The sequence below is a fragment of the Hetaerina americana genome, unplaced genomic scaffold (genome assembly GCF_022747635.1).
Source record: "Hetaerina americana unplaced genomic scaffold, ioHetAmer1.1.p SCAF_5, whole genome shotgun sequence".
Classification (NCBI taxonomy): Eukaryota; Metazoa; Arthropoda; class Insecta; order Odonata; family Calopterygidae; genus Hetaerina; species Hetaerina americana.
Window position 1 is genome coordinate 6033636 of NW_027287095.1, and position 1126365 is coordinate 7160000.

General features: G+C 41.0%; 2 protein-coding genes, 1 long non-coding RNA gene and 1 other non-coding gene across 5 annotated transcripts; 2 read left to right on the forward strand and 2 right to left on the reverse strand.

Moving 5' to 3' along the window:
- The first annotated feature begins 13722 nt into the window (after positions 1-13722).
- LOC139693494 (uncharacterized) lies at positions 13723-20331 on the forward strand. Its single transcript, XM_071591668.1, has 2 exons — positions 13723-14928; positions 20101-20331. The coding sequence occupies exons 1-2, from the start codon at positions 13723-13725 to the stop codon at positions 20329-20331; spliced, it is 1437 nt and encodes a 478-aa protein (XP_071447769.1).
- A 7102-nt stretch (positions 20332-27433) lies between these two features.
- tinc (transmembrane protein tincar) lies at positions 27434-441635 on the reverse strand. Of its 2 annotated transcripts, XM_071592410.1 has the most exons (8): positions 441552-441635; positions 439507-439741; positions 49493-50562; positions 47636-48168; positions 46995-47045; positions 44709-44985; positions 42565-42792; positions 27434-31151 (listed from the first exon to the last, which is right to left on the reverse strand). In XM_071592410.1, the coding sequence occupies exons 1-8, from the start codon at positions 441624-441626 to the stop codon at positions 29988-29990; spliced, it is 3633 nt and encodes a 1210-aa protein (XP_071448511.1). In that variant the 5' UTR covers positions 441627-441635; the 3' UTR covers positions 27434-29987. The 2 variants fall into 2 exon arrangements, with proteins under 2 accessions (XP_071448511.1, XP_071448512.1); XM_071592411.1 differs by lacking the exon at positions 46995-47045.
- Positions 441636-442082: 447 nt separating this feature from the next.
- LOC139694352 (uncharacterized) lies at positions 442083-974950 on the reverse strand. Its single transcript, XR_011702121.1, has 7 exons — positions 974810-974950; positions 822351-822407; positions 755304-755344; positions 656634-656673; positions 544215-544263; positions 444083-444159; positions 442083-442203 (listed from the first exon to the last, which is right to left on the reverse strand). It is a non-coding gene; the product is annotated as an uncharacterized lncRNA (long non-coding RNA).
- TRNAQ-UUG (transfer RNA glutamine (anticodon UUG)) lies at positions 559989-560060 on the forward strand. The gene has a single exon. It is a non-coding gene; the product is annotated as a tRNA-Gln (tRNA).
- Positions 974951-1126365: the final 151415 nt, after the last annotated feature.

The window sequence follows — 1126365 nt, forward strand, 5'->3', positions numbered from 1 at the left end:
TTATCAGGAAAGATTTTTCCATTCCTCGGGTCCGTAAAAGCAGCTTTTATAAGAGTAGTCCTTTTTATCTCATTTTCACTGTCATTGCGGAAAATACAAAAGTTGAGTGCTGTGGGGATCCAAATACCTTTTTCAGTCCTAAATTCATCTACTTCTTTGAAGCATTTCTTACCGTTTGTACCTCTTTGGTCGAACATTTTGAAGGGCAGAGATGAATTATCTTCATTTGGACCACGATATAGTAACACAAGCGTGGAAAGGTGGTTCGGAATGGTGAAAAACACGATTCTGGATTATAATTTACATTTGCCGTGCGGTAGATTTTTGAGGGCAATCAAACCCCATGTCTTCTCTCGAGCAAAGGAAATTTTTTTACAAATCCCCCCCGCACAAAGTAAATGCAGCAAGGCCAGTAAATTTGAAAGTCTCGATAATTTTATGGCGGAGGAGCCTTGTGGAAAACGGAAACGAAGAACAGGAAAATTAAGGGTAACTTCTTTTACTGGAGAAGGGATCACTGATTTCAAAGTGGAGACCGTGAAGCAGCCCGAAATCTTTGTAGATCAAGGGGGACCAATGGAGGAGGCAAGTGATTCAAGTTATTGGGTTAAGAAGGGTGACAGGGTAGCTATAAATCATCGGCCTCTTACTTTCAACGAAAATAGCATAGTTTCTGATAATAGTTACTTCGATAACTGTTCGGAATTAGGAAGGTCATACGTTTTAGGATACGTTGGCAAAGATACTCGCGTGTTCTTGGAAGACTTCCTTTCGCAGTCCCCAAAACAATGGCTTCGTAATTTCATTATAGATATCTTCGCCACCGTAGTTCTTGAAAAAAACAAAAGGGACATTATTTATATCCCTTGCGAAAATTCCAGTTATGCCCTACGAGGGAACTTTTCGTCCGAGGGTTTAGTCGTCAAGCTTAAGTTCCAAGAGAAAATTATATTAATGCCGTTCAATAAAGATCAAAATCACTGGTGCCTATTCGTCGTAAACTTCCGGGAGTTTTTATTCAGTTATTTCGATCCATTGGGCAGCACGGATATGGATTATGCCAGGCATTACAATTTATTCACGACTTTCTTAAAGAAGCGGAATACGTTAAGTAATGTCTTTTATTTACAATGTTATATATATATATATATATATACACTGACATAGATTTTTAAAACACAGATACACAAAGAAAGGACAATCACATATGTAGTTTTGACGTTTCGACGGCACGGCCGTCATCGTCAGAGTCTGCAGTACCTGCCATCAATTCTCTCCTTGCGAAAGCTTCTTTGCCTAACGCAATTCTTTTCCTTATGTCCCTACTACTAATTTGACCATTTTGGTCCTGAATACTTACAAGATAAGTAAACCGTTCCACCTGCTCTAGTTTTTGTGCTCCGATTTTTATACTTAACTTAACCTCACTATTTTCGAATATCGCAATACCTTAACATTTACTCCCATAATTCACCTATTATACTAACTGTGCGATGTGATCAGTAAAATTTGTAAACCCTTGGGTTAACGGAAAATTGAAGCTTGATCACCCGCAAACCTGATAAAATGAATTCCCCACCAATATTCATTCCTACCTCGAGTTCTACCCATGACTCTTTTACCATTTCCGCCACATACGTTGAAAAGGGTGATAATGGGCACCCCTAGCTTACCCTTTTTCCTAACCTTGCCGATCCGGACTCTTCATCCGACATTCGCACCTGAGCAGTCGGTGACATTAACAAGTTGCAGATAACTATCCTGCCTTACCAATCTTGTGCTATTTTCTGCTATGCATCAATAATACCACCCAATTCACTCTATCGAATTGTTTCCTGAAATCTAGAAAACAGACACATCATAATTGCATGCTGTTCCTTCTCCATTAGTGACCCCATTACTGCAATGGTATCGCGTGTGCCTCTTCCCTTCCTGGATCCAAATAGGCCATCCGCTAAGCATTCATTAGCCCTGCCCTCTATCCTAATATGGATGATTCAGAGAACCACTTAAGCTGCCAGCAAAGTCCTGTGTTCCTCGCATGCGACTGGCATTCACTTTTTTTGGGATAAGAGCTGAAACTAATCTGACAAAATCTCTCGGCCACATTACCTCCTCAAAAATAATACAAATTAGTCCAAAAGAAATCCCCCACCTTTCCCTAAACATTTTAATAGTTCCCCGGGAATGTTGTCTACTCGCAATGCCTTATTTTTTATTTTATATAGTACCCTGCAAGCCACCGCTAAGGTGTGTGGCAGGTGTACCGCTACCGGGTGACATACTACTTTAGACCCAAAATATGTTTCCCTCCTAGCGCGCTGGGATTACGTTATTTTTTTCCCTTTTCGTTCGTGGGAAAATGAAATCTCAACCCTATCTGTTCTACACTTAACCTTATAATTTTACTGACATATTCTCTCCCGCCGTAATACGATGGGGCTAATATGAGGCAGTAGTTGTAGTTAATAGGGGAGACGATCGACAGCTAAGGTCATTTGCGCCATTAAGGATGGATGGGAAAGAAAGAAGGGCGGAGTCGGCGTCGGTATTAGCCAACTCTTAACGAAAGGGGCCAAGGGGTCCGCAGATTAACGTCCCATCCAACGGACGGCGTACTCACTTAAAGTGCCCTCCACAAAGCCCACTAAAATATCTGCCATCTCCACGATTCGAACTCGCACCCCCTGGGTGGGATGCCAGTACGTTAGCCACCGCACCATCCGTATTTAATAATATGTTTTCAACATCATAGCTAAAGTGTTTTTCATCCAATTAGATTTAATCTGTAATTTAACCTTCGCTCCGTGAGGGATTACAAGCCTAGTTCCTTTAATAATTCTGATACACCACTCAGTCTGTCATAAAAATGTTGCACAAATCTGGCCGCTCTACGCTGCACGCGATCTAATTCCACAATTAATACAACTTCATTAGGATCCCATATACTGGCAGCATACATGCTTAGTATAAAAAATTTCGAAAAAATAGATTGATTTTTTTTTCTGCTACAATGCCTCAAAATTCTTCAAAGTACATCCCTTGAGTGTCGACACACTTTGTTCCAGCGGCTTTTCCACGACTCGAAGGTTCCCTGGTAGGCGGGTTCTTGTAAGCTTCTTCTAGCTCCATACAAGTCTTGAAATTAATTTTTCATTGCACCGGAATGAAATAGTATGTAAACCGCCGGTGGTGACTAAACGATCCCATGATTTAACCAAATAATTTTACACTTAATATGCGTATTCCTTATGGTATGTACATTATTAGTATTAAAAGTATCAGGAAACCTTTCGGAAAAATAGATATTCAAATTCTTCAAAGTACATCCCATGAGCGTCGGCGCACATTTGCCAGCGGCTTTTCCACGACTGAAACGCTACGTAATAAGCGGATACCGGAAGGTCCTTAAGGGTACGCGTGCAAACTTCTTTGGCCAGACTTAGGGTTCCATGGCGGTGCCCTTTGAGGGAAGATTTCACTTTTGGGAATAGGAAAATGCCTGCTGGTGCCAAGTCGGGATTGTAAGGGGGTTGGGGAATCGTCGCGATGGCGATTGCAGAGGGTCTTCGCAATCAGTCACTCGACTTTGCTTTTGGTCGTCGGTCAAGATCTTTGGGACGAGTTTATCATCGCCAAATTTTCAGTGATAATTGTATAGCTTTTTTTAATGGTGTGAACTGTCATCTCATCAATGGAAAAAAATGTTTACTGATAGTTTCTTTAAAAACTTTGTATTTTAATGAGGCCTAACTAGCGAAAAATAACATTTCTCTTTGACCTTTTCATCATATTTTCCCGCCACAGACCCTAGCAGTGGCCTGCAGGGTACATAAATAAATAAACACACTTCTGATAAATCCTGATTATTTATCAGCTCGTCCATATATTCCCTGCATATACTTTACCCAGGAGAGGTCGTGAGGGAGAATAACGCCTAAATACTACCTTGATCAAAAAGTTCCCGGAATAACCACCGTGTGGCGCTCCCATCGTTCCGATTTGAGTTCTGTTTTTTTTGTTAAATTGGTACATCTGTTGTTGATATTCCCTTTAAATCTTAGTGTCATAACTTGACATTTGCAAAAGTTACGGTCGGTTTTCGGTATGTCCATCAGTGCTTCCTGCGATTTTTCCATTACTTCCTCTCGGCTGCTAAAACGCGTTCCCCGTAATGGTTTTTTAACTCGATTGAACAGAAAGAAGTCACAGGGAGCCAAATCAGGTGAATTCGGTGGCTGTTGGATGGTATTTGTTGCATTTTTCGTCAAAAAATTACGAATAATGATAGCACTGTGCGACGGTGCGTTATCATGGTGCAAAATCCACGAGTTTTCTGCCCACATTTCTGGTCTCTTTCGGCGAATTGCTTCACGCAAACGTCTCATAACGCCCAAATAATACTCTTTGTTTACTGTCTGGCCTTCTGGCAAAAATTCATGATGCACTACACCGTTGTAATCCATGAAAACCGTCAGCATTGCCTTCTTTTTTGACTGAAAACGACGTGGTTTTTTTGGTCTCGGCTCATTTGGTGAACGCCATTCACTTGCCTGATGTCTGGATTGCGTGTCGTACTCATAAACCCACGTCTCGTCTCCAGTAATGATCCTTTTGATGAATGTGGGATCGGATTCAGCCTCGCAAATCATGTCTTTTGCGACGTCAACACGGTCTCTTTTTTGCATGAAATTGAGGTCTTTTGGCACCAACTTTGCTGCTACACGACGGAAACCCAAATCATTAACCACAATGTCTTGGGCGGATCCATAGGCAATGTTCAAGTCCTCCGCTATTTCTCTGATGGTTAATTTGCGGTTATTGACCAACATTTCTTTTACTTTATCAATTTTTTCACCGACTTTCGATGTCGATGGTCTGCCACTGCGTTCATCATCTTCGATTGACTCACGACCACTTCTGAACCGCTCGTGCCACTGGTAAACGACCGTTTTTTTTAGAGAATCGTTGCCGAAACACTTTTCCAACATTTCCAACGTCCGTGCGCCACTAAATCCGTTTTTTACGCAAAATTTAATACAAGTTCGTTGTTGCAAATTTAAATCCATTTCTGCAATTGTAAAAAATCGCCAACACACACAGAGATAGATGTACTCTTGGCTACGTAACTTTTGCAAATGTCAAGTTATGACACTAAGATTTAAAGGGAATATCAACAACAGATGTACCAATTTAACAAAAAAAACAGAACTCAAATCGGAACGATGGGAGCGCCACACGGTGGTTATTCCGGGAACTTTTTGATCAAGGTAGTATTTAATCGACTCTACACTTTATATTTCGGCATTCCTTTTTTTCCTGATACAGTGGGCGTTCTGAAGGTATTCACTTCTTTTCCAATATTTTTTAAAATTTATTTGTGTATCCTTAAGCCGCCGCTAGGGTGTGTGGCAGGGGGTGAATACACACCAGAATAATTTTTACCCGGACGTGACCCTATCACGTCCGGGTATCGGGGCGCGGTCAAGCAATGTTATTATGATCCCTTGCCGCACGTGGAAAAATGTCATCTTAAATCAATATGTTCTACTCTTAATCCCTCTAATTTTAAGTAACTTCTACTGTGTTGGAGCTAACTCCATCTATCACTAGTCTTTGTACCCGACCATAGACCACTTAAATCTATCTGTTCCACACTTTATCTAATTTTATTGGCATGATCTCTTCTACCGTAGTACGATGGGGGTAATAATACATTTTCAACATCACTGCTACACACATTTATGCAAGAGCTTCAATCTGCTATTATCCTTCGCTCCGTGAGTGATTCACAGCCTAGTTGCTCTAATATTTCGGATACACTACTAAGTTCATCAAAACAACGTTTTACAAATCTAGCTCCACGCAATCCAAATCGGCAATTAATCCCACTTCGCGAGGATCCCATATACTCGCAGCATATTCTAAATGAAGCCTAACACCAACGACAGATAACATTTCTCTTTGACCTTTTCATCACATTTACCAAGTACTCTTCTAATAAATCATAATTTATTGTTAGCTTGTCCATATATTCCACGCATGTGTTACACCCCTAATATAAAATAATAAAAATAAAATGTATATAGTTTAAATAAATAAATGAAATATATATTTAATTTATACACTACAAGCTACCGCCAGGATGTGTTACAAGGGGTGAATACGCAACAAAATAATTTTACATTCTATTCGACAATAGCAATGAAAATCATCATTATTACGGTACCAGAACTTCTAAAAACCTGTACCAATCATTTGTATGAGCTAAAGATGCAGCAATTAGGCATAAAAATATGGGCCTCATTCCTTTCAATAAGTTACCTGACAATGTGAGGAATCTCTATAAAAATGTCACGCACCCTAGGAGTGTCTTGTAGGGTGGATGCTATGTTGGGTCAAAGCACTTTCTCTGTACCACTCGAGATTGCTCGGGAAGATCGCTGGACAAATTATACTCTGGAATATTGCTTTTCGAAATAAAGACCTACAATTAAATGACGTCACAATCGTTTCTATTCAATTAAACTGATAAAAACATTGTTGTTAGTCAATTGAATGCTCTTGCATTGTCGCCTTCTACACATTGTATCACACAACTTGAATAACCGTCATAATTTACGACAGCTGCGCGATCTCTTCCTCTCGATTTCTGGATCGAATCGAAGCCTGAAAACAACACTGTTAGTTCATTGCGTCACTCTGTTTCATTGTAACTGCTCGCGCTCGAAGCTTCACCGTATCAAATTACTTCTGGAAAGGCATAACCAGGCTTTCCCCAGCTGTGGTGGGTTCGAGCTAGTGTAACTTTGTCTGTTCAGTTAATACATCACATGGGCGCAAAGGACTGTGACCAAGCGGTAATGGCTTTCAAGCACGCCCCGTTAGTGTAGCACTAGCTATTAGTGTGAAGAGTTCAGGAAGGGCATATGGTATATGTCTCCAAAACTCAGCTGCTCGCTACTTGGTATTTGATCAAAGAAGAAGGGCCAAGTATTTTCCTTTGTATTGTTTAAGTGCAGTGATACATAAGGCGGTGACTCGCAACAATTAAGGAGTATTACGTGACTAAATTACCAAATCTGAGGCAAATGTCAATGGAAGCATTGGCAATATAAAAAAACAGACTGATCAAGTAAGTAATATTTTGCGTAACTTACCAGTGTGAATAGATAACACACGCAACAGAAGTGCTTTTTCCACGGTTATGTAAACGCATTGGTTCAGGATGGTGTGGTGGCTAACGTACTGGCTTTCCACCCAGAGGGCCCAGGTTCGAATCCCAGAGGCAGCCGATATTTTTCAGTGGTTTGTCGATCCCTACTTGAGGTGCTTTATGGAAGGCATTTGAGTGCCCTCGAGTGAGTACGCAGTCCGGCGGATGGGATATTAAGCTGCAGATCACTTGGTCCTCTTTCGTTCGGAGTAGGCTAATGCCGATGCTAGGTATTTCTCCACCCTTCATCGTTTCTTGTCCATTCTTAATGGCGCGAATGTCGGTCGCCTCCCCCAAAACTACTACTAGTATGTTACTTTCATTAATATGCCAAGATAAGGTGGAGGTATCAACCTCGTTAGTATACCATTACTTTTCCATAATTCAGAGTTCACGTAGCCCAGGACGGAAATAAGCCAAGCCTTTTCAAAGAATTATAATCATTATTAATTATTATAATTATTTTCAGTTCCCACTCAGAGCTACGTTGAATTATACATAGAATGAAATCTCAAATCAAATGTTGCCCAATAATTTTATTGCCATGTCTCCAAAGAAATGATAGGAAAGACATTATGGGCACTTATTTCAGTAATGATGACCCACTATCAAGGGGATCAAATAGCATTTGTTATATTGTTACCTTTTGAGAAGGATTTGTTGTTGTAATATCTAAGAAATAATGTCATCTTCTTGAGAGTTCTTTACAGATTTCGAAAACATTCTAAGAGAATTTCCTTGATATTTTTGTAAATTTGAAATATAATTTATTTTCATATAATTCATTATATATATATATTTATTTATTTATATATATATATGTTGGTAAATGCATGTAATGAATGATTAATGGTGTTTAGCAGTGCTTATGTGATTGTATTTGACACTGACACATACATGTCAGAATTCTTCTATTTGAGTGTCCTAAAATTATTATTAAAATCAAATATTATTTCCATATTGAAATGGTATCCATTCTTGTTTGCCAAGTTAGGCCGCCAATTTATGATATATGTGCATGAAAAAATAATAAAACCTATTTAATTTGGGAGCAACCATTAATGTATAGTGCCGCTACCTTTTGATAATATAGTAATTTAATGTCAAATGCATATACTGAAACCTAACTACGGTTGAGGTATGGTGAGGCATAATGGTCGAAAAATGTTTGAAAATAATTAAGATATTTTAGTCGTTCAAAGTACATTGCACTTATCATTTAGTGTACAAATTTACACCTCCACTTCAGTATGATAAAATATAAGTGTATTGAATAATTTATTTATTTATTTTTATTCGTTTATTGTGCTGTATAGTGATAATGTCATTTTAGGTTGATGTTAATTGTAGCACAGGGTCAGTCCTAGTTTCCATGAAAGTTCATGTGGTTGATAGATTGCTATTAATAATTATATCTCATGATAGACCCATATGTTTCCCAAGTGCCAATACTTGCTGTCTGCAACTATCGGCTGTGTTCACCTGCCTATTTTTCATATAACCGCTTGGCACCAACATGGATTATAAATTACAAAGGGGTTATCCTTTCAGCAGTGAACTGTCAAATATTTAAGATATCCATCTTGAACACTTGGCAAAGCTTTGTGGAACCTCAGGGGACTAATTTTCAGCAGTTCAGGAGCAGAAGGATTAAATAAGGGTATGCTTATGTAGTGATCATCAGAGAAAAAGGTTTAGAGAGAGTTTCTAATATGGTGAAAACGATTTCAGGTTGTACTAGTACATTAAGATTTGTAGTTGAGACTTGAAAATCTTCATCCAAAGACTTCAAAATAATTTTACTCAAGCTGTTTTATTTGGTTTTCTAATGAAATAGTAAATCAATTCATTATTCATGTAATCAATACAATCAGGACGTATTTGCCTGCTTTGTAGATTTTGAAAAAGCATTTAATCGAGTGAATTGGGAAAAACTAATGAGTATTCTGCAGAAAATAGGAATAGATTGGAGGGACAGGAGGCTAATCTGCAACCTGTACGTGTCTCAGACTGCTCAGGTGCGGGTGGGAAACGGGGAGTCCGGATGGGCAGTGTTAGGAAGAGTTGTAAGGCAGGGTTGCCCATTATCACCATTGCTGTTCAACCTGTATGCAGAGGAAATGACCAAAGAGGCATGGGAAGAACTGGAGGTAGGAATGAAGGTGGGCGGGGAATTCGTAAAATCAGTTAGGTTTGCTGATGACCAAGCTTTAGTTTGTCAGTCAGCCAAGGGGCTGCAAGCATTGCTGAGTGAATTGGAAATTCAGTGTGGCAGGTATGGGATGAGAATCAATATTAATAAAACAAAGGTTATGCGATTTTCTAGAAAGAAAAAGGCCAAGCTTAACATTAAAATAGGAGGGCAAAAACTAGAGCAGGTAGAACAGTTTACGTATCTCGGTAGTGTTTTGGACCAACACGGTCAAAGTAGTAGGGACGTAAGGAGAAGAATTGCGCTAGGCAAAGAAGCTTTCACAAGGAGGAGGGAGTTGATGACAGGGACGCTGAGTAAGGATGTTAAGAAAAGACTCTTAAAAACTTTGATATGGAGCGTAGCTATGTACGGCGCGGAAACGTGGTCATTGAAGCAGGAGGATAGACGTAAACTGGAGGCTTTTGAAATGTGGGTGTGGAGAAGAATGGAGAAGGTGAAATGGACAGAGAAGAAAACAAATGAGGAAGAAGTACTTGGTATGGTGGGTGAAGAGAGGGGTTTGTTGGGAGTAATCATATGGAGACAGGAAAAATGGATGAAGGGCGTATTGATTGGTGGTGGGATGTTGAAGACTGCAATAGAGGGGAGAATGTTAGGCAAACTAGGAAAGGGCAGGAACAGGATAGGAATGTTGGATGGGATGAAGGGAGGAAGGAGGCACTGAGAGATGAGGAGGGACTTGATGTAGAGTAGGTTGCTGGATTGTGTTTTGTTTGCAGTCACAAAATATTTATTTGGTTGTTGTGTTCATTCAAAAGCCTACCTTAACCAGTAGATTACCTCATAATAATTCATGTTATCATTGGGCCTATGCATTTCATGACTAAGGTTTTCCACAAATTTTAAATAAGGCTTGGGAAATATATTGGCATTGTCTCATGCAGTGGCTCGTTTCTTGTTATTTTTTAATCCAAAACAGGCTTTGTATGAGAACTTAAAAGGGTTCATTATCTAAGACAAAGAATTTTTTTTGCCATGGATATTTCAAAGATGTTCCTTCCATGAGAGGATGCTTAACCATGTTCTCATGTGACCCAGAGACCTAAAGGAGCCATTGCGCTTGTATGAACTTCTTCTATATTATTGTCCAACTATGTTTTTTCGAAATTGTTGATCCATTCATTTTATGGAGGCATCAATTTGAAGAGACAATCACAAATGATGCTAAAATGTTTGTAATTTTAAGAAATATGCATATCATGTATAAATTTAAGTTATTGCAGTGGATTTACTTAAAAGAAGGAATTTTATTTTGATGCTGCACTAGGAGGCTGACTTGAAAATGCTGCCGGCACAAAATGTTAGTGGATCTTCCCAATCCCGTTTACCAATACCTCGCCTACCACATCAGCCCATGGACCCTATATTCACAAGACCCAGACAGTTTCTGCACGATTTCTCGTCACCTCTGGTGTCTCACATGCATACATTTGGTAAAAATCATGCATCTTGTAAAGATGCACATTTAACGCAACCAGCAGCTAATATGAATTATCAGCAATCTACTGGTCAACATAATCTGCAGCAGAAGTTTGAGCAAGAGAGTAAACCACCTAAATTCATGCCGTTCAATCAGGAGACCAAAATCCCACCTTCTATGCCACTGGGACCAATTCCTGAGCATACAAGGATTAATGGAAGCAAGATGCCAATGGACTCAAGTGTCAACAATGGCCAGGTACCAATTGAATTAATAAAGGACTTAATTGAACTTTTTTGTGGATCTTAAAAAGGAGAATCATGGTTTTTTTAATGTGTGGGTTCTCAAATGGGCAATTAAAGAAAATATAATGGGGACAGAAAATTGAAAGTGTAATGGATTTTTCAATATTTTATGCATGATATGTATTCTTGTCTCACTCTGATTATTCTTTAGGTGAATCAATGTATGTACTTGCCCCACTTTTTTCCATTGTCTGGAATTATATATGCGAGTTGTCTTGCATGGCTTCCATAGTTTGCTTTGACTTTCTCTGAATGTATTGAATTGCATTATTTTATTGCTTGAGGGTGTATTGGATTCAAAATGTAACTAAAAATGAACAGTAGAGAGAGTGGAGTATCAACTACAATCTAATTTTTTTGTCAAAAATTGTTTGAATAGCTATTTTTGAAGTGGTGCAGTTGCATTTCAAACACCTATCTCTGCTTTTATATGTTTCAAAATTTGTTTTGCACCCTTGGTTGAATCTCAAAATCGCAGGAAAAAATTTGAGTCGCTGTGTTAAGGAGGAACAAATTCTTGGTTTGAAATCCCTTTCACATAAAAAAACAAGTCAACACTTTTGTCGTTTGATCAAATTGTGTATGAAGGTGGATATTCCTCAACAGACTAAACCCAAGTTATCCATATATCCAAACTTAAAAAGTTGGGAATAGCTGGGAGATCACTTAACACATGGAAAATTACTTAAACTGGGACTGCAAATGAGTTCGGCTTCAATGCACGTCCAATTTTAAGTACTGATTTTATTTTAGGCCTGATTTCAAGCTATTTATTTTTATGTTAGGTCAAATTTGGCACCAAATACAATCATGTAGTTGGCAGAAGCCTGTGTGTATACAGCTGTTTTTTGCAGTTTTCATTTTTTCAGCCAAATGGAGCAGCAGCTGATGCAGGAAGTTCCAGAGAAGAACTGGCACCGGCATTAGATTCCTACAGTTTCTACAATAGGCTGTGTGAGCTCTTTCCTGACATACACCCTCCACAACTTCAGAAAGTATATGGTAGGTATTAATTCAATATAAAAATGTATTGGCCAACATGCAATGGATTTGGACTTTAAATAGATTTACGCATATAATACAGAATACTTGGGAACGTGAGTGCAGTCACATTAGTGGTATATTTATGCATTAGTGGTATATATATATATATATAGTTGTATAGTGGTATATATATATATATATATATATATATATATATATATATATATATATATATATATATATATAGTTGTATAGTGGTATATATATAGTGGTATATTTATACATTAGTGGTATATGACATGCATCCAGAATTTTTAAAATGCAAAAAAGAACATGAGGCTAATAACCAATTCCCATTATCTTGCCCCTTGTAAACCCATTTTTAGAAAGCTGGGCCTGTTACCTTTTCCTTGTGTGTATATTTAAATGTGTTATTGTATACTTACAATAATTTTACCAAATTTTATAAAAACAGTGCTGTACACAGCCACTTCACAAGAAGTTATAATGACCTTCATATCCCATATGAACGCACTACAAGTTCTTTGTGTGGTCCAAACTCAATGGGTTTAAAACTTTACAATGTATTACCCAATGAGTTAAACGGTATCAATAGTTTTTCCGTTTTTAAATCCACAATTAAAGCAATGTTACTATAGAAAATGTATTACAAGGTTGTGGATTTCATCAATGATGGAGTGTAATATTGTTATAGTGTGCTCGCCATCTTCTATTCTACTCTTCTGACTTGTCCTATATCATGTACTTGATCACTGGACCAATAAAATTATTATTATTATTTTATGCATTTTGCTCAGCTTAAATTCATTATTAATAATGTCTGTTTTCTTACATCCACCCAATTTTCCTCTGTACCTTTTTCATTGCAGTAGTCTCATTTATATATTTATGAAGTTTCTGAAGCCTGGCAATTATTTTTTTTTTAATCTCATTAAAACTTCAACATTTCAGTTTCACACACTCCAGCCCTCACAAATCCTCAGGGATTTTTTATTGCATTCCAATGCAAGTAAATTATGACCTGAGTCTTGTCTGACTAGGGAAAATATACTTGATCATCATGTTGAATATTTCTGGTATGGATGTTATCTTGTGGAGTTCTTTGACACTTCCTAAATCTCTATGTAGTGTAATCTAACCGATGCCATTTTCTTTCTCCTTGTATTTTCCCTGTGTACATACAACCGTGGTAGTTTCATTTCACTTTTGAGATGATGAATGGAATGACAAATTTGAAATGTTTGAATTTATTTTAAGGTATTTCCTTGTATGCTCTTCAAATTTGGTTAATCTTGAAGTGTGTCAAAAGGTTATTTGAGGGATATTGATTTGTGCACTATTATGTCTTTAATATAAGCAATGATTTATCGCCTTCTTAAAAGAACCAGTGATAGCTAGGGAAACAATTCTTAGTGATTTAAAGGTAAAAATATCATTGTGATTCTCAAGAATGAACCAGTTATTCATTAATTCTGTATTTGATATTACAGATGCATGTGGAAGAGATTTTCTGAGGACAATAGACAATGTTCTCTATGCTCGGCGCTTAAGAAAATCTGTTATGGCTCAAATAGCAAAATTTAGATCTCAGCAGCGTAATCAACAATCAAATAACTGTGGTCTGAATTCACAGAAACATAAAAGCCAAGAAGATAGTAATCTTTCTGAATTTGCCAACTCAAATAAGTACAAGGCTGAAAAACCTCAGCAATCCCCAAAGCCTTATCCCAATTCCAAAAATGGAACCAATTCAAGAGCCAAAAGGAGTAGGATTCTTGCATATCAACCTCCCCATACTCCTAGTGGTAATTCCTCAAAGAGGGTCTCAATAGGTTTTCCCAAATGCGTCCAGACAGCTCAAGGACCTGGAAGTTCCTCGCAGCATTGCACAAGAAAGCCTTCCTCACCACCCCCTAATGTGTTTATTCATAAAATAGACAAGGGGCAATCAGTTGGTGGCAGTGCCACTGTAAATAGAGAATCAAATGAAAGATACTTTTTTTCATACAAAAGACCTACCACAAATACATTAGGGGCACTTCCACAACCCACCTCACACATGACTGTACCAGTATCTTCCAGTGAAGAATTCAATTCATTTTGCCATCCATTTCCACCCCTGCCATTCTACAATCCTCAGCAATACACACTGACAGACTGGTGCCATGGAGGACCAGTGCAGCAGGAGTCTCATGCACCCCTTGAAATACCAGAACAACAGCAGGAAAAAAATCAACAGCAGAATATGAATAGTGAAAGCATGAGCTCATTGCCACAGTCTTTTGAGCAAGGTAATTTACCAGGTGATAGTAATTTCCAGGCACCTCAGCAAAGTAATGAAAGTGGGTGGAGTATTCTGTTTAAGAATATAATGGATCCTATTAATTCAGTTGACTCTAACAAGGACAGCAATATGAATAATGTGCAGCATATGGAAGCCAATGAAATGTATGGTAAAATCAACCATAAAAAGCAAGACGGTGGACAATTTATTTTGAAAGGAAATGAGACATCTAGGTATTCATTTCCACCCAATTTGATCAAAAAGCACTCAAGAGACAATTTCGACACAGCAAAGGTCAGTGACACCACTGGTGGCCATCCAGCAATGCAAGAAGAAAATAGTAGTATTAATGATAGCCTTTCTGAGCCAATTAATGTGACAGATGTAAGCGGACATGAAGAATCAGGACAGAGTGGCTGTAACACAGATGAAGAGATGAAATCCTCAACACCAGGAATAATGGGTGCATCTATGCATTCATTGGTAAGTGCTTCTTTCATGTTATAGCTTCTTATAAAATATTAACTTATTTGGCTTTGATTTATGAGCCATAAGTTTTATTTTACTTTTTGTAGTTATTATATCTGGTATGTGTTGTTTATTGTCATTGTTAACAAGCAATGTAATAAGCCGGGATATTATTATTGTTTTTGAGAGTCAGCTAGTGTTATTGGGTAAAACTCAAACTTTAGAGAGATCTTCTGCTCTTTGGTCACCACTTCTTGGAATCCTAGAGGTTATGAAATGCTTACTCCACTGCCTCTTTAACCTTAATTGTAAAAATCCATTTACCCATATTTGATCTAGTGCTAGCACTATTTTCACTGTAGTACAAATCTTAAATGGGTACCATATTTGACCGCATACAAGACGCACCCTTGTTTCGGTTAGGTACATACAAGAAAAAATGATTCAACAGTCTGTGTGAATGTGCAACATCCCTCAAATTCATGTTATATGTTGTTCCTTTTAGTTCTTATGCCTCAAAAAGCCAAGTAGATTCATTCATTGATGTAATTACAAAAAAATTCTGTTTCCATGCTCCTTGGTGCAATCTAACCCTCTCAGTTTAATTTGAATTGTATAGCATAATCTCTTGTCGTGAGTTTTCATATTTATTAGCATAATTTTAATGAAACAAATAATGCCACTCAGTAAGTAGAACACCAGTTGTTTTGTTATGATCAGTTGTAATAAACTACAATCAAGTTTATTTGATATCTCGCTCACCCCTCTTTTGACATTGCAGACGTGAACAACATAATATCAAGCTCATCATTATCATGTCACATGATAATGATGAGCTTAATAATACCAATCCGAATTACATAATTCTTCAATTGAATAATGAACTTTATATGTTTATAAGTAAATATTATCGAGCAAAAATAGGTAGTACTGAGCATTAAGTGTAAAATAAAATTCACTACTGAACAATAGCCCATGGAGTTTGAACCTTAACTCATAAGACGGGGGTGATCTTTTGAACCAAAATTTTGGCCAAAAGTGCATCTTATATGGTGTCAAATAGAGACTATTAAACTCCCCCTGATCTCACAGTTCTTTGACCGTGACCTCTCCACAAATGTGAATTGGCCTTTAAAGTCTCTAATGTAGTTTGTTCATTTGTTCAAAATTTTTTAGTGTAATCTATTAAATTATAATTTTATTATTATCATAAAAGTTTATTTTATAATTTATTATTATTGAAGTTTGAGGAAAATAAATTGTTATCAAATTATTGTCTCTTAAAATATCTCATTTATCGACTGTTAAAAATAGGGAAATCATGTTAAATAAATCAGTAGACAGGCATAAATGTGTATAATTATGCTTAAAAAACCAGTCATAAACCTAAAGGATGGTTTGAAAGGTGAGGGCGGAGATCTAAGCTGAAGCTAAGAGCTAACTGGAGCTAACTAGCTAAGATCTAGCTAGTTAGCTTGAAGATCTGGTACCAAAAAATCACCCCACTTTGGTGAAGCTGAGGAAGGCCAGAAGCATCCCCAGGAATTGAGCCTTCTGCGGTCAGATCAGCATTAAATACAAAAGAAGATTTTCATTTTATGTTAACTAAGATGATATGTTAGGGTCAACACTGGATAGAATTCATCATAGAGAACAGAAATTTTGAACTTAATACAGAGCGTCAACTGACTGAGGAATTTAGAAACATTTATGAATTCCATTCACAGAAGAAGAAACCAGGAATGAGTCATGAAGTTAGACTGTAATCTGGGGAATATTTTACTGTAATTTTTCATCAATAAGGGGCATGACAATGTCTCAGGACAATTATTAATCAGAGCTCGTGCAATTTTTAAGAGATGAAGGAAACATCTTTTTTTTGTTTGCAAGTATTTGCTCCAGTAAAATATCTCAAAATCTAGGCTTGCCCATTGACAATGGTTTAGTGGCAATGACTTAAGTCAAGATGGCAGGTCTTAATGTTTGGATTTCTGGTGATAATTAACGACTGCTAAACAGCTGATCATAGCTCTCAGTAATATGTTATTGTTTTGTTCTAGTTTTCATCCGGGCTTTTGCTGCATTTCCTAATGGATATTGCACTAAATTAGATTTTTCAATGCCATTAATCATTAAGATAATTAATTTAACTATGGAAATATCATCGTTTATAAAATTACGACATAATAAAGACGTAGAGTTCTGGGAGGGACTAAATTTTCCCTGCCTACTGTATCCTACTTGGTCCCTGCAAAGTCGCGTACCAAGTTGCCCTTCCCTTGGTATGTATTGCCCTCCTTCCTTTGCTCAATGCAGTTTAGGCCAGCCCCCTCAGTCCTAAAGGTATTTGAAAATGATGCTGTGATAATGTCAAACAACGACAAGATGTAGTAATAAAGGAAATGCTAGCATCACTAAATTTGGAGGGAATGAATTAAATAATTTTATAAATTTTATTGCAGTTTTGTTATCAATAATACATATAATTTCATTTATTGAAAAGCTTTCTTTGAGTCTCTGCCTTTTTGGCAAAGTGATTATTGGTCTTAGAGGTTTTTGAGTAAGCTCTCTCTAAATTTCTGAAGTATTGACCATATATATTTATTTTCAGCATCATTAATGTGTTTTTACCTGAAAGAATTGATGATGTTCAGTGTTAATTTTCTGTTATTAATTCCGTAACTAGAAATTTCCCATAAGCAGCATCGCAATATGTTATTGTTTCGTTCTACTTTTCATTGGCAGGAGTTTTTCATTCTTATTTTGGTAACAGTTTTTGTAATAAAAATGGAAATACATAAGAATGTGTTATAATGGAAAATAAGGATTTTAGTGAATCTTGTTGTAGGTATGAATTTATGAATGTCCATATGTGTAGTGAGCAAATTTTAATGACCTTAGGCTATGATTTTAATTATTTGACCTGAAATCTGAAAATTCTTTAATACACACTCTTAAGAGATATTGTTTGTTCATGAAGTTGATGAATGTCCACTTGCAAACTAAATTGTAATTCTCATACCTATAAATCCATTATCCATCGAAGCCTCCAAGGAGGCTTTTATCCTTATGCACCTAAACCAATTTCTAGTATCTCCAAACAGGGAAAACCAAGTGTGGGAATTAAAGAGGAAATTAAGACTAAATGAAGATAATCAGAGGAGTGAAAAATCTGAATCCCAAGTACAAATTTATATGTGTGTATTTATATGTTATTCGACGTTGAAGTGGAAAGCAGTGGACCATGGCACTGTCATGAGAAGTATTTCTTTTCTTTGAAATGTTTGTGCCTTTCAGAAAATATACAGAATCTCATTTGAGAAAGATGCACACTTCTCAGATGACAAATATTCTGAGGTATGATTGAAGTGCATAGAATTAAAATAGAATTGCAATTACTTTGGGACTGAAAGTTTAACTGAAATGTAAAAAGTGTGTAACAAGGAATTGTTCTGAAATGAATTAATATATTGTTGAAGTTTAAGTTACTTTTTAAAAACACAATAAAAGTATTAAATATTATGCATTTCAAAATGGTTTTTCACTGATGTTGATAATTTTCATATGATTTTTAATTAAATTTGGCCATTTGCGGGAGTAGTAGTATTTAGGGGAGGCAACCAACAGCTGAGGTCATTTGCGCCATTAGGGATTGACGGGAAACGATGAAGGTTGGAGAGAAATCCGGTGTTGGCATTAACTTACTCTTAATGAAAGGCACCAAGGGGTCCATGGACACACTTAAACATGTTTTTTCCAAGGTAGAATAAAAATACTACTTGGCTGATTAAAAAAAATTGATATACCCACATGAAAGTGAAAAATTACATAAAAAATATTTTATTATAAATCTTGGCTGATAAAATTTTAAACATATAGTTTTAGAATAAATTCTCCGGTGAATCATTGTCCTATTCTCTCTCTTATATTAGAACAAACTGGTAAAAATGCCTTAATGTGTAGTTTGTCATTCAGCTAAGTGAGAATCAAATAACTAGTGAGGTTTGATAGGTAAAGCCTCATGAAAAAAATCGGTCTAAGATGACACATTCTGCCCCACTTCACAGGTTGCTATTTCCACCTTTACATGTATGTAGTTTGCTTTATGTAAGACTGCCTCAGGGATGACCAATAGACCCTAGGCCAGTTTGATTATTGCTGAACAGGTGTATTGGCTGTAAACAGTCCAATAATAATCTGACAAAATGAAGCAAAGCTATTTTGAAATCATTAAACAACTATATTACAGTTGCAGAAATATTTCATGTTGGTAAATAGTTTTTTTTTTTGAAGAATATGGAAAATAAGAAAATGAAATTTATTCGAAAAAAAATGCACTACGGTGAGTGAGCCATAGAAATAATCGAATTTAACCATTCTTAAATTCATCATAAATTTTCTCTCTATGAAGGCAACTGAAGATTTACTTTATTTTTTACCTGAAGACTCTAATGTATCCTTAAATTAAGCACCACATTAAATTGAAAGAAATGGTAGATATATCCACTGAGAAAAATATTAGTATTGCACACTTTTTAGCAAGATAGTTGTTATTGTATAAACAGACAGTTATTTTAAGAAAGTTCTAGCAAACAAAGAGGAGGCAAAAATCAAAAGAAAGGGTTATGTGACTGAAAAGCAGAAGGTAGCACACCTAAAACTTGGGAAATCCAAAACTTGAACAGTTAAGTTATTTAATGGTCAAAGGTGCTTGAAAATATATACTTAATGAGTAAATAATTCCAATAAGAAGAAGGAATTGTATCGTAAGAAAAGTCTACTGACAGCTGGCCACACAATCTTTGAGCGTTTCAATAAAACATGCCTAAACTTTTCTTCTCTAATGATGCCTGGACTAAAGTAGCATCTGGAAAGATATTGGAAGCACTGCTTCTATCCATTGTAGTTAGGGGAATCCAACACTTTATGTCACTAATTGCTGTATACCTTTACATATTACCCATTTTCCTGAATGTTGGCTTAAACTTTGCTATGCGGGATAATGTTGATAGAATAAAAACAGTTAATCGGATGGGTTTTGTTGCACTGATACCATTTCATTGAAATTGCAGTATGCACAGTAACTAAGAAACAGAAAAACAGCTTCTATCAAGTACCCATTATATGTTTTTTATTAAAGGTTCTTTGCAATAATTACTTTAAATTTTTTCTTTTCCAACATGATAGGTCTTTCAGTCTGACAGGAACAAGTTGGACGATGCTGGGAAATATGTTGAAGGAGCTCCAGGTATTCAGTTTGATGAGAGGGACAAATATGCAGAAGCAAGACATGGAGATTTCTCTTCTGAAAATCCTCTTGTCATTGATGCAGACTCCTTGACTCTCAGAGAGCAAGGGCATGACACACAAGCTGGCCTGGATGATGATGATGGCTACTCAAATCTTCTGGCTATGTAAATGGTATCAGAGTGTTTCGTACAGAGACTATCATTTAGTTGTGATCACCCAGAAAAGTAGAGTTAAAAGAACATTATTGTGAAGCTGTGACAATAATTAAGTTTTTTGTTTACAAATTTATTGGAAAATGCTGACTCTTGTAAAGAATTTTGTATTCTGAAGCAGATCTTATAAAGGTTTATTTTTCATGAATGATGACAACTTCTTAGCGAATGACTCAAGTGTGCACGTTATAAAAAGTAAGATTTGTTTATTTTCAGCAAAATATTTAACCCAGGACTAATATTAAAGAAGTTTTATGAATTGAAATATAACATTGGAATAGGAATGACTATTGTCTGGCCATTTTTTTATTCCTATGATTCAGTATTTCCATTCTGTACACTTGTCAACCTCTCCTTTGAGCTAGTCTAGAGTGGGTCATCATGGAAGCATTCTCAAGATATGAAATGGTGAACCACCTGAAAAGTATTTTCCTCTGAATCTATTTATTCTAAATGGCTTTGATGATAATTGAACTTTCCAGAATGTATACCTGGCTAACTAATCCTTTGAATTCAGTACAAGGTGCTTTGCATGGATGCAATTCAATCATTTCTATATTTTCACAAATTTGAAGCAGTATTCATGTTTTTTTAATGTTTTGAACTGAGAAGATTGACAACATTTTTATAGGACAAGGAATATGAATGTTTCATTATGTCCAGTCAAGCCTTGTGAAATGGATGAATGGGTAAACTGAAAGGAAACGCAACCTTTGGCCGGAAAAAATATGTTATTTATATGATAGGATTGGACCCTTTAACGTAGACCCCTTGCACCACCACATACTTAGCCCACCACCCCTTCCCACTGCGGAAAATACTTGTGAAAGGTTTCTTTTGGGATGGAGTTCATTTTTGCCATCACCTTTTGCATCACCTCTTCCCTGCTCTCAAAACAACCAGAAGATGCAGGGAGATATGTGAATTCCTGGAATTCTATGTTTTACCGAAAAAATCTATCAGCTGTGATTCAGTATCTTTGTCCAACTCATTTGACTTTTTCATCACATTCACCCAGTACTCTTCTAATAAATCCTAATTTTTTGTTAGCTTGTCCACGTATTCCCTGTATGTGTTTCACCCAGGAGAGATCCTGAGTGAGGACAATGCCTAGCTTTTTAATGGAGTCAACACATTCCATTTGGGTGTTCCCAGTGCAGTGGGCATTCAGGATGGAATTGCTCTTTTCCCAGAAATGTATGACCATGCACTTTTTAAAGTTTCATTCAAATTGCCTAGTGTTGCACCAGCATTGTATAGTACTAATGTCATCCAAAAAAGCTGCTTAGTCCTTAGGATCACGGTAAACCACTGCATCGGCAGCAAAAAAACGTATCTTACAAGTGGCTACGGAGTAAACGTAAAGTAGGAATAAAAGAGGGCGGAAGACACTTCCCTGGGGAACACTTGCACTAACTTCTACTGCATTTGAGCTAACACCATCTATCTCTGCTCTTTGAACCCGACCAAACTCATCCGGGCTCTCTATTGACCACTTTCACCTGAGCAGTCTGAGAGCAGGCACAAGCTGCAGATTAGTCTCCTGTCCCTCCAATTTACTCCTATTTTCGGTTATGCATTAATTATTTACACCCTATTCACTCTTTGCCTGATGAAATGCCTTTCCAAAAGGTACAAAACAGACTACTACTTCCTGATTGTATTCTCTGTTACTCTCTATAAATGTGCTCATTACTGCAAAGGTATTCAGCATTCCTCTAGCCTTCCTCAACCCAAATTGGTAATCAGAATACATAACCTAGGATTCACACTACATGGCCTAGGATGCCTATCCTTTCTGGTGGAAGGATAGCCACAGGGCTTATCATTAGTCACAGGGCTTTTGATGATGTTGCATTCATGGAGCAGATGACTACATAGCCCCTTATTTTCCTCTGTACTCAATCAGTTCAAATCTTGATCCAAATCATAATGGTGATTTGGCCCCTCGAGGATGTCGCAGTCTTCTGAGGCCATGCTTATAAAATAATATTTGGGATAGGGTAACTATACCAAAGCATCTTTTAATGAAAATTATAACATTCATCCATTTCTGAATGATTCAAAATTTTTTGTTTATCCTTTTTACGAATGGATGGCATTCTATGAAACAATGGTGCAGCAAAAGATTAGTTTCCATGATAGCTAAAACTAATGTTCGATAGCACTGTCAATCCCATACCTTAACCTAACGTCCAGGATGTAGCAACTTTGCAGAAATAGGTGATATTCACTCTCTCTTTTGTGATGATGAACAATTTCTGCACTGTATAATTATTATGAATATATGGTCATTTTCTATTATCAATTAATAACTAAATTTATGAAAATTTCAGAAAAAGAACATATTTTATGCATACAGAATAGCAATAGAAGCAGCCTTTTTGATGAACTAAAAGCACTGAAGTAGTCATGATTCACATTCTGGATGCACTAGGATTGATGAGTATCACAATCATGCTCGGGAAGAGTCAACAGCTTATGTAGAGAATACACATTGCAGATACTGTTTAAATGCAAAGTAATGGAAAGAAGGTGGGGAGTGAAATTATTTTCAAATCATATATGCCTGTTATTTCATTATATTTATTTATTTGGGATACATTGCTGTTAGGCGATAAGCCGGGTGGCAATGACATGATATAACAAACAGTAGTCATTCTTAAAACATATCACAGTGTCATTAAATAGTCGCCATTAAATAGTGTCATTTAACAATCCCATCATGTATACCTTTTGCATTCACGCCTAAATGATTTAATGCTTTTGGGTAAGGGCTTAAAGAGTTCATCAGGCAGCTGGTTCCACTCTTTGATTCCCATATTTAGGAACGAAAACTTGGCGGTGTTTGTCCTTTGGGGCATGTATTTGATTTTAAGCGGGTGATCATTCCTGCCGAGATAACATGGCTTATTTACACTCTCGTTCAGTTCTTTCCAGCCTCCGTCAGCTTTCAATATTTTAAAAATGGCACACAGTCTATTCAGCTTCCGTCTGTTCTTTAGTGACCCCCATCCTAGTGAGCCTAGCATGTCACTTACACTGTCGGTCTGCCTATGTCGCCCTAAAACGTACCTGGCAGCCTTCCTTTGCACTGCTTCTAATTTTTTCACATGCCCTATTTCAAAGGGATCCCATACTGTGGTCGCATATTCGACAATAGGCCTTACAATTGTTTTGTAGGCCAATTCTTTAGTTGATTTAGTGCTTCCTTTGAGGCTCCGCATGACCCAGTGGAGCGATTTAAAGGCCTTGCCTACCACATAATCTGTGTGAAGTCCCCACCCTAAGTCTTTACTTAGGTGTACCCCTAGATATTTACAATTATCTTTTGTTACAATCGTTTCTCCCATTATTTTATATACCCTTCCCTCACCTGCCTTCCTTTTGGAGAATGAGATGTGGATAGTTTTTGCAATGTTTATCTCCATTTTGTTGATTTTGATCCAATTAGCCACGTTATCTATGTCACCCTGCAGAACGTCGCGATCACTGCTACTGCTGATTTCCCTATAGAGTATACAGTCATCAGCGAACAATCGTATTTTGGAATTGACACATTCCGCAAGGTCATTCACGTAACAAAGAAACAGAGGAGGACCAAGCACGCTACCCTGAGGTACTCCGGATGTGACGCGGGTTTCTTCTGAGATTTTGTGCCCAACACGAACCTGCTGGGTTCTATCTTGTAGGAAGGCCTTCGTCCATAGTAGTACTCTTTTGTCAATATTTAGTTTTCCAATTTTATCTAACAATCTGTCATGGGGAACCCTGTCGAAGGCTTTTGAGAAGTCGAGTATAACTGCATCTATTTCTTTACCTTTGTCTAAGCAGTCTGATATTTCCTGGCAGAGTCCAAGTAGTTGGGTTTCGCATGAGTACCCTTTGCGAAAGCCATGTTGGTATTTAAATAGCCAGTCCTTATCCTCCCAGAAGTCACGTAGATATTTTGCGACCTTCTTCTCCATTAGTTTACAGGTTACAGACGTTAGGCTAATCGGGCGATAGTTCTCTACACTGCTATTGGTCCCACCCTTAAAAATTGGTATTACATAAGCCTTCCTCCAATCATCGGGGATTTGATGATTATTTAACGTAATGTTAAAAATGGTGCGCAGATACGGTATCATTGCCTCTGACCCTAATTTGAGTGCGTCTCCAGAGATGTTGTCAGGGCCAATCGATTTGTTGACTTTAAGCTTTTTTACTTTGTCCATAACTTCGCGGTCACAGATCTTCATATACTTAGGAATAACAATATTACTCTTTGAAGGTGTGATGACTAGTTCGCCCGGACATAATACGTTCTCCCCTTCACAAACATGAAAAACACGTGGGGGGAGGTTTTCACTGAAATCCTTGCTAAATACACTTCCATACCACTTGTTGAGCTCATTTGCTTTCCCTTCATCATCTGTTATAATGTCCCCCCCTTGGGTTTGGATCACGCCTACCTTCACCTGGCTGTTTTTTCGTCTTCTTAAGTATTTGTAAAATTTATTTGTATCGTTTTTAGTGAGAATGTTCACTAAGTATTCTTCTTTTGCTACCCTCTTTTCCCTATTCAGTTCTTTTACTATCGATTTACTATATATTTGCACAGATATGGGTTCCCATACTTGATCATAGAGTGACTCCTCCTAGCCTTTCTCTTTAGTTTTTTTATTGCGCAGTTATAGTACTCGGGGTCGGTGTTACTTTTGAGAGTCATTTTTGGAACGAATTTTTCCAGCCCTTCGTTGACAATGTCTTTGAAACTGTTCCAGATGTCGTTTACAGTTCCCCCTGTACAAGCCCAGTCCTGAAAACGTTCCTTCAACAAGGTACGAAACCCATTGCTATCTCCTTTGTTGTATCTCCACACCGAATTTCTTACTACCCTATTCTCGGGTACCCGGAATTCCCATTGAATATTGATACATACCGCTGAGTGGTCGCTTATACCAGGAATTACCTCTCCTTCCGAGAACATATTGTATGGTCTAGCTAGAAACACATCAAGGATGTTCCCCTCCCTTGTGGGCTTGTTTACAACTTGGGTAAAACCCTCTCTTTGAATGAGACGATTAGCGAGCTCTTGGGCTTTGCCGCCTCTTGCCGTGGGGCCACTCCAATGAACGTTGGGGAGGTTAAGGTCCCCCGCTATTAGGGTTCGACTACCTGGGTTTTCCGCGCACGAGGCGGCAAGGGCCTCTATTACCTGGAGGCCATCGGTGGGTTTTCTATAAACGGCAATGATGTTTAAGAAGTTTTTGTTATTCTCGCTTAATAATTTTACGCAGATCATTTCATGGTCCTTATCGGACCATTCTAGTACATTACGAAGGCCTTCCTTAACGCAGATAAAAACACCCCCTCCTCTCGTATCTCGGTCTCGGCGGTATATTGTAAAGCCTTTCGGAAAGATTTCATTCGAGAAGACGTCACTACTCAACCAAGATTCCGTTCCTATTACAATGTCAGCCTCGCTGACCTCAACCAAGGTCTGAAAATCATCCCGCTTATTGATTATGCTGCGACAGTTGACCTGAAGAACTTTTAAGCCCTTACCTTGCATGAACCCATTACTGCCTGGTATGTCACTTCCTGAATCGGCATTTGGCTCAACTCCGCTCTCTTTGCAGGTCCGGTGAACATCTCTGGTTTCCTTTAGTAGTTTCCCCGTTTGGTGATCTTCTCTACAACTTCGTTTAACAATTCCGCGAATAAAAATGATCCTTTTCTATTCAACTGAATACCATCCCGTCCCAGGTGATAGTCACTTATTCGACAATTAGGATCAATGAAGGTAACCCCCATTTTGTCACACACCCATTCTATGCCTTCATTTACGTATCTGATTCTTTTGTAGTTCACGTCTCTTCTTTGAATAATACCTGTCACTACAATTTTTGCATTACTAAACTTTGATTTGGCAGCGGTACACAGGTCCCATATATAACCGGTTACGTGGTCATCAGATTTGGCACTTTTGATGTCTTTGGATCCAACATGTAAAATCACTACTTTTTCTTCTCCACGACTACTCATGTTATCGATTTGCCTCTCCAATTGTTCCGTTCCAATACCCGGAAAACACTGAACGGAGGCTCCCTTCCTTCTGCAATGGTCTCCGGCAAAACGTATAAGGGAATCCCCGATTATCATCGCCTGGGGTGCTCCCGAACGTCCGCCATTCGCCGGGCTGGCCGCCTCCGTCGCTCCGCCGTTGGCCCCTCCGCCGTCTCTCCTTTCTCGCTTCCACTCTTCGTACGCGGCGATCTCCACTCCGCCGCGGCGGCTCGTAACCTCTCATTTTCGGCAGTAAGAGATTTAATTCTCTTATTCGATTCCTCCAACTCGGCCCGCAGCTCAGCAATGGTGATTTCCCTCTCCTTCAAGAGTCTCCGGCCCCTCTGAATGTCGCAATCACAGCACTTCCATTCCTCTTTTACACAATCCTCCAGCTTGGATTTAGTACATTTAAAATGGTACCAGCAGCTGCATGCTTGGCACTGGACACCATTTTTCAGTTTTTTACTGCACACTATGCATTTAACTTCAACAGCGCTTCCCTTACCCATTGCACCTCGCTCTGGGTCCCACGTACGGATGCTTTCACTACGGGAGGAGCGGTGAACACGACCTTTCTCCTCGGCTGACCGAGGAGGAATCAATCAATATGCTTGAATGTGTGAAAGGTGACCATCCAGGTACATTGTAGAAAATATAAAGTGAGTACATTGCATTGTAGAAGTCATTTTTTTGAAGCATATGGATGCCTGCAGACAAAAAAATCAGATAAAAAGGAAAGTCATGAGCCACAAAGGGTCACCTTACCTGATGTGTGGTTAACATCGAATGTTGGTGGAGAATGCCAATTTTGAAATGGAGATGCCAAAACCAATTTGTATTCAACCATCAGTGCTTAATAGTAACTACTAATAATTAATAGCAACTATTAATATAAAATAAATTACAATATTTCCATAATGTTAATAATAGTTAAAATATGTCATGGCAAAAAAATCATGGCAGAAACTATTAATTTTTTAAAATTTGACTTTACACTTTATTTTTCCACATTAAACACTATGCATTACATTGTTTCAGGCAGTATAAAAACAATTTTCTCAAATTGATGCAACATCATGACTCCCGATGTATGAATGTTCAGTATATATACACAATATTAGTTTAGTCATGACATTGATCAAAACAGATTCATAACAATTTCCAATATCATTAATTCAGGGCAAATTCTTTCAACAAATCATCTTTAAAAAACTAAAACATGCTTAATATACCATAAATCAAATAAATTAGAATAATATTATAAGGCTAAATGATTATTATTTCAGAGTTGATACAACCAAAACTCCTCTAAATCTTTGTTTTAATTGTAAATGAAAGTTATCAAGGGATGATGGACTTACACATAGCCAAATGAAATTTTCATGAGAATTGAAAGAGCATAGAATTGGCATAATGTTCTCAAGTGGAAAAAATGCCTGTTTCTTAGTTAATGGTTTTCATTTTCATTACATGTTAAGTTAGAGATGCTAAAATTTCAGCTAAATTTTGTGGCTACAAATATGAATATGAAAATTTGAATTTCATTCGTACATTAAGCTCACAGCAATTTGCTTTTTACACATCATGAATGATTATTATGAAAGTATTTCAATTTGACTTCTCCCCAAATAGAAATTTTATAATCACCCACTGCTCTCAAAAAGATACAATTGGAATATATACTGCTATATATTATGGTATAATTGTACTGAGAGCATTTTGTGCTGGTATTTTGGGCAAAGTACATATGCCAATTGCAAACGGTGTTTTAGGCAATCTGTTGAATTTTGACTGTAGGGCCAGCAGGAACCTGAAAATTTAGCACTAAACTGCTTATGGTACTGAAAAAGTATGGAGCAATAGTGAGATTTGGAAAAGCCATCTTTGAAAAGTGTCTGTGACTTCATATTCAAGGGGTAGTACTGCTTGTGCTAATTGTTTATGAGTAAAAACCTCTAAATAGCATATGCATTCTGATCCTACACAAAATTTTTGTTTTATGCAAATATTGTCTAAATATAAAAATATTTGTGAAGATAATGAAGCTTCTTGAGAAAAATTATCATGTTGATAAAAAATGTCATGATTAAAAAATTTAACACTCATTTTCTTCAAAATCTACCATTTGTACAAAAGAACTAGCTAATTTGAGAAACACTTTGCAAAATGCATTATGCCAGAAATACAAAAGAACTAAATTAGTATACTCTAATGGAAATTTTGATGCATATGTGATGGCTGCAAGTTGAGTTCAGAAAATATTTCACAATTTCACTTAGAATGCAGCTAATGAGTTAATGAACCTGTTTGTATGCTACATTTTATTTAAATAAACCATTATTCTCTTTTATGTAATTTAAATAGAACTTTTTCATAATTTGCTCATGATTGCCATACAGTATTGGTACAAAAACAACTCATATAAATGGCTGCATTCATGACTTGGTAGCAAACTTATTGTCGTTTTTGAGAATAATTTACGCATCAAAAAACCTGTTTGGCTGTTATACTCAGAAATGTTGTAGAGTTTCAAAATACTGTATAATAATAATATTATCAAGACACTGGCACAAATAATGGCTTTCCAGGGTAAAGTGGTTATATCAATCAGGTTGAAGTTAACACTGACTTTTCACCTCGGTGGTATACATTTCCAAGACATATATGGATACTAATTCTACATGATAGAAAAGGTCTTCTTGATTTGCATTTATAATAGTTAGTTCAAGATAACCATTCTTCAAACACAAATACATTCAGCCATTGATACATGCTAATGATTATTTTTTCAGGGAATTTAGTAGGTAGTAACTACCTCTGACAGCAGGAGATAATGTAAAGTGTTACACCCCAAACAATAATATTTAAATGGTCCTATTGTACAGATGTACATTATCATGAATTCTAAATTCAGCTCATGAAATATTTATAGAGTTTTGAATTTTACCACCACTGACAGAATTACACCTTGGAAGTTTAAGGGTTAAGGGTGATTATTGTCCAAAATTTTTTTGAATGGTCAGTTATGATCCCCTCTGTATTTTTTCAATAAACTCTGACAGTTTAGAATGTACACTATAAATAACTCTCTCTATGAACAAGTATCCCAAAGCATTGTTTCATGTGAGTCTTTACTCTCTTCCATTACAACATATTGACTTACCAAATACTTGTTGTATTTTGAGAAGCCATTTTGTCCTTGCACCGGTAAAAATTCTGAATTCTATTCTTTAACACAGACCATTGTAGGCTCAATCCAATTGTTCAACTTTGGTCCACAGTCACACAACAACTGCCCATACCTCATTGTCTTTTCTTCAGCACAATATCATCCACTTACTCTTGGATATGTTGACCACGCAGTAAAGGAAACACTATTTACTTGTCAACAAACTATTTATGTAAGTTAGTGATCTATACTTGAGGAAACTCTAAACAATGACAGCAGCGAGTTAAATGCACATGAACTACTGGAAACACATTCATTCACACTTCAGCAAATTAACTTTCACTGGTGGAGAGTACACTGAATAGAAAATGAGGTGGGAGACCTATCATCTAGCCATGTGTTATGTAGTTGTCAGAGTCACCACTTGAAGCCATTGAAAAGTTCGCAGAATCACGGTCTTGACCGACACCATTTGCCTTCATCAAGTGTGGAATCAATTCCACCCGTTTCACTGCAGGGAAGGTGTGGTGCCCCGCGCTCTCCTCTGGCACCCGTGCTACGCCATTCACAACACCAACACCCATTGGTCTCCCAGCGGGCACAGATGCCGTCACGGCAGTGCCGTAATAGGAAGGCCCTTGTGCCATGACTCCAGCCAGCTGCAACCCTGGCCTGTAGTGCTTGAAGGAGGAGGTGTTGGCTATTGATGATGGGCCTCCAAATATTCGAACTCCATTGTGGTGTGTTGGCAGCGTTGTGTGCTGGTGGTGGTGAGGGTGGATGGGGTAGTTCAGGTGTGGCTGTTGGGCCTGAATGCGTGGGAATGAGTGACACCCCCCTCTTCCTCCGGCAGCGAGCTGGAAACCCTGGTGTGGGGGGTGGTGCTGGGGTGGCAGTGAAGCAGTGCCAGATGGCGGCACTCTTGATTGGTAGTCTTTAATGGGAGGAGGTTGGATTGATGAAGCTGATGTTGGAACAACTCTAGAAGGACCTGCAGAACTTCCGACGGTGCTTCCAGTGGAGATTGAGGATCTGGAGCCATCTGGCTGATCAGTGAAGGATGTCATTCTCATATTTGTTGACCTGCCGAAAGGCTCAGCTTGTGTGAGATCAGTTGTCTTTGGCCGAGATTGCTTCCTTCGTATCACCACTGTGCTCTCTTCAAGAGGTGGTGGGGGAGGAGGTGGAGGAAAGTCACCACAATCCTCCGACGTTGGAGGCTGGACATTCCTCTGGAGAGAGAAACTTCTCCAAGGGGCTGCTGTCGCTCGAGGAGCTTGCTCGGTGGTGACAAGATCATCTACACTGGTGGAGCGTCTAGACGGTCCTACCGTCACCACCTGAACACCACCTTGCTGACCATTATGTCCTGTTTCCCCACTGGAATTAGAGTGTATTCCACTTGATGTTTCATCACTATGCCCACTGTGTTCTGGAGGAGAGCCCCCAGAGCTCTCTGTACTGACTGATTCAGATCTTGGGGTAACATCTTCCTCATGTGGCATTCCAGAGTCGGCCCTACGCAAACAGCGCGGAGTGACTGATCCCTGAAACTGTTAAATAAACCATTTAATATTGTCTGCATGTTAAAAAAATAACAAATTGAAGACTGCATAGCCATAAAACTTGGACATGATAAGAAATACTGGGTAATTTTATCACTGTTGGCAAATAACATGTTAATTTTAATAAGATACTTCTTATCTGAAGCAATATAATTGTTGCTGGCCTTGTAAACTAATATTAGCTAAGCTACACTAAATAAATTGATGTCACTTTAATTAATTCTATTTAGGGCTAACTGTAAGGGAAAATATTTCAAAATTAGTTTTTAAGGAGTTTTGTGTTCATATAGCATACGTTTAAAGTTTGTTTTCAACACTCAATTTCTTATTGAAAATGTGGTTAATTTTTTGTAGAGAAGTAAACGAGAGTTTATCCAATTTTTTTCACAATTATATGCACTCTTCTCCCAAACAAGCTAATAGAATTGGGGTGCAATTGAAAAAACCTTAAGTGATCATCCAACCAGCACACCTAATGGATTTTAAATGCTCAACTTTTTCTTGATGTTTTGATAAAAATATACCTGTAATGATTATATTGGAGTTGATGAAATATCAATCCCCTAAAACTGTTACATCCGATTCTTTCACCCGAAGATGGTATTGGGGAATAAGTTTTTATCTGCTCAATTCCATCTTCCCCATCATTCCTGTGTTTGTCATGAATATGTATTCCTATCCCTTTTCTTTATTTCTAATCCCAAGTGAATGAAAATGTGTTTGACATGTGGTGGCTTGTTGTTCTAGAAAGTGTAAGTAAATGTGGCTGATCTCCTTCTCCTGGTTATGCATGCCACGAAACATACTGTTCCTATCCTTTATAACATTGTATGACAGCTTTCCGTGCTATCCTTTCATCTTGTGTTCTTGCACATTTCTCCTGTGATAGGCTAAATAGCTCTCCAATGGCATCTTCTTGCAAAAGAATTGGAGAAAAGCATGGAAGCATAAATTACACAAGAGTTCAGTGTAATTTATGCTTCCACGATAGCGCAATGGTTAGAGCATCAGCAGTCAAAGATGCACATTTCAACAAGGATTTTTCAATTCTTTCCTAAAATGTGAAACACAATATGGGCCACTGAGATTAATTTCCGCCTACTCAGAGTATTTAGATGGAAACAATTATGCACAATTCTGTCGAAGGCTTTTAGATAATTCTCAAATATTTTTCTTTAATAACTGAAAGAATTCCAATGTTACCTATCAAAATGGTACAGCGTTTTGGTGTTGTGCCCATTTTCAGCCTGTTTCTTCACAATTTTAAAAATTCAACTACACATAGACAATAATCATAATTTATGTTCCGAGCATTCATTAAAAATAAACTGTCATTCTGTATAAAATTGATATAGGTTGGTTTCAGCCGAGGCATCGACCAAATTTGTTTTTACTATGAGGTAGAGGCAAAGGCAAACACTATAGGACTATGCAATGGTAACTACTTTAATTTAATCTGACTTCCTAAATCTGTTGCAGTAAATAAATAATAGTATTTTGTTGTTCCAGGCTATACGCTAATTGATTCTGTTGTAAATATTTTCCGTAAAAATCAATGAAGAGCCGGTTTATTAAGTTATTTATTTATAAAATAAGTGACTAAGCTGAAGCAGGTTAACTAGACTGGTGTGAGTTTGCATTGTAATGGATGATAAAGAGTACTTTTATACATTGTGTAGATTTAGTCTGCTATCTATCTCTTGGAATTCATTAATATCAAGGAAGGAATGGTATAGTTAATTAGGTGTGGTAACTTTATTTTCTCTTCTTGCAGAAAAGAACTTGAGAGCTTTTGCTAAGAATTATATTGATATATGGGTGGATGATATGATAATTGAGGACCTTTCATTAACTAATACATGAATGCACTATCCATAGAATGTAGTGCCATTTTTACAAGAAAAAAGCTGCAGTTCACACCTGAACATTCAAAATTCAAGATAGTGTAATTATGCATAAGGAAAGCCCATTATCTTAAAGATAAAAAGTCATTGTAATGCCAATATAAAGGTTGTATATGGATCAGAAAAATGCAAACATATCAGACTGAGATTTATAATACCATCCATAAAAAAATTAGATTTGAAACCAGCGAATGAATGCCTGTAATGGCATGATTTTAATGTCATGTTGGAAGTCTATTAATATTATCAGATACAAAAAGCTTCTATGTGAGAATGTGATAATGATAATGGAGATATTTTGATACAATTTTGTGTAAGTAATTAAATGCAGATAAATGGCACTTTTTTGAGCATTAAGATCTATATCAATATATTTCTCATAAATCTTAGGGATCATAGATCTATATATAATGTAGAGTAGACTAGATATAATTGACCTCATCCTAACAAACAGAAAACTTGATCCTACTCAAGTGATCAACATGATCTATTTAACTTCAACAAACATGGAAAGTGAGTAGCTAAACAGATTTAGACTAAATCTTCAAATGTTATAAAGAAAGCAAAAGAGTGTACCACCAAAAAAAGAATAAAATATTAATAATGAATATAGCACCAAGATTCTATAAATGAAATATGAGCTCAATGTAGCTAAAGAAAGTAGCTTAAGAATAGGAGAAGATGAAGAAATTAAATGTTGGCAAAAACGGACAGATAAAATAAAAAATGGGACATCTGAAACACTTAATACACACAAATTATGAAGGAATAAATGTAAACTTTAGAAGATCCCTAGTAGCATGATAAAGAAACAACTCCGTAAAATGAAAATGCAAAGTTAAAATATTTTTCAGAGTGTACAGCAAAATCTCATGACTGCATGAAGATGAGTTAACTATGAACTAGGGAACTAGAAAGAATATAAATCTGAGCAATGGGAAATTGTCAGTAAAAGGTCGGGGCATAACTTCTGGGTTCGTAAAAATAAATATAAAGAATGATAACAGCTAAAGATTGGGCATAGAGAAATGAAAAGAAATGGAAATTACCATGGAAAAATTAGAAAAATATTTTGCCCAAATATTCAAAGCAAATAACAAACTGGATGTTTTAAATTACAAATAATCCTTGCCAAAAGTTACGCACAAATTATTTCTGAATACTTATTTCTTTTACATTTTAAGAATAGTAAACTATTAGAGAAAAAAGAGGTTCATAGACAGTAAAGAGGTTAAGGCTATCTATGCAACACTAATGATACTGTACAGCGCAATAGCTGGAATGAATTTGACCTATATCAATGTATTATGCTTTCAACTAAAACTAAATTAACAATATCCTAATCCCAACACTGATGTAAATCAGCTGTGGATGATAACATTATGGCACAAGTTTTAAGAATAAAATTTTTGAAAATAGAGAGAGACATAAACACTTACTGAATCTTAAAAGAAGTGGTATGAGCCCACACAAAGCTAACGGCTCAAAAGGCACTATTAGGAGAAACAAGCAAAATGATCCCAAAATATGAATCTACAAAATAATTATTGCACCAATGATGGCATACACAGCAAAAACAAGATTGGTCACACTTGCAGAACTCATGTATATGGATCACAAAATCCCTCTTTGAGACAACCGCAATATATAATGACTTGACACTATAGCAAACAAATCCAACATACTAGGCTAAAAGCAGTTTGAGACTTCTTATGCATTGAAAAGATATGGCCATAGAGTAGAGAATAGAATAGTGAAATAAGAGTTTAATCCTCACTAAAAGAGCCAATGTTTGACCTCAGAAAAGGCGGGTAGGCAATCCGGACACAACAGAAATGAAGATAGAATGGGGAAAAATACCTACACTATAGGGTGAAAGAAGAAAAAAATCCAACATACGGCATTAGCTAGCACATTATTGTATCCTTGTACCGTGAAAGGTAAGGTTGAAATTATGAAAGCATTGGATGAGTGCATCATACTCTGTGACATGTCACAGATCAAGAATCTTGTGAAAAAATGTGAAACCATGGGATCAATAATCAGTTCATCTTAGCAGGCATCTATTTTAGGCATGCATTAACCATTGAACAGTTTACTGGTCTCATTTGGTAGTCTCAGGAGTTCTATCAGTCAGCTCCTTTCTCAAAGGACTCTTCTTTGAAGCCAAATTTATTCCTTTTACTTGCCTCACCCACTAATGCACTGCAGAGGGGTTATGAATGACAATGCATTAATGAATGATAAAGTGTTGATGATATGCAGTTCCCACATAAAATTAATTGTTTTGAAAAATGTCTCTGTAACAAAGGCACACTTTTCATGCCTAATACTTCTATTGGAAGAAAAAATATTAATGGTTTGGTCATTCTACACGTTACCAGTGGTTGTGTCCCTACGGAAACCAAAATACTGTAAGCACAAGGGCACCTGCTTCATGCACCTTTTTTAATCCCAATCATATTGACCTGACCATTCATAAAAAAATTGTGTGGTTCATACGCAAGACCCTGATTTATTTATAAAAGCTCAAAATTAATTGCAAATGAAAAAGTTATGTCATATAATTTGAAAAATATATCCTGATAAACTTAGTCCATGGGCTGTCAACCTCAAGTAGAATGAGAGACTGGTAAAGGCATAAAAAATGGTTGCCTAAAAAATTTCGATCATATCAAAACATTAACAGAAACTAAGCATTGCATATGTTAAAGCAAAATAAGAAATGTTAAAATTAGAATTACCTCATGGGATCTAAAGGTTATTAAAATCGTCATAGAGCATTGCATCTAAACTTGTGTTGTGAATTACACTTCAGATCATGGAAACAGGGCTGCTAAAAAACCTCCGACTGAGAAGATGATACCAGAATAGAGGAAGCAGAAGAAGAATTTAGTAAATACAGATATGAGTAAAAAACTTTATACTCTTGTGTTCCTGAATGATCAAAGCTTGAGGGACATGTTGAGAAGTGGATAATAAATCACAGAATGAACAGGATTACTGTAAATAACCAAGTCCAAAAAAGCACTGAAATCTATAATCTCATGCTATAATATTCTCTGTACTTCATGGGGTACTTTCAGGTAAAAGATATATTAAAGCAAACATTCAGAGATTGTAGATATTTTTTAATGAAATTTTGGAGGTCATTTATCCAATAAGACAAGATAAAGGGTAATAATAAGCATATTAAAGAGTTTATCTCCTGTATATCAGGTTGAAGGAAATGTAGAAGTCAGTAAAAAGGCAGTTTATAGTTTTAACTCAAACAGATATCCTGTTTACCAAAATATTCATCCACCTACCAATTTAGTATTATGAGAATAATTTTAGACAACCTGAAGGCAAGCATGCTTTCCTTAGGCAAGCTTGGCTGTTGCATCTGAATGATGCACAGAAAATCATGCTTCCAAGTCTGCATTTTGTGTTCCTATATGTTCATTGATTAGGCTAAGTGCTTGATCTAAACAATTTTATCTTTGCATAGGTTCCAAGCACTCCATAAAAGTATTAAGTTGCCTGTTTGCTGCTGAAGCATGCTAACTACACCGAAGCATTCATTTGGACATGAATTATGTCTCCCTAGTTAGTTTAATCGTTTTCACAGTTGCATACATTAAATCTAAGTATTTAGATGTTTTGTTAGTACTACCACCAAATCAGGGTTAAGCAACCATCCCATTAACCTGCTCTACTTCTTTGAGGCTCTGGTCACTACCAGCCAAGTGTAGGCCTCTCAGCATTCTCAATATAATTTTAATGTCTTACTCTGAAATATCTTCATTGATTCAGTATCCAAAAGTTAATTCCTTGAAACTGCCAATTCCACTACACCAGGATGTTCCATCGAACACTTTGCTGCTACAGAGTAAAACAGGTTATTATGGAATGTTTAATTTTTTCAGTATATATTTAAAAACATGGGCATACTAAAGAAAATGAATAAATGATATGTACAATTGAGTAGTTTTATTTTTAATAGTAGAAATAGTAGATATATCTACTGCTTCATTACTTTCTTGTAGGAAACAAAAGAAGGGAGAGCTTAATGAGCAAAACACTTGTCTCAATATTAAATGAATATAGCTAAATTGTAATGGAAAACCCAAAATAAGGCTTCCTATGGAACAAAATTTAATTGCATAGAGCTTGAAGGATGTAAGGAAATTTTACTTAAGTTTAAATTATCAGAGGGAAAAAATGAATATTTTTGAAGACTAAGGTATCGTGAATAAATATTCTCATAAAATTTAACAAAATGCACAAGAGCTATGCATACATTAATTAAATGGTTAAAAGAATGCAGTGAGAATTAAAGCTAACAATGACTGTGCAATTGTAGGTCAACTTCCTGGCTTCAGACATGAAAATGTGTATTGTGCTTTGTGGAAATATAATAAACTCTGATATCACTAGTTGAGTGCAATCTCAGAAAAAAGCATTAGCATTAGTAAGAATCAGCTAGATTAGTTTTGTCGGCTCTATCCCTGAAAACTACCGTACTGGGTGCTTATTTGAAGCCTGTATTAGGAATGAGTATAATGAAAGTGGGTAGATTAGTATATATGAAACAATTTGATGAACCAAATAGCAACATTTTGTGATCCTGGAACAGCCATTTGCACATTAGTTACCAATTGTATCTTGCAAGCTTAAAAAACAATAATCATTTCATATAAAAAGTTTTTCCATCTAGTGTGTCCTTATTGAAGGGTAATTGTGCCAGAACAAAGACATTTTCCAGTACTGGAGTTTAAAAAGGCAATAATAATTTGCTCTATGACTTAAAAAATTTAAAATATAGTGATTCTGATGCTTGATAGTCAGGTGGACATTATAAAACATAAACTCTCTCATAAGATTTAGAATTTAATATTTTTTATTTCATCCTTATGTGTCATTCAAATTATCTTCTATAGTATCTACCCGGTTAATTTGTATAAGAAAAATTATGATAAGCAATTATAATTATATATGTTATTGATGTCTAATTTACGAGGGTCATCCGGAAAGTAGTACCCGTTCGTGCCGCATGAAGTGCTGACGACGCGAGTAGCCGCTGGACGAGGTCAGATAGCTTCAGTGGCTTGTCTGCCTTCTCTGAGCCAAGTTGCGTGACGCTAGCATTGCCTGTGTTGTTTCTGTGATTGTTTACAATGTTTAAAAAAATTGAGAACGCCGCCAGTTGTGAAGTGAGGGCAGTGATTAAATTCCTCAATGCAAGAAACGTTCGCCCATGTGATATTCATCGCCAATTAAAGGAGGTGTATGGAGACAATGTAATGGACGAGTCGTCTGTTCGGCGGTGGTGTCGCAACTTCAACATGGGGAGGGGGAACACACACGACGATGAGCGTTCGGGGAGACCGTCTGTCATTACAGACCAACTGGTGAGCTCAGTTGACGAATTCGTGAGGAACGATCGGCGCGTCACAATTGATGACATCTGTGAGCATTTTCCCAATGTTTCTCGAACAATTGTTCATGAAATTGTTAAACACCATCTGCATTATGCAAAAATTTGTGCAAGATGGGTCCCTCGCGTATCTCAATGAGCTGGCGGCGAAGGACTATGCAGCAGGAATACAGAAACTTGTCACACGTTATGACAAATGCCTTAATTTGCTTGGAGATTATGTTGAGAAGTAGTTTAAAGTATCCTCTTTCAAATAAAATTTTTTATGTTTGTTAATATTTACTTTTGTGTCTTTATTTCACGAACGGGTACTACTTTCCGGATGACCCTCGTAATATGGCAGTCAAGAATAAAGGAAGAGTTCAATTTATCAGATGAACACACAACAGCTGATAGCAGAAACACCATTTATTTAGTTTTCCCTGATTTCTTATCCCAAGAAAAAACCTTAGACTTTATTTTCCTTGCATAGGTACTACCCAAATTAATTTTAACCTTCCGTAATAGACATAGATATAATGATTGATATTGGTTGACAAAGGAAATAATTATATGTCTATTACTTTAATATTACTCATAAGCTTGAGAATTTTCATCTTTAAAGGCTGATAAGAGGAAATATTCTTAAACATTTTCAATTTTGGCATACATTTTTTCTTTTATAAGATATAATAGTTATTTTTAGGAAAATTATTTATTTGTTGCATTTGTTCAGAGTAACATTTCATCATTTGGTTAAAATCTGAAAGAAAGAGGGTATATTGTTATGCATGAACTAGTTTTCTATGACCATTTGAAATGAAATTTTAATAAGCACAGTTATCAGATAATAAGTTAAAAGTGCAAAAAAGAGAACCATAAACAACCAATTGAGGGAAGTGCAGAGAAGCATATTTAGGTTAGTCTATTATTAGTCTCTACAGGCAGGACCATAATGTTTAGTAAGTGTAAGGATAATATAAACTTTTTCTTTGTACACATTTCTCTAATTATACATTCATATATAATTTAGTAACAAATTATGAAAACTTGCCCAAGTTTCCAAAGCCTAAAAGCTGTTTTAAGCCAACTATTCAAGTATGTATGTACATTTACCTTATCATTATATGTGCTCTATTAAAAATACAATCCGCATTTATTTATATTAAAAAAACCATAAACACAGGAATCAATCGGAAGGTCGGGTTGTTAGGTGATGGTAGAGTGCACCCAGTACTAAGCCTGACTGCGTGTGAAATTCACACAATAGGGTAGGGGGGCTAGTGCCTTCCCCTGGTTCAGTTATGGCTTCCCAGGAAAATCTGGTGCCCAAAAAATCACAGACCTTGGGTGGAGCTGCAGGTGCCCAGAGAGGCTTGCCTGGGAATCGAACCCGGGCCCCTTGGGTCAGTAGTCCCTCAACTCCGCGTCCCATATTTTCTAAATATTTATACTGCCAAATTTTATCAAAACCATGTTTATAAACAACAAAAGCCAATCGTCAATCTATAAAAAGTCTAATAAATTGAACTAAAACTGAAAAGTGCAAGGTAAACTTACATTTGTGAATGTATATATAATATGTAGGACCTTTCCTGAAGTCACTGTCCCAAAGTTTCACTAATGTTACAATGTGATGCGCTTCCAATGAAACTTAGTAACTTTGGACATTTAAGGGTATATTTTTTAATAAATGCATCAAGTTTTGATAGAATTTCTTTTGAAAATATTTAACATATTTATTATTCTTTGTAGGGACAGATCTGGTGCTAGTTGACACAATGTAATTTGTAAAAGTAAGAGATACCATTACAGGGCAAGTGCAAGAGTGTAATATAGTAGCACTAATAAATAAAGTGTACTCACATGGAAAATTGAGAATTGAAATAAAGGAAATGGAATAATTACTAGTAATTTCATTTTTTAATAATGAGATCAACTGGTTGTACAACAGTCAATCCATATACTTTTCTATATTTAGTCATTCATTAATTGAACAACTGTCACTGCATCTTATCAGAAAAAAAGTGTAACTAAGATTTCCCATTATATGGCCATAAAAAAAAACATGACAAGGGTCTAGTTCGTTAAAGTTGTACTTAGGAAGACAAGTGCCGCTGTTACTATGAGAGCTATCCAAAAATAGTGCAAGAAACCCATTGAATTACGTGTTATTCTAAAATGGGTTATGTCATTAGTAGGTGATTTCAAATATATAAGATGGAAATTATCCTCAGGTTTAATGCGAGAGAAAATCAATAGTTTATGATTAGTGCTCTTGGAGGTTCATTTTTCCTAGGGTATTTCCAAGAAAAAAGCTATAGATTTTACCCCTAAATATAAATTATTTTTGCGAAATGTCTGCTGACAATACAGAACCTATTCATCAATCTAGAGATAATATTTAGATCATATTCATTGTAAAAATTCCTGGAGTTAACATAAATGAAAATGGAATTTGTTTTGTTAGGCACAAAAAATATTAAAGAATGATAATGTATAATTAAGTGACTATACCACTCTTGTGCGAACATCATAGGGTGAATGTTTTCATGGAATAATAGGATTAGACTAACCTATCATATAACCTAACTTATCATAATTGTGTAGATAGAAAAAAATACCATGGTCTGAAATTAAATAAGGTGTAATATATGAAGTATCACTGGAAAAAACAGCACAATATCTAACATATCCCTCACCATAGAAGAGAAAATTTGCAAACCCTAGGATAAAAGTTTCTTCTTAGTCAATGCAATAGGCTGATACACAACTTAACAGAATAAGTGCATATTTGCTAATTTTTCTTTATTTATTGTAGTCATGCTGTTCTGAAGTATGGAATGCAAATAATCTTATATGCCCAATCTCTTTTGTGACAAAAATCAATGCTTGTTTATATGTTTTTTATATAAGCTCAAATGAAGTCCAACAACTAAAGATCCAATGATACTTTGGGTAAAATGTTGGATATTGATATGCATGCCCAATTTATTGAACATTAATGTAAATGGAGAAGGCACAAAATTGTTCCAAGGCTGTGATTGTGAAACAAACACCACAGGCTGGATAACAAAAAACTTTTTAAAAATTTAGGCATGAGTGACAGAGATTTTGACTAATGAAACGTGTATAAAATGTTGTTGCACTTGATAAGAGGACCATTGTGAACAGATGCCTATCATCATGAGAGCAATACTTCTTAAAGTTGTGCCTTTATAGGTGCTGAAAGGCTATCAGAGGGAAAGATGCTCTAGAGGTAAATATGTAATTATCAGTAAATAAATGGCATAATTATGTAATGCCATGGCAAAATAATGACTAGATGTTCGAAACAGTATATTTGATGGACTGTAGTAATTTTATTGTCTTATTTCTGATGGTATGTGCTCCTCTTGAGAAGTTCTTGAAACTTCCTTAAATCAGACCACAATGGTATAATTTAGTACGATTATAGCACAAGTGAAAATTAATTCATTGCTAACTAAAAAATCAAAAAGCCAGAATTATCCAAAATTGTCCATTTTTGTTTCATTTTGTAGGTAACTATTGTTTCAAAAATTAATTTCCAAAGAGTCACTATTATATTTTCCAGATGACTGATCTTGGAGGGAGACTGGTAGAATTGGGAAAGGAAATGCCTCTCATACCCTATGTGCATTTTGAATGCCATTAGACCCAGTATAATTAGATCTCCGCACTATCATATTTAAAGAAACCTTCAGGACCTTTGCTTTTATTCAAAGTTAAAATGGTAAAAGTGTATGGAATTGTAAATTATCAAAGCCAAAGCTATACAGATTGATGGTGAGAACTATGAGATACCACTGTGCGTATCTATTACATTTGTATTAACCAAGGCAGTAGCATCAAAACTAATAATTTCCTAATTACTGGACCTTTGGCTAATATTACATACTTACTTTTAATGAATTCTATGAATAACATTCTATATGTTTTATAGTAACAAATATTTGAGACAGAATATAGTCACTAAATTGAAAGAGTATTAATGATAAGATAAAATCAGCATTAATTTATAGGCAACAAAACACATTTTAGAAGCAAAGAAAGTTTTGGGGAGATTTAAGTTAGTTACCTGAGGGTCAAGGTTTTGGTTAGATGGGGCAGCAGAGGAATTGGCAGCAGGGGGTGGGGGTGAGGAGTGGTTGTTAATTTCCTCCCCCTGGGCCTTTTCAGCCTCTGTAGGAGATGGGGGCGGGAGTGGAGATGGCTCAGGTAAGGTATCCTCATAATCGCCTGGGAGCAAGAGGTCCCTGTTAGTGGCCGCATAGGTGATGCTCCCATCTGCCACCGAGTCCAACAGCTAAAACATTAAATTACAGGATGAGGTTACAGGAGGATTTCTTTTGCAAAAAACACAAAACAATTATTTACAAAAGCATCGATGACGAGGAAAGTTGTAAGAATTATGAATCCGTTGCCCGGACTGTAAACAGATAACACAAAGGACTTGATCATATATTATGGTGTGCAAAACATACTAACTTCTAATCCTTGTACTGCATTTAATTCCACCTAGCTTCTTCCTCTGAAGGTATCATTGTAATTATAATTATTTACAACTATAATATTCTGTCTGTTATTTAAGAGTGATTCCAAGAAATTACAGGGTATGCAGTTACTAATAAAGTTCAGAGGTTACTTAAATGTGCATATTATCTACAACATTTACTAATGAGACGTGCATAACAAATGGCTGAAAATTCTAAGTATGATTGCTAAGATAATTGCTTTAAAGGTACCTTCTAATCCCAATATGAGCATCAGCTATATATATACACAGGTAATTAATATATGAATCACATATAATTACACCCTGAATTATTCATTCTAATTGTGCAGGTCTCAGGTTAATTTTGACATATTAGGAAAATGTAAGCACCTACCTAGGTAGGTACTGAAATTCCAAATTAAAATCAACCATAATAAAGTTTGAATTTTATTTACAAATTTTGGTAATTCAGCTGTGAATTATAGGTAAAACTTCTTAAACATATTTTCAATACATAGAATATCTATGTGCATATGAATTAAATATACATCTTCATCAACACCCATATAGTATGCAATTCTGATTTCAGAAAATTCCACTGAATGGCAATCATGCATGAAATCATCTTAACATTCATAAATTAATATACTTCAAACAAAATGTATCCTGTGTTTATCAGTCTTGTGATTTTTTCTAAATCATCATCATGGGCTTGGTGGTGGATTAAATTGGATTCCTCAGCTATAATCTCCTAAGAGGGGAATGAAAGTGTGAAAGTTAAATTCAATACCTTGAACTGGGGGAAGGAATGAATATCAAGCATCAATTCATGTTTTAAGAGGATTTAAGATGGTGGAAACATTAGAAAAAATGTGTACATATTGAAAAACCTTGAGAGATAATTATGCATAGAAAGTACTAATAAATAGGATAATATAATAGGAATTACTAGTAAAAAAGAAAAGTGTTATGGAGTCATAAAAAATATATGAAGGGGGAAAGGAATAGGAGAGTATGTGGACAAGTTGGGGAATAGAATGCTCAAAGAATTCAATAACAAAGTTAGGAAATAACCCAAATATGACAAAAGACTGAAAAAACAGGGAGAGCCAGAATTATGGCTTTATTAGGTTCAGTTTCATTTTTTTTAACCAGAAAAATAGTAAAATAGTAGAATTGAAGACAATATAATGATAAATCTCCTTTGTTATGCAACAAAAATATTGAGAATGAGAGAGATAATCATGAGATTATTCTTAATAATATGAGAATAATCAGCAGTTGTTTGTTGAGCAGGGAAAATGCCTACATGGTGAATATTTTGATTTAGAAAGAGGTTTGGATTGCATGACATCTTAACAATGAAGGGAACACTGATATCTGAATCCTGAAAATTGATGCAAATCATCTAAGACAAAAGTGTCCATTTCAATGACATTCTGTTTGATTTAAATACTAAGAATGATACTTGTCCTTTGATTTCATGCCATGATACTTAGTTTTTCTAAAAAAAGCTGAAGGAGACAGTTGCTAATAAATGCAATTTAAAATCCCCACTCACCCACCATTATGATGAGTAATAAAAGTGTCCTTCTCCTCCTAGAACCCAACTACATAATGTATGGATAGTCCATGCTTTCAGTCAGGACATTTTAGTAAACACTAACGAAAGGACTTGGAATATCTTTCTAAACATTGAACTTCTCTTTGTGATGATTATAAAATACCTTGGCATCTTCTGATGGGGTATCCTCCTCATCTCCAATAGGCATGGGAACTTCCCTAAGTGTTGCATAGTCACCATCGTCTTCTGGCACAACACCTTCACAGTCCTCACCAGAAAAATCTTCAGAATCAGAGAGCAAAGGATTTCGCCTTCTTCCTGCTCGTGCTCGGGCACAGTTCTGCTCACCGACCAAATCCGGCCCATTGCCGGTGGCTTTTAACTTGCCACGTCCAACAGCCAATGCAGTTTTTGGGACTTTGGACAACACTTTGAGTTTCCTACAAAAATCCAATACATTTGCAAATAGGTAACTAGACACCTTGTGAAATGAGAAATATTTTTGAAGAAATTCTTAAGATTGAGTTGAATCTTAATAATGCGTTTATCTCCTGAATCAATGACAAATAATGCGATTTTCACCATTCTATAATGTAATGTAAATTTTGTTTCTTACAATCTTAATTCTTATAAAATCTATTCATTCCTTCCACAAAATTGCAGGACTCATACTAATTTATTGCAATCACAATGAAAATCCCAAAATAGGCATTCACACAACGGTACAATATAATGAAGTTTATTAACAAAACAGATAATAGCTTTATTCTCTAATCATTGACAGTAAAAACTTAAGATATATATTTAAAAAAAATAAAATTAAGGTGATGTATCTATGTGGTCATGGGTACCTTAGCTGTGTGTCTGCAATTTCTAGAGAAATGTTACTCCAGATTAAATAAGTAAACTGCTAAATTTTACAATGGCTAACATTCAGAGTAGTTAGGTGGAATTTCTTTTGAATATGCAAAGTGGCTAGGTACATAATGTGTTACTTTTCCATTTGAAAATGCCATGTGTCATATTTTTGTAACCTAAGGGTAACATGCTACATTTTCACAATATTTCATCATCTCTAAGTATATATTAAGGAATAAAACCTCTATATAGGCACATGGCTAGGGGCATTATAGCATCAATCACTTCTGCAGTAATGTAACAAATTTTGCATAATTTAGTAGAGAAAGAAGTAATACATTATGTAATTATCAGAATACTATTGTATATAAGTCAATGGACACTTTATGGCCCGGGAAATTTACAGTATAGGATCTTACAATTTCAAATGATTAGTCACAATACTTTGCACAATAGTTATTCAAAATGTTGGTACTGACTTATAATTGTCAATACTTGTTGTAAAAGTGATAATGTAGATACATTGATGGATTGGTAATACTTATAACATGAATTAATATCGATTTAATCAAGGAATATCATCAAATGTACCAGGGAAACAGTCACTCTGCCCGTCATCTTAATCGAAATGAATTGTGCCCACAAAGGTTATTGGCTTTTTGATTTTCTGTCTATGTCACATTTCTATTCTACTTTTGGGTAGGATGAGGTCCTTTTAATCCTCTAGCATTAGTTAAATTTCTTCATTTCCATTAAAAGTAAAAAAAAACCCCAGAAAGACTAATTTAATAAGGAGAGTTTCTCGATTGTAAATGTAACCACACCATCAAATCTGGAAAGCAACCTTGAAAAGTAGTTTTTCCAGCTAGCATATTTGTCTGAACACACCATGGAGAGGTAGGAGATGGGGAAATACTACTAGAAAATATATTTTTAAAATGCTACCACACCAAAAGACAGTAGATTTAAAGGAATCTTACCGATACAAATTACATTCTCTTTCACAAATTTAAAATTACTTCTTTTCTTATGCAAAATTGCAAAATAATTATTAAGATGCATTGCTATGCTCTAGAAATAATAATAATTCTTTGTTGCATAAACACAGTCATTTTATTCTAATACCTATTTAGAACTTATGATAACAACTTATTAACCGAGTAATGAGATATTCAACTGAGGCTGATTAATAGCAGATAATCTATCCCATCAATCTAACTATGCCATTAAATTCTGATAGGTTTCAAAATGCATTCTTAAATAGTACTGGTGAAGCACATTTGTATGACAATAGGTAGCTCAACTAGGTACCTGAAAAATACACAACTTATCTATACATTATTTAGGGCCAATTCAAGCAAAGAATGATTAGTTTTCAAATATTAGTTCATATATAAATGTGATTAGTACATATATATGATCATTGTACTACAAACAAAACATTTAAGGTATATCTACAAATTTTTACCGTCTTACTAAAATACTACAATTTTGGATACTATCGAAGACATTGTGCAAAGCAATACCTACGTTAGTAAATGGATACAACATAGGTTGACAAAAAACAATGAAAATTAAATTAGATTTTCACCTGGTAAATAGTCCTTTTAAAGAATGATGATGAAGTTTTTCTTTTATTTTGCTAAAGGAAAAATTTTAAAGAAAAATAAGCTAATATTCATATATTGTTGGGATGAAAGAAAAACTTTGAATCAAGCTTCATCCATATATTTCTGTAATTTCAAAAATTACCATCTCCTTTTCAAGTGAAAGTACTTGTAGAACTGAAAGTCTGATGGAATCCAATTAAAAATCTACATTCAAAAGAATACAGACACTAATTACAAGGAAGATATAACCATGTATTGGATGAATAGGTAAGAGCAAAACCACAATATGATTTTTAGATGGCTATTTGTTTATGCTCAGCAATAGGCCAAATGAAATCTAATCACACTGTGAAATTTAAAACCAATTTCATAGAAATAGATATAACAAATATATAGTGAGTTTCAGCTTATGACTGCTGTTGCTGACTTAGCTAAATTAGTAATAATGTGCATGCAATTCAATCAATGCATTTCCATTTTTCTAAACTTTATTTTGACATTGATTCTCATAATGTATATTCATTCTACTTCTAGTCAAGCTCACGCACCCACTGCAGTGAAACCCGGATATATATAACGTTATTATCATTTATTCCAAACAATGCGATGTGGATCAACTCACCTAGCACCACTTCCATTGGTTCCTGTATTGAGAGAGTCATCGAAGGTTACTTTCAGCTTCGTCCCTCCGGAGGATGCAGAATTCTTGCGCTGGAGCCACGTCAGTCTTTCGGAGCAAGGAGAGGGCTTGGGCGAGACGGCCCTGAGCACCGTCTGCTGCGGGCGGAGCCAGTACACCTGCTCCCCGTCATCGTCATCATCTAAGAGGTCCCCGTCGGCCGCCGCACCCCCAGCCGAGTCGTCACCGTCCTCCCCTGGGGACACGCCCTTCCGCTGCCTCTGCCGCTGTTGCTGTTGTTCCAGCACTGTCCTCTGGACGACGCCCATGATGGCCTTCCGCGGAGTCGTCTCCGACACGGCGTACGCCCGACCGTTGCCCACGACGAGCAGGGGAACTCCGGCCGAAGCGTCCGACCCGCCGCCCCCGCAATGGGGGCGCCTGTTGTGGCGCCGCGAAGCGATCTCCACGTCCGTCAGAAGCTGGACCGATCTGGGGCTTGCCCTCACCGTGGCACGCGCCACAGTCACTCGAACCTGCGCGGAGAAGAAGAGTGCAGGGGGTGGAATTTTATTTTCCTCGAATGGATACGTCTTACATATGAAGGAGACTAACTGCTCATGAAAAATCGGACTCTTTTAAGACGTTCATGTTCCCAGAAAGAGGGCTTTCGTCTGTATCATAAACACGAAAGAGTCCAATGCGCTACATTTCCTATTGAAACAAGCAAAAATACTAAGGGGAATTCATAAAACGTAATGTAGATATGCTAGGCTTTGAGGCTAAAAAGATCTGCCCTAGGCATATTATTACAAAATACAAAAATTACGTATTCACTCATATAACCGTTAAGTCAAACTTAGGAATAATTTGACGATCAGTATTTATCTCCAATAATGGACATCACCAGCTTCACTCAAACTTTTTGATTTTTCGTGCAGTGGATATCCCACGGAAACCATACACCGCAGAGTGAAAATAAACTGCATCCCTCATTACCCTGAATATCACTTGCCCCTAGGATTAATTCGGGGTGAGCTCTACCCTCACCGGTCGATTCAACCTCCTGGTTGATAGCTGTGGTGATAATCCCCCTCTAATATATTCTTCATGACACTGATTTGAATTACATAGTACCCTTTAAGCCACCGCTAGGGTGTGTGGCAGGGGGTGAATACACACCGGACTAAATTTGACCCGAATAATACCATACCGCGGTCGGAAAATGTTATTCTGATCCCTCATTGTTCGTAGAAAAAATGACATCTTAAATCTTTCTATTCTACACTTAATCTCTCTTATTTTACTGGCATGATCGTAGTACGTAGTACGATGGAGGTAATAACAAATTTTCAACATCACTGCTACAGAGACCTCCTTCTAATTTATGCAAGAGCTTCAAACTGTAATTTAACCTTCGCTCCGCGAGTGATTCCCAGCAAAGCTGCTCTAATATTTTGGATACGCTACTAAGTTTATCATAAAAACGTTTTACAAATCTAGCTCCATTTTGTTTGCACGATCTTTCCTACCGTAGAACAGTAGGGCTATTGATAAATTTTCAAAATAATCGCTGAAGAGACATCCTTCCAATTTACGCAGGAGATTTAATCTGTAACCTTTGGATTACCAAACTAGTTACTCTAATAATTTTGGCACGCTACTCATGTTGTCATACATAAAATGTGTTTATCATCTTTTAATTCTTGAAAAAAAGCCTCAACTATGAAACGCATAAAAAAAGTCCCGATGGCTTCATTTTAATGCTTTATAAGTGCGACTTTACGATTCGCCGTAACTCATTGACTGCGGCTGGGTTCAGATGTTTCTGGGACGGACGATCGCGGGCGGACGACTCACCTTGAAGGCCCACCTCCTCTTGGCCGTGAGGATGAGCCACGCCAGCAGCCAGAGCAGCAGGTGCATCACGGCAGCGACAGAGCCGGCCAGCACAGCGCCGTCCAGGCTCCCGCGGTACACGAGCGCGGCGTCATGCAGCAGCGGTGCCTCGCACACACCCAGCGAGATGAGGACGCAGAGCGCGGCGCAGTGCGAGAAATACCCCCAGCCGCCACCCCCACCGCCGTCCCCCAGACTTCCGGGCACCGTGATCAGCCGCCCCCGATCCCTCTGCCGCCCCAGGAAGGAGCGCAGCCTGCAGAGGCCGTAGAGGTAGAGCACCAGGCTGGAGGCCAGCACAAGGGCCCCAGAGAGGACGAACAGGGCCAGGGTCACCACGGGGTTGAGCAGGAAGGGCCCGTTGTTGTTGCCGCCGCCGCCACCACCCCTGCCCTCCCCGCCCCCCCTGCCGTGCAGGCTCGAGAAGAAGGAGAGCAGAAAGCTCTGCGAGTCAACGGCGCCGGAGTCAGCGCCAAATCCTCCCCCGCCGCCCTCGGCCGCACGCACCACCTGCACCTTGTACAGCACCGAGACGGAGGCGAAGGATAGGAGGGCGTAGACGGCATTGGCGGCGAGCTGCACGGAGAGCAGGGAGGCGAGCGGCTTGCTCGTGCGCCAGAAGACGGAGGGGTAGCGCACGGCGTAGGCGGTGAGGGCGAGGGCGTAGTTGAGGAACTCGGCGGAGACGGGACCGCTGCCCCACCACACGGCACCACCGTCCCAGAGGTCGTCGTCGTCTCCGGAGAAGGGCGAGGAGGGGGCGGAGGTGATGGCGGAGGCCGAGGGCGGGGCCACCGTGGGGAAGGTGGCGGCGGTGGTGGTGGAGGGCGGGAGAGTGGTGACGGGAGAGGCCGTGGAGGCCGCCGTTGGCAGGGCGGAGGTGCCGTTGAGGACTTCCTCGAGGGCCAGGGGCGTGGGCAGCGAGGGTGGCAGCGGAGTCGAGGCGTTGAAGGTCGAGGAGAGGAAGTTGAGTAGGACCAGGCGGTCGCGATGGATTCCCAGGAAGTCCAGGTCCGTCCGCCAGATTGCATCTGCAAGAATAATACCGAAGGAATTAATGAGATTTCCTGGGGAGGTTTCTCTCGAAGTCGGAGAGTAGATCACGAGTCGGCAATACAAGTAATATCCTCCAGCGATAAAAGAAAACGCGCGATGTAGAAGAAATGCTCTTTTATGATAAAACCTCACCACATAAAAGTCTTTCATTAACGAAGTCGGACTGAACTAGAGACCTTGGCATCCTAACGTTTTAAAATTAATTATCTAGTTGCAGGCTGTGCAAACATTTTACAGTTAAACTGGGCCGTACTCATTGGTTACTCGGGATTCTGGAAATAATATACGGTCAATGGTTATTCAAACTTGTATGCCATGTGTGTTGAATGTCCGGAACACAAGATGTTTTCCTTACAACCAGCTTTTTGTAAATTGTATTCTTAGCTTACGTAAATGTTCTTCATACAAAGTAGTACAGTACAGTTTGGCTGTGGCTCTTACTCCGAAGAATTTTCATATGGAATATTACTTAGGTATTTACTTACGCGTAAGAACTTATTTTAAACAATGCAATTTATATGTACGTAAACACTTGTAGTATTTTGAATTCTTATCAAGGTATGAGTTGAAACCATTGTTCAATTAACTCTTGGCGTTAGGTCTTAGAATGAGAGACTTAACAATGATATTTGATCACGGATGGGTTGAATTTAGAAAATATCTAAAGCATACAAAAATCATTTTTACTTATCTTCCACTTTCTTCCAACAAAATACAGATAAAAAATCTGGGTTTTCATTCCTTACAGCTGAGAAAGAAAGCGAGAAATCTTTCCTCTCGATCGAGACGGGGAGGCACAAACACACCATTAATGTTCCACACTTAAATCACTTAAAAGTTTTGAAACTGCTATGATTCTCATCTTCATAAAAACGGTATCAAAAACTAAAAAATATACTTCACTCCTTAAGATTTACAGAAACTTCAGATGAGATTTTAACGCCTTTAAAAAATTTCCTAGTTTGGCCTAACTATAACTGCGCGATGTAATTAAATAGGAGCCCATTAAGTGCCTTCATTACGCGTTGTTTCGAAATGAGATTCCAAATTAACTCTTCCAAGGCTACGTCATTGATCACAAGTGAGACATCAAGGACGAACCGATTCCTTATTCATAAAACCATATGGTTTAGAAAAGGCTGGTGCCGTAACACCCCCACCACATGCCCTTGCAGGTCGCGTGGATGGATATTTACGCCGTCTTTCCGACTCGCAGCTTGCGGCGAGTCGTAAAGACGGCGTGCATATCCTTTAAAAGAAACTGCGCCAAGTATGAAACATATGCGTATTTTCTCACGACAGCCTCTAATTAATAGATTCGTTGCCTCAAGAGCGAACGAAATTGGTCCTATCACTATATCTAATGAAGCGATCTGGAACATATACAGATGTGAAGACATCTCCCTGAAGAAACATTTTATTGGTCCAAGATTCGAATACTTGATCTTCTAACTATTGATCGGGTGGTCTCGAGGAATGTTAACTTTATACGTTCAAATTTTAAAAGTTCCCCGGACATATTTATATTTACGTGTTTCTAATTATGCCTTTTAATAGGTAAAATATTGGATAAGTGAGGTAGAGGAAGGAAAAGAATACTTATACATACTTCGGACGGAAGGATCGGAGGTTAAAAGTAAACGGCGATAAAAATTGTATTTTTTTAATATGACTTTTAAGGATAATTAGCGACGCGTTGTTAGGGGCTTAGGATTTTGATTGTACTTGATTCACTGACTCCTTAAAATAATCGCTCAAATTGGTAGAATACGGCTGACAATAATGCATTATTAATTTTGAAGGACTTCTTCATTTTGAATAACTGATCGTAGCACTTTTCAACTTGATAAAATTTGTATTTTACGACCGAGTTTCGATGTGTTAAATCATCATCATGAAGTAATACATCGAAGATGATATAATACATAGAAACCCGGTCGTAAAATAAAAACTTTATCAAGTGGAAAAGTATTACAATCAGGTATTCATTCTGTTCGACTTCCACCACATCACGCCTGAAGCTACTCAACTTCTTCATTCGTTCTATCATTCTGAGTTGAGTTTAATACTTGTATATGTGGTTATGAATATTTAATCAAGAGGTGATAACCAGAGCGTACTGAACTCCATACTTCACATCCCGTGTCCTTTCCATCGACATTCCCTTCTCCTCTTCCAATTCTTCCCTCCTCTCTTTCACGTACTCCAGGGGGGCGTGCGGCAGGGTCGTCTCCCACGAGTGAGGGTGCGGGCACTCGGCCGGCCTCCTCTCTTATCCTAATCTTAGCACCCTCCCGGGGCATTCATTCTTCCTTCCTCTCTCTCAAACTAGAACGCTTTCGCCCCCTGATCACCTTGGCAGCCGAGCCGAACCCTATGAGCGGCCCCTGTTCGTCCCTTCCACCATTTGAACAACTTGGGAAGTTGCTGGCAACCGAGATAGAGTTAAGGTCCACTCTTCCATTTGTCTGCTTTCTCTCAACCACCCCGCAGCATCTCTAAACAAGCCAAGTGTAACCATAGATATCATGCATCATAGGAACAATGTAAATGTTATGAGTGGGTTAAACTTGCACGACTACGAAAATTACTCACTACGTAGGTAAAATTTCATTCAGTGTCAGTAAAAAAATCACCTCTCCTTTGCATAGAAATATCCATTGCCGATTCTATTAATGTAATAAGTCAATGTTCAAATCTGTGGCTGATACAAGGATCCGTGGACACCCTTCGAATAAAGTGAATGAGCTAGATGAGTGAGCCTTCTTGCCTCGTGTATACAATTTATCAATATAAATCAGTCGTAGACTTGACTACGTATCAGAAAAAATGGAAAAGAGCATTTCGATCATAAATTACGTGTATATGTGCCATTCCTTAGATACCAATATTAATAATTGGTTCTTAATCGTCCCTATTCCTGTTTATAGACATGAAATTTAGTTTTCTTTTGCAATCTTGAATTATATGCTTCAAAATTGAATTCATAAAAGAAACTAACAGTTAAATACGCTAAAACTTTCAAACTCAGGACATGTTCAAAGACTTTTACTTTGATTGTAATTTATAAATCAAAGGAGAGGTGTTTTAATTCTGTTTCAGAAATATATATTTTTCATAAGGCAAATGGCATGAGAAAATATTACAGTTTAGCGGATCCATCCCAATCTGAAGTTGGAGATTGACGAAAGTGAAAACGGCAATTTCCACTATCAGATGCGCCACGAGTTTTCTTCTCCGAAGCAGGAATAACAACAAAAACCTCGTCATTTACGACGTCGTTATTTTATGCGTTTCAGTTCGATTTTCGCGAACAAATAATTCGGTTTTCCATCGGATCCAAAGGTTTGGACTGGCTATCTGCTTGAGCTGCTATTGAAATAAATATGCCTACATGCATTGACACGCTAATAGGACAATTATCATAATTAAGAGCGTATTGGACGTGCGGAAGTTTAATTTGATAATTTCAAAATATGGCGGACTTGGCTTATTCGGGCAATTTGAAAAAAACTCAAGTTTTGCGAAGCGAGGTTTTGGATCGTTTTCCGTGACCGTAAGAATACTACTATTGATCAGCATTCTTACATTGAGATTATTTAGCTGAAGGTAAAGATTGCATTCAGAGGGATTCAGATATCGGTGATCTTCGACGAACAAATATGTGAGTGAAATGCGCACCACACAGTTTTAAGGGGCGATCAGCCAATCGAACTCGAAAATTAGTCAAATCGCATTTCACATAACGGTGAAATCTCTTGGGTAGAAAGTGGGCAAGAGGGCCAAAGATTAAATCCGTTGTTTAAATAAGATGAAAGGTTTTACTATGCGAAGGATTTTAATCTAGTCCCAATTTGACTATAATGAAGCCGTTAACATTTTTATCGAGGAGCGGCACTACGTTCGACGTCTTAATTTGAACCCATTCCCGTGGAATTATATGTCCTCCGGTTGTGCCAGTGGTGTTAATTTTGAATCCGGGCGATCTACTCCGATCCACTCCCCAGACAGGAGCTATTTTACAATTTTGCTTGCGCTCGGGACCTGCGACGGGGGAGGGGAGGGGATAAGGGTCGGTTCCTCGGATCCCCTGCACCCTGGTGCCCCGAACGCCCTGCCCTCTGCAGCTTCCTTAACCACACGAGGTGATGCATCGTCCCGGCTGATCTCGACAAAGATGCCCTTCCTTCTTCCCCTCCAAGTGGCCACCAACGCCAACTCCTCCAAATGAACTGTCACGTGGCGTTAAGGAACCCGAAAATTATGGCCCTGGTGTCTTTGATCGGATTTGCCGGCAAAGAAGGCGGGGGTGGGGGATTCGGGGGAACACAAAGGAGTCCTTTCCACCGAAAAAAGTCGGAAAGATGATATCGAGTCCCGTGGGCACATTCTTTTGAAGTCGACACCATTAATATTTTGGGGAGATTAATATTATGGTGGATAATTTAGTGGCTTTCATCTGATAGATTATTTTTGTCGTTTCGTGAAACAAAATATTAACATGAAGTTATCGTAAAAAAATTGAAATTACGTTTGGATAGATACATTTATTATCGCGAGCGAGTTCCATGGCAGTTTAGTGCTGCACGATGCTGCATTGACTATCCAATAAAGAAGTTGACAGGGATCGATCGGATTTTCCAGTAAAGATCGAAGAGAAAAATGTTGTTTCATCACTGAATATCAATGTGGTCAGTCACAGGATGTGTATAAAGACTAAGATTAAATTAATTCGTTTCTCAGCTCGTTTTCAAATAAAGCATGCATTTATGCCCAGCAAAATTTTGGAAGGCCATAAAGCAAAACGGAAATTGTATGTCTAAGACGACCGTCGAGGGTGTAACTAGGGTGTAGAAACGCACTAGAAATTTACTACCGCGCATGCCTCTGATTTACTTAAATCTTGAAATGGATGGAAAATTTTACAGTATCAGAGGTGTGGGAAAGATACCTACTGCAAAATGGTCCAGAGTTTTCAAGTTTCAAAAATGTCGTCCTTCCAAAAGCCGAATTCTTATCTGGATGAATTGTGCTACGCCGAAACTCTTTCAACTATTTTCGAAGCGGAGTACGCGGCTAACCCTTAAACTATTCCTTGCCTCACTTGGTGTTAGAAGTTTAGGGCGTCGAGGAAGAAGAGTAAACGCTTTTCTGGGCCCTGTGAAACTTGTTTCGGGTCCGTGAAGCGCGAGAACACGATATCCCTCGAGAAACTGGAAACTTGTGTTTTGTTTATGCGGGTGCTGCAGAGAGGGGTGTAATGGCATCTGTGGGGGAAGGAGGGGTTCGCGAGGGATTCAAGGAGGGTTATTTAGTAGGGGGGAGGGAGACACGGAGTCAAGGAACGGGGACCGCGACGACCGGGGGGCCTGCCGGCATGGGAGAGATTTACTTGCATATATTACAAGGACGTGGTGGACCCAGGATGGGTACTTGGAGTACACCTGATTGAATCCTGAATTAAAGCACGCTCATCAAACAAGTTACGTTGATTCACTGAGAAAAATCAAGATTTAATTGTAAATTAATCAAGCATTGTATCCGCGGATGACATTTGAACAAAAAGCAGGAGAAACCTAGTCTGGCGAAGACGTAAACTCGAATCGCGTGACTGCCAATTTGATTTGAGTGGTCTACATGACATTTCATTTTTCTAACTACTATAAAAACTAACATGATTCATTAATACCCAAAGATATAATGAAACATATGTATTAAGAATTCCGATTAGGACCACATATCTAATTATAAACTGTAAATGCATTATGTGCATTCGGTGAAAGAAAATGTGGCCTCTTACCTTTTGGGAGCCCCGTCAAAATGTTCGAAAACTTTTTTGTTCAAGAACTACGCCGAATTTAATCTCTCAGTTGGAAGCAACCATGAATCAATTAAGGGAAAATTAATTCTTTGGTTAGACGATAACATTTAAACGAGTGTGTGGGAGCTTTGAAGAAGTTATGATTTTTTGTGAGTTTAGATGTTTTTTTATATTTTTATATCAAAACAGGGCTGCAATTTTAATTTCCGTCTTTAATTTTGAATTTAATCTCTTTCATTGGGAAGAGATTTTTGGATAACTTTCTGTGCTAGGGGAAACTCGTATTTTCTGTGGGAGGGATTCGGCATAGTTTATACGGTACCCAAAACATTGGGATGCATCATGGACTACCTAACCCAAATCTTCACAAAATCCGTACTTATCAGTAGTATACGTGCAACGATTAGCAAAAATTTATGTATACATTTTGAAAAAAATTACCTTACAGCATAGACTTATATTTCATATCAAGTACTAATAACTCTCGATCCATTCTCTTCTCGCGATGCTGATTTTTAAGTGACCACTAGACAATTCAATGGTCCAGTGCCGCGAGTACCCTCATTACATTCAAAAGATTTGTTATGGTACTTAGCGTACAAATGCGCACCTTATCAAGATTAAAAAGTACTTATATTAAGAGAGCGTGTATACCTTACGAGTTCCAACGACTGCAGGAAGCTCTGTCTGAGAAAAAATATACGAAAGAGGTCCCGAGTTAACGAAAAGAGGAAGGGAGAAAAGAGCGGAGATCAAAGGCTGGGGAGACGGGGTAGAGGGAGTGATTGAACGGGAGAGGGGAAGGGAAGAGAAGGATGAATGTGGGAGGGGATCAGCCGAAGTGACCACTGAGGGGGCTCGCCAAATGTGACTCCCGGTAAATCGCAGATCAATGATAAATTGGAAGGAATTCTCTTTGGCAGTGATGTTGAAAATGTATTATTACTGCCATCGCACTACGGTAGGAGAGATCATGTCAGTAAAATTAGAGAGATGAAGTGTAGAATAGAGAAATTAAAGATGTCATTTTTTCCACGAACGATAAGGGATTAGAGTAATATTGCCCAACCGCGGTAGGGTCATATTCGGATCAAAATTAGTCTGGTGTGTATTCACCCCATGCCACACCCACTAGTGGTGGCTTGCAGGGTACTCCTAGAGGTGTATATAGCAATAAGAGTGGGGTATGAATATAACTAGAGTCAAATGACTGAAACACAGAATGAATGAAATACTTTCCTACCCGTTGCCCATCATCTGAGTGTACTTATGGAGATTCCGATTAATGGAAATGATGGATTAGGCGGAAAAGGTGCGTTGCAACGAACATTTTTAATATTTCTAGGAATCATAAGGAATTATATTGTTTTACAAAAAAAATACTCCGGTGGCTCACGGGAAAACATACGGACAACGCCGAGATGTAGGCGCGTACCAGCAAAGTACGTGATAGCATAGAGACGAGGACGGTCTGGAGAACAGAGCACCACTGCTTGTCGACGCTATCGGGAAGGATACGAGGAGGGGCACTGCTCTTGGGCCATCAATGGCTAATTGGCGGGCTCAATTAAGCGCCCCTCGGGGATATTGAGGGGAGTGGGAGGGGTGAGTGGGGCCATCGGCGGAATGTGGGCAGCGGCCCTTAAATACAGCGGGGAGGAGGGCGTGGGAGGGATAGAGAGGGAAAGAGGAAGCGAGTGCGTGGCGCGCAAGAGGACGGGAAGGTGGTCTGACGAGGGTCTGCCTGGGGAGTAAGGGAATTACGGCTGGAAGAGGGATGAGCGGAGGGAAAATGGGTTGAAGGGAAGTACGAAGAAGATGAGGGATCCGCATGGTAGACCAAGGGACGAAGACCGGAAAAGAGAAGGAAGAGGGGGCCGACGAGTCAAGAGGCACGTGCTGGCTTGGGATGGAAAATATACGCAGATACACTGGAAAGTCTCATAGTCATAGACTTCGGATCGGATGCATGCAGTGTTAAGAACCTGATCGGAAACAAATGAGAAACGGTGGGCACGCGGTCCGGAACGATGAACTATTAAACTATGGGGCGCAGGGAATTCTTTTGACTAGGAGCACAACGGACGAACACGTGGGACGACGAAATGTAGGACGGAACGAACTGATAAATTCACGTAATTCGGATGGGGCTTCGACTAGGGCTATTGATTTTCCATCTTCTTCTGCAACCGAATGATCAATCCGAGTCCGTAGTTAAGCTAGGAGTCACATCCCAGAGTGCAAGACTATTACAGAAGATAGGGCGAAAGAAAATGGAGAGAAATGGACGCAGATGAGAGGAATGCCTTTAGTCGGTTGCGAAAATTGCAGGAAAACGAAAATTGTGGGGAGCGGATTCGCGCTCAAAAAACAATATTCAACCCCAAGGTTATTTCGATTGGTAGAGAGAAGAGGTCACCGGGTAGTACGCGGCTCGTGACATTAACACACTCGGTTGACAGTGACATCATCCGGGATTTGAACCCGAGACCTTCAGTTAGCAAGTAGCCCCTGGCGTACAATGACAGTCGGACGAAACACATAGCACAGTTCACAAAATGGCTGAGAAAAGGAAAGAAAAGCAGGAAGATGTGAAGATATGAAAATAGATTGAAGAGCGGGGTCCTAAAGAACATTTGGATAAATGTCAGAGAGGCTCGGGGAGAAGATATCATCCAATTCCAATGTAGCGGTTCAACTCAATGGGGCGGACATTTCAACGCACGATATTCGGACCCGCCTCTAAGTGCACTGCCAAACGGAAAAGCAACTGCCGCAATTATCAACATTAGTTGGATTTTTTTTCGCGAGGGATGATTTGAAATTTATCCCCCCATTTTGTAAAAAATTATTGCCTAGTTTGAAAAACCAGACTTAAATTAGACTAGGTCGAAATGGGACCTTTACTATAAATAGTTATCCTTCCACGGAAGATGGAACGGAACTATTTCGTGCATCGTGAGAGTACATAGGTTGGCCGTTAAACTGTTGAGTTATGGGTAACAGAGAAAAAAAGGGTGCAGGGTAATCGTTAGCCAAGGGACTGCACCCCTTAATGGCCTACAGAACACGAAGTGCAACAACACGTTAATAACAATGGAATTACCCGAAAAAAGGAAAAGAATTATGCTCAAGAAACATCAACGTAGAAGGGAGAGAGAACTATGCACGTGGTCATCCCGATCCACTCATTCGTCTTCAATCGCTCCTCTCCCGATTCCCGAAGAGTTTAAGAGGAAGGACTGCATTCAACGGAGTAATGGGAAGCGTGAGGGGTGGAGGAAGAGGGGCACTGCATAGAACGGGGGAGGGGCGAAGCGGCGGGCCGAAGGGGTCCCGCGGAGTTACGGGCGAGGAGCCTGATGGCAGGGATATTAAAGATTCAAGGTCCTGGAATTCGAAAACGAAGCGTCAAGCTGCACCGTTTAACGACTTGCTGCAATAGAATTCATGGCGGCAATGCACGTAATTGCGGAATTCTCTCGAAAAAAATGAAAAGCACACATCGAGCTGGAAATTTACTTCGAAACTATGCTGTGATCATGCAGGACTCCGAGCTGAATCTCAACTAAACGGCGGCGAAGTTCAAAATATATTCAAGTTATTAACGAATTTATTTAGCCCGAACTTCTGGTGGACGTGCTTCCACCAATCAAACTTTTGCTATCAATAATAGGTATACACGAGTACTGTCCAATAAGGAGTGATTATATATTTCAATTCACATGATTTATTGCGCAAAAATCTAATTTTGTGAAATATTTTTACGTTTATATCAATTTGTAATACATATACTATGGTACAAGTTTCGTTGATTTGAAACCAGTATTGCGTCAGCGGAAGTCATCGCAACTTGAAACATTTTCAGTTTGTCTACGAGAACGATTTCCACGCAGTGAGCAAAGTGCCGCATCGCCAATTTGCTTTCGGACAAACAAATCCTCAGCCGAGGCATATGTAATACTACAGGAGGCTTTTAGAGAGTCTATTCCTCAGATCCAGAGACCTGAGTGTACAGCCTTGAGTCAATAAATATGGTTCGCCATGAATACAATTTCGTGTACCATTAAAATGCAACTTCATTTTGAAACATCTTTAGTAGCATTTTACACACCTAGAAGTTTGAATTTGGATTTCAACGTACACAAACTCTTTGATTGTGTTATCGGCATGAAATTGATAACGAGAAAATCTTGCGAGAGCTGTTTGATATCTTCCGTTGTATACCATGCAGAGTAAGCATTAAACATCCGCTGAAACAAGTCTAATACTGTCTGTTTTACTACTAGGGAACGAAGAAGTCGGTAGAGTGAATGATTTAATGAGAAAGGTCACGAGACTGATTCTTTTAGAAAAGTAGCTCACAGGTGATCAAATTCCTACAGACAAGGGTGCGGATTTGGATCGTTTCTTAAATCCAAATAATCCACCAAAAAATTCAGTTTTTAATCCGCAGGGGAATTTAAGCGGCGGTCGCGGGGCTCAAATGGTACTTAACTACAGCGGGAAAGAAACGTATTTTCGAGGTATCAAAGGGAATCCTGTCATTCCTTCGTGATACATGGTTGCATACGTACATATATGGTATACGTGTATACGCATACGTATATGGCATGTATAGTGCATACGGTTTTTCCGAGTATGAATACGGTTTTTCAAAAAGTTCTGGTGTCCTAAATAAAGAGTGGTCATCGACGAGATTAGACCTACGGCCCCTTCTTCCTGTCAATAGGCAGATGCTACAACAAATACGCTCCCCCGCCGCCTCTAAGTTAAAAATAATAAAATACCACCATGCATCCGTTGCCCTGAGGGTAGGGGGGTTTACTTCACGCTCAGAAAAGTCTTCTCAACGGAAAAAAATCCGGCAAGAGGGGAAAAGAAATTAAAGTAAGTCCAAGGGAGGGAAGATTCAGGGGAGAGAGAGAGAGAGTGAGGGAAGATAGAATATCGGGGAGGAAACGAGACTGTCAGGGTTAACGCTGATAAGATGGAGGGACGTCTGGGGATGGGGAGAAAGGAATGGGAGCTGAAGAAACAGAAGACTGGTGTGGAGCGGCGTGGGGTGGGAGGGCGAGAAGAGTGGTGGGGGGCAGCGGTGGGGGGGGGGAAGTGCATGAAGAAGGCGTCGGGGGACGGGGCCGGGAGAGTAGATACTTGGGAACGAATGATCCTCGCTCTCTTCGCTAGAGGGTTGATTCTTTTTATACGATCCGTGAAATTTTTCATTGGCAACTACACGGTAACATAGCCGGAATACCTGCTGGCATGCCACTGTCTATTGGCAAAGATCAGCACAAAGAAAACATAAATCTAGCATGCGGAAGAGGGGAGCTAAAGGAATGTATTGTACTGAGAGGAGAGTTAATTAGATAATGTGCAATAATTCAACTTCCTCGGTAGTGAAATAACATGAGATTGATGGAATCCGACGGATAGTGAGGGAAAAATAGCTCAACCTACGAAGGCGAAGGAGATAGGTTTACAATAAAAAAAGAAGCGAGGCTTGAAAGGATTCGTGAGAATTGTGGCACTCCATGGATCGGAGACATGTAAAAAGCAAACTGGGGAAGGAGAGAAGTAGCCTTCGAATCACGGCACTGGTGGCGGATGTTGAAGAACAAGTACACAGTTAAAATAAGAAATGAAGAAGTGAATACAAGAGGAGAAGAGCGAGAGAGGACAAGATTGGAAAGGGAAAACCAGGTGAATGCGGCAAGCAGGAGAAGGGAACACTCTGACGTAATGCTTTGGCAGGAAATAAACAGATTGGAAAATAGCAGGGAAGGCACCACGGGGAAGACCAAGGGTCAAATACGTTGGTCAAATGAAGAGTCCAGGTACTAGGAATGAAGTACTAGGAATGAAGATGTAGGTACTAGGTGGAAGACCTGCCAGGGCATGCAAGAGAGTTAGCTCATAGGGGAAGCTCATAAGAGTTTAGAGAAAGAGTTAGCTAATAAAGGGAAGAATGGAGGGGTCGCGCTCTACCAAACTTAGGATTAAAATGCGGATGCAAGCCATAATTCAGGAAGAGAAGATTTGTTGCCGAGAGCTTGGATGGGATCCTGGTGATAGATAAGATTTGCCCCGTGTTATTCCGGTCCCTACTGGTAATTGTTGGATTCGGAGACTTCAAGTAGGTTTGTATCACTTATAAATGATATGTGAATGAGAGTAATTTCCTACTTTATACAAATTGGTACCAAAAACATTTCAACCTACGGAAAACACAAAATTTCATCAATTGATTACTGCTTACCAACAAGAAAATTTGAGAAACAGCTCGACAGAATATTTTTTTAATACCCCTACATATTTATTGTATGCCCTTTAAGGGAACAGTATGAAAGGCGTATGTAAATTATAAATACATACGAACTACCATTACTGCCAATGTCATCTAATTTATCACTATGATATGCTTGAATCACTGTCTTTAAATCAAAGTTATGTTAATAATTTTTTTTTAATTCGCAAGTCAATTATGTGCGCTGTAAAGCAATTACGGACGAAGACCACGTTTATCTGGGTTTTGAAGAGTAAAACTGTCCGACATCTGCGTGCTTCAATGTAAATGACTTGCTAGGAACTCGAGCAAGAAACGACGGCAGATTAGGTGCACCCGAGTGGGACACGGAGGGGTGGGAGGGGAGGGGGTTGGTACGCCCCCCAGAGACACAGAAAAAATTAAGTATTATGCAGATCTGGTACTAGGCTCCCTCATTAATTTTAGTTTCTCTTGAAGAGCGTGTCCTCCCAAACAACACTTCTGCCCACGCCCATGACCGAAGGTGTAGGTTCGACAGAAAACCCAGTCCCGTCACCCATTTATTTTCACTCCAGTTTTATTCATAAGCTCTTCGGCTAATCGTTTCTTTAGCGAATACATTCATGAGACTCGGCTCAAACCGACTCAAATGGCTCAGTTTCCGGATTCTGAATTGCCCACATCATACGTAATAGCCGGCGGGAGGAGTGGAAGAGTCTGCCAGGAGTCCATCTTGAAGAATGGGGAATTCACTTCCCTGAGCGAACGAAGAAGTTATCAGTTGGTGGGGAGGGCGGGGTTGTTTCTGGAGGAGGGGTTGGGGACTGTAGTGGGGTAAGGGAAGGATGCAGTTCGCGGAAGAGGCACCAGGGCTACGGGAACTCGTTCCATTTTTAATGGGAGCCCCCACGCTCGTTTCTCGTCGGGGGATAAGCGTTACATGAGTGGCTAACCGATAAACCGATCGCTGACCTTTATTCATGCAGCGGCTGGAAGTGGAACTATTAACCGATGGCATAGCGGGCGGGAGTGGATAGTAAACACGACGTGTGCTCGCGCCGTTGGCTTACCTCCGTATCCATTAAGAGAGGCAGATTGACGTCAAAGATTTTTCCCGCAGATGGAGCAGGGAGACGGATTCATACCGGAGACGTAAAAATACGCGGATGATCATTCGTTTTTTTCCCAAAATTGCATTGGGAATGCTTTTCGTATGTTGCACCCTCTTGGGAAGCTTCCGTGTTTGCTCAAATCTGGAACACCCTTTTTTGTGGCGAACGAAAAGATTTCCCGTTCTCGCGTTTCCCGTTCGTTCGCTTGGGTGCGAGAGCGATTCGCCTAGCTCACCGTGACCTCGCGAATTTACGCGGCGATTTCGAACGATTCTCAAACCCGGGTCGTACAATAAAGCTCTTCTGTGGGATAACATAGTGTATTTCATTTTGATATGAAGCAATTCCACAAAGTTACTATGGATACAATTAACCAAAAAAAGAAATGAGCTTTACAATTACAAATGTGGAAAATATACGGCATCACATCATTGAAGCAGGAAAGCATTGTTAGCGTGAAGATGCTTCCCTTGAAGATAAGTATTAAATGGGGACTAAATAAAGAACAATTGGCACTAATGATGATAATTTATAAAAATTAATGCATACGCAGTAATAACCGAGAAACATACCAATTCAAATAATTTTAAGGAAGTAAATGGTTATTGCATATTACGATGCTTTCAAATACATAACCGGTTGTATTAGTTAAGTTGCCTGTGGACTACCGAAAACTTCATTTCAATAAAATATTGTTCTATGTGCTCTAATTTACGGAAATAGATGCATATTCGAAATGAATTAATAATTCCATACGCAACCAATATCAGTAACTTTTAAATATGTAATAAAGTGCGACTATTACAACTATTCATCTCCATTTGCATGGAAAACATACATAATTACTGTTTTCATGTTATTTACGATCATGCATTGGAGTGGGGTTCCAACAAGCCCATACATATCCATTGTCTCTGGAAAGTCCTTCGCAGTTAGATGGGCCTCTATGTTAATATCTCACTTATGGTTTCGATAGATCCAATAATAAATTTTCCAAGAACCCTCTGATACTTATCAAACATGGCTCAGTGCAATTAAATGACCTGACCCATTGGATGTTGGCCTATAGGCTTGGGATGCTAAAAGGATTACCAATGCTTCTTTTTCATAATTATGACATATTCCAAAGATGGAACCAATGCTGCGAAACATCTTTTAACGAAATCTCGATGATTTTCGTCATTTTCACGTGTCCCGTTAAGATTCACAAAATGCAAAAAACTCCGAGAAGCACTGCCGTCGGGGCAATTAAGAGAGATGGGTAGGTTGTTTGAGGACCATGTCCTTCGGATATAAAGCGAGAAACGAAGACAAGCGAAGCACGAGAAATAATTGCAGGAGATGAAACATTGAAATGAGAAGGGAGGAAAATATGAGATGGATAAGGATAGGCGAATATCTGCAAATGTGAATCAAATGGAATTTACAACTCTTCTGTTCGAAGATGTACAATGAATAAAGTTTGATAAAGTTTAAATGTGAAAACATTAACTCCAGTCTAGGTTTTTTTAAACAGAAGTGGGATATTAATACAAATATGTATATTTCGGAAACACGAAATTGAGATGGATCGGGGAGCAAGAGAGGCTAGATAGGACGTGCGGTGCAGTGTTCAGGATCGCCGCGTCTGAGTCCGCCGACGCCGAGGGCGGCCCCCCCCCTTCCCGCCCCTCCGATCGCCGGCATCGATCCTCGCCAGACCCCCTCTCTCGTTCCCAACTCACCCGCCCCCGACATGCAATGTTAATTTGCGCGCGCAGTGCTGCCGCAATGTAAATTTCATGCACCACCACCGCCAAGTCCAAACCCATGACGCCTCTCCAACCCCACCCCCGCCATAAGCGAACTGCCGCCGACGCCGAAGATGATTTAGTGGTCGCGGGCAGGAGTTGATTCTTCGCGGGGTCCATCTTTTGTTTACTGAGAGACGTTGTCACTTCGGAAGATAAACAAGAACAGAGCACCGGACAAATTAACGCGGACTGAGAATTCCTCCATTATTCGGTGCCGCAACACTAGAGAGTCGGAACTGAAAATCGCCCAAAACTCTAATACTAAGAGCATGCCGTTTAGCTTTCATTGAGATCAAACTCTTAGGTTTTAAAATATTATCGTAGTAAACGTGAATTTATCCCTAACTTTGATGAAGAAAAATAATTTTATGACAAAATTGCAAGTCTATTCCCTTAAATGACTCCTGAATAACTGTACTTACTGTTTATTTTCACCAATTAAAGAGGGGTGGATAATTGACATTACTTCGGTAAATAAAATGAGGTCTCTATCAATAATTTATTCTATCGAACATTGCTACTCTATCTAGTGCAAGGACTAAAGTAAATGACAATTCATTTAATAGTTTTCGGAAGGATTGGAGCAAATAATAATTTCAAGGATTTAGATCAATTAAAAATACGCTCAAAGTTTGACACCGATATTAAGAAAAACAAAACAAAGCTGCATAGATCAAGATTATTCCATGGCAATTTCATTAAAACTGTCTAGAACTTGTTGAGAATATTTACAAAGACGCTTAAGGTTTGAATTGCGATGTAACTCTCATTTCATCAGCCATTAAATTCAAAACTTATTACAACCGCAATCGCAAAATCAATTTATCTGGACCACGCAGAATGACACTTTTACTATGGTCAAAGGTTTCTTTCTTCCAAATAACAAGAAACCAAATTAGTGTATATTTACGAATTTATTCTTTGTTTTTTTGCTTCGACTTCGATAATCCACGCATTTAATATCTATTGCTTTTTGTTTGGAATTCTGTTCAGGTATCGAAAACTTTGGATTCACAAACCAGACAGAAATGTGGGATGTAAAAAAATACACTTATTAGAAAATCCGTACAAGAGCAAATTTTTTTCTTCAAAATTGAACAACCTACGTATCTGTTTACACGTTCGTATAATCTTAAAGACATGAGAGACCTGTATTTTAATTACGTGTATCATCGCCAGGGATTAAAATTTGATCAAAAATTGTAGGAATTCAGTTTCGATAGTCTCGGGCGTTCAGGCGTTAAGCATTCATGTCGACGGGGCGGAGCATTCAGTTTGCTCTTCCCTCCCCCTTTGCCGCTGCGCCCCGCTATGTCCCCTCCCAACGTGCACTTTCCCTCGCCCCCAGTCCAATCCAATTACCTCCCCGATCCCTTGCTGGTGGGTGAGGGGACACGGGATACCTCATAACCGCACTTAAATCTTCTGAGATGATGATGATGATGGGCGCAGGCATGCATTCCTCTTCGGTGCCCAACCTCCCACCCCGCCCATATGCTCGGAAGCGAGGGCCGGCTCCACGCAGGGCCATTGTCGAAGGCTCTCTCTCTCCCTCGCATCAGGGGGGGGGGGTCGCTCCCGAGAAAAAAAATTCAGTCTGCTGGATGAGCTCCTGCATTTTTGCGGCGACCCTCTTCCATCCGAGTGCGCCATTAATATGCACGTATGGAGTCGGCGAATGAAGCGATCAGTCGGTGTGAGTGACTATACGGAGAGCCAGTGATATATATATATACATATATATATATATATATATATATATATATATATATATATATATATATATTCCCTTGATACCCGTTTCCATCGTGTCTAGGAAATCTTTACCACCTGTCGCGACACTCAAAATGGAATGCTTTCTTGCATGGCATCCTTCTCGTGGTCCATGCAATCCTCTCGTTTCCTTTTTTGATGCATTTTTATATTGTTATTGATGGGGTTTCACCGTCGAGCCATTACTACGAGGTGATGCTACCTAGTTATTTCAACATTACGAACACTTTAGCTGCAAAATTGACCTCGATAAGATTTAGCCTTCAACATTCAATAACGAATTTTGGTTGTACCCAAATTTTTGGATTTGGACTTCCACACGTTACTTATCTTCTCATTATAAATTTAGAGCTTGTCGCGATCTTTGTATAAGTTTTTTTAAAACATTGATTTATCGATATTGGAACTACCGGTGTCCGTTTTAGACATTCTCTTCCAATGTTTTCATTTGGAATCCAATAGTCAACATTGGGGATTGATAAATTTTATTTGGCAGAGATGAGGTATAGTTTTTCCTTGTTAACTTAGGTTTGTCAGCACTGTAAGTGGCCACGAATCACCAACCTATCTGATGCACTTTGTCGTAAGTTTTAAAAGTTTGAATCTGCGGATTATTTATTGTAGATTATTCCATGGTCCGATGCCAATAATAATTCAAAGGAGGCTGAGAATTACTCGCACATTGGCAGCACTTTTAACAATTTTTTTCCAAACTTAAATATATTAAAACATTTAGTAATAAGATAACCATTGTTAGATGCATGAGGAATTTTTAATACACTTCTCGAAGCCTGATTTAATGGACGAATTTCGGAGAGAAAGTTAAAGGCCTCCATTAAACGCTGAGTTATTCAGATTCTACGGTTGAAAAACAAGTTAACCACTCAGGAGTGCCTAAATAAACAGGTGGATAGTTACTTTTATTAAATTTCACACATTATTCTTTTATCTCCTCTCTCTCTCTGCTCCCATCTCTTTGAAATTAAAAAGTAACAAACTGCGCGTCATTTATATTGCTATGACTCACAATTTTATAACCTAAAACCTATTTCACACATTGTCGTCCCAAGTTTACTCTCAGTAGGGATACAATTCAATAGTCAGATTGTACCAACGCCCAGATTGAATGAGCGAAGGCACTTCAAAACTTAGAGAACCGCTGGTTTTGGACGACGAAACCTCTTTCCCATGGTGAAGAGCAAAATGGTCGAACTCAATTGGAGGGGTGTCTTTCCGACTGGCTGGGCCTTAAAGAGTCACGCGCCTCCTTTTCTCTTTGCTCGCGTAAAAGGCACCAAATCTACAGCGGAAGGCATCCGTCGAGAATACCTGGCTGCCAGTTTGAAGATAATTTGTCCTGAGAAATAGAGATTTGACAGATACACGCATGGAGTATTGCTCAAGGTAGGAAATGCGGATGAGAAGTAGCGCGAATGGCGTGTTAAGACACCTGAAATTAATCATTACCATATTTCCTATCCTATTGGTGCTTAGGAAGTGTGAAAAATCGCTTTATAATTTCTTATGTTTAACCAAAGTGACTTTTGATTTAAACAAAGACTAAAATTCACAGCAATATGAAATACTGTTTGAGCGCGGGACACGATCTGAGAGCTGAATGCCATGGGATGTCACAACATCATATTGTTGAATGAAATTATCAACGAAAATAATTAAGTAATGCAAGTAACTCAAATACCGTAATTTGGTAAAATTATTTTCACCCTCACCCTTTACCTTTTTTTCGGAAATATCTCAGAAAATCATTTGAACTGTGTAATAACTTCGGAAAGAAACAGATGAACGTACTCTTCAAGCATCGTATATTTAAATGCAAAAATAAAGAGAAGAAACGACTCCGGAAACTTTTCGGGCAATATTCCTCAGATAATTGTGTAGGAATGTGAATGCGCCGATTAAGTTTCTCTGCTTGATTTTTAAACGCATGTTTTTCATTATTTCATCATAAAATCATTATCTTTGGAATATTAAAGTACCGCACCCGCACTATGAGCAGAATGTTACATAAGTAAACAGGGTAAGTGGCTAAATAATGAGAACATCAGGTTTAGGCAGGTAATTAGAGTTGGTATATTTTAAAGGAATCGAGGAAGCTTGAAGAGGAGACGAAATTAGATTCCACCCACGCGATATGCGCCGCTGGGACAGAAGTTTTAACATCCTGGACCAGGGGCGGGATAATTCGCTTGAAGTGCTTGCCAAAAGAACCCCAGGTAGACCTTCGTTTACTGCCGAAAAAAAAAGTCGCCGCTGGAACGAGAATGCCAAATTTGAACGTGAGAATGCAATATTTATTACTTGAAATATGTTCCCACAGATTAACAGACAAAACCGTCGACCGTCAAGCACCGCAAATAATCTATACTTGAATAAAACAGCTTGCCTCACTAAGATGAAGAAAAGAAAATTAAAGCATAGGAATAAATGTTTTTATATTAATTTTATTCATAATATTGCCGAAAAGATGAATTTTCTGTTAGTATAAACGTAGTGATTGGAGGGCTACAAACATGACGTTGACGGTAATTAGATCTTTCTGGCAACAGAAGTGAATTTTTAAGGGATAACAACGAAATTACCGAGAAACTAAGATCTCGTAAAATTTATATTTTGTATCACAGTCATATGGGGTTGTTGAAGTGACAGTAACGCCTTTAAAAGCGGCAGAAAGGGATTACGACGCAGCGTAATCTTATTTCGTGGTTCTCATCGAATGAATTCCTCTACATGGATAATGATATTTCAGAATCGGAGAGGTTGAGGGCTGAAATAGGATTTGACGTTGACACTAATTGAAATAATCAACTTGGACTTCTCCCAGGGGATAATCACTCGAATGCATTGAAACAATTACCGCATTCAACAAAATCAGCTCCGCATAAATCCTTCTGAGAGTAAAATTAACTTGGCGTAATTTCGAAATTCCTCTGTATAAGAGGTAAAACAAGAGGAAAATATGAACGAGATGGCTGTGGCACGGAGATGACTTTCTCAGTTATCTCCACTCAAACAAAACCGACGGATATTCGTAATTCGTTTTCAACAGAGATTAACTGCACTAGTATGAACGTAAAAATAATTTTAGCTTTAGCTCAACGTCTAAACTGAAAATATAGGAAAACAGATTCCGCATGAATAACAACTTATATATATATATATATATATATATATATATATATATATATATATATATATATATATTAGAACAGACTTAACTTTGGAATTTGTACGCCGGGTCAGTTTCTTGCAAAATAACCCAATGAAACCTAGGTGAAGGTTAAAGGAGGTCTAATGGTTTATACTCGAACGTTATATCATATGATCGGAAAAATGTTCCTTTACCAAGAAAGAGCTATATTATTGATCAAACTAAACCGGAAAAACCACAAATAGTTTTCTAAATGCAAGCTATTCAATCATTGAATCCGGAAGCAAAGATTACATCAATATTCTAATAACATCATGAAATATATATTAAAAATAAATTTTATTTTAGGAATATGAATCAGACGGTATTTTGATCAAGGAAAAACATTAAAGAGATTTTATTCAACGCAAATATTGTTTTAAAATGATAAAGATTCTATAAATGTGATGAGTTTCATGGAGTAACAGTGAACGAAAAGTGTGTTACTCACTGTCATTATGCAACATGTGACAACAGTACTCAAGCGAGTTTAACCTAAGATAAGCTGAAGGCTGACATAACAGAGTCACCAAAAGATTATAACGTTATATGGTGACACAAGTCTTTCCCCTTGCTGTTTAATGTTCGCCATACGATGCCCACATTACTGCGGCTGTGATTTTACGATGAATTTCCATCGAAGGGCACTCCGAAACACTTCCTCTTTTACCGGCATGCCTAAGCCTACAAACGACATCCTGGGCGCTTCAATTGCGAAAGGGTACACCTAGATGGACACTCTATTGTTCCGAGGGGACCCCATAATAATGGACCCGTGTTTCCAAAGCGTCGCTCCTTTTGCGATTCAATTAGCTGAAGCGGAGCGGGGAGGGTGCTTCGTTTCCACATCCGGAACTTGCCCCCTCAACCCTCACTGGCAGGGAACCATAAATGCCCTTCACGCGTGGAATATGGTCCCCCACCCCCTGTCGAAGCCTTTGCTTTGAAGGCACCGAAAACAACGGAATACGGGGAGGGAAACGCGGTTCAACGGCGCCTCCTCCCACTGAGCTCTCTTCGACACCGCCCGCCACTGCAAAAAGAAATCCAACGGCCATAACTCACGTCGGCTGCTATGAGGGATCCCTCTCGCATGCCAAATCAACCTTCAAAATTACATTTACAAAATTGAGAGTGCAAATAAGCCCTTGAAACTTCCATTTACATCGATGATACATAATATTCAAGGTTGTAATATGATTTGGAACTCTGCGAACACTCGAAAGAAAGAGAAAAATCGTTTTATAACGTGCCGCGGGATAACTCGCCCGATCAGAGGTGGAGAAGGATAAAAAAAACATGACAAATTCTCGTTTAAATACAACAAAAATTCTTGTAGATAGTCTCTCCGTGATGTCCCCTTCTAAAATAGAAGGTAAAGTAAGGATTGAGCACTTTCCTGTCACAGATAAATGTTCGATGCCTCTTTCGGCACCAAATGCAGATCAAGAGATTTGTTCCGTACGTGTTGTAATCTTAAGCTGATTCTAAACAGCTTAATACTTCGAAAGTAGACTTAATCCTATTTCCGATTCCCTCTCTAAAACCAACGCGAGGAAGCGGGGTGGCCGCGGCCATCGCTCGAGTGCGGGGGCGAATTGAGCAGTCGAAGCATTGCTTGGTACATAATCTCAAGGGGCAGAAGCACCGCGGGTTGCCTGTCTGGCGGGCGCCGTGGCCTAGCGGTTAGAGACGACTCGTGGGAGGAAAACGCGCTTGAAATCGGCGAAAGCCTTTCGAGGAGGAAGATAATGGCTTCAGGAACGCGAAAAATTAAAGCGGAAAGGGAGAGAGTCGGAAGGGGAGAGACAAACCGCAGCGTGTAAGTCGAAACAAAGACACCGCAAGCAGGGTTGCCGAGACGAGGTAATGACGAGATTTGAACGCGACGAAGTAGGAGGAAGCGGGTGAATTCTGACGCCCACTTAATCACAAAGAGAGACTTAACTTTTCCTAATCTTCCACTTCCTCCTCCTCACGTGGCACGCAGGTAAACTAAAAGAACGGGGATGGAAATTCAATTTCCTCGCACTCGACGAAAAGGGCTCCCTCTTCCCCATCCCACAACCAGGATATTACTCTCGCGGACCCTTAAGAACCCCTTCTTTCTTTCTTACCCCTTCCTCTTCCTTCGCCTCACACCTAATTTCCTCAGACTTCCAAAAGGGTCCTTTCTCCCTCCCTCTGCATCTTAGTGTCCTACCCCCTTATCCTCGTCTTTCCCTTCCCTTCTGCACACCAACGGCGACGCCCAGGACCCCCCATTTCATCCCCCACTCGCGAATTTGTCCCTTTCCTCCCTCCACCCCCCGCCCCACACACATAGCCCCACTCCTGTTTACCCTTAATCCGCACCCCTTCCTCTTCGATACCATCCGTTGTTTAATCTTCCCCTCCCCACCTCCTTGTCATCGGTGTCGACAATCCTCTCAGGCATCGTCCCAAATTCCCTTCCATTCCCCTCTTTTAAGAGACACCTCGACTTTCCTCCCTCCCTCCCTCCCTCCTTCGCTACACCTTGGAAACTTCGAACGTGAAGGCGGGCAGTTGTGCTATGTAATCCCGGGATTAAATGGACGACGCGGACTCGACACTGTTGGGCTTGGACGGCCGTACGGAAAATGCCTTCAGTTTCACGTTGCGCTGAAGTTTGGGTGGTAAGATTATCACGACGACAGAATAAATTTGCGTTTCGTGGAGAAGGTCCGTTCCTCGTCACCGTAATTTCCTAAGTACTCAGGAAACGGAATCGGGTAAGAGCATAAGTACATGAACCGAGAAAGTGTTTCACAGACACAAACTAAACGTCTATGGAAGAGCATTAGCCGAGGTTCTATCTCTGCAGGTCAAAAAATGCTACGTCACTAAGTGTTCAAGACGGCAGAGTCCATAGAATACAAGCGTAACTGATGAGACAACTAATGATAACTTCGATTAAAAGCCCAATTCTAAGTACTTCAGTTGCTCTAAGACAGGAAGACGTGGATATCATAGTTCAGGACAGGAAGACGTGTAGGTCAGCTATGAGATAACCTGCCTTACGACAGAACAACCGAGGATGATGTTACCGTTAGAAAGCAATGATTGCGTAGTGTCACATTATTAATTTAACATTAACTGAGAAAAGTCAATGATGACATTGAATGCTGCTGAAACTGATGAATATCGCTACCAATCTACGCCAATATAATTTCAAAATCATTTTCCCGAGCGTTTACGAGGAGTTGTTAAAAATCCAGTACATAAAATGGGAAAATCAATACTTGAGATTAATACAAGCCTTAACTAGTACGGGATGAAAATGTATCGTTAATGAATATAAACATTTCAACTGAAACATCGGAAGTTTTGAGGGGAATTTGAAAGAAGCTATGCTCGGATACTCCTATCATAAACACAATCGGTCAATTTCTTCAATGTAAAGTGTTAATTTTGGAACCGTAATAATAGGGAAATGGTGGCGTTTTTGTGTCTTTCAATCGATATAAAAACAAAAAATCCTTATCTACACAAATTTAGATATGTGTGAATTTAGACCATCTGCTCTGCTTGGAGTCGTAATACCATTCGCGATGGTTGGAAAGTTACGATCTAAGTATTGATAATAGAGCAAATATTATTGCCATTAAAAAGCCATAATCCACACCCCTTAGACTCATTGGTACTCGTATTCAATAGCACTATTAGAAGTTCCTAATTCTTTCCATTGAAAAATAAATATGACGAAAACGAAATGAATACCAATTGACGGGCATGATTTACGAGGGAAAATGAAGGGGGAGATTTCGGAATTCGCACTAAGTTGTATGAATTGTTCCCTGTGACCTTGTTAGACACACACATTCCCCCAAAATGTACAGTTTGAGTTGCGAATTCCGACATGAATCGCCGACCGATGTCTCCAAAGCTCCCCCCTTCCGCCTCTCCCTTCGGATCAAGGTGCGCCCTCACCACCACCCCTTCCCAGCCCACTCCCGAACCCCCCTCGCCCAGAGTGCTACCACGCTTGTAATCCCCACCGCGTCCGGACTCTCCTCTCCTCCATACACCCACCCACCTCCGACTCCCGGGAAGGGGAAAAAGTTGCTTCTAAACTTTTCCCTCGGAGGAGTGGCGAGAAGGGCGCGTACGTGAGTCGGGGAGGTGGGGATTAGGAATAGTGTGAGAATTGGGTCTCCCCAGGGTCACCAACCGTCCTCAAATCCACGGTGTCCATGGGGGAATACGAAATATTTTTTTAAATATATGAGGACGTAACTTCTCGGAAATTTTAAGAACCTGAGCTTATGTTTAACTCCTCTCAGTTGGCTCCTCTGGCCCAGTTTTATTATTATTATTTTGCATCCACGGGAAAAAATAAAAGTATTTCGAAGTCCTCTCGGCGGTTGGAAGATATGACTCACTTTTTCTCAAGGTAACGAAGAGAGAAACATATCACACGTGGTAAATGTACTTTACAATGGCCTTAGTAATTATTGTCATTTAAAAGAAGTTATAATCTCTGTTTTCATTTTACGCTCCATATTATTTTGCTTTTACTCTTTCTTCCAACCACAAGGGAAGAAAGATTTTTGGGATAGGAAGAGAAAATATCGAGTAAAAGAGAGAACTGGACAAGATAAACCAGATACGTACGGTAGTGGAACACTAATGATTGGGATGTTATTCTTTCCAAATGTAGCCAATGTCTACAATACCTCATTTAAAAGCGATATTTTCTAAGAATCCGTAATCTAATGCAAAAAAGAGAGTGATAGTTTCATCATTTTAATTCAGAATATGATAAATACTTTGAAATATCAAAATTTCAAGCTGGTATGATTTTATTCGTGGTTTTTGCTTCTATAAATTTATTCTTGGCGCCTAAGTTGAAGAAAAAAATCCCAAGGCGTAGTTATTTACGCCTACATAATTCCCCGCAAGCCGTCGCAAGGACGTGTGACAGAAGGTGGTAGGTCACCAGCTACTCTACATATAACCCCTCTACTTCCTCATGCACCTGGCACACCGCGATCCACCAAAAACCCCGTGGAGAGGGGGCAAAAAAACACCAAACAGGCAACATTATCACGAGTATTACATGTTTGGCAGCTATTCCTATGCCTACTCAAAGAGGACAAAAAATCCATTAAAAGAGGGCAGGCACACATACAATTCATAAAGTTATTACCAGTATTAATATTCTACACATTCCGAATGGACAAATTACAAATACAATATACTTTATCTTCATTCACCTACAACCCGCCCGGCACAACGGCGCTGGACGTTAGGATACCAGACTCGGAGAGAATTTTAGGAGAGTTTAACCTTGCATACCCCCATTTTCGACAGCGCGTACCTATAACTTTCTTCAGTTCTTCCTCTTTTATTATTGTCTTGAATAGTGCGCGGGAAAAACGAATACTTAAGATCGACAGTCTAACTCTCTAATTTTGTGAAAATTGTTAGCCTTGCCAATGTAATTAGGGGTCCTAATTATGTCTTTAATGTCGGATGTGAAACCAAACGCTTTCTATGTTTGTAATAAGCTTAATTTGGCCCTTAGTCTTCACATACCTAAAGGCTCCCCTAACAGGACAGGGGCAGGGCTAGAAGAGTTTACAGGGCTACCAGGAGACAAAATCGTTAAATTAGTGTCATGGGGCTTCGTTGGGTATGAACATTCCTGTTTATCATACAACACTGAATCCACAAATAACACCACCAATGGTTGGTGGTTCCGGTTCCCTCTTCCATTGTCCCACCGAGCCGAAGAACCCTTCCCCATCGGCCCATGCCTCCCACCCCCTGCAATCTCCAAGGCGGGGGGTGGAGGGGTCGACGAAAGGAGGGGGGCATCTCTCCACCTCCGCGAATAAGCATCAACCCTCTTATCTCCCGCGTCTACCGCCCAGAACACTTCCACTCCTCCCTCCTGCGGGCTATTATTCTTTCCCCTCCTCTCTATCTCCCACTTCCTCCACTTCCCATTCCTCGCTCTTCTCTCGCTTTAACCAAAGAAGGAGACTAATTACGCGCGGGGAGGAGAAAGGGAGATTGGGAGGAAGGGAGAGTCAAGAAGGAGGAAAAAGGCAATTAAGGGAATGCGCGTGAAGTGCGTGCGAATTGATCGGGCGGAGATGTCCTCTCTCTCTCTCTATTTCTCTCCCCTTTTCACTAATCACTCCTTTTTCTTTTCCCTTCAATTTTTTCCCTCTCGAAAAAATTTCCCCGGTGTTGAAGAGGTGAGTGCTCGGATACCGAAGTGGGGGAAGACACGGGGGTTGGCAAGGGGACGGGGAGGGGGGGGGAACTGGGAGTTATAACTTCTTCCCTCTCCCGCCCGGGAGCTGATTAATCGCGTCGTCGGGAGAGGGAAGAAAGAGGATGGAATTCTTTGGCTGATCCGTCTCCTCGCTGATGCGTGCGGGGAGGGAGTGGGCTGCGAGAGGGATGGGGGTTGGAGGGGTGGGCGGGCTGGGGCGAGGGGGAGGAAGGATGCTGATGAATCGGGGGAAAACAAGTTTCGGTGTCGCACGCAGTTCGCGAGTCCACCCCTCTCCCCGGACCACCCCTCGCTCCCCCCTAGCGCCCTCCTCTTCCCATCCACACACGTCTCCACCCCCAACTCCTGCCTTGCAACCACTCCCTCCTCCACGCATCATCCGGTATCCCCTTCACCTCTACTCCGCTCCTACTACTCTCCTCACCCGACCTTCGCACCTCTCCTTCACCTCTCTCTCCACACTTTTACGCTACAAACCTCCCGCATCCCTTCCCTCAAATTCTTCCTCCACTGCTTTCTCTGCCCCCTCTCTCCACCCTTCTTCCTTCGCGCCTTTTCCTCATTTCACTTCTTCGATCTTTTCCTCGAAGTCTCTCTCCCTGCCCCTCCCTTACTCTCCTTTCGGTCATCATCAAAATTCTATGATAACTTGAGGAAATACCGTGGACTTTTATTAGTATTTTCCTTGGTTGCACGTTTTTCTTTTAATATTTAATTTCCAACCCATGAACATAATTAGCGTCAACAGATTTTGGCAAGCTCCCCTTCTCCAAATATCAAAACGTCATCGTCCTGCACGACCTTTACTTCCTCAAATTCTTACTCGTTACCTTTCCCTCATGCCGCCCTCGGACCTACAAACTATCACGCTCTCTCTATGGCGGGAGTTGAGCTGGAAGTACCCCCTACCCAAATACATACTGGTATATCAGTTCAACGACGAAAATCAGAAAAATTCCTTTACTAGCCAACATTTATAATTGATTAAAGGTCAGAGATGGTGAAATTCAAATGGTTCGCTTCAGATAATCGATTTTTTGAATCTCATTTGAATAAATGAAAATTCAAATGAAGACAATGCTGATTTTTACGAGGGCGGAATCAATGGGAAAATCACGCGGTCACACCGAGTGGTATGTTACGAACAGGACAAATATTTTTGTTTCGCGTCGCAATAAAACACGTTTCAACGTCTCTCGCGCTAATTCTTTCCAATAATTTTATGGGATAGGAAACACTTTTGGGATCGAACGATGCCATTATTTCGCAGGACGGAGCAATCTCATATACTCTATCACAATATAATATCAAAAGCATTGAAACAGAATAAAATCCGTGGCAGAATGAAACCAGTGGAGTCAGTTTTGAAAGTCAGTTTTACTTCTGAAAAAAACCATCAACACAATTAAAATATTTTCCATAGCAAAATATATAACTTATAAGGGAGGGGATTGAAGGAAAGATCCAACGAGGAGACAAGTACATAGGAAAAGTTAAGAAATACATAAAACAGAGAAGCTAAAGCAGTTGCAAGGAAATGATGACCCTGAATAGAGAAGATAGGTGGGCTGTGGAGTGAACCAATCTGAAGATTAAAAATACTAATGATGAAGAAAGATAAAACGAAGTAATTTTTCTCATTTTATCATGACAGTTGATTTAACTGAATCAAATACTTTTTAAAAGAGCTTACGAACTAAATCCGTTCAGTATAAAATAACATTTACATAAAAAGTCAGAATGAAAATAGAAATAAAATAGAAAACGACGAAATTATATAAACCTACCAAGGCCTCAAGAAAGAAGCGATTTAGATTTTAATGGATCCCTTGCCAAGATCAATTCAACGACGACGGCATATTAATCACGAAGAATCTGCCCCTTTAGTTACAAAGATCACTTTAAAAATGCACCTCAATCGTATTCCTAAGCCTCCGACACTCTCTACATTTAATATTTATGGCGAATTATGGTGGGAGGAAGCGCTGTGAGGAAATAAAAAGGGCCTTTTTCATTGAGCTTAATAAATGTGTTTGACGTTTTCCATTAACTGGATGCTTGGAAGGGAGTTGATGAGAAAGAACGAACCCGCGAGGAGAAGCGCTCTCCCGAAGTTCTTGCGTGTTTTCTTTAAACTTATCCTTTCAACACGCCCACCCTTCCCCGTTACCCTCTTCCCACCGCTTTCCAAAGGAAGACGCCGCCACGCCTCCACTCGTTCGACCACTCTACACACGTTCGACCACTCATCACTCGAGAAAAGTCACTGAAAGGCATCACGTTTTACGGTTAACTCAACGGCGCCTATCATTTTCACATAATTTAGGAATAACAGCCTGTAAATGTATTATGGGTGAGGGAATAAATAACGTATGGGGCGTGGGAAATGGGAAGTACTTAAGAGATAAGCGAACGAATGGAGAGAGAAACTTAAAAAAAATAACTGAACCGTTTCCCAGGGAACCTTTTTATTGAGCGACAGAATTGTGGAAGATCTTCCGAAACCTGTTCTCTCCATTGCAATGAAGCCATATTTTTTCGTATATACCAAAGCTATCAAAGTGGAAACCTCACATAAGGAACAAATTAATGCACAAATTCAACAAAAAGCACTGATTGCTAAATATCAAAGTATTTATCTTTCTTTTTCCTCTATCTTATTTTCCATTATTTCACCCGAAGCGGAAAAACAAACATGCTCCGTTGGGTATTTAAATACATTGAACAAATACTGAGAGTGAAATAAAATTTGTTTCCAGTGCCTCAGATCTGTCCGAGGAAATTAAATTTTGAAATGCGGAGCAGACATAGCTTTGGACTTGGGAATACGACACATTTTGGATGACCGGATAGGATACTTTTAAAATAAATTTTCCATGCTTGGAGTAACGATAAGTACAAATTTTACTTTTTTCAATGACCAACTTCTGTCAGTTAACGCATGAGATCAATGGACGATAGATGAACGGTTACCAAGTTTTAAAGAAGATCATAATTTAATTTATTATGTTGAGGATTCAAATGAAGAGACTCCAGGTTATTTTGAGAGTCGTGGCAAGTTATACAGAGTATATGTACACATTTAGTTGGAGCTCCCCCCCCCCGGAAATACGTCACACCAGATATAGGGGCAACTTTTAAAAGGACCCATTTATGAAAACAAGCCTAAGTAGGACAAAAATAAGAAATTAATTCTGAAAAACATAGTTTAAAATGCATTTGTTTCATTGCATATGTCTTACCGATTTCTCTCGCCAACGGAGAGTAACTCAGAGTGAGTGAGGCCTCCGAGCGTTATTTACACAATCTCCCGAGTCCCAATCGCCACTATTCCATCAGCAATCCCTCCTCCGTCCCCCCCGCATATAATGGCTGTCGGATGGGAGAAGGGCCGTGGGCCAACCCCTTACACCCCTGCCGTCCTCCCCTAACACCGCAAGGTAATCCCCCAAGCCATCTCCCATCCATCCCCCACACCACCCCCCACGCACCAATTTCCTTCGGCGGACACCTCTCCCTCCCTCTATCTCGGATTCCTTATTCCCCCCCTTTCCTCCCCCTCCATCACGCCCCCCCCCGAAACCCCATCCGATCAATTACCCCAGCGTGCCATCCCCCCTTCCGCACGCCCCCATCGTGTCGGCCTCCGCCGGCGAGAGCTCCCCTCATCCCCATTCGTCGCCCTCGCCGTTAGAAGAGCGAGTTACTTAAACGCGCGCAGCGAGTAACAGCCGCGAATCGCAAACTGCGTGCAGGCGATTCCAAAGAAGAAAAAATCCATCATTCGTATCACACTGCACTGATAATGGAGAACATTGGGACCTATTCAAGTATAAATCATCAATGATCCTTACCATGAGCGAATCTACGTCCTCATCAATTTAAATTTTGAACTGTAAAACAATTCTTTGGGTGGGATGTAGGAAATTGCACTATATTTTGGAGTATTTTCCTCCGTATTACGGCATTATGGAAATGAAATTGAACTTTTAAAGACAAGCAGGAGGAAGAAAAGTGGATGAAAGTGTGTATAAGTGGTGCAAATAGGAGGGATATATGGCGAGGAACGAGTGGGATACCGAGGAATGTAGGGTGGTTGAATTGGAAATAGACAAGTATGAAAGAAGTGACCTACACTGATATGGTCTTGTCGAGAAAATGGATGAGAGCTTAATCACTGAGCTATGATTGAGGGAGTCAATGGATTGAGAGGAAGAGAAAGACCGGGAATTTTAATGAGTGAATGTGCTCGACAACACTTTTAAAACAAGTAATGCTAAAAAATGTCAAGAGCTAATGAATATGTATGGAACAGTGCTTTGAATGTGAAATAGGAGAACGAAGTACTCTAGTATGCAGCAGTATGGAACAAATCAAAGAGACGTAGTTTTTTTCTTCCATGAATGTCTACCTAAGAAAGGAATCTCGTTCATTGTATGCTTACCTATGTAGCAGCCTAATTTTCCCTGAATTATTATCTCCCCACATCTCCGTTTCTAGGCCCAGTCTCTTTCTCCCTTTATCCACACTATTACTCGGAATTTACCTTCTACTATGGCCTTCAACATCCCGGGAGCGTTCGACATTTCCTCTTTCTCTATCTTTTTCGGATTTCACCCCAAGTATATTATACGAGGGTGAAGAGATTGTACCCGCATGATCTCTTTGCCCATCCTATTTAAAACCTCGGCGTTTGCCTTTCTCTCTGTCCAACTTATTTCCTCCAATCTCCCCCCGTACCCACATCTCAAAATCATCCAATTTACCCTTATCCTCTCGCCTCAAATACCAGGTCTCACATTCATAAAGCACTACGCTCCATAATAAACTCTTTACCAAAATTTTCTTCACATCCTTACTCAAGACTATCCATCACTTAATTTCTTCTTGCAAATGAAGTTTTCGCAAACCTAATTCTTATTCTAATTTTCCCTCTACTATGCTCTCTTTTATATAAAATACTGCCCAAATACACCAAATGCTTCAGCTTATTCCTTCCTCCTTTAATGTCTAGGAGGAATGGCGTATAAAAAGGATTCTAAAAGGTAGCAGCGAATAGCACACTTATATTGACAGTCTATAAAATAATTGCCATAGACCTTATACAGCATATACATAACCTTGAGGTGCTAAAAAGCCACCAACAAAAAATATCAACCACACGTGCATTAACAGGAAAAATTCTGTTCAATACATTCAAGTTATAATATATTTAACTTTAAATTTTTCTCTAATTCTTTATTTGAGATATTTTTCAGAAAATAGAAAAAAGCTCTAATAGTCAATTTAATTATTCATTGTGAACAAAAAAATTAAACATCGTTGGTAAAAAAATGTGGAATAAATAACCTGTCTACTGGGTTACGCTAATGAATGTAACAGGGGATCACTATCACAATCTCTATTCGTTGAAGTATATACAACATAAATAGCACTTCCTTTATTTGAAGAACATAATGATGTACAAGACTGTATGAACTAGATATTTTGAATTAAAAATTAAATAACAACACTAAGAAATTACGAATACGCGCACAAATATACTCAGGTGCTGTGTAGAATGCGGATTCTTTGACGAATAACTTTGGTGAGTTTCAAAAGAAAATATCATCTCCATTTGTGACTAAAATTTGCGACAAAATTAAAACACATTGAGGATCGAGCCTATTGGTGGTTGGTAATAAAAGAATTTGTCTCAATTCGTAGATGAAGTATATCGTGACTATTCTTCCCTTTGAGTATCCAGACCCGGGGGGTATTGAACTATTTCTATTGAGACACATCTTCAGGATAGATAAAATCTTTAACGTATGGGAAGTGAAAAATACTTGGAGTTGCTCTTCCGGACTGCCCTCCAGCTCTTCATTTCTCCTGCCGTCCTCTCTCGCGTTTCAACGACCCATTTCTTTTATTATTTAATCAAAATTGGATCCCAGGGAAATTTTTAAAGACGAAGGAGAGCCCGTTGGAGCGTACATCATTGGCACTCCATGCATATGATGCGTGAGAATAAATAGAAACGGGCGCAGGAATGCAAACAGCATGGGAATGGCGAGAATGGAAGGCGGAAAGACGTGAGTTTTCATTTTTGTCTGTTGTTTACAAAACAAATGGAAGGGTGGGAAGTGGAGAGCCGCCGGAAGAGAGGAGAGAGAGCTCTTCTTCCCTCACTCCATGGGGGTAGGAGGGACGTTTGGGTACAGGGGGGTGTTTTGACCCCTCCCCATCTCCCCCGCGGGACGAATCAAGCATTCACGATCTGTGGACACGCCAGGCTGATTTAGGGAAACGCCGCGTGGCGGCGCATCCTTCGTCCTGGGGGACGGATTGTATTCGTCTGAGCCCCTCTCCTCGGCCGCATTTACACTTTGGACAGTGAATATGGTTAGCATGGGGTACTTCCACGCGATTACTTCAGCCAAACAAAACAGAAGGGGGAACATATCGTCGTCGCATTAAGATTCGGTTTCATTATTTTTCAAGATTCGAGTTTGCTGCCGAATTTTTCATGTTGACTGATACCAGGGACTGATTACTTTCCTACGAATAACAGGCATTCATCCTTACATCTAAAACACTAAAAATTTCCTAGTTCTTCGCAGAGGATTGAAATTTTCATTTTGTTCTATGAGTAACTAAGTTCCATAAACGATCAGTTATGTGCCACAACTGCACTGCCGAGTACACGCCGTAGTAATGTTATAGTATCATGAAATTGGATCGGCGAGATAGCTCGTACTTTAACGGTCGTCTCCAAAAGAATAACACGAAGCGATCCAATTACGGTTTAATGAAAATTGGTTGGGAAGACTCGTCTGTTTACACTCGTAACAGGTACCAAACCAGCAGGGGTATCGTGGGGGGTACGCTGTTGAGTCCAAAAATAGGTTGTTACCTAGAATTAGTCACTACGAGAAATACCTGTTCTTCACGCGCCAATTTTCTCGACTATTGCGGCGTACACAATGGATGTGTTTCTGGAGCTACCCCCCAGGGCGACCTCAATCGGTTGTCGAGGGAGGACAATGGGCGGGATAGAGCGAGGGTAGAGCAGGCGCGAGGCGATAGGGAAGCGCGGCTACAACGGGGGAAAGTGCCACAAGAGCGTTGGTCGACGGAGAAAGGAGAAGAAGAGAAATGGAGGCACGGAAGGGTGATGGAAAGGGATAGAGAGAGGGGGGTGGAAATGGGGGAGAGTCTGAAGGGAAGCCGAAAAGTTAATTTGAAGCGGCTTTGGTGACTTTGGCGTTAATTACTGCGGCTAACTAACCGGGGACTAGGGAAGGGGGGTGGGTGGGAGCGGGAGTGAGTGGGTGGAGGGGGAGAAGAAGAGAGGGGGTGCGTTGGAGAGCGCCTTGGCGATGGCTCGAGAGAATAATTGCCTTGCAAGGACAGCGACAACAATGCAGGGGATGGGCGGGTGAAGGGCTGAGGGAGGGTTTTGAGGGGACCTGGGCCTCAAAGGGGAGAGCGGGGTGGCGACAGGGAGAGGGGGAAGGGAGTACTAACTCAACAGATCATCTATGCACTTATTCTCTGCGGTGGATATTTTGCCTACCCCCACATCTCATCTAAATCAACGTAATAGCCTGCAAGCCGCCGCGGAGGAGTGTGGCAGGGGGCGTTAGGTCACCACCCGTAAAATTGAATAAAATCGCACGTGCGATATCCTGCAATAGAAGCGAGAATAGGGTACTCTTTAAACTAGGCGAGCGTAAGAGCCACTCAAAAGATTCATAGTAAATGTTTTGCGGTTCCGTTTGCCAGCGTATTGTATCCATTCATCCTCGGTCGGAGATAAGTAAAATCGTCGCTTTGGAGGTCCAAAATAAAAAGGACGTTAAAATTTACCTATCAGCTTGTTCTAATGATTGCACCGAGGAAATTTTGAGCTAAACAACAGCTAGAATTAGAATGCAGTGGAAATATTTGGATTTTCGGGGTATATCGAAAGTTAGGAACATTTTGCACAAACATGGGGAAAATAAATGGGGTTATAACGATTAATACCGCATACATGAACTATTTGCAATGATAAAATAGGCGATATAAAAGCTGCTAACGTTAAACTTGGTAAACTCACTTTAGCAAGGAGATACGTTTGAAAAAGATTGAGCGGCCATTATGTAGCTATTCCGGGGTAAAAAGGGAAAATAAAAATTCAGAAAAACTGACGAAACAATATTTTTATGATTAAGTCGTACCACGAAGGGATTTCATTGTCTCTTGATGAACTAGCACCTCCTGAAAATGGGGCTGGTGCATTTTGTGACGGGTGGACAGAAGAAAGGCCATCAAAACCGTAAGGCAATGAATATGTCAAATATTCCCGTCGATTTGTTTTTGTGAGAAAGCTGAGTTAATACGCCACGAGACGGCTCTCTGCTTGTACCGCTCGTTCTTTGTATCAGAGCTTCATTTCTGGAAACAAACGTTATTAGATGGAAGAAGATGAGTGTTCCCAAAGATGGTTGGCAGGAGTGTTCCTTCTGGGAGACACTTCCCTGTCATTGATGACACCGAGAGTCATTAAGTGCGACGGGGGCGGTAATAAAAGTCTCCGGGGTTAAAGTGGCTCGTGCTTCGCGTTTTCCCCCGTCAAAGGACTCCATTTATGATGGGAGACGAGGGAGAGAGATTAAATCAGCGAATTAGTCCGGGATGAAGACGATTCCTAAGGGAGATGCTGAATACAAAGATCGAAATTTCTGAGCGGCTACAGCCCTATTTTCTCAATGTAGCTAAAAATCCTTGGATCAAGCGCGGCGTTTATTTTGCATGCGCGTGGCTTAATCGGCTGAGATTTACCAAAAGTCAAGGACTGATAACCAACAATGACACAGCATTAACGATACTATTCCAAAGACAAAGGAGGAGTTAAGTCCACTTGCTAGCATTAAACGAAGAGAAATTGATGAACCGGAGAAAATTGAGTCTTAATATTTTTTGAACCTAGATCAACAGTCTAAAATATATGAAGAAAACTATGCAGTACATATTCCAATGCAATATAGAAAACGCCAGGAATCAGAATTTATTTTCATATTTTTATAAAAAAATTAATAAACTTCTAATCCCTACCCATGTGGCGGATATTTTGGTTTTAGCACACTAGCTGATATAATATTCAATAATTTTACCAGCAACTCCATCTGATGATATTTATTTCAAACAGCTTGATGCCGATATTTATATTTTTCGGTTATATTTTCCAGACTATACCCTGTTTTTTTTATTTGATGCTCTCATGTCAATTTGGCCGAATGCAATACCATTTAAGTTTTTTCTTTGAATATCTTACGCTCTACGAATATTATCGTTCATATTTTGTTTTTCGAGGAATTATATTTGCATACATTATGAAAACATTCCTTAATCGTGAATAAACCACCTCTAACATACTTCTTTTACGTATATATGTATAAGTATACACCTTTTTAAAATATTTTTACCACTAAATGAAATGGACAATGCTTTAAGTGCAACTTCTCAGAAACCTATGCCCTCTGTGGGTGCATAGATGCAAATTAAAAATTTGTGAAAATGTTTTCTGATTATTTATAAAAGTATAAGGTAGTAACTTTTATAGTAAAGACACCCAATATTGTTATCTAACGACCTTGAGAAAACGCCACGAGTAAAACGAATAGTAAATGAAATTACGATAATGCACTGACTTTTGTTTCTCCAGAGATGGGATCCGGTTCAACTTCCTTATACTTCCACTGATATTCGGGGCATTATTTGTGTGCTGTATGGAAATCATCACGGCTATACTCCATGGGCAGTGGCCGCATGAGTGTGAATCGTGAACCATTTCCGCAAGCATCTCGCTCGAAGCAAGCCAGTTTCTATCCTTTTGGTCCCCCCCCCCTTATCAGTTTTTTCATATTCATTTTTCATCAGATTCTGAGTTTATCCACACCGATTGCCTCGTAAAAACATCGAAAATGTCCTCAGAACTGTCCTAGATTTTCCAATAATGTCTGATTACATTTCAAAAATCCCTTATCTAGAGTTCAAATGCATGGTTTATGAATACCAATCTGCTTAATTTTTTTTGTTTTTGAATGGAACACCCAAAATTTCCGTCTACCGTCGTTTGATTTGAAAAGCCACAGAAATATGATTGACGATATTTATTCCATACTTTCGTGTATTTTTCCATTAAATTAAACTGGCACATTTTACCATTTCCCATTTTGAGCAAAGATAAGGAAGATCACACGTTCATAAAATTGGTTATTATTGTTAAATTTATGGATTTTACTTTAAGTAAATAGATATTTTCTTTTGTAGTAAAATTAATAACGAAACTAAAAACTGACATTTATCATAATGTACATACATTTAACATACAAACATAATATTAATGAATATTTTTTATGAATTAGTTTATACTGTTTTATAATAATTAACCATTGAAATAGCGATTTAATTTGGTAGTACAGATAATTATTTACAACCCAATGATATTTTAAGTCGTGAATCATTTGAAACGTGCTAGATTAAAAATATGTCCCCTGTGATTATAACTAAAGACTCAAAATTTCTCTTCCATTTTAAACTTAAAGCAATGGGAAGTATATAAATGAAAAATAATTGGCATAATATTCATTTCTATAAAGCATAGGCCGCTCCTTAGGAGAGAATAAAGCGGGAAAGATGCTGAGAGGATTTTTAATTTTTTTGCCCTCCGTTTCATTTGAAGACATATAAAACTACTTCTTCCTGTGAGTTTGTTTAGTATGAATAAAAAAATGCCTATTCGGCGTGCTTGAATTTCCACGTAAGGCCGACTTTAATTACTCCACTGATAAAATAACGCAATTTTCTCTCATCGAATTAAATGGCTACAGGGATGGAGGGGCAATAGCCAAGCACCTTCTCTCGAATTTCATAGCGAAAGCGGAGACATGGAAAGAAGATTTTAAATATAGCACGTCATTTGCGTTCGGTGTCACCTTACTGCCCTGCACTAATAACTTCCACCGTTAAAGCGCCGAAATTGAGATGGTTAATGGTGGCGTGATAAAAAATCTTCCAGAAGATAAAAACTGCATGAATATATATATACACACACACACAGACACACACACACACACCATAAAAACCACTGAATGATGAGGAGGGGAAGATGGGTGGACCCTCACTCCATTCGCCCCTCGACGACGCAGCATCGAATGACGAAAAAAGGGGACGGCCGAGGTGGAAAAAAGCGGGACTTAAGACGTCGCTGAATTTTATAAACCTAGTCGTAGCACAAAATACAAAATACACACACAAACATACATACATATATATACATATATATATGTATATATATATATGTACATTTATTATATAATTGTATATAATATATATATATATATATATATATATATATATATATATATATATATATATATAAGATGGGCAGTTAGAGAGGAAAGAATGAGACAAACCCGAGGTTCGACGGTTTCCTCTCTCCATCCCATAAACGAACTCTTTTCCCTGCGAAGGAGAGAAAGGAGGTGGCGCATTGGGGGTAGGGAGAAGGATAAGGTAACTGAAGAGGAGGGTTCCGACGGGGAGGCGGTTATTTCGACAAAATTTTCCCGAAATATATTTTCCTTTAAAATGGGTACGCGCGCGAGGGGGAAATCCTCCCGATGAGATGGGATTGTGGGAAATAGCGGAAGAGGATGGGTTTGGGGGCGCAGAGGGACGGAGGAATATCTGGGCCCTTCTCTCCGAGGTAAATGGCCCCCACGGTTGGTTGCGGAGGGCGGGGGTGTGGGGAATTGATGCTTCTAAGTGCTGCCGGTGGTGTTCCCGCCCCCGCCCCCCTCCCCATCCGAAAATATCGCCGCACTGAGGGGGGTGGAAGGAATGGGACATGTCCATTGGGGGGGGGGAGGAGGAGGGACCCTTGATAGTTAGGGCCCCTCTCAAGGCAAGTCCGGGTCCCAGTGGGGCTGGCCGAGGGGGCGGCACCGGAAGAACTGCCTGGGTCAACTGGAGGAAAGAGTGAGGACGAGGGTGCAAGTGGGTATTAAAACGTATTCTCAACGACCCAGGTGCTGTGCCGACGCTGCCAGGAAAAAATATCGCGCGCGAAGCGATGAACCTTGGTGGTTTTTACTATGAACTGCGCGCGAATGAATTCGTATGATGTATAAGTCTCACAGTTAATGGCATTAATGACAAATATCATACAGGTCCAGATAAACAGGCTGGTAAGTATAAGAAAAGGCATTTTCTGTAAGTACATATTTTAAGTTATTGAGTGAGATTACACTCCAAAATATTTTCCCAAAAATTCGGAATATTTGGGTCATTTATGTAATTACAGCTATATCTCCATTAATAAAACTTTTTTTTAATTGTTGAAATTGATCCCAGTTATATCCACGGCAAAAATGTCAAAAAATAGAGATTTCGGAATGAAAAATATGTCGTATTTCAGGAACGGTATTTTTCTAAACACACGCACTTAAACGCACATAAAAACGTGACCGCGGTCACGCGTTGAACAAATCAAACTCCAAAAAAGCAATAAAGGACTCGAAATCAATATTGAGAGTGCGGAGTAATGAGCTTTCATTACAAATAGAATGTTACGCAGAGGTTCATAAAAAATCCTCACTAGCTTCATTGCGTAGCTGGTAAAAATTATTAGCAACCGACCTTGTGCACTAAACACTCAGTGGGTATGATCAAATACAACATTATGAATAAATTAACGGCGCTCGTATTTACACGTAAACGATCGTCAGAAGTTTAAATAACTATCTATACCGAGCGTACTCATGACATGTCAACATAGATTTAAGGTATCATGAAATGTTTATTGATATTACTGCTTTTAAGTTTAGAAGATTTGCCACGAGGACTGATTTCCCATAGAGCAGTGTTTAACGCACCGGAATCGCCAGAATATGCTCTAATTTATATTGCCGTGTCAAGTTGAGCGCCGTAATATAAATACAAAACTTTTGGTAAAACAAATACTGATCAATAATGGTAATTTTGATTCGTGTTTTGCAAAGAAGCCACGATATAAATCTACCAATCAAACATGCAATTACTCTCTGTAAACAAAATTAATTTTCCAATCCTCTTAATTGACATCTAAAAAATAGGTAGGTACTTAATGTAAAAGATTTATTTATTTGAAGAGTGAGATTTATTAGTTACAAAAGTTATAATACTGCTTCCAAACATTAAATTTCGGAAAATTGGTTTAGAGAATAATAAAAAAATAAAAAGCTCATAATATTTACTAAAATAAAGCATCATGTGCTAGATTACTATTTTGAAGAGGAATAATACATTTCCAAACTTATATCTTGAAAACTCCCGCTTGATAATCAGCATGTTTTCATTTTTCGTCTGAGTGTATGTATTCAATCGAACTCGCATGGATTATTTAATTCGTTTTAAATTTATCCAAGTACAAGACTCATTTCTCTGGATTAATCCTCTACCAGAGTAAGTTTAAAAATATTAAGGTATTTGCAACATTTAATTTGTGTTTTGTAACTTCACCATAATTGAATCTTAAAATAAAAGGTGCTTCAAGTTTATTTAAATTAATTACGAAATTAAAAAAATACATTTACTTTTCTATGTGCAGTTAAAAATTTTCACAAAATGACTTTTACAAATGATTTTAATATGACACATACATGGAAGCCATGGCACGTTCACGAAATTTGAATTCCGATGATTAAAATGAGGGATGCCAGTCACGTCGCGGAAATGAAGAAGCACATTTCTGGGAGCCTGTTCACGAATGAACTATTAGTATCAGTTTGGAACACTTCCTCCTCGATATGTGTGGCCTCGGCTACTGATCAAGACATCGCCGGAGAAATGAAGCCATTGGCACGAATTACTATTCGGTCCATTAAGGAACAAGTAGTCAGGCTGGCTCAACCCCACTTCCGAGCGACGCCACGAATTTTCAACATATAATCCCAGAACTAAGGAGTTCCTTTGCCCCTATCCCTGTTGAATACTTAAATGCCATCGGAGCGATGAAGGAAAAACTCGACGGAAATATTTTCTAATGACTATAGAGGCTTCGTGGGGGGCAAAGTAGTTAAAGAACGGCGTCATTTTCATGGTTCAAATCGCGAGTTGTGCCTTCAATTGGCTGATTCTGCAGTTATTGCACAAGAAGCGAAAAAAAATATTTTCGTATTTTCGACTACAGGGGGAGTATTGTTTGTTCGAATAAGAGTGGGCTCCTTAAGTAGTCTTGCCTTGCGATTTTATTGAACGTAATTCAGGAACTAATGGTGACAGGTAGCTAATAACATACTTTACTTTTCTATTTAAAGGATTTTGCATGTAATGTGAATAGTTCCCGCTATCTACATAATTTACATAATACTCCGCAAGTCACCGCCGGATCGTGTGGTGGGGGGTGTTAGGGCACCAATCATGCATGCACATTCGCAATAATTTACTATTGTGTATCGTTGCCATCACAATCTTTACTATATATATATATATATATATATATATATATAATATATATTATATATATATATATATATGTATATATAGTAATGATTGTGATACACGTGCCGTATAATACACGTACCATCAATTTAGAGAAATATAATTCAAAGTTAGATTCTTTTGAAGTTTTACCAAACCTCATAAAATTATTAAGAGGAACTGTCTCGCATAGAAATCGCATTTTGTAATCCAAACCATTGATTTATTTTTTAAACTAATACCTTCATGAATGCCAGGTTTTACCCTTTTTACGGTGATGAAAGCCCTTTAAGATCAATCAATATGGGAGGTACTGAGAGAGTCAAAGAGGCCGATCCGAAAGCAAAATGAAGATAAAGTATTTCGATATTGAGAGTAATACCTCAATAGCTATCGAAAGGGTTATGTGTAGTCGTGATTCCATTAAACGACAGTTTGCAAAAATAAATGAGCAAAGTGTGACGCAGTGGCTTTAGAGTGGGATTGCTCGCCGAACAGCAACCAATAACTGAACGTTGACATTCAAAAACGGGAAGAATAATTTTTATTCGGAAAATTCAAAGCGGTGAGGGAGGAAAGAGAGAGACTCAAATTCACGCTGGACCGGGGGTGGGGGGGATGAAGGGGTGTGGCGGGGGATTGGAGGAATGGGAGACGGGATCACATTTTACAAGGCCAGGAGGAAGGGAATAAGAGAGGCGCCGAAATGACATCTGCACGGCGAATGGGGGAATTAAAAGGGGGGAGGAGGGCGGCGGGGGGGAGCCGAAAAGTGGGCGGTGGTGGGCGAGAGGGATTTTCGCAGACGGGAGGACGGGAGGGGAGAGGGGGGGAGGAAACAAAACAATGTCGCTTGCACGCACCGACGAAGCGTCCGACCCTTTAAAGCGACGACGGAGGGGCGAACCCCAGTCGTCCGGGAGGGACAGCCAGTCGGCGACGGGGGAAAGGGTTTGGCGAGAATGGCGGGGGGGGGCGGAGCAACGGGGAATGGGATCGGAAAGGGTTTGGCGGGAATCACAGAATCCGAGGACGGCAGACGGAGTTTGGAGACTGGCGTGCGTACTTTTTTTTTCAAATTTCAGGGGTGTAGAGGAATTTGATTGCATTTGGGGGCCGGCGGAGGGTTCAGGAGGACGCGGTGGGGGATGAAGGATTTTGCCGGGGCAGGGGCTAACAAAGGATGTAGGATGAGTGGGGAGGGAGGATGGTAGGAGTGTTAACGGAATCGAAAGGATTTTTTCAAAATTCGTGATTTTAGATTCGCCATTGCAAAAATATTTTACAGAAAGTTTTCTCGACGATCACTATGCTATCGCCGTGCATAAAGGTGAAAATTATTCGTTCCCCCATTGGGCAAATTTTCACGGAAAAAGTGATTTGGAAAACATTCACCAAATGATACGCTGCAAAAACCACTTCAGAGAGTCAGTAAAAAAAATAAATATTATTTAATATAAAAAATGTGATACTCAGAATAATAGAGTTGAACTTTTTAATAAATTGGAATAGAAATAACATTAACCACCAATAGACTCGAAATACGCTAAGGATATCTTGAAAGGCATTTCAGTCTTAATAACACTGAATGATTATTTCATCAAGGAGAAATGTCGAGGACGAGGAGTAAAATGTTGGCCAGTATATTCATCTTATAATTTCGATATTTACACCACATTTCCATAAATTTCTGAATTTTCCTAAAAATGGTTTAGAATAAATACTTCAGTATTATCTTTCACGGCTTCTCGTACCTTATTATCAAAACCCGCTCGATGCCACCACACAAAGGTGATTTAAACGGACGCAAGCGTGATGCACCCAAGAATGGTGGTAGAAAGACACTCTAGGGATAATTTTAAATCCTCTCGGTACCAAATTTATTTCAGCTTAAAAAAACATTTTCTCATTGTTCCCGTAGTAGTAGTGGCTGTTATAAGGAGAGGCGATCGACAATAGTGGTCATTTGCGCCATAAAAGATAGGTAGGAAATACAGTAGGGGTGGGATATTCAGGAAATGGGGGAAGGGTGGAGAGAAACCCGGCGTCCGCATTAGTCTACTCTTAACGAAATGCACCAAGGGGTCCCATACGTCCCATTCGATGGACAGCGTACTCACTTAAATTGCTCCTGACAAAGCACCCCAAATAGGGATCGGGATACCACTAAAAATCAGGAGTCCACCAGGATTCGAACCCTGGCCCTCGGGGTGGGAAGTCAGTAAATTAGCCACCAATCCCCCCTGATTTTTCCCGAAATAGAAAAAAACAAGAGTGAATCCGATGGCAAAAAATTATCCTGCGCCACTTGTGAGGGGGTAACAGTATCAGTGATGGCTAGGTGCAGATTAAGAGGATCGGTCCTGCTGTGTTGAATGCTACGGACTACGACCACGCACCTCTCCCTCTAGAGTGATGGAGGCTGGCATTCACAGATATACATACGTAGGGCCAGGGATAGATTCACGCTTCCAATAAAGCCGAGGGGTATGAGCACCACACACGACCTACGGAATGCTTTTGAGAAAAGTGGTTCGGTTCGCGGCTAATCATATAGTATATCTAGATGGCGTATAAGATAAATTACCCACTATCAATTCACCCCGAGGGAGATTTTTTCCACGAGTCCACCCACAGTTCTGAGTGCGACTAAAGTCACCCATATATATATATCACATCGGCAGACTTCTCTGAATTTTTTTCTCCCTCCATCCTGACTGATCTTTTCCACTCCTAAAGATCGACGTGATAAATAAAGAAATTGCACCACGCCGCAGTTTCGGTGAGTCACTTGGATGGATCGATGTTTATTTTCCACTTCCACCCCTCGAGAATCTTTTGATGTCCCGTCGTAGGCAGAGGGAGCGTGCACGACTTAGGACCGAACCCGAATAAAGAGGGTTCCCTTTAACGTGAGCTCATTCTGAGGATGGGATTTTGGATTTTGGTTCAAGGGTTTGTAATGGGAAGGGGTGGACCACCAGGAATGGGCTGAATGTATCCTGGTGGCCCCCTGGCTTTTTAAGGGAACGTGGACGGATAGAATGGGGAGAAGGGTTATAGGGAGGAATGAGGGGGGGTGGGAGGTGTTTGGGTTTTGAACCCGAGAGAATCGCAGATGCGACCTCAGTTGCTATGCCCAGGCGAGGCGCGGGGGATGGTTTCCTCCGAGGGGCCGGGTTGGGCGGGGGGGTCGTGGGGCGATTGGGCACGGTTAGAAAGAAAAGAGGGGGGAGAGCGAGTGGGGGGGGGGTGGTCCGGAAGAAAGGAAAGATCGCATATTCACTTTACCTTTGTAAGGAATGGGATTTCCCTTCCCAACGCCACCCTCGAGGTATTTACATAGTTGCGCGGGGAAAAAATAATATTTACGAAAGAGTCGATCTCGACTCTTCGTTTCTTTATCAGAAGAGCGCGGCATTATGGAGAGGGGCGAGGAGTTATTTATCTTCCGCGCTAATGTGAGGATGAATCGGGAAGAAGACTGGGATGGGAGAAAGTATTGCGCAACCGGAAAAGCAGGGTTTTTAAGAGGCACCTGAACCGACTTAGTGTTCTAACAAAAAAAAAGAGATTAATCTGATCAAACGGTTAAAAACACGAAAATTCGGTAAACGACATCGTTAGAGTGTGATATTAAGTGGGAAAAACGGAAAAGTTACATTTTGATATCCTGAAAAAAAACCGGAAAAATAGGTCGGCTTGAAATCCGTATGATGGATAGGCTTTCAATATTTTTTTCCTAGTCCTTGGGAACGAAAATGACAGTTAAAATTTGAAGGTTGTTCTCATTTGGGTTTTTCACTCCAAAGACGTACCAAGGTAGAATGAATTGGAAACCCTCAATCACACGCAACTAGCGCATTCATAATATCAAGCTGCAATGCATTAGTTCCCTCACCTGTCAAAGGACAGGGAAGTTGTAAGTACCAAATTAAACTCAGTCCAAGCAGAATGAACGAAAATAAAAATAACACCTTTTTGGTAGCAAGAAACAGCGAGGACTAAAATTACAGAGGATGTTGTTAGAGCAACTTCCCACTTCTCATTTATATCCTATTTCGTTAGTGTAAGCTGACATAACTTGGCGTTATAGTAACGAGTGCCTTTGGAGAGAACGAATTCAATGAACCGAAAACTACGATGTAAAGTGGTGTTACCTGAGACTATAAAACCTTTGGATTTCGCATTTAATTCAGAAGATTGATAGCGAAAAGTTTACTGATTCAGAAAATTTTGAACTTTCAATCTTCAAATTAACTTAATCCACTTACAAAGGACCCACATTAGATGACAGATGAAGTAAAAAATTAATAAATAATCAATATTTCAATCCTGCCACGACTCAAGAGTCGAGTGAAAGCAAACTCCACACGCGCGACAAGATAACCGAGTGAGTGAAAGGCGTTTTCATTCCGCTTCGATTGCGGGTTTCATTCGGGCATATTGGGGTGAGGGTAAAGGGGAGATGGGCAGGATTATGGGGCACAGGGTACCTCAACGAGGCGAGCGTGTTACCTTCTCTCTCCCTTGGTGCACTCCAAACGTTGGCAACATTGGCTGGCTCACTTCCTTCCGGAAGAATGACTCACCTCTCCTCCCGCCCCCGCTCCCCCTTCTCTCTCCTCCCCCACCCCCTCGGCCTCACGGGAATCCCCCGAGGGGGGGAAGGGCGGTGTTGGGGATGCTTTGGCATCGGGGAGGGGCGCCCTGAACCCCGAACCAGGCCCCCGTGATGCAACACGAAGGCATCTTCCTCCCCCAACCCCCGCCGCAAGCACCCCCACCTCCTTCTCTTCCCCCCCACCCAACCATCCCGGCTATCGCACGGGAGAGGGGCAGCTTGGGAAACTCCTAGGGGCGCGCGTCGGGAAGACTAAGCGGTGAGCAGCGGCCCTCCACAATGGCGCCCCATGAAAGAATAAACATCCCGCACGAAGGCGACCGCTGCTTTCGGCGGGGGTGCGGGAGGGGCAGCGCAAATATAATTTGCCTCCTGTCTTGTCCCGCGTTTGTCATTCCGGAAAAAGCTGGCAGTTTTATCTATTCATGAAAAGGGGGTCATTTTGTGTACATTTTTATTTCCTTTCGTCGGAGAAGGATTTGCTCTGATGAAATGATCAAGTTTTTTTGTTTTTTTGGGATATGAACGCAAAGAGAAAACGACGTTTTCAGCCATTTGTACCGCTTAGAGCAGCTAAGTTTACGAAGGCAGAGGACGAAATATTTCGCCAATGAGGGATCATATAATGAGGGATATCTGTAAGTATATCGCGGGGATGTCTGAGTTAATTCTAATCAATGCTGAATAAGTGATTTCCGGTTCCGCAAGTTAGTCTAGACACTCAAATTTGTGGGAAGAAAGAGCACCTCGAATCTTGAATTCGAATTGATGGCCGATGATTCAATTACCAACGCTATGTAGCGAATGGAAGACAACGAGGAGCTTGAGAACCTCGTTTTTCAGTTCGACAAATCCTCCTTGTACTTAATTCACACGCAAGAAAACCGCGTGGAAAAGAAAACGGGTTTATTATCTCGTTTTCATTAATAAAGTTATTGGAATTTACTAATTAATCAATCTAGAGTAAGAGAGTTAAAGAATTAGAGTTGAAGTTAGAGCTTTAAGTTAGAATTAAAGTTATGGCTGAATGATAAGGATTTTTCAAAATCATTGTGATCTAATGGAGACACTGAATATAAGATGGGACAACCTTATCGGAAATATCTGGAGGCATGTTGGCTCGGTAGAATCAAAGACGTCGAGGGTGCACTTGCCCTGGAAAAGCCCGCAGAAAAAGTAATGACAGAAGTGAAGGCAAGAATAAATGTGCAGGCTTGAGGAACCCTGCCGATAGAATTATTTCGTGGAGACCAGCGTAAAACCTTTTCTCGGAATGATAAGCCGGATTGATGAAAAAATACGTGCTTTTTAAATTAGAACAGTGATCTTTTCGGATGGTATTGACAGCGACCTTGCCACTCGCACTGGGAGAGCATCATGGAGAATGGATGCCAAAGTGTAGCACGCTGTTATCCGAATGGCGCACAGTTTGTTTCTTCTCTCGCAGCGATGACTAATCTCGTGCCGGGAATGCTCACGCGTCGCGAGAGGTATTGCCCTCGATGAATCAAGGATTGGAATATTCAGTCACAAAGCCGAGCGGTTATCAGTTGTCCATTTCTCCGTGTGATACGACGGGTTTCAATCAATCGGCGAGTTTGCTTCGGAATCGAGATTTCCAACTCGAAGCCAAACGGGCATCTCCCGAGCCATTCCTCGCAGTGCAACCGGGGGGTGCGTGCGGCAGGAATGATGCCCTTCCCCCGACCGTGGATCCCTCTTGCTCTCTCTCTCTCCTCGGGGGTGATTCCGGAGGGTGATGGATGGCCGGCAGGGGGAGCAGGGGGGGCTGGTGATATAACGCCGGGGGAACGAGGGAGGGAGTGGTGGTGGCCGTGGCACACAGGGGCGTGCCAAGGGAGAGAGAGGGGACACTATGGAAAGGGGCCCAGGGGGGAAGGCTCATCCTCGCAGGGGAACGCGAGGAATTAAAGCTGAGCACTGCGAGGTGAAGATATGCGTGCCAAGCGACGTACCTTGTAACGCAGGCGGAGTCTTGACTCTATGTGTAGCAATTCAGATACCACTTCTTGATTCTATGCTTTTACAATTATGAGTGCGTGAGTGCATGCATATATGTATATTTCAAAGATTCTTCTAATTTTTATTTATCTAAAATAATCAGCAACTTAGAGGGTTATTGATAAGCAGGGAAGTTAAATGTTTCCAATCAGTGAAATATATACGATAGTTTTTTTGGAAGTTCCCAAATGACAATTATCTTCTACAAAAAAATTCGTTTTTTTTTGTCCAAAGATTATTTTCGTCTTCATTTATTCGCATTCTCTACATGCCTTCATGTTGTCTAAGGAGCCTCTACCTTCCTCTGACCCCCTTGCCATGCCTAGGATTTCTCTTCCGTCAAGGCCTTCAAAATCCCGCCATTTTTTAATTTTCCATGCGTACGCTTATTCTCTCTTTTTCGGAATTTTCAAGTCAACTTTCCCTTTTCCCCACCGTATTGAAAACTTCACGGTTTGTCTTCTTCGTTGCCCATCTTATTTTCTTCATTCTTTTCCACACCCACAGACTCTTCCTTCTACGACCAAGAGAGAATAAATGGATAATACATCATACAAGGTTATCAACTAACAAGAGCTCATGAGTTAGCATGTCACATGTGTCTCGCTTTAAACAAATCAAAGAATTGTTTATGTTCTTATTTTATGAAATGTAGAAAAAAAGATGGAAATTGGTGAGCTTTGGTAGCTCGTTCACGCATCTCAATTCAGCAATTCCACGATGTGCAAATCATGCATCTTGAACGGGATGGATTTTTAAAATCCGAGAAATTCTCGAATTTCAATGCATATTAGCAGAACACTCTGTTATATTATAGTATGCTCCTGTATGTAGTAACTCCCGCGGCGTTTCCCGAAGTTCTTTGAAATTACGTCCATATATCTCATTTTCGGTACTCCTGCTTGAAATTTTAACACCCTTGGCTCAGCCTAAACCAATGCATCAACCACATTATCATTTAAAAGGGTAGAGGACTTTAATGGGAAGCAGAAATTCCACCGTTCTTAATTTGTTGATCTCCACCATAATGGTTCTCGCTTTCCGCCTCCGCGTCAGGACTAACGATTATCATTGCGTACACAAAGGAGTTCGGAAGCGAATGAAGTGGGCAAATTGAAACCCGCATCTTAACTCCCTTTCCCCGCTCCTTACTCTTAGAGAGATGGGAAAATTGCTTCGTGACTCCGAATCGATTGAGAGGATAAGCGAGAGGAAACCCAGGGAGGGAAAGTGTGTGCATCATCGCCCTGGACTGGAACGGGTCATGAGGAAAGGGGATCCCACGCCTTCCGCCCAGAGTAAACAGGTGTTTCTAGCTTACGAGCATTAGCAGTGATTTCATCCTTTGGTTAAGGTTTGGGGTAAGGGCCTCTTCCATGGATTGGTGGAGAAATCCAATTCTGAAATTCACTCACCAGGCAAGCTCGAAGAGTCTAACTCAAACTGCAAAAAATAGAAAATACTAGGCCTCTCCCAGACTTAAACCGCCCACTAATTTCCTATATCCGTCATACGTCTGTGAAACGGCAAAGGATAACGTCTTTTTTTCCAAGAAAGACAAATCCCCATAAAATATTTTCTTAGGAATTCTTTATCATAACAATATGGGACACAAAATAACTTTTTAAGGAGAAGATAACATTGAAAAGAACACAGGTATACGTATGTAATTGAAATAATCTTTTGTGCAAAAGGTTTCTCTAACTAATTTCTCTAACTGTAGGCGTAAGAGAGAAAGCCAACAAAGCCACCAGCAAGCGCACAGATACACGACCGGAAGAAAGAAGAGAAAAATCATTGCATATCTCTGTACTGTTCTGCTCATAGCGTGCACCATTTCTCAGGACAATGCACGTTAAGTAATTAAAGAGCCATTTTGGGTGTGTTTGAAGTCTGAGATTGAAGCCATAAAGCTAAATGGACCAAGAACTAATGGCAATTAAGGCCAACTGTGCTTGAAAACCAAAGTCGACAAGGAAGAGCTGGATAAATGGGTATTCGTTACAGCAGGCTGGAAACTGGAGGGCGGGAGTGAATATACTGCAAACGAACTTTGGCTTCCCGCCACAACGCAGTGCGGTAATTGTTGAAGGGGCAAGGACATTTTTGAAAACGCAATGAGTCGAAAACCGTTAGCGAATACTTTTAAGGAAGAAGTAGAGGAACAATAGGTTAAAACATGGGGTTTTCGAGAAATTACTGGTAGATCCCGATGAGTTTAAACCTACTATTCATTGGATATTGTTGCACACTGTATATTGTTCAAATCATTCAACAGCCTAATTGTTTTGTCATGCATTCATTTTTGTTGTGAAAAATGTTACATTTTCTCAGTTATAAGCTCCATCAAATGTAAAAACAGTAATAGGAAGATTTTAAAGAGGTAATTCTCAAACAGTACAAAATATTATGTTATTTGATGAAACAACTACCAATAAATTTAAGAATTTTACGCAACATTTCCATTACAGTTGTCTCCAAATTTACATAATATATGACATTGAAAAAGAATAACTTCAGCCTAATTGTTCACCCAAAATTAACTTTTAATGAGATATTCATCACATCATATACCAATCACCATGTGTATATATTCAATAATATATATATTCAAAAAAGAGGGATGATATACTCGTATTTAAAAAAGACGGTTCTGAAGTATTTTTCGCCGACCGGCTGCTGCTGTTCCATCAACCAACTTGGTCGGATGGAATCATACTCAGAACACACCATGAGCTCGAGAGACAATTCGGTCACTGTAAACATTTTCGTCCGCGCTGGAAATGGAGCCGACCAGTAGTGGGCCAATAACGAGGCGCACACTGTGAAATGATACAGGGTTGATCGAGGAGAAACCCCAAGTTATGTTTCAGCTCAAAAACGTCAACGGAGTGTGCCCCATTGCTGCAGTTCCTTTGTTGCACCAAAAGTTTGAAACAACGGTCGGCGGGAAAGGGTTTCCAGGGTTATACACGGAAAGAGCGCATTACGCCGACGCGCACGAGGCGAATCCCCATTGCGCTCTCGGTGCGGGACGCCACCTGCACGGAAAGATCCCTTTTTTTTTAGAGAATGGGAAGAGGGTGGCGAGAGAGGGGGGATGAGGAAGTTCTAGGGGCCGAGGAAGGGAGAGATGTAAAGGGAGAGGGAATGGGGGCGGATAGCTCCTCCGAAAGAAGGAAGAGGCAAAAATATTAGTGGGGCAGAAGACAGCGCTTTGGGGAAGAGAGGGGGAGAATAAAGATTGAGCACCATTTTTCCGAAGTGGGAGGAGGGTGAAAAGAGGGAGTGGAAGCGCTCGGAGAGAGGAAGATGGGAGCGGGGGTTGGGGATGGTTTTTGTGCGTGGTGGGAGGGGACGTTAAGTGCTATAAGGGGCGGGGAGAGGAGGAAAAGGGGAATGCGTGAAATAATGACCGTGAGAAAGTGCCAAGGATATGCTGGTAGGGTACCACGCAGGGATGGGAGTACCATGCTGGGATACATAAGGTGTCAATGTACCCATTAACATCGCTCCTTTGGTACTAATGTATGAATATACTAGTGAATCGTCGCACATCACACCGAATCGTTACTGCCTACGATCTTGAAGTAAAAACAGACATTTTAAGTGCGAGAACGCCGTTCAAAGCTCATAAGGTGGTGGGCTCTACTACAGACTGAGATTTTGCCTGGTCGAAACATGTGAGATTAAACCGCGAAACGATCATTCTCATTCATCGCACTCGGTGTCATTTTCATGCACACCCACTCATACATCTATCAACGTTCCTTTTTCCTAAAAGGATTTTCGGGGTCGCTGAGGATTGATTATTGCATCCTCCGTGGAGTTACCGCCATTTAAACTAAATGACTAGATGACTATCCATGTCATTTGCTTTCAGTTCATCAAGACAAACCGGTTATTGAAGGTCAAGGTTACGGACTTATGCTCAGTTACTGAATTACGAATTTTTCAGTTACTCAGTTACTAATTTTTGTCTCGATATTTTTCTGGTAAAATGAAATACATTCTTTGCGCACACGTCTCCACGTTTCCAATTTCACTGCGAAAAATTCAAAAGATATCATGCCTAAACTTGGTTTTATAAGAAATCCCTTTTAGAAAATTTTGCAATTCCTAGCTTTTGGAATCAAGCTCTTTACATTAATTCCTAAATGTGACGGATTGCATTGGAGATTCGACAAGGAATGGTAATGCGTAAATCTGAATTTAGGCATCCTGTCCTAGTTCATTAAATGAAGAACACCATGTTTTTTCCACAGCTCTAGAAGAATGATAATAGACAGAAAGAAATACATTGTGTCCTTCATTTAATGAACGTTAACTTCCACAAAGTTGAGCCTGGAAACATCGAATACGATACGTCCTGTCCTAGCATCATTTCTAAGTTCACTGTACACAACCGTTCAGCATACCTTAGATGTCTGGCCCACGATTTTTTCCCTTTTGTTGATGCATCACCGCTCATTGCTGCCTCGCATCCCTTTAAACTGACGGTATTGAGGCTGTTTTTAGGGAGGGAGCGAAAGGTGTGGAGAAGTGGTGAGAAAGAGGTGAGGGGCGGAGTTCGCTGGGGAGGAGGGGGGTTGAGCCTTGTGTGGGGGCGTTGCGAGAGTACTTTGGAGGTGAGGGGGGGTTTGTGTGGAACACGGCACGCGCGAGAAATGCCAGGGCCCACGGGGGAGTTGCCGGGAGGAGGTTCCTTATTTCTATCTCATTCTTTCGTTTTTTTGGGGGGTGAGAGGGAGGTGGGCGTCGGAGATGGCACTAAGATAGAGAAGGCGACGGGGATGGGGGTTTGGCGGGGCAGGGAGAAGGGATTTGAACTGGGGGAGGCGATGGTGGGATGAGAGGATTCGAGGGGGTGAGGGGAGACTAGGGGGAGGGGGGCGGGAGGGGGCAGAGCTCGGGGAGATAAGAGATGGAAGCGAGAGTAATAAATCCGTGGATAGAAAAGGCTGACAGATATAGCCGAGTGTTTATTTATTTTCCCGAGGTGTTCGCGGGAGGGCGGGGTGGGGTGGGGGGGGAGGGGAATTAGGCGCGCGAGGGGCGTGCATGCGCATCGCGGCCATGAGCTGTTGTTACCGCTCATCTGGAGCCCTCCTTAGTGACAGCAGTGACTCGCGCGTTTATTATTTTCACCTTTCTACATGCCACTCACGGCCTAGCAACGCGCACTTGGAAGTGAGTAAACACTTTATTAAAACACGCAAGTGGATGAAGCAAGGATCTCGTCTACGCCGGGGAAACATGTAAGATAACGTCTGAAGGAGAGGATAAAGGATACGTTGTGAAATATTGTGTTATAGATGAACGAAGTGGATGAAACAGACTAAGCACACGCGCAAGAAGCAGTTACTGCTTATCTGATGTAATGCATTTCTAATTTCGACCATTCAATGCTAATTTAAAGCATTTGCAAATGCGTTGAGCATTGGTGTAAATGGAAGGAATGAGAAGGAATAAGGCGGGGCAGCTGAAAGGATATGATAGATAGGTATATAGAGGTCTTAATTCGGGCGAAATTGAGACCTAATTGTCCCTTCTTCCATTTGACCCATCGTCGCATACTTACTGTATTACGCGTAAAATTTATAATTACATGGATAAATACATATACTCAGACACACAATCATTATGCACAGATTTGCACATCGAATATATATATATATAAATATAAATATAAATAAATATATATATATATATAAATATAAATATATATATATATATATATATATATATATATATATATATATATATATTATATATAAATATAAAGACCACTCGAACGTTATTTCTTAAGAAATAACGTTTGAGTGATCTTTTTATGTGTTCTTATATTGTTTGTTGCTGTCCAAATTTGTTATTCAACACTTCCGTGTCACTTCGATGAAATCATCTATTTTATATATATATATATATACACACACATAAAAACACACAAATATATATATATATAATATATCCATACACATCAATGAATAGATACATATAAAGCAGGTCAGAGAGTGGGGAGATGTGGAAAACCAATCTTCAGGGTAACAACTCATTATGATGGCCAGAAGCTGAAGGCAACGTGGGACTCAGAAGTTAAAGCCTTGTGCATAGATTCTATGAAGAAAATATACTCTAGGACGTGAGCTTACGAGGAGTAGACGCATGCCTTCATCACTGGCTTGCGGATTCTTCATGAAAAAAACAACTTCACTTCACTGTAAATATCATTTCCACATCTGCAAATAAGTCGTCAATGCCAACCTAAAGCATACGTTGGGGAGAGGTAACACCAAAGAAAAGGAAAAGGGGATGGGGTTTTCTTTTAAAAGTAGGGACTAAAATTAAGCCTTTACAGATGCATAATAATAAAATTTTGGGGAAACAGAAATGGGAAACACGGATCAGCATAAGTAACGGATGAAATCACGTTATCCAGCTAAGTTGGAACAAGTCAAGAAGCGGGTCTCTTTCACCTCAAGTCTATTATGAGGATATATATGGGAAATAAAAATAAAACGTGTTTGACTCAAAGAACCTTAGCTTCATGGCTATTATGTCCCCATGTGAGGTGAAAGAGATGTTTTGCATCTGAGGTCAAAAATGAAATATTCACTTGGGATTCATCTGAGGGTATATAAGTTAGGAAGGAATAAATTTAATTTGGAAGTAAACCATCTGTCGTCAAGTATTTCACCTGATTCACGAAAAATAAGACAAATGTGCCGGGGTTACAGGTACCCTGTTACACTATAATTCAATGACTATTGCACTTTAATAATGCTTAACGGTTAGCCTATTTACACACATACATCTTTTTAAACATTTTTATTTACGACATTTTATACGGTATTTACATCATTTACGATGTTTTATTTACGACATGTAGGCAGCATACTTATTTTCTCATATGCATGCAATTGAAAGAAAACATTATTGTTAACAAATGGCCAATCAAAAAATGCACAAGTATATATCCTAAGGAAGTTTTCCTCACATAACACACTAGTCTTATGCCTGGCGCGTGCAGCGACATCGCTCGTTCAATAAGAGAACCTTCATCTTAAATGCACGTAGGTGAGAGACCAGGGAATTTGATTCGAAGACGGGACTGAAATCGAATGTTTACCACGGGAAAGGCATCGTTACTTTAGCGTGACGTTCTAATTTGCACCGCGCCCAGGAGAGGATCCGTTTCTTTCTCTGGCGGAGAATACAACATAGAGAAGGAAGAAACTCGGCGCCTAACGACTTTAAAGTTTCCTTGAGCGATCGAAAAATCCGGGGCTAAGATCGTACGGATGAAATAGACATGCAAGCGACAGAAACTTAAAGGTTTAACACCGGATCACGCAAAAAGAAACATTCCAAGAAGAGACTCACTACCCCCCCCCCCCCCCAAGGGACTTGAAAATTAAAAAAAAAATCTTTATAGTTGAGAGGGAGGAGGTGGTGTGGCGGGGGGAGGGAGGGGTTGAGAAAGGGGGGTAAAAGTTTACGTCACTTTTCCTTCGAGAGGGAAAAGTTTACAGGGTTTCCCAGGAGAGAGATGAAGGGAGGGAGACAGACCTTCAGTTGTCCTCGCAGAAAAGGCTAAAGGGGAAAATGGTGGTGACGGTCTGGTCCGTTAGGTTCCGCCTCTTTTTAATTGAATTAATCAACGAAGGGATTTGTTGGAGAGGGGCGGCGCATGTTAAGGGAATGCATGAAGGTGGGGGTCGAAGGGGAAAAGGGTATAGGGGCTGGGGGAAGGGTTTGGGACGGGCGAAAGACTAAATGAGGGTGATATAGGGGGTCGGGACTTAAATGAAGCAGACGCAGCATTTTTTTGGGACCGAGTGAAGCATAGAACACAGAGCAGGAAGAGGGAGGGAAAGAAGTTCGAGGTTCAGTACGAGGGATCCAAACCATGACTTAGGCTACGAGGAAAAAAGTCGAGTATATTATCCTCCGGTCGTATGAAATGTGGAAACAGCTAAAAAGGAGAACTCAAGGATGGGATGACGAAGAAGAAGATTCTGTTTTATACGTGATGAGAAAGAAATAGTAGAAAGCTGAAGGGATCGAATAGATATGTGATCGACAACGATTTTGGAATTGGCAAACGCTGGCGAAAACAAAATGTTAAATTCTGTTTCATTCATGTATCCTTCATATTTAAGGTATTATGAGAGCCTTTTAATTTAAAATTCGTGAACAATATTTTTTGCAAAAGTTATTCGCATTTATAAAAAAATAAGTATTGGTATACATTCTAGTTTGGCATACTACGAAAGCGTTCACATCCGAAGAATGGATATGCAAATGCTGTAACAGAGATGATATTTATGCCTCTGCTTTTAGCGATCAAAGTGATAATTTATTCCATTAGTTTTTGTGGTAGTTACAATTCAAATGGAAGCTTATATTTTCAAATGATTAAATTTGTTTCTCAGAATGAAATAATTTTCTCTGAGTCAAATGATTTCTAAGCTCGGTGAATTCAAACATGATTCAATTCCGTAGGTATGCGAGTCCTAAGATCTATAGTAAATGTCTCCCCTGATGAATGTCTAATGCACAAAGGAACATGTTCAGATGACGTTAATTTTTAAATGAAAAACCACGCCGTCGTCGAGTTTGCATGGGGACTGCTACCGCTAATTAACAGTTAAAAACGAAGAATTCAGACAATCCTGGAAAGAATTTAAACAATTTAAGCATCACAGGGCAGGAAAAAACCTTTCTCAAAGTTCATTCTTGGGGGAGGAAAGGAGAGGGGTTGTAGGGGTGGGTGGGGGTGGCGTTCCGAGAATCCCGGGAATGCACCTGCCTACTTCAGCGCAAACGCCCGTTCCCACGGCTCCTCTTCTCGCGCCGCGTCGAGCGAGTCGGCAAAGTTGGGATGCCTAGGTTTAGAATCCACCCCACCTCCTTCCCTATTCATTAACCCATACCATCTCTCGATTTAAAGGCCCTTGGCTAGGGAAAATCTGTTTTTTTTAAATGCGGAAATATCGTCATTAATCAAAAGATATTAACTTGAACTAGCGATTTCACGAAAACTTTCCTTGCGGTCTCACAATGCATCAACGTGCAACAGAATGCGCGTCGAAAAAAAGTCTTTTGTGAATGAGGGTAGACCAAAATTGCAAAAAATGATGAATACCATAAATGCAAACCCTAAAATATTAATTCTCAATGCGTTTACGCCAAATGACTCTCGGCTTAATTTTTATAGAAATAGAATTTTGATACAAAAGAATAATGAAAATAAAAATTGATGCAGTACAAACTAAAAACGTCCTGTAAGAAATATGTGACGAGAAAAGCATTTGAGATAAAGTGGGAAATTATTGGAAAAATCCTAAGACACAGCGAGATTAGGATGAATGAATCAAAGAAGTAGATGATGCCATAGAAAGGAACTATGGGGGATTGAATAGATTGACTGGAAACATGATACTTGGAGGATAGCTTCTAATAAATAACCTTCATATGAATAAATTTTTCTGCCATTGTATACACGAACGTAGAAGTGCCCGAATAGAGTTTTGAGAATTAAAAACAAATGATTGGTCCATTATCTTACAAATATTTATCTTCACGCATCCCATGTTTGGAATCATTTTCCTAAAACATTTCTATTTCAACCATTTGCGGAGAGTATTGTAAATTGGTGGGTGGGTAAAAATTGATTTACTCGTAAAAATGGGCAAGAGAATACCAGGCTGTATTAGCGCTACGCTTGTATGGTAATTTTTTCTTGTTAGCGACCGAGTTGTCCCAATCCGCGGAACTCCGACAACTTACGTGGCATTTAAGTCGGTTTCCCTTCGCCAAAATTGCTGAAAACACGAGTTTTACATTCATCCACCACGAGATGTTGAAATTAATGTCTGTTAATGAAAGTAATTGCCGCAATGGCGATGCGTCGTCTGATAAGCAACACGATTCTATAGCCTTCAGTTGTCATTGAAGAGTTTCAATGGCATTGTTTTATGATTCAAAGGATGTGATGAAGGTGGGGGCTAAAGGCCAATGGCCACTACGGCTTACCGCTCTTTTTCACCAAAATCTGTACGGACCATGATAGGGTAATGAGGATTTTATCAGTATTTTGTCTACTTCTCATGTGAGACAGGAAGTTAAGTTACCTGGGTGGGGTTGCCACCAATATATTCATCCCTCTATTTTTTCGGTAAGGTTTATATTGGCAATAATGGATTCAAAGGATGGGAAGAAATAACGATAAGACAAACGAGGGAAGTAACATCAAAAGAGGGAGGTTGCATCAAGATCACATGCTTGCGATTTTAATTCAATGTTCCCAGCAATTAATGTTCGGAAAGAAAATTGAACCGCCGTTATAATTTTAAAGTACCTTTTTCAACTAATTTGGTACAAGTTACCATTGAACCTGGGACGGATTTTCAACTTGCTGAAAAATCAAATATGTAGAACAAGATTAATCAAATAGTTTGGATACACAAATTTTCTCCGTTTTTTTATATTTTTCAAAATATTATAGAGCTTAAAATTACAGGTTAGTCAAATTAACGTAATTTTTTGATGTCAGAAAATGAATCCCAACCAAATTTGAATTAGGAATCCCTTAAGCATTGAGCTACAATAAACAAGTTTCACTTGCCATAAAATACATGCATACCAGGGCATACTGACGACTTATCGTTTCCGAATTTTTACAATTTTCTCAACTCTTAACAGCTCATGAAGGAATTAGTATTTGGAAGTACATGTATTATTATTATGTTTTATTAATGTGGAATAATTACAGCCATCGTCGTAGGAAAAGTTCGACGCCGCAACCAGTTGACGAGCATGACGCAACGTTTAATTTTGACCCCGTGTGGTATCGATCGCAAATCACAATTAGAATTACCGGAATTCCCTGAAAACCTCCTAATTAACGCAATATCCGGACCTAAAAGTTAAAGAATATTTCTCAATTTCCTTTAATGAAACAATATTCACTGAGTTCCATCAAAGAAATCAAGCAAATAATGTCCGAATTGATGCAGCAATGAAGGCATAATGCAGCGCAACGCATTTTACATCGTTCTCCATTAAAATAATTGGGCTACAAAGAAACAAATCGCTACAGTTTACAACTCTTCGTCTTTTATAGTACGGGGTAGTAAACGATGCGTACACTTCGGATCACTTCTTCATCGCCCCAAACGCACATCTGCCACGTTTCACGCAGTACTGAAGGTTCAGTACACAATACGACTCTCATAAAAATGGGTAAATTTTTTCATCCCTTAGATTGAAATCGGCAACCAGCACGCTTTACGATACCTTGATCATTGCTGAACTCATGCATAGTGGATGAAAAAGTTAACTCATTTATTCGGGAAATGTTTTTCGGAAATCAGAATTCATGGTTGCAAGTCTCGGGTAGAGTGAGCTATTTCTTCGCCACTGTAAATAATCTCCTGTGAACGGACATCGCCGTATCACAGCGGCCAAGGAGAGTTCGGAGAGCTCAGGGACTTACGTGACGACGGATGGAAGAGCCGGATATGAGATGAACGGAGGCGGATGGCCAAAATATGTTGATAAAGTCATTCTCTATTTCTCAGTGTCATCCTTCACCCTTTTCTCTCCGCTCGAATCAACGAATACCATCCGAGACAGGGAAGAAAGCGGTGTTGATCAGAGCATCCAAAATAATACAGTTAGGAGAAACGTGATGCCTTGACCGTGATTACAGCGAAGAATGAAAACTGGAGGATGCTTCCAATTTTTGAATTTGAGGCAATACCAAAAATGATATTTTCTAAATCTTCAATATTTTGAGAAATCTCGAAATGTTTGGATAAATGCATTTCCATTAATTGGAGGGAAATAACGAACATAGAACAAGGTAAAAATTACTCGATTTTGGGAAGGAGATGGATGACACCCACGTAACAAGGTCACGGATTGTTGAAAGAAAATGGCAAGTCACATGCTCATAGTTTACACAGCGGAATTTTTGATTTTATAAAACTCATAAATTACATTATTTTTACCTTTTTGAAATTTCATTAGTGAGAGCTCTCTTTAATATTATACAAAATATAAGATGAAGATATAATACCAACATTCATATGAAAAATTGTAACAAAAAAATACATCGCACTGCGACTTAATTACCACCTTGTATCTCACATTCATATGCGTTGTCTGGCTTTTAATGAGTTTTTTTAAGACCGATGAATTTTCCCCAATTAAAGACTTCAAACGATTTCTCATTTCAATAAAAAGAAAGAATTTTAAGTGAGTGAATATGTAATAAAGCACAATTACGGACAGGGAAGTAACTCGGCATTAAACTTTGGCAATGGAAGCAAAATTATCTCTTAATATTCCAAACGGTGATGCCGACGAGGTTAGTTTCACCTATCGTCCATATTACGAAGTAATCAGCAGAAACTCTCCACTTTTGCCGAGATTCTTTTGCCAGGGGTTTTGATTTGCCTGGTGCGTTAATTTAATTAAAAAATAATCAAAGTAGGTATTAAGAGCGGGTGCCGGAAATGTTGAGTGAGGGAAAAATATGGGCATGTTGGACAGAAAGAATGGAGGTAAGAAGTATCCGGAGTTGAAGATATGCTTACAGTGATGAAGAACGTTACTGTGTTAAGCGTCGTGTTGGATGTACGTACAAGTAGGCACTTTTATGCGTGTCTGCGAACGGCTGCTGCCAAGTGTAGCAGTGATTACTACCACTTTGCTTACCAAAAAACCTACCTTGGTCGGTAGCCATTGCCCAATGCGTTCATCACTGATTCCTGCTCAATATACAGATTTTGAAAGATCTGATGCTTTCCCGGCGTATGAGTTGGGTGAATTCTGGAAGACCCGAGAAGAATTCACCCGAAACATATTTTGTTTGAAGAGTATCGGTAACAATTTTTTCCTGACGTGTGCGCGTGAAGTACTGAATTCAGACCCTCGGTTAAGTGTGCGCATGATCGCAGATCAGATTGGCATTGATAAAATGACAATGCACACCACTATCACTGAAAAGTTGGCAATGCGAAGGATCGGCAATAAAACTCGTCCCAAAGGTCTTGCCGAACGACCAAAAGCAGAGTCGTGTGTCTGCTTGCGAAGACCTTCTGCAACGGTATCGCGACGATTCCCTAACCACCTAACAGTCCCCCGACTTGGCACCTACAGACTATTTTCTATTCTCAAAAGTGAAATCCTCCCTCAAAGGACAACACCATGAGATCCTAAGTGCCATCGTCGAAGCTTGCGCCTGTACCTTTAAGGACCTTCCGGAATCCGCCTACCAGGGAGCCTTCGAGTCGTGCAAAAGACGCTGGTAAAAGTATGTCGACGCTCAAGGGATGTTATTTGAAGAATTTTGAGGTATTGTAGCAATAACTGATATAAATCTATTTTCCCAAAAAAATTCCCGATACTTCTTCTATATATCATGTACTATCAGAAAAGTTCATCGGTTGTCACCAATTGATGACCCTCTCCCTCTATGTATTTTTGCCTGCGGATTGCAGAAACGGGGTCGATGGGGGGGGGGGATGGAGGGCGAGGAGCGTCCGTTGGGATGAGTAGAGGGGTGGCGATGGAGGGGGACATTTTCGGGGAGAGCGCGAGGAGAGAGATGGGGATGAAAGACGCGTCGGGGTGGCGGTGGGGAGGTTTAGTGGTCCGCGTTAAGGAGGGAGTGAGAGAGGTATGCCCTCTCCGCATGAAAGAGGAAGACCGAGGGTGGGAACGAGAGGAAGAAAAAGACGGTGTGAGTGTGTGTGTATGTGTGGGGGGTTGGGGTTGGAGAAGGAGGGGGAGGGAGGTGGGAAGAGCGACGGGAGGGAATATTTCCGCGAACTCAGCATTTGCTGCCATCTGGCGGCGGTCCGGTGGTATGGGAAAACGGAGGGCACAAGAGGGACGATGTGGAGTGGAAGAGAGTGCGGGCGTAGGGACGGGAGAAGGGGTGGAGAGAGAGAGAGGTAGGGAAGAGGAAGGGGTTGTTCAGGGCGCGGGAGATGAATGGGGCGAAGGGGGGTCGAGACACGGAGGAGTGCTCTGCGGAATCGGTTCGAGGGCGAGAATTTGGACGGCCAAGTAGTTTTGATCGATGCCGGGGTATTTGTGGTTTCCTATTTGGACCACTCTCCCACGCTCGTTTTCTTTCATTCAACCGAAACAATGTGGATCCCAGGGATGGTTTATAAGATACAAAGACTACCCCACAGCCCCAGAGGTGTTTAAACATTCTGAAACAGCTGGTCTGCTAGTCTACTGGCCCTAAAAATGAGTTTCACATTTGATCACTTGGAAAATCGTACTAGATTTGAATTGTTTATAAAATAATTCACACCTGACGTTTTTCGTCTTTTCAGCAATACATTAGGAATTTTCATGACGTCAAATACTACTGTCTGTCATTAGTATATCCTTATTATATCCAAATACTACTGTCTGTCATCATTAAGTCCTTATTATATTATATCCGTACTTGCGAGCAAGAATGAGTGGATCTAGTTGATTTCCTATCCATTCCCGAATCTCAAAAATTGCTTGTAGAGTGACAGTTGCAAAAGCGATACCATGATCGAAAATTTTAATGACCACTAAAGTAAATCTAGACTATTTTCAAGAATCATGTTGACGTGATATTGCAACTACTAAAGGCAAATAGTGCTAGCCATGAAATAAGGAAATAGTTTTTAAAACATTAATGAAATTTACTTTTCTAGAGTGTGAGACAGAGATGATATCAACAGAGAAGAGAACTTAGAAGCCATAGCAATGTTGCCTTAAAGAAGAAAATAAATTAGTCGACAGAGTAGCAAGTGCTTAGAAGAGCGCGTGAGGCGAGAAATCGCCAGAAGGGGCAAGAAGAAGAAGAGAGAAAATAACCGAAGGCACGGCAGTATACCGAAGATCATAACTAAAGGAAATACGTAAGGACGTGGAATAATTACCGTGAAAAGCGAGTAATGAATTGCCACGAGTGGGTAACAGAAGGCTAATAAGGAACTAATAAATTAAAAAGGGGATTGACACGCATTAGAAGAGCCAGGCGTGCTGATGCAAACCATTATCTCTATTGTTAAATCATGTCTTTGATGATTTCGCATTCACAACAAGTCGACTCAATGGTTACTTAGCAATCCAATTGCATACAATTGTGAATCATTCCTCACTTTAAAACGCCAAGCTGCATGAAAAGTTGTTGACCCGGAGCAAGTCAATATATTATTATTCTGATAGGGAGACAAACAAGCTTTACCCTAGATGAAACGAAAAGGTTTTGCTCACAGGAATGAGACGCGGAAATAAATTGACGTGGAGAAAGCTCAGACAAAGATCTGGAGCAATTCAATATTTTAAAAAAGAGATGCTTTATGGAGTGTCGGACCGAAACACGCAGGTCGCTCCTGAGCCCTCTCACATGAGGGTGGAAGAGAAATCGCGGAGATAAAAGCAGCTGAGGCGAGGAGAATCACGACGGGGTGAGGGTACGGGGGGAGTAGAGGGGGCGGGAAAGGAAGGACTGATGGGGGGAGGGAGAGAGATAATGCGGGCGAAGGGTAAAGGTGAGGACGAAGGGGGACGGGAAAGGATTGGAGGAGAAGGGGAGAGGAGGGAGAAGGACGGGAGAGAGGAGAGGAAGACACTCGGTGAGTGGAGGGGGAGGGAAACTCTTCTTCGAGGGAAGGGGTCGGGGGTTGTCGGATCGGTGGAGGTTTATCGATGTCAGGGTGAGGGTTTTTGGGGGATGGAATTGGGGGTAGGGGACGAATACCCCCGGGGGGGTAGAGAGGACGGTTGGATGAGGCGCTGATGGCTAGCGAAAGAGAAATCTGGGTGCACATGCGCCCTATCCTGCACGCACACACCCGCCCCACACCACCGCGAATAAAAGGGGTTGCGAAGGAAAGGCATCAAGGAGGTGAGGCCAAATCCCTCGGATGAGAAACATGGAGAATGAATGAATACCTAACTCGGAACGAAGACCGATGAAGATCTACGAGAAAATCGATGATTAAACTTTGATTGCAAATATTTGTTCATACCTCCCAACATTTTAGAATTTTTTTGATTTCCTGTTTTTCAATTCTCCACCCCCGCTGTCGTAGACTGCCAAATACTGATTTGCCCCTGACTAAATTAATACGGAAGGCCAAGCGTTACTCGGTAAAGGGAGGATTTGTGCTAATTTCATCGTCTATTAAAATTATTTTGTTGCTACGCTGCTTTCAGAGAGTGTGATAAAAATACGTTGTGTAAATAAATTCGGTAAATTCAATTGGAGACAAATTACGAATCGTTATCAAAACATATATTAATTATTAATTTTAACTTGCCCGCACAAGTGAATGAACATTTGAAAATATTGCTTTATTTCTACCCGTAAAAACGTCATAAACCAGTAATCCAGCCAACATTCATATTCCTCTACTTGTCCTACAAAATACCAGTCAGTTCTATGAGAGAATTCTAACATCCTCCTACAATGAGTTCTCCCTAATCGGAGACCTGACTAAATCTCTCATACTCCCTCTCACAAAAACACGAAAACGCTAAATTTAACAACTTTAATCAAAATCATTAGCGTCCGTTTTCAAGATAAAACTGACAAGAATAACTTCATATACAGTACGGGATACTGATTGCAAAATTGATGGGGACTAACCATTTAAACTGGTTTATCCATGTGTTTTTCCCCGGAAACCTTTCGGACGAGAAGCAAAAAGCAGTCTCCAAACGACTGGGTGTGATGCCAGTACCGATGAAAGGCTTCTTCTGATTTTATTATCCGCGGTAATAGTCATATCGCCAATCGCTTCCGTAGATTTCAGAAAACATTTCCAGCATCAATATACTGTTCTCAAGCTGCAGGATCTCCTGATAGACATCCCAGGGACGGGATCCCGAGAGAGTCTCCATCCAACTACATCGCTGTCTTCCTCAATCACTGCAGCGCCGTCCACTGCAATCTGGACACGGAAATTTATAGCTTCCTTGGCGAAGCCGCATTGGGGCCACACAAATGTTATGTCTGTCAGAATACCCATTCATGGCGCTATAAAAGTCAACCCACTAATTATTTTTGCGGATGAAGCCCTCACCCCTTTGAGACCGTAACGCGACAAGGCGAGCAAAGGCTAAGGAAGAGAGGAGTGAAAAGATGACTTAACCTATGAGCCAGTTGAGTAGATTTTGTAAAGGCACGTACTCGGATCAAATTGCGCATTTTTTAATTATACATGCAAGTCCGTGATCGGAAAAACATATTTTGCCACATATATATATACTATATAGTATATATATATATATATATATATATATATATATATATATATATATATATATATATATATGTGTGTGTGTGTGTGTACATAATAATTCTCTTTACTTTGGTAGATATTATGCGCAAGTATGGTAAATATTAATGAAATTTTTCACGAAATATGGCCTCTTATCCCAAGATTTTTTTAGTTCATAGGATATGTATACATACATTTACGTGGAAATTTTTATAATTGATTAAAGTTATAACCCTGATATTTGATAGCTCAATAAAAAAACACACCAGCAAAAAATTTATTTCTATGGAAACTTATAAATTTACACCTATTGCTCTTTTTCATCTTGAAGGATCCTAAACGTTTTTTCTGGTCTGAAAAATACCGCCTAAGAGTATCCCTAGAAACGCAGAAATAAAACTCGGGGGAGAAAGTCGAGATCCGAGACTAAATGAGATTTCCTAGGAGTCATAACCTCCGAAGCTTTGAAAAGATATTTAATTTATAACTTGCTTATTTTTGCACCTCCTTACCTTATTAGGGTAGACGTCAAGAACTGTTTACTCCCCTGTGGTACACACCCATTAATGTAGGAGCGAACGAATGGAAAAAAAAGTTTTCGGGCGAATAGAAATTTCACGCAATTTTATGCGTATAAATCTTGCCGTTCTTAGAAGGCAAAGAGAGATGGAGACGGGGATGGATGGGAATCGCCGATAGGGGGAAATAAATCCAGATGAAGAAAATCGCCCAGAGAGTCTGCGAAAAAAGCTTCGGCGCGTCAATCCGAAAGATAGACGAACGGACTTTTTTCCCGAACCAATTGAACAACTCGCCTGATTTTATTTGTACTTCGATGCAGACAAATAAACTCCGTTTATAAAACTAGACTAAACAAAAATAAAAATAAATGCAATAAACTTGGAGACCACTCGGCAGGCACTAGAGGAGAATTTTTTCTGAGTGGTGCTATCCGGTAACCTATAACCGCTGCTTTGCGGCGGCGGCGGGGGAAGGAAGCGATTGTTCCTTCACTTGGAAATGCAATTACTTAGCCCTTAAGCCAGGAATACTTTGTCGGCTACGTGAGAATAGAAAGTTTTGTTGCATAAAAAAAGGGGTACTCCATTACCCGGGGCATGAAATTTCTTTCCTTATTCAAGGGAGAATTCCGGAAATACCATAAAATTCTGAGGTAGCATCCTTTTAAGTTGAATTACAATTCAGTTATTTTACTCGAAGAAAATTGCACTTGCGACGACCGGTGAGGTTCTATGGCTTCTCCAAGCACTGACGGAAAATAAATTGTTGATGGATGGTGAAAGAAAAAAGCCTTATAGGATTATGCACATCTTCCATGCTTCGGCTAATTGAACAAACGGTAAGTGGAAAACACCATTTGCTCCATTTGGAATTCACGGGAGAGTGAGGTTTAAATCGCATTAAGTGCACGCTTAACCTAGTTATTTAAGTGGTGTCAAAACTCTTGATTTAATAAGATGGAAAACATACACTGCCTCTCTTTTGCAAGAAAGAAATAAAATTACAGGATCCAGGTCTTTTTTCTCTTAACTAAAGCGAAGAAGAAGTCGAAATACAACATATACTTACAAAGGTACTTACAAAAAGTATACTTACTTACAAAAAATATAATCACAAAAAGTTTCAATTAAGACGAATTGTGATAGCTATTCCCTGATTATTGGATACATATTTTTATATTTCAATTTCAAATATAAATATAAAGAACCGGGTTAATGTTAAAAAGGAGAAAATAAGCTGAATTCTGAGGAAGACAAATAAATGATTGAGCATTCAACATAGTGGGCGAAGAGAGGAATTTGCAAGGTGAAATCCGAAAGGGAAGAGAAAGTAAAAGGAGAAAAGATGGAAGGGTAGCGGTATTCTGAAGGCTGCGATAAAAGGAAGACTATTAGGTAAGGGGTGAAGAGGTAGGCAGAAAATGGGATTTTTACCAGTATACAATGTGAGGGTAGCCAGGAGTTCCGAAGAAATGTAAAATAAAATTATATTAGAGCAAACGAAAAAAAGGTTTTGTGGTATGCAGAAAACACTAGATGTTAAGGACAGTCCAAAATCGACATTTAATATACAAAGTATCTTGAATGATTATGATCATTATTATTACCGGTAATATACCAGTTAAGGTAGGCTCTTGGATGGGCACAAGCTACTAAAGGTAAAACGACAATTCCCTTGTCTCTCTTAACAAAACAACCTGATATTCAACAAACCCCTCTCTATTCTGCACACTTATTTCCTCCTTCCATTCCGTCCAGCATCCCTACCCTATTCCTACCCCTTCCTCGCTTGTCTAACATTCCCCCGCTAATACAGTATTCAACATCCCATCGCCATTCAAAATAATCTGAATCCATCCGTCCTGCCTCCTGTGGGTTACTCCCAGCAATTCCCTCTCCTCCCCCACCAACCCTAGCATTTTCTCGTTTATCTTCCTTCCTGTCAACTTACACCTTTTCCATCCTTCCCCACATCCACATTTCAAGGACCACCAATCTAAACCTACTCGAACGATTTAGATGATAATATATATCATTTCTAATGTAATGCGTATCATTAAATATTCGGATTCAAAAGCGCAGGAAAACTCTACGTGATTATTCAATGAAATCGTTTGGAATTGAATTGAAAACACTCAATCAATACGACGAAACCACACCCCTGGATTATGCGGATTGGAATAATTTGCATTAATTTTTTCATAGAGGTGCTAATTAATCTTTCTTGGGTCGGAATGACAATCGGCGAGCGACAAAACGTTATCACATCCTCATCCCGAAAGCTATCTTCGAGGGATGATGAAACGAGGACGCCGCGGGAGTAGACGGGAGAGAATAGGACTCGGTTTGCAAATGCTCGCGATCCGCGGTGACATCCGGAAGGTTGGGTGGGAAGGGGGTGAAGGGGTTAGGGGGTGTGTAAGGAAGATCGGTTGACGAGAGGAGGAACAATGAGGGAATAAAAAATGCGAGGCGAAGGAGGAGGAAGACCTGCGCCAGACAAATTCACTTCCGCGAGGTAGTGTGGGAGAGAAGAGAAAGAGAGAGAATGGCAGGGCGAGGGGAGGGGGTAGGGAGACGTGAGCCTTCTCCCCCTCGCGCCCCATCTCCCACTCGCCCCGCCGACCCAAGGGGGGGGGAGGAGGATGTATAACTCACCTCAAGGCTCCCCAACCTAATACGGCGAATTTTTATTTATTTTTTCATATTATTATTTTCCGAGTGGGGCGCTGTCTGTGGGAGACAGCACCCTTCGACCCGAGCGGGAGACATGATGGGGTTGAGGCGGCGGTGCGCTGGCTCGTGGGGGGAAGAGGGACTGCGATACGGAAGACTGATTTGAGAGGAGACTGCGGGGGGGGGGTAAGAGAAAGGGAGGGAGGGTTGGGAGGGGGATGAATGGTACCCTGGGGGATGGGGGCGAGGGAAATCGGCGCGGGGAACGAAAAAGGAGGGCGAGAGGCGGTGGGAGAGTTAAAGCGTCATCGCGGGCATCACCCAGAAGTTTAATCTAGCCTCCGCGAAGGAGAGGGGGGGTTAGGGGGGGAAGGGGGTACGTTCTCGCGGGGTCAGGGACCCGAGAGAAGGGCGACGCGGTGCGGTTCGCTGTAAGTAGCTCCGATAACGCATTTTGGAGAGTCGCTATGATTCGGACGAGGAGAACGTGCGCAGTGTGCGATAATACAGGCATAGGTAACTGAAGCCACGTTCCGCACACCCTTCCTTCATGCGATTACTTCCGGAATAAAGTCATGCTCGTGCGTGGACAATCGATGTCAAAAGGGAAAAGCGGCTTCAATGGGGGTATGGCAGGTTACCTCTGGCAATATTTTAGGTTTCCCCTTTGTATTGAATTGATGCAAAAAACAAACAAGTTCCCGGATTTATTTTCCACTCATTCTCTTACTCCTGGACCAAAATAATTGTTTAAAGGCAGGAGAGGAGGATAGGGTTGGCATATGTGAGAACTCTGGGTAACACTCCCGATACTGGTGGTGCGACAGATGCATTTTTCAAGCGATCTGGTATACATGCCGCACGCGTCGACTTGATTCATAATAAAGGCAGAAAAAAGTTCATACGGACGGTTTCGGCCTGATTCTTAAGATTTGGAGATTAAAAAACGTTAATATCGTCGTTCCATATTTTAATCAACAGTTTTACTCCAGATTTTTGTGACATGAATGGCAACAGCAATTCATTTATGGTTCAACTGTTGCTTAAAGCAAGAGAATGCTTATGGCAAGAACTTAAATGACTATAAGCTTTTCTTAAATAATCGTTTCATGTAGATGTCCAATGTGGATCAGGAAAAAGAAAAAAAAATCATAATTCGTAATTTAAAACAATTGGTTAGATGACCGTTACGATCCAGTTCCGTGATAGCAGCTAGGCGTTGGTTGATGAATGTTGCCATCTAGGACGAAGGAATTCATTTCGCTCGTTTCAATACTGTCCCAAGTCTCATAAAAGTTACTTAAACTGGAGAAAAATAAGGACTAAAGGAGCCGTTCTCTTAGCAATTTAGGAAACCAGTTAATATAATTTACTTAAAAAGATAAAAAAATAAAATTCAAATTAGTTCAAAATCATGCCTAGCCCAAATAATATGAAGAAATGGAACAGGGGAGATATACAAAAGTAAGACCAGATTGTAGGGCTGAAATAAACTCTCACAGAGCTCCAGATCATATACGGATGGCTTGAGAAAGGACAGAGCTCCAGATCATATACCGATGGCTTGAGAAAGGACAAACACGTCTGTATATAAAATTATGGAGGGAAAGAAAGCAGTGAAAACTCAAATTCGTGCCAACACCAGGGTAACTTATTGTTCGCAAGTCTTGTATTTTGCTAATAACACGATCGTTACTTAATCAGGTTCAAGGTAATTAGTTTAAAAAGGAAAAGGGAAAGTAAAATAACTAAACTGCATGAAAAACACAAATGAGGAAATTAAAACAGGAAAGGTAGTCATTTAATGAACGCCAATAATAATAAAAAAGTGTACAACAACGGACACGTGTTGATTAATGATTTAATAAACGATGGATGAGCTTAGATAACTCGCATTTTTCTTGGTACCACAACGTCCAAGTACTATTGTATTTGACAGTATATGTCGGTTTTTTATATAGAAATGAATAGCAATTGTCCACAAAAAAGTTTCTTCTAAATATCAATTCATAGGCTTCGACTCTTTTTCACTTATTTTGTGTTACCATTCCCTTCCTTTCATCTCTGGGAACAGAAATCCTTCTTTCTGGGAGCGTATCTGATCCTATCTAATCCTACCTTGTGGAAAGATCATTGAGGTTTTTCCGAGGGATTCGGAACAAAAACCGGTTGGCTATGATGGCGGCCGGCCGGTTGCATACTAGGCGAAGCCTACACCTACATCTAGATAATGCCCTGCAAGCCGCCGCAAGGGGGTGTTAGGTCACCACAAGTAAAAGAGGAGAAAATTACATGCAAAATCAAATTATTTATGCACATATAATCCCACAATGGCGCATGTATTCATGCAAAAACCTTTTTAACTTTCACGCATGCAAATACGCAAAACTATCAACTGACATACACACGCACCTTAGAATGTAGTAAAAATCCATCTAACTTATAATTTGAAAAGTAAGAAGGAGGAATTTCTCTACCACTTGGAAGTGAAACTCATGGTATCCGCTTCCAAGTCTAACATATCAACACCTTCGTCACTTCTATGCGTTTCCACCGTAAAATTCCGTGTACCCGTCACTTTTTTGGGGCCGCGAGAGTGCGGGACATAATACAACAAAAGTTGGGGAAATCCATGAATAGCAGACAGGGGAGGCGAAACCGCGACGAGGGAGATGTAAGTGGGTGGATGTTTTCCGTGTGTTGTTAGGATTAATGACAGAGCCCAGGGGGAGGGGAATAAAAAGGTGGCGCCCGGGGGAATGCGGGACCGAAAGAGAGGGCCATTTGTTCGGCGAACTCGTACGTACTGGAACGAATGGAGGCCTATTTGTGTGTGTGTGTGCATTGAATCTCTCTTTAAACATGTGAACCAGACGTCAAAACTGGGTCACGGAATTGTTGACGCAATAAACACACGGGGGAAGCGGCTCCGGGGTTCGTCCCGTCGGATGGCATTTCATCGGATTTTTTTACCAATGAACGCGCGGGGGAGATGTGCGACTTGTTCGCTGCGACAGACGCATTATTATTAGACATTTACTCGTTACTCATTCCCCGCGGCACCACCATTCACCTATTCGCTTCGAAACGGGGATAGTATTTCGGCGGTATTCGGCCCTGGGGAATCACCGGTAGCGACGGGAATCGGGGAAAAGCGACGGTGCTGACAGGGGGGGGGAGGATGACGGAAGGGGTACTTGCAGCGTCATGATGGATTGCATTTCCCCTCGTTCGAACTCTCAAATGACGCCAGCAAATGCGTCGAAAACGAGAAGCCGTAAGTTTTCACGGCGTTCCCAATCGAAGTGTTCAAATGAAAACGGGTTAAACTTAACTAACTTGGCGAGCCGTCGGCGAAAATATGTCATGCGCACTTGAATTAGGAAACTTCACACCATTCCACTCAACAAGAGAAGTATGTATTCAACGATATTCATTCAATAGAACTTCCACAGAACTAGAACTCATAATTATGGATAACATCTAGCGCAAATGAATAAATAGCTAATATATATGTAAATATGGCAATCCAGTAATGTGGATATACGCACGGATACCATCATATAATCGCTCAGACTATAAGAGGCAAAAATAAGGAAAGAAACAGGTTTTATTAAATGAGCCATCAATTGGGTTCTACAGGTTGCGTTTCAAAAGTAATGCAATCGAATTTCCCGCGCCGCTCCTATTGGTCGGAGTGGTATCAAATCACTTGAGGTAGCTGGGAGGGATGCTGAGCTTTTCCGCAAAACCGGTCTCAGTGCTCTCCAAGCTGTGGAAGCGGCAGGACGTCAATTAGTGCAAATCTCTGCGCGCCGACCGTGTCGCGAAAGAACAACCGAGCGGTAATTTCAAGTGAACTTTTGTAACGTATTGAAAATGAACCTGATTTTTTGGACAACGTCCTCACTGGTGATGAAACCTGGGTTTTTAAATACGACCCAGAAACAAAACGTCAAAGCTCTGAGTGGCACACCGACCAGTCCCCCAAGCCCAAAAAGGCAAGAATGAGCAAATCAAAAGTGGTAACAATGCTCATGGTCTTTATCGACAGTAAAGAAGTGGTCCATAAGGAGTTTGTTCCTCAAGGACAGACAGTTAACGCTGCCTACCACGTGGATGTGCTGGCAATACTCCGAAAAAGGGTCATCGGGACGAGAAAATACATATCTGCTACCTGTATTTATTTGAAGTCATTATTGTGCTGTCGAAATTATGCATCCTAGACTCCCTTTATTACAAATATCAATCCGAGGAGGGACATGAAATTATTGTTTTAGATTGAAAAATCCAAATCCGACCTTATCCAGAATTGGGAGTTCTATTTTGTATGAAAATCAATAATAACAAAAAAAATACATGACTAATATGCAAACATAATCGTTGGGTACACTTATTCTTCTCGATCAAGGTTCACTGTAAATCTTGCGACAACCGATGTACACTGAAGTTCTTGTTTTAGCATAGCGGAACGTTTTTCAGAGGAAAAACAAAAAAATTACTCAATGAAAATGCAGGAAACTAAATCACCGTATTACTGGCTACAATATTGATTGGATAGGTTCCCTTTCAGAGAAATATCTCCCGATAGCCAGTGCTATTACTGTAGATACGTGATGAGATGGGACGCCGTCGCAGTTTCGATTGAACTCAGCTTCGTTGGCGCGTCAAGCGGTTTTAGCGTTTAATTAAAAGTTACCTCAGAGCTCAAGAATATCGCAGCTGCGCAGTGACAGGGTTTGTTTGCCACTGCAGAGCTTATTGCAGCACACCTGGGGGGGGGGGCGTATCAGTCACTTGCGAAGCGAGTGAGCGCTACAGCTACTAAGAGTTGCCTATGCCAACGCTTAGCGGCTATATTTATTTTCAAGTGGAACATGCATTTAATCTCAAATATTTCTTTTATATTTTTGCCTCATTGTTTCTCATAAAATTAAACAAGTACTTCGCATGAACGTCCGGTGAAACGAAGTTGCCTTCACGAGTGATATAACTACGTATGTTTAACAAGGACAGTCCATGGCTAACACATATTAAGACAATAGGTATCGAGTGCAACGACGAGGCTGGCATAAAATATTTAGAAAATTTAACTTTGAAAATAGACTATCTACTCGCAGTGTAAACCGTACAATACGAGCATCATTTAGCAAATAAAATACTCAAGATTATTGATCACGAATAATAATGGAAAGTCACGTTAACAGATGTCATGGTCGTTGGATTATATTTTTTTAAAGGGATCTTAACTCTAAATTAAAAGATTTAATTCAAGAAAATACAGAATATCACTCGTGAATATTGCAAAAATGTAACGATTTGACAGAAATGATTTATTCAAATCATAAATTTCCTGCGTATCTAAATTTGTTCGATTGGCAGCGTTATGACATATCAAATTAATTTTATCAGACAATAAATATTGATCGTATTTAATTACTTTCAATTACAGATGGCCAAGAAAAGTCAAGGTAATCATTATTATGGCAAATTTTATCTTTATAAATTACATATTATATATATATTTTTTTTTCCGAAAAAGGTAAAGGATACATCATGTGAGGACTACAGGACAATTAGTTTGATATCCCACGCAGCTAAAGTTGTTCTCAGGATCATAAACAAAAGGATAGAGAGTAGGGCACAGGATTACTTAGGGGATGATCAGTTTGGGTTGAGGAAGGAAAGAGGTACGCGTGATGCCATTGCAGTAATGAGATTTTTAATCGAGAGGAATATAGAACACAACCAGGAGGTATTTGCCTGTTTCGTAGATTTCGAAAAAGCATTTGATAGAGTGAATTTGGAAAAACTAATGAGTATATTGCAGAAAATAGGAATAGATTGGAGGGAAAGGAGGCTAATCCGCAACCTGTACATGTCTCAGACTGCTCAGGTACGAGTGGGGAACGGGGAGTCCGGTTGGGCAGTGTTAGGAAGGGGTGTAAGGCAGGGTTGCCCATTATCACCGTTGCTGTTCAACCTGTATGTAGAGGAAATGATTAAAGAGGCATGGGAAGAACTGGAGGTAGGAATGAAAGTGGGTGGGGAATTCGTAAAATCAGGTTTGCTGATGACCAAGCTTTAGGTTGTCAGTCAGCCAAGGGGCTGCAAGCATTGCTAAGTGAATTGGAAATTCAGTGCGACAGGTATGGGATAAGAATCAATATTAATAAAACAAAGGTTATGCGATTTTCTAGGAAGAAAAAGGCAACACGGTCAAAGTAGTAAGGACGTAAGAAGAAGAATTGCGCTAGGCAAAGAGGCTTTCACAAGGAGGAGGGAGTTGATGACTGGGACGTTGAGTAAGGATGTTAAGAAAAGACTCGTAAAAACTTTGATATGGAGCGTAGCTATGTACGGGGCGGAAACGTGATCATTGAAGCAGGAGGATAGACGTAGACTGGAGGCTTTTGAAATGTGGGTGTGGAGAAGAATGGAGAAGGTAAAATGGACAGAGAAGAAAACAAACGAGGAAGTACTTGGTATGGTGGGCGAAGAGAGGGGATTGTTGGGAGAAATCCCTTGGAGGCAGGAAAAGTGGATGAAGGGCGTATTGACCGGCAACGGGATGTTGAAGACTGTAATTGAGCGGAGAATGTTAGGCAAACGAGGAAAGGGAAGGCACAGGATAGGGATGTTGGACGGGATGAAGGGAGGAAGAAAGTACTTAGAGATGAAGAGGTACTTGATGTAGAGTAGGATACTAGATTTTTTATTTTGTTAGGAATCACAATACATTTATTTAGTAGTTGTGTCCATCCAAAAACCTACCTTAACCGGTAGATTACCTAATAATAATAATATATATATAAGAAATATTATGATCTACATTTTGACGAAGAAATAATACTACGAGTTTTTTTCGAGGAAAACTATAATGAATAGTATTATCAAAACTGAACAAACGACGAAAAATATTCCATGGATCTTGAAAATTGACTTCCATTTATTTGATCCATTTATTTATTATCTATAATAGATGAATTTTACGGTTACCATATAATGATAAAATGACTTCAATAAGTGCTCTTTCGACATAACGACTCGACAAAATAAATTAGTCAAAATGGACAAGCAATGGAATTAGCGGCCCATTGCATGATTTTTCCGATAGAATGAGGAGAGTGGTAGATAAATCGAGGGTGGTTTCGGGGAGGAAAGCGAGGAAGAGAGGGAGGATCTACGGCTTCCAAGTGCACTTCAGAGAATGCAGCAAAAGGGAGAGAGAGATAGAGAAAGTGGAAAGGGGAAGCCATCAATACCGGTAGCCATTTTGTCTGTCCCATATTTTCGGGAGATAAAAAAATGTCCATTTAAGTAAAGAATGGGCGAATAAGGAAGAGGACAAGGTGACGGGGGTTGGGAAAGAGGATGGAGAGGAAATGGTGGATGAAAATGCCTTCTGGGTCATAAAGCAGCTGCAATACGAGTCGCGGAAGGGACCGAAGACGGGGCGGGGAAGACGGGGAAGGGTGAGAAGAAGGTCGAGAGGGAGATGAAGTGACGCTTCTCAGATGGAAGAGAAAGAATGAGCACAAGAGCTTCATTCCTCCTGCGTACTCCCCTAAACAATACAGAATATTCCCGAGGAAACCCTTGCCTATTGAAATACGAAGCAAACAACTAAATTAATTGCTCTCCGGTGACCCACAGCGCTGTATAATGAAGACTCCACCACTTGGGAGGCTTTATTAAAAATAAGAAAATTATTGCCTTGAGGAGCGGAGCAGATTCTGATGCCCAAATGTAGCATGACCATTATTATTTGATTTTCCATTTGGTCTCATTCACTTTGACGGCAAAAGCATTTGAATAGAAGCCATTAAGAAGTTTTTCTGAAAAATCTTTCTTCACATTTTTCGCTCAGTTCATTAGAAGTAGTATTATCATTAGGTTTCACAAGGTACTAAAACTTGAACATTGATTCAGACGCATTTGACTGTGTGCTTACATTCAACTAAGCAGGGTTAAGGATGGTTTGATTAAATCTTCAGTTTGATTCTCCCTTTTCGATCGCATTTTCTCGGTAAATATTTCTTTTTAATGTTTTAGATGCCTGTCAAAGCGGAAATAATCAGTAAAGTAAATTTCAATAGCTCCATTGTATTTGGCTGCGTTATAATTTTATAGGTATCATAACTCAACCTTTTCTTTATAACACGTTTAGTTCCAACTGTTAGCGTTATTGAATGAAAACTGAGTAAAATGTAAAAAAAATATAAACAATATGACAAGAACTTTTCCTTTAATAATCCATTCACTTAATTTAGCTCAGTAATAAATTCCAATGCCCGCAAAATCGAAATTTCTTCCACGTCCTACTTTGCTTGAGTGAAACTTATAACTAACAACAAAAGTAGCGAAGAATATGAACTTCTAAATGAATTTTTTCAAATCTTTCATCACCTCTTAATTAAAACGTAAATGATGTGAAAGTGACAAAACTTAGCGAAACTACTGCGAAACGGGCGCATTAATTATTCCTTCCTAACTCCACATCTTAGAGCCCGGTGACGAGTTTTGTCTCGAAGGAAAGGAACTGCTCTACTTTCGCGAGTGAGGAACGGGTTAGGTATACCTCTCTCTGCCTTATGAGATAAGACGGATGAAGGAAGAGGAGGGAGCAGGAGGAGGCAGCTTTGCTCGCTGTGCAGGAAGGGGAGGGAGAGAGGTGAGAGGGGACGGGAGGGGAGAGAGGGAAGGGGGCGGATGACTTGTGGACTGGAGCAGCAGACGACGGGGACGTGCATGACAATGGACAGGGGAGGGGACGTAGACGTCCGCGCCGACTCCTGGGACGGATTTCCGGCCCCCTCTCTCTTTTGCCGCACGCCGAAGAATGAGGATGAAAAAATGAAACGAGAAAAAAATGGAAAATTGGAGATGACCTGCTCTCCCGTGCAAATGGCTTCCTTGCTACACACGCTGAGGGGTAAACTGGCCGACAGGGAGAGTCTGTACTTATTCCTTTCTTCTCAGTTTCTCTATCACGTGGAAGGCACGAATCCATTTGGATGGAGGTAGTCCAGTCGACCAGAGAGCAGAGTTTGACGCCGAGGTTATTCGGATTCGGAATATCCTTCGCCCGGTCACATCCAAAACGAGAAAAAACTCAGTGGAACGGGAAGTTCATAGGTTACATGCCACTTATCCAATTTAACTGTAAATATATGTCATTACACGGATTTCGGCGATGCCTTCGACAAGCTACTTATTAAAATATCCGTAAACAAAAACTGGCGGTCGACGGGTTGAGTTAATTAGAGGAAGAAGTAACTTCAGGAGTGCCACAGGGAAGTGTTATAGGTCCCCTCTTCTGGTTGAGATGCATTAAAACATCTAAGCTCCCACGTTAGCAGCAGCCATAGATAACTTAGAAAGGACACAGTGCTACTCTTTTAACGGTTTAAATGAGCTATTGAAGTGGTGTAAATAGAGCGGAATAAAAATAAATATCAGAAAATGTACAGCAATGAAGTTGTAGAATAAAAGGAAAGATACACACGACAAATTATGTATAGATGGAATTAAGTTTAGAATTTCAAAACCGGCCAAACGCATGGGTTCTGCACTGATATGACATATAAGATTCATTCGGACATGACATTGCATGGGGTAAACACGATAAAAGTATATTCAAGTCAGCCTTAAAGACGCTAGGTTTTATAAGACGGATTGTAGGAAAATGTAATGAAAATGCAGGGTAGTTGTGTTACAACGCTAAGTCAGGCCACGTTTGTGATTTGTGGCAATTATTTTGGACACATGAGATAAAATGTTAATTCAGGACTCAGAAAATGTTTCACAGGAAATCCACCAGATTTGTTAACAACTGCTACGAAAAGAGAAAGCGTGTCTAGTTTGTTGGAGGAATTAGGTTGCTGGTCTCTTGCCGACCCCGGTGGTGGCGGAGTACCCTCTACTGCCAACCTCTCGGGTTAAATCCTCTACCTGGGGCTTGAATGTTTGTAATGGTCTTCACTGTAATGTGCGGGGTTAGGTGGCAGAAGGAGCTATAAAGTCTCAATCGCGCTCAAATAAAGTCGTTAAATAAAAAATGAAATGAAATAACGAAGACAGCAGGCAAGGCTTTGACTCAAGAAATGTGCCGGATATCTGAGGATTATCGCGACACTGAGGACAATTATTATGGCACCAAATTATATTGGTAGATTCTACCACTGGGATACAATAAGAGACAGAGCCACAGAGGGATTCAATGACTCATTCTTCCCTCGCACGATACGCGATCATAACAAAATCAAACCTAAGCGTCTAAAAATGGCAACTTAAAGAGGTTTAATGATTCATTCAACCACACCAATTATTACCTAATGTACATTGGTATGCATATGTGATTGTCGTCGAGAGTTTTTTTGTATATTAGCTAACATATATTCCAGTTAATGTATGAACTCACATTTCTGCATGAATGACTGGTGTCCAAACACCCCAATCACACACTACTTGCAGTGGCTAGCGGGTTATTATGCTGTAGGCGATCTCAACGAGGGGCGTAGGTAATCACTACTTTCCAAAGAAATTTCATAATTCATACACATCGTTTATTGGACACGCTGACAGAGAAATAGGTATATAATGAAATTATTGAAATTCTGTGTTACCTGGCCGCTGATAAATGATTGTATGATGAATTATGAAATAAATTAAAGGCCAAAAGTTGATGAAAAAGAGTTTAATAGGGCACTTATTGGTGGAAACTGTTTGTAATCCTAGAATAATTGAAGTCTGGACGGACTGAAAATTTACATAACGTTGATTACCTCGAGAATTGTCGGAATAAATTACGATAGATGAACGAGTAACGAGCTTCTTTTAACATTTACATCCTAAATTTTTTAAAATCTATCCATTTTTGTGGAAACATAAAACAATGAAAAAGCAATGAAAACACATTAAGCTTCATAGAATTGTAATTGCGGTGTCAAAACAGTTGTTCCATCTTGAGCTATGTGTACCATTGTTTAATAAATTAATTAATAATATAAGGCAACCCAGAAATATAGGGTTGTAAATCATTTTTGAAGAGTTTACATAAAAAAGCCGTGGACACCGGCAATATATTGAACAGTACACCAAATACGGAAATTGGTTCCCAGATGCTCCCGCGTTTCGTCGTCGGATATTAAATTTCTTTAGAGGAGCCATTCTTAATCCGGACAGCTCTCAGGGAACCTTCGTGAATACATTATTCCACTGAAACATATTAGACCACTACATTTCCATTTCACGGTAAAGAAATCAAACACGCGGTCTATTCAATCCAGCAAACCGTCTTCGTTTCCTTCCCTAAACTCGGATTGGGCGGAGGGAGCGGAGAAAAATAGGAGAATGTCGCCGAGAATAATTAAAAGCGCCGCCATTAGTCACACGGCTCGACGAAATTGTTCTCCGCAATGTTTGAGCGCTATGTTCATGGGAAGGGAGGGAGTTACGGACTTAATTTGCATCGATCGAACACAGAACATAAAAAGGCGCACCGCCCATTTTCTCGCGTTGGCAGTGATTTTTACCACGTGAAACGATGACAACCACAACAAATAATTCGGTCGGACAAATTTATGGGAGAAAGCTCATTTTCTAAGTCGATAAGCAAAAGTTTACCTAACAGATTTGCATCTTGGAATGTTTGCAAAGAAGTTAATTGACCATGAAGTCTTGCACGAAAATGATAAACAATATAATTTTACTGACAGTAAACCTTTTTATTCACGACAATATTCAGTATGACAGCGAAAAAGGTAATTGTTATCCATCCAGACATGATCGAAATACATGTACACCACAGTGAATTGGCTGCCTATCTTAACTTTCTACAATTTATTCAAATGTACAAATGAAGTCGTCTAATGTCAGAGAAGGGCTAGGAATGAACGAAAAACAAGGCGTTCGTGACGAATCCGTTAGATTTTTGTCCCCATAACGGCTTAATAATTTAGTGGACCAATATTTGGAGACCTGACCTTAAACGGAGAACCCAATTATGTAAAGGGAATAAACTTACGCAGGAAATAAATGAGTATAAAAATAAAATGGGATATCAGGAAATAGACGAGCAGAGCTGCGCACCTGGTTCTTTGACTAATTAACATTCAAACACTTCACATTACCACAAGTGGCCACTTCGACCGACCGGCATCTCAGACGGGAGTGCCCTTCTCCTCGGTGCTTCCGCGAAGCAAAACTGACATACGAAACTGAAATGCAGGCCTATCCCCGGCACTGCACTTGTATCGGGTAAACACAACACCATATGAAGTTTCGTTTGCAACTCACCTTACTGGTCGCACGCGAAAATTGTATGTGTTTAGACCTTTCTATATGATAACCTATTGAAAGTTTCTATCTCCTATCAATTGCACTTCAAAGGTTGAATTTTAACGATTCTAAATAAAACAGTGAGCATATTCAGGGGCTTCATGAAATAAAGAGTTCGGGTAAAATTTAAAACCATGAATTAATATAACGTTATTTCTTCCAAGCATTTTAGAGAAGAAAAGGAAGATGAAGAAAATTTAATTTTAATACGATCTTGAGACGTTTTTCAAACATCTATATATTTACGCCAAATCTGGAACTTGAAATAGTTCGTTTCAATTCTCCAATGAGATGGTCTTTCTGCCGAGGTACAAGGAGTTTAAAAAAACTTCCATCAAAATGCAAAGGACTTCAGAATACAATGGAAATAAATACTTAAAAAACAACTTCTGGCCGTGATTACACATCCCGGTTTTTTTAGCATTTGCTAAACAATGCAGAGAAATGGGAGGGCATTAAAAAACGGAAATGAAAGTTGCTATCCTAAAAATACATTCCCTTACTATTAATTCGAATCATTTTCAGACATCAGTCCTTTTGGTGTGAAAGCGCAAAATTAACTTTGCATTTCAAATTACGATCCATGAACCACAAAGTAACATACAGGCATTTTTCCTTTTTAAGCGGAGTGCTGGGATATGGGGAAAGACCAGGGATGTACACTCCCCAGGGAAAAAGTCACCATGGCATAAAGAAATGTAATCACGGCTCAAAATCACCAAAGAAACGACCTCTCACCTCTCAAGCAGAAACAGAAACGATGATAAAAACCAAAGGCTCTCTAGGTATATATCGGATTGTCATGCATTTTTAAGCCAAAATTTTGGAAATTTTGAGACATAGGAAGGAAGTTAAAAGCATTTCTTGAAAACATTTTCAAATCAACACAGTACAGCATGAATGACAGGATGTATTACGGCACATGCGCTGCGATTTTTACAACGGTCGCGAGAGGAATGGGAAACGAAAAGAACGGAAGAAAAGAAGAGGAAGAGGCGGAAATGGAAGGGGATGGGGGGAGGGGAGAGATAAGTAGGGAAGGGTGAAGGGCAGAGGGGAGGCTGATAATAGGATGGGGGGCGGGAGAGACGCGATGGCTGACACAGACAAACGACTTCATTCGGGCAAAACTGAGGCCACACCAGGTAGGGTATCCCCTTACATTTGACACCGGAGAGAGAAGGGAAGGGGTCGCGGGGAGCATCGGCCTAGGGGGAAACCAATGGAGACTGATCGGGGGTGTCGAATGGGAAAGGGGTATCGGAGGAAGGCGGGCGGGGGTCGAGGCCAAATGGGGGAGAGTCTGTGGAGCGGGGGGGAGGAGGGTTGTGTTTGCGACTGCTGCTGCGGGTGGGGGGGAGCGGGATGGATTGCGGTGACACCCCCGCACCCTCCCTCCCTCCCACACCTAACCCTTCGGGGTGGCGTTGGGGGCGAAGAAGGGGGTGGTTGGTGGGATGGGGGCGAGGAGTGGTCAAAGAGAAGGAGGGGCATGGTCAATGAAAACAGTTTAATCAAAAGGGATGTGGATTTCGGAGCCTGGATGTCGCGGGCAAGTGCCCTATCCAGGCGACGGACGAAATTCAAAGCCGTCAAAGCACGCACTTCAAATGTTCGATCAATACTCAATGGAAAAGGAGCCTCAACGCCCCAACTAAAAAAAGACAACGATTGGATTGCAAGACAGTTGACCGTCAGGCGTGCATAGCGAAATTCAGGACTTAGACACTTCCTCTCGTCCATTCCAACGTTTGTAATTTCCTACCTGGTTATATCGCCCATTTCACTTAATCAGAATCAGAATTGTCATATTTAACAAATAGCCATTCGGCATGTTTTCTAATTCTGGTCAAGTAGGATTAAAGGGTAAGATATTAAAGGTTTCATTAGAATTCGCATAATCACCGTGCAAATTTACGCTGATTGAAAGTATAGGTTTCTCTATGGAACATCAAAATAGATGTAATTATTTTGTTGTAACTCAAGCAATTTTTATTGCTGACTTATGTCGACGTGTATTTATTTTTATGTTAAGTGCTAAATACTAAAATTTAATGCTTTCGTTCGTGTGAACAAATTAACGGTCTGGTTCAGTTACAATTGAAGATCGTATCGGAAAAGTACACTGCTTTTACACTTTATTTCCCTTTAAAACTGAACATAATTCAGAGCTCCTAGGTTTAACCTGAACTTTGTACAAAATTTAGTGACCCTTGGGAAAGCGAATGACACCATAAAAGAGCCAGGATCCAAGAATTATTGCAGCATTTCATTCCGTCACTCCAGAACTGAGAACGCTGAGAACAAAGGGGTGACTATAGGATTCGAGAAAAATTTATCGGCTTTTATTTTTTTCACTCCACAATTCCCCGACGACTTTCAAGTATTTAGTGCTGTTCGTGGAGACGGAGTGAGGCATGAGGGATGGACGGACGGGGAGGGAGAAAGAGATATTTGCGTGAGGGAGCGGGCAAACTGAAAAACCCGATTAACCCCAATGAGAGATGATATATATGATATATAAATAAATAAATAAATATTCACATGGAAATAGAGATGAGGAAAAGGGATAGGGACACACATAAAAGACGAATACGGAGAGGTGATTAAGTATATATATATGTATATCCACGTAAAAACTGAAACTTTTATGGAATACTTCCCAGCAATGCATCATTTCTCTCTGATAAAATTGGATTAAGAGGACGACAGCTGGGGGAATTAAGCGACCGCTTTACGCTGCCGACACACCTACGTCATTCCCAAACCCTCCCGCAATTGCGACGTTTACAGAAGAAAGAAGCTAAAGACTCGACGGCGGCGCCTAATTCGATGAAGCGACTCCGACGCCCGTTTTGCGATATTTGGCAAAAACAACCAAGCCAAGGCAACAAAGGGGGAGAGAGAACGTTTCCCTCTCCGTCTGAGGATGGACGACGGATGTGAACGGAGGCGTCACCTCAATGATATTGGCCAGGGTGCCATCGGCAACGATACAGTACTGCGCCTTTCTATTTTACGGTCGCATCCACTCTCTTCACTTTGGCAGTGGCGTGGTAGCTGACATTGCTCCCTTCATTCAATCAGTATTTTTCTTCCTAGGCAATTTTTTAAAGCATTATTTTTACAAATGTGAACGCATTCGAGAAGTTGGCAAACCAAAACTATAAATATCGACTCAATAGTTGGTTTCTTATATGAGGGCAGAGCTCACATCGTGCTAAGCACTATGCCTTATGGAATTAATAAGGGACGTTATTTATAAGGAGGCTCAGTTTCCTGGTTATTTCTCAGAAAGATCTATTACCCGAATAATTATACAGCTTTTGCGCATTTGGAATTGTTATAATGCGCCATTCGGGGTTTGAATTCGGGGTCCTCCGGTCATAAGTCGTAAGCTGCACGCACTGGGTTACCACTCCTCCGCTCTATACAGAATATCGAATGAAACATTTTTTCCGCGCAACTTGTGTAGAAAGTGAGCATTCGCCTGAAACGAATGATTTGTATTTGCAGCACTTGTGAGTTACCAGCGTTTTCCTGGTCATCCATGACTATTCAAAACCCAGAAAGCTGCAGTGCAACATGAAAACATTTGAAAATAAAGATTACACGTCCCGTCAATTTAAATCACTTGAACTTTGTGTTCAACGTGTTTAAATAATTTAAGCCTTTCAAATCCAATTCGAAAATATTCTAAACCGAACTGAAGCGGAAGCATTATTCAAAAAGCAATAAATTCCCTTTTTGCATGCTGCAACAAATACGACTTGGATCGTCATAAAGCACAACAAAATAACCCTAGGACAAATACAACAACTTGATTCGAGGCGAGCGAATATTCGACGTTTACCATAGACATTTCAATCGTCATTAAAAGGTGCCCTGGAATTATACATTTCCAGAGTGCTGCAATAATGAAATTGCAAGCAGGAAAAGGTAAATAGAATCCGGCAAACGAAGTCTATCTTGGCGATTAGGTTGACGGGTTTGAAAACTAAATCCTATAGAGGACGTACAGGGACTAACTTCCAACACAAACGGCAGGTCCTTCGTAAATAAGGTTTAGAGGGGCGTAGCAGATAAGTGCCACTCGATTTCGCGGGGTTCCAAAAAAAAGGGAAAAGGCTGGAATAAGCCGGGCGGGGACGAGTGGTTGTGGGCGAGTGGAAAAGAGTGTCGCCCGTGGACCGAACAATGGCGCGTGTCCAGCAGAACCGGGGGAAGGAAGGGAGGAGAGTGGGAGAATGGCACCGGTACACGAACTGGGGACGGGGAGGGGGGGGGAGGAGGAGAGGGAGGGAAAGTCGCTGGAGCCGGAAGGGGATGGACACGCTGCTGGAATGGGAAAGAGAGGGGATGAAGGTGAACGGGGAGGGACGGAGGTGCACGGGGGAAAGAGATGCCCTCGCCCCGAGTTGTTTTATGATGCGAGACCAATTTAAACCCCGAGGGAGGAGACACGGGAGGATGCTATATAGAGTGTGTGTATGGAGGGGGGGTCACCGAATGGTATTGCGTCTCGTATTTAGACGTGTAAGAGCCCTGTGGGCGTGGAAGTGTATGTATGTATGTATACGTGCGTGTGTGTGTTGGAGAGGAAGGGACGATGGTTCTGCACGGGTGGGCGGGATGGTGGAAGGTGCCGTATTTGAGGAAGGGCCTTGTGCCACGGTCCGGCTCGGAGGACGACGTATGGCAGTGGCTGCACGGGGCGGGGATTCAGGCGGGGCGGGGGGAGAGACAGGGGCGAGGGGAGCGGGGGATTCCGGTGTTTGAAGTGGCGAAGGTTGCCCACGCGGCCCCTCCGCTCTACTCCGCCAATCCAGGGGATTGGATTCGATAATCACGATGGAATGGATGGAAGCGCACGACGCGACGCCTGGTTTCCCCCGATGTGGGCCTGATTTCGAGTCCTAAAACTCGATGATCACCTGATTACCCAAATGACACATTACGAGGATTATTTGATTGCGTGATTATTGGATTTACGGCGCAACAATAATGGCGTAATTATCGTCGGTACACATTTCATTTTTTCAGATTTTTAATTAAGATGAAACATCCAAGGAAAGTTCAATTATAAATAAATTTACTAATTAAAAACCTAAGTACTTCAACAAAATCTACGTTTTCCATAAAAGAATGATTTGAAGATGTTTCAGTCAATGCCGACTGTTGTTCACGTTTATAAGCTTGGCGTCGTCAGATCTTACTGTAAGGTGGAAGAAGGGACTACAAAGTCTCAATTTCGCCCCAATAGAGTCGAGAAATAAATTCATAAAAATCAGAAACTTTCAAAAAGATGAACGCTCTGATATTCAAGGATGCTTTAACCCGTGGAACAGATTATAACTACTTGGGCATGTTGTTTATTTACCATTATTTATTTATAGCTACGAGTCCTCACATTATGTACTGTTCTTCTATTTAAATTACGTGAGAAAATCACCCCACTTCGCTAAGAGCCAAATTCCTGGGTCGTCTGATTCGCCTTCTGCTCTGTATACTCTTATTCAGACACTTTGTGGCTTACGGACTCGTTCGTTCTGCTATTTGCTAAAAATGCAATGGCAAATTCTCATCTATTTCTGTACATTAAGGGTCGTCTGACTCTGATTTTCGCCTTATATGCGAGATTATAACATGCTATTCCTCATTAACTGAAAAAATGATAGAATGCCAGGCAAAGGTTTCTACCATTGAACGGAAATGAGCATGGTCTTCCCGGAGGAAAAAATTTTGGTTTCCCAGATTTTCAATAAAAGTTCCCACGTGAATTATTTAATTAATGCTGAAATCCCACCCTTGAATCATTACTTTATAAATGAACGAGAATTGAGGTAGAGACCAGTGAGAAAAGAACAAACTTTTAAAAATCAGACGCGCCAACAGACACGATAGGCAAATACTTTCTGAAAATTTCTGCTAATGTTGAGTCATATCTTTGGTGCTCGTCTTCAGGCAAAATATCTTGCTTGCGCATCTTAGATTGCATGTTTGCTTATTTATTAAACACCTTTTGAGCAGAGATTTCAATTTTAAGGAGCGAGAAAATATTCGTCGATAGAGAAAAGGTCCGTCGTTTGGAAGGCAAGTCAAACAGTATACAGCATTCATTTCGGATAGAATTAACAAAGAGATGGATTTTCGGCAGCCCTTGACAAGCCAACTCGTACAGTACATTTGAGAAAACAATGACGAAGAGACAACCATTCGTGTTAGCACATCCCTTGTTCAGCCGTAATACATAGGTCATACATTGGCCATATCATTACCCCATCGGAGTCAGTTTTAAACACGTCAATAATTTGATATATTCGTGTCCCAAACTTAGCGTACCCTGTTCTATTCTATGGTTCTATGGTTCAGTTAATAGTGCTAGGAAAGTTTACCAAATCTTTATTAATTAAACGAAAACAGAAATGGGTCAGAAATTTCATGGAAGGTCGAACACAAAGGGTCAAATTAGGAAGTGTATTCTGAAAAAACAAGGGTAACATCGGGAGTCCCACAAGGAAGCGTACTCGGCCCGCTCTTGTTTTTAATATACTTATATAAATGATCTCCCAATAAATATTAATTCTCAGATAAGACTTTTTGCAGACGACTGTATTATCTACAGGAAAGTCGAAAATGACAGAGACCGTGACAAACTTCAAAGGGACATTAATAAAATGGCAGATTGGGTGACAAAAAATGGGATGGATATTAATGTTAGCAAATGCAAATCCATCACTTTTAGCAATAAGGTAAATGGAAACAATAGGGAATATAAATTCTCAGAAAATGTCATTCCTAGAAGTGATACTTGCAAATATTTGGGTGTATATTTAACTAAGGACTTAGGGTGGGGGCTAAATGTGGAGTACATCTATAAGAAAGCTTTCAAAACTCTTCATTGGGTGATGAGAAACCTCAAAGGGAGCGTTAGAGCAACCAAGGAGAAGGCTTATCAGACCCTAGTAAGACCAATTTTAGAGTACGCTTCTCTTGTATGGGACCCCCATGAAGAAGGTCATATTAAAAAACTGGAAAAGGTGCAAAGAAAGGCTGCCCGATATGTACTGGGGAAGTATAGGAGGATGGAGAGTGTGTCTGACATGCTAGAAACGCTGGGCTGGGAACCTCTAGAAACTAGAAGGAAAGTAAGCAGACTTTGTGGAATGTTCCGAATTCTGAAGGGGGAGAAAGCTTGGGCAGATCTTAGGAAAGAGGCGGGGAACCCAAATTTTATAGGCAGAAATGATCACAAATTTAAGGTAAAATGCCGGGCACAGAGAACAAACAAAAGAAAAATTTCTTTTCTAAATAGAACAATTGTTGAGTGGAACACCTTACCTGCAAAAATATTCGAGCCCTTTCCTAACAGAGTGCATACTTTTAAGAATAGATGTATAATTTGATAAGTAATAATTTGATTGATGTGCGGTGTATTGTATTATATGTAATAGCTTAATTTTTTTTAATTTATCTTTTTTTTCTTGCAGATTAATGGTTGTAAATGGGATGAGGATTCACTTGTTTTGTTAAGGAGATTTGTGTTTTGAAGTCTGGTTTTATTTATTATCTTTTGCGATTATTTGGGACTTGTGTGCCACCTGACAATGTCAATCAGCACATGTGTATTTTTAATAATAAAATAATAATAATAATAATAAACAGTAATATATAAATCGTAGTTTTCTAGAATTGGGAGATTTGTTTTTTTTGCTAAAATAACTTCTTATTGTTACGTGTCCGCGCTTAAACGAAAGCAATATCCTTGAAGTTGATTTACTGTAGACCAGGACTGTACCTGATGCATCGTATAGGGAAACTAGATCAGGCTAAACTTGATAAAAATCAATCTACTAATCAAGGAAGAATAATTATTGTTGATGCATAAGAAAACTTTCTTTACAACCATTTTAAAATCAATGTGTAAGATTTAAAAATGGAGTCTCACGTACGAGACGATCTATCCTACCAAACGAACCGCTGAGCGATCAACCGTAGTCTCTCAATTGATGTTTGCAAATATATTATTAGCCCAAAGATTAATTCCTAAAATATCCCAATACTTACATAAAAGTAGGTGAGAAAATTGACTTTCTCTTGACAAGCATAGAAAACTTCCCTAAACCCTCCGTTGCAACATTTATTTTATCGAAAACGGCAATTTTATCGAAAGCATATTCATTCCTCTAGCTCGAATATTAAAATATTTTCAAAGAACTATATTATTTTTACTCAAAGGACAGTTCAAATTTTCCCTGAATCTTATACTAATTCTTAAGTCAATTTTCTTAAATCTATAGTTATTTCATAAATTATCTATAAGTGACTCGCGGAATAGCACTTCGGTTCCTCAGAAGACAACGGGTAAGTTAAGGACTCTGCAGATGATTAACAAACAGAGGATGAAAGGAAAAATGAAAAGATTCAATGAAAAATGACTTTATCCTTGGAGTGAAGATTCTTGGGATGATTCTATATGCTAGGACATATATGCCCTATAAATTATCCACGCGAAATCGATTTATTCTTCGGTTAGCAATCCGTTGATCGATTTTAGACGCCTCAATTCATTCAATCAGTCAGCTAGTCCCCTCATCCCCGCATTTTATCTACACGCCACATAATCATCTCCTTTATTCATTGAAATTAATAGAGTATAGAAAAGAGGAATTCAAAATAAGGCAAATTTTCCGCTCAGTAAAGCAATTTTATTTTGGATTGCATTATCATTATATGCATATTGTATAATTAAAATGAATGCTATTTCTGATAAATGTAAAAGGATCTAAGTGATTAATTTATCTTGATTTCGAGCGTATTTATTACTGAGTGAAACAAAATTTCATACTACTCTTATGGTCATAAAAGTTTTTAGTGAAAATAATGCAAAAAATATCAAAAAAGTATTACTCTTGAAAGCAAGTAAATCTGCCGAATATGTGAAAAGGAAGTTTTAAATACACGTAATCGACAGCTAAGATTGCCTTGAATTGAATGTAATTCGTAGGAAAAATATTGACAAGTCATCCACGGAGTAATACTTGTCATAGTTGGTTGACATTCCTTTTAGCAAAAGAATCTCCTCGAGACATAACAGTAATAATAATAATAGTAATATAAGATAATTCAGATAGTAGATTAATCAATTAACTTGAATGTTGGTCGCTAGTATTAGTTTTCGAGATTTTACAATGCGTGTTCATGTTCCGCAATAAAACTTGCGGAAAATCGTAGAAACGCCATATATACTTTTCAGATCATTCAAAATAAATTTTAGTTGTTAATTAATAAATTCTATTGTAAAAACAGTTTACAACAACTGTTTTACAATGTACATTACCTAAACAAAGATTTCAACATTTTCCGCCTAAACTTTGATTTATGAACCATGTGAAATTCCGAAAGATTGTGGGATATGCCGCGACAGCAACTCTTACTCGAGTCATCCGCAATATGTGTATTACAATGCAACAATTTTAAAGTGTAAAAACCATTCACCTTGACCGGGATTCGAACTCGAATCATGGTTTTTATCAGAATAGTAAGAGAAACATCAATCCTTTAAAATAATGAAATTAGAGGGTATTTCAATATTAGCACCATCTTGCTCAATTTGAATCAGCATAATAAACAGTATAAAAATGTCGGTTAAACGGTAAGAATAACCCCTTGAGTGTTGATGGGGTTGCGGTGACATATGCCGTAAACTCGACATTGTCTCCTGAAAAACTGAGGGTATGGAATTACAACCTTTAAGGGATTAGAGTTAAAGCTTTGAGCAGGGACAATGCGAAGCAGTCGGGGACAAAGGAAGAGGAGGAGGAGTGGGGGGATTGAAATGAACCCCTCCCAAAGGGGGTGCAGAGGGAAGGCTAGACGAACTTCTCCTCCGTGAATTTCCCGAAATTCAACTTCCCTCCAAGATTCCACAGAAAGAGAAAGAAGACCTTCAAGATACCGCAGCCCTCACTCTCTCATCCCTCTCTCGAATCACCTGACCCCTTTACGAGAGGAATTAAAGAGAAAACAGTGCCCCCGCCCGCATTTCACCCCTTTGGATCCTGAGGGGGCGGCGAGGTCCTTTGATCGTCGTCGCAACTTTTTAGGGGCGGGGAGAAGGGTGGCAAAGGGTAAAAAGGGAGGGAAGCCCTCATGGGTATGTACACCACCTGCTTAAAAGGGCACTCCCCGGGTCAACTTACCCGCCCCCATTCTGCCGCCCTCTCTCCACCCCACCTCCCGGTATTCTTCCGCACAACCCTGACGGAGAGGACGCGCCTGGCCCTCCCTCCCTCCACCAACACCCCTCCTTCCCGACGACAGCCTACCGGCCTCCTCCATGGCTAAACACTCGGCCACTAATACTTAAAAAATACCCTAAGTTCCAGTGTACTCTGCTCGTACTAATAAAGGAACCACTTTGCTTCTCAGGGATGAAACCGAATGGGGAATGTTTTGCGGTGAAGCCAAGAATTGATTTCTCTGCAACAAGCATTTAAGTAGAGTTACTCTCTTTGCCTCTCTCTCTCTCTCACACACACACTCCGTTCTTTTAAGAACCCGACGAATTCCAATTTTACATTGTGTTAAAACAGCAACGGGGCAACGAGTTTTAAAATCCGATAACTCTCGTCGTCTTTATCTTCTCACATTAAGTATTAAAAGATACAGTTCAGGTTACTCAGTGCACGTGAGATGAATTAATTGAGCTGAAAAAAGAATCCAATCCTCCGAATTACGCCAGCATCAACATTAAATAAAGTAGGGAAACTAACAAAAGAGTGATTTCTTTATAGTGCTTACACTTCATGAATCCTAAAATTTGAAAGAAATCAAGAGTAGGCTCCCCTCTTGACAGTCAGATCTCTTAGCGGAATACGAAAAATTATGAGTTGATTGCGTGAAACCAATTCAATTCTTTTACTAACCTCAAGACGAGTGGCGAAGAAAGTTCTACCCTCTAAGGTGACTTTCTTTTGGAGCTGGAGTTTAACACAGCGACTACTGTTAACCTGAATCAAGGCCAAAATGAGTATTTGTATGATAAAGTGGCTGTATTAAAGTTACCAGCCTTGTTTACCAACCAGCAAAGCTATTTATGCCTTCAAACTGGAGAGAGAGTTTACGAATTGCGTCGAGTTAGGTGGACACCCATAACTCTCCAAGCGGATGGAAATATGGCACGAGGGGAGGGATATTGCCACAGTGCTAACTTTAATGGCCACATCACGGGACGGGGATCATACGTGAGAGTTACCGTGCTTGACACCGTTTAAGTTGAAACAGAACAATTTTCCGCAGCAAGTTACCTCGAAGAGGGTCTAAAGGACATTTGTCAGTGTTATAGTTAAGCAGACGCAAGTAGCGTTTTAACGTTAAGGGCAACCTTTCGGTTATGGTATGTTAGAAGGGGACTGCGATTTGAAAGGCGCCTCGAACTTGAATTTGATCAGATATTTGTCCTAAATCCTATTTAAAAAATAAAGATTTACATTTTTTATTAAAATTTTGCTGTTTCATTAAAAAAAATTCTAACCATGTTCCCCGAGCTTTGGAGAAATTTAATTATATATGTCTCATCATTGGAAATTCCAGATCCCCAATTTCTAATCACAGATATTTTTTTAACCATTGACGGTTTTGTTAAATGTAGATTTTCGTAAGCATTTGTTCGAATAATTAAAAAAATAAGTTGAAAATTCTAAGAATAACAATTTGTTTTTTTTATTTTTCAATGAAGATATGAAATATCCAAAACTTGAAATACCCGAGAAGGAAATTAAAAAAATGCTGGCCCAAACATCATTCTTCTGATCTAAAATCGTACTCATGAGAATTCGGGTTGCTTAAAGTGTTCTTATCCGGCGATTCTTTTATTTCTGACAAGTTCATGTGACTATTTACTCACCAACTCCTTAAGAGGCTCTTACGAGTACGCAGGAGAATTTGATGCCATTCTTACCTGAAAAAAGACATAAAAATGAAATTAACATTAAGTATTTAGTAAGTAAATTAACACAGGCATAATAATGGCTGAACACTGCAACGTGGGTTACTCTAATATAGAATTCAATTGTATTTGGACAAGTTATAATTTCAAACGAGGAAAAGAATGGAAACAAAGAAAAAAGTTTCTTCTTAGCTTATTTGGCCAGAGAGACTTAATAATCCTCCAAAATACCAATCTCATAGCCACCAAGAAGACAGAGTGCGAAGGCCATTCGATATCGTTGTTAATCTCGAAACAGTCATAATTTTCCAGATTAAACTTGAACAATTTCGGCAATTTCACCATGATACGGGATAGGGTAAGGAATAAGGACTCATTCTCTGACAGAGGACAGTAATCAAATCTTTAAATAAAAGATTCATTAAAATTCACAGGAACGCGAACTACTCATCAGTCCTTGCTCTATAAAAGTAGGTATGCGTTTGGGGAAGCGAGTTTACCCAATGTAAGCCACAGGTATATGAGCACAACAGTACTGTTTATGACCTTCTAATCCATCCATCGCATATAGTATTTGAAAGTGAAAGGGACGAATGTGAAGAATAACCGCTGGAAGAATCCACGCAGGTCTTCCGTAAGACACAGCAATCCAATAACGATGGACTTTCCCAAAAGGACTTCAAAGGCTACTCTAAGGATTGTATACTCCAACATTATATTCGCTGAGCCATGATTTTTCACTATTTATGATGGAGAGTTCTATATTACTGTATCAAACATGCCCTCCCTAATCTGACACATCAGTAAGTCACTCTCAAAAGAGATATATTTCGGTTGTTTTGGAAAGAAACTAACGGGGTGGTGCACCTACTCTAACTCTATTTCATCTCGTATATACTTCTCGCGTGTCATTTAAAAGCTGCAAATCATCTACTGAAGCATAAAGATCGGTGCTAAGCGAGAGGACTTAAATGTGTTGTTCTATGAACCCATTAGGTACTCCACATGAAGGCATTTAGCTTGCTACGCTATGCTCCGTTCACGGTTTATTGGAGCAAGGATTAGCGCAAATTGATGCTCGACACTATCCCCGTTTTAAGTTTCATCTTATGAAATTAAGGCATTGGAATAATATAAAAACAGAACCATCCAGTTACACAAATTCCGACCCGGCATGAAAAATTTTCCTTTATCACACAGGGGAATGCAGACGTTATTTCCCGCAAATTATTAATTTTTTTATTAGCGCAAGAAACAGGGGAAGACAACAATGCATCAGGGGGAGATCAACCTACTCAAGCGGATACGAACCTTCAGATTAGCCAATTGAGGAATCCTAACCCTGCCGCCCTCGGCAGCTGCTTACTGATAATTTCCGGGGAAAATCTAATACAATTTTGTAAATATATCACATTCCAGCGATTTATAATAACAAAAACCGACGTGTTCGATGAATCCGGTGCTTTTGAACGCTATCTTGGTGAAATCCATAGTTATTTGTGGAGTTCGAAAGCAATTCCAACCCTATTGCGCCCATTCCCGAACCCTCAAGTAATTCTGGGGAGCTGCGTTCTTCATTTAGTGTGGGGGAGAATTGGAGTAGAGTGGATAGAGAGAAAGGCAAAATGAGCCAACCGACCGACTTTCCCTGTCCCTGTAGCTTCCGCGCGCCACGGGATGAGGAGCTGTGGACGGAATATAATGACGTGGGAGCGTGCGAGGAAGTTAGCGCTGGTGCTGGGAGGAGGGAGATGGAAGTCACTTCGGAAAGAAATGCTTCAAAGGGACGGACGATGGGAGGAGGGAATAGAGAAGAGGGAGAAAGAGCGAGATGGAGGAAGAGGAGGAGAGAGAGAGAGGAAGTAAGCGAGGGACGTTTGGGGAATCGGGAATGAGGGCGCGGGACGTGAGGATACTCTGCGCGGGAAAGAGAGGCCGGGGTAGGGTTGGGTTGGATGGGAGGGGCGGCTAGGGGGGGGGAGGGGAGAGGAGGAGGACCGGAGGTGGAGGAAGAGGGAGGGAGGGAGGGGGGGGTCCGGCACGGGTGCCCTGCACGCTGGGCGGAATTCCGTGAATGAGTCTCTCTGCTTGTTTGTTTCCGTTGCGGTGGAATTCGACGAATGCAACGGGGGAAGACGACGTACCGGAATTTCAAGTACCCCCTCCCACCTCACCCCCTCCCAAACGGGTCGGGTGATTACTCGAGCAGCCGAAAACGAACTAATTTGAGGGCTAAAAAGAATGTAAAATGAAAACTCGAAGTAGCACTTTCTTTCGCTGTCTCGTATATTTAGAAGAGGAGCAATACTAAAATATTTCTTCGAACTGTATTTAAAATATTTGAATCTCAGGATCCTTTTCTGAGTAAAATCTTTCACAAAACGTTCAGGTGCCCTTCTTCAAAATTAAAAATATGCAGGATGCGAATCAGATTGTCGGAAGGGATTGAAAACTAGAAATTATATTTTGATCGGTGGATTCGTTGCTTTTTAAGACACTGCGGTACTATAGTGGTTTCAAAACATTTTTCTAAATCAGTATCTAATATAAATTGGTCGTTTGTGTGTAAGAACATGTAAGATGAAGGCTGCCAATCATAACGTAAAGATGACAGGAATAACGCCAATGAAGACAGAAAAATGAGAGAATGAAAATATTTCAACTCTTGGATTTTGAAGAGTTAAAAAACAGTTAAAATTTAAAAAGAACCTAAGTCAGAAACATTAGAATAGGAATATATAAATGAGCATCTTTAACCTGTAATATGCATAGTTAAATTTAATAAATTGCCATTTGGACCATTCAAGTCTTAAAAATAAAAAAAGTGGAATTTTTAAAATTATATTCTATTCTAATTATATTTTATTCTATATTCTATGTAAAAACAGCGTAATTGGGTAAAGTGCACATTTTTGGCAATGAGAACAGTAATGGTATAACTATAAACTATGTCTACAACTTAAAAACAGAAGCAAAAAATTAGTGCTTAGTTCACCTTTCAGAAAAAGAATGAACCAAAAATCCTAATATACGTGTACCTTTCATAGACTATCAGATCCCTTTAGCAAAAGGGTTCGTGCTTTGGTTGAGGAATGCATTCCACTTGTATTACAGTGATTGGTAGTGACTTTGACCTTAGAGGTAATGAATGGTGTGGTAATGGTATTAAAACATCCTTCTCGGAACCAATATTCCTATATAATATAATTAAAGGTTACTTTTACATTTAAATCGCATGTAGGGAAACAGGCGTACCCATCACGAAATCAATACATAATAGACATCTTTCTTACAAAACACCCCGTGACGTTATTGCTTATGGGGAAACTGCTGAGAAGGGAATGATGTCAATGAACAATAACAAAGAAATGTGAAATGGAATGACTATGAAAATGGACGTAAAATGCAACAGCGGAAGCCACGAAAAGAAAGGATTTTAAGAATATTAAGTATTTTGCGAGCTGTTGATGAAAACAACTTAATTAAAGTACTACCCCATACCTCAAAAATCAGCTTCCTCCCCACATTCCAAATAATCTTTCCATTAAGGTCGTTATCTATTGCCTTACACCATCGAACAGAATAAAGGGTTTGTGGATCGATATAAATAAAGAAAAAAACAAAAGGGTGTGTGACCAATGAAATGAGTCTGTCGAATTGTTGTGTTGCAGTCTACCAATCATCGCATTGAAATACAGATGGCAACATACATGTAACTACGTACAAATAGCTCTTTATCATTAGTGAGAAACTGCAATAAAAAACACCAGAATTCATGTGACTATTAGTACAAATTATCTTCACCGAAACAATCCTACACAAAAACAACGAAAGGTAAACTGTCTATGCTGATGAATTTTATTGTCAACCATCCAATGAAAAATACAATGGCTACCCACCTGAGTCGTCAATTAGAATCTGATAAAAGAAAGATTGAATCTTCTTTCAATCCTGTGAGCAATACATGAAGTATCAAAACCCACAATCGAATATGTGCCGAAACTTTGAGGGGAAAACCAAGATCATTGAGGCGTTAGGAGAGAACATTGGACCACGCGGGAGGAGGTAAAGAGGGGGGAGGGATGTGTACACGCTGTTGAATTCAGAGATCGAGCAAAGAGAGGAGGGAGAGGGGGTGGGGGGGATTTAAAGGAGAGGAATGGAGGTCTCCCAAAGACCCATAAAGACGTGAAAAGATGATGTGAACAACGAAAATGGAAAGGGGAGGCAGGGAAGTGAAGTGGGAGGAGTGGGGAGAAGGGGGCAAAAGGAGTCGGGACGCAGGAGGAGCAGCAATATGGGACGTGGGGAAATATGGATAATGGCACGGCCTCCGTTGATGAATTATTCAGAGCAATAAAAGGAGCAGGAGATTGCTCGATGGGAGCACAAGCATAACTCAGGTGAGACGTGGAAGCTCGCGAAAAAATCCATTGTGTTTTTAAACGTCCCATTCGACAATTCCGTATTCTCCGCGCTGAGCGAGAACGGGGTTGAGGGAGCAAGCATTTATTTTTGGGTAACGCAGTTTTCGAGATCCACCGTAACGGAATACCCCCGTCAAATTTTTATTTCGCATTACATTTCGAGTGATTGCGTGCGAAAAAACACCCTTTTCGTATTCTCGGTTTTGCCACCATCCCGCGGTTGAAGTTGTTTTGATCAAAGCACGTTAACCGCGGAATGAGAGATCGTCAAAAGGGATTCATTTCCATGAGGAGGAGATTTTATTTCGGCCGTGGAGAGGTAATTTTGTAATGGCGCGTTACTTTATAAAGGGGAATTCTGAAAACGAATTATTAAGGGATGATTATAAAGAAGAGCACACAGTCACTAACAAGGTCCCCCTTTTTAGCTGTAGCATTTAACGAGCGGAAGTGCCGGTTTTTGTCATCCTACGCGGAGAGCACTTCGTCCACTCATAATTTGCAAATGCCGGTATTATTATGGCTTTAGGAACGGAGGCGGCGGGCATAGTCCGCTGCACTGTTTAAATGTCTGCACTCTCGGAGTCACATTCATTTAAACTAGCTATTATTTCATCTCAGCCATTGCATACCCGTTTTTGAATTTAAACGCTGAAATGGATGCGAGAGCAGGCAGCAAGAATCTCATCACACAATTAGAGAGAGATTGCTTGATCCTATCTTGAATTTAACCTTTTATAAAACATCCCAAGGAATTTATCTCATTATGTTGTCATCCAAAATGACGTTGAAATCGAATGAATTCAGCTCTTTCAACATTATTTTGGTTCCCCTTTTTTAACATGGCAATTTTTTATACACGAATCCGCAGAATATTCTAAAATATTTTTTGAATTTTGACTGAGAGCTGGGCGCGTTAACTAACACAGTATTCCGAATGGCTTGTGCATATACATCGCATCTAATCCTAATGTGTCTTCACACAATGGTGGCCACATAAAACGTTAAGGGCTTAAAATAAATCAAAGAGTGGTAGATGACGATGAAAGCAATGGATTCGGAAAAACCAACTTTTTCAAAATTAAAAATACTGTACATGTAACAGAGCGCACCTAATCTTACATTCCAAGGGTGAACGTTAAGAGCAAGCTCATCATCAAATGCATGAACACGATCCAACTGCGGGAAAAGAAGAGCACTGTTTCCTTTGGAACTCCTTTGTGCTACTTGCACTTCCTCAAAACAGAAAGAAATCAGATTTATCATCAAACCTTTTGCAATCATTTATCAACGGTTGCCTAGAAATTCTCAGATTATAGGCCATGCTCTCGCTAATAAAGCGGCCATTCGATAGCTAGGCCGCGCGATTTGTCCAAAGCCCCCTCCTCGGTCGTCGCCACCGGAATCGCGGGGGGAAGGTGATCACTTCGCCGCCGCTTTTCACGGCTGAGGGGGGGCGAGTGTGTAATGTACCTTCACGTGTACTCCCCCTGCAGCTTTGGCTGGTTATGAGCCGGGCGCTGAAAAGGACGAAAAGAAGCAGATGGAAACATAAAAGCGCTGGGGAGGAGCGTTATGCGGGAGGGCATAAAAGGAAGGGAGGGAAGAGAGAAACCACGGGGGCGGGAGCAGGATACATATGTGCGGAGAGGAGAGGCCTCTCCTCACACCTCTTTGAGGTTTACGGGCGCGGCAAGGGCGGTGAATCATTAGCGGCAATCTCAACCAGCTGACGGTGGAAGAGGCGAACGAGCAAATGCTCTCCGAATCGCGGACTGACGGTACATGAACGCCGAACCGCTTCCGACTGCGTGGTCAGCGGACCTCCATCCGTGCCACGTCTGGTTGACTTACTTTAAAACGCATCGCTTTGCATTTCACTGGAAGTGTGAATTGAAGCCAGTGGTGAATGTAGAGACAGACCTAACATCTCATTCTTGGACCAACTGTGGCGGAAACACATCAGTGTAGTTTGTGAAATGAAATACATGAAAGTCATACAAATGAAAGTATGGATGGGTTCATCTCGAGAATCAGGTTGAGAATTTTTAAACGAAAGGGAGAAAATAGCCTAGTCGTTGTCTATGCACAGCGCCTGAATTTAAGAACCCACGTAGGCTGATTATATATATATATATATATATATATATATATATATATATAATGATATGATAAAGATGTATATATGATATGATAATGGGATTTCGTGTTTGAATGTGTGTGTGTGTGTATTATATATATATATATATATATATATATATATATATATATATATATATATATATATATATATATATATATATTCAAACACGAAATGCCGCCAAACGGCGAACAAATACTCATTTATATAGAAACATATATAAGGAAAAGGGATAGGAACACACATAAAGGACGAACACAGGAGAGGTGGGGAAGGCGGAATGAAGCAGATCACGAGAGCAAAAATATTTCTTAGACCGGGATGTGAACCCCAGATCTTTCCACTTGCCGGACGGAGGCTCTTAACCACTTGAGATATCCAGGAAACGTAATTTACACTGAGATCTGCGATGCTTTATGCAACCAAGTGCCCCAATTCTTTGGCCAAGAGATGGCGTTTGGGAGCTGTTTCACCCACCAAAGGAGAAATAGACTAGATACACAGAGGAAAGGATAGTAGTAAAGGACACCAGAATAAAGGATAGGAGCAGTGCGTTTAGTGGCACGCATAGCCAGTCTATTTCTCCTTTGGAGGGCGAAACAGCTTCGCCTTCTCCACCTCTACTGTGTTCGTCCTTTATGTGTGTTCCTATCCCTTTTCCTTATATATGTTTCTATATAAATGAGTATATATATATAATGTATTAAAAACTCAATTTACTTATCAATAAAGAACCATAATTGGGAAATTGAGGCTGCCATGCAAAGAAAAATCTGAGGAAAATCCTCAATTTTTAAAAATAGGGGCTGAGAAGAGCATGGAATAGTCTAACCAAAAGTGTGTTTAACCAATTCAAAAAACCTTGAATTGCTTTACTTGTAATAATTGGTGGAAAGAATAACCCCTTGCAGTAAATACACAATGACATAATATCGAAGTACTTGACGCTAACAATGTGGTGTGACAATGGCGTCACTGTTTCTTGTTACTTTCTCATTTCTTTATGTTTGACGCCAAAACTACGTGTTTCCACAAGAGCATACGAGGGTGAGTCAAGTGAAAATCTTAAAACTGGGCTACAATTTCGCAACATCGCGATGATCACGTACGATCACACTAGTGCCAAACATAACACGTGACCCAAATCTCGTAATAACATTAATCGGGGTGATGATAACCGTGTTGGAGTTACTCACAGATGACCTTATGCTCAATGCATAGTAATGACCTTAATCCGAAAATTTTGAGGAATACATCACAGAACATTATGCTATATTTTATTTACACCACAGAGAACTATTACATTTTAAAAAATAGCATACAGAGAATACACCCTCAAAACTAAGCCTGCTTGCCATTCCACTAATTTTTTCAAACAAAACCGTGTTGATGTGCGAACATCATGAAGATGGAACAACCGCTGCTATGGAGACCAGAGAGGTCCTCGGCAACAAATATATTGCATTAAAGTGCGAAAAAAATTAAAAATGCAAAATCGAGGTGAGCTAAATAATTAAGAAATGATGAAAAGAGAGAGGAAGGACAGGTAAAAGAGAAGATTCCCAGTGGATCACGTTCCACTGTATGATGGGAAATAAAGAGAGAGGCTGATATAGACGAGGAAGGGGGACTTGAACGGAAGCAAAGGAGTATTCGCCGGAGGGATGAGAGCAGAGAAGGGATGGATAGGGAAAGAAAAGAGAGAGAGAGGGCGAGGAGAGAGGGTAGGAGAGAATGGCTGCGAGGGGAGAAGAGAGGGAGAGAGAAAGAGGGCAAATAAAAGCCGCCGCCGGGGTCCTCTCCTACGGGGGCGGAGGCTGCGGCAAAAGGGGGCGCGGCGCCACAAGGGGAGGGGGCGGTGGGGTATGATTGGGTTGAATAAACGGACATTCCTGCATTAATTATGCGCGGCGTGCATGCACGTGATCGATGCTTAACGGAAGAATTTCTTGCTTCAGCGTTTCCTCTTTGAAAAATGGATGCTCAAAGGGAACCGCGAAAAAGTTATTCGGTCACCCGTACATTCGCGGCGACGGGAACGCGAGAGGAGCCGGGTCCTGACGGATCCCTAACTTTTTGTTTGCTTTTCGTGATTCCCTCCGCCACAAAGGAAAATTTGTTGCTTTATTTTTGATCTTGCATCAAACAACAAATCAATGCGTTTAAACTGTTCACTTCGGTCAAATTGAGCGGGTTGATCGTCAGGGAAGCCTAGAGTTTATTGGAGAGGATGAATTTATCCTTTATAGAATAAGAAACCCATTGAAGCTCACAGGAAAACTCAGTTTGAGGAACCTCAAAAACCTAAATAAGGGCAGTTAATGTAGCTTTTCGGTTTTAAAACTTTTAATCTCATACCAATTTACATCTTCAAGGTTTCCACATTTCTCTTATAATAAGTATATTTTCCTTCTCCTATCGTCATATGCAACTATAATTAGTGCTATTTTTACGTGTTCTCTGTATTGTCTGAAATTTTAGGGCATATTTATATTTAAACAGTATCAAAATTAATTCTTGAACCTCTCTACATATTAAATGTAGCATTAAAATATACGGAATAACGGGAGTTTATTCCAACCAAATATCATACTATTCACTTTTTCTCAAATAATTTAATTATAAGTGATCACACCCAGGCTTTGCGGAATTACATGGTGAGAGAAAAAATATTTGTTTAAAATTTAAATTAGACGATAATGATAGACTTAAAAAATCAACTATTTCAAAATACATTTTTAAATGCGGGAATAATAAATTTTTTTTAACCAATTCGTGATCTTGTAAATTGTTCCAAATAACAAAATAAAAGTTTTGCTAAGAATAACTATGGTCTTTAGACTGGTCTATTTTTACCTCCATTTGTCAGGGGCTCACGATTACAAAAAAAATTCACCATTAAAACAAGGGCACAAAGGTACAATGTTTGGGGTGACCGAAACATCAACATACATCAACACCTCCTAGCCATCGTAAGCGAGGCGCATCGTAATTTGAGGATGATGCCTAAAATCTAAAACAAAAACAATAAGAACATTCTTCCACCGTCCACTTCGAAGCTCACTCCCGGGAATCTCATTTAAGGCGATTTGAAAAGAATGAGGCTGCAGACAAAACAAATCCGCCGCACGAATTAATTATTAATCGTTAAACGGAAAACAGCCACTTACAAATATGTTGGCCTTTACGACGGATTTTTAAACTTTGAAACAACAACGAAGACAATGACAAACACCCGAGCCCTGGGTAGAGAAAAACACACCTTGGCGGGAATCGAACCCGCGTCCCTTGAGTTGACAGGCGGATACGGCGCCCCGCCACCACCGGCAGGAACCTGCTGATATTTAATAACTTACACCGAACAATTTTATCCATCGATTCATTTTTTTCTATATCAGTGATGACTATGGATTTTTTATAACAATCAATTGAAGGTATGTGACGAGAAGAGGAAAAGATTGCAGATTTATTTCCATCTACTAACTCCAGTTGAAAGTGGTATGAGTGAAATGGTAGGAAGGGATAACTCAAGGGGGTGGTGCAGGGGGAGGAGCTGAGTGAGGGAAGGAGGGGGAAGCGTTATCGCTTGTGAAGACGACATGGAAGGGTGTTGGAACGGAAGGGCAAGAGGATCGGTTTGTTTGCCGAGAGGGAGTGCGAGGAGGAATAACAATGAGAAAGAGAGAGAGGGGGGAAGGGGGGGGTGGGAGGGGCAGTGAGGTCTTTGGGGGGGGGGTAGGGAATAGGAGAGGGTGATAGAAATAGAGGAGGCGGGGAATGACGCATGTGGGAGGAGGCGCGACGAATACTTTGAAGGCGTCCCTTTGCGGGGAATTCCTCGCCCTTTACCGACGACCCGAAAACCCCCTGTAGACCCTTCCAAGCACGGCGAATTTATCAGCCATCAAAACCGATGCTCCATAAACAGGCAATATCATCACTTGCTCACCTCTCTGGTGCCTTGCTCCTAGATACCCCACGTTTCGAATTGGGGAAGATAGGGCATGCAACAAAGTGCCCCGTGAAATGCAAGGAGACGTAACACACATTCCCTACTGACTTCCCTCGCGCTAGGAGGAGGAATTAAAAAAAGACAATAGTGGCAGGAAAAGCATCAGTTTTAAAGTTGGACGTTAAAGTAAAAGGAGTATAAAATAAAGATCATGAACACTTGGAAATTAAAAAAATGAATGAAATCGAAGACTTCGAGGAATAAGGTAATTAGGAACAAATAGAACTGATACATCTCCATTACTCTCTCATATCCATGATTTGAAATTCAACTGCCAGCGAGTGAGTGATGACAAAAGCTTATTCATACAACATGATTAAATTTATAATTAAAATTTTTATTTTTATTAAATGATAAATACAGTCTTTGCACTTAGGGGCGGCCGAGCTGGGACACAATGATTTATTAAAATCAAAAGGTAACAAGGAGATAAGTGAGGAGGTGAATTTAAAGGGAATGGGCCCACATAAGAACTGCAGGGCAGGAGATAAGAGCAAGGGTACTCTTGAGTGGTGAATAAAATCCGCAGCGAAGCCTTCTGGAGGAAACACAAGTCTTGAGACCGCTCAACCGTGCTCACATTAAACCCGTTTCCTTCCTACGCAAAAAAAAGAAATAACCATAATTTTTCAAATCTTACTCATTTTTTTTAACTTGGCCCCACCAGATGAGATGAAGGAAGCCAGACCCGGTGTGGTCGGTATTAGCCCCCCAATTAGCGGAATGCGCCGGAAGGGACGACGCGTCGCTTTCCTTCACCCCCGCCCTCCGCCCCTTGCTTTTCTGGCCGCTCCGCCAAGTGATGAAAAAATTCGGAGGGAAAAGGCGAAAGAATTTACCCAGTGGAAACGATGGGACGGCCGAGAATGAGAGACGAAAGATGTTTTTGGAAGGGGAGCACTCCAGGATCCATGTAACTTCATCTTAAAACAATATGAACGTTAATGTTAGAATGAACATAGCTGAAATTTGAAAATTAAAAACTTACTATGTTTCACTGAATTTTATTAATGTATATCACTGGAAAATTCTGTATTTTGTACCTGATGATGTTGATTGTTCGACGATAACGGTCGTTGTAAAGAAATTCAAAAGAACCTACAAAGATTTTATTTTTCAAATTTCTTCATGAAGCTCTATAAAGTTGATTTGAGTATCATAATATTCTGAGAACTGCAGCCTGGAGGTAGCACTTTGTTCAAAAATTCATTTGGACAATATCATTATGCTGGTAACAAAAGTATTAAAGCAGAAACTCTCGCGGCAAAAGAGGAATCATGAAATTAATTAATGTGGAAAACCCACTCATGCACTATTTCCTTGAAATAATCCACGCAATGAAATTACGAGAACATAGTACAGGTTACTCTATTCAAAAGTATTACGATAGCTTCTTTATAAGGAGCCTGTGTCTGACTAATGCGATGGTGAGAAAGATGAAGGGAAGCTGGAAACTGGGGCGAAGGGAGGAGAGAACGGGAAGGCAGGGTGTCACGGGGATGGAGTCTAACAATGGTACGTGAGAGAGTAAGGAGTGGGGATCTAAAGATGGCGCTGAAAAAGGGTTTTCTTTGTTCAAGGGTTTGAAAAGAAGATCGCGCTGTCTTGTGTTGTCTGCGCGCTTCCCTGTGAAAGGGAGTTTGGCGGCGGCGGCAGAACCCGATTCCGCTGATGCGTGAACAAAGGCTGAATCTACCGATGCGGCCGTGGGGTTGATGGTCCCAAGTCTGCCTCGCTCAAGCACTCGTCAGCTGGATGGCCGTAATAGGCGAGAATCTCACAAGTTCCGCGTGGACTTGAAGGTTTGCGAAAATTGGGCGAGAGAAGATTGGAACATCGGGTTTCATTTTCAGATTTTGGGAGGAATAGTTCATTTACGGTTGAAATTATTATGGCAATCCCATAAGAAGCACTCACCAATAGAGAACATAGTAAAGAAACACTCCTAGCAGGAGGATCATTTTAAAGGATAAATTAAAAAAAATGTTTTATGGTGCGAGAAGTAATACAAGCATATTTGTTGGTGAATTATGTCAAAATAAAACTTAGTAAATCCACGTTTATAATATAAACTTTAATGTGACCCAGGTTTCACTGCGGTGCACTGCGGCACCTGATCATGGTGCACCTCAGTGAAAACTGAGTCGCATTAAAGTTTATATTATAAACGTGGATTTACTAAGTTTTATTTTGACATTATTCATCGGAGAACAATTCCACAAAGTTACGCCTGAAACGATTAAAAATATTTCGTAATCATTGGCTTGAAGATAAAAGTCCGCGGCATAAGAACTACTATATTTGTTATATAAGATTATACGATTAATTTAAATAAATTTTCATTATAATTTTTGAGAGCTCATGTTTATCTGTCGCTGCAGGTTAACAACTCCAGGATTGGTTTTGCAGAAATCCAGTCGAAACGACCCGTCGGCCTACTATAATTGAATCTCATCGCCACTTCCATTTCTCTTGGGCTGATATTAGTCTGCTATCACTTGCTTCTCGTCAGATCTCCTCCTTCCTGGTCTTTCTCTGTATCATTCACACCTCCCAATCGCGAGTAAAATATTCCAGAGGCATCCAACCCATCGAGATTGAAATGCTTAACATATCATATAAACTGAGCCACAGTATAAAAGTTACAATTTAGGCGATGCATGATGGACGATTTAATTGGTTTATTTAAGTTAAGAAAATTAAGCTCTGGGTTGGCCAAACGCTCCGTTTGAAACGCAGCGGTTTATCTTTCTCCGCTCCTTAATGACCACCGCAAACGTCTTCGCAGGTGTCGTAAAAGTATGAATGCTATCGTTCAAACAAAGAAAAGACCTGTAACGTAGGGTTTCGAGTTTATGACGCAATAAAAATTTGGCCACAAAAGTGTGGATGCGCGATTCAAAATATCAGTATTTTCAGAAAAACTCTTTTGTACGTGTACCCAGAATTTAAATAGATGCGCATCGCACAAAATCTCATTCCCACGGCCGTTTCGGGACGACGGGACACTTTTCTACCCTCTCGTGTTTTGCATACCCATCGCCATAACGATGGAAACATTAAGCAGGTTGTTGCCGCGGGGACGAAAAGAGTAGCAGAAGTTAATCGCATCCGAGGGGTCGCTTACGACGACGACGAGTGAGCGGGGGGAGGGGGGGGTGCGGTGAAGTGATGTGGGGAGAGCATCGCTGGCCGCCGGCTGGTGCATGCGGTCGTTGGGGCGATGGGAAGAACGGCGGGCGAGGAAGAAGGGACGTTAAAGGCTGTAGTGAGGCTCCAGCTTCAAATGAGAAAGCGATCCCTCGCTGCAGAAACGCCAAGGATGGGGAAGAGGGTGTGGTCGAGACATTCCACCCTTAGCACCTTCCCCAAGTCATAAAAAAGTTGATAAAAGGAACGCACTTCGTAAAAACTACGAAAATGGCGAGGTTTAGTGTTAAGCCTCGTGTATACATAATGTGATCGAGGAGATACAGTGCAGAGAGAAACACCAATTTCAAGGCACTACTTGACTCAACATAGAGCGCAAGCGACAAGATAAACAGTTTTCCCATTATGTACAGAATAGCAAAATATCATTAAGGATAACTGGTGGAGTCTCTTTTGGTTAGATACGGCAGACTAAAGTGATAAAAAATAATTTTCTTCTTCAATTTCACACTTGCACCTGCCGAAGACACTGAACTACGAAACCAGGTTGCGATATCTATATCAAATGCTGTGACATCACAGCGTGATAGTTTTTCATTATAATTCTGCAATTTCCTTAGGAATAGATAACGATAAACGGGGGCCATGCATAGAGGCTGAGTGAGATGTAAAGCAAACAAAGCCACATCTACAGACTCCCTTTGGGATAGGATTACTTACAACTTTTATTGGGGTAATATCTGAAATAAAATTGACTTCCTGAATTCATAATTAACAACTATTCAGTTGTATTAAATAAGCGAGTTAAAAAAATCGCTTAGGTAATACTACTGAAATCAAGTAAACATCTGAAGGTGTTTAACTAGTTATAAAATATATTATTGGAGCAAATTGATGCGATGGACACCCTGAGAGAACTTTTATCTTTGAATTTTCACATCTATACGTAAAAGAACCACTGCGAGAAATGTATTTATAATCACAACTCTTTCGAAATTATTTTCTGATCGGATAAGAATAGCTTGAACTGGAATGATTAGGGAATAAATCTTTCTTGTCGTTAAGGCAACCGGAATTACGAAAACATTTTAGATTTCATCAAATTTTATTGTGATGTGACCCATTTCATTGCATTTGTGACATCTTCCGGTGAACGTGTAACGGTTCTTGAAGTCTGTGAAAATTGTTCTCCAACTTCAAAAAATGCAGTGTCGCAAGACCTGAGCTTGAAGCTTCCAACCTTTGTTTCTGTTTTCCACAAGGTAACTTGTCGTTGACTAACAAGTACGACATATGACCCATTTCATAACGACACGACACCATTAGTTTCGGCGTCATAGTATCTCGTATGCAACAGGCTATATTCAGTGCGCGGATAGCCAGCGAGGGTGCTAGAATGATGGGAGCCACGGGGAATCCAGGAACGCATATGCTTCAATAAATTCTACAGAATTTATTGAAGCGTATTATGAATTTTAGAAAACAATTTTAACCTCTATCAGAATGGCCATGATTGCCCGTGGAATTAATGAGCTACCTACTGTTCTTAACGACTGAACATTCGAAAATATGACATTCCTTGTTGGACGCGTGCAATATAAAGGTCGAAACTGAAAGAGAGCGTGAGAAGATTGCTTCAGGTTCGAAAATGAATCGCAGGAACAAGGTACCAGAGCCCTGCGAGTTCAAAAGAGATTCGTTGGGGAGAATGAAGCGGGGGGGATGGAACGTGGGGAAAGGCGAGGAGGGATGAAAATTCAGAGGGAGGCAACGAGAAAAGATTTTTGTCTTTTTATCCGAGGGAGGGCTTCGAGGGACCTTTGAAGGTTTGTGCGGAGGGAGGGATGCCGGGAGGGAGTATCGAACGCTCCTGCTCCGCTCCACGGGTCGCTCATAAATCATAATGGAAACATTAAAGTGTAATGCGACCGAGGCAAACGTCATTTTCGAGGCACTTTTACGTCGGGTGAGGGCGGCAGGGGGTGGGCGAGGCAGGGGAATTATCGAGGGGAGGGGTGGGTGGGGAAGACGGTCGTGGGAGTGGGAGGGAAAATGGATGGGCAAAAGGGGATGGGGATGATGGAGGGTCGCGGAAAAGGGCGAAGGAATGATGCTAAACGGTGAAAGTTATAGAGAAAGGTACGAAAACTTAACGCCACGAAGTGAAATACGGTTTCTCTGGATGAATCGAGAGGGGGTCTAACCTAAGTGGGGTCCAAAATTGTTCATGAAATAGGGAAAGTGTGAATATTTCAGCCCTTACTTACAGCCAACCCAAAAGCTATTCTTTCTCCAACAGTATCCGAGAAAGTTTTAATCGACGATACGCCGAAGCGACACTTTGTTCACAACAAATCGAGCCAATTTTTTTCCTTGATTTTTATCAAGAAAACCTTTTAAGCAATTAAGAATAGACAGCATGGCTAAAATATTCATATCATGGCAGAGAAATTACGATGGCTGGCATGACGAAGGAGAAACAGTTGCAAATGATTATTAGGTTCAATTTATGAGGTAATCAAATAAGAAAATGTAGTGTAGATGCCGGGCTAGAAAATACTCTACAGGTATACAGTAATACACAAGTATATTTTGAATACGAGTGATATAAATCTATTTTAAAGTACGCCTCCTTAGCATAATCTTTTTTCTTATTCGATCATTTATCTTCAGTAATATAACACCATCCACCTCCAGGACAATAGAGAAGACATTTCCTTTCTACATTCCAGAAATACGGTTAACTTTTAAGTAAGGCTGGCTACACACTGCTAATATATATACGAACATTTTTCACATCAAAGACTCGCTAAGAAAGGTACGACGGCTATGTAATGGCTGCATTTCTTGGAAACGCATAAAAAATGTTCATCTCCATGTGGTATTTTACTAAAATTCAGGAATCACTAATGAATTTGATATTGATTGATACTAATGAACACGTAGTTACTGAAATCTTTTATATTACGTGTGTTCTATGCGATATCTAAATTTTCTTTTGAGTCTTAGCATTAACAAGTGGATCATATTCTCTCAACGAAGTTGGCCTCTTTTATTTTCTTGCAGTGACACACCTTACGCTTATTCGCACGGAAGTGAAGACGTGCAATCGAGTGCAAACTTGGATCAGCACTTCGTGAAGAAAGAATAAGGTTCGAGAATCTCGAACCTCCCCATTGTTTTCCCAGCGCACGCCACGGGGAGTAGGTGCCCTCACTTCCGGTACATTGCCGGAGGATCCGCGAACCATAGGCAGAGCTGAGATTTCTCAGCCGTGGGATTAAATGGGACGGTGGGCGGAAATGCCGCGGGGAGGGCGAGGAGGGAGGGGGGAGCGCCAAGAGAGAGAGAGAGAGAGATGGGAAAGAAGAGTGGGGGGTGGCGGCGGTGCGGCATGGAGTCGAGAGACCTCTCTTTTCAAAGCACACGGCGAAGATGTTTGTTCCTCCAAACTACAACCTTCTCCTTAAAGAAATAGGAAATTTTCTGCAAGAGAAGGAGGAGAGGGAGGCGGCGGGAGGGTCGTTACCATGGGAACGCGTCTTTGAGGAAAAGGGACGGTTAGAAGGGACGAGGAGCTGAGGGATGTGGATTGCGTGTGCCGGGGTGTGGGGCAAGGGAAGAGAGGATATTGGCACGGAAGCACGCGACGCATTACTAAAATAAATTCCCCCCTCCTTATCTTTCCCTTTCTCTCTCTCTCTCCTCGCTTACTCTCTTTCTCTCTTTCCCTGTGTCCCTCTCCATTTTCCCTCCTCCCGTTTTCCTCTGCTTTTGAACTGTTCCTCACCACCGCGCATACCCATCGGCTTCCTCCCGGACGGAGAAATTGTGGCATAAGTTCGTGGCGCAGAACTGCGCAGAGGAAGGAGGGAGGGAAAAGGGTTAGAGTGCAGAGGGAGAGGATATAGCGAGAGGAGGGAGGAAATGGACTGAAGGAGTGGAGCGAAAGGAGTGGGGCTGAGATGCGTTCTGTGCCATGGGAAACTATTTTCTCGATCTCGTTAATAACTATGCTCACTTCTGGGAATTGCTTGCCTTGGATTCTTTTACCCGGGACCCGATCGGAAGTCAGGACGACCGGTCAGTCGATTCACCACGACTCACCTAACTCCTCGAAGCACCAGGACTGGGAGAGGCTGGACCTCAATCCCATACTGACCTCTCCACGCTAAGCCTTCCTTCCTATCTCCCTTTGAAGGGTTTTTGGAAGCCGAGGTCTCGAAGACATTTACTGCGCAGCGCCACGAGATTTAGTGCCACAGCGACTTCCCCAGAGCGCTTGCTTGCCTCGGGATCACGGTGAAGGAACCTCTCTCTCTCCCCACCCCCTCTCTCCCTCTCCCAATTCCCTGAAAACTCCTTCCCTTCCGCCATTTCAGGGTCGGAGTCCTGCCAAACCCCTAAGGCGAACCCCGCGCTCTCTCCCTACTAATTAAATTTCAGGCTCAATGAAAATAATATTTACTCGGAATCTCTTGTTTTTGTACAGCGTGGATTCTCGGGATTTTCCCGGAAATTTATTTTAAGCGCGTTCATCTGGGAACTCTCTCTCTTTCTCTCTCGGGAAAAGTTATTAATAGGCCAATGAACACGACCCCACATTACAATGCACTCCGATCGAGTGCGCTGGTTCACTTTCGTGACAAAGTGAAGGGCTCTAATGCTGAAGAAGGCTTGCGATCCCACGGAGATTATTGCAACTTGAAGTTAAATACTTCGGTTGTGCACGTTTCAAATTATTTAAAGATACTACTGTCGAAGAGGCATCAGCTTTTGGATAAATGTAGCGCGTACGAATAAGTATATTGCATGCGCTATACATGCGTATTAACAATGGTAGGTTTTTGCTCAAAGAGATCATGAAAGCGAGAAAATTACATTCACCAAACGCATTGGAAAACATCAGTTTTTATTTCACCGCGAAATGAATATCTTATAAGTCACCGCAAGAATGAAATAACTGACGAAGGACAGTCTCATAGGTTTTTCTGTGAAATACAGATTTTTACCGGCAGTATTTTCCGTTTGGGACTCGGGAACGTTTTTATGTTATATAAAACGGTTAATCACTGTTAAAAATTCATTTTACAAGTCTCTGTCAATTAATTATGGAGAACTTTTAATGACGAAAAACTTATTAAAAACATTTTACAACATTTCAAGAGATCACAGGAGAGGAAATTCATAATTGAGTTCTAAACTATTTTTATATTTCTGCGTATCGAAATTTGGCCTTGAGAAGCGGTCCCCCAAAAGCCACGCTCACCTATAGCGAACTGCTGACGCTGGAAAAGGTAAGGGTGAGGTCGCCATGCCTTCGGGAAATCCTCGACTTCCAGCGGGTGGAAGAGAAATATGTAACGACGCCGCTTACGAGTTCAGCTTTAAGTCACTTTCATTCATTTATTTTTCCCTTTCCCTTTTGAGGAACATTCTATATCTTCCTCAGGCGGGAAAACAAAAATAAAAATCCTCACAGCGAAATTAGATGTCGGCGTGTCGATGATTGAGTGGGAAATGATGTGTCGCCCCTTCCGACTCCGCAGATATCAAATCAAAGGTGGTAATCAGAATTTCCTTTTTGATTTGCGAGTCGGTGTGTTTTACGGCGGCGGATGGCCTGAGATCGCTTGCCCTCCCCCACTTTGTTTCCAACGCCGGTCCACCCTCCTCCCTCCGGTTCCGATAACTCCAATTCCGCAACTGACTAGGTGATCTCATTCTCTCCCCGCCGGAGGGAACACGAATCTCTTCAGTGAAGGTCCCCCCCTCCACGCCCCAACCCTCCTCTGCGTATGCGTCCCCCCCCCCAACACTCACCCTTCCCACCCTCCCTCCCTCCCACGCATTGAAAACACGCCCACCTCCCCGGTATCTCGTCCGCCACATCTCCCACCCCCATCTCTCACTCTCGATCGTGTTTTGTTTCGGGGAAAACGATTCGCTCCGAGTTTGTTTTAACCCCCTTTCACCCACCCTCCCCCCATCCTATACGTTTGAACCGTTTGAACTGAGTAGGCGTTACGTGACACACACTTGCCTCATACATGCATACATTTCGGGCCATCCTTTTAGGGGAAGGAAAGGTTAAAATTGCCAGACTTTCGGTTTAGCCAGGTAACGAACTCCCTTTTAATAATAAACTACCCTATCCATACTACCCCTCGCCTTTCCATTCCTCACTGTCACATTGAAACATTCCATGATACTATTTCTGAGATTTCTAATATCCCTCGTTATGAAAGTGGCTTTGATGAAATTCACCTATGATACGTATTCTCGGTTAGCCCTTTCTCTCTCAAACCATTCACTCTTATCTACGTGTTCCATGATTCGACTTTGTACATTTTTTCAACATGGCCAAATCGATTAAATGCCCAGGTATTACCCTCACTCATGACTTCTCCTGGGTGAAACATGTACGGGGAATATGTGGATAATATAACAACAAATTAGAATTTATTAGAAGAGTACTGGGTAAATGTGATGAAAAGGTCAAAGAGAAATATTATCTTTCGCTTGTTAGGTCTCATTTAGAATATGCTGCAAGTACATGGGACCCTCGCTAATTTGGATTGATTGCCGGATTGGATCGGGTGCAACGTGGAGGAGCCAGATTTGTAAAACGTTGTTATGATAAACTTAGTAGCGTATCCAAAATATTAGAGCAGCTAGTCTGGGAATTACTCACGGAGCAAAGGTTAAATCACAGATTGGAGCTCATGCATAATTTGGAAGGAGGCCTCTTTAGCTGTGATGTTGAAAATATATTATTACCCCCGTCATACTATGGTAGAAGAGGTCATGCTAGTAAAATTAGAGAGACTTAAGTGAAGAACGGATATATTTAAGATGTCCTTTTTTCCAAGAACGATAGGGGATCATAATAACATTGTCCGACCGCGGTAGCCTCATTTTCGCATAAAAATGTGGTATGTATTCACCCCCTGCCACACACCCTAGCGGTAGCTTGCAGAGTACAAACATATCAAATAACAAATCAAGGTATCACAACTTGTTTATGATTGCCAATCAACACAATGCATTATATTATCATTCTTTCACAAATCTATCAATCCTCAACGTATCTTTCCAATTTGACCACACATATACACTCCATACACCTTCTGCATTGATTTGAAATTGAAATTGCCTCTCGCATACCCAAGTATGGTTTTCATTCAATGCTGACGTGGGGAGTGCTCTGCTATGCCCTGCCATTTTGCTGCCTTTAAAAAAAGAATAGGCCTTTGTCTCGGGTCCCTTTCTATCAGGAATTATAAGGGATCGTATCGCGGCGAAATACAGTTGGGGGCTGTCGCTTGTTTCCTCCGCAATACGGAGTACATTCGATAAGTAAGGCGACACTTAGCTACAGAAGTACACTTCGACCCATCATCGGAAAATAGGGAGTTCTAACACAACCGTGGCGGAAAAAGTGATACAAGTGGTAAAAAGGGTATAAAAGATGTTTAATAGGATGTGCGAAAGGATTGTTGTCCCATTTTAATTTCAAAAAAGATTTGGCACACACTCTCAGCCAATAAAATGGGATTAATAGAGTCAAAATTAAACTTCTATCCTTCTAATTTGAGCTTTATATCATCATTATCAAATGGAATTGATCACAAATGCCGCGTTACGCTATTTTCTTGCGTATACCCGAAAATCAATGCAACCATAATACTTTAAATTTTTGGGGAAAATTGTTTTGCTAAATTTAATAGCATGCAGTTTCTAACTTTTTACCAAAAATGAATTTAAAGGCTACGAGATTTCTGTGAAATATTGCGGTTCGATTTTGCCTAACTATTACGTATTTTTAATGACAATGAGGTCAGAAAGCTGACACACCTAAGTTCGATTCATGTGGACATCGCACATGGATTAATATGGACATCACAATATTCCACGAAATGAAGCTTGGACGTGTAAAATATATAAATAAGTTAGATTCGTTCCCATATATTTAAGAAGGTCCCATTTTCAATTTATGACTTTTGGACGAGACCATTTCCTGGAGACAAACATTAGAAATACGTTTTGATGCATTTTTTATCCTACGCTGTACCATGCCACTATCACCGGTCACTTATGGTGAAGGATAAATAAGTTATGGAAAAACATTGCAAAGAGGGACTTCTAGATGATTTTTAGATGATAAAATATTGTTTCGATGGGAATATCAAGTCGGACGTATTAGGAGTAATCGAATAAATTTAGGAAGATTGTCAATAGTGCTATCATAAAATGAGTATCATAAAACTATTGAAACCATTCAAGGACAATGCCACTTCTCAGACTTCTCTCTGTGTTAAATGTCCTTTATGCCCTTTTTCCCTGAGCAGGAAATTTCTCAGAAATAGGTATTCTGCGTCAAAATTTATGCGCCACATTTTGAAGAGGGATAAAATTACGGGAAGCGACAACTAATAAGGTCTTTTGTGATTTAAATGACATTTTATCAAAGAGTCGCAAAAATCAATCAAATTTTGGCGCTTAGTAAGTCAGCCACCTCTGCTAAACACACAATTTAAAATTCTCCGAATGCAAACCGACCTTTCCAGAACTCTCTTCTTCCTTAGATCGAGCAGATTAATAATTTATGCAACTTCCTATTCCTCCGAATTTGTCGTTTTTCCTCTTCCATTTGATTTGTGATGCCTTCGTGAGAACGGATACAGGACCAGAAACGGAATCACAGAGAGAAAGAGAGAAGTTTAGTCAAACCGGTACAATGGCGGAAACTCTTTCAGAATTACGCACTCAGGGTTTGATAACGCGCGGAAATCATTACAGAAAAAGGAAGAGTGAGAGATTTATCAAAGAGGTTTCGGAATTGAAAAATGCCACATCGCGATTACGATTTTAGGTGATTTGAATCTCGCGACCCGAGAGCCCTCTCTCCCTCGTTTCCAAAATTAGCGCATGGAAAGTCTTCGCCATAATAACGATGTCGTTTGCCACGATAACAACCAACGTTGGGCTGTAATTGGAACTCGAACATTATTACCAATTAACGTCCATTATGCGAATGAATACCCACTTCGCCGAATCTACACAAACTTCAAGTATTATTTTTGTCATATTAATAATTCATGTTGAAAGAAAATGAATGCTGAGGCATACGATATGTCAGAGACTAATTTTCCCGCATTATAATAACTGTCTACAGGTATACATGTATAGTGCTTTGTATATATTTCTGCCAATAATTCTCGTTATCTTTAAAACCTTGTTTTTTTCCCAAATCTTTCTTCCACTCCCTTACCTTTTACATTTTTGACCTTATGAAAATTATAATTTGTAAGGAAAAAGCATTTTACAAATTTATAATGTGCACAAGCAATTTGAATGATATTTACTAAAAAATGCAAATTGTAAATAATAAATAATGATATGCAAATAATTCGCCAAGTTAAATTTCCAATCGATACACTTTAATTATCATAGGAACTAATCGGTGAAAATTTCATCGTTCCCATATTAGCTGCCAGAATTGGTAAATATGGCCAATTTTCAAATTTTAATCTGAGGAATTAGTTGGCATTCCTTCTATTTGGTAGGAGAAAAATACGAAAGTAAGTAAAATTGAAAATCCACGCTTGTAGTTACGCGTTCTTTCAATTCAGCCGCCCTCCCTTGCTTAAAAAACGGCCTGAGAGGGATGAACTTGTATAGAAACGATAAAAAAATATATTTTGCAATCCATCCTAAGAATCGGAGACAATCATGTTACCTCAAACGACAGATACGAAATTCCAAAACTATAGACAACCCGGCGTGCAATAACTTCATTGACAGGAAACTGGGGTTGTTCGTATAATCTGTACACCATATAGAAAAACATGGAAAAAAATATGTAAAATCCATACTTGTATTTGCTCTTGCCAAGAAGGTTTAATACCCCCCACATCAAATATAACCTCAAGACTAGGTTATCGGGGAGACTGCGGGCCTGCCAACAATTTGCATCGGCCTCGAATGAGAGACAGTAGTCGTCGCGGTAGAAGCACGGTCCACTCGTCAAAACCACGCCATCATGCCATTCCCTATCCTCTCCTTTTCATCCCCCAGCAAAATATTCAACCGCACGCACGTGCTTGCACGTGTGAGCTAATCCTACATTCCGGACATCAAAAACGCGAAAGGGAATCAATCCTAAGCGCCTAGCGGGCTCTCTCGCCTCAGACCTGACTACCCACCCAACCAGCCACCCTTCAACCTCCCACCCCCTAACTCCCCGCCTGAATGACCGACTACTCCCGACCGGCCGAGCAGGGCATTACTCTCCGCGCAATCAAAGGGAGTCTTGCGTTCTCCCTACAGCGCGTAATCCCGACCCGACTACGCACGATACCCTCCCCCCTCACCGAACTTGAAGGCCTCCTAAACCTCCTGCTGCGCCCACCCTCCGCTCCACATCCCACCGGCGCCCCCCTACTGCCAGGGGCGACGACTCTCTCTCTCTCTCCGCAGGGCCGGCCGGTCGGGATTTATCGAGGGATTTATGCGAACGCTCGCGTACGTAGGGGCAATGCCTGATTCTGGGATCTCGGGCAGCCGAGGGAAAGAGGGCTAGGCATTGGGGAATGAACCCAGCGGGGGGAGCTGGTGAAACAAGGGAGGCGAGGGTGTATATTTTTGGGTTTTCGCGTGCGTAGGAAATGGGATGAAAGGGGTTTAAAGAGGGAAAGGGTGGGGGGTGGAAGACAACGGGAGTGAGTGAGTGAACGAGGAGAGAGGGGAGGAAGAGGGAGAGAAAGTCGTCCGACTATCTAAATGGCACTTGACCCCTCTTCGGACTCCCTCTCACCCCCCCTTAAGTACCGCAAATTTCCATCCCCGGGAACTTATTCAGAACGCCCTCTGCTGTTGGGGGAAACGGGGACGCCATCTTGTAGTTGGCTGTCTTGCTCTACTCACGTTGCTGCCCGGCAGGCAAGAGATAAAACCTGCCACTGGTGGACTCGGGAGTTTACCGTGGGGAAACTCCTACGCATTTTAATAGCTCCCATTATTTTCCCCTTCCTTTTTATCTCAAACTAAGTTTATCCCCTCTTAGTTCTACATCTAACGAATTTAACCTCATCGCAAGTTTTCCTTTTTTTCCGAGCCTCTTTGCAGTCATTCCTAACCTCCTCCAAATACTCACCAGTAAATCAAACAGCGTTGAAGGTGACCGGATGATTTCAGAGTTTAAGAGGCACATCGATAGCTCAACTGGCTAAAGCCCTCGACCGGACATGGAGGGATCCGGGTTGGAAACCCGGTCACGGCGAATGATTTTTACACTATGAAATTGTTGCATTGAATGCTGGGCTCCTGACCATAGGGCCCGTGTTCTTCGATTCCTTGGTGACGCCTTACATTATATTTGATGAAATACAAATTGATACAAATTGACTTGTAAATAACACATTTTCAGGCGTAAAATGGTGGAAATACTTCATGATGAAAGAAGACACTTTGCTTTTCCACAATTTAAGTATTTTTATTATCATCTAGGTTACGTTACAGTGTAATATCACCTGAAAGTGGTTGCGCTGTAATGAAACATAGGTCGTAAAAAAATTCTAATTTGGGAAGGCGGAGTGTCTTCTTTCATCAGTCTACGACTCGACTCGGTCAACTACGAATTTCGAACCATTGATCCTTATTTTCAATTATTACACGCTTTGTATTCGTTTTGTACTTCCGTCTTTCTCCTCACGGAAAATGCCGGTGGTCCCCTGAGCTGGAGAAAGGTGGACGAGTGACGGGCTCAAATAGCGAAGTGCTGCCTCGAGCTCCAGAATGCTCGTCCCTCTTCGCCGGCTCAGGCAGTACAACATACTTACTAAGTATCTACAGCATTGATATGGAATAATATATGCAATTATGTACTGCAGGGGGGTATTTGGAACTTAGGGAGTTTATATGGTATGGTATATACGCGCGCACACACACACACGTTTAAGATGAACGAACAAATGAATTACGTAAATAATGAATAATGTTCAGTAAAAACGCCCGACAATAATAGATATCTACACATTTTAATTTTAATTTTTTTATTTTTAATTATTTTATTTTGATTCTATTTTTATATTTTTAATTTTAATTTAAAGCCTTAAAATTTTGAATTTTTAATATAAAATTCAAAATTTTAAGGTTTTAAAGTACTTATGTACTATTTAATCTTGAATAGAAAATTATAGTAAGGAGTTCTAGCAGAGTTTTCGATGATCAATGCATAATTCAACTACGACATCATTGTTCGGTGGTGCTATTGTCACATGTATTCTTCCCTGACGCAATGAGAACCCCAAGATTTCCGGTATTCATTGCTGATTTGACAATAAATTGAACTTTAAGAAGAAATATTACTGGTTGTTCCAGCAAATTGTATCACGAAAAAAATTCTTCGTTGGCCCTCGAGTGAGTGGTAAAAATAGCTTACGTCTTCACTTTCTGTGGCACGAAATTTTAATTCTCTGTGCATTCAAAACATCTCCACACGCAAATACGAAAACACGCACTTCAGGAAAAAAAGCATCAGATTTCTCCCGACGGAAGAACAATCAATTTCAATTATTTCCGAGAAAAATAATTTTGAGGAAACGCGTTACACGCAAGAATAGCGATGGAAAATTCACCCGAGAGATTTCAATTGTGATTAAAATAGGAACGGGACACGCACGACAGGCAAAGGAGAAATTGATAAATGAGTGTAAAAGGGAAGAGAGAATGGAGAAATGCAAGTGCAAATTAAGTGAGAGATGCAGAATATATCACTAATTGAGAGAAACCATTGAAAAATATAAGTACAGTTGAAATTTTGAGCAAAGCGAGGCAAGATGATAGCAAATTTCTTCCAAGTTTCGTAGCGGGATATTTCGGATTCCCTCACTAAATTATGCTCTTGCGTTATTAGGTAGAGTATAAAAGCCAAGTGCATCGTGAATCATCGTGTTATATAGGAAAAATTGTCAGGTTTATAATCACCTATATTATCCCCTCCCTCCCCACTAACAAAACAAGTGGCAAATACTATTAAAACGAGTAGGGAGTATGCCGCGAGCTAATCAGATAGTTCAAGTGCCCAAACTAGCTTTACTTAATAATTCCGCTTCGACGCCATCTCTTTTCGTCCATCTCAGCGTCTCTGGGTCATATTCGATTCCAGGGTGTTTTATATCATCCGTTAGATTAACTGGTGTATAGATGTTTCGGGGGTAACTTTGGTTTCGTAACCATTTTCTCGGTTGTATAAAGCATCTGTATCGCAAATTGAATGCTTCTATCGGCGTGAGTTTTGGTTTACTGATGGGGAAAACTCAATTCAATGTCACGGAAGGCTAAGTCCAAAAGAACATTAAGTGCCTAATGTAGTACGTAAAAAGTCATCGCGTGTATATATATATATATATATATATATATATATATATATATATATATATATATATATACATTCAAACACGATAACCCGCCATATAGCGAATAAATATTCATTCATATGGAAATAGGAATAAGGAAAAGGGATAGGAACACAAATGAAGGACGAGCGCAGGAGAGGTGGGGAAGGTGGAATCGAGCAGATCACAAGTGTAAAAATATTTCCTTGACTGGGACTGGGGTACTATTTAGCCAACCTTGAAAATAAAATCCCCCGACCTGTATCTATCTCATTTACAATCGATTATATTATTTTTAATAACTATTAATTAAATTATTAAATTATTTAAAAAATTCAAATATTTACTTACGATAAAATCTATCATCTAATATTCACAACATGCATACATTTTTCATAATAGCAATAATATTCAGATAACAAATTTACCGGTCAAAATTACTGCAGCCGGCGATTTAATACATTAAGATATTCCGACGGTTCTAACTTTAACTGTGCTGAAACACGAGAAATCCGTCGGAAGAAGTGGCATGTCCCAGGTGGAACTAAGCAAGGTGCCAGCGTAGACTAAATGTGGTCAAGGAACAGGACGCACGGTTGGCAGACGTAAAACAGGGGGAGATGGTGGTTTGAAGATGCATATCTAATGCGTTCCTTCGAAACTAATTCAACCATCTAAGGAAGAACAAGCCCGAAAACGTTACATTCGTTCTCTTGAAAATGAGATTTTCGTGCGCCTCTTAAAACTTCCCAGGCCCTGTTTTCGAAAGAGAATTCAGATTCAACGTTCACCTTCCTCCTTCTCCCTCTTTTTCCCCGACTTCACGCATTACGCACTAGTCACGAAAGGGTGGGAGAGTAGTAGTGACCATTGTACACCTGGCTGAGAGCAGCAATAACTCTCTACTCCGAGGGGCCGCCACAAGGGTGGAGAAAGAAGGCGGAGAGAGGGGGGGAGAGAAAGCGAGATTTCCTGAGAGGAATGGCCTTCGCCCCCACGGGGATGATTCCCGAGAAACGCACCACGCCACGCCGCGCGACCCTCCTCCACCAACCGATACCTCCCGCCACCACCCTCCCTTCTTCTTCCTCTTGCTTTATGATTTCCATCTTACTGGCCGCACGCGCGTCGGTGGAGGGGGTAGAGGCGGGTGGCATATAAGGCATTAGTCATCGCTGTCGTCGCCTAGGAGACGGGCCAAAGAAGTGGAGGGTGGAAGGTTGGTGATGTCTTTTCGAGTAGGGAGAGCGATTGCGAGGGACGGAGCGGGAACCAGAGAGAGGGGGTGGGGTGGGGAGGCACATGGGGGAGCGGGGACGAGACGTGGGGATGGCTTAGGGGAGGTCAGAGGGGAGGCAAGGTGTTGACGGAGCGATGAGTAAGGGAGTACCGTAAGGGAAAAAATGTCACGTGAGATTGGCGCGCGGAGGGAAGGCCTTTTGCCCATGAGAAATGAATTCACGGATGATCCGGGAACGGAGATATCTATGAGTGATAGCCTGGATATCCGACTCTAAAGGTGTTGCGTGCGCAGCAAATCGACGCTATAAGAAGGTTATGGTTCCTTCAAGTGAAATTTTGAAGCAAAGTAGGTGATGAAAAGTACAAGGTATTCAGTAGAGGGTTAAGTTCTAACTACGGAGAGATCAAGTTAATAAGATATTTGGGTATGGTCCGAGCACCACGCCTTTCATTGAGGGCACATATCAGGAGAATATGCGGATCCGCATTAAAAAAACTTGATTTCGATGGACGGATAGTGGGGTAATGTAATGATAAAGCTAATGAGATATTTTGATTCGCTTTAGTTAGGTCTTATTTAGATTACGCCGCAAGTGTTTGAGATTTTGAAAGAAATTATTGATACAATAATTAGATAAAGTTCATAAAAAGTTCATTACGTTCGTAAAAAAGCATTATGAAGACGAGCATCACAGGCCTTTTAGAGGAACTAGACTGGGAGAAGTGAAGAGAACAAGAGAGACAGATTTTTGGTAAAGCTCAGAACACACGAGTTAAACAATTGCGCAAAAGAGGGACGTTGAGTAAGGATATTAAGAAAAGACTCGCAAAAACTTCGATATGGGGCGTAGCTATGTACGGCGCGGAAACGTGGTCATTGAAGCAGGATGATAGACGTAGATTGGAGGCTTTTGAAATGTGGGTGTGGAGAAGATTGGAGAAGGTGAAGTGGACGAAGAAGAAAACAAATGAGGAAGTACTTGGTATGGTGGGCGAAGAGAGGGGTTTGTTGGGAGAAATCCTGTGGAGGTAAGAAAAATGGATGAAGGGCGTATTGACAGGCAGTGGGACGCTGAAAACTGTAGGGATGAATGGAGGAAGGAAGTACTCTGAGATGAAGAGGGACTTGAAGTAGAGTAGGTAGCTGTATTTTGTGCCTGTTTAGGAGTAAAAAAATACTTATTTGGTAGTTGTGTCCATCCAAAAACCTACCTTATCCGGTAGATTACCTTATAAATATATATATATATATATGTTAGGTTATATATATACATATATAAAATATATATATATATATATATATATATATATATATATATATATATATATATATATATATATATATATGTATGTATTTATACATCTATTCATGTATATGTAATGCATATATATATATATATATATATATATATATATATATGTATATATATGCATATATATATATATGCTTTCGTAGACGTAACACGGAAGTCCCGAATAGCACAATACACAGTAACACACAATATAGAAACAAAAAAAAGAACACACACGTATTTTCTTGATATTTCGACGGAAACAATCCGTCTTCCTCTGAAGATATAGAAGTAATGACTGCTGGAATTGTATGGTGAGGGGTGCGAGAGAAAGGGAAGGGGGCCAGGGGAAGGGGAGAACGGGAGGCGAAGGAGGGGCGAAAGGAATGGTTGGAGAGAGGAAAGGGAGAGGGAAGGGGTGGAAATAAATAAATATATATATATGTATATATATATATAATATTTTTTACTTATTTATTTCATTCTTTCCTCGGACCATCAGGAATCATATTTTTCCCTACCTCTCCCATATCCTACCCTTCTCACCTGGTGCTTGCATCCCCTACCACAAAACATTTTGGAGGATCACGGAGTATTTATGTCGATGTAGATAACAATAAAAATCGAAGTCAATGTGCTAAAAGTGAGAACAGGAAACGCTGTGTAGACATCTAGGGTATTCATAGATTTATGTGGTTAGTATATAGTAGTTCCTTGTATACGTATTTGCATGTGTGTAAATTAAAATATGTTTTGCATGAAGATATATGCGTCTGTGTGGGGTTGTATTAGTATGTTTTTGTTCGTTTTCCGTATAATTGCATTCTCTTATACGGAATCTGTCTTAGCACCCCCAGCCACACGCCCTTGCGGCGGCTTGCGGGACATTGTGTAGATATGTTAATAAAATTAGACTACCAAAATATTCCCACCACCAACAGAATTATCAACTATAAGGTTGGCTTGACATGTGAGGGCAGAGCTCATAGAGTACTGTGGTTCCCCAGGACTAATTGGTACACAAAAGATCACACAGCCTGGTTGAAGCCGAAGGTGCCATCGGCGACACCGGGAATCAAATTCGAGCTCTCCGGCAGTAGACCAGAGTTCTACCCACTGAACTACTACATCCTCCACTTTCTAGTTCTATGATTGTGGGCAATACAAACATTTTTTCTACTTAAAAACATTTCCAGGATAAAAAAAGATTGAAATAAATATCCAATGAGTCCATACCCAGTACTTAATGCGGAGGTATGTGCTGAGGATTACCTCGTGTATCTTCCCAAGGCTATAAATATATCACTCCGAAGTTTGAAAATATTTACAGTGAATTTTCAAACCAAATCCAAATAAAAAAATCAAATTGGAAGTTTAACCTATGACGCTGAAATGAGTCATTGAGGCAGCCCATTATTGCAGGTTGCTACTATAGAGCCTTGTTACGTCGATATAGCTCAAATACCTTATTCCCTCACGAATTGGACGTCAGCTTAAGCCACCATAACTGTGTAGAGAAGGCACCATCACACAAGGGCAGGTATCACTAGCCTCCATATGCTGCAAATTCGTAGATCATACTATTGCATGCAAATTCAAGACGTACTCATGAGGTCCAAAATATATATTTTACAGAGCAGTCTTGCTATAATAAGTGGTGGCCTGTAATATGTCCTTAATATCCTCAGATAAGTAACCTGCCTCCAATGTATGCAGTAAATTTAACCTGTGTTCAAGCCTAGGGTCAACTAGTGGCTCCCATCCATATTCTTTCAATAGTGTCGTGACACTGCTACCTTGTTCATAACAACTTTTCACAAGCATAGCTGCTCATCGTTGCACTCTATCTAGTTTCAAAATGAAGCTTACTTCATTAGGATCCAAAAAAATTACTGCGTACTCAAGGTGGGGCCTAACTAGCGTTAAATAACAAAGCTCCTTGACCCTTCCATTACAATTCCAAAGTAGTCTTTTAATGAATCCTATCTTTTTATTAGCTATCCACAAATTTCACAAATGTGTTTTTTTCCCAGGAAATATCTGTAGTTATCGTTACACAAAAGTATTTTATCGATTCCACGATTTGATTCAGAGGGTACGTTGATGATGTCTCAACAAAATGCCGATACATTTTCATTTTGAATAGATTGATGTATATAATATTAAAGAAATCAATATGGGTTGATAGTGGGGAATGAATAGCGCGCAGTCCTGGGTGAACGAAGGTTCCCGAAGGTGTTTGAAGGGAGACGCATGGGAACTGAATCATGGCGAGGGGAAGGACTGGGGATGGTCGTGTTCCAGAAGGAGCAGAGATAAAGATCGGCGGAATGGGTAAGAAAACAGGTCTCACAAAGGGAAAGAAGGCGTCGTAAAATGGATTTCGGCTGTGGGGGAAGGGGGGAGGGTGGCAGGGGAGGAGGAGGAAAGGGCGAAGCTTAAAGGAAGAACAAGTGGAGGGGGTAATAGGGCGGGTTGGGGGGGCCCTAGTACGGTTTGAGGGTGCGCGTGCTCGGGACAGCTCTCCCGAGTGAGGTAGTGGGGTCGGAGGCAATGAATCGGCGCCGAGGAAGTAACTGCCCAATCCAGCCACGTGTCTCGAATTGACCGGGGCCGCATGTCCACGAGGGTGCGGGAGTTTTTCCACGAAGGAATAGTCTAACAGGTCCACACTGTTCGCCCCGAGGGCCACCTGGAGGTCGCGGATTCGAATGCCAACTATTTTGTGGACGACGTGCTTTGTGGAAGAAGCTTCATATAAATGCATTCCAAATCAAATTAAATTCGTATTCCTATTCCGTACGTTGAAGGGCAAAGGAGACAAAAGGATAACCCCGCATTTTTTCTCCACCATCACAATTCATTTCGATTCCCAATCCACTCCCTTTCTTCTGCTGTCTGACTCATGTAGGGGTTTGGATAAGAAACCTTGCTCTCTCAGTTAAGTGATTTAAATGACTTGCAGTAACAATTAACTCAGTCCATCGCCTTCTCGAAATCCAAGAAACACAGGATGACACCCCCATTTTTACACCAATTATTTTCCAGTGATTTTCTATTTACAGTTACAGTCTCTATTTACTCTTTCTCGTAACTAAAATGGAAAAAGTCTGGGCCTTCGTGGTTGTTTATCCTTCCATCAAAACTTTTTATGATAATGTTTACTACTACGGCAATTTTCTCTAATCATGATACTAAAATAACGAACCTAAAGATCTCAAATGCTACAGCTTTCCTACATTTTCGGAAAGAGTTCAACAAAGTCTTCAGGCCAAAATCCTTACTCGCCAATACTTTAAATAATCATGCAAAAACATTTTCTGTAATTCTTAAAACAATGAATAATTCTAAAGATTTTCCACTGTAGTTTAGTTGAAGTACGAGCTTCAATGGACCTGCTAAATTATCTCTTGTTTCCCACATTTAATCCTGTTGCCTTGTAATACTATACTCAAATTATTTTGATCTCTGCCGTATTCCCCGATGACATCTATATGTAACTGGCCAAAGTTTTGCATTTATTAAGTTATTCCACGTATTTTACCCTCGTCGCATGTTTATATTTCAGTTACTTTAAAAATTCACCGCTAAATCTCTAAAATTCGATACATATAATTATTTCGATTTAGCCCCCTGACATCATCTGACATTCTGCATATATCATTTCATAAGATTCAAATAGACGAACATTACTTGATATAGGAATTGGGGCATTGTTGGACGGATCATGATTACGTGGGTGCGAGCGTGATACTTAAAAATTTAGATTTTTGGGAAAAAGGGAACCGAGAGAGAAAGCGCAGGTAACAAATGAAATTACATCTTTGCAAAAGATTGCAAACGCCAAAAATATTTTTGTTCCAGGGTAATGCAATATTAAAACAGCAGAGTATTAGCTAAAATAATAAGACAAAATTTAGGATTTGTTAGAAAATAAACTATACATGTTTATTAAATATAATATTTCAATGGTTGTTCAAAAAATTATTTTATTTAATCAAATAAAGGGAATTTAGAATAATTAATGTATCAAATGCACGTAATTTTCAAGAGAGCACTCTAGTTTGAGATTGTTTTCGTCTTCATAGACTTCATCACTATTTTCCGGGTTAATGTACATTAAACAACGTGCTGAAAGATCTGGTGCTTTCCCGGCGTATTAGTTGGGTGAATTCTTCTCGGGTCTTCCACCGGGTCAATGGCTCCATAGCTGCCGACATTTCGATTCCCGACTCGGTCATCGTCATCAGGGCTGATTGCCGTTCCGCCAAAAAGTTTCAAATATATTTATTTATTTACCCGTCTCCACGGCTCAGGTATCATCTGATTGGTCCCCAGACCCACCATTGTCGGGGCGCCTCGTGATTGGCCGAGCGTTCTGCCTTGTTTCCCTGATGCATTTTAGGTTTCCAGGTATTGCTCAAATGAAAACCTGAATCCCTATTGAAATTTTTCTTTTGAAGGCGGATCTCGATGGCCTCCTTTGCCAGACGATCCCAGTAAGAATTCACCCAAACAACGTTCTACTTAGATTATATTGCTATTGTGCTCAGTGAAAATTAAGAGAAATATATTATTTCTTAGAAGCTTCCTGGCACAAATCAATGATATAAAAAAATAAGATTAGTGGTTGTTTGACGAATTACTCGCTCCGCTCAGATGAGTGGATCTGACGAATTACTCGCTCCGCCTGATGAAGATCCTAATATAAAGATGGACAATGGATGGGTGCTAAAATATCATTTTACAGCGGTATATACCCGTCGAAAAGATAGCCTAGTGTTTACTCGACTCGACGTGCTATGACAGGCGACCACAATTCCACTCGAGCAGTTAACCTTATGACCCTGGGGCGACTTTTGTGCCCTTAGGTGCACATCATTTATCCCAAACTGCCTTGCGACCACCCACTCGTACAGTCAGTTTACGTAAAGGGACAGAGTTATCGAGTTAGCCGCTTGGCTAATGGAAGTTGATGTACCAAGACTGGAAGGTGAAAAACTGAAAAATTGAGTCCCCTGAAAAAAAAACTTTGGTCGTTAATAAAGTTGCTCGTAAATATCCAGTTAACTAAAGTCGATCTCATATACGAACTGGCTAATCTCGTTCTCGTATCAGAATAAGTTAAGTTTTTGATCCCTTCCACATATACACCAATCACATTTTTATGTTTAAGGTAGACCACGAGAATATAAATATGTACATCGCCCTAATTATCAGGAAGAGCATTCAAATTATTCAAAATTAGTCAAACAATCGGGAAGGAGAATTTATGTTCAATCACAGGGTAACTATTTAATTTTAATTTTATAGTGTTTTAAGACCTGATGATCCAAAAAAGGTTACGTTGGTTAGATTCCCAAAAAATGCCTTAAAGATATTTTTATAACAATGGAAATAAAAGATGGGAAGGAACGAAAAGTGTATCGAGAAAAAAAAGAGCCGGGTTTCACAGAGTATTTCTGGGTTCAATATTTTTTCTCGCACGCAATGAATATTGAATATGAGAAAATAAAATCATATTTAGTCATTTTTATCATTTATAAAAATATTATTTATCACTCAGTTCTTCCTGAAACTTCTATATTGAAGTACTGCTACGAAGGATAATCAAGTAAGAATCACTTGAATGCAATCATGTGGAATAATAATGAAGAACCGTAGACATTAAAATACAAAATAGCAAGACTGACTACTGCCACAAAATAAATGTTACATGGCTGTCACTCACGTCGGAGACAGGGGAGAAAATGTAATGATTCTTGATTCAAGTGCCAAATGGCAGTACCGTTCATTATTTAACTTTCCCTGTTAAAGACATGAAATATATGGAGCAATCTTGTATCCGATTAAGCTAGAATTAATAACAAGAGACGTAAAATAAAAAATTTTGATGTATTTTAATTTGAAACGAGCATTAGAATTGCACATGAAATTTAAAATGGAATTAATATTTTTAATTCACAAATGTATCTTTAAGGAGGAGACTAATTTTTCTCTATACTGAGATATTCCAATTATTGAAATATAACATACTTAAATGTTGTGTTTTCCCAATCTAAATTGTCCATACAGAGGATTTCCAAAATGTTCCGACTAAAGTTTGACGAAAATTTTTCATTTTCTTGGAAAATAGATCGGGAGATACAATGGTCAGGATATTATTATAAATATGGTACAAATTGGCAAAAAGTAATTGTGTTTGCTTTTTTTTAATCGCACACGAGACAGCCTATTTTCGGGGTCAGCTGCTCCTAGCAATGGCCACACATGGCCTCACCACGAAGCGCCGTCGTTCCAATCTCACTTCCTCATCGTGTGCTTTTTTCCGCCGAGCCACGCAGTCGTTCGAATGGCCGAACCCTGACCCCTAAAGTTCCCTTCGCCCCTCGCACCACCCACAACCTTCCCCCGGGTGTGCCCCGCCGCAAGGGGGACGCCGTTCAATCACAGTCCGCTCCCGTGGGGAAATGGAAATTCGCGGTTCCGTGGAAATGGGGGCGTTCATTTTACGAGGCGGACAGTCAAGGGGACACCTGGTCCTCCTCCCGCCCCCCTATGGCCAATCCTCGGACCAAAATAGTCTCCCTCACGTCTCCTGCCTGAGAGAGCCCATCCCATCTCCGTCTCTTCCCGCCGCATAGTCACCGATACGCCCTCGAGGACTTAAAAAGCCCCGCCGTGGGAAGGGTCCGCCATCCACTTGCAATCGAGAAAAGCCAACAAGAACATTCTCTGTATTTGTTTCCTGCGGGAAAGGCGATTATAATTATGTTGCTCTGTGTTTTCGCTTTGATATTTGATCAAATAGGCGTAGATGTGGAGGCTTTTGAAATGTGGGTGTGGAGAAGGACGGAAAAGGTGAAGTGGGCAGAAAGGAAAACAAACGACAAAGTGCTGGGTGTGGTGGGGGAGGAGAGGAAATTACTGGGAGAAATCCAAGGAAGACAGGAAAGATTAATGCAGAGCATTTTGAATGGCGATGGGACGTGAAGACTGTGATGGAGGAGAGAATGTATGGGCAAACGAGGAAGGGGTAAGAATAGAATAACTGCTGTTGGTTGGAACGAAAGGAGGGAGTATTCGGAATTGTAGAGGGGCTTATTTTAGGGATGGAAATCAGGTTGTGTTTTACTAGGAGAATCATGATATTATCATTGTGCCATTGTGTAGCCTATGTTCAGGAAAAATCTACCTTAAGCATAGAATTTACGCAACTAATAATAAATTGATAAAATAATTGCTTGAAGTGCGGAAGATAGACGGGGCATCGATTTGTAAATATTAAAGAAAGTGAGGAATTAGGTAGGTATCACAGTGATGAACAACATGCTCGTACTAACTTCTAAACAACAAATGCCATCAAAATCTTATCCATGAGGTTTGGCCTTAATCCATGAGACTATGAAATGGCTGTAACAAGACACATTTGTCTGTTTAAAGAGAAGCACCAGGAATGGGGTCTTCTACTGTAATCCAGAAGTCACTTCTAAATTTCAAAATCAATCCACTTTCCTGAGTGTAATGCGATGTAAAATATTAACATTTACATTTTCATTCAATACATGTATTCTCTCAGTTATGGGGAAGTAGTAATGATAGGCGTAAAAGGAGGGAGGAACATGCATTTATAAGAAGAGGTTATCTAATAGAATAATGGAGTGGAGAGCTGTGTGAAAACACTATGAGACAGAGGAGTGTTCACCAGGGTTGGGGATGCTGATTAGGGGTTTTGGAGGCAAAAAGGGAACCCACCTCGATTTATTTCCGTTACATTCTGAAAATTTTCCTTTGAAAAAAAAACCGATTAACCTCAAACGATAGATAAGTCAAAACTTACCAAATTTATGATATACTCACCGCCTCTAGGTCCTTGTTAGCAGCAGCTCTAAAACTTACAAAAAGTCAAACGTATCGCCAAGACATTGTCATGGACGCTTTGCAGTTGATTACGTCTTGCCCAGATGTATTGTGTGGGTGAACGAGGGAAAACTATTGGAAAAGATTTCTTTACGCATAGGGATTGGATAATTCTGACGATAACAGATCCAGTTCAAACGTGAGCGTGGCTCGGCATTGCATTAAGCACACAAAGAAATGAGAAAGGTTCTGACAAGGGTAGAGATGGAAATAAATGAGATCCGTCCATTTTTCAGCTTGACTGTGGGAAAAAGAGAGAGAATTAAGGAGGAAGATCCGTCGAGTTAATTGCTTTTAACAAAGCCAGTTTGGAAAATGGGAAAAATCAGCTTGAAGTGGTTACCATGACCGCCATTCGCCCATCCCTGATGACTGTTCTTGCTCAGTCAAGTCATGTGAAGATAAGAACAATAAGGTTTGATTGACATGATAAAATAATGGTCGAACAATAGAGTGCTCTTTGAGCAAGACCATTGAGATTAGTCGCTGCATCATTGTAACTAGTCTCAGGATTTTAGAGTAATGGTGAATGGAATATGGTTCTTGTTCTGTAGTAATGTAACCTTTTGCTAGCATTAAATAATTGTGGTATTTTAGAACTAGCGAGATCACGAGAGACAACCAATGCGGTCGTTGAAAAAAGGCCCCCTCGAACTAAAGCTATACATGGAAATATTAGCAATAATTGTGTGATTATCAAATAATCCACGAGGTGAGTTTTTTAAATAACGATCCTAAAGGAAAGTTTAACGAAATTTGCCACCTTGGTGAGAGCGTGGCCGCTAATTTGCAAGCGGCGGGGAATTTCACACGAAACCCAATACGGGTTCTTTCTCGGCGCGGGAGTCACATCGAGCAGAATTCGTTATTAACCTGGGATATTTCGCCTCGCATTTTGCTGGCGTGACATCTCCCATTCCCGCTGCCGAGACCACAACTCGAAACCTTATTAACCGTGAAGCGCGGGCGAAGAATGCGGAGGGGAGAGGGTGGGTGAGTTGATGGAAGGGGATGAGACGAGAGGGAAATGGGATGGTTAGGGGGTGGGAGACAGTGGACGAGGGGTTGTCTGAGAGGCGGGGAGGGGGAGCACCGACGGGACTGAGTTTGTGAAGAGAGAATAAAAAACGGAGGATATTCCCAAAGAGAAATTTGGGACAGAAAAACTGCTCTCTCGCTCAGTGTCACCGAGCGAGAGAGCAGTTTTTTGGGCCACGAAAACTTTCTTCACGCAGAATTAATAGAGCAACTTCAAGTCCAAATACCACGTATAATTTCATACCAAAAAATAAACAAAAAAATCTTGAAATATATTTTTATCCTTGGAAGTTCAATAACTTGGTTTTGGCATGTCATTACGTTTTGTCATCTTCACTACGATAGTGATTTCATTAGAAGATAATTTTAGATTGGTTCCAGAAATTAGACCGTATTTAAAAAGTTGAGAAATCAGTGTAGTAATTAAAGCTTTCCCATGTTAAATTAACAAATTATTCCTCTACAAGCCTCTTATTCTGGCAGAGTATTTTTTTTAGCTGTATAGACGAGGTACATAAAAAAAATCTCGTTGATGGAAGATGTCAAGGCTGGTTAAAAGTTTTAACTTATATGTCGTTTCTACGTATGATAATATCAAATACTAAAAATATAACTATCACTACAATTAACTGCAGACAAGGGACGCTGCACATAATCTCGATAATACACGATATGGGGGGTGAGTGAATCGAACGATTTAATTTACCTCTGTTTAAAATCAGCGATTAAGTATTATCACTCCTCACCATTTATCAGAAGGAAATGGTTAAAAATTATACGATACAATGAAGGGATTCTTTATTAATATGAATACTGGATGGGATTATATATCACCATAGTTAGAATACCTTCCCAATCAGAAGGGTAAGTTTTTGACACATTTAAATGTAAATGACTACCCTAATGTGTCAAATCCATGGAAAGAAATTTTCTCTCGTTCCACAAAACGAACTGAAAGCGCAACGCAGGTTGAGGAGGTGAATTCGAAGTATTGTCCTCCTCGCCCTACTGACCCCGTGTCACTCATGTGCCCAACCTACCCAACGACGACTTTCGTCAACAATAAATCGCAGTGATACTTGCAATGTTCCACTCCCCGAATGAATCAACGGCTGAAAACAAACGGAGTAACCGCGGGCCGGAAGGGGCAGAGGTGGTGGCGGGACGAAGGATCCTGGGACGACTGGAATAATGGCCGGGAGCGGTGAGTGAAACCGAAAGCCTGAAAGATTAATTCCCGAGGAGAAGCAATAGCAGCAAAGGTGGAGGGAGCGGGAGGGTGACCGGGGGAGAGTGAAAGAGACGCCGTAGCAGTGGAGGCGAAACAGTGGCAAACCTTCCAAAAGGCGTGACATCCAGGATTGTCAAGGGTGTTGATTCCCTCGCGTAAATATATAAAGGGCTTTGAGTGAGAGAACGCGGGATAAAGTTTACGAGAAATTGGGAGCGGTGAAGGGAGATTTCTTTGAAGGGGATGGAAACGGGAGAATCAACCGGGGGAGAGGGATATGCGAAAGGAGGGTGGAAGAGAAACAAAAGGAGGGTGGGAAGGGAGGGAGAAGAGAGGAGACGAGAAAGGAGGAGGAACAAAAGAAGAGGAGGAAGCGGGCGAAATGCGGTGGATGAGGGTAAGCTAATGCATTTCAGGGGACGGGTGAAAAGATACATGGAAAGTCTGAACTCTGATCGGGGCCGCGTTGAAGATATCCATCCTCTCCATCCGACTAACATTCTGAAGATATTCACTAGCTTTCTACTATGGATAATATCCGGGATCGAATTATGTTGCATTTTAAAAATCTTCACTCACTAAAACTGCAAAACGAGAGTATTTATCTTAATCTGGAACTGCGGATGAAGGTTCATAACAATTGAGGAAGGTAAAGGTCAGCCAATGAGTTCCCATTAACAGGGATCACGGCAAAATATTTGAGCTAGATTAGGAACACGACCGAAGGGAAGTAAAACCCAACAGCCCGCCACACGTAGCCGCCACAAGGAGAAGATAAACGCCTCAACTTGAAGTTACGAATTCACGCTTCTGGACGCCAGCTGTAACAGATATTTTATCAAGACACATAGAGGGGCCGAAAATGAGGAAAATTTGACAATTAGGCAGCTTCCATTTTATGAACGGGCTCGAAAAAATGTTAAAGAAATGGATCCTCCGAATTCGTCCATTTATGCTAAGATGTTATCGAAATAAAGGATTAAAAGTACAATAAAATTATTTTTCTCGTGAATATTAAGGAATAAAAAACTCTGGAATTGCACAAATGAGCAAATCATTAACATGGGGATTAAACAATACCCGAAGAAGATAAAAGACGAAAGAGGACAAAAAGTAGTGAAATCTCAATGACAAATGAAAGGAAATACATTTTTAAGCTAAACTTACAATCAATATATATATATATATATATATATAGTACATTGGACAGTCACAAACAATATAGAAACACAAAAAAGATCACTCACACGTTATTTCTTGATAATTTCGACGGAATTCTACTACGTCTTCATCGGAAGATAGAGAAGTACTGATATATATATATCAGTACATATATTGTATATATATATATATATATATATATATATATATATATATATATATATATATATATATACATACAATTATTATTTTTTGAATTGGACTGATTTTTTTTGTTGAGATTTTTCCAAATTTTCACGAGTTGGTACCTAAGGCAAGAAAATCAGGTACTGGTACCTCGTCATTGATTCATAATGCAAGAATCCTCGGTCTTTCTGAAATAGCTGAACATATTAATGATAGGGCATCTTGACTCACTTTTCCACTCTCTTCAGCGAGTCGATTCATCAATCTCAATAAACAAATACAAAGGAGGCATTTTCATCAGAGAGTAATACTTCAAATTATAAAAAAAAATCGTGCTTTCACTCCTTGAAATATCTCAAAAAATAAAATAATACGATACTCGTAATAAAATAGCTCAAGACTTAAATTAAAAAAATGCCAAATTAGTCCGAGTTGGTACAAACATGTCTATTTTAAGATTGGGAAAAGTTGACTTTTGAAGCACGCGTTTGTATGTCGACGGTAGAGAAGGAGAAAGCGCCAGGGTTTGACGATGCTATTGAAAGAAGGGAGAGAGGAAAGAACGAGCGGGGGAAAGAGCGGAGAAGGACGTGGGTAAGAATGAGCCGCCGATTATAATCATGAAAGTGAGAGTGGAGAGAAGAGGAGTAGAGAAAAAGGAAAGCGTCTGAGAGAGCGGAAACGGAAAGAGAGAGAGGGAGAGAGAGAGAAGGGGTGGGGAAGGGAGCGAGGGTCGATGTCTCTGTATAGAGACCAGAGATTGCACGGGTGAGTGTGTGTGTGTGTGTGTGAGCTGGAGTTTTCGCATCCTCCGCCTGACGTCAGTCTGTGTCGCCCGAGAAACCGAACCTCGAGCCAAACGAATGGCTATTATTCTCAGCGCTCGGCCCCACCACCCACCCCCGCTTTCGCCCGGCGGGAAATTAGCGGAATGAAAGGGGGGTTGTTAAAGGAGAGAAAGCGAGGGGTGAAAAGGATCAGGGTACATGAGAAGCCATGTCGTTGCCCCATCCTATATTCTTCCCATTCGAACGAATGAGGAAAAGCGGCCCGTGGCCAATGCTCCCGAACTAGTGTGCTGCTGGTAGGCCAGGCCATTCAATGAACTTTTTGGCCTCATTATCCAAACTCAAAATTGTAGGTATAAACTCAAATAAATTGTGGTGAGTGTAAAACTATATTTACAACGGTATTTTAAAGCGAGACTCAAAGCTTTAAAAGATTAGTATTTCACTCTTAAGCTTTGAAAATATCGAGAAAGCTTGACAAGTTAAAAAAACCTACTCGGAGAAAGCATAGGTTGACAACGATTGAGTTTGCGATGGCAAAAAATATTCTTTTGCATCGGCCATTTATGTGCAATTTTCGTGAAGGAATTCACATGAGGAAGTGCGGGTAGCCATTGTAATATTGCAGTATGACTAGAATTAAGAGAAAAAATAATCCAATGCATACTTTTACTTGTTTTAAGATTAATTAACATCAAGTTCAGGAAAATATTTGGAAACGCGGCCAAAAGTTTTCCTGCGAGATATGAATTATATGAATATTTTTAATGAAAAAGCGACGTTACCCAGATTGTATTAATAAACCATTAAGAGTACTTAGACCCGTTCTCAATTAAATTCGTGTTTCATTGTAAATACATTTAGAAACATATAATGCATCATTTATTTACAAAATAAGATTATTATAATGTGAAATCGTGCTTTCTCTCTAGATGTTACTAGGGAGGTTTTTTTCGTGCTTAGTATACATTGTTTCTATTTTTACAGTGGTATATGATTGGTTTACTTTAGCAATCGAACAACGAAATTATAAATTACAAGGAGAATAATGTACGAAGGAATGAATGCACTCATCCATTCTTTACACCAACCATCCAATGGAATGAAGACCGAATACATGTATAGAAGAATTAGTGAACAGATGGACAACCAGGTTATAAGAGAATCAGAAAAGGACAAAACATTATGGTACACTGCAGTAAACTGAAATTATAATGAGAAGAGAGGGCACGTAGCAATTAAAAAAAAATTGGCACCCTTTTCTCCTAAATCCCAATTATTAGTACTAATGTCTCGTCAGGCAGAGCATTTGAAATTAAGAATAAGAGTTCTTGAAGAAAAGCTGTAGGAACTGGCATTCATCGTTCAAAATTGTCTTGCGGCTCCCGGAGAAACAGAGAACACGAGGTGAATCCCCAAAGTCAAACGAGTCGTTGATTCAGTCGAATTTGATATCGGTCGAATTGATCCGTGCCCATAGTATCTTTCTTAGGCCCGATTACTGTGGCCAGAAGTTGCTGCAGCAACAGATGGACGCGTAAGCCCCAGAGGAAAGCTTTCGTTGTCCAGACATCTACAGGTAAGTTTGTTAAGGTCCTCACCTCATTGAGATATTGAAGTCCTAGTAATGTGCCAAATGCATTCTTTACGTGAAATCGAGGTCATAAGGAGTATTCAAGCACGAGAATTGGAACTTTGCCGACGCACGTGGGCGCTGCTCAAAGAATACAAGGGTGATTCCCTGAAGAAACGCTGTGAACGAAAAACAACAATTCTACTTTTGGAGACAGAGTGACCTTAAGACCGAAGTTAGTTGAATTATAAGTTCTTAGTGATTGAAACTGTGCATTTCGTATTCGACAGAATAGATTAAAAAATAAACAAATTCAACGGAAAATCAGGAAAAAGAAATCAAAGGAGTACTTCGCCCGTTTAGAAGGAATAAAATAGTATGTGGGTTATGTGTAAAAGAGTATAAAGAAATAAACCTAAATTTATTTGGTGAAATTTATACAGCAAAGGAAAATTTGAGGCAGCGTAATTCCGTGTAGGGAATTCGGAGAAGGAAGATGAGGCTCGCGGGAAAGACAGGGGAGGAAATGGGGAAAGTTGCGAGGTCGGTGATGGTAAAAGGGACGAAAGGCTTTTGAAGGGCGAGGAGGGAATCGAAACGCCACGTGGGTGTGGGCCAGGGAGCAAAACTACGGGATTGAAGGGGAGGGAAATAAAAGAGAGAGCGAGAGCGGGAAGGGGGCGGGGGAAACGAGGGAGAGGGATGGAATTGGAAAGGGGGAGACACGAAACCGGGGGGAGTGGTGGTTTCCCTCCCTAGGATTCCTCCCCCGGTGCAATGGGACGCTAGAAGGGAACGGGGAGCATGAGGTGGGGGAGGGCGAGAGCTCTCGGGGAGGGAGACCTAGAGTGAGGAGGAGGCAAAAATGTCGAGGGGTGAGAGCTGTAAGGGGTTGGACCCAAACTCCCATCAATATTTATGGGGACATCACATCACCACGGGCCAAGCACATTCCGCCGGTCTTCAAAACCGACTTCTCATTCGAACCCCCTGGTACTCACTCTCTTTCGAAAGAGTCCGAGGGCCTCTCCTATCCCCCTCACGTTCAACCCCTCACGCCATGACGCGCTATCCACTTCCCTACCAACCCCCTCGTCGCCCCGGACCCCTTTCCCTCCCGCCACTTGAGCACTCCACCGCTTCACCCTCGGACCCCGAAGCGGCCAAAGCCTTCGTCTATACCTACACCTTACCCTGCAAGCCACCTTGGGTTGATTCAGGGAGCAGGAGGTTACTAACTGAAGTGAATATGCAATATGTACGTGGGGAAAGCATGTTTCTTTTGGTGAAACATTGATCTTCTCTAAATATATGGAGGAAAAGTATCCACTTATTTGCTTGGAAGTTTTATTTTATGCCTCATAAATTACACTTAAACTGGCACGTATGCATTGAAAAAATTAAACTAAAAGTGGTTCCTATCTAAACAATATGTTTTAGTCGTCCAGGTAAAATCAATTTCATCAACGGTTATCATTAGCGTAATTATATTATATTTTATTATATTTTTTATATCCGCGTGAGCATAAAGTTACTATTCAATGAAACTATTGGAAATTTCGTGATATAATATACACTGTCATCCAATATGAAATAAGCATGATTGAATACGCAAGTAGATAAAATGAAATTGAATTGAATGAGTAAATATTCTTGTGTGTAATGAAAGGGACTAAAAAAGGCGGTACATTACTGAAATAATATAATTTCTAAGATTATGACCAGCCAATTAAAAAAAAATAGTTCTTCCAACCTTTATACTTCAGAATAGGATTTATGGTAATTTGGAAGCGTAGCTCGCATATCGTGTAGTCATTGCCCTCATTATGGCTATTGATTTGCTGATCAGCACACGCTGGGCTCCTCGGCATTCGGTGAGCGATCCTTCATCTGGGGACCAGACGCCCCGGGCTTCGCCACGTTGATCTACAGGCGGGTGTTTAAGACGGTCCTTTGCGGGGACACCAATACTTAACCCGGCCCCATCTCTTCTGAGGTTGATCTTCCGGCATGCCGGCTACGGTACACACGAGTAGAATCATTTTGTAAATATAGTTTGGTTATATTGATAGTAATGCATGGTCCTATAATGATAATACATAATGACTATACCTACCCTGATGTGTAAATTTCACGCGCCGTCAATCTTGGTTTTGGGTGAACACAACCATAACCTACCAAACAGATCTTCGGGTTGATTACTATGTTTATGGTTTTAATATAAAAATATAAGTCATTTAGTATATTTAGATTAGTGTTATAATATTATTTAATATAATAGCTGTGTATATATATATATATATATATATATATATATATATATATATATAATGGGCTGACACAATATAACACAAATAGAAAAGAATAGCAACATTTAAAAGAACACTCACACGGTAAATTGTTCGAACTTTCGGCACTCTCAGAGGCCTTCTTCACGTGATATATATATATATATATATATATATATATACTATATATATATACACACAATATATATATATATACTATATATATATATATATATATATATATATATATATATATATATATATATATATATATAAGCCTTTTATAACGTGTGGGTATGATTTGTTACCTGGATGCTTTACGGAATGTTTTCCCATGCATTGAAAATTATTTCTATTCTGCGCATGGAAAACCGGACATAATCCTCTACTGGTTTGTGCAGATAAAGGAGTTAGTCAAATCTGGTAACCAATAATTTCGAATCATAAACCCGATATGTCCAAACATCCCATTTAGATGACCAGCACGCATTAATTAAGTCCAAACTAATGATCTTCAAAGCTCGACGCTCTCCCGGGGCGGGGAGGCGTACTCGGTGGTGCAATGGCGACCGATTCGTGCTTTTTCGTCGCATCGTGGCAACCAAGACCCACGACACATTACCTCTTCCCTCCTCTGGCCTTCGTAATCGGACGGAAAAGGTTCCATCTTAATGCAGGAGAAGTGCGCCTCCCGATGACTCGCCTCTTCTCCCCAAACACCCTTCCTCCCACTCAATCTCTCCCTCCCGCTCGGTCTTTTTAAAAGCCTTTGCCTCGTGCCCCTCAGTCCCCCCTCTCCCTCTCACTCCCTCCCTCCCTCTCTCGACCAGACCCATCATCCTCTCCCTCCATGAATTATTTCTCACAAAACAATTCCTGCCGCATCGTTTCCGTCAATTTCCAAATCAATGTCAATGCCCTCCTCTCATCCCTTCCATATCCCGGCCCTTCCCATCTACCTCGTTCCCTTCCCTCGTTTTCTACTTCCTCATCCTAAGCTTGCGTTAACTGCTCGGCGCTCTAGTTCTCACTACATTAGAGTACACTAAAGTGAATTACATCCTACTCTAAAGTACCTAATTTCATTACTCTAATTATTATTAAAGAAGACTTTTGACTTTCCATTGACGACTATTATGCTCTAAATATCGCGTTGAGCGTCTATTGCTTGCCTTTTACGATTTCCTTCTTTAATAGTTCAAAATTATCTGATTAAAAAACTTTTTTTTCCTAATTCCTAATCATAACTTATTCATTACTGTACCTTAAACTACTACCTTGTACGAACGCCCTCTCATTGCTTCCCCGCACATTTCGTTTTCAAATTTCACCTGGAAACCTCGTTTCTCACCGCATGCAAAACTTCGTCGTTTTTTTCTAACCGTACATTTTTGACTGACCTCAGAGTTTTATAAACATCAATTCGGGACATATGATACCATTTATTTCTGGGCGTTCATAATAAAATTGTTGTAATCATCACGTAATATTTATGATGAATAAGTACAAGTGTGATATAGAAATTTTGACCACCAAACACAGCTTTTAACCTGATGGGTAGTTGTAAATATTGATAGAAGAGATTAGAGTTCATTCCGAACTAAGCTTTAAGGCGTGCGTGCGAAAGCTACTAGAAGGGGCAGGTCACTTCCACTGTGCCACTGTTCGGATTACTGGGTGTTCTTAAGACCGGAAAATATGACTTGCAATTCTGCATTGGCTTTACAAAGGTATCACCCGGAATATGGACCTGTTTTCCATCGGTCAATCCGAACATTCAACTGAGTTTCCCAACCCCGCCAAAATTATCAATGTGGGTTGTCACTTTAAATTTTATTCTATTCCATTTAATAATCATAAATAAGCACGCCGACACAAATCTAGATAAAAAAGAATGAAAATATGAAAATTCTCCACCATGCTAATAATCTTTCCCATTACTTGATTTATTTTCCTCAAAGAAAAGGTTGCGCGTTGATTCAGGTGAGGAACTATTAACCCCACTATACCTAAGATTAAGCATAAGTAATACTACTCGTAGAGATTTAACAATAAGATGACTATTAATTGCTTCCTGTTACGTTTACTAAAGTCATTAGGGTTGAAATAATTGATGATAGCATCGCAGAGGACGGTTAAACCGAGAAATTTCATTTATCTGACGAACAGATTAAAATTCGAGACGACATTTGCGGAGGAAGGAATAGAATTCCACAATATTTTTAAGATGGGAGCCTCTTATTCATGTCATTCACACACATACATACATACATATATATATATATATATATATATATATATATATATATATATATATATATATATATATATATAACACTTGGACGGTGAAATAGAAGTAAAATAGTTAATACTTAAAAGGAAACTCACTTTTCAGAAAGTTTAAGCTTCGACGCTTTTACGGGAGTATGACCTGAAGAAGACCTAAGAGAATGCCGAAAGCTTAAACTTTTTGAAATGTGAGTGCCCTTTTACGTGCTATCTATTTTATTTTTGCATTCTGTTTTGCTGTCCAAATGTTATATTGATCTCGTGAATGCTTCTATATCGTATATATATATATATATATATATATATATGTGTTCCTATCCCTTTTCCTTATATCTGTTTCTGTATATATGAGTATTTATTCGCCGTTTGGCGGGATTTCGTGTTTGAATGTGTATTTGGCCAATGTGGCTCATCTCTTTCTTCTGGCTATGCGTGCCACGAAACGCACTGTTCCTTTCCTGTATGATGTTGTATGAATTCTAACCCACTGTCCTTTCCTTTCCTTGTGTATTGTCTATTTCTCCTTTGGTGGGTGAAACAGCCCCCTGACGCCATCTCTTGGCTGAAAGAATCGGGGCGCTTGGCGACATATTAGACCCACGGATCTCAGGGTAAATTGACTATCCTCGATAGCTGCCTTGATAGCAGGACGTGCCTGTGTTCACCGAGTGTCTAAAATCGCCGGCGTCCGAGGCTTCGGTCGCCGGGGTTTGGAGAGCGGCACTGCCGGACTCTCTCGGAAATCGAGGTTCCGATCGTGTTTTGTTTCGAGCGGCGGTTGACCGCCTAGTTCATCAAGAAGCGCGCAGTTTGACTCTCGACTTCTTCCGCCGGGAAGGCCGTACTTTTGTTTTGTTTAGTGGATCAAGTCTGACCTTGACGCCTGGTGTAGAGCTTAGGCTCCTTTTGTTTGCTACCGCCGGGTGCGTGTGGCGGGGAGGGAGCGTTCGTGAGTGTTTTATTTCCCTTTAAAGTGCTCGTTTTTTTTTTGTTGCGCTTTCCTTCTTCATGCTAGTGTGCTGAATTTGATTTCTTCAAATGGCTGTGCGCCGTTTAAACACGCTCGCCTTGCAAGTTGACGAGAAGGCGAAGCCCCCTACCCCGTTGGAGGTCCACCTCTTCACGTTAGAGTCGCTGGGCCTCACACCCGAAGAGATAGTGGCGATCCAATTTGGATACAATCGCCATTTGATATTCCTGAAGTTGGCAACCGAAGCTACAATGACTAGGATTTTAGACAATACTCCGCGGAAACTACCGTTTCCGTCTTTAAGTGACCAGAGGACGACAATAACAATTGACGAGACTTCCGGCAGCCCGTGTAATGTCAGGGTTCTTTGTCTCCCCGTGGAGACCCCATTGGAAGACATAACAGGCGAGCTCCAACGCTTTGGTAAAATACATCGCTCGTGGGAGAACAGGTGGGAGGGAGAAAATATGGCGCGGGTGCTTACTGGCACCAGGGTTGTGCGGATGACGGTCGAGAGAAATATCCCCTCGTACCTCCACATCGGCGGCAACCGGGCCATCATCATCTATGAGGGTCAGCGCCGCACTTGCGCCCGCTGTAATCAAGAAGGCCACGAGCGCAAGACCTGCCCTCGGAACCAGGGAGGTAAGAGCTATGTGGAGGCAATGATGATGCCCTCCAACCCTAACGCCGCCGTGGAGATGGATCAGCCCGAAGTGGCTGTGGAGGAGAGAGCGCGGTCGCTTCTACTCATCGAGGGTGCGGTCCCGGCTGCTCCCGTTGGTCCCCCGCATCTCCCTTCAATTGGAGGGAAATGTCAGCGGGAGCGAAAATCGTCAACGGAGGAAAGGGAACCGAAAAAGAAGAGGACAGACAAACCCAAACTCCTGGTCTCGAATACCGTTCTACAAATGGTTCACATACCTACCACCTCGCCTAATATCACACGACCTCCAGCCCCCGTCTCCGTGAGCTCGTCAAATGAGGAGGGATGGTCTTTCGCCCCCCTTCCCCCCGCTCTCGCCATCGACGCCCTCGCTACGCAATCCTTGCATCACGGGTTTCAAACACCCCAAGAACCTCTGGTGACAGGTGAGGAGGATGCATCTGATTGCGATGTTTTCCAGTCCCCAACAGCTCATCCCTCGACCCCTTTATCATTGACTGTAAAGGAAGCGTCACCGACCCCGGAAGTCGACCCGCATACAAGTTTCTCAAAGTCAAAAATCCCACATACCCCATCTTCTTTCCCCATTAAGGACAGTCAATGTGTCGACGATCTTCCCAGCGCTTCTCAAGATACGGACCACAAGCAACTATCTCCCCTGATTTTTCCCGACCACAACCGTTCCGCAGATGAGCCCCAGTCCGCCATTCCGACCCTCCCCGAGGGTGCGTCCTGCCCCTTGGCGGCCCCCAGCGGTGCTCCTTCGAAGAGGGCCTCCTGTGGAACGCTGCCGAGTTACCCGCTCTACGTGGAGACCACGGCTGGCTCTTCCTCTTCGGACGAGGCCGGGGGGGAGGGATGCGGCGAAATGCCGCGTCCTCGCTCGTCGACCCGTTGGACGAGGCGTCCCGGGAAACGGCGAAGCACTCGTCGCCCGGGGTCGAGTCGCGACCGGAGCGACGCTAGCCACGATCAGAACTCTGGGAAGTGATGTCCGGTAGCCACCCGGTGCCGGACACACTTCGTCCATCGTTGAAGAGTTTTTTTTTTGCTGAATGACTGATTGAATCGATAATTTCAACCCTGCCGTTGATAATTTCTTACAATACATAATTTTCCATTGCTAGCTAAAATCTCCCTCCTAATATCTGTGGACCTTGTCTTCCTTTCTTTTTTTTCTTTCTAAATGTTAATGGTCAAATTCACGAGTATGCGTCTGTATGCATATGCTTATGTATGTGCGTGTGGATATGCATGTGTGCGTATGTATGTACAAGTGGATATGTATGTGGTATATGTATCATTTATGTATCCATGTATACACTTATACTAAAGAAAAACATGATGTACCCATAATCTGTGACCTGATATTATGCATAATGCTAACAAACTCTGTAATATAGTATTCTGAACCGAATAAAATAATTTATATCATAGCTCAAGTGGTTAAGAGCATCCGCCCGGCAAGTGGAAAGATCCGGTGTTCGAGTCCCGGTTGAGGAAATATTTTTACTCTTGTGATCCGTTCGATTCCGCCTTCCCCACCTCTATTGTGTTCGTCCTTTATATGTGTTCCTATCCCTTTTCCTTATATCTGTTTCTGTATATATGAGTATATATATATATATATATATATATAAATAATATATATATGTATGTTATATATATAATATATATATATATACTATATATATATAATACAGCTCGGCACCTTGTTCATATTAGTATTAGTCACTAACCGTGCTAATGATTTCGTGACTTATTTATCATGGGAAAAATTACAACTCAAGACTCAGTGAAATTTAAAGGGGATTATGAATAATATTTAAATATAACCCGGAGGTAAAAATATCCGAGCGGAAAGGGTGAAGGAGAAGCCATGGGAATTTTACGAGATCGCGGAGAAACTTCGAGTGGAACGATGACAGTTAAGGGCCACTTACGTCCATCGATTACGCGGCATTAGCGACGTCGATTTGACGATTTGAAGTCCACACGCTGGCCATATTTAGTCATTTTCCTCCCGGTTATTTTCGTTTGATAAATAGTTGTCAGTTCCTTTGATAGAATTTCTGATATTTGCTTGGGGATTCCGAGATGGCCTCCAGGGAAATTAGTTCCGGTTTTCAACTCCAGAAAAGCCTATGGAATTAATACTGGTCGCTCTCCAAATCCACCTCAGATGATTTATGTCTACTGCATAAAGGCGCGGTAAAAGCTTTGACCGGTCTCTTGAGTTTGTCGTAACCGTCGAAATATATTTTTAATGACATATTACACGCATTAATGCCATATTTCTGTGAAGGTTTCGTATTGCTTACTTTTTTGGTGCTTCGTCCGCAGCTCGGAGAGAGAGGAAACTTACAAAGATAATGGCATCAAGGGTAAACACACTCTTCGTGCTTAAGTAATAGCAGAGACATATTGGCACTAAGTTGTAATTGCGATAAGGGCACATAAAATACTAGTCTCCTACTTAATCCCTATATTCTTCGTGAATTTCTCAAAGGTTATTTCTCCGAAAGCATTATTTAATGTTCTTTTAGCTCAGAGTTCTATAACACAATGCCAGCGAAATATGGTACAGTCAATCATGACAGTCTAAATTAGAACTGAATCGATGGAATGAATTTATCGGCTTTGAAATGGCACCATAGGGACTTACACCACTTTACGGCCCATACGGTTCAAACGAAAAATGTCCATTGCTGTCAAATTTCGTGATTCAAGGGCCTGCCTTTGAGGAGCGGATCAGTGTGTACGTCGAGGAAGCGGAAAAATGAACGCTGTTAAGTCAATACCTATCAATGGAAAAGTTCCATAATATACTGTGCCTGTGCCACTGCTACCAGTACTAAAATCAAAACGGCAACAAATTCATTTTAGTACCTGACGTTCATCCAAATCTGACCATGGAAAAATATTTTTAAACTCTTTTTGATATAATAAAAAAATTAAATCTTCCAAAAAAATTCATTCAATATAAAAATTACATTAGGGTTCATCATTAAAGTATAAAAAAACAATATTTGGCTTAAAATTGCAAATATTAACTATATTTCAATCCATTATATTGACCACAAACCATTTTATAGCCGAAATCTTTGAATTACAAAACGTGAAAGAAATGAACACATTTTTTATGCTTTTAGGTTTTAATTAATCTTTTCCCAATTATTCCATCCCTTACACTCAATAATGCCTCCATAATTATACTAGTGAGCGTAAAATTATCCCTTAAGTGGAATGCAAGGCAGATGAGCAAGTGTTCATTATCAAACAGCATAGATCGTCGATTCCTATGACGGCGACTGAGGCCGTTTGAGAGCTTAAATTGAATTTGGCCACGCAGCCGGAATAGCAAATCGGGTTATTGAAAATTTTCCCTAACCGAGGAAAATATAATGAACACGCCAATCCTCTAATTCTCAATCAAAAGATCTGTGCGATTTCTAAAAAAAACCCGTAAGTCCTTGTCTCATCTGGCGTTAAAACAGTTTTGGAAAAATTTATTTTTTTAATTGTGCTCCGAGGTGCAATTTCACAGTCCTATTATTTTGAAGAGGCATTACCGAGTAAGCGAGCGAGAGAGCGATTGAGTGGAGGGGCAATTGGTTAATCTTTCGAAAAATTCCGCCGACGCACACCATTCCTCCTCCACGCTTTTGATCTTCAATGTTCCCTGTGAATGAAGCGTCCTCCATCCATCTATTCCACACATACTCATCCGAGAGCCCACGTAACGATCCGTGCCTCATTTGAATTTTCCGTGAGCGGTTCTTCACGTAACCCATTTCAAACGAGAGGCGAAGTTGAGGAACCAAATTCTCACTCACGACATTTTCCAAACTAACTGCTCTCAGGATTGCGAATTTTAGGGATAAGATTTTTTTACCATACCTTCTCAACGCTCTCAATTGAGTTCGGGAGTGGCTGTAATTTCTATTTTCGATTTATCTGGACTAAATGCTGGATTTTTATCACATCCAATAATAATAAGAAATAAATCTTAACCTGAAAAAATGACCGGGATTTTTAAAAAGCGAATAATTTTTTTCAAAACGTGCATTTCATGAATATTCGATTTCGGAAGAATAGTTTCACGCAGACGAAAAGGCAAATACGCAGAAATACCCGCTGTAAAATTTGCTTCCATTAGGCGAGGAACAGAATTAATATAACCGATGGCATTCTTACTTCAAGCTAATTAAAAAAACAATCAACCTCGTGAATATTCTGGCCACGGAAGATTTTATCAAACGACCTAAGCTCAAACCGTTGAACCGCAGTTAAAGCCAAAATAATACGTAATCATTTAAGTATTATTGGATTTAGGTAAATGTACGGAGAGGCAGAGATTAAGTCAAAATAATATTAATAAAAATAATTAAGCCGAGTATAAATCAATACTTACTCTCCATTGTTTTGAGCCACGAAGTATTATCAGTTAGAAGTATTTATTAAGTCTTCGCTTCCACATTTTCTCAAACAAACACTAAGGTTTGCGAAATTATATAGGAGAAGTTTTAAAGTAACTCCATTTGGATTGCAGCTTTATGAGCAGTTTGATTAGCGTAAACCCTAGATGGAATAAAATCAAACATCATTATCGCAGGCCAAACGAGTTTATACGCATAAAGGTAAACTTGACGCCAGATTGACTTCAATGTGGCACACCGGGTAATAATCAAAATCGAGGTGATATGTAAAGGGAATTTAAAAGGCACAATTATACAATTAATCTTTGATTCCTCTGCACGGCTCCTCTTCCCCACCACGCCGGCGGCCATTTTAACTACACTCCGCGGCCATGGGTCTATATGCATTCATTCATTCATTCCCTTTCGCCTCCCCCCGCCCTCACCCCAGCATGCCTTCTCCTTCTCGTGCCCTCTCTTGTAGCGCAACCCAATCTTAGCCCACAATGCAACACTCCCTCCCCAAGGATGCCTTGCATTGAATACGGCTTCCTTCCACCGCTCCCAACTCCTTCTCTTGACTTGCTATTATTCAGTTTCGCCGCCGCGGAGGAGAGCATCGAAGGCGGCGGAGAACGCTCGTCTCAAACAATCGCTTGCCTTTGCTTTGAGCCCTGCGCCGTCGTGAGTCATTTCGCGAGTTGCGTTTGAGCCAACGTGCAATGTCCAATTTGCGAAGTGGCCAACTTCGCAAACCAACTCCAACGAAAATCTAACTAACTCGACTAAAGCAAGTCCTTCCGCTTTGACAGCTGATGCTACCTCTCTCTCGCTCATCACTAGTCGAAATACACATGAGCATTTAATTTAAGGGCTCTTTTTTCAATTTAGTCGTTAGATGAAACATCAAACGGGATCCATTTAAAAAGACAGAATATATTTTAAAATACGCTTTATTTGATTGATGCCGACTCCTTATGCTGGTGGGTGACATTAAGCTTTTGAAACTGATTGGATTATAATTGAAACGTTCAATTTTTTCAATTTACTGTCGTAATGGCTTTCAATCGTGAAAAAATAAATTCACAATGAAATGTGACTCAAGAAAAAGAATTTACGTTACATGTGGGACAAATTGTCAAATAAATAAAAAAAATTTCATTCTAAAATTCAACAGATCATAATTTAACATATTCCATTTCCTTACTCGATCTGACGGCGAGCAATTGCTGGCCCAGACAGATATAGTCTCCACAATCCTTAGAGTGCGTTGACTGACCATCCCTACGTCCATTTAGGACATAGGGATTATTAAAGGGATAGGGAAAATAGAGCGCTCTTTGATTCACAAGCGCCAGAATCCAGTTCATCATTGTAACTAACAATTCTCAGGCAACCGTTTACATAGTAGTGGATATAAGGTTGATTTCTGTGAAGTAATTCCAATTTTTAGAAAATAAATATTGTTTATTCATTAAAGTTAAAAGACCTTGTGTCTCATTTCATCTCGTTGAGCCACAGCTCAATATAGAGACGGTTATGGGTTGAAACTTCATCATTTGTACAACTTAATGGATATGACTTATCAGCAATCATTGCTCTTGCCTCATTCCGAAGCATCGGAAGAGTAGAAATATATGAAGAGTAATAAGTAAAAGATAAATATCATCATTCGCGTACTAATTATTTCACAGCTGTATCGGAATAAGTAAACAATAAATATTATTGATCGCGTTGAATCATTTTCCAGAGCTGTCGAAATTTTTTCGAAATGGGTTTCTTTAACCTGACAGAGGTAAGTTTAAAAACACAAATACCCTGATTGAAAGTGTTTCAAGTATCCGAGATTACGGGCATTTAATTACCCGGGTTAACGTACCGGTCTCTTCACTCGGGTACCCCCCTTTCATCCTTCTCCAGCCTTTCCCCTCTAAGCGAAGAGTACCCTAAGGCGGATATCTTGTGGGAATCCATTATGGTGGGGGAATATGTATGTATGTATATATATATATATATATGTATGTATATATATATATATATATATATATGTATATATATGTATGTATATATATGTATATATATGTATGTATATATATATGTATATATATATATATAATTAGTTACTCTACCGTTCCTTGTTTACCTAACATTCTCCTCTCTAGCACAGACATCAACATCCTACTGCCGACCACTATTTTATCCATTTATATACATGCATACACACACTCACGCACGCACACACGTGTGCGCGCACACACACATACACTAATGGAGGGGGATGGCTTTTGGATTTGCACTTGAAAATTCAGCTAATTCTTTCGTCGCATCACACTTCCGGAAGTGATTTCTATATTAATTAATTCAGCAGCCACCACCAAAGATTGACATTATAATCATGTAACCATGAACCATACATGCACAGGTAACAGACTGCGTTGATCCGAACCAGTCGTAGAATTCCTTCTGGACCGAAGCCGACACACGGCGGGTCCCCGCTCCTCATGCCGCGAGAATGTCCCTCTCCCCCTCCCCCCCCTGCTCCTTATGCAATATGCAAAGGGCGACCGACTGGAGCGGCAAGGACGCTCGCCCGCACACCCACTCCCCGCGACGCATTCAGCCCTCTAATTCTCCGGCGTCCAAGTCTTCTTTTTGAATTACTCAACGGCGGCACACTCTCTCGGCGGCGGTTTAAAGTGCTCCTCCCGACAACGCTCTCCCGCATTTGCAACGCTTTTCGTTTCTCAGCCATTCAAATCTAATTACCACCTCCTTGATGACTCCAGTTTTGCACTGGGACGTGACGGGATTATTCCAATCGTGAATAATTTATGCACTTCGGTTGCAGTTCGCCAGACTGCACTCAGAGAGGGAACACCCTGGGGTGGATAACGAAGGAATGAATGCAAATCAAGGAAAGTTCAGTAACTCTTAACGTGAGGGATAAAGGAAAATGATTCTTAAGGAGAATAAAACACATTATCTTTTGATATCTACCGATAGGCTAACGCATACATCAATATTTGAGACTCTCTGCACAACCTAGTCGAACCGGAAATAGTGCAGGGACCCATAAGCACGTGCCTTTCTATTATTGGCGAAAATCATCGATTTTCGGCATATCGGCTGCTGAAAATTTGCATGATATTAAAGTATTGATGTGATTGCGCAACTCTCTGGGATCACGTCCATTGAAAATAACTTGTTTGATAGGAAAATTATAATGCATATCCAGGTCTGAAAACATTCGCCTTATTCAAATTCCATTTCAGATGCAATCATTCGTTGAAAGTAAAAGCATTTGAGGCTTTCGTATCCAAGCGGTTTATTTTAATTTGTCCTATGGAGTTCGCATTACTTGTAGGACCTGTCTTGGTGATAGTCGGGGTTCAACATGTAAATGGTTGTGGTTCATTTTTATTCCCTCCTTCTGCATACACCAAAGAACTTTTTACTGGGTGAAATTAACACTTTTTTAGGTCTACGTTTTCCGCCAGCGTGTACATACGTGGATTTGTATGTATTTTTGGAGTTTTTTAGTGAATTTTTCCTCGTTTTCTAACCCTTTCTAACTCTAATTCTCCCTTATTCCTTACTCATCCCACCTAGTGCTTGCAAACTCTGCCACGCACCTTTTTCGTCATCATAGTGGTAGTTGGGGTAGTTATGTTTATGCATTTATAGCGCACTTATGCTACCATAATCTGGTAAAATTTATTTCATTTTCTATTCGTCGAAAACAATGGTTTAATTCTAAGCACCTGGCTAATTACATAATAGAGATAAATTATCCATATTTACCACGTGGTTAAACGGCATTGGAAGCCGTGTCTGCGCGACGCCAATGATTCCAATATCGATTTTTCTTTCGGGTTTTTAAATTATGAACGGGCGAACCCATTCAGGGTGTAAGGTATAAGTGAAGGTTTGCGAATGTTCCCCACGTTGAAATGACGCCAATTGAGAAAGGTATTCCCGGGGAGAGAGAATGCGCGGCATTGCTTTTTTCCGTCAGGTTCGAAATACCCTGGGCGATAGAAATTCTTTAAGATTCAAAACTCCAAGCCTTTATAATTATTTTGATGAGACACTCCTTCATTGCAAGAGATGAAATCCAATGTCCATCACGGTATTTCCTTTCAGGAGCGATTACCCCCAACCGGTAACTAAAAATGTTATTTTACTGCTTATGGGAAAGACATTTGTTTTACCTATTGCATAAAATAATTTTGAATTAAAATGATTTATCATCAGATTCCTTTGCCCTTATTTTGTAAAATTATAAAGGACTTGCGCAAACGTATTTCCCACTGAACTTCATTTTCTGGTGTGAAAAACTACATGATACAGTGTTATGATGGTTAATAAAAATACCCCATTAGGCTACATTGAAAAATCTTCCTCTAAAACTTTAATATTGAAATAAAGACTGTTGTGAAAATTAAAAAAAATACTACAACTAATAGATCAACTAAATTAAAGTCACTTTTTATGATACCTATAACCGACCTCGCTACGATCACTGTAGCGCAAAAGATTAACATACAGATGGCGGGATAAATATTCAAATTTTTGGAGCCTAACCTCCTGCCTTCTATGCTAAATAAATGACACGCCAACAATTAATACCCATGATTTTAAACGAAAGGGTTAATAATAATAATAAAGATTCAGACGAAACATCAGGCCGCTTTCTTTAGGTTTTCGAACTCTATACTTATTAGTCTACCTTTGACGACCTTAACGACGGGTAAATATCTAAGCACGTTCAATTAATTTCAGGATGCATAACTTTGAATAGATCACCGGACGTATATTGAAAGACAGCAAAATTCGAAATGGTATCTTAAAAAAATTAGCTTTCAATGAGGAGGTCAAAGTGCTTTGAAGAGCGTAGGGTGGATTAACTGTGAGACATCGAGCTAAGTGACTAATGACAATCTTTTCTACTTCGCCAACACTTCACACTTGTCCCTGATGTAAATAGGAGACTTTTTTCAGCTTTGTTGTCGCGTGCAAGACGTCAAGGAGACATGTAGTACAAGTACACGAGGGGGACGCAGGCATAGGGAGGGAAAGACAAAAGGGTTCCCTTCCTAGGGAAGTTCATTTTTATTTACGATCGCCGCCAATCCGATAATTTCCTTCCACGCCATCCGCCAATACACACGCACTCAATTCCATCTCCCCTCTCCACCCTCGTTGCTAATGTGACGGGATCCCCACTCCATTTTATCTCCGGTGCCACCCCGGCCCCCTTTACCCATTTTATTTCCATCCATATACAACCTCCCCCTCCCTCCCCTCATTCCCCCCCCACTCCACTCTCCCTTCCAAGCCAGAGAGAGAGAAAAAAATAAACCTCCCCGCCAACCCTCTTTGTCTCCGCGGAAGAGAAGAGGCCACCTCGTAATTTTCCCCTCTCTGGATGCGTCGCGACCAAAGGCGTGTGAAGCGTGCGCGCGTGTTGGTACCCCTGGCCGAGGCGTAAATTGTGCTCCTTTGTGCGGGGGCGCTGCACGAACGGGCCAAGGGGGGGCGAGGGCACTATCTCCGGCCTTCAGTCGCCACCCCCCTTTCCTCGCCCTGTTCTTCCGGACCCCTTTAACACGCATCCGCCACCCTTCGACCCCCCCCCCTCGATCCCTTAATTTTAAAACCGTATTATATAGCACCGCTCGCTATTTCCCACTTCCCAAAAAGGGCGGAGGGAGAGGGGGAAGGGGGTGGTTTGGGTGTTGGGGAAGGGGTGAGGGGGTGAGAAGGAGAGAAAAAAAATCCCCTGCACACACTCTTCAACCCTGCGGTCCGTCACCGAACACGTGCGCACCCGGTCCAAATTCGCATTTCTCCGCGCTGGGTCCCTCCCCACACGACCTCACCACCCTGTAACCCCCCCGTCCCCCCAGTGCTTCCATGCCTGCCCCGGGCACGTAGCCACCCACGGCCGGGAGGAAGACGCCCCTGGCATATTAACGACCCTAAGCCCGCGTTCATTCCACGGGGCCGCGCTACCACACCATTCGACGTCCTCCGCACCCCCCCCCTCGTCCCCCAAGTCCTCCATCTGAAAATAAACCCTTTTTTTGCCCCCGATACCTCCCCTCCCCCCTCTTCTTCGAGTCCCCCCGGGGCGCTCCTCCTCGACCCGTCCGTCTGCGGCGGCCCTCATCCGCCGCCTCCTCGATCCATCCCGATTGCATCGCGGGGGCACCGGCAGCAGTGATCTCTCCGGGGTGGTGGTCCGGCATTCGCGAAAAGTTTGTGAGGTACGAGGGTGGGGTAAGGACAGAGAAGAAGGGTGAGGTGGGAGAAAGTATAAGGGCGAAGAGAGTCTGCGAACAACATTACACGAAAGGGAGCGCCAAAAGTTCAGACTAATAATAAGGAGCAAACGAGAGACTTTCAAGCTTGAGCAACTTACCAACAACCAAACTATTTTGAGATAAAAATTCGCAGACCCATGAAAATAACAGGTGAATTAGAAAACTCAATTCGTGTCACGACTGTTTCTTGAGCTAATTTGTCTCGCTCTACGTACAGTTGAGTCACAACCGGATGCAAGCAGGCAATTTAAGCAACGCCTGGAATCACTTACTTCTGCTTCAGGCTCAACAGGGTTCCCGCACCAACCCTTTCCACCCTAAACGTCCTCCTCCTCCAATGCGAAGGGCTTGTGAAAGATTTGACTCGGTTGAAACTTACGAATGAAAGTATTAAGCAGGCAGCGCCAAAAAATATTGAAGAGGTGTTACTTAGGTACAAAATACAGTATCTCGGAATTTCCATATTTTCTTTCTAAGTTTTTATCAAGCATCCAAATGAAATACGAGTGGAATATTTCTCTTATGTGCGTGCTTTAAATTTCTTAAGTTTCATTATTCTAAATAATAAAAAAGATCGTCTGTTTATACGAGATTGAACAAATGTTTTGAGATTAATTATTCCAGTCCTCAATGCTTATCGAAAAAGGATGAGACAATATTTTCAACGTAATGCAAATGATTTCTACATTAAACAGTACCTAGAAGTGTTTAAGTCCATTAAAAGACCCAGGCATTAAGCGATAATTTGATCTTGACTCAACCTGGGGCCGTGCATACTTCAACTGATAATCTCATCGAAAAAAGACTCCTGTTTGAACAGTTCTTGATCGATGTTAACATCGCAGAACATTCCATTAGCCACCAGTTCCTGAACAGTCGGATCTTCGTTCGATACAACACTTCACCGAGTCCCTTTAATGGCATTTGCGTCGTTAAATATTTACGCCAATCGAGTGGGAGACGGGATGACGCCGTGGAACGAATGAACGCCGCTCGGTACGAAGCCGTGGGCTGCCCCTCGCTCCATCCTCGCTCCGACGACCCACGGAGGCACGCCCATGCCCTCGGCGGCACCGCATTCGCCTGCCTTCCGCCCCCTCTCTGGCTCGCACATCAGGGGCACTCTCCCCTGCCGCCCACCGGTGACACCGCCGGTGGTCGTCACTGGAGACGTCCGCCGTGCTATATAGTATTCACTTAACTGTATCGACAATCAATATCAAGGTGACATAGGGGATGCGATGATATATCGACGCATTGATCATATTTAGTGAATTGACCAATTTAGAGCAAGTAGAGTAAAAAGCGACCGGTATCCTTCCCCCAAACACACTCGACTGTCGCCCAAGTCCTCACACGTACTCCCTAGTTCTACATGTATGCCGTATCTCTTATCCGTCCCCCTCTCCTCTTCACCTTAACCCCCCACCACCCGGGGGCTGATTTGCCCTCGCAACAGCGAGTCGTGAATGGGGGTGAGAGACCGAAATGAGGGCACCGCGACCGAAACTCCCGTTCCCTACCGTCCTCACCTTCCGCTTATTCATCCCTCTTCCCACCCCCGCCCATTGGCCATCCGTCCCCACCCACCCTGCTCATTCATGCGAAGGGATGGCGGAAGTGATTTAAAAGGGACGATATCCCCATTACACTCGCCAACGATACCCTTTGAACCGTGAAAGGAACACTTTTTGGCTGACTTCTAAAACCTGACTAACTCGGTGGAGGTATTGCTTTAGAAACCATCTTGAAACAAATATCAACTTACACAATACCACCTTGGCGCTAAAGCATTAATCGAATGAAATTCAACTGAGGTAATTAAAATCCCAGGCGAAACCAATGATACATCCTTAGAAGGAAACAAATACCAGGTTATATGTTGGTTATATAGATTTATTAAAGTCCTTAAGCCAAATTTTCTTGGGGGTACTCACAGTTTGTTTCCTTCCCTTCGTATCTATTTCTTCGAAAAATAATGTAATATTGACATACATACATACAATCTTATTACTCTTTTACTGATCTCCTTTGTAGTTAGTATATGGTCATAAGGCGTTCCGAATACTTATCGTAGTCGGTGTCTGAAGGGAGACACGGACTTGCTTATCCTCGCGATTAAGCGGGTCCGATATCTAGGTTGTGTCCAGGATATCACGTCCCTCGCACATCTAACATGCTAAAATTGCAAAAAAATATTTTTTAGAATACAAAACTCAGAGAAAAAAACAACCAAGAGGAATACTAGGAGGAAAAAGCCCGTTATAGTGGGCCATGGAATCTAATTACGACTAATCAAATTGATATAAGATAGTGAGGAACTATCATGTACGCACTTTAAATTAGGACCTGGTAATTTTCGGGATCAATTGAAATAAATCAAGGCCTTCTCTCGCCATAACTCAGAAAAGTTTACGTTTCAGCTCCTACCACTCCGCAGCAATGTCAATCAGGCGCAGCATAGCTGAGAGAATATCGCCATCTTTGTATTAAAATCTACTATTCGAATCATCTTTGATCAACTTCTCACAAAGAAATCGATCTTCAAGTTTGATTTTGATTTTAATCTCATATGGCGCACAACCTAAACATCTAGCTAGCCTGGCCACACTAAATACTTATTCAAGTATGTCCACCACTGACTGATAAATAGAATAGCTATTATTTCGGTCCGACTTGAGATATCGAACTACAACAACTCACTGATCTTCTGAAATAACAAAAAAAGATTTGAGTCCAAATACAACTGAAATATACACTTGAGAATCATGTTTTTTGCCTATATAAATTGAATTCGGCGACTAAGTTTGTTATACTTCAATTTATTTCGTGACTAACATTCCATTTTCACCGATAAATCAGATATAGCAACTAAAGCATATGGAAAAATTATATTGTAGCATGAAAATAATAAAAAAATGTCATGTTTAAAGACACAGCCAAGCATTTAATATCACAAGTTGATTTAGTCTTATTTCTTACTTTTAATTTTCTGGTGAGCACTGAGAGAATCCTCTTTTGTTCTACTGGTTTGCATGGAACGCGGATGACAGGCATCGTTATGATAAATCCAGTTTCATTGTCAAAAAAATATTTGAAAGGCAAAGTTTAACTTGAATAATTTTGTCCTGAATGTAAATACGGTAAAGTTTCCCAGAGAGTTGGAAGTTTGTTGCATTGAGTTGGATTCGCAGAAAAATAACGGAGATCTTAAGATGTACCAGGGTAATTTCATCATTCTTTCACATACTGTTGCTTCCGTGGAATACCCTCATCTGACCGCTTATTTGAATTCTTTCTCGTGGAGCACGATTCCGTGGGCATCACGGTTTCTTCCTCAGCGGTGGATACCCTTCTAGTCATCACTTTCTTTTCGTTTCAGGAAGAACGCGGAGTCCTCGTATCCAGGTTCGGGAGATTTAAGTCCCTCAGATGGGGAGAGGAGATAGCCAGGACGTTTTCTGAAGATAATACGGAAAATGACAGCGCTTTCCCGTCCACCCGGGTTTAATAGGAGGGGCGATGAAGGGGTGGGGGCGGCTGTGGGAAGAGAAGCTGGCGAGGGAGGACAAAGTCCATTTGGAAATATTAAAATTCGTCGAAGTGAAATGTTGGGAGACGGTGGGAGAATAAGAGAAAAAAATACTCAAGTTTCCTATATTTTTTAAATTTCACTCGTGCAGGAGGCTCTTGAGAAATATGATTAAAGTTTATCCTTCCAGAAATTCTTTTTCAACCCTCTTTGTTTTTTAAAAAAGTAAAATTTCTCATTCTAACGCTTACAACTTGAATTTCTCGACTCGATTTACGGGATTAACGCTGTTGAAACAACAGTTGCATCCGAAATTTCTTGTTAACTATCAGTTTGGGTATTTATGCCAGTTATAATTTCTGATTACTATCGAGAAAGCTTTCAAATATTTTTTTTCTCTTTATTTGAGGTTTAATGGACACGTTGAAGGACATTGAAAATGCCATTAAATTAGTTCAGGAATGATTTTCAAAGACGCCACTTGTCTCCGCTTCTTAAACTTTCATTGAAACATAAGCCCAAAGTTTTACATTTACCTCACTTCCTAAATAATCAAGTAGATATTTCAAATATGATAAATGGTATTTATTCGAAATATCATTTCCACAAACACACCGTTTAACATACACGTATGACATGAAATGACATATTGACAGTGAAACGATAAAGAAAATTTATAGAAAACTCTTCCAAATACCAGGAATATGCATTGAAAGATATTTTTAGCCTTGAAATTTCTGCATAATGATCTTATGAGCCGAGGGAATCCTCTTATCAGGCACATAAAAATAATAATTGTCATTAAATCAAGTTTTACTGAAATGAGGCTAGAGAAATTTTCCACAGACGGTTCTCGGAAAAGCTATTAAAAAACATAGCTGGCGGAACAGGTTCACGCAAGTGTATCTGAGCAACGAGGAAATGATGAAGAAAAAAATTCGCAGGATAACGTGACGAAAAAACGAAGTGACATTCCCGGTGGAATGAGGAACGCCGCAGAATTTTTGTCGAGAAGCGAAAAAGTGGTAGGATTGAGAATAAAAATTGAACGCATTAAGAATGGAATAAGATGAATTTATGAATCGCGTCACTCGGGGGCTGCTGAGCTGCAGGCTGTAGGTCTCTCCTCTATTCCGTGTCGGTGGAAGTTTGAATTGAAGTACGATGAGAGAAAGTAGACGAGATGAGAGCTAGCTCTCAACCGAAAAACGTTAAAAAATAAACAACTTACAACCATATTGTCTGTTGGCAAGCAATTATACGAGCAGTTACACCTGATAACCTTAGAATGCGTGCGCATCTGTGGATGCAGGTTTGCATTGATATGCTCTTTTAGCATGTGGTTTTGATCTCTTTTGCGGGTGGTGACCAAGCACACCCCGCTACACGCCCTTGCGGCGACCTCCGGGGCATTATGTGGTTAAAGGCATGAGAAGAACGTTCTCACGCGACGTCAACAGAAAGGCTTTCGTCAGCAGCCCAAAACCTTGCATCCAATTCCAAAGATTTTGAATTAAACTTTGAACTGATTAATTTGAAACCTCCAACGCAAATACCAAAAAATAGTTAAGCAAGAAAAAAGGGATGGTGGCGGAAGAGCGATAAAAGAAAATAGAAAATCAGATTGGGCAGCAAGCTAACTTGTAAGGAAAGGTGGGGAAAAGGAATGGCGCCACTTTTTTTAAACCCTTTTCAGCTAACTACCTCACATTCCCTCGCTGCTGAGGAAAAACTTTTGAATACCCATCTGAAATTTCTGGAAAATATCATTTCGGAAATAGAGCCAAGATCTCACTCCGTTCAATTCCAAGTACTCCTTAAGCGTCGAGCAATCTTATTTTCATATATTTACATTTGCCTATCGTCAATTATAAAAGGCATCGAGTTCTTATGCTATTAGCACCAACATTAGTACATTAAATTACACGCCAAAGGGCATTTATCTCCCAAAGGGAAAAATCCAACGGAATTTTTAGTACGGCGGAACACCGGTGTTTAAGCTCATTACGTATTACTGAATTTCAAGGAATTGAAAATTGAAAAAAATAAGTGCGGGGTTATTGAATTGAAAACTTCTTATGCGAGGTCCACTTCTCCGGCTTTTCTAGATGGGGAGTGATTTGGTGAGAGCTGCGTGATGTCCCATTGCGCGGCTGGTTATTTATCCTCGATAGCTCAAGTGGTTAAGAGCATCCGCCCGGCAAGTGGAAAGATCCGGTGTTCGAGTCCCGGTTGAGGAAATATTTTTACTCTTGTGATCCGTTCGATTCCGCCTTCCCCACCTCTATTGTGTTCGTCCTTTATACGTGTTCCTATCCCTTTTCCTTATATATGTTTCTGTATATATGAGTATTTATTCGCCGTTTGGCGGGATTTCGTGTTTGAATGTGTATATATATATACACACACACACACACAAACACAAAACATTATATATATATATATATATATATATATATATATATATATGCGCGGCAGTCCAGGGGGTTGAGCGTTGCACTGCTGACCCGGGTTCGGTTCCCGGACAAGGCACTCTGGGCATCTGCAGCTCCACCCAAGCTAAGTGATTCTTTGAGTACCAGATCTTCCTGGGAAACCATAAACAGTATAGGGAAACGAACTGCCCCCCCTACCCTGATGTGTGAATTTCACACGCCGTGAACTGGGTGAACTCTACCATCAACTACCACATCGACCTCGACCGGGTTGATTACCGTTTTTATGGTTTATATATATGTATATATACACACAAATATATATATATATATATATATATATATATATATATATATATATATGTATATATATATATATATATATATATATATGTATATATATATATATATATATATATATATATGTATATATATATATATAAATGATGTGTAAACATAAAGGATTCCCGCAACACCTCGAAGTTATGGGAGGATGAGAGAATTTCTTTATCTTGAAACGGTGTTTTCCAACCTTGAATAAGGCGATTACAGAAAGTAAATACCCTCTCGGAGGGACAGGATTGTATGTGGCCCGCGATCCCTGCACGCGCCACTTAGGACGGCGAGAGCACATGGCTGGCCCTTGAAGATGGACTGCATCTATTAGGGTCGAGGCGACTCATCGCTCGGGGGGAGTGGGGCTTATTGGCCGGGCGTGGGGTTGGGCCGAAGAGGCCCCAGCAACCGCTGCCACGGAGCTTTCCCTGTGCCCCCTGCCCTCGCGGGCAGCAGCAAAGAGGAGGAAAGGATCTGGAGGTGGAGTTAGGTAAGAGCGGGAGGAGAGTGGGAGAAAGGAGGGGATGAGGTCAGGCGCGCCGGAAAGTGCGAGAATGCGGCGGCAGTGTTGCAAAAAGGATTCTGTAGGCGTCGGCGAGGGAAGGGGGTGAGGGCGGCGGGGGGGGGGAGGTCACGCGTTGCATTATGGGTAACCAGCGTCGTCTGCAGTGCAGAGAGCCGAGGTGGGAGGGGTGGGATGACGGCATTAGCCGTGAGGAGAGTGGTGCACCAGCCGAGGAAACCATAGAGGTCAGGGGGGTGGGGGTGGGCGGAGGGTCTCGCTGGAGGGGAAACTAATGAACTGCCGTCACGTAGCAACGGCGGCGGCAGGAGGGCGAAGGGGGGGGGAAGTGGGGGGAAGGGGGAGCCAACGGGGGCGGGGCGCGCGACGAGCCATATGACGGACTGAAGAAGGAGGCTGTCTTTGGGCAGGGTCGCCTCCTATCCTCGCGAGCTACTTTTTACGTCATCAATCATCTGACATCCCCCAAAAATGTATTTCAAACATCAGAAAATCTTCCTCGAAAATTGATATTTGATCCAGTCTATTTCCAAAATACTCATGGATGAATTAGACACCTCATTATCTGGCTTGAATTGTACGAAATCCTTGCTCAAAGAATGCCTAGCTGGCCGGACCGAGAAGAGCAGGGAAATGGAGGGAAAAATGTTAAGAGAGGGAATCTTAAAGCAGACAAAAACCTGGGAACATTGAGTTTAGAAATGATGGTAGTTATAAACCTAAATGGGATGCGATAACGATATTATGCCGAAGAGCCAAAATATGCCAGGACTGCCAATTTTAGGCAAAAAAAACCCTATGAGAACAGAAGGACCCCACACTTCGGCTGGGCCAGATGTCATATTTTTTATCAATCTCATGCAAATCCTACGAATGATGCAAGTAGTAATGACAAGGTGATCCATTATTTGCCAAATCATCCAGTTTTTCTTTACTGGGGAGAAATGAAGGTGGATAGTTTAGAATTCAATAATACAATAACGAGTATTTTCGGCAAACGTTTCGTGCTCCTACGAAGAAATTTCAGAAATGATCAACTAAATTTCCCTTCTTATAATTAAAACATCAAAGGACTAATAATTTACAGCTTCTTCTCACAGTATTGAAATTAAAAACAGACTGTCGCTAAAATAAAACTGAATAAAATGTGAAAAACGATTGGTGAAACATTATTTAAACTGAGCCAATTGAGTCTAAGTTGAGACAATTGACGAGCGACGATTGTACAAAACAAACTCTGGTTTAAGTTTAGCATTAGACGTCCCTTGTTGCATTAATATTTTTTACGCTTACCAAATGAATTCGTGCGAGTACATCATTCACACAATGTACAGAGATAAGGACTTACGAGTAGGTCCTTTTCCCTCACATTAAATGCTGATTATGTACGCCTTGTTAACGAGGACCCCTTTCGTGAGTAATATTTCTTGGGGAACAAGGCAGGACGCCTAGCTGAGACGATAACGGTCACGCGCTCATGGGAGAATTACGAGAGATGCAACAGAATGTTAATGAACGGCATCCCGTGCCCAGGGAGGAATGAAAAGGATTAAAAAAATATGCGCCTCAACTGGTGTGTGCGCGGAATAAGGAGAGAGGGGAATTAAAAACTATTACATTCCGAATTACACTACTCTTAGGGGGTGAACGCAATTTACTCTTATGAGATATGAATGGCAAGGAAAAAGCGATGGAAGTGGAAAAATAATTATGCACGGTGTATATTATGCACAATCAAAACACAAATTATGCTGGAGGTAATATTACTAAAAATTAAGCTTATGTGAAATCTGGTAGCGAAAATTCTTTATTTACTTACGGTTCACAGATTTAAGTGGTCCCTGGATTGTAAATAGGTTCCTTACCTAGAATAGAAAAAAAACCTGTTAGTTTGATACAAAATTTGATAAACAGTAATTATATTTTCATTAACATTGCCAAAAGATACTTAAGCTCAGAGAGCCTAATATACCTAAAAGTTTGCAGAAACTCTAATTTATCTTTTACAATGAAGAAAACTAAACAAAGATTAAATTTATACCAAACAAAAAAGTGGGTTTCGGTACATGAGTACAAAAATAATTGTTTATTCCAAATAGATTCGGGTGAATAGAATTAACGTGACAAGAGGGTAAATGAACTTCAAGCTGCTTTTTCATTAATATTTTATTTGCAGCGTTGAGGCCTTCACCATAAAGTATGAGCAAAATTTTACAATGACATTTATCCAACACATGAATGAACTGAGACATTTGAGAGCTTTTGATGAAATCAATAATCACGTATTTCAGCATAAGGGATTTGAAAACAAAATATGCAAAAAGCTCATATATGATTATACACAGACTATACCACTTTTTGGCACGAAAATTATTAGTTCAAGGTAAAATACTGTACGTATCTATAATAATATTTAGCTTGACACTTCTGGGCATAGTAGGCTACATGAAAAATTCTTAAAATTACCCAATGTTCCCGAAGGAATAGAACTGTAAAATCGATTTAACCATTAAAACAAAGGTACAAAAATGAAATCCAGTCAAAATTGTCCACCCTCATAATGATATTATCTTGGAAATAATTATATGGTGATTTTAAATTAATGCAACGTATTAAGATTCAAGAAATTAGCACATGTCAACAGTATCTCGTGAATCTACTGTCATGTACGTCAACGAAGCAGAGAGTGATAAACTTTAAATCTTAAAAAAAATATTGTAGATTTTTGAAGGAATTAATGATGGTGAATAGTTTCCTTTATGATGGCATGGCTCAGCCAAAGACTAAAAGAACATTAATTCTAAGATCTTAAGCTTTTGGCTGCAAGAAGGGTAGGATGGAGATTTGGCGAGAAATGGCCCACGCTTAACCTCCATTATTCTCATCCTTAGGACAGTGAAAAATGGCAGGTAATGCGAGAAGAAGGAGAAATGGGTCAGAGCGATTTGAATTAATTATTCGTTGTGCGAAAGAGTGATGCATGAGAATGGATTTAAAATAAAATAAAATAAATTCATAATTAATCCATAGGAAATTTAAAAAAGTCTTGTTATGAGTACCTCATTGAGTAAAATGGGCGACGCCACAAAAATTACTTATCTATAATAATAAAATCATGTATATAAATTCAAAAATCTACATGATTTCACGGTTGGAAATAATTTAAGTACATGAAGAAAGGAGGAAGTTACAGATTTAAAAATGTAAAATTCAAAATGATAACAGCTTCATTAAAATGAAAACGTATTAGCTATGATGAAGAGGCCAGCGAAGGTTCTTCAATTACGCTTCATAATAACGCAACTCCTAACATATTATTTCCCACAGCTACACAAAAGAGCTATTCTAGCAAATAAGCAAAGAGAAATAAGTTTAACCTCCTCATTTTGCTCTCGGTGACCTACAGATATCTTTCAGAAATACAAAAATTGCATCCTTAAGCGTGTTCACGTAATCTGGTTAATCACAAAGATTAAATAAATGCCATTTAAGTGAATGCCGTTTTTATATTTAATCCACGAAATATCAAGGAAATAGCGCCGACAAAAAGTTACAACGGTGCAAGTCAGCTTTTCAATCATGCATTTTTTTATCGAAAGTAGCTTCATAAAATTGATTAAGAATTTGGATGACTATTAAATTTTCAGAGTATCAATAAACTAACCACAAATGTTTAATGAATTAACCGCTGGCGTATTTATTCCTAGGGGAAAATTTAGCAACGCAGATTTTGCTGATTCAATCGTTCATTGCAAAGGTGACTATTTGAAATGATATTCTTGAAATGGTTTATTTCGTTAAGCAGGGTAAAAATGAGTCCATGTGTATATTCGGCTTCTTGAAGAGCTTCTCACCAGTTAGACTTTCCGTTGTGTAACTGCCTTGTTGGCCAACCCATCCACACTATACTCTTTTGCTTCAAATCGAGGATTTCTCAAACCCAATAATGTAGGAATGGGAAAAGTAAGTGGGATCAGAGGCTCGTAAAGGTGACGTGGAAAACAAAAGAGGAGCAGTGAATGGAGGAAAAGAATTCGTAGAAATAAAAGGATTCCCTCAGAGAGAGATGGAGAGAAAAGGCGTGGCGACTAGGGTAACCCGAGGGAGAGAGGGAGACACGGAAAGGAAGATTTAGGGTCGGCAAACAGGGAGTGGGACAGGGGAAGGTAGCGGTCAAGGTCGCGACATTACCCTGAGTCCAACGATCCGCCACTCACGGAATTAATTTTGGGGACACGTAGCAGAACGCATTTCAACACCGAAGTCTCCGGCGTCTCTTGGAATTTGGTTCAACAGCTTCAAATAGAGAAGAATACAAACACAAGCAAAGTACGAGAATGTTCTTATTTTCTCGTTACCTGCACCCGTCAAATATTTTATTCCTTTCTGCCTGATTCCATACCTTTGCCATGCTGCTACATTTTTATCAGCTCCTGTCACTTGCAACAATTGTATACACATGCCCGGCGAATGCTACATTGTCAGTGAAATTCCGAAAAACATTTCTCTGTAATTTTATGTGCATTCATGCTTGGGATTTTTTTATGTATCCTCGTCGTGTGCAAGCAAAAATTCCAATTGAAGGCATAAAATACAATCAAAAATACTAAAATATAGTTTTCATCGAAGTAAGTAGTAAGAAGTAAGTAGTTTTTGAAACGTTTATTATACTAATTAAAACAACGTAAACCGCCATCAATGTAATGCATTGGAATTTTACACGTTTGTAATTGTACGACAGGTGCGACATGTTCTGAGGGCGTAAGTATTGGAATAACAGGTCTAAACTTCACATACTTGAAAGAGAAGTCAAATAATTGTCATATTTAAGAATGAGAATACTTTTTTATGAACCCGAATGCAAACGAGATGTCGATTCTCAAATTAAATGGGGAAGTAATATAATTAAGCAACTTTTAATCCACATTAAGAGCAAACACCAATTAATAGCCATTTTGAAGTACCGAAAACTTCTCAATGCTATATATATATGATCATTAACAAGATAATACAATAGATTATGTGCCTTCGTAACCATATTCAATAATCTATCATCGTTGTCACAGAAATTCCTTGGGAAGCTGTTGCAAGGTTTTGGCTATACGGGACTGAATCACTCAAGGCAATCCCAAACCCTTCCCCCGCGGATTCTCGGTGCATTGGAACAGTCCAATCGATCTTAAAAACCCTTAAGATAGGTTATCGCAGACCAAAGAGCACTTAGAAGAGCTGGAAAAATAAGTCGAAAATGAAAAAAACTGAAAAAACGGGAGTCTAGGCAGGGGCTCATGGTGACCTCCGAGGGCGAGACTCGGGTCACGAGACGAAATTATTACTTATTGAAAAGGCGCATTCTCGAGGAGGTGAAAATCACAAACGAAATTACAGAGATGAAAGGGTGGTCGAGAAGACGAGAGAAAGAAAGAATCCGCAGCGAGACGGGTACGCAAGGAGGATACAAAAACGGACCCTGGGCGAGGAGGAAGGCGAGGTCGGCGTGGATCAAGAGGGAAAGGAGACTGAAGAGAGGAGGAAGAGGGTATTCTTATAAATGCCAAGGAGGAGGCAATTTGGCAGTCCAAAGGCGTTAAAGGTTAAGGGCATTCGAAAGCTCGCGAGATAAGAGCAACGTAGAGAAGAGAGGCGACGATCGAGAGGCGAGATGAACGCCTTCCGCGTTTAAGGTCCGAACTCTTTTTTACGTGAAGTCTGGAAGCTTTCTCGTTTGATTGGACCGATAAGTTACTCGAACTCTTGCTCACAATGTCCGTCTCGGATATTTTCAGACTACTGTGATAGAATGAACTTCATCAAATACATTCGGGCTCAAGACATACCCGAGAATGCAAGTAAATTTCTAAGAACTGCGGAACAGGGAGTGATGAGAGTGAATTGAAAGAATGGAGGAGAGAATGGAAACTGCTCAGACCCGATTAACATAGAAATCCACCACAGAACGGCACACAAATTTCTCTCCATTCCTCCTATCTTCAGCAATAATATATGTCCCTGTTGCCTTGACCTTTCGGTGGAGTCGATTTATCCCCATCAGGCACGACCGTGGGACCTTTTAAGGTTTGGTGGTACGTGGGCATCCGATGGGTGTGGGGACCCCTCAAACACTGACCTTCCGCGTTGAAGGGGTGCCTCATGTTCTTGATAAACATAGTGCTGCCCCCCCCCTCTCTGACTGGCAGGAGAGCGGAATCGAATCGAAAAGAAGGCGAGGAATCTGAGGGCATATGAGGGATTCAAGGGGGTCGAGTCGGAGCGTCGATGCTACTTTGTTCGCGAAATTTGAGGAAAAATTGAACTATAGAAATGACAATTAGGGCAAGGGCGAGGATGCGGGAGGAAGCCATAATCCGTGAACCTGGGAACCTAAGTTTTAAGTTGATTCCCAACCGAGAAAGTTTAACTAGGGCCGAAGATTGCAAATTGATTATCGAAAAGTTTCTACACTCATCGACTTCGATATTTCAGTCCACGGAATCTAATTTACATTAACAATGCCTACAAATGGCTCAAATGACAGGTCTATTTCCTCACCGCGTCAATTTTGGCATGATATGTCGATGTCAATGACGCCACGGTGGTGGGAATGGGAGTTCGCTGAAGAGTATACTGCAGATTTTGCAGTTTTTCCACTCATTTACGTGTGCAAATCGCGCAACAGGCAATGCGACACAGCTCCATCTAACAGTATATGTACTGCAGTGAATGATGATTTTATATATACATAAATTGTTATCCGTCTGATGGGAATTAATCAAAAGTAATCAAGGCTGATCGACGCTGAAAAAATGTTTTCGAATCACATTAACCCCAACGATACGAAACGTATTGACTGAGTCAAATGATGTGCCACTGAAGTAACTAAATACGCGTAAATAAGCGAAGTTAAGTGCACCTTTTTCATGTGTAATTTAGACTCCGTTTCCACAGGAAAGATATCCTATTTATTTAACTCAAAATTAGTTCAAGCTGATGGAAACAGATGGTGATAAATAATTTTGATTGCGGATGTAAATGAATGGCATTATTAACATAAAAAATAAGGTCGGGCAGTTAAGTAAACAAAATTTAATTTGCCCCTTTGAATTCAATTAATCATTCATTCAAACTATTATTATTTATCACTATTAATTAAATATTCTATCGTGAAATGCTGTATAAGTGTGAGGGATGTCAATCAAATATTTAAGCTGAAATAATCCAACTACGTCTGAAATAAGCCATTACCATGAATTTGAATTATGAAAAATAATAAAAACTGTAGGCGTCGGGTTTTAATTGGTCATTAAGAAATGGAAAACAAAAGATAGACAGAGAGACGCTAATTTAACTACTACGTTGATATTTAAAAAGGGTAAGCATTCATATGAAACCTGAATTAATCACTAATTAACCACTTCTTTTGTTGAATATAATTTTCGAATTCCCTCTTTGTAGCATTGTGTAAGTGTATACGAGGCATTACCTGTGTAATTCAGAATGCCCACTTCAGAATTTAATATTACTATTGTGAAATATTTCCCATCTTCGCATGACTTTGACGAATCGTTTTAAGGCTTGAATGCTAAAAGAAAGGGATTTACACAATATTAAACCAAAGAGGTTGAAGGAGAAAAGGCTTAGGATCCAACTCACGCCGTTCATTTGAAAGAAGGATAGACAGACAGGCAGGGGTTTCGCCGGGATGAAAATATACGAGGAAATTACTCGGCCAAAGTATAAAAACCAATAGGGGAGACAGATTGAGAGAGAGAGAGAGAAAGGAACGAAGGGTCGGCGACCTTTGGGATAGGCTTATCGCGCACAACGCACGTGAGACTCCATCTCCACAACGACTCCAATTACTGCAAAGGAAAGAAAGCGGACCTCATTAAAGAGCACAGAAGAGAGCGGGGGTGGAGAATTGGGGGAGGGGTGAAACGGAGGAGGGACCAATTGGTCGGAACGGCAGGAGGACGAGTTAAAAAGGAATGAAGGGGAAGAATGAGGGGAGGACGCCGGCGGATGAGGATAGGCTACAGAAACAAGTCGTCCATTCAATTTCGTCCCGTTCGGCAGCAAAACACTAGCCCTCCCCACCCTCCCCTCCTCAGTCTCCTCCCCCCGCCCTTCTCCCTCTCTTGAGACCTCCTCGGAAACAAAAGAAAGGGACGGTGGAAAAAATGAGATGAGGGTGGAAGGGATTAGAGTGAGTTGCTCGGGTAAAGGGAAGCCCGCGCAGTAAACGCTCATATAAAGACCTCGGGAAACCACATTCACAACATCCTCCGGCAAAAAGGATGAATAAAAAAAAGAAGGCGACTTGCGAAGAAAGAAAATGGCAAAGCTGCCGTTATCCAGGGAAATTCGCTGTCGACGTCAAAACACCGCTGATGAGAAAGAACTCTCCTCCGCGTCCTTTTACCGCTTGTCCACACACACCCGATCCCTTCTCCTTCGGCACCCTCTCTCCCCACCCCCACAAGCGTCTGACAAATGACCTTCTCCATCACCATCTCCTCCCTCCCCGTCAAAGAGGCAGAGAGCGGGGTGACGCGTTTGGGAGGGAAGATAACACCCGCGAAACATCTTTTCTCTCAATCTCCTCCGCATCATCTCACTCTTTCCATTTTCCGAATTTGTGAGCACATCCCCCGCTGAACGCCATTTCCTCCCCTCTCCGTCTGGCGAGTTTATCCTCCCCTTCTTCCTCACCTGCCAACCCACATTTATTCGTCGCAGATCAAATTGAGGGCGCGTAAAATTCTTGCTCAAAGCCTTGCTTTCGTGGGCGATTGAAACCATGAAATAATTTCAATATGTACTGCCGCAAATTTATTGAAAATATTCCATTTTGAATATTAACATTTGATTCCTTATGAATACTGAAACCATACCGATCTAATCATTTCGTCTAAACCCATGGGGTTCGAGAAAAAATACTAGTTAGAATCTCGTCCTTTAATTCAATTAACGGAACCGAAAGGATGGCAATTTAAATTCTTCACACAACATAATTTTCAACTGTCTTCCTTTAAGTTCTCAACCCCGCCAAATGAATGTCGTTGTGATAAATTTAATGGCATCGGCAACATTCATGGCTATTTCAGCCATTGGAATATTTATATTTATAAAAATGGGCCATTTGAGAGATAGTCGGACGACTCCTTCGCAAATTTTACGGATGCGATAATTGTTTTTCTATACTTCTCATGGATCTTATCTTATCTTGCACAATACGTCGAAAGTGAATATGCATTTTATTCTCTCAACACAATGAGTTGAGAAGTATCCGGTTTTTCCTAGAATGATTTGTATAATTTTACAGTTTTCGCGATTTTGTAAAGATATCTATGGTAGATATCCTTACCGAAATCAACTATGCGCAGTGTTAATAATTCCAACCTTTTCAAAGCTCTCGATGTTCATTTGGCTTCATGGTTCAACCTTCAACGCCATTACGTTTGATGGAAAATACAGGACAACAAAAAGTCGCACTAGAGATTCAAGTTGTGCAAAACTTGGCCTCTTCAATCCTTCATAATTCCATACCTTCTTCCCGTTCGTCACTTCACTCATGCTTCACTTTATTTGTTCAATAGTAATAGGTGAAGGTAAAAAGTACAGCTTACAATCAATGCTGCCTGGAAATGAGCGCCATTGAGAGATATCAGAGTGCCAAATGAGTGTTACTAAAATATTTTACTACACCTGAAGAATGTCTTGACATTCGCTTCCATTGCAACGCGAAGCTAAAGCACAATGCAATGGATTTTATTAACACACATAAAAAATCCTAATTATCCCCATTGCAGATAAAATTCAATATTTCCTGGGGAGGACGGTGTGTTACTCCAAGGCCTTTAGCCCAAGCCTTTTCAATCTCGTCCTAAGTAAGCACTTAGTCACTTTTAATTAATGGACATTAATTATAGTTATCTCCTCCTCGTCGTTCACGCCAGCCTTTCGCTAATCTGCCTTCACTCACTGCCCCGCCCAAAAGAATGAGTGGATACAGCTAATGGAGATTAAAGGTGAACGCTCAGAACATTCCACTGAACAGATCACTCTGGATGGTCCAGTTGGTTGGTTCATTCTCTGGATTTCCTCATCAGAGGCTCATGTCCTAACAGCTTAAAAACCATTAGGATGCCATATACACTGAAGGGTACATATACAATGAAGATGTTTTAGTCTTAAAATCAAAGAGTTTTTCTCCTAACCACTTTAATGTATTTTTAATACTCTTTTAGCTGATTTCCATCACGTTTTCATAATAAATAATCCACAATTCTACATAAAAATCTTCATAATTAACATACTGCATCTTCTATAATCTACGATTATCCCAGATATTGTTACTAGAATATGCTTTCTCTCAGAATTAAAGCAAAATAAGCTCTAAAAATCAAGTTTGAGTCATTAACGCATATCCTCATCTCATTAATCTCTACCTAATGGATCGCGAGATTGAGCAAACTTCAATCGGACATGCGAAAACATGCGGAAAAATACGGTGATCACGACACATGATCTGTCTAAGGGCTTGAGGCCGAAGTAAAATACTTTTACGCGAGTTACAGCGGTACTACAATCGGTATTTTTCCGTAAGTGTGAGGAAATGCTTAGGGATTCAAACCACTCTCTCTATCCCTCATTTCTCATTCCATGTTCTTGCTCATTGCAGATGGAGTGCTCACAAACTAGACTTGGCGGCTTAAATGATTTCGTAAGAAAAGCATTGGTGGAGGAACAGCTGCATTGACATTACTACGTACTCTAAAATCATCGCTAAACCACGTCATCTGCGCGAAACCTTCCCGTGCCACCATTCACTAAATATTGGAGCACTTTGCCGGCAACCCATCACGTTCCAGGACCGGCCTAAAAGAGACAAAAACAATATGCCACGTTCCAAATAAAATAGCATGCGTTGCTAAGTGTACGATCGGAAATATTTTATAAGAAGCTTGTGAAATTTAAAAACTGAACACCGATGTACCACCGCCCAAAACATTTTATTCACTTTAGGTGATTTTTCGTCTATTTTTCCCTCGGGATTAAATATACACGAAACGTTTATTTTAGTCAACGTCGGAGCGGAAGCCGATTATAAAAAACAGAAAAAAATCTGAATAGCGTGTGAGCGTACGTTTTTTTTGCCTGGCGATTCAATTAGTAAGCCTCTTCTCTCCGATTGGGAATTGTACCGCGTCTGCTCCTGCATTCCTTTCGGTTAATCCTTGGAGAGAAAGATTTTCACTGTGAAATCCCCATTAAAATGGAACAATTTTCATGTGCTTACTCTTGCCGGTCGACGGGATGTCAGGAAAAAATCGCGCTCTCCCTTTATTATATTTCGAGTGAGGGGAAAAACGTCGGCCCATTTGCCGAAACGGAACGAATGCATGACCAGGGTTACGCGCGCTTCCCCAGCGCACGCCTGAGGGCCTCCAGATCACATCGTCATTGATTTACTCGGAAACGGCCGCGCAGACGATGAGGATCTAAAAATCACGGGAAAATATCACACGTGCCTCCAAAAGATCTAAATGATATCCTCTCAACAGGAACTCATTTCACCCTCACCTCGGGGGGACTCAATTGATGTAATAAATACAAGTATTTCTCTTTTTCAGAGCTCTGATACCGACAGTTGACACAATTTTATATGCGTGGATTGACAGAAATACGATGAATAAAACATGTGGTCGGACTTGATTGAAAAAATTTAAAAAATAAAATGTTTTAGGCTTTGAATATGAATTGATTAATTATTAATTCCTTATTAATTTATGAGACTTTATGGCTCTAAAGAGCAGTAAAAATTAAATATAAGGAAGATCACGGTCGTCATATTTATAATTTAATTATCAATTATATAAACGAAACCTTCCGAAAGAGGAACCGACCTTGAATTTTCCCGTTCACAGTACAGACGTTATGTAATAATGCTAGGGCAGCATTACTGTGCACAGTGCAAGGAAACAGCTTAATACGCATGCTAGAAGTTTTTCTCTGCCTTCAGGTGAGCCATTATTTGCCTGATTACCACCGAGTGTAGTGTTTTCATACGTGTTAATTGATTTCTTTTTCTCTCAATATGACTGAAGGAGTTGATTTTGTTGGGTCGTACCCGTACACAGATGACTCATCTCTAGCACAAGGCCAGCTGGACACTGCTAACACTGATACTTTGTTTCTGACCACTGGACGATCCAGCAGAATCAATTAGGCCTCGCATCATGCCCTAGGTCAGCATGTTCAGATAGAGAAAGAGAAGGTAGCAGAAAAGTGGAATAGCTTGGTACCAGCCAGGCTTGATTGCGAGATAGAAAAGGCATTGTGGGCAATTTTAATGAAATAAGACGGATTGATAAAAATTGTCGCGCAATTACTACAAGGACTTGAGGAAACGTAAAAGGAAGAACCTTTATTGGCTAATTCCTAGCATTTGTGAGGGAGGAATTTGGTTCCAAGATTTTGCCGGATCAGTGCTAATGCCCATTCGAAAAAAAAGAGAAGAGGGAAGACCATATCTGATAAATACAGAAAAATAAGTTAGGTTCCACATACGGTAAAATTATTTCAAAAATAAAAATAGAGTAAAATATTTCAAAAAGACGTTTAACATAGTGAATTGGATGAATAAATGACTGTTCTTCAGAAGATATGAGTAGATTTTTGGGATAGGAGTCATAGGCAATCTGTACATGTCTCTGGTTTAGTGCGCGTGGCGGATGGGAAATTGGATGGACAGTGTTACGAAGAAGAGTACGACAGGGATACCCATTGTCGCCGGTGGTTTTAGCTTATATGTAGAGCAACTAGTGGCAACTCAATTAATTATTTACAACTCTGAAATATGGACACTACATCCTGGATTAGAAATGCACGATTAACGGCACAAAATTGGAGAAAAGACGTGCTCATAGTTTTATGAAATATTTAAAATAATATATAAGGATCAATATTTAAATGAAGACATACAAAATTTTTTTGTAAGATTCGTTAAAATAAATCAGTTAAATACAAAATAAATGGAATATGGAAATCCAAGTATGGGTGGACAAAAATAGACGCGCGCCGCGCAACACTGTAATCTTTCATGGGATTGGATTGGCATGGCATTGCTCATCATAACATTGAGAGAATCAAGATCAAACAGAAATGGATGAGAAGTAAAATGTACTCTGTGAGGATTTGAGCGCAAAACGCGGAATGAACACGTCGTCGCATGAGCAGAGAGGACTCGCTCCTTCACGCGGAACGAATTCCATCGGTTTTCTCCTCTGCTCTCATTTTGCAGTCCATACTAATTTCGTCCTCCTCCAACGGATATGTTCCATTGCCCCTTTCCCCCACTCCCGTTTCTCCGCAGCGCACTGCACATATAGTATCCTGGTCCATTTCCGCCTCAAACCGTTATCCTCCGGGAACGCTTTCGGCGGAAGGAAGAGGGCCGCGGAATTCCGGCGGAACGCGGGAGGTCAAACGACCGCTTACCTCTTTCGGCGAGAATTACCTCTCCTCCTCCATCTCTCCCTTCTTCCCCTCTTCCGTTCATCGCCATCTCTTCCTCTCACATTCGCATACAGCTGTTCCGCTTCTCTAATGTAATTAATAAACACAAATGTTTAAAGGAAACCTCATATTTTTTACCACACGTATAATGCAAGGTTAGTTCCAAAATCTGAATTTTGAATTTGTATCGAATCATTTTTGATCTTTTAAGAGAATGTGATGCTGCGAAACAAAATCAGTATGGCTAAGTTCAACACGGGTCACTCCAAAGTATTCATTAGAAATGAAAATGCCATTTTTTCTTATAATCAAGCTTAGATTCCCCATGCTTAGACCCGCGTGTGTATTCTGGAGCCGGTTTTAAACCACCGATGCACTAGATTTTCTTGATTCTACCTGCCAATAACGGAGCAACTGCTAATTATCCTCTCATTTTCTTGAGAACTTATAATTTGGTTCCTTTTTTCTTTATTAATTACGATTTTCACTGATTGGAGCACTTCAACGAGAGAAGCAATGATTTTTACACTCTGAAATTGGTGAATTGTAATTTATATTTAGCGTATGACTCAGTTAAAAGTTACTGTCGTGGCATCTTCCGCAGTTTATTGGAATTTGGCAAAAGTTTACTCAGTTAGTACACTTGATATTCAGCATATTTTTACCATAAGTTCTCCATTATTAATTTCTTAAGTTCCGTCTCTCATATATAGAAAATCACCTCTTCTTCAATTCCTCATTCCCGAAAACACAGTATCTTAAAGATTTAAGCTTACGTAAAGCAAAACTGATGACCTCAAGTTCCCTTCTTGATCTTGGCCTCCGACCTTTTTTTCCCAGCCTCTTTCATTGCTAACGAGCCCCCCTCATCTCATAATAGTACATCTCATCATCATATGTAATTTTAGATTTAGCATGAATCACTTAATTTTTCTTAACTGAACTTTTAAAAATAACCTGATCTTTCGTATTTTCCACGTTGAGAACAAAAACTCACTTGTATTGAATTATTAGCAATAATTAAATGCCTCAAGTAATACTGGTGAATTGGATCTTTAATGAATGAGGATCGACAGGGTTTTGACACTGACATTGACTAAATAGTGGACATACCCTCCGAAAGGCATATTCAACCTGAATGGTCGGAGAGACAGAAAATGATAAAAAATATATCGTAGATTGGGTGGGATTACTCAAATGTTAGGCGGAATGTCTTCAAGCCTATAGTTATCTCTTCGCCATTTATGCATGATATTGGCTCAAGAAGAAAGGTCGAAAAGGTCCTTCCAGAACACCTATCCTACTTTGACCTGGCAGTTTGCTACCCTCGCCGTCATCCGTCGATTAACAATTGACTGCCTCCCACCCATCCCCTCCCTCAGCCACTCGCTGCCTTCTCTCCTCCCACCGCCCACCGCGACGCCTTTAGAAGTTCCCCTCGGCCCTCTTCCGCCCATAACCCACCTCCAGCCCGACCCTCCCCCCACTGCTCACCCCTACCCCCTTTTCTCTTTCCCCTTCCTCCTCACTTCTTTTCCGCACGGCAATTTGGCCGGAATGGTGCGTGGAGGGTGAAGTGGGACTCGGTCGGGAAAGGGGTTGAGGAATAAGAGATGCGGAGAGGGGCGGGGGATAAGGAATTGGATCCGCGTGCGAGGGTAAGGGTGTGGGGGTGGATGTGGGTGTGGCACTGAGGACGGGCGGAAGATTCGCGGGGGTGGAGGAGGATGGGTGGGAGGGTTTGGGGGGGGGGGGAAAGCGATTAGAGCCGCAAATCCCGTAAGAGGAAGAAATTCGGGATTTTAAGGGGGGAGCGTGTGTGGGGGGGGGAAGGAGGGAAGGGGGTGAGAGAGAGAGAGGGAGGGGGAGGGAGGGATTTCAGTGCTGCTCGGAATGGAGATGGGAGCGAGGGAAAGCGGAACAGCGAAGAAGAACGAATAAAACGCAGGAGGAGGTGAAAGGGAAAGTAGACGGAGGAGAGGGAGGAAGAGAGAAGGAATGATGAGGATTCCAGCGCTACCAACCATGCGATTGCAACCGTTCGGGAGCAATCATTTCACAGCGGAATGGCATTATCCCTTAAGTACGTTTATGAAAGGCAAAACCACGAAATGCCATTCACAATCCCTCCCCCCACCCCCGTGTTTAGAGAAATTCTATGAAATGCAAGTAGATGTTTGCCTAAAGACATAATTCTCTTCAATAAAACTCGACGAACACGCTTCAGTGAAATGCTGTTTGTCAACTAACATGTCCCGATACTCTAGGACTCACATTCCAACATTAGTGGCGATAAAGTTGTTGTTCATTCTAGTAACTAAAAAAGGTCGATTAACTTAAAACTAACAATTTACAGAGCAATATTCGTCTTAGATCAATGATCAAATTTTGTGTGTGCGTGAAAAGTTCACAGCGAAGTAAATTCAAAATTAAATCCTTTCTTCCCACGTCATTATCGGGAAACTATTCTCCATTAACATGTCAGTGGTAGTAAAACGTGAAATAGGCGCGAAGTGTTACTAATTAAGTTCTCGCGAATGGTTAGATCTCTGTGAATGATTCGGTTGGCAACACCATTCGTTTGGGCTCAAAATAAGGTAGGATTAGGGAATATTAAAACCGGAGGAGAATGAGATTAAAGGAGATGGGGCGAATAAGGAATGGGGGAGAGAGAAGAGGAAGGGTAAATATCGAGAATTGAGGAGAAGAAGGGTAAGGGCAAGAACGGAGAGGATGTGGGGTGGAGCGGTGAAGCCATGAAAAGAAAGAGAAATGGGGCATTTAATTGGAGTGCTGAGTGGAAGCAGAGAAGAGGTAAGGGGGTTTTCAGCATCGTTGTGGCGTAAGTGGATTGCCAGATCGAGTTAATGTGAAAATGAAACTATGAACACGCAAACTACCATCATAAAATACTGCTATCTCCATTTGGCAGTGAAGAGATGAAGTTGTGGGGAAATAAGGATCGTCAAATTTATCCATCGGCTTACGGGTACCAAGTTTCCAACTCTGAAAAGCGCCACGACATTTGTTCGACCCGCTCAATTAGGGTCCTTACAGCTGTCACCTTGTTCCCTGCATTCACTTCAAATGATTTCAGGCAAAAATATTGAATTTTTAGGAATTAAATTTAGAAAGCAAACTTTTAACAAAAATAAATACATAAAACAGTCAAAACTACCGATGAACAAAAATGTGAATACGTTACGTCGAAGCATGTGTTTGGACCGAAGTGTAACATTTTGAATTTTCAAGAAAATAATTTTTTAAGAAAATAAGTAAACACATATTTGTTAAAGGCTTCAATATGACTGTTTATTAGCATTCGGGGCAGTAAAAATATCTGGCAAAGTAAAGGGAATTGAGAAGATTAAATCTGAAGGGGAACGTAGAGAACGCACTGCAGTTTATTGATGCGAATGGACAGCTGTGGAATATTAGGACCGTACGAGAAGGGAATATAAATCGAATAAGGGGAGACGAAAAGATAGGGAAAAAAATAAATGGTCTGGCAAAACATCAAGAGGGGAATGTTAGACCTCAACCCTATTTTGGAGAACTACCCGGGCTATCCTCTCCCATGGAAAGGGTGATTTGAGGAAGCTAATGATAACTGCTGGTAATACTTGAGGCAAGACAGTCATTTAACTCGACAAATCAAGTCCAATTAAAAATAACTAATTTTTCTTTGCCTACGAGGTTGGCCTGAAAATTTTCCAAACTCAGAAAATTTCAGAAAAAATGTCTTGTATCTCTGTTAGGTCGGAAACTTTTCAGACCACTTTCGTAAGTGATGAAACAACAAAATCAAGAGATGGATATCTGAATAAATACACACAATTTATTTAAGAGCTTACACGCCATCAGCTGCACATTTCAGGGTGCTTATGGTAGCATTGAATGTAGAAGGCGACAAGGAAATTCCACGAGATAGAAATTTATGCAACAAAAACACTATTAAACTTAGCAGAGTTAACCTAAAAGTCTTGCCAGAAACTCCATTTGGAGGTATTTTGGTTCTTAGTTTAAATCAAAAAGATATCACTGAACCCACTATCAAAGCACTTGAAACGAGTCCGTTTCCCACAATGTAGGCGTAATTGCAGTGACCGAGACCCCGGAAACAATTTCAAAAGATGGAAAATGGGTTTTGAAAACATATTTCTAACGATCCTCTGGTTTTCACACGAGCATTGAAACCTTTCCCAGCACGTATTCGAGAGAGAGAGAGTATAGAAAACCCGATGATTAATCGCACAAGCCATCTTCAGAGACCAACGCGATGACCGACGGAAGTGAAGTCCGAGAAAGCGCGCCTTGGAAGCGGGAGGGCTGTGAGGGAGGCGAGGGGGGGTTGGTGAGTGAGGAAGAACAGGGAGGGAGAGTGAGAGGAATAGGTGGGGTTCTCCCGGACGCGCATCCTAAATCATCGGCCTCACCAATTCCTTTACCCTCAATTTTATCACGGGCCCTTGAGATGGGGCCTCCTCATTTCCCATTCCGTCCTCATTCGCGCACTCCGCCTTCTCCATTACGATCCCTTAAGGACACTGATCCCATTCCAGTTTCTCCAGTTACGTCATTTTCTGCGGATATATGTTGATATAAAGCTGCCGAGTGGATGGAAGGGAGAGAAAATGGAGAGCACACACACACACATACATATATATATATATATATATACATATACATATAAATATATATATATATATACACATATATATATATATATATATATATATATATATATATATATATATATAGATAGATAGATATATATATATATATATCTATTTATACATATATTTATATATAATTATTTATGCAGTAATGTATAGTACCCTCACAATCGCTGACACGCACATAAAACAAAAGTTTTCAACCCGAAGGTTGGTTGGATAGGTTAGGGTAAATCTCATCTACAAGTAGTAATAAGCCCAATGGTGAGTAAAACTCACACATCAGGGTAAGGGGGTGTCAGATCCTTTCCCTGTGCCGTGTATGGCTCCCCGGAAAGATTTGGTATCCGAAAAATTACACATTTGGATGGAGCTGAGGATGTACAGAGAGGCTTGCTTGGGAATCGAACAAACACAAAACAACAATAACAATGGGTGGTGTGAGGAAGGAGAAAATGAAAGCTGACGTGAACTCAAAACTTTTTGAATGTTGAAGGAGGCCTCTTTTTCAGCAGAAGAAGACTCAAATGAAAACTTTAGTCGTTCAACTTTTTTTCGCACCAGCTACTTATAACCAACTTTATCATATTAATATAAACATAAATATATACACACACACACAAACATACACGCGCACGATAACTCTTCCAACCCGAACACCCTTATCATTATTATATGGCCGCTTCATCACTTGCATTCAAGGGTTAGAAAGACGACCGGGGTGAGGACGAAGGGAAAGGGGGAGTTGAAGGGCGAGAGAGGAAATGAAGGGCACATTAGAATGGCGATGGGAATGCTGGGAAGAACAGGAAAAGGAAGGCGAGGCTTAAATGGTCGGTTTAAAGACGTCCAAACCTTTATTTCTTTCCCTCGAGAGTTTGGATCTGGGGGGAAGTGGGGACAAGAGAGAAAGGGAGAAATAGGCTTACGATGGAAAGGAACGGAAAAAAGAGTGAAGAGGCGAATGATAAGATGAGTGGAGGAGAGGGATGAGAGGGTTATTAAGTCGGACGATCGCATCTGGATTATGCGAATAAGGAAAAAAATCCCATGAAGATGAGATTACGAGCTTTAAAAATGAGTGGGAAAAGAAATAATAGTGGGAAATTGGACCTGGAAAGAAACAACCAGGGAAAGAAACCAATTGATGATTCGTGGTATGAATACTTTGATTGTGCTGAATTTGTTCTGGTACGCTCCAAGTTTGAAAATGGTCGTGTCTGATCCATTAGATAATAAGGTACTAATTAATCTCAGGTTGAGCTAGGGATGTCAGAAGAAATGTTTTTATGCATGATGAGTACAGGTAAATCGGATGTCTCTGTCTAGGATTGTTTTTTAGCATTCCCCCGCTACCTTGGGGTGCTTCATGATCAGCCGTACGTAACAGTTGAAAGAAATCATTGTGGGTAGGTCCTATTACTTTCGTAACCCCATCAGATCGGTTCCTTTATAATCCTCATTAAGGGATTTCCATAGCCCTATCTTCAGTTCTACTCCATTGAATACTTTGTTTTTTATTCCGCCGTTTTACCCGACATACATTTTACTGATATTTTCCCTAATAATAAACGATATAAAAAATGATCAATACTCGTACCGTTAATGAAACAAAAATTTTAGTGCTAAAATGAGTTTTCTCAAAAAAAAAGAGAATGTAAATACGCAAAAAGTACCTTCGAAGGAGTTTCATTTGCATCAGGGACATATTATGTGCTTCCCTGGGGACTGCTTCGCATTGGGTATTCGTACGCTTAGTACGTCCACAAGTAGTACACACACACGCTGTCCACTAGATGGTGTTGTATATTAGTGGAAAGGGCGACGTTTGGCCGGCGGCCCTTGAATTTTGATTAGAATAGTATAAGTATGCTAGGTTAGTGAACCACAGAAGTTTATATTATTGATCATTCACGCCAGGGAATCCACAAATAGCATAACTAAATAAAGAGATATTTTCCTGACCATTTTCCACGTTTTTATGATGCAATTTCCTCCTTTTTCCGATTAATAAATGTTCTAATTTTGATGGAGTGTACAGCAAGGTATTAGAGTAATTATATCCATTCTAGGTTGAGTTTTGAAGTATGGAATGCTAAGCCTTTGAATACTCCATAAACACACATTGACCAGAAGACTACTCTTATTCAATTAATTAATGCTCGCACACACTAGGAGGCGATGGATATGGCGGAAAAATAAGAAAAGTTAGATAATTAGACCAAGTAAAGAAAAATGTTCACATCAGGGAGTACATAAGTTGGCAAGAGGGCTGACAGGAAAAAAAGGAAATCTGTCGCCAAACAATCTATGAACTGAAATGCATATGAAAAAAATGCATAAGAAAAAAATGCAGTCATTTTAGAGAAATTTTACGTTCCTCTCACGTTGTGATATTGACTTGCTGGGTAAAATAACGCGAGATAGGCATTCACACCCACGAAGAATTCAAATCGGACTCCTACAGTGCCGTGACGGTACTCGATGCCCACTAAAAACAAAAAAAAAGAGGAGAGCGAGTGTGAGAGTGATGGAGACAGGAAAAAGGGAAATACGATTCGAGCAGGGGAAAAAACGAATGGGATGGAAGAGGAAAGGGGGTAAATGCAATGCGTGTGTGTGTGCATTGGTGATGTGAGGAAGAGCACGAGGTGACGCAAAGAAGAGGCGGTGGACACGAGGTGGGTGAGCTCATGGGGAGAGGTAGGGGGGAGAGAAAGTGCCGGCGCACGGAGACGGAACGGCTGGAGCGCCCCCGAGATATAGGAAGGGGTGGGCACGAGGGAAGGCGAGAGAGAGAGGGGGAACGAGTAGAAAATGAGGGGAGGGGGGATTGGCCAAATAGAGGGGGAGGAAGCCTTGGAGGCCACCAGAGAGGAAAAAGGAGGGAGTTCTTCCCTTTTCCGACTATCTACTCTTCCTTTTTGCACTAAATATATTATTTACTAACTCTTTTTAGCCAGTAGACGATGGATGACTTGAGGGGGGGAAGAAATCTTCTTAATTTTACTTTCGGGGGAGCAGGTGGATTGAAAAGAGGAGAGAAAGAGAAATTGGAAGAAAAATAAGACAGGAGCAGATCAATATAGTGTCAGGTCTTTTTTCCTCATAAATCAATTCAACAAATGACGAATTTAAACGGCGGTTTATTAATATAAATGAATAAGGATAATTTGTGAGTTGGTTACCGGAGAAACAATTTATCGGGAAATCTAAAAAACATGCTTGGACTTATCTCCATGAAGGGTAAAAATTGTTTTCTAGTTCTAGGATAGTTTCGAAATCAAAACGTGGTTTATTGGTAATGAAAAAACTACTGAGGTTATTTTCGAAAACTATTTTTTCAAAATGTATACATTTAATCGGTTCGATAATGGATGACAATAGTTTTCGTTTGGCTAGACCAAGTCAATATTTCCCAAAATAGAAACTTCATATTTAGGTCGGATGGTTTTGGCGCGTATTCAGTACCACATTAATTTCAGTGACACCAGCCAAAACGGCCCAACTAGGGTTTAAAAAACACGTATATCCTATTTAACAATGACCGCAATGTCATTTGAGGGCTTTATTAAAATGTGATGATTTATTAAACAAGAAATGAAACAACTCAACAATAATTCAAACATACCACGAGGATGTTTTTCCCATAATGTGTGCGTAAGGTTCGAAGGCCAATTTGACTACAGCTGGTGAACTTCCTCGGGCGGGAGAGATAGAAGGAAGGAATATTTTAAGACGCCAATGAGCGCCATTAAAACCCCGACCACGAACCGATACACCTTATGCAATTCACACTGTTCAGTTTCGTTGGTTCTTTTCCTTTCTGAACGAAGTTGTCTGCAACTAACATCATTTCTCCAGCGTGTTCTGTAGATTTTTCCCGCAGACGGAGAGCATGTGTGGCTTCGCGGGAAGACCGGAAAAAACGTGGCCCCAATGAAAAAGGTAGCTTGCATTAACGGAAGGGAAGAAAGAAAAGAAAAGAGTACGCGGATGTGATACAAAGCGGTCGTAACTTGCATTCCCGGGAGCAAGCTGGGTATCTCTCCACGGCGAAGTTTTCGCATAATTTACCGCACAAGAGAAGATAAGAGTACTCTTTCCTGGGTAAATGTAAGCAGTAAATACCTACGGATGCATTATCTCGAGCGTGAATGAATGGATGCATATGTATTGGGACGTTCAAAACTTTTGCTCGAAATCTCCGGCGAGACGGGAAATAAGCCACCAGCTTTATAACTCATTCCCAGGGTCCCCTCCAATTTTGCGATAAAAGAAATTGCGGCTCAACGGATTCTACTCCAGATTCTGTTTTTTTCCATCGTTAGTTATTGCTGGCACTGCCAGACTCTTCATCTCGCTTTTGCGCTCATACAGCCTCTCCAGCAGCATCGGAAACGCAATCATACACTTCAAATGCAGGAAGATCAAACTGCGCAAATCCTTTATTCCCGGCATAGATAAAATTGAATGCCTCATCATAAGTAAATACTTACTCAGATAACTATAGTTTTACATCACATTTCAATCTAATAAGTATATATTTAAAACGAAAAAAATAGATCCAATAAGAGTGCTCGTATTTTTTTTCTTAATATATACATGTTTTTATTTCTTCTTCATACTTGTGTATTTCTATAAAAAATGAGCAAATTATGCGTGAAAATTAATTACGTACAATAGCACGCATCCAATCATACTTCCAACTGAATTTTTCCAAATGAATCTAAACGAAGAGGTACTCAGGATTACAGTAGTTAATTTAGAATACGTGCGTCAAAACTAAACAATCACAACTGCTACACCAATGCATTTGATATATTTGGTGACCTACTAAAGACCAGTTTATAATTAGCGACCTTGATATTCTTATTAACAATATTTATCGAGCAAAGGAACTTATTAACTACATATACAATAGATTCTCATGGACATATCTTCAAAAATTCAGAGAAAATAATGAAGCAATAATTAAAATATTAAATTTAAAAAATACCTCCCGAAATTTATTACGCTGAATGCAAGTGATATGCATGAACTACTCATGGAAACGTGTACTAAGAGCATAATCTTCTCTTAAATGAAAAAAATTCTGAAGATCTTTTCACTGGAAAGCTAGCATATCAGTGAAAAATGATGAAAGCTATTTACCCTATGATGTCACTCATTACATTGGAAATAATCTATACCAGTGGTGCTCACTATCAGACATATAAGAAACTTCGCATCAACCTTAAATTTTTAAGGTCTTTTAGCTTACGTGCTTTCTTAAAGGATGAACGCTTGATGTATACCTACAAAGATATCATAAGATGAATTCTACTAGGGTAGATAGATATTTTTTATCTTGGAAAATAAATGTATGGGCGGGCAATATAAAGGAGAGCTGTGACATGCACGGAGCGCGGGTCAGACGAAGGGAGCCGAAAGGGTCTATCGATGTCTCTCTCAATAGGAGCGCGTTAGAGAGGAGTGGAGGGTAAAGGGGAGGGAATAGATAACGGCGCCGCCGCCTCGCCCGTGACCTCGAAACAAGCCTCTTGCTCCCGACGTGCTGCAGTCGCCGGCGAGGTCACGGGGGAGCCATTCCACGGCCCCGAAATGGGAAACGTGCCGCAGGGCGAATCCTCGTCTCTCCCTCTGCCGGCCACTTCGTCGACGGGAGGGGGGCGGGCAAGAGCCCGTGACCCGCGCCGCGGAAGAAATCGACGATTTTGAGAATGGTGGAATAAGGACTAGGAAGTCATGGATGTGGATTGAAGTGGTTTAAGAGCAAGATTAAAGCTATCTTTATATTTTACTCTAACTAACCGGGAACTCTACTATCTGTAAAAATTATTGAGATGTATGTTGCGTGAGAAAAGTAGTAACAATCAACGTGTAGATCAAAGAATCACTGTATGACGGAAATTAAACTGATCATATGTATAGGATCGCAGCGAATCTGAGAGAATCAGTCACCAATTGTTCAACTCCGCTCTCATTAATGGCGTATTTCGTTATACAGTGACATGGAGAAGTTTATCACTACATACAATTTTGTAGAAAATTAAATTTACTTCAGATGATTTTAAACATCAGATGATACATAACTGCATGCAAAGTTTGAAATAAAGGATACATGTCACGAGTCGGTCGGACTGAAAAACACGGTGGAGCGTAAAAAAAAGAAGAGTGGTTGGGTGAGTAGAAACATTATTTGAATGCCGAGGAAGTACGGAGGTTTGAAGGGAAATATGAACAGTAAATATGTGAAAAATATTAACCGACTTGTCAACTAAAATTAAAATATTTCCCTGCACTTTGAGAATTCACGTATAAGGACGAGTATACTATATGAGTAGGGACGCATATAGGGCATTGAAATAGAAAAAAATTGCCCAGCATTTACTTAACATGAAACTCGGAGAGAGATCAGGAATCAGCAGCAAGGTGAATGCGAGTAAATGGACGATTAGGGATGAGAGGGAGGAATAGAAAGGAGGATAGGGAGGCTGGATCAAGGAAGGGGGACCCACTTGCCCCCCCCCAGGAAGTACAAGTTTTTTAAAGGGAATTTGGTGAAGGGTGGGAGGACGGGTGGGATGGGCGACACGACTGGCTGCCGGAATCCTTGGAGTGCAGGACCTCGGCAGTAATGGGTAGCATTGAAGTTGCGGGGGAGGAAGGTGAGAATAGAGTGGATGTTGGTGGCAAAATGGAGGGTGGGGTAGTAGTTAGGCGGAGGACTAATCCAGGGCACATGCACAATAGTGTTAGGGTCGCCGTTAAGAAGCCAAGTCGGCGAGGGTCATCTTCAAGTTTATACGTGACTTATCCAATGTCGTGGTGCCCTTGTCACGTTCTGCCGTCCGCGTGAGCTTAATACTGTGAGGTTTAACAAAGTCACAATAGAGGATGATAGAGGGAGAGGCTAATGGTCGTTCTCTTGCTAAAGCATGTGTTCCGGGTGTAGTCCTTTCCGAGAACATGAGGCAATTCTCAGAGGATGAGCACAGTTCAAGGTAAATATTTTAGAACTAGGCGATTAATATATTCTTTGCAATAGGTGAAAGGATGATTAACGATTACAATTGAAACATTATTAAATAAATAGCTCATGTATCCCTCGGATAGATTTGATAAATGGGTTTGAAATTTATAAAAATATTCATACAAAAAACTGTGTTCATCGCACAAAATGCTCTGAATGATTTAACAACCGTGAAGTTTGCCTCAAGATTACTAGGAAGCATTTGAATAAAATGAATCTGACGCCAAAAAACAAATGAGGCGTTAGCGTAATGAATGTGGTGTATTCCAGGATACCATGCTCTTTTCAGAATTATGACGTTCACTTACCACAAGTATATTACCTCATTTATCAAAAGTAGATCAAGTGTAAAATTTCTAATGATAAAATTAATGATAAGGACAAATAAATGGCCATTTATTCAAGAAGCTTGGTTATCTATAACATACGATTTGATTAAAGCAACTAGATTGTAATATAAGTGTATAAACCCTAATTTGAAATTACATGCTAGATTTTAATCTAGGAATATTATTGTTCAATAGAAAGTGGCCGAGAAAATCAATACTAGCACCTGAAACATGACTCAAGCCTTGGCAGAGATTCTGTATTAAAACGAAGTCAAGGTTTCTCTGAAAAATGGCGATCCTCAACCCTAATATTGTCACTTCTACTAGAATTAGGATGTGTATGAGTCCCTTTTTCCACTAATATGTTAATATATATAATATAATTAATAAAAGGTACCTTAAAAACATTCTACATAAAAAAACGCGCGCCCATTTTAGAATTGGCGCGCGTTTCATGTACCCCCAACACCCATACGCCCGGCAATACATATCCTCATTTTATATTGCATAACCACAAGGATGTGTCAAATTTAGCACTATGAAATCCGTAATGACATCAAATTATTGATATTAATGCCTAACTGTCGTGACACTGGGTTAAATTTCGAAAATTTATAAACAAAAACGCTCAAAAATATAATTATTTGTATTTATCATTTATAGGAATGTTTTAACAATAACTAATATAATTTTGAAAGGACAACATAGCCCTCGAATGAATAACAGTTTTAAATCGTGCGACGAAATTCCATGAGTTTTACCCAAATAAAGTGAATATACACAAAAATGAAGTACATAGGGAAATCAGAAATATTTTGCTCACATATACCTCGTAAATATTGCATACGATTGTGCGCAGACGGAGATGTAAATCACAATTTTATTTAATGTGCTGCATAAAAACCTTAAAAACATTCAGTCGTATCGAGTAGGGCAGAGAGAGAGAGACTCATGATATTTGAGCAAAAGAAAGATGGAAAGAGATGCCCAAGAGCCATAATTGCCTTCCGCGGAATGGCATAACTCAAGAGAGAAAGAGAGATCCCAGCTGAGAGCTCTCGCATAAACACGCCCCCTCAGGTCTCGAAAAATCTCCCGAGGAAGGAAGGAAAATAGTGCATCTCGGGAACGACGACCTCATATTTTCTTACATTTCCCTGTGTTCTGGAGAGATTTTGATGGCAGAAAGAAAGGCCCATCTCCTTAGGAAAGCACACGAGACTTGACTTTTAATCTGATAATTCCATCGACCGTTGCCACAGGCATACTGCACTGTGCCAACCGTGAGCATATAGGAGACACTCAATATGGCAGTCCATCCAACGAAGGGCTGAGAAACTCAGTAACTTGATTTGTAGAACTCACGATGCTAAAAAATTGATCCACCTTCATCCCTTTTTATCAACACAAAATTAGTGTATTCCACAATACTATGACGTAAGTCGAATATATGGGACACAATATTCAACACTATAGATAATTCGAACCCAGTAATTAGTGACAAATTAGTGACAGTCCAAATATCAACTGAATTACTGCAACTCATATTAGTCTGCATGACAGACCTCGAAAAAGTTTGAGTAGAAAAAGAACTGTTGAGACAAAACATTTCATTGCTGAATAATGAAAATTCTATCAAAAAGGGGAAGCAGTGCGGAAGAAATGAGAGAAGAAAAGTTTTTGCGACCTCAACTTAATTAATATTTTCCAGACGTTAAGTATTCGCAAGCACGGTCCTCATCAAAGAAAATTCACGCAGTCCTACTGCAAAATTTCCATGTGGGGTAGGACAGAAAAAGAATGGAAACCTCTTTTGTCGCCTCGCAACCACTTTTTTTCCGAAAAACAAAGGGTTCAAAGAAGGAGGTTGCCAATTCCACTCCTTCTAATTCCTTTCCTTTGCTCTACCTATTCTCGTTCGCCTTTGTATGGGACGCGTCTTGCATTTGCATGTATAGTGCGCTCTTCACACTAGAAGCATCCTTGTCCTTTCACTCAACTCCCTCTTTACTTGCTGGCTCATTACTTTGAGGTCCCACCTCAACAATAACCCCTTCCCTCCGTCTATTCATCCTAATGTTTCGAATTTTCCATTCGATCCAAAGGATTCCTATTTGGAGACCTTGAAATAAAAAGAACAAAATGAAAAGTAATGAACAGAAGATTTTATTATGATTTTCACGAATGCAATATGCTTAAGACCACTTGTCATTATTTGCCGAGGGCACTTGTGATGGGATTTGCGCTCTCAATTAGCTGTCATTGACTATGCTTATTATCCAATTCTATACATATGTGTTTATTCAACAAGGTACTGAGGAAAAATATGCAAAAAATGAGTAAAAAATATACAATACTTATTATTGTAACAAAGTGAGGAATAAAACATTCATAAATGCAAATGTATAAAAGTTAAAAATATATACGTAGAAACACATACTCAGATTCGGATAGGTCCATAAAAATTAGGTACGAGAGACAAAGTTGAATAAAACGAGGGATATAAAGGAAATTAATGTGCAATTAATGAAGAAATGTAATACCTTTATCATTGATTTAATGAAGAACTACGTGATGCAAAGTAATGGCTGGAATACACGGAAATTTATATCGTGGCAGGGTCTGCAAAAGTGAGCAAATATGTAATCACCTAAAAATTTAAACATGCTCGCAGCAAAACCTCTTTGAATATTTTATCAGAATATCTTTAACCGACCATGATAGTTATTATGCTTTTCAGGTTGACCGACAGCGGGACAATTTAAAGTGTGTTTTAATTTTATTTCAATGAAATGGTGTAAATACTAAAGCTATTGAATACTGAATGAAGGACTCTTCCCTTTTATAAGCCGTCGCAAGGTTAGATTTCAGTTTTAAAACTCATATTTACATCAAAATTTGACCAAATGTAGCTTTTTCCCAAACAAAACTTTTAGTCTCAATAGTAAACACCAATTACCTTCATAAATTTGAATAACTTCCGAAAGTAAAACATTATTGCACAATTATTCAAAAAGAATAATTTAACTCAATTACTTTTTTAGCATATGAAAAATTAGTAGATGAATTAGTAGTTCAGTTGCATAGATAATGACTTTAAAGTGCAGGGATAAGGAAAAAAAGAATAAAATGAAACCTACATAATGTAATCCTTTTCGGCATAACTTAACTAAAAAAAGCAAAACGACATGCAAAAAAAGGAAAAGAGAAAAAAATTAGATAAAATAAAAGGAATAACGAACAAGAGTCAGGGGCGGAGAATGAGGATCTGAATAATAAATAATAATGTAACTCAAAGAGTGAGTGAGAACAAAGCCAGATGGCAACGAAAGAATATAGAGGATGAAAAGAATACGAAAGACGGGTAAAGGAGCTGAATTTCAGATGAAGGTCAGCTGCATTTTCTCTAGAGGTGAGCGGCATTGATATGATGCTGGGTAAATGGCCAAAGACGAAACCACTCTAAGTGTCGTTCAACTAGGAGTTTGCTAGACGCAAAGATGCTGTGGCCTTTATAAAGATGAACTATTATAGTTAAAAAATGGGTAATCATCATGCCTTATCACACAACTTAATTACCTCTTATAGGGGAGGGGGCAATTAATCGTTAGCATTATAAATCTGTCATTAAGCAGAGTTAAAATTAAATAATGGGGCATTAGGGTTTTTATACTTAGATTTGTGTTAGAATATTCATTTTAAAAACTTTTTTGTCTCCGTATATGACACATTTTCTTCACAAAAGCTATTCAACTGCATTGCATAAACTATAATTCATGATTTGAAAATGTGGCTAAAAATACAAGGCGTAATAGTTGTACATTGATTAAAACAAATGATAATTTTAATCATAGATCATGAAATAAATGTATTCCGATTAATAATAGGAGTTATTTGAAGATTTATATTCTAATAGGAAGATTGTGACGTTTAGTGTGGATAAAATACTCAAATATCTATTCATACTCGTATATTTGTATAAATTCTGTGATCTTATTCCACTAATATGTATATATATATATATATATATATATATATATATATATATATATATATATATAAAATCTAATTCACTAATATAACACATGTCTATATATAAGTGTATATATATATATATATATATATATATATGTATATAGTATATATATATATATATATATATATATATATATATATATATATATATATATATATATATATATGTATATAGTATATATATATATAATCTAATTCACTAATATAACACATGTCTATATATATATGTATATATATATATATATATATATATATATATATATATATATAATCTAATTCACTAATATAACACATGTCTATATATAAGTGTATATATATATATATATATATATATATATAATCTAATTTCACTAATATAACACATGTCTATATATATGTTTACGTATTATTGGAGATAGATGACACACTTTTACAAATAGAGGGAGTAGGCTAGTGTACACAATTTATCAAGAGTGAGTATAATAGAAAATAAAGTATACTATATCGGAATTTTAATATTGATTAAATGATTTGCATACCGGACGTCCATCATCTAAATTATCATTAAGTGTTAAAGTACTCGACTCTTATGACGAATTTTAAGATCCAACCTTGGAATGAATAGTGAATCAAAAAATCGTGTTGAAAAATAAATCATATGAATAATATCCAGCACAAAATATTATAGTAATGGTTAAATTCATGAATGCACTGTAAGTATTATTTTATGTTTCATAAATATCAAAATCGATGCAATTCAAAATACTTGAGTAGGTTCGGGTAAAAATATCTGAGTAATGTGAGACCAAAATCCCGCTACGGAAACGAGCATTGTAATAGAATTTTGCGATTGTGGTGGGAATGCCTTTCTCAAGCTCATCTGCGCGCCAGGGCTTTTGCAGACCAATTTACTCACTACAAATATTTTATGAGGCCCGTAATTTAGATGAGTTTATACACTCAGAGAGCTACAGAGAACAATGCAACCTTAAAGCGTCAAATATAATGGTAAGGTTTGTCTGGCTCTACTTCACCGGCAGGCAAAAACAAAAGGAAAATAGGATAATACTTCGTTGTAAACACCAGAGCTCTGCCGGAGAGATACAGAAGAAGGGATACCGAGGTGGGTCGGGAAGTGAGCCTACCCGGCCCCCGGACGCCTCCGGGTCTAATCTTATGCGCCGAGATGAGTTTCGATGAGGCGTGGGTCGATTCGGTATCCTCCTTCAATGTCTTGGGCGCCACCTCCACAGGTCTCCCACGCTCGCACCCAAGACCTTGCCACTCGCATCCCCCCCTCCCGTTCCACTCCCTCTCCACTCCCCTTCCTATTCGCTCCACCCTCTACCCCTTCTCCACCTCCCTCGGCGGAGAAGCCCCACCGGGCAGTCCCGGCCTTAATTCCGGCTATCAACGGCCGTACATCCCTGAAAAGTTATTTCCGACCCAATTTATTATGATTGTGGAGAGGGACTATTAGTAAGAACAAATTGATGGTACTAGCTATATAAATGGGTTCGTCGTTGAGTTGAGTGCAGTTGGCATTATATTGCCCGTTTCCTTCCTTACGTCATATTTTGTGGAACGTTTATTCCTCGCAAATGACCCAAGTGAAACAAAATACTCCTGCTTAAAATATAGACGAAAACGCACTATTGATAAAGTGTAACTGTATTGCATGTAAGCATTGTAAAATGTAAGCGCATTTTCCATGAAATACGGATATGCATTGAGTGCAATGGTGGTACTTCAAAAAATATACTTGCATGTCTAAAAGAACAGAAAGAAAAGAGTTGCGTATAAAGCGAAACAGATAGAAAAGGGACCGTAATTCTAATGATTTAATGGATGGAGATTAGCTAGGGTTTGGTGTAATACTGTGTGATCAACGTTTTGGGAAAAAATATAAGACTCATATCGCCAAAAATAAAAGGAACAGTAGAGAAATGTTAATAGAATTGAACCAATCTAATAGATAGGAACTATAATTACAAAAATTTGGTAAGTAAATTTAGCAGGTTAAATTGTATTGAAGGTCATACAAAATTTGATTGCGGTTTTTATATTTATTATTTATAGTCGCCTGAATACTAAATAAATGAGACCAACATAATATAGTATCATGAATGCTTATTTTGCTTTTTAATTTAATTATTTTTTTTAAATAAGTGAATATGCTCTTTCAATTGGAATATTAGGATCCCCTGGGTGTGTTACATTGCATAAGAGCGTGAATACGGTATCTGTAACAACTTAGTAAGTTTAAACTTGAGCATAAAAGCCATTCGGAGGATTCCTATTTCTGGTTTTTTAAGGCAAAAAGCTTTTCCGAAATGACGAAAGGTAAGTTAGAATAACCTCACGAACCGTCACTTCCTAGGCCGACTCCACGTTTTGTTGGCTGTAGTTAAAAAGTGCTTAAACCTCCATATGGGAACAAAAACTTAAATGATGGTGAATATAATATTATATACTTATTACATGCAATAAAATTGATGGAAAGAAAAAGTATGCGAGTCTGATCCAATATGAGGACCTCAACATGAGAGTGAATCACAACTGATTGGGAAACACGACATGAATGACCTATTGGTCAAGGTGCCATTCTCTGCTAACGGATAGCTGAGCCTTAAGTATCACGTAACAGAAATAACATCTATAGGATGAAAATACGGGCGTATCAGCTTTAAGAGAGAAAATTGATTTTCAATAAGAATTGGCACGCTGGAATCAAAAGAATGCCGCCTTTTCATTCGTTGCTCGCGATTTTTAAATCCAAGGTCACTCTGATATACAGCAGGAACACAAAAGAAATTCATTTCCGGCAGTTCATTGTACAAAGGTCTTTCAAATTAACGGGATTATATTTAGCAATATTCAATACGTCGCACAAAATTTGCAAAAGCGACGATTTGGAAGACTTATTTTACTATTCAATCTGCATGGCGGATTGATAAAAACTACTTATTTAAACTTTCAATGGCACAGAAGAGCATCAAAAAGGCATTGAATTATTGAAAATAGATGGTTTAACTCTATAAAAACGCCAGGTTCAAAATACTGATCGGTAGAAGGTTTTCCTTTTCTCATATCACACTCAAATAAGTTGAATGAAAGATTTAATGGAAGCAGTAAATATGGAAAGATGTAGAATATTATTTACTAAAGAATCAAATTTTCATACTCTGGTGGTGGTTTAAAGGACCATATTGTTCGAAAACCGTCGGAGATAAAATGAAAGAAGGAATTATTATTGAGCCCCAGAAAACCCAAGAAACTGTTCAACTATAACAAACTTCTCGAAACCAAACTTCTATTCATGAAATGACTGTTGGCGTGCATATCTACAAGACACCATATCCAGTGATAAGAGGAAAAAATAACGCGCAACATACTTTTCCTCCTTCTTTCGACACTTTCTATTTTATACATGTATTTCCATGTATTTATTTTATAAAAACAACTTTAAATTTAGCATTGATCATCCATTTGTTATGAATATAATCAGTGTATAAAATTTATTTAATAAAATTTGGAAATCAGTATTCCATTAGATAACGAATTGCGAATATTTTCTACACCAGCGGGAAAGAGTCTCATGCGGCAAGCAAATTTAAAGAAAAAATAAAATCATATAACTCGTTATGGTTATAGCATTTTTTTACAAATACAAGGAAGGTTTATTAAAAAATAAAATGAGTGATATTGCAAAATAATAATTAATGATTATTCATCCCTAACTTTTATGTGCAGATTCATTCAAAGGTAATAAAATCCTTTAACCTTCATCTACACACTTGTGTCTATAAAATATAAATTTGTGGTAGAATGGTTTCTTAATACATATTCATAAAATAATGTAACAGAAAAACCAAAAGCAAAACATTTCATTAGAATAAATAAATTGAAGTGGAATTAACAATCAAATATCCTAATTATAAATGATTGATATTACTAATAACATTTAGGAAGAAATAAGCTACACTCTTGATGCTCCTGAGCTATCTGCATGACAGGGTTATAATCATATTACGGCGGTGAGGAGAAAATAAAAATTTTAGAGGTAATTCATCATTGAAACAGACGTTCATTTCATGCACGTGCACTTAAGTTGCCATTCAGGAGGATACGTCGCGAGTTTTGGTGAAGAAAAATTCAAACTCTACAAAGTAATATTTTCTCTCTCCTAGGGTTCAATCTGCCCCGCACACCGAGTCGTACGTCCAGACGACACCTGCACACATTTCGGCGCGGTAGACCCGTGTGTGTACCCATGAGACACGTTAACACGAGGGACGTGAGAGAGGCATGTATGGGAGCGGCGAAGGATGAGGGCGGGGGTGGAGGTTCTTCAGAATCACCAGCGACACAACCACAGGCCCCCCGAATACCCGCACTGCTCACTCGCTTCACGACGGACGTCAGCCTCACTCCGAAAACTCCCTTTGAAAAAGACCCTCTGCCCGCCGCACCACTCCACCCTGAAACGCCGGCGACTGGCACATCATATCAAGCCATGACCCAACCCCCTCCCCTCCCCCCGCCCCCCCGTCACCTCCACTCGCATTGAGCGACAGACACGCACTACACACTCCCTCGGCCGCGGTCTCTTTCGTCCTGGTCCACCGCATAAAACGACCCCACCAAAAGTATACGCACGTGGAGTGAGGTGCAGGAGGAAAAGGACTGAGAGAGAGAGAGAAAGAGAGTGGGGGGTGGGAAAGGAGAGGTAATTGCCGGGCAACGAGGGGTCCCTTTGCGGATGCATTAGGCGAGGAATGGATTTTTGAGGGTCCAAAAGGGAAGGGCCAGGAGGCGGGGGTGGAGGCTCCTTCGGGTTTTCGTGAATATTGCGCGGATGATGGAGGGGGAGGGACGGAAGGAGGAGGGAGATATTCAGGGAGAGCGCAGCGGGGGAAGAAGGCGAGCGGGAAAATTAGACACGGAGGAATGGGAGCTAATTGGGTGACGGAATGAAAGTGGCCGCTGGGGGTGGGGAGGGAGGCAGATGCACCACCTCCGGGGGAGAGGACAGGAGTGTGGCTCGTCGACCTGGCGCTGGTTGGTTTGGGAGAGGGTTAAGGTCTGAATGGGTTGTTGCCGACTCGTCGGAAATGCTTAACAAATGAGCAAACATGTTGAGCCCGAGGTATGTCGGCACGCACGCTGAGCACCGCGATGACGGAGCACAAGGCCGACCCAAATGGCTTCATCCGTCGAGCGAATCGAATACTTTGAGAGATGCTACAATGGGGTGGCACTCCGTAAAGCTGAACATTGCAAGCACGGCAAAGATAGCGCACCTTGATTTGCTCGCTAATTACTTGGGTTTCTAAGTGGCAGGAGATTGTTTTCCAAAGAAACCTATTTCTACGAATTTATCGTATAGAGAACCTTCCGTCCGCCTTTCACGCTAATGTTTTCATTTCCGCAATTATGTAGGAAAATTATATTAGAGCTTCTGAAATGCGTGTACTTAATTGTTGGCTATGGGCTAAATTATAATATCGTGACTATGGTTTTAAAGTATATCCAACCCTTTCCAGGGTGACAAATATATTTATCTAAACCACACTTGTACGTAACATTTTTCATGATATTTTCCTACCTTACCTCTTAAGATGAATAGTGCCGTTTCAAGAACTGAAACCAGTAACTTAATAACGCATTGTGTAAACTTTCTCGTGCAATAAAATATATATTTATATTTTAAATTATTTTGGAAAACAAGGGCTTACGTAAGGTTCTATAAATTCAACATAAGAAAAGGTTGTTCTAATCACTGTTAAGGGGCAAGAATACTATAATAAATGGCACTATTATATATAATATATAATATAATGACTATGTACATATAATATATGACTAATATATACTATTATAATGACTCTATAAAGCGATATCTTAGAAGTGTGTTTGGCTTAGACATTTATTTATGCAGAGTAGTGAATCACTGAAAGAAATCTCACAATGGAATGAAAGGAGACGAATAGGAGGTAAGAAAGATAGGAGGAGGGGAACTTGGTGCCATTCTCGTAGTATACTCTCTGAGAAGGTTGACAAGAGGTCTTAATTTCCCCGCCCAATCCAACGACCGCATCGCTGCACTTGACATGGTGCCCTTGAAAACAAAATCGAAGTTCTCACGGAAGAATTACTGATTCAATAAAATTATGAATGTAAGATGGGACGATATGACATATGTGTAATTTAACCTTGATCTTGGAAACGGGTGTAATAATATCACACGCAAACACACTTCACAAAAAAGGGAAAGAAATGAATACACTTTTTCCCCAAACTCCTTCAATATTAAAAAAACGCGTTAAAAACGCATTCGTAATATTGATGGCGGAAAGAAAAATTAGAATTCTTCCTGTAGAATTATTTAAAAATCAATGTAAACACTTACGTACTGCAAAGTTGAACCACGATTGTGTTTAAAGAGGACCTTTTTACTCGCGGAGTATAGCCAATTAGAACTATAGCAACGGAAAAATTAACACACGAGCATGTAAACTCAATATACGATCTATGCTCATATCTGCTTTAATTTCACTTCTACTCGTCAGCGTATATCTCTACATTACATAACTGTATTCATTTTAAATGCCGATAAATGGAAGATGGGTAAAGAAATTATATAGAGAGAAAGGAAGGGGTTGATGCTAGAGAAAGTACGTTGGCATGTGGATCATAGAGAGAGAGAGGCAACATCTCCTGGGGATGATAGGAAGTAAAGCGGGGAGCGAGGGAAATGAGCAAGATCCCGGAGCCAATTGCGATTGGACGTCAATGGTGAGCACGGATATCGTCGGTGCTTTTGGGATCCCTCGGTGGGAAACGTGAAGGGGAACGAGGTTTGGCGTAATTGAGCACGGGTGGCGGGGAAAGGCTAGGATCGGAAGAAGGGTATTTTAGGTCGTGCGAGGCAATAAGGGCGGGCGGGAGGAGGGTGAGGGAAGTCAATTTCTGCAACGTCAACGCGGGAGGAGCAAGAGGGAATGGAGGTCACGGGCAGGGAATGGACAGGGAATTGGAGAGAGAGAGAGAAATTGGGAATCCCAAAGTATGAAAGGGAGTGGGTGCAAAACGGCCAGGTGGGGGGAGGCGGGGACTGCGGGCAAGTTCGTGAGCGGAAGGAGGGAGGAGGAGAGTTTACACGGGTAGATGTAGAGATGAACCCATGAAAGTAGCAAAGGGAAGCATTTTGAAGGGTAGCATGGATAGGAGAGTATAAAAGGGTTAGTAAAGAGTGATGGATGCAGAAGAGAGCGGATAAAGTACCCCTGTGTCTGGAGATAAGAAAAATATGGAGCGGGTGAATGAGTAGCTGGTAACGTGGTTGGGGGATGGGGGAGAGGATTTTCCATGACAGAGAGTGGATTAGAGTAAAATTCTGCAATATAACGACTATAATGGGGTGAATGGGGTAGGGGTGAATTCTGGAATTAGCAAAAAGGATGATGCCGGCACTAGCAGAAAAATTTTAAAACTAACCTGGGAAGCATCCACGGCTGCTATGGACGGTAAGAACGTAACTTATATAAATATCGCACAAACAAATCAATCGAGATGAAAACGGAAATTCATTATGAAAGATAATAACTATGGCTCTTGAAAACATTCTTAATGGAGTATTTAAAACTTCGAAAACACTATTCACTTCTGATGAGCCATTTAATAGAAAGCGCGTGACCATTTCTGATGGACACCATGCTTGCGGAAGGGGTTCCTAATATTGGAGGTTACCAGGCTTCCAGAGAGCTTAATGATATATTATATACAATAATCAGAAAGGGATAAATATAGAATCAGTAACTAAAATTTTGCAACGATACTGAAAGCGGACATATATAATTGCAATTGAAAAGGCAATTTAAAACTAAAAATTTTACGCTCTCAAATAAAATGACAATCAAATTTTTGTACGCGCAGTAACGTGAATGAATATAAAAGAACCAGTTTCCTCACGAAAACTAACTAAAACAGCAGGTAATGTTGGCATCATATAATTAAAAAAAGAATAAACGATCACACGAGTTACTTCCAAGGAAATTAATGTTTTTAAAACCACAACTTAGGAAATATTCATATGTTTAAATGGTCCAAAAAATTGACTGGGGAAACTTTTCATGGTTGCAGAGGATTAAATCGTAATATCCAACGTTTGGGTGAATGATTGCCATGGAATATTAATTGTTAACTTTACGCCGCTGCTAATTGGCAAACTTATTAGACCTTTTCGGCATTAAAAGACCAAAAAGACAATGAAGAACACAAGCCAACAGGCATTCCACCATACTCTGCTCGTTGCTTACTTCGAGAGACTCTAAACACTCAGCACACAGGATAGAGTGGCGTTTAACATTGCAGCGTATGAGAGCCAAGTTGGAGGAATACAGGAAAAAATGTGTAGAGTCCCAAGGAGAGTACTTTGAAGAATTTTAAGGGTTTGCGTAAATCTTTTCAATAAATTACTTTAAAAAAATATGTGCATTACTTTTGGAACGCACCCTGTAGGTCGCACACCACGGTCACCGGGGGGAGATAAAAGGAGGGAGAGAGGATGCGGAGAGGCATCTACGGTGGCGTGGGTGGAGGAGGTGGCGATGGATCGAAAAGAGACTAAGTGACAATAGGGAGGCGATATTACGAATCGAGGGAAGAAAGTTAACGAACAATTATGTCGACTTCCTCGACGAGGATTGCGAGGGCCGCATTCCAGAAAGAATGCAGTGCATGCCCCTACGATTTGAATGGCGTAAAATAGTCCAACTTCCTCGATTCGAAGCCTAAAAGGGAAATGGGAGAGAATAGCAATGCAGATGGTCGATCGCATATTCAGGGAATGCCATTGATCCTACTGCCACATTACCCTACTGGTAGAACTTTAACACTCGGAATTTTCCAACGCTGATTATTAAATTTGGAATACGCCATCAGATTCTTTAAGAGTAATTCCTGAGCACTTATTTTCAAAGGCGAAGGGGGTAGTGTTTCACATATTTTTGAGAAAGGCAAATAATCAAAATCGCCAGGATAGAAAATTAGCTTCGCAATTGTCACCTCTGTAGCAAATGTATGTTAAAATCAATTTCTATATTGCAGGCGTTTTTTAATTTTTATTAATTTTAGTAATAATGGATAAAGTTATTCACAAGTTAAATGATGCCAAAGATTTCCGGAAAGGTTTGCGATTTCGATTACACTTTATTTATTTTGTAAAAAGCTTTTCATGCAACCGAGAGATTCACTTCAAAGGAGCGGATAACTTCAAATATAAAATGGAACATGATTAAAAAAAAAGAAATATGAGAAAGGGATTATATTTTTCCGGCGAAAATGGCGAGTTAATGCATTGATAAAAAAAGGATCAGTTTTTTTGCATTGATAAATTATTATTTGCTTAATCCCCCCCTCCTTCTCATTCTCCGCCACGCATAAGTTCTCTTCTTTGAAAATAGAGACACTAAACGCTTCCTTGGGCAGAGGTTTAAAATTTCCAATTCGCGGAAATACTATTGATGTCGCTTTCACCCAGGAGAGGGAAGGGGAACTGGGATCGGCCCAAGATAGCAACGGCGGAGTCAAGTCTGGTCCTTCCGTCGGACGGGGGTTCGCAAGGGGACAGCAAGGGAAAGGGGAAACCGCGAACGGAATGGAGGAGGAGAGGTCGAGGAGATAAGGGACGGAAATGACGGAAAACGAGGAAGGGAGAGAGAAGGGCGGGAGAGAAGACGGCTGGCCAGGGGGAAAAGGGAGATATTCGTGAAGGAAATTCTGGAAATGGCGGAATTAAATTTTCACCGTCACTACTTTTTGCATTTCGAAAGGGGTTCATGCGATTTGGATGGGCGAGCGAGTGTACAGGGTTTCGGGGGGGAAACCTGTGGTCCTGGTGTCGGGTTATTGGGGCGTTGTCGACGGGCCGGGAGGGTTATGGTCCGGGAGGGGAGACGGCATGGGGGAGGCTGGATGGGGCGGGGGTTGATTGCAAAAGGGGAGAAAGGTGCAAGTGGGGGTGGGGAGGGGAGGGCGGGAGGGGGTTATTCGAGCACCGCGGGGTGGCGGAGGTGGGAGATTGCTTTCCATGATCGGGAACGAGGTGCATGATGGGTAGTCACCGCTATTGAATTTCGAGGCCCAACGTGTCAAACCGTCCGCTTTTTTGGTTCGGTAACCGACGCCCAAGTGCGGTTCCGACGCCCCGGCCCCACTCACAGTGTACACATTCACGCACGCATGGACGCCCAAGCATTTTAACTTTATCGAGCGGAGCAGTAATATGATGCTGACGGGAAGGATTTGCTCGTTTACCCGTAAGAGAGATCCTATAATTTCACTCGAATATCAGATATGACAGGATTTATGTATTTTCTGAGTTTTAGTCCAGGTGAAATATTTGAAGCATGCCTGGAACTTAAAGAGATGAGGCGCTTTTGAGGAATTGGGATTAGTGTTTTGACTCTTCTAAGCACACACGCAAGATATTATATTATTGGTGACTGTTATCAAAAGTATTTAAAGCAAACCACTAACACTGAAATCTATTGTGTCAAAAATATGAGAATAAGAAAATTTGTATCAAATTCAAAAACGTCAGCAAACTTCTCGCACATACTCTCAATTTAAGTTAACTTATATTCTAATACTAAAAATGTGGAGTTTATTTTCTGACTTTCATCAGCATTAAAAAAATTCATTATTTTAATTTATGTACAGCGTAGCTCAGACAGGTGAGATGATATACGCAGGCAATCAAGTGAATTGCCTTACATTTTTTTCGATTCTCCATTCAACTTTTATTCATAGCAGCACAGTTAAGGCGAGCCGTTTATAAGCCATGCCTTTTGATGGCAGTTCAATTTACTACAGAGAAGAGGCGTGTCTATTTGGCCTCTAAGCTTTATCTTCGGAAGGTAGGAGGAAATTTATCTGATGGTGGACACATGATAAGTTGTGAAGGACTTGGATACACGAGGAAAGGCAAATTAATGAAAATTTCCATCAGAGAATCACTCTAAAAATGGTATAGAATTTCACAAAATGTCTCACCTCAGTGTTTGTAGTTACTTGCTTTAAAAAAAATTAAGTATTAACACTTAAAGGTTTTGGCTGATGATAATTAATGTGTTCATCCTTTGAGTTGTTTGTGGATTGAGAAATGCGGAATGAATTTGGTAGTAAAAATAACCGCTGCAAGAAAGAATCATTAGAGGAGACATTTACACGAAATTACAGAGGGTAGAAATGGAGCAGGCATATTCCAAGAATTAATTAAAACATTGCATTGAAAGACTTTTTCATTTTCATGGAAATGTTTCTAGTTTTGTGCATTATATGCACAGCACAGTGGTGATAAAACGCAATTTTGCGGTAGCTATTACTCAAACACACAGGGGAAGTATTGAGAAAATTGCCACCCTCAGTAGATCTTTGAAGTGCTCACTCCTGTGGGGGAACGTGGTGACGCAAGAGTAGGAGGAGACCGAATGCGTGATAAAAAATGGGGATAATAGGACGTCCACCTATTCGCATTAGACGCGTAGAGTAAAGGGGCAATAAATAATCGTCGACCGACGAGATGAGGGTGGAATGAAAGGGAATAAATGGCGGGAGGGGCAATTGATGGGGGGGAGGGCGAGAAAGCGGAGACTCCTGGGGAGGGAGGGGTTTCGGAGCAGTAAACGGGGGGGGAGGGCGGGGGATGGGAGCAGTTAGCCAAAAAGGGGTGAGGCGAGACGCGGGAATCGTGCAGACTCTGAGGGGTGCGGCGACGGTGAGTTTGGTGCTTATGATGTGGGGAAGGAGACAAGAAAGAGAGCCGTTGAGACGGAAGGTGAGAGAAGGGGGGAGGGATATGAATCGTGATGGGAAAAATGATGGGAATCAGATGGAGGATTAAGAAGGATAGCCACGCGGTGAATGGAGGAGATACTGGAGACAATGCAGTCAAGATTTTCTTTGGAAAGAGCTTGCTTGGGGACAAGGCATTGCACATTGGGGCTCGGAACTTTCCGAAACGCCGAATATACTTCACTCATGGCATCCATCTTGGAGGTGACACGACACCTAATTATAAAATGGCAACATTGAGCAGTCGATGCACATGAAATCTCCGATACACATTTTACGCTTAGGAGTCAAAACATAATTTATGAAATCTGTTGTCTCCGGCGTAACTTAATGGAATTTACATAGCATATTGAAATAAAATAAAATTACTGACTTCGTAATTCCACACACTTTATTAAAAAAAAGACCTGATGACGTTCAACGTCGAAACCTTGGTCGTGTTTATTAAATAAAGTATGTGGAATTACAAAGTCAATAATTTCATTTCAATAATTTATGAAGATTAAATACTCAAGTAAGAGGTTTTCTTAGGCAATGATACCTCCAGGATTCAGCTGGCCGAAGGTCCATTCCTTTAAGACGGGGTGAACTTTCTTAGTGTAAAATACTTCTTGTTTGTGACAGCTTTTTTTCGCACCTCGACGGATCTCATCCGATAACTCTGTCCCAAATATACCAAATGGCATTTGAAATATTTTTAATCATAATTAATAATCCCCCAAGCTATCTAACCAACTAAAATTATTTGTCGGAAAATCTTTGTAATATATACTTATGATGATTATCAGCTGTTTCCCGGGCCTTCCTCTCATAATGTTTCGGTTTATAACTCAGGCTCGTATTCCAGTCACCCAAGGATTTTCAAGCCCTTTCGAATTAAAGAGACAAGGGGAGTATTGGGCAAAATGTTTACCATATTGACACGGAAAACTCATATGGCAGTTTATATTGCTAGATACAATACATACTTAATTACAGAGGTTATTATAATTTTCAGGGTGGAATCAGCAGAAATTTCCATTAAATGCATGCAATAAATTTCTGGTGAATGGTTCATGTTTTAATTTAGGCGAAACGAGAAAGCCTGAGGTTGGACCCGAGGAATTCCCACAAAGTCTAATCTATTAAAGATAAATTCCTGAATACACTTCTGAGATACTTCCTCCCTGTTACCCTCCTACGGCATTACACAATGGGATATCCGCACTTTCAAAAATCAATAAGCAAGAGATCTACGTGGCGCCGTTCAACCACCCACGATCCAATCCCCAAAGGGCTAACTATCCGCCCTGCACCAAGCCCCCCATCTCCTTCAAAACGGCCCTCGAAACCCTTTAAATCCACCCTCATCCCCCTCAACTCCCCACTCCCTCCCCATCACCCAGTCCCTTGCTCGTCGTTCACAGCGAATTCCCACCCCCAGGTAAGCTGCCAACACCTGAATACGCAATCCAAAACACACAGCCGGCGCCCAAAGGCTGGAATGGTGAGGAAGCGTCTTTTTGTTGAGATAAAGGAGCCGACGATGGAGGCAGGGGTGGGTGGAGAGGCCGAGGGGGGGACGGAGGGTAGTTTGGGAAAAGAGAGGCGGGTGGTGGGGAGGGACCTCTGAGCAACACGATTAGCAAAGCGGGCTCACACCACTGCGCTATAGGTAACGGGACGGGGAGGAGGCGGCGGCGGGAGGGGAAGTGGGGTGAGGCGCCTTTCAGACGAGATGGCGGCGCTCTGAAGGCGCACGGAATAGGTTCACAGGGGAGAGTGTTGATAAGGGATGGAGAGACGAACAAGTGGACGAGGTGAGGCAAACCCGAGGAAAGCGATGGGGGATCAGAAAGGAAATGAGCAAAGAAACGAGCAAAAGTTGAAAGAGCAAGAGTCAGGATTTTCCCTACCAGATTTGGAGGTTTAAATTAGCCTCTTCAATTTACATGGTTATGAACTAGTTATTGGTACAACGTCAAAGGAGACTAGATTGAATGGAGCATACAAAAAATGACAGGTTAACAAAATAGCTCATATCACAGGGATGGGTTCTTCAAAATCTTCCACTTATATTCATACAAAAGGGAGAATTGATGGAGTGATTGAAGGTGAAAAAAATGTAAAAATAAGATACATTACACCTTACGGGATATTCTGATAAAATAAAAGCTCATTATTTAAATGATGCAACCTTCTTACAAGATTATTTGCCATTTAAGATACATGGACTCCATATCACATTTAACTGACTACGTATACGTGAAAAAACATGGTATCTCCTAATCTGTACCCAGGACATCGCCCAAAGACATTGGAATTTCTCCTCCTTGTAAATTAAATGCGTCTAAGACGCTGGGGAGCTTGACTCTGAGTAAGGCAGGGAGAGAAAGAGCGAAGGAAATGGTAGAGTACACGTTAAATAGCGAGAGAGAAGGGAGAGAGAGAGAGAGACGGAGGATGGGAAAATGACTTGGATGGAAGGGACAAGCTTGGGACGACTGAAAGGCGGGAGAGGTGTTGGAGGGGGGGCGCGGTATGAGGGGGTTCAGGAGGTGGAGATGAATTCGGGAAGAGGGGAGGGAGGAGGGAAAAGGAGTTTAACGATGAAGTGGACCGAAGGAGAGGAGGAAGGACGGAAGGTGGAAAAGAGAAAGACTAAATGAATTTTTCATGTTTTGCTCATTTATTAAATCATAAAGAGGGGAAGGGGCGAGGGAAAGCAAGACAGTGGGGGCGTCCGAAGGCATTGCATCCCCCGAGGGTGGGACTGAGATTGCGCGGTTCTCCTCCGTCGACCTCTCGAATCCAAACAAAGGGAGGAATCCGTGATGAGACAGGGACGGGAGTGGAGAGAAAGGTGATACGACACAATGCGATGGGTGCTTATTGCCGTGGGTCAAACTCACCAGGAAAATAAAACGACGAAAGACACGCGCTTCGGTGAACACCGTCAAAATATTCCGTGGAAAGGTTTTTTTTACCCGCATCATTTAAGGCATAGCAATATTTACTCATTAAGTCAGTGGAACAAAAGAATTAATTCCGAAAAGTTCACATCAGAATTCAAATTTCAATCTTTAAATTCGTGTTATGAATTGCAATGATTCAATATGATGCTCATAGCGATGGTAACAGTGTAATGGTGGTTTGTTTAGATTAAAGCCATATTATGATCCATAATAATATTAAATAGAAAAATCACTTGGAGAGAACTTAAACTAATTAGGCGACATTGATCATCACAGATATTATTCCCACAATTAAATGAACAGCTGAAACAGTACTGTATAACATTCCGTGAGCATTCAGCAAGACGTGTGGAATTTGTTGTAGGAATGGCAGTGATGTTGTGAATCTATTTGTTCGGCATTTTCCATGTAAAGACTCTGACATTACAATGTAGCAATTTCAGAGTGTAAACATCATTCGTCTTGACCGGGATTCAAACCCGGATCCCTTGATGTTGGGCCGATTGCTTTAGTCAGTTAAGCTATCGAGGCGTTGTCTTAAACCCTGGAATCCGGGTACGAATCCCGGCCAAGGCGAATTATTTTGACACTCTAAAATTGTGGCATTGAAATGTATATTAGCGGATGACTCCGTTAAAAGTTACTGTTGCGGAATCTTCCGCAGGGAAAAAAAAGAGTTCGATTTTGATGAATTATTGGCAAAGGCGTTGGTATAACCGCGAGCGACCAAAAGAAAAGAACCCTGAACGACGCAGTTTTTCCTAAAAAATCTAGGATAGGTAGGATGTAGGGATAATTTAGGGGATACGTTGGGTCTCCCCTAACTGGCCCACGGTTGGAAGCGGACGAATATAATTATGAAAACTTGATTAATAGGATCTTTCAGGAGTCTGCTTAATAGTTTTAGGAAAAATTATTCATTCTGCGTGATCCTCGCAAAGGAAGGTTTTATATGAAGTTCTGAGAAGTACTAAATTAAAGAAAACCAAACGGCACTGGAGGGGATCAAGAAAGGAGCCAGAAAATGCGATTTAGCTGGATCAAGGCTGGTTAGAAGGGAGCCGAAATTAAGAGAAATTGGAATGCGGCCGTGAAAGTAGACGGTACGCAGCGTAGTTGAGGTCTAGGTTAAGAGTAGCTATGAATAAGAGCGACATCGCGGGGATGAAACTATAATCTTCTTCCCAACGATTCACCGCTTGCATCTTTCAAGATAAATGACTCAATCTGAAGTGATTTAAAATAAAATCCAGCCTTTCAATTAAATTATTGATATTAACCTAAAGAATTAAACTTGGACAGGCATCAATGGGTTTAGATTACTATAAATACTTGGGCAGCGGGAATGAAATGAATTAATCAATAGAGGATGCCTGCAAGAGGTTTAAATGATTAAAGCGGTTCAGTTAAAGCAGTGTGAACACACGGCACTTCAGCGTCTCTCCCATTCTCTCTCCTGATTCCACCGAGTCGGAGCTTCTTCCATTCGCCCGTCCCTCTTCCTTCCTTTCACGGGCTCCGTTCACTCATTCAGATGGGGATGGGAGGATGGAAGGGTGGTGAGGAGGATGCTTTCTCAATTTCCTCGGGATAAAAGCAACGGTTCTTCCATCTCTCCATATCCTGTCGGCGCTGGGGTTACTGGCGATGAAATATCCGAGGGCGGGCAAGGCAGGGCACGTTGAAAGAGAGAGAGGGAGAAAGATGAAGGGGGGATGAGGTTGAGGGTTGAGAATTGAGGGGCCACCCTTTCCGAGCAAATAAATTTGCGAAAATTGGAATTTGCACCAATTTATTCGGGCTTCCCCTAAGTCCTGCGAAAAGTTTGCCAAACACTCCTGCAGGATTCGGAATTTTATTTTTTGGTTCCACTGGAGTATCGATAAAATCGTGTTGAGAAAGGTTCAAATAGACACCTAAAACTTCGCTTTTAAGGCGGTCGTGAGAAAGAAAAGTGATGATTCGTTTTTAGAATAAGCCTTAACAATATTTTTATTTGCCCATTGGCCCACCTGGATCACATAAGTTGTGCAATTTTTAACCTGTTATGAAACTAAAAAGGGGAATGCTCATTCCAAGACTGAATTTTTTTGACATCTCAAGCGAAAATAAATCCAGTCTTACATGGAAACCATTTGATGGCTTAATGAAAACAGGTTAGATTAACTCGTTGCCGAAAAATTACCAACTGTTCAACCACAAATTCCAAAGAAACTGCGGGAGATGCCGCAACAGGAACTTTTAACGGAGTCATCCGCTAATGTGCATTTCAATGCAACAGTTTCAGAGTGTAAAAATCATTCGCCTTGACTGGGATCCCAGTCAAGGCGAATGATTTTTACACTCTGAAACTGTTGCATTGAACTGTTCAACCAGTTGTCAATATTTTATTGATAACTTCATATATTAAAGCCTTAAAGAAAATGTACTGAAATCCTATAGAAATCGTGAAACTTACATTGCGTGGTAAGTATAACTATATATATATATATATATATATATATACATATATATATATATATATATATATATATATATATATATATTTAAAAAATATCTTGTATCATCCTTCTATAAATTATTTATCATATGTGTTTATCATAAATTATCCTTCTCGATTATGAATATTCAAAGTCGTTCATACTACTCTCCGACGATTCATTTTGCCATTTCATTGCCACTCACGAAAAAACAAAATTAAAAATGACAGAGAATACCGCGTAACTATTATTTTGAAAATATAAAGCTTGCCGCAATATTATTTGTCAGATACGGGCTAAAATTAGGTTTCTAACTGCATTTCAGAAACAGGATTTAAGAAGGTGCTCAATACGTGGCTACATTGCACCAGTTCATCATTACGTTTTTCGACCACGGTGACGCCTCTAGAGTTCAACAGTATGAACGCCATTGGTACACAAATGAGGTTCCATGGGGAGACTTCGGGTTCGGGCTATACGAAAACGCAAAGTAGATTAATTAATACGGCGAAGGGCAAAACCTTAGATAGAAAAATAAAAAGGAACTCCTTGAGGGGAAAATGTAGAAAGAGAACGGGGGTGGAGGAGAGAAGGAGTAGAAGCGGGAGATTGCCAAGGCCGAGAGGGGGTTGAATTCTGGGAGTGGGGAGGGAAGGGAGACTGAGAGGACAGAAGAGGGATGGTGGGTGCGGGTGAAATGATAGAATATATTGCGAAAATGGCGGAATGGGAGAAGGTAGGGAGACAAATGAGAGTAACTGCGAGGCACGGGAGCCGGCGTGGGTGGTGGGTCGGGGAGAAGCTGGCGGAAGGGAGTGGGAGTGGACGGTGGGTGGGACGGGGGGATAATCCAGGAGGGCTGTCCAGGGAGAGGAAAAGGGATGGATGAGAGAGGAAAGGGGGAGAAAGTGCGAGCGAGAGAGAGAGTCCTTCCTTCGCCCCCTCCCCCCCGAGATTATGCGGAGAGTGGTTGGGGGAGGGGGGGTGGGAGAACGGGAGTGAGGGCGTGAATGGCGAATGATTACACGCCGTGACTTCGGCTTTGTGTAAGTTTTTTATCAAGGCCCTCTTGTTGGAATCCGAGGGAGATGAAATTTGCACGGCTTGTCACGGCAGAGAGCCAAGGAATAAATTTTGGCAATTTGTCGCGCGGTCTGCGACAAAATTTAAAAAGTAGGGTTTTCATCCTGGATTTCATCACGTCAACAAAACTTTTAAACATTTCCCAGAGTTGTTTACTACATGAGAGTACCAAACACCCAGCTAATAACCTGTATGTCAGGGGGCAAACTTAAACGAAAGCAAAGTAGCGTTGAGTAAAGTTAATTTATAATTAGGACGGAAGATTGATGATAATCGTTCAAACGAGCCCAAAAAATTGACAATTTGAACTTTGTATTCTTAACTGATAGATAATCCTATATTAATAGAACATGTGAAAAATTCGATGGCATGTATGTCCACTGTAACCAAAGTATTCTACACGGTTTCTCACATACAGCTTGCATGTAGACTTATGACTCACAGGACCAATCTTCAAAATTAACAACGTAAAACACAGATGACATTCCAAAGTAAATATGTTGCTGGGAGGAAATTTTGCTGCTATATCTCAAAATAAAGTCTATCATTTAGCTTTTGGAGCACCAGAAGAGGGAGGTTAAGTAAGAATAATAATGAATAGATCATCACCTTATTAATTAAGGAATCACTGCAAAAAAGCCGTCGTGATGAAACCATAAAACAAATTATTTATGTAGCGAATATTATTCACTAAAAATACGCGTCATGGAAGAATAACTATAATTATCGAGTTTATATGTCAAAGAAATATCCTTACGGATAATCAGAAAAATTTGATACTTTTTCACATGTCTAGACGCTGGGTGTAATATTTCAGTAGCCGAGAACAAAATTAGGATCGACGTGTGAGTTCCAAGAGAAAATCCTTGGGAGGCAGACGAGCAAAAACGAAGCAACAGGAACCAGTCGATGGGGAAGGGGTTGGATTGAAAAGCTCTTGGGGAAATGCACTAGCGAAAAATACACCGTAAATAACCACTATGGGGTATTCCAGGCACATGTAACTTTTTAATCGATGAAAAACAGCTAACCAGGAGTTTTCTTCTTAAAAAGAAAAATTGGCAGTAGTTTTACATGGAAGGACTACAGGGTTTCTGCCATGACGTAGGATTGATGATTACTCCCTACTCATCTAAAGACTATCTGAAATGAGCATCTGTGGAGAATATTTTTAATGAACCGATCAAGTTTGGGACGAAATAATTTTTAATGGAGCGGTTATAATGTATGATGTATGATGCATTTAATGATGAAATCCACGGAAGATTTTTTCGCTATTAATGTCCTTAAATACTCTCCGCTAGTTCCTTCATCTATCATACCTGTAGGTGCTCTTTGAATAATGCACTGGAAGTGAAATCATATACTATAAAACACTCTGGGAAATTTTTAATTTAGCATTGTGGTACCTTTTGCATTATAGAAACAAATTTTTAATATCATCCATTAGCTATTATTACTAGAAGCAACTGAGGTATTAGATTTCTTAAATAATTGACAAGAATTATTTCACGCCAAAACACATTGAAAAGTCATAAAAAAAAGCTATAAACAGGGCCGCATTGTTCGATAAAAAGAGTAAGTCATGCTTCATAAAAATGAAATTCCTTAATCTAATGCCTGCTAAGAGAATTATTTAAGAGGCGGAGAAATTATTTGCAATCTAAATAGAAGTTAAGATTTTAAAAAATAGTTGTTCTAGATGGCAGGAGTAAATTTTTATATGAGGAAACCATTTTTTCCACTATTAACAGTTGAATGGCTAACAAACTTACATAGGTGAAAGGGGGAGATAAGCATTTTTCTAAAGATATGCAATAACATTTGAGTCCACCAACAATTCTTTCCGAGAAAGAAAGATGTACCCGCGAAATGACTTCCCCGCAGTCACCTTTTCCAGTTGCGGGAATGACTGATTAATGGCGCCAAGTACTGCAGGTAACCAATTGGCCATTACTTAACGCTTCAAGTTATATTGGAATGAGATGTGCTACATTAAGTAGGGAAGACAAAGGTAAATAATCTCCATGATGCGCGACAACAAGTTGCGATGGTAGAAATTCCTCGGATCAATTTTCTTTAGCGCCCGCACCTGAGAGGAAATCGGTCGGAACAGATCTTTCGCCTCCACCTTAGAATGAACTTGGGAGTTATGGATTGGGATGTGCCCCAAAACGTTCCTACTAAATCAAACCTTTCGGGAAAGCGGATGATGGAATTACTTATGAAGACGAAGCGGAATGACTAAAAGGGGGAAGGGGAGAGGATGGGAAAGCGGTCTGGAGGGACAGACGGTCACAATTTGTGCTTTATTTGGCAAACCGCGGGGCCCAAACCCCCGAAAACGTTTGTTTGGCGAGGAGTGAGAGAGGCAAATGGGAGTGGCGACGAGGATAGGAGACCTTAAGAGGATAGATAGGGGAGCGGAAGGTGGCGGAGGGATGCGACCCGTCCGGGAGGACGGGGAAGGAGGAGGAATTAACAATGTCCTCCGCCCCCATACTCACGGGGACCCGCCCCGCCTGTGGTTTGAAGAGCGCGCCGGGCAGAGGCGGGCGGGGATTATCGAGGAGCCGTCGGGAGGCGGGAAATAACAATTATCGCCGAAGTGACGGCCCTCCCATCCCTTCACCCTCCGTTCCGTAACCCAGACGGTGGGAGTCAGACAAAGGGATGGGGGCCGTATGCGGCGAGTTGGAGGAGTTGGTTGACTGGGGTTTGGGGGAGTTGACGGGTGGTTGAGAAGTAAGGACGATCCCTGGAAACCCCGTCGGGCTAAAAAAAGAGATTCAAATAGGTGAGGAGACGAATTGGGACCTGCGAAGGGGAGAAGGAGGCTCGGAATAGTCGGAAGTCGAAGAGGAATAAGGGGGTTGAGACAGAGAATAAGAGAGAGAGAGGACAGGGGAATGGATGATACTGGAAACGTCGATAGAGACGAAGGGATGGATTTATACCTTCAATATTCCATCGAAATTGAAACAAGACGACTCCCCGTTTGATAGATTGACCTTAAAAAAGCCATAATGAGTAAAACATGATAGGAGGCATACGCATATAGGATCCAGGTCTATTCTTAACGATCCGTATCAGATGGGCATTATCTCACTCTCGCTTCATTCAAACTGTGCTCACAAGAATCCTATTTACACGTTATTCTAATTTCCAAGGATAAGTCGTACATAGTGGAATAAAGAAATTTCTTTTAACAAGACAATGCCATTATGTATACCATATAATATAGAAAACACCTTAATAACTCATGTGATGTGACACCGAACTTGCTTGAAAAGGAGTTGATATTTCGTGGTGATACATGGGGAAGTAAATACCTCGTCAGGGATCAAATCAGACGGGGAATGCACACACAACGCATGCAATGACGGGCAGTCTGTATTTCGACCGTCTTTCAGGATAAGAATTTGATCGCTAAATCACTTTGAATGCACCCGTGTGGCAGCTAGTGCGAATTTGGTAAGTCGGTCACTGTCAAAGAATTACTTTCCACACAAATCACTTAGACCTCTTTTAAACTATTAATTCCATACATTTATAGGGCTCCAAAAACCTCGGAAAAGAACTTCTTGCTAGTGAGAGTATGTAATTCTTGTTGTTTTTACTGGCTGTAATTGATTCAACCATGAACAATCACAAAAAATTGAACATATGGATTGCCTGTCAGCGAGTATTTCTTGCGTGTTTTCTGCTTGATGTGATTCATGGCGAGGGTTGAATTTCATTGCAAATGATAACACAAATATTTGACTCAATTGCAGATGCATTTGATGCCATACCCTTTATGGTCTTAGGGGTTTTGTCTGTTTTTTTCTCGCAAATTACCAAGGCCGAAATAGCTCGTTTCATATGTCATCCATGATATTTTCAATTTTTCTTAATAAATGAAAAATGGCTGAAATGCAGCACCATTAAGAGAAATCAGCATTTACAGGGTCTGTCCCAAAAAGTAAGTAAAACAATTGTTCCTGGAAAAGGGGACGACTGGAGTGGGACTTTTTGTTCGGAAAAAATAATGTTAAGTCTTGGGAAAGCAACACGATCCGCACTGGTTACCTGCGTGCCGTTAAAGTGTGCGGATCGTTGCTAGACTGAACCCCTGCCGCGTCACATGTTCACGATGACACTTTTCATGGGGCGTATGCGATAAAAGTTTGAGTAAAATTCGGGATATCGGATTTGGAGACCACGGCCGTGGTTAAGGATACTGATGGAGATGGAGAAATGTCCCAAGTGATGGTTTTCTGCTTGCCCAGGATGTTCTGGGAGGGTAACGAGGTGGTTGACGATGAGGAATGCCCTGGACATTCATCAACAACACAGTGTGATGAAAATGTGCAAAAAGTGAGACACATGTTCAATTCTGATTGACCCCCAAGTGTCAGAATGTTAGCAGATGACTTCTATATTCAGAAAACCACAGTGCATTGCATTCTTACGGAAGATTTAACCATAAGAATGTTGTGCTAAGATGGCCCCCAAGGTTCTGTCGGAAGACTGCTTCAGCGAAAATCTTACTTGGACCTCATATGATACTCTGAAAGTGACCCGAATTTTTTAGAATAGGTTGTTACTGGTGAAGAAACTTGGGTCTTTGAGTACAATCCACGTACAACCCCTTCGAGTGCCTTTTTAGACCACTGCATTACGCCAAAGAGGCCGTGACGAGGTGCCTGAACGAGATTCCCGTCAACGTCTTCCAAGGAAGAGTACCAAAAGGGTGTTAGAGACACTAGAATCCGTGTGTTTATGCAAAAGAGTGATGTTTTTGAGAGTTTTAGTAATTATGTACTTTAATTCGCAATAAATGTTTCCCAGATTAATTCTACTCAGTTTTTGGGACAGACCACGGGTGAATAGAAAAATCTATGCTTGCAAAGGTATTAGATCAGTTGAACCTGATTAACCCCAGTAATTACACATTTTTTGGGAAGAAACTTAGATTTCCTGGATAAAATTTGAATTGTCGTTTTCCGTTGGGTAATTAAGAAAATAAGAAGCTCGTGTGAAAACTAGAAGAAGTCTAACGAAGCACACCTGCCAATTAAAACCATTATGCCCGAAGACCGCCAACGACGCGGCAAGAGGAGAGCTATGTGCTAAAGCTGGCGGAAGCCCTTTCACGCCGAAAGAGGCGAAGGTGAAGTGGAAGACGGGGTGAATGAGGAAAAGACAAAGGGTGGGAGAGAGACAAAGGGAAGGGATGGAGAAGAAGGGAGTTCATTATCTCCTCGCCCACTTCAAGGTAAAGGCCACGATGAGACACGCAACCGCGGGGGATGGTCCTTAGGTGGTGCGAAGGCTCGTGGATTATTCACTTAGTCCAAGGGGCCTTTTTTTGGGGCCTTGAAGACCCAAAGTTGGTTAGGGTTGGAGGACTCGGCTGCAAGGCACGCGGGAATGTTTTAGTAGCAAAAAATAAGGATTTTCATCATTATCTTAATATGTCCGGAAGCAGGAGAGGCGGGGTTCTAACGATTCTCAGTTCACAGTTCAATCGCTTTTCATATTTTCCTCAATGAATTAATTAAGGAAACTCTTCTCAGAAAGCTGACTCCGGTGAAGGAAACGAGAGTTTGATAGGAACATGAGCGTAAAAAAAAGAAATACGGTTTCTTCGGGACAATAAAATTTAATCTAAGCGTGGCTGTACTTTTATCCAAAAGATACCTTTTTTTCCTGAAGCTACCTCGAATGTCGAGGACCGTCAAAAATGTCCGAATTGTAGTCGTATTAACCCACAAAACTGTGCACTTTACATAGGATACATTGAAAAAAATTACAAAAACTGGGAATATCATGGACAGGCATTATCGCTAGTTCTCCCGCACAGACTGCATTTCTATTCCGTTAGAGCAGGTGGAAAGGTTTACGTATCTCGGAAGTGTTTTGGACCAACACGGTCAAAGTAGTAGGGACGTAAGGAGAAGAATTGCGCTAGGCAAAGAGGCTTTCACAAGTAGGGGGGAGTTGATGAGTGGGACGTTGAGTAACGATATTAAGAAAAGACTCGTCAAAACTTTGATGTGAAGCGTAGTATTGTACAGCGAGCAAATATGGTTACTGAAGCAGCAAGATAGACGTAGATTTTAGGTTTTGGAAATGTGGGTGTGGAGAAGAATGGAGAAGGTGAAATGGACCATAAGGAAAACAAATGAGGAAGTGCTAGGAATGGTGGGTGAGGAGAGGGGATTGTTGGGAGAAATCATTAGGAGGCAGGAAAAATGGATGAAGGGGGTATTGATCGGCAGTGGGTTGAAGACTGTGATAGAGGGGATAATGTTAGGCAAACGAGAAAGGGGCAGGAAGAGGATAGGGATTTTAGACGGGATGAAGGGAAGAGATGAAAAGGGACTTGTTTTAGAGTAGGATGTGTTTTGTTAGGAGGAGCAAAATATTTATGAGGTAATTATGTACATCCAAAACCAACCACAACCGGTAGATTGCCCAAAAAGTAACTAATTTTGGGACTCCAGTTTCCCACTGAAACGCCAAAATCATTCCATCCACGAGGGTGAATCAAGTGATAATTTTGAAAGTGCATTACAATTTCAAAATGGTTTACCACTGTTCTGTTGGTGGCTATAGTAACAGCCGAGGTTTGACGAGTATCCCACAGTAAGCAGCTTGACGCCAGAAAATACCAACAATGCAGTGCAAGCATAGTGTAAACATGGTAGCTAAACTTGTAACATGCACCATAGAGGAATAGCATGCCTTCTTTTATTTGCTGAGAAGTTAAGAGGAGAAAAATTGAAATTAGTCAAGTTGACGATTCATCTCTGCCTCTTCAATACGTTTACATGTGAACTAGGCAGTTTCTAAACAGCAAAAAGACACCCCTTGACCAAATCAGGCGCACCAAGTATTGGCAGCACAGGCCTTAGTAGCAGAGTTAAAGCCATAGTATTTCTAGAGCTACAGTGAACTTTCAAAGAGCTGGAATAATTCTATCACACACTATCTAGAGCACGTATGAAAATAATATAACTGCTAATCTTTTGCATTCAAGAAATTAGAAGGCTAAAAATATATGTTTCAAGGTTTTCAGTTGACTCTCCCTGGTGCCTCTCCTCTGCAGTAAGCGAGAAAAGGAGGCCTGGGAAATGTGAATAAATAAATATGTACACATTGGGAATATCACCCACTGAAAAGAGAAAATAACTTTTCCTGGTGAGGAAATTGGGTGCCCTCCTCTCCATTTCATGCCACTAAACATAAATGCTATCGTGAGGATTGACTTGAAAAGAGTGGATTTTGTATTCAAGCAGAAAGGATTATATGGGCCCCGGTAAAGTGGATGTCGTTCAACATGACTTCTGAAGAACTATGCCTTTAGTGTTGTTAATAAAATATGATGGTGGATTTTTAGACATAAGGAAATAACCGCTCAATATAATACTGAAAATGCAGGAGAGGAAAGTAATAGGTTGTTGACTCTTGATTAAAATTTTCGTGATGAGGGTAGAAAAAGAAACTTTGCACTTCCACGTAAAGATTTAATACTTCATACACCATGGTTTCTTTTTCTACCCCATAATGAAGAAATTCCACAAAGTCAAACCTGAAAATATCATGTTTGAAATTTTCCTGTTTTTTTATATTTTTTCAATACTTATTTTTCACCCACCATCGCTACCCGTACCCGGTGTAACCACCTACTTCGGGTATGCTCAGATTTCAATATTCCAGTCTAAATACTATTCTAGGAGATAGTAATTGGACATGTGATTTCGCTGAGACTTGTTTTGCAAATACGCAACACAGACGCAAATCAGAGTCTTCTTCCGGTGAGAGAGGAAGATTTAAGTTATGCACGAGAGGAGAATACACACACCCAGGGGGAGGAAGGAAAGGGATGGATGGAAGGAGACAAATAGAGATGGAGAGAGGAGCATTAATGAACGGGGAAGGATATGAGGGAGGGAGAGAAAGTGAGCGATTGGATGCAAGGGGATGATGGATTAGGGATCTCTGCGTGGCGCTTCGGGAAAAGGGAAACCCTCAATAACCCCCGCCTTCGCATATTTGCTCCCCGATGAGTCTTCACATTGGAGACCCTCTCGAAAGGGCTCCAGCACGCCATTACCGTCCTCCTCTCACATCCTGTGCTCATGCACATGCCTCCTCGAATATAGCCATCCCCGGAGAGAGAGAGAGAGGGAAGATCCCTCTATCCAATGAGCCTTCAAATGTTGGCCGTACAAGAACAGCTTTGCATCGCATATTAATATTCTTAAATCTGTTCATCTATTAACGATAAATATTTTTGCCATGCAAGTTAAAAAACAAATTTATGCTGAAATGAAAAATGTATGTGCGTGTGTGTGCGAAGCACAATAAATCGGCATTAAGAGCACACGCACTCCAAATCCACGCAATTTTCACCCCTATAGTACGAGGCTTTGATTCTGGAGACCAAGTGTGACGAATTGATAAGAATTTAATCAAGTGTATGTATGTCAGGGCATATATAATTACACGTAATTTTGTAACATTTCAAACAATTCATCTCGCTATTTAACCAGAGTGAAAGGCTCTCATAAGAAATTATTTCGATTTATAGCACATGTACATATAGCATATGTGTGACTTTACGGGTACAAGACAATCTGGGAAACAATCTGCGGCACAGGGAAAAGGAACTGGCTCCTCTACCCCGATGTGTGCATTCCATACGCCATTACGCTTAGTACTAGGGGAGCTCTATCAAACCTACCTTTGGGCTGAAAACGTTGATTGGTGGTTAAGAGTATATATTTAAAAATAATAGAGGAAGGAAAATAGCATCAGAAATCCAAATGGCGGAGCCGTTCGTGACAATACAATTTTTAAAATTAGGTACAAATATTAATACATCGGTCCGGTGAGCACTTTTGCATTTAACATTTTTTTGAAATTTGGAACATGTTATCGCAGCAGAACAGATTTGTACATTCAGGAGTTGTTCCATATTTTGCATCTATGGTAACCTTTGTGGCCTCTAAATAACAAAATCTGCTGATCCGTGCCCTTGAGTGACTTATCATAGTGACTTGAAAGTCGTACCTCCTTTGTAAAATTCTTAAAAGAGTGCGTGAAAAACGCAGAGATCTAGTGATAAAGCACTCAATTTCCCTTGCCTTCATATCCTCGTCTCAATGTACTCGTCATCCTCGTGCTCAACCAGTCCCGTCGCGTTTTCTATATCCCCCGGTATATCATCATTTCCTTCCCCAAACGACTTAGTTTCCGTAATCCCTTTCTTCATGCTATGGTTCTGAGAACATAATCCACTCCCAATAGGAATTTCGGATGAGCAGGCGCCTTCCAGGAGCATGGGATCCCTCGATTTTCCTAGCTGGGGAGAAGACGCGCTAGGATCCTAAAGGGTTATAGAAGCATGCAGGGGACGGAAGAAGGCCTCCTCTAAGCTACAGAACGCGTAGTAAGACACACATCTGGACGCCGGGGCAACCGGAGGTAGGGACACGCTAGATGCTCGAGAGAGAGAGAGATTTCTAGCAAGTGACTTCTTTGAGGCAATGGGGGGACGAGACATAGGAGGGATTATGGCTAAGCACCCCACGATGGAATAAGAGGGTGAACCTTTCTCTCGATAACAGCGTGCTGGGACCACGTTTCAGGCGGGAGATCTCAGTGCTATGATTTGTGGCTGAAGATGAAAGGAATTGGATGACCTAAGTCGGGGTGAATGGGAATTCACTGAAGTGTAGATGGATCTCGCTCACAAACACTCTCATTGGTCTATCCATTAGAACGGCACGTGATCAAGCAACCGTGTTTTATTGACGTAATTCGAATTTTTCCTTGCGGCAAGTTCACGCATCAAAATGATCTTATGCCATATAAAAGTGGATACATGATCGCTTATGGATACGAACCGTCTCAATGAAATTATCACCAGTTTTATACTTTAACCATGTACGATGTATTCTAAAGTAAGCTCTGCAATTTCAAGCAAATACATTTTTAAAAATGTCCTAATGTGAATATGCTTATCTATTGAAAAGTGTGAAGGACAGAAGAGATACTAAATTTTACTCAGAAAGATATTTCCCGCATCTTAAATCACAGATATTTCTAAAATATTTAAGAATACCATTCCGTGAGGTTAGCACTCGTTCGTTGGGCTGTTTGTCGTAACATCACACCTAACAGGATTAAGATTGTAGGGCTCATGTTCATGTATTAAGATGCCTTACTACTGAAAATCTGGAAAACATTCAAGTAGCTTCATTATAAAAAGCAGGAAATGTAGACATCCTATCACGTCCCACACCATTTATTTAAATAAAAAAACATTAAAACTAACCTTATCGCAGTTATTTGTGCAAAACATTTGGAGATAATACTTATCAAAAAAACAAATGTACCCACCTTTATTTGGATATATGGATATATGTGTTATCATTCAAAAAATCAGTTTCATATCATTGTCAAATTCAATCCTATGATTAAAAAACATTTCTAACTTATCCTTTTGACCGAACTTCTGCCAAGGAGTTACATCCTTTCAATTAAAAAAATATATATCGCTATCTTGCATTCTCAGTAAATCATTTTGAATAAAATGTGACGGCTAGAAAGATAAATTATAGTGAGAAAATGTATGCATGAAATATGTTTATAGATGAGTTAACGACAAACATTAAGTTGAAATTATCATTCGATCAAAACATACTTAGTAGCGTAGTGGAATTTTCGTCAACTTCAAACACTTCACTGTCTTAAGCCCTCTAACGCGAACTTTAATTCAAGTAGTATTTTTGTCCTCGGCCTTATCTAAGGAAGGTTAATCCTCAGTTCACATTTGTACTTCAGGATTTTATAACGCCTCCATTAATTTTTACTTCTATTCACTTTTATTGCTACGTTCTTAAATAATGGGCGAGGCTGGTCGGCGCCACAAAAGTAACTGAGGAATAACACAAGAGAATTAATAACTCAACGTTCCTTCCTTACACTGCCGAGGCTACCGGAAAGAAATGAGCAAGGAAAGGCAAAATAAAAGAGCCGTAATTCACCGAAGCCGCACAAATCTGGGTTTAGTGGGCGTGCAGTGCTCAGGAGGCCGTGACTTCCATTGCGACCGGCGAATCGACCGCGATAAACTTGAATATAAGCTTTCGACGTGACCCATTCATAAATGAGACTTCGACCCGAAACGGAGTCGAAGATAAATTATTTAAAGTTTGCGTTAGTTCTCGACGAAAACGGACCACTTAAAAAAAAACATCTGAACCCATACATATAAAAGAGAATGTTGGCGGAGAAGTGAGGGCAACTGAAAGAGACCCATTTGCCGCAAAAAATATATTCCTCCCTTGAATCTTATTTGCATGATTGCTCTTTAATTCTCGAAAGAGGAATTTTAAAGTTAAAGACCGCACACGTCTTCGTTTAGATCGTTTGCTTGTTCCCTACCCTTCTAATTGTTAGCGGTCTGAAACTATAAAGAAAAAAATGTAAATCCAATCAAAATAATACCTACAGCCATTTCTCGATCCTCCACAATGTCGAAGCCACTCAGAAGTCACCTTACAATTGGAAATCGATGCACAAATGTTAAACAATGGGAACGATGAGCAAAGGAGCTGCACATTTCCTGAAATATGGGATTTTTACCTAAATTAAAATTTCCAAAATGTTTCTCTTTGGTGGAGAGAAAAAAAAGTTGTCATTTATTGGTATATATTTATTAACTGTTACTGAGTTATGTTTAAAAGAAAGAAACACATACCAATGAATTGGTATGCCTTCTCGACAAAGTAATTAATTTTTTATCTACAATGCTCAATTAAAAGTAATGACCTTGTTAAATAAATGTTCGTGACCACAGTTAATGATAAAATTAATATACTTGGGAATATAAAAATGGATATTGAGATCGCTAGCCGAAGGAATCATTGCGTTATCTGACTACTTAATCTAATCGATTTAAGTTATGCGAGTCAAGTGCAATATACATCTATGCATGATTTTATTACGCATCACAATTGGCAATTAAAAAGTGATGACCTCTAATATATTTTCTTTTGCACTCTACTTCAAATTTTTGAGGAAACTGAAAAATCTTGAAGCCAATTGAATTAATTCCATTAGCGTACGGATTACTTGAAACATTTCCTAAAATAAATGGAATGCAGTATCAAAGCGATATAATATTTCCGCAGCAAAAAAATTGATTTCAAAAGTAGAATTCTGAAAAAAGTTAAAAAAAAGTACACAATGGTTAAATAATATCGACTTCTATTACATTCTTTTGCTTCTACTCTTAAGTGACAATGGTTTCCCCATCCCATCGATTAAATTGATCTGACCGACTCCCTTTATTTCTAGCACGTAACGAAGAAGAACGGGCTTTCACCTTTTGAGTCTTAGCAAATCGCTGGTGACAAAAGAGCCCTCAAAAAAGCACAGCAGGCCATGGAAAAACATCATCAACTCATCTTAGTCCCCCTTCATCCCGCGGATGATGACAACCTCGACGCGAAACGGCTTAAAAGACACGACAAAGACTTTCGTGTCGGACAAGTCCGTCCGACGGCGACTCGCCATCGGTATAGGTTGGACGGCCGGCCGGCGGGGGGGGGGGGGAAATGGACCACTATACAGAGAGCAGAGAAATAAAACCAAAGAAAGAACCCAGAGCCACGTTCGTCCTCACGATCCTTTCATACGCCCGAAACTTCTCCACCAGTTACAGACGGGAAAAGACGTACTGCGCGGATAGGCTGGGCGGTGCACGCGGGGGAAATGATTTCGCCGCGAAGGCGACATAAAAACACGAGGACATCGCGGTGCACATCATCGTAAAAGGGGAAATAAATGAGTGGAGGACGCGAGGGCTTCGGATGCAGAAGGTTTTGAATGTGGAACGCCTCGACAGAAGTTCCCGCGTTCAGTGGTCGTATCCCGCCGCCGCCGGATGCCCACGATATACACGGGCTGCTCGCAACGTGTCTTTTATTCTACGGAAGAGTTTGCATGCTATTTGGAAAGTAGGAAAGAGAGAGAGACAGATGAAGGGGAAAGAGAGAGAGAGAGGGTGTGTGTGTGTGAGTGTATGAAGGAATTCAAGAATACTTCGCCTACCTCGTCTCACCTCGTCAAAACTAAGCATCCATTTCTCCGCGCTCTAGTTTGACTGCTGAACTGACGCGAGGAGAGGGAGGTTGTAGAATACAGGTGTAACGTAACACTTTCTTTACGTATGAGTGCATGATTTAATGGACAGATAGACAAGCTGTCCCTGCACTTCGAAATAAACAAGATGGAATTACTTGAATATGGATGCCCTTGTCTAAGCGAGAATACGTCGCAATGTAATGTGTTCTTATTTTTATATTTCAATGCAACAATGCCAAAGTGTAAAAAACCATTCGCCTTGATCGAGACATTCCTTTCATACATGTATTAATATTTTATATTTATTCGTAATTCATATTTCTATTCAAAATTCATTTCATAGAAGTCATGTAAAACGAACAAAAATATCGTTATTACCTTGTCATTCTGTCAAATTTTGTGAGTTCGAAGACGCATTTAGCGTTCGTTGGGAAAAACTGCCCGTCTGAATTGATTTAAGGATCACTAAAAATTATAACTATCATTTAAGTATTATCAAAGTCTCAGCAATAGAGCTGTGGGAGGCAATAAGTTTTTTACTGTTTCACTCTTCGCGTCTTTTAGACAGTTTAGTAATAAAAATACAGTAAACCAATGTGTCTTGTAACCCCAGGGATACTTGATAAAGGTTGTTTCCAGGGATTTCACAAACTGAATTCCTTTGAATGCGAATGCTCGCCGTGTTGCGGAGGCGTGAGACGGTCATATAAGCAACGTGGACATGGGCGGGCGCGCAGCTGAGAGTAATCAGCAATTCTCAAAGTATCAATCTTTTCCTAAGAAAAGTAATAAATATCAATTTGAGAATTGAAATTCATGCAATGAAGGAAATTGTAATGCGGATAATCAACACAAAAACGCACCATTGATATTTCTGATCTCTTCTTATTTCATGAACACAAATAATTTATTGTAAAGTTTTAATAACAAAGTGGGAGGAAAAGTCGATCAAAATCAAACAATGCCTATGTATTGATAAAATTACTATTAGGCCAATGTAAACCCAACACAAATTAATAAGGGATCCGGGTTGTACGATAGCTAATATACTGTCTCCTCACTCCGAAATCCCGGGATTGAATCCCTGAGGAGGCAAAAATGTTTAGTCAAATACAGATCCCTACTTGGGAAGTGGAGCATCTTGCACTTCGAGTGAATACGCCGTCCATCGGATGGTACGTTAAACTATGGATCCCTTAGCATTTATCGTTAAGAGTATGCCGACGCTGGGTTTCTCCACCTTTCCTCAATTTACTTGTCATCTTGCCCCTATCAAATTATCCACCTCCCTTAATAACTAACACTAAGACTACAAGATATTTCATTAATAGAATCGATATTCAAAAACACCAATACAGCAGTATTTGCGAAAACCCATTTGTGTATCTTACGTATGTTTATACAGACGGTATTATTGAGAACAAGGAAAATAATCGAAACATATAAATAAAGTCTTTTAGGTTATTTATTTCACTCAAATGCATCAGACAAGATTATTACACTTTTGATAAAATCACAGTGCTTTTTAGACGGGCGAAAATGAAAGTTATGATATAAGACGGGGGACGGATAATAACTCAAACCTGAAAAAGTCTCACTGCAATTACAAACGCACTAGAGGAGAGCGAGGAGCAGATATCACTTGTGGAAATTAAATAGACGCTGCCGCAATGCAGTGGAGCGTTTACAAACTGTTTGCCCGGCGCATCTAGCCGGAAAGTGGGACTGGTGAACCGTCAACGGCGTTCATACACGTAACTGATTCACATAATTCACGACTAGCAAAATGTCCTCAATTTTAGAGATCGGAGATATTAGAGGGATTCAGCCTTTTGAAATGCTGCAAGCCAATGTTGATGATTTCCTATGCTGTTGTAAATCAATAAAATTAGCGCTTAGCATCCCCAAATCATCATTTTTCCATTTATCCATGGATCGCAATGGTTTTAATCAGTAAAAAGAACTCAGGGAGACAAATAAATGCTAAAAAAAGATCTTCACAATCAAACAAAACAGTCTAGATTATGAAATGATCAACGAGTCTGTGATAATGAAATACTACTGCATTGAAATCGACCGAAACAACAAATGCCTATTTTACAAAATACGTATTTTTACTCCATCAACGAAAAAATTGTAAATATTATTTGTTTGAGTATCTTATATTGGACTGGAGTCTCATGGACTTATTATATATAATTTATAGATGAAAACCATATCACTCGAAGTAATAAATCTTTGGTAAATGCAGCTTGAATAGGATGTGATAACTTACAGCAAAATAAGAGTGTGATCAAATGATCGAGATTGATCAATTTTTTGTTTGGAGGGACGATATATCTGAAGAATTCAGATCACGACCGGAGCCAAATGAATTCCCTTCGTCACAGGTCAGCGCTTTACACGAAATACCCGAAAGGTGTATTCCTGCGTCGAGCGCGGATATCCCGGATTCACGTTTAATCCCGACCAACTCCGGCGAGCGCTGAGTTTGCGGTTGCAGCTCACGGGAAGAGCGAGAGATGATACATCCCCATTTCACACGACCGACGCTCTTCCTTTCCCAATATTCCACACTCGAACCGAATGAAACACCAGACCACATCCCCACCCCCTCCCCGCACGACTGTCCCATCGACATTCGGACCCCGGTCCGGCAAACCTTTCACGTTTGATTACGGGCCTCGGCGATACAGGGCTCCCTCAGTGGAGGAGAGGAGCGATGCAGCGACAGGGGAATGTGTGGTCCCCCACCTCTCATGTGCATGGCTTTTCGGGAGGAGGGTGCTCACCTGCCGCTTTCCCAAGTGCGCCGCTCCCCACTCCGGTTGGGGAGGGTCTGGAAAGAGGGAGAGTGGCAGGCGAGGAGGGGAAGGAGACAACCTGGAGAAAATGGTGCATGTACCCTCTGCCATTGGGGTGGTTGAGGAGAACGGGCAGAGGAGACGAAAGAGACTTGTCAAACACAGACGGCGGCGCGATGCGGCAAAATAAACATCCACACCCACACCCGCCTGCCGCCCCATCCTATCTCCCCACACACATACAGACAGACTCTCACGCCTCAACACAAACCACCCAGCGCCCTCTACCCCATCATCATCCCCCGTCCCACCCTTTACTAAGTGCGCTGGCAAGAGGGAATTAATATTAGCATAAACTCGGAGCGGGAGTATCGCAGCTCCGCCTTAGACGTCCCGAGACACCTCCCGCGAGGCTAAAAGATCCCAGAAGAGGAAGGAGAGACAGCCGTTCCTCCGTCGCCGCCGCAACAATCCACTCGGCCCCCTCCCCCTAACTACGCCACCCCCGGCCGAGAGCGCTGCATTTAGTCGGTAGGGATAGAGCAAAGCAATTCCCTCTTCTTCTCCCTCTCTCAATGTGTTTGCCGGAGACTCTCCTCCTCATCCCTACACACGGGAACCCTCCTCCTCTCTGTTCACTCGCATACAGCTACTCGAAAACCACCGCCGTCCCAGAATTTCCAATATGACAACGATGTCTCACTTCGGTTCCTCGGAAGACGCCACGCCGTCGTATCTTCCCCCCTCCCCTGCCCGTAACACCCTCCTCCTTCCCAAGGCTTCCTTCCCGCTCCCATCCACCCCCCAGGCCTATCCCTCGCTCCCCTGCGAGTTCACAGCGTAAGTAGTCGAAAGGCCGTAACCCCCGAGAGCCACTACTCCACTCACTCCAATCTCCTTCCTCTGGATCGGGGGAGGAGGGTGCGGGTGGAGGGCGGCAACCGACCGCGTGCCTGGCCGCCACTCGTGATTTTATGCGAGGTCCGAACTCACTCGCGGGTGCGAGCCGCATGAATTATGTAAGGCAACACAGCAGCGCTGTGTGCTTCTCGCGTTATCGTTCGAAATCTAGCGTTTAGCGTGAAATTTAGCTTTCAGAATGACGGGAAAGGTTTGAGAATCGTGTTTGTTCCAGAAAAAACTTCTAATCATTTGCTGAGAGCGAATAAAGTGCATTAATGAGAGCGGATTAAATTGCTACAGTGTGGAATACAACGTTAAGGTCGATAAAAGCCGTGAGATAGGAGAAGATTGAACTAAGGTGACTGCGCGGAAGATAGATTGGAAAAGTGCATGGTCCAAAGACACGCTAGTTGAATTTTGTAGACTAGGTGAAATTATCAGAACCAAGATATTCAAAGAAACTGCGGGATTGCTCTAGAAAGGTTGACCTTTGTGGAGTCACCGCTGATGTCTGAAATACGTTCGTAGGGAAAACCATCATTCATCAAGGCTGGGAAGGGAATTACTGTGAAAATTAAAACTTGATAATGGTGAAAATTTAAAACATGATTTATCGAAAATGACCCTCGAAAGCCAATACGAAAAATTAAATGCGTCGCCTTCTCTTAAGTACTCAAAGAAGTCTATTGCTTCTTAATAATCTTTGATTACCGTTTTTATCAACGATATTACATTATTTACAAAATAGCAAACCTTAGACTACTGCACCAGAGTGAAATTCACCGATAGAATGGCGCTGGGATACATCTAATTAAGGAATATTAATTATTAATATCATTAATTATTAATATTTTCAGGTGGTTGCATTATGTTTATTTTCTTTCACTTTTAGACTTAACTGTCAGAAATAAGGACAAAATTACTCAGGTTATCTTGTTTTAAGAAAATAGTATTCTATATTATACGTACATACATGCTAATGTACATTTGCATGTGTAATTTCAGGCAAATGAGCAAATGATGGGGGGGAATGCGGAGACCAAATGGCACAGATTAATAACGAGTAAAGAGTGAATATAGATATAACCATCAAAGTGATGCATTTTGGGCGAGGATCGAGAGGTGAGGAGATTCATTTAGCCAGTGACATCAGGTTCACCCTTGAAATGAAGGACATAGTTCTTAAGAGGAGACTGAAGGCTTTTCTTCCTCGAAGAAACATTTGCTCTCACAAGTATATCAACGGTAATTTCTTAACTTCCATCACGCCTTTCCTCCTTTTTCTCCTTCTCACCACTTCGTCTTTCACCTCTATATTGGCAAATTTACGGCCCATTGAAGTCCAAGCAATTCTTTTTCCCTGATTAGACCAATAACTTATACCTTTACCACTCAGAAAAAATGTATTTCATGAGTCAATGTCAATACTCGTACATGGAATTAGAAAAGCTCTCCTTACCAAAAATCAATATCTTTCGTACAACCGTTTAAGACATTTTTTTCTTTCAAACCTTATACCACATTCACCATATTATTCTACTTATATTTTCCACTGCGTTCTTAGTTTTTGACCTCTTAAAATATTAATATTGGATATTTCACTTCAAAAGTATATGATTTAAGTACGCAATAAATCCCACCAACTTTAACAACAAAAATAAATGATAAATTATAGCATATGCATAAAAATCTCAAAGAAAATAAATCGATTTTTACCAAATTCTTTCTTTCTCGAAACCAAATACCAATACTAAAATATCACCATTACTTTCCGGAGTTTTCTGCTCCATTGCACAACTACCCTGAAAAATGTCAGGAAACGTCTCCCTTTAGATGGAGAAAACCGAGGAGGAATGAATGGAAAGAATGTAATCACCTGAAGCATTACTACTTGTTTTATCAACACAAATGTACGGCAGGGTTGTTTCCGGTTTAATAGCAGTCGCAAAGTTTTAAGTACAAAGACCTTTCCGCTGCTCCTTTGACTGCCAATATGACATGAAATTCCTCTTCGTCTTTGTCTCCCTTCCCTCACACCCTCCCGACTCTCCCTTCGCCCACACTTCGCTGCACTCTCCTCCCCCCCTGTCCCAGACTCATTCTCGCCTCTGAAACCTCTCCCTCGCCCCGAACCCACCCTCGCGCCGCCACACCGGAGAGGCATTGCATCCACGCCCAATAGCCAGACTCAATGCAAGCCCCCGCGAAACTTCCTGCGACTAGCGCCTAGCTGGTTGAGGGGGAGAGGGTTGTCTTCGGCAGAAATTCCACTTGCGCCGTATTTAAATTACGGGAGGGGCGTTAAATTACCCAAATCAGCAGGAAGCTGCCGTAAATTTCGTGCCGTTTCTTGGATTCCGACCCTTTCAACACTTTCCATATGACAAGGTTGGTCTTTATTAAGATTTCTGGGTTTCCGCGTTGCTAGAGAGAATTAGGGGAGGAGACGCTCATTCTATTTCTCAAACCCCTTTTCCCATCCCTTCCCACGGCTTCTCCTTCCTCCCCCACCTCCATTCTTACCCCTCATTGTCCCGGGAAACCCCCTTCCCGAAAACAACTCCGACCACCGTTTTGGATACAGTAGCCTTCCAAGCATTCCTCCATTTTCCCACGCGGTTTCTTTACCCTTTGTTTTAATTTGCATTTCCTTTGCCCCCTCCCCTCCCTAGGCTTCAGCTCTGGGCCCTCAACCCTCGCAAGGATCCCAGAAATGCTTAATGTTATCGCCACCTTCGTCGTCATCCATAGTACTAAGATGCTTTAAATGCTTCCGAATAATTCCCCGAAGGAGGCGGAGGTGGAGAAGGATAGAAAGAAAACGTGAGCCATGGGTCCTTTAATATATACGCTCGAATTCGAAATTTCTTCCGCGTTCGCTCGAATGACCTTCGGCACCCTAGGGGACCATTCATTTCCCCCCGCCTCCCTCGAGAGGGAAGTAGACGAATGCCTCCCATAAATGTTGAAATTTTAGGATGCACTCATTTTTGCCAATTACGAATTTATTCCCCTTTACCCAACTCCTCTTTAGAGCTCGCGACGATTCAGAATTTGATGTCAGAATCAGGAGATGTCTGGCGTTCGAAATTCAAGAAATATTTTAAGTGATATTTGCGAAGTGAAGGCTTTATAAATTGCCTACGATATTATCTTTTATTGATATACATGCTTGAGTGATAAAGTATAACAACTAGCCTCAAGATATATATAACAAAATGCATGCCCTAATTCATCTGTTCGAAGATACATTCAAAATCATAAACGTTATTTAAGCCAGCAAATGACGTAGTTTCACCTCCCTCAGACACATTAATGCTATATACCTATAGGTAATTCGTAAATCACTTACGGTCGGATATATAATATATCTCTCTCATTAACTTCCTTATCAGGTCCTACTAATTCAAAGGCAATTGCAGCAGGAATTACGGCTTCGGTTTTTGTTTGAATATCTGGTGACGGATGTTGTTTCCAGCGCCCTCTCAGCGGGCAATAAATACGAATCAGTCGAGTCCGTCGCGGCCTGACGTCATTCGGACCGCAAAGATTCGCGGGGAGAGAGAGACACTCTCCAACGTCCTCCACAAAGACTTCACGTCACCGAGGAACTCCTCTTCCCGAGGTGCGAATAATTTCCCTCGCATTTCATGCACTTGACGTGTTCCCTCGGCGAGCGCGACCCCCCCCCACCCTCCCCCTTACCACCCCCTCGGCGTCCCCCGTCTCCTTCGCTCACTTTCTCTTCGGCTGAGCACGAGTGCAAGGGGTCTCCTGGGGAAGAATCCACGGACCGTCAGTCCCAAGGCGAACCGTAAATACATTGCAACGCCACCGTCTTAAAGCGTCTTCGCCAGAGTAAGTGCAACGGTCTCGCATCTGGGAGGAACTCCTTAACCATATGCCAAGTATTTACTATTAGAACTATCGCAAAAATGAAAATAATCTAAGAATATGGTCTAAACACCCAAACTCTATTCATGGTTTGGCATTATTAGAGATGACACAATAACAAGAAAAAAAATTAATAGATGTAGATTTTCTCTTAGTAACGTTTTGCCACAAATAGTTTCGTAGCATGATAATATTTATTGTAATTTCTTGCAGTTTGGCTAAAAATATTTATTTGCAGAAACTAATGGGGTAAAACATTATTTATAAACTTCAAAAACTGAAAGAAATTTTCTTGTCACATTTACTAACTCATTGCCTATACTGCCGTTTGTGGTATCCGGCCAAAGCAGGGCAGAGAACAAGTAGCTATTTGGTAACAAGCTTAAAATAATAATAACCTAAGCCAAAGGCAACCTTTTACGAGAGATGTTATTACAGCGAGTCAAGGATTATTTGCTTGTCTTACGAACTGCGAATTATTTTGCCGTTTGAGACATTCGACGAGTTTAATGCGAGGCCGAATGTGGGGTGGCGTTTATTTGATGTTTCCTTTTGTACGCAAACCCGCAGTAGTATGTAGCATGGTGAAACACAATCGTGTGTTAGAGATGACATCTAAATTCCGCCCTTGCTGTTAAAAACCTTTCACCAACCGACCGGAGGCGCATCCTAATTACCATGGAGACACTCCGGATTTCCTTCTTTTAAGGGATATACGTGACCAGGTAGGGGACCGCAATGGGGAAGGAGGGAGGTTGGTCTCCCTTCCCCGACTCATACTCTCCCTTCGTTTTTAAGAACAAGCTCTCCACACCCCTGCCTACACATTTCCAACATTTCCCCCAAAATCCCCTTTTCCACTCTCTTCGCCCACTCCACCCACCCTTGTTCCACCTCGAGGGTGTTTTCATCCTCCACGCTCACCGTCACCTCTTTCTCCGCGGATCTTCATTTTTTTTGACGAGAACTTCATATTTTTTTAATATCTGTGGGAACGGAGAGAGCAAGTGAGAAAGGGAGACAACGCTGTGTTTTCTGGGTCGTCGAGACATCACACAATACACTCGGAGGCGATGGGGAAAAGACAGAAACAAGGAAGGAACGACGAAGCGCACCATTTTTAAAGGGGAAAGCGTGTCCTGATGTGAGTCCTGCACGCATTTTCCTTCTCCCCGAAGCTAAGACACAACTTTTAAAATGAAGTGTATTTCTATGGCGAGGGAGGGCAGTTCGGTTATTTCTCTAGCGCCACACAAAGGGAGGAAATATTTATTTAACACTTCAAAAAGAGTAATTCCATCCGTCAACTTTGATGCAGTTTGTGTATCATCAAAATGCGAGAGAACAGCTTTACTGAAGTTTATATGACACGATTTGGAATTGAACTCTACAGAATCTTCTGAGACGGTACCTACTTGTTTTAAGAATATAACCCGGAAATGCATGACTGATGTTGATTATTTTAATTAGATCAAAACACCTCGTTGCGTCAACGAGTTGTGGTAAAAAATGAATATACTTGGAATTATCTATCGACATGTTAAAGATCCAATTTTGTAATTGAATTCATGTCGGACGTTAGAGATAATACCTGTATCCACGAAACTTAGATTCTACGAATATGAAACTCGTATTTCAGGTTTGAAATTTTACAAAAATATTAAATATAATAGTGTGGTGTCGGATCCATTGAGTAGAGCTTTCAGCTAATTGGAAGGAATCGGCTTAAATATCGGGCGATGGATCACCTCATAAAATATCTAAGAGTCGCAATTTCCTGTTTAACAGAACTAGTCGGGAAACTCGAGGTGACACTGGAGAGGGTTTTGGCATACCCAACCCTAAATACGCGAATTTCCATGCAGGGTTTAGCTATGGTTGGGCTCTTTCCTCAGCTAGCAAGAGGAATTTTTGGGTCGTGACAGTGTTTCATTAAGTACGATGGGGAATATAATATAATTACAACCCAAAAGAAGAATCATTGAGCCTGTTTCTCACGTTAGGCGACTTAACCATACGGAAATACGCAACATGTCGGCATTTCCCGAATGAATGATTCCGTCATTTAAGTGAAGAAAAAGAACATAAAACAAAGCGACACTCGAATAGATAAATGGAGCTTAAGGTTTGACAACTTCCCGTTATTTTGAAATGCTAAAAGCCTCCGCCGTTCAACTTTATTCTCGGCAGGTGATTGCGTCCGACGTACATCGAGAAATAAGATAAAAGTATGGCTACGTCCGTGGCATAATGTTGGATTAATATTAATTGATCCATCACTCGCTGTCTGTTCCCTCAGCCCTCTTGGGCCTCAAGTGGGCTTGAGGGCACACACAATCTCGGTGGGAGACAACAGGGGAATAGAGTAGTGTGGGGTCGGAGAGGCGAATCCTGCTTTATCGCGCGGCGGTTTTTATTTCTCCTCCCCGCCGCAGTCATCCACCCCCGGGATATCCCCACCGCCCTCCCACACCGCGATCCCCGACCTGTCCTCAATCTTTCCTGACATTCCTTATCGCCACAATTCCCCCTCAACGGTTCCGACCATCCGGAGTTGGAGGCTCGCCGCTGGTCCATGGAGTCGAAACATAGTTACAGGTCTAGATTATCCACACACCTTTCTTTGTCTTACTGATCGTAAATAGATTACTTCAACACATTTGCGGTATTGCATTCATTCAATTATTTGATGGTACAAAGCACAGCTTTTGATTGAATATGAAACACTTTTTTATTCCGACAAGTAGCGGTAAAACTGTTTTGAAGATTTCGCAAAGTTAATGGATTATTAACCTAATTCTGTGAGAATTTAAATCGATTTACTTATTTAAAACTAATAGAACGATACTCTTTATATCAATTTTACACAAATAATATAAATCTTAAGCCAACATTGTTTCTTAGCATTTTTATGGTAAAATAATATTTTAATATTGCATTGCCCTCTTTTCATCGAAAATTGAAGTTTTTTCGACATTTTTCAAATGAAAATACTATTATTGAAGATATTTTACGAGTGTGACGTTCAATTTCATCTAATAATAAGTACAGAAAGGTTATCAAACCCTGGCTGAGAATAACTGGCATGAAATTTTCTAAATATCAATGAGATCTGGCAATTGGAAACACCAAATTTTAGGAATTAAATTGGGCGTTTCAAAGATTCATCCTTCTATCCCTACTTTCTCGATTGGTTTTGAAAGTCACCTGGCATTATGTTGGAAAATTTTATGGAAACATTTTCAATCACGACAATCTTGTACAGGTAAAAGAAATGACAAAAGTTTCACCCTTAGAGCAATGAAAATAACTATTATGTGCCATGATTGACGAAAAACGTCCGCAACACACGATATATTACGGCAATTCAGCGGAGAAATCGAGGAAAAGAAATACAGCGTTACGACTGTCATTTTGAGGCAAAACATTCACAAGTTTCCCTCATACTAAACGACGGCGCTACAAAATTTACACGGCATAAATTTTGGGACCCCTTGTGAGTTTCGGTAGCTCTTTTTTTTTCAAACTGGAGGACGCCTTTCGTTGAAGGCACACGAAAATATAGCGGAGGGTGAGAGGGAGCGATGGAGGAGAATGCGAGCGAGAGGAGGGCTGAGGGAGGGAGAGAGGGAAAGGGGGGGGGAGAAAGAAGGGGGATGCAACGCATACCGTGAACAGGGTGAGGGGAATATCGTAAGAGGGCAAGAGCGGAGTTTCCTTCCTCCAAGCGACTCCCTAACTCCTTCAAGCCTCCCCCTCCCTCCGGGGAGGAAATAACACACGCCCCCTCGTCTCTACCTCTCTCTAGTGCACACTAGTCTCTCCCCCCCCATTTCTCCCCCCCCGCAAAACCCTCCCTCCTCATCCACCCCCGGGGAACCCGCTCTCCGCCGAGCATTCGAGGGTTTCATCTTATCCCAGCGATTATTTATTGGTTGCCACGAGGCGAGGGCAGGCGAAGGTGGAGGAGGAGGACCACGGCGAAGGATTGAAATGAAAGGGAAAAGCAGGGGAGGAGAAGAAGGGGGAGAGTGCGGTGCTGGTAGGGTGGCGAGGGGAGGGGGCGTTACCGCACTTCGCCCCTTTCCCCCTTCCTGCGGACACGTGCAACGCATCGCCCCCGAACCACCCTTCTCCCCCTGCCCCCGAACCCGCTCTCCGCCCTTCCCGGCCTCTCCGCAGCAGTAGCGGAGACGGCGGCGAAGCGAACGGGCCCCACTATTCAACCGCAATCCGTTTCGTATCTTCTCCTCCTTCCAACACGCGTGCTCCGCACAAGAACCTCACCCGCACCCCGTGGCGTAAAGTAGCGATCGTACCGAGCGATCTCGACATCGATTTTGACGAAATTACTGAATATCTGCCCTACACTAATCAAGCGAAGCGGATACAAAATCGGATAGCAGGTCGATGCTCTTCATTGCCTGAGCGTTACTTCGACTGGCGGCCTAATTCGTGAGTCCGATCGAAATTTTTCGTGCCATCTATAGCAGATGAAACGGTGAATGGGCCACATTGACCCAATCGCTGACCGGATGTCACCTACTAAATTGTGCAGACCACCTGAAGTTATAAGAAATGTAGCTGCAGTCGCAATTCAATTGCTTCATGATTGTCTAGTGAACGTGGGGCTTAAATATAATTGTGAGGAAAATGCATAAAATATTAATGGAGTACAGAGATGTATCGGCATAAATATGGCACCATTTTGTGCTTACAAAACTATCAATATAAAAGCAGTGATTGCATTATCTAAAAATTATATAAAATAGTAATAAGTTAAATAAAATGCCAGCAATATTACCTTAATCATTTCCCTGCCCCTCACTAGCTAATGAATGCTTGTTTTTATTTAAACGAATGAAGACCGAGTATTTTAACAATAAATACATATTTGATACACATGACGTAATCGAGAAAAATAAGATTAGAATTCCATTCTATCCTATCTTTCTCTTTCACTAACATTTTCCATCTCCTCTTTCAATGCCTCATCCTCTGTTTTTCCTCAATATTTCTTTTTTTCTTCATCTGCCTACCTTGCTTTCTCCCTTCTCTCTCCTCTGCTTCCCATCTGGTGATGGGGGACCATTTCAAAATCACAATTAATAATAACACTAACTGCAAGTATCACTCGAAATCAGAGCATAAAAAAGATTGGGAAAAACTTGAACGTGGGAATAACGCGGCGATTTTGTTTCCCATTTCTCCCACGAAACAGGAGTCTTCATTAGCAGAAATTAATATTTCAATGCATGAGGAAGAAAGGTCAAATATGCATTGTTTATATTTACATTAACAAATTAAATATCACCTGAGGAAATATAATAAATCTACCTTCTTCTTTTTGTACATATTTTTCTTTTATATTAGATGCAGAGCGAAATATTAAAATGAAAATGGATGTCTGGAGAAAATATTACCGAATATACCACGTTCCCCACCAAATCCCAACAGTACTTCGAACTGAGGAGAAGAACTGAGGAGAACTCCCCGACATAAAAATACGCTAAACTCAACTTTGAAACTGTTTTCGGGAAAATCGAAGCCACATAAAATAACTTAATGTTGACTTTTTTTTTAAAGAAACCAGCGAAAATAAAATCGAGTGATGGCCTACATAGTATTTTCGAAGGAGAAGAGCCCCGTGAGAATGCAGCAGCACCGGGAGTATCACTTATTTTCGTTCAGCTTGTTTTATGGGCAACCTGGAGCGTGTCGCCCGCTCCAGATATCACATTAGCCTTTCACCTTCGCAAGCGACTCCAAAGTCACCTCTTCCGTAAACTTCCCACGCCCCCTTCCTCCCACCCTACTCCCTCTCCTCCTCTACTACACCTCTCTCCATCTCTCTCTGTTCTCACCCTCCCCTCTTCCTTTTACTTATTTACTTCTTCGAAGTGAGTGCCGATAGCATGACTTTATGGAAGCGTAGCGGATTAAACGATAAATATTTTTAGAAATCCTTCATTCACCCATACGCTCGATGCTTAGACTCTTGGCCCTATCACTGAGATGCTATCATCTGTCGCCTGCTAGAGAAAAATATTTTTGTTAAAGAAAAAATATTGAGGGAGAGAATGCATTAGATTTCCGGTGGTAGGAAATCGCTAAGTGTGGTCAAGGAATGACTTAGATAAGAGATTACTTACGCATAAAATGTAATTTGACAATTATGAAGTTAAAACGATACATCTGTTTATTTTTTAACCGCCATTTCATCGTGAATTATACGAACGACTCCACAAGACGGTTACAAGCGCTCCCTGTTGTAATACTCACTTTTATTTCCGTGAATCATCGATTCAGAGTACGTCCAAGATTTAAAATTGACGGCAATGTTAATAAACGACCAACAAGTTATTTTACCACTCGAATGCATGCATTGATTTTTAAATTTTCATTGCCCATCAAAAAAGGTTTATAGCTTCAAAACAAAATGAAAACCTATTAAACTTCGAAAGGATTATCAATCATAGAGTAGTAATCCGTCTGGACAACGGCTCGCTCCACTGTATTTAGCATCTGAATTTTATTTTAAAGCAGAGCCATTTATATATATCATCCAGCCTGCAAGAGCAGTTTGAAAAACAATCTCCAGGGTCTTTTTTCCTCTCCGTTTTTCCCCATTTATTCTCCATCCCTTCCACAACCCTTTCGCCCTTTCACTCTCGCCTCACTCACTCAACCGCCTCTCTCGATTTCTTCCTCCACGAGCGACGGAAAAGCACTCACCGGAAAAGGCAAACGCGCCTCCAACCCACCGAGCCCTCCAATCCCCACTCCGCCTCCGCCTCTCCATAAGCGCGCAGCACCTCAGTTCCATCCCCGCCCTCCCCAATCTCTCAATCGCCCTTCTTCCTCGTGCTCCACCGCTCCCTTCCCTTCCTCCCGGCGTTCCCGAAACGCTCTCCCGCGCCGCAATATCCCCTCTTTTCCCTCCATCCATGACGCGACCCTCCTTCTCCGTCGATCCGCTGCCAAAGATGACGAGCCCGTGCGGACCGTGGGGAGAGGGCGGGGAATTCAACGTCAATCCAAGTAGCGGGGTCCGTGAAACATTCGCGACACGGAATCTCCATTCAGTAATGACTACGATGCGTGCCTTGGCCTCACTGTCCAGGAATACCAGAGGGTATTTCAGCCTGAAAACTGAAGGGTGAGGTTCAACATTTTTCCTCCAGCCGACTGTAATTTCTAAAGACTTTTCATTTCCTCCAGCTTGGCGCCCTCCTTTCCTTTTCTATTCAATTGTTTTACTTACTCTTTTACCGTCCTCCGTTTCCATTTCCTCGTACGCATCCCATTGTCTTCTATCATAATTCGCTCTATATAGACAGGTGGCTTAGTTATAAAAATACTATACACCTACTTCCAACCTTAAATGGCGAAAAAGAATGGCAAAAGTTTAGCATGGAATTTACTCCGGAAGACGCGAAGTGACTCTCTAAGATTACAAATGCATCTTTAGATATAAATACCGAATTAAATGCTTTAACAGCTTTGAATTTCACAGCAAAATACGAAAATTCTAAAGAATTAGTGAAGAGTGCGAAATGGTACCTGCGAAAAGAAAACAAAATTCAACACCCTAGTTAAGATCATTCACAAGTTTAACGCGGGCATATAAAAAATATTTTAGATGCGTCGCACGCGAGGCAAATCCTTCACATCTAAGTGCTACAAACGTTGAAATATGAAAATTTACAGAGATGCAAGCAAAATCGTTATCTGATTATTTAAGTTTAACATACTGAAATATACTTTGGGAGCATTTATGAGTACTCGTACCTTCGTACGTCATATGTACTGTAATACCTCTAAACACAAGATAATGTGCGCACACTAACACTATAATGTTTTCAAATACGGGGATAAACTAATGATGACTAATTCGGTCGGGAGAGAAGAGAGAGCGATGATACGAGCAGTGTAAGATACGAACACTTAGGAAAATAATGAAAATCTTCAAACTTCAGTCAGGTCCCATATGTTTTCGTGCAATAAATTGAATGGAATGCTTGAGTCGTTTCTCTTTTCCAGAGAAATCTACCAGCAGCTGGTACATGCCTCCTTCTACGGCACTCTCAGTCGCTTTTTTCGCTCGTTCTTCCTTCTAGCTTCGTTTCCATTCCGATCCTCGAAAATATCCTTTACGATTCTGAGCGGCAAGTCTCTTCCGTGCACCACCTCCCTCCCCCCCCCCTCCCAACCCCCCGCCCCTCATCCGACACGCGGCGGCCTCGCCTCTATCAGGAGAGCAGCCGCGCTATTCACTACACTTGTTACACAATCGCAGAAAACTCCCCCCGCTCCCCTCCTCCCGTCCACCCGCACTCGCAGCGCTTCTCGGCCATTTTTTCATCTTCTCTCCCCTCTCCCGCCCGCCCTCTCTCAACGAAGGGCTCGCCCCAAATCCCCTCATCCAACCCGAAGACCTTTCCTCTTCTTCCACCTCTCTCCTATTCCCTCCTTTATCCGTCCCTCCCATATAGCGCCATCCTACGCCCCCTTCTCTCCCCCGGGGGGTTACAACCAGCCACGCCTGCACTCACTCACTCAATCCCTCTCGCGGAAAAAGAAGAGTCTGCAACTTTCCTCATATCGCCCGCAATACACATCGACACAATCCCCCCCCCACCCACACACAAACAGGCACACCACCCCGCGCACGCATAAACCTCACCGTCCGATCCTACTTTCTCCTCTCCTGTTCGCCGCCTCCCCCTTTCCCCCATCTCCCTCAAATGCACGTGGGAATGATGGAGAGAGGAGGAGACTTGTGGTGGGGGTGCTTTTTCGACGACTCTACGAGAGGCCGCGCGAGGGATGAATATCGACGAACGGGTAAGCAGGTTGGGGAGGGTGGGAGGAGGCACGAAGGGTGGCGGTGGAAGGGGGATGATGATTCTAGGGGGTTGGGGGAACTGTGGTAGTGCATTTTTTTCGCGGTTTCGCCGGCGTGTGTGTCTGTGCGAGGACTCACCATTTTCTCCTCTCCGTACTCCGGGGCACGGTGGGCCGGCGTTTTTCCGTTCTGGGTGCGAAGGAGGGAGGGACGAGGTTTTATTTTTCAAGGGGAGGTTGGAGGAAGCCGCGGGAAATGCGGATATTCGGCGCCTTATTTTTTTTAACTTTTTTTTTCCTTTCACATCGGGATAGACAGAGGGGGAGGGAGTTGGGAAAAGTGGGGTTATGGCTAAAAGTAAGGTAGAGGAAAAGAAATACGCAAAAATTGAGCTTTTTGAGAGGTAATGGAATACCAAACAGAAATTTTGAGACCGACCAAAAATATTAAAAACTATGTTAGGATAATTTTTTCCTTCCCGAAAAGTGACAACTTCTCTCACGAAAGTTTTGCAGAGATTGCGGCCTTAGAGCAACTTTTCGAGAGTGGCCTGGGTCGAAAGATGAAACTTATAAAAATAATAAGGAAAATACAGGAATGAGGAGCCCGAAAGGTCGATATATATTCACTGACATCGACAGACCGGAGATGAGAATCAATCTGTAACGCAAAAGAAATGTCTCGTTCAAATTTGCAATGAAATTTTGCCGTTGTATGAAATTCATTAAAGAAATAATGTTCATGGTCTAAGTTTATTTTATTAAAAATTGTGGGTATTATTTTGATAAAAGGTTTTTCATATTGGAGTATGGATTTGAGTAGGAATGGAGGTAATTTGTTATTCCACCCAATACACTATTTTATTTGCAACTGGGCTCGATACAGAATATCTTCTTTCAGCTCTCCATCGAAACCGGTCGAAAATAAAACTATTTTGTGAAATTGCAAAGTATTTTCTTTCTTACGCATCTTAAAGTAATACATCCGACGATTGTATGAGTATTGATTTATTTCTTGATTATTATTATTTCAAAAAATAAACAGTAATTATTTTAAGGTAACTATTATTATGAGCTAAGTTTAGTGAAATTAACGAGATATTATAAAATATCCGATGGAATAGGAATACGTTACAACTTCGCTATTTATTTTTAATCGATCATTTCAAGTCGTTGTCTCGGGCGTGACTTCATGGAATTGACTTAACATAATGAAAAGAGAAACTTTGTAATTCCACATAGATCTATGTGGAATTACAAAGTTTCTCTTTTCATTAGATCATTTCAAGCATAAGATCTACCAATAAGCATCTACCAATAAGGAAACATCACAATTGGTGATTAGTGAACAAATATAATAGCTTTTAGCTTTGGATTTCAAGTTTAACGTAAATAAAAATAATGAACATATCGTAAAAAGAAACGGTATTCTTTACTTAAAAAGTCAAAATATTGGCGTCTATCACTCGCTAAGGGATTCAGTATGGGCCAGCCAAAACTAGACATTCTTGATACTGAATTATTATTTTCAAATTGCGTTATTTCTGCCATCAAATGTAACAACGTTCAGTAAAAATGTTCGTATTTTGCGACTTGCATAGTTTTAGGCGTGATATTATGGAATTGGAACCTAGTAACCAAGTAATAGGACTTCTCCACTACATACACCTGTAAACTTCTATTGCCGACCAGATTTCGATGTACCATATCATCTTCAGGTCGATGAAGATGAAGAGTGCATCACGATGGTGTAATACTTTGAAACAAGGTCGATAATGTCTTCACCTAGTGGAAGAGTGCTATTATATTGCCATTACTTCTTATTTCAATTGTCCCAGACGACAAAAAAGTTATATGAGATAAATTATTATGCTCACATTAAACTTTCCGCCCTAAATTAATTGAGAAATATGATCTCAAAGCTATGAATTCAAGCCACGAGATATAGAGTAAGACCTGTTCATGAGATTCTAGTAAATAGAAGCGACCTCCATGCTTTTTACTCGGAAATAACAGAATTTTTTCTATGGAAAATAAGAGAGAATAGGTTTTGTATGGTGATGTCCTTTTAAAACCTTTATCTAAGAGCTGCATTTAGGGTGATTCGCAAATGAGTGCAGGGAGATTATTTCAGTGACCAGAAAAAAAGCATAGTTAATCATGAATTACTTAAATTAGGCACGAATTTCAACATGAAATTGCGAAAAGCTAGGATTTTCTTGGCTTTTAAGTTCGGCGGCTGGTATACATTATTCCGCAGTCACGGCTGGCATAATTCATGGCGTAGCATATAGGAGTGAGAAGCTTAGCTTCATTAAAAGGATTATCAGTTGCGACTACTGTGTGTCAACAGATGCGGAATGGAGCGTATTGATTTGTGAAAGCTTGGCAAAGAATGAGTAGGGATTTAAGCGAAACGTGGACACACGGATATGAATCTAAATAAGAGAAACGTCGAATGTTGAAGAAATGCGGTAAAATTTAAAAAGCCCCATTACCAAGACACAAATTTACTATGGTAATGTTTTCTGCTGCCATTAAACCCGTTGGTTTTCTTATTTTTTGGAATAAATTAAAAAAAGAATATTTAATGGATGTAAAATAATGTGTCACTATATCTTTCACGCAAGTTTGAACTAAAGACGCGACAATACAAAAGAATTATGAAATTCATAGGAAGAAAATATTGAGTCGCTATGATTAAAATTGATACCATGGGAAAAAAAGGTTTTCATGACAAAAAATAAAATAAAAATATATATATTTGTAATATCCCTCTAATAGTTTACCCGGGTAACTTAGAATTGTATCTCGTACGCATTACCCGACAGACGTTTGGTAACATTTCATCATTAAACGAATTATTGCAGAAAAAAGATAAGTTAGGAAAAAAGCATCACTTTGTGCTTAATTTTCTAAAATAAGTAGAAAGGAAACTAAAAATGAAAATGGAAAGGAAACAAAGGGAATACGGGTGAACACGGGTCCTATCAGAGTTTTACGATTGTATTTGTAATATCAGGAACGTTTACATAGGATTTGCAAATGATGAACAAGTGATATCGAAAACTGAATCTACTATCACTTTGATATAAGCAAATACTGATGTTGGCAACTAGTTCTGTGATTGAACTATCAACCAGGAACCTCGAAAAAGTTGCTGATACCCTGTTGATTGACCTGGTAGTCAAAACTTTAACCACTAATTTTTCAAAGAATGACCGACAGGTGAGATGACGATAATTGAAGAATAAAAGGATAAGAGAACACGTCAACTGGAATACACATAGAGGTATGAAGAAAAGATAAAAGGATGGATACATATGAAGAAGTCTTGGAAAATACCTAGACTTTACTGTAAACAAAATTTTATAAATGTTTACTTGGTTCCAAGAAATTCATATTCACAATAATAATTTCATTCAATAATAATGAGTTACGCTTGGCAAACAATTTCATACCTTTACCACAGTAATTCATGAATATCTGCTGGCCAATAAAATGTCAGCATTTACCCAGATTCGGGTCCCGATCATTCCTGAGGATTAATCCTGGTTTATGGCTCCCGAAATCAATCAGGGGGATTGGTATAGTAATCAGGGGTATTGGTCCCGATCCAGCACCTTCCAAAGTGAGAGATGGGTATGTGTAATCATTACGTTCTATTCACGCAGCTTGCTAAGTAATCTGTTTTAATTTAACGTCGCGTTTTTTAATACTCATATTATTAGATTCATGACGAATCCCATGGGAAAACGGTCCGTTCTGTTGATCTAATAGCAGGAACCATTACCCTTCCGCATAAAGGGTTTTTCAGCCCATTCTGCTCAAAGCTGAGATCTCCTGTGGAGAGCAATAGTTTATTCAAGAAGGGGAAATTATTTAGTGTTCCTCTCCGCCATATTAGATACACCGGAACATTCTCCGCGCGAGAGAGGAATGCGATTAATGCCATGGAAACGTAAATCGCTTGCCATTTAAGGAGCGTGCCTTTTCCCATCCTCTTTTCGTATCATTTTCGCGAAAGGAGATCGAATATTCATCACTCCGTCGGGCGTGTCCGATGCAGCATAATTCCCCACGAGATCGCAGGAGATAATCGCTGGAAAAGGAGAAGAGATAATAAAAAACGCCTCGCTCGATTTTGACGCGGGCGTTCGAGAGTGCGGAGCAAATCCGAATCTTTCCCCTCCTCAAAAGGGTAGAAGCAAAACGCGGGTCTAGGCTACCCACTAAAATTTTTTTTTATAAACTCGGAAGCCTTTTTCTTTTTACGACGGCCGCTCTGTGGCATGGGACATTCATCGGGCGGAAGAGTCTGAGAATTGGGCTGGTGGGGTACATGGTTGGTGGGGGGGGGGGAAGAGGTCCCGGGTAGGCTTTCGACCGTATTTTTTTTTAAGTCTCGAGGGAGCGAGCGCGTGGCGCGCGCGTCGAGTGGGGTCACGCCGGTCGACGCGCGGGCACTTCAAAAAACTGCGCGTCCGGAATAAAAGATGCGGGGCCGGGAGGGATAGGAGAGGGTGGTGAGAGGGTGTGGAAGGTGAGTTGGCCATGGCGAATTAATGCCCTCCTCTCCTTGCTCGAAAACGGACTCGGGAACGACTCCTCTCACGCACGCGGACGAGGGCTGTGACGAAGGGTCTTTGAAGAATTCAGATTTTTGGAGAGACGTGATCTCTTCCTCTCTCCCCGACCCCACTCCTGCGTCCGTTGGGAGAGCCGGCGACGCAAAATCTGTTCGTGTAGGAACCACATTTTTATCGCTAACTTTTAAGAATCATTTTTTTACATCATCACTTGTTTTATTTATTTTTACAGTCTAATTTTTATCTCTCTCTATTTTCCTTTGTGCAACCAATAGAATGGGGGACATTTACAACACTGATTCACTATAGGATGGATACATAATTTCAAACATTACGTAAATATTAACGTCACGTATAAGATTGCTTCCATCATTATTGTTAGCAGCATTCTATTGATCAGAGTTAGATGTATTCCAATGGACCCTGAAAACTAATGTACTATTTTGAGGTTTTGAAAAGGACTTGCAAATAAAAGCTTTCAAAAAATCGACAAGTGTTGCATAAAATCATTCCTCGGCTCCTAATTCTTTTTATCTCTCTTCCCGCCTCACAAATGGCCTCACTTTCTCCCACCTCAACTTCTCTTATTATTGCAAGCCTTCAATAACACATTGTATTTCATTATTTCCTACATACACCATTCTTGAAATATTTATTCCTTTCATTCCTTTCCTTCATTTTTTCGCACTGCCCGTCATGTGTGGGTATTTTCCTGCAGTGGGTTTTTTCGTCACGGATAAAAGCCTTATTACTTAAGTTTTTCCTACAAGTTTGCATATCTTTTTACACTCTTTGTACTCATGCATTCCGCGAGTACAAAGCTGCCAAGTTCCACCAAACGTCCCAAATTGTAAATCGATTGTCATTCTCTAGGTACTTTTTCATATTACTTAGCACTCAATTGTAATTATATTTTATTTAATGTGTTTGACGATGGGTTACATGAAAGAAGGGACTAACACAGCCGCAAGCCGAATTATTATTACTATTTATTTACTCTCTCCCTTATATAACGCATCATCCCTTAAATTTCTCCGTTTGACCACCTTTTGGTCCGTGCAGTATTCTCCATTCATCTTCATACCAACATTTAGTGCCATCCGTTTAAACATACATTTTTACCTCAACAGCCCAGTTGAAGAAACATGAAGTGCTACAATCTATTATGAACTTCTTTTCATTTTTTTCTGCTGATATTTTCTTTACATCTTTACGAAGGCGTCCTGCTGAAAATGTCCTCTTCTTTGTGAGCGCTGCTTAAGCTTGTGAGTGCTTCTTTAGCTAATGTAATTTTTATCCAGACGTCCTTAATATTATACCTATTTCATATGAAAGACTTCACAAATAAGTGGACTGCTCTACCAATACGTCCTCCTACTTTTCTCTTCCATTACCTTACCCATTAACTGAGGACCTTAGATGTATCGCACAGGAAAAGAATTCTAAAGTAGCATCCATTAAGTTCTCAAGGCCTGATGGTTAAGGATATAATGGTCGATTCAGAGATTTTGAAGATCACCGTAACAAAAATAAGAAGTGCTATTCTCGGTTAAATCAATTAACTTTATGTAGTGATTAGGAAATTTTGTCTTTGAATTCATTTTATCTTCGCTACAAAGATTAGTTTTACAAAGTTGCGTAGCGAAAAACACGAGTCACTTCTACAAAAGGACCTCTAATTGCATCTTAATTCATATTAAAAAACTGAGTAGCCATAAATTGAGTAAAATGAGACATAAAATAAATTTTGCATTGACGCCATCCATTATTCGGTGGCTATAGTTCAAGCATTGTTTGAGTTAACGTTGCATTCCTTAGCTAGGCAACTTCTGCACAATTAACTATCTACTCCAAGCAAAAGATGAACGCGGGAAGAGCATTCAAGGAGCTGACTTTAATCGTTATAAAGCGTTAAGACTCAAAACTTTAGAGCCCATTTTGATGGATCAGTGTTTTAATTTCCTATCTGGAGTTGTGCAAACGGAATTCTGGAGAAGGGTTCGTGAAAAGAAACGACATATCACATAAGAAAAACCGTTGTTATGTTTATCTCTTTTTGCGAAAGAAGGCTGGATCTTACTCAAAGGACGCGTGAACTCTTGCCCTGCATTTTCCTTATTACCTCCTTTCAATAGGGAATAAGAATGCTGAAGTGTGCTCCTTACGAGGAACATTTGTGAAAGGCTTTAGAAAAAAGGTCCCTTTGTTGCAAATATCGAGTAGGTTTCGTCGTATTCACGTTTCATTCCCTTTTGAGCTCGGTTGCAAAGATGTCAACTACAGTATCTTCCATGAGCAGTTGAAACAGAAGGGTGTGAAACTTGGCACAATGCAGGAATGCTTAATTTTTAAGGCGAAACACTTTTCTCAGATTTGAGGTAAAACATTCACTTCAACAGGTAAGGTTTTACCCCAAACCACACGGTTACACATTAAAAATCGACGGACTCAGAAAAATGCACGTTACATGAGACTCTCAAACATGGTTTTTTTCTTTTTCTCTTCTTGAATTGATATTTGCTGGTAATTGTTCTGATAAGTTTTCGCTAACGGGTCGAAGCTATAACTCCAATGAAACGATTGATGCTAAATTTATTGGAAAAAAGACTTACCGGTAAAATACTGATTCATCTGAAATTTCTATACAAATGTGCCCACACTATTTCAACCATGTGAAATATTTCCAAAGCATATTTCAGATTCACTGAATTATAAATCAATCTCGTGGATTGATGCAGCAAAATATTTTTAAAAGGGCTGTCTGACAAAGATCAAACTCTAAAAACTTACATTATCCATAATCAGCTGATAAAAATGTTAGAAAACATCTTTAAGTAAAAGTACACAATTTTCAAACTGGCGAATCAGCGCTGTGGCCAAAAAGAAACAGTTTTTTCAGCTATAATTTTTAAATGAGACCGGAAGGTTTTAGAAAGATTCTCAAGGAATAGACATGCGCAAGAGAAGAGTAAAAAGAATAAATGCCACTGAATAGATTAAAGGCAAAATATTTTAGAGAAAGAGGAAGGCAACATACTTTGAAATGTTTCACGGTTCATTTTCGCATAGTTTCCATGGAGATGCCCCGTAAACAAAAACAAACAAACATCCCTGAGACATCTGAAATTCTACGGGTCAGTTACCTTTCGGCATCGCCCTTTTGACCAAATATCAGAGGGCACTCAACTTTGCTGGAAGAAATCGCTTTCAGAGGTTTTTCAAGCGGACGACAAATGACTCGGTTGAGTCACCGTGAGAGAGAATTGACATAAATGATGTATGAGAAACGATGAATGATTTTTTGAGCAATGCATTCACAACCTCACTGGTCCACACAGTGAGGTTTTCCTACCTGATAAAAGAAATTTTCTTACTAAAGGTTTTTCACTGGATAAATAAATCAGAAAGTAGGGTCATGAAAAAATATTTAAAAGATATCGGGGCGTTTATAAAAAAAGTAAAATGAACCGAGGTAGTAATTTCCGCAGAGACCCCAAACGTTATATATAGTCTATAAAAGCGATAGTAAAGAAAAGTTCAATTGATTATATTATTAAAATAGTTCGTGAAACTAAACAGATATATCGTTTTTTCAGTTTTTATAAACATGTAGATGTTTATAAAAATATGATTTTTATTATTCCGAGAGAGAAAACCGACAGCTTTTATAGGAAGATAAAAAAAATTAATATAAATTATTTTACTCAAACACAATAGCTGAACAATACCCAAGGACTGACTACCAATAATTCTTATCCCTTGATAATACTAAACACTACAACTCTGTGACAAATCTAATCCTCTCAACAGAATAAGGGAGATAGATTCTAGCACAGATAGATACAAACTCTCATTCTTTCCCCGAGCAATCAGAAATCATAATAGTAAGAAACCGAAGTCACTTTAGAAATATGAAAAACATTTGATTTACAAGTCGGAATAAAAATTAAACTTTGCAAAGACATCAGGTATATTTGTAGGTGCATGTGTTAGTTATTTGGTAGTTTGTGTGTTTGCACGAGTGTAGGGTTTTTGCATGAATGTATACCATGGTTTGTTTGTGGACTGTTTAACTTTGTGACATTAGCACGCGGTTTTTTTCATATTTACGGGTGGTGCCCTGACACCCCCCGCCACACACCCTTGCGGCGGCTTGCGGGGTATTAAGTAGATGCAGATGAATTAAAAAGACGATAAGCAGCCGCAAAGACACTATTTTCATGGTGGAAATCACAGACAATTTGCCGCTTGCTCGTAGATTTCGAGTCGTAATTCGCCTTTAGTCGTACTTCAGGAGAAGTAGGGCTAAATAAAAAATGTCTAGCAGGACCAATAAAAATTCAATAGGGGGGCAGTTGACGGAAACACACCAACTGGTGACAAACAAAGAGTGTGAAGGAGAAGAAAAAAGCGTGGAAGAAGGAATGGCCGGATGGACCATTAGGGAGACCGCAGCTGCATTTTCGGGCCGAGGGAGGTGACGGATCGCGCGCGGGTGGCTCACGGGAAGGCGATGAAAGGTGAGAGACATTAGTTGAGAGGAGGCAGTTTTTGGTCGAGGACGTTCCGCGATTTTTCATTACTTATGACTCTCTAGTGGGCACGTTAGACGCTGTAAATAAAGAAGAATGGACCGCCAGCGACAACAGCCTGACGTTCATTCATGTTGTTCGCTGAGGCCGACGAAGATGAATGCGTCGCGAGATGGGTGAGCGATGGCATAGCGATAGAACCAAAGGCATTGGACGGGAGTTCAGTAAAGGAGTTTGGATGCGGCGACCGCCCAAATACGGAGAGGAGATTCCTGAACTGATGTGGGAAAGGAAAGAGAGAAAACTTTCTCAAGTCATTGAAGATTCTCTCGCAAAAGTATATTCCATGTCCCATTTAATTCGTCTGAATGCAATGTACCGACTAATTACACAAAAATAGATTACAATGATCATAATAACACCACGGATACCCTAAGATTATGAGACTAACATTTGTGGCAATTGGGAAAACATCTTTACAATGGTTCTCCTGAAAGCGTCTAAATTAAAAGATAAGTCTACAAATGAAAGAACATGCTTAACGAGGCTTAACTCCGTGGAGCTGTGAATATTTACAAAATTTGACTCGGAAATTGGAAACAATAATACGTGTTTCAACAAATTATGGCAGCTCTTATTTAATAATTTGGTTTGCACGTACTAATTATATTGAAATGAATAGTTTGTATATACACATATTAAAAAGTTGATTATGCTTAAAAAGTAACCCGATTCAATAATTGTTCCACCAATTAGAGGGAAGAATGCTGGGTGGGCAAGGCAGACAGAAAAAATGTCTGAGTATGATGGGCAGAGTAAAGGAAGAGTTTTTTTTTGCAGTTGAAGAATGACCTACTGCATCATAGCCTGCTGCAGTGTTAGAATTGCAGAAGTGGTCACCCCAGGTATCATTAAAAAATCCTAATTCGTAAACTACCATTAATAATGAAACACATGCAAAAGAGAAATTCAAGAGTAACTAATGACAACATGCAGTAAGGCCTAATGGACTCTATAGCAGGAATTTTGTGCCCATAGAAACTTGAATGAGGGGTAAAAACTCGCCTTGTTTATGTAAACAAACTTAAAGATGGTCGCGACATGACTCCAGACTACTTTCCGTCGGATAAATGAAGCCAGGTAATGGGGTCACTGACCGGTGAGGGTCATGAGGAAGTGTTTTAACTGACAGCGGAGGGAAAAATGTAGCCCCTCCGTTGGGAGAGAGGGAGGGAGATCGGGGGAGGGGATCCGGAGGTGGGTGAAAGGGAGGCGCCGTTGGAGTGTGGAGGAGAGCGGACGTGTAACGAGGGCTGAGGGCACGCGAGCGAAAATGGAGGGTCGTTGGGAAAATGGGAGCGAATGAGAGCACACGTAAATCAATTAAGAGGAGGGGAAATTCTCAAAATGTGTAGCTAAAAATCTTTTTACGTTTTTCCCGAAAAATTATATATATATATATATATATATATATATATATGTATATATATATGTATGTATGTATATATATATTTGTGTGTGTAAATATATATGTATATATATGTACTATATATATATATATATTTGTGTGTGTAAATATATATGTATATATATGTATATATATATATATATATGTGTGTGTGTGTGTGTAAATATATATATGTATATATATGCTTTCGTAGACGTAACACGGAAGTGCCGAATAGTACAACACACAGTAACACACAATATAGAAACACAAAAAAAAGAAGAACACTCACACGTATTTTTTTGATATTTCGACGGAAACAATCCGTCTTGATCTGAAGGTATAGAAGTAGTGACTCACACACTTATATGTATGTATATATATATACATATATATATATATATATATATATATATATATATATATATATATATATATATACTTATATGTATGTATAAATAGTTATTGACTTAAGTTTATCAACTGAAACCACATAAAGAAATGTTACCATGCAGTATAAGGCTGTATTGGTTATCATTATATTCTCGGATGCCGTGAATCGAAGAGGAACTCTCCAATAATTCCAATATAGGTAGTCTTGATTCGCTGTTAAATACTCAAATTCAAGGTGACCTTCCTATTAAAGGTCGATTTTGGAATATCCCTAACGACCGCTATGTTTTACGTATTACGTGCACTTTTTTTTTAAAAAAAGAACAAGTCGTAAGGTAACTGAAAATGCTTATAAAATTGACACATTTACACAAGATGATCCCGGCAGAAATTCGGATACTCATCAAGCAGCACTAATTTATGACTGCAAGAGATCAGGTTCATAAATGATCGGCACACATTAACCTTTAGCTGTTATGCTTTACGTCAAAGATGTTTCTATTGTTATAATGCCGTCTGTTTGTTTGTAGTATTGCCTATGCTAGATTTATGCCTAGTTTAATAATAGGAAAGGAGTTTGCTGAAGTTAGGGGTTAAAACTTAACAGATATATATATAACAGGTTGGATATGGATGAAAGCGTAACAAATTACCACGAGATTTGAATAGGATGAGTTCTGTTTTAATTAATGCATCAATTAAGATTTAATGATAGAATCGCAAATGTTTCATACATCGCTGTGGTTTCTTTAACTCTATCGGCAGCTCACATCCAGATTGATTCGGAAGGTTTTGATTCCGGAGGCGAAGAGGATATTTATTTAAACTATTCGTCATAAACATTCCGGCGACTTGGTTCCGAGTATGGGGGATTTAATTACGGATTCCTTATATTGACGGGCGTGTAATTAATGAGCGCCGAAGTGTATCGCCATTGTCTTCCGCTCCCCTCGATGGCCAGCCGGCATGCCGCCCGAGTGCCCCGCGCCGTAATTCTCATGGCACACGCCGCTCAAGCGAAGGGTAGGGTAGGCGTTGTACGGAGACCGCAGGCTATGTATCCGCATGCACGAGCAAACAGACAGTGCGGAGTGCCTCAGTCCTGCGGCTTCCGTGACAGACATACTGCCGGGCAGTTTACGCCCCCGCGATGGAGTCGGAACGTGTTACAACCGTGGCCGAAACGCAGTGCTTTTCATATGCGCCAGGGGAAACGGTGGTCGCAAATATTCAGAGCGGGATGTTTATTTTCCGAGCTCGTGCGATGAACGTGAGTCCCTCCTACCTCCATCCACGACGCGCACTAATGGCTAACGCGGGACTCACTCGGAGGAGTCGGTGTTCCATCGACCGCTGGCCGAATTGAGAATTGTGATGACGATTACTTTGCATAGGACTCCCGTAGAAATACATGTATGCGTATTTTCAAATGGAAGCGCAGTTCACTCAAAACAAAAATGTAGTCTTCTTGAATCACTCACGTCTGCAAGATAATTTGGGAATGCAAACATTTTCTTTAGTGGAATGAAATGCTTGAAGTACGTCCGTTCTTCCTGCATGTTATTCTTTTCATTTAATAGATCCATATTTTGAACAGTTCTACAGCATGATTTGAATATGCGTGTCGTTTTATTGAATAGTGTTGAATGAATGTACTTTCTTTCGTGTGATTCAAATTTTTCGAGTGCTCGATCAAATTAATGTGTGTGTAGAGGTAACATGATTCCGATTGTGCGTGTATGGCTGGTGAACTAAATACTCTCGCCATGCGTCCTTACGGCGGCTTACGGGGTATTGTGTGCACATAGATATAGATCCTTTCCCTTATAGATCTTGAAAAATAAACCGTCACTCTTCGGAATTTTCGAACGATATCTGAAAGAAAATCATGGTAACATTGAAAGAAAAATTAATTAAAATAATGCTTAATGACAGCGGGTAATGAAAATATTTTTTTAACTCCCGTAAAACTCTTCGGTGACTATGAAAGTTTATAAATTGAAAAAATATTAAACATGCCACAAAAATGAAGTCAAGAATCATAGGTAAAAAAGTCTTGTCATTAAGATTGCGATTGGAGGTAACTTTATAAACGGTATATTTTTCCACGGGATCATGAATGGTCGCTAGAAGTCTCACAAACTCCTCTACCTTTATCTCTTCATGTCCCCTCTCGCAAAACGAGACACCCACCATTATTGCACCTTCCCCAGTGCCACATATCCATTTCTCTCTCCACAAAACTTAAGACTCACGTTCTTATCCTCTTTTTCCATCACAGCATAAGATCAAAAGACGAAGCAAAGCGATCGTATTCGTTTACTATTCGTTTTCCATTTCCCCTTTTTAATCAGCGTCAAGGAACGCAAGAATGAAAAGACAAATTATAATGTAACCTAACGATGTACACGTATTAAAAGGAGTAAGTAGTACAGATGTCACATTTCGAAAATGTATTTTTTTTAACTGTAGAAATTTCTTTCTGGCAACATGGAAAAAAATTCAAACATACATGTACTTTTGCCAATGTCGAAATATATTATGAATTACCAACAACGACACGTACAGAAGACACCAAACATAGCTAAAACAGGCCTAATTGGTTGATAAATAATTGGAATTGGACGTGTGAAACCATTTCAGCGAAAAAAAAGAGAGGTTTCTCAATAGTTAATAGAGTATGAGGGTAATATGTGGAAAAGACAAAGAGAAGATCATCTGGAAAGAAAAGAACGAGAGCAAGACGACAGAAAGTGAATTAATTATGCCATTGAAAGATGCGAAAATCAAGAAAAGGTGGAAAGGAGGAATTATTCATTTCACTCGGGAAGCTTTTACTGACGCCAAAAACAGCATCTTTCATCTTCAAATGTGTGCCAGAAATATGATAAGTCAGAGATTATCTGAGGCGTTCAGGAAAAAAGACTATAGAATGTGCCTTCAAGCGACATGCTAAAACGGAAGCACACGTATTTCTGACGCAGCGAGCGAGACTTGACATAGTGAACAATCAAATGAGGTTAGATAACCAATCCTCGTATTATGAAAAAATGGATCATGTAATAAGAATTGATTGGCTGCTCGAGGATTTAACAATAATTGATATTTACTCTCTAATTTATTCAGCGAAACCAAGTCGGAGTAGGGTTAGAATGATGATTCGTTCATAAATCGAACAAAACAAAAACGAAGATAATAGAGAAAGAATGAGGTAAAAGCAGCAGGGATAATACTCATCTTTTACATCAAAGTATTAAATTTGTGGCCAGTTCAATAATAAGATATCACGATACAATGAACATCCGAAGTAACGATCAGTCTATCGTATAAATGGCTGCGGTTCATTCCTTCATTTTTCGTACAACATACAACTATGAGGTTGGAGTAAGGCGATAGATCAGCCAACTTCAGCGTTCGTTTATATAATAAGTAAACTGCATTATGAATTTGGGAATTGAGAAGAGCGTCAAAACATTTTTCTATAATATCTTTACTTATCTACAGGATTATTAAAGGAAATGGAAAGAAGATCGAACATTAGGTCGTCAAAAATTGGTTTACATACAAAACAAAAAAAATAAGGCATTAAACCGGGCAATATGCGTAATTATTGCCATTATTCGAGGTAATATCGTACAAATAAATGGCCATGCGAATGAAAATGATACCGAGGGAATTCCCCTTTCAGCTATAATTCTTTGTCCTACATCATCATCCCTCAAAGTTTCCCTCCGTGGACTTTTCAGGTAACACCGGTTTCATTATCCAATTGTGGCGGGTCAGCAGCAGTGAGATGCGGAGGGGGTTCGAAGGGAAAGGAATGCGAGCCCACGCCCCCAGAGCGACGGAGGAGGGGAAGAGGGGGCTCTGGGGGAGGGAGGAGAGAGGGGGGAGTGGTGCTGCAGCGGGGGTCGCAAGGAAGTAGAAATGGGAATGAAGAGAAGAAGAAGGTTGAGCGTGTGCATTTGAGGGAGGGAAGAGCGGAGAGGCCGGGAGGAGAGAGAAAGGTAATATATGGTTGGCCGAGGGACGGACTTTTGTAGGGAAATGGAATTCATAATGGATAGGTGGGAACGGGGCAGAGGGCGAGGTGGCGGCGGGGAGCCGGGGGGGGGATGCGGCGGCAAGACAAACGGTCCACAGCTGTGGAGAGCGTTGAGCGCTCTGGGAGATATGGAAGGGGAGGACGCGAGAGTTGGGGGAGGAGACGCGGAGACAAAAACCGAGCCACGAGAGTTACAGAGACGCGAGCGGGGTGGTGAGGTGGCTGGAAGGGGGGGGGGCGAATGCGGGGGAGCGAGGGGTGAGGGCGCCGGGGAGGAGGAATGACTACGAAAACGCGCCGTCCGTTATCTCCCTTCCCGGTGCATCTAATCTCGGAGCAAAACCTTTCAACTGAAGACTACTCATCATCGCAGGCAATCTGCCGATTTTGACGGCCTCTAACAACTATTACACATCAACTCCCGTTTTCCTCACTCCCCTACTCAGTTCTACATTCTTCTTTGTGTCATCCAGAGAGACGATTCATTCCCTTCCTGCCTCTTTTCCGCATGCGTAGCATTCTCTCCTCCCTACTCGTATGTCCTTCGGATTCCGACCACCTTGCGACATCACGTCCATGTACATGTTGCATTCTCTATATACATATATGCACATATAAACATATATATATATAAATAATATATATATATAAATAATATATATATATAATATATATATATATTATATATATATATATATTTATATAAAATTGTACATGCAAACACGGAAACCCACCAAATGGCGAACACATATTCATTCACATGGAAATTGATATAATGAAAAGGGATAGGAGCATACATAAAGGACATTTCAAATAAAAAACCTTTCCTCTTTCTTCACCAATTTCAAAATTCGTCGTTTTTCTACGTCCGCTTAAATAGGCGCTAAAGATTGGAACTGTTTTCTTGATTGGTCAACATAAACTTTAAGAATCAAAATGACATATAGTACTTGTCTGTGGAGAATATCGAAACGACAAGAGTTGGACAAAACTTTCAAAAACTTTACAAAACCAGTAGCATAATAATTTTCGATTTTTTATCCAGACACTCAAGATTTTTTTCTCGCATTTACATCTGCGTACACTTGACACTAAGCATCCGCATGTGTGGGAAGCTTTGAAACCAGCTAGATGGATACACGCCGACACGGTACCTATGGAGGTTATGACATTTTCGACAAAATCGCCCAAGTACTCGACTCTACAAATCATGCTCGCATGCACTCGATCATTAGAGCTCGTAATCCTAACAGATGGCCACACGACGCTCGGATCCCACGGAGAAATTGAATGGATGGGGGATGGTAGGGGGGGAGGTCGAAAGCGAATGGATGCCATTGGGCGAGGGAAAATGCGGAGGCGAAAACAGAGGCTTGAGGTTACTTAACAGAAGGGAGAGACGGCATAATGGAAGGGATTAGTCGGGAGGCTTGTTTGGAGTGGAGGAGGGAAGGAGATTTGGGATGGAGGGGAGAAGGGAGGGAGGGAGGTGGGCGAGTCAAGTGGGCAACAAGCCCATCAAATGAGGACGTCGTTAAGGTAAACATTTTCTCATTGATCCGCAGGCCTATACGATGCGCGCGCGCCTCTGCTGCACGACTGCCTCCGCGGGGCCTCTCATTCATTAATCATGCGAGGCAGTCGCAATGGGACAGACCCGAAATTGGCCTTCTTCGAAATTTTATCGTACTCGTGTGTCAAACAGTAGCTAATCGAGCGGTTCGCGACAACAAACGCCACGAAAGGACAGAGAGCGTCGTAGCAAGATTACCTATGGTTTTGCCTCGGATGGGTGCCCCCCAGAGACGGGAAGAAAATACGTAGTTTAAACGATATGAAATTAAGAAAATTAAACTCTTCCAAAGAACATACTTCATTTGCACCCCGGCTTCGATACAGAGCATTACCTCTTGGCTATTTTCTCGAAATTTGGTTAGTGGGAAAGTTAATGTTTTCATCTTTTGAATTCATGAATGATTTCTGCTATGGGACGCCACTATGCCAAATGAATGTGTAATTGGATTGAACGTTTTACAGAAGTGTGATGTGTGCATTTATTTACACGCGACATCAACATCACAATCCAAGTCAAGTATCACGGAGATAAGTGGACGAGAGTGACTAATAGTTTGAAGGGCCCGTCTTAAAACTTTCATAAATCACGTTCACAAAAAGGTGGCAGAGTAGAAAATATATACGTTTCCCGAATGCAGTTTTCTCCGGCTATGTTGTTACGGTTGTTCATGACGTCCAAACAGATGCATTACGCAGCATTTAATCAAGAAATGGCTTTGCTTGACGTTATGATAATCCTACCAATAAATGACGGCATCATAACCACGTTTGAGTTTCCTATTCTAACAGTCAGGTATGGGGTATTTACTTCCGGTAGAGTCTCACAAGGCTGCTTCGAAAAGGGAACTTGCGTAAATGTCAACGGGAGTAGATTGTCCTCGAGTGGCAGTGCAGGTGAAATTAAGGTTTAAAAATTTCAAAAGGATTCAGTAATACTTAGGGATTCCTGAGTTTTAGAGGAATCTTTCACAACTTCTCTTGCCGCGTAAGGTACCAAGCCAGAGACCAGATGAACCTGTGAGTAGGTACTTTCATGGAAAGTGGACCATGTGATGGAATCTTGGAAACCTAATACTTGATCGGATATAACTCGCTGGATACGTTAAGCCCGAAAGTTGAATTTTTGCTTATAATTATACCATTTTGGCATTTGAAAAAAAGAAATTACGAAATATTTTGGATTAAGATTTAATTTTGAATACAGACGAACTAGCGACAGCTAAATTTCGTCGGATTACATTGAAATGTTGCGATATATCGTTTTTAGAGTTTCCACCATTATTTGAGGCATGAGAATAACAAAAAAGGTAAGTTCAAGGCCACCATGATATAAATTTTACATGAAGATTGTTAAAGAGAGAGAAAATTCTCCTTCGACTTACTCTTAATATTTAAACTCATAGAAGACAGCAAAAACTATACAGTTATTCTCTATGAAGTGAATATTTCATTTCTTTTAGCTTTTATATTCCAAAAATGTGTGTGCAGGTGTCGTAAATAATTATGAAGCGACCTTTACTAGTGGGAAACTGCAAGAATATTTTCCACCAATGGTGTGCACGAAAAATTAATACAATTTCCGCTGGCTAAGTCGAACATTCGGATTCATAAACAGCGGGAGATGTCGTAACTATGAGTTATTTTCATGTAGGCTGGAAATAGAAATTCGATTTTGGTGCCCTCGTGCGTTAATTGTTAATTGTCAGTCCAAATGAGTTCGGCAGAATATTTCCTCTCATTTGCGTCAGTATGAAATTATAAACGTTCTTTCAGGCATAACATATTACGCAAGTAAAACACTACATATCATAATTTACGAGTTAATCACGGTATATAAATATATGAAGAACACATCGTAGCACAAGCAATAAATACTCTTGTCTACACATATATATGATTAAGGCGCATTTCAACGCTTAGGTGAAATTATCAGATAAAATTATCTAAAGAGGTAAGAAACTGGTTAAGCAGAACATACCGCTTAATAATTTAAACGCATATATATTCTAATAAAATAGTGGCAAACTCAGTAATTTATACAATCATGTCACACCACGTTATGACGAAAACGGCTCAACTGATACAGGACAATTAGTTCCACACTCAATTGCCGAGGGAGCATCGAACATTTACAATTCATAACTTGCATTAGCATTGTGAATTTGCACATTTAATGAAAGGGAATCCGCTAATGTAATTTTAATCATGAAAGCCACTTTGAATAATAATGCAGCTGATATGGGATATCATCATCAAATTCTTAACAGGGAAACGATTCAATTCAAATTTTAAAAAAATATTGGAATTATACAAGAATAAAAATCAGAGCTTTCGATTAAATGCAAAAAATGCACTTTCAATTAAGGTAATAATGAGAATAATAAAAAGCCAGAAACACTAATTTGAGCGTGCATGAAAATGCTCCTTGCAATAATAACTATTGACCATGGGCTAAGTCCACGTCCAGGAGTCAGCAAGTCGGATGCATCCTTAAAGTTTGCGGAATAACATCTTCTCCTTCTTAAATGCATTCTACGAAATTATTGATAGATTGGTGCACCAAATGGATTGAGGATCCCCTTTCTACTTACTTTATTTCATCCGTTTGAAAATACTATATTTTACAAAAGTAGTCTAGATAGAGTACGATTTCATTTCGGCACTTAAGTTAACGCGCGATCAATGGCAGCGTTTTGGATGGGAAATTATCTGAAGAATAGTAAAAATTGGTCAATTGGATTTTTAGTATATTCTTCATTTCATAATTACCGATATATGTAATTTTCTAATGCCATTCAACGATTTGCAATCAATATTTGCTTTGTTCTTCGGACGATTCGCTTATGGTAAAAGGAAAACGGTGACACGGAAAGGGAAGTAATGTATATCTCCCAGCAAAGATGACGGTAAACAGTTATCCTTCTCCTTATATGACCACTCGTATCTCCAGAGCTTTTCGGGAGCACTTAATAAGAATTTTCTTGCACAAAAATATTTTTTTTTAGTATGCGTCCTCAGTTTGTACTATGCGTCAGTATTTCTCTTGTCGGAGTCGATGTGCTCGTAAATCTAATGAATGAATTATGCATGCGAAGGGTTATGCCCCCATGAGACTTATCCTATCACTCAAATAAGAAAGATCGCATTAAAGATAGTCTCCAGTGATACCCGTAAAAGATCGCGTAAAACTTGAAAAAGTCATGCAGCCCAATTCCAGCTAAGGCATTCAATCTAGAACGAAAGAGACGAGAAAAACAATTCGTCATCCAAAAAATAATTTTTTGATTCCACGACACATCAAAATGAAAAAAAACAGAACCTCATTCGCTCAGCTTTAACTAAGAGGAGTCACACTGGAATCCTAACTTTCTATCTGCTAAAGAATAACTCCATAACACCATGCTCGTGACCAGATAAGTATCTGTTACCTTTGGGATATCTTGGAAGTGGGCATGACATGGTTAACATGAGGTAAGAGGAGACTTAATATACAAGTACAGCAATTGCAAATTAATCCACAAGATATCGCTTTGAGTTACTTAATAAGATCAACACAATATTCCTTTGTTATAATCAATCAATCATCCTGATGATGATGCGCAGCATCGAGACCATGGTCGTGAAATATTAAATCCTTTTGGTGGAAATTTTAAGTTTCGTTTTACCCTCATAATGAAGGAATTCCACAAAGTTAAACCTGAAACTGTTTTGTTTATCACTATTCTGTCACTGATAAAAATCAGGTAATATTTTTTCCGTACCTATATGCTTAATAAATCTCAAACTGAATTAGTTATGGCCATATAACCATAAATAGAGTAAATAAAACAGTTTCTGGCGTCACTTGGTGGAAATGCTTCATATTGAACTTAAAATTAAACCACTTCGCTTTTCCACTTAAAAAATATTATTTTTTATTAAATTATCAGTACGTATTACTTTTTGCAAGTTGACTATTGGGTTTTTATGTGGAAAAGTGAAGTGGTTTAATTTTAAGTTCAATATAAATAGAGTGGTCTACTTTTTTAAACTTTTTCAAATCTCCAATGGTATGAGCGTTCAATAGGTTAAAGTCCAAAAACAGTTCACCCGCCGAGCTTATGAGGAAAATCACAACTGATCAGACATTCCGGATAACGTATCATATCCCCCGGGACATTACGCAACCCAATGGGACAATCCGGGCCAGGTGGGGTGAGATCGAGCGCGGAGGGCTCATAATTGGCCTCAAATGGTGCTAGGCGGTCGCCCGTCGCGGCCAGGAGCGAGTGCCCCCAAAACTCGACCATTTCACCCCTCAATCCTCGCACCATGCTTGCCGTCTTCCCTCCTTCCCCGTACGTTTACGGCCGACCCAGCACCGCCGACCCCAACTACTACTCATCTCCTCAGCGCCCCACCCGAACGGCTACCGCCTAGGGAACAGCCCATCCGTGGTCACCACGCATCTCCCTCTTCCACCCTCTTTCGGCTTTATCTCCCAAACCTCTCTCCCAAGCCCTCACCATCTCTTTCTCTCGGCACCCAACAAACACCTAGAGCCACGCCCGCCCACTCCATCCCACTCGCCCCCGACTTTCCCCAACAATATCGACCCCTTTCTGCGCCACCCCATTCCTCCACTCCACCCCCCTCACTCCGCCCACCCCCATAGATCCATCGGAGTGAAGGAAACCTTTTCCCAGCGTAATGATAGAGAGCGCCGCGCAATTTTCATCTCCTCCCGCTGTCGTGTGTTCGGTACAAAGGACGTCTTAATTTGCCTTGTAATTTATTCGACTCGGAAAAACAGCATCGGCGGTTGGCAAGTGTCACTTGTTTAACGTGCCCGTGATATTCCTTTTCCGCTGCGGTATTTCTCTGGGGATAGAGGAAAGAAAAAAATCTCACTGAAACACTCGTCACCATTAAAGGAGCTTCTTTGCTGGCAAACTCCTTTTGTTCTTGGAATATCTCCTTCGTGGGGATGAAAAGAGGAAGGTAGGCAGGTGGTAGAACAGGTCCTAGTCACGCTAGAGGTCAAAGGTATTACGCTAAGCGGAAAACTACGAGGGTCATCCGGAAAGTAGTACCCGTTCGTGCCGCATGAAGTACTGACGACGCGAGTAGCCGCTGGACGAGGTCAGATAGCTTCAGTGGCTTGTCTGCCTTCTCTGAGCCAAGTTGCGTGACGCTAGCATTGCCTGTGTTGTTTCTGTGATTGTTTACAATGTTTAAAAAAATTGAGAACGCCGCCAGTTGTGAAGTGAGGGCAGTGATTAAATTCCTCAATGCAAGAAACGTTCGCCCATGTGATATTCATCGCCAATTAAAGGAGGTGTATGGAGACAATGTAATGGACGAGTCGTCTGTTCGGCGGTGGTGTCGCAACTTCAACATGGGGAGGGGGAACACACACGACGATGAGCGTTCGGGGAGACCGTCTGTCATTACAGACCAACTGGTGAGCTCAGTTGACGAATTCGTGAGGAACGATCGGCGCGTCACAATTGATGACATCTCAGATTATGTTGAGAAGTAGTTTAAAGTATCCTCTTTCAAATAAAATTTTTTATGTTTGTTAATATTTACTTTTGTGTCTTCATTTCACGAACGGGTACTACTTTCCGGATGACCCTCGTAAATTCCCCTCTTGTCGGAATTCGAGGAGAATCATGTATATTACCGGCAGTCATAGTCAACATTTTAAAACAAACACAAATCATATTTTAAAAAGTTTTTATTTATAACTAATTAGGTACAAGCTTCTGAGATTGAAAATCCTATATCGCAGGAATCGACACGATTTGCCCATTAATTTAACTCAATTAACGGAACGATAACGGTATTAACTTGTAAAAATTCAGATTTTAGCTCATTGCATGAGCTTCTAAAATCGTCTTCTAGTTTACCTATAAAATATTGCTGTATGAACATAAAATCAGTTGTCGGAAGTAAAATATGTATAAATACCCAATGCCTTTTAATATACCTCAGAAACTTACCTTGCCTTAGAGGTAAGGGAACAATAAGGCCTAATATTTTACGTGAAATTCCACCATCGCGGAACCAATTTGTCTCCGGCCGCGGAATCGTGACGCGCACGATGACAAATGAGCGTGAATCTTGACGGGAAACGGAGTTAAAAAAAGGGACGGAGTCGGATGGCGGGCGGGGGAGGGGCAAACGACTGCGTCGCCGCCGCCACGACAAAAGAATTCGGAAACCGAAGCAAGTCATTATTCCTTCCTCATTCCCACCCCCATCCATTACCCCCTCTGATCCCAACCCACCGGCACAGAAACGCTCTGGGGAAGGAAGCAGGAAGTTTGTGACTTGCATCCGACTCGTGCTTACTGCAGGAAAATGCTGCGCGCTTCGGGGAAACGAATACGGCATGGCGCACATACCAAACTCCTGTTACAAAGAATAGTGGGCACTGCTCCTAGTTTTCTTTGAGCCACCGCGAAAGGATAATGTACGACAAGAGAAAAATCTTAAATATCAACAATATTCCGACAAATATTCAGCCAGCACAATAATTACACAACTTATAGCAATAAAATTTCCAAAAATCCACAAAATGCTCCGAGAAAAAAATAATGACATGCAATAAACTCCAGTGACGAGCGATTTTGGCAATGAGTTTCTTTTATCCAATGCAATACTTAGGAAACAAAGACGGAATTCACACTTTGACAATAAAACACAATTAAAATAGTAACACTTAAAAGGACACTAACATTGTAGATGCCAATCTACAATGTGAGGGTCCTTTTAAGTGTTATCTATTTTATTTGTGTTCTATTGTGCCGCCAAAATATTATACTGCTCGTGTGAGTGTTTGTATATCATCGATACAATATTAATAAAATTCATTATTATCATTATAAGTAATATATATTGTGCTTAATTTTGTGGGGAATTTTCCAACAAAAAATTATGAGAATAAAAATCCTGGAAAAAAATTGAAAAGGTTAAGAGGCTGATGGGACTACTTAGGTCAAGTTAGACAGCAAGTACGTAGCTTGCAGATGACAATCCGGAAGGAAATGTTAACGGAGAGCATTGCAGAATGAACATTTGGAAGGGATACGTGAAAAATAAATAGGTATATGTGAAAGAGAAGACTTAAACGTGAAAATATTAGGTGAGAAAAGAAATAAATAGGGATCCTTGTAAATCCATCCATGGAAGGAGTGACCTGTTTATAATAACTTTGGACTGTTTTATAAATAAACTTTGCGTGCGAACGTGAGAGTACAATAAATTTAATTCGTCAGATATTTCGGAATCAAGAATATAAATAAAATGTTTGAGCATCCGGCATCGAATTAACAACTGTTGAGAAGGATAATTTCTACTACTTCGGAAATTGATGTCATTATGACAAAGTGACGGAATAATCAAGGAAGAAAGTGGTAATACGAGCAATTTAAATAGCCGGGAACATAGCGTGATCAATAGCAAGAGACTAAGAGTTGACCACAGTGGTATAGTAGGATAATATGCTTTGTAAACCGTGGGTTGAAGTCGTCTTTTCCTTTATGGTACTCTGATATTAATATCGAATCGAATCTAGTCGATTTCCGCCGAGAAGAGGGTTGAAAGACATCTAGCGCGTCGGCGGTAAACGGCGAGCTCCCTGTCAAACTCCCTCTCCCTTCCTCCCTCCCTTTCGCGACTTAACTTTTTAAGGCGACGCCCCTCTCCCCAGAAAACCCTTCTTGTCTCCCTTGCCTCGATTTGTCACGACACACACCCTCTCCTTCTGCCCCCTCCCACACCGGTCCGCCTCCGCAAAACCCTGTCCAAACAAATGCCCATCGCGAGGCTTAAGGCACAGCTTTCCACTCCCACTCACCGCCGTCCTGCCGCGCCCCTTCTCCCCGTCCCTGCCGCCCCCCCGCCCCCGCCGCACCTGACCACTAGCAGCTTTCGTCGACCCCTCTCGCGTAAAACCCGTCCTCCACAACACATCATACCTCTGGGATCCCACGGATTCCGACCCCCGAGAATGTTTCGGATCTCTCCGGATCAAGGCGGAAGGGGGAGTGCGCAAACCAGCAGCCAAGGAGGGATAATGTTCCAGCAGTGACAACATTTTTATTTACCGCCAGTGTAATGATGTCCCCGAGCCGAAACCTAAAGATATGAAGAATAGGGAAGGGTGGCGGATTGATATGGAATCCTCCGTCGCAATAAATACAGAATGGTTCACCCGAAGATGATTCCATGGCTGTGACGCAGCAAATATTGTTTTCCATTCCATTAAATGTTTGGGGGAGAACAGACGGGCACTTCTCTTATCCGCAAGATGCCCCCGTGAAATGAATTAAATTTAAAGTGGCCACTTTGGCTTTTGCATCATTTTTGCTTTGCTGAATAAATTTTGTTACTTTTGGGTTAACACTGCTGATGGCCATGTTCCGTTTTTCTAATTTTGTACGGGTTAAAACCCTCAGTAGACCCATTTTCTTCTCAAATATTCTGAGAAATTTCTCATTTCGACAGCGATTTTAGGTTTACCAATAATTATTCTCTTTTGTTCTAAACCTTTTTTAAAAATCTTTCTCTAATTATTAATTGGCCTACCTATCACTACCTGTCCAGTAAAATCCATTCACCTTTTACAATGAACTCTTTTTAGCCAATAGGGCGATGAAAATATGAAGAAAATAACATTCAAATCCATATTAAAACCATGCTGAACCGAACAGGTTATTATTCTCCTATCTCTTTACTACCTCATTTTTTTTAAGAATAGCACTTACATAGATGCATACAATGGGATTCTTGAACGGAGTAGAGAATTTACGATTTAACGGCACACTTCAAGGTGATATTGTTTTTTAAAGTGTGCTCAGTTATTTCATCAAGAGGTTACACAGTTTTCATCCATTTTCAGTTTGGCCATTGTCCCCTCGACAGCACGTTGGTTCCCGCGGGAGATTTGTCTGGGCCATCCATTCACCCCCCCTCACCCCGTGAGGGCCTCGCCCATAAACCCTATCGTCCCGTCTCCTTTCCTCCGCTCTCATTCCTCCAAAAAACACACTTCTCCCTCGTCTCTTGGAGGACTCCTCCCCTCACCGTTCCGAGTCGCAGTGACCCTCCCCCATCACTTCGCCACCTCCAACGCTCTCGCCGAACTCCCATCATCCCTCCTCCCCCTTCCCTTTGTCCTCCTCATATTTATCTCTCCACTTCCCGACAATCGCACTCCTCCTCCGCCCATTCCTTTCTCTCTCCATTCTCTCTCTCTCTCCTCCTGACTCCTCCACTCCTCTCGACGGAATGGACTCCCGGGTTCCCACCCTACGCCGCCCTCCCTCTCCCCATCCATCCTCCTCGGCCTCTCTTTCTCTCCTCCCCAAAACGACCGCACCACTCGTCCTTAGGCTCGATCCCCCTCAGGGGTGGAGGGCGCACAAATTCTTCATCTTCTCCCTCCACCTCTTCAAACCACCATCTCGCCTACACACACACACTCCCTCTCCTCTTCCGCCCACGCCACCATTCCCCATTCCTTCCCTTTTTCTCTCGCGCCTGCGTGAAGAATTGAGGCGTTTTGTGTGAAATATCTCACATGGCAGCCACAAGACCCTCGGAAGTTTAACATGAGAGTGGGAGGCTCAGGCAAATGAGCGGTTTACTCCCCCCCTAATAATTTCGACTGAACTTTCTTCTTCTTTCTCCGACGGTCCCCTTTGGCTTTCTTTCCAATTGCCTTCCTTTTTCATTGTTCATATTTATTATCCTGCCGAGAGCCCTTTTCATTATTAATATCCCTCAAACAGCACCGGTGTCATTACATCCCTGTAGCAGAATTTAAGTTAAAACTTAAATGTAAACGCAAAGCCTGGACGAGAATAAAATAAAATTACGCCGGAGGTAGATACGAATTTCATGTGTTAGTCGTAACTTGATAGGGAAGTATAAGCACACATTTGAAGCGGCACAAAATCCTGGAATCACTGAGGTATCCTCCTTCATGAGCACGTGAATATCATCCTAGTATTTCTCTCTATTCCACATTGGATGTCACTACAGAAAGACCATATACAACGTGTGAAGTCAATTTTAATTACAAGTTCATTTATTTGAATTTGTACTCTCATTTATGTACATCCAGACCGCTTTAGGAAAAAATTTAAGAATTCACTATTTTACTTTAAATAAATTTAACTCATAGGATTTACTTTAAATAAAGTTAACTCATTTAACTTACACGCCCTTGCGGCGGCTTGCGGGGTATTATGTAGATGTAGATGTAGAATAAGTAAATAAGAATTACTAAAAAAGCACATTCTAAGCTATTATTTGCCAATATAAAGTGACTATTTGTTCGATAATTACGAATAAAAACTCAAGTACATTGAATGCTGCAGAAGAAAGGTAGAAATAAAAAGCGATTTAGGAATCATGGAAAGAGTATGTATTTGAAACAAAGAAAATACAATGAAATTCTTAAGTTTTGCTCACAAAGCATAGAATGACTTGACTAGAATCCATATTTTTCAATGAATAATCATGCAGTGGCTCCTCATACAGCGTTCGGTGTGTCGCGCAACAATATTACTTGTCACTGACTTCAGATGCTTTGCTTACAATTAACAGGTATTAGAATTGGCAACAAAACATAAGAAATTCTACCTAAACCTATAACAAGTTTGTAAGATCTCATTTTTGCATCACTCGTCCCTCGAGTAAAGTGCCCGATCTCTTCCTTTAACCCTTAACACCTCTCCCAAATATGACACTGCTAGGTTTTAGCATTTTCCCCTCCCATCCGCGGCGGTCAAAGGCTAAAATGTTATAAACAACGCACGCAGTCCGACTAAAAAGTGAGCATTTCGCTCCCTTGAGTTTCAGCTCTTAAAGCCTTGTGACTGCTCCATGGACCATACATGCGAGTACCACCAAAATTGTTGCCATTTTTCATAAAATCCTCTTTTTTTGGTGTAGTAACACTCAATTACCACGTTTACATCAAGAAGGTAGCGCGGATGATGGCAGTAGAGATACTCGCGTGAAGTCTGAAGTCTGCCCTTACCAAAATAGCTCGATTCTCACGCTATCCAGCTATCTGGATACAACCAGTGTGAAAGCCCCCCGAAGTATTCCATCATACTTTCCGCTCCACTTTCGGTACGCACATGCACAGCTTGATAATAAAGGTGAAGAATATTTCTAGGGTTTCTATTTTTCACAAAATTATTCCATCTTCAAATTTCTCAGATTTTAAGAGTACCAAGACAAACTAATAAATTATAAGAGACGAGAAAATTTATACAACTAATTCAAGCAAAATTAATTTTGAACAAGTTTCTTTTTTTAACACCTAGTATTTAAGGTTATCAATATATATATGTACATATATATATTGTCCTTGATCGTCGTCGATTTATAAATATATATGTATATATATTATATATATATATATATATATATATATATATATATATATATATATATATATATATATATATATATTATATATATATATATATATATATTTATGCATACTTATGTGAAAGTCTCACGGATGTAAATAATAATGTATGTGAACTTAGCACTAGTGAACAAAAACACAGAAACACACAAAAAATAATAGAAACTCACTCGTTTTCGGATTTTCGGTGGTGCAAGCCACCTTTCTTAAGGAAGGAGCCTTCCTTCCTTTTTCATCAGGTTCTTCATCAGAATCACAAATAAAACTAGAAATATATCTCTTCTTTTGAGTAACTACATTTGCTCTCAAGATAAATTGCTTCCTTATAACGTTTGGCAAAAAAACTAAGGATCAAATCCATAAGTACACTCCTCTCTCTCTCCGCATCCATATCGAATTTTCCCAAAAGTTCCGAGAAAACTGCCGAGTCCTAGTTTTCATTCATAACAAGGAGGATCCGTTCCAGTGCGTGGAAGTTTCCACTTTCCAATCCCGATGCTCCCTAACCCCGCTCTTCCAACACACCCCACCCCTTCCCACTCTCCCAACCCCTCGGAGCTACACCCTACGGCCCTTCATGATCCTCGGAAACCAAAATTCAGCCCCTTCCAATGCAAACCCACCACCCCTCCCATCCCCCCCCCCTCGCCCCACGACCATTCCCTCGAAAGCAAGGGATCTGCTCGCCTCGCAAGGGGCCCCCGCTCTCTCACGCTCTCCATTCGGATGTTTATTCTGCATCTCCCGAATCACTCTCTCGCCCCATTCGCCGTTTCCATGTTCCACCACTTCCGAAAGTTAAGCCCGCCCCACACGTCTCCACCACCCGATCTCCCGCCCCCCCCGCCTTTTCCCTCTCCACCCTCCGCCGCTTCCCTTCTTCATCTCCGCCTTCTCCTCCTCCTTCCACCTTCCTCGTCGCCACCTTAAAGCCCTCCAGCAGCCCCGCGCTCACCCACCCACCTCGCCATCCACCCAGGACGTCCCTCGCTGCTTCCAATACGCCACGGCCACGAAGAAGAGAGTAAGAGTCGTTTTCTTTCGTTCCGAGACCAGCTTTGAGAGTGAGGGAAAAACCGCCAAGTATCGAGGGTTCGCTGAGTGTAAGGAGGAGAATTTATGAAATGGGAGATTGGCGCTAAACGCTCTGGGAAAAGCCTTCCGGGTACCTCGCACGGATCTGCTATATCACTGCAAAGGTGCTGCAAGGTTTTCTTAAGGAAACCCCAGGTTCGAAAGAATGTTTTGAGGAGTTTAAGAAGCAAAAAGAGAGTCGGTAGCTCCTTAGAATAACTTAGTCGTAATCCTGAAAATAAATAACAAATATAATACGAGAAAACACCCGGGAAATACGTCGATAAAGACTGCCTCCATCTTGCATTGGGGAGTAGCAAGTAGGGACAGAGATAATATAGATATAAATTGAGTATGCCATGCACATTTTTTGTTGCCTTTCAAAACGTGGAAAAGCAAGGAAGGTGGTAATAGGGGTTAGAGGTGAGAGGGAAGTGAAATAAATGCAACTATTTTAGAAGATACTTAGAGAGTAACATTTCAAAATGAGGTCATTGAACCATTTGAATCTAATATGATATTACGCAGTTGAATGATGGACTTGTAAGTGAATGGAATGTTTTGATAATTTAGATACATCAAGCACTACAACGAGGCAAAAGTCCATATAATTCCTAGCCGTCTTTTTATTATAATTGCTAAATTTTATTGAGATAAAAAATACATGGAAAACCACCTGGAAAACGGAAAGCTCATGCTACACTAGGGCTTTATCGGCAAGCGTCTCCACATTCTTCTCCACTTCAAGTTAATCGCTTTTGAGAGAGTCTAATTCCATTCTCCTACGTAAAATTAACCATTTGTATAAATCAAAAGTTCTTTTACTCACTTAACCTTAATCCGATTCAGTTTATTTGAGATACCTTGCTTTGGCACGAGCAACACGACTTGTGGTTGACAAAACAAACAAATTTTGTAGACTTTGGTTATGAATTGCGATTTCATATCGCTAATTGGAGATTGCCAGTTAAAGTAAGTTGTAGTTGGACACTCCGTCTCAGACACTCAGTCTATAGACCGCTAAGACTTCTAAGTCTTATTAAAAACGACCCAATGCAAAATCCCACGCTGCAATAAGCCCTTCAATTCAGATAAAGACTAATAATAAGAGGAAATTGATTTGGAATTTTTGACTCTCAATAGATTTCTTCAAAATAATGGTTCTGTGTAAATGAAATATACTGTAAATTCAGCCTGAGTTTCTCGTGGTTTCTTTAGCGTGGTATTAAAGGAAATATTTGCCATAAAAGTCGTTCCCAGGAAATTACGCTCCCGTTTATCTCATGAAATAGCAGATATTACAGTTTTCTGATGCACCCGACCCCATTAACGCGTTTTTCCGTGAAAGCATAAAAATGAATATTTGCGTATTTTTTTCTTATGCAATTATGCTACTGCGCAAGTGATCTAATTTTTAGTAAATGAAAATAAGGGCTGAAATCATATTTTCCGAACCTACTCTGCAAACATTTCTGCCAGCACCTTCATCAGAGAAACTTCTAAATAGCTTGAAATCTCATTTTCCTGAGTGTCACCCGTCCAAACATGTCAGTAATAAATGCCAAACCCTCCATTTTTAGTTTTCCATGCCGCAGTGCTGACGTCCAGTGGAGTCGGTACACGTGCCCCTCGCAGAATGACAGTGCACAAAGCGAAGGGTAAAGTCAACGACCCCTTGCTAGACTTCATGGGGGAGGGCCACGTGACCGAGTTAACAGCGCATGGTAATTTTATGGAAATCCAGTACCCTGAATGTTCTGTTTAGATTGAACCAGAAGCATGAAACAACGAAAAACTAAGCAAAAATGCGTCTTTTATCAAATCAAGAGTGTGGAAAAAGTAAACAAATCCCAACATTGTCACTTTTGATGATTTCATTTCAGAACATGTTAACTCTTCCAATATAGCAGATAAGCAGTCATTACTAATTAGCTATGATTAAACTACGCAAGAATACCAGATATCATGGATCGGAGTAAATCGGATGATAAAAATGGTTTAATTATGTTTGAATAATCGAAGTTCTTGCTTTGACAACGATGCATAATTTATTTACGTTAGCTTCAAACGTGAAGGTTTATCAGTGCCGAGAGGGACGTCATCGGAGTACTACCCATTCACAAGAGAATTCTAATGTGATGCCTAATAAACTTTGCAAATGCAGACGGCAGAATTAAGAGTAAAATGCTTTGAAGAGGTCCCACTGATTCTGACGATTTGATGAAAGTTGGCGAAATGAACTAGAGCATCTCCGTCTGGGGATATGCTTCGCTGGAAACCCCTTTGCCACCACTTCCAAGGTGAAGGAATGCAATTCCGACTTTCCTTTGAGACAAGGACTGAAAAAGTGGGAACTTGCATTACTTTAAGAATTTCATTTCTGATCACAGGAAGATATACTTATGAAAAAAGCAGATCAATTCAGCATCACCATCCGCTCAGAAGACAAACATTCATCACATTTTCACGTTTTACACATCGATTGCAGTAGTTAAATGTATAGGAAAAAAATTTGCATCGAAAAAAACTTTTTTAGCAATGATAGATAAAAAATATTTACGTGAGTTGATAAAAATTGGTTACGTCAATTATCGCAAGTGAAAAAGAAAGGAACTCTTGGGATTGTTGAAGCTAATTAATGTTTTTTCGAAAAGAGTGATTTTCATTATTTATATCCAAGGGTTCTCGAAATATCCAAATCAATACAAGAAGCATGTTCTCATTCATGATATATATTATAAAGCGTTTACGTTTACGAATGAATTCTCACGAAATTGTGCCAGTATTTATATCACATACGCGCATCGACATTCTTCGGATTTACTGCACGAATTTCCGCATCAAAACTACCATTTCGCTCGGAAACGTTTCGCTTTGAATGTTTTGAATCCCATTCGCAATCGATCAAATCGTAGTCTCTAATTGGTCGATTACGTGAGCTCTGGTGAAGCAAAAGCGAGGACAAGAGACGCCTCCCCTTCATCGACCAGGATCTTCATTATTCAACGACTTCGTGAATATTGGAATACGCGGAGAATCGATAGCAATTTGGAGCGGTGTGGAGAGAAAGAGACGCCAGCATGTTCGATATGATGACACATCGACACGATGGAAATATTTATTTTTAATTTATCAGGTCGAAAAGAGTGATGGTGAGAATCTCATATATCGAGGGTCGACAATCATCGCCAATACGGATGATACGATAAGACGATATTGTCGTGAAATGAAATCTATTAATATAAAACGACCGATTTCGTCCAGTACGTATAAGTTCGCCTGGAGGAGGAGGGAACTAGCAAGCTTTAGGCAGGCGGTTGAGGCCAGGTTTGACTTCTTTCCATGCCGATTTTGACGATTTAACAGCAACGATGGAATATTTGGGTGAGAAGCGGGATAGGAATGCGTACATATTCTATTCGAAGACAATTAAATTACTATCTATTCAGTCTGTGACCAAACAATATTGTAGATATCCAATATCAATGATATGGAGGATAACTTCGATATTTCGACACTGATCGACGAGATACTCGATAAACTCATAGCTGCCAATATTACTAAATATATTCTATAAACATTTTTACTTCGATACATCGTCAACCAACTCGATATATCTATTGTATCGGCGGTCGATATTGGAAAATTGACGCGTCACACAGCAAGGTTGTGGGCTGATGGGCGTGGGCGGCGAATGAGGATGGCGCGCATGGCCGAAAACACTTGGCAGCGCAGGGCGGCTTTAGGCTGACCGTAACCTTGAAAGCGCCGACTGAGTTTGGTGCGCGGGGGCGGGGAAAGGGGTACGCGGCGGCGAAGAGTGGGGTATCGGCGGGGGTGGGGGAGTGAGAGTTCGAAAGCGCGTGGAGGATGGAGGGGGAGCGCTGCTATCCCTTCCCCCCAGACACTTCCTCGGAAATCGACATGGCGGCACGGCGCCAAACACACCATTCCAGACGAACACGCCTCCGGGGGCATCGGCAGTTCACACGCAAATTAACTAGATGCTCTCGAAGCTCATGACTGTAAACAGGAAGGGGGGGAATCCCTGCGCTTGTGCGTGGTGAAGTTACGAAGTTAATGAAATGAGAAATGTTTCAGTTTTCGGTGCGAAGAGGGGTTCATTCACGCGGATGCCTCGTTCGGGGAAAGGATATACTTTAAAGGGAAATACAGCAGGGTGAACGATCCGGAAATATCTGAGCGTAATTGATTAATTGCGAACAGACTTTCGCTGAATGCCTTCGTTGTCGTCACTTTCAATGTACCTCCAAGCTATTCGCTTGTTTTAAATTTTCAGGTAAAGAAGAGAAATTAAGTGTCTCCAGTGCCAATATACGTTTCTCATTATTAGTCAAATTTAACGTTTCGAATAGTTGTTTTAGATACCAGGGATTTCTATGCATGCTCTATTTACAATGTCAAAAGAGATTAATAAAATATGCAACGCTCTTTGCATTTTTTGATGAGATGGTGATCTCGGTTTGAGTTTTAAAATAGAGCAAATATTATGGAATTTAAATCCAGAAAAATACAATCTTACCAATAATAGAGAGTTGCTAAGTGTTTGCTTGACAGAAAAAAAGTAATTGTGCCTTAAAAAAAATTTCTCGCGGAGCTGTGTATCGAAAATTAAATTAGGCTAATTATCAGTAAGACCGAGAAATAAAAGGGGCCTATTGATTAGAAAAAACTCGATCCCTGTAATGAAAGAATTCCTATTTCAAAGATTTAACTGGATCAATTATTACTTTATGAGTCCATCGCGAGTGTATTTATTGCATTATTATTTTAAATAGATAAATTCAAAACTTCAGATACACAATTCTTTATTTTAACTATTTAATGGGAATCAGAATTTTAAACTATAACATTTTCGAAGATTCGTATCTATAATGACCGATTCTAAATAATAAGCATTTTCTTAAAGCGAAAATCCGTTGGAAGAGTGTGAAATTATTTCTAGACTTCAGGTGACGCCGACTGAATATAGATACGAGATATATTAGATGTTTGTCACAGTAGATACTACACCACATTACACAGTAATTTTTATTCAAACATACTATTTTCTCTGCTCAATTTTTTCTCATACATATACAGTTCGGCTTTTCATAATTTTTTCGATAATAAGAGACGAATATATTGATTCTCTATTGTTAGCAAATTCAGCAAACATATTCTGTATCAAAACTAAACTTCAAACGAAAAACTTAAAACTGGAGGAGATTGAACGCTATAAGTGAACGTATACAATAGTGGATGGTGTAACTTTGTGGAGCTCCTCCCTGATACTTAGGAAAGAAAAAACTCTGCAATTCCACAAAAATTTTGCATAAATTTAATGTGACCGATTTTGATACAGTTCATCAGAATCTGGCGATGACGATACTTCGCGCGCAATGGCAAAATAAATCCTTGACTAGCGCGTCTGATGACGATACCATTTAAAGATTGGCAAATATTTTTAACCTAACTACTCGAAAATGTTTGTATTTGATTTCAAAGAGAGGTCAAATCGCCTCGTCTACGCCGGGAGATGGAGTGCTTCATGAAAGAGAATTATGCCCTGGGGTGAGGGAGGTGTTTTGGCAGGGTAAAAGCTTCCTACTACCAGCAGGCGAAAAAAAGGAATCCCTCCGTTAGGTGAGCAAAAAAAAAAACAGCGAGTGGCCCAGGAGCAAGATCATAATTGCTTCCACTTCCCGGAGCCATGCCTCAGCTCAGGAAACTTCTCTCCAAAGGAGGCAATACGTCATATCGGGGTGTCACACGGGAAGTGTCGGGATGGAGGGAGGGTGCGTGAGGGGCTGGGAAGGAAACGCACTCTCTGGGGTGGGCCTAGAGGGGGACCCGAGAAAAGTCGCACTCCTTTTTTTCGACGTCTTGCCGACGAAGTTTCTCTTGCCAATTAAATCGCCGAGGTAGCAGCGAGACGTGTTTCCGGCGAGGGCTGCAACCTTTTCCGAGTAAAGTCATCGCCAAGTTATCAGGAAAACACTTTTATGGGGATCCAAGAATATGAAGGGGAGGGTGAGTCGCTAGAAGAAGGAGGCGGAAAGGAACTCCTTAAGATTTAGTTTGAAGGAGGTCATTCACCAAAAATAGAACGGCATAAGTATTCGGGCTAACAATCTCTCATTATTCATTACCACAATACCCAACGCCTACTACTGAGCATATACTTGCTATAAATATGGATTACGGCGAAATTCGTAATTATAAATTACATTTACATAATGTCATGTGTACTTCAATGAAACATTGTTAACTAGGAATCATAAAAAGGAATTGATTATCGGATGGCCCGACGGGTCGAATTTTTTCCCTAAACCTTCAGATAAACACGTATTAATTCTTGTTGACGCAATCTCATTTTGCTCGTCCAATGAATATTATTAGAGTAGGTACACATTTTCATGATTTAAAAACTTGAAATAATTGACACATGCTGAACGAGCAATATGAAGGCTCGAGTACCGCATAAATTCATTAATAAAATATTGAATGAAATGCAGGAATTAATTTACACGATTCTTGATTTCTGTGGCTGGAGAGCGTCAACTCGTTTAATAGTTTTCGGCAAAAAAGCACCTGACCATTTGTCCAATAACCTTAGGTGGTATTACGAAATGTGGCAGCAGTTTCTGATCTTATCATCTAAAACTGTTTCCATATAACCTCCTGTGGCGAGAAAATTTAAGGGCGTGAATATTTCTTTCAACATCTAACTTCTCTGTGTACACATGATGAACTTCGAAGCCAACATTTAATTCGAATAACCATTTCTCTGGAAAAAAGGATCAATACAATTTCAACAGAGCAAAAAGAGCGTACAGGGAAGCCCATGATGCCAACCGCTAGGAAAGGCATCCTCAAACATTGTGGGGACTTAAGACGTAGTAGATAAATTGTTGATGAACAACGATATTAAAAACATTTGGGAGGGGACCGATTTAGTGTAAGATTTGATTGGCTGCTAGAAAAACGTGCAGGGGGAACTCGGAAGGACGTTAATAAAGGCGAAGGAAAGAAGAACAAAAGTGGCGCCCTCGCATTTCTCAGAAGAAATGATCCCGTGGAAGCAAAAAGGAGAGTCTCGGAGCGCTTCTTCTTTGACGAAGTGGAAGCTAAAAGAATGTTGGAGAAGGGAAAAAATAAAAGACGTTAGGCTCGATGAAAAGGGACCAAGGATTAAAAAGGAAAGAGCCAAGGGGATCCCTGAGGCGTGAGCGAAGGCGACGGGGGTGGTGTTGAGCCAGAGAGTGACGACGGAGGGATGTCCACGGGGCACAATATCGTCCGTCCCTTAGTCGTCCAATCTGTTCTCTAATGCATCCATCTGGCTCCCAGTCAGTCCATCGGCTCGAGGAGAGTGCCGCAATGGCGGAGACCGTAAGAAAATCGCAGGCGACGAGGAGAGAGGAATAATGGATCGGGGACCGGGAAGAAGAATGGAAAATGAAGAAATGGGAAATAATTTCCGGCGAAATAGACGGATTTGCATCATCTCGAGAGGTGAAGGGAGGGTTTGGTGGGTGAGCGGGGGGGAGAAAGGGGGGGGGAGGTCTCTGGCTGAGGAGACAGACGGAGAAAAGGAAACCCTTTCCTGAGCTTTCGAAACATTTTCAATCCCTAAGAGCTTATTCATGCATCTCTCTCTCCCACTCCGAGTGCCATCGTTCGCCTTGAAATGAATTCTGTCTCAGACCGCACTCATAAGGGAACAAATTTTATCTTAAGAAACTAAAAGGGCTTATTTTTCTCTCGAATAAGAATGTTTTTCTCTCCTCTTCCCGATATATTCGTGGAAGGGACAAAAATGGGGAACCCACCAGCGTGCCACTTGCAAGATCGATAGTGATCTCTGGGCTGATATTGGCTAGTGATGAGTACATTCTTCGTATTTGTGCGTTTCTAATACTTTTCCTAACACTTATTTCAAAAATCAATTTTGACAAACCTTGGTAATATTCCTTTAAAGATCGAAGAAGAAGAGGAGCTCCATAAAAGTATTTTGAGCTATGAAAAATACTCTAAATTACATGTACAATACAATGAAGCTGAGAGAAAAAGTTCAAACTATACAGAGGCACTTGCCATAAGCAATCTTACTTATTGGTCTACTTAAACGCTCCTCCAGATGTTTTCAAGTGATTCATGTTATTTCAGGGTAAAAAAGTAGGAACCGCGTTGAATTACTCAGTTGTGTATGAAAAGGCAAATCCCTTACTGGGCAAGCTCTGTACAGTTGCAATGAAACCACATAATGTTTTTACTGCTTCGTGATCATATAAAACAAAATTCACTGATAAGTTACCAAAATTATTTTTTCTCTTATTATTACCCTGTTTATGAAATTAAAAAAAGCATTTCATATTTCTAATTTTAATTAAATTCAAAGATCGTTTTTCAAATAATTTATTACTTAGTACTCAGGAAGCCACCGTCAGTGTGTAGGGTAGATGGTAGTTATAATACTTTTGACCCAAAATACTTTCCCCTTAGTCGCGCGGACAGACATCGCTATTCTAATCCCTTATTGTCCACGGGAAAAATAGCATTATAAAACTATCTGCCCTACACTTTATCTCTCTGACTGTATTTACATGATCTCTGCTACCGTAGTACTACGGTACTAATAATAAATTTTCAACATCATCGCTAGAGGAACATCCTTATACTGTATGCAAGAGGTTTCATATGCTATATAACCTTCGCTCCATGAGTCATTCCCAACCATACTCCTATTATTTTGATTCGCTACTCAGTTTGCCATAGCAACGTTTTACAAATCAAGCTCCTCTACTCTGTTGCTTCGCTTCATGCGTTCCAACTCGTCAATCAATCCAACTTCATGAAGATCTCACATACTAGCTGCAAATTCTAAATGAGGCCTATCCAGCGAAATGTAACATTTCTCCATAACGTTTTCATCACATTTTCCCAACATTTTTATGATAAATCCTAATTTTGTGCTGTATCACCCACATATTCCACATAAGTTTCACCCAGGTGAGGGTAACGCCAGGTAAGTATTTAATCACCTCTACACTTTCTATTTCGGTATTCCTGATGCGATAGACGTTCGGGAGGGACTTGCTCTTATACAGAAAAATCGTCACTCCGTAATAATCAATGAAATCTGAGATCACTCAAAAGAAAAATTCGATCGATGGGAAAAAAAACTCTAAAAACTAATTGCAGTTTTACAAAAGGAAAAATTGAATTTGAAATGGTGATTATTTCCGGATTTTCAACCGAAAAGAGCTACTCCGTGCCATTTTATTTCGCGATTAATTCATACAGGAAGGGGAAAAGTATTTGCAGCCGATGAATGGGAGGAAACAGTGAGAAGATTATTTATTTTTTTATTTTATTTTATTTTATTCAGTATAAGTCCGAAAACAGCACATTTTGGCCTTTACATCGAACTATTAACAACGATAACAATGATCACATTTACAAACACCCAAGCCCTAGATGGAGCGAAACTCACCCAGGCGGGAATCGAACCCGCGACCCTTGGAATGGCAGACGAGGACGTTACCCCGCCGCCACCGGGGCCGGATTAGAGGTGAAGGAAACAGTAGGCAGTGTGAGGGCGCTTTATGAGTCTCCTCAGCTCGTTCGACTGGATCTTGGTGGTCATGGAGGCGAATCCAACGCACGGCTCCAGTTCCCACCCTTGGAGACTGGAGAGATTTACGACCGGAAGAGAGGATTCAATCGCGATTGGACGCCGAATGATGTTCAATTTGTGCCAACATCTTTCTCTGTTCAAGAGACGCGTCGGAAGTTTTTGGGTGGGCATTATTCGCCCTTGCGAGTGGCAGCGAGTGTTGGAGCGAAGCCCAAACCATGGACGGATAAATCTTGACCCACGAAAGCCGAAGACTGGCAACGGAACGATTACTAGTTTCGGTAAGGATTAATGATGTCCACTTCATAAAAGAACAAACACCCAACCCATCTCATGATTTCGTCATCTTAGTTTTTCTCAAATGTGCTCGGATATGGATAAACTCTTACTGATGGATGAAACATGTTCTCAAAGGACGCGAAATGGGATAAAGTCCCGAATAAAGCGGTGGACGAGTGAACTAAGTACTCGGGACTCATGCTAATTTACGATTCGGTGACTACTACTCGTACTAACTTCAACTTTAATAAATGTTCTCTGGAGTTGCGTACTTTTACATTAGGGACTTCTGGTGATCCATACACCCAGGAGATTCAAATGAGTATTCGCTTGTCTTCAGATTTCCCATCAATTTTTCTAGATTAACAGGAATCAAATTGGCAATGCTAAGAATTGATTACGGTCTCTGTAATACGTGATCCATAAGACTCAGAGGTTTCTCGGTTTGATTTATTTCTTTTTCCTAAGGAAATACCCTTCAAATTTATCAATGTGAATTTAATTTCTTTCTTTAAAGAGTACGCTTTGAAGGGGTAGGGATCCTGGGTTGAGATGATATATTTGGGCAATTCCATAAAACATACAAGCGATGAGGTTCTCCGGTTACACTACAACTTCGTGGGAAACCGAATGGCGGCACAAGGAAAGAAATTGACTCTACTCTGACCACGTATTAATTATTTTGCTATTACATGGTACCCCTGCAAATCACTGCTAGAGTGTGTGGCAGGGGGTATCCACACACAAAGCTACTTTTGACACAAAATTCCTTTCACCCCTAGCGCGGTCGAACAATGTTATTCTTATCCCTTATTGTCCGTGGAAAAAATAGTATAATAAATCTATCTGCTGTACACTCAATCTCTCTAATTATATTGACATGATCTTTCCCACCGTAGTACGATGGGGTTTATGATAAATATTCAGCATCATCGCTAAAAAGACATCCTTTCAATTTATTCAAGAGATTTAATCTGTTATGGAACCTTTATTCTTTAACTTATATTCCTAAACTTGCTCCTTCATTAATTTTGAGACACTTTGCAAAACTAACTCCTCTAAGCTAAACGCGATCAGAATAAGTCGGAAATCAATCCAACTTAATGACGATCCCATATACAAGTAGCATTTTCTAAATGAGGTCTAACGAACGAAAGATAACATTTCTCTTTAACCTTCTAGGAAACCAAGGGGTGGCACAGGAAGAGAGCCATTTCCTCCCCGGAATGCGCCAATTTCACGCCCTGCAGGGCTCCGTAAACAGGTCTTCCTCATCCAATCCGGCATTTGGAATGAAGACTGTGGTTTGGTTCCAGCGAGGCAAATTAATCTTCACTTAGACGTTTAGGCGCACTCGGAAGTGCATGCCGCCAGCCGTTCATTACGGGCGTCTCAAGAGTGTTTAGGGAATCGTGGGAGCGAAGGCGGGAGGGCTCCCTCCCTCAGCACTCGATCCTCTCCTCCAAGGGCCGCCCAGAACAAAAGAGCCTCGATAAAGGGAAGGACAGGAAAGGAGAGGATGAGGTGGTTTAGATGGGGAAGAGGAAGTGTGTGGGATTGGGAGGACGGAGCGACGATGCCGGGGGAATAGGCGGAGGGAGCGGCGAGGAAACAATGAGGAGGGATGGAGGAGGGAGAGAGAGAGAGGGGAGTAGGGGATTCCCACCCAAGGAGAATGAATGGAGAAATAGATTGAGCCGGACGCTCTCATCCGTCCTTACCCACAAAACATTTATTGAACACGTCAGACCTTCCGAGGATTCCATTTTTTTCCCTTTCGTTCCTTAACCTTCTATCCTTCTGATTCCTTCCCTCCCAGAATTACTCCCTTTTACTCCCTCTGCTCCATTCCAAAATACTCAGACGAACTATGGCAACCCTCCCTCTCTCACCTCCACCACCCTCCGCCGCCTTATGGATTACGACATTGGAACAAAGGCCTAGTTCCTCCTTCAAGAGGGAGGGTAGGAATGAAGCATCCTCTTGTAAAGCGTTTCCATCCGCTTCTCACCCTCCTCCATCCCCGTGGATACCTCATAACCCACCCCAATGACCCAATCCCAACCACCACGCCCCACCATTTCGCCCTTTTGGTTTCAACACATTGCCACATGTCTCAGACTTAAGTGCCTTCTCTTAATCCTAACCTCTCGAATTTCTCCTTCTCTGTCCTTTGGGTGGGCTGCGAGGTCTAGAGTCGCTATGTCTACTTCCGAGCTGATTTTCTATCTAACAATAAGCCATAAGACCAAAGTCGAATTCAATACAAACGCCATTGCATAATCTCACAAAGACTATATATGCACATCCCCATAATATGATTCCTCGCACTCTTCCCTGGACGCATTTCGCAAGAGGAAGGATTTTAGAAGATTAGTGAATGGAGTTGTGCGCAGAGTTTGCATATGGTCACGTTGGCACTGAATAAAATGCATGTAATATCACCAGAAATAAACACTAATAGCCGCACTGATGCCTCTCCGTGCTTCTTCAAAGGTATTTTCAAGAACTATCATTTTTCTCTTAAGCAAATGTCATTTATTTCTCCAAAGAAAATTCATTTGCATTTCAATCGGTATTATAAATTGTAGCATTAAGGTTAAGATAGATTTTGAAAAGACAGAATGACCCACCACTGTTACACTTATAAGTCAGTCATGACCCAAAATGAATAACGTAACACCTTTACCCTTCACTAATCCATTTTCCAGTTCTGCATACTTCCTGTCTCGCTTCATTATGTCGAAAATGCCTATTCTCCTCCCCAATCCATCTCGCTTGCCTAACAATATTTTCTCGGGGAGTTTTCAGCATTGCATTGCGACTCAATATGCTTGGAGTTATGTAATCTTGCCTTTGAATATAATCCAACAGCTGTCCACCTTCCCTTATCACGGATGCCACTTCTTTTCCTCTTCTTCATGCCCATTTTCAATTTTAATACTCCTCCAAAGTCAAAACTCTAAATCTTCCAATCAAGGTTTAATTTCCTCATACTACATCGGCAAAGTTTAGCATTTTATGTACACCTTACCATAAGATCCTGAATTTACAATTTTTCAAGAAAAACTGGATTCAAATTGATTACCTAAAGTCTCGCAACGTAGAACTTTCTGTTAAATTCCTCCTCGACGAATGTTTTCCTCAGACCACTCTTTACCATATTTTACAGCAAGCCTTCCCCTTATTATTTTGAGAATTAGAATTATCCTTCCAAAATAGATATAATTCTTCTAAAGAATCAATATCTCGAAAAACTATAAATCTTTAACGCTTCCCAGAGACTATTCTTCAGGTATTACAGTAGTCCATTTGATCACCATCATTTTCAAATACTTATTTTCCGCTACTTCCATTGAAAGAGTTTGTCGAGGGATCAAATAAAAATCTATTACCATTGAAAACACCTCAGAGGTCAAAAAGTAATTTCCCACGTGCCACTAAATCTGATTTTTCCTGGGCACCCTTAATAGACCTCACAGCTTTCCTCGGCCAGAATTCGTCATCAAGTGGTCTCTCCTCATCACCCCCCTCCCTCCACCCTATCCACATCCCCGCGGTCCATCATTGCCCCTGACTCACGTACCCTCTCGAACCTTCCCGCCCGAATAATTTCGCGCGCGGCCGTGAGAACCCTGTAGTGTGAAGAGGGATGGCCTAAATGTGACCGTAATGGCCCCGATATCGAAACTCACTCGGGCGAACGCGCCATTTAACCGGGAGCCTCCTCCTAACCCCTCAACCCCCCCCCCCGGCCCTTCCTCCGCCGCCCCACATTCGCCCCCCACCATCCCCAGCCGCCCTGCATTCCCACCGAGAGTGGGATGGAAGGAGTGGGCGTACCGCAGAGGGTGGGGTATTAGGGGTGGGGCTGGGGGAACTAATTCCCCGCTACGCCTCCGAATTCGACGTGAGAATCGACGCTGCCACGTGTCGACCATTTCGCTCTTTGAAAGAGAACCAAATTCCTTCTCGCGTCGAGGAGAGGCTTATTTACGTAAGGGAGAGCACGTGAGTACTTTTTGAGCACGTTCACTCAAGTACCGGCATCCTCCTACTACTGAGCTGAGCTGCGTGCGGCGTGTCATTCATCCAACACGCACGATCACAGGCAAGCACCAATTTCTCGCACCACGTATGTTCCCATTGCGAAAGGAACGACGGTTTGGTATGGCACGGTGTGGGTTTCAGAAGAGATGAAGGTCATGCGGTGGAGAGATGAAGATTGATGGATCCAAGGAGGATGAATACTCGTCGAAACTTGGAAGCTTGTATGAAGTGCTTGTATTGTACATAGTATATAGAGAGAGCATATATAGATCCATTCCCGGTTCGGACTGACAGGTTTCTCCCCGGAATCGGAAACCGTCCAATTTTTCAAGCAACCTCGTGCTCGCCCTTTCACCATCACATATCTATAAAAACCATCGAGAATATATCTTCGAAACTGAGCATATACATTCGTGTATAATTGATGTATAATATATAATTAATACAAATAAAATATCAGATGATATATTACGAGATCATTTAATAGGAGCTATAATTTATTAATATACAATGACTCCTTTAATGATACACATATACCTTAGACGTAGCTCATACGATATGATGACATTTGTATTATCTAATAGTGAAAACATATATATGCATTAAACCTTGCGTCTAATTAATTAGAATTCCGAGAAAATCGTTTTTACTTGAGATAGATGATATATTAAACGAAGGATAAACACATTAGCATTTATTCTATCCTCCAAATGAAGTTTATTTCAATGTGTGTGACATGTCTTAGCTAAGGAAGAAAGATATGAAAATCCGAAATAAAACCTTTGTATTAAAGGTGGGAATCTCGGCAATTTATGGAAAATCTGTGTTTTTGAACATATCCAAAGTACGAACAGAGAGCCTAACTGTTATTATTATTCGTTTCATTTCATTCCATTGAAAAGAACTTTTTCAATATTTGTTATAAATCTAAGATTGACTATTATTATAATCTATTTTTTTATATTCACCTTGTCATACTTCTGCCACCTTGGATTTAAAGGAATAATGCAGAAAGTTTAGCGATAAAGGAGTGAATTTCAATCAGTATGGATACGGTGGATTTCTCAGCATTGAAATGGGCGGATTGCCCGCCCGCCAGGAAGATTTATTTATCCATGACTCAGAAAAGCCAAAAATACACCGGGTTATCCGTAGTCCCCGCGTTTAATCCAGAAGAATGCAACTAAGCTGAGCCAAACACGACGTCGTAACTTGATGCAACAAAAAAAGTGCCTTCCACAGCGCCTGGCGTGACGCCATGGGATCACCACTAACCCGAAGAATGCCTCTGGCTAGGCTATCTCCACGTGGGGGGAGGCAAAATAGTGGCCCAGTGGAAATATCCTGCCTCTCGGAATTGGTTGATGCGTCAACAAAACTTCCATCGAAATTTCAAATTATCACAAAAAGAAATCCATGTTAATGGTCTCCGACTCTTTTTATTTTGACTCTCGTGCCCACTGAACCTTATTAGCGTTTCATTGTCATCACGTTTCCGTAGAGCACCGAGATTTAAACACGCTCATGCGTGGAAAGTACGTCCATGACCTTTGTTCCGAAGGTCAAATGCTTAAGCAGTCGACGAATCCTGCAAAAATGATCACTTTTTGGGAAGGAAACTTTCCTGTTTAACAATGTGAAATTGTTCCATCACCGGAAAAAAAAGCACATTTCCAATTCATAATTCATTATTCACGACAATTGCTTCGCTGCGACGCGAAACATCTGCTTAGGGAAGAGGATTATTCTGATGACGTTTAAATCGCAGGGAAACAATAATCGTGAATAATAAAATTGTACATTTAGAATGACAGTGTTTTTATTCTATCCTTCACGAAGTTTTGGATAGAGTGAGAAGGAAAAACTTCAAACAGGTTTAAAAAAATAGCAATGAAAAAAATGTTTCCGGAAATAATTGACTAATTGTGCGCAAGGAAGCTAAAAATACTGTTGTTGTTACTACTGAAAAATAAAAAAAGTTCTTTCGTTTTGTAAAAATTATGAGGAAAGATTCTGGCCGGTATGCTTCGTTAGATGAGTGTTGGTTCCTATTTCAAAAAAGGGAAATGCAGCCATAAAGAATAATAAATTTGACTTCGCACGCAATTAAAGCGATACTAAAGATCATCAACGAGAGGATGGAAAGTATTGATGAAATAATTACTTAAAGGATAATCAGTTTTGATTTAGGAAAAGGTGAGCCACACACGTGATAACAATGCGGTAATGAGGTAAATCATAGAGGGAGATATGGAATCAATACGGGAAGTATTAGACTGTTTTGTGGTTTTATAAAAGGCGTTTGATCGAATGGATTAGGTTGAATTGATGAATCTGTTGTAGGAAATAGGGTAGGAGACATCCGAAACCTGACAGATCTCTCAGACTTATAATGTACGAATGAGAGTCCGGATGGGCGTCATTTGAAACAGGAGTGAGATAGTTGTGCCCATAATCACCTGCTCTTTCAAACATTTGTGTGGAGAAAGTGATAAAGAGAGGCATTGGAAGAACTGGAGTTGGAAGTCGGTGGGAAGTTGATAAAATCAGTTAGGTTTGTAGATGACAAGGCTTTGGTTTGTCAGTCAGCCAAGGAGGTGCAATCTCCGCTGAAATCATTAAGAGATCATTAAGAGAGGTTGATGTGATAATTAATGTAAATAAAAAAATACTATACAATTCTCCAGAAAAGAAAGCTGAGTTAAACTTTAAAATAGGAGGGGAAAAACTGGACCTGGTGTAGCAGTTTGCATATCTAGGAATTATCTTGGAATAAAATTATCAAAAGAAAAGTAGCAGGAGGAGCTGAAATGCGATAGGCAAAGAATATGTCACAAGGAGGAATGAATTGATGACAGGGATATTGAGTGAGGCTGTTAAGAAACGTCTTGTCAAAACTTTGATATAGAGCGTAATTTTGTGCGGCGGTTTCTTTGAAGTAAGATGATTCGGCGTTGAGTGTAGGCTTTTCAAATTTGCAAATTTGATATTAAACACTGAATTAAAGGAGAACGTTAGGTTAGCGAGGAAAGGGTATGAATACAATAGGCACGATGGATGAAGGAGGAATGTGGAAATAAATATGGGTATATTCTGATATCAGACGTTAGGCCGTGTTTCAATCTCATATGCAAAAAAAATTTACATTTGCAAGCAAAAACTTCGGCATCGCGTTCCGTGACGTGGGTCGAGCGTGGAGGTTTGCGTTAACAGAGCTCCTCACTACATTACAGTTCAGAGCCGACTGCCTTTTTCAGCGTCGCTTGCCAACATACCCCCCTCCAATCGCAGCCGTCAGAGCGGTGCTGGGCGCGCCTGGAGCGGTGGGAAAAAATCAGTACACTAATTTTCCGGACGAACCCTGTATTCCTCTTCCATTTTGGGGAGCAAAAAGCTCTCCAGCATTTCACAATAGCGCACTAAGTTCACAGTAACAGTTGAACCTTGAGATTCAACAAAGGCCCAATAATGTCTATGGAAGACACAACGCACCAAACTAACAATTTGGGGCTATGAATAGGGTGAAGTTCGCGAGGGTTGTCAGTTACCCAATAACGAAAATTTTGCTTATTTACGGAGCCTAAGAGGTGAAAATGCGCTTCATTGCTGGACCACAGTGCCCTCTGCATCGCCACCACACTATTATTGTTCCTAAAGAACGTTTCTATGGCAAAGTCTCAATGCTCACCAGACCACTGCATAGTACTAAAAATGCCGTTTTTTCCCTCAACTAAGGCCACTACTCCAACTCAAATAATTTATCTGCGCGTACTTCAGTGATTATTTGAAAACAAGGAGTCTATTCTGGCTCACCCTATATTTACAAATGCAGCATCCGAAGAACTCATTTAGCTGAAGCTGGGAACAATAACTCTCCCCTTCATTGATAAAAATCGCTCTCTAGACTGCTTGAGAACTGCAACAACAATGAATATATTCATTGGATTTTTCGGAAATTTCGACCGTTCGTACTATATCTTTGCAATTGTGGAGGTGGTCACTTTGGCGTTTACATTCGTTTGAAGTGAAGACGTTTTATTCTACTAATTATAAATGATTTCCCGCCGAACGTCGAAGGTAAGTTGAGCTCGCAAGTTTCGCGGCATACAATTCTCCAGTGCCAATCCAGATGGCGCAAGGTGGTATCATAAGTATAAGCATACTTGGATGAGAAAATGGTCATTTGTCACTTAAGGCATTCCCGGGTGGTAGGTTACTTTCAGCGGTGAGTGATGCTGACCTTGCTAATAACTTAAACTAAAATTTACTGTTTCAATGAAAATACTAAGGGAAATATTTTCTCTTCGTTTCTTCGTTATTTTGAATGAATGTGTTTTGGCTTTGGCATTCCACTTTACTGAAAGTTGCAGTGATGATTCATGGCTCTTTACTTTATTTCTAGATTTCCAAATAGAAGTGATTTTCAAATTACAACATTAAAAAACATATGAATTCATTCGTAGCTTTACACTGCGATTGTTTTTGATATAAACACATATCAGTTTATAATGTGTATTTTGGTAGCCGTTATGCTTTTTTACAAAATTCATGCTTATTGAGATGCATAACTGCAGTGAACATGCAAACCTGAAAATGATTCTTCCCCCATTGGATTGATACAAAATCTTTTTCTCCCTAGAGAGCCATACAATGGCATACAATATCTAGGAAATACCTAGAACACGAACAGTATTTATTCACATCGTTTTTATCTCAATGGCATGCCGAAAGTTTTTTTCCTGAAGCCCTGAAATGAGGACATTTCTCTGTCCTTATTCCTCTAAAATACAATCGTAATGATAATAACGTCCACCATTTAGTTTGGAAGTCTTAAAGTAAATTGAAAACAATTAGTGAAACATACCCTATTTACATGGTGTGTACAGGCATGTACACGTAAATAGAGTGGCTGTGTGTTTATGTCAAATATATATAATCATATAATTTCATAGTCATGAGTAAGTCGATACTTCATCAGAAATGGCTGGTCACCTAACGCACTACAACTCATGCTCATGTGTACATAAAGGGATAACGTTTATTCATTCTCCGCTGATAGCGCCGGGGGATTAGAACCCCACACCCCGCCCAATGTTTTCTCTCACGACCCCGCAAAAGCATGTCTTCATTTAGCGAAAGTGCTAAATTAAGAGGAATACATTATATTACAGAAGATTACATGCTTCATTGGTTGACAACGAAAAAATGGGTATAGCATGTAAAAAGCATCGCACGCCAATGTGAGGCCTGTATTGAGTGAGTATTTTTTATGTCATATCCAACGAATTTATTAAATCCTATAATTCATAAAACGCAAAATATTGACCATTAATATGGAATATTTTAGAATCGTCGTTTAAAAGCAGTCATTATTTTGATATTTAATGGTAATTTTTTACTCAGAGAATACTTTCACGCAAAATTCTACATCACACGCATAGCAGATCACACATCTTCCATAATTTTTCATAGGTATTTATTTCACTTGATGGCTGGAGTAAATATTACAAACTTTCGTGGAATTGCAACATATTAACTTCGAAGGAGGGTGGGAAGAATGGTGAAGACAGACCACGCTTCAGGCGGGGAAAGGGACGAGGACCGCCGTTGCATCTGTCCGACGCTGGGATCCCTCTTGAGTCCTCAGACGCAAAGAACTCGGCCTCGCAGATTCCTCCGCGGTGAAACGACGTCCCTGGAGGCACAATGGGGATCTCGCTGCGTAAAATGGTTTACGATTTGAAAACTTCACGACTCCACCGCTCGCGTCAATTCCCCGTTGCACGACTGCGCTGTCTCGAAGGGAAAATGGGTCCATAATTGCCGTCGAGTGGAATAAAGAATGCGGACGACTAGTTAAAATGATATTCCATTTGATTCAATGAGGTGACCACATTCAAGTGGTAGTAGTATTTAGGGGAGACGACCGACTGCTGAGGTCATTTGCGTCATAGGGAATGGAGAGAAAAGGATGAAGGGTGGAGAGAAACCCGGCGTCGGCATTAGCCTACTTTTAACGAAAGGCGCCAAGAGGTCCGCAGCTTAACACCCCATCCGACGGACGGCGTACTCACTCAAAATGCCCTCCACATAGCACCTCAAGTTGGGATCGAGATACCTCTGAAAAATATTCAACACCGCCAGGATTTGAACCCGGGCCCTCTGGGTGGGAAGCCAGTACGTTAGCCCCCGCACCATCTAGATCCCCGTAGATTTTGATCTATCCATCCAGATCCATCTAGATCCAAGTAGAATTTGAAATCCCAGAGGAGGGATGAAGTGCGCTGGCAAACTATAAGACATTCTTGCTCGAGGGAAGTTTAAAAGTAATGACGAGAACTAAACTCTACGAATTGATCATCCTCGAGGATATTGGTACCTAATTTGCGAGGATTTACTTAAAATGAAAAAAATATGTCATTTTCATTATCACAGAGAGATAAAGAATCAGGAACAATTCAAGAAATGAAAATCAGGACAAATATTCTCCTCTAGATTTGGCGGACATTTCCTGGTAAGATTATTGTGAAAGCTTTTTCTTAAATATTTCATTCAATATGGAATAAAGTTCAACACAAAGGAAATTGGTTCAATTTACAACTCATTATAGTACCTAAGCTAGAAAAATTAAAAAATACACTCCATACTTTTATAATTAATTAAAAACATTAAAACAGATTTACCAAAATCATTTCGGACAAAAGATTATTCAAGCTTTCTGGCATTCGGTTACCTCGCAACATGGGTGTTCTCCTGACGCATGAATAAGTACTCCGTTTTTCAATTTTAGCAAAGATGATCCTAAAATTGGAGTGACCTATGGAAGAGGGGATTCAAAATTATTGTGATATGAATATTTACGGGATGGATAGGAGAACGTGAATAACTCCCAAGTCATGAAAGTCAGTATTCCGGCGCCTAAACAAAAACATAATTGATATCTTAAATCCAATCCTAAATTTCCCAACTTGTGTGCAAACTGACTTGAAGAAATCTTTCAAATTTTGGACGTACAGTATCTAACCGAAAATGAAGAGAAAGACCACGTTTAACGTTTGGAATAGATGTAGTTCCAATGATTTATGCCCTCATTAACAAGGATAAACTGATTTCCTGACACTGCGCCCCTCGATCCCCTTCGCTAACGCTGAGTGGGGACCGAGAGTGGGAAGGCGGGACGAACCGAAAAACCTCTCATCTCTCTCCCTCGAGAGGCTAAGAGATATCGGGAAAGGGGAGGCGGCGAGAGAGAACCATTTGTGGGAGCAACAAACGAAAATAAAAAGGATTGAATTACTTGGGACCGGGCCCTATCACAAATTAGGCTTGGACGACGGCGTCGCAGAGGAGGAGGAAAAGCATGAGCCTTCCGCAGAGACAAAAGAAAGGGTAAGATTGGGGGTGCAAGGGGAGAGAGGGCTCGCGCGGGGGAGGAGGGGGAGAGGCGGAGCAGATAAAGCTTCTATTTTTGGGGAGGTGGAGGAGGAATCACACTACTGAAAGCCGTTGCGTGCTAGGCGGAAGGAAGCCACGGAATGGATCTCATTTTACGTGGGCGTGGTGCATGGAAAGGGTTTTGAACGTGTCGGTGGATAAAAATGGGGTTTTGTATGGGTCGGTGGGTAAAAATGGGGTGGATAAAAATGGGGTAGGGGGTGTTTGGGGGAGGAAAGGGCGAGGCGGTGGCGTCATTGGAAACTGGGGACGAGGAGGAAAGGGTACCCGTGATCCTCTCGAGGGCGGGGCGAAGGGCGATTTATTTCTATTGGCGTCACGCGTGCACGGGGCGTGGGGTCTCACGCACAGTATGCGTGAACGCCCCATCTCCAAAGAAACAACTCCCTCGCTCCAGTCAAAGGGAGAGAAATTTCAGAAAACAAACTTCACAATATGTACTCACGTCATCGCTGGGATATATCTGCCGAAGCTTGTCATTCAAACAAAGTGGAAAATCTGGAACCACTCACCTGAAAAGAGAAAGAAAAATATTTGTGTGAGTGCGTCAGTAATCATTATTAAGCGTTTAATTTCGTGCGAGGACAGCTACAGGACGCAAAACAGTACATTGAACTTATTTTTAAAAAGCTTAAAAATTCTTGTGTCACCTTCGTAACACACATAAGGCAACTGACATTGTCAGTAAAACACACGAGGATAAAAATCCAGCTCTCAATATGTTTCAATAATCGCAGCAACTGATCTTCATCAAACCCTGAATCCACTGTCTGAATTTTAGAGTCTTTCTTGTCAAGCACCCAGCTTTAATCGCTGACATAACGAGCGACTTTTCTAAAAATTAATTTTATCCTAAAAGGGAGTATGACAGAGAGCACGTGATCGCGAATAGACATTAAGTTCATATCATGCAGGAGCATTAGGTATTTTATTTTCGAATGGGTCAGCTATTGACATAAATCACCCATGCGTGTGTATAACATATTAACTATTCTTAAAAAATAAAAAAAAATATTAAATTTAATACAATAAACAATATTTTTAGCTTTTCGGATGAGTATATGGAGAAGATGCAGAAAGAAGGAGGTGAGTCAAAGAGGAATACTGAAGACAAAACTTTAAAAATGGTGGGAAAAGAGAGTAAACTGCCAGTTGGATTTAAAATTGAAGAACAATTGGAGGGAAAAATATTGAAAGCTAGCAGGATATTAAAGGGCATGAGAGAGGCAAAACTATCAGGTGGGCAGTCGGGAGAAGAGAATACTCGTATTTGTTTCAGACGGCACAAAGGAAAGTAGGAGGTAAGAAGTACATAATGTAGGGTGGAGTAGAGGAAGTTTCCGAGATACGCAGGGTATAGCATTAATTCTAGACCATCCGACAACCTAACTTTATGCATACAGAATATCTCAAATGGCATATTTTGTGAAAATACCGCATCCGTTCTCAAAATAACGGGAGTTATGTTTCAAAAATAGGATGTTTCATTCCTAAGGAGAAGATAATAGACCTAAGTCAGCGTGGGGAGCAAGGGGGGACGCCCAGCACCACGCCCGCCGGAAATTGGTTCAGTTGCAAGAGGAAACAGGTATGACCAGTCTCACAAATCAAATTATCCAAGTGCGTCGTTGTTTATTCCCGAATGAAATGGGGGAAGGGGCGGATTGCAGTGGGTTTTGGGCGGGGGACCATACAAGTAGAATATTTCCCAGCGGCCATGTTTCTCGCGTTCCGAGTACTACGACCGATTACCTCCCTCTAGCACTCCTCTTGCCCGAGCGTGGAGTGTATTTGACCCTCGCACAGACCGAGAAATCAAATTAACCGACTTCCAAGATAAGAAGGGATAATCTCTCCCCTATCCTTCCGGCACCCTAACATCTCTTATTTCTCCTTCTATCCCTTATTTCATTTCCCATCCCCTCCAGAACAATCCCATCAGAAAACCACGGAAAGCGTTCTGCTCTCCAAACCGAAACCATCCCCCTTTCGATACCCAACAGAAACTCCATTCCCCATTCCCTTTAACAACCCCAGGAGTAACCAAGATTATAAGACATTTTTCTCTGGGGTAGCCGAGCCAGTTCCCCTCCCCTTCCCTTGTCTTTTCCCTCCCTTCCCCCAATCCAATCCCTCCCCACCCTCTTTTTTCCATCATGTACATACCACCCTCGTTTATATCTCAACTGTCCTTCTGCTTCACTTGCGGTAATCCTATAAGTAAAAAGGGGAACGGAACGATTACTTGGCTCATGGCGCGTGAATGGGTGGAGCCATGGATGGATGTTGCAGTTGCGTGGCAATGTATTCATCCAGCTCTTTGGGAATAACATACCTGCGTGCCTTATTCAGAATTTTGACGTCGAAGAGGCATCGAGGGAATATGCATACGTAACCCAGTTTCTTTCAAAGGCGGTACTTAATTAGTTGTGCAAATTAATTGGAAGTTTTAAATTTGATTTTAATGGAACATCATGGTTTCCGAATCTTTTTTTTTTCATTTCAATACATCTTAATTAATATTTGATTTTTTGCCCCTGCTGACATGTGATGTTGGGAAATATTGAGTTGAGAAGAGGCTAACATTTTGTAACCGGCTGATAACTCTGGATGGTATCTGGCGGTAGCGAATCTGTTGGAAGCAGGAAATGCTGCCACACATCTAATCATTTCATGCAAGCTAATAAGTGGATGTTAAAACTCTCAAAGCGACTGAGGATTTGAATTGATTTTTTTCCATGAAGAAAATTATGCTATTTGTTATTCATTTGAATATCGTGAACGAAAAATAAAACCAAAAATATCAAAACAGGAAACTCTTTTTTGGGCAAATATTCAATAAGTAGGGGGTCAAAGTGCAAAATTACCCTCGACTCTTTCAAAAAATATTCGAATTTCAAAGGCTTTTCATTAAAATCGTACGATGCACACATAAATCATGAGGATTGGTAATTTACGACGGATAACAACAGAAAGAAACAAGGGAAAAAGGGCATTTTGCGAAAAAGTAAAGGTTCATATGAATAATTTCAGAAAATATTCCATATTCAATGTATTTTCCATAGCATTCAGCGAAATATAAGATGAAAGAAAGAGAACTAAAATTGATGAAAACATTACCGCTTACTTCTTTGAGAGACTAATTTATTAAGTACTTTCATTGCTACTGACATTTACATCAGGCTAAAATTTTTGTAACAATTGTTCTTAGAACGTCTTACGGAGATGCCATCTTACTACTTCTTTCTGATTCCTTGAAGGAGATGACGGAGGATTTGAAAAAATTATGACTAGCCATATGTATATACACACACAATGATGGATATTGTTTTCGATTAACATACAAATCACCGCATCATCGGTACTTTTGAATTCAACGTGATAACCTAAGATCGTTATTTAGCGCACGATATATATTTCTTCCTCTTACCGCAGAGGCTTGAATTCGTCTTTGCCAACTAAATACGAAGAACGCTGCTGGGTTCTGACTCATAAAATGGAGGATGGGCCATAAAAACGTTCTGGGAGCTAAGGAAAACTTCATAAATGAAGTCTCGTCCCGAAAAATAAAAGAGTCGGCGAAAAAAATATACCTCATCGAATAAATAACCCTGATTATACAGCGTATACAATTATTCTTCCCCGAGGGCCAGAAATAATCTTTGCGAGATGGAAATGCACCGGGCGGAAGATGTTGGGATGAAGAGAGGAGGGGAGAAAAGGGAGAGGAAAGAAGTGGCCGGAAGGAAAGAAGAGATGAAAGTGAGGGAAGGAGAAGGAAATGAGGAAAAGGAGAATGGATATAATATGCGGCTGGGCGGGAGATGTCTCTCTTTTGGCAACCCATAAAAAGAAGGGATTAAGCACATGCGGGTGGAGGAGGAGGGAAGGAGCAAGACGGAAGAGAATAGTGCGGGTGTGGTCGGGGAGGGGGAATGCCCCTGGAGGGCCCAGTCCATCCTCCGCCGCGACCCGCCCGCCCCTGCGCGCGGGGCCAGCGAAGAGGGGGGTAATGGTACGTGGGAGGGGGGAAGGGGGGGTGGAACGCAGGGAAGGGAGGTTGGTTGTGGGAGCGGAATGGGCGGCCGGGGTGAGAAATATCTCTTATTCCCTCTCCGTCTCTTGCGGGGGCAGGAGTGGGCACTGAGTTGAGGTGGTGAGTTCGGGATCAAGAGGCGGGCGTGGTGCGAGGTGAGGAGGGAAAGCGGAAATGTTTGCTTTGGCGCGCGAGAAGAGCGGGGAAGATAAGCTGAGAAAATATTTTTCAAGAGTAAGATAAATAAATTGGGATGCACTCGTGTGTTTGGTCTTGCTCATCTGCCAATATATAGTTTTAGCAGTAGGCTCGTATGGAAAATACGCACGTTTCTTATGGGAAATATTTATCTCCCCTCTCCTTCAAAGAATAAAAATTGAAAGGAAGTGGAAGCATTTTTTTAGTTAAAAAATCCAGTATATTTTACGAAACGGAACGAAACTAGTTTGCCGAAAGGACGATTCTCGACTTCAGTGAAGCTTTGAATGACACCGCATAATGATGGATCAAACCAAGAATATTTTCTAAATGCACGATTGATTTGAGACATAAGCCGTCGTGGAAGAGAGGAAAAGTTGGCCAATCAATAAACTAAAGCCTTATGGAATCTTTTCTACTCCATTACTGATATAGAGTTACCAGAAATAGTTCTCTCAATTCAAAACCATGCCGGATGCAATTGGACCAACTTCAACCGCTGACTTCGTTTTCTGTCCGGTTTTAGGGCAAATACACTTTATCCAGAGGGTTCTGTGTTTTTCGAAAATGATGGTTGGGAATGTAGGAGCGGAAGGAAGTGTTAAAAAACTATGTCTACGCAGACATTAAATCTAAGAACAAGGTGCAAGTTATCAATTCAACCACTTAGAATTCAAGACAGGCGTTCTACACGTTTCCAATTATGACCTAATACATATATCTTCTACTTCTATTATATAATGACCTTCAACTACCATCATGGATATACAGTCTACATTGTATTTTGGATAAATTGATCGTATATCTGAATTCCAGCTATGGAAATTAATTTTTTAAGCAAATTTGATAAGTGGTTATGAGAAAACTGCAGGAAGTAAATTTTATTAGAAAGGACGTCGTTTAAACCGACGGGCAAAAATTCCATCCAAGTCTTAATTTTAAACAAGGCAGATCTTTTCCAAAAGGCAGAACTTGGATTTCCAATCGAGAGACGTTGAAAAACGGAATCACCTTTCAATGAGCCAAGAACGGCTTCCTCACGGCGGGATTTAGAATCATCCCGACTTTCCGTGAGTTCTCAGCCGCAGGGTCGCTGCAATTAAAAGTGGTGTTGGAGGTGGCGAATGGGAATGCCCGAGAACAGAATGGCGAGGGAGGAGAACATTCCGAGGGATTCCACTATTTTTCTTACCCTCTCCGGAGATAAGATCAAGACGATCCGTAGAGATGGATTATTGTTTGGGGAGAACTACCCTCTACTTCTCTGCGCTCACCCGTTCGAACGATCGGGGAAGAAGGCCACGGGGAAGAATGGGGGGGCATGGGTGCGTTGAGGACAAGGGAGGAAGGGATGCAGCCACCGGGAAAGGGGATGCTTTATTGACCGCGTGTAATCGCGTCTTTTCCCCCTTCTTACCTCGCCCCCTTCGCCGATCCCTTCCCTTCAGAAACCCACCTCACTCCCGCGCTAATGATTTTTTCGACTCGATGGATGGGGTGCGCGGTGGTTTTCACCATTTTTTTTAAATTATTTTTTTTTACATTTGAGAAAAAACGTTAATCCTAGTTTTTCCCTGATGAGAAATTTTCGGCCGCGCTGCTGCTCAAACAAGGGGAAGATAATGAGTCAGGAGGAAAAAAAGTGTCGAGGGGGGAAAATTGTCGTTCCCGCGACTGAACTTATAAAAAAAAGAGAGAACTGAACGGAAAAGCCTGATGGCATTAGCTGACGCCAAATTTGTCATTGATTGCCAGAAGACGCGCACTTAGGGTTGTTCGAGGGGGGGGAGGAGGGGATGAACGGAGTCAGCAGTGGCTAGATCAATAGATACGGGGAATGTTTCAGACTTAACCCGAGGTATGGGCAGAATTTAATATGAATCAACCTCCACCATTGCCTCTTCGGGTAGCCGAATAGAAATGGTATTAATAAAACATCGGCAAAGAGTGTTTTCGAATTTTTTTGAAGCTTTTCAGAATTATTTAATAATCAAATTGCTTGCTTAAACTAAAGAGCAACCCGTAAAACATTATCAAGAGAAAAAATAAATTGATAAAATAAAAAGCAAAATTAAAAAAAAAACTTTCACTACTCTTATCGTATTGCGCAAATGCTGTTTTTGCTCATAGAGGGAGAAAATGAGCTTGAGGTATGTATTTGTATACGTTTTATGCAATCAATACGAAGTCAGCTGTATGCATAATGCGAATAATGGATGATTTAATTAAAGATTCGTCACATACCCTTTTTTATTGTTTCCTTGTTAAATAAAACGGTTTTAATATTACGAAATACATATGCAATTAAATTCACAAGGTCTACACGCTAAACTGGCTACTTTGAAGTACAACCTAACCGAAAAGACAACTACTTTAATCTAATAACAAAGAGCATATTAGTTTTCAAACGAATTTCACCCATTGAGCTCGGAAATTCATAAGCTTACTCTTCTGGTGACTTTCATTTCCATTCCCTCCAAAAATCACTTATTTCCCTGTTGATCTTGGTTTTCATCCAATAAATTCCATCTGCCAACTTCCATTTGCTTATTCACCCCTTCCAAAGCTCCGCGTCCCAATCCACGGCTGAAGCACTTATCATCCCGTCATTTCTCCCGTGCATTCTGCCTTCTCCTTGGTTCCCCTTATTAGCATAGCATTCATCGGGAGGGGAGCATTTCTCAGCCAGGAAGCAAGTTATGGAAGGGAAATACCCAGTGACGGAGAAAGATGACAAGATAAGAGACCATACTTTTTCATAAATAGGAAATGCTACCTTAATCTATTGGACAGGCCATATTTTACCACAGAGTTGATTGATTATTATTATTTGCTACTACGGATATGTAATATATGAAATTAAGGGAAAATAAATCGGTGAAAATACGTAGACTATACTACCGATGGGCTACAGCCTTGACGACGTGTGTTGTGATGGCTCCAAGAGTTGTGATAGCAATGTGTGAGTAATGATCATTGATAGGGTCACTCATGTAGGAAGTGTTGAAGGGCAGGAGTCCGCGCTGCGATTGTTCATAAGTCATCATCATCAGTATTTCATTCCAAAGATTTATTTACTGCAGCCCTCCATTCTACTCTGTTTGGTGTTAATTCCCTCACCTTCTGATTGGTTAATATAAATTAAATGATAAAAATATAAATATATTTCTAAATTAACACTTGCTTGAAATTCTTCTCTTCCACTCACTCTCCCCACTTGGTGCTCACATCCCCTGCCACACATCTTTTTGGTGGACCGCTGGGTATTTATGTCAATGCCAACGTCGACATTCGAAGTGTAAGTGTGCATCGACGCTACATTTTCACAATGGTATTCTTGATCGCTCAGATTTTCATTAAGGCCAGCACTTCCCGAAGTGACTGACACAAAGAAACAATGCGGCATGGAGGGATTTAAGGGGATTATCGCTTAAAAAATAATCCTAATATGACATGGCATAAAGGAATGTTAAGTCAGCATGAAGTGAAATTGCAGAAGATGGATGAATCAACGAATTCCACCACACCCTGATTTGATTGAATTTAGTAGTTTGGGTCAAATACATGCCCTATCCATTTTACAATAAATTTTTCTTATAAACCCACTATTTCTTTGCCAAAACTTTAAAAGTGACTTCTTTCATCGAAATCTTGTTGATAGCTAACATTTGAGTAGAACTTGCTCTTGATGTTGTTTGGCTATTATGAATTTTCCCCCTTTCACACTCCTCCCCCTTAATGGTGGCTTACAGAATACTATGTAGATGAAAATACATATATCCATTGATATTAGCCAAAGATTTCATTTTTTGAAAGACTAACAAAATCTTACTCAACCTAGAGAGAAAAAGAGAGAGAGTTAATTCCTACGTATTTAAAACAGCATCTAGAGGATGTTTTGTCATTGAAAAACGATATTTACACAATAACTATATTATTTGCAGAAAGTATAGATACTGGAAATGGACTTTTGGAATGAGAGAAAAGCTGGAGTGATGTAAGTAAATGATAAGAGACCAGTGCGACTCACTTCATCTGGACAAAAAGTTGAAATACATGGTGCTCTGATTGATACACTTATTACAGGTAGGTTATGGGCGATTCCTAACTTTACTATTATCTCTGTGTCATGAGAACTTCCTCCTGTTTGTCTAACATAACTTCTTTATCCGGTTTTCGTCCTTTCTGCCTCTCTACCTGTATGCTACATGAAAACCTCAATGTCCCCCTTCTCCTTCCCCGTCTACCTGACATTCTCCTTTCTATCACACCCTTCAATATCCCACAACCTCTCAATATTTACTTCAACTACTTTTTAACATTTAAAATTTTAAATTTCAAAAAGCAACTTTTTCTTATACCAACATATTGAAGACTTCAACTTTAGGTCTTCCTCCATTTATCACTAACTTCCTCCATTCTTAATCAAACTCACAGTTGAAAATCCTCTAATCTACGCTCCACATATTACCTAAAATAATAATTGGTAAAAGGATAACGTTAATAAAGAAATGTCATTTGAAGGGGGTTGAGAGAAAAATACAAAAATATGCGAAGAAGCTATTAGATATTTAGAGAGTAATTAATCATAGCATTGAGGGTTTCTTTCCCGTTAAGGAACGGAAGGACGGCACAGGGGGATGCCATGCTCACTCAATTTGCTCGAAAAAGAAACAGGTAAACAAGCAAAAATGGAGAAGCCCACGAAAGGATTAGCTAGAAGTCCTATCTTCATAAATATATGTAATCCAACTCCATACTCTCAAGAAATATAAGGATCGGTCCCAAACATAAGTAGAATGATTTTTTGTCAGAAATGCAGATGGCGGGAGTGGGGTGATTTGTGGTGGGAATGGTGATGGGAGATCTTGGGAAAGCAAAGCGACCCACTTCAATCAATAGTGTGAATTTACAGTTTGTGAATTGTTGCTAGACTGGACCCCTGTTTGACGGTCACGTCACCAATACACGATGTCACATTCCATGGAGCAATGATATGCGATAGAATTGTGCATTAAGCTCGGAAAATTGGGTTTGGAGACAATGATCATGGTTAAGGATACTTATGGAGATGAAGAAATGTCCCAAGTGATGGTTTTCTGCTTGCACAGGATATTCTGGGAGGGTAACGAGGTGGTTGACGACGAGGAATGCCTTGGACATCCATCAACAACACAGAGTGATGAAAATGTGCAAAAAGAGACATGTGCTCAATTCTGATTAACACCCAAGTGTCAGGATGCTATCAGAAGAGCGCAATATTCAGAAAACCGCAGTGCATTGAATTATTAAAGAAGATTTAGTCATGAGAAAGTGTCCCAAGATGGTCCCCAAGGTGCTGCCGGAAGACTGCTTGAATGACAATCAAGCCTTGGACCAAGGTGAAGGTGGCCAGAAATTTTTTCGAATAGGTGGTTACTGGTGACGAGACATGGCGCTTTGAGTAAGTAAGACCAAAGTATAATCCCTTTGAGTACAATTTTGGACCACTAGATTATGTCAAAGAGGCAATGGTGAGGTGCCTGAAAGAGGGTTATTGTTGATGCATTACAGTAAGCATTACACAACTGGCGGAGGCTCTGTCATTGGTGTGTCGATACATAAGGGGACTCTCATGAAGAGTTTTAGCAATTTGTACATCGATCTGCAATAAATATTCCCATGATTTGTTCTACGTATTTTTGGGACAGCCATTGTGCATGCAGAAGGTAAACACAGCCACGTCGGGAGAAAGTCAGAAGCTGTTATATGCTCTCTGGAGTATGGTGGATTATCAACGAGGATGACAGGTGGTGGCACTGATTCAAAAGATGAGAATAAATTAAGGCTCTATTGTTTAACCTGGACTGCATATGAACTTTTACCGATAATACTGTTACCTAATCCTAAAATAATGGCCATTCAGCATTCTCCTCCAATACTGTTGAGTATCGACAGAAGAGAGAGCACGGAGTTTCGACAAGTTTAACTCGATGGAAATAAAATGTCAAAAAATAATTAATTAATAGTTTTGTGCCCAAAAAATATAAAATGGCAGTAAATCTGAGCCATAAATGGCAATAGTGACACTAGGTGCCCAAGTATTTGCTACAGAGTTGCTTCCATAGCAACTTTGCTTCTTCATTCAAACCTATGCTAACATGCCTAAAGTATTCCACGTATTGCAAAATGCAGAAGAACACAATGGTTGATTCGAGAGTAGGTTTGGATAAGTGTGGGTGTATCTCAACCGAATCGTATCAATATCGTGCGGGAATGTCACGAATTGTATAGAATGTATAGAATTGTTAAAAAGGACGAAGCATGGGAAGATTTATGGCAAGGGATAGAAAAGCCTAACTTTAAGGGGAAAAACGACCATAGTTTCAAAATAAAAATAAGGACGCAAAAAACAAATAAGAAAAAATACTCTTTTTTAAATAGAACTATTATTGATTGGAACCAGCTGCCTGGAGGTTTGTTTGAGCCCTTTCCATCCCATTTTAGAAGTTTTAAGTATAAATGTCAAGCAGCCACTGGGTAATAAACTTCATTGTAGTTATTAAAATATAGTTAGTATGTGATGCGGACGGCATTTTGTATGTAATGTGGAAGTTTGTTTGCATGTGATATGGAAGTTTCATTGTATGTAAGAATATTTTGTCTCTTATGTTTTTATAGTGCGTGTATGTATGTAATTTTCGTTGTAGGAGTTATCTTTGACCAAACTTGACCTTTGCCACCAGGAAAATCGCCCAATTGCAACGTAATTCTAAAATAATAATAATACATCAAGCGGAAGTTGGGCTTTCAACCATTCGAGCCTTAGCCGAACGCCCTATCTACAGGAGCAGTACACCGAAATCATAAATGAAAGTTCGTTCTAGCTCTGTGGCAGATGGTTTGTCAAATCGAAAGAAACTAATTCTGAGAGATATTTATAAGAAAATACAGTGCTGAAGCCATAAGATTATTCCAATTCCACCTACGGGGAAAAAAGTTGGGGTGAATCTGGTTACCAGACCAAGGGACGCCAACATCAGCAGTGGACTCGTATGGAAAGGAGAAAAAGAGAGCCGGGTGCTTAATTTTGGTGGTCCCCCAGATGTTGGGTGCTCTCCTTCCAAATGTCTTCCATGTGGCGAGGACGAGAGAAGGAAAGAAAGAGAACGAAAGGATGAATAGACAACGGACATACTATAAAGGAAAAGTGTTAAGAAACGAGAGAAATTGTGGATCTGAATAACGACTAAATTTGCATAAATACCTCCATAACCATCGCGGCGACGTGGAATGGGAGCATAAATTCCTTCACGGGAAAGAATGAGCTGGGAGGAGATAGGAGCGAGCGAAGATGTCCCTCTCCATACATATTTTTCGAATTGTTTGCCCGCTCGCCACCCGCAATCCGCATTTCCTCCGACCCCTTCTCCTCTGCCCGCGACACGAGGTTCGTCCACAGCTGGTTAATTTCCAAAGAGCAAAATCAAAGACGCAATGAAGCAAAACTCAGCATATTCAAATTTATTGCGCTCCTTAATTCGGGGAGAAGGTTTCGTTTCGACCCAGATTGGACATTTCTATTGCCACCTCCTTTCACTATTTACAGTAGAAATACATTCAAATTTTGACGAGAAAATTCAATACTCTCTCTTGAGTGTGCACTGAAATGTACGAATAATCTTTTCTTCTGTGATGAAAATGAAGAATAGGGATTTGGTTTGATAAAAATCTATCTCCATCTGCCCGAATTCCATCAATCGCCAAAGCTGATTTCATCTCTGAATTCCCGACGTAATTGCTTCCCTAAAATTTGACTTTCACCGAAATAGCTTTGCTGGAGGGAAATTAAATTTGATAAAAAGGCTGAAAAGCTTACGATCTGATTGCTATTCCGAGGAGGATAATATGACAGCTAGTAGAAACCCGGCAGAATGAATTTAAGTTGTCATTCAGCTATAACATCGGACGTTTAACCTTATGAGCATTATATGATTATCACAAACCATAATATATTTTACCGTCCTAGAACGTTGCTGTCAAATTTCCCGACCGCATTGCATCATTTATGTAATGGATTCAACGGATATTTTGGTTAATATTAAATTACACGGGGAAGCTTTATGTTTTAAATCGATATGTCATAATACACGCCCATTATAAGATATACGCATTTCGCTTCAATCAACATTTCGCAACTGCTTTGCTAACATTTCACCAATAGAAAAAATACTTTTCTCCATTTGGGGCATAGAAAAATAAATAGAAGAGATATAAAATAAGAAATAATATTAACAGTTTTAATCTTTTTTTCTCGCTCTTGACCTTTTGGGTAAGAGAAATCATTATATAAAACCATAACACCGTCCAATAAATAACTACTGGAGAATTTCCAATTGAATTGATTTTAAAGTTTTCCCCTTTTCTCTAGTTTTCATTACCAAAGGAAATTTAGTGATTGATTCCTGTGTATTTACATGGCTAAAATTTATTATTTAAAACCCTTATCCTCCACAACCTCTCAGCATTCGCCTAATTTTACTGGTGATTAGCTCATTTCAGTAGTTTTCATTATTTCCAAATAATCAAACATTTGCGAGTCCATTTCCACTTAAATTGGCAATAGGTTCCAGTAATAAGTTACAGACTTACTATTCATGATCTCAGGGCAGCAAAATAATCTTAAAAATTATAAAATATGCATCGTTTTGATGGAATACATGCGATTCCGCCGATATTGCATGGACTAGTTATGCTAGGGATATTAAAGAAATGATTAAACCGTGCTAGGCAATGCGAATGCTTTAAAGGCAGCGCTGCAGAAAAACGTTCGTAATGGCGGAATGAACCCTGGCTCCCAGAAGATATCTGCCTTACTCCACAGCGGCATTCACGAGCTCCAATAGCGCTTACTACGATTCACTGGGAAATACAGTTTTGAGATGAGATCCCTTCCCGAGCCCAGCAATAAAGACCATCACAACGGAGAACACGCTGCACTACGCTAGAAACATATCGAAATTATTTTTCTCGAAGGACGAACGCATCAATAAAATTACCCCTGCCGCTAATATGAAAAGCTTTTCCGAGTCTGAAGAGGCGACGTCCGCCAATTGAATCCACTTAAAGAATTCCTTCCGCGTTCTGGAAAGAATTCCGAAAAAAAGCATTTCCGCCCACTCGAGCAACAAAGAATGAATTATCTTCCCTCCACCCGATACACACTAGAGAAAGAATCCCATTTGCGATCAAGGGGTCTCCCTCGCATTATTTCCCTCGCTTTTGCGCCACCAAGCAACCATCCACCCAAGATCCTCGCTCCCTCCTCGAGTTGTCCTCCTAAAATATCCGCCCCCCCCAACTCCTTCCCCCCTGGCCAATAAAAAGAAAGAGAAAACTCAACCCCTCTCATTATTCTTTTGTCCTTTGTGGAACGATTCCTTGTCGTTCGCCTCATCCCCCCCGACTCCCTCCCTCGCTTCCTCCCCACGACCCTCGCACCCTCTGCCGTTTGAATACGGCGACCTCCCCTCCGGCTCTCTACCCACGAGGACCTCTGCCCTCCGACCCCACACCGACCCCCACCCCTTCCTTACATCTTTCCACTCCTCGTTGCTTCATTCATTTATTCAATTGTCCCCTCACCCTCCTCAACGATTCATTTCCATTCTCAATTTCGGGTTTCCAAGGAGACAAGGTGGTGTTAAGAAGACTCTGCTTTTTAATTCAATTTTTCCCACTATTTCTTTATTCCCAGTACGGGCATATATTGAATAATAGGGATTAGAGCTGCATTACCAAAAGCGAGATCAAATGCCCGACTCAACTTCGCTTGGGTTTCCAAAGTCCACAAGATACTAAGGATTTATTTTCTTTGTATTTAACCGATTCCGATGAAAAGCTCTCAAATGAATTTAATACAGTTGTAAAGCGCCAGGAGGGAATATTTTGATATTTATTGTTATTTCTTGTGCATGGCGAATAGAAAGGAAAATTTTCCATGGTCTAATGACGAAGAGCAATAAGTTTTGAGATGCGCATCTCAGATAGAGACTACGAAGTCCGTCACATCAAACGTTTTGCATGCTTCAGAAGAAATGAACATTTGATTGGAAAAAAGAGTTGTTAAACATAAAAAGGCCATGTCTATAATATCTTGAGAGGTAAAAAAGTTTTAAATCAATGTATGCTATCAGTAAAAAGTGTCTTGATCTCAAATTTTCATTTAATCATGACGAATTGAGGAAATTTTACAGGATCCTACCATATATGCTGATGATACTAAAAGAAATTGATGGCAATTTGATAATTAGGTCCCAGAATGTTTAAGGGATTGTTAACTTAAGAGTAGATGTGACTCCTATCAAGTGACATTCAATTAAAGTGCGATGGGATTATCAGTAAAAATCTACTTGTTTTAGCAGCCAAAGACTAAAATATTATTGGAAAGTTAGCAAAAGAAACTTACGGAACATTTGAGTATCCAGGAATAAAGATACAAGAAAGGAAGGAAAAAATTATTCTGCTGTTTTCTTAAAATTGTTAAAAATCGCAAAAAACGGGATTAAATTCCTTCAAAAAGTGAAACCCGAAATTTTTTAAGCAATTATCGATGGTTATAAAATTCATAAAATTTCAATTAACTTTAAATGAATGCTACGAAGCTCTATAAGTAATTAATTTGTGAGACAAAATTTCAATGCATTTGCTTTCAAATACCTTCGAGATCATCAACTTCTAGGAGTTATTGATAATTCAGCTAGCAAATGAATTTCTACACACTCCGAATACGAGAGGAAAGCAATTAATAAATAAAAAAATAAATAAAAGATTGAATAAAAACAATTAAGCAAATCGGTAATCCAAACCATATACATAGATGAGAATGGAAGCGGAAGACAAGCAGGTAATAATTGGAAGTCATATTCCAATTCACAGGATGATACAAGCAAAGGAAACGAACTTTGAATAGTTATCGCCGAGCAACTCATCTTCTCATTGTCAACGGAAATAATATATAACAACATTAACACTCAAGTGTTTGAAACGGCGATTAATACGGACATCCAATTAGACAATCACTCAATTCGATTAAATGCTAGGCTTTACCTTTGATATGCTCTAAGCTCCAATTTCTATAATACCGATTCCAAATCTTCTTGGGAAACCATAGGCGACAATGGGAGAGGAATTGGCTCCACTGCCAATTGGCCCAGCTGGCATAGCGTGGTGTTCACGTTTCACATAGGTTAGCGCTAGATGAACCCTATTCTCACCAACCTCACCTTTGGGTTGTATACTGTCATTTTAGCTCTATTTGAATCCGTTATGAAAATCATCAGGAGATTTTTACTCATTCAAAAGTTGACGAACATAAGAAAAATTTGATCCTACAAGTAACAATACCCTTTCTATAATTATGGATAAAAGGAAAACTTTTATTCAAAATTCAATGAAAATACATCCCCCACAACCTGCCCTCCAGGGATTCGAAGGGCAGGGATGGAGGAGTTCAAAATTATCCCGAGGCCTGGGAGGTCACGGCGTGGAAGATGCGCCAGCGGCGGGAGGTCGTGTTCGAGAGGTGGGCGGGAATGGGAGAGAGAAGAGAAAAATGAGGGGTGTGGGGGTCGGGGGATCGCCGCGTATTCGTGCTCTTCCGGATTTGCTCACCGCACTCATCGGCGCGGGACATTCGTAATCCTCGTTGCCATGGAGCTGAGCTACCTCACCGGGAGCATAAGCCGGATGCTGGGTCGCGGGGTGTTGCAGGAAAGATGGTGGGGTGGGCAGACGAGCGAGGGGAGCGGGAGGAAAGAGAGGAGGAGGATCAGTGGGAGAGAGAGAGAGAAATGACGGAGTTCAGTTCCGCTGGCGCCGAGGATAATTAGTGCAACAAAGCGGCGGGTGGAGAGGCAGGGAGATCGGGGGTGAGAGGAAGCAGGGGGTGAATGGGAAGGAGGAGGGGTGCCTTTGGTGCAGACGAGTTGGGTGTGCATGTGTGTGTGTGTGAGTGCGGCGTGGGAGGAAGAGGCGGCGACGGGGTTAGGGAGGGACGCACACCCGGGGCGGTGCAGGCGAGGTGGCCGGCGATTTATTTACAAGCGGCGGGAGTGTGTGTGAGCACAGGGAAGAGAAAGGCCGCCACATTACAAGCAGGGAAAGGGGGAAAAAGCTGGGAAGAGGAGTTGTGGCGGGTACGAATGTATTCGGAAGGTGGAGTATCGGAAATTCTTCTGCCTCCGACCGTGTTCTCACCGCGTACAAGGAGTGGGTTGTTGGTGACACACCCGCATTTCAGTCACTTTCAACATAAGACGTAAGAGCAATGCTTGTTTCACGACGAGAGAGTTTAAACCTAGGTGAAATAAATGGCTTAAATAGGTGTATGAATTAATACTCAAAACCCAAATTTAACGCCATTGTAAAGCAAGCATCGGTAAATTGCAAATACACACTATGCACGGCATAATAGAACTGTACAAAATTTTATCATCTTAATCTTGAGGGAACACAAAAACAAATTGCTCTCCTGTGTGAATGTATGCAGATATAATATTATCAAATGGGAATGAAAACTAAACAAACACAAAGAAGGGTTCTGTGTCTCTTTATGTTAGATTAGTGTGGGCAATAACAATAGATAAATGACAGTTTAGCAATAGAACCATTCGAACTCAAGAGACTAAAGAAGTTTGCAGGCTGAAAGTGCCTTTTAAAATGGTGGATTCCGTGATCACTGAACTCAAAATAACTTATTGAACGTATTTGCATTACATTCTGAGTTTTTGTTGCCGAAAAAAATTTTGAGCATTCAATTTTATGCTAAGGAGAATATTGAGTTCACTTTGTGCAAACTGGAAAACAAACAAAAAGTACAAAAAATATGGGTACGCAGACTGTCCATTTATAGGGTAATTACCTATTATTGTATTTTACAGGTAGGTTAGAACTAATATCACATTACCAAAGGAATGGCTAAAATTAGACGGATTGGTAAAAAGCGATATTACGTCAAACTACAATAAAATAACCCATGTTTTGTTGACACAATATGTATCGTGGGTGTTGAATTAAACCTACAGGATTATTCAACAACGAAAGATATCACATTGATTACTTTTATATCGTTTTATTGCTATATTCATCTACAGGGTTCGTCCGGAAAATAAGTGTACTGCCTCCAATCGCAGCCCGTCAGAGCGGTGCTGGGCGCGCCTGGTGCGGCGCGCCCAGCCCAGGAGTCAGTACACTTATTTTCCGGACGAACCCTGTATATTATGTTTTAATCATAAAGATAACTATACTATTTATTTTACACGCACATTTTAATGGGCTTTAAAGGAAGAGAACGTGAATATTCAATTAGTAAATATACTGAGGTAATCGGAATTAAAATATAAATGCTTTCAATGCATTTCTGCTGCAATGTAGTGAAAAATGAAAATTTTATATATTTTAATTTAATCTATTGAAACGTAATCTATAGATTGACTGACTATAGAATCCACTGACAAAAATGTTCAATTAAAAAAAACACGAAACGGCCAGGAGGAGAATATTTAAGTGTAAATATTTACTGAATCATTAGCGAAATATAGTTCACAGTATGGAAGAGACGAGGAATTGTGGTGAGACGTAGGAATATGAGGAGAATAGATTTTTCAGAAGGCATACACACGCTATAGTTGATGTCAAACCATGAGTATAACCAGGGGTGCGATAATTAATCCTCATAGTGCACGCATCATTCTTATCTAGGCGTTCCATAACGGCGATCTATCACTGCTCTAGGAATTTATTTACGGAACCCAATATAATACGATTCCGATATATATCATGAATCATTCGGGCTGGATAGTAAAAACTGTGATCGTAAATTGTGCTAAGGGGAAAATCGCGTCACGGGAAGGGGAAAATCACGAGATGGCGATAAGGGGCGAAATAAAATGACCCGTGACGGCGACTCGATTGCCTATACGCGGAACGATTCAAGGGGGGGTGGAGTGAGAGGCGGGTGCGGTCTACTCTGGCAAGGGTGACGATGGGTGTGGGAAGGGGGTGGACGGATGGCCAGGGCAGGTGGAGGGTGCGGAGAGAGGCTAAGACCCGAACCCCCATCCCTGGAAGAGGTCGCGGGAAGTGAGAAGGGAGGAGAGGCGGCTTCCTGTCTTCGTGCCGCCGTGGATTCATTTCCACCTCGCACTCTCTCTGAGAGAGACAGAGGGATAAAGAGCACTAAAGATGGAGGACGCGTAAACTTAAAAGTCTCGTAGTGGCAAGAGAATGCACAACGATTGGGAGAGTCCGCGATGAATGAAGATGGAGCCATTCGCGGCATAAGCAAAAGTGATTTCTGTTTCCGAGTCAATTTTTTGCAAGTAACTAGCCTTGGGTTGTGTTTGTGTGTCTCTATGTGTATATATATTTACATATACACACATACACACACACACACACACACACATATATATATATATATATATATATATATATATATATATATATATATATATATATATATATATTTTTTTTTTTTTTTTTAAGGTAATCTACCGGTTAAGGTAGGTTTTTGGATGGACATAATTACTAATTAAATAATTTGTGACCCCTAGCAAAACACAACATCCTACTCTACATCAGGTCCCTCTTCATCTCTGAGTGCTTTCTTCCTCCCTTCATCCCGTCCAACATCCCTATCCTGTTCCTTCCCTTTCCTCGATTGCCTAACATTCTCCCCTCAATTGCAGTCTTCAACATCCCGCTGCCGGTCAATACCCCCTTCATCAACTGAATGGATGGATGGATGAGAAGAAATACATAGCGACTGCGCATGGTTATACTAGTATATTTATATATTTTTTGCAGGTTCCCCCCACCTTTCCCCATCCATTAGAAAACCCCCAATCTCCTCATCCCTTACCCTTTCCTCCTGGTGCTGCACCTCCTGCCACACACCTTTTTGGTGGCTCGCAGGGTATTGATGTAGATGTAGACATGAGAAACCTAAGATTAATAGAAAACGGACGAAGACGAATGCATTCGCTATGCTAGCCAAATATGAAAGCCAAGTTCTTGGAAATTAATTGGAACCATGCAAAAGGAATGATAAAAGAGCATTTCTCAGTTGATTTAGAAAAGGGGTGCTGGACATTAAATTGCTTTTGGTATTAAATAACAGGTGAATGCATCAGTGCCCGAGCCACGATTCTGTTGAATTGACTAGCATATTTTACGTTCTGAAACGAAGCTGGAATTAAAGAATATTTTCATTTTTATACTCATATGTTCAATCATAATCAAAATATATTAATATTTACATTATTTATTCAATTGTTTCAGAGAATTTGTTACTTTATCCCATTTTTATATCCTGAAAGGATTTTTCCGTGTCATGCTTCAAAATTGTCCTACGCATTATTTGGAATCTTCGAGAGAAGTGAAGATAACGAAAGAAGTCGATTATGCATGGAATTACAAATGGTAGACTGCTAAAGATTCCAAGCTAAAACACAAAGGAACCAGTTTAGTGCAGTACATTAACAGTAGCAAAAATGTATCATTATATGCTGAATACTCGGTCATTTTATATCAGTATCAGAGTTTGCCAAACTGGCTTATTTGTTTAAATAAACCATGCTAATATGTAGTCCGCCAAGCAAATGACAGCGATACCATAATTTATTCATCATTCGCAGACAGTCACCAATACGTAGTTACATTTTTGTCTCATTTAAGGTTTAGTAAAAACACGATTTCTATCTCCCTTCTGGAAGTAATCAAACGAGATTTAGCGATTGAAATGTGAAGCGTGACTTCGGGATCAATATCCTAGCAAAAAAAACAATTATCAGAGAAAATAATTTCTTGAACACAAGTCCGACAGCAAAACCTCACAACTTAGCACTAACTTATTTCCATAACGTCTTCACTAAATGACCTTAAAAACTACTACATCGATAGTGATCCAATGCATTTTAAATAGACAAATATCTACTAGTAGAAAGTTGATTTTAGGTCATTATGTGAACCGGGAGGTAGAAAACCATCCTTAAAATAAACGTCAAAGTCAAGCGTGTAGTTTAAGTAGCAATGCAGAGTTCCACATTTTTGGCAATGCTTGTGCCAAATTCGACCTCCGTTTCCCAGCGCAAGAGGCGAGCGAGGAACCTTTGGTGACACTCGTCTGTGGCGCGCACCGCACCCATCAGCTCTAGGGATACGGCATGAAAAATTCTCGGGGGAATCAGAATTCATTAGGAGGCAGGGAGGAGAAAACGAAGAATAGGAAGGAAGGTAGAAGGAGAGAGGAAAAAATAGAGAGAGATAGTGTGTGTGTGGAGGTGGTTTGCGATTGGATAGAGGGAAGGGCGGAAAATTAAAAGAGGGAAGGAGAGGGGCCAGGGGGAGGGGGTGGATGTTCAAACTCGAAAAGGCTCGACCCCCTACTCCCTACTTCCCGGCCTCGCTCGGAGAGTGAGGACGCGGTTTCACGGTCTCGGGCGCACTGCAGGGCCGGAGAGGAGCGTCGGAGACATGAAAGCGAGAGGGAGGAGAGGACAGGCGGAGAGGGCACTGGCGCCGCCACTTGACACAACCACGAGGTTCCCGGCGGCGGCCCTCCCAGACTTGGCTTTAATCCGACGAATGCAAGCGACGGGAAGCCGACCGCGATCCCCTTATCCCCGACTCTTATCTCTAAATCCTCCTCTCTCTCCCTCTCTCCCCCATATACTCTTTCTCTCCCCACAGTTCGAAATGGCGGCATTTATCTGACAACCCAACGCTCTCGGAAGACATAAACTACGTCCATATTTTGAACATAAAGATGGATGCAAACCATTTTTCTACAGGGTTAATCCGTCATTCCGTGCGCTAAAATTCAAAAGAGGTTTACTTCTTAAAGGATTCTTATAATATGCGTATATAGTCTGAAATATTAGAGATAGAATATTTATCCAAATCTAACTCCTTGCTTTTATGCTGATAAATATTTAGAGCAACCTCTAAAAACAAAGCCTAAGAAGGAACAGATGGGAAAAACTTCACCAAAGGCGACCGAAGATAACATCGTTTTATGTTTAAAAAATATAATTTTCAGGGATATAGAAATGTTCCTATAGGTCTTCATAGTACTCCTTGCTGACTGCTTTCAAGTTAATCCAGACAAAGGTGTTGCATTAAGGAAACTTTGGAAAAAATACTCTCCTCATAGAGCAGCAGGTAATGATATTTTATATTCAATCACCGGGTAATGATTTCTTACGTAGTGAAAAAGCTCAAACGCAGTAATGCATATCATTGGCTCTTTGTGAATCTACTCCGATCATTTATTACATCTCAATTAATTATTTAACTGCAGCAAGCAATAAATTAATTATGATCTGTAGAAAATGTTTATGATCGTGGGTAGAAACAATTTATCTTTATTAATACTTGAGTATTTAAAGTGTCATAGGAAATGTGATTAACCTCAGGGGTAGTTTTAGATTTACAGGACAATATTACTCCCAATATCATATAAAAATTTTAATATAGACAATATTATACGTGGATAATAAAGATTATAAAGAACTCATGTTGCTATCCAACTTAAATTAATGATCGAATGTAAAAATTAGTAGCATGAAACTCAAGTTCTTTATACTCCCGCATTCACTTTTAATGTTACTTCGGGAGACTTACGGGGTCAAAATTCTTTGAATCGAATGAATATACGGCTATGAGAAAAATGCAGCTTAATGCTCATAAGTCACCAAGGTGCTGATTTATATGTGCTACACATAGAAATACCAGAGAATCCATTAATCTTGCGAACCGATTGCAGCTGTAGCCGAATAAAAGGTCCAAGATTTGGTATTTGTTCTCCAGTCGTAATCAAACATTGACTCAACATACACTTTAATAATCGAGTGTGAAATACTAAGATGGTGCCTATTGCCATATAAATAGGCGCACTCGTATTAAGATTCAAAAAATACGTGCACTATATGTTTTCCGAACACTATATCTGGTGCTTTCTTTACCAGCCTAAGTCACAAGGATTATTTGAAAAACCGTATGTTAAACCGGATGAAATGGTGTTGAAAAGGAGAGTCAGAAACAGGAGATTTATTAATTAATACCTTGTCGGGAAAAGGGCTCGATTGACCGGATTGACCTTAGGCATTCCTTGGTTAGTCGACTGTTTAGACTAACCATGCCATAACCTGAGCCCCTGGTACGGCACGAGAGGATGGCCACGGTGGCCGAGCCATAAAGAATGAGGGAAACTCGACGGTCCGTCGGAAGGGAAGATGGATGGAAGCAGAAGGAGAAGAAAAGGGTGTGAGTGGAAGCAAGGATGTGGAAGGGGGAGGAAGAAGAGGATTGGCGATAATGCATAAATGGAAAGGAGGCAAGGGAAAGAGGGAGGCAGAGCTCAGAGCAAAGGGTTGGAAGTAATTTGGGGAGAAAGGCAATATGGGAAGATTTAGGTCCTTAATCAGATCAATTTGAAAAGGGCCGGCGACAGAGTAGGTGTGGGTTCTTTCCCCGCGGCGAGTGTGGAAGAGAGGGAGAGAGAATGGGAGATTGAGCTCGGAGGGAGTTGGATTCAAAGGCGCGCGAGGAAGAGTAGGGCGAGGAGCCCCTACCGCAGGGCATATCACCTGGGAAACACCATGGCGGAATGCGTCGCAAAGGAATACCTGATGGACATGGTCAAGTATTTTGTATTCGCATCCCACAGAAATGACGAAGAGTTGTGTACTTCACCACCGAAATATTAGTTTAAAAAATTTAGCATATTGTTTGCGCTTGTATTTGAGCCAGCCACATTAATATTTTTCAAATCAAATGAAACCTTAAACTAAGAAGATATAATCTTTTAAAAAAATCATTCTAATACATCATCTAAAAGTGAACTGGTTCATATGACTCATTAAAAAAAACAGTGTTAGCTCATTATATCCATCACAAGATGCGATTTTCAGCAGTAATTGGTAAAATGAAAAAAAATTACTGAATGAAGAACAGCATTCCACCAAAGATTGTAGTAATCACAAGAGTAATCAACATGAAAGTTGGTTTTGATAGATGAAGTTAGATACACGCCACCAAATTACTTCTTACGATGTTCGCAATTCACACACGAAAAGAGTAATATCGGGGTCAGTCCTTTCCTCCGTGCCACCATTTGATGATCTACGGAGTGCTGGTAAACAGCACATCATACTGCTTGAATTTTAAATGGGTTTCCACATGGCATCTCTCGGGATTTTAACCCAGGATCCTCCGGGCAGTTCTCGGACCCACTCTAGCTACCCGAACTATGTTTGGCTATTTAAGCTGCACCCTTACCCAGACCCACCCTACACTGAAGATCACGGAGAATAAATGTCAGACAAATGAATAAACCAAAGCAGGATAAAAGAATAAAACAGGTAAAACAGGTAAAACGCAGAGTTTAAAGATGGTTCATTCGAAATATTTGTAAGGCAAGAGGGGAACGGATTAGTAGTTCGGAGAGAGACTCCACAAAATATCATGCGACCCCATGGCGATGAAGAATGATGATGCCAAGGGCGCGATTATACGGCGAGGATGTAACACGCCACAACATGGCGATAAAAGACTGGAACTTCAGGCGACGTAGAAATGGATCCGTAGTTATCCAAACATCATTCTCCCATTAGAGCGAAGGGTTCCGCAGCAGCGCCGCGAGGTTTAAAACTTCCATTTTCGAGATTTGGCACCGTTGGTCACAACGGTTTCGTGCGCAAAATATTGCACGCCTAAAACTGACAAACTCAGCATGAACCAGACAATAGAATACTTATGATCATTCTTCCTTTAGGAAATAAATTGCCTTACGTAAATACCGACAATTCAACGGTTATTTTTACGACTCAAAACACGTCAACGGTAATTGATAAGTAGCCTCTACCTAATGTAGCTCTTGTATAATCTACACCGTAAATTTTGCTACGGTGAAGGAATTTAGGCCATAATATCCTGATGGATATATGTATAGGGTGCGCAATTGTCATTTCTCGATAACCGGCCTGAAAATTGAAAAATAATTTCACGCAGGAACGAAGATTTGTACGAAATTAAATAGGATTCGTGGATTGTTTCTAAATAAAACCCATCCCAATTTTACATGAAAAGTTAAGACTAACATCATTAAATGGGGAAAAATATCCAAATTTCTTTGAAGTGTATAAGGAGTGACTTGATATTCACTCTGGACTGCATCAATCCAAACCACTTATTCGATCGGTGCGTAACTACTCGCCATGGAGAGCTGTTCTTAGAGAACGGGTGAATGTATTACAATTATAGGCAATGATAAATTCACATATCTTCTTAGATATTTTTTTAAATAACCAGAAAAAGGATGAGGCTACCAGTTAAATACATTGCAATTTAGATGATATGAACCATGCGCAAGTAATATCGATCTCACGAAATCAGTAATTCTATGCCGTCTTCTTTTATTCTTTGGTTTCCTTCGATCACCTTTTGTAAATTATATTTCATGTATGTATATTCATAATACACGCTATACACATATCGCATACGTTTCATAATATTTTAGGTTTTATGAAGATATATTAGATATTTTACTGTATCTAATTATATAATATGATACATTATTAAATACAATAAAAATTATTAGATCGAAAAAATAAAACTGAACCTGGTTAAATATAATTTAATCACTTAGCTTCCACTTAAATGAAATGAGTACTAACATCGCTTTTCAAAACTTTACAGAATTTACTATACAGGTATTATAGCCAGTAATTTAATAACTAAACAAAACTGATGCAAGTGGAATTTTCTGAACTTAGGCCAGCGAGATATTTGGCGATCTTTTAAACTCAATCAATAATTACGCGATACGAAGATAACATTTTACTTTCCAAAGTAACGAGAAATAAAAATTAAACAAAGAACTATATACGTGGCCTGCCCCATACATACGCGAACTGGTGCAATCTGGCGGCCATGACGCGGACTACAGCCCCGCCCACTAGCGGCGCTAGTTGCCTGAGCCCCAATGAGCCGTCTGTGTTTGGCAGATCGTCGAGCTGTGCGTATGGTGCCAGTTATGTTAGTTTCTGTTGCCCTTGTTTTAATTGTTTATCGAAAATGGAAATTGACGAAATCACGTAGCAACGAATCAACATCAAGTTTTTGATAAAGTCCATTAAAAGTTATCCAGAAATTACTGAAATGTTGACAGCCGTTTACGGTAATAATGCTCTCAAGAAAATATCCGTTTTCACGTGGATTATGCGTTTTAAAGATGGCCGATCAGACGCCAGAGATGATGCAAGGCCGGGACGACCTCCAACCGCCTGTGTTGACGGCAACATTAATCATGCGCGGTCCTTTGTCCTTACCGATCGTCAAAAAACTGTCGGAATGATAGCTGATGAACTGAATTTTCGGAAAAATGAAGAATGCACACTATTTTAATGCGTTTTTTGGGATTAAAAAAAATGTGTACAAAAATCGTGACCAAGCTGCATTGATTGCTCGCCAGTTTCTGACAAAAATTCAACCACCATCCTTCATCATCCTCCTTTTTCTCCAGATCTCGTCCCCTGGGACTTTTTCCTATTCTCAAAATGCAAAAATGTGATGAGGGGACATCACTGGGAAGATCTGGACACAATAAAGCTAGAGACGACGAGAAAACTACAAAGCCTAACTGCCGAGGACTTCCAATGGTGCTTTAAACAGTGAAAAAGGAGATGGAATAAGTGCATAACAACGAATGGAGAGTAATTTGAAGGGGACAAAATCGATGTAGAGTACATTGCAAAATAATGTTTTTATGACCCCAGTCCGCGTATTTATTGGACAGACGTCGCATTGAGGACCACCCCATTTCTGCTTGCGATGATGATAGGGTAATAGCAGTACATATGTACTCTGAATCTAAGATTGCATTACGACATAGGGCGTCATGTTTCGGAAGCGTCAGTCATGTTTTAGGAACAAAGAGGAGGGGATAGGAGGAGCAAAGTCAAAAAAAGGACGGAGAAAGCATCAAAAGCGTCCTCTCAAAGCCACTGTCCTCTTCCATCTCAAAGGAATCAGAGTGAGGTTCCTGTGGATCCCGCTGGGGAAGGTGGCGGCGTGGCAGAGAATCGCGTCAGATCCGCCCCCAACTCCCGTGGAAATGGAAATTTCACGCCGCCGTATTCATCGCTGAGCAGACTCGCGCCGGCAATCCCTTTTCCAAGGCGGCGTCAAGAGTCCCCGCGGTGCGAAAAAGCCAAGGAAGGCAAACTCCCTCAACAACAACCCCCCCCCCCCCTTTTCCCTTCCTCACCACTCACAGGCGGGCGTAATGTTGACGAGGAAAGAGATTCCGTTCCTCGCTTCGTTGCCAACTAACGCGGCGTGAGATTGACGAGTGAATCCGTTTTCATTTCTTTATTTTCAGCGGCATTACAGTGGCTGACGTGTAAGCACGGATAAATGCAAGCGAGGCCCTAGATCTTTTGCTCGGTGTCTCAAAAGTGTTGCGCCCTATTTAGGTAAACGCCTTCTTAGGCGGCGATGAGCGCGCCATCCAACTGGCGTTGGGGAAACACCAATACTCGAACAGCGATCATGGCAACGACGTCCACCATTTGACGTCTTAAATTTTAAACAGCATATGAATTATCAGAGTCGTGGGAGTCGAGTTGGTTGAGCGCTGGACAGCTGAACGGAGAGACTAGGTTCGATTCCAGGGGGATCCTATGGACACCCTTAGCTTCATAAAAGTTGTCTGATTATCCTAGAACCAGTTTTCCAGGTAAACCATAGGAGGCATAGGAAATAAGAAATTGGTCCCTCCACGTTGTTTACCTGTAAACTTCACATGCCTTCATTAACGCGTTGGGTTTAGTAATAGGTGAGATCTACCCACACCTACGAGCAAGTATCAAACCAACTTTAGAGATGATAATTGTGTTTGGGAGTGATGTAACTTATCAGCAGAAGAATCAATGTAATCATTAGATGGTCAGTCTAAAAGGTGTCAATAAACGCAAGGATTATCACTTTTTATACCTTACTATTAAGTGCCTGGGATGTATTGATTAATCTTGATTATGCAAAAGATTGGACGTGTTGGAAACTTAAATGTGCTACGGCTATGAAGGTTGTACGAAGAGTAGGAGAAAAAAGAAATATTTCAATGAAAACACTGAAAAGAAAAGGGATAAAAACTTTTCGGGGACATATGGAGACAAAATGGCCCGATGGAGACATTCTTCAAGGTGCAGTTGAATGGTAGAACTGCAGAAAAAGGGCTTGTATGGGATAAAATACAGAGAGAAGTAATGACGGACGTCAAAGGGAAGATGGATGCGGATATAAAGACTTTAGTCGAAAGGAGCATCTGCGCGATAAGCTGCGTCAAACCAATTTTATAATTGATGACAAGAAACGATAGTGGCATTCAAACTGCCTTAACAATACCAGACTGTTATGCCTTTGGAGAAAATAGCGTGATGATGAAATGCTAGTTGAACATGGGACCTCCACATGGAGGAAATATATCCGCATCTCACGAATTCTATATTAAGTATAGGCACTGCCTATAACTAGGGCTAAATGAAATAATTATCGTTCAAGAGTTTAAGAAAGCAACCATTTTTCATGTCGAAATTAGAAAGTATGAAATTAAAGAGCTTCAAAGAATATACTTTAAGATAAAAGTCACCTTTTGAAATCGCTATTAATGTTTTAACTGTTAAAGCTACGTCACACTTTGAGTTTGAAAATCTATTAAATAATATATCCTACATTTTAAAAAAGGAAATTATTATGAGGCACACACGATGACTTTTACCGTCGAATAGACAGTTTAGGGGCTTTTCATTTTAATAACACAGAAGGAAAGTAAGATTTCGAAAAAAAAGCCACAGCGAGTCATGTTTACTCTCATTGGTTTGAATTGATAACGGAAAATATGATTTATGTTTGTGGATCGCTCACATGACATTGATTTCAATTGCACGTTTGGAAGCTATTTTGGACTGAACAGGCCGTGATAGGATTATCAATTAAATGATGAAAATCTTTTTCGCAGAATGTAAAATAGGCTTATTGCATACTATTACACCAGGTTAATCCGATATGACATTTCGTTGACAGAGGCTGATCTTCTTAGTGATTCCATTAAAAAGTAGAAAAACCAGAATGACGAAATAGCTTCTGCACCACTTTCACCCATAATTTCCTTGCGGTGTTGTACCAGCGGTACGCATATCACTTTCTAGAGTTGTAAAACCTGGATTATCACGGGAGATAGTAAAAACATAAACGTAAATTAATTTATTGCGAGACCCAGGACACGCACTTTCACACTTGAGGGTGAAACGGAACGAGGAAAACGAATGAAATTAGGCGGGAAGAGCGAGAGAAGGACAAATGGCAGATGGGCGGCAAAAACTCACGACGCCTATCCTCTCTCCTCTCTCCCTCGATTCGATAAGGTTCGCAAAAAGAGTCCCTCGTCGACACGCCACACTTAAAAAGAGGGCGTGAGAGTGTCCCTTCCACGAGAGCACCTTCCAACCGTCCTCATAAACCGTCCTTCACGTCCCTTCCCTCCCTCAAACCCTGAGGAAACCTGGCCACCCTGGAGGCCTCACTTAATGTTTCCTCTCGGCTGTAAGCGACAGGCACGTCCCCCTCCCCACCCGGAAATCCTTCCCTTGTACATTCCCCATCCTCCTCCGATTCTCTCTCTCCCTCATTCCCGCCCCCCCTCCTCCACAGCCACTGCAAACTCCCTCGCCCTCCCACTCCAGCCCCCGATTCCACACCTTACTCTGCCCGTGGAACGCCCTTCATTTCAAGAGCGTGAGAGAGGACCGGTGTTACCCCCCTCCCAAGCCCGACCTGCATATGAGCGTTCCCTCTTACTCTTGCGCCCTTCACAACTTCGACTGGTGTTCTTTGGGTTCATAAATCAACCGTTTGATGAGGTCATCAATCAATGATGTTGCAGAAATTTACAATCGTCTCATTATTTCATTCCGTTCTAACGTGGACACGTGTCCTGGACTCGATTGAACGATGTTTTTTATAAATTACTATTTCACATTCAAAATATTCTTTGTAGCATTAAAAATAAGGCAAATAATCAGTCAAATTACGGAGGACGGGTGGTGTGAGACGAAAATCATAACTCTATTTCAGAGCTTCTTTCTTTGCGTGGTGCTGGTACCTCTTCCAGGAGTGTCGGTCTCATCCCGGGCCGGCTTGGAATTCCGGGGATGCCGAGTTGCTTCACGTTGGTCAATAGTAAAGTTTTGAATGTAATCGGTCTAACGTTTAAGTTCACGTTTCCATCTCAATCCTTCTTGGAAATTCTAATCATTTATTAGAACACCAAAACCAATCATCATCTATGGTCACTCCCATCAATACGCCTTGGGCGCCAACTTCTCTTTCTTCCAAAGTCTTAAATCATTCCTTTCCTTCCCAACTTGCTATATGCGAGTGAATTGTATTATTCGTGAAATCCAAATGAAACCCATATCCTCCCCCTATGCTCCTTTTCAACCAAGACACCAATATCGGAAAAAATAATAGACCAATTATTTCCTCATTCTCTTTTTCTCCTAATTGCTGGCAAATAAAAATATTTCGAAATAAAAATAATGGCTAATAACTTTGTAGAAATATATATATATTTTTTTATTTCATATTATCTATCCATTATTATTCAGATAGTCTCCAGTTCAAGGTAGGTTTTGGATGGATAAAAACTGAACAACGAAACAAAACCTGACACCCGACACTTAAGTAGACTCGTCTTAATTCCACATACTTTCTTCGTCCCTTCATATTCTTTTTCCCGCCTCTTCCTCGCTTGCCCAATGTTCTCCCTTATATCAAAGTCTTCAAAATTCTATCGCCTATTAAAATCCTCTCTCCCAATAATGGACATAGTCTGAGAATAAATTCTATTATAGATGCGATAAATGAACATTCCAACGGTTCAAGAATTATAAAAATGACACTCTTGTACTTAAATGCGTAATTGACGTTTCATTTAACGAGCATACGTCACTGTGCATTCGACTAATTATCCGAAAAATCAATTGCATGCTGCAGGGGACTTTGTGACACGAGTAGAATGAAATGTTACGACCAACGGAGGCGTTACGATATCCTTTTGAAGGTTTCCCATCTCCTGCGCGGGTGTATATCTCCACCGTTTTCCACACTCCAGCCCTATGAACCCTTCCGTATTCCTCCAAGACCTTTTCTCATCCCTTCTCCTCCTTAAAAAAACTCCTTCCACTTCCGTTCGGGTGACTCCTCAATCATCAACTAAAAAAGATTTCTCCCCTTGCCCCTCTATTCCTCAGCCCACGCTCCTTTGCCCTTAAAAATGATTTTAATTCCTACCCCTCTATATCCGAGCCGAACCGTTGGGTCAGTCACGTCCCTTATCTCCCCGGCGTTTTTATCCCTCCTCGCTGCCTCCGAACGGCCCTCGCGCGAGCTGGAAGGGTCCGTTCAGACCAACTATCGGGTCTCAGAGCCCTCCCACCCTTCCCCTACCCACGCTCCATCCACCCCGGGTGCTTCACGATGCCAAGAACGGGGAGACCTCATGGCCTCCTTCATCCAACTCCCTCCTCCCAAGCACACTTCCCTCCGTACCTTACCCTTCGCACTTTAGGACAGTACTAACTTCACTTCCTTCTCGCTTCTCTTTTCAGTTTTCATTTCAGCAAACCGCCACAAAAAATCCCCGGATAAAGCGTGCGAAATTTAGCATGGAAGGCTGAAGCGGCATCGTGAACGCCCGGATGGTAGGAAACAATTATTGCGGTTTCCACCTCACCACTATGAGTTCAAAATAGAGCTTGCTAACTCGCATACGTACTATAAGGTGGCCCAAAAGAAACGGCGACAATTTGCGAATGATTATCTTACATGCATCGCGAGCAAGTATTGGCAACAATATCAGTAATAATGCAGAATTTATTAAATGAATCGTATTATACATAAAGTATCGACAGAGAAGTGATAATCCAGATGGGTAGGGCGCTGGGCTACATAGCAGAGGGCCAGCGTTCGATTCTTGGAGAAGCCTCTAAGCACCTTCGGTTTCACCCAAACAATGATTTTTTGGTTACCAAACCTATCTGGGGACCACTGGAGGCACAAAGAAAGGATCTACCACCCCCCTCCCATCCTGGTGTATGAAATTTACACCCCGTTGGGCTTAGCACCAGGTGAGGTCCACTCGTGAATTCCCGTCTCGTATATGCAAACCATTTATTCGCACTTTTTGGTCACTCAAAATATTTTTCCCGGCACAACGGACGTGCCACAATCGACAGAGATTATATGGATTAAGTCAAGATTACGGTTGCATGATGTCGAGCAAAACCCAATCTGGAGGAGTCTAATCTCTTGAAGGGCCAACGGACTTTGAGCGGGAAGCGATCCAAGGAAGAAAGGGGTAGTCGATCGCCCAGCGATCCAATGGAGGTTTTCTTTTGAACTGCCCGGGCAATCTTAAGTTATTCAGATGAGAGGGAGGGAAATTTCGGAGGCCCTTGAAATAAAAGGGAACAAATACCTCAAATAAAAAGGGACCAATGGAAAGGCGAGTCACTCAACCGTTTAAAGCCGAGATCTTCTTAAGCATTGAATCCTCTCCTTTGTAACATTCGCCTCGGAGCATTTTGGCAATTCATTTTTTTAAGAAGGCCGTAATTATATTATTGCTCCTCAGGAGCCATCCAAAATAAGGCTCGCATATAATTAAAATGAACCCTTTCGCTGGAACCTCGTCTCGTTCAGAGAAAGCGAAGTGATTGAAAGAAAGGCAAGCTTTACGATAGATCATTAATTGCTCACCAATGTCCCAAGGGGTATTGGTGAGGAATTTGCATAAAGTTTTAAAGCTGATCCTAGTAAACAAATAATTATCTAATAATATTTAACTGTTTTAATAGTAATCTTAAAACTAAAAGATAAACCCATCAAACATTTATTCAACGTTTTGGTCAATTTTTATTTTATCAAGTAATATAACTGCCAGGTGTAACAAACATCTTTGAAAAAGAAAACAAAAATTCCACAGCTTATTAAAAAAGATGGAAATATATAAGAAGATTTCATTGAAAACGTACGCAGCTATACATTTCTAGATACGAGGGTATATGTATAAAATCATAATCAGCGTTAAAATTAAAATTTAAAAGTATTCACATTAATGCCTCGCCAGAAAAGTGACACGGGGTGCGAGAGTCATCTTGGATGTTAAGTGCACACTCAAAGGAGCAAGCAGGAGGTGGACTAAATGATCTTGACCCAATACGGAACGTTGAAGAGACTCCTTTCAAAGCCCATCTCAAGTTTTCTTGGAGGATCATGACCTCGACGGGGAGGTCACGTCGATACGTCGACTCCGACGTGTTTATAATTCCTCGTTCATGTTAAGGGTTTCAGTATATAAAATGGCTTCTGCGAGAGGCAAAAAGAGGGAGAGGTTTGAGTGCTGCCCGGCCACTAGGCGATGGTGGAGTTGCATTACTTCGAATGCACAAAAGTTTCCCCCCAGAAGATGGAAAGGCACAACATCTTCAGGCTAATTGCCATTAGCGCTGCCGCTTATTTTTTAATACTGAAACTCACTCAAGTGGCCAATGGGGGTCTTCTTTTTAGCTTTGAGACGAGGAACAAGAGATCCAATATTAGGGAAACACTCAAAAGTTTAAGTGAATCTCAAACTGGATGCCGCCCTATGGAACGGATTAAGGTATTATGACGTAACAATATAGATGTGATAAGAATTGAAATAATACAACATACTTTTACGTGCCAACTGCTAGCAAACGTCAGCAGCGAGTTCATGAAAGGCAGCAAGTATAATTTTTACGCTCTTGGCGCATATCCTCCGGTAGTTTCCCTGACATTTCCAATGACTTTAGCCCTTGGTTGACGTTGCCGTAGGCTAAGAAGCCTTTCCTCCACTCGGAGGGCCATCTCCTCTGTTACTCACGGGCATTTGATTCTCTTTCTGATAACGTTGTCTAATAATACACGCTCTAGCGGTCCAGACAAGAAATAATGGCTCCATTCTCAGAATCACGGTTGATCTATCATTCAAGCATGTTAATTTTGCACAATTCTTCTTACCCTTTGATTGCTTATATGTTCTAGACTCGCATTAACTTGAAATGCACATTTTCTGAACAGTAAAAAATACTATCACTATGATGCACACTCTTTTCAATTAAAATTATCACGTTTTTCTCACTAGTATAGAAATGCACGCTATTGATACCTAATTACATGTGTACGTGTGTATATATATATATATATATATATATATATATATATATATATATATATATATATATATATATATATATATATATATGTAGATAAATCCTCATTTAAACCCTAGACTCCTAAAAATGCGTCAATTTTATTTTTAAGAGGGTGTTTTCATTGAGTTTAGAACACATAATTGAGGGAAAGAATGAACCTCGGGAAACAAATTCCACAAGGGCAAATAGACATGCAAGAAAAATTAACTCATAATTAACCTGCTTAACAGATTTTTACCATCACAATTCAAAAATACTGCTGTTATTTTTGAAAAAATTACACTCACCCGAAAAGAGTCATGAATAGGAGAGGGAAGTAGGATATTATATCCAATCGACGCAAATGACGGTCTGTAGTATAAAATAAATACACTAAATCAGGAGAAGACACATTTTTATTTATAATGATGTTTAAACCTTCCAATTTTCTCCTGCCTAGAGATGCACAGATGCTCCAGACTCGGTTAAAAGTTTGCTTCGACAACGCGCTGTGCTCTCGTACGCCTCTCTTCCCTCCCTTCTGGCTACTCATACGTCTGGCCGCCTTTCTACGCTGGTCTCTCCGTAATTTTCTCCCCCGCGCTTCAACCAATAAAGCCATCTAGTTCCACACAGACCTCCCGCTTCCTTCGGCTTAATTATTCGCTTCTCAACATTCCATCCCTCACGCTGCATGCTCCGATTACCAGCTCTTGTGGACAACGAGAATTAGATTTGAACTTTCGTGTGCATCTAGTTAATCGATAGCAGACGTTAATCATGGTGACAATTTCATCGGTCTCAGATTTAAATTTATACTTTTTATTATTTCTCTCGGCTTTCGCAGTGTTATAATATCGACTAAATAAACGATTCACAAAGAAATTATTTCTATACTCGATCTGTATTGTAACTAGCTTCATTATTTCATTTCATATTCATCTTCCCGGTGAATGACGACATCGTCCGCTGTGATCCGTTTCCCAATTATGAAAAATGTGTATATCGTTCTATCACCGCCATCGCACTTATTGGAAAATATAATTTGTTTCAGCCACTGGATATTTCTCATCAAATATTTTCTTATCTAACGTCCAACCTCTATGTATCTCTTCCTTTCATCCCCGTAATCTTGCATAAAAAAATCTATCATTTTTATTCTATTTCCCCCATCGTAATTACTGGCCAAACCCTACTACTCCCTATTGCTCCCGCCACTTCTTTCGTCCTTGATTACCATCGGCAATCATTTATGTAATTGGTCAAACTGTGTGTGGTAGACTCTAATCCATCAGGAATATTTCCTGGACCAATTATTATTTCTGAGCGATGTCTGGAAATTAAAATGATATCTTTATTACGCAATCCAATTTCCTGTTCACTCTCTAGATGAAATCTGAGCCCTAAGAAAATTAAATTTTTTACTCGACGCGGATTGAATATACCAGAGTAAATGGAAAATTTACCATTGATCTCCGCCTTTACCTTATCTCTCACTCTATTCTTTTGCGAATGAATTGGTTTACTTTGTTCTCTCCTCCGTTCCACTTTTCCTCTTCCCAAACCCGAGTCTTGTCTTTCACCTTCCTCCCACTCGGTCCACCACCCACTCCCTCATTTCCCCACCCCTCTCTCCGCTGACCTCCCACACGACTACCTCTCCATTCTCCTGCCCTCCCCCGCATGCCACTTACCCCACCACCTTCACACTTCATACTTCCTGCACACAGAGGGAGATGTCCTTCCTCCCTTCTTTTCTCACACCCACCACCGTCTCCCTCCCGCTCTCCTCCTCAGAAGCCCCCGAAACGCTTCCGTCTCAAGAGTTTGCTCGAGGAGGAGCAGGAGGAAGGGTTTGGGGCCGGGAGGGAGTGGGGGAGTACCCCCGGACAACTCCTGGAGACTCTCCCGCCAACGCCGCACTTTTGATACTTTCTCCGCCTTTCCCCGACAGCCAAGAGTCTCTTCTTCCTCCTCCCCCTAAACTCCCCCTCTAAGAGCACTCTCCTCCGTCGTCCCCTTCCCCATACCCTCGTGCACCCCCATAATCTACTCTTTTCCTCGTCACCTCTCCTCCAAACCGTGCTCTGCCTTCTATCGCTGCCGTAAATGGTCTTCGCTTATCTCAGAGTTTCTCCCCTATGATATCCCAAAGCATTTTCCCACCAATTTTATCAAGCATATCCATTTTAACTTAGCTTTTTTTTCATAAATTACGAATATCTTCATCCGACGTGCCACATTTTTATCGCCTATGTTTGACGTGTTATTTTTTCAGCGAGAATTCCGTATTTTGCTAGACGTTCCATGATATTAGCTTTCTTTGTCAACGACCCCTTGCCCTTATACCGTCACCGTTTGGTCGGGATAGTGCGGTAGTTAATATACTGGCTTCCAATCAAAGGTTTCGGGTTCTAACCCCGGAGTTAGCAGGCTTTGTTAGTGGTACCCCAATTCTTACTCGGGGTGCTATGTGGAGAGCACTTCTATTTTAGTACGCCGTCCGTCGAATGGGACGTTTAACTGTGGATCTCTTGGCGCGTTTCGTTCAAGAGTACACTGATGCTAACGCCAGGGTTCTCTTTACTTATTCTTCGTTCACTGCGCATTATATCCTTGCCAAATCACCCGCAACTAATCCTAAGAGCTAAAATCAACTTCGCTGTTGGATGCTTCCACTGATAGCCACTACTACCTGATGCCTCCACAAATTTTACTTTTTTCGTCAGATTTCTATTCAAGAAGGTTACCGATGTCTTAAGAAAACATAATCAGCATTGGTAAAATGCGTATTTATCCCTAAATGATTCTGAATTACCAAACTCACTACTTTTATGAATAGAAATTTCGAAAATTACGCCTAATATTAATTATACCTACGGAAGATAATGAAATGTGTCATCAAAAGAACTCTTGAGTTTTTGATTGTTTTCACAACCAGTACTCGTGGTGGATTGTTACCTCTACATAAATACATGAAAGTTTCCATTATGATACCTCTACGGCTTACCACCTATTAGTTTTTTTCCAAAATTAAATGCATTGCTTTGCGCCTACCAAATAGTAACTACCAATAAGCTATGACCGAATTTCTACAGCCATGGGATAGTTACAACTAAGCAGCTTTTCATATTCTCTGTTTTCTCTTCTGTCCCAGTTTAGTCCTCACGGAGACATAATTTTAGCTTATTCACTCTCTCCTTCTTTCTTTCACTTTCCGTTTGAGAATTCACGCCCTCCTTCCGCTAACCACTCTCGGCAGCTTAAGCCTCTCCTCGTTCGCTCGCACGTAGCGTTCCAAGCTACCGCGGTTGCCCATCGAGGCCATGTTATAGCTCTTATCACATGTTTTGTCTTGGGTTCCTTAGCTTTTGTGTGTTTTTCAAGGCCGGTGAAAGGCCTAGGACTCGCGCAGATTCGCGCAGTGCTTTCAGGTCTTTTGCAGCCCAAGGAAATAAGCACATAGCACAGTGCAACCAAGAACGTGTGAAATCTCAGTCCAAGAGTTCATAAATGGGAATGAGAATAAACCAAATTTGTTTGATGAAGGCTGCATATGCATATTAATAATTTCTTTTATATTAATTTCTCTCTCAAGCGTATTCATTCTGGCGACATACTTTCTTTATTCCAAGAAAAAATATACACTGACACTTAAAACGAATGGCTCAACTCCGATGCAGACTGTAATAGTTACAAGTACAAGTACTCATTTTTCTGTTTTGATTTTTTTTGTTTTTCTCCTTTACATATCATTTTGTATTGGTTTCTGTACTATATACATTATACTTAATTCATAATACATATTATTTATTGTTTTCAATACGAAAAAATAATCTTAATGTCATGCGGGATTTTTAAAGAGAATATGGCATATTTCAAGTTTCATAATATTTTATTCCCAGCACAAAAGATTGTAGAGAAGGGCAATATTAATTTCCCATTACTTGCACCAAATGAATAATCAAACGTGCATGATACTCGAATTTTCCTAGACACTGCTGAAAACCTTCAAACTATCGAAATGTGAAAATGAAGTCTACAGCAATCCTTTATTGAACGCCCTGAGTCATATCTCTCGTTCCAATCGGATTCTTTCCATTTCTCACCAAAACCCTTTCCAGCACTTGGGTCATTCAACCTATCTTCCTATTTCTCACATCCGTTTAAGGTTTTAATCCTCCCATGACCTTTCATCTACTTAACTCCCTTTTAAACATCATCTCTTCATCCTTGATTAACCTTTCCTTTACCGTTTTCCAAAAATTAAAAAAGGACGATCCCCCCGTAACCGGATTAGATTTTGAATGTTTACGGCCATTCGACAAAACAGATCCCGGGCTCTCCCTCCGAAGAATACTATCCTTTCAGCTTCCCTTCCCTTTCTTTTGCGATCCTCCTCCGGATCCTTGGGGGAAAGGGAGGGGGGAGTCGCGAAAGTCCATTTCCATCCGTCCCTCCACCCCCACCCCTCGCGCTGCCTTCACCCCCCAATCACCCGCCCACGCACACACAGAGGGGCGTCATGCATTAAACATGACTTTTGGGGGCGAAAGAAAGAAGGTGAGTTGGGTGGATTGGGCGGGTGAGGGTGGGCGAAGGGAGGGAAGGGATGCAATGCGGGGGAAAGAGAGAGAAAATTCGGAAGCAGGGAAATCGTCTCCGACCCTCCCCTGAATCCCTCTCCCTTTAACTTCCTCTCTTCTCTCCCTCCCCGTGTGTCCGTCTATCCTCCTTCCTTTTTCCTTCATAACTTTCCTTCTCTCGCGTCCCTCCTCGCAAACACTCCTCCGCGATCCTTTAGGGTCTCCAATAGGAACTGTTTCCGAAGCCCTTTCTCCGTTTCCACCGGCCGACTCAATTTTACGAGAGCACCGAACGACGGAGAGGGAGAAGGAAAAGTGTGTGCGAGAGAGAGCGAGCAGCCCATTTCATGAACCTCTCGAGGTGAGGCGCCCGAAAGGCGTCCTCTGTGGGAAAGGGCAACTAGAACTATTGTGGGGTCATGAAAGCTACGTTGAAAGCCACCACGCATCTGCCCGAGGCCTACAACTTCATCGAGTCTATGGGTGGTCAAATGGGTGAGAATGGTGATTAGGAATAGAACGGCCAAATTATCCACCGACCAACAGTCAATTTTTGGAATGACTCGTTCTCAGAATGTCCCCGAGAGACCGCCCCATCCGCTCTTCATGGTAACCTTCCTTATTAGCTTCTTCTATTACAGCTTTCATGGCTTAAACTCAACGTCTTCCCTTGTAATTATATATCTTAATATTTATTGCAAACAGGATAAGTACGTGCTTTTTAGAATATATTCCACTGACTTGTTTCTTCCTGCCAGTCGTTTTACTGCTCACGTCCTTCGTTGCCTTCTAATCTACTCTACTATTTCCAGCTTCCTTTACTAATTGAGACATTCAATTAAAAATAATGCGAAATAATTTCCTGTAGATAGGTCTCTCATAAGTGTAGTCTAGAACGTTGAATTCCCCTGGATTTATTTAGATGCGTCATTGCCTTATAAACTTAATTTCAGCTGCTCTAATACAACCTTACCGAAGAAAAAGCAATCAATTAACGATATAAGTGCGATAAACCACACAAGTAATTTCATGTTGCTCTTTGAGGGGATGCCACATGCAACTGCATGCAGTTTATGTACAACTTCCCTGTTATGAAAAGATGAGATTAAATTGTAAACAAATCATAAAAAGAGAAAAAAATATAGTAAAATATTATACGAGAGTAAAATAAGATAGGAGAAAAATAAAATGCAACTACCGTAAATCACTTTTATTTTAACGAGTATTACTGTGAGCCAACTCGACTTGCGCTGCGTGTTTGTGTGTGCGTATATCTGCTCAGATGCGCACGCGGGTCCAATGGGGAGAGGCCGATTGCGGTGGTACAAAGGGTGGTAAGAGTTTTGACCCTACTCCCAGGTGCTACCACAAGAGGGAGAAAGGCAGGGGGTGTTTGGAAGGAATGTGGAGGTGGAAGGCGCGGGAGGGAAGATGAAGGACGGGGAGGAGATGGGCGGGGGAGAGGAAAACGATGCGTGTTCCAAGGAATTAGTTCCGAGGAGAAACGAAAGAGAAGACAAAAAATACAGAAAATAACGAATCTAGAATAGAGTTCAAAGGAGAAAAGAAGGCGCTAATTATGCGCGAGTAGGATGTATAGCGTGTACCACTCAGAAGAAGAACAAGAACGAAAAGGAGGTATTGATCCCTTCCAAGAAGAACCCTAATTTACATACCCTTTGAAGAATAATGACACAAATAGATAGGGTTTCTGCGATTCTATCTCGTTAAATTTATTTTTTTGGCAGTAAGGGAACAGCACATGTTCTCTTTAAATGATCGAATTTTCCTCTAATTTCCGTTATGGACGATGATGCAATCAGGGTAATCACAGTATTACTCTTCTCTTTTAAATGTTTACATTCATCGGAGAAAATTTAAACATTTCATGAAATACTTAATTGGATTCGATACCATTGAAGGTCTGTCCCAAAAGTAGTAGGACTTATTTTCCCCGAATCGACAAACGGACGACTGGCAGTTTCTCTGGCTGGGTTCGAGGGAGGGGAGTCTCAAGAAAGGCTGGAGGACTGTGGAAGTTGGCTCCCAGCCTTTATGGAGTGCGGATCTTTCGCTTGCAAAACCTCTATAACGTCACCTCTTTACGCTCCGTCATGAACCGGCTATTGAAACAGCGCTACGCCATCAAATTTTGCGTGAAACTGGGCAAAACCGGGAAAGAGACTCATGAAATACTCACGGCAGCTTATGGAGATAACGCCATGGATGATTGATCGGGTGTTTTTGAGGGGCACATGATGTCTCAGGAGAGTAGAAAAGGTGTTGAACACGCTTGACCGTTTAGACCTTAGGCCCTTTGTCCTAAAAAAGTGACGACACTTTTCAGAGTGAAGTTGGACAGGGATTGCAGATTAAGTGTTCGCACGGCTTCTGATGAACTTGGAATTCCTGAAAGTGATGTGCATCGACTTGTGAGAGAAGAAATGGGCATGAGAAAAGTGTGTGCAAAGTTGGTGCCGTGAGTGCTCTTAGGTGAACAAAAGGAAACTCACACGCGGATCTGACAAGAGCTTCTCGACCATGTGAGAGGGAATCTAAATTTTTTAGACAATGTCCCACCAAACTTCTTCCTCTTTCGCCACCATAAATTTATGCTGAAAGGACACCACTACGCCTCGGTGGAAGCGCTACAACAGGCCCAGACGAGGGAGTACAGCAGTATTCCTGGCGCCGCTTTCCAGAAGGCGTGGAAAACCGGCTGGCAGCGGTGTGTGGACGCACAAGGGTGCACTTCGAAGACGTCTGAATATATGCATCAATTCTGGCAACGCATTTTTTAATCGACTCAGTCCTAATATTTTTGGAACAGGGTTTGTATAGTACACAAATTTACTACATCAACATTTAGGTAAAAGTAGTAAAAGCTGAATACTTAAGCTCATGTAGCCATTGAGTCAAAGTAGATAATCATGTGGGAATCATAGAAGAGGTATAGAAGGTGTGGAAATACTCACATTATTCATGGCTATAGACGGAGATCTCATATCCTACATATCGAATGGAGCTGAAATTGACTCTACCCGACACAGGGAATGTGTAGAGTTAAGGAAGCAGGAGAGGGAAAAATGCCAAAACCTCCAGAGATTGGAATCAAGCCTTGGACGGAGTTGCTATATTCCAGTCACGACTCCAAGTTTACCTCCGATTTCGTCAGTTCATTCTATATGTGATTTAAGGTGTAACCGTTCAATTGTATCTCTTTTAGATAAACATATCCCTCTGAGAGATAGTATGTTTGAAAGGGAGGATCTGAAGAGCAACAAGGAGATCTGGAGAGACAGGATAAGTCAAAATTCAGCGGTCGCAAACAGTTAAAAAAAACATACGTATAAAAAATTGATCAGGAAAATTGCCAATTCATACATTTATTCAACAACATTGGAAAAAATGTAAATTATGATAAAAACATTTATACAATATTTTGAACCCTACGTCATCATTTATGTGCAATAAAAAAGCGCGACGAAATAGCCTAACGAAAAAACTTCAGCAACTACTCCATATAGACGGTGTCCCAAAATGCGATTTTTGATAAGATCAGGCTGAATCACCTTCCTGACATTAACGTGAAATGAAAAGTCACAAATAATAATTGCTCCATTACCTCTCGTTACCCTGAAATGCAGTCCACCATAAAATTTATACGAGGGTCATTACCCGTTGGCTCGGAAGTACACACCATTCCTGGGAATGGCGAGGGGGAGAGAGAGAGAGCTAATTCTACGTAACAAGTAAGTAATTCTCATATTCTACGTTTGAAGATGAATAAATGCAATCCCAAGCGCGATCAAATTCTAGGGAACTAGTTCTTTATTTCCATATAGCACATCACATTAAGAGTAGAATCAGAATACCTAAGCTCATATACGGATGTCTCTGTAAATTTCTGATTTATTAAAAAAAATTGAAACCTCATGCGTGTATTCAACATATTTTGAGCTATTTAAATCAAAACACGCATTTTTCTTCTAATTATTTGGATTCTCTGTTGCCATAAATATGTCAAACAAATTATCCTAAAAAGTATAAAAAATGCAAGAAAGCAAAAAAATTCAATAATTGAAATTAAAGTTGCCTGATAAGCAACAAATACAGCCGGGAGTCATGTATTTGACGCTCGTACGTTAAAAACAAAGAGGAAAGAATTAGGAATAAAATCAATTGAAAAAATAAGTTTTGTGTACGTGGTCCACTTATCAAGAAGTACTCTTGGCAAAAACTTTATAATCTACGTAAAACTTTATAATGTAATATATATAATAAAAACTAAAGACTTTATAATGTACGAGATCCGTTACACACCTTAAGTCACATTTGAAATCTTACAACGTTTGTGTTTCTGATTTGTCCACATTTGGTGTGCAAGAATAATTTAAAAAGAAGGGATGTATGAAATTGGTTATTATTATTTATGATTAAGACCCGGCTTCACATTTTGGAGAACCCGGGTCTTAATCAAACATCAAAATTAGTCTTGTCGTCGGAGATGAAATAAATATTTTTACATCGTGGAGGTAACTTTGATTTTATGTTTCTTCTTAGAATTGGCTCAACGCCAATCCGAATTTCCATTTTAACCTTGACATTCGGAATTATACCTCATTGCTTGTCATTCGGACCTAATTTTTACTTATATTTCAAAAATTTTCAAGATCGTCAGCGTGGTTTTCATTAAAATTTATGTAAATTAGTATTCATTTTTATGCAAAGAATATTTTTAAAAATAAAATCTTTTCATAATGGATTGGATCATACACCAATTAACAAGCGAAGTTATATTCTAAATCCCTGGTTGATGGACACACGTTATATCCCGTTTTATAATAGTATATATAAATATATATATATATATATATATATATATATATATATATATATATATATATATATATATATGGTATTTGAAACGAATATACATTTGCAAAATATACATAACGAGCATAAAATAAAAAGATTATGACTCCTTAAAAGAATCAGACAAAATTTGAAACGAAACGTGAAACATTTCCAAAATCATCCAAGTTGAAGCCTTCCTGAATTCTGGATATAAGCTCCCTTGAGGCTATTTTAATGATGAGTTTTGGTGGACATAAATTTAAAAACTACGTGAAATTTCTCAAAGACGGATCATTTCGGATGGTCATGAAAGCCGGTTTAATGAGGCTCAAGGAAACATAAAGAAACCCGACATAAACTAGCGGGCGAAGTAATATGGCGTTGGCGTGCTCAGAGTATTCCTCCCACCCGTGCGATCGCGTGATCATTGCCCGGGACAAAATATAAACTCTCAGAAAGACTCGAGAGTTTCGTGCGCGACTTCCACATTTGGAGAAATAAAAATCAAGCTTTAGGGGCATGTGACCACTTCGACAGAATTGACGAAATAAAACGTGTTAAACAGCGACAGAATCTGAACATTCTGCTTTTCCTCACGACGCGACGCTGTGTTTTTAATGGAATCACCTCGCAATAAGTCATGATATGACGCGAAGAGTTTTATCGTTCTGATTTACCTCTTTTGAAATGATAAAAACATTAATAAGAAATGTAATATGATATTTTGAAATAACGATAAGAGAAAGTTTTGAAAGGGAAGCACTGAAGATTTTCAAATTTAAAAGGAGATTTTTGGGACTGACATGACGAGCAATTTCAATTTTTGCAATATGGTTCGTTTTTAATCTCAGGTATTTGAATAAAATTCCTTCGCATTAAATTTAATGAAATTAAATTGGTTTGTATGTCTGGACATATTTTCGTCCCCATTCAATTTATCTTATTGTTTGATTTTCATAAATTCATAATATTCCCGGTCAAAAATCCATCGTTATGATTCATCGACACAAAATACACGTATGAAAGGGAAAATTAAGCACAGAGTGCTTTTTGACTAACTTATCTAATAAAATATTTATGCAAACATACTCTGGAGGCTTATCACGTTGTTTTATTCATGAGTTTATGTTAGTAATACTTTCGCGGTAAAAAATAACATAAAGACAGTCATTTTTAAATTCACCCCGGGCAAGGATGTACATTTCCATCCGCAGTATCAACACGTAATTTTCCGTCCTTCAAATGCAGAACGAAAGTCAAACCCAAGGAAAGCACTCAGCACATCGCCCTGTAATTCCAGAGTCCCTTCATAAGAATTCTTGAACTCCGCTCGTCCTGGGAAGCCAACTTATGGGCACACTTCTGAAAGATGACTTCAGTCGTACGTTATAACTTCTGGGAGAGAAATTGGGAGTCGGTAATTGCTGTGAATATAGGATATAGGACCTGGAGGGAAGGCGCATTGAGGTAACAGGGTGATAGGGGAGGGGAGAGCATTAAGGGAAAGCGAGGGAGTTAATTAAGATCCACTCTGTTGAACTAGCCACACTCAATCCTCGACGATATCGGGAGTGGTGGCAGGGCGAGCCCTGAGCCAAAGGGGGGTTAAGGGCGAGGCAAAGCAGGGACATTGAAAGGGTGGAATGAGAGAGAGAGAGTGGGATTGGTTTGGTGGAGAGAAAGGAATCAAATGAGGGCAAACAATCAGCTTGGTTTTTAATGGATCTCAGCATCGGGAGATTGCGAAACGGGAAAATGGAAAGAGGCTTGAACGGAGTCGGAGGGATGGATGAGCTGGCGTTCGCCTCCACAATCTTAACTTTAATCCGCCGGACTACATAATCCGAGATCTCCCCGCGATGGAAAGAATTTTTAATTTCAGAAACGAATGCTGGTAATCAAATCATATTTCTTAAAGCCAAAAATAGAAACAGATTTCTGTGAATATTTATAAGCAGTAAGGGCACTTTGAGAAAAGTAAACCAAGCTTTATAATCAATTAAAAACTACAAATGTGTACCTTCTCACAAGTAAAACTGATTCCATTGCATATAGAATATATAGTAAATAGTTCACGAAAATGTTAAATTTTCTTTACATTCCAGTTGATACTGAAGAAAATTCGTCAGTATAATGAAGGAAATGCTAATATATATTTTGTTAATCGTATCGGAAATGAACAGACATTCCTCTAAATCGTATATAAAAAAAGTCTGCAAAGAGTCCTGACCAAGGGAACTTATTAGCAACCCTTCAACTGCCTAAATATCATCAATGAGATGGAACTGGTCTTATCATATTGCATCCTTTTTTGTGCAATACACAATATTTTTATTCATTATATATTCACCGTTATACACAAAATCTTGCTGAACATATCAGAACAAATTTTAAATTTCTAACCTAAATTTGAAATGATTGGGGGATATTAATCTCTTTAGTCCTTTAATTATGGAACAGTTTTAGTTACAGTACGTTTAAAACAAAATAAGACATTCTTTCAGGGTTCTTGGGATGAAACTGGGAATATTTTCATTGATGCAAGAAATTTTATTTCTTGTATATCAATTTTGTTAGCGGTAGTACCAGGCTAGTTTTATACCCTTATTAAACATTTTAATTGAAGACGTAAAAATTAAGTAAAACTATTACAAAGTCACGAACAAAGTATATATTTCACGCATCTCCTAGAGGTTAAGTATATCGAAGGAATGAAATGCGGAATAAATGAGTACTATCCACATTCAAAACGTCCCTTCAGAGAAGAACATTGCGACAAAACATTAGGATTAGTCAGACATCGTGTCTAATACTCCACTTGATGAACAGAGATATTGATTACCTGCTATCACATTTTCATCCGTCATTACGGAAATTATTACACTCACTCAGCTGAATTCTTCGATATAATAGGAGAAATAACAGTGATAATTGATAAAAAGGCAGAATGTAGTTAAATAAATCTAAAATGATACTGAGTTTTTCACAGCAGCTCAAATATATCAATCAAATCAAGTGAAATAAAATTTTCCGTCACCTTAATGGTTACGCTTTTCGATTACGAAAAAGAGATACAAAGCAGGAATATTTCCATCATACTGATATTCCATTTAACAATGTATGAGATAAACTAAGGATTGCATAGCTATATGAATGCTACTATATAGGAAAGTGGCTTAATATAGCTAAAATCCTGGCCAAATTACGAGCTAGAGTATTATTAATAAAAAGGAAAACGTTAAAGTGCTTGCTTTAGGATTAAGAACCAGGAAAAATTTTCATGCACAGTTACAATTCAAAGAAATTTGGTCGATTAGAAACCTTACATTTACATTAGGTTGAATTGAAGATAATTAAAACCTTTTAAAAGGGCATTCAGATAGGTTAAAAACAGTCAGCCTTTGTCATAAAAGTACCAATGAATGGATAGAGTATTTGGCGAAGTTCATTTCTTCAAACTGTTTGATATTTAGTAGGTATGCCTCTGATAGGTTTCACATGCATTGTAACAATAGGGCACGTGAAACCTGTTACTTTCCAAACCTTAAAATAATACAACCAATATTGCCATTCATCATTATATTTGTTTCGATGGTGTTACAGTGTTTACGAGTTCAATGTCTTAATAATCATCGTATAGGAGTTACCCGAGAAAATATCAAAGGTTAAAAATTACTTTTCTGTATGACTTTGCGTTGACGTTTAATGAAGGGATAACTCAATGATACAACTACGAGAAATATTTAATTTCTGATTAGGAACTTTAATTGAAAGACGACGAATTAATGAGGAATATTTTGGGTTTACACGGCTATCAAATTCGCCGAGAGATGACCTAGTCGAATTCTTTCGACATTGCCTTCTTTCTTGGCGCTATTTTAAGAGAGTTGGTTGCGGGAAAAGTTACAGATTGAGATGCTGATCCATGATTTTTTTCCTTCCAACTTTCCTCCCTTTCGCAGTTTCAAGCACGAACTCTCCCCACCACTCCTTTCCCCCCGCCACGGCCGCGTAAGAGGACCACCGGGAAAGCAGCGCGGCCCAAAATCCCTTCGCGACGACATTAGCGCCGAAAGAAGGTGGTGTGGAAGCGATAGGGGCACTTTACTCGTTAGGGAGAACTTCCCGCCGAGACGCGAAGGCGGCTGCGACGACGGCATGCAGATGAAGCGGAAGGCGACGGTCGAGGGCGGGGGTTCTGGGAGAGTCGTTGAGGGAGGGGCGATGCGAGAGGAAGGAAGGGAGATGTCCGGGGGGGGGATGGAAGGTGGGGTGAGGGGGGCGCATCACGTAATCGGGGCCGGGGCCATCGCTCGGAGAGGGAGAGGGAACTTCGATCGAAGACATGGTAATGGGATTACTGCAGCCGACTATTATCAACGTCAAAATTAACGACCCCGCGACCATCCCCGGAATCTGTGACGGGAAATGAAAGGTAGAAGACACTGGGTATCGCGAAGGATTCCCCGTAATTTCAGTCGAAAGACATCGGATATTAAGGCCTTTTCAAATGTCTTTACTCTCTGTTTCGCTGCCATTCTGCCTTCATTCCTTCCACCTCTCTTGATTCTAGTATATCCGGTAATCGGATGCGAAACTACTGATTTTATCATCTCCTTCGCTTTTCTTACTAATTTGAAACGCCACTACCTCTCGATAATCCTCAGAGTTACTTTAGTAATGGAGTAGAAACGAACGGTGATGACAATACTATTAATACTGAGTCATTTAAGCCATTGCTGATGACTTTGCCGCGGAGGATAATTTACAGATGAAATTCCAACCCTTAACGGGAAATGATGATTTTAAAATTTGCACGCCGAATATGGTCAAAAACTCTCGGATAACAAGGGCACACGACAAATTTCCAATTAATTTTCTAATAACCGCACAACCTCTGATTAAATACTGCAAAGTGGTATACATTCCTAAAAGTGTATGAAGACACTGAAATAAATTACAAATATTTAAAGTGCGCATAATTTGCTCTATAGGGAATTGCCTTTGATTTTTATAAGTGGCCATTGAACTAATGCTCCTCGTGGCTAGTTCGTGACATTATATACATGTTAGAAATTAATAAGCTATCAAGAACGCCGTCCAAAAGTATGAGAAAAAGATTTTTAAGTATATCACACCTTTGAAAACTCACTTGCGTGACATAAACTCACCCGAACGCATACTGCTATTTTTACCAGTTAGCTGTGAAATTCTACCATATCGGATCCGAAATTCAGGGAATTCATCTCTCAAAATTTTTGTTAGTATCGGATACGCACGTCTTTGATGGCTAGTCGAAGGCAAACGCGTAATCACGGAAACAATATTAATTCCGGAGTAAAGAAAACCAAATGAAAAGTAAGGACCATAGAGCATTTCATTCATGCAAGGTTCACCTGACATCATATGTATACAAGACGGAAAGCTGGCTGGTCAACATTACGGTGATAAATCCGAGTCCAATGTCAGTATCAGAGCCGCGTAACGAGCTGGCCCTCGCGTGAGCGAATTGCCATTGGCGTGTGGGGTAAACGGGGGTTAAGGGTGTGGCGGGGGGGGGGGGTTGGAGGATTAGGAAGAGTCCTCAGACGAAAGGGAAAAGAGGAAAAGAAAGAAAAAATATTCTGACGAAAGGAACAGAACGTATTCAAAAAGGGACGAGGAGAAATAAGGCGAAGGGGATTGAATGGATATGCGGTTGTCGGAGGGGGAGTGATCGGGATTACTGCCATTAATATCTTACCCTGCATGCCACCGTAGTGTGATAGGGGTTGTTAGAGCTCAATATTCATAAGAATAAATGGTGAATATAAGTACGGGGTATCATTTTAGCTTCATTTATGGTGTTCAGGTGAAAAAAAAAGATTTCTCGGTCCCCCCAGCCGACTATTTCCCGTAACTTCTAGTTGTTGCCTCTCCTGCCATTCAAATGTGGGGCGGAAATATTCCTCCCCCTTGTGTCCAAGTTAAGCGCACGTAAGATGCATACAACTGAAACTTTAAATTGTACGCGCAACCATCGTGCTTTCAGTCTCCCAACGGATGAATTTAACAATTTGACGCTTTCCATTCGTCCTTTACTATTTCTCACGAGACGGGCAGCTCTTCCCTATATCCTGCTTGCTCCTGAAATTAGATCCTTTACTTAGAGTCCCAAAACCTTGATGATTATTCCCGGAGAGGGTTAAACAAATAAAATTAGCATCTTTCTTCAACTATTTATTCCAAATATTTTCCAAGTACTCGTTCCATTAGGCCAAAGTCTTTGTCATGCAGATTCGTAGATGTTTCTGAAGAGCTTTCCCAATGCTTTGTTTCATATTTTGCTTCCAACATGAGTTGAAACTTGCGGAATAGAGAAACGTACCCTGACTCTACATCGCCTACGTATTTCATTTTCTTTGGCAACATACAGTTAGAGCGTATCTAGGGGGTCATAAATGAGACTTTATTTCTAGTAAAACGGAGGACGCTTCATAGTGCCTCGGGGCGCTATGGAAAAGAATCGCTCATCGTTTCACAAACAAAGTATTTGCAACAGTACTATGATTATCTTCCGTTTTCTATTCACTTCAACGGAATGTCTTTTAATGTTATTTCTTTATCTTAGTTCCGATGTTAACGTGGTTCCCATGTTTTTACTTGGCCCAAGTGCATGTGTGACCCAGTCCTTCATCAGAGAAAACGAAGAAAATATGGAAGATGAAGAAAACGTTCTCCTTGTTAACAAAAGTATGTGAAGGCGAGGGGGTGGGGGGAAAGTGTGGTTGCATAATGAGAAAACCCTTCTGGTTACCCTCCCTATGTTATCCCTGGAGGGTGATGAGTGGCCGAAGGCAGGAGCTGGGATCAGGAGTGGACGCGGGATAGGAAATGGTCGGTGGGAGGGCGAGGACTCGGAAATTGTAGTTTTTGGACGCAGTTCAAGGCGGCGAAGGAGGAGAAACCCCTGGTGAGGGAGAGGGGAGTCGGCGCGGAACGCGATGGGGAACGTCTTTTTTCCACCAAGAAAATCTACGGGGGTCTATACCCTCCAGGGCCAAATACAGACCTGGCAACCGTTGGATTGAAAAAGGAGGACAATCTCCAGCATCTTTTTGTTTTCCAACGCCGTTGTAGACACAATCTCGACTGGAATCACTTCTCGGTCAATCTCGCTGGAAATGTGAGCATCAATCTTGCATTTTATATATCCGTCGGATAAAATAATCAAAGTCAAGAGTAAGTAAGAAAGATGTCAATCAAGTATTAAGCAAAAAACTTGAAAACTCTTATCTCTACTGATGGCTATTAAATTGACTCGATCCGTTGAACTATTGTTTACATAATAACACTTTGAATAGATTGAATTAACTTTGGGGCTACATCTTCACCCAAACTTTTACATTTCACAATAGAAAAATTATAAACATTTAAGAGATTCCAACTATTTGGCATCCCGATGATGCTACACAGTGGTCATCCTATGGTGGTCAATGAATATTAATTATAGAATTACTATGTTTCTGGTATCTGTGCCATGGAAAAATTCCATCGTGTAACGGCTAAAAGAGTGTATGTAACATTTTAAGATATTTTCTATCAAAATTAAAATTAATATTATAATAATCCTATTTCCTTGATAAGATCTGCGGCAGTTAAAAATGAAATCTATAGTTATTACGCTCATTGGATGGAAGAAGTGTACTCCGGGACTATGTTGAGTGCGGGAACAAGCGCGACAACAAAATCGGGAAAGTCAGAAAGAAGTTGATGAAGGGATAGGAGGCGAAATGGAAGAGAGTCAGGCGAGGAAATGAAATACGGACGATAACAAATGTGCCAAATTGGAAAAGTTGTGGCGTAAAGAGTTGCTCAACAGTCGTTAAAAGTTGGACGAGGCCCTAAAAAGGATGCTCGTTATCGCTGGAATAGACAAGAGTATGCAACGGGAGGACTTACGAGAGAGCACTTTAAAAGGAAGAGAAAACAACGGCGTTATTTGAAAGTTCGTGTAAGGATCGGCTCCAGCTGAAAGCGGTCCTTGAGCATTCAGCCATGCGAGTGATCGCTCCACGGGATGAGTGCGGCGGGAATATTATTTATTTTTTAAATCCACGACCCCTTTGCCATGTGCGACCCGCACGACACACATGATACGCTGGTTGCGTAAAACCACGGGGAACCTTTGGACGTCTCTCCTTCCTCATTACCTTTACATTTTACCCTTCGAAGGAACTGCTTAAATTTTCGTACGATTGTATGAATGGGAAATTTGGCACTAATTGGGGTTTAAAGCAAAGAGCATTTGTTAGTTTATGCACGAAATGTGTTTGAACCTCCATTATTTGTTGAAAAGAAGTTCTTAAACGGCCGGAATGATTGATATAATTGCGTAATTTATTAGAAACCTAATTTTTTTAATTGCTTCCTTTACTTTAATTTTAGTCATCACTTAAGCATTTTGCCATATAAATGGTTAACATATTATTTAAGGAAATTATGAATCGAAATAGGGCATCATAATCTTGGTTTTCAAAATATCACACCTACGTGACAACCTTAAGTAACCCTCATTGTCGTGCATTATTGGTCTCATTTTTCTCTTAAGATCATAAACTATATGCCTTATTAGATCCTCTCTAAAATATAAATGCGGATGATTATAATCAATATTTTATGTTTACCTAAGTTTGAGGGATATGTGAAGGAATAATATCCCAGATAGATAATCATTTCCCCGCTGAAAACTTATTTATCAGATGATGTTAAAATCTGACTGCTTAAAGAGCATTAGTGAATGTTAAAAATTGTCAAATTTAATATTTTTATCAGTTTTAAAAGATTATATCGTTAAAAAAACAAATAAAACTTTTAATGGGTGAATTATGAGCGCATTATTATAAGTACTACTCCTTAATTTGAAAAGGAGAAACCTCCACCAAAACAAATGAATCCAGTTTTATTTTTTAGGATATGTTCACAGGAACATGAAAACCACGTGTTAGGTGATTACGCGAAGATTTCGGATCGATCCTGACTTCACCCATTCGATCCTTGGTAACGACTTGCACATTGAATGAAGAATAAAAGATCATGCCCTCGAAAAATCCTAAAGAAACGCATTCCATCTCTTCTCTCGTATTCCTCCTACTCTATTCATTAGGAAGTTGAAAATTACCACAAACTTTCTAAAGAAAACAAAGGAGGTAGACCCAGGAGAAAGTAAAAAAAGAAAACCATGTTCGATCCAAGTGGAATTAAATGAGGGGTACTAATGGGGGCCATCATCCCATCGCGAAATGATAAGGAATTAGCGAGTCTGGAAACTAGGGAGAGGGGTGTGGGAAGGATAGGGAGGAAAAGGAGGAAAGGAGAGAGGGGAAGGAAGGGACGAAGACCCATCCAGGATTAAAATCCGACCATCATTATCATCATCCAGTCTGAGCACATGTACTTAAAACGATTCCATGGAAAAAAGGGAACTTCTTTTCATAGCAAGTGCGAGGAAGAAAGGGAGGGGAGAGAGGAAGGGAGGCGGCATGTATACCTACGGGAAGGAGGATCATCCGTGGAGTGATGAAGGGATGGGGAAAGGGATACGCCGACCGACCGGCACACCCCTTCGACCTTTTCACCTTCTCTTGAAAGAAGAGAATGAAGAGCGGAGGGAGAGAGAGAGAGAGAGAGAGAGAAAAAGGGAAACTTTCCCGTTGGGAAGTCATCCAGGGCACCAATCTATTCATTACGGAAGAAGCACGGGCTTTACTTCTTCCTCCTCATACTCCGCCCGTCCTTTTGAGGATTCGCTTTTTTTCGGCCGGCTGAGGGGAGGGACGGAGTAAGAGGGAAGGGGGTGAGGAGGGAGGAAAGGGGAAGGGGCGGCGGGTCCAACATGGATGGAATGAAATCGCCTCTCACGCCTTTCTCCGCCGCTCCCCACGAAGTCCTTTCGCGCCTTTTCGGCTTCCATCGCCTCTACGCCAAAATCAAGAATGGAACCCTCGGTCGCTCTATTCCTACCTTTCCTCACCTTTCACTTCTTGGAAGCGTCTACTTTGCTGGCCGACTCCAGTTTAGATAACGCCCTAGAGATGATTCAGTGCTTTTGGACTGGCTTCTTCTCGGTGGATTTTCCACAAAAGAATATCTGTATTCATCTAACATCACTACGGAATAGTGACAAAAATAGTATCTGATGTTCATTCAAGTACTGGTGATGAGAAAAAAATATTAAGGGTTCGGAAAAATTTGGTTCAGTTATCAAAACGGGCAATTCCCTCTGAATGTATTTGTGAATGTAGTTCACGGGTGTAGTACATATTACGTACGAACATATTTCATCACTCGATTGGGTCTTCTACGAAGTTAGCGTGTTGGCTGCGAAAGGAAAACGTATTATCTAGTTAATGATTCTGCTATGTTGAGTTCTCTTCCAGGGAATATTTCCCATTTAAACTTTCTTCAATACTTCATCCTGGAAGCCATTAGTAAACTTCTAATACGGTAATCTATAATAGTGGAATGCTTCTGTATAGGTATCTCTAATTTAACTTCGAACTTTTCTCAGGCACTATATATATTTACTTAATTTCCAAAACCATTATAGAGTAAATGAATGTAAATCAAAGTTTTCAACATTCATAACTCACCACGCCCACTCGAATGCTATTTATAAGGCTTACCGTTCCATTTTTCCTAAATCTAATCTTAAGTCTAGATAGGCGGATACATTGCTCTCTATATGGAATATGAAAACCTTGGGGGATCGAGATGGTGCGGGGGCTAACGTACTGGCTTCCCACACAGAGGGCGCGGGTTCATATCCCGGCGGTGTTGAATATTTTTCAGAGGTATCTCGATCCCTACTTGAGGTGCTTTGTGGAGGGCACTTTGAGTGAGTACGCCGTCCGTCGGATGGGACGTTAAACTGCGGACCCCTTGGCACCTTTCGTAAAGAGTAGGCTAATGCCGACGCCGGGTTTCTCTCCACCCTTCATCCTTTCCTGTCCATCCCCTATGGCGCAAATGACCTCAGCTGTCGGTCGCCTCCCCTCCCCTCAAAACTACTACTACTATGAAAACCTTAATGATTATTCAGATGCTAAAATCGTTTCAAAGCATAGAAATAATAATAGTTTTGATTTTTAATGAAGCATCAACAAATATTAGCTGAATATATGTACCTATACAAATTACATTAGTTTAAGGATTTAAAATTAATATAAGTCTAAAGGTGGATTTAACTAATAAGTATAACTTGCATAACTTATATGTTTTATTGATTCATTTAATATCATTTTATGGATTTATTATTAATTTCAATACGATTAATTCCCAAAATATTCTACGAAACATATAACGAACACGCAAGATTGCTTCAAATGCTAATTGATTTGAGTAGATGTATCAAAAATATTCTACTTAAGCTTTGAGAAGATTATTTAGATCCTTCACACACACACAAACACATATACATACATGGAGCTAAATGACAATTCTCGTTCTATTTCCTAATCAAATGCTTTTAGACCGACTAACTTGCACTGTAAATTCCGCGATACATGTTAGATTAGTATTTAGAGCATTCCAATAAGGTTCAAAGCCGTCTATCTTGGGCAATACGAATAGAATGGCATGCATTTACAACACCACACGTCAAAAGACTGAATTGAAAAAATACTGAGTTTCAATTTTCTCAAACATAAGTTAAAATATTTCCCACAATTTACGTACGTTTATCATTATTCCTATTATAAGATAATTATTGTTGTGAAAATAAACTTTTCATAAAATTCATTATTTTTTAACGCATTATATAAAAGCCTGCATATCATGTATCGCATAATTAAACTATCAGATTTATGGGGAAAAGGAGCAAATATTTCTCACTGAAAAGACACAGTAATAATCAACTAACATTGCCATGCTTATCCACCACAAAACAAAGGAAAACAATTGACCTTGAGTCTTCTACAAAATATCCTGTTTTACCTTTCCAGACAGTATACATTTCTTCAAAGAATTGTTCATCGAGTGATTTGCGTGTTACATTTGATCTCAAATTTGTGCAATACGGTACGCTTCAAATAGTGATCACAACTTTAAGATACACACCAGACGAACATTTATCTTAAATGACACCCGGGGACATTTTTCAGTTCAAATTATTTTCTTTCCACAGATTTTCACATCGTATTATCCAATCGTAAGAAGGAGACAATCCATTCATTTTGATAAACGTCATTTTAGCACATCAGGAATGACGGCGTCACCTCTAATATTCCCGGCCGTCTTCCTTAGTAAAAATTTTCTTCCCCGTTTTCCTTTCAGTATCTTTCTCTTCTACCAGGACGGCAACGTTCATATTACTAATACCTCGCGCGAATAAGACTCGGGGAGCAAAAGAATAGACGACGAATAGAGAAATCCGAGCAATCACTGCAAATGGCATACGTACACACCATCACTCTATTCACAGCAACCTCTCCGTGCTCTCCAATTTATGGGAAAGGCCCAACCTTCGAGACGGGCGGAGAGGGAGAAAATTCTTCCCTTGTACAACATCCAAATTTCTTCCTCGTCTCTTCAAACTTGTCCCCCTCATATGCGGATACATTCATTTTAAAATCTTTATTTATCCCTGAGTACAGGACATTACGAATACCATAGTGAAAATTCCGAGTTCCCAATAAAATATTTTGCGCTCTTTAAGTGCTTACTTCCTTTATACTCAATTTCTTGAGAGCGTAGGGTAAATAATTTACGGAATATACCCGTGACTGCTCAACTATATGAATGAAAGGATATTGAACCTTTGGGGAAGGCAAATGAAAACTTCCTGGGAATGATGAAATCACAGAATATACATGTACTTGACCACGAAAAGGGAACACTATACTAATGACAAATGTTTATTGCCGATTAATATTGCACGATGAAATCCACTCCATGTTGGGAGTAAATGAAAATACTGCGCAAATTGGATTTAGGCAATGATTTTTTTAAAGAGAGCATTGAAAAGAATGTTTCTTTAAGGCAGAATTTTTAAAATGATAAATTAAGAGACTCGACCTCCAATATCTGGAAATTAAGAGTTAACCCCATTATTAACCCAAAGTGTAAATAACGTTCTACTCTTCATCACTTTTAGATAAATAACTAGTTTACTAATATTAAAGTCAGAAGTTTTTGGCTTAATTTTCACAATCAGGTTTCAACGTTACAGCACCTCTCAAACACTGACATTTGCGTATAAAAATGCAATTACAGGGACGATGAGCAAGAACAAGCATAGAAACTTATTTAGGGAAATTTACTCGATGTAACAAACAAGACAGTTATAATAATTGGAAAGTCTAAGCGAAATTACATTCCAAGTGGAAAGTGCTTTTTTTTGTAGGTTCCGTGGCCAATAACTTGGCGAAAGACAAAGAGAATGATTGATGGAATGCCACGTGAATTCCGTAGAAACATTCATTTTTCTCGCCATGCGCGATAAATCAATCGATTGAAACGACCCAATACATCGATGATTAACTATTCGAAGGAGATATTTACTATGCGAATCCATTCAAGGGCGAATTGGACGTAGGGGCTCGCATTTGCCTCTCCAAACCGGACCACGGCACCCCTGGTGCCAAGGATCGTGCCAGAGAGGACGCCGCCGCGCTCGCCATTTCGTGACCGGCAGCCGACGGAGTTGGAGAGGGGGGTGAGAGCAGGACCCCCGCCGGCGGAACCCAATTACTCAAGCCAAGACACCCGCGACCCCCCGTCCACACACCTCCACCGCCACCCACCACCACCCATCACCCCCGTCGACTCGAAATCGACCTGATCCCGAAGAGGAGGTGGAAGCAACACGGGCATGACACAAGCCTGGTAAGGGGTGGGGGGTGGTGAAAGAGCGGGCGACACACGGGGTGCGTGGTGCATGGTGGGAATAACAGGAGATACACTGAACGGAGAGAAATATAGAAAACGCTCGTGTGACGGTGCAGGGGGAAGAAATACATATATAACGAGGTATTTTTGGTGACCCAAGAGGCAAAACGGCTCCTTTTCACGCAAAGACGACCGTGGGAAGGGGAGCGGAGGGGGGAGGTAGGAGAATGGGGAGGGAGGGTGGGCAAAAAATCGTGGGTCGAAAGGAAAGGTTATGTCCGCATGCATATACATCGGGATCGCTTGTGTTCATTGTTGCGCACCACGGCTGGCAGCAAGGCGGAGGGCGCTCTTACGGATATTTTCCTTCATCTTTTTTTCTTAGGGGAGGAAGGACCTCGCGTTGCCATAGCGGTGGAAAAAGCAACACAGGGACGGACGACATCGTTTGCGTGGGAACAGCGGAAGGGAAGAGCGAATGGTTCCGGGGGTCGTTTCGGGGGGGGGGGGGATGGGAGAGGTGGCATGGTGTACGGGAAGGGGAAGCGGCGGTCCTGTTCCCGATATATTTATTTTCGCGGCTTCCGTTTCGCGGGAATTCGTTTTATTCCTTCTTTTCCTTCGCTCAGAGAGCCATCTCGAGACCAGAGAGGACGGAGCGTTTTTTTCCGAGACCTATGCGCTTGTATAAGCTCGAAGGGCCGCGCTCTCTCTCTCTCTTCTCTCACTTATTTCCGCTCTCCTGAAAACACTCCCACTAATCCGCAGAGGACGAGAATGATCGAGGAAGAGGAGAGATGAGTGTCCGGGGTAGACGGACTTGAAAGGCTGATTCGACGTTACCCCAGCTCTCCCAACTCTATTGAAGACTTTTATTTTTCTTTGTCAAGTCCGCGAGCTTCGAGTTCTGCCAGCGTTTGAGTTAAACAGAGAGAAAATTAACGTCCAGTCTCCTTGATTATTCTTTTGTTCCGAGAGGTGCTACTTGAATATTTTGGCGGCTTGGATTTCGTTTATGGTGTGTAAGAGAAAGGGAGACATTTTTTTTTAACAACAACACATTTTATTTTAGAGCCCGCTTAACGCTGAAATTCGTGAGTGGCAGAACTTTCACCGAATAAGAATAATACGATCGATACTCTAATGAGGATATAGTATACTCGTACATGAGAAACAAGAGAGTATACATCAATTTTGAACTATTCGTAACTTACGTTAATAAAATATGAATTTTAATGGAGACATCATACGAACGGACTAGAGAACATTTAGGGAGGACTCCAATACTGTAATCACTTCTGACCAGCAAATTTTCATTTTCTCTGAACCACTATTAAATGATCATTCGGAGAACTTGTCTTGCTGTGGTGCTGTCAACACTTTTCCATCCTGAGTTTTGGTTCTAATCATTGCTCAAGACTACGTATATCAGTATGTATGTATATATATATATATATATATATATATATAAGCAATAATAAGAACCAAAACTCAGGATATATTTTTAAACGTATATATTACGTATTATATTATATACATGTATGTGTATATATATATATATATATATATATATATATATATATATATATATATATATATATATATATATATATACATACATACACAAACACGTGTGAATATGTATATGTATATATAAATATATACGTTTGGGTACAGTAGTTACGGATATAAAATTGTTTCACTCGACATTCTGTCACGTGATGAATTAATTTATTGATTGGCTACCTAATAATCTCATGGTTCGTCGCCAATTAAAATTAATTTCGAACCTATGTGTGTTTTATGTTTTAATATGTCCTAGCGATTAAAACCATAGCTAATCTGACAACTATTTTTAATATTTATATTTTATTGCTCAAAAATATAATATCCTTAAATAAGTTATATTGACTTCTATAGACAAAATAAAAGTGAAAATAAGCACTACACAGCACTAAAAAAAGACAAAACCTTCGGTATGAAATAAATGACGCTCTTCAACGGGAAACTAAACTCAAAATAAACAATAATATTAACAAACGCGTGCAGCAAAAAGCTTTAAATTGAAATGAAAGCAAATTTAAAAAACATTAAAAACTTCATGAAAAAGCATTCATATCATCATACATTCAATGCTGATGACAAAAATAGCGGCGATGGAAAGTAGCAAGACTATAAGGGAGTGTATATAGCAGGAGAGAAAGTACGGAAGACAGAAGTTATAGGGGTAGAGAAAAGGATTTCGGCAGATGATAATCCTCTCTCGCGCCAACACTCTCGCTTCATAACTTCCAATAAAATCCAAAAGGTCCCTGATCGTAAAAATTAATATCTCACATTTTTCTCCCGCAGGCAAGAGCCGCCGTTCTATTCTCTGTTAAGGGCGTGCGTAAACGGCATTCAATTCCCTGAGCATAAAGAAGATTAAAGAGAAGAAGGATGTGAATGGACGAAGGGGTTCTTTTCATCAGGGGCTAATAAAGGGAAATATTACGTTGACCTTTCGGAACTGTAAACACAATATTCCCCTCAGATTAGTTGGGTCTTTCAGATATAAATAAGGTCGACTTTATTTTGTATCAAAAAGCCGTTCATAAGACAAGTTTATGCTTCAAAATCTCATTAAAATAATTTGATAGCAGTTCAATTAAAGTAAACAGATCCTTTCAAAATAAACGATTTAGAGAGCAGATATTCTTGTCATCGAAATTCCAGAAGATTAATGCCGGTTACTCCTGGAAATTTTTTTTTGTTCTTCATATAAACAATGGCTGGGAGTCTAAAAATTTGAACAATTTTGATTAAAGAAATCTTGAAAGAGCAGCAGCAGTTTAAAGTAACAAATAGACGTTTATGCTGTATTGATCGTAATTGTCAAGCCCAAAGCCTTTGTTGAAGTTGAAAAGCAACACAAATGATAAAATCGAACCTTCTGTCAACGTCCAACTGGCCTTGCTTACGATACTCATCTACATTTTGTTTTTGCGTGAGATTCGTAAATATTGACTATGGGTTTTAAAATGAAAAAGTGAGCGTCTAAGAGCGGGTGAGACTGTGTTTATTTTACGTGACTCAAGGTGCAACAGCGAACGCCGATAAGGATCGCAACATTTTCTAGCAAGGCGGAAGAATGAAGACTGCCCGGCGTGTCGATTGAGGCGCCATATTGACCCCTCCCTTCTCCCTCCCCACCTTCCACCCTCCTCTCTCCATTGATTGACATACCTTTTTCCCTCGCCCTACGAGCACATAGTACAACACCTTAAGTAAGCAAGCAGCTAACAGCTTGACCACAGTGTAATCGATACTTTCCTTCTTTCCTCACACCCCCACGCCGCAGTGAACACTCTCCCCTTCCGATCTCTCCCCCGTGTTCTCCCCCCTCCGCCATCTTGCGCCTCCCGACAAAACCTTCTTTCCCCATGGGTGGGGCAAACTCCCCTATTCTTCCTCCGCGTTCGCTTGCTTCATAACCGGATAGATATGCTTGACCATCAATCGGAAAGATAAACATCCACGCTGGTAAACGAATTTAAAAGGAGGACGTGTTTTCAGAATGTGCAGATGCAAGGAAAATAAAATCCTTAAACACACACTCAAAGCGTTTTGAGAGATTAACATATGTAGATGTTTTAAATGGTGATTCCATCGCGGGGAAAATTATGCACAAATAGAGCAATTATTTCATTTCTTTACAAATTACACAGTCGTTCAAGAAATGATCAACATTTGACAATTGGAAACATATGTAATAAAGCAGAGAAATCGGCAAACGATGTTAGTTTATTTTGCAATAAAAATCAAACATAAATACGGAATGGTGACGGAAAGGTTCCAAGCATAATCGCTCATAGTGTTAAATATGGTAACTTAACAGGAAGTGATAAAAGAACAGGTTTTCCGAGGATATAATGACACTTGTGCATACAAATGGCATTAAGGCTGGAGTAAAACATTGGTTGATTAGCTAAAGGATATACTTTGAATAATAAACTAATCATATGTGTAAGCTCCCTTTTGATCATTTAGTTCAATACATCTGGAGGAAACTTTAACATTTTGCCACAAGCTTTATCTTTTTCAATAGAAATTATTATCCTGTAACTATGACACCAATGCCGGCTTGGCTAATTTATTACGAAATTTTCGTCAGTAAAAACAAGATTCAATTGGAAAGTAATGGTACAAGAGCAAGATGAAACAAACTTGAAATCAAAGGTCTGTGAATTCGATGAATAATTCATGTTTCCTCCAACAGATTTGAAAGATTTATTTGATTATTTTGTTTTAAGGCGCTTGGAAACGTTAATGACAGGAAAAAAACCTGCATTTTTTTAAAACCAGATAATGGACGACGATTTCTCGATCCATATAACGGATCCGTTCTTCTTGTCTCATTAGCTTGGCTTCACTCCTAATCCAATTATAAGGAAAACAACACGATTTCGGGAAAAAAAATCAAGGGCAACATTTGACCGTTGACACACCCGATCCAACCGCAGTCCCCCCTCCACTGCCTCCCCATTAGCCACATAAGCCTGCGAAAAAGTTTTAAGACTCCTCTCCTCACAAACATCCCAAAATATCCGAGAGAGGACGCTGGGCTCAGGGCGAACACGCGTCGCATAACGCACGCCACACACACACACTTGCACGGACGCAACCACTGCTTGGGCGTTTTCGCTCACGCACAATATCCAATCGCCACCCTCCTAACCTCCTCCCCCCTTTACCTTTTTTCACCGCTTCCCTCTCCCCCTGCACCCCCAACAACCGCCCACCCCCACCACTACCGCGGCGCTTTCTCGGGTCTACATTCTGGTCCCGACTGCTACCATTCGGAAACCTTTCCGATTTGCCCGTGGAATGCAATAAACCGGGATATCGTGGGGGGCTTAGGAGAATGAGAGTGAGAAAAGTAGAGTTCCGGTCGGAGGAGAGCGAGAAGGGAGGGTGGCTTTGCAAGGGCGAGGGAAAACGGGAGGGAGGTGGTGGGGTGAGGAAAGGGGTTGGGGGAGATGAGATGGGGACAACGGAGGACTTTGGGAGGGAGCGAGGGCGGTATTTCTGTGAAGACATAGGCATCGCAGATCCCGGGGTTAGAGATTGCAGGGGAGGTGGGGGGGGGGTGCGTAGGTGTGTGTGAGGGAGGGATAGAGATAGGCGGTGGAGCGACGTGGAGTGGAAAACGTATATGTTGAGGGATAGCCAAGTGACGTGATGCAATATGCGGAGGAGGAAATCAAACGTAAAAAAAGGAAGGGGAATAGGGAGATAAAAATCCCACAGGATTGAGAATCGCGGGGGATGAAAAAGAAATGAAGAGGAAAAGACGAGGAGGAGAGAAAGGGGCTAGGGGTTTGGAGGACAGTAAAAAGAAAAGGGAACGGAGTGCGACTTGGAAGAAAGATGGCAGAGTCGAGGAAAATTAAAATGCAAATTCAAAGGGATGGGGAGTAACCAAAAAACGGAGAGAAAGAGAGAAAGGAGAGGCCAAAGCAAATAAATGGAAGGCAGAATGAGTGAAAAATGCAACGAAATTTGAAGTGGCCCGAGCCCAAGAGAGAGAGAGAGGCCCTTCCGAGGGAGTTTCGTGCAAGGGGACGGGAGTCTTGGAAGCCACGCGGGATTGCTTCCCTGAGGACTCCCGAGGTTGCGGTGCAGCGTAAATAAAACCGGCAAAAGTGTAAAAATATAAGGGAATCAGAAATTTTTTTCGGAAATATCACCAAATAAAAACCTAACGGACGGAAATACGCGGAGGCACCACGCAAGAAGACAGAAAAATAAGATTAGAATTAACGGTAATGTTCCAGGCAATTTACCAAAAAGGATACACTGGAGGAAACAAATCAATGAAGAGATTTTTAAGGGAGATATTTTAGTGAAGGAGGGCTTTTAGCGTTTAGTAACATCGAGACAGGAAGAAGTAAAAACCAACTATCATTATTTGTTTGTGTAGTAGATAATTTGAATAAACATAAAATGTTTCTGACAAATTGTTTTAATTTCATCGTATAAAGTAGAAGTAGTATTTAATTCAGTTTCAGCAGAGGTAGGGAAAATGATTCATATTTAAAACGACAAATAAATGATATTTAATTCAGTTTCAACTCTAATTGATTTTGGAGCAAAGTTTTTTCTGAAATGGTACTAAAATGAAATCGATTCCTCACGCAAAAAAGTATTTTATTCGTTATTTTTTCCCCTCAACGCTTCTCCATAAATCTTTTTAAAGTTGACGATCTGATTTACCTGAATATTCATAAAAAACTCAAAGGAAAGGGCTAAAGAAAAAAAACTTGAGCTAATATTTAGCTCTTCCTGTGGACCACGTTTTGTTCACGTGTATGGGAAAGAGTAATACACAGTTTTTAATGTCAATGCCGCATTCATGATTCTAAATTTAACTTAGATCTTTGAGATCTTCATATTTACTACCGGAATACATGCGTGGAAAAATATTCATATATTTCCCTCTACCTATGTTATATTGCAAACCATGCTGCGTTAAAGTCAGGGGACGTGAAGACATCATTATAGGCATTGTATTTACGTTGGCGTTTTCTTCGTTGAGCACCGATTTCATTCAGAAAAGTGCAGTTGCGTTGAGAGAATCCTTCCCACGAGAATAAACAACCAGATTTCTTCGATAATCCTCCCTGCCCTGCCCTCCAACAAACTCGCTCGCGAGCAGATCTGCCTGCCGTGCGTTTACGCAGGGAGATACGGCGAGGCGGAAATTATAGGTAGGCGATACGAACAAGTTGAAGGTGGAGAGCACATGAGAAGCGAAAGCAAACGGAAAGAACAAAGGAAGGAGAGGAAAGGGAGTACACTACAGGCGAGGATAGGAAGAGGGCGATAACGAGCAGGAAGGAGAGAGAGAGAGAGAGGCAGCGGGCGGGGGGCGGACAAGGAGGAGGCGGGCGAAGGGCCCGGGGGGATGGAATTGGGGATAAAGGAGGCGATTGGGTGGAATGGAAAAAGAGACGAGGCGGCGCGTGGGAACGCCGCTTAATTTCGCGATATCAAAGGAAGCGGGGAGGGCACTCGAATGGGGAGCTAATTGCGGGCGGAGAAAGGAATGGGGCGGGAACAAAAGCGCGGAAGGTGTGGAAAGAGAAACGAAACTAAACTGAGGAACGCGGCAAGGGAATACGCGATGGGAAAACAAAACGAAGCGTAAAAGAGAAAGAGAGTCAGGCTGTTTCGGAAGAAGTGGGGAGGAAGAGATCCCTGGAAGGGAAGGATGGAGGCGGCGGGAAAGGGGTTGGCTGGCTCCGACGGAGGAAAACGGAGAGCCGGCCCTGAGATTTCGTCCGCCGAGGCATCCGGGACGATGGGAGGGGAAGGGGCTGATCCCGGGGGCGTAAAACCGATTCCGACACCTGATAAAATCCCATCACACGGCTACCTCAATCCTTTGCCTGTCACGTGGTTTTTCCATCCGGGGATCTGAGTAGGGAGGAGAGGTCGGAGGTCACGAGGCGGACGGCTGATGTGGCGAGGGCACGGTTGATAGTGAAATGGGAGGTTTAGGATGCGGCAGAAGTGGCGGTGGTGGTGGGAACAGCTGGGAGGAATAGGGGGTGGTGGGCACGGCCATTGGATTGGAGTGGACACCACGGGGCCGTGGATGGGGCTGCGTTTGAGTGATGGTGGAGGCTGGGGACGGTGGGCGACTGGGAGTGGGTGGACAAACCACGTCCCCAAGCCCAAACAATGTTAATCAGGCCCATATTTGCGATGGAGCGATCAATCTATGTGGGTCAGCCTCGGACAGCACGTTACCGGGGGAACCTAATTTATCAACGAAACCCCGCAGGGCGGTCGTAATCACTCTCTTTTTAAAAGAATCACTCTCTTTTTAAAAGACCTCCGCGAGAATATTACTCCTTCCAATCATTGGGAATTTACTACCTTGATCAAAAAGTTCCCGGAATAACCACCGTGTGGCGCTCCCATCGTTCCGATTTGAGTTCTGTTTTTTTTGTTAAATTGGTATATCTGTTGTTGATATTCCCTTTAAATCTTAGTGTCATAACTTGACATTTGCAAAAGTTACGGTCGGTTTTCGGTATGTCCATCAGTGCTTCCTGCGATTTTTCCATTACTTCCTCTCGGCTGCTAAAACGCGTTCCCCGTAATGGTTTTTTAACTCGATTGAACAGAAAGAAGTCACAGGGAGCCAAATCAGGTGAATTCGGTGGCTGTTGGATGGTATTTGTTGCATTTTTCGTCAAAAAATTACGAATAATGATAGCACTGTGCGACGGTGCGTTATCATGGTGCAAAATCCACGAGTTTTCTGCCCACATTTCTGGTCTCTTTCGGCGAATTGCTTCACGCAAACGTCTCATAACGCCCAAATAATACTCTTTGTTTACTGTCTGGCCTTCTGGCAAAAATTCATGATGCACTACACCGTTGTAATCCATGAAAACCGTCAGCATTGCCTTCTTTTTTGACTGAAAACGACGTGGTTTTTTTGGTCTCGGCTCATTTGGTGAACGCCATTCACTTGCCTGATGTCTGGATTGCGTGTCGTACTCATAAACCCACGTCTCGTCTCCAGTAATGATCCCTTTGATGAATGTGGGATCGGATTCAGCCTCGCAAATCATGTCTTTTGCGACGTCAACACGGTCTCTTTTTTGCATGAAATTGAGGTCTTTTGGCACCAACTTTGCTGCTACACGACGGAAACCCAAATCATTAACCACAATGTCTTGGGCGGATCCATAGGCAATGTTCAAGTCCTCCGCTATTTCTCTGATGGTTAATTTGCGGTTATTGACCAACATTTCTTTTACTTTATCAATTTTTTCACCGACTTTCGATGTCGATGGTCTGCCACTGCGTTCATCATCTTTGATTGACTCACGACCACTTCTGAACCGCTCGTGCCACTGGTAAACGACCGTTTTTTTTAGAGAATCGTTGCCGAAACACTTTTCCAACATTTCCAACGTCCGTGCGCCACTAAATCCGTTTTTTACGCAAAATTTAATACAAGTTCGTTGTTGCAAATTTAAATCCATTTCTGCAATTGTAAAAAATCGCCAACACACACAGAGTTAGATGTACTCTTGGCTACGTAACTTTTGCAAATGTCAAGTTATGACACTAAGATTTAAAGGGAATATCAACAACAGATGTACCAATTTAACAAAAAAAAACAGAACTCAAATCGGAACGATGGGAGCGCCACACGGTGGTTATTCCGGGAACTTTTTGATCAAGGTAGTAATTTACTAGAGAAATTTATATTGAAAATTTTAAATTCAAAAATTAAAAAGCATACTTAAAAAATAATCCCTAAGTAATTGAATAACGAGAATATTGCGACCAAATAATTGTCCCACTAAAATTTTCGCATTAACACCGCAGAAAAAAACATTCCGGCTAATGCCATGGTGAATCCCTATGAAGTGGTTGCTGCGATGATGATAAACATTTCAAATGGAAACTCTATTTTCAAAAAAAGAGAGACAATGTTGAGGGACTCACTAGCACAACTTAGTAGATAAATCGACCCATGCACCCCTGAATTGGTTAAGTATAAAACGATGCCCAAAAGATCTATTTCCGGCCCACTTCCTTGATTGGAATAAGCTCCACGGGTGCACGATAAAAAAAACGAGGATAAAAAACGAAAGGAAAGCAAAGTCCGGCGATGGGCCATCTATCTTTTCGTCGCTACCATACGACTACGTCCGAACGGAGAATAAAAAAAACACCGGAAAACTTTTAAATAAAAAAGGGACGAGATGGGAACGTATTTCACTTGTTTTGGCTTTCGCCCTCTCCTTCCTCCGTCCATCCATCCACGTCCGTCCGATTGTGACCCTGGCCCTACGCGACGTCACTTCCTCCATCCCTCCCCAATCCGGCCCTCAAAACCCACCCCGCAATGCGTCCCTCTCCGCCCCGCAAGCAATCACTATCGTACCTTCGATGATTTTCACAGTCGGTCAATTTTACAACTACTCATACGGAAAATACGTGCACCAATAACAAGCCTCTTTAGCATTCAGCGATATTTCAACAGTTTCCGAAAATGCATCACGCGTCCAAGCCAATTTTCACATTGTTCAAGAGAGATTTTTAGCATACAAATCCAAACTATTATTTCGTAACTAAATGACACCATAAGGTAAAAATTCAACAAGAACACCCCCATCCCCATTGCAGAAGTATATATGTTTTCCATTGATTTAATCTCTATTTAAAGTCTTATGCAGGTACTTTTACGGGAGAATTTTATCTCATTCCATTGCTTTAATAATTCAACTAAATGATAAAACATTGCATAGCCAATAAGATAATGATAGTGGCTCCTTACAATTTCTATTTATATATCTATGGATGTATGTGAATGTGCATATGTGTGTGTGTACGCATATGTATATGTGTGTACATATATATATATATATATATAGTATATATATATATATGGGTCGCGGTAGTCCAGTGGGTAGAGCGCTGGGCTGCTGACCAGAGGGTCCCGGGTTCGATTCCCGGGCAAGGCACTCTGGGCACCTGCAGCTCCACCCAAGCTTAAGTGATTTTTCGGGTACCAGGTCTTCCTGGGGAACCATAACCGGCACAGGGAAAGGAACTGGCCCCCCTACCCTGATGTGTGAATTTTCACACGCCGTATAGGGCTTAGTACTGGGTAATCTCTACCATCACCTACTAAACCGACCTTCGGGTTGATTACTGTGTTTACGGTTTTATATATATATATATATATATATATATATATATATATATATATAGTATGCATTATTAATTGAATATAAATATCGATTATGTAGAAGCACTCACGAGACCAATAATATTAGGGTGGCACAATAGAATACAAAAATAAATTAGATAACACGTAAAAGCAAAGATACATTCAGAAAGTGTAAGCTTTCAGCCTTCTCTGAGGCCTTCTTCAGGTCAGACTGCTCTCTGAAATGTGAGAGTCCTTTTACGTGTTATTTGTGTTATATTGTGCGGTCCAAATGTAATATGTATGTGTATATATATATATATATATATATATATATATATATATATATATATATATATATATATATATATATATATATATATATATATATAATTATATAAGATAAAAAAGTAAATGAATCCATATATCCACTTATCGCAACTTCCTGATGCAGGGAAAATACTTGCGTGCGACCTCCGTACTTAAACGAAACTTTTTCAATTAGATCACAAAAAGGAGCCACATTTTAAATTATTTCGAAATCACAATGAACATGGAACAGTTGAGATGAATATCCGAGGATAATCTGAAGGAAGGCAGAGGAGATGCCATTTCTTCTTTGCACATCCTAACTAGAAAAATCAGTCTTTGAATTATGGTAGAATACTGGAACGCCTGCGATGCTTCTATTTGCTTCCACAATATGGGAATATTACGCATGAGATACACCAACTCGTGCTCATAGTATTTGATAAAGGAAATGTGCCATGTTCTATCGATGTGCAAGTTCCTTCCATGATAGCGATAAACAAATATATCCCATAAGTAGAAAGGCATCAACCAATTGGACCAGGGTTTCATATGTTTCCAATCGGGCCCCACGAAAATTTCATTCGTTACCAGGCAATACATATTTTTAAATGAGTATCATGGGACATCTCGATGGCGAGGAATAAATCTATATAAGAGTTTATTTTGAACGTCCATTAAACATTTAAACATTCATTTACAACGATTTATACCGATATATCCTGTAAAAACTAATTCTAAGCGATTCATGAAATATAACAGCTGCCCGGAACGAAGTTTCCATACAAATGACGAGGTCGATAGCTTTATCCAGATGAAAATCTCCATCCCCAGGGAAAGATTAGAATAACATATGAGAATTTTTCATGAAAAGCATAAGTTGGGACGTTGTTTCAGAGAGGAATACAGTCTACCCAAGCTACGCCCACATTTCAATTTCAGGATCCGTGCCGTTTCAAAACGAAAAAATTGCCAATAAAAACCCATGAACCAACCGCTATCGATGAGAGCCAGACAAAAACTACCCTCAATCGATGTGTTATGCGGCTGTATGCGATCTGTCATGGGAGAAGGGTATCCAGGAGAAAAAAAAATACTCTCTGCACTTATATCCGCTGCCTGTGCTCATAAAACCCCCTCCCAACACAATGACCACATGAGGAAGGCAGGGAACAAAATAAAGATGTTTTGAGCCCGACAAATAGAAAAAAACACTAAGTTAGCCAGCCACGCGGAAACATACACATTTGCCTCTCATTGCACTTCCCAAGTACCCCGCGAGTGAATATCCACGTGCCCGCCCATATCCATTCCACTTTCCCTCTCCTCCCCCGTCCTCTCTTCGCGCGCACCGCACCTGCTTGTAAACTGATCCGCCGGCTCCCTCGCCCGCCACCCATCGCATCTCTATCCCCTTACACACGCGGTGGGCCCCAAAAACCAATCAATACACGCCGATGGCCGGCCGTTCAACCAACCCTCTCCCACTAAACCCACCCCCTTTTATAGCAAAAAAAATCCTTTTTTTACCTCCTTTTACCTTCCAACAGGCGCCCTTACCCAAGGAAACCCCATCACGTCTCTCGATCCCTCACTTCCTATATCTCCATCCACTGAGCCCACGGCTAGTTCTAGTAGAGAAAGGCCTTCTCAATTGAATTGGATCACGTGTGGCTCCTTCGGTGATCGGATGCTCGGTTGACTGTAAAAGAATTTAATACGAGAGGTCGAGGTTCAGATATCTTCTTTGAAGCACGGACGGAGCTGAAGTTTTTGATTGATATTACGTACGTGCCTGTGTTTCATTATTTGAGCCGAGAAATTATAAATGCCGTTTGGTTGGAAATGGAGCTGGGAAAATATTGGGCATGTTGGATGAGATGAAGGGACGCAAAAGTCTGCAGAATTCAGATCGGTCTATTTTAGCGCGGTAAGTGCTAGATTTTCGTGGTACGTTAAGGCGAGCCTTAAAATATTAGAACAGTTGAGCGAGTCTCTCCAAATGAAAAACCTACCTTACCTGGTTCAACACACGGCAATTATCAATAATCAATCTGCCCCTCTTAAATGAATTGCGAAATCATAACGGTAAAACACTAAACCCGCCAGAAATGAATGGCATGCGCCTTCCATCGGCGAGTAACCTAATCCACTGACCACTGATAGCGCTTTTTTCATCGTCAGCTTTTACGTGATTTTAACCATACATACTACGTTGCCATTTTCAAACTGGCAACCGCATCAACATCTTTTTAATTTGATTATTGTGTTCCTTGTTGGGGCTTCTCTCCACAAACGATTTTATCTCCATTGATCACCAATAAGAGCGACATTTCAAATGATAAAACAATGCTCTGGCTCTTTCAGTATTCACTGGCTACCCACGAGCGAGATGAATGCCTCTCCGATGATACTATGACACTCATATATTCCGTAGAAATATTAACATGCGAGCTGACATACTCACAACATTTACCGTTTCTCGTCACATTCTCGAACCCTTTTGACTTTCGAATACTCTTTAGGTGTTCCATTGTCATGCCGCGATTGTCGAGGCTTTTCATTACCGCCGCCATTTTAATAGACGGCTTAAAGAGCACGCGCGGTTGGCCCTTGTCAGCCGTCTGTCCTCTCTCGTGAGCTTGAATCACGGGATGCCAATCTGCCTCGCCGCAAAATTCCGCCCTCGACACACCCTCCACCCGATCCTAAAGGGGGCAGCAGCTCAGCGACGCGACTAGACGAGGCGAGGCGCGTCGCCTCCGTCGAATCCCGTTTTCGCTGGAATCTCGCATCCGCACACCTATCGCTCTCGCCCTATCGCTCCCGCTCACCTGCGAAGCCCAGGAATGCCGAGGGTGGTTCTTTCTCATGTGAAACTCTCCCCCCCCCTTTTCCTCTCCTCCCCCTTCCCCCCGCTCCGTCTCTCACTCCGTGCGTGCGTGCGAGCGCGCGTGTCTGCCTGCAGCCAGCAGCGCCGCGGCATTAAAGAAGAGACCCGCGCCTCCCACGGCATTGCATGAGTGCGCTGGAATGCGAGGAATGAGCTAGATTCCCGAGTGAAATGCTCCTTACCTGTTTTTCTCTTTTCGTTCCTTCCTATTCATCTGAATTTTCTCCTATCCAACGCGATATTTACGGTAAAACGAAGATTTTTTTTAGGACATATTTCCTCGTTAATACTGAGTCGTCTACGAAGTGTGAGGCGTATTCTTAAATGGATGTTTCTAAGGAATTATAACAGGCATGCTCATCACTTTTACGAGGATAATAACGACGGAGATCTATTTCGCAAAACATAATGGCACCCCTCACGTGGCTGAAATATTAATTTTTTAAACTAAGAAATTAAACGCAATGTCGTATGTCGTTTAGTTTTGAGGAAACAGTTAACATAATTTTCTAAATTGCTTTTTGCAAAGTAATGACAGAATTTCATATATTATTTTACTTTTTTTAGATTTCATTCAAAAGCGGCATAATCAGGAATTTTAATTTAACTACGGTCGTGTAAAAAAATAATTTGGAAAATGCGGAGATGTTTATTTTCTTAAAACTTTCCAAGATGGTGCATTCCTATTTTAGGCCCATAACTGCTTCCGACAGAATTACACTCAATATTCTTTATAACTGAATGCCAATATTCTGCATTTTCGGTACACAGATGCCATGATAATATTTAATGTCGCAATGAGACAATTATTTGCGAGAATGAGTGCATTTTCACAAAGAAAATTTGTTATACGAAAGAGTACACAGAAAACACTTGAGCTACCGCAACTATGAGCACTTCTGAGTAGTACTAGTACCCGTAGCACTTACGGTAATTAAAAATATAAACCATCGGATAACAAATTCTGAGCAAAATAAAAGAATACATTCATAACCCAATTCTTGTTTTACTCATACTTTATTCAGTCATCTACCCTAAATGCTTATTTAAAACTGAAAAGTAGTCAATGAATCACTTAGCATCGATGCTAACTTAACCTAGCCTGGTTTGTAAGAAACTTGTGCACTGGAGGTTTATGGTTCGCGAATTTGAGCTCGCAGATTTCATGGTACGAGCCGCGCGTTCTTTCCTCGGAAGCAAACGACACGCTCCCGCAAATGCGACACAATCGCTTCAGCATAGACGAAATAAGTACTGCATTGACACAAAGTCCCTCACGCATGCCCCAGCGTACGCTTAGCCTCACTCAACCAACCTCCGCCTATACCTAACCCCATCCCTCGAGTTTTTTAGTTCGCTAATTTTATATTCATGCATGCGCTGTTTTTGTCCTTTGTCATTTATTACGAAAACTGGCCAAAGAAATGCCGACATTCAAAAGAAAGAAAGATCTCCTTCAAAACATGTATATACGTAAGTCGAAGAAAAAAATATTCCCAGTATTATTATTATTATAACTCATTCGCAGCCTTTCGTTTCACCAGACATGGTATCGCACACAGAAAAAAAAATAATCGAGCGGTTTTGAAAAGCATCGTGCGCTTCGTCATTTTTATGACGAGTTGGTGAGCGAGCACACGCACGCACCCACATTTTGAGCAGACGAACGAGTTGGGAGGGAAAGTGAAGGGGCGAGTGGCACAAAACGTAGAGTCGGGCATCCACGGCGAGCGAAAGCGAAAGAGTGGGAGGGAGGAGGGGGGTGAGTTAATTACGCGCCCGGTTCCGAACCACGACGGCTCGTCGTGTAAAAGGGAGGGAGATGCTGGGGGTGGGCGAAGGACGGAGAATGCCCAAAAGAGAGAAGGAAGGAATGAGGAGGAGGATGAATAACACACCACGCGGGCAATTTGCAGATTAAAACAACCTTCTCCCCCCCCCCAACCCCCGGTTACAGCTAGTTTTGACCAGAAAAAAAAGAGTTACTCTTGGGACTTTTATTGGTGTCATAGAAATTTACGGCTGACCAACACCGACGGACAATAATTCATCCCCATCTCGCGGCATAATTCAACATTCAAAGTTGTAACAACGCCCATCCTCTCAATATGTCATCACTACGGGTTCAGTTCTACCATCTAGGTTCAGGGGAAAACCTACATTAGGTTCAAACAGCCAGGCAAACTGAGAGACACACCTGACTTATAAGACTGAGGTCACATTTCAGATCCCGTCATTCTTAAATCTCAATGGTTCAATCATAGCCACAAATTTTCTCGTCATCATAATAAATTTGCGTCGTACCTCTTACGACTCAAGATGCATGTAAGGATTGAAGCAGCTGTCTGACATCATCTATGTAGTATGACACCGTGCTTTGAATTGACTGGAGTCAAACATTTAAGAATTCTCCGAATCAATCAAGCGAAGCGAATGGTCTACGTCACAATCATTGAAATGTGCACTGATATGGCTAAAAGGGATTCGAGTTTTATTTTTTGAAAATAGGTGTCGATAATCTTTCTTCCTCTTTCACGCATAGTTATTACATGTTGACAAATTAAGACATACTTCTTTCCATAGATGAGTAAGGTCGCTTTGACTCACCATGGGATCACGAGAGCCGACGAGGATAGAATATTGGAGGATAGAAAATAAAGAATTATCGGCTATAAACCTATTCCAACATTACATGTATACTCGGACTTAGCGTTTAAATATTTCCTAGGATGAATAAATCCGAATGTGCACCTCCAGGCAAATGAAAGCGATTCGTACGAAGTTGATGACTCAAAGATGTCTCGCTATCCTCGGTAATATCCAATGCTCGACTAAACTGCGGATCTTTTCGTTCAGCCAGTTCAGCCATCCTGGGTAAGCAGACCGCTGCAGATATTATGTTCGACTCAAAGACACTCTCGTTCACCGTGTGAGCCGACAGTACCGGCACCCCCCAAAACTCCGATTCGGGTCGAAAGGGCAGGAATTTCTCAAATTCCTACCCTCAGCCGCTCTCAAGTAGGGCCACCGGAGGTCACCGAGAAGGCGTAACTCCTGAGTTCCCTGCCCCAGCTATCCCGTCTCCTTCTCGAGGAAACTAGTTCATCGGTGCGCAAACCCTCTCCCATGGGTAAATGCAATGGAGACAGTTACAATTAAATGTACAAGACAAAGGTTTCAAGACAAGAGATCTAGGATCCCGGAAACGCAAGCGGATGCTGGAGCTGAGCTGGGAATATACGATACAAGACTCTCTGTGCTCAAGTTATGAAGAGGGAACCAAATGTGAATATACCTCCTCGGGAGTACGCACTGACAAATACCCCTTGGAAAATACGATTATTTTATCGTAATACTTCGCAAATTTAATTCAATATCAAATGACATTGTGAATATAACTAATATCCGAAAAATATTGGACAACCACGGATCGATAAATATTATATCAATAACTGTGTACTGGCATGATCAAAGCAAACACAAGAGCAGGGCAAAAATGACCCTTTGGAATATATGTATCACTGCATGGTATATTACGATTACGTATGTGGTAGGGTGATGCTCTTATCCAAAGTTAATGCGGAGTAAGAACAAAAGTGTGGAAGGGGTAGAGACAACACGAAGACAAATGAGTTTAAATAAGCACGATAAACACTAAATATAATGTAAATTATAAAAAAAACACTTAAAGATAAAACAATAATATATTCATGCCGGATAAGTCTGGGGATCAATGTAGCAAAGGCGTGGATACATGATATATGAAATAAAATTGCTCGCAACAAGGCGAAGATCATGGAGAGGCCGAGAGAATGAAAAGGTAAATAAGGAAGGGTACGAACGGAGGAAAGAAGGGAGTGGAGGGAAGGGCACACGTGACGGATGAAGGGAACTCTGGAATGGGATGACACCCAAGTTATTACGGCAAAAAGATCTCTCACATGCAAAATTTTAGCCGATATTCATTCAATATTGATTTTACTCAGTTTTCATTATTGAATTACCAAAATGTAATCGGAAGGAAGTCCGCGGAATTAGTAGGAACTATGTAAACGGCGAGAGGAGAGACGAAGAGGGGGGGAGAAAGTACTGAAGGGGGAGGCGAACGAGTATTTTCCGGGCGGCGAACCAGGACCGAGAGGGGGGAACAATGAGATTAGCAGAAATAATAAGCCAAGTGCAGCCTGCGGGGAGTGATTCGGGTGGAGGGGCACGCGAGGGGAGGGTGGATGGGAGGGAAAAGTGATCGCGCTGAACGAACCCACCCCACCCCCCCGACCACGCCCCCCCCCACGAATGGCGGCGACCGGGGAAACCGAAAACGACCCGGGACGGGGGATGGATGATGGACCACCGTTAAAAAGATGAACGCTCCCTCTCGCGGCAGGTCCGTATACACACATATCTCCCAGCGATAAAAAAATAATACCACGACCGACCAAAAGACCTTTGCAACTCTTTTATCCTAAACCGTATAATCTAGGGTGCTGTTGGGACTTGCGTGGCCCGTGTACAGACATACCCCGGACAAACCCCTACTCGGAGTGCTGATCTCCCACTCATCCCCTCCATACACACACACACACACACTTCGCACGCCTTTCCTCTCTCATTCTATCCCTCCCTCTCTCTCTCTCTCCTTCCTCGCCCGCTTCCTTTCTTCTTCACTTCCGAACTCGGCCATCTCGTGGTGGAGCCGTCTGTGTGGCCGGGGGAAAAAATGAAGCTAGTTGAAAGAGAAAATTTTGTGGTGTGTCGGGAAAAATCAGTCGCGGCCCAGCCTGGGAAAAAGTTTCGCTCGCCGCACGGCTTCATTAAGCCCGAATTGAAAGGGACGTGGGTAGGGAGAGGGGGTGAAGGCGGGCGGGAACTAACAGGAGGGACACGGGAGGATGAAAAAAATCGAAATTCTTTTGTTTCTGTGGACTGACGCGATTACGTTGCTTAAACGGGCCAAAGGGAAAAAGACTGGAGCGGGAAGAGGGATTAGCCGTCCGTAAGAAACTAATAACGTTTGTCAACTCCCTTCAAATGGTAAATCAGTACTGCATGCATGCAGCGTAAATTTTGTAATGGCCACCGATCGGTAATATTGATGGAGAGAGACAATGGCCTGAGTCTTAAAAAGTTAAAAAGAGAATGTGAGGATTCCTTTACGGCGATACGTTCATTAAGCACAACACTTGGGAAGGAAGGAGGGAAGATTTGAAGATGGGGATTTATAAAAATTAAACAATGGAAAACAAGTTACGAGTTTAAAACTGTACAAACTTGAATGCAATTTTACGATTCCATGTTTTTCAAAGTAAAGCTAAGTTTAATCACACAGAATTCTTACAAATATTTAACAAAATCGTTATAATTTAGGATTCACAACAACATTTTAATTCATATTTCAGGCAACTTTCAACTTTAAATTCTCTCTCCAGAAATTAGTGTTTGGCGATACACTGAACAGTAGCATGGCAATACGCCAATCAATGGTAAAACTTAAATATTTAATACAAAAGTGATCCAGAGTGAGTTCCCTATACATTTTATTAAAATAATCATCAATAAGCATGATTGAAAAAAATGAGGAGCTAAGTCTGCTGTAAGGGAGGAAAAATTCTCTAGAGCTTAAAAATAATTTGGAGATCGGTGGATGAAACTCATTGAATAATGACAACAGACATCAATGAATTAGCGGCAAAATTAAAATTGTTTGTACTTGAAAAACTCAATAGAACACCTTCTTCTCTGCTTTTACTAGTCCTTCAAATATTTGAACGAAATCGGAATAGATTAGGGCATAGATAGAAGTAGGGCATTTGTTTTTAAGCCAACGAATAATAAATGTTCACCGGTGCTCCATAGTCTCAGTTTTGGCTCCAGCAGCGGACCCGTAAGATGGTACACGAGCTATGTCGCACAAGGATAAAAAGCAAAACTGGTAAAACCTTCAGCGCTTTAAACTATAACAATCGAGAAAAAGGACGGACATTCAAACGCAACAAGCGCTTATGGCGAGGCGCGGACATAGCCTCCCGCCCGACCGAATAATTCAAGCTATTAGCCCTGCGGGACACACACCCACGATGCGGAGGTGGGAAGGGCTTTCAGCGCATCCTTGTCGCGCTCTCTTTCCTACCGCCGGCGACCTCGAAAAAAATGAGCGGAATTAGGCGAACAAGAGACCGGGGACAATGGACGAAATTACGACAGGGGCGGGTGGCCTTGCGGTAGTCCTGGGCGACGGCATACGCGCTGTTGGACGGAGGTCGCTAATTGGCGCCTCGCCCTCGGGGCAGGAAAAGGCGATCCGTTCATATCCACCCTACTGCTGCCCCCAGCGACGGCTTTGAAAAAATCGTCGGGACAATCCCTCGGCTACCAAGGGGTCGCAACCCGCCGCTTAAACCCTGGGATTTGGTGCATCACCATGGAGGCGAGGGGATCTACGTACGAGGAGAAGAGCGTGGCGCGGAGAAGGAACAACGCTCACCTACGGCCGCCTAACGGAATTTATGCCTGCATTAAATTAGTAGACTAGACTACGAGAAAGACCTAGGAGGAAAGGGGAAACGAAAGCCAGAGGGATCGATTTTCCCCGCAAAATTTGTGAAAACAAGAGAAATAAACGCCTATTAAGGCAATTCAAATTCTCCTGATAGTAAAACTTAATGGAAATCCAATAACGATAAATTGAACTAGCTTCTAATGACCAGCCACCTAAAACCTTATGTTGGAGGCCTGTTATATAAATAGTTGTGGTTCTTTTTTATTCCCTCTTTTCGTATAACAATTAACAAATTTATTAGGTAAATTGACCATTTTTTTAATTGAACCTTGCTCCAGAATGTACAGAAATTTGGCCTATATTTGATAAATTTTTACTAAATATTGTCCCTACCCTTCCCACCTGGTGCTTGCACCCCCTGCCACACACATTTTTAGTGGATCGCGGGGTATTTATGTCGATTTCGAACTGCTCAACACACGACTCATTTGAGGCTTTTAGGCCAAGATGAGAAATCTTCATGTCCCTTCTTCATTTATTTGCATGTAGGTATCATTAGAGCATCACTGGTGGTAGCTGCAGGCCAAAGTGAAGGGAGCCAATCAAACTTGCGCCAACAGTAGCAACGGCTGAGTAGTTTCTCACTAAAGACAGCCAGTAGTGAGAACCTCATTGTCAACATAACCCTTCTCTCCACGGAAGGCGTCGAAAATCCGACCGTTAAATAAATATCCCATCCGACTCCCTGAGAGCTTCACTTCGAGTTCCCACCACAGGGTGCACTTAGACAGGAATTCTAATGTCACTAATAAGACCACCAACGGCTAGAATTCAATTACGGACCCTCGGTGCGGAAAGTCAAGTTTCGTTAGAGAAGAGACTTTAATGAGAGATGCAAACCCGCAAAGTACTTTCTCTTTTTGGCTAGCAGTCCTTTTAACTCGCGGGATTCAAACTCTTTGGCCCGACACGGATTAAACTTGGCAATGCACCGATGTAGAAAATTTATTAACCGGGAAAATAAACTGTGAACAGCGGTATAACCATGAATATTTATTCAAGTGTCAGTAAGCTTTTACCCCTATCGGCTGTGTAAGTCATTCTTTTGAACTCGTCATAAAGCCCCCTCGAACATTTGCACACGCAAACATATCTCCAAGAATACGAATGCATGAGAGAAATGTTTATTTGTGCAGTGTAGAATAGACAAAATTCAACTAATGTTTGCTGGAATACTACTGACGTCGTAATCAAAATAGGTGCAGTGGAGGGTTAAGAGTTTCAGAGCAAGGGATATGTAAAAATCTTCATTATTTTATTTCTTAGTCTAGGGTCTGCTTGGGAAGACCTTCTGCAACGACATCGCCACGATTCCCCAACCCCCTTACAATCCCCACTTGTAACCAGCAGACTATTTCCTACTCGCAAAAGTGAAATCCTCCCTCAAAGGACACCACCATGGAACCTTAAGTGTCGCCAAAGAAGTTTGCACGCGTATCCTTGAAGACCTGCCGGTATCCGCCTACCAGGGCGCCTTCCAGTAGTGGTAAAGCCAAGTGCGCCGACGCTCATGGGATGAGCTCACTTTGAAGAATTTTGAGATCTATTTTTCCGAAACATTTCCCGATACTTTTAATACAAACAATGTACATACCATGAGGAATACGTATATTCAATTTATAATTATTTGTTTAAAACATGGGATTAATAAGTAACCACCGGCGGATTACGTACTATTTTACTCCAATATAATGAAAAATTAATTTCAAGACTCTTATTTCCAATCATTGGCGTCATTATTATTCCATATGAAAAAGAATATTCCAACTTCCCTATTCGGTTAGTACATTCAAAACGGAAATTAAACTGTCAAAAGCAAAGAATTCATTGCAATCAACGAAAGGACAGTTGCTCAGTTACGTCACGGTCGTTCGGTAAATTCTTGACCTCGTCCAATGGGGAGGATTGGCTGGCTATAAGGGAGATGGGTGCTTTACGTTCGGCCAATAGAAAGGAGATAGAGCGATAGATAAGTGGGATAGAATGGGCGAGATGGATGGGACAGTCTCGGGGCGAGGAATGGAGACCGGTTATGACTCAAGATGCCGTAGGGGAGGGGATGACCTCGAGTAAATCACGGCGGGCAAAAAATAGAGAGGGGGCCGTAGATGAAGGGGGAGGATGCAGTCCCCTTCCGACCCTCTGCTCGCCGGGGTGTCCCGGCACGATCCCAGAACGAGGCCGTTAAGGGGGATGAGTCACTAGATTCCTACGCCACCATCCAATGTCTATATTTCCGGGATACGAGGATTTCCGTCGAAATTCATGGTCATCGCAATTCCTTACGATCCAGCATATGCATGCCATGCAACTGGTGTTTACTCCTAAATTTATGCGCAATAATGAATCTTATTCAAGTACTTAAGTGGAGATTAGGTCCAAATGTTTTAACTTTCAAGTGTTATCTTTGAGTCAGTGCTATGGAGGACCGTCGGAAAAGAGTAAACAAACGTACACGAGTACATTAAGTAACAGAAATGGATTTTAAATACACCACTAAAAATCTAATAAAAATAATAATCATATTTATTGTAAAGACAGAATAGTACCAGTAAAATTGTTGCATTTCAAAAAACTATAAGGTAGACGAAAATTAAAATGAATGATCACCATTGGAATTCAAATATCGCCCAATAAAAAAAGAAAAAAAATAAGAATCAGGTATTTAACAGAATATTCAATTATTAATGAAAATTAAACAGTCGAGTTACCATTGAAAATTGCTTCTAAGGGAAATTTTAAAAAAAGAGGACGATATTTTAAACTTAAACAAAAAGTTTAAAAAGAAGACCACTGAAAGTTAAGTAATGAAACGAAACTGTCCATTGAATAATACTTAGAATGAGGCACCAAGTAGGAAGGAAGCTCTTAAGCATTTTGATTTAATAAATGCTTTTAAAAACCTCTCCGTAATGCGAAGCTCGAATGCTATTCGAAGAAAGGCGAATATTCAAGAAAGTAATTGCATTTCTAAAATCAAAAAGGCTCATTTCAGGGTTCCCAAACGATGTAGCAGTGTCCTCTTATGCACGGGTGAAAAATTTACGGCAGTTTCCTACGCATTCACCAATCCATTCCCTGCAAGCCCTTCATTCATTGTTCTCCCTCGCACTTGTTCGGCGGAGGAACTTGCATTATTAAATTTCTCATCTCACCCCAGCAAACCCGTTCAAGTCAACGAGCAGACTGAAAGGAGAATTTAAAGGACGAATTACTCCTCTTTTCGCTGCGGGGTGGAATTTGAATATCAATTATGATTTTTCTTCACGATTTTTCAAACGACTACATGGTAATAAAATAAGAAATAGGTGAAATAGATGTAAAGAAAAAAATCATTGTATGGGAAAGCGTTGAATTTAAATTTTAAGATACAACGCTGGGGGGAATCCATCAATATACGACAATAAAGTATAATTAATATCCAATTATAAATAAATAATCCTGAACATTCCAAGTAATTTTAGAAATAATTTTACAGCTTATATATTTAGCTTGAGATTTACTTTACGGGCAATGTGGACAACAGACCTATGGATTTTATATTTATCATTAAAATTTCAGCGTACAATTAGGTTAGATAAAGAGTAGGAGAAGTCAAATATAATTCACGTAAAATAGTAAAAATTAATGAAATTGGAACTAAACTATACTTATCCTACTGAAAGTATCGAAATCAAAGAACTATTGGACTTTTTTAATAAGCATATTGAATAATATAAACAGGCTGCGTTTTTTGAATTTACATAAAATATAAGAAGGAAGTAAATTGAACTGCAATACTCTTCCTGTACAGAGGAGTTTGATAATCAAATGATTAGGTTGGGCATAAAAATATGTATTCATACTTTTTGAGCGGAGAGTAATTTAAAAAATTAACCCAGAAAATAAACAGTGCGAGAACAAATTAATCTGACATTCGAAAAATAAACACAATAATGTTTTCTTTATAATTCGTTCCTTACAACTTGTTAAAACTAATATTAAATTAAAAAATCCTTTCAACGTTAAATTAGGGAATAATTTGTAGAAAGTTAAATCCTAAATTAACATCGATAAACTGGACAGTATGGAGGGGGGGGGGCATTAGTTTATTGGCGTCCTCATCAGGAGGCAATGACACATAAAATATGCAGTAAACAGTCTACTATCTACGATTTCTTCTGGAACTGCGCTAATTTTCGCCAATAAAGAAGGAAAAGACAAACTGTGTCTTGAAGTATTCGAATATATACGCACGATAAAAGGAGGAGAAAAACGAAGAGACATAAAAACGAACCAATAACAGGAGTACCGTCATTTCGCCGTGAAAAAAACTAAAGGTTCTTTCTCCTCGATGGCACAAAAACATCTACACTTTCATTACCTTCAAGATGTAGATGTAGATTCAACAGACGCAAACCACAAACCCTCGAGAGTGATGTAAGACTTGGGTCTGGGACTCGGTGAATTTTAAAGCCGACATCGCCATAAGCAAGTAGTATGCGAAAAAAAACCATAGCCATCCGTTTCCTGAAATAAAAGGGAAATAGGGAGAAGGGGAGCGCTATCGGGGCATGGCACGGAAAGTTGTATTATGGGGACGAGGGCTGGAGAAGGGGGGGGGGCGGCGGCGTGGGACTTCATTGGTCCCCTCCGGTTAAGGAGACGCAAAGGGGGGGGTGAGAGAGGGAAGGGATGACGAGGGGGTTGGGGTATTGTGGAAGGACGGCAGACAGGTGAACTCGCATGATTAATGTGGAGCGTGGGACCTCTTTGGAGGGAAAAAGGAAGGGGATGGGAAAGGGAAAGAGGAGGGAGATGGAACGAAAAATAAGACGAGAGGAGCACGGCTTATAAGAGCCTCGAAAAAAATCCGCAGAAGTTGTTCAAGAAGGGAGAAAAAGAAAGGAGAACCCGTGTGTCGCGTATGATAATGATGCGAGTGGTAGAATCTGGGGCCTTTAAGGCGGGTGACGGTGAAGGAGGGCAGTCGGGGTTTATGGGGGTGCGTGAGGAGTGTTGAGATGCGCAGAGGGTGGGCGGGGGGGAAGGTGAGCAAGGAGAAATGGGGGGGGATAGGGGGCTGGGTTTGATGGGCTGAGTTTCCCCAGAGCGGAGAATTGTTATTTAATGGGCGAATAAATTTCATATCGGAATTTCGCCCTTATGTTTTCCGGGAGGGTAAGAAGAGGTTCCAAGTAAAATCCAGGATGGTTCTCTCACTTTTTATTTTAATTCCCCGTTATCTAAAACGGATACCGTTCGTTTTGGAATGTAGTAGGAAAGGTTTGGAATTATGAACTCCCTTTTGACTAAAGTAGACGTGAGATATGATTGTGAGCAATTTATTTTTTTACATCATTTTGTCATTTTACATGCATGCAACACGTAAAGCGTATTGGTCATACGGGTCAAGTAAACCTGAAAAAAACATACTGATTTCGAATAAAACGAAGGAAGAATAGTGATATGCCTCGGAATAATAGTAAAGGTGAAACGTCAATGGCAACGTTTGCGTAGAGTAAGTTGAATGGAATTATTAAAAGCATGCGTTTCAAAATACTTATGGCTGAATCCGCACTATATCTCATAAAAAATACACCCGTGCCCCTGAAATATGAGTATAGTTGAGTATATATAGATGGAGTGTATGAGATTATCAGCCAATAGAAGGCATGGTGAATTATGAAAAGCGGAGAGTCTCTAAGATAGTGTATACTTTTTGTGTAAAATACTTGGAATGTGTTGCACATGTGGAATTGAAAGTAAATAATCAAGAAAAATCTCTAGTGTTACCACAATAAATCCTGAAAAGCGAAGAACTGAATGCCATTTAAAAAATATAAAATACAAAAATTATCAACTATGTTCTGCTCATTTTGTCAATTTCTTCTTTGAATTTAATAGCGTCACCCATTACGCGTCCCATCTCACTGAGTCACTGATCACATACTTATAACTACTAACTCTAAAGTGACCATCGTGGAATATACTTAAAGATTTAGCTTGACATAAAAAATTAATTGAAAAATTCATTTAACGGAACATTAAATTATGGTACAGGGTGAAGCAGAATGAAATCCCTAGTTTCAAAAAAATTAATGAAGAACGTGCAGGTAAATTAGCGGAGTTGGAGTAGTGGCTTTAGCTGGGGGAAACAACGCCATTTTTAGCAGTTACCATGCGGTAAATATAGAGACTTTGTCGGAGAAACGTTTTTTACAAACAATGATAGTGTGGTGGTGACGCAGAGGGCGCTGCGGTCTAGCCATGAAGCGCATTTTCACCTCTCCGGCTCAGTAATTTTGGTTTTTTTCATTTCATAGCCCCAAAGTCACAGTTTGGTGCACTGTATCCTCAATGGGCATTATTGGGCCTTACTTTTTTGATTCACAAGGTTCCAACTATTACTGTGGACTCTGTGCACTATTGTGAGAGATTGGAGAACTTTTTACTCCCCAAAATTGAAGACTATGGTGAGGAATAGAGGCCTTTTGGTTTCAACAGGATGGTGCCACAGCTCATACCACCCGTCGTTCACGCCAAATCCTGCAAGAACAATTTCCCGGCCGCCTGATCTCCTGACGCCCCTCGCTCCCCGGATTTGAGCCCATGTGACTATTTTCTTTGGGAAAATCTCAAAGCTGAGGTGTATAAAGTTCCATCAAGGACCTTGGAAGCCCTTAAGGAGCCAATTACATATGTCTTCGCTGAAGTAACGAAAGATATGCTGAGAAAATTTTTCGAAAATGTTTTTGAACGACTCAACATGTGAATCGCTCACTAAGGTCGTCAACTGGATGAAATAATTTTTTGAAACCTAATGAAAAAAATGACATCGAATGTAGTTTGCAAAAATAAAAATATTTTTTAATTATTCTGAATGTTTATTCTATAATTTACCCGTTATTTAAAAGGAGTCCATTCTATCCCACCCTGTGTTAAGGAATTTGCGCTACGAAATACTTGAAATTAATTAGCATAAACTTAACACATATTGCCATCAGGTTTATGAAACAAATTGGCTGTTACGGAAAAAAGAAAAAGATAGATAAATAGATATTTAAACTCATCATCAGCGTTTCGATACTAAGATTTGTTTACTGCAGCCCTCAATTCTCTTCTATTCAGTGTTAATTCCCTCACCCCTGATAGCTCCCCTTTCTTACGACCTTCTTCATTCATTCTTCCTAATGTACTGATTTCTTGGTCTTCCTCGTGGGGTCTTCCCTTCAATTTTCTCTTCTCCATAGTACTGTTGATTGCTTTATGATGTGCTTAATCCATCTAGTTTTTCGTTCATATGCTTCCCCGTTCCTCACTTTGTCTGTGTATATAATCTTCAGAATTCTCCTCCTGTGCCATGCTTCAAAGGCTTCTATTCTCTACTGGTCCACTTTTCCAATGCTCCATGCCTCTGATCTGCAGAGTGCTCTGCTTCATACGAACGTTTTGACGAACTGCTCCCTTGCTTGCAACCTCATGTTCTTTGAATGTAGTATTTGCCTCTCTTTCATGGACGCCTTCTTAGCTTGAACTATTGTTCGCTTGATGCCGGTCGAGCATCTTCCATCGCAATTTATACTGCTGCCCTGGTAGATGAAGAATTCCATTTGCTAAAATTTCACTCCGGTCTCCTTCACTTTGACCCTAAGTACCGTTTATTTTTCCAACTCCTGGTGCCTTGTTGTTTTTCAGGTCTTTCACAACTCCGTAGAATTCGCTTCTCATGTCTTGGAGCTCCGTTCGTCTTCTTCTATTACGTTTTCTTAGCAAATCAAGTCTCCTTCAAGTAGGTTAAGCCATTGGTGGAATACCTCAATGTATTCCTGTTTCTCATCTTTGCTCAATGCCTTCATCGTCAATTAGCATCTTACCATTAGCATCTCGGACGTTGTGGGATTTTCTATTCTTCTTTCTCCAAATTTCATATAGTAGAAGTTATTAACGGCAACAGTTTAGTTATAAGGCACCCCGAAGAAAAAGATTATACTAGAGGTTTTTTCTCATTTTAACGTGTTTTTTCACTGACTTGCCGATCTCTCCTTTACCTGGATATACTGCAAAAGATATTAAAAATTTTATATACATCCAAGATGTATTATATTGGATGTACAATTACATTGTACATCCAATAAATTCCTATCAAGACCGCCCGGAAAAAAGACGGTCGAAAGCGAGAAATTTAACTTCAGTGTTGCTATCAACAGTGAAATAAGAAATAACTCAATATAAAATCAGATCTTTTGTCGATGCATTCTCCAAAAACGATCATGGAAATTGATGAAAAAGTTTGCTTGCAATAATCCCGTAAGGATAATACAACGCAAGTAAAATAGTGAAATATTTGAATTTACGTGCCAATGAAATTTTCATTACATTCGTATTTATGGTCATCAATATTTTCTTTAAGAAGGAAAAGTCCAACTGGATGCGGGATTGTACACTGAGTTCGAAAGTGTAATGGAGAAGAAGGGTGAAGGGTTGAAGAACCACAAGGGAGGATGCGGAGAATTATGGCGAATTGGCGGTAGAGCGGGGGGAGGACGCATTGACGTCTCCAGGAGAGGAATGAGACACACACGGTTCGAGGATGTATGTGAGGAGAGGGGCTCGTGCATAACCCGGGCCACTTGGCGGCTTATCGGGTCCGTCCCCGGAGACGAGGCCTTTTACGGCCCTACTATCACCCCCGGGGCCTCTGGGGAACGATGGAGGGATGCACTCAACGCTCCGCCCGCCTCGTGATCGCTAGGGTAACCCCATTTCCTCGGGTGACGCCAAACCCTTCCGTGTCGCGGGGAGTTTATTTACCGACGAAACTTTCTCACCTGTCTGAGCGTGCCCCAGAGACGGGTCACCACTTGAGGGATTCTGGCATATCTAGGATGCGGCATAAGAGGATAATATTTGCCCATCTATTTCCCGAATTAATTCCAAACACCCACGAAGCAAGATATTCAAACACTTTTCCTGAAATCAACAGAATATATTAAAATTTTAAGAAAGTCACGGGGGCGAATGCATCGATCCGCCGCATGGGTGCGCGGCAGGTTGAGCACTAATGTCCGTGCAAATTCACGCATAAACATTAAATTATAATCGCTCACTTTCAAAAACACTTATACACATGCACACTCGTAAATACGTACCTATATACATCGGGTAATAACGGGTATGTTTCACATAACCACTTAACGGTCAAAGTTTGCTTTTAATTAAATAGATTCGGGTGCTTGGGTTCGATTTTGCGATTCGAAAGTACTTCTACATACATCTATGTATGCTAATAACAATAATAATTTTGACAATTAATTTTTTGTAAGAATAAAATAAAACGGAAAACATTAAGCATGGTGTCAAATCAAATAACCAGGTATAAAATTTATTACTGGAAACATCGGCTACCCGAAGCTTCCTCGATACCCATCTTACCTCTGGGAACTTAACAATTAGTGCGACTCTCAGAACTTCTCAGAGAAGCGACACACGTGTAAATCCTTCCATTTATGCCAAAGGAGAACAAAGAGGACAAGCGAGACACGCGAAGATGCATCTCGATATGTTGTGCCTCAGGGACCAACAAAATTGCTTCACAAAATGGCACCTTCAACCCGTCTGATTGGGGAGGCCAAGAAGGAGCGCGAGACGGCGAATGGTGCACCTCGCGTGTTGAGGAACAGTTTCGCATGTCCCAGAGCAAAAACGCGAGCTTTCGGTTCAGGTCACATTATTCGACTATCGCATCCGTGACAAAGCAGTGTAATTAAATGTCCTCAAGGCATACCAAAAGATAATGACACAGTTAAAAATTCCTCTCGTTAAGGTGCAATGCATCAAGCACGAGAAAGAAAACGAAAATAATATTATCTCAAGCCTCAAAAACGATGTCATTGTGCTAATACGCCATGAATTTCATGACTAAAAGATTATCAGGTAGACTATCGGAGTGAAAGGTGGGCATTAAAGAGGGGTATTTTGCACTAACCGTTGGTGAAATTACAATCTGGGACTTAAGTGCATAATGCAGCTATTAAATTAAATGACTTCTGGTTGACTGTCGAATTATACATATATTTTGACCCTGCTCCTTTTAAATTAATTCTACGTGAGACAGAAAAATTAATTGGGTTCGACCTAGGCACGCAATACGTAAAAGGAGTAGGTTCACAAGACATTTTTAGCATTTCAACTGACATATTTATTCCAATAACTCGTTGTTAACATATCAAAGCTATATGGCATAAATTGGCTGTAGAAAAACTAAATGATAAACTTCAAAAATACAATTGATAATATATTCCTTTTTTTTGGAGACAAAAAACATTATTAGGGAAAATTTCATCTAAAAGCGGGCTAATAATGGAAATAAAAGTTATCATCCAAATTTAGGAGTTTTAAGAATACATCTACATCTACTTAATACCCCGCAAGCCGCTGCAAGGGCGTGTGGCGGGGGGTGCTAGGAAACCGCCCATAATTTAGAAAAGAAAAAGAAAAAGAAGAAAAAAACCGCATGCAATAACGACAAAATCATATATAAAAAAACATGGCATACATTCATGCATGAACACTTACACCCCACACACATGCAAACACTCAAACTACCAACTAACATACACATGCACCTGAAAGTATACCTAACATCTCTATAGTGTTTAATTTTGTTCCGACTTGTAAATTCAACGTTTTTAATATTTCTAAAGTGACTTCGGTTTCTTGCTATTATGATTACTGATTGTTCGGGGAAAGAATGAGTATTTGTACCTATCTGTCTTGGAATCTATCTCCCTAGAATAAGTGTAAAGCAGCCACTGGTTGATAAACTTCATTTGCCAGTGATTATTATACTATTGCCCATTTTGAAATATTGTTTCTATGTGTTTTGCACGGCGTAAGAAGTTGTATCGCAAAAGTGAATGATGGGTTCACGGTACGTGATTTTGACGGAATATGAAATTGAAGAATGCGTGATTATGGACGGAGTGCGGCGATGGATGGAGCGTTGTAAGTATGGTGTAAACCTAGCCCTTGTATGATGGTAAAGGAGCGGTCGGTAATCTTTAAGTGTCATTGTATATAAGAGCATTTGGTCTCATATCTGTTCTTCTTGTGTATGGATGTATGTGAATTGTAAGAGTGACCGTTGACCAGACTTGACCGTTGCCACCATAATAATTGCCTAATTGAAACGATATAAATTCTTAAATAAATAAATAAATTATTGATTTAACTACTCTGATAACAAAATGAAATCACATGAGCACATTGCAAAGTGAAAGTGGTCCAAGAAAGTGGCAGGCAAAAGCAGATATCTCGAGAGCTTGGCATATCCTCGAGTTGGGCCCCGAAACTCATAATGCTTAGGAGTTCACAAAAATGCAAGGCTCGATCAATAAAAACCAATCCCGTAAAGGGTCGTGAAATATTAATTCATTCGATTCCCATGTTGAACTTTGAAGTTTCCCCCATTGCAGTTCCTCAATGGTCTTGGGCTGAGTTGCGCCGACCCTTTGTTTCTTACGTTCCATTAGCATCGAGGAGGGAAAGAAGCAACGGGGCTGTTGAAAGAAATAACCCGCGGACCAAAGAGGGGAGAGGGATGGTCTTATTAATTCCTGCGGATGGGCACCGCGAGAAAAGGAGAAGGCGAATGAAAAAGGCCTTTCAGTAAAGAGGGGAAGAGTCCGGGAGGGGAGAAAAAGAGAAAGGGAGATAGCGGAAAAGGAAGGATATTGAAACGGAGGGAAGAAAAATAAGGTAAGGACGCCCTCATGGCCCTTTTGCACGGTTTTTTTTTAAATCCGAGCAGAAGGAAGGATGCAAAGTTTGGAGTGGAGGGAGATAAGGGAAGCGGACTGCCCGAAGTGAGGAAGATAAAGGGAAGCGGGAGGAAGGATGGAGAGGAAGGGATGCGCAAAGATGAATGGAGAGGATCGTGAAAGGGAGGGCGACGGAGAGGATGATATTAGGGGGGCAGGGGAGCGGGAGGGAGGGAAGGAGTCGAGAGGCCAAGGAGGGAAGGGCGCGGAGACTTGGGCGGCGTCGGCAGAGATGAGGGTGCGCGTAGCACGAGGGAGCCCTCGGAGAATGAGTGATAGGCGAGCACGCGGGAAACTCCACTCGGACGGCTGAGAAAGGGATCGCCCACTTGGGAGTGTGCGTCCCGCGCCCATATAAAAAATATACATGAAGAAGTCTAATTAACAGTAGAAGCTCTGGGCTTTGTATGAAGTACAATTTCGCATTGGATGTGCCTTAGCACATAGTCCATTCTACACACTGACCTCGACTCCACGCTTGCCCTCACCGTCCTCATTTTTGAACCCAGTCACATCATATATGCGAGAACGAAAAGGAAAGTATTTTATTGCCACACCTTTAATAGATAAGTCCGACAAACAGCGTTTTGTAGATATATATTTAATAAAAATTAGAAAACAACTGGTTTAATTCACGCTTAAGGAATCACATAGCATAAGTAACCAAGAATACTTGCACTTACTCTAGTCTGGCCGGAATCAAAGTTTTATCGAGTTAGAAACTGTATTCTGAGTTCTCTTATTAAAATAAGAATAGTTCTGTTATATTGTAAAATTGTGAAATAGGTATGTTGATGTAATATTAGAAGGATTCTGATTTAGAAGACAGGAAGATGAAAAGAAGTAAGCGAATACTCTCTATTCAATTGGCCAAAACCAGAAAAGAGAATGCAACAGGCGAGGAAGCGGGATGCATCATGACGGCATTTACGGATTATCAATGCAGTGCGTTGAAAATATAATTAGAAATGTTATTGATCCCATGATTAGGATAAAAACTTAGTGAATGAATTAAAACTTAAATTTCGACAAAAATTCCAGGTTATCATCATAACTTATTATATATAATATACATGTATAATGAATATCAATAATAAAAATGGCTTTATTTCGGCTCACCGCTATTCATATTCTATTTCTTAAATGTCTAGCCTTTGCAGTCTTTCTTGGATTATTTAATCATTTTTCACTGTTCCGATTTATGAAAATGAGGAACGGAAAGATTCAAAACGTCCCACAATTACAAATACAAAAACTATGATACCTATGATAGAAGTTTTTGAAGACTCAAAAGATTCAATTTGAGATTATAAACACGTCAGCTTTGCAATTTTTAACACTAAACAGTTGTGCTAAAATAATCTCAAGAGTGACGATGATCAGGTCCCACACTATAGCGGCTGTCCGAATGATATTCAAATAAGAGAGAGCGTGCCAAATAGGTTCGATCTAAGATAAGGTCTCGACGGCTACGTAACACAAATGAACGCAAACGCTAAATCGTTAATATACACCGCTGAAGCCAAAAGGACCTTACACTCTAGCATAATCTTAATATAAATTCTTGAAAATTAAGATGCAAACCAAAGAAGAGCAAAGTGTAGCAATAAAACGCCGATTCAGGACTCGAAAATTATTTCAACGGTCTTCACCAGCACTTCGCGCCTAAGCAAAGTAGCACTCGGGAGCTTTCGAGGAGAAATGAAATTCAACGGCGGAATACCGAACGGCCGCTAACAGAGCAACACACACGCGAAAATTCCTCGATGATATAGCCCTGCGGGACAATCATGTAATTCAAGAAGCAGTTTACGACTCCGGAGGCCTTTCGCCGAACGAAGACTGCACTCAAAGCGACCCAAGGGGCCACGTCCACGCCGCCGAAAAATAAGCAAAACCCGTATAAAAAGCTAGAGGACCAAGAGGGATACGCAATGAAAGAAGTATACAATAAAACGCCGAAAGGAATTTTGTGCCCTCGGAAAGCGGGAACTACCTCGGCCTGAATTGAAGATTAAGAGCGAGAGAGAGAGAGAGAGAGGGAGGGAGAAAAATGCCCACGGAAATCGTTTGATAGGAGAACCTCCCGTTGCCAACATGAGGGAAGTGGTTCGGAGAGGAGGGGGGAGGATGGCCGTGGAGTGCGTGAGGAAATGGAGGGAGGTAGGGGTCAAAGGCAAAGCGAGGAGGGCAAAAGAGGGGGGAGGGGAGAGTGAGGAAAAGGAAGGAGAGGGCCAAAAGACCAGAATAAAGAGATTGTGCGACCCGAAAAAATATATATCGCGGCTCCCGATTCCGCTCGTTCTGTGCGGGTTAAAAGGGGGGAAGAGGGAATGCAAAGAGGATGATAAATGCGAGGAAGTTGGCGGATGGTTGAGAGGAAAAGGAGAGAATGGATGGAATAAGGACAAAAAATAAAGAAAAAGAGAGAGAGAGAGATGCGTCACCATGGAGACGGAGATGCATTAGGCGTCGTTTCTGGGAGTAGGAGGGGGGAGGGAGAGAAAGGAAATGGGCTGAGAGGGTGGGGGGGGAAAGGACTGGGGAAGGAGAGGGGGGGGAGCGATGAAAAAAGGAAGGGGGTTGTGGGGCTGAGAGGAGACGGATGGAGGAAATGGGGGGACAATGTTGAAGGTCCGAAAAAAGTGGATGGGTGACGCGTGGACGCTCATTAGGATTGGAGAACGACATCCTGCACCTGGACTGACAAGCCCCCACGCGGCCCCTCCCCCCATTTGGGGGACAGCGAAGGAGATAATTAATTGAAGCAAGAGTGAGCGATAACCACGCTCAATTTGAAAAACACCTAGATACCCATTAGTAGTCATCCCGGTAGAGGTCTCTGACTGGTTGCTGAAATGTAATGACTGGGATAGGGTCCATAATTCATTCGATTCTGCTATTTGACGAGGACAATGGAAAAGAACGAACCAGCAGCAGCTTTATCTACATTCTAAATGATCAGTCAATTATTGTATAAACAGAACGAGAAGTAAAATCTGAAATTTTACCGTTTCTAACATTTTTACGATTTCTAAATACGAAGTTGTGTATTTGTTTAAGAGAAATTCTGATTTTCAACTTATCCAATGGTTGCCCATAATTTCTCTTAAAAGCAATGAGGAAGTGAATGGCTAAATCTAGTACTACATTATGTATATATATATATATATATATATATATACATTTATGCAACAAGTTTTTGACACAGAAATTAGTAATCTCAGAGGGTAATGAATTTGAAAATAAAAATACTAATAAAAAGAAAACAAAAATTTTACTGAAAGACAGAGACTTTTGCTACACATGAAATCCTCCATATTCCAAAACTAATTATTTGGAAGATATATGCTTCAACTAGTGTGAACTGCTAATTTTTAGTGAATATAAATTGTTAAAGTTTTTATGTTTTTAGGTCTCGAGGAGTATTAAGTCCAGCATCTTACTCCAAAAGACAAGAGTAAAATTATATCAGCAAAATGGTCTGAAAAGACGATATTGTGCCACGAAAACTGTCCGATGGATATTAAAATTAAACTACTAATAAAAAAATACATAAAATATACTTTTGACGGAATCCATGGTTTTCAACAGAAACAATAGCGTGTTTCCGATTTGTTATGTTATCATTCATATTGCAACTGCTGTGTTTTCATTGAAGCAGGACATATATCTGCAGCACCATTTTCCCAAGCAGAAACGACAGCGTGAATACTATAACGGACGAGAAAATTTCATTTTTAAATCCGGATAGGCAGTTCTGTTTCCTCTGAGCTGCATTGCTCGCTGCCCAGTCTCGATTTTTTTCCCAAATGGATGCGTGTATTTCTGCCCGGCAACGGAAATATTTCCCCGCTGTCACATGCAAACAGGGGAAGCAAAATCCTCTGACTACGGAGAGAGGGAACTTGGGGGGGGGGGGGTCGTGGCCACCCGCCAAATCGCCGCCACCCGCCTCCTCCCGAGGCAGCAAAGAAACAGAAAGAGCAGACAGGGACGAAGACGGGAATAAAAAAATAAACAGCGGGAACCACCGGATTAAATGTAACGAGAAGGGGGTAAGTGCAAGGGGATGCGACGGAGTATACGATGGAAAAAACTATGAATTGGACCAGGGAGGGAGGAGAGGCGGGGAAGAGGGTAAGCGCGTCTTCACGGTGATTAGGATTATTTCCGAGGGACGGAAAGACTTCGTGTACGCGGAAGACGCGGGGAGAATGTGCTCCTTGAAAGAAAGGGACGGGAAATGTGGATATGGGGGGGAGTATGGATTCCTTATATGCACAAGTAAAAACGCCCTTTAGATGGCATCCCCGGGGTAAGATTAAGGGGTTGAAGGGATGGGAGAGAGAGGAAGGGTTATGTGTGGGGGTGTATTGGAGGGTTGGGGAAGGAATAAATCGGGCCACGTTTTCGCCCCTCGGGGGCGGTAGTGGATGGCTTGGATGCTGTGGGGGGGATGGTGAGGCCTCCTGCATTGTTGCGATAACGGGACGGGGGGTGGGAAGGCTTCAAGGGTCGTTTGGGTTGCGAGGGGCGGGTAGGACCGATGGCTACCGCTGCGCGAGGGGACTTTGAGGTGTCTTCCGGAGGGTGCAGATGATGGGCTCGCATGGGAGACGGTAAGAGATGAATGCAAGGGGGTACCCCCCTGCTCCGTCCGCCTCCTTCCCTTCCCCTTTGACCAACCACCGTCCGCCCCCACGGCCCCCGCCGGATCAAGGAGGGGAGAGGGGGCAAAGGGGCCCGCGCTGCTTCTCCGTGTGGCGGATGCGGTGAGAAGACCCCGGGTGGGAGAGGGGGGGGGGGCGAGGGCACCCACGTCTCGCCTCTGATCCCCCCCCCCCCGTTATGAGTCAAGCTTCTCCGAGAGTTGAAAAAACTTGTATGGCGAGGATCGTGCGCTTCTAGGCGTGTGTCCGCCTCGGTGTCTCTTCGCCACAATTTGGAAATGCCACAAATAATGTTAGAAAGGACAGATTGCCCCATTAATGCTCTTCCGAAAACCCGTATACGAGCATTTTCCACGGAGAATTCAGCATTATCACGTCGCGACATTCGTTAGCTATGCAATGGGGATAAAACATCGACAAAAGGTAAACGGATAAGTGGTACATTAAAGAAACATTTGGTTCATAATACTCTCTATTCTAGCCCTTTGCAATTAGCACGCATGATATTTAAATCTATGACAGGATGGCATAGTTATGAAAATAAATTTATAATATTATGCCTCGACTCGGAAGGTTCAGTTATCAAATTAAATTATCCCTGAAATTTATTTCTGATCAGGATTTATTTTTAAGAGAATAATATTTAGAATAAATTATGAGTTATAATTAAATTAAAAGAAAAACTGTAATTTTGACAATTATCACGAAACAAAAATAAGTGAAAACGTGTTAATTGAATTTATAATACGGCTATTTTAAATAAAACATTTAAAAAATAGTTATGACGCCAAGAAACGAACAAATTTATCTGGCGTGGTGATTAGAAAAATACCTAACGTTGTCATGATGGCAAGGAGTTTAAACTAGACAATCGATCAACACCTGTTTACTCCACTTCAAAGAGTAACTAGCCAGTGCCATAGGGTACACGACAAAGGAGAGGAACGAACGCTTGTAATTTTAAAGGCGGAAACGAGGAATATGTTAGCAACATGTACTTTACCCCCGACGGCTTGTATGAACGCACGTCATGGCAGGGAACGAATCAATGCATTAAAGGAGAACTCTTGCGAACGACGACTGCTTAAGCGGATATTTTGCTTTGAAATTCCAAGAGTGCTGTTGTGCACTAACCTGCAGCCGGAACGGAGGAAATAATGCGTGCAAGGAAAAACGACTGGCTTATCAAGATTTTTTTACCTCCTTCCGCCCCCTCACCCCGAAACGAAATGGACGGGCAAGGGGGCGGGAGAGGTGGGAATGTAGAGAGGGTTGGGAGAGAGAGAGAGAGGGGTAGAGGAAAGTTTTTTACGGTTTTTTTTCGTCTCAAGGGATGACTGGGTGGAGGAAAGGTCGACTTTTTTCCTGTTTTACTTTCTCTGTGCAGCAGAAGATCGGCGGAGCAGGTGGAGAGAGAAAAAGAGAGAGGAAAAAAGAGAAACAAAAAGAGAGAGGGAGAGGGATGAATTCCACTCTTTTTCCGTTTATTCGTGATGGCGATGGAAGTTTCGGGGGATGGGGTGGTGGAGAGGGAAGGTAGTGGGTGGGGGAGGCTGCATAACGACGTCGTCAAAAGGAACAAAGGCTTTTAGTTTCAGTCTTTCGAAGGAATGAAAAAGGGAGAATGAGCGGGAGAGAGAAAAGGGTTTGGGGGGAGGCCCAAGGGGTTGGATGCCGATGCGTTGGAAGGGTAGCCGAGTGTTGATATTAGGAGCCGGCTGATTCCAGCGAGACGTGTAAACATGGTGGAGCGATTCGGAGAGTGGGTTGATTGAATAATCTCATTTTTACAGGTAGTGAAGGCGAGTTCATCCACGATGGCCGTGAAATTGGCCGTTAAACGCAAGTTACGAAGACGGTGAAACAAGCTGACCTGGTATCGAACAGTGAATCTTTCCGAGGGAATGTGCAGGTCATTACACAACTCCACGTCCTCTGTTTGCAAGGCCATCTTTGATGGATATAAAGACGCGAAACCTATAGAAACGAAATACCCGTGATCTCTGTTCCCATGAGAACTCGCCATAATTGGCAACCGTGCTTGTATGCTTAGAGGATATAGCGGCCTAGGCGTATCACCTATCATACGGGTCTTCCGTGATTTGAGAACAGTGCAGAAAAACAAGAAATTGGTAATGATAAGTAAAACGTAATTCCTCATTTTAAACAAAGTGATGTAATAAATTGAAATCGTAAATTTTGAGGAAATTAAATGGTCCACCACACGTTACCAATAACTAACTAAAATATAAATGATTGAATTTGGTTACTTTATGCTGTAATCCTAGAATCTACAGAAAGACAATGTGACTGTAATAGATAGGGTAGAGGTACTCTCAAGATTAATAAAAAGGAAATGCCGTCAACAGATATGGATGTGAATAAATAATATGATGACCCAATGGCTAAATTATGACTTTGATTTGAACACAGCACACTAAAGCATATTTCTAATAGCTGTACTAACTTGAAAATAAATTGTTTTCAGTATTTATAATGGGTCACATTTACTACTTGAGGCATGTGTATTATACATCTACACGGTAACTCCAAAGAATTTTTTAGCATACTCATAGCCTTTGGGCATGTACTCACCATTATTAATTATGTACGTAATATCGACCGTTAGTCAAATTACAACGTGCAGCTGAAAATTAATTATTGGGATTCGATGCAGTGAGCATTTACACATTTCTGAAGAACAAAAATGACGCCTACAGCATAAAAATAATTCAAGGAACGACCGTGGTAAACAATTTAAAGGGTTATACGCATTCAAAGGTCGTCACAATCTCGGGTGTTTACATTCCGTTCCATTGATTCGCTTTTCTGTCAGGGTAAACTCCCGACTGATTAGCTCTAGCCGACTCACTCACAAATGCCAAATCTTATCCTCTAAGAGGAACGAGCAAGCGCATTCAAGTCATCGATCGCTTTCATGTAACGTAAACCTACCTATGCTCACAGGACACGCTAGTCCCCCGCACTTAACCTTCCCCAAACTAGCGCAAAATAACTGAAGTAGGTGCATAGCGATTCAAACGAGGCCACCCTAACAATATATATATATATAGATTCACCATGGGATTGAGAAGATGGATAAAAGAAACGCCGTGCACTCATTCGATTTGCTATTTTAATAAAAATAATAACGTGCATTATACATCGAACATAGATAACGAGTAATAGGTATTCAAATCAAAGATGAATATCAGCATTAGATATGCGGAAGTCTCTCATAATTAAAGGCAACTTATTTCATCCACATAAAATTTATTTGACACGATGGATATTCAACGAGTTACAAAAATATTGAGATGACATAGCAATCGACGCGGGAATAAAATAAGTACAAGCTTTAATGTTCTTTCGTTAAATTTCATCGCAACCATTGCCTAAATGTAATGTCGGTGGACACTTCGTAATTAGGGAGAGAGAAAAAATGTGGCTAGTATACAAATTATTTTAAAGAAAACCATTAAACAAAGGAATTGTAGAAAGCGAGTTGCGGAGAGGACGTGAAGACACTTGGTTCAGTCCATCCATTGTCGCCTTGCCGTTGCCTCCCACTCTCCATGCCAACGCTGGTTGGCTCTCGTGTGGCACAGGGGCGGAGGGGGATGACATCAGGATGAGGGGTGCCCGGCACCATTCGCGCCGGACCCCGGCACCCCCCTCCTTCTCCATCGGAAGAAAAGGACGGAGAAGGGAGTTAGCTCAGGGGGGGCAGGGGCCGATGATGGACCCCCTCCTTTCCCCTTCTTTCCATTCTGCCCAAGCGGAAGCGTTGGAAGCATAGCCTCAGGACGCATGCATATTTATCGCCCCGAGTCCCTCCTGTGGCCTCGGAGGGCCCACATGGCCCTGGCCAGAGGGCCCCCGTCCCCAGTGGGCGGGTGCGTGCTTTTACCCTGCGACCACCCCCTCGACGGACACACAGACCCGCAGCCCTGGTCTCTTTTCCTCCCCGCCCACTCACGGCGAGACGAGCGCCCCCCCCCAAACCCTCCGCACTTCACCCCCCCCCCATTGCCGGTCGACGCTTGAATTGACACTGTGGCACGCCGAACCACACACGGCTGGCAGCATGAACCTACAACCCCCCACCCTTTCGAATCTCTCCGTTCCTTGGAATTTCACTGCTAAGCACCAATTTCTTCGGGTATCTAAAATACCTTGGTCCAGTCCTCTTCAATGTATGTTCATATTTATGAGACTTGATTTGAGCAGAAGTTTCTTTTGGCGGTGGAATCAGGAAAATTTCCATTGGGGCCAATCACTCATTGCGTAATGAAATACATAAAGTATTTTCAATATTTCTTTTTCGATTTCTAATTTTTAAATTTGATATCTAGGCTCACCTTCATTTGAATATCGAACACTAAGGTCATTTCAAAGTGCTACTCAATTGTACCCGTTTACTTTATCGTGCAGTAATGATTAAATACGATCTGATGACATTAAATGGTTATTTTTATGACTAATATTTAAAGCATGGTGCTAAAAATATTTATAGAACTTTGTCTCTCACAGCCATTATATAAAGGTGTTTTATTTTCCTTTACCTCATTAGTACGTGTGAATTATTTTATTTGGTTGTTACCTGGGCTGATATCTCTTAGAGGACTACGTTCTAATAAAAAAATAATTAAAAATTACATTTTCATCTCTTTGGATTGGATTACGCTATGTGTCACAGAAAACAAGGATTGTGTATTTCATTCTCATAAGGTCTCTGGCTCACTTTTTAAAACAGAGCAGGAGGTATTTTACGGAGTTAAGTTTGATAAGTATTAGTGCACATTTTTATTTGATTTGCCTTAAAAAATAAGTTTAAGAGTCCATTACGACATTGAATAATCCCTTAAAAAACTAAATTAAACATATAGTATAATAAAAATTAACATTAGAAATAAAATAGCCCGTACCAAATGAATACCTACGTTCTCTTCTTCTTCTTTCTAATACCTACGTTAATGAAAGACCGTCTTTATTGCACAAGATATTAGAGAGTTAAATTCAGTATAATTGCTTTTGAGAATGATGCATCTTTTTGATGGATTTACTCTCTGTCTGGTACTAATTCGGCGTTTTATTTATAATTTTTTTATTTATAATTTTTTTATTTTAATTTTTTTATTTATAATTTTTTATTTTAATTTTTTCATTTATAACTGCATTGCCACGCCGTCCTAGCTATTATTTCCCAAATGAGTGATATTCAAGCACCATGAGACGCTTACTCATGAAGAAAATCGTGTAAAAACATTCTAGGAAAAAATTATGCAAATTCAATTACAATAACGCAGTTCAATTTGCATGTAGTAAGTAGTAGGTAGTTTCTGCTGAGGTACCGTGGGGAAAAACTGTAGTCAATGATCATCTTCCTGGAAAGCATTTATGCGAAGCGGAACCATGATAATTTCACCCACTTGTACTCGTACCCTTCAAAACTTTTTCCTATTCTTTCTCATAACAGTTTAAAAATGCATAATTAAATCATTTGAATTTGTGCGGTAGAGGGTCTCACGCGAGGGGAACATTAAAATTTTAAACTCTTGAAAATAAAAGTGCTCTGGGCTGCTTTTCGTCCCTCACCACCTAATTCTCCCTCTAACCTCTTCATCACTGAAAATCCATCTTCTCCCGTGCTTTCAGAAAACACACACATCACGGATCTATCTCCGATTCAGCAGTCCCTGGAATTCAACCGCAGGCCCCCTCATATCCCACCTTATGACCCGCAGCAGGCCTTCCCGACAGCACGATACAATCGATGCCCTCACAGTCATTATCAGTTAACCATAAACCTCCACTTAGGGATGTACAACGTGGAGGCGACATATCGAAACCGTCTCGACTTTTTTAACATCGACTTGATTGATATGGATAATGTTTAGAAACCGATGCGTCCATAGTTATTGTCCCCGTGAAAACGGAATACGTATAACGGCGATATGGATGATAGAGTTCATCCGTAATTCATCGTTGACGAATTGAGCCTAACTAACAATGTGAAGCTGACAATCTGGAAGAACAAATACCAAAGACGCTATACCCAAATACTAGATCACACTATCGATATATTTGGCATTAGATGCATTATAAAGTCAATATATTCCATCCACGATATGGTCGATATTAATCTATTATGTGAAGAATTATACATGAAGTTTGCTTAGGCCGATGCATCGCCACCGCCTTGATATTTATATAATTCGACGATCGATATTGGTGGAAGAGTCCTCCATCCACGTCCTCCCTAATCTCAGCCTTCTCTCCCCTCCTGGAGTCGAAATCTTCGAACGCCAAGAGATATAGCATCTGCTCGCCCCTCCTCTCTCAATCCAGGCCAGGCCCTACGAAGTTTCCCCTCATTCCCCTCTCTTCCTCTTCAAACTTGGACGAGAAAAATTATCCCGTGGTGAAGCAAACAGTTTCTACATTTCCTAGACACAGTTCACCAAGACAACTAAATGGAAGGAGCAGGAGACAGGCACCCCTTTCTCACGCATCACGTTTTATTTGCCCCCTCAAAACACAATGGCGCAGAGAGTTTCAGCTACCAGCGGGGGGGAGGGCGAACTAAGCAACTCCAAATCTCTTCCGTCGCTCACCTTTGGAAACTTGGTGCTGTGATCTGGGGCCTCGGTCGTGAAACGATCCTGGGGTGCGGGGCGAGGAAAACGCGGCGGATGCTACTGGAGACATAGTGTAACGATGGAGTAAAAGTTCGGCGATGGGATTTTGAGCTCCGATTTCTTTTCTTCGTTCCGTTGGAGAAGTTTTCATGGAGGATGCGTTCATTTCAAAGAGCAAGACGATCGATGGCCCATTTATCGAAATGACGCCGATAGTGGGAACGACGAGAGTGGATTCGAAAGTTATGCAACAGAGGGGGTTAATGAACCTCCTGAGCTTAATGGTTCGAAACTGTGTCGTTGGGATGAGGCGGAGATATTAATACAATGAAGAGTGCAGTATCAGAGACGCGACAACATTCCTCTTCGAAAGTCTTCAAAGGGTATTGATTTGAGCTTCGAGGTTTGGTCGGCCAGAAGCCTAACGCCTTTTAATTGGATTAATAAATAGTTTAAAGTAAAAACAGATGGAAACATAATCGGCGTGATAAAAATGAGTTAATACTAGATTGAGAAACGAGAGTTATTTATCCCCGTTCCCTTAGTAAATATTCATAAAGAAAAAGATACTCCGAGGCTATTATCCACGGTAGACGGACACCCACTTTTCCATAATTGTGAATGATAAAGGAAATTGTTTTCCTAAAAGCATCGTCGATGACCTAATAAAGTCTACTTCAAATTTCCAGATCAACGACCTGGAGGGAAATGAAAAATTACACAGTCGCGGGATCTGTACAAGCGTGAACATCGTCCATTGGAAATTTCACCACATTCCCACCTGAAACACTTTCCCCCAGGAAATATGTTCTCATTATTCTCCAAGTCAAGGAGGATAACTTCACGCAAAGCAACCCCGAGGGAAGGGAGGATTTTATTCAATTTCCCTACCTTTGGGGAGGAATCCGGCTTGGATGAGACGAGCTTCCATGATGAGGCGGGCGAGGAGGAGGCAGAAGGCGGAGACGAGGTGGAGGAAGGGGGCGGTGGGACCGCCGTGGGTCCACAGGCTCCCCAAAAGGCCCCCGCCGCCGCCACCACCGCCAAGGCTGAGGCCCGATGGGTCCCTGGAGCAGGCGTCCAGCTGCACGCCGTGCTTGTAGCCGTCGTTGGCCAGGTTCCCAACCTGCGAGGGAGATTATGGAGGCATCTATTGGGGTTTATTGGTTTCCAAGGGAATTTTGATTAAACCGCTACGTGATTATCATATCGGTTAATGGATGCGTGAATTGGGGGTTAATATTTTACGGGGTATTTTTTTTCCACTGCGTAATTAGTGGAAGCCGATGAGGCTGCCTGGTATGCGGAGAAAGTCAATCGGCTGGAATATTAGAAAAACGCATTCAGAATTTATCTCTAATTTAAATTATAAAAACTATTAAATAACGTTTTCGCTACTCCTTTCCACATTATATTGCAATTAGGTATAATTCACTTTTTTGCAACTTTGAATGCTATATGATCACGAAGGGATTTAAATTATGCTCGTAGTTAAATGAGTGGTTGTTATTTCTATAAAATATTGAAAAATGTTTAATTTTGTAATAAATCCAAGGGAAGCTGTTCGAAAGCCGTACTAAAAATGTATTACACATTCTTTTTATAATCTAATATAAATAAAATTGTTACAATTTTTGGAAAATGTAGCCCTTGTTTTCACAAATAAAGGTACTACCAAGTGGGAAAGTTTTTGTTGAAAAATATTTCTCTCCGACTCAACATAGCATTGTTTGCAATAATCTGGTCTGTACATTAGTATTTACAAAACAATATATCCAGGGAAAGTTTGATGAAGTACCAACACCGCAATTTCCACATTTTATTGTTCAGTTTGTTTTTTCCATCAATTCTTCATAATAGTAGGTGGGTTTAAATTGAATACAAAATAACAAAATATATAAATTATATTCCATAAACATAATCAAGGCTGCTTAAATACTTTAGGTATCTTAATCTTCATTTAACTAAATATTGATATCATTCTTGTACATACAATGGAAGTTAGAGGAATTATTCATTATCAAACATTATGAAATGGAGTTATCGTTTAGCTTGTAAAAATTAGTTCTTAGTATTCTGTTAATATATGTTATTCGTATTATGACTAGAGGGGGGCTGGCTACACAAAATTTGTTCATATCCATTGCCGCCGGCATGGTTTAATTCTAAATTGTTAATCTGTACGCGGTAAAAAAATCAAGAGCGGCATTGTTTTGCGATGGCTGGATTGGTATTAAATTTTTGATATCATGCGACAGGTGCGTTGGCAAAAATATGAGAACCTCCTCAGTCAGATTGGATGATTTCCACTTTATTAATCAGATATTTGTCATTTCCGTCTTTGCGTGATCGCACATCGCGAAGTAATAAAACCCACTAGCAGTAGACGTTTTATGGTCATAATCAGACACGGTAATGATAATGCTCCCTCAATTTACCGCGCCTTTTCAAAACCATTAGGGTCCCGTTCATTAAAAATTAATGCAAATTCGATTAGTTTACTCACCACCAACTTTGAAAGGGAAAAACTTGAAATATATCAATTTCCTAAATTCTAGAAAATGTAATTTAGAATGTTTTACAATAGAATTCAGGCTAGAAATGGGAGGAGTTAAGCTGGTGTGTTTTGGTTATATAGTTATATGAGTACATATATATATATATATATATATATATATATATATATATATATATATATATATATATATATATACATATATACATATACATACAGACATACAATTATATAGCTGGTGTGTGGAACTGAGAAACTCGCCTCACTTTTCCACGTGATAAAAATATTTTCACGCCCAAGATAATGTGACTGGAACCTGCCACCTTTATGCTAGCCCTACCAGCAAATAGCTCTCAGTGGAAATGTGTGCCCGCATATTCACATTTTTGCAAGGGCTAACCGTCATTTTCCGCGGACTGACCTTGAAAACGGCGGCGAAGAGGAACGGCGGGACGAGCACCACGGCGAGGGCACCCAGCCCCAGGCAGACGGTCATCTCGATCCCAGGCCCCGGGTGCAGGGGGAATGACCCGAGCGGCGGGGGGTCCTGCAGGGGCCACGGCAACTCCACGACGGCGGCCATCCTCTTGAGGGCGGCCGAGATGACACAGGCCTCGAGGGCGAGGGCCACGGCACCATACCACACGGACCAGAGCGAGTTGAGGTGCAGTTTGCGCCCCAGGAAGCGGCAGCAGCAGCAACAGCAGTCGCAGCAGTCGTCCGAGTCTCCGCGGTGCCGCTTGCCGGCGCCTCCGCGGTGGTGGTGGTGGTGGCGGTGGGAGGCGGAGGAGCGGCGGGTGAGGGAGGAGGAGGAGGCGGAGGAGGAGGCGGCCGCCGAGCACGACGACGAAGAGGAGGCGGACGAGGGCAGGGAGCAGGGCGGGTTGCCGGTCCCGCCTCCGCCATTGGCGCCGGAGGGCCCCGGCGAGGCGGAAGGGGGCGACTTGGGGGACGGGGCCACCGCCGTCATGACCCTCTTGCCGCCGCCGACCACACTGCGGGAGTTACCACCAGCCGTCGCGTCGAAGGGCTGCATGAGGCTGCCGGTCATCGACATGGCTGCGTGTGGGTACCTGCAAGGTGTTCCGAGGTCGTCATCGAGTGCGATCCGTTTCACGAGTAAACGCCTCGATATATCGGCCGTTCCGCATCGCTGGTGTTTTATTTTTTATTGCGCTGACGCGAAACAGAACGGATTGGATGAATGAGTGATATTTTAAATACTTACGTACCGAGAGGCTAAAATGATTACTATTATGAGTAAATAAAACACTTTCTGGTGTCACTAGGTGGAAATTCTTCATATTGAACTTGAAATTAAAACACTTGGCTTTTCCACTGAGAAAAACTGTTTATTTACTACCTATGCTTCGTTATGGTATGACATCATTAGGTACCAATGCAAGGTAAAAATACATACAGTATAAATAGCTCTGGACGGAGGGGAAGAGGAGGGGCCAAGCAAAACTATTTTCAACATTGTATTATTTCCTTCTCCCAGCCTACTAATTTATCAATATTGTCAATCTTCCTCCTCTGCCCCCTCTTCCTACCTCAACCAATCCTTGCTTTCCTCCCTCCCTCCTCTTAGCCTCGTCCAGAGCTATATATACTGTGTTTGACTTGTATTTTTACCTGATGATGTTATACCATAACGAAACCTAGGTAGTAAATAAACAGTTTTTCTATGAGGAAAAGTCAAGTGGTTTAATTTCAAATTCACTATTATTAGTGTTCTAAAGAGAAGATATGCCTTTAAATGGTATGAATATACTATTACACAACCCTGTAATCATTTCAGGAAATAAGTAGTGCTTCATGCTTCCAATGCCTTCTTGGGATTGAATTAAATACACCAACAGCAAGCATGCAATGCAATAACACATATTACGTTTTCAGTATTTTCTACCTCACTTCATTCTGTAAAAAATGCTTTTTTCCCATCTCCCTGTGTCAATTATCCAACCCTCATCACCTTTGAGCATAGCCTTGCCTCTTAGTTGCCTCTCCGTCATCTATATTTATCAGAATGTTCACTCCTCTACTATTTCACTACCGTTCCCTGGACCTCTCCGCTTTTCTTTTCTTCCATTTTCTTTTTTCCATTCTTATCCAAACCAGCATTTTAAAACCCTCTTATCCACGCTTATCATCAACGCTTAGCACCCAAATATCGGAACCATTGAATTCCACGCCACTAATCAGTGTAGCCACTTTTCTTTAATTTACGTATTTACCAGAGGACCATGCCAACCTCATTCCTGTTGGTAAATTGTTCCAATGGTTAAGTAAATTATCTATCTACCTTATTACCATAACACGATATCTATTCGAATCTAAAATATTTTGCAAATATTACCCTGTCATTATGCTCCAATGTATACCTCCTACCAGTCTATGATACTTTTGAAAGTCTTAAATACTACATGAATAGCTGATCGTTGCACTTTTCCACTTGATAATTTTATAAATAAATAAAAATAAGATTTATAAAATTTTAAAATAAGATTTATTTTATAAAAATACGATTTTTTCGGGGGTATCTATCGACAATACTCGAATTTTAACCGGGGACCTTTCGATACGTGACTTCAGTCTACTATAGGGGCAGTACACAAATTATTCTCAGTGATTTGAAATCATACACAACAAAAGGTTTCCGATAAGACGTTTTTAAATTTAGTACAGCTTGTTGAAATTATTACCACATAATTATATAGGTACTAAATTATACTTAGCTATGAAATTTTTGACGACTTCACAAGTCTGCCAAATGACTTATTTTCGAAGTGTAAACCTTCGCAGCAATATTCTTCCTCAAATTTTTGATACTGATTAATTATGAAATTAAAATAGACGAATCAAATACATGCTACAGATGAGATAAGACATGAATGCACCCTTTTTTAGAGTAAGTTTTGTTTTGAAAGATATACGAATGTTATTACTTACGTTTCAAGTACTAACTGATGTTCTAACAGCCTTCCACTGAAACTCTGCTGCAGTGGTATTTCATGGTTCAGCTGAGCCTAGAAAAAAATAAAGAAAAACTTCAATTCCACCTTCTCTCTCGGAGCCAAATATAAAAAGTGAGCATAATATTTTGACTTACTTCTGATGTTAATGATTTATTGCGTTTTAGGAAATAATATCATACAACCAAAAAAAATCTTCTTACGCTTATATTGGAAGAGAATTTGAATGTTTATTTTACAAAAACTAAAAAGAATCCAATTCTGTTTAAATTTTTGATAGCATAAACCGAAACCTTCTTGATGTATTTTAATAGATATAATTACAAGTTATATCTTGCCTTGAACGGATATGGCGGAAAGCTTATGATTTACCGAATACGCATAACATTTTGGTGTTGGCCTTCCTTAAATATCTACATAAATTGTCTTCATGTTTAATTTTTCGGAAGCATTTCAGAGGCCAATTCCGACATAGCCTTACTTCAATCGCGCCAACAAAATGGATACACTTTCGGTTAAATTCTAATATTATTTACTCCGTTTTAATTAACCGCTCATCAATAACTAAATAGAGGACTTCGTGTACTTTCTCCCCATGCTCTCGACGCGGCACCTCTCCACACATCCCTGCCCATGTTTCAAAATTGCCAAAGTTTCCGCCTCTCGCCAACAAAAATAAAACCTCAATCAACAGCCTCACGCAGTTGCCGTGCGACTGAGGGTCTGACGGCCCCATGCGGCGGTGGCGGGGTAGGTAGGGGATGGCGACGAGGGATTTCCCCCCGACGATCTCCTTTGGGAAGCAGGCCAATTAAACGAGAAATCCGCCGATAAAGTTTCCCTACGATAAGAACCTGCTAGGAAAATCCCCGAGTGCAATGAAATTGGAATGACTGGGGTTCATTCCCCAGGTCTCAACAACCTGGCTGCTTAAAGGGGCATATTTTTGACAGCATCTTCGTCTCGACTTCATACGTAATTAGTCGGATGTTAATTACGTCGGAGAGAGGGAGTGCTGGTTAGTCGTAGAAAGTACTGAAAACAATAACTCCTTAAAGAGTTATTCTGATTTGATTTTTGTATCTGAGTTACCTATGCTGAAAGGTACAGCAAAGCTCTGCGCCTCCAATGCGAATATTCGAGGATTCATCGGCGAAGAAATGAATCGGAGCTCCCGGGCGATCGAAAACATTGGTCTTCCTCGTCTCTCGAAAATTTATTTTATGTTACTGAATCGAAATTTTCACCCCGATTTTACTGTACATGATTTTTATTCTTATCCCTAGGCAACCTCATTTATGCTAAACTATTGAAGAGGACCTTTCGAGACCGGGAGTCGCCTTACCGGATATTTTCAAAGGAAAGCATTTGAAATATTTTGAAGATAGGTTTACAAAACGTATTTCAAACTTGAAAATTGTTTTTTTACACCTTGTTCAAATTATTCTTTTTGTACCTCTATCGTATAAGATAAATCTGTTGCTCAATCTTGCTAAGCCAAAGTATATTCCTTTTGCTCATTAAAATGTGTTCATGTTACCTTTTCATAGCTTTAATTTTCTTCTAATAGCTCTAAAGTGTAAATATTAACGTGTACAAACTCCAACATTAGGCAAGAGAATTTTTGGCTGATTTCTAAGCATGCACTCCTCAAGGTAAGAATAATTAATTCATTAATCCTTTCGTTTATGCATAGTGTCTAAGGCCAAATTACACTAATTGTACAAAATAAAATTTCATTATTTCATCTCGATTATTTATAATCAATTGCTTGCCAGTCATGTTGTGAGCAGTATTTAAATAATTCACATTTCTGATTCATTAAATTTGACATACCATGTAGAGGCTTAAAATAGTTTTGCCTTACTTTTTAATTAGATTGCAAAAAAATATAGGAATGGGCATGAATGCCTACAATAGAAAGCATTTCCAAAATAGGGATCTGTATAATTTATTTCGTTCGCCATTTTTTTTATAATCTAATGAACGAGAGCAGTTTTTCAGAAGTATTAATTCGTTTCTCTCATTCACTCCTCCGCAACTCTGGTCCCGATATAATAACTCCTCGCCGTTTATTAGCAAACTTCCTTCTTGTCAAGAACTGAATTCTGCGGGGAGCTCCCTTCGAAGGGAATGCATGAATGAGCGACCCCTGGCTAGAGGCCTCGAAGGTAAGTTGGTTCGACTAAGAGTTGGCTGGAGACATTCACAAACAGAAGACGTCCGTATTGCGTTGCGTTCGTCCAGACTACTTCCCTCCCCACCCCTGTCTTTTCGATGCGGTATTGATTTCCCTTTTCTCCGCGTGCTGCGGTTGTTAAGGCCTCGGTTGCCGCGATTCGCACGGCACGGCCGCGCTTCCGCACGCCACCTCCGCACCACGCACCCGCACCGCCCACCTGCACCACCCACCCACCCATTGCTTTCATCCGCAGTTCTTCACAACCGACATGCTCGACTCCCTTCACAGTGAAGCATTTGCATCGACGCACTTGCCCTTAGACTCCGAACGCCAGAACTACTTCGAAAAAGGCGCCAATAGTAGATGAATCAGACACCTAGTTGCTCCTCTATTTTCAAGCCAAAGTTTTGTCGTACATACGGTTATTGAACATTTTTCAATTATAAGGAAATACCGAACATTCATATAAGAGTTTCGTACAATAATCACGGAAAACCAAAAATAAAATGCATGTATATGATCAAAACTATGGCATTTTTGAAAAATGTCCTATACACATTGCGTTTCAAAAAATAGAAAGAGTATTTCATTCTAAACGTTGTTATGTCACAAAAATGAATTATATTTTCAAATAGAAGATCAATAAAAATAAATATATCATCAAATTAATCCCCACCGTAAACAAAGCTCATGTTCGAAAATTAAATTTTACTCGACGCCGTCGACATAATTAGCAGATTAAATTGGGACTCAATTGAGAAAATTAATAATTTTTTAGTGCGAATCTGTGAGTCTTTAGACATTCGCCGACATTTCATTACGATTACAGTTTCTAAATCTTCAGAAATTTGAACAAATCATAGCAGTTACCCTAAAGATTAATTTTATTAATCTTAGTACGGAAGAAGTAACAATTGATGTGTATTTATATTCCTATGTTCATGGAGTTGAAGAAGAAATGTTATCATGCAGAGGATTATTTCTTGATTTTTACTCTTTACTTATTTAACTGGCATGAATTAACATGGGTAATAGCGATCAATATCAGTACCATCACAGTACCTCAGATATTAATTTTATAACTATTTCTTAAGCATACCAACAATACCTTTCTGCTTTTAATTAGGCTAAAAAGCCTGTTGAAGTTAATCACCTAGGATGTTGAATGATGGGGCCGTACCACAGGGAACACATCTAATTATCTTTGAATATTAATCAAGACGGAAGTTGACGAGAGTGAGTCATACAACGGCTTCGATACTGATAGCAGTCGTTCCGAATACCTTTGATCAGTGGTCTTAGATGTCTTCCACTCGTAAAATATAGAGTCTCCATTTTATTCACGATAGTTTGTCCATTCTGACACTAACAATTCACATCGTAAGTCTTCACAAGTCTCCTACAACCAGTGTCATGTGAAATATCATAGGTATATGAATGTGAGAAATGCCCTCCCGCTCTCTGTACACGAGGAGAAATGCCTTCCTGCTCCTCTGCGTCGTTACCCATTTTGGAAGGGTGGGGAGAAGACTGGGCGTAAAGGACGGGGGAGGAAAGGCGGCGGGGGTGGGGAATGGTCGGGGAGGGCAGGCGTGAAATATTTCCACGATCCCCAAGGAGAACTCTTTCCGCTCCCTCCCGTTCGCCGCCGCCCCTCGCACCCCCGCCCGTCAAACTCTCTCCCCCCGCCATCCTTCCTCAACCCCCTTCATCCATGGAATCCACCAAGAACACGCCCTCCCCACTCTCCTTTCTCCTCCCCTCACTCTCCGCTCCCACCGTAGCGGCCATATGATCCCTCCCCATCTCCCACCCCACCTAGACCCACCCCTTCGACCCCCACCGCCCATTCATTCCCCATCTGCTCGCCGCCTCCTCTCTTTCCTCCCGTCCAGCGCGTACCCAAGCAGGAGTGGACTTCCCTTCCTGTATTCCATAACCTCCCGCCTGCTCGTATACTTTATTATATTTTTCAATTGTAGCCCTCACTCGACTCCCGGTTAACACCTCTTAATTTAATTCAGGATCATATTTCTCTGATATTACAATTTAAATTTTTTTTTTAATTTTCTCAATATCTTTTTACGTTGCTGATAGACATTATTTAATGATACCCTTTTCCCAATAATTGGAAACAGAATATTATGGAAAAGTATGAAATTTCGCATTGAACAGAGAAATAAATCAAAAATTTGACATGGATGGCCATTTGCCATTCTCATTCACAAATCCACTTATCTTTTCGTAGTGTTTTTTGGAAACTCCCTTTTTTAGGCAGTTGGCAATAATATTTTTTAAAAAACTTCACAGTTGGGGTTCACCAGTTTTTTATAGATTTTAGTTTAAATATTTGGCATTAAGTTAAAGTTTGGCATGTAGTTAAACTTGATTTGAAAAATTCGCTACTTTGCGGATATTTCTTTTCGTGTCAAAAAGCCCTCGACAGCATTTAATGAATAGCTACGTACAACTTTTTTAGTTGGAAATTATGACCCGAGGTATATGTAAGTACAGAGGACAGAACATACTCCATTTCCTAATCACCTCATTGCCATCCGGATTCCGCTTTCCCCTAACGCTCTTACCCAATACTTACACACTCTTACACACCCCTTCAGCCATTTAAACCGAACATGCTGAAGTGCATCATCGTAAAAGCAACTCTCAGTCCGTCTCTTCGTCCTTTCCCTGCCACTTCCTCCGATGTGTTGCCCGTGCTCTGCGCATTGCTCCTCCCCCTCACCACCATCCATTTTCCCTATCCCTATTCCCTCCGAACCCCAGCACAACACACCGTCCCATGCGTCTTACTCCCTTGTAATTCTCACTGACAAGACTCGCACAGAGCACTCGAATAAAAAAGTTTTCGCGCGTAAAGGGAAGAAGAGCACTTCCCGAACACCCAGAATCCGAACCCCTTGCCCCTTCAACGCACACGGTGCCCCGACCCTTTCAGGCCCTTCCCACCCCACCATCGACTGTTTCTCTTCGCTACCCACTACCGCGCCCCACCACCACCGACTGAGTCTCTGCTGTTTTATTTCCCCTCCACCCCCTTTCGGACCCCGCCACTTGAGAAATCGTTTCTCCACGTCATACTCCCAGTCCCCACAAACCACGCCTCCACACCCTTCCGGGTTGCCCTTTCGTAAAAGGCCGCGCGCGGCCGTCTTATCTCCCTTCCCCCGCTACTCCAGTGTCCCACTCTACTGTCGCCATCCCCCTCCCCCGCCTCTCGCCCAGTAGTTTCTCACAACGGATAAGGCCACGCGAGGGGTTGGGGGGACACCTGTCGATCACGCCTCCGCACACTGTGCTCATTTGCTCTCGGTGATTTTGAAAAGAGTGCGGTGGCTCCGCCCCTCGGAGTCGCAGTGAATGACGGGGGAAAGAATGAGTAAGAAGGAAGGCGAAGAGCGACGCGGACAGCGTGAAAGCAAATAAAGCGTTTTAATGTGTCACAGGAATCGTCCTCCGCTCTCATTTACCTGCTTTTATTAGATCATGCGGAGGTTATTTCTACTTCCTGACATGTTTCATGGAATGGCCGTGGCACATAATTTCAAAAGTGGCCGTGCGTAAAGGTGTATTCCTTCCCACAATGTGGTACGGGAGCAAAACATTTGCAAGGGCCCACGATAAAAGCAAAAGTCGAATAAACGCGGTTGGTACGGGATACTTGAGGAGTGACTGTGGCTAAAGTTGAGTCAATAGTTTGGAGAGGGTTATGCGAATAGAAATGTGAATTGGATGCAGCTGTAAGTTGCAAGTCTGAACAAAGTGCGCCTTGTTGGTTTGACCATACTGATAGAATGAATAAGATAAGAATCTTATCATTTAAACAGATACGGACGGAGTTAAGTGGTTTGAGAGGTAGGGATGGGACAGAAATTCATGGGAGAGTACGGCTGAAGAGACTCTTAATACAAGGAATATTAGGAGTCGTAGGGACAGAAGAACACGTTAAAACCTTTGCATAAACTTGACAAATACGAAAAAATAATTCAAGGATAGTTAACTAAACGAGCTATAATTGCAATACATGATTTTTTTATTTTCAACTCAATTTCAAATTAACAGAATGGCGCACCCTTAACGGACGATATAGTGAAATACGTACTATTTCACGTGGCTGTGCTATAGATATCAATTGAGAAAAAAGATAAATTTAAACAATTATACCTATCACTGAAATATTGTAGGATAGAAAATGTTTTTTAATATTTGACCATGTACTTCCAAAGTAAAATAATAGTTATATATAAAGTCATTATCTATGGTATATTTCCTCAAAACTTATGAACACTCATGAAATTTTCTTTCCCCTTCCTGTTCCTTCGCTTTTCACTCGCAACTTCCAGGAATGAATAAAGTAAACAACGCCATTGGATTTGACATACAAGAATATCGAAATTCAAAAAGAACTTATTCATAGAACTACCGATTTACTCCGGTTGTGAATTGTTTCGTCTGGGTCAAAACCTTTGCACAACACAGAAATGAGAATTCAAGAAAATTCTTTTACCGTCAACCGATTCTATCACCAAAGCTTTTTGTTTTCAGAGTTTTTGCGTTTATGATGATGACTGCGCCAATGAACGATTTTTTTCGTAACGTTGTGCAACCACTGTGGTCTTTCTTACGTTACGTTTGCGTCAAGATTGCAAAGACTGGTTTCACGTTGACACTAATCTTGCATTCGACCCATGAATCTGAATGCTGTAATGGCAGAATCCACTCAATTTAAAGATATTGCTCTGCTTGCACATTTGAAAGAGATATTTTGAAATGCATTCGAGATAAAATAGGTACGCGGCAGTGATAAAAAAGGTTCAATATACACTCAGAGATGTGTTTCCAGCGCCAGGAACCGCAGGTGAAATGCTATGGAATTCTTGCATTTCCTATTTCATTCATTGATTTTGTTCGCTGGAAAATCCCATCATCCGTGAAGGCGATGATAAAACGATTCGGTGGGATGGCAAGGATAGTGGAGGTTTTTCTCCGAACGGTGTTTCATTCCAGCCTTCTGAGCGATGTGAGCAATGGAAGGAAAAAATACTGTTTGAGTATTTACTCCCAGAAAAACCTTCTAATATATCTTTGAATCATGGAAACGTACGTGTATCTCCGCTATTACACATCGTCTACCACGGAGAGTTGTTTTTCTTACATTGTTGCACTGTTGAATTGCTTATCTTATTGTTTCCGGTCTAACTATCACTACTGATTGGAAATAGAAAAATATTGAAACAGTTCTTATTTAAAAATTTAAAGTGAACGATATTATTTATCCATCAGTTAATTCTTAAACCGCCTCTTCCTTATATAATTAAGCATAAATGTATAAAATTATTAATAGGTAATCTACCGGTTAAGGTAGGCTTTTGGATGGGCACAGTTACTAAATAAATATTTTGTTACTCCTAACAAAACACAAAATTCAGCATCCTACTCTACATTAGATCCCTCTTCATCACTGAGTTTATATATATATATATATAAACTCAGTGATGAAGAGGGATATATATATATATATATATATATATATATATATATATATATATATATATATATATATATATATATATATAAACTCAGTGATGAAGAGGGATCTAATGTAGAGTAGGATGCTGAATTTTGTGTTTTGTTAGGAGTAACAAAATATTTATTTAGTAACTGTGCCCATCCAAAAGCCTACCTTAACCGGTAGATCAAACTGAATTAAGACGGTCTATATCGTCGATTTCAAACTGAATTAAGACGGTTTTGAAAATGAAAAATTGGTTGTATGGGTTTAAAACTGTGTTAATACTTTGATGAGCCTTTTTCGATGGATGCTGAAAGAAATTTTTTAATTCATTATATATATATATATATATATATATATATATATATATATAATCAATTCTTAAATCGCCTCTTCCTTATATAATTATGCATATATGTGTGAGTGGGTCTGTAAATATATATATATATATATATATATATATATATATATATATATATATATATATATATATATATATATATATATATATATATATATATATATATATATATTTACAGACCCACTCACACATATATGCATAATTATATAAGGAAGAGGCGATTTAAGAATTGATTATATATATATATATATATATATATATATATATATATATATATATATATATATATATATATATATATATATATAATGAATTAAAAAATTTCTTTCAGCATCCATCGAAAAAGGCTCATCAAAGTATTAACACAGTTTTAAACCCATACAACCAATTTTTCATTTTCAAAACCGTCTTAATTCAGTTTGAAATCGACGATATTAACTGACACCATTCACAGAAGAACAAGTATATACACCGTGATGAGAGAAACTATTTTATGTGGGCAGGAGGAAATTAAATATGTAGGATTGCTAAGTAAGTTGCTAAGTAATATCATTTACGAGTATTTACTCAAAATTTAGAAATCGATCGGTCTTTAAATAAATGCTCCGATTCAATAACAAAATTAAAGAGCATGCTATTTCCTACACGCTACGAGAAAGGAATGGTTTTTTACATTCCTTAACAGGAGGCACGCACTTGGATACAGATTCTCCATCACAACATTTTTCACTTGCTTGGCAGTGTCAATGCCAACTGTAAATTTCAATCGAAAAACTACAGCGAAGGCAACATGATGAAAGCGAAAACTATAGAAGTTGCTGCAGCGAAAAAGACAAACAATTATGATATACTAGCAGCTACAAAAAACAAGTACGATATCCTAGCATTCTTGTTTCTGTACAAGTTGCATTCTACTATAAAATCTAAGAAAAGTTTTGTTTCCAGGAATGAATCAGCTCATTTCAGTATCATTGCTTTCTTAATGGAAACGGTAAAACCTTTATTTACACTTTCCATCGTATTTGGCAAAATTGAAATCCAAAACAAGGATTATGAGATAGAAAACTAATTCAACCGAAGGCCTAATAACTGTTTCAGTGAATATATGGCTAAAATGAATAATCGTTCTGAATGCACGAAACAAGAAACCCGACTGCGACATTTTTAAAATATGTTGAAAGTTAATAAATAAACTATACACAAATTTTACTGCCAATTGTAAATTATCGTGTTTTCTATTTGGACCGAGGAAGGTAAAATGGTTTCTTTTCGTCGCTCTACGAGGAGCGCATGGCAATAAGCATCATAAGTCTCCTTCGTCATTCGACCAGTGAAATAAATACATTCTCTCGGATTCCCATGCGTGAACGCATAGCATGCGGAGAGGGGTTGGGAAGTGGAATGCATGCAAAAGGTACGCTCCCTCTGCTAGGGTCGGCCATAAAGATACGGGCGGGTGTGAGGCGAGAAGCGGTCCGTTTTCCCTCCCGTGACATACCGGGACCACACGTGGCATTGTTACGCTCGCCTTTCAAGGACTTAAGTGTCTCGTGGCTGGGCAGGGGAAACTAACCGAGGCTCACGGGAGGTGATAAAAATTCACCCCATCAAGAATTATAATGTCACGTTCAATTTTCATATTATTGAAGAAAAAGTTATGTCTAGAAATAAAACTATTAAATTTTGTGTGAAATTGGTCTTCCGCAAATACTTCGAGCGAATACTAGGATGCTACAAAATGAGGAAATATACACCATCAGCTCATTAATAAAATTACGAGCATATAACTACATTTATCAATGAATTTAAATTTGGCTTGGTTTAAATTTAAGAACTGGAAGTTTTACTATTTCTAAGCAAGGAACATTTTTCTTGATATTTATATACCCACTGATCCTGGATGTGAAAGAATCGAAAATCATACACTTAGTCGCGGGGAAAATAATAGTTACCAGTATAAATATTTCATCACCCTCACAATGGGTTTGTGTGGTCTTTTTAAAATAAACTATACTTTAAAATATACACATTTAAATGATTTAATGTCGGCATCAAAGGCAAATCACTGGGGAGCCAGGATACTTTTGTTATGTTCGAGGTATAATAAATTTAATGTTTCGTATATCGAGAATGTTGTTTTTTTATAACTTAAACGCCACTCCATCTGCGGGTTCCGACTGAGATGGAATGAGTTGATGCCAGGGATGAATCTGGGCTTTAGTTATGATCTGTTCCCTTATTTTAGCATTTCACCGAGACGCTCTTCTTCGCCATTCTGTGCGCATATGAAAAACAAAAGAGTAGAGAAATTAGCCCAGCGACTGTGACGGCGGGCGCTCGTTTGGCGCGATTGCGATAATGAACTTTTACGGCGCACTCCCAAATTTGGACTCAAGCTCGCCAAGGGGGCTTTTTGTTCCTTACCCCCCCCCCCCCTTTCCCCCCCACAACCATTCATTGCCCACAGGGCGAGGACGGGCTCCGGCTCTCAGCGACGGGAATGAATTGCCGGCTGCTCCGCTGCTTGCTGGCACGCAATTTGTCGTTGCGCTGCTTTCATTTTATTTTTGGCACGCGAATGGAAAACGATTTGTCATCACTGGCGGCCTCCCAAAACTTTCTCACGGCAGACGAGTACTCAATCGATTCCCTCTCGTTCCCCTTACTCCTTCGCAAATCGTCATCTTCTTCCTCTTCCCTACTGCCTCCCTCCGCTTTCCTCCTCATCTCTCCTTATTGTTCAAACTGCCACTATTTCATACACATGCCTCCTTTTTTTTCAGTCCTACGTATTTTTCAGAATTTTGTGAAATCATGACTGGTCCCACGTACTAACTGAAAAATTCCGGACGAAAATAGTGTACGGATGCGCATGATTTGTTTTAGTTGAGATGAAACGAAAGAATACGGAATTAGTGTTGAGTGCGAACTATGAATTCACACCATCAAAATTAAAGGCTCTAGTTTGCACGTACAAAAACGAAAAAGGAGGATGGTGCCACTTTGTATAACTTTGACTAAATAGAAAACATTACTGTTTTTTTTATTTGATCAGTATGGAGTTGGTCAAAAATATTTGAAAAAGATGATATCTATAGGAGATAACTATAACCTTCACTGAAGATAGCAATCCTTTACGCTCGAAAGTCCTCTTAGTAAATGCTATGGCGATAAATCTATTTATAATTATCTTAACTAAAAAAATAATGCAATAATTCCGGGCAAAAAACTAATATATTCACACCATTATCAACTGAAAAGATATAATTTCGCTCTTGACTTCGTAATGTACTTTATTAATTAGACATTTCAACCCATTATCTATTCTAGCAATTACGTCGTTCATTATTATGGCCAGAATAAACACCTCTTCAAAAACCTCATTTCTTTCGACGACCTCCGAACGAAACGAGATACGAATGCACGCATACAACACTGCAGTCGCTTTTTAACCGAAACCCTCCTGGCTCCTTGAAAAAGAACCGAAAGTCTTATTCAACGACCTCTGCACCCCACCCCACCCCCTCCCCCCTCCTCTCCAGACGCGATGGTAGTTTTGCTTTCGTCGGTTGCCATGGCTACCAGACGCGAACACTGCGGCAGGGAGGAGGCTGGGGAGTGCCTGGTCGGCGAAATAAAAAAAAGAAACAGAAAAATGATAACAATAAAATATAAATCCGCCCTGTTTCCACAGGGATGCGTGAAATATGGCTACGGCATCGAGTAATTTCCAAAATTAAAATTCTCCCCGAAGCCTTCTCTCCACCCCGGAGAATACTTCTCGGAAGATAAGTTATCCGTGCTCTCTGAAAATTCGACGAAACAATATACGGAGAAATGAAACCCAAATTTTGTTTGATATCATTCCAATAATATTGCCGAGAATGAGACGAGAAAAATTTGTGCAAAATTCTAATTTTCAAGACTCTTATGATTTCTTTAATTTATCTTAGATTAAAATAATCAATTTATTGAGGTGATCTCGAAACAATCAAACATTGATTTCCGGTAAAATATGACGATAATCTTTCCGATAATAAATTCATATAAACCAATTCGATACTTCTTCCACATTTACCCTTCGAAATTATTTATGGATTACAGTTAATAGTATTTGTAATTCCTCATTGAAAGGATTATCTAGATTCAAGCATAGATAAAACATTAAAATAAAAAAAGAGGTATTATCACATCACAGATATAATGTTTTGCTTCCAATTCGTAGGCAACAAAACGGTAATGAAATACGGTTTTTGTTCCACGTTCGAAGTGTTCTACGGGTCAATCGGGTGCGTTTTCCAACACCCATGGAAAATTTGACCAACTTTTAACTCTACCCAACTATTTAAATTGGTGTAGTTCATAATATTTATGCTCTACACTAGCGAAAGAAATATATCAATTTAATATGACTCTATAGCATATAATTTTAAACAATAATTACATAAACGATGCACGAATGAAAATTATGATATGAATACCATCCTACGAAATTCATGAAATAACATCATTGAATGAAGTTTGATTTGCGAACCACATAGCGGCACTATTTTCGTAAATTGTCGCTATATTCTAAAACAGACCTTGAACTCCCCGACATGCTGATTGAACCTTCGCTCTCAGACTTCAACTTGTTCATTCGGGATTACTCCGTCGCCCCACGCAATCTGTAAGCCAAATCCCCTCACAATCATTGCCAAATCCCCGTTTGTGAAATCCTTTGCCTCTTATATCCTTATTTTTGACATGCCTTTTTGTTATTTACTTTTATCTTCCGTTTTCATCTCGCCGTTACCAAACGTGGGATTAAATAAAGAAGACGAGACTATAAGCTTCAATTTCGACCCCCAAGTATAGGTTTCACCATTGTGTCGCTCCATGTAAATTGCCCCGAACCTTGGGACGTTCCCCTTTCGAAAGTGCGGAAAGCAAACGAACGCACCCGACGGAAAGAATACGTTTGCCTGTCGCGTTTTATTCCGCTCGAAATTTCCATCCTTTCCTTATCTATTTCACCCATGAAATCCTCCAAATCATCTCTGAAAACTGTCCCATCCGCTCCCAACCCAAAACGACTTTAACCACCCCTATTACACCGTCCTAAAACTCTCTCCCGACGAATATCGGGCCAAAAACTATTCCCATTCACGTATACTTTCTTTCTTTCTCTCTCTCTCCCTTACACAGCCCCTCGGATGAACCCTCGCTAGACCTATAATCCATTTCATGAGATAAAAAAAGGCTAAATCCTCTTCCGACCCCCGAAAACTCCCTTCTCCTCTCTTCTATAGGGGTACCGAACTGCCTCGGTGGCGTGGATCGAGTCTCCTTTTGCTTCTACGGTCGGGTGATAGTGGGAAGGGTACGCAGTGGTTAAAGGCAGGGGTAGGTAAAGGGGTAGAGGGTGTGGAATGGAGGAGAAATTCCCCTTCCTGTTGGCGGTTAAAAAGAGATGGATTGGGAACGTTCTTTGGGAATCGAGCGAGGGAGGTGGGAGGGGGACAAAGATGGGAGAAAGTGTACGGTGCGGTGTTTGTGGGTGGAGAGAAAGGCTCCGAGCGAAGGGCAGGCTGTGAGGGAATGGTGAAGAGAAAGGAGAAGAGGCAATCGATTGATAGATTGTGGGACGGTCGTGTGAGACTAATGAAAGCGCGGACGGTGAGGTTGGGGGGGACGGTTGCCGGGAAAGAGAGGAGGAACGAGAGCGAAACGGCGAGAGAGAGAGAGAGAGTGAGAGAGAATAACATGAAAGAGTTATCGGGGAATGAAATAAAGGATTACAAGGGAGAGGAAGAAGGGAGGGTATAGAAGAAGGAATGAAGACTCGCGGGATGGGTGGGAGGGGGAAGAAATCGTGCCGGGTGGGATTTAGTCCGGCGGAAAGATGAGCGAATGCCTTTGGAGAAGTGAACGATGTTAAACAAATTAACCTGACCGTCAGGGCTGCTTACCCAGGAAATGATTCGGGAGGAGTTCCTCGGAGGGCAAATACGCTTTCCGTAATCTCTAATACGATTCCATCAACGGACAATAAAAGGAAAATCCAGAGATGTTGTGGCCAGAACTTAGGTGTTTTGGGGACAAATCACTTTGGGGATAACTCAGCTCCTGAAATAATTCTACCAACCTTAATCAGAAAAATAATTGGCGATGCACTTCTTGCAAAATACTTTGCATTGAAACTGACGGTGAGAACTTTTAGTTCTGTATTGCATGAAATAAGGAAATAAATCCTTATATATTTGTAACATTTCCAATGCCATTTCTTAAAAAAAAATGGGCGGAAAGTGAGGAAATTGGACATAACCATCAGACACCAGGGAAAACATGGCAATATTATTGCAGAGAGGTGCAATTTCTAAATGGGGGCAAGAGCTTTTAAAAAGGTAGCGACTAAAAATTTGCCAGATTAGTTTTAGTTTGGACAGTAATAAATTCTCAAAGTGCAAGGAAAGTTATAATACATACACAAATATGAAAGAATTTTCAATCTTTACTCCTCAATATTAGCAGAAAGTGGAGTTGTAGGCCTTGTTGAGTTATTTTCCATCGTTAATTAACCACCCTGAATCCTAGGGGGTGATATGGATGATTTTTATTGGTACATCGGTAGAAAATGCATCAAAATATGCCTTTTTTATCATCAATATATACGATTAAATGTCATCAGACTAGTCGCATCATTGATCTCTGCTTTGTAAAGACCAATACTGGAAAGTAAAAAACTATTTTGGAATATTTTGAGGCCCCGTCCACCAGGTTTAACCAAATGGTGACGCGGTATTTTATCATCAAGCAAAATTGTAAATTAAATTGACTACTTGGCCAATTAATGCAATATATGGTTAGAATTCTTTTAGCAGTTATTATTATTTTATCTGAGAGAATCTATAAAATGTAAACGGAATGGTAGAACATATGAAATATTGCATTTGTTTCAATAGGATCTCTCTGATATAATTACTTCAATCATTATGTGATAAAGCACTTAAATTAACAAGTAAGCTATCGATTGAAACGCAACAAATAGAGAACAACGAAAGCAACACTCAATGAAAGGTTGCCAATCAAGTCCGATTATGTCAGAGTAATTATTGGTTGGCATGATATTCAATCAAGAACTTTTGGAAGTTAAAAAAAATGATTTTATGTCAATAAAATTTCTTTTCTGAATTGAGAAATTTAAATACATCATTAATACCATGCAATCATTCAACGTAACATTAGCAATTTTCGGTATTTAAGTTTTAATTTTAATGAACCATTTGCAAAACGATGTTATCTGCCTAACCCATCCGTGACGCTGGACCAGTTACTGCTACTATTTTCAGAGATCTGCTCACATATACTGCCACATTGTAGATAGTCAGTATTGCATTTTTTTTAAAGTGAACGATGTGTAAATTACAATTGCTTTTGCTCACTGTCGCAATTTGACAACATAATTTGCTATTTGCATTTTCAGAAATGTGAACGTGGAGTATAACTATTGAAATACACTTATGTTTTTACATCAACGAATACCAACTTTTTTGAGCATCAAAACAAAATACAAACAACGCCATCAAACACATGATGTCTATTTATAATTTTATGATCTTAATAAATTACAAAGTCCTCTCTTAACAGAATTGCATGATAAAACGCTGACGAATGCTGAAAAAAATCACCAGAGGAATGTCCATACGTCAGTGGATTACTATAACGAAAATGCAATCGTGCAAACCGAGCTCGCGATTATGTATGGCCGTTTCATGAGTGAAACACATTATTACTTGGGACATTTTTAAAATGATCAACCTGACAATAATTTTCTATTAATCATCGCATTTTGTTTTGATCACTATTTCTATTACTCATTAAGAGACTTTCATCAGAAATCAAAGCCCCATTTCTCACCATTGGCCATTAATATTTTTAAAAAGAATAATACGGCTTCGGTTGAGAAGGTGAGGTGGTAAAAATGTTGGGCGATTTAACTAAATTTATTATTGTCTATCCGGTTGTAAACAAAAGCCAATGTCGGTCTCTAAAAAGTTAACTTCAACCTCCTTTTAATAAGAAAAGTGCTGTACAGAGGCACTAACTTCACTTATGCAAACATTTTCTTCACAAGTGAACTAAATTATCCAACATTAAACTATTACACTAATAAATGTAACCACCAATGAGTCTAGGATGATATAGGAAAACCGTAATTCTTTATTTGAAGGATGGTGGTATCGCAATACTGAGTGAAAAAGCAGTAGAATGCTTATAGCAGTAAGAGGAAGAGCACAGGAGGGGGAAGAGGTATGCATGGCGTGAGGTGGAAGGATGATGTAAAACGGGGAAGTTGAGGCCCTTGCCCCCTCTTCCCCTCTCCCCGGCTTCCCCTCACGTTTCCCTACGCGTGAAATGCGAACGGAGGCCTTCGTTTTTATGGGCAAAAACGATTGGGGCAGTTGAGTGAGGCAATTGGCCATGGGGGGGGGGGCAGTGAGGGAAGGAAAAAAGGTATACTGCATATGAAATAAGTCCGCGGAAGTGATAGAGATGGGGTGACCGCGGGAGGAGGGTGTCGAACAGGGTAACGGTTCGAAGGGCGCAACTACTTGGGTCGGGGAGGAGGGGAGGGGGCAAGCGCCTGCTGGCCATGTCCTGTACTCGCAAATCCTATACCCCCAACCCCACGTCATGGCACGATTCGCACTCGTGGACTCCGAAAAGCATTGTGATTTCAATTTCCCCGATTTGAATTTAATTCCCGAAGGAGAGTATAAGAAAATACGCCAGGTGGCCAGCCGTCTTTCCTGTCAGAGGTCGTACTTACATAGCTGGAGGCCAACTTCAACTTATTTTACCCCTTCTCTCCATTGGTAAGGGGCCGAAAGAACACTACGCCCTATGACGTAATTACCGACAGCATCATTAATATATTAAACAGACACATTTCAGGAAAAAAATGAAAGGGCGTACCAAAATCACAATTTTAATGAGAGCATTGTTCATTACAATGGAAATTCCCTTCCATTGATTACTTCAACTAATACGTGTTTGTGTTGAAAACAAGCTAACTACCGTGAATTACGACCATATTTTACTAGTCTCAAAATAAATATGAGGAACCGAAAGAAAAACTCGGAAAATTTTTTAACAGGTTGATACTTAAGTACTTGAATATTTCCAAAACGACAGTTTTATCAGTGAGAAAACTTGTACCCTGTGCTGTTTGAGTAAGTTAAATTTTCTCTTAATAAACAATTTCTGAAATATTACAAAAATAAATATTGAGTAAGATTCCTCTTGAATACCACCACTCGGTAAGGAAACGTAATGAAATGTCAATGGGGTAATTTCTCTTCTCACCCAAGAATTATTACGTAGGGGCTAATGCTATACGTGTTAGATCATGTTTGAAAGCTCATGTCTACCCGTTACGGAGGTCGGTAACGAGTGGAGAAGGAAGTGACGTCTAGAGAGAGGGACTTGTCGGAGAGAGTACAAAAGGCCTCAAACAGAAGGGAAAGGCGAAGTTCCAAAAGATTGCGGCCGTTCTGACCCGTCCTAACTTTCGATCCCTCAAAATAGACTGGTCCGGACCGAAAATTGGCTTCTGCGCCTGGGCCACGAGCCCAAGGTCCTAACTGTGGTGGTGATTTTTCCAAGCAGAAATTTCTTGAAGAGTGAAATCGTCGTGACTGTAATCAGTTTGTTAGGATCCTTTACTCTCTCTCTCTCTACTATGCGTGTACTCTTCCTGTACCGTCTGCTCAGTATCAAATAAGTAGCCAAATCTGAGCAAAAATCTTGTTATGTACGGACACAGTACAAATTTCCATCTGGAAGTTAAACGTTATTCCCATCTCTTTATCATTTCTTCTTCTTTATAATTTCTGCTTCTGGCACAGCAAACTGAATACATAAATTTCAACTGATAATAATATGAAACTAAAACAATATTATTTAAATAAAAACTGAAAAAGGAGCATTACGTCTTCTTCTTTGATTGACAAAAAGGAAATAGTTAAATTTAATGCGGTCATGTGTTATGAAGAAAAGCATTCAAAAGAGATTTTTTGTTAGTATATTATTATTCGGAGCATAAACAAATCGATGGAATTCCAAATCGTTTACGTTATTGGAAGATGAAGCCTTGAGATGAATCCACATCAATAAAACTCGTTTAACTTTATCCTATTGTCCCAACTTAAGCGTCAGAACAAACGCTTAATTTGATACAAAAGAAATGCTAACCTAAACATTTTTCAATCGATAAAGTTTCATCTCTCATAGACTCATACGTTTTGCTGACAAAAAGCCTTCTACCATCAATTCATCATAGACTATCCATAATCTAGAGAGAAAAATATATTATGAATGATAATCTGAACGAACAGTGCGAAATACCACAAACAATACCACAATAACACAAAAAGCACTAGAAATATTATACTTTCGGAAAAGAAATATGATAAAAGTGTAACTCACATTCTTTTCCTAGGATTGACTACTGCTGAAGAAGTGCCTGAACGAAACATTGACAGCCTTCACGCCCAAGATTTTCACCATTCACCTCATGACATCGAATTGCAAAATATTTACGGCGACCCATCAGAAAATAAAAAGTAAGGTAAAAATCGTGTTGTATTCCACATACTTGATTCTAGCTATTCTAGTCAAAATATTTTTTGCAAAATTTTCTGCACTCGCCCCAGCCTTCAACAGTGACGCATGGACATGCAAAATTTTAATCCTCGGTAGTATAAGAAATTATACATGACAGATTATTCTTAAATATGGAAAGGAAATTTGAAAATCGATGAAACAGTTAAACTGAATGGCACTATTCGCATCCACTAAATATTTCACTATACCCACTGTTATATTTTTCCCTGTAAATTGGCGCTACTGCTGTATGTGAATAATGTTTTAAAATAAAATAAAATAAATAAATTTGTACGAGCCAATGAATGACCTGATCTATAATTATTTCTCTAACACTGCAATTCCAATATTACCGTAGTCAACGTGAAGCTTCATCTAGTCAATAAAAGGGAATTATGGAAAATATTCAGAAATTTGATGATTAATACTCAATTTTAGGCTTACCAAGATCAGCGGTTCGTAAAAATAGCATATTATTTAAACAGTGCCACGATTAGTTTCCTTAACAAGGATGCTCGCAAAAAGTCACACAGCTTCTACCATATAGTGTAAAACTCGCATTATTCGAGATAGTATGTAAAGACAAAACCCGGATTCGAACTTGGAAATGACCCACTATAAGTGAAGCGCTAGATTGACGTACATATAGTAAAACCAATTTTGTTTGCCACCACCCACCGGTTAAGGTAGGATTTTGATGGACCCAGAAAAAATCACTGCTACAATTCTGATGCATCCTTTACATTACTCTCATGATACCCTAACACTTTATATTGGTCAAAACTATTGTTCAGCTCTTCACACTCAATAGCTCCATTAATGTTGTCCAAAATTTTCAACATCTGCTTCCCTGAACATGTCTTATACAAAATCCAATCATAATATTCGACATAACTCCACATCTCAATATCTTCTGCATCCACTTTTCCTTCCTTCTTCGAATCTATCCTAATTATAACAATGTATATGTATCTTTCCTCTAATTTATAGGATTTACGCAGGTTTTTCCAACCCCCTTCTCTTCGTGGGCATTTTCCTGAGTGGGTTTTTACTTTGTGACCAACGCCACGCTCTCCCTAGCTTTTCCCACAAACCACATTCTTTGCTTAGAGTTTTCCTATTTTATTTTTTCTTTCTTAATTGCACTTTATTTTGTGTATACGTTTATGTTTAGGAGCATATAAAGTTTTAAAGGCATATGTATATGTTTTAGATGTGCATATCTCTGCGTAATGTATGTCTGCCCGTCTATGTGTATTTAAGTGTATTCACGTGTATAGGTATTGTGTATGCATATAACTATACATTTAATGGCTATTATATCATGTATATGACTATGAGTTAAATGGAAGAAGGGACCATTTGATCTCAATTCCACCCAAATAAAGACCTCTATCTATCCTAGCGCCATTTCATTGTCTCTTCCCCTACCAGGCATGTCTAGCAAATTTTCTTTTAGGCCCTTGTGCTGTATCGCATTTCATTTATTTCTTCGTCAGGACGCACATTTCTCATGAGTCTATAACCTGAGTTTATGCATTTTTTTTCTTATAACAGCTGGGTTTCCCATATCTATGCAATAATACGCTTCATATAACATTTCGTTAACTATACTCTGCAATAACCATTTGAACGAAATGACTTCGAACTTAAACCTCCGTCGTTTATCTTGCTGGGCCGCGATTCGTTAAAAAGGAAAATTTTGAACTTTCAACGTTTGGTAGAGCACATTTTGATATCAATTCGTTCTTACTGCCGGGATAACTCCCAAAGCTTTCAATAAAGGAAGCATGGGACGTCATAAAAGGCGAAATTTTGCGCGGAAAGAGATGAAAAGAGGAAATTTATTGGAAACGAGAATTTCGGAGAGTGGGGAAGGAAGAAAGGCGAATGGAGAAGAAAGAAATCGAAGTAAGAGGGGGAAGGACCCCTAATGGTGCCCAAGAGTGGGACTTAATCAGCGTGATTAAAACTGCTCCTACAGTAAAAGGGGGGAGGAAACACGAGAGAACGCCTCCGATAAGGGGAAGGATTTTTGCCAAGGGGGGGGATGAGATCTCAAGGGGGGTCGATGACTATTGGCAATAAGTGATTCCAGGAAAATCCTGAAAGGACCAGAAACTAGAGACGGGCTGGTAAAAGGTCGACGGTATTTGCCTCATTTTGGAATCCAGAAGGACGAAAAATTTCCACTTCCCTTTAATTGCTACTGTTCGTCTAACAGAGAGCGAGTGAATCGTGGTCTAAATAGACAGTAATTTCAAAAGGGGAATAGTAAGACGCGAAAAATACTAAAATAAGTTGTTGAAGGGAATCGACTACTGAAACAATGTTTCAAAATTGTCCACTCTGACTACATGCTACCAGAATCTTCTCTTCTACATACGGAAATACGTTAGCGTACATTTTCACAATCCGACGAAATAATTTGCATGAAAAGTCTCTTGAAATATTTAATGTACATGAACTATAGTTTACTTAAGCAATTTAACTAATTTAACCTCGTAACCTATATTTGAGCACATGAAAAAAATGGAAGATCCTGACTTGATTCTGGGTGTTGCCTCTGGGCACACACAGATTCATCCTAGCTGTGCGATTTGTCTAGCAAATATATTCCTGGATAACCAAAGGTGGTAAAGTGGAACCAAATGTCATTACATATTAATATCACACTCGATTGGACTTAGTACGATGTGAGCTCTACTCTCACCTATCGAATCAACCTTTTAAGTTGACGACTGTGGTTAAGCGTGGCAGATAAGTGGATGGGTCTGTTGAGAGGAATGAGACATTGAAGAGACTGCGGCAGAAGGGAAAGTTTTGAGTAAGGGAGTTTCCAGAGGGTGGAAAAGAAAATGTATTTTGAAGAGAGGTACAACAGAGCTTGAAAATTGATTAGGTATAATGCATTTTGAGTTTATGTCAAACGGTGTGAAGTAAATAGTCCTTTGAAATGGTCATTTATTGGGAAGAGGGGTTTTTTTTAGGCTTACTTTGCGATGTTTCTCACCGATATATTGCTATTGATAAACCTTGTATGGGTTAAACTTCACAGATATTAGTTTTAGTTACTCAAATTTCGAATTAATGAGTCAAATTCTCCTTCCTTTATCATTCTCATATATATATATATATATATATATATATATATATATATATATATATATATATATATATATATATATATATATATATATAGCCATTCTGAAGACGACAGCCGTGCTGTCGAAACGTAAAATAACAAATTGTGAGTGTCCTTTCTTTGTGTCTCTATATTCTAAAAATCTACATCTGAGTTTTTATATATTTGTGTGTCGCCGAAGAGCGTTCCATTTCGAAGATATTATATATATATATATATATATATATATATATATATTTATTTATTTATTTATATTAAACAAATTGCACGTCACAGTTCATTTCAATCCTGTTTTGTTTTCAATCCTATATTCTGGTTTGCACACGGGGTTCCTCCGAGGCCCTGGCGTCCCCTCCAATAGCGCTCCCTCCTCTGAAATTCACGGTTCCTCTCTTCCGGCCACCGACCATTGCCCCCACGACGTTATTGGCTCTCCTCCAGCCCCACCCGCAGCACCCCCATTCTCAATCTTAACAGCCTCCCTCCCCCAACGCACGAGTTTTCCTTGCACGTCCACTCCTCCTATCATTTTCTCTTCCGCCACTTCCTTTCCTTCCGCCAGTCTTGACATTTTTCCCCTTACTTCTTATTCTTCCATCTCCCCTCTCACATCCTTCCCCTCTTACAGTAGGCCCACGTGCCCTCAAACTCTCTTCTTATCTACCAGTTTAGAGTATGAAATGCAGCTATTGAGCTATGTGAGCTATTGAATTGAATATTCAATAACCCATATGACGGAAGTCATAAACATAAGAATTTTCTCCGATAGGGGTCGTCGTGTAGCTGTTTCCTACAGAACTCCGCTCGCCCACACATACAGAGGTAAATTGGAGCTCTGGAAACGAATGGCTACCAGTGTCTGAGTTCCTAATTAAAATACTACCATCAAAGACATTAAGTTGATTTAGGCCATCCTATGGCTATTGATTCGGTTTAAAATCCTAATCTTTTGTCAAGACTAACCTCCTCTGTCTTATGTTAACCATGCATCACTCTCGCGCGACATTATTTGATATATTCAATAAGCTTCTGAATAATCATAGTCTATCATTAGCACATGGTAAGTAAGTTATTTATAGAGCGCATTAACTAAAATATGTGTATTTTGCTCTCTCTTTATTCGCAGTGTGTTCTTGCATAAGCTCGCCGCGGATTATGTTCTAACTGATCCAATTATGGTTAACTTCAGCAACCTCCGAACCGAACGAAGTGCCTGGTGTTGGTTATTCTGGAGAGTGAAGAGTATGAACTCATTTAAAAGCCATACTTTATATCCAGGTAAAAGAAAACATTTTTCAAAACTAATTATTAAAAATCAGAATTTTTAGCAATACTATCATAATTACTCTGTCAATTTATAAGTGGAATAATTCATATTATGGTTTTTATAAACACCTATTTGCTATTCGTTTCCTTTTTTTAAATTGATTAAAGTTCTAAAAATTAATGCTAACCTATCGTAACTACCAAAGTATTCTAAAACGTATGGAATTAAATCCTGTCCTTATTCTCTAAACTTATTTCACCATCTTCAAATAGATACGGAGAGATCCATATTTTAATTTTTCTGCGGATCATTATATTCCTCTGCAGAGATTTATCTAAGAAGATAACGCTGGTCGTTTTAGTATGTATTGGGCCTTAGTGCATTCCACTTGAAACCTCTTTAAACTTGGATGCATTCAAATTTCAGAGATGAGTCGTTCGGCATCATTCAATATTTTTCTGAAAGAAGTTTACAGCAACCTAAAGAGTTCCTTTAGTAACCTTTCTAGATCCTGTTCAGGAAGAGACCCAGCTTCCACAGAAATTAACAGACTCCTAACCACAATTTTCGATCACGAAGTCCCTTGCTTTTCCCATCATCTCGAATCCTTTGGCTTTCCTGTCCAACCCTCTCTCTCCTTCATCCCTCTCCTTTAACCCCCTAAGCCTTCAACCCCGTTTCGCTCACATTCCACCCTCGTTTCTTCTCCTCTCATCCACCTCTTCTGTCATCCCTTCCAATCACACACGTGTTCTTTATCCAACCCCGGGGAAGTCTGCCCTCTACCCGTAATGGAGAACCTGTGTCCGGAGTCAAAAAGGATTTTCACCCCCCCCCCCCCCGCCGATCGGAGGCGGGGTGGGTGGCGAGTGGGGGTACAAGGGGGGTGTGAGGGTTGGTGGCGGCCGAAGGGGGTTGTGCCACGAAATTCTGGGGAGAGATATTCGGGAGGAAGGAGATCGCGCCGGGATTTATTTTTTCCCCTCTAAGCCCGCCTACTCCGGGCTTGCCCACGCGCGCGGCGTGCCTCCCGGGGAGGGAGGTGAGGAGAAGGGTGACGGAGGAGGGCTTTCTGGACAGGGAGCACGTGGAATCTTCGGGAGTCGTTCAGGTTCGGAGACGAGGGAACCAAAAGAGAGAAGTTGGCCGAACAGGGAGGGGGGAGTCGACGGTTGAGAGCAATTAGACGTCAGGACGAGTAGACTTATTGGAATCACTCTCGAGGGTGCACCTTTGAAAGAACCCTCACTTTAGGCATATTTGAACTCTACTGGGCAACATTTTTGCTCATTTGACGCACTGCCATTTTCAAGTGGATTTTTTAACAGATAGTGGACGGGAGGGAGAAAATATAAAAGTGCCAACTATTTTGCAATAATTCGTATATTGCTGTGGGAGCATGGAGAAAATGAATTGCATGGGCTGGAAAAAAATGTCTTAATCTCTAATTAATTCTAAATCTTTAATGTGACAGTTGCTGCATGACATTCGGAGAAGGCAGAAAAATAAGAGGAGGAGCTTTATGAAGGGTAGTGGAACGCTGAATACTGCGATAGAAGGAAGAATTTTGGGAAAACGGGGAAGAGGTAGGAGGGGAAGGAAGAAGAGAAAGAAAGATTGAAGATAGGTAAAGAAAACGAAGCTGATCGAGGAAGCAGTTCTAGCGAAGTTTTATGTGAAATATTTGTTATCAAATCGTCAAATTCTACCTCAATGTACTGCCTGAGATAATGATATGGCCATAGCAATCCATAACCGATTAACGTAGCTTCACGACAAGAAATCCGTGAGGTGAGCATAATTTTATGGCTCATTGCGATAAGGATATCATTGGTTTCACCATGCCTTCGGGGACATCGTCTGAGAGCAACGGCAGTTCAGACAAAGACTTCCTCTCTGAACCGCGGAAAGGCAAATACTTCGCTATCTCACTAAGCTACGCCGAGAAGGCCACGTTAAGATCATGGATTCCTCCTGGGGTAAAGTTTTCACATCCCCAGCTTGGAGTTTGATAACCAAATCCAATGTAGTCCTTCACCCGTTATCAACCAAATATATCTTGAACCCTGGAAATTCTGATTCTAATAAATAGTATTACAGAAGCACAAATTGTTTAGGGGAGGAAGTGAGCTATGATTTATTCTATTAGAGATTTAATCTAAAAGCTAACTTCTACGTGGTTAGTATATAGTCCATTATCTTGACTCAGATCCAAAAGTATTAGCGTAAAGGACAGAGTACGGAATAAAAAGTTGATCATTGGAAGCCTTCATATTAGGTACTTTCATTATAATGGAGTACATGGATGACAGTTTTGATTCATATTCATTCACGCTACTAGTTAAAAATTAACAAATTAATATGAAAATGTTTTTTGGCAGGGTGCTTCTAAAAATACACGGGACCTAGTTCTTAGAAAAGGGTTCATTGAGATTCACAGAACGAAATAATCATGTTTAACATATTTATTTTATAATGATGATCACACTTAAAACGCAGTTTTTAAGGTGAAGATTTCCATAGAAATTGAAATATTATTGCATATAAAAAATACAAACCATTGACGAATATTCAAATTTCGTTGTATATAATGGAAAGTAATTGGGGGACTGCTTGTTTATTCTTCCATGAAATTGATTCATACATATGGTGGTCAAAATATAAGGAGTAATTCCTTATTTATAAACTACTTTTACGCCTTCGGGACGTGACAAATGAAAGGAGATAGATAGTTCAATAGTTTTAGTGCTTAAAGCTTGGTACTGAGTTTTCACAAGCAATAATTTAACAGAGTAAAAGTACAAAAATCAGTAACATATCAGCAACAGAGTTACTAAAAATTTTGCATAGTCGCTGCGTTTTTCATAGTACGATAATTAAGACCAAATAAAATAAATTGCTTTTAAGTGTTTACTGATTGCGTTTCAACAAATTTCTAATTTTACGTTATGGTCATAAAGTTGGGTAACTTACATTAATTTCTATTGTTCAATTAATAAGAAAAAGAAAATCTTTTAACTTCAAAACAAAAAATGGTACTCCTTATTTATAGATAAACAATGGATTGCAAGCATCTCACGTTAGAGAACTAAATCCATCAACTAATTTTAATGCAACAATTACAGAGTTTAAAAGTCATTCGCTTTGACCGGGATCCCGGTAAAGGCGAATGATTTTTACGCTCTGAAATTGTTGCATTGGAATGCATTTTAGCGGGTGACTCCGTTAAAAGTTACTGTTGCGGCATATCCTGCAGCTTCTTTGGAACTAATTTTAATTTGAAGTATGTCTAAATGCAGCAATTCGAACTAAGCCATCAGCTATAGACGATATTATCCTCAAATTTTAAGCACTTGAAATCGACCTCAAATGAATAAAAATTATAATATGATTATGGTACTTCTCCAGGGTGACCTGATATATTAATATTAGTTCTTTACTCATTGTAATACATATTTTCGCTTTATTTGAATTGAATTATTCAGTTTTAACTCAACAATTTGAGATTTCAAAGTTTATTGCAATCTTAAATCTGAGTGTGAAGAAGAAATATAATAATGGCTAGAGAGGCAAGGCTTTGCTCATTTATCATTTATCAAGCATTCGCTGTCAAGAAATCACATCTCTACGATTTTCCAACACTAATTTACAGCTAATGCCTGATATTGAAACCAGAAATATGTTATCGTCTATAAAGAAATTAAGTCTATGTGGGCGTCTTCCTTTTGGCCACGAATTTAAATGGCGAATTTCAGGCTCGGCTTTCACTTTAATGTCCGCGTATTTGGCAAGCACCAACTACGTATTTAGCAAGCCTGATTTATGCCAGCATTATAACACCACACATCGACACGGCATTGCTAACCACAGATGAAATACAGGGGCTATAACTTCGACAAATTTAAGGGATACTAAACCCAACTTTACATTTACAAGGAACATATTATTACCGTTTATTTTTATTGTTAACCTTCCTGTGATCCTTAAAACCTGAGGTCTATTATTATTAATAATTTGGGACTGTTTATATTTTCTCCAAAATTATGTTTTCACAATTTTCCTTTTCCTCACTCTCCAATAAATTCCCCTTTAATCCACAACTCCCTCATTTTTTCGGATTCAAGGGTCGTAGTGTTGTTTCCTCAGATATCATGTCATTTTTAAATTTTAAAAGATGCACTCTTATTGTCTGCTCACATGGGGAGTGAATCAATTTATCGACTGAATTGGGAGTATAAGAGTTATTTAATCGACTACCCATCTTCCGAAACCTCTACATGAAACATCACACAAGTATGCGTTACGGATGGAGAATATGGATGGGCAGAGATGAGTGGGGGCATAACACGAATATCCATGTGATTACAAACTTATGGGTCGCGGAAATACAAGAGAGACATAGGAATTTGGGAATACACATTAGCATGAAACCTTTTCCTAATGATTGTGAACCATTTAATATACAGATTATCCTAATATTTATTAGATATATGGACTCGATGCCTCGATTTGAGAAAAAATTGACGACAATAAGTTAAATTAAAAATTAATTTTGGAAAAAGTTGTAAGGTTATATTATTATTATATGGTAATCTACCGGTTAAGGTAGGTTTTTGGATGGACACAACTACCAAATAAATGTTTTGTGACTCCTTAGAAAACACAAAATGCAGCATCCTACTCTACGATACATCAAGTCCCTCCTCATCTCTGAGTACTTTCTTCCTCCCTTCATCCCGTCCAACATCCCTATCCTGTTCCTTCCCTTTCCTCGTTTGCCTAACATTCACCCCTCTATTACACTCTTCAGCATTCCATTGCCAGTCAATACGCCCTTCATCCATTTTTCCTGCCTCCATGGGATTTCTCCCAACAAACCCCTCTCTTCGCCCACCATACTAAGTACTTCCTCATTTATTTTCTTCTCTGTCCAGTAGGGGTATCTAACATATCTATCATTAACTACGCAAATGAGAGCAGGTGGAACATGTCACTTATACAGAGGGTATATCCGGGGAAAATGAGCATGACAGTAAGGACATTGCCAGAAAAAAATGGGACAGGAAATAAACAGTCAAAAGTAGAAGCAAGCAAGTTTATTACAGTGTCTCGGGGCAAACCATCACAAGAACTAAATCTGTATGAATGAGTGCTTCAAATTACATACGACTGTCATAGGTTTAACAAAATAGTTCCACGTAGAATACTATGGTATGGACTACCAGCACGGATCCATTTGAATAAATCAACGGACCTCAAAGCAGGCCTGCTATACTTCTCATTGTGCCATCTAAAAGGAGGAAACACTTATCTGTGATGTGGGTGTGAGAGGGTTGCTCGGTATTCAATTTTACCGACCGCCGCCTCCCCGGGCCCGCCAGTCGTAGATGCCTTATCCTTGCACTTGCCTCCACTTAGTTATCTAACCGCCGTTTTCTCTACTCCATCCCCATCCGCACCCCCATAACCATCTCCATTTTATCCCGCCAACACCCTATCGCCCACCCGCTACCGACGGGGCACCCACCCTCCTCTCCGCCACCTCATCCCCCACTGAAGTCCTAAGGCGAGCTGAAACCCGATTACAGCCCGAGAGAACGCCTGCTCATCACCCGTCAAATCTCAAATCCCTTCCCGCGTCGCCGAGGGGGTGGCACAGGAGGGGTTTTCGTGTGCTTTTAAGCAAGTGAGAAGCGGGAGGGAGAATACTTACAGCTACATGCACAAGCTAAGGTTATCGCTTAAGTCGTAGAACGTTGCAACGTTGTAAGTCGTAGAACAGTCGTCAACTGTTTCTTCCGAGGAAGATGGAGCTAAATTCCGTCCAGATTATCAAGAAATAATGTGTGAGTGTTCTTTTTATGTATTCTTATATTGTTTGTTGCTGTACAAGTTTTTTATTCAACAATTCCGTATTACTTCGACGAAATCATATATATATATATATATATATATATATATATATATATATAGCTGTCCCTCTCTTCCTTGATAAAGGTGGCAACGACCACCGAAAATTGGAAAAATAGTGAGTCTCTTTTTTGTGTGTTTCTGTGTTTTTGTGTGTCCACTAGTGCTAAGTGTTATATATATATATATATATATATATATATATATATATATATATATATATATATATATATATATATATATATATATATATATATGATGAATCCATGCTGGTTTCCGGGAATTACCGTCGCGTAGTTTAGTTGGTTGACAACTGTTTCGCCCCCAGTCCTGGAGGCGTCTTCAGGTCGAAGTGATGTGCGTTGTTCAAAAAAGTTCAAAAGGTGTTTATTTTTCCAAGTAGTTGTACAGAGGTAACAATAAATATAGACATTTAACAGATAAATTTAACAGAGTTATAACAGTATTGTACAACTGACAAGGAAGCCCTGTTATAGGCAGCATGCCTCTTCAGGGATGTGCGTTGCGTTTTGGCCGCTATATATAGGAGACGCTGGCTGGCCGGGAGCTCTCTGATTGGCTCTTTCTTGACGGCGAGTGGGAATCACCCTTTTCCAAGTGGAGGTCAGGGTGTAGCCGTCCTCACGGTTGAAATTGTATGGATTTTTTATTATTTCCACCGCTTCTCTGATGAGTCGCGGAAAATATCGCCTTTCTCTTGCCAGTACTCTAGTTTGGTCGAACTTTATAGAGTGTCCAGGTTCCGACCACGCATGTTCGGCAATTGCCGAAAGTCGGAATTGTTTCTTATCTGTGGCTCTTTGGTGCTCCTTGGTCCTGCAGCTGATGGACCTCCCTGTTTGACCGATATATGACTTCCCACACGTGCACTTTATCTCATATAGTATACACCTTCGTGCATGAGATCGGGGATTTTGTCCTTTGGCTTAGATATTATGTCGCTGATTTTTCTGGCTGTGGAGAACCTAGTGGTTATGTTATGCTTCCGTAGTAGCTTGCTTATCTTCTCAGCCGTTCCGGCGACATAGGGGATGGTAGCATATGCCGCTGGTTTTTCTTTTTCAGGCTTCTCCTCGTTCTGTTCCTTGGCCAAGGAACAGATCGCGGGAGATGGCTTCGGATGTGAAGGACCTGGTCCGAGGTTTGCCGAAAATAATTACATCTTCGAAAGATGAAAGTAAGCAACGAAGAGGGGGTCCTTTCATCACCCGGAAAAAGGAACAAACAGGAAACACAGAGAGGACGCGATGGTTTCAACTTAGTTCCTTGAATGTCACCACCTTTTCCCGAGATCGCTTGGATGGACTCCCTCGCTCCGCTCCTTCGCCTGATTGTGACTTTTTTATGACCAAAGCTACGCTCCTTTTCTTTTCTAAATTCCAGTCGCTCAACCTGTCACTCCTAAAAGGTCCTTGGATCGTTTTCACGTCAAATGACTCTTGGGTGAAGAAAAATACGCTCTCCCACACACCCTCACAAATGGCAACAACGTAAAGGTGAATGGCGGCAGCGCCTTAGGAGATGGGAAAAGGCTGGACGAAAAGGAAACTGTTACACTTCTTACCTTCATTATATTTATTCCAGAATTTTACACTGCCAAAATATTTTAAAATGGCTAAAAAGTATCTCTCGAAATCTCAAATGCATTCATTGGTTTTTTTGCCAAATTTTCTTTTCATATAAAATTTTCATCACCTCCCCAAAGTCCCGAAGAGGGTGATGTTGATCAAACAGAACATTTTATTCTGATTGCTTTAATTTAACGGAACGGGAGCATAGATTTGTGAAAATATATTCTACGGGCTTCTGAGCGAGGGACATACCAATCACACTATTTGTAATCTGGGAAAATGCTCACACAATCGACGAAACGTACCGTTTTCCGTATATTTTTCAACAAGAGCACGAAATACACAATGCGTACGTTATTGACAAATAACTAATTTTCTAAGAATAACTTTATATTCGCATCGCTATCATCATAGGGGATCGGGATGGTGCGGTGGATAACGAAATGGCTACCCAACGAGAGAGTCTGGGTTCAAATCCTGGAGACAATAAATGTTTTGCTTACTGGAGGGGCTTTATGGAGAGCACTTTAACTGAGAACGACGTCCGTTCGATGTGACCCCTTGGCGTCTACCGGCAAGTAGGCTAATGCTGACGACATTTTTCTCTCCACCCTTCCTATCCCATCCATCACTAATGGCGCAAATGGCCTTAGCTGTCGGTCGCCTCCCACAAAAACTATTACTACTGCCATTATAGTAGCATTGTAGCCTACCCACTAGGTCGTTGAGATACTGACTGGAAGAACAGGGTAGGAAGCTGAGTGTCCCTCATTTCACTAAACTTGTGTGATTTCTGGGGTAGCGATCTTCCTGGGTAACCTTGGGCGGCATGGGAAAATAAACTGCCGACCTTTAACATGATGTACGAATTTCGGACGCCAATGCTTATTACGAAGTGAGGTCTACCCTCACTTATCACATGGAACTTTAGGGTGATAACTGTGGTTTTGTATCGTAAATATATAGATATACTTGCCCAATAATAAAGATTTTCACGTGATAAGATCGTGTATCTCACTCTTCCAATCTTAATGTCACTTGGTAGAAATCCAATAATGGTGTAGATATTAGTAACAGCCCAAAATTGGGTAAGGTATTTCCAAAAAAAATAAAACTGGATTCTTATCATGGTAATGAATAAGTTCAATTTCCATCCGTAAACACATGCATTAGGGTTTGCTTTCACGGTTTTGCATTTCCATTTAGATATACTTCCACGATTACTACTATTGATATGAATTAAATGAAAAGGCCAAAAATGAAGTTCGGAGCAACGAAACAGTTGACAGGAAGCATATCTCTCTCGGTCGCCGCGAGAATCATTTACGGAAATTAGTTCGATCAAGAGACCCGTCGCTCGAGCACATAGTGATAAAAAAAAGAAAGAACTCAGTAAACACCTAAATAATTAAATAAAGTATCATCCGCTGAAATTACTCCGAGCAACTTCAATACCGCTACCGGTGGGCCTTGACAGAACGCGGGGAGTAATTTAAAAGTTCAGCGAAACGTTATTTTTTACCCAAAATATTACGTGAACCGGTGGCTGGTGCACGCAGGGGTCACATGGCGGAGTGTGGAAATGAAACGCCATGCAATCGCCCCCAAACCAAAAATCAACTCGACTGACTGGTTCATTACTGTATGGTTCATTGTTTGTATTAACTCCCTTTTAATGGCGATGGACTCTTCTCCAGGAATTCGACACTTAATTTTTCATTTTCTAATATGCGGAAGTTTTTGAATTAACAACTGTCAAGTCTTTCATGCATAGTATGTGATGGTCACTCATCGCGTGATGCGCATGCCTTCTGTTGATGCCCACCTTGCCTTAAGCCATTGTGGTGGCTTGCAGGATACAATGCATATACATGCGAAGGCGTAGGTCTATGAATTACATGCATTCGTAGAGCCATTTAATCCTTGGAACTGAGGAATTCTATGGAATGATTACGGGGAGGATAAAAGTCAAGGGGAACTTTCTGAGATTGCATTTTATTACGTTACAAATAGTATATCCCTATACTATTGAAATAGTAATGGAAAGGAATTACTAGTCACAATGCAAAGTAATTCATTGGCAAAATAATGCTGTTTGATGGTATTGATGCGCATTGAATTTCCAACCCATGCATTCCATTTCCAACTTTTGATTTGAACGCGAGGGCAATTCTCGTATAACAAAGGGTAACGTAGTGGGCAATAATTTCCCTTTGTGCGCACTCTTTCGGTGCTCCTCTCGTTTGCGTTAATCTCCGCGAGCATCATGCGTTCCCTCGTCCATTGACGCAGCCGCGCTGGAGCAACGTGAACGTGAGGGCAGCAACAACGCGCGCGTGTCTGCTCCAGGGAGAAGGCAGAAGGAGTGAGGGGACGAATCTCACTCACTCATTACCCATCACTACATCAATCCATTCCCATTATCTCCCCTCTCCGTTCCATTTCCTCCGCTGAGCGTGTCTCTTTTCTTTCTTTTGGAATGATCGCCGCACGGCTCCGCAGTGGCGGGACTTTAAAATCCGAACGAAAATGAAGCGTGTGGCCCCGGAGACCGAAGCACCGCGCCTAAGTATTAGGGGTGCGGGGGTTGGTGGAGGTAGTGCGTTGGGGGCGTGGGAAAGGGGGGGGGGGTAGTTCCGTGGGAAATCACGGGCCCGGAAAATTCTTTTTCGCAACGCGACGAAAAAAAGCTCGGTCTGCGGCCGTTTATTTATTCCCCGCCGCATTCATCCATTTTCGAACCGCGAAGGCGGGATGCGAGAGGGCATGTGCATTTCACTCAATCCCAAAATCTATGGCGCCCTCTCCCTCGACAAACCGGTGTTAGCCCACATGATGATGAACACACACTGTTGCACACATGCAAACATATGTACATATATACATATATATATATATACATATATATATATACATACATATATATACATGCATGCATATACATATATATATACTTACATATATACACACACAACCACATATATTTTTACATGTATGTACATATATATGTGTGTGTATATATATATATATATATAATATATATATATATACATATATATTTTATATATATATATATATATATATATATATATACAAAAACATGTTTACCCACGAACAGAGAGAGAAACCGATCATAACGTTAATATGATTGAGTGCAACACACACAGAGTAGGTATGTGAGCGCACAGAATATTAATCGGAATTGCCTTCTCGAGGGGCGACTCGGGGAGTTGGGAAGGGGGAGGATGATGGCACGGCGATGGTTGGCGATCAAAATTAAAGCGGAGAGAATCCAAGGGGAAGTTTGGATTCAATGTCGGGTGGGAGGTGGGCGGCGGAGAGAGTCAATATGCAGCCATCATAATCATTTGATGTCATCAATTTAGAGGATAACCCGCCCATACTCTCACCCCAAAAAAAGGATGAATTAATTAATTATTTCAACCATTGATGCCCATTTTAAAAATGTAGAGGTGATATAGCTATCGGGTATATTTTCATTTTTTTCACATTGAGTTAAATTCGGATTGATTCATTGTTATTTTGATCATCAAAAATAACATACGAGTATATCGTTCACTCTTCAAAGCGGACGGAATTAGTGGTTCATCTGTGAATTAGCGATGGATTAAATACGAAAATTTGTGCTCTGAAAGCAATAAAGGCAGGATTCACGTTAAGAAATACTCAGTATCTGCATTAAATCCCATTTTATCTTAATTACACGGCCACAATTGCAACGAAATTCATTACACGAAAACCGACGATTGAAATCTGCTCGTCAATGACCACATTCTATATTCACGGAGGATGTGGATTCAGGAATTGACGTTCTAGCGAACATCAATCCCTTATGTTTCCTTTTCTGCGTCAAATTATGTGAGATTTAAATCGGTTTATTGAATCAATCGGCCCTATTGAATAATATTCAATATATACTGAATATTTATATTCAATATATATATATATATATATTGAATAATACTCAAACATGAGGATCTTAATATATCTTATTATTAATTTTACGACTGCATTATTGTGTCTATTAAACATTGTTTGGTACAAGACTCCCGCGGCAGCTCACATTTCAGTTCCCTTATAAGTTGGCACTCGGGTATTGTGGGATCACGCGCAATGCCAGGGACTGATGCACAGCGCTGAAAACATCAACAACACTCCTTCACACATAATTTTTCATTATCTTTGTATTCAAACAAAAGAATTATATAACGTATTAAGTTATTGCCAATTATATCTTCATTAACAATTTCCGAAAATTGTAACTCCTGTAGAATTAAATACAAAAATCTTTCAGATTTTACCGAAAGTTTGATGAAAGACTTTTCTTCCTCCAAAAGCGATTTCACGAGGTTTGAGCCTGGTACCATTGAATTGCATCACTTCTAAGCTCATATTCTCTGGTTGGCCCAAAAGCATACATACACGCAATTGTCCCCTGATCGGATATTGCCAACGTTAAAGATCGGATGAAGAAAGAATTTTTCTTTGCATACTGTATGGTTCATTGTTTGTATTAACTCCCTTTTAATGGCGATGGACTCTTCTCCAGGAATTCGACACTTAATTTTTCATTTTCTAATATGCGGAAGTTTTTGAATTAACAACTGTCAAGTCTTTCATGCATAGTATGTGATGGTCACTCATCGCGTGATGCGCATGCCTTCTGTTGATGCCCACCTTGCCTTAAGCCATTGTGGTGGCTTGCAGGATACAATGCATATACATGCGAAGGCGTAGGTCTATGAATTACATGCATTCGTAGAGCCATTTAATCCTTGGAACTGAGGAATGCTATGGAATGATTACGGGGAGGATAAAAGTCAAGGGGAACTTTCTAAGATTGCATTTTATTACGTTACAAATAGTATATCCATATACTATTGAAATAGTAATGGAAAGGAATTACTAGTCACAATGCAAAGTAATTCATTGGCAAAATAATGCTGTTTGATGGTATTGATGCGCATTGAATTTCCAACCCATGCATTCCATTTCCAACTTTTGATTTGAACGCGAGGGCAATTCTCGTATAACAAAGGGTAACGTAGTGGGCAATAATTTCCCTTTGTGCGCACTCTTTCGGTGCTCCTCTCGTTTGCGTTAATCTCCGCGAGCATCATGCGTTCCCTCGTCCATTGACGCAGCCGCGCTGGAGCAACGTGAACGTGAGGGCAGCAACAACGCGCGCGTGTCTGCTCCAGGGAGAAGGCAGAAGGAGTGAGGGGACGAATCTCACTCAGGGTATTATTATGCGACTGCAAGATTGACCCCGAGGACAGGATCAGACGTTCTCGTCACCAACGCCATGGGAATGCGGCGACACTTACATCAACCCATCTCTCCTCCGACAACCCCCAGGGTCGGATTTAAGGGTGGCCCAGTCCCTCGGAGCCAAGCTATAAGGAGGTGGCTATGATAAATCTCACACATAAGATATTGCGCTGAAATATACATGAATTATATTAGAAATACGACCGTGGTCCTTTTGAATTCTTACCTGAAATTCTTCATGAAATAAAATTAAAATAATGCGCAACCATTTTAATTTTCGTCTCATATAAAACACACCGAGGCGATCTTTTTGCACTGTAATTATAATAAAAATTTGGTGCTGTTGGAGTTTGATTGTACAGTTTACGCAGGGATTACAGTCACTGCTTAGTAAATTACACAACGAGTGCGATTGTAATTCAATGAGAATCAGCGAAAAGAAAATGAAGATGATAAAATTCTTATGAAGCGGGAAGGCTAAGTCAAACATTACAATTGGAGGGGACAAAGTAGAGTAGTTGCTTTACTTAAGAAGTACGTCGGGCGAAAATATTCAAAACATTAAAAACATAAAAGGACGAATTACGTTATGTAAAGGAAAGAAGTTAGTTGACGAGGTGGACCTTAAGTAAATATTAATTGAAAAGACTGGTCAGCAGGAGCGTGCTTTTTCTGTGACTACAAAAATTTGATCGTCGAGGCAAAGGAATAAGCGGAGATGGGAGATATTTAAGATGCGGGGAATGGAAAAAGTGGTATGAGTGGAGAAAACGGAAGTTCTAGAAATAGCAGGTGAGGAGAGGCTGATATTCAAAGCAAGAAGAACAAGAGTGGATACAGATCACACTGACGGGAAATTAAATGTTCAAGGTTTTGATAGAAGAGTGAATTTTGAGTGGGATAGAGGAAAGGAAAGATTAGGAATATTGGACAAAATGAAAGGAGGCAAGAAGTATGTGGAGCTGAAGAACGGTGTATATTAATGCGATGTTTTAGGGCACTAAGTGCCATGCTGGGCGAAGCTAAGAATGTAGCAGTGTCTCGTCTCTGCGTCCATATGAGTATTCCGTGATCGGTTCATTACTGCTTATCAGAACAATTTTATCTCATGTGTTTTCATGTCAACTCGCTCCGTGTTCATACTTCCGTTCTCGCGCCTACGTATTTAATCAGGGTGAGGTTTTTTTCCTTTAGTTTTGGGCCGGGGGTGCACGGAGGTCCTTCCTCTGAGGGAGGTACCCCTGCCGGCCGGCTAAGAAGGGGGGGTTCGCTCATGTGATGTCCACCGTCGGATAGAGGCGGGGGCGCTGCGTAAGGGGAGGGCGGTGTGGTGCGGGGATTGGGCGTTGGATTAGGGCGCTGTTGTTGCGAGGAAGGGGATGCCGCACGCGGCTCGTGAGCAACCCGGTTGAGGCTCAGCTTGTGCGTTTGACAGCGCGGAAATGGACGCAGCGGGATGGAAGGCCCAAGGGATGGAGCAGCCGGAGGGTGCAACGAAGGGCTAAAGCCGCGCGGGCGGATGCTGCGGGCTTCGATTCCAGCAGATTCTCAATTTTCAACAGTCTGGATCAGTTTATTAATTGGGCTCACTATTAAAGCCGTCCATGTACTCTCGTACTTGCTATTTGACCCTTATGTGATCCTTAAGATAATCACTTCATTCATTTTATTCTAAGAATCTGCTTGTAATCAGTCACAAAAAAACATTGTAAAAATCTTTATAGCGTTAAAAAAAGCGATCAGACTGACAATTGGCGATATTTAAACTGCTCACTGATAACAATATAGTTGATTTTTTTAGTTCATGTTAAAATTTAATCCGTACAGTTTTGATACACATTCGGAAATTTTAAATGGCGAAAGACTATTCCAAAGAGGTTTCCCACTAAATAAAGTTGATTTCAGCACCTCAGACGATACAGTCTCGTGAACTCTGCGAGAGAATTCCTCGTATACATTTTCTTTTTTTTCATTCAAAACAACAGATTATGTGTTAAAGAAATATCCAAATGAATATTTAATGTTCATGAGGGTTTCCAGTTTTACAAAAATATAATAAAACCATAAACACTATGATCAAAACGAAGGTCAGATTGGCAGGATTAGTCCATCTAATAACAGAATGGGCTGGAGACGCTGGATGGTCGGGGAAGGTGAGGAAAGGCGAGGCGAAGGGTTGGGAGGGGAATTTTTAGAAGTGGGGAAATAATATGGAAGGAGTGAGGAGCGGAGGGGGGATGAATATATGTTTACAATGGGGTAATCAATGCCTAGTATTAATACCTGGGTAATTCCAGGAATCGAGGAGCCACCTTCACCTTGCATCCAGCGTCTCCACCCCCTTCTGTTATTACCTTTTCCTCAGTTCCTTCCTGCTCTTCATTGAGAAAGGTGGCTTGAACCACCGAAAATTCGAAAACGTGGGAGTTTCTTTTATTTTTTGTTTGTTTGTGTAATTTTCTTTTTTGTTCACTACTACTAGCTCCAAATAGATTTATTTATTTATTTTGCATTAGTCCGAAAACAGTAATTCGACATTTAAATCCGACTTTGAACATCGGTATAACAATTAACACAATCAAAGGGCCCAAGCCCTAGGTGGAGGAAAAACCACCTAGGGAATTGAACCCGCGACCTGCGGGTTGGTAGACGCGGACGTTACCCCGCCGGCCATCGGGGCCAGCGGGGTAACATATATTTTTATTATTTGTAGCATATATATACGTATATATATATATATATACGTATATATATACACATATACCATAAACACAGTAATCAAACCGAAGGTCAGTTTGGTAGGTGGTGGTAGAGTTCACCCAGTACTAAACCCGACGGCGTGTGAAATTCACACATCAGGGTAAGGGGGGCCAGTTCCTTTCCCTGTGCCGGTTATGGTTTTCCACGAAGACCTGGTACCCGAAGATTCACAGAGCTTGGGTGGAGCTGCAAGTGCCCGGATAGGCTTGCCCGGGAATAGAACCTGGGACCTGCGGTCAGTGGTGAAACGCTCTGCCCCTGGACTACCGCGACCCACACACACACGCATACATACATACATACATATATATACATATATATATTTATATATATATATAAATATATTAATGTATATACATATATTTATATGTATATATATATATATGTATATATATGTATATACATACATATATATATATATATATATATATATATATATCATAATCAGTATTTCAATCCTAGGATTGGTTTACTGCAGCTACAGCATTCTTCGCTATTTGAATGCCAGACTGCATATTCTAGGGAGAATAATGTAGTGGTTTCCCGTTGCCTTCCACATCACAGTACTGCGGCCAATACCGTAAACTTCGCTCTCGCCAGCAGCTGTGGTAACTGATGCCGGGCCGACCCACTCGGTCTGCGCCACCGCGTGTATCTAAAATCATCAGATAGCTCGGTAGTGTGGCAAAATGACTGCCTTTGGGAACAAAATATATTCAACACAAAATAGTAGCCATCTACGACAGACGCACACACATAAAGGCATATACAAGTTGCATTTTCATAACGTTCAATCACGTGCGACTCGTATCAGCTGAGCTCACGGATCGTGTTAAGAAGGTGGGTGCCTTCGGTTCGGGGCGTAATTTGGAGAAATCTGTCCCAGTGACGATAACGACGGAATGTTTAACCACTTGCAGCGTGGGCGTGTGCAGTCGTGCGGACGGGGGCGAGCACAATAAACCACTCCCCTCTCAAACCTTACCCCTCCCCCCCGCCGCCCCCTCTTCCCCACTAAGGGGGGTGGGGAAATAAGGCGGATCCCGTACGTTAAAACTCGTGGGCGGAGTTCCAAAATGGAAACTCGCATAGTGCGTGCGAGTTGAGCATTTTTTCGTACACGCCCTTACCTCTTGAAAAAAATAAATACATGCCATATAACCAACCACTAGAAGTCGCGTCGAACGGCTTGGAAGTGGAAGCACACTCGCCGGCCTCGGAAATAAAACGGTATGAGAGTTTTTGTTCCCCAGGCTTAAACATGGGCTCTGCATGTACATATATACGAGCTGGGTTCCCTTCCTCGAAAGAGAACCCGACTATATGTAAAACCATTCCTAACCAACCCCCTTTCCTCAACAATTTCCCTCCGGTGGAATCCCGGCGTCTGCCGATTTGAAATCTTCCCAAGCAAATTAGTCTAGACACGTGCCGCTAGAGTTTTTTCCCCTTCTGCACTGACACAGATATGATTTCCTAAGATGATAATTTATAGCTAGGCAAGATTTATTTATTTCAGTAAAGATGAAGGGCACAAGAAAGGAATAGCTTAATGGCCCATGTAAAAGTAACCTATTTTAGACCAAAGTTCGCCGACGGACCAACTTCAGAGGCAATGAAATGGCAAAACAATTCCTGAAAGATTTACCCCAGCTCTCCGGTGGTAGGCAGCAGAAATGGACATAACATTAGCAGAACGGAAAGTTTCGAAAGCTATGCAAATTTGCTGGCAAAGAAGAATGATGAAACTCAAACACGAAGAAGGAATATCTTGAAAACAGTTCTTGGTAAGAGTTTGGGAGAAAATAAATAGGAATAAAAGAAAAAATATACTCTCATTATATCTGAAAAGAAAAAAGGATAACCTTATCGGAATGATTCTGAGAAACGATGGCCTGATTAAGGCACTCGTCGATGGAGATGGGAAAGGGCTGAGTTTCAAAGAAAGGTCTCTGATGAGAAACACAAAACAAATATTTTCTGATAACGGAGAGAAAAAATTTTAAGGAATGAAAAGGCAAATAAAGAGAAATGAGTGAAGAGCCCTATCAAGCCATTCCCTGGGTTAATGTCCAGTGGTAGTTTTGAATTTATTCAAGAGCTACAAATTTCGTTGTTTGAAATGGGCACTTCGGATTAGCCTGATTAAATATTAATGGGAAGTTAGTGGGAGTTATACACCATAGTGAAACACTTAAAAAGTGTTACCTAAAATGAGCTGACAGTTTTTTGGCACAGTATTTATTTTAGATGCCACTTTTCTGATTTATTTCTGAAATATCATTCATATAAATGTGTAGCTCTATGTTTATGGAAGATGGCATCAGTTTTCTGTGACATGTATTGGCATGCTAGTGGTCTATGGTATAAGTAGTTGGGGTTCACTTCAACTGTTTCCTTTTTCGCATAACTGAGAACTCCTTCAGTGAGTGAAATTAACACTTTTTAACTAAGTTTTCCGCTAGCATGTATAAGGATTTGCAACACTTTTCTGGGATTTTAGTTGATTCTTTCCCTTCTACAAACCCTTTAAACACCCTTCCTCTTCCTTAACTCTTACCCATCCGACCTGCTGCTTGCACCCCCTGCATTGCACCTTATTAATGGATCGCGGGATATTTATGTAGATGCAGAAAAACTGGACAAGATATTTGGCAGACAGCATATTCTTATCGTGAATCAATATTAAATAGGTTTTTTATTTGGAATTCTTAATAGAAAGTGCCTATGATAGTGGACATTGATGAATGACCGATGGAGTATTAATATCGGTAAAATTAAAAGCTGAATGAAACATGGAATATCATGACGGTATTATTTGACTTTTTTTGAGGCTCTTTCGAGCCAATTTTTGCAAAACTTTCATCTTATATTGTATTTTTCACATTAGTAAAATCATTATTTAGTTTTCGTTAATGTATAAAATGTAGAACGATAATGATTATGCATAAAGTTAATTAAATATTTTTTCCAAGCGAAATATTTTTCAACTTTATAGGTATGAGGAGCCAAAAATTATATGACAGAGAATATGGCCCTTAATTTATAACGTAGAGCTAAGGTAGACCAGATGAATTCATAAGTTGGTTGTGGTGTTAGGTCCGGAGTTACCGGTGCGTACAAGTATCGATTAATCGCCTGCCTTAGATGAAGCCCTCCATCCCGCAACTCGCCCTTGGGGGTCCTCCTCTCTCTTACCGCTCACGCTGGGCCCACGCAATCTGCTCGTCTCGAGCCCAAATCGGCTCGAGTGTAACCATCCGCAGCAACGGCCGCTTCAAGCGGCAACTCTTTCACGGGAACTGCGCCCTAAAGCCTACCACCTCTTCTCCTCACACCAACGCAATCAGTCGGTCAACAAGGCATGAAAACCCGAGTGCTACATGCATCTTTTAATAATGCGGCGGGTTTTCATCCATCTCTGACGCTGTTGTATTCTTGGGCACCCGACGATTACGCACGCGTAATTTCGGCTTCTTGAAAAAGTAAGTACCTACCCTTAATTAGTTATTAACCAACCACGGCTCCAACCATGGGCTCACGTTCCAGCAATGACTACATTACAGACAGCAGACGCTAAATCTCAATATTTTGACGGTCTGGGAAAGGAAAAAAAGAGTGCGCGACTGCTCAAAGTTTCCCAAATAGACGTTAAATAGTAAAATCTTTTTATTTTTTTTTAAATTTCACCCTTGAAGTTCATGATATTGAAATGAAATGATCGACCATTTTAAAATTTTGAATCAAACAATAAAATATGCTCAAACCGTTGGGTAAATTTCGCAGGTCAGTAAGTAAACCGTGATCGTAAGTCCAGCCATTTGCCTCTGCGGCCAAAGGATTCACTCCGCTGATCCTTCTAAATGCCTGCTTAATAATTATTTTTAATAGATGAATAAACATAGAATGCCCTGATATTTTATTATATTTCTACCTTTGTGAAGGATCTACTCTTCCAGCAGAAAACAATTAGGTGAATAATGTAATTAGTGGTGTATTTGCAGCGGATACGTAGATAAGAAACATTAAATATCAAATGCTCTGGGGCTTTTTTTAGAGGTGCGATTCAACTTACAAGTCTTTGTAGCTAACTCTCATAGAATCTTCTCATGAGAATGAATCTCAAATAGTTTAACCTTGTTTTAAAATTATCCGCGGTTTCACAATGCTCTACATAACATTTAAGAATTAAAAATAAGGTCTTCCACGGAGTCTTAGCAGATGAAGTCCTCTTGAGTTTTCTCTTCTACGCTGGTTCACTCGGTACGACTGGTATTCCAAGAAATTCCCCCACTCCAAAAGAAACTTTCTGGGGACTTGTAGAAGCCGGATGGATGGAATGACTGTCAACCTTCCGTCCAACCAGTTGGACCAATAGGAATTACTATAACCATCGCCAATAGTTAAGACTTCTCGTATAGTACGTAAATTGTAAAGAATGAGCGTGCCTTTGAGAAAAGGGACTTCATTCATTTAACTTTGGCATTGATAAATTCAAATAAGTATATCCGTCGGCAGTGGGATATTGAAGACTGTGGTGGAGGGGAGAATTTTTGGCAAAAGAGGAAGGGGAAGGAACAGGATAGGGATGTTGGACGGGATGAAGGGAGGAAGGAAGTACACAGAGATGAAGAGGGACCTCATGTAGAGTAGGTTGCTGGATTGTATTTTGTTAGGAGTCTAAGAACATATATTCCGTAGTTGTGTCCATCCAAAAACCTACCTTAACCTTATTATAATAGCATCCAAATGTTTCTTTACCCAAGTATTTATTTAAAACGTACTCGGTCACCTACGGGGTTTCATTGCGGAGTCGTGCGGTTCCCGTAACCCCTCGAGTGAGTAGAATAGCCGTGCCTCTCTCTCTTTCCCTGCGCGTCACTCACTGCTCGCTCCATCCCCGACAATGCATGCCCCATTCCCCGCTTCCATCCACTCAACAATCGCCCCAATCCTCCGCCCCCCCCCCACCCGCTCCCCTCCCGCCCAGCTCCATTTTCCCACCATTTTCTCTCTCTTCCAACCAACTCTCCCCGTCCCACTATCTATTTCCGGCGACCCACCCGTCCGTCCACGCGACCTCCGTGGAATCATATACGGCGGTCCATCGATCGATACTCGCATTATCGCACAACCCACGACACACAGACACACACTAGCACGGCACCCCCGAACTCCGGCCCGCCACCTAGCAAGCCCTCGGCACCCCTTCGCTCATCCCCTGCACCCCTCCCCCCTCAGATCCTGCCTCCTCCTCCTCCCGTCCCATTCTCTCTCACGACTCACCCGCTCTCTTGCGACGCTCCGTTGGACAAATTGAATTATTCGAGGGTACGAGAGAGGGGAGCGAGAGGGAGGTTCGGGGGGTGGGGGGAGCAGATTGGGGTGGGTATTCGGAGCATTATAAAAGGGGGTGTATGGGTGGGGGGATGAGGTGGAAGACGATACGGGGCGTGGGGACGGGAGGGTTGGCTGGGGGGGGGGGAGGGGTGACTCGTCTCCAGGTCTCAAACCCTAGGGTGTAGTTACCATAAATCTCCCGATGCTCCACGCCATTTGGGATATTTGTCCGTGGGTGAAGTATCTAATACGAATTGGCAAACCCCTATTTCTTATCTCGCATTCACTGCTACTTTGGCCGGGTTGGGTGGAGGGGGCCGCTTTCGCATCGTTAAGCAATATATTAGCACCAGATTTTGGTCCGTAATCGTAACTTGAAATTAATTTTCGATTCCGTAAGTGCAGAAAATCACGACTTAAACTGTTGAAATGATGTGCATGAAAAATATGGGCGTTTTGAAGCACGCTTCGTCCTCTGAGGGTGCGATAAATCCTCAGCCATGCCTCTAGAAGCAGAAAGGGAAGCCATTTATCATCGTCATAGGTTATTAAATCGAGGATTGGCTTCAATCAGCCATTAAGGGCTCCATCCTGTTACCTTCCAATATCTTAACTATTTCATTGTTCATTAACCTGACGTCTTTCAATGCTATCTTTTTCGTAATCTATCCTTGTTCCTCTATGTACCTATCTCCAAAAGTGACTTCCGATTACGTCCATCCGTTTTAATCTTATCTTTCCAAAGCGAGTTTTGTCAAAGTAAAATATTAAACATGAAATGTCTTTATGTATGCACACCATTAGTGTGTCATTTTGATTTCATCATTGTTATTTTCGGAGCGAACGATTTGTACTCTTTCGGGAGATCCTTTTCAAGCTGTTTCACTCTAAAAAAGAGCAAACAATTAGGTAGCTTTTCTCTAAAAAGAGGCATTAAAAATGGCTTTATGATATGTGAATTAAAATATGCCCAGATGATTAATTGGAATTGTAGTGCCATTTATTAAACCAGACGAAAACAAAACAGGAAAGGGATGATTGTGTAAAATTCTTGACATTAAAAATTACATTATGTATTAGAATAATTATTGGGTCAGGAATAGCACCCCGAAATTCAGGACTCACAAGCTGATTAAAGTTAAGGCACGAGCAACAGTCATTTAACCCGAAATGTAATGTCAGGACAAATTTTTGGCAAGGGTAGAGCTCAGTAGCCTGCTTCCTTTCACTGATAACCTTTGTTCATTAGGTTTACAGTTCATATAAATGTATGGCCGAATTATGGAGTCCAATATTTGGCAAACCATAATTTTATTCGAGATAGTATCAAAACCAAATTATTATAACATACTCGCCCTCATCCACTGGCTGCTGAATAAATGCCAATTTATTTATCAGACACTTTCTAAATTGCTTTTCTTATCTATTTTCGGAAAAAAAGGCATTCACGCTAAGGGTATCAGCTGAGGGGCATACTATATGATGCAAAATAAAGTATGCACTTCCAGGGAAATTCAAAACAAATTTTATCAGAAGCAACAAGAACCGTTAAGTCACCGTCGACTGTTCCGCGTTATTACCGTTGTTAAAACAAAGTTATGAACACCTCGTTCTATATTACGAAACTCGGACTAGCACGAGGTTTTTTAACCCAATAAATTTATTTCTTTAAGAGTACTCGATCTGAAATTTAACCGTGAATTTTTACACCGTTATTTCGGGCCAGGAATGAGTACATTAAGGCTAATGTCGCCGCATTGCTGCGAGGTCTATATAAGTCCGGATTCTCACTATCATCGATGTGGAAACAAAGAGATGAGGGGGCGAGCAGTGGGGGCGAGAAATAGAAAAGGAAGGAAATGATCTCGTTTCATTTTCCGCGAATGCTCCAGGCACTCATCTCTCCTCGCTCAATTTGCTCCCAAGCATATCCCCCCCCCTCCTTCACTCCACCTTGTGCTGCTGAGCAAAGTGTCGCGTTCGCATAGTCGCGCTTGCCAACTATGGGAGGGTTATGAGGAGGCCAGAAACTAAACTCTCTAAAATGAACATTCGGAACTCATGGTTGATCATCCTTAGAAGAAATAGACCCACGCAACTAAGCTCTACATTCATACACAGGTGCAGTCACAAGATTCGGGACGAATGGGTGGATTGATACCGCATAGGGAAACCACAGGAGACGAGTAAGTTACTCAAAATATAGTTAAATCCAGTAGCTAAACGGTAATTGATAAGTTTAAATGCGGTATCAATAAGTTGCTAGATTAAAAATTAGATAAATATCGTGCGAGGTAATTCTGCCAGCATAGAGTAAATTTCTATGGTTCGAGTCTACTCCAAGACGAGGCATCGTCAATATGACTTCGCACTACGTGCGGATGGGCAGGGACGGGCGAATATGAGGCCATTACCATGGAATGGAGCGAGAGAGAGAGGGAGCATTTCATCTCTATTTTATTTCGGCTCCTGCCATTCCTATTTATTTTAACAGCGTCCGCTGTTGCGTCCTATGGGGACGGCTACTAATGGCCGCTCAATGGGACGGCGTTCCGCCGACTCTCCCTCCTCCCCATGCCTATTATCCAGGCCCCTTCCGCGGGCGACGGCGGGGGAAAGGGGCGGGGGAGGAGGCAGATCGGCAAGCCGTACGAGGAAAAAGAGCGCATGCATTAGGATCACCACCTAACACTACCACCAGGAAAAAAGGCAGTCGCACGCACGGCCGAACGCCGGAAGCCGTGAACATCACTCGGGTTTTTACCTCCGGATGGCTTTGAATTCTGGCCCGGTTTTGTTGCCATAAAACACAATTTTAACTTTCGCGGTTTCGACAGTCTGTTGTTGGTTAAGCATAAATAACTCTTCCACGCCCGCGCTGTGCGGTTTTAATTTTTTCATCGCATGCGATTTATGTGGGAACGACTTTCGTATATCTTATATCTATCAGATATAACCACCCAACGCCGTGGGTGGGCTAATTAATTATTTGCCCACTTAGCTACCAGTACACTGATGAGTGGAGAAGGATTTTCTTTAATTGGCTTTAGAGAAAAATTATCGTCAAAAAGATAAGGCAACATATTGAATTGTTTTTACCATTTTAATTGAAATAACTGAAAACTAAATCGAGTCATAGTCTACTGTGTGTATCTAATATTTCATTCTATTGCCATGATATCATACTTTAAAACACCACGTTTAACATTGCGTTCTTTCAATGAGCCTGTAGTGGCTAAAACCATATACTACGTGTAAAGATTAATATTAGTTACCAAAAAACACGGGCAGGCATTTTAGAAGCCAATTCATCTCCCACAAAATATGACCCGTGATATGATATAATACTTAGTAGTTGCAAGTGAAGGCTTGGCGGCGATAATTCTTTTAAATCCTAAAAATGACTATTTGCAACTAGATACATAAAAAGTTGTTTAGAATAAAATTTCTGACATTAACTAAAAATTATTTTACCACAAGAAAGCAGTCAATTATTCGAGGCGGAAATTAATATCGCCAGTGTTCTAATGCCTCGCTATTTTCAAATTTCGGAATATATTGCTAAATAATCGTGTTATATTAGCCAGAGCAAAATTTCCCCTGCAATGACATAGGAATAAGAAATCCTTAAAATATTTTCCTACTTGCGTCTCGTCTTTTGTTTTTCAGGAATCAAGCCCGATAAAAATTCAAGATGATAGGAACTTCAGTTTTATTAATTATCACCAGAGGATAAGCTGACATTTCATAGATAATTTCGACCAAACACGTTTCGTATCGGAGTTTCCATAATTCTATACATAATTCCACTACAGCTATCGCAACAAGTTTTCTGAGTGCTCTTTCTCTTCAAATTATACATAAGGTTACATTCTGGAAATTAGAATTCTTCATATATTTGATATATTCCCTCGTAAAAATACTAAATCCGTACTGAAGTCTTAAAATCATTGAATCATCAACTTTTAAAATTGAGTGCCTCAACATACCTTATGTACGCAAGTTACTTCCGCGTTAATTTGGCACCGGAATCGCTCATTTCAGAGTTTCCTTTCACTACAAAAACAGGTTACCAAATCATGAAGATTATTCCTATTTTACAGATCATGAATTGAGAGTTATGATTTCGATTATTTTTTGGGGAGCAAATATTGTGCAACTTCATCAACAGTAAATTTCATTCAAGCAAGGGTTCATCAACGTGCCAAAAAATGGCATAACTCCATCGATTAATACAAATGATATAGTTTCAAATTCATTAAATACTCATGCAATTGTCAGTTTGAATATGAATTACAATTACCTAGATAATATTTTGGCAACCTTTGGCTCGAACAGAGATGAATTGAATTTTTTAAAGAACCAAAAACCACTTATTCAAGTCAATATTTATTATTTAATACTTATTTCAAAATAGCGTAAGTGATGATACTAATGTGGTACAAATCTCAATCCTGCTTTACCGTTTTTTGTAACATAAATGCCAATCAAAATATTTCTTAAAGTACATTAGATTTATTCTTATCACGCCAGAGTAACAGGTATCAAAGCTATGCCTGTCGCATGCTGTGCCAATTCGCATTGAAGAAGGGCTTGAAAAACAATCGCAAATCCACACCACATTAGTTAACTCCGAAAATTCAATGCTGGAGAAGATGAGGCCTTCATGAAACCAAGCCAATAAAAAATTGCAATATATTTCGCAAGCATAATTTTTCTGAATGTGTAGCAGTTGACGATAAATGAAACATAACCATCCATTCGAGATTTTTTTGCCTTGAACAAACCTTAAATGTCATTGAATAGTTTAGAAATTCGCCTTTTTAAAATAAGTTAAGAAAAAGAAGGAGGTAAGGAGAGGAGAAGAGATGACGCCCAACAAGAAGGCAGAGACTGTGAGAGGATTCCTATTAAACCCAGACATATTACGGCCGACGAAATTGCAGATCTTTCCGCCATTTTAAACTTTCAGATTCGGAAGAAAGCAAATGTATGCACAAAAAAGGGAAATAGGTTAAATGTTTGGCTTCATTTGGAATGATTTCCAAATTCATTAACTAGACAACGGGTGAAACATTACGTGCCCTGCGCAACAAAAGAAAACCGCCACATGCGCTAACGAACTTAGTACAGTCGGATCGGAGTAAAACGGGGCAAAGTGGGAATCAGACAATGGCGGTGGATGCTAATTTAAAATTGTCGATATTACAGCCCGCGTTAAAGCCTAATGTCCACGCTCCGCGACAAAGTAAATTTTTCCCCTTGGAGATCAGAGACAAACAAGAAACGAACGAGCGCACATGATTTCTTCGGTTAATGAGACTGCCACTTCCTGCATGTCATGCCGCGCGATGCTTCCAGGGGCCCTTCATACGCCAACGGCGGTTTTCACGCTCTTCCACTTGAATTGAGGCGCGCGTCGCCATGCTAATGAAATCCAAGAATTTAGGACGGACATACACGAAGTAAAACATTAAAAAAAAAAAACAGATTTTTTGTCATAAAGCTGATGAATCATTAACGATTTGTCAAGGAAATCTATATACGCGTACGTCAATAATAAAGTCGAACGAACTAAAATACCCATCTATCCGCATGTCATGTTAGAGTTGCACAACTTTATATTCTAGCAAAGAACTTGACTCCCGAAGATTACAAGACAGAAGAATTCGAGATACCGACTCAGGGGAATAGAATCGGCGAAATCAAAAAGAAGAAAAAACGATTTAATTCTTTGAGTCGTGACTCATACAAAAAAAGGTCAATTGACAAATCTTTATTCACAATTATTTATTAATTCGTTATATTTTTACCTTCATCGGAAATTAAATAATATGATTTGAAACTAATATTATTTGCTAGCAACTGCTAATACCATTCCTAACTGAAACACCACTGTGCCATATAAATAATTAACAACGAAAAGAACATCGATTGCACCCACGTCATGGTTGATTTAGGAGAAGGAAATCATTTTTCAAGCGTTAGAAACAATCAATCAATTCAGTTGCATCGGAGGGCAGCACTACAACTAGACTCCGGATTCGATCCATGGACGTTCAGGGTATTCCGACGAGAGAGTGGCCCCTCGGGCTATCATCTAGCCCGTTCTATACCATTTCTGCCGGTGGCAGCGGTGTAAAGTCCTCGTCTTCCAGGTCGAGATTTCCGCCTGGGTCTTAGGGTTTCCTTAACGTGTCTTATATATATATATATATATATATATATATATATATATATATATATATATATACATATGTATATATATTTATAAGAGAGAGAAGCTGAATGCAGATATCACATTTAACTGAAATTAAAAAACAAAACGTGAAGTGAAACTTGAGCAAGTGGAATCCTTCATCCACCTGGGCAGCAGCATAACAAAGGATGGACGGAGTTCGACCGACGCTAAGCGAAAAACGCATTCATGAAGAAAAGGCAATTACTATGTTCAAAGAACCTAAGGCTGGAAAAAAGGAAGCAATTCGTCAAGACCTTTGTGTGGGGCATGGTGCTCTATGGTCCCGAGACTTGGAACATTGGAAAAGTGGACCAGCGAAGAATAGAAGCCTTTGAATGATGTTGGTGGAGGAGAATGCTGAACATTTGATAGACAGACAAAGTAAGGAACAAGGAAGTATATAGAAGAGTAAGAGAGAAAAGGACCATATGGAGAACTCTACGGCAAAGAGGAAATAGATGGATTGGATACACATTGAGACAAAATGGATTTATTAGGAATATAATAAGGGAAAAATAGAAGGGAAGATTCCACGAGGAAGACCAAGAGACATGTACATAGGACAAATTAAGAAGGACGTAAAACAGAGTAAAAGTAGCAGGAATTGAGGGAATTGACACTAAACAGAGTAGAATGGAGGGCTGCAGTAAACCAATCCTAGGATTGAAATAATTATTATATATATATGTCAATCCTAGGATTTGTTTAGTGCAGCATATACTTATATATATATATATATATATATATATATATATATATATATATATATATATATATATATATATAACACTTTTTGAAAGTCTCACGGACGTGAATAATAATGTATAACACTTAGCACTAGTGGACACAGACAAAAACACAGATACACGCAGAAAAGAGACTCACTAACTTTCGAATTTTCGGTGGTCGCAGCCACCTTCATCAAGGAAAAGAGGGATAGAACTGAAGGGAATACGAGGGCTAGAGCGATGGATGGAAAGGGAAGGTGGGGAGAGAATTCGGAAGGGAAGGGTTTGGAGGGACAGCGTTAGAAGGGTAGGGAAAATGTATAATGTGATGTGGGTGGAGTGGGGATGAAAATATGTTTGAAGCAGGGTAATTAATGCCTAATATTGGCTAGGAATCAGTCAACAATCATCAATGTATCTCGTCCATCTTGGATAGTTATTGAATAAAAGAGTAAATATCTTATGTGAGCAGAACATGTTAACCATAATCATTTTATTCTAGAATGATTTATCATTTACAGCAAGAATATATATTATTTCCAAATTAAAAATAAATAATGGCAAATAATTTGAAAGAATATGTAATGAGTTCGTTTTCTGATACCGTCTCCCTTAAAGATAAAGTTCGGTATTCCGACTCCGAGTTCTTTCCTTAAAGAGTAAGAACTGTTCAAATGACAGGTGTGGCTTGCAAATTCGATTCATGAAGCACCCACATAAACACGGCAAATAATGGGCCAAGTAAACCAACCTCAACGCATAATACGTGAGTTTGCTTCGCAAAGGTGGTCGATGAAAGTCAACTCAGTCGGTTATTTATTAACTTGGGGCTAGTCAGATACGTTGCATGTCTTTGCCCTCGGAGAGTCACCCAAGTGGCCTTACCACGGGCATGTTATGCATATTATTTCCTCCCTAGTGCACGCTACTTCCATCTCCCATAGACCTCCAACTCGCGGTAAAAGCGCGTCCAGCGCGGTGGCCGGCCGGATGGGGGACCATCATAATGCCCCATCGAACAGCCAAATGGCTCGGAGCTCCCGCGCTTCCAGGAAAGGGATGAGGAGTAGTCGGCGCCGCGGAAAACGTAGCAAAAAGAAATAAACGGGCCAAGGATATGTTTATGAACAAAGTTTGAGGTTTTAGGCCTCGCAGCTGCTTCATGATAATGGAATCAACGCGATACGTAAACCCTACTTCTACAACGATGGAGCCGTGAAATTGAAGAAGGCCAATTACCTGAGCCCGCAGGAAGAGATCCTATCAAAATCCTCTTCAGCCGATGTTAGCGGAAAATAGAATGAACCACTGGAGTGTATTTATCAGCAAGTTAACTCCTGCACACAGTAGAGTCCATTTTTTAAGTGGCGAAACTAGTGCACCTAATCTGAGTTAAAAACTTTTAGATTCCAGAGTTTTATCAAGTTTTAGTTTTAAGATAAATGTTTGTGATTGCATTTTTACCCCAGACTGCACCTACATTGCATATATTATTGCACGAAAGTTTCTTCATTTCTATGACTTACTATGGTTTAAGCTTGAATATGCGCATGTACCTAGAAAATTGTTTATGAGTTATAAACTGACGTTGGCCTTAAATCGACTGAAATTAAACAGACAAATAAAGTAAAGTGTGCACTCTCTACATTCCACGAATTGTTGTCGAAAATCTACTGCGGTATATTGGCGGAATTTTGCTATTTAAAAAAGTGCCAATGTACCCACACGCACGAAACATATATCCACCCAATCAAACACGATAACCCGACCCGATACGGTGATCAAATATTCATTCACGTGGATATATGGGTATATATATATACATCAAATTTATTATATTATATACATTACTTCTATATCTTCAGATGAAGACGGATTGTTTCCGTCGAAATATCAAGAAATAACGTGTGAGTGTTTTTCTTTTTTTGTGTTTCTATATTGTGTGTTACTGTGTATTGTACTATATATAATGAAAATCTGTGGAATTAACCGAAACCCTGGCCGTGCAGATTATATGTATACATATATATATATATATATATATATATATATATATATATATATATATATATATATATATATATATATATATATATATATATATATATATATAAATATAATCTTCGAAATGGAACGCTCTTCGGCGACGCACAAATATATACAAACACAGATGTAGATTTTTAGAATATAGAGACACAAAGAAAGGAAACTCACAATTTGTTATTTGACGTTTCGACAGCACGGCTGTCGTCTTCAGAATGGCGTTCTCGGGGAAGAGCGGAGAGGATGTGCGGGGGAGAGGTGGGCGAAGGAGAGGTAAAGGGACCAATAGGAAATGAACAAGGGGGTGGGGGGGATATGTAGGCAGCCATATGATGCATTGAGTGGGCTTGGTTCAGCCCGGGCGGTTTGAATGATTGGGCCACCCAGATATGCGCCATCTCGCGGGTTCTCATCTCTATTATACTCGCAGATTTGGGAAGGATTTCAATCACCGAAACGGAGAAACAGTCGTCAAAAGATTCATTGATGGAAGCGGTGTGAGTAGGGATGGGATAATTAAGAAAGGTGGGAGATTTAGTGGAATATCGGTGGTTATTCATCTCCCCCGCACATCCTCTCCGCTCTTCCCCGAGAACGCCATTCTGAAGACGACAGCCGTACTGTCGAAACGTCAAATAACAAATTGTGAGTGTCCTTTCTTTGTGTCTCTATATTCTAAAAATCTACATCTGTGTTTGTATATATATATATATATATATATATATATATATATATATATATATATGTATACATATAAGGAAAGGGAATAGGAACACGCGCATAAATGAAGACGAACTCAGGAAAGGTGGGGAAGGCAGAATCGACCAGATCACAAGTGTAGAAATATTTCCTTGAACGGGACTTGGACTACGGATCTTTCAACTTGCCGGGACAATGCTCTAACGATGGACAGAAACGGCTGGGCAAGTCGAAAGATCCGTGGTTCAAGTCCCGGGCAAGGAAATATTTTTGCACTTATTTTTATTATATAAATCTCGTTACAATTAGGGAATTGTGATCTGCTCGATTCCGCCTTCTCCACCTTTCCTGTGTTTGTCTGTGTGTGTACCTATCCATTTTCCTTTCATATCGCTGTCTTTTACCCATCCCTTTTCCTTTGTATATCTATATCCATGTGAAAAAAATTATTATAGGTGTATGTGTACATATATATATATATATATATATATATATATATATATATATATATATATATATATATATATAATCTGCACGACCAGGGTTTCGGTTAATTCCACAGATTTTCATTTTCGGTCATTCAGCTTCATTTCGTGACACGAGCAACATTGGTCGTCTGACTTTCCAATTTGGGCTCGGGGGAAGCGAGACCCTCAGAGGGCCCACGAGAAACCCCCCCGAAGCATTTAACAAAAGCGACCTCCGGAATCGATCAATTATCCCACCGCTTAGTTCCGCGGGAGTGGCCGGCTTGTATCGGCCGCGAATCATTCTCGAGGAGTCCCCGAACGAGCAGTTAGTTGGTTTATCCGGCGTCCTCCAGGCCCGTTGCTGAGGGCTCGAGAAAGAGAAGGGGGGGGGTGAATGGAGAGAGTGTGACATCCCCCGAATGCGCACACACGACGTCTGATCCCCGGCAAGCCAAACGAGAGTGCTTCGTGCGTTCTCACCCGTCGGCTGGCGTGGGATCGCGTCGCTGTGTGTGCGTGTGTGCTGACGTGAAAGCGACGTTTTAGCACAAAAGGGAAGACTGAGGGCATGACAAAGCTTCGTTGGAAATCGCGGGATTAGCCATTCCGTTGTTCGGGGGAGACGTGGATGCGTCGGGCTGCGTGCGCATGTGTGTGGGTTACAAAAACGGTTGAATGATGGATGGCGGCTGCCAGTGGGGCGTGCACACACACACACCCACGTCGCCGGGCGCGGTGGCGCCCCGCTCTCGCGGACGCATCATTCGGGGATTCGCATCATCGACGCTGGTGGCGTCGCTTTCGTGCTCGCGGGGGGGGGGGGGGTGTGGACGGTCGGCCAAAGGTCCACTCACCCTTCTCGTTTCGTTCGCATCGCAAAACGGTCGAAAACGTATCGACGATGAGTGAAAACTAAAAGAATGGAGGAAGTGAACCCAGGACAGAAGCGGGGCGACGTACGAGGCGAGCGGACTAAATGTCCACAGGGGGGCGCCAGGTGGGGGGCACATGGGGGGGGGGGGTGGCGGACAATGACAATGGAAAGACTGCAGAGCGGGGGTTGGAGTGGATGACAGTGCCGTCGTTTGCGCTATCTTGTTAATTACAAGCGTCCGTATCTGCAGAAAGTTCCCACACTTTACGTTTACTTGGACGAGGGATGTGCTGATGAAATACCGATGCGTTAAAAACCAAAAGGTAATCTGATCCGGAGGAGGTTTTTTTTTATCAAAAAGGAGAATCTTTGCTGCTCGTTAATGAAAACACGTGAGCAATTTACGCGTTTATGTGATCAGGAGATATAACATTGGAATTCTCTGATTACCTTAGAGATATGTTATTGAATTCAAATGCTTGAGAGCAGCCGATTACTCCGTTGTGAAAATTTATAATTTAAGATCTTAACTGGAGTGAAATTTAATTTTGGTTCTTCATTTTTGCAGGTCATTTAAAAAAAGTTGAGGATTTCATGCCTTCCTATGAAATAATCTAGAATGTATTAATCGTGAGAATTGAAGGAAAATCTCAAGGTAAAATCTATTTTTACGTTGCATTTGTTGAGATTTTATTGTCAGATCGATTAAATCGCTTCCTGCATCGTCAGATCCTATAACAGTGGCAAAATTAAAGTGATAAATATAAAAGGCTCACTCTTTTCTTTTTAAGCTGTATTCAGTCCCACCACAAAAGGAGGGGAGTGGACCAACATATTGTACAACACGTACGTTTTAGAGGGGCCGGGGATAAACTACCCCATATGAGATAAAAGTGAAAATTCAGGGGATAGGAAGAGGCTCAGGGACCATCCTGGACAGCTCAATTTCTATCTACGCCATCGCAAGTCTGCCTTCCCTTAACAGACTTCTAGCTCCCACTCTCTTAACGAATTTTCTCCCTAAAAATATCTGCCAAACGCATCCGCCGAGGTATTTAGTATTGAAGATCGAGTTTTTTCACATATTTGTGACTCAATGATTTGAATGTTAATTCGCAGCATTACCAATATTAAGAGCAAAGTGCCATCCCTATGACTAGAAGGTGAGAACTGCTGCATCAGTCTGCATCGGCATATTTCAATATACAACTTATTCTCATCTAACAAACTACAACTGTAAACGTAATACCCTGGGTAACAGGTGCGAGATTTCCCATTAGGTTGCAGTCCTTTGAGTATAAATAATTCGAGTGAAGCGCTCAGCATACTTACACAAACTCTGAAGTTCTTCAAAAGTTCCCGCACATTTGCATCAATCTTTAGAAAAAATTCCAAATTTTTCATTCGCCACCACGACGAAGTTCACGCAGGGTAGTAATGCACGCAAGGCCGTTTCCCTTTAGACATTTTGGGGATACAAAATCCCATATTTGGCGCAGCATATCATAGGATTATGAGCGCAAGGACTGCAGAAGCGCATTCCTCAAAAGTCTCCCAACCCGTAACGGTTGCTTGCAAACCTTTAGCGGCGCGAAACTGCACAGTTGCCGAAGAAACTTCTCCCCCCCTCCCCCCGTCTGGTGAAATTAGGTCGCCGGAGCTGGGAGGAAATTAATTAGGTCCTATAGCAGCACACACACACACACACACTCGCGCGATCCTGCTCACGGAAGCAGTGCACCAGGCGATAATTCCTCGGGAAACACCGGGGCCACGGCTGGAGGAACCGACTCAGAGCGGGCCACGGCGCATAAATCAGACAAGAGCCAAACTCCAGAGACGTTCGTTCCCTTAGCCATTTTTGACCAAGGTAACTCCGCCCCTCTCCTTTTCTCCTTTCCTTTCTTCTGTCCCTCCCTCCCTCTCTCCTCCCTTCCCCTATCTCTCTCTCTCCCTTTCCCTCTGCATCCCTTTCCTCCCCTTACTGGACAGGAGCTACTACAAAAGGTCGTAACTTGAAAAATTAGCAAAAACCGTTAAATATATTTTTTTTTAAAGTGAAATACGAGGTAGGCTTAAAACTAATGAACACATTCCACATTCTTGTAGACCGCAAAAAAATGACCTTCAGAAGCACTCCTGGTGGCATGTGGAAGTAACATTCCTCCTCAACATGAATGCGCAAGTTTGAGTTTGGTTACATTGAGCCAGTGTATTTTGAGAAGCGGGATTTGAATATATATTGTACATTGGAAGCTTCTCATCCGTCCCAAAAAATGAATGCACTTAAAGATATATTTTCTAGATTTAATTTTAATGCTCTTTTGATCCCACCACATATGCATAAGCAATGGGGCTCAGGGAACGGAAGCCAAGAAGAAAAATCTCAGATGTACGAGATAAGACGGCGCTTGGATATCGTCAAATGTGTCACGTTGTAACACGTGTAGCACGAGGTGTTTTGGTCATCATGCATTCTTTTGAGAATTTGGTATTCACCCGTTGGAGGTCATTTCACATCGGTATTGAGATGCTGGATATCGCTTTGGCTATGTCTTCCATATTATTATTACTACACCGGAAATATGGATGCGCGCAAGAGGTCATCAGATCGTCACAATGCAGTCCCTCGTTGCATCGCGTCGCTTAAAGGCGGCGTCCCTCATTCCGGTCGGCCCGCCATCTCCCCGTGATCCCGACCGTGGCCTCCCTCCGCCCGCCCCTCCCCCCTCCCGTTCCGGTTCCTTCATTCAACCATCATCATCATCATCGGGTCCCCCACCCCACCCGGCAGTCTCTCCGCGGGTCGCGTCATCTTCCATCGACTTCCTCGATCAAACGACTCACCTTCCATACCAATTCCTTCCCTAGGGCTCCCGGTCTGACCTTCTTAGACCCTCCCTGGGTTGGAAATTTTCTCCTCTTACGAATAAGGACAGCGAACCATCTTCATTAGTAAACGTTGACTCAGGATTGACTCTCGAAATCACCGAAACTTTACGCGATATCCATTTCTCAGAAACGATTGGAGCTGAAAGGGGGCCAAACCAACGGCATTATGTACCATGCATTATTGTAGTATTTTTGACGTATCGTTTACAAATACGAGAAATGTAAAAGGCAGTAGCATTGGGAGTACCGCGAGACAGTGATGCTTTAAGAAAGGATATATTTACATCAGTCGTCGGGAAGGGAACTTTTTTTGACTACAGTGCTTCTCTGACCATAAAGTTCATTATAATGCATTGCGTGCACTATTCTAAGCCGTGCTCCACCCACGGTAAAATCAATTGATTGAATTAGACAGTTCCCCTCATGTGTGCTACTTAATCATTATTTACTCAAAAGGGTTTTTTTATCCGTAAAAACGTAAAATTACGAAAATTTGTCGAATAATCAATATAACTATTCATAATAGTATTGACGTTAGATAAATTGTTTTTGTTTATGTTGAACCAACAACTAACTTCATAACGAAACGTAAACTTATCGAGGAGAAGCCACTAACGCGGCTAGAAAAATATAATATCCTAAAAGTGATTCAAAATTCAAGCAATATAGTATTAGCGTGAATCGTGAGGTAATAAACATAATTTCCGGCGAATAGTTTTAGGAATTATTTTTGGGAAAACTGCACAACCACATAAACGTACTTGCAAACCTTGCGGCGGGAAACAAGGAACGGCACATTTACCGAGGAGAAGCGATGCAACGGTTAGTATGTGGGGGGAAAACAGATTACACACTAGCGATGAGGTGCATATGAGATTAAGTACATATACGTCGCGACGCATACATGTACCGTACAAAAATTAGGCATATGAATACATAGTTTGCAAACTATAGACATCGAAGCAAGGAAACTTGTATACGGCACTAAAAGCCCCAGTAATTCGCGTCCTGCTGCCTTGCTCACCACCCGTCTTGCTCCGATAATTGCAGGCACGGCGACGAGGCCCGAGGGAGCACGAGTGGCGAGACTCGGGTAGTGTGCGGAGGAAGAGGCGCGGCACTTTTGAGGTGTGCGGCGTGTCTGCCGTTGGAACGGGAGGAAGGGACGGGCCCTCGACTACCATTATGTTCACCCACAATGGAGAGTCTCCAGCCATTACCGAAACTCTTTCCCCTTTAATCATTCGCTACCATCTCACACGCTCATCCAGTGTTACTCAGACCACTGGCGTCCATCAGCGCGCTAAACACAGTCCCTTCCTGCAACTTTCCCCTTATCTTATCCCTTGTTTCTCTCACTAATCTCCCTATCCGGCCCTCCTTTACCACCCAACTATACACATACGTTCCTCACGCCCTCTTTTACTCCATGGTACACGCTCACCTCATGCCTGAGTTGCTGCCTTAATAGAGTAGCATTGACGGAGGGAAACATTTACAAGAAAAGAAGATATTCAATGGCGGAAGGAATTAAATTTTGATTTCTCGAACAAAAATGTATACTCCAAGGGAATAGCATAAATTAAGTTATAGTTTTTTTAGGGGAGGCGGCCGACAGTTTAGGTCTTTTGCGCCATTAGGAACGCGAAGTTTAGCGTCCCATCCGACGGACGTCGTACTCACTCAAAGTGCTCTCTCCACGAAGCACATCGATCGGGGTGCCACTGTAAAATATTTGTTGTTTCCAGGATTTGAACTTGTGTCCTCTCAGTTGGAAGCCTGTATTTTAGCTACCTCACCATCCCGATCCCCAGCATAAAATAATCATACCAAGTGGGTAAGCCAATCAATGATTAACCGCACCCGTATTAATTAATGAATTCTCGCCTATGCCGATAGGTGAAGATTAAGTTTCACCGCCAATCTGAGGGATAAAATATATAGATACGACAGCCAAAAGAATTGAATTTTGTAAAAAAAAACCTTTTTTACTCTCTCCAGTACCATTAATAGATTTCAACAATTTACGTCTGCAGTTAATTTCATAGATTTAAATGGATATGGAGGTTGCAAATGGGATCAAATTGTGTGAAATGCATCATGGCTGCGGATTCAGATATCTCATGGCGCAGATCCACATCTATGAGAGTAATTTAAATCCTTACGGACAAAATAACTAGCAACATTTTGAACATTTCTAATTGAATTGCCAGTTTTCCAGAGAAAACAGAGTCTATTAGATTGTTGAATACGTTAAAGTTGGAGTACTACATCACACCTTAAATCTCTTTATCCATGCTCATTACTTAATCATGAAAAATCTGAAAACAGCAACGACAGTCCATGCATTTCACTAAAGCCCTCCGCGAGGTCGCAAAAATTCGTGGCGGAAGATTCTTTAACCTACTATGGCTCCGAAACTTTGTCGTTGAGGTTGGAAGATAGAGGAAGAACGGAGAACTTTTAAGAAATGGGTGTGGAGAAGAATTGAGTAAGTAAATTCGAAAGCGATATACAATTATTTATGCGCCGTGAGGGAAAAGAGGAAGTTTATGGGTGAAATCCGAAACAAGGCAGAAACGGCGAATAGCGGAAATATTGCGAGGTCATGGGATGTTAAAGGCGATGATAGGAGAGAGAATTTTACGTCAGTGAGTCGGAGATAGAGAGTTATGTATTTCAAGACGATCTGATAACGAATAGATAGCAGTTATAACTGAAGAATGAAAGCGTTTGAAATTGCACAATAGAGTTGCAAAGGGTCGTCCATAGGTTAACTTCAAAGAGTAGGTACACTATAAGAGTAAGTACTGTAAAGGTATTACGTTTAATTTATTTATCACCTCGATTCGAGCTGTAAGCATGCGTGCTGCTGCTGGACCAAGTATCGAAATTGCAAACCCGTTGAGTCACCGAAGATTCGACTGTCGCCGTGGGCTTGTGCCCCGCTTCCTCCTAACTGCTATCCTTCCGACTCTCCCACATGCTCACCACGCCCTCCTACCTTCTCAGCCCTACTCCCCCTCACCCTTCCCCCTCTTCCCCTTAATGCCTCCCATCCATTCCCTGCCAACCCCTTCCTGCCGCAATCCCACGCTACGCCTATCTCATTCGCCGTATTATATCCATTCATTCTCTTTCCCCAATCACGGGAATGACTAATCTCACCAATATTGGCCCCAAGAGGGACCCAAAGCCATGGACGGAGTCCCACAGCGGGAGATACATATATATATATATATGCATGTATGTATGTGTGTGTGTGTGTGTATGTATACATTTGCTTAATATATACCCCGGCCTTCCGCCGTATTAGAAAGCAATTCGGTGCTCACGAAATCAATTCTTTTGTCCCGCCCCGAGTATGGACTCGAGGGGCGCCGTTAAAAGCTCACGCGGTCGTCCGTGGCCTTTTAGAGCGATGCTGTTGGGTTTTCTGGGGGGAAGGGAGGGGCAGGGGTTACAATGTGATATATTGCGAGCCTCTCTGCACCGATATGGGCCCTTCGTCCGTACTTGCGGGCAAGATATGTCCCTGGGGGGGTTAGTGTATAAATAAGGGGCCAGGGGGAGGGGTTGGGAGGTACACGACCGGGGTGAAAAAGAAGAGGGAGGGTAAATAAAAGGATAAAAGGGGAAACAAAGGGTTTAGGGATGTGTCGGCTGGGGAGGAGATCCACCGCATGTCCGGACAGGAGCGAGTGGAGCTATAAAGCACCGGATGAGTCACGCATTGCGATCGCAAATACATACGTCAAAGAGTTTTGAAAAGAAAGCGAGGTATTGGTTCAGCGTATGAGTCGGCGTTGTTGGAATCGAAGGTACACACCACTGTAGCGTAAGGTCGCATAACACTCCATTGTGGTGCCTTACAAAAGGGGTGGGGAGACGTTTTGGCTCATGGGCCGAATAATTGCATTGACAAATTCCAAGAATCTAGCCAGTGATCCACTATGATTCTAATACACAAACATAAAAATAAATAACTATAATGCAATAAAAAACTACAATCAAAAGTGTTGAACCAATTTACGTCACAACATTCATTAAATACACCCCTCGACTGCAGACAAACATATGCACAGAAAAATTAAGCATTATGGCAATAATTCCTGTGAAAAAACCCACTGCTGGAAAGGCAAAAGCTCACACAAGAAGGAAAGAGGGTCGAGGATAGGCGATAGGTATAAGGGTGACTGTGCAGGAGGAAGAAAGGAAGAGGGGAAGAGGGGTAGAGAGATATATGAGTGAGTGGGGGAAATAAAGAGGGGTGGACCGTCAAGAGAATTGACAGGTGGCAAAGAGTACAAGGGAGAGAAAAGGAGAGAAAGAGTGAGGAGGACAGGGAACGAGAAAGAGTGTCGAGGAAGCAGAATGGTAGGGGGCATGCTCTCACGTGTTTTGGAAGGCGGAAAAAAAATTCAGAGACTGGTCAGGGAGTTGGGGGTAGGAAGGTGGAGTTTGGGGTAAAAGAAAAAGGAGAGGTCACGGATCGACCCCTGGGGGAGGGGTAGGGAAAGACGGCGAGACTGGACCCGGGGATTCGATTTGAACGTTTGGGGAGGGAATGAGTGTGGGAGGCGGGATGGCAGAGCTAAAGGGGTTAGGGTCACAGGCACGGTGGGGGTGGTTGAAGGAAGGAGGTCGTGTTGCGAAAGGGGGAAGGAAAGGACAGAGGTCCAATCCGGATGCGTCACTTTCACCCGAGCGTGTTGTCACGAGGGATAAGGGAATTTGGATTTTTTTCTGGCGGCGTGTGGGATTGCCGGAATAGGCTGAGGGTTTTGAAGGAGGAGAGGTGGGGAATGGAAGGAACGCGCTGAATCTAAACGATGCCGGCGAGAAAAAAATACATAAAGCGACGGAGAGGACGATTCGTACCAGGATAAACATATCTTTCAATTTTTCGCAATTAACCGATTCGAATGATGAAAGGAAAAAATAATTTCAAAGACCTGCGTACGGAAGTCAATGATCTCTTATCACAATCTGTCGCCGTCAAGTACTTGGCCACAATCACGACGATTTGATAGGAGAAAAACATGATATAGCATGTAATCTGATGAATAAATTTGGCGTAATCCCGTTGGATAACTTACAAATAGAGAAAATTACAAGGGCCATTCTATTAAAATGGGATGGGAATTTAAAAGGAGTCAGGGATGGAGAGAGGTGAAGAGAACGCGTGATTCGAATAGAAATTGTTATTTTTATCGCTTCAATCTTCTTATCTCGATGAAGGTATATCGTTTACCCATCGCTTTCATTCATGAAATATGTAAAGTGGACTTTAGGTTAAATAAAATGAGGCCCACCGAGCGTAGGGCGGCGGAAAATCATTTAATGGTTTTAAAAATTCCTATTCATTGCTATGGACAACAATAGTTTTAAACTCGGAAGCTGGTTATAATCGTGGGTGCATAACTCACCACGATAGAAAGCCCTATAAATCGTGATATTCAAGCATTCCACAAAGGTGTAGGCAATTCCTATACCAGTGTCGCCTGCTTTTCGCCATCAAGTTCCTGTATTGATAAAACAAGTTCGGATTCAGCTAGACATCTGATTTGATACATGCTCTTCCACCCGGTACCAGAATGGACAAGTTTGTCAGCTTACGCACTCTTCTTGTACTTTCAAGCCACTTAACCGACATTAGTATGTTCACCCGACATGATTGAAACAAAATTCATGGTTGAAGAACACTTGTACCACTAATGGCAACCTTGAATGAATAAGAACTATTTTTGTAACTTTCAGGACACGAAATAAGATTTTATTATTGATATTTTCAATCTTTTTTACATATAACTAAAACGTTTTTCAAAACATTTCATTTTCGAACCAAAAAATAACAAATCCCTGGCCATAGCGTCTACTTTATATCATTTATTTCTGTAGATAAAGATGACTTCACGGGATTAATCACCCAAAGAGGTAACACAATACACGTAGACTGGAAAAAATAATTTTATTCCTTATTTAAATATTATTTATGCAAATCCATATTCATTTTTTTTATTTTCAAATATTAAAATTCTACAAAAACTAACATCGGTGAATTTGACTACATAGAATAGCCCGCCAGGATCTAATTCAATGAGTGGCCACATGGAGTGACTTCAATTGACTTTATATCGCGGTAAAATTCAGCATCTCCTAATGCGCGAAGTCCATGAAGAATCCACGGCGCGGCTGATTCACCTCGATGACAAATAAATCATAATAATCATCACTCGTGTGGCGAGGATAGAGGGTGCAGAAATTACAATTAACCTCAGCAAGTCAAATCATTCTTATGAATCTTCCAAGGAAAAGCACAAGGATAATATAAACTTATTTGTAAATTTGCATTGAAAGAGCTTCATGTTTCGGATTATAACCTGCCGTTTTCGCTTCCCCACGATTAGGATTTCGGGCGGTCTAAGCAGGGTGAGCGAGCAGAAATCCGGCACCCAAGAGAGGGGAACAAAATGAGCAAGAAAACTGAAAAATCGTGGTAGCACCGAAAGGCGTCGTAAATAATACGCCACTAAGTAATCATCCGAATTGGGATATTGTGTTTTCTCCTCGCCGCTTTATTCGCTTAAAGCAAGCCCGAATGAAAACACACTCAGCGGCCGTGTTAGTGGATAATTGAACGCAAACATATGTAGACTTGGGGTGAAGGTGGATCGGCTTCCGTTCCGGGGATTTCGTCGCGGCTAGAACAATGTGAAATAGGATTTGCCTCGACCGGATGTACGAGTTGCGGACAGTCGGGGGTGGGCGGGTTTGGGAGGGTGATATTGATGCGAGGAGGGAACGTCCCCTGCCGAACAGGGAAGGGAAAAGGGTAGCGACGGATTATAATCAGACCAGGGCGTAAGCAGGGCCGAACGGGTTGCCACGAAGGGAACCACAGTCGCCGGAATAAATGCACGAGGCCACTTCAAAGGGAATTTTAATCTCAATGACGTTGCATAAAGCGAATGAGGACGGGTCGGAAGAAGACACGGAGAGGGCGAGAGGACACGATTGGCGGCTCCAGTGGCTGAGCCGGCGGGGAACCGGCTGGTGTGCGCAAGGGCATTCATTCCATGGAAAGTGACGTGACGGCCGAGACAAAGGCTACTTCTGAGAATTCACACGCAGAGGGTGCAATTGCTCATAAAAAAATACCTGCACTTCCCATGCTTCAAACCAATTATGAACTTAAGATATTTCTTAGGGACACGATTGGAGTTCTAAATCTATTCCCTCTTAAAACTTCCCTCATTTCAAAAAGATACGAGTCTTACGAAATATTCCTAATAATAATAACAATAATCCCACGGAGGCATGTGTGAATGCTATCATGGATGATAATTTTTAGTGAGCCTTTTGATGACTACAAATCATTCACTATTACAACGAATGAACTCCGAAGAAAGTATACAGCATAGCAGTTTTACTACGGGCAAATATACTTATATAACTGATTGATTTTGCCAAATATATTTGCAAGTTTACATATAATATATTTCCAGCATAGACGTTCTTAAGTAATTTTTTCTTAAAAAATTGCCCCGACAGAAACCATCACGTTCAACTCTGAGAAATTTACCATTAAAGTAACGACTGTCGGCTTGAATGATCGAGGCAATCATTCTCATAGTCAGGGCATAGACGGTTAGTTTTGGAGGATCCATTACAACTATTAAATAACGTTTAACATTTCTCCAACCTAAGCTACAGCTATCTCGGTATTATTTAATTCTTCAGCTTTTCATTTTTTTTAACAAATCATAAATTAAAGGTGCCTAAATGGTTGGGCTAGTCGAAGTGGAAAAGACTCAACTCCAGTTAGTAGGAGAGGAAGACGGAGGTCAAATAGATGGAGATGTGGAAGAGTAAAGCAAAGCGAGAGGGAAATGGTGCAAAGTGACGGACGATAGGAAAGCAATCTCGCCCTTCCCGAGTCAACCGAAGGGGAAAGAACGAAATGGAGCTTGAATAATGGAAGTTGTCGAGGCGGAGGGAACTCGAAGTTACCGACCGTAACAGAAATGAAACGAGAAGAATGGGAACAGTATTTTAAAGGCACCGAGGAATGAATGATCAATTTGCCTTTTTTTAACCATTTCTGCATATTTCACCGTTACGTCAACACTTATTAAACTGTGGTCATTCAAATAGAGAAAGTTATTTTATCTGCAATGAATTTTTTTAAAAATGAATTACAATGCCAAGAACTAAAAATAATGATTACGTAAATTCATTAATAAGAGGTATATTCTCCCTTCTACTCTATATAACCAATTGATCCGAGATGAAAATATTACAAAATAATAAGAAAAAGATGGAAAATGTTACGAAACCCATTAACGAGAATGAGTAAAGCGGAAAAAGAGAGTCTAAAAAAACGGAATTCGTAAACAACTTAGGCGGAGTAGTCATTTGAAATTAAACGAGCAAACATTTTTGGGAAGAAAGGAAAGAAGGGTGGCGGAAAGGGTGCGGGAGTTGGCTTAAAATGAAGAAATTGACAGCGACCGTGAAGCAGGGAGGCTCCGAACATGAGGGTTCGGAGTGGGACCGCGAGGAAGGGAGGTGACAGCGGAAGGGGAGATGGGACTGGGGGGAGGGAGAAGTCTCATCATCAGAAGAGGAGCGCCAGGGGGACCTACAATCCCCGGCATCCGTCGAAGAGGCGCGCCCGAGCCTGGCGATGAAGCCTGGCGCGTCTCACAAGGCAATAGCGAGGGAGGGATAAAATCCACCCGCCCTCGGCTGCCCTCGCGGACTTGCCGTCACGCACCACCACCTCCTCCCCCCATATCCCTCTCCCCTGATAACATTTCTTCTTAAAAATATCTCCCCCTGGCATCCCCACCCGTCGCTCTCAGAGAGGGAAAGTGCTGAGGGCGCCCTGGGTTACGCAGGCGTCGCCGCATTTGGCCTCAGTGCTTCCAAAATTTCGGCAGGAGGCACTAAAGGTTCCACATGGACGGAGGAATATAGATGGAAACTTTTCTGAGCTACCCTCGACACATAAGAAGCAATTTCCATGTAAAGACTGCCTACGTTTAGGATATTTTCATTAAAAGACTTGATGTGCGAAGGCGGAGGGTCTGCATTGCTATAGATTTGGAGAAGGTTGAAGATGTAATGGGTTTTGAGAAGAGAGAATAATAAAACTGGACATTTGGGGGACCATTAAATAGATTAGAAAATGGGAGAAATTGAAAACTATTGAATGTTGAAGACGGAGTGCTTTGGAAGTGGTTTCCGTGTAGACTCTAGTCCAGCGACTTATTCTCTTCTCCCTCTTTAACTTTCAATTCGCAGACGTGGAGCAATACCATCCGAAGAAACCAGATAGTTATTTTCCCATCCCACCAAACCTTTGTCTTACACTACTTGGGGTTCACTTTGCAGCGAACCCCGGTTTTTTTATTGATAAGTAGAAAATTACGTACTTTCACCTGACGAGTACGGTCGCTCATCTTCGCGAGTGGAGTCGAAGCCAAAACAAGACGAGTCATTCTCACACTCACAAAACCAAAAATGATGGATAATCAAAGGTAGATATGATGCAATGGTAAATCTTTTACGTTTTATGGCGAAATATTTAAAATAAAAAAGGCTTGTGAACATTCATTGGATATGATCGAAATGAATTTGAAAACTCAAAATGATTTTGAAAGAAAAGGAAACGGGGAAATAAATCTGTATAATATTGGAATATAATTAATTCGGCGATAAATAGCGTTTCTGTTTGAAATTAATGAGCTCATTCTCTTTTCAACTTGAATTAATGACTAAATGCGTAAATTCGTATCTGACTTCTACCTATCGAGCTCGGTTAATTTTGAATTCCAAACTTCCGGAAATTCGGTAGATTATATGTGTTATAATAACCCGCAAGCCCAAGATATCACACGTAAAAAGGGTGCATATTAAATACGACAACCAAACCAAATCTGCCAAATGCCAGGAAAACTGGAATTTCGACGGTTAATTAAACTTTTAAGGCCTGTTAAACATTAATTTCGACTGGCGAAGACGTTAAAGGTTAACGACTTAATTGATTTGGACAGCCGAGATTTAATTTCAATCCAAAGCAAGTAAGTTTTGATTATTGGGGACGAGTGAATTTTAAAGATGGGCCCCAATCACATCGTTAATGCATGCGTCGCACTGTGTCACAACGAAGGTAAATATAATAAGTATTCAAGCATATTCAAACAACTAGTCGAAACAGCCTCTAAATAACTTTAATTAAGCAACAAATATTTTAACGGAAATTAATATGCAAAATCCAAAATATGCTTCAAATCAAAGGCAACTGATTATAGATCTTCATTACATCATCGATAGGCACATTTATTATTTTTGGACAACGACCAAAATTTGTAACTGCATTGAGCATAACGGGAGAGCAATCTTAAGCCTCATTAATCAACGGTACACGAACACATAAATTATAAGTTCCATTTATTATTTAAATGTTCATGGAAAAATTGCATTGATAGCATATTTATAGTCGTATTTAATAATGTTTTATGAGAGTTCAAAGTTGCATAGGATAAACATTACCTTGGTTTCTAATAATCCAAAGGAATGCTCAAATTTTATAACTTATTTCTGATCTAAAAACTGCGAACTCGAAATGAAAATAGCTGTCTTATTGATGAAATATTAACTTATAATAATTAGACCGATCTCGATGGCAATTGGAGGAATCAGGCTGCCCACCGGCACAATCTAGTCGACTGGAAGAGCATCACTCCGCGTAAATAAATGAATGATATCGTCTCTATCGTCTCCACGTCTTCACATAACCACACAGCGCAAAGGAGAACCATCGAGCGGAGCGCAATATTCCCCTCGGTAACTCCATCGCCCCCGCCCGCCGTCGTCTCCCTCTCCCGCCCCGTCCTCCCTCCGCTCCGACAACCATCCCTCCTCGTCTTTTCTTCGGCGGCGGAAAAAGACACCTGCTCTTCCCGCGCGCTAAACTGAAGCGTGCGTATTCATAAACCCGGTGTTTGCCGCCGGGGACGGGGAGGGAAGAGGGGAGGAGTGGGGGCGGGGGGAGACCTAAGTGTTTGTGGAGGCCGGAGGGTATGGAAGAGGATGGTTTACGGGGACGGTCTTCCCTGGGGGGTGGGGAGGGGGAGGGAGCAAGAGTGGTGGAGGCAGGGAGGCACTCGTATCGCCCTCCAACCCTTTCTTCGGCACTTTTGAGACAAGAGAGGGCATTATAAATGGGGTTGTTTTGGGGCCGAGGAAGGGGGAGGTGGGGGACGGCGAAAGAGGAGCGGGACTGTTCGGTGCGGTGGCGGAAAGAGAAGGAAGGGGGGGAGGTTAATTAAGTTCGTTCGACGCAGCAGCGAGTGCAATTTTTACCTGAGTCTCCTCAAGCCGTCCTTGAGCGTATTAAGCGAAAATAAGATGCAGAGCTTATCTGGCTGGGGAGAGGGTAAGGTAAAGGTTTATTCGGTAAAGTGAAGAACGGAGGAAGCCGATTTTCTCCGGAATCGACATTCCTCTTCGCTTGTGGAGCCCGACTTATTCACATTAGTGACGGCTTGAACTTATCTTGATCAAAGTATATAATTTGCTTAAGTATTTAGCTAGAACGGTGAAAAATGTAGAGCTAATTGCACTTAAAGTTAATTTAAAATAAAATAATTTAAGTTGTCAATTTCATCATATAATTCACAATATTAAATACTCGACTCTTAACTTATTTCATGCACTGAATTAAGCATAGTGGCTATTGAGTGGACCTTATCACATAAAAACAATATAATTACAAGATTTTTGATGAGTGGAACTAGAAGGTTAGATGAGGTGGTCAGCAAAGTGAAAATGTTCAATTTCCTTACTTTTAAGTCATATTTCATCTCATAGAGTTACAATAAACGACAAAAAGGTACTTCTAAAAAATATATAAGTAGAGAAAATAAATTCTAAAATATAAAAATCATTAAAAAAACAAATTTACTCGTAAAAATGTTGTTGTATATTCGCACTTGCATTTTTATATATAAGATGAATTTACCACGACAATACAATGATAAATTTTCCAAATCACCTCTAAAAAATGAAAACAACAAGGGAGAATCTGGAACTGCGAGTCGGGACGAGGGCAAGAATGACATAATCCCGGATTTGCATCAATTTCTGCAGACCAGGAGTGCTCCGCGGGAAGTAGGACACGCCTAATCACCTTCCCGGAATTAACCATTAAACCCTTTAATTTTTCCACGCGTTTTATTCTCTCGAATTATATATCCCGTAGTGTTCTGTATTCCTGAGTTTCGCATCGGAAAGGCATGACTGGAAATGAGGAGACCGAGGCCGCCCAAATTATCTTTTTGAGGGAAAAGATAGATGTCACCTATGAATTACACCTCATTTTAAACACGCATGTATCAGCATTTTATCACCAGTGATTCATATTCTTCGTTGTAAATTGACATATATGTGAAAGAAAAAAATACGCGAGTACCGTAAATAAAAGAAATTATTGGAACATTTTCGTCTAAAAATGAATTATTTGCGGGAAATTCCATTATATCTATCCTAAATTAGGAGCAAAACCATTCGTTAAAAAAAAAGAACAAATGAAATTTAAAACAAAACAGATTTCGATGTAATTCTACGCCATCAGGCATGTGTTTTTATCAAATGATTCATTTGCGTCGGCGTGATTTTTTACACAAAAAGTGTTAGCAGAGGCAAAATATAAGTGACTTGGCCTTCAGATTAAGTTAATTAATGATTATTTATTGCATCAACGCCCGAATGAATGCAGTATGTGGTACAGCCATACATTAATCAAGCAGGAATAGATCTAGGGGATTATATTCAGACCTGGTTGTCAAAGGAACAGAGTCGCCCAAGCGATGCCAATATGTTTTTTGACGATGTGACAAGAATGAACGGGGAATAATGTGGAGAATGAATAAAATTTTAGAAGCCGCAGTCTCAAGCGCAAAGTAGATAATTGTGATGGCGTTCCGCGTCGAGGTTGCCATGAACGACATATTCCGACGACGCGTTTGTTTATTGTTAACCTCCAATTCAATTTCCTTCCCTCGACAAGATTTCAACGGGATGAGAAGGGAAATTCCAGGCGTCGTTTAGGCGTGCTGTCGATAATCCCTCGTCTCTCCGGCTCACAAACCAGGAGCCACACACACACACACTATCATCATGCCGCAAAAACGATGACATCGACCTTCAGATTGCAAAAGGACGAAATTTCAGTTTGCTTTGACTTTCTTCCCCCGGCACTGAACTTTATGTCTTCAGCGCATTCACGTCAGGAAGTACTCAGATTCCTCAAGAGTGTTTCAAAAAGCAAGTCTTCTTCACTTCAGTGGAGTTTGAGAGACTCTGTCACAACAACGATAGAAGAATGGGCCTTTCACTTTTACGTACGCTGGAAAAAATTGGGTGATTTATAATTGTCATACTGTACTAATATGCCCGGGAGGTAAAACCAAATTTTAACAAAATAGTTAAAAAGAAGAATTAAGAATTGCTCTGGCTTTAGGCTTAGTTACAACATCTGTATTTAATTAAATGAAATTATTGAATTTGCAATTCAACTCACTTTATTTTGAGCACGACGACCCAGGTTTCAACGTTGAACTTCAACTGATGATGAAATTCAATAATTTCATTTCATTTCTATATGTTATGTAAATTCCATTAAGTTACTCCGGAGACAGCGAATCTTAAGTTAAATTGTAGATGTGAGTGCGATTATACCTTTTGGTTTACTTAATTGCTGTTTTAACCTATCGCACCAGCTCAGATTTCCTCCGCTAAGGAGATTCAGGAGATGGTCAGCATTCTAAGAACGTATGCTAGTAGACTGGTGAAAGTGTGAAGTAAACTAATAGGAAGGTGAACTAATAATTAGTTGACGGTGACGCCTGATGCCGTTGAAACTTTTTAAAAATTCTTACTCTTTAATTTCTAACGTGCAATTAATGGGCATTGTAATTACAAGCAAAAGACGAAAGATGATTAAACTACAAAAAGGGGAAAGACGTAAGAAGAAAAAAGAATTTTTTTCTCTAGGAATAATTACGCACTCTTTCCATTCGTCCTGTTTTTATGTGCTGTTTTTTCAATGTTTAGAGAAATATATTTTAAATTGTATGTTGGGATTAGTTCCTAGAAAATTGAAAGGAAATAAAAGGCAAATGATAATTTCTGCTCTCTCTCTCTATATATATATATATACACGAGGGTCATCCGGAAATTAGTACCCGTTCGTGCCGCATGAAGTGCTGACGACGCGAGTAGCCGCTGGACGAGGTCAGATAGCTTCAGTGGCTTGTCTGCCTTCTCTGAGCCAAGTTGCGTGACGCTAGCATTGCCTGTGTTGTTTCTGTGATTGTTTACAATGTTTAAAAAAATTGAGAACGCCGCCAGTTGTGAAGTGAGGGCAGTGATTAAATTCCTCAATGCAAGAAACGTTCGCCCATGTGATATTCATCGCCAATTAAAGGAGGTGTATGGAGACAATGTAATGGACGAGTCGTCTGTTCGGCGGTGGTGTCGCAACTTCAACATGGGGAGGGGGAACACACACGACGATGAGCGTTCGGGGAGACCGTCTGTCATTACAGACCAACTGGTGAGCTCAGTTGACGAATTCGTGAGGAACGATCGGCGCGTCACAATTGATGACATCTGTGAGCATTTTCCCAATGTTTCTCGAACAATTGTTCATGAAATTGTTAAACACCATCTGCATTATGCAAAAATTTGTGCAAGATGGGTCCCTCGCGTATCTCAATGAGCTGGCGGCGAAGGACTATGCAGCAGGAATACAGAAACTTGTCACACGTTATGACAAATGCCTTAATTTGCTTAGAGATTATGTTGAGAAGTAGTTTAAAGTATCCTCTTTCAAATAAAATTTTTTATGTTTGTTAATATTTACTTTTGTGTCTTTATTTCACGAACGGGTACTACTTTCCGGATGACCCTCGTGTGTGTGTGTGTATATATATATATATATATATATATATATATATATATATATATATATATATATATATATATATATATATATATATATATATATATATATATATATAATGATTGTACGGAAAAAGTCACACGAGCGGCACAATAATGGGCTGACACAATATAACACAAATAGAATAGAATAGCAACATTTAAAAGGACACTCAAACGGTAAGTTGTTCGAGCTTTCGGCCCTCTCAGAGGCCTTCTTCAAGAGAAGGCCTCTATATATATATATATATATATATATATATATATATATATATATATATATATATATATATATATATATACACACATCTCATATATTATCCAGATTCATCTTAAGGAGAAGGTACGTGTAATGTAAATTTACGCATAAAAAATAAATCTATAAAAATGGGGGGGAGTCGAATTCCAGCTGGGTTCAAAGTTTTTGTCTGTTTTCATTTGGCAACCTTCAACCTTCGCCATCACCCATACGCTCTTCCTCCTTTGGCATTACTATTCGTTCCTTACAGCCTACACTCTTATTAAAATACCTCGAGGATTTGTTATCAGAGTTGGGCCGTTGGAACATTTTTTAGCACAAAACGAAATTGCCTCGGCCGTCATACATTCATTCCTAGGTCCAGCCCTTTGATGAGAGAACTAGAATCACTACAAGTGCCTTTAAATTTCGTTCGACTTCCAACTGGTGCCCGTCTCATTTTAATCTTTGACTCGCATCTCTGTTTCCTCCTTGTCGCCTCTTTGGAATGTTAACACCTGTGAAAAGCGCGCGCGCACGCACACACACACACGCACCTCTCTCCGACATTAAATCCGGGGAATTCCTCGTTATATAGCCCATCCACGCTCCTCACCTCCCCCCCCCCTCAGGCGGAACTAGCCACTCTACCTCCGTCTTTCCCGCCCCCACCCTGTCCCCCCGCCGAGGGCCATTCTGAGCGCGAGGAGGCCCTTGAGATGGAGGAAGTCGAGGCGGCCTTGTGAGGAAGGAACACACGAGTGTGCCATTCACTAGAGTCGAGGACGCGGGGGGCGGAGCTGGTGGTGGAAGGGAACAGGAGCAGCGCAGACGAGAGGAAAAGAAAGAAAGAGAGAGAGGGAGAACAGAAGGGTGCGAAGGGAAGGAAAGCGAGGGGGAGAGACAAAAGGAGAGACTAATCCAAGGGTGAGGACGGGGAGCCATATACACGTCGGAAAATTTCCACTTATTTTGCCGTTCATCTCCCTTTGAAATGACTTCCGTACGTCGTAGGAAATAAAAGTGGGAAAAAAAGAAATATGTCTGATATATTATGTATGGCAATGATGATGCTTCGACAGTATTCGTGCACGATCATTCCAGAGGTCACCGCTCTCACTGGATTATTAAAACGTTGCTGAATTACTCCTCATTACTCCTCAAACTTTCATGGAATGACTACTCATTGAATTTTAAGCAATATTTGCTAAGGAAATCATCTAGCATCGATTACTACTGCCTTAAGAAAGGGGCAACATGGGACATTAGCTAATTAAAGGGTCTTCGATTCTCGAACAGATTTTTGCATTCGGTCTCGATACATCGAGTCCTTGTTTATAAGAGGTATGAACAGAAAAAATAAGGACTACTCATAAATAAAGGGGAGAAATTAAAGCGAAAAAGGCAGCTGAAACGTGCCTGAGCTGAAATATTCCAAGGCAATTTTGCTCGATAGGTTAAGGGTTTTGGCATCGATAAATCAAATATGCAGAGAGAGACAAACGCAAACAACTCAGAGGTACCAACAAAATCACAATTGCCTTGCGCCGCAATGATGATATTTCGACCTCGTCTCGTCAATGATTGACGCACGCAAATAATCATAAAGTATGATGAGAGGCGGAGCAGAAACATATTTACGATCTTAGGCTCGAGAAGGGCGAAGAAGGGCCCCCGCATCGCGACAGTGTGTCAACAGAGAGGGAAGGGAATACATGCCTTTACAGCTATATGTATATATACATGTACGTGGCAGAGGCGATGGGTGAGAGGAGATGGATGGATGACGAATGAGAGCGGGGAACGAAAGGGCGTGCCCGGAGATGGCATGAACTGGGGGCGGAGAGGGTGGGTGAGCGACGGCGGGGGAGGGGGATGAATGGGGGGGGGAGGCTCGGAGAAGGCCATGTTTAAAAGGCAACGATAAATGGGGATACAGGAAATCAGCTACGGCGTACGGAAATGGAAATTGCCCACCTACATACCTAAGGACGTTCTATTTGTCATTAAGCACACGAAATGGCATTCCTTGGTAAAAGACAAGAAACTAAAGATTTAAGGGGTAATTCCAAGAAAACCGGGAAACAAAGCTTGCAATTGAAACATATAAATAAGAGGAATTTCTCTTATCTTTAATTTAAAAGGTATGTTTGACTAGCCTAACGTGGACTATATAGACTATAATATGGGCTATACTATAATATAGGCTATTATGGAGTGAGATTTTGGATTTGTTTGCGTACAACTGAACGAGGCCAGGAAAAATGCTACCAGAACTGCAAAATATCTGTCCAAATATGCGCTAAAATAAAAGACACGGAAGAGATATTTCTAGCCTAAACAAGGAGTAGTTGTTGTACTAACAAATAAATAAATACACATATAAATATATATATATATATATATATATATATATATATATATATAAACTTGTATTAAAACATTTTTTAGAAAGAAACACAGAGAAAGGACACTCACAAATCTAGTTGGCGTTTCGACGGCACGATGACAAATAGGTTGACGAATCAATGAGCAATGAAATAACATATACCATATGCATCGTGAGCAGACAAGTATGAAAGGAGTTAGGATTGTTTGACCATGTTGGGAGAATTAAAAAGAGTCGAATCACCAAGCAGAATTATGAAGAGAAAAGAAAATGATTTGGGAGGAAGCGGTGGACCGAGAAAATCGTGACTGAATATTTTCAAAAAATTGTATCCCTTGTATTGTATCAATACAAGGAATGTAAGGGTTCTCAGAAACAAAGATAGGTTGACAAAGATAGGATGGAAGAAGTACTACAGAAGTTACAAAAGGAGCAAGTTTCCAGGAAAGGTCTAAATGCAGGCTCCATTTGACACTGCCCCCTCCGAAAAGTAACGGCGCAATGGGTGCGGATTCAATAACCCTTGCGCTTCATTCGTACCATGTTCAAAGCGATGGGTGGAAGTCAAATTATTACATCTGTAAATACGAAAAAATTAATTAACAAACGTATTCAACGTCCAGGTGAAGAGTCAATACAGCAATTATATTAATGTACGCGAATATTGTTTTAATATTTTCTATTTTACTACGTAAAATCGATTACCAATTCAACTAAAGTCGTAGTTCTTCCTAATTTCAGCAAAGAAAATGAAGTCGACACGTTGACTGCAAGCGTTGATATGCCTTTACCTGATATTCCCCAAAACTGATAAGAGTTGAAAGGCGATAAGAATCGATATCTTGAAATTTACAAAATTTTAGGAATGATAAAAAACGAACAAATTTCAGAGGGGAACCTACATGTTCCTTAGTGGGGAAAAAATATTTCCAGTTTTTAACTGTACACTCAAATTAAATTTTACGCAGGACGTTGAAAGTTTTATTTTTAATGAATTAATAAGCCAAGTTATTAACGCAATATTGATTTTATAATGTGAGGAGCAAAACTGATGGTGTCTGTACATTTATTTATTTTTGAAGAGTTTTAATTCAGGCAGGGAAGAAAAACCGTGTATTAGCGTTGTCAGATTTTTCCCAGTCGTGACGGCTACGATACCAAACGAAGAGGAACTCAGCGAACAGCAAATAAGGCTTAGGCATGTCAAAATTAACATTATGTTGGGAGTAGCCAGGTGTGCGTGCCCCCTGGGCCTTAGCGGGAAAATAAGTCACTCGCAATATCAGGGAGTTTGGGAGGAGCTCAAGATCCAGAGTCATCCGGATTTGAACTCAGATCCTCCGGTCAGTATTTGCGCTCTATGTCTAAAGACATAAAATGACTCATATCAAAAGATATTTGACTCAGCAGTGCCCTTTCGATGGCCTTTAATGCTTGAGTACTGCTAATTTGTCAGCTCATTTTATGTTCATGTTTCTGGTCTTTTCCATCATATTACGAGTACGTACCGTGCAAACTATATTCTAGAATATAGCTTATGTTTATTCTATTTATAGACTATGACCTCGTCACTTCCATTTAGCCTCAACTTCGATAAGGGGTTCGATACTCTGTTCCTCTCTTCTCTCATTGAATGCGCCAGCCGCGAGATACTTCGACTCAGGGTCATTATATTACCACAGACTGACATCGTGCAAGGGGCTTATGCCACGCACCGCTCTTATGTGGTGCGTGGCATTGGACTCCACCTCGCCGATGAACACATGCTAGCCATTAAAAAATATCAATACGCTCAATGGTGAAGGTGGCGTGTAGAAAATAAGCGGAGCAGAAAAGGACGCGAGGGAAAAGGAGGCAGAACTTCGAGAGTGACTGGAGACATTGGTGTAATATGCAGGGGTGAAACAGGAAGGGGGCGGCGATACGGAGGAGGAGAATGCAGAGTGGAGGGGGAAGAAAATGGGGAAAGTGTTGGGGTGGAAGAGGAAAGAGAGAGTCGGGGGGGGGGGTGTCCGCGTGGGGGTTATGATTGATGAGGCCACGAATGGTGTGGGGTTTAGTGGAAATGGTGGGTGGGTGGGTTTGAAGGCAGAGGGGGGGCGTGGGCTCTTGGTGGGGGCTGACGCGGGGAGAGGATTATGACAGGGGTGTTCTCGGAACGGAGGAAAAGGGTCGGGGGGAGGAGGAGGAAGGAGACGACGTCGGCTTCGGACCCCCAACGAAGTGTCTCAAAGGAAGTGTACGCGAAGGGGCTTTTCAAGTCACAAGGGGGCCAGGACCTCCCCCACCCCCGACCCTGCTTCCACCCCTCGCCTCCCCCTTCTCACTACGACACCTCAAAAACCGCAGGACTCCATTAACACGGTTTTTCTTGCTCTATTTATTTTTTCGTACGCCTCGTGGCGGGGTGAGGTTCGTCGGCGAGGAACCCGGCCACCCTCTCATTCTCCTCCTCCTTCGCCCAAGCCCGCACCCCCCCTCCCAAACCCTTCCCCCCCTCTGCCACCTTTCCTCCCCCGCAACGCAACTTCCTACTACCGCGGGTAGCTAGAAGAGTGCCCGGGAAGGGAATAAATGATGGAGTTTTTGGAGGAAAAAAATACACCAGGCAGAAAAGGGATAACTATTTATTCCCGAAAAGAGGGGGGGAGCGATAGTGAAGTGGATGCTGTGTATTTACTTTATTATTTTTTGAAGGGGTTTTAAGGGAGAAAGGGAAGAAAAACCGTGAATTTGTGGTCCCCAGACTCGCCCATTTGTTACGGCCACGATCTCAGACGATGATAATGACTCGGTTGAGGGTTTTTTTTATGCGGTCTCTGGGCTTTTATAACAGAATAGCTCAATTATTTTAGATAATAACAAATTTTTTTGCCTTCAGAATAAGTATAGCAACCTTGATGAGGCCATTTTAAAGTTTCAATCAATTAACATTCTGGAAGAAATTATCTCCATTGAAAAAAATGATTTTTATATAAAAATAATTTTTTTTAATTTTTTATGTTATCACCCTATGATGACACTATTAGTCGGCAAAGGCGGCCACAGTAAAGACGGGGACTTGGCCAAAAATAAAAGTTTTTCAGGACAGTTGAAACGACAAGATAAAGTCATCACAATCATAATTGACCATACATACTTTCGAATTACTTAATATAATTACATTGACAGGAAACATTATATTAATTCTGCTTTTTGCATTAGTTTGGAGGATTAATCAAGAATAGCCAAAAACAAAGCGTATATTAATAGCCTAATCTATTGATAATCATTAACTTAGTTGAGGTGGCTCACTGTGGACCGAACAAACGAAGATTAGTAAGGCCCTTTGGTTAATAGTAGATGCCTTAAGCAGTATTGATTGTATCCACTTGAATCTCTCATAGAAATATTATCGCAAGTGTTGAAAAATATCCGACTCGTTCACTTTCGACAGCCCTAGCGCACTGACTCGCCAATCGGCTCCATAGATTTCCAATAGGCTGATCGATCGTCAATTTTCGACTCGTTCGTCGCCATCCAAGGTGATGCGGAGTCGAAGCTTTCATGACCCATCAAAAGGTAAATCGGCTCGCCGCTATTTTCATTTTACGCAGTCTAATCCGACTCAATTCCCTTCCAACGAACGGTAATCAAACTCCGCTTAAAGCATGAGTGTTCATCCATTCTCCCGTCTGTTAGCTGTCGGAATCTCCTCTCCCGATCAAATAGCCATTCAGGCGTCCGCTCCCACACCGTGTCAGCCCGCCGCTGTTGCCTTCCGGCGCAGTCCTGCGTTGAAGGCCGTAGATCTCGGGGCCCTCAGACGAAGCGATCTAATCTCTCCAGCCTCGGCCACCGGGCGGCAAATTCGCATCGCTCGGCAATGTTAGCGGACCAGACGGCAGAGCGCGTCAGGCGATTGCCGAATGATTCCCCGAGCATTAAATACCGTCGGTAATGCAGCATTAGTCGGTGCACTCCCGATGCCAAAATGACCCGGAGAGTCAAGAGTCGGGGTGCCCACGTGATGGGAAATCGATGCGGGAGGAATTGAGATTCACGTACCGATATGAGTAACAAGCAAACCATTTTTTTCATTACCTCTTGGATGATGACATATTGCACCATGCATCTAGTTTCGTTTAATTGTTTACTAAAATCGATACAAATATCACACGATGCTTTACAAGTTTTAGCTATCGGATTTATAAATATTTTAAATAACTGCATGATTCAGGTAAGTACCTGGTGCGGTTGTCAGGATAACTACGTCAACTTATCAAACAAAGAACTGAATAATGTACTTAACTTTTTTCGATTTTAAATATTGTCATTAGAATTATATACACATCTACCGAGTCAATCGCAAAGCAAAAATTTTGTGAAATAATTTTTCTTCATCCAATAGGTATGATGAAGTAGTAAGGTGTCCCCCAGGTCTTCAGTTTTCAAGGTTGAATATCCGTGTAATGTACGTATTGAGTACGCAGAGGAGTGACGACGGATTTATTATTTTGGATCTCCATTATTTTGCATTTAATTTAGCGGATAAGGGAAGTTAAGCGTGTCACAGGGAGGAGATGGGTCAGGAGGGGGCAATCAGGACCCCGCCCTCGAAAATAATACCTGGTTGAGAGAAATTTGGCGCTTTCCCGTGCCTTTCCCCCAAATCCCCCCCCCGCCGCTCCTTCCACAAATTCCCCCTTTTCCTTCTTCCCGCAGTTCCCTCCGCTCCTCCTCCACTCACTCAATCCACCCATCCCCCCTTCCACCTCATTTTCTTTCATCCGCCTATTTCGGCCTGAAAATTTTCGACCTCCCGATATTGGGCATTGAGTGGAGATGTGGTACAATTACCGATCACCGACAAGGGATAAGGACATGGACTCAATTGATTAGGGGGCGCGGCTTCAAAAGGGTTCAAAAGAGAAGAGGAAATGAGAGAGGAGCCGAAGAGGGAAAGAAGACGATGAGAAGGATGAGGGAAAGGGAGTAATAAGGATAATGGACCGCCATGACGGAGGCCTATCGAGGGGAATTTAGTTGAACGATGAAGAAAGGGTTGGAAACGGACTGCGTGGAGAATATAGTGGAGCAATATATACGAGTAGGCATACATTAATGTTCTTGCCAATGGCATTAGATAATATTTTATTGAAAAGAGACAGGGAGGAAGATTAAATAACCTCGTTGCATACATGTTAGGAGATGAATAATATGCGCGAAGAACTTTCAAAAGATAACCAGGGAAAACTTGTATACATTGGTTCTTAGATAAAATGCCCCCTCCATGACACATTAGCCATTTTCATATAGTTAATATGAAAAACTTCGACCATATCATATGGTTCAAACAAATCAGAATGTAACCTGAGAAGATATTTTGGTATTAATCCACGTACGAGTATTGAATTCCACATTGGATACATTCTGCTTCGATTTTTCACACTAATAGAAATACGAGAAGGGTTAGTTCTGTAATTAAATCACAGGTAGTAAATGAATGTGAATGAAAAGATATTGCACGTTATAGTAGATAAAAGAACGATATATGTAGTATGGGGTTCAAAAATATTTTGTGTCATTTTAGTCAAAACTTGGGATCACAGGAATGCGTAGTGACAGGGTTGTATTTAAGGGGTTTATATCCAATATGCCCACTAAGAAAATTAGGAAGGAGAGCTATAGACAATCTAGTAATAAAATATTGTAGGTATTCGCACATACCTAGTAATGGTGAGCGAGGTCAGGTTGAGTAGTGGAATAGGAATGAAAATAGGCGCGGAGTTTATGTTAAGATGCAGGTTGTCAGGCTTTATTTAGCCATTCAGCCAAGATAAGCAGTCACTGCTGAGAGAATTGTAATATGCTCATCAATAGCTAAATCAGTTATGGGATGAAAATGAACCGATTGAAAGCAAATAAGATTATTAAGAAATACGAAAAAACGATTTAAAAAACAAAGTAGGAAAGGAAAACTTTTCTTGAAGCAGGTGGAAAGCATCCCTTATTTAAAACGTGTTTTGAAGGAAAATAGTCATATTTATAAATAGTTAGGAGTCAAATTGCTTTATCGACATTGTATTTACTGAGAGAAAAGTATATAAATCAGACACTGGTAGAAAAATGACTAGAAGAAGACCTTGAAAGGGAATGAAACCGCACATGGCACCGAAGCGTGTGCATCTGGGAAATATTGATCGAAATTATAATATAGATGAGCGTAGATTAGGTACGATATAAAATATGGGCCAAAAGAAGCTTTATATACAGAGGGAGACAATACGAGTGAGATGTGAAACAGGAAGAGACGAAGTTGATGAAGGAATTTGAAGAAGGCAGGAAAATTGGAGAGAGAGGTGTTAACATATTAAGATGCCAGAGTTGGTGAACGAAGGAAGAGTATTGGATAAGAAGAGAATATAAAGAAAAGTTCCCTAGCGATGATGCCGTCCAGCAAATATTACATGGATCTCAAAAAATAAGATTTTGTTAGGGTAAGACAATTACGTTATGTGAAGCTCCTGAGATTGAGAGAAAACCACAATTTTGTAAAATTGTTTTCATGGTCTATGGACAAGTTATTTATAAAGGCACAATTAATATTTTTATTGGTAAATGTTTCAGTCTTTAATGAGAATTAACTCTGCTAATTTTTCATCCGATGTATAATTTTAAGTATTATTAGGTAATCTAACGGTTAAGGTAGGTTTATGAATCGTCACAGCTACAAAATAAATATTTTGCGATTCCTAACAAAATACAAAATCCAGTAACCTAATCTATATCAGACCCCTCTTCATCTCTGAGTACTTTCTTCTTCCCTTCATCCCTTCCAACATCCCTATCCTGTTCCTTCTCTTTCCTCGTTTGCCTAACATTCTCCCCTCAATCACAGTCTTCAACATCCCACTGCCGGTCAATACCCCCTTCATCCACTTTTCGTCCATAGGATTTCTCCCAACAAACCCCTCTCTTCGGCCACCATACCAAGTACTTCCTCATTTGTTTTCTTCTCGGTCCATTTCACCTTCTATGTGTGTGTATATATATATATATGTATATATATATGTATATATATATATATATATATGTATATATATATGTATATATATATATATATATATATATATACAGGCACACACATATATATAAACCATAAACACATCAATGAACCCGAAGGTCGGTATGGTAGGTGATGATAGAGCTCACCCAGTACCAAGCCCGACGGTGGGTGAAATTCACACATCAGGGTAGGGGGACCAGTTCCTTACCGGGACCGTTCCTTGCCGGTTATGGTTTGCCAGGAAAACCTGATACCCGAAAAATCAAGGTTTTGGAGATATATACACACACACTTACACACAAGGTTTCTATAAAAAGTATCGTTAACTATTTTTTTCTGACGTGTACGTGAAGTGCTGAATTCAGATCGTTGGTTTAGTGATCGCAGATCGCATTAGCATTGATAAGAATACAGTGCACTCCATTATCACGTAAAATATGGCAATGCGAAAGATCTGCTCTGAACTCGTCTCGAAAGTCTTGACGGTCGACCAAAAGCATAGTCTAGAGTCTGCTTGGAAAGACCTTCTATAACGACATCGCGATGATTCACCAACCCTCTTCCAGTCCCGACTTGGCACCAGCAGACTATTCCAAAGAGTGACATTCTCCCTCAAAGAACACCACCGTGGTATCCTAAGTGCCGTCAAAGAAGCACGCACGCGTACCCTTGAGGACCTTCCGGAATCCCCTTTCGAGTCGTGGAAAAACCGCTGACAAAGGTGTGTTGACGCTCAAGGAATGTACTTTGAAGAATTACGAGGCATTTTGGCAGTATTTAAAATAAATCTCCTTTTCCGAATATTTTCCCAATGCCTTTTATATGCACTATGCATGAAATCACTACTTTTTGGTAAAAGAAATGCGTGATTACACTTACACTCCTTATTGTCACGTTAGTTTTTATTCTCACAGTGTCATACGAAAAACAACCCCGATATAATCACATTAATTTAATTAAACATCGTTATATTTTTCCATTTTAATGCATGCGATAAAAATAATATAACGCTTCTCTCCATGCTCTTATGAGACGGATATTACTTACTTATATTGGAACACACTTTCGGATTTTTTTTTTATATTTTAAAAAAGGTAAACAGGATTTCAAAGCGAGTTAAGCTTTATTTATTCCGCATCTTATTGAATGCATGCGGATCCTATGGGTACAATTCAATGTATCAAATATTTGGAATAAAGATACGACGCTGAACACATTTCCAAATAAATATGCCCCAAGTGGCAATAGTGTGTGCAGCATTAAAAGTTTTCAATTTTCGGTACACATGAAAGAGGAAGGAATATTGCCTCCTCTTGCTGAGGCGGGTCGTGTTTACTCAATGAGAGGGAGGTCAGTGAGGAGAAGGCATGAGAGAGCGATGAGGCGAGCATATAAAGGGATAAAGGAATCAAAAAGCCGCGAGATGAAAGTGGGAAAGGAAGAAAAAAAAGACGGAAGAACGAAATTGGGTGGAAGATATAAAGGAAGAGAAGGAGGGAGAGGAAAGGCGAGGAATTATTCGGGGTGGGGAGAGTAAGGGAAGCAAGCGAGGGGGAACATGTGGAAGTGGAGGAGAGAGGTAGAATGAAGGCGAAAAAAGTTTCAGAAAAGTAATTGAGGAGAGATCGAAGGAAATGTTACGAAAGGAAAGGCGGAGGAGAGGAAGGGGAGGGAGGCGGGGCTTTCGGTTTATTTGATATAAGAGGGGTAGTAGTAGTATTCCAGCGGCAAAGGGAGAAACAACCCGAAGTAGTGTGGATATATTTCAATATTCGCTCTGGATCCTAAGGGCATTGCTGAAGGCGATTGCTTTGCTAATAGTTACGAAAGGCGCCGAATATTTATACGAGAAAGGTTGGAAAGACAATTAATACTTTCTATCTATCAGCCATATTTCTTTCCGCGGGTAAATACATACATTATTAATCAACTACTGTGGCGAACAATATCATTTCTCTGTAGTACTATCAGATGTTTTATTTAGCTCCGCCGTGATGGAGGTAAGGGCTTAAGTGTTGAAAAATACTCAAACGCTTGAGGAGGAAGCTGGAAAATAATTTTCTTACCTTGGAAGAATTTGGTTTCCAGTACTTATTTTACCGACGCAAACGATATCCTCAAGAGATTTTAGGCTGCAAGGTATTGTCTATCTTGATTAAAACTTTTTTATGACTTAAACCTTTCATTTCTTCGTTATTAATGGCAACAGGTATCACAGAGTATCCCTGAAAATTAATACGCGAGAGTAAACCTTGATTACATTTTTTCCAACCCTCGTACTTCGATTTGATCTCTCATATTTACTTAACGTATTAAAATTGCAAGATTATCGTCAGAGTTTCAACGTTTATGGTTCATTTTTTGTAAATTAATATTCCACACCCCTGGATTTCAAAAGGTATGCACAGATGCTCCCATTAAATAGAATGAATAGAAATGAAAGCACAGGAAATAGAAGAGTTGAATAAATAACAAATTTGGTGAGTTTCTACAAGCAACCAATCATTTCCAGTGAGCTCAAATTTTGAATTAAACATAGAAGGAAGTAAACAGGTTTTCCCAATTCGTTCAGATTAATACTCGTACTTCCACTCCCATTCTTTCTCACTAACGAACGTCTTTAATTTTATTTTCTTTCAATATTTAATTACGCTTATTCATCGACGATTGGAATGAAAATACGTGGGGTGGAAATATCATTGTTCATAATTGATAATTGGCATGAATATTCATAACTCTATAGCACAAGGAGTAGTCCTCGCGGCAATTTTTCATCGACAATATATCGTCGCGGATATTAGTCAATCAACTATATTTTTTTTCTCTGTCGTAGCTCATGATGCTTTCTTAATATGAATCGGGGCCTTACTCAATAAAAAAAATCTACTGTATGCTTACTTTACCAGTGTAGCCCACTTTCAATGAGCGTCAAACGCTTTAGATATACTTAGGCCCTGGTCAGCATGTGAAGTAAGATGCACTATGTAGTGTACAAGTGAATGGAAATATTTGGACGAAAGAATTACTTTCTTACATGAATGGAACGGTCGTATTGGATATTTGGAATGGTTTTCACACAGTGCCAACGGACAAAGCACCGTCCGGCACAGGTGTCCGCACCAAGTCGAACGAAGAGCGAAATGGGCTGGTCCAGAATGATGGAAGGGAGACAGATGAGAAAAAAAATCTCCCCTTTTCCTCCGTCCCCCCTATCGAAGGGATGGAGCAGGGAAGTGGATGAGAGGAGGGGGGTCGATGGTGGGTGGTGTACAGACAGAGATGGGAGGAGATGGGGAAGGGATTCGGAAAGAGGGGAGGAAGGGAAAAATTGGCGAGGGGTCTCCGTCGAGGCGTTCTATAGAACACTGCCGGGGGTGCACTCGCTTCGAAGATGGGGAAGGAAGATGGGCGAAGGAGCCCGGAAGAGGCTCGGAGGCACGGATTATAATGCCTTACTCGGATTATACGAGGTTTCTCGTACAGGGTTTGTCCGGAAAATAAGTGTACTGAGCTCAGGAAAAAAAATTTATTACACTTTTACATATCTTAAGCTAATATTCCTCAAAATAGGACCCTTGTGAGTCGATACACTTGTTCCAGCGGCGTTCCCATTCCTGGAACGCTCCCGTGAAGGCATCATCGGGAACCTCTCGAAGATTCGTCGTCGACCTCTTCTCTGCCCTCCACGAACATCTTGTGCCACCGAAAGATCATGTTTCTGGACATGGCTGACTCCCCGTAAGCCTGGTTAATCATACCGACAGTTTCGGTAGACGATTTCCCAAGCTTTACCGCAAATTTGATGGAATAACGCTGCTCCAAAAACTTCGGCATCGCGTTCCGTGACGTGGGTCGAGCGTGGAGGTTCGCGTTAAAAGAGCTCCTCACTACACCACAGCTCAGAGCCGACTGCCTTTTTCAGCGTCGCTTGCCAACATACCCCCCTCCAATCGTAGCCCGTCAGAGCGGTGCTGGGCGCGCCTGGAGCGGCGCGCCCAGCCCAGGAGTCAGTGCACTTATTTTCCGGGCGAACCCTGTATCTACATTAAGCCTGTTATCCGGATCCGGATGGCAAGCGCAGGTCACGGTAAACATTCCTACCATTATGATGTTTATAGCGCGGCATCTACTCACTAGACTACATGATTGGGTCTTATGCCAGGTAGAACGCTTCTAGGATCAATTAATATTTTAAACAAATTTTCCAGATAACATTAATTAACACTGTGTATTTTGTTTCATTATGTTATATATGGGTGTGTGTGTGTATACACGATTTTATGATTACCTGAAAACGTCATATTTTGAACAAAGACGCCGCAGGCGGTAAGTGCTGAACTGTTCAGTCGGGATGCACAAAGAAAAAAAACCCCTCGTTAATCCTCGTGACAGTTAATGAAGTGTCTTATCGTCTTAAGAAGCCTGACAAACGACCATCCATGAGGAAGGTGATGGAAGTAAAGATAAAGGGTGCATGCAGAAGGGATGCGGAAATTGAGCAAGGGGCTGGGAAAGTGAAGGGGTAAGCCAGAGGGGTACGCCAAAAGTCATCAAATTCGAAAAAAATTAGCGAAGGAAAATATGAAGGGAGAGTGGGTCGGATGAATACGGACAGGGATTGCGGAGGGATGAATGGATAGCGCGTGCGGGGAGGGAGCGAGCTAGTTTGCGGAAGGGAGAGAGGTTTTTGCGGGAGTTGAGAGCGTCTGAAGGGGATGAAAATATTCGTTGAAGTAAAAAGAGACGAGGAGAAATTTAAGGGCGTTATAAGAACGACAGAAAAATTTTAAACATCTGTTCTATCAACTGAACCTCAAACTTAAAAACTCTTCCGAATAGAAATTTCTGGGCCAAGATCTTTTAGATGATAAATTTTTCATAATGGTTTCGTTAGGATTAGGACTAAAATGTTTGTCAACATTTTGCACAAACGTGAGTAAAATTCCTAAATAATTGTGTAACACAAATTAAGGATTGTAATGAAGGGGGGAAACACAGAATATGTAATGAGTCAATACATATATAATTTATGATGGTGAAGTACCCGATTTTGCGATACGAACCTTGCTCCCTTGCGACTAGATATATAATGTATGCGATGCATTGCGATAGATACATGTATGTACAATCACACACATATGAACTATTATTTGCAATGCTTAAATTTGCAACGATTCGGGAAATAGGCAAAAGGCCATTAGAGGTATTGCTAACTAGTATTGAGCTACACAAGTTTTGTATACTACCTTGATCAAAAGGTTCCCGGAATAACCACCGTGTGGCGCTCCCATCGTTCCGATTTGAGTTCTGTTTTTTTGTTAAATTGGTACATCTGTTGTTGATATTCCCTTTAAATCTTAGTGTCATAACTTGACATTTGCAAAAGTTACGTAGCCAAGAGTACATCTATCTCTGTGTGTGTTGGCGATTTTTTACAATTTCAGAAATGGATTTAAATTTGCAACAACGAACTTGTATTAAATTTTGCGTAAAAAACGGATTTAGTGGCGCACGGACGTTGGAAATGTTGGAAAAGTGTTTCGGCAACGATTCTCTAAAAAAAACGGTCGTTTACCAGTGGCACGAGCGGTTCAGAAGTGGTCGTGAGTCAATCGAAGATGATGAACGCAGTGGCAGACCATCGACATCGAAAGTCGGTGAAAAAATTGATAAAGTAAAAGAAATGTTGGTCAATAACCGCAAATTAACCATCAGAGAAATAGCGGAGGACTTGAACATTGCCTATGGATCCGCCCAAGACATTGTGGTTAATGATTTGGGTTTCCGTCGTGTAGCAGCAAAGTTGGTGCCAAAAGACCTCAATTTCATGCAAAAAAGAGACCGTGTTGACGTCGCAAAAGACATGATTTGCGAGGCTGAATCCGATCCCACATTCACCAAAAGGATCATTACTGGAGACGAGACGTGGGTTTATGAGTACGACACGCAATCCAGACATCAGGCAAGTGAATGGCGTTCACCAAATGAGCCGAGACCAAAAAAACCACGTCGTTTTCAGTCAAAAAAGAAGGCAATGCTGACGGTTTTCATGGATTACAACGGTGTAGTGCATCATGAATTTTTGCCAGAAGGCCAGACAGTAAACAAAGAGTATTATTTGGGCGTTATGAGACGTTTGCGTGAAGCAATTCGCCGAAAGAGACCAGAAATGTGGGCAGAAAACTCGTGGATTTTGCACCATGATAACGCACCGTCGCACAGTGCTATCATTATTCGTAATTTTTTGACGAAAAATGCAACAAATACCATCCAACAGCCACCGAATTCACCTGATTTGGCTCCCTGTGACTTCTTTCTGTTCAATCGAGTTAAAAAACCATTACGGGGAACGCGTTTTAGCAGCCGAGAGGAAGTAATGGAAAAATCGCAGGAAGCACTCATGGACATACCGAAAACCGACCGTAACTTTTGCAAATGTCAAGTTATGACAATAAGATTTAAAGGGAATATCAACAACAGATGTACCAATTTAACAAAAAAAACAGAACTCAAATCGGAACGATGGGAGCGCCACACGGTGGTTATTCCGGGAACTTTTTGATCAAGGTAGTATATAAAAGAACCCACGAGGAAGAATCTCTGTGACTAAAGTTATTTGTAAACCAGTCTTAAAATTCTTCGTGGCATATTCCTTCGTTTCATAGAATTCGTATTTTTCTCTTGTTTTACAGCGGACTCTGAATGTGTAACTGCGTACTAAGTCAATTTTTATACAAAGGGAAAACAGAGATGAAAGAAACCCAGGATTTGGTATCTAATTGTGTTCAAAATATTATTTGATAAGGATTTGATAAGGATTATTGTCTAGAAACTTATCAAAAGGCTAATTCGTTAAACCATTTCGACGACAACTATTTTTTATTGTCAATTTAGAGACATAAATGTTGCCAATTATTTTTTGGGAACATAGTTGATTAAAAAATTTAAGAAATTGTTTTCGTGTGACCTAATCAACCAATCATCTTATTTTACTAACAATCCTAGTTATTTTTTATGTCTCATACTCATTTTCGGAGTGAACGGAGTGCATTTACGGAAGAATGTACTCCGTTATGCAAGGAATGTTAAAAGGAAACTGGAACTCCATACTTCACTAACTCTCATGACTCACGAGCATGGTTTTTCATGCTGTGCAGAATCATCATGTCATCGCGAGGCTTCAGAGAGGCGAAAAAATGGTCGGGTGTAATAATCAATTGTAAAGTGAAGAATTGCAGGGTTTCTTTTCGCCATTCCTTGAAATACTTATGGAGGAATTCCACATATTTGAGCCAGAGAAAGTATCCTAACTCAGTCATGCATGCGGAGGGAGTGAGATATGAGGAAATAAGGCAGAGGAATGGCTTTAAAGATTGGTTCTGCTGATTAATAGTCATGTCACATTTGAAATTATACAGATTGGAAAAGCTCAAATAGTTGAAAGTTTTCATGGAAAAGATAACTTAAGCAACAAGTTTTGGAAGTCAATTTGGAACATACTAGCGAAGAATCTCGAATCTGTGAGACATGACATCACCGTGGCACACCCCATCGCCCTCCCGCGGACAAATGTTGATTTCAAAATGGAACTTTTCCGGTTGGGAAAATCCCCTCCTTGCTTTCTCGTTTCCGAAATACGATGCCATGAATCCTTCCTTTCGCGAAGATAAAGCCCTCAATCCTAAACCGAGCCAGCCAAAACTTTCGGAACAACTTTTTCCCTCTCTATCTTTCTCAGTCAGTTAAAAGTTGCTCCAGATTTTGGCCGTGAATACCTCCCGTATTGATGTATCCCCGGACGAGAAAAAGAACTTCCAACTTTTTGAATTCCTTTTATCAAGCCAAGCGAAAAGATAGGAGGAATCCGAATTCTCTTATCCCACGCAATGGTTGGAGAGGACAAGTTAAGTTGAACCCTTAGATAATACGAGGGGTATATTGGGATCAAATTTAGAAATCTTTTAGTTTTGATGGACAAAAATGTGGGTAAAATAATGGTGTACACGTATACTTAGATTAGGTTTGGCATTACATATTATTTTAATTTAATTTATTATTTTAAAAATTGTCATCAGAAATCCCTCACCTCCAGATGCGACTCTATTTAAGAAAGGTGACTTCATGAAGGATGATTAATTGCCTCAACTAGGCGCTAAGCCGTATTTCCTGTCAGGCATCCACCCCCCACTGGTGAAGCCAGGCGCTCTGAAAAGAATTACATGAAAACACGTACAGATTCTTTAGATCTAAATGAAATTATTATCCCAGGAACTTCTTTCCGCCAATTTAGGTGAAATAAACCATTTTTTTATGATTGCAATGATTACTAATGCTGGACAATGGACTCGATTTTTTGTTTTAAATAAATTCAAAAAAACCTGTCTAACCGTAAATGCACCTGCGGCTTTGAAAAAAAATATTTTTATCTATTTTACAGATATTTATTCGAGTATTCTTTAATATTCAGATGCTTAAATTACCTTACAAATGAGATTATCTGAGATACTCTTGTTTCGAAAGTTGCTAGCATAAAAAAGAAAGGTGTTTTTATACGGCTTAAATATAAGTAATGGATTATTTGTCCTGAGGTCAATCTTTAATTATGATAAGTGATCACCTCTTTGGCCGTCGTCTACCAATCACGTGAGTGGAAAAAAGGCACAACTTATGTGTGTAAACACCGGAGTCTATTAAGGTTCCAACTTGAATAGCACAGGCAGGATTTAATAATTCTCAGTTTGATTTCTCTTTTCCACATTCTCCTGGGGTAATTCTTCATCAACGAAACACTCCAATCAATGGTGCTCTTCTTTCAATCCTTCATCCATGCTGATCACCCTCTCAAATCTCCTCACATTTGATATTATATACAATTCTCCTTTCCTCTGATTATTTTGTTCCCTATTTAAATCTCCATTATCGTAAGAATATAGCAATTTGACGCCCCCAGAGACACATTTATAAATCAAAAGAGATGGAAATGGCAATGGATGCTGACAGTTCAATTATTGATTAATGTGCTTGAAAATAAAATTGATTTAACGAAAACGACCACGCTCACACTCACACCGAGTGTGTCTCTTTCATAGATTTCAAACTGAACAGAAAATTCCAGAATAAATTCCAGGAGTACTACCTTGACTGCGAAAACCAGCGACATGCCAGGGTTTTAGTATTGAAAAGTCCTTTCATCAAATGCATGGCCACAAAAATTACAATTAAAATTATAGAAACTATTTCTCATTACACACTTTGCCTTTGCTGAAGAGTTTGCTCGCGAAATCGAAATTATTGACTACTTGAGTCACCCGCACATATTCTATGTTTTTTCATTGAAATTCTCTTCAAGGCAACCACTAATCTTATTTATACTTTGCGTATTACCAGTAAAGGTCACACAATGAAAAAGGGATCATTTGGGGGAGTGAAAGAGAGACTGTTGGGGGCAGACCAACTAATGAAGCAATTATCCAATCAAAAGCACAAGTGCGTTTATTTCTTATCAGAGGCGTTTAAAACAGACGTGACATTCAAGCCAACACCGAATATTGTTTCATTTTCTACTACAATGACTCGAAAAAATGTAACTAACTGGCACCAATTATTTTAAAAGACAATTTGCTCATAAATAAAAATGCCACTTCCTCGCAAGGAATTTAAAAAATAATAATTTACAAATATTTTCCACCCAGTCCTTAAATTTCCTGTAGTTTCACTACCTTTCCAGACCAGCTCTAAAATGACCAGAGGCTTACGTATTTTCACGAAATTGTAATGAAAATGTACTAGTGTATTTTCAACAAAATGAACGGTAATGTTTCCCCGGGCAGGAAACTGCATCATCACCTCTTCAACCACACTTTAAAGTGGCTTGCGAAATGATTGACTGTTCCCAGCAAATATCAAACTCATAAATGATGGGTGAGAGAGAGAGAGAAATGGAGCTCTTAATTTAAAAATGTATGTGCATTTATCAATGGAAGAGCAAACAAAAAGGGTTTTGGGATATCCGCACACACTTCATCCACCGCGGCGCCCTTCAGTCGTTAGCGGGCCGTGGCCGTGAAAAAAAAATGGGTGGGAGAGAGTGAAACCATTAGCCATCGACCCCTCCACGGTCACCCATAACGTACACACGGCATCAACACGACTTTCTCCGATCCCCTACGGCTCCCGCCATTCCATTGGAAAGGTCCTTCACCCCATCCGCCCTCGCCTAAGAGGCGCGAGTGAAAGGCCTTGCTCTATCCATTAACCCTTTCCGGGAAAGGGGCGGCGATGGGGAAGGGGCCGCCGACGTCGATCCATCGCTCGCCCGCCTCCTCCTCCACCCTTCGGCCGCTAGAAATATTTTGGTCCCTGGATACAAAAGCACACCGCAGTGCAAAATACCCAAGGACTCCATGCACCCCTTACAATACCTATTTGACCGTCCTTCCTCGGCTCTTACAAATCCAAAGTCTCGCGCGCGAAGTCTCGCCTTGGGTCTCCGAGGGCCTCAATTGGGCCTCCAATCGTCGCCCTGAAAAGACGGCCGGCATTCGAAGGTACATTTCGTTTAAGCTTGTTATTTGTATTCTTAAAAGCAACCAAATATAAGGCGTATTTGGCCAACTTTCCTTCATTCTCAAGGGAAAATATTTCCGGAGAGGGTAAAGTCTAAACAGTTAGTCTTTACGATGTGGACTACCGAGATGGTGACTCTTTTGGCAGACGAAGAAACTCGAAGTGTGTCCCAGACGATGGCAGCTTTCAAGGTACGCGTATTCGGCATTTATTTGCACGCACATTCAGAAAGGGTTGTGTCTATGAACAATTGTTCCTTTCACGCGACCATCTTTAATCTTTCTAGGACCGCTTCCCAATCTCTGCATTATTTCTACGTACGTTGTTCACATTCTGCAACATGTGAACGATGCGTTAAAAAAACTAATCATCTCGGGCATAGGGATTTGGGCTTGGAATATAAAATACACTTCTCAGTATAAAATAATTCGTTATAATACAAACTATATGCCCAAAACATCGGAGATATATCAAAATATTAGAGGTTTTCACGCATTGGGATCTACTTTGTGTCAATTTCAAATGGGGAACTTGTAAGTAAAAAAAACCATGGAAATGTGACCACTAAAGACAAAACAAATAAGAGCAGCATGAACAATCAATTTTCTTGACAGCTTAAATAGCATTTATCTGCTTATTGAAGTTTTACCACTTAAATAAAACCGCACTCGACAAATTAATATAATTCATCTCATTCACACAATCGGGAGATAAAAACTATTTTTTAAAGAACTAAATGGTCACTCGTCTATGTTTAATAATTGGTCATGATGACGATGACGGTGGTCAAAAAGCAACCTGAAACGAATACAGGGACATAAGACTACGCAAACTAAATTAGAACGTATGGTGAAGAAAAACGATAAAAGTATTTGATTTCCAACTGGAAAACAAAGCCTGACATTGACATTGGCAGAAGGGCACTTGTGATAAATGAATGGATTACGGCGGGCTGCACTGGATAAAATGCCAACGATGTACGACCTCATAAAATGATGACGTCATTCACTGTTTTTCGTGGGGTGAGGGGAGTTGGCAGGGTGTAAAACTGGTTGGCGGTAGGGAAGGAGAAGAAGGGTGGAAAGGTCGATGACTCCGAGCGTCCGCGTGTAACAAGTGCGCCCGACCCCCAAAGGGGAGTGACGATATTAATGACGCCAAAATTCTCTGATCCCCGAGGATCCCACAAAATAATAGAAGATAAAATAGAAAAAAGAAACTGGTGTATCACCATGGTGTAATTAAAACGCAAGGAATGAAAGGACGCCCCATTTCACTGAGGAATGGGAGTGGTGCGAAGACGGAGACGGGAACTACGAAATGCATCGCCAGAGTGGTGGTCTCGAGGAATGGAATGGAAGGCGGAGGCGGAGCGGGGTCCGGGGGGGGCGGAGGCGGTGACGTCGTGGGGGATGGGGGGCGGTGTGAGGGCAGAGGTCAGGTGGGGGAGGGCGAATGGCGAGTGGGGAGTGAAAAAGAGAGAGATGACGGCTCGCCGAACGCAAGAAAGGGGATATTAATCTGACACGCCCACGACGACGACAAAAGTTCCATCGGACTGAATTCGGCAAATTTGCATTTCTTCACGGGCGGTTCACTGGCGCGACCTTGGTATGACCTCAGTCGGAGGAATTCTGAAGTGCTTAAGTGATAAGTGCCACCTACTTCTGAACCCTAAAATTCTCTCTTCGCGCATGTCAGTGATAATGAGTAACTGATATGTTTTGCAGGTATATATGTATGTAGATGTCTAAATGTTACGTGGATGGATCTTTAAAATTTGTGTTAATATGTTGCAAATGAAAGCTTTCTCCGAAAATATATGTACGTGAAAATAGTGATAATAAATGTACTAAGTATTAATTGATATGAAAGATGAAATAATTCACAAATCAAATTTACCCAGTAATGTATTCGTGAAAACTGTTTATCTTTCCCTTATATTTGATCTATTTCAATTTCACATAATATTAGCCAAATCATTGGAGAAGGGATAGGGTTTTCAAGATCGTAAAATTTCTTAAATCAACTCTTTGCTAAAAGATTTTATGATTGCAAGTTTTTCTAATTTACACCGGACACTAACAACATGAGAACATTATTAATAGCCCTTTTAACACTGTTCCTTCATCGGAATCAAAATGAGTGCATTATTTTTATGATAGAAAATTATACCTACAAACTGGACCAGCCAGATCAGATTGGCGATGCCGAATGACACAATTTCAGGAAAATCATTACCAAATAATCACCAGCCCTATCTTTTCGTAGATCATCGGGCTGAATCGACTTTTAGAAATAATGGAAAGCAGTAACGTATCCCAAAAGTCTAATCACTTACTTTTACATCAAAGTCGAAGGTGCATCCAGGTCATTAAATAACGCTTCATTTTACGCAGCACCCTTAACAATAAAAATGGATCGATTTGGATGCCATGCAGGGAAATCCAAAGAGAGAATGAAACGTAAAAACGTGTTTCTTGTTCGATCATCCTAATAAATGGACTCTGCTGGGCCAAGAAATGTGGACAATAATCTTCGGCAAATCGTCGTTTCCTTCGCAAAGCCGCCACATCATTTTTTTCCAGCGCTCCCATTGCAGACATCGCCCCATCGATCCTGCTATTAAAAACATTTCCTCTACAAAATATATCTTCTCCAAATAGCTCTGTGATTTAAGGAGTCCATGAATATAATCCAAAGAAAGAAGCACGTTGTTAAGCGACAGCAAATATAAATCATAAACGACACCATTCCATTTCAGGTGTAGTTGAGAATAGGCGGATGACCATGTGATCTTGAGATTAACAGTTTACCACCGAGATAAAGTGATGAGAAATTCTCAAATTTCTAAGAAGTTGGTCGTCCAACTACGTATCTTTCAAATAAGGAAACGAAACCCGAGGTTATTCCATAGCCATCTTTCTATTTGGAAAAGTAACATTCTTTGACTTTCGAATACTGCTTTGTTGGAGAGAAATGTCTTGATAAACGTAGAAAGAGTATTTTATAGCTCCTTGTGAGGAGCATGAGAAAACTACCTAAATATGTCTTAATTACGTATTTAATGATGCATGAAAAAGTTTACATCTCTGTAAAGTAATCGACGTTCCTTATTCTCTAATTACTCATTAAACAATTCATATTAAACCTTAAGCAGACAACAAATGGGATTTAATTTCATTCCAAGAGAATATACTTTGCTCACATTGTTTTCAGCCTTACTATTCTCTCATTCGTACTCCCTTCTCAAATGGAGATGTCAAGTACACTTTACCAACGTGTTTCAGTGTATGACTGAAGAACATCTGGCTTCGACACATTTTTTCCAAAAGCTTAAAGATACAGTACATTTACGTAACGCTGTCAATATAAAATGATGAGACAGAGGTGGAATATTTAACCGGAAAATGATTTTTTAGTTAAAAATTTAATTACTTATTTATAAAATCATCACGATTAATTCATGATGCCGGGGTAAAATTTAACACCAGATTTCAATTATTCCACGTTGCCAAAATTATAAATCAAGGAGAAAAATTTTTCATTGTTATTTAGCAAAAATTGGAACACGACTCTAATTAATGCAAATTTGAAATAATTAATAAGCAAGGAAGAGACAAAATGTTCAAGTTTTGAATCGTAACGCAAATTTGTTCAGCTCATTAAACTTTACTAAGCGCATGAAGCATTCGAGTATTTTCGTTTAGTTACCTGGTCTGGCATTCAAGTTTAATCATTCTCATTTTAGAAAACTCGTTCATCTCCGTACGATATTCGACGATTTCCTCTCACGGTGACAGCAGCGTCATACATGTATACTTGCATAAGAAGCAGTGGCTGGAGCTGATGACCACCTTTGAATGCTGTTCGATCTTCTCTCCTCTTTAAGTATTTAAAACCAACTTCTAGCCGCGCTATAGATGATGAAAGACTTTCCAAAATTGAAGCAAACATAGACCTCGGTTCTAGATATGCTCGAGCGAAAGAAAAATTTCAATATAGCGTCGCACGTCGTCTCCAGAGTAGCCATAGGCGAACTGAATATGCATCACCTTGCAACGGCTTCCGCTGACGTAATAATGCAGTCAAATCAAAAATACTTGTATTTGTATATATATATATATATATATATATATATATATATATATATATATATATATATACAAAAACATATATATATTTATATATACAAACATATATATTGTATATATGTATATATTATATTAATGTATATGTTTATATATGTATAAATAATAAATTATTCCAACAATATGGCAACAATTTTTTTGTTTTAATAATAAATTATGCGAATAAAAAATGGGCGAACTCTTTACTGAACATCCCTAGTAATTAAATATGCTAATGAATGCAACCCGGTAGTAAAATAATTTAAAATCATTAATAAATGCACATATTAATCTAAATTCATAAAAATTTGATAAATAATTCCCTTGGTTTGATGCTTTCCATGATGAAAAACGTTTATAATGAATATACATATATGATAGTATAAATCATTTTTCTTCAACGAATGAAAGCCAAAGTAAATTAATCAAGGAATCTGTTGATGAAGAGAAATTAATCCGGTGAAAAGAAGACAGAGAGAGAATGGAATTGGCTTTCTGTTCCGTGGTACAACCAAATAAATGTTCAACTGCAGAGCAGGAAAGAGGAAAAATCTGCAAAGGAGCTATTTATTTTCCCGGGACGCCTGTCCTTGCACGACCACTTCGTACCCTATGCGACAGCAACCCATCGCGGTTGACTGGAGGGTGCGCGCTTTTTTCCCCTTTTAGGTATCACTTGAGTCAGGTTCCCGGGAAGGAGATGAATCCTAGGTCGGCTCGACTTACAAAGAGGCCGCGCTCAGCAGACGGCTCCATGACAACCCCACCTCCCCGCCCACATTCTCAATCCCAGATGGAGTCGCCCGGCCCCGAGTCGGGGCGCAATGGAACGGCGACCGACGCTGCCTGCCTCCGCGGGGGAGACGGGATGAGCGACGCGACGGAGGGCAAGGAGCGGTGGGATTGAATGGTTTGGGACGGGCGAGGTGTCACTTCCCGAAGAGACAATGCGGACACGAAGAAAGGAGCAGACGACAAGGCGACGTCTTGGCCTAGAGGTCTCCCACGGAGACAGTCCCCGCGGAGATGAAGAAGGGTAAATGTCATTACCAGGAATGTTCAAAATGGCACGGTCCGAAGGGAGTGGGGTAGGCGAATCACCCTGAGAACCGTCCGAAGTGTCCGCCGAACTAAGACGTAAAAAGAAACGTAAACTGCATCCTCCTCAAGAATATTCGAGAGAAAATAGGAAATATTTTCCTTCTATCGTATAAAGAACAACCGCTACCACTTTCATATTTTATGATAAGCGCATTTCAACCCGGAAAATATACCTCCTAGAGTTCACGGAATATCTGTAAATCATCTTTGCAAGCATGATTCTTTTTAAAACATGATGATGCAGTTTTAAAACATTCGCTACACTCTATATATATATATATATATATATATATATATATATATATATATATATATATATATATATATATATATATATATATATATATATATATATATATACATATACATATATATATACACACATATATATATATATACATATACATATATATATATATATACACATATATATATATTTCTATATATATATACATATATACATATATACATATATATATATATATATATATATATATATATATATATATATATATATATATATATATATAAATAGACGGCAATGTCCACGCCCTCAAATGGAATCGAAGGGGAACAAATTGGCAATCTACGCTATTGCAGCGGTTCACCGTAAAATCGCACATTCAGAACTAATCGTCGTAAACAGAGAAATCTCTATGAAAATAAATTAGTTTCAAAATAATGAAGATAAAATTTCGGAAATTTCAGTAAAATGAAAACCATCATAAGAGCAATCCTCAGCTTGATGTAGTATGTTTATCATAATTGGGCATTTCAAAAAGTTTCACTAACTAATTGTATCACGGAAACAAATTATGAATTCTTAGCGATTATAAACTTCTTTTCATGGCTTAAAGAGTTCGGGAATAAATTGTTAAACTTAATTAAAGTCGAGACTGTTGAATTAATGAGACTTAAAAAAGTATTTCGTCGTGAAGAAGTTCGTGAGATTGGCTCTTCACCATTGTTATATTTTTAGACTCTTCAAGAGACCCTTTTCTGAAATTCACACCGAGCGCACAAAAGGGTGACATGGTACGTATTATTTGAATTAAACCCTTAGCTCCTGCGGCATTCCAAGGTACCTGCTTGTATGATTTTCGCGATCGGATATTACAGTTCTGGAAATCAAACTGGCAGTGCAGCTCAGACGCCATGATAGACTCCCGTATCGATTTTTACTTCCTATTCAACTTCTTTAACCCGGATAAGGTGCAGTTCTCCCATTTTTTTTATCCATCGGGCTCCTTGTCACTAGACATTTCCGTCTTCGTCGTCGTCGTCTGAGGCTTCCGTTTTATTTTCACAACATGCCTCCACCGTATTATTAGGCAGGTGCAAGCCTTCACGCGGAGAACAGATACCGCGAGAGTGCAAAAACGGATAGAAACTTTTAGAGTAAGTATTCGACTCGCCGATCCGATAATGTTCCCCTTAACCTCAAACCCCATTCCGTCCCACGCGATATCGCCTAGCGTGCTTTTGGGTGGTTGAGGGGATTGGCTGGGAATATTCGCGCCAGAAGCAACTCTGATGCGGTGTGAAAAAAGAAATTAACGTAGTTTTCGGAAGTGCATACTACAGTTTTCTTCTGTTTTAACTTATTCTCAAGGGTTGCAAATTAAAAAAATAATTTAGAGCTGAGTACTTACCCTTGCGGAAAGGTCCAGCGAAATTGTGATCCAAAATATCAATTGCTTTCTGAAATAAATAAAAATAACTGTGATTACTCTTTTGCATAATACATTACTCAAAACTGTATCATTTAAATCTATTCACATTACCATGAAATTAGAAAAACAATCAATGATTTTCTTTATTTTCATGACACATGAAGGTAGATTACTCAAAGACAAATTTTCTGTGGCAAAAATATTTCATATAAAAAATTAGGTAAAAAATTTAACACTTTCCACAGATTCATAATTTGAGGAAAAGTGATAACTTCTTCTTTAAATATGAATTCCTTCTACTATATCATTCAACCCAATACAAACTGCGATATTTATAAAAATAAGAAATGACTCGTTTTTTCAAAAAAATACTAGCAATAGACAGTGTTAATGCTGTAGAATAGATCGTCACTGTATAGTATAACCACATCTTTTACGCAATATTTTCATGAAGCCATTTGAACACTGGAGTACCCTTCAAAAAGCTCGGAAATACATTCATCACCCAAGAACTACGACCCTCAACCATTAACGATATTTTGGAAAGGTGATTAATTGAGAACCCCTCCCACTTGTTCAGTTTCTATCGAGGGGAACTACGAAAAATAAACACTTTATCACGAAGCATAGGGCGCTGAGTACCAGTGAGATGATTATGATTAAAATTAAAGGCACTACACTCTGAAGCTCACTTAAATGTGAAATCAAGATATTTTTCTCGCCTGTCACGAAGAGAGGCAACAGATTGAGAGGCTCGCGACGCCGATTACTGCATCCTATTTATTTTAACGATGGCTTTGGAAGCGGACCAAAAATGGGCGGCTATCGAGGCTGTCCCATCCACCTCACCCCTTCCACTTCCTAATGCCTCCCACCCCCGCAGTTAAGCCAACCACCCCCTTCACCCTCCGACCCTTCCCATCTCTCACCCCTCACACACACACACAAACACCATCCCTCTATTCAACCCTCCTTCCGGGGGAAAAACGTCCATCCCCAGAGGAACCCCACCCCGACTTCCACGTTCCTCCCACCCGACTACGAAGGGGAGAGAGAGCTCAAGTGGCAACGAAGGGTTGAGTGACAACCACAGCGGTGCAAGGAGAAGGGGGTGGGATGTGGCGTGGGGGGGAGGGAGGGGAGTGACGGGACATGTGGGTGTGCGGAGGGGGGATGGGCGGGTGGGGTGGGAGCGGAGGTAGTGGGCGGGAGGTGCCGTGAATCACCCAATTAGCCTCCACTTCTAGATAGAGAGGATGATGGGGGGACGGGGGGTGAAAACGTGGGAAGGGTTTGGGCAAGAAAAATGTGTAGATGGAGGGGGCGAGATATGCACAAAAATGGCGAGGGATGAAAGTTCGAGGGGAAGGAGGATGTCGGGGCGGGGAGGGATTTGAATCATAGAGGGAGACTGCGGGGAGAGGAAGCAGCAATAGGTTGGGATAGGAGAGATAGAGTCCGGAAGGAGAGCCTGTGGCGTGGAAGGGGGGAGCGGAAGGGTTGAAGCACCAAGAGGTAAAAAGGGCGTAAGGACGAGAGCGAGGGGAGGACGTCGATATGGCTTCGACGTGGCCGAAGGCAGAGAGTGAGTGGTTGACGGCAGTTGAGGGGAGGCGGTTGGAGAGAAGAAGAGGCAACAGTTCGCAGCCGTCATCACAATGGCCCGCACGCGGCAACCCTACCCCCACCCTTGTCGGTACCCCGTCCGCCAATCCTCCCTCACCCCACGCCACGAATCCGTGCATCTGTGACGCGTGCAGAGCGAGTGCCTCCGTCCCCTTCCCCGCCATTCCCCTCCTCTTGCTTTCGCATCACGTCCCACGGTTCGGTCGCCGCAGGGCCCGGCAGTCTCGTGTCTCATCCTCCCCCTTCACCCCCCCCACCCTCCCCCTGGTGCCCACGGGAACCCCACGTGGTGTGCTCTAGCCCACCCACCACCCCTCCGCCACGCGCACAGCCACCCAAGGATACGAGACCAGGGCTGCCAATCTGTAATGTGTGCATTTTGACGATGATAACTCCTCATCTCACGTTATAAGACGTGGCTACCCTGTGATCGTTCATGTGGATCAGAGATATGGAACAGTAAAGCACGCCAGAGAGGAAACTAAGAAACTTCGTACAGGAGGCAGATGCTCACGATGTCTGGGCAGCAAGTGAGAGAGAGGAATGGAATATACAGGAGATTCGCTTAAAAAGGAGAGGAAATTCAGGGCACAATTACGGTATGGATTGGGCACAACTTGGGGTCACAGAGGGTTTTGCAAGGAAATGAACAGGAGGGAGAATTGGAGGAAAGGGGCTGCGGGGAACACCAAAGGGAACTACGAAATGTGGTAAATTTAGATCCAGGCCAAATAATGAGGGTTGTTCGATAAAAGACCTGCCAGGGCATTCACGAGAGCATCAGAAAGGAGCCCGAAGGAGGTCACCCAATCTTTGCTCTGAGATGCTGATAGAGGTGTGAGATTACTTTATTTCATTATTGATTCGCGAGGACTATAGGAACATTCCATTCCATTTTGAAAAATTTTAACTGATATTTTCTCAATATTATCATGTTCAACAAAAAAATGAAAGACTAGATAAACAATTATCATGAGAGATAAACAAAAATTAAATAAGACTAGAAATTTGACGGTTTCTAAAATCGGTTTCCACACATGAAATAATTAGTGTGTGATCATTGACTGTTAGTAACCGGTAATTCTGAAACTTAGTTTCATAACAATTGTATTTTTTTAGCGCAGAGAATGAATTACACATTTCAATAACCATAAAGTAACGTTAGTCAGAAATATTAGGTAATAACCTTAGTCAGAAATTCTGGTATATTTACACATTTGTCACAGTAAAATAATGATAGAGTGGACACCGCCAGAGCTACCTGAACTTATCTTAAAATATAACTTCCGATCCTGTGTAAACATAATATAGACAATGTTCAAACATAACCACTCCTTAAAGTCACCCCGATTGAAACTGGTCTATGAACTATCAGTTGAGACATCATTCCTCCAGTAAAGAAATTAAGATTTAAAGAACAATAATTAATTAATTCAAAATAGGCCAGCCATATAGATGTTTATTTTTCAATATTAACATGCCGTGATCAGTTTACCGGAGGATTTCCCAGGGTAATACGTAAAATAATGACAAAATACGTATCCCATTGTTTCATTCAGGCTCATACAAAATTTTTCTTGAAGGTTAGAAATTTTCGCAGCCACCTGGGCTGATTGAGGATAATTCGTGCATGTACTTTAACCTCAGACACGCTTGCCATATTTTTTGTTTCTTGACAGACACGCAAGAGAGAGAAAGAATGCTAGAACGGCGACAAAACATTGTGATTCCACCCTCGACCGCCCGCCTTTTCACGGGGGACCATTCGAAATTGTCGTTTAGACGTCGAGGAGGACGGCTCCACTCGGACGGCGGGAGATGGGGAGTTGAATGGGGGTCTGCGATGGAGGGAGTAATGTTACCGTGGAATGGGTCACGTGCTCCCCGCCGCCCCCACCCGCCCCGCGTGCCGGGCTCCCGCCCCACTTCCGAGAGCGGACGTGCGTCCATAGATCGTGATCGCGGAATGCGTGAGCGTGACAAGCGAAGGAGGAGGAGGGCCCCTTGCGTCCTCTTTTGCATCTGCACCGAAGGGACACGCCCCATCCGAGTGGAAACCATTCATTTGCTCTGCGGACGACCCCTTTCATTTGCTGCTTTAATTTATTCGGGATGCGCAGCTCAAGAGACGGCGGCGACACATCTGCCGCCATGCTGGAGGCTGGACGGGTGCAGAGAGAGAGAGGAGTTGGGTGGGGACAACACCGAGTCCAGCGACAACGTCCAACATCGTGTCCATCGCTTCGATCGGAAAAAAGCAGGCATTCTCCGACAGATATTGGATGCTTATTATTGGATATTTCAGTATTTTCTCATAAACATTACAATTACACAATTCCAAAACGTGAAACGCTCTCAATCGATTCTACGATCTCTTCGGATGTTTTTTATATCATGAATTCAATCGTTTGACGCAGATAATTTCAACAATCTCCGCTGGGAATGGTGATAAACATGTTCATATTGATAAATGAAGTGTCCTCTGAATCCCTAGGTATTTCATCAATATTTTTTGTTTGTTTTCTGAAGATAAGTAGTGACCCTTGTGCCTTTGGGAATCAGGGATGCCACTCTCGGCTTATTATCAGGATACTCGGGGACCGAACCGCCACGGTTGACACAAGACCTATTTCAAATACGAATCTGCGACCTTTAGGATTTTATAAGGAATCATTACTCTCCTAAATAACATGGCCCGCTACCTCGTGTCCCCAGCAGTCCCCAGTATCCAATTTTCCAAAATGGTATGCCTATCCCTTTTAGTCCAGGATTTTATTTTAATAATAAAAATATAAAAATGTCTTCACCTAAATCTCAGACAGATGTTAAATTCAAATTTATTTCATTTTCACCCTTCAGTGCAATAATTTAATGGCGACTGCCAAATTGGAAATTTTATATCAATCAGAAATGAAATTGTAGTATGGGGAACGAATAAGTGGAATAATTGGGCAGGGCGTCTCCAAAATAAGGACCTATAATTGACGTTCGGTAACTGAATAAAAAGAATTATTTCTTCATTGCGGAGTATATCCTTGTTATATATCTTTCCCATGTCCAAATGATGCTTATTCTGTATTTTATCAAAGTAAAAATGTGGTGTTATTCACGCGCCCCATGCTCCAATGAGGTTTCAAACTTCATTACAAAGGAACATATTCTTTAAAAATGTGCCGCAGCTGGAAAACCAATCATATTCTTCGTAGAAGAGTCGACTAAACCTCTAATTTGAAAATCTCTTACAAGAGCGATCTAATTTACGTGATAATGTTTCGTGAGGAAGCTTTCGCCATGTGTCATTTCACGAAATACTGAAAATAACCCCTTCTTAATCCGAATTAAAAGACAAAGATTCGGGGGATAAAGAGCTGTAAAGCGAGCCTTCATACGACAGAGGTAAAAGAAAAGCACCGAGCAGGCTGGAGTTTGATTGAGGGAAGGAGATAGGTCCCATGCAGTAGAGGTTGGAGGATAGGTGAGAGTGTGAGGAGGAAGTGTGGAGCAGAGGTTGGTTCAGAGCAGAGCGGTCAACGGACGTTCTCGATGGACGAGTGTCGGTCGGGGCGGGGCGCCCAAACCCTTTGCTGGTGTCCATCAATCATGCGACCATTGAGTGGGTCCCCGTGCCGAGCCTTGGTGCACTCAGCGTTCTCTCCCTCCCGTCGCCGTCGCCACGCGGAAGCGACAGCAGGGAGCGGCGGCGGAGTAGATTATGTGTGTGAGTGCGGGGGCGACTGATGCAGCCGTGCAGAACGGGTGTGGGACCACAGGGTGAAGTGAGTCGAGGAGGGAAGAGAATGGAGTGAGAATGGGAGGATTAAGGAGAAGCGAGAAGGGGGGAAATCAAAACGACGAGGGCGCTGGGGGAGGGAAGATTAGGAGAGCGAGGGAGAGTTGCGAGGGAGAGGGTTGGGGGGCGCTTGGGGGGGCGTGAGGGCGTGAAAGTACGACACACGCGCTCCCAAGTCGGGGCAGATGGAGATGTCGCCGAGCGGCGAGGCGGGCAGGGTGGGTGTGGGAGAGAGAGTGGGTGTGGGAGGGAGGGTGAGAGTGGTGCGATAGGGTGGGGGGAAAATGCAGGGGGTCGGCCACTCCTGCCTCTCCTCGCTTCCGACGGGGATCACATTGTAGCTTCATCAAAATCCACTTCCCGTGAATGGACGCACTACTACAGCTGGCTGTCTAACAATAGCACGTTTCCAAAAGGATATGAATCCCTTTCGGGGTGAACCTTCGAGAATCTCCTCCTCACGGAGTTTAAATTAAAAGTTGAAACTTTCTCCAGTAGGCACATTAAACCCGGACTATAATTTATACGAATACAAACATACTAAAAATTACTCATAATTGGGTTAATAAACGATATAGGCATAAACCTAAACTTAATTCTTTTTGACTCAATAAAGGAATAAATCACTAACAGTTTTGGTTTTACACTAACAGTTTAACTTTTAACAAATATTCTCTTGCTATGTAAGTATAATATTTTCCAATGAAAGCAGAAAACACGGTACTTGCCATTCCAATGGGTATTATTATTTTTCCTAATCAGATATTAATAGGAAAATATTTAGGAGACCATTTTTTTCATACGCCATGCATTGTTTATAGATATCCCTCAAAAGTTTATATTTGCTTTCATTTACCACATTAATTACCGTGAGTGTGAGAATATTGGCGGGCTTAAATGTTCCAAAATCCGGAAAAATAAACTTATATTTGAAACAATAATTTTACTAAAGTGTTTTTAACCTTAACAATTATTCATCCACGGAAAATATAGCAAATTTATTGACACGCAATATAATATTCAAACGTCATCTCTAACAAAGAGATTGTCGTTTGAGTCGCGATTTCAACCAAATTTAACTCGTTACGAAATCTGAGTCATCAATAAAATGAATCGAAAGATTCACACATTACCGAATTCAGTCTTCCAAGTACGACGACGCTTCCAGACCTCGCAATAAATAACAGAAATAATTTTTTTATTTCCAGAACCGCCCGTTTCCCTTCGATAACTGTTTCCATCCTTCCTCAATTCTTCGGTGGGAGAAAAATGACTTCCTCAGAAATGAGCGCAACACAAAACGAATCGATCGATCCGAGGCTATCGATTGTCTGATTGGCTCGATAGCCCGCAAGAGCTAAACCTTTAACAAGGGTCCGAAACTCCCCCCCTCCTCCTTTGGAAGGTTTTACTCAGAAGCGGCGAACGAGCACCCCACGTCTCGCAAATGGGCCGACCATTATTTGCGCGCCATTCACGCAAAGGGGGGGGAGAGTGGTACGTGCGCAGGCGTCCATCATTTGGTGGGAACAAAACGGACGGGGGATGATGTTGAGCGCTCCCCGCAGTGGGAGTTCCTTTTTAAAAGGCGGGGCCAAAGGAGAGGATTTCATTACGTTCCAAACTTGGGTATTGTTGTGCCCTGCGGCGGAGAGACGCCCGCTCGGGAGAATGGGCGCGCGAGGGTCGAGGACCGGCCGAAGCGGCGGTGGACGACGGGCTCCGAAGACCTTCTCCCCCACACCCCTTCTTCGCCCAACCTCCCCGTGGGGAGGGGTGCATGCCCCCTTGCCTCTGGTAGTGGGCGGGGATCGATCCAGTGAAGGCGATCGGAAAGGGTGGGGGTCCAGGAGTCTCCGGATGGGAGGAAAATGGCAAGAGCATACAAAAAGAGAAGTACGTCCAGGGTAAGGGGGACAGGAAGACGTTTCCTATGCAGCACTACTACCAGGTGAACCTGGGTAAAGTGTTATTGAAAAGGGACGTTATATTTTACGATACGTCTTTCTCTCCCTCTCTAAAAGACTAGGCTATTTGTACTCATCATTTGGTCCGAGAAGTAATTATTTCAAAATATAATAATACTGAATAGATCAACAATGCTTAAAAATCTCCTTAAACATGAAAATCATATAAAAACTTAAAGTTTGTCATTGAAATGAACGAGAAAAAGAGTTTAAATACAAAAAACCTTTTCAGCGTCATAAATACATCAAATTTTTTTTACAATCTAATGGTTTCATTCAATTTCTGCCCTTATAATAATATAAACAATTACTAAAAATTGAACAGAGATGATTGAATTCATCTGAATTTTGAATAAATCATAACTCTATGAAAATATTCTATAAATTATATCATGTAAAACTCTTGAAGTAAATGAAATCAATTTTAATGGCAATTGTCCACCATTAAACCATACTATGTTTCTCAAAATCATGAAATTAAATACTCATCAGACTACTTTTTTCTGTAGTGCCCATTTTAAACTATTTATTATTTGAATGCATACAAGAATGAAGGTCTATTACAGTTTTCATTTTAAAAGGCGACGTTTTAAGAGCTTCAACTATAAAGTGATTCTATTCCTTGACTATTTCTAAAAATCACCACAATGACATTGACCTTTAAGTTAGTTTGATTGGCAAGAAAAAAAGCCCTTCTCTTATGCTTACCCTGTAGAGATGTGAAAGGGCTTCCTGCTCTGATTATTGAAATCCATTTACCAGCGTAGATATGGCCAGCTGTTGGGCCCCTTTTAGTTTCCTTGGAAAATACGGTGCCGGTGCCCAAAAAATCACGCATCTTGGGCAAAGATGAGAATGCTGAGAAACATAACCGAGAAAGAACAAGGGCTTCCAGATTATTATCCCAGCGCTCTAATCAATGCAAAACCACTCCTCACCAACTAATCCTTAGAGGTCCGTAACCGTCCACCGATCATCGAAGACAAACGAGATCTAATCAAATGGTAGCTTTCCTCAGTGACTACCCTCATGTTTCAAGGATTTGAAGAAAACATCCCTCGATCGGAAGCGATGTGGTCCAGAATGAGTGAGACAGGTACATCAACGTAATTCAACACGAACGTGTAATAACAAAAGGAAAGAAAGAATGAAACCGAGTGGACATAAAATAATGCGACGGAGGAGGAGAAAGGAGAGAGGGGTGAAAGGGAGCATGAGCTGGGCTGAGTAATGAGAAAGGTAGGAAAGAATTGGATGTATTGACTGATCAATTGAGGGATTTATGTCATTTCGGGGCATATGTGCCTCGTATCAGTAGTAGATTATATGATGGGGATGAATTACAGAAAATTTCTCCCAGAGTATTCCAGTTCGCAAGGGCAGGGTCTTCGTCAAAACCCATATACCACAAGTTTACGTGAACTCACTCACCAATTACCACAGATAGAAATTGCTTATCATGTAAATTTTATATTAATGTATATGTACGCGCACATTTAGATTTATGCATGTTTTCGTGAATGCTTAAAAATGCAGAGGGTGAAATACAATCTCACGCATCGGACACGCTCATTACTATCTTGTGATTTGTTTTGCCCCAACCGCCTTTACCTGGGTAAGATTACTCCGTGTGTGCAATACATGTGTCCAAAAGCAGATGAGATATATTTAATATATATACATGTATATGTATATAAATATTTATATGTATATATAAATATATATATACATACATACATACTCGTAAAAAAATATATATTTCTGCGCACACACATATGTAATAATATATGCTTGCGAACAAATTCGCACTTACGATATTTATATATGTTTTTCATTTGGCATAAAAAGAGTAATATATCATTTTAGAAGCAATGAAACTATTTTATTTTTGGGCTATTCTACCAAGAATAACATAAAGTACTCCTTATTTGTAGTAAAAATTTCGTGAGAATTATGTGTATTACTGTACGGAAATTGAAGCTCTTATCTGAATCCTTCTGTAATTTTCTATCGTCACTGTATATATTTCTTGTCTGCATCAATTGAATTAATTTTTTTTTAATTACCCACCATGGAGAATCCTTAGGCATAAATAAATATTTTAATTGACACTATCCAACAACATCTTGAAACAAAGATATCTTGCTAAGGATCTTGGTAAGTGAAAACGGAGATATCAAAATGAAATATGACATTCTCGTCTTCTACACAGCCGGATCTTCTCATCGTATCATCGTGGACATTTCTTCTTTTGATCATACTGCTCCGACAAGTAATATAAGGGAGCAAAGAAGGTCAAATCCCGGAAGAAAAACGACCTTAAGCCCCCCGAGAAGACGTGATATAACTGTCGTCGAAGGGAGGAGGATACAGTAGTCACTCGAAATGGAAAGCTTATGCCCCCGTTTTGGGGTCAGGGAGGTGGTCTTAAGGACAGGGGGCGAGTGGAATTGAGGGAGGGGCAAAACAAGTGAGTGACAGGACCCGCTCCATTTGCGGGGGCATGAGGGGAGAGTGGTGGAGGAAGAGCGGATGCGAGGCGAGGGCTGGGGCGAGATTGGCCCAAGTGGGAAGGGCCCGAGTGTCCACGGCGAGAGTTTTAGAAAGACCCACGGCCGAACGAACCGCAAGTTCTCTGATGGGCTAGGGGTTTGCTCGGTACATGCTATTATTTAGCTCGTGTAAAACTCGAGAAGACATTTATGAAATTTTACTACCAATGGCGAGGTCAATTTTCACCATAATTCAATCAGAGCGAATTATTTTCGTTTCATGAAATTCATGCGTGCAAGCAGTGAGAAATTAGCCAGTAACAACTACGGCTGCAAGGTTGTAATCCGTCGTAAACTCAAGCAACAGCGAATAGATTCATGTAACATTACTGCGGGAAATTAGAACATTACCTAGGTTTCTGGAAAAAAACTAGCCTGGGAATGTCTCCAGACACGTAAAAATTTAAGCGGGAGCCGGAAAGTAATGGCTACGAATGAATGTACTAGAAGATTTCCTACGAGAAGAAATGGGGATGTGAGGCAGGGTATTTTGGGAAACCAACCTCTATTGGGTAAATGCCGGCAAATGTGTTCGTAATTAGACACTGCGATCACTCTTTTCGGGGATGCATCCCAGTTTGGACTCTCTTATAATGAATGATTGGGCGAGAGACGTAAAGGTCATTGAAATTCGTCCGTCGTGAAGAATATTAATTTCGTTCGCGACATTTAAAAGCATCGACACCGAAGTCCAGAGCCAGTAAGTAACGCCGTGATGGTTAACCATGAGAGAACCAAAAAGGCGAGGAACCAAGAGGAGGCAGATGAAAGATGTCGAGGAAGGGAGGAGGAGCAGATGTTCCCCTGCATCTGGGAAGTTGCAAAGGGGAGCGAACGATCGACGCCCCTTGGGACGATCCCCGCCCACCCACCCGCCGCCCCGTAACTCGAAAACTCGATCGCGAGACCAGAGTTCTTCTTCTCTCAGCCACACTTGCAGCCGGGCCCCCTCTCATCTCCCCTCCCTTATGAAGATCGACGGATAAATTGACTGAGGAACGGCATCGAACTAGATCGAGTGCAACGTAGAGCAGCTAAATAGCAGTATCACGACACTAACGAAAGAATTAGGATGGGATACACTATTTGACCGTAGATTAAAATACAGGGTAAATTAACTGTGTAAGTTTGAGGCAATTCTCTTATCCGAGGATGTCCAAGGCATACGAGGATTGCTATTTAAATTCACCAATTAACACAAGTATCTTTTTGAGATTTTGTCAAATTATACGGGATCCAAAACGATCAAATTTTTTACAGAGCTAAATGAGCATACAACATCTTATTGATGCTTGTCATACTAATCCCCAAGGATGCCTCAATCCCACGATAAGTCACACGGTGATCTTTATTTACTAGTTCTTGCACAGAATCAATGTTTTGTGGTGCAAAAACTGATTCTGGACGACCTTCACGGCTTTCGTCGCTGAGCGGACGGCGGCCATGATGGAATTCGTTAAACCAGCGTTTCACAGTGGTAAAGGATGGGGCTTTATCACCAAAAGTGGAAGTAAGTTGATCGATGCACTCCTGTCTTGATAATCCACGTCGAAAGTCATAAAAAATCATCGCACGAAAGTGCTTACGAGTTAATTCCATTTTTTTCCTGAGGAAAATTTTCGAGTCACTATGAACAACACAAGTTGTGACCAAGCGACGGAATGTTCTCAAAAACGTTATCGTCAAAAGGCTCTAACTTTCAGATGGAAACGTCAGTTGGCATCTAGAGCACTTAGTGTTTTCAAAGCTTAAGAAATAAATAGCAAACTTTGTGCTACAGGACTAGAATTATTATGAAAGTTCAAATCACGAACGTAAATCAGGGAGATAGATTGTAGAACGGAGAAATTTAAAATGCCATTTTTTCCTCGTACAATTAGATACCAAAATAGATATGAACGTTGACGCAAAGGAGATAAATAGTATTAATAGTGTACAGGTATATATTGGCAATAAATTCGTTTCAAACACACTATTATCACATTTTAAAATTATGCGATCTTGAGGAGGAGAAAGTACTTTTGATGAGTAGAGAGGTATTTTTTGAAAAAATATCCCTTCGTAGGAGGAGGTAGATAAGATCGATACAGAGCATTTTAATTGAAAATTGGCTATTGAAGACTGTATATGTAGGTTGAGAAACCGAGGAAGTGGCATGAATAGGATTGGGATGCTAGAGGAAGGAATTATGCGGAATGAAAGAGGGATTGTAGTCCTGGATGTTGGGTTGTGTTATGTTAGGAGAGGCAAGGAAATTGCCGCTGTACCGTTCGGTGTCTTGCTTCCATCAAAAACCTACCTTAACCGGTAGACTACCGACAACAATAATAAGTCCTGCGTTCCAAAAATTACCTGAAATATAGAATTAACTTTTAAATTTTTATATGCGGCAAAAATGAGATTCTTACATTTCTCAAGTTTGAATAAAAAATCATTAAATAAAACCGCTCAGTGAATTTATAAATTATAATCCCCTAGCCCCCCTTGGGCTGGCATTCCCTCGCTTCTCCCTACCCTTGAGGGCCGAGGGCCACAGATGAGGGAGACGTCACGGAGGGAATGTGGTCCCAAGAGAGGAGGTGGTGTCGACGGCAGCACCAACAGGAACGGGAGGAGTGGTCTCGGAGAAAAGGCAAAAGGAATAAACATTCGGGCAGCAATTTCCGAAACGGTTCCCATGAAAATCGGGAAATTTTTTCCCGAACTCTCGATCTCCCAATTTCGTCGAATGCTTTCGAATATTTTCATTTTAAAATGCATCACTGCTTTTTGTGTATTTAAAAAATATGGCTCTTAGCTAACTGAGCACCGAGCCATATGAACCGCCCTATTTCCTTCCGTTTTCAATGTATTCATCCAGCCAGGAAATCGCATACGGTTGAGCTCTAGACTTGGTGGAATTCCATTTCAGACGGAAAAAATGGCGACTTTGCTCTTCACACAGCGATAACCCTTCTATGACTATTTCGTTATTCAATTGCATTTCCAGGTTAGAAAATTTCTTGATGGTCGCTCGTTATACGGGGCATGCTTAATGTTGAAAAGTAATTGAGAGACCACATAAAACAGGTTTTAATTGTTTCTCTAGTCTTAATGACCTATTCCTTAAGTTACGATGTTAAGATTAAGTCAATTGCATAGTAAAGTTAATCGAACTTTACAACGAATTTTATGCGTCACTCATCCATAAATAAATGTGCCTTCACTCATAGATAACATGAGAACGTACAATTTTTACGTGCAATAATTGAAGAACATTCTTCGGCTAATCATAATTCTAATGAACTGTTCGCAGCTGTGACATTGGCGATAATATCCCTCGAAAAACATGAGACATTTAAAATAAGCAAGTAATTTCGTCTACACACGAACATTCTTCTTGGTACTTACCGCCAGAAGTTATACATTTATGGACAGGTACCTTTTTCATAGGAAATTAATTTTGTCGTTACCAATTTTTTTTGAGCAATGAAATACCATAATTACGCATAATGCATCAACTATTCACAGTCATACTTTTGTAATAGCTGTTGTAGGTCAGAGAGGTGTTAAAGACCAGAAAAATAAATCATAATTCACTGCATATATATCTTATCAATCGGTCAGCCAAAGTTATCACAACATATCGATCGAAAGTTCGGGTGGCAATTGCTTCTCAGCCATTTTTGCTGGTTACAGATCTGGTTGACTGTAATTATTAATAACTTGAATCATCGCCTGAAGTACCAGTCTACGAATTTACAATCGGTAATCTGTAATGTATGTAATATTATCGATTGTGGAGGAGTGTCAGAAAAGGACTGCTGAAGACGCTCGCTGCAAAGCAAGAAACATGGAGCACCATTACGATCCACACTTACCTTTGCATAGCAAGCGTTTGAAAGCACGTTTCAAGTTCCAAGCAAGCACAGATTAAGCGCCGGTGATACTCTCGACTTAAAAATACACCATATCATTATGCTGCGGAGACTTGAAAAGGGGAGAAAGGGGCGGAGCCGTCGGGGGTGGAGTGGAGGAGGTGTGGTGACCAAAGAGCGAGGGCAAGGAGGGTCACATCCGGTCACGTGCCTTAAAAATCTCCTCCCGCTTGAGCCTGTTGAGATGTCGCAGGCCGATGCTTTTTACGACTTCCGGGCCGAAGGGGAGTGCGCAATACAACAGGCGAAGGAGCCAATCCCGCTCCCATTGGAGAGCGGGATTGGCTCCTTCGGAAGTGAACGGCGGAGTGGACAGAAGTTTTTGGTCGGACCTCACTCCGTTGAAGGCTTCTTTCCTATATGCACCTAACATTAGCGTTGCCGTGCCAACTGTTGTTGTCACATAAAAAAGTTGGACGGAGGTATCACGCGACGGCGTGCGTCACTCAATTATTCGCACCCAGTCATTCGGGCTTATTTTCCTAATGCCTTTTTTAGTTTTCTGTGAACTCCATTCATTGCACTGAGAAAAATATCAGGGAGCTTTAGCAAGACGTACATTTGGTACATTTTCATCGCATATGTTATGGAGAAATTATTAGATGCTCGATTAAGTAGATAATTTCAATTTCATTTAAATATAAACAATGAAATCCACTATGTTCTTAGATCGAGATTATTTATTGGCATTCATATTTATTAAATGGAGGCCACATGCTAAAAACATGGTGGTTAAAAAACCAATCGAAACGATTATTTTATAGAGAATTCATTGCATGATATAATAATGGTGGATAGATATTTCAGACAGAAAAATTTGTATAATCAACAAGAACTGTTAATTAGTGTCAAAAACACGATTTAAAATAAACAACGATCAAAATATCATCGTTGGATTCCAAATATTTAAATTTTAACTCTCCATCTGAAAGATTACTTTATGAAGTTTGATGGTACGATTCATAGATTATTTCCCTCGAGTTGACCATCCAAATACAACTACCGATTTAATATTTATCTACAAAAAAATAAGAAATAAATTAAAACCAGAAATGTAATTTTTTAAGATTATAAGTACATTGAATGAAATGGGATGTTTTTTTCGCCATTGGTCATTTAAAATTGTTTTATCACGGTACTAGTGAAGTAACTATTACAAGGGAGACGGGACAAAAGTGGATTGTAATAGGCAAAGCAGCTAGGAGAAACGAAGCACGTGGATCATTCTCAAGCAATTTATGATTCAAAATGAACAGTTTCAATGGTTTGCGACTAAACTGAACTGAAAATCACCCCAGACAGCTCGCGGCGGCGCGCGCCGAAGATGAATTATTGAAGGGGCGGTCCCGTGAAGTAATGTATTAATGGCACATGAGTTGTTCTCGCCAAATATTAATGGCTTGCGGGAAAACCAGTCGTAGTTTCGCGGTTGAACTAAGCTCGGACATAGCTATTCTAATTCTCCACCATTGCATGCATATTGGACCGTAGGAGATAGCAGTGGGTGGGAAATTAAAGTCTCTACATCAATCAAACTAAAACTATGGAAATAAAGTTGAACGATTTCATAGTAACTCTTAAATTTCGAAAGAAAAACTGTGTCTGTCCAAGTCATCATCCAAAATAAATTTAACCTTCTCCTAAACTTAATGATGATATTCCAATAATTGGCAGCAGAAAAAATCTCGCTCAGTAAAACTCGCGAATCCTTTCTTTTATACTAAAATGAAAAGCCCATCTACAAATCCCCTCGTTTCCGAGGAGGAGCTGCATTTTATTCAGGGGATTCTATGACTAAAAATGCGTATTTTGTTATCCTTTGCAGGCTTTACGATGGTATAAAATCACTCAGAATATGTACCCGCATTTTGACTTTCATATGAAGCGCCCTCCAGATTCGCGGTCCCATGGTGTAATGGTTAGCACTCTGGACTTTGAATCCAGCGATCCGAGTTCAAATCTCGGTGGGACCTAATTTTTTACTTCCTGCTAACTACTCAAAATTGATTAAAATGCATTTAATTTTACCATAACAATAAATAGACTTTAAATTTTTATTAATATGCTGAGATTATTGAATTAGTATTTATATTTAAAATCATTAAATTCTACTCTTATATTACGAAAATCTGCAATGTCACCAACACTGTATTATCACCCGATGGTATAGATGCTGTTTAATATAAACCACGGCTTTTTTTGTAATATGGGTTGGAAAAATTAGTGTTCTAAATTCTTTTATGAATCTTAATCGTCAAATTTCTACAACGTTTAGCCTATAAGCAAACAAGGAGAGTTAATGAAATAGCATATACATATGCTTATGCTGTGTTATGCAAATCAGCAAATTTTAACCTTTAAGAAAATTCATGCGGGTGCTTGGGTTCAATTCTCTAATGCCTGAAATCCTTTTATGCGAGGGAAAAAAGAGTATCGTACTTCAACCGCTCTGCGTCGGTGTACAATCTCTGGTATTTTATCCCGATGGTCGCATCTACAAACAACTTGAGGCCAAAAAAATTCCCTCGGAGTCGCAAAGAAAGTCTGGGGTTCGGTAGGCACCCACATAAAATGCATGGAGAAAAGAATATTCACATGGCCGTGGGATTCATTTCGTCGGCGATCTTGCGCCTTGCGTCAACAGAAGAAATGTGATGGCTGAAGGGAGAAGAAGGTTTGTGGATGGCAGGAGAGAGGGTGGGGTGGGGGAGGATGGAAGAAGATTTTGTATTTTTTTGGAATCTGAACATTGTAGTACTGCACGGCCCAGGTATACGTACACGACTCGCGGGCCCTTACTTCCATGTTGGGCGCGAAATCGTTGTGAAACTCTTGGATGAAAGAGAAATCCAGTGATCGAATTGTAGGGCATAGGGTACAACGCACGGTAATAGGATTGGTGGTGGTCATGGATTCAGGTTTGTTTGGAAAGCGGTGTTTAATAATGCGGTTGGAAAGTGAAGTTTTACCTTCTCTAACATAGGAGAGGCGAATGTTGCAATTGAGGATCTGGATGGCATTTTTGGGGAGACAGTCGGTGCGGAAGCAGAGTAGAGAGACGAGATGAAGATGTGAGGGATTGGGGAGGGAGAGAGCGGAAGGGATGAAAGGGCAAGCCTCACAGGGGAGGTGCCTGCAGGGCGGTGGTAACCGATGGAGGGATCTGACAACAAGCTGATAATACCTACGATGCTGTGGAGGTGTGTGAGTCGTATGCAGAAGGACAATGAAAGAATATGGAGAATGTGGATTCACTGTATTCTATCAATGAATACAAGTATAATTATTTCGGTGTCGTACTTTTGGGGAGTGATGAGTAATTGGTGGAAGGAAGGAGATTTAAAAAAAAGATATTCCAGATATCCAAAAGGTTTAAGTAGCGTATAGCGTAAGTTGAGACTGTTTAAACTGGGTGCGTTGTTGCAAATTTCATGGCTTCTCGAGGAAAGTGAATCGGGGATAAAACTGTCGAGAAATGTAATCTAGTGGCGCCAGAAATGGAGGTGATTTCTATGGATGAAAATGAGCTAAAACTTGAAATTAAGGCATAAAGACGATTCACATTATTGTCGCAAAGGAGAAAAAAGTCATCGATGTCTTGGGTCCATTGAAGTGCTGTGAGGTTTTTTGCGGAAAGGAAAGTGTTTCCTAAGTTACCCATTAAGAGGTTGGGCATCAGTTTGGAGCATACGAATGAGCATAGCAATTGACGCTTGGACTGAAGGTAGAAAGAAGATTTGTTTAAGAGGAAATTATAATCAGTTAATACAAGTTTTGAGGTGTTTAGTAGAAACTATGAGGAAGGAAGATGACGCGTCGTCTTTGGGAAAGAGAGTGGTGTAGATTATCTTGATCGTAGGGGATTTAATGGGTGAGGTGATGCTCATATGAGCAGGCTTGAAATGGTGCGAGCCCAAGTGCCATCCATGTACTTTCAGCGACGAATTTGGATACGTTTTTCACCCAATACATATGGAATTCATTCGAACTTAAAACTAATGCATAAGTGTCATTTCTTTCCTTGGAAATGAGATTTTACGATTTCTAAACGCATTTATTGCTTAACTTCTCCAACGCAAGACCCTTTGAAAAATATTAATGTGACTTTACAGCGTAGTTTGAGATATAGTCTTAAATCTGAAAATTAAAGTGAGTTTTAACAAACAGTTTGAGCATAAATATTTGGCTCGCAGAGTTATTGTGATTAAAACGTTTTCTTATGATTTTAAGTAAGGGAATATAATGATTCATTTCAAACACGTACATGAACACACGTAGTATGCGTTAAAATAAATATTTTCGCAGAATGGGTGACCGCGAATTTATTTTCTTAAGCTCTTCCGGTGGCTGAAAAGGAATGTACGGAGAATAATACCACGGTTAAACGTAGCTATAATATAATAATATATGAACGGCGATAAATATTCAAAGCGAGTCATTAGCACGTTGTGATAACATGCACGTGAGGTAGAGTCACATGGGATTACTCTGATAGCTTGAGCCTGCCTGGTACATTTCCTGGCACGCCACTCATTGAATGAATATTACGGCGGGAAAGATTAACATATCACGCAGAATTTTCGGATTTCCTCTTTTAAAAGGTGTTTAAGAGAACAGCAGCTTATAATATTAAAATTTCATACCCATGAATATTAAATCTAATTAATGACCAATTAAAAAATGTTTAATTTAGCGTTATTTTATCACACACACAATACAGGTCCTTTGTGCTTAGCGTCTCTTAATTTTTATGTAGCTGAATGTTTTCGTCGTCCATAGTTTTCTGAGAAACTTAGTTCAACTCTCTCTGGGAAAATTTCGGGTCTATCCCTGAATAATTTGTCACGCATTGTTTTAACACCTGGGAACCAAAAATTTTAAACGGAGAAATTGATGAATAAATGGAATAACATCGTTCTCCCCTTGGCTCTTTGAAGCTGTGGGAGCATGAATTGAATTTAAATACCGTTTCCACCCCGCCCATTGTTACACGGAAAGCTTATTAACCCTTTTCTTCGTCTTTTGGTCCTCGAGAGCGACTTCTGTGGGAACTTGGAAGAAACCTTTGAGGGAAACTTGAGTAGCAAAACCTTTAAGCATTTTGCTATTGTTTTTCAAATATATTTTCATCGGCACATAAGTCTCATCAAAGTACACCATTTGCAAGGATTATTGTCTACGTAATTACCATCAAAAACAATTATTTTTCTCCTACCTGAAGGACACGCTTTTCCCAGCTTATACAACCGACCTCTTATTTAGCCTCATAAATTACCATTTACATCTCGACACAAAACAATTGGAAATAGTTTCCTCGTTATGTTTTAATTTTTTTCGATTGCACAGCTGGAAAAATATAAAAAAATCACAAAAATCTTTTCGCACCGAAAAAAATTATCTAATTCAAGAACCGTATCTAGCTTCAGAATATATTTTTGAAATTAGTAACACCCGAACTTAGCTACTAAAGAAAATGAATTTAATTATAATCACGGCAGTTAATTGATTTCCTCTAAATTTATTTTAAACTGTTTTGAAGGATTCCCCTGCATTTTCATCAAAGAAAATCATCGTATAATTAAAAACAATCAGGGTGAATAGAAAATGTGATAGAAGAATTTTCTTATTTGTTAATTGGTATGTCTATCTGTCGGAGAGTGAGAGGAATCGAAGTAATTAATTCAATGAAATCACGATTTGCGCGCTCATTTTTCTCATTGAAATCAACTATAAAATAACGAGCAAAATATTATACTTATTTGACGATTATTCGGTCATCTACGGCGATATAATTAATTATTAAGCGATATCGACAAATATCGGTCTCTGGTGTATTGGCTAAGTGGGGAATTCACTTAAACCTACAAAACAATCCACAGCAATTACTTTCTCGGAAAATAAATCAATACGCACATCTATAGACTCGGAGGACTAGACATAAATATGGTTGACGAAGTGAATTACTTGGAGTCACACTAACATCGGGAACAAAATGGGGAAATCACGATGAAAACTGCCGAGGAGCTATCCATCCAAGAAAAGTTGGGCCTTCAAACGAAAAGTGGTAAAAATTCGAAGAAAACTCAACGAAGACACAAAGCCAGCTATTTAGCATTGATTTAGATTTCACCGTAATTATGAGTCGAGTAATTGAGACTCTGGAATAAAAGGATATAATTTTGGAATTAAACGAGATCTACACTAGAGTGGGTCATTATTACGGATATCCCGGATTGAGAGACAAGAGAAGCAAGAAGATTTAGACGCAAGAATTAACCAACCCATTGGATAAGAATCGCAAGATCGCATTATGATTGTGCAATTGAAGGGAATTGAATTATGACAAAGAATAAAGTATTATAACCCCGATTTATATTGGTAGGCGAGAAAACAAGAACAAATTCAGCAACAAATGACTGCCGAGAAGACCAAATTAAGAAGTTCTTTTAATACTCACAAAGGTCGTGACCGCGAGAGTAACCAACATCACTAATAACAAAAATTCGAGCTGCCAGAAGATAAAACATCACCTTTAAGGTAAAAAATCACCAATCACCCAGATGGTTGTTCACTGAACACCCTGCCACAGTGTTCGCGGTGGCTCCCGGGACAATACGTACTTGTAAAAATAGCAGTGCTTGCGATTGAGCGAGAATGAGCCACGGATCCATATGTTCAACCGGAGGAGGCTGAGATAAAAATCACAGCTGAAGGATCGCCCTGAAGATCTAATCACGCCGTTCATTTCCCCCCGCCTTTCCTCCTCACCAAATGGAAAACAAAAGCACGGTACCTGATTTAACGTGTTATTTTTTTCGTGGCGTTCGAATTGCGTGTCCAACGCGTTGACCGATGCGACTGCGCGAATGGAAATGAAAAGAGAACGGATGTGCGTTTCGCGAAGCCATTCCTCATCATCAAGCCAAACCATACTAGGCTCTCCGTTACTGCGGCCCACGCACGCATCCACAGAAAAATAAACCCCTCACCACGACCCCCGAGTTCGTCATAACCCTCGCCTGGACAGTAAAGAGTTATGAGAGCTGATAGTTTGCATTCATATTTGGCCCCAGACGGGGAGTCACTCCAAATATCATTAATTCCCGTCCGATTTGGCCAACGCGAGTGTTGAAATATGAGAAGGCATTTTCACTGCTTTCACGAGTTTTATATGCTGTTTTTCTTTCGACACACAATTATTTCACGCCAAGATTTCCAATTACTGAGAAATCCTTTTGAATTAATAAAACCATTTATTCCAATAGCAACAAAATGTAATCATAAATTATGATTTAGTACGATTAGCGGTAATCATTAATTAAAATCAAATTCAATCTGGATTTCACCCAAATTTATAATAGCAAAAATTCCTCCGCCAATAATAATGGAGCAGAACATCTTTTAATTTTACGAAGCGAGAAGTAGTAGAAACTGATTTTAAGATACTCAATACCTGAGAACTTTTAATATATACCTGTAACTTAGAATTGTACTCAATGTGGACTTCAACCCTTCATCCTTGGAGGTAACCGGTGATAAATTATTATAACAGAGTATTCGATTAATTTCATTAGAAGACAATTTATTCAAAAACAATTAATTGCATGCAAAACAAGATCTTGAAAAACGCCTTCCTGTGAAATGCTATGCTGTTTAACATTTTTCTCCAACTGAGCAAAATCTCTGTGATTCCGTTTATCAAACTTAAATTATAATTCTCCTCACCCAATCTCAAAAGCATTCATACATGGCATATATATATATATATATATATATATATATATATATATATATATATATATATATATATATATATATATATATATATATGCTTTCGTAGACGTAACACGGAAGTGCCGAATAGTACAATACACAGTAACACACAATATAGAAACACAAAAAAAGAGAACACTCACACGTATTTTCTTGATATTTCGACGGAAACAATCCGTCTTCCTCTGAAGATATAGAAGTAATGATTACTTCTATATCTTCAGAGGAAGACGGATTGTTTCCGTCGAAATATCAAGAAAATACGTGTGAGTGTTCTCTTTTTTTGTGTTTCTATATTGTGTGTTACTGTGTATTGTACTATATATATATATTTATTTATATATATTTATATATGTGTGTGTGTGGGTATATATATATGTAAAATTTTTTTGACAAATATTTGAGGTACATAGGCTACGGAATCCTGCAATCCTCTACCTGCAATCACTAATAAGAGAGCATTTTATTAATGTGTAATACATAATAATACTTTGATGAGTTAAAATATTACTGTTGGATCACCTGCCATCCTGATTATTTTTTTAATTTCATGAAACCCAAAATGTTTTTTAGTTTATGATGATGAAACTCCTAACATGTGGCGACACATGTTTAATGGATTAGCCAACAAAACTCATAGGGCCTAACTTACGAGAGTAATTTTTCCTTATGCGTATGTCTAATTCCACGAACCACGTGATATTCGTATTACAAATATGCAATGTCAGTGAATTAATCTACGTAGTTGAACACTATGACTGCGGGGAGGACAATAATTCAGTTACAGCTCGGCTTTCAACGCATACGAAATCATAGTCGCAGATTTACGACAGCCACGTTGATAAACCTAACGTACAGTGAGCCAAGCGCCTCAGTTCAGCCAATCAGCGATCACTTTGGGACGTTGGAAGCCAAGGAAGGAATTCCTGATAAATCGAAATTTGTGCACGGCGATCAATTCCTGTCAGCCAACGCGATTCGCGGTTGGGAGGATGGGAAGGAGGGAGGGAAAGGGCGCGAATAAATCCCAATGAACGAGACGGATATCCATCGCGTAGATGCAATTCCAGAGCACAGGGGGTGGGGAGAGGAAGATTGCCGATGGAGTGCTGCATCGAAAGCGGGTGGGAAAGAGGGGGGGGGGGGTACCGCCGCTTTGGTTATGGGAACGACGCCACCGTGGAATGGAAAGTGACGAACAGAGACGATTCCGAAGGAGAGTTCAATAGACGAGAAAGGGACTTGAGAAATAATGACAGATTCCCATGCTTCAAATGTCAAATTCCGAGGCTCTCCGAGGGTCTGATTTGTGGTGGTAGGTACACCCTCATGCAGTGACAGGGTGGAGCGTCTACGGCCAATTGTCACACTTCAATATAACGATTCGACGCTCACCCAAAGTTCCTCTCCCCTCATCTACTTACATCAGTTCTCTCGGCGCACCCCAACAACACTTTCGGCAAACGCTTATTGCATTTCTGGAATCCAGGATTTTGGGAACAGGGGGGGGGGGATTAATTTCCTGAGTAGGCAAATTGATCGTTCATACCCTCACTGCATTCAAGGATAGGTGTGTTGGGGATGTTGTGACACCACCTTTTTTATCCTATGCAAATACAAGGGATTGTGAGGTGGTCGTGATGCATATTTTACATTCAAATTGGATACTATAAGCAGGGAAATTAGTAGGGCCTGAGAACATAGCGGTGTGCAATTATAATCGCAAATTTTGCGAGCAATTTAATCCTGACACAGTTTCTTTCTCATATTATATTTTGGCGGTCTTAATCTACCGATGTGTCCAAGTTTACTCATGTGCCTCGCGATTTGTGCTGCCTGCTTCTACTTGCATATTTATTCCCGTCGGGTTTTATTCCCATTGGTTAAAATACGATATATCTTGCGGTGAGAGCTGTACATACTGTGTTGTCAAAATGTCTACGATTATGTGTCTTAAAACTTCCACTAGTATACGACCTGCGACCTAATTATATATATTCATTATTAAATCGCACGTAGGCAGGTACCACTGATAAAATGCATATTTCTCCTCAATATTTTATAACAGACAAACTCCACTCAATTTAAACTTACATTTTTTATCTAAAATGAAGCAAAGAATTAATGGTGAAGAAATTAAGGAACAGGTATCGAGATATACTTCCCCAATGAGGAACAGTTTATGCTATCATCGCAACTGCCTCTCCACTGTGTTTGCTAAGTCAGGTGTCGCAAATCAAATCCCGTCTACTCCTTTTTCCTCACCCTTGGCCAGAAACCTACCAGCTGCTCTCATTGTCCTGCTTCCCACTATACATACATTGCCCATGGTGGTTTGCGGGGATGTTACAATTACCTCATGGCAAATACCTAGTGACTGCAACCCTGAGGTAAATAGGGCTGGGATTGAATCATAAGGAAAATAACGAATTAGATGGTTTCTGGCTCAACTTTGTGGAAGTTCATGCCCGTTAAATGAAGGACACAATGTTTTTTTCCATTGCACTTTATTTTGGTACAACTAGTTTCAACGGTTAGGCGTCATCATCAGGTACCTCTTTATGACGCCTACGCGTTGAAACTAGTTGTACCAAAATAAAGAAGAGTGGAAAAATACATTGTGTTCTTCATTTAACGAATGAAGATTAAGGCTGAGGAACTACGTATTATTTTTTATCTAACAAACAGTTTGGCTTCACTGTTTGCGTCAATATCCACCATTTCTTGTTTTAAACACAATTAATACCTAGTGTACTCGTTAGTTAGGTTTTCGACGGACGCAGAGATTGCTGTCCATTGCTAGATTTCTAAGCCTGGCCTAATACGGCCCTAAACACCACTAAACTTCACAATACAATACAAATAATTGTGGCCACCATTCATTCGTCCAACATGCCTAATCTTTTCCGCCCTCTCCCTCGCTTACCCAATTCAGATAAGGGTTCGGTCAATGGGTCATTTAGAGACGGGTTCGATTTCTTGGGCTTCGGCTTGTGTGGTAATCTCTCTGTCCACAAAGTTTATCCGCGGGTAGCTATCTCGTAATCGGAAGCATTAGGAGGGTGGAGATTAATAGTATGGTGGTACTAGGTCTCAGTCTAATCCCTGGAGGAAATAGGCATTTATCAATTCAAATGGTATCATACGTCCTCAATTTCACCTTAAACACCAGCCAAAGACTATGGTTTATATCGTCAAAATCGCATTTAGCGGGTCTCTTGGCTTACTTGGCATATCGACGGCACTATAAAGGCATGCGTCAATAGAAATCGTCAATTTTCGAGATAGGCGGAGTACGTGCAATGAAAACATTGAATGTGCTTTGAGACAACATGATCGCAAGAACAACTTTCACACGACCGACAGAATGAGTTTAATAATACAAAGACAGAATAAAATTGGTAATTAACAATATGGGTCATCAAAGCAGAAAATATTTGAGAATAAAATGGTACGATAGATGAAAGCATTCATGCATCCAATCTCGAATTACTAGAAAAGTAGGTACATTCTCGTGCGGCAATAACATATGGAAGCATAGGGAAAGTTCACCCGTGGATTTCATGGGAAACATTTGCCAAACGTTTCAAACACTCTACTACGTAGGTGAAATTTTTACATGACCACGACAGAACTTTGCCAAAAAAGAATGACGACCACTTCGTTGGAAACGCGTTATTCGAGAGGCAGAGTAATAACTGTGTCTAATGCGTTTTTTATGAAAATGCTCAACTTTCACCACAATTGAAGGATTAAATCAGTGAATTTCAGACTCCAATTGATACACGCGCCGCAGTTGCAACAAAGCGCGTAATGATCAGAGGTCTTAATTCAATTAAATTGCGAAAATTACCTTATGTTATCCTTCTATTACAATGAAAGTGAACCCAACTAGGGAATATGGACCAAGGATTGGATGAATTCACCGAGTGTGCGACACATTGAGAGTTGAATTATTTTGGCCCGGTACACCTTTCAAGGGTTTTCCAGAGTTAAAAGGGTAAGTTTGAAAACACGCGGTGAAATTTATTTGACTATCCTAGAAGCAAAAATAACTTTGACACGATGTGAAATTTATTTGACTATCCTAGAAGCAAAAATAACTTTGACACGATGTAAAGTTGAAATAAAAATATATCTCAGCAATTGCAGATCTATCATTAAATGTTGACGATCACCAACATGGCATCGTTACGTCCAATCACTTGGCGCAAAAACAAGAGACTAGCGGTTAGGCCAATACTCTGACCGCAACTCACGGTAGTGGCATTCCCTAGAGGAGATTGCACGTGCATGCCCGGGGGAACGGAATGAATGTCGACCTATGCGGTCCCGGAAGTCCGCGTTCTGTCGGGATATGATTGGCTGGTCCAATTGGAACCGCGGGGGATCCGCGGATTGAGAGGGCAACCGAAGCGCAAACATGGGTGCATCAGAGCACTATACGCCCCAAGGAGGACTCGAGGGACACGTGGAGAGAGTTGTGCCCTTGCGGTGCGAGGTGGAGAGGGAGTAAGCTGCAAGGGTAGGAGGTGGGTAAAGGGGGACGGAAGGGTGTACGGTGGGGAAGGGTGAGGAGGTGAAGTTAAGGGGGGTATCCAGAGAGTGAGGGAAGGGGTTGGAGATGGGTTGAAGGGTGAAGGGGGGTGTGTGGAAGGGGTGAGGGCGAAGGTGGTGCGGAAGAGGGACCGGATTTGCACGCCTTTGGAATTGCTTCCTGCCGGAAGTTCACTCGGTGGAACGCTCAAAAAAGGGGAGAGAAATTGAGTGAAAGGGAGGGAGGGAGAAAGGGAGAGGGAGAAATGGGAGAGAGTGGATTTGAAAGGAGAAGGTGGAGTCGAGGGGCAGCTAACGCGTGTGCGAGGCGAAGGGTGGAGGATCTCGACTCCTGGATTGGACATTTTGAGAAAGAGGTTTGAGGAGTGGGAGGAGTGAGGAACAGCGCGGAGAGAAGAAAGAGTAGGGCTGAGTATCTCCTCTAAAATCCTTACTTTCCTCGTCATAAATTCTCCATTCTATACTCATTCTCTTACGCCGCTTACCTAAGATATTTTATTGCCTTCGACAAATATCAGTGTCCTTTCTTTGTGTTTATATGCTTTAAAAATCTACATCTGTGTTTACATACATATATACATATATATATATATATATATATATATATATATATATATATATATATATATATATAACTTATGTGAAAGTCTTACGGAGGTGAACAATAATGAATAACAAGTCAGCACTGGCGATCAAAAACAAAAACACAGAAGCACACATAAAAGATAAGAAACTCACACGTTTTCGAATTTTCGGTGGTCAAACCATTTTTCTCAAAGAGGAAAAGGTAGGAACTGTTCCTTCATTCTCTTCCTTGAGAAAGGTGGCTTTACCACCAAAAGTTTTAAAACGTGTAAGTTTATTTTCTTTTTTGTGTGCTTCTGTGTTTTTATTCGCCAGTTCTGACTTGATTTGTGTGTGCGTGTGTATATATATATATATATATATATATATATATATATATATATATATATAGAAATATATTTAAAACACACACACACACATACACACTCATACATAATGCATACACATACCCTTCAGAATAAAATATTTAACTAATGAATTTTTATCCCAAAATACGCATTCATAGTAATGCTCAATACTCAAAATACTCATTCATCAAAAGACATTTTCAGTGTCCCTTTCTTACTTTTTTAGACCAGGTTTTACCTGATAACATCTAAGAGGCAAGTAACCTGCAGTTTGTCTGGTTATTTTTACAAAAATTTCAAATTATGGGGAAAATAATGAAATATTTTGAAAGAAATCTGGAGGGTTGTATGTACTTACATTTTTACGCTAAAAATATTAAATTTCGTATCATTCGAATGAAGAAATATTTTTGAAAGCAAAATAGTTGATTTTACTGCTACTCGAATTATCTCACTAGGTGGTGCTCAAACGGTCTTTATCAAGGAAAACGCATTATTTTTCTTTGTAAAGTGACATTCACGTATTCTACATCATAAGGAATACACATTTTTTGAAAAGCCTTCTTCTACCCTCATACTCTTTTCTCAAAAAATGACAGTTTTCGTCTGTTTCTTCAAAGTGTAAATAGAGTAAAACAAGTTTAATACGAGCAGTTTCTCTAAAAAAGGCTCAAGCATAATATGTGTGCATACACGTGTGTGTATTCTTGTGTATGCACGTAAAAATTTACTTTTAAAGGTTTGAAAAACTCCAGTCATAAAAATTACAACTCTAAATTGATGTAGACCCATCAGTCCTCAGATCTAAATAATAGATGTAGTCACTGAATTCAACGTTTTCAGTGCGGAGAGCACCAAGAGAACTACCGGATTCTTTGAAAGAGAAGCTGAATGGCGAAAACCCTAGCGGTCCCCCGTTAATCAGAATTCTCCAACTAATCTTTCCTAGCAGATCCTATTCCTAACACAATACACTTTTTGCGAAATAAAGATTGTAAAATTTTCCCCTGATAGAAATTATAAAGACTCGAATGCTATTTTGACTTTTAGTGTGGTAAGTAGTTAATTCGAAAATGCGCAATCATTCTACTCGTCAATAAGTGTCGGTATTTCACTTTCAAAAAATAAATATGCTTAGATTACTTATGAGTTGCTTAAGTATATATTTCAAAGATTTATGAAATAAGTTCGGTCTAGTGCAATTTGGTGTCAGAGAATTTAAATACCACGAATAAAATTAAAAATGAGTTTGCTTGGCATGATAAATTAAAAAAAAAATGATATCTCCTTGAAATTTATCTATAAATGGCCATATAGACCTAAGTACACGTGGGTCAAATCAGTATATTATTGCCTTAACTGTATCGAAAGCTTTCTCACAAATTAGGAAAATCGGAAGATAATATGAGTCAAATTGAGTAGTTCCAGGCGTGATGTGGTGGAAATCGAACATAATGAATTACTGACAATAGAATTATTCCACTGGATAATCTTACTGGCTTATCCAGTGGAATTGCGTCACTGTAGGTTATTCATTTATATCAGTCATTTGTAGAATAAAGCATGAAAGTACGCTGAAAGATTATTCAATTTAGATTATTCTGCAAGGACTGTGAAAACAGGAAAACGGATGGTCAATTTCAGTGGTTTATTTTAAAATTAAATTCAATTATGATCGGTATGGATAGAAATAATGAGGGAAATTTCAGTGGAATGACACCAAAGAAAAGAACAATTTTGTGCGCAAAAGGGACTCACTGTGCGTCGAGACAACAAAAGTTCATTTGCCACGCCATTTGCCTTTTTGAATTTAATTAGAGTAATTAATGTTCAATGCGTTCCGTGGACTGCAATGTGGGCAAGGTGCAATGTCGGCGGTGGGTTAACGACAAAGGGATGTTTAAAAAAAAGCTTTAAAATTAAAAGTCTCTCATACCACCGAGAGAGAGAGAGAGAGAGAGTGTCCTGGAGCGATGGAATTTCGGTAGCTTTAAAGCAATGGTTTCAAACGCTGCTCTTTTTTTTGAGAGAGAGAAAAGAATGCGTCTCTGCTTGGACCGCGTAAAAATAGCAAAGAGTTGAGGCTACTTCGCAAATGAAATTTTCCGTTTAATCATTGGTGAATTCAACAGGGGTCCGCCTTTGTAACTGTGGAGTTTTCGGGCAAAATGAAAAACTAAAAAAAGGTTTTTTTTTTATCAACAGGCATAAAATTCTCGCGCAAATAAACTTATTTATTATTATATTACTAGTCTTATGAAAGTAATGCCCATGGTATGGATATTTTAAAGAACTCGAACTTTCATTCTCTAATTCCATCCATTCTCCAAGGTAAACGGGGATATTTTACGATGGAGATGTGTGCAAAGGGGAAAGATTTCGAATTATACTGTGTAGAATGCGAATGATCCTGGAAAATGAAGCTGAATGCTTTGGGTTTTGATCATGATAAAAATAATATCGACGAACTTACACTGTCATGCATTTCACTCAGTAAACCTGGAGGATGCTGAACCGTGCAAGTTTAGTGATACTGGGAAGACTACATGGATTTTTACTACAATGAAAATGGATCTTTCTGTTTTTATACTAATTGATGAATAACCTGATTATTCACATCTTGAAATTATTTAGGGAACTCTGAAACGTGCCATTCATCTGCCAAATGCATATAATGTCTTTATAAAAACCTGCATGACAAATAATAATTGAATTTACGCCACGTAACATTCAGTGTTTAATATTTTAATGTTTTAATTTTCAATTCAATAAATTGAATTATGTAAATGTGAGTTTTTATCCATCAAGAGAACAGCACGTGCTTGAGAGATGTCAAATGAAAAACTTGAAACATATTTATTTTGAATCTCGTAATTTCTTGAGAAGATTAGTAGCTATATTATTTCCATATGTACTCTCCACTGTGTACAGTAGAAATATTCCAGTGATTTGAAAAATCTCTAACTCTAGAAATAATTCTAGAAATGTCATAGCTTTAACTCTGCTACTAGGAGCTATGTAGTCAATAATTGTCATGCCTGACCAGGTCAAGGAAAGTCTCTCACAGAATTAATGAATGCTGTTTAGGAACTGCCTAGTTCACATGTAAATATGTTGGAGTGACAGATTAATCATGAACTTTCATTTATCGATAAATTTCAATTTTTCTTCTCTCTTAACTACACAACAAACATATGAAAGAATGCTGTTTCTCAGCGATGCGTGCTGCAAATGTGGCAGCTGCCATGTTTACAGATATTTTGCATCATATTGTTGCGTTCAGGCATCTTACTGCAAACTGTGGAACACTCTTCAAATCATGGCTATCATAATTGCCAGATAATAGGACGGTGGGACTCCATTTTGAAATTTTAATGTGCTTTCATGGATTTCACTTGATTCACCCTTGTCCATAAAAATATGGTATTATAAATAAAAACGCATAAATGCTTTTTCTTAGTATTTCCTCTCTAAAATCTTCGTTAATATTTTATGGGCAAGATTTTGAGTTACCACCAAAGAGGCCAACTCAAGGTTATGGATCAAACTAATTGCATTATTGCTAATTAAGCAGGAAGCTCGCGGCACAATTCGGAGATCTTTCGTTACAAACACTTCGATGGCACCCGCGTCTTATTTCTCCAGCGGTGGCGGTGTGTCGCCCATAAGAATAAATTAATTGGCTGCGGGTGGGGTGAGAATGAGCTGCGGTTTAAGTTTCACGTCCCCGCGTTGAAAATGTGTGCTCACAATAAGTCAAGGGAAGCGTTCTGTAAATCTATTCCGTAGCTAGGCTTCCCCAAAGAATACAAAATAAATTCTCCCTTTAATTAGAAACGCCGCAAGAACTTAAAACTACTCACGGCGGCGGGGAGGGCGCGGAGGGAAAGGCAACGAGACCAAAACTCTTGCTGCAAAAACACGGCATCCACGCAGGAGCAATCCCCCACCCCACACCGCCCCGCGCTCGACCGTCAAGAGAACCCAAAACTAATTTCAAGAGGAACATCCCTTGCCCGCTCGCTCGCTCGCTTCCATGATGCATGAAGTGGGCAGCACCTAAAACCTCATGCAATATAATGCACCCGGATAATCTCCAAAAAGCCCCGCCTCAGCCTCCACCGATCCATGCCTTTTTACCGTTCACGTTTTGCGAAAATATGAACGGTCATATCCGTCCATCTTTGCACCGAGTTGCTCTGTTAGCACGTGATGCTTGCCACTTTTACGCTCCCAAAATTGACATAGCAACCGCAAACTTAATAAAGCATGTTAGGAGATGTCTATAATTAATATCGAACGTATTTATAATGTGTATGTCACTAGATATTTTATAAGCAGATGAATCTAAAACATTATATATGATGCATTGCATGTTATTGGTTCAGAGATGCCGGAAAATCAGTCATTAATTATGCATACATACGCAATAATGAACTGCATTTTTTAAGTGTTACCCAAAGGAAGGAGATATGAGAATGTTGGTCTTTGCTGGGATTTGTAATAATGGTTTTTTGATGGTGAATTTATGAGGAAAGACCTAATAATATCTCCCAATCAATGGAATCAACTACTACATATACATGTAAGTGGCCAATCCGTTGATACAGTGCGTAACCATTATATTCCCAAAGTATCAGGAGTAGACACCACTGTGGCCTTTTCATTATTTAATCTGGTTTTCGCTCTTCTCTATTTATTTAAAAATCAATGTTATGCGAACTTATAGCTTTCAAAAAAAATTAAAAATTCATAATATCTGCAAAAACTTAATATTTTAGTACAAGTCATTAATTCAGCGCATTTTCAATTCAAACCAATTTTAAAAAATGAAATATTTAACCACTACTCGTACGTCAGAAATTGTTGTACATAAGGTAAATGGGAATCATGAAAACCTAAGCAACTTTCTAATTTTTACAAGTACAACATATTTTCACGTTGCAGAAAATATTTTTTATTAGGAAATAATCTGAGTAGTAATCCATCTAGTGTATTTATTTTAGCATAAGATAGCAAACAAACATTTACACTCGTAATGTATTTTAGAGAGAAAATATCATAATACCTCTCTCCCATTACGTTCACGATATTTCCAACGGTCATATTCCTGCTTCAGCTACGTAACAGGTTTCTATGAAAACAATTCGCAACTGTTTATACGAAAACAACAAACTTGGCGCGCGTAGAGTGCCGAATAGAACTTTATACTCTCTTATGGTATTGCACTCTTTAGTCTTTTTTCTTTGGTGATATCCATTACAGAACTCCAAGAGCTTTTCATGCCCTGAAATTGGAGTGATAGGGAAATATTCTCTGATCTCAAACGAATAGGGAAACAGCACCTGAACTTTTTCCAACGAATTTAGACGAATTATTTCTTCAGTCTTATCTGGAAAACTACGGACAGCAATATATTACAATGAAAACTCCACGCATCACAGCGATTCGTAAGAGAAATGGCGGAGAATAACTTGTCGTTTCGCGAGGAAGAAAAACCAGCACGACTCAATCCAAGAATGCGCTCGACGAAATCCCGAGAGAAAGGTGGAGAGGAAATCCTTCCGTCAGCTGTTACGTTTTTTGAATCATCATTCTCATTTCAACATTGAAAAAACAGAGCGAAATGCATTCTCGAGCTGGAAAAAGTAGAAAATCTGCACCAAATTGGCATAGTATTAATGTAGTAGCCTTGGGCGATGTGGAAAACACCTGTCGCCAATGACCGACGAATTGAACGCGAGGGATGAGGCGGAATGGAGAAGGCCAGACGGCGTTGGGGAGGAAGTGAGGGGGGCCGGAGGAAAGAGGAGAGGAAGAAGGGAAGGTGGGGGTGACGAGGTCAGGATGTGGTAAAAATACACAAATTCTTTAGGGTTCGACTGAGGGCCAGGAAGCTAAACTAAAAACAACAGATATTAATATGCACAGAAATTCTGATAGGCCCCTCGATGGCTACAGCTATACTACATTTTTCTCTTCATAACAGAGAGGAGGTAAATACACAGGAGGACTTTCTCACTGAGTCCACAATAATGGGGTTGAAATGCATGTATTTTATAGGGATGTTATTGTCAACAACGGGTGTTTTCAATACTACGCATGAATAAGGGTAATATTTGACTACGTGTTCCCCACTGAAAATATTAAATTGCTAGATTAACTGCGAACGGATTCTCTAACAAGTAGCAGCCAGTATAAAAACTCCACAATGACATGAATTTAATCTTTTTGTTTCCGTACTATTTCAAAGAGACAAGGATTAGTATTTTTTTATTTATTTCTTTCTTTCTTGTAAAAACGACCTACGCATAACAATATTTGGGACCGCACGAAGCATACCATTCTCTACTAAGTTTTTCCCTCATAAACCACTGGTTTCAAAAGGTCTGAAGCAAAAAATGTGTACACCCCCAATATATTTTATTCTTCATGATTCATTTCTCAGATTAACGCCTTACGCATTCTTTATAGGGATAATTTAAAAAGTAGATAGTTTTCTAGCCTCCGAAGTCCTCCGACCCTTCCATCTTGTCCTCCTATTTCAAAGATCGAGATTGAGGTCTTTTGCACCCCGATATGAAATGAACAGTGGAGAACATGCACTGGATACGAATGATGTTGAACTGAAAAAGACTTACGTCCAAAAAATACGTGAATTTTCAGTCACGCATAAAATTCTGGCAGTACACGTGTTAAGCTGGTTTACGCTTACACATGGGAAGAATTCGATCAGTGCGGCGTAAAAGTGGAAAAGGAGGAAAAATTGAAGGCATGAGGGGGGATGGGGAGGGGAAGGAAGAAGAGGAGAGAGAGAGAGAAGTCGACAGGAAGGGGATACATATGTATGTATATCGGAAAGCGTGCTATGGGTTGCGAGCGGGAAGGAAAGGGAAGGAAAAAGAGAAGTAGGGAGGAGATTCGAAAGGGTGCAAGAGAGCCGAGGTTATATGGCCATGGGGTTGTGAAGGGGGATGAGGGAGAGGGAGTTAAGAGCGTGGTGGAAGGAGAGGACTGGGAAGGAAATATTCATGCCAGAGGAAATTGAAATGAGGGGAATGTGGGATGGGAGGCAAAGTGGGGTGGGTGGGAAGGGATGTAAAATTGGGGGTGCGCTGGAAGGGGGTTGAAGGGGCAGAGAAGGGAGGGATTGACATCGAATGAATAGACGAGATGTGGAAAAGGGAGGAAAGAGATACAGAGGAAGAATCAGAGGCATAATCTTCGGGGTCGAGGATAATGTATTTGAGAGGGATTGATCTCTGGAGTGGGAGGAGATGGAACGGCGTAGGGAAACGGAGAGTGGTGGGGCCGAGAAACGATGTCATTGTTATGCTTAAGAGGAGCGCAGAATCCGCACGTGGGAAGACAAGTCGCGATGGAAAGGCAATGCGATATCTTCACCTCCGAGACGACCGAAGGAATGCGCCGGAGATATCTATCCAAGAGATTCATTCAATGTCCCTCAGTAGATTAAAAAAATGAAAGTTTGCGTCGTTCGAGAGGATTTAAATTAATTTTTAGTAGCTCATCCAGATAATTTATTACTGACAACATCCCACCATCAGGAAAAGCACCAGCATGACTTAATGCGGTTTTTAAAATGACTTCAGTGGACTCCTCTAACTACGCCAAATACGAGTAGTTCTCAGGTTTAAATAATGACAATTTCATTGAAAAAAGCTCTCCTGGTTTGGTATTGTATTTGAATTGTCGTGAACTATGTTTCACAGCAAATCAATCCCTTGGTGATTTTAAATTTAATCTCAGAAACGAGAATCCTTAAGTGATGACAGTACTTAAAGGAGACTCTAATGCAGAAATGATGACGGTTTCACAGAGTGCGTGTACCAATAAATATGAACTGTTTGCACTACTTCAAAATGCCATGTTTTGCCTCCTAATTTTTTACCAGAGTCTATAACACGAAAATAATGGAGTTCACTCTTTAAAATTTTATCACAAGTAGAAATTACATAGGAGGAAAATATTAATAGACGTGGCAATGAGGTGGTTTGTCAAGTCGAGAGATGATAACCAGTCGACGTTTGTCATCGACAGCGGGTGGACTTTCTCTCACCTACTGAGGGCACTCAGGCCCTTCGATTCCGATCCGCGAAGGACTAGAATGGCAAAGTGAGCAGCCTCAGAGGAGGAGGATGGATCTTCTGTGGCGGAGGGAGGGATGAGCGGGGTGGAAGAGCAGGGTTTGAACGAGGTGAAGGAGGAAGGCGGGATTGAGGAAGCGAAAAATAATTGGGGTTGGCTTCGTTTTGAATAATGGCCTCCCTCCTTCCTGCAGGTGAAGGAATTCCGCTCCCTTCCGCCGCTCCTTTATTTTCGCCCCCCCCCCCACCATCGTGTGGAAAATCTGCGGTCGTTTCCTCCCCACGACCCTGCGCTCCACCTATCGACAACGGGGGTAATGGTATCTTTCCCATTATCGGTTCATTCATTTCGCCGATTGTGGGCAAGAGCGCAAACAGAACTATTCGGCGGTAAAACCCTACGCGGGGGATATGGAAATAAATTTGGCTTTCAAGGGCCGGAGATATTTCGTTGCGGAGTGCAGACGACCACTTTTTTATTTGCATTTTTTTCGAATTTTACGGCGACACCAAGAGGCGGGCTGGATATAAAAATTCGTGGGCAAATGAATAGCCGACCGAATAAACCGTCGGACGGTTGATTCGGAATTCATATAGCGGGCGCACCAATTTATGAGCTGTAAGTCTAGGGGATATTTATGAACTTCAAGTTAAAAATATATGTATATCCATCCCGAAATCCTTTTATTTAATCATCAAATATGATAATATTTCAAGCAAGCAAAGAGAATTAAGGATAAAAATGCGCTAAATTTTTACCACAGCGGGATTTAGTGGTTTTTTGTAAGATAAACGTTCAGAGTATTAAGAGGAAAATGGTTGTGGAGGGTCTCTGCACTTCCAGATTGACGGGACATTATGCATATCGGGGAAATATATTATTGTAAATAAATATGAATTCTAGATCGCACTCAAATGATTGATTTCTTACTTCCAGCTGGAAATATCAGAGCCACGTCTCACACGTTCACTAATGTCTGCAAACGTAGAATGTTTCCCTTCTTTTCCAAATATACGACTCGTTTTTTTTATAAATGCAAGCGTTCTCCGTTCAATTCAGGGAAATGATCATCCACCATGTGAATAATGAGACGAATAACTATGATACGGCGACGACATTTAGTGACATCATAACTAGGAAATAAATTCGTAAAATATGCGCCGGCGATATTTCTCAGGGAGTTCGCAGCGTTACGACCCATAACTCTTCGTTGATTGCATTGGGAATTCGGCTTTTAATCGCCACAAGTCATAAACTCCTTTCTAAAAGCTTTTAACCCGTGGACGAATGTAATAGGAGGAGTACACCACTTATATATATTTCGAGAGCCATAATAATTTCGGTGGGTCGCAAATCATCGATCCAGGGGTGGCTCTCCCTCTCCTCCCTCCCCTTTCACAACCCCATCGGCGAAGGGAAAGCGGCGACGGCGGCAGCAGCTGTTTAATCGCGCGGAAGAAGACATTGGATTGATCGAACGACGTGGGCGGGGTGGAGTCCCGCCGCATTTGCGGGGATGGGTTGAAGCGGGACGAAAGGAGAGGAGAGTTCGATGGGAGGGAAAGGGGGTGGTTGAAAGAAAAAGGGATCGCGAAAGAGGAATAAGGGGGTTTTGGCCGCCATATAGGAAGGGAATTCGCGAGAATATCTGGGTATGGGTTAAGATGGAAGAGAACGGTATGGACTAGGAGAGGGGGATTGGTGGAGGAGCAAGACAAAGCCTATGAGGATGATGGGGGAATTGAGAGAGGCGTGGTTTCTGGGGGGGAGGGGTTAGAAGCGGGGAGAAGAGGGCGATAATAAGCAGACACGACGATGCGAGAGAGGGCGTGAATTGGCGCGAGAGAGACGAGAGGCACGAGGCGTGGACTGAACGGGTAATCGTCCGAGGCAGTCCCCCTTTGGGTTAAAGGAAATGCTTTAGAGAAACTGCTTTCCCTATACTTCCCTATACCGCTCGACTTCTCAATCTCCCAACTGCTGGCCCAAACATGGTTTAAATCCACAGTTCGGTAGCAGCCACATATGTGCATCTGAGCGACTCAATTCCTAAATTTAAGCAATGCATGCCCAATAAATACGATTTAAAAGGATAGCACGATGAGTTTGGCTGAAATAAACAGAAGGAAAAATGGAAAATAAGAGGGAATATTTTTCTCGTTAGTTCGCCATTCAATCTTCAATGTTTGTAACTGAAAGGGAGTGGAGATGAAAACCAAAATAGAAAAGTCACATGAACAAGTAAAGGAGCGTGAAAATCAACATGAATCTCTTATTAAATGTATCTCACTGTGAAATGAGTTATCTCGTCTATGCTTCTGCAAATTAAACTGGACCATAATAACTAAAATAAGGAAACGGATAGAGGCGAAAGAGTACTTCCAATATTTCCGCAACGCACGATCATTCAGAGAAAATTGCATAACACATGCCTTAAGATCTAATGGCTAATTGAAAATGCATTCTCCTAATAATGACGATGAAATTTTAACAAGCTCCAGATTACATGTAAGAATACAACTTCAATACCTAATTTCTTTCTTTTTCATGGTACCTAACGTAGAAGGTAATGAACTGGGATGATGATAATTTCGAAAGTTGTAACAAAAAATCCAATCATTTTTAAAGAAATTATGATGCACGATTATTTGCACGACGTACGCATATTTAACACATAACGCCCCAAAAGAAGTGGAGTAAAATTAGCTTAGAAGTAATAATACGACAAAAAAATTTGGAGCACGCGGAAATAGAGCAAAAACAAGAATAATATAAGAGCAGATGAATAGTTAAAGCAAAAATAAATATGAAATCTAACTTATTTATTATACGTCCATCAAGTCTTTCAGAAGTGGTCTGTTAAAAAATGCCTTTTCAATATCCACATGCAAAATCAGTAAAAGGATATAATATTTGAAAAATAACTAGAAAGGACTTAGATGAAAGCACACCGTTAACATAGTAAACTCCGGTGCCCAAACAAAGGGCTGTTTTCTTTTTCATTTTTCGGTGTGATTATTATCCCTCCTATGATACGAGGGTCATCCGGAAAGTAGTACCCGTTCGTGCCGCATGAAGTGCTGACGACGCGAGTAGCCGCTGGACGAGGTCAGATAGCTTCAGTGGCTTGTCTGCCTTCTCTGAGCCAAGTTGCGTGACGCTAGCATTGCCTGTGTTGTTTCTGTGATTGTTTACAATGTTTAAAAAAATTGAGAACGCCGCCAGTTGTGAAGTGAGGGCAGTGATTAAATTCCTCAATGCAAGAAACGTTCGCCCATGTGATATTCATCGCCAATTAAAGGAGGTGTATGGAGACAATGTAATGGACGAGTCGTCTGTTCGGCGGTGGTGTCGCAACTTCAACATGGGGAGGGGGAACACACACGACGATGAGCGTTCGGGGAGACCGTCTGTCATTACAGACCAACTGGTGAGCTCAGTTGACGAATTCGTGAGGAACGATCGGCGCGTCACCATTGATGACATCTGTGAGCATTTTCCCAATGTTTCTCGAACAATTGTTCATGAAATTGTTAAACACCATCTGCATTATGCAAAAATTTGTGCAAGATGGGTCCCTCGCGTATCTCAATGAGCTGGCGGCGAAGGACTATGCAGCAGGAATACAGAAACTTGTCACACGTTATGACAAATGCCTTAATTTGCTTGGAGATTATGTTGAGAAGTAGTTTAAAGTATCCTCTTTCAAATAAAATTTTTTATGTTTGTTAATATTTACTTTTGTGTCTTTATTTCACGAACGGGTACTACTTTCCGGATGACCCTCGTACTATCGCTCACTTGTCTTCCGAGTAGCGAGATGAACTTTCTTGTCAAAGATGACCAATAATAGTTTTGAAATACGACAGTACCTAGAGCAATGATTCTCTTATTAATCCAAGCCCAAATCCCAAAAGTAACAGCAAACTTGTTATTTCCTGAAGTATGGAAAACTTAAAGCACCTCATGATTCATCTCAAATGTGCACACAATAATTCCGATGACTTAATCCCGGTGAAAAGAAAACTCCTTTAAAAACAGGTTTCCTAAGCAACCGATGATTGGAATGTCGGGGGAAGAAGAACAGGGGCGAGGGAATTAAATCCATTTACTCCACAATACCTCCACGAACGATCGCGATGAGCATAGCGCAAGTATTTCGGATCCGTAGAATAAACGGTTGAGAGCCCACCGGCATGAGGGTGGAGAGGAAAATGGGGTGCGGAGAAAAAGTTTGGACGCATAAGGGGAGATTATCGGGGAAATATTGAGGGTGGAAGAGGGGAAGGCAATAAGGAAGGCTTGGGAGTGCGTGTGGTGAGAGGAGGAGGATTCCCTCCTGCCGCACTGACTCGCGAGGGGCGAAGGAGGGCCGTGGATTTCGGGACGTGCCCCCTCTCGGGTGGTGGCGGAAGGTGGGGAAAGTGGAACGGGGGGGAAGGAGAGAAGGGAGCGGGTTTGAGAAGGAAGGGTGGTGCACGTGGGAGGGGGTGCGTCGGAATACGTTTTCACGCACCGTGGAGGGACGTGGAGATATTGGGGGAACGGGGATATTTTCTCTCTCCATATAACGTTCCCTAGACAACTCGGGCTCAAAATTCTAATTTGCAGTTTATGTGCACTGACACTACGGCAATGACTGAATGACTGTGAAGTGTTAGTAGAGAATGAATATGGCGCAGGATATTGCGCAATTTTACTTCGCCCACAGCAGCCATAAAAGCAAAGTGTTTTATTTCGCGATTTTAGGAAACAGTGATTTTTTTAGAAATCTCGTTCATTCAAATACCAGAATTATCTCTACATCAAATGCATAGAGTTTTGCTCACTGGATACCATTCGCACTTTATCTCTCGCAAGTGAAAGATACCTCAAAACAATAAAACGCTAGTTGACTTTTTATTATTTGTAATATTTTTATTAATTTCTTTGAGGAAAGAAATCATTTTACGTATTCCATGGAAATTTTAGCATTGCTATAAAGGAGTGTGCAATGAGGATAGAAAGGAAATAAGAGCATGGAATGTTAAATTTATAACTTTCCTCTTTGCGTGAGAGCAAATTTCATGTTCTCCATCAGTTAAACGTCTACATTGTTAAGTATTCAATCGTTCCCGGCTCAACTTTGTGAAAGTTCATGTTCATTAAATGAAGAACACGATGTATATTTCCACTGCTCTTTATTTACATACAACTAGTTTCAACGCTTAGGCGTCATCATCAGGTACCTCAGGATGACGTCTAAGTGTGTGACTAATTGTGTTCTTCATTTAATGTCAACACTGTTCCCTAGAATCGCACGTCTGCTTCGTGTGCGATTCGCCAGAAGGAATTTAGAGCACGGAAACAGTAATGGAGGAAACACACTGACAATATTGGAGGAAAAAAGGATAGGTTAAACTGCCACCACCAAAGATTATAAGTATTTCAAATTTAAACCAAAAGCTTCAATGTAAGCAAGGCGAAGGAAAGAAGTATGAAAGATAACAGAAAGATAGAAACAGTGAAATAAAATATATGAGATTAAAAACTCAAAAGAAGCAATCAAGGATAAAAATAAGGAAAAAATAAGGTTTAAGAGGACGAACTATAGTATATTCGATACATTATAAAAAGAATAGAAAGAGGGTAATTAAAAAATTGAAGTTTCTTTAAGAGATGAATGCAAGTAAAGCTGAAGACGACTTGTGATAGAAAAGGGAGATTGCGTGAATGACTCTTTAACAAGAAATCCTCGGAGATGCGTAATTAAGGGCTGATTAGACGCAATTCGGATGCGGAGTAGTGATCTTCTAATGTCTATAAACGTAAAAGATATGGAATGAGAATGGTGTATGCACAACTTCTCCATAAGTAGAACGGCAAAGAGTTATCAGACGTAACGTTTATAGTGGGTAAGTATGGACAGATGAGTGTCTTACGAAGAAAGCAATGTACTGGCAATAATAAGAGAATAAGGGAAGAAAGATTTTTGAAGGTGTAAGGGAGAGTAAGGAGGAAAGATGGACTCAAGGACTGAAGGGAGGGAAAAGTTGAATCTCCGAGGGTTACGTCACGGAAGCATAATGAACTGTGGGACCGAACGGAATTCACCTTGTGTGTTATTATGACCATACACACACACACAAGCAGTGTACGGTTTCTTGGGAATATGAGATATGGAGAGATGGGCAAAAAGGGTGAAGGAGAGGCAATATGGGAGCGAGGGAAGGAAGGACGAGAGGAACGATTTGGTTCGGAAGATGGGCGATCGGAGAAACACAAGAAGGGAGAAGAGGAAATGGGAAGAAATGGTGAAAGATGGGAACGATTTGAAGAGAGGGAGGAAGGGAATTGAGTTTCTCCGGGTTTTTTCGAGGGGAAAGGGAGTCGGAGGAGGAGTTGGGAGCACATCTGCCGAAGGAACTCGGGCGGACTGGCCCCCGGTGGCGGGCGGTGTGTGGGCACGGGGGCGGGGGAATCGGGGGTTTGGTAGAGAGCGGGTGGAGGAAAGGGGGGGGGGGCAAGGAACTGGAACGGCATGGTCCAGATGGGGAATGCTTCTGCGGCTGCGGGGGGATTTTGGAGCGAAAGGAGGTAGGGGCGGAGCGGGACGGGGTGGGAGGGAAACACGAGGCGTTGTGGTCGAGGCGAGGGGGGTGGGGAGAGGGAGTTCCGCGGGAGGGAGGGAGGGGAGAGAAAAAAGGCAAGTCCATTTCAGGACGAGACTGGTTGTCTCACCCGGAGTGCGTGCTTTCTTTTCCTCGTAAAACGACTTCAACATTATTTAAAAGCCTTCTTATAATGTTCCTGATGCAAGGCATTATTTCGATTCCATCTGAAAAAGACGATAAAATGTAACTGATAACGTTTATTTACTTGACTCGAGCTACGCTAAGTATGCCACAGTAGAAGGTGAATATTTTCTCAAGATAATACGCTAATATTCAGATTCCAAGGAGTGCGTGATACGTAGATAGTTCTGACTTAAAATGCACCGCGACCAATTGCTATTTAGTGTCACTTACGCTTCCAGAAATAATTTCGGAGGAATGTTTGTGCTGCGGAGTTTGAATTGGATTGAAAAAATACGTACAAATGTACGAGTTGCTCTTTTTTTTTATCACTGAATAGTGCGGAATTTTAATTTCATTTTAAATTTTAAATCAACTAAACAAGAGCACGGTCATTATACTAAATAAATTATTCATTCAAAGCTATACCGTTAATTGGAAAAATACGTGAGGCAACAAACTCTCCCATAGAGTCGAAATATTGGAAAAGTTACGTTCAAACTTTATTGCATTTCATACAAGGACCATCATACGCAGTGTGGGTACACTTGACGGCACCAAGGAAAACGCAGCGGGACAAAAATGGGCAGTGTCCATTGAAGGAGAATTTTATTCCCCATAAAAGTAGTCCACGGACGAGGAAAAAATAAAGGGAAAGACCAGCAAACGCCTTGTGAATAGAAAATGGAGGTCATTTCGAGGCGGAAAAGACGGATGAGCGACGGGGTGCGTGCCCAAGCGCGTCCCCACTCGTTTCCGCGACTGGCACCCGGACTGTCATCGCTCGCTGCCTGCGCAACTACGTGCCTCTCCGCCCGGAAGGAAATAAAGATGCCGTTTCCCCTTTTAATGATGTAAATGACAGATTTATCGCAGCGGAATACTTATTGAGACTCTGAACCTCCTTATTGATCTCCCACAGGAATAAATCTCTCAGAGGCTTAAAATATTACCTGACCCTGTAGTCCCTTGGAGCTCAGGGGCTGTTTCCTTTTTTTTCTGAGTAATTTTAATATTTTAACTGTAATACCATGAGTCCATAAAGGGGGTCAAAATACCTGACACCTTCAATCCGTAAATATCTACAATCATGTTAAAGGGAAAATATTTTTTGCAGGGATCCATTCATATATTCACCCATTTTTTCCAATTCATATGCGACTACAGGCAACCTGTATATCAGCCAACGCCAAACCGGGGTATTGGGCATAACCGCTCTATTACTATATTAAATAACAAATTAACACACTTAAAGAAAAAAATCTTATTTGATGAGAGAATATAAACAACTTTCTTCGTTGGTATACGTTAGTACAAAGAATTTAGCATTTAAAAGTAAAGTTAAGAACAAATTTCTCGCGAAAGAAATTTCCCTTCCTCAGCCGCCAACATATTTGTCTTTGTGTTAAAATAAACGGAATTATAAGAAGACAGGACAGCAATTTCGAAGTTTTATCCTGGAAATCTTATATTTTCCTTTAAACTCAGCTGATGCTCAATACTGGCTATCTACGTATACTACATTTTATGACCCAAAAATCCATTGCAAAAGAGTTTACACGAAAACATCTGAGCCTGGGCATAAGTAATTTTAAACAATCCCAAAATGGAATATATTTGTCATTGCGTAGTATTATTAGGTATTATTATACAATAAGGGATCTTATATACATGCACATTTAGTTAAGCAATAAATCTCCGTCTGAATGTATATAGGCTAAATAATATCTCTCTGGGTCCCAGGGCATTTTCCAAATAACCTGTGTCCATTTTGATGCTTAAACTAATAATTCGTAACGATTAAACGATTTCTTTGTTATTTTTGATTTTTATTTGTTCCAAAATGTAGTCCCTTACTTCATACTGTATGCACCTGCCATTGAAGTTCATGAATAAGTTTAGGTTTTATTATTCCACGGATGCTGCCAAATCAATGGGGTTCTAAGTATTTTTTGGGCTTTCTATAATTCAATGTGACAATTTCAAAACACAAACACTCTTTCGAAATTAACTTGTTATTTTGCTTAGAATCACTCTAGTATCCTCCGTCATACTCAATTTTTTCTCTTATGAAACATCTATCACATGGCCATACACGGGATAAGACCTAAAGGGAGAATAAATGGAGTATGACTAACCTTCAAGAGAAAGAGGAGGAAATTCGAACCACACTTACAGAGATTACCTTTGTCACAAAGTGACGGAATCGGGCCTGCGGTGGGAGCATCTTCACACCTCGTGCATCAAGCGAGAGGGAATGAAAGCCGAAGGAGTATCCTAGGGTTAGGAGGGCCACGCCACCACATTTGCGTAATAAATACGCCTTGCGAAAGTCTTAATGAATAAGGCGGCCGGAGGTCCTAAACGACGAAGCGGAAATTGGACAAGGAAACGGGACGGTATGCGCACGGCCATTGGGAAATCCTGCGTCCCTATTAGCCAACCCTTGAGGGGTTTAACCCGAGTGGAAGATGCTGTTTCGTTGTGAGGGAAAGGAGAGGGGAATGAATACGACTGCAGATTGTCTGAGAGGGAGCGGACGAGGAAGGGCGAGAAAAGGCGTTCTTTTCAGAATGCCAGAGCGGGAGGAAAAGAATGGGTGTATAAGTATAAACGTTGGAAACAAGTTATACGTTGGTGGTACTTAACCCCTACAGTCTAAAAGTATTCTGACATTACTTAGCAATGAATCACCGCGGAAGCTTCTGGATGATATTTGCTTTAACATGATCTTGTGTGAGATGGGGTTGAAGCCGATCCTAGAAGGAAAATTTGAAATGATTATTTATTATTTTCCTCAACATTCTCACCCCTCTCCTCTGAGCAAAAATATTTTTCTTGAGCTTGAATTGTCAAAATATTATTTTTATAAGAAATTATCAAATGATCATATATGATCTTTAATATTAAGAATAAGCGCATGAAATTACTTCACCTCTGATAAAACTAATTACACAACTTTACGTAAAATTAAGCCTATATTTACGGTGCGCTGAAAAATCTGATCGTAAACGCTTATTTCAAACGAAAATAATAACGTGAATGCTTATAGCTTTTGAGAATACTTCAGAGTATAATCGATGTCACTAATGAAATTTGATGGCAACTTTGTTACATTTATTTTAACATTATTTTGCAAAGAGCTCTAGCTCTATTTTTTATGGAGCTCTTGTAATACCAGTACCAAGTCCGACTTAAACTAATTAAACAAGTTTTCTGAGTATATCATCGAAGTAAACTTGATAAAATATCTTTTGAAAATTTCTCGAGATACTTTCGGAATTCGCAAAATTATTGTGATTAGGATGCTTTTAAGCTGATCAATATTATTTCTGGAACATTATTGCAGGCGCTATAGGGAAAACAAATGACTGAAATTCATTTATTCGATAGAAAAGAGAAGAAAGACAACTCGAGAGAGATTTTGCGCAGTAGCAATAAAAAGAGGATGAGTTATAGATTTCTGCAGAGCTCCTTTCGATTAATTAGGCGAGGGAAAAATAGATATCCAAGAGACGGATTATGAATATCAACATGTTAAAAAAAAGGTACGAGGAAGAATTCGACATGGAAGGGAAAGGAGCTTTCACCGGGTAAGTTTCAGGGGAAATGGATAATAACCAGAGACTGTTAGAAAAAAATAAAGAGAAGAATCAGGATGATTTGCAACGAGAGGAAACGCTGCGAGTCGAATCTCAGGGGAATGCAGCGGGAAGGAGGGACGGGCAGGGAAAGGAGACGGGAGAAAGGGAAAGGGGTAGGGAGAGAGAGAGAGAGAGAGGCAGCAGATGATTAAAAAGGGAATGCTGAGTGAGGCAGGGAACGGGAGAGACTCGGAGAATGTGACCCGACAAATGCATGAGAAGAAATAATTTTCCCCCGAGTGCGGAAAGGAGGAGGAAGCCGGAATGTATCCGCCGGTTCGCCCACCAGCCCATTCCTCGCCCCTCCCCCCGTTTGCTCCTCCCTCTCCCCCTAGCGGCACCCGCTCCACCCGGCAACCGCCACTCCCTCGACCGCCCGCCCCTCTGCGTCTCTCTGTACGGACTTCAGCGACATATTCTCAACACCTTCCCTCTCGACTAGACTTGACGGCTGACTCCCTCCGACGCCTTTCCCATCCGCGTTTCAATGCGTCTGTATCTCGTGGGCACCCATGCAGGAAACGCGATCTCTTTCTAACACTCGGCAGGGGACGATCAGGGTGAGAATCATTCGTGACACATCTAACGTCAACACGAGAACCTGCGTAGTGCTGTTATGAGCGGAGAACTCAAGAAACTCATGCCCGCCTTCTATCTTAATAGCGCGTCTAAAGATAAGCCGACGAGCATAAATCTGGGCATGAGATCACAGTGCTGTTTATGTATGTATTATGCCTTCGTCCTTTCTTCGATAACCAAAAATAAAGTATATTAAAGTAACATAGAAAACCTAAAGCCTTCTGCTTTTTCATACGTATCTAATTATTGTTTCAATACGAGTTCAATTTAAATACTCGTACATTACTGAATATTTATTCACTTGTACGGACCGACGAAATACCATGGCATAAAATAAGAGTAAATTACCTGATATATTGATGGAATTAGGGGTTAGGGATACAAAAACGAAAATATTCATAATTTGACCTTATGGAAAGCCCCAACTATTTTAAGCCTAACGCGATTCGTCATGTGCATACGTCATTTAAAGAATATTTGTCAACAACAATTCCCTGCCATTCCGTCTAAAATTATTTGACGAAAGGACTAGACTTGATTTTTTAAAAGTTTGAAATTGTCAACTGTGCACATAACACTATCATAAGGTTTAAATAATAATTTAAGCTCGTGTAAATCCATCCACGATTTACGTAATTTTCCGTGTACACTTTGACCAACTGATTCCAGGTACACGAATTGTCCAAAGCCTTTTATATCTCCGTATCATTAAATCCTATGATAATGATTTATCACAGAACTTCCTCCTTTGCCTTAAACCCTCGCCCCAACCCTTTCTTGTCCTTATCTATTTCAACGAGACACCAAACAATCTTATGAAATTTTAACCTCTTGACGATGACGCATTAGTATTGGGGTATGTTATAAAGTGCTTCCTTTTAAATAGTGTGCAGGAAGTATTACAAAGTTCTGTTCATTTATTACAATATGATATATGATTTCAAATACCAGCCATATATTTTACTCTCCCATTGGCTATTCAACATTTCAATTAATATCTTACAACTTTATGCAAAGAAATAAGAGATTAAAGAAAATCCAATGCAGTTCGCGAAGATTGAGGAGGTCCCTCGTGCCTCGTCCCTCCCGTCTTCTTGAACACGACTCCCTCTCCGCGTTTCGGTTATATTTTCCTCCCTCGGGAGCGGGCATGGGAGAAACCGCACAAGACGCCCCCCTGCTCCTCCTAAACACAGCTTCCCCTTTGTCTCTGCCCCGTCTCACCCTCGCATTATCATGCCTACGCCACCCATAACGGGCGTCTCCTACGACGAGTACGCCGAGCAACAGATGTTGCGGGGCTGGCAATGGACGCCTAGCGGAGGGGAAGCGTGGCTGCATCTCGTGCTGACCACGGCATTACTTTTTTCAATACTCCGGCGGCCCAGGACGGAGAAGACTTCGCCATTGCTTTCGAACAACCCATTGCATTGAATTTGAGGATGACACAAGATATATTGGACCAAAGCAGAGAGCAAAGCGTCAGAAAGAGAGAGAGTTATGACCGACTTCTGGCACATGCCTTCCCAAAATAAGTGAACGAAACCTTGGGACTATAACTGTTAAAAAGGTTAATTTTTAAATTATTAAGCTGGAGATATATTTAAATGCTTCAGAATTTGTACGATTAAAAAATTGAAATCGTACTCCGCCATATTCTTAATTCTTATACCAGGCAAAAAAAAGGAAATAGCACCGCACACAAATAAAGGAAAATGTCCCAAATACAAAAGATTTATCCTCATAACTCTTTATGCCCTGAAAATTTTGAGAACGTTTTTGTTTCGACTCAATATAAGACGCTAGTGTCAGTCGGAAATATGTGATCTATTCACGTTCAATTCTCCCTGTGAAAAATTCCTGAATCGGTGATTAATTGCCAGATGGGTGGCGAAAGACCTTTCATCAACCGTAAAATAATTCGCGAGGACCTCCTCATCATATAACTTCACCCTTGAATATACCACAGAAGTCGTAAATTAGTAAAAGAAACTCTATGTTATAAAGTATGAGCCAAGGGTGAGGGGTAAAACATCGACGAACAATTTCATTCCATCAAACCGACCGGCAAGGAGGAGGGCTGAGGATCTGTTTATTCTTTGAATTGCCACGATGGAGGAGGCGACGACGGGGATTCAAGATTACTTCTCTCGCGAGATGTGTAGATGAACATCGCCTTATCTCGTGTCCCTTTTCCTTCGGAGTGAAGTGACCGGGAGAGGCGGCGGGGCGGGAAAGGGCGCCTCCGTGGAACGGGTGGATATGGGCATCGGGGTGGATTGCATTCCCGGGAGGAGTTGAACCCGGATAACCGGGGAGAGAGAGCAAGAAGATGGAAAGTAATCCTCCCCCGTTCGTCCGACTCCGATTCCCTCAATGCCCTCCCCATCAGCAATCTCCATGATTACTCCTGAATGGTCTCCCAGCTTACGACTCCTCAAACTAATAGAAGATTCCAGGCATCTGTAAATGCGTGAATTCCAATATCAATGTACGGATTCACTCGTGACTTTACGACAAAATTCTTGGAGTAATCAAGGAAGAGTGGATAGAAGCAACGATACTATATCGATTATATTCGAATTCCAAGAAACTGCGGGAGATGCCGCAAAAGTAACTTTTAACGGAGTCATCCGCTAATATGCATTTCAATGCAACAATTTCAGAGTGTAAAAATCTTTCGCCTTGACCGGGATCCCGGTCAAGGAGAATGATTTTTACTCTCTGAAAATATTGGACTATATTAGCCTGTGTAAAATATACCTTTATTTTATTTCAATAATACATACATATATGGACAGCTACCTTATGTGGCAACACCACGTACATATCCCTTGATTTGATGGTTGCTATGATAAAACATAAAAGATTTAAAGATGAAAAAATAATATTCAATCAGTGCTGTTAAATATTCAATGGAATGGACTCAGGAATAGATGTTCCTAGTAGTAAAGCGAAATTTGTATGAGGAAGTTTATAGACAAGTTCTTCCATAGCGTCACGAGACATTTCTAAGTTTCTCTTCAGTTATGTGACTATCGATTTTCAGTAATAATCAGTAATAATGCTTATTAAGTACATGATATAAAACAATACCGACTAAATTAACAAAACAGAGATTATAAGCGTTCTTTGATTTTGCGCTCTTTGAATATATATAGAAAACGGCACATGCTACAAGATGGCGAAAACATGTTACATATATATTTTCAGGGTTGCATTGGAAAAACTTGGCTTCATCAAACGAATGACGCGCAAAGACTCAAATAAATATATGAGGAGAGAAGATTTTACTTCACCTTGGTCGGATGATGGAGAGGATTTTACTTTACCTTGACTGTGCGTACTGTGTTTAGGACTTCGCAGACAGAAGGAAAAAATCAAAATAATTGCGAATCGAACACAACACCTAAGTTAAACAATACGACTCTCGTACGCTCGAAACTTTTATTAAGCATCGTTACGGACGAACAGAAAGCATGACACTTTTATCGGAAGTCATGCATTTAGGAGCTAAAGATCTCATGAAAATTACGTGCACTACTTAAAATAGTAGGTAAATACAAACGGTATGATCTGATAAACGGGGAATGGCAATTATATCCACGCATTATTACGGCTAAATGGACCACAGGAAAAGGTTAAGGATAACAGTCCACCAAACCGACCTTAAGGAATCATTTACCCTCACATAACTCTAGATCAAACCGATAAAAACTTCGCGAACAATAATTCCGACGATCCGAAGAGATAATTTCACCAAACACTAAAATAGACCATTTAATTAATAGAATTATTCTTAGACCTAGTAAACTTATTTTACATTTAACATGCCATTGTGGTGGCCTGTGCGATAATATATAGATATTAGGAGTCTCCGTAATTATTTACAAAAGAAAAGTCTTCAGGCTTATCCCGCATTCCCAATGCATATTACTGAATAGAGGAACCACTCAGGAATTTAATATCACTCGTTGGATCGATTTAACTCAAAACCGGACCTTGTGGTAGAAAGGAGTAAAAGAGAAGGGTGCTTCAAGGGTATATTCTTCGCTCTTCTCGGGGGAATGCTATTTCAAATCGCACATCACGCCTTTCGATATCCCATCGCTCTCAGAGGAGCTCCCCAATTTTTTCCTAAATCGTCCCCGTTCAAGAAAAATAACAGGAAAAAAGATCGGAAGAGAGAAAAGATGCCTGCGCTCGGTCGCTCGCTTCGATCTCAGCCGCTCAGGGGCGCCCACATGCACGGAGAGCCCGAGATGAACAGAGAGTCGCTCGGGGGGAGGGGGTGGGGAGAGGGACGTTCTCCAAGCCGGTGCGTGGATTCAAGTTAGCCGCCAGAAATGGAAAGACAATAGCGGAAGGGGAAGGAGGATATTGCGTAGGAGTGGTGGTTCGGGGGTGGAGGGAGTGAGGCGACGCGCGAGAGAAATGAAAAGAGGACTTTTCGTACCCAATATCGCCCGAGAGCGTGGGAGCAGGTGAGAAGTGTGTATCCCCCCGCCCTCATCCTCCGACGAATACATTTATGCTCACTCTCGGATTGACACGCTGCACGCACCCACTCGCACTCACGTTTTAGGGAGGAAGGCATCATGTCTATAGTAAAAGAGACGAGCCCTGTGGATAGAAATATCCCAGGAAGAAGAAAAAGGTGGATGGGTGCGAGGGGAAAGAAGAGGGGTCCCGGAAGGACGGATAACGGCGGAGTGTTCATCAGATCGATTGGGGATCGAGAGAGGGTGGATGGGAGAGAGAGCGAAGCAAGAAAAAGGAAGATTGATGCGTTAAAAGGAAGACACTGGGCGTGTACGGAAGGGGGTGAAGGCGTGGAATTACGGATGCGCATGGGCGAGGTAAATCTTTATTCCTCGCGCACCAATAAGAACAATCCTTGACCTTCGCCGTGTGATTTTCATCTGAAACAAATAACTGTAGATGGATTTTCAATCTGTGACAGAATAAAACGTCCGGGCAAATGAGGCCCAGGTTGCGAAAGAATTGCATCAAAGACAGCAGAAAATGGGATAGTAAGCACATTTATAAAAGGTTGGCATGTGCATCTGAAAACTTGACCTAGGCCCCGGTTTCATAATGACTGACTAGATTAAATTGATAGTTAATATGGGCGATTAGACGGAACGGATTTGACGAGCACTTCACTGAAGTACTTCAGCCTAAGTTGACGAGTACTTTAACCGAAGATTTAGACTAAACTAGCGATCATAAAACGAATGTTTTGCTTTAACTGGAGTTTAAAGTTGATGTTCAGTTTAACTCGGGATTATACAACCAGAACTGAATTTTGCTCATTTAGTTTTTTTAGAAATGCAGGGTAATATAGAAGAAATAGTTATTATGCACTGGTTTCCAGGGTCTATTCCAATTCTACCCCTGAATTCCTACTTCTGAATCTAACCAGTTAGACTACTGCTAATAATAATTAAATTTGTACAGAATTGTATCTCAATATAACCTTCAGAAACCTAGTTTTCCATTTATAGCACGCTCAGGGTACGTATCCACGTACAACATTTTAAAAACGTATTTTCTCATCTAAATAACTGAATAACAAATACATAGTCCCTATTTCCCATTAATATAGGAAAACTACGTTTACAAAGGTCCGCTCTTATTACTCCTCGGCTGAAATTTGTGAAAATTGCGTTTAATTGCGGGCAAGATAGGTATTACATTTAGATCTTAATTATTCCGAAGAAAACTTAAATGTGTTTAGGCCAAATATCTTTTATAATTTAATATTTTTTATTACCGTTCCCTTCAAAAACCGAAATTGAGTCATGAAATAGGTTAGAGACTAAAAGGCGATTCCTGGAAGTAGTGGTAGCATCATGAGCGCCACACAACTTTTACAATGCATCGATAGGTGATCCAATTTCCAATTCAATCTCTGCGCAGGTAGTTCGCCCATGTCAGATGTGAATTGATAGATCACGGGTCCAACTGAAACCGGGATGAAAGGCGGAAGGTGAATGCTTAGACAGAAGTCATCCATGTGCTGGCGGTGTTACTGAAATTTAAATATCGATCTTTGTCCTTGAGTGATCAAAAAATGCAGAGATGTCTCGGGGAAGGAATTTTCACCCATCCCGTGGGGGAGAGCGATGGAGTGGATGGGGGCGGAGGAGCGAGGAGAATTCAGGGTGGGCGGCAGAGCGGGGGGCGGGCGGCAGAAGCGCCACGGGGGAAGAGGATCAAACCCCCACCCCCACGAATGAGGAAGGAAAGTGCGAGGGAAGTGAGGATTTGAGGATTTGAGTATCGGGTGGGGGGAGGATGCCGTGGAAGGGAGAGGATATTCATTTTCCAATATCGACCGAAATTATTAAAATAAATATCAAATTAGCAACGAAATATCGACTTGGCGATAAAAAGTGTGCATATCGATTAATATCGACAATATTGTTTATCTCGTCAATATCACCCATATTGCTTATCGTCTATATCTCATATCGACTATATAGTTAGTCCTTAGGGAATACAACAAGGTCCCTTTCGTTTCTCGATGATATAGACGGGGGTATAATATACCTTGGAGATGATATTGATTAAATAACGGAATTCATTATCAATAAGGCATCTCCATTATCAATATATGGCTGATTATAGTATCTATCCCTTTCTAATCCAGATTTTTACTCATTTTTTTACTTCGGTCGATCTTCAATATCGTACATATTATGTAAACGATTGTATTGTACACATAATGGCGATTATGCGTATATAGAATCGATAACTAATATCATGTATACACACACACACACACACACACATATATATATATATATATAGTATATATATTTAAACATAGTAATCAACCCGAAGGTCCGTTTGGTAGGTGATGGTAGAGTTCACCCAGTACTAAGCCCGAGGGCGTGTCAACTTCACTCATCAGGGTAGGGGGCCAGTTCCTTTCCCTGTGCCAGTTATGGTTTCCCAGGAAGATCTGGTACCCGAAAAATCACATAGCTTGGGTGTGGAGCTGCAGGTGCCCCGAGTACCTTGCCCGGGAATCGAACCCGGGCCCCTCCGGTCAGCAGTCCAGTCCGGTATCTAAATATATATATATATACATTCAAACACGAAATCCCGCCAAACGGCGAATAAATACTCATATATACAGATATATATATATATATATATATATATATATATATATATATATATATATATATATATATATATATATATATATATATACAGACACAAAGGTCTAGTCTATAATAAAAACAATATCGAAAAGGAATCGATATATCGCCGTCTCACTCAGCCCTAGGAGTAGTAGTTTGCTTGCCCCCCCCCCCGCCAAGAGCGTGGGAGTGTGAGAGGAGTAGGTGCGCGAGTGCGTGGGCAGCCCCTCCCCGCTCATTGATCCACCCCCAATATGCGGCGGCAGGGATAAACAGCGGAGGGCTGGAGGACGGGGGCGGTGGCGCGCGCGCGCCATGCTGTCGCAACGGTTAGATCGGTGCGTTCGTTCACTATATCTGCGGTGTTCAAGACAACCAAATGAAAACTGATCATGAAAACGCTTGTTCATTTTGCCGAAAATGTTTTTTTTAATAACAAAGACAGTGGTAGATTGAATCTTTGATATTATATTAGATCATCAACTCTACCATACCAGATTTTCTCATTCGTTGTGAAAGACTACTTCACTGGCTTTGACGACTATTTGCTGCAAAAGTGAAGTATTACAGTATCATCGTCAATTTTAAACACTGGTTGACAATATGAAAACTGAGACCATGTATGTCTCTAATTGTGATGCAAAGATTAAACATAAGTTTGCTTTGGCAATCTCACTGACATCTCGAGGATAAGGGATACTTACGGATTTATATTCATGCTGAAGAAAATAATGCAAGCTATTTTCTCCTACAAACACCTTGATTATTATTTGCGGCTCAAATGAATGAAACTCTTCTTGGAATTGGATGCTGTTTTACACATGGTCTATGGGCCATGTTCTAAAGTAATTTGGTAAGAGAATTTTAATATAATACCATTTTCTCCAAAATATTTCTGAGAGTAATTACCCACCAGAGAAAGTGGCATCAGGATAAAGTAGAACAGATTCCCACGCTGATTAGTAAAGCGTAAACCTAACGTGACATAATTATTTCCGGCCATACTTTTGACCCTGAGTACTCATTTTAAATTATGAATAAATGAAAAAATTGTATTCGTAAATAATTCATGCGAAAATATTGAGATCAAATTGAATTAATTGCATCAGTTCAGGAAGGAAACTAAGAGGAAGATTTAATCACCATCAGATTCATCAAATTATAACGAATTATACAAGGTTTGTATACAAAGTTTCGGTGTCAATTTTTTCCTCAAGTGTGTATGTAAATTCAGACTGCCAGTTAAGTGTGTGCATGATCGCATATCGTACTGGCATTGATAAGATGACATTGCTAACTATTTTCGCTGAAAATTTGGCGATTCGAAAGATCTTCGCTAAACTCGTCCCGGAGGTCTTGACGGACGACCAAGAGCAGAGTCGAGTATCTGCTTGCGAAAACCTTCTGAAACGGCATATCGGTGATTCCCCATCCCCCTTAAAGTCCTGACTTGGCACCGGTAGGTAGACTTTTTCCTAATGCCAATAGTGAATGCCTCCCTCAGTGGACACCGCCATGGGACCGACCCTAAGTGCCGTCAAAGAAGCTTCCACGGTTACCCTTAAGGACCATCCGGAATCCGCCTACCAGGGAGCCTTCGAGTTGTGAAAAAGCCGCGGGAAAAAGTGTGTCGACGCTCAAGTGATGTACTTTAAAGAATTTTGAGGCATTTCAGCAATATCTAATATAAACCCATTTTTCCGATAATTAGCCCGATACTTTTTATACAACCCATAAATTCATAATTTTATCTTCAATGTTTTGACCAAAATTTATACGAGATTTTAATAATTTATTCAATTCACAATCACCACTTTCTATGCAGCAAACTAAAAAAAACGTGACCTAGATTTTTTCTGCGATGTTCTTATTTTGATACTTAATAATTCGGCTGATAAGGATACATGAATAATTGTGCATCTCGAAGTCGCATCATCAAACACGCGCCTTGAAGAAGAGAAAATTTTTCGAGTGGAAGGATGAAGAACTTAATTGATGAATGTGATCGAAGAAAAGGTGAGGTATCTTAGAAGTCTTTAGGGTTAAGAGATCAAGCATGGATTTGAGAGGCATAATGAAGTATTATATGATAAGGGAAAAATGAAATAAATTTATTAAAGAGAGCATTTTTCTTTTCTTAACCTAAAACCGGTATTTACGTCAGCGCTCGTCCCGAGAGGGAACAGTGGGTACGTACGTATCGCATGGTCACCATACCGACCTCTCGTTTAACTATTTTAATCAATTGAAATGTGGATTTTTATCTTAGCTACTCTTGCTAAATGCACATTTTAATCTTTCTGCAAACCATAAAATTTATCTTTAAACAGATCCATCTATTCAAATCCAGCATTTCGAAAGACATTTTAACGTCTTTTGTATTCATAGCTAAATATTGCGAACGGTTGTAAACCCCGCGGCTGGAATAATACGCATTGGAACTATACAATACAGAGGAGAGAATTAAAATTCTGGAAAATTGAGTTTTTAATAATTTATTCAGCACAAATTTGGCTATGAAATACGCCCCATCAATGAAGTATATTTGGCGCTAATAAAGCACCCTGAGATGAACCATTTTTACAAACGGGCTGCCACATATCAAGGAATGGAGGCGATCTTAAAACAGCATAATTTCAACCGAGAGACGCCGCTACATTTAGAATACACAAAATATTCACCTAAAGCCGTAAACGGCATCGGATTACGAACTTCGAAGGCACGCAATACTCTCATTTCGCTATTTCATTGTTTAATTTTTTCCCCAGGTAAGCCGATAGAGACAGCATTTGTGTAGGAATAATTTAAAGCTAACTATTTCTTTCTGATTAATCTCTGTCTCATTCCAGGTTGAAAATCAACTAGGGAAAAAAGGCACGGTTGGTTCTATAAAGTATTCCCGAGCCTGTAATTATGGATGGAAATGCAAAATAATCAAAATTGCTTTTATATTATAACTTCACGACGAAAAGAGTACATACACGCAATGAGCAAAAATAACCACGATACAGGCACATTCAGGCACAATAATGTATTTATCAGTTGATTCAATCTTCCATTATAAATCAATGTAGCGAAGGAAATACGCAGGCAAAAATACTGAATAATATAAGTTAAATTACAGCCATAATTGGGTCGACTTAACTAAGCTCTCTTTTCAGGAATATGAGCCACTGTTCCTAAGCTTTTGCTCGTTTGATGTGTGAAGACAATAGCAATAGAGAGGCGGATTAGTCTTCAGAAGGAGGATGACAAGACACTTTTAGCAGAGCCTCTTTCTAATCTATCCTCTGAGCACACAAGAGTATCGGAATATGTTTTTTCAAGCGTGCGATGGACTCGTTGAAAGAAGGGATGCGAAAGTTCTCGAGTTGGAATACAATCGACCGTATCCATCGAAGGATCGGTGAAATATAAGTGCATTCATGCCTCGGGGCACCCGGAGTGATTTTCTACGCACTGCTTGCGCAAGGCACCCGCCCCCCCCCCACCCACCCACGCATCCGCCGGCCAAACACGAAATACTCAGCGGCGATAGCTAAGGGTTTGGTACGGGAGAGAATGCTGATGGAGTCGCGGAGAGATTGAGTCTCGTGAGGCAGCTGGCGAAAGGGGATGTAAATATAGATAAAGGGCGAGGGAGAGAGAGGGGGAGAGAGGTGCGGGGAGTGCAGGGGTGGGAAGGTGGAGAGCCGGGGGGGAGAAGTGGGGGAGAGGGCGAGATGGGGGTAGGGTGGAGTTCGTGCCCCCGAGTAGGCGAAGAGAGGAAGAATCCCTCGGAGGCATTCCGGGTGATAGATAAGGAACGTGGGCGCGACCCACGTAGGGCGGCGGAAGGGGGGAAGGGGAGCCAAGCGAGGCGAGGGAGGGTTGGAAATCCAAGAGGGGTGACGATGTTTCGGTTAAGCATGCGTGAAGATGCATCGATGCCGATTCTCCGTGTCGTAACGATTCCTTCGATACAAAGAATGAGATGAATGTTCCCTTTCGATTCTCTGCCGTAAGACATTAAGCGTGGACTTGTGATGGCCGATACCACTCGTGAATATCGCCAGTGCCTTCACCCAAAATAAAGTCATTCGATGAATTTAAGAAATGAGCTTTTCTTCCTTTGATTTAGGCTATTTTGGAGATTTGGTGAAAATTATTTAACTATTACTGCAAATTGTCATTTTTCTTAAATGCCTGCTACGGATTTGACAAAAGAGCCCGGAGTATAATTCGCTGAGTTGTAATTCCACGTAACTGATTCCGAATTAGCACGGGGTTTGTTCTTGACGCAAGAAAACGTTCTACCGTCAGGGAAACATATAGAGGACCTTGGAAACCTATGCGAATGCATGCATGTGGCAAGAGACCAAACTTATTCATATTCATATTTTCCCATTGAATTGATTTTGATTTTTTTCCAAGAAGACAAGTGTGAATGAGGAAATACAATTTCTTTCAAATTTAATCTTAATATTCATAATTTGTCTTTTTGAAATAACGAATTAAAAATAGAGTCAAATGCTATTAGTCAATGGATACTAAAATATTTGTGCACGCCTTTGAAACTCCAAAAAAAAACGCCATTAGTGGACGCTAGAGTGAACGATAAGGAATGAGTAAGTACGGATGAAACATGACGTGGCCGCTTGGCATGGGAAGACGAGGCAAGGATATGAAGCAAAAGGGCTCACACCTTGTGACACGCGGATGAAGGGGTAAAACTGAAATTTTCTTAAGAGCAATGTAATGGGGGAAATTTCAAAGAAAGAAAAGGTGAATTTCTGGTTCTAAGGACGCTAAAAGGTTGGGTGGAAAGAAGAGGCGAAGGAATGAAAGGAAAAACACCATGGTACAGAAGGAAGATAGATGAATTTAGGGAGTGGGATAAAAGAGGAGAGTACGTAAACGGGTTATGTACGTTAAAGCGGCGTAAGAAACATGGGATTAAAATAATAAATAAAAATGATGTGATAAAAAACAGGGCAAAGATCAAAATTAACGGCAACGCAAAAACTTGGCACATGTTGGAAACTGAGAGAAACCTAAGAGCTTTTACGAGGGCTTGAATGCGAATCCCTAAATTGCTGGGAAGATGTATTTTCACAACCATTCCAGCGTCATTTATGTCAGTTAACGTTTGCACTTTGCCTCGCGTAAAGTGACAGCTGAGGCATTTCTCACCCCTCCCTAGAGCACAAGCGCGTTTACGGATGTTGTTCGTGGGTCAGGAACATGGGAAACACATTTCCCCTTCGCTGCCTTAAATATTATCTGAATTCTACGCAAGGAACCTGCGTTAAAATGGCATAATTTGGCCAAATATTATGCCAAGAGGTTGACGAACGAAAAAGAGATTTTCGAAAGAAAAAAGACGCACCAAGTTCCAATGCTAGACGCGTTCGTTCATAAAACCTTGTTTTGTTTTTTCAAAATTAAATGTTTCGTCTTTTGAAATTCGTTTACGTTGTCTTCAATCTGAAATCAATGCAATATTTGCTAAAGTTATTGAATTACGACACTATCTCGTACCGAAAGTTCTGATCGGTTTTCAATTGGCTTAATGTTTTCGTCGATTATTTCGAAAACAATAAGAGAGAGCGAGAGAAAGATAATACGGAGATCCAGTAGAGGAGGCAGAAGAAAGCAGAGTAGAACGAAAAGGATTAAGATTTGGATCCCATGAGCTAGAGAAAGAAATCGTCATCCAGGAGATAGGAGGAGGGAGTGGGAACAGGGGTCACAAGGTCAAGGAGGTCACGACAACCAAGAGAGACGCTAGCCTTAAATCCCACACTCGCTGCCGCGCGAGACTCTAACACGAAAGAGGTGCCCTGACAGAAAGTCCTGATTCATTTACGGGACGTGCTCCACGGGGGAAGGACCGAGGTGATTTACTGGAACTTGATGCCGTTGTGTCGTGCCGTTCGTGCCCACACCACTACATTGTGCCAGCGTACAGCGTACTGAACACACGTTCACTGCTGCAGTGAGGAAACGCGTCATCCTTGAGTACTAAATCCTTTAATCAAACGTGCGAACATATAGGTATATTTCTTCAATACGCTTTCGGAAACTTCGTTTATAAAAATGAAATCACGTAATGTATCTAAGGTATTTCAAGTAAAGTAGGCATGAAAACGATTCGACAACTGCGATATTATTGAAAGACGAAATTTGATGATTTCCTATGTAAAAGCTTCTTTGCTCGCTATCTGAACACTCTTTTCGGGGCATTCTTGATTAACAAGTATCAATGTGTATACTCTTCGTTCATTAACTGAATTTTACATTTTGTATACTTTTATAGCACGCATCCCAAAGAGTACGCGCGGTATAATTCCAACGTTTTTAAGAATCAATAATATAATATCATGAAAAATTGGGCGTTGAGCGTTTAAAAAAATAAATTAATACTCTCCCAAGCGAACGCATTTCATAAATCTGAATCTTAATATGAAAAAATAACATACAACGAAAAGAAACCTAACATGGAGTTTGGCAGAAAATGAATTACGAACATTGGGCTCGGGTTTAAAGTCGGGACTGCTTCACTTTTGTCATCTCGAGCGGTGGAGCACTAAAGAGAAAGCCAAGTGCAACAGTAGGGGACCCGTAAATGAGAGCCAAGCGCAACAGTTCTATCTTGGACAAACGATCGGAGGGATATAACTCAATATTTCCCTTCGACGGTTGCACAACGAATGCTTACGGAGAGGGCATGGGCTGGGGAGGTCGTGAGCTGAGGTAACCGTGTAGGAGAGTACGGTAAAGGACGGGTGTCTTGGCGATGCAGGAAGGAGATGATGTCAAGCGGGCAGGCAGAGTGGGGTTGCGGGTGAGACAAGTTGCGCGTGGGCGAGGGAGAGTGTTTGCTGGCAGGCTGGATGGGAGAGACCCCAGATGCGCCTTGGACAGGGGCTGAAATCGGCGTGGGAGGCACCCAGGTGGAGACTCAGGGGATCGAGGGGGAAGAGGGCTTTAAGAAGTGAGGGGAGGGGACTGCTGTGCGATAAGACGATGCTACGACAGCATTCCGTGTTTTTCATATATAATAAATCGATGCGGTAATTTAAATAAATCGATACATTGAAGTTCAACGTTTATCGATGATAACCTAGCAATATGGATGATACTGCCGATGTATCTAGGGGTACTATTTGACAATTGATCGATATGGTCGACAAACGATATTGGCGATACTGCAAAATGACTGTCGATATGAGCCAAGGGGACACTAAGGGTGATATTCTAGATGTACTTTTGATGCAGCAACCTTCCAAATGAGAAAACAATTGAAGAGCATACCTTGTAATACTACAATAGCCTTATCATCGAAAGATATTATGAAGATGTTTCCGATGCTCGATATCACTCGATGCACGCGACTGTAACCGCCACGTCGATTTATCTTTAAGACCTCGGTATTCCATAAATACCGAGGGTCGACGTTTGAAAATGTATATCGCACAGCTGCGGTCGAGAGGGAAGGGGTCGCGTGTAAAGGCGGATGTGTGGCTGTTCGTGTGGTGGCGAGAGGTGGTGGGGTGCTCAAGGCGCTCGGCAAGAGGTCAGGGGTCGGGGGCAGGGGAGAGACGGGGGGAGTGGCGTTGGCGGTGCCCTTCCTCCGTCGAAGACGAGGGGAGAAGCCATCCGTGTTGACGGCGCCCCAATCCCTCCCAACTTTCGCTCAATTGATTGCCTGCTAATGAAGCGGCTGCCGCACCGCTTCACAACTCCTCGGCCCTCGAACAATCCGTCCCTTCTTCCCAGGAGCGCGGTGATTTCCCTCCGAGGACTCGATGCCTCGACCGCAAACCCTTCCACCACCACCACCCCACCACCCCCGTACTCTCACACACCGTCTTAAATGGGAGGCGGGGGACGGTGACGCGCGAGTGGATCCCGGACCGCCTTGCTCTCAAATCCTGTGCTTGCACCCGAAAACTACAGGAAAGAAAGCGAGGAAGAAATGGGGTGGAGGGACAGAGCATGAAAGTCTGCCCAATAATTACGCGAACTGAGGCCATAAAAACTTTATTTTGCAAAAATTAGTCTACACCGATTTTGTTCCCTTCAAAGTATTCTTCATTCGTTGCTATGTACTTATTCAATCTTCTTTTTCACTGTTTAAAGCACCCTTGGAAGTCCTCGGCAGTTAGGCTTTTTAGTTTTCTCATCGTTTCTTGTTTTATTGCGTCCACATCCTCCCAGTGACGTCCCCTCATCACATTTTTGCATTTTGGGAATAGGAATAAGTCGCAGGGGGCGAGATCTTGCGGATGAGGATGATCAAGGATGGTGATTGAATTTTTTGCCAGAAACTTGAAAACAATTAATGCTGAATGTGCAGGTGCTTTGCCACGGTGAAGGATCCATTCATAATGTTCGGTTAAACTTGTGTGCATCGCTGATTTTCCTGAATTCAGTTCATCAGCTATAATTCGGACAGCTTTTCGACGATCGGTAAGGACAAGGGGCCGCACATGATCAATGTTGCCGTCAACACAGGTGGTTGAAGGCCGTCCTGGCCTTGTATCATCCGTGGCGTCTTTTCGGCCATCTTTAAAACGCTTAATCCACTTAGAAACGGATGTTTACTTCCAAACATCATCACCGTAAACAACTGTCAACATTTCAGTAATTTCTTAGTAACTTTTACCGCACCTTACCAAAAAAACTTGATGCTGATTCGTTCCTCCGTGATTTCGTCAATTTCCATTTTCGCCAAACAGTATGAACAAGGACAACAGAAACTAACATAATTGGCACCATACGCACAGCTCGACGATCCGCCAAGCACAGACAGCTCATAGGGTCTCAGGCAAGGAGATCACTCCATTCCAAAATGTCCGGAAGGTTTGATGCCGCCGTGAGAGGTGGATACAGGCCCTATTTTCTAGTGGAGTATATTAGGGTGGCCTTTAGGAGCTTTCGTTTGTCGATGACCAATCCACCACGGCGGAAGTACAAAGTGATTTCTGGAAAAGGTGCCCGGACGAAAGTGTTCTAAATGAATCACGGTGACCTATTCAGCAACCAAACACGAATTCGATAGCGCTTTGTGAGAGAAATCAATGACACTAAAATTTCACTTATTGATGGAGTCAGGTTTCCCATTGCAGAGATCGTGCTCAAAATCCTGCACTACCATCTTTTCGGGATCACTAAAAGATTTCTTGCTCTTATTGAGACAACGCAGGGGGCAAGGGGAATAAAGGTAATGCCCTCTACGTTTTAATTTGCGATTTGTAAACTCCTTAGGGATAATCAAGCGGCAGCTCTATCCTGGCTTATAAAAACAAATTTCGAGTTAACTAGCGTAGTTTGTACTGGTTTCCTATTAGACTCCTCAAGCACAGATTGTTGGAGAAGCAAAATATAAAGTTTTTGCCCAGAATTCCACTTATGAGGATACCAAAATCAAACATGATTAATTCAGTGAATCATATTCTCTCTTTTTAGAAGAAGATGATCATTAAATACATTTGACCATTTTTACAGTGAATTAAAATAGTTATGTTCAATAATGTAGTAGCTATTAAGGAAAGTAGCTAACTGTAGTAGCTAACTGAGGAAACTTCTTTTTGATCCATATGAATACTTCAAGATAAAACCTATAATACAGGCTGAACAAAGTGCGAAGCAGTGTCGCTAAAATCTTACCATTAGCGCCCTTGCCTTTTTCGCTTAATTAAAACATTGATATGTGAACCATAAGTACTCAAATGAGCGTATGTGTAGATTTAAAGGTGCAATCCACAGAACACGTTTTTTATAGTTAAAAATAAATTCCCTAAACATTCAATTTATATCAAGCTACATTTCACTTACAATTGACTGTAATCAATTTGAATAGTTTTCCTTCATTCCAGTTTCAAACAAAGTTTCATAACCCAAAAGATATCAGGATTAAAACCCATTAAGACTTTGTTAAAATTGGTCTCCTCTAAACACCCCTGTTACCATTGACTTCAGCATGGGATTCGAGTAAGATCAGTCTTAATCCTAATTGGGGGAGGGGGCACAACCATTAATGAAAAATTGAAAGTTTCGCCCAACAAAATAAACCCTAAATAACAATCCGATACGATGGCTATATCTGAAAATAACAATGAAAATGGACTCGTGATGAGGAAAAAAGGTCTAGCATAGAATTTACAATGCTTTATGAGCCAACATTTAGCAATAGGATTTATGGAAATTAATGAAGCAGTTGAAATAAACGGTTTATGCCATAACTTTTGTTTACGCAAGATATATATAACTCCTTTGATTAACACATTCTCGTGAAAGTGACATTTTCCGAAGAGAGAAGAAACGAGAAGACAAATGTGATGCGAAAGAACGAGGCGTAAGATAACGGTCGGTCGGTATACTATATTCCCGAGGAATTCAAGAGGAAGAAAAGTTAGAGAAAAGTTCTCCGATCAATAATTAAGAATTGCGAACGCAAAGATCCGATCCTTCAGGGACATAAAGAGCCCTAAAAAAAGCATTTGGAAATTATGAATCGCAGTATTTCCTTCAGGAGGAGGAATTAAGGAAACTTTGCGGGGTGTTAATTGAGAGAATGGAAATGACGAAATGGTGGATTGGGGGAGTGAAGAGGGGGTGGGTGGGGCGGAGAGAGGGGAATGGAGTGGGGAGAGAAGGGGCGTGGCAACGGTAGATCTGGGGGTGCTCTTTTTATTGTTTTTTTCTTTTCGAAGCCTCGAGAGAGAAGTTTGAATGCGTTCATAACAATGGTGCTTGCGCTTAAAAGAAGAATCCTTTCAACGGTGACGTTTTCAGGTAATAAGAACCTTCCGAAGAAACAAATAAATAGAATAAATCATGACGGGCTTTGTTTGCGATTTAATTCGAGAAGAAGTGTAATAACTCACTAGTTCGCTTCATTGAAATAACTGAGCATTTTTAATTAATAATAGTATTTAATACTTAAATATTTCATACAATGCTTTTATTCGCAATGCGAAGTAGTAAACATAAATAAATGAGGACGTGATTAGAAGCATCGTTGTTTACTTCCATTGCCTGATGTATTCACTCCGAATATTTTATATTTGCCAAATCAGCTTTGTATGAAGAAAGAAATATTCAAAACTCTTTGCATGTATCTTCATTCCATTGCATTGAAAAATAACAGCGAATAAAAGAGTTTCCGTAAAGTGAATGGATGAGTCCATGGGTTAAAGGAATGTGTAAAAGTTCCTCATCCTATGGTTAAGGGCGGAAGTTAATAAACAATGGTAAAATTATTTACAGTGTTGAAAAATAAATGTTAATTTAATAACTTTTGTACGATTTTAAAATGAAAATTACTCTCTTACAACCTTCATTTAATCAATTTATTCTCTACATTTTAAAATGGGAAGTTGATCTCATGTATCTCACTTTCCACAGGGTAATTAATTACGTACATCACCACAAGTGATTTCCGCAAAAAATTCGCAATATTTGAATAAATGAGGAACGCGTATAGGGACAACATTCATACGCATAAAAGACTGGATAAGGAAATAAAACTTGCGGGATTCGCTCACTTCGGGTACACAATAGTACATTTCATTTATATTTTATTTATGAACCCATGGACGCCGTTATTTCTGCTAAATCTTCTAGTCCGTCCAAACTAATATTCACCTCAATATGTTTACGTATTTTGCCGTAACATAATGCTGGAGTTTTCTAATAATCCTTTCATTAGGATGTGTCCGTAGCGATTAGCCCCATCCAAGTGATTGCAAGCGGATAAGTAATTTTTGCACACACACACACACACACACACACACATATATATATATATATATATATATATATATATATATATATATATATATATATATATATATATATAATGTCTGCAGAAAAATGTAAGCATGAACTCTCCACTACACAATGCTTCTTTGCAAGGAAATTTGTATTCCCCCCAAAAAATACAGTGGAAAACCTACCCACCCCAGGCTCAAAACCTTTCCGAATTATATATATATATTATATATATATATATATAAATATATATATAATTCGCGAAGGTTTTGAGCCTGGAGTGGGTACGTTTTCCACTGTATTTTTTGGGGAGAATACAAATATCCTTGCAAAGAAGCATTGTATAGTGGAGAGTTCATGCTTACATTATTCTGCAGACATTAGATATATATATATATATATATATATATATTTATTTATTTATTTATAATACTTAACTGCCTAGATCAAACAATAACGCTTTAGACTTTCTTTCTTATTAGTTCATTTTACAATTATCGGTAGCAAAATAAATGAAAATCTGCACTGCGACTAACACAAAACTTCTTTCTGTATCTTCCAAAATGAATGCTCATTGAGAAGTATACGTGAAAGTTTTACCACCTAAATTTGAAAGAAATATGTGAGAATCAGCACTGAGAGGATTTCTCTTATTGAAGTAAATGTAACAAAGCGGAATCCGTACGGACGCAAAATGCAAAAGCGTAACTGTCTACAGCCTTCAGCAACACTCCGAGAGAGCTAAGGAGAATTTCAAATTGAAAGCCTTGAAGGGGAAAAAATTCCGTTGGAGATTGAAAGGAAAAAAAGGAATAGGTATTCATTCGTCAGGATAAAATGAATTCCGACTCATGAGGCGACAATCGTGTTTCCGGCTGACCCCGGAGCTAGGTCGGTTTGGAAAAGCCGGGATGGTGGGGGACACTACGATAGAAAACGGGGGTGGGTGGGACTGTACGGGGTTAGGGTATGAGGCACGAAGAAGGAGACCCTAGGAGTGCAGCCGTGGAATGAAATTTCATTTCCAACCGCTTTTTCAACATTCGAATATTTTTCCCTCTCTCTCTCGACGTTACCGACCCCAGGAAATTCGGATGTGAACGTTCTCCAAAGAGTTTTTTAATACCCCTCCTTTCTACTCCTCAGATTTATTTTTTTTCCTAAGTGCCAACGCGATGGAGTTCCTAAGCAGTAAGCGACGGAGGAACAACAAGGGGCTTGGGCAACATACGAAGCGTTTCCCAGCTTTCTCCCGGTGCGATGGGGTGAAAGGAGCCCTGGCGTAGGGATGACTGAGGGGAGAACACCGTGTGTGATTTTTCTGCGAGTGTTCGGTGAAGCGACCGCCGATGGAAAAATTAACGTAACACCGTTCCCTTCCGGAACAAGGGCAGGATATTGAAATGGGGGCGGAGGTCACGTTAGGGGGTTGGTGGGAAAGTAGGTAGTGAAATCTTTATTCATTGATGCTTTTAAACCATACTCATTACGTATCCTCGTCCAATAGCGTAAATACAAATGTAATTTAAGGAAATAATATCTGCATGTGTAATTGAATTCACTAAAAAATAACGTGTATTTTTTTCATCTTTCTATTGATTTAGCATTACCCCGAAACAACACTTTTTGGTGTTTACATCGGACTATTAAATAAGATAACACACCATTACAAAAACCCACGCCTTAGGTGAAGGAAAACCCACCCGGGTGGGAATCAAACCGGCGATCCTTGAGTTGGCAGACGAGAGTGTCAACGCATACGTTAAAATATTTGAGTGATAATGAATTATAGTCATTATATTTAATACAAAAATTGATTTCATTAGTACAAATGTTGTAATCCCGTGAGTTAGTGGTAACAGTGAAAACTTGAAGCAGGCAACCGATACGACATAATAGTGCAATAATAATTTTTAACAAATCACAGTTACGTACTGCAACTTCAGTGTAATGAGCAAGTGAAGAAAACGTTTATCAACACGCAATGCATTGCGCATTGAGCAACATTATAACGCCAACGAAGTTATAGTAAATAAAACATAAATAAGTATCCCCATTAATTTATTTGGCGGCATTATATAAAATTTAGACATTTGGCATATGAACGTATAAATAGCAAGCCCAAAAAACGGAGATGTCTGAAATGGGAAGATCGTCTCCATGACTTCAGAGTTCCAGGTGTCTGCTTCCCTCCTATGATTTTGTAGCACCCATGTTCTTAAGAGTATATCGACAGAGACATTAATTCCGCTCTACAAATTTTGCAAATGTCGCTCACCGTCATAAGCTCACTATATTGAATTGATGAAAATGTTACTCATGGTCACAGATAATGAGCTAATGTATTTCATAATGAACCATGTATTTGAAGGAGAATGAATTTCAACAGACACCACGGCAATGCCATTAACGCAATCCGCTGTATTACTTTATAGTATTTACATTTAAGGCGTATTCATCGATGATTTAATCGGGAACGACTTCTTTAGGAGTAAATTATGTGTCCAGAATAAATAGTAATGCCTCGTAGGAATAATGAAACTAAGTCTTTCCCTGTGATATTATTCTTGGAATTTCCAGGTTTTAAGATCTTTTTTAAGAAGTCATTTACTCTTGACCCTTGAGTGCACTTTAATTGGATCTATAGTCTCACGACCTTTCTTCCCAAGCTGGTGTGGTTCCCCAGATTGTGTGCCCTATCACTCCATCCCACACCGCACCGCCTTCCGAAGCCCAAAGCACGCGTAGATGGATTTCCCTTCGACTTATCCCGGCGCGGCGCCCCAAGTAACGTCTCCTGGCCACCGGTGGCATCAGCTTCTCCAGAGAAGCGAGATATCATCTTAATTGAGCTAAAGGCAATTATGGTGAAGGATTAATACCAGAGGTTGGATGAAATGTTAATAAAAAAAAGATTTCCCCATTAACCAACACACGCTTTTCAGAAAAAGACTTCCGAGGGTACGTCCCTATCAATAGAGTAAATGATAACACGTTGCGATTTAGGTTTTTCGAAGGGCTCGACTTTTACCTTACTTCAAACAGATGAAATGTAATACTCGGTAATTGATTTAAGTCAATCTGATTTGAAAACGTACACAGGATATAAAATTCCGGGGCCATTACCTCTACCACTGTCGTGCTGTTTTTACGTAACATTTTTTTGTTTACTTCATTCACAATAAATCGTATTTTTTCTACCATACATTACAAGTGCCCTAATCCCTGCAGAATGGGGTTGGCTACATTGACAAATTTTATTTCAAACCTAAACTTTCTTGTGTTGGACTAATTTCGGATTAACTGACTTACTCGACAACAGTGAGGAAATTAAAAATAATTCTTTTTTTTCTTCATTTTCAAAGTAAATAACAAAAAAAGAAAGAGCCAAATCAATTCGCCTCCCAATAAATCAATTAATCAGCGCTCTCCTTCTGATGATGGGTCGCGGGGAAGGCAACTGCATTAACAAATGGAGACAGAGAATGTGGTCTTCTCCATTTTCCCCGCGCGAATTTACCCGTAATGCCTCCCAGCGAATACGTCCCACCTCAGGTATTTCCTTTCCCTCCCTCCTATCTTTCACTCCCCACCTTATTCATCACTCTCAGACCTCTTTTCAACCCTCTTCTAGTTATTTTTTTCCAATTCCAGACTATTCTCCACTACTCCTGCCTCTCGCTCCCTTCTCCACTCTATCCGAGATTATCCCCCATCCACACTCACCCTCGTCTCCTCTTCAAACAAGGACGGGGGGAAGGGGGAGGTTGGGGGTTGGAGGGGTGAGGATCGGCGGGGAGAACAAGAGGTGAAGAGGGAGTTGGAAGAGGGAAGGGGGGATGGAGCAGCCACCATAATACCTCCAGTTCATCGCTCATTTCATTAAGTCTGCGTAATAAAGGATAATGTCCTTTTATTTCTTTTTCGGCGAGCGGAATAATAGTTGAAAAGTCACGATCTACTTTCCGCAGTGTTCCTAACTTGAATGATAAAGCGAGCACAAAGCCGAAAGTAATTAACGCGCCAAGTGGATGTCCGTCCGCATCAGAAATAACTTCAGAGTACATTTTTTTGAATGTTCAGAAAATATGTTTTCGTCAAAAGTCATTAAAATGTATTACACCGCGCTGCGGACCCGTTAGCGGTAAAAAAAACACATTTCATGAAGTTTATCACTTAGGGCATAAAAATTTTGAGAAATTTACGTATATGCATTATTTTGAAAGGGCTAAGCGTCCTGATAGAAAATAATAATCCATTGACGTTAGAGACCCATCGGCAACATACCCCCCCTTCATGCTAAGGAAATAATCGATTTCCTTGTTCAAATTTCATGAAAAATATATTTTTCCGAATAAATGCAATCAAATCACTACTAGTTGGCGTCAGGTTGACAGCGAGATGAGAACAAAGAGCACTTTCAGGCCGCAAAAGTCATGCAATAGTTAATGCACAAATATAACCTGACGGTGATCTTGATACAGTGGTACCGATGTACAGAAATATCCTTGTCCTAGGTCTAGGCACAAATTATTTACATTTGGCTGATTGCATTCTTACTCTTTCTTTACAACAAATGAGATTTCTCTAACGACATTATTAGGATTTTAATACGTCTATTACACACCACAAGGGGGAAATTCTGAAATCAAAATTATCTAAATACCCAACACCAACTTCTTTGTTCTGTGACAGAATGGAAGCGCTAAATCTACCGACTGATATTAAGAGCCTTACAAATACTGCATCAAATCCCTCGAAATTAGAATGCTGACTGAGCTGAAACCAGACGTTAAAATGAAAACCAGATGTTTTAAAATATAGACGAATGCATTTAAGTTATTTTATATTTATAATTAAATTTTCCATAACCTACCACTACCGTCCAAGAGAAATTAATCCCCGATAAAACCTAGAATATGACGGTTTGACTACCAGAGTTGGAATGTGTTAAGGGTCGAAAAAGACTGCGAAATATGTATTCGTGCATCAATCACCATCAAGTCTTATGCGTATGATTAGACAAAGACACCCCCCCCCACGAATACTAGTACAGCATTAATATAGAAGCCCTTCGTGATGGTGTGCGTTTTTATCCGCTTGTTTAAATTGCGAGCAAGCTGTGATAATGAAACCCATTCGCACGTTTGCAAGGTTGGGAGGATTAACAGGAATTGCTGCTCGGCAAGGAACAAATTAAAAGAATGGGACGTTTTTATTGACCATGTCTCTTCTCTTAGCCGCCAAACTTTCATATATACGTAACTTGGAGGATTTCGGTTTTGACGAGGATTTTTAAATCATTGCTTAAAAAATTGAGTTTTTCAATGTAGCCTACTCGAGCTAGGATGGTAGTACTAAGGGGCTACTCCATATAAATAAGAATATAAATAGAGTGACTCAGATCTAAGGACATAAGTGCTTAGGTCCCAAGGGGTAGCGGGCATTTATCAGGCCAGGCATGCATCACAAAATTGAAAACACAATAAAATGAAATGTTTTTCTTTCGATTAATGGAACAGTTTCAGCACCCGACCATAAAAATGTCGTATTTTTTAATCATCATATCGCCAGAAAAATACACACAATTTAAATGGTTTGTAACATAAAACGAGAAAAATTTTAATATTTAGGTGATAAATTTCAAGTTGAGAGCAAAGATTATTGGTATCGTGAAAAATGGTCAACGAATAGTGCATCAAATAGTTGATTGATTTCATTGCAGCATAGAAAGGTGAATTCTCCATTTGCAATAGTAAAGCATACTTGCTCGTAGGAAACCATATCTTTAATTCTTCCCATCACACATCACACAAATTCAGTGCAAACTATTCCGCAATTAATACACACTCTTTTATGTTAATGACTTAAACAATCCCTCCACGCGGAAATGAAAATGCGAATGTGTCAAGTAGGTCTCACCCATGACCCATAAAGTCGCAAGTGACCCTCATAAATTTGCAACGGAAACAAAAGGAAAAGAGAATAAAATAATATAGAAACAAAAACAATACACGTACACTCGTAACATGTCATATGCATCACATTTAACAATAAAATAAATTTATCCATTCCATTGGTAGTGTCATTCAAAATCCATTAGTCAATTAATTAAAGGAAAACTAAGTTCGAATATGAGGTTTCTTAATCTACGAAAGGAAGGTTAGGAAGCGTACATTTCCATCGCCATCATTTATAAATGTCATTGTTCCAAAGATGGACTTGAACAAGCTATCCACTAAGTTCTTACCTCCACTTATTTCACATTTTTTTGGCTTATTGGGCAAAGTTAGCTACTTTCTGTATCTTATCGAGGGTTTTCCTTCTTTTGCTTTCACAATCGATATACTTCACAGAAAAACATTCCATCGAAATGCAGTTTTTCTTTTAACCAATACTTGGTTAATTTGATGTTTATCACTAATTTTTTAGCAATGGACAAAAGGCAGCCGCTCTTTTACTTTAAGCATTAATCATTCCAATAATTGGCATATTCTTCATTGATACAATTCTCAATCTTCATTGATGCCATTAATTGATTGATTGATACCATTCTTAATCTTAATACGATATTCTGCATTGATACCATTCTTTTTCTTCATAGATACCATGCTCAAATCCTAATTGAGATGGAGATGCCGGATGCAGTGCGGCACATACATATAAACATAACCACTATGATTCAGTTCTTCTCGCAGGCCCTATAGTATATTTGGAAACACTGATATTGCTCTAAAACAATTCCGTAACCCCCGAGTTAAAAATTATCTACGAATCGATCCTCTAGGCACATCGGATCGTCGGTGGGGGAGGAACAGGGATGCGACGACGCCCCAAGGCTCGAGTGCTCTGCCGTTGAGGGATCCTCTCTCTGTCGCGGTCCCTCTCCCCCTCCCGGCTCCTCCCACCCCATCCACCCTCCACTTCCGTGCATCGGCCGCCGGTGCATCCGACCTCGCTCACTATATTTACTTCACCAAAGGGGGAGGAGCGGGCGTGTTGCCGGCGGCGCTATATTTGCGCCCGGGCGGAAGGGAGGTGTCGGGCCAAGAGAGGAGGCGTGTCCTGGCGGCGTGCCTCCTGTCTTCCCCCCTCCGTCCCCCACTGACGCCTCCCACCCCATCCCAGACCCACTCCCTCGACGAAGGAGCAGCGATCCACTTTCCCTGCCGCACTCTCGCGCCCCGCAGCCCCCCCCCGTATCTTCATTCGGAAAAGGAAACGAGACCAGAAGGGCAGGGCTCGTGGGCTGAGCAGGAAAATGTGTTCGGCAGCCATCGCGGTATCAACAGATATATACCGGAAGCACATGAAGTTGCAGGACCGGTAGCGTGTAGTGCTATAGTGTAGTGTTTAAGGGACATGTAGGTTTTCTTTTATGTATTCATGGACTTGTAGGGACACATCCATTGCCCTTGGGACGTGGATAACTCCACCTGGAGGATAAATTTTGTTTTATGTACATGTCACTAATTATGTGAATAAAAAGGAGGTCATTCCACTCACAGGCCATGCTGTATTAGAACGCCTAGTACACGGGGGCTGGACCACCGATCCCATGGTTCCAGTTTCCAACCCAGGCGATGCCCCCGGAAACGCATGGGCTCTTCTGGGAACCACATCCTTCTAGCCCGATCACATCCATCACATGGAAAGTAAACTCTCTCTTCTCTTGGACCTGAATATGTGGATACCCTACAACCTTTGGCCTAACACGAAGTGAAATCAAAACAATTCAAATAAGCCTTTAATTTCCAGTCTGTTTTGTCCTAGTAGGTAGGTACATAGGAATAAAAGTTGAGGGTTAATGGTAGGCTTTCGCTTACGATTTCCAAAAGTGACGACGTTTCATATTCAAAGAACTGCGACAGATGCCACGACAGTAACTTTAACGGAGCCATCCCCTAATGCGCATTAAAATGAGAGAATTTCAATGTGTGCAAATCAATCGCCTCCATCTTAGTTTATTACTTTTGGTTTAATTTCTATGCAAATACATACGAAAGTAATGCCAACTAATTGTCGTGACTATCGCTTATTACAACTACCACTTGTTCTCCAAGTTGTGCATTTAATGTTCTTCTTTCCTTCATTTGCTGGTTCTCCAACAACGAATGTGTCCAACGACCCTACGATAGATGTGTGCGTACACGTCCCTCTCGAGTAAAAGTTGTATCTACACATTAACCTACAAGTCGTCTAAGAACGAGCGAGAGGGATTTTTATGGATAGCAGCAGCTAATACGTGGGTGGAGTCTTGACCATGTAATTTAAAAGACACATTTTGTTTACTCATTAACATTTTTTTAAATATTTTTAATTTTTTTAAATTTAAATTATTTGACTCCGCTAATGTGAACTCGTATAAGAACGTTTTCGGAATAATGACATTTTTGTACTGGTTGATTCTACGGCTTCCTTGCTCCAATTTCCTACAAATATCTAGCCTTCTATATATAACATATTCTCCAGGTGTCAGCAGAAAAAGCTCACCAACTAAGGGCAGATGATGACAATGAAAGCAAACTTCGAGGGCCTAGGCTTCGAAAAAATAAATTACCACAAACCATTGATGACTCGAAACATAATCCCTCCTTCGTTAAGGGACGAAACCCCAACTGAGAAGAGGAAGCGCGCTTCTTTCGGCAATTATAAAAAAAAGAGACTACAGCTTCGGAGCGTACACCTTGCGCCGCCTCCGCACACCTATCTCGCCAATCTGTGGGGGACAACTTTCGCCGGCGGGAGTTTCGCCAAAAAAAATGCGCTATGCCGAAAAAAAATATTCACTATATTATTTATACCCACTTTCACTTTCTCCCCGGGGTTGACCTTGGTTGCTAACGAGAAGGGGAAGAGGAAAGCAAGGTGGGGAAGAGGAAAGCAAGGTGGGGAAGGAAGACAAGGCACGATGGCGGGGGCATAATTAAGAAAAGGCTAAACCTGGCCTATAATTTCCACGAGGAACCGAGTTTATTTTTTGTCTTCAGGTGGAGGGGAAAGGTGAAACATCCGTCACGTTTTTTTTCTCTCTTTTTTCCTCATCGTCTTTGAGTATTACTACGCTACGGCCGTAGAAGGGAGAGGGAGGGAGGAGGAGGAGGAAGGGCACACGACCCCACACCGAAGAAAGGGAGAGTGTCCTTTTCGGACGATCCGAGATGTTAATCTTGACGGGGCCATTCCGATAAGGTGAACGGTCTCGAATGGAGGAGGCAGCTTCTCCCCTTCCCACCACTCCTCCCCCCAACCCGTCCATTCCCACCACTCACCACATCTCTTTCTTCACTCCTCACCCCCCACAAACTCTCACTCTCCGTGGAAACATCGGGGCAGGTGCTGCGGGCAGAGCGGCGCACTGCGAGACGGTGGCACGGGAGCTAAGGAAATGGGGCGGGGAAGATGACGGGAGAGGTTATTTAAAGAGAAATATTGCCTCGGATGGATATATGATCTGCAGAAGATTCAGACGGACGCGCAAAAAAATATCGAAAACACGGTTGGAGCAAGGTTGGTGGCCCGGCCAAGCCACAATGATTGTTGACCTAACAACCTCCCTGCCACACCATTCGTGAAAGGTTATAAGATCACTCTAGTCATTAAAACCATTATGCTAATTTTTAACTTCAATTAATGAGCCATTTTCAACTTTATGCATAACTTCATTTCCGGGTGATTCTTGTTATTTCCTACGGCCATGGTCACGAATTATGAAAGGATTTTACGGGCATATCTGACTGCTCGACGGTCAATATGTCTCAATTTCTTGCGAAATCCACGGAGTATTTGATGCGGGAATATAATTATTCACTTTTTCCCAGCTTTGAACAAGTATAATTTGAATTTATGAGGTAGCTGTATGGCTTGCATGGAATATTCATACCTTTGGCGGCTCCCAATTCAGGACATAGTTACAGCAAAAACGCTCACCATTCGGGATAGCACTCATTCCTTAGAAATGATGCAAAATTGAATTAAAAGTTATCCGATTTTCGTACATCGTGGCGTTCATTTTCGCCTAATCATAGGAATGGAAACACCAATCAACAAATGTTGGTCCAGCTTTCCCACATAAATGTGTAAAATTTAAAGAGAGTATCAATATTTCCATTATGATCTTTGGTATCCATGTCATGAATCTGAAATTTTTATTTTAATATTTTGAGGCTACGGCTCTTAAAATTTTCATTATGAGCCTTAATCAGCTAAGGGAAGTCGATTTTACTTACTAAAACGCGCTATATTTGCAAACACATTAGTAGAAATTATGATTAATTCTTACGATCTTACGTTGGTAACATTTTTGATTGGTGTACTTTTGTGAAGTGTTCAGGAATAAAACGAAAAATTATATTGGCATCGTCGTTAATAAATATGTGAAAATATAGGTAGTCTTTTTTAGCCAATCGCCGGCAGATTATACGAATTTTCTATTTTTTCCAAATGGAATGCGATGAGCCATTTAAAATTACTCCGTGTGTTTGAAACCACAAAATCCTCAACTAAACGTAGAATTCCAACTCCTGGTATTTTGTTTTTCATACATTCCACCCTATGGTTTCTAACAAAAATCTCTCATACACTCTGAAGCCTATAGATTTTTCAAATATTAGCTACAAAATTTTACATTGAAAATAAGATTATATTACCGCTAGTTTCATAATAATATTCGATAAATATGCCAATTTTATTACTATTTGCTGGTAATGAGACCAAAAAACAACTTTAACGCGCTGCTATGATTGAGTTTAATACCCCGTATTACTGGCATTATCCCAAGAGTCATCATAGCAATCATTCGTTCATAGAATGATCGTATTTTGAACGGCATATGGAGATATACTATGTAGGCTTCGCACAAAATGCCTCTTCCTACAAGCGTACAATGGAAAGGAATTAAGTTTTATATCAATGAATAATATTTCTTATCTTCAGGAGGATATTTCTCTGCTTAATAATTAACAAAATTGAGAAATTTTGGAGAAAATAGTGTTCTTAATTCTGCAAGAGAGGAAATTCATCATTTACGCAAAACCACTGCCAAAAATCATAACTTCGGGAAAGCCGTTGCCAAAAAATCATAATTCAGGGAAGATTTTATGCCCAGCACACTAAACTATTATGTTACGTACTAAATATTCAATATTAATAACATAACTTACTTTGGTTTTCGTAAAGCAATTAGGATGAATTAAGCCTACGCCTACCAAAGAAAGAAATTATTGTTTTGCTCAATCAAAAATCCACCGTGTTTTCCCTTCTTTCTTATTTGGCGTATTTAATTTTAATAGCGTGGACCGTGCATAGAGAACTTGATCAGAACAAAAATTTTCTATCACCGAAATTCTATCATTCAATAATGCTTTTGACTTTCTACATCAAGATTTTTGCCCATCATACAGGGAATTGAATTTCCATGTCCCTTGGGTTTAACAGTCTTCACGCACTTTTGAAGTAGAGTTCCAAAAAGAAAAGAAGAGAGAATGAGATTGTAATCCTAGCAGCAACGATTGCTTTCTTTGGTAAAGCCTTTTCCTCTGGTACACAGAAGGTATGGTGAGCTCATTTACGAAGTCAGTCTTAATATGTATTTATATATATATATATAAAGACCCAAGACCCAAACCCTTCTTATCAAAAGGATATTCTCACTTTTCTTTCCAATTTCGGTCCCAAAGAAGGTCTCTCCCCCTCAGACATATCCATTCTTTCACCACCTAATCCTAAGACTCCCCATTTCTATTTGCTACCCAAAATACACAAAACCAATAACCCCGGACGCCCTATTGTCTCCAGCATCAACTCACCCACAGAACGAATCTCCGCATTAATAGACCACCACCTTCAACCGATAGCCACTTCACTCCCTTCTTACATTAAAGACTCGCACCACTTCCTGGAACGTCTACACTCAATCCCAATTCCGCACAACACAACCATTCTAATGGCCACGATAGACGTCACATCTCTGTACACCTCCATTCCCCACAAAGAAGGCTTAGAAGCCCTGCAACATTACCTCTCCCTACGATCCACACCACACACCCCATCCACAGATTTCCTCCTCGAATTAAGCCAAATCGTTCTTACCAAAAATGCTTTTAAATTCAATGACAAAATATATTTACAAATAAAAGGCACTGCAATGGGCACGCGTATGGCTCCTGCATACGCCAATCTTTTTATGGGTAAACTAGAACACGACTTTCTGCAACAACAAACCCTAAAACCACTTTTCTGGGCCCGCTATATCGATGATATTTTCCTCCTTTGGTCCCACGGACGCGAAACTTTATCCTCTTTCATTTCCTCTCTCAACTCCTCCTCCTCAGTATCATTCACTTCTTCTATATCCGACTCGAATATTACCTTCCTAGATATCGATATTCACCTCCAAAACAATACGTTTCACACTTCAGTCCACATTAAACCAACCAATAAGCAACAATATCTTCATTTCGACAGCTGCCATCCTCCTCACACAAAGCGCTCCATCCCATTCTCACTCTCTATCCGTGGCTTCCGTCTCTGCAACAACACCCCCTCCCAACAGAAATACTTGGACCAGCTGCATGAATCCCTCAGAAAATGTGGGTACCCTGAAAAACTGCTAAACAGTAAAATCCTCAAACCGTCAACACAATACACTCCCCTCCCCAAACCAAACCGCCCAAAATGCCCTAATCTTATCACCACTTTCTTCCCCGGAACACACAAAATTAAACATCTAATCCGTGACCTATTCCCAATTATCAATAACACTCAGTCCACATCACTTTTATTCCCACACTGTCCCTCTGTTTCGTTTAAACGCCCGTCGAACCTGCAAGACATCTTTAAGTCCACAAATCCAACTTCAAGCACCCCCGTCTCTCCCCCGCCCCTATCCGCACCATGCAACCGCCCACGCTGCAAATGCTGTCATCTTTTAAGACCCTCCCCCTCACTCAGTACCAACTCCCAACCACTCGCCACCTGTACCTCAAAAAATATTATATATCGCCTCTCCTGTAACTTCTGCCCTGCCTTCTACGTGGGCGAATGCACGACCGCACTTTCCCTCCGCATGAATAACCACCGATATTCCACCAAATCTCCCACCTTTCTTAATTATCCCATCCCTACTCACACCGCTTCCCACAACCAATCTTTTGACGACTGCTTCTCTGTTTCGGTTATTGAAATCCTTCCCAAATCTGCGAGTATAATAGAGGTGAGAACCCGCGAGATGGCGCATATCTGGGTGGCCCAATCATTCAAACCGCCCGGGCTGAACCAAGCCCACTGAATGCATCAATTGGCTGCCTGCATATCCCCCCCACCCCCTTGTTCATTTCCTATTGGTCCCTTTACCTCTCCTTCCCCCACCTCTCCCCCGCACATCCTCTCCGCTCTTCCCCGAGAACGCCATTCTGAAGACGACAGCCGTGCTGTCGAAACGTAAAATAACAAATTGTGAGTGTCCTTTCTTTGTGTCTCTATATTCTAAAAATCTACATCTGTGTTTATATATATATATATATTCATTTATATATGTACTGAAATATAAATATGGGCTACTACTCTTAAAGAATATTTTCTAGGGTCAAAGGTACACATGAATGTTTGTTACTTTATTTAAAGCAACAACGAGGGAATTATTTTCCAAGATTATTCGGGTCTCCCACCGGGTCCACGTTCGTAGGGTTGCCGACGTTTCGATGGCCGAGTCGTCCATCGTCTTCAGGGCATGTCGGTACTCAGGTTTGGCCGCCTTATATAGGCGGCCAAACCTGAGTACCGACATGCCCTGAAGACGATGGACGACTCGGCCATCGAAACGTCGGCAACCCTACGAACGTGGACCCGGTGGGAGACCCGAATAATCTTGGAAAACATTATTCGCCGGGAAAGTACCAGATCATTCTTAACGAGGGAATTAATCGATCGGCCAGAAGACACCTTTCGACACGAATTGTATTAAATTTGATTCCTAATCAATGTGTAGGAATATGGCGACGATAATTATAAAAAGTTTATTTTGTTCCAAGTTCCTCCAATATTTGAACGATTCTTTCTTAAGTTATATTCATTAACATTACTCCGTCAAATCTGAGATAACTAAAAGATCGTCGCGTAAGCACAATAAATATTTGGATAAATAAGAAAGCAAAATCATAAAATTCAGCTTGATTACGCAACTTCCTCTTTACACGATACTTCTTATGATCTCCGAAAAAATCAAATTTCACATCATGCTGTATATGCGACATTGTATGGACATTCTCGTTGAATACTTCCAATTAATTATCGGGCAATACTCTGATAATCGCTCATATTAAAATGCAAGTTTACGCCTTTTGTGGAACTATCGAGCCGAATAGATGATATAACATGAATATGCCAATATGACCTCAGATAAGAATTACATGTCAGACCTGTCTGATGATGGATAGTAACTTGGTATTCAGCGAAATTAAAAAAGAATAGCAATACATCAGCAAAACCATCGATCCGAAAGCGTAACGTATCTCAGGTCCGCAGTCTTATCAAAAGGATAATACGTTTACTTCTGATACGAATATCTACTTAATACGAAATACGGATTGTTTAAATATCTATGTATTTGTGTGCATACATGCATGTATCAGCAGGAAACTCCGCAAAAGTTATTATTACAGCATTTCCTTCATTTGTTTGAATTCATTTATAAAATAACGACTTTATCCCACAAAGATTCTCCATATAACTGATATTTTTTTATAAAAGAGGGCTAATGGAGGTCTACAGGGGCGTTTGTACCTGCCATTAGCAAAAAATAATTTTTTAAGGCAATTTAGGAAAATATTTCCAGACGTGGAGGACCTCTCGGAAAAATGAAACCAAAAAACCTCTGCGGAGTGTTTTGTAAGAATATCGGTCATAAGGATAAGAGGAAAAAATGGCCAATCTCTTTAATAGGGCAAAATTAAAGCCATCACGCACAACATGGAGGGACCACCAATATGAGAAAATGATGGTATTGTAGGGAAAATGATGAGCGAAAAAAAAAACATCTCCATTGTTACACAGAGTTGCTAGTCCTCCTGACACAAGGCCCTTATAAGAGCAATACTTCCCCCTTAACACTTACCAGAATGCCACTTGATATTTGTGGTCAAAAATATCAAGTATGGATTCATAAATTAACGCTTTTATGCATATTTCAACGCAAGCAGTGCCGCAGGCATTTGATAATATAGGGGCAAACGTTTTTAATGAGTAAAGATTGATTATATCAAATTTCAGAGCAAAGGACAAACGAGAATATGGAAGAATTTTCAGTAATAAAAAATGTAGATGATGTTTTTACAATACGATAGGGTAAATAATTGTAAAATATATTGTGGAAGGTAATATCGCAACACGTTTGGGCCCATTGTCATTCTAAATAAACAATTATTATTTCAGACTTTACGACAACGTTAAAGAACTGACAATCCGATTATTTAGAATCATACGTAGAAGGAGGGATCTTGTCCCATAAGCTTTTACACGGCGCCCAGTTTTACATTAGCTGCTGTTTCACATTTACCCTTGCTCAGGCTCAAAAAATATCCGATCCTGTTCATACATGCCACCCTTGAAATTTTCTGTAAGTAATACGGTCAAATTTCTTCAACGTTGCAAATGAGAGGTCGATAGGGTTGATTTCTTATTCATGTGATCATCGGTTCATACTGCGGAAGATAAACAAGAGAAATATGAAACCATTACAGTCGCCTAATAATCACGCCAGATATATTCACATTAATTCTAACGCATTATAAAAGTCGGAGAGTGCGAATAATACTCAACCAATCAACGAATTAGTGATGAAGGAATACAGAAGCGTAATGATATGCTTTATTTTTGGTTTCCTTTTCTAATGTTTATAACAGTTCGTTTTTCTAATTATATTATTTACTACTGAGAGGTTAGAATTTAAATACAACACAAAAAGAATTTCGAGTTGGTAGCCGTCAGATTACGATGAAACAAAGACTACGAATGAAAGTGTTGGATCAAGACGAAGACGTGACGCATACATAATCGATTTAATTACCAAAAGTGTAGACAAAAAAAACTCTATTATGAATGATACTGTGGAGTATTGGTGGCGTACAAAAAAATTTGTTTAAATTGAGACAAGGTGTATCATAGGTTCCTAAAAATTTAGCAAATAAATTTTTGCTCCGTCAATTTAAAACCGGGAAGAGGTGTCGAATGTTATGAAGGGGCAGGTGAATATTACAGAGGAGAGCGGGAAACATTGGCAAAATGTGCGAGCATAAGGAGAGAGACACAGTGTTGAGGGAGGGAACGGGGGAAGAAATGAAAACGGAGGACTCTGGGAGAGGGAATGGAGAAGGGAGAGGAGGAACGATCGACAGCGCGGTAGCAGACGGCGAGTGGTTATTGGGCAGGGGCCGGGAGGGTGTAGGTGCGGGGGATAAGGTGAGATAGCGCTGCAAACGGCGGGAAAAAAGTAACGAGTTTAATTTCATTAGTTATCGCAGTAGGCGAGGCGAGCGTTAACGAGATAACTGGATAATGACGCCGACGGCAAACTGAAATTCGCGCCAGGGAAGAAGTGGAGGGAGGGAGGAGAGCGCACGCGGAATCTCTGGGGCCTGGGGATGGAGGTTTGCGGAGGAAGTGTTCTGTCCGCGTTCGCTAAAATTTGCAAACTCAAAATTCGACTTTAAACGTGATACTATCATCTCTGTGAGGGAAAAGGATAGAGATAGAGAGGGGGGGAGGGGGATAATTGCTTATGAACCAATTGATGCCTTGGCCGAAGAGAAACTATGCCATGGAATAAGACAACGTTTAAAAGATTTACTCTGAGGGGGAGATGAATCAAGTAACACTACAAACTCTGGTGATTAGCTTTCTTCAGTATTGATATGATAATTTTAACGGAAAAGTAAAGAAAAACATTGCAATTGGTACACTAAAACACCGACTTGACGGTTGATGTTAGTTCTTACCAGAAGAACCGGCATTAGTTATATTTAGTAAGAAATGAACGTATCTACAAGTAGGTGAGTGTAAGTTAGGAATTCTTTGCAGAAAAAATTTACGTATTTATTTGATAAATAAAGAATGAATATTTTTGATTTTTTACGATAAACATTTAAATTATAAAAAATATGATCTTTCAGATAAATAAGATGAACATATGCTACTCTCTTTAAGACATGCTATTCTCAATTTTGATTTCATGATTGCGAGCAATTGGATGTAGCTTGGTTACTCTTTTCTCTTATCCTCTCATAAGATCGTAAAACGAATGGAAAAGTAATCATTAAATAAAGCCAGGAATGACCATTGAACTTTAATACTTAAGTTAATGAGAACCTCAAAAACTCGTACGAATATTGTTTTAATGATGTACGTTAGTAATGGTGAATAATATCCTTGGACTCTATTGTAAGGATTGCTATCAGAATATCTTATGAGGGATTGAATACAGTACAAAGGTGTTGGATGAATAATACTCTTTTATATTTTTGCTGGTGCCTACATGAAAAGAAACGGGATTTGAAAAGTTTGTTATGACCAATAAAAAATCAGAAAGCCATGAAAAATGTGTAGTTGCAGCGTTAAAAAATTTTAGCACTTGATATAACCATGACCATATAAAATAATGACCATTCCCAGGGTCGGTATACCTTGAATAAATAATGTAAGACACGTATGTAGCATTTTTATCGTGTGAAAGAGCTGAGTTATTCATAAACACTTTTCAATCATGATTGTAAATGGATTCTATAGGATCAATCCTGGACAGAGGCTTTCTTCTATAGTCTTATGTTTAACGACAGACAGAATTATTATTCTGGTAACTTATTAATAATACATAGGGATGGCTCGTAGAGTACAGGTTTTCTTCAACAACTTATTTAAGCCGCTTTAATAAAATAGCCAGAGGTGCAACTGATCAGAGAAAAAACTAAAATACAAACAATTTTGTTGGACCTTCCCAACACTCCACGAAGGGAGAAAAAAGGAAATATTCTTGGCCTTATTTCCCACACCAATACGGAAGACTCCCATCGATTCCGATTCGGCTGACCGGTAGGAAAGAGGAGGCCCCCTTCGCAATTGTTCTGACGTTCACGACAACAAGCGACATCCGCATGCCCAAAAAACACGCCAGGTGCCAAAGGCATCCCCAAGGTCCTTGTGCCAAACGTACCGCGAATTTGCAAAGGGAGCGCACGGAAGGGGAACGCGGAAGGGGGACTGGGGGGAGAGGGGGAGAAGGAGGGGGTGGAGGGGAAGAGGAAGCGCCGCCGGGCGGGGCCGAACAATGGCGGTGACGCGAATAGTAGTACGCACCACGAGCGGGAATGTCTTGCGAATCCACCGCCCTCGTGACCTCTGGGGAAAAGGGGAGGTGAGGTAGGGGAGGGAGGGAGGAAAGGAGGAAGAAAGGGAACCGCGGTAAAAGAGAAAAAAAAACACTTTCAAAAATTGGCAGGGGGAGAATGAAAAAACTACGCACGAGCAGCAGGCATAATTTGGACACACGCTCATGAGATGAGACGGGTGGGGTGGGATGAATAAGGGGGGTGGGAAGGGGCGAAGGCATTTCGCGAATGGAGCGTCGTCATCCTGTGGGCCACCGCACCTCCGCCCTCCCACACCCCCCCCCCATCCGGGCGGGCTCCGTTTAAAGCCACCCCACACCGCTCAACCCCCCCTCTCCCTCCCTCCTCACCCCTCTCACCCGGACGCGCCTCCGCGAAACACGGCCACTGAAAAAAATGGGTGAGCGTACAACTCGGCGAAAAGGGAGGGGGGAGAAAAACCGCGGGCGAAAAAATTATAATGAAAGACTCGAATCCATGGCGAGAAATAGTGGTAACGAGAGGGGAGGGTGGAGTAGGGGGTGAAACAAAAGGAAAAAGCAAATGGCGAGGGGCGACGAGGGGAGGGTGGAGGGGAGTGGGGTAGGGCGGAATGGGATGAGGGGAGTGGGTGGGGCCATCCACGCTTGGGGAACTCCTTTTCGGCCGCCAAACACTCTCCCTCCCCCCCCTCCCGCCCCCCCACCCACTCTCCCGTCCGTCCGAGTCGGTATTTGCAGTGTTTTGTTTTCGTGCTCTGCGTGCCGCTCACCGCTCCTCTCTCCCACGCGAATTCTTCCGAAGAAAAGGGGAGGGTGGGTGGGTGGGGTGAGGGTGCTGGTTGTTTGAAGCGGTGTTGCCACATGGACGCACTCAACGATGCGCAAATTTTGGCGCCTTTTTGTCCGCATTTCCATCCCCCAAAAAATTACACAAGAGTAATAATATCATCCGAATTTAAGTCATATGGTGTCCAAATCGGTGAAATTCATCCCTGCTAATATAATTGACAGCATTTTTCCAAGTGAGATAAAGATAAAGCCTTACCTTCTAACCTGCAACGCAAACTTATATGTAGAATTTGGGTACTTAGCAATAATCTAATGTGTCCATCATAAAAAAATAAAATTCCTTTAATAAATACTTTGCATCCGAACCAGCGTTGAAAAAACCTCTCTAGATTTCCTTTGGTCGTGAAAAATCGGCGTTTTTTTGTACATTTTCTGGTGGACATGATCGTATGACATGCCTATGTAAAAATAGTGCCATTCAACAAGTTGAATGGGATAGAAAAATTATGCACAAACACGAGTCCTCTTTCTTGCCTACTGCATTAAAATATTTACTGATTATTTCTTCAAAAAGAAATTCTCTTCGCTCTGCGGCGACCGATGAACATCTCGGTCCCGTCAAAACGACGAGGGCGATTCTAAAAGTAAGGTCTCCTATTTTTTTTCATGAAAAATCAAATTTATTCTCAAATTAGCGTGCATCGTTAGAAACGTTAAGCATCTAGCTATTTTTCTACACAGTCGTCTTAACGATCAATCACTTTTTGCATCCCTGTAAGCAGCGTTTTAATGCCGGCGTCATACCTTTCTCCCGCCGCGTCGCGAAGCCAACTGACGACTGCTTCTCCGCTATAAATTCATCGCCATTTGGTGGAAGTGTACACTGAGTAGTGTATGGACATATAAGACGTACGGAAGTCGTGCCGGGAGTTTTTTCATGGTCGGGAAAACGCCCACGATGAGCAGCGGCCGGGGCGGCCGAGTTTGCCGGAATCAACGGTGGCTCCAATTGACGAAATTTTACGCAACAACCGGGGAATCACCCTTAATGAGATAAATGAAGGCCTTAAAGCAGAGAATGGCTACTTTTCCGTGCAGAATATTGTATCGGAGGTCCTCGGTTACAACAAGGTGTCTCTCCAAAGGAGTGTGTTTACATCATGACAATGCACGTCCACGTGTGTCACATCATACGACCACCCTACTCATTTAATTCGTCTGGGATATCATCGACCACCCTCCTTACAGCCCGGACGTTGCCCCCAGCGGCTACCACTTGTTTTCCGCTCTCAAAAAACACCCTGGAGGACAAAAATTCAAGTCAGACGAGAAAGTGCAAGAAGCAGTCGTCAGTTGGCTTCGTGACGCGGCGGGAGAAATGTACGACGCCGGTATTAAAAGGCTGGTTACAAGGATGCAAAAAGTGATTGATCGTGAAGGCGACTATGTAGAAAAATAGCTAAATGCTCAGTTTTTCCAACGATGTACGCAAAATTAAGAATAAATTTGATTTTTCATGAAAAAAATAGGAGACCTTACTTTTCGAATCGCCCTCGTATATTATCACCATAGCGTCATGGTGGGTCCGTTTATGAATTTCGACCGCAGAATTCAATTCCTACAATTATTTCCCTCTGAACTATAATCTAGCTTTTGACCACGGAAATATTGAAAGCGCTCAATTGTCTACATAGAGATCTGAAGTTACTATATTTCAGCTATGATGAAATGAATTCATTTCGACTTTACTTGCGTGGATAACTGAATTTTAGAGAACTCGAGCGCTTCTTTATAGCGAGGGGGGTTGGCAACAATGGTTGAGGGGCAAAAATTTGAGGAGGAGGAGGGAAGGAGAAGGAACCAACTTCCTTCTTCCCCAAAGGAGGAATACTAATTTGCGGAGTGAGGGCGTGGAACGGAAGGAGGGAAGGATTTTTGATGGGGAAGGGGGAGGTGAGGGTTTTTCGGAGGATTTCGGAATGAGAGGGGGGGCTCAAGCGGGAATGGTGGGCGGGAAATGTGAGAAGGGTGGGGAGAGGGAGGTGGGGAGTGGGGTGAGGTGAGAGGGGTGGCCAAGTGTGGGTGTGTGGGAAGGAGGAGCGAGCTGGAGAATTGCGGAGGGAGGGGCGAAGGGGGTCGCGCTCGCAGGACTTAAAAAAGTTTCAAGCGTTGGGAGTAGAAGGATAGGACGCGCTCCAGCAACGCCCCCGCGGGAAGGCAGAACGCTCGAAAATGGTCGCCACCTCCGCGGGGGCCGACCGACACCCCCGGAGGCGAAGCGCTGGGAGTCGCAACCGACGGTCTGCTGTGGATTACGTGTACGCGGGACCGCGAGCCTCCGCTCTCACTCGCCAAGTTCCAACTTACTCGAGTAGTAGTAGTATTTAAGGGAGGCGACCGAAATCTGAGGTTATTTGCGCGATTAGGGATGGACAAGAAAGGATGAAGGGTGGAGGGAAACCCGGCGTCGGGATTAGCCTACTCTTTACAAAAGGCGCCAAGGGGTCCGCAGCAGTCCCATCCGACGGACGGCGCACTCACTCAAATTGCCCTCCAGAAAGCACCTCAAGTAGGGATCGAGATACCACTGAAAAATATTCAACACCACCGGGATTTGAACCCGGGCCCTCTGGGTGGTAAGCCAGTACGATAGCCACCGCATGATCTTAATCTCCCAACTTACTCGAATCTCGTCAAGACGTACTGCGTACAAACCATCGCGAAGTGATGCTTGGTCCTGGGACAATCTGCGTTCCAGCTGGGAAAGACTGCGATTGGTCGAAATGTCAAGTTTACGAGATATGTGTATCAACTAATAGTATGCCACCGATACGACCATCATCATCAAACATTAAAGGCAGTGCCCTGTCGCAATAGCCACGCCTATCTATTCACTGCTACCTTCCGGCTAACATATGATCTGAAGTTCATCCTATGCTCCAAGTTCTTTAATAAAGTAGATCTGGGACGTCCTCTTGGTTTATTCCCCATAACTTTTCCTTCAAATACGTTCTTAAGGAATTGGTAATGCCATAGTGAATGTGTGATTAATTTTTCCCTTCGTCACCCTATTGTCCTCGAGGGCAACCTCTTTTCTTTCACTTTTGCGAAAACATTTTCATTACTTTTTCTTTCTTCCCAGCTTGTTTTTGTTAGTTTCCTCCGAGTCCACATTTCCATTACCTCCAGCTTTTTTCTTCCCGCTTTCTTGATTGTCCACGTCTTACACACCAAATAACAATAGTCCAGCCAATGCGTATATTCTGTCATACTATGTGATTATAAAAAATAAAACTGAAATATTTACTGTAATGACTTGTATACGATTGATTTGAAATTACAATAAGCACTCCTCAATCACATCAAACAAAATGCAAAGTATTCCCATACAATCGGTCACTGCAAAGAAAATTCTTTCAGTGAATAAACGCGCAATATATTCTTTACATTGATCATTTGTCAATTCTATCACATATCGTATTAATCTTCTTACACTTTCTACGGCATAATAAGGATTGTTCAGGAACCATACTTCATTCCGGCTTTACACAATTTGGTTGAATTAGAAAGGGTAAATAAGATTTCTTTCACAACCAGACATTTATCCAGTCTCTCTCTCTCTCTCTCTGATGAATTGATTGGCTCTTGAAGCGCGGAATCTGGATTTTAAGCAGTGATATTTTACTCTCTTTGGATAGAGCCTTTTCCATTTTGACGAATACGAGAAGTGATTTACGAATAAAACGGTTTTCAACTGAATCCCTGGCCTTCCATTGAATGTATTCTTGACACGAGAAATTTTATTAAAGAGTAATTTACTAAGCCTGACTCTGAAATCTGTTCTAAAAAATTGGCGATATTCTCCGGAGGAATTTAGGCCGACCTCGTTGACCACAGGTGCCCCAACGATGTCACCTTGCCTTGGTCCCAGGAAAATGCTACATTTCCCCTAGAGATAGGTCAAAAACGTTTACCCTTCTGGAAGCAACGTGGAGTGGGGACACAGGGTCAAATGTTTCCATTGTAACTCTATTACGGTTTGCTCAGGAGGACTTTTATCTGAGCCAACTGATTTCCACGACGCTTTATGAAATAAGGTATTATATACACTAAGTTATGTACTTCATGTATAAGGACGAGACATTGGGTGAGTACTGTGGTTATTATTGATGAATATTTTAATATTATAATCAAAAAGTCTTCTTAATTAGACTTTGAATAAAATTAAACAAAAATATTTTTTTATTTCTTCGTCATAGAACCGGTTTTGCCAATGATACTTGTAAACAGTCTTTATTTTGACAGAATTTTTTTTCCATACGTACAATGGGCTGCCAAAAAAGTAGCTTACGTTCGGACCTATCGTGGCGGTGGGTAGGGCTAGAGCCGCCACCATCTTGGTGTCTAAACGTCCCTACACTCAGTACGGATCCTGCTGTAGAAGTGTGTAGACTGTGGTTCTTCTACTTTGCTCACCGCGAACTGTTAAAATGTGCACTGCAATAGAAGATCCCGCGAGTTGTGGAGTGTGATCTGTGATTAGGTTTTCACTGGCAAAAAAATCACAAGCCTATTGAAACTCATGGGCAACTTTGTGAATTGTACAGAGAGACGAAATAATGAGTGAAGGCGAGGTGAGGCAGTGGTGCATTCAGTTTCAAAATGGCCAGAGCACCAATGTCCACGATGAGGACCACAGTCTAGCATTGCGGCAGATGAACGGATGGATTGCCAGTTCTTGGACATCATGGGCATTTGTCCGTTCACTCTTTAAATAACAACGCCACAGACGCACAACACAGTCACTCCACACTTGGTCTGTACACAGCACATATTTCACGGTGGATTTCCACGTATTTCAACTTACAGGGTTCGTCCGGAAAATAAGTGTACTGAGCTCAGGAAAAAAATTTATTACACTTTTACATATCTTAAGCTAATATTCCTCAAAATAGGACCCTTGTGAGTCGATACACTTGTTCCAGCGGCGTTCCCATTCCTGGAACGCTCCCGCGAAGGCATCATTGGGAACCTCTCGAAGACTCGTCGTCGACCTCTTCTCTGCCCTCCACGAACATCTTGTGCCACCGAAAGATCATGTTTCTGGACATGGCTGACTCCCCGTAAGCCTGGTTAATCATACCGACAGTTTCGGTAGACGATTTCCCAAGCTTTACCGCAAATTTGATGGAATAACGTTGCTCCAAAAACTTCGGCATCGCGTTCGGTGACGTGGGTCGAGCGTGGAGGTTCGCGTTAACAGAGCTCCTCACTATACCACAGCTCAGAGCCGACTGCCTTTTTCAGCGTCGCTTGCCAACATACCCCCCTCCAATCGCAGCCCGTCAGAGCGGTGCTGGGCGCGCCTGGATCGGCGCGCCCAGCCCAGGAGTCAGTAGACTTATTTTCCGGACGAACACTGTATAACAGTTTGACGATAGTTTAGGACACAATTCAAATACAAAGCCTTTTCCGGCGAAGGACCCAAATGAAAATCTATCCACCATTAATTTCTATGTAGCCAAAAATTTAGCAACCATGGTCGTCTTACTAAGTGCACAAATAAAACCTACACATTACATCATCACTCTTCGAACTCACTAGTTTAATTGCTCTTGCTTGCCTGTGCACCGTCGATGCAGTGAAAGAAAGGGGGCGAATCCGCCGTTCCTATTAATCGAGAAAGAGAGTCCAAAGAGGGAATTGTTTCTTAGGATACGGATGCGTTTAGTTAACCATTTAAGCGACCAGTTAACAGGACTAAAATTGATGGTCTATTTGTGCCATGTTAAACACATCGCTGGCAGTTAAGAGGAAGATACTAATGTAGGTGACAATAGACGGAAGGCTTATAATTAAACCAAAAATCGTTATCAATTAATTTCCATGAACCCTTTTGTCCTTCTGAATCGCTCATTAAAGGAACCCACTTGACGTGATAAGCTTTTAATTTCTCAACTTCGCAGGTGAAGTTATAAATGGTGGTCGCGAACGGGTGGAGGGAAGAGGGGGGGGAATGAATGGGGGCAGCCGGGTGTTTGAGGAGGAGAGCCCCGTTCATTCATTGTGCGTTGGGAAGCGGCCGCCGGGGGATGGGGGGGGGGGGGGTTGAAAGTAGCTGGGTGGGGGGGGGGGTAGAAGAAGAGGCAGATTTTGTGTTTGCCCTCGTGTATGCTTGTGCACGCGTCCTCTTCCGCCTAAAGTTCGCGGGGAAAGTTAGTTCTCTTTTGTTTTTCTACGAGCCCAAAAAGGCGAGATTTTCGTTGACTCGCGAATCTCCAAACGCGTGCATATTTACAGCCCTCGGAGGGAAAGAGAGCCCCACGCACTCTCTCGCACCCAAGGAAACTTTCCGGGCCATTGGCTTGCGCCCTCCTACCCCACCCGCCCTCAGCCTCGCCCCGGCCCCCGCTTCATAAAAGGAATGCTTTACGTCGCAACATCATACACTGCCATAAATTGGACAACAAATCTTCCCGTTGCTTCCGGAACCTTTTGTTTTTTGGATTCGTTCCCGAAGCGAAAGAAACGTCGAGCCTTGGAGCGAGAGTCTAGTTTTTAACGACCCATTTAAGTGCAAAGAGTGAAACCTATCGAGGTTGCGAAACACGCAAATACTTCAGAGTACCTTAACTCACATGGGCAATTGGTGAACATGGCAAACACAGCAAACATGGCCAATTACGGATCCCTATATCAAGTGTTGTTTTCGAATTAATGGGAAATAAATAAATAAATCTTCTCCATCCTTCTCCAAACCCACATTTTAAAAGCCTCCAATCTACGCCTATCATTCTGCTACAGGATCCATATGTGCGTGTATACGATAGATGCGAGTATTTTTATGTGATGTTAACACCGTCGGAAAAAGCCCGAGTGGTGATAAATATGTGCATAAAATAACAGAGAGAGAGATTAATGTAGACCTTGCAATAGGGGGAAAAAGAAGTATTTTACAATCCTTTGGTAATTATACCAGTTTTGTCTATTGGAAAGCAGTCACTACGTCAAAAGCACTGTTTATTTGGTTTGGTAAACGTGTAACGCATTCCTATATTTACCATTATACACACACACACACATATATATATATATATATATATATATATATATATATATGTGTGTGTATATATATGTAGTATATATATATATGTGTGTGTGTGTATATATATGTATATATATATATATATATATGTATATATATATATATATATATATATATATATATATATATATATATATCGTATACACACGCATGCTCGTATATGTTACATAATTCAAGTAAAATAAATAAACAATATATATTACGTACTATTCGTAAACAGAATTATCATGCGTTTTTCCTGAGAGCTTTGCATTATTTCTTAATCTACCCTTTCTTATTCCCTCGGTGCGTTATCTAGGAGATGATAGTGCTTCCCATTTTAGACCACTTAGGAAAAGAGTCACTTGACATGACAGGCCTCCTGGAAACCCTCTTGGCCTCCAATTGACACGAGACGACCCTGGCTCGAGTGCCCTATATCACGTGAGTGCTTCGGGTGCTATTACGGAGCCCAAATAATATGGGTGGAAACCTTGAATTCTCAAACGGGTGGGGGGCCGTAGCTATATTTACGCCTCATTTCAAGAGCGATGAAATATAGCGCAGATAGGCGGTGGCCTGCGGAGTGCTGAATGGAAGCCCAAGACCAAAGCAGGCAAGGGGAAAGTCGAAGAGTTCAATTTTAAAACAACGAAAAGGAAATTACCTATTCGTACTTTGGAAGGAAGTCTGTACTCTGCACCTGAAGATAAAACATGTCGCATAATTACGACGGCCAAGAAACTAATTTTATAATTAAATACGAACATTATAATCGATTTAGCAATGATTCAAGAGTTCAGAGTTCACAAATGGCGCAGTCGATATATTGTAAACGACTAATGTTCAACTATCATTCAGAGTGCAATCAAGAGAATAAGGGTCATGCATTGCTAATTTATACACTAGAATAATTGAACGACATTTAGAGAACGGATACTTCTACCACGCCATCTCCAACAGATGAGAATTAACATTAACAGAATCATTAAGATTTATACATTTAAATTGAACGACTCATATGTTAAACAAAGTTCAATAATCCAGTTAAAATCACCACTCATAGTGAGGACGGAAAATATCATACATACTCAATGACTCCATATACTATATATGTGTATACGTAAATATACGTATACATAAACCTTGGTCGTGCATAATAAAATATACTATATATATATATATACATACATACATATATAATTACATACCGTACTGTACCTTCAATATGTACATTGGTGCCACCTACCTAGGTGGGAGTGGCTTAAGTAAATATTTGTAAGGTGGAAGAGGCCGATCGTTATAAAGAGGGAGTCAGAGGGTAAAGCTAAGAATAAAACTAATCAAAATTGTCAATTTGTTGCATCCGTATTATTACATTATTCGACCGATTAAAATAAAAGTTAGACTTGTAAATTTGAACTGAACAGCTTTCATATCTTAATTAAGCTCAAAAAAACAGAACTCCTAAGGAATTAGAGAAAATATTCAATTGACTGACTATTAAATAATAAACTGTGGTTAACACGGTTACAAATTCTTTTGGTGTTTCTGAATCCACTATTGTTGTTTGGAGCTACAAAAAGGTGCATTTCATTGAAAGTGAATAAATGTACGAATATATTCACATTCACAATCACGGATAAGGATTTTCCAACATGGAATATTGTAAAATCTGTCAATTAGGAAAATCTGCAAAAGTGATTTACACAAAATTCATAATCTTGCAAACGAATTATGAACACCATACGACTAACTTCGGTTTGTAATCAAACAGAATTCGATTTTTCCGTCGAAGAAAATTATTGATAATTTCGACATCAGTCACTCCTAAAACAATTTAAAGTCGCCCTCTGGAGACCGAATTCATAAATTTCCACGGAAATGCCGAGTTAATCACCCCCCACGGATCGAATTTGCGCCCATCGGATCAAACGATCAAGGGTGTGTGACAGATTGAATTCCTCGCTCCGTCCCTAAAATTATTGGGCTCGCGCATCCCATCGCCCTTCCACGGAGAGAGACACGGGAGGACACTCGGGTTATCAAAAAATGACCACCAGGGCCCCGAATCGCGTTTCGAGGGCCTTTGGGAGTGAGGACTCAAAAAAGAGTCCAGCTCTCGTGATGGGGTTTAAATCACTTCTCACGCGGATGGGGGGCGTGGGATGCCTCCTCGGTTGCACCCATCCACCACCGATGGCCGACCGCTCACCAAATTGGGGACAATTTCATTTCCCTGCTGCGGATTCCATTATGGAGGGAAAAAACGTGTCCTCCTCCGGCCGAGCGGGCGACACGGGATCCGGGGGACCCGGTCTACAAAAAAAAATTAGATAATTTCCCTTCCGACGGCCCCTGCTACGCGACGTGGCTTCCTCATGTATGTAAACGAGCCTCGGCTGCGAGAGGATGACGGGGGGGGGGGGGTCGAGAGGGCTGTCAACCTCGTTCACCTGGTTACACGGCACCTCTCGACCCTTTCCCGACCACCCCCTCCTCTCCCCTCCCACCGCTCTCTCCTCCCCAACTAAACAAACCCGTGAGGTTATTAAAACAGCGCGAGGAAGGGGGGGAACCAAATTACCATATCTCCTCCTTATGGGTAACGCCGGAAGCGGTGCTACCGTTCCTAAACTCACCCCGCTCCTCCTTCCCTTACTGCTTACGATATCGGACTATTCAAAATAATTATAATGAGATTATTAGCCCGGCGCGCCTGGGAAGAAGAGGCTCCCGGAATAAAGCCTTCCGCTCTCTTTCCTATTCTCTTCCTACGCCATGTTAACAAGGACGCCCATTTAGGAGTCCCTCCCATCCCCTCCGGCAGTAACCGCCCCCCCCCCCGAGGGCCATGAACATGATTTCCCTCAGGTCAGGTTTGGAAAGGCTTCTTTTAAGCCCGAAAAGGTTTGCCGAGATATCTCTCGCGGCTGCGGCCTAGAGGTAGGACGCAACGAGGTTTTTCTATAAAAAATACGAGGATGTGTTCAGAAAAGGGAAAGAGAGGAAAAGAGGATTGAGGCGTAAGGAACCACAGAGCAAATGAGATGGCTGTCGTGTTATAGAACACGAAGTTGGTGCATCTGAGTCCATTAGCCACCAGGCAAACTGATCCAGAGATTTAACTTCCGTTTAAAATCCTCCCATATTGCGTCCCGGCACCATCGAATGCCCGCGAATCAATCGAATTGCGCAGCCTCGATTGCTTATTAACCTGTTTGACTGGCTACATTCTATGCATGTTTGCGAATCCGATGGAACTAATTCCTTCGTAAACGCATCGACCGGGTAGCCATTAAATTTTCCGGGTGCGCTCGTAGTTTTATGAGTCTGCTCAATCTTCCTTTTTGAGGGAATGGAAAGAGGAGAAGAGCAATGCACTCTCGTGTTCATTTGCGCATAATCAATTCTGCGTTCACCTGAATTGCAACAGAGCAATAAAACGGTTTAAATTCACAAAATCCACTCGAGTAGGAACGGAATTACAGTTCTGAGCATATTAAACGTGACATCAAGAGAAGAGGCTAACATGATAACCACTCTGAACGGTAATATAACTCCGCCTTGCTCTTTACTTAACCTTGAATTATGTAATACTACGTAGTGTAATTTTATCTCATTCCTAAAACATATTATAACCATTCAGTAATTTTATTAATTATCTTATATAAATAATACTTACCTATAGGAAGAGTTCAGCGTTCAACTCACACTTGGGAGAGTTTTAATTTTTTCAACTCATTTTTTAAAGTCCTGCCAATCTCGCAATTTATAGCGAATTACCTAGTAACCGTCAGTACTGCAGTGACAGAGTTTGCAAATCATGATGGCCAATGAACTGAGTCAAACACAGAAGCTTCTTCGTTATAACTTCACAGCTAAGCTCAAGAATTCACTCCTCTCGGGAAAAATGCGAGTCCACGATCAATTATGACATTTTGAATCGAGATAAAATTTAAAATCCCAGCATTTTCATTCCCTACTATATACTTGAGTTCTCCCTTAGTTACAGTAAGTTGACATAAGCAACGCAGTAGAAAAATTAATAATGTAAAAGTATATAGAAAGGGGGGCATTTAACTTCTAGTTTATCAATTCTTGAGCAAAACAAAAGAGAAGCTAAGACGTTTTCATGTGCCCATGTGTTGAGGAAGCCTAAGAGCCCTGGCTGCTATTATTTTCGTTCCAAGAAGAAACACTTCCCGAAACAAATGATTTATGCTCAACTCTGAGATAAAAGATTATTTAAGCCACTATCAGCACGGCCAGATGATTAGTAAACAAATTGAGCGTTTACTGTGTATTTACGTATAGTATATCTTCATTCGTCGTAAGAAAATTCAGTTGTTCCTGATCTCATACAAATAAAATCTTTATATAGGATGAAAAATATTTGAGCATGGTGTTGTTCTTTGTTTGATATCATAAAAACCGATAATGCTTTTCTATATTATTAAACAATGATCTAGCAGTATTTACCGGTCTAAGCGATAGGATATGTTTTATACTTTAGCGAAGGGAAACCAAGAGTTGCACCATGAACCCTGTGGAGAAGGAAGGAAGAACACCAAACTTTAAAACCGGAGTAATGTGTGAAATAGCAAACACGGGAAGCACCGTCAGGCGAAAGTTGTCGCCTCCCGAGGGGAAGCGGAGCGAGGACGAGATACAGGGTTGGAGTTTCCCAAGGATATAAAACTGAAAACTTGTTTAATGGGGCGAAGCTTTTGAGATCCGTGGAATGCAACATGGAGGGTGGCGACATAAAATAACACAGTGGTGGGGAGGGCCGAGGCATGCGAAATGCAATGGAAACCATGGCGGAAAGGAATGGGCGTATTTAAAGAAAAGACGTTCAAGTGAATTTTATTTGCAATTAGAATCCGTGCGCGGAGGGTGCTTTATATGCTAATAATTTTCTCGCGTAATTTAATTACATTCCATTTTTCTGGATTACTTCATTAGCACATTTTTCGCAAGCCAGTAAAAAAAACCTGAATCATAATTATGGCGTCGAAATTAACAACCTATCGCAAATCAATGTCAATTTGATAGATAGCACGTACACACCACTAAAATGCATTTCCAATAGAGAACGAATTTCCAACCAGGGTATTGAACGTTCGGCTACAAATCGGTATCCAAAGTCAAGGATTAAATTATGGCTGGAGACCTAAACTAAAGCAAAGCACTCCTAGCAAAACTCTTTTGCACTGAGAGGTGTTATGGGAGGAAAATTATCTAGAAAATCATAGTGACCATCCCCAGCATAGAATTCGTGGATATCCCACACGAAAAGGCATAGTTTTGAGAGCGTCAGCCGTCATAAGAACTATCGATCGAAGATAATCGTTGGAATTGCAATCTGTAAATCCAGGTCCCTCTCGTTCGCGGCGAGTTTACACTTCCGTCTGCGAATATGCGTACAACTAGTCACAGAGCGAGTCTACATCTAAGTATATGATGAATGGCTCCACTTCGTGCGAGCGTGTCATGGAAACCGCCTCGATTGCATCTCTTAGGCCTCGAGCTGGCGGCTTCACATCCCGGTAATCTGATACAGCTTAATTAGGGACGTAATAATTCTAACTACGTGTCCGGCTGCATAAATTTTTTTCAGCAAATCCAACAGAGGAGTGCGCCGACATTTCCCCATTTCAGGTAGTAAAACATGATACATAAATTTCAAACGTAACACAACGCAAGGTACTTAGACTTTACGGATAACCGGAAAGGCCTGCGTGGAAAAAAAAAGATATACATGCAGGCAAATAAATATTTTTATGAGCGCCGGGGATAAAACGCGGGACTTGCCGTTATCTTGACTGCATGAGGGTAAACGGAGAAGGGTTAAATGGACCCGTGTGCGCATCATGAATGTACGTACGCACGGGGACATCCAGGTTTGAAATATAGGGTTACTTTTTCGCTCCTCATCGCCCCTCCCCCTGAAAGACTACACCTTTGACTGAGCGGGGAGTGTTTTTAAAGAGAGGGTGAGGCGGAGGGAGGGGATGAAAACGTCGACTCGGGAGGGTTGTTGGAACGGTCACAGGGGATGGGGGAGAAGTGGCGCGAGAGGAGGTGGGAGGGTGGAGATGATTTAGGAGACATTTCGGCGCCCGGTGGTGCGGGAGGAGTAGGGTGGGGGGAAGGGGTGGTGGTTGAGGGAGGGAGGGAAAGAGGAAGGAGGTGAGAATAACACGAGCCGGCGAGAGTTCAAGGGGTTATGTGGAGGGGGAGATGGCCGGGAGGGGAGAAAGAGTCAAACCCCCCAACCCTTAAATTCCTGCGCTTAAAAGGGAGCGAAATTTCGGGCGAAAAGTTACCTCCATGAAGGAAAGCGAGTCTGCGGTACCGGGGTGTTAAGGGTGACATCCCCCATCTCCACCCCCACCCCCCCGGCGAACTCCGCCCACGCCTCGGGGAGGGTGAAGCACCACCACGGCAACGGACGAGGACGACGCTCGGTGGTGCTCGGGGGCGGCAGCGAGGCGATCTGAGAGGGTGGCCGCGAGAGGGGGGATGAGGGGGTATTAAAGGTGAAGCGAGGGAGGAGACGGGGTGGCGAAGGGGAGCGCGGGAGGGAGGCCCACCGATCAACGGCGGAGCCGGAGGAAGGGCGAGCCAGGTCGCTCGGCTACTCACCAATGAGGACCATTGCGATTTATGAAGACCGTGAGAATTTTTCTCTCTCTCTCTCTATTTTCCGTCATGAATACCGACAATGTTGTTGGGAAATATACGAAATCGTATGGTAGAATTTCTTCGTGATATAAAAAAGCCTATACCAAAGGATCCTTAGGTATAGGCTTTAGATACTTTAGGTAGCCTAGATAGGCTAGATAAGCTTTAGATACGCGCTCATAAGCGACGAGTCGAAACGTGTTGTATGTGAACCTTTAAGTGGATTATTACCAACGACATTTGCATTTCATTTTAACATGTCCGCAATAATTTTGAATGACCATAAGTATAAAACTCCTATCAAATTCACATGTGTTTGACTCAATTACGATCGTATTCTCCTAGTGGCATTAGTCAAAAAAACTCGTTATACATAAACTATAACAGTATACATCTACTGTATAAAAAACTCGAAGTATAAAAAATCGTTAGTAATAATATCATTAACTAAAGCTATCATAAAACATGATAAATTTCACTTTTTAAAGTTAACGCTGACGACTCGAGAGTACTGGGTTCAATTTCGGCTGATGCCTCTGAAAATGGCAGGTTCAACCAAAGACACTACGTGATTTATCCGTAGTTACTAGATAATCGTGGGTGTACGCAAGTGATACACAAGGAGAGGTGTGTCACTAATATAGCATATTCATTAATGACCTCACTTCCTTGTCAATGTGCGAATTGAACACAACATAAAGTTAGCTAAGAGGCGATCCCTTCCCTCTCCCATGAAACCAAAACGCTGGCTGATCGCTGCGGCTTTTTTTATTAAACTTGGCAGCTCACTCGTGCGATCAAATGTTTTCCCCCGAGAGTAGATTATCTAGATGAAGCGAAGGATATCACCTATACTTAATGCCTCAAAATATTTCATTAATTAAGACCCGCGAAAATTCGGGAGCGAACATTCATAAATCGTTCTTCAACGACATCAATAGTTATCAGCGCATACTTAAAGGAGCAGATTCATTAAGAACAAATTTAAAAATTTACGATCGAACATTGACGAAGCCGAAAGTAGTTCACAAGAAACAGAGATTTAAAAACTCCATGAAGATACACTACATATAAAAACGATCCAAAATAAAACAGAGGAAAGAAGAACGAAATATCCAAGTAAAAAAATACTCTGCTGTTCAAAGAGTACTAGAGGCGACAGAATATATTGAGTCAGGAAAGACGCATTATCATTCATAAACATAGTTATTCCGTGCTGTTATGAAAACTATTCTAAAAGGAGGATCACACACATTGAATACAACCATTGTAATTGATTTTCTCGTTAATGCACGAGTAATAAATTACATTTCTTTCCGGGGAATGCCTTTTGAAACAACTATCCATAGAATTCCTCGATGGTCAATTCCATTTCTTCCGTAGTCACAAGAATAAGGCATCTTCACGACGATTAATCATGTCACGGTGATTACCTTTCCAAAAAAATAGAAAGACGCAAAGAAGGAACATTTTTCCCGATAAAAAAGACAATGTACAAGCAACGCGATACACCAATTAATGCTCTTGTCAATACAAATATCTCTCTACGAAGTAAATCAACGAAGATAAACGGAAGGAATGAATCACAGATTCCACAAAGAGGGAAGACCCTCAGTAAGATGATAACTTAAAACGGGAAAATATGTTTCGGCGATTGAAGGAAACGCGTTTGACTTCACAGACCCCTTCCTCCCAAACACTGGACGCCGAGAAGTCAATCAGAAGGATATCAATTGAAGGACGGGAGAGAGGGCGGTGCGTGGGTAGAGAGGGGTAAAGCAAATGATGAGAAGATGGCGACGCGTCCCGCCATCCGGAATGGGAAACACGGAGCGTCGCCGGCGCCATCCACACATCAAAGGGAGGGGATGCCAAGCCGTGAGGAGTGAAGCCGCCGGGGCTCCAAAGAATCTCCAAAATAACGGGACGCGGGAAATAAAAACAACCCGCCATCCCCCTCTCCACCCCACCCCCTCTCTCGAAACGGCAAACCCAACCCCTGGATTCGTAATAAAATTAAAGGAATCGATGAAAAATAAAGGAAAAGAGGCGACGGCGTCGTGCACGAAAGCTTGCCCTGAAATCGTGAATCCGCCACCCATCACGGATTAGGGGTGGGAAAGGAAGGGACGGAGAGCAATGGAGTCGGAAAAAAATATGAAGGCGTGGCGTGAGGGAAATTCGATGAAAGAGGAGATGTGGAGGGATGCTGAGGAAAATCGCGCGCGGTGGCTCAAACAAAGGAGAGCCTTCGGGGAAGGAATAAAGGGCGGGGAACGGTGCCAAAGACGCAGGATATACCAACGCTCTCACACCTTGCTTCGTTCAAAAAAACATATACACATACATTCCGAATACATTATATATATATATATATATATATATATATATATATATATATATATATATATATATATATATAATGGGCTGACACAATATAACACAAATAGAAAAGAATAGACACATTTAAAAGAACACTCACACGGTAAATTGTTCGAGCTTTCGGCCCTCTCAGAGGCCTTCTTCAAGAGAGACTCTTGTCTCTCTTGAAGAAGGCCTCTGAGAGGGCCGAAAGCTCGAACAATTTACCGTGTGAGTGTTCTTTTAAATGTGTCTATTCTTTTCTATTTGTGTTATATTGTGTCAGCCCATTATTGTGCCGCTCGTGTTAGTTTTTCCGTACAATCGTTATATATATATATATATATATATATATATATATATATATATATATATATATATATATATATATATATATATATATAATGTATTCGGAAGAAACAGTATTACTGACTCAGTACTAATACTACTCAGTCAGTACTACTGTTTCTTCCGAGTAAGACGGAGCTAAATTCCGTCGAAATTATTAAGAAATAAAGAGTGAGTGTTCTTTTTATGTGTTCTTATATTGTTTGCTGCTGTCCACTATATATATATATATATATATATATATATATATATATATATATATATATATATATATATATGTATCCTCGCTTATGAGAATCGAATCACTTAACTTGTATTTTCTCCGCCAAGAGCGGGGAACTAACTAACTGTAATACGAGTATTATGCCTCCCTCTCTGAGTACTTGAAATTTCTGTTTTACACGTTTCCGAAAGGCCTTATAGAAACAGTAAGAGAAAAAAATGTAAGAACAGTGACTACGCCTCCTACAGTAAAGTTTAGAGACATTGTAGTAATTAAATGAGGGTCAAAAAGATATATTTGAAACCTTAAAATATAGCAGGTAAATGCTTGAAAGTGAGAAAATAAAAAAGTCCTTTTTAATGAATTTTCCACAGTAAAATTGAGCAAGGGATCTCGGATGGAAGTATAGATTTCATGAGATCTACATTTTATACATTAAATTACAGCTTTTACGAGGCTATCATATGCGAGACTCTTTTAATATAATATTAGAAACGTTTCCATCACTGTGGCGAGAAACACTCGAGTGTTTTAATTAACGATTTGCTCGTTACAAAAATAAGTCAAGTGACAATCACATTGATAATATGTAGACGTTCAATGACTCATGAAAGGTGTTTGGTTAACGGTAGTTAGTTTCGCTTTGGTGTTTACGAACAGTTGCACATCGTTGAGAGTGCTGCGTTGGCATGGTGGTGTAGGATATAGGAATATTGTTGTAAGGAATTTATTAGAGTCATGAGATATGAAGGGGGAGGAAAATGAAATACTAGCTGGATGGAATGAAAGGAGAAAGGAAGTTAACGGAATTGAGGAAGGGTTGATTGCAGTGTGGGGTGTCAGCCCCGTGACTTCTTAGGCAAGCCTAAGAAATGTCGGGGTATCAAGTTTGTGTTCATCCAACACTTCCCTTAAACAGTATAACTAATTAATAATAATCAATCAGTATCACATAAAATAGTAAATCAAGTTCTAAACAAGGACCATGATGAATACTGAATTGTCCAAGTCGATTCAAATTACAAGTTGCCTCGATCATGCGGTCGCACATGCGGATCCAAATTTCTTATACACTGAGTGCATTGAAAGAAATTAAATGAAAATTACGATGTGTAACGGAGGCTTTAAGATGGCAAACTGCATTAATCAAACATATGGTACATATGGGGAACCGCTGTAGTAAATTGGGTAGAGTGTTGGACTACTGATTGATGGCCCAGGTTCGATTCCAGGTAATGCCTCCAGGCACCCTCAGCATCACCAGAGCTGTGGGCTTTTTCGGATGCGAGATCTTCCTGGGAAAAAAGAACTCCCCCCCCGTAATACCCTCATGTGTGAATTTAACACACTATTGGGCTTAGTATTAGGTGAAAAATACATTCAGCCTTAAAATCAACGAGAGGGTTGATAAGTGTGGTTTTATAGTGTATAACAGGAGATAATTACATCTATATTTGAATATTTTTATATTCAACCTTGTGTAATCGAAGTTCTGCCCGTAGATTTAATGCAATCTCCCTCTTTTTGAAAATCAAACAATTTGCTTATTTTTAAGGCGTATCTATTCCAGTATCCGTCCCTGCACAGAGTCAATTAACTTAGAGAGATTAAGTGTAGAGCAGATAGCTTTATGATGTCATTTTTACCACGGACGATGAGGGATCAGAATAACGTCCTCCGTCCGCACAAGGAGTGAAAAGTATTTTCTGTCAGAAGTAGCTAGGTGTGTGATCACCCCCTGCCGCACACTCTAGCGGTGGCTTGCTGGGCACCATGTAATAAAATATAATAAAATATGTGGGGTAGAGTATGCACATGCGTGGTCTCATTAACCTTCCGTCAATTTCGAGCGCCACGTGCTGCTGACCCATCAACAGACTAGAATACGTATATGTCGCAAATGAATAGACGCACGAAAGTACGGACAATTAGATTTTGTCCCTAACTCGCCTCGCCACCCCTCACTTCCCACAAAGCCGTTAAATGGGAAAGTGAGCCATCAAGACGTCTCTTTCGGATAATTTGGGCAAGATTTAGAGGGGGCACTGGGGGGGGGGGGTGCGGGGAGGCTTGGGGGAGCTTAGCTTCCTCGGGCTCGGATGGAAGCGGCATCGGCGACGAATGAGACGACAGCTCCGAGGGGATGGAGCTGGCGGAGGGAGGGTTTCCGTTGAAACTGGGTCTTAAATTTAAACCATTTCCGAGAAAAGGAGAAGTCCTTACTTCCCTTATATATTTCCAGAGAGCCGTCCCCGAATAAATACCAAGTGAAGATGAAGAACATCATTTACTCGAGGTGAATATTTTAGCTAAGCGGCAGGCCGTGTTCCCCGAGACGGCTTCACGAGACAAGTGCACGAAAAAGAGCTTCACGCGGTTCAAGTCTCCGTTCTCGCGCATCAAACAAGGGCTCGTGCATGGAATTGAGCGGAAACTGTTGAAGAATCAAACAAAATAGTTCCCATACTCTTATTACCCCCACGCGTTAAATGCTATAAACAATAAAGGGAGAACATGGAGCGGAGCTGGGATTATTAATAACATTGTAGCCTTACTCTGAGAAATGTAAACAAAGTGACAATGTGGCGACAATACTACACATGTTGAAATAATGGGCGATGTGCATTTAAATCCTCAAGAATAGGAGGACTATCATGGACTGTAGAGTAACAATATTGGAACTGTTACAATACTAGCAAGCCCCGTTCCAAGTCATAGTATGCCTTTTTTCCAGAGTTGTATCGCATTAAAAAGGTGCACGAAAAAACTACGGCGAATACGATTCATTTCGGGCGTTTTACCGTCGAAATATTGCATGAGCACTTGGCCGGTGAGGCGCAACCTTAATGAACAGGAATTTGAGCCTGACTTAACCTAAGGAATGATATGCTAAGGGAAAATAGCACACTTTTAATCCATTCCTGTCTTCTAGGAAGTGCTTGTCTCATACATCAAAAGAAATATTAGGTTTCTAGTATTTCCATTGGAGTGGAACCTCACTCACACCCTCCAGCTGAACTCCAAAGTTCTCCTGACGAAAGGGACACAGAATACCACACTATTTATCTTCCATTCCTTCTAATGACAGAGTATCCTACGCAAAAGTAATAATGCATTCGAAGTCTTCCGATTTCAATTCCTATGCGATATCAGGAACTCAGTAAATATGACCCGCTGGCTGTTGATTTAGAATGTATGAATTTTCTAAGAGGTTTTTCCCAGCCGTATAATGAAACTAGTTTTATCCATAGGCGCCGCCTATACTTAGTCCAATCGTTTCCTGAATGCCGTCCGTCTCTTGAATGCTATATTTCTCGAAGGGCATTCTCAAGAGATGCCGAAGCAGGAGGAGCATTCCACCCGAGGGCCTATTTCCGGCCTCGAAGGGATCGCTCGGAATTTGATGGGAGGGACTTGAGATTGCCATAATAAAAGGAGCTAATTTTTTCTAAAAATATATAACCCCCCCCAGAGGTTTACTGGCTACATATGTAAAGTTAATATAATTACTTAATAACGACTTATGGTATCATGATGTCCCTACAAAATAATGGGTTGAAGACCATTCCCAGGAAAATCTAGAATATGCAGTATCAAACGTCAAGATATTTTTTATTATTGCTTATATTCAAATCAGCTTCATCTGCATAAATATTTAATCATGAGAAAATGCCCCATTTAGCATATTATTATATTTAATTAGTACCAGTTGACAGATATATATTCATGCATTGTATTCAAGATTTGAAAAATGACTAAGTCCTATCATCAGATCGAGGGAATTACAAATGTTCCTAAGAAAATTATCGGCGTATGATATGTTTTTCCCAATTTTTTTAAATGTCCTATTCCATGGTTTTAGAAAAATAATCTATTTTTAAACTCCCATCGGAAGCCATACCATCATATCGCAGGTGTATGCGCTATTGTTCGAAATTCGGACAGTTCTGACTGCTTCTTACTGCGAACGGATAATATTTTTTTTATTTATATACGTGAAATTAAAACGCTTTAAGTCAATTTCATGAACGAAATGATAATCTTGAGGTTGAAAAATAAAAGGTCACTTTCACGTTGTGCCCACTTATTAAGGGGCGTTCTAAAACACTTACGAATTCAATTGGCAGCATTTGAGCAGCGCTTGGAATTGTTGGGTGCGGTGCATTGACTCAATCTCCAAAGGACACCTTTCTTTTTACAAGAGAGGGTGCGTTGTCCTCATACTATCCTAAGTCACCCGCCAAAGCTATTTGAATTGCAACCGTGCCAAAGCAGCGGGAGAAATAGAGAGTGAAGAGAATTTACCCTTGCTATCACACAATGACGAATGGTAACTTTCGGTTCTAGACGCTCCTATGGCCAAGGTCAGATCGCACCAAATAAATTAGTTACCAATCCTAGAGCACGTAAAAAACATCCATTCCCTGGCAGAAATCACAAGCTTATGCTTCTGGTTGCCAGGTTGAAGAATTATTGACTTAACATCCGGTTCAAAATTAAACCGTGAATGATGAAAGAGTACCATGGTGGCCCTAAAGAAGTGAACACATTCACCATCAGGATCGGAACTCGTTTTGCTAAATTTTTCTACACTTGAGTTTAAATGTAAAGCCTTGTAAATGCCATCCCAATTAAGTTAATTAAGTGAAAAAAACAGCATTTAACGAACAAAGTGAACTCATTTTCCGATTGCTTCCATCATCGCAAGACTTGACACTATATTCCCAGTGCTGTTCACCGAGCGCGAAGAAAAGTTTTGTTCCCGATCCACGAAAAATATTGTCCTTTTTCTAGACTCCACACTTTCGACGCGGTGTCAAACCGTGAGATCCATGCTACTACCTATTGCCTTTTGAACATTAGCGTCATTAAGCGTTCTTTAAACACGGATACGAGCTCTTCTAGTACGCAATCCAGCGAAGGTCTCCTCGACGGCGAGGCGGAATAAGCACTCTCTCGGCCACTGAGTTCTCACCGAGACGGGATCTCATTAAGTTTTCTCAAACGAGAGTTAAGGGGAGGTTGAGGGGTGGTGGTGGGGGAGAGATGGAGTCTCCGTGCTCTCCTGGCGTTGCTGTGCACTGCTGTAAACAACCCCAGAGGATTAATCGCTGGAGGGTGAGCGAGCGAGCACTCATTGTGCGAGTGACAGGCCGACAAGAGCAATATGATTGGGGGCACAGAAATGGAATGGGGTTACGCCGCGGTAGGAGAAGAATAAATCGATGGCTAGGGCGTGAATGGGAGACCCTCGGCAGCCACCTCGGGTGGGGGGGTCAGGGGGGGGGGGCTCTGCGAGGGAGGGCGACCACCATTCGAAAAGAGACAATGGAAGAACGATGTGAAGAAGCTCTTGGAAAGCCCGGGTGCAAACGGCGAGTTAGCACGGAGGCGATCGTACGTAATTTTGGAACCCAGCAGAACGGAAGCATTGCATACAAACGTCCGACGCAGTCGAAGGATATCATGCTTTCGTGGAGATTGTAATTTTTTTCTCTATGAATTATGAAAAGAAAACCACATTTGCATGAATACATTCGCGGAAGTAAAAAACTTGACCTAAATGTTGATTAATTTTCAAATGGTTAAATTTGGAAATATAAGTCTACTGCATACATATTGCAGGCGGCGAACGTTCAATGAACCTAGAAGGAGATATCATTAAATCCCACCTTAAATTATCCCACTTGTGTGTGCAAGAGCTTACAATTATTTGAAATGAGTAATATGAAACATTGTTAGGAGAATAGCGTAATCATGGCCGAAACTCAACTTCGCTTCATTTGTCTGATTTGTAGATAAAAATAACCTCAATACATTTCAAATTTAGGTTTAATCTTTTAACTGATTCGGAATAAAATTTGTAGAAACTCTTCAAAATATTAATCATCGCAACAAAGGGTTAACAACTAGGATTAATAGCATCGAGATGGTGCGGTGGCTATTGTACTGGCTTCCAACCCAGAGCGCCCGGGTTCAAATCCCGGCGGTGTTGAATATTTTTAAATGGTGTCTCGATCCCTACTTGAGGTGCTTTCTGGAGAGCACTTTGAGTGAGTACGCCGTCCGTCGGATGGGACGTTAAGCCGCGGACCCCTTGGCACCTTTCGTCAAGTGTAGGCTAATGCCGACGCCGGGTTTCTCTCCACCCTTCATCCTTTCCTGTCCATCCCCTATGGCGCCGATGACCTCAGCTGTCGGTCGCCTCCCCTATATACCAATGCTACTATTCCAAATGTTTCACGGGACGGTTGTGGAAATTACCATTGCTGATTATTTTGCCAGTTTTCGGAAAACTTAAGTTTTACGTGTTTCCTTATAGCGACGGAGAGTCTTGAGAGGTTCTTATACGTTGTGGACATATCATAATCGGATTCTTAATTAACAATATGAGCGCTAATATGTATATATTTTCTAACTGCAGAGACTTCCGCTCCGACTACCACAACTACACTTCGAAGCAATTCGCACGAGAGAGAAAATTAAGGAACGTATTTGCCAAAACTTCCCTGATAAACGAGTGAATTAATTAATTCCCCTCGAAAACCTTTCCGCGACTACTTTCTCCCTCCCCCCCTCGGAATCTCTCTCTCTCTTCTCCGCGCCCGTGCGCCGAGGCTCGAGTAATTAGATTCACGCCGGCCGAATTTCTCAGACGGGGTGGCGTCGGAAATAAAGAGTCGAATGAAAAGACTCTTTTAAGAATTAGACGTCTCGACGAACTCGAAGGATAACGCAGCCTCCGGAGGGAGAGGGACAAACAGCCACGGGGTGGGGGGGTGTGGGCGAGGCGTGTGGGCGAAAGGGGTTGCCGACGGCAGAAAGTCGAGGTGCGAGCCGACCGTGGTGGAACGCGGTTGTTACAGGGTGGGTGCGGCTCTCGGGCCGCATCGTTTCCCGAGAGAGAGACCTGAAAGGTATGTTAATGTCCCAGAATGAGATTTTGCGCAGCATTGAGAAAGAGGGGGAAAGGAATACATTCGGCCCCTGAGGCTAAATTGAAATGAACATGTCCCCCAATTATATTTCAAACGCTCTCATTTCTGCGGTGCCATTATCCCCACTCGTACGAGAAGTTGAACGGTAGGATGCACGACTGTACTCCAGAGGAATTTCTCTGGCTAATTCTGCGTTTACAAGTTGGTCACAAAATTAAAACGCACCAAAACAAACCACATCGCCATAGATACAACTTCAGAATAGTCAAAGACGCGAAATTCTGTTTGATCTGAAGAAACGAGTTGTATGGAGGGACCAACTGCTCTGGAGATCAATCCACGCAAACGAATTAAGGCATTATAATATTAAATTCAAGTCAATTTCCACCCTCAACGTAAATTTTCAACATGGCTACTGCACAGTGTTATTATGATGAGAGTGTTATTTACTCTAGTAATAATTTTGTGTGCTAAAACCATGGTTAGTTAATAATAAATGGTAAATGATGACCTGCTTTCATCATTTTATTACAACATTAATTCAAAATCTTTACAAAATAATGCCTGCATGACACCACCCTGAGAATGAAAGTAGTTGAAACTTTGTTTGAAATAAAATCTTGAAATTGTCCATCCGAAATAGAAATTCCAGTAATAATAATAATATATTTTTCGTGAATTTAAATGGCCCTCGTCTCTAAAAACGATTGATTATATTCTGCTAATTTACTCAATATTCTCGAAAATATCTTCGCTGCAAACAAAATGAAGATTATCGAGACTTAAGGACAGAGAGAGTAGAAGGTTAAATTAGACGTTGAATTCGGCGGGGGTGAACTTGAAATTAAGCGATGTTTAGCCTGTGTTCATCTAAAAAACTTACCTCAAACTATAGATAACCAAATGATAATAATTGTATTTCAAAACTACCATTACTAGATGTGATATTACATTGAAGGAACAAATTGCAAAAGTGATCAGCTCAAGAAAATACTGCGAATCGCGGCAGCGAAGGAACCAAGCGGTGTTTCGTCCTTATTTCTCATGCTCAAGCAAGATAGAGCGAGACGCGGATTAAAAGCACCTCATGAATGAAGCTCATATTTCTTCCTTTCGATTCTTTTACTAAAAAGCTGTGTGCACAAACAAATTCATTGCCATTAAACATTTCCATTAATTACAGAAATTGAGTGAAGTTTTGATGAAGTGTCAACAGTGTGGTTCCATTCATGGGAAATCTCTCGTGTGCGCTGAGTATACTAGCCTTGAAGAGATTATCAATGTTATCTATTATTCCAGATATTCATATCTAGTCACTGTTCCAAAATGCTGTCCATGTTTTTAAAAAGTAAAGTTCTTACTACGCAAGGCATTATTTTGTAGACAACGCACTCAAATACTTGTATATGACTCGGGTCTTAGGGATATGTGCGGTCAATATATATAATATGCCGTTGATTTGTTTTTTTAGAAGAAACAATAATATTATGTTCTTGAAACAGATGCACCCATTCATTTAAAACATCAATATTTTATCAAAAACAAGGCAGAAAATCTCCATGTCCTTCATGTGAAAAAAATTAGACTTTTGCCAAAAGTAAAACTAGGACAAAGGATTAGGCTGCAGCAGTATTTTGAAAAGGATAAGAGAGAAGTGTGAAGTGTGGTTTATGATGCAACTACATCGTCAAGAAGAGCATCGGAGCAAACGCAGACGCCTGCCAACCGCCTTTTTTTTAATTTACTAAAAAACGAGAGGACTTCGGATTTGGAGAAAAAAAGGGAAAAAAAGAGAGATGCCATTCGATTTGGAGGAACGAAAGGAACGGAAAGAGATGGTTTGGAGGGCGTTGAGAAAAAGCAGGGCAAACGAAAACATGACCTATGCAGGGAGGTGGGAAAAGGAGAAGAGAAAGGGAGAGGTGGACGAGGGAATTCAATGGTTGGAAAAGAGATTGCTCTGCGGAACCTCTCCTCTAAATTAGTTCCTCTTCACTCTCCTCTTTTCTCTTTCTTCCCTCGTTTCCGACTCCTCCTCTTCTCCTAAAACATTTCCCTCCTTTCCAATCTCCTCGGCAACTGCTTAAATCCGACCCCGAGCAACGTCTTGCTCCCTGAAGGAGGGACCCGTGGGGAAGAGAGGTTTATCGGACTCTATAGCTGGAGCTATTTATTAGGAATCGCACAGGTTCTCTCTCGTTAGCTCGTGCCCAAGGTGGTACGGAATCGATAGAGATAGAACAAAAGCACCGAGATAGAAATCAGTGATAGTTGCACTTTTGAATGTTGTTCGTACAGGGGTTAAAAACTTTGACCACGGCCGAAAAGAAGGCTTGGCACATGGAGGGAGGAGCTACATGAAATGTGACGTCAAGCGGAGAGCGTTCAAGAGATGTAAGATAAATATTAAGTTTATTCAATTAAATATAACTTAGATATTTTAGTAGCAAGTCACCGCTAGGGTGTGTGGCAGGAGGTGACTACACACCAGACTAACTTTGACCCGAATATAACCCTAAAGCGGTCGGACAATGTTATTCTGATCCCTTATCATTCGTGAAAAAAAATTAAAACTTAAATCTCGCTATGAGCCAATAGAAAATAAAATATTTTTTGAGAAATCATTTAAATGTACTTATTTTCTCTCTGCGTGGGTTGATTTTTTTCACAAAAAACAAAAATATGAAATTAAAACCAAAACTTTATTTAATGACTGGCTTGAGTGCGTAACAAGCTTCTGCAGGGAAATCATACGCATATCTAAAACAAAACTGCTCTTCGGAATTGATTTATAAATGACGGAGTTTTTGAAAAATCTTCAGAGATCGCGAGGCCTTTAGATTTATGTGATATAAGATCCCATCATCATTAGAATTAGTCGATAGAAAAATGAACGGTGGAATCGTTGGAAAGACAGTTCATATTCGCGTGGTGTCCAAGGCTGCAGATGTCCGTCGCCTCTTGCCACCGCTCGTCCCACCTCTCAAGCGGGCATCGCCTCCCCTCTCACATCACAGCCATGGGACACACCCCCCGGAATGCAAATTTTACTTTACCAACAATTATTATCCTCTTTACCCGCAAGCCATTCCCAGCATGTGCAGACACGCCATCTATTGGAGCGGGCTCTCACGAGACCTGGTCTGAGGGAGTCCGACGTAATTGTATCGAAATCGCCCCTCTACCCTCCTTCATCCCCTTCACGACCCATTGCGAGGGCTTTCATTCCCCACGACCTTTCGCATCATGCGTTGTTAGGGCGCATTGCTCGCAGGGAACTCTCGTAAAGCGGGCGTCTCTGGATGCAGTTACGTTTTCGAAATTGGGGATACGTCCCCATCGGGATTTTCGCCAGCGCCCTACGACTTCTCGACAAACGTTAGCAGTTTAACGTATTTTACATAATTTTTTTTTAACGAGAAGCTAAGCGATGTTGTTGCTGCGAGGAAGCTGGAGCTAAAAATGGCAATCACGAATACAACCAGGAACAACACAGAGATGCCACATCGAAAGTTTTCCAATCCTATCTCCGATGAATTAACTCCTTCCATTTCTGACATGAACCAATATCATTTATTAGATCTCTATAAATGGGTTAGAATGTGACGACAAGAACAGTAAATGAAAGAGTGCATTCATTTTACGGGAAGAGTCGCAAGTAATAATGTATCCGCTTTTTATGCAATTGGGGGACTGAGAAGACGAAGACCGTGTCATGCCAACGGTGAACTCCAAGCATAAAGACAAAGTGACAAAACAACTTCCACGTCCGCAGTGGGATATGAATCAACGACCCTCCGGTTGGCCAAATGGCAAATATCCCACCGTAACCAGTTGCATCGGCAAAAGAGTTAGAAATCTGAGAATTTCACACTTCGGAGCACGACATACGGTAGAGTTGAGTACAGTGAAGAGCCAAACTAAGATTTCCACCCCCCATATTATATTTCCCAGACCTCGTTTCCCAGCCCGTCAACTGGAAGATACGGAAGAAAACACGCAGAGTAAAAAAAACCATCGATTTGGGTCGGATGCGCCGTCATAACATCCCCTACACAGATACGCTCACGATGATACCACGACCCACTTTGTCCTACTCAACTTCCCCGTTCAATTCCTTGCAGCAGTAGTAGTGGTGACCCCTTCCAGCATCAGAAAAGCCATCGCGCCCCAAGATTAGGGATGATTTTTGACATATATTGGACCGCAAGGCATTTATGAAAGGGTTAAATTCCGTTCACTGGGAATTGCAACATTTAGATTCGAAGAAAATAGCGAAAATACTTACACATACTACTCTACAAAGCTAATTAATTATGTATTACTTTGGCTCAAAATAATTGTTTTCAATAATCAATACAAAGATCTTTCCTCGAGATTAATACTTTAGCCAGGGCAGTTGTACCGAACTATTACGCAAAGTTAACGAGTTAGAAAGAATGTAATAGATAAAATTATGCGTGTTTATCCTTACCAATTCTGCTGCGATGAATATATCCGTGAGACTTTAGGACCTGAAATACAGAAAAAGAAATTTGTTAGCAAGTACATGATGAACAATCTCTCAAACAACCCAACCATTAAAAAGCAAAAGGAACCATTATTAAAGGCTTATTACCTAAATTTTTTGCAGCGCTTTGCATTACTACAATGCAGAACAAGAATACGCGATACATGATACTACTGTCAGCGAGCAATAATATGGGCGCTACACTACAGCCAAAAATAGGTACGGTTTCGAAATTAAGAAATCGTTTTAAATACTCAAATCATATTATCCCATTAAGGATTTAATAAAATAAGCAAACCAATTTGAAACACGAAGTATTCCAGTCATAATTATGCACAAATCAGCCCTGAAAGATATTTAAATGGTTTAAAGTTAATTCACTCTAATTCACGCAAAGTCGTTTTTCCTTCCTTAAATATGAGACAGCTTTCACCAGCGCCTAGAAGAATAAATATTAAAGTTTGAAGGCAACCAATAAAACACCACGGAAGACAAATTCCAACATGGATACCTGATGCAATAAATGAAAGCGGAGAAAGTAAATAAAAAAAGAAACTAAGATATTCCCACTAATCAGCTATCCACAAATGTAGCCTCAGCATTTGGGAATCATCGTAATAATCAAAACCATTCTCATTATGTAGTTCATTATTTTTATTTAAAGCTCTATTTTCAGCAGTAAGAATAAAAAAAACAATCTCCGAATGACTAACTTTTAAAAGGGATGGCGATTAATCAAAAAAGTATTTTTTTTAACGTTTTCCAAGCGTAAATACGCTGAAAAGCAATTCCAGCCGTCCAGCAGTACGGCGACCTTTCCGGCCCTCTTCCAGCGCCCTAAACCTGTCGTCCGTTGACCCCGTTGGGTAACCGCCCATAGCATGAAGGGACCGAGCCACGGCGCCAACAACACAAACCAAAGGGACGGACGCCCCCCCACGAAATTATCGCACGGTTGTTGCATCGGCTAGTTGGGGTGCCCTTGGACGGGAAATCCTCTCTCACCCCTTTCATTCTCTTCTCCTCAGAGCCCTTTGCCCTCTCTAGTCCCTCATTCTATGGCTCTTGCTCCTCGAGTGAATTTTATTTCGTCCTAGTTTTGCTTTCAATTTTAGAGTAGCCACAACACTTTTGAGATCACTTCGTCACAGTATTTAGGCATGAATTGGGCCGGCGATGGAAACAGGTAAATCGAACTCTCCGAGAATGATGACTCGCTGAGCAGCTTGGACGGGTTTCTATCCATTGGACCTCATAGTCATTGCTAGTATAAGTAGTTCACTACCATCGGGTTAATATTCAATTTGCGGTCATATTTCCCCAAATTGGTGATACTGGTCTTATATTTATTCCGATTACAATTTGTCAACAAAGTATTTACTATCCATGCCAAAACACTTTCTCGTAATTTTCCAAAGAAATTATTGTGTGGCACAACGCGTTTTACCAACTCACGGAATCGTTGCGGTAACATCAGTGCAAGTCCGTGAAACGTATTGTATCACAAAATACATTCTGTGGAAATGTACCAAGTCTTTCAATACAGATACTAAATATTCCCACGAAGTGAACCCTGACACTGTAAACACGTAAATACTAATTAAAAATAAACTCGGTAAATATCTGATTATTATCTGAAGTTATGTCTGATTGGTTTACATATTCTAGTATTCAAACCCTTCAACAAATCTATTCAACTGTTACTATTTCTTAAATGATGAGAGTCAGGTTATAATGATGTTGGCTGATTGAACACTTTAAAAGCAATAGCAATCGGTTACAGCAATTAGATATACAATTGGTCACCGAATTGCGAGATCCAAAAGACAACGATGCAGGAAATAAATGAGAGCATTGGTAAAACAAGTCCGACCCCTTCGCTAATTGTAAAAATACTATTGGTTAACAATCATCGCTGCTCGGGGTACTGAATTTCCACTGTTCACATCGCCCCGTTACACAAAATGCGCGCCCCCCTTTCTTCCAATCCCCTAATTCCTGCCCACTCCCAGTTATGCATATACGTACGAGTACATGTACACAAGCACACGCACACACACACACTCACAAACCCATGTCCGCCAAGTTAATGAGTGGCGGGAGATAGGGCGGGAGAGCGAGTGGCCACCCCTGACCCGAGGTTTAATTAAATAGGTGCGTGTGCGGCGCTCTGGCGATGATGATGACGACGACGCAGGGGACTGTGATGATGCCAGGGGGGGGAGGGGTGTGGATTGGGTCGGGCAGGGCCCGCAGGAGGAGAGAGAGTTGGCCCGGAAAAACTCTCGGACCTTCCAACCACCTACCACGACTCATCCCTCCCCCCCCCAAACAGGGTAGACACCGAGCGGAAAAGCGAAAGGGGTGGCGGTGGGGGGGGAATAGGATGGGGAGGGTTGGTAACCCTTAGTTGGGGGCCGGAGGAAGGGCCGTTGAGCTCTTTTAACGCCCCACCGCGGTTCGAATCCAAACGCCGCGCCTCTTCTCGCTCACAGTATGCGGGCCCTCAACGCACGCCACGTATCTCGGCGGGGAGTGAGGATGAGATGGGGTCATCTCATCAGCACCCACCACGGAACCCCTTCAAAAGCCCCGTTTCCAGCGCCAAAGAGGGACGGGAGTGGTCTCTGAAGAAGGTCTTCCTGCCCTCTCCTATCTTCGCGGAGACCTACGACTCCCTCGGGCGGACACGTTTCTTAGTGGGTCCCTTCTTTTGCCCTCCCCATTCGGCCGATTTCATCTTAGGAATTGAAAGTTCCGCGAGGAGAGGGCACGAATGCGATTGGATCCAGAGCTCCCGCCTTTCAGCACTTGAGGTCATACTCGTTCGGCGTGCTATCAAGGGACTGGTGAGTACGCTCTGCGCATGAGAACAGGGCGAAGACTTGATTCCTTCGACGGGTGAGGACTGAGGCAAATGTTTTGATTCATTTCCACTTCACAATCAGGAGTGGTGTTTTGAAATTTGCTGTATCCTGGAGAATAGGAATGAGGGAACATCCCCATATTTTAATTCAAAGGAATACGGTGTTTTATAAAGGAAAACGATTGAGAATCTTTTCCACATGAATGCACTCTCATGATTAATGCTGCCAGAGCATTTTCAAGGAACCAAACTTTCCCCGAGAAGCTGCATTAATATCAGCTCCTCTTGCATTAATTGGAAGGGCGTCTCTTTAGCAGTGGTGTTGAAAATGCATTGTTATTCCCATCGGACTGCTGTAGGAGATATCATGCTAATAAAATTAGAGAGATTAAGTGTAGAACAAATAGATTTAAGATGTCATTTTTTCAACGAACGATAGGGGATCATAATAATATTGTCCGACCGCGGTAGGGTCGGCGAAACGTCCCTTTGGTCAGCCATAGGCGGACGTATGTCTCTCTCCCCATCCAGTTTTATTTTATATTTATTAGCCTTAATGAGGAACATTACAAACAGATGTAAAAAGCCACAGGGTGCATCAGGTTTCATAAATTTTTACCGCATTCAGGAAAAATATATGTGACTGAGGTCGACAGATTTATTTTCCTAAGGTAACTTTCTCTTATAGTTCTACTTTAATGAAATTCAAGTTGGCACTGATTATACTTGTTCATATTTACCAATATTAAGTTTCAAGAGAAAAATTAATGAGAGTTATTATGGTCTTAAATGACAAATCTCACCATTCTATCAGAAGTTTGGTTTTTTAAATTCCAAATGGTGTCGACGCTATCTATGCATATCTATCTTTTTTTATAGCTTATCCACCAAAGGTTTTCATTTTCCCTTTCATGTAGAAAAGAGGTTGCTCTATTAAACGCCCGCCCTGCTCTCCATCCCTGTCTCCCTTAAAAATTATGTTCCTTTTTTTTAATCCCTGGGACCACTGAGTAGGCGAGGTGAAATGTCCAGCGACGACTCGAGTGTGGTTTATCTTTTTAAGTGGCGGAAGCCGTGTCATTAGGACATGAATACTTGTTTGGCACTCAACCTCGTTGAAAACGTCGCTCAAAAACGTTTTCGAGGGAAAGGAGCGGATGAAAAATGTGACAAAAAAATTTCCGCCTGTTAAACTGGAGATCAGTTAACGTTTCCGGCCTTTCCCTTAGCTAATAATTACACTCAAACGTAAGCCGTCTGTGCAAATTTATGCTTGCCGTGGTCATCAAAGGGGAAACGATTGTTTTCTCTAGTAGGAAATGCGCTACTGTTCGTGGTAAAAATGTTTTCCTCGGATACTTGAGTCGCACGAAATGCGGGTTGTCATTTCATAGTTTAAATTTTCTTGATATTTACTTCTATGGGTTCCTAAATTTATATGGTACTCTGGGAAACACATTAACCTGGAGTTTTTCATGTTAATACTATAAAATAGAAGATTTTACCTTGAAATTTACTCAATACTGGACACGAAACCTTTCCTCCGTGATTAAAACCGACCCCGGTGGCGGTGGGGTAACGTCCTCGTCTTTCATTCCAAGGATCGCGGGTTCGATTCCCGCATAGGTGGGTTTTCCTACACCTAGGGTTTGGGTGTTTGCATTTTTTACCATTTTTAATAGTCCGATTTAAAGGCCAAAATGCGCTGTTTTCGGACGAATGCTAGATCAATAAAACATTTTTAGCAATGAACGCAGTTTTGGACTAAGTGATCGTGTTTCTATAAGATAGCATGCAAGAAATGCAATGCAGGAGATGGGGGCAGGGCGACAAATGACGACAGGATATTTTCTGCATCTTAAGAATGGACGTGCATTATGTGTACCTTGTTAAATTTTGAACTTTTCTCATTATATCCTCCTAACTTCCTCCGGTTATGCACAAAACAAGCGATGGTAGGAAAAATTTCGTTACGTTAATTTTACACTGTCATTAAAATGTTCGCTTTGAGAGGATAGTTTCTCGGAAAGAAACAACGTTAATTATAAATGTTCTCCGGGTTGAAACATATCTTTCTCAGTCCGCAAAGCCAGTCGGCAAGGACACACACTGGAGCGCCTGACAAACAAGTGAAGGTGGCAGGCTTCACAAAACGAAACAAAGAGCGATGAAATCTGGAGGATGGCCAACATGCGTGCACACGTCACGCCTAAACCTCATCTCTGTGCTCCCCCAGCGGTGAATGAAACGCAAACGGTCGAGGTTTAAACGCCTGAGGAAAATCATCGTCGTGGGGAAAGTAGGCTTTAGTTAAATTTTCAAATCTTTCGCCACTCTATGATATAATTTCCTTATCGACGCAAACTAAGTTCCTCGAGCTAGGAGTGAAAATGAAATTACTCATTTCTCAAATTACAAAATCAATCCGACCATATACCAAAATATAACCGCGAATGAAAGTTGTTTAAATTAGTTTTAACTGTACCCAAAATATTCTACTGCAGCCCATAGGAATGGATTATTCTCTCCTGGTGTAGTACTAAGAGTGTCGAAGGTCAAGGGTTTTATCCTGGAGATTTAGAAAACCTTTGCAAAATATTTTTGGGAATTCCAAGTTTTTACAAAATTCTGAAAACATCAAATTGGAAACTATATAAGTATGTAGATTTTGCCACCTAAATAAAATGCCAATCTCTGCGGAATCACCACGAAAATCTAAGCCATAGCGGTGATTTCAATGTAACATACCTCGGAAATCAAATAAAAACGCTGCGATTTTAGCTGAGAAAATCGATCTTGTTTCAATGATGATCACGCTGTGATGCATATTCAAATTTGTAGTCCGCAAAAAGTCATTTTCTTTTTTTAATTACTTTTTCCATAGACTCGAGAAACGCATTGAAAGAGCAAGGCAGACGCCATGCTTTTAAAAGTATACTGCGTCGATACCCCAGCATGCGTTTTTGCATCTCGTTTTCCCACCGAAAAAATTGGGTCACAAGCGAAGAGTTGTTCAAAGTCAGTCTACAAACCCCTGTCAATTGAAAAGCACTCGCGGAGAAAGGAGACTCGAAATTCTCCGAGGGCCCCGATCGATTCCTCGAGAGACTTAAAATGAATTGGAATAATGGCGACGGTGGCATTTTCGATAAGTCACGTTCCGTCAACCTCCTGCCCCTCTTTCGCTCGGGTCATGCACCGAAAGAGGAAAAAAAACCAAAACCCCTTGTACCCCTTATTGATCTGAATGTGGATGGTTTCATTACTGGTACATGTTCAAGCGAATATCACCTTCGGCATTCTGAACGAGCAGCACGGGAGGCAATATATTCTACAGCAGGAAAAAGTTTCTAAAAAGTGACAAAACACTTCGAAATTCAACGCTGAAATTAAATGAAAAAATATTATTTCAATTTTATTCTGATAACAATGCATACTGGAAAAAATTATTTCCGTTGCAAAAATGAATTTTCATGTTTCAACATGAAAGCAATCACTTTCCGTATATTAAACACGTTCAATATAGAAAAAAGAGCTTTGATGATTATCATGGAAATTGGAGTAGTTATTGTAACAAATAATTATTATTTCACTGACAAAGAATTCCTTCCGAAGTCCAATAGCAAAGCTTCAATTCCGCGAAATTGGTATATATATTCACTCTACCTCGCACATTTCAACGTTTTGCAATAACACCACTCATATGAAGTGCAAGGATTCCCATAACCAATTTCGCGCCATTTAATAGCTGGCGGAATCTCCCGTTGATTTTAGAAGAGTCAATTTAAAAACACGAATGTTACTTGGTGCCATAAATAAACACACAAAAGTCTTCGCACTTTACGGGAGTTTTATTTATCACACTGCGTCCAGTTCCTCTTCGATAAATCCGGGTGATACCTTGATTACATGAAATCAGTTTGTAAGTTGAGCAAACGGACAGCTTCTATCACGAGACAGTCACAAAGCAGATTGATCTTTTAGCGTAAATTTATTGGACTATCTTAACAGAGCTCAAATAATAATAGTAACCAAGTCAGTTACATAGTCAAGTAAGGTAACCAAGATAGTTACGTCTAGTCTTGTTCATGCTTAGAAGGACGAAACTTAATTGAATCTTATTTTCACTAGGAATGTATCGCATTCCGTTCAAATTTGACGCGTCTACCGTTTAAAGCAACTAATTTCAGCTTTGACTAATACGTATTCTCATTTATCAACCCTCTTAAAAAGCTAAAGATGAATTTTTTTAATTATCGTGGAAACGAAATCCATACACACACACACAATGGCAGATCATTGATAAAATGGTTCATTACCGTTGAGAGGGTTTCAAAATGAATAAACAGCCTTTGTCGAATACTCCGATTTTCGGGTCAATTATTTTCAACATACATGTATAATCAATGGAAGAATGGCGATGAACTAAGAGAATGGAATCGCGGAGAGGTTAGTCCAAGGAGACGAGAAGGAGATTGAAGAGATAGACTGAAAACAGGCGACGGAGATATCCAACAGACGAATCCTCGGATTGATATTATAAGATGATGATGGTTACAGCTAAACAGAAATAATTTTATTGGAAGTAATCATTATTCTTAGCTTAAATAAACCCTTTTCGTCTCTCAACTAAAAAAATTGGGTTGAAAGATAAAAATATCCTTACGTTTTAATTACGGAAGCAAAAAAATTGGAATCTGAAGACGATGGACGGAATCACAAATAAAGATTATTGCACCCGGGTCGGGAGGTATTTGGGATGGGGTGATCGGGAGTGTCTCAAAGGGTTTTCGTTTCCAAAGGAGGAGCGAGCGAGGGGGGAGGGAGTGAGAGCGGCGGCGGAGACGGTTGGGACCCGCGAGGTGCTTCTCGCCATTGTAGCGAGCGCCTCGCGGCCGCAACGCTTTCGTTCCCCCGGTCTCCTGAGCCTCTCCTCCCCCCCTCCTCGCCGTTCCCTCGCCGCGAAGCCTCTCGCCCGCCTTCCGAGGATTTGCGGCAAGTGAGAAAGGGAAGAGGAGGAGAGAGGGGAAGGAAAAAAAGAGAGATTTGCGCGTACTTCAGAGAGGTTTGGAGTGGGGACGCCGGAGCGGAAGAGAGCCAACCGGAGAGGCAGAGGAAGGACCGCGGGAGGAGGTCGAGATGGGAAGGGAAGGAGGACTTGCTTTAATCACGGTCCCTTTTTTCCGAGAGGAGGAGGGCATGGGGAAATAAATTGCATCAATTAAAGCCCTTGCGAAGGGGGCACGGCCGGACGTGGGAAGATGGAGGTCCGAGAGCAGAGGCATAAAGCACGACTACGTCGGCCGCGAGGGAAAGAGAGTGATATTATAGCAGAGGGATGAAGGGCCAAAACACTAAAAACGCTACACTTCAGAAATTTTTCTACGATACTACTCTATCGAAAGTAACGGAATATTTAGCTCCTCCGATTGGTCACCAAGATATACTTATATAGCAACGTCCTCGATTGATAGCCAATGCATCAAATGTCAAGATGTGATTATCACCGAGAGTTAACATAAGTGACGACTAACTGTGATGCATATCCTTAGTGCGACATCTATTTTTAGGACAAGTGAAAATTAAGAAAAAAGGGCTTGACCTGTAAAACTTTCATCAATTCAAACTGCCGCAACTGGTCCACCGGCTGAATGGGGGAGAGTCCAGACACCAGCAATGGCTCACATGGTCACATGATACTTCAGATTCTCATTTTCCAAAATCATTACCAAAAGGATGTCAACTACGATATGTTCCCGTTTATCACCCGTATTACTTCTAATACCTTCGATGATAATAACTGAAAATAATTTTTTTTGAAAATTTATTTTTCAATACGCAGTGCTACCCCCAAAGGTGACGAGGTAAAGGGAGGGAGGGTGGGGTGGGTGCTTGTGCTCTGGTGGTAGCGAGGGAATGGGGGGGGGGAGAATGGTTGGAATTCCAAGATGCAGAGAAGAGACGGATGGGAATGGGACGAAAAATTAGTAAATTGCGGCCGGGAGGCAATTAAAACAGAGGAAACATGAGGCATCCATCTCGTCCTTTTTTCGCGTTAATTATTCGCGGAGTTTTGCGGTCTGTTTTTGGGTACTTTTTTAAAAAAAAAAACTACTCAGACAAAGAGCAAGTCCCTAAATGTGCCCCATAAACTGAAGCGTGAAATATTTTTTTCACAGAACATCGGATGGGTAGAGCGTATATGGTGCTGAATTTTCCTCCAGTTCATACGCCGGGAGATGAAATTATGTGCGCGGCGCAACTGCGACACAAACTTCTTTAACCGTCTATAAACTCAACAAATGACCATCGTTGTACCACGGAATAAAATTACGAGCAGGTAGTTTCAAATATTATTTCGAAAACAGGGCACCTGTGAGTAGGAAGTGCGTAGATTCAAGAATTATTCCGATTTCGCCGAGGAAAATAGATCAAGGGAGAATACTATATATCTGGATGATTATTATAATATAGTATTAACCTATATATTACGTCAAATGAGTGAATAATTGAAACCTGCTGAATCAGAATGAATTGAGTGTTTTATTTAATGCATATTCTATCAACATAAATTAATTATATTTTACTCTTAGATATTTCACATTTAAAATGTTGAAAACAATCTAACTTATTCGTGAAATCAGCCGTGGTATCGTAGAAAGCAATCGTAGCATGCGATAAATTCACCAAAAAATGTTCACAAGATCACTTTGAAAATCATTGCACTCACAACTCGAGATATATGGACCACACAGTCATGTAGAATAGATGATTGATATTATGATTGTGACGCTTACGTCGGATGAGAAACTAGGTCTACTGATAAAAAGAAATGTTTCAGGCGTTACATAGTGGAATATCATCTCCATTTTCCACAAAATAAAATTTTCTACGTCCGGTTTCAATGTAACTACGTCATCACCCTTTTTAAAATCAAAATTTTTATGTTGTGGAAAATAGCCAATTTTAATAAATTAATTGTATGGGTCCTCTGAGTCAAAAGTGGTTGCTTTATTATAGCATCTAAAGTTATTAATCTGGAAGCAAATTTAACACACATTTGCGAAAGGAAAGGTTGTCTCCATGGCTCCAACCCCTCGAAGAATCTGAGTGCATTCCTGGAGCAGGCAGATTGCTTCCGTCGATTGGGTCGTTTTGAAAGGACATAATCCCTTAACACGTTCCAACAGTAGCACCGACTGGGCAAATCCCAAACATCCTACGCCGAGTCGTACGAGACGGAACACATGTGCGACTTTATCCCAGGGCAATAATTGCGTATATGTGGATACGAATGACGGGGATGACACGAGACAAGATGTTGGCGGGCGGCACACACGGGGAAGAGCAGACGGGGAGCAGTGGCGGTGTGGGTGCGGGGGGCAAAATGTCGCCGACAGGGGCGCTAGGGGTGGCAGGGGTCGACAACCGACGCCGGAACAGGACACAAGGGTGAGCGGATAAGTGGCGAGAGGGAGGAGGTCGGACGGCGGGGGATGCTTGCCTCCTCCGAGATCGGGGCCGTGGGAACTGAGCACGTCGGAGCGCGTTCCGGGGGACAGGGGGTTGAAGGGGGGTTAAAGAGGGAGGGAGAGGGGGATGGGCTTTAAGGGATATACGACGGAGATCCTACTCGCAGCGTGCGTGAACTATCGGCACTCAACTCATGCGCAAACGGACACGCGTGTATTGCTGAGGAAATCGCTCCCGCATTAAAGTTTTGACGCCATCTGATTCCATCCAAAGGATTTCTCGGCACAATAACTTACGCAAACAGATTGCATGAAGACAATTACAGAAACAACACAAGTTCTGCACGTTTGTACGCGTGCTATGGTAAGGGTCATCGATTTTATCAGAGGTATATTAATGATAAAAGCAGCGTTACTCAATGACGTGGTTCTCCTCGGACTATGTAGCTCCACTACAGAACACTAATTCGACATAGGCACGCAGCTAAATAACATGACCATTATTATAACACCTAAGCATTGTTTTGCTTCAAATACCCTCCGCTCCGCATCCCTTATTTTAACATCCTTAAAGACTTGCCCTTTTTCCTGGAACGTATTCCTGTCGGAATGAAACATTCCATTGTCAGCACCAACTTTGATTGCTTTCTTCGAATTTATCCCTGATCCTTTTCCCTTCCACGACCATTCCTAGAACTTATAACTTGTACGCATTCTCGTCTGTTTTATTACTTCCATTCCTCTCCAATGTAATATCTTCAAATCCTCCAATCCAACATAACTCCCTTTCCTCATACACAGAACCATAGATACAACTACGAGTACGGCCCATCATTAAGTTTTCACACATTTTTCTTTACACTTTACACATGAATCTTCCCTCATATTATCTCCTTGCTGTGAATGCATCTTCACTTAACGAAATTCTTCTCTTCATGTTATTTCTAATTTTTCAATTTTGATCTAAAATAATTCATACATATTCATACACAAAATACGTCCGAAATGGGTAGGTGAACCGTGAGAAATTCATCACTTGTCCCATCTTTCTCTTTAGCGGATTTTTGAATTATTTTTAGCAAAACTTATAATGGTTCATAGTAAAATAGTGTCGCAAAAAACTTATCATCCAAAAAAATCACAAATACAAAAAGGTTTATCATCAGAAATAGAGTAACTCTACCACAAAAGCATCTTGCTTGCATTGATACAGGCATTCATTTTAAATATTAAGGGCTCCAATGAAAAAAATAATGGAAATACATGACAAAAACAACAATCAGAATGAAATATAATCCTAAGTTTCATTAAATCCTAATGTAACGTATGTGTACATCATGTATATATACATATATACATATATATATATATATATATATATATATATATATATATATATATACATATGCATATGTATATATATGTATATATATATATGCGTGTGTGTGTCTATATTTATACATATACATTATTTTTGTATATATATATACACACATATGTTTAAATAGGAATATGTATACGATGTATCAGAATCCGAATATGACGGCCGTGCCGTCGAAACGTCAAAACTAAAACTACATAGGTGTGTCCTTTCTTTGTGTTTCTATGTTTTAAAAATCTATCATCATGTTTATATATATATATATATATATATATACATATATATATATATATATATGTATATATATGGTAGTATTCAGAACATTTACACAAAGAGGCAAAGGACACTAATGCCTTAGTGGGAGAGTTTGGCAAGAGCAGAGGATTGAAAATGGACGTGAATCATTTCTTGGTGCTCTCAGGGTCGTTTCTCCCCGCGATGTTGCAAATTTAAGGCGATCAATGTTAAGGTGACCGACCGATAAGGTGTGCCCGATTACAACACGAATAAAAAACATGATTACACGCTTGTGGCGCGCTTCAAGTGCCGAAATTCCTCCGCACTCCCACGAGGGAGGGAGGAAGAGAGAGGGAGGGAAAGGGAGCGAGTCGGGAAACACGACGCTGATGGTGGTATTAAAACAATAGCCGGACATCGAATGGGAGGAGCACTTGGCGTGCGTTGCATGTGACGACCCTCCCCTCCACTCACCCTACACCGCCCGCCCCTCCTGCACACGGCGAAATACATTTCGAGCGCCCTCTCAAAACGAGGCGGCCGCGGGGGTGGAGTGGGGGGATGTTCCGGCTTCTGTTGCGCTTCCCGTGTGCATCTCTTCCTGATTGATGATCACTCCGGAGTGATGCTTCTCTCTCGACCCTCCTCCCCGCCCGCAGGATCCCTCGAACGCCGACACCGGGCGAATTCGACCTGGCACACGCGCGGGGTATTCGCCGGGCACGAATGGCGCGACGTCGAGGGGGTTGGCCGCGTCGAGAGCCTCGCCTGGGGCGGCGGCGGCGACGAATCCCGAAATCCGAGGCAGATTGAAGCATTCATATGTGATATACGGGTTGAGCCCTTGGCATTCAATTAATTCCGCGAGACCGTTCGCCGCGACCATCATCCTTTTGGTGTGGGCAATCACATCGACGGTTGGCATAAAATGGCTCTTCCACCCTCGCACCCCTCCACATCCTCTCCCTGGCTTTTCCGGATTTCCAGATTTTTTCTTCGACATTGTCCGTTACTGAGCCTGAAGCGTTATATATATATATATATATATATATATATATATATATATATATATATATATATACTACCTTGATCAAAAAGTTCCCGGAATAACCACCGTGTGGCGCTCCCATCGTTCCGATTTGAGTTCTGTTTTTTTTGTTAAATTGGTACATCTGTTGTTGATATTCCCTTTAAATCTTAGTGTCATAACTTGACATTTGCAAAAGTTACGTAGCCAAGAGTACATCTATCTCTGTGTGTGTTGGCGATTTTTTACAATTTCAGAAATGGATTTAAATTTGCAACAACGAACTTGTATTAAATTTTGCGTAAAAAACGGATTTAGTGGCGCACGGACGTTGGAAATGTTGGAAAAGTGTTTCGGCAACGATTCTCTAAAAAAAACGGTCGTTTACCAGTGGCACGAGCGGTTCAGAAGTGGTCGTGAGTCAATCGAAGATGATGAACGCAGTGGCAGACCATCGACATCGAAAGTCGGTGAAAAAATTGATAAAGTAAAAGAAATGTTGGTCAATAACCGCAAATTAACCATCAGAGAAATAGCGGAGGACTTGAACATTGCCTATGGATCCGCCCAAGACATTGTGGTTAATGATTTGGGTTTCCGTCGTGTAGCAGCAAAAATACCTCAATTTCATGCAAAAAAGAGACCGTGTTGACGTCGCAAAAGACATGATTTGCGAGGCTGAATCCGATCCCACATTCATCAAAAGGATCATTACTGGAGACGAGACGTGGGTTTATGAGTACGACACGCAATCCAGACATCAGGCAAGTGAATGGCGTTCACCAAATGAGCCGAGACCAAAAAAACCACGTCGTTTTCAGTCAAAAAAGAAGGCAATGCTGACGGTTTTCATGGATTACAACGGTGTAGTGCATCATGAATTTTTGCCAGAAGGCCAGACAGTAAACAAAGAGTATTATTTGGGCGTTATGAGACGTTTGCGTGAAGCAATTCGCCGAAAGAGACCAGAAATGTGGGCAGAAAACTCGTGGATTTTGCACCATGATAACGCACCGTCGCACAGTGCTATCATTATTCGTAATTTTTTGACGAAAAATGCAACAAATACCATCCAACAGCCACCGAATTCACCTGATTTGGCTCCCTGTGACTTCTTTCTGTTCAATCGAGTTAAAAAACCATTACGGGGAACGCGTTTTAGCAGCCGAGAGGAAGTAATGGAAAAATCGCAGGAAGCACTGATGGACATACCGAAAACCGAATATAAAAAATGTTTCGAGGATTGGATCAAGCGCTGGCATAAGTGTGTTGCAGTCGATGGGGATTACTTTGAAGGGGACAATATAGATTTAGATGAATAAACTTGTATTTTTAATTTTCTGAATAAATTCCGGGAAATTTTTGATCAAGGAGTATATATATATATATATTATATATTATATATTCGCCATGCAGCCTCATCTCCTTCGCCCGAAAATTTCTTTCTCTCTCATCTTGCTCACATCATCCTCATTATCCATTTTACACTTCATCTGCCTCTTCAGCACAGCTTATATTATTAAGAGTTATTCCACAGTTTCAAAATTTTAACCGAAATATGCTACTTCCCATAAATTTTCCCATCTTTCTCTTTTTGCCACTAACACAAATGATTCTGTGATTTATAGACTGATTTTTCCTTCTCAAAGTGACACTTCTGATTTTTCTATTTTTTATGTGTAGTAACGACTTATTCAACAATAATTGTTAGGTTTATTTCTAAATTAACTTAAGTGTAGTCAATTATGATTCAGTCACGTTTCATCTGTAGAAATTTGTAATCTTTTACATATCCTCCCAAACTAAAATAGTTTTCTTTTTACAAACATTTATCCACCTAATACAATCCAATTCATGACATTATTCCCATATTTACTTGAGGTAAAAAACTGGAAATTTTCTTTCCTCAAGGAGGTTTGGATTTAATCTCTTTAAGATGAAAGATGGGTAGAAATAATCACCATTCAACATCAATTAAAATGGATTGCCACACGAGATATGAGAGCGGTACAAAAAAAGCTTCCATTCACGATGACGAGTGATCAATGCCCGTTCTCTCGAATTATGGTCGAGACATTGGTTACCGCACTCGTAATGCAGTTATAAGTACGTAAACATTGTACGAATCGAACGCTCGGGAATCAGTCATCCATTAATTCGACACCGTCACTCAACTGCGAGAGCCTTGCTTTCACTACTGTCACAAAGCATTCTTTCCTCTTATTATACTTACTGGACAACGACGAATTTGCCAAATCGCCCGCTCAGCTAAAAGCGACGCTGGGATGAATTCCCTTAATTCATGCTCCCTCCCAGTGTCCGCTGCCGTGCATAACGTTCCCGCCACGCAATAATTGCAGCCGTAATATGACCAAGAGACGCATATAATGGAAGCTCAATATCAATTTATTTGCTTCCACTACACTTTGAAACTATTATCCTGCCGTCAGTTAACAAGACAAACGCTGGCGCCACGTAAAGTATTGGCAAAGAAGAAGCCAAATTGTAAAGTATGCATAGAAATGAAACAAGCATGAAATGCGATACAAATTATCAATATTAAATGCGCGTTAAAAGAAAGAATTAATTCACGGATTACCACACAATTTCGGTAAAATCTGAATCAGCGTCACTTAAAAAAATATACCAGAAACATTGCTCGCAAAATGCAAATGCCCATCTAAAGAACTCACATTTAGCAAACATATTTCCAGGTCGGGGGGGATGGGGATGGGTTAAAAAATAAATGATTAGATACGGGTGAAATCTTGTTACCTTTATTGCACGCTTCAGGGCAGCACGCACAGTTGGGAAAGGGGGGAGGGGAGGGGCAGGAAGGGCGCCCGGGGAGGATGGGGTGGGAGGAAAGGGACGGAGGAGTGGCAGGGGAGCACGAAAAGCTTTGATACGAAAGAACGGTGTGTTATTGAATAAGGTCGAGGCATAAAAAGAGTGTGAGAGGGAGGTTTATATAAAAAACGGAGGGGGGCGGGGGGGGGAGATGGGTTGTGATGGAGGGGTGGGAGCGGTAAATGTCGTTAGTGAGAGGCAGAGGAAGGCAATAGAGGACGCTGTCGATAAAAAAAGAAAAGGCGCGCCAGCGAGTGGAATAAAAATGTAATTTCTCACGGAAGACTTTCACGCACGGCTGCGAAGTTGCGATTATCGAATTATGCTTTCTAGTACACTCAATATTTGTCGCGCAAGTTTTTTTTTTAAGTTTTTAAGGATCCCGCCGTGATCCCTCTCCAGATATGTAACTCACTTTTTTGTTAGCATTTTCACGCACTTCGGAATGCACTTGCACCGTATGATCGCGTATACGAACGACTCCTTCTCTCACCAACCACTTCAATTGAATGTATTTTGAAATCACTGGTCGCAAATAAACATTTTGATACGGAGGGGCGCAGGATTCTTTTCGATATTTTCAATGAATTTTCATAATAGTACCTAACTAGAGTATGAAAAACATACATGATCCAAATCATAGAACGAAATTATCTGGTGATGACGTTCAACGTCGAAACCTTGGTCGTATTTTAAATAAAGTGTGTGGAATTACAAAGTCAATAATTTAATTTCATTTCAATATGCAATTTAGTTTTGAAGAGCACAAGTGAGAGTATCTCTGTCCCACGAACGATTACACTCAAAAATAACTAAAGGTTTACCTAATATGAAGCAATAAGTCAATTCTTGGTGAAATATCGCAATAAAGCAAGAATTAAAGAATAAAAGATTGACTACACGGAGTATTAAGATAGTAACTATTCTGATACGAGAATGGGCCCACAGCATTGAATTTACCATATCTAATCGAGATGGGACGGGGATCGAGATGGTGCGGAGGATCGAGATGGTGCGGGGGCTAACGTACTGGCTTCCCACCCTGAGGGCGCGGGTTCAAATCCCGACGGTGTTGAATATTTTTCAGTGGTATCTCGATCCCTACTTGAGGTGCTTTGTGGAGAGCACTTTGAGTGAGTACGCCGTCCGTCGGATGGGACGTTAAACTGCGGACCCCTTGGCGCCTTTCGTAAAGAGTAGGCTAATGCCGACGCCGGGTTTCTCTCCACCCTTCATCCTTTCCTGTCCATCCCCTATGGCGCAAATGACCTTAGCTGTCGGTCGCCTCCCCTCAAAACTACTACTACTGTAATTCACGTGGCCTCTACCATATAACATTCTCGGCTGTATCTGAGCATGCAAACATAGAAACCAAAACTGAAAGAGTTAATATCAAATTATCATATTAGCAATGCTGCTACCCCAAGGCTCTCATTGCAAGAGAATAGAAGCAAAACGCTGAAGACGAGAAGGGCCCTATGTTAATCACCCGCGGAAATCCCAAGGCATTAATATGAAAACAATTTTTCTTAATTGAGGGGGCAGGAAGGGATCGTTAAAGAGGTATAATATTAGGACGCGATGGACGATGGGTACCTCTCCAAATATACTCCCTGCCTGCAACGAGGAAATTCCGCACTGCAAGAAATGTCACTTCAAGGAAGAGAAAGAAATATTTCAATCAACTACCAAAAAGGAGAAGCCAACTGGTATTGACACCGTCGACGTCTCCTGGATAAAATGTCCTCAAGATATCGTGCGGGTTGGATATTCCATTCCACCAGACGTGGGCTGGAAACTAGCACGGGAGACCCTTCAGATACGAAGAGGGTAAGCAAGAAGATAACTATTGGAAAGAGAAAAGAAAGTTAATTAAATTTGATTCATCGAGGGAATTATTTCGGTTCCAAATTGTTTCACAAGACCAGATCTTCCGGAAAAAGTTAGGAATCGACTCTAAAACGGATTTAGATACGCTTTCTTTCCTCTCACAATACGACATCGCTCAGAGGAAAATATGTTTAACAAGTTTCCTCAAAGAACCTGACTGTTAGCTTGCACGGACAAGACCACCAAAGAGAAGCACCTATAACGAAACCATTGAACTCACCTGAAGTTACATGATCTAGGATAGTGCTCAAGCACCCCATGCCATATATCCTCTTGGGAACTCGAAGGTTTAAAATATAGGTGCGGATGAAACCACAAGGCGCGGGCGACAATAACTTGTAAACGGGTGGGGAATGGAACATGAAAGGTATCAAAGGAGGAGTGTCGTCGCATCCCTCAATGGAAAACATGTGGGAGTTCTTTCCTTCCTTTTGCGGAATGTTGCTGTTTCGGACGGAGTGCGGCAGTCCAGGGAGGAAGGAAGGCGAGGGTGAGGAGGGAGGAGCGGTGCGGGAGCAGGCAGGGCGCCGCGGCATCCCGACCCCTTCCCGTCGCGACGGTGAGCGGGGAGGAGGAGACGGTGAGCGCAGGAGGAAAGTCTGTGACTGACTAAAATAAGATATTCTCAGAAAGGGACGCGGATTAGGGGGCGGGTGGGTAGGGAGGGGCAAGGTGTGGGGTTTTTCAAAAGTTTTTCCCCCTCGGCATTAAACATTCATTTGCATCCGTGAGACTGAAAATGCTTGGAAGAGACGCTGCGTGGAGTATTCGGGAGGAATTTGTGGGTTTTATAAGGTGATGATACACCCCGCTCACATTTGGGTGTCGGGTGCTTGATGAAGGGACAACCAGGAAGACATTCGTGCTTCTGACACGCTTCGGCAGTATTTTTATCGCAAACAGAATCACAAGAGCTTCTCCCAAGTATCATCGAGGACTCCAGAAAAATTATTAAGTGTATCCAACAGTTCCGACTTAAAATGTGCTGCATTCCAGCGTGTTGTATGTTGTACGCATATTCAATAATTGTGGCTTGATGTTTTTTGCTATACTTGCACTTGTTGCTTTTTGTGGAAACCAAAATTTAATGATGGCCGTGATGAAAAATCAAATCACTAAAGTATTCGTCTAAATTTGTCAATGCAGCACAAAGGTAACCGTCCCGGAATATTTTTAAGTGGTGACTGCCTGGCATAGCAAACGTTAATGTTGATATCAACAAAAAATACAGCTTCAATCTAACATTTACTCTTGTTATAATAATACCAGATATGGAAATCCCGAGATTGAATCTCACCAATTGGACCTGGGACGACTCCAGTTTGAAACCCATTACACATACCTTCCATTATTGTGGGCTATTTTCACGGTTGTAGTGACCACGTGATAAAAGTGTAGGAAAGGGCTAAGTCCCAGAAATGTTTCACGAGGAGGGAATTCCATAACAAATCTAACACAGGGAGAACATTATTGTTTTAATGAAAGAGAAATATTATTCCTTCAATCAGGGACGGAGAAATTCCCTTTCGTTGCAATCGGGCAGTGGGCTTAATCAATGAGCATGAAATTATTGGAAAAAAAAACCGAAACCGAGGGAGTGTAACGGAAAAGAAAACACTTTGTTCTTCCACACATATTCTTTTATGCCCGACCTCGGTTTCGACTTACAAAGTCAGCATAAGGCGAAGTACAGAGGACACACAGCTTTACCATTCATCGAGTTCCCTTTTTAGCCATACTCTCTTGCCTGCTTCTACGGCGTGTTTCCCGGAGGATGACCAGGTCATCTGACTTCTCAGTTGGATGTATTTCGGGAAGACTCCACGGGTGATGCACTGACCATTGAAAGGGAGTGTATGAAAAACTAAGGGCTGATTGTCAAGCGGATCTTTTCCAAAGAGCTTTCCGATCGAATGAAAGATTCTTAATGTCGACGTTTAGTCGTTTGGATAGCAATTCTATCGTCTATATTATTCTATCTATAGTTTTATGCTCAGTTCTAGATCGGATAACGTGGACTCGCGTCACCTCCCTCCCATGCCTCGCGTCGAGTAAGCAAACCACATACACACATGGCTGACGCATTCGCGGTTCTACTGTTTCCCAGAAGCAAATCTACACATATTACACTCTCTGTAAATAATGAATGAGGCATCCCCTTCCGTCTCGTACTCTCGCTCCCTCATCCACTTTCCCCAATCATAAAATTGAGTGGCGGAGAGGAGGCGGTGCGATGCAGGCGGGATTTTCATCGTCCCATCACGCGCATTTCCGGCGAAAAAACGGGAGCAGTCGGGAAGAGCGGGAGGTGTCGGGAAAGGGGGAGAGATAGGGGGGGAGGAGATGCGAGGTTAGCCGTCGTCTCCTTGGAAGGGAGTGGGGAGGAGAGATCATCGAGGGGGCACCGGAGCGGTTGAGATGGATGTAGAAGGGAGATAAGCAAAAACCACGACGGGAGGCGGCGAGGGAAGGCGATGAAGGGTGGTGGGGTGGGAAGGGAGTGGTTGGGTGGGAGGGTGGGCTCAAGTGGCTCAAATGAGTCGCCGTTTTCTACTTTTTTCTTGGGCCATCCGACGCGCGGGCGGCGGGGAAAGGGGGGGAGGAGGAGGCTGCGTGGGGAAACTTCTTTGGATCTCCATTGCCACTTAGGAACAGATAGAAAGGAAGAGAGACGTGGGCACGGCAGTTGGAGGGGCCTGAAATGTTCCAAACCACTTTTTATCGGGCAAAGAGGAAAGATGGTACAAAAAAGCTCGCACTATTTCACCCTTAAAAACATTAAGGAATATGACGGAAGCGTTTAGAATCTTTACGAAAGAGGAAAAGGGGTTTTTCAATTAAAAACGATAACTCTTCATCCATCGCATAACGAATGAAGTTTTAAAATTAAACGCTTTTCGCGATTTTAGCGCAAAATATTTCGTATAAACCTTTGTTTGTGCAAGGCTGTGAGCTATATCCCCGCGAAATTACACTGATAACACCTAATTTGTGTTTCTAAGGAATTAGAGAACAGGTTTTATAGTTGGTCGAATGTTACAATTATTTTTCAATTCAATAATTCGTTATCAGACGCCGAAGGACTCTCCTTTCATTGTTTTTCATTTAAGTTTTTAGTTTAACCTTTAATGAAAAGATTATATAGACGTTTGTACTAAATGCATATTGTGCCGGAGTCTGACACTTAATTAAGGTGGGAACCCCTTGTAAGCAGGAAGGATTACGAGCCAGGATAAATGTGAAGTGAGAAGCTAAGCACAGGAATTACGAGGCAGTGAGGAGGCAAGCCGTGTCAACGATCTTTGTGGCATGCGCTCCTAGGCTGAGGACGCTGGCATCTCTGCGAGTTGGAAGGATAATTAAAGCCAGGAATGGAAGTGGGAGGGGGACGTGGGCCTAAGCAACCCCAGTGCCCACGTCGGCCAACAATGGGCCAGAGACTTTGGAGCGCAAGCTTAAAAAAAACATTAAAGCAAAAAGTTATGTACTATATTTCGGGGTTATCTATAAGGAAACCGATTGGGGCACCGGTATGCAGGAGACATCATGCTCGTGCATCATGCGAGAACTAAAAATGCACGTACTCTTCCACATTGCAATAATTTTGAAAATTAAGCGTAGCAAGTCAAGGATAAGATCGGTCTAGCTAGAAATTCGCGGGGATTTACTTGAAAATATTACCTATAATCTTACAATGGCGATGTTTATCATTAAACTAAGCTCTCCATCAGAGAATCGGAAACAAGAGCCCGATTTCAAAGTCTTACGAATTTTTCTTTGAGCTTTCTTGCGTCACCTTCTCTGCCCCCTAAGAAATGTTTCCTTAGAATTATTATCGTTTCTTTCGCCCAATTTTGTTCCTCCCGCAATTTTCCTCACGCAAAAGTTCTGGTGCGCATTAACGTATGCTATGCATTTTTTTATTATTTCACAAAGTGTTACTAATCAAAATAAACTAAAATTATTCCACCGATGCCACATGAGGAACGGGTTGCCTGAACGATTCCATCGCGTGAGCAGAGAATCGAGCAGTTACAAGCACGCCATGTGAATTGCTCTCATTCAACGTTTAACACCACACCGGTACTCGGAATTCCGTTTAAAAGCAGTCGTAAAATATCAATGAAAAGAGAGAGACACGAAAGAAATCATATTACCGTGTCCGACTGATTTTCATACATAGTGATAAAAAAAATTCCTTTTTATTCGTTAAATGCGGCAGCCGTGAAAGGGAGGGACATCAATGCTTTTCCCAGGCATAACACAATCTCATCCCTGTCGGATAACTGTGGATCTCGCTGGGCTTCGTTTCCAGAAAATATCATGCGACTGGTGCATTGTGGGAGGGTAACTGGGGGAGGAGCGACAGAAATAGTGTGCAGAGGGAGGAGAGCAAATGGAAGTGGTTGGTAAGGAGGAGGGTGGTATTGGGGTGGGGGGAGTTAGGGGGATGGAAGGGGACGCGGTAGGGATGAGGGTGCGAGATACACTTCAGATGACGTACGGGCAAATGCGATTTATTCAGTTCTGGGGTAGGTTCTGTTCTGTTTCGTGGGGGAAAAGTGTGTAACTATTAAAATGATTTTTTATATTACCTCAAGAAACACCTTTAAGTTGATTTATGGAAAGACATAAATCTTTTCCAGTCTATTTTTTTGAAAAATAACTCTACCATCTATGCACCTACATGAAATCACTCAGAAATTGAGGATCAGATCGGAATACTTCCAAGTTTTGAAGAAACTAACAAGTCTACCGAGTATTTCTCAGACACATTCATTTAATATCCGTTTATTTCACTCAGTACGTCCTCATTTAACAGGAAATTCGTCTCTATTTGGACAAACACCTTATCTCTTAATCACTGCATCTTTTATCAAAACGAAAAATCTTGAATTTGCTGGTACCTTCCAGTTTGTTTGAACGATGGTTAATACAGTCATATGATTACTTATTCAGAGGAGTCTGCTGACTACTCATGGTCACCGTATCAACAGACCGATGAAACTTTTGCTGATGGCTGGCATTGAAGATTGCTAGCAAGATATTTGGTACTGCCACATATGCAGGGGTCGGTAGTCAAGCCGGTTATTTCATGAAAGTGACACTCAAAAGAGAATAATACATGAAGTAAATTCAAAGTAAATGATAAATTAGATACAATTCTTTATTATTATGTGGTTCATCTATAGCATACATATTAAAATTACGCTGGACTTTCTATTTTACAAGTACATTAACATTTAAAAATAACTGTAGCGTTGTTAAATGTTAATAAATGTCCATTTTGGACAGGTCTTTCCAATTCCTAATTTATTTCGTTACTAGAATCTGAAACGTTTACTATTCGCAGGTCAAATTTCATTAATTTTGTAATTATTATTTTCAGTTCACCAAAAGACTTGTTTGAAAGTTTAATTTTTGAGAGATTTTACTCGAGACAATGAGAAAATAATCCAAGCTATAACTACAGCTAATAAAGTAGAAAAAAGACAGCATAGATACTCTGCCGAGTGCATAAACTCCACGATTCGTAATTCACTCGCGCACAACTCTCGACAACAGCAGAGAAAGAGTGGCACAAACTATTAATTAATAAAAACCTCTCCCTTTCACACTACTATGTACTTCATTGCTGATTTCTGAACATTGTACCAAACGCTCTTGCGCTGACTCGAAATAATACATGCTGAGAGTAATCAAAGTCTGCCTACACTTGCGAAGAATTTAATAATTCACAATGCAGTCGACACGTGAGATTCTTTCCCATTACTAACAGTCCAATTATCTGCTACAGACATCTCGACAGACATACGAAGACCGAGACGAGATACGCCTGGACCAAAATCGATCACTATTTATTTTTTCTCCCACTACGACCATGCTACAAATTTAATTAACTGGTCAGTGACTTTTCATCATCCCAAACGATTTCCGCCTCATGTGTAGATTCGGGAAGCGCTCCTACCGCACCTAGGTCATCTTCAACCTCGACCCCGAAGTTAGCAATAGCGACTCCCAGTCATGAGTCTCTACTTCCCCAACGAGGTAATACCCTCGCCGTCCTGAACTCGAAGTGTACCTGTACAAAGGATGAGTGGGAGCGGGGGAGAGAGAGAAAACGGGCGTGAGAAGTAACCGACTCGGAGGGAGGCGATGTGGTGAGAGTGGAGGGTGGGGGTGGCGTAGCGTAGTCAGGCAGGAAGGGGGGCATTAGCCCAAATGGGAGCGTCCAGAGGGGGTGCGCGAAGACGGAGTTTCGCAGGGGGAGTCAGAGAGTGGTGGCTAAGTGGAGGAAGGGGACGGGAGGGTGGCGGTGGGTTGCGGATGGGGTTGGAGGCAAATTGAGTTTCGCTTGCCGGGGAGAGGAGACAAGGGAGGAAGAATGACAAACATGAGTGGCGGGAGACGGCGAATAGGGGGAGACAAAAGGGAAGGGAGACGGGAAGGAGAGGATGAAGGGAGGAAGAGGGGAGGAAGGCGATGGAAGAGGGGCGAGAGGGACGTTAAATAAGGAAATATAATTGCAGGGACTGAAAACGCACACCTGATGTGAATGAAGATCCCGTCCGATGGTTCGCCAGCAGATAGGAATCGAGGCAATCGAGAGAAATGTGATGAGGAAATTTTGGAATGAGGGGAGATTCAAAATTTCGCATCATTCGTCCGGGGGAAAGGGAGAGACTTATCTCAACAACAGAAAGGTAAGAGAAGACTCTTCAAAGGAGTTGAATAACACTTCGTAAAGAGGAACTCTTCCAGGGAGAGAAACTCACCACGAAGAGATGTAGAGAGCGTTTCAAGTTATTTTTAAATAACATTGCTTTGGTACCACTCATCAGCGCAGCATTAAAGGCATAACGAGCAACAAACAAGCAATCTCGTTTCATCAATAGAGAATAATTAGACATTGAAAGTACGAAACACCGTGACTGAACCATATAATTCAATTCGATAAACTAGTGTAAATGTAGACATGGAAACAATTAAAGTCGTCGTTTCCGTGGAAAGTTGTCACTTGAACATTCCCAACTAATACCAATCCGTACCTCCGTCGTAACTCCATGTTTGCATGAATCATGACGATCAGAAAAAATATATTGTCTCAATCAAATTAGTAAAAGGAAATAACGAAGAATGCGTACGAGCTGCAACGATTATAAATAACAGAACTAAAGGACACTGATGCGATTTACTCTACATTTAGGATTTTATTAGTAAACATCGGAAAAAATAGATAAATACTCAATAGGGGTAAATATCTAAATAGTTAATCTCATGGATAAAGTTAATGCATAGCTTTTTTGAATGTTATATAGTATTTTATGACTGCTATAAATTATCTGTCAGAGCACTAAAATGTTGTACTCCTTTACCATATGTGGTTTGTTAGGTTAGAATTTAAAAGCTCAGCTCTTACTGCGGCTGACGGCTTTTAATTTCACTCGTCAACGAAAAAGGTCAATACCATGTCTCCTTTGGCCTCCTACCTACATATTCATAATCCCCCCGGTCACTTGAATCTAATACTCCCCAAAATTTTCGAAAGCTCTCTTCTATTACTGCATTCTCAAACTCCTAATTCATGCCAAGGGCCCAAAAGTGAATACAACTCATACCAGTGCCAACCATCTCTAAAACGATATCTAATTTTGTTAAAAGTCATAGGGTTATGACTTGGCCTAAGGGTATTGCGAAAAGCTGAACTCTCGGAAATCATCGGTGTAACATTAATTAGACAAAATCTAAGAAATACATCTTCGAAGAAATGGTATTACTAGGATGACATTCATGGAAACTTTAAATAAGATATAATAACCCATTCTTCTTCTATTTTCCCTTGCTTCAACACACCATACCCTCCAGGGCCAGATTAAATGAAGACAGAGGTCTTAATTCAGTCCTCCCCCGAGGTGGGGTATGGTATAAGCGGTACGGAGAGGCACTGTGCGGTTTCATTACTTGAGAAAAACATCGGCGATGGCTGTGTCGATATAAACTAAGAGGACACTGAAGCCTGGGAGTGGATGAGGGGTCTACTGACGCGGAGTCGGAAGGGTAAGAGGTGGGGAGGAGAGTCAAGCCAGCGGAGAAGATGGGGGGAGCATGAGGGGTAGAGGCGACGAAGAAGGAGGGGAGAGGGCAATTTGCCACCGGGGGGGGGAGATGGAATGGGTAAAGGCGGTCGCGTGGGGGTTTTGATTAAAGGGAACGAAGGTGAAAGGAGAACAGGTGGGGGAAAACAACATAATATTCGGGGCGGTCGCACTAAAATGCTGAAAAAATGTATTGAAGCGAACAGCATACGATGAGGCACCCTTTCTGACACTTCCAAGCATTCCAGAAAGCACGTAAAATTTTCCAGCGCACCACTCTCCAAATTACCTTATGACTGAAGGGAAAATGAAGGTGTCACGTGGGAATTTTATGGCGCGATTCTCTGACAATTCACCAAGTTGCACGGTCGCTCTGTGCAAAGGCAACAAATATTTTTCTCAATGAAAATAAGATTCAGATATAACGATTCATGCAAAATATGTATACCCTTTTCTCAAATCTTTTGAGGCTAGGAACTACGGATGCGACATGAAATGTTTTTATATTCGCGGAAACTATAAAAATTTCAAAAAATGGAAATAGAAATTGGATCGACTAGCGAGAAAAAAACGGCTGAAAATGAGTTTTTAAGGAAGTAATTAACTGTTAGTTTGCTCTTTTCCGACACACTTGTTACAATATACAACACGTTCCGGCATTAACATGTCAACTATAGGTTTACAAAAACATGTGCTTGGGTGATCGACAGTGCATAGTTTGAATGGGAGGTGGAGAAGAGGAGGATGAGAAAGGGAAAGGTAAAGGGAGAAAGAGAAGGAAGTTTTGCCAAAGGGGTCTTTTTATCTCAAGTCAAAAGAGGGGTGAAGGGTAGTTACCTTGGGTACACAAGAACCTGGCACTGGTGAGTGTGGCTCTAGGGCGGGGGGTTGTTAAAAAGGTTAACTTTAAAAGGAGAAAAGGGCTGGTGAAAGTAAAACCGATAAATAGGTTCCCTTCCCTTTTTTGTTAAACAAGTCCAAAATTCCTAAGCATCTATCTAACTGTGTGTATTTCATCTCTAGATGCATAATTTAGAGCCACCCTTAGATCATATTAGGGCAAAAATAACAGAGACGAAAAATATTACAATTTTCCACTTTATAAAGATTAATTGTCGACTAGTTTCTATGTGCTACCCCATTTTCAAAGGAAAAGAACACTTTACTCGAAAATGATGTAGTACATCGAAACTAGTGGAAAATAAATCCTTATAAGTGGAAAATTGTAATAGTTTTCGTCTATGTTATTATGGAACAGTTCCACGACATCACACCTGAATCTGTAATTCATATTAAGGGTAACAATTTGGTTTGGTCAAGATAGATTTCAAGGGAGGTTAAAATAAAAGCAACCTGGTCAATAAAATGTATACAGTTAAATAGGTATACTTTTGCTCTTTTGATCATTCTCTTGATTGAGTCATCACTTTTATGCGTGGTACCATAGGCTGTTAAAGTAAAATTAGGAAAAAAATGCGTAAGTATACGTTGGTGTACTTGGATAACAAATTATTTATTTAAATATTTTATCACAGGCTGGTTCTGTGATTAGCCTTTACTTTCATTGAGTATCATTGTTTGACTTACTCCCTAATATAAAATAAATCAACCTTATAGCATGAAATTAAGACCGTGAGATGCGACAACACGGCTTATAACTATGAGAAGTATGATATTGAATGTCATTTTTAATAAATGAAGAAATACATTTTCAAATTCACAGGAAGGGTGACTCTAAAATTGCAAATACCCAACGAATCGAGACCAAGTAAAGTGCCACATCGCGGAGAAGGTGGAACCAAAATATGAAACCTTAAATCAACCCCAAAGCCAACAGCTTCAACTAAACTTTATTCGGATAAAAAGAAACTCAACGAAACGGTATTGGCGCGCTCGCGCACACACGATTTATTATTCGTTTATTCGCCGCGTTCCCTCGACTCATCCTCTCCGCCTTCCGGGCTTCCCCGCTCCAAACATCCACCAGCGGCGCCAAACCCACCCCTCCCCTCGAGTGAATCCCCCTCCTTAACCGCCCAGGCCCCTCGAGGTTTGCAGCCCCTCCCCCCGGGGGGGAATTTCGGGGCGGCGCGAGGGAAGATGTGACGGTGCAATATCCAAATCCAATACAACGCGGAACCATCGACACAGAAGATTAGCGAGATGACACGCAGGGCGGAGGAGCCAGGGCCCTCCGGAGGCGAGGGAGGAATGGTAGGGGACGAAAGGGAAGGGGCGGGGTGGAGGCGGAAGATCTTGCGGTGGAGGGGGCGGACGAGGACTGATGAGGGCGCCGGAGGAAATGTGTGAGAGAGAGGAGAATTCTTAAAGAGAGTTTGGGAGGGAGGAAGAAATTGAGGCATCGAGAGACTTGGGGGAGGGAAACAGCTTGCAAACAGAAACAGGCAGAGGACGAGAGGTCTTGTGCGACGATGAGCATCACATCTATGCGGGAAGGGGGCGCAATAAACGGCCGAATATTTTTTTCCTCTGCATTTCCTCACTCGGAGTGAGTGAACGGAAAGGACAGGAAGGAAATCTTGAGCACCGGAGATGGGAATCTCGATAAACAGGAATATCGAGATGGACAAATCTGATGTACTCCCGCGGATAATATGCCACCCTCGGGATAACAAAATATGGATAAACGGAAATCACTTAATGGAATCAAGAAAAATCAGATCGGCAACAATAAACGAGAAATGCAGCTTGGAACCTGATATGTAAATCAGCAAAGAAAACGGTTGGAGGGTCGTTTCCACAAAATAGCGCCTATTCAGCGCTAATATTAAAACGAATTTTCGCGCATCATATGCCGATTCGCAGTGAGTCTTGAAAAGCAGCGCATTCTATCTATGCAAGTAGCTAAAAAGCATTAAGTATTATTTTATTTTATCTACAAAATGTTTTAGGGTATTTATTCATTACTTGGGAATCCCAAGAAACACGCTTGCGGGTTTCCTCTTGGTAATGCTTTTCTTTTAACTACTTTCAAAGAAGATGCACTTAATTTCCAAGGGCCCAAATGGATATACTTGACAGCAATGTCAAATTTCATTGAATAACCGTAACATAAAAATTATGAAACAAAAAACTGAGAGCTAACTTTTTCCATTACGGACGAATTGAAAAAATCAGATATGATATATCATCGCTAAAAATGGGCATGAACTCCCAATGGTCGCGGAGGGTACAACTGATATTCATGGGGACACAATTACTGAGATCAGATCTGACGAGAGTGCATATTTTTCCAGGGAAGAGGCGGACGTAGAAGGAAAGTCGTATTCTCCCTTCATTATGCAACATTCAGCTCGTGCCTAAAACTTTACGCGAAAAACTTCACGAAACGGACATTCACTCCCACGCGTCTCGTTCCGTGAAAAGGTTGATGAGATTCACCCTCCCAAAGCTGAGTACATTTTTTATGAAACTCACTCGTCGGATAAAGCAAACTTCTTTTATTGCAAACTTTTTGCAAAAGACTAAATCGGCAGGGTAAAAATAGGATACTAAATTAAAAATTTAATTACATGATTCATTCAAAAAGCAATCCGTATATATTTAATCAGTATTGACTCCTGGAGAAGGAAAATCTTTACTCTTTTATCTGGGAAAGGACTTGAGGGAGAGATAGAGAGAACTAAATGACACCACCGGAGGCGGAGACTGATATATATTGGATAGAGGAAAAAATGACTTTCGGGAAGTGATTACCTTCGCAAAATACATTTTTACCGTCGCAATGGGCTTCATTAGGGGAACGGGTAGGTATAGCAGGGTCGAGGAGGAACGCTAACGGAGAGGGAACCCCATTGGCACGAAGTGAGGAGCCTTAAAGAGCGGACGGGAGAAAATGAAGAAGGGTACGAGCAATATATGAGGCTGCGAAGGGAGGAGAGAGGGAGGGAAGGAGTGGATGAGGGAGGGGGAGCGATGAAGCTGATTAAAACCGAAGGCCACGAGGGGTCGAGGCGAGACGCAGGAGGAACCGAAAGGCGAGCAAGGAAGGAGCCTGATATGAGAAGGCGACGAGTTGTGAGTCGGCGGAGGAGGGTGAGTACAACTTCTGATTACAACGGAAGAAGGCAACTACGTAGATGGGAAGGGCCATTTTGCCCTCGTCTCTCGACTACCGAAAAAGGTGGATTCTGGGTACACGAGTTATTTATTTTTAAACTAAACCTTACGTCTCCGTGTCTGCAGAAACTAACCCCTCACAGCTTATCTTCCACAAATATACATCAATTGTTAAGGGTTGAAGTTAGCAATCCGACCATTTTGCCATAATTCCAAGAATTGCAGTTATAATCAACCTTTATATTTTATTTTTATATCTATCTTGCATAAATTTACTTCATTACGGTTAAACTTTACGAAACAATAAAGACAAGTAAGTCAAAATCTCGAAAGAGATTAAGTAGTATAAATGGTAATCAATCGACGCACACATTTTTATGCCCGGTGGAGCTTTTTGCTACCATCCGTTAAAAATACCGAGGTGTAATGTGCGGAGTAACCAATTCAGATGATGACGTCAGATTGAAAAGCGATAGAAGAAATGGATTTGTGACAATGGTGCTGTTGGCCAACAGACGACCATTTCTGCAAAGCGGCTGCGAAGGCTTTGTTCGACTCTTCCGCAAGGATCCACACACGAGCCATCGGAAAACGCAGTGGAATGAAAAATGAAAAAAAAATCCTTTGATGATTCTGATTGAAAACCGCAAATTGCGTTTCGTACGCCCTAATGAGTCCTTTTCACTTGTCACTGGAGTTCCTCAATGAGGACTTTCCGAAGCCCACCATAAGCTCATCAGATAAACGTACGAACATGTATTTAGCCTTTACCGAAGTTGGTCGAAATATCATCGTCCTTAAACATTTGATACACGATCCGAACTCGTAATACTGCCAGTACTCCCTTTCACTGTTCTGTCTTCCATAACCATTTTATAAATTATATAATTCTTAATTTTGATTATAAAAAATCTTTTTTGCACAGATATAACGGACACTTTTCTTAAGATACGAGTATATATTTGGAATCAAGTCATTCTTAGTCTAGCTTAGACGAAAAGCTTTTAGTGATGTTTTCAAATCTTAAACCAACCACCTTCAAGAAGAGTACACCTTGTATACACATGCCCTTTGGTTTCGGAATTTAAAATTTCGCTCTCCACTGCTCCAACATGTGGCATATGAATAGGTAATGCAACACGGATGATAACAGAACAATGAAATGGATTATGAGAGGGAGCAAAACTGTGAAAATAAGTACTTCTGAAGTTTGGCTGGACCTGGGGGGATGGAAGAAAAAAGTAAGCAGCTGCAAGAAGGGCGAAATGGTATTGAATCTGAACCCGCTTCCTCAAAATTGCCCGATCACTGGCGTCATTGAAGCCATGGAAACACACGAAGGCCGAGAAAGATACGATGAGGTAAGCAGGGGAACGTGATGTGTTACGGGCGAGAAGAACTCCAGTCAGGAGGGCGTGGGAGAGAGCATAGGGGGTTGTCGACTCCGAGAGAAATAGAAGCAGGACCAGGGGGGGGAGGATTCGGGGCAGGAGGAGGCGAAGCAATTTTGATTTGGACGAAAAGAGAGGCGATTGGGAGGGAGCGATTCGGGCGGCGGGGTGGGGGGGGGGCGGGGGGCGTCTAGGGCCCTGGAATAAATCGGCACGCGGGACACGAAGGTAGTCATCGCATTACGTCGCTCCCTTCGACAGACTTAAGTGAGTAAGAGAGAGAGAGAGAGGGTGGGTGACTAAGACGGAGGAGGATTGCTTTGGGTAGTGGCGTGGGAGTGAATTCTTGGCGGTCCCGGGCGAGAAAGATGAGGGGGAGAGGGTGCGGAGGGGGAGCGGACAAGGGTATCGGGAGACACCGAGGGAGGCTGCCGCCCCCTAGGACTATTTCCTGCGATCCTACCCGGGGGGGGGGGACTGAGAACGAGGTTATAGGAACTTCGATCGGACCTCTCTCTTGCGAGGGTGCAGGAAAACCCGTGACTATACCCCTTCCCATCATTCCCTCGCCGCACGACTACCCTCGCCTCCCCGTACACAGACGAACCCCCAATATCCCGCTAAGGAGAGATCTATATAAGCCATTCACTCGGATCCTCCCCCTGGTACTTGCGGCTCGGGTGAGGGACGACCGCTCTCCCGTCGCTCAGGCAACCGCCGCGCCTCACGTCATCCCCCCTCCCCCCTAGCGCACGCACCCATCTACCCACGCATCCACCCCCCCATTCCCCCTCCGCCCGACCCTCACACCCTACGCACGTCTTCGTATTCTCTCCTCCGGAAGACACGGGGCCCACGTATAACTCGAGCCCTGGGCGCAAACATAATGTGGCACTCTTAATCCGGGAGTAATTAGAGGGGGCGGGTAACGAGGGATCGCATCCCTCGAAGGGGGGAGGAGAGCAGAGAGCAGAGGTGGTCGATGGAGTTATTGGGGATTAGTCAGCGCGCAATCGTCATGGGGGGATCGTGTGTGATCCTCGGTTGGGGCGAGGCAGGGTGAGCTGCAGGGTTTTGCGGAAAGAGCCGAGGGCGGGCCGAGAGATGGGGGGCGAGGAGGGCGTCGTTCCTCGCGCGAGATACCACACACGGGCGTGCTCACGAAACTCAAGAAGGCGCCCGCCCCCGCACCAGGCGTGTCATAAACCCAAGGGGACGTCACGGCGCCTTTATTCGGGGGGGGGCGCGGGGGGGGGCAGCCGGAGTGGGGCCAGTTGCCTCGCTCCCACTCGCCCCCTGGCCACATTTTGCAATGGCAGAAAATGTCATTCGAATTCGTAATTGCTTCAAGATCCAAGTGAAGAACGAATGTGTTCAAATTAGGCACTCCTTCCTAGTTTACTTCTTAATGAACTTCCGGAAAATATTACTCTTGGGGTTGGTAACACTAATAGGGTCACATATAAACTAAATAATTGTACAAACAATTCATACCAACAGTTATAGTTTTGTCTAATTGACTTTTAAATTGCCTACTATGTCTGCCAATGGCTGAATGAATCTAACCCTGATTTGTGTTGCTGACTTTCTGATATTCGAAATTCGGTTGAAAACTAGCCCTGTAACACTTAACATACTTAATTGTGTAGAAGTAAAAAAATTACAACTCGTAATCTCTAGATTAGTAGTAGATTATTATGGCAAGTAAGCAAAAATGGGAATACATGCTTTCATTCTATATATAATGCCTTCGAAATAACTGGCCAGGTTTAAAGAAAACATTTCACTAAAAGGAAACTGTTTTATAATCAAAGATTTAGAGAAATATTGCGTTCTACATTCATCCAACAATTTCGTACTTCTTGGAAGTGTTATTAGAATTTTAGGCTAATGACGGGGCATTTAACATAACTACCTCCTCTTTAAAAGATTATTAGAGAAACTTATCTCCGCTTTCAGCACAAGTCGAAGACTTTCAAAGATTCGAAAAGCATGCCTGATAAGAGGGACCACTCAAACAATTAAGGACACTTAAACTCCGATAAGACTCCATTCTCACGACGGCCTCTGCCCAAGGCGGCGGTTAAGGGAGTAAGGGGGGGGGGCGGTTGAAGGCCCGCCAACCGTCGGTCGCTTCGTGACGCTTCGCCCTGAGGAAAGTGAACTTCGAACTCGGAAAAAATATATAATTCAAAACACTGGTGAACTCATTTAACATTTAGAGAGTCTAAACCGAAAATCATTTCATTAGGAACCCAAGCGTTGCTTTTCGAAATGGAATAACGTTAAGAATAAGTCATCCACAGTTGACTTTGTGGTTCTTTTGAGTACATTTTCCAAAATGAAGAAAAAGATAATTAAGCTGTGTATTAACGGTTAGAGAGAACATTCCAATTACGTATAAAGGATAACTATACTTTTCAGCCATGTACATAAACACTTGAAGAGTTGTAAGGTAGAAATAAGCTGTTCTCCTGGTGCAGTAATGTATTATGATCCTTTCCAAAGATATTCAACGAATTCGACTAAAATCATAATGATGAAATCATTCCTCCATCTTGATAGCGATAAAAGATTAGAGAGAAGTTGCGACATTTTTTCAAAACCTCTGCTTTGGGACGAACATCATCTTTCTGTGATCCTTCAAATCAGTACGAATTTGGTGCATAAATCGCTGAAAAATAAAATTATTTTTTTTGATCGGCCTGTTGCTAAAGTAGACACAATTTTAGCTGTTGCAATATGCATCACTTGAAAGTTCACCTTCGTAAAAAAAGAAAATAAACATCCAAAACGACTCTCGACTCCATTTGATCCAATCAAATATGCAAGGGCAACTCGGACTATTCCAGGAGGAAAGTGCTCTCTCTCCCCCTGGTCAACAGCAGCGAGCCCGGACCGCACCTTATACTTTAATGGAAAAGAATTCCCCAAGACTGAAGTTGATATCTCTCCCCCACGCGTATCTTTCCCTTCCATTACCGTCCCCTCCACCCCCACTCCATTCCTCTATCCCGATCCCTCGGCATCGACGAAGGCGAAGAAACAACTATTGTTCCTCTAGCACTAACATAAGCCTCCCATCCCATCGTCCTACCCTTCCCCCCCCTTGGAAACTACGCATCCTCTCCCTTTACGTTTACTCCCCGCTCCATTGCCCCCTCCCTGGAGGGTAGGTATACGCGTGGGAGGAGGGGCGAGGAAGAGAGACTGAGCGGTTGGAGGAGAGGGTTGGAGTGAGATGTGCGGAGACAAGGTGGGTTTGCTGGAGAGGGCGTGGCGGAGAGAGGGATGGGCAAGGAGCTCGCGGAGCGGCGTCGTTGGTGGGCGGGAGAGGGCATTGGGGTGGGGGATGAGAAAGATGTCCCTTCGGACGCTGGCTGAAGGAGTGGGGAGCGGCGGACTGAGACGGAACTGGAGCGGGGGGGGGGAGTAACAGAGGAAGGGGGAAGAAATATGTAAGGAAGGATAAGGGAGGGGACGAGGAAATGATGATGGTGGGAAAGAGGGGAGGAGAGAGGGAGAGAGGAGAAGAAGGGGTTGGAAGTTTTGAAGTGGATGAGGAAATTAGCTGCGGGGGAGGGGAGAGAGAGAGGGTGGGAGGTGGTGGTTGAGGACTATGGGGCCGGAGGAAAAGGAAAACGCTGGTTGGATCTGCGAAGGGTGGGGTGGCGAGAAGAGAGTGGGAGGGAGGAATGAAAGGGTAGACAGTGGGGAAGGAGGAAAATTGTGAGAAAAAGGAGACGAAGGAAGCGATTCGTAGGAGGTGATGAGGGAAAGTGCCGGCGATAGGCCTTGGCGGCGCCGCATGAATACACTGCCGGGAAGGGCGAACGACGAGCTTCATATCACTGAACCAGCTGAATATAACAAACCCCCCGTTTATGTGCGATCACTATCTGCTGCCTGACAATAGAGAATGCCCCGGCACCACCTTTTGGAGCAATAGGTCGGTGTTTTGCCATGTCAAGCTTTAAGTAACACGGAAGAAGATAGAATAAATAACTCCAAGCACATAGGACACAACAATATGTATCATTATAAAAATAACTTTATCAAGTTAAAAAATGTTGATGGGTGTATGGTTTTTTGGGTTGTAGAATATATAAATGAAAAATAATTACCATGGTTAATTTTTTTCATTCTTGATAACCATAACTTCAAGGTGCAGAAGAAAAATAAAACTAACCTGAAACATTTTTGGCGTTGGTTTGTAGCATTTTTTCACAGGTCTACAACAGAAAATAATAAATGCTCTTCTAGTTCATAACCATTCTTGATCAAGTATTTTTTAAAACATTTTTTCATGAATTTTCTCAAAAGCAAAAGGATACACGACATGAATTTAAATTATTTGATACCCTACCCAAACTTCGGCATTCAGGTGCTAGTCACTGACTGTCTAACTGTTTACAAAATATTTATTAAGAATATATAGTTAATAAAATAAATATAATCTGACCTCTTGATGACCCTAAGAAGAGAAAATCCTTTTAGATATATAATGAATATAAAAAATGTATATAACCAAAACACAGCAATAACAACCCGAAGGTCGGTTTAGTATGTGATGGTAGAGATCACCCAGTACTAATCCATATACGGCGTGTGAAAATTCACGCATCAGGGTAGGGGGACCAGATCCTTTCCATGAGCCGGTTATGGTTTCCTAGGAAGACCTGGTACCCGAAAAATTACAAAGCTTGGGTGGAGCTGCAGGTGCCCAGAGTGCCTTGCCCGGGAATCGAACCTGGGTTCTCCGATCAGTAGACCACCGCTCTACCCCCTGGACTATCGCCACCCACACACACGAAATATACAAATATATATATAATATACCCACCCAATATATATATACACACACCCAAACACACATTTTTGATGCACACTTGCACTTAATTATAGTAAAGAATGAAAATATTAACCATATCACCGGTGGCGCAACGTCCTTGCCAGCCAAATCAGAGGCCACGTGTTCGATTCCCGCCTAGATGGGTTTTCCTCCGCCATGGGACTGAAGAGGACTATGAAGTGGAAGTGGAAGAAGGGACTGTGAAGTCCCCATCTCAACCCAATCATAGTCGTCATATAAATAAATAAAAAACACGAAAACACCTCACTTCGATATTTTGGTGGCCCCAGCCACCAAAGCCATCAGGGTAAAAGAAGTCACTGTTAGTAGTCAGAGTGTCTCCTTCTACCCTTATGATGGAGGCTGGGAACACCAAAATATCGAAGTGAGTTGTGTTTGCGTTTTGGTTAATCTTTTTACTTTTTACTGTAATTAAAGGCAAGTGGGCATCAAGAATAAGTGAACGCCATGAGGTGATATCTTTAAAAAATATATTCATGTGTGTGTACATAATAAAAATATGTATGCATATATATACTTAATTAAAAAAAACCATAAATACAGTAATCAACCCCAAGGTCGGTTTGGTAGGTGATGGTAGAGTTCACCCAGTACTGAGCCCGACGGCGTGTGAAATTTACACATCAGGGTAGGGGGTCCAGTTCCTTTCCGTGCCGGTTATGGTTTCCCAGGAATATCTGGTACCCAAAAATTCACATAGCTTAGGCGGAGCTGCAGGTGCCCAGAATGCCTTATCCGGGAATCGAACTCGGGACCCGGAGGTCAGTAGACGAACGCTCTACCCACTAGACTGCCGCGACCCACATATATATATATATATATATATATATATATATATATATATATATATATAGACACACACACACATAAATTTAAAGATAACTTCCTTGGAATAGAAGTACTAAGGCAATACCTAATCGATTTAAAACCTAGATACATTAAAGCAGCAAATATTATGATGTGAGTCAATGACACGGGAGTGTCATTGTGCGGCTGCAAATTAGTAGACCACAATTCATTTCGTAAAATGAATAACGCGAAAAAGGCCTTTCGGAGGAAATAATTAGGAACTCGCACGTGAAACACGATCGTAGCCATGTGGTCGACCCTCTGCATCGATGACTTCCATCCGAATGATGCGCTTCCATTGAAAATTGACTTGGAGACCACGTTACCGGGCACCTGGTAGATTAGATTCCCACCGGAATATGAGTCATTTCCGCTCCAGACCCACTCCTCATTCTCGTAAACGGAAATACATGACGGTCATTTCCTGATTGATCGGTTTTTGAGAGACGACTAATAGAGTAAAACAGACGAATTAAGCCTCACACACACTCGCGAAGCAATGAACTATGTGTACAGGGAAGTGCCAAAGATGTTACGTACACGCCCCGAACTCACGCACGGCCACCTGGACCGGACCCCCTGCGGTAGTCACTACACCCTTGGTGATGAAGAAATAGCGCTCGCTCCCCCTAAAACAAGGGAATCGCGATGATTACACGCGTGTCGAGAGTAACAGAGTACGACGGTGTCTGAGACGAATAACGCCCCGCCACGAATGATATTACGCACACGCGGAAATGGTGTTGGTGAGGGTAGGCTGGGGGCGGGGGGGGGTGGGGTGGTGTGAGAGGAGCCACCCTTCTCACCCATCGGGGCACGGGGGAGGTTGGGGGAGAATGGAACAGGAAGTTGACTCGAAAATTCGGGGGTTATGCAAAGAGCTGCTAAGGGCGAGAGGGGAGTCAGGGTAGGCGAATATGAAGAGTGTTTGGGGCGGTAGGCAGGGGGACGGGATCTGATGGGAGGGGACCTTGGAGGTGAAGCGGCAGAGGTAGGGTCGTGGAAGGTGCGTGGGGTGGAGGGAGGGAGGGCAGTGTTACCAACTAACCTCCAAAGGCTCGAGAAATCGCTATAGAAAATAGGTAAGGCGTTTCTCATGCAAGATCTTATGGAACGAAGTTATCTGTGCTTCTTATTTCGCCATCTCATAATTACCCCTTTCAATCCTTTCCTCTTTCTCAATTAATGTAACCTCGTCATTGTTGGTATTCACTTATTCACCGTAGGAACCTACGCTTTGAACAGAATTCTTTAGTCTTTACCAATTCACATATTAAACGTGAACAGTTAGCCTCTTGGCCACAAACCTCGTATTTTTATTGCATTTTGAGGCGTGATTCGGACGTTCTGCGATTTGAATTGGCTGGTGTTGCGTATAGCCAATCCTTAGAAGTCAATTTGAGCTCTTAGATTCTAGTATTAGAAATAATATGGAACCGTTTAGAAATCAAAAATCTATTTTCCAATATTCTCATTTTTGCTTGCCCAACGTTTTACTGAGATGAGTTTGTGTGCAAACGTCTGATCACCAATGGAAAGGCATTTATGCTCCGAGAATAGGTGAAATTAATTATGACAATTTGATCGTGTTGAAAGCGTAACCCGTTCTCTCCGTCTCTTATGCAAGAATTGCTATATATATATATTACTTTCCTCTCTCAGCTTTCCAAATACGTGATGTGTTAAACTGAAGCAGTTATAGTAACACTTCGGAATAATTCTCTTCACTGCTAGTCATGAAAGACGGAAACTACAGTTCCCAACATACTCCTCCAAAATTAAATCTATTCAGGGTACGCAAATTTCGAATCAATTACGCAATGGTTTCAACAGCTACGTGGAGTTTAGTAGAACTTGAAGGATACTGAAAGGATACCGCGGTTAAATTAGCATGGAAGAATGTGGAGCATGTAATATATATATATATATATATATATATATATATATATATATATATATATATATATATAGCATTTTCAAAGGTGATAACTTGTTAAGGACTCCGTGTATGATAATCCTGAAACACAATTGTGTCATCGATACAAACAGAGACTAAATAGCAAAATATTTGTCTTGTACCATCTGTGTGAACATAATATGTTGTAACATAGATCAATACAATCAGAGAAAAAAATAATTCAACGCCACATTTGCTCAACTGTCCCTAAATTTCATTCTTGGTGATAGTGCAACAAAGGGCACGACTGATAAAGGATTGAGAAGTAGGCTTTGAAGCAGTTTAAACATTTAAAAAATATCATCGGATACCAACATCAGAGAGGAGGAAATGAGTAGAAAGGGAAATGAAATTGTCAGAGACAAGTCGAGCAAATCACTGCGATATACATGTACAACATTTCACAAGTTTCCACCGAAATGTTGGATATATACAATAATTTGAATAAATTGTCCCATTGCTCCTGGAGTGGACTCTCGCGTTGAAATCGCGTCCATCGTCAAAGAGAGCATTTGTTTAGGAAAGTAAACTGTTTGATTTTCAAATGGTTTACATTTCGGCCGAAACGTTGTGAGTACTGCCGCTCCGTGGGGTCGGGTTGCTGCTCTCTTGGCTTTCTTTCGGCGTTGAGCACGGGGGAGCGCTTTGCCGGAGGATGGGTTGGCAACGCCGGGGGAGTAGGGAACCGCATGGTGGTTGGGGGTTTGCCAAACGAAGGTGCGAGGGGGAGGACGACGTGGGCTAGCGGAGGAGGGAGCCGGGAGGTTACGGGGGTGGTAGCGGCGTGGGATGGGCGGGGTTGCATACTCGGTTTGGGGAAAATGACGGACCAGGGAAAAGCCGAAAGACAGGTAGGTGGGCGTGTAGACTGGCGCGGGGACGTAGGAGTTAGGAAGAGAGAGCGAGCGTCTACGTGGTGGGCAGGCGGCAGGGGAGGGGAGAGGTGGCTTGATGTGTACGCGGGGAAGGGGGAGGAGAAAAAGGGCTGCCCCCGGAGAGGGAAAAGGGAGAAAGATGAGAACGGACGCAGCGACTATAAAAAGAGGGGCAAGGGGCGGAGGAAATGAGAGGCGGGGAAGAGAGAGAGCGAGAGAGATGAGGGAACTGTGGGTAAAAAGAGGGAGATGAAGTGGTGGCGAAGGTTGGCAGTGAAGTGGCGGGGGAGGGAGCGGTCGGAGGCCGCGGGGGTGCTTCCAGGGGGGAGGGGAGGAGAGAAGCCGGTGGTTTTCGTGGGCAAGGAGAGAGAGAGAGATAGAGGGGATGGGAGGAAGGGGGGAGAGGTCAGGATTCTCTCCGAAAGGGGGAGGAAATTGGTGTTCAGGCGAGCGGGAAGATAAGACGGAACAAGTTAGTTATCGCCGTAAAGGGTCGGTTGTGGGTTTGCTCCAGGGAGGGGGTTGAGGGTGAGAGATTGCGTATTCATTAAAACATAAAAAATGGAGATGCAAGGGATACTTGGCGTGACGTTTTAAAGGTGAGCTATTTAAAGGGGGCTGAGAGGAGGGGATGATCCTGGGTCGGTCGGGGATTGAACCGAAGGCTACCCCTCGTCGCCTAATTGTTACGACTGAACTAAATCCTGGGGCGGGTTCCGATCTCAATTCGTTCCACATCCGAAGGAGACGACGTCGAATTCCTTTGCGATCATCTACATTAAACGGCAATATTTAAAGGAGAACTATTTTCCATGAACGTCTAGAATCTTAGCATTAGATTTTTTCAAGGATCCCGGCACCCCATTTTCATATTCAATTTTTCCCCAATAGCGCTTCCATCGGTCTTGACCAGGTTGCAGCCAAATATATTGTATGGTAAGTAGTATTAAGTGACCAAACGTTTATGTAAGCAGATGCATTTCTTTAGTTTTCCATGACGAATTTAAAAAATGACGTAATTTTTGGCGTGGTTTTGTATATATCAATAGAAATACGTAAATTTTTTAAAGTATTCTGTACTAAACTTGATTGTAGAGTTAAAGTTGCGTTGCTCAGTTTTTTTCAGGTTTACCTCAGTTGCTCATTTACCTCTGAGACGTTCATAAAATGTCATACTCTACTTAGAATAGAATAAATTCAGGGGTATCGGTATGGTGCGGTGGCTAACGAACTTGCTTCCCATTCAGAGGGCCCGGGATCGAATCCCGTGGTGGTGGCCCGAGTGGCCGATATTTTTCAGCGATAGACCGATCGCAACCTAAGGTGCTTTATGGAGAGTACTATGAATTAGCTAAGAAGAGTAGGATAATGCCGACGCCAGGTTTCTCTCCACCCTTCATCTTTTCCTGTCTATCCCTAATGGCGCAAATTACCTCAGCAAAATATCTCCCGTAAAAACTACTAAATAGAATACATGTGGACTTGGATCACGTCATGCTTCACTCTATTTTTCACGAATTAATGTATTGCAGCAAGAATAATTCACTTGAACCGGTACAGATGGACGCCATGAGGACCCCAACCTATCGAATAGCCTATTTCAACTCTTCTCTCACGACGGTATGTAACGGAAATATCATGATCTCAGTCAGTGGTTGAAATGTTGTCATCAGTTGAAATGCGATCATAAATACTCACCATAAATGTTCGACACCCGAGAAATACGAGGAACAGTTTATTCAGTGATTTAATTCTTTCATTAGAATCTGCAAATACATTTTAGCTTCAGAATGTATTCTTAAAATTAAATAAAAGATGATAAAGAAAGCTGAAGAACCATATTTGTTGGCCTGAGTAGGCCTCCTCTGACTTTGGCTCAATAAATTGAAACAGATAATGAAGTACGTATAATAGTTCCCTAGTTGAGTGTGTGACACATTATTTAAAAGTGACAATCAGATACTTGCCTAAAAAATGCTGATGCTGACTCCTACGTGGAAAAATGTTGGCGATAGCATTCCCGCGATTTCACGTCACTGGCAAGTTAATTTGTACCGCACTCCAATTCTAATATGTTCAAATATAAATGCTAGAATTGTTATTTTTAAGGCCTTCCGTTAATGTAATTATAAATTTTTACAAAAAAATATAAATTCTTGCATTTAATTGTTTTTGCAACAATCCATTTCTCTAGCTTTTACAATTCGCTTCCTTCTACGAATTTAGGCACGCCTTAATGACGAATTGCTTTCTTTAATGCACAAAATGTGAATATTTTTTTATGGGGGCATCACATTTATGTAACATATTTATGGAAAATTAATCCTAATGAACATTTTATATATTAAGGGCAGATATTAATCCCCATTGCTATACATTGGTGAAAAAATCTAGCTAAATATCGAGCGCAAGAATTTCTATGGAATACCACGTCACACCTCGGCCACAGAGTCTCCTTGAGCGACCCATTGTCTTCACCTCCACTGAAATGGCGAAATATCACATGTATTTTTCCCTAAATATCAAGTACCGAAAATGTCAATCCTTCACTACATCGTAAATTGACTTCGCAAATCATTGCACTTTCTCAATTTAAGTTAAAATGCAAACACACTAAAGGGGTATAAAACTCTTCAAATATCAATGAAAAATAATTAACACAATAAATATAAAATATTGCAAAATTATTTATACGCTAATTATGATGTAATGATATTATTAATATTTATGTTGATTGAAGACATATCACAAAAGTTCTGAAAAGTTGAATCTGGAAATGTATTCAAAATGCAAATAGATAAACTGCCAATTCTCGAAACGAGTATGAAAAAACGATTTTTCCATCAGAGTTACGGTTACGGATAAGGGGACTGCTGAAGTTGCCGATCTACGAAACCAGAAGAAGATAAAAATGGAAGAGGCAAGAAAAACGACGAGGGATGAAGGGCAAGGAAGTGCAAGTGACGGAAAACAAAAACTCTATTCATTCATGTCCCACTTTATTGCAAATTGAGATTACCCTTCTTACATGCGTAAGAAGGGGAGGAGGGAGGTGGGTGCTTCGGTGCATGGGCGGTCACAAGATTAAAGCATCGCATTTTTCATTCTTCCCTTTGGCGCATCAGAGGGTGGCTATAATATATTCCCCTTATTTTGCATTGGAATTGTATTATGGATTAAAAACATGAGCAAAGCGGTAAAACTCCATTTCATAGATGAATGGCAATGAAGTAACTTGAAGGATGCGAAATTTTTTTATACGAAAGAATAATCAATAATGCGTTTTGTGGATGAGGTGAATTTCAAACATGACTGCATATCATTTCCAAAATTTACAGCAATTGTCCACATAAAATAAAAATTTATCTATAAGAAATTTTACTGCAAACGAACAGTTTTCTTCAATAAATATTGATACACTTTACTCCATTAAATCATGACTTCTGAGCATAAATCTACCGAAAGGAATATTCATGGTCAAGTATCATAAAACCCGGTGTAATCTCTCTCATTCCAGCAAAAAACGACTTGATTTGAAAGCCAATTATTTAGTACATGTACACAATTAGATAGTATTTACTTAATTCAAAGAACTGCGATAGATGCCTCAACAATAAATTTAACGGATCCATTCACTAATTTGCATTGCAATGCAACCATTCCAAAGTGTTAAAATCATTCGCCTTCAAAAAACCTCGACCCCTCGATATCCGCCCAAGTGCTTTAGCCTACTATCTACCGAGGCTTTTTCTTACACTGTGAAATTTTATGGACTTTAAAGGAACAAGATAATGATATTGAGAAAAGGCCCACCTAAAAATCATTATTTACCTAATAACCAAAATTTAAATGCCTAAGTCGTTGGCTTAATTATTCTCCTTTAATTTAATGAAAGCACATAATAAATTCATTGAATTCTTAAATACGTTGTGTCAGGGAGGTTTCAACAAACGCCATGTCATGAATCATTTTTTTGCCTTCAAACCGATTTGACCATGTAAACATTTTCCCGAAACTTAATTAATCAAAAATTAGTTGACAAAAAATAACCCAAATTAATTTATTTCTCAATTATTAATTCAAATATTATTCATCCAATTGACCGACTGGGGGAAGAAAAACTTTGTAAATGACTTCCAAAATGTTGAAAGATAAAATGATCAACTATTGAATAAATCAAATGCAGACATTCCTCCAATTTCCTTCACCGTTAAAAATCACATCCATTCAAATAAGAAAGAGAGACATATTCTTTTACCTAACCTCTCCGTTGATTGTTACGCGAAACTACACGAGAAGTTGAATTAACAAAGAAACCGCACGTTCCGTCGGAGGAAAGACAAACACGTCAGCGCAAATTACAAATTGCCTCCAGTGTTTCCCTTCTCGTTCTTCCCGCGGACTTCACCTTATTGATCGATTGCGGAAATTGCACCAGCACCCACACCTCTCTCGCTCCCACACCTCCCGCCCCTGAAGCCTCCCACCACCCCTTCGCCTAACTCTCTCTCTCTCCCCTCCCTCTTTCTCCATACGTACCTCTCTCCCGTAATCCCCTCTCGCTTTTTTTCCCGAACGTCCTCATCCATTTGCATTTCCCTCGATCCATTTGCCCCCCCAATACCCCCCCCCATACACAACTCCCTCAACCACCCACGCGTTTACCTCGAGTCGAGAGAGAGAGGAAGATAGTGAAAGAAGGAGAAGAGGAAAAAAAGAAGCACCCCTACTTCTTCCTCAACTTCCCCCCCATTTCTCCCTTAAGGTGCGTGCAACCTCGGCCTCCCCTCCCCACCCACTCCTCCCTCCTTATCCGCATTTCCAACGCAGACATCCATTTGCGCGGAGCCCGATCCCCTTCGCCTTCCTCCACCTCCCAAACAACACCCCCGCCCTCGCAACTGGAAAAGAAGGAATACCATCGCCCTCTTTGCGGCAAATCCCGAGAAGAAAGGGGAAGGGAAGAGAGAGAGAGAGAGAGAGATAGAGAGGAATTCTCGTGAGATAAAAAATAAGTTGGGGAAAAAATAGCACGAAAATCGAAGGAAAAGGAGAAAGACTCCGAGGTTTATTTTTTTCTTCCCCCCCCCCTCCCCCCCCTCCCTCCCCTCCCACCGCTCCCGCCATCCCCCTCTCTCTCTCTCACTCCCTCCCACGGAAAGCAATGATTGACGTTGCTGATTGGAAAGGCGTGCTTCTTTGGCCCCGAGCTGATGGCTGCCGCGGAACGGGGGGGAGGGGGGGTGAAGGGGTGTGGGACGCAAGTACCCTGAGGTGGTAAAATGGGTTCTCAGAATGATTTCAAGAAGCGGGGAGGAGTGTGGGGCGTGGCAGGCGTTTGGACGAGGCCTGGGGTGAGGGAATCGAGGGTTGGACGAGGGGTTATGTGGAGAGAGGGAATAAAAACTCCGAGGGAAGAAGAAAAGGGTCTTTAGGGATGGACAACGGAAAGATGGAGCGAGGAATGGAACGGCGGGAAGAAAAGCGACGGCGGGAGAAATTGGGGCGAACGAAGCGCTCTCTTTCTCCCTCTCGTTTACATTGAGGGCATCATCAGTGGCAGGAGAATACACTAGAATAAGAATGCTTGAAAGAGAATATGACCTGGAATCACATAACCAACGGGGGGTGATGCTGGAAAGGTATGAGTGGTGAGGTGGTCCAATGACAGACAATGACTGGTCGACCTTAATAAAAAAGGACCCGCTAAGCATTTGCCCGTTCAGAATTGAAATTTTCCTGAGGCATTTTACGAATAAAATTGGAGTCAATTCATCTTGGAGGGAAATTAAATAATAGACATCTCCTTAATTTTGAAGGGATTTCAAAGGGAATGGTTGAACATTATAAAATATTAAGGTGGTGGTAAAATAAAGGTATCGTATAAATTTCAAATACATTTAGGGTTTTTACTGAGTGGATTTTTCTTTACGACCTTTTAAAGAGCAGAGCTTCAACCTGACAAGAAGCACTTTATTGGGAAATACGTCTACCGGAAGAAAAAGTAACTGCGACGGGAATGGCGCCACAAAAATACCTCGGCTTTATAGATTATGTGCAAAACCATCATAATTAGCCGGATCAATTTTTCTCTTGGGGTAAATTCTTCTTTTCGTCATATTAGCCTAGTAAAGGATGAAACTCAGTCGAAATCTTCACAATTCACTAATAAGAAAACGAACGAACACTTTAACTCCTAAGAAATGTATGCCTTAATTGAAAACTTGGTGTTCTCCGATAGGGTAGATTATTTATTATCGATACGAATTCTTGCCACTCAAATACACAAAGAAAAACAGTACGCAAATAATATTTGCATATAGGACTCAAATAATGTTATGAAAGTCCGAGAAGCGCGGAAAAGGGAAGAGAGAGAAACGGAAAAATGGAAGCACGAAGGGAGCGACGTAACTAAACGTATGAGAAACAAGAGAGAGACGGGGGAGGAGTCTCGAGAGAAGGCGGCGAGAGGAAAGAGAAAGTATGAGGGGCAGGCAAGGGCGCGCGAGGAAGAGAGAGCAAGAGAAAGGGGAGGGTGGCCTGGCAGGAGTTTTCGGCGAATGGAGTTTCGGGGGCAAACTGCCCCCTCAATGCTTCGCTCCCTCACGAGAGGGGTCAACTCGAGTGGAGGCTGGTTTGCGAAAAGAATTCCGTGTGGGGTCAAGAGGATGGGGCGCGGGGCGGAGGAGAGACAAGTTGCGGATGTGGGGGAGGGAGAGAATGCGGCCGAAGTGGGCGTGGTGGGGAGAGAGGAGATGGTTGAGGGTGGAGAGTGCGAGGAATGCGAGGGGGGAAACGAGAGAATGGGGGAGGATACGGGGAAGGGGCAGAATATCCAAATAAAGGGGATAACGAGGGTTGGATGCGGAAGACGGAAGAGAAAGAGCGCGAGGCGGAGGGAGAGAGAAGCAAATAAGAGGGGAGCAAGGATTCATGGGGCGGATTTTGATTTCCCTCCGCGCGGGAACGTGCACTCACGCCGCTTGGTGGGACCGAATTGGAAGAAGTTGACCAGGAATCAAATTCGGCGGGGCATTGTGTTTTTGTTGTCCCGCACGGACTCCATAAGATCCAACATCCAAGTTTAAATATATCATTCTCCGAGTATTAGTACGGATGCCCGTCACGTTCAGGAATAAGGTTAAGGGAGGATATCTATATTGGGCGGGATTGGAGAAATTGTACCAGCTAAGTTGATGAAATTTATTCCAATAGGAAGGGATCCATCGCCATTAGCATTACAATAAAAATTAAATATATGCTAGCAAAACATAAACGTTTGTAATATTTACATAACTTCATACAATTTCGTAATTTATATTAAGTACGAGGGTCATCCGGAAAGTAGTACCCGTTCGTGCCGCATGAAGTGCTGACGACGCGAGTAGCCGCTGGACGAGGTCAGATAGCTTCAGTGGCTTGTCTGCCTTCTCTGAGCCAAGTTGCGTGACGCTAGCATTGCCTGTGTTGTTTCTGTGATTGTTTACAATGTTTAAAAAAATTGAGAACGCCGCCAGTTGTGAAGTGAGGGCAGTGATTAAATTCCTCAATGCAAGAAACGTTCGCCCATGTGATATTCATCGCCAATTAAAGGAGGTGTATGGAGACAATGTAATGGACGAGTCGTCTGTTCGGCGGTGGTGTCGCAACTTCAACATGGGGAGGGGGAACACACACGACGATGAGCGTTCGGGGAGACCGTCTGTCATTACAGACCAACTGGTGAGCTCAGTTGACGAATTCGTGAGGAACGATCGGCGCGTCACAACTGATGACATCTGTGAGCATTTTCCCAATGTTTCTCGAACAATTGTTCATGAAATTGTTAAACACCATCTGCATTATGCAAAAATTTGTGCAAGATGGGTCCCTCGCGTATCTCAATGAGCTGGCGGCGAAGGACTATGCAGCAGGAATACAGAAACTTGTCACACGTTATGACAAATGCCTTAATTTGCTTGGAGATTATGTTGAGAAGTAGTTTAAAGTATCCTCTTTCAAATAAAATTTTTTATGTTTGTTAATATTTACATTTGTGTCTTTATTTCACGAACGGGTACTACTTTCCGGATGACCCTCGTATATCTACAGACTAGCCGTACAAAGAGTATGAATACGATTATTTCAAGCCCATCCGCGTCGCTATTTCTCTTTCAATTGATCGAAAAAAAAAATGATACTGCAACGACTTTTGTTTCAGTGACTTTCAGCTCATGAAACCTATTTGACAAAACCGCTAGTATCGTCGATGAAACTGGGTGAAATAAATAAATTACGGCTTTAATGTGAGGTTATAATACCACTGCACGTCCATCTAGTGGTGAGATACCTTTTCACATATTTCTTCATATATTCTCACAAAAGTAAATTAAGTATATTAAGTCCAAAAAAATCAGAGACAAAAATCCTCGCAACCTCTCTGCTATGCTGTAGTCTCTTGCCACATTTTCGTCGCCGGGCCCTGTGCGCTTACCCGAAGGCCCTCCCCACATGGTCCTTCCTCTCTCACGTCCCAAATCTCACTCCGTTAAAATTGTTTACAAAATCCCAGAGGCAACCTAGAGAAAAATGCGATGCTTTATTTTGTACACATTAAGATAATGTACATATTTATGTATACATAGTGTTGGCACGTGATCATGTTTTTCAAACACAAGAAAAATCAAGGCAAGATTTTAAATATCACGTCTCTCAAGCACAAAGGATCATATTCTTTTTCCATCTGCCTTTAAAGTTTTGACTGTGTATTTTCAACCACTTAATATGCAAAGCGTATGTTAAACGCATAATTAAATGGGCTGAGTTTTAGTTTTTTTATCTCTAACAGTGTTTGACCATTATCCCTTATCTAACATTGTTTTAGAAACTTCGAATACACTGAAGGAAAAGCACGAGGTAGAGCCACCCATCCGTGCTATGAGGAAGAACACAAGCCGCTCTTATCTTTATACGCGCTACCCTAACTAAGTTACACTTCCCTTGGTGCACTTCCCTAGAATCTTGCTTGGCGTCTAGACAGGGGATCCGGGGCGAACGCATTTACCGTCGTGGTCACGTGCCACGTGGAGGGGTACGAAACTTATCCTTTATCCATTTTCCTCAGTTTCATCTAGAACGTCATTGATTTCATTCTTGAAGAATGTGCCTGTATTCTTATTGTTTATGCTAATGGTAATATTTAAGTTTGTGTTCCATTCGACGTGAAATTAATTCAAAAGATAAATCTTCGACACAATTATCTAGACTTATTTTTAAATCTTACCCGTTCAACGTTATTCTCAGAGTATTTCTCTGAGTTTCAATTATCAAAATAGGAAATTGAAAATCCCACTGATTCTACGCATGAATAGCATTGGAAGTGAGGTGAGCCGATAAATCCGTGGGAACGAAATATTTCTTGTAAAATTTAATTCAAACGATCACACGAGAGGGTCCAAAATAGTTAAGATACTCCTTTGCTGAAAAAGATTTTCCCCCTCTTTTCATTAAAATTTTATCAAATGTACAATATTTAAAAATAAAAAATTTAATAAAATACAACGTCATTACTCTCTCCCGTAAAGTAAACATATTTCCCGACCAATTCCATTCTAGAGGAGAAAAATTCAAAAATATATCAAATTCCATATTTAATTGGTACTTTATATTCAAAGTTTAATTCCAAAATTTAGAATCATTATGTGCCAATATTTTTAGTTATAAACGGTTCACTTTTTCTAAGTTGGTTCATATTTTCTTACATGCTAAAATAAACTTTCATCCAGAGATGTCCAACGAATTACCACAAATACGTAGGATCTTTTCACCTATCTTTCAATCATCTTTTCACGTACTTTGGCAACGTTGATATTTCGAAATATGACCATCAGGCTAAGCCGAAAGATTGGCAAACCCACAGGAAGGTGAAGCAAGGGGAATAAAAGCCAGAAATAGTACCTAATTTTAATAAATGGTCTAAGGCAATCCAAGAAATTTGGCCCTTATGTGTATATTATTTGTACCCAAAAGATAAATCATGCCCTATCCAATGCTTCGTACTACTTCTGAATGGGCACAGAAAATCCTTTGAAGGAAAATGCTAATTAAACGTGGTACGTTAATTGATAACCACTGGATGAATAAACGATATATGTCATTGGATTAAATTAATGTTTAATTTGGACATTGTGCTGTTTTCGCTACCTTCCTTTTCCCAGTATTAAATTGAGCTCATTTCAAAATTCATTTTTATTAATTTATTAGGACAAAAAACTTGCGGAGGTACAAATCCAACCCGACATTCAAAAAGCAATCATAATTTCCACATTTTTCAAGCATAGAAATGAATAATAGCATGAAATTCTCAGTTTTAACATAATTTTCTTAACACTATCAACAAACAAAGCTTACCAATAATTGTATCCCTTAAAAGATGGAACTTGAAATGCAAAAGGTTTAATTTCAAATGCCCTCCTAGTTAGCCAAATGAACTTATAAGTGAAATACCATAAAATAACTACTATTATCAAAATAAGTCATTAAGGCAATGCATTAATGAAAAGTATGATTAGGACTGTCACTATGATTTGCAATGTCAAAATGTAATTAAATTGAGAAAAAAACATTAAAAAACGCAACTGGATACTGACTGTCAATCGAGATTACATAAACGGTGGAAAGAGAAAAGGACACGAAGTGAATTAAAATTGTTGAAAGAAACTAGAAGCACAACTTGCATATTCATTGAATAATTTTGTTTCACCATTTGGAATAATATATCCGTTAATAAGAGGAAGAGTTCCATGGAGCTTGGGGGTTGCTCCCTTCAAGGGGTCTCATTCGGGGGATATCTGGGAATAATGTAAATGCAGATGAGGGGCCAGGCGGGGGAACAGTAAGGAGACTTAGAGGGATATACATATATGTACATTCAATACATAAGGGAGGGGGATTCGGAGAAAGAGAGGTAGAGAGGGAGAGAAAATGGCGTTAGATTTGAAGTTTGAATAACAGTTGCAAGCACGGGGCATGGATGAGGGCCCGGGTATGGGGGTTGGAATTTGAGGGAGGGAGGGCTGCGTGAGTGAGCCCGGGGAGAGGGGGCGGGATGGAGCAATGATGGAGAGTTGGCTCGGTGGAAATGAAAACAGTCGTTAAAGGGTTTTATCTCCCTTCCAAGGAAAATGTTTGCACTCCGCTAACGGAATGAATGGTCCGATTCTGACGAGAGAATAAGCAAGAGAGTGAATGAGAAAGAGAGAGAGAGAGATCAGGCAGGTAGTATTTGCCCTCGGTCCACTTTGGAAGGAAATAATAGTCTCTTTCTAGGGCAAAATTAGGAGAGACGGTCTCGGTAAGAGCGGAGAAAACGGATTTGGCGGACGAGCAAGATTTACCGACTCAGCGCTCCATCAGCAATGAGTGAAAATCGTGCGTGCGAGTAGTGAGGAAATGATGCGCATGAGGATTTGCTGTTTATATTTTGCGTCCCTGGGAATTCTGAGGATGCAGGAAAAGTGGGAGGAGGGGCCTTTGAGAGGGAGTTACAAGTTGATGAAGTTGACCGAAAGAAGAACGCCAGGAAAGCGTTGGTCATTCAGGAGGATCGGAAACGATCTGAATAGGCAGAAATCAGCAGGAGGTGAATTGAATAATAATGTTCAATTAAAAACATTAGGAATAGGATACGATTGAGATCATTTGTACTACGCGTAGAATCCTTGGAGTGCATACGAGTAAGCATTCGGTAAACATACTATATATATATATATATATATATATATATATATATATATATATATATATATATATATATATATATAGTATATATATACACATGAATATATATATATATATATATATATTCACATGTAAGTAGATATCAGGAAAAGGGATAGGAACACATAAAAGGCGAACACAGGAGAGGTGGCGAAGGCGGAATCGAGCAGATCACTCGCGCAAAAAATATATATACACATGCATAAATAATTACATATATATATATACATAAATACACATAATCATACACACACACATTCAAGCACGAAAATCTGCCAAATGGCGAACACATATATACACATGAAAATAGATAAAAGGAAAAGGCCAAGCAGCATATATGAAAGACGAACACAGGAATGGTATGGAGGATAACAAGCGCAAAAAAATGTAAATAATGACGTCGTTATGTCATAGTTTTCGCGCACACATCCACTATTTTACATACATATTTGGCAGATGATGGTAGAGTCATACATCAGGATAGGGGGACCAGTTTTTTTTCCTGTACCGGTATGGTTTCCCAGGAAGATCTGGTACCCGAAAAATCACACAGCTTGGGGTGAGCTGGGGGTGCCCAGAGAGGCAAGGTCAGTAGTCCAGCGCTCTACCTCTCGACTAACACGACCCACACACATACATACATATATATATACATATATATACATATATATATACATACACACACACATACTCATTTAACATATATATATATACATACAATCTTATTTATATATATATATATATAATAAAGATATGTGCGTTAAAAACAAAACATGATAACTTCATTATTTACAAATTCAGGAAGCATTTTAAGTATCGATTCAGTACAAAAAATTGCTCCGTCCATCGACCTTCCAAAAATAAATACCGATTGTCCCGGTAATAAAACAACATAAATGTAAAAATGACTGAACGGAAACGAAATTTCGGGCACTACCGTCGTGTTTGATGTGGCAGCCAAAAACATCTATTCCCACTAAGGTTGCGGAATTTGGTTTCTCAAATCGCTGAAATCAATTTCATGGTTAGCTTTATAGGTGAGAGTTGTGCTCGACTCTCACTAAGCCGGCAAGTGGGATACGCACATTAAAAGGGCAATAAGAGGGACCGGTTCCTTTCCCTGTTCAATCATTCGGTTTCCCACAGGAATATCTTTATTCCGAGAAAGCACAGCTTGAGTAAGACAAACGATGCAAGCCCGAATTTGAATCCGAGTCTCTATAATCAAAAGCCAAACGTTCCACGCTCTAGAACACCGCACTCACTTTGATTTAACGCAGAGCGGAAAAAAATAGTTAGGGAATCAAATGTGAATGATTATATAACGTGCTCACATCATTTCCGTCGGAGTGACCACACAAATGTAAAGAGTCCCCCAGTCAGCGGGAGCGATAAAAGGGAGATGCGGAATTGCACGGACCGAAAGGCACTCAGAGGAGATGAAATTTCGCACTCAATGGCCGTGCGACGCATCGCTGTCGGGATGCAGGGCGATGACGTCGCCAATCATCGCCCGAAACTCCCGGGTGCGTGATAACGTGCGCCGTGATCGATGGATGCCTTTGTCCGTCTCATTTGAATCCCAGCGACACGTGAGCAACGGAGCCGTGGAATCGACATCGCGACCGAACGGCCATTTCACGGGAGGCGTGCTCGGAAATTCACAGTAAATGCCCACGCTAGGACTCTCACTAACCCCACTCCTCCTCCATTGCGATCGAGCCGAGTTCCCCATCCGCCCGGAGCCAACCACGCACGCCCCTTTCATGAGCCATCCCCTGATGCGCAGGACGAAAAGAAATTCCCATTGATGGTTATTAGCTGTCGTATGCGGTTCCGCAGAAAACAACGAAAGCGACACAGGGATATAAACAGGCTCGACCGGTCTTCATTTACCGAAAGTGGTGACTACACGCGCAACATTCGAGGGAGAAACTTCATTATTCTATTATATCTTTCTCTTTTCTCACTTATCTCATAAGTTTAGAAACGTCACAGGAGCGAAAAAATTAATATTAGTATTCATGAATGTAAAATGAAGTAGATAAACTATGATGGTGGACATAAAATCTGTCGTCATTCTTGATTAAACTTCGCCTAAAAACTATCCACTTAGTCACCGATATCTTGCATCGACGTCAGATGATAACTAGCACAGTACTTGTTCAGGGCAACGAGACAGATTATGGCGTTACGAACAAATTTCGTTGGTAGTCAGACGTGCTATGGTGAAATTCGAATATAATAATGTACAAATGACAACTTTTTTCCAATAGATGTTAATTTAATCCACGACCGGTTTCCATGTACTACATCATCTGAACCTGAGGGTGAAGTGGCGGATCGAAGTCGGTCGTGTAATTAATCGAAAAAGTGCTGTCATTTGTTCATCATAACAAATTATATCATCTCTCAGACTCATTAACGATTTCATAAAGATCTGCTTCACAGCGAAGGGCACGATCCACGTTGACACACCTAATTTATAACTTGGTGCCAGCGAGTCTCCCATCAAAATCATATTTCCCTTCCCACTGTGAAATAAACTCGTATCCATATTACCCTTTAACAGCTGTCAGTCACATCCTTATGATCTAATTTCTGAATTCCATCACATTCATTAACCCTCGAGGCACTAATGGTTACGACTCATAAGAATTGTGAACTTACAGGTTTAATGAAAATATACCATTACATCCATGACGTGCAATGAGCTCGAAGTTCAGCAGTTCCTCCCAATTTGGCATTTTTAAATTGACCGAAAACCTGAATGTTAAATATTTGTACACGAATTTGTGCTTTTACGTAGGAGACACTTGACCCATATTTTTAATAATCCTCCCTTTTCGTACTTCTACCAACTCTTAATACAGCAATGAAAAATTTCTGAACATTATATAGTTATGAATCCATTATGAAACTTAATGAACACTGTCAACTAAGACATTAAAATGCCTTTCATCGTTCGATGGGTAATCTTCGTGTTTCACTTTAACTGACCTCTCTAAATAGATCACAAACCCTGCCATGAAATATTCATTCACGAAATCGGGCTGCTCTTCAAACGGCGCTTGTTCAGAGACTGATTAATGAGTTCGGCAGTTGCGAATGTCGCCTCATCCGCCGCCGTTGATCTGAATTCGGGCGGGACATGTCGGTGGCTCCTAATGGTGGCGACCGCGTGGGGACACGAATGGGACACGTTTCTCACTCGCCAGCTTCGCCCCCCATCCCTTCTTCAAATCATACCTCCCCAACACGACAACCCCTTTCGGCCCTCGCTATAGCCGCCCACCCCACATCCCTGGCCCTCATCTATTCCCAGAACGCACGCTGTCGCTGCACCCTTGCCGCCCATTACAACAAGACTCAGGGCCGGCGGAGGTCGAGAGAAGGTCCAATGCGTAGGGTGCGAGGGAGGGAGGGAAGGCGGGGGTGGGCGGGGGTTCGGGGCACGCCTTGGAACTGGAATTCCACGGACGTGAGTACGGACGGAGGCGAGAGGGTGTGAGGGAAGTGAGTGGGGGAGGAGAACAAAGGTTGTGAGGGAGAGAGGGCCGAGGAGTGCCTATGGGGAGGGGGAGAAACGCAAGAGGGGCTCCTGCACGCCCTCGAGGGGGGGGGGGGGTTAAGGAGGAGGGCGGGCTCGGAGGCGAGACGGAAAGGGCGAGGAGGGAATCTTGAAAGGCGAGAGCCATATGAGAAGTAGAGGAATGCGGTTGCAGAGGCATTGAAATGAGGATGGGAGAGGAGGGGGGAGGGAGAGGAGGGAGGTGAGGAGGAGTCAGCTCCTCCCCCGACCTCCGAGTGAGGAGTCTTAGCGTGTGGAGGGATGTGGGTGGGTTAGGAGAGGAGGGGGGCGTTTTCTTCTGCGTCGGGCGCCAAGGACGGAGTTCCTTTATACGGACGGACAAAACCCAGGCCTGCGGTTGAAGAAAGCGGGGAAGGAGTGAACTGGGTTCAGGAAGAGAGTCATTACGATGCCTACGACACATTGTGGCCTCACTGTGTGGGATGCACGAGGACGAGATCCGCATTCACTTGTCGCAAAGCCGAGACTCGGCAGCAGAGATACCGGAGCAACAGCAATGTAAAACTACGTATCATGTGCTGTTTTGATTGGCTCGTCAGATAGTAATGTCAGTGTTGGTATCTAAGACGGATGATAACACCACAAACCGTTAATATTTACGCAATTTCAGAGTACTGCGCGTATTTTGCATGCCTGCCTAACAATTAAGCTAAATACTTCTTTGAACCAAGCATAACGGCCAACTACGATCAGGCGAGGTGGCATACCCCGGCGCCAATGAAGCTTCCGAATTCAATCAGTAATGAGAAGAAACCTAAAGATGTGCCAAAGATGCATTAACATTTGCCAAAGAATAAAAAAGACGCAATAGGGACCGAAAACAGACTCGCGAGACAAAGATAGCTGTTGCGTCGTAAAACGTATGCATAAAATCAAGTGCAGGAAGAAAAAGTTCAACTTTCTGCCTTGCTTCTTTCACATATTTTCAAATTATTTTCAATAAAAATCACAGAAATACACAGATTCATTATTACCGCGCATGTATTAAAAATGTCATAGGTTGTACAATAGTGAAGTTAAAATAAACTTGAAAATCACGCCAAAAGATGCATATTTGTCATGAAACATTATTTAAATCCATGGTTTCATTTTACATTGGCGACCGCAAATGTTTGTCATCACGTCCGGGCGGCTCGAATTCAAAAAGAAAACAATCCGAGAACACCCAACTTGCTATCTATAGCATTTTTTTAGGAGTCTAAAGAAATGGAGAGGAATATTCGGGAGACCCTACACTGCGAGGAAACAATTCTGCGAAAGGAACGGAAGCATGAATAGTTTGAATAGGAATGCAGATTAGTCATCAAGAGGACCAAAGAATCGGCCACAGAAAGAGTGTTCAAGGCAAACAAAAAATATGCTATTCGGCCCCTTCCCTCCGAGCAGGAATGAGTCTGGAATCACTTCCAAGAAGCTCTCCAAATGGAACTCCAACAAGAGAGACAGCACGGGGTAAGATGTGCTAAACCAATGATACCAATTTGCCAGTGAAACGCCAGCTAAATTAAGTGGCAGGATGAGTAATATCGACGCGTTGACAGAGTAAAGAGTGTTTTTCATCAGCTTACTTGACGATTTTACTCAGTGAACTGTGCTTCCTTGGAGCATGCGTCACAAATTAATTCAGTAACCTTGACTAAAGTTTTCCCTTAAAGGCACGGAACTTGGTGACGAGATTTGATGAATAAAGAACGTGAAATGCGCAAAAAAATTAGTTTTTAGTTACGTCCAATGAATGAAGAGATATATACTCAAAAGTTACAAATCAAAACATCACTTTATGACAAGTGCAAGCTCAAGCTTTTTGGTGACGCTGTAGTCACTCGAACTGTAAAACGCTTACCTCTCAAATGCATTGACACTGTTGCCTGTTGATCGGTTCCAATAACTGTTGACATCTTAAATAAAGGAAATCATATAAATGCGTACAAATATTTTACTTAATCAATTGATACATTGATCTTGCATCATACTTGATACTCTGCTGTAAATGGGTTCATTGTTGTTTTTAAATATCCAGCTTGGAAAAAAAGCAGTTAAATACATCTAGTTAACTAAAAATCATAAGTACCCAATGAACACTGATGATAATGGAAATGGTTGAATGAGCGGTTCAAATGTGTAGATAGCGACAAAGTTCTAAAATTACGCATTGATCAGGGCCATTAATTCCACATCTGACTCACAGACATTCCTTGAAGTAAAAGATAAAAATTTTTTACAGCGTGGAGAGAAAAATGAGACAACACCGAAAGCTCAGAGGAACTGCGTTGAAGCGAACGCCCAGCTTCCAACTTGGCCTTCTCAAGGCGGGAGAGAGAGAGGGAGAGACTTTGGAGAAAAAACGAGGGTTTCGCAAAAACCTAGGCGGCACGGAGTAAGATGACAAGGAAGAGGTTCTCGCGAGCAACTGCTCTCAGGCTTAACTCCGGCTTTAACGGGTGAGCGAACTTGTTGGCTGCCTTGACAATGGAGAGAAGGGGGCGAGGAGGAGATCTTGCGAGGATGCGTGTGCGTGCGTGCTGGCGAGGATACATCGTCTCGGGGATGGCGAGGGAAGGGAGAGGGGGGCGGGGATGGTGATGGAGAGGGAGAGAGAGAGAGATGGCTGGCGTAGGCGACGGGAAGAGGTCGGTCGGCCGGGTTGCGCTCAACAGGCAACCGGCGATACGAATCGGCCAACGCCGGCGGAGACGGAGTTATTGAACCGATCCCACTCCCGCCCGCCCCCCTCCCTACACCCACACGTGCAAACCACACAGAGGTTTTCTGAGTGGCACTAGACGGAATTTCTACGCGAGACGAGGACATCAAACGATTCGGTTCTGGTTAGGCGTCCATGCGTTTATTCGGTACGAACTCGCATCTTCATCCATGTTGCCATTGGTCGTCTCTCGATCAAATGATCATTTAAGCCAAAAACCAATAAAGTTCATGGCATGAACAACTTTCACTGAGCGTTACAGAGTGTAATCTACGCCAAAGCGGCCGACATTGATGAACATTCACTTTTGGGTCAATCAACCACACGTAGATAGTACATCGATTGGAGGAATGTTTGAGCCCGATGATCCCCGGTAATAACTAAAACATATTTTCGGGGTCATACACTCTAAACTCTTCATTGCTCACATTATTTTATTCTTCAGTCACAATCGCTTGTAATATCACACCATCGCGTCCCGAAAATACATAATCCCATCCTTGTTCTTCCGTTTCCGTAACCTATCACATCTTTCAAGAACTCATTAAAATGCAATATTCAACAATAAGTTGATTGAATATTTTACATTCTAATGGTTGCATTATCTTTATTAGTTTTTATTTATATACTGTCGAACTTTCTCAAGAGAAATTAGCCAAATGCTCGTGAATTATTGATAACCTCCAGCTGAAATAATTTCTGCTAAGAAATATTTTTCTCATTCAACTGATCGGACCACTTGAGGTCATAACGTTTTAAAACTATCGGCGAAAACCTCCACATTACGATACACTGAAAATTCTCGAGAGAGAGAGAGAGACACGATTTCTCTTATTTCAAGGCGCTCCGACGAAATAATGCATTAAAACGGACGAAATACTCTTACACTGATAAAGCATGTTGTCCAACTAACCAAGGCATTATTTCCCGTTCTCTAATGTTCGAATGAGAGAAGACAGCAATATGTTTGAATTCTCTTTTTAACTAATTATTCAAATCCCATTGGAAATCAATTTTAATTAGAAGTACGCAGGCCCCGTCAATTTGATTCCCAAAATCCTCCTCAACCATACAGTTAAAAGATCCCACCTTCCTTAAAATTACTGGCATCAACGTGAAATACAGATCCCGTTAATTTCTAAATTATTATTACGTATTTGATGCTCTCGTGGATTGAAATTTTCAGCTACTTCAGAAATAAAATCCACATTATAATAAAAATGAAGAACAAAACAAGAAGAGCTCAAGAATAGAGAAATAGATTAAGATAGCGGAGGAACTGAGATAAATTCCTTATTTTACAATAGTTTGAATACTACAATCTAATGCTCTTTTCAACTCACGCTTTTAGTAATTAAAAATCACCGCAAAAGATAAATTTTTATTAGGTAATTTACCGATTAAGGTATGCTTTGGATGGACATAACGATCAAATAAATATTTCGTTTCTCCTAAAAAAAAACCCAACATCCTACTTACTCTGCAGCAAGTCCCTCTTCATCTCCGTGTACTTCCTTCATCCCGCCCAACATCCTATTCCTGCCCCTTCCTCATTTTCCTTACCGCACAAGATATTTTCCGTAGCTAATACACTTTTTTAACTCCCATCACATTTATTTCCAAGTTTTTAATAAGTCTCAAAGCCCCTCTTATGAGTTTGTGATCATATTTTTTAATATCTATTTCAACTGAAGATGACATTTTCATTAAGTTAATCAGAAACCACAAATTACAATAACATTCCAAAATTCTCAATTAATTTCGAATATTCAAATAATAATATTGAAAAAAAAACACATTATGAGAGTAATTCTCATTTCTTGGAGCTACCAAATTAAGCTGTACCAAAAGAAAGTACGTCTCCTTACTCATAATATAAGTACTAATACTTCAATACCATACAAGCAGTAGTTCGATCTGTTCCAATTAAAAATCATTGAACATGATATTGAGTCACTGGAGTACCCCACGCGAGAGAGAGAGAGAGCGAGTACTTTGGTTGGCCTAAATTTTACAAGACTCGTTTCCATCATTACAATGTCTGAAACCTATGAAAATCGTTTGCTAGCGCTTATTCGGAAGGGTCAAGAACCCATGCCGTGGTTCGGTTAGACCCGTAAAACGGAATTTTAATGAACGGGTGAAGGCGCCGTACATTTCTCTCCGGCGTATATTTGGCTCGTATCCAAGAAACCATCAGAAAGACAAAAGCATCTTTTCGGTAATCACACAGCAAGAAACTTCATCTACTATTGTTTCGCCTGCAATTTCTTAGAAAAATATGATTAATGGGTTGTTCCTACCATAAGAAAGTATAACTACCGTAAATTTAGATTCATTTGCAATGCATGAGTCTCTCGCTCGCGGATTCTCTTGATTTATATCTCTTTAAAAGAAAATATAGCGAAAGGTTTAAGTGAAGAAGCAAAAAATCAATGTTATTTTTTATCTTCACCCTTTTTCGAGCAGTACTCTAAATATTTATTGAAGTATATTTTAGTTTATTATAGTGTTGGGTTTCATCAAAACATTTTTTTCCAGACATAACCTCTAATGATCAAAGCCAGTTCAATTACTATGCCTCAAGCTAAGATAATACTTGCTTCTTATCTCGTGGTCGTACTAATGCAGTGGCAGTAAAACACAAACGATCTAACTATCGAAAACTAAAGATTGTCCATATGTGAGTATATTTTTAAGGAAAAAATGGGAGGAAGGTGAATTTATGGAAAACGCGATATTTATGAAAGATCTCAGGTTTTCCCGGCGTATGGTATTCAAGAAGTTCTCTCGGGTTTCCCACCGGGTCAGGTTGCAGTACACCGACGTTTCGAAGGCTGACTCTGCCATCGTCTTCACCCTGAAGACGATGGCAGAGTCAGCCTTCGAAACGTCGGTGTACTGCAACCTGACCCGGTGGGAAACCCGAGAGAACTTCTTGAAAGCGATATTTATGTATTGCAAAACAAGACATTATTAAGGTGAATGTACAGTTAAGGAGGCACACAGTAAGTTGCAAGTGCAATACATTAACTATTATTTCCAAAAAGGTAGGTTGTAACGTGGACGAATGTAACACCCACATGCTCTAAAAACACATTCAAGCCCAGCGAAGGAGAACATACAAAAACGTGGGAAAAGTCATGCATGGGAACATGGAGATACATGTAATCCACATCCAATCAAGAGGAAAATACGATACATGCATTACGAGGATGACCCAGCATTATTTGTCCCACAGCATAAACAACACTGACCCTAAACTCTTAAACTTTCAGTCTCCCTAGATCCCAAAGCGTGATGTCGTTTTAGACAACTTAAGGAGGAGCTAAATTGTGCCATATTTTTTCCAGACAATGCGAAACACACTCGCAATGTACTGTATAAAGTTTCACAAGTAATTTTGTTTCCTTCAAGCGAACGCAACGAATTCCAGCTCCATTGAACCTTGGGCACGGCAAAAATAACAGCAAAACATGGGATTTTCACTCTGATGCAATCATAACATCTGTTTCATTTCATTCCACAGCACTTAATGCTAACTCCGTCAAGGGAAGCATCTTCCCACATGCACAGCGTGGCTAGGAAGTGTGAGCACGGCGACGCACTGCCCCGACAGTTTCTCCCTTCGCTCGGACGAAGGAGGAAGTGCGAAAGGTACAAAAAAATCGTGTAAATCTCGACGTGGAGCGATTATTTCTCCTCCAACCTTTCCTCGGGATCCTTAATTCATGACTCTCCCGCCGCTGGATCCCCTAAAAAACACCTCGGCGCCCCTTAAACGTCTGCCCTGCTCCCGTAGTCATTCTCATTCGCCGCCTTTCTCTGCCCCTCCCCTCATCTCCTCTCGACGTCTCATCACCCAAGGAGTTTGGAAAAAATGATTTTTTTATCAATTTTGATTTATTTTTACACGCTCTTAATCACACAGGAAAGAAAGGAATATTAAGTGCGATTTTTATATTCAGCACGCTAGTCTTTTTTTTTAATTCTCATTCAAATTCCTCGGAAACCTCAGAGATTCGCTTCAATGCTCAGTTAGGACTATCTCGATGAAAAAAGAACACATAAATTGCATTAATGAGATTTTATCAAATTTATTTGTCAGTCTTTGAGATAATCTGGTTGCAAAAACTTCATATAGGCATGCTCATTTCTCTTTTTTTGTTTTATACTTTTTCGTGCAATATTTGATAATTAATATTACTTGATTAGTTTTCAGTTCTCGCCAACTTGTTCCAGCCTAATCGCTTAACTACGGAAAATGAAATATTTTTTCATATCCCAGCTATGAATATGGGGATAAATCAGTGGCAAAGTTAGCTTAGTAAAGTTTGGAATTTCCTCCTCACTATGCAATGATATTCTCCAGGAACTACATCTATGTGCATGTGTGGACTCTATTTTGAATAATGTTAGCAAAGCTGTTTAACCTTCCGCGGTCTCTTCTTTTCCCTCGGCGAGCTCTCTCGCCCTAATACTCCACTCGAACGCGCGATCCTCTTACACTCCTCCCTCTGAATTCTCTCTTTTTCCTCTCTCCCGAATTATTCTTGTCCTTTTTTTAACTTTTATTGCAACTGATCCCTCAGTACGACGACTTTTTCACCTCCACCCTCATCCATTTTCCTTCTCTACCCGCATTGTTTTTTCTTGCGAACCTACTCGGTGTAATCATATTACATATTCAAATCAAGGCGACGGAGGGGAAAAAAACTTATCCCGTGGTCAAAGAGTAATGCATCAAGCACTCTTTCCCCTATTCCATTAACCTCCTCTTCATATATCGCATCTCTCTCGATTTTTACCCGCTATTGTTCTTTTAACCATATCCAACTTTTCTACAGTACAACGTGATACGCACACCCGGTTGTTTTTTTAAATTTTTATTTCACAAGTTTTATTTATTTGCCTTCTCGAGTTATTTCTCGTCTTGTCCTTTCTTCCGTCGCATATTTTGCATGCATTTCGTGGACAGCATTTTATTTATAGTTGACACAGAAGATGGATTTCAGTATTTTTAACTTTGTTCAATTTGAGACCTCGGATTTCGTTAGCTTGTGTTCACGAGATTCCAAGTATGTAATTTAACAATTCTACATTTGCAGCATACGTTTCTCTTGATGTGGTGCGTCCTTTTTATTCCTGTCTCATTCCTGACGATTACTTCAAATGAACTTAAACTGCGAGCAAGTTCAAGCGCATTTATTTCACCTTTTAAGGCAACGGTGAGTATTTTAATTTGCGCATTCCAAAAAAGATGGAAATAAAGTAATTTTTAGTTTTATCAAATATTTCAATGAATAAATGTTCGCGCTCAAAAACTCACCTCCTACTAAGTTTCCTCAACTCCTGTTTGCCTGTTCGCCGATATTTCCGCAACAGAACGGCACCAATAAACCAGGACTATGGACCGGGAAGGAGGATACAAAATGTTAACTCCCCTTTCTTTGCCCCAAACCTAAACTTCTCGTCTGTGTTCGCTCCCAGGCTTTCCTCTATATATCCTCTCCCCGAAGCCCCAATCCCCGTCACGTTCCTCTCTCTCTCGTCCTCCCTCTTCGCTCTCCATCTGTGCCTTCTCCTCACCCCATTTCTTTCCTCACACCTCTCTCCCTCCCCCCCCCCCGCCAAGGACCCTTCCTCCCACGGCCCTTTTCTCCCTCATTTGCTCCGACACACTCCACCCATCCAACTTCTCGCCATCCACCCTTTCGTATGTAGTGCGTGCGTGTGTGTATACACTCGGACATCGAACGGCATTCTTGGACGACGAAAGAGGGACGGCGAAAGGCGGGGAGAGTGAGATGCAGATTAGATGTGCCCTTTCTCTCCTTGTCGTCCCCTTCTTCTTCCTCCCGTCCGCCTCTCCAAAGGGAGAGAGTGCGGGGCGGGGAGCGGCGAAAGTTTCCGGTGGTGCGTGCCCGGGAAAGGCGGGGGGGTGTGTTGGGAGGAGGAGAAAGGTTGGAGTATAGAGGGGGAGTGTGGGGGCGATCCCAAACGACTGACTGTCGGACAGACCGCCTCGGGGTATGGCTCCCTTGGGAATCGGATGCAAAGCGACGATAATGCCTTTGTCTTACAAGCAGATATCCCTCCCCCTCAATCTCTCCCTTCCTTTCACTCCCTCCTCCTCATCTTCCCCACGCTTTCTCTCCGATCCCACTTCCCTCGCCCTGGACCACATCCCTCCTCTCTTCCCCGCAGCGTTCGAAACGGAGGAGAGTACAATCGCAACGGAGCCAGCGGGAGATGGAGGTGGTCAAATCTGGAAAATCTGCAGCGTGTGACCAAAAACACGGGAGGTCTGAGACCCATGAGAGCACAGGGAGGAATTTACGGCCGGGAGGACTTAGGAGGAAGATATGTTTCGTATGAGGGGGGGAAAAAAGGTTAAAGTTTATGTGAGGACTCTTCATTCTGCACAATGACTATGGATTGTCCTCGTCTGCAAAGCTTTTACCATAACTGTGATTTACGTGAAGGGCGATTCGCCGCCTCACTGCGGTGAATCCGGAAGTTTGAATAAATCAAGATCAGCCGGAAAGTTGCAGCTTAAATTGCTTTTCCTTAATAAAAAATCACAGCCTCCTCTTTAGTTCTCATCACTTAATCATAACTTGAAGCGATGATATTTCGGTTGATATACCACAATTATATTCTTCTTTTATATAAAAGGTCATACCTCGCGCTCGCAAGTTAGCCATATACATTTTGAAACCACTGACCTCTTACTACCGCATAACTGTTCGATTTTTCAACAACATCTGCAAGAAAAAATGAGCAGATAACACGCCTATAAATTTATGCGCAAGTACGATAAATCCAAAATTGACTGGCGTAAGTTTTTTAAAATACTTTTTTCAATCGTAAAATTTGGAAGGGCTGCAAGAAGAAATAAGTATTACCTTTACAACTGTGTGTGCCTTGATCTTGAAATCCATGCATACCCATATAAATGAAATTCTATACATTTCCTAAGGAATGAATTTACCAAACAAGCTCATGAATACGTAATGATCTTTTTAAATAAATTAATGAATAATTTTTATGATTTAAAGTGAAATTAAAAGGCTTCATATGTCACCTAAAAATGTATAATTTAAATCACTTTTTAAACGTTCCCATTCAATTTAATGTTTCTGCAATAAGACCTTCAACATACGTTTCATAAAACGATCATTTGAAGTTTGAAACATTCTGTTGCTGGGACATGGATTGAGAGATACACCAGAGCTCTCTGATCATCTCTCTCATTCTTGATGGGACGGATTGAATACATTGATCCCGGAAATATATTCATCAATTCAAATCTTCCCCACATCCCAGAGCGAAAAGAAACTCAATTCACCTCATCTTATAGGCAGACGATAAAATATGCTGCAAAGGCACGCTTGAATTTAATCCTTCGAAATCGATCACCCCACACAAAATATTCCTTCTTCCTGTCCGTAGTTCCCACAAAGAATCTAAACTAAGAATTAAATGACAAATTTTATAGAACTATCTACTACGTCATAAATTACCAGTATGCACATGGATATTAGGGAAAAATTCAAAGAATGGTGCTAATCAAGTACTACAAACAACGTTAATACGAGGAATAAATAACAATAAGTCAAAATTAACTTAGTCATTTCTCTAGAATTTATCTCAAGGTGGAATTCATTTATATAACTATATAAATGCGTTCTCCAATAATATCTACCTGAGGTAGATTTTGAAGAAGCTAAGAATCCCTAGAGGAAAGAAAGCCTGTGGGAAATTCCTGGTCATAACCAAACCAACGGACGCAGGTCAATGAACTTCATTATGAGGCAAGTGAAACAATTTTGAACCGAGCAATCCTTTTATTAACACCGGAGAACGGGCATTTGAGGAAATTTTTACTTCTTCGGTGTTCGACCCTTCACAACGAGTAAAGTACATCTGAAGCGCCTCTGGCAGAGTTTCCAAAATGAAAGGAAAAAATTGCCCTCGAGTGGTTATCTAAGGGCCGGCGAGGAGCTGTGCGGTTGAGTTGTTCGAGGAGAGGTGAAGTGGGGGATCCAGATGGGTGCGTGAGTGTGAGGAAGGTGGGAGGGGGGAAAGGAGGGAGTGGGTGTGAAGGGGGGGGGGGAGAGGGAAGCTTCGAGAGCGAGTGGGACTCGAGGACCAGGAGGAGAGGCGAAGGATTTGGACGGCCGCCCATTAGTCGGGGGCCGGGGGAAAATTTGGATGCGACGGCGAGTCTCCCATCGCAAAGGCATGAGAAGTGGATTTGGTGACGTGTCGTGAGTGGTTAAGGGGAAACGGAGGGAAGCCCAGAAACGCCCGCGACTGGTCGACAAGTGAATCTATGTGCCAGCCATCAAACGATTACGTGAGTGAAAAACAAGCCCTAAAAACATAATCGTTGTCTCTCGAGCTTTTTCCTTGTTTGACACAATGAAAATGGAATCATAATCCAGCCGAAGGCGTTGAGGGGTTCACCGTCATTTACGACAAAAATTATAAATGCCACATATATTTCTTGATTTTGAGTGTTGATAAGGAAAATTAATCACATTAAAGGATACATGTGCGGTTTTAATCATCTGTTTAGTAATTTTTCCAAAGGAATCAGTCAATGGGGGAAGTATTTACTTCTATCATAAAAAAACAGAAAGATGATCATTAATAATTCACCCGCCATCCACGTTAGTGCTACGAAGGTAACTAAAGAAGTATATTTATTCCTTGACCCTGAATTTAAAAGTTATGCTAAAATATACTTCGTGATTCCATGTAAATTCACGTATTATCAGGCAGATACCATCGTACTTGGCTTCCCCTTATATTTCTATTCTAGTACGTCATTTCAAGCCTTCCCTCATCTTGAAATGAGTGTTTTTGTTCTTTTGGATAAGTAGGAATACGAACTTGATCTATGCGAATCACGAGCGTTTCAACGGATACACAAGGTCTGTCCCAAGGGGAGTATAACTTATCTTTTCCCGGATAGACGGAAGAACGGGCGGCGGTTTCTCTCGCTGGGTTCGAGTGAGGGGCGTCTCAGGAAAGGCTGGAGGCCGGTGGCAGTTAGCTCCCAGCCCTTGCGGAGTGCGGATCGTTCGTTTGCGAAACCTTTATAACATGACTACGTTACGCTTCGTCATGAGCCGGTTGCTGAAACAGGACTATGCCATTAAATTTTGCGTGAAACTAGGAAAGAGACTCATGACATGCCTAAGGCAGCCATGGGTAGATCGGGTGATTTCGAGTAGCACAAGTTGTTTCGGGAGGGTAAAGAAGATGTTGAAGACGCCGAACGTTCAGGATGCCCTTCGACGAGACGCCCTATGGGTAAATCTTGCAGTGAATAAAGGCTTTGTTGGACAGGGATCGCGGATTAAGTGTTCACATGGATTCTGATAAACTTGGCATCCCTATATTGATGTTCATCGACTGGTGACCGAAAACGTGGGCATGAGGAAGGTGTGTGGGAAGCTAGTGTCACAAGTGCTCTCTGACGAACAAAAGGAAACTCGCACGCGAATCTGCCAAGAGTTTCTCGACCATGACTCAGCATCCTACAGCCCGAGCGTTACCCCACGAGGCTTCTTCCTTTTTCGCCACCTCAAACCCAAGCTGAAAGGACATCACCACCCCTCAATGGAAGCGTTACAACAGGCCGAGACGAAGGACCTGGGCAACATTCGTGGCGCCGCGCCGTCTTCCAGAAAGCGTACAAGGTGTGGATAATCCGCTGGCAGGGGTGTGTGGACGCATAAGGGAGCTACTTCGAAGATTTTTGTGTGAATGTACCAATTCTGGCAAAAGTTTTTTTTTATCGACTCAGTTATACTATTTTGACATAGACCTTGTACACTGAATTAGTACTTCAACGATAAAAAAGAAAAACATTTATTGGAGTGATAATCAGAATAACTTTAAAAAAAGTATTTATTTAAAATATTTTCAGTTAATAATAATTTAATGATGAACAACTTTAAACGGGGGAATATTAAAAAAATCAATCGGCTGTCAAATTCCACAGTTTTTTTATTAGCTCCGCCAAAATCTCGTGATACTAACCATAATTCTCGAAAACCGCGTCCTGGGACGTAGGGCTTTTAAAGATCTCAAGAGGCCAACAAACAAAAAGTATGACAAAACCTCGGTCGCACACGCATTCAATCATACGGACGCGACCTCGAAGGGAATTTCAACTAGAGCGTGCGTAGGGGGTAGGGCGGGCAGGAGGGGGAGGAGGAGGGTCCGCAAGGGAAGCAGTAAGCCGGATCCCATTAACTGCTATCGGTTATCACCCGCGGGCAGTCGAGATCTGCCTCGGGCAGATTGCTCGCTCGCGACGAGACGGCCCGCGTGTAATGGAGGAGGCGGTGGTTGCCTTGGGGAATGGGATAGGAAACCATAAATTGAAGGATGCCTGCGCTGCGGCGTTGTTAACGGTGCCTCCTGGGAGTCATACGGTGGTAAAGTTAGAAACGCTAGGCATAACAAAAGGTAAAGGACGGTTAGAAATGTTCCCTGCCAATGATCCAACCCGTTTCCGAGATAGCATCGAATGTCATCCATGGCAAAGACTGACTTTGCCTTGAAAAGGGAAAAATACTGTGTCCCCACATTTTTCAGCAGACCTGTGAATCTGCTTTGTAATCATATACGAAAGTGATACAAAAACACATGATATAAAATGAAAATATTCAGCAATATATTCCCTTAAACTATTAATTGAGCGGAAGGAAAAATGTGACGGCGTCACCGCTTGGGGGCCTTTATTTACCTCTAAATGTTGTTTTATTTCTGGGTTTATGAACCAAATGACTTTTTATGCTTCCAAACTTTTAAAAAAATTGATCGGCGGAAATCGATTCACGTCGAACTACGAGATCATCAGCAACACAGATGCTTGTTTCAAGGACCTTCCGAAATACTACTTTTTGCACGGCTTAAAAAAAGTTGGAAAAACATTTGGAAAAGCGCAACGAGTTAAACGGAGATTATGTTGAAAAATGAAAATATTGCTTCCTAATTTTTGCTAGGGACTTATTGAACGACCCACGTGCGAATACATTATATATATATATATGTGGCTCATCTCTTTCTTCTGGCTATGCGTGCCACGAAACGCACTGTTCCTTTCCTGTATGATGTTGTATGAATTCTAACCCACTGTCCTTTCCTTTCCTTGTGTATTGTCTATTTCTCCTTTGGTGGGTGAAACAGCCCCCTGACGCCATCTCTTGGCTGAAAGAATCGGGGCGCTTGGCGACATATTAGACCCACGGATCTCAGGGTAAATTGACTATCCTCGATAGCTCAAGAGGTTAAGAGCATCCGCCCGGCAAGTGGAAAGATCCGGTGTTCGAGTCCCGGTTGAGGAAATATTTTTACTCTTGTGATCCGTTCGATTCCGCCTTCCCCACCTCTATTGTGTTCGTCCTTTATATGTGTTCCTATCCCTTTTCCTTATATCTGTTTCTGTATATATGAGTATTTATTCGCCGTTTGGCGGGATTTCGTGTTTGAATGTGTATATATATATATATATATATATATATATATATATATATATATATATATATATATATATATATATATATATAAGTAGCAGACTGGTGTCAGTCATTACTTCTATATCTTCAGATGAAGACGGAGTGTTTCCGTCGAAATATCAAGAAATAACGTGTAAGTGTTCTTCTTTTTTTTGTGTTTCTATATTGTGTGTTACTGTGTATTAAACTATATATACATATATACACACATATATACATACATATACATATATACACACATATATATACACATATATATACACACACATGCAGAAGCAACTAGAGATGGTATTTTGCTTCTGCCTCAAGACGAGACGCCCCCACGGAGGGCGTGGGAGGAGGCGGGGGCGGATCGATAGTGCGTCCGCCGGCCGGATACTCTAGCCGTGGCGTTGCGGACCACTAAACCTCCCTACACACGACGAATGTACTTCACCCTATGGAGCGCTCCTTTAGTCTCCCCTCCCTCTCCCCATCCTCAACCTCACCCTCGACCTTGTCCCTTACCACAGGGCGCTGGCCACCACCCCGGCCGCAGAGAAATGGAGAGAGAGAGAAGCTTTTTTTAAGAATCTCCCCTCTCCAACCCGTGTCTCTACATTCGCAGGATTATGCATCTCCGCGTGGCATATATACAATGCGGGTCCTCTATGTGTTCAGGATGGTCGCGAGCTGCTGGCGTGGGGCGACTTACTCGGCGCCCAGTCAGTCTTAACAGTGGCCGAGGGGAGCTCACGAAATTACGTTGCCCTCCTTCACTGTTTTTTGAGGATTAACAGGGAAAATAATTTGACCCCGAGGCGTAAATAGTACGAGAGACAGGAGTTAAATCTCTTCTCTACATATGTAATGCGAAATGAGCATTCAAGAGCTCACCCTAGGAGTGAAAATTATAAATACGCGGCAGAAAGTTCTCAATTACGGTATTATACTGTTCTGATCATTTAAACATCAATTTTGCAACTTAGCTACATCAAATGAAGGCGATATATATTAAAGCAAAAAAACGTACCCAATAATTTGGCCTCAAAGAAGAACTATACCAGGCACAAATATACAGTTTATTCGTATATATATATGTATATATATATATATATATATATATATATATATATATATATATATATAACGTATAACACTTAGCACTATTGGACACAGACAAAAACACACAGAAACACACAAAAAAGAGACTCTCTATTTTTCGAATTTTCGGTGGTCGTGGCCCCCTTTATCAAGGGAGAGAGGGACAGAACAGAGCTCTGTTCCTCTCTTCCTTGATAAAGGGGGCCACGACCACCGAAAATTCGAAAAATAGAGAGTCTCTTTTTTGTGTGTTTCTGTGTGTTTTTGTCTGTGTCCACTAGTGCTAAGTGTTATACATTATTATTCACGCCCGTGAGACTTTCAAAAAGTGTTTTATATATATATATATATATATATATATATATATATATATATATATATATATATATAGAGAGAGAGAGAGAGAGAGACGCATATACATACAAATACACACACGTACATTGCCTTACGATACTGCGTTAACGAGAAATAAAGACCAAAATTGAAAATATGACGTGATTATATTAATGGAATTTTTAATTTTCTTTGAGGAATTAAATAAATATTCCTTGGACATATTGGAAAATCTTGATTGATGGGCATTAATATGGATTGAATCTCTAGTCGTTTTTATTATATAAATTTTGACTCCAACTTCATGCAATATTACCCAATAAAAACGATTATTGATATGGCTTTGTCACTATAATTTTGAAATATTATACTTTTTCTGCAATTTGTATCAGGTATTCCCATCGTTCAAATTACGTGATATCTCCATAGTACCTGATCTTTAAGTGATATGCAACATAAATATTACGCACTTGGTGCAAAATCACCCCCTACCTATATGCCTCATTGGTGACTAGAAAGATACCTACAACGTTGAAACGTACGTGTAGATTGTAAATGTGTAAAGAATTAAAAAGTATCGAAACCGCAGAAAATCCCTAAATGTATTTTTGGTTCGATAATGGTCACCCCTAGTGCAATTAACCCAATTGTTTTACGGTTGAAGGATACTATTCAATTAACCCTTAAGTACTCAGAAATGCTCATACTAACAGGATCTTTTAGGCGACCAGTTCCTCTACTCTGCCCATAGTGGTTTCGATCAAACTCAATGCATATGAAACAAGCAAAACTTTTATTCAGGAATGGATGTCGTAATACTTCCACTGGATTTGAACTTGGAACACGAATATAGGCAGATTAATACTATATTGGCTATTAGACTGGCATGAATTTTTTTTAAATATTTAAATGAGGAATAACTATTTTATGAAAGTATTCACAACGTTTGTCATACTCTAATGCCAACTCCAAACTACTCATCTGAAATCTATTTGAAACGGATTTCTGATATTTCAGTATTGTGGTTCTAGTGATGAGAAGAATTCAATTTAACGGGCAAATTAAAATTATAAAAAATATAAAATGAATTCAAGAAATATATCAAAAGCAAAAAGTTATTTTCCATGGAAAGCACACGAAATTGCTGTGGTATTTTGCTACTCGCGTTTATTTCACTCTACGGCAGAGACCTCGTGGCGTTTTCATCCAGTCACGCACACAGAGCACCCTCTACTTCCTTTTGCTCACGTGCCCTGTTCTCCAGCCGTATCACTCCCTCTTCAATTCCCTTTATTCTTCCATCCCTCAATCCATCAGACCTCTTTTGAGGCTTCTTCCCTCCCGCAGCTTCTCTCCAAACACCACCCCTTCCCCATTCACTGCAAAACAGGGAAGAGGTGCGATACAGATAAGGGAGAAGAAACTCCCACTTTCCACCAAAGAGAAAGAAGGAACTTCCCAGGAACACAAGGGTTCACCAGAGTAACCATTCCTCATCCTTCCCGGAATGGTTTCGGCGCGATGGAGCTCCATGCACGCCACGCAGGATAAAACGATGTAGCAAGGAAAAACGCCAAACGAGAGATGGCGAGCGGGATAAGCCCACGCTTGAAAATGGGAGAACTTCATCAAAGATCCAGGAGAGAGAAAAAATACTTTGTTCTGATAGTGGTCCTCCTTAAATCTACTTGGCAAGCACATTATATACTTTGTTCCTTCGCGATCTTTAACGAACTCTCTTCACGTTTCTTTGTTTTTATTATCGTAAATGTGTTGTTGACTTGTCAAGAAATATTTAGCAGATATTAAATCAAATAGATGATTTAAATTTAGACGAAAACTGTGGTGAGAATAAATAAAAAAGTTGCGAGTGATTTGAATTTTTCATATTCAAGTATTCTTTTTAAAGACGTCATACGACATACAAGCACGATAGTATATTTCCAAAACGTTTAACTTCGCTCATCTCGAACATCATACGATATTTCAACATTAATCTTAATACATACACGTTGTATCACCGTGAACTTCGAGATCACTTAACTCATTTCCTAACGCACCTTTTTTCATTTTTAGATTTATAAATATTTCACGTAATAAAGAAGATATCGCATATCATCTACGTGTTACTAGGTGACAGATATATCAAAATATATGCACCATGTCATTCTGTGTTTCTATGACACCTAGCTACGTATGTTTATCATATCAAGAATCGATCGATATCCAAAACTTTAAATTTAGCAAACATTTCCCCCATTTCTTCTCAATACCCTTTGCTTTTAATCTGCCTGAATTGAATTCGCAACCTCGACCCAGGATCTCTTGGTTCTGTTTCCTTATCGGCCGCTAATCACCTCCTGGTAAAACACAAACCACACCCACCAGACAACTCACGCTCCCGACTTTCTTCTCTTCATCTCACCGCTATGAACTCACCATCCCCTTCCTCCCCACGAAACGATTTTAAATCTTCACGCAGGTACCCAAACTTCCTAACATTCACTTTCTGAACAAAAAATTGTAATTCTTCGTTAACTCATTCAATTTTGAGAAATTTATCATGTTTCTACATTATGGAGAACACATTTTGGATCACTATAACACTGATAAACGCAAAAAAAAATGTATGGGGTTCTCTTTTTTGGAACCTGCTTGTTTTCCACTTATTCTCTTTTTGCTCCATCAGGATGCATGCTTAAGTTAGCCATGTTGGTCAAATGTAATAGTTTCAATGTTCGGCAGTCATCTCTCATCATAGTGTTTTTTTTTAATTGGGACGATTAAAATTCTTCTTAAATAGAGAGATATCTTTTAAATTTAATGAAATAGTTTAGGATTTAGACTCAAAAATGTTTTGCTAATAGGAGGCTGTGATCATTTTTCTGCATTGTATAGCTCCAAATAATAACCATCACGTAAAATATCATTGAAAACATTTTCAGATCAGTGTCTGATAACTTTAATCATGCCTGTAAAGAAATTAGTTCTATAATTGATATACATTTTTATTTAAGTAAAAAGAAAATTAAGTTTTCGGAACTTTTTAATAAATGATGAACGTACGTGAGCGTTCAGTCAAAGCAAACATTAGTAAATTAAACCAACATTCGCTTATGATCACACTAAACGGCTAAAATGAACCACAGCCCATGCGAAAGAGGAATCCCATTTTTTATTCTCTCGCCAAGGCTAGCTCAAAGTGCACCACTTTATTTATGGCTCAATATCTTACTCTCGCTGACCGTATCAACATGTGTCCTATCTGCCAAAGCTCAGGAAAAGTGACCCCGCGCCGTAATTGCACGGACCGGAAAACTTATTCCCGTTGGGAGATGAGAAAAATAGGAAAATTAATCGAAAACGAGTGCTCCAAAGTACGTGGGAAGTCAACGACCTTAACATCGAAGGGACACACACAAACTCACGTAACATAGACAGAGTGGCGGTTGCCAAAGGTCGATAACAAAAGGTCAAGGGATTTGTAGGGATGAATAAATAGTAGGAAGCGAAGGATATTAGGATGCGAAGGGCTCCGCACAAAGGGCTTTCTCTCTCTGTCTATCCCGACTCTCGGGAATACGATTTAGAAGCGAAAACCGCTCGTTTTGATGCCGCTCCTCCCTTTAATCGTTTAAGTTGTCCGTAGATAGAAAGGTGAGGGTCAGAGACGCAATAGCCAATCCGGCCCTAAGGGTAAGGGGAAGATTTATTCCCCCGACGTCCAGATGCGCTCAACGACGAGGATCGACACGATGGCTCTTGTACTTGCGTGACTTGTATCCCATCTCGACGTCAGAGTGGCATTCGACGTCACGTCAATCTCGTTATTTCAAATGTACCAGCGACACGACAATCGTCCAATGGCATCACCTCCATTTAAAAAAACTATTCTAAATATTAAGTTTCGACGTCAACCCGAGTTTTAAATCATCCACGTTTTCTTTTCTTTTTTAGTTCTGTCACGATGCGCTAACAAACGCGAGCATTTTCGTTTCGCACCATGTTGGCTCGAATTCAGGACCGTATTCCTCTGAAGATAGAACAGTGCGATTAACCGGGAACAGAGGACGGTGAGACAGGCGGGGGGAAGGGGAATGGCGAGGGAGCGACGCAAACGGCTTGCCAATGCATTCTTAATGCAGGGGCAGTACAATAAAGTGCACGCGAATGGCGAAGCGGCGTTCGAGAGTTTAACTGCGCCGTGGCGCCCAAGTGCCCTTTTCGATTCTCTTTATCCCCTCTTTCTCCCCCTTTCCCTCCATACCCCCCCCCCTCCTCACACAACAAACTTCACCCGATGGCAATTGGACGGCGTTAGTCCAAAAAGGATACAGAAACTGAATGAAGCCATACAAAGATATATTTATTTGAATAAAATCTTAAAGACGTTTAATTTACGAAACAACATAGAGGGCTTAACGTCTTTGAAATCGGTCTGCTAGTTTTATGTGCAATATCAACGAAGGTTCAGGAGTTTATGTATTCGTCATGAGTTAAAGTGCGATATATTCGCTTTATTTCTTACGCACGACACCCGCACATTCAGTCTAAAGATTGATATCCAGTATCACCAATTCAGGTAACGTCATAATACGGATTAATCGCACCAAAGCACGTTAGTGATTTTCGTCATTGCAAAAGTGATCTAAATCTAAAATTCGATTGAAATATAGCCTTATTAAATTGATAACTGGAATGAAAGAAAAAGAGTAGCGTTTAACACCCTCGAATCAACCCTTATGGACCCCACCCCACCCACTGAAAGATTACCATCCGCAAATAATCAAAGGGCAAATAGAAAAAAAACCCGATGATATTGCGTGAACGAAAGCAGATTTTAACCCCCCAAAAAAATAAAAATTAGCGGGGAAAGCATGAATCAAGCTCGGAAAAATTATTGGCGAGGGCAAAGAAGATTCAGCGCTGGTTGGGAGGTGATAAATAAACGTGCGCGGTAATGGGCGAGTTGAAATATGGCCACGCGAAAGGCGGGATTGAAATCATCCTCAATCCGCGGGGACGGCGCGATGCGTGACCCATGAGAAATGAGACAATAAGATAAATGGGCGGAGAGGGGGGGGGTGGGGGTGACGACGGGATGGAAGGCGGAGGGTAGACCACGGAAGTACCGGGAGACGCCGGGAGTGCGTGCTCACGGGGCATGCAGGCGCTCGCGAATAGCAACAGCGTCTTTTACGACCTAAAATGCAGTCGACGGGAAGGTTGTCCTTCAGTGTCGGATCTATTCAAAAGCACAAAACGTCTGTTTTGCCTCTCGCGTGTCTCGATCCACCGAGAGGCACGTTTTCATCAGGACTGAATCGATCCACCAACGGCAGATTTACTTCGGCTTCGTCCCTAGGAGAAGGGACGCGGTTTCCACGCACGAGGGAGCGGCATGCGAGTACCCACCCGCCGTCGGGCAGTTACACGAGGCTACAAACACTAGTGCGCCAATGGCTGAATTATCTAGATTCTTCATACCCCCGACCGGGAGAATCAAGGTTGCGTCGGAGGCCGGAATGCAGGGAATGGGGAAGAGGGCTCGCTTCCGCGGCGTACGGCCGGCGGCGTCTTCCGTTTTAATCTTGCCTTCCGGCTCTCGCTCATCTGTGGGGCGCGGAAGTAAAAAACTCCATTTGATACATTCTGACTTTCATTTTGGCTCTTTCCTTCGCGGTTGTTTCCCTTTCAGAGTTTTGGGAAACCATGAAAATGGGGATGTGGATGAAAATAAGAATTCCGGTTTACGTTTTCAAGAAAAGTTGAACAATGTTTATTTTTTCCATTAGAAAGGTTAATGCCGTCGATCCAATTGGTTAACCTCAAAGTAGAATTGAATCAAGTCGGCACAGATCGATAAACAATGACTGTTTTTATTGTAGTGTCTCTGGAAAATTCTTCTTCGCTAATTGCTCATCTCTCTATTTGTTAAAACTCAAAAATTAAATTATGCCTTTTAAATTTAATGATCACATTTTAAATGTCTGTATGTGGCTGACATATGATTCCATGTCGGATTTCAATGAATCATGCTGATGGACATTGGGGTAATATAAAGAAATCTTTTCCTCACATAAAAATTTAGTTTCTAGTTTATTTTTATCAGCACACTTAAAACTACTCTAGTGCCATTGTAGTAGGCAGAAAAAATATATTTTAAATGTTCACCTTTTTACCTATGCATAAGCAAATGTTCTAGTTCACATATTTGACTAATGACTTAAAAATTAGAAGATGTATCTTCGATTCTTCTTTTATCTGCTCAGGATTATTCTCTGATTTTGATCTCAGATCTTTTAGAGGAGATTTGAATCAAAATATTGATCCTGTAAAGCAGCAATCATTACGAGAGATGAAAAGCTGAAGGGATAATAAGTGGAAAACAGTTATGAATTCTAAATTAAAAGATTTGGGAAATGATATCAATCCTCAAGCCATTCCATGAAATTCACTACACAGTTTCCGTCCTGTAATTTACATCGAGGCGGCTGTATGCCGTTTAGGAAGCAAATTATTTGAGAGACTCCCTGGGGAAAAAGTTAAGTCGCGGCTTATGGTGAAGTTAGAACTTTTAAGCCCGACTAAGAATTCCTCCTTCAGACATTATATTCTACTTAGCAAAACGTTATCACTTAAAAGAAAGGCATTCAGAGCAAAGCCATGGAGAACTTCTTCATATCATTATATATTATGCAGTTTAATCCATTAAACTGATGACGTCCTCTTAACTTATCTCAAGGAGTATTCGAGCCACAGGCAAGTTTGTCCGCGTTTTCTGAGGAGATAATTCCCTTCCCTCTTCCCTGGGGTTTGCCGTAATAGGTTGCCTCGGCAGCAATACTCCAAAACCGCTCCAAAACGACATTAAAGCGTCTGTATCTTGCGGCGCGGGGGGGGGGGGGGGGGAGTGGTATGGGGGACGCCAATGCAACTCGCACGGATTCGGTAATCATCGCCAGAGACGGGATGGATGCAATTGCTCCGCGCGTATCTCTCCCGCCCGATTGCATAATTGGGCGTGTGGGACAAACGTATTTCTCGAACCGAAAGCCCTCCTCGCCGCCTCCGCTTGACGGGCGCTGGCCCGTAAGGGGTAGGTATCTGCGGCGTACCCCTCCCTCCCCCCCGGGTGGCGCCCGCGAGACAAATCGCTCTGGATGGGGGTCGAGTTGGGTTGAGGATAGGGGGGGCGAAGCGAATGACTGAATGAAGTAAGGCGGGGAGCGAGAGAGGGACATGTTAGAATGAAATGGGGGAGTTTATGGAGTAGGAAGGAACGGAGCGATGTGGTATATTATATGCGTTTGCTCATGTGTGTGCGAAGGGTTTGTGTGTGTGTGTGTGTGTCATGTCCGCCACCGCTCAAGGGCGGGAAGGCCAAGGGAAAGTTTTGACAGGGATGAGTCATCCGCCTAAAGGGAAAGGAGGCGCGGCAACGTCGCATATTCTTGATATAAGAAGGGAGTGTTCTGTGCCGGGGGGGAGGGGGAGGGTAAGCGGGGGAGCTGTGGTTTGGGGGGAGGGGTTGATGGCTAAGGAGACAATCGAAGGGGGAATCCCATAAGGAAGGAGAGTCCAGACGTCTTCTTTGGCCCCGGGCCAGGAAGAGAGCGGGATCCCTCCGGAGGGATGGGAAGATTAGGGGAAATAAAGGGGAAGAGCCCCGTATAGAACTATGTAATCCATTTAGTTAGATGCTTTAAGAAACTTCATTCCATTTGCATGCAAGGTCCCGATCAAAGGGCCTTCTTCAGGTAAACATCTGGTCAAGATAAGATAGGGAACGGAGGTTGTCACCCACGCAATCCTGAATATTTTATCCCATATTTTTTAAGCTTGTGATTTCACTGGAATAAATTTTTCATCTACGAAATTTCTATCCCCTTTATGAATTCAAGAAATGTCTCTTTAAAAATACAAAGATACCAATAAAGATAAAAAATTCTGCTTCAGATAACTAATTGGAATTATCAAAGAATTTCGTAAACGTTTTGTAGTTTTTTACGCCATGGACGAATGAGGGGCGTTTTAGCGACCCCATTTAGTTTCAACGCGTAAATGAATACGTGAAGACAATTCACCTGAGAAGGTTGGGCGAGTGCTAAACCCATCCATGGATTTTTTTTTACATTCGCTATTAGTTCTTTTATGTTTCTGATAATTTACACATATTACAGTAAATATGTCCACGATTAAATTATCGTAAGCATAAAAGAAAGCGCCTGTGATCACCTAAGATGCGTATTTACGTAAATCATATCCCATTTTTTGTAAAAGTTTAGTTTTCGGCGCATAGCGCGTTGCAAAACAATCGGGGAGAGTTTCGCTACAGTGGTACTTGGATGTGTTAATGAATAAATAGTAAATAAAAATTAATACGAATCGATAAAAGTATTAGAGTTCAAGTGCTTCGCAATTGGAATTTATTTGCAATTGCGAAACATTTGAATAAAATATTATCTGATGCCTATAAAAAATTTAAGAACAAAAATATATATGCTTATTTAACTTTCCAATTCTTCAATTCAACTCAATTATTTTAATTCCAATCCCACGCGAAACATAAAACTTGATTGTCATTTCCTTACGAAGGATCTGATGCATAAAAGGTGTATGAAGGAATTTGTTCTCATTCACTCGCACAGGGTTTTTCTACTTAAAATCCATAATGCGGATGGTTTCATCCCCGTGATTTCGCCGTTGAATACATACACACAAAAAATAGATGTTACAGACACGACAGATGCATGTGAATACATTCACTTACAGGAAGCGTTTTATGATAAACGCTTAATTAAAGGATATAATGAAAACTTGGTTCAAAAGGAATATGAATAGATATTGCGTTCAAGAATAGAGGGAAAGCCTTTATAAAATGAAGGTTGATATCGATGGAGGCATCGGGATTTTATTTGTTTGTCTTGCCGGTAATTTATTTGCCAACATCGCTAAATTAAATCTTCACTAAATGCCAGACTAAGAACACTGAATACCAAAAATCTATTGGTGATTGAATATTATTCGATTTTGGAACTCAAAGACGGATACCAATCCAAGGAACATTCCTCACTCAAGATTCATGGCACTCTTTGACTAATGGGGTCGAAGAGATGGCGCCAATCATAATTATATCATCTTTAATTTTGAGCTTCTCACACGAAAACACCCGCTCAATGAAATATTTGTTAAGGTGAGATTAATTGTTGGTGACTCTGATTCCTGAAAAACAATAATCGTAAATAATTCCTGGGATTTATTCAAAATACAGTAAACAAACAGACTTCGTTCAATATATCTGTGAGACCAGAAAAGTATCCTTAACATTAGGCCTTTCAATTTTATTAAATGTAAAAAAGTAAACCATATAAACGTACCATCCGTAGTAAAAGTAATCAATACATAAAAGTAATACGAGTACATGAATGAATTACTTTGACGCTAAATTTGAAAGACTTTTAAAAAACGTTTTTGCTTAAATGGCAAGAAACTTCAATTCATTTTGGTCGCTAAGTTTAAAACCGGGTTAAATTTATCGAATGGCTATCAAATTAAATAGATCCGTTTTTCGGTCGGACCCAAATAATTACTACAGATATCATCAACAAAAATGAGCCAGCCTATCGGCCATATGCAAACGCGAGGAATCCCTCAAGAGGGAGAGTATTTTCAAAGCCAGGAAAAACGAAACAAAACTCGGGACACTACTTTGGACACTCGCCCGCTCCTTGAACGAGACGAAGGCGTGGAGGATGGGAAATGGCCGAACATCGACATAACCGAAGGAACTGGAAACACAAAAACACGATGGTCTTCGCTGAAAATAGAGATTGACTACGATTCACATCCGCATGTGAGGGTACATATAAATATATCTCCATTAGTGCAAAGCCAAAATACCCGCAACAGGGGAGGAGGCACAAGGCAGTCTTCTGAGACGGCAACCAAAGCATTAAAAATTAATACCCATGGGAATACAGTGAAACCTATGGGGTCTGCCTATTGATTTTAGAAGCTTGAGTATGTGGATATCACGCTTTTTCGCGTACTTTTCCTACCCGTGGAGCTAGCGGTGCTCAAAATCAGGAATCGGTTAGAAGACGTGCATATTTTGAAACAACTGTAGTAGTGTATTAAATTGATTTATTGAGCGTACTCAATTTGTAGACTTTTGATGGATCCATTTAGTAAGCACTGCTAATGTACCATCCAACAATATGCTAAACAGATAAAACCAGGCATTTTAATAATGATGCCATCCTTCAACGTCACTTAATTTCTGCAAATGGAGTTTAAATTGGTGCAGTGCAACCGGATTAAATATCAATACATGCATAAATTAGTACCAACCACTTTCATTGAGTCACACTTCATTTTTTGTTACATTTATAACTGTTTAAAAAATCTAAGAAATTCAGTGTCCCACATTATGAAGAACGTAATTAATTCATTCCTTTTCGGTTGATTTGATCAACTCCAAGCAAATTTTCCACAAGCATTAGTTAACCCAACATTCATTTTACGAAAAATAATTTTTATAGACGGAGGACTAGGCTTTAATGGGTACATATTAAATTCTAAACGCAAAAGATAAATTATTCTCAACAGTGATATTTGATTTTCACTCTAGCCTTTTAGGAGGTTAAGCTGAAAAAAATGAGTCACTCACCGCGCAGTAATAGCTTGACGGTGAAGCTTCATCAGTTTTGCGGAAAATGAAAAAATAAATGATACATAAAAAAACAGTCGACGTCGGAGATGCATAAGCTGTTAATTGACGGCACGAAAAGGGACGAGGACTACTGCAATAAAACAAGAGTCAAGATCGCATAAAACTGGCCCCCTGCACGTATTTGGTGTATTTAAACGGTTTTACGGGCGGGCGCTCTGGTAATTTGAATCAGAATTCGCGTCGCGTCTCTTAGCTCTCGTATGCTTTCGGCTCTATTATGGAAAGGGGGAAGGGGTCGACGGAAGGGGTGGTTGGGAGTGGGGGCGGCCGAAGTGCAGTACGTAATGAGGGGGTTTTCATCACTCCCCGACTGCCGAATGGGTTATGCAGGGAGAGAGAATTGATCAAGCCGTCTGAATCGGCGGAGACCGCGGGGCGCGCATTCATGTTCGAAGGGGGGGGACTAAAGGAGCCCTCACAACTCTTGGAATTCACCCGTGTGCGCCCCTGCATTAAAAATAAATACCCAGATATACAGAACAGGCTCTTTAAAAGAATGCGGAAACCCAATCACGTAAACAAAACTGCAAATCAATATCGCCCTTCAATTCAATGAAGGCTTTACGTCGCCGGAATCACTTTCCGAGCCAAGTATTGACGAGAAAATGGCGTTCCCTCGATGGAACCCACATGCGACTGACTGACTGACAAATAAATGTGATTTTCGGCCGGATTCTGTCTCGCTTATGCCGTGTCCAGTGTGCTGGCGAAAAAACAGTGATCAAGTTTCATTACGTGATCTCAGCCACCAATTATATCTGTTATGGAATGGAAGAGTGTTTCGGAGCAGAGATGACATAATTTATGAATCAATTAGTCTATTTTTCATACTTTCTCCATTCGTTTTATGAAACAGACTTACGACAGAAATTCTGTTCATGCACCAGCATTTCTAAACCTAATGCCGATTAGAATATAAATTTTCCCTTGAATGTTATATATATATAGATGATGTAGAAGCACTCGCCAGAGTAATATAACATTTGAACGGCACAAAAGAACACAATAATAAGAGAACACGTAAAAGGACCCACATATTTCATAAAGTTTAAGCTTTCGGCCTTCTTTGAGGCCTTCTCTAGGTCGGAATCTTCCGGTCAGAATCTTCAGGTCAAACAGATGAGTCTGGCCTGAAGAGTGCCGAAAGCTAAGAGAAACGCATACAAATGACACTCTCACGTATTCCAAATTTTCAGTGACCGAAATCACTTTCCTGTGGGGAAAGAAGGAACTGAGAAGCGGTACCTCAAATCCAAAATTTGGAATACGTGTGTGCGTAATGTGTTTTTGTTGCTAGTAAACTTGGAGGGCTTTAATTATGCAACAATATCAACTGTCACATATTTTTCCATGACAAAATGCCTGATTATGTAAGCTAAAAAATGGCAGATGCTCAAGCTCGTTCATGGAATATGATTCATGCACACTCAATTGCATTCAGGAACTCATAGCCTTTTTACTAAGTCACTACTGAGGTGCACGTAAGTGTATCACTTTCGCAGAACGAATGGCAATATATCGTGATAAAAGGGCAACAAGTTTTCTTGAAACTTACGAAGGAATCATTAGGTATATCGCAAAGGCATACAAATAGATTTACGCGTACGTTCATTTAAAAAATAACCAAAACAGCAAAAAATGCTGTATTTGTTACTTTAGTGCACGCATTAGAGCCAAGATGCTGAGAACATTTCTGATAACAATTAAGTTTTTATAGTAGCGAAAATTGCCTTTTTTTTAACTACGCCAGTGCAGTCTAACAGATTGTATAGCAGATTGGACAAAACTAAGGAAATCAATTTGATTAATACTCACGGCCTCAAATGGGTGAAACATATGCGGGGAATCAAACCCGGACCTTCCGGGGAGTAGGTCAACGCTCTACCCCTGGACTACAACGTCCCCACATTACTATCATGCTGCCACTAAATAAAAGACTGCGGAGGAACACAATAATGCGCTGTCGCAGGAAGCAGTTTTGTAAAGCAACATTTTTAAGGATCAACACAGCTAATACTGTGCTCCGAGAAAAACTTAGAAGAACAGCACCACATTAGAGAGAATTAATGATTTCACGAAGGCCTAAAACGATTCGGGTGTTTCAGTGAACCGCGTAATGTCGCAGTTAAGACCCTCTAAAATTTTCAGAAGCAAACCCTGTTCATGCCAGATACGGTGTTTTTTTCCATTGGAAAGAGATACAATGTTTATCATCCCTCCGTTAGGTTATCTCGTGCGCGCGGAATGCAAGCAGGATCGGACCAATAACCATCCCAAGCGCAGCAGACGGGATAAAGTAATGCAGCGGTGGAAATGGCGGTATTAATTTTTCTCTCCGATTTTCATTGCAGAGAAAAAATATTTCACCACAAATGCGAAATACGAAAGCGGAAGCGCATTCTAAACTTCGAGCAATATGAGGAAATAAAACAAAGGAAACAAACAAATTCTTTCCTCTAGCAGCAGCTCCTCATGGATTGCATACGAAATTGATAATGGGCATCGGGCGGAAAATACTCATTGGACAAAATTATTAATTTTTGAATAAATTGAAAATAGGAATTAGGTAACGCAATGACCACAACGAATTTAAAGAGAAATCTTATAGCATCATCGATAAATTCCCATTGGGACTGATTCTGATTACATTCGATGACTGAAATTCTCTCCTCTTATTTTTACGCACGGACTGGTATCATATAGTTTTTATATGAAACATTCCCTCAAAATAACAATATCTAATGTATTCAGACGTCACTTTGTGGAACTCTGTTATCTGAAAAAACGGTAAAATCTTATAGCACCGAAAATAATAATTTTTCATTCGCAAACTCATGTTTCGATACATCATATGTGGATTCTATGTATTGATACCATATCACGGAAGCTATTAATTTTAATATTCGACGATGCTTAATTGACCCTCACAAAATAATTTGATCTTCTGCTCAAAGCAACTATTGGATACAGCGTATTTAGTTCCAATTGATTAAAAGGAAAACATGTCAAAAATATAAATCTTAATGCAACAAAAAACATCGAAACTCTTCCTTCATAAATTTGGGCTACAAAATTGAAAAAAATGACAGGATTTGGGCACAAAAAACAGTAATAAATAAAGCCTAAGAGCAAAAGCACCTATTTAAATGGCAGTCGATACAAATACACGGTGAATTTGGATACATGCAGGTGAATGATTCCATTGCAGGCCATTTTTCCATGCGTTTATTTCGTTCACTGTAACCCATTTCTCACCTTCCTACAACCAGAACAAAAATTTTTGATTATTGCTCATGTAACCTCTTCCCTCACGTTTACAGCCAAGCCAATCCAATTACGTACTGTAGAATTAGCTTGCATTCGACTATGTAAATTCTTCCAAACTCCCAGGCTACATCTTTCCCATTAACGTACATCTTTCTCTCCTTTTTCTTCAACAGCCAAGCATTTAGAAGGCAAACCCCTGCGTACATCCATACTCCTCTCCTTAATATTCCGTATTTTCCTTTCCTAATCCTTCAGCCAGTTACTACTCATACTCTGAGGAAGGTGGCTGGCATCAACAAAATATAAATCTATCAAGTGTGTCTCTTTTTCATGTGTCTATATTTGTTTATATACTTTGTTCACGTAAGGGTTATCTCCGTTTCTCTCTCTCTCTCTCTCTCTCTCTATATATATATATATATATATATATATATATATATATATATATATATATATATATATATAAAGGAGAGTGTTTGTTTGTATGTATGTAATTTGTTTACTTTTTGCTGTCATAGAAACAGCATTTTTCCAACTATGCCAGCAGGATACTTTTGCAAGAACACTATTGTATTCAGAATTGCCAAGATATTATACGTGGAATACATCAAGGAAAGTCTTTTGTAGAAGAAAAATGGGCAACTTTGATCCTGAGAATAATATTTATTCATGTGACGCATTGGGCCGAGTCTACACAGTCCATCCTAACAACGCCGAATGTTATTTTTTAAGAATGCTTCTACATACCATTAGAGGACCTCGCTCATTTGCAGAATTAAGAACGGTAAACGGAGAAATATGTGAGACATTCAGAGAAGCTTGCCAGAATTTAGGGTTGCTAGAAGGAGATCAACACTGGGATGACTCACTGCGAGAGGCCAGTTTGATTTCTCTTCCAGGACAAATCCGAATTTTGTTTGCCATCATAATAACCTCCTGTAATCCATCTAACCCAAAAACAATATGGGAAAAATATAAAGAATCAATGAGTGAGGATATACTGGCTAAAGTTCGAAGTGAAAATCCTACATTGGATATTACGTTTAACTCCGACATTTTTAATAAAACTTTTATTATTTTGGAGGAAAAGTGTATCACCATGGTTAACAAGACTTTAGTGGAACTCGGTCTTTTTGCACCTGTACAAGATCAACAGGGTGTATTTTATCCAGATTATATACGTGAAACTAGCTACAATGTCTTAGACTTAGAAGCATACATCGCGGATAAAAAACCACTTTTTAATGAAGATCAGAAATTCGTGTACGAAACAATAATGGATTAAGTAGATAAACAAGAAGGAGGTATCATTTTTCTTGATACTGCTGGTGGCACGGGAAAAACATTTTTGATTAATTTAGTTCTCGCTGAAATCAGGGTTCATGGAGAAATTGCTCTAGCCGTTGCATCTTCAGGTATTGCAGCGACATTAATGGAAGGAGGAAGAACAGCCCACTCTGCCCTTAAGTTGCCCCTTAATATTTCCCGACAAGAAAATCCCACAGGCCATATAAATAAAACAAGCGGCCAGGCACAAGTTCTTATAGAATGTAAATTGATAGTATGGGATGAGTGTACGATGGCTCATAAAAAATCTCTTGAGGCCTTCAACGCAACACTTCAAGATCTTAGCGGAAACTGCAGTTTAATGGGAGGAGCTCTGGTACTCCTGTGTGGAGACTTCCCTCAAACTCTGCCTGTCATTCCAAAATCGACTCGAGCCGATGAAATTTATGCCTGTTTAAAACATTCTGTTCTATGGAATCATGTCCAAGAAATTAGCCTTAAGCAAAACATGCGAATCCTCTTAAGAGATGGGAATGCTCAAAATTTTGCAAATAAACTTTTGGAGATTGGAGAAGATAGATTAGTTATTGAAGCATCTGGTATGATAAAATTGTCATCAGATTTATGTGTATCGGTGAAAACTGTCCGCGATATGATACGAGCAGTCTATCCTAACGTTAATCAAAATTATAAAAATTTAGAATGGTTGCGAGAAAGAGCCATTCTTGCTCCTAAGAACGATTATGTTAATGAAATTAACAAGGAGATACTAGCCATGCTGCCAGGAGACGTGATTGAATATAAATCGGTTGATACCATAGTGGATGCTGACGAATCCGTCAATTATCCAACGGAATTCCTAAATTCACTTGATCCAGCTGGATTGCCACAACATTGCCTAATACTTAAAGTAGGATCTCCAATCATTTTATTGCGAAATTTAGATCCACCAAAACTCTGCAATGGGACACGATTGTGTGTGACAAAATTAATGAAAAATATAATCCAGGCAGTCATTTTAACTGGAAAAGGAAAAGGTGAAATAATTTTTATTCCACGGATACCTCTAATCCCAACTGATCTTCCCTGCAACTTTAAACGATTACAGTTTCCAGTCCGGCTAGCTTTTTCAATTACCATTAATAAATCAAAGGGACAGTATTTAAAGTTTTGTGGTGTTGATCTAAGATCGCCATGTATTAGCCACGGGCAACTTTATGTTGCTTGCTCCATAGTAGGTTCGCCTAAAAATGTATATATTCTTTCTCCTGGATATGAAACAAAAAATGTAGTTTATAAACAGGTGTTAAATAAAAAAGATTCTTAAATTTGTATGAAGTAGTGTATTATTGTACTTTATAATTTGTTGTTTTCATTTATGTAGTATATTTATATTATTGTTTCTCCCTAACCCGTGCAAAGCCGGGCATTCAGCTAGTATATATATATATATATATATATATATATATATATATATATATATATATATATATATATATATATATATATATACACACACGAGGGTCATCCGGAAAGTAGTACCCGTTCGTGAAATAAAGACACAAAAGTAAATATTAACAAACATAAAAAATTTTATTTGAAAGAGGATACTTTAAACTACTTCTCAACATAATCTCCAAGCAAATTAAGGCATTTGTCATAACGTGTGACAAGTTTCTGTATTTCTGCTGCATAGTCCTTCGCCGCCAGCTCATTGAGATACAGGGTCACTCCTTCTTTAAGTTCTTCAGATGGTGTTTAACAATTTCATGAACAATTGTTCGAGAAACATTGGGAAAATGCTCACAGATGTCATCAATTGTGACGCGCCGATCGTTCCTCACGAATTCGTCAACTGAGCTCACCAGTTGGTCTGTAATGACAGACGGTATCCCCGAACGCTCATCGTCGTGTGTGTTCCCCCTCCCCATGTTGAAGTTGCGACACCACCGCCGAACAGACGACTCGTCCATTACATTGTCTCCATACACCTCCTTTAATTGGCGATGAATATCACATGGGCGAACGTTTCTTGCATTGAGGAATTTAATCACTGCCCTCACTTCACAACTGGCGGCGTTCTCAATTTTTTTAAACATTGTAAACAATCACAGAAACAACACAGGCAATGCTAGCGTCACGGTACTTGGCTCAGAGAAGGCAGACAAGCCACTGAAGCTATCTGACCTCGTCCAGCGGCTACTCGCGTCGTCAGCACTTCATGCGGCACGAACGGGTACTACTTTCCGGATGACCCTCGTATGAAGGCAGACAAGCCACTGAAGCTATCTGACCTCGTCCAGCGGCTACTCGCGTCGTCAGCACTTCATGCGGCACGAACGGGTACTACTTTCCGGATGACCCTCGTATGTATGTATGTATATATATATATATATATATATATATATATATATATATATATATATATATATATATATATATATATATATATATATATATATATATATATATATATATATATATATATATATATATATATATATATATATATATATATATATATATATATATATATATATATATATATGTATATATAGGGACAGAACTCTTGTCAGAGTTCTGTCCCTCTCTTCCTTGATAAAGGTGGTCACGACCACCGAAAATTCGAAAAATAGTGAGGTCTCTTTTTTGTGTGTTTTTGTCTGTGTCCACTAGTGCTAAGTGTTATAATATATATATATATATATATATATATATATATATATATATATATATATATATATATATATATATATATATATATATGTGTGTGTGTGTGTGTGTGTGTGTTCAATTTGTAGCATGTTTGGTATGTAATCACCCCCTGCCATGCATTGCCCTTAGCATGTAGAATAAAGAGATCCAGTTAGGGTCTCTTAATACTGTGTTTCTAAGTTTAATATGCCATTGCCACGATTGGCACTAACCTTTAATTCACATTTGTGAACATGTTTTGCAACTGAGGAACAAAAATGGTTTCCCTTCTCATTTGAAGAGAGGGAGAATGCCTATTCAGCGTATTATTAATGGTATGTGTAGTGTATACCCATTATTATGGTATAGTACGCATTTTTTTATCAAAGTAATTTTCCGGCAGCAAATAGGTTAACCAGTTTTCATTAGATGGATTTACTCGTAAGTCCAGGAAATTCCAGCAATTCCAGTGGCCCCGGAATATGTTCGAAGGGCGTCGTCATAAGGAGCTACATCTATTACATGGAAACAGATTCCCCCACCAACTCCTGACTGCATTGTTCGTGTAACGAAGAATCGATATGCAAGAACCGTAAAAGAAGAGCTCCCGTAAAGTACGCACCTTTTCCAAAATGGGAAACACGGACATAATACCTTCACGAGGAGCGGAGTCATTTCATGCGCATTAAGTATTCATTGATGTCCCTATAAAAAAACTAAAACAAAGCTTTCCAGAGGAATAGAACGACATTTTAAAAAGTTTGAAAATTCGTGTAATTGTTCAGAAGCCCCAAGTTTTTCCCAAACCGAGGGAACAATAAAGTTTCCCTTCTCATTTGAAGAGAGAAAATAAAAAATGTTAACACGCCGTAAAATAAAAATATCGCACGAACGGAAACATAAATGAAATAAGCAGGCAGGTGCGGGCGTAAAGAAGGAAACAAAGGAGAACAGGAAACAGAATCAAATTAAAATACGGAAGGAATACTTGAATCGAGGTAGGAGAAAGACTCCAGTGGGAAGTCGTGGGCCGCAGAGAAAATACTTGAGCCGAAGAACACTCTCTGATTATGTATAATGCGTGGCGATAAATGAGTTGCCACATGTCGTATAGGACAGTGGTGGCCTCAACTTTCCGTTTACAAGTACTGCCCAATAAATACGCCAACTGAGGCCATAAAAACTTTCTTTGGCAAAATTTGGTCTGCATCGATTTTGTCCCCTTCAAAGTAACTCTCAATTCGTTACTATGAACTTATTCCATCTTCTTTTCCACTGTTTAAAGCACCCTGGGAAGTCCTCAGCAGTTAGGCTTTTTTTAGTTATCTCGTCAATTCTTGTTTTATTGTATCTACATCTCTCCAGTGATGTCCTCTCATCACATTTTTTGCATTTTGGGAGTAGGAAAAAGTCGCAGGGGGCGAGATCTGGCGAATAGGGTGGATGATCAAGGATGGTGATCGGTAAGAACAAGGCACCGCACACGATCAATGCTGTCGTCAACACAGATGGCTGAAGGTCGTCCCGGCCCTGAATCATCCGTGGCGTCTTGTCGGCCATCTTTTAAACGCTTAATCCACTTGAACACGGATGTTTTCTTCAGACCAATATCACCGTAAACAGCTGTCAACATTTCAGTAATTTCTTGATAACTTTTACCTCAATTCACCAATACCTCGATTTTGATTCATTTCTTCGTTATTTCGTCAATTTCCACTTTGGACAACAAGTAAAACAAGGCCAACAGAAACTAACATAACTGGCACCATACGCACAGCTCGACGATCCGCCAAGCACAGACGGCTCATTGGGTCTCAGGCAACTAGCATCGCTAGTGGGCGGGGCTATAGTCCGCATCATGGCCGACAGATTGCACCAGTTCGTGTATTTATTGGGCAGACTACGTATACTCCGGTTCTCTCCCTGGTCCCGTTTCACCAAGAAAAATTGTGATAATGTAAACGCTCTTCTTCTGGAACAAACTACCGTTTACTCAGGTGATAGTGGTAAATAGTAGGGGAGGCCTAACACCCATGGTCATTTTCGTCACTGGGTAGGATTAGGTGGGTACGTATTGTATTGGGTAGGGAGTTCAAGCAAAGGAGGAGGGGTGGGTGTCGGCATAAGCCTCTTAACGATAGGCACCATTGAGTCCACAGTTTGACGTTCCATCGGACGGACGGAGTCCTCACGCAAAGTGCTCTCCACAAAACACCCCAGGTAGGGATGATGATACCACTGCAAAATCCGTCCACATCCGGGATTCGTACAAGGCCCTCCGTGTGAGAAGCCAGTACATTAGCCACCACACGGTCCCGATCCGCTCTTCCTGCAGTGAAGTCCTAGAGTGAAGTATACTTTTTCACGCTGATTTCTCCTATTAACTCATTAATGTAGCGCAATGGGAACAAACTTTCCAGGGGAGATCTGATAGTAAAGAAACATTTTAACATCATTCCAATAGCTGATAATTGAAGTTAATATTTAACACAAAACAAAGACGATTTAAATCCGATTGAAGAAGCTTTGATGACAAAATAAAATGCTTGAACATGAAAATATGTTACAGGGTCCTGATCTCCTTTTGAACAAGTACCCTCGGAGGATGACGACAGTCAAAAACGCTGAGTTGGAAATGGATATAGGATTTCATTACATTTATAAAGGTTCTAGTTTAACCCTCCAACGGAATAGGAAGCATGGTACATAAGGTTACTTCATGTGGAGAACATGTCGCGGACTCCCAACGATCGTAATAACTCAAACATGACAACCCCCTGCAGAATATTAACAGACGGTCTGCGCTCAAAATATTAACAGCTCTCTCGGATAAACACTTTGATTTTCCCCTTAATTACCCGGTCTTAAAGCGAATGCGAACGCATATCATGAACGACGCCATCAAACTCCTTTATCGTATTTCCCAGTTTCCCATGGAGGAGGCACCGTATGACATACTATATCGAGTGGATCGGTTCGGCATTTTGCCTCGCAGTAATGAGCGATAAAATCTACGGCGACTGCGAAGCCCACGGAGAACTGACTGTGAGAATGGGAGGGCTACTTTCCCAAGAACAATGCTTAGGAATGGTGATAATTAAAGTGAGCAATAAATGAAAAAAATGTAAGTATGCAAATAGTAAGGAAAGTCAAAGGAATTTCAAGCAAGCAATATCAAGAAGAGGTGTTGGCCAAAACTGAACACTTTTGAAATAATACTACTACATATAGAGCACTGGCATTGTTTTTTCCTTTATTTGATGACTTGATGATTGTTTTAGAAGGATATAATTCCCTAATGTAGTACTTTGAATAGAAAAAAACATAAATAAGTAATAAATACGTCGTAACAAAATGCACTATGTGATATGATAATGTATAGCAATCTCGTAAAATATGTGGTTATTATGCCACTTCCTGATGCACCTTTGCTTTAGTAACTCGGATCGAAAACCTATTTTGCACGACTGCAGATATGTGTCAACGGGATACGATAAGACAGACCAAAGCCGACAGGCTAGCAAAATAAAAAAAAATCACGATAAGACACTTCGGTAAACAACGGAAATAAAGTCTTCAGCACTTGAAAGAATTCTTGTAAAGTTCTGATACCGATTTATTTAAATAATACTATTCAAAGATTAGTTGAAAAAGTAAATGTCAAATATAAATGGCGACTCACTTCCCGATGCGGCATAACACCTAAATGGCTCTTTAAAATTGGAAGATAATACATGAATTTAATCAGTGCTGCCCAATGTTTATGCTCGTGTCCAAAATCATTACATCAACGTAAAAAGGTCACAAGTTTCACTCTCATGTACTTGTATGTATACCTAAATCGAGAGCGATTCCATCAATGAAAGAACTACGCTCCGGCGAGTCAAGGACTACACGTTCATTGACAATGGATGGAGAAAATCATCGACTTCTGAAGTAACCCATGCGTGAATTACTTCCACTACGTACGCTTGCTCAAAACTACACACATCTCGATGCATGCGGACCCCGAAATAAAGCGCCACAACGGAATAACTTTGGCTGGATGGGGAGCCACTCGTGACGGTGAGGGAAGGCGTTTTTGGGGTCCCAATATTTTCGTTTAAAATGCACCCTTACGAAGTTTCACACCCCGACTACCTCCTTCCGCCCGCCTCCCCAAGATCTCAAAGCACTTCCACCCCGTGTTGCATATTTATGAGTCGGCTGCCGCGCAAGTATCTCCCGCTCGCCCTCACCCTAACACACCCCTCTCCCCAGGAGCAGCCACTCCACCTTTCTCCCCCACTTCCCGTAGGACTCATAGGACACGCACCCTCTCGTCCCACCTTTCCCACTTTTCATGGAGACGTCACCCGTACTCCTCCCGATCGCTAGTCCTTCCAGCCGCGTCTGTCCCATGCCTCGCCGGCCGGAATTACAATACTACTCCGCCACTCCCCTTACCTCTCTCGGCCCCATCCCTGGCCATGATTCAAAAAAGGACATCCCTCCTCTTCACACGGCGCTCAGAATCAATACCACGCATAGGCCGAGTCCACTGTTTGTCTCTTTCATCGTCTGCCGTACGTTAGGCATCGTAGAGTGTCCACCGCCGGCATTTAATCAGGGATTAAAGGAGAGGAAAAGGGGCATGTAGGAGAGGAATAAGAGGAGGAGCACGCTGGGTTTTCGATTAAAAATGTATATTTTTTTCGGCAACTAGATGGAGTGGTAAGAAAATGACCGCCATATTAATCAGGTACGTAATCGAGAGAACGAAGTCGAAAGTCAGGCAGCTCTTAAAACTACAGGTATCAACTCACGGTGTTTCATATTGTCCGTCAATATCCAAGATATTACTCGCACCGTCTCTAACATTATAACCTTAGGTCTCAAGTGAAAACTCTAGAAGTGCTTCATCGGAAACAGAAAATACTATCTAAACGTTAAATAAATCAGCACGATGAAATATACGCACAGCCAGCGTGAACTTAGTTACTTTATTAAATTTTATTCATTAAAGATTAAATTTAACTCTTTAATTAATTATGTTATTCTAAGGAACACATTGTTCCAATGACTTCATCTAATTCCCAAAAGACCAATATTCTGAAATAAGATTAAATTAAGGGTACTTTGTCCATATTTCTGAGTGGCGAGAGTGTATATATATATATATATATATATATATATATATATATATATATATATATATGTATATATAAAACTTTTTGAAAGTCTCACGGACGTGAATAATAATGTATAACACTTAGCACTAGTGGACACAGACAAAAACACAGAAACACACAAAAAAAGAGACTCACTATTTTTCAAATTTTCGGTGGTCGTTGCCACCTTTATCAAGGAAGAGAGGGACAGAACTCTATACTATATATATGTATATATATATATATATATATATATATATATGTACATATTTCCGAGTGGTGAGAATATGTATATGTGTATATATATATACACACATATACATATTCTCACCACTCGGAAATATGTACAAATTGCTCTCAATATCGTCTGATTTCAGTTTGATGGTTTATGATAAAATTTAGAACTCTTTTATACCTGTGATCTGCTCAATTCCACCTTCCCCACTATTTTCCTATGTTCGTCCTTCATATGAGTTCCTATCCCTTTTCCTGATATCTACAAACACACATAGCTCTAGCTATATACAAATGTATACATACACAAACATATGTATATATATATATATATATATATATATATATATATATATATATACATCGTATATTCATTCGCATCATCTTGTTTGAAAAGAAGGCAATTAAGGACATAAAAATCATTTCTGTATCTCCTTTCCCAACTCAGGGCTGCATTTTTTTTCAATAGCTTCAATTAAAAAGTAACTGGCGAAAACTCTTTCCGGGGACTCCGAAGAAGCAAAAGGAAAGTAATGAAGGGGAGTGGAGAAGTATAGCCAGGAGGGAATGTTTTTGTTTCTCAAGACTCTCTCTCTTTCTCTTTGGAAGAAAGGGGAGAAAAAATTATGAGAGTTTTGACGCCGGCTAAGATAAAAACTTTTTCGAAAAATCGTTACAAAACGTACATTTTTAAAGAGAATCGAGTTTAAAAAGTAAAAAAGGAAGCCTTGCCTGTTGACAGCTTGCTTTTGCACCTCTCTCTCCGAAATAATGTCGGAAAGATCATTCTCTAAGAAGAGAGGGAGAGAAATAAACTGAAATAAAACCCCTTCCTATTTTTCTACCGATGGTGTAGTTAACGTAACGCGAGACGAAAATAAGAGGAGAAGCTCATCCTTCACGGGTAATTAACGAGGGAATTCGGTACATGAAAGCATTCCCTTGAATGTAAGACCCGGTCCCTCGAATTCTCTGTAAACGGTAAGCTAGGTAATTAACAGAGCGCAAATAGAAAACCGGTTCCTGTCGAGTCGTCGTACTTATCCTCCCTATTAGAGAACTTAAGATGGGTAAATCAAAGAAGCAGCGATGCCTTTAGGCAAATAAGTGACTGCATTGAGAGGAGAGAGCAGAGATGGCTGATACCAAGCTACCACAGTAGGCAGACAGTGACAAAGCCATAGTTCCGAAAGGCATGTTTCCTTGCTTCAAAGTACCTCTTGTCATCTTGCTTTGAACGCACAGGCTCCCACCGGCACATCAACGAATATAAACGCGTTCTCCATCAAGTGTTTGCAAATGCATGCGAAAATGGACGGTATAGTTAATTGGTTGGAAGCAAATTTTCCTCCATTGTTATTATTAATTTATAGGTATAGTTAATTGGTTGGAAGCAAATTTTCCTCCATTGTTATTATTAATTTATGCATTGAAGATTCCAGAAGATGCCTAAGAAACAAATACATATTATCCCAATGCTTAAACTACAACAAGTACATGATAAATATGATTATTATGATACACGGGGATTAAATATTAATTTTAAATCTATGAACACTTTCTTTAATCGAGGAATAAAAAATAAATGTTCCTATCTCATCATTTTCCCTGCTTGAATATATTAGGCCACATTTATTACTCTGAATGCAAATTAAACACCATGTTAATCGACTTTCAATAATTGTGAACTTGGTTCGTAAATAATTAAATTTTAACTCTTCATCGGCATTAATGAGAATTCGGGACGTTAAAGCACTGGAATGACACATCTATCGTTGCTTTCCTTGTAAAAATACGTTCATTATTTATTTATCCATTACTAATTAAGCAACAAACTAAAACATTAAATCTGAATATTAATGTTAATAGTAAATATCATCAAAATGGTATACTTATCATGATAAATAAAGATGTTAACTGTCGTAAACGAAAGCTAGTGAGAGTGACTGGCCTCATGTTATTTTCAAATACTCTCATTACGAAGCGAAACAACATGACATATTTTTTGTTATTCTAAGGTTAGAGTTTTTATTCAGTTGAGTCTTTCAAAATATGTCTGAAAAAAATACGCAGCATTTAATAAAAATAAGTATCAATCACAGCAAGCTACTTCCGATCATAAGAAATTTAGCACAGTATAAACTATTCGTTATTCCATTCATAACAGTCACAAATTAAGCTCAGTCACTAATCAATCTCGTCTCGTGAATAGCGTAAAACTAAAAGCTTGAATTTATTCTTAAATTTTCATTCTCCACGCACCAAACCAAAGTTAAAAAGATGATAGAAATTCAATGAATACTTGATAGGATTTAAAAAGCGATATTATAAATAATTCCTTAGGTAATTCATCGACCCTCCTCCTTCAGCATGCGACTCTTTAAGTGTGATTAAATATTCATCGCAAAACGCATAATACTATGCTGAAAACAACATTCAAGCTTACTTCTAGCCAGGAAAAATGACAACGGTTTGTCTCACAAAATCTGCCTCATCTGAACTCGAATAACCAATTGTTGCATCGAATAACCAGCTTTGGAAAGGAGTCAAAGCAGACGAAAGGGAAAGATTCATTACCCTGAGATAATTGAGTTGAATCAAGTGGCATAAAATTACATACCTGAATCGTATTCTACAAATCATCAAGAGACATTGAAATGAGTAAAGGTTTAATTAGTCATGGCAGGTGACGGAATCTACGGCGAATCATGCCGTTAGGAAACATTTTAAACTCATTTTCAAATCGGTCTTCGACGTCACTCCGAGTAACTCCTCGGTCATAAGCTCAACTTCACGTTGCTGCGATATCATACCCCAGACTGCTTAAATTTCAATGGCGTGAGAAGGAAAACAATGAATATTCATGAGAAATTCATTACCTACGCAAGTTTTTAAAATCGATAGACCGAACCAGTCAGGTCTTCCTCTCCTAATTTCCATTTACGAGGCTATCGCTTCGTGAGAATTAAAATATCCCACCAGACGGTATAACAGCTAATGATATCCGAGCCCTGACACCACGAAAGAGTTCCAAAAAAGGCATCACAAATCTGAAGAACGAGTTGGGAAGCCAAGGGGATGATATATGAGGTGGGGAGAAATACGGGGTAAGGGGGTGAGAAGCCACTCTCCGGCTGAGCAAAAGGACTGCAAATTTGGCTCAATTATCTGCCGGTTATAATCTATCCTGGTGTGGGAAAGAGGATGTCTCCGTCTTTTTAGCTCGAGTGATTGCTCAAAGTAAATGAACGAAACACTGATTTACCGCAAGCATAGTCTTTAGAGAAGGTTTGTTACACGCTCATCGCCACGCACGGCCATGGTCGTCTTACAGAAAACAATATTTTAGGGAACTAATTTTACTCATAAAAATACTAACATGAGGTGCCGTTTGCCTGAATGTATCTATTTACATCAAAACTACCTCTTCTCAACTCTGTATATCGTACGTTGCTAATAGTAATAGAATGTTACTGCGCGAGAAGACCGAGAACTGGGTTGTCTGCGGCGTGGAGGCAGCCTATCGGGTGAAGTCAAGCTTATTTTCGGAGGTCCTGGGTTCAATTCCCTCTGGCCTTGGGCAACCCAACTATAGCACAAGCAGAGCGAAGGATTTACTACACGTTTCTTGAAAACCGCAGGAGGCTCAAGGAAAGGAACTATTTCCCCTCCCCTCACTTTCCCAAATGGTGATTGTCACATGCTATTAGGCTTGACACCTCGGTGACCTCGACCCTCGCCGAGCAAATCACATGGGTTGATTGCTGTGGCTGGCTGATTTAAGGTAAAAAAAGAACAGATAGAGCCACAGAAATGTTGGATGTACTGAAATAGGAGAATTTGAAAAATAGAAGAAAAAGTTAGGCGCGATGTATAGAGTTGTTAAAAAGGACGAAGAAGGGAAAATTTTAATTTTAAATTAATTTTAAAAGGGAAAAAACGACTAATTTTAAGGGAAAACACGACCAAAGTTTCAAAATAAAAATAAGAACACAAAAAAACTAATAGGAAAAAATACTCTTTTTTAAATAGAACTATTGTTGATTGGAACCAGCTGCCTGGAGGTTTGTTTGAGCCCTTTCCATCCAATTTTAGGAGATTTAAGGATAAGTGGAAAGCAGCCACTGTGTAATAAACTTCATTGTAGTTATTATAATATTGTTTGTGTGTGATGTGGATGGCATTTTGTATTTAATGTGAAAGTTTGTTTGCATGTGATGTGGAAGTGTCATTGTATGTAAGAATATTTTGTCTCTTACCTGTTTTTCTAGTGCGTGTATTTATGTTCGTAGTAAGAGTGATCATTGATCAATCTTGACCGTTGCCACCGGGACAATTAGCTAATTGCTACGTAATTCTTAAATAAATAAGAGGCCATAAATCTGTATAAAATCTGCATTGGAGTACTACTCACCAGTAGGCATTAGAAGAGTGCCACCAGGTTATTCAGGGCTCCTAAATAGGGATAGAAAACGGAGAAGAAGGGCATTAGTACTATTTCCTTCATTTTTTTAACACAAGAAAAATACTAAATATAGTACATGTCCAACTTTTCCTCAAGTGCGAAAACTTCATTAGTCAGCAGATATTTTTTTCCTGAGGAATCTCATAGGAAAGCAATTCACGCGGTGCGAAAAGATAGCCATTTTTTCTACTCAAGGAATGTTAATAAGCATTTGCACCGGAGGAGAAGAGGGAAAAATAAAATATAATCAAAGCCTAGCAAACTAAAGTAACAAATTATGTCACTACACATGATGCTATTTAGCTGGTGTCTAATTTAAGGCATAAAAATCAGAGTCATATGAAATGATAAAAGAAGGCATTCCATACTTTTCATAAAATGAAACATCCATGAGCTACAGTCCAACCAAACTTTCTACACTCAAGAGATGGTAGTTTGCCCTGGATGGCAATATGGTGCAGAAAAATTTCTATGTTAAAAACAAATGGAAAAACGTTAAACATAATATATTCACCGATTATTCAATTACCACCGACTGTGTTGCAAAAAGGCTCTAAATATCCAATAATATCGTGCTGTTTTCATTATTTAATACATTTTGAAGGGGAAAAATAGAAAAAGAGAGAGAGAGACGTCGAGATAATGACATCACTGACCTTCTTCTCTTAATTCTCAGCGAGACTATATAAGAATAAGACCAAATTAATATCAAAGTAATTATGCTATTTCCATTCCCAAACGATCGATAAGATCAAACGAAGAGGCAAATATACTAAACGAAGTCAAGTGGAAGTTTAAACTAAATGACTCAAATTAAACTTGGTGTAAACTTACAGTAAACTAATTCTTAGTTCCTCCCATACAATCTTCGCGCCAAGACTTCAAGAGATATCTGTGATTTTCGAGGTCAAAACACTTAAAAAATGACAAGCTGTTGAAACTGTAGCCAGAACTGAAGATTCACAGGGTGAGATACATTACTCATTAGCTTGTTCGACGTTTGTGAAGTTTTCATTTGAAATAGTTTCTCAATCAAAGCAATTCCATACGCAGACTTTGTCCGTTCCATGATATCCTACGCACGCTCGCTACGATCTATATAACGGATAAACGATAAAGGCGTGAAAAATAGCTCGTGGGAAAACGATAATGTAAACGCCACAAGCGAACGCCGCAAAGTCCCGTTATTCTTTAACTCCGTCACACATCGCAGTGTAACGAGAGAAACCACATCCTCATAGAATAAAAAAAATAATCCAAGTCACGAACCGAGACACACTTACTCACACATGCACAGACAAAAAGAATGGGATATTATTTCCATGCGAACGGACAATGATTAAAAAAATATATGTGTGTATGCAAAGAAGAGAGAATGTCCCTCCATGGGGATCAACCCATTCTAGTCCGACAAAGTCGGCCGACCTTGGCGGATAAGAAAGAATGTCAGGCGGTGCGAAAAATTTTAAGGAGAAAACTGAAAACGCCCCTTCACCTCTCAACGAGGTGAGGCTCGTGAATTTTTTTTTGCGTCGTTAAGAATATTTATATTTAAACTGGAAGACGGCGAAGTTAATAGGTGGAGACCTCTCGGCGGAATAATGACGGGAGCGAAAGGAAGTGTTGGGTTTTTCTCTCCGAGGGGCTAAGTGTGTTTCTTTCCCGGAACAGATCGGAGGGGAGGCACGGAGAAGGGAGTGAAAAATTAATGATAAAGTTATGGGAGAAAAATGAGAACGGGAAGTGGAGTCGGTAGGGTGTGGATACAAAACCGCGCTCTCGAGAGGATTATCACTTGCGGAAAAGTAACAGTAAGGAAAGTAAGCGCAGTATGATGAGATTTTAATAGCCTTCGGACTTAATTGCTACACTCTTGTATCGCCATATTCTATATTAAATCTCTGGGTTTTATGTAAATTATAATCTAAGAACATTGCCCTCTATAATAAAGATATTTGTAACCTGCTTGGAATATTGTAGTTTGCTTTCCACCAGTCGTTTTATTAATTTCTACATGCAGCGTATCCGAGTTGAACGTTTTCGTACTAATGGCAAGTATGATGATAAGTTCCGTGAATAATGCTGTTTCTAGAATATAGGATCTTCATAAGGTTCATTTGATTTCTGAATTAGATCGCGTGTAGCGTTAAGAATCGCTAGATTTGTAAAACTCTGTTATGATAAACTTAGAAGCGTATCCAAAATATTAGAGGAGCTAGGATGGGAATCACTCAGGGAGCGAAGTTTAAATTCCAAATTAAACTTCTTGAATTAACTGGAAGGAGGTCTCTTTAACTATGATGTTCAAAATGTATCATTACACCTATCGTTCTAAGGTAGGAGAGATCACGTCAATAAAATTAGAGAGTTTAATTGTAGAACAGATAGATTTAAGATGTCATTTTTTCCACGGACAATAAGGAATTAGATTAACATTATTCAAAAGCACAAGGGGGGGGGGGGAGTATTACGAGGCAAAAGCAGTCTAGTGTGTAATCACTCCCTGCCTCACAACCTAGCGATGGCTTGCAGAGTGCCATACGAGTTTATGAATGAATGTAAGTTCAACACAAGTTCAGTTTAAAATATTAGCAACTGTATTAAGTGATCGAAGCACTTCTACAAATTATATTGCTCTGACAACATCATCGGTAATATGAAAAAGACTCATACAATTCTGAAAATAGTGCATCAACATTGACCCTAATTTTCCTTACTCACTCACTTTACTGTGATGTACTCAGTTCTCAATATAATAGCTGCCCATATTCTCATTTAGTAATACTTTGCCATGGAGTCACACTAATCACCTTTGGTACTCTCCCAAAGGAATTTCACACATATTTCACATCAGTTTCTGAAATTCAACCGTTGAATTACCGGGAACGGTGCGGTAATTTCTAAATCGATTGCATCTTTTGTACATATCCGCCTCCCAGCGTCCTCAGACAATACTGAAACTCTGTAAACGGCATCACTCAACTGAGGAAGGGGTGTTCCACATCGGAACATCAATGAGAGAGATGCGAGGGCGAAGGGCAAGGAGAGCGAAGGGTTTGCGGGCAAGGTGGGATGGGTGGGTGGGTGGGTGGGTGGGTGGGTGGGTGGGAGTGGAAGGAGGGAAGATGGGAGCGACATAGGGATTCCAATCCCTAGCGACCTACTCTGCGGTCCCCCGCTCGTTGGCGAGGGCAAATACCGAATTTCATTAAGCCCCAATCAAAGGCTCCCGAGCCTCTGGCCTGCCACCCCTCTAATGGAGTTCCTACCATGAGGAAGGGGTGTACCAGATGATCTCAAACAACCTACGTATCTATTTGCGAATTTATTTCCCGCCCACAGTTATGGAGGCGGGTTCACACAGGAGCACACCGAACGGCGCCAGCGAGGAGGCTAAAGGGGTGCAAACAAGCACCTCCACGTGAAAGGGCGGCGGTACGCAGGAAAACACCTCCGACGGCCCATAGTCACATCGTCAATCAACAACCTCCCACGGAGCGACGTCTAATGTCATCAACAGACGCATCTATTAATCACCGGCGTCGGGAGGAGAAGGACGAGCTATAGGTATGAAATAGTTTCAACTCCGTGAGCAAATCTACAGACGAGCTTCAAGCAAACAATGTCTAGCTTATAGCCAAAGCAAACCCCTTATGTCGGAGCGACGGGAGGAGATACGGCGTGCTCCGAGGAGGAAATATCCCTGAACGGCATCCCACGTCTTTGAATGCTCCCGAAACTCAAAAGGGGAACGGAGCGATGAAACGCGAGGAGGAAATTCAAAGGTTGGGTGGTGGGAAGGAGGGAGAGAGAGAGAGATATGCAAAGGTGGAAGAGAAACTCGGTGGAGGGGATGAAGGTCGTTGCGAGGGCGGGGAAACGGTGCGGAATCCGAGGAATAAGGTGACGATGACCGATAAAATAAGGAGGGAATAAGAAGAAAAGCACCGGAGTGTGGGGAGGTGAGGGGGGTGTGAGTTTGTGTGTATGTGGCCGTGAAGCGATGGAACGACGCATGATGATAGTAAAAATGCCTTCTTCATCCGATGGAAACGATGTGGGGGGAAGGGGACGAAGACGTAGGCGGAGCGGGGAGGGACCCCGGGGAGCGGCGGGACGGTGTGGTCGGGGGTTGAGGTCTTGAGAAAAATGAGCCGCCGCATAAACATGCGGGGGAAACCTTGGGGATCATACACTCGGCAGAGAACACGAGGTGGGGACATTCGAAGAAATCCCTACGCGGCGCTTTATTGCCCAAAGGATGGGAAGGGTGGCCGTGGGTGGGGAGGGGGGTGTGTGTGGAGGGAAATGAATCCCTGGAATAAACGACACTGTGTCTGTCGGAGGGTGCGCATACCTACCCACGGGCGAAGTTAGAGGGGAGGATATGAGGGCAGAAGAAGAGGAGGGGTGAGAGAAATATGGCCTCGGTGGAGAATTTCAAGCGCCTGTGAAGAATGGGACGTTATAAGTACATGCTGAGTCACGATTTTAGGTGACTTCATGTGGGGTGGAACAGACGGGGAGTTATCGAGCAGTTCACTGAATTAGGTACTTGCCCTTGTGGGCATTGCTGCGTATTCCGGGTACCAGAGGTTCGGTTAGAGGTAGATTTTCAAGATACCAGAAAACCATCACAGTAACTCTGGCTGGTTTGTACTCAGTCCTTTAACCAGTTCTTCATTACATACTTCTATCTCCTTTCAAACCGTGTGAAATGCACTTCCTATTTCTTTCTCTCGCATACCTACTTCTCCCTTTTCCAAAGTTTCAATATCCTTCCACATCTTAACACCTCAGTCGATTCCGTTTCTTTTAGAAAACACTATCAATGAGTTTCAATGAAACACTCACCAACCCACCGTATATAACACTCTTTCTCATGCCTTTTAAATCAGCCATGCTAACTTTTCCTTTAACTTCAAAACTAAATCTCAAAAGTCTCCACTTGAAGCCCTCAGCCTTTCCCTAAAGGTTCAAGTGTAGGAACATCACAACTCTTGACTTCATATTAAAGTTGTTGCATATCCATGTAAACTGCGGGAGATGCCGCAGCAGTAACTTTTAATGGAGTCATCTGCTAATGCGCATCACATTGCAACAATTTCAAAGGGTAAAAATAATACCGATCAAGGCTATTGATTTTTATGCTTTGAAATTTTTTCAGTGTAGTTTCCTGTCTTTAATTAATATTATTGTCAGTTTCCATTAATTTAAATTTCTCCTTCGAGTAATAGCTTCGCTCGCCGACTAAATACTTCTAATTTTCTTGTCAAAGTAACAATTATCGTTCTTAAAGCCTTTTAAAAAGACTTGAACGACATCAGTTTCATTTAACAATCATATATCATTATTCCCTACCTTTTACATTAACAAAATGCGAGCAACAATGTATTCAATCCCTTGGTAGACAGTCATTCTAACATCCCATCCGCAGATCTGATGTAATCAACTCCCCATGTAGTTCCATTCTTGGCTATAGCAGTGCCATTCCTCTATTATCGTATCCTAAGTCTGGTATTAAAAAATGTGGGAGACAACACCAATGTGAGGCTCCCTGACTCACCATCTCCTTGCCTTTGCTTGAGCAGTTAGTTTTCACGCTTAATAACTTCCATGATATAAATAATTGATTATACATCCGCGCAAAATTTAAAAATTGAGGGTGGTAGTGTTTGCATCACAAAATAAAATCAGAATTGTTTCATTTAAAGCAAAAGCGGGCTGAACTATGCCCACAAAGCAGTGTAACTATTAAATCAAGCAAGATATTGGTTCATAGGTAAACTAATACTCATCTATTGTAGTCTAATTTAAATGCAATTGGCTTATTTTTTGGGTAGTAGTCTCTGCGGAAGTAAGTGTTTGAAATTTTAACAAGACAAATGTAACAATTTTTAATAAAATCTTAGAACTTGCTCACAATTTTCTCTCCTTTTCGTTAACGTAGTCCCGATAAGATTACAAAGTAACGGAAAGAGAGCTGATTTTTCGGATTTGGACACAAACTTACTCATATTGAATGGTTGACTTTAAAAACTGCTAGATGTCAATACCTACTATTATAGTCTGATATGATATTTGGCTGACCTTAAGCTGCTGTGTGGTAGAGAGGCGAATAGCCAAAATCTATCTTTAACATTCTTCCTGAAAACTAGACGGAGCAGTGATATATTCGTTCGCCATCTTCTCTCAGAGATCTCGTGAAACATTACAGCTCCTACTCTGGTGCACGAAATTAGATTATCCTTGCAACTTCTTGTTAAACTTCAAGTGCGTAGTAGGTGAGAGCTATATCTGACTATGAATAATTTGAAACCCTTAGTTATTATTTAGGTACACTTCATCCCTTCCACCATTGTCATATACTCCGCCTATTTTTCCTGCAATTCCCTTGTCCACGACGCTGTCTTGACCTCCGACACGTCTGATTCTTCCCTGAGATTCGACGTGAACGCATTAAATTGAGATGGAAAGAAAAAAGTGGGAAAAGGCAACCGGGAGTGGCACTGCTTCGTTGAAAGATCAGTTACTAACCGGAAGATATATTGCCCTCTGGGAAGTGAAGGAAAACTTAAGAGGGCAAGAGGAAGGAAAAGCGCGTGCTTGTGGAAGCGAGGACTGAGAGACGGCCTGATGGAAAATTTATACGAAGAAAGGTTAAGGATTTGGCCGGAGAGCGATTTCTTTCCCATCCCTCTCTCTCTCTCTCTTTGACTTTCTCATTCTTTTCCTTCGCCCAAACATTGCCGTTTCTCTTACTCTCCTACAGCCCATCTCCTTAACCCTTTTAACTGTCCTCTTCCTCCTCCTTTCAGATTTCTTCCTGCTTTCCAGTCGAACGAACGCAACTCCCTCACCCCCAGAAGAGTAGGTGAGGTGGGCCGGGACTGAACTCCGGGATAAGTGGAGCGGTGGTGGATATTCTTGCGGCGGCAAAAGCTAAATAGAGGAAAAGAAGAGGATATACCCCAAAACAAAAAACCTCTCGACTCTCCTTTCCGTCTCCCTCGTCACACCCCCCCCTCCTCCCCCTTTCCGACTGACTGAGTGAGTGAAAAATTCGGGACAGGGTCGGTTCGGGAGATGGGAACGGACCCGGGAGGACAAACAAAGGAAAAATTAGAGAGAGGAGATGTGTTCAAGTCTAAAAATGGCAGAATCGAAGGGAGTAACTGTGCATCGCCAGTACAGATAGATACAAATACTCGTTCTTTCCCCGGGCAATGTGGAATCATATTATTAAGAGACCAAAGTCACTACAGAAATATTAAAGACAATAAATTTTCAAGTCAGGACGTGATAAAACGTTGGGTAGACATAAGGTATATTCGCAGGTGCATGTGTTCGTTAGTTGATAATACATACAGGATAGTGGCATATGCATTTGCATAAGTGTAAGTTACAAATATTTTAGCCTGAATATATACGACTTTGTGGGTGCAGATTGGCATGAATTTGAGTGTTTTCCATGCGGTTTTATTCCCCTGTACGGGATGTGACCTCACACCCACCGCCATACGCCCTGTCGGTGGTTTGCGGGATACTATGTAGATGTACGAGGGTCATCCGGAAAGTAGTACCCGTTCGTGCCGCATGAAGTGCTGACGACGCGAGTAGCCGCTGGACGAGGTCAGATAGCTTCAGTGGCTTGTCTGCCTTCTCTGAGCCAAGTACCGTGACGCTAGCATTGCCTGTGTTGTTTCTGTGATTGTTTACAATGTTTAAAAAAATTGAGAACGCCGCCAGTTGTGAAGTGAGGGCATGAATTAAATTCCTCAATGCAAGAAACGTTCGCCCATGTGATATTCATCGCCAATTAAAGGAGGTGTATGGAGACAATGTAATGGACGAGTCGTCTGTTCGGCGGTGGTGTCGCAACTTCAACATGGGGAGGGGGAACACACACGACGATGAGCGTTCGGGGAGACCGTCTGTCATTACAGACCAACTGGTGAGCTCAGTTGACGAATTCGTGAGGAACGATCGGCGCGTCACAATTGATGACATCTGTGAGCATTTTCCCAATGTTTCTCGAACAATTGTTCATGAAATTGTTAAACACCATCTGAAGAAATTAAAGAAGGAGTGACCCTGTATCTCAATGAGCTGGCGGCGAAGGACTATGCAGCAGGAATACAGAAACTTGTCACACGTTATGACAAATGCCTTAATTTGCTTGGAGATTATGTTGAGAAGTAGTTTAAAGTATCCTCTTTCAAATAAAATTTTTTATGTTTGTTAATATTTACTTTTGTGTCTTTATTTCACGAACGGGTACTACTTTCCGGATGACCCTCGTAAGTCTAAAGTAAAATATTTTCTCGAAATACAAAAAAATAGACGTTGAAGTTGACTACAATTCCTTTATGACAAACCACAAAATAATATCTTCATTATAATGGAACGAATAAGTGCCTCATGATGAGTGTCCGATATTATTTAAAGGTTCTCACATCCGACATCGATTATTTTTTCCCTGCAAGAAATGAAAACAGCTACAACCTCAAGTTAACATTTTCATAACGATGACTCTGTCGTTTTAAAATTCAGCGCTCGCGTGTATCATATCAACGAAACTAAATAAAGATTATCATTGTTCCTTTTCTCGTTATTTCCCAGCGTAATTCTTCAAATAAGATCGTTTCGAAGTGATAGGATTTTATGAGACATGTATTCAAGCCCTTTTCACAGAAATTTCTTCCTGCCCTTCCCCCCTCCTCATCCCTTGCCTTCCCGCGTCAACTCAGACGTCACAAGATGTGTCTCCGGCTGGCTCGTGAGTTTGGCTCCATCCACATCCCGGCTACTTTATTGCGTCCTCCGGGATCGTTTGGGCAGCAAACATGCGGACTCTATTGAGTTGAGCGGTTGGATCTTTGAGCTCGCTTTCTGTTGACATTTAGGTGAGCAGACGAAGAGAGAGGGGCTCATAACTTTTTCTTGTGAGGAATGTGGGATTTCCTAAAGCCAGGGTATAAAAAATGCTCCTCCGTGAATATCTGGGAAATTTGGGAGTCAGTCAGGTAGAAGTGGTAGGGGCAATTCAAAGGTCACATTCCATATCGAGTGACAGAGAATATTTCAAAAATAAATAACAGCATCCACATGTAGCTTATGAAAAGTATCGAAACATAATGAGAAGGCAGATTCCGGTATCTCGCAAACCACGAAAAGGGTAAGAATTAGCCACAGCTGTCAGTAGAGCCAAAAAGTGGGCATAGTATAGGCAGAATTTCCTCTCTAAATTTAATTATATCAAAAATATTTATGATACTATATGCTGTATTTGAGACTAAACACGATGGAAATAACTACAAAACGCTGATGCATCTAAAATAGTTTCTCCTTGCAATATAAATAATGGAAGATTTTACTTTCAGAAACCATTCGTAAAACACATGCAAATTTTCTTGCATCAGACCGGAAATGCATAAGGTTGCATATTGCATAGAACATGCAATATTGAACTCAATAAATGTTAGTTTAAGCGTGTAAAATTCTTCCGCGCATTAAATCTCAATCATTAGAGGAGAAATGAGGGGAGTACGTATATCCAAAGAACAAGCTTTCTTTTTGGATGACATGGGTGTTGGTTAACCTTTAAGTTTCTCAGTTTCAGCTTCAAAACGTCACAACACTAAGGGCTTTGCCAGTTATATTTAATTGTGCATTCTCTGGGAAGGTCAAACCTCTATCAAATCCCTAACCTTTACGTCACGGGAGAGCAGAGAGAGAGGAGGGAGAGGAACGCGCGGAATGAGAAACCCGAATGGGAGCGGGGGGGGGGGACAGGGATAGGAGGAGAGGGATAAAGGCGGAGAAGGACACAGAGACAGGCTCTGGCTTGATGGAATATTTCGTCAGCTATTATTACAAAAGTTTTATGCATGATGATTGAGCATAGTTAAAACTTCAATGTTTTGTTTAATACATTCTTTAACACTTGTTCATGTTTTTCATTTAGTGACGCAAGGGCCTTGATCCGGTCCACCTATACTTACCAATGCCCTCATGCGACAATAAAATGTTCACAAGCACCGCGCAAGGTCACGATTGGGAAAGCTTTTCATTTTAGATTCCACTTCAAAAGAAAGATACGCATTGATGAAGAGCTATTTTTTTTATATTAGTTGCCAGAAAATGTGATTTCGGGATAGCAAGCAAGCGAGTAACATCCGAGTCCATAACAAATTGTATCGAACACCTTCCAGTCACGTGGGTTTTCCGACACAAGTTGTGATGTTAAGATATCCCGCGTAGAACTGAACGCCTTATATATCTTTTTCGTCTTTTCCACTTCGCCCATCGCCGAGACTTTTCCCAGTGCTCCCCAAACTCAGAAGCGGTGCAGGGGGAGCGATTCCACGGCGGGAGGGGGGAGGTACATGCGCTTTACGAAATTTATTTGAAGGGGAGTTTCGGGGAAGAAAAGGAAAGAGAGAGAAATAAAGAAAATAGAGTGGAGGTTAAGGGAAGGCTTCGCACATTCCGGGGATTTTATTTCTCGTGTGAGAGAGCGAAGGGTGGGGTAAGAAAGGCAGTTGAAGAGAGCGGGGGAAGATCCAATGAAGAAGGCAATGGCCAAGGAGACGTCAGTACTCCACCAAACAATAGGCTTTCTTTCAATCCCCCCAGAGGAATCTGGAGGGGGAGATCACGGCGAAGATGACCACATGGGGAATCAAACGAAAAAGAAGAGGGGCGGTTTTTGGGGGTGAGTACGGGTATTTACTGTATTTGTCCACGTCCCAACCCCCTCCAGCCGCAGCCAATTCCACTTGCGACACGTTCTCTGGCGTTTGCTTCCTAGGCTTAACCACGAGAGGGGGGATTTCGCGGCGACTATAGTCGATGGACGATGACAGCACAACGCAGCAGAAAACCAGAACGGTTTACCGGCACGCAACATTAGATTTATTCTTGAATATTTAAGCAGCGAAAGATGAGACGTTTTCAATGAATACATGTATACTTATTGTGCCAAATTCGTATTGCCTGTTACAATAATTCGTTACTGATGTTTTGAATTTGATAGTAACTGGTCAGGAATTGGCTCGAAGACCAAATATTCTCTATCATTAGGTCCACGGCAATACGAAGTGAATTAATTCCAAGTGCATGCAAGCCATTCTAAATTAAGTGAAAATTTACTTTATCCGATGAAGACATGTATGTAGATTCCGCACACCCTCGGAATATATATATAAAAAGAAAATATATATAACGTTCTCATGAACATATAGTTATAGCGAACCCCTTCCCTGGCGAAAGTTTGTGGTTTCGAGTCAACCCTCTTCACCGCCCAGGCCAAGAAAAACTAAATTTTACCAATTTTACATAACAAATTAATCTGTTTAAAAGCCAGGAAAACTTTAATTCAAACGATCCTTTTGGTGTTCAATGTTAAACAAATACACGAGGGAAGAAAAACCTGGTTATACCGCACTATATAACGGTCATCTGCAATAAATCATTTGCTGTCACTGCTCGCCGCGGGCGGAACAAACACAGTCCAACCTTGAGGGAATCTCCTTCAATTGCATCAATTAAAAGAACCTTGCATAACATCCTCCTAAAATCACAGCAGATATGCAAGTAAGACACTTAAGGAGCCATCGGTCATATCATATTCACACAACTATCAGTCAGAAATATCCACTTCACACATTAATCTTACTGTTCAAATCTTACTTTTGGTGATGATTTTGAGTTAAATTTCTTTTTTTTTACAATGGCATTTAATCGTATTGCAGCAAAATTTTTTCTATCATTTTTTCCTTCAATATTTCTTAAATCTGTATTATTAATCAATAATTTTAATTTAGTTAATTTTTCTCCACATTTATGTGTATATATCATTTGTCTTTTTGTTCCTTCTCTTCTTTATCACGCATTGATTATTTTCTATTTATTATTATTTTTATTTTTTTTAATTTAGTAAATTATAACATTAGCATTATCTATCAGTTGGTTTTCGCAGGTTTTTCACACTCCCCTAAATGAGTGGGTGTTTCCCTACAGTGGGTTTTTTCGTCAAGGATAAAAGCCTTATCCCTAACGTTTTTCTCACAATTTTGCATATCTTTCCACACTATTTGTAGTCATGCATATTCATTGTAAATCAATTGTCAACATCTTGGTCTTTTTTATATTATTTAGCACTCAAATTTAATTTTAATTTCTTTAAAGGTATTTGACGATGGCTTAGATGGAAGAAGGGACTGCCACAGTCTCGATCTCGCTTGAATAAAACCGTATTATTATTATCATGGGCTCATATAAGATGTAAGTTTCATTAAGTTTTTAAATTAACTTTCTTAATCCTTATAATGCCCCTTAATGCATGTCAGAATGGCAAAATACATACAAACTTGAGGAAACTTTCTCTTTTCTCAAATAACTGTTTAGGAGAAATTTTCATCTTAAATTACAATCAGTTTAAAAGTCGATTACAACATTCATTAAGGATCTGACTTAGCTAGTATTATTCACCATTTCAGGATATGCTACCAATTATGCGTTATAACATTTCAAACAAGGGTTATCTCTTGTAATTTGAATGGTTCTTACTTTCGAGTGAAATCCCCACGACTAGATTTAGCGCTTCAGCCTTCTGTGCGAGTCCCTTCCTTTCTTTGTTCCCATTCTGGATTCCCATTCCTACACCCAGAAGCGAGCGAGGGAACGCTCCTGGCTATGGTGGGCCGCACACTTACGGAGGATGAGGTTCAACTGCAATTTTCTCCACCTGCTTCACGCAATTTCTCCCACAGTAACAAGAATAATAGGTGCACCCTATGAAGGCTGAGCATCCAGTAAGATACCCTCATAAAATGGTGAGGTAAATTACTTCTTCAGATCGTACCAACTCCCTGATGATTTATGGGTTAGCGAAAAGAAAGAATGAAAATGAAACAAAAATGGAAGGTCTTGCACTTCAGTTAATATTGAAAAATGTTATATAATCCCGGAAAAAAATAAAAATCGCAATTTTATTGTAAAAGACACAATGAACATTTCAATTAACTCCAAATACTTATTTTCATTTCCCCTTCCTAGCCTAAACATTTATCTCCACATCTAAGGTGTAACCGACGTCATTTTGTGAACGTTACTTGCTTTCATGTTGTGAAACAAAGTCACAAGTTAATTTGCGTGCTGAGTTTAACAAATAACGTCCATAACTCTTTATGAAAACTTCAACGTATTAACGACAACCAAAGTTTCGAAACCACACTCGGTTTTGGTTAAACTTAATGTTTAAATTAATTTTATGACTTTAGTTTGCCGGAACAGGGATCAAAACTTTATCTCCTTTGAGATACTATGCGACTAGAAGAAGTATACATGTTGGCGTAACCATGGATCCTAAAATCTTCCGTTTGGTAGAGGTATCGTTCAATGAATTTTGCTAAACGCCTCCCTCTCGAGCTCCAAGAGAGATTAACTCCTCGGTCGCACTTATGAGGGGAGTCTCTCAAGTCAAGGTGGGCAAAAAGGTGTTGCACTGAAGGGAGTCATGACCAATCAATCGCCAATCATCGCTCCGTTGTTCGAACGGCGAGCGTGGCACTAAAGACCTATTAGTTGTTCAATTGGCGCCGTCGACCGATTGGTATACCGACGAAAAAATTGACAGGAGCGCATAAGTGAATTTCTTTTTCTCATTAATACATCCAGCACGCGTTGCCCTCCAATATGCACGCCTAAAGTGAAGAGGAACATAAGGAGAGGGTGGGGGGAAGAGAAAACGACCCCGGGGGCAAAAAGACCACGGATAATAAAAAGGGAAACGCGAAACGAGGCGCGTGTTAAGAGAGAGAGAGAGAGAGAGAGAGAGAGAGAGAGAGAGAGAGAGAGAGAGAGAGAGAGAGAGAGAGAGAGAGAGAGAGAGAGAGAGGGAGGAAAGGAGCTCGTGAGAGAGAGAGAGAGAAAGACAAAAGAATTATCCAATTTTCCGTCCCCTTTTAGGCCATAAAAGAAATAAAGGGGGAAGCGGGGGGGAGGGCTGGTGGGAGTTCAGTTAGAGCCGAGCGGGGAGGAGGACGTTAGGGGTTGCTTCGAGGCGTCTTGAGGCACAGCTGAGCCGCAGTTGTAACAAAGTCTAAGAGAGCGGCATGGGTGTGGGGTTGATGGAGAGAGGGGGCTGCTACAAAAGGACCACCCGCCCCCTGGAAACCGAAGAGAGGCTCAAGAACAAAGGGATTGGGAGGGAGAAGAGGGATGAAAAGAGAGGGAGACGTGGGACGGGGTAGTGGAAGGGATTCCAAAATAACGGAAAAGGAAACTTGAGACCAATGTAATACGGAAGCTACACTCGCAAACGTCACCCGCAGGCTACCGAACGACATTTATTAACTCGTAACTCTTCAATGACATAACTGACAGTGATGTGAAATTGAAAGATAGAGCACAATCATGGATAAAAAAATGAGAGAAATTCTTAATTGAAGCATGTGATGACCACTGAATGGTTCACGTATTCATTCTCTCATGTCTGCAGTTCTCATCCTTCGAAAATATTTCGAAGCTATGGTTCCATTGAAAGGATTGACTATATTTTTACATTCGTTCCATTTCATTTGAAACGTATCCCTTAAACGTTTACTGTATTTTTCATATCACCTTCATCGTATCAACAAGGTGCCAACTCGGCCAAACAAAATAATTGCCTCTCAGCGGTCCCAAAATTAGACATCGTTCTTAAGAATCATAGACAAGCATAGACGGACATACTCGTATTTCCTCAAATAAGCTCATTATAATCCACATCCTATATAACCACAGCAACATATATCAGCTAGCGTCTTATGTCTCTAATTTTCAATTAATCATTTCAGTTTTTCTGGGTTACATAACTTCAGTAGGTGTTTGAGAAGGTGCAATACTGTGGAGGATAATCTAAGAAAGTCCCTCGCATCTCTAAAACTCCAAACCATACCGATTTCTCAGGCACGACCTTTCTCGCTCTTTGTCTCTCTCCTCTCCTTCCGTGAACACCCCTTGGGTTTTTTCCCCTTCAAGACGGTTCACCCAAAGAGGAAAGTCCTCGCGAAAAACGGTCCCAAAGGAACAATCCTCTCCCTGGTTAAAGGACGCCGGAAGGAACGCGACGGCCAAAGAAAGGAGAGAAAGAGGGAGAAAGCAGTTAGGAAGTTGGAGAGTCGGAGATAAGAAGGCGAGAAGAAAGCGGTGGACGGGACAAAGGGCCAGTCTAAAAGTAACAGCGGTGAAAGCAATAGCGCAAAGGAGCGCACAATGGCGAAGTTCATTTTTCTCCTCGTGGGTGGGCGGCTAATTACGCCAAAGATGGATATTAGAACAAGGAGAAGGGAGATGAGAAACATAACGTTGGTAACCATGTTCTCCTAACGATAGTGTCTTAGCGCAGAGTACTCGGAGCTGGGAATGCCAAATTAACCATGTTTTACGTACCACATTACTCGACTCGGAAGTTGACAGGTGTGGGAGCAAAACAGCTTTAACTAACAGCGGTATGGCGTGCGAGAGACGACCGCATCAGATTAGAAAGGTCCGGTTCCTTAACTTGTATCGCCTGAGGAGTCTCAGGAAGACCTGGGTACGAGAAAAACACCCAGCTGCTGCCCAAGAGTCACTCTTCTCCCTGGATTCAAACCCGTGATCCCTCCATTCGTTGCCCGAACGCTCTAACCCTATTGTGCTACCACGCCAAACATGTCTCACGTAAAATTAATGAATAAAATAACAAAATGCCATTCGAATTCATTGAGACTTACATATAATGTATAGGATTCTGAATTAAAAAGACCGAATATAAAATAACGGCATCGCCTTACCTTTCTAGGAAAACGGCCATCGGGGCAGAGGAGAGGACAGGAGACGACAGTGAGGAACGGATAGCTTCGGTGAGGGAAGAAAGAGAGCGACAGCCGGGAGGGAGGAGAGCGGATGGGAGGAGGAGGACAAAAGGAAAAGGACGCTCACCGTGGGGTTAGGCAAAGAGGGAAAGGGATACGGGAGCGGACATGAAGGAGATGATCGCCGATAAGACAAAAGGAGACGGAGGAAGGGGAGACGGGAGATTGGAAAGATCGAGCGCGGGGGGTCACGTGATACCCTTTAGGGTGGGGGAGGTCCTCTCCCACTTCCCCACATTAAGGGAGGGAGGGCGGGGTGCTGCCCTTGCCAGTGTGAGAAGTAGAGCAGTGGGAAAGGGAGAAGAGAAGGCGTGGTACGCGGTGGCTGGGCGGTTGCCATGGAGGGCAGGGGAAAGGGCGACTGATGTGGGGATGTGCGCGTGGGATGGAAGGAGGTCGAAATCTCCTGGGGAGGTGCAGTGGACCCCTGCGGGAACGGATGGGATGGAGGAAGGGGAAGGACGCGTGGATGGAGCCTGACGGGGGATGGGATATGGGATGACGGTTGCGTGGGGAAATACTGAGTCACATCCCATCGGATATCTCCCCGACAATGTACCTTCGGCGGCGCACCTCCTTGCGTCCGAGACAATAAAAGGTGGGATTGATTTCTTCCTCCCCTAACGGAAGGACTCCTCATCCCCACACCCCCTACGTAATCTGCACCCCCGCTTCCATTCCCATTCCGGTGGAAAGGGTGCTCGGCACGCACACACGTCCGATGCATTCCTAACGCACTCGGTAATCCGGGACGACATGCAGACGAATAAAACGCGCGCTGGATTTCCTCGTCCCGAAGTTGGATTTGCTGAGTCTGGGAGAACAGACGCGAGACACTCCGGGAATGGCAAACTGACGCAAGTAGGCACAAAATCCCTCAAGCACGGTGAATTGCGTGCGACGCATGATATTTCGGATATTCGATGATAGTAGAGAGAAATGCGGCTTAATGCCCTGCGCATTTAGCTGAAAGGAGCGAATAATTTGTAGATTTTTTTTTCATCAGAATGGAAATACTATTCAGATATTTTGCGTGAACAGTCACATAATACACCTTTTTTCATAGCGTGATCTACAAAATTCTCTCAGCCGAACTCAACCTGAGTGTTATCGTACTACACACGGGGTGATATGACATATTTCAGGACTATGCTATTTATTTATTTCGCATTAGTCTGAAAAGAGCACTTCGACCTTTTAGTCGGGCTTTGAACATTGATATAACAATGACAGAATAAATACTAGGTATTTTCTAAAAACGTTTTGTTTGAAAGAACTAATTTCAACGAATAGCCGCCATTCTCAGGTACCTTAGATGTGTTGAAACTAGTTGTACCAAATAAAAAGTTTTTGAAAAACACCTTGTATTCTTCTTTGATTTTAAATGAATTTCCACGTAGTGATACCATCAAGTGTACTGAGTTATTCGATTTTACATCACATTTAATAATGTGCTACGAAATTCACTTACGAAACTAGAGCCATTGTTCGATTTATCGAATTCATATACTTTATGGTGGTCACTTTACGCTTCAAACAAGTAAATAAAAGGGAGTTACCTCTTTGAAGACCTCTTTACTAACGTCAATATTCCTTTACTATCGATTATATTTACTCTCCTTTCATACGACATGCTATTTAATGCTAAAATGAAATAAGGTTCACCAATATTGTCAACCATGTAAGTGTAATATGAGTTATATTTAGTCTTCTTGAAAGGGACTGTAGTACACAATTATGTAAAAATTTGAATATCACATAATCATATCAATCACAGCGGTCAATGTTTAATAAGATACAATAGTTCGACTCAAAATATCTATTGTTAAAAATTCTCCGCGAGTGCTGATTAAATATGTTCACATTTTGGGAGAAAGCGGATCGCCCAACCTGGATATAATAAGAATGAGTTAAGAGTTGTAAGATGCTTTACGATGAGAAAAGAGAGAATTCTTATCCACTGGTGCGTTTAAGTAAGCGCGTGCGTACACTGAAGTGTTGAATCCAAAATATGCTTCAAAGAAAGCCAACGAAAGCATTTAAAGCGAAATAATGAGGCAACACGATTGAATGTTCCACTTCCGCCACAGTGGACTCGGGAAATTAAAAAGAGAAATAAATACGACGAAGAAGCGAGAGGGAATGATAGAGAAGCCAAGGCATTGTAGGAGTGAAAAAAATGAAAGGAGCGAAAGGCGGACCAGAGAAGAGTAAGAAAGCTTTGGAGCAAAAGGAGAGGAGAGAAAGATGTGTGAGGATACAAGGGGAGGGAAATGCCTCGCGGAAACACTCTCTCTCTCTCTCTCTCTCTGCCTTACTAGCCGAATGAAAGCACCAAACTCAATTTACAAAATTGAATAGCCAAGCGCTCTGTCCTCGCAGTTAAATCTCGGCAGTGCTCTGCTGACTCTGAAGCTTCCTCAGCCAAGGAGAAATATGTTCTCATTTCTTTATCCGATGTATCCTGACCACAACGGATCCCTGGCAAATAGAATGCATTCAAGGAAAACCCTGCTCTAATGGTAGTAATAAAAACCAACAACCAGATAGGGTCCAGACTTAATGGCTAATTTTGATAGATTTTTAACTAAATGAGATTATATATTTATCATAATTAACCACTCCGCAATTGAAGAAAGAATAAAGTTCTACCCCCAGTCACTTATTTATCTGACTTCTCATTAGTATTCAGATATTTACTCGGGAAAAAAGTAATTCCTTAAGATTCATTAACTCTCAAACGTTGCCCCAATACATTGTAGAGATTATCATATTCATTTACATTTTATTCAGCCAGAAAATATGACTTTTACCACTAAATCAAAACAAATCTGGCATCCTGCTGATGTAAAAACCTTGGAATATGTTTCAAAATTATTAAATTTCACATAAAAGTGCAATAAGACATTTTTACAGACGATGATTATGAAACATAAACTAATCCTTTGCGCTCTTACGCTTAAGTGTATTACGTATCGACCTCAACTATACTCATCCTGAAGACAGTTGATACATTTATACCTGCTCTTATATCGCCTATATTTTCTATTATTATTAAAACATTCGATGTATTCGGTGCTATAATGGGTTCAATACTTTCTTGTGAAAAGATACGAGGTGAAATCGAGGCAAATGAGTATTAAAATGGGTACAAATGAACAAATAGGAATTACGCAAGCCAAAATGTGCATATCCTAATTGACATTACTGACTTTTGATACATAATTTCACACCACGAATCCTCCTCTGCGGGACGAATAAATCGCAGATTATTTCAAAGCAGAGAATTTCGTGTTTAAAGCGAGTGGGCAAATCAAAATCCAATTCATTTTAGTCAGTCCTGACTTTCTATTTATCAAATGGCCGACGCCATGCGGTTGATAAGGGTAATTTGTTTTTCTATTGGCCCAATACCTAATCAAGGGAAAATATCAAAATAGTACAGAACTAATTATGAAGTGATTTAATGGCACTAATTTCCGCGGTGATATCGCGATAGCAATGGAATAAAGAACTCCTCATTTGTCACGTAGAAGAGAGCGATTTTTGTAGACGATTAATCTTCCCTCCTGACACAATCTAGAACTCAATGCCACCCTGCGGCTATAAACAGCAGAGCGCTAAGAGAGTCATTAAAAGGACGCCCGCAGGGAGGTTTCTATCGCCGTTGTGTTCCATCCCCAGAACTCCCTTTGCAGATGATGATACACGACAGGGGAGTGCGTGCGTTCTTTCGAGGGGAAGCAAATCCAAGTGACCTCGGGGCGGGTCACGGATCCAACACTGCCGTGAAGGTCAGGGGCGACGTGCGGGGGAGGGGGAGCGAGGGCTCTCGCCGGAGTCTGACGACTGATCTGGGAAGAGGGAGAGGATAGACTTGTCGCTGTAGCGGCGGTTGTCGAGGCGCGGGGCCCCTTCCACGGGTGCGACTCTCGCACTTGCCCTCTCCCTGGGTCCGCCTCATCCCTCCCTCTCTTGCGCTCCGAGTGTAAGAAAAATATGGGAAAATATGGCACTCAGCTCCTTGCGTTATGCGGGAATTATTGTTTATTTTCCTGCTTATTGTAAGCTTACTCTGTTTTCGTATTCGGCATAGCGATGAGGCCCAGTGCCCTCTCAGGCAGGAGTAGGCAAGGGAGGCTTCCATTCGATGATCCTCGTATTTGAATACGAGAGAGAAGAAGAAAAGAAATACCACGAAGGGAGGTAGAAGAGGTCCCCATGTGTATTCGGACGGAAAAATCTCAGTTGAAATAAGAACTCTATATTTCTAAAGTACAAAAAGTATCGTGAAGAGTTTCGGAAAAATACTTTTTAAATTTGATATTGCACAATGCTCCAAAATTCCAGCCAGCGGCTTTTCCACGACTCGAAGGCTCACTGGTAGGCGGATTCCAGAGGGTCCTCGTGCAAGGGTACGCGTGCAAGCTTCTTCAACGGCACTAAGGTTCTCAAGGTGGTCTCCTTTGAGGGAAGATTTCACTTTTTGGAATAGGAAATAGTCTGCTGGTGCCAAGTCGTGACTGTAAAGGGGTTGGGGAATGATCGCGATGTAGCGGCAGAAGATCTTCGCAAACAGACAAAAGACTACTCTTGGTCGTCCGTCAAGACCTTCGGGAGAACGAGTTTAACACAGATCTTTTGCATCGCCATTTATTAATAGATAAAATAATGGTGTGCACAGTCATGTCATCAATGCCAGTATACGATCAGCAATCAAGCGCACACTTAACTGACGGCCTTAATTCAGCACCTCAGGCACACTTCAGGAAAAAAATGTTACCGATGCTTTACTTTTTATAAAAACCTTGTATATCTCAATATGAGTTCATGTGAGAAAATTAAACAAAAAATCAACTTATTCAAAGTGAATACAATAAAAATACTAAATCTTTTGCAGTTAACATTTTTTCCGCGCCATCAACAGGAAAATTCCAATCAAGGAGGTGGATTCGGAGTTGGATTTCTCTTCGCAGACTAAGTCTAAGCCACCGTCACCTACTCAGTCCTCTCGGCTCTCTTTCACTGTAAATCGTAACCTATCGTACCAAGAAATTAGTTTCCCGGGAGTATAAATGCTCTCCCACGGCCCTTCCCCGACTCTCCTCACCATAGCCGCGGCTCCCATAAAACTAAGAAATTCTTCCACCGCCGCCTGAAGCACTTTAAATCACCCCGACTCCCTCACATCCCCCGTCACCGCGCCCTCCCCAGTAATTTCGCGTAACAATCCTCCGGCACCACTCCCTTCAGGGATCCCCGCAAGCCCCTCCCTCGCCAGCGGGCCGCACATAAGGGCGCTCTGGGCACGCCCCCCTCCCCCACGCCCCTTACGCCCTTGCTCGCTCTCTGGTGTCTTCCTTTCTTGAGTCTTCCCGAAGACGGGGACTCGATCCAATACAAGGGAGGAACGCTTTTACGGCCCCGGATCCCAGGCCACCTCCTCCCCCGAAATTTCTCTCCTCCCCAAGCAATAGCGCTGAATCAACCCCCAGCTGCTATTTCTTCTCATCTCGTCTAACTCCCACTCGACAGACCCTTTTTCAACCCCCCCCCCCAAAAGCAGCCAGCACCCCTCGCTTCTACTACTCCCCTGAAGAAGGCGGCCCACCTAAGTCCGTTCCACACACCCAAGGGATTTCCCTTCCCTTCGTTTCCCCCCGGCTCCCCTCTCACCCCCGACTGCCACGAGAGCTCCTCCTCCTCCGGGGCCCCCTTCTTTCGCCCCCCCTACTCTCCGGCCGAAATTTCTACGCCTCCCCATCGGCCAGGCACAAACACTAAACGTCACTTCCCACCCTCCTCGCGTCCGCATTAGGACACGTCATCTTTCTCCCCATCTCGGGGTGCATGTACCGACCCTCCCCGCCCCCCTCCTCCACATTCGTCGCTAGACAAGCTAATTCATGTGTAAAGCGCACTTACCCCTTGAATGTTTCATAGTCCCGTGGATCCTTCACGTTTATGGGTTATGGGCGACGTCATAAATTCCGCTACGAAATACTAGTCGCCAGCCAAAATGTGTAAGGGTGTGCCCTTCAGTCGGCAGGGAGAATGCTGTGTAACATACAACGAGTGGCATTTTCAAAAGAGCTTAGCTCTTACCCGAATCATGTTTGTGAAAAAGAACATATGCATCGATTATTATTCAAAAAACATACATCGATCCTCTCATCTCTGTCTCAATATTAAACAAAAATGTCGCCTGCATGAGTGCTTCATTTATACTTGTGGAAACTATACGCTAGAGTTACAAGTTATGTAAAAAAAGATATCTATAATCCATATATTCCTTGTATATTCCACTCACAAGAATTTACATCAACATCAGGTTTGGGAAAGTTTCCTTGAATTTACAAACGATCAAGCATCAAGAATGAGGATAGCAGAATTGAAATCACAGACGGAGTCCTCGTCATCCGATAACGCAGTGCAAATCTAGAATATTTTCACCCACTTATGCACGAAGTATTTAAAAACGAGAGGCGGGCTTAATAACACTGGAATTTCGGATAACCAATACTTCCCTCGTCGTGAGGAGTAGAGAGAGGCGGCGGGGAGGGGAGGGGAGGGGGTTGGCGTGAGGAGAAAGCAGCGAATAAAACAAGAGGATGGGGGGGGGAGGGCGTTTGGAAAAAAATTGACGCGGAACGAAAAATTCCAATGGTATTCGGGAAAGAACCGAAAATCCTGGCAGGAAAGAAGAGACAGGGAAGAAAATAAAAGAAACAAACCAAGGGATTTTCCCCGAAACTCGGTCCATAAGCCACAGGCGAAAAGTCGGGTGGATGGAATGGAAAGGAGGGGGAGGCGGGCGATCGGAAGACGCGTGAGAGTGACGTCTTCTCACGAGATGTGGGACGTTGACGAATTACGCGCCTGGAGAATTGGAAAGAGAGAGAGAGAGAAGAGGGCGAGAGTAAAGTGGGGAGGGGAACGAGGGAACAGAGGGAGAAAAGAAGGGGGGAGAAGGGAATGGCGATGGGGACCCAAATGTAATGGTTGGGGCGGGAGAGGGTGGGGTAGGGAGGGAAGAGGCCCACGAAGACAAAGGGGGCGCCTGGTGGAAGGGGGAGGACAGGGAGGGAGCGAGATGCACTGCGGGATACACAAAGCACCAAAAAGAGGAACACGAGAATTTCGCGCAGCCGCAACGAGGCAGACGAAATCGAGTCAGGATCCACAGCAGATGCTTCTTTTTTTCCGTTACTACTTTCACGACCGGTATCGTAGCCTCCTGAACATCCCCACGTGCGCCCAAACATGATAAACCTAAAACAGATCGCTCCTCGCGGCACAGAATGGGGGAAGGTGGTAGAGGGAGTCGGAAAATGAGAGTCGGCTATTTCGGAACTCAGTTCGTTTCATCTCTTTGAATGTACCCATCTCATGCTGTCCTGGGGAGTGTTTTTCGGTTTTCCTTTTTGAACCAACGTACTTGTTTCTCTCTCGCCGCGAAGAAAAAGGAATTGAAAGGGCCTTCTGGGTACCTTTCCGACACGAAAGGATTCCATGAACGCTACTGAAAGGTCGCTTTCAATTAATTTCGATTGCATTCCTTAGATGACTCATAAATTAATTATAAAACCGTTTCGCGAAGGACAACCAAAGAGACGAGGATTATTTCAAGAGAATTTTAATATTTATTGGGATACTACGGAAGAAAAAAATCATAAGTTTTTGTTCCGGCATTATATAACTTCATTTAAAACAAATATATATGATGCATTTTCGTTTAAAGAGAATCTTTTAAACTTCCCGTGATTACTCATCTCCTAATCCATAATAATCATGGTTTTTCTTCAACATATAACCGCTCGCCAAGAAAATAATATTATCCAAGGAGCTTTTTAATTATCTGCAAGAAGAAATGAATTAAGTTTGAAAAGTTGTCTTGTACTCGTGTTTTTTTAAGGATGAGCATTATTAAGACCGAAAGAAGTTCAATTACATAATGTACGCTTCTCGTTTTCCTACCAAACAGCATAAAACTATTGTGTCGAAATGATAAGTAATGGCTCAACCCTAACTCGAGAATGGCCCATTTGCTTTCGGCATACGCAAGAATCAATCTGATCCAATAAAAATTATCATTTTAGGGAAAAGGTAATTCACTTTAAGCAGAGACAGCAAAGTTTTTGGGGAAACATCCTAAGAGAACCGAAAGGGTCATGAACAACCGCAACGATGTGATTGGCTTCCAAGGTCCAATCAAATATATCTCTAATCGGTAGATGACCTGTGTGTTAACGCTGAAATGACTACGTATTCTTTTTATTCACAGATTTTGAGATTTGAGACAGCGCTCCCTTTCGTTGCTGTGAGATAACATCAATCAAAAACGCCTGGCTTCATTTCCTCCATGTTGCAGCGTCATGGGGATTGCGAATAAATAAACTTATTTCATAAACTCTATTCAGATCTTTCAAGCATTTTAATTAAAAGAAACACCTTTCTTGGGCGAACTATTGTGGATATAATTTCGTACAATTTTTCCACGCGATTGTCCATAAGTAATATGGGCCTAAATACAAGAAATATTGAAACGGATATCTTCAAGAAGTTCCTTTTTAATACCACAAAGAAAGACAAAAGGGTAGTCCAAAGTTATCTTAAGATTTCACTGTTGTTTTACCATAAACGACACTTCAGTCTTTATGAATGCTGTTGAAAACCTATTATTAGACCTATCTCACTCGCCATGGATAAGAAACCCGTATTTTTTATTCTAAGCAGCCTGTATGATGCCGTCATCCTTTTATATAATATCGTCGTACAGGTAGGGAAGTAATTTACACTTTAGTAATGTGATTCAAAATAGTGCATTTACCTGTAATTAACATATCCTCAATTATTTGATATCGTTTATATATTTATAGATAATTTCCATACAGAAAAACTTGCTTTTTGATTTCACATCCCTGGTCTTGTATCACTCCCTGCCAAATATCCTAGTGGTGGCTTATAGGGGGCACCATGTAGAAGTAGAACAGTTCAAAATAGACTACCTCTACAAGAAATCTGTGCCAGCAATATGAATTGCTTGTTCAATGAGAAAATGATATCTGTTTTCAACCACAAGTAAAAGGCCATGGTTATCGATAAAAATGAATGACACTAGAAATATTTTCACTCCCGAAAGTTACTTTCAGCTGCTAAGTCAGAGGGGTTGTGAAATGTATTCCATCAGTTAGAGATAAGTTCCCACTATTTAACACTTCCTGGACTACTAATCATCTACTCTCGACCTAAACTCTTATTTGACTGTCATTATTTCATGAATCCGTTTTTCGTCCTTCTTCTATTAGCATTCTTCCATTGAAAAGAACCTCTAAGAACCTTCCTCAACTCGTTCTCCCATCAGTCATTCTCATTTCAAAGCTACAGCTTTCCACCATCTATCAGTGTCCCCTACAACCAACTTTTCTACCGTCGGAAGATGAAGAGGTTAAAACGTATAAAAACGCGGAATAAAGTATTGCAAAAACTCTCTGGAGCAAGTAACACGAAATCTATTGGAACACTGGAGCACAAGGTGGACAGGGTCGTTAATGAAGAGAACATTTGATGGAATCCCAGGGACCATACTTGTTTCTGGAATAAGGAGGAAGAAAATTCCGACAACGAACATTTGAATATACTAATATTTCCCTTCATTTTTTTGGTGACAAGAATGCGCACAATAAACGTCAACCAAATTCAAACGTCTCTACTCCGCAAAGGCAATTCTTTTCCGATGGTGTCAACACGGGAAGGCATTTTGTCTCCTTCGTTTAAAAACAACGCATGGGAGTAAGCACTGCAGGGAGAATGCCTTCCGTTCATCCATAAATTCCTGTAGTCGAAGTGAGTGAGTCCTTAGGGCCTTCTCCTTGTTTATAGGAGAGAGATATCCGGGGCACCCAGTTAAGAGAACACGCTAAACAAAAAAGGCAGCGTTGCGCTCGATGGCAAGTGAATAGACTTCCCGAGTCACAAGGAGCCTTGGGAGGGAGATTCGGGAACGGGGGAGTGGGAGGGGTAGTTTGGGTTATTGGGGTGAAGGGGGTCGCGAGGAGACAGTGGGGAGGTGGAAAGAAATAGGAATGAGGGGCGCATGGGGTGAGTGAGAGGATAGGGGACGTGTCGAAGGAAGGAAGCGGGAGAGAGGGGGTGTGGAGCGAGCGAACGACACGGCTGCAGAGGCGGAGATTTAATGGCGATGAGTAACGCAAGGAAATGACTGGTGGGGGACGAAAGACGACGGCTTCGGTGGTTTCCTTCTTGAAGGACATTGAGGCGTTGGGGTGAAAGGGAAGGAATCGTGGGAGAGATGACGATAGAGAGAGAGGGTTTGAGACGAAAGAAACGGGGGCACCCCGAGGGACGGGGGCAGAAACTCTCGGGGGGAGAGCGATTTAGTGCCCACTTTCGGCGTCTGGCCCGCTACCGGGGTCTCCTCTGATTCCCAAGTGCTCCCGAAACATCCACTTTAACCATTCTGAGCCTCTTAAACCTTCCGCATCATCCATTCGCCATCAAAACCAAAGGTGCCCCAGAGAGGTATGGGCACTTAAGCCAATGTTGCTAATTGCAGCAAACAGGAAAAGTGAAGACAATTTTGTGCACGTTTAGCTAGTTGGCTGCATATTTGCCATGAAAAAAATACCTTGCTAAACGAGTCACGTCGTGACATACCGCTGAGCACCGGATTAAGGTACTCAGCGGATCGTAATCGGCCTGTCAACCGCATTTACTCCACGCCTCGTGCACGATGACTAGGAATAATATGATATAATCCTAAAGATGTCACTATAGATATTTTGATAGATATTTTAGTACCCTGCAAGCCACCGCTAGGGGGTGTGGCAGGGGGTGAATCCACACCAGACTAATTCTGACCCGAATGTGACCCTACCGCGGTCGAACAAAGTTATTCTGACCTCTTAGCGTTCGAAGAAAGAAGTGGCATCTTAAATCTATCTGTTCTACGCTTAATTTCTCTAATTATATTGAATATCTCCTACCGTAGTACGATGGGGGTAATAATATATTTTCAACATCACTGCTAAGAAGACATTCTTCCGATTTGTGTAAGAGATTTAATCTGTAATTTAACCTTCGAGTGAGTGATTCCCAACCTAGCTCCTCTAATATTATTATTTATTTATTATTATTAAAACGTACACGTGCAGTAATATTTACATGTCAAGATCAGAGGGTCTCACTCGGATTAGATTTTGTATAAACCGAACACTAAAGTCATATCATGTCAGATAGTTTTATTGAATCAACAACTTCTTAGTCATTTTTTTCTAAATATTTCAACGCGATCAGAAAATAGTAAAGCAATTCATTTCCCAAGAGAAATTCCGGGCATTGATATAAAATGAAAAAGACAGTTTTTGCTCTGACCCACCACGTCACGCCGTAAATTTGATTGAATCAATTACAATACTTCATTTATATGCTCTAGATGCACATCCAATCCATTTTACACCAGTTTCCTCAGATCCATTCATCAAAATTCCTAATTCAAATCCTATAAAAATAATTGAAGCCCTTTAAAACAGCTATAAGAAATTAATGAATTAATTGAGTACTCTTGTGTGCTCTGTCTGATTGTAACAATTTTTTGCGTGAAGAGTTTAGGAGAAATTTAAGGGGTAGAAATTCATCGAAAATTGGACCTTCCCTGTCGCTTTGACGTCGTAGAATTTGGATCGAAGAGTAATTCATCGGAAGTACGAATGTATCGTTATAGAAATCCGCGTGGGCAACTTCCCACGCTCTCAATGAAACGTGCGCGCACACACAGCTGACCAAATGTTCTCAGCGGTGGCGCTCCTTAATCAATATTCTCTTTGCAGAGATCCAAGGGGATTAGGGGATTTGGAGAGGATTCGTTGGCGGGGGCTGTTGCTCGGCGCGGCGGGCGATGACGCAAGGTCGGCTGCGGGAGTCAGCCTAACAGCGTCGTCAAACGCGGCTGGCGGCAACACGACAGACCGCGCGACACATGATACGAGTCCTCCTTCCCGAGACTCAACATGGGCGCGAGGGCGGACGGGAGGGGCTTCTGGGAGAGAGCGAGAAATGCGTCTCCATCGCCCTCACCACGAAACCGGAAACAGCATGTTACAGCACGCGCGGTATGCTGTAAGGGGTTGATAAATGCGCACGTGAAGAGGCACGCGAAGTCAATGGCGAAACTATCATTTTCCCATTAGTCTAGGCCACATATTCGTATCATAAAATCAAGTGTGAGTTCGTTCATAGCACGACGAGGATTGCATTATTTTGTTTTGAATGTTCAAATCTCACATATCTTTGAACTTTTGTTTTTTTTTGGTATTTCATAGCAACACGAGCACGTTTATTTGTGTAAAATGGATATCAATACGTAAATTCCGAGGCTGCCAATGAACTGATGTCATAGGGCTGCATGATAAACAAGAGAAGTCTGGTAAAATTTGGCGTTCTCATTTTCAGAGAGGTTTGATTTTGAAATTCCGTTATTTTGAATAGAAGAAAACTATACCTATGAATGTTAATTATTCTGTTCACTACTGATAACTTAAAATATATTTCATGTGTTTATGTAGCATTCGCGATGAACAAATGAAAGCAACTCGCGAGATGGTAATCGGCAAAGATGACGTGAAAGCAGTAAGGTACCTCGAAATTTTATGTTTGAACGACTTTCAAATAGTCCTCAAGTTTCTGTCTTTAGGGATGAAGGGGACTAATGTAAATGAACACTTCACTATTTTAATAAGGAAATGCACATATGTTAAGGCATCCTTAAAACTCCTAAGGATTTTACCTACAATAATTTCTTCCCCTTCTACATTGAGGTTTATTAAAACTAGAAAATGTTTCGATTTTAGCCAATATTGAGCCTGTCAATAAATCCTTATTTACAATTATTATTATTATAAGGTAATCTACCGGTTAAGGCAGGTTTTTTGATGGACACAACTACCAAATATATATTTTGTGACTCCTCATAAAACACAATCCAGTATCCTACTCTACATCAGGTCCCTCTTCATCTCCGAGTACTTTCTTCCTCCCTTCATCCCGACCAACATCCCTATCCTTATCCTTCCTTTCCTCGTTTGCCCAACATTCTCCCTTCTATTACAGTCTTCAACAGCCCACTGCCGGTCAATAACCCCTTCATCCACTTTTCCTCCATAGGATTTCTCCCAACGATCCCATCCCCTCCCGCACCATACTTCACACGCACTTCCTCGTTTGTTTTCCTTTCGGTCCATTTCACCTTCTCCATTCTTCTCCACAACCCACATTTCAAAAGCCTCCATTTACTATAATAGTAATAATTACACGATCTCCAATAACTTGGAAGATTTACGAAAAATAATTACATTTATCAAGCGATCTCTGATTGGAGGAGTTAACTAGCTCAATGAGTTTATCAACACGAATTTAATACATCTATCTTTTCCTTCTTTACCTATCGATCATTTGGCCGCTCAGTGCAAGCTCTGCCATAGGCAATGTGATTTATTTTCGTTTGCACACGGTACTCACATAATATTTTCATTCTTTATTAGAGCTGTCTGGTGCTCAGTTTCCTTCAACAACTACGCATTCGTCTTCTTCTCCGATACTGCAAAAATTATTTCACACATGTATTTAACGATGTCCGATTTTCAAATGACTACGCGCTCGTACCGACCGTCATGACGATTATTTTTGTTTCTGCCCGCTGACAAAGAAGAAATGAAGTCCGCAACCGCTCTCTTCAGATCACTTCGTTCATAACTCACAATCAGACCAATATGTCCAGGATCATCAGGAATCACTGATCGGCTCCTAAAATCGGGAGCTGGCCCGGTTGGATTCCAGAGGGAACAGGAAGTAAGATCGCTTGTTTAACTACATTTTTCGATCAGAACTGGATAGGCCGATGTACGAGATTGCTTGGTTAACACATTTCGTACACGTACATATTTAAATTACAGAGTATTATAAAATTAAATTTATTAAAACTACCCTAAAATTCTACTAATTTATTTAAATTGCTTCGTAGACTAGAAGGAATAAAGTTAGTTTCTTAACGTCGCACAAACTGAAGGTTGAAATGAACAGTGCGACCAATTAAGAAATCTGAAGCTCCCACCAAAATAAATAATAGGATCCGAGTGTTCCTTTGATTGGAGGTTTCGGCCCGGCAATTACTCAAAATAGCTCGAACAAGTTCGACTGAAATCCATACTTATTCATTAATTCCCAATGATACTTTTGAATAAAATCTGTGAGCCGCTCCCATCTAAATTGACCTGCGGGGTTAACATAGACACATGATCCGCGTTAGCGCGTAAAAACTGGAGGCGATTCCTTCAGCAAATTAAATGGACGGATTTGCGTCGAGACTCTCGTCGATACCCGCTAATTGCCACATTATCGGTGATTTAACAGGGCGGCATAGAACCCCCCCTCCTCTCACCCTCTTCATGAGACAAGAGGGTCGAATTACTCATCGCTCACCCCGTACAAGTAACGATCCCAACTCCCACCATCCCGAAAAGGTCGAGAGGTCACCACGCGATTCGAGCATCCTTTGCTCGAAAGAAAAATGTATGCACCTGTCGCACTCAGCAAACTCCAAGGTATGGAAATAAAAACCAAAATGGTGTCCGGGTGACACGGGATATCATTTTTCTCTTCCCCTTAGAACACTGCGCACCTCGAATAGAATCGGGAAATTTAAGCCCGAGCTTAAAAAATTGGAGGGAGGAATATAGTATTCTTGTTGAATGGGGCGTGGTGGGAATGGAGGGGGATAGACGGAAGCGCGTTAGGAGCGGTAGTTGACATTTTCCCTTTCTGTGCAAATCCTGAGTTTAAAGGTGTGTGGTGGTGGGGGGGGGTGGAGAGTGCGAGTGGGGTTTGAGGGGAGCGCAAAGGCGAGGGAGGGCTTTTTTGTGCCGCTGCTCCTGAGGCGATGGTGAGACACGTGACACCACCGTTGACTCTCCAAAGGAAATATATACCGTTGAGTCGGAGCCCTTAAATAGGATGGTATCGAGAATCGAGTAGATGTGGAGAGGCAGGCGATGAGTGCTTCGAGTCTCCTATTCCTCGGAAACTCGAGGGAAATAACGAATATATGCAGAGGAGGAGAGGCAAGATCAAGTGTTTGGACTCGCGTTGTTCGTCGAAATAGAGACTCCGAAAAATGATACGGTATTATGTATTCCCACCCGTTCATTCAGTTGAATACAAAACAGAGGACATATTAAAGGCCCCATAGAATCCAGTACATACGCCAATCTGCTTCAAAACAACTCCTTCGCTTTTCTCGCGCTCTGCATGTGCATGGTCACAATTAGTAGAGACATTAAGAGGTGAGAACTATGTTAAAGAACGAAGTATCCTTGCGACAAATTGATACGACCCAACCCAATCATTTATCACTGAATGTACATTTTTTTATAATTCAATAATTTTCAAGTTTCCGGTGTTTGATTCCCTGTTTGAGGAACGTTTTTCTATTCTTATTTAGGATAGTTTAAAAAATCTGTAGGCGTTTAAAACAGCAGTGGACACCTTTGGTTTCTGCAAATCGTGCTACCGACTAAATGGGTGGAAATGTGCCTGGCACAGCCAAGCCAAAGGATTTATATAGATAAAGAACCGATTAAGAACCTCCTTAAACTTAAGCTTTGTTACAAATAGGTCTCATTTTTTCTATGACTGGTGAAAAGCATTTGAAAAAAGCTTTTAATGTCTCAAATCCTCCAAATATTTACTTTTTTGGCGTTGAACCTGAGTTATTCACCATATAGGAGAGCACATAATTGAGGAAATTAGCGTCGCTCCTTGCCTGTGTCACTATGGGTTTTGAAATATGGGTTAAAAGAATTAACAAAGACTGTCGTAATATCTCCCAGAGGGATATCCTTTGGTAGGGGATACCTTGAAGCGACCAGTTTCCCAATTGTTCTGAGGACCAAGGATGGATTTTAATTGCTTGTCCACAGTCTATTGGTGATAATGGGTTCTTAAATACCTCCATACCGACTCAAGACATCCCACGCTAAAGCACTGAAACAAATGAGCTCTCACTTCCAGTTTAACAATTAGGAGGAACTAAACCTATAAAACGTTTCCAAAATCAAAATAGTTGCTCTGACGACAGATACATCCATTTGTCCCACATACGGCAGGCATTTTATTGGCAAAATATAGCTATGATTTTTGTATTTTCATCACACCGATTGCGTTTCAAAGATCAACCGGAAGAACAAGCGAAGAACGCGAACGAAAACAATGAACGTGCGCGCGCGACCAGAATAGTTAGAAGTGGGAGCGAGAGAAGGGAAGAGAAGTAAAAGGGATGCTGTCAGGAGACTTGTCACTTCCAAGGAGGCAAACACTGAGCGAAAGGCGAGAGATGGAGCGAGAGGAGGAATCCTGGTGGTGGGAGGGAGGAGGAGGGGAGGGCGGAGGAGTGAGAAACCAATAGAGCACGGGAGTATACGTGCTGGAAGAAAATACAGCCCACACATATATATTTATACCTCCCCCTTACCATATATCCATATATATATATATATATATATATATATGGTAAGTTGGAGGTGAAGGCGCGGGTGATGGATATGTGAGGCGTCGGAGACAATAGCATTGGGAGAGTGGGTGGAGGGGGTGGAGAAGATGTGAGAGGATGGGGGCGTGGCTGAAACGGAACGCTGCACACCCTGGAAGAAAGTATGGTAACAAAAGAGGAGGAGGGAGGAAGGGAAGTGGGGGAAAGGCATCGGTGGAAATGGAGGCGGCGATGATAGAGGGGCGAGTAAGGGAGGGATATGGAAACGGAGGAAGAGGCGGGGAGAAAGAGGAGGGTTAACAATAAGGTGGAAATAGAGTTAGGGAAATAAAGGATCGGAGGGCGAGAGGAAAGGAAAAGGAGAGAGGCGGCGAGGGAAGAAGGGGAGTGGAGTGGGAATCCGGAGGGAGGGAAGATGACGCGTGCCTGCTTCGTGGAGGAGAGCGCGGACAAATTTGGGGGCGAAATACCAAGAGAAATACTCCTTAAGTGCCCTTTTCTCGAAGATGTACTCGGCATTGGTTTAGTTGTCGCAATGTTTAACGCAAAGGGTGGCGGCCTCAGTATCGACTTAAAGTTGAGTTCTAAAGTGAAGACATCATTCAAAATAGCAGGCACCGCTAGACATTATAATTATGCTCCAACGGAAGGCAATTTCCTCTGCTGATTATTCCAGTGAATTATTACATTTTCTACAGTGCTCTTAGTTAATTTTTACAATCTACAGCACAATAATAGCCGAAAAACGTATTCTCTCCTAAGCAAAAAACATGAATTTAACCATAGCAGCACAAGAAACAACGTACTTTTTCATAGAATTACACTATTTGGTACAATGTGTTGATACCGCATCATAGACGTTGGTGGACCCTCCCGCTACCTGCAGCGTTGGGTCACATTCCCTTCCCGTGTCGTTGGGAAGGAGACCGTTGTATGTTGAATGTCCATGTGGTGGTAAAATTTCGACTCCTTACTTTACAAATTCTAGCTTGCACGTTAATGGATACATTTTTTACTGCATCCTAAGGTACAACACCCACTCCCTACTCCATCCACCTATTCCTAGAATATCTCTCACCAAGCGCTCACCTTTGTTTCGCCTCTCCTCCCTTCTTAATTCACTCCCTCACACTGTCGATCCTTTTAATTTATCATACAACAATTTCACCACCCAGGCTTTATCCCACCTCTTAACAATTTAAATTTTTTCCCGGTCCATGTTCGAAATAAAATAATATTAAATTAAATAGAATAAAATAAATTATTTGTTAGACGATAGTATATGTATTTGCATGCGCGTAGAATGAAAGGATTTTTGAATGAATGTATACGCCACTCTGGGTACAGGTTTGCATGTATGCTTTGATTCTGCATGTGGTTTTATTCCTTTTTACGGGTGGTGACCTAAAACCCCCCCGCCATGCGCCATTGCGGCGGCTTACGGGGTATTACGTAGATGTAGATAGGCATCAGCCGGTAACACTGCACAGTGTATGAACATATCCTCCACAAGATTCATCAGAGCAGCCTACATTCATTCACCTTCTCCAACACCATATATTTTTTTACTTTTAACGTTACATGAGAAAGCAATTTCGGCACAAATCATCAGAGAAAGCTTTTAATTGACATAGAGCTACATACGTGCGTCAGTGCGAGCAGGTGAAGAGTGCAAAGTTCTCCCAGCGCAGTTGGTGAGAGACCAGAAACGATTCCCACCGAAAAATAACCAAATGGACGAAAATAAAGCGACTAAGTACCGAATCTTGTCGCTCGGTTCGCTGCTGACGGCAGAGCAACAACCCGCCGGGAAAGGTAAACAGGAAGGGGCACGCGCCACCTAATTCCACCGAGCAAAAATAAAAATCCGAGAGTGCCAGAGCCATGTTGCGAAAGACTGAAACGCCCCGACGAACGACGCGCACGGGCACGCGAATCGGAAAACAAAGGACGAGCAAAGGGCGCACAAGGCTCAGCGAGGAAACCGGAGTGGCGCGGAGCGCAAAACAGGGTGTACACGCCGTTGAGCAAAGGAAGCAAGTGAGCAAAGGAAACATTCTTTTTTTCTTCCTCTCTCTCTCCAATGTCATGTAAGGTAAGGTCGGTGTTTGACGTATTTAAAATTGGACTTAACTATATGAAACTCTGAGGGCACGAATAATCTTTTTACTCGCATCATGCCTTATAACTGATTCATAGCTACCAAAAGTTACACCAGCGCTTTCATAATATTAGAGATTGAAGTATTTACCTATATTGCTGAGGGAGACTACAAGATATTTCGAAATTAATCGATGGCAAATTGCAAAATTTGACTCATCACACTAGGAAACTTTCTAATGATTGGAAATAAAGAACGTCACAAAAGTACTGGTATACATCAATAAATACTACATTTTACTAACGTAGGCTAAATTTTATTCCAAAAACTTATACCTTTTGCCGTATTTGCAATAATAAAATGTTGACAATGATGTTTCGGCGGTCAATAATCAAGAGATCGTTTTAAAATTCAACGCAGAAACTCATTATAATTACGAAACTTATTTGAGGCAAAGACTCGATTTTTCCCACTCATGACGAGAAATTCGAAAGTACCGTGACCTTGAACACACGACCACCGAGGAAAAGTGAGGTCAGTACATTTATTTATAAAAATGAAAATTCAACAATACTTTTCTAAATACCAATTTTTTTAAGTTAGATATTACGTCGTATTTTAACGAAATGTTTATTTGACCAAAGATACCAGTCATTCAAACCACGAGTCTAATCCGAGGATTGGTTCGTAGCGGCTCTCCAAACTATCTAATTCCAATCTTACCATCTTTTTGTTTCCTAATAGCTCCTTGCATTGGCATTTTCCGTTACCTGCTTCTCCTAGACACTCCTCTCCAAATCATTCCCTCCGCATTTTCTTCAATTATGGCATTCATTAACGTGTCTCAGAATGAGGCAACTTTTTCTCGTGAGTGCTCATCTTAGACTTCTCTCATCACCCACTCTTCGACGTACTTATTAAGTTGTTACTCCCTCTATTCGTTTTATTTTCAGCGTTCTTCTTCAGCAATACACATTTCCCTCGCTCCTTTAATCTTCATTTTTTTCTCAGCTGCTATTAAAAATCCAACTATCACATCCGTATAAAAGTAGACTCCATTTTTTAGATTAAACATTTAATCATCAATTCTCTATGTCTATGCTAGCACTGTTGGCCCTTGGTGGTTGTTTTTTCTGATATAGAAAGTCTTCGACGTAATTTCTATTCTGCCTACTTTATCCTTCTTGCTTCTTCCATCGCAATTGATCCTGCTTCCTAAATAACAAAACTCTTCCTCTTGTTCGAATGTACATATTTTTCCCTGCTCTCACTCGGAGGTTTTCCCCCTTGATACGACTGCAGACCGTAACATTCATTCTAATCTTGTTAACCTTGAGGCTGTCCTTTTTCATCTCCACCTCCATATTAGCTAGTATCTTTTTAATGTCTTCTTTACTCTATTTGAGCATATCCATGTTTCCTGAAGATATGAGCATTATTGGGGAATTAAGCGCTTGCACGCTGACCATAGGCTGATTGTTTTGTGAATGCCGCAGATAACAACCCCATGCGAAATATCCTTTTTTCGAAGAACATATTGCGAAAAATCTGGCGCGGAAAACTGAGTCAATAAAATATACAATGTACAAAGCTCTATTTCGAAATGCTTAAGTGAAATTTTCAGAATTTTCCCGAGGTAATTTGGCTTGAGGCCAGAGCTACCACAATTTCATCTCGGACTGGGCATTCGATTGGGCGCGCAATAAGTACGGCAGAGATATCGATGACGGTTAAATCTAAAAAGACAAAGGAATATATTGTTTTAACCAAAAAGATTTTGGGATGGACGTGGTTGAGGTGGAGGATCGGCACCACTGCCCGAAGCGGGCACGGTTCGGAGAGGGTGGGAGAGCTTGGGAGGAGGGAGTGCGGAGGGGTTTAACATCCAATAGGGATGGACGGCGTCCGAGAGAGAGGGGGGAGGGTGAGAGAGTGTTGTGAAAAGGTGCGTCGTGTGGGCGCGAGGGGATATCAGAATGCCAAAGAGACACCGGGATATGGAGGCAATACGTAAACTTATGCGGTCCGAGGGAATGAGACAATGGAGATGGAAATAATTTCTGTGAATCAATGGACATGCTAAGGCATACGCGGAGCTGATATGGTGGGCAACGGCTCCTTAGAAGGTGGTCGAGACGAGGACGCGACAGCGGCGATGGCAATCGCCTTCACGTTCATCGGAGCCAACGCTCGGGCCTAAGACGCGTCTCTATGCCGGTCTCAGCTTATTGGGAGTTATAATTTTTATTGAAACACATTTCTAATGTGGCTAGCAAATTCTTTACGGAGTGTGTCAAGAAAACCGCTGGAACGATATGAGATTGTGTCGACAAGGAAATATAAAATTCGTTGTGACTCTTAAATCCAGAATAACTTATCATCATTTATTGAAGAATTATGTAAATGGTATTTAAATTATTTTAGCGCCGTTAGAAGGGGAAAACTTACGCACAATGGGGAGATCAACAGTAAAATAATTAACTGGCAATAAACTAACTACTCCCAAGTAATAACTTATGAAAACATGGGTGATTAAATTAATTGGTGAATTAATGTACTAGCAATAAGCAGGCGACAAACAGGCAGTCATAATTTATCGTATGCATAAATATTTAGTACATACACGTACCTAGTAAAAGGAGGCAATTAATTTTTAGTCTAATATAACAGGTGGGCCACTCACAAAGGCACTCATAGTAAAAAATACGTCTACAGCAGGAGTGAGAGTCGTTAAGTTGGGTCTTCAAGTTGGAATAATACACTCACTATAGTGTTAATAGAATAAGTTTGATAAAGTGTAACACACGTATAGTTTGTGAATACACTTGAATACATGTTAGCTTATACGAGGGTGGTTCAATAAGTACCCGTGTTTGACGACAAAGAGCGTTCCTGAGGGAAGTTTATGTTATCATCGTGTACTGCCATCCATCAAACGACAGTAAAAACAAATTTCAGACTGATTTAAATGTTAGTTTGGATTTGTCAGCCATTCGAGTAAGACGTGTTTCATGATTTTGGCTAAGATGGAAAAAGAGGAGTATCTTTCGGTAATTCGTTTTTTGTTTTTGAATGGGAAGGAATGCGAGGAGATAAAAGCAAAGTTGGATGCTGTTTATGGGGACACTTCGCCATCTATGACCACAGTTAGATATTGGTTCAATGAATTTAAACGTGGATGAACATCTGTTTTTGATGAGGAGCGACCAGGACGCCCGGCAGACGTGGTTACCGAGGAAATCATTCAGAAAGTCCACGCCATGATTCTCGCTGATCGACAAACGAAAGTGCGCGAAATAGCAGAGGCCGTGGGTGTGTCGACCGGAACAGCAATTAATATTTTACATGATAAGTTGGCGATGAAAAAATTGTCGGCCCGATGGGTGCCGCGATTGCTCACGGTGGACAAAAAGCTGATCCGGAGTTGTCGCCACCAAACTGCTTGAACTACGTTATGAATTGCTGCCGCACCCTCCGTATTCACCCAATCTGGCCCCCTGCGATTTTTTCTTATTCCCTAACATGAAGAAATGGCTCGCGGGAAAAAATTTAGCTCAAACGAGGGTGTTACCGCCGAGACAGAGGCGTATTTTGGAGAGTTCGGCAAATCCTATTTTTTGTAGGAGTTAAAAAAATGGCCAGAACGTTGGGAGAAGTGTATCCGTCTGAAAGGGGACTATGTTGAAAAATAAAAAAAATATTTTGGAAAAAATGGTTTGTTCATTTCTAACACGGGTACTTATTGAACCACCCTGGTATACACAAATGCACGCACACATATACCCATATACGAGCATATCTATATAAATCATGCAGTATTGGTGCGTGCGGCTAAATAGTTAAATTTCGTCTTTAAATAAAAATATCCGAGCGCTTGGACAATTTCGTCATGATTGCGTGCCGTGGAAGTCGGATCTACTAATAATTTGAGATAAAATCGATGCCATTGGCGTCACCAGAAAACTCGGGTATCCCATGACTTTCAGAAAGCCCAAGACTTACCTTACCTCTTCATAAATTGAGGTACTCTCAACTTAATTCTTCCAACATACACGTCACGCTTACTTTCTTTCCGTAGTAAGCTTTGACAAATCTAGCGGATTTTCTCTGAACCATCCCAAATTCCTTACTTAGTGTTTTATCTCATTAGATCCCAAAAACGTACCTCGAATGCCAAATGTGGGTTAACTAAAGCGAAATAAAACATCTCTCTTTTCTTTAAATTTTTATTTCCCACCTAATGAAACCTATTTTTTGGTGGTAGGTCACACTATTTTCCTGATTTATATCTATATAATCCATGAAAGTTTGGATGAAAGTGCAACACCCAAATATTTGAACAATAATCAAACACCAAGCCTAACCCTGAACTAAAACAGTTAATTTGCATAGTTTTTAATAGTGAGACTATTGACGCCAGCAAAATTTTCGAAAAAATGTTAAAATTTTCGCTGAGATCATTCGTTGATCATGGAATACTCGAACTTCTTTGCCCGTGACACGGAGTCACAACCGAGTCTCTAAAGCGAAACTCACGTCAGGGGCGAATATGCCAACGAAGGCGATGATCTGCGATCGAAACTCACCCTTCGTTGATGCATGCGTACGATGATAGAGAATATCTATAGAATTGTCAATTGATCTGTTCGATTCTGATTGCATTTGCGGTGCAATTGAAAGATAAATAGAAAGCAGAATTTAAACTGTGCGTGGATTCCAGCGGCGCAATGCATTACTCTGCAATTATCACCCTTGAGCACGGTCGTAAACCATTTCCCTCAACGTTCCCACGGTGTAAAAAAACTCGGTAAACGCGCGCCAGCGCACCGCAACTTCCGGTCACCTTGGTCCCTCCGAGGCGAGCGACAGTTGGCACCGGGCGAGGTGGATCCCGAGCGAAAGGGGATTCCTTCCCGCTGTTGCTCGCCACGTCCTGACGGGTAGGCGCTAATTGAACGCGGGGGATGAAGGGGAGAGAGAGGGAGCAAAGAAGAATGACCGGCAATTATATACGAGCCGTAGAGAGGAGTAAAGGGAAATTTCTCGACGAGGGGAATTACGACACTAAAATGAAAACTCCTCGGCCAACGGCCGATGCAACGACGGTGGGAAAGGAGTCCGAAAACAAAATCCACTCTCACTGCAAGGAGAGTTGAACGTGTTTCTTAATTATGGGGGCTTGTCTGAGAGGAACGTCACGTGACCGTGTCTGACCACTTCCTACGAGTTTCGCTCCGGCCCGAATCTAGATGCACGCGAAGGCAACAAATATTATAGGGAAGTAATTAAAAAAAAAGACTCTACTACACAGTTATTCGAGACGTTTTGGGGGTAAACTGCCTCCCCGTAGGCATAGGGCGGAGCAGCTGCGCCTGAACTGAAGCGGAGCGCTGAGCGGGAACTTATTTGAACGAATCGGATATTCAAAATGCCCATTCCAATGCACTGTGGCTGGCATTAGGTAATAGCAACATTGGTAACCCTAATTAGGCCTTATTATCCAAGTGATGAAATGATGATTTGAAAATTAGAAAGCTACTATGTAATAAAACCTCCATCAATTTCTCGTGAAAGACAATTAACTGTCTCGGCCGATTCTATCGCCGTAACTAAGGTGTAGCGTGATACCGAAGACACGATTTGGAAATAATTTCAATTTAAATGTATTCAGCTTTTCATTCTCAAGAGTAAGAAGAGATGTATTTCTGTTTTCTCGGCCAATACTATTTTCCACCAAAAATTCCGTCTATTTGCATCACAATTGACTTCCTAGTCGAGGAACTTATAAATTCCGGCCCATGCTTATCAGTGACATGAGCTCGATCAACCACAAAGTCAATAACCGTGACTGTCAGTACACACATTAGAAATCTAAAAGAAACAATAAATTTATGATGAATCAATTTAACTTTGATTTGTTAAAAATGAGTAGTGCTGAATTTAGGCCATTTTTTAGGAGTTTGCAAGAGGCAGGAAAAATTAAATCATAATGATAATGATAGTTATTTCAAGAGGGTAGTGATATTTACTCTAGTGATATGTTTAATTTAATCGTGTTCTTACAAATAATCGTCAACATATTGTCACTACTAGTTGTTTCAGGCGTGAATTTATGGAATTTACTCAGCGTCAATAACTTGGTAATTCCACACAAACATTTGGAGTTACCAAATTATTTCTTTCATTTAACAAATTAAATTGTATCTAAATTACGAATATTGGGGTAAGAGATAGCAGGGGACAAAACAAACGCATTTTGCCTATAAATGCTGATACGGTTTGAAAATGCTTATTGTATTTGAGTTTCGCGCATGCGATATAAGCAACAAATTAAGAAAGTTAAAGAAGTCGCCATTGTTAATTGATTGGGAATAATCCAGCTTTCAACACACTACCATTAGAAATACGATCAATTTTCCATTTTTTTCAACTTGACTATGGACCTCTTCATGGCAGGAGAGGAAGGCTGTTGAGGAAAAGTAGACTGAAAGTGGCATGGGCCAATGAGCCTTTAATTAATAACAGTATATAGTTCAGAACATAGAAAATTAACCTGAGTAGAGTTCCTGAAGCTGCTAGTCTGAATGATTCGGCTAGGAATTTTGAGAACAAATAATAATAAACGATTAAAAAATAGCAAAGATTTAATTAAAAAATTATCAACAAAATTATCAATATTTGGAAAGGCCATGTAAAGCGGCTACATGTTTAAAATTTCGACATTCAACATCAGCGCCCCACAATAAAAAAAGGATCGTGCAGAATGGTCAAAGAAAGGATCTCACGTGTAAAAGAATCCTTGAACCCAAAGAAGGAATGGAATGGAAACTAAGAGGGAATACATTGGTGAAGAAAACTGAAGGTGAGACACCGCAGCCAGAATTTGTGAACTAAAGTACACTATATAACCTCCTTCAAGGCTCTACACCGTCTCATTTATAAAATAGTGCCCGGCACAGGAAGTTAAAAATGTGGATGCCAGTCAAAGATACCAAAAAAATAATAAGATTTATCGCATTCTGCCTATGGCAAAACTATGGTTGCCACCGTAATAAATACCAGAGAATTCCAGTCAGGCTTTCATCCGACGGATCAAGTCTATTCCACGAGCATACAGAGAAGGGCAGAAATAGAGAAGCGATGAATGACTCGAGAACGATTCGAAATACAGGCAAGGTCCGTGCATTTTTTCTTCATTCTTCTTCTTCTATCCTCCCGCCTCAAAATGCAGCGTGATACGAATGGAGAAGGGAGGCCCGCAAGATGGGAAAGGAGGAGGCGAGGGAGGAGGGAGGGGAAGGGAGAAGGGGCTGTAAAACAAATGAGGGCGCCGCTGCCTTGAGAGACACTCACCCATCGAATACAATGGACGAATCTCAACCCCGGCAACTCGGAGTCGAAATAAATTTCCAGGAATATGAAATGCGAGAGAGTGATGCGCGTCGTCGCCTTTTCGGGGGTTCAAAGGGGAAAATAAATAAGTTGCCCTTTATGTGACGGCGGACTGACATGTGAGCAAAACATTTTCCACGGCATATCACAGGGCTCTCTAAATTCGCACAGGTAGCTAGCAATGTCGCGGACCATGGAGGAGGGAAAGAACAAAAAGGAACGTCAAGAAACACAACATTAACAGCATGCTCTTGGTCCGCATTAAAAATAAGGAATTTAATCTTGGAATTAGACAAAGCAAAGGCACAAAGGAGTAAGTCAAAGAATGTTACCATTTAGAAACCTCGAGCGATAGAAAAGTAAGCGGGGTGTTTACAATAGAACGGAATGGCAGAGAAATCTTTCTCACAGGGGAAAAACATACGGCTGGTAGTACTATTCATAGTAAGGGAGGAACTCTTTCATTAAAACATATTTATACGTGTATATGTATATATATATATATATATATATATATATATATATATATATATATATATATATATATATATGTAACAAACTTGGACAGCAACAAACAATACAAGAACACATAAAAAGATCACTCACACGTTATATCTTGATCATTTCGACGGAATTCAACTCTGTCTTCATCGGAAGAAATAGAAGTAATGACTGCTGGAATAGGAGAAGTGAGCGGTGCGAGAGAAACGGAAGGGGGCCAGGGGAACGGGAGAACGGGAGGTGGAGGAGGAGGTTTTTTTAAATTCATCCCTCATCTTATATAATATACGCCAAGCGAATAACCCGAAAATCAAAGAAATGACCCTTACGAGTGGAACATTCTGATTTCACGGAGTAATGCATAATCGTCCACAGGATTCAAATATGTCTCCATGATATAATCCAGGTTATATACTTATTTGTCAAGTAATCAAATACAGTAACAGAAAATACGACCTTGAATAATGTTGCTTAGTTCATGCCATATCTGCACGGGGCCACCATTCTCTAAGTAAACGCAAGTAATGGGGAAAAAACCCACACTCACGGATGTCGTCGAGCACGCGAGGTAAAATAACAAATAAACCCACGAAGCGGAAGTGAATAAGACTTATCAGCACAAATTCATCTTTCGCCCTCTTACCAGACCACTCACCCCCCTCCCCCTGGGTGAAGAGAGACAAACCTAGGAAGGCCGTCGATTCAGGCCGGAGATAAAGGGCGACTGTGTCCCTGTTGCACAAAAATAAAAGGGACCCTGTCGCTGCCACGGCATTAAGCAGCTAGATGGATGTCACAGAAATAATGAAAGCCACGCTGCGCTGACAGGTACAGCCAGCGATGGCCCGTCAGATGGGGCACGGGGGGCTGGTTATAAATGAATGGGTTATATGGACGGGAAGGGGGTTGAGGGTAATAGGCCAGTGGAAAGCGACGGCCGAAAAGGATATATGTGTGTGTATATATATATGATATATATATGCACACATATTTGTATATATATATATATATATATATATATATATATATATGCGCAAACACACACTCACACACATACATATATATATAATATATATATATATACCTACATATACGTAAATGTATGTACATCCACGCGCAAGCAAGCAAACGGGATGGATGTGGGCTGAGGAGAGGAATGGCACTCTCGCTGTTTGGGAGTGATGCATGGGTACATAACGCGGGGGATAAGGGAGGCAGGAGAGAACCAGCGATTATTTCTCGCATGAAAAAATTAATTCCATTGTTACGCACCTCGTTGCGTGCCTTTTATTCGCATACATATATGTATATCCCTCCCTCTCACACTTCTCCCATCTTTTTTCCATTCTCTTTATCCTCCTCCCCAAGTTCCCCACTTTCCCGAAATTTCAAAAAGCGATGGCGCACGATTTTCGCCATCTTTTTCAACCCATTCGCGTGCTTACGCGTGCTTTACGCGTGCGGAGGTAAAAAAACGCGGATTAAAGCATACGAATGCCCGCTCTAAACAGTCATCAACTACATGAATTTTTTCGGTGGCAGAGGGAGAGAAAGAATAAAAGAATTACGCCGAGGTTTTTGTGGGAATTTTTGGATACTTTAAAAGTGCTGAGGGAACGGCGTTAGGGGAAGCGGGATAAAGGCAGGCAGGGAGGAGGGAGAAGGCATATTTTTTTTTGTTCGTGAGACAGAGAGGAAGAGTGAGAGGGAGTTACATGCGTTAAAAAAATAGCCTAATAGACGAAGGGGAAAAATCCAAGATAATGCTACGTACCGTCGGATGCGTAATCATTTAGAAAGTATGAGCCGTTTGCATTCGCGAGCTGAAAAAATAAAAAAATATATATTCCCTGTTACGAACAATGAGAACAGAGGATTTTCTAATATTTTTTGAATAAGTGAACTCTAAATTCCAAAGAAACTGCGGGAGATGCCGCAACAGTAACTTTTAACGGAGTCATCCGCTAATGTGCATTTTAATGCAACAATTTCAGAGCGTAAAAATCATTCGCCTTGACTGGGACTCGAACCCAGATCCCTCAATATCCGGTCGAGTGCTTTAGCCACTTAAGCTACCGAGGCGTCCTCTTAAACTCTGAAATTTTGGGGCTTTTAAAGGAACTAGATGTTATGACGAAATACCGTACATACAATGTCACATGCATTCGTAGTCGTGCGCGAGGCGCCACTGTCCACGAGGTTAAAAGCCAACTTTAAACACGTATGGTGTTTTCCCTTTGACAAATTCCAAAGAAACTGCGGGAGATGCCGCAACAGTAACTTTTAACGGAGTCATCCGCTAATGTGCATTTTAATGCAACAATTTCAGAGCGTAAAAATCATTCGCCTTGACTGGGACTCGAACCCAGATCCCTCAATATCCGGTCGAGTGCTTTAGCCACTTAAGCTACCGAGGCGTCCTCTTAAACTCTGAAATTTTGGGGCTTTTAAAGGAACTAGATGTTATGACGAAATACCGTACATACAATGTCACATGCATTCGTAGTCGTGCGCGAGGCGCCACTGTCCACGAGGTTAAAAGCCAACTTTAAACACGTATGGTGTTTTCCCTTTGACAAATTCCAAAGAAACTGCGGGAGATGCCGCAACAGTAACTTTTAACGGAGTCATCCGCTAATGTGCATTTTAATGCAACAATTTCAGAGCGTAAAAATCATTCGCCTTGACTGGGACTCGAACCCAGATCCCTCAATATCCGGTCGAGTGCTTTAGCCACTTAAGCTACCGAGGCGTCCTCTTAAACTCTGAAATTTTGGGGCTTTTAAAGGAACTAGATGTTATGACGAAATACCGTACATACAATGTCACATGCATTCGTAGTCGTGCGCGAGGCGCCACTGTCCACGAGGTTAAAAGCCAACTTTAAACACGTATGGTGTTTTCCCTTTGACAAATTCCAAAGAAACTGCGGGAGATGCCGCAACAGTAACTTTTAACGGAGTCATCCGCTAATGTGCATTTTAATGCAACAATTTCAGAGCGTAAAAATCATTCGCCTTGACTGGGACTCGAACCCAGATCCCTCAATATCCGGTCGAGTGCTTTAGCCACTTAAGCTACCGAGGCGTCCTCTTAAACTCTGAAATTTTGGGGCTTTTAAAGGAACTAGATGTTATGACGAAATACCGTACATACAATGTCACATGCATTCGTAGTCGTGCGCGAGGCGCCACTGTCCACGAGGTTAAAAGCCAACTTTAAACACGTATGGTGTTTTCCCTTTGACAAATTCCAAAGAAACTGCGGGAGATGCCGCAACAGTAACTTTTAACGGAGTCATCCGCTAATGTGCATTTTAATGCAACAATTTCAGAGCGTAAAAATCATTCGCCTTGACTGGGACTCGAACCCAGATCCCTCAATATCCGGTCGAGTGCTTTAGCCACTTAAGCTACCGAGGCGTCCTCTTAAACTCTGAAATTTTGGGGCTTTTAAAGGAACTAGATGTTATGACGAAATACCGTACATACAATGTCACATGCATTCGTAGTCGTGCGCGAGGCGCCACTGTCCACGAGGTTAAAAGCCAACTTTAAACACGTATGGTGTTTTCCCTTTGACAAATTCCAAAGAAACTGCGGGAGATGCCGCAACAGTAACTTTTAACGGAGTCATCCGCTAATGTGCATTTTAATGCAACAATTTCAGAGCGTAAAAATCATTCGCCTTGACTGGGACTCGAACCCAGATCCCTCAATATCCGGTCGAGTGCTTTAGCCACTTAAGCTACCGAGGCGTCCTCTTAAACTCTGAAATTTTGGGGCTTTTAAAGGAACTAGATGTTATGACGAAATACCGTACATACAATGTCACATGCATTCGTAGTCGTGCGCGAGGCGCCACTGTCCACGAGGTTAAAAGCCAACTTTAAACACGTATGGTGTTTTCCCTTTGACAAATTCCAAAGAAACTGCGGGAGATGCCGCAACAGTAACTTTTAACGGAGTCATCCGCTAATGTGCATTTTAATGCAACAATTTCAGAGCGTAAAAATCATTCGCCTTGACTGGGACTCGAACCCAGATCCCTCAATATCCGGTCGAGTGCTTTAGCCACTTAAGCTACCGAGGCGTCCTCTTAAACTCTGAAATTTTGGGGCTTTTAAAGGAACTAGATGTTATGACGAAATACCGTACATACAATGTCACATGCATTCGTAGTCGTGCGCGAGGCGCCACTGTCCACGAGGTTAAAAGCCAACTTTAAACACGTATGGTGTTTTCCCTTTGACAAATTCCAAAGAAACTGCGGGAGATGCCGCAACAGTAACTTTTAACGGAGTCATCCGCTAATGTGCATTTTAATGCAACAATTTCAGAGCGTAAAAATCATTCGCCTTGACTGGGACTCGAACCCAGATCCCTCAATATCCGGTCGAGTGCTTTAGCCACTTAAGCTACCGAGGCGTCCTCTTAAACTCTGAAATTTTGGGGCTTTTAAAGGAACTAGATGTTATGACGAAATACCGTACATACAATGTCACATGCATTCGTAGTCGTGCGCGAGGCGCCACTGTCCACGAGGTTAAAAGCCAACTTTAAACACGTATGGTGTTTTCCCTTTGACAAATTCCAAAGAAACTGCGGGAGATGCCGCAACAGTAACTTTTAACGGAGTCATCCGCTAATGTGCATTTTAATGCAACAATTTCAGAGCGTAAAAATCATTCGCCTTGACTGGGACTCGAACCCAGATCCCTCAATATCCGGTCGAGTGCTTTAGCCACTTAAGCTACCGAGGCGTCCTCTTAAACTCTGAAATTTTGGGGCTTTTAAAGGAACTAGATGTTATGACGAAATACCGTACATACAATGTCACATGCATTCGTAGTCGTGCGCGAGGCGCCACTGTCCACGAGGTTAAAAGCCAACTTTAAACACGTATGGTGTTTTCCCTTTGACAAATTCCAAAGAAACTGCGGGAGATGCCGCAACAGTAACTTTTAACGGAGTCATCCGCTAATGTGCATTTTAATGCAACAATTTCAGAGCGTAAAAATCATTCGCCTTGACTGGGACTCGAACCCAGATCCCTCAATATCCGGTCGAGTGCTTTAGCCACTTAAGCTACCGAGGCGTCCTCTTAAACTCTGAAATTTTGGGGCTTTTAAAGGAACTAGATGTTATGACGAAATACCGTACATACAATGTCACATGCATTCGTAGTCGTGCGCGAGGCGCCACTGTCCACGAGGTTAAAAGCCAACTTTAAACACGTATGGTGTTTTCCCTTTGACAAATTCCAAAGAAACTGCGGGAGATGCCGCAACAGTAACTTTTAACGGAGTCATCCGCTAATGTGCATTTTAATGCAACAATTTCAGAGCGTAAAAATCATTCGCCTTGACTGGGACTCGAACCCAGATCCCTCAATATCCGGTCGAGTGCTTTAGCCACTTAAGCTACCGAGGCGTCCTCTTAAACTCTGAAATTTTGGGGCTTTTAAAGGAACTAGATGTTATGACGAAATACCGTACATACAATGTCACATGCATTCGTAGTCGTGCGCGAGGCGCCACTGTCCACGAGGTTAAAAGCCAACTTTAAACACGTATGGTGTTTTCCCTTTGACAAATTCCAAAGAAACTGCGGGAGATGCCGCAACAGTAACTTTTAACGGAGTCATCCGCTAATGTGCATTTTAATGCAACAATTTCAGAGCGTAAAAATCATTCGCCTTGACTGGGACTCGAACCCAGATCCCTCAATATCCGGTCGAGTGCTTTAGCCACTTAAGCTACCGAGGCGTCCTCTTAAACTCTGAAATTTTGGGGCTTTTAAAGGAACTAGATGTTATGACGAAATACCGTACATACAATGTCACATGCATTCGTAGTCGTGCGCGAGGCGCCACTGTCCACGAGGTTAAAAGCCAACTTTAAACACGTATGGTGTTTTCCCTTTGACAAATTCCAAAGAAACTGCGGGAGATGCCGCAACAGTAACTTTTAACGGAGTCATCCGCTAATGTGCATTTTAATGCAACAATTTCAGAGCGTAAAAATCATTCGCCTTGACTGGGACTCGAACCCAGATCCCTCAATATCCGGTCGAGTGCTTTAGCCACTTAAGCTACCGAGGCGTCCTCTTAAACTCTGAAATTTTGGGGCTTTTAAAGGAACTAGATGTTATGACGAAATACCGTACATACAATGTCACATGCATTCGTAGTCGTGCGCGAGGCGCCACTGTCCACGAGGTTAAAAGCCAACTTTAAACACGTATGGTGTTTTCCCTTTGACAAATTCCAAAGAAACTGCGGGAGATGCCGCAACAGTAACTTTTAACGGAGTCATCCGCTAATGTGCATTTTAATGCAACAATTTCAGAGCGTAAAAATCATTCGCCTTGACTGGGACTCGAACCCAGATCCCTCAATATCCGGTCGAGTGCTTTAGCCACTTAAGCTACCGAGGCGTCCTCTTAAACTCTGAAATTTTGGGGCTTTTAAAGGAACTAGATGTTATGACGAAATACCGTACATACAATGTCACATGCATTCGTAGTCGTGCGCGAGGCGCCACTGTCCACGAGGTTAAAAGCCAACTTTAAACACGTATGGTGTTTTCCCTTTGACAAATTCCAAAGAAACTGCGGGAGATGCCGCAACAGTAACTTTTAACGGAGTCATCCGCTAATGTGCATTTTAATGCAACAATTTCAGAGCGTAAAAATCATTCGCCTTGACTGGGACTCGAACCCAGATCCCTCAATATCCGGTCGAGTGCTTTAGCCACTTAAGCTACCGAGGCGTCCTCTTAAACTCTGAAATTTTGGGGCTTTTAAAGGAACTAGATGTTATGACGAAATACCGTACATACAATGTCACATGCATTCGTAGTCGTGCGCGAGGCGCCACTGTCCACGAGGTTAAAAGCCAACTTTAAACACGTATGGTGTTTTCCCTTTGACAAATTCCAAAGAAACTGCGGGAGATGCCGCAACAGTAACTTTTAACGGAGTCATCCGCTAATGTGCATTTTAATGCAACAATTTCAGAGCGTAAAAATCATTCGCCTTGACTGGGACTCGAACCCAGATCCCTCAATATCCGGTCGAGTGCTTTAGCCACTTAAGCTACCGAGGCGTCCTCTTAAACTCTGAAATTTTGGGGCTTTTAAAGGAACTAGATGTTATGACGAAATACCGTACATACAATGTCACATGCATTCGTAGTCGTGCGCGAGGCGCCACTGTCCACGAGGTTAAAAGCCAACTTTAAACACGTATGGTGTTTTCCCTTTGACAAATTCCAAAGAAACTGCGGGAGATGCCGCAACAGTAACTTTTAACGGAGTCATCCGCTAATGTGCATTTTAATGCAACAATTTCAGAGCGTAAAAATCATTCGCCTTGACTGGGACTCGAACCCAGATCCCTCAATATCCGGTCGAGTGCTTTAGCCACTTAAGCTACCGAGGCGTCCTCTTAAACTCTGAAATTTTGGGGCTTTTAAAGGAACTAGATGTTATGACGAAATACCGTACATACAATGTCACATGCATTCGTAGTCGTGCGCGAGGCGCCACTGTCCACGAGGTTAAAAGCCAACTTTAAACACGTATGGTGTTTTCCCTTTGACAAATTCCAAAGAAACTGCGGGAGATGCCGCAACAGTAACTTTTAACGGAGTCATCCGCTAATGTGCATTTTAATGCAACAATTTCAGAGCGTAAAAATCATTCGCCTTGACTGGGACTCGAACCCAGATCCCTCAATATCCGGTCGAGTGCTTTAGCCACTTAAGCTACCGAGGCGTCCTCTTAAACTCTGAAATTTTGGGGCTTTTAAAGGAACTAGATGTTATGACGAAATACCGTACATACAATGTCACATGCATTCGTAGTCGTGCGCGAGGCGCCACTGTCCACGAGGTTAAAAGCCAACTTTAAACACGTATGGTGTTTTCCCTTTGACAAATTCCAAAGAAACTGCGGGAGATGCCGCAACAGTAACTTTTAACGGAGTCATCCGCTAATGTGCATTTTAATGCAACAATTTCAGAGCGTAAAAATCATTCGCCTTGACTGGGACTCGAACCCAGATCCCTCAATATCCGGTCGAGTGCTTTAGCCACTTAAGCTACCGAGGCGTCCTCTTAAACTCTGAAATTTTGGGGCTTTTAAAGGAACTAGATGTTATGACGAAATACCGTACATACAATGTCACATGCATTCGTAGTCGTGCGCGAGGCGCCACTGTCCACGAGGTTAAAAGCCAACTTTAAACACGTATGGTGTTTTCCCTTTGACAAATTCCAAAGAAACTGCGGGAGATGCCGCAACAGTAACTTTTAACGGAGTCATCCGCTAATGTGCATTTTAATGCAACAATTTCAGAGCGTAAAAATCATTCGCCTTGACTGGGACTCGAACCCAGATCCCTCAATATCCGGTCGAGTGCTTTAGCCACTTAAGCTACCGAGGCGTCCTCTTAAACTCTGAAATTTTGGGGCTTTTAAAGGAACTAGATGTTATGACGAAATACCGTACATACAATGTCACATGCATTCGTAGTCGTGCGCGAGGCGCCACTGTCCACGAGGTTAAAAGCCAACTTTAAACACGTATGGTGTTTTCCCTTTGACAAATTCCAAAGAAACTGCGGGAGATGCCGCAACAGTAACTTTTAACGGAGTCATCCGCTAATGTGCATTTTAATGCAACAATTTCAGAGCGTAAAAATCATTCGCCTTGACTGGGACTCGAACCCAGATCCCTCAATATCCGGTCGAGTGCTTTAGCCACTTAAGCTACCGAGGCGTCCTCTTAAACTCTGAAATTTTGGGGCTTTTAAAGGAACTAGATGTTATGACGAAATACCGTACATACAATGTCACATGCATTCGTAGTCGTGCGCGAGGCGCCACTGTCCACGAGGTTAAAAGCCAACTTTAAACACGTATGGTGTTTTCCCTTTGACAAATTCCAAAGAAACTGCGGGAGATGCCGCAACAGTAACTTTTAACGGAGTCATCCGCTAATGTGCATTTTAATGCAACAATTTCAGAGCGTAAAAATCATTCGCCTTGACTGGGACTCGAACCCAGATCCCTCAATATCCGGTCGAGTGCTTTAGCCACTTAAGCTACCGAGGCGTCCTCTTAAACTCTGAAATTTTGGGGCTTTTAAAGGAACTAGATGTTATGACGAAATACCGTACATACAATGTCACATGCATTCGTAGTCGTGCGCGAGGCGCCACTGTCCACGAGGTTAAAAGCCAACTTTAAACACGTATGGTGTTTTCCCTTTGACAAATTCCAAAGAAACTGCGGGAGATGCCGCAACAGTAACTTTTAACGGAGTCATCCGCTAATGTGCATTTTAATGCAACAATTTCAGAGCGTAAAAATCATTCGCCTTGACTGGGACTCGAACCCAGATCCCTCAATATCCGGTCGAGTGCTTTAGCCACTTAAGCTACCGAGGCGTCCTCTTAAACTCTGAAATTTTGGGGCTTTTAAAGGAACTAGATGTTATGACGAAATACCGTACATACAATGTCACATGCATTCGTAGTCGTGCGCGAGGCGCCACTGTCCACGAGGTTAAAAGCCAACTTTAAACACGTATGGTGTTTTCCCTTTGACAAATTCCAAAGAAACTGCGGGAGATGCCGCAACAGTAACTTTTAACGGAGTCATCCGCTAATGTGCATTTTAATGCAACAATTTCAGAGCGTAAAAATCATTCGCCTTGACTGGGACTCGAACCCAGATCCCTCAATATCCGGTCGAGTGCTTTAGCCACTTAAGCTACCGAGGCGTCCTCTTAAACTCTGAAATTTTGGGGCTTTTAAAGGAACTAGATGTTATGACGAAATACCGTACATACAATGTCACATGCATTCGTAGTCGTGCGCGAGGCGCCACTGTCCACGAGGTTAAAAGCCAACTTTAAACACGTATGGTGTTTTCCCTTTGACAAATTCCAAAGAAACTGCGGGAGATGCCGCAACAGTAACTTTTAACGGAGTCATCCGCTAATGTGCATTTTAATGCAACAATTTCAGAGCGTAAAAATCATTCGCCTTGACTGGGACTCGAACCCAGATCCCTCAATATCCGGTCGAGTGCTTTAGCCACTTAAGCTACCGAGGCGTCCTCTTAAACTCTGAAATTTTGGGGCTTTTAAAGGAACTAGATGTTATGACGAAATACCGTACATACAATGTCACATGCATTCGTAGTCGTGCGCGAGGCGCCACTGTCCACGAGGTTAAAAGCCAACTTTAAACACGTATGGTGTTTTCCCTTTGACAAATTCCAAAGAAACTGCGGGAGATGCCGCAACAGTAACTTTTAACGGAGTCATCCGCTAATGTGCATTTTAATGCAACAATTTCAGAGCGTAAAAATCATTCGCCTTGACTGGGACTCGAACCCAGATCCCTCAATATCCGGTCGAGTGCTTTAGCCACTTAAGCTACCGAGGCGTCCTCTTAAACTCTGAAATTTTGGGGCTTTTAAAGGAACTAGATGTTATGACGAAATACCGTACATACAATGTCACATGCATTCGTAGTCGTGCGCGAGGCGCCACTGTCCACGAGGTTAAAAGCCAACTTTAAACACGTATGGTGTTTTCCCTTTGACAAATTCCAAAGAAACTGCGGGAGATGCCGCAACAGTAACTTTTAACGGAGTCATCCGCTAATGTGCATTTTAATGCAACAATTTCAGAGCGTAAAAATCATTCGCCTTGACTGGGACTCGAACCCAGATCCCTCAATATCCGGTCGAGTGCTTTAGCCACTTAAGCTACCGAGGCGTCCTCTTAAACTCTGAAATTTTGGGGCTTTTAAAGGAACTAGATGTTATGACGAAATACCGTACATACAATGTCACATGCATTCGTAGTCGTGCGCGAGGCGCCACTGTCCACGAGGTTAAAAGCCAACTTTAAACACGTATGGTGTTTTCCCTTTGACAAATTCCAAAGAAACTGCGGGAGATGCCGCAACAGTAACTTTTAACGGAGTCATCCGCTAATGTGCATTTTAATGCAACAATTTCAGAGCGTAAAAATCATTCGCCTTGACTGGGACTCGAACCCAGATCCCTCAATATCCGGTCGAGTGCTTTAGCCACTTAAGCTACCGAGGCGTCCTCTTAAACTCTGAAATTTTGGGGCTTTTAAAGGAACTAGATGTTATGACGAAATACCGTACATACAATGTCACATGCATTCGTAGTCGTGCGCGAGGCGCCACTGTCCACGAGGTTAAAAGCCAACTTTAAACACGTATGGTGTTTTCCCTTTGACAAATTCCAAAGAAACTGCGGGAGATGCCGCAACAGTAACTTTTAACGGAGTCATCCGCTAATGTGCATTTTAATGCAACAATTTCAGAGCGTAAAAATCATTCGCCTTGACTGCAATGCATGTGACATTGTATGTACGGTATTTCGTCATAACATCTAGTTCCTTTAAAAGCCCCAAAATTTCAGAGTTTAAGAGGACGCCTCGGTAGCTTAAGTGGCTAAAGCACTCGACCGGATATTGAGGGATCTGGGTTCGAGTCCCAGTCAAGGCGAATGATTTTTACGCTCTGAAATTGTTGCATTAAAATGCACATTAGCGGATGACTCCGTTAAAAGTTACTGTTGCGGCATCTCCCGCAGTTTCTTTGGAATTTGTCAAAGGGAAAACACCATACGTGTTTAAAGTTGGCTTTTAACCTCGTGGACAGTGGCGCCTCGCGCACGACTACGAATGCATGTGACATTGTATGTACGGTATTTCGTCATAACATCTAGTTCCTTTAAAAGCCCCAAAATTTCAGAGTTTAAGAGGACGCCTCGGTAGCTTAAGTGGCTAAAGCACTCGACCGGATATTGAGGGATCTGGGTTCGAGTCCCAGTCAAGGCGAATGATTTTTACGCTCTGAAATTGTTGCATTAAAATGCACATTAGCGGATGACTCCGTTAAAAGTTACTGTTGCGGCATCTCCCGCAGTTTCTTTGGAATTTGTCAAAGGGAAAACACCATACGTGTTTAAAGTTGGCTTTTAACCTCGTGGACAGTGGCGCCTCGCGCACGACTACGAATGCATGTGACATTGTATGTACGGTATTTCGTCATAACATCTAGTTCCTTTAAAAGCCCCAAAATTTCAGAGTTTAAGAGGACGCCTCGGTAGCTTAAGTGGCTAAAGCACTCGACCGGATATTGAGGGATCTGGGTTCGAGTCCCAGTCAAGGCGAATGATTTTTACGCTCTGAAATTGTTGCATTAAAATGCACATTAGCGGATGACTCCGTTAAAAGTTACTGTTGCGGCATCTCCCGCAGTTTCTTTGGAATTTGTCAAAGGGAAAACACCATACGTGTTTAAAGTTGGCTTTTAACCTCGTGGACAGTGGCGCCTCGCGCACGACTACGAATGCATGTGACATTGTATGTACGGTATTTCGTCATAACATCTAGTTCCTTTAAAAGCCCCAAAATTTCAGAGTTTAAGAGGACGCCTCGGTAGCTTAAGTGGCTAAAGCACTCGACCGGATATTGAGGGATCTGGGTTCGAGTCCCAGTCAAGGCGAATGATTTTTACGCTCTGAAATTGTTGCATTAAAATGCACATTAGCGGATGACTCCGTTAAAAGTTACTGTTGCGGCATCTCCCGCAGTTTCTTTGGAATTTGTCAAAGGGAAAACACCATACGTGTTTAAAGTTGGCTTTTAACCTCGTGGACAGTGGCGCCTCGCGCACGACTACGAATGCATGTGACATTGTATGTACGGTATTTCGTCATAACATCTAGTTCCTTTAAAAGCCCCAAAATTTCAGAGTTTAAGAGGACGCCTCGGTAGCTTAAGTGGCTAAAGCACTCGACCGGATATTGAGGGATCTGGGTTCGAGTCCCAGTCAAGGCGAATGATTTTTACGCTCTGAAATTGTTGCATTAAAATGCACATTAGCGGATGACTCCGTTAAAAGTTACTGTTGCGGCATCTCCCGCAGTTTCTTTGGAATTTGTCAAAGGGAAAACACCATACGTGTTTAAAGTTGGCTTTTAACCTCGTGGACAGTGGCGCCTCGCGCACGACTACGAATGCATGTGACATTGTATGTACGGTATTTCGTCATAACATCTAGTTCCTTTAAAAGCCCCAAAATTTCAGAGTTTAAGAGGACGCCTCGGTAGCTTAAGTGGCTAAAGCACTCGACCGGATATTGAGGGATCTGGGTTCGAGTCCCAGTCAAGGCGAATGATTTTTACGCTCTGAAATTGTTGCATTAAAATGCACATTAGCGGATGACTCCGTTAAAAGTTACTGTTGCGGCATCTCCCGCAGTTTCTTTGGAATTTGTCAAAGGGAAAACACCATACGTGTTTAAAGTTGGCTTTTAACCTCGTGGACAGTGGCGCCTCGCGCACGACTACGAATGCATGTGACATTGTATGTACGGTATTTCGTCATAACATCTAGTTCCTTTAAAAGCCCCAAAATTTCAGAGTTTAAGAGGACGCCTCGGTAGCTTAAGTGGCTAAAGCACTCGACCGGATATTGAGGGATCTGGGTTCGAGTCCCAGTCAAGGCGAATGATTTTTACGCTCTGAAATTGTTGCATTAAAATGCACATTAGCGGATGACTCCGTTAAAAGTTACTGTTGCGGCATCTCCCGCAGTTTCTTTGGAATTTGTCAAAGGGAAAACACCATACGTGTTTAAAGTTGGCTTTTAACCTCGTGGACAGTGGCGCCTCGCGCACGACTACGAATGCATGTGACATTGTATGTACGGTATTTCGTCATAACATCTAGTTCCTTTAAAAGCCCCAAAATTTCAGAGTTTAAGAGGACGCCTCGGTAGCTTAAGTGGCTAAAGCACTCGACCGGATATTGAGGGATCTGGGTTCGAGTCCCAGTCAAGGCGAATGATTTTTACGCTCTGAAATTGTTGCATTAAGTGAACTCTAGTCACCGTCCGTCGTCTTTCTACGCAATTTATCCTTACACTGTAACTGTCGCTAATCCTGGCGAAAAACTCGCACCTTACACTTAGTGTGACGGTAAAGTTTCTAAGTAGCTCAATTTAGAATCTATGAAAAATATTTAGAAGCTCCGAATGCTAAATCTTTAGAAGCAGTATATTTTACAAAGTCTCGCATCAGGATATAAGCACTGTCTTCCCACCGAAAGCGCCCGGGTTCGAATCCTGAAAGAGGCAGTATTGTTCAATGAAATTCCGATCCCTACATGAGGTGCTTTGTGGAGGGCACTTTGAGTGAGTACGCCGTCCATGGGATAGGACGTTAAACTGCGGACCCCTTGGCGCCTTTCGTTATAGGTAGGCTAATGCCGACGCCGGGTTTCTCTCCATCCCTCCTCCTTTTTGTATTATTGTGTATTATTTATTATATTTTTATATGTATGTATGTATGTATGTATATATATGTTATATTTTGTATTATATTGTGTATGAATGTACTTTTAAATTCTATGGTCATTATAATATGTATATGACAATTGGTTAAATGGAAGAAGAGACCATTTGGTCTCGATTTCGCCCAATTTCTATGTATCTTTCTAATGGCGCAAATGACCTCAGCTGTCAGTCGACCCCCTTTGAACGACTACTACAAGGAAATAAGCATTAATATGATTGAAAAATCTGTGTAAGAATAAGACCTGGAAAGTCAATCTTGCTACTCGTGGGCTATTGAGAAAAGTCATGGTTAAGATACTTGATGAGTAAACAGGGCCACCAATTAAGACTTAAAACAGCACATATTCCTTAATAAAAATAAACCTGACACCAGAAGGTCATCCGCTGAACAAAATTTTTGACGATTGGATGGACACCGCAAGAGAGAGAGAGAGAGATGGGGCATACTGTTATGTGAAATTTACTGATAGATGAACCATATAATTATCTTAATATCAAGCTTATTTGTGAGACGATAAGAAACCATTCTTCGACTCCATTAAAAATGAAGGGAAAGAGCTATGTTCCGATACTTATTTTTATGTCATCTAATATTTCCTTTTTTAATGCACTGGCAAATTTTAAAGAGATGTTTAGCGACAAATAGTAAATACACATAAAATGGTAGGCCTACTTCGTATGATGAACCTGAGATCCCAAAATGATTTATGTGAGGCGGAAGCATTAATGAAAGTGTAATAAGAAGAGGTGCTGTTGCACCATTACCGCCAATTGCACGACGATTACGTGCTCGGCCAGACTTGGGCGTCCGTTCGAGGAGAGGGTCCTTGGGCGATGAGCGTCGACACCGCTTCACCGTCGAAACCCCTCATCCGTTCACTCTCCCGCTCACTCAAGCATGTGAGGCCACGCGCACGGCCACTTTCGATTGTTTCCCGACCGACCAACCGAAGGCAGAGGCCGCCCCGGAGGAGGGCGAGGCAGTTGGGCTCCTCCCTTCGAGACCCCAGTCACGGAGGGCATGGGGCGAATAAAAGAGTGAAACTAAGAATAGATCTTGCTTCGGATGAATATTTCGGAGGGAGAAGGCGTCCCGGATGAAACGGATGTTTACCGCGAGCATCCGCGTCCCCTACCCCTGCCCCCACACCACAACCCCCTTCCCCCCCTCCCTTCCCTGCGAAAGCTGACGAAACATTCAACCGGTGCACTAATGAAGTCCTCCAGAGGGAAGTTCCCGAGAGGCAGTTGAGGTCGATCAAGGGGAGGATCGGCCTTTGCGTCCGCTCGGAGAGACACGAGAAAATTAAGCAGGGGGAATTTCAGCTTAACAAGACGTAACATTACCTGACCTTAGTGTATCCGTAAATTAGATAAGAATAAAATTTTTTGTCAAATATCTCGCTCAGCGCAAAATGCTGTGAATAAAGAACAGTAGTGGATCGTGGTGGTGTGGTGGCTAACGCACTGGTTTTCCACCCAGTGAGCCCGGGTCCGAATCCTGGAGGCGGCAGATATTTTTCAGTAGTATCCTGATTCCTACTTGAGGTGCTTTGTGGAGAGCACTTTGATTGAGAATACCGTCCGTCGGTTGGGACGTTAAACTGCGAACCCCTTGGCGCCTTTCGCTATGAGTAGGCCAATGCCGACGCCGGGTTTCTCTCCACCCTTCATTATTTCCAGTCCTAATGGCGCAAATTACCTTAGCTGTGCAGTCACCTCCCCTAAATACTACTACTAAAGAACAGAATAGCATAGCCATTTTATCTTATTCATCTCATATTCGGGTCAAAATTAGTCTGGTGTGTATCCACCCTCTGCCACACACGCTAGCGGTACCTTGCAGGGTACAATAAAAATTGAAAAAAAAGTATCTGCAGAAGCGCCCAAGGTGTTAGGTCACCAGCCAAGCATGTGCAATCAGTACACCATCGCACAGATATCATCACTTAGATAATGCACTCGAACAAGTTAATCACACGAAAGAAGCTACTCGGGTACATGCAAGTATATTCAATAAGAGGATATATTCAAATCATGCGGGAACAATCTGATAAAGAGGTGTCTATTTAAAATTCATGCAGTGTATCGACAAAATATATACACTGCCAATTCTAATTATCTCTTTCGCGCCTGTGGTCATATCTATTTTGATCTCAAACCATACGAGGACAAAATAACATATTAAATCTATTTGTTCGACTATCTTTCTCCCTGATTTTACGTGCGTGATCTGACTGTTCTACAATAGTAAGTCGGAGCCTGCAATACGTCTTGAACATGCTATTTATTATTGAACATTTCATTTATGTTATAACGAGACCGATAGCGAACCCAAGTACCGTGAGGGAAAGTTGAAAAGCACCTTGAAGAGAGAGAGCTCAAGAGTACGTGAAACCGTTTGGGAGTAAACGGGTGGTACCCGAAATTTTTTAACCGATAAACAATACGGTCGTGGAGGGGGGGCGTATTTTATGATAAGTGACCTTCTTCAAATTTACACCGTAAATTAAACCAATGTATCAAACTATAGTCAACTAGATGCTCCCATCCAAATTCTTTCAATAGTGTCGCGACACTGCTACCTTGTTCATAACAACTTTTCATCGAGACGCCTCGGGGCCTCTCTTGGGACCTCCATCGGCACTTTTGACGCTGGCCACGCGCGGGGAGGGGGGGCTGAGGGAAGGGCGCCGGGGGGGGGGGGGGGGAAGACGAGCGGAACACTGAGGGACGAGTTCGGAGAAAAGCGATGGAGATGCTGGGTTAACAACAGCAAAATAATATAAAGAATAAAACCTTCCTCCAGAATTAGCACGTGTCCCACCGGCCGAATGTGTGAGAGAGTATGGCGCACGAGTGCCCTTAAAAACTTGCGTCCACCTCTCTCTCTCTCGAGAAGACGATTGGCGGCGGCCGCGAGGGGGGGGGGGCGCTTAAAATCGTAAACAGGATCGCACGTGCGAGGGTCGGCGGCAGGGGAATGGGAGGGTGGGGCCAGAGGGGAACAATCATTTCGAGAGACAATGCCATGGGCGGGAGGAAGGAATGAATGGAAACGGGGGGGGGGGAGACTACCTGCACCGCTCTCAGTTTCCGGAATGATGCACGAGGGTTGTCATGAGGACGGCAAAGGGGAATACCTTTCACCATCCACCAACTCTACGCACTTTTACGAGATATAATACATATTCAGAGATGGGCACGGTGGACTTGACGCACTTTTCCCCAACACGAAGAATACTTGCGTGTTGGTAAGTTGTGGGCTGCAGACTATTTCGCTGTCAATCATCGCCCCAACCGCGGCTTCGCGTGCTCTGCATTTCGGCATTCGACCACGGTGGCTTAATGGACTGAGGGAATTTGGAGGTAAGGCTAAATCAAAGATAAAACTTCCGTGTCCTATATTTGGGCTGGAAAAATTTTATACATCATTTCCAATGTATTCGATTGCATACGTCATATTTTTTTCAACTAAAATAATAGAAATTGTAGTACTTCTTTTTATTTTTCATTTTAAGTAAAGAAAGAAGTCATCATATGATAGATCAAATATTACTGGGCCATAACTAACAATATTAACGCGGTAGGGCGATTGAATTTTTTAAGTACCTACTTATTACTTGGGTGTGTGTAATAGAGCACGCGTGGTTCAAACTTGAGCAATGTGGTACACGTACAGATATTTGAAAACCCATTTCATTTGATCGTTTCTGTTAATTAATAGGTACCTAAACATTTTACTGACATGCGATTGGAGAGTCCATGCCCAGTGAGGAATTATTTCCTGCTCTGTATCCTAGTTCGGGAATAATTTGACGTAAATCAGTTTCCTTAAAAAACCTTTAGGTTTTACAATTAGATTCATCATGTCTTATACTGTGATTCCGGGACTCGATACCACTAATTTATCGCACCACAGTTCTGTACACGGAATTGCACGGAAGTTCTTCATTCTCATTAATTAACGGTGCGTACTTAAAACTGCACACGCTATATTACCTTATCTCAGGGTTTAACTTAAACGTCTGCTGTAATTCACTGTTGGCCGGACTAATCGTGACACTGACTCGTGCCCTGAGAGGGTCACCGTTGACCTAAGCTCCACGATGAAACGCCGAGCATTGGTTGCTCTCTTTTCGTGCAAGGGAATGCCAATGTCGACGCGCACGGCACGCCCTCCACCCACTCTCGATCCGCCCTGACCACTGACCCACCCAACACACTTGGGGGTCGGATGACCTCCGTGTTTCTCCGCACGCCTCCCTTGACTGATTCACAGGCCCAGGACCTAACGGGCTACGCTTTCCCTCTCTATGACGAGATCGGTACTCGAGCCCATGCAACGTAGTAAGTAACCTTGACGAACCGTTCCCATGAAAACCGCGACTCAATCGCGTGAGAATGGAAAGCATTCGCCCGCAAAACTTGACTTTAAAATCGATGAAATTTGTGAGAGAACGGATCGCTTTGTTTAATCACGAACAAAATATTTCACTCACACTCACTGCGAGTGCTGGGAGCAAGAAAATCAAGCAACTCTTCTTACAGGCGTGATTGCATCATTGGAAAGCACATAAGAAATTATTTTCCTCACAGAAAGGAATGCCAAATAAAGACGTACAATTTAGCGAGAAATCCCCTACGGAAAATGGCATTTCGATTAAGAAGATAATTACTACGTTTTAAATTTTTCAGTCCTTTTCACGTCAAAGTCTAGAGGGAGGAATTTACATGGGTTGATGCCTTTAAGAGTTGAGAAACAAGGCATGGTATGAGGAAGCGTCTCCGTCGCCTATGACCAATCGAATGCCCGCTTAAATTGCAAGAGAGTCAATCTGAATCACTTTTTAACCTTCAGACGCCGCGAGCTATTCACGGGGGGGGGGGGAATTGCGATTCTCATGAGGGTGACATCACTATCGCCATTTCACCCGGGAGACGCACCCTCGGAGGAATGAATAACATTCGAGGCGTGGCGGGTTGGGGTGGGATGTTATCATTGGGAGAGGGAGCGATGGGCCTTTCCGAAATCCAATGAGGTCATCTCTTCCCCCGTTCTGGAGCAGGGGGTGGGGGGTGGCGGGCTCGGGGAGCAGGGGTCCGTCGTGTGGGCCCACAACACCCCCCGCCGGGCGGCGAAGGGCCGGCAAGCCGACAGCCAAGCCCGCCCGCCCTCTGGCAGCGGGCCAGGAACGAAGAGGGAGGTTGAGGGATTTGAAGGGAGAGGGCACTGGCGGGAGGAAACCTGTTGGTGGGGCCAGGGGATGAAAAATGTGACAATGTGTGGGTGTGTGTGTGACGCAAGGAAAGGACGACGAGGGGAAATGAACTCCCGAGAACGCTCACTCGAAAGTGCATTAATTATCCCTTCGTGTCCGCAAAAGGTGTTAAGACGCCCGCTATGCTAGTTTTTAGCAGCGATCCAGCAGTCACAACGTGCGTCTCGGTTCCCTTTGAAACGGTTGAGTGTAAGGCTCAATCCAGGGAGACGTCTTCTCCCTCTCCCGGGCATCGTTCAAGTGGAGGGAGGTGTGGCTAATAGCATTAGCACTCACTACACAGTCTTCCACTGGCCCATCGGGCACACACGCCTCCGTTGCTCCACCGACCTACCACGGTGGTGATGTAGAGTTAATTCCTACTATAGCACAACGACTGTTCTTTTGGCAGTAGCATACATCCACTACTGTACGTTTAACGTCAAGACTGATGCGTGCTTATGCTATACTCTCTTGGTTGAAAATTGCCATTTGGGGTTATAAAGTTTTTTTGGCAAAATTTTGTGCTTCAAAAACCGAAATGAATTTCACAGATTTTTAAGAAGCAGAAATTGCTTTAAAATCTTCGAAAGGGATAACGAAACTAAATAAAACGCCTATTTAGTAAATTATTTTAAGTACAATTCCTTTGAAAGTCCATTCTAAAATTAGAATGGGTATTTTAGGAACACTGAGAGTGAAATTACGTATAGAGTGGTATTCTTAAATTATAGTGCAATGGAGAAAATTAGGCATGAATTTTAACATTTACGTGAGCAAAAGGAATTCATATCACATTTGACATTGGAGAGTTTTGTCTTCCTGTTAATTCAACGTTTTCTTGTTCCTCGTCATTTCTATGAAAGCTCTGCTCTTATTCCTTTTGAGATGAATGGCCGTGGATTACAATTATTTGCTATTCTTATACTACCACATCCATTTCTGAGGCTTGAAAGAACAAGAATTTGTGTGAAAGTAGGTTAAAAGAAAAGCACTTTCAGCGTTAGCATTCAAAGTTCCATTTACTGCATTTCCCAAAGCATTCACCGAGTCTTTGGGCGTGATAATTACTTATTTGTATGCATAACGCTGCGAGCTATTGAAATTTAATTCGCTAAACAGGAAGAGATGCTATTCACAACACATGCATATGCTGAGTAAACTAAACAGTATGCTTTCCAATTTGGAAATCATTATAATTTTATCACTCCCATAAAATATTTAGCATCATTAAGAGTTAATGCCATGATTCAAATTAAAGCTATATGGGACGGATCGGCCAACATCCTGAATTTGAATTCGCCCCACTTCCGGGTGGCTTACGATAAAAGATACAGCGACCTTTTTAGTGATTCTATTGCTTACTGCAATAAATATTCCGCTTCGAAGGCGAACAAAACGTCCTTAGATACTAACGAATTGCGTAATTTCATGCATGATATGAATAGTTCTGAAGATGACTTAGTGCATCGAAATATTGTCGGTAATAAATTTTTACCCAGTGAAAGAGTGCTATTATTTAGCCATTGTGTTTTAGCTACTGATGTGGTTTGACACTATCGAATTCTTGCTATACCGAATCTTTCCCCGTTACCTTTTTCCATTTTTAATAAGGTAAAAATAAAACCCGGGATATCTATGAACCATCAAGCGTTGGGTATTACGTGCAAATATATGTATGTACGTAAGGCGAGCAAATATGCGGCACGACCATTTCTCTAAACTGCATCTTGTTTGGGCACCGAGCTTTCCATATTATCTACCCACTTTCGTCGATTACATTAACTTGAGTCACTCGTTCATTTCCACTATTTCCCACAATCCCTTGCTTTTCATGAGCAAAATCTCTATCTTTTCACACTGATAAGCGTTCCACTAGATTATCCATTTACAAATCAAAGCAAGTTCAATTTGAGTGACAAGTTAAACAAGGTATTTGTGTGATTATTTTGCCATAGAGTGAGCTGCGAAATTAGTATCCAAAGGAATACAGATTCGAAGCCGGTTACAGACACAAATTTCGATCCGTAATCTACGCACTCATGTGCGCTTTTCGCACTAATGCATATTAGAGAAAGGATAAATCCAAAAGAAATAACTTTTTAAAGGCATTTAATGTCGTCACTCGGAAAATGAAAGTGGGAAAAACGAGAATGCTGCAATCATATGCCACTACCATATTCCTCAATACATAAAATGCACACACTGCAAAAACACAAGCCCAACAGGCTTGGGCTGAGGGTTGTTATGGAAACCTCTTCAAAATGTAAATAATTCGGAGATTCCACTATCTAGTAGTCTATCTCTCTCACTGCCTTAATTTCCATAATTTCCCAGCGAGACAGAATCAGTGGCGCCACGTTTATTAGGCGCCAATGTCCCATAGAAGGCTCGCCGTAACATAAATATGGACTGCGGCAATGTGACGTCGCATTTTGCGTTTTGGGGATAGGAAGCAGATGAACTCACCCTCGGGAGGAGCAGAGGGGGTATGGGAAGGGGGTAGGAGGGGAGGGGGTTGGGAATGGGGTAGAAGGGGAGGGGGGTTGGGATTGCTAGGTAGAGATAGAGAGAGTGAATCACCTCCAAAAGGGATGGGGATGCTCGTGTTTGTGCGTGCAAATGCGTGCGTGGGTCTATAAAAAAAAGAATGGGAAAGAAATGGCCCGGAAGAGTAGGCGGGAGGAAAATAAAACTTATTCGCAGGACGTGGATAAATAACGGGGTGGAATTCGGAAACTCTTAGTAACTTTTATCGTGAGTGACTCATGAGACTGACTCCCGAAGCAGAGGGAAGGAAGCGTGGGTGAGGAGGGTCTGACATTTGGGAACGACTGGAAATGGAAAGCAAGCCCGCGGGAAGAGCTAGGAAATGGGATAGGATGGGCATTGTGAGCACGGAGGGTTGTGGATGGAAAAGTCCCTTCCCTTCGGGAAATAAAGGGAAAGCAGTGATAATGCTATTCCCTCAGCTTGCCAATACCTGCCTCGAGCAAAATATTAGACTTAAAACAGAGAAAATATGGTACGCTTCAATGCAAATTTAACACTGACAGGATATATTTCCATTCAGGCATAAGTTACTCAATAATGAATAAACCAACGTAATCATTTTGCGAAATCCATTCTCCTCAGAATGGGTTGGTTTCCTCATTCAATGAGTGCGCCGGAGGTTTTTATTTTTAGGGTTACAAAAGCTTTAAACGACACTAACACCTAGTTGATATTAAAAGAATAATACCATTCTGTTTAGAATTCAACTTCTAGGATAGGAACCCGAGTATTTTCTTAACTTTTTGCGATTACAGTTAGCAGCAGTATGACGTCTACATGAGTTTGTTGAAAATATATGCGCCCCAGATCGCGACAAATACTCACCAAATTTTCTTACGGTATTGGTGAACCGAGATATAGAGATTTTACTCGGTGGAATCCAATAAATGAATTGATTCAATTTGGTCCTTTATTTATTTCTAAAACGCAAGTTTTCGAAAATACGGTGCGTCCAAATCACGAAAATTTATCATTCGTTTAATGATTGCCACTGCTGAATTATAAGTTCTGTAAATATTTAAGCCACCCTCTAACGAGTCAAGAAGAAATAGGAGCCTTTTGCATTAAATTAATTACATTCGTTGCTTTATGACTAGTTTCGTTTCAGATAGAGCCCTGTATCTCAAAACTATGTGAAGAGCAAAGGAATCTTTTACAGCCCTAAAAACTCAAGAGATGGAAGAGGGCTTAAGGGCCTACATCTACTTCTACATGGCACACAGCAAGGCATCACTAGGGTCTATAGTAGGGGGTATACAAAACTAGGAATATTAAAAAATGCAATACATTTTTCGTTCAACTTTTAAAGGTAATGAACTCATTCTTCTTGATGTGCAATACACTTTGATGAAGAATTTTATATAAGTAGTTGAGGAATGCCCATAAAAAACCGCGATTAATAACGGGTATGCGAAGTGATTTCAGTCGGAGAAAGAAAACTGTTGGCACGGGTCACGCAAAAAAACGGATATCAGACCAGACACAAATCGGCCAATCGAAGAGGCTTGCCTCCTATACTCGTAACGGGAATTAATGTAAACGTAGTGAATGCTACTGCAATATGTTATATTACTCATTGATTACGTATTAAATTCAGCGTGTTATCATCAGGTACTCTATCGGTTAAGGTAGGTTTTGGATGGACACAACTACCAAATAAATATTTCATTTATCCTAACAAAAAACATAACCCAAAATCCTACTCTACAACAGTCCCCTCTTCATCTCTTAATACTTCCTTCCTCTCTTCATCCCGTACAACTTCCTTATCCTATTCCTGCCCTTTCCTCGTTTGCTTAGCATTCTCCCCTGTATCACAGCCTTCAACATCCCACTGCCTATTAATATGCTTTCCATCCAATTTTCCTGCCTCCTTAGGATTTCTCCCAACAATTCCCTCTCCTCACCCACCATACCTACCTACACTTCCTCATTTGTTTTACTTTCTGTCCGCTTCACCTTCTCCATGGAGAAACTGTGACTTCTGAGGTACTCGCCTTTATCCTCCCGCCCGTTGGAGGGGGTTTACTGAGGGAGGCCCCCAAGTTGGCGGTTCAGTTTCCGCGACGGAATGTTAAGTGGAGATCTTCCAAGACATCTATCCCTACGCATGACTTTCCTTCATCTCTAATCCGAGGGCCACAGGCCTCGAAATCATCAACAATTGCTAGGATAATTACATCAAAAGATCTTCTTAAACATTTTTGGCGTGAATCGGTCTTCATCCTCATCAGTTTATAAAAATATCTGAATGTCCTCTTTCATAAATATGCAAGTGTAAGATATAAAAGCGAGACAATTTCACTCACCTGGATTCTGGATTTTGGTTGCTTTCCCATGTCTATTTACACCGCTCCAAACAGGCCCTGAAACACAAAAAAAGACAAAATTTAAGCTAATAATGTTTTCACATCAGTCGGTAAACTACAAGCATGATTGAATGTGATGAAATTTCATTTGGAACTAAGAACTTATTTTAAATTTATGAAATAAATGACGAAGAATTGAAAACAGCATCTCTCGATATATACACAAATGATCAGATATATAAATTCTTTCTCACGGCATCTTCGTGTAGCAGTAATCCTCGCAATTGAAAACTGAAATGAAATATGAAAACCGTAAATCCCATTCTTCGTTTTCAAAACGTTTACATTTAAATTACTAGTTTTCATGAAAATAAAAGCTATTAATTGATACGTCAAGTTTATCTTGTCGATATGAACTGAAAAAATATATATATTATTTGGAAATTAATCGCAATTTTATTATAAAATGAGATGAATCAAACTCCTAGTACTTGGTTCTACACAAAATAACATTAAACACAAGTTTTAATGTTACAGCCAGACGTTTTTGAGTTCACTTCATTCGGAACTTAAACATGGGCACCCCTCGTCTGTCATTTTCCTTTGTAATAGCTTGCGAGCTGATTTGGTGAGAAGCTATGATGTTTCGATGAATAATGCCCTGGACGGTGAACTCTGTGACACATCCAATCTCAGTTGATATACGTAAATATCGCACCAATACACCCATGCAAAAAATAAAAATAATAGAATTTCGCCCACAGAAACTGGCGCATTGACGTTAGATGGTCGGCAAGCGGAGAACTTCGAAAAGAATTTTGCGTGCCAATGAGCCTCCAAAGAGCCCTCTCGTAACGGGCAGGGGGGGGGGAGATTCGGCGGATTCGACTGTGCCTGAGTGTGGAGGAACCATAACGGCCACTATGCCATAACTGCACCACACCAGAATCCGCCCCAATTTCTATTAAAGTCCTTTCGGCCTGTAATGGGTCTACAAATGCGTGGGAAATGACATTAGCTAGTGCTATTGGTAGTTTTCGTATTATTTTAACCCACCATCGAACAATTCGATCTGAATTTATTGACGACATTTCGGTGGCTTAGTGTAAATATGCACTAAAATGAATGCTCACGCGGTACTCACAAATTAAGCTTGCTTTTACGGCGGAAATACAAGTCGGTTGGGTGTAAAATGAGGACGGGTAAAATTAAGGGAGCCTCATTTGCATTGTACTTAAATTCAGGCGAGATAATAATGGCCATCAGTTAAGCCATAGGGGAGACATCTTACAAGCGTGGGTTCCCATGGGAACTTGGTAATTTCGTTCCGGCCAAGTGTTTCTACCGGTAAAATATTGCACTGTTTTTGTGTGCCCATGATGACAAATACGTGGTACGTCACTTTTCAGCAAGGTACTACTAGTATCACATTTCTGTCGCGCCAATTGATGTTATCAATTTAAACTATAATAATAACGAAATAATAATTTATTTTCTTCGTATTTCGACTGTTTTGGGGATATCAAGAATAAAATTAACTTACAATAGACTAAGGAATTTCTGATTAGTGTGCAAAAACTGAGATTAAATTTTATACCCTGACGACTAAACAAGATTTTCCATGGAAGAGTAGATAGGAAAAGTGTAATCTTTGATAAGGGCGTTTCAATGATGAATATCAAAGTGATGTTCCAGAAAACATTGAATTTAGAAATCAATTACGTATTAAAATTGCCAATTCGGACATAATTCTTCTCAAGAAACCCTATTATTGAAGCTGAGAAGAATCTGAGTTGCGCTTTATTTCTATATTTTGCAACTGAACAGTAACGACTTTTTAAACTGAAAATGCCCAAATTTGGCACGTAAAAATTGTTTGAAATGATTAAATGGATGGATTCCCCAAAAACATCAACCGAAATTTTCTTTAGAGCTGCAAAAAATGTCGTTATAACTAAGGTTTCAATTGCCAATCAATACATGGATTCGGATGGCAAATCTCATGCCACTCTAAATTGACAGGAATAGGGCTAAACTACGGATGGCTCTACATCGTTAAAGGTGGATGGATGGATGGTCGCAATTCGCCGCTGGAATCCCGATGAATATTCGCTCCCAGGAGGTGATTCGCGATTAATTGCACGCATTCCTTTTAAATATGAGGAATCGATTTCAGAGTAATGCAATGGTTTTGAGGAGACAATTTTCCGTTACTAAGCTCCATTAAAAAATCCCGAGTGGTAAAAGAACATGATAAATTACTTGTCGCATGGGAATGAAATTTATGTAAGGATCACGAAATCTGACGAAATCTTTCCAACTGAGAAAAGGGCTTTAATATTCTACACAAAAAAAGATTTACGATTAACGGCAAAATCCCATTAAGCAGCTAGTATCGAAGATAATTACGTTATATATAAGGGAATGGGCCCTTAAATTAGTGCCGGAAGCAGAAAGATTGTGACAAATGGCAGAAATTTCGAGTTTCACAGGTATGATACAAGTCGAGAATTAGCATGCAATCACCGCCGCGAATCTCCACTAAGTGGACTGCGGGTAAAGACGTAAGGAAACCCACATGACATTTTAAAAATATGGTTTCCTCTACCGAAAACCTTAATTTAGAGGCAATCTGTAAAGAATCACTATATTTCTTGTCCTTTTTTCCGGACCATGGCGACGTGTTTCTACCATATAGTGGCAAATAAAGTCAAACTAAAATGCCTTCTTTCACGTATTTAATCATATCAAGGCGCTATAATGAACAAATTTATTCCAGAATCACCTACTTCCTTTTGCTACACCACCCTGAAATATACCTTAAACATAACTCAAACTGTCAAAAAGACACACACAGAGGGTCTGTCAATGCATTTAAAACAAGTGTAACCACTAGAATGGCATAAAAGAACGATAGCATGATCAATTAAAAGGTAGAGATGGACGAAGATAATATTTATGAAAATAAAATGGATATATTTTTACCTTCTTACATAGGTACTTAGATACATCTACTGCAGAATAATCTTCAAAAATGTCAAAATACTTTTCTTGATTTTATTCTGAAGAAAATAATTACAATATTTATTTATTGCAAGATATTTTTAAATTAACATAATTAACATTAAACAAACCCACATAATCTAAAATTTTATTTTTCGAAGTACACGTTTTCCTTTCCCTGACAGCAAATATTAAATGCATAAAAGTTGGTCATCAACATATATGAGAAAATCAGTGAAATACTGGTACGTACTAGAGTTATAAGGCCGGAATTTGCACTCCCTGAGACTCCTTTGCCTCGTTCGCAATTGCATTTGAACAAATGTCGATAATTCAACTGAAATTTAATTAGAAGCATTCAGAAGCCCTGAAGACGATGACCGAGTCGGACATCGAAACGTCGGCCGATATGGACGATATAACCCGGTGGAGGACCCGAGAGGAATTTATGCAGCTGATACGCCGGGAAAAAAACCAAATCTTTTATCAAATTTAATTAGGTTTGACTTACCATCATATTTCAACGTAAAGTATAAATATTTAAACGCGCACACACATTCACACAACACACTTTTAATATTTCACACTACCCCGGAGGGTAGTTATCATTATACTATCCAGATAGCATTGCCACCAGTCAAAGTTGAACCTTTCTCATTGAGAAAAGCACATTCAAATAAATAATTACAGAAAGTAATGCTGAATGGTGATTCCTAAGAACTGAAGCCAAGGTATAAAGAACTTTTCTAAGTGGATAACTCGAATTTTCCAAGGATAGAGTTTCCAATGTATACGTACGTGCCTCTACGTATCGCGCCTGGCAAAATAACCTATGCACTATGTGTGATCAACTGTCAGGTGCTTCCCCTTCGGGCACGGAACACCACCCCGCGCCATGGAGCGATGGGCATACGCCGGGCATCCTTCTGATCGGAGCGAGCCAGTGCACCGCAACCATTTGTTCCAGGCGGGCGCTCTGACCACCCCATCGGTGGCGCGGGGGTTTGGCCGGGGGGTGAAGAGGAGGGTGAGGGTTAGACGGCGGGGTGCATTACATCACTGAAAACCAAAAACTTTGAAGGAGACTTTTCGTTAAGGGTTGAAGCGCGGTGGAGAGGAAAGGGGAGGGAACGGTTTAAATGGCGCGGTGGCGTGGCGGGCGCAGCGAAACGGATGAGGAGGGCGTGGCGAGGGGGAGAGATGCGAGCACGTGGAGGCAAGGGGGCTGAAAAAAGGAGGCGTAGCGGGGGCATTTGGACAATCGCCTTTATATCTGGTATATCCACCCGGTTCTCTGCAAGCCACCTCTAGTGTGGTTGACGGGGCGAATCAACCCCAGGAGCTATTCAAATCACAAGTAGTGGAGAAAATAATTAGTTTTATGTATATCTAACAGACGAACTTACAATATTTTAGCCTTAACTAGTATTTTAGGACTACGAGACAAGCATTTAGGATATACTCGTCATTACATCTACTCCTACTAGGCTACCAACCAACCTACATATTACCGAAACAGTGACTCGAGTGATTATTTTTTTACCTTATGTTTGGCATATAAAATAATATATTGAAGCTATTATTTCTTTAGCCTAAAATCTCTGGCACTATATAGGTGTAAACTCTTCTAATGTACAGAATTCCCTAATAATGTTGATAAATGGGTGCGATTCAAATTCACATTTGAAAATTTAGCCTTAAATACTCTCGGTTTGAGAACGATTCCTACCTTAGTTATTATAAAACCGTTACATCGCTAAGAGCGTAAATTCACAAAATTAATTTTATAACTTATAGAGTTTACGATCAAAAATATGCATAATTTTGGTTCCTCTTCGCCACATCCGTTATAGTAATGCCCTAAACAAAGTGACCTCTTTTCGTCGGCGAAACTGAAACTTCGGAATCCCTTCTATCTCTTAACTCTTATAATGGGAATTGGATACGGGAGGAGGCGGGAGAAGGGAGAGGTTAGGAGCTGTGCCGAAGTAGGCACGGGGCGGGAAGGGGCTTCTGTGCTTCACGGACCCTGAAGAAAGAGAGTTACTACACTGCGCCGCCGAAACGAGGAAGATACCATTAGTCTCATGAGGGAGTAAGGTTTAAGAAGGGGAAGGAGACGGAATGGAAGGGCGACCTGAAAGATATCAGGCGCGGGGGCGGGCAAAGGGGGTGGAGGGAGTGGAGATGCTGCGGGGTGGGGTTGGAAGTGGAGAGGGTTTAAAGAGCAATAATTTGAGGCCACGAGGGGGCGCGACTTCCATTTTGAAGTGGGCCTGCGCGCCGAGGAGTTCCGACCACGGGGGGTGGGGCGGGGGAGGGGTGATGGGGGATGGGGTTTGGGGGAAATTGGGGGGAAGGACGGTGGGGACTTCTCCCACAAAAGTGGTTTTGCGAGGGGCAAAAAAGCCGCGGCAATAAAGTTGATGGATCGCGCGAGTGGGAAGAGACATCATGACGCGACAAAACGACGATGCGGTAACTAAGGTGATGGGAATTAGAGCCAATAGGGTGTTGAGCACTAAAACAACTGCGGGAACAATCGCGCTTCTTCCCTTACGTACTCCTACAACGACGTTCTCGCCTATCGTTCCGAAATAATTTCCACTCTCTTTTGCCATCAATGTTTTCACCCTTAGCTTCATAGTTAGTTTTCCTCGGCGTCATTAGATTGATCGATCAAAAAGGTAGACGTGTAAATACTCGCACTATGACCTGTTACAGTGAATTATTAGGGTGTAAATTACATTTATTCTTGGTTATTGCCAACTTTTCGGATATCGAACCATGAATTTATGGAAAAGTTTGGAAACGGGCACGAAAATTTCGTTCCAAATTTTGACTTTAAAATTCATACAGTTGTTTCAGAGGGAGAACTTTTTTTGGTTCTATTCTCTCCTGACATGACCATAGCCATCCAATCGCAACAAACGGAGCAATAAAACTTACTGCACTTGCTTCCCTTTACAAAATTCTATTCAACGCAGGCACATCTCTAGGTACCAAAATACAGTAAGAAAATACCTTCTTCCTTTCTTAATGGACACAAATCAATAATATGATTGCAATATTCTTAGTAGTGCTTCCGATAGGAGGCAAAGGTTCTTGTCTCCAATATATAAAATAAATATATCTATAATATAAAATTTAACGTGATCTATCTACTGAAGAGACTTGTTACCTAAAGAATAGGTTCAATCCACACGAAATTTAGAAGCAAAAAACTTGTAAAATGTTTCATCGGGGAATTGGACACAGAATTTGGGGTAATGTGTTCTTAAGGGCTTTGCTGAAAGTCTTTAAGGTCCCATGCAAGGGCGAAGTACTTGCTTGGCAAAAAATGTTTTTATATTCCGTTGTTTGAAGGTTTTTCCCTAACAGGTGAAACTAATTTGTTTCAACCACTTATTCCAAGAGCCTATGAATATTTTATAGAATTTTATTTTAGTGAAAATAAAAGCGCAACCCATGGCTTTCAATATTACCCTGAATTTTGGTAGACGTATTATGATTTCATTACGCTTACAATACGTGTCATTCTTACAATACGTATACGTATTACCGTATGCCATAGATAGAAAGATTCCCCTCATTGCTTTTTGATACTTCCGAACTCAAGGAAATACCTACATGCATTTTAATGGACGAAGAACATTTGAAGCATGTTCACCATATAGAAAAAATATAGGAGACATAATTTACTACCGACGTTTATGAAAAAACCTCAACACTACCATGGCTGCATATCACTTACACATTATGGCCCGTCTATACCACTAATAATTGTTGTGTGATGTTGGATGTTGCGTTTTTCGTATGATGTGATACTGGCCCATGTATGATGGTGCAGGGTTCGTATTTGCTTTGCTTAACTTAGGATGAAGCAGCTTAGTTTTGATATTTTATTGGTATACATGTTACTGTTTAAATTCAATTTTAATGGCAATGCTAGGGATTTGTGTATACTCTGACACTATATCTGCACATTTATTTTAATAATAAAAACATTAAAAGACGTATCGTGGTTAACACAGTACGGCAACAAACAGGAAAACCAATTTACCAATAACACTGACTTAATATCCAAAGCAAACTTTAGAATGAAGTCCAGCAACTTATTTATATCTCATTAGTAATTGTATTGATCTCGGTTCGCCAGTGTACTCGTAACGCCCTCGCCTGGTGACCAAGAAGTCACGCTTTCGATTCCTGCCAAGGTGAGTTTTCCTCAATCTAGGAATTAAGTGTTTTTCAAACTCGTCCTATTTGTTTATAACCAAATGCTAAAATGCAAACTTGAATGCTGTTACTTTATTGATAGATAAATTATTAGAAACTGAACAATTAAAGGAGGAAAAAGCAACAGAATGATAAAATATAATCTTTCATAATTTCATGTCAATATATGATCTTTCATAATTCTCAATCACACTCACATTTTCCTCTTAGGCCCCCTTCACCATTTCTCCCACTTTAATCCCCCTCGGTTCACTTGTTTGGGTTTCTTTAGCCATCTCATTGCGTCTGGAGTTTTTCCCAAGGCTTCGCCCGAGAAAGAGAAAGGCCCCGCCTAGCATCCCACTCCTTTTGTTGCCTCGATCCCCTAGTCTCTCCCGAGACATCTCTCCCCTTTCCTACGCTTTCCCCACTCCGCTGGACATTAAAACGAGAAGAGAATGGAGGCGGGGGATGTGCTTTGGGGTAGGGGGGTGGAACGAGATTTAGGGGAGGGATGTTGGGTGGAAATGACGAAGCGGAAGAAACCGGAGAGAGGGAGTCTGGAGAGAGAAAATGGAAGACCAAAAAAAATCAAGAGTGAAAGAAGATAAGAAGAGTAGTTCGCCATGAAAGAAGGGGTTTCCAAACAAATTAAAAACGACAGGATAAAAGATAATTCTCAAGAGCACATCGTAGTTCAAAGCTTTTTTTACGTCATCCGCAAAAAAAAACCTGGGAAAAGTTTCCTGCGAGAGCAAAGAATGATAGAGCGGTGGCCGCGGGAAAGACAGAGAGTGTTGTAGACACCTATATATATATATATATATATATATATATATATATATATATATATATGACCGAAGGGAAACGGAAAGGGTGGCCGGGAGAGTGCCATCGAGGAGTTAGAGGGCAAGCAAAAATTTGCGAATACTTGCAAAAAGTACTGAAGAAAGAGAGAAATAAAAAACAGAAAAAAGAAAAAATGACTGCCGTGAGGGAAAAAACTTTGAAAGACTTGAAATATGAGGCTTGATAGAGAATAATGCAACAGTTATTTTCAAGGAAGAATGAATTACAGAATGGTAAGCAGGAGAAAGGATATCCCCCATAAAATATCTCCCATTAACGGTGAACTCGATCGATCTACCAGTTGGCCAACAGAAAAACTTCAGAGATCAGGAATATCCTAAAAAATCGCTATGTGAAGAAAGAAATGATAGAAATTTCTCAACAAACTTAAAAGGCTACACAACAATATCAAAATATGCGAACTGTAACTGACGAAATCATATTGGCAAACCCTTTTGGAGAGAATGATTGTATTTAATCGATCTCAAAAATTTGATTTGTGGGACCATGTAAAAAGAATTAGCTTATTTAAAGGAGGCAAATAAATAGCTGTGCGAGTTAGAAGTCATACTTCTTTCTTGGAGCGAACAATTTTCTGAATTTAATCGCCAATGCTTTGGTAATTGATTCATTTATGATATTTTTTTATCTGTACTCTCCACAGTCTTGTATTGTTATAAATTAAAATATTTCACTCATGCTCTAAATTAGAAATAAAGATTAACTTTAAGTTGAATCATAAAACATACAATTCATATATTTTGAACCAGTTTGTCCAAATTTTAAGCTGGTATTGGGAGTTTCAAATTGAAGAAGTAGAAAACTCTGGTACGTACGTTAACAGGGGGAGATAGTTATCAACTTTTTAAATATACCGAGAACCAAAAACGGACAAACTGCAGATTTACTCCGGATAAAACATGCACCAATTCATGCTTTAGTAATTACCTAGCCTCTCCTCATTAATTCCTGCGAGGAAACGCATCTGCAACGCTTTTTTTCGAGCAGAAAATGAGCTTGCAGAAAATTTGATAATTACTTAACTGCAATTTCCTTCCTGCGCCTATTACCGAGGATTAGCATTTTGATCTGAAAAATGCATCTACAGAAGGAATTATTTCATTTTTCAGAGGTCGAAAACTTCCCAGCAAGGGAAGAAGGACCTTCACCCCTTCCTATCTGCCTCCCATGACTTTTTTATTTCCACCAAAATCGCAGCCAAAATGCACACCTGTCAGAACAGCTTGGGAAACGATGGCGGGCGGCTCCATCTGCCCACTGTTCAAACTGCGTCACGGGTGCCGAGAATATGTGGGGAGAAGATGATCATTTAACGCGAAGAAAATTGAGAAACTAACTGCATAAAAGGTATAGTGCCTAGTGCTTGCTTCGCGGTAGCTGTTAAATCGCTTGAGTGTGAAATTATTGCGGAAATGACGCTCATATTCAATTCATGATGACATGTAGCGTTGGACGAAAAAATTACATGATGAAAAATTAGCAGAGTATTTCTTCAAGTATTTCATGTAACGTGGAAGACGTGACAATCTACATGAATTCTTATGCCAATACATCTGAATTATTCCGACAGATACACCGAGGTTATTAAACACACCATTAAGTGCCAGAGTGGACTGCACTTTGCTGGTTATTGGTTGAATTCAATTTCTATACCTTCTGGCTTTTATTCACGGGCAAGACTCTCTGGGTACCCTCAGCTTTATCCGAGTTGTGAGATATTTTTTGGGCACCAGAACTTCCTAGGAAACCATAGGGGGCACAGAGAAAGGATCTGGCCCACCTACTCTGATTTTTGAATTGCATACCTCGTTGGATTTAGTATTGGATGAACTCTACCATCACCTATCAAACCAACCTCCGGATTACTTACTGTGTTAATCCCACAACCGTTTTTATTTATTAGCAATCAAAGTGGGCATGGTGTATGTGCCTCACCTCGGAAGCAGTCGTGCACCAGCAGGGGGAATACAAGAATAAAGATCACTTAAAATTATTTAATGGAATCTAAGGAGACCAAAAACCCCGTCCCGTCTATCCCTAGGAAGTGGGAAGCAGCAAGCAAGTTGCCCTCGCTGGCCCTGCGACCAATCTCGGACAGGAATTAAATGGCACCATTGGTCACTCACATTATCCCGTAGAGAGCACCAATTTCTCTCTTTTTTTTTAAAAATCGCTTCTCTAAACTTAACTCTCGAGAGATTCTCGGAACTAGATTGGAAGAGGTGGGGGGAAGCAGCGCTTAGCAACTACAAACTGTGAGGGAAGAGGGTAAGAAGGGGAGCGGGGTGTAATATATATAAATGCCTCTTTGGGCGTTTCTCCTCCTGGGTGGGCCCAAGGGGAAGGATTCGGGGAAGGGGCGCGGAAGAGGAAATGAGGGAGGTCCGAGGCGGTAATAATTTCCCCAAGCGCAATTTCAAGACTTCGTCAAGTCAGCCCACTCATCAAAGTCCACTCGCCCGCAATATTTTTTTTCCCCTTTCGCCGTCAGATCCCCATATTCCACGAATCCAGCGGAAGCTTTCCCGTACTCACCGGGGAAACAGAACATATTTACAAAGGGTTAAAAGAGTTGAAGATATTAGCAAATTTTGAGGCATTACACACACACTTCATCATACATTTATTTATTCATTATGGAGTTATCTCCCTAGGAGTATCTCCTATCATTTCAGCCACTAAATGAAAAAATAGAATAAATAAAATGAAAAATAAAATAAAAGCATATTTTGCCTTTACAAATGAATTTTTACATAAAATATACCATGTTATGCAAGGAAAATAAAAATATTGAACTTATATATGAAGATATATCTATTTCGGTTGGATCGAAACCCGGGACCTCCGTGTTAATAGAAGTGACCTCCCACCACCGAGATCGGCAAACTTGTTTCTAAGGAAACGTTCTTTTTCCAAGAAACTGGTATTTTCTGTACATAGACTATTTAAATTTTTCGGTAGGGATTAAGATATGAGTGGCTTTTCAGAAAAAGAAACAAAATATCTAATGAAACGAAATATCTAATGAGCAGTCTCTCATTAAAGTTTGTAATGCATTCCGATAAGAGATCCAAACTTATTGCACAGTTGCAGTACTCTTTGAACAGCAATTTTCTACGGACCGTTTCGAGTTTAATATACGAAAGCCTTGGCCATTAACCTCTGGCGTATTATTGTAACACTTGGCAAAAGAAAGATGAAAGAGGAAAGGCTGAATACACAAGTTCAAAGTTAAAAATATAATGATAAACATTAATTCAAAGGGAAGTAAATTAAGACTGAGGATTTAATATTGAAACGAGATATTAGATTTCTCTTGGCATTCATTTTACAGAAATCCATTGCAGAAACCTGCTACATAGTTTAAGTAAAAAAGAAAAGACTTTTGGCATCCTCATAAATTCTGTCGGAATAATAGCACAACAGCCTAGGTGGCATAAGACAACAGACTCAACAAAACAAAAATGGAGTTCCCCGCGTTGAAATCCCTCTTGGGTCCCTAACGAAGGCGACGGATAACTTAAAATTGAGATTGCACGAGACGACTCGGGAGAGTCTACTCATGGAAAGGAAGGAACAAGTAATCTCTTTATGGTGTGGCATACTTAAGTGACTGGGGATTCAGATTTCAGCTGCCGATAAATATGGCGCGACCACCCCCGGGGAAGGCGGCTGCAGAGAAGGGAGGAAGATAGGTGGTCGGGTGAGGGGTGGCGGCGGATCGTAGATAGGGAACCTCGGCGCCACGGGGTACGGAAGTGGCGGTCACCGGGACGCGGGCGCGGCCCCTCCGACGTGAGGGGAAGGGTGTTGCCGAGTCACGGAGGGCAGGGAGGGATGGATGCACTCCGGCTCCGCAGTCGCCTCTCCGCAACGCATTTTCTCTTGAGGGGGGTGGGGGCAAGGGAGAGAGGCGGCCGACCGGAAGTGCACACGGTGAATGCCTTTGATGGGGGGTTGCACGGAGCACGCCTCGCGGGCTCACGGCCCTCATCACCTCCCCCCATCATCCCCTCCAATTCCTTTATTTTCTCAAACGACGCATTCCGCCAGCCACTTACTCAATCTCCGCATACTCTCCGTCCCCTCCGGGAGGTAACGCGATATGCACGTACGATTCCTCCTCAAAAAGACTCACGGTTTTCTTTTGTCTTTTTTTTCTTCTCTTGACGCAAATGGCGAAGGTGCGCGTGTGTGTGTGTGTGACGAGAACGCAACAGCGCGCGCGCGCTGCTCACTTGTTCGGTCCTTATTTGGGGTGAGGGGTGGGCAAACACTCGGGGGAGTGGATGCCCCTGTAATGCACGTCCCCGTGGGCGTGTTCGCCCCTGCCCTGCCTTTTAATTCCTCCCCAACCCTCCTCCCCCAGCGGTCCTCCGCCGGCTTCGCGACACCCTTTCGGCGGCGATGCACAAAAGACCCTCCTCAGAATCCCTCTGCTCCCTGGCACCACGCATCGGCAGCTCCAGTATCCTCCACCGCCGTGCCGTTCTTTAGCTTTGCTCACTGTGCTCGAACTTTAATTAAGGAGGTGCGGAGTCACTGAAGAGCGAATCACTGTCCTACACTGCACAGTGATGATTACTAATTTGGAGATCACCACCTCCCCCCCCCTACAGCGTCAAGTGACCAAGCTGTGCTCACAGCCACGAATCTGAGGTTAATTCAAGTTAAAAAGCTCTTTCTCTTCTTATGGGTCTAAAAAAATGGGTACAGAGAAACTGAAAACAGTAAGGTACCTATATGAATAAAGTCTGTTTCTAAACATTTCTCAAAGTAGGAGCCTTAATCAACCGATCTGGCTTCTGATCTGGCTGGCTGGCGAAATGGTTAAAACTCCAATATTATTCATGGAAACTCAAACTGCATGATGTCAGAGCACATGAAAATACCGGATAATTCATAAATGAATTCCTTGATTTTCTCAGTACGCCATGTGCTGTTAAAGCACATTAGCCTCTTGATCTTTCTTCACCATGAGGCGCTGACAAAATTTGAGGAAAAGGATGTAAGTTAAAATAGTCCTGTAAGCAATTGATTGGAGCATGCATTTTTATAGACGCCTTTAGGTTGCCTATTTAAATAACGTCCATACGCTCAAAGACATATAAATGAAGAACTTTTTATGACAAATGTTCCTGGAATGTAAAACTATTTAGCGCTAAAAATTACCATTTAGTAAGCTCTAACATTGGAGGAAGGTACGCAGGTTTGCAGGTGAAATTCTCTACACAACTTGAAACTTTCATCCTTTAATAATGCCTTTTTAATATTGATGGATGGGAAATTTCGAAAATTGAGAATTAAAATTTACGAGTGGTAAATATCCGTGCCTAAAAACAAACCTGAAAGCCCTTGATGCTATCCCAATGCGTCCTCATTCTAAAAATAGAATTTCGCGACTGAGTAAAATCGCACCTATCCTTTGAAACGTTAAAAGATATATGGCGAGGATAACACGCATTAGCTACGGTCGTCATTTTACGCTGGAAGCAAATCCACCGTTCCCACTGCCCAACCTACTCCCTCTCGGGCGTGACGGGTAAAAGTCACGGTGAGCGGAAGGAATATATGTATTATAATATTTTCGCAACACGAAGTAAATGGTCAAGCGCACGGTTGCTAATCATGCTACAAAGCTTCGGGAGTTTATTTCAACGGGCGCGATTTGGATCGATATGGGAAGGCAAGGTCTCCATGATCCCACGTTGCACCGGTCGGATGTGATGCTTTGCATATCTGGCTCCACGAACCCCCCCCCCTTTCGAAAGAGGAAACATTTTAAATTAATTAATTGCCTTAATTACCGACACACATTCTTCGTTTGGAGTAAGTTATTCAGAACTTGCACTTCTCAAGTTGCCCATTTCCATGAAGATTATGAAGTATCAAGGTTACGTCGTGACGGTTTCCAAAGAGGAAAATAATGGACTGGCGACGCAAAGCATTATGGGATAAGACGAGGGAAGCGAAGGGCGAGCAGTAATTCTTTCCACGGTTCGTGTAACAGCTTAATGGCGCCCGGCTCAGAAAAGTCCAGATTATTATTCGTTGCCAGTCATTTTTGGGTGGTGGGACGGGAGGACTGGGGATTGGAAGGGGGGGGGGGGGTGTTAACTCTTAAGATCCCATATCGGCTTGAGGAGGAGTGTTAAAGAAGGGCTCTCTCGCTATTTGCGAGGAACTTGTTCTTCGCGAGATATACTTTAAATGGACGCAGATTATTCCCCCTCCCCCCCCCAGGGAGGAAATTCGAATTCGCGTGCTTTAATTGCTTCGCAGTCGCGACTCCCATTCTCAAGTGCGCCCTCGAACACCGCTCGAATGAAACATGCGCGTATCTGACCCAAGCTCGTGGATGATAAATGCACCATCGGTCGACCACGGACCCGTTCTCGCTTACCAAAGCACTACCATGCGTGTTGAGTCGAGACAATACTACCCGAGATTTGATTTACGTTCTTAGTGGAGTGCAGGAAAGGTGATGACAAAGTTAAAAGCAAAATTTCCACCATAAATTGCAAGTAACAATCAATTCAATTTGTTGCATTGTGTAAAGGCACCGTGATATGTGATAATTAACTTAAATAGATACCAATCATATTCGACTGTAACGGACAACATTTGTCGAAGCCATTAGAATGGCGTATTTGGCACTAGGCATTTTCTGTCATCGATGAAGGATAACAACTTCTAATGTATCAGTAGAATAATCACAGTTTCTCTTACTCGGTGAATATGTTATCGCTCGTTACGATATCCTACTTATCAGATCCATCTGCTGGAGTAAAAAATTACGCATTTATTTTAATCGGACAGTCGTTATGTGGGTTACTCATGGCGTAAAATTAACTAAAAGCGAATCCCAAATGTATTCATAATATAAAAACTTGTCTACTTTTTTCTCTTCCCAGTTCCCATTGTTTCCGACAGTTACTTACGGTCTTAAATTCAAAGAGTGTGTCTCTTAGAAAGTTCAATTTGAGCCGACACTCATCTTTCCTCGTGACACGGCGGCTATGTGGAGATTATATGATTTTATGAAATTGGCAATGCAAGAATTCACGTGGTTTGACAAATACATACAAACAATACGAGGAAAGAGTGTGGAGGATGCTGTGGGTGGTATGACAAACTTCCAATCGATTGCGTCAATCAAAGGTCGGGACTGACTCTCGCCCGCACTCCCTTCGCTCCATGAGAGCAACTGATGGCGTTTTTATTTCTTTCTTTTTTCTGCGAAGAATCCTTCGCGCAGCTCCCACTATGACTCCCACTCCTTTTGACCTTTTATAACCTCCTTATCTTGCAAAGCTGGGCCCCTTGGCCATCACCGAGTACAAGTTCCCTTTTGGCTCCTGTTCAAAGGGGTTTTTTCTACGAACGTCCTATTTATGACTCGATGAAGGTCATGCACGTCAACCCGCAAGTTCATTGCCTGCACGTCCCTTCGAATTCGCCTGCATTTCATTCACCCCGGATGAATGGGGCGAGACGCTGGACGGCCCCCTCTGGCTCTCAATCCTAGCCGAAGGAAAAGTATACATACATACATTTACATAATTCTACACAGTATTGTAGCAGCTCTAGTACTGTGGCACCTCTAGAGAGCGTGGCAAGCATTGATTTCACACAATCCTTGCAGCATCAAACTTACATGCTTCTCAAATGTTAGCAACCGATGATTATGTTAAGTAATTTAAAAAAAACGACACACTTTTGATAATTTAGGATAAATTTCCACCAGGTTGTTACAAAAAAGAAGTTACTATTGTCACAGTGCCAAACATTATTCCATTATTATGACATTAGGATTAAAAATTCATTAAATGTAGTCTCAGTACAAGAAGACCATTACCAGAATTGCATGGGCTTTTCCACCGCAATATTTAAGAGATGACATTTTATGCGAATGATGTAATAATACTTCCAAGCAAACACATAATTTCATGCATCAAAGTTCTTGTTGAGAATCGCTCTCCTCCCAGTAATTAGCCTATCCTCGAGGGAGGTTTGCATTGGCTCAGTATGCGTCGTGAAAATGACGGTATCAATTAGTCCACCAGGAGATAACCGCACCGCATCAAGAGGTGTCTACACAAATAGCCAGCCCTCCCTGGAGTGCATGGTGGAAGGAGCTGTTCGCAGAGCCGAGGGTATCTCGAGGTAAGAGGACTATTAAAGGTCTGCGGTTCGTTCGGATACAGAGGAGAAGATTGGAAGGGTGCGGGAGAGAGAGGTATGGCCGACATCGGGGTGGGGGAAATAAACGACGACGCTCCGGTGGTACGATAACTTAAGAGAACAAAGAGCTACCTACACCTCTAAAGGTCAGTCGCATGGCACAAGAAGCCAAGCTCCTTTGGGATGATAAAAACAATAAACCCCTCTCCTCGCTGGCAATAAAAAAATAAAACACCTTCCCTCGATTTCCCCATCCTCTTAAAGACGGTTGCGCCCGACTCGTTGCACTTGACGGAGCTGAATGAAAAACGTCTTGCTTTTTTTTACATTGAGGTAGGTGGGTTGCCGCTTACACGCGCGAAGAAGTTTGGTGCCAAACACACAATGCTTTCATCGCACCACGTTTTGAGGTCGGATTGAAGCAGACTTTTTTCTCAAAAAATTTGATGAGGAAACTTACCAACACTTCTTCCTCAGAGGCAGGTGGAGAAAGTTTTAAAAATACATTTTGTTCCAAAACGTTTTAGAAATATATCATGGATTTTGATAACGGTTTAAGCAACGGACGCTGATGACAGCGGAATGAACAATGGGGCCGACTTGATACTGATGATCAAAATTTTACTCCATATTCAAAATTTACTCCATACTCAAAATTTACGATGAGTCCCGATATGCTTTCTGTTGAAATATCGACTAACTCATAGGGTGTAGAGATAGCATATGAATTTAACGAAATAAATTACGTAAAGATGAACCACTTAGTTACAATCAAACCCTGACTGCATTTCTCAAAATTTTCCTATTCAAATCTTCAATTAGGAATCAATACTTTTATGTTCGTGTTCTTTCTGCAATTTAACCTTATAAACGCTCATTTCATAGAACACCTCTCCATCACTTCAATTTGAATTCCTTATAGACAGAATAATCCTTCTCCTATGTTGAAGTCAAAAAAGAAATTACAGAAAACGATAACAGTTTTTTCATCATAAATACCTAGTGAACAAGACTAAATTATTAAACAATGAATTAGCGGCTGTATTGCGGTTTCCGAGGATGAACGCGTGTTTAGGCTCAACGCTTGCTGTAACAGTCACGTTACACTGAATGCATATAGGAGCGAAGTAACTCACGTGACCTCAATTTTTGTTTACCTCTACACATTGTTAACCATCGCTTTCCGTGTCGTCGACATTGGTGGCATACAAGTACAATAGATTTCGAAAGAAAGAGGCAAAAAGAGAATTCTATTTCCAACTCTGAACTCGAAAATCGATAGGAATTGCGAGAGGACCGGAGAACTATAACCATGGTGACGTTTTCCACTTCCCTAAGGCCTGGGAATCCCGGCTGCACGGACGAAAATCAAATATCCTAACGGTCGTAACGGACGATGTCAACGGCCTAATAGAGATGATCAGTAATGTGTGTAGGTCAACAAAAACAACGCCACCCGAGTTAGCGGACAAAATGAGAGAGCGAATGATATGCGTCACGGCGGACTAAGCCTCTCCAGTCACTTTGCTGCTGAAAACGCTTGCTGTAATGTAAAACAAACATTGGAGCCCAGAAACTCCCTCCTCCACAATCACCCAAACCGGGAAGCCGTCAGAGTACAAAATCGCTGATTAAGTCCACAATAAATAAGTGGATTGCAAATTTTCATTTGATTACTCTAATAATGAAGTACAAATTAAATCAAATGCTTAAAGAGTAGGGGGTAAAATAAAAAATGACTAAAGCTAGCGAAATTTAACCGACTTCATTTGATAGGCCATGCATTGGAATTAACATATAAAAGTAACGCGTCAATACACCATTTAACTGGCATTATTTGGGTCCATATTTACAACAATAATGGTACTCACTGATGGTCTAAATTTGCTGCGTTTTTTTGAAAACGATACGAAGAGTACTGGCTCGGAAAATCGCTTAATAGCATAAAGATGAAATCAGCAACGGGAAACAATGAAATTTTTTCTCCTCTTGAGGGAAGGTTACCTTGACGCACCCACACTCAAAATTGCCTGATGCCGAAGATTAGATTGAGCAGATTAAAAATACAGGAGGATAGTCCCGACAACCCTTTTTTATTTTTGTTTGTATCGCCTTGAATAAATTGCCACATTTCATGAAAATTATTTCTTTTGCCTAAAAATAAATCGTGCACTCACAAGCACCAAATCCAGTTTCTTAGTTCCACCTCCGGGCATGTGATATATTTTTTTGTTTCCGCGAATTATGAAATATGGGCCACGTCCGACTGACAAGAAGGGATTCATTAAATTAGAACTCAGAAATAATACTTCATTGGTATGTTATGCAAAATGCGGATGAAATTTCATTCTTACAACTACCATAGTCACATTAACTTCACGAATGATATATTCTGCCACTTTTGAAGAAAACCTATATGTAAATTGTTTAAAATCACATTGTAATGTAAATTTCAAAGAGGACAATTGGCCGTGACTTTTATTTGGACGATCATGCTAAGATTTGGAACATTAAAAATCAGTACATTATCGATACAACAACTGTTTCCAACAATCATCCTTAAAATGCTTTTACGTTCAATTTGGATTGGCATAAAAATACCCATTAACCTGACAAATTATTCTTCTGTAAATATACCATTCACAGCAGCAGAAAGGTGGGAAGAATAGCGTGTCTCATGGAAATTCTTGAAAAGACAGATTCTCCGGTATTCGTTTCATAAGCGATCTACAGGTTGTATATAGTTCACATTAGGATATTACAATTTTATGAAAGGGGAATAACATTCTAACTATATATATATAGTTTTCATGAACGAAATTTATTTAAAAGGCACTTGTATTTTTGCCAAATAAAAACGGTTTTGCAATCTGTATCTTCACAAATATGTTCCGTGATGGTTTTGACCGTCTTCTCATCAATCTCTATACACCAATTAAAACTCATTTCCAAAGCATTAGATAAAGTCAATCAGCTAATGCAACGTCAAACTAAGACAAGATATAAGCATAAGAAAAAGGAGTTGCCTTTTCTTACGGATAGCGTCTTTTGGCAAGCACCCTACACACACCTTACGACAGCGCATTCAATTCTTCTATTTAATCTTGCATAAAATTTGGTTGATCCTCCACATACATGACATGGTGGAAGTTTTTGATGATTTTTCACCTTACTCTATTTTTTATTTATTTTATAATTATTTTTTAATCGTTAATTATATTGATAATCCAATTTGAGATGTCTCTTCCAATTCTGATATTTTTTAATAATTTTTTAAATAAATAAATAAAAATTATCCATCATGTTCCCTTTTCTTTCTAAAGAACGTGACAGTCGTTCCTTCAGATCGAATAATTTCGTATATTTCCTTCGCAAGCATATCAATAAATATGGGCGGCTTGATTATCAATCGCGCTAATAGCCAAGAGGTCGAGTTAATATGGGTTTCCGGAGTAATACTGCTCTCCATATCAAAGCTTTAAATACTTTTATTTTAGGGCATTTGCTTAGATCCGTCAAGAACACTTCCCTCCAGTTATATTTTTGCTTTGGTTTCTATGAAAAGATTGCAATAATACAAGTTAAACGATGACACTAAAGAAATTATAATGGCCCCGCACTACTTAGGTACATGAGACCACAAAGATAAAATAAGGGAGATAGAATCCAGTAAAGATAGATACACATACTCATTATTTATCCGGACAATTAGAAATCATAATAGTAAGAAACCGAAGTCATTTTAGAAACATTAAAAGCATTTAATTTACAAGTTGGAACAAATTTGAAATTGCAAAGACATCAGGTGTATTTGTAGGTCCATGTGTTAGTTAGCTGGTAGTTCGTGTGTTTGCATGTGTGTTGGTTTTAAGGGTTTTTGCATGAATGCATACCATGTTTGTGGATTGCATAAATTTGCATGCGGTATTGTATACATTCGTGGTTTTGCATACGTTTTTTTCTTAATTACGGATGGTGCACTAGCACCCCCCGCCACGCGTCCTTGTGGCGGCTTGCGGGGTACTAAGTAGCTGAAGTAGATCTAGACACATTGCAATCGTTTAAGAGAAAATAATTTCCCCAGGAGCGCGTATGTATGTCATACTATGTAATATGTATACAAGTATGACACACTTGTATATTGATTTCGGGTGTGGACCGCGTGCGATATGTATACGGATTCTTTCCTCGGTAGTCGTTCGAGACCTCCTCCTCCTTGAGCGGGCACGTCTTCCAGCTTTCGCTCTCCCTCTCGCCAAACTCATCGCCACCAATCCGTTCGCCCATCATCGAGCAGGACCCCCGAGAGGGAGAGTGGTAGACATGTGGCGGACATATGGGCACACCCTGCAGAAAACAGAACATCAACAGCCGTCCCTTTTTTCCGAGACGGAGAGAGAGTGAGTGAGAGAGGTGATGGTTTTTCCTTCTTCTCATTTCGGCGGTCGGGTGTTTCGTGGGCAGAAGGGTCTCCGTCGCCCCGTTTCCCCATCGCCCCTTTTCTCCCCCGAATCCATCTGCCTATCTCGTCTCCTCGCTCTCTTCTCCCCGTTGGTGGGGGACGTGACTGAAGCAAAACACGCCTTTAAACAGACACCAAGGGGAAAGTCTTCATCCGCAACACCGCGGCTCTCTATCTCCACATAACCGATCCGTCGATATCCTTCCTTCAGGGCTCGAAATGCGAAAAAAGAAGAGCAGGGGCGGTGGGCGAGGGTGGGGGGGGAGAGAGGGCCGATACAGCGCCATCCCTTCAAAAGGGCCCGCCCCCGCCACAAAATCTCCACTAAACGGCTCGAAGTAGAGAACGCTCTGTGACCGCGCGTATAAACATTCGAAACGTGTAAACAAGTAAATAAGGGAACAAAAGTTGTCAGTGGAAGTCCATCGGAGTCTTTAAAAGGGTTGGGAGCGGAGAGCGGATGCGATGACAGGGGTGAGTACGGAATCACGTTTTCACAGAAATCCCCACAGGGTTGCGATAAAAAAATAAAGAGAGGAGCGATAAAGCGTCAACAACATCGGATTCCGACAAACAACAAACACCTTTTTCCTTTTTACTTTAACTGTTGGAAAAAATGGGGAGTCAGGGGGGAGGGGGAGGGGGTGGGAAGAAGGGAAAGGGAGGGGGTTGAGCGCAGAGATAGAAAAAGCAGACAGGAAAACCATGCAATCATAGCGAATTAACGGCAAAGTGAGAGCGCACGTAAACATTACGGGGGTAAACATTCGCCGAGGATGTAAGCTGGCACGATCACTGTTTTGTGTATTTCAATGCAACAATTTCAGAGCGTAAAAATCATTCGCCTTGACTGGGACTCGAACCCAGATCCCTCAATATCCGGTCGAGTGCTTTAGCCACTTAAGCTACCGAGGCGTCCTCTTAAACTCTGAAATTTTGGGGCTTTTAAAGGAACTAGATGTTATGACGAAATACCGTACATACAATGTCACATGCATTCGTAGTCGTGCGCGAGGCGCCACTGTCCACGAGGTTAAAGCCAACTTTAAACACTTATGGTGTTTTCTCTTTGACAAATTCCAAAGAAACTGCGGGAGATGCCGCAACAGTAACTTTTAACGGAGTCATCCGCTAATGTGCATTTCAATGCAACAATTTCAGAGCGTAAAAATCATTCGCCTTGACTGGGACTCGAACCCAGATCCCTCAATATCCGGTCCCTCAATATGACATGTTGAGATGCATGGGACAAATAAATGATGACATTGATGAATAACTCCCAAAGGATATTTCTCTGGAGGTATAAGGACAGTAGTACAAGCCTGCACACCCACCCACGAATTTCTTCACATGTGATTTAACAAAGAGGCTTTCCAAAATGTGCAATGACACCCAGGAACATTCTAATGTCACCCATGAGAATCACTTCGTTTCACTAAAATGAGCATTGTACCTAGTACGTATATGGTATCAGAAAAAACGAATTCCGAAAGCATACCATCGCTTAAAAATTAATTCAATTTACCAGGAAACCACTATACGTGTCTTTACGTTGCCGCCAGTTTTAATTCCTTAAAAATATGCATGAATAATAAATATATGATGGAAAACCGAAAAACATAAATCTTGCATTTTCAAGGTCTCTTGGGTTAAAACTTTTACCACAGAAAACATTTGAAATTAAAACAGAGCAACAACTCTACGAAAATGATTTACCCTCACAAGGATCAGATTTGACAAACTAGTTTTTCATGCCTCGAACAGAGTGGCAGCAAAATTATCAAGAGAATGGCCATAAACCTCTTATAACTGTTCCTCTCAAAAGCGATCATATCTTCATAATCTCCATAAAACAGTACATAACACTTCTGAATCTTTTTAAATGGATAATAATTCAATTTACATTCGAAAGATTAACATGCTTTACGAACACGTGTGGTAAGAAGGTTTAATTAAGATCACTTCACAAAATGCATTTGATGACGATTTAAATGAAATGACTACTGAAATTCAGCATGAATTAAATGTGGACATTTCTTTATTCCAACCTGTGATAAACAATAGTTGTTATAGTGGTTTAGGTCAGCATGATAAATATGATACGAGACCTATGAAAATTAAACGCATCTTGCGGCAGATTACGAGGAATCTTTTGTTGATCGAGATGAATTTAGAATAGATTCTGACACTTATCACTTTCATATTTTATCACTAATGTGTTCATTTTCAAATACACTTTGCTGATCTCGTAGTTTTGATGGCTAAAGCTGAAAAATTCAACGATGACCCAACTTCAATTCCATAATTGCATATTTTTTACCATATTTCTTATTCCAATAGCGACAAAATTCCACATTTATATTTTTAATATCTATAATAAACTTCATAGAAGCTGAGAATCACCGACAACCACCATTATTACGAACTTCAGTTTGCATCGTGTTTATCTATTTTTGTCATTTGAAACGCATTACTTCACATCAACATTTACGCGCTAATATATCATTTCAAGGTGCATGTTCCTTTCTATAGATTTTTTCGTCAAACTGCTTTAATTAATTCAACTTTAACTCCAGACGTTTAAGTTTTCAATAATTAATACGTGGATTATAATACATAGACCTATCAGGCGCTGAAGAAGTTGGGGTACTAATGTTGTTGTCATGATCATAAAATTAATTCGAAATAAATATCCTAACGAAAATGGAGCTCACACTTCTAGTCATAATACAACTTCTTAATGCGGAATTAGAGAGAAATGTACCTCACACGTAGAGGAAACAAACTCAATGCATACATTCAGCAAGTGAAAGAGGCAGGAACCAGTTTACAAACGATTATAACGAGTGGATAAATAAATTGTATATACCACCCTTCCATGCCAGATCCTATACTCCGACTTATTCATATTTTCCTAAAGATTTCTCTCAATTGTTTTGAATTCTCGGACGCCATTTAGTGAATAAATACTATTATCCGCTCAGATATAATACATACATATGCAACGTCGACAGCGCTGGATTACGCGGATAGTTTTATCAACTGTAATCTAGTAATTATAACCTATGTGGCAGAGATTTATTATAGGAACTTTGTCTGCCCTCCTATGTAACGGATCCCTCCGAATTACAGCCCAAGTCGGCCTCCACATGAATTATTAAATAGAAATTTAATACAATGATACCCTACGAAACAGTCTTTATTTTTTAAACCAATTTTAATTTCTTTGATGCGTTCGCACTGTTCCGCTTTTTAGGACGGGCAAGGCGTAACCATCAACTCTTTCAACGAAACCCTGGTGATGACAAGGCAACGGTGGACGTTGACCAAGCCCCATTATTACGTAGATCTCCTATCAGCACCACTGCAAAAACTACAGGGGAAAAGGAAGAATTTCTGGGAGTAGACTAAATTCGACCACTTTAAGCTTTCATTTGAAGTGTGAAAGTAATTCAACAAGATGCAATGAAATTATTTCGGAATGAAAAATAATTAAATTTCAAACGCGAATTCCCGAATTCCAATTCACTTGGAGTAAACAGGAAAGGTACATAAATAATTGCCTGATACTCCAAACTCTATGCGATCTTTGACGGAGTCGTGCATATTCAATAAAAATATACTCATATTGACATTTCAGGCATTTTGCATCAATAAAATATGGAAATAAAAAGAGATAATGATTAATAATTTCTACTTATTTGTCGTAGAAATTATCATTCAGTTAATAGTTAAATAATGTCTTCAGAGAAAAATAAACTCAAATGAGGAACATTTATTATGTCCTCCTTTCGAGGAATTTGCTTAGTCGAGTTGAAGTCAGAAAATTAATTCGTGCAAAAAATAAACGGACAGTTTTTATGTGACTGCCTAGGGTCATGTTTTCAGGGCTCATAAATATGAGTTTCCTTATTCCTAAATAGCAGCATATTTGAGAGAGTAACTCTGGGTATTTGACGGCACAAAAAAATTAAAATGTATATGTATAATGTATCGGAATACAGGATATAGAGCTACATAAGATAATTTTGTTAATGATAAAAATTGTGCCGGTGAAGCTGACTTAGAATGATCCCTGTATGCAAACCATCAATCAAACTATTCTGATAAAAAATAAATTTTTCGGCTTTTTAGATGGATTTTCCACGTTTCATGTTTTGGAAGTTTTAAATGGTCTCTCCTTGATGATTCTCTAACATTCATGCGTATAACATAAGCCATGTCCTCAATACCTACGAATTTAATCCCGAGAGAGCTGGGATGATGACAGAAAATTGGAAAGACGTTTATATTTTCGATTTAGGTACTACACTAAACGCATATATGTTGTATTTTCTTGAAACTCTATTATTTAAAAGAAACAAAAACTAACCGATTTAAAACCCATTCAGTGATTTATCTCCAATTGATGACTTTTGTGATTTCTGCCCTTTCCCAATCATCATATCCAGGCTTAGGTGTAGCACTACAGACATTAAAAATTGAAGCTAGAACAGTTGAGGTTCCACAGTGGAGTTTCACGTGGGAAAGCACGAGGCGTGAGAGAGATGGAGAGAGAGAGAGACCGAAGGAGACATGACTGGAGTACTTAATGCACGCTATGACACGGCCGCATTTCTGCTTCACTACCCACCGCCGCCACTTCTTCCCCCCCACCCACACCCCCACTACCTCGTCTTGAAGGGGAGCTATTGTTCCATCTTGCAAGGGGACGGCCGGAGGAGTGGGGTTGGATGGCGAAGGGCTAGAGTGCCTCGGGCGGCCTTCGAAGGCCGTGGAGGGCAGAGAGGGAAGGAGTGCCATGACCCGTGAGCTCCAAGGGGGTTTCAAGAATGGAGAGATGAAGTGGGGATGAAGGGGTTCGAGGGCGAGTGTTGTGCTTATACGAAGGAAGTAAGGGCCAGAACGGTAGTTCCGAAATACATGGCCCGCCGGCACACGGAGTGCCCCGCGGGTGAGAGAGTCGCGGATGTTGCCGTAAACTCGGCCGCCGACCGAACCAGGAAAACCGATGCAAAGAAAACAATTGCGGACGAAAAAATGGGAGCAAGGGGTGGGGTTGGGTGGGCCAAGGAAAGGGAACCAACGCTGAGGGAGAAGGGATCTGGACACGTTGAAGCCGCAAAACATGCCGACAAAATCCTCCCTCCATGAAAGCCGGAGTGGAAGACCGGCAGTATTTAACTTGTGCACATTAAATTATTTTTTTGGTGGGGGACAACACGACGCCCTCCCCTCGTTATCCACTCTGGAAACCCCGCACCCCTCCCCGCCTTGCTCCCGGGAGGAAATAAATCCTCATCCTCGCCTCTCCCTCCGTCCGATTCGGGCGAAATGAATACACCCAATGAAAGAGTAGCTTCGGATAATCCGCCGCAGCTGACGTCTCCCGTGGCGCTCGCAACAAAGGACACCGAAAATGGAAGGGGAGGGGGGCGTATCACATTTTACGCGAGCGTGTGGTGGGGGCTCTTGGGGGTCACTTCTTACGAAGGGGGTTCCTGGAAAATGCCTGGTGTTACTTTTCTTGAGAATTGCCGGCCTAATTAAAAAGCAAGAATTTTCGATAAAACGGGGAGGCCGTTGACCACAATGTACGTAGTTGGATCCCTTGACCTAAAGAGAATTGTTTTCAAAACAATCTTAAGAGACACTTGCCGGGATGTTTTTCAAGAAATGTTTCAAGAAGGATACATTAAACGACTGTTGAGAAACTTTTGGAAACGTAATCACGACGTTTTAAATACCAAACTAAAGACCAAGAACAAATAGGTCAATGGTTACACGGGTCATGTTTTCCTACTTCTTTCCGAGAAAATCTCTGAAGTAATTACATCAATTGGCATTAAATTTTGATTAAAGTTGCATTAATCAGGAGAATTTTCCTTAACACTTTGCTCAAAGATCCCTGAAAACATTTATGAATTGTCAAAAAAATCAATATTTCTCAAATAAATGAAAATGGAAATGTTTTCAATTTAGTTCACATTTAAACAACTCAGGTTTTCTCCATTAATACATGAGCACACACCAACCATTCCGAAATCGCTTGATCACTTCTGATTATAAATTCAGGAACACTAGCTATCTATCGTGCTTGTCAAGTTCACATGAAATGATAAAACTGTAACACTCATTAATTATTCCCAAATTTTAGCAATTTCAGATTTCATAATATTGTTTTTACAATATATGGTAATAAAGAGAAAATCCAAATATTCTCTCAAACGTTTCGCATAATAATGAAAATTACAATCAAATCAATGACTAAAATCGTTTTTCCTGCAGGATGTAATTAGTAGGTCATTATGAAAACCCCTATAAATTGCACCAAAAACCTTGGCGTCACCTTATAATCTTTTTACTGCTAAACATTATTTTTAATGCTCACCAAGTTCGCATGAAACTATAATATTGGTTAAATATTTTCGAATTTTAGCTATTTATGAATGCATAATATACTGTTTTCATAATATTTTGAAATAAGGAGAAAGTCAAAATATTCTCCTATTCTAAATATTTCCCAGAATTATGAAAACTAAAATCAAATCAATGGCCAAAAATTTTTTCCCCTTGGATGTAAGCAGTAGTTCATTATGGAAACCCCTGAGCATTGCACTAAAAACCATGGCGTCACCCTGGAATATTGTTTACTGCTATATATCATTATTCTAATGGTAGCAGATGTTATTTCAGCAACGCGTTAATGGTATTAAGAAAATTTCACATGGCATTATAAAACGTAGACACTTGGTGAAATGTAAACTTTCGGGACGAAATTTTACAATTTTAATCGACCATGCCAAATGGACGGAAATTCATTCATCCATCCACCTAAGATTCAACCCTCTTTAAAAGATAGTAAGCAAGTGCAACAGCGGCGGTACTTTTTATCGCGGTATAGCCATGGCCACTGCCAGTCGAGGGAGGCGATCTCGCATCGCGAAACCACCGGCCACACACTCGATGCGGGCGTTTTGTCGCTCTCGTGGACCCTTTGGCGAGGAGGAAGGGGTGTTGACGAACCGAACGGAGAAGTCCCTCTCTCCTCCTCGACCCCTCGCACCGCTGCCCCCGACCGATTGCCACCCTCTCCTTCGGCACCGTGTGTGCGTGCCCGGTACCAGGGAACGTCGTCGCGAGGGAACGAAAGGAGAGCGGGGGAAGAAGGTTCCAAGACGTGCGTCGCCTCGATCTCGCTGGGGAGAGGGAAAAAACTGGAGCTAGGGGCTCCGACGCCCATTCAGCCGGCCCCGACATTACCCCCTTGGCCACGTCGTCCTCCCTATGCTGAGCGGAGCAACAAAAATCATCTCTTTACGTCTTTCATTTTGTTCACCGGCCCCGGAGATCTCATCCCTCACCACCAAGGAAAGAAGAGGGAGAAACTACCAATGTTAATGGTGGAAAAAATACTGAGAATTTCTTGAACGTAAACAGAACAATAGGCAAAAGAGCTTCGACATAATGAATACCTGAAATATAGACATATAAAACTACCACTTGCCAACCAACGAGAATTCGGAGGCGGAGGCATAATAACCAATGTATCATATAAATCATTTGCCATGAGAATAGCACGTATTTTATGAATACATATATATATACATATATATATATATATATATATATATAGATATATATATATAAATATATATATATATATATATACATATATATATGTATATATATATGTATATATATATGTATATATATATATATATATATATATATATATATTACTACAATGAATATCGACAACTATATTTAAAAACTCATGATCCGATTAATTCTATCGATGAACTTTAGAACTGCAGTCATGAAGAGATTTATTTATCTAGGCAGGCTGCAGGTTATAGAGAAATTAATTTTAATGAAAATAATATACTGATGATATAAACAAGTTTAGATATCAGTTGGAAAAAAGGGCATTATATTTAAGTGCATCAAATATAGTCATCCCCTAGTTTCAGCCTTTGACTCTTCTCATCTGTTTCTCGTCAATCAAGTTTCCTTATAAAAATATCTGCGCGATATCGTCTAGTCATCTTTGTAAAAAGAGGAAAAACGAAACGAAAAACACACGGACGAATATAGTCCAAGATTAAAAAATGTCCTGATGACTACGGAAAACGTTTGAAAGCGAAGGAGATTCTGAAAATATACAAAGTAAAGGTATCCATTTTCTGGTGGTAATTAACTTTGGTGATCCGCTTAACAAATCTAACTTTCTGGCGATTCGATATCTCAAGGAGGGGAAGTTAATTGAAAGGGGGGGTCAACGGAATACGTGGTGGCATGGAGGGGGCGGGGGGTGACCGAAAGCAAATCGCCCACGGTATACACGAGCAACGGACATGAAATAATCATAACTGCATGAAAACCAAGCCAACCACCAGCTACGTACGGTCCCGCGACCAATGCGCACGGAAATCATCAAATTAATTCATAATTACATCTAGGGAAAAAATTACTCATTTTGAGGCGAAAACGTTAATCAGAATATTGAAAGTTTCCAGATTCCCTACGTGCAGAAATAAAGTATGTAGGAAATGAGCGATGTTGGGGAGATGGGAGAGAGGAGGAGGAAGTTACTGATCACGCGGAAGGATGCCACGAGGGAAAATATGAAGTCCGCGGAGCAGCAAACCCCTCGCCACTGCCACCCTCCTTCCATTCTGCCCCTCGGACAACCCCCTCGCCCCCTCCGTGCTCCGGCCACCACTAATGCTATTGGTCCCATAATCCGATTGCGAGAGACCCCGGCCCAAACGCTAACTATTCCGCCCCTACCTCCCCCCTCTCGATTTCATGACTTCCCCCACATCCCCAGACCATCGACAACATCCTCCAACCCCTTGCCTCATCCCAGCCCCCCCCCTCCCGCAAGTAAAGGGGAGTTCGTCGACCCCACCCCACCCCCCTTTGGTGGTGGCGCCCCCTCGTGGATATCTAGGTGAGTGCAAACACGTGTGCTCGCGTGTGCGGGTTCCCGGCCGTGGAGGTATCACGTCGGCGGATCCGAGCAGCCAAATCCGCTTTGGCAATATTTTTTTTTCCCTGCTTCTCCTTCTATTTTCACCCGCAGAAGGGAAGAGACACCGAGAAGGCGATCCCGATGTGCATTCGTGCCACGAAGTGGCGTTTGTGTTTTCTGTTCGAGGCGACAGCGAAGAAGGGGAATGGGCAAGGGAGAAGGGGTGGGGTGGAAGAGCGTCGGGGTCAAGTTGTGAGACGAAACTAACGCCTGAGGGTGCGGCGTCGATGATGACTATCTCTCCCTTGCCGTAGAGGGGGAGATGCCTCGCTCTAGGGATGAGTCACCCTCGGGAGGTCTTCGGGCAGGTCGCCACGTTTCACTCGGAATTCCGACGCAGTTTGGGGCACTCTTCCGAGGACGATGATTAAGTTCTCACTCTCTTTAAGCTCTATACTTTTACTAGCGTAGCATTTTTTTAATGACATTAATAATCAAATTCGTATGAATTTATCAATCCATACAATCAATACAACTATTCGAACTCAGAGCAGAGATATCCTTGTATATTATATGCTCATATATATATATATATATATATATATGCTCATACACATATATATAAAAACACAGATGTAGATTTTTAAACCATAGAAACACAAAGAAGGGACACTCACAATGTGTTCCGAGCCGTCGAAACGTCAAATAACATAATGTAAGTGTCCTTTCTTTGTGTCTATATGGTCTAAAAATCTACATCTGTGTAAATATATTTGTGCGTCGCCGAAGAGCGTTCCATTTCGAAGATATTTTGATATATATATATATTTCATATATATATATATATATAGCAATAAATATATTTATATATATATATATGTGTATATATATGTGCATATATATATATGTGTGTATATATAATTATATATATATATATATATATGTACACTTTGTGAAAGTCTCACGGACGTGAATAATAATGGATAACTCTTAGTGGGAATACGAGGGCTGGAGCGACGGATGGAAGGGAATAGGTAGATAGGTTAAGGGCATCCGCCCGGCAAGTGGAAAGATCCGAGGTTCGAGTCCCGGTCAAGGAAATATTTTTACTCTTGTGATCCGTTCGATTCCGCATTCCCCACCTTTATTGTGTTCGTCCTTTATATGTGTTCCTATCCCTTTTCCTTATAGCTGTTTCTGTATATATGAGTATTTATTCGCCGTTTGGCGGGATTTCGTGTTTGAATGTGTATATATATATATATACATATATATATATACATATTGAATGTGTATATATACATATATATATACACACACACTTATATATATATATATATATATATATATATATATATATATATATATATATATATATATATATATATATATATATATATATATATATATATATATATATATATATATATATATATAAGTTGGGGAAAGATGCTAGCGATTCCCAATATCTATTTCGAAATTCGAGAAATGTTGGAGGCACACGCCCCTGGGTGCGGGTCGACGAAGAATCATGGACTGAGTGGGAAAGACTAATGCAATTTCGAATGCGCAATCCGTATAAAAGTGTGGCCATCACAAGGAAGACGCGGTGTCGACAAGTTGGCGAAGGGGTCGAAGGACCCGAGGGAGGAGCTGGATTAGAGAAAAACAACAAATAGCGCAGCGAGGGATGGGTGGAGAGCAACCCTCTGAACGAAGGCTGACTTCGGCCAGCCACTCGCGACACTCACAGTCAATTCCCATAGGTCTTCTTCATTTCCTCCACGCCAGCACAAACACGTCGCCTGCCCTCACGTCACTTCGAATCAGCGAACGAAAGTGGCTGACGCGGCTCGTGGGATGTTCCCGCTACGCCGTCCGCGGGAAGCGCCGGGTGTGGTGAATATTAAATGGCTTATGGTAAGATGAAGACCTTCCGAATAAATCGCACGGCAAAGGGAGCGATGGGACGTCGTTCAGGTTTTATAGCTTGATGGATAAAACTTGTTGGAGCGAGCAATCAATGGGGAATATTGCCAGGGAATCCCGGTCAATTTCTTTGCGAAGTATTAAGCCTAATTTATCATTATGAGGTATAGATAGTACTGGGTGTGGTAGTCTAGTGATTTGAGCACTGGACTACTAATCGGAGGTCGCGGGTTCGATTTCGAGTGACGCCTCCGGGCACCCTTAGCTTCGACCAAAATGTGTGCGACGTTTGGTTACCAGATCACATCGAGAAGCGCAGGGAAATGAACTCGACCTCCTACTAGGATGTGTGCATTTCATAAGGCGTAAATGCATTAGAATTAGGGTACGTCAACCCTTGGCTAGTCAGGTCGTACTAGGCCCACCTTCGGGTCTATTATTAGGTTCAAATTTGGAGTTACGCTGCGCATAAAATAGTAGATCATTCATACTTAAAATATACGAGTTTACGTGCGGATAATATCTATAATTATGGGGAATGGTCATTAATATTTTTCAAAAATCTCAAAAGTTATTATGCTTTATGCATCCATCGTCAATTTAAAGCGCATCAGCAGTAACTTAATTAGAACGTTTAACTCACTGCTCCGAATTGGAATTCTTGGAAAGGTCAGAAAGGTGTGTCATCTTAAAAATATCTATCATTCGCCTGATCGTGTGGTAAAAATCTCAATACAAAAGAAAAGTTGTTGTGATATTACACAAATCGTTAACAATGATTCATGAAAGGATAAAACCCATTTGATTTCGAAATTGATATAGACGTTTTGACTTTCTTGTTTTTATACGCTCCAATTCTCCTGACGAAGGATGCGAAAAAGGTTATAGATCTCCGAAAGAAATCTCCTTCGGAAGCTCCAAAGCAAACGCAGCAACAAGCAACCTTGTGAATAAATCGCAATAAAGTCTCGCAAATTCAGAGTGATGAAAATAAGGTTTGGATATCACCGAATAAATGTTTGACCGGTTCCGAGAAAATCCGGACTTCCCCCGGAGGATTGCATTGCAAATGGTGGATTCTGCGAGAGATCCTAACGGGAGACAACCTCCTCATTCACACTAACGGCAGTCCGGGGGTCTTCTTCTAAAATAAAAAAAGAGAGCCAGAAAAAAACCCTTTTTCATTCCCATCCTCCTCTATTCGAGCATCTCCCTCCGTTTTCCTCCAAGCACCGTCCCGAATTAAAGAGGAGACAGAGAAGAGGACGAAAAGGAGAGGAAGTTGAGGAGGAGTGGGATGATGGGTGCGATCCCTTACCCTCGACTCGCTCTCCTTTCCCTTATTCTCTTTCCTTTTCCCCAGCGGAGGGATCTTCTCCGAGTGAAGGCAAGAGAAATCCTTCCCTGCGGATCCCAAAACGACTCCGGAGAACACAGCCGGACTCGAGGAGGGAAAGAGAAAGGATTTTAGAGAGCGTTAAAGAGGGACTCGGAGGAGTGACGGGAGGAGTGGGGTAGGCGATGCGAGGAGAGAGCGAGGCAAATGGGAGGAACGGGCGAGGGAAAGGTGAGAGAGGGAGGGAGAGGAGGGGATTGAGAAGGAGAGCGAAAAGATGCACAGTGATGGAGGGGAGGGAGGCGATATCCCGGAGACAAATGGAGGATGAGGTAGGGGGGGCGGGGAGGGAGGGAAGGAAGACGAGACGAGAATTCATTTTCCTCAACGCCCATGCCGTCTTTTTTTCTCTCATTTCCACTTTCACTTTCTCTTTCCTTCATATCCTGCCGTGGTTTTAAACGCGGGGGTCTGCCGCTCCCCCTGCCCGTCCGTCCCCGTGCCTCCCCCACACCATCCCACTAGGGTACTGTGTGGCACGTAGAGAGCGCGCAAGCTGACAAGGGAGTCTGACTGAACTCAAAAGAAATTGAAGATTTCCGAAACCCTTCCATTAGACTCGACGAGGAATAAGATGGGAGCCATTATTCACGGACCAAATGTCCGTGGCCTATGCCACACATTCATTAGAGATTCCATCTTCTAAAGCTTCATTTTTTTCCAATGTACTTACGTAAGGTGTACATGTTTTGCCATGCACAAGTGCGAAACACGAATGATTTTTTTACACGCGAGACCACATACGAGTTCTGATCAACACTCAGCAAACTGCCACAAGGACGTGTGGGGATATCAACACTTATTCAAATTTCGGGGAGCTTCAGTTCCTAACTGAAGGTCCGTGAATTCCGAAATCCGTGAAATCGTAGCCTTGATTCGAGAAATAGTGATTAAGTGGTAATTTACATCAGCATCTCACAAAAATATGCACCCTAAAATGGTGTGCCTATTTATAGGGTAATTTCATTTATAAAAGCCACTGGGTTGATTTCTCAACGATAATATAGTCGGTAATGGCCAATATCCTGGAGGAACTAGAAAACGAAGGCTAAGGAAGGATCGTTATGTTTTCCCAAATTATTCGACTGTGCCATTATTATTAAGGAACGAGGGAGAATACGCACTGCTTTAGCGATGAACATTTTGTCGAATATTTTAAACTGATGTGCTGCAGTACGAATTCAACACGTCGCACTAGGGGAGCATAGGTACAAGGTAGTCAGCGTTGTCCTCACCCATCAACCCACCCCAACCTCAAGGGTTGAATGCTGCTGTTTAAAAGACTCAAGGCGGAGTCCGAGAGAGAGAGGCAGGAGGCGTGGCGCGAACGGAATGGAATTGCTCCCCTCGAAACTTCTGTAAGCCGCGGGATTTGACCACCTCCGCAACCGACGGAGGCACGCAGAAGAAGGCTCACGAGGCCTCGAGGGCAGACGGGGAAAGCGGGGAGACGCTCTCGCTCGGGGAGATGGAAACTGGACAATCCAATCTCCTGGAAAAAAAGCGAATGGAATGGAGAGAATTGATGGGAGTGGCAAGGGTCGGAAGGGGAGCGGAAGAGACGCGGACGATGGAGGATGAGGGGGGGAGAGAAGAGGAGAGACAATTCCTCTTCTGCTCCCGCACTCTCTCTTCCCTCTCCCAACCCGATCGAAAATCCTTATTTCTCAACAGAGACGGTGGCCTGACGGCCAAATCTCAAGGCATATTGGTTCCTTTTCCCGCGGGATTGTTCTCCGGAGATGCGTTTAGAAAAATAAGTTAAGAGAGGAAAGGGAAGATATTTCAACATTCAGAATAAACAAGTGTACCAGCGGGATCCCTCCCATCAATTGACCTGATACGTGACTCATAAAATATGATAGGGCGACGGTTTTCGTCATTTTTTTCCGATGGAAGCAAAATATCTGTCATTTATCATCTATTTGCATTTATTGTGACGATAATTTCAAGTGTTAAAGCATAAGAGATTAAAATTAACAAAACTGAATTTTTATCTTCCTCAACAAGAAATTCTCTGGAATAACATTTTCATTTTCATTCGTCTTCATTGCAAATTCCTGGTTTCCTTAAAATCAACGAGGTTTTAACCTGAATACAGGGCTTTCCCAGAATGTCGCAAATGCCAAATCCAGTGCAGTAATTTTTTTCGTGACGAATGACCTCAGTTTCATTAAACTTTTAATTTATCTAACAAGTAGTTGAGGAAATATTCAAAAGTTCTACCTTTCACATTCCTATTTGATTTCTGAACTTTTTAAGAACTAACAAGGTATGCTTAAAAGCTACAAATTAGAATTAATAGCGTTAATATACATTTAGCTTGAGTTTTGCCATCTACTGGGGGAAAATAAATAAAATTAATACATATTAAGTGATTTGATAACAAATGTGTTTCATCCGCGCTGCGAAGCAATCAGCGATCAAAATGCTTAATGCTAGTTATTTCGATTTCTGAGATAGCTTTTGTCCTTATACAATTATTATATTCCATTGTCCCATCAGTATGAAAAGTAATTTAGGAAACTATTAGCATAGAATGTAAAATGCACACTCTAGAAATAAAAATCGGCCACGTTTTACAGATATACATATTGTATATATATATATATATATATATATATATATATATATATATATATATATATAGCCAATTGTGTATGTGTAACCAAACCCCTACGATAGACATAACAGTTTTTAAATCTAAGGTTTTCCAGTAGGCTTTGGAAATTCACCAATAGGCTCGCGTCTCTCATATACTTCTGTTCCAAAATCCCCCATTGGCTGACTGTGGAAAGTAAATATGATCCCTGCATTGTATTTCATAGGTGTGCCAAGGTGCGCGGCCTACTGCTTGCGGCATTTGGGACGAGCTAGCTAATAGGGTAAAAAACGGGGTCCATTCTCCCAGTCCGCCTTTCTTAACTCGAGTGCTAAGCTTCGCAAACGTGCGAAAATCCTCACCACAGGATGGCAGAACATCTGCTCGTGTCGCAACAATGCAATCCGTATCCTTTCAAATACCATAGGGATTTCAGGGAAGCAAAGCAGATGTTTTTTTTCTCTCTCTGAGGAGCACAGGGTGAAAATGATGGCCGGTTTCAGGAGAAACCATGGTATGACATTTTGTCTTTTAAATAATATATTCGAGTGCTTTGGTTCGTTTCTGTTATATTTGAGCATCGCGCGAGGGAAGGAAGAGGTCCAGAATCTTCTGGTGACGGTGCTTTCGTATCTCTCTTCCTTCACCCCGTCAATCGAATCTACCAACATCATTTCGGTACCGTAACAAATCCCTCTCTATCGCAAGAAATCTTAGGTGCGCTGAATATTTCTAAGGCTCGCCCATGTTACCAATCCTCTTACATTTTCCATCACATATCCCTTCCGATGAAACAATTTCTTCAAAGCTCACCCGCATATCCTTCTGTTTCGTGCAGGCCGACAAATATTGCAGGGGAAGTTTCCCAAGTCCGCTGATTGTTTAATATGTTTTCGGGAAATATGTTTCTGTATTCTTATCATTCACCTCCAATAAAGGAGACAATAAAAGACAGCACTGAAGGCAAAAGTCCAAGAAACTACCCATTTACTTTCTGACAACATTTTCAGCATACTACCTTGATCAAAAATTTCCCGGAATTTATTCAGAAAATTAAAAATACAAGTTTATTCATCTAAATCTATATTGTCCCCTTCAAAGTAATCCCCATCGACTGCAACACACTTATGCCAGCGCTTGATTCAATCCTCGAAACATTTTTTATATTCGGTTTTCGGTATGTCCATCAGTGCTTCCTGCGATTTTTCCATTACTTCCTCTCGGCTGCTAAAACGCGTTCCCCGTAATGGTTTTTTAACTCGATTGAACAGAAAGAAGTCACAGGGAGCCAAATCAGGTGAATTCGGTGGCTGTTGGATGGTATTTGTTGCATTTTTCGTCAAAAAATTACGAATAATGATAGCACTGTGCGACGGTGCGTTATCATGGTGCAAAATCCACGAGTTTTCTGCCCACATTTCTGGTCTCTTTCGGCGAATTGCTTCACGCAAACGTCTCATAACGCCCAAATAATACTCTTTGTTTACTGTCTGGCCTTCTGGCAAAAATTCATGATGCACTACACCGTTGTAATCCATGAAAACCGTCAGCATTGCCTTCTTTTTTGACTGAAAACGACGTGGTTTTTTTGGTCTCGGCTCATTTGGTGAACGCCATTCACTTGCCTGATGTCTGGATTGCGTGTCGTACTCATAAACCCACGTCTCGTCTCCAGTAATGATCCTTTTGATGAATGTGGGATCGGATTCAGCCTCGCAAATCATGTCTTTTGCGACGTCAACACGGTCTCTTTTTTGCATGAAATTGAGGTATTTTGGCATGCTACACGACGGAAACCCAAATCATTAACCACAATGTCTTGGGCGGATCCATAGGCAATGTTCAAGTCCTCCGCTATTTCTCTGATGGTTAATTTGCGGTTATTGACCAACATTTCTTTTACTTTATCAATGTTTTCACCGACTTTCGATGTCGATGGTCTGCCACTGCGTTCATCATCTTCGATTGACTCACGACCACTTCTGAACCGCTCGTGCCACTGGTAAACGACCGTTTTTTTTAGAGAATCGTTGCCGAAACACTTTTCCAACATTTCCAACGTCCGTGCGCCACTAAATCCGTTTTTTACGCAAAATTAAATACAAGTTCGTTGTTGCAAATTTAAATCCATTTCTGAAATTGTAAAAAATCGCCAACACACACAGAGATAGATGTACTCTTGGCTACGTAACTTTTGCAAATGTCAAGTTATGACACTAAGATTTAAAGGGAATATCAACAACAGATGTACCAATTTAACAAAAAAAACAGAACTCAAATCGGAACGATGGGAGCGCCACACGGTGGTTATTCCGGGAAATTTTTGATCAAGGTAGTATTATATTATTTTCATACTTTCCAGGATCATATTCAAAAGTAGATTTTATTAAATTGAATTAGGAATAGATACATGGAAAAAGAATTAATTACCTCCAATCCCTTGCAGAGGAGAGCTAAAACATTTCTTAAATATCAATGCAAAAATTTCGGAGTGTAAAAATCATTCGGCTTGACCGTAATATTAGCGGATGACTCAGTCAACAGTTACTGTTGCGGCATCTCCCGCAGTTTCTTCGAATTACTTAGATTATTTAATATCTCAATGAGAAAGGATCTATGAGGAGAAAATATAGTTTAATATAATAATGCATAATGCTTCGATACAGAAAATCATTCCTCCCGCGGTAATAATCGCAAATCCTTTAAGTACACCCTTCACCTCAAAAGACAGTGCCTTATTTTCCCTTCGTTTCATGAAAAGGGAAATATATTTTTTCTTGGGTTGAGTTTCTTCCCCCTGAGAGTATTTTGTGTCATTGTTACATCTCCTCTGACTAGTGATATTTCCACATTCGGCGAAGGGAAGTTGCGCACGAGCAAGAGAGGAAATAAGCAGACGGACACACACACAACGAGCAACAGATACAACAAGAGAAGGAGCAGACAGAAATGAACTGAGCGAGCGTGCTCCTTTGAGAGGCTATTTCTGCAACGAAGCAGCAGACTAGTTCCGGGAAGGAAAAAAATCACTCAAACGAGAACGGAACAAAAGGCGCGAGTCACTCCCAAGGATATTCCCACTCTTCCTCGTTTCACTCCCGTCGCCGTCTGCATCCCCTTTCCCTTCCCTCCTGCAGCGCAATACGAGTCCCAGCGACCGACAAGGCGACGGCGCTTTCACTTAACAATACTATTCTTTTCTTTTCGATTCCCACGACAGAGGGATGTGCATACCTATTCCATTCCTCCCAATGCTATGTAACCTTTATTATGAGCGCCGGCAAGAGCAAACAATTCTCCACGTTGCCAGGCGATCGCAACCCCCCCCCCCCCCCCCGCAGTCGAAAATACGGCATGGAACCGATAGGAATTCGCATCCCCCGTCCAGGAAAATAATGGCCTGCGTTAAGATCCTATTTTTTCTTCTAACCGGCGCGGTATCTACTACTATTTGTATCTATAATACGAATTTCAAGTAGATTTTCCCCTACAAGCGACGGTTTTCCGAAAAATCATCCCAGTATACAGTTGAGCGTGAATTCCAGAAGGTTGTTCAAAACAGCATTTCCCCCGTTATAATACAAATGAAGCTATTAAGGCGAAGGCTCCTTAAAAAATAAAGAAGGTGTGGATAGAGCTATTAACAGTTTCCCGAAACCTTTGAGAATTGTTACACTTTCTTTGTCTTTATAATAAATTATTATCATTACAGGTAATGTAAATGTAGGTTTTGGTTGGACACAAGCTGACAAATAATTCTCTAGTCAAAGTACATAAATTTTGCAAGTTACGCTAATGACTTAAAAGAGAGAACATTTAGAACGTGAGAGGACACTCATAAATCCAATATCTTGCTGTTTTTAAAAGGAACGTCAAAAATATCGTCTCATATTCTTATTTCCATTTTCTTACAAGCAGCGAAACCAACTAGTTAATTCCAATAAAAAATCATTCGCTCCGAATGGCTTTAGGAAATACCAGCTCAAATAAAAAGCAATTTTCCAAAATATTATCTTTGGAAAAGAATAAAGAAACAGTCTCACTTCACAACTTCGATTTTCCCTAGGCGGCTTTCATTCAAAAATGATATTTGCTTTGAAACGAAAGCATAGATAGACACATGGGTAATATTGAAAAAACCCACCCGTAGTTCTATCGTTTAAGCTGCTTAAAATATTTGATCTCTTGCAATTGGACTCTTAGTTCTGAATAATAATGGTCAAATCAAATTCCTGGCGTACAAACGTCAAAGAAATCTGAAAAGGTTACTCAGTAAAATACAAACACTGATACATTAAGACAAGCATATCATCAGTCAAATACCCAGGTCTTTGAAGATCGGACGAAACAACTTGTAAGCATTCCACAGGATGTCTTCAGGACGTTGCATTTTCCAACTTCCACCTTTTAAAACCGTTTTATTTCTCTATAAATTGTCCACTTCGGTTTCAGTGGTGGAATGGATCTCGGCAATTCTTTGAATTGGACGCAAGATGATGTAACATCTCTCATCTGAATGAGTCTGGCGGAACATTCCGAACAGATGAAAAAACCTCGAAGATACCATTAGTGGCACGGATGCGCATACATACACATCAAGCACCACCGGTCATCCCTCCTTCGCCCGGCCTCAGACGACACACATCCAGCGGCGTCCGCTGAATTCCCCCCGCCACGCTCGCGTCTTTTGTCCCCTTGGCCACTGCTCGATGAAGTACGTCGCGAGGTGGAAGGGCGTGGAAGGAAAGACACAGATAAAAGGAAGGGTGAGAAACATATGATAATGAGGATACTTTTTCTTGCCTTATTCCGTATTTTTACGTTGAAGTTGAAGCACAGCGTTCGCTCAAAGGGTTGGTTCTTCCGAGGGACTTCAACGCTTCGTATAAATAAACTTCCCCTACTCCTCCCTTCCTCAAAACCTTCATCTCCCCACTTCCTCCCTCCCCTTCACGCATTGCACCCCCTTCACCCCTTCCGCCGATGCACCGCTCGCTTCACAAACCCCCTTTTCCTCCCCACCTCCCCCCGCCCGCCCCCTCCCCCAACCCTCCCTCTCAAAATCCGAATAAACTCCTCTGCTCTCCCCACGGAGGCGTCCCACTTCGCCCCGAATAAACTCCAACGCTCCGGATGGATGCAGGAGTACGCACGTCACTCCGCGAAACCCCAGAGCGAGATTAAATGCACTCCGAAAATCACTCCGAGCAATTTCGCGGGGGAAACTTTCGGGGAAGGAAGGCCGTGGGATGAATGAGGGTGGAGGGCTTTGACGCGCTCCGGGAAATAAAAAGAGCTGCTCGGAAATTGTCGACGGGGAATTCGCTGAGTGCGATATTATCCCTTTGGATCCCCCGCTGTTTTAGTTGCATATTGGATCACCTACGCTAGAAACTATAATTCAAAACAAATTTTCAAATGCCGCCTGGAGTGTAAGTACACGTATTTAATAATCTCTCGAGAGAAAAACTATTCTACGTCGTACAAATAAAAATGAAACAAGGAATTACATCCCGTTAAATGTGAAAATTTGATTTCATTTCATTTCACCATTAGTACTCCTTACCTGCCTTCCCTCCAATGAGAAATAGGTTTATCACCTATAGTATACTCGCCTATAATTTGATACTTACTTATAGTATATTGCTCATTAAATTCATAACCCATTGAGGCATATCCACAGAAGCCCGCCAATAACTGAACCGTCATTTTCAAATCAGAAATCGGACATCGGTATTCAAACAGTCAGTTATTTTAAAAATAGTATTAAGAAATACTGCAGGACGGACCTGAAAATCAATCAATTTCCGTCGGTTAAATTATTAATGCTGATCACTCGCCTCAACTGTAAATCATTTCATTAGACCGCGCCAATACACTGCATAGCACAAAAACCTATGTGACTGCATTAAGTGATCTCTGGACTTCAATGAAGTACTTATACGTAGAATACGAGAGCTATTTATAGACGAACTCTAAGGTAAAATACTTCAGATTGACCTTTATCAGAATACCCAACTATGCTCCTATCATCTCCCCACTTCGGTGATAATATTTAAGGAACAAATCATCAGTACTCGTCTAACCATCTGTCTAATCATCAGTAACTCGTCTTTTTTGCATGCGGTATTTTTCCTTTTTACGGTTGGTGACCTAACACCCCCCCCCCCCCCGCCATACGCCCTTGCGGCGGCTTGCGGGGTATTATGTAGATGTAGATTTAACCCTTAATACATAATTTGTACTGATATCAGTGTTTACATCGTGTGCATGAAACTATGAAACAGACTTCCGTTGAGGAACACAGTGACGATAAATTCTTACCGAGGAGGCGGCAAATACGATAATAACACGTAAAAATATAGGAAAACACTAATAAACCAGCATCCGTCTTACCGTAGGAGAAGTGAGGATGCCGTCGTGGGATTTGAAGCACTTAAATTCCCCTGTGCTTTGTAATAGAGCGCCATGGGTTCTCATGGAACAGCTAACATAACCATCTCAATTAATATCCGACAAATTAAAACCTAATGACACAGGACTAAGTGAAGCCTCGGAAGAGACCAACGTGACGAGAGGCTTTATAAGATGAACGGGAGAGAGAAAATCGTCGAAAAAACTAAAGAGTTAGCCCTGATAGAACTATGAACAGCTGCTTTCAACTGTTGTAGCACTTTTTGTGCGATTCATTTCAGTAATCCCTTCCACCTGCCATGCCATATACTATATTCCCGGCGTGCTGAAGGTTGCTTACGGCGCCGAGCATAGAGCGCTGTCGTCGGTTGACAATATATTCTACAGTATAATAATTCCCTTTAATTTCATTCCTAATTTCTTTCGGTCTTCAATGAAGGCAGATTTTATCCTCAATTTACATTAATTATGAAGGAGGATATCACTTTTTCGTTTAATTTTACCAACGAAAGAAATCATTCAACAGCCGGAGTCAGAGAAAAGAGCGCACGCAAACATATAATACGTTTATAATAAATAAATTTTCAAAATGATGCTCTGACATTGAAATGATACGATTTAGTTTTTAATTCAGATACTGAACCTCTATTAAACTCATTTTCTTATTTTTCAGGCCCAAAATCCCACACATCAACTGGTCTCTGCATCCCTCATGCTCTAAAGAACGTATAAGGATAAATTGAATGTAAGCAAGAAAGAGACACACTGACGAACACGCACACCTAAACAGCAGAGGACGTAATTTGGAATGGAGCATCTGTCTGTACAAGGAACTTCACGTGACAAGTTTCTTTTTTCAAAATAAATAAAAAAATGCCTCCGATGATATCGAACTACGGGAAACTTGAACTCTAATCATAGAATGTTACGTGAATAAACACGGCGCCGCCCGCCACATACTGCATAGGAGTAGAACAACGAACGCCGACTACGCTGTCCGCCACACACCCATCATCGCCACAGGGCTCATTCATCAGCGAGGCCTCGAGACCCGAAGGCAAGGCAGTCCATCCCGCTTGAAAGAGGAACACGAGACCCTGGAATTTTAGATTTTTCTTCCCCCTTTCTTCTTTATCGCCATCCCCGTCCACAACGCACAATACATCCCCCACCCTCCTCCCCCCCACCGTCCGCCCCACGATATCTCCGAATCTTTTCGTCTGCTGCTCCCATGGGGAGGGTTGGGGTTTGTGTTGGTGAATGGGAGGGGGGAGAACAGTGGAATAGGAGAGAGAGAGAGGGTGGTGGGATGTGGAGGGAGGAGGACTTTCAACTGCTTTGTTAGGGACGAACTCGTCCTCAAGCTCCTCCTGCTCCCGCCCTCCTCATCTCCAGACCTATTTACTCCACTCTCCACTCCTAACCTCCCCCTACTTCCTCCGAAACCCCTCATCCCTCTCCCTCTTTCCTCGAGTCTTAAATGGGACTAATTGCGTGCTCAGCGAAAAGAGCAAATGGCTTTCTTTTGCCGAAGAAAAGCGAAGCAGGAGAGCTTAATTATTGCGCGACGACTCTACCCAAATCGAATGCCTATGTTTCGTATTACGGAATTGCTGCGATAGCGTGGAGGTCCTAACGATCGGATATACTATATAGCTCCAGATGCTTCCCCCACATCATAGTACAATAATTCCGTAATGGTAGTTTTAGAACATGTGCTTTAGATCATGACTTGAGGAACAGAAAACCTATGTTCAAGTGGTGTGCCAAATATTAGGCATATAGAGGAGGATGTTACGAGTAAAATGTAAAATAATATAGATGTAAATATATGAGACTCAAAAGAACGTAACCATGTACCATAAACCACTATCTCCTGATTTCATTAAAAGTTTTGCATTTCATATGACTACGCCCGGTAAAAGCTTCTCAACTTATGCTATAAAATATACTCTCCGATGACTTAACACCAACAAAAATATTACTTTTACGCCCCTATAGTATCCATCTGTATTATTTCAAAAGTTTTCACTTTCAGATGTATAAAAAAAGTTAAATTAAGGTGCTGCTGCACTTTATCCTTCGAATGGTACGATAAAAAGTGTGACATATTCGAAAAAAATAATAAAAATGCGTGTAACATTAATAACCATACGATTTAAGCCATATTGTATAAAATTCAACATTTAGATCAATATTTCATCTTGCACGCTCTATAGAAATGTTTCGAGCTCGAAAATTCTATTTAAACGACTGCCTTTATGCAACCAATCGGTGCTGTTTACTGATTTTCACGTCAAGTTTAAGCAAACATTCCATCTCTCTCCTACAAAGTAAAACATTTAAATAAATAATATATGCTCCTCCTCATCAAATCGATACCTCGCAGAAAGTTTATTAATATTTTCTGTAATTTACAAGAACAAACACCGCCCGTCGGGAATTCAATTTCTAGCTCGACCACAACGCGTTATTTACAAATTTCAATAATAAAAAAACATCGATAGTCCTTCGTTGACTCCACCATTGGAAAAGAAGACAAATCGCCAATAAACGTAGTGCATTGAACGGAGACCGAATTCTATAAGTGGAATGGTGATCGAAGCTATTCTCCGCCGGTTTGCTAAAAAAAATTAATCCCAATTGAAAAATAAAATATATTTATATATATACGAGTATATATACTACCAATTTTCGTGCATCCATCATTCAGAAGAGAAAAAACGAATCGAAGCGTTCGCTCTCCGATACAGCCGATGTGAGCCGTACGAATTGCCCTCACGTGACTTGCGGGACGTCCGATCGATATTCGAGGACCGGTAGCGCAAAAAAATAGAAAAATAAGGGCAGGGTGGGAGTTGGGGGGGGTCGGGTGGAGCAGACGTAAAATCAGAAACGACTGAAGGAGACAAGAGCAGGAAAGAAACGGAAGAATAAAACAAATCCGGGGGGGAGAGACGCCCTTTTTACGACCCCCAAGAGAAGGGAGGGGGGAAGAGAGACCGAAAGCCTATTTTTGTTGGGACATAAAAAAAACGTGAGTACAAAAGTCTAGGTTCTCCGAAATCAATTTTCATTCCATTATGCATTGAACACCAAACAGCATCTGGGATTCGAGATGGAAGAGATTTGCCAAAAGGCCTAATTTCTTTTATAGAAACAGATCACATTCAAAACTATGTGAATATCAGACTAGTAATATTGCAAAAAAATGCTTATGACGTGACAAACAGCTGAGTGTAATACATTTATCGCAAATATTTTGAATGGAATGTGTGGGAAAGCTCAATATTGTGGACTCTTTAATAAAGTTATTTATTTTAAAAAATTCGACTTTGTGAATTTTAATTAGCTTTTACGGCAAAGAGTTTTCACACTCAATGAAAAACCGGATATTCCTTCATATTTATAATTGAACAAACTTCAAACATAATAAATTGAATAAATATTTGTCACAGAATAGATACATTTAGGGAATTTTAAAAATTAATCTCTTATGGCAAAGAAACAAAGAAAATTAACCGAATCGAGAGGGATATAAAAACCGCCTAATTAGTTTTTATACTTTAACAATTTAATCCTAAGCTTCATAATTTATAATATGGCAACAAATGGATTGGTTAAAAGTAAGTTATTCTGTTGCAAACGCGTTTTCACTGAGAATCAATTTATGACGACTTCCTTGACAAATTTTATTTTTAAAACAATCACTCCAATGGATCTCACTTTATTCATTCTGAATTTACCCTTAAAATTCTCTTAAACGAAAGAAGAGATACCAAAATTCCTATTAATATGAATGCTTTGAATAAAAATTTTGCGAAAATTATCCTTAACTTCATTACCGTTGCACTCCGATTCAGCCCAGGCTTGGCAAAATGACAAATCCCAGCCTGAAGGTGGGGAGATAAACCGCGGAGATGCATCGACCTGCATTTTCATTTTGTCTCATAAAAAGCAACCATCCAAAAAATAACAAGCTGTACGACAGATTTTTAGCATGTTTTTTTAACGAGCGACAATATTAACCAAGCAGGGAAATTGCCCTGCCAGCATGGTAATTACGCGGATGGAATAATGAAAAAGAGAGGTCGGAAAGGAACGAATGACCTTCCGACGAGAGAAAACAATTGAGAAGGAATCCAAAGTCGCCGCAGGGTTTGAAAATTCAAACGACTAAGAGAATTACTTTAAAATTGGTAAAATAAAACTGAATGATACGCAATTCAAATTCCGGAACAGAATCCAAACAGAATCTTTGAAACGCCAGCACAGCTTCAATTTTAGGAGGTACAATTAGCAATCCCCAACGCGCAATTCCCTTATTTTAATAAGCCCCCGCCCCCCCAAAAAATATTTGAAATTAAGGCATTTTGCTGACTTTCAGCCAAAAGTTTCGTTCTGTCTGACAATTTCTCAGTTTTCCATTGTAGACGACGGGTATGTAACCCATGAGCAGGACGGAATTTCTTAAATTAACAAGGTAGAGAAGAGCTGCCCCAGGTACGTGAAGCTTCGTTCTGAACGGAAAGAAAGCATTACACTATTATTGAAATCCTACATCTACACAATACACGCAGGCCACCACAAGGGCGTGTGGCGGGTTGTGCTACAGAAACTCACTAATATGAGTACATACCGATGTATACGCATAAGCACTAATTTTGTAATAACCAAATGCTCATATATGTGTATATGCTTTAGGCTTATAAATAAAAACAAAAATATTCCTCTGATGTTTGGACACCTTTTAAAGTAATGTAAAAGAAACAACCAAGTACTTGACCAGTTCTGAATTGCTTGATCCTATCCCATATATTTTATTGCATAAATTTTGTTTCTATTTCCATTTATTTCCAAGGCTGCAACACTATCATTTTTTTCATATCTAATTCAAAACCCCAGCCCTCAAATCTCTCCAATATCGTATATAAATTGCTAGGGAGCAGCCCGTAATCTGTAGAGATTTCTCCGTAATTACTGGCAAGTTTGAAAATAATCTAATTTTGGTGGTAATTTGGAAGCAAAAATCACCCTAGATTACATGCATGAGTTGAGCTTTTTTAGGGACCAATAGTACGCGTTGTAAAAAATTTTCAGATAACAAAACGGGAATATTCTATCCGAGATTTACATTCGTAGGCCAGAAATCAATGAGGTTCGAATCATTAACCGCAAGGTACACCGATATGTGGAAGTCATTTTCCGACGGATAATTTGTGATCACATCTCAAAAACATGATTTTAAATAAAAACTAGCCGAAACATACGTTTTTCGATGCTAAAAATCGCTAACCACCCTGATAAAATTCAGACTTACTCGTAGAAGGAATTTATATGGCATACCCAAAAAAATATTTTTCAGACTATCTCGATTCAAGTTCACAATACGAGTGTACTTCCAAAAGATTTTTACTATCATCTGTCATTCAGACCTATATTAAATATTTTGTAACGATGTAATTCCTTATATTTTACTTCCAGTATTCGACAAAATTTACACACGATTTAGACAAAATTCGAGAAGAAGGCTATAAAATAGATGTGAAATTATTTGTACTTTCTGAGGATAAACGTCCCAAGCACAATTATATCCACACGAAGAGGGAGCCTCTTAACACTACTCCTCAAGGGACAGGCCACGGAACAACTTATAGACGTAGGTACAATATAAGCTATTGAGACAATCCACACCCCTTTCTCCCGAATATCAACAGTTATCAGCGTTTTATTTCCAACGAGAGTGACGGGAGGGGTGACGAGTCTTACGACCGGAAATTAACGGAAACGGGGAGAGACAAAGTATTCTCGAAATCGCGTATTCACAAACAGAATGAATGTGGAGGAGAGTTCGCTTATTTTTTTATTCGCGTTTTCGTGAGACCAAAGGCTTTTTCGAATCGCCTCGCGGCTTGCGGCGGAGGGTCAGAGGGTGAGAGGGCGAAAGAGGGGAAAGGCGAGAGGGAGGGAGGGATCTTACGTTATTAAAAGCGATAAAGAACCACTTCCGCGTGGCAGGATAGGAAGCCTCGACCCCGGCGGTCGCCAAATGCGGGGACGCAAAAATAAAATTAAAAAAAAAGAAGAGGAGCGGAATTGCAAAAATAAAAAAAATGCGCCGCGAGCTGCGATTACACAAACGAGATATGCGAGATGCGTGGCCGCAGTGAGGGAGAGAGATTCATCATACCGACGTCCGTCTGTCGTCGAAGCGGGCGACCACCCCCGCATGTTTACGTCCCGGTGGTCAAGTAAACCGACGGAACCGCAATCCGCAAGTTTGGGAGGGAGGAGTACACGTGAAAATGAAAAAAAAACACCTTGTTTTGACACAGCTCAAAAACTTGGGTCCTCTTGATAAATCTTAGAACGAACACCTCGCGGTAAAACCATTTGTACCGATTTTCAACGTGTTAAAATATTGGCAAATTGAGAAAAATATGTTTTTATCATATGTTTTTCCTTTATACTCGTAAGTAGTCGATTCGTATGAGCCTTACCTCATGTATCAACCAGAGATCAGTTTCAGTGTATGCATTAGGATATGTGTCATGGTGTAACGTATACTTATCATGAGTATTCTCCTTCCTTTGCCAGAAGTATTTCCATACACGATGATTTTATGAGAAAAATTCTACATGTAGGTGGTACGCATATGTAAAGGTAAAAAATCAATTTTCATTGCATTCATTCAACGGAAGAGGTAGATATTAATCCCCCGAGCTGATATCAAGAATAATTATACTATATGTTTGGGAAGTTAAGATTAAAAAATTACCAATAGAGTAATGAAAAGCGTTTCGCTGGGTTTGAAATTTGCTTTCCCTTGCTGTAGAGCCATGGGTGGGTCCAGAATTCCTGTAAAAGGAGGGAAATTCATGCATATAAATGAAAATCAAGACAAATTTGTGCCTAAGATACAAGTTAATGCACTTAATTTTTTTAATTATTTTATTAATTATGCATTCTTTCGTATTTCTGCTTTAGCCTATTGTAACTGTGAATGACACATAGCATTGACACACTTGTTAGTAAATTTTTTAAATTATTCATATATTTTATTTCAATTATTAGTATAAGTATGTCTCCCCCCTCATCTTCTGTCAATATATTTTATTAAATATTCAACCTCCATAAATGTTAAAGTATTGCTTTTCTTTAATTTTGACATTATAAATGCAATCACATCCTTATTTTCTTAAAAGTGCTGTCGGCAGCTCTTAGGTTCAGAACAACATATGAATATAAAGATAAATTAAGTGAAAGGTTATGGCAAAGGAATTTAATTGCACAAGTCGATTATTTTGCAAATATGGGACACAATTTTTGCTCGTCATTTGAAACACAACAAATACCGATGATGATGGTAACACAGTTCATGCCGTAGCTACGAAACAAACCAGTATGACTGAGAGTATGTCATTGTATTTTAAACTTCGGTATTTACTACTACGTAATTTTAATAAGATCATGCTCATATTTTCTCAAAAATAATGTTCTGTCATTTCTAATTTGTTATTTTGCAATTGTATAAATTGCTTAATACAATGCATTCAGCTGATTTCTAGTCCTCATTTTTAAAGATTAAATTTTTTCATGACCCAGTTGTTTTCAAGTTATTTTGATACTTAATTTCGTAAATACATTCAATCCGATAATCATGTGATTAATTAAAGAATAAAAAACTCGGAGCACTTTTTACTAAACTCATTGTGTTTCGAAAGTTCGGAAATTCCAGGGGGCACAATTGACTCATCTAGAATCCGACCCAAGTAGAGCCAAAGTAGGAAAAGATTTCTTCGGAGAGATTGTTTCGAGCAGAATGAATGGCGCTAATAAAGTTTTACAATTTGCATTGAAGATAACAAGGTGAATATTTCCGTTATTAAAATCAAAACTGTAAAATAAACAGAAGTAGTGTAATCAATCAGCTCCAATGAAATGCCTCGAATGAATAACGCATCTATATGAACCATGCCAAGCCGCACTTGGAGAAGCACGATAGTTTGGGTAACAAATAAACGCGTGAACACTAGTTTCTTTGGAATCTAATAAATAACTTAAACAATGAAGTTTAAATGGAGTCGTCATAACTCTGAGATTAAACAAAAATAAATTCTCCTTCATAAATGCTACTGAAAAAAAGTCCATCTTTCTTTAATACTCGAAGAAAGCTAAAATCGCCCCCATCGCCCCCTGTCACTCCATTGTTTTGCCTTTTCAATATTTGGAAATTCGAAACCTCAACATTCGAAAGAGACGATTCAATTGCCAAAATGTGTAATGGAAGCAAATATATCTTTATCGCCATGCAAAATCGAGGTTTACACGAGTCAAAGAAAATTTTCGACGGCAATTGAGACCTTATATGCACATACATGTAGTTATTCATTTCTCCGGTCGTTGTACTCCTACAAATCTCTTTTTTTCATAATTTTAATAGCTTTATTTCAAAATTACACTGCTCAGCATTTATATGCTTGAAAATACATTTGGGATATAGCTTAGTGAGGAATACTTTAAGCTAGTATAGGTAACTAATCAATTTCAACCGAAATTGATTAGAGTCGGCAGAAATATGGAAAACAATACGGAATTTACAAAACGTGATTGAGGAAGTTAACTCCTAATTTTAATTTTGAGCAAGCGATAAGATAATGAAATTATGATTTGATTTTTCATAGCTATTCGATAATTTGATTTTTCATGATTCTACGACGATTTGAATTGATGGAAATCAAGTAAAAACATACTAATAGCAATACATAAAGTAATTGAATAAAATTATTGATGGATCTACTTGAAGAGATAATCTGCGGAAAGCATTACGGTTCGAATTTTTCGATAATGTGTCACAAGGAAATTATTAAAATTCGTGTCAGGTGTTCTTAAAAGCGTCAAAATTACCCCTTACAGTTGAAAAGCATTTAAGCCTCATTTGCCTGGGCGATTTCATCAGCGGGCGTATCAGTATCGCAGGCAAGAAAATTCAACTCGAGTGAATGGGAGAGACGCTTTAATCGCCCGGGCGGTTTTCCAACATTTTCTAGAGTTGAAATTTAAAAAAAATATGATCGTCCCGTTGCCACCCGACATCTACTATGGGCGATGAAAAATCTGATAGTTTCGAAAGAGAAATGGCTATCGACACATCTCAATCGAATTTGTCAACTTTGGTGGGATTGGCTTGGGGATACGTGAACCGCCCTGCAGTTTCGTCGCTCCGTTTTCTTGCACCCGATTTCTCGTCACACTGCCGCAGCTGCAAGAAGACAGTTAATGCGTCCCGTTTTCTTTACGTCTGTGAGAGCACCGGAAAGGAACAGAAGACGACGATGACCCGTGCGCCGAGTGTTTTGGCGTGAGACAAACAAATGACAGACACGAAGCGGACGTTTGTTTTCGCTCACTGCCGCCGCAACCACGATCAACGCAGCCCGCGGTGAAAGGTGAGAGTTGTGGAACTTCCGCGGCATTTTCTCAGCCCGCGCTGACACACCGAGTTTCGATTGGCTCAGCGGCTAGCGACGGCGTACGTGGAATGGGATGTGAGACAGCGTTGCTTAAAGTTAGAGAGCGCCGCATGGTCCACGTGTACACGTTGCAGGAGCTGCTCAAACCCCTCACTGTTCACCAGTGATGCACACACCGTCTATAATATGAAAGTACAACAAAAAATAGGCTGCGTTCCGCAGAAAATATTTTACTACCCAACTATGTAGTTTCGCTGCAATGTATCATATTCGGGACTCCCATCAGATTCCGCAGTGTAATGAAAATATTTGAACACTAAATGCCATATATTTTCTAGGGAACGAATTGTCTCTATTGAATTGCTTTCCTTTCATCTTCATGGAATTCTGCAGTCAAGGATTCTTCAATCTCTCATTTTTCGTCTACTAATGGCTTGAACTACGGATAGTATTCTATCATGCGAGCCGAATAGGGTAAAGGAAATTTAGAAATAACTTCGTACAATTGAATAATCCAGTTTTACCGATAGACATGTTTCAAATAACTAAGAAACGCGTATGTTCAATTTAATTTCGAATAAAAATGTTCGGGAAACGACTGAATAATAATAATACGAAATCTAAAAAACCGTAGATTAAAAACGCAACATCATCCGTCAACCGTTGTGCACCACTGCCGTAAACGAGATTAAACGGAGAGAGCGTTAAGGTGAACCCAAGAACACGCTATTTTTAGCACCAATGGCGCTTAAATCTTCGACGGGGCTCTTAATTCCAGTGCCCTATATGGTTTACACCGCCGCCGAGAAATTAGACGAAGCACCTCGTGTGGTCGTGTAGGCAGTGGGTTGGTGTGAGGGTGATGGCGAGCCCTGCTGACAATAACGCACTGCTTTTCCTGCCAGTGAGGGCAAGGGAGGAGAGCAGTCTCCACGGTCGCACCATACACACACACACAAGCTCGAAGGGCAGCTGCTTCCCGCCGGGCGAAAAAACAACAGTTGACAGGCACCCCCACCTCGCCCGCCCACTCAACTCTTCACCGCCGAGCTCTAGCCCGCCAACCCCCCCCCCCTCATCCTCCAAGGCAGCCCAAGCGCACCGACGACACCACCGTCTCCCACTGCCCCACCCCCCACCAACCGCCACCACGACCGCCAAACGAACACGCATGGGTTCCCACCCCTCCCCCGATCGAGCCCCGCTCTCTCCCGGCGGCTCGCCGTGCCGTGAACAATTTTCGACGCGCCGTTCCGAGGTCGGGGCACCCTCCGCACCCCTCCGCCCCTGAGGTCACGCGCCGTCGGAGGCGTGCTTGGAAGCCCGCGGATTATCGCGCCCGTGCTCTCGAGTTCTCAAAAACGATGAAACTACTCGGGCGCCTGATGCACGCATTCTTCAACCGAAAAAAAGTCCGCGTAGATTCCGTCTAAGTGGACGAAAATACAAGACTCGTGCACAGTGAATCAAAATCTCAAGAGTCCACGAGCGTTGTCCGGTCCAAAATACTATGAGAGATGCTCTTGGTAGTCTTCAATCTCCGTGTTCCAACCATCGCGAGTTTGAAAGATTGAAAGGTATCATCTATGCTTGCCGTGGCATATGTGCCCTTATTGAATAACATCTGCTCCAAACCATTTTAATCCATTCGAAGGTTGACAGGTTTGATAGGAGAGGAGAATATGTACAAGTATTGTTGTACCTCACCTTGCACGTACTAAGCCCTAATTCGGGTGTAATCTTCATAATAACAGGTGATGGTGCAGAGACAGTTCTTTTGCCAGCTGCGGTGGTATGATTCAGAACTCAAAAAATCACCCAGCCTCAATTAAATTGAGGGTGCATTTATTCAGCATCAATATGCAGCATCCAGGCAAGCATCTGTACCCTGTAGCATCTGATCAATCACTGCCAAAATGTATGTGAAGGTAAAATTACCACAAACTTTACCTGGAAGCAGAGCCAGTTTTTATGGATTCAATGAATATTTTAAAAAAATCCACTTCTGTTACCTCAAATTATAACTGGCCTTGTCAAAATCATTTCAGGAGCCTCAAGATAATGCCTCAAGCTAAACTATATCATGAATCAAATATTCAATTCACCATCCCACGGGTAAGCGAGTAACAATAGAAAAAAGTTCATTTTTATTGTTATTCGAGGTACGAATATCGAATAGTAAAAAAATAAAAATTCATACCTGGGGGGAGAGAACTTTTATGTCGCAGTTTGTCCGCCTAATGGCTACAGTCTGATATATATGCCGGGTGGTGGTTAGCCGTTTGCTTAAGTACCTACCCATACTTCAAAAGAATACCCCCGAGTTGGTAAATGCCTCCTGCGATAGAAATTTTTATTTAATTAGCATCATAAGACTACTTTCACGGGCACGGACTTCTTCATGTGGTCATTTGGGAATTCCGATTTTTAGTACGCTCTCGCTATTCGCTAATGGCAGTGAGAATAGAGCAAAACTGACTGAGATTACATGCCCAACACTGAATTCCAGAGGCGTTACGCGAAGGTCGCCCTCGTATTAGGGGAATTATGGTTTCGCAACGTAAATGAGGAGGCACATTGATCGAACGATATTCGCGCCGCGCTGCCAGCACTCATTAATACGTCGCTTTCGAGGGAAAATAATTGCCCGGTTTATTATTATTTCCTGGCAACTGATTTTTCTCCGGTGAATATGTCGGTTAAGCCAAGTGACGCTATTCCACGCTCAATTGAAGGGCGTTCTGTGCCGGGCAAGCGTATACGCTACAGTCATGTTTCAATAACCTTTTACTCAGAAGATTTGCTGAGTATTTAAGCGCATTCTCGTGACCATAGGTGCTTAATATTTAAGCTTCGCTCTTCTAAAATGCGAATTGATTCCAGCTCCATTCTATACTGGTGATTTAATTACCAGATATCAACCGTGTGTGGTGAAATTGTTGAATTTCCGATATTAGCTGAAAACTCGCGGGATTTTCTATTGCAGTGAGCAGAGTAGAAGAACCACAGTCTGCACTGTATCAAAGGAGGATGCGTACTAAGTGTAGGGACGTTTAGACACCAAGATGATGGATCTAGCCCTACCCATCGCCACGCTATATATATATATATATATATATATATATATATATATATATATATATATATATATATATATACTCGTATATAGCGTGGCTATATATATATATATATATACACACACACACACATATACGGTGTGATTGGTGCGAGTAAGTTGGAGCTCAAATAGAATTAGTTATATAGTAGTAACCAGTGACTAATAGGAGGTTAAATTGCAGTGATTTTGAGTCAAAGATGGGCGAGGGGGTGGGTGGTAAAATATGGGGAAGGAGGTATGGTGGGAAAATGAGACGATTACGGGGGAGGGGCGATGGAAGGGAAGGGGTTGTTTATCAGAATCAAATGCGCAGAGATCAATGGGTAGGGGTGGGGAAAAATTCGCTCGTTTGCAACGTGCAAATTTTTTATCACCCCGTATGACGGTGAAACGCGTTGCCCCTGTGGTCCAGTTCATTGCAAGTCTCGAGGGCATGGTGGGTAGAGTGATCAGCTACAGTTGGGATGACAGGGGTTCAAATTCGGGTGACTCAACCTAACACAAACTGCGTGATATTTTGGGTATCCCACCGCTCTGAGAATTCGCAGCAAGCGGCATTAGGCAAGGAACTGCCTCCCCCCACACTGAATTGTTAAGTTCACACGCTGTTCGACCCGCTCGCTCATGCGCGCTCAAGCCATTGCTGCGGTTTCTCTGCCAGTCAACAACACTAAAAACCAACGTCGGTTTCACTGAAGCCATTGAAGCATGAGAGCTATCGACGTTCATGAATTCATTCTACATATCTTACAACTTCGCCTCTCCTAACCCAATCACGAAAAATTATTTTTAGAATCGGGTGGTCATAAGTAAGTCCTAAGAGATCTCAAAAAATGATTTTTCATGTGTCCTAGGGATGAATAGCTAACGCTAGGTTGGATATTGCTGAATAAATACTACACATGTTTAACTCGGCAGATGGATGTTTAAGACGGCTAGGTATTTAATCGGAATTCTCACTGCAACGATAAACCTGGTAACTGACCAAAGAGTATATGGAGGAACGAGTTTTCTTGGAACAACATCACACACTTCCATTTAATTCATAGAATTCACTTTCCTGTTGTATTTTAGTATATTATTGCATGCAGTGGAACGTCACATTTTTTCGCACATTCGTAATACTACTCTATTGAATAGTTTGAACTGTAATTTTCAGGCCTTAGTTCTTAGATCTTTTCCAAAGGATATAATCATTACTTGATGGAAAAATACATGGTACTTAACAGAATTTACATCATGTATTATGTCTATAACCAGACCATTTAAATTCAATGGCATGTACTTCCTTTGGCGGTTTTATTCATGGTAACTTGGCAAAAGTATCTCATATGCAAAGGAGGTGGCATTCAACTAGCAAGAATAGTGTCTAGTAGTATTTCATTTCTCTAATGAAAAACTCACCACGCGATTTTTGTCAATCAAACTTCTTTGAGGAATGTAATGGGTTTTAATTTTCGACCGGACGTATTTCTGTGAAAACTAAAAGCTGAAGAACAAGTGAACAAATCTTACTGAAATATCCAGGAGAAGGTTCCGTGTTTATTTTTTCGACTTGGCAGTAAATACCTCTCTCTCTACATCACCCATTTCATCGAAAGAACGCCAAGGCGACCAAACCCTTTTCGCTAGGGCTACGAAGCTAATCCATTAAAAAATAAACCATAAAATTCAACCTGGCCGCAGGGAGAAAAATAAAGTTTCCCCATAAGTTGCTTCCATAAAGTGAGACAGGAAAGGGGGCTTCCGAGATATTTAACGACATCCCTCAAATGAAAAACGCTCCCTTTCCGTGGGAGGGGTTGCTCGGTGGAATAAAAAAACTCGAAAATCCAACGCCGGAGCCTTCAAAAAACCATTACGCGATGGAGTTTAACGACTGTGTTCAAACGGGGCTTGACCCATTGTCCACGCAAGGGCCGCGGGGGATAAAGATCTCCTTGACCACCCCTGCATGGGACGACTTTACAGACCGCAAAACGCATTCAGTCGCCGAAACCCCTCTCGACCCCCCCGCTTGGAACAAAGGAACCATTCCACGGCCGTCCCGTCGGCACAAGGGCGGTCGGAATGACAGCCATTGAAGACATTGAAGCATCACTTTGGCGTTCCAAAGGCGTACTTCGGCAGCGAACACTAAAACTATGCCATAAGAATGATGAAAGATTCCTTAGCTTGCCCCGTTCGCTTCCTAAAAATCACCACAAGTTTTAGAGAGGAGAGGGTGGGATTCAAGGATGTTATTGAAGAAGGCAGATCGATTCCTATTGTAAAGGTGAATTAAGTAAAATGCCAATAAAACTACAAGAAAAGAAACATTTAGGTATGGTCTGCTAATGTCGCGTTACATCCAGTGGCGGCGGGGTAATGTCCTCGCCCGCCAACCCAGAGGTCGCGAGTTCGATTCCCGTCTAAGTGGGATTCCCTCCATCTAGGGCTTGGGTGTTTGTAATTGTCTCCAAAGTAATTTGCAAGGGTTTGGTGGAAGAAGGGATTATAAAAGTCTAAATCTCACCCAAATCAAAGTCGTCAAATAAATAAATAAATGGTTAGTTAACGGGAAAGTTAAATTAAAGTGGAGATTACCGACGAATCCGAGTTTATCTACAAAATAATAATTCTCATCCGTGAACGTTAAACCATGTTAACATTGTCTGTCTGTTAATTGCTCTGTTTAACGGTCGGTTTTGAACTTCAACTAGCGGTGATAATACTGAATATTGACCTTAACCGGAGGTTAAATTTAACCTTTAGTTTGAAGAGATGTAACAAAATCTGACCTTAAATTGAGATTATTCTAAAGCGGAGATTAAATTGGACTCATTTGAAATATTTACCAAGCAACCATTGTGTGCGCCAAGGTTGGAAACTTTTCCAGAAGGTCACCAAAATGACGCTAAATTTCACCCGGAGAAAGTCGACGTAAAAATCTCGGGGCATACATTTCGTCGCTTCTCAAAAAAGTTCCAACGTGGCTGAGTCGAATTTTATAAGTGGGAGAGAAGAAAGCAAAGCGAGCCAGCCGCAACCCCTTCCTCATCCAGCCGAAACCCTTTGCCCAAGAATTTATTCAACATCAGGTGCACACCACTACTTGGCAGCTGGGCTCTTGGCATCCCAACGCTCGTACTTATATGTCGGAGTATTATGAACCACCTCCTCTCCTTTTTCTTTTTTTTTGCAATACAAAAGATATAAAAGAATAGAAATAACGATTCCGACAGAATGCCACGTTAACATTCAAAATGTCAATTAAATTACATAACTCCTGATGAATACGAAGCTAATATTTCCAGACAACATCTCATTATTACACATCGAAATAAGGAATTCGAATTATTGAGCAATTCAAACCCTTCATTCAAGTGCGACATAATAATGAAAACTAGTCTCGATATTTCAGTTGCATCTTCTTTGTAAAAATAGTAACCATTAACAATATTTATGGAATGTTGAGTGGTTTTAATATGTTTTGTTTCCGCTGAGTTATAACTTCAACGTTCCAACTTTTGAAATTCTAGCTTGCACGTTATTGGATGAATTTCTTACTGCATCCTAAGGTGCAATTATTTGTTAGATGATGTATTTTTATGCGTGTAGAATGAAAGAGTTTTTGGATGAATATATACGCCATGTGGGTACGGTTTTTAATGTGTGTGTTGATTTTGCTTGTAGTTTTGTTCCTTTTTACGGGTGGTGACCCAACGACTCCCGCCATACGCCCTTGCGGCGGCTTGCGGGGTATTATGTAGATGTAGATGAACTTTTTGAGTGATTACTACGGTTATTCGGCAGCTTTGACCTAATAGCACCGTACGCGGTATGAGCATGAGCAGAAATGCGTCTTTTGTGAGAAATTTTTAAAAATCCCACGCAAAGGTGATTTTGAACACACAGAAACTCCCGCGACACACATTTTATATTTAAGAGTAGCATTAGGCAGTCAAATAAGAAGGATTCTGGATAAAATACGCCAGCAACTCGACCATATGAGGCATCCGAAAAATCACTGAAAGATTAGCATTCCGACCGAAAAACCTCGACCAGTGCAAAACAGATATCTTCAAGGTACCTTATGCGCCCCGACTAAAAAAATAACGGAAAAAAATGTTTCCATTGGATTTGAGATTCGATCTTTTTCAAAGAAATAAATCCATACGTAGCAAGGAGGTGAGCCAGGACAAGAGGAAGGTGCGCATCGAATGGAATTTCAAGGAGGCTGTAGGGAGGGGGGATTCTTCTGGGGTCCAAGTCGAAAACGCATTCAGCCGAGATCTGCTGAAGTGTACGGAAAAGTGAGGAAGATGCATATCTCTCTCGACAATGGGACGCTTTTCGAAAAATCCGCTTCGGTCCCGAAGCCGAAGGTGAAGCACCCCCCCCCCTTTCCCTCCCCCAACCAACGCCCGAAAAGAGATTCACGACGACAAAGCAGCAACGTTGGGGACGAGGGATAATAACGGTCGACCCTTCGAAAACACGCTCCCTCTCTCACTCATTCACTTTCGTCACATCCGCACGTGTTCCACGACCCCTGGACGTACCTCTGGAGTCGGGAATAAGATCTTGCATTTCCTTCTTTCGCGCATTTCCTCGTGATCCCTCAATCGTATTTTCCCACAAGCCATCTTCGTTCCCTTTCCTCCGATTCACTCCGACTCCATTGCTTCGTCCGACCACGCACTTACTTCCTCTCCGCCTTAAACTTGATCTGCAGAGCGAATTGAGAATCTTCCAAGAGGATAGGATGAGGAGGAGACTGCGGACTGTTTGCTCAGAGTTATGAGAAACCTTTTCACCATTGAATCTTGTCTTGAAGGATTCCTCGCGAAACGATGGAAAATGCATAACATGGTATGCTGGGGACTTTACAGAGGCGTCACTCACATTTCAACCCAGGATTTTGGTCAAGTACCCACATCAAGTTGAAAAATTTTGCATGGTCCCTCAGTCACTTAGATCCGTGTGTGTTAACCAAATTTCTACATTAATAGATAATTTAAAAGATTAAGGAGATCTTGAATGGATTTATTAAAAATCAGATTAAAAGTATCCGCATGAAGACAGAAAGATTGAGTGGAACAATTGATACAGTAAAAGACATTAGGGTCAGAGAATTATTTCATTTATCAATTCCTGTTTCTGTTTCCACCAACATCGGTATAAGGACGCCTAAACCATATCGATAATATTTTTGCACGAGCGCCAAGATAATCAAGCAAACTCCTGTCAAATGTTTTCAAATAACTGCTTGATTTATGACAGCGTAATGGCCTTGCAAGTTCGTATGGATAAACGAAATCAACATTTTGGACATACAACATCATATAAAGATAAAATAAATATTTTTCAAATTCAAAATAAACGATAAAATCGGCGTGAAAAAACCGCGTTCAGAAACATAGAGGGAGAACGATTACCGGCATTGATTCACGAACCTGAGAAATCGATGACAGAGCTTCGATCAGCAGCAAGAGTAATAATGAAAACTGTTTGTATTTCAAATTAACATCATATCATGTATCATAAAATACAGTCACAATACATGAAGTATTATGTAATAACGCAACATAGAGGTGCCAAAATATTTTGCAAGAAATATAACTGTCATAACTGGACGGCCCAAATTAATTTGGGAGAAATTACACGAATTTCCTATAACAAAATAGCCCTGCTTCTCAACTGCTTAATTACTACGTCCAAAAGCAACTGTAATAAATGAGTGTATATATATATATTTTATATATATATATATATATATATATATATATATATACACTCATTCACAGAGAAATAGATACGAGGAAAGGAATCCTCGTATAAGGAAAAGGGATAGGAACACAATGAAGGACGAACACAATAGAGGTGGGGAGGGCGGAATCAGGCAAATCACGAGTGTAATATATATATATATATATATATATATATATGTATAAACATACATACACACACACATGTAGAGAGAGAGAGCACAGGAAGAATGGTTTAACAATTTGTGCTAAAAATCTCAGAGATACCGTTACACCGAGGAGATGGGTGGCTAGAAAATATGCGCGATTTTCCACTCTGAACCCTCGGGAGGTCTACATACTAAACTACTACGACATCTTCTTCCGTCCGGCACTGACGACAAATATTTCAAACGCCTCTCGCTCTCTCTATGTCCCCCATTATTCGCCCTGCACACTTCTCACGAGCTTTTATTTTTTCTCAACTTCATTTTTTCCTCACAGACCACTGCCTCCCTCATCATTCTCCCCCTTTCCCTCCCCCCACTCCCTCAAACGCTCCCGAATGGAATAAAGAGGGATGCGAGCGGTGCGTGCGACCTTTTATGCTGCACGGCCCGTCTGCCGCTGCCCGCGCGCGAGAGAGCATCCAAACTTTGGTGCGTTCGTTCCCACGGCTCCTGCCTTACCTTCACATCCCGTGCACCCATGCCCCCCTCCCCGTGAAAAACACTCCTCCACTCCAACTCCCACACATAGACCGCCGCGCCCCTTTCCACCCCCCCCCCGTCCCCTACGCCCCGCTGTACTCCCCAGGGAGAGGCGGGGCTGGGGGTTGGGGCGGGGGTGGAGGAAGGGCGCACATCTCCGCCTCCATCCGCAAAGAAGCCCGAGTGAAGGAAAGGAAACCAAACCGCTCGCTCCTCCACCCCCGCCGCCTCAACAACCATCCCCTCATCCTCTTACTTACCTACAGCCAGCTCTCAGCTTTCAGAGGGGAGAGAGAAAAAAATATTCCTTCAAGACCCACCACCTCGCTCCTTTCATCCCCCAGCAGCATCACACACGCACACCCTCGCATGCGTAGGGCCACCTCTAGCCCTCGCTCATCCCTCCCGGCCCACCTTTCCATTCCCTTAAAAGCAGCGACGCCCCACGCACAGACTCCTCCTTCGCCTTCGTCCCCCTTCCCCCCCCCCCGGCGACCCCCTCCTTTGCTCCGACGCCGCAGCCGGCCGGCCCCTCCTCGCTCTCCCGGTGCAATGGGCCCACCTGCCGTCGGAGCATTCTGGGTCGTGGGGGGGGGGGAGGAGAGAGAGGGAGCCACCACCCTTTCACGCTCCTTAGAAGAACCCAAAAGACCCTCGCCTACCGAGGAGGGGGGGAGGACCATTTAAATGGGAGGAGGAGGGAGAAGAAAGCACGGCTTGCCCTTCCCTCCCTCCGGAATCAGGTAAGCAAGCACGGGGGCGCAAGCTGGGGGGCTGCGGCGGTGCCGGAATCCCAGCATGGGCACAACTGGTGTTTTTTTTATTTTTGAGTCGAGCACTGGATGGTAAAGTTTTGCAGTTATTATTAGATACCAAAGTGAAAAAAAAAAAATAAACTGTTGGAGGAATTCTTCAAAAATCACCTGGTGGCGTTCACATCACCGGGTGGAAGGGCGGGGAGAGAGGAAGGATGAAAGTGGGAAATGTCGCCGTTGTTTCGCTTCCATTTGAAATGTACCGTTCGCTTAAAAACTTCCAAAGTCAATTTTTTCAATCATCTTAACATTCTGCTGGATTTCACTGCTGAGTCTACTTCATTACGGTCCGGGGAACATCAAGTTTGAATTTGAGAAAATATATAACCGAAGAAATCTTTTAAAAATCATTATTTTTTTCAGTTTCACTAAAAAAAGATTCATGAACACGAACAAGTCACTCTGTATGATCTCAAGTATATTTTTTAATTTCGTAAATGGAGAAGTTCCAAAAAGCAAAGTTGAATTAGTGCATTGTTAAAAAAACGGGACGTGCAGATGTGGTAAAACAGCGTTAAAAACTACTGTAATTGGGAAATCTGACAGGCTGACAAATGATTTTTCTAAGTATACTCGAATTCTTAGGATAATACCTGAACAACATTCATCGACTTGATTCTGTTACATCATACACACATTGTGATAAACTCAGCGGAGGTATAACAGGAATGGAAAATGTTTTCTCTGCCGATTGGGCAAACGGGGGAGGGGCTGAGCAGCCATATCTGAATTCCCGGCTGAGACTTGTTTACATGATCGTGTGCAATTACTTACACTATACCCTAATGTACTTTCAAAAGCATGTTATTACATGATATTCCACAGAAAAAAGTATTCCAATTGAAGGAATACCATTTAATGAAATGGAGACCATGCATATACCTACATTGCCTACCGTTGTTTTTGGGGGAGGAGACCGTTTTATGTTGCATGTCCATGTGGTAGTGGATTTTCGCCTTCTTACTTTTCAAATCCTAGCTTGCACGTAATTGGATAATTTTTTTACTGCATCCTAAGGTGGAATTGTTAGTTAGTTAATAGTACATGAATTTGCATGCGTACAAGTTAAGAAGATTTTTGCATGAATGTATACGCCACCCTGGGTACAGGTTTGCATGGATGTGTGGATTTTGAATGTGGTTTGTTCCCATTTGCAGAAGGTGACATAACAAACCCCGCCACACGCCCTTGCGGCGGCTTGTGGGGTATTATGTAGATGTACATTATTTCAGAAAATAACTCTAAATTTTCATTCAAATGGAACATGATATTTTACGTTAGGCGTAAGAGCAGTGACTCATCTTTCGCTGATGATGGGAATTTTGAGAAAATATCTCTGCTTGTTCCGTTCTATAGACGGCGCGCGCCACGCTTGTGCATCTTGCTGATGATGCGGTTCCCGCTGGATAACGTTAATGGTGAATTATCACCTCAATCTTATAAATCGATTGCACCCGCCACCTCTCGATTACATACGACGCTCAAGAATATATACGAATATAGCCTAAAATATATTTTGAAGATAACAAACCAGTCAAAATGATAAACTCTTCGTGATTTCTTTAAATCGCCCATCTGACCGATGAGACAGGAAGCAATTTAGACCCGAAATCTCGCGGTGCGAACCGTGATCTGAAGTCGATTGGGCGCGCTCTGGTTTTTAAAAATTCCTCCGATGTTTTATTACGGTCCCGATGATGCACCTGCTCCGGCGGAGGCCGTCACAGATCCCGTCCCCTCTCCAGAGCGCGCCCCGCATTCGGCGACGCGCTCTCGTTCCTTCCGCGTTCACTTTCGAGAGGACGCGAAGGGGGAATGGAGGGAGAGCGAGCAGGTGGGAGGCCAAGCGAAGTGGGACGACGTAGCAGCGGGAGGACACTGGGGGGAAGAGTCCAGAGGGAAGAGAGAGGCACACCGTCGCCGAAATCGACAAATACACACATTCAATCCGAAAAGTCAACGCTAGAGCCGCCAATAGTGGATTAGTTGAAATGACGATCACGTCTAGTGTACCGCGGTCTAAGCGTCTCTATCTACCGTCATGATTTGCTTCCATCCGAGACGAATTTTTAAAATACAATAGATCGCGTAGGTAGCGTAAATGCTGTAGGTTTCCTTGCCTATACTGAGTTGAGCATATCTTTGATTAACATCATCTTACAGCCTATAGCTTGGCATAAAAATTTTTTACTCGGAAAATTCATCTTTAATTAAAGTAAAAGAGAAAAGGCATAGGCGAGAGAGGGTTGATCAGGAACAAATAATTTTTTAAAGGAGCGTCAAAGAGAAACAGCAATGCTTCTTAGTCAAACAGGTAAGTATTCATTTAAAAATACGAACTCCGTAGAGAAAATCATCATAAATGATTACGGCGTGAAACATAGAGAAGATATAAGTAGGTAAACAGAGAAGAGTTCATACAGTAGAGAGTGAAAGGAGAAACGAAGTTCTTTTTTAGTGTTCTATACCCTCTTTTCAAACTTAATTCTTTCACTTGCTGAATTTTTTTGGCAAGTTGTAGTCGTTGTGAAAGAAAGCTTACATAAAAAATATAACATCAAAGAGTCCTAAAGTAAACACACACATAAATGAAAGGAAGAAGAGAGAACGTGGAATTTGAACATATGTTGGAGTTTCCATTGGACCCATATCCCTCGCATCCAATTCCACTTCCGGTCTGGAGAACACAGAATATCAAGAACTCCTCCCCTTGCCTGATGCCCCGGCTTCCTCCACAAGAAATTAAACAGTCTCAACATCTCTTCCCTACTTCATAGATCCTCCCTCTCTCTTCCCCTTCATCGGATTCGAGGGGATGCGGGCGCCCAGGAAGGAAGACGATTCGCACACCGCTGTCCCTGATCCCTCGTCTGGAACGTTAAGCGATGATTGCTGCAGCCTCGCGAATCTGAATGCACATGGAACCTTGCGGGTGAATATGTGACAGGAAAGGGTACCCAATGGACGAAGTACTTTGGTGTCTCGCCTAATTCCAATATTTAGCGATGATTACGCATACATCCTAATGATAACAGAGGTTGCAAGACTACTCCCATTTAAAGGGAGAACTGAAGTGACAGAATTCAGAAGGAACGTGATTAGACTCATTCAAAGCATTCACACTTTCTTTCAATTTAAAATTTTGAGAGACATCGCATAAATAGGAAAACCTACGATACTTAAAAGTTATTGACATCAATAGCAATTGCCACGAAGTGGTGGACATTAAGTTGTACTGCAGGAACTGATAAAAGAAATTGGACTTATTCACTGAACAAAGAAATTCGACGCGTCCCGAGACTTGATAGATTAGTGAAAGTGATAATCGAAGTATCCATTTCAGGAAAGAACTGAATAGGAATTTCAAAGATGAATTAAGAGAAAGTCATGGTCGAGGGTCTCAGCGCAAGGAACGATGAACGAATGAAGAGACAGAGTATTATTATTTTCATTTCGTTAAAATTAGGCAAATGCCTCAGTGGCAACGGGCTTATTTTGCACAATAAGAACATATATGAAATAAAATGCATTTAAAAACAATGGCACTGTAAGATTCTCGAAAATCCCAACCGTACCTGAACCATCACATTATGATGACCCAGGTTCACGACGTAAGAAGCAACGCACCGTCCAATAACACACTACATATCCTTGAGCGAGGAAAGAAATTGATATCCCTCGAATTGATATCTCACAATGATGACGATCATAAAAAATAATATCCTTCGTGAGATTTTTAACTATACTCTGCATAAAAAGCAATTTTCCGAAAAAATAAGGAAAAGGTTTGCGAAGAAAGGAAGCGTGATACGAAAGAATATGTTTCATTTACGTAGATCCAACGTTCTTTGTATCTTTTTAATGACAATCCATTCACTAACCCACTACTTCGTCTGGGCGCACATTTACCGCTTCTCGTCACTTAATCGCGACTTGCAATGAAACAGAATATTACAAGGGTAAAAATCGAAGAGCGACGCATAACAAACATGTCTCTGCACACCCTCTTACGTGAAAGGGCTCTCCAAACAGGGGTGTGGCTCCCCCTGGAATCAGAATGAGGTAACCGCTGAAAGAGAATCGCAAAACGATGGGCTGTGCTCTTCTCTTTTCCTTCTGGGAGCACGGACATTTTCTCCAGTCCGTTTAGAATCCCTCAATTTCGCATTCCTTCGTCGCTTTTCCTTTTCCTCGTGCGACCTTCCCACTCTTCCCCCGTCGACGGGTCTCCCCCCCCCCCTAAGAAAAGAAAAAGCCGCAGAAAAATAAAGGGAGATTAAGGTTAAGGAACTGAAAAAAAAGAGGCGACCGGTCGCATCGAATATTCCGCAAGCGTCCCGTCCCAATTCCATGAATTTTGGAAGAGGGTGGACGAACCAAAAAAAACAGAAGAACGAATATCGCACACCGCTAGTCGCTCGACGAGAATACCCATTATCCTTCGCAGAAGAGCGGCGCGCGATTATTCCTTCGTTTGAGTTATTTCGGACCGAATTCTTCCGTTATTTTTGAGCGTCTATCCGTTAGCTTAGAATTCCTCCAAGATCTTTCGGGGTTACTGAATATAAGATCATATTATTTGTCTTATAATCCGTTCGATTTTCCGGGCGCACATTGCATTTTGTATCAAATACCTGCCAATCATCCCATTCATTCGTTTTTATTTTATCTTTACAGCTTCACTAGATTTTTTGTCTTTATAGCAATTTAGATATTGAAACTATTAAGCCTATCTTGCTTAATTAATAAAATGTATCCCTCCGCAAAAATAATTCGGGATTGATAGCGTTAAAATCTTTTGTTTTTTACCTTGCCTGTTCAATTGGTCAAAACATCTGTATTCACCAATTTAAAAATCTCAATTCAATGGACACATTTGAAATAATTATTTGCTTATAATTTTAGCAGTAATAAATACAGTATTCAATTTTTATTTTATTTTCATATCAATATTTTGTGTTTTATTCCACTGTTATATCATGCAAATAAATACAACTCGAAGGGATCGTGTTTCTTTTACAAAACGTAAACACTCGCTCTGTTGCGTGATAAATGACATGCAAATCATACGCGATATGAATAAGAATAATTGATCCAAAAAGGCTATTTTCTACGTACAGTCTTGCAATATAATCGATATTATGAATGAAAAATATTTAAAAAACGCTGATTAAACTTGATTTCCTGGGAAGCCGAAATATGAAAGGAATTCCCATCTGCATTCAGCTCCCTTTATTTTCGGTTCCCTTGATTTCGTTTCTTTTTTCCTTTGCCGCAATTACTCTCAAACTCTCTCTTCACAACATCGAAACTAACTACGCTCGATTAGTGTCACAGATGCTCATCGAATCGATTGATGGAAAAATCGTTTTCGAAATTTTAACTACGCAAGAGGGTATGGAAAAGCGTTTCCAGGAAAACAAATCAAACGTTTTATTTTCTGGAATCCAGAAAGAAAGTTCCAGCAAGATATCGTAATCTCATCGATCGATATTTTTCTTGGAGTCACAAATGATTAATCGCTTCACAGGTCACCTATAACAAGCAAAAATTGCTGCGGCAAAAAGTACGATTGAAGAAAATATAAGGAACAAGATTCAAAATATAGTAAGCGTTATTAAATATGAAAATGTTTTAGAATGGATGCATTTATGCCCTCCCTTTAAAATAAGCGGATCTTTCCGCACAAACCCGCTAAAGATGCAAACTTGGTCTTAAATATCACAAGTTTGCTAAAAAAATATATTTTCATAAATGATTAAGTGATGTGGGGGTTGGTACAGCATTACTCGAGGGAAATGTTTCATATACCCATTCGTAAATTTGACTGCCTCCATCAAAATATGACAGAAGCGAGTATTTTGAACGTATTGAATAAATCTCTATCCAAAAAATAATGTTACATGAAACGGCATTTAATAATTTCATTTGACGTCGTTAAGAAATGTAGCAAGAAGCTGTTCAGAGTCACCGTCTTTTCTCCACATTGCATGTTTTATCCATTTGAAAAATTACAGCATTACATGATCATTAATTATTTCCTAAGGATTTAGATTCATGATCATCCCATAAAATTCGATATTTTATCATACTTCCTTGTACATGATATTCGCGTCGCTCATAATGTCGAATCATACAGACTGAGTCATAAATTCTTTTTGAATTGACAAGTGGAACTCACTCAACGAAATAAATAGTACGAGATACTTTTCCAACCTCAAACATGTTCACTTTTCCCCCTCCCTACTCATTTAAAAAGGATAAAAACACACCAAAAAAGATACGAGCCGCACTCTCACCACACACGACTTCGAAGAGAGCGCGCGTGTTCGAGGGGACGCCAGGGTGGGTGAAGAGGGGGCGGGGTGCAGCACCCGCGACACCCCGAGTGGGACGTCGGCCAGCACACCGGATCCTCACGCCTTTCGCCCCGTTAATCTGTCATCTGCTTCCGCGTGAGCGATGAGCGTCGCCGGTCGTGAGTGCGCTTTCCGCTGTTTTTTCTTTCCGAGTTCTTCCTCCGCGCCCGATTCGCAGGCGTCGTCGGACGGCAGCGGCGCCTCCCGACCACGCATAAATCTCGTCAACTTGTGTCCCCGGAAAGCGGATGAATAAACAAAGACACGAAGAGCAAAAAACGAAAGCAGATAGGACCAGTTCTGGAAACATTGGCATACTACGAGGTAAGAAGCGAGAGAGCAAGAAAAATCATCTCCCCAGCTGGAAGTTAGCACTTTATTATCGGCGAGATTGATATGTAAGTAAGCGGTCTCATTAAAGAGGTGATCACATCAGGCAGGCACGGACAAACTGCGAGTGAAACGGGTGGGGATTACGTAGAAGTTCAGCAAATTGCGAAGCATTTACAGATGAACGATTTCCTTGAACTGGTCACTTCGGAATGGCAGCAATGATGCAAAACACGTTCATGCCGCGCATAGCAAAACTAACACCAAAAAATTAACTTCACAATACAATTCTTCGAAATCTGCGTACATTTAATTAAAGTTGATATTTCGCAGTTAGCTACTGGTACAATTATTTCAACAATTGAATTTTATGATTTTCTTAAAAAATCGGGTTGAAAAATACGCAATACTCTTCTTTCTTATTTTACATTTTGTCTTGAAAGGTCTGGTTACGTTTACGAGAGCGGAAAGGGGAGTAAAAATAACTATACCACGCTCTTCTGAGAGATATATGTTGCTGCGTTTACGTAGGGGTAAAACCTTTGGAGTCCCCTTTCATCTGCTTTCCATCCCTTTCATTCACTTACTGTGTAAACTCAACGTTCCTTTTGAAAAATGCAGGTCCTTTTAAATACGTACGTCAAGAATAAATCTTCAACTTTGACCAAAATACTCTTCCTAAATATTTTCACTAAATGACAGATTGTATGGTATTCGCGGTTTCCTAGTCGATACAGTTACAAAATAACTTGTTCATTATTGTAATGATCGAATATTCAGACTATTTTGTGCGCTTCAATTACTTAAAAAGAAACTTCAAAGATCTATGAACTTCATTGAATTTCATCAATAACATAGGCTAATGATGAAGACCTTAGTTCAGTGGTTCAGCTTCAGCATTAATTCTAAACACTATGATTACAAAGCAACACTTAATTTACCATATTTCCTGAGCTTAATGATACAGTGTCCTCTATTTCAGTTTTTAAACATTAATGCCCATTGATTATCAGGGCAAGTGATTGCCATCTCAAAACTCTTTCTCTGTTCAGCAAAGAAAATCGATATTAATGAAAATATCGAGAGATATTTAATTGCATACGTATCCTCTCTGAAAACCTTCTCTTCCTTAATGCTAAAGCCATTACTAGCTCCTGACCAAAACGTAAACACTGACTGGCGAAGTGAAAGTACAGAGCAACAGGGCGGAAGAAAAGGACAAAAAATAAAATGGAAACATATGTTCCATAAGATGCAGGCTGTAATTAAACGAATTTAGGGGGAATCGCAATGAATCCTTTGAGGGTCGGAAGAGGAGAGCAATTGGAGAATAGGGAAAGGAGCGAATGAAAATGGGCAGGCAGGGGTTTGGTGAAGCGGGCAATCAGGTGGCGTCGCGAGTCAACTCCGAAAGAGGATTCGACGGAGCCGTGTGTGTCATAAAGAAGGGAAGGTGGGAATGGCAGTCTGACGCCTGCGGCATCGGGGGGATCACGCGAACGAAAAGTTGAGCCGTTTGTGGACAGGGCAGCTGCCTCCCGTGACCTAGATAATGAGAATAGCTGGGCTAAAAAAGGCGAACGCTCGAGGTCGCCCCGACCGGCTCTATGATTGTTCAGCCTGCCTTAAATGCCCTAACTATATTTAAAAATGTGCTAAAAACGTTATCAATCAAAAATAAATAACGCATTGACTAAGGTATCAGTTATGATTATTTCAAAATAATTTCATTAATGATAGAGGAGCCGTCCATCAGTAAGTATCTCCATGAGTGTCATACGTCACGAACTACAAGTTTCGTTTGGCAGGAGAGGTTAATCAATCCTTTACACTAAAGTCCTAGTAAATTACGATTTGTTTAAGTGCTAGTGCACTCAGTCAAGAAATAAATGCCTCCTCCTAAATTATCCCCTATACTGTATTTGTATTCAACTGTGGAAATAAATGACATTTGATCGGCTACCGAGCACAGAACGAAAAGTTGCCCCGCAGGTAAGGTTGCCGAAATACACCCGTATTTAAGAGTACGTATTTATACTTTAACAAAGAACGCAACTGATGCCAACAAAAAAATTATAGAAATATGGTACTTTTGAGTTTCTCTCCCACTTGGCATAATGTGACAGTAATAACTAACTCTTCCTGAAGCCAAAATTTGTCCTCGAGGCTTTTAGATTTCTTTAGTATTACTCTCCAATGCAGAACAAACAAATAAACTTCAAAACCTTAATCGAGGTCATTTTTATGTGCTCTACAATGCGAGTGACTGAAGCAATGTGCCGTAAGATACATGCATCTGCACTACAAGACTCTGTAAAGCGACTGATTAAGAATAGAAGGGGACAAACAAATGCAAAAAAATACTTCCGGGTACTTCCTACTATGGGTATCTGCTAATGAAAGATGGAAAAACACCACTACTGGTAAAAGAAAGAGTAAGGCGGAAAGGTAAGAATTTCTGAACGATACCATATCAATGGTAAAGAACTACTCCCATGGTAAAAACCTAATTGAGACGCTGTGTCATAGTGAATAGGTAAGGAAATATACGCCGACGACATTCAGCGCAGAACAACGGAAAGAAAAGTGCGGCACTTTCTGATGTCTTTCCCGCCCTTGGTGTCTCTTTCCCTGGAGTTGCATTCTGGTGGAAGAACAGATCGGCTGCTTCCGCCACGGATCCCGCATTCGATTAATATTTGTAGGAGCTGGTTTTAAGGAAGTTCGATCAAGACGCTCACATCTAAGAACGAAAATGGATGGCGACAGTCGCCTTCATGGGAGCGATTTTCGAAGTCGCGAGCGGCGATACACCGGCGGCCGGACACGTACACCGAGTCGACGCGCCGATAAAGCCTGGTAGACCGATGGAGTTGGAGCGGCGCCCCCGTGGGAGGCGCCTCCTTGAGGGCAAACAGAATACCGCGACTCCGGGAAACGGCGCGGCCACGCGAGACACCGACATGAATACGGAAACGTACGAAATGCACAAGGTGGTGGTGGGTGGGCCGAAGAAAAAACGAAAATAGCAAAAGAGAGGAGTGGTTGAAACGGGAGGAAGGCCTCAAGGCGGGAGGGAGCACGGCAGATGCGACCGTTCGCCAGGGCCTCCACCGCCGCTTGAAGTGAAATATGTCGCTTCGTGAATTATTTAAATCCGCATGAAGGGATTTGTAGGAGGTGTCGCATAGTATAGGAGGCGGAGGAGGGAGGGAGGGAGGTGGATTGCCAGAGGAGGAGGTGAATTCAGGGCGCACGCGAGAGATAAAAAATCGGCAAGGTGAGGTGAAGTTCGTAGGATGAGGAACGAGGGAGGAAAAAGTCACCCTTTTCAGAGGTATTGCCACATGGCTGCCGCTTTAAAATCATTTTAAAAATGGACATAAAGAATCATCATTAAATCTACTAAGTTTTCCGTGGAGAAACATCTGCAAATAGAAGATTACATAATGCGTTAGTCCTATAAATTATTACTAGAAGCATCGTACTAATGAACATGATCTAATAGGAGAAGTTAGAACACGTGTTCTCTTAATTTTAAGTCCTTAGGTAATCTTAAAATCAAGTGCCATGGTGGCGTGATCCAAATTCCTTTCACTATGTCGTCTGCGGATTCCAAGAGAGAAATAGGCGAATCGGAGGCGTATGAATTCACGAAGTTGGAGGGATATTCAAAAGCTTCAACCGCATTTAAACCTGGGTTCTATTCATACAAGCCAAACATTTTACTTACTACGCCGCCGCTAGCATTACAGTCAATAGCAATTTAGCCGTTAAATCACTACACGAGGCATACATTCGGTATGCTGGAAAGTTTGTTGGTAAAGATGTATTTGGAATACTAAGGCTAAAAGCACTATTTTCAGGTGCGTGATGGTAACGTTGCTTTTGCGCACCTAAAATAGTTCCCGTATCTCATCAAAACATCAACGTTTACAGAGAAGAAAATCGAGCGGGAACTTCGTCACTTAAAATTTGCGTGAGGCAGTATGTTGTCTTTTTTTGAAAGTTTCCAGGAACCGGTGGAGTTGATAGCATTTAGATCAAGAAAATAGCTGACGTGGAATTTGACAAGAATTTGAATCATTAATTTGGAAGTGGAGACCAAAATAAATATATTTCATAACCTCCATTCCAAGACTGGAAGGAAACACGGATGGGAAGGGATAAGAAGGCAGGAGAAGACTTGTCAAGTGGACACAATAGAACGAATGACACGCGGAATGATCACAATTTCCAAGATTTCCACAAATTTACAATATAGAGATCAGAATGACGGCAGCAGTATTATTATTATTCTTCGTCCCCCTTGGAGAAGATGGCAATGGCAATGAAAAGCCATTCATTCATACTACGCCTCCCCTTTCGTCAGCTTCGTCGGCTCATTGTGTCGATTCTCTCGAGGATGGATTTGTCATTTGATTTCCTCTCCCATCCTTTCATCGTCTTCATATTCTGCCATCCCTCTCCGATGATATTCCCTTTCCGTTCACAACCGAAGGGAAGCGCTTTAAATGCCGGCTTCTATGCGACCCGTGACTTATAGGTTTGGATATATATCCATAGACAGCCGTAAAGGCGTTGAGAATACGAAGGAGAGACCGGAGCTTAAAGAGAATAACTTCATGAGACCTCTCTTCATGGCGTCTCCTTCGGATGAACTATGAAACGACTTAGGAAGAAGATCTGACGCTTAAATGAGTACTATCACTCTCTGAATAAATAAAAGAGGAAAAAATACCAAATGGAAAAATTATAGCCATGTAATCAGGGGCTGACCGACATTGATTGCCATACGTGAAAACACGACGAAAAGAGGAGTGATCAAAAAGGAGTGACTTCTAAAAAAAGAGCTAAAATTTAGGTTAACGTGTTGAGAAAATTTGTAGCACTCATGACCACGTTTTTATTTCAACTCAAAGAACGTTAGGTATCCGCCCTCGAAATTGTATCCATATCGTATCATAGTTTCCTCGCGCTCTGATTTCTAATTTTGTAACTGTATAACCCTTTTCGTTAATTTGGAAATGCTTATATTCAAGTTTACAAATCGAATAATTATTTTAAAAATTAATAATTCAATTCATGAGATTAAGAAGTAATTATTACATGAAAGTGTTCTTGATAGGCAAAATTGAAAAATAATATATCACTCCTCTCTCATTGTGCTTAAAAGTATTACGTGTATAGAGGTTCCTGAATTCTTCATATCATAAATTGTAAATTCTTGAATGACATAAAATAAAATTTTCTACACCTCAATAACTGAAATACATAGTTTTAGCGGAACATTTGACAAAAAATTTGCGATTCAACGCAGCTGAAATAGTATCAATGTCAATAACTTCAAAACTACAAAATAAAGATTAATAAAAAAAATCTGGAAAATCACTCCTGGGTACTCAAATACCTTTCGTTGAAAGATCGTTTGATAAAAAAATAATCTGTTGAAAATTCAAAAATACACCAATATGGACAAATGGGGAGCATTTCCATCCATCATTGAACGATTTAAAAACTGAATAAGAATTCGAAAATCAAACTGAAACAATGCAGCATTACGAGATGGAAATAAAGCGTCGTAAATAGTAGATAAGAGGTACTAGTAAACAGGTAATCACAGGGGAATAGTTTTGACAGAATTAAGAGCAATAAGGAAAAGTGATTTATCGAAAGGATTGAAGCAGAAATCAGTTAGGTTGGTGATAAGCACTGATATGTTTCCTCCGTCAGGAGTCTCTTTGAGAAATGAGACGGCAGACGGGAGAAAAGGCATCAGACAACGGAGAGTGCCAGAGCAACATCAGACGAAAGAAGTGAGCCTAGGAAAGTAAGAACAGGATTTAGATGTAGGAAATGGTGATGCGAAGGGAAGAGATGTGTATGTATAGGGTCCACTTTGGCCAGCCATGGATTTGATAAAATGCAGATTAAATATTTACGTATGAAAATGTTGAACTCTCACGTTTTCCATGCATATTTGCTTCGGAGTTTTCCGTTTTGGGTTCAAGAGAAGGCGACTCGCTCCGGATGAGCTACCTTGAAAACATTCATAGCAAACTATGTAGTCGATCTTACCGATGCCAGCAACGCAGCCAATGCGCTAGCCAAAATATGGCTTTGTATAATTAGCCAATTGTATGGAATATTGCAAACATGAGAATTTGGAGACCGAGCAGCGCTTAGAATAAGGAGGTATTTACTCAAAAATATTTTAAAATACGATATTTTTTAGACACCGATACATCTCAAAATCCCTTTAGAAATAACATCGCCATAATGTATACAAGATGATGCTTATCATCGCTATTTAGGGGATTTTAAAGACATATTTCAAGTTTCATCTCGATTTACGAGATGAAATTCTCTTGATAAAGTCACACTTTCAACGTCCACTGATACTTTTACATACAAAAGGCTAAATGATGAAAGAGCACTGCTCCAATTATTACCCTTACTGACGATCTCTCCTTGGTGTTACACATACCGGGAATATGTGGACAAGCTGAAAAAAACTTGGATTTATTAGAAGGGTATTAGGCTAATGTGATGGAATCTTTTAGAATATGCTGTAAGTCTATGGGATCCCCTTGAAGTTGGCTTAATTACTGAATTGGATCGTGTGCAGCGAAGAGGAGCTAGATTTGTAAAACTTTGTTATGATAAACTTAGTAGCGTATCCAAAATATGAGAGCAGCTAGGCTGGGAATCACTCACGGAGCGAAGGTTAAATTACAGATTGAAGCTCATGCTTAATTTGGAAGGGCGTCCCTTTAGCGGTGATGTTGAAAATGTATTATTAATCCCATCGTACGACGGTAGGAGAGATCATGCCAATAAAGTTAGAGAGAGCCAGTGTAGAACAGATGGATGCAAGATGACATTTTTTCCACGAACGATAGGTGATAATAATAACATTGCCCGAACGCAGCAGGGTCTTTTTTTGGTGGGTATTAAAAAAGACTTTAGCGGCGGTTTGCAGGGTGCATACAGAGTTGGTTGTCGCGATATATTTTGAAAGTAACTAAGATCCTACTGATTTTTTTTTTTGTTAGGAAGCCCCGTTTTAGGCGACAGGGGAGAGGGGGAGAGGGGGAGAGGGGGAGAGGGGGAGAGGGGGAGAGGGGGAGAGGGGGAGAGGGGGAGAGGGGGAGAGGGGGGGAGGGGGGAGAGGGGGGAGAGGGGGAGAGGGGGAGAGGGGGAGAGGGGGAGAGGGGGAGAGGGGGAGAGGGGGAGAGGGGGAGAGGGGGAGAGGGGGAGAGGGGGAGAGGGGGAGAGGGGGAGAGGGGGAGAGGGAAGAATGAATTAAAGCATATTTGAAAGAGTAAAAAAACAATAATTTCGTGGACAAAAATGTAGGAAAAAAGTAATCTGGAGTTGTAAAAAACATACCTATAACCTGGTGAAAGGGATCAAAGGAAAGGTAAATGCACAGGTCACATTTAAAGAGATAAAAATTATCAAACGAAGTAAATATTGCTTCAAGCACTTAAAGAGACAATGGGAAGCTCTGCCGCCCAGAGTAGTCCGCCATCTATCAACGGACATGTCAAGTGGAATGGGTGTTCCACCGAGGGACAAGCAAAATTTTACACCAGATTTTTCGAGCGTGGTCCAGCATGAAAAACGTCGACGACCGTTGGATGGAACAACGGCCGACCTATCCACTTGAAACGCATTTCCTTTTCTGACAAGAAGAGAAAGGGTGACGAGTCATCTGCAAAATAAAGAAGAAAACAGAGAGCCTGATGATGGATGAGCCCAGAGAAAGAGAGAGAGAGATGGCGAAAGGATGGCCGAATTAGGAATAGGGAGGAGAAGATGATTGAGGAAGGTAGATAAGGAGAACCGAGGGCCGAGAGCAAAGAAGAATTCCTCCGAGGAAGAGGATTTGGGGAGGCAGCAAGTGAGGTTAATTGGCGCCCTGAAAAGACGTGCCAACTCTTCCACGCGCGCGTGTGTGTGTGTGTACGTCGCGAGTGACCCATCGTGAACGACCCCTCCCCTCCCATTTTTCTCTTCCGCCCTCACTCCCTCCCCATCGATAAACCACGGAGTCTGTTAAAAGCCCGACAAACACGCGCGCACACACACACACACACGCACGCACGGATCCTAGTGAAGACGACTCAACATTTGCGCGCTCGCCCGAGTAAACAAACAATGCGTTGAGCGAAAGGCAAACTAAGGAGGGTTGGGGAGGGAAGGGATGAAAGAAAGCAGAATAGAGAGGAGGGATGAAGGGAGAGAGAGAGAGAGCGGGAAGGGTGAAGGACGCACGCCAGGAACACAAGACGTTCCTCCCACTCCGCATTGGGAGAGGCGGATGAGGGCCCCCGAGTTCGGGGATAGAGGGGAGGAAACGAGTGTAAAAGGAGGAGAGGTGGAGAGCATATTGAGGCGAAATGGGGTCGTAAACAGAAAAATAAGAGAAACGGAGTGAGAAAGAAGAGAAAGAATAAAAGACGGGGCTCGAATGTAAGGGAAAGGAGAGGGAGGGAGAGGAGGAGGAGAGGGGGGAGAGGGGGAAAGGGTCGTTAGGGACAGGTAGCGAGAAAGGGGCGAGTCAGATTAACCGGGATCCAAAGCTATTAGTCCCGTGTACCGTATCTCTGCTCGGAGCCATAAAACACAGGTTCCTCGAATAATTTTTTTATTTAATGAGCGGTGCTTAGGAAACATGAAATATGTTGTTTAGATGGAGGAACCTTGAATGTTCAAATCTTCTTTGAGGGAAACTGTGAAAAATAACAAAGATGAAAAATATTTTAGGACGTAGACAAGCACTCGAATCACTAGAAGTATTATTATGAACTTAGGCATTATTACTATGGGGTGCATGTTACACGCAGAATATCAACATTTAATCAGAGTAAATACATTGAGCGCCTTCATTATTTAAAGGAGAAGCATTAGACTGAAGGGGAAGAGGGCTAAATGAGAAAACAACAAGGAAAAGGAATCGTAATCTAATTTCAACTGAAAGAGGTACAAGTTAAAGACCGAAGGGGGATTAAGGATTAAGGACGTATTTTCTTCGGGATGTAAAGAAACGAAGATGGTAATTAGATTCAAGTGAAACTCAATGATAAAACGACTGAATTAGCAGGAAAAGAGAGAAAACAAAAGGAAAACAGTTTAACAATAACAGGAGGAGTAATTAAAGAAATATGGGAACAAGAAAAACGCAAAGAAAACACGGAAAGATTGCAATGGACGAAAAGAAGAAATGCAAATGAAGGATGAATAAGAGGTGTAAAGGAAAAGATTGCTGAAAAAAATGTGGAAGAGCTAAAGCATGCTGAATGAAACGAATAGGTTTGAGAGGCTAGAGTTAGGATCTAATGAGAGATAGAGTAAACAAGAGTTTGGCACGGCGACAGGGGGTTCCTGGAGAGGAGACTGTTGGGGGAGGGGTGAATTTGGCCGAGGGTGTGGCCTAGGAGACTATATGACGTTTTCCTTCGCTTTGATTACTTAACGTTTTTATTCCCTTTTTTTCACATCACAAGTAACTATTTTATTTGGTGAGTTAACTCTTTTTTTAAATTGGGTCTTACTCCAGCACTTCCAAAAGTTTGCAAGTTATTTGATAGTTTTTTTAACGAATAAGTTTCCCTTCCTCTCCCATATCCTCCCTTATCACTCAACCGTCCCACCTGGTGCTTGCACCCCCTGCCACAAACCTTTCTGGTGGGTCGTGGGGTATTTATGTCGATGTCAATGTCGAAAGAATAAAACTTGTTTTGGTTCAACCTGTAATGCACGAGAATTTCATAACCTGAAAACGCACAAACATTTGGAGCAATAACTGAATTCTCACCCTGTATGATGATTTGACCACTATTAAGGATAACAATATTAAAGTACGAACATTAATCATTTTAATTCCATATTTTTGGGGGAGTCGAACGTTCTCATTGTTCCAAGTAATTGTGACGAAAAGTTGACCGCTCAATTAGCAACACCCGTCATGATGTAAGTTGCGTCTGACCGGTGTCATAGGGCAAAGATATTTTATAAAATAATTATCGCGTTACTATAATTAATGACTTATCGCATGAAAAATTATAAATCAATGTATAAACTTCGTTTATGAAAGATTACGTGGACAACTCAAAATTTCAGAGAAGTGGGTAAATAATATAGAGATTGAGATAGAACATATTCGGAAAAGAGGCATGATCCTGACAGAAAAATATAGACGTAAAAGAATAGTCACCGTCGGTGCAACGGGTCGAACAATTATAAAGTGATGACAGTTTTACATTTATTAAACATTGAAACTAATTTTACGATCGCATCAATTTAGAAAAGAAATAAATACATGCAAAATGTATTTTCAAATTTAATGGTATACTTTTTTTCAACATACAATCACTCTGCTGCATACACTTGTTGAGAGCCTTGTCGTAATGACTGACTTCCGGACGAACCAGTTTCCCCCCCAGTCCCTATTATCCTCACTGCCATGTTGCTGCATTCCATCGATTCTATCGAATCTCTTCATCCCGACATATATTTTACCTTATCACCTCTTTTTTCCTGCCCGGAATGAATGCATTCGAGGCATTCAAGGTCTTTTCGGCCGACATGGATTCGCCACTTTGCGTCAACATCGATTGAGGAAAGAAGAGTATTGTCGATCGCACGGTATGTCCTGCACACATGCCTTTGGCTCCGAAGGGAGACGTCGGCTACACCCTGCTCGCAACCCCCGAAGGGAAGGGCTTGGAGCGAAAATAGAGGAAAGAAAGGCATGCGTGCTCGTTTCTACGGCGACCCAATCCGGGTCTTCCCTGACTAAGAGGCAAGTCCATCGGCGCGCTGGCCACCTGCTGTTGGCCCCTCCTGGAAAAACAAACGCCTTGTGGGGAGGGGAAGGGACGCTTGGGAGGTAGGTATTGTCTGCGGTCACGGATGGCTGTAGGGAGTGCAGGGAGAGATTGGTTCGACAGCCACTGACTTCACGGGCCCAAAATCCACGTTAAAGCAGATGTTATGGCTAGGGCAAAACTTACCGGGTCGGATATAGTGATGCTAGCCCGTATTTTTCCGAACTCCGGAGGATTTCCAGACGAGTCCAAAGTGCCAAAAATGATGAATGGCTACCCGGGTTTTTCACATAATAATCATAGAGCAGATTATAATTGAAATTGGTTCTTGGATGGGCATGTGAGCTTCTTTCGAATGGATACCAGTGGAATCACGTTCACAACGAAACCTGATTTGTAGAACTCAGAAGACCGTTTTAAAGAACCTTACTGTAACCTTGCATTATTATGGCCCCACACTATTTGGGTTAAATGGAAGAAGGGACCATTTGGTCTCAATTTCGCCCAAATAAAGACCTCTATCTATCAATCTATTTGGGTAGGTTAGACCACAAAGATAAGATAAAGGAGATACCCGGACATACATACCCGGAGACTCCAGGACAGATAGATTCAAATATTCGTTCTTTTCTCGGACAATCAGGAAAATCATAATAGAAAATATGCTCAATTATAGTAAAAATAATTAAAAATCGAATTACGAGCGGAAACAAGACTAAGCGCTACGTAGACATCTAAAGCATTCGTAGGTTCGCGTGCTTGTGTATGTATTTGGATTTGAGTATGTTAAAATGAGTTTCGGATGAATATATAAGTCGGTGTGAGTGTGTATTAGAATGTTTACAGTTTATTTTACATGTAGTTACATTCTATTTTACAAGTGGTGTGCTAACCTCCCGCCACACGTCCTTGGGCGACTGGCGGGGAATTGTGTAATTGTAGATATGCTAATCATGGTTGATTACATTCCATCTCAAAATAATGATTCAGCCTATTCCATTCTCGGCTTTTCATTGGGTGCATATGCGTACAAAATCTCTTAGCCGTCGCTACCGAATTTTTCCCATAAGGGGTGTCACCAATGCCAGGGCTTCCCTTCGTAAAAATTGACCGAAAAAAAAGTATACTTAAGGCCATAGTCTCTCATGCACAAGACACTAGGTCAGACTGAAGAAAACGAGTGATGGTGATTAACCAATCAAAAATTTCTCTTGTTCCAAACACACAAATTTAAGGGTTTATCATATTGATACCTACCTCCGTGCATATGCTCGCTCACCTATGCGCGAAATATACGTTTTCATTCCTTTTTTTTACTGGGAAACGACGCATTTATGAATGGGTACTCAAATCGCAGTCTCTTTTGGAGAAGATAATTGTGCCAATTATTTTACTGCGTGGACGTTTACCAACGCTTCCGGGTTTAATTCTTTATTCACTTTGCATGTTTTCTCAATGGAAGTGTTGTTGCCAAGTGGGCAGAGATATCGACTACCAGAGAGCCTAATCAAGGCTCAGGTCAAGGCCACACTGGGTACCCTCGGGCTTGACACGCGCTGTGTTGTTGTTGGGGTGCCAAATCTTCCTGGGAAAGCGCAGGCGGCGCAGGGAAAGTGATTGGGGCTCCCTAATGTGCAATGATGTTGATGTGCGAATTTCACACGGAGTAGGGCGGATATTTGAATGATGAGCGTTCGATTGTGATAGGTTTAATTCTATTTTACAGTACTTCGAATTATCAGTGAACTATGGTTGGGGCATTTACCTCAGGCACGGCTTAATATTTTCCCTAATTTGTTCATTATAATACACCGACGCTAAAGCATAAAATATTCTGAACTAAAAGTCAGATCTCTGATTAGTGATATTATTAACAAGTAAAACGAGTCCAGAAAAGTTCGTGACGGATCGTAACGAGGTCACGTTATAGAGGTTTCGCAAACAAATGATACGCACTCTGCAAAGGCTAGGAGCCAACTACCACCGGCCTCCAGCCTTTCCTGAGACTCGTCTCCTTCGAACCCAGCCAAAGAAACCACCCCCCGTCCGCCCTTCCGACAATCCGGGAAAAAATAAGTCTTATTACTTGGGGACAGACCTTGTATGCCTCCATTTTTGAATTGGAAAAGTAATAAACTAATAATAACCTTGCAAAGTTCAAAATGCTCAGTAGTAACGAATTAGAGGAAAGAACCCGTCGATGAAGAAAATTGGATTTCTTAATCTTATTCAGTCGAAGGTTAAGTTTCATATAAATCCTAATGCATTCTAGGTCATTGAGTCAAGAGAAGTAGGTTCACCGGGAACAGTTAGGTGTAAGTTGATGTAACACACGTCCCTTTTATGAAAGGTGGGCTTCGCAGGAATGGCTATTTTCACCTTAATTGAATTCGCTCACTACCGCCCGCTCCAAATGACTAAACTTCTCGGGGTAATTTCCTGAAACCTGCTCTGCCATCCATTGACTTAATTAGATCACCTTTAGTGCATGTGTACACCTCTTTTACGAGAAAAGTTTTCTTCGTGATTAGGGATCAGAGGACCGAAAGTCTTCATTTCATTCGACGAAAAATCTTAATTTCACATGAAAGGAAAGAGGACAAGTAAGTAGCATAATTATGTGCACGTAAATGAGCGATTGACCGAAATGAAATGAACACTCAATTGGGGACTTCAAAATTGTCAAGATACTCAATTAAACGAAGACTTCGACATTACAAAACAGAGGTTTCATATTAATTACGCGCCAGAGGAATTAAAAAACCAAAACCGAGGAAAGCCATTTCAAATAATACAAATTAATTTGAACAATATTCCTCCTTTGCCAACTCAAATCTCAATTGCAGGAGAATTATTCTACACAAATAATTTTTCTACAAGCTACAGCAATTAAAATGGGATTACAGAATTTGAGATTTTTGAACTTGTCGTAGAAGCTCGCAAAGTTGTTTTGTCGAAGTCTTTCATGCTAAACCGGGTATATTGAAAAAATAAAATGGTATATGGAGTTATAAACTTTTAATGAATTATAATGGAGTAAACCTCAAAGAAATTCTACGATAGTTGATAAAATGTAAATAATGTGTGGATACGAATGGTTTAGAAGCCAAAAAATCACTCGTTAAATGAAGATGAAGCCATTAGACACGAACCGTTATCTAATAATTCTCTTCAATGGGAACTCGTCTCGCAAGTATAGATAAGAAGGTAATGTAAATTCAGATAGATATGCAGAGCACTTGAGCTGTTGTAAAATTCATTTCCACCATTTCAATCATTTAACCCTTCTATTGGTAACTAGAATTTAAACGGCATTTCTTTTGATGAGGGTAGAAAAATAAATTTTGCACTTACACATAAAGAATCTTAACATGGAAGTGCAAAGTTTCTTTTCCGACCATCATCATGAAGGAATTCCACAAGGTTAAGCCAGCAACGGTCATGTTTGACATTTAATTTGGATGCTTCATGTCTGATATGTAGCAACCCCTGCTTAACACCGTAAAGTTGATTTGCAGGATAACATGTCGATGTTTCTATATAGACCCCTCAATGAATACTTAGGCCCTATTAGCCAAAGTGACTTAATTATCTAGTTTAGGTTAACGCAAAGAGCCCAACAAAGAGAACAGCGGAAGAAGAACACAGGCGACATACCAATGGCAAGGCGTACTAATTGGATGCGCCTCGCAACATTGCCAGGGGAAAACATGTTAAAACAACTGAAAACGAGCATCAGACGTCAGAATGAACTTCAGATAATCAGGAGAAAGTTTAAAAATTATAGAAGGCAACAAGGCAGGAGGAATGATTCAAAAATTCAAACGATCTCCACAGTTGCAGGAGAGGGAACTTTATAAGACGCTTGATGCAAAGAAAGAACAAATGAGGAAGCAGCTCCGCATATTAATGAAAGCCCACGACACATCAACTACAAAATACATTAAAGGAAGTTTCCGATATGAGACAGCGAGGAGAGAACTAAGTTCCCCTTCCTTCCTTCTTCCCCCACCCTCCCCAAACGGGTGCGTGGAAAATTATGCCGGAGAGAGAATGGAACGCGAAAGGAAACAAAGAGGACTGAGATCATAAGAGACAAACTAATGAATATGCCACGTCGCAGGAATATGAGAAGAAGTACGTACGCCTCTGAACGGTGATTTAAGCGCAAAGTAGCAACGACGAGGAAAAAACTGAAACGCAGAGAAGGACTACGGAAAACAGGAAGATAAGGCATGGAAACAATTCGCTTATTTCGCACAATGTCCTTTTTGGTATCAAAAAATCACGAGTGCGATTCCGTAATCCATACGCGGGCATCATTGGGCCGAACAGTGCCGTGAAAGTGCGGCAGAAATAGGAGGAGAGCCAGTCGACTAGACATGGGAGGTTGAACCAGAAGATCAAAATCGAGGGACCGTGAGGCTGAGTGCAATACGAAAGGGGTGTACTTCAACAGGAAGGTTTTTCTCCTCATTCAGGGAATATTGAATTTCAAAGGATATCGGGGAGCGAGGGACTAATAAAAACAGAACGGGGAGATGGAGGGGATGACTCCCCCTCTGCGGGGGGAAGCGCGCTGACGATGATTAAGACGTCGAAGGGGAATGTGGCGGCGTGTTCCGGCAGTCATAAAAACAGCCAAGTGTGAAAGAGCCTTCGTCCGCGCATTTGAGGGAACTGAATTCACTTGACAAGTTCTGGCATAAATAGGATGAGCTCTGGGGCATTTAGATGATGACTTCCTCTACAAGTGGTAATGGTACCATTATATATGTCAAAACCAACACGGCTGTTGCTCGAGGGGTTATTTTAAGTGGAGCTTAATCCATGGAAATAAGCACCTAAACAATCTTTATCCAATTATCATGACTACTGTTACCATCTATGCTACAGTGATCCAAATATTATTTAATATTCGCGAGGAAATTAGTTATTGATCGCGGAAATACCTTGAGTAAACTCTTCCAGGAGTAGAAGCGCTAAATGAAAGACAATATCTGCACTAAACGTTTTTATTGTCTTTTATAATTTTAAAGTGACCACATTAAATTATTATTATAAAGTACTACAGGTTAAGGTAGGTTTTTGGATGGACACAACCCCCAAATAAATATTTTGTGCCTCCTAACAAAACACAAAATCCCGCATCCTACTCTACATCAGGTCCCTCTTCATCTCTGAGTGCTTCCTTCCTCCCATCATCCCGTCCAACATCCCTATCCTGTTCCATCCCTATCCTCGTTTACCTAACATTCTCCCCTCAATTACAGTCTTCAACATCCCGCTGCCGGTCAATACCCCCTTCATCCACTTTTCCTGCCTCCATAGGATTTCTCCCAACAAACCCCTCTCTTCGTCCACCATACCAAGTACTTCCTCGTTTGTTTTCTTCTCTGTCCATTTCACCTTCTCCATTCTTCTCCACGCCCACATTTCAAAAGCCTCCAGTCTACGTCTATCCTCCTGCTTCAATGACCACGTTTCCGCGCCGTACATAGCTATGCTCCATATCAAAGTTTTTACGGGTCTTTTCTTAACATCCTTACTCAACGTCCCTGTCATCAACTCCCTCCTTGTGAAAGCCTCTTTGCCTAGCGCAATTCTTCTCCTTACGTCCCTAATACTTTGACCGTGTTGGTCCAAAACACTTCCGAGATACGTAAACTGTTCTACCTTCTCTAGTTTTTGCCCTCCTATTTTAATGTTTAGCTTAGCCATTTTCTTTCTGAAAAGTCGCATAACCCTCGTTTTATGTAAATATATATATTTAATTTGATCATCTTGAAATAATTATATAAATATACCCCACGGAACTTCAGTCTTTAAAGGTTCGGTGACTGTCACAACCTGTTTATCATTGCAAGAAAAAGGAAAAATAATTTATATCCTTAAGTTGATATGTCAGCTTTCATATTACAAAACACAGTTAAATATGATTCAGTTCAAGGTCATGCATTTTACCTAGATATCTTCGTTGGAGGTTTAAATTTAAACCACTAGCAGTTCCTTCATTTGGATCTAGCCAGAATGCTCAATGATATCAGTACTTTAGAATGATTCTAATTGTTATTCCCTAACGTAAATCATTCGCTTTCATGGAAATAGAGGTGTTAGATTTTCACTACTTAGCTAAAAGACTTGCTCCATAGCCGAACGACGGTATCCTACAGTTGTTACATTCAAGAACTAATTTTATCGTGAGGAATAAAAAAATATGCGAATTATACTTTGACTTTACAAAATGAACATTTATAAGTAAAAAATAACCACTTGAAATGAATTAGCCACAATACCCTTCGTAATCCATCACTAATTAATACAATTCATTAGTTAAGGATAAAGTAACATAAGGAGTGGGGACGACTACTTTGACCGCAATAAAAAAATAATACTTTATATACAGCAACTCCCAAAAAAAACCTTAATGAAATTTACAAACTTTAAATTTGTAGAAAAATTCAAAATTCTTTATATTTAAATTTAAATAGTTAAAACTTTAGTTTTTTTATACACGCAGCGTTGAATCATCCCGCCAATTGCGATTAAAGAGTAAACTTCAATAAATTGTTTTCATTTAATTCAAATAAATCCTTTTGGGTTTTTGTTGGAGATAAAACAGGGTTGGTGTCAATATTTGATTGCGGTCAAAGGAGTTTGTTCCCCATGAATAACTAAATCAATACAACAGAAGCACCTCAACACCCAACGTTATTAGCCTTAGTCATACATACTTCACATATAAATTTACGGAAAAGTAAAGGCGATGACACGCAAGAGCTATCATTGCTTGAAAGATTTTTTTTTCCAACAGGAAAACGTAAATAAGCCCAAAACGAGCCCAACCGGTGAAAAATGTATTTCACAAATGGTTGATGGTATTTATCATTATCAATAAGAACACTAATGACGAAAATAAGCCAAAGAACATCTCTTGAAATTTGCCCATCAAATAACCCCGAACGAACGCTCATTAACACGCGCTCTTGAGTCGAGCGGAAATCGAGTAATTCATTTTCGCTCTCAATTGGCGGAGGGTGGACGAAATGAATATTTTCCCCAAATGATTCCCCGATCTTAATCACGGGCGGGCGAATAATTCGCCAGATAAATTAGCAGCAACCGCCTTTAGTCCTCATTTTCCGTTCGTGAACAAAATCCCACGAAGAAAGAAGTGGAAAACGAGGCGCAGTGTTTAAGAATTAAGTTTCGCGAAAATCCGAAGAGGACTAAAAACCGGCTTCCACCAATTAGAGGTGACACTAGAAGACCACGTGCGATTGAAATAGCTAAATAAATAATTAGGGGAGAAGAGTGAGCAGTGAGAGTAGGATTGGACTCTATTGTGTGTACAAGAGTCGTTGGAGAAATTCGAAGGAGCACGAAGGAAGGCTAAAAGATCAGGGAAGTTACCAACGACGGCGCCCAGTAAGCAATATTTATAATTATCTTCGTAAGTATTCATCATTCGATTCTATCTCACTCTTATTTTGCGGTAAATCTTAGGAGTTGCTCGTATCGTATGCATAAAGTTTTATTTTTAACTTATATAACATCGTTAATGTAAAACTGTTTGAAAAATATTTTGCAAAATTTGAATCAGACAACTTTGCCGTTAGTCATTAATATTTGAGTAACATCCATTCTGAACGCACACGGCAGGTATGGAATTATTATTACCTCCTTCCGCAAACTCTAGTGGTGTCCGGGAGGGAACAAAAAAGACGCGGATACCACACATTCGATAGAAGACGCATAGTTATATACACTTGCCCCAGTCTGTTGGTGAGAGCGTGACCCCCTACGCGTACTAATGTTTCTCAGATGGCCTAAAATGAATCAATTGGATCCAAGACAGTTTCATTGATTCTTTCTTAAGTTAACCGAACATTAAATACAATATTCTGGCATACAGATCTGAATCTGTGTGCGAGAACCATCGAAAGATCGTTGAACTGCCTCCAAAAGCCACGGAGAGTGTTTCAAATGGGGATTGTCTGTAGGTATACATACTATTGACTCTGCGACGAAAAAGCAGCCGAGCTGCGAGTTCAATCACAAAATGAACCTAATGTATACGCGTGTTTGGATGGGGGTCAACATCCATACGAAGAGCAAGCAAATGAACTGCACCCGAGGGGCGTAGTCGGTGAGACTAAGGGATATCGGGGCGGGTCAGTGTGCTCTATCCAGAGTGGACAATGGAGTGCGAAGGCCACGCGAAACAAAAGGCCCGGGTTGCACAAAGGATGATCAGTAACCCCTTCCGTCGAGTCCCATTCCTCGGTACACATTCGGACAATGCCATAGCACACCACACCATAAATAGCGATCGTTGAGGGTGTATTTGCACGAGTGACGGGGACGGGCGATGATTAAAAGGGGAAAAAATTCGCGTTTCCAGTGTTCGAATGAAGGCTCTTACTCAGCGTCGATGTGCCAAAAGGTGGGGAGTAGCCTTAGACCATTGTTTCGCCGCGAGAACCGGAGAGATGAATTGGAGAATAAAATGAAGAACGGGGGAATAAGAACTTCAGATTTCGCATGGAAAAAGGATCGTCTATAGTTCTAGCATTGTAAGGGGGTGTGTTGGTCATGAATCAAAAAACTTGAAATAATATAATGTTTCAAATATAAATATGAATGTCCGCTTCGACATTTTACCAAGATATTGGCGAAGGATGTCATTATATTTGAAAATATATTTTCATATAGTGTGGGCAAGTAGGGTGTTATCGGATAGGACAGGAGGGACGTGGCAATGCACCACTTATTATGCTTTGCACAAGTTACATGCAGCGTACTGCATTTTGCTTTTTTAGTGCAACTGTCGTTGATGTGAGCAAATCCTTCCCCCCTCCCTCCGCCCCAAGCTCTTATGGCAGCTTGCGGGGTAATGTAGATGAAAAAATACAAAGCATAAACCACTGATTAAACGCCTCTGAATAATCGATTTCCTCCACTTGTGTTCTACATTATCAGATTCCATTTACGGAAGCTCATTTTGGAATCGTTTTATCAGTGATCTAAATCGGTGTCCTGAAAGCCAACAACCGATTGGGCGATTCAACATCAGGCGTGCACCGTCCAAATTATATGTTTCCGAGACGTGACCAGCGATAAAACACCGGATTATGTTGCCTTGGAAGGATTTATTGTTGATATTGCTTTAAGCTGCAGGCTTTTACTTACTAAATCACTTTTAAAAATGTATGAAATTTCCTCATCCAAATTTTTAATCACAATTTTGGCACAAAAAAAGAACGACCACTTTATAAAGAGCACAGAATAAGCACGAATTCTGACAAAGAAAATATCTTGTTTTCCCATCGATTTCCCCGAACGTGCTCAGTCTCTGACCCGTTAAACAGTTTCAATACGAATGGATATTCACAAAGAACAATTCCTCTCCCTGATTAGCTTTTCTTGAACGTGCACCATGTAAATAAATGCCGGAAACGATGGCAATGGTTTCCCTCTGCGTGCAACCCCCTTTGGGAACAAAAGCACGAAAGGGTTGGAGGAGGGTAGAATAAGGTTTAGGGGAGGAGGCGGTGTCGCGAGCCAGCGGGGCGTGAGGGTGGATGGGGAGGGGTGGGGCGGGGGGGAATTGGAGCTTGGGGTGATCTCGGGGGAACGATGCACGTGCCGAATAATACCACCCCAGGCAGAGAATTATTTTTGTCCCATTTGAATCCGCCATTATCTCCACTCTCAAATAAATGGGAAAAAACGACTTGGGTTAACCCCATTCATCCGATTCCGGAAAGTTTTTGAGACAATAAACTTAAAAGAGAGTCAAGATGGCTCCGGGAGGAAGAATATGGGTTTAAAAGCCGCCGCACAATCTGGCGAGGGAAGAGTTAACGCAGTCGAGACTCTTTGAGGTTTATGGTCGGATGGGAATCCTAGGCGAAAATATTCAGAGGTGAAATCACGCCATCTCCTATTTCGACATAGCACCAAGTAATTTAAAGAGGATTACCAATGTGGGTGAAAATTAAGTGTAGTAGAAACATAACTATGAAGTCATATTCATATAACCTTTCCAGGATCGTAGTTTCAGCAAATGACTTTGATTCCAAGTATGTACAAATCCAAAGTAACAAATCAGTATCCAAAATATTAGCGAAGCTAGGTTGGGAATCACTCACGGAGCGAAGGTTAAATTACAGATTGAAGCTCTAGTATAAATTGGAAGGACGTCTCTTTAACATCGATGTTGAAAATGTATTATTAGCCCCATCGTACTACGGTAGGAGATATCATGTTAGCAAAATTTGAGAGATTAAGTTTAGAAACAGAAATATTTAATATGTCATTTTTTACACGAAAGATAGGGGACCATAATAACATTGTTTGTAACCCGTGGTTGGGTCATGTTCGGGTAAAATTATTCTGTTGGGTATTCACCTCCTGCCACACACCCTATCGGTGGCTTTCAGGGTATAACAAACACAGTAATCAACCCGAAGGTCGGTTTGGTAGGTGATGGCAGCCCAGTACTAAGCCCTATACGGCATGTGAAATTCACACATCAGGGTAGGGGGGCCAGTTCCTTTCCCTGTGCCGGTTATGGTTTCCCAGGAAAACTTGGTACCCGAAAAATCACATAGCTTGGGTTTAGCTGCAGGTGCCCAAAGTGCCTTACCTGGGAATCGAACCCCGGGACCTTCCGATCAGTAGTCCAACGCTCTACCCCCTGGACTACCGCGACCCATCTTTCAGGGTATATATAAATAAAATAAAAATGAAATGCGAGACATCAGTGAGCTGCGTATTATCATGATTTCACTCAACTTTAACTCACACGTACGAGGAAGAACTAAGTTTTTCTTTTTCAGTATGATGTAACTCATTTGAGTTCCATTTAAAAAGAAGGACATAGTTTCCCCAAGCCATTATATAGTTACATAAAAGACTAGTGGCCAGGATTATCCCTAAACATATTGGTGCACATTGTTGTCAAATGAATAAACCCTCCCCCTGCTCAAATCTCGTCAAGTCTCAACTCCACGAAATGCAACGCGAACTCGTTACTCGAACTCGTGCAAAAGTAACTCGTATGCATCGCCACCATTTAATCACTCGATTTTCCGAAAGTCCCGAGTGAAGTAACACAAGGAGGCAAAAAACCCAAATGCGATGGGATATGCCAAACAAGAGGCGTACGTTAATATCCAAGAGACCTTCGTGGACTACTTCCCGAGGTAAGAACAGCCCAGCGATGTACTTGCCCTAATGGTTGTCCCCGAAATTGCCCAAAAGGGACGTCGTGAGTGGTTGAGAGGGGGAGACGGAAGGCGGTGACCGTGTCAAAAGAGTAGGACGATAAAGACCCAATACACAGAGGAGGGGCGTTCGATACGGTGCTCAAGGTGGGATAAATACGTAAAGTGATGGGAGCAAGAAGGGCTCATAAGGGGGCAGGGACGGGAGGTAGGGCTCTTTAGGAGGGGCGGGCGCTCACAATATGGAGGGCGTCGATTCCAAATGGGCGTCGAGCGATTCCAGAGGGTGGAGAAAGGGGAGGGATGGCGGGGGAAAAACACTGCTCGCGTTTGGGAGTGAAAGAAGGACGACGACAGATGTTGGAGAGAGAGAGAGAGAGAGAGAGAGAGAGAGAGAGAGAGAGAGAGAGAGAGAGAGAGAGAGAGAGGAAGGACAAACATCGGTCCGCATGAATGGGCGGCAAGCGCAGCGGAAAACCTGCGCGCTCTCGTGTTGATTTGCCGATGGAGTGGATGAGGAGTAGTGGAGTGGTGGGAAGGGGACATAATGGCGTGCTTCGCTCCCATTAGGACACGGCTGGATCCAAGGGAAAAAGAGGACGGGCGAGAGGAAGAGGAGAGGGATGGGGTGTAGGGGGTAATGGAAAAAAATCGAGGGAGAGAGAGAGAGTGGTGCGTCCTTTTGGATGCATCGGGGGTGGTGGTGGGTGGCTGGGTTTCCGCGGAGAGACGCCTCGCCGGCAAGAACGGGGCCCGAGGGTTGGTCGAGGGGGGGGGGAGGGATGAAAGGGGGGAATGGGGTTCGGTGGGTAGGGGTGAAGAAGAGGCGAAACGGGAGAGGGCTTGCGAGTGGCCAAATGTGTGCAAATAAAGTGCGGTAACCCGCTCACGAGAGCAGAACACGAAATATAGAAACAAGAAAGTCTCTTTTTCACTCAACTACGACGGGGAACAAAACCAAATATTAGCACCCAAAGGTTATTTACATTTTCGAGGTAACAACACGAATCTCAGTTAAATGTTTTCTTTAGGTTATTCACGCCTATCACCGTAGTTTTCAAGGTGAAATCGACGCTGGTATTTTTTTTATGGGACAACTCCTCTCTTTTGCCTTTTAAATCCCCGAGTAATCAAGTTTAGAAATTTTCGTAGATATAGCAAAAGAGGTTTAGGAGTATGACGGAAATTATGAAGCAACGAAACGAAGCACAAATGTGTTTATGATGTCCCTGATTCATCCTTAACAGCTAACAATAAAATTGATTAAATGGAAATTGGTAGTAATAGCACACGAAATGCGAGCGATGAATAAAATGAGTATCTATTTTGTTAAATCAACCAAATGCTTAGTACTCCGCGATGGATTTTTTAATCAAGTTTCTACTCAGGGTGTTTAAAATATTCTTAACACCAAAATGGTTGCGAGGATGGAAACCAAAGAAATGAGGTGCAATCCTTTTTCATAACCCTATGCCTAAAAGTGAAATCTCTACTCTTGGAATCGGACGCCTACTCAAAGAAATCAGTCCGAAAAAATCGCCAGGCCTCGATCAAATACCAGCTCGCGCACACAAAGCGATGGTATTGGAAATAGCTGCTTATTTTAAAATAGTATTTTCTGAATTCCTAAGGCTATAGAAAATATCCGAGTAATTACCGCCCCTCACATTCATCTCATGCAACTGTTCAACGATACATAAAATTCATCCATGATGAACGTTTATAACAACGCTCCTTTATTAGTTTAAATCCTTCTAAAACTTAATCGTATTCCTCAAATACGAAGATTAGAATAAAGTGCACATTTCTGTGGGATTACACAAGGCGTGGACGCTAGTAATTTTCAATAATATTTCATGCATTACTGAAGTCAATACGTTACGTTAATAAAACTAATATTTTGCATCAATTAACTTCAGGAATATTTTACTTAAAGTCATTCAAATTATACCAATTGACTAAGCTTCACCTTCTAGAATTATAAAATGATGTAGGATTCGAGATGGCATAGTCGGCGGAATGAATTAAATTACCTTTAGATTGATAAATAATTTGCAACCGATTTTTTCAAAGCAGTTGATTACGCTCCCGTTCCTCAAATAACACAATTTCGGAGCCGACCGGCTGGAAGATGTGCGACATAATTTAAAGGGACTTGCTGGTCCTCTTGACTCGGTCATATGGAAGACGGAGCGCAAGCATTCCTGAGAGATTAAAATGTTATTAAAAACCCAATTTACCATCGCTCGTGTAAATCGATTGGGGTAAGAAAACGCGGCGCGCATCGATCGTAAATCTTTCCGTCGGCCGCTCGGGAGTGCACATCGCGCCCTATCCCACAAGGTGCCCGGGAGATTAGAACTGTTGCGCCATTACTCTTTCCAGACGAGTGAAGGAGGCGCAAAGAAAAAGTTCAAAAAGAAATATTGCGAGGAAATCATGTTGGAATCCATCCCCCCTTCCAAAGAGCGATCAACCGGAGCTCACGGCGAGGCAATCACCGAGTCTTAGGGTTTTTTTTTGTTTCACCCAAAAAAATAAAACACGGCTCATGAGTGCATATACCATGGCAATTCAGCTTTCCATTCTTACGTGGAACAAAGTTAACAATTCTGAGACCACCACAAAGACATCCCAATGAAGATCTACTTCAATAGGAATTTCTGATGAGATACAGATGGCACGCAAACCTCGGTCTTTCACGGGAAAATTTAGGCACCCAACCAAAGTATGCCATAGGAATCTTGCTTACCTCATCTACATCTACATAGTACCCCGCAAGCCGCCGCAAGGGCGTGTGGCAGGGGTAGTTCGACCACCACTGTAATTAAGAATAAAACCGCGTGCAAAACTCACAAATCCATACCAAACTACACACACAAAATCGTAAACATTCATGCAAAAACCTTTATAACGTACAATAATGCAAATACATATACTATGAACAAAGACACACAAATATACCTTATGCATAAGCAACGTTTCATCCTGTCTTGACTTGTAAAGAAGATATATTTAACATTTCTATAGTTCCTTTTGTTTTCTTACTATTATGATTCCTGATTGTCCCGGGAAAGAATGAGTATTTTTATCCATCGGTACAGGAATCTATGTCCCTTATCTTATGTTTATGGTTTGATCTACCCAAGTAGTGAGGGGTCATAATAATTCCTTCATTGTCATAGTTAAACTCATTGGTTCAAACCTCGAATCATTTCCTCCATGAAACAGACTTGTACGGGCATTTGTATGTAATCCATCGAACGAGTGTTTTCTTTAACTATGAGAAAAGAAAGGTCGATCAATTTCGAGTCGTTCGTAACTAATCGCACGAAAGAAAGAATAAAGTAAATTTAAATATGAAATAATTTCTTTTAGAGTACGACCACTGCATTTTCTTCACTGGTAGCCAATGAAGAATCAACAGAAAGTTGACACATAGTTAGAAATAAAAAAATTGATACCGGTCAAAAGTTCATTCAAAAACATTTAAATAAAAAATTAGGTCCGCAAAATAGGCACTGCAAAAAATAAATGTAATAAAATAAACAGAATTTTTCATTTTCTAAGCTTCAGAATGCAGGAGTTCGGAAGCAAACCGCGACTTCTTTTCCAAATGCATTATTCCACCTCGAGAGGCGATCTTCTGCCGCTTTTGTGGTAATGATAATTGCTCTACGCTAAACCTCCCATTCGTTAATTGGGCCGAGGAAGTCTGGGGCTGTCTGAAGGGACGGGAAGAGGCATTTGCCGCGACGGCATGAGGGAGAAAGGATCGCTATCTTTCTATCCCATGCAAAAGGGAGGGCACCGCCACCAGAAGGAGAAGTGGAGGAGCGAATTCCAGACGAGAGAGGCAGGAGGAAAAGGATGTCTGGCCTATTGGACGGGAACGATGAATGATGGGGAAGTTCAGGTATTAAGTAGGGGGAGAGATAAATAGAAACGACGAAGAAAGACGACATCCAGCAAAGAAGAGTTTGAGTTTAGCATCAGATAGCAGTCAGAATGTTGGAGAGATGATAATGACAACAAAAAAATATAGTATTTATCAACGGCCAAATCACGGCTATTCAAACTCGCCTCGAAAATTCAATTGGTACTTAATACTACGATATAAAACTCTAACGCACGAGACGGGTCTCGAGTGCTCAAACATTTTACCTCGTAAGCAATCACACTGTTTACCGATATAACCCTGTTTAGAGATAGCGTTACGAAGAGGGGGAAGGCTATGAAGGCGGACATGTCGAGATACTATATGAACTTGGAGCGGGTCTAAAGGCTTCCCTAGGGAAGGGAGAGAGCGATTAAGATCTATGACCCAATAAAACTACAGCCTCGGCGAGTTTATGGTGCGCGTAAGGACGCCAAGCTTCAATCACGCCTCGGGAAAATAAATTATAAAAAGTGCTAGAAAAGGAAAAAGGAAAGGGCAAATTTAATGCATAATATACTTTAAAAACACGCTGAACGAGATTTTTCTTCGATGGTGACAAGCGAAAAGGAAAAGTGACAATTTAAATGCTACGGTTCCGTATTTTTCGAACGTTTTGCCCGAGTGGTCTAATCTGCCGATTTTACACGTAGTCCAGGGGTGAATACACAACGCCTGTTGCCACGAGCTGAAACCCTAGACGGATCTCTTTCAATTATTGATTATCGTTCATCTCAATCGAGGATAAATATGCACCCTATATTTTTGTCAGCATTGTGTCTGAAATACTAACCATATAAAGCAATACAGAAATTGAATGCTAGCAGCTTAACGGCCCCCTCTCAAAGCTTTTCCAAACCCAAGAACAGTCCGAAGTAGATGACACTCACGCTAGCTTTTCCATTGATAAGCTCCTGTCTTGTAGGACAGAATGAGTTTGAAGGAATTGATCCATTACCAAACAGTAGAGTAGGGCAGAGCTAACCAAAAACACTAAGCTCTATAATTAAGATCACATACCATCAAGGTAATCAACGAGGGAAGCAGTTCCCTATTCCCAGCGGTTTCCCATACAATCTGACTGCTAAAAAAAATACAGCGAGTGAAGCTGAGGGTGAGCAGGACTGTCCACCGAAATGAAAATCTGATCCATTGGTTAAAAGTCGAACACTCTGCCCACTAGGCTACCACTCAACCTTGGGGAGAGGTGATTAGAATTGATTGTATCAGAGAAGAATTCACAAGACTACAGCACATAGCAAAAATGAAAATTCACAGTCTTGTATGACAAAGAAAAATACTTGCAGTAAAATGATTGCCGTAAAGATAAAGTAGCCGAACAAAGCGCGAGCTATTTTTCACAAAAGATAACATACCTACAAATGTTCTCTTTTACATTTGTATTGATGTATTTGCAGAAAATTGATGTGAATAATTGATTTCAAATTACTTGGGAAATAGCTTTGATCATTTGCTAAGTAAGTGACTCATTAAATATTTAGAGGCATAATCATCGAGAACAGGTAAACGGGAAATTTATTGTTGCACAGATACCTGTATGAGTCAAAACACATTATCTAATAAAATAAATGGTTCAAGTATGATTTTAAAATAAAACATACCATAGCCAGTTCAAAACAATAAAAACAAATTAGAGGGTGTTACATAAGATTAACTGCTAAGAATTTTAATTTTAATGTATTGTTGATTAAAATAAAACGAAATCTTAAATTTAGCCAATATTTCGTGTCCACGTACACGTATTTCAACATGACTCAATAGCCCTGAAATTCAACAGGAAATTGAATACGGACAAGATTTCAGTTCGGGATATGCACAAATTATTTCCCTATCACGTGAAAGCGGAAAAGGAACGAGTTACTCCACAGCGAACATGATTTTTCAATAGATCGAGGGATTGAGAAAAACTGATCACCTAGCTACTCGCCTAAATTGCATTTACCTAATATCAATTAGATTTTTACTAGCTTACAATGGTCAACCATACTAAACCATAATCAAAAACTAAAAATACATAAACACAATGAAATAGATACTAAATTTATGTCAAAAACGCACGGAATTAAGGCAGTTGTGCACGATGGAACAACTGCAGCAATACTCGGAAAGGTGGCTGCCATAAACCTGCGAGCGATAAATGCGAAATACTAAATGTGGATACAGCGAAAGAGGGCAAAGAAGGGCATAGGTATTGGGGAAAGGATAAAGGGAAAGAAAGAGATGAATGAGTGTGGGTGACGGGCGCTGATAAATGAGGTGAGGCAACGGGGGCGGATATGGAGAGAACGGGGAGAAGAGGACGGAAATACACCACTTTATTTTTCTAGGATTTGGGTCTTAAGACGCGGTGTCCTCTACTCTGGGCCAGGGCGGAGATCGAGGCGGGACGGCAGGTGAAAACAACACGCGCGATAAATCTCCCTCACGCAGGGATAGGATAATATAAAAGAAAGGCGAGGCCGAAACGCAACCCCGGACGACTACCAGTCATTAATGCGACCACTGAAACAACACCGGGAGGGCCCCAATAAATCTCCGCGAGTATATATCTAATATCTCTCGATATCGACTGCAACAGGGCGTCAGAGATAATTTTAGCTACTGGTTTCAACCCTCCAGAAAATAAAAATCAGAGACGCGGGGCCTTTATTATGTCTTCGAGGCCATCCACCTGCAGAGTTCGACGACGCGCCGCTGTAAAACCAAATAGATGTGCGCTCGAAACATTTTGGTGGAGCGCGTGGTAGAGTCGATTCGCGGGCCACCGCAATTTGCCCTCGGGGGGGGAACAAAAGGCGAGCGGCCATGGATGATGATTTGTTTTATTCATACCGTTCATGTCGAATGCGGCACATGCAAAATACTTGCAGATGAAAACCCTTTTGACGAGTTAAGGATATCGTTACTGGTAAATGGAACAAAAGCTCCATTACACGTCAATCTAATAAAGTTTTGCAATCTGTCTTTTTAAAACTTAATGGTAGCAATTCAATCCGTCGATAAATAAACCCAATTAATATGAAAGAGTTTTCCAAGCCATCTCAATTGAATGTTATAGATTTTGTCGGTATCGGTGGTGGCGGGATTCTGTATCCGCCTGCCAATTCTGAGGTCGCGGGTTCGATTCCTGTCTTGATGGGATCTTTTCCTCCTAGAGTTTGGGAGTGAGGACTATCTAGTCTCAATCTGAATAAATATATGTGGTTATTATTTTTATTTACTTCAAGTTTAAAAATTCGATGTAAAGGCCAAAAAAATGGATGTTTTCTGATAAATGATTAATAAATAAATATATTAGGCAATGAAGTATTATTCATGAAGGAAAAATAACAATCCAGTCAGTGAAAAAAGCATGAATCCAAGGAAACTCACAATTAAGTAAATGATTATGAGAAAGACAAAATTTGCACTTTTTCACTGATTTATTTAAACCTACAAGGCGTTTCAGATCATCGAACCCTCTTCAGTTACAAGGTCTGAAGATTCTTGTACCTGAAGATGGTTCGATGAACTGAAACGCCTTGTGCGTTTAAATAAATATGTGGAAAAGTGCAAATTTTGTTTTTCTCATAATGACAAACTTCCACAACATCTCGCCTGAATCTTTAAAATGAATTAAATTAAAATGACAGAATCCACGTCTTCAGGGTAGATATATCGCCTGAACTCTTATCAGTTCGTACTCTTTTCAAAACTCATTTTACAGACTGATGACAATGAATAAATGTAAATAATGTTCAAAAGTCATGAATAAATAATTTCATATAAGTGGTATAGCATAGTTTAGAGAGAAATAACAAAATTCGAGGAAAACATAGTGAATCACGCGAAGGAGTCACTTCGATTAGAGATAAGCAAAGAGTGAGGACTGCGAGTCGTGATTCTCATCACGACTCTCCGCTTTCTGCAACAATTTTCCCATCCTTACCACACTTTTTCCCCGCATAATTTGCGGAACGACTTCGCTTCTCGGGCTTCTACTGCAAAACGCGAACAACCGATGATTAAACGGTGGGAGATAACAATATTTCTCGTTCTTTTGGCAGCGAAGGGCCTGTTTACCGAATGTGAATGAGAGTTCAAACGTTGAAAAAAAACGCGACCTCAGATTATGAGGAAGACATTTCTCACATGAAAGAACCTTCTGCGCCCTGAAGTTCGGTGATGATCCGAGGAGTAAGAGGATGTGGTGGGGAGAGGGAAGGCGTGGACCAGGGAATTTCTGAGAGCGAAGGGGAAAGGAAGAAGGGCTCGCCCCGAAGAACCGTGCCATGTTCCCCCAACGCAGGGGTGGGGAGGGAGGGAGGGAGACGTCTTGGCAAGCGGCGACCGGTAGAGAAAGAGACGTGTTATGTCACATTCATTGGAGTCACGAGGAGGGCTCGGTGGAACGCCCCGTTATTTTTGGACAAAGCGTGCGCGGATCCTTCGAATACTTTCCCTCCACCACTCCGAAAATCAGCTGAGACCTCGGATGGGGTGGACTCGCCGTTGGCGAAAGGCTGATCTGGGAGGAATGCAAGCCGACGCCCATGTATAAAATCTTACCCTGAAAAACGCCAGGACAGCCTGTGGCAGAAGGTGTTTACGTCAACGTGATTTCGTGATCATTCTAAACGCTGGTAGCGTTCATTTTATCTTAAAAGATTTCGAATTCACACGCGTGATGACACCGACCGTTGCAGCCGCGAATTGTACGGGGGCTGAATACGTACGTCCGGATTTGGATCGGTTCGGAAGCCAATCCACGATTTAGCCTCCCCACCCCCAAACATAATGCTGTGGTGGAATTATCATTCCTTCTGTGTCAAACGTTCAAACTTGAATGATCTGTACTTTTATAAAATCTGGAGTATTTCATGTGTACTTCCAGTGACTTCTGACCTGGGGTATTTATTGATTTTTTTAACGAGTTCGCCAGTTTTCTCTCTCTCTCTCTCTACCCCACTTCGTTCGGTGTTTAGGACTTCTCCGTAGGGTTTCAACTGCTCATTGCCTCTTCAAGATGGTGTCTAACCGAGGCAAAATAACGCCCCTCCTTAATTTTAATACTCAAATATTTCCACGCCATCCGTTCCACGAACCAAAGTTTCTTCAATGCAGCTTCGCAGATGTTCCCAAAGTAAAGCGGCATGCACGCTCGCGCCATGATACGACGCGTAATTTCCGACTTGGGAAGGGGCTGGGGAGTCGACAAAGGAACGGTAAAATATAGTATGGGGGACCAGATGCCCAGAGGCATAAGAAGAGTGCGCCAACTCTCATAATTGTTAACCTACCATTCTTGATCATGAATATACTCGCCATACATACCTCCCACAGGATAAAGTGCAGGCAATCTTATGAATTTTACCCCACTCTAACAATCGAATCTACTTCTACCCTTTGAGATTTAGAGGCAACATGCAGCTTAAAACTCTTCAATCAAGAGAGAGCAAAATTCTCTCTATTTCAAAGTTCGTTTTCATCAAAATCGCGTTCTTAAATTTCCTTTATTTAACGCGTTCGGAACCACATTCGCGTTCATTTACTGCTATCACAAATGTTTTATATTTCATATTTCACTCAGATTCTTTGTCACGGTTTTTTTTACTATTCACTTAATTGCGTTTTGTATTTTTTTCGGCCTGAGACCAATCACCCCCACCAATCCTCTCGGATCCGCGAAACTGGGTAAGTAGGTGCGCGCTTTACCAGGTCAGATTCTCAATATTATTATTGCTTTGCACAACTGCAAATAATTTAACGCTCATTTTTAACCAAGAGAATGAAATTGATAAAATATACAGATAAAAGAAAGTTTCATTTTTTTTACTAATTACGATTAGGCAAGCCGTGAACTCAAATCCAAGAAAGTGAAACGAAGTTCAAGTAAAAACGTTCGATAGTATTAATAGAGATTTTTTCTACATTTATTTGTGTAATAATTGAAAGTTCTGCACTTATGCAAAATGGAAGTAGGAATACTGTTTGAAGAAAAAAATTTGACTTGAGTAACTCCCAATTTTGTATGCCTAGCTTAGACATAAGTCTTTTTAACAGAGATACTCGAGCGCGTGTGAAGCTGTTTGTAAAAATAATTTTCACCGTTTGAACTACGAAGCTTCCCAATTAGTCCTAAGATAGAATTTATTGTAATGGTGCATGCCAATTGTGGAATCCCCCACCACGCTCTCTAGTGGTGACTTGCAGGACATCATGCGCATATAAACGTCAATCTATCTATCTATTTAACTATATACAGGGTTCGTCCGGAAAATAAGTGTACTGACTCCTGGGCTGGGCGCGCCGCTCCAGGCGCGCCCAGCACCGCTCTGACGGGCTGCGATTGGATGTTGGCAAGCGACGCTGAAAAAGGCAGTCAGCTCTGAGCTGTGGTGTAGTGAGGAGCTCTGTTAACGCGAACCTCCACGCTCGACCCACGTCACGGAACGCGATGCCGAAGTTTTTGGAGCAGCGTTATTCCATCAAATTTGCGGTAAAGCTTGGGAAATCGTCTACCGAAACTGTCGGTATGATTAACCAGGCTTACGGGGAGTCAGCCATGTCCAGAAACATGATCTTTCGGTGGCACAAGATGTTCGTGGAGGGCAGAGAAGAGGTCGACGACGAGTCTTCGAGAGGTTCCCGATGATGCCTTCGCGGGAGCGTTCCAGGAATGGGAACGCCGCTGGAACAAGTGTATCGACTCACAAGGGTCCTATTTTGAGGAATATTAGCTTAAGATATGTAAAAGTGTAATACATTTTTTTTCCTGAGCTCAGTACACTTATTTTCCGGACGAATATATATATATATATATATATATATATATATATATATATATATATATATATATATATATATATATATATATATATATAATATATACATATATATATAATATATATATAATATATATAAATATTATATTATATACATAATATATATACATATATATAATATATATATATTATATATATAAATATTATATTATATATATATAATATTTATCTAACAATAAAAATTCACTCAAATTTTGATTTCATATTCTTGAAATTCTAATTTTTCAATATTGGCAAATGCCTTACTTTTTCTGTCAACTTTCCTTCCATAAATGGTGAAGGTTCTCCTTTGTCTTTTACAGATAATGGTCGACCCATGTAATCACGCCATAATTTAACATGCAAAGGAAATTATAATCACCTTCGGAGAGTTTCCGGATATGCCTAGTCAATAATTACCAATTTGGTTAATATACTGCATCATGATCAACAAAGTTCTCAATTGCATCATTATGTAAATGACCCAGAAAGTTTAGATGTGATAAGAGATAATTGTTAGAGAGTACAAAAGAATCACTGAAAACTCAATTAAAATCAAATTGGTTACAAATTGGTAATTAAATTGAGTGATAAAATTAACTGATAACATTCTCTCCCCTTTAATTGTTCCCTACCAACACAGAGAACGGAAACCTGTGTTCCCTCAGTCGCCATCGCTGGTGTTTGGGATTTAGAAAGGGGATGACGGCAGCGAGGGAGAAGGCATTTACTCTGCTTGGACTGATTTATAATCGACTTTCAATGGCACTGATCACTTGGCTGAAGCTTTACAAAAAGCATGAGAAAATGAAAAAAAAACAAATTTAACCTTTCGTTCTGACACTATATCACCTACTCTGTAATGCTCATTGTAACATATTACAAAACAAAAAATTAAAACGCCCATTACAATCTAATAATGCAATCAACTTCTTATCTATCTGATCATCTGTAGCATCAGAAAATATACGGTAATACCTTGATATCAGACTCGAAAAACAAAAATTAATTCCAATTTGATAGATGTGTTGTATTAGAATTGTTCAAAGTCATTGGAGCTATCCCAACATTTTTCCCGCAGCATGCTAAACGAATGCATGCAAATCCAAACTTTCACCAACATCAATCGCCACACATAAAAACTTAATAAGTACAGTTTTGAGACTAAAATACCAATCAAACCGTAATATAAAGGACATTCCAATGAAGCATTAAAGGACTGGGGTATTAATTATTTCGGTTGACATTTTGAATAAAATTTCATTCCAGTTTGAGTGCGAGTCATGATAAGCACCAGAGGTCATGTTGAAAATCAAGGACGGTGGCCTTGAGAAAGAAACTTCTCTTAAGATTTGGGAAGACGGCAAGAGGTCACGGCAGGGAACAATCAAAAGGACAGCACACTGCGAAGTAACACGCCATCTTTATCGCCGTCGGGCTAAAATGCGGAAGCCGTGACGAGAAGGTGGAATTTCGCGCTTTGCCACGGTTTGCGCGGGAGGGAAGGAACAATGCTACGAGGAGAAGTTCAATGCTCATTACACGGACCCTCAATCGTAAATCAATACAAATTCGAGTTAGTACTTTCTCTCATAATTCTCAAAAACGAGAGACTAATTTCTTAGCATAATTTTCAAATAACTTATTCAAATAGGTATTTTAAAAGTAGAAACGAATATTCATGATTTTATGGCCAGTGTTTGAAATCTATATCTTTGCCAATTTAGTACATTGAACCTCAATTTAGTTTTATTTTATTCCCACAACTAATTCCAATGCGAAGGAAAATCGAAGTCTTCAACTGCACGGGCACCATAATATCAACTTTATAAGAAAAGAAACTTAGACAAGAAAATAAAAAAACTCACGCACGCAAAATTATACTCTTTGACGAATCAATGAAAATTAATATTTGCAAACAAAACCGTTACGATTCTCATAAATGACGTACCAAGTAATTAAATATCTATTCAGACGTTATCGGACTGCGACCTCAATAACGGAGAAAACAAAACACCAGCAGCACGGTGGGCATGAGGAGAACTGCGACACCGTTCGACAAAAATACTAGTTTGTCCAAAGATCTCTGGTCCAAATCCTATGAAATTGGAACGCATGGGACGTCTATTTCTAGTCTGTTGGCAAAAGTAGATAAGCGTCATCAGCAAAGGGCCACTTGATAGTACTATGCGGGAACCTCAAAGAGGAGTTCATTTCCCTGACGCGCAAAGATCATTTTTTAAATTCAATTAAGGAAACAAAGAAATTGTGATATTACCACCACAACCACTTAGAATAGCACTTTTGACCAGGACGCATGAAATGAAAATTAGGATCCCCGGTGCCCCAATCATTAATTGATCATTGGTAATCTACCGGTTAAGGTAGGTTTATAATGGACACAAGCCACCAAACCGTACGGTAACTATTCACTTGTCTCTCAGAACAAAACAACCTGATATCCAACATTAAAGTCGACCCCTCCTTCAATTCCGAATACTTCCTTCCTCCCTTAATTTCGTCCAACACCCCTATCCTACTTGCCGTAGCCCCTTCGCTTGCCAAACATTCTCCCCTCTATCAGAGTCATCCTCATCCCATTGAAAGTCAAAATTCTCTGAATCCACGCTGTAGCAACAACTATTAAGTTTCATGATGAAAATAATAAAATCAGACCATACGAGATAGCGTGAACAATAATTTTATTTATAAACACCCTGAATTTATACCGTAATTCCATGCGAAATACATATTATTTCCTTCGGTTCCTCTTTTAATAGGAGCCGATGAATACTGGTGAGTTAATTGCAAATTGAAACTTATAATCATCTTCGTTGAGCCAAATGCGACATGTTGACATAAGTATGCCAATAATACCTAGACACCGAAAAACGATATCCTGAACACCAAACCAGTGAAAATCTTTAATGGAAAGAAGTAACTGGCAAATTAAAAAAAGTCAAATCCACGGAATTTGGTGCACTTTTCATCATAGTATAATTCCGTTTTCTCTTTCGAAAGATGAAATATACTTTCCTAGAGCAGAATACTTCCGCCGGTGGGTGACTGAAAACAAGTTCATTTCACCACCGTCCGTTACACTAGTATTTCATTTTTTATCGACGGAGTTGCATGGTAAAAAGGTTAAAAAGAGGAAGAAAACCCAAGGGAGAGAAAGAAGAGGAACGGCGGCAGTGGAAACTGTCCGCCCTTCCCTTCTATCGCTCTTACTCTCTTCTCTCGGGTGTTTCGATTTGGACCAGAGCCACGCGCGGCAGAAATAGCCACGAAGGATGTGGGGAGAGGTGGGGGGGGAGGGAGAGGGAGGGAAACGCGAGCGGTGGTCAGGTTGAAGAAAATTTAGAGGAAAGGTAGGAAAAAAAGGGCCGGGAGATATAAGTACGAGGAGGGAGTGAAGGTGCAAGAATTTCGGGTTTAGATTGAAGAAGATCTTGCCAATGATTGCCGCTTGGGAATGCACTCACCGGACAAGGCTGTCCCTCGCTAGATTCCCACGGTTGATCATCGATGTAAAATAAAATATCGACTACAATAATAAAATACTCGTATGGTGATACGATTTTACACCCAAGGGCTACCGACACAAGATAATACTGTGCGAAAACGGAAGGTAGTGTCAGCTTGCGAAACTACATACGAGGGTGATTCAAAAAGTAAGGTCTTTTATTTTGTTCAAGGAAAATCAAATTTATTCTCAACTGTGTGTAAATCGTTGGAAAAATTGAGCATTTAGCTATTTTTATACATAGCCGCCTTAACGATCATTCCTTTTTTGCATCCTTGTAAGAAGTTTTTTAATACCGGCGCCGTATTTTTCTCCCGCCGCGTCGCGAAGCCAACTGACGACTGCTTCTCCGGTATAAATTCATCGTCATTTAGTGGGAGTGTACGGTGAGAAGTGTATCGACATCAATAACGTGCGGAAGTGGAGCAGGGAGTTTTTTGATGCCCGGGAAAACGTCCACGATGAGCAGCGGTCGGGGCGGCCGAGTTTGCCGGAATCAACGGTGGCTCCAATTGACGAAATGGTACGCAATAACCGGAGAATTACCCTTCATGAGATAAAGGAAGGCCTCAATGAAGAGAGTGGCTACTTTGTCTTGCAGAATATTGTGTCAGATGCCCTCAGTTACAACAAGGCGTCTCACCAAAGGAGTATGTTCGAATCATGACAATGTACATCCACACATGTCACATCAAACAACCACCCTACTCAATGAATTTGGCTCGGATATCATCGACCACCCTCGCAAATTGTGTGACACGTATCACCCATTTGCTGGATGCCGCTCTTTGCCCTGTTTCTGCATCTTCTTACGTGTTCGTTTGATTTAAGTCGTTCCGCTATTTCTTTTGTCTCGTCAAATTTCATCCGCCGCAGATAAATTAAATTTTAACAAATTTCAACAAATTTCCACTGCTCACCATCAAGTTTCAAACTTGGCAACTGCATGAACTATCCAGAATAGTTGAAGCAAGCATTTGGCGATTACGCTTAGAGCGTGACTCAAATCATTGACTTGTGAAAACGGGTGGAGACCTGAAGCAAACTGCTACAGACTTATCCTAAGGAATTTCTCACCCTTCCAGCAGCACAATGTCGAAAAAACTTTGTAAAGGAAGGACGCGCAGCCATCCTATATGAATTCAAGACGGCTCTTGAAGTTTTAGTGTAGTGAAATTTAATTACGAGCGTCCTAGGCGACTTGCTGCACGATGTAATGAAGTAGTATATTGCCTCCAAGTGTGTACCCAGGCTCCCGACTAAATAACAGAATATTGAAATGAAATGTATATAAATTCCATAAATTTATGCCGGAGAGAACAAATTTTGAATAAGAGAAGCAACGACGACTGCAGGTCTACTTGAAATATGATCTACCTGTATGCGCATCTCAGAAACATTTTTGGGACCTTCGGTGTGTATAGCAGACGCGAGGAAATATCAACAATAAAAAAACTGCGTCGTAGTTTTTTTTGATAAATGGTCAGTAAGGCATACTATGATCGGCAATATCCGCATGGATACATCGATGTACAAGTTGATGCTCACAGCCCGGTAAATGAAAAGGTGCCAAACTTTGTTTTTTTTCTATAGAGGCTTCGCCCGCCATTGATTAAAATCGCCCATCTATCAGTCGATATAGCTATTAGTCGTAGATATCACCCGTATAAGGCAAAGGAGTCGATACGGAAGAGTGTCTTCTATGTGCACCATATTCCCACTCTCCTACTACGAATGACTTTTGAGACGACTGGGTGTTGGCGCAATGATTGGGTAGAACAGTCGTTGTCCTAATCAACTATATAATGGACTCCGATTATTCGATCAAGTCGTCACGTCGTTCAGATAAATGGTTCATATCCAAGAAGGTTCCTCAAATGCATAACTTAAGAAACCTTTTAATCTAATTGTAGTTTCTACAATTAATTTTTGATGATTTAATTGATGCTCGAAGATTGTTTCAGTTGCTGTCAGCGTTGATACGACAGTAACAATTACGGATTGATTGTTTTGGGCGCACGCACACGAAAGGCCTTCCACACGGCCTGAGCCGATTCGGAACCCGATTCGATAATTATCAGGCGGTTAATGATTCCGTTCCTGTAGCGTATAAGGGGATTCAAACTATCCATATCAAAACGAGGCGTTTTTAATCGCGTACCAGATTAATGACGATTATTTATTTGCCACATCACTAATCCGACTCCGAACACCGCCGTGAACTCCGAACCGAAGCGGCAAGGAGTTCAAACCTCTCCTCGACTCGCGAGAGCACTCATAAACTCCCCACAGAGCCACGAACGTGCTAATCCGTCTGCGTGGTGTGGGGAGAGACGTGCGGGAGAGGCGTCGACCTTGTTGTTGTAAATACTGCCCGAATCTGCGAAGGATGGTCGGATGGAAATAGAATAGCGGATGGATTAAAAACCTTCTTCTCCCGCGGACAAAGGAAGATTATAGAGCGCGTTTCACCTCGCCAAGATAAAATGCGCCGAAACGTGGATTCAACTGGTTTCAATTCCGCATTAATTTTCCACGTAAAAATGTTTTTAATCGTATTAATTTCTCCTATTAATGTTCTGTATTTAGTTTTGTAACATGAAATCCGCATATCAGGTTATCCTAAGAACTCATCGACAAATGCTAAATGCTAAAGGTTAAATGGATCTATATTATACGTAGATATCGCCGACTTTTTCTACTAAAAACGCCTATTTCAACTCAAATGGCCATTAAAATTTGCAATTTATCCTCTAAAATTCAATATAATTAATTAAATTTGAAATAAGCCATTCTTTCGAATTCTTGCAAATAACTGAATACCATGACACCATATCCTCTCGTGTACTTCGGCGTTATGCCATTTGTCAGATAATAAGTTTTCTTAGTCTCCAAATAGACTGTCTTAGAAGAACATAAGGAGTTGACAGGTCTCAGATCTATTCATATGCGAGAGAGATAAGAAAAATACAAAATACTGTGACTATTTTCTGAATTACCACACTTTATAACAGCAGCAGTTGTCGTAATAATTTCCTTAGGGGAATCAAAGGTGTTGATTATGGGAATACGTAATTAGTACTGTTGATACCTAACGCCCTTCATTTGCCTAATGAACAGTGTGTGACAGAATAACTGTAATGATGAATTATTCAGTCCCCAGTCCACATTACAGCAGGTGTCTTACTCGCTTTTTACCACCAGCATCGCAAAACAGACCATGGCGAAATTAGAATTGTTTTTCCCACCCACGCAAGCGAAGGCATTAGAAGCGAGCTAGCGCTAAATCCGCTCTCTGACCTGGATGGCAATATGGACAGTGGATGGGCGAGAGTTTTATGCCCGTGAAACAGAAGGCCAAGGGTGGAAAATGTAATAGCAGTCTGCAGGCTATCGGAGGGTTCCGCGGTAATAACTGACGAGAGCGATGGACCCTATTGTACCCGGAGAAGCAGGGTATTTGCGACGGGAGATGGGCATTGGCTTAATTAAGACCATGCGAATACGGAGCAGTGCGGAGATATCGATGCACCACAGAAATTTGTCATAATCGGCCATCTTGCTCGTAAACCATAAAAGACAAACCACGGCCGAATGACTACGTTCATGTCATGCAAAAAACCAATCAAACCTCACACCATTTGTAATTTGAAAGAACCCCTAAACATAAAGTCATTAAAAATACATTTACATTGCTACTTTATTAGAAATCTACAATAATGAGTGAATGATTTGATAACTACAATACCTTCGTACAAAGCCCAATGGAAAACTACTAAGATCGAAACTTAGGCTGCTTCGCTGCCCATCGCCATCTACGTAGATGTACCAAATAAGCACTCTGTGTCCGAGTGAGAGGCAAACATCTACACCAACAGGACAAGTAGGTAAGTAATTACGAGTGGCACGACGTAAAATAATGAGATTTCCATGATTATTTTATGAATCAAATGAGAAAATATACTTTTTCTAACTTGAAAAGGGCATAAAATAATTAAGAAAAACACATTCTTCCTACATTTTCAGAAGTTATCAGCTTTAAACTTTTAAATTTAGCAGCTGTGGATTTTCGGTAGAAGTAATAAATAGCATAATACAAACACACACACTTAATTCTTTTTCAGGCTGGAGCGTTACATGATGCACATGGACATGTATGAGTGTATATGTAAATATGTTTGCCTAGAGGAAAATCAATTTGTGCATTAGCAAATGCATACTCATATTCATGAACGAATTCATATCTGAGCATGCATGGCATGGTGCCATAAAACTCGCCCTCTCGGCTGCTTACGGGTTAATGCGTAGATGTACAGGGTTCGTCCGGAAAATAAGTGTACTGACTACTGATTTTTTCCCGCCGCTCCAGGCGCGCCCAGCACCGCTCTGACGGGCTGCGATTGGATGTTGGCAAGCGACGCTGAAAAAGGAAGTCGGCTCTGAGCTGTGGTGTAGTGAGGAGCTCTGTTAACGCGAACCTCCACGCTCGACCCACGTCACGGAACGCGATGCCGAAGTTTTTGGAGCAGCGTTATTCCATCAAATTTGCGGTAAAGCTTGGGAAATCGTCTACCGAAACTGTCGGTATGATTAACCAGGCTTACGGGGAGTCAGCCATGTCCAGAAACATGATCTTTCGGTGGCACAAGATGTTCGTGGAGGGCAGAGAAGAGGTCGACGACGAGTCTTCGAGAGGTTCCCGATGATGCCTTCGCGGGAGCGTTCCAGGAATGGGAACGCCGCTGGAACAAGTGTATCGACTCACAAGGGTCCTATTTTGAGGAATATTAGCTTAAGATATGTAAAAGTGTAATAAATTTTTTTCCTGAGCTCAGTACACTTATTTTCCGGACGAACCCTGTATATGAAAAGATAAATCATTTAGCTGGATCACTTTAGGCTGAAAGACTTAGAATCTGAGTAAAAGAACGCTTTCCACGAAAACATTCTTTTACTCAGATTGCCCTGTGCTCCCATACCCCGCAAGTCACCGCATGGCCGTATAGCGGGAGATGTTAGGTCACAAGCGATGCCTGACACCCTGAAGACCTCATACAAGGCTCCAGAAAGTTGATTTGCCTGACATAGAGGAAATATAAACAAGTGATATACGGAGTAGGGTTGACGCAGAATATTCTTTACATTCTCCATTGCGTGGCACACTCTCACTTACGTTTTCACTGTAAATTCGTCAAAAAATGATGACATGCATAAAAATTGATTTTCTTGTGTCTACAAAATATAATATATTTACACACCAGCCTCAACAGAATTTTCCAAATAATTGAACTCTGCATTAAAAATATGATGAGCGACTACCATAAACGTCAAACTGCCATGCAAGATCTTCCAATTAGTCTAAAATGTGTACCGTTTAGGGTAAGTTTTGAATGGAAACGGAACATTAGATCGCGTGCATCGTGGAGGGGTTAGATTTGTAAAACGTTATGACAAAATTTAGCAGCGTATCAACTTTACAAGAAGAAGTATTCAAATCGAGCATAAAACAGAGAGATCGAGCATAAAATAGATTTAAGATACCATTCGCCCAAAAGAACTGCAAGGGGTCGGAATAACATTATTATGGGATAAGAAAAACATTATCTATTAATTAAATAACATTATGTATCAATAAAACTTCCGATGGAATACGTGATTCCTAGTTACATCAATGGGTTAATGCATTTGTTTAAAGGGTATGTGAAGTACATTCTCAAGGCGGGTGTGTGGTCAAATCTACTGAATAGTGCTCGGTTAATGGGGACTTAATGAAACTGTACCTAGAGGAGAACATTTTGAACTGTCCTCTCCAAGCAATGGGAAACACCCCATGGTGATAACATCACAAAAAGACAATATTCCCTCAGAAATGATAAACCACGCAAAATCCACTCCATGAAAATCTAAGAAGCCCGTTAAATATTTATACGATCACCGCGGCGTTCCGGAATCCACTTATGAGGACAAAGGAGAAGCAATGCTGGAGTTTTTGCGGGTGTTCGGGGCTAAGGCTTAAGCCAGATCATGCCCTGAAGCCACCCTTTGTCAGGGCGAAAAAACAATGAATTGTCTCATGGTAGCGAGAGAGTGAGAGCGAGGGCAAAAGTAAACAACGGATATGTTTGTAGAGAATATAAGGCAGAATAAAAAACGGAAACCCCTATAACCCGAACCTCAACGATTATGACAAAAAACCCACAGGAACTCAAAATCCATTTCCCGACTGCCATTGTCCCGAGGCGAACCTTTCCTTGCGGCGTTATGGTGCGGAAACACTCGGAATATCTCCCTTCCAACTTCAAAAAAAAGCACCTGGAAAGGGAAGAGGGAATCACGGACATCGGAGGTATGCCCGGGAAATCATGATCTGAGGTCCCGCATTCTGATAACAAAGCCTTATGATGCAAAATGGGAGTAGGTTACATTCAATACAAGCATGAAAGGGAGGAAAAACAATTAATAAAAAGGTCGCTTTGCTAGGAAAGTTAAATTTCCATAAAGGGAACTTTAAAGTTTAATCTATAATTTAAAAAAACGACATCTTCCACATAGATTCCGATCATGTACACTAATTTCATATCCTTGTAAACTTGAAATGCATTTCATTCCTCCGCTAATTGGGAAATTGGCCAGAGCACACTGCACGATACAAGTTACCTCTGGGGGATCGGGACGGTGAGGTGGCTAACGAACAGCTTCCCACCGAGAGGGCCCGGGTTCAAATCCTGGACCCAACAAATATTTTTCCGTGGTATCTGAAGGCGCTTTGTGGAGAGCACTTTGGGTGAGTACGACGTCCGTCGGATGGGACGTTAAACTGCGGACCCCTTGGCGCCTTTCGTAAAGAGTAGGTTAATGTCGACACCGGGTTTCTCTCCACCCTTCTTTTCCCTAATGACGCAAATGACCTTAGATGTCGGTCATCTCCGATAAAAAACTACTAAACGAGTCACCTCTACCAGACCTCAGTGAATATCTCTACGAATCTCTTAAATAAAACTCACACTGGTGAGAACACAAATTACTTTTCACAGAAAAAGTCCAAGTCACACCAAAGTTGGCTCGTCTGCCTGAGTTTGATCGCTTCCATTGGTTGATCCAAAGGAGGAAGGACCCATCCGACAAGTATTGCGGAACCAATTTCTGAAGGTGGACGGAAACGTGTCCTATTTGGTTTAGACTCGCAAGACAGGGTCCGCCGTGAGTTTAGAGAGTGGGGGTACGTGAGGCGGGCGAACGCGAATAGTTGATATCGTAAATCACGCCCAGTAACTCGATCCCGTGCTCCCCACACGTGATCCTCTGTTGCTTCCTAGCAACCAAGCCCCCGAGGGGGTCTCTCGCCCCTCCTTTCCTCTTCCCCATCCACCCTCCTTCCACACAACCCCCGAAAAACTTTTACTCCAATTTCACCCCGGCCAAACCAGAAAAAAAACACCCCTCTTTGGGTGGGGAGGGAGGGGGGGTAAACCTCTCCCGGGGCCCGAAACCCCTTTCATCCCTCTCCCGCTGAACCTTCACCACCCGACCCCCTTTGCCTCCGTCGCCTAGCACGCATACACGTCCGCGAGCAAACACTCGCGGCATAAACACACACGCCCACTAGGTGGGGGGGGTGTGTCCCCGGGGTTCACCTCGTCGTCGCCAAGAGGAGCGGGCGGGCGGGCGGTTGGGATGTGGCGGCAGGAGGAAGGGGAGAGAGAGGGGAGAGGCGCACGCCAAGACGGGAGTTGAAAGGGGATCGCAGTGTACTCGCGGAAGCATGGAATGAAGACGGCGCCATATCCCGCCCGCCCTCCCTAGCTCTCCCCTCCAGTACGACGAAGCTGTGTGGTTGCAAATGAAAGAGTTGGCAGAGCACACAAGAGTCACAAGGCTGCATGAAACACGTACATCCGTGGATGATCGAGTGAATTGAGCAGTCATATGGTTGCCATATACAAGAGTAAGTCAATAAATAACTCGCAAGACAGGACAGAGGCATTGGATAATCAAAGTAACTTCATTGAATTCATTTCACTTTTCTGCATCTTCACCCTGTACATTTAGAGGCACTCATCCCATCTCTTTGCATGTCCCTGCTAGCCCGCAGCTAAGTAGTCTTTTGTTTGCTGCCCCAGCCGATGGGTAATCTTTTGGACTACATCATTTTCAAAACGACGGCCACCTAAATGATTTTTTATGGGTCCGAACAGATGAAAATCACTGTGAGCGAAGTCGGGACTTTACGGTGGGTGTTCCAATCGTTCCCAATGGAATGTTCGGAACAGCTCCTGCGTTTGCCTTGCCGAAGTTTGCGACTTATTTATTGACTTACCCTCGTATATACCATTTAAAATTAATATATCTTCCTTAAAATCTTACTGACTAATGCCGGCTTTAATTTGTGTAAGTTTTACAATTAAATAAGTATTGTTATTTTAACACGGGGTTTAATTATACTTCGGCCATTAAAATTAAATTACAATTAAAAGCGCAGAATTTTTAATTTGGGAACAGGACTTAAACTACGAAACGGCAAACTATTTGGGTGATGATTATATGTGGAGGAGGAGATACCTTGATGATCGTTTTGACTAAGGGAATGGAAAACTGTAAACAGCTTAAAGACTGGAGTGGATAATGGAATGAGTGACACTACATTTAAAAGATGTAACCATAAACATAAACACAGTAATCAGACCGAAGGTCGTTTTGATAGGTGATGGTTCGCCCAGTACTAAGCTCAACGGCGTGTGAAATTCACACATCAGGGGGTAGGGACGCCAGGCCCTTCCCTTCTGCCGCTTATGGTTTCCCAAGAAGTTCTCGTACCCGCAAAATCACACAGCTTTTATTGGAGCTTGGGGTGATTAGTGAGGTAAGCCCGGTAATCTAAAGCATACCCTCCGCTAAAGATGTTTTAAAAAGGGAGTTTGCATTGCCAATAAAAATGAAATACATGTTTGAAATATCGATTTTATTTTTATGTAACAGATAGTGAATTAGGGAATGTTAGTTTTTCATATTATTCATATCATTGGATAAACGTAAACAATAGTGATTTCAACAAGAACGCAAATATGTCATATTTAAATACCTGAAGCGGAGTGATGATTTTTGCCAACTTCTGGGACAGAGTTGAGCACAGGTCTCTCCGTAACAAACCACGCCCTTCAAGGAGGCAGATTTATGCCGTGGGGGAAGAGGGGAGCGGCAAACTTGCTTCTTCACATCATCGTGCGTTTCAGGGTGGAGGGGGAGGGGTGGGTGGGCGTGGGTGGAGCTGTATGGTGAGGGGTGGGAGGAGCGGGAAACGACTTCAAAGGAAGGAAAACGTCCTCGCGGAACGAAAAAAAGCGACTCGAGCTGCTGGCTGCCTCTCCCCTTCGACCGCCTTACGCACCACCTCCCCGAAGCGCCCCCCTCCCCAATCCAACTGCACCCACCCCCACGCAGTGAACCCACCGAAGCGAGGGACGGAGCGTAAGAACCCCTTTCACTATCCCCCTCCCCCGGCCGTCCAACCCTTACCCCGAAAACACGGGGGCGGGTGTCCCAGGGCGAACCGAAGAACCCAGATCCTAGGCATCATCCCCGGACCCTATAAAACACTATCCACCGCCTCCCGGCCCCCGAGAGGTGGAATGAATGGTTCGGGGCGGTCCCCGCCCGCCTCAAGTGCTACCCCTCTCCAGTGCAATGCTCGACTGCGGCACGATTTCCACGAGTGAGTGGGAGAGAGAGAGAGGCGGTCGCTTCAAAGGGAGAAGGGGAGGTAGACGGGGGACCTGTCCAGGGGGAGACGGTGGCGAGCGGGGGTGCAAAGAGGGACAAGGGTGCGGGGGCTTCCTCGGAGGTGCACGACGGCGGAGCGAGAAATGCCTCCGGGGGGGGGGGGGAATGATGAAGGAAGGCGACGGGCGGCATTTAAGGGAGTCCCGAGAAGTGAGACCAATGAGGGAGGCGCCTCCAACTTCTCGCTCATGATTTCGGTGGCGGATTAAGTGGCGAGAAAAGCAAACTAACGCACAACACTAATAAACCATGGTCGCGAACCTCGCGTCTTCCAAATTTGGCAATTAGTGTACCTTAAATAATTACTGCTCTCTATCGCAATTTAAATTCAAATTCAGAACAATATTTTCCATATTTCGTCAAAACATGATTAAATTAATGACAAGCTGCATGATTTGATTGTATCAACGTACGTACTAATACATCACGGTAGGCATGGTGGGAGAGGTGATGGGAGTCGTTTAGAGAATTGAAACGGGAGCAGGAGGGATGGAATCAGTGCGTTTTGATTGGCGATGGGATATTGAAGATTGTGATAGAAGGGAGAACGTTGGGCAAGCAAGGAAAGGGAAGGAATAGGATAGGTATGGAATGAAGGGAAGAAAGAAGTATGCGCAACTGAAGAGGGACTTACTCTAGGGCCCTATTTTAGGTTGTGTTTTTTTTCTTAGGAGAGGCAAGTGAATGTATTTTTGTGAAATTGTTTAAGTTGTGTCCATCCTAAACCTACCACCTGTAGAATACCAATAAAAAATAATAATAAACAACGTGAAGGTTGGTTTGCTGGTTAGCGGAGGGAAAGGCCCATATATAATCATAGCCCTACGGAGTGTGAAATTGAGACATTAAAAGGTTAGAGGGACGAGAAACCTCTCCCTGCGCCACCTGTGGTTTCCCAGGAAGATCTAGTGCCCCAAAACACACATCACACAACTGTGGCTGGGAGTGTCACTCGGATTAAAGCCCAGTACCCACGTCCTCTAGCCAAAGTCTACATACTATATGGCATCTACGCTATCGCGAATGGCAAATTCCTGTTTATTAATTATTCCTGTGCATTTAGAATAAATTATCTTTTTTTTGGCGAACTTCAATTTATTAATCCTAAAATTAATAAAAACCAAATACAAATATTTGACCAATTCCAACACCTGTTTGGTTTTGGCTCATTTTCATCTCTATATTCTTGAAACCCGAAGAGTCTGTCGAATATAAAACTAAGAACTGCCGAATATACAAAAATGTTTTCAACAGAGTGCTTTAAAAGATTTACGAAGAATAAAAAACAATTTAATGGCTAACATTTAGTAACGTGACCACTATTGTACTCCTTTCAAACCTGAATCTGAGAGGACGTTTGAGTTTCCTCTTACCTACGTACTTTCATGGACACAAAACTAACTTCCTCGATAAAATAACTGACGCCTAAAAGCGCAGATAGTGTTAATGCTTACCGATGCAACCATATATCATTCATTTCAACCCGTAATTGAGAAAGGAGACTATCGGGTACTTGGAGGGGAGTGAAAGAGACACAGAACGCGTGCGTGATCCTGTGAGTAGCTCAGCCACAGAAAAATGGTCTCATCTCGCCAATTCATATGTCCAATCCCTAAGTGAGTAACGGTTAAATTCATGGGGATTTAAAAGTGGGGAAGTAAGTTTTGGGCGGCTGGGGAGAGACACTTACGCAAATAAATCCAGGAAGAAACTTGACACCGCCACGGGAAGAGGTCGCGGATAATCTAGCTAGGGAGCCCCCCACGCCTCAAAATCTTGGCAACGGCGTTATATCCTTGTAACGCTTCCCATTAAGTCTAGATTTTTCGGTTTGATAAGACAGATGCCAGGGTTCTGGCGTAAGGCTACGGAACGCGACAGAAGGCGGGGGAAGGAGATTATATTCCCCTTCCCCAATCCTTTTGGGACCCTCTGATGACACGAGCTCAGGTGTTTTCGTTGTTAAACAAAGGGAACTATGTGAGTACGGAGAGACAGGAAGGGGATGGCGCCTGTGGTAGGTGGTGGGCGTGTCTTGGGGGGAGTCGGAGAGAGAGAGGGGATGGGAAACGGGGAGACGGGGAAGGGATGCGTGTTCTCCGTGATTGAGATGCATTGTTAGGGACATACGAATTTACTGATTAACAACGAATTTCGGAGTGAAAAGGCGCTGATAAAAAAGCAAGAACCCTGGAAGTGAAGTTTCAATAAATAGTTGAGGATAAAAAGATTGAGGTAGGAATCAATTACCAAGCAATAAATCAACATCATTCGCTTAAAATGAGTCCAAATCCACAATTTTGGTACGGACAAATTTTTTGGAAAAGATTTCTGTGACCCTGGATGTCGCATAACGGTCGGCGTTCCTGAAATGGTCCTCAAACACCGGTAAACATATGTACTTCATCATCAAAAACCTGATGCTTATTCATCAGGTTTTCACCCCAGTCGTGGATACCTAGGGTCATGTGGAAAAGAGAAGAGGAGCTGACGGAAAATAACATCGCATGTCACTTTGAAATTCCAACGAAGAACACATTTATGAATTCATTGCGATTTTTTCGTCGCTATGATTATGCATGAATGACGCGTCTAAAAATATTTCGACTTTTCATAAAATATAGAACAAAAAGGTAATTCAAAGTATGAACGGCAGGAAACTGGAGCGGTGCAACGAGTGCCAAAGCACGCCGGAGTGAATCATGGCTTCGATGCCCTTAAGAGCATGTGCGATGGGAAGGGGAATGTTGACATAAGAGATCACAAGGAAGACCCTCCCGGCGCATGTGAAGGGGTAACGATAAACGGAACGAAGTAATCTGGGACAGGAAAGCGTAAAAATAAAAAAAAATAAAATAGAGAGAGAGTGGGGGGGAAATTTGGTGATTCACCTGCAGGAATGGAGATCCGGCGGTTGGGTACACAAAACAAACTGGAGTGGATGGATGGATGGAGATATTTTTTTTTCCTAAACAAGCCTCCGCTTAAGTCAACGACCATCCTCCTCGACGCGACCGACGCCTCGGGCGAAAAACAAGCCAAAACAATCCTTCCTTCTTCGCGGATCCAAGGCCCACCCTCCGATCTCCTGCACCCCTAAATTATGTGTCACCCACATACACTCTCCTCCCCCCATCCCACCCTTATTCTGGGGAAAAAGGAACCAGGGCACAGGGTAAACAATTTCGCTTATACGCCACCTCCCTTCGCCCACCACTCGTTTACCCGTCGTCCACGTGAATAAAACTCCATCCGCCCCATCCCCCCAAACCCAACCTCGCCCTCCGCCAACCTTCTTAACTCCGCTTTAATCCTCTCATAATGGGGTTTTTGTCATTTCGCGTTGTACCCGTCGCGCCGTGGCTTTTGGTTTGCTTTAAGGATTTTTCTATCGGGGCGTTGGGTGGGTTAGGTGTGGGAGGGTGAGCGTAAGGAATAAGGGTAAAATGCTGGCTTCCAAAGGGTTAAGGTGGAAGGGCCGGCCGCGGGGTGGATGCGGGAAATGGACCCGGGATAAAAGGGGAGAGGGCGATTTTTTTTTCATCTCCCTACCACCGCCGGGTGGAGGTAGGGGTTCGTACGGCGGTTATGGCTTTAATTGGGTTTTTGTGCCGGGGGTGGACGGGAGGGGGTGGCGGTGGGGGCGGGGGATGCTTCGGGCCCAAAAAAAAAGCGAATTACTCTCCCATTCACTGTCGTTCTTGCCGAGTTTGCCGAAAGTACGGCGATGGGGCGGACGATATATATCCCGTTCGAAGGGAATTAACCTGCGGGCGGGTGGAGTGGGAGGGAGGGTGGATTGGGGTGGGTGGGGGGGGGGTTAACACGCACCTTACCCTCTCCCGATCACCTTTGGGTAACTTCGTAATATGCGAGTGAGCACCGCGTGGGTGGGTGTCCATTGGAGCGATGAGGAGGGGGCGGGTTGGGGGGGGGGGAGGGGGGGGAGGAAATCGATGAAGCCACACAACAGAGGTGCCAGGGAATTAACAAATTGAAGCTTGTCGACGACGGAATTTCTCCGACGTAAAAAACTAACGAAAGCCGAAAATTCATATTTCACACAAGGAGTATGCATATGTGCCCGGCCGCCAATGAAATATTCGCAAAAAAAAGGAAAATATTTAGTTGACAATATTTTTCAATTCGAAACATTTCGAATGACTAACTAACGCAAAGTACTCATATCAAGATAAAGCTTTCGAATCAGATAATTGTTAACACAATTACGATTTTATAGTCGAACTGGAATGAATCGTCTTCCTTGAAAATGATAGCAAGGGATTGAGCGGATATTCTCGACTTTCGCTTTGCCATTAAAATATTTCCAGAATAATGATCTAAATGTGCCAATTTTACAGCCACAAATCTATTTGCCCTGACATACTTTATCTCTATTTATTTATAGTCACTATTAAAAGCTGCGCTTATTGACTCAACATATTAAAGTACTCAGAAATAGGACAGTGTTTTTTCAGGGAAACCAGCCTACGACCACACATTATCATTTAGAATTTCAATACATCCATCGCCAACTTTACTGCACTGAGCAATGAACCTGAAATATTTCCGAAAAAAGTCAATTAGATTGAGGGTAAGACTAGACTACAGGTGTGCACAGGTGTCACCTGTCAGAAACAGGGGCACTCCATTTTATTCGCTTCGTAAATCAATTCTATCTACGAATTAACAAACCAAAAACATGCAAGAATTACTCGACTGATGTGAAAAACACGTAATTTCAACTATATTGCCAATAGTGTCATTGGAGTAGAAAATGGCACACGCGTTTTTAGCACGCTGATAAAAATGCCTTCGCAGCACACGCCGATGCCAATTTTACGAGGGTCATCCGGAAAGTAGTACCCGTTCGTGCCGCATGAAGTGCTGACGACGCGAGTAGCCGCTGGACGAGGTCAGATAGCTTCAGTGGCTTGTCTGCCTTCTCTGAGCCAAGTTGCGTGATGCTAGCATTGCCTGTGTTGTTTCTGTGATTGTTTACAATGTTTAAAAAAATTGAGAACGCCGCCAGTTGTGAAGTGAGGGCAGTGATTAAATTCCTCAATGCAAGAAACGTTCGCCCATGTGATATTCATCGCCAATTAAAGGAGGTGTATGGAGACAATGTAATGGACGAGTCGTCTGTTCGGCGGTGGTGTCGCAACTTCAACATGGGGAGGGGGAACACACACGACGATGAGCGTTCGGAGAGACCGTCTGTCATTACAGACCAACTGGTGAGCTCAGTTGACGAATTCGTGAGGAACGATCGGCGCGTCACAATTGATGACATCTGTGAGCATTTTCCCAATGTTTCTCGAACAATTGTTCATGAAATTGTTAAACACCATCTGCATTATGCAAAAATTTGTGCAAGATGGGTCCCTCGCGTATCTCAATGAGCTGGCGGCGAAGGACTATGCAGCAGGAATACAGAAACTTGTCACACGTTATGACAAATGCCTTAATTTGCTTGGAGATTATGTTGAGAAGTAGTTTAAAGTATCCTCTTTCAAATAAAATTTTTTATGTTTGTTAATATTTACTTTTGTGTCTTTATTTCACGAACGGGTACTACTTTCCGGATGACCCTCGTATGTATCAATCAATACCTCGACTGATTTTGTCATCGAAATACCTTCCTGGAAATATTAACGTAACAGTTTTCGTTGCTAAATTCTATTGCGCCTTCAGCAAATATAATTCAAGCAGTTAAGAGAACAAGAAAAAAGGATCCATAACGAACTACATATTTATTTTAAAATTATTATCTCAATTTTTCTTTGTCAGAAAAAAACACAAATTTGATCATTTCACCGAAAACAAAATAAAAGAATTGAGGATCACGCAAATTAAACATTTGGTTGTTCCCCATTTCTCTCACCTGCCATAAACGCGTGCCTGCATAACTGCTATCGCGCACTATACTAGCTATCGAATATGAATGTAATCGATTAAAAAGTGAATACAAATGCAGCCGATGAAGAATGAAGTAGGCGCCGTGCTAATTTGATGCATCATAGGTCGTTATTCAACCATCAAACACGCCATTATTCACGTCATCATGTTTCTGCACGGATAAACACAGCTGTCGGATACGGAAAAAACGCACCTCCCACGACCCTGAACCTTTGCCGTAAAATTCACTCGCAGAGGGGCATCCAGTCGAGGATAATGATAACTGCCATGTCACTTTGACGCAAATATATTTCGTAATATTTGTCTACCCCCAACTTTCAATATCTAACGTATTCTGTGACAGTAAACGTGGACGAATATGAAAAAATATCCCCAGGCGATATTCGTTTACTTCTAATGATGACAAATGATGGCTGCATGCAATATTTTCGGTTTTATACGAAATCTAACACTGACACCAGTTTAAGCGAGAGAAAATTCGCATCAAGGCAGAACAATGGCGTATCTTTCTAGGTGACGACTGGTGCATTGATATATTATTATAAGGTAATTTACCGGTTAAGGTAAGTTTTTGGATGGACACAACCCCCAAATAAATATTCTGTGACTCCTAACCAAACAAAATCCAGCAACCTAGTCTACATCAGGTCCCTCTTCATCTCTGAGTACTTCCTTCCTCCCTTCATCCCCTCCAACATCCCTATCCTGTTCCTTCCCTTTCCTCGTCTGCCTAACATTCTCCACTCTATTGCAGTCTTCAACATCCTACTGCCGATCAATACCCCCTTCATCCACTTTTCCCGCCTCCATAAGATTTCTCGCAACAAACCCCTCTCTTCGTCCACCATACAAAGTACTTCCTCATTTGTTTTCTTCTCTGTCCATTTCACCTTCTCCATTCTTCTCCACATCCACATTTCAAAAACCTCCAGTCTACGTCTATCCTCCTGCTTCAATGACCACTTTTCCGCGCTTTGTATAACTACGCTTCATGCCTGGTGTATACCAGTCACATTTGAAAAATTTGAAATTTTATGGCCCATATTAATTCTTCATTACTTTCTCTAAAATGGAATGTACATCTTGAGACATTTTATTAAATTATTTAAATGATTAACTATTTTGAGTTGTTAAGGAACGCATCAGTGAGCACCACAATATGACCATTGACCCGCTCTAAAATATTAAAGTCTACTCCTACTCGGTTTTTCAGCAATAATCCTGTTTTAAGTCTAGAGAGCCCTCCATAAGCCACCGCATAGGTGTGTGGCAGGGTATGATGCGTAGGATTCTAGACAGATTCTCTTAAAAGATGATGCCAGTAAAGGAGATATTGCTATTGATCTGTTAGTATACGCTTCTTGTTGCGACCGCGAATTGTGAGAGGGAAAAACGAACCTCTGAATCTAACAGACTGCATTAAAGGCATCGGGTGCGGCAGGTGGAACGGCATGTCGTAAAAATAAATATCCAGGTGATACTAACCAAGCCATAATTCTATCAAGCATGACATACCTGTACGTTTTAAAGCTTACATGTACGTCATCACTTTAATAACTTCACGGTTGTTACCCGTTCACCAGATAATGAAGCTTAGGCGTTTAAAACGTCGAACAAGTTGGAATGGATAAGTGAACGATGATTACCACCTGTGCTTTCACGTTTAAAAATATGTATTCGCTCTATAGATTTACCTCCAATACTGATGGTACTATCAGACCAAGTGATGCAGTGTGGGGTCGATATTGCTTCATCTGCGTCGTGCATAAAAATCGTGCTACTGTAACCTTTGCAACAATTTTCATTTAGTCCCGAGCCTTCCCATCTAAACTAGTCCCGATTGTTTGCAATGATTCTTGCTCTTGCGCGGCAGTTTCTCATACCAGTTCAGTTTTATTCAGTTCTGGAATCAATAGGTTTTCCCTGATTAGAAACGCTCACAAAAGAACCTCCACACCGCCCACGTTCATGCCTTGTGTCAAATCTTTCGCTCGGCAATGGAAATTCTTGAGCAGACATGACGAGAGAGGCAATCCTCGGGGAAGAGTCATCCCTGTTATCGTTCAACGTCGCCTTCGATCCGCTTCAACCCACCGCGTGATCCATCATAATGAACAAATTACGTCTAATGAATGGAGTTTTGGCTTCCCGCACCGGCATGTGGGAGTCGCGGGATCTCTTCTTCTTCTTCTTCAGAGTGTTCGGAGGAGGAGAAGGAACACCTTTGAGTATTACCCTCCTCAGCGTCATTCCTCGTTAATAATGCGTTTTCGGAAAGTAGATATCTAACTGACACACCTGCCAAGTGAATGGTGAAAATCTCGTGGGTTGCCGGAGCGGAATCTGTTAAGTTAATCTCCATGCTCACCGCATCCCCTCCCCCGTAATCTCCATATTCCCTGAAGATTCTCTTGCGTAACTTTCAAATAGAAATTCTTAGTGCTAGTGATTAGTGCCATTTTGAAAAAGAAGTGCTTGCAATACCACGAAGTGCTGTAGTCATAAACATTGCTCTAAAGGCAAAAACGTCTGAAATGAACTCCAGAGCTACGGACAATACCTGATGCTAATTTATATTAACCAAAAGTAACAATTTTAATCAAAGCTTAGGCAGTCAGTGGCCTTATTGTTGCAAGAATGCTCAGCAATTTCAATAGTCCTCAATCTCAAAACGACAACATCGAGGTGATTTATTTGGGCCAAGGTTATCATTGGCATATATAACTGCATTTCTTTTGTTATTAATACTCATTTGAAAACAGCCAATCCTTAGTATTTTACATCGGTTTTCTAACATGAAATGAATACTCGGAAAATCACAAAAACCGAGGACCTAAGACGGAGGAGAACACGGTGGAAGTCGAACCCACGACCTTTGGTCTAGTGAGCAAGGTCACGCCGTCGCCAAAGAGACCGGCACGGTGTTTTATTCATCAAACACTATGGTTCCCTTCGTAAACTTCTTCGATTACATTTACCCGAGTTTACTCGTACTTCACAAAAACATACCCCAAAAAACTGAAAATGAGTCGATGAAAACCCTCCGCGAGAAACATATTGGATATCAAATTGCATTCTAGCTTCAAATACACGCCAAAACAAATGAAAAGGTTATCTTCCTTAAAGTTACAGGACATCTTATGGATTCCTTTGAATATCATTAACTGAATATACAACTACGTAAATTACATTAACGATTAAGTACACACATACATGTTTTTTACGTGTCGGGGCCATTTTATTACTAATAGAAGGATATGTACATATGAAACTAATTATATGTATGCATGCAACGGCTACAGTTATTCGTAAATTGACTAGCGGCTTCGAGCATTGGATCCCTGCATGGCAGGTATAGCATAGCGTACGCCGGAAATTCTGCTGTAGAGATATACGTAATATAAGCTGTAGGAGGTCTGAGAGGTAAATTGCATAATTAACGTTTTCACAGGAGGGTCAAAAAAATCCTCTGCTCTGCGCGTAATTCATCAGAGGCAGCACACAACACTCCGGGGATCGATAGGAACATCAATGAGTCATCAGAAACCTCACCCGTTGATGCACCCCATCGTTAAACCCAAAGAGCTCCACACGCTCCGTGCACTATCCTCAGAAAAAAAATGAACTCACTGTTACAAAGGAGATCGCTGATTCGAACGAAGCCTATCCGCTCGGTGCTAGAAAACCTCACTAAGTTTAAAGCCCTGACTCAACACCGCCGACTCTATTTCCCACAAATCCCTAGACCTAATCTCCTACGGACCCCTCTCCCCCTCAAACCTCCTCCCCTCACGTCCCCTCCGTCTCACCCCGCCAACCCCCTTCCGCCCTCAGCACGAAATTACCCAGAGACGCACACTCCCATTCTCACCAAGCCCATCAATTCCAATTCAACCCCCCTCGCAACCCCCCTCCCTGTTCGCCGGAAAAACAAAACCACCTGGCGGCCTCCAACACAGTCGTCAGAATTTAACCCCCACCCCCGTCTTCCACTCCATTTTGCTCCACGCGCCCCACTCGGTCCCAGGCCCTACGTATGCACCCTAGGACTGGGGGGCTCAGCCCCCCCCCCGTCTCTCAACCCCCATCTCTCCTCCCCTCGCCGCACAAAATCCCGTCGCGTGATCCCCCGCCTAGATCCCTTTTAATGCAAGGGTTGCCTTCTCTCGGTGCCAGCGTGTGTAATGTGCAACGTGTATTTAAAAAAATGAAGACGACGGTGGAGCGGTGGTGGTGGTGAGGAGGAATGGTGCCTCGTCTTCGGCGGTAGCTGCGGCGAGATAAGGGCCGTTTCCCTTTACGCAGAGACGGTCGTACTTAAAAGGGCGCGGAGAGAGTGAATTCGGTTTGGAAAATCGCCTCGAAAGGAACTGCCTCCATTTTGACCGCAGGTGTCGAACTCATTTTTTTCGTAAAGTGTAAAAAAATCCTCTTTTACGGGTATTCATTGCAAAAAAATACATAGTCACGTGGAAAATTGCCATCACGTCTGCGGCGTTAATGCCTCACCAATTAAGGGAGAGTGAGATTTGTATCGCGTGGATTTTCTTCACGACGATAGCTTCCCACAAAAAAGTCTTTTATCCAATCAGCATATTTTTTGACAAAAGGCGAAGTGTTACGAGATAATTTAGACTACTTCTCGAGATAGAGTTCTGTCTAATTTAGGGAGGAGAAGGAAGTTTCTCTCGTCTTCTTTAAATTAGAATGAGAGAAAATGGGTGAAGCGGACATAATTTTTTCGTTGGAAGTAAATTTCCGACCACAAATTCTGAAAATGATCAAATTCAATTTGAAACTTTTTTTTATTCATCCTGCGCCTTTATTAGGAATTAATACGCATTGAAAGGAATAAATTGCAAGTGCAAATTTTGGATTCGAAACTTGTTTATTAAAAATAATGATCGTGCAAAAATCGGAAACATCAAAATACTTAGAATGATACATGAAATTTACGCGCACTTGGAGATTTATATTCATTTGATATTTCAACCTGGTAATTTCCGCAACATGTCGTTGGTAAAAATTGTCTTAACCAGAAGGCAATCCATATATTCAAAATGGCCAAAACAAAGTTTTTATCCCACAAGTTAAGCACAAAAATGTAAAGACTGATACTTTTTACATTGAAACAAATTAATGTTAATTCCATTTTTAAATAATTTAAAATAATCTGTTCCATAATCGAATAAAACACTTCTAATTTTTCCGAAATGTCATCTATAATATGTGTATGTAAATCCTGTGAATGTTATGGTCGATTTTGTTCGAATTAGCAACAATAAGGCGTATTTCTAAGCTAAGGTCCATCTCATGCAAAGGCAGTCCATTAGCAATCGTCACTTAGTAGAAACATTTTACAAAATAAGGGCAAATTTTACAAAATAACGCAAAATTGTCACTGTTGCAGAAAAACGTATCAATGTCCTACCCATTTTTATCATGAAAATCTTATTAAATTCGATAATACATAGGTACTAACATCGATGGAATAAGAAAACGTAATGCGTAAAACGAATTTTCCTTAAATATTCTACCGCCACAAAACCTTTTTGCCGATACATCACATAATGATCAACCACAGGAAAGGCCGTTTGTTGAGTAGGTGAGAACTGTTATTACCTCTTCCTAGTCCCAAAGTTACGGGAAATAAACAAATTGAGCAGGGTAATAAGGAAGAACAATTCTTTTTCCTGTGCGATTTGAAGATTTGCATGTGTGTATGTGTGTGTAGCACCTCAAAAATCGCAAAGGTTGAGTTTCACTCACTGGGGGAATCACTCAAGGTATCATTCCGATTTGAAAGCAAACGGCCAGGCAAGCACCTGTTCACTTTACTCACTTGGACGCCCAGTCGCCTTTTGTTTCTCTGTAGTCTCAGCCGTCATTACGTAAAATTAGTCGCCCGTTGGAACTTTTAGTGACCTTCAGATTAACAGCTAGCAGTCACTGCAGACCGAAGCAAACAACTAATCCTTTTCCACATTGCGCACAATTCATGAGAGCGACAGCACGAAACAGAACGTACGACAATTCGTACTCCCCAACAATAAAACTGTGCGGAGAGCCAACAATCATCAGTCACCCCAATGGCTGGCGACCTAACACCCCCTGCCACGCGTTCTCGTGTGGCTTGCAGGGGAAGGTGTACATGCAGATTCTTCTCGCATTAACCATCCAAAAGCAATAGAGGCTGGGGGAGTGGAAAAGAAACGGTACGCTTCACCCCACAAAGTATTAGGGCTATTCAAAATTTAATATAAGACGCGGCGTGACACCCCTTGATCCTTGGCCCCTTATAAGAAGGCGTGCGCCCTCGGGAGGGGCCCTGTGCTCGCCCGGAGGGCATGCAGGCCGGAAGGGGACGCATCCCGCAATAGAAATCTCCCCCACCCCCCAAGGGGTCGAGGGAGTGGAGGGGGAGGCGGCGATGGGCGGGTGGAAATAAAGAGTTGACGCGGGACAACAAGGTGGGGCAATAAAACACGCACAAACAAACACGGCCCCACGCACACGTCCATTCGAGGGATTTGCCATTCGTTCAAGTTTCACAAATGGCGATGATCATGCTGGTACCGCTAGAATTACATGGGGTTATTCGACGCCTTTAGAGTCATCCCCCACCCCACCCCCGCCGCATACTATTTTTCCGTGTCAGTCCTCCTACCCCCACCAATTAAAACCCTCTTACCTAACTCTCTCCTTGTTATTAACAGCTCGTCTCGCACGCGCAAGGAAGTATTTCTCACCAAAAAAAACCGTATTGCATTTTACTGTAGCTAATTTAATCCGCACCATTTGAACTGTTGTACATATTTATTGGCAGATAACCATTTAGCAAAGCTTAATATTTCGTGTGCATTCTTGGTGTTGAATCACCCCCTGCCACTTACCATAGGCTTGCAGGGTGTAATTCACAATGGAAACAATAGAACTCCCCGTCACCGACTGTTGATTCCTGTGATATTTATATGATTTCATGGTCGGGTGCAATGGTTATTACGTCTCGTGAAAGGAAATATCCAAGTTACCTATAGATACCCTAAATAATAGCGTTAGCAACGCATACATAGGATAAACTTAGCATCTTCATGAAAATAAGTGAATGGAAGAAACCCAAACCTCACGCCCAATACGCATCGATGCAGATGAACCGATAAAATGTTATGATACTCTTGTTCCTCAAATACTTTTTGTTTTACTAGGTGAGACGACGATACGACCTTAATGGAAAGAGATAGAAAAATATACATATAAGGAAAAATACTATTTTTTAAACAGAACTAATATTGAATGGGACCAGCTGCCTGGAGGTTTATTTCAGTCCTTTCCATCCAACTGTAGGAGTTTTAAGAATAAGTATGAATCAGCCACTGGATGATAAACTTCATTTATCAGTGTTTATTATACTATTGTACTAATTAAAATATTGTATGTGATGTGGACGGCGTGAGAAGTTGTATTGCAAAAGTGAATGATGCGTTAACGGTTCGTTTGGACTGCATATGAAATTGAAGGGTGCGTGATTATGGATGGAGTGCGGCGATGGACGGAACGTTGTAGGTGTGGAGTGAACCAAGCCCTTGTGTGATGGTAAAGGCACGGTTGGTAATATTAAAGGGTCATTGTATAAAAGAGCATTTTATCTCTCATCTGTCCTTCTTGTGTATGTATGTATGTGCATTGTGCATTGTAAGAGTGACCGTTGACCAGACTTGACCGTTGCCACCAAGACAATTGCCTAATTGCAACGATATAAATTCTGTAATAATAAATATGAATCGATGGAAATCTATTTGAAGTACTAATTCTGAATGAAAACAATTTTTAGCCGGAAAATGTCAAAATATTGAATTCATTCCATCAGTAATCCCGCCTGCATCTCATTTGTAGCCTTAAAACCAGCAAACGCGATATAAAAATTACACTGAACTAATCTCTACCATCATGTGCCCGAAATTCATAAATGTTTAAATGCGTAAAAAACCCGCAAGCTCTTCCTTAATTATGTTTCTAAATAATGATCAAAAAATCAGCAACGAAATAAAATCTCTCGGACACGAACACTGGAAAGTTTTCGCAAAAATTCATCAGGCAGGTCAGATAAATCATATTACGAAAGGCCTTCAGAATGCCGATAGTTTCAAAAAGACATAAAACTAACTCAACGTTCAATTAATCCAGTAAACAATACGTAAAATACATCAGTAGGATTGGGAAACCGGATTTCCACTATCTAGTGAATTTCATCCCCAAGTGTGAAGAATAGAAGCCAGTGGTTATAATTCACCACCCCCTTTTCATTGGCTACTAAAAAAAATAAGGAATAATCACGACGTCCCTTGGCACACAGACACAATGGGAGAGTATGAAAGTGAAGGACAGCGAAAGGCAGAAACGAGAAGAGATAGAGAGAGAAAGCGAGTCCCTACTTATTAGCATTCAGCACTCGGAAGACCATTCAATCGAGAGAGAGAGCTAGCGCCTACACTCGGGCGCGGCGGGCGCGCCATTGGAGGAAACCGCCATATGGCTCACAATGGCTCGTTCGGAGGGTCGTAATCCACTCCTCGGCGGGGTTCTGCGGACAGAGAAAGCGAGCAGGAGGGAGCGGGAAGAGGGGGTGGAGGAGAGGATGGAAAGCGGAGGAGTGGAAGAGAGAAGAGAAGGGAGAGAGGAATAGAGACAATGAAAGGAAAGAAATCCGCAAACCAACTGTTCCCCCGTCCGCGAATTCCGCTCTCTCTCTCTCCCTGCCCCCTGTTCCCAACGCAACCCTCCCCCCCACCACGAGCAACAATAGAGGCTCTCTCGGCGAGCTGGGTGGATCGCCCCCGATCCCCCTCCTCCTCACATACGAGAGATGAGACCCCTTTCCCCCCCCCCCCTTGTGCGTCCGCTCGGAAGCGATGTCATGAGAGAAGAAGCACAAGGGAGAGCAGTACATTGATCGTGAGTGGGCACCAAATTTCACCCCCCCCAAACCAGACTCCACCCTCGTGTTCACATGAAAATCCACCACCACTAACATTTGCAGCACTTTTGTCCCCAGCTACCAATGTCGATTTTTATTACATCTGTCGGGCGTTGTTTAAGCATCGGGTGTCCAGTCGGTTTTTGTTCTGATGTGAGACAGTTGATTTTCAAACAGTGAGGTCGATAACTCTAGACAAAATAAACGCGCGAAGAGACACACACATAAGGCCGCGTGATCGACGAGCGCCAGGCGATGGGGTCGTACTGCCAGTTGGGATGTCTGCATCCGTGTGTGTTCGTAGTCTCAACTTCAAGTTCTCCCAAAGATAGTCGCACGAGTAGTGTTTCCGCCACGATACGAACACTTCGCTCCTCGCCTTGACGTTCTCAATCGTTTAATCACACTGTTTTGATAGATGTAGATAGATAGTTAGACAGAGGTCTTTATTCAGACGAAATTGAGACCTAATAGCCCCTTCATACATTTAACCTATCGTCGTATGCATACTATATTAGGCATAAAATTTATAATTATATGCATACATACACAAATACATGCAGCAACAAACAATATAAAACATAAAAAGAACACTGATTCGTTATCTCTTAATAATTTCGACGGAATTCAGCTCCGCCTTCATCAGAAGAACTACTGAGTACTACTTTTTCTTTTGATGAAGACGGAGGTGAATTCCGTCTAAATTATTAAGAAATAACGTGCGAGCGTTCTTTTTATGCGTTCTTATATTGTTTTTGGCTCAAGACAAAAGGTGGTATATATATATATATATATATATATATATATATATATATATATATATATATATATATATATATAAGACTTTATTCGGTGTGATTAATATATATATATACCGCAATTTTGGGAAGGAGACATTCGAAATTGCTCGTTTAGATGCAAGTGGTGCTGCCACTGCTATCATTGATATGTTAATCTCTCTCTCTCTCTTGAGGATTCCATCTCTTGAAGTCCCCAATCAGACTGGTCGAAGAGATGAAAACGGAATGCGAGAAAGATATCCTTCAGGGGAATGATTGAATTTATTTTCAAATTTGGATTAAAACAAATTTCTGAGCTACCCAAGTGCAGGTTTGTATTCATGTTGAAGTACCTACGCGTGTTCAACGCAAATACAGCACCACTCTTGCTTCTTAATCATCGGATCGTTTTAAGCGATCGCACGCGGATTTTTGAAAAACGACCCATTGAGTTTTAACGACGAAACACCTCGTGGGATCGCAACACTTTACGAGAAAAACGGAATAGAATGGTTGGATCTCACGCACTTCCACCACCAGAGAGCGCTGAAGGGGGAGGGAGAGAGGGCGGCTACGTTACCAAGGGCTCGAAAACATGGATACAACACTTCTTAGCTCGTAAGATACGAGAGAGAAATTAAAACACACAAGAATTAGTCTTTAATACGAGAGATATGCCAGGAAATTAAACGAGGAAATCATTATTTACCGAGGTAATGAGTGTATTAAAAGATAAGGATCATCCAGATGCATTAAAGAAAGCAGTAGCGATACCTCCTACTCGCAGGAAGTGAACTCGAGGTGAACCGGGTGCTGGCGGCGGGTGCCGGAGATCAAATAGGCAGACAAAATGAGATTTGAATAAGTATTCAGAAGTGCAGAGGAGAAAAAGACCATTTTGAGTGCGTGGAGTGAAGGGAATCGGACTATCCGGGCACACCTCGAGAAAATGCATTTGTTAGTTGCATAATAGAAAGAGCAAGGCACCGTGATAAGTAAATACGTCGTTAGAAAGGGTGGAGCGGAGGGCTGCCTCCAGACGTTCATCGCGATGTAATGGGGACGATGATAAGTCTCCGGTCGACAACGACAGCTTCATATCCCTTTCTTCCACATCATAATAAACAGTAGGGTACCTCTACACAATTTTTTCTAATCAAACCACTTTATTGCCATTTTTCATTCCTTCTACGACTCACAGATGATGTTCTCCCACAATTACACAGTTACACTCGAAAGCTCATTTTCCTCGGTCACGTTGTCCTCACCCTAGCCGCCCGCCTCAAGGAAGTTCGTCTTCGACTTCGGAATTAGTGTGCGAATATCCGAAGGACGTCGAACTTCAAGTCGAATTGGAAACTTGAAATTTGGTCAAAATTGACCAATAAAAATAGTAAACTTGTTGTTTTTTTATTTTTACGAATCAACACCAATTGGTTAAAATTTATCTCAGTTACAAAATAACTACAAGTAAATACAATTGTACCACTGTAAGTACAATTTAATGCAAGTTTTTCCATTTCTTATTACACATGAACGAACTACACATATTGAATTAAAAATGAGAGTAAAGAATTATATATCCTACTAAACTACTGACCTTATTTGCTATCACAAAAAAATATGGTGTTTACAGAAATTTGAAAAAAGATGAACTATTTCATTAAGTATCGTTAATACCAATGTTTTATGGTTGAACAAATTTTTTTAAACCAATACACGGTTTTTGTTCATTTCAATAATTCTTCCTATTATTCCGTGATGAGACAAACTATGTTAGTTTTAAAAGAAATAACCGCTATTTAAAATAAATTCACAATCATTTCATGTCTTGAGCCCAGTCCCAGTGTTGGATCCTGAGTTCATGACTAGGATTTAAGATTAAAATTAAAAGTTGCTCCTGCCTATGAGGTGCTTGTTGTTAGAGGCGCCGCATGGCTTTTTCCTCTCGCCTGCTCCTTTGGCGCTAGGTCTATCCCTTCCGAAGCTGTCGGTCTCTCAAATGGTTAACTACACCCCCTTCCGCGATCGCCCGACGCGACGGGGGCGGTCGGGCGCACTCTGGAGGAATGAATGGGTGCGAGGCGAGGGGATGGGTGGGGAGGAGAGAACCTCCAACGCTTCGCTGCACTTGGAATGCCTCCCAGACCAAAACGGCGATCCGCACGCCCTGGGAAAATGGATCGCGCGTTTCCCGAGGCATGCGAACGCATTCATTAAGCGTCCTGATGCACGCGCATTTGTAAATTGCTTCGTTAAGACTACCCCTCCTCCATGAGCCTTTATTACAATCGGGACGGCAAGAGTGAGAACGAATTGAGCATCTCACGCGGTGAACGAGTTAGATATCACTGATGCATTGCTTAAGATATTACGCGAAAGAACCGTAAACCTAACCGCCGTAGACATTAGTTAAAGCAAAGCAACCCTGAGACGTCCACATATTTCAAGGGGGATAGTTAACCAGGGATGGCAAGCTTTCGTGAAAATTACTCATTACAATTATGTTATCTTGGAAACGTGTGAATCAAGACCTGAAGATGACAACAGAGAATTCGGCGAAACGTTCTCCATTTGATATGGCATGATTCAATGGTTAATTCGTCTTTTTAAAGCCGATATATTTAGAATAACATACCACGGTGTCATTCATACCACAATATTATTCAGAGCGTCTTTGAGAACTGATACAGAATTTAAATAAACGTTTCCTAAACTTTCGTGCAAAGCACAATCGTACGTGCATGCGTATAAGTATCAGATAAGAGCCAAATCGATTTTGCAATTTCTCTTCTCACATTACGTCTAGACCTTCAAACAAATGACGTAGTGTTAAAGGAAAAAACTCAGCGCGAGCGGCTATCTACTAAGAATAAATGTTCGACAAGATACCTCACTTTTCATTACATCTCGAATCCAATACCGCAGATGCCTTTTGGGTGTCTCTCCCGCAAACTCTCTCTCGCTCGGGGGAGTGTTTGCGATGTCAATGGTGCGAAACCATAAAAAAAAGAGAGAGAGACACGTCACCATCCCTTTTACCCCGAAATGGGGGTTGAATAAAACCTCCCGAGACCCGTGGCAATAATTCATCCGGCCCCTGCGCCCACCCGCCCCCGCGACTTGTAAATTATCGCGACGCCGACGTCCGCCCGCCCGCCGCGACCCAACTCCCCCCCCCCCCCCGCCTCTCACGCTCCGTCGATCACAGGGGTCGTCGATTTAGAAAAAAATCGGACGCACCTCTCCGGCGCTCGATCATGTCTCCCCGGGAACGCCCTCTCGCCCGCCTCCGGGTCCAAACAGGACCGCAGTGACTATATGGGCCTGCCGGCGAGTCGTCATGAGTGTGACCTTCGGCCGCTGAGCGAAGCGTGCAATGGACAGCGACAGCATTTGTCACCCTCCTTTCGCCCCACGGGACCGAGAAATGGGGGCGGGGACACCCCCCAGTAGCCTCCATTCTCGCCAACCCACCAAGTCCCCAAAAAAAATCATCGCTCCCTCTCACACAGCGACACATCCGGCAAGAGCAGAATGGAACGATGGGAGAGCTGTAACTGCCGAAACAGCCATGCTTACCGAACCCAATTCCCTGGTACTGATTAATGCAAGCGTTAAGTCAGGATTTCAAAAGGCTGCTCCGGATGGGCGTTAAACATTCATTTAATTAAAGGAGAAACGGCGCCGTATCCTTGCGATGTGTCCTCCCCAATTGACCAGGGGCTCGATTTGCATCCCGTGGATTCGGTAAACTTTCGCTACGGCGCCTCATTTGGGCGTCAGATAGGCGGAGCACATGAGGACCAACCGGTCGTCTGTCGGACGAGACGATTAGACCTTTGACCCCGTGGTCGACACTCGTTTGGAGCAGTAAACCACGCGGGCGCATGGCGTCTGTATCCATCCAACTAACTCTCCCTCCGTTATCCCTCCTCACCTGGGCTCGTTGCTCCAAATATTCGCGGTTTTAGAAAGCTGTCCACGATAATTAACGTTTCTTCCACGCATGGTAAAGTTAGTCACTCATAATTTCGAATAACGCGACAAGCCTTCTGAACTCCAAAATCCACACCCAATTCTACGGAATATGCGAGCCAACGTGTTTGGTTGCGTGCAGCATTCCTCGCGAGAAGATATGGGCGAAATATTCTTTTCGGATTACAAATGAAGACTAAAACAGGGGAAATATTTTCACAGCGGAGAGAACTTAAATTTTCCCCCAATATTTTATATTACATGCATCAATATTCTAAGTAATCAAAAGCGCGCCGTGGAGGACTTTGAATGGTATTTTTGCAGTCAATTGCTCATAATGAACCTAGTTTTTAAAAAATAACACCTGGTTAACAATTAAGAAACTAAACGTCTAAGGACTACCAAATGCACACTTAGAGGGAGTACAGCTGAATGAATCTTCAAATTATTCACACGTTAAAACAAGACACCTACAGGGGACCCCTCATTACAGCCGGCCCCATCGGCGGCGGGGTAAGATCCTTGCCTACCAACCCAGAGGTCGTGGGTTCGATTTCCGCCTTGGTGCATATTCCTCCTGCTTGGGGTTGGTTGTATGTAATTTTCATCAATGTAATGCCTAAGTGTTAGTAGGAAGAAGTGACTATAAGTCTCAAGCTCGCCTAATAAAGTCGATAAATAAATAAATAAAATACATTAGAAAATACGTGGGAACTCTAAATGTAAACATCCTGAAATTCCTCGACTCAGAGCTCCTTTCCATGGACCATCAATGTCCGATACACAAACAACCGTTCGATGGACGACAAAACGAATAGGTTTTTGCTCGAATCCCCGCAGCCCAGTCACGAAAACTTACGATTCCATTGGGTATTGCCCAACAGCAGAAGTAACACTAGAAAGTAAGCTAGCGAAAAGGAGATTACTGCTGCACTCGGAGAGAGAACCGTGATCCCCCAATAGTCATTCGAAAATAAATTTTAGCGGTTGTATAATATATTACGCTGCGGTATGAAAAGACTCGGGTGGGTACGTGAGGGAATAGAGGTAGCGCGATCCTCACATACGCGCACCACAGTCAGCCCTGGAGCCGATCCCCCTCCCTAAACCACTTACACCCACACACCTCGAATAAACCCCTGCTCCCCTACCTCCCGACCAACAACCTAACCCTCCTTCACCGGCACGCAAGTCCCTGTCCACGTTCACGCGTACGTGCGCGAGTCGATTACGCACGCACGGGGGGGACGGGAACAGTCGGCTCATATCTCCCTCCCCTTCCCGGACACGACACTGGGTTCCCTCTTTATACCCCCGCGCGTGCGTGCGTGCGTATGTCTGACCGATGCCGCGTTCCGCGATATCCCTCGCCCGCACACGCACTGCATGCATACGAACACACGCACTCGATCGCATATCCATATACACATCCATCACTCGGTCCGCCTTCCTCTGTCTCCCGCCACCCACCCCCCGCCACCCCAAACCACACCACCCCCCAACCCACGCCAGAGCAAGGGCCACCCGTCGTCCTAAGTTGAGGGATGGTTTTTATGGACAAGGTGGTCTCAGCTCGTGACCTCGAGCAATACCGCAGGGTCACCACCCACGCGGAATTTGGTTATTTTTTGCCAACGTCGCGGTTGGTAGAGCGGTGCGAAGGGCCGGTTGTGTCTCATGTTGGGAGTGCGGCCCTCGTGTATTTTCGTCCGTCCCATTGTTGAATCGATCGCTGGAAACCGACGATAAATTTCAGTAAACCTCTTCACTTGACACTTTTCTGGACGTAGATTACAAATGCACCACGCCCTATGAATACTTGAATACACAAAGTGAACACATGATTACTCGTTAGTCTACCGCTCTTATAATTGAAAATATTAAGTATTACGTATCAGAATTAATTTTGTCGTGAACAACTGAACGATCGAATCGAGCTTCACAAGTACGTGAGGTAGGTACTCACGATAATTTGTGAGAAAAATTACGATGACAACTGGCCCCTAAATGACCAATCGACAACCAAGCCAATATATAAATTGCAAATCGAATAATCAAGGGTGCAGATGACAACGAACTTCTCCCCTATGTACATAGTGATAATATATGAGTATGCACACAATGCACTCGCACTGATGGACCGCCATGAGTACAAAATAATGTAAATACGTATCTAATTATCCTAATTGATCATTTTATTCGTTTTTCGAGGACAGCGGCAGGGACATCGCACAGTAATAAACTAAAATTAAGCCACTTTTCCTTTAAAAAAAAGAAAAACACCGAATGCCATACCGAATATAAATCTCACCGCTAATGAACTCCTCCATTCGTAGGATGTGTAAAAACAAGTGGACTACACGTATTCTTCAACAAAAAAAAACCCCGACAGCGGAGAGCAAGCGAGTTCCACGAAGCGCAACAACTCGTTAAATAGTGAATCGATCACAACATCAAAAGCTACCGAAAAAAAACAAGCGTTCACACCCGAATGGATGGCCCAGAATTCATAACCGTCACACATTATTATTATTTCAATTCCCGACGGCGTTACTCAGGGAACCACGCATCATCGTCTCCTCCGCGCGAGGGACGGGCACGCACAGTGGTTTTAAGTGACGAAGGCCCGAGAGTACGGCCGGACGGTAGAAGAAGGGAATGGAGAGAGAGATGGCGCCAACAAATGAAAAACACGAGATCCCTCGCTCACTTCTCCGGAGAACCGCGTCGCGTGGGAATAAGCTTAATAAAACAAATTTTCGCGAAAGAAACACGAAACAGAAATCGCCCGCTGTAGTTGAGAGGAGGGTTTCTTTTTTAGGGGCCAACCAAGAGATAGAGAGAGAGAGAGAAAGAGGGATTTGGGGAGGGGGATGAAGAGTGAAAGGGAAAGAGGCAGGAGTGTTCTCTCTCTCTCTTCTCGAGGGATCTGCAATCCATCACCCTCTTCTTTTTCGAGTTTCGCCTCACCAACCCTTGCCTTTCTTTTTATCCATCCCCCCTCCCCTCTTCCCCCCAACAACCCCCTCGGTCCTTTCTTTTCTCTAACCTTTCAATTCCAACCCTAATGCTTTCTTTCCCCCTCCCCCTTCTGAATCTCCGTCTTTCTCTATCCACCAAGCTTTGCGTGGGAGAGGGAAGGGGGAGGGAGTGAACAAGGCGCGGGAGATGAAGAAAAAACCGCCCTCCTGCCCCTCGACTCCGCCCACTCCCACCCTATCCACGCTGGCTTTGGGGTGGGAGCTGGGGGGAAGGAGAAAGGGAGGGGGTCGAAGGGGAGGGGAGGGAAGATGAGATGGGAGAGCTTGAGGGAGGAGGAAGGGAGAGGAGCTTTTATTCTTCCATCGCCGAGTTTTATTTTACATAGAATACACACTACTTGGAGATATTGAGAGGTAGTGGGGACGTTGAAGTCTGCGATAGAGGCGAGAAGGTGGGAGGAAAGGAATAAGCATTTTGGACGGTACGGAGAAGAACAGAAAGCATTGGGGCACTGAAGAATTATATATTAGTATCCATTTCAAGAGTGGGACGGATGCGATCAACGATAGAAACACCTCACCCACAGCTCTTGTTATAGGAATCAGCTCGAAATTCCTATTTTCAGAATTGACGATCCATTATAAAACTGTCAACTTTCGGACGATATATCGATAGGCCAATGTGGTATATCTTGCTTTAAAAAAAAGAAAGGACGACAACAGCAAATAATGCAACCAAGACCAACTTGCTGCCGTACATCGACGGAATTACACAGATCATTAGTTCCACAATGACCGCATATTTCGCGACCATGAACCCAGATGGAGTAGTAGATGACTGCTTTTCCCCCACGGATAAGGCTACTTCGTACAGTAAGGTCGTCAAATAGAAATCAATCGTATGGTGACACGACATCCTATGACATTGCCGAACCCTCGGGTTAACTTTCCCACCGGAATAATATCATTGAGAATGTTCAACGGCATTTAGTCATGATACGTAGGCATACAGTGCGTGGGAAGTTCAATTACGGTTGGTCTATGAGGACATAATTATGATCTAATAGCTAATGTACATGGTGTATTATACGAAGGTGAGATTTTATAAAATAACCGCATGGTGAACTCTGAAATCATTAGAGATATGGCCGATGAAATCATTTCTACAATCCTAGAAAGATTATATTGTTCAAGAACTACAACCAGCGTGAACAGTTTGAAAGTTGGCCTTTTCAAAGCTCTGTATTGGAAACCAAACTTTATCAAGAGGCACAATTCCCTTGATGATTAAAGTGCCACTGTCATGGGCATGTTTCATCCACTAAGATATCGTTGAAATAAGCTATGCAAATAATTAATTATTCTTTTATTATCTACAAAAACAATTATTATTATTTTAACCTGGTATTCAGAAATATAACTTCACTGTTGAAAATAATCACTCTCCATCTCCCAGGCAACGTTGTAACTGACAAATGGAACTCGAAATGTTCACAAAAATTAAGAGCGCCGACAATATTCGCTTTACCCTCTTCCACCCTTTAGGTTAACATTTTTTTCTTTAACCACTCGATGCTCTGGGAGTATATATGCGTGTATATGTATGTGTATATATATATATATATATATATATATATATATATACACACACACACTAACAATAAACACGGCAATTCGAAAATTAATATTTATTGACGGCCACGTTCTCACACGACCCCCACACACTGATGAAAACCATGGTCATTAATAAATATTAATTTTGGAATTGCTGTGTTTCTGTTTTGTGCGCAAGAGAAAACCTATTTCTTCAATAGCGGACGCCTTTTTATTAGGCGCAAAATAAAAAACACAGCCACGCAATCTGCAAGAGTTCCTAATATTCACAATGCGGTAATACGGCGATAAAAATGCGAATAGCGTCGCAGTCCTACGGGAGGAATCTTTAATGCAACAGAGGCCGCAGATATTTGAGAAAGAGAAAGGGTGTCGAGAGGGGAGAGGAGCGGGTAGAAGGAAGAAGGGTTGGGGCGGGGAGAGGTGTCGGTGCTTGCCGATTGTGGTGAGGCTGGCTCCCCCCCCTCCCTATAATTTTCGCACCCACTCCGGTGCACATTTCGGGCCTCTTTTCTATTCAAGCGAGGGAGTGAGTCTCGCGCACCTGCCGAGTGCGGGGTAGAGGAGGGGAAAGGTGGCGGACACCTTGTTGCCCAGGGAGAAGGTGAGTGATGGGATGGGGCACGACTCAACGGGTCAGAGTTCGACCTCGGCCAGCATCAAACACATCCGGCGAGAGTGGTAACAGATGCCGGCATGGAGGCCCTGACTGAAGTGTATCCCGTAAAAACCTGAGCCGAAACAAGAACAAATTAAATTAATTGAAGATTTAAATTCGCAGTGAGTTGAAGCTATCAAAGGCCATAAAAGCTCTCGAATGGGTATTCTACCTGTATGATAAAATATCATCAAGCACAAACGCATCGGCGACCTGAAATGGATCACGTGTGAAAGTAGCTATATTAGTTTTTGCCTTTTTTCATTTGTGTCAATGTTCACAGATGGAAGGAAATTATTCGTCATATACTTAAATTGCAGTGCCAGGGAGTGCATGTACATCTAGCGTTTACCCTGCAAACAATAATAAAAGAATGGGACATCAACTGTTTTAACAAGGGTCTTCCGTAAGTAATATCATGCAAGTGCGACGTGCTCAGCTCAAAAATGCAATCCGAATACCATCCAGTTTTAAGATCTCAAATTTTTGGAGCTCTTTTCATACGATAATGTTACAAAAGGCGCTTAGCAGAATGACCATTTAAATTTGCAAATGCTTGAATATGTGTCCATTTGTTGATTCCTCTGGAATAATCAACAGATGCAACTTAAGGGGATTCTCCCACATTATGACAAGTAAAATTTGGATATCACGCTCATCTTTTTTAAGTATTCATTTCATTCGTTCCCTCCGTTCGATTAATGTCTCTCTATGCATCATTGTAAATAGCGATGATGCTGATAGCGGCACAAAAGAAGACATTTTTATGGCTAGGTATTACGATTTCCTGTAAGGTTAAAACGACAAAAAAACATCCACCAACGTTTGAAACTTTTAGGCTTCCTCTGGCTTCATAAATTCGTTTATGGGAAGTGGAGCCAGCAACGAGACAGAACATTTAAATATGAGGACTTAAGCAAGTTTTAATTAATACTTGATAAGTCGTCACCAAGAATTCTCACGATTTCAAGTTAATTGAGAGTAACTTTCGTTTAAGATGAGATGAGTCTTATTACCTATCTGATACCTACATGCTGAAACCAAAAGACGATAGGTAATCTGCGGAGGAAAGTTCCGAGGCCAACGAAGTCATTCGCCGCCAGTAGGGAAGAATAGCAATGAAATGGGATCTCCCAGAAAGTGAAATAAAGTATCACGACTCAATTTTCTGATTCCACTCTCTTATCTCCTTCCACCTTTATCCCCGATCCGCAACCCTTCCCACCTCCTCCGCCGTGGTCGTGGGAACCGGCGTCTCGTGCGCAGCACCCGAAGAAGGCCGTTCGGCTGGGACGGGGGTCGCTCTCGGGGGAGGGTGACGAGGAAGCAGGGAATGGGAGAGGCGAGAGGGGAAAAGGATAAAGGAGTCCCCCGGGGGGCCGACCGGCCCTGGGTGAGGGGCGGATAAAATATTCGAAGAGCGAGAGAGGACGGACGGGATGAGGTGGTGCCGAGAGCTAGTGGGAGGTGGCGAGGAAACGGAGATTTCGGCGTGCGATAAGATTGATGGAATTTCCTTCGCAGCCCGAGGAGAGATAACTCAATTTCCCCTTCTTTCCCCATTGACAAAATTTCCTTTTTCCCTTAAACATATCATTCGGCTCGATCGCCATTGTGATTTTTTTCACACCTCGCCCGTGATGTTCGACAGGATCCGCAGACGACGGGATGAAATAATGCAAGCTTAAAAAACACTCGGGATCTCAACGACCAAAGAAAAAATAATGCCTCTCAGAGAATTCATTGCGTATTCCATTGAAATGAACAAATTTTTACAATCGCCTCTTATCTTTCCAGTCATCCCTGATTGCGTCGATTCATTAGGTCGGCGGCTGCGTTTTTGGAAACGGAATACGAAAAACATTGGGTTGATCAACGCGCCACACTCTCTTTTCTTTCTTATTTCTGTTGATTCCCAACCTTTTTTTATGCATCGGTAAACACAATATAAACAACAAATACATTTTTAACATGTGACTTAATAATATACTTTTGGTAAAATATCCCCGAATAATATGAGTGAAATTATTATTTCATTAATAACACATATTTTAAATATGCGACTTAATAATATCTTAAAGGTAAAATATTTCCGAATTATACGAGTGAAATCATAATTTCAAGTTTTGACAAAAATTATATCAGATGAAACCACGATCCGATTTCAATTACATATAAAATTTGAAATTTGAAATCTTGAAATTCGGAGGAGCTTGTATCAAAGTGAACAGAGACCCGTTTTGGGAGATCTTTGAGCCCGATACTTCGTGGAAATCCATTTGTATGAAGGACGAAGAAAAAATCAAAGACTTTGCGTTTCCACAGAAAGTAATTTATCATTCTCAACTGGTTTCGCTACACTTTATTGAAGATGGTGCTAAAGTGTAGCGAAACTAGTCGAGAATAATACATATTTTCCTGTGAAAACGCAAATTCTTTGGTTCTTTCTTCGCGCTTAATACAAATTTGTCCTTCATAAGCAGTAGAGCATTACCCTTAACACAGAGCTGCCCTTCATAACCAGATCAAATCAAAAGAAAACAACTAGCATTGTGTAGAATACGCCTTCAGAGGCATGCTAATATATTTATATAAAATTAACGAAGAAATGTCTTAATAGTGAGGGGGGTACATTTTATTAGAGTGCAAAACATGTATCTATTACATCTACACCATTTGTTCCTCCGATTGAAGCAATGAAAAAACTATGGCATGGCCGCATGCATATGGTTTATGCATGCCATATTCCGAAATACGGAAGTTGGGTTCCGTTTTGGCCGGTAGGACATCAATACGAGACATAAATGGGGAATGCAGTCCATCCATTACCAGCTCCGATGGCACATACTGAATGTAGACTACATAGCATTCATTTAATACATTTATTATGACTACAGCATTCCGAAGCTTGAGACGGTCGTCAATCATTATGAATTCAACAGTTTTCTCTAAGTCATGAACTGATTTGCTAGGGAAAAAATGACGACAAAGAGGCGACGAAAAGCAAAGCAAGCAAACGGAATATACGAGTAAAAATGTAAAAAAAAAATACTTTCATGCCTCATCCCCTAATGACGAATCGGCTTCCCCTCTCTTTATGCGCATGGCGCGGATAATGCGGTGACGGCGGCGCCGTTGCCCGGCGCGAGGGGTCCATCAAAATCCTAATGGACACACGCCACCATTCCGGAATTTTCATCCCGAGCGACGGCAATTTATAACCGCATCCGCACTGAATTATTGAAATGGCTTTCATTGACAGCAGCGTCGGTCGGCAGACAACATCGGATGGAGATCGCCGGTAGTTGCTGGTGCACGTCGCGAGGTCGAAAACAGTTTAGCTAGGACCCGGAACTCTCACTTATTGTCTGGCTCTATTGCAACGGTCATCTAGAAGTCAATCCCCGGCAATGTGCATTGAGAGCAAAAAACACAGGACTTAAAAAAAAAATTGTAAAATCTATGGATGGCACAGGAAATATGATAATTCACCATCGACAGCCACATGAATATTTTCATCAACAGCAAATCACCTCCATTATACATTTCAGATGAAATAAAATCCTTGATTGCTGGATGCTACAAAATGCTGGATTATACTCTGGTACAGTGAAGACATTTCTTGAATTCAAAAGAATGTAGTCGAATGAAATTCCAACGAAAATTGCTTTTATATTCTCTTTAATTTCAAGTTTCCTACCCAAACGGTATGTTATGGAACAGAGTACAAAAATATTACACTTTTTTTAAACACTGCACAATGTCATTTCCTCTCTTCTTTACTATTGTTTTATTCAGGTCTTCAATACATCTTAAGATTATTTAATTCTAACAGATATTTCGGCTATACATAAGCTTTTCAGGGAAAAAAATATATCTTATTTAAATAGAGAAATTATTTCCTTCGACCAAAATACGCTCCGATCACAGTTATACTAGTATTAGATTACTAAGTGGTTTAACAACAGAGGTCATATCGAGTTAATCAGCAAAGCAAAACGATCTGTAAGTCTAACGATCAATATCTTAGAATCAACACAGAAAAATAGGTACATATTTATCCTCCTCGGGATTATAGGCTGTGATCTCGCCTGTCACAGCGTAACGCAACGCTAACATTCCTTCTGAGTCTGCGTTTAATTCAATGAGGTTGGTGCCCTAACACTCCCCGCGATTTTTGTTTGTGGAAACTTGCGACGCATCGTGTATTTGTAGATGAATGGTTAAAATAATTATATATATACATATATATATATAAAACTCGGCAGCAACAATAATTAAAACTCAATAATTTCGGCGGAAGTCAGCTCCGTCTTCCTCGGAAGAAACGATAGTGACTATCGTTTCTTCATATATATATATATATATATATATATATATATATATATATATATATATATATATATATATATATATATATATATATATATATGTATGTATGTATGTATGTATATATATATATATATATACACACACACACACGAAGACGTTGACGACCCACCCAATGTGTCCGGATTACATCCTCTTTCCCTCCTCCCACTAGGGCAGGCGACCAACATTTAAATTTATTTTCGGAGTTATCTAGATGTAGTGGCGAGGGGTGGGAAGGGTTGTACGGAGTGGAGAAAAGGCTGAGGGCATCAGAACGTCAGCATTAGCATATGCTAAGCCAAAAGCACCAACGGCCCTCTGATTAACTTCTCATACGACGAGCTTAGCACTGGGTGCTGGTAACTGCACTCCTCTAATCGTCCTTCCACGGAAAACTAGAATGCGCTAGAAGATCACTGAAAACGCTGCCAACGCAATCATTTGAATCAAGGCCATGGAGACATGGAGATCCAATAACCCCAAATACCCTCTATTCTCTTCTTTGCTTTTCTAATAGTAGATATTCTTCTAAGCTATTAGTATTATGTCCACTTCATCACCATGAGACGCCCACGACAATCTGGGAGAAACAGATTAAGTGGGAAATGAAAGACATTGTAATCAATTTACGACAGCCACTCTTCGATGTGCTCCATACTTTCAGGCTTCACTTTGTTGAATTGTTCAATATGGACGCGACTCTTTTGAGTTTACATCTACATACATACATACCCCGCGATCCACAGAAAAGGTATGTGGCAGGGGTAGCCACCAAAAAGGTGGTATGAGTAAGAAATAAGGGAGAAGAAGGATGCATCAATGATTGGGGAAAGTGGAAAAACACCCACTAAAAATCGCCGAAAAAACCTTACAAATCCATGTACATACATGCTGGTGGAAAATTTAGTTCCAAACAAGCGTTAGTTTCACCCAAAAAAGGTGCTTTGTGATATTCAAAAAAGGGGGGAATAAAAGTTCACCACAACCATTTACATGGTAGACACCCATTATACCAAGACAGGTCATGCAGAACCGGCAAGCAAGAAGGGGCATGTTCTACTAATTCGTGTCCATGCAACTTATGGTCCCAACCTCGAAAGTCACAGGTGGACAATGTAACACCCAGCTGTTGGCAGCGGACCGCGAATGATAAGAAAAGAGGACGGTGAAAGAAACGGTCAAGTGAAAATTTTGAAGCCCAAAGAGTGACTTACTTGATCAGTGGAAAATATTTTGCATTTTTTAGGAAAAATCATCAAAATTGTTGTCAACGCCTGATGCCTCTCAATTGTTCCTCGGATAAAATTGATGCAATGTTAAAGTCGCCTATAAGTCCTTTTTAAATATGAAGTTCTTTTCCGGCAATCAATCAAAGCAGTCACACAGTTGACACGTGTTTAGCTTTAATATTATAATTTTTCGTTTAGATAAAAGTCTGGCTTTCATTCTCTTGAAGCGGTATAAAACATTATGCCAGTGCCTGTGACATATATTTCTTTTCTTCAAAGAGGAACAAAGTAAATTATATTTTATAGTAAACAGTATGTAACGTCCTTAAAATCGATGACTCAGGGAAATCTTGCACGGATATTTGTTTGAGAACTATTGCCTTCGTTTACGGACGAAATTTCGCTTATTTCACAGCGTGAAAAATTGCACAGACGAAAATTAACCCTGGTATAGCTGAAGGATTTTTTCAGCATTATCCGAGTTTGAGCAAACATCAGAAGCGTTTGAATTCTACCGCATTCCCCACAGTTTTAGTGAATCCTTCGCCTAGTATTATCAAAGGAGAATAAAGAAAATATTCACAGCATAATTATTTATGGACACATCTTCTCGGCCGTCCCCGTCCACGCAAGTGAATAGCATAAGCAAAGAGATCGCATCTTGCCCTACCCGGTAATACTCACCCATGACAAGAGGACAACCTACGCTAACTTAAATCCCAGCATTTCAATCACTGCTATCTGGCGACGGAATCTCGAAATAAATCCCTCCGCCACCCTGCTACACATTCGGCCGCCATGGCAACCGTGATCCGCGCTTCCCGTACCCACTGGAGATGGTACAAAATAGTGGAGATAAAACGGCACTGGGCTAACCCACCGGGGAACAATGAGATGTGATAATGGGACGTCCTCCCCGTCAGCCAGGCGAAAAAATAAATTAATGCGGAGAGATGCCTACAAAAAAATATGCATGAAAAAACTTTCTCCGGAAAACGGCCCGTGCTCTCGTCTCGTGAAAAGAGTATCAGTCTGCCCCCGGGCCTTAACCTCGTTCCGGACTCTCCCATCCTCTTTTTTTCTTCTCGTCCGTCCATCTGACCCCCTCCCCACTCCCTCCCTCCACACGGCCCATCCCCAACCCAACCCCGGAGTCCGAGAAGCGAACCTCGCTTTGCCCTCCCTCCGAGGCAGATGGGCAGGTGGCAGGAGACCGTGGAGGAGGGGGCCTCTTTCCCTCCTCCTGGGGGCGGTAGAGGGGGTGGGGGAAGGCCGTGGGGAGGACGGTGGGCAGAAAGGAGGGAGGAACAGAGCCGTGCCGTCGTGGGGGCAGAAGGAAAGGGAGAGAGAGATGGGCATGTGTTTGGGAGTTCCTCTCGACGATGCGATTCGCTTTTTTTTATCAACATGCTTGTCGACGCTGAGTTCTCTGCTCAAGCCAATCACGGAATGGACATCTCCCGATTTCCCGATAAAAAGCGACTTATTACAAGCCACTCGCGGTGAGCGATTCAAATGCAGGAAGGTGATGGAAAAGGTGTCATTTCGCATCAGTTACGGCACGTTTTGATGTTGCATAAAAAGTATTCCTGCACCTAATTAAAAAATTACTCTACTTTTGAAGATGAATACGTAGATTTGTGATGAGGAGACAACTGCTATGAGGAGAAAGTGCCAACGTATAACAATGTTACCGGAGAAGTTAGAAAGGTAGTCACATAAACACGAAGAGGAGCAAGCGAGACTGAGACTTTAAGAATGTTAAACGTAGAGTTTGCTTAGCATTATTAGGGTCTAACACCATAATGAGGACCACCTGAAGAACCTTCCGGGGAAATAAAAGATAATGAAACTCCGCCACGGACAAATTTAAGAATATTCGCTACTCTTGTGCGATTCGCGAAAATAAGAGGATTATTAGAGTATACCATGTTAACTGGACTTCATATTTCGTGGGATAGGGTCCCAACACCTCCTGCCACATATCCCCGCGGTGGCATGCAGGAATATGGAGTTACAATGGAGATGCATTCTCCGGAAGTAATTGAGGTTCACGATGAGGAATATTTGAGTATACATTGTGCGGTGCTTAAATCCGGACAACCATCTGTTTCCTCGAATGAGGTTTCCTCTCCGGGTTGGCGAAACCTTCCCTGAACTTCTCCGAAGCATTATACTTAGCCACAATATCGTAAATAGTTGATCTGGGGTACTCGAAGAACAGAACTATTAAGCGTAGTCAAGGTTAGGAAGGGAACTTAGATAGGGGTGTCCACTGTCAAAAGTGATGTTCAACGTACATTTATATGCTGAAGAGATTTTTAAAGAGGCACGGGGAAAAATGAAAAATGGGGTAAGAATGGGCGCCGAAGATTAATCCATGAAATTAGTTAGGTTTATGGATGAGGAAGCTTCAATTATCGAGACAGCCAAAGGAAAATCAATGTGATAAGTATTGAATGAGATCCAATGTATTCGAGTGTAGCTAAACATATATATATATATATATATATATATATATATATATATATATATATATATATATATATATATATATACACACATAATGATTTCGAAGTATTTTCGAAGTAAAAAGATATACATACTTTTTACTTCGAAATGGTTACTTTTGATTTTGAATTTGTGATTTGCATATTTGTGATTTTGATTTGCATATTTGTGATTATAGATCATGCGAGGAATGAACTAAACTTTAATGTATCAGTGCGTGTTTTCCTCTCTCTTATTGAAATCCTGGTGGTCCAATCCGCCAATGTAATGTAAGGCCACATTAATTGCCTCGGTGTCACTAGTTGCTGACTCGCTTGGGCGCGAGTGTGTATTTGTGGCGGAGGACAGACGGGGGGGGGGGGGGGTGGACGATCGTGCCCTCGCTCATCAATCATAGAACGAGGACTGGGAAGGTGAGTGTTCTTCTCTCACCGGCGTCCCATATCCCTCCCTCTCTCTCCCTCTCTGATCCCTCGCTTCCCTATCTTCATTCTCCATCCACTCCCACTCTGCTCCTCCGTTTGCTATTTGAAGCGATAAAGCAAGGAGCGGTCGGGCACATATTTATTCTTCGCTGATTTCCTCCAAGTTCTATCCATTTTTTTCTTTTTTTACTTTGAACGTGCAACAATGTCAACGCGCGAAGGAAGTTTTCTTTTCCTCTTTGCAATTTTTCTTCCTCAACCGTCCCATGCTTCTTCCCTCCTTTCCTCTTCAACTTCTAGGCTTTCCGCACGGTTCATATTCCATCTTTCGGGCACCCGGACATCTGACACTGCCTCCTGGGGTATACATCCTAAAAAAAAAGTATTAAGTGGTGTGAAACGAGCAGCGTTCTATCAGTTTATAACCTTGAAGGCTAATAATTTGAATGAGAATGTCTGAAAAGAAATTATGGCCTCACATTTTCAGTATTTGGCAACAGTTCAGCATCGCCCAACTGCATAATTCTCAAGCGTGGAGAACCGAGCGCATCAAACGATTTCGGCTCCTTAGAAGTCTTTCGGCAATCGTATTATTACAAAAATGTTTGAATATTTTGTTTTCAATTTACCTCATTACACCTTTATGTCGCATATTTTTACTATCGCGTTAGAGGGATGAAATGCAACTGAATAGTTTGGATGGCTATGAAAACTTGGACTATCATTGAATTAATTATGTTCTTTTCCACTTGAGGGAATGTCAACTAACATGCCATATACCACATAGAGAGTATAAGCTTAGACAAAAAGGGGAATTTAAGCCTGAGCAGGTATCCCCCTCAATCGAAATATAGCAATGTTGTATTACTACACATATGTAGTAATACGTATGTTGCAACTTGAATAGACATGGAAGGGTTGGTTAGGATTTCTCTACTTCTACCAAAAACTTCTTTTTTTTGATTTATGAGAATTGTCAATGTGGATCGTTTTACCAGGACGTAGGGAAAGGTTTGGTACTTTTTGGTGAATTCGCGATGCATTAGAAGAAGCGATAATATGTAACATTTACATAGTAAGATTATAGTATTAAAGCAATTCGAGATGGAATAAAGAAAAAACTAAGGGCAAAGCGTGTGTTTCCGTTACACAGCCATTATCCTAAGAATCTCAGACCGACAATAGGAAAAGAAAAAAAATCAAATTAATATTTCATCCGATTTTCGCGCGCGACATTTGTTCAGATCTGTCGTCCGAGCAGGTTAGAACGGAAGCAATACATTCGCAAACGGTGTCCGACCTTCCGTATGTCTTTCATATGCCAAAAACCATGACATTAGAACCGAAACTAAAGAAATATTTTGATCCTTTCGTCCCTCAAGTTACGAAATATCTTCAACTGTTGACAAATTTCGTATCTTAATTCGCAGGGCAGAAGAAATTAAATCATCGCTAAATGACAGTATCGCGCAAACTAACGTTTTGGTTAACTGTTGAATGCGCACTTTCAAAGTCAGCCACGTTCAGTTACCGCCAAAGTTAGCCACTTGTCCTTGATGTCGGGTAATAACGTACTTTTGACTAATTTCGGGAAAGCATCATTCTCTCTACGGGAGAACAGTCGAACTTAAAACGAACTTCTTCCGACTACATCAACGACAAAATTATCACTTTGAATAGAAGAAAAAGGAATTGTTCATCGCCAATACCACCGGAATAAGTGAACTCAACTGTTTTTAGAAATGCAATATTGATGTGGGCAAGAGTACATTTTCACACCGAAATAACGATTTATCAGCTTTCAAACTAAATCCACACGGCAGTTGACAAGTACATTATTCCCATTTCCTCAGCATCACTCATTGTGACATAATTTTAGGGCATACAATTGAAGGAATCTGTTAAGACGCCTGCCGGTGCGGGGTGCCGAATATCGAACGGCTCCGCACCATTCTCTCTCTTTCGCAACCCAAGGGTCCAGTTGAAATGATTTTAACGCGAGGCTAGGTCCAATAAAATATAAACTTCCAAGACTTTTTTAATCAAACTGTTTTATTATCATGATAAAAAACGTCAAAATTAATTCAGATCCGCCCTAGAGTGAGTGAGTGCTTATAAGTTTCGAGTGGCATTCTAACGGAGGAAGGAAAGGTTTTCGGCGGGTGGCGGCCTTCGAACGCACCATTTCTGGAGATAAAGAGGGCGAGGCGCCGAAAGTGGATTCGTTTAAAAGGGCAATGGAGTGTTCCGTGGGATTCCTAGAAAGAGAACCCACCCCATTATTATATATATCTTTTTTTTCGACCGCTCGTTTTGACTCAGCTGCATCGCATGTGCCGAGGCAGTGATTTCTTTCAACCGACTGTGACGCTAGTAGGGCTGTGGAAATAGTAGCCGTCTGTGGAATACAAACGATCAAATCAGCCACATATATATATACATATATATATATATATATATATATATATATATATATATATATATATATATATATATATATATATATATATATATGTGTGTGTATGTATGTATATATATGTATCTGTATATATATATGTATATATAAAGATATATATGTGTATATATATATATACATTTATTTATTTACTTATCAAGGGTGAAAGGAAAAAAGATAATTCGGGAACGATATGTCTGACCTTTCTTTATTTTAAAGATCCCCAGAGGCTATGATGAGGAAGATGGAAAAAAGGGTTTACAGTCCTATAAAATGCTTACCTGTAAGAACAAAAATAGTTATGGTAAACTTCCATTTAAATTCAGTAACAGCAGTGATAGAAGTCAGTGCGAACAAGTACTTCAACATGCCGAATATATTATTTTCAACTAGTGATCCTTAGAAATGGAATTCATCTGGCAATCCCTTCTTAGTCCTTACACAAAACATTATCTGCGATACCAACGCATACATTTCGGGAAGGTTGAGCAAAAGATATTATTTACTGATGAGAAAAATTTGTGATCAATAAGTACTTCAGCTAAAAATAACACCTAAAAAAAATATGGAGAGGACTTCTACATTTTTTTCTGGAGGAAGATAATTTAAATGAAGCTTTTTATAAAAAAGGTGGAATTATAGAAGGTGGAGATAACGAAAAGAGAAAACGCATCCTTCACCAATCGTTCCATCGAGAATCCATCACACTTATTCGTCTAATCTTTGGGTGCAGGCGATGGAGTTCTGTTCTCGTTGCCGATGACGACGAGTTCAGGCGCGATAATCGGGCCATTCTCACATTCGTTGCCCAAGGGTGCAGTTGGAATGACACAGACGCGACCAACCGAATCCGTCCGAAAAGATAGCGCAGGGCGAAGTGGGAACTGGTGCCAGAAACAATCGCACCATCGTCATGCACCGGAGGAGAGGGAGAGTACACCCATAAATGACGAACCTTAGGCGGACGCATCCGGCGTCGCAGTGAATCCACCAGAATGAATGGGAGGCCACGAGCCGTGCAATTGCGACATTTTTAGCCACTTGGGGCATTTAATTTAATTTAATTTTGACAAATATTGCAAAAATTGGTGGTTTCATGGACACTCACGCGAACTCTGCGATAGATTGGGAGGGGGCGGGCGGGGTCGATGATGGGAACGAGCCTATGAGGTATAAGACCCATTTACCCGTGGAGAGAGTTAAAATATCTATGGTCCTATTTCTATCGAATCTTACCAAACAAAGCAAATAAATCCCTTAAAAATGTTATTTAATTTTGCCATCGTGATGTGAGACGACAATTTGTTTTAAAGAATGAAAATAGTTAATAAATACGCCCAATCCCAAGTGTCAGGCAAAGTGGGTCCACTAACCCATTAACCAAAATATGTGTGTTGTCGTATTTCCACAAAGTCTCAATAAAAGTTATAAATTATATTATTTATATCCTTCCACCACGGTCATCAATTGTAAAGAGAGTTCACCAAGCACCAAATGCTACGGGAGGTGAAATTCGATCACTCGCCAACAGAGGGGGCTAATTTCCTTTCCCAGCGCCGCCCGCGGTTTTGCAGAAAGCTCCGATGCCCAGAAACTCGCACATCTTGGGTATAGGCGTAATTGTCGGGAAAGGGATTCGAACCCAGGACCTCTATTCAGCATCCGAGCGCTATACCCAGTAAATCACCCCGCCGCCAATAACACCCTCGGATCTTCCTCGAAGTCGCACAACATCGAGGGTGTTACCGAATTAACCCCTCATGACAATCATAGGACCCAAGCGCTTTATTGAAATGCGTTTATAAATGAAAAACTGAGGATAAAATTGGATGGAAGCTTCTCCTACCTTTTTTTTTAGGTCCTCCCGGTTAAACGGACGTGCGTCACTGACTTGGATTCCTGCCGAGGGAATATTATTTCTCCACCTGATGATGAGTGCCTTTCTCGATCCTCGCGAAGAAACTCTTGCTGGTAGATGAGGAAAATATTGCAGAATACACAATATTCAGGTCCACACAAACACACTCACTGCGATGAACAATTTACATTCATATACATATATATTTTATATATACATATATTTTTAAACGACTAGCGAATTTCCTTGTGTGAAACGGTTAAATACGCACAACCACAAGCACAACACTAATTATATATTTATTATGACTTTTAAGACATCACACTCACACAGTATCCTCCGCTAATGGCTCAAATATATCCCTAGTGGAGGAGGACTATAAATTACTCTCACTATAAATACTCTCACGGCCACAGCACTCCAGATTGGGAGGAGATAATCTCAAGAGGAATCGGGAGAGGCTTGGGGGGCGGGGGGGTGCTTGTAATTGTTGGGAGCGGAAGGGGGTTTAGGCGATGGTCGGGATAGTGGGCGGGAGGGGTTGATTCTTCTTCGCGGGAGTTATGGCCGGCGGTGGGAATCTGTGCAGCACTGGGACGTCCCTCCTTGCCAAAGTGAAGAAAACACACGTGCGCGGGGAACTGGGAGAAACGGGGATGGCCGAAGGACAACCACGAACTCGGCGCACGACTTCCCGCGGATGTTGCACAGTATGTCTAATGCAGGTGGATCATCGAATTCTCGCGGCGGTCTTCCCGATCTCCTTGCTCCTCTTCCCTAAAGCTCCAGGGCGGGTCTAAGAACGGGAGAGTGAAGTCGCGAGTTTCAGATCAGCATCCAGCATGCGAAAACGTGCACCCCTCTCTAAAGGAGTCAAGTGGGGATAATAGGATTGAGTTCCTCTAACCAATTTGGGTATATATTCCAGAGAATGAAGTGATGCTGAAGTCTTGATGATAACTGCGAATTAACTCGGGACCATTTGAAATCGGCGAGTTTTGTTGATCAAGTGACAAAATTTGCCAAATCTGTCACTGTCTAGTAAAATTAGGTTACATGCGAATGCTGGATTCAGTCGTTTCAAAGGGTTGTTTTGATGAATGAAATTTTTTACAATAAACACTCCAATGATGGTGACCGCTATAATGGCGATTTTTCTGCACGAAAAAAATTGAAGTCCTAATGCACCACAACATTCACAGTGTCCTCTGCTCAGCTTTCGATCTGGAAAATATTTCCCAAGGTCTTTGAAACCACATACGGCTAGTTAAAGTTTAAAGTTTTAAAAACTGATATTCAAAGCCACTTTATTTTAGCGCATCGGCCGACAAGAAGATGGCTTTTTCACTCACTCACTTTTACTTTGGTTAAAAAAATTCCCGACTCCGGAACGAATTTTATTTTGTTTCACCCACGGAAAGATATACAGTCGGTGGGATTTTATCTGCGGAGGGACGCAAATGCAAAATCAGTCAGTTCGCGCGTGGAAACAGCGGGAATAAACCGAATCAAACTAAGGTAATGAAAACGAATTAAGTGCCCCCACCGTCCAGCTTATCCCCTACACACAACACAACTTGGGACGAAAAATCAGACGCGCACACGTAGAATAAAAAAAACCTCGGCGTATCGCGATTGCCGGACTCGAACAAAAGAACGGGCGGCGAGGTGCAGGAGGGGTGCCTTCCAAGTCCGTGGCTCCGGCAGACGCGGCGCAGACTCGGGGAAAACTTCCGCGCCGACCGGTGCGGGGAAAGAAGTCCAGTGAGCGGGAGGATTGGGGGGAAGTCCGAATAGTCGCGGAGAAGGGTGTCTCCCTCGTCCAAAACTTCCAATTCTCCCTCCGAAAAGCCAGATCGCAGTCTTCGGGGTGGCGGTCCCTCGCAAATCAACCCCAATCTGGTCAAACGGAAACTCCCTTCGAAACACACACGCACTCACTCCCCCCCGGAGAGTCGAGACTCGATCGGCAGCGGTCTCACCCTGACCGTCCTTCCCCTCTGCCAGCCACGCTCTCTCTGATGCCGCCGCCAGAGACCACGCGCGCTGCGCACCGGAGGGGAAGTCAGAGGGAGGGAAGGAGAGGGGTGGGTGTGTGTGTGCGAGAGAGAGAAAGAGAGACGGTTCGCCCGCGAAGGGGTGAATGCCAGAGCGAAAGAAGGAGGGAGGGTGGGGAAGCGGCGGAACTATGCGGAAAGTGACGGGGAGGGGGGCCAGCGTTGAAGAGAGGCAGGAGGGGTGGCAGTTCAGATAACCCCACACCCCACTCTCATTAAAAAGACACCACGCACATAGGAATACTACGGTTACTACTACTACTACTACGGCCGATACGTACTATCCAAGGGATTTTGGTAGGTATCCCTTTCCCTTCGTATGCGACTGGCGGCGCCACCTGCAAAGGTCAACACTTGCTCCGATTCGGAGAGATTTGGGTGCTCATTCCTAGGTTTGAAGGTCCTCCATTCCTCCATTCAGCCGAGTCGTATCCTTCTTGTCCGCTCGTAGAAGATTCTTTGAGTCTCATCTTGAATGGGTGGGGTCGCGTTGGATATGCGACATTTTCTACACCAAGGGTGGGGACGATAATGGATTCATAGGATTTTCCTCTCCTTAATTTCCAGTTCTGCATGATCTATCTTTGTATGGAGGTAATCTATTGAAAAGGGGTTGTGGTTCATTTATATTCCCTCCTTTTTCGTATACCACAGAACTTTTGTTGTGGGCTATATTAACGCTAGTTTGGAACGACGTAGATTTTCCGCTAGCATGTCTGTGGATTTTGACCTACTTTTGGGTTAATTTAGTGAATGTTTTTTCCCTTTTCCTAATATTTAAATATCCTCCCTTGCCACCTGGTACTTACTCCCCCTCCTACTCACCTTCCCGGTGGATCGCGGGGTATTATGCAGATGTAGATCTAAATTTGCAATTTGTCGGAGGTATTATTTAAGAAATTAAATAATAATAAAAACCAGACCAGATTTGTCCACCCCATAGGTTGATTTGATAGGTGAGGGTAGAGTTCACCTAGCACCAAAAACACAGAGGGTCAAATTCACACCTCTCGGGACATGGGGACCAGTGCCTTTCCTTGTGACACTGGCATTCTCTCAGAAATATTTAGTACACGAAAGGTCATGCAGATTGTTCCAAGCTGAGAGCCCCCGTAGGTGTCAGCAGGGCCCAGGGTTATGTTCACCAGACTTCCGCGCCCCGTGAGTAACAAGAATACGTTTAGAAAAGAATTGTTATCCATTAAAAATAGATTAAGGTAACGATTTGGGAGGAGCTCGGCATCTTAATTTATATTTCGGTAAATTGAGGTGTAAGCTAGCACGAATTACAGCCAATGGTCTTCCCCTGATAAATGCAAAATTAAGTTAACGGTATTATGTAAGTTTGAAAAGTGTGTGGAAATATCGTCAGTTGGAAAAGGTGAAAGAAACGAATGTACTTAACGAAATAAATTGAAAAATTATTCGCACCAAACCAATTCCTTGGTAACATAATCATGAAATTTGGCAACATTCTCTTGATTTCCATTCTCTTGAAAAAACTTTATGAAAACCTGTATTTTGCCTTTTCATAATCTATCTCATTCGATTCGGCAGAGAATAATATTTTTCACTTTATCTGAGCGCATTCAGTAGTTGTAATTATATTCTTGATTCGCGACTGGTATTTAGGAAACAATTGTCACAGTTATTTAAACTGAGAGTAGATTATTGCCAACTTGAGAATGGTTGACGAAAGATGACCTATCATCCTCCGAAGTGGTAAAGGGCATGGTATAACCACTGAGATATAGGAATTTGGTGATGCGTTAGAGGTACTCGGTTTGGGGAGCGTGGAATAAGATACCGCATAAAAGGATTGGTTCTGATTATTTCCCGCTTTTAAATCATTTGCTAGCGACACGGTTATTTCTCCTGCTGAATCCATCCTTAGGCCTGCATGACGTATTTGTTTGAGCAAATACCTTAATCCGAATAAACACACCTCTGTATATCGGTGCATGTTCCCTCTGGCTATCATTAGCCCTCCCCACAGATAACAACCTTGACGTGGTGGACTTATGCGATTCGATGACCCCAAGACCTGTGCTGCCGGGATCAATAATAGTAACTGCGTAAGGAGAGCAAAAGTTACCCTTCTTGCACGAGGCATCCTGCGTGAGTTTTGACGGATTTCATTATTTATATTTCGACCAAAATCAACGAAGGCAAAGCCTTCTCAGCTAAGATATGTGTGAAAAAAATATACGCCGTAGTTAGGAAGATAAGTGCTAATAAGACAAGTACTCTTTCTAGTTGAAATTCAGCTAGGGCAGGGGGTAGTTCATTCATTGTTTGTATTAAAAGTATAATTTCTGATGTCAATCCTGGACTGACCGGCTTAGCTGGAAGAGAATGAGTATTCCATCTGCATCACTCTCAATTTATACTACTACTATTCTATATGATGAAGATTGTCTATGAATGTCTTTCGTACTTAAATGTTCAATTTCACATGATAAAAAACGTATTATCCACTCAGTTAAATTTCTCTCTAATAAAGAATTCAATGGAGTCATCCGTTACGGTTTATGGTTCTTCTGCCGTTCATGTCATAACGCTCTGAAGAGTGAGCGCAGTATCAGCGTATAATTTAAAGACAAAACAGTGGCCCACCCTGTGAAACCATCATCATCATCATTAGTCCACCTATTAAAGGACGATTTTGGGCACTACCTAATGACTAAAACTTGTAAAAAAAAACAGCTTAAGACTTCCCTCAGTCTTAACTCGTTTTCCCTACATTATTGTCCTCTTCAGGTCTTCATACGTTCTAGCTACGTCCATCCCTTCCGAAAAGTGAATCCTTTCTTCCTCTTCCTCTGTTGCTCAATATTCTACCGTCGGTAACATACCACAATCACTAAATATCTACTCTGCTCATTCTTCTTGCCTTAATTGTGTTACGCCGGGCAAATTCTTCTTTCTCTTACATACAAGGGTAGTTTAAAAGTCCGTGCAAAAATGAAAACTACTAATATTTTTTGATTTTTGGGTTTAATTATTTTCATTTTTTTTTTTAATTCTTCTTTTTGACTTATAAATTTCGTACTTATTTGCTTCAGTTTGCAGATTCTTTCCAAGGGGAAGTGTTTTTTCCATCTCTGCAAATTTGGCATTTGTTTCAACAACAACCTCCTCAAATGAACGAAATCTCCTTCCCGCAAAACATTCCTTCACATTTGAGTACAGGAAGTAGTCCAAGGGAACCAAATCGGCCGAACAAGGGAATAGGAAACGAGTTGTAAAAAATGGTAAATTCATCAGATTTCGTACTCATCTGCAGAGGAACATAGGCGATGTTGAGATGGAAGAGGACTCTTTCGCGAACCTTGTGGGCATTAGCTCGCATCTCGAGTTTCAACCGGACTAATCACAATGAATAGCGTGTGCACTTGTAACAGTTTGATCCTTTTCCAAATACTCAATGTGATTATTTCTTTCGAATCCCAAAAAATAGCCACTTTTACCTTCGCCGCTGAAGGAACGGACTTCGCCCTCTTTTAAGTACAGGCCACCTGCTGGTAATTTTGACTGTTCCTTGCTTTCTTGTACGAGGGTCATCCGGAAAGTAGTACCCGTTCGTGCCGCATGAAGTGCTGACGACGCGAGTAGCCGCTGGACGAGGTCAGATAGCTTCAGTGGCTTGTCTGCCTTCTCTGAGCCAAGTTGCGTGACGCTAGCATTGCCTGTGTTGTTTCTGTGATTGTTTACAATGTTTAAAAAAATTGAGAACGCCGCCAGTTGTGAAGTGAGGGCAGTGATTAAATTCCTCAATGCAAGAAACGTTCGCCCATGTGATATTCATCGCCAATTAAAGGAGGTGTATGGAGACAATGTAATGGACGAGTCGTCTGTTCGGCGGTGGTGTCGCAACTTCAACATGGGGAGGGGGAACACACACGACTATGAGCGTTCGGGGAGACCGTCTGTCATTACAGACCAACTGGTGAGCTCAGTTGACGAATTCGTGAGGAACGATCGGCGCGTCACAATTGATGACATCTGTGAGCATTTTCCCAATGTTTCTCGAACAATTGTTCATGAAATTGTTAAACACCATCTGCATTATGCAAAAATTTGTGCAAGATGGGTCCCTCGCGTATCTCAATGAGCTGGCGGCGAAGGACTATGCAGCAGGAATACAGAAACTTGTCACACGTTATGACAAATGCCTTAATTTGCTTGGAGATTATGTTGAGAAGTAGTTTAAAGTATCCTCTTTCAAATAAAATTTTTTATGTTTGTTAATATTTACTTTTGTGTCTTTATTTCACGAACGGGTACTACTTTCCGGATGACCCTCGTATTTGGTGTTATATCAATATTGATTCGCAGTGACAAAATAGTACCTAAAGTTTAGTGAATTTCACAGAAACAGCTGAAAATCGGTCTTGGTACATGCCACCCAGTTTTGGTCAACTATGAGCCATGGCGTCGCCCATCTTGTAAGATGGCTTACTCATGTTCAAATGCTGATGCATTCTCCCATGTACCCGTTCAATCGAGATGTCTATGGCATCAGCTATCTCAAGCAACTTCACTCTTCTATTATCCATCACCACCTCATGGATTTTACCAATGATTTCTTGAGTTGTGACCTCAAAAGGGCACCCAAAATGTTCATTCTCCCTAAAGTAGTGATCTTGTGGACAATCCGACATTTTTGAAGCCACTTACCACCATTCTAATCGAAGGTGCATATTCACCATTATGTTTATTAAGTTTCTCTACAGTCTCCTAAAGTGATTCGTCTTTCATTAAATAACGCGTGATCAACTCGTGATATTTTCTTCGACGCATTCTTTAGATATCTCTAGACTTACTCGATTCAAACGAACGCTTGGCGCAGATTAACTGATCAATCAGGATTAAACTAGACAATTGTTACTTCAAGAGCTGCTAATGACCCACATCAAATTTGATATTCACCAATGGTACCTCCTCTCTGATTTTTCACGAACTTTCAACTACCGCCGTATTCAGAATTTCTTCTTCGTTCGTCATCATCTCAAACTCATTATCATACATTGTTCGTCCGGAAAATAAGTGTACTGAGCTCAGGAAAAAAAATGTATTACACTTTTACATATCTTAAGCTAATATTCCTCAAAATAGGACCCTTGTGAGTCGATACACTTGTTCCAGCGGCGTTCCCATTCCTGGAACGCTCCCGCGAAGGCATCATCGGGAACCTCTCGAAGACTCGTCGTCGACCTCTTCTCTGCCCTCCACGAACATCTTGTGCCACCGAAAGATCATGTTTCTGGACATGGCTGACTCCCCGTAAGCCTGGTTAATCATACCGACAGTTTCGGTAGACGATTTCCCAAGCTTTACCGCAAATTTGATGGAATAACGCTGCTCCAAAAACTTCGGCATCGCGTTCCGTGACGTGGGTCGAGCGTGGAGGTTCGCGTTAACAGAGCTCCTCACTACACCACAGCTCAGAGCTGACTGCCTTTTTCAGCGTCACTTGCCAACATACCCCCCTCCAATCGCAGCCCGTCAGAGCGGTGCTGGGCGCGCCTGGAGCGGCGGGAAAAAATCAGTAGTCAGTACACTTATTTTCCGGACGAACCCTGTATCTGTTTCACTTCATATTCCCATCTCCTAGGTCTCCTTCCACGCTCATCCTGGAATTCGGATACATATAGCGGCATACTAAATACCTATTCATGTATATCTTTCTTTCTAATCTGAGCTCATTTACATGATGGACTACAAGGAAGTTCTCGTTGTTCACTTCCGCAACACGCAATCATGATGACATCTAACCAATGCAACCAAATATTCTTATTTAAAAGCCAAATGTTAATGATTTAGTCAAACGCATCAATTATTCCATTATGTATATAGGTATACATGCGCACACGCAGGTGTAAAACTTCGAAAACTCAACTACCTAAGTTTTACATCTACATCATACCCCACAAGCCGCAGCAAGGGCGTGTGGCGGGGGGTGTTGGGTCAACACCCGTAAAAGGGAACAAAACCACATGCAAAGTCAACATATCCATACAAAACTGTACCCAAAGTGGTGAACACATTAATGCAAATATACCTTTCCTTTTATACGCATGCAAATACATATACTATTATCTAACAAACAATTGAACCTTAGTATGCAGTAAAAAATGTATCCAATAATTTTACATGTGAGATCAGAGCTTCCCCTCCTGCTTAGCCTTACGACGAATGAGATCGACGCATTGATTGGTTCAGAGAGATCAGTTCCGTTCCCTGTGCCAACTGTGATTTCCCAGGGTGACATGGCACCCCTAAAATCACGGTTCGTGTGAAACGGCGGGCCACTGAGATTTAAACTCGGGCACTTCAGTTGACAGCAGGACGAACACCCACACTACCTTGCAGATTGATAAATTCGGAGAATTGCAGCGGATATCGTCAGGCTCCAATTCCATTTCAAACGACTTAAAAATAAAACTCGTGATTTTATTGTCCACCCAATGCAATCGAGGACTCGCCGGACCACGGTCGCAATTAGCATACTCGGCAGCTGTTTTCACTTTTGCCGCAGAGCGGGACCGAGAAAATTATGCTCACCGCCATACGGTATGGGCCACGGCGATCATGATTGAAACCGCAGCCGTGGGCGATCGTGATTGCACGGAATTAACGAGCCGTGAACCGTGCGCCGCCGCGGACAGAAAGGGAGCGGGGAGAGGAGGGGGGTGACAAAAGCGGCGGAACCACTCGTCGATGCGGAATTTCATCGCAAATCTCTCGATTGAGCGATCTTGGCTCCTACTTTCGGTCCAAGGAGGCAGGTGTGCGAAACCCCTGAACAATGGAGCATCGGGGGATTCCCCCCGGTTTTCCTTTCCGACGACGCGATCGACTGAATTGAAGTATTGGCAATGGTGATTCGCAGCGGAAGTAAGTTTATTTCCCAACCCTTTATTTCAAACTTTCCTCGAACCTCCCACCTCCCACTGAGGTGGAGTGGGAGCTGTATTCTCAGTGGATGAGAATTGCGTGACTGCATCCACGATTAGAGATCTGCTATTTTGTCGATATTGAATATATATATATATATATATATATATATATATATATATATATATATATATATATATATATATATACATATATATAAAACCATAAACATAGTAATCAACCCGAAGGTCGGTTTGGTAGGTGATGGCAGAGTTCACCCAGTACTAAGCCCGACATATATAATAAATAAATATATATATATATATATATATATATATATATATATCCGCGAAATAGAAGATCTGATGGCTGTACTACTGTTTCTCCTGAAGAAGACGGACCTAAATTACGTCGAAATTATTAAGAAATATCTGTGAGTGCTCTTTTTATGTGTTCTTATATTGTTTGCTGTTGTCTAAGTTTTTTTATGCAACACTTCCGTGTTACCTCGACAAAATCATAAATGTATACAAGTATTTTACTTGTATATGTATATATATATATATATATATATATATATATATATATATATATATAAATATATATATATATCCGCTTTCAGCCGTAATTACACCCGCTACAAGCAGTAAATTACCAAAATGAATGCGCATGCAATGGAAATACATAATATTCGTAATGATTTAGAAAAATAAAATCTAAATACACAGGCAAAAGGATCTAAAATCTGATATTTTGATGCAGTAGTACCACCTATTATCACAGTAAGGAGAGGATGATGTTTACCAAAATAGTACTTTTTGACTATTTATTTCAATTGCCGACCAGTTTTCGATGCACTAAATCATCTTTTGATCCAAATCACGCCAGCGGAGAGTGCAGCAAATCCCTCACCTCGCGCTTTCAATCCCCGCGATGCGTGACTTTTACACCTCATGGAGACGAACTACTTTTTGTGTAGTGCGTGTGCTTTCGCGGGAAAATCCGTATCCAATTAATAAAGAAATTTGAGCGAAATTGGAGGTGCAATGAGGAATTGATTAGATGTAAACCTAAACCCTCGGTTCAGTTGCCGAGAGCTTTAAACAATAAGCTACAACATTGTATATAGCCTTGCGAAGAGGGAGTTTAGAGCAAATATGATCTATCTCCAACATCCAAAGTCAAGACACCAAATATGTTTGTCTATGAAGTTAGTTTTTTCAATTAGGGCGCACCTTTGCTACATGGGATCTCTTAGTTAACGCTTATGTCTTGGCAGCTCGAAGATGTCATCTGAGTCCTCAAAATCTTCTTTGATTACAATCCTGTATTATTGGTGTGCTTCAGTCTTCAATCTTTTGCGGTCGCGGGCGAATCTCTTCTCTTCGTTCGATTGGTGTCTTGACTCCTTCACCAACCGTCCCACACAGTTCGTTGTCTGGCTCTGCTCATAAGGATCTTCTCTTCCACTGCGCTCTCAAATTTGATCCGAGCAAAACCGTTCGTGACCAAGTACTTGATCAATTCTTGAGTTTCTTCTCTCATTTAACATTTAGCACGCCTTTCTTCATTTCTTTGAAGCACGACTTTGTACTTGTGACTAATAATCACCCATGAATTTGGGAACGATTTTGGTTTATTTATTGGTATTGGCCAATCTTACATTCTGGCATTTATAAATGTTCATTTGCCACTAGAATATAAGATCATGCACAGGACTTCATTATTCTTTGTTCAATTTCGTTCCACTTTGCTATTGTTTATCCACCTTAGCCTTTTTAGACGACGGCATTTTAGTCACCTGAGATTATATATTTTCACACTTATCCGTATATTTTAATTGCTCTCGTGACACAATCTCCAATAGAATTGAATTTCTGCATCATGTTTGTCGGAATTTCAATGTGTGCTGTTACTATGTATGTACGCTTTGATGATATGCATGTTCTTCGTCGGGTCAGTCTCTGAGTCTGACCTGAAGAAAGCCTCAGAGAAGGTCGAAGGAAGTAAATTTTTAAATTATTAAGGTTAAATATCATGCATAATAAAAAAAGTTCAATTCCCTGGGCACGGCTGTGGACACTCTCAACTTACCCTATCCGTGCGATTTTTCGGTTACCAGATCACCCTGGGAAAACATATGTGACACATGGTAAGGATTGAGCCCCCTTTACTACCCTGATGTAAGAATTCCATACACCGCTGGCTTCTAGGTGAGCTCCACCCTTTACTTTCAAACTGGCCTCCAGGTTGATTTGGTTTTCTGATTCGCTGTTTTTGAAAACTGACATTTTTAAATAATGACCGTTATTCTGCTGTTTTTCGCAAAACTCTATAATTTATATTTTTTTCAAAAAGAACAAAATGTGATTTTCATTTAAATCTTAGAGGGCAAGGGTCAAATAGAGTCCGAAGTGTCGTTGAATCACCCCTTATTAATTGAATGAAAGAAATAGAGCTATTGCTAATTATTCTTGTCAAGACAACACAACATGGATCGAGTCTGATGAATGAATGAGCAAGTCTTCCAGTGGCTGTGCCCTCTGAACATGCATCGCTCTCGAATATTGTGCTAATGCTGAGCATCACAAGCACCGGGCTTGGGTTTCGATTATCGGATTATAAGATTACTACGCTTTGCATATTAAATTTAATAATTTTCTCAAGATATAGACCAAAGGGTATCTCAAGGATTCCTGGAAAAACATTGGTCAGAAAATGAAAAATGTGACGAGCCAATCCAATCATAGTTTCTTTCTGCCCCACTCCATTTTAAACCGGTGGACGCTGGTACGAATTCAAACGGTGTTCTGCCTCCTTCCCTGTTCCCTCTGGCCAAACTAGGCAACTGCGCTTCCGCGGGGACGTTGCTCTACATCTTTTTTTATAATTAACTTGGGCGCGTCTCCAGGCTTTGGGATTCTTACGTTGCGGGATTTTTTCGACCGTCTCCACAATAATTGCGACACAGAAAAGGAGCACGAGCCGACCCCGGGAACGTGATTAGTTAAGATGTGCTTGCGCACCGGGATAATTTAGGGCATTTCCGTGCGAATCGTACAAAGAGCGGGAGATACGAGCGCGTGCCTCGCCGGGAAAGTCGATCACCACGTGCGGAGGCAATGGATAAGGCATGCCGCCACCTCCAAGTCCCTTTGCGACCCAGCGACTACCGCAGGGAGACGTACTCCGCGGGCAATCATGAGGGTGAGATTAATTCATATTGCTTAGCTCTTGATACTGTCCGGTCAGTGGGACTGCCCGAGTTATCCAGTCAGTGCTAACTACAGTCGATCTAGTTATTCGGAGATAGTTATAACACCACGCCTTTCATGGGGAGCACATATGCGGATCCGATTTAAAGAAACTCAGCTTCATTGAACGGGTGTTGAGGGAATGTATTGAGAAAGTAAAAGAGATGTGTTATTTCGCTCTAGTTATACTTCATATTGAATATGCCGCGAGTATTTGAAATCCTTGGGAAAATATTTGACGAAAAGAGTTCAATAAAGTCCAGAGAAAATCCGCCAGATTCGTTAAAAGTGGTCATAATAAGAAGACGAGTGAGACAGGCCACACTCGTCTTCTTGCTATGGCATCTTTGTCTCGCACTTCAACATACATTGGTCGCTTGGATCATGTACATATATAAAATTCGGGAAATAGATGCCAGAATAATCAGACTCAAGGACTCCTCTTCCCACGGACAATACGGGATATCAACTGCAGGGTTATAGACAGCAAAAATTCCACTTGCCACCCTCAGCGTCTACGGAATAATTAGATCTACTCAATTGCATGCACTTTCGCTAACTTAGTGTGATTTGTTGTTAAAATCCTTTCTTCCCGCATGACCGCATTAGAATGTCATTAAATAATGTAGTGTTCTTTACAGTATTGCTTTCTCTGCTTTGTCTTTTTTTAAGTTTCCCCATCCATCACTAGTATTTCTCAGTGGGGGTGGGGGGGACCCTCCCCCTACCTACAACGTTTGGTCACATTCCCCTCCTGTGTCCTCGCGGAGGAGACCATAGTATGTTGCATGTCAATGTGGTAGTGGAATTTCGCCTTCTTACTGTTCAAATTCTAGCTTGCACGCTATCGGATAGATTTCTTACTGCATCCTAGGGTACAACTGTTTGTTAGTTGATAGTATATGAATTTGCATGCGAATAAGTTGAAAGGATTTTTTCATGAATGCATTCGCCACTTCGGGTATAGGTTTGCATAGATGTGTGGATTTTGCATGTGGTTTTGTTCTCCTTTTCGGGTGGTGACCTAACAACCCCCGTCAGACGCCCTTGTGGTGGCTTGCGGGATATTATGTAGATGGCCTTTTAGGGGAATTAGGCTGAGAGCCACTTGAGAAGTGAAGAGAAAAAGCCAGAGTGAGACTTTAAGAAAGGTACAGAACAAACGAGTTTAGCAATGGCACTAAAGGAATTATTATGGTCCCACACTACTTGGGTACATCACACCATAAAGATATGATAAAGGAGATAGATTCCAGTAGAGATTCTCGGTCTTTACCCAGACAATCAGTAACCATGATAATAAGAAACCAAAGTCACTATAGAAATATAAAAGACATTATTTTACAAGTCAGGACAAGATTGAACGTTCCGCAGACATGAGTTATATTCGAAGGTACATGTGTATGTTAATTGATAATATATGTGTTTGCATGTGTGTAAGTTATTTTGCATGAATGTTTACGATTTTGGCATGAATTTGCGGGTTTTGCAGAGGTTTTATTCTTTTTTACGGGTAATGACCTAGCACCCCCTGCCACACGCCCTTTCGGTGGCTTGTGGGGTACTCTGCACATGTAGATTCAATATTCGACGCACATCTCCAATGATTTCAGCGTTTCACATTCAAGACATTTCTCACCCGCACTGCTTTCGGTAATATTTTGCGGGTTTTTGAAAATATTACAATATCATTCCCCACACTAAAAATGCAATAGCGTGCTCCACAGCTTCACTTAAGGAGCAAAGGTTAAATAACAAATTAAACATCTTTGCATAAATTGGGAGGATGCATCTTTAGCGATGATTTTGACAATGTATTATCATCCACTAGGTACTACGGTAGGAGAAATCATATAAATAAAATTAGAGAGATAAAGTGTAGAACAGATAGATTGACGATATATTTATAGCCACAAACGATGGGGGAGATCAGAAACGCACACAAAATACCTAAAGTACACGACTTCATTCGAGCGCAAGCTGAACGACTCGAGAGGTCCCTTCCACGTAACACGCTTACAAAAAACATATGGGATTACTCCCTACATAGAAAACGCCGTCCGAGCTACAGACTTCCAAAAGAAATCATATTTCGGTAACAAAACCGAATTCTTTCCTATGACTTTTACTTCTTATTTTTATATTTTAAGTATTACAATACTTGTTAGTATTTAATCAAATAATAATTATAATTAAAATTATAACTTCTTTGCCAGATGGCCCAGGCTCGAATCAATGTTACGGGCTTGTCGGGCAACCAAATGCCTAGCGGAGAGGAAAAAAAAACAGAAAAAAAAATTAATAATATAAAAAAAGAAAGAAAAAAAACCAATTAAAAAAAACAAAAAAAAAGACTGAAAAAAAATATATATATTTATACATAAATATAAATTGTATATGCAAAACAAAAAAAAAGTTGTTTGTAGACCAGATTTATAGTAATATGTTTAATTTTAAAATATTTAGGATAAGTTAACGTCGTGTTGACGTGATAATGGGCAACATGTTCCAGCCCTTAAGTTAAGGTAATTTAATTTAGTTTCTCTTCTTAATTTACGGCCCATTGCCAACCCACTAGTGGTCTTTCTTTCAACTTCTCCTTCACTAACACTGGAAAGGTACACGTTCGTCACTTACACTTTCGTTCGTTATTATATCCCATGTGAAATTGTACAACCACTACAGCTGAAGGGGTGGACGATGTCGCACTGAAGCAGTTTTACAAGATAGGGCAAACGCCCAGAAAAAATGGGGTTCTGGTCTGGTCTGGGGGAACAGAATAAAATTGCTCGATCACGCTAGGGGTAAAAGTATTTTTTGTCCAAAGTAATCCGATGTGTCATCACATACTTCCACACACCCCAGCGGCGGCTTGCAGGTTACTACAGGTGTCATAAAAAAGTACAGTAGCTATAGAAACATGTAAATGTAATTCCGTCATTTCAAACATTGGAACTCGGATGTTTAAAATTTCATCAATCGCGGTCAGACACACCGCCGGATCAAAGCTAGCGGGTTTGATTTCCGTTTCTGCGATGGTTGCTATGTGCTATACGTGGGGATATCTTTTTTAAGTAAATATTACGAAGAATACCCAAGATATGTGGATAAAATCAATTCTGCATAATAAGTGATTCTTATTTTCATAATGTCGTAAATTACAGATATTATTGTGGATTTGTTCAGTTTCAGGAAGTCGTAGAATACTCACATTATAGAGAAGATAGGTTCACAGTGTGATTGAGTTCCTTCATTTGAAATGTTACTGTGCCCGCAAATTCCGCGATGAAATGATTACTCTTTATAGAAATGATAGCCCGTTATATGACACAGTTGTTAGGTGGAAAAGGATTTTCCAAAATAACCACACGTATCTCACAGACGATTGAAGAAGTGGAAGACCATCACTCGTGGACGACACAGCCACAGTTAGGAAATTGGAGGACTTTATTGTCGCAAGTATGCGACATGGTTCTCCCTTCCTGGCTCCTCCGAATACCCACCCCAAGCAATCAACGACGCAGTGTTGCAGGTGTGCAGCATGGTATTCCCTCCTTGGTTTTCCCCAAAACTCCCACGTGACCAAGGACAATGTTTCCAAGCGATCAACGACAATGGTATTCCTTCCCTGGTTTCCCCGAAACTCCCACGTGACCAACGACAATGCTTCAAGAGCATTCCTCCCCCGGCTCCTTAAATGGGTATAAAAGCCCTGATCGCGGGGCGAAAAGCAGTCAGTTGGTTATCTGGCGGTGACCGGTAGAGCACGATGCTTCGGCTATGTTGCGCTTGTCGCGACAGCGTGCCCTATTTCTGACTCAACGACGGACGAGGGCTCTGCCCAGGTTATGCTTGTCGTGACCGCGTCCGCCCTGCCATACTCCCTTCCTTCCCGACGGACGAGGGCTCTGCCTAGGTTATGCTTGTCGTGACCGCGTCCGCCCTGCCATACCCCCTTCCTTCCCGACGGACGAGGGCTATGCCTAGGTTATGCTTGTCGTGACCGCGTCCGCCCTGCCATACTACCTTCCTTCCCGACGGACGAGGGCTCTGCCTAGGTTATGCGTGTCGTGACCGCGTCCGCCCTGCCATACTCCCTTCCTTCCCGACGGACGCGCGTTGGTTTACTGAGGGTCTAGCCATCCATAAGTTGCGTATACCTTTGTGATTGGTGCATTATAACTGTATGTTGTATAATAAACGATTGTTTGGGTAAGACTCGGTGTAGTTATTCTGACTTTCCCCGATACCCTTTGTGTCGCACCATAAGGAACGCCCCTTGCGACATTATCCTTTAAGAATGAAGATCAACCATCCTCATGATCATGAATGAAACTAATCTTATTCACGTCAGTGTGTAACAAAGTATTCACGAAGAGCTGCTCATGTCAAAGGTGTCATTATAATTACTGACTCCTTTTCAGAAGCAAACATGGCACGACCTGCAATCGCGGCCACGGCGTGACCGGCAATCAAAGCGATTTAGCTTTGAAATTTTTCCACATCCACCCTATTCTCCCGATTTCGCCCTTGGTGACTTTTTTCTTATTCCCAGAACTCAAAAAAAACATTGAGGGTGGAAGATTTGACAACACAAATGGCATCATTCAAGAGATGGATCAATGGTTTTCGACGCAATCTGCAATGACGACCTTCGAATGGTCAAGACCCGCTGGGAGAAATATGTATCTCTGGATGGTGACTATTCAGAGAAGTCTTAAGAATAACATATATAAATTAAGTTTTTATCTCGATTATTTTTAGTTATGATTAAAAGATTAAGATACCATCACTTACTCTTATGGGTCGGCCCCTGGGACACGGGGTGATGAAATAGGAATGGATTACCCTGGATTCAGTGAAAAGGCAAACGACAGAGGCAAAAACTTGACCGTATGAGCTGAACCATCTCACACACTACCTCAGGCAAAAAGATCGAAGGCTCTCATGGAAAGATACCGAATACTCAATAATACTGTGAATAGTAATTTATCATTTCCAAATGAATCAGTTATACGCATTCGAACTATTTTGAAAATGTGTCTACAAAGGAAAGTAATACGAGATTAAGGACATTATACAACTCTAATCTATATATTAAACCCGTTCTCCATTTGTATGTCCCAAAAGTTGTTTTCGAGGAAATAAAAAAAAGGGAAAAATCTAGCCCACAAAAATATACTGAGGAAAAGTTCACCAAGAACTTGATGGGGTAGCCACGTCATCCTTAATCCGAAAATCAGAAAGAGGAAGTTTCGACAAGATATTTTTTTTCACTCGAATAACACCGCCGGCAAGGCACCTCCATCAGTAAGTAGACCCTGGGAGAAGTTGCTAGGGCCATTATTTTCCCAAAACGAAGCGTTGAAGTTGAGGACCAAGTTGCGTTAGTAATGAGAGGGAATCAAGGGACGCTGATTTTTCACCTATTGTCTCCGCAAATAGAACCAACACTTCTGAGCACTTTCTGACAAAAGCATTTCGTGGCTAAGGATTTTCTGTACTTGTTTTTGCAGAAACATGTAAATAACAGTGTTTAATTGTTTGTGACTTTATTTGAACGATAATATGCTCTTGTTTTCCTGAAGGTCTTCATTGAAAGTAATTTATCAACCGAAAACATCCTCTTATAAAGATGTGACGCTGGTGTTATTCCTTTAATTAGTAATGGGATGACGACAGTCTTACAGTCTGTGTATTGCATATAAGGTAGTATACAATGCAGTGCGATCTTATTTAGTTTCACATGTTGCACTTTTCGCTGTTTGAGAGGCTACCTTAAGTATTCTCTAATCATAAAAATTTCCAACTTCATCTCAGCTTAATAATCCAGGTGAATACGTTTCCAAATAAAAACCGGCGTACGTATTTCTATATAGAAACGTGAATTATAAAAAAAAATATTTAAGCAATCGATGGATTTGGACAAGGTTAACGTAATCATTGAAGTTATTGACTACTTTCCAGCTATATGATGATCTGATCTTTAATATCTATCATGAAAGATATACTTCGTGACTGAGGAAATTAAAATCAATTTATTCTTTCTCCAAGGACCTCGGGGTACATCGAACTTCGAATCTAGGAAAACTGCTGACTCAATAAATCTTAATTTTTCTCGCCACCGATTTTTAAAATTGACGGTGAATATTTCCTTCAATGATTCTTACTTGAAGCCGAAATAAACTATATTTCCCACTTGATGGCCTCAATTTCAAGTTATCTCCGCAAAAAATCCCATGCACCCTTGTTTTGCTGACGTTAGTTGTTTCGAAGTTAAGATGATGGAGCGATGACTTCCTGCAGAATTTGGCACATACGTGCATCAAAAGAAATCACGTCGTAAGGAACGGGTGCACTTTTTTCACGCACGTGCCATTGGGTTCAAATGATAAATATATGGATTCAGTCTTGCGTTTGACGATCTGAGTCCCTTGGCTATGCTCTCATGTCGGTCTGGGGCACATAGGACTAGACGTGGGGGTATCTCACGGAATAGATCGGTCGAAGAAGCACGGTGTACTCACGGAAGCCACCCTATTATTTTCCTCCATATAACTTGATTTCCTTGATATTATCCCCTCTATTATCGTTTTCAGTGTCCTTTTGCCCCTCAATATCTCCCGTATCTACGTGTCCTGCCATCTTTTAATTTCTCCCAAAGGTCGTTTTCCTCCCATTATTATACCTAAAACTCCATTAATTGTTTCCACTTTCGTCCATTTTATTTTCTCTGCACTAACAAGCTATAACAAGACTCTTACTTCGGAAATTATAAAATAAACTATGCGGGTGAAAATGAGTTTGTATTCAGAAAGGGCAAAAGTACACGATATTCCGTAGAGTGTCTGAGGATGGTTGGTGAAAAAAATACTTGATGTGAATCGGGATCTGCATATATGATTTGCCAACTGACAGGGGGATTCGATTCGACCTGAGGACCTAAGGCCTGAGGAAAAGCGAGAGAGGTTGCAGTGGGCGGAGAAAGAATGGAGACCATGAAAGTTGCATATGATCAAGCAGTACTGATTGGAATCAGAAGATGAGCTACAGTATGTAATTGTGAGTATTGTTGGGCTGAGGGAACAATTTGAAACGAAGATAAATGTAGAGTAGACAAAAAAGTTGAGAGTGAGTGGGAATGTAGCAATGTATGGCGTATCCAAGGAATGAAAAACTGTCGAGCAAGTGAAACCATTTCATCGATCGGGAAGCTTCGTTACTTGGAATGGAAGCTGTAACGAGGATTTAGAAAAGAGTAAATCTACGGGTAAGACAGATTTTGAAAAGATTACAAGATTTTTCACAGCAAGTAAAAATCCAATAGAACCGAAAAAGAGAATTGCTAAATGTTTCTTCGTGATTGTGGTATCTTACAGCAGCGAAACATGGATGGTGAAAAAGAAATATGAACAGAGCTTGAACATTTTAAAATATGCCTGAGGGGAAGAATGCTTAAGGTAAAGTGGAGTGGACATTAGAAAGTAATGATGAGGATGAAAGAGGGAAGAGAAATGCCGAGAGAAATAAAAAGAGAAAGACATATTGATAAGGGCATATTACGACGAATTTGATTGGATAAAAATGTCAAATAAGGAAATAGAGGAAGAAGGAGGATTAGAATACTTTACTGGATAAGAAATGGCAGTAGTTATGGGCAGCTAAATTCAGATGCTCAGGACCGAGCGCGATAGAGGACATCCGGCTCAAACCCGTCGGAGGATATTTCCAGTCTATAGAAATATATCAATACTGATCAAACCAAATTCTTCCGGCCAAATTCCTTCCTCGAAAATTCTACAAAAACCTCCCTACGCCCAAACCTTCTCCCTAAACCTTTGTTTTCCTAAATTCTTGAGTAGTTCGGTAGGAATGTTATCTCTCTTCAAGGCCTTATTTGACTTCAACTAGATTCTATCTAGCAATGTACTGTTTATGGTCATAAGCCATCATTTTCTATATCATAAGCCCACTCTATAGCAGCATTCCCTATCATATCATCTTCATCTTATAGTTCCACCATATATTATTTCAATCTTGTCAGATCCTCTCCACCTTTGATTTATTCTTTACTTACTGCACCTTTAATGGAGTAAACGAATTTCCTATGCATAAATCCTGAGAGTTATTTTAACCTTCTTGTAGACAGACCCAAATCTCCAACTTCGCTCGGTCTGAAAATTTTCCATATTCTTTCCGAAATGTTTTCTTTGCTCCATTACTTTCTCCCTCTAAGTTTATCATTATGCTCTTTGTACCTTTTCTCCCCAACTATGGGTCTGCCTTTTCCAATTCCCTTCACTCATTCATCTGCCAAATCAAATCTTCTGTAGTTCACGGATTCTTAACCCTATTTCTAATTAAAGTCACCATTGTTTCGTCCACCGATTTCTTTATCTCTCGTTCGAGATATTCCCATCTGTCTTATACTCTACCCGTCCTTTTATTTCAGCTCAGAATTCTATCAACTGCCTCCAGGTAATCCTTCTTTGTCTCCCCAGTTAAGCCTTTCACATTCCATTTTCTTTATCTGTATTGCTTTTCTTTATATTTTTTTCCTTGCTTTGTTTTTTCTTATTTTCCTTGATTTTTATCTTGCTTCTACACTATCTCATTCCCTGAAATTTAACATTAAACTTCATGAACCCTATAAAGAGATCAGAATCCATGGAAACTTAGTCAACATGAGTTGATCACGCTATTCCAACATCCATGCCTAAGCACAATACAATTTAATTGATATCTCCCACTATCTCCTGGAATTTAATGTGTGCCAACATCTACTGTAGTGTTCAAACTATATGTCGGTTATCATGAACCTATTTCTCTTACAAAACTCTACAGTTTTCTCCCCGCGATCATTAATTTTTCCAAAACCGAACTCTCCTCACTCCCATCTCTCCCTTCAACTACTAACGCATTCAAATCTCCCATTACTATCATTCTTTTTACAGGGTTCGTCCGGAAAATAAGTGTACTGACTCCTGGGCTGGGCGCGCCGCCCCAGGCGCGCCCAGCACCGCTCTGACGGGCTGCGATTGGAGGGGGGTATGTTGGCAAGCGACGCTGAAAAAGGCAGTCGGCTCTGAGCTGTGGTGTAGTGAGGAGCTCTGTTAACGCGAACCTCCACGCTTCGACCCACGTCACCGAACGCGATGCCGAAGTTTTTGGAGCTGCGTTATTCCATCAAATTTGCGGTAAAGCTTGGGAAATCGTCTACCGAAACTGTCGGTATGATTAACCAGGCTTACGGGGAGTCAGCCATGTCCAGAAACATGATCTTTCGGTGGCACAAGATGTTCGTGGAGGGCAGAGAAGAGGTCGACGACGAGTCTTCGAGAGGTTCCCGATGATGCCTTCGCGGGAGCGTTCCAGGAATGGGAACGCCGCTGGAACAAGTGTATCGACTCACAAGGGTCCTATTTTGAGGAATATTAGCTTAAGATATGTAAAAGTGTAATAAATTTGTATACCAGTTATATTTGCAATTATTTCTTCTAAATCATCGCGTGCACTGACTAATCTTTCCTCCTTATGACGCCTTGTCGATGTATATACCTGGATTACACTAAATTGACCAGTCTGCTCACATTTCTATTAGCAAAATTTTGCCATTCAGCTGTTCCACGATCACTAACTTTCCCCCCAATTTCCTATTCATTTCTATTGCTACCCCACGTTGACACACCGCGCCTCTGCAACATTTTACCTCGTGAATATTGCTCCAATAACCCCCGCCATCTATCCATCCCCATAACTCCCATAGGCCTAACTTGTCTATATTTTCTCTCTTCTTCTATTGCATGGTATTTTCCAACTTCCCTGGTCTTCAATTTCATCCTAACATTCCAAATTCCGTTTTTTATGGTACAGTCTCTTTTCTGCAGACAGTCGCTCAATAGCGCGAGGATTTCGTGTGATGACGGCCAGTGGTGGTCTGACCCTCCTCCGCTGCCAGGCAAGACACTTGAACCCTTGGGCCGAGTCTAGTAGTTGCCAGGACTCATTTTCTTTTTTATGTTCTTGGGATGAATAACTGAAGTGATTTCCCTTGGCTTTTTCAATAGTGCTTTTAACGCGGAAACATCATTGAAATGACCGCCACACTGGGGCAGTAAGCCTTTGCAGCCGCCTTATAGAGGAACAGGCACTGCACAGACTACGTACGTGCCTTGCGTCCAGCTCTTCGACAATCTGGCATGGATGACCTTACCAGAATTCATGAAATTATCATTACTTCCTTCAGTAGAGCTCTATGGGTCATAGAAACACGCATGCCCTTCCACCACATCAAGGTTGTTGTCCATGGGGAAGGAATGAACCATTATTGACCGGAATAATATGAGCTTGTTTTTTTACATTGTGGAACATGCTTCTCAACAAATTCTACCTCAGAAAAATCAGTGATGTCTCAGAAGAAAAAGCTGGTGATGAAGTCCTTGCTGTAGTATGTTTCAACCATTGACTTTTGATGCTATACGAACGTCTTTTGTCACAACAATTTGTAACAACAGGAGGCATATAAAAAGGCATAGGATAAATAATATTTACTCCTTCAATAGTGGGTGGTTCTAGCCGAATTCATCGGTGAGAGAGTAGGTACATGCTTACCTAATTGCATCTCCTCGAATAACAGCTGTTATGCTGATCCTTCGACCCCGTCTAGATTGCGTATTACAATGACGTCCTCTACGGCTTCAACTGTCTGAATGGGAAACGGAGGCGAATGAAGCTTCTCGGGTATTGCGTGGAGCGACGGACTGCTCGGGGGAGTTGGAGAGGGACGAAGCGAGCCGGATCGAACGCGCCGGTTCTCGTCGCGCATTCGAATGGGGCGGGATCAAAGGCAGCGGTCCAGGGGAGGGTGGGGTGGAAGGGGGCAGTCGTCCGTCCGGTGGTGGAGAGCGGCGGGGGGGGGAAGTAGGTTGGCGGCCAGGGGTGCACGATGGAGGGAACACACTCAGAAGGACTGAGAGGGAGGGAGGGAGGGGGAGGAGGATCTCTCCGAAGTCTGAGGCTGGCCCTCCGTCGAAAATCCTGAGGCCCGGTGACGTGACACGCGGTCTCCCCTTTGTTTGTTTGTCACTGCGTGCTCGTTCGAAAAGCCTCCTCGACATTGAGATACGACGAAGTGAATACCTCACGGGCGGTGAAATGACTAGCTTCGGTCTCTCCCGGCGTACTATTAAAGTGAGGCAGCCGAGCGTGCTCTGGGTGTTGGTATGAGAGGGAGGAAGGAATGGGGGTGTGATAGAGGAAGAGAATCTCCAGGTGAATGTAAGGGCAGGGCCCTCCCGGGGGGGGGGGGGGGGTGCGGAGGAGCGGGGAAGACTTGCAGGTTCTGAAGTTTCTTCCGGGCCCGAATGCCTTACCGTCATCTGGAGGCGGATGCACGATTTTTCGCCGTTTTTATTTAACCAGTGAGTACTCAAGTCGACGTGCTTGTCTACGCCATTAGCACGAGCGTCCCTTTGACCGACTGTATCAAGATTCAAGATGCGAGGTGTGTATTTAATAAAAAACGTGATTTTGAGTTCTGAAAGAATTTCATTTATTCGTCTATTACAATGTTATCCACTTCGAATTAGTCCCCATTAGATATTATCGTACACTTATCTTATTACTTTTGGCAATTTTCGAAACACTTCTGGAACTAGATCTTTGGTTTCGCTTTTTAGCTATCTTATTGATGCGTTTTAATCTCGTCTTTGCTTGTAAAACTATGGCCCTTTAAGGTTCACTTTATTTTTAGGAGCAGAAAAAACTCACACGGGGACATTTCTGGATTGAGGCTGATCCACAATTGCAGTGCTGTTTTTACTCGAAAATTCATGAAAGAGCACTTAGCAGTGTGAGCAGATGCATTATCGTGGTGGTGTAAAAGCAATTGATTATTTCGCCATAATTGTTGGCGTTGTGTCACATTTCTTCACAGAACGGCATTGAAATTGTAATTTCCGTTACTTTTTAACACGCCTAGTATAGTTGATGCATGCAAATTTACTTGGAATTTTGACGTCTGCCTTTGTTGAAAATGCAGTTTAAATTTATTTAAATTAATTATTTTATGAATTCATCTCATTTCCCGCTACTGTTTCAAAAAAATCCTAATTTCTCGTTAGCTTGTCCACATATTCCCCGTTGCGTTTCACCTAGGAGAGGGCGTGAGTGAGGGTAACGCCTAATAATTCAATTGAGTCTACAGATTCCATTTCTGTGTTCCCGATGCAGTAGGCGTTTGGGAAGGAATTACTCTTTTTCCAAAAACTCATCACTACGCACTCTTTTAAGTTTAATTCTAATTGCCAAGTGTCGCACCAGCGTTGTATAGCATTAAGGTCATCTGACAAAGCTGCTGTGTCATGTGTGCTGAATCGGGAAAAAAATAAGTCACCCATGGAAAACGGTTAAAATTTCTGGACTGGATAGTTACTTTATGTGTCGATCGGGAAAAAATGTCGGCTAGATATATTAACTGGTAATCCATAAGATGCACCAATGGGGTCCTTAGTTACGGTCAAATATTTCCTTATTTTGAATTAAATTAATATAAATTGGAGAAATATTGAGTTTTTCGTTTCACAGTTATATTACAGGCAACCAGTTTCATAAACTAATTAAAACCTCCAAGAAAAAACGCAGGAGAAATACGTTACATCTCGGTTCACGATTTCAGTGTTCAAGGAAAAGTTTCAGGAATAAAATGTTTAGGCGGCATATAGCTCCAAACATCAACCACACTAAAAATATACCACACGCTGGAACTTGAAATTATATTTCTTGTACGAAGACTGTCTATGTAATACAATAGTTCAAAGGGTCCTTGGGTTAATATTTACCGCTGTATTTTTTCTTAAGAATGTTCGAATCAGCATAGCATCGCCTTATGCCACAATTAAGATTTAATTGTAAACTTGTCTTGCAGGTCTACACCGCATTGCAAAGATAATTATATTTTCGATTCTCTTCCAACTTTCTACTGATGCGAAGGTAATATGTGCACACCAAGTGCTGAGGAAGGATAGTTTTCATTAAATTTTTAATTGGTCAAATAATTTTTCAAGAACACAAAATTAATACTTATTATTATAGATAATCTATTGGTTAAGGTAGGTTTTGGAAGGACACAACTACCAACTAAATATCTTGTCTCTCATGACAAAACACAACCCTACATCCTACTCTACAACAAACCCCTCTTACGTATTCTACGTGCACTTTCTCCCCTCATTCAGTATTGGCGCTTCAGGACACAGTTTTACTCCTGCAGCGCCATCTACTGATTCATTGAGAAGCTATAGCATCATTTGTTTTGTTTCAGAAGTCGTTTGCTTGTCCGTGCATGCAAACAACAATGTCCGCGACAATCGTTCATCCCGCCAGCTGTGAAATGCGTTCTGTTATACGATTCTTGTATGCAAAAGGATTGTCGGCTGCTGAAATTCATCAGGAGTTATGACTTGTTTTTGGACCCACAGTTATAGTGAAGGAAAGGTTAGACAATGGTGCCGTGATTCTAAAAAGGGACGAAAAAATGTGCATGAAGAAGAGCGATGTGGCAGGCCCAGTATTCAGACCGAAATTGTTTCGCCAGTGAAAAAAAAACTTGTGTGACGATGAAAAAGACGATGTGATCGTCGGTTGACAATAAATAGCCTGGCTTAACAATTTCCTCAACTTAGACGCACTACTGTCTACAATATTGTCACGGAAAACCTCGGATACCACAAATTGCGAGCAAGGTGGGTACCGAAAATGCACACCGACCACCACAAAGAGCAAAGAATGTCCAGTGGACAAGAGGTTTTGGGCCCCCCACCCCCCCCGTACAGTCCTGACTTTGCTTTTAGTGACTACTTCCTCTTCCTGCACTTAAAACAGTGGCTCGATGGAAAACGTTTCGAAACCGAAGAGGAACTTAAGAATGGCGCTGTCAATTTGCTCACCTCTCAGGCGGCGAGCTTCTAGACAAAGGGGTTAAAGAAGCTGGTGCAGCGGTACGAAAAATGCTTAGAAGTGAACGGCGATTATGTAGAGAAGTGAAGTAGGTTTGCAGCTAACTAAAAGTGCCAATGAAATGTGTTTCATATGAGTATATTTTTTCCTGTGACCAAACGGCCCTTACTTTATGAACATGCCTCGTATATTATAAGTAATAGTTCAATTGTTTTAAAGTATGGTGATTATTTATCATACTGTCTGTTTGCGTGCATCAAATATGTTTTCTTAGTAAATTCACTGATGATTCGGTAATAATGACGTATTTGCGAAGAAACAGAAGGAATCAAAATCTCGGAACACTATTTGAGGAAAAAACTCCTAAAATAAGGAGAGCTATTATTACAGCGATAAAAATCGTCATAGTAGCTGAAAAGTATTGAAGATTCAATAATATATTCGTCATTGTGGTAGTGTTTCCTGATTGCGTACGCGGGGTGATTATGCGATGAACTTTTGCGAAGTAGTTATTAAAACTGATCTGAATGAATTTGCCATACACTGGGACTGAAAAATGGTGAATGAGGAACTCGAAGATTATTGCCTGTTATGACTTCTTGTGCTGGGCACGAGCATCTTTAATGGGATCCTAGAATACCAACTGGTAATGGGAGAGATGATCAAATGCACCAGGCGCTGGAGGAATGGAGTTTCACTGACGAGGTTCAAGCATTCTGTTTCTTGTCGTCATGTTGTGACACGACGGCAACAAACACAGGGAGACTGGACCTCGCTTTTGTTTTATGAATATAGTAATTAGGAAAGGATATGGTGATTGTACCATACAGCTATTATGTCCTTGAATTATTTTTCCGGACCCAGAGGCGGCGGGGTCCTTGCCTGCCATCCCAAGAAGTCGAGAGTTCGATTCCCGCTTAGGTGGGTTTTAATTCACCTATAGCATGGGTATTTATAATTGTCCTAAATGCTTTAGCATTTATAAAAGTGCGATGTAAAGGCCGAAGAATGGTATTTTCGGATTAGCACTAAATAAACAAATAAATTATATAGGCAAAATCCGCTTGCACAAAATATTCCCCCTCCACAAGGTTTTAAGACACACGGCCGCAAGCAAACAAGGAGATTTTTTAAACCGGAACACAAGATTAGCTCGTTTGAGAAGAACTTATGGACGCAGCAGGAAAAACCGTCATATTCGCGCTGTGAAGGTTGCGGGAATACCACTTCAGAGATAATTATCAATAGTTTATTGAACCAAGTGTCATTTTTATAGGGGGGGCTCCTTCCAAGGAATATCATTAAAAAACTAGAATAAGAATAGTTTGACTGGCCTCTTTAAATGAATCGAACAAAGAAATCAAAGTCATTTATTTACTTCGAGATATCCTATTTGATTTAGAAAACGCTTCCAATTAATTTTTCACATATTACACACAGCATTGTATTTCTCAAGTTTTGCGTGCATTGATCGGAAATATAGAATTCGTTAGGTATATTTTATTTTTTTGCCTCGAAGAGCAACAAAAAAGAATAAAAAGTAATGTTTAATGCCGGGTAATACTTTGAATACCTAATGAGATACGGGGCAGTGAAATGGAGAGCTCAAAGCAGTTGCCCCGTGAAACGCCACCACCCGTACGACAAGCCCACCCCCCCACCCCTCATTGTAATTACGGGGTGCGTTCTACAGGTAATGCAAATGAATTTCCCGCTTTGCCGCTCCCATTGTTCTAACTGGGATCGAACCACTTGAAGTAGGTGGAAGGGACGCTAAGAATTACCGCGACACCGGTCTCAGTGCTCTCCAAGCTGTGGAAGTGGCAGGACGTCAATTATTGTAGCCTCTGCGCGCCGACCGTGTCACGAAAAAGATCAACCGAGTGGAAATTTCAATTTAACTTTTGCCACGTGTTGAAAATGAACCTGATTATTTGGAAAACTCATCACAAGCGATGAAACCTGGGTTTTTTAATACGACACAAAACCAAAACGCCAAAGAGTGGCTCACCGACCAGTCCCCCAAGCCCAAAAGGGTAAGAATGAGAAAATAAAAAGTAAAAAAAAATGTCCATTGTCTTTTTCGTCAGTAAAGGAGTGGTCCATAAGGAGTTTTTTCCTCAAGGACAGACAGTTAACGCTGCCTAATGCGTGGATGTGCTGGAAAGACTCCGAAAAAGAGCCATCAGGACGAGAAAAGACATCTGCGCTACCTGGCAAATTCATCACGACAACGGCCGTGCCATAACGCGCTACGAGTCCGCGAGTTCCTGCCCAAACACCAGGTGCCAACGCTGCCCCCTCTCCCCCCCTTTAGTCCTGACGTCGCCCCAGCAGAATTATTTTTGTTCTCTTGGATTAAGGCAGCCCTAAAGGAACCCGTTTTTAGTCCATAGAAGAGATCCAAGTAGTAGTAGTATTTAGGGAAGGCGACCGACAGTTAAGCTCATTTGAGCCATTAGGAATGGACAGGAAAAGATGAAGGGTGAAGAAAAACCCGGCGTCGGAATTAGCCTACTCTTAACAAAAGGCGTCAAGGGGTCCGCAGTTTAACACCCCATCCGACGGACGGCGTGCTCACTCAAAGTACCCTCCACAAATCACCTCAAGTAGGGATCGAAATAACACTGAATAAAATTCAACACCACCGGGATTTGAGCCCGGGTGCTCTGGGTAGGAAGTCAGAATGATAGCAACCACGCCAGAATTAACCCAATCAGCTGTTACGAAGACCTTGCGAGAAGTCCCTGAAGACGCCTTCCAGGGCGCGTACCGGTCATGGCAGAGTCGCTGGAAAAAATGTGTAGAGGCCCAAGGAGAGTGCTTTGAAGAACTTGAACTGTTTGTACAAATCTGTTCAATCAATTAATTTTTAAAAAAATAAATACATTTCTTTTGAAACGCACCCTGTAGCTTGATGTACTCGTAGCTATCCAAAATAACTCCGTTTTCACCCGGAAAGACCGGAAAAACGACAGAAAATTACCAGCATCCAATATTTAAGAGCGATGAGGCACGTCTTTCCGTCATTCCATTATAATAATATTAAACATTAAAAATTTTCTAAACAAATGAAACAAATTTAAGGAACTTATCGAAAGAAATTCGGAGTTCCAAAATTAGAGTCCCACATACTCTGTGAACCTAAAGCAATCGCCCATCCTCAGGTAAACGATCGGAGATCGGGTTTCGACGATTACGCTCCAAGATAAAACAGATTTCAGATGAATCTTCGCCTGAAACAGATGATTTAGTTCGTCTCCGTCGCTTTTGTGTTATTCATACTCTAAATGAATGTCTCCAAGGAATATATTTTTATTGAGATATAAGATGAAACGTTCTCAAAATATTTCCCACAAAAACAAAGAAAAAATGCTACGAATAGAAATGTATTTAAATCCTTACCACGTTATTGGTAAATCCTTCGGGTAGATCTCATGTGTTTGCAGCATGTATAACAGTTTATGAATCCTCAACAAGTGATTAGGAAGTGAAACATTTTTGAATGAGAGGTTGGTCGAACTGGCTGACTTTGATTCTTTATAGTGAGGTACTTTGTTCAGGGCTAAGAAGAGTTCCCATAAATATTGTGGTGGAACAATTACCAGGATTGAGTTTGCAAATTATATCATTATATCCCGCAGTATAAGCTATCAAAGTCTTTGCAAAATCTGCGCTTTCCAACTTTCCAACATCAAAGCGTTGCTCTAAATTTTCCAAACTACATCAAGGGCACACATATCCACTAATGTGAAAAGAAAATTGCATTTTACCTGATTTAACTCAAATGATTTTCACATTTTTTTGTTTTCTAATATCTCAATTATTACTATTTTAACCTTAATAACCTTGATAATTTAGAAACATGTTACGGAGAAAGTTAGCGTCTTTTTGCGAAAGTAGTCTCTGAAATAGGCCCAAACACAGGATTTGAACCGAGTATTTTCTTACATTGATAGGAATTAAAGCCGAAATCGTGCAATTAAGGTATGGTGAAGAATTATTTTACCGTTCAAAATGATTCAAACATGCCCAAGCTTAAGTAATACCCATTTGATACGCAGAATTGAAAATAAAATACAGAATCAGTGGAAGAACTGGTTATAAGTCGATTGCCTTAACAGGATTTACCGTCCCTTGTGGTATTATCCAAGTCTGACTTTGCTGAAGCAAAGCCGTAACTGTGCCTTCGCTTCCGTATTTTTTCCACCCTTTGGTACATTACGTACTGCTAACAGCGTGGGATGTGCGGGCCAGCCTCTTGGGACCTTTGATTAAAACCATCGCTTCTAAAGTCCCTGGTACACTCCTAAGGGGCCCTCTTTGTTTCTCTCCTAGCCCTCTGAGGATAAGGTTTAGTATATTGAAAGGTTTTCCCCTTTCCCTGAACCTCGGGAAAAGGGTTTTTTTGTAATTTTCAAAAGTAAGTCAGGGATGCCTTTTCGAATGAGCCTACTCCGCTGGCGTTGGCGTATTCATTCCATCAAAGGGTCCGAAGCGGGGGTGGAGGGGGCCGGGAGATGAAAACAGCAAATCCCGCGCGGAATGAAAAGGGCGGAGCGTGACACGATGCATAAATTAGGGATTTATCTATAATCAAAAAAGAGAATATGGCGAAAGGTAAGTGAAACATGCGAATTCTTTCACGCTAAATTGAATTTCCACGTTTGACACAGAGGGGATTCGAATCTTCCACGAGATTGAGTGGGGAAGTAAGGTTTCAATGACACCTCTCACTCGTCCCCTCGTCTAGTCTTCCCAATGATTCAATGCGAAGCAAAAACTTTACATTAATGGAAGCCCTCGACGTGAAATAACTCAGTTCTTTTAGAGCGCAGTTACTACCACGACTGTACCATCATGCTTAGTTTTGAGAATTCAAAAAACACTTGTGTACCTGCTCATAGAATTGGTGCTGTTTAAAATAGCCAAAAGCAAGAAACTAGTTGAAAATTAATTTTCTTTGACTTTCATATTAATAAAAACAAACTGATTATTTGAGGAGATAAAATTAAAGTCATGGATAACAATTAATTAGCATTGTTAATACACGGTAAGGTAACATCCTCTTAACAAACAAAGTGCGAAATTATTTTTTTGTATTTATTATATCTGGTTACAAGTGTTTCCCCGGGATCCTGGCGTCACCACTTGCATACCATCATGTCAGGATCAGCAAGTGGAAGCTTTGCTCATCATGATAAGCGTACCTACTTGGCTAACCTCCGAAACAGAAATACGGTAATTATCCCAAATCTAATTTTATTTAATGTCGCACAATTCAGTCATATTGGTAGGTAGTAATTTATAATTACACGCCCAAATAATGCAATCTAAATACATCTAGTTAAAATCAAATCATAAAAGTATGATAAGCTAAACACCAATCTTAAATAAAGGGAGGATTTTCTTGTAGCTCTTTTTATGCCTCAACCTTAATCTCTAAAATACACCGATTTAGATATGGAACACTCTTTAAGAATAATTATCAATCTAGTCAAATGCTTAGCGCTTAGCCACGGTAATTACAAGAGCTCATTGCAATTAGGGCTAGTACCATCAAAAGCTTTAACCTCCGCAGTGACTTTCACTTAAAGATAAGGAGTTTTATATGCAAATCCTCGCAGAGGCGAGACTTGAGTTGAGTAAGCTTTCGAGACTTATTTATTTAAAAAAAATCATGTTATCAGTACGGTAGTTAATCATAGTCTCCCTCTCTTTCTCTCTCCTTATCCTCCAAGGAGCGAAAAATGCTGGAAAGGAAAAAACCCTCGGGCTGTAAGACGAGAGGCACGTAGAAATAGCAGCAGCTAGAAGAGCCCCCACGGTGGTCATGCTAATTGCCACCTCTCATAGAATTCCCGGGGCGGAAAGCGAAACAAGATGGCGTCGTGGAGAAAGGAATGGAGTGGGAGGTAGAGGAGATTGGGAGGAGGAGGGAGGGGAGGGGAGGGAGGGGAAGAGTCCACGCTCACTCCCACGCATCCCAAAGGAGGGCGAATGCTTCGGCGTTGAGCGAGGGAGAGTAAAGTTGCAACTCGAATGCCAGGGAGCGTGTTTATGAGAGAGGTCTTTCGACATTAAAAAAGAGTGAAATAACCTCTCCTGCCCTCTCTTTAAATTTTCAAATACGGGGATGGATGGAAGGGTGCGGGGGTAGGGAAAGGTCGGTAAAAGCGTGAATCTACATCGACATGGGCATTTATGTGCGTCTTCATTCGCCTCTCCATTTTCGCGGGGCAGTAAACGCATTTATATGGTACAGAAAAATATGAAAGTAGAGGTATTTGGACTGGTTGGACAATGAATACTTAAATGCTGATTATATAAACGTGGAAGTGAGGAAAAGGTCCATTCAGAGAGGAACGCTGTTCATAAAAAAAACAAACCTGTCGGCAGTAATCGACAAAATAGTAAATATTTCACATTCGTCACGATTCAAAGCAAACCTAAGCATTAAATAAATAAAAATGCATCAGATAGACGACAGCACTAAATGGAGTTAACTAAGCCATCTGGAAATGAATCAGAAGGAAATAATTGTGTGAGTAATATCAATTTTCAAAAGATTCAAATTTACACAAATAGATTCTTTTAGAATGAAATTATGTTAAATTGATGAAATGATAATGAAATTATAAAACATGATGATTGTAATATGGGGGCCTTTCACCTGAATTAAGAAATATTTAAGAAACCATCAGCATTTCCTCAAAAATGCTTTGTACAAAACGTTATGTTTGAAAATAAAATCCCAAGCTGGTTGGCTATTTGACTTCTCGGTTACATTCTCAAAATTTTCTCAAACCATGGCGATTACTGAAATAAGTGGATGATTATTTATGTTTTGAAACCCCTCCTACACATAAAATATGAAACAGACCTCAAAACAGATGTTAAAAATAGATACTTATGTTACCGAACTCATATACAATTTACTCATTTTATGAAGCACAACGATCATTTTTTCTGCAAAATATGTAATAAGTTTTCTTCAAAAGTTAATAAATTATCCCATAGTACTTGTGAGCATTCAGTGCAAGTTCAATTATTGTGGACGATAACTTTCACGTGGCTATATTTCATCAACTTTTATTCTACCATTTAACCACTAGGCAAGATATTTTTAAAATTAGATCACTGAGAATTTAAATCACTTCGAACTTAATTATTGAAGTTCATCGAAAAATACTCGCAGATGAGTATATTCTCTACAAAATATTTTAATACAAAATCACTCAACATTAAAGCTAAACCTAACTGACAGGAACTAAGAAGAAATCATCATGGTACGCAGTCTTGAATTTGGCCCATATCTAGTGCTAAATTACTGCTTAGTTTATTCCTAGTAAAAGAGATATGGTAGTCTGGGAGGGAGAGTGTTGGACTACTGACCGAAAGACACGGACTTAATTCACGGGGCCGCCTCTGGGCACCATAAGCTTCACCCAAGCCATGTGATTTTTCGGACACCATATCATCCAGGGAAACCACAGATGGTAGAGGGAAGGAAACGGGCCCCCATGCCCTGATGTGTAGATTTCACACGCCGTTGGACTTAGTAATGGGTGAGCTCTACCATCACCCACCAAACCGACCTTAGAGTTATTGCGGTTATTTCCTACTTGAGTAATAGTCTCAGATATTTCATATACAAATTAGAACGGACGGGATGAGAGGTAGTAGGGCCTAGTTATTATTTCTAGACGAAGCTTCCCATTAATTGAAAGATAAACAGAAATTTTATGATACATAATGCTTGCTCTCACTATACGTACTATATCTGTTTCTACCTACATAATAATTAATATCAGGCATTATATAATCAGTACCCCTCATTCCAAGGAAGCACAAACCCTTTCGGGACGAAGCAATCCTAGAATATTATGGTATGTGTACCATGGGATTTGTAGAAAATGTCCTTAAAATGAAATTGGATCGGAGGGGTTTGAAGGACTGAACAGCCTCTTTATCGAGAGGCCAAATATTTGCTTTGAATAGAACTTCCTAAATTTTTTTAATCAAATCAGGAATCGTGTGGAATTATTCCAAGGTTTAGCTTGATGTTTCTGATCGGGGCATAGCTGAAAATTACCTCGTGGAAACGTTGGGTTCCTTAGCGTTCACTTTGCTGCCATTACTCTAGCGTGTCTTTGTTGTTAAGCAGTGCGCTGTAGACAGCACGTCTAGGATTTAATGGCGACGGGTAATTAAGTAAAGTGAGACAGGAGAGAGGGAAGGAGAAGAAGAGAGATTATTGTAGGGAGAGAGAGAGATGAAGGAACGCGTAGATCGTTGTTGGAGAGAGATAGAGAGAGAAAGGAAGAATATGGTGCGGAGGGGAGGGAGGAGATGCAGATAGGCAGACTCGGGCGCAAAGCGAAGTCAGGAGCCGAGAGAGTGAGAGGGAGAGCGGGCGAATGCAAGTTTGCGTTCCGGGCGCGTGGGTGCGCGAATTTGAAAGGGGCAGTGGTGAGGAGGCAGAGGGACGGCGGGAGGAGGAGGAAGTGAGTCCCTTTCGGGAGAAACGGGACGTGAGAAATTGGCGAGGGGTAGAGGGCGAAAGCGGAAAAAGGAGGAGAGCGAGAATGTTAAAATTGGGGGATTTTCCGGAGAAAGTGGATCTGGAGAGGGTGGGGCGAGGAGGGGAGAGGTAGGGGGGAAGGGGGAGGGAGAGAGAGGGGGAATTGAGAAAGGAGCGAGATGGCGGATAGGGCTGAAGTGGGAGAGCAATGATGCGGAACGAAGAGGCAAATGGGGGAGTGAGAGGAGGGGATGGGATGTGGCGCCTTGGCCGGGTATGGGGGGATAGGGGGGGTTGGAGGGGGCGTGTGAAAGGATAGCGGGAGGGGTGAGAAGGAGGCAGCCCCTGTGGGACGCCCGAATTTGAGGAGGAGAGGGCCCGAGGGAGGAATGCAAGTAGCTTGCCCGAAGCAAACCCTGGACCAGCCATAATAAGCAATTCAAAATGCGCATCTCGTGAGGAAATTAGATTGCCTCTTATTTTTACGAAAATACCTAATATTACTATCGCCAAGGAAATGACTGCATACCAGACATAATTTCCAAGGTCAGACTAATCAAAAATGTGCGAAATATACTCTGAAGGAATGAAATCTTTTTTGCACCCTGCGCGTCTTTCTCGGAATTTTTGTAATGTATTCAGAGTTATATTTGAATAATGGTTATTGTGAAGGTAATTTCATTTAGATTGGATGCCTATTATTTTTAGACACAGTATATGCATATGCTTGAAGGCACTGCCATTCTCTAAGTAATCCTGTATTTTGAACTACCCAAGCAGCTATATTTTATGATATCAGTTGATTCTTTATAGTGCTTGGCAGTCAATGATTGTATCTCGGTACAAACACATTTACTGTCTCTCACACGCACACACATAAATATATTTCCACTCTTCACCATCGGGGCTCAATCCAGATCACAGGTAACTGCACCAACTCGACCGACGATGAAAAGTATATTCTGCAAGCACTTGAAATTTCCCTTATCTTTTATCCCTTAACAATTATATATGTATATATATACATATAATTGTTATATATATATATGTATATATATACATATAATTGTTATATATATGTATATATATACATATAATTGTTATATATATATATTTATATATATGTATATATTTATATATATGTATATATGTATATATATATATATAATATACACCTATGGGTCGCGGTAGTCCAGTGGGTAGAGCGTTGGACTACTGACCGGAGGGTCCCGGGTTCGATTCCCGGGCAAGGCACTCTGGGCACCTGCAGCTCCACCCAAGCTAAGTGAGTTTTCGGGTGCCAGGTCTTCCTGGGGAACAATAACCGGCACAGGGAAAGGAACTGGCCCCCTACCCTGATGTGTGAATTTCACACATCAGGGTAGGGGGCCAGTGAATTTCACACATCAGGGTAGGGGGCCCAGTGATGTGTGAATGTCACACGCCGTCGGGCTTAGTACTGGGTGGACTCTGCCATCACCTACCAAACCGACCTTCGGGTTGATTACTGTGTTTATGGTTTATATATATATATATAAACCATATAGTATATAGTAGCTAGTATATATATATATATACTAGCTACTATATATATACTCAGCTAGTATATATATATATATATATATATATATATATATATATATATATATATATAAATATATATATATATATATACTAGCTGACCCGGCGAACTTCGTACCGCCTAACAATCAATGAACAGTTTAGTTACACCATTTATATATAAAGAACGGTTCCACCGATTTTAATCATACTTGGCTTGTTATAATAGTAGAAGAAAAAAAATTCAATAAAACTATAAAAATAAGTATTGCAATGGCTGGTCAGAGAGGAATTTTCTTTATTCAATCTACAGTTATGTATCAAAAACAATTGGCGAATCGAGCGGATTGTACATTCGGGCTTATTCTCTTGATTCAAGCACATTCTGATTTACAACATTTTTTGTTTTGTTATCAGGTGCAAGAACAAATGAAGCCGATGGTTTACCAACACGTGAGCATGCACATATAAATAACCATGAGAAAAACATGGGTTTTCTAAATTTTGGCCACAAGCACTCAAGTATTGGCCTTGTGATTAGTTAATAGCGATCACGCATGCAAAACGAATTGAAAATTGAATTCGTTTTAACTCAAAGGGAATATCATGGGAATCCTCCGAATAAGAACTTCCTCATCTTTGAATTTTCCTTTGAGTATAGTCGCGTGAATCACATTGACCATTAGTTTTGTATCACCAAACGCGTTCCATTCCATTATTTTGGTTGGCTTAGGTTTCGAAGCACCATGGTCATCGAGTCAACCTTCAGCTGTTAACTGTGCCGTGGTAAGCCAGGCACATCCAAGGAGCTAATAAATTCAGATGGATGCTTGGTGGCTTCGTCTTCGTTCACAGTCAATAGATTTTAATGGATGCTACCAACGATTTGATTCTGAATCAGGAAGTTTAAGTCATCTACATCTTTGTTCTTAGCCGCCAAAATTGCATTTGTGATTTTTGTCGTGTTCCTGCCGACAAATCGAGCGGATTGATTTCATTTCCTCATAATTTTTGCAATTTCGTTTTATCAAAAGATGAGCTCATCAACAAAGTGTTCCCGAACATCATTGATATCAATGACCCTCGTCGAAGCCTCTTGAACGGCCTGTATCGAGTCAAAACCTCGTCCCTTGAGCTGTCTTTCTATCAGGGATAAGAAAAAGAAGTCTGGTGGCGCCAGATCAGGAGAATAGGGCAGTTGCGGCATCATGGCAACGCGGTAGAGTGCCAGGAGCTGTCTGATGACGAGCTCGCCATGGCACGGCGCGTTGTCATGATGTAGCACCCATATCTTGCGCATGGCCAAATCCAGTGAAATAATGCGTTGGACGTTGGAAGACAGACCCAACTGGTCTGCAATTTCTTCACTGGTTAAGCGTCCGTCTGTGTTCAGCAGTGTCCTCACTCTGTCTACATGCGTGTCGGTTCTTGCCGTCGGTCGGCTTCAACGAGCTCCCTACCCTCTTTAAACAACTTGTGCCGCTCAAATACTGTGGAACGGCTTGAGGCAGTGTCCCCATAAGCCTGCTTGATCATATCGAGGGTCTCAGTTACCGTCTTTCCGAGTTTCCCACAAAACTTCACGGAATAACGTTGCTCTAAATTCAGATTCATTTTGTTTTTCAACGCGGACAAAAAACTTGCTTCACTAAAAACGGTGTCCTCACTCAAAGAAAGCTCGCAGGCGACTGAGGTTGGTGTCGGTCTGTTGCTTATAGCCCCCTCCACCTTACCCTTCCAGGCAGACCCCCCTCCACCGCTCCGTTTGCACAAGAGAAAATCAGTCCTTACACTTTTGGGTGCGACCCTGTATATATAGATAATTGTTTAAAAGTTACTTGTAAATGCGATTAGCAATGACGGTACGTAAGATTCTACAAAGCGCAGTAGTTTAATTGTTCTAATAGTTGAGTCTAAAATGCCTCATGACCAGGATAAAAAAGTATAAAAACAATGATTTTTCTATCGAAGTCCTCTACTTTATACGGTACGCGAAGTTCTCGCTAAGATCATCTAAAAAAATTATGAGTATAATTGTTGCATGATAATAGCAAGAAAATTGATGGCATAACTTCACCGCATGGGTTCCGCCCCTTCATGATTTTTCTTCTTTTAAGTAGAGGAGTAATACAAATATTGCCTATGGCAAATAAAGGCTTGACTCACGAAGAAGGTACTTGAAGAATTTAAAATATTTGGGGTCCGCCATAATTTTGCCTCCATCATACAATTTGCACGGTTAATAACCCATGTTAGCTTAGGAAGTTAAATGAGATACGCCGAAGCCTGTATTCTAGCATAGGGTTCACTAGAGTACAAAATGTACGCAGGTGCTTAAAGTCATTTCCTTGAGGGAGCAAAAATCCTACGCTCTGACACAAACAAAGAGCCAATCCAAGTAAAATACGAAACGCCTCACTCATGACGGGGGCCACTGGCAAGAGAAATCAATCAGCTTTAATGGAAGAAATGTAAAGTCACAAATCATTCACGGGGCCCTGAAAACCGATTTCCTACTGCGTCCAAATGCCTCGGGAGAGGAAGCCGCGAAGACAGATGACTGGCACACGTCAGCAGATGGACCGAAATGCATATTAAAGCCAATTTCAACCGCCGAGGCCGCGTCATTTTTGGGAAAGGGAGGGGGGGGAGAGAGAATCCATCTCCCTCCGAGGCACGCCAGTATCTGTGGGGGGGGGGAGCCGAGCACGAGGCGGCCAAGGGGGAAGGAGAGAACCCCTGGAGATTTTTACGCTTAAAGTGGAATCTCCGGGGGCTTTGCCTGGAAAAGCGAAAATATTGCAAGGACCCGATATTCCGAGGCTTAAGGCGTTTTATGCCTCGTGCTAAGAAGAAAAGCGAGCACCCATTCCTACCCTAACGGAGAACCAATTTTGAGTACGAATCCCTGCTCTCTCGGGCAGAGACGAAGGGAAAGATAAAATAATCGACAAAAATATTGACATGAATTTAAAGCATGAAACCTATGTCGGAAACGCTCAGCTGAAGTATTAGCACCGGTCAAATCTCACGGAAGGGGTGAAATGTCTATTTCAATGGACAGAGAATAAAGCCTCTCCAGAAAAGGCAAAAATGTAACATTTGAAAGTGATAAAAAAATCAAAGTAACATGACTAAAGTGATAGTAAAATTCAGTGCAAAAGTGGAAAGAAAATTTAACTAAATCGAAAATTCTGTGTTTTTACGGAGATTTACGAACAAATAAGCAAATGTAATGTTGCATGACAATATTTTCGTACTAAAATCGGCTTTTAAGCAACCCCATAGAAATTCACGGCGCGACGTCAAATGAGGGCTTTACATCAATATATTTGTCCACTTGTCTTACCCTCTTGAACGATTGATAGCTGAGGTGAAATATTTGACCATTGCATGAATTTGTTTGAAAGATAAGTAACAGGCAGTCAAGGCAGATGAATGAACTTCCCACTCCCCGATTTATTTCCACAATGATTCGTCAGCGTAGTGAAACTAGTCGGCAATAGAAATTTATTCTTTGGAAACGCAAATTTGTGTGTGCCACTTCCCTTTCATTATATGGACGTTTATTTTGCCTCAAAATCGGAAATTTAACGGCATCATGGGTAACTGTAGTAATGCCATGATTAAATCTTTAGTGGATATACCGCTGATCTGGAGAAACACCTAAGATTATTTTCCGATAATCTCCAAGTTTATTAAAATAAATACAAAATTTTTGCAGAGCAGTTTCTAGTCGGAATATTTTTAATATGACATTGTATGAACAGTATTCCGATACTTCACCATACCGACCTTCTCTTAATTTTCTTTCAACCATGTCGCTATGATAATTTAAGGTTCACATCTCTCACTATTGCTCTACTTACCATATCGACCATGGCGATACGGTAAATAGCATGGGGATAGTGTGATGACTTTTATGCTAGCTTCCCACTCAGAGAAATAGGGATCGGATCCCGGCATCAGCAGAATTTTTCAGATGCATCCAATCCTTGCTTGTGTTGCCATGTAGACAGGTCTTGAGGTGGAGTTCGCCGTCCATCAAATCGGTCGGTCAATTGTGGACACTTGGCGTCTTTCGTTAAGAGTTTCGTTACTGCCGACGCTATGTTTCTCACCACTCTTCCATTAAATTGCTGTAACTAACAAATAACCCTCATTTCGTTATTGTCCGCAGCTCTCGGTCGCCTTCCCTGATAGCTACAAATAACTCAATACATGGGTATGTGGAGGGTCGATAATATTCGTCCTCTATGCAGTGAAAAGGTAGGTACCTGTAGTGTATGACCACACCGTCGGTACACGATGTTGTCGCTAGAACAGATATACCTCATAGCACCCCACACTTTTTTATCGCTACTACCGGATTCGACAGTTGTATGTCATAATTTTGATAAAGAAAGTCGGTAGAGCGGTAATTAAAAGCTATGGAAAATATTAATAAGTATTATATCTTTGAATCAATATATTATATAAGTATAAATATGCTCAAGTCCCGCTCAAGGAAACATTATTTCACTTGTGGTCTGCTCGATTTCGCCTTCCCCAATCCTCCTGTGTTCGTATTTTATACGAGTTCCTATCCCTTTTCCTTATATCTGTTTCCATGCGAATGAATATTTGTTCGCCACATCACGGGTTGTTCGTATTTGAATACATATATATATATATATATATATATATATATATATATATATATATATATATATATGTGTGTGTGTGTGTGTGGGTCGCGCTAGTCCAGGGGGTAGAACGTTGGACTGCTGACCGGAGGGTCCCGGGCTCGATTCCCAGGCAAGGCACTCTGTGTGTGTGTGTGTGTGTGTGTGTGTGTGTATATATATATATATATATATATATATATATATATATATACACACACACGTATAATGAAAAGGGATAGGAACATAAGAAGAATACAGGAATGGTGGGGAAGGTGTAATCGAGCAGATCAAAAGCGTAAAAAATGTCCATGACTGGGACTCGAATCATGCATCAGATGCTCTAGTCATTGAGCTATCGAGGAAAAGTAAATTACACTGAAATCTATTGTGGGGTTTATCCAACCACTTGCTCCGATTCTTTGGCCAGAAGATGGCGTTTGGGAGGGGAAATTGACGAGAGAACAAGAGGAAAGGATAGTAGGGAAATCAATCATGCAATGTCATAAAGGATAGGAACATAAAGGAGGGCGTTTGTATACTATATGTATCACACACTAATATATGACCCGACATTTCTTTTGCATCGATGCTGAGATAGAGTATTGAACAGCAATCCCTGCCTATGGAACTCTTAGAGACCTTAGAAGGCCACCCTGAAAACCCGCCTCCCCCGCGAAAACCCCTGCGCCCTCTGAGGCTCCTCATTCGGGCGTTCTCCGAAAGCGGGACTCGCCCGCTCGTCTCCCCGAAGCCTAGACTCACCCCCCAGCGCTTAGACCCGACCCCTCTCCAATCCGAAGGGCGAATCCTCCCCTCCTCAGCCCCGCCCGCCCTCACTCCCTCTGCGGGGCGCACGCGGGACAAGCACCATTTGGCCTCTCTGGAGTGCGGCGCTAAAGGGAGCAATCTCGGTGCCTTCCCGGACTAGTTAGCTTTGTGATAGCCAGCCAGAGCTTTCTGTTCGTACGAGACGAAGCAGAGATAGCGTAGAACAAGCAAGTGAACCTTGCGCTCAAGAGAAGCCAATTAAGATGCGATCCCTTTATCCCAACGGGTTGGACCAATGGTTTAACACTAATAATACTTAACAATAACGTGACTTAACACTAACCACGCATGAGCAATAAGAACACTACCTAGCCCCGCCAGATTTGATAGCAGCTGTTGGCAGCACTAGTATTGCCAGTCTTTCTAATAACTTGGAGGAAGCCACATGACTTCATTTGCACTCTCGTCCAAGTGTAATGTAGGAGGCTTCTGTTAGCTACCTAACTGTCCAATTTACTCTCCTCAGATGACGCCCAATCGCTCACATGTTACGCCTTCCAATTAATGCCTTATTCGAGGAAATGTTGGCTAAAAAACGTAGGAAACTCCAATCAAAATTCACGAAGAAGTCATTCCTCGCGATATTTCTGCAAAACGATAAAACTCTACAAACTTTGAGTGTGAACTCTTTTTTGAATTCGTATGGAAACGATCTTTGTTGAAATTGTTTATTGTTTGAACTATTGATCACAAAATGTTTTACAAAATTGTCGCCAAATTCATGTCATTTGTTTCTTTGTGTTTTAAATTTTTAAACATTTCCAAATCACGAACTTCTTAAATTCTCAGTGATTTTGATTATATTTTTTAATTTCAATTACAACTTCATTTGAGAATTACAAAAAACTCAATTGTCATAACGTAAATTTAAAATGAATGTGCCTACGGTTGTGAAGCAATGGAATTTGATTGCCATACTGCCAAATGATTGGCATGGCCTCGTAAGGCTCGCAAGTAGGAAAGGACAAAGAAATCAAATTATTTTACGATTTGGTTTATTGTCCAATTTTTGTGCTTTAATGGCATTCATCAATGGAAGTCATAATTAAATACTATTGTATCTGCAAATTAAAGTTCATTCAGTACTGTTCTTATGATGTAAAAGCATCCGGTTTAGGTGTGGACTGCAAGCTGTAAAGGTACTAAACCATCTTCCTGATGTTTTACCTCCAGTGGCTTTTCTGGTTCCCCAAACCCACTTTCCTCCTCCTCAACCTGCAAAGAGTTCAATCGAATAGATTCGCAAATGAACGCCATCTGCAAGTAGCTACAACTGGCACTCAACATTCATACTTCATGGAGACTGGAGCAGATTACATAAGTTACGTAATGTTTATGATAAAAATCTGATCCACTGGAGTGAATTTTTCAACAAATAAAATTAATTAGAATCCGTGAATTGCTCGTATAGGTAAGACTGAAATATTAAAGTCATTCTAAATTTAAACTTTTCGTTTTCATTTAAACATTTAAAAGTTATACATCATGCGGCGGTACAAGTACCAATGATGCCGCAAGTCGGTGAAACGCGTTGTACTTTCAAACCAAGTCTGTTGAAAATTAAAAACTCATTTAATATGGACATCAAACAATTCTACAAAGTGAAGTCTGAAAGTTTCAAGTGTATTTAAAAGTTAAACTTAAATTCAAACTTTCAATATATTTTTTGTTGTGTGATGCTTGATAATGCTACATTTAACATTATCGAGGGCTCAAAGCACAACTAAAACGTAAATGTCCCAGTACACGGAATTAAGCATCGAAAATAGTGGTTTAAATACAGAGACCTACACTCTGATCATGCCCAAGGAGCTCCTACCATCTAATTTAACGCAAATTCCAATAAAAGGCTGCGAAAACAAAACAGTCTACTTTTTCTAATTGCTCTCCTCTTACCGCAACATATGCTTGCGTCTATTCCTTTCCGCATGCTAGGGCATAAGTTTTCGTTGCGTTTATTTACTTATTACATATCTTAAACAAATGGTTCATTGCATTCAATAATGCCTCAAGCTATTCAGGATTATCTGCTATCGTTATGAGAGACGAAGTAATTATTGCAAAAGCGTCAAGCACTTGGGACTCTAAGAGTTAGGCCTTTACATCTAACAGAACAGAAACAATTTTAATTTTAACAGAAGAACTTCAAATTTAACAGAAATAACTACAATGAAAAACTGTCCGTTTCGTAAAGAAGCGTTACGAACAAAGAGAAATCGTCACATTATTACTGGATAATCTAAGTTGGAAGGCACAGAAAACACGAAGGTTACATTCACGGCTTTAACTACTGCGCAAGAACAAATATTTTAAGTTTAAACCTTTCGTGAATATTTCATTAAATGGGTAGGCAAGACCATATTTAGAAGTTAAAGGAAGAACTGCCGGACAGAGGGTTGTCTTTCTCATGTACAATTCGTGCCCGCGACAGTAAGAATGGCAACGCACGCAGTTTGAACTACTCTAAAATAAAACGATACCGTTTGGTAATAGTCGCCCGTTAATCTTTTGCCTGGGGTCCTTACGTCCCCCGCCACGCCCTATGGCGGTATTCAGGATAAGACGCAGACGTTAATTCCCTCTCAATTTAATTTACTTTTGAATGCAGTATAAGGAGTCACAAACCGATGAATCCCCGGGTATTTAATGAAAAACTATACATCTCTATGCATTATCACATTCCAGCTGTATACGCAGGGTGCGATTCACGGAGCATCGGCTGCCAAGTAGTATATAATCGCCCCTTTCCATTCAAGCACGCGACCACGGCTGGGAAAATGAATCATTCGGGGCGCTCCCCTTTCCCCACGAGAGCGGGAATGGGACCGTTAACGGCGGCTCTCGCATGCAGGCCCGTTCGTTGGGCCGGACTATGCACCGTGAGGGCGAGCAGCGCGGCATTTCTCAACCCGGAAAGGAGGGCGACGCCGGGGATGCACGCCGGAACCTCAGGGAAGGGGAGGGAGCGCAGGGCGGGCGGTTCACGCGTGTCTGGGGCCACCGGGTAGGGTGTGGGCGGACGGGGGGCGGGTGAGGAGCGAGACCCCGGAGAGGGGGGGAAGGCGCCGTGGGAATGTGGAAACGTGTCGATGACGGGCGTGCGCTGGGAGCAGGGCAGGGGGATTCCGGGTGCTGGGGGTGGGGGGGTGGTTAGGGGCGGAGGAGGGATTGTTTGGGGCGGATTGCCGGAGAGATTTGGGGGGAGCGTGTCTGCGGGGAGAGTGTAAACCAAGTGAGCGGAGAAAATGCGAGTGTTCGACGGAAAATAATTTTATGGCGCGACTGGAAAATTAAAAAAATTAAAAACAAACAGCTAGGAGATGTTTGTCCCGGGGCTTAAAACCCCTTTGTTTCCCTCGCATGGATTTAATAATGTGCACGTACTCGATAGAGTAAAATGCTTCATCGTATATACAATAAATATTTTAAATACTCACCCTGGCTACGACGATGAAAATAATTAGATCTCACTCAAATCTCCAATGTTTTTTATGATTATGAAAGGTGACCCACAGTTGTGCTCATTAGGTCTAGAGATTATTTAGGGATTTGTAGGGTTATTGATAACTGTAACTGGAATATCCACGCTAGGGTTTTGAGGCATAACTTTTTACGAGAAATATTTTCCGAATATACTCATCCATTTATAGAGGGTTAAAATCGTAAGCGACTGGAAGTAGTGTGCTCTGGAAAAATCAATGCATCATTAAATCATTGAAATATATGTGGAAGAACAAAGTATTTTCTTTTCCGATATGAATCGCTTCCACAAAATGACGCCTCAAACCATTCTATTCATTTACGTCACACAAACCAGGAGGATTTTCCGTGAAAGTGTGAAAGAACATTACGCCTGTTTCAAAAACAGAAATCCTTCTTCCCATTTTGCCCAGCACCTACTGGACAATAACCACACAAGTGATTTTGTTCCTGAAAGTTTTACACTTGGAGAAGAAAGGTTTAAGAGTAGAAGCCTTGGAATGTTTGGAAATTTCCAAGAATACTCATTATAAGGGTATATTGGTTAATGACCTGATGTATTCCTCCCGTTCCGCCCTCCTGGACCTCCCTCTTCCCCCCTGACGCCCTACCCAACCGCCCTCTCCCCCTCCCCCCCCCCCACACACACACCAGTTTTCCCTCTCTTTCCCCTCCTCCCACTTAAGCACTACCTCCCCACTCATCCTCTCCTCTCTCTATTATGTAAAGCTGTGTGTCCTCTGTACTTCACCTGATGATGACTTTATAAGTCGAAACCCAGGTCGTGCATGATAAAATATAGGTAAAACAACTAAGTATTTTCTTTTCCGATCTGGAAAAATCAATTTTCCACCTGGTACGTGAGTCGTTCAATAAGCCCTCAGGAAAAAAAGAAAAACATATTATTTCGAGTAGAGTTTTTTTTATTTTCAATATAATTTATTTTTAGCATGATATACAATTCCCAGTGTTTCTTCAGTTTTTTTAAGCAGTCAAAATGGGCGTCTGTTTTTTTGATAACCTTCTCCTCCGACGTGAATCGTTTTTCGACGAGCCATTTTTTCAAGTTTGGAAATGAAAAAGTCACTGGTAGCCAAATCTTGTGAATACGGTGGATTTTGTAAAACTCCGAACTTTAAATCCATAATTTTCGCCAACGAAACCGCGCAGGTACGCGCACCCGTACACTATCTTGTTGGAAGATAATTTTTTCCAACTGCCACAATAGTACAGTTTTTCTTGATTTCTTCGCTCAAATGGTTCTAACGACGCATAATACTAGCCATTTATCGTTTTCCTTTTTGCAAGTAATCTACTTATGACGATGATTCCAAAAAGCCCGTGGCCATCACCTTGCCGGTCAATTTCACTATCTTCGCCTTCTTCGGAACCGGATCGCCTTCAGAAACCCACTGTTTCGACTGTTTCTTTGTCTATTGATAGTAATAATGTATCCATGTTTTTTTCCATGTTTACTGATTGACGAGGGATTTACTTAATGTCAGGATTGCGACGGAGAAGCGCCTAACCACCCTCCGCATTTTCTCCCCGCAGATAGCAAACGCGGCGCCTATCATGCCGGGATTTTTTTCGCAGCCAATTTTACGTGCAAAATTGAAAACACTGTACCTCGCGATATGCCTGTGGCCACAACTACTCTGCGAGCGTTCATTCGTCGATCACCAAAAAGCATATTTTTCAGCCATTTCGAAGGAAATCACTTCCTCTGGACGCCGCGAACGAACTTCATCATTTGCGGATGTACGACCACGTTTATGAACTCATTTACCCAGTCGTCTACAGTCATAATCACAGGAGTAGATGTTCGATGAACTCTATTCAACTCGAATTTGATCTCTTTCGGTGTAAAAACTTTTAAAAAAAAGTGTTTAATTACCGCACGAAAATTATTTTTTTCATTTTTCTAAATAAACAAAATTTAATTGGTTCAAGCGACCATCAATATGAAACAACGAGATGAATATAGCTAAAACTTTAACAGCAGTCTAGTGAAAAATGAGGCTCACTAAAAGCGAACTTTTTCCGATTCTACGAGCTGCATTTTCTGGATTTTATTAGGATATCTTGAAGGAGCCACTTACTTTAAACATCATATTTCAATAATAGATTAAATAATTTATTTATACAAAATTTCTTTATTTTTTCTCTTTTTTAACTTATATGCTGTTCTTTCGTTACATGTTGAGGGGGGTAAGATTTTTTTACGGAAGTACGTTATTAAAACAGAATCAATTACATCACTTACTACAAGATGTAATGAATGGAGACAAAAAAAATTATATCAAAGAAAAGCATACGATGCAATTGAAAGCATCAGAGTTTAACTGCTAAATAGAACTAAACATGCATAGCGGCGTCGAGAGGGTGGTTTGATCGGCGGTGGTCAGGGAAGTTTTGGCTGGTTAGTACATTGTAGATTCAGTAGAGAGGCCAATTTGGAGATTGCTAATGCAAGGTGTCCCACGCCCTTAATCAAGAAGCAGACCATTTCGCTTTATTCCGAAGAAAGGAGGCAGGTGATGGAAATAGGAGCGACGTCATAAAACATGAATCTGGAGCAATGACTGGGTCTTTTCTTGGGATAGGTCAGAGGACGGCTGGCCGCCAAATGAATATTCTCGACCGTACGAGACGCTATTAAGATCTCCTAAGAGAATATTTTAAGAGCAAACCCGAATAGCCCCGAGGATAATACCGCGAGCGCTCCATGTTTGCTTTTCTACGCTTGGCATTCATCACATTTTCATGGGAAAATATTCAGACGTTTCCCGTCGCTTGAATAAAAAAGAATTTTCAGGGCGAAACCTTTATAATTAGTTGCCACCCAGTGGGTGAGAATATTGTCTTTGCAGCCGACTCATTCAAAAATATATGCTGCGAGGAATTCGTCAGTATTTCATCTAACTTCAATATTCCTGGCGAGGGTGGATCCTAACAGGCGTACATATGTATCACCGTTCGATGCTGTATAATTTCAGAATGTTTGCAGTGTCCTCGCACCATTCATCATAAGGAGGGACATAAATGAATTCGGTGTGCGATAAAGGAAAAGAAAATAGAATATTCTTTATAGCCATTCGCAAATCATCCGGTAATTTTTTATCATTAAGAAACCCATGTGTTCAATCATCGCTGAGGCTATGGATTTGCGCATTTAAGTAATGAAGAAAGCTTGCAGACAAAGAGTTTTATGCATAATTTAAAAATAATGCCTCATTTATGAAATGAGAGAGAATAATAGAAAAAGAATAAATAAATAAGATAAGGGTAAAATAAAAAATACAAAAAACTTAATTTTCCAAAAAATGACGTCAGAAACACAAAATCACGACAGAGAGAAAAATGGATAACCATAGCACATTATTAGAATGAAACCAACGATGTCACCATCCAAATAAATGCATCAATATCCTAACCAATGCGCCATGGTTGCCCCTTAATGGGCACTGTTCTGTCAGTGAACGCAGGGAGTGGGTTCCTGGTGGTTGAATTTATATCCCATACTTGAGAATTGCTCTTCAATGCTTACGCGATCAATAGCTCTTTTCTCAGCATACATACTTGTAAATAAATAAATAAGTGATTTATAAATATAACCTTCTCCTCATAAATTATTTTCCTCGGAGGAACTGCTCCCAAGTACACTTGCCGCCTCTTCCCGGCCTCTTCAAATAGAATTTCGCCGTCCTCATCCCGTCTTGCATTGCATCTTGCATTATGTTCCTCGAGGTGGTTCCCAGAAAGCCTTTCCTCCGTACAATCCCTTCCTTTGCGAGGTTATGTGGCACTTCCTCATATAAATTCTTTATCCATCCCTTTCTGGTTTTTCTTGCCTTCCGGCTAATCTCATTTCTTATCTTTTTACAGCACTGTTTTCCTTCAGCGCTCGAGTCCTCTCCTGCTTTCTTTTCTCTCCAATTAGCTCCACAGCTCTCTCTGACATCCAGGACTTCCTCTTGACGGCTTTCTTTCTACCTACAGCTTCCTTTGCTGCTTTAAGTAGTCCGCTTTTAATATTTTATCATCCTCCACTACTGCTCCAGTGTCATTACGTTTTTCTGAGCCCGTTCCATTTGCAGCGCACGGTGGAATACTAGTCTCGTTTGAGTTACTCCATTTTTTTCTAATTGTCCACCCCCTCTTCATTGTCTTCTCCATCTTCTCAGATTTTAGGTGGCCTTCCATCCTTATTGTACCATTATCTGCAGTTCTTCATTTATTCCATTTCATTTTTTTACTGGGTTTAATAGAAGAAATAAGCCTTGAAATAAATTAGGAATTGATGCCTCGCAGTAATTACCAATTAATTCCATTAAAGTAATTTAATGAAATCCAAGTGATATATCATGTAATATCTCTAAAGTAATATTAATCCGTTATTTTTAAATGACTTTAAATGACCAGCCCTTCAATTTCCTTTGGCGAACGGCAGAGCAATTGAAAGAGATAGCTCCGGCTTGACAAGGAATGTGAATTATCAGTCTGCTACTATTAGCTACGTCTCGAATCGTTCAATGTGTAGCAAGGGAGAGCAATGAACAGGGACAGAAAAGATAATTTTTCTTTTTAGTATAACGCGGGAATTAAATTGAACTATTAACATATCGTAAAAGAAAATACTCTGTTCTTCTACTTTTTAAGTCAAAACTAGGTCGTGAAAAATAAGATATATGTGGAAGAAGTATTTTCTTTTCCGACATGAATCACTTCCACAAAGTGACGCGTCAAACCATTTTATTCAACTTTTAGCATATGTTGACGCTCTCTTGACCCATAACAGACGAGGATGAACACCACTACCCGCAGCCAACTAAACTAAATATGCTACTATATGTTTTGGTCATCTAACTGTCCACAATCCATTCTTAAATCCCCTTCCAAGAGTTATACTTTTACATGAAATTTCATTCAAGAAGCTCGTCGTCACCTGGCAACTCTAAGGTCAAATAAGTAAAATGAAATAACGTAATTTTCACGGATGGACAAGGTTAACTTGAATCGAGTTGTATGGCTCAGTTTCAATCCGAGTCCTCGTTTCGAATCTCTTTAAAAAGTATAAAAAAAGATCTCATTGGTAGACTCGTATGCCGGGGTCGATAAGTGAGAATAGAACTCAGCCCGAACTAAGACCCACGGGGAATAAAACGCCCGCATGAAAGTATGTTTGACTACACCTTTTGTCAAGTCCCTGACCCAACATTCGATTCCTCGTGAAGTTAAAGTTAGTCGAATATGGCAATTTATGGATTAACGAGAGATGAATTTAGTTCAGAGGTATCACCCGTGAATCGCACTCGGAACCTTGCAGTCAGTGGTCAAACTCATTGGGCTACCTCGCTTCTCTAAAATATAAATGGATGTGTTATCCCATCGGATGGAGTCCACGAATCAGAACTCACGTTCTTACATTATGCTTAACTACGACTGAACATTGGTCGACGCTAAAGCGGTACAAACTCTCCATCAGGGTAAATTTTATGTACTATCATTATGACGGAAATAGTCTTCATCTTGTACATGCTAGTAAGTATGAATAATATAAAAATTGTTAGTGGTTGTAACTAATCACGCGGTAGTAATCGAATTGGTAATTAATCTCATAGAAAACCCTATGATCATGCCTTATTAATCGTGATTAAATTGCTGGATGAAGTGATCCCCGAAACTTTGCAAACCAGGATGTTTTTCTTTCATTTTTCATCATCAAAATTTGATTCTTTAAAAGTATTAAGTTTTAAGAATTTTATGAATTGCTTGGACAGAAAAAAATTCCTCGGTATCAATATTGTCACGAGAATAACGGACATGGGATGGGGAGTGTATTAGACAGAGAGTAAAATCAGAGGCGTTGAGGCCCTCATTCAGGCGGGGGCTTGACAGTTTCAGAGTTAGGGCATTCTTTTAAAGCACGAATGTTTCGTGTAATTTTATATCTGAGGAAAAAATAATGAATTGCCTTCAAATTCGTAAAAGTGCTCCGATTTAATTACATTTTTCTCTTCTGGGAATGGTGACAACTTAATTTTCCGGAAAAGAGGCCTTCTTATTGAGCCACAAAATGCATTAAGGTCCGAAGCTGAACCTTAAAAAATACGTGAAGGAATAAGTCCTTGAATCCTTTTTTTTACGGCGTAAGAGCACTTCGCCAAGACTTTTCGTGCGCCAACTAAGGAAATTGGAGAACTGAAAAGATATACTACACTAGCAAGGTTATAAGAACTTATGAGACTTTTCCCAGCGGAACTCACTTCAAAAGTGCTCCCGATGAAAATGAAAGAAATCAAACGATCTAATTCGGAAAAAAATTTCGTTTTCTTTTTTTGCCATACAACCAATGCAAGATCAAAGTATTTTTCTTCTGCTCAGGCAATAGCTTTTTCCATGGAAAAACATAGGACGAAAGTTGAAAAAATCACGTTTTAAAGGAGACCAAATTTCCAGATTCTCTGCTTTCTTAAAAAGTTAAGACATCGATCCGGTCCACTTTCTTTTTGATCAAAAATAAATAAGAAGTGATTTTCAGAATAGAATGGTCATTAGAAAATGTTTAAAACTGTCCGATTAAAACGTTTCGTCAAGAATTTTACTCTTTATAAAGTATTTTTAACATGTTTGCATGGAAAGGGAACCCAATGATTAAGTCCAGAGAATGATAGAGGAAGGGAGACGGTTGATAGGAGAAACTTGAAGGCAAGATGGGTGGATACAGGATATATTGAGAGACAATAGAATGCTGAGAAAGGAAATAAAGGAAGTATGCTGGGAAAGTGAGGTCGAGGGAGGAAAAGAATAGGCATTGTAGGATGATAGTAAGGGTAGTAGAACACACCCGAAGCTTATGAATGAGTTATTATATCATATGGTATGGGATCTAATGATATTTTACATCATGCTAGCAAGGGCTTAGGAGTACAGCAGTCTGTAGTGGCAAGTTCCTTCGAAAATTTACCCCAAGCTGATAATCATATTCAATAATAAAAGTTGGCATGTAATATCCATCTAGGAATCATTTCCAATTGATAATTCCCACAGGTCATAGTAGTCTTTGTAAATTAATAATGGCACGACTTAAAATTGGACGCTGAATTGGAAAAAGAAGGAGAGATTGTAGAGGTGGTACATACATGAATGCATTTCAAGTGGAGTATGTGATCAGAATAATTTTAAGTGATAGTGACAGCGTCCGTAACAAAAATCCATATTCAACCTCATCCAAAGATGTAAGTATGGTTCATAATATACTGAATTGATTACAAGCGGGAATCATTTTAAAACTGGAGTTCATATTGGCCGAAATAACATTTAGAAAAAAAATTGATTTTTGCCTTGATTATCTTGCCAGTAAATTAATTCGAATCAATATATGAACAAAGGCAAATAATTTGATAATACACGTATGTTAACACATTAGTCTTATTTCACATTTATCCTTCCCAAAATGTGCATCGTTCCATTAAAAAGGTGCCGGAAATATTAATAAAAAAAGGTGAAAAACAAAACAGGTATTGCCTGTAATAGAAAATTTCTTAAATTACCTTTTTAACAATATGGAACACTTTCATTTTGTTGTTCGGGAAATCTTTCGGTCATTTTTGCAAATTTATCTTTTTAAAGTTCCGAAACCGATTTGTAAGACACACAAATCCGAGGACAAAATGCATGATCTTTAAACCTACTACTCACCTAAGGGCAGGTCAACGACCATGAGAGAGCTCGGGCATCATACCATCATCATCATGCAACATTCACTTTTCGAGCAGTTTGTTGGATAGTTGCGTCTAACGTCTCTGTTACTTTTCCTACGAACTAGTGAGTAATTTCAATTAGTAATGTACCTGTTCTTTCCGTGTTGTTTTTTTGCATGTGGTATTTTTCCTTTTTACGGTTGGTGACCTAATACTCCCCGCCACACGCCCTTGCGGCGGCTTGCGGGGTATTATGTAGATGTAGATGTTCTCTTTACGAAATTTTAAGCTCGTGAATAAATAATGATTTTTTTGGAACATGAGTCCGACTGCCGGATCAAGCTAAGAATTCAATTGATAATCCTCTGCTTAATACCAATTTTCCATATTTAAAAAGAAAAACTCCTCTCTGTTGTCAATAATCATGCCGAAATACATTCCCGCCTTTCGAAACCAACATATCAGCTGGTTTTGAAGCATGAACAAATTAATTTTCCACTTTTATTCGTTATACAGGGTGAGAGTCAAATGAAAACCTTGAAACTTATATATTTTTAATTTCTTCATTCTATATTTATAAAAAATATTTTCAATTTTACTATAGTGTGTAAAGTATAGTGGGTCGCGGTAGTCCAGGGGGTAGAGCGTTGGACTACTGACCGGAGGGTCCGGGTTCGATTCCTGGGCAATCCTCTCTGGCCCTGCAGCTTTACCCAAGCTATATGATTTTTCGGGTACCAGATCTTCCTGGGAAACCATAACCGGCACAGTGAAAGAAACTTTTCCCCCTACCCCGATGTGTGAATGTCACACGCCGTCGGGCTTAGTACTGGGTGAACTCTACCATCACCTGCCAAACCGACCTTCGGGTTGATTACTGTGTTTATGGTTTTACATTATCATGCATGTACTCTCCGTGGTGTGCAATAGAAATATTCCAGCGCTTTGAAAGTTCATGATAGCTCTAGAAATACCGTGCCTTTAACTGCTACCAGGGCCAGTGGTGTTAATACTTGGTATGCCTGATCTGGTCAAAGGGAAAAGTAATGAGATACTTAGAGAAGTAATGATGTTTAGGAACTGCCACACACTAAAACCTGTTGGATGAAAGGGACGGATGAACAACATTCATTCATTGATGAATTCCAATGATTCTTCTCTTAACTACTTAACAACCAAATGAGATTATACCCTTCATCTGTTTTGCATGCTGCAAATGCAGCTGCCATATTTAAACTATTATTGCACCATACTTTTGGGATCTAGCACCATACTAACTGTGGCATACTCGTCAAACCATGGCTATCACTGAAGTATGATCTTTTGCTTTCAGGGCGAATTGCTGTGGAAAAGGCTACTCGGATCTTCCATGGCTATATTTATTACCAATTAATAGGAGAGTGGGAGACCATTTTGAAATTTTAGTGCACTTTCAAGGATTTCACAGATTTATCCTCGCATGTGACTGTAAAAATGGAATTTACTAAATTAATTCTTCCTGCTTGGCGAAAAGTGTCGGCATTGATGCTGGTGAATATGCATGAGTAGAAGAAAATGAAGTTAAAAATATCCCAAATTGACGATATCTCACGATTTTTCATAACATTATTCATGAAATGAACGCTTTCTCTGGACTCACATGGAAAATTCTCGCTCGCGTCCAAGCCTCGAATTCCACCGACCGCGTGGAATTCAAATATTCATATCCACTCCAGCGAGCTAGCATCTCTCGCCAGTTAATATCGAAATTGCCAATCACGGCCGTTGGCCATATAACTCACCATGCGCACGGAATTAAGTGTTATTAGATGCGAGTCGCGGTTTTGCATAACGGAGTACGCATAAAGCTCATATCCCTATTCTGCAAGCAGGAATGGCTTACTTTAAAGCCCTCCCACGATTATAGCCTCAACATAATTAATAGATTCAACCTTATTTCGTTGAATTTATCACATATTCTTTTACTTGCCCTTCAAATACCACGCATTTCGCAATTACGATGCTAGTTTCACTCTCAATTCTATTTGGAAATGTGAAATTGGAAAGTACGCTTTATGAGTGAATTTACCAACAAAATATATCCTATTCAGTAATTCAGTTCCTAATTGTATCGAAATAAGAGAAAATCTAGACACCGTACCTATTTCAGAGATGAAAAGCAAATAGAATGAATAGCAGATTTACATGCTATTAACACTAAAACATTCAAATGCATGTAATTATGGCGACATGCCTTTACATCTCTTAGATGTGAAATTACCAAATTATTGCATTCCAAAAGACATAGGACTGCATTCTTTAGGCATATTTTTTGCCATATGCGTTTATTGGCATAACAAGAGTTATGATTTAATATACGTATGTGGAAATGTTTGTCTCGGGGAAATGCAATAATGACATTGGGTACGTCCCGAAATTCACCGTTTGTGCTGCCTCAATTTAGAACGAAAAACGGTACTGCCGCCAAAGGAGTGATCAAATATGGAATGGAGCGATGGTTAGCTTACTGACTTCCCACCCAGAGGTCCCGGCTTCGAATCCTAGAGACAGAAGACTTTTCAGTGGCATCCTGATCCTTATTTGGAGCTGAGGTGCTTTGTGGATAGCACTTCATACGTGAGTACGCCGTCCGTCGGTTGGGACGTTAAACTGCAGACCCCTTGGCGACTTTCGTTAAGAGTAGGCTAATGCCGACTCCAGGTTTCTCTCCACCCTTCATCCTTTCCTGTCCATCCCTTATGGCTCAAATAACCTCAGCAGCTAGTTGCCAAATCTTTCGGAGGGCTCGCTGGTGGAAGTCGACGGCTTCTTTTTGGTAGTAGTAGTAGTAGTAGTTTTGAGGGGAGGCGACCGACAGCTAAGGTCATTTGCGCCATAGGGGAAGGACAGGAAAGGATGAAGGGTGGAGAGAAACCCGGCGTCGGCATTAGCCTACTCTTTACGAAAGGCGCCAAGGGGTCCGCAGCTTAACGTCCCATCCGACGGACGGCGTACTCACTCAAAGTGCCCTCCACAAAGCACCTCAAGTAGGGATCGAGATACCTCTGAAAATATTCAACACCGCCGGGATTTGAACCCGGGCCCCCTGGGTGGGAAGCCAGTACGTTAGCCCCCGCACCATCTCGATCCCCCGGCTTCTTTTTCCGCAAGAAATTGACAATCGCCAATTTTAGCAAGCGCGAGTAATGAATTGATTTAATTCGACACCATCTGATGCAAGTAGATGAATATTTAATAGTTTTTAGAATATATAACTTTGGAATATTAAATAAATAACTTAATGCAACAAATTCAATAATTTTTTTTTATAACAAGTTTATATGATACATGTTTTCCTTCGATAATTTTATATAGCCGTGCGTCTTCCCCGTCTTGAACCATTGCTTTCTGACGGGGATTCGAAATTATAGCATCATATTTGATCAGGGTATTTGCCAACCGTGTTTCAGTCCGAAGACCGGCTGGCTGCGGCCCTTCCTCTTTCCCAATGGCAAATCCCTCGTAAGCCATCACAGATAGGTCTTCCTTTTACTCCTCATCCATATTACACTCCTACGCATTTGATACTCGGCCTTTTTCCTTGAGTATCCCTTCCAGGTTTTCCCTTATTCCCTTTCCCTTACAGTTTCTGAAATAAGATATTGCATCTCTACGTGTACCCGGTCCATCTGTTTCCTCCAGTTAGTTCTTACTTAAAAGAAATAATTAATCTCTTTCATTTTCTCAGCCACTATATTCCCAGTGAGCGTTTCATATTTCCTTGATAGCTCTTCAGAGGCGAAAATCGTACTAATTACAAAATATCTTATCACTTTTAATTCGAATATAGCGTTGAAACTCATTTTAATAGTCATCGAGAACCGTTGAATCAGCCCTGAGAGGGTAATTGTGAGTTGACTGTTTTTTTTAATTGTAACACGCATTTTTGTGCCTTTTTTAATGTACAACTTTAATTTCGCATTATTGCTGTGCAAATAGCATACATGCGTTGTTTTGTAGCTCAGTTTCCTTGAGAGGGGAAGTTATCAAAAAAAACCTAAAGAACGATGCAGTTTAAGATAAAAGTTGCATTAATTATGCGACGTCATTTAAACATACAGCGTCGGTATTACAAGAGCCGTCCGAAGCCAGCCTCTACGACACGGTGGACTGACTATCTATAATAAACACCGCATCGGAAATTTCCGAGAACTCCGCCGTTGACTTCAGTCCACCGCCCGGAGTGCAAACTCAAAACTATCGATAAGTCGGATTCAAATAGCACTCTCGGGAATGGAGGTTAAGCTAACCAATCAGGAGAACGGTAGGGTGGGGGGGAGGAGTACTTTGCACTTTGGCGGCGGAAAGTGAAGTGATCGACCGATACCCTTCTGGAAGTTCACCGCGTCGGGTGCAGTCGGACCCCGAGTCACGTCTGTGCACCATCCGACAAAAATTCCGATTTTAATGGATCCGTTTCACCCACACCCCACGCCCGTTCCGCATCCCCCACCCCACCCCACTCCCTGCCATCCACTCTGCCATCCCTTAACTAACTCAACACACACACACATCCCCCAACTCCCGATGCTCACCAGACGGAGACAAAAACCATAAGGTGTCGCCCCCTCCCCCTTTTCCCCCCCAACCCCACCCTCGAAAGACCTCGTAAATCTTAAAAGGACCGAAGTGCGGTTGCTGGCCCTGCGACGTCGTTAGGGAGGAGGGCAGATGAGGGAGGGAGGGGCGGCGACTGCGGGTGATGGGGGAAGCCGTGGAGCAGCCCCGCGCCGCCTTAGGAGCGAACAGTGCGGTCCGTTGTGGTCTGGCGGCAAAGGAGATGGAAGGGGTCGTCTTTCCTCCGAGGGCCGACGGAAATCTGCTCCCTCCGAGAATCACGTAGCGGAAGTCTGGGGTCATCAAGAATGGGAAGGGTACAAATAGCCCTCGGGGCAAGGGATCTGGAAGAAGAACTCGCGGAGGGGGGGGGCGGACGAGACGAGCTGATTGGATGAGGAAAAACAAGGACTGCCCCGAGTTTTGTGTGCCTAGGTCCAGGAATATTGTGTCTACGCGGCAAGAATGCTTGTTTGCTTGCATCCCCCGACTATTTTTATTTTTATGCGACGACGGAGATGGGGAGGGTGATGGGGGCGGGGGCGCGTAGACGCTCGCAGAAGGCCCGTTATGAGGAGGCCTTTTGGTGGGCGTGCGAGGGAGGGTTCTTATTTTCAAACGGGAGATCGAAAGAGAGATTTAATGAGAGAGAGAGAGGGAGTCGCTTTAAAACGGCCGAAAAGGGCTGTTCGAATTGGGAGGGCCCTTAAATCCCCGACGAGTGTGAACGAGAACACCGTTGAGCGAGGTTATGGCAGGAGGCTTTAAAAGGGAAGTCCTGTTTGGAATGGTGCGCGAGAATTGACTCTTCTGTTTTTTTTTCTCTCGGTGGATCGGCCGTGACTTTCTTCAGGAAATAAAAGTTTTGACGCCTCTCTTCCGTCGAAGTGTGGCGGGGTTAATTTGACGGAGCCGTATTTTTTTTATTTTTTTTAAATCAACCCCTTATTCCCTCGAGGACGCGATTAATGAGAGCGGATGGTTTTCGAAGCCGCGAAACACGGAGCACGTTCACAGCATAAATTTTCTTAGCCTTCGCTCCTCTATTAGGACGTGATATTCTGACAAGCGCCGCAAAAATGAAAAATTTTTGAGATTAAATTTAATTTTTAATTTTATATAAATATATCCGCTAATATACGAATATCATCAATATATCAATATTGTTGACGAAGTTCAATTTTAAATTATGATTCGACTAATAAACAGAACAGTTTGGCATTTAAGAGAGAGCCTTTATGCTTTTTGTTAAGTATTCTACTCATAACCTCATCAGTAGATCTTTTTTGGTATATCAATGATTTACGCTGACTTCTGGTTTCATTTAAACATGGCAATATTCACAGCAAAAATAATTAGAACAAAATGTGTTTTTGGTGCCTGTTAGAATGTATCTCAATAGGCAATTGTGAGCATAGTATTTGATTGGCAGACATATCATCATCATAATTATGTCTCACTTGTAGGTAGCATTTAATATTGCTCAAAACCACGACAAACCCCTTCGGCTACCCGTGAGACGTGGATTAGGTGTTTATTGCCCTGGACCTCCACGCTCTTGGCCTACGCTCGGTTCCTTCGGACGAAAGGAGACTCTCGGCGATGGGCATAAAACTCCCGAGATTTATGCCCAGAGAAGAGCACACGCTTGGATCGATCGATTTGGATCTGCCTGCTCTTTGGAGCTCGTCGTTAACTGACGACGTACCAGAGACTGTTTTCTCTCCGCCCTTTATCTACCCTTTCGTTAAGTAATAAGTCTTAGAAAGACTTTACCATGGAAAATGCATGGTACGGGAAATATTTCGTTATGGCTGCGAGGAACTGAAAGGGCAGAAACGGAGAGAAAACGAAATTCAAATGCACTCATATTTAACAAATAAGCTCCACGGGGAGATCAAAGAAATAAGTCTATAATTTTTTTTAATCAAGACGATAAAACGTCTTTAAACATATTTTGAAGCCAGATAGTTTTCTAAAAACAATTTTGAGATGAAAGTATGCGAAAAAATATGCGGGAGAAGAGACTTGGCGAGATTGCGATACATCAACTAATAGTGAATAAGTTTTGAGTATAAAAAATAATGACCTTTTTTTTCGTGTATTTATTTCGTCACCATCTCGGTTAAAATGCAATGGTTTGCTGAAAAACATGATGGAAAGAAGATTAATATTATTTAAGAGGCCATTTACAAATATTTGGGTAAAATTTCCATTATTATTACTGATCAAACATCTACTAATGTTATTAAAAATTTCTGCGCTACTAAATTACGCTCTTACTTTTTAGTCTCTAATTATTTCGTACGGAAAAAATTGCCGAATATGATTTTTTGGGAAATAAACGAAACCTAACAACCCATGTTTTGTTTCGTTTCAGGTTGTAACTGAATTTTCTTCCTTACATTGAAAGAAGTTCATTACCAATGCTCCCCAAAAATTCAGTTCAAGATTTCTTTTCCCTTATTCTGAATTCTTGATCAATCCTAATAAATATTTGGATTTCTTTGAAAATTTTTCGCCAGTTGTATCTCCTGAGATGAAAGAAATTCTGCCTATTTGTAGATGAAAAAAACGACCCGTCTACCTTCAAAACCTCTTCAATCAAGTGCTTTCAATTAATTTCTTTGGCAAAATGCACGCAGTAAGTCGTTTGGAAGGTTTCAAAGAAAGAAAACACTCAATCCAAATATGTTAAAAGGAAAGACCAATCAAGAATCAAACGAGCTTCAACGATCATTTTTTGTTCGAAATGAAACACACTGGCGCCAATTTGTGGTCAATGAAGCAAATTCAAACGAACACCCGGTGAGTTTCCAAATGATCACAGCTTTTTGATTGTTAGTCTATGGTCAACTTTGAAGCGCAGTCAATAATCCGATTCATAGATTTTTTTTAAATGAGGAATAAAATCATCAAAATATTTTATGCTTGCTCCAAACTCTTCAACATTTATTCCTGCATGTTTCCAAAATGTCACTAAATTTTTTGCTGCCGTAATTATAAACGAAACCTGGATATATACTTCATTAAAACGAAACGCGTGTGAGATAGTAAAATTAAAGAACTAATTCATTTATCTGCAATGGGATATCTCCAACAATTTATTTATAATGAAATTATACAATATAGTACTCGATGGCAAACTTTCTTCCACGTATTTTCTTCCTGTTTATTAAAACGAATTTATCAAAACAAATTACCACATTTAAAACCACATAAATATTTAAATTTTTATCGTGACTACTGGAAATTGTCTGTAAAAACATCAATATGCTCTCTAGATTAATATGATGGGCGACTCATTCACATCGTGAGGACGAACCCCGTCATCCATATCGATACATATATTTAAAAAATCGTACGATTATACTCACTTGCATAGACATAGATATACAAGTTCTAATTCGAGTTCTTTTTTTAGGATTTTATCCACATCACGACTGAAAATTTCAAGGAAACATTTGTCACCACATCTTCCCAAATTTTAATTTTGGTGTTCAATTAATAAGTTAATTCAGTGCAAGCCAATCTACTCTCATGCAGCCCTTGTACGAGTCGTATATTTCGATTTATTTCATTTTGATGTTGAAATATGTAACTTAATTTAGCTATTTTTTTAATCAACTCAACTTAACTGAATACTGGAAGTTACTTCCAAGAAATACTTTCTATTCCTTTCTCAGTTCATTGGTTTTGAGGAGAAGGTTTCCTCTTGGCAGGCCAACAAACTTCATTATGAAACATCATAGATTGAGATACTCATCCTATTTCATTACAAAATTTGAATAAGGCGGGATTGAAGCCTATTTTTCATGTATTTAAAGTTTAATGATTTTTTTTTAAATGTGGCAGTCTTTTTCGTCCAAAGTCTTTTCTTACAAAGTGCATTTCTCTACATCTTGATATAATAAACATAACAGTTTCAGGTTTAACTTTGTGGAATTCCTTCATGATGAGGGTAGAAAGAGAAACTTTGCACTTCCATATTAAGATTGACTACTCTTGTGACCGTGTTAAATCTTTAGTGGAAGTGCAAGTGAAAATCTTAGCAAAAATTAAAGTGAAGTATTAAATCTTTAAATGAAAGTGCAAAGTTTCTTTTTTCTACCCTCATCTTAGTATAATATTTATACCTGGCTATATTTCAATTAGACAGATGTAAAAAATACGGAAAAGAGAGTCGATTTATTTCTATGAAGAAACTCCGAAACTTTTAATATTCAATATTTATCGATAGAGAAATATTCCGACTATGAGTTGAAATGTATTTCATCAGTATGTTTAGAGTTTTTAGCTTTGATGCAAAGCAGTGATACGCCCGATTGATTGGCTATTTTTTAATAGGCCACGGTTATCAGGAAAATAAACTCAGTCAACGATTCTACGATTTGCTGTGTTTGGTGAACGACTTAGTGTTAAACAAGATATATGTGATGAATATCTACCACTAAAAAAACGAGGAACAAGAATATTCTATATGTAAGTTGAATATTCTAATAGGAGAGACATGTTCGGAGAGCAGGTGTTGGGTAGCTAACGACCATAAATCGTAGAAGCGACAAGAAATAAGAGGGAAGCCTATGAGCGAGACACCGGGTGGAGACGCAACAAAAATACTAATGAAGACTTTAATGTGGGTCGTGGCGTTGTTTTTTATTAATTATATTCAAGTAAATAGGACGATTCATCATCGGAGGCTTATGTGCTGTAATTTAGAAAGTGAATGGCAACACAAAACTGTACATTGAGGCCAAAGAAATTGTTATTCATGGTTGATGAAGTACGTTATCGAGGGAATACGGAAAGTGCAAATGAAACTGACTTACGAGATATTTAAACATGCGACAGTAGGAAATATTTTAGTTTAGGAGAGACAGGAGGGGGAATAGAGTAGGAATTTTAAACATTATGGTTGGTACTAAAAATATGAATTGAATAATAAAAAACGGGGCAACGAACTCGAACTATGTCGATAGTAATTAGGAATGTGTACTTTAATATTAATATCCTCACGACAGAGTATATACAACCAAAATTACACTCCCTTGAGAAACATTTACAGAAGTTACACAAGAAATGTAAATTAAAAGTGTAATTCTTGGAAAATACCATGCAGAAAATTAAAATATAAATCACAGGCTTATTTCTGCTTATTTCTGAAATGAAATTAGAATTATAAGGTAAAAGAACGCTACGATTTCGTCGTATTTCTATTTTGATCAATCTTATTGAGAATATATCAATGCACTATTATTGAGACAGGTTTGTTTTTCATTGACTTCTGAAGTGATAAACGTAAACAAAGAGCAGATAATAAAATGAAGAACGTAGACAATTTGAGTTGTGTGAATAAATAGCTGTTACTAGGTCAGTAAGAATCTTTCGCAGGTGGAAGGTTAAAATATAAAACGTAATTTTAAAGCCAATTTGAGACAGATATCTTTTCTGATCATCGAAAACCAGATATCATAAGCCGCATTGTAGCACTCAAATGTTAGATACAAGAAATATCGAACGTTAATGTCAAATTTTCTATTTTCCTACGTTTAGAGTTCATAATGGATGTATTTGAATAGGAATTCTTTGCTCAATAGGACCATATAGTTTTTAGACCATTTTTTTCGTATAATATTGTAGGGAAATAAAAATAGTTCTATATTAATTTATAGCCGCAGCAAGTTTTCCCACAGGATGGGAAAAAAGAAAACAAATAACTTCTATTTCCGGCCATTTTGAGGAATAACTTCTCGATATTCCACACAGTAATACATCAATGGCTGGTATAAAAAACGGCTCCTCATAAACACTACTAAAGCCCCTTGTCAAATTATTAGAGAATTTTTAAAAGCTTACTAGGCAGTTAAGCGCATTTAAAAAGAGGTGTCTTGGTTCATGTGGATCATGCAATTTCAAACTCTATTTACTCTTGTTTCAGTAGGTAGCTACTCTACAGTTTTGTATGTCGAATCAGCACCTCCGTCTCATCTGCATCAAAATCCTTACTTAAAAATATTTGCAGTAGTGTTGTCCGAAACCATTGGGATAATTGGCGATTAACGGCGTTGGGTAAAATTTTATTTCCATCGAGCAGTTCAAATTATCGTATTAGTAATTATCCTACTGTTGTGGTCCAACCACCAAATTTTATAAAATGGGATAAAATATTCCCATAACCTCCAATGTAAGCCTATATTTCCGTATACACAAGGCACTCCGATGGCCACTGCTAAGGCATTGATTCCATAACAGCCAAGATACTTTAAAATTTAATGTTTCTGAAAACGTGAGTAACTAATGGAGAAATTAAATTACACAAACGGCCAAATATTTTGCTCAACAGCTTGCTTGCACTAAGGTACCCGAGCTTAAAATATCTTCTCATGTGAGGTGAGCTGTCAGCAAGGGGAACAAAATAACAGCATAAACCGTGGAACGTCTCAACCTCGATGTTTTCGGAGCGAAGATTCCAAGAGGTGAGGACGACGTCGAAGGGTATCTCGTCCGTTTAAAGCGAATGGAATGGGCGGTGGTGGTGTATCGGGAGGGCGGAGAGGGAAAGTGGAATGAACGCAGGCAATCGCTTCCACAGACAGACCTTTCCCTCACTCACTCTCCGCCGCCGCCGCTTGAAATATTCGGCCGAGCCACCTGTCTCCCGGGGGGCAACGACGTGATGAGTCCCTACCTTCCCCCACTTCCCCTCCTGCTCCGTTCTCTCTCCCGCCCCCAGCCCCTCCCCCCGCTCTCTCACCGGACCCCCAACCACGACGCCCTCCCTCCTTCCACATCCACACCCACCGTCATACCAGTCTCCCCCTCAACCGCCACTCGTCATATGCCCAGTCAACCAGAGCCAAATAGTATCCTAAGCTTTGAACAACAATCGGGAAATGATTACAAAAAGAGCTCGTATTCGGTAAACATTTTGAAATTTATCCGTATTTATGATGTCGATAATAAACCAGCCGTGTTTCCATGCAATTAAGAGAGTAAGCTGTAATAAAAGTAATAGTCTTGATTACAATTCTGTAGCCTCTCATTACTCATTAATTCCCATTATTCAAGGAAACAATCTGCAATCAACTAGGACAACTCCTCGAACGTCGATAAAATAATTTTCTAATCGGTCGAGTGACTCCAGGTAAACTTTTTTGGCATTTTATTGTTTTAGGAAAAAAATATTTCAAAACCTTCGCATCAAAACTTGTTAGATATCACGTTTCGAATGACGATTCACACCCACGGTCGTGGATATAATAATAATTATGGTGCCCTTGTGATATTATTACCTTTCGTGCCGTGCACATATACGGCCGATAAGTGAAACAGCAGTACTTGTCGAAAAAAAATTACCAACAACACTATTCGCACTTAATAAAATGCTTGGGTGTAGTATCTTCCGTGAAAGTAAAAGTATTTATTTCTTATGAACTTATCATCATCAATCATCCTCCAAATCATGCTGCCATCAAAACCACTGTCTCACCGAGCGCATAATCCGTCTGGTTCTCCTAATCCTCATCGTAGTTCAAATTCTTATTTACGCTTCTTCTCATCCACTTATTTCTTTATATTTTATTTCCTATTTCATCTGTCCTTTTGGTATAAATTTAAAATCAACGTACTTTCCGTTCCGTGAGACTTTCTCATAAGTGTTATATATATATATATATATATATATATATATATATATATATATATATATATATATATATATATAATGCATAACTCTTAACACTAGTAAACACAGACAAAAACAAAGAAACACAAAAAAGAGACTCACTATTTTTCGAATTTTCGGTGGCCGTGGCCACCTTTATCAAGGCAGAGAGGGACAGAACTGAAGGGAATACGAGGGCTGGAGCGATGGATGACAGGGGAAGGTGGGGAGGGAATTCGAAAGGGAAGGGTTTGGAGGGGCAGCGTTAGAAGGGTGGGGAAAATGTAGAAGGTGATGGGGGTGGAGGGGGGATGAAAATGTTTGGAGCAGGGTATATAATGCCTAATATTGATTCCTGGCCAATTCCAGGACTCCAAGAGCCAGATGAAGGATTGCTCTAATGTTTTGAGTTTCAGTGGAGGATCAGAGGGTGGGAGGGATGCTCCCTCTATATATATATATATATATATATATATATATATATATATATATATATATATATAGTTTTTACAGAAGATTGTTTCGCTGAATTTTGATCAATGTTAGCAGTTACTCGTCCAACGTACTCGGCGGAAGAGAGGATTTTCATGCAAAATCTGATACAAGTTGAAGCCATTTGTCTGCCGGAGTTTTCGCCGTGGGGTTTTCGAAATCCATAAAGAGCAGCTAGATGCTTTCTAAAAGAATGATGATAAAAAACATTGAAGCAATACGTGAAACAATTTTTATGGAACGTGGGTGGCACTTTGGGTTTAGCTTTGGAAAAGTAAATCCTAGAATACATCGAAACCTGATGATGCAGGTGAGTCGGCGAAGATGAAATTGACCACAAAAAGTGGAACTCGAACTTGTACACAGAATGGTATAGAATAAGAAGACGAAAAGTGCCGCAATAATAGAAATATGAGCGAGATGTATTGGGTAGATTGTGAAACATGATTGATTGGTTGAACCGACAGCAAAGAAGAGGTACCACGTGGAACCTGGGGACAAATGACGTAAAGAAATGATGTTGAACAATGAGCAAGCCGTGCAAGGCAAAGGCATGGCGCGCAAGTGAAATGGAGTAAAAATTATCATTCATTCACGTCACGCCATGGAAACTTGTAAAATGATTGAATCTGAAGTATCCACGATTTTAATTTTGAATTTTAAGCACTGCGGTCGGGTTGCATGCCGTTTTAAAATCCTTCTCACCCGAAAATGCCGATTTGAGCAAGGACGGGACGACAAGTGTACGGGGTCGGAGTGCGCCTCGTCACCTATCTTCCTAGGCTTTCTAATTCCCTCTTTTTATCTCCCCTCTCCATCTCTCCCACTACTCACCCCTTTCCTCTCCACCCCACCTCCCTCTCTCGCCTCCTCCTCCCCTTCCCAAGCGCGCCGTCGCTCCACTCTCCCTTTCCATCCCTCAATCACCACCCTCCCCGCCCATCCACTCCCCCTCCCATCACGCATTTCCCCCTTCCCGTCACAGGTGGACGCGGCGATCGCACCGCCGGTGCACCCGGCACCCCTCCCGCCGAAACCCCCCCCCAACCCGCTCCCGCCCGACATCCGACGCGCTCCGAAGGCCTTCCTCGGGATCACCCACCCCAGTGGCAAAGGACTATTTGGACTTGGTTCACCATCAAATGGGCGTAGAAGTCACCAACCACGCCATGCATTCTCGCGGTAAATTATAATCATCTTTCAAGAAATGATGCCAGACATTGCAATCGTGCCTTAATAACGGCCAAAATATAGGTTTATAAATCCAGCCGAAAGATTGAGTGGGGGGGGGAAGGTTACCAATCCAAACAACGCGAGATAAGTAGGGAACTGATTCTCCGCCCTCACTGACTCAAAGCGCTGAATTGAGGTCAGCCGCAGTGAGTTTACGGTGTTTGGAAGTAATTTTGTTACGGGTAGTGACCTATCACTGCCCGCCACATTCCCTTACGGCTACTTGCTAGGTATTATTTAGATTTACATGCAGTATTGAACAATGATGTAATGTTGGATGAGGTAAATTTCCATGTAAAACATTATTATGAAATAAGCGGAGCGTATTTACTCTCGTAATCTAATTAGCCTTCAAGATTAGCAGCTGAAATGAAAAAAAATATTTTCTAATCTCTTTTCTGTCGCAATCTCTGTAATCTGTTTCGATGAGTTAGAAGTACTGGCAGTCGGACAGTGGTTGGTGCCAAAAAAACATTTGATAAAAAAATCTCTAGCTTACATATGCAATACTAGTACTCCAGTAAAACTAGTCGTCATGTCACCGCCCTCCTTCACCTCACTGCCCCGCGGTGGAGACCGTGCATTATCGTCATACAGCATCATTCTTGCTGCTTTGAAAAGTGGCCGCTTGCGATTGATATGACCTCGCATAAGTTTTCATACGACCTTGTGGTATTTCCCATTTGCAGTTGCGTGTGCTTGTATAATATGCTGATACACCATCATTGGTCATCAAAAAATGTTTGAACAATACAAATTCCTGTACTTTCCCAGCAGAAGACGCCGCATTGGCTATATTTGGTGCCTGAAATGCTGGTGATGCTGTAATTCACACACAAAGCTTTGTTGTTTGCTCTCCAGAGTAAAAAGATGAAGTGAGATTTATCTGATGTGATGACCTTCGAAAGAAACTCCAGTAGCTACCTGTAGCATCAACTGGAACTGTGACAAATCCTGTATTAGAGCTTCCTATTGTTCGGTCCAGAGCAGTCTCGGAACTCATCGCGCGTAGACACGTCTCGTGAGGAGATCTTGGGTCAGAAAGATGTGGATGGCACGCATTGAAATATTCAATATATCTGATAGTTATCTTACGTCATTCGAAGAACTTCAATGGCAGCAGCAGTGTTAAGGTTCGATTCGATTAATGCGGTGACTGGAACTCTGGGTCCACCTTCCTTTGAAATAGATTGAGACAATCTATTTCAGAGTCTCGCCTCTTTAAAGCGTTTCAGGACGCCTAGGGGTTGTGTCAAAGGACAGAAGAGATTCTTTGTAAGCCTGCTGCAGCGTTACATGGTCCTCGGTGGAAGAACTGTTGAGAAGGCACCAAAGTTTCAGCAGAGCGTATTGCTCGTTGGCTGTTGCCCTGGTGGTCGTCGTATGAAAACTGAAAATGTTACAACTTGCATAATCTGCCGCAGTCGCAATACTGGAGTCAAATTAATTAAACTTGAATCATATTTACATCATATTAAGAAAAAAATTTAATTGAAAGTTATATTTTGCACAGTACAATGTACGAATAAAAACTTATGCTCAATTCTCATATTAGAAACACAGGGGTTAAGCATAAACGGCCAAAACTACCATTTTCCAGAATATGGTTACACAAAACGGTCAAATGTGTATCTTTCCGAGGAAAGTGACATTTCACATGCTAAATAAAATGTAGTCTACTGTAATAGCTAATAAAAGAAAATGAAAATACGGTTAAATATGCAAATGATAACGATTTAACAAGCTGGGCGGAAGAATTTTCCACTTCGCACTGATTATTTTTAAGACGTTGGTGCTGTGTGAAGAAAATTGTCAGCAGAAAGTCATCTGACCTTAGGATCTGTGGATGGGTAGGCGCCTGTTTGGTAAACCCTTTCGTGTGATCGCTCCTGGCGGCACGCGAGACGAAGGTCCCACCCCAATTTCCGTTCCTTTTATGTATTCCGCAACCCCTAGTTTACGCTTCCCACGGAACCTCCACACGCAAAGAAATTGAAAATAAAAGGAGGATGCCATAGGTCTAACTTAACCCAATCCACCAGTAATCATTCCTATCCAATCCTGTGCGGCTCATTAAATGTCATTATCGTGAATTTTCTCAGACTATCTTAGAGCAAATTTGGTGAAAGTTTTCCCAATAATTAAGGCAATGCAAGACATATTTTAGTGAACACTTCCAATATTTTAGTCCCAGAGAGCGAAGAAAATCACGGAAACTAAACAAGATTAGATGAGATCTATTATTAAACACAATGCAGGTAGAATGGCAGGTAGTGCGGGGTAATTATCCGTTATTGTAATTAATGATTTTATAATCCAGTAGCATTAGGTTACATTTTATTTTCGGGGTATTCGAATGCGCTGTTTTCAACTGTAGTGGCCACCAATCCCTCCGAAGGAGAAAGAATTCTTTACGTTGTCTGTTATCAATTTTACTCCCCATTATTGCCCTTTTTACCAGTTCAATAACCGGGTAGGAATTATTAGTCTTCAAATGTGAGGAACGAACTCGAGGACGAAACACGTTTAGATTCGGCACAATTCCAGCGGTCAAGTCCTCCTGAAGAAATTAAACTTATCAAATGGCCTTAATTAACTAACCTTTTGATTACGAACCGTTGAGTTTACGATGTTACTTCGTGATTTCTTGAACATTTTGTTCCTCAGCACAAGTCGATTGCTAATAGCAAACCATGGAGACGCATATCTGTTCAAAAAGTATCGCGAATTTTGAATATCCACGGGTTACTTATATTTGATTTTCGATTTTTTGTGGCGTTAGGTTGGTACTTATGTATCTCACACCTGCCGAAAAGATTGGTTATTTTGAATGTCCAGTTAATTGCTGATGTTTTGCTTGTATGTGTTTTGGCTTGTCTTCGATTTTTGCCTGTTCTAAAACAATGGATCAAAAATCTGCATCAAATATTTTGTGAATAACCAAATTAAGTGCGCGGACGCATTCCAAATGTTACCTGTGGTATATGGAGAACCTACCTTGGACCGAAGCAACGTTTATCGGTGGTACATAATGTTCTCAGAGGGCCGAGAGGATGTGAAGGACGAAGATCATGCCGGACGCCCGAGCACGTCAACAGCAGACGAAAACATTCATGAAGTGAAGAAAATAGTATTGACCAATCGTGGAATCGCCATTAGAGAAGTTGCTGAGGACCTAAACATATCGATTGGCTTGTGCCATTTGATTTAACCTATAATTTGGGCATGAAACGGGTCGCCGTGAAATTCGTACTTAAATCGCTCAATTTCGACCAAAAACAACAACGTATTAACATTGCTAATGAGGTGTTTGACTCTGCACGCGACGGCACAAATTTGCTCCAGAGGGTCATAACTGGTGACGAATCATGGGTTTACGGTTATGACGTGGAAACCAAAGCTCAATCATCCCAACTGAAGCTGCAACACGAGCCAAGACCGAAAAAAGCGCGCCAAGCTAGGTCGAATTTGAAAGTCTTTCTTACAGTTTTCTTCGAGTGCAGGGGCGCATCGTGGTGCATCATGAGTTCTTGCCACAGGGTAGAACGGTAAATAAGGAATATTACCTGCAAGTTATGCGCAATTTGCGCGAAGCAATCCGCCACAAACGCCCCGAGTTGGGGAAGAACAAAAATTGGCTTTTGCACCATGACAACGCCCCTGCTTACATATTGTTACTTGTGCGCGAATTTTTGGCTGAAAACAACACACTAATGATGCCGCAGCCACCATATTCCCCTTATCTGGCTCTGAGTGACTTTTTCTTATTCCCGAAACTGAAGAGGTCCATGAAAGGCCGACGCTATGCTAAGATTAAAGAGAGAATGACTGCATCGAAGGAGGAGATGAACAAGATCACAAAAAATGATTTTTTGAAGTGCTTCGAGGATTGGAAAAAACGTTGGCACAAGTGTATAATATCTAATGGGGATTACTTTGAAGGGGACCAATCCTCGTGCGTAAATTTGGTTTCTTGACGAATATTTATTGAATCTTCTCCTCTTTCTATTTTACGTAGTTCGTCTTAGATTTTCCGTAGTTTCGTAGTAAACCTCTACCGCCATGGCGGCAGTGGGCCTAGTTGCTATTTTAATGGCATGAATGGTGCCCCAACTGAATTCATAATGACTAGGCCTGGCGGCGAAGGGGGGGAGGGGGAGGCGGGAAAGGGCACGGGTCAGTGGAAGCACGGATGCGTTAAGACGGTCTAACCCTAGAAGGGACTACTTTGAGGATAGCACGAGCCCCATTGGAATGAGCCCATTGCTCTGCCATTCAAATATTTAACTATTTACTCTCTAGCATCAGCAATTAGTAAACATCGTCTCTTTGTTGACGAGGCAGTGATCTAAAGGGACGTAACCAGTCAGAAAGATAGGAAATCATTACCTAATGACCCCAATGCTATCCAAGACTAGTGTGAGGTATGGGAGTTAGAGTTAAATTTGAAGAAATGTGTTTCGATGAATTTTCGAAGGAGTATTTCACCTTAAAATTCTTAAACCATACAGAGAACCACTATAACAAACGTAGAAGAGGTAGGCCCATTTTCATCTGTGCTATTAAATGAATATGTGGAGGAAATGGTTAAATAGCCATGGAAAGAACTTGAGATATGAGAGAAAGTCGGTGGGGAATTTATAAAAGCAGTTAGACTCCATTGACATCAATTTACAGAACATCAACATAATACCCTAAAGGCCGCCACAAGAGCGTGTGGCGAGGGGTTTTAGGTCATAAGCCATGCATTCACAATCTTTACACCTCTACACAGACAACAGTTCGACCTTGTACATAAACAAAGTTATTCACACAAAAGAAGATACTTAGAGGCTTGCGGAAGATCAAGCTTTAGTTTGTCAGTCTGCAAAGGGGTTGCAACTATTTCTGAGCACATTGGAAAGTCAATTCGATAGATTTAGAATGAGAATAAATGTAAACAAAACGAAGAATATTCGGATTTCAAGAAAGAGAAAGGCTAAGTTAATAGTTAAAATAGGAGTTCATAAACTAGAGCAGCGAAGATGTCGCGTCTCTCACATTCATGCGTCTATTTATTTATATATACATTCCACATTCTTACTCATTATCAAAACCAAATAACTTCATTCATTATCTCCGTCTACTTCTACTTCTGCTACTTAAATACTCCCCATTTTCCCATTCACACATTTCAATAATCGCAGTTAGTTGACATTTATGCGTATCTATGAAATCCAAAACTGCCGAACACGGGCTATTACGAGCTTGTACAGGACGGTAGTCAACTTGCACACTCCATCAAAGGACGACAAAAGTACACACGCTCGTGCAGGTTTAAATCATTTATGCCAATGTTTGAACGAAGCGGGAAGCATAAATTCCGAAGATTAAATAAGAATGACAGTTCCGAAAGATGTACTAAACCATCAAAACAAAATTAATTTCGCTGTAGCTATATTCATTAATGCGGTATCCATTTGAATTTACGGTACTCGACTTTACTTCAAATGTTGAGAGTGTGAACTCTAATGAAAATAAAATCACAGAGAATAGGCATTAAAAATTAATTAATTAATTTAAGTAAGAAAATCTTACCTCACTCTCCGGTAATACGAAGGCGATACTATGGCAACGAGGCTCAATCGCACAGATGCATCTGTACCGCATTTGGTCGCCTGTCCTACTTACGCTCCGGTTTTCGGCCTCCTTGGAACATCTGTCCACTCCACACCTTTAGACCCTTTCTTCAGGCCTCACACTTCTCGCCCACTCGGTCCCTTCCGAAGGCCCTGGGGCCCCACCCACGCATCTCTCTCGCCCTCTGCCCCCATCCCCCAACCCCGCGTTTGTCTTACCGGCTCACAGGAGAGGAGGGAGGCGGACCACAGCGCGAGTACCGAGAGGGAAGGGCCCCAGCAGCCGTCCGGAAGTGCTCTTCCCAACCCTCAACCCCTTTCCCCCATCCCTACACACACACACATACACGCACCACGGGCGATCCCTCGGAATACTGATGGGTCGCTCCTTCTGGCGTGAGGGATGAGTCGAACGGGGTGAATGTTAATTTACAGCACCACCCCTCTCCCCCTACTTTCTTTGCTCCCTCACTGTTCACCTATCTTCGACCTTCGGGAGGATTTCGTGAAGTGACTCCGAGGACTTATTTACATTGCCGAAAATGGTCCCTAGGGCAAATGAAATCACCATCAAAATGGCCTTTCTCCCAAAAGGTTTAGCTTTACAAACTCTTACTAAGCCCTACTGCGTGTAAAATCCAAACGTTTAGGGTATGGGAATATAGTAATTAAATTTAATTCATTATAGATATGATGAAGAAAATCGAGTCACAAGCGAGGACAAAATTAAACGATGCGTAGACATTTGGTACATTTGTTGGTGCATGTGCACGTTAGTAGCTAGTATATGAATTTGCATGTAAGTAAGTTATAATGGGTTGTGTATCAACATATTCGCCTATTTGGGTGTGCATTGACATGTACTTGTTTCGCATGTAGTTGCATTCTATTTTGCGGGTGGTGTCCAAAAACCCCCGCCAACACGCCTTCCTTGGCCCCCGGCTTGCGGGGTATTGTGTAGATGTAGGTATAGGGGAATAGGTCCTATCTCTATTCCTGCTGTGATTTCCCGGTAGCATCTGGCATCTAAGAAATGCACAACTTGAGTGTTCGGAATTGTCATACGGATTTCAGCGGAGGGCCACACGCTCCGTAGCCAAACGCCCTCATTTCTTCTACTACTACGACTTCCACACCGTCGAGAAACTTGTATTTAGTAAAGTTATTATAATAAAAATACGCGTGCATACAGACATGGTCGGGTGGCATACAAATCCCTATATTCACGATTGATTTTATACACAGAAATAAAGAAGTAATCATAAAAAAAAACAAATACTAAGACGCTACATGGGTAATCAAGGAAAATACGAAGTACCATCACGCATGGATCAGCATCAAAACCCGTTCAAATTCACGCAATTTCCAAGGTTTCCAGTGAATCTCGTCTCTTTGCTGATGACGCAGTGAAATATGTAAGTGACATTCACTCCGATCAAAGTAAATCATTATCACATGACCGACCTACGTGAAGTGATCCAAAAGTGATGCGAGAAAGTGATGGGAGCTTTGATTGAATTTGACGAAATGTGTTTCGATGAACTTTTGGAGGAGCAATATTTCATCCAAAAACACTTGCACCATACAGGGAACCGTGTAAAAAACGTAGACTCTGCAAAATATTTGGGTATTACGACAGCTAAGGATATGTCCTGGGGAAAACACCCTCGCGAAGATTGCGGAATAGTAAAAGGCGGCAATAGAGCTCTGTAAGCAATAAGGGTAAAAGAGCTCTGTTTTTTTTTCGTTAGTCAGGCCTCGCCTAGATTATGCTGCGATTCCATGGGATCATCCCGAGGTAGGCTTCGCTTTGGAACTAGATCGAGCGCAACGTAGAGCAGTCAGGTTTGTGAAAAGGTGTTATGAACCATGTAGCACGTGCCACGAGACAAATGGGAGCCACTACCGTGGTTAAAATACAGGTGGGGTTGAAATACAGGACCGTGGGGTTGAAATACAGGTTCTGCGTAAATTCGAGGCAGTTCACTTATCCGAGGGTATTACAGGCCCAGATCTGATCTGATCTACCTTAGTAATATGGTATAACAGAGTTAGATCTTCATAGATATTTGATTGAATCTATGATCACACTAATATATGTGTTCAATGATTGCACATTCATGGCTGGTCACCTAACGCCACTCGCGACATAACCTTGCGGCGGCTTGCGGGGCATTATATAGATGTACGAGTATATGTAGATGTAGATATATGCAAATTAATACTGGCAGAATTTTTACTCAAAGGAATAAGTTTAGAGACACACTTACATACAGAGTTTATGCATTTGTTTACTTTTTATGCTAGAGCTCCAAGATTTCAATCTTGAAATCAGCGATAGCCGCCTTTAGCCGCAGGAGTTCACGACTCATCCAATGGACAGAGCACTTGATATGCGTCCCACACTACTCTTAAACTATCGGCCGAGATACGACTGAAATATCCGCCACTTCAAAGACTAAAAACTCGTTATTTAGGATGAGCAAGTCAATCCCCTACAGCAGCTTAATTCATAGAAAATTTTTCAGAATATTAAGTGTGCCATCTAGTCGCCACGAAAATAAAACAGAGAAAATTATGAAAAGAGCGCAAAAATATATGAAAAATGACCGACTTCAAAGCCTAAAGGCTGAAAGAATGAGAGTTAAAAATTAAACGAAATGGTTTGACGCAAACGTTTTACTTTAAAAATGCGGTTGACTGACTGGATGAAGTACATTGAATATTCCTTTCTGTAATCGTATCATAAAGAAAGCATATATCGGTCCATCCAATTTATTTCGGGTCCATCATCATTGATCTTTCCATTCGGAAACTTCTCCGCTATTAGTAGGGTGAAAACTGACTTCTTTAGAATAACTACGCAAAAGCCCAAAATGTGATTCATTTTTAATGGATTTGAATTTAAATTGTTAAAATAATCTACAATTTACAACCACTAATATTTGTAATCGAGGTTATTGTTGCTTTTGTTAAAGTTATGAATGTGAGAAAATTTTATTTAGACCGGGAATAAATTAGTGAAATAAATACTAATTATATATAGGATAATAAGAACATACACCATCGGCGTACTGTCGATGAACACGCAGGGATGCTTAGTGGAAACCTGAGGACAAAAAAATAAGAGGAAAAGAGAATGAAACAATTATTCTCATCAAATACTTGATAAGTCCTAGTTACTTAAAATTGTTGTCCTTATTCTTTTGTAGATCCTCGAAATATGTAATGACAGCGTGGCCGTATGTTGCCATCAAGTCAAGCGAAGGCATTACTTTATTTCACGTTGAGCGCAGTGCGCATTGAAAGACTTAAAGTTCCCGGAATAACCACCGTGTGGCGCTCCCATCGTTTCGATTTGAGTTCTGTTTTTTTTGTTAAATTGGTACATCTGTTGTTGATATTCTCTTTAAATCTTAGTGTCATAACTTGACATTTGCAAAAGTTACGTAGCCAAGAGTACATCTAACTCTGTGTGTGTTGGCGATTTTTTACAATTTCAGAAATGGATTTAAATTTGCAACAACGAACTTGTATTAAATTTTGCGTAAAAAACGGATTTAGTGGCGCACGGACGTTGGAAATGTTGGAAAAGTGTTTCGGCAACGATTCTCTAAAAAAAACGGTCGTTTACCAGTGGCACGAGCGGTTCAGAAGTGGTCGTGAGTCAATCGAAGATGATGAACGCAGTGGCAGACCATCGACATCGAAAGTCGGTGAAAAAATTGATAAAGTAAAAGAAATGTTGGTCAATAACCGCAAATTAACCATCAGAGAAATAGCGGAGGACTTGAACATTGCCTATGGATCCGCCCAAGACATTGTGGTTAATGATTTGGGTTTCCGTCGTGTAGCAGCAAAAGACCTCAATTTCATGCAAAAAAGAGACCGTGTTGACGTCGCAAAAGACATGATTTGCGAGGCTGAATCCGATCCCACATTCATCAAAAGGATCATTACTGGAGACGAGACGTGGGTTTATGAGTACGACACGCAATCCAGACATCAGGCAAGTGAATGGCGTTCACCAAATGAGCCGAGACCAAAAAAACCACGTCGTTTTCAGTCAAAAAAGAAGGCAATGCTGACGGTTTTCATGGATTACAACGGTGTAGTGCATCATGAATTTTTGCCAGAAGGCCAGACAGTAAACAAAGAGTATTATTTGGGCGTTATGAGACGTTTGCGTGAAGCAATTCGCCGAAAGAGACCAGAAATGTGGGCAGAAAACTCGTGGATTTTGCACCATGATAACGCACCGTCGCACAGTGCTATCATTATTCGTAATTTTTTGACGAAAAATGCAACAAATACCATCCAACAGCCACCGAATTCACCTGATTTGGATCCCTGTGACTTCTTTCTGTTCAATCGAGTTAAAAAACCATTACGGGGAACGCGTTTTAGCAGCCGAGAGGAAGTAATGGAAAAATCGCAGGAAGCACTGATGGACATACCGAAAACCGAATATAAAAAATGTTTCGAGGATTGGATCAAGCGCTGGCATAAGTGTGTTGCAGTCGATGGGGATTACTTTGAAGGGGACAATATAGATTTAGATGAATAAACTTGTATTTTTAATTTTCTGAATAAATTCCGGGAAATTTTTGATCAAGGTAGTATAGAGCCAATCAAGCAGCTCCCGAGGGAGGACTCTCTGATATTATTAAGCTGAAAATAATAATGATGACTAAGTCACAGGCTTAAGTAACAAGATTACTTATGTAGGTCATTCAAACCGGCACAATTAGTGAGCAGTAAGTTTTTCGGAGAAAAAAGAGAGGACTTTGAGGCTTTTCCTTTTAAATTCTGTTCAAAGGACGTACTGTAGCGATATATTTATTTTTATTTTATTTATTAATTTTTGCAATAGCCCAAAAACAGCGCTTCGGCCTTTACATCGGGCTTTGATCAATTATATCACAATTGACAGAATTACATACACACAAGTCCTACATGCGCAGTAATGATTATTTCGAAATAAATGGAACCCTAAATGAAGCTTAGTGAAAAATGCATCACATGAATTTCATTTATACGGGTTATTAATAGATGAAAGGAGTACTTAAAATGAACAGGAAAAGAAATGAATGCATTAGCAGCGAAATTATAGGAATAAAATGCAGTATGAAAAAAACAGAAAAGTCACATTTGAACGACGGCTTGATAAATACATTTTTCAGCGTGAAAAATTAATTTGAAAAAAACTCTCTTTGATGAAATGGTGGAATATTTTGCCATGGTTGATTGCGAATCAATAGCGATTAGATCATTTATTTGCTACTTGTTGATTGCTCTCATCCAAAGGTTCCGTTGTGACCCTGACGTTGTAATGATTCATGTAGCCCCTATGCAACACCTCGTAAATACCGTAACGATTTTTTCCCACCAACTCCTACGGAATGAAAACTTACGAAATGCTTTCCCAAATACGACTACCTAATGTTTTCCCTAATTCTTTGCTGAGACTTTCCATATTTTATTGATCTCTTTCTTCACTTTAATTTACTTTGAGTATGTGTGTATGCTTAGGTTGTATTCTTAATTTATATATGCATACTCGTATGTATATATGGATGTGTGTGTATATGTATATATATATATATATATATATATATATATATATATATATATATATATATATATATATGTGTGTGTGTGTGTGTGTGTGTGTGTGTGGGTGTGTGTGTGTGTATTTATTTTCTTTCCTCGATGTGCAACTCTGCGCATAATGAATATGCGTCTCTCTATATTTGTTTATGTGTATGCATGCATATAATTATAATGTTTATGCCTAATATAATATGTATGTGACGATGGGTTCAACGGAAGAAGGGACTAGTGGGTCTCAATTCCGCCTAAATAAAGACCTCTATCTATATATCTATGTTTTTTATCGTCTTCCTGATTTGGCCACTTTCGGCTATTTCTCCCGATGCCAGAGGTTATTTTTTCCCCTGCCTCTTTAGACTTACGACTAATATCTTCTCACGAGCTCCAGTTATTCACTCGACATTTGTCTCCCGATAAGGATGCGACTCATTTTAGATTTAACAGGGATTCGGACGAAGTGGGACGGCACTTGATCCTAATTTTGCTATGTTCCTATTTCCAGCTTCACGTTTCCGAGATTTATCCAGTTTTTCTCCAGAGCGAATGACAAGGATGTGAAACGGTTGCTAGGATGATAATGTACGCGGTCCTAATTTCACCATTTTCCTACTTCCAGTTTTGATATTCTTGAACTATTTTTATGTTTTGTACAGGATGCTAGGATGAAACAGCAAGTGGTTTTATTTTTGCCAATATCCTCCAAGTATGGCTTTCCTTGAGATATTTCGGGCGAATTTAAGTTTTACAGCGTTATTGGCAAACAAAAGAAACCTTTTGTCAGAAGTGTACGTACACTTCCAGGAATAAAATCCTTTTAGAGTAGGATTTTAGCTTGAAGGATCCGATTGGAAGATTTTATTTTCTAGAATATTCAAAGCATATTTTTCTATTTCCTTCGGAGAAAAAAAGAGACAAAAACGTCCGTCTTCTTTGAGCGAATTATTATCCAAATGCAGCCAACTTGGTCCTAATTCCTTCATTCATTAAAGTTTTATAGCTATATTATTCCGTATTTTAATTCCAACGACTTAAGTACTTTGACTTAGCAGTGACAGTTAAAATGCTAAAAAGTGAACATTATCGAGAAACTTCAGTAGGACAACAGCTTTGGGAAATTTCAGAGAGGGGAATTATTATTTTACATGCTGTAGAAAATAATAATAGTTATGAGCAGACTTTGACAATTTTATTATATTTATTTATAACGTCTTTCAGTTATTAGTCTATTTTTTATTTGTTGCCAAAGCAAATATCTTTTGAAATGTTTGAGATTTTAACTTAAAAATATCAAAGCCAGGACAAATACGTTTTCATTGCAAACAAATGTATTTAAGGTTTAAAATATTTAGCTTTGCTTTGTTTTTTAAAAGATGAAAAATAAATTTGAACACATTCTGTAATTAACCAAAAAATAGTCTAGCATCACTAAAAATAATCAATTAATTTGTAATAATTTTCCACGGAACAACCTAATAGACTAACCTATGAAACTAACGGCATGATTTACAGCCCGGGAGTAATGGAAAATATTAATACCTAATCGTCACTTTTAAAGACGAGGCCGAGATATTAACATGTACATTTTTTTTCATATCATTAGATGTCGAATTTCAAATTCCATTCTGAAAATTAAAACGTTTACTCTTCATTATCAAGTTTTCTCTTTAGCTAAGTCCCATTCTAAAATATATGTATTTTATTATTTCATATATTCAAATGAAACATTACAATTATAAAATATTTGTAAATGCATGTTATTCTTTATAATTTTTAATTTATGATACTCACGAATTTAGCGTTTATCTGAATGAATTTTTTACAGACCATTACTCTTTTATTTTTGATCGTTTGACAAATTATGTGTTACTTATCGGTTTTAAGGATCCGATTTCAATAAGCTGCCTATCACTTGTGGGTGGAGTGGGGACGGGAACGCTGCAACGAAAATATTGTAAGTGATACGGTGTGTGTTGTAAAACGAATTACTACAATTGCTGCGTCGAGTGTCAACCACCTTTCACTTTCAAAGAAAGAGAGAGGCGGAGGAGGGAATGGAGGTAACCATCGAAAGTGCACGTGTAAGCATTAAAGCTGTTACTTTGATTTTTTTGGGGTTTTCCGCTCCGTTGACGAGTTCATGGCACTTGTACATGCTAACTCGGTGATAAGGTGCCGGATCCAAAATCTATCGTGAATCCCCGTTTAAAATTAGCGCGTTGTTGATTCTCCAAGCGAAAAATGTCTACATATCTTTTGTGTTTCATTGGAAGCTACAAGGTGAGTTTATTTCTCATTGTCGGTGTTTTAGAAAATTTACATGGTGAATAATGACTTCATATAATTGTTGGATAATTTATTTTCATAAGATATGAGAAATTAAAAAACTGTTAAAAAACTATAAATATTCTAAACTTTTCACATGAGCGTTCAAAGTTTTTCTCATCGACATCGATGACTTATTCAATATTCAGACCCAATGAATAATTTCACCAAAGAATTACGCGAAGAAGTACATAAAGCTGCATCAGTTACGTTTTGTAACTGTTGACTTTTTAAAGGGATTATTTAGTCTCACCTTTCTCCTATTTGGAAATGCTTAGCCGACGTAGTCTAGGCAATAGCCTCCATTTGGAATCATGAGGTGTGATACCCTTTCCCACTATATTCCTAACGTCTTATTTTCTGAGGCGGTGATTTCACTGTCAAATACCATTTATAGAGAGTAAGTACTAAAAATTGAGGGAAAATTCACTTTCTAATTGACGATAAAGCTTTCCCGTAACTTTTACTCTTTCTGGCACTCGCAGGGCGTTTTTCCAAAATTTGCTATCGTGTCGATGTTTAAAACTCCACGAGAGAGATAAAAAAAATATGGAGACGCCGTCTGCGTCGGGAAAGTATAATTTGGCGCAAGTTTTAGCCTATTGCCCGAGACTACCACGCCATAATTAAGCCGCAATCATGAAATCTGCATTGAGGGCAGAGTTCGTGGGTTCGAAGGGAGTGGGAAGAGGATCGTAAAGTGTTCGCTCCAGTGGAAGGTCATGAATAACTCGAATGTGGAAGTTGCAGAGCCGTCCAACTATTCACATCGCCGTGGAGTGAGTTACAAATTGGCACGAGCGTGGAGGGTAGGTGTTTAGTAATAACGAAGGAAGAGCTCCTTTGTAAGCTTCGCGAGACCCTGTCGGTTGTAATTTCAATGAAAGGCAAAATAATATATGGAAGAAATGGATGAAAGGTAGACCTTTCTCCGTGACTGAAGTATTCTTGCTCCCCACTCAATGATTACATTATTGAAGAAATGGAGGCATGTGCTTGAGATTCAATAGTAGTGTCTTTTTATTGTATTCCCTGGTAACGTTTTGTAGCATGCAGAACCTCCTTACTAATGCCAGTGAATAGAAACCAAATTCTCTTTCATACGTATATATTTTTGGGGGTAGTCCTAATGCTACGTCTTTCATGGGGAGCATTTATAAGGATGCGGATGCTCCTTAAATAAACTCAGCTTCATTAAACTGAGTGGTGGGGTAATGAAATGCGTTAGTTTAAGAGAGGTGTTATTTCGCTCTAGTTAGGCCACATTTGGAATAAGTCGTGAGTATTTGGGATCCTTAGGAAAAAGGATTAATTCAAGAATTAGATAAATTTCAGAGAAAATCCGCCAGGTTCGTTAAATATTTTTACAAAAACAAGAGAAGCTTGGCTTTCTTATGTGGGTTTCTTTCTTCCTTTTTAGAGGAGTCAGGTGGGGAGGCGCTTGAGATGTGAAGAAAACAAGCGAAACTCAGAATTTTATCAAGGTTCAGAACACACGAATTTATAATATGACGCAAAGGAAATTATTATGGCACCACAATTTTTGGGTAGGTTAGATCACAAAGATAAGATAAGGGAGATAAACTCCAATACTAATAGATACAAATATTCAGTCTTTCCTCGAACAATCAGGAATCATAATAGTAAGAGATCAAAGTCGTAATATAAATAGTAAAGTCATTCGAAATACAAGCGAGGACAAAGTTAATTGATACGTAGACATCTAATGCACTCTTAGGTGCATGTAGTTCTGTATGTTAATTACACCTTCGCACGTGTGTACGGTCTAAAATTAGCAGTTAGTCATGGAGTCCTACTGGTTCGTGGAGATTAAATGACAGTTTCCTTGTGCAATTGCCTTCAAAACTTGCAGAGCCGAGACGTTTCGGCAGGATATAGCATCGTCGTTCAAGCGATACTGCTTGGTTATGAAAGAGCGTGCTGTAAGAGAATTTATGAATGGCATGCCAAACATGGACGTGGAGTAAACAATGAAATCTCAAACAGCGGTATTCGCGAGGCCACAATGCTGATTGCCCAAGATGATATGTGCTAACCCTATTCTTCTCCGAGTCTGTTGTTGATCATCAGAGTGATAATGTGTTCTAAGAATTCAATTGCAGTGCATTCTTAAAATCTCACTGTTCATTCCGAACGTGGTGTTAAGCAAAGCAACTGATAGCAATCACGTGAAAAAAAGAGCAGGTGCATCAGGTCAAGTGTATTCTTCTTCGCTGAACTCGACAGCAATGGGGTTCTGGGTAAAAGGAAATTACTGAATCGGTTGGCGAATTTTGAATGGGCCCACAAGGTATGATATTTTTAAGAACAATGGTCGCGGGTGTCAGAGCAAAATAGCTCTCTTCGCAGTTCAATGCGCAAGCGAGCCTTCCGCCGAGATTCGCGCGAGCCGATTAGAATAGGTGCTCCAAAAAAGAACACCAGAGTTTCGCAGGAATCTCACGGAATGCTAGCATACTACCTTGATCAAAAATTTCCCGGAATTTATTCAGAAAATTAAAAATACAAGTTTATTCATCTAAATCTATATTGTCCCCTTCAAAGTAATCCCCATCGACTGCAACACACTTATGCCAGCGCTTGATCCAATCCTCGAAACATTTTTTATATTCGGTTTTCGGTATGTCCATCAGTGCTTCCTGCGATTTTTCCATTACTTCCTCTCGGCTGCTAAAACGCGTTCCCCGTAATGGTTTTTTAACTCGATTGAACAGAAAGAAGTCACAGGGAGCCAAATCAGGTGAATTCGGTGGCTGTTGGATGGTATTTGTTGCATTTTTCGTCAAAAAATTACGAATAATGATAGCACTGTGCGACGGTGCGTTATCATGGTGCAAAATCCACGAGTTTTCTGCCCACATTTCTGGTCTCTTTCGGCGAATTGCTTCACGCAAACGTCTCATAACGCCCAAATAATACTCTTTGTTTACTGTCTGGCCTTCTGGCAAAAATTCATGATGCACTACACCGTTGTAATCCATGAAAACCGTCAGCATTGCCTTCTTTTTTGACTGAAAACGACGTGGTTTTTTGGTCTCGGCTCATTTGGTGAACGCCATTCACTTGCCTGATGTCTGGATTGCGTGTCGTACTCATAAACCCACGTCTCGTCTCCAGTAATGATCCTTTTGATGAATGTGGGATCGGATTCAGCCTCGCAAATCATGTCTTGCGACGTCAACACGGTCTCTTTTTTGCATGAAATTGAGGTCTTTTGGCACCAACTTTGCTGCTACACGACGGAAACCCAAACCATTAACCACAATGTCTTGGGCGGATCCATAGGCAATGTTCGAGTCCTCCGCCATTTCTCTGATGGTTAATTTGCGGTTATTGACCAACATTTCTTTTACTTTATCAATTTTTTCACCGACTTTCGATGTCGATGGTCTGCCACTGCGTTCATCATCTTCGATTGACTCACGACCACTTCTGAACCGCTCGTGCCACTGGTAAACGACCGTTTTTTTTAGAGAATCGTTGCCGAAACACTTTTCCAACATTTCCAACGTCCGTGCGCCACTAAATCCGTTTTTTACGCAAAATTTAATACAAGTTCGTTGTTGCAAATTTAAATCCATTTCTGAAATTGTAAAAAATCGCCAACACACACAGAGATAGATGTACTCTTGGCTACGTAACTTTTGCAAATGTCAAGTTATGACACTAAGATTTAAAGGGAATATCAACAACAGATGTACCAATTTAACAAAAAAAACAGAACTCAAATCGGAACGATGGGAGCGCCACACGGTGGTTATTCCGGGAACTTTTTGATCAAGGTAGTATAATTGAAAACGTGAGTGCCATAGATTTTCCATTTACTTCCATTCAAGATATTACCCTCCCAACATTTCATAATGCATATTTAGATATTATAAGTCTCTAGGTATATCGTATATTTGTCGTGATTAATTTTATTTTCTCCTTTTTTGCTTACCGAAGAACTATTACCGTGGGTAAAATTTACATACATTTGAAACTAAGTTTTCTGGCAGCATGCATATGGATTTTCACTTTTTTCCCCTATTCCTAACCCTTTCAACAACCTTCCTTCCCCTTGTACCTTACCCAACCCGCTTGGCGATTACACCCCCTGCCACACACCTTTTCGTTGGATCGCGGGATATGTATGTGGATGTAGATTTAGAGAAATTAGATAATATTTACTGCTAATACAAGCATGGTGGCATTGGTTTCATTGGTACATCTAATCCAGAGTTTTTTTCATATCAAGTGGTAAACTAAATAACCTTTATGTCGAAATACGTCATAGATACCTTATTGTTTGGTGTTGCAGCTTTGCTTTTAAGGTGGATACTTTAACAACGCCCCTGCCAGTGTGGAACAAGATAGTTGAATATCGTAAGGAGCACTATTAGAAATATTGAAGATTTCAATGCGTGCCATCTACATGTTGGTATCAGAAGAGCCCCTCTTAGACGAGTGGGTTCCAAAACTACTAAGACTAGAGCAAAAGGAAGTTCTCGTGCAGGTTTGTTCCCAGTTCAAGTTGATACTCTATCCATATACAAGCTGCAGGGAGGTGAGGAGTTTCTTTCGAAGGTTAACATAGAAGATGAAGCAAAGGCTGCATCTGTAGTGGTGATCTCCGAAAGTAAACAGCTTCTCCGCAAAGTGCAAAGCAGTGTGTGGAAATATCCGGTATCGCCACCACTAAGTTAATAGCCAGAGGATACTTTTGCTGGGAAACTATGATCGTAACATTTTTCAATATTCAGGGAATTATGTATCAGCATATTATATCTGCACACGCAACGGTAAAAATAGCAAACTTTAGAGATGCAATGAAAATTCACCAAAGCAAAATAAATCGCAAAACGCATCATTGCAAAGGATAAACCATGGTGCTGTACGGTCACATTTTCAAATTTTATCACGGAACATCTCGCGAAAATCAATGTGTAGTGTATTTCTAATCCTCCCTACATCCCTCGATATCAAGCCCACGATCACTTTTTTTAAGTTTTTCAGTGTGGAGGAATACGTTTTTGTGAAGCTTTTTTCATGATTGTAAGTAGTAGTGAAGGCTTCAGGCAAGATTTTGAAGGCCCTAATAAAAAAATGGATTCATCATTGAAAACCGTGAAAAGATGGGATTAGTAAAATGCATTCAATGAAAGGTACTTTTCGAAGGAGCACACAATCTTGGAGGCCAAGTTAAAATATTAAAGAAAAATTATGGTTACTCTTTTTGAAGAGTCTATGTGCATATTAATGTTTATATTTACTCAATATGCATGTATATATGGATGTATATTTTGTTAAGATATGCACATCTGTGCGTACTGTATTTAAGTGTATACACGTGTATAGTTATTGTGTATGGATGTACTTATTAATTTTATGGCATTATATAATGTACATAGTGATGGGTTGAAAGGAAGAAGGGAAAATTTGGTCTCAATTACGCCCTAATAAAGATCTCTATCTAAAGGTCTTTGGTCCTCGTAATTTATGAATAAATATGTCTTTCTAAAAATGCCTCTTCTCAATGCAACAATTTCAGAGTGTAAAAATCATTCACCTTATCCCAGTCAAGGTGAATTATTTTTACACTCTGAAATTGTTGGATTGAAATGCACATTAGCGGATGACTCCGTTAAAAGTTACTGTTGCGGCATCTCCCGCAGTTTCTTTGGAAAATGCCTCTTCTCTGTGAGTATTCCTTCTAGGATAGATAAGTCGTTATGACAGACTTACTTATGTTATTAAATTTTAGGATAAATGAGACTTTGCGACAAACTCATACTAGTTATGGGTTATGCTAACTATGATTACTAACTACAATGATTTCCTTACTACTAATTCAAAACCAAACATACTACATTCGTCTAATTTTCTTCGCAGATATCAAAACAAATTCTTTAAGCCCACAAATGAAGATTGCTCATGTTTCCTTATGAGTACCCCGGATGTCTGGTAAATGGCATGAATACGTCTGGCGCCCGAATTAGAGACGTGCTCACATGAAGCGCCTTCATTGACAGCGAGTGCTTTTCCTTCTGTGCGTTGCGCAGGTCGTGAAAGTCTGAATAATTAGGCACTATTTTCATCAGACATTTCCATTAGACGCTTCCAAAACGTGTGTATTATTTGTTCTATCCCTTATTTGATCCTAAAGTAATCATTTTTGCAAAACGACTGTTCACGAACCTGAAAAACTGAAAAATATTGAATTGATTCAATGAAAATTCGTGCAAATTATAGGTGTATAATTTCTAATATAGAAGGAGGGGCAAAAGAGGCTGCAATTGAAGATGTAGATGATATTTTTGGAGAGACAGTCTTTGCGGAGGTGGAATGGAGAGGCGAAGTGAGGATGTGAGGGAATGGGGAGGGAGTGGAAGGGATGAAAGGGCATGCCTTACGGCGGAGGCACCTGCAGGGCGGTGATAGCCCATGGAGAGAGGTAACAAGAGGGGATTACGACGGACTGATAAATTTAACGATATTTTTTAGGTCTGCGGGCCGTTTGAACGATACCGAGGGACACTGAAAGACTTTGGATTCACTATTTTTTAGCATTAGAAAATTCTTTTAGCATAAATGTCAATTTGTGTTTGTGTAAACAGAAGAAGCACTTTTCTTATATCGATACAAAATACTAGATTTTATAAGTTTATATACTTGCATGTCACATATTTTTGACCATACAGTTTTGGTTTTACTTCAATTATACCTGTTAAAGCGGTAATTATGTTTAAATCGCATGCTGCATTTGTACTTATTCACCAAAACTATACCATTCGAGCATAATCCACGCCAAAATAGACAACACGTGTTTATAGGTTCACCATTGACGACAGGACAAAGTTCCACCGAATCTTTAGTGTTATATTTATAATAAAAACAATTTCAATGTTGAAAACATAACAGGAATTCCGGGAGATATGTGGGGTGAAGATCAGCTATAATTTAATTGGGGTGGAGAAATTCTCAAAAAGTAGTAATGTTAAGGTAAACGAATCAAAATAGGATATCGTAAAATCTATCAAATGAAGGAATAATTTCTCTTATTTAATGAGTATATTAGACAAAAATTGAAAAAAATAGTTAGGCAATCAGAGGAATTGACCTGGAAAGGGAAGCATAGAATTTCAGGATAGAATGATAACAGGGGTCTTCCCAAAAGAATAAATAAGAGACGGGAAGCTTTGCGTTTAAAATGGTGTGTAGGTTGATGTGCCTCCAAAAAGTGGTCTTTGATACAAGAGATAAGCTTAGAACGAAAATTTATGCGAGGTGGCACAGTTGAGGAGGATGGAGAATGCATATGATGAATGAGAAAGATGGCATGGTGAGACGGGTGGAATTGCGTTCCAGACGGAAAAATAAATACATACAGGGTCGCACCCAAAAGTGGTAGGACTGATTTTTTTAAAGAATTTTATTAATGATATACTTACATCGACTTAATAATCTTCAAAGTATGCTCCTTGAGCTGCTACACACTTAGTATAACGTTGCTCCCATTCCCCATACGCACGCTGGATATTTTCTTCGGGGATGCCGTTGATGACCCTCGTCGAAGCCTCTTGAACGGCCTTTATCGAGTCAAAACGTCGTCCCTTGAGCTGTCTTATCATCAGGGGGAAGAAGAAGAAGTCCGGTGGTGCCAGATCGGGAGAATAGGGCGGGTGCGGCAACGTGGCAACGCCGTATTTTGCCAGGAGCTGTCTGACGACCAGCGAATTTTCGGCACCATCTTGGCGCACACCTTGCGCATGGCCAAATCCTGTGAAATAATGCGTTGGACGTTGGATACAGACAGACCCAACTGGTCGCAATTTCTTCACTGGTTAAGTGTCGGTCTGTGTTCAGCAGTGTCCTCACTCTGTCCACATTCGTGTCGGTTCTTGCTGTCGACGGCCGTCCGGAGCGATGGTCGTCTTCAACGAGCTCCCTACCCTCTTTAAACAACTTGTGCCACTCAAATACTGTGGAACGGCTTAAGGCAGTGTCCCCATAAGCCTGCTTGATCATATTGAGGGTCTCAGTTGCCGTCTTCCCGAGTTTCCACAAAACTTCACGGAATAACGTTGCTCTAAATTCAGATTCATTTTGTTTTTCGACGCGGACAAAAAACTTGCTTCTCTAAAAACGGTGTCCTCACTCAACGACAGCCCGCAGACGACTGAGGTTAGTGTCGGTCTGTTGCTAAGAGCCCCCTCCACCTTACCCCGCCCGGCAGACCCCCCTCCACCGCTCCGTCCGCGCCAGAGAAAATCAGTCCTACCACTTTTGGGTGCGACCCGGTAGATCTGCAAACAGGAATGACTTGTTTGAATGAACAGGCTACTATGCCTGTGCTTAGCACCTCTTGGGTGCTCCCAAGATTGGAGTAAATTATCATTGAGAAAGAAAAACCCGTATGGAGAGCTGTGAGTCCTGGCAAAAGAGGTAAGTTGTTCGGAAATACTCAAAGATGAGAAAATTAATTGAGGGATTAGGGAGTTGAAGGTGGAGACAGCAGAATGAAGAATGTTAGATGAATTAGAAAGAACTAAGAGCAAGCACAGGCATGTCAGCTGGTATACAGTTGGTCGAAGGCACATTCAGTTGAAAATATTGTAAGGTAAATATCATTCATGTTTCACTGCGATTTGGAAGTTCCCAGTTCGTTTGGTGAACGTGATATCGCAAATAGATCCTGGAACCCGCCTACATTTAAATGGCGGACCGCAAAGATGGTTGCCTTTTATCATGCCACATCCATCTAGTATACCATTTACATTTAAACTAAATCCGCCACGGTGCACCAAAAAAGTATGTGTCAGGGGATGCAAGCGCCAGGTGGGATGGGAAAGGGATAAAGTAGAGGAAAGGTGTTGAAATGGTTAGTTAAGGGGAAAAACATCAACTAAATAAAACGGAAAAGACGTAAAAATCCATATTCGTGCTAGCGGAAAACTTGTGGTTACAAACAAATGTTTTGACCGACTAAAAAATGTCTTCGATAATCTAAAAAGGGCGGAATAAAAATGAACCACAGCGAATTTTACAATAGACTTCCATTATAATGAGACAAGTTATGCAGAACTGGAAAGTAATAAGGGGAAATTCACCAAAACAGAGTAAGGAATGCTGTAACATGCACTACCCTAATTGTATGTCAGTCCCACGCGGTCATGTTGGAGGGGATTTGCCAACAACCATATATTAACATACAAATACAAAGTGCCTTGCATGTCCTTTGCTATGAAATAATGTTCAAGGAGTCGCTTCCAAAATTGTTTTGAACTGCTTCATCGATGGCCCGTCCATAAAAAGGAAAGTCAAAAGGGGTGAAAAATTTTAAACCTATGACTTATGCCATAATTACCATAGACGATTGATGCCCTAGTGGATTGCCCATCTTCTAAAGAGATATCATATAATACCTATGAATAATTCGAATCTGGGTTATCTACACTATTTGGACCAAAGGGCACAAATAGTTACACATTGAATACAGAATCTGGGGTGGGAACCTTTAGATATGGGAAGACTCAGGGTTAGATTAAACTTATTACAAAGATATAAAGCGTGTGGTTTTGAATCCGACACTTGAGATATAATTAGGGCCCCTAATCACATCGGCAGGGTCGATAATTGTCACAAAATTAGAGAGTTGACTGTCAAACTGATAGATTCAATTATTCATTTTTCCGGCGCACTGTTCACGACAATAATAAAAGAGGGAACACTTAAGAAAATAATAGGTACACGATATCGAAAATAGGGGTGTATTAGTTTAAATACCCACAAAAAATATGTAATGCTGGCATATTAATGCCTCCCACCGTGCGCCTTTGTGCCAGGTGGAGTTCAGGCGAATGGATTTAAATTATATTGTATTTATGAATTGTCCGTCCGGAACGTGTAGAATAATAACCGGTAATGAGTGCCTGAATTTCATGTGTGCCTGCCCTCTTTTAATGTATTTTCTTGTCCTCTTTATGCAGGCATAAGAATAGCTACTAACCATGTAATACTTGTAATATATGTAGGCATGTTGCATGATTTGCGTTAGATCGCCCTCTTTCCAGGCGGTTTTTGGTGGATCGCGGGGTGCCAGGTGCATGAGTCAAAGGAGGGAATACATGTAGAATAGCTGGTGACCTACCACTCCCCGCCATACGTCCTTGTGACGAATTGCGGGTATTATGTTGATGTAAGTGTATATGTTGCGCCTCACACATACTTCCCATCACCTTCACCCAGAGTTCCTATAATTGGCACACACAATTGTGTAGTACACTGTCGCACACTCGACCCTTTACCTAACCTTAGTACCGCATACAGGTTAAAAGAGCACACCCTTCTTTTTCCCATGGGTTTTATGACTTGATTATTATAATCCATATATCAGCAACTTATACAAAACTGACTGGTGTTCATGCAGTTTTCTATAGTGCGATTGGAACGCATTTCGCTGTTATGTGTTAGTGTCCCATAAGGAGTCAAATAGATCGCGAGCTACTCTCTCTTGAAGGGAATCCAGTCAATACTCCAGTACAATAAAAGTATTTCAGCCCTTCAAAAGCTCACGGATACCTTCAGGAAAACCGTGACTTTACCTGCTTTACAATTATCTGCCATTACAACAAGGTGTACGCCTGATCTGGCCGAGGGAAACCTGATAGGGAAATAACGTTGTTTAAGAATTACTAGTCCTGACGCCATTCATGAAGTGAAATAGCCATAGTAAAATTGCATTCATCGATAAATTTAGATATGTTTCATTCCCTTATCTATTGGGGTCGGGATTGGTGCGGTGGCTATAGTTCTGCCTTCCCACCCAGAGCGCCCGGGATCAAATCCCGGCGGTGTTGAATATTTTTCAGAGATATCTCGATCCCTACTTGAGGTGCTTTGTGGAGGGCATTTTGAGTGAGTACACCGTCTGTCGGATGGGACGTTAAACTGCGGACCCCTTGGCGCCTTTCGTAAAGAGTAGGCTAATGCCGACGCCGGGTTTCTCTCTACCCTTCATTCTTTCCTGTCCATCCCCTATGGCGCAAATGACCTTGGCTGTCGGTCGCCTCCCCTGAAAACTACTAACACTGCTACTCTCTCTAGACTTAGACACAATCTCAGATTGGTGCAACGAATGGGGATTAATGCTTAATATAGACAAATGCGCAGTTTTAAAATTTTGGAACAAATGGTAGTGACGAACATGACAATAACTATAAAATAGAGGGTTTAGTTCTAACTACGACCGATCAAGTTAAATATTTGGGGGTAGTTCTAACACCACGCCTTTCATGGGGAGCACATATCGGGACAAAATGCGGATCCGCTTCAAAGAAACTCTGCTTCATTAAACGGGTGGTGGGGAAATGTAATGAGAAAGTTAAAGAGAGGTGTTATTTTGCTCTATTTACACCTCATTTGGAATATGCCGTAAGTATTTGGGAGAAAATTTGACAAAAAGAATCAGATAATGTTCAGAGAAAGTCCGACAGATTCCTTAAAAATTGTTATGATAAGAACGCAAGTGTTGACAGGTCTCTTAGGGGATATAGGCTGGAAGCCACTTGAAATACGAAGAGAACAAGCGAGACAGACTTTTAGAAAGGTTCAGAACAAACGAGTTTTACTATGACACTGAAGGAATTGTAATGGCCCCACACTACTTAGGTAGACCAGACCACAAAGATAAAATAAGAAGGATAGATCCCAGTACAGATAGACAAAAATACTCATTGTTCCCCCGAACAATCAGAAATCACAATAGTAAAAAACCAAAGTCACTTTAGAAATATTAAAACTATTTGATTTACAAGTTGGAAGAAAATTAAACAATGGAAAGATATCAGGTATATTTGTAGGTGCATGCGAGTGTTAGCTAATACTATATGAACTATCTGATTGTGCGTAGGTTGTAAAGGTTTTTGCATAAATGTATACATGTTTTGTTTGTGGACTGTATAAATTTGTGGCTTTTGCATGCGGTGTTTTTTTTCTTAATTACGGGTGGTACCCTAACACCCCCCGCCACACGCCCTTGCGGCGGCAAGCGGGGTATGAAGTGGATGTAGTAACTCCCACTTGGAACAATTGGAGCTTTTTCCTGATGACGTCACGCTTAATGAAACGCTTTTGACCATATTTTCCTAACGTTTCCTCATTTCTCCGTTAATTGTGCGCGTGACGTAATATATATACGGACCCAAATGAATTTCTCCCTCCCCCCCTCCCCTCTCCCCCCCCCTCCCCTCTCTCCCCATCCCCTCTCTTCGCCCTCCATTCATTGCGCGCTCGACCTGCCGCACCTGCTCCCAGCGCAATTACTTACTCCTCGGGCCGCCGAGGGCGTCGAGCCATCGCCCCGCACTATTCAATTGTTTCCCCCGCATCACTCTGTCGCCCTTAAATGCCACCGTTGAGTCTCACGGCGGAATTTTAAAAAGCCCGAGAACAGAGATCATTTCTATAGATTGGGGGAAGATGCATTCACATCATTTCCTCTAGTGCCCCGCATCCTGTCCGTCTCAGTCCCTGGCTATCGCGGCCCCAAAACATTAGCGCACCGTGTTCGTGGGGGGGGGGGCACTCCCTACCGCGGAACGTGGTCGCGTTTCCTTAATAGGAAGGAAGGGAATCTTGCACCCCAAAATTTTGAGGTGACTTTTGCGGTGAAATAGCTTCGCTCGGTCCCGACCGTCTTTCAATTTTCGTAAGATGTCAATGATCCACCTAGTCTCCCGTTGGCCCGAGTCGGAGGCAGGAAGAGATAGATTAATTACTTTTGATATTCTATTTTGGGTTAAATAGATGCTTTTTATGGGAATGTCAGTTTATTATTTAGTTTTTTAAACACGGTTCCACAAGTACTTGATCTGTTTCATGTGTTTGCAAAATCATGTTAATGTGTCGAGTGCATAATTGTACAAGTATGTACTTGTAAATCTGCCCGTGGCGGAGTATACTATATTTGTCTTATTCTCGTATTCCCTTGATTTGACCTTCCGATAAAGTGCGGTGCCTTAATAGTAATTTCCTTCTTCAGAATCACAGAGAAACAAATGTGCTGACCCTTGCTAAATGTCTTGAGTTTTTTAACGTCTTGCTCAATTGAAACCTACCCCTAATTAGCGCTTGAAGGAAAATATCAGTTTAATAATAGCTGGTTGAGTCAAAAATTAACCATAAAAGTGCCCTGCCACTTAAAGACGGCCTTACTACGGTTGGTATGATTACTTTAAGTTGACGATCATCATGATTTTTTTTTAAATCGTATCCCCTTGGCAACCTTCATGATGAATAAATATCCATATTGACCAAGTATCGGGTTTAAGGAGACATTTTAAAGCCGAGACAAAGTAGTCTCCACGTCAACATTTCCCAAGATTGCTGGCGGAAGATAATTCTGTGGAACTCCCAGCGGCTTGATGGCGCATTAATATTTTGACATAGGAGGCCTCATAGAATCTCCAAGAGCTGGGCCATGACCGTTAACACTGGCGTAAGTCTCCCTTTTTCTCCTCGCCTGTTTGGAAGATGTACCAGCCTAATTCAACAGCTTAACTCCATCCTTGCTTACTGTCCACCACAATTACCTTTTGCATAGATTTCTCAAGAATAAATAAAATGATAAAATTGATGCAATATGGATAATTCTAAACTCGTGTTTCAAAAAGTAACATAAAACCATGATCAACGAAGTATGATTTTCTACCAATGATATATGATCCGACTTCATCAATCAGTAGGTTAATACCACAGAAAATTGCTTAGAAAACTGCTTGCGGTTAAGTAGTAAAATAATAATAATATAAACGGCAGATTCCAAGGAAACTGCTGGAGATGCCACAACAGTAACTTTTAATGGAGTCATCCGCTAATGTGCATTTCAATGCAACAATTTCAGAGAGTAAAAATCATACGGCTTGACCGGGATTCGAACCCAGATCCCTCAATGTCCCAAAATTTCACAGTTTAAAAGGACGCCTCGATAGCTTAAGTGGCTAAAGCACTCGCCCAGACATTGAGGGATCTGGGTTCGAATCCCAGTCACGGCGAATGATTTTTACACTATGAAATTGTTGCATTAAACGGATGATGTTCATACTTAGCTTTCGACAGGAAGACCGTTAATGTTAGCGAATATATCGATAACTATTTACTTAACTATTGAAGTATTACGCACCTGTATCGCATAAAAATGATGAATTTAAAAAGGAAAAGAAATATTTTTTATATTTTATTGTTTTCATATCTTATTTTCGCATAATACGCGTGTTTAGGCTACAAGTAAATGATGCCTTCTCCCTATAGTTATCATAAACCCTTCAGTTTCATGTAAAACGATGCCGAAATGTTTGAAGTAAGATAAAAATAACTAAATTAATTATCTCTAGTAAATTCAGGAGTGTCATTTTCCAACAAATCCCTTAAAAAACTGTCGAGATCCTCTTTATTGACAAGTTTGAAACGGTTTGCATATTAATCGCCTAGCGCGCCGTCCTTTTAGTACGAAGGAAACTAATCGAATGGCTGGCTTCCTTTCTGTCTGCATCCAGGCACGTAATGCCATTCATATCGTGGCCATATCCACTCTAGGATGTCCTTCCCTGCTCTTCTTGGGTCGTCAATCGCTCTCCAGGCGACGAGAGGGTCACGAGAGGGGATTACGAGGAGGGGTGGGGAGGAGCATGTCAAGAGGCCTACGACCCAGCGTCGCTCGAAGGGACGTTTTTCCGCTTTTTTTCCTTTTGACTTCGTTTCGACGAGCAATCAACTCCGGAGCTCCTTCGACCTTAATTGTCCCGTCCCAGCGGATAAAAATATTTTTCCTTCCAAACCACCGTCGAACGCGAGTCAGTTCAGTCCCTTTCTTTCCTCGGATCGATCCTTAAGCATATATACATACGTACATATATATTTTTTTTCATTTCATCTTGCCTCGCTCTTTCCTCCCCTCCTCTTCCCCTGACCTTTTCCCTCGGCTCACTGGTGACCCCTGCCCAATCTTTCTCCGCCCACACCCATTATTTCCGGGGGAAATGCCGTGCCAGTTCTTCATCGATATCCAGATCTCTCAACCCACACAAAAGAGTCCATTGGCAAGACTATGGAGCTGTCACAGTTTCATAATTTGTGAACAAGGAGATATCTTTTTTGGGTCGCGATAGATGTAGATTACAGAAAACGAAAAACTACTCGCACTTCCAGTGGTGGAAGTTTTGTTAATTGTATAACCCGCGATTATTTTTTTTAAACTCGGTCATGATCGTTTAAAAAAACTATTAAACTTTTAGAGTTAAAGTGAAATTCAATTCGTTCAACTACTGATAGTATTCAAAACGTAACGTTTTGCTTATACGCCAATTCAAGATCAAATTTCAGTAAATTTGTTAATGCTTTTTAAACTTTAATTTTCCTCGCTGACATTTAATGAAAAATGAGATCAATTTGGGATATTTTTCCTTGGGGTATTCAAAATCCTCTTGAAGTGTTATTTACGCAGTGTTCTGTCATTGATTGCCACTATTTACACCACTGTTGGTAAATTTGTTTCATGTATTTCTCATTCTAATTTCTCTAAAAGAATCTTGAATATATCATATGCTTAAAGGTTCTAAAACTACCTCTTCCAAAAGATAATTTTAGATCACCGTAATAATACGGTATATAAGCAATAACAGTAATCATTACTACTATCACTGTAAAATTATTGTTATTATTATGTAGGTAGGAATATAAATGCAGAAACACCAAATGCATGCTCATAAAATGCATAGCTTTTCAAGAAATAACGGGAGGGATTTATCAACCATATTATCATCAATATAACTCTGCGAATATTGCAAATACATATAAACCTACTTCAATTATTATTTACTTCGGTATTAGATACAAAACACATAATGTTCACCTATATTGCTTATTCTAACTGGCAATACATCTGAGGCTAGTAAGTTAGTGAGCTAGTACAAAAGCAACTAATGCCGAATACGCTAATTTTTATTTTATTTGATTTTATCATAAAACTAGTAAAGATGACGTCTGTGTAGAATTATTGGAGTTAAAATTATCATCATTTCTCTTATCCAACAACATATGGTAATACGATGTGTGCAAATAACGACGTGAAGCTCGGGTCGATGGGAGTCAGTATAGGTTAATAGAGATCGACTTTCATGTTATATGTCAAGATATATCTTATTAACAAATAAGATTAGAATGCTACCGTACTAGGAAGAAAAGCTGAGGTCCAAATTGTATTATTTATTTATTTTCACAATTAATCCAATCATAGATAATAAATTTCATTTTTAATCGATTTCAAGCTACTCTATTCAATCTACTACTCTATCTAATAAATACGCGAACTGAGGCCATGAAAAATTCATTTTATTTATTTACGATCAGTAAGGACAAGGGACCGCACACGATCAATGTTGTCGTCAACACAGGTGGTTGAAAGATGTCCCGGCCTTGCATCATCCGTGGCGTCTTGTCGGCCATCTTTAAAACGCTTAATCCACTTGAAAACGGATGTTTTCTTTAGAGAATTATCACCGTAAACACCTGTCAACATTTCAGTAATTTTTCTTGATAACTTTTACCGCACTTTACCAAAAACTTTATGTAGATTCGCTGCTCCGTAATTTCGTCATTTTCAATTTTCGACGAAGAGAAAAAAGAAGGACAACACGTATTTGTATGAAAAGTTGGTTTTGTTTGTCCTAGTGCTATGCTAAGATTGTATGAATTTCCAACCGCGTCAATATATTTTCTCATGCCCCGTCGGCTGCCCCTCCTTATGCCCTACAGGAATTGTCTCTTTTGCACGTTTAGGAGAATATTTATGATTCAATCAATTCATAAGCATGATCAGAGTAAGTTGAAGACGTAAAATAGAATTTAACTAGAATGAAAAGAAGGAATTACTATAGATTAATCAATATTGGAGGAAAATATCAGCTCTGTGATTATATTTATTGAAAAACGTACTCAATCATCATAATACGATGTAAGAAGAAAAGGTGATATTTTTCGAATGGATGAAACAAGTTAACACTATGAGCGTGGTGTAATTCCTCTCAGATTATTTCAACCGAGCAAGGTGCGATGCAGTATAAATAATTATGAGAAATCAATGGGAATACAGACGAGACTTCTAACTTATTTTTTTTTAACAACGCGTACATCAGCACTTAGGCGTCGTCTTCCGATGTTCATATTGTAAGATAAACCTTGAAATTGGATCTTTACAGCATCATAGAGCAATTATTTGAAAACGCATAATCTTTTCCCCCCAGTGTTCCGTATTGTAACGATATTTATTCCTTACTCAACTGTTTTTATTGGTACAGAATCATTGAGGCAATTGACGTTGACGAGGAGTCATGAACTAGTCATATTATGCAAATTTCCTTGTTCCATGTCCATGAAGGGCATGATGACGCGATAGCATTAGAATTGCCTCAGATTTGTCTCTGCCAATGACTTTTGTGTCGGAAACATTTCCTCTTGTTTTTTCCTTCAACTTTCACCCGAGTCGTCCCATTCTCTTTCCTTGTGTTCACGATTTACATGAAATGAGGCAAGTGGCGTGCAAAGGACTGGCGAAATGTCACCGGCGAATGAGCTTCCGGGAAAAAAAATCTTTCAAACAAATGCTGAATTTTCCAAAGTGTCAATTTCAGGCGAGGGGCGTTCCACGTTGGAAATGACGTATAGATTTTTTGAAATTATTGAGCAAGGAAGACTTTTATGGACGGCATATGGCGTTCGTTTTCGAGGGACGTTCCTTAGGAAAATATTTAGAGAAAATACGGAAAAAATTAATAAAGAAAAACTTAGTGGAGATGTCTCGGTTTAGTACATTCACTCCTTCGGATTGAAAATGGTGGTTGAAAATGAATGTATCACCATTGATTTCTGCGTTTTTATTTGATTGGCCTGAGTTGAGAGTACTTGAGAGTATTTTAAGATATGGTATTATAGTATGGGGATCTACTGGTTCTACAAAAATGAATGAACTAAAAAATAAACAGAAAATATCCTAGAGAGAACGTCTTGGGTTAGATGAAAAAATGCGAATATTCTAGATGGAAGAGATATCTTTTAAAATTAGGGAATTCTACTTGTTCACAGGTTTTACAGGTATGTCATTATAATAGACAACTATTTTAATGACAAATATAAAATATTTCATTACAAAAAAAGGAATATACCGTTAAGAGACAATATTAAGTGTAAACAAAAAATATCATACAATCTAGGTAGAAGAAAATTGGAGGTGGAAAATTGTACTTTTAAGTTTTTATGAAATACCTAATGATTTAAGAATATTACGGTCAGTAAATGCTATAACATGAAAAATAAAAGACTTTTAATTAGGTAGAAGAGACTAGGCCTTGGAACGAAGCTTGATACAGAATGTATGCAGCTATGTAATTGCAATATTTTATAGCTACCGTTATTCCCTGTTGATGTGGCGCCTGCTGTCAAGAGGCCAGAACTGACTGTCTTAGCAGGACCAGAATGAGTATTCGATTAATACTTCATTTGCATATTATGAAGAATGTCTGTGAATGTCTTTTGTTTGGAAATGTTCTATTGCATATGGTGAATCAAGAACATTTTAGCTGAACGTTAAATATAAAGTTAAAACTTTTGAACTTGGATAAGATTATTGTTACTATCTCCCAGAACAGCAGTTTACAGTTTAATTTCGACTGAATAGTGCTGTGCTCTGATGCTAATTTTCTTCCTTTTATCGCTTACAAATATCTTCATTAATACAGGCTACTTCGTTGGTGTGAATATTTAACAATCTTTAGCCACCCAGAAACATTTATTTATATTAAAAATTACCAAAATAGATACATTGCTCTCTACTCTACGAGTATTCGTTTGCCATTTCAACGCTGCAAATCACGCCCATTGAATTTACATTTCCAGAGTTTAGCAGAATGCTGCAATGTTTTTGATATTAAAATATCTGTAATACAAGTGAAATTAACTGAATAATAAGTGATATTGTCCCAATGATTTGAGTGGGAGTGATGTTTTTCATTCAAAACTCACCTTTACGAATTTCCTCGCGCTCAGGGCATCGATCTTTAAAAAAAATAAATTGTGTTAGAACTCTTGGCGTATTTTATCATATATTAACCTTATTAGTAGCAATTTACTGATCAACAAAAATGTTTCATGTTGAGCTAACGTTTTTTCAGGGGTAAATGATACTATTCCGCTCACACAATAACTCTTAGGAGCTGAGTATGGATTTTTTTATTCTCAGTATTCTGAGTATAGACTATTTTAGAAGATTCGAGGGGAATAAGAAGGCAATTAGCGTTAAATGTATCTATACGATTCGCGTAATTCCGCAAACTATCTCAAAAGATTCCCCTTAACTTTGAATTTTCAATGCGAATAGTTTCCCTTTATTGATTACGATGAAACCACAAAAATGAATCAGGGAAAGGACATGAGGAATCAATATGTAATAACGCAGTTGAGTGAACCCCTCTTAGTGCCTACCACATCCACTGCCTAGGTCAACTCTCCGCCTGATGGATTTTTTCAGTCACAGGCCCCGATGTAATCACGAGGATAAACAACACAAATCAACTCGACGAAAGGTAAATAAATCTAAAAAACCCTGAAGACGAGTATTTTCAGGTCGAACGATCGATATAAGAGCGACTACGAAGCAGGCACGAAAATGCGTCTCACAAAGAAGCTGAAATAGCACAAAGGATCAGGGATACGGTTGATAGAAATACACTATTTGAACAACCGTTAAAAATTTCTTTTGTAAAAATATCTTCAAACAATTTTTTTGTTACTTCCTAGGAAAAATCTTTGAGTACATAAGTAGCCAAGGCAATCCGATTCCGAAGGTTGAACACTGAATGACATCGCCGACGAAAACACACGCGCACGGTCCCTCACAAAAATATGTAGAATAATTCTGGGGAAGAAAAATTATTGCAGATCAAAGTACAAATGGCTAAAATTCTTCATGAGAGCACCCTTATGTATCGACAAACCAATGCCAGTGCTTTCGCCAGTTGTGGTATGCTACCTGTAATGTATAAACAGGACCCTCGTTCAGGCACCTCCTCATGGCCTTTTTGACATAAACCAGTGGTCCAAATTGGTACTCAATGGGGTTGTACTTGTGTCGTACTCAAAGGAATATGCCTATTCACGAGTAACCACCTATTCTCAAAAATTAGGGTTACTTTCACAATGGTTCAAGAAGTCCAAGTCAAGATTGGCACACAAGCAGTCTTCCAACAGCACCTTGGGGACATTCTTGGCACACCTTTCTCATGGCTAAATCTTCTTTAAGAATGTTGTGCACTGTATTTTTCTGAATATTGCACTCTTCTGCTAACATCCAGGCACTTGGGGGCCAATCGGAATTGAGCAAGTGTCTCACTTTTTGCACATTTTTATTACACTGTCTGGTTGATGGATGTCCAGGGCAGTCCTCATCGTCAACCGGCTCTCTACCTCCCCGGGACATCTTGTGCCAGCGGAAAACCATTCCTTGGGACCTTGCTGTATCTCCTGTACCCAGTTGTCCGAGCTTATTGCAGAATTTTATTGCCTGTCGTTGCTCTATGGAACGTGGCATCGTGAATTCATGACGCGACCTTCGAACAAGGGTCCGGTTTTGCAGTGATCTGCACACTGTAACGGTACACAGTCAACTAACACGGGTCGCGTTGCTTTCCCAAGAATTCCCAACACCTATCCCACCACAAATCGCTCCACTCCAACCGTCCACGTCAGCGGAAAAAATTATTCTACATTGTTTTGGACAAACCATATTTATGGTATCGCTCTTAGCCACGGGTAATAACCGGGATCGTGGCTTTGTTCCACACTGCACCTTGTCAGCCACCAGTACGGTGTACGGCAGAGAGTGAGTAGTTCTAAATTAGTTCTGTTACAACCTAATCACATAGTATTGCCACAGCGCTAGAACTACCTGAAAAGTTGCAGTATTTAAATGATTTAAGTACATACAAATACGTTCACCGAAAAAAGGAATTCCCTGAAATATTCCAGTTTTAAGCTTATCTCATGCCCGCGAGGAGAACGTTTAGAACAGATACGAGTCATAAACAATCATAACGATAAACTAGGATGCGTTTTATAACGAATTCTTTCCATAGAAATCTAGATGGCATTTGTTCTGAGACCCTATTATTCACCGAGAAAATGATACGAACTTTAATATCCCGTTCGCTTTAGAGTCTCAATGTTTATGTTCTTTTTAAGAAATACTTCACAATGGCAAATTTCAGGAAACTGCGGGAGATGCTACGACAGTAACTTTTAACGGAGTCATCCGCTAAATCTGCATTAAAATGCAACAATTTCAGAGTGCAAAATTCCCGGACATCGAGAGATCCGGGGTTGAACCTCGGTCAAGGCGAATGATTTTTTACAATTTGAAATTGATACATTGTAATGCAGGTGTAACGGATGGCTCCGTTAAAGGTTAATGTCGCAGCATCTCTCGTAGTTTTTTGGAATTTTCCAAAGGTAAAACACCTCTAGAGTTCAAAGTTGGTTTTAACTTCGCGGACTGTGGCGCATCGCGCACGACTACGAATGCCTGTGACATTGTATGTACGTCACAACATCAGGTTTCTTTAAAGCTCCCAAAATATCGGAGGCATAAAAACGCCTCGGTAGCTCAACGGGCTAAACCACTCGGCCGGCAATCGAGTTCCGGTCAAGATAAATGATATTTAAATTGTTGCATTGTAACCCTAACATGGATTTATATTTATGTCATCAACATCTTCGGAAATGAGTAAATAGTCGAATTCACAATTGTATTTCCAATTTTTTTTCAAATAATAATTCGTTTTTGTACGAATTTTTGTGAGTTGGAAGTGGTCAAATGCGAATTAAGAGATGTGGGATTTTATCTGGTTGCACTTCAACAGGTTTTAAAAATATAAATTGATTAGTAAAAGAACGCAAATGGTACATAAGTCAATTTGGAGAATGCAAAGGATTGCATGAAACAAAGTATATTACACATATTTATGAACACACGTGGAGTCAATGAACAATCATTGAATGTTATAGAAGCGATGCAAGAAAATGCAAAGGGAAGTGCAGGAAAGAGAAAATAGGACCTTGAGTGTTTGGTTTGAAAAATAAGCGTGCTCTATAGCAAGACAACGTAATGAAATCCTACTTTTGAAATTTTATTCGGATAAATATCGGGAGATACGGACTCAAGGATAACGTAGGTGTAATAATCGGAGATGTGAATGCTCCCATTTTTCTGCACATCGATGATGCGGTACTGTTAGCTCAGGGGCCATAAGAACAAGGTAAACTCCTCGATAGCATTAATATTCAGCAGAAAGAATATAATTGAGAGTAAGTAGAAGCTCATTACTGTGTACATCATCTTGGAAGAATGTTTGCATAAGACTGTAGGATGAAGAATTCGAAAAGCGTGTGAATTCTTGCTAAGATATTATCAGCAATATTTGAAGTATTTCAAAAAAGGTAATTTCTGTACAAAACAGAAAAAATGGCGACACAGAAACATCTACTCATCGCCACATAAATTTATAGAATAGGTGCGTGCCAGAAAAAAATCATAAACACGGTGGGATACTTCTCTACATCTCCGAAGACCCCAAAAGCCGTCCCAATGGCGCGTGGCGGGGGCTGTTAGGACACCAACCATCAATGCAGATTTATTAGTTTATGCATTAATTTGGATATATTTGTTAGATCACATAAAAACACACTCGTGCACACACGTATCTATATGCACCGAACAATAATTGATGTTGGCTTGACCAATTCATCAAATCCTAGAATTTAAGTAAATTTAATATTTACGAGCATCTGGGTTCAATTTTGTTGCTTGAACGAGTACTTGTAACTGTCTGTGACGGTGTTTCTCTTATTATACACTTGTGCGTGCTCTTATTAACAAATATAATTGGGCGTCATCATAATTCACCATATGTCGTAAGAAAACTCACGTATCCCACACTTTTTTCAATGTCTACATAATGCGTGCCCTCTTCGAGAATCATGAGGCTATCAGTCTAATTCCTCTCGCATTACCATGACGCTAACTTTCCGCTAGAAGTAGTTATTAACAAACCTAACGGTATCCCTTGGAATCTTGACTAAATCTTTCATTATTATTTTCTCTAATAGAATCCAGATATATATCGTGTATTCTAAATGTGGCCTACCCTCAGCGTCTAGGGAATTATTAGGTTCTACTGAATTGCATGCACTTTCACTAACCTCGTGTGTGTTGTTGTTAAAACCCTTTCTTTCCGCATGACCGCATTAGATGGCCTTTAAATATTGTAGTGCTCTTCACAGTATTGCTTTTTCTGCATTGTCTGTGTTTAAGTTTCCCCTTCCATCCCTCGCCTCTCTTCGTAGGGGGGGGACCCTCCCGCTACCTGCAGCGTTTGGTCACATTCCCCTCCTGTGTCCTCGCGGAGGAGACCGTAGTATGTTGCATGTCCATGTGGTAGTGGAATTTCGCCTTCTTACTTTTCAAATTCTGGCTTGTACGCTATTGGATAAATATTTTACTGCATTATATGGTGCAATTGTTTGTTAGTTGATAGTATATGTATTTGAAAACATGTAAGTTGAAAGGATTTTTGCATGAATGTATACGTCACTGTGAGTGTAGGTTTGCATGGATGTGTTGATTTTGTACGTGGTTTTGTTCCTTTTTGCAGGTGGTGACCGAACACCCCTCGCCACTTGCCCCTGCGGCGGCTTGCGGGGTATTTGTAGATGTACCCAAAGAGAAGTAGCATCTAACTCTTACATTTTCAGTACATTTTCCTAAAACCTGTCAATTAAACCTAGCTTCTTTAAGTTACGCCCGCTTATTCTTCTAATGTGTGTGCCCAATGAAAGAAAGATTTGAGGTTATTCTCATACCCACATTTTTTTGTCTATTCTTAAATGCTTAACTCGATCCCATCTGTTTACAATTTATGTCTTGTTTATCTTTTCCTTTATTCTAAAACTTCGGTGCACCACATTATTCTGATATTTAAGTCTAACCCCCATTCTTAATACCTTTCTGATAAATCGCTCGAGAGTAGTACGCTATCTGACGGTGTCCTTATTTATCTGCAAATCTCTGCGCCATCTGCAAATAATCTAACATTTCTCCTAAGTTAAGAGTTTGAGTCGTTAATGCATAACAAGGACAGTTTGGGGGCCTATAACACTTTCCTACTCCTGAAGTTTTGGAGTTTTTGTGTTAACAATGAGGTAAATTGGCGCTTTATTACGTAATTTAGATATGAAGGTACCGTTAATAGACGAGTGCGTTGGATGTATACTTCGCTGGCGTAGTCATGATGAAAGAATTGGTGAGAATTGATTCATCAAACAGATATATGAGAAAAGAACATCAGTAATGAAACGGGAGGTGCAGGGCAGGGAAAAAAATAGATGAATATGGTCGAAAAGAATCAAAACAAGGAGTAAAAGATGTCTCAACGGAATAGCGCGTATTAAATAACGTGTGAATACGATGAATCCAAAAGAAGAACGCAGTCACATAACAGTATGAGAGAAACACGTATGAGACGATGAATTTCCTTTCGTAACCCAAAACCTGAGTATTCTTTGGCGGTGAAAGGGAACAACGTGAAAAGTAAGCGTCTAATAAGTCGGTGATGACAGCAGTTGAACTTAAATTCCGAGAGGGAGTTTGAAGATTACCGTGTAATTTGGTCAGCAGGTGATTATGGATTATTTGGGCAACAGGACGCGTTAAGGAAAGAAAATGACGGCGAGGGAAAAAATTGGCAGGGTGAAAAGTTCTCGGGTGGAGAAGACGTTTGGATGGAATAAATATTCCTGGAAACCTATGATTGCTCCGTTCTAGAGTTTCCCACCGAGGGACGCTCTGAAAAAAAGAGGACGTGGGAGGACGACAGAGGCATCCTCTACCCCCGCCCCTCTCCCTCTCTCGATCCACTCCTCACTCCTGCCTCTTCCTACCTTCCCATCCGCCCCCAGGTCTCCTCTCCAGCCACTCTTCCTCTTCCCCTTCTTCTCCGCCCCCCCAACCCTCTTCTCTGTACTTCTCCTACCGATGTTACGACCTCTCCAATCATTTCTCACTTCCTCCGAGAAAAAAGTTGGCGAAAAAAGAAGGGCTGACGAGAGGCGCTTCTTTGAAAGGGCTGATCCCAGGCGCAATAAATAGAATTCGGTCTCCTAGGTGAGGATCAAGTTCTTTCATGACGTGCAACTCTTTAATTCCGACTTTAATCTCCCTTCGGCTTCTTATTATAAAATTAATTCATAAAAAAATGTATTTAAAATTATAAAAATGGAGGGTCGTGGTAGTCCAGGGGTAGGGCGTTGGGCCACTGACCGGAGGTCCGGGATCAATTCCCGGGCACTCTCAGCTCCACCCAAGCAGTGTGAAGTTTTGGGTTCCAGATCTTCCTGGGAAACCATAACCGGCACAGGGAAAAGAAATGGCCCCCCTACCCTTGTGTGAGAATTATACATTAGACGAATTCTACCATTACTTATCAAACCGACCTTCAGGTATATAACTGTGTTTATGTTTTTATATTTTAAAAAATTGAATAATTTGGGATGGAAACTGGATACAATATTCTAAGTGACGAGAAATAAAATGGAATATATTTGCATTGTAGATTCTTTTGTAATCCTTTATCGGCATGATATCCTGTAACTTGCTACTAGTGTGTATAGAGAGAGGTTATTCGACACCAGGCAGGCACGATATACATAAGAATTGCTTAGAGTTGAGGTTGAGAAGTTAAACAAGTCAAATAATGGGAGTAATTAGATTTACATTTTTTAAACGATGGCTGTAACTAGGATAAAAATGAGCTATTTAATACACAGGAAGAGCTATTTAATGTATATATGTATATATATATATATATATATATATATATATATATATATATACATACATATATAATATTTTATTTGTTAAATTTTATTTGCATAACTTTCTAAGGATATATTTAATTTATATGGCTCAACTGTTTTTCAAGTTTTGTAGATTTGTCCCCAGTACTGGATCAGTGATAGCTATTGCAAGCCGAAACATGATCACTTTGCCATCGGTAGCGATGGAGGCAACACGCGATGCTGCGTTAAAATGTTGCTTTTGTCTAAAGAATATTCAGTCAAGGTTTACATTAGGTCAGGTTGCAAAACTGAGGAAGACACGTGTTTTCCCATAGCACAGGTAGATGGTTTAAAATGTTTAAAGGAGGGATGCAATCAATTTAATAGGAAAGTGTACCCAGAGCCCCATTTACTACTCTTGGAGAAGTAAAAATTAATAGTACTGCTGCCATTGTGAGAGAATACCTTCGAATACTGTTAAGAGCGGTATCAGAAAAAATTGACCATTAAAAATTTTGTTGGACCTCAATCACGCATTGTTAACAGACAAATTGCACTTGGGATGTGTTTTTGATGAGCCGCGCATACAGCGAAACCCTCCGTGATACCGGGAATATCTCGCGGAAATTAATTTAAATTTTGTTGTTTCCCCATCCTCCGTATAGTTTAAACTAGTTTCCATAATGATATTTTGTTCTCCAATGTGAGGAAGTATCTTCACGGGAAGCCTTTTTCATCATCAGGAGCAGAAGAACTGAACATGTTTCAATTTGCAACACCTTTCGCTGGAGTAATACTGAAGTCATAACATTCAAACTTAAACTCATACCACAAATTACGCATCAAAATAGCAATATAAAATGAAATTTAATTTTTTGACAAAAAAATTATGCCAGTAAAAATGTCATGATCACTATTTTTTGAGCTGTTTCCCTGCATTGAGAATGCAAAAACTGTTAAACCTTTGATTATCCATAAGTGAATGCACGATGTAATTTACAAAGGGCGTTTATTTCCAAAATATGGTTTGCATCCCGAATAATATTATTCAGATTTCATATTTTTCCTGGCGTGTTTTTATTTCTCTGCGTCTTAAATAATATTTATACATGTATATGACAATGTAGCATGTCCTACTCCTCTTTGTCATCCAATCTGCATCACAGAAACTAATTTTGAAAGTTTTTCGTCTACCTTCTAAATTATGCATTCGTTTTCTCTGCAAGATTTGATGTGGCGTAGTTATCGTTTTTTTTAATCCGGTATCATAAAAGTTAATAAAATGAAACAAGTACTGAAATGAGAAATGAATTGAAAAACAGCGAACCCATAATTTCGCGGCAAATGCGAGTTCGGAAATAGCGTTCCATTATTCTATTGCGTAAATCCTTTTATACAAAATAATGCGCAGTTGAATGTGATGTGCGATTTGGATACATTCTGTTCGTAACCGCTCTGGTGCCGTCCTCATATTTGCGGAAACGTGGAATATTTGTTCCTTCCTCGGTTTTTCATCAATTTTACAGGGTCCGTACACTAAGTATCGTGACTGTTTCGCTGTAGCCTCAACGGAACGGTGGATGGGGGTCGGACCGGTTGGCTCCGTAGAGGGGTTCCCCACCACTCAGGTGCACTTTAGTTCAGTCGCCTCCGGGCATGCGTTGAGACAGGAGGTGGATTTTTGTGACGTGTGATTTTTTTGTGGTGCCGTCGCGCCAGCATGGAGGGCACCGTCGAGCAACGCTACGCTGTGGAGTTTTGCGGTAAACTAGGGAAATCCGCGTCGGAGACCCTTAAACTCATTAAACAGGTCTATAGGGATGATGCCTTAAGCCGCCCAAGAGTTTTTGGGTGGCACAAAATGTTTAAGGAGGGCCGGGACCGCGTCGGACGCCCGACGACCGCTCAGGTGGCCAAAGTGAAAAAAGTTTTGACAGGCGTTTAACCATCGCCCTTATCAGTGAGGACACCGGCCTTTCAGTCGGAACCGTCCACACCATTGTAGCAGAGGATCTTGCGATGAGGAAAGTGTGCGCGAAACTGGTGCTGAAAGTCTTTAGCGAGGAACAAAAACTGTTGCGGGTAGAAATTTCGCAAAAACGCAAATCGGCGTGGCAACGTTGCGTCCCCCCCTTACAGCCCCGACCTGGCTCCACCTGACTTTCTCTTGTTTCCGCGAATAAAAAGGGAGCTCAAAGGATATCGGCTCAACTCCATCCAGGCGGTTCAAGGGGCGACGACAAAAGCTCTCAACAGTATTCCTGAAACCGACTTCCAGCGGGCTTTTGACGAGTGGCAGACGCGCCAAACTAAGTGTATCAAATCAGGAGGAATTTATTTTGAAGATTATTGAGTAATTGTAATGATAACTGCAATAAATTTTGATTTTTGGAACCAGTACTTATTGTACGGACCCTGTAAGTTCATTAAGCTATGAAACGTACATGGGATAACATAAATGCAATACTTTCCACTAAAAACAATAATAAATCTTTAAAATTGAGGTTTTGTTTTCACTCAAGTCCTCTAATATATTACACAATTTCATTTGCCTTATTGACGCCCAGAGGAAAAGGAACAAAGCATTGATAATTGAAAAAAATCGCGACTAACCAAAAATGTGCAACGCGGTCTCTCTGAGTACTTTCTCTCTCCCAAGGAGCACGAACGGTTCCTGTACTGCGGAGGCGATGCTGCTGCCGCCGTTAGCAGTGCACCTCAAGCGGTAGCACACCACTGCTTGAGGCGCAACTCTCTCTCCTCACCTACTCCTCTCCTCTCAGGAATCGGTTCTTGCATGAGTTTCCGGAATTTACTCTAGCCTGTTATCTCTTCTCTGTCTCCGGCAAAAAGACGCACGAATAAAGGAAGGGCACGCTCACCATTGGATCCACACCTGCGCCCACATTTGTACCGCGATCTGCAATGAGGGTGTGTGGCATGAGGTGATCATTAATTATTTATTTCTCAAATAATCAAAACTAGCAAAGAATGATAGTTTGCATTGAACACATAACGAGCAAAGAAGATTTATTCAAGAACAAATTGAGCTTCTCACGGTCTCCTTTCTAGACTGACTACATTAAATAATATTTCCTTAAGCCGTAAAGGGTTTTTTACACCGCTGTATGAGTAAAAAAAATCAAATGAAAAATAGAAGAAGTAATCAGAAAAAAACAGATAAAAACAAAAAAACCACAATGGTGTTTAAAGCACTTTTAAAGCACCAATGAGCTTTCCTAGTTTTACGTGATTCCATACCTTTCTCCTTTATTTTAATTTTTTATTTCTTTTGACTTAAGGGCTTTAATCCTTACGAATTTCGGTTTTGACAACGCCATCAAGCCATCCAGTGTTTTTTTCACTTCATATTCCCGAGTATTGGCATTGCTTTGCTGTGATACCCAAGTGAGTGAGTGAGAGTGCGTGAGGGCATTATTCCCCCGAAGTCGGTCCCTGGCGTCTGGATTAATTTATTTGCAAACCCATTCGCTCTCTTCTTAGTGAACACGTTAAAGGTTCAGATAGCCAAGAGCCCGGCCCTGGCGAGGGAAAAAATTCCCCGTAAACCGCTTTAGAGTAACCAGTGTGACTGTTGTGTGGTATTTTCAAGTGCCCGAGTGCGGCACTAGGCAATAGGGTTACTTTCCTTGTAAACCTATTCGGGAAATACCCCCTCTCCCTCCATAAATATGGACGTCATAATATTTTGAATGTGTGTCTGATCATCGGCGAGGGATTAAAGGTCCCCGTAAATCAACACACCAATCTCAATATTTCCATCTATTTTTTTACTTTATAGTGGTATAAAAACCCTTTACGGCTTAAGAAAATATTGGAAATCACCTACTCATCGCCGCGGAAACCTTCGAACGAACATTAAGAAAATATTGTTTGATATAGTCAATCTAGATTTTCCGTAATAGAGAAATATAATGGATAGGAAATAAGGATATGATACAGTCAGATATATCAAACACTGAGACAGGCAAAATTCAGCACTAGGAGGTAGAGACGTTTCTGAAATTGCGGGTGGAAGTAAAAGGTGTGCAGCGATAAATTGAGGTGTGGGTGGCACACAGCATGTTTGGACCCCAGTTATGAAAATATTGTGGAAGAAGTCTATAAAGGAAATATTCCGTTAATTTACCATGACGTCGCTTTTTGTATGTGCTGGAACAAATTTTTAAAACTACGAGTCAGTTACATATACATCTACAGAGTAACCCGATAACCGCCGCAAAGGCTATGGAGTCTCCGCATGACGATCAATGGTACAGATTTTTTTTTATTAGGCTGCCCTGAACAGTATGCTGGTTTGTAACAAATTAATAAGTTTTCTGTAACATTTAAGATCATTTTTACAGGAGTTGTAAAGCGACTTGTAATTTAAGAAGACGATCTCAGGTATCGGATTGTGCAAGAGTGAAGAAATAAGTCCGTTAATCTATCGTACAGTAATCTATAAAAATATTTGACGGTGTATATCTCTAATTTCGCCATTATCCTCTCACCTTTTCGCAATAGTAAAGAGAAATAGTGTTTTAATAGATTTCGTGCGTAAAATCCCAAGAATGAACCCTTGTTATTGAAATAAATCAGTGTTTAGTCTTTTGGCCACCAGGAAATCTCCTTAAAAAAATCTAGGGATTCGTGTAATGTTTGACATTCTTTCATCGAATTTTGTAACGAACCGCAAAGGTTTTCTCTGCATCCAGTTCATGTCTCAAATAGGTTTTCATAAGAAGAAACTAATATGCCTGCTACACAACAGATATCGGGTCGCATTTGCTAGGAATACATGCATCACCACTCTTCATGCCGCACTAGAGTCTTGCAATATTTTGATATTTCGACAGCGAATGACAATCAATACATCGCATTAAAATGGAAGTATGATTTGCGATTCGCCCATGGGATGGATGTGCGAATTTCCATTTAAAATGACGACCGGGTGATGGTAACACATCATCGCTATTAATTATTTTTAATTATTTATGTTTTTCAATCACATCAAATTGCATGCCCAAATCAATTTAATTTTTTCGATTTTTAATAGCATTATATATTATCCCCCTCCCCGGACTACAACCTTAACGTGGTGGAAGGGCTTGTGCGTTCCGATGACCCCTAGAGCTGTGCTGGCGAGAGTAATAAAAATTGCTCCTGGTAGGGTCACCCATGCCAGATAGGTCGAAGGTTAGGAGCCAGACGAAAGGTAGTCCACGCAGCGTCTGTTCCTCAGTGAGGCGGCTGCAATGGCGTCTGACCCCAGTGGGGTGGCCAGTAAGTGATGGTGTCACATTAAAAACAATATTGAGGAAGGCAACGGGAAACCACCTCAATTATCATTCCCAAGAAAAATATGATGGACAATACAGAGATTTTGAGTCCTGGCAACCACAGGGCTCGGCCCAATCGGCCGTGTGTCGTGCCCGGCAGCGGGGGAGGCAAGGCTTCCGCGGTCATCATCCCACGAAACCCTTGCAAGGGAAAACCAGCAGCAGCAGGACAGAAGACGCAGGAGAAGAAGACCAAATTAGTTAGAACAGGAACGTGGAATGTTAGGACAATAATAAGGACAGGGAAATTGGAGAATGTTAAGCGAGAGATGGAAAGGGGAAATATAGATATTTTAGGTCTATGCGAGGTGAGATGGAAAGATAGCGGGGATTACTGGAGTGATAAGTATAGAATAATATACAGCGGTGGGGACGAGAGCCAACGAGGGGTTGCCATAGTATTAAATAAAGAGGTAGGAAGAAGCGTAGTCAACATAGAGCAGGTAACGGATAGAACACTACTAGTAGAGATAAAAGCAGAACCGACGAAATTAGTTATTATTCAGGTATACTATACATGCCACCGAGCAACCATAAGGAAGAAGAGGTCGATAGGATATACGATCAGTTAGAGGACATGATCGCGTGTGTTCCTGCAGGGAAGCACGCGTTCCTGCAGGGTTGATAGTGATGGGGAATTGGAATGTGACGGTAGGCGAAGGAAGAGATGGTGATGAGGTGGGGGACTACGGTTTAGGCACGAGGAATGACCGCGGGGAGAAATCAGTTGAGTTCTGCAGGAGACAGGGGTTAGTCATCACCAACACTTGGTTTAGAAAACCCAAAAGACGCAGGTATATATGGAAAATGCCAGGTCACTCAGGAAGATATCAGCTAAATAGATAGCTGAAGATATCAGCTATCAGCTATATCCTGGTTGGACACAGGTTTAGGAACAGTGTGATAAATTCGCACAGCTTCCCGGGAGCGGATGCGGACTCTGACCACAATTTAGTTGTTATGAAATGTAGCGTCCGTTTCAAAAAGATAAGGCAGGGGTGGCGAGTTAGAAAATCGAATGTAGAAGCATTAAATGGGTTGAAAAGGAAGGAATACAAACAAGCGGTAGATATAATCATAGAGGATGGATAAGGGCTTAGTACTATCGAAGAAAAATGGGAAATGATCAAGAAAGGGTTGTCTAAAACCGCAGAAGACACTATTGGAACCGTTAACGCTAAAAGGACTAGGAAACCATGGAACACGGATGAGATGATTACAAAGATGGATGAGCGGCGAAAATGGAAGAATGTAAATACAGAATTAGGAAAAATGAAGTACAAAGAATTGAACAATAAATTGAGGCGGGCAACAAATAAAGCAAAAGAAGCCTGGTGGAAGACGCAGTGCGAGGATATGGAAAGTCTGCAGAGGAAGGGTGAAATCAGTGCGCTGTACAGCAAAGCTAAATCTTTATCGGCAAGTAAAAAAGGGAGATCAACGATTGCAGTTAGAGATAAGGCGGGTAAGGTAATAGTTGACACAGGAAAGACCCAAGAGAGATGGAAGGAGTATATAGAAGAACTGTATAGTAAAGAACTCAGACCAACAAAGTTAGACATTGAAAAAGAAAATGACGTAGAGGGAGACAGCTTAGGTCCAGGCATACTAGACAATGAGATAGAAAGGGCATTACGGGAGATGAAACTAATTAAGGCCGTGGGGGTAGATAACATTCCCGAGGAACTTTTAAAATGCTTAGAAAAATGTGGGAGGAAGAGGCTATATGGGCTGATCCGTAGTATTTATGAGGGAATCTGGCCGGAAGACTTTGTGAGATCAGCTTTAGTTCCTATTCCGAAAAAGGTAAAGGCTATATCATGTGAGGACTACAGGAAGATAAGTTTGATATCCCACGCAGCTAAAGTTGTTCTCAGGATCATAAACAAAAGGATAGAGAGTAGGGTAAATGATTACTTGGGGGATGATCAGTTTGGGTTCAGGAAGGGGAGAGGTGATGCCATTGCAGTAATGAGATTATTAATCGAGAGGAATGTAGAACACAACCAGGAGGTATTTGCCTGTTTCGTAGATTTCGAAAAAGCTTTTGATAGAGTGAATTGGGAAAAACTAATGAGTATATTGCAGAAAATAGGAATAGATTGGAGGGAAAGGAGGCTAATCCGCAACCTGTACATGTCTCAGACTGCTCAGGTGCGGGTGGGAAACGGGGAGTCCGGATGGGCAGTGTTAGGAAGGGGTGTAAGGCAGGGTTGCCCATTATCACCGTTGCTGTTCAACCTGTATGCAGAGGAAATGATCAAAGAGGCATGGGAAGCACTCGAGGTAGGAATGAAAGTGGGCGGGGAATTCGTAAAATCAGTTAGGTTTGCTGATGACCAAGCTTTAGTTTGTCAGTCAGCCAAGGGGCTGCAAGCATTGCTGAGTGAATTGGAAATTCAGTGTGGCAGGTATGGGATGAGAATCAATATTAATAAAACAAAGGTTATGCGATTTTCTAGAAAGAAAAAGGCCAAGCTTAACATTAAAATAGGAGGGCAAAAACTAGAGCAGGTAGAACAGTTTACCTATCTCGGTAGAGTTTTGGACCAGCAGGGTCAAAGTAGTAGGAACGTAAGGAGAAGAATTGCGCTAGGCAAAGAGGCTTTCTCAAGGAGTAGGGAGTTGATGACAGGGACTTTGAGTAAGGATGTTAAGAAAAGACTCGTAAAAACTTTAATATGGAGCGTAGCTATGTACGGTGCGGAAACGTGGTCATTGAAGCAGGAGGATAGACGTAGACTGGAGGCTTTTGAAATGTGGGTGTGGAGAAGAATGGAGAAGGTGAAATGGACAGAGAAGAAAACAAATGAGGAACTACTTGGTATGTTGGGCGAAGAGAGGGGTTCATTGGGAGCAATCCTATGGAGGCAGGAAAAGTGGATGAAGGGGATTTTGACCGGCAGTGGGATGTTAAAGACTGTGATAGAGGGTAGAATGTTGGGCAAACGAGGAAGGGGAAGGAACAGGATAGGGATGTACTCAGAGCTGAAGAGGGACCTGATGTAGAGTAGGATGTTGTGTTTTGCTAGGGGTCACAAAATATATAATTAGTAATTAAATCCATCCAAAAACCTACCTTAACCGGTAGATTACCTAATAATAATAATATATTATCCTTCACTCGTAATTTTTTCATTCATTATGCCTGCAGCGTATTGCCACGATTGCAATACATCTTTGACCACTAGTCCTTCGTTAAATAAAAAACTTGCATAATATTTCAATGAGAAAAGTAAATAAAAATGTCAGCAATCAAGCCGAAGGTCAGTTTGATCCTAAGCTAACTTACCTTAATTACTAACTTATACTTAATTATACATAAGTTACTAACTTACTCACAAGTTGCTTACATTAATTACCAAGTTACTTACATTCATTACTAAGTTACTTACATTAATTAGTAACTTACAATTATATAAACATGTCCTTAACTTACACAACACTAACTTAAACATAAAATTACTAAACTCAACGGCGTGTGAAATTCACACATCAGGGTGTCCTTGTTCCATGTGCCGCTTATGATTTTCAAAAAGAACTGATACCTTAAAATGACTCAATTTGGATGAAAAAGAGAGTATCCAGAAGAGTCCCCGTGAATCGAAACCAGGTCCTCCAGTCTGTATCCCAGGGTTCTTTACTATGTCCATTTTGTTTTTATAGAAGGCCATAATACTTATATGTGACTGATGTCACTGTAGTAGGAAACAAAATGACATCATCCCGATGTCGATCCCTCGGCCCTTGGGCGATGATCAATACCGTCATCACTCCACTCCGTCTTCCCCAAGTGATCGATCCCTTAATCCGGGTCGTACATCGCTAAAGCTATGCAAAATTCTTTCCTTCCCATAGTTTCGTCCTCTTGCGTCTCCTCAACCCTTCAATCCATCGCCTCCTCTACAACCGACAATACGCCTCCGTCGAGGTCGGTTAAGAGGAAGCCGCTCCCTTACTCCCTCATGTGAAGCATCTCTCTCTTTCCCACCCTTCCCCCCCAATTCACCAACCAGGATTCGCTTCCTCCGTGATGCCGCTGTTCTCCCACCCCGCACCCCACTCCACCCCCTGCCATTGCCGCATGCGAGCCTTTGTAATCTGAGGGCGCCGCGTGAAGACGTCTCCCGACCTCTCTCTCTCTCTCCCGACGCCTCAGCGGTCTCTCCCCTCCCCGCCCCCTTTCAGCGTGTTCCCTTTCCTGCACCCGCGCTCAACTAGCGAAATGTTTGCGGTTTCGCCTGCACCATTTCCTTTTGTTGACACCAATGCGCATACAGCAGAAATTGCTTTCATTTAAATTTAGTAGCTTCGGGCGTGATGTGGTGGAATTTGAACATAATAAAGAACGGATGGTAGCAATTTTCCACTAGATACGTTTTATTGAAATACCGGGTTTCGATGTATTACATCATCTTCAGGTGATGTAATACGTCGAAATATCCTAACACCGCGTTTTGATCTATATAGTACGAGGGTCATCCGGAAAGTAGTACCCGTTCGTGAAATAAAGACACAAAAGTAAATATTAACAAACATAAAAAATTTTATTTGAAAGAGGATACTTTAAACTACTTCTCAACATAATCTCCAAGCAAATTAAGGCATTTGTCATAACGTGTGACAAGTTTATGTATTCCTGCTGCATAGTCCTTCGCCGCCAGCTCATTGAGATACGCGAGGGACCCATCTTGCACAAATTTTTGCATAATGCAGATGGTGTTTAACAATTTCATGAACAATTGTTCGAGAAACATTGGGAAAATGCTCACAGATGTCATCAATTGTGACGCGCCGATCGTTCCTCACGAATTCGTCAACTGAGCTCACCAGTTGGTCTGTAATGACAGACGGTCTCTCCGAACGCTCATCGTCGTGTGTGTTCCCCCTCCCCATGTTGAAGTTGCGACACCACCGCCGAACAGACGACTCGTCCATTACATTGTCTCCATACACCTCCTTTAATTGGCGATGAATATCACATGGGCGAACGTTTCTTGCATTGAGGAATTTAATCACTGCCCTCACTTCACAACTGGCGGCGTTCTCAATTTTTTTAAACATTGTAAACAATCACAGAAACAACACAGGCAATGCTAGCGTCACGCAACTTGGCTCAGAGAAGGCAGACAAGCCACTGAAGCTATCTGACCTCGTCCAGCGGCTACTCGCGTCGTCAGCACTTCATGCGGCACGAACGGGTACTACTTTCCGGATGACCCTCGTAGATGATGTCATGCAACGAAACCCGGTCTTACAATAAACCTTATTTGATGGAAAATTACTACTACCCGTTCCATATTGCTTTCGTTTAAATGATCATAGCCAACACTCACGTAAATTCATTGATATTATCTCAAGTCTAATTGTAAGCCATAAGAAAGCGGAAGTTTAACTATTATCTAAAGGGCATTATTTTATGGCCCCACACTATTTGGGTAGGTTAGACCAAAAAGATAGGATAAGGGAGATATACTCCAATTCAGATCTAAATCTACTTAATACCCCGCAAGCCGCAGCAAGGGTGTGTGGCGGGGGGTTTTAGGGCACCCCCCGTAATTAAGAAAAAACCGCATTCAAAAGCCACAACTTTATACAGTCCACAAACAAAACATAGCATACATTCATGCAAAAACCCTTACACCCCACACACATACAAACACACAAACTATCAACTAACATACACATGTACCTACAAAGATACCTGATGCCTTTGCAATGTTTACTTTTGTTACGACTAGTACAATAAATGTTGTTAATATTTCTAAAGTGACCTCGGTTTCTAACTATCATGATTTCTGACTGTTCGGGGAAAGAATGAGTATCTTTATGAATCTGCACTGGAATCTATCTCCCTTATTTTATCTTTGTGGTCTGACCTACCGAGGTACATCTACATCTACATTATACCCCGCAAGCCGCCGCAAGGGCGTGATGCGGGGGGTGTTAGGTCACCAACCGTAGGTACTAGGGCGGTTCAATAGGTACCCGTGTTAGAAATAAAGAAACTATTTTTTCAAAAATATTTTTTTTTCAACACAGTCCCCTTTTAGAAAGATACACTTCTCCCAACGTTCCGGCCATTTTTTTAACCCCTCCAAACAATAGGATTTGTCGAACTCTCCAAAATAAGCCTCTGTATCGGCGATAACTCCCTCGTCTGAGCTAAATTTTTTTCCCGCGAACCATTTCTTCACGTTGGGGAATAAGAAAAAGTCGCAGGGAGCCAGATCGGCTGAATACGGGGGATGCGGTAGCAATTCATAACGTAGTTCATGCAGTTTGGCGACGACAACTCCGGATGAATATGCTAGTGCGTTACCGTGGTGAAACAGCACCTTCTTTTTCGCCAAATGCGGCCGTGTCTCCTTCAATTTTTTGTCAAAGCGGTTGAATAACTCACTGTAGTATTTTCCAGAGACCGTTATTCTTTTTTCTAAAAAATTCCATGAGGATGACGCCATTTGCATCCCAAAACACCGTCGCCATGACCTTCCCGGCCGATCAGGCCATCTTCGCCTTATTTGGAGCAGATTCACCGGGAGAAATCCATTGTTTTGATTGTTGCTTAGTTTCTGTTGTGTAATGATGAATCCAGGTTTCATCAACAGTGATAACTGGACGCAAAAACACCTTCGGATCTCGCTTAAATTTCTGCAAATACTGCTTCGAAGTTGACAGCCGGATCAACTTGTTGTACACCGTGAGCAATCGTAGTGTTGGACCATCCTTTAGTGTCATCGTTAAACTCGTTTGTTCTGAGCCTTTCTAAAAGTCTAAGTCTTGCTTGTTCTCTTCGTATTTCAAGTGGCTCCCAAACTAAATCCTCTAAGAGACCTGTCACACTTTTGTTCTTATTATAGTTTCAAATATTTGTTCTTTCCTCGGGCAATCAGGAATCATAATAGAAGGAATCGAAGTCATGATAAAAATGGTAAAGACAATCAATTTACAAGCGAGGACAAGATTAAACTCTGCGTAGATGTCTGGTACATTCGTAGGGATATGTGTATGTTAGTTGCTAGTATATATATATATATATATAGCATTATTATTTTATTATTAGGTAATCTACCGCTTAAGGTAGGTTTATGGATGGACACAGCTCCTAACAAAATACAAAATCCAGTATCCTACTCTACATCAGGTCCCTCTTCATCTCTGAGTATTTTTTCCTCCCTTCATCCCGTCCAACATCCCTATCCTGTTCCTTCCTTTTCCTCGTTCGCCTAACATTCTCCCCTCTATTACAGTCTTCAACATCCCCTTGCTGGTCAATACCCCCTTCATCCACTTTTCCTGCCTCCATAGGATTTCTCCCAACAAGCCCCTCTCTTCGCCCACCATACCAAGTACTTCCTCGTTTGTTTTCTTCTCTGTCCATTTCACCTTCTCCATTCTTCTCCACCCCCACATTTCAATCGCCTCCAATCTACGTCTATCCTCCTGCTTCAATGACCACGTTTCCGTGCCGTACATAGCTACGCTCGATATCAAAGTTTTTACTAGTCTTTTCTTAATATCCTTACTCAACGTCCATCTCATCAACTCCCTCCTCCTTGTGAAAGGCTCTTTGCCTAGTGCAATTCTTCTCCTTACGTTCCTACTACCTTGACCGTGTTGGTCCAAAACTCTACCGAGATACGTAAACTGTTCTACCTGCTCTCGTTTTTGCCCTCCTATTTTAATGTTTATCTTAGCCTTTTTTTTCTAGAAAATCGCATAACCTTTGTTTTATTAATATTGATTCTCATCTCATACCTATCTCACTAACACCCCCTGCCATACCCAATTGGGATGGACTGCGGAATATTGTGTAAAGGCATAGATGAAGGGAATAACCTTCTGCGAGTCCTCTTCGAGAAGTTCTTGGGTAAAAATGAAAACAAAGAGCCCTCGGATGAATGTGCATGGGAAAGTGAGCACCGTAGAAGTAGACGAAACTCTCTGCCCCCACCCCCCTGCGAATGCTCTGCCCCTCCCCTCCCCGCCTACACCCATTTCAATCACGCGGTCGCCTCATCTCTGCCGCAACCCTCGTTCCCCCGCTCCCACACGACCGTTCACATGGGAAGTGTAAATGGGCCGCCTGTCCGTACCGAGCTGGATCACTTCTTTCTCCGTCGAATAAATAAAGGGGAGTACATATATACTCGCACATACGCATGTGTATACCAGCGCACAGATATGCTCGCGCGCGACCACCACTCGCACTGAGACCGGGTCCCTCCTCCCACTCACTCTTCACGGCCCTCCATTCGTTTGTCTTGCTCTCTCTGCTGTCCTCTCTCCGCCATTCCCCCTCCCTCCGAGCCCCTCCCCATTCGGGTACTTCCGGGCAGCTGGAGGGAGCGAGAGGAACACGACGACATCTCCGGCACAGCGACGTGAGCAGAGCCGACCCCATCGGTCATGTCTGCGGATCCTTTACTCTTTTCAATTCGTTCTATTTTTATTCAATGGGTCGAAAGAACGAAGAGGACGAATGACTACTGATAATTTTCCGTCTGTTCTACTCTTTCATTCATTCCCACCCTCTATCTTCCATTCGAAAACTGATTTTAACGACCTCTTCGTGCTCCTTACATATCGCACTCTCGCCGAAATTTCGTGTCTCATTATCGTGAATTTTTTTACAAACTCATTTTATCTCTTGATTGCGTTGTTTTTCTATTTTTTGTATTTTTTTTAAATTTAATTAGTATATTTCGTTTTAATAATTTGTTAATAAAAATTTAGTTGCAAATGCGCTCATTGCATATTGAGTTTTTTTCTCCCAGTAAATACGTATTCTAGGTTTTCTTTTAATCCCGCGAAATATTATGCTAATTCGTTCCTGGTTCAATTATTACTTTCAGTTACTAAGTGCAAAATGAATTCTTAAATTTTCAATTGCCTGTACTTTAGCTTGGAAAAATATTTGTAAATCAATTGTTTTACATTTTTTATTTGAGCACATATCTTTGAGAAATATGATTATTTAAGCAACATTTATCACTCCGTATATTTTTTCAATTCATCATGTACTGTTCGCTTGTTCATTGTCAGTAGGGTAGGTTATTTTTTCATAATTTACTCATTGTTGTCGTCAAATTTGCCTCCCTGCTCTCCTGTACACCCCCCTCTCTCCTTCCCTTCCTCTTATCCTCCCCTCCATCCCTCTCACATCTGATCCCATTATCTCGGTTGTCAACATTCTTCTTCCATCCCTCCTCTCCACATTTTTCACAAGTTTTCATCCCCTTTCCCCATGTTTTTTCGCCATTTTTGATGCGATATTCTTTATTAGGGACACGAAATATAATCCTCAAAACATCACCGCAATTCCACTTGTACCTGATGATGACGCCTAAACTTTGGAACTAGTACCAAAATAAAGAACAGTGGCAAAATACGATAAGTTCTTCATTCCATGAGCAGGGTATTTTTTTTCTTAATTTTATATCATCCACATCGCGGGTTAACGATCCAAACGATAGGTCTCTGGTAGTTCTCCAAGTTATCCCTTTCCCTGTCAATCTCTTCTTTCCTATATTAATTGCTTGCAATGACTGCTTTCATCTCCTACTACTCGGAGTTTATTCTTGTAAGTATTTAACTCCATTCGTCCTACAATCATGGTCTCCGGTACACTCTTGTGCTTCGGATCGTGTTCAATTCATAGCCTTGTTCCTCCTTTGGGCAGTCTTCTCTCTTCACTCTCACCTCGAAGTACATCTTCATTTGACAACCTGTCAATTAATTTTATTATCCCATTTTTCTGTGCCACCGCAATTCAATTACCTCCATTCCCATTTATTTCTCCGATGTTCCACAATCCTCGGCGATAGAAAAGTAAATAATAAATAATAAATAGAATATTTAATAAATTGCTATGTCCATACTCATTCTATAAGTTGCAAGTAGTTGTTTCTTCTGATTGAGAGCCTGCCTTCCTCTCTATTCCATGCCTGCTTACTCCGTTTGTTTGTTAATCTCTACGGAAAAAATACAAAAAAAATTTGGAAATCACTTAATGAATTTATAAAAATTATCTGGTTTCGCCATCCTATTTTCACCTGCAGATAACATAAAATGTCAAAACTTAGGCCATGATGTTAGAAGCTGTCAAGTGGAATTGATTAAGTTTTTTGCATTTACTCCTTGCTGGATAAATTCCTTAAAATAAGGCACGAAACTGATTCTAACGTTCCTTATTGTAAATGGTCTTTATGTAAGAGAATTTTTCCATTTTTCCAGCGCTTTAAAATTTACACAAAGTTTCATGAAATATTTATTACGAAATAACATCTTGTGCTGATATAAAAAGCGATTATTAAGTAATGGATGCTCCGAAGTTCCAAACCATACCTTATAAACGTGCGTTGAAAGGCATTATTTGGATATTCAAACCGAAAACTGTTTCCATCTGCGTTCGCATTCTTCTCCGCCATTCACACGACTAGACCCCGTATCCAATTTGCGACCAGAAAGGAAAAGTGTGTTATAAAAAATGAGAGATGGTGAAATTCCAGAGGGGACTTCAACTTTAATGGATACGCACGCGGGAGAATGGCACGTATCATTCAACCAACTCGCGACGCTCCTGGTGGCAGTCCCACTCCGCGACCCCCGCTTGATGCCTTCACTTGAAATTGATTGGGGCGCCATGCCTAACTCGTTTCGAAACGTAAAACCCAAAGAATTGGCCCTCATACAGACTTCTTACAAAACACCAAACATCTATAAAGAATGAGGACTATTAAATTGGAATGGTAGATTGATTTGAGAGAAAAAAATTGATCAAATCGATTAAAAATGAGCAACGCGTTGGTGGCACGAAAAACTAAGCTGGGTTCCTCGTGGGGCACGCAAATACGCACTCGTGAACAATGTCATCACGAACCTTGTTAAAACTTATTAAAATTTTCCCACTTTGAAAATAAAATGTCTTACGACTTGACTCTCAAAAAACGATTTATGGTGCTCAGTTTTCAATTTGTGTGTGTGTATATATATATATACACACACACTCATATATATATATATATATATATATATATATATATATATATATATATATATATATATATATATGTTAATTACATATGTATATATGAATATATACATGTTTATATATAATAAATATATATATATATATATATTATTATTAGGTAAACTACCGGTTAAGGTAGGTTTTTGGATGGACATAATTACTAATTCAATAATTTGTGACCCCTAGCGAAACACAACATCCTACTCTACATCAGGTCCCTCTTGAGCTCTGAGTATTTTCTTCCTCTCTTCATTCAGTCCAACATCCCTATCAGTTCCTTCCCTTCCCTCGTTTGTCAAACATTCTCCCCTTAATTACAGTCTTCAACATCCCGCTGCCGATCAATACCCCCTTCAGCCACTTTTCCTGCCTCCATAGGATTTCTCCCGACAAACCCCTCTCTTCGCCCACCATACCAAGTGCTTCCTCGTTTGTTTTCTTCTCTGTCCATTTCACCTTCTCCATTCTTCTCCACACCCACATTTGAAAAACCTCCAGTCTACGTCTATCCTCCTGCTTCAATGACCACGTTTCGACGCCGTACATAGCTACGCTCCATATCAAGGTTTTTACGAGTCTTTTCTTAACATCCTTACTCAAAGTCCCTGTCATAAACTTCCTCCTCCTTGTGAAAGCCTCTTTACCTAGCGCAATTCTTCTCCTTACGTCCCTACTACGTTGACCGTGTTGGTCCAAAACACTACCGAGATACGTAAACTTTTCTACCTGCTCTAGTTTTTGCCCTCCTATTTTAATGTTTATCTTAGCCTTTTTTTCTAGAAAATCGCATAACCTTTGTTTTATTAATATTGATTCTCATCCCATACCTGCCGCACTGAATTTCCAATTCACTCAGCAATGCTTGCAGCCCCTTGGCTGACTGACAAACTAAAGCTTGGTCATCAGCAAACGTAACTGATTTTACGAATTCCCCGCCCACTTTCATTTCTACCTCCAGTTTTTCCCATGCCTGTTTAATCATTTCCTCTGCATACAGGTTGAACAGCAACGGTGATAATGGGCAACCCTGACTTACACCCCTTCCTAACACTGCCCATCCGGACTCCCCGTTTCCCACCCGCACCTGAGAAGTCTGAGACATGTACAGGTTGCGGATTAGCCTCCTTTCCCTCCGATCTATTCCTATTTTCTGCAATATACCCATTAGTTTTTCCCAATTCACTCTGTCAAAAACGCTTTTTCGAAATCTACCAAACAGGCAAATACCTCCTGGTTGTGTTCTACATTCCTCTCGATTAATAATCTCATTACTGCAATGGCATCACGTGTACCTCTCCTCTTCCTAAACTCAAACTGATCATCCCCTAAGTAATCATTTGCCTTACTCTCTATCCTTTTGTTTATGATCCTGAGAACAACTTTAGCTGCGTGGGATATCGTCCTGCAGTCCTTACATGATGTAGCCTTTACCTTTTTCGGAATAGGAACTAAAACTGATCTCACAAAGTCTTCCGGCCAGATTCTTTCCTCATAAATACTACGGATCAGCCCATATAGCCTCTTCCTCCCATATTTTCCTAAGCATTTTAAAACTTCCGCGGGAATGTTATCAACCCCCACGGCCTTATGTAGTTTCATCTCCCTTAATGCCCTTTCTATCTCATTGCCTAGTATGCCTGGACCTAAGCTGTCTTCCTCTACGTCATATTCTTTTTCATGGTCCAACTTTATTGGTCTATGTTCTTTACTATACAGCTCTTCTATATACTCCTTCCATCTCTCTTGGATCTTTCCTGCGTCAACTATTACCTTACCCGCGTTATCTCTAACTTTTACCATGGATCTTCTTTTCTTACTTCCCGATAAAGATTTAACTTTGCTGTACAGCGCACCGATTTCACCCTTCCACTGCGGACTTTCCATATCATCGCAATGCGTCTTCCACCATGCTTCTTTTGCTTTATTTGTTGCCCGCCTCAATATATTGTTTAATTCTTTGTACTTCATTTTGTCTAATTCTGTATTTACATTCTTCCATTTTCTCCGCACATCCATCCTTGTAATCATCTCATCCGTGATCCATGGTTTCCTAGTCCTTTTTCCTAGTCCAAGGAACTGATAGGGATGTTGGACGGAATGAAGAGAGGAAGAAAATACTCAGAGCTGAAGAGGGACCTGATGTAGTAGGATGTTGTGTTTCGCTAGGGGTCACAAATTATTGAATTAGTAATTATGTCCATCCAAAAACCTACCTTAACCGGTAGATTACCTAATAAATAATATATATATATATATATATATATAAACATACCTATAGCTTCCTTAAGAGTATAACGACGGATACCGCTGGTGACTCTGTTTCATCAAGTTCATTCGGCCGAAAACATCTTAAAGAGTTATAGTGTTTGACAAAATATAACCACTCATCACCAATTCAGTCCTTACATGAGCGGATTTGCTGTCAGATTTGTTCCCACGAAATGAAATGTCAGTCCTATTCTTCGCGCAATCGGAGGATGCCGGATGGGTAGATCGTACGGGGCTCAATCCAAAAAAGAGTCCATATTATGCCGTCTAAAGCCGTCCAATCACTTTGAAATCCGAAAGCATGTCTGTACTTGTGCACTCAAGCCTGAGGCCTCGCGGTTGGGAGTTGACAGTGGGAATTAGAAAAAACCTCTGGAGCAGCAAAAGTACATACAATTCTGCCTAATGTTGACACAACATTCGTACATCCATAGCAGCGAAACTTTGAAGATTTTTGTGACTTTCAATGTTATTTGTAACTTTAAGTTGAGGAATGGTCAAAGGATATTCTGAGAATTAATAGAGACATACCGCAACCATTCATTTTTATGACAAAGTCAACACGAAAAATAGCTTAATACGAATATTATGTAGGAAGGATATGATGACCTGATCGCATTCCAAAAAAACATCTGATCTCACAGAGTTTGACCTTAATCGATAATTATTTTTTCACTCTGCAGGACTTAACACTCAGATTATTTATGTAGCTTGGCATTATATAGTATAGCTGATGGAATATATCTGCTTTCATTCCGAATATCTGAGCATAAACACACTGGATTGTTCGCTCATACCAGACCTGACGGAAAATTTGCTCATATATGATTAACTATTGACTTTTCTATTCAATTGCCATTGCTTACATTATTAACTGTCTCTGACGGACTATAATAGACTGGTTGGGATTGATTATTATCTAACTGGCTAATCTTCAACGGTAACAACAACTATAAAAAATAAAATTCCTCTTATTTCCTCTTAAAATTCCTCTTTCCTATTTTATTATCACACACACACATATATATATACGAGGGTCATCCGGAAAGTAGTACCCGTTCGTGCCGCATGAAGTGCTGACGACGCGAGTAGCCGCTGGACGAGGTCAGATAGCTTCAGTGGCTTGTCTGCCTTCTCTGAGCCAAGTTGCGTGACGCTAGCATTGCCTGTGTTGTTTCTGTGATTGTTTACAATGTTTAAAAAAATTGAGAACGCCGCCAGTTGTGAAGTGAGGGCAGTGATTAAATTCCTCAATGCAAGAAACGTTCGCCCATGTGATATTCATCGCCAATTAAAGGAGGTGTATGGAGACAATGTAATGGACGAGTCGTCTGTTCGGCGGTGGTGTCGCAACTTCAACATGGGGAGGGGGAACACACACGACGATGAGCGTTCGGGGAGACCGTCTGTCATTACAGACCAACTGGTGAGCTCAGTTGACGAATTCGAATACTTTAAACTACTTCTCAACATAATCTCCAAGCAAATTAAGGCATTTGTCATAACGTGTGACAAGTTTCTGTATTCCTGCTGCATAGTCCTTCGCCGCCAGCTCATTGAGATACGCGAGGGACCCATCTTGCACAAATTTTTGCATAATGCAGATGGTGTTTAACAATTTCATGAACAATTGTTCGAGAAACATTGGGAAAATGCTCACAGATGTCATCAAACATCACGCGCCGATCGTTCCTCACGAATTCGTGGTGGGAGGTGTGGAGCAGGGAATGCTGGGAGGAAAATTAAAGATTACTGTTAAGGGTTTGGAATTTTAAAAGATCGGAAAGTTAATATATACGCGGATTCTCGAGTTCTCACCCTATATTGGTGGCTGAATCGGGTGGGGATTCTAGGATGATAAGGGCAAAACACTGGTCGAATGAAAGGTTGTGCGAATTGGCGTTTGAAGGGATAGGAAGAGAGGAGAGCGAGGCAGAATTGCAGGAGTACCGGTGATTGTTCATTCGAATGGATAAGGGGTAATGCATTCGCCTATGTAAAAGGAAGTGCAATGTTTGCATGACAAAAGATAAATAATGTTTTTTGAGAGGAAATTATCGTGGGAACGAGGTGAGGGGGCAATGAGGGGATGCAGGGAGAGGGGTTAGATCAAATAAGTAAACAAGTTTTACATCGGGAGCGGTTTCCCCAAGTAGGGGAAATATTAGGAAATTCGTCACGGGGGGGGGGGGCGCCAAATGGTTGGTGGATATCAGAAGGTTTTTGAGATTGGCTGGTCGTCCATATGATAATGGAGGATGCGTGTATATATATATGTATTATTATATATATATATATATATATATATATATATATATATATATATATATATATATATATATATATATCACCACCTCATCTGGGGCCGAAGTTTTTTGGAAGCCTAGAGCGTTAGCATCAGGAGCTAACTTTGAGCATGGCTTTTGAAAGGTATGCGGTTTCATTTCCTTGGTCGCGTCCATTCCGACTCCCTCCGTCCACATCCACTCCCCCTCACACTCATCTTCCTCTAGCTCTCTCTGTCTCTCTCTCTCTCCTTCACTCATCTCCGCCCGCACCACCTTTTCTCATTCCCCGACAACGCGCTCTCAACAACCCGAGCAATTTCGCTCGTGGGTTGCTTCATGAACACGCCGAGCCGCGAAGACAAATTCGAAACCGCCAGCTCGCTCTTTGCGAATCGTTTGTGCTCTATTATGAAAACGGAAACCCTCTCCATTTGGACTCTCCACGGACAGCAATCTTCCGAGAGGTTTCTCTCTCGCTCCCAACCTCGACAACCCATAAAAGAAAGCCATAATACTTACGGAAGCTCACGACGAAAGGAAGCGTGCTGCAGTGCACTTACTCGGCGTTTGATGCAGAATAGACTCTTGATGGTCTCCATTAAAATTCACGCGCTCATCACAAATTGTCGTTACTCGAAGTATTCCACTCCATACTTCTATTCTCAGTCGTTTCGGATTTCCCTCCTCCCCCCCCCCTCCAACCTTACAGAATGCTTTTTCAACTTCCATATCTCTTTGTGACCCCTCCCTTTTGGCAAATGCGTAATCATTCACAAGCGTCAAAAAGGAACCGATATGAAATGCACGAGGAGAAGAAATACTTGAAACACATTAGTATGAAGTCGTTAAGGGCATTCAACATGTTGGGGTAATATAAAACGACAAATAATGAATGATAATTTCTACAGATTGCAGTGCAATGAGGAATGAATCCGTAACTGGGGTGTAAAGCATCGGAGTAATACTTACATCAGAGGTGACTGTGCCACGAAAAGTAATGCAGAAAGCTTGTTCAATTAGTCAATACAGACAGTATGCAGTGCAAAGAGCGTAAAATAAAAGTTTCTTGGGAAATCGGCATGATTGTTTGTCTTTTAATGGCTGAAACATTTTCAAAAGTTACGAAAAATCCTTCAATTGAGGCTGTAACATAGAGAGGGAAATAATTAGAAGTTTCAATTTTTATGATAAAAAATCAAATATATTTTTAATTTATACGCAGGACAGAAAAAGACATTAAATAATTGCATTGCCTCCAGAGTTACCCTGTCAAATGATTTAATTCAACTTATTCGACATTCTCCCTCCAGGGAGATAGATATCGGCTGTGAAGTAAACCGAATTAATTTATTTCTCAAACGAAGGGGTTGAAAACTTTCAATGTATTTTCACACCAGTGGGTAACACAAGTATTCCGATTGTTTTTTTAAATAACATGAAAGTAAACCAATTTGCTTTAAATAACATGCAAGTAAATCAACCAATGCTTAGAAACCAATCTAAAAGATTTATATGTATCGTTAGAAACATTCTGATAGTTATAATTATATTCTGACTGAAGATGCAATCATATAAATTTCAGAGATTATCTATCTTTGCATGCAAACCAAAATTTAAGTAATGTATAGAGAATTAGAGCGGCTATCTCCTTTCTCCGCAATGCGATGGCTCCTAGTTTCTTGGTTTCCCCGTTCTCCTTCATTGCTCCTCCCGCTAGAGGGCCCCCGCCCCCGCCTATTTCCCTCCCCTCCGCCCAACCCTTTCCGCCTCGCCTCCTCCACGCTGTCGCATTCTTCCTCGCTCATTTTAAATCGCCTCAGAGGGCAGATTATTTTGGAGCCCGCAGGAGAAAGGACCATGTCATTCCGGATCCGCTTTCCTATGTAGTATGTGCGTCCGAAGTTCGGTCCTGACGAGAGAAGTATATAAGCGCTTCTTATGGGAAACTTGAGGAGAATGTAATCTAGGCGGATTAGTTTGAAAGAAGAAAGTTTTTTAATTTTCTTTAGACAAACATCGGGAAAATATTATGAAGTGAAATTAAAGTAGAATAAATCTTACAAAGCTAGAACGTACAAACAAAAAGGGTAATACAGCGGCATTAAGTCACGATTTAAATCGGTTTATCTTTACAAATGACCTAATTTCAGCGCTTTGCTGATTTAATGTAAAAAAATATTATGTTTAAACTATTTATCTTACTTTTTACACTGTATGTATTTCACATCCCTCTACTGAGAAATAAAGTTACTATACATATTTGCGTCAACCCCCTCGCCCTATTCAATTACTTTTTCAAAGCCATCACCTCCTCATATCTCTCAGTTCTTTCGGATATTTTCAATGCTCAATGAAAATTTTCTTTCCTGAAGTACTCAGGTCATTCACTGTCAACTATTATTTTCGGCCGAAATGCAAATAAACCTGCTTGTCTCAAGCTCACTGATACATTAAAATATACATTTTGTGAATAATTTGAATTAACAAATTATTCACATAGCGTGAAGAAGCCAGATCAAAAAGCAAAGACGCAGAAGAAATAGAAAGAAAATTCAACACTACTGAGAAAATTTATTTTTCTCAAAGATTAGATTGGATGAGAATTCACCCGAAAACTTAAGGAGGAAACCTTAATTTTGAAAACCATTTTCGGAGGAGTCGTTCTAGTAATTTCCCAAAAGACGCATAATCTTCGTCCACGTTAGCTCACTTCAGCGAAGGAATAGTTCAAAATTTCGCCGGGAGCTCCCGCAGCGAATACCACCGAATCAGACCATGCATTGTTACCTCTTGGGTGACCCTCCCACCCCCGTCCCCTCGTCCTTCGCCAGCACTGCGGCGTAGGGCGGGACTACGGTGCAAGGGACCAACGGAATATTAGAGGGGAGACGATGCACTGAAATCTAAGACGGTGTAGCTACTTCTTTTCTGAGGGACAAGATTTTGGCACAGACTAACTGAAATCGGGGCTTTAGAAGACAAGTAAGAATAAGAACAAAATACAAAGAGAAAGGAAAGGATTGAATTGAAAGTCATGGTAGACTTACCTGTCAAAATTTAATATCAAAATATATGCCGCGTATGCATGCCCAGAGAGGCTTGCCCTGGAATCGCACCCGGGCCCTCAGGTCCAACGCTCTCTCTACGCCTGGACTACCGTGTACCAGAAAATCCCTCTCCTCGCCCACCATACCTAGTACTTCCTCATTTGTTTTCCTTTCGGTCGATTTCATCTTCTCCATTCTTCTCCACACCCACATTTCAAAAGCGTCCAATCTACTTCTATCATCCTGCTTCAATGACCACGTTTCCGTGCCGCACATAACTACGCTCCATATCAAAGTTTTAACAAGTCTTTTCTTTCCAAAGAAATTGCGAGAGATGCCGCAACAGCAACTTTTAACGAAGCCATCCGCTAATATGCACTTCATTGCAACAATTTCAGAGTGTAAAAATTATTCACCTTGAACGGGATTTGAACCCGTATCCCTCAATGGCCGTGCTTTAGCCTCGATAACTTTACTTAAGCTATCGAGCCGTCCTCTTAATGCCTGTGACATTTTATGTGCGGTATTTCGTTATAAAATCTTGTTCCTTTAAAGCCCCCTAAATTTCAAGTTTTAAATTGACGCCTCGATAGCTTAACTGGCTAAAGCACTCGACCGGACATTGAGAGATCCGGATTCGAATCTCGGTCAAGGCGAATGATTTTTACACTATGATATTGTTGCATTGAAAGTCTTTTCTTAACATCCTTACTCAACGTCCCTGTCATTAAATCCCATATATATATATATATATATATATATAAAACACAGTAATCAACCCGAAGGTCGGTTTAGTAGGTGATGGTAGAGATCACCCAGTACTAAGCCCTATACGGCGTGTGAAAATTCACACATCAGGGTAGGGGGGCCAGTTATGGCCTTTCCCTGTGCCAGTTATGGTTTCCCAGGAAGACCTGGTACCCGAAAAATCACTTTAGCTTGGGTGGAGCTGCAGGTGCCCAGAGTGCCTTGCCCTTACATATATACGTATATATATATATATATATATATATATATATATATATATATATATATATATATATATATATATATATATATATAATATCTTCAAAATGGAACGCTCTTCGGCGACGCACAAATATATAAAACACAGATGTAGATTTTTAGAATATAGAGACACAAAGAAAGGACACTCACAATTTGTTATTTGACGTTTCGACAGCACGGCTGTCGTCTTCAGAATGGCGTTCTCGGGGAAGAGCGGAGAGGATGTGCGGGGGAGAGGTGGGGGAAGGAGAGGTAAAGGGACCAATAGGAAATGAACAAGGGGGTGGGGGGATATTTAGGCAGCCAAATGATGCATTCAGTGAGCTTGGTTCAGTCCAGGCGGTTTGAATGATTGGGCCACCCAGATATGCGCCATCTCGCGGGTTCTCACCTCTATTATACTCGCAGATTTGGGAAGGATTTCAATCACCGAAACGGAGAAGCAGTCGTCAAAAGACCGCACTTGCCCTCCGCATGAATAACCACCGATATTCCACCAAATCTCCCACCTTTCTTAATTATCCCATCCCTACTCACACCGCTTCCCACAATCAATCTTTTGACGACTGCTTCTCCGTTTCGGTGATTGAAATCCTTCCCAAATCTGCGAGTATAATAGAGGTGAGAACCCGCGAGATGGCGCATATCTGGGTGACCCAATCATTCAATCCGCCCGGGCTGAACCAAGCCCACTGAATGCATCATATGGCTGCCTACATATCCCCCCCACCCCCTTGTTCATTTCCTATTGGTCCCTTTACCTCTCCTTCCCCCACCTCTCCCCCGCACATCCTCTCCGCTCTTCCCCGAGAACGCCATTCTGAAGACGACAGCCGTGCTGTCGAAACGTCAAATAACAAATTGTGAGTGTCCTTTCTTTGTGTCTCTATATTCTAAAAATCTACATCTGTGTTTATATATATATATATATATATATATATATATATATATATATATATATATATATATATATATATGCACTGTTGTCGTCACTAGTTATAAGGTCCGTCCCAAAAGTAGTATGGCTAAATTGATTTAAAAAATATAAATTACCAGCATTGATACATTGGCTCAAAAGTAGCACCCTTGTGCATCCATACACTGCTGTCAGCGGGTTTTCCACGCCTCGTACGCCCTCTGTAAGGGGCGCCAGGAATGCTGCTATGCTTCCTTGTCACGGCCTGTTGTAAAGCTTCCACCGAGCCGTGTTGACTACCTTTCAGCACGGATTAGAGGCGGGGGAAGAGGAAGAAGTCTGGTGGAGCAACGTCAGGGCTGAGGCAGGCACTCACATGGTCGAGAAGCACATGACAGATCCGCGTGCGACTTTTCTTTTGTTCATCCGAGAGCACTCGCGGTATTGACTTTGCATACACCTTTCTCATGCCTATGCTTTCGGTCGCAGGTCGATTGACATTACTTTTAGGGATGCCAAGTTCATCAGAAATCATGCGAGCACTTAATATACAATGCCTGCCCAAAAAAGCCTTCGCGCAGTCGATGTACTTATGACGCCAAAGAGGAATTACGTACTATATCCCCACATTATACATATGGGAAGATCAAGCATCCCTCTTCTCATACAACATTACAATAGCATGTGGTCTATGTCCGCCCGGTAATCCAATCTATTCCCGGTTTTTGTGTCCACTGCGTGTACCATCAGTAATTCTTTTCCAGGCTTTCAACCACGAAATTTTACTACTATCGACCTAAAGACCTCAAACCTGGGCATGCGTGTCGAGGGGGGAATGTTACTTCCACATGCCACAAAGAGTGCTTCTGAAGGTCATTTTTTGAGTGTGACAAGCATGTGTGCATTAGTTTTTAGCCTAAACTTGTATCTAGACGCGACTCAAAGGTAATGCACTATTTTGCGTTCCGCATAATATTTGAAAATTATTTGGGTGCACTTTCTAAACAATCTTTCCTACCAAAGACCCCACAGTGAAGGATAAAGAAGTGAATATTTATTTTATGCAAATAAGAGCCTATGGAAATAATTTTTTTTTTAATTCGCTAAATCTGTCGAGAGATACTATTAATGAAAAAGATATCCGATCCCTTGTCCTGCCTGATAGTTCCTCCATTCATTCAGAAGATGGATGTAAATTTCCGGAGACAATTTTAATTAATTAAATGAATGAAGGCTTAGAAAACCTCTTTAATAATCACTCTACCGAAATCCTCCTCCAGATTTAAATTTCTCACTTAAAAAAAACTCACTTTTCGCTATTATCTATATTAACAAAAAACCTTCAATAATTTTTCATCAGAGTTCATTCACGTAATCATTACCGCAAACCATATGAAAGTCTTTATCGCATGACAATAAGGTCACTAGGAAATTTTGAACAATTATTCAAAATATTTAATGATCATTAAGAAGTTCCTTTACTTATTATTTGCAAGTTCTTATTTTCACTGCATACATAATCCATTACTGACGACGAAATTGCGCAAAGAACATTTCTACCGGGAGGCGATCAATTTTTTCGGGTCCTCTGCCTTGGGTGCTTCAGCCCGCGTCCCCCGCGGTGCCCCTCGTCACCCCACTTCCGACCCGTGGAGCACAATCCCCCGACGCGTCGTGTGGATGTAGGCCAGCGTAGAATGACTCCCTTCACTGTTGACGTCGCGAGAGAGAGGCTCGCGGTTTCGCGACGGAAGCAGAACATACTATATTATGTGGACGAGCAAGAGACGGAGGTCGGAGCAGGGGGAGGCGGGAGGCAGATGGGGGAGGGAGGAGGAGGATACAGCTAAACCCTTTGTGCCCAGAAGGAGGGGAGGAGCAATTTCGCGGAAAGCGAGACTCAAAAAAAATTACATTCATTTGTACGCCGAGAGATAGGGGAAGAAAATGTTACCTCATAAATAGACAAACGACAGAAGTTGAAAAAAAATATGTGTACACTAAAAGGTGAGCCGGAATGTCAGCGAGAATATAAATACTCTTTTTTAAATAAATGGAAATGCCATGCGCTCTAAAAATAATAAAAAATACTTCTCCCAAAGCAAAAGTGCCAAGCCAAAGCCACTTTATTAATTTTCAACGTGGAAGTTTTTACAGCAATGGAAACCAAAAGTGTTTCGCCCCGAATTCCAGAAACTACCGGGGCGAATTAAGTGACCACTTAATCTAAATTCAACTCCTGCATTCTTCCCACTGAAGGCCAGTAGAGACCCTATAAAAAGGGTATATGAGGCATGGAAGCACCTGTAATCAGGCCGTAGGGGATTGTAAAAACAAGAAAAACATAATAAATTTCAATTACCATCCAATTAGCGTATCACATTCCTTAAAAAAAGGGGTTGGAGTTGGCCAGGTACCTCTGATGAGGGAGGCAGTTTTTCTATTGTGCGCGGTGAATTTTGCATGAAAGGGTATAAAAAGATTGGGGTCTAACATCATGGCACCAAAGTGTGCGAGAGTGCCAAAATAGTTAATGATGATTCAGTTCAAGGCATTAAAGATGCTTACTTTCCGCTAAACTATTCTATTATATTGAATTATATTCCAAGCTTCCAAGTTTAATTTTAGTAACGACTATTATTTGTTTGTCCAAGTGTTTTCTGATTTAGAAGCGATTGAAATGCCTTGATAACTCCGCGAAACAGTCAACATTTTGCTGTGTACTAATACTTCCCGTAAACACTCCCCAAAACATCCAACAGAATAAATTTAGTTCTGTGGCGAGCGGCTATAGATCTAATTCCGAGGCTTACGGGACACATCAAGAGTCGTTCATTTTCCAAAGTAACCTTTGTACGCAATTTTTAACCCTACGAATGGTATTTACGCTAACATCATTCAAAATTGATTATTCTCTCCACAAACTCTCTCGAAACAATTAGGGCCACCAAGTTTTCGTGTTCAGGACTCCTTTGGTCTCTGTCACATCCATACGGTGGGGTATAAATGCTCTTTCAATGCCGAGACTTCTAGGAATATATATACATATGTAAAAAAATATATATATAATATTATTATTATTATTAGGTAATCTACCGGTTAAGGTAGGTTTTTGGATGGACATAATTACTAATTAAATAATTTGTGACCCCTAGCAAAACATACATATATATATATATATATATATATATATATATATATATATATATATATATATATATATATCTGAACTTAAATATATATTACTTTCCTGGTGGACTAACTAACCGGGAAGAAAGAGTAAGAAGCTTGACGAACGGCATCAAAGAAGGGAACAAATATTATCTCTACGAATAAAATGATTGCGTTTTGTTTGCAGACGAAATGGGGCGAAGTCGATTTCAGTTGTTCGTTTTCATTAGAGATGCGAAGTGGCTACATGGCCCAGAAATTATATTCGAGGGCACCCGATGGGCACCATGTTTGGATCGAGGAGCCATGTTATCATGCCAACATAAATTAGTTTTACGAGCGTATTTCATTATTCTTCGTTATAGGGTCAGAAATTCGTGGACAGTCATTGTGCATGGAAACAAACGTCCAAGCGTAATCATCAAAAACTTGGCAATAAAAAAAACCTTGCTGCCCGGGGCTCCTTTTCGTTTCATCACACTGATGTGGTGTGTTTTGTGGCGATGCAATCTGACAGGACGCGCCCATCATATAATTCTTTCACCGAAAGTGGAAGCGTTTTACTTTTAAAAGAATCGTTTTGTTCACGATAGCTACTGACTACTTAGCTATTCACGATATTATTAAGGATAGTGAAGGGCAAGTTCCTGTGTGTGCAATTTTCGTAGGCGCGAATTAATTCGATTCAACTTGTTTTTTTACGAAATTTGACAGTTTAAATCTTTACACTTGATCACCACTGCCTTACAGAGAAGTGAAATGAAACTCGGCACCAGCAGATAATATAGCCATGTCTCCAAGAAAAATTACTTTCTCATAAAAGAATTTTTTAGTATCGGTATCACCTAGGAATGAAACAACATACCACCTGCACAGTACAAAAATTAAACTTCATTTCCACTATATTTGGCAAGATATTGTGAGAGCAAACAAGCTGAATTCAAGAAAATTCAGAGGTTTTTAAACAATATTAAACGAATACTTAGTACATTTTCTAAAACGTATGAGTCATCAAATAGTTAACTTACATCTACATATACATAATACCCAGCAAGCCGCCGCAAGGGCGTGTGGCGGTGAGTGTTAGGTTACCACCCGTAAAAGAGAACAAAACCACATGCAAAACCAACACATTCATGTAAACCTACACCCACACCGGCATATACTACCTTGATCAAAAAGTTCCCGGAATAACCACCGTATGTTGCTCCCATCGTTCCGATTTGAGTTCTGTTTTTTTTGTTAAATTGGTACATCTGTTGTTGATATTCCCTTTAAATCTTAGTGTCATAACTTGACATTTGCAAAAGTTACGTAGCCAAGAGTACATCTATCTCTGTGTGTGTTGGCGATTTTTTACAATTTCAGAAATGGATTTAAATTTGCAACAACGAACTTGTATTAAATTTTGCGTAAAAAACGGATTTAGTGGCGCACGGACGTTGGAAATGTTGGAAAAGTGTTTCGGCAACGATTCTCTAAAAAAAACGGTCGTTTACCAGTGGCACGAGCGGTTCAGAAGTGGTCGTGAGTCAATCGAAGATGATGAACGCAGTGGCAGACCATCGACATCGAAAGTCGGTGAAAAAATTGATAAAGTAAAAGAAATGTTGGTCAATAACCGCAAATTAACCATCAGAGAAATAGCGGAGGACTTGAACATTGCCTATGGATCCGCCCAAGACATTGTGGTTAATGATTTGGGTTTCCGTCGTGTAGCATGCCAAAAGACCTCAATTTCATGCAAAAAAGAGACCGTGTTGACGTCGCAAAAGACATGATTTGCGAGGCTGAATCCGATCCCACATTCATCAAAAGGATCATTACTGGAGACGAGACGTGGGTTTATGAGTACGACACGCAATCCAGACATCAGGCAAGTGAATGGCGTTCACCAAATGAGCCGAGACCAAAAAAACCACGTCGTTTTCAGTCAAAAAAGAAGGCAATGCTGACGGTTTTCATGGATTACAACGGTGTAGTGCATCATGAATTTTTGCCAGAAGGCCAGACAGTAAACAAAGAGTATTATTTGGGCGTTATGAGACGTTTGCGTGAAGCAATTCGCCGAAAGAGACCAGAAATGTGGGCAGAAAACTCGTGGATTTTGCACCATGATAACGCACCGTCGCACAGTGCTATCATTATTCGTAATTTTTTGACGAAAAATGCAACAAATACCATCCAACAGCCACCGAATTCACCTGATTTGGCTCCCTGTGACTTCTTTCTGTTCGATCGAGTTAAAAAACCATTACGGGGAACGCGTTTTAGCAGCCGAGAGGAAGTAATGGAAAAATCGCAGGAAGCACTGATGGACATACCGAAAACCGAATATAAAAAATGTTTCGAGGATTGGATCAAGCGCTGGCATAAGTGTGTTGCAGTCGATGGGGATTACTTTGAAGGGGACAATATAGATTTAGATGAATAAACTTGTATTTTTAATTTTCTGAATAAATTCCGGGAAATTTTTGATCAAGGTAGTACATTCATGCAAAAACCCTTTTAACTCACACGCATGTAAATACATATACTATCAATGACAAACAAATGCACCTTAGATTGAAGTCAAAATTTATCCAGTAACGTGCGAGCTAGAATTTGAAAAGTAAGAAGGCGAAATTCCACTACTGCATGGGCATGCAACATACAATGGTCCCCTCCCCCAAGAACACAGGTCGGGAATGTAAAGTAGTAGGGAATATACATTCATCTACACCACACTTGGCACAAGGGCGCACGGCGGGATGCGACAGACTTGGAGAGTGTTTGGTGGGAATTTGTTTTTGTATACCCCTATTTTCGACTGCGCGTACGTATTATTTTCTTAGGTGATCCCCTTTTATTGTTGTCGCGAATAGTGTTCGGGAAAAACAAATACTTTAATCTAACAGTAATCTAACTCTCTAGTTTTGTAGCAATTGTCGGCCCTGCCAATTTAATTAGGGGGCCTAATTGTATCACCAAACTTAGGTTTCTATCATATCAAATTATGAAGGAAAATGCATGTATGTATATAAAAAATGTGACATATATATATACCATAATTGATTTTTTATTTTATATTTTGAAATATAGCGTAAAAGATTTCGGGTGCCTAAAGGAAAAATCCTTGGATATTCATAAGGATAATATTAATTTACACCAAATACAGAAAAAAATGCTTGCTTATGAGCCCCAAGGAAATTAGAAGACAACTTATTCTCATGGTAAGTAACAGTTATAACGCAGAGCAACGCCTTCCCAAGATTACGGTTGAAACCACTTCATCGGTAATTCTTTTCGTACTATTTTGTTTTCTATAGAAACTATTATCGTAAGGATTATACCAATTCTAACCTGAATGATATTAAATATTTTTAAAGAATAATTAAAAAGCATAAATAAATTCACGCTGAATATAATAAATAGAACGAAAGATTGTTTTAGAAACATCAACTAATAGGGGTTCGAGGCACCGGCAACGTACTGCGGGACAGAGCTGTTCGTCTTAAATATACCAAAAAATCGATTCACCAGGGTTTGAGACTAGAAAGAAATCAAATCATAAGTAGATATTCATTGCAGCCGTTTATTGCTGGTGATCAAAGCGAGAGTGAATTTGACGAGATAGGAGCCTCGCAATTAAGATAAGAAAGAAGACTCCAACTCCTCCTCCCCCTCCAGCAGGCACAAGAATTGAATGCGACTCGGCACGAAGGCGAAACGTCGCATAATTCCTGCTAATGCGTTTCGCAGCCGTTGTCTCGCCGCCCTTCCTTATAAATGATCGCGGGGGAGAGGAGCGCATCTACCGCCGCCAACGCCTCGCCGAGCTTTCTTTGCATCCATTACCACCCTCGTCATTTTTTTTGCCTCCCCGCTAAAAGGACAGTGAGTGAGGAGGCCGTTACTGAGGAAAAGATGCAGGCATTAAGAAAGCTGCCGAGATCGTAAGGAAAATTGGTGTGAGAAAGTGGGGACTTATTTCTGTTCTTTCTTCGGTTCGCTCAAATCTTCGAAGAATAGCAGCAGCACACAAAGAAATGGTTGAGGTGAGGGCATTCATTATCGTCCGCGGAGGGGCGGGACGATTCTCTCATCGATTGATTGCCACGTTTTCATAAGCGGAAACAGTCGATAAGTACCGTGCGGGGGGAAATGAAGTAGGCTCATTAAGATGTTATCGTAAAGGAAGTTTAACTTAACCAAGGTTAATAACATCGACTCATCTCTACAGACCAGAAAAATGCGAGATCAACACCTAAAAAGTAAGTGGAAACAGCTTTCAGGTATTCAAATTTTATACACGGCCTGCCCAAAAATGTAAACATACTAATACATAGACTTACATACTATATATACATATAATGTATAATATCGTATTTTTTGACCCAAAAGGCGTTGTCCACAAAGATTTTATACGTTTATCCAGGATTCAAGATATTCAAGAACAAACGCATTTTTATGTTATAAAGGTTTAATTAGAACTGATATCTGCATATTTGAAAATCTTTTGATATCCCTACCTTCACCCACCACAATAATATAAATTATGTTCAAGCCAGTGGGGACTAAGTAATCATGGAAATTAGCGAACCGATCGCAAGAGTATATGCAGATAGTACGTTATTGGTTCGACTGCACTAAAAATAGAATGAGGTTGCTCTAAAAGGGAAACTGTTTTGAGGATCGTGGGACGGGCAGTAAAGAGCAAGTCGGGAAGGCAGGCCTCTCCGTAATCGACTGCGCCTATAAACTTATTCGCCGAAGGATTTTAAACAGAAGTACAGGGGATTGGAATAAGGTAAGTGTATAATGAAGTGCTAATGAAATGTATATGCACATACGTTACATTTTCGGAGATTTCACCCAACTATGCGCGCTTCAGGGTACAGTTCTGGCCTGAATATGAGGAATATAAAAAGAAAATAAAGCAATTATAATCTCAAGAAACAGATAGGATTACTTCACCAACCAAGTGCTATGTCATAAATCAGAGTAAATGGACCACTCCTTGCATTTGGGAAGTATTTGTGACGAAAATTTGAACGATGGCGAAATATCGGGCGACAACAAGTATTACGAAACTGAAAAAATGTTTACCAAGTGGAAGGAATAGAGAAGAGGGATTACGTACGATAATAGTAAAGACATAAAAAATCAGTGAGGATTTTGATGTCAAAACTCGTGTTTTCAAATCTCGGAATCTGGTCTTTGAGGAAATAGAGTATGAGTCTTGACTAGAGAATATGTCATTTCCCATAACCATATAAATACTAGATATGTACATGTAAATTGTTATGGAGAAGGATGAACTGGACTTGTATGTGGTTATGGAGAAGGATAGAGAAAAGACACAAGACAGAGAGGAGCACGAATGAAGAAGTTTCAGTCAAGGGGAAAGGGGAAGAGAGGAGCTGACGAGGGCAGTTCGACGATGACAGAAAAGGTGGGAGAAGTAATTTTTGACAGGCAGAGAAATGTCGAGCACTGCGATGGAGTGAATGTTGGCCCATCGGAGATGAGGGAAAAAAATACTTTTAGGAACGGAGGATGGAAGTTATATTTAGATAAAGTAGTTAGACGGCTTAGCGAAACAGAGTTAGAAACTATGTAGAGATGGATGGGATATGTGTAGAATCCTAAATATCTAAGCTTTGTAGATATAGTTCAGAAAGAACCGCTTATGTGCATTAGTTTTCATGATTCGTACAAAATGGCACCTCTAATTGATGGGTTGCCGATGTCAATCAATCGTGAATCAGACGACGGAGGTCGAGAGTGATGGGCAGGGGAGTTTGACGTGGTTGTCTTTTATCTCCAAAAGTTAATACCATATACGTATAATGAGGGTGGCATGAGCAGTGAACGGGGTCGAAGAGAAAGTGAGTGATGAGTTGATCAAGTCAGTTTCACAGACAATGAAGCAATAAATTAGGAAAGACTTAAAAATGGGGTATAGCACTGTATGGATCCGAAACCTGGTCATCGAGGCAATAGATTGAGCCTATGTAGATTGTGAAGGCTTTTGATACGTATGTATGAAGATGGATGGATGGAGAAAATAGATGGAGTTAGGCAGTGAATACTAAAGACAAAGTTTTTAATATGATGAAAGTGTATTGCTGACAATAAAAATCCGTAGACATAAAATTCATAGTGAAATTCATAGTAAAATCCGAAGACGGCAGGAACAGTGGGTAGGGAATATGCATAACGTTGAGAGGTTGTTGAAATGTCCAGGAGGTCGTTAATAGATGAGAGGTTATTAGGTAAGTGACATGGAAGAAGGAAAGTTTTTTAGACGACACGAATGCCCGTGGAAGGCACAAAGAACTTGAATTAAAGTCATAATAGAAATAGTAAAGAGATTCGAATTACAAGCGAAGACAAGATTAAACGCTGCGTAGACATCTGATATATTGTTAGGAGCATGTTCAAGCATATTTTACGATATTTGCTAGTTATGTATTTGCATGCGTGCAAGTTAAAATGGGTTTTTCGAGAATATATTCGTCCGTGTGTTCATAGGCATGTTTTTATTTATTTGGCATGTGTTTGATTTATATTGTATGGGTGGTATCCTAAGACCTTCCGCCATACTCCCTTCCGGCGGCTTGCTAGATATTGTTTAGAAGTATAAATTGCAAATAATGTAGAACAAACAAGAAGAAGTTCGCGCGGTGTCCCTGAACCCCCCCCCCCCGGGTTCCTCCCACCGCGCAGAGTAGATTGTAGGTGAATAATGGAAGAAGGATCGGGCCCTTGAGTGTTCCATCAAGTGTTCTTCCCGTCTAGAGAGCAATCGTGCACGCACACGTAAGTGCATGAGGCAGCAGCTGAAGCACTGCAAGCCGAACACCACGGTGCGCCTCTTACAATAGTAGGGGGGAACGCCACTCACCAAACGCCTCTTCATCATGAGCCGGATTCTCGCCGCGACGAATGTATGCCAATGCTTTACCCCTCCCTCACTCCTCCCCTCTCCGCGCTCAGCCGACGACGCTCCGTCCTCCTTGTGGCCATTGTTCTCTGCTGTGGAAATCTCTTTGGGTGCTGCGGTGCTCCTCGAGGATCTTGCGCACACCTACTACTTCTTTGAACCCAGCGGAGAAATATTTGTTTATTTAATTTGAGTGTACAAACAGCACAATGGCAAATAACAAATAGGAACAAGTCTTTATTAGTAGAAAGAGACAAGTCTTTCTTAGAGGAAGACGAAAACATGTAATGAACTATTTTGTTATTGAAATTAAACTGCGATAGACATTTGGACGAAGAGTGATACGTAGTATTGGCCATGTTTGAAAGAATTGTGGAGTCTATTCCCCAAATATGGGTGTAGAGTGAAAGGTACGAGGGTAATCCCACAAGTACCCGATCCAAAAAAGAGAACAGAAGACTTTTGGAAAAAAGGTATTAATTTTTCAACGTAATCTCCTTTCGGCGCTATAAACTTTTCCCAGCTATATTCAATACGAGGAAGTTATTCCTCGTATAAGAGGAAGAGGATAGACCGAGAAATTCGCGGACGACAGTAATGAAAGACCTGGCGCTTACCCAGCGTATGCTCAAAGAGAACTTTCTCAGGATCTCTGATGGTTGAATTCTGCATAAATGCCGACACTTCGAAATAAATAATTCATCCCTTAGGACAATGGACGAGCCATCTCTCGAAACTCATTCCGGCAGTTATGCGGAATATAGGCGGGTGGGGATTCCGAGAAGATTTCCCCATGGGTGAATGCGCGTAATAGTTAAAGAGACTCGCAAAAGAGTTGAAACATGGAATACAAGGAGTTTCAGAAACAGAAGTGAAGAATGTCGGACAACAACGCATGGGCGTTATAAAGGCTAGAAAATTAGGGCAGTGCGAATACACCACGTGAAAAGGGGGTTAGCCCCCGAAATAATATAGAGCGAGATTTTTTTTTACTTTGCTTGCGCCGAATGGTGCTTTGCTTACGCCAACGTGGTGCAGTTAGGTTTGTAAAAATTTGCTAAGGACAGTGTACTAGTGTCAGGATACTATCGAAAGAATTAGAAGGAGAGCCATTAGTTGTCCGTAGACTGAAATATATTTTTAATTCACTGTGTAAATTTGAGACAGGTCACTTATCTGAGGATGTTGAAGACATGTTATAGGCTCCGACTTCCTATGATACGCGGTTGGCCCCATAACAACCCCCCAGCCTGACCTAGAGAGTTTGGTAGTTGTTTGAAAAATATCAGTGTATTAGAAATTACGCAATCTATAAAGAATATGTTCAAGTTTGAAGACTCCACGTTGTTTAGTATTTGTTTGGAAGGCATCAATAATGAACGTTTTCAGTGAATTTGTGAAAATGGAGAAAATTGGTCATCGTTATGTGATACAGTTCCTTTATTTGAAAGGCCTCAGCCCAAACAATATAAAATCTGAACATGATGCTACTCTGGGTGAGTCTGCTCCTTCGTTTACAACAGTAAAATATTGGGTAGCAGAGTTTAAACGAGGCCGTACGAGCTGTCAAGACGAGTATCGCATTGGCCGACCAAATGAGGTGACGACTCCAGAAACGGTGAATAAAATCCACAAAGTGATAATGGATGATCGTCGACTGAAGTGCGTGAGATATCACACATAGTAGGCATTCCAAAAAGTGCGGTACATTGCATATTAACGGAAAATTTGGTCATGAGAAAGCTGTGTGCAAGATGGGTGCCGCGTTTGCTCATACTTGAGCCAAAGTATGCGAAGACCGTTTCATCTGTAGGCAAATAATAACATTTCTCACTCCTTATTTTGAGCATTAATTATGTGTATTATATTTTGTATATTGTTTTTAATTTTAGAAAAATCAATCGATTATTTATTTTTCGTAGTCATTCTTCATTTTTATTTCTTTCATCATCGATTTTAATTGTTAATTGTGGTAACCTGTCCATTTTATTGTGCATTACTACAGAACATACACATTTAGTATGCTGCGGGTGCATGGGATCCTCACGAGGCGGGCTTAATTTTGGCAATAGATCGAGTGCAACGTAAAGCAGCTAGGTTTGTTAGCATTTGTCATGAACAAGGCAGCAGTGTGATAGATAGTAGAACGGATATATTTAAAATGTCGTTTTTTCCTCGTACCATTAAAGATCAAAATAGAAATGGCAGCAATCACGTAATAGGTTATTAGAATTGGGAGTTTATCTATTTGGTTCATATCCTGCACGTAATGTTTTTCATTTAATAGATCCATCTTTTTAGCATTTCCACAGGGCGATTTGAATATGCGTTTCCTTTTGTTGAATATTGTTGCACGTAAGCATTTTAGCCCGTGTGATTCAAATTTATCGAGTGCATGATCAAAGTGAAAATTAGAAAAGTAAAAAGTGCAGATTAAAAAAAAACAAAGTAAAGATTATAAAAGGATTATGAAAAGGATTTCCACTTTCGCCATATCTATTTAACTTATATATTGAAGAGGCTATAGAGATAATGAAGGAGAAAACAAATGGCATAAAGTTCAATGGAAGAAAGATACATTGCATTAGGTTTGCAGATGAAGTTGTGATCCCAGTAGAATCAGCCAAAGATATGAATAGAATGCTCAAAACCCTGTCCACAGTTACAAGAGATGACAGATGCACCTCTGCAGTGAAAAGAAGAATAGCCTTGGCGAAGAAGGCCAATGAAAATAAAAAAGAATCATTTAGGAAAAAAATACATAGAATTTGAACTTATAAAATCCTTTGCAAAAACGTTCATTTGGAGTACATTATTATACAGGGTTCGTCCGGAAAATAAGTGTACTGATTTTTTCCCGCCGCTCCAGGCGCGCCCAGCACCGCTCTGACGGGCTGCAATTGGAGGGAGGTATGTTGGCAAGCGACGCTGAAAAAGGCAGTCGGCTCTGAGCTGTGGTGTAGTGAGGAGCTCTGTTAACGCGAACCTCCACGCTCGACCCACGTCACGGAACGCGATGCCGAAGTTTTTGGAGCAGCGTTATTCCATCAAATTTGCGGTAAAGCTTGGGAAATCGTCTACCGAAACTGTCGGTATGATTAACCAGGCTTACGGGGAGTCAGCCATGTCCAGAAACATGATCTTTCGGTGGCACAAGATTTTCGTGGAGGGCAGAGAAGAGGTCGACGACGAACCACGGCCTGGACGCCCATCAACGACACTCCCGACGAAAATGTGCGATAAGTTCGCGATGTACTGAACTCTGATCGTCGTCTTAGTGTTCGGATGATAGCAGAGCAGTGTAATGTGCCAAAAACAATAGTGCACGAGATTAAAAACATCTGGCGAGCGATCAAAAACATCTGGCGGCTGCATCACGACAATGCGCCGTCTCACACCGCGCTTGTCGTGTCGGACTTCTTGGCCAAGCACGGCGTGGCAACGCTGCCGCACCCGCCCCACAGCCCGGACTTGGCACCACCGGACTTCTTTCTGTTCCCGAAGATAAAGAGGAGTTTGAAAGGAACGCGATACGGGACTTTGGACGCCGTCAAAGAGGCCGTGACGACGTGTCTTCGAGAGGTTCCCGATGATGCCTTCGCGGGAGCGTTCCAGGAATGGGAACGCCGCTGGAACAAGTGAATCGACTCACAATGGTCCTATTTTGAGGAATATTATCTTAAGATATGTAAAAGTGTAATAATTTTTTTTTTCCTGAGCTCAGTACACTTATTTTCCGGACGAACCCTGTATGGATGCGGAACTTGGACATTAGGAAAAGACTCGGTTGGAAGCAATTGAAAAGAGAATTTGGAGAAGAATAACTAGAACAAGATGGACAGACAAGAAAAGCAAAACAGAAGTATTTAGAGAAATTAAAGAGGAAAGGAATCTAATAAAAGAGATGGGGAAAAGGAAATTTAAATTTGTTGGACATGTTCTCAGACATAACATCTTCCTGGAAAATATAATGGAGGGGAAAATATTAGGAAAAGAATGAAGAGGAAGGCCAAGGATGAAATTTATAGATGCTATTAAATGTACTATGAATCCCGGCGGTGTTGAATATTTTTCAGAGGTATCTCGATCCCTACTTGAGGTGCTTTGTGGAGGGCACTTTGAGGGAGTACGCCGTCCGTCGGATGGGACGTTAAACTGCGGACCCCTTGGCGCCTTTCGTAAAGAGTAGGCTAATGCCGACGCCGGGTTTCTCTCCACCCTTCATCCTTTCCTGTCCATCCCCTATGGCGCAAATGACCTTAGCTGTCGGTCGCCTCCCCTCAAAACTACTACTACTATGTACTATGAGAGTAACAACCTACAACGAACTGAAAAGAACGGCAATGGAGAGAGACCAATGGCTGCAACGACAAGGCTCCACCTTTATAATAATAATAAGATGATGATTATGATCAAAGGAATATTTCTGTAGAGTTAACATGATTGGGATTGTGCACGCATGGTTGGTGACCTAACACTCCCCGCCACACGCCCTAGTGGGCTACTCTGTAGATGTAGATGAACTATAGAAGTACTTACATGTTATCATTACTAATAGGGAGGCTCGGTAGCCTAATTTAATTTTCTCTACTATTTCAATCGCGAATTCTATCCCACGCCCCCCTCACTCCCACTTCCTCGCTGCCAGCAAAGCCTCCACGCGTATCTTCTCACCCCGTCCACCCCCCCGCCCCCTCAAAGCCCCCTCCTCCCTCCCCGGCCTCTCTACCGTTCCCTCTAGAGTGAGCATACAAGGAAACCCACAGCCGGGAGCGGGAGAGTGTGTGTCGGTGGTTGGGAAATGACTGCTACTCAAGTGGAAGTACAAACGTAACAGGGATGGAAAAAGCGAGAGAGAAGGGGGGGGGGGGAGAAAGGGAGACAGAACGGGGGGGGAGAAAGGGAAAGAGAGTGTCTGTGTGTTTGTTTATATAATGGTCTTAGGGTTGGAATGTGGAGGGAGCTGCCAAAAGTAAACAGACAGTCCTGGTTAATCTCAACCGCAGTATTGAAAAAACACTGGGATCTTGCGAAATCACAAGAGGAATATTCCGAACCACAGATTCCTTCGCTGGCTATGTTTCTGACAGCAGAAAACAACTGTCATAAGAAACATCCAAGCATGAATCGAGATAATTTATAAAGATGCCCATGAATTATCATTCATCTGTATTGATAGAGAATACATTAATATTGACTCTACCTGTCTTTTGAAATGATTGACATCCCCCATTTTTTTTCAAATTCATATTAAAGTAAGGTCGTTTTGATAAAATAAAAATAAGGAAGCGCATAAGATCAACCTGAGAAACAATTGTCTTCATCAGGATCTTCTTCCTGATAACTGTCCATATAATTCAGACAATGATGTCTTTTGGATCCTCAGAACTTTGTCGAATTATTTCGTATAGTGATAAGTGTGATTTAGGAAGCTCTCAATTACTCATATATACCCATGTAACTCGTGCCAGGTGTAACATTTTACTATCAGCGCTCTAATATGTTGGAGAAAGAAGGCGTTTTGGAATCAATGAAAAATCAAATAGATATATGATTATGAAATATGACTTGCGAATTGATATCAATTAGAAAAAAATACTCTTACTCCAATGGTTGAGTGACTCTCCGCGAGATGATTCTTGCAAATACCGGTAACTCTATCTAAGTTTTTATCTGTTAGAACTAGCAGCCTAAGAAAGGCAAAGTGAAACTAGTGTCAACCTTAAAAATTTCCTGTAATATTCATCTTCAGATATTATGTGTAGGTATTTCCGATTAGCTATGCATTGAAAAAATCTGCAATACTAGGGGGAATTTAAAAACATGTTAAAATCTCAGCTGTATATGAATGCGAGGTCCTTCCGGGAAGGATCCAGCCATGCAATATTTTGAGAAATATAAGCCCACCTAAAACAATGGTCTTGGTCTAAGAGGCCTTAGTCCCCTTCGAAGTGCCCCCCTTGCGACCTCGCAAACTTAATCCCAGCGTCTCTTCCACTTTTTAAAATAATTTCATGATAGCTAAATTTACTGTGGTGATGTGAGTGCGGAGATTACTGTAATAAAATTTTTAAGGATTCAGAAATATCTTAATGGTGATCGAATTTGGATTTACTTAACTTCCGTAACTCATCAAGTGTTTATTATTTCAATGATCCAGAAGATTTTTTTAAGCAGGAAGTATGGTTAATGCATGAAGTCATTTGAGGTTTAATGCCTTGAAAAGAGTAATTGAAGCGCCATATTCACGGCGACACCCAGAAAACCGAAACGGAGGTAATGGAAGGAGGGAAACAAAGGGAAAGCAACGGTGTCGTCGCTCAGCGGTTTCCATCGTTGATACAGCGATGAAATGGAGAACTCAACTGTCATATTACCACAAGGAAACTCTCTGGCCTCAAAGCAAACCACGGTTCATACGAGAAACGGGAACGTTGGATCGGTTACAATTATTTTATTGCACTTAAACGTAACGCACACCACTACAATATCTCTACCTTTTTACCTATATCTGAAATTGCCATTCTTATTTTTGGGATTAATTTTCTGCATTCATTGAATATTGTAATTTAAGAAGCATAACGAATAATATATGAATATCTATTCTAGTTTAAATGATGCTTGGTTGATGGAATTAAAATAAGCGAGGCGTCTGAATAAAGATTTTCAAGGAGGTTTTGCACTCACCAAAGAAATGGCCTCAGTTTAGCCGAGAATGAATAGGCTAAAAAAAGGTTTATTATTCAATCTTCTACTAAGGTAAGACACATATTAAGGCGCATTTTACATTATTTTTATTTCTTTTACTGCGAATTACATGGGGGAAGCTAATGAGTTACAATACAGGATGTAGGATCAAATTCTAAGTGTTCCTCCATCTTTTTCTAGTAATTTACTTAGGAAATACATAGGTATTCTTAGAAATAGTCAACTGAGTTAATTATAATCAGGTTTTGCCTCTGTATTTCCTCCATGGTAATCGTCAGAGTGTCATGGTTACATCCAGAAATACGAACTTGTATAAAATGAACGATCGTTTTGGTGAAATTGGAAAAAAAATCAATTAAAGATGATAATACCTTGCAATTAATCCCGCGATAAGTGTTACGTTCAACACTGTCTTATGTATCTTCTAGCTTACTAATCCCTTGGTCTCGATTTCTATTTAATTATTTCTATTTAAAAGTATCTAATTTCAATGCAGCAATTTCCGAGCATAAAAATCTTTCTCCTTGACCGGGATCCCCCCGATCAATAGCGGAGCCAAAACCAGGATCGCAGTCAAGGTGAATGATTTTTATACTCTGAAATTGCTGCATTGAAATGCATATTAGCGGATGACTACGTTAAAAGTTACTGTTGCGGCTTCTCCCGTAGTTCCTTGGAAGTATCTAATTTTTTTCAACGATTTCTCACGAGGAGCTCCAATAATCGCTGCTTATTTTAATTTCAAATGGGGCTCAACTAAAGCAAAAAATCACTTCTCTTTAACTTTCGCATTTAAGCATTGCATTTCTACACCAGCCGTTTAAACTACCACTGCTTGGAACACCCTTTGTGGCTAATAAAACTGTAATGGATGTGAGGGCAAACTTTAACTCAGTTTCGGAGGTTTCTTTCTATTAATTAGATTCGGAAAAAAGGCATACATGATCATTTAATCCCATGCCCCCAAATACAGGACAATAAAAGGAGCAAATGATGGTAAACGAGTTATGAAAAATACTCGCAAGTGAAACATGCGATATTTCTCATAGAAATGGGATAATCTTGGATTTCTATGCGCAAAGGGAGAAAAGACATGAATAATCATTGTAGGAGAATACCCAGAGCATATAAGGAAAAGTAGAAACGGTGAAAGACTAATCGAATTTCGCAAGCAGTTCAATTTGAAACTAATTTCAAGAACCCTCAACGAAAGAAGAAAAAAAAGTTGACCTCCCCCAACCCGATGTTAGGGGAATTTCATTTAGGTCATGTTGCCACAGCAACCAGCGACAGAAGTTGAAGTGAAGAAAATTTGAAAAATAACTTTCGGAATACTAACTCTTGGAAAACGAAGCACAAGTTCATCCAAATACGTAAACAACAAACCAGAGCCGAAAATGAACCAAGTATAGACATAGAAGCTCTCCAAATACATAAACAACAAACCAGAGCCGAAAATGAACCAAGTATAGACATAGAAGCTCTCCAAATACATAAACAACAAACCAGAGCCGAAAATGAACCAAGTATAGACATAGAAGCTCTCCAAATACATAAACAACAAACCAGAGCCGAAAATGAACCAAGTATAGACATAGAAGCTCTCCAAATACGTAAACAACAAACCAGAGCCGAAAATGAACCAAGTATAGACATAGAAGCTCTCCAAATACATAAACAACAAACCAGAGCCGAAAATGAACCAAGTATAGACATAGAAGCTCTCCAAATACATAAACAACAAACCAGAGCCGAAAATGAACCAAGTATAGACATAGAAGCTCTCCAAATACATAAACAACAAACCAGAGCCGAAAATGAACCAAGTATAGACATAGAAGCTCTCCAAATACATAAACAACAAACCAGAGCCGAAAATGAACCAAGTATAGACATAGAAGCTCTCAAGCAAAGAAAGATTATCTACCAAAAAATATGACGACGAGCAAACGGGAGAAATCAAGAAATCATTAGTTAAATCAGCCGAAAACGTGGAGGAATGGAAGAATAAACCGAAGCACAGATGGTGGAACAAGCATAGGACGATGCCCTTGATGATAAGTTAAAAGGCCTGGAAGGAATGTTATTCTCAGCAAATCAAGGAAAAATGGAATCCCTTCAATCAAAGGAGAAAAAATACCGATGAGATTATAAAAGGAGAAATAAAAAAGAATGTAAAAATTAGTGGAGAAGGCCTGGAAGAAATCTTACTTAGAAATCTTAGAAGAAAAATAACACTACAGGGCATTCTATAAAAGCGTCAAGGAAGATTTACAACAGCACCATCCCTCGAGTCTGTGTTTAAAAAAAAATAGAACGGTACCCTAATAATAGGGGTGATTGCCCATCGCTTATTTTAACACTCACCTAAACTGTACGGAGCCAACTGAAGGACTAAACTTCGAGTGACCGACAAACGCAAATCT

What these genes read in the sequence shown, in the direction of transcription:
- LOC139693494 (XM_071591668.1), top strand. Translation starts at nt 13,723, where the DNA reads ATGGCTCAAATAGCAAAATTTAGATCTCAGCAGCGTAATCAACAATCA. An exon ending in GTGCATCTATGCATTCATTG is followed by an intron (nt 14,929 to 20,100) that starts GTAAGTGCTTCT and finishes CCAACATGATAG; the next exon opens with GTCTTTCAGTCTGACAGGAA.
- tinc (XM_071592410.1), bottom strand. Translation starts at nt 441,626, where the DNA reads ATGACCGTCTGCCTGGGGCTGGGTGCCCTCGCCGTGGTGCTCGTCCCG. An exon ending in TCTTCGCCGCCGTTTTCAAG is followed by an intron (nt 439,742 to 441,551) that starts GTCAGTCCGCGG and finishes TCTCCCTCGCAG; the next exon opens with GTTGGGAACCTGGCCAACGA. An exon ending in TTAAAAGGACTATTTACCAG is followed by an intron (nt 44,986 to 46,994) that starts GTGAAAATCTAA and finishes GGATTTTTGTAG; the next exon opens with GAAACTCAAAGTGTTGTCCA.